Below are 1,030,810 nucleotides of genomic sequence, written 5' to 3' on the forward strand. Positions count from 1 at the left end.
TTTGGGGATTTGGGAATTTGGGGATTTGGGAATTTGGGGATTTGGGAATTTGGGGATTTGGGAATTTGGGGATTTGGGAATTTGGGGATTTGGGAATTTGGGGATTTGGGAATTTGGGGATTGGGAATTTGGGGGATTTGGTAATTTGGGGATTTGGGAATTTGGGGATTTGGGGATTTGGGAATTTGGGAATTTGGGGATTTGGGAATTTGGGGACTTGGGGATTTGTGAATTTAGGGATTTGGGAATTTGGGAATTTGGGAATTTGGGAATTTGGGAATTTGGGAATTTGGGAATTTGGGAATTTGGGAATTTGGGAATTTGGGGATTTGGGAATTTGGGGATTCGAGGATTTGGGGATTTGGGGATTTGGGGATTTGGGGATTTGGGGATTTTGGGATTTGGGAATCTAGGGATTTGGGAATTTGGGGATTCGGGGATTTGGGGATTTGGGGATTTGGGGATTTGGGAATTTCGGGATTTGGAATTTAGAGATCTGGGAATTTAGAAATGTAGGAATTTAGAAATTTAGGTACTTGGGAATTTAGGAATTTAAAAATTTAATAATTTAGTAATTTAATAGTTTAGGAATTTTTGAAAGTCAGGTCCCCATATATCTAAATTTCTACATTTCCTACATTTCCATTAAACATCTAGAAATATGAAAATTTATAGAATTGAAAAATTCAGATTTTATAATATTCACGAATATAGAAATTTCAGTTCAAAAATCAGAAATGCAAAAGCCTTGATTAAAGTACTTTCGCAATCCACTACTTTTCCCCAAAAAATGTCGGCAACTTTTAGAACCATTTGACCCTAAACATCTACTTAAATCGACTTTTGCACAAGAACGTATACAGCTGACCAAACCGCTTGCGTAGTATTAACTATCAATTAATAATATTCATGGCAATAAATTGTGTTATATCGGTTACGATACCGTTCGTGTACCTCTGTGTACTCTACGTAGATAACAGGAACGAATATAACGGTAGGTAGGAAACAGTAGAAACTAAATTATCAGCAAACACGTTAGATTGCACCTTTTACATTTATTGCCGAACAGTTTCATCGTTCTTCGTGTACTATCGGATTAATCTTGTGTTCGATAAAACGACCGTGGAATAACGAAGACAGGGGAAGGTTAGATAGAAATGTCGGTTAAAATGTCGAAGGGTGTGTCTCTGGTGGAAAGAGGAAATCGAATTTTGAGTGGCTACCTGGCTGGAAGGGCAAAACGATAACCGGAAATAACGAAGTAACGCTGGCATTAGGACGAAGTACCGTTTCGCTCGTTGAACCTTTACCCGACGACCTTAATGCAATTTTTATAAACGAAACGAAAAAGTTCCGCTCGAAGCTGTTGGCCTTTTACACGTCACGTGTTATAGTGTTTTACCGTTACTATGTTTGTTACAGTAAGTTGTTTGCACGAGTAATTTGTTCGTTAATTGGTTATTATAATTGATAATCACTGTTTGCATTGCAACATTAAAATTTCGCAACTAGCAACATACATATTGTTAAGGTTTATTTAACATATGTGTGATAACATGTGTGATGTGTCCTCAGAACGGTTGCTTCAGCAATTTTTTTATTTTATCTGACTTTATTATTATTAGAAATTATTAGGAAGTAATTATGTGTCAGTTTATTTGTTAATTATAATTTATAAGTTAATTTTCTGAATTATTTCATGTGGGTATTATGTGCTTTGTTCGCATGAGTTAACCTAGAAATTATTTATCAAGTAACCATATTATAGTATAACGCAAGTTTGTTGATACATTTATGGTTAGGTTAGGTTATATTAATTTTTGAAATTATTTGTCATAGTTATTGAAGGAAATGTACTTTATTCACATAAGTTGACCTATAAATTATCAAAGCAATAATTCTACAGTAACTCACACAAATTTGTAAATTAATGTTGTCCAATAATTTTGATTTAAACGATCAAATTTCATTACATTAACAATAATATTTATGGTTTCAATAATCAAGTTACAATATACTTCCCAAAATTATTCGGAATCGTAATTCGATGCTAAACAATAATCGATGTTCATGGAAACAATAATGTTGTGTTATTGAATCGTTGTAAAGCAGACCTTAAAATCGAATCGGATCGAGCACTCGATCGTATAATTATCCTTTAACGGCTGTGAATATTAATTCGATAGAAGTCTCCGTTTTGACATTCGCTATTTGTACGATTATTTCGTATAAATTTGCTACGGTCGATTAATGAATATATTGTGGAAGCTCGATAATCGCGTGAAAATAACGTTTCGCTGTATGGAACGAATTAATGGAGGCGTTGTAATAGGCTCCGTGTACACGTGATGCGTTGTTATAATATCAGACGTTGCGCTATTAGTTTGACAGAATGACACTTCAACAGTTTGAACCGCACTATGATAGATGACTTTTACTGCGAGTACGTTGATTAACGTATCGACGCGTTAACGTATTAATCAGTGGGGAAAACTATCGTTTACTATGAAACTGACTGAACATTACATCCAGACGTACATTTACAAATTTCTAGATCTTTAGATTTTGGGGTTTCTAGATTTTTAGATTACTAGATTTCTAGTTTTCTATATTTTTAAATTTTTAGATTTTTAGATTTTTAGATTTCTAGATTTCTAGATTTCTAGATTTCTAGATTTCTAGATTTCTAGATTTCCAGATTTCTAAATCCCCAGCTTGATAAATTCCTGGATACCTAAATCCCCGTCTTCCTAAATATCTAAACTTCTAAGTCCCTAAATCCCTAAAATTCCAAATTCCTAGAATTTAAATTAAATCCCTAAATTTGCAAATTCCTAGATTCCTAAGTTCCTAAATCCCTAAATCCCTAAATCCCTAAATCCCTAAATCCCTCAATCCTTAAATCCCTAAATCTCTAAATCCCTAAATTCCAAAATGTCCACATACCTTCACTCCTTTCCCACATCTCAACATAATTAAATAAAAACTAAATGAGATGTTCATAACTTTCTAATTAAACGAGACGCGAAAATTATTTGCCACGATATCATCTCATGAGACGCCGTTTTTATTTCTCGCCGAAGGCACACAAGAAAATATCGATATTTATTCACAGCACGCCTCATCGTCGTGAACTTATCAATAAACGCTCTTCCAGTCGCGTAGCACGATAGTTTGGTTGAAATGTTTATCAATAACAGTTGTAACAGCGTGCATAAAGGATAACGAGCGGACAGAAACGCAGGAGAAAGATATAGCAGAGAATCGGAAATGAATAGCGTAAAAATCAAAGTGTGCGAGAATTCATCCGCGGATGCTCGTACTACAGGAGTATTTCCGCTTCATTAAACGCGATATCAGCTGCGATCTTTTCATTTCACTGAAAAATCTATTAGCAAAATAGTCTGGATTATCCTTGCTCGACTTTTCCCATTACCGTTCGATTTCGACCCGTTTTCGTGCCGTTCCCCTTCAATGGACTCGGTTTTTTCATTATTCGCATGAATTATTTGATCATAAGCCCGGGCATAGTTGTTTCCATGCATTCTTTTAAAAGCAAACGTGCGATCGTCGAACTGTATAGCGCTTTTGAGGGATAGTTAGGGCTTTTTAAAAGGGGTTTTGTATTTTGTGGTTTATGCTCCTGTGAGAGATGCTTGTGTAGAACGAATTTCTACTATTTTCGAAACTGGAATTTTACTTAAATTCTAGTCGCGATGTTATTTCAATAAAATATTCGCCAAACGATTACCTCAAATAGTTTAACTTTTTGTTTGTCAAAAAATTAAATCCAAGGTAATTGTACCATAAAATAATTTTTAATTAAAATATTTCATCATGGTGCACTAGTTATATGATGCTTATGATGTATAATTTATATGATGTACATGATGTGTAATTTATTTTTTATTTTTTTATAACAGTTAAGTTTATTTTAAATATATCGAGATATCTTCAAGATTTACTTGAAGAAAATTTTTTTTATTGACCATCATTTAATGCATCTCTCACATATTATCAGACAACAAGTAAACATAACCTAACAATTGTAGGATAGTATTATACTACCCCAAGTGAAATTGACGGAATTATTGATTACCTTCGACTAATTTTGAAATATCGAGAAGTGCTTTGATAGTCAATAATGTCTGAAGTAATGAAAATGCAACGGTTGAGAAGGTAAGGTAATCAATGTATGCCTCTTATGGTTGCGTGCATTCTTTATGCATTCAGCTCGTGTTATTTCTTCTGCCGGTTCTTCGGCTTTTTGCCATATGCAGATCGGAATTTACGAGTCGATATGCAAAGAGATCGCATAAGTGGAAAAAAGAGGATTAGGAAGCTGAAGATCGAGTGGAATTCTGAGTTTGTGGATGGAAGTGGAACAACTCAATATTTCTTCGGTACAAACCGTATTTCGACGTTGCATCATATGGTCAAATATTTATTAATTTATAAGTGTTAACAATATTTGTTAACTTGAACATATGAATACTAATAAAATAGTATTCATTAGTTTGAAAATATGAATCACATTTTTTAATCCATATTAAGCAAGTTTCTACAATTTAATACAAATTCTAAATCTTGTGTACAGCATTCTTTCGTCCTCGATGAAATATATTATATTATGAAAATATTATGTACTCGTTATATTTACAGATACATCTTAAAAATTTAAGAAAGCACTCGTGAAAAACCTCTAGAGAAAGCCTCCCGAATTATCAAACAAGGTCTTTTGTGCAAAATCGTGTGGACCTAACCTCAATTTACAGAAAGAGTAGCACTGTTTCCCTATGGAAAATCAAATATAAAAATATCTCATACCGCAATGCTCGCAAACCGTGGAATACCACAGCTCTCGCCATTTTCCCAAAGGAAGTCCGATTTGTTCCCGAGTGTGCTTACAAGCGGAAATCTCTCGACCATAATTTAATAGACGTCATTCGATAATTTCAAGGAGTTATCACGTACACCCATTGACCTTTCCCAATGTTTCCGCCCACTATATCGTTAGGCAACTTTAAGACGAAGTCAGAGAACGAAATGATTAGAAGAGGGCGAAGAATTCAGCGGAGAACGCGGAAACCACTTAAGAGGGAAAATTTTCGTTGAAAGTCAGCAAATAAATAATTCTTGAACGAGGCATTTCCACGGAACGAAGACCCACCTTTCTCTAGTACAAACTCAGTTCAGGTTTTCTATCCTCGTTGGTAGTTGAGTGGGTTCCAGGCGCGACTTTCCTCCTCCCGTGGGACAGTCACCCTTATCAGCCATTGATTTACATCTCGAATTGTTCCTGCGGGAACCCGCCTACCTGTCACACCTCTTCCGTTCCTGTTTTTCTTTGCCGACACTCGGACGGCTCCATCATCCGACTTTTCCTTTTATCCTCCCTTTCTTCCCCTTCTATAACCTCGCGGCTATTCTACGTTCTTTCTCTTATTGCATTCATGCTGCATAACATTTTTAATATTTATCGCATCATTTTCGGATACTTTTTCGCTTAAATTCATTTTTAAATTCTGCCATTTTTCTTGCAATTTTATAGGTTCGGAAAGTTCTGACCGTAAATTCAAACTTTACGGTCGTAAATTTTCAAACTTATTTTTAGATTGCCAAATTTCTAAATCTTATTAATTTTTATGTCTTTGAATTATCAGATTAACACTTTACAGAAACACGAGAAAATTTATGAAGTAGAATTATTTTATATTAAACACAGAACAAAAGTAGTAAACAAAATTTCTCTCAAAATATTTAGGAAGCACCTGCAAAATTCACAGGTGAAGTTGCAGTACATTCGTGTTCTTATCTACAGAAGTAGTTCACGAAGCAGAATTATTCTACGTAAAAGAAGACATAGCAGGAATAAAATTATTGGCAAATATTTGTCTTCAAATATTTAAGAACTCCAAAATTCACAGATCCTTTTATCTACGGAACTACGTGGAATTCTACGCGAACAAAGAAATAAAGTTTGCAAACATCCTTAAATATTAAAGAAACTTATCGTAGATAAATTGCGTTAGTTGCAAATAGTCCCATCGGCCCAACGATGCATGTTTATTTTGAGGTCCATAGTCGAAACGGGAAAACGGTTTTTTTATTCCGTCGAAAAATCAATAATTAACTTACCGTCGCATCTGCGAAGCGTAGTCACTGCAGCGCGAAAAAAAATCGTCTACTTTTTTCCCGCGTTTTTTTTTCGGTTTGCATGTAACAATTTCGTATCACGGTGACTCCAATCCCGGTTGTACATCCTTCACTCAAAACGTTCCGCCCGGTGGCCGTAAAATCCAGCAGCGAATTTGCTTGTAACTTATTTCGTAACGATCATAAGTCAGCCAGAAGTGAATTCATTTTTTTGAGTGATAAATTTCACGCGAAAGGTAGCTACATAATCGATATCCGATACTAACGATGCTTCTGCCTAGCCAATCGCCCTGGAGTCGCATGATACGTCATGCTACAATATCCTGGATTGAACGATTTATTGAGCAGGGCCTATAGCACGCAACAGTTTCGCATACGTGGCCCGTAGGCTTCGAATGTCGTGCTCAGGAAAAGGCCGGGCAAAAAAATAATGGTGAAACCATCAATCTCGTGTGTTTCTGATATTTTCGTATCCCTGCACTTCAATGTTATAGTTTACAACCCATTCTGACGCGCCGCGCTATTGTTGCTCGAATGTTTTAATTTTTACTTTATGTCACTTATCTATTCATGACAGACTTTTGTCATTTGCTGGATGTTACATGAATTTTTAATTAATTATCGTATACCTTCAACAGTACTTCGGTGAAAGGGGTATTCTTCATTTTACGTTTTTGGCTCGCAAATCTGAAGTTTGAAATATATGATATGTTCTTTACGTAATGTTAATGTAATTGAAGAAGTAATATCAGAAATACTGTAATAAATAACTTTATGTGACATAAATGTGAAGAGAACACACATTAAAATTTAATAATGTGAATTCAGTCTTTGGGACATCCTGTGTCTGATACATATGATGTATGGTTCTTCAAGAACCACTAAGCACCATGAACAATGAAAGGTATATTAATAAAAATCGCCTACATTGAACAGAGAATAGTTTATTCCGCGATCAGACCAATATTCCGTGTTTCGAATCGACTCTCAAAGAAGAGGGACGTTAATATCTTCATCCTTAAACGAACGAAATCGTTGCTGATGACTCTATGGAATATCCAGGTTTCGAGCAGAGAGACATACGCTTCAGGACCGTGGAATTTCACGCGGCAGTTAACGGCTGGTAGATAGCAGGGGCGACGTGCCGGTCAGATAAAACGCAAAACATTGGGGCTGACATGCAATTAGTGGCAGCGCCGACTGCAAATCGTCGTGACGCGGTACCGCGAGATTTACTGTTCGCTCAACCCCAGCGATTTCATCCTCTCGTTTCCTACTCGTCTCTCTTTTTTCTCTCTGTCACAGCTTCTTCTTTCCTTCCTCTTACTTTTACCCTCCTTTTCATTCCACTCTAATTTTCTTTGCGCGCTGCCTCAAACGCGGACGCGGACCTCTTTTAACCGCGGCGGATGCATTTAATCTCTTTAGTACGAACCTGCGTCCACACCCTTTTCTTGCTGAGGATCGATACAAAGGACGGATATTTCGTCTTTGAGTTTCGAACTTCTTTTATGGAACTTTGAAAAATATGACACTTAAAACTGACTTATAACTTGGCTACGATGACTCCATTAGGTGACTGTATCCACTAAAACAACTGGTAAAATGGTCATCGATATCAAATTTCGGTCTGATACATTTTTTCCTATCAGCAATAGCAGTCAAGTTATATCAGTGACTTTAACTTTACTGCGATGACAAAGACATACACATCTCCTTGACACCTGCACGTATTAAAAAACTGGTAACATGATCAGCCGATTGGTATCAAATTTCGGTTTGATGTATTTTTTCCTGTCAGCAAAAGCAGTCAAGTTATATCAGTGACTTTAACTTTACTGCGATGACAAAGACGTTCATATCTCCTTGACACCTGCACGTATTAAAAAACTGGTAACATGATCAGCTCATTGATATCAAATTTCGGTCTGATGCATTTTTTCCTGTCAGCAATAGCAGTCTAGTTATTCAGGTGGCTTCAAGTGTCTCACACTGTATACTCACCATAGAATGAGCCCTGATACTTCTGCTAAGACGGACTGGTCAGATAATGATTTGATCAGTGAAACTTGTGATGATAGTTGCAAGGTTCACTCATTTTAAACTTCAGAATTTAAGATGCTTTCGTTGAAATCTCCGTCGATCGAGGTAATCAAATCCCAAAATTGAAACTTTGAAAATTTCAAAAGTTCCAAATCCCTAAGTGCTACTCGACTCGAACTTTCAGATCCTCAAAACTTTCGAACGCTACAATTACTCAGCAAATGACGCCAATATAACGATAGTCAACTGTATCACATTCCAGCGTATGCATACCGACTTGCAAGTTGATTTATGGTACTATGGGCAGACTAATGGTGATGGGACAATCCACTAGTGGAACTATAGATGCAGAAGTTCCTGATCGTACCAACTGTGCAATATAATGCACACAATCAATTACATAATTCTTCATAGACTCGTACACAAAGTTCCTGTAGGATTTAATAACGTTAATTTTGAGTAAATTTAGCAGTCAGAATATATATATACTGCGCGAAATAATCTGTGAAGCCACAACGTTTCAATCTTTGTTTCCGCTTTCTACATTCAATTAAGGCAAAGATTATCGGTCTTTCGAAAGTTGGTGTCTCCTGCAGCGAGCATCCGCAAGATACACGTATATATGTATATGTATATACGGTTTAAATGCGAATATCGACCCCGAGTGGCTGACGGATCGTTTCTAAGTTGAATGTTTCGAGAATTAATCGGCCGTTTGGATATGCTACGGTATTTGATTAATTAGCAGGCTTATATCGTTCATTGTTTGTCGCCGCATGTATTACACGCGTGAACGTATTACAGTTTGCCATTAATAACCCGGGAAATACTTATTTCATTGTTCAGTCAAGATAAGGGGTCATTAACGAGATTTTCATCTGACAAATTAGGTTGGAAACGTGTGGTAGAGAGATTAGGACCGTAATATTTGGTAGGGGTGAAATGATGAGTGTGAAAATTTCAGTGACAAATTTTTAAATTTGAATATTTCCAAATTGTTGACTATTAACATAATAAAATTTCCAAATCTCGAACTCCGAAATTTTCCAAATTTCCAACTCGTTAAACGTAAAAATTAAGCGAAAATTTTCAACTCCCACCTCGTCGATCGACAAATTTTCACGTGGCAAATTTCCTGGACAAAAATTTTTAAATTCGCGGAGTCGTAAACTTCGAGCCGTCGAAATTTGTAAATTTCGAAAACCCACTTGACCGCAGCCGGTATCCTTGACACAATTAATGAAGCCGGAGCGAAGCCAGCCCGCACAAAAGTTGTAGTTACGCCACTGATAAAATCTGCAAGTAAATTGAAGTGCGCAATCAGCCGGTCCAATAAAAGTCGATGAAAACGGTAACGAGCACTTTCGTCAATTATTCTACATCGATATATTCATTTGGTTTACAATCGTGGTCCGATGTTCTTTTCATTTCACTGTTATTTTGTCGCGCGACACGCTCTAATAACGCGGGAATAAATCCGCAGTCGTAAAGGTACAGATTGATAATTTATCGAGGAATCGATCGATTCCGCGAATCGAGAGGGAGCGGTTAAAGGGGGAGAAACGGTGGCTGGCGAAAACCGTGGAGAGAAATAAACGGGAATCGCAGATGGCATCCGTGGCAGCAATAACAATGCAAATTCCGTGCATTAAGAAACTTCTGGTTTCTTAAATAACATCGGAGGCAATTCGCGTCCGTGCTTCGATTATCGAAACGCTCGGAAATTATAACTTCGAATATAAATTCGAACGGTCCGCGAGATTCCGGAAGCGATTTAATTACGCCGGTAAGAAGTTCCGTGGCTTGACAGACGCGTAATTTGCAAGATAATAGAAAAGTCGCGGATAAAAGGAGCTGCCCTCGTCGAGTGGAATCCTTGCTCGTGCCAAGAGAACGAAATAAAAAAGGGACTATACACTTTTTACGGGATATAATTAAATTGATCCGGCTCGACGTCTTTAAAGCCACCATTTTCTCGAGATACGAATTATACTTCTTCCCAGACGAATTATGGCCTCGAAAAATTCGAACCTGTTACGAGTTTGATGGCTATAGTTATTTATGATTTGGACTAACTTTTATATTCTGGTTTATTTCGTTTGGTCTGTTGAGAACTGATTTTAAAATTAATCATTTTTCAGTGGATACTGAAGGACTTAAGTATAATTCTGTCGTTCTAAATATTACTATATTACTATAATAATTATAGAATAATAATATATATGTTTTGGTAAAGCAGGATCCAAGAAAATGAGAAAACTTGAGATTGTGAAATAAAAATCTGAAAAAATTTAAATTAGCAATATTCGTTACATCTCTGGTTACATGGGGGTACCCTGGCTAGTTACGCCAATGAATCCGCTCAGATTCGATCATCGTCCGACCGCCATTAACAAGATTGCTCGATCAAGCAACGTAACATCACTTTTAACAGGTTTGTGGTAGAGATCGTTTTATACGAAGAAATTCACGATCACTTCACTCGGAACGAATCACTCCGAGCGAATAACTCATTGAACTGTTTAAAAAAAGCACTCGTCGAAGCAAAGCTGATAATTGATTTTCAAGCGCTTTACAGAGAGATTTTAAGTTCGACATGATTATTCAAGCAGGGGGAAAATGGTGTTTTTAAAGAGGAAGTTTAAAAGAATGGTTCTACGGACTCGAATGGAACAACAGCGTATTATCCTAGTTTAATTTTCTGTCCTTTCCAGACAGTAGTTCCCCTGTCTCATTTTTCATAAGAAGAGAACCGAACGGAATGAAGTTTCAGTAAGAATCCTTGTTCTACGAGGAAAGATTTCCATCTAGGTTGCTTTATGGATTCCCTCGCTAACGATATCAAGGATGCGCTTGAAAATTATCCTCCTCGCTTGGAGAATCAGATCTCGGATTTCTTTCGTTCGTGTTTCATTCCGATAGGATCGATAACGATTCGCGTATTACGCGCTAACAAAACGCGCGATCTTAATCGCGAATCGCTGTGGGTTATGAAATGGAATTCGAGAAATCGACGTGTATCAGGAAAACGGTATGACGGAACCCAACGGCGAAAAGGAATATTGAGTTCCATAAAACCGATTCTCCGTATTGGATTCTATTTTTACCGTATGTCATGGTAGCTTGTTCCTACACTTTATGGCTTAAATCTCGTTTGCGGTATACATTGTCAAATTTTCGATCGTCAGAAATTGCAGGAGTCAGCTGTTCAATGTTCAATTATATTTATTCTTAATTTTCATCGATTAGGGGGCAATTGGGGGATCTTCGATAGTTAAGATTATTGTTTTTAGACGGATTCAATTTTCACTTAATTATTTTTTATTAATTATTGTAGAGGCAAGGAGTCGGCTGTTCAAGGTTCAATTATATTTATTATAAATTTTAGTCGATTGATGTAATTGGATTTTCAATATTTAAGATTATTATTTGCAAGGAGGTTCAAAGTTTATTTATTAACACTTTAGTGGCCGCTCACACATGTGTGATGACCGGGCCAACTGTTAGCATCTACTCACACATGTGTGTGATGCTACCAAAGGTCAGATGCTGCCAGTTGGTTGGTACTCTTTGTGTGATTATTGAATGCAGGCGATTGCTTCAATAATTATTGTACAAACGTAAAATATTAATTTCGTTGTACTAAATGTGCTATCATTTTTGTCTTATGTGTATATCCACACATGTTGAATTATTTCATGAATCTACATAAAGCTTCTTCAAATTATTTCTTCAAAAATATTACCATCTCACGACATTTATACAATGTACTATAAAATATACTAATAGTACATAAAAATTTAGCTTATATTTGACCGTAGCTTCTTTTACTTTGAATCAACACGCGCCAACTCGTGGGTTGACCTCGGTACATTCGTAAACGTTATCACCGCAACGAACGTTCATAAAAACGAACAAATTTAACGAAGGCAAGTTTCAGTTTTCAATTCGCCACCGTTGCACATAGAAGGTTACAACAAATTTTAATAAAGGAAGAATAATACAAGCGATTGAATACATAAGGTTTACCGGTAATTATTCTCTTTTTCTGTACGCCTTTGCACGTAAATTAAACGACTCGAATTGTCTGTCGGTAACAGAATACATTTCCAATAGTTTGAATCGAAATTGTAGAACAACAGTCGAATTCTTTGCAAGCAATCCGTCAGAAGGTTTGTGTCGATGCACTTTCTCGTATCTATACGTATCGTTCCATTTCGTGGAAGTTAAATTGAAACAAGCTACAAAAACGAAAAAGACATTAAACAACCTCCGACCTTGTTTTTTTATCTATCCGTTTCGTCTATCGATAAAAAGTCTTGTTCTTTGTGATAAATGTGATGGTTTTATCGGCGAGGCTCTGTGATTGAACGAGGAATGTGTTAATGCTGGGATATCCACAGTCGGATACGAGATACTGCGCCTCGAAATTTAGTTTATTGCAAAGTGCAAGAGGATTTATGGACTTAGGGATTCGGTGATTTGGAAATTTCTGGGTTTAGAGATTTGGGGGTTTGGGGTTTTAGGGATTTGAAGAATCAGAGATTTAGAAGTTGAGAAATTAGGTGACTCAACGATTTAGAAATTGGGGAATCAGGTATTTAGGGATGTAGGAATTCAGAGATTTAAAAATTGAGAAATTTGAGGGTTTATGGATTTACAAATTTAAGGTTTGGGGATTCTAATATTTAAGAACAATTTGAGTAAATAAAAATTTAAGAATTCAAAAACTTGGAAATCAAAAAATTTTAAAACAATAATTTAAAAAATTATGAAATTCCCAAATCCATAAACATGTAAACTTGCGAATTTCTTTCAGTGATTTAATAATTTCAAAAAATGAATATTGATTTCATTCAAATGATTTTGAATACCTTCAAAAGTCTGCAAATCTATAAATTCAGCAATTTAAAGATCACAAAACGTATTGATTAGGGAATTTAATTAAAAACCGTACTCCACCGACATTCACCATTATAAAAATATGCTCGTCAATTTTCAACAGCATTGTCGAACTTTCAATAGCATGCTCGAGTCCTTTGAAGAATTTTCCCTAGTAATATAAAATATCGGAAAATTCAAAGGATGTTAAATTTCGTCTAGACCGTGAACGGCGCTGCCATTGTTTCTCGATAATGAGTCTAATAGGAAAATATCATTTGCTCGTTCTCACCGCGTGTTTCGACGACTTTTCATCGAGGCAGAACGCGTACAATCGAGGAGATCTGATTTTCATTCGTTGTCGTGGTTTCGTCGGGCATTTCGAAACGCTTCGTCGACCGTGCACAACCGACCGTTTCCTACACTTCGAGTAATTAAGGAAAATATGTTCCCCTAATTTCCTGGCGAACTTGGAATTCGAAACTTCGAATTGCCGTTTTAAGGTTAACATTCCCGTTAAAGTGTACCGTGTAAACGAACAGTGGAAAAGGAATTTTAGAAATTTACAGATTTGGAGATAAGAGAAATTTAGGGATTTGAAAATTTGTAGATTAGAAAATTTAGAAAAATGGGAATTTCGGGATTTAGGAAGTCAGGAATTTGGAGATTTAGGGAATTAGGGATTTTGGAGTTCGAGAATTTCTAGATTCGGGGATGTAGGGATTTGGGGATATAGGAATTTGGGAATCTTGGGGTTTGGGGATATAGGGATTTGGGAACGTGGGGATTTGGGGACGTGGGGATTTGGGGACGTGGGGATTTGGGGACGTGGGGATTTGGGGACGTGGGAATTTGGGGACGTGGGGATTTGGGGACGTGGGGATTTGGGGACGTGGGGATTTGGGGCGTGGGGATTTGGGGACGTGGGGATTTGGGGACGTGGGGATTTGGGGACGTGGGGATTTGGGGACGTGGGGATTTGGGGACGTGGGGATTTGGGGACGTGGGGATTTGGGGACGTGGGGATTTGGGGACGTGGGGATTTGAGGACGTGGGGATTTGGGGACGTGGGGATTTGGGGACGTGGAGATTTAGGGACGTGGGGATTTAGGGACGTGGAGATTTAGGGACGTGGGGATTTAGGGACGTGGGGATTTGGGGACGTGGGGATTTGGGGATATAGGGATTTGGAGACGTGGGGATTTGGGGACGTGGGGATTTGGGTACGTGGGGATTTGGGGACGTAGGGATTTAGGGACGTGGGTATTTGGGAACGTGGATATTTGGGGACGTGGATATTTGGGGACGTGGATATTTGGGGACGTGGGAATTTGGGTATCTTGGAATTTGGGGATCTAGAGATTTGGAGATTCAGGGATTTGCTGACGTAGGAATTTTTAAATTCAGAGATTTGCAGACACAGGTATTCCAAGATTTGTGGATTTGGAGAATTGGAACTTCAAGGATTTAAGGATCTGGTAATATAGATATTTAGAGATTTAGAGAATGAGGCATTTAGGGATTTGGTGAATAAGTAATTTGAAAATCAGTAAATTATAGAAAGACCAGTTTATAAATTTAGAAATTAGGGAATGAATGATTTGAAAAATTAGCAATCAACCACTGGGGAAATAGAGTATTATAGAAATTTCAAATTCTGTCCTAAGAAATTGTAGTTCAGAAAATTTGAAGTTCCAAAAACATAAAAACTTGAAAATACCAAAGTTACAATTCAGCAAAACAATCGTCACGTCTCCATTAGCATTATCATACACCTTTGGCGTTCACAATCTGCCGGTCATAAAGCAAACAACGGATACATAAAGAAAACGTACTCGCATAAAAGCCCTCGAACGGCACGCAAATAGAATATAAAACCGACACGCGTTAATATACATAGATTTTATCAAAAGGTTGTGCGCCGTGAAATTCGTTTTATTGTCCGTCGTAAAGAAGCGTACATTTTTTTTCGATCGAAACTTGAAGCATCTCCGCGATTCTTCGGCCGCTATTTTAATTCCGCTCGTTTGAAAGTACCTTTTCGTTCGCGACCGCATGTTTTCGGTAGAACGCTTCAGCATCGCGGAATGGAATTTCGTTTACGAAATATCGACAGGCCCGATTTTCGTCGCCAGATAGAGCGTCCCGAAGCGTTGAAATACGGTTCGGGGTGAATTGTAATCGGGTTTTGTTCTCCCTCATTTTACGCGCGACGAGATTACACCGCGAGCAACGAAATCGCTGGCACACAGTTTCTGTACTGTTGTAATTTAAGGAGAGCCACGATCGTCAGGTGTGCTGGAATTCGTTGCATTCCGAACAGCTGGAATGGAAAGAAGTGTACACAAATCTTCGAATCCATTATTTGGTTAGGTTAGAATTCTACGTTTAGAATTCCCCTCATTTCTTCTGAAAATCATGATGGCATATTTTCCTTAATTTGAGAAGTTTAAAAATTATTGGTAGAGTGATAAGATTTGTCAAAATACTCGAAATACATGAATATAAGAATGAATTGACTGACAATAGTCACTCGTTAATTATTATTAATTATATTATTTTATTAAAGCAATGACACGTTTATAATGACATGATACAAAATTATCATAAAGTATGTCATGTTGCAAATTGCCCAAAAATTTAAGATAAAAACCACAGAAATAAAATTGAAAGAAATTTTAATAATCGATAACGTAAACAAAGAGTTCGCAAATTGAAATTTAATGTACATCGCCGATGGACACGTTATTGTTGTACACAGGGAATTTATTAACTATTTGAACGAATAGCGGTTACAGCGGTGTACTGAATGCAATATAAAACTTTCGTTATTTGTCTTCTCGGCTTCTTTCAAGTTTCGGAGTAACTGGCCGTTTTGGAGAAAGTTACGCGAAAGTGGCGAGGTGATTTAGAACGAAGAGGATATTCAAGCGTTTCACTCAACTTTACGCTATTCGGAAAATCAAGAAAAATGGGGGATTATGTTTTAGGAAACAGGGCTTTCGCGTTCGAGCGATTAAAAAGTTTATACGATTATCTGTTAATAAGTGTCTTAGCGGATTACTTGCTCTGAAACATGGACAGGTTCTTAGTACGGAAATTATGAAATACTCGTGTAAGATTAATTACTTTTAGCGTGAAATGTTCCTGTTATGTACTATTTTAACGTTTCATTTAGTAAAACTTTGTAAATCGTAAACTGAGTATGTTTCATTAAATATCATTGAATGTTTACAATTTAAATATAATTACTTTCGAGATCAATTTTTAAATAATATATAATGTTCAATTACTGTTATATTAAATATTTATATATTTTCGCTAGATAAAATAGTTGCAGATTAATTGAAATTCATATAATTAATCTTCCATATACAGGGTGTCTCACAACTGTACATTAGTGTTCTATATTTATGCAGACTTTCGTCACCATTTTGTTTACCTTTTCCGCCATCTTGCACACATATACCACTCAGAACATCTGAGATATTTCGAAGCCTCAACGTTTTACGCATATTTTCCCCGCTTGTTGCAGAGTGATTGTTATTAATATCATTAGGACAACAAAGTGTTTAATAACAAAGACACAGAATATCGCAAACAATGGAAGAAACACTGAGACGACGTAAGTTTCTCTTTCTCTTTGCACGAATATTTCGAGTTGTGGTTTTACCGCAACAGGTTTCATTAACAGGAAACCAAGCCTCGCAAGCTACGGACTCGGAAAATTTAACAGCTAATCAGCAAGATGAGAAGAAACTGCAGGAAATTCCGAGGAAGACCTTCAAGTACTATTTTAATAGATTTAGGTACTATCATTACTGGTTTGCAGAAAAGGTGGATACCATACTTGGGATCGTATGTTTTACTATAATTAAAATTTATCTTTTCCTCATGGGACGCGAACAGATCAACTTGCAAGACGGTGAAGTAATGGACGTGATGGGAATGGACGATGATCCGTTCGATTAAAAATATTTACTTTCATTCTTCACAGAATTTGTATTCTAAAATACATGTCTATATCTTGAAATATATTTTATTATACTACTAACCCGGTTTTCCTATATAAATAGATCTCCAGAATTGTAATTCTTTTTAAATTTTTACCTTGGTCAATATTTATTTATTTATAATCACAATGTGATTAAATGAAATTCCTCTACTGTTAAATGTCGTCTAAAATTTTCTTATCCTCGTTAAATATTGCGTAAGATATTGTAACAAAGTGCTGAATGTGCAACGGAAATACTTGAACTGAGACGTTCAAGTATTTACGGATCGAACGACCCCGTGTTCAGTCCGTTTTAAAAGGAGAAAATACTGTCGCTAACAAGATAAAAACATCGTCCGCGAGGAACATTGATTTCCACAGAAAAGAATCGTATTCTAAATGTGGAATTGTTTCGCTTCGTTTGCAGGTGATTTAGAACATGTCTACCAGTGGTATATTGCAGCTGTAGAGTTTAAGATATTCAAGAGTTGATCGTAAAATATACAATCCAATCTTCGCGAGGTGTAGCACGTAATAGCAACTATTTTTGAGAGATTTCTTGTTACGTAGTATGTAGACTTATTTGGCAGCAGTCGTATCGTTCGAACAGCAGTACAGGCAATCTGGAATGTTTACTAGCGAAATTTATAGCACTTCTCGTCCTTTATTTCATTTTTTCGTTCGACGCAAAAAAAAGGATGTATTTCTTTCTTCTGTTACTGGGTATATTTCAAAACGTGAAGATGGATAATTTGCTTTTCCTTTGCATCAATGGTGGTTTTCAGAAAATGAAAGTATGTATTGAGATTTTTTTTGTAATTTAAAAATTGTGAGATTTAAACAGAGGAGAGAGACACATCTATTTCATCGTATATTGCTTCATCAGACGCTTAGAAAATATAAATGAGACAGTCTGCAGTTGATACCAATCCTTCGTATACCAGTTATTCATCATTCAAAGATCAGATAAAATATTTGTAAACGTCGAAAGATCAAATCACAGGTCGCTTAAATAAACAGAGAAGCCAGTGCTCCCATTTCATCGCAAATTACTTAAAATGTCACTCGAATATCAAAATCACTAAAGAATTTAGGAAACGAAATTTAAGGACAGTCAAATTGATTCTAGCCCCTTTAAATATTACGGTATTGCATATCGTCTGAAGATTAAATACAGTATTTTCCGATAATTAAATCATACGTCTCCTAACCAAATAGAGAATCAAAGTACTTCATTTCATCGCACTTAAACCAACACTCGAATATCCAAGTATCTAAAAAATGCAAAAGATAAAATTGAAAAGCAGTCTAAAATTGATCCAAACCCCAGACGGTATTGAACATCGTCAGAAACTAAAATAGTGTCCATAAATTTCGTGCGATTAAATCATAAATCACTTAATAAACAATAGAAGAGACGACATATTTCGTCGGTTCCAAAATCGGCGTACCTTTAATCATCGATCGAATTAACTTTTCATGGAGTCGTTGGCGGATTAAATTTAGAGGATGGCAATAAAGCCGAAAGAACCGACGAACAAAGAACGATTGAAATTCTAGATAAACGATCGCGTAGATCCCCGTTAAATAGGCGAGGCGTCGTTGCGTGAAATATTTCAGCTCGTATTATCGGCGATATAGGGGCGTAGCCGGTGAACGGCGAAGATAACAAAAATCACACAACAGGTTGACGAACGTCGGCCGACGGAATTGGAACGATGGCCGAACGATAGTCGGCCGATAGATCAATCAGAAAACGTTTTTAGAATCGGATTTACGTGCTCGATCTCTGCGACTGCTATGAAAATTTAAGCGCAGCCGACGGCGGTGCAACCCTATGCTCGATAATTTATCAGGATCATTCGGAGGGTGGTGTGCGTTAGCTAGCCGGCCAGCCAACCAACGGGCAAGAATAGGTCGCCACCGAATTTATGATAACGATAACATTGAATAATTCGCGGCAACGATTGATCGTGCACGGCCACGTCGAGATCAACCAACGCGACACGCTTACGCTGCAGCCTGGTTGGCTATCAAAATTAACGCGTGACGAATAAAAGTTATTGCTCTCGATTCGCGAGATTAATCGACCTACGTAACGAGCCCTTCAGGGCATACGTGTAACTAGGATTTTTCCAGGATTGCCTACCTTAGATTTATCGATAGTGTCAATACGTCGACGATGACCGAACGCTTTTTTAACATCTCGCTGTTTAATGAAATTCATCTGCGACTTTTGGTATTTGGGTTTCAGCATTTTTAAGCTGGGAGTTCGGTGACTTATGTATTAGGAAATTTGCAGACTTTTGTGCATTCAGAAGTTTAGTACTTTTGTGATCTGAGAAGCTGTGGATTTGCAAAGTTGAATGTTTCATTTAGAAACTTGGTGGTGTAGAAATATCAGAATATGAAAATTTGAGAATGTGGTATGTTAGAATATTCACACCTTCATGCACACAGAATTTTTTAAACTTGAAACTTTGTACATACAATAACTTCGAAATCTAGAAATTTAGAAATTGTCCAATTTCTGAATATGTCAGAAATATGTAAATCTTCGATAAATTCCAAGCGAAATCGCCTTCTCGACTTTTATTGACAATATATTAAATATTTGTCCATAACTGTGCAAGCTTCACTGTTATTCCAATAAAAATTCATTTAAAAGTGTACTAAATTTTTAAATACAAAAATAATAAATAAAATATGATATGCATTTCGTGGCTATTACATTGAAATGTCGATTTATATTTTATTTAGAAAATAAAATCGATAGCATGTATTTTATTCATAGACCGAGCTCGATTTATTTGCACCATATCTGTTATACTATCTAGCACAAACGTCAGTACAGTTGGAATATTCAATTATTTAATCGAAACAAACGTACACGACCGATCGAACGATATTTATTTATAATTCTACACTCTTCCCGCGTTCGGACGTTTAATTAATTTAACACAGTCTTTCAGCGTGGAACATTTTTGTTCGGGCATATTAATATTTTGATGAACGAAAACACACGGGATTTTAAATATTTATATATTCAAACTGACCCCATGTATGGAATCAAATTAATGTTGTTGCCGAGTGATAACTTTTCTCGGTTTTGTACGCGGTCAACGTCCATTTCCATGGTATTGCCAAATGTAATTGCGTATCATTGAATTTCAAGTTCCAATAAAATTGCAGAAATTAGTTTCACGAAAAATCATTTGCCGAAATGTTTCGATTGCTTTACTAATTATTAAATTTTCTAAATTGATAGCGTGTAATTTAAACTTACAAATTGCGTGGAAGCGAAATATTAAAAAATTAAAAAATGGTATTGAAAATATTAATTTCGATGTTGCTGTAGAAATTAAATTAGCTGTAGAATGCATTGGATTTTCACGTGTTAATATCACTACGCGTTATATCGCCATGAATTCGATTCCCACGCATTAATGTTACTACGCGTTATATCGCCACACGTTACTTTGCCACGCGTTGTATCGCAACGCGTTATATCATAACGAGTTGTATACCTATGCGTTGCATCGCCACGCATTGAATTACCTCGCGTTAATATTACTACGCTTTATATCACCATGAATTGGATTCCCACGCATTAATGTTACTACGCGTTATATCGCCACACGTTATTTTGCCACGCGTTGTATAACAACGCGTTATATAACAACGAGTTGTATACCTATGCGTTGCATCGCCACGCATTGAATTACCTCGCGTTAATGTCACAACGCGTTATATCACCATGGATTCGATTCCCACGCATTAATGTCACTACGCATTATATCGCCACACGTTATTTTGCCACGCGTTGTATCGCAACGCGTTATATCACAACGAGTTGTATACCTATGCGTTGCATTGCCACGCATTGAATTACCACGCGTTAATATCACTACGCGTTATATCACCACACCTTATACTGTCATGCGTTATATCGCTACGCGTTACATCACCACGCGTTATATCACCACGCCTCGTTAATACATACACGAGCAAAACCTTACTCATCATACATTTGACACCTCGTAAAATGTAGGAATCTGAACAATTTTTAAGTTCGAAAATGCGAACAATTTAATTCCAAATAAGCAGATACAGTATTAAACTACCAATGAGCTTGAAAATTTATTTAAAATTCTTTTAAGGAACATTTTTCCTTAACGAGCATAGAAGTATAAAAAATGTAAAGTGTGGAGTTTTCATTTAATAATGTTGTTTCATTTGCTAATGGTTCATACAAAAAGCTAGACGTATCTTTTTCTGAAGAAATATTACATTTCAAAACGTGATGACGTACCTAGCATACTCGTATATTTTTCTTTACATTTATTTTTACCGTACTCTTAGTGGATTACATAAAAATACCATAAACCTAAGAGTGTGTTTATTTTGTTTATAACTACATCCTCTCGAAGCTTACAACCACTGCCAGGATTTTTCATATTTAACTCTTTCTTCACACGGGTGACGTTAATTAAAAGTGCTTACATTTTTTGTGACGATATATTAGACTTTCTGTTTAAACTTTTTTCTTAGCTGATGAACTATGATTTTTTCATTTATTGTTTCTGCTTAATAATTATATAATATTTTACCATATACTGTATTTGTTTGGTGCATCGTCACATAATTCGTGAAAAATACAATAAATTTCGTAATAATAAATTGTGATTTTCGACAAAAATATCACGCAACAACACATTTCTTTGAGAAGTATTTTGCCAGCGTTATACATTACAGGTCGTTGATTGAAACTACTACAGTCGCAGTTGCACCGGTTTAGATGCAATTTAACAGTTCATTGTAACCATGTCAATCATTTTGTTTCTACGCTTAAGTCTTGAGGCTATACTGCAGCGAACTTGCAAAAGGGAACATACGTGGTTGCTGTTCAGGCGATATTGCTTGCCTCAAGGGTTTAATAACAAGTTCTACTAATAGATTCTCAACGTTGTATAAAGCATACGTATGTTTACCACGCTTGTTTTACGTACGCGTCTTTACAGCACAAAGAAACTGGTTAACTTCTCAGATGTCTTGTTTTCGTTTTGAATATACACGAATATATTAAGTGCACTTAAGATTTAACCATTGTTCCACCCTTGTAATTATACATAGACATTTATTAACTGTTGTAAATGTATGTAAATGAATTTTTATGACTTTATGGAAATATTTTGTAAGACATTTAATACCCGCACATTCTAAATTTAAAAATTTTCAAAACAGAAAAATTCCAAATTACCGAATTAAACGAATTCCGGAATCCATAAAAAGTCTGTTACGTACACGACTAAAAGTCAAAGTTTGAAGATTTATTCGCGAACGACTTCAATATAAGTTGCATTCGGGATAGTGGTATTCACTTCGAATTTATTTTCCGGCAAAACTAAAAAACGTATCCAATTTATTTGCATCTAATTGAAAGGTAGCAGTGCTTAATACAGGAATTAAATTTCTCTAGTAATTAAACTCTGGGCTTGAAGCTTTCGAGCGTGGCTTTAGCAGTGGATCGACGAGTTCTAAACGATCCCAGAGCGGTTGCCGTATAAACTTCGAAACGCCGTGGACCGAAAAACGAAAGCTCCTTGAAGAATCTTCCTGCTGAAACGCTTCGAGATGGCACGTGAAGAAAATTGAATGCATTCCTCGACTACGTTCCGTTCAAATAACGACTTGAAACATGTCTGACAACCGCGACCGATCTGGTTTTTATATTATACATGTAATATGCTCAACTTTTTCGAATTGTCGAACCGTTAAAACGAGGAGCAGAAAATATGCGGAAGAGATAGTAATTTATTTTGACGACCACTTCATATTTTCTGTAATTATACATCGTGTAATTTTCGTCTCATATTTCCTAAATAAATTACTGCTTTTTGAGAAAACGAGTTGGTAATATATTGTGCGATTATATGCGTGGCAATGTAACGCGAGAATGTGCAAGAGGTAATACAACGCATGGTAATAACGAGAGTCGCTATATTGACATGTGGTGATATGATGCGATGTGATGGAATATGTGGCGATACAACGCATGGTGATGTAACGCGTAGTGATATTAACGGGTGCTAATTCAGTGCGTGGTGATATAACGCGTACGTATACGACGCGTGGTGATATAATAAGTAGTGGGGCATTAACGCGTGGTAATTCAGTGCGTGATGATACAACGCCTAGGTATACAATGCGTGGTAATACCACATGTGGCAATATAACGCGTGGCAATGTCACATGTGGTGATATAATAAGTAATGACATTAACGCGTGGTAATGCAGTGCGTGGTAATACAATGCCTAGGTATACGACGCGTGGAAATACCACGTGTGACAATATAACGCGTGGCAGTGTCACATGTGGTGATATAATAAGTAGTGGCATTAACGCGTGGTAATTTAGTGCGTGGTAATACAACGCCTAGGTAGACGACGCGTGGTGATATAACGCGTGGAAATACCACGTGTGGCAATATGACGCGTGGAAATACCACGTGTGGCAATATAACGCGTGGCAATGTCATGTGTGGTGATATAATAAGTAGTGACATTAACGCGTGGTAATTCAGTGCGTGGTGATATAACGCATAGGTATACGACGCGTGGTGATATAACGCGTGACAATACCATGTGTGGCAATATAACACGTGGCAATATCACGTGTGATGATATAATAAGTAGTGACATTAACGCGTAGTAATTCAGTGCATGTCGATACAACGCCGTAAGCAAAACCTTACTCATCAAAAATCCCCAACCAATGGTTCCTTCGACTTCTCGTCCCAATTTTCCCCAGGAAGACCGACGATATTCAGCGCAGAAGTTGCGTTAAGTTGACATAATCCGTAACGCATTTGTTGTTGGAAATTCCACGGTACAATCAAACGCAGCGAAAGTTTACTGGATGTCTTGTTTCAAATAAAGCCATTATTCCCGCTATAGTAATTTCGTGTGGATTCGTTCAGCGCTAGCACAGTGAGTTACTGTGGCTTTTCCTTGGTTGCCAGAAATCTCAAAGTTGCGTATATAACACAGAATAGTTGCTTCTCTCGTTTCTGCCTCAAATACTTTCCACATAGTTCCAGCGAATTACGCGGGCTTGCAGTACAGCCAACAGTACGATTTAAATAGTTCGAAGGGATTCCCCTTGGAAAAAAAATTCCATAAGAGCTTACCGTAATCCATTTCAGGCTTCGTAATCCACCTCGCAATCTCATTTTTCACTTTACTTTATCAACCTTACATTATTCCGTTACAGTCATGCGAAATATGGTGGATCTCTTATTTTATGACACGCTGGCTGACTTTAATTTTAGAAAAGTCCAGGATTAAATTTATTTTTCTCGCGTTTTATGCTTCTCATTTTTTATGTGTTCATGAATTTTAATATAGTATTAGCACTTTTGGGACTTGGATTGTAATTTACTGTTTGTGAACTTGAAACTGATTTTTCATTTTGTGGAGGGGTCGAGGAGAGTTTGAGAAGCTGGAGTGTGGGGAGTTTGGGAATTTGGAAGTTTAGAATTTGGTGAGAAGGGTAGAAAGGATTTGGGTATTTTGGATGTGAAGGATTGATAATTTGCAAGTTGGAGTTTGGAAATTTGCAAATTGGGGGTTTGAGTATTTGGAAATGTAGCAATTTGGGAATTGGAAATTTAGCTGCTTGGCACTTTGGTGATTTGTCAATTTAGTAACTTGTCAACTTGGTAACTTGATAGCTTCATAATATGGAAACTTGCTAACTTGTCAAAGTGGACAACTTGTCCATTTGTCACTTTGGTAGCTTGGTAACTTGGTAATGTGGAAACATAGCAATTTGCCAGTTTGTCACTTTGGTAACTTGCTAATAATTTGATAAATTAGGAATTGCATAGTTAAGACATTATAAAACATGAGAATATAAAAATTATGAAATGAAAGAATTTGAAGATATGGAAATTTGAAAACCTGAAATTAGGAACATGTTAATTTAGCAATGCAATAACTCGAAAACTAGTAAATTTAAATTTCTAATCATGCAGTATCACATATGCTAAGCTGCATCCTACATTACCCTAGCATATTCTGATGTAATCATCCCAACTGTAATTACACTGCCTCAAGAAACGCAGAATCTCCGTTCACATATTACCTACACAGCAACAACAAATAAATACAGAAATCATACGCTGTTCGAATATTTTCTCGTCAGCTAATTTTTCCTGTGAAAACACGAACTTTTATAAAGCTAGCAGGTTGATAAATCCAAAGTTAGACCAGTTGGTTAAAAGTGATCAGGATCGAAAAGCGTGGATCGTTCATGTAACGTTACCAGCGAGTGATCTTTACAGGCAGGGATCGGTTTAATGGATAAATTTTTCCCCCGAGTGATTTTAGCAGCGCAACCAATGCGGACAGCCTCGACTTTCTGCGAACGTATCCTGGATAGGTAATTTTTTCCGGCACGTCGAGCGTTTGCAGGCTGGTTCGAATTGAACTGGGAATTACGCGGCCCCCAATTAAATTTCTCCATTGGTCCGCCAGTGTGATTCGAAATCGATACTATGTAGCTCGAGTGACATCGTGTAATAATGTCGATGAGCTGACTCGTCGAGTGGTGGCTCGTGGAAAAACACTGAAAAAGAGAGGAGAGAGTGGTGTCTCTCGCGATCTGGAAAATCTTCGAGCGTAGTCGAATGAAAAACGATGTAATGATCTTGTTGTGCGCAATTTCGCGGTTCGTTGAGAGTCCTCGATATTTCTTTCGTTCGGACCCTGATTTTAATATGAGCGAAACTTTTTAAGGATAATTACTGTCGCGCTTCGAAACGCGCGGTTTCAAAGGCTACAATCTAATAGAAAGTTTGCTTATCGCGTTTCCTGGTTCGCCCTCTCGTTGCTCGATGAAAGGCCTTTCAATCTTTTTCCTTCGATTCGTTAATCTATTTGGCGAATTTCGAGATGCAAATTGTTATTCTGTAATTTGCGAAATTTTTATGGGTGCGATTTTGTGTTGGAAATTTTCGATCTTGGAATTTTGGAATTTTTTAGGTGTTGGAAGTTTGAAGTATTGGAGATTTGAGGTCTGGAACTTTGAGGTATTGAAGATTTGAGGTGTTGGAATTTTGAGGTATTGGAAATTTGAGGTGTTGGAAATTTGAGATATTGAAGATTTGAGGTGTTGGAGATTTGAGGTGTTGGAAGTTTGAGGTATTGGAGATTTGAGGTGTTGGAGATTTGAGGTGTTGGAGATTTGAGGTGTTTTAAGTTTGACGTATTGGAGATTTGAGGTGTTGGAACTTTGAGATATCGAAGATTTGAGGTGTTGGAATTTTGAGATATCGAAGATTTGAGGTGTTGGAATTTTGAGGTATTGGAGATTTAAGGTGTTGGAATTTTGAGGTATTGAAGATTTGAGGTGTTGGAATTTCGAGGTATTGGAGATTTGAGGTGTTGGAATTTTGAGGTATTGGAGATTTGAGGTGTTGAAAATTTGAGGTATTGGTGTTTTGAGATATTTGAAGTTGAAATGTTGAAATTTGGAGGTGTTAGAGTTTTGAGGTATTACAGTTATGAGGTATTGAAATTATGGAAATTATTATCTTCACCTTTCGAATTTATAACATCTCCATCTCCTAACTTCCAGTATATAACAAATTAATAATTTCTATAAAAATTGTATAAAAAGTAAAGAAAAACTTGCTTTGTCAGAATTCATTAAGATACAACTATACATATTCCACATAAAGAGGTATTCAACGATAAAAATGCACGTGAGAAAAAGTACATACAAACGTGTATTAATTATTAAAAGTTAACGAGTATATTCGGCTAAACACAGAACACGTTTAACTTGAATTCATAGGGTTTGCGAAATTGGAACGTCGCTGTTTTCTAAGATAATACATTTACGCAAGTGTCCTTCCGTTTGCAAAATGAATGTTTCTCGTTAGAACATGATGCAACTCTGTCGGATGGACCTACTACTAATTTAACTTCCGGTGGTACGCCAACGGCAAAGTTAAATCGATCCCGAATGAAGGTCTTCAGCGTGTTTCTCCTGGAACGACGAGAATTCAGTCAGATCGTTAAAACGAAAGCCGCAGGATTCATTAAGGGTGCGACAAAAAATTCGTTCTGACAAACATTCTTCTCGTTTGTTTTTCTTTCTGGTTATGTAGGAAGTATATAGAACTATCGGTAATTAGTGTATAACGTCTGAGACTATATTAAAGAATTGCAAAATAAGTTGCAAAATAAATTTCATGATCACTTTTCACTATTTTCTAGTCTTACTTCTATTTTCAAGATTTATTTAACATTAATGTTTATTAATATGAGTCTCATGTTTATTAATATAAGTCCATACTAATTATATTTAGTAAAACTAGAACACAATTAGCTAATATTAAATAGACATGAAATGAGATCATCAGGTATTCATTTAATTAATATTAATTAACATGGATCTAATATTAATTAAAATGGTATCGAACGTAATAATATTTCCTATGACTTAACATTCAACTCTGTCAAGAAACATCTAACCTCTTGTACTATTTTAACCAAAAACTTCTTCAAAACTTCTTCAGCACTCTTCAAAATTTGTATAGTCGACTGTATTATACCAAATTGCCATTTCAACCCTCTCCATTTTAATATAGTAGCAGTAATCAGTTTCTGATGCACCCAACAAATAAATCATAGATCAAATCATCAAAAATCCATCGTTTTTTAATCTTAATAAATCCGTCACACAGCAGTCCTCCCACCATAACACTTACCCCCTTGCAAACACGTTATATTCATGGGATTTCGCGTAATAGAATTCGATGTTCGGATAACTGGTGTAACTTTGTGATTTATAATCTGGCCAGGCTGCTATATTTCAGCAGAAAGGAGAAGGGGAGAAAATTGTTAGTCGTTACACGCGAACGCTCGCATGGCCATCGAAAAAAAAGCGCTTTTGTACAACAGGCTGGTAACTGAACAACTCGGAAAGCGATAATCTGCGCGACAAAGGGTCGTTTACCATATCTCTTTTAAATGAAAATTGAATTTTCGTCAAGGGATGCGTCGTTCCTGCACCGTGTATACTCGTAAATAACGATTTTCTTTGACACCGCTTTGAACGTCTATGCTTCTCTTTTTTCTTCCATTCTTTTGTTTCTCCTGCTACTTTCGTTACAAAAATAGCAGGAAAAATGTGCTAACGAAAAATGTTGACTCATTGCGTTTAAGTGCTTAATGGCCCTAATTCAGTTCTACGTTTATTAGACTCGTGATATGTTCGTAATTGCCACTCTTTGTTGGTCCAATTATTAGGCAGAAAATTTTTACTTCCTCACAATTTCTATTTTCCCAAATTTTTCAGTTCAAAATTCTGTTAATTAGATTTTGAAATTTTTTTTAATTCAAACCATTTTTGATCTTACGAATTTATTAGGTTATGTAAACTCTATTTATTTAAACGAGATCCGTTATATAACGAATAGTTAAAAAATAGAACATACAGTAAAAATAGAATGTAAAAGAGTATAGAGGTATTAGAAAGAAGGACACGGATTCAAGGTGAAAATGAACAGGCGAGGTAGTTGTTTGCGCATACATGCAAATCGAAAACTGTACGTACAAGGTAAGTTCTCGGTAAGCGCCTCTATTGCATAGATTGCAACAACCGTTGCATTAACACCCAACAAGTCGGGGCCGCGGTAATCCAGGCATTAGTGTCATTGATTTACGAGGGAACGCTGCCAAAACTTTTTCACCCGACTAACGATCCGTCCGGGCTGTGCCAAAATCGAAATTTCTAAAAATTTCAACACGATTTCCCTTTGTTTCTTGTTTCTAGTTATTTTCAATGGCACAACAAATATAATTAAAATTAAAAATACAAAAATCGATTGCACCTTTGGGATATGTCTTTGTCTCTATAAAAAACAGAGATGAATTAGAAATAGAAATTTGGAGTTCAAGAAAGTTATTCTAAAAAATTTTTTAATTTTAAATAGAATATTGATCTGATTTAATAAGGTTAGTAAAGATGACAAAGATGATACTTGTTAAAGGCCAAGTTGAAGCTACATAAAATTTAGGTTAGGTTAACATATTTTAGGTTAGGTTAAACAGTCGTGTATGCAGTATTTTGAATAATTTTCTGTACAATACCTTTGGATACACTTTTCTCAAAGATTGTACAGTTGCCTATCAACTTTCTAACAACTAAGAATTTTTCTGTATAAACACTGACTTAATATTAGGTTTATCGTAAACAATCAATTAATAAAATAAAAATCGATGAATTAAAAATTAAATGACAGAATATGTGTTCTACGGTATAATAAACATCGATTGTAGACAGAAATAATAGCAACATGGCGCCCATATTCGCGGTCATATATCTAGCTGCGAGGATAAAAGCTTTAACTCGTGAACCCCGATTTTCATTGCGCTCAAGTCATTCCCAGGGAAATAAAAAGGGCCAAAAAGCGTCTCGATCGAAGCTTTAAAACCGCTCATAAATTCTTTGTAGATAATATCGTTAAGAAGGATTTAACAAGACCCCGTGTATCGCGGAAAGCAAGGAGCAGAAAAATGGAGGATGTTATGGGGCAGAATAACGAGAAAGATCTAGGAGAATGCTTATCGTCATCTCGGCCGTGCTCGTTTTTCTCATCTTCTCCGTAGAGCCTGTTCGAAATATTTAAATTCAGACAATTCCGGGTCGACGTTTTCGCGGCTTTCTTTTCGCGGAAAGTCGTTCCTCGGGCCAGGATTAACCGACGATATTATTCTTCAATTTGGATTAAGTTCTTCCGTCGCGGGGAACGAACGAGTTTTGCGGCTCTTGACGAATCGAAGAACGGCGTACCATGTCAGCCAGATTGATCCGAGACGAGAACGTCGACTTGATTTTCAGAATCTTACCCTCTGAATAAAATTTCCCCAAGAAATTCCAAAGGCTACCGATAAATTTTGATTGAATGGTCCGAGATCATTGTTTTTTTCGCTGCGACGTTTTATGAACCGGATAGATAAGATGGAGCAGACATATCGCTGCCGTAAGACGGACATAAATTTTTTATCGGATCATGCATTCGTAAATAACTGAAAAACTTTATACGTTCGTCATATTTCATCCTGCATCCGGTCTGTTATTCTGTTGATTAATCGAACTGTTTATTCGATTATTTACTGCTTCGTGCAGGATTAAATATGGAGCTTGTGTAAAGCCTTTTATGACAGGTTTCTTTAGATTACCTTTTTAAATTAGCTCTTTGAATAATGTTCGTGTAATGTACATGTATGCATATTTATTTTATAATTGATTGTTATTATTTTTTATATATAAAGATTTCTGGTAACATTGTATGATGTTGTGTTTGTCCAAATTTGCAAAATTGAGACAAAATTTCAAAATTAAAATTTTGCTAAGTTAAATAAAAATTGTCTTTACAAGTATTACAAAGAATGTGATTTCTTTTAAAGTTAAGTTGTATCAAAAGTCGAGAAATAATAGAAATTTAAATTTCCACGTAACGACAGTGTACGCCACGTGCATATATTACGAATTTTTGCAGCGTTCGCGCTTACACAGATGTTGAATCAGTTATGAGAACATTAAAGAATCACCAGACATCCTCAGATGTGTCGTGCGCACCCTTTATCGCCCTTTAGCGAGTTATACGAGAGCGATGGCCTATAAAAAAGTGCCACGTTACTGGCTGCTATCATCAACCCTTGATCTTTGTCGGAGATTGAAACGTGCTCGATACCGGCATCAAAAGCGTTTCACCGAGACATATGAACAAGATATTAGACTATAAACCGATTTACATTATTACAAGATTGTCACCTTTCTTCTTTACAACGTATAACACATATTCGTTCTATGTATTTTTTATTTTTATCTCAGGTCTGCAGGATTTTAACATGCTGAGATATTTTCGTGTTCAGAAAAAGAGATAGATGTTGGAAATTTAGAAATATAGGAACTTCAAATTTTTAAACTTGTTTCAACTTTTCCAGTTCTAAATTATGAAATTTAAAAATTTAGAAGTTTTGGAACATAATGTTCGAGTCATCAGATAAATAAATTTCAAGAATAGTCATCTATCAATTAACTGATTTACAATGCAGTTTTTTATAACCCCATTTAGTGAAATTGAATAATGTTTCATACAGTTCGAGTTCATAATTGGACTCCGAAATAAATTAAAACCGAGAACGATTTTTAATTAGTCAAGAAAAAAGTAGCAAAAAGTTGCAACTCGCGAAATTACCATACACGCTGTTTATAATTTCGCTATGATATAATGAACTCGCATGCAAGATTCACTACAAACGTGCAGCGGAATTATACGCTGTAAAAAAGAAACGCGTAGTAGAAAGTCATGCAGTACCTATTTCAATTTTTTACTTGATCTAGAATTGTAACAACTAGATTTAAAAAATGTCATTTTAAGTAGATTGAAGTGGACCACTAACTTGCAAAATTTTAAAGCTCCAAACTTCAAAAGCCCAAACATTTGAAGATCCTATATCTCCAACTTCAAAATTTTTTAAAATTCCAAAACTATTTCAAAACTATTCCAAAACTATATTTTAATTAAAGTTGTAGTTCTAACCTGGGTCACCAGCTGGCCTTACGCCCCAGCTCATGTGTTGACATCGGTATCATATGTAACAATTCGAAACATCTCAAAAGCTGTCCACAAAAATTACTCTAACTCCACCGATATTGAGAATCATCGAGATCATTAAGATCCTATTTGCAAGGTATACGAATGTTTACGAATTCACCACACGATTTTGCAACGAGACATTTCCTGTGTTAATTTTAACATTTACGGTCGTGGTAATTTTATGTCGGTTCGAAGACAGTAGGGTAACAAAAGGATAGGTTTGTTCGTACACGATACAGCTACGGAGTATCGAGAATTGCTTCACGGCTAAGTTACAACATGTGATACGATTATACCGGCATTATTATTCTGCGCCAAACTGTTCATGGAGCTCCGGGTCCAACTATAAGTGTGGCTGGTTGTTAAACAAGTTAGGGGACACAGTTCAGGAGTCCACCGCGAATTACCAACTCGATCACAAATGTCAAACCCGTGGAGTTCACTTCTACCTGTTGTTTTCGCGATAACGACGTTTTCCTTGGATGGTAATTTAAATTTCGATGAAATACCCCGAGCTATCTGGACGCTCGATATCGTCGATCGGAATTTCCACGGCATTTTTCTTCCTTTATTAAAACAGTTTCTGTAGCTGCGCAACGGAACGCAGCCAAGTATTTATTAATTTGCCGAAGTTAGATAGATTTTGGTACGAAGTGAGATTGTGCTGCACTGATTTCGGTTTATAACTCGGTTGGGAATTTGCGTTCCGGAACATTCGCCAAGTTTCTGTTAATGGAATTATAATTAATTGCTTAGATAGTGACGGAAGGCTCTTCCTGATCGTACTTAGATTTTCGATTTTTATCACATATGCAGTTCATGTATTCAGTCATTTAGGTGTTTATTTTTCTTAGGTCTTTATTTTTTATTAGGTGTTTTCAATTATTTGTTTTGATCCTTTCTTTAATATTTTTTACAATTGCGTACATGTGTGATTAATTATAAGAGCACGAATCGTAGTAAGGCTAGTGTAGATCAAGAAAATAAAATATTTAATTATCGACATGTTTTAAGTACGAAAGAACATTTGGTGTCAGAGACACATTTTATTATTTGGTTCAAATTATCAGTAAATTATCTCTTATTTCACATGTACTTTTTATCTCATTACTTACCTATAATAACTCTGTATAATTTTTATTAACACGAACAAAATATACACACATGAACAAAGTGATAATATTAAAGAGACAAAGAGACTGAAGAGAAATTAAAACAAAGAGGTCACTGTTAATTATTAATGACAAAAAAGAGATTTAATAGTCCATGTTCTAATAAATAATTGCAAGAAAGGAACTTGTTCCATAAAATAAATATATAACAACATATTTGTTAACGCAGTCATAATTGCACTTTACCGAAAAGTTTTTCTTTATAATCACAAAAATTAGTCACAACTTTTACAAAATTCCAGTAGACAGCACACACATTATTTCCTAAGCAGATTACCATGATAAATCGGAGTTCTGCAGGTACTTTTGCCGGAGGATCGACAAAGTTGAAAGCGCTAAAACCGAAACATGTAACACAGCATTAAACGAGCTTTTCACGAGTGTGCCCACTGTTTGGATTTGTCGGGCAGCAAAAGCGCGTCTCTCCGAGACGTGCGCCGTTAATAATCGGAATTATATGGGCAAATACCAGAGACTATGGTGTGCATCTACGTTCTTCAAACTCTGGACTAGGAACAATGAGGCAGCCGGGTCAAGCGTGCGATAGTCGGCGAGAGTTATCGATTTCTGAAAAGCTCCCTCGGCTTCGAGGCAATGAAAACGCTCGCTATCGAACCGCCGCTGAAAAAAAAGAGCGTGACGGCTTCTAAATCATACCTGGTTACTTTTCTCTTTCAATTGTGCCGATATTCGAATAAATTTGAACGGAACGGTGTTTGTTCACTTTATGACCGGTTAACCGAGATCCTCCGCAATGGAGGCTGAATGGTAGGCTGGAAAGTAGCGAAAGATTGAAGAAAAGTTTCGATGATTTTCGCAAAATATTTGTGAAAGATTCTTTGAAAATATAGGAGGAGTCTGGAGATATGGAGGGTGAAATTGTCTTAGGCTGTTACGTTTTATAGTGTCAGATTAAGGTTTCTGCAACGTTAAACAATTTGCAGAAACGTCATAAGCTGGCGATGCAAGCGTTTAAAGAAAGCGGCATTCTGAAAACAGGGATTCTTAACGCCTTGGTACAGTCACGAACAAATTTAGATTTCTAGGAAAAACTGAGGACGAAGATGTCCTTTAACTTTTAAGATTTGAAAATATGGAAATTAAAAAATTTAAAGATTGCAAATTTCTCAAGTTCGACAAAGTAAAAATTTCTAATCTTGAAAATTACGAATGTAAAAAATTGAGAACATGGAAATTGCAAAATTTAGAGAATATAATAATTCTATAAATGTACATATTTGAAAATATACGAATTTGAAAATTCGACAAATTTGAAAATTCGAAAACTCGTCTTAGAAATTAGAAAGTATATAAAAATTATGTTTACATGCCACGCAAATAAAATCTATATTATATCCGAGTGTACAACACCGGTTCATTAACATTTGTTTCTCGTTCCTCCTGTATTGTCCCGTTTTTTTCCCTCCCTTGTTCGCGCGTCGCGTGGACGGAAAGGGCTTAAGTTGCCACTTGGTGCTTTTATTATCTTAAGCAATGGCAGCTACCAAGAAATACGTCGCGGGGCATTTAAAATTGCAAAAACAGAAGAATGGTCCTTGCTGTCTGGGATCTCCGTGACAAATTATCGCCGGCTTTTCCCACTTTCAGCTGTTTCGTGGCCAGAACGTTGGGAAAGATATTTTCTTCTGTTCGTATAAGAGAACCGATGCTACAGTTACTTCAGCTGTGGTGGAAATAAATAGAATAAAGGTAACAATGGAATAAAGGTAAAACGATGAAAGGGGCTGTTAGAAGTGTTCATAAATGAAACGGAACGAGAAACTTATTCTTTCGAAAAATATAGTCTTTTTATATTTAAAAAAACAATTACGTTACAAATTTTCAATTTAACTTTCTACACTTTCAGAGGTACTTTTATTTATTTTCTATTATCTTGCAAATTTTTTTATTATCGCTAGAATGAAATTATTACGAAAATCTCTGTGATGTTCCTTAACCTTCAATTTTTTAGGCAATCATTTAGAGCTAGCTAATTATTGCTGCAATGTTAAGGCAACTAAGGAAAGTTAATATGCTAGGGGCTAAGTATACACTGTGCGCTCACCACAAGATGACAAGATGACTCCATCAAAATAAATGCAGTTGACTAAATCAACATACTAAATTACTTACAAAATCAACCCACTAAATTCTTACCAGAAGTATATTCCAAACATAATTTCCAGCCTAGTAAATAATTATTAAAGCAGCGAGTTCGAGAAATGAGATTCCCCCACGGTGAATAATTTTTTGTGCAGGTAAACATAACAGCGTTTACAGAGCATAATAAAGGTAGTTATCCGTTCCGGAAGGGTTAATTCGGGTGATTAAACGTTCTCAACAAGTCCGCGCGTATCTTGAACCCAATATGTCGTCGGCAAACACGGCCATATATCACGTTTTTCGTTTTTCCCGCAAGGGTAACGGGTCTGGTCGTAAACAGAGCTCGACCACGTTCGTTCTCCCGCAGGAGCGGGAACTCGTGCGCGCGAATCCACGGGAATTATCGTAGCAACGATAAATGGCGGCGCGTCTTGCTTTTCCTCGGGCGGCGAGGCGCGAGTGTATCTCGTAAGTGATTTACATCGTTCCCCAATTTCGGGTCTTTGCAGTAAGTACACTTAGGGGCGTTATTCTATCTCTTGCTCTCCGGCTACGCGGCAGGGGGGGTGTGTATGTCGGGTGCATTCTGGCAGGCTGCTGTTTCGCAGGGGCGCCCAGCGTCGGGGCGTCGTCGGTTAGGTGGCGGAAACCGGAGGGCGGAGGGCGGAGAGCGCGGGCATGATAACGCCGCGGCGTTAGGGTGGAATGGGGGCGAACCAGGAGGATCGCAGGGTGGTAGATTGCTCCCACCGCCGTTGGGTTTCTTGTAAGCCGGTAATCTTCGGTAAGTAACAAAACACGCGGCTGAGCTTAGGTCCCCGACACTCGAGAAATTCTCTCGCCTTCTCTTTATGCACGTGTGTGCGTGTATATATCGGTCTGTCGTAATGCGCCATTCGACATCGTTCTCGCATAAGCGAACTCGGATAACATGAGCGACAGAAAAATATTATTTATTAATATGGGCCACTTTGTTAGTAAAGTTAACCATACTGCAGTTACATTAACACTAAACCTATCCTACTTAGTTTGAAATTAAAAATTATGTTGATAAATAAATAAACGACGAAATATAAATTAGTATGTTATCTTGATGAAAATCAATACTGATTTCAAGGAGTGTACTGTAACACAATATGTGCCTTATGATAAACTTGTGGAGCGATCATTTGACTTGGTTGGTAGTTTTAGTGTTAACACGTTCATTGCTATACTGAAAGGGTTGAAAACTTGCTCAGGTAATATGTTTCTTCTTAACGAAACTTACCCAATATTTTTATGATATTCCCGTATATTTATTATTCATAATTCTGAGGACTAATTCTAGTGTATTCAGTTATGAGTTAACGGTAATAATTATAATTAGGTTACAGAACAAATTAACCCTTTGCACTATGATTTGTCGGGTGCGTCAAAAGAAGATAAATAAAAGCAATAAATAAATAGAACAAAATAACACAGTAAGTAGTAATAATTCTAAAGCAATAAAATTTGCAGTAATAAATAAAGTAACAAATAATAAAGTAATATCGAGTTAGAATATTTTAGACATATTTGAAGATATGTTAAAGTAACAAGTGGAGCTGCCATCTATTAATCAGAAAAGTGCAGTTCGAACGAAATAATTCTTAAATCTATAACAAACAGATCGTATCTCGTTACTCGATGAATACGAATTACAGTTCCACAATCAACGAGTCGGTTTCTCGTTCCATTTATTGAGCAAACAAGAAGCGCGTTACATCAAGTTAATTGAATCAGAATCGTTACACGAACGTGTTGCACTTCAGCATTCAAGCAAATTAGTTACACCTCAGTAATTGTAAAGTTCAGTTGTACTTTAGTCTTCAACGATATCATATTCACCAAGTAACTTCTCGTGTGTACTGACATGATTATGAAGTACGACGCCAATTAATATTGATTTATACAATGATTCGGTGTTCGCCGATAAATCAGAGAAAAGTGAAATTGTTCTGGGAGATTTTGTGTGCTCCAGTCGGGATTTGTTTGGTTCGATATTGGTTTTAAATTAGATTTGAGGTTATTCATTATTCAATTTTATTGACCTTGACTTAGAATGCAATTCTAATTCCTATATTGTCCAATTGTATGTCTCAAATATCTATGTCAATAATTTCTATTTCCCAAAATTTTTGTATTTTCAAATTCCTAAGTTTGTGGATCCTTAGATCTCCAAATATACAAGTTCCCAAATAGCTATAGCACCAAATCCCTACATCCCCATACTCCTACATTTTCAAATTCGTACATCCCCAAATTGATAGGCCTCCAAATTCCCATGTTCCCAAATTCTAAATTTCTGAAATCTCCACATCATCAAATCTCCACACCTCCAAATTTCTATATTCCCAAATTTCTACATCCCCAAATCTCTACATCCCTAAATACCTATATCCCCAAATCCCAATATCTCCAAATTCCCACATCCCCAAATCTCTAAACCCCCAAATTCCCATGTTCCCAAATTCCAAAATCCCGAAATCTCCACATCACCAAATCTTCACACCTCCAAATTTCTATATCCCCAAATTTCTACATCCCCAAATCTCTACATCCCTAAATACCTATATCCCCAAATCCCAATATCTCCAAATTCCCACATCCCCAAATCTCTAAACCCCCAAATTCCCATGTTCGCAAATTCCAAAATTCCGAAATCTCCACATCACTAAATCTTCACACCTCCAAATTTCTATATCCCCAAATTTCTACATCCCCAAATCTCTACATCCCTAAATACCTATATCCCCAAATCCCAATATCTCCAAATTCCCACATCCCCAAATCTCTAAACCCCCAAATTCCCATGTTCCCAAATTCCAAAATCCCGAAATCTCCACATCACCAAATCTTCACACCTCCAAATTTCTATATCCCCAAATTTCTACATCCCCAAATCTCTACATCCCTAAATACCTATATCCCCAAATCCCAATATCTCCAAATTCCCACATCCCCTAATTCCCACATCCCCAAATCTCTAAACCCCCAAATTCCCATGTTCCCAAATTCCAAAATCCCGAAATCTCCACATCCCCAAATTTCTAAATTTCCCCAACCACATCCAAATCCTAAAATCCCAAAATTCCAAAATTCCAAGCTCCATCCCCAAATCCCCTTTCACAGAAAATACAAACTTGCTTTTAACCCTCCCGACATTAATAATATTTTCGTAAGATCAAACTATAACAGACTAGTATTTTGAATTGGGTTATCTGATCCTCAAGAACGTAACATCTCGACGTTATGATCTTCCAGTGGACTGTACGCGCACCATGTTCCATCCGTCTTATCCAACGAGTAAGATGAAACAGAGGCACGGTGCAAGATAAACCCAGTCGGATTATTCTCCATTCATAATTAAAATCTTCATACACCGATTGTGAACGAAGCGATGTATAGAACGAACCACAGTCTTGGTTAGGCTTCCAAGCCAGCAACGCGTTTAGAGTAGGTTTCAATTAGAAACGGATATGGAAGGAGGATAGCAGCCAACGAAGTAATCCTCGACTGTCGGTATTAAAACCGAATGTATTTATAACTTCCAAAACCGATGTGCTTCCTAACGGAATTCTCCATTTTGCTTTCACTATGTTCTTCAAATATTCTCGTCTATTTTATATGTACTCTATAAAGAAAGGCCCTCCATCATTATTTTATAATCATTTTTTCCCTGTCTGTTATGTTCGATTGTCACATGTGATTGTATTTTGAGGTTAACGTATTTGAGTGAACATGAATTTTAAAATTGGATCGTTTGAAGTTTATATTTTGTGTACATATGAAGAATATGTTCAAAGTATATTTTGATGAACAATAGAGTTCAATAAAATATATTACAAGATATTCTATATTAGACAGATATGTTCAGTTTCAATGTACTTGACATTCAATTACATATGTAAGATATCCATACATGTTTTTATTATATCAAGGTTGGAATTGATTTTTGATGTCCTCTTCAAGTTTCTATTTTAGACAGAACTTTATTTATAATGAAGTATACAAGAGTCATTTATTATTTAACACAGTTAAATTAATATATTTACTTTTTTATATAATTTAATCAGCATATATATTTTTTAATGGATGTAATTGAATTTACTTTGATTTTTAAGTATCTCAAAAATAAATCTGTAAATATTAATTTCTTCAATACATCAAGTAAAATATAATCACAAATTAATTGAAATAAAATACGAATAAAAGTGACGCGAAATAAAATGTACAGAATTTAAAATAAGTTCAGTAAATGTGATATTATGTTATGATATATCGCATCAGTGATTGCCGGTATGAAATTTTATTCGCATTGTATCGCAGGTTCCATGATATTCCTTTATCTCGAGATTCCTTGGTGTGTACGCCTTTACCTGGGTGCATTTAGGTTCTCGTACGCGCTCGTAATTAAACTCTAATTAGTGGAACGCTCGTTGTGTCGCTGCAAGCTGACAAGTGCAAGCAGTGAAAAGTGTAGAGAGGTATCACGTTCTGAAGCACGATGCACATCGTGTGTTTGCGAATGTATACTCTTTAGCTGACAATGAGTGACCATCCTAGCGTTTCTGTTAGGAGACTCTTGAACGAACTATCATACATGAGCTTCTTTCATAATATAACGCTCAGTTCTTTGTTCAAATATTAAGCTGCTGCATGTCGAATGCTATATTTCAAACGCGTGGAAAGTTTGTTGTGATTTGATGTAACACCTCCAACTTTTCACCTATCAGTTTAAAATTGAAGATTTTATTACATAGTCAATTACATAGTCATTCGTAACACAAATTCAGTTTTCTTTCAAAAGTTGGGGTTAGGAATAAAATTATATGTAAAAATTTTGAAATAAAATTAGAGAAGTCAGATTCAGAAAATTGCAAAAGTTAACATTTAATATTCTAATTTAATAGTAGAATTGTAGAAATTATATTTAGGAATTTATACAGAATTCAAGAAGAAATTGTGAATGTAGGAATAAACCAATAATCCTTTGCAATATAATATCGTGTCACACTCGTGATGCACGCTGCATTTGGAACGTGTTAAACCAGACTCGTATTTTCACTGCATTTTTGGCTCTATAATTATAATCTGTACAATCAAGGCTCTCCAAAAGCAAAATGTACTTAACATTAACTTTTTTTAATTGCCTAAAGTTGTAGCAAGAATTAACAATGTAAATGACACAACAATAAAAGATTGTAGGTTAAAAGTTTGAATTTTTGGTAGATGCTTATATTTATTAATAATACTTTTTAGAGATAAATAAGTAAGATAAATAGCTACTATAAATATAATAATTTTTAAGATGATAGATTATGAAATTAAATATAGCATTTTCCATATAACAATTCACCCGTACGTTTGTTCCGAGCGAAATCAAATTTCCCTTGATGGAAAGTTACAGATCTTGCAACAAAATGGGCGCCACGTCCATTTCAATTTCCGAGCTGTATCAAATTGAAAAAGGATTATTTTGGAAATAACGAATTCCCGTTCAATGTGTTTCGACCTAAACCAACGTTTGTTAAATTGCAGCTGACAAAAATGCATGACGTTGTTTTATTTGCGCAAATACCGTGTCCCAATTCGTCAAGTATAGCGGTGAAAATTTATAACCGTGCTCGCAGTTATTTCAATGATTAAAGGAAACACGAGAAAACGAATTTAACCGTTCGTCCTGATTTTAATGTTTTCAAATTTTTTTAGTTTTCAATTTTTTTTCATTCTTGTGTTCTTTCACGTTCTCACGCTTACATATAACTGCAAACTTGTAAAATTTTTTTTAAATGTTTTAAGCAATTTTAAAATTTGTGAGCATGTAAATCTGCGAAATAAGCTTGAGAATTTTTGTATAATAATTATTAAAATCTTGCAATATCATTTTACATAATTTAAAATTGATATGTTGATAAATTTAAAAATATGCAAGTTAATAAATTTGGTGTTTGAATATTTAAAAATCTGTAAATATTAAAGTCTGTAATTTTTGAAGATAATTTTTATGGAAGTTTGTTTTAAAAATTAAAAAACTTGAAACTTTATAATTTTATACATTCTATCATTTGACACCTTGAAACCTGATGAACATAAAAATGTCTCAGCTTGTGAATGCAATAATTCAAAATGACAAACTCCTTCAGTTAAAAATACAAAAATTGATAATTCTAGTATGTGAACACTTGAAATAGAAAATTACAAAATTTGTAACTTCCAAAGTTAACAATCGAAATTATTAACCTGTTACAAAATTTTCAAATCCCGAGATGTACGAATTCGATAAGTTATCCTACAGAAAATTCCCAAGTTCGATCTCATAAAAATAGGACCGTTATATCAAGGAATAAAGTAGGTATTACTATAACTCGCATTATATCGTGGACTTACACTATTTCTCGACTGGTATCTCTATTAGCCCGTTACCCCACTCTTAACTACCCCTGAAAATCATTGGAAAGCTTCGATCCCCGTGTCCGAGGGGTGTTTGCTTGCCGGAATCAATTGCATTAGAGATTATCGCGTTTGATTCAATTGGAAGTTCTGGTTGAGCTTAATTTATTATCGTTCTGCCTAACTGTTTGGCCACGGACTTTGGCGTCGCCAACGTTTATACGTGTTTCCGTAGCTACATAGTCCGCGCGATTTATAAGCGGGTAAAGCGTGTTAGCAGTCGCTGAGGATACGCGTTAGGATTCCCACGCGTCGACTGTTTAAACGAGAAATCGCGCTAATCCTTGGGAATTTCCATTGCTGCTGATTGCTTTTTGAGCGGCGAAAATGTCGCTGGGAGGATGCCGACAGAGGGTCACGCGAAATGAAACTGTACTTTAATCTACGATGTGTAATTAATTTGCACTTCTTGTCGCAGCTTTGTCCCTTCGAGGTTAAAATATGAGATTCATCGGGGAACATTTCGGAATTCCTCTATTATATTGGGATTACAGTTTGGATTCAGGGACGGCCATATATACGGAAGGGTGAATATCCAGAAAAACGTTACCGTAGGATTGTGGTTTTTGTTGCTACATCAAAGCTAATACTAAGAGTAGTTAACATTAAGGGTTGTTAAAGTGTTAGACATATAGGTAAATTTGTAAGATGTCTGACTCCAATTGTTGATGGAGATCAATCTCTAGTAAATAATTACTGTATGATTATGATTTTTGTTGCTACATCGAAGCTAATACTAAGAGCAGTTAACATTAAGGGATGTTAAAGTGTTAGACATATAGGTAAATTTGTAAGATGTCTGACTCCAATTGTTGATGGAGATTAATCTCTAGAAAATAATTACTGTATGATTATGATTTTGGTTGCTACATCAAAGCTAATACTAAGAGCAGTTAACATTAAGGGCTGTTAAAGTGTTAGACATATAGGTAAATTTGTAAGATGTCTGACACCAATTGTTGATGGAGATCAATCTCTAGAAAATAATTACTGTATGATTATGATTTTGGTTGCTACGTCAAAGCTAATACTAAGGGTAGTTCAAGTGTTAGGCATATTGCGAATTTAGTGATACTTGTATTACATAAATTTGCCTATTTAATTCGTACTGAATTTAAAACTCAATGTTACTGTAAATTTAGATTTATTATATCTGAGCTATGACATACATCCCAAATCTACCTCCATGTTGTAACTGAAGGGTTGAAATACTAATGCAATATTGAAGTATCAACAATAATAAAATAGCCACAACATTATCCTCCATTTACCAAAGAAAACGAAAAAGTAAATAAAAGTACCTCAGGGTTTAATTAAATGGATATAAATTTTCTACCGCATTTGATCCCTTAATTAAGTAGTTGCGTATACTTAAAGCGAATACCTTCACGATACAAAAATTTCACGAACAATATCTACATTTTGTGCGAGTTTAAGAATAAGAAGACTCGCTGTTTGCTCGTTTTATAATAATCTGATTCATCAAAGCGTTTATTCTCCAGTTCGAAAGTAAAAAAGGAAGAGTACAATTACCCTTTGTTGGAAAATAACTCCGGATAACTTGCCGGGTATCTATTGTCTGTGTCTGAACATTTTTTCAGCGTTTTTTTCGATGGACTGCCGAATGAATCGATCGAAGTTCTTCGGTTCAGTTTTCAATAGTTACGATGAAATTCTGCTTGATCGACGTTTGTAATACATCTTTATCAAATTTCGATTGTTCTTTTGTTGGACGTTCTTCCGGGCGACCATTATTTTCAGATTGAAGTTTCAAATCGATTCCTAAATGGCTATAACTGTTGCTCCTTCCTTGCATCTGTTGGTCTTCTTTTGCTTGATACATGATTTTCGTGCAATGATTGCTGTTTTACATAAGACAAGTTACTAAATGTATTTTTGAAATCATTGAAAAAGATGTATGAGCTTGCATGATAGTCTGTTTTGCAATTTTGTAATAATTCACTAAATACATGTTTTAAAAATCATAAATATCATTGAAAAATATCTATGAGCCTATATAATACTTTATTTGCAACATTTAGTAAAGTAATTTACTAAATACATATTTTCAAAATCATTGAAAAAACGTATGAGCCTACATGATAGTCTGCTTTGCAATTTTTTAATAATTCAATAAATACATACTTCAAAAATCATACATGTCATTGGAAAAGATATATGTACCTATATAATACTTCTTTTGCAATATTTAATAAAATAAGTTACTAAATGCATATTTTCAAAATCATTAAAAAAGACACATGAGCTTGCATGATAGTCTATTTTTCAATTTTTCAATAATTTAATAAAAACATGTTTCTACAATCGCAAAAGTCATTGGAAAAGATATATGAGCCTATATGATAGTTTGTTCAAATTAATAGAAAACATGCAACGGACAGTAATGTAACAAAAAAATATTTATTTCATATCAACAAGTAATAAAGTACATACGAGAATAAATTAGTTATATACATAATATATACAATTTATATGTATAATTTATGTATGCAATATAATTAATATTATATAGAAAGGTTTGATATTTTTGTCGGCCATCATTACTATCTGTACCATCATAACCACGTGACAACATACGTGTACAGTTACAGTAGCGCGCGTAATTTGAAATACGTAATTCGAACTGATCGCTAGACCGACAAGTTCTACATCACTCACTTAATAAAAAATATTAATTAATCTATTTACTGTCTTCCGAATACAATATATAATATTAATAAAAAAGTACACATTATTTTATGAACGACAATTGTGTGAATATAAAAGAATTATCGAAAGACACCTGATACTCGAAAACAGATGAAAGCATTTAGTAGTATCGTAATTTCCGTATATCTTGTAAATCGATAAGCAAGAAAAATTGATTCGGCCGTAACTAATGGTCGAGTAATCGAGATTTCGTGGAGGCGATAATTGCAGCCTCAACAATTACCGCATTTCGATTTGCGAGCGCGCGAAACAGACGTTCGACAATAAAGCGTACGGGTTCGGAAAGAGTAATAAGTGCTGACTGAAGCGTGGCTGGAACAAAGGATGATTTTATGTCTGCCGTTCCATTTCAAGCCGATGGAAAGCGGAAGTTCTTCGTGCAGCGTTCGCTAGAATGGCGCGGGTCGAGAGGTTGACGCGAAGTCCCAGCAATTAACACGAACGTTTAATTAAGCATACCCCCGGCTAGGTGCACGTAGACGCTGTTATTCTCACATACCTAAAGCCGAGATATATCGTTACTACTAACAATTATTCTAGACCCGAGAGCCAGGGTAGAAAGGGAGCGGGTCTGTCTTAGGGGCGACGGAATTAATAGCGGGACGCACGTTCCATTCCGCTTTGTATTTAGCTAACCGTACTTCTTATAAGCGGCCATTCCATGTTGGTCCATCAAAAGATGCCACGCTTGCCGCAAATTCACGTTCTAATCAGTATAGTTCTGTTAATTCTATCGGAACTGGGTTGTTCACAAATTAACTGACAGTGGACAGTTGTCAACCAAGAAATAGTTTAGTGGATCTCGTTGGAAATTTTCTTTAATATTAGATCGAGTGATCATTCGCGAGCAATGGAAGGTCCTTTTAGATGTATATACAAATATAGTTGTCTGCAGGATTCTAAATTCCAAGGTTTCAAATTCCGAGGTTAGAAAATTCCAAAATTCCGAATTCCAATGCTTCGAATTCCAAAATTCCCAATTCCAAAAATTCCGAATTCCAAAGTTCCGAATTCCAAAATTTCCAATTCCAAAAATTCCGAATTCCAAAGTTCCGAATTCCACAATTCCGAATTCCACACTTCCAAATTCCAAAATTCCCAATTCCAAAGTTCCGAATTCCAAAATTATGAAATTCCAAAATTTCCAATTCCAAAATTCCCAATTCCAAGGTTCCGAATTCCACAATTCCGAATTCCAAAATTCCGAATTCCACAGTTCCGAATTCCAAAATTCCGAATTCCAAAACTCCGAATTCCAAAATTCCGAATTCCAATGCTTCGAATTCCAAAATTCCCAATTCCAAAAATTCCGAATTCCAAAGTTCCGAATTCCAAAATTTCCAATTCCAAAAATTCCGAATTCCAAAGTTCCGAATTCCACAATTCCGAATTCCACACTTCCAAATTCCAAAATTCCCAATTCCAAAGTTCCGAATTCCAAAATTATGAAATTCCAAAATTTCCAATTCCAAAATTCCCAATTCCAAGGTTCCGAATTCCACAATTCCGAATTCCAAAATTCCGAATTCCACAGTTCCGAATTCCAAAATTCCGAATTCCAAAACTCCGAATTCCAAAATTCCGAATTCCAATGCTTCGAATTCCAAAATTCCCAATTCCAAAAATTCCGAATTCCAAAGTTCCGAATTCCAAAATTTCCAATTCCAAAAATTCCGAATTCCAAAGTTCCGAATTCCACAATTCCGAATTCCACACTTCCAAATTCCAAAATTCCCAATTCCAAAGTTCCGAATTCCAAAATTATGAAATTCCAAAATTTCCAATTCCAAAATTCCCAATTCCAAGGTTCCGAATTCCACAATTCCGAATTCCAAAATTCCGAATTCCACAGTTCCGAATTCCAAAATTCCGAATTCCAAAACTCCGAATTCCAAAATTCCGAATCCCAAAATTCCAAAATTCAAAACTCCCAAAATCCCAAAATTCCCAAATTCCCAAATTTCACCCCCCAAACCCCTGTACTTCCTCTCCCACCTCACTATAAAATTAATCGAGTAAAGTAATTAAGATTTAAGCTCGAGCGACACGAGTCGAGAGGTTAATAACGAATAATTAGCGTATCCCGTGAAGTGAACGAAGAAATAAATATAATAGCGTTGGAGAGATTTATTGGACCTACAGCTGTCATTAAGGTTTTCAGAATTTAATGGCCTACATGTGAGCAGTTCCGTGCTTTGCCACCCTCTGTTCCGTCGGTTAATAGGCTTTTAAACAGCACTTAATTTTTTACACCTCATAGTCGAGGATATTTCTCGAGGGAGGCGAAGTATCATTTCAGCGTGGTATCTGAGAGCAGAGTTGAAAAGCAGTTGTCACACTAATTGCACGACATGTTTCTGCTTCACGTGCTTTTCGTATAAGGCACCATTACAGTTATCACGGTTACTCTATTTTTCTTATTAATATTCGATTGCATGAACTTTAATCTGTAAAATATATTAAACTATTCTGAGTTTTTACATTTACGTATATTCTTTTGTTTAGTTTGTTCTTTTTGATAGAATGACGATGTAAGTGAACTTTACAAGTGTAAATGACAATGCAAGAAAAGTAATTTTTAATGAAAAAGTTAAATATTTTTAGAATGAGAATAAAGCAGGATTTATATTATCCTTGGATAATAATGTAATAATAATGTAAGATATTATTGATTTACCATGATTTTCATTTAGATATTAACATAGTAAATCTACATATTGTATTTAATTGTACAATTAATATTTATACTACAACAGATAAATAGTTTAAGAAAATATCTCATTTGTTTTAATGCCGTAATCATTTATAGCGAATAAAATATCGACCAACATTTTCACTCTAACATATTTATCAAGTAATCCCAAAACATTATATCCTCCGTTTATTTCCATATTATTACATAATAAACCGACATAAAGGCTCGCTTTACGACCACGCATTAAATCGCCAGCACATGGCGGTGTTATTGTATAATCTATCTCATTTAATCCCCCCATAAATACTGGCAGATCCCGCAGAAAAGTTTGTCATAAAATTAAATCGATATAATGCATCAATCGTTTACGTACAGTCTTCCATCAAATATTTCACTCTCTTTCAAAAGAGAACTTCATAACAATCCAATACTTCTAGAAATTTACAAAAAGAATTAACAGAAATTTATGAAAGAAAAAGAAATTTTTAGAACTTTGTGAAAAGTTTCAATTTAGAAACGAGAAGATTATAATTGAAACCCAGAAATTGGAAGATAAAGAGATTTAGGGATATGGGGGTCTATGGATATGGGTGATTTAGAATGTATAGGAGATCTAGAGATATGAGGGTGTAGGGATATAGGGATTTAGAGATATGGGGATCTTAAGATAGCGGAAAATAGAGACGGTGGACTTTGTGATATCGGGATCTAGAGATCACATCATGGGGATGTGGCGATTTGGGTATTTTGGTAGCTAGGAATGTAGGAATATAGGAATATAGGAATGCAGGTGGAGTTAGAATTTGGATATGTAGGTATTCAGGTGTCTAGGTATCTAGGTATGTAAATATATAGGTAGCTAAATATTTGGGTATCTGAATACATAGGTAGCTATTTAGGTAGGTAGCTATTTAGGTTATGTGTGTATGTATGTAGGTGTTTATGTATTTAGATATCCACGTGTCTAGGTGTCCATGTATTTGGGTATTTAGATATTTAGGTATCTTGGTGTCTAGGTGTCCATATATTTAGGTGTCTAGGTATCTAGGTATCTAAATATCTAGATATCTAGGTGTCTAGGTGCCCAGGTAACTAGGTATCCACATATATAGGTATCAAGGTGTCTAGGTGCTCAGGTGACTAGGTGTCCACATATCTAGATATCTAGGTGTCTAAATATGTAGGTATCTAGGTATTTTATCTAGCCATGTATGTACACATTTAGGAACCCTTATACTGCCAAAACTCTGCATCCGTAAACTTTCATATCCTCAAAGTTCCATATATTTATACCTCCCATATTTCTAATGTAGTCATCTAAGTAACCAAGTAATTATACACCTAATGTATATCTAACATCATGGCAATCTATGTCGCCAAATATGAAAAGACAAGAGTCAGCCTTCTAGACGCTATCCTATACCTAAAATCCAATTTCCCCCAAATTAACATTACTTCATTTGTTCCATTCACCAAACCTTGCGAATTCATCAGAATCTTCACATAATTTGAATGAACCTTATTCTCTAAAAGAATAACATCGAGTTTCATAAAAGCTTATTTATTCGCAATAAATAAATTCGCAGTGTAAAATCGTTTCTTCCCAATAGCAGGTAAAGGGTAATATTGGGTAAAGGGAGCGCAACTCTGATTCGGCATTTCGATCCCCTTGATCCTGGCCGATCCTTCATTCGGATACACAGCTCTGATAAGGCCGGATATCCTGTGCGCGTTATGGACAGGCTGATCCTGACACACGATGCGCATTACGCGGGGGGCTGTTAGCGTGGCTCGGTACAAGAGGCGATGGCCATTCACTCTGCTCTCTTGAACGTTCTCTCAATGAAACTGATCATTGTGAAGTTTCACACGAATTCGTGGATAGGTTCGATAAACGTTATTGAATAAATGGCCAACGATTTTCTGACGTTACCGGAAAATTGGGTGAACAGAAACAACGCTGCGATGTGAAATATGATTTTCGATATTTTGTTATTTCGCTACTTTACTATTTCGATTTTCTGTGAGTTTAGTGTTCTATTGTGCTATTTTTCCACTTTTTTGTTTTATTATTTGGTATTTTATTGTTTTATTGTTTTGTCGTTTGGTATTTTACTATTATACTGTTTTACTATTTCATTATTTTACTATTTTACTATTTTACTCTTTCATTATTTCACTATTTCACTATTTTGCTATTTCACTATTTTACTATTTTACTACTTTATTACTGTATTTTTTTTAATTTTACTATTTTACCACTTTACTTCCTTATCAACTGTTTTACCATTTTACTGTTTTGCTACTTTACTGTCTGACCATCTTCCTATTTCACTGTTTTGCTATAATACTGCTTCATATCTTCACTACTTCACTATTTCATTATTTCACTGTTTCGTTATTTCATTGTTTCACTATCTTCCTATTTTATTGTTCTCCATCATTGCATTATTATTTGACAGTCCTACTATTTTACTTTCACATAATTCACTACACTGCCATTCCACTGTTCCGCCATATTTAAAAAATTTTGTAAGTGGAGCTCAAAAAAATATGTAGAAAATTAATAGAATGACAGGCATCCGCAGTGGTAGCAATGGCAGACATAAACAACCAACATTATGTCAAACATTAGCAATCATTGCAACGACAGACATAAACAATCGACAAAATGACAGACAGAAAATTCGACTAACATGGCAAACATAAATACTCAACAAAATGGTCGTCACAGAATATCAATGAAATGGCAGACATAAACAATCAATATAATGGCAGACATGGACAACCGGTGGAACGGCAGCCATAAACAATCAATAAAGTGTCAGACATGAACAATCATTTTAATGTCCAATATAATCAATGAAATCCGCTTCGTTTTGTCATGCAGTTACAACTTTCCCTGTAACTTTGTTAATTTATAAAATTGTCCATATTTTACTGTGTTGAATCAAATAAATAAACGAACAAAAAATTTCTTTACATTTGTATCTTAATATTTTTTTTTAATTTTTTGTTGAGTAGTTATTATGAACGCATTGTTCGAAACACATCTGTTGTTCGAAATCTATTGTTCCGATTAATAAAATGTTCCGTGTTAATTTTTAAAATATTTACACGTTCCTTATTGTCTCGTAACCAAGTATTTGAGAACAGATGCTCGAATTTCAGTTTTAAAACGTAACAAACAGCGAAACGAATGAGGAATGTAAGAGGAGTTCAGAACACAAGCAAACATCCAAGTGTTTTTGCTGTCGTAAATGCAAATGAGGCGCGCGGTGTTTTATTATGCAGAGGAGTGCTAACGAAGAATTATTGTCAGAATTTCAGGCTACAGCGTTCCTTGAAAATAGCATTTCATGGGTTTAGGATCCTTAATTAATCGCGTTGTTACGCTGTATCATCGTTTATAAAACGCGTCTTATAAACGGTTAATGTTAACACCGATATAACAGCTAACGTTGATGAATTCGTACTGAATAAATTTGCTAAATAATTATTCCTCTCTAAAAAGTTTACTTTTATGCATTTGTAAAATTTTATTACTGAAGCATATACATATAATACAAAAACAAAATCAGGCTATAATTAAATTAGAGAACTGAACTTGATAATGTACTACTGAAACTGTATACATAATACAAAGACAAAAACTAGTATTAATTAAGTGTTTGAAGAATCAAAATACATATGAGAAATAATTACAAAATTTCCTGAAATATTCACAAAATTTGGAAGAGTGTTAATCTGATAGAAATTCATTTAATTTAAGAATACTGTACAAATGTCATGGTGCGTCATAACCTATCAAGGCGACGCACCTCAATTTCATTTAATTTAAGTACATTATACACATGTTATGGTGCGTCATAATTTATCAAGTTGACGCACCTAAAAAAATAATATAAAATTAATAACCAAAAATGAATTAAAAATAAATTTAAATTGCAATTAAATTTGCCTGACGAAAAATTAAACAACCAATATGAATGCTTTACAGTGTCCCTTCGTTCATTCGTAAATTACATTAAAATATGACGGTAATATATAAACATGTACCCGATCGAACGCGATTTCTATTAAAAGTCGATTTATTTAAATCCGCGATTAAATTGCAAGAATAATCCCGAATTTCATTAAAACGAACGTACGGTAATTTGTAAAGGGATTTCAACAGGGGGTGATAATAATTTCACTGTCAAATTTGCGATACAGTTAGACACGTGTATCGCTTTCTAATATTAATGCGGTGACGTTATATACACGTAATGTCGTCGTGTGCGATGATACTTGCGCGTAACGATATTAATACGATAATCTTATTATTGCAGCGATGTGATTAATACCGCGTTAGTGAAATCCGATTAAGATTTATTAGCTACTGGCTCGAATGTGATTGCTATTAAATATATCGGATGTTGTTGTTTAGTCAAGAGATCATCTTACGAATCGAAGGTAATCGATTTGTTCCGCGTTTGCTATTAAGTTTAATTTCATTACTTTTGGAGTTTAGGAATTTCTTTGTTATCAAATTTGGGATTTTGAGATTTGAGGATGTGGGAATTTGGAGATATTGAGATTTGGGGATGTGGGAATTTGGGGATGTGAGAATTTGGGGATGTGAGAATTTGGGGATGTGGAAATTTGGGAATGTGGGAATTTGGGGATATTGGGATTTGGGGATGTGGGAATTTGAGGACGTGAGAATTTGGGGATGTGAGAATTTGGGGATGTGGGAATTTGGGGATGTGGGAATTTGGGGATGTGAGAATTTGGGGATGTGGGAATTTGGGGATGTGAGAATTTGGGGATGTGGGAATTTGGGGATGTGGGAATTTGGGGATGTGAGAATTTGGGGATGTGGGAATTTGGGGATATTGGGATTTGGGGATGTGAGAATTTGAGGATGTGGGAATTTGGGGATGTGGAAATTTGGGGATGTGAGAATTTGGGGATGTGGGAATTTGGGGATATTGGGATTTGGGGATGTGAGAATTTGGGGATGTGGGAATTTGAGGATATAGGGATTGGGTAATATGGGAATTGGGAGATAAAGGGATTAGATAATATAGTGATTGGGTGATATAGGGATTGGAGGATATAGGGATTTGGGGATGTAGAGATTTGGACATGTAGGAATTTGTAGATGTAGGTGTATAGAAATGTAGTAATTCAGTAATATTGGAATTTAGAGATATAGGTATTTTAGGATGTAGGGATTTGAAGATACAGGAATATGTAAACGTAGTGATTTGGGAATTTGTGATCTAGAGAGTTTGAATCTCCAAAATTCTCAACTTCTCCACTTAAAAATATCCTCACCCCCAAACCCCCCAATTCCCACCTACTCAAATTAAAAAATTCCCAAATTCTCCAGTGACTCAATGCACAAATTTCTCTGAATCTATCTTTCTACTTGGCCGCAATGTTCAATATCCCAAATTAGCAAGTTATCAAATTCCTACCAATAATTAACTTCATCTCTCAACATCGCATATCAATTTCTCCGTACATCCACATATAACATTACACCCGGAATCCGGCTAGAAATTGTTTTCACAGAAATTCACGTATGAATCTCCCGGACGTAAAAACGTATCGAACAGAATAGAATTTCACGGATAGATCAGTTTCGCTGCTTCCCGTTCCGACAGCGATCATTTGTTCCGACCTTTTCGACATTAAATCCGTGACGGGTCAAAGAAGAATCACTCCCATGTTCGTCGTAAAACATCCTTTATTGCTCATTTATCGCTGTTTAGGCCAGAAAACCGGTGCTACGTAGTCATAACACGGCTAAAGATCTTTTTCGCGATCCTTTTCACCGCCTCCTTTTCCCCACATTCACGAAACAATATGTAACTTCGTATAATGCTATCCCTAAGACCTTCGACGTCTTATTTATGAGCCACGGATTTATCCCTCGAGTAAAGGGGGAAAAAAAGGAGAAAATTTATGCAATAGAAGTTCCATTTCGCGTGAAATTTCTTGTTCCTTCGCGAAATTTCTTGTTCCTCCGCGAAATTTACCGTCCGTTTATGGCGACGACATTCGAACGTCCTTAAAACACCTCGGGGCAAGAAACGAAGTTCGAGTAGACTCCGGACTTACATTTTGTAAGATTGTTGCAATTGAATGTGACTGCAGTTTGAAGTATAATACATAGGAAAGTAGGTTACTGTGCCTTGGATATATTCAACGAAAGGTTCAAGATATTGCCGGAAATATTGCATGAAGTTAACTGAAGGAAACTCCACGAAATATTTAATGTTCAAGTAAGCATACATTGTGTGATTATTCTTTGCAAGAGGGTGGCTTGTTGATTTTGGAAGATTAAGATTTTATTCCAGCGTGGAATAGTGGTATCGAAAATATTAATAAAATTATAGTGTCATTTAGTATCGATATCAACCGAGTTGGCGCGTAAAGAGGCTGTTTCAGGTTAGAAGAATTATGGCTCCAATTGGTCAGAGTAGAAAAACAGACATACTTAGTGTGATTATTTTTTGGTAGAGTTGTTTGAAGTTGGTTGTTGATTTTGGAAGATTGAGATTTTATTCCAGCATGGAATAGGGATGTTGAAAATATTAATAAAATTATAGTGTCATTTAGTATCGATATCAACCGAGTTGGCGCGTAAAGAGGCTGTTTCAGGTTAGAAGAATTATGGCTCCAATTGGTCAGAGTAGAAAAACAGACATACTTAGTGTGATTATTTTTTGGTAGAGTTGTTTGAAGTTGGTTGTTGATTTTGGAAGATTGAGATTTTATTCCAGCATGGAATAGGGATGTTGAAAATATTAATAAAATTATAGTGTCATAAGTTCTGATGTCAACCGAGTTGGCACGTGAAGAGGCTGACTCAGGTTAGGAGAATTATGGCTCCTTTTGGTCACAATAGAAAAATGGACAAAAATGTACAAAATCTTCGACTTTTTCAATTTTCCAAATATATAAAATATTTTACATAAAATATTATACATAAAATATTAAACATAAAATATTAAACATAAAATATTAAACATAAAATATTAAACATAAAATATTACATATAAAATATTACACATGATTTATTTTATATTCCACATAAAATAAAATATGTGAGCCCATAATCCTCGTTTAAATAAAATAATAGCCAATTTGCTGTCAAGATAAACTTAACGGAGTTTCAATTTATTTCTACCGTCCCTTAATGATTTAGGAAGAGCGAAGAAGATATCGACAGAAAGAAATTCATTATAAGATGATATGATAGCGGTATGTAATAAAAGGAAAGAAGGTGGTTCTATTTCGTTAGGCAGACACAAAGGATCGTAAGGTGAGTGTTGGGTTACTAAGATTGAACGGTAAGGAAGTGGCGATATGGGAAAAAGAAAGCAAAGGGCCATCGATGGATTGCGAAGAGAGCTTATATAAAGGAAGGAAATAGATAAGGAACAGGAGGAAACGAATTTTATACGAGAAAGAGCCGGACATTAGTTCTGTGACATTGAGTTAGAGATCGTCCTTTACAGAGTACATACTGGAGCAAATTTACCGACGGGAATTTTTTACTGGATGGGAATTTAGAATTCTTTTGGTTATTACATTTTTGAGATTGAGGGGTGGAGATTATTTGAGATTGGGGGTGGAAATTTTGGAAATTATTTGGGGAGATTGAAGGTGGAAATTTTAGAAATTAATATCACAGGAGATTGGGGGTGGAAATTTAGGAAATTAATATTTAGGGGAATAGGTGGTGTAAAATTTTAGAAATTAATATTTGGGGAGATTTTGGGGGTAGAAAATTGGGAAATTAATATTTGGGGGGACAGGTGGTAGAAATTTTAGAAATTCATATTTGGCAAGGTTGGGAGTAGAAATTTAGAAAATTAATATTTGGGGGGACAGGTGGTGGAAATTTTAGAAATTAATACTTGACGAGATTGGGGGTAGAAATTTGAGAACTTAGGTGACTGGAAATTTGGGAATTGGGAATTTAGGAAATTGGAAATTTGGGAGTTGGGAAACTGGAGATTTGGGAATTTAGGAAGGTGGAAATTTAGGAATTTAGGAAATTGGGAGTTTGGGAATTTAAGAAGGTGAAAATTTAGGAATTTGAGAATTTGACCTCTGAAGATACTGAAGGGTGGAAATTTGTGAATCTAATACACCGGAGATTTGGGAATTTAAGTAGCTGATAATTTAGGAATTTAAGAAACTGAATAGATAGAAATGTAGAAATGGAAATTTTTAAATTTGAAACTACATGAAATTACGTCACAAAATAAACTTCCCCAATAACCAGAAAATACTAAAACATCAGAATTTATAAACGCCCCAGATAAGAACGTATCCTATATCTTCCAGGTTCTCATAAGGTGGCCTAAATAAGGTCATCTTGCAAAGGTCGCGAAAATTTCGCGGGTTACCGAGCATACGTTTCACGAATTTAGAGAACATTTCCTCGTCGGATGTTGGGCAGAAACATTCTCATCGAAAGAGGTTTCGATCCGCAAGTGTGCTTCTTTGCCACGATACTAACAGCGGCGGAAGTGTACTCGAGCAAGGTAGTATAAAGTCGAAACAATTGCTTTTTACGAGGAGAACGTTTCTGGAATATCGGAGAGAAACGAGCTTGTTGTCGTCCATAAGGTTCCTACTTGTTCCACCTTCGTTATTCATTCCCTTTTTAAAAGTTGTCCCTGCCTTTCTGAATTCGTGCCTATCGAATTCACCCATATACGATGTCACGTGCCTAATCATTAATTCAGACACGTTCTGTCGACCATGCTTTCGAGAATTCTCGAAACTTTTCGCCGTTAAGATCGCTCTTTTACGGCTTGTTTTGCCGACCGGTAGCGCCGTTAGGTTGCAGTAGACGAGCACCGGCAGAACGTTTAACGGTTATCATCAGCCTGGACATTGGTATTTGTAGCTCTTGAAGAGGTAATCAAATAAAGAATAATTTTATGGGGGCCATAAGCGGGGAAAATGAATATTCTACTTGAATGCTGCTGCGAAGATATTTTCTCGTTTTGTTTCAGAGCAATTTAAAGTTATGGCTTTGCAAAAGGATCACTTGCTTAAAGGATTATGGCCACTAATTTCTTATTACTTTCAGCTTCGCTGTTTTACTGGTACCCTCTATCGGTATACTTAAGTAACGTTTATTCTTTAGGGAATTATTCAGTTTTAGAGGAAACTTATGGTTCTGTGTAAAGGGAATTGCTTATGTGATATATAATGGAGGTTCTCAATCTCTTCGTGTATCAATAGAAAGATGGTTAAAGAGTCTTAGTATTGTGGTGGTAAGCTTCTTTTGTACGTTTGAGAACACGTTGGATTATCTGGAGAATGTTTGACAAGTCGAGAAATGGGAAAAAATGTTTGAGAAATTAGAAATTAAGAAATTATGAATTTGGAAACTTAGTGAGTAAAGAATTGAAAAGTGAAAGAATTGAAAAATACAAGAATTGAAGAATTGAAGAATGGAAGAATGGAAAAATGGAAGAGTTGAAGAATTGAAAAATTGAAAATATGAGAGCTTGAAATTTTTCTATTGACTAAGAACACTATATACCAAATTATATGAATACGCAAAGTATTAAAAAACGCAAAGGTAAAAATAAAATTAATATCAAATACACGACATTCTAAAACCTAGAAAAACCTTCGTAAAGCGTAAAATTAGCCTTAAATTTTTCCCAAGCTGCTTATTTTCGCCATAGTTACCGAATCCGTGAACCTTATTCCGTTAACGACGCCATCTCGGCTTCTCCGACGAAATCTGATCGTTCGAAAGGGAAATAGAAAAAACATTCGATCGGCTTTAAACGCGGCTTCAGAGGCGAGAACGGGTCTGGCAACGATGATGTTGGGGGCAAACGAAACCCGAAGGGAAGATAAGCAGTTAATCCATTACCGGTTAATTGAAGTGAATGTGAAGTATCTACAGTTCGCCTGCGCCTTGTCGCGAAGGTGCGGGCTCACGGAGCCAGAGTTAATTTATAAAACAAAGAGTAACTATAATTATTATCGCAGCGGCGGACGAGCAAAAGGGCTGAGGTGAAACTGTGGCCAGAGGTACGGTGAAGGTAAAATGGTAGGAGGTCGTGGTGCTCTCTGCCAATTAAAACTTACGAACTCGAGCCAGTTTCTAGCTATCTTCCTTCCTTCCTATCTGCCTCGTCCCTTCTCTTTCCCGTTTTCTAATCGTTTTCGAGTCCGATCTAGCGCCTGGCCTATCGATGTCTCGTTATAGTAGTTTAACTTTAATTGCGCCCTTCCTCTGTTCACCGTTGGCTTATAGCCGGATGCCGTTCCCAATGTACACTTCCGCTATCGGCGGAACTACGGGAACGGTTTATCGAGGAAAGCCGATCGGATTTGCCCCGCAAAAATGAGAACGCTCGATGAACCTCATTTGCAATTAAGAAACTATCCAACTGACGTATAACACTCGATTTCCATACTTTTATTGATAAAATTATTCTTCAATTTTTATTGGGTGTTTGCAAGGTAAGATTTCGATACTTAGAGGTTTTCCTTCATTATTTTGCGTGTGACAGGTGTAATTTGTTTGTGAGATGTTGAGAACGTGTGAAAAGAGGAACGTTCTTGGCTTTGGTGATTATAGGTGAATTTTTTGGTTTCGTGGAGCTCACATTGTGGGGAGCGAATTGTATCTTAGAGTTGTATGAATGTTTTGGCGAGGTTGATCAAATCTTATATGGGACGTTAATAATATTTTATTAATGATATTGCGTAGCATTAGAAACTTAGAAATTTGCATATGCAGAAATTCGGAAATTTAGAAATTCGGAAATGTAAAAATTTGGGAGTGTAAAAATTCGGAAATTCATAAATTCGAAAATGTGGAAATTCAGAAATTTAGAAATTCGATAATCCAAAAATTCGCAAGTTCAGAAGCTTATAATTAAAAAATTTAAACCTCATAACTTCCCTTAAAACATCTACACTTTCAAAGCACCTACTCATAAACTATATACACCTCACATTACCAACAGTATGTTTAACGCCCTTTTCTGCACACAATCCAAACACAAAATACAACCGCAATGTTCCTTATTTACATGGTAATCATAGCCGACACGTAGGTCTGATCTTGCAAGATAAAAACACTATACCCGACAAAAGTTATTGGTCAGTCGCGCAAATGCCATAGAACCAGTCGCAATCAACTCGTAGATGTAGAGATACAAACAATACTCGCGAAGTCGAAAGTTGTTCGCAATCAACATTAATTTGCATCCGCAAACGTCCGTTGGGAAAGACGTAATGAAAGAAAATGCGGTCTGCGTATGGAAAATTGCCGCGCTATCAGATAATGACAGTTCGTTTCTAATCGCGAAAGTACAGCGGCACAGAGGATATCGTGCAGTTTAAATCACAGGTTGTTTCGTCGGTATCGTGTGGCTCGAGAGTCTTCTAGCTCGTATCGAGAATCGAATGGCACAGAGTAGTTCAAGTTATGACCTATCTGAGCGTAGGGCCGTTTTTTCCTCGAGCTTTTCTTCTGCTCAGTTGGAACTTTTATACTTGACCTTATTGCCCGTTTCTTTTCTTTCTTTCGCTCTTTCTTTCTGTTTCCGACGGAGACGAAAGCGCGAGAGAAAAAAGGCTCTAGAGAACGGAACGGGAGAGAAAGAGCTTCCGATGGGAGCTAGAAATGAAGGAAATTGTACAAGAATTTATGTAGGAAAATCTTTTGTGCTACCTCATTATACAACGCTTAGGTTCAATCGTTTTGTAACTATCGTATATCACTGGTTTATTTTACATTTTTATTATTTATCAAATATTCTATTTTATTTTGGTTTATTTCCACACTCAGTACAAATGTTTATTATACTGTTGTTAAGTTTGTGGGGTAAATTGTAGATCAATTACAGTCGTAATTATCTCGTAATTATAGTTTTCGTTACATTAACCTTTCAATGGGTTTATGTGCCATTACATACTCATCGTTTCTCTTCACATTTTTAGCAGGGACCACATATTCTGCAGGACATTGTATAATATATGTGCTGTTATAATATATGGTATACATACAGTATACATATGCAGTTACATATAAATAATGCTATAATTGGACTGCGGATATCATACTTTCACATATGTACATACACATTTTTTTATACTATATTATACTATATCTATACTGTTTAATATACACCGTCAAACATGAACTTCTTACATTACTATACTATATTTTCATATATTATACCTTTGGTATAATTCATACATTAAAAACATATGAATAAAATTAAATGTGTACATAGTACATTTAATTGTCATTATTAATCTTCACATACATTAGCATCATATATTCACATTAAAAGTACATCAAATTCAATTTCATACGTGGAGCACATTAAACACGTATAAAATTTAATTTCAAACATCAAGCACCTAAAACATGTATATAAAAAATTTAATATCGTACGAGAACTACATTAAACGTGTATATAAAAATTTAATATCATACATGAAGAACATTAAACATGTATGTAAAAATTTAATATCACACGCGAAGTTAAGAATTACATAAAATTTAATTTCATACGTCGAGTTAAAAATGTACAAAATTTAATTTGTAGTTTAATAACGAAAAAAGAAGATAATATATTTTGCATGATAATAGCAGAGTTGGTAAGATAATTTGTTGTCTGCAATAAATATATACAGGTTTGATTTGATACGAAGTAACAAGGATTTATCGCGCTTTAACGATAACAAGGTTGAAGCATATGCAAGCTTCCAGATACGAGTAGGGTTGGTTTTATAAGCTACTTTAATCCGGCGTATGAGCTTGTGTCATCGCGCGTGCTTGCGTCGGGTATTTCTGACTCCCTCTTCCTCATCAGCCCAGCGTCATAATCCTCTTCAGCAGCTCATGAAGCAGCTGCTACAAGCGCCGTTCCGCTGCCATTCACCGTCCTTCGTCTTTTGCATGAGTTTCTCAAGACCGATGTAACACCAAATATTTCATAGTTAACCATTCTCTTCGAAATCCTCACCACATTTCTTCTCCACAAATTTACTTTCGTGCGGACTCATTTTAATCTTCGGTGCAAGTTTCTAAATTTTGCAATTCACGGTTTGGAGATTTTGATGTTTCGTGAGTTGCAAATAGGAGAGGTTTCTATTTTGGAAATTAGGGGTACGGAATTTGCAGATTTTAATATTTTAGGTGGTATGAAAATTTGGAGATTTTCAGAAGTTGTGAATATGAGAGTCTGGAGATGTTGCTATTTCAGAAGGTATGAGTATGACAGTTTAGAGATTTTGCTATTTCACAAGGTATGAGTAGGATAGTTTGGAGACTTTGCTATTTTAGTTTTAACTACTGCACCTGTCAAATAAATCATAGTGCAAGGGGTTAAAAATGTGGCATTCAAAATGAATAATTATTAACATTCATTATGTTAAAATTAATTGTAAGCGAAGTTTAAAACATGGTCCTCCAAATCACAAAATTATGTCTTTCAAACACATCTAGAATTTTTCTCTCCTATCACCCCAACTGTAAGACAACTAACTTCCAATATCTCTAACCTCCAACAGCAATATTTTCACAAAATTAAAACACCCAATCATCCCAATATTTTTTCAAGATCGCGTGTCTCGAATCCTCCTACATTTTCTATCCGCGAACCACTCGTACAGAGTTCTCAAAATAAAGTATCAGCCACTTTGTTCCCGCTTTTCATTCGATAGATTTCAATCGCGTGGCTGTTAGTAATTTCAATGAGGGAGAATATCGAGCGTAAATCAAAGACAAATCTGTTTTCGATTATATTCAACGAAGGTTTGGTTGATTTCTTACTTCTGTCCTCGTTTCAATTTTGTCCCGGAGATCCATCTTCGGTAGGAAGCAATTCGTAGTTTTCCAATCAGGGAACGAGACAGCCGTGCTCATTTTCCAAGGAGTACGCGACTTGCATTATATCTAGCAACCGGAAGTAGTCGATCAGAGAAGACCGCTACGAAGGAAGTCTGAAAACGGAGTAGAAGCCCCGCACGTTCTTCCTTCCCCGTTTCATTTTGCCCTGGGAACACAATTCGCGATATTGTCTCTATTGTTCCTTTGATGGACAGAATCGAGACTTTTTAACAGCACCGCATTAGCCGCGTTTGCGGAAACTTTTCGACGAATTTCGTGACTTAACGGACTTAAAATACTGCTAACGAGGATGAAAATATTTGCTGGAATTATTTCCTTACTATTTTTAGATGTATTTGATTTTGGAGGATGAAGTGTGGTCGTTTGATTATTTGGAAATTTTATTGCTTTCTGATTTCTTTATTTGGTAATTTTTTAATTTTTCAATTTTTCAATTCTTCAATTCTTCCATTCTTCAATTCTTCCATTCTTCAATTTTTCAATTTTTCAATTTTTCAATTTTTCAATTTATCAATTTGTCAGCTTTTCAATTTTTAGATACATCAATTTGTATATTTGTACATTTAAAGTATTGAGTTGAGTGTAAAGTTGAGTTCACGCATAAATCTGTGAACCCGAAAATTTTAAATCGAAACAGTTAGAAGTACAAAATTTCTACCTTTGCAATATTTATATTTCTGCCAAAAATATAATAAAACAAAATATAATAAAATCTTGTAACACTTCCACCTGAAATATAAAGTACTGATTACCTACCAAAGAAATTGTTTTGTAAATACATAATGAACACCCCAAATTCTACCATCACCCTACACAAAATGCACATACAGAAATCACAGATCGCAGACTAATTATTTTTACTCTCACTAGATTACACAAGTTCCTAAAAATGGCGAATAAAATACATACGAAAATAGAAATGTTTGAATATCTCCTTTATAATTTGACGGTGATTCTTGTTTCGTTTTAATCCAAAGCGGTGACGTTATTTTTTTTCTGCCATATGGACGCTGCTACAGAGACGTTCCTTTACTCGGCAACGAAAAATTTTACACGGCCAACGCACGCGTCTATTCATATTCGAGAAATTAGAATTTTCATTTACAATCCCATGCTGTAAGAGTACTTCATCAAGCAGCAATTTTTTAATCATGGCTGCATTTTAAACACATGTACTTTATGAATTCGGGATGTATACATGGGAAACAGCATGTAAAACATTCGCGTCTACTACACCTGAAACGATTTCTTCTGTCCCGAACTCGTACGATTCGACAACTTATTCGCGTTGCTCTCGAACTCGTGCTCAACTTTCTTTCCCCTCTTTCGGGGTAAATGCACTTTCTCGACAATTCCGTCTCGCCGGTTTCCACGTACGATTTTTGTTTAACTCTTTTCTTGCGATTTTACGCATTTCTCTTCCAGTGTCGTATTCGATTAAATATGTACTGAATGATTTAGATATGCAAAAATAAATAAAAGTAAATTTTGTAAAAATTAATCAACTTCAAATCATTTTTTGTACAAAATTTTTGAGAAAATTTAGAAACTCCTAAATGTGTAAAATAAATTATAAACTTGAGACTAAAAAATTAAACTATATTCATATATATTTTAGGAATACATGTGAACATGTATGTCATGAATTGCTATTCACTTCCACGTCCTAAACAATCCACCTAGAATTGTAGGTTACGCCATAAATAACGAGGGAATCGTTCGTTATTACAAGCATTTCGACACGCTTTGTAGACATTCGACTTCGAGGCCCTTTCAAGAATTTATATTTCCTCGGTTGTGGCAAACATAAGTTAACCCCACAGAAACTTGCCCAATAAATAATTCTTCGCTAAGGTGTCTGCAAGTTGTGACGTAGGGCGAGGGCTGGGCAAGAGGGTGCAGAAGGCGTATAAAGAATAAAAGGAAAGGAGGAGAATAAAAAATTCGTTCGGAGAGATTCTAATAGATAGAAAGATGGATTTTATATCCGAGGTCTCTTCCTGCTATATCACTGGAAGAATATTGTAAAATTGGATTTTGCCTCTTATTTTTTTTTATGTTGCTATATTAATAATTATAATTATGAAGCAAACGGAATAGTACTACTATACATAATAATATAATAAGGTAGAATCTTGAACAATTGTCTTGTACAAAATGGTTGAAACATGACATGTGAATTGGGGGTATTTATTATCGTTGAATTTGTTTAATGAACTTGTTTCAATTTTTTAGAAAAAAAAGAATGACATTCAACCAGTTTGACACTTAACCTTGACACTTTATAAAAAAATTCACAATATTTTGTGGATTATAAAAGTAGTCTAACTTCTTGTATTTAGTTTTTGTTCTATTTAATATCTTTGTTAAAAAATGTAACAAAACTGGTGGATCTTGAAGAATACATTCTTCCGTCACGACGCGTTTATAATTAACGTTGTTTTGCGAAAGATTTTCAAGGTATTTTCAAGTCGCTTTGAACACAGAACAGAGCTTCTAGAAGATTTTCCACGTCGACGAGGATATCCGTAGGTAGTGTTAACACGTTACCGAGTCTCGCTTGAGTAAGTCGAAGCTATGCTTATTAATTACCACGCAGCCGTCGAAACACGTTTGAATAGCAGCTGAGGAATGCACTTCAACATCGGACGCATTACAGCCTAATGCTCGTATGCGCCATTAATTAGAAATTCAATATCTGAATCTTATCCGTCGCCGGAAGGAAACTCGCTTGAAATCAAATTATGTAACCCTAAATCACTCGGTATCCGCCATTTTAGTTCGAAATTTAAACTCGCTCTCGATTAAGCTTTTATACTCTAATGAACATATGAATGATTATAAATAAATTGTAGCAAAAGAAGTAACAGTTAATAATTCAAAATTTGTTAAATTTTAATATTTTAAAATATTTTAAAATTATACTAAAATATAAATTAGCTTTTAAACTTTGAATGTTGCGAAAGAGTTTGTTAAGAATCTGTCCATGAGAGAAAAGCAATAAAATTTACGAATAAATATACGTGTTAAATCAGTACAGAATTTTTGTATGAAGACGAAACAGTTCACTGACGTTATGAGAGGTAGATGGGTTTGTTAATGATGTTTATTGGCAGGTAAGAAACAAAGTGGCCGATTTTCTGAGGCAAGCGATCCATTTTTTGCCGAGTCGTGCCCGGTAAAGCTCGACGGTATGATCGCATTAATTTGCATGATAACGAGCGAAACACCAGCGAAAGCCACGGGACAAGGCAAGAACCCTTAAACCCTATTGTGAAACTATTAACCCTTCGTGGTAAATTACTTCGCTAATCTTCTAGCAACTGTCAAGGATTTTTTATGTGCGGAAAACAGGTGACCCTGGGGATCGTTTCCTTAAAAGTCACAAAACAACTTCAAAGTTATTTTATATTGAAAATATAGAAATTAGCAAGTTGATTTAAATTCCGAAGTAGAGTTGATCTGAATCTAACACTTTGAAGATTTAGATATTTAGGGACCTTAAAAGTGTAGAACTTTGAAGGTTTAAAAATTATTAAATTCAGAAACATTCAAAATAGTCAGAAAATCCAAAAGTAGTTAGAATGTTAAAAATTTAGTTTATTTAAAAATTTGAAAGGCAAATAAAGTCTTCATCCATGAAACTATTAATACCTGAAAGAATTCCATCTCCCAAGGGCTAGAATTTTTCGGAGATTTCCCCCACGTAAAAAAAAAGATACGACACTTGGCCGGCATTGAAAATGGCGGCCATTCGAAGAGCGCAGCTTACCAAAGCGCCATCGTATTCAACATCTTCCCGAAAGAAGAGTCAAAGCCGAGTTTATCGCGAACCGTTCCGAATCCAGGTCGGCAGGATAAATCTTATCAAGAATTTATCGATTTCAGCTTTGTCGCGGATAAAACTTTTAGGGGTAAAGTTTGCGCTCGTAAGGAGGGGGTAGTCCATAACCGAGGAAGGAATAGTCGGAAGAGTGAAATAAGCGAAACGAATTTCTCCGTATGTATTAGGTGTATAGTCGACGGTATAGACGGAAGGTTGGTGATAAACGCGTTAGATAGAAGGCAATTGGAATCCAAAGTGTTCGATGCTGTCTGAGTTCGCGGCAACGAACGAGCGTAACCTCGTTTCCGTAGATAATGTGTGGCTTGCCTTTCGACTATCCTCCAAATTGTCGTGTATCGTGTTCTGATCCTAGTTCCTCGAATAACCATTGTGACCGATTCGCTGTGTACGCGGAATTTCCTAGCGCATCCTATGGCTTTTCATCGGTTGCTTCGAGAAATGATCGGGTTCGCTGCGTTCTGGTAACAACGCAACCGAATCACTTTAGCGAATCTATTGTACGAAGCCTTGAAAAATAAGGACACTGCTGGCAATAGAATCGCTGTTCTATGCTCGAGATCTTGTCCACTGCTGTCATCCCTATTCATCTTATTATTGGGTCTACAAGTGCTGACGCTGCACTATTATGAGATTTACTGTTGTCAAGACCTCTGCAACTGCCTTATCGAATACCTTCACTTTGTATACTTCTCCCTCTACGTTCTTGTCTAACAAGGAAAGCTTGCTCCATTCTTATAATTCAGAATTGTGACGAATTTTAATTTAGTATCTTTATAACACATGTGGAGGGTGTTTGCCTCAAATGAGCAACCGAGAAATGTATTTTGCAATGTAAAGGACCTGTACAACTATCTTATCGAATATCTACTTCACTTTGTATATTTCTCTCTTTACCTTCTCGTCTAACAAGGAAACCTATTTGCTCCACTCTCATAATTTAGAATTTTGTCGAATTTTAATTTAGTGTCTTTATGACACGTGTGGAGGGTGTTTACTTCAAATGAGCAACCGAGAAATGTATTTTGCAATGTAAAGGACCTGTACAACTATCTTATCGAATATCTACTTCACTTTGTATATTTCTCCTTCTACCTTTTCGTCTAACAAGGAAACCTATTTGCTCCACTCTCATAATTCAGAATTTTGACGAATTTTAATTTAGCGTCTTTATAACACATGTGGAGGGTTTTTGCCTCGAATGAGCAACCAACGAGATTTAGTTTGAAAAAAGTCGAGTATTACAAGGCATTGTAATACAAGTGTTACAGAAGATTATTGATTATCGATTATATAGAGGCAGAGTTATCGGACTTCCTTTGTCTCCAGCTCAGCTCCCGTTGAGAGGAATGTCTTTTTTTAGCAAGAACCTGAGATGTTACAATTCTAGAACGTTGATATACACGTTTAGTTATAAATATGAATTATTGATAAATCTCTGATTATTCATAATAAATCTTACCACTTTTTTTTATAAGTTACAGCTATAGATTAAAAAATATATTTCTGAAAAGTATCTAATAAAAGTAGTTATGTACAAGCGTTCGAGCACTCGGAAGAATAATTTGAAAGTTCCACGATTTTTCTCATAATCGTTTCCCTTAAACTGAAACTTCTACCGTGAAATGTTCTTCATAAAATAACAGAACTTCTAACGAAGATATATTATACTTTGCATAATATGTACTTCGTGAGTTGGAATACTTTGGAAGATAAGTGAGCAGACGATCGAAACTTCCCCTCGACTAAAGCTACCAATATGTCTTGTAACCTTCAGAAAAAAAGATACCATCAAACCGTAGATACCACAGTTATATATGGAATTGCGATTATTCCTTCGGAAATTTCTTTATCGACAGAAATGAGCTGGAAATCGATTCTGCTGACAGAATCGATGTGACGAGGGGATGACAGAAAAAAGACAGTGAAGATTCCTGTTCCGATGCTGAATAATGGGGAAGAAATTTTTGTACTATCTGCTTTTGCTTGAATGCGAAAACATTCTTCTGTACAGCGTTATAGTATCATAATATTATAATATATGTCTCATATGTGTAATAATGTATTATTATAAAAAATGTACTATATGATGTTTAAGATGTATAATATAATATTATAGTATTACAAGGAATGTACAATATACATGTATGTCTAAGACATGTAATACAGTATCACAATACTGCAACATACATATAGGTGTAATGTAATATGCAATATACATATATGAGAGTAACATATGTATGATACACAATATTATAGTATTAGAATGTATGCGCAATACATATAATACATATTATTACAGTATTGCAATGTGTGTACAGTTTGCTTACAACTTATGCATACCATGTATAAGGTAATACAGTATTATAATATTACAATATGTGTACTATATGTGTTAGAGGAGTATTGAAGCAATAATTTACTAAATGAGTAACATTTCACTCATATCTAAAATTACCGAATTCCTTAATTACTCTTCAAGGATTCCAGACGTTGTATCAAGGATGATACTTAGCCTCTGGGGTAGTGTTAAAATGGATTTCATGGTGAAATCGATGGGAAGCGGACGCCATAAGGGAGAATGTCTAATGGCTATAAGGGAGGACCGAATTCTGCCAAGGCTCATTAGTTGACATTAATTCATTAATTCACCACCAAATTTTCGTATAATTATTGAATTTCAATGCTCACATTACCTTGTTAAGAATATATTAATGCTTACAATTAGTAGTATTTCAGAATTTCGGAATTTGGAAATGTTTGGTAATTTTGAAACTATGGATTTGAAAGTTTGTGCAATTCACATTTGTGAATTTGACAATTGAATATTTGAAACTTAAAAAAATTGAAACATTGAGACATTGAGACTCTGAGAGATTGCGAAATTGTAAAATTAAAACAATTTAAGATTATAAATTGGAAAATTAGAGCAATATAAGATTGTGACACTGTAAATAGGAAAGTTGGAAATTTGGGAAATTGAAAATTGAGAAATTAGAACAGGGTAATATTGTAAAATTGAAAAATTCACAAGTTAACAATGAACCCGATTCTCTAAACATGCGAACCAAAATACAATTTGGCTACACACCTACAGTATATTTGTTCACCGACCTCGAAACCCACACTAATTACCCCACGATCAATTTACCTGAAAGGTACGAAAATAAAAGCGACAGAAAAAGCCATATCGCGCAGAGGTAGCCAGCAGCACAATATCGTGATTTTCAGCAAACCGTAAGTTTCGATTTACCGTTTGATATCGACTTTATTAATAATAAAGCGGTGAGCAACGAGCGATCGATGCGAGCGTATCGCATGCGTTCTGCGCGAAACAAGATTACCGGTATCGCAAATGAAACGTTCGTAGCCGGTAGAAGTCCTCTCGCTGTGAAACTTCTCTCGTTCTGGAATGAGAGTGGGCAAACAATGGAGCGTTGCGAAGCTCGACAATGCGTCGTGTATCTCCGGGCTGACAACTGTGCATTGAAGAGAACGACTAGTTTTTACGGCGGTGATTCTAGCACTCGAAACACTATGCACCACCCGCTCATCTCGCCACGTGCAAACGGAAGAACGTAGGCTGCTGTAACTCTACTACTGTCTCGACAATATTTCAAGATTTATGTCCGAGTTTATGCAGGATACTAAATTAATAGATCTCGTATTGTGAGGGTTGCGGAGACAAACAACTATGGTTCCAATGTGCCTTGTCACTAGGTACTTCTACTAAATCGCTTGTGGAAGAATGCATCAATTCTTCACATTTTCGTTCGAACCTTATTTTCCTCAATTTTCTAAAAATTTTAAATACAGACAAATTCATAAATTTAGGCATTTAAGAATTTTCTATTCTTCAATCTTTTAAATTCAGAAATTACAAAGATTGTCAAACATAAGTTTGATAACTTGAAAATTTAGAAACATAGAAATACTGAAATATAAAAATACAGAAACACTAAAAAATTTCAAGACAAAATTTAAAAATTAAGAAATGTAAAATTAATATAAATTAAGTAAAGAAATATAAGATCACCAAGGGTGTATATTCAAAGATGAAATTTTAGAATTATGTAAGGGATAAGAAGATCAGTGTGAATGGACGAGGTATACAACGATGCACCGGAAACAATTCTTTCCCTGTTCCTTCCCATTCTTCCCGCTGCAGTCTCGTTTGCGACGGGAAATTCTCTTAGGGGTTCGAGAGCTTGCAACGGAAAAGTCTCGCGAAGTTGCCGATGAATAATGGATCTTCTATTTCGGCGACAAGATTCAGGAACAAAGTCCTCAAAGAAAGCATGCATCGTTGATGTCCCCCCACGAATCTATCCCTCATCGTCAAAGAAGCGCGGACTGAATCGTGATTATCAAGTATCTTCAACTGTGCGCCCTCGCTATACAGCATACTCGAATAACTTCGCTATTATTTATTTTACATCTCTTGAAATTTGAAATACATTTACATTTGAAGACATAGTTTGGGTATTTATACAAGCGGAATATATTCGGGGAGTAAATTGAGGGACACCTAGAAACATTTGTAGGAAACAAAAATCCCTCTGTGAGAAAACACGGATCCTTAGTTTCGAAATCGATTATACATCGAATCAATAAGAGAAAGAAATAATCTAATTCTGCAGCGATTTCCACGGTTACAAGCGATTCATTATAAAATCGAAGTTGAAGCGGTGTTTACAATAGCCTGATGAACGTCGGTGCGCTTTGGAGATCCTCCGTCGACGCTGATACAGGCGGGAATAAAAGGGAGGAAACGACAGCCGGTCGGATTAAGCCTTTGAATTAAAGGGAACGACGTGGCAAGTTCGCGAGGAATTATCTAAACCTCTTTCTGTACTTGGACGAACTTGCTGGCGAAATCGTTTCCAACGTTCATCAGCTCGGCTAGAACAAACATTCCAAAGGGAGGATATAAGCGGGGCGAGGGAAACTTCGTAACAGAGGATTTCCATTTAGAGAGAGATTTTCGCGAAACCTTTGGAGCTTGCATCAAACTGTAAGGGATAACACGAAATAACCTGCTCACAGGACGTTTCCTCTGCAATCGAAAATCGTCACTTTGACAAATTGTGCAAACGTTGCGAATCGTCTTCGCCTTCCAACATTTTACCGTACCGTTTTACCATGCTTCTTTTTCTGCCTTGCGTTTCCTTATTCAAATTTCTTTAAAACGGAAGAAAGGGAAAACTGTTTTAATTGGATGATATTCAAGGAGATGTCTGTAGTGGTTCAACAAATTTTTTTTAGTCAATTATTGGCTATTTTATTTAATCTTACCTTTTCGTGTCTTAAAGGGAAAATGTTAGAAAACTAGATTCGTTTAATGTTTTTATGTTCTATGAATATTAGGTACACGACATTTCTTTTGTATTATATTCAGAAAGGGGTGATTAAACTTATTGTGTTATATAATAGTCCATGTTATTAATTTGTTATTAGTCTGTGAATTATTTATGTGTTTACTACATGAGTGATTATTGCATGAATGTTATGTGGCCAATTAGTTATATGAATATGTAATGTGATCAGTTACATGAATATGTCATGTAGTCAGTTATCTACATGAACAATTTAATGCAGTAGTTCTTATGCAGAAATCAATACATGTTAAGAAATGTATGTCAGTAGAAAATTACTGAACAATCACAATCCCATATGTTCAATAATGAGATTCACTTTATGCCAAAGAAGTTGCAGTAAACGATTGAACAAGTCAAATAACGAGATCTGATGAACTTATACTTACCTGATAGGATTATACCAAAAGAGAAGTTGCAGATTGATCGAAATATTGATCACCGTCTGACGAAAATTACCAGAGGCTGCATAGTGACATTAAATTAATCATCCAAGCCCAAGGGAACAAGTACCTCAGGTTTCGATAATATGGCACGTTTATGACGTCCCGTAAACCTCACGCTCGATCTCCTCTTTCTTCACCACTTTCCCTGCACTTGTGTTTATGGGACGCGATATTCACCCCTTACGTCTACTTTTACGAGGATTCTCCTCATCGTGTTCTGGCATGAAATCCTATTCAGGAACTAACGAATTCCGACGAGAAATGAGGACACCATAATATCCTGACAATTGCAGAAACTTGCGTCGCTGCCGGAAACAGGTGAAATCGTTCCAGTTGCAGGTGACGGGATTTTCAAATGCATTTCACGATTTAATCGTTTTGTGAATAATTGGGATTCGTGGAGAATTGTTGAGTTAATGAATCGGGGAAGGGGATAGAAAATTTTGGGGAGTGATTCTGGGTTGTTGAGGTTATGTATTCGGTTTGGAATATTTGGGAAGGTTTATATAATTTTCTTTGTAAATTTTTTAATTGAATGTCTTCAAAGTTTGACAGTAGGAAGTATTCTAAATTTTCAAAATTTCAAGGCTACTATTCAAGTAGCAAGTCTCTTGAATTCTGAAAACTTCAATTTAGCAAATTTCTAAATGAGTCACCAAAATCTGCAAAATGTTAAATTACCAAATTTATAAATACCAAGTCTTAAATTTAAAAAAACGTTAAATTACCAAATTTGCAAACAGCAAATCTCCCAAATCTCTAAAAGTCAAATTACCAAATTTTTAAACATCAAGTGTTAAATCTAAAAAATCTTAAACTACCAAATTTCCAAGTTACAAGTCTCCCAAATTTAAAAAATTCCAAATCCTCCAGTTTTCAAATAAAAAACATTCAACATTCTATTTTACAATTTAACCCATTAACAGTTCACTTGAACCAAATTTTACGTAAAGGGTTAAATTTCCCCTAACAAAATTAAATTGCAAGAAGCCAGAAAATTATTTGACAGAGTCCGTACTGAACGCAATTAGAATTTTCGCAGTGATCGATAAGAAACGTGTTTCTGGATTCCATTTAAATATCTATTTAAACGTTTCCGCTTCTTCACCGCAGCGAACCCCCTTAAATTTTCGCGGTAAGCTCAATAATTACTCACAGCAAACTACCCATTACGATTAATTCGAACGATTGAGCCCAACGTGGCAATATAGGTTGTGCTAAATGAGACGAGTTCCTAGCGGTGCTTACATCATTAAAAGGAGCCAATAATTACAAAGCTCCTTGCACCCCACATATATTGTCTTAATACCTCCTCATTTTTTATCCCGTATTTTTTTTTCTTTTATCTGCAGCTCTTGAATAATCGTATTTAATGCACGAGCAACGAGGAACGGGTTGTTACGATATTAATGTTTCTTCGTCAAAAGTTCCGACGACGTTGTTGAGTTTCATCTTACAGTAATTTATTACAAAGTGTTGTTCAAAAGAAACATGCCATACCACGGTGTACACGACGTTCAAGTTGTTTAGCCTTGTAGCCGCAAGAAATACGTAACATGGGAGAAAAACTCGTTTACTCTAGGCTCTATAGGGTGTTCCTATATCGAAAGATAACTTGTTAGCGCAAAATGAAACGTGCAATTTCGCTGCGGTGTGCTAAGGGTTGCTTGTTGTTTAAGCGGAAGTTCCTGATTTTTAAATCGGGATTTGGAAATGTTTGAAGGGGGAAATTTACAAGGGTGGTTTGGAAGGGTTGGAATTTAGAAATATGGTGATTTGGGGAGGTGGGAGTTTAGAAATATAGGAATTTTAAATTAGGGAACTGGAGAAGATTAAATTTTCAAATTATTAAATTAGTACATTACTGATGAACAAATTAACAGTTTACCAATTCGTCAATTTACCAATTCTCTAAATCCACAAATTAGCAAATTACCAATTCATCAATTTACCAATTCACCAATTCACCAATTCACCAAATCCCCAATTCACCAAATTACCAATTCACCAAATTACCAATTCACCAAATTACCAATTCACCAAATTACTAATTCACCAAATTATCAATTCACCAAATTTTCAATTCACCAAATTACCAATTCACCAAATTACCAATTCACCAAATTACCAATTCACCAAATTACCAATTCACCAAATCCCTAATTCCCCAAATTACCAATTCCCCAAATCCCCAAATCCCCAAATCCCCAAATCCCCAAATCCCCAAATCCCCAAATCCCAAAATCTCCAAATCCCCAAATCCCAAAATCCCCAAATCCCCAATTCATCAAACTTAAAAACCCAAAAATATAAAATCTGAACATTAAAAAATTCCCAAACATAAAAACCTGTAAATTCAGATATGTAAGAGTAGCTCTCGATTTCATGAGAACTGTTCGACAATTTCATTGCAGATTTTGATTAAATTTTCCGAGTAAAATCACCATCACCCTGTGTTCAATGTATTCTTCAAATGCCAACAAAATAATTTCAATGAAAATGTTTTTTCCCTTTGTCGAAATTAAAAACCAGAACTTCAGAACAACGTATACGATATTGATTAAAATTCACCGTCCACCGAATTGTATAAATAATCAAATCAAGTGCAATAAAATCAGTTGCTGTTATTCCTGAAAATGTTTTATTCATAACAACATACGTATGTCTGTATATAAAATGCTGCGAACATAACTGCTGAATTAACTGTGTATTCTTCTTATTTTCCTGAACATGTACGTATTATTTTAATTTTCGATATATTGCAATTTTATGTGGAAGTAGAGGAAAATTATAGGAAGTCTATTATAGGAAGAAATAGGTTTCTCTTTTTAGATACTTTTTAGATTCTTTTAGTTACAGTTAGTTTTATAGTTTCTTCGTTCTGATAACTTAAGTATGCACATGTTAAGCGGAGTATAATAAGGGTTAATGTGCGGCAATTTAATATAAGGGTTATTGTGTAATAATTTAATATAACAAGAGTTAGTATGCAATAATCTGGCAAGGGTTAGTATGTAATAGTTTAATATAACAAGGGTTAGTGTGCTATAACGTTTTATGACAAGGGTTGGTATGTAACAACCTAATGTAAGGTTAATGTACCACCTTATACATATAATGAAGGTTAGTATGTAACAACCTAATATAACAAGGGTTAATGTGTAACAACCTAATGGGACAGAGGTTAATGTCCAACAGCCTAATGTAACAGAGGCTAATGCATAACGACGTAATACATTTATGTTTAATAGTGTATAGTAATTTCAATATAACAAGAAGTTGATGTATAACAACTTAATATAGCAAGAGTTAATATTTAACAACCTAACATAACAAGAATTAGTATTCAACAACCTATTAGTATTGATGTTGGGTCATCTAAACATGTCAAAAGTGAATATTTAAGGACCTAACACAACAAGAATTAGTAATCTTCAATAACCTGATACAACCAGACTTAATGTTCAATCTATTATGATTAGCTTTGACCAACTACAACTATCCTACTTATATCCCCAAAATATCAAGAGTCGACATTGAAGTACCCTACTGACATGCTAAAAATATCAAGAGTCCACATCAGAGTAACCTACTGATACCCTCAGAAATATCAAGGGTCCACATCAGAGCTCTCTACTTCTACCCCCAAAAATATCAACAGTCCACATCAAAGTACCCTACTTACATCCCAAAAATATGAAGAATCCACATCAAAGTACCCTCCTTATATCCCAAAAATAACGAGTCCACATCAAAGTACCCACCTTAGGCCCTAAAAATATCAAGACTCCCCATTAAACAACATACTGTAATAATCAATTTTACAATTTTTCCAAGCGATACATATGCATGTGTCCACATAATTACCACGATGCAATTTTCCTCATAATCCCCGTCACGTTGAGACAGTATTGCAAAAGCGTTAAAACGTGTGCACATGTATATCGATGTACACCATGGTAGTCGTTAGTTTTTCCATAGCACGTTGCCATTGTTCTTCGTCATTGTCTCTTTTTCTTGGCTCGTTCCCTTGATCCACCTTTTTTCTCTCGCCTTCTTCCCCTTGCTCGTTGTATACACGGTGGCAGAATTTAATCTCCTGTAAAATGGCTAGCCGCGAACATCGGCCTGCAACGGGCACCGTGTGCAATTATGTAAAAACTATGCTAATAGAAATTGCATAGAAAAATCCATTTATGGCGGGAACAAGGATGGCTACCGCGATGGAGAGACGGCCTCGAGACAACCCCCCGTACAACGAAAGGGGTATTTCGATCTAATGAAAAAAACTGGCGAAATTATGAAAATGCAATAATGCATGCAAAACGGAGTGATACAGGTTAAACTCCCTACAATCGATATCTTCTTTTTATTTTATCGCTCTTGTCTCTTCTTTTTTCGATCTTTAACAGCCGGTTTATAATCGACTCTTTATTTGAAGTTTGTACACTTTTTGTTCGATGGAATATGTGATCAAATGTCGTAAAGATTCATGTTAATTATTTTAGCACGTTTTGTTGGTTGCATCAGAGATGCACATCATTGATGGCATATGTGATCGAAGGTCGATGTAAAGATTGTTATGTTAATTATTTTGGCACGTTTTGTTGATTACATCATAGATGTACATCATAGATGAAAAATGTGAGATCAAAGATCGATGTAAAGATTGTTATATGTTAATTATTTTGACACGTTTTGTTGGTTAGATAAGAGATGTACATCATAGATGAAATATGTGATCACAGATCGATATAAAGATTGTTATGTTAATTATTTTGGCACGTTTTGTTGGTGACATCACAGGTTAAGTGCACGTAAAAGAGACAACGGTGATGTTAAATTTTCTTGCAGCAGTTTGAAAATTTGGAACTTTGGAAGTTTGATATTTTGAAGACTTGGAAATGAAGTTGTGAAACACGGAATATCAAATTTTTATGTGCGCAAGTTTCTCAATTTTCAAACTTTAGTTTCCATAGGAACTTTTGAGGTTATGTCAGTTCCTTAGTACGGAAACTTACAAATGTAGTTATTTGAAAGATAGATGATTTAGAAATATAAAAATTCTTTAATCTGGTAGACATTTCGCTACAATTATAAATTAAGTAATTTTAGAATACAAACTTCCAGATTTCTAGGAACCGTAGAAATAGAAGCTAATTCCCCAAGATCAGAATCCACCTAATTTCGAACGAGCAAAATTATTGGTCGTTGAGGATCTAACCCTCACGATTTCTTCCGCAGTCGAAAGCGAAACATGAAAAGGAAAACAATGTTCGAGAGGAACTGGTAATTTCACATGATTACGTCCAGCTTGTGCTCACTCGACTTGCTTAATTAACTCCTTTATCCTTCGTAAATGTCAAGAGGACAATACTTGGAGGATCGTGTCCCCATTGTCTCGGTCGTTCTACAAGACCGCGTGTCCTTTATGACTTTGGATTTCGAAGCGTATTACACGCTGAATCTTACTCGAATTCTCGTCGTCAGATTTCTTCATCTCTGTCCACAAAAAGAGGGGGTGGAATTGTGAGTCTAATTTAGATTTTGGTTATTGTCATTTTTCATTGAATTTACGGTGTGTAATTGTTCAGAAGGGTAGTCTAAGGTATAGGGTACTCTATTTGTAAGTTTGACATATTAAATTTTTTTTGTAATAGTTGTTATAAGTGATAGGTGTGAATGTTAAATTTTTACTGAAATATGGGAGTAAGTCTTGTTTTGAAATTTTTGTGATATTGATTTTTATTATGTTAGAATATTTACAAGACATACTGTGTATATTATTAAGTACGATATCGACACAGTTGTCAATAATAGCATTTTATAAATAATTGTAAATATAAGAATTTTAGTGCTGCCTGTAAATGCTGAATTTTGACTGAAGTATACTGGGAGCAAGACCTTACAATTATTGTAATATTAATAATATCAAAATATTAAAAAGACACTATATATTATTAAGTATGACATCGACGAAGATTATAATAATATGTCACACTCAACCTTAATATTTTAGAATACAATAGATTTTTATTAATTAAGAAGAATATTGTTGATGAAACACAGGTTAATTTTTAACAGCAAACGAATAGTAGTTCAGGCATTAAAGCATAGAGAGGATATCTAGATCCAACAGAACAAGTAAATGCGTTAGGAAATATTGTATTGACAGGTGTAGTTGCCGAATCTGAATTCTGTCAAGTTACTGAAGCGTGAATTAGATAGAAAATGCACAGAATCCAACATCATATTCAACGAATACGATCTGAAATATTTTACGAATACTAGGGTAATAAATATCTACGTGTCGAAAATAAAGGTTTGCATATATTGAAACTTTATTGGGTAACTTTCTATTTATATAATATTATTTTGTACTTATGTATAACAAGTACATTATAACATTTTACATTTTACTAAACATCTTAAAATTTAGTATTTTTATTCAGATGGTTTTAGGTTATTTCTTAAACCTCTTAATTTTCACTATTTTAATTCTAACAGTAGATTGCAATATATTTCATATAAGATTAGTCTTAAATTTTGGAGGTCACTCTTTGAACTCTTCAACATTCACTGTTTAACTTCAAAGTGTATGCACAATAAAAATATAAAATTTATTAAATTACAGTCGAAAATGGTCGAAAATAATTTATAAAACTTTTCCCGAAATGTCCCTGTTTTTCGATTTACTTCTCCAGTCAATTTCTGCTTTAATTTGCATTTAAAACATGCATCTATGAGCGAGATAAAATATTTATTACAGGCTTTTGCATGCGTAAATCACTCCATATAATCTACCGATTGCATCGAGCTATACGTACTTTCAATAACCCACTTTTCAATTCACATTTTCTCTTTGTCCTCCATGATTTTCATATTCTTTTAACGTGAACTACCAATCAAAACTAGATACGTATCGCGTTATTTAAACCCTCGCAAATAAAATATAGTAATCTCTTTTATAGGGGATATTGACAATTAAGAGTAATCGAAACATTTTCTGATATTTGTGTTATTTAAAATTGATCTGAAATCAAGAGGAGGCAGATAGAAACTCAAAATCCAATTCTTTAATAAATTTTAAAAATTGTGTTTAAAAAATGCACTTCATTCTGATATATAATAGTAGTATAATTTTGGGAATTCATTAGTCACTGTTTAAAAAGTACAATTTTTCAAAAGTTTCAATTTCTGTAATTAGTGATAATCTAATACAATTTGTTGTCCCAGAAATTATTTTACCTCTTAAATTCTATAAATTGTTATACATGTGTGGACATTTAATTCACACATGTCAAGGATCACAGAGCTTAAATTCTATAAATTGTTACACATGTGTGGACATTTAATTCACACATGTCAAGGATCACAAAGCTTAAATTCTATAAATTGTTACACATGCGTGGACATTTAATTCACACATGTCAAGGATCACAAAGAAATGTACAAACTAGAAAATTCAAAGATATAAAAACCTTGCAATTCAGAAAATCAGAACAATCTGAAAAATGTATGATTTTGTAAATTTGCCAATTAGCAACTAATCCCAAGAGAAGCACATTTACCCCGATTAGGTTAAGCTCCAAATGGGAATAACCGTTTAACTCATCCCAGGGATGAGTTCTGACTCGCAGTGAATCTAGGGAGATAGTTCGATTTGATCCGCGAAGAAGTTGCAGTTTGTCCGATGGTTAACGTTGCTTGATTCTGGATGGAAAGCTGAGGCACAATGGGCAATTTTCCATCCAGACGAGAAGTTTCGTGGCCAGCCTCGAGGACGATTAGATAGGCGCCAGGGTAATGGCGGGAGGTCCAATCTGCATTCGTAATGACGAACGTGGAAGGTGACACAGTGTCTGACCCTGGTGCAGGGACATCGGCCATCTATTAACCCCCGGGGCCATACGAACCCTCCCCGAATAGTCTGCTTCTCTGTCACGCGGAACTATCCAGGGCAACCCCGAGCTGCTACCACCACATACCCTTAACGACCCCCAACTGCTAATATCCTTCACTGCTCTGCGTTAGCTCATCTTCTTACGGTTAAAGGTACACGATTGTTCAAAAATATTGATACTGTATATTTAACGGGAACTTTGCATTTTATATAGAACCTTATGGGTTTTAGATGTAATGGGTTCTAGTTTTAGGTGGTATATGGGCTTTACATATGATAGGTACAATAGGTGCCATGTTTGATAGGGATATGTGGACACATAGGGGGTACAGCAGTGATAGGTCTTTGTTGGTCAATTTTCTAATTTGAAATTTTGGGGTTTGGAGAGTTGGGAATCTTGGGAGTTGGAAATTTGGAATTTGGAGAGTTGCAAGATTGGGAATTTAGGGGCATGGAAATTTGAGAGGTGTTGGAATTTGGTGCTGTAGAAATAGGAGAAACCTGGGAATCTGGGGATTTGGAGATTTGGAAATATAGGAACTTGGGGATTTGGAAATTTGGGAATTTAGGGATTTGGAAATTTGGGGATCCAGAAATTCGAGAAACCTGGGAATTTGGAGATTTAAGAATTTGCGGATTTGGTGATTTAAGGATTCGGAAATATAGGAGTTTGGGAAATTTGGAGGCTTGGAATTTGGGTGCTTGGAAATTTGGATATGTAGAAATTGGGGAGACCTGGAAATTTAGGGATTTAAGGACTTGGAAATTTGAGGATCTGTAAATATAGGAATTCGGTAAATTCGAAAACTTGGAATTTGAAAACTTGACAATCCTGAAAACTTGAAAATCTACAAATTTAACTCCTAAACCTAAGAAATCCGTAAACGTGAAAAATCCTCAAAAAGGTACAACATTAAAAACTTAAAAATCTCCAAATTAAAAAATGAAAAATCTGAAAAGATCTAAAAAGAAAAAATTTGAAAACAGCTTTTCTCAGCAGGTAATTAATAGGCGGTTGAATACTTTTGAGTAGTACTATACACATATAGGGTAGGTTCGAGGAAGGAAATTTGAAACCCTTTCCTTTGAATCCATCGATCTTCGTTGGAATCTTGTTCGCCTAATTGGCACGCATTTTCAACGGAAACGATACGCTACGGAATTTAACCCTCTGTGGTCTGACCTTTTTTGACTAATAACCAGCTGTCTGTTTGAACCTGTGTTCCAGCAAACCGCAGCTAGTTCAAACGACAGTTCCGATATATCTACTAAATCCTGCTTCAAAGTATATCATGTAATAAAAACTTAATCTAAAGATACCTCGAATAAAAAGTTTGATTTATTCCCTGGGATAATTACAAAACTAATGAAAGAAGAAACTAAAAAAATAATGAAAAGTAATGAAAGAAGTCATTTTTAATACCATTCTTAATAAGTTTATTAACTTATTTGAAAAATCGAATACTTCGTAGATGAAGTGAGAATTTTATTTATAATTCGTTATGAATATTTTAATACATTATTTACGAAATTTGTGTCGTTAATATTTGCATTGACGTTTCATGTTGATTGGTTGAATATATAACCGCATATAGGAATATTGACGTGACTCTGCCTATGCCATCAGCTCCAGGTACAGTAATGAGATTTTACCGATACGGTGAACCGATATGCATCGCTCAAAAGACGATATCAATTAGTTATAAGCGTATCCTTGCAATCGGATCTGATTTCCACAAGTTTACTACTACCACGCACGGTCTTCGGTTCTCGCACTTTAGTATTCACCACGGATTCGCAAGTTAATTGCAGCATTTACATCTGTTTCTCCAGCAAAGCTCATAATCGTGCGGCGATACTGTTGGATATAAGCTGAATATTCGGAAAGAGATCACTACGAGCAAAATGCCGTCCCATTACGCTGTCGGCGGAATTAGCTACATCTTTTTTTCTCATTCGTGATATTTCAACTTTTTAAATTTTGTAACTTTTGTCTTATGGAAGTTTGGAATAGTGGAATTGTGGAGTTTCTGAATTGAAGAATTGAAGAGTTGAAGAATTGAAGAATTGAAGAATTGAAGAATTGAAGAATTGAGGAATTGAAGAATTGAGGAATTGAGGAATTAGACAATTGAATAATTGAGGAATGGAAGAATTGAAGAATTGAAAAATTGAAAAATTGAAGAATTAAAAAATTGATAAACCAGAAATTAAACACTGAAAACTGGAAAACTGGAAAATTTCTAAATTTGGAAATTAGAAAACTAGAAGATTAGAGAACTGGAAATTTAAAACTTAAAAATATTAAATATTTGAAAATTGAAAAATTGAAGAATTGAAACATTGAAACATTGAAAAATTGAAAAATTGAAAAATTGAAAAATTGAGAAATTGAAAATTGAAAATAGAGAAATTGAATAATTGAAACACTCTATCATAAAAATTTAATTCATCTTCACATATCATTACTCATAATAAGACGCTTATACGTATGTACATCAACCCGAACATATACCTTGTCTGACCACATACGTACATTTTCACTATGACAGTCGAAACATTGACAAGATCATATGTATACTTAACGTTGCTAGTCTCCTATCGAAGCTTTCTATTCTCATACAAAGATAAACCTTCCATTCTTATATTAATCCCCTCAATATCAGTATTAATATCACATAGACAGTCAACACGAAACAATATGTTAACTCCTGCTGCCTGATCGTGTATTTACGATTACACAGATGTAGTCTGCAATATATCTATATACTACTGTTCTACAATGGCACGTATAACATGAGTCGGATAGTACTGGAGTGTAAACAATCGGATTGGGATACAATCAATTATAGCCCACTAATTATCGCTTGTAACTCTATTAACGTAACTTATTGTACTCTCGAATAATTGAAATAAGGCCGCACATTAATTGACTTATATAAAATGTATATCAGTTTAACAATTTATTTTCCAGATTTTCATGAAATTAGCGCACAATGCTCATTGCAATTCGATATTCTCTTAATTAGCCTTCTGTTTCCAATGTACGTATTTCAATTATAATCACCTATTTGATGATTAAGCAACTGATCACCGATTTCGGTAAATACGGCCATGTTATTTATGTTATGGTGAAAGCATCGGGTTTAATTAAATGTATACTTATTAGTTAATGTACGGTAAGAGCAAATTTGGTTGATGTGGGAATATGGGGAGAGAGATAAATAAGAGTATTTGGTGATTTTTGGGATTTTAATTTGAAAATTTGGGGGAGAGTTGAGAGGCTGGAGGTATGGGAATTTTTGAGTTTTAGGGAGTTGGAGATCTATGGATTGAGGATTTTGGACTTTGGCAATTTAGGGGTTTGGGAATTTAGGGATTTGGGAATTTAGGGATTTGCGAATTTAGGGATTTGGGAATTTAGGGATTTGGGAATCTAAGAATTTGGCAATTTAGAGATTTGGGAATTTAAGGATTTGGCAATTTAGAGATTTGGGAATTTAGGGATTTGGCAATTTAGGAATTTGGGGACTTAGAGTTTTGGGAACTTAGGGATTTGGCAATTTAGGGACTTAGAAACATAGGGATTTGGCAAATTATCAATTTTGGAACTTAGGGATTTGGCAACTTTGAAATTTGTGACTTTCAAAATTTAGGACTTGATACGTTGAAAAATTTGAAAAATTGAAAATATTAAAATTAGAACCTTGAGGCTTCGGAAAATTTGAAAAATCGAAGATATAAAAATTTAGAAACTTGAAAATTTACAAACACGAAAAGAACATCAAAAGTTAAAGTATAATTTCTCGTCAGTGGCCAATAATGTCTCCGAACACTGTATCATAAAATTGAAATTGAAGGTTCGTTTTCGTCGTCGGACGCTTTGCATCCACGAGCCAACTCGTCCTTTTTCCGCGACGTCGCTCGCAGGAGAAGTACTTTGATTCTGTAAAGTGACACAACAACGTTTCACGGGATGAAGGCGAAACATCGAAGGCGGGGTTGAGCAGCCCTCATCAGGGCCAGTATTGCCACGATAGCGGAGTTACTTGTCAAATATTTACTCTAGGCGATGCTGGCACACAGCAACCTTCTGATCCTCCTCGATGCATCAGGTACAGGATGGGGACAGGGTTTCGTGAAAAATATTTCGTCGTTTCTCTACGTCTTCTTGTTCGTTTATGTTCCTTTGCGCTTTTTCGTTAAATGGGTTTAATATTTTATTCGATGGGTGTTTTGATACTTTTAACCATTATGATGGGTAATATGATATTTGCGTGTGCATTTACTCACATGTGGCTTTAAGCATATATAGATCTTTTCTCATTTTAAGACAAGTTTCAATTGGATTTTGTTTTGATGGCTTTTTTGATACTTGTGTGTGGATTCTCATATGTGGATCTAAGTATACTTTCTTCATATTAAGGCAAGTTTCAATTGGGTTTTGTTTTGATGGCTGTTCTGGTACTTGCATGTGTACTTACACACATGTGGATTTAAGCATATATAGTTCTTTTCTCATTTTAAGACAAGTTGCAATTGGATTTTGTTCTGATGGCTTTTTTGATGCTTGTGTGTGGATTCTCATATGTGGATTTAAGTATACTTTCTTCATATTAAGGCAAATTTCAATTGGATTTTGTTTTGATGGCTGTTCTGGTACTTGCATGTATACTTACACACATGTGGATCTAATTATACTTCCTTCATTTTGAGACAAGTTTCAATTGGATTTTATGTTGATATGTCATTAGTAAGGATCTATTAATACTTCACATACAAGATATTTTTCTATTATATCATATATTTTAACTTGACTTTATGGAAATGTTTGATGAGAATCTCTGTTAATCCTTCACATAGTAGCTTCTTTACATTCGTATGTGGTTCAAATGGATTTTATAAAGAAATCATATCTTAAACATATGAATATGTACTCACTAATTTATTTGTTTCAATACTTCATTTAATTTGTATTTTTTTACAAATGATAACTAAGTTTCTTAAAAACATTATATCGTCTATGCATCATACATTACACACGTGTGAACACATACTACTGTTATTGTATACTAATAATAAACATTTACTGTTATACACATCTAATAGACGTTCCAAAACTCCATTTCTCCATCTAATCAACTACAAATTTCTTTTTCCTGTAGTCAAATAACTCTTCCATATTTTACGAGTCTTCTGCGTACAGTTGAGTCACGAATTGTGATTCCAGTCGTGATGGAACTTCATTTCGAGTCAAAACTAGATTTTCCTGGGTTTATTTTACTATTTTTCAGTCTCATCACGAAGGGGCTTCTATTTATTCCAATATTTCCCTCTTCTTTGCATTCTGATAAATATACACTACGTTTGATTTAAAAACTTATTTATTGATGGAATCGATATTTTCTCATCAACATGAGTTAAAGAAATATTTTTCATATAACAACTCATGTAACAGTATGTTAAAAATAACTCATTTGACATGTGTCCAACTTTATAATTATTAATACAAACAATTAATTAATTTAAACAATTTTGATACAGCTTCAACTGAATTCTACAACTTGCAATATCATTGGAAATTTTATTTAAAAAATTTCTGAATAGTTTCAAATTTTCAATTCTAAATAAATATTTCATACTTTTATATTGATGATTACGTTTGTTCAGCAAAGTTTTGTAAACAAGAATCATACAAATTTTATTATATTATATATGTTTAAATAATAAAAGCGAAAAGAACGAAATTCGACTTTTTTCCAATATTTTTTAATTTATTTGAAAAAACTACAGATTCAGTACACAATAGAGCAGATATTTGCCCTTTTCAGACATGCAAAGGGCAACATCAAGGGAAGCTACAAAATCATGTTCTGTTTTTAGTAGAGAAACGAAATATTTGGTAAAATACACAACAGCGCAGCGGTAGTTGAATATGTCTTCTGCATTATTTTTCCGGCTGCTTTTTCGAGCATTAAATCCTCTATCATGCTTGTGTAATTTATTTTTACGAATACCACGGATATTTTTCCACAAAAGAGTCGAGCACTTTTCAAATGAAATGTTGGAAATTCCTTCGCAATTTATTGGCACTCGTTATTAAAATTATTTAACACTTTTATACCGCTCAAAATTTATCATATCGTTTTTATTATTGTACATGAGTTTAATTATACGACGATAATTAATCACTGTAATTACTATAAATATGATGCAGTTAAATGTTATTAATTACTGTAAATGAAATTTCATTTAATTCAACTCTCTTGTTCATTGCAACGCATTCTTTATATTCAACAGAATACAAACGTAACAAAAATAATATGTATTTTAGATTGATGACATCTTCTTTAGAAGTTTGAAATTTTGAGATTTGAAAGTTGCAATTTGAAAATTTTGAAAATCTTCGAATTTTGAAATTTGGAAAAATTAGAAATTTTTATAAATGGAAGATTTGGAAATCTTGAAATTTCAAGATTTGTAAATTTGTGAATTTAGAAATTCAGACACTTGGATTTAACAACATAGAAATTTAAGTCCAAGTATTCAAAAATGTCCACATAGAAAATTAGAATTTCCCAGCGTTATTAACATAAAAACTTGAAAACTTCCACAGTCTTGAAATTTGAGAACATTCATCAACTGCACATTAAATTCTTGCCAGCTGTCAAAAAGCCCAAGCTCTCAATTACCCAGATGAACATCGTATCCCTAATAACCCGTACTTCCACAACAAAACAAAAAATGATCACATAAAATTTTCTCTCCTAATTTCCTCCACTTTGATCATCCATCCGTATCACTGTCTTAACATCTCGTCATCTTGTCCGTGGCAGATCAGCGCGAAAGGACTGCAAGTAGCGGAAGGTGCGTTTAATTAGTGGTCAGGTTGTCTGCTAATTAAATAAATGGCGGACTTCAAAGCAGGGATCGAACGAAGGAAAAAAGCGTGTCGCAGAGGTTGAACGCACAGGTGTCTGAACATTAAACATTCAGAGTCCGTTCGCTCGATGTCGTCTATGAACGTCCACAGCCGAAGGACTTTGAAGTGTACAAAGGTCGCGTAGCTTACTCGAACGTGGTACAGTGCGCTGATTGGAGGGATCAAAGCCTGCACAGCTAGCTGGTATTTAATCATCCGACCGCTGAAGAACGCATCTGCTGTCGATTGGAGCCTCTGTCAAAACCTCTGTCCAACTCGTTTTTCACGCGTTCCATTCCCCACTCATTTCTCTGCCCTCGTTCCTTCTCGTTACTACGCGTACGTTTGTTGGCTCGATTGATTGTCTTCATCTATCGGCCAGATTATTCGAAAAGAACAGAGGTTCGCGATATAGAGGTTCATGGGGGATTGGGGACCTGGAGAGCTCGCGGGCAATGTTGGTTATGTTCATTGAACGACTACATGTCTCTGATTCTCAGATTTTATTATTTTAGAACTTGGAAGGATATTTGGAAATAGAGTACTAAGGAACTATTCTCTTTTCAAGCTTATACCCTTGGTAATTTGGTACTTTGAGAAATTGGAAGTTTGGAAATTTTAGACAGATTATTTGAAAAGGGTCTCGTGCGTCACATCTTCATCATACTATTCAATATAAAGCTCGATGAGCGGATGGGAGACCTGGAGAGCTCACTGTTGGCCACATTCACTGAACGACTGCATATCTTTGATTCTCAGCACTCAACGTTTTGGAACCTGGGAAGATATTTGGAATTACAGTACTTAGGAATTATCCACTTTTCAAGTTTACACCCTTGATCATTTGGTAATTTGAGAAATTGGAAGTTTGGAAATTTGGAAATTTAGACAGATTGTTTGAAAAGGGTCTCGTGCGTCACATCTTCATCATACTATTCAATATAAAGCTTGATGAGTAGATCAAAGACCAGGTGAGCTTGCTGGCAATGTTAGCCACACTCATCTTCCTTCTTCTGCTTGAGTGTTTAGGATCCGCCTTGTAAGTTATTAGTGACCACGATTGGGTTACCTAGTAGAACCGATTGTTTCTAGAGCAAACTATTTCTTGTAAGACAGTCACTGAATTTGGTAAGTTACGTTGTATCCTCTTCATACTTTATTTGAGACATGCTATCAACATTTAATAGCATCTTTTGTGTCACAGATATTTGATTCAGTTTTTGTGGTAAGGTACAAGTGTCCTCAACTTGAGTGTTCTATTCTTAGACGTGTACCTGAACATATCTTCATTTGTTCTGATTTTCCAATTCATGTGATTATAACTTTCACATGTTTTTTGCCATTTGAACATTTTTTAATATCAACAGCTAGTTAAACCTGTCATTGTTACTTGATCTTCCACATTTAATAGTAATGTTGAGCTGATTTTATTTATATTATTGAAAACTTTACATGTATATCTTCAATTCTTAAATTTCAACGTTTTGGAACTTGGTAATTTTGCAAGTTTAAAAACTTGGAGATATATTTGGAAACATAGTACTTTAAAATTGTCTGACATTCAAGTTAAGAAAGAAATAAGAAGTGATTCTACGTTATTATGTCAATAGTGTGATTTCTGTTCTTCGTGATACCGCAGTGACGTTAATAAAAGTTTTTCCTTTTCCACCAACAGCTTCGTTCGATTTTCCACCTTTCTTCGAATGAGCACGTCATACTGTACTTAAACGTCGTTCTTACGGCGTTCGAGGAAACGATTTGAAAGATTACGATAAAACATCGATTGTCTGAAACAGTAGAGATGAGTTGTTCTTAGTCGTCGTTTTCTACTGCAATCGATTTGGAGGAATGGAATTTATACTCTCGAGGTTCTGTTCAGTAACGAGTATCATAGAATTATTTTACTTTCTACATTGATTTATATATAGTTTACAAATGTTATATATATATATATATTAATAATACTTTAGAAATGTTTTAACATGTTTTAATTTTTTAAAGTTAATTTCATGTATGAATTTCATGTATTAATTTCATGTAATAATTTCATGTAATAATTTTATAAACGTATTAAATATATCGTGTATATATTAACAATGTTTTATTAATGTATTGTTAATACATACATTGTTATGTTACGTGAATATCAACTTTCCAAAAATCATAACATAAAAATGTTTCACCTAAAATATTTTTCATTGAAGAGTGAAGAAAAATTCGTATCAAACATAATTTGTCTTGATTAGCGCTAAAAATTAATTAAATTCGAATGCATTTAAAGAGATTGTTAATGCATTCATGATACCTGAAGTAAATATTGGAAATAAAATATGGCTTCCTCCATTCGAACCCTGTTTTCACGTAGAACCGTGAATTTGGCAAGCGATTTTACCGTTACATAAAATTCTGGCATCGAGATTAAGTATCATCGATCAGCAAAAGATTCCAGTCGAAATTCACTGAAATTTTTCGATCAATTTTAATATTTGTCTGCTTACATCGTCAAATGAAAGGCTTGCAAAGTGTGAAAAAAGCAAAACACAATTTACTGGGATATGAAAATGTTACCCAACCTACGTGACTCTTTTTGAACTTTTTTAAAATAGCTTTTGCAACGCAAGAGAATGACAGAGGGCTGTCTGGACGCGACAGAAGCCTTTCATAATATGAAAGCGAAAATGTACATGTTAAAGGATTATCGATAACGATTAACGCGCAAATTACAGGGAAATGCTTTTAAACGCTGAAAGTTATGAAGCACACGGTGAAAAATTGTGATATAATGAGATGGATGGTCCTTTGACGAGACAGGTTTTGAATTATTGTATAAAAATACCGTCTACTATTATTTATCGTCGAATAAATTTCTTCGTGTCGTTCACTCCATTGTCTGCAAGTGATTACCTTTCATGCATTTACTGAAATAAAATAGTAATTTAAGTTAAACAGCAGATTCCATTTCAACTGTTATAACGTCCATGAAATGTGTCTGTTGAATCACTTTACTGTTATTTCAGTCCCTTTAAATGTATTCGAATTTAACTTATTTTTAGCGGTAATCAAGACAAATTACGTACTGAATTTTAGGTTAAAATTTGATCATTCTAATTGCTATTTGATGACATGGAAGCAAGTTATAAAATAACTGCCGTTGTAAAGTCGTAAACACGATTCCCCAAATTTCTTACTTCTGTGTTTATCAGCTTTCTGCGCGTGCACAGAATGTCTTACATTAGTGTACTTAGTATTTACGATGATTAAATTTCTGCGGGTTCAGAATGTAACTCGAAGGGAAACAATAATCAGAAGTCTACAAAAAATAAACTTATAAATCTGTTTTCTCGGTCTGGCGATAAAATAGGAAACGGTGCATGCAGAGAACAGTTGTTAAAGAAAAACGCAAACCTGGGTAAATTCTATTTTAAAACGATACTTAAAACTCCATTTGTCTTTTGCTATTTAAAATTTTATTTAATCTTAAAGTGCTTTTACAATTTTTACTTTGAAATTAAAGCATATTTTTGAAAAAGACAGAACTTTTAATAAAGGCAAAATGTTAAAAGATTAAAAGTGTAGAGATTGTTCTGCAAGTTTCGATTCAAATTTCAAGTTCTGTTAACAGAAAAGAAACCTGTAATGATATCGTGGTCGCCTGATTCTTAGATCTTGTAAAGCCTTCTTATTCCCCAAGATTAAAGATCATCTTAAGGGCCATCATTTTCATACAATTGAAAGCATTCGAAAGGTCGTGACCGACTAAGTGAATGCTCTAAAGAATGAAGACTTCTAGCATTGCCACAAGGAATGGGAAAAACGTCTGTGTCGTATCGTCCATCCTTACAATTTTTCCTCACCACGTTCACAGAGTTACTAGTAGAATAGAGCTGAGCTACCAAACAAGTCAGACATCGGAGCTCCTCAATGGACGTTTCAGTCCCTGTACAGTAAAGGTTCGTTTATATTTCCTTAGGTGTGGTGCGGGTAACCAATTTCTTAATTTGAGAAATTGAAAATTTGTGAATTTTTTAAATCATCTGAATTTTTATGATTTTTATGAAATTTAAGAAATATGGAAGTTTGGTACATTTGAAATTTCTAAACTTTCTACTATTCAAATTTATAAATGCATTTCTAGGTTCATTATATTCTTAATTTATTATGTTTCTAAAATTCTAAATTTACAAAATACTGAAATTCATAAACTTCAAAGCTTGAAATTCAGCAAATTCAGCCTTCTTGAAATTCAATATACAGGTTGCTCTAAATAATTGCAAACGTCAGTTCAGGTTACTGAATTTTCCGTCGAAAATATTTCTATGAATAATGATCCGCGCTCTAGAAGAGGGAACAGTTAGTGTTCAGTGGTTAAACCGTACAATGCACTCTTACTGCGAAATTAAACATGAAGTTCATAAATGAACTGTAGTTGATTTACTATCAAATCGATCGACCTCCTCATCAGTAGGGTTCCAGCGTGGCAAATTCAAGCAGAAAAGACAGAAAAACAAAGATCGCAGTTCGAATTTTTAAATAACTACCTCGACTATCGAATTTGACTCTCCCACAATTTGTAACGTATCAGTTTACAAAACGACAAAAGTTTAGAAGTCCATAGCAATGTTAAAGCCACGATCGAGCATTATATTTGGAGCGATTAATTATCTTGTAGCGACACCACGAGCCCCGTCCATCGATCTTCGTGCGTGGTCGGTGTCGTTCGGTGGCGATCGGCCGGCTCCGCGCGTAACTTCGCAAGCGCCGAAAGGGCGGTGGGGCTCGCGAACTTTCGGCTGTGGCGCTTTCGTTCATTCGTAGTTGAGCGGCCGGTGCGCGCGTTTGGCGCGAATTTTCCCGTGTGTGCGCGCCTATTCGGTTTCCGACGTGTGTCGCGTGTTATCGCTAATTAATCGCCCATGGTGAAATCGATCCGTCAGCGATACTGTTACCGTGCAAGTGTGATACAAGTGCATATTGCGTGATTGCAAGGAGACGCGTGCCACGTAACTGGAATTGAACGTCGTACGGGGAGATACTCCGATTAAATCGCCGTGTGGTGTTGAGTTTAACGCGTCGACGCGATAAGAAAAGATACGAGTGCATTCAAACGAGCAAAGGTATTTCTGAAAATAGAATAGCGCGATTTGGCCCGCGGTGCAGGGCGTAAGTTGGGTTAATCGCGGCCGGTCGTATGCTTTGAGGATCACGTGCCGAGTGTGAAACACAGGTACACGAATAGTTCCATCTAGATTTGAACGCGAGCCTTTGTGCTCATAAGCGTACTCGTGGAAGAAAAAAATCACGTTAATTAAAGGTGATACGTTACGTGTGACAAGTCGAGCGAGCGTTTTTTTCAGTGATGCAGCTCGACGCATAGCGCGACGCACAAAGCAACCGTGCAGTTCAAACGGCGCGCGTGACAGTTCATTTTAATTAATCTTTGCTCGTTATTTTCGAACTCCATACTGTCTCTATTATTAACGTTCCGGCCCGCCCTTTGGTTCGGGCGCGCTTGTTTTGTAATTTATGATTCGGTCTGAATGCCTTGTTAAAATTCAAAATATAATCCGGAGATCCTTCTGTTTTCTTTTTGTTCGTTTCTTGTTGTGGTGCTTTTTAATTCGACTCGAGTGCACGTCGAGCTTGAAATACTTGGGAAAATTTTTGTTCCGAGATGTTCCGTGTAAATAATGCTAATGTTATTCGTTTGAATATTCATCTTCACGGACGAAATATTTCGAAATTTCAACGGATATTTTCTTTCTCGATTCTTTGCGGAAAGCAATATCGTTCGCTGACGCTTTGGGAAACTTTAAGAATTACGTTTGATTTACATTCTTTCATTTATAACTAACGAACGGTAAAATGTGGCAATTTTACTAATTATTCGAATATTAACTTATAATTATATTGATATTATATATTTTTGAAGAGAAACATTTGTGAGGTTCCACATGTGACAATTTCAAGAATTAAAAATTAAAAATTAAAATTGTTTGAACAATTTGAAAAATTTATTCAGAGAAAACATTGGTAATTTGTAAGGTGGTTTAAAAATCAAATATTAAATTGTAATTACGGACTGTATATTTTGTATTATTTTATCTGATCAAATATGCAGTGTACTTCAACAAAAATGATATGGAATTTTCAATAAAATTTTTGTTTGTGATATTACAAATTTGAAATATTGTACAAGTTTCTGTTGAATGAATTTATTATATAGAAAACGTTTGTTTAATTTTGTTGTTACGTTCGAGAGTAAGAGTTACGACGTTGCCACAGTGAAAAGTGACCGTATGTGGTCAGACCAGTACTAAGCGTTATTGAAATAACCTATCCAACTGTTTATCGACTAGAATTTCAATTTTTTTTCTATATTTAAATACTCACAACCGGACTCTATTATTCGACAAATAACAAGGGTTTTATTTTGTGTATTAACAAATGAAGATATTTTTCTATCACATGTGGAACATACATAAAATGTGGAACATACATGTATACACAAAAATTATAAATTTGCATGGTATTTTATCGGTATTTTTTATTGCAATTTTGATGACGTGTCAGCTACATTTTGATCCAAAAAGCATAACTTGATTAATGTAATCAATTTAATTGAATTAATTTCACCAACGTAACACGTTAACACATAAAAATTTCATAGCATATCATTAACCTATAAAAACCATTTTACTTACTTTAATAACCTTCTATACGAAGTCAGATTATTCCATAAAATAACGGGAATTTGCAATTAAAATTCGAACAGAAGCGGAATTTCGTATCACGAATTTTCGATTATAAATCCTGGAAATATTCGTCTGCAATATACGCCGCAAGACAAATTGAAAATTATTTCTCTCCTTCATTTATTTCGTTGAAATTTCGAATGTTCGTAATTCATTCCTCCTCGATCATTGCAATTAATAAAGCCACGTTAATAGACGCGTTCCTGAGCGTTAACGCTTTTGAATCGTCGCGAAAAATAACCTCTAGAATGTACGTAAATTAACGGGACCGTGAACGTGTTGCGACGCGTGGATGCAGAACGTGAAAAGCGAAAAAAAAATTTTGAGTTGGACGCGAAGCTTGTTTGTTCTTCCTTTGCTTTGTTTCAGTGCAACGGTACTACTGATTCTATTTGGACATAAAACAAAATTTTCATCGTTGTTAATGAGAAATTTTTACTGTTTATTCGATTTTATTTATTTTATTCGCGGAATATGGACAACAGTAGTGCTTGAAGTTTTGTAATATATTTTTAAAAAATTCTTTGTTGATGGTACTAGTAGTATTATGTTACATCTCTCCCACATATTGTCACATGTTATCACATATGTAATGTAACTGCTTAGAAATAATCGTATTAGATGCTTGAAGTTACAGTATGAATTTATGTATGACAGACATATTAAAGTTGTTAAAAATTTGTTAAAAGTTAAAACTTGCATAAAATTAAAAATAATTAAGTTCATCAGCTTCAGTGAACAGTAATATTTTAAATAGAGCATTTTATACAATAAATGAGATGTAAAATTAAATTCTTTTTAACAGTACCTGAGAATGAAAGTTAAATAATGTCTCAGTAAAATGGTCAATTTCTCTACAAAGTTCTTTTAACACAGAAGAGATAGGAGTATTTCATGCGATAAAATATGAAGACATTTTCAAATCTAAAGTCTACAAAGAATTTCTACCTGAACGTTATAATTAACTCTGTGAGACTGTTCTATAAAAATTCTCTTATCATTCGCTATTTGAAATATTTGAAGAAGCTAATTACAGTGTACTACAGTCGAACAAGACTATCATAAAAACATTATACTATAAATTTGGGTGTTTTTATCATGACAATGTATCACAGAGTTAATTGACCGTATCATCAATAATGAAACAGCATCGAAACAATGCAGGAGACAAACAGACGATTTAAATTGCATTTAAATAATGTCCACGCGTTAAAATACGTTCCGTGTCCAAGTATTTAACGTTCTTTTTAACATTTCAACGTTTGAATGTGCTTTCGCAGTAGAAACGGACGATGCAACGTAAATAAACGTAATTTGTTAATCAGTCAGTGTATCAGTGTTATAATGTGCGATAAAGTGCGAACAAACGGATTCGCGAATTAACTGCAGTCTTTGTGGAATTTGTTTGCGACGAAACAAATGTGTTATTGTGCTATGGAAAAAATCGATCGAGAAGGACATACTATGCTGTGGAAGGAGCCTTCGACCCTGTTCGTAGTTTCAACGGATCGTCTTTCCATCGAGTAGAGATTGGTGAGTAACGATCTACTTATTTAATTAGTAATTTATTTAACGAGCTTCCTGCTTAATTGGCGATTCTAACAACGATGCTGTAACGTGTACATAAGCTTTATGTAAGCTAAGTGTTTGGAGTCTTAAGTTATTGGGAAATGTGTACAAGGTTCTTTAAAGTTTAACTCGTATTTAGAATTAAGTACATTTTCTAATTTTTGAGGATTTGTGGTTTGAAATTATTTTATTCGCTTCTTTGATTTCTTTAAATTTTGTGTTGTTTAATTGACTGGATTTAAAGAAGTATCTACAAATTTCACAATCTACGAATCTACAAATGAACAAACTTATAAATCTCCAAATTTAAACATCTCCAATTCTACAAATCTCGAAATCTCCAGTTCACCACAACTCAAAATCTACAAATCTCCAAAGTTTAACTCGTATCTATAATAGAATACATTTTCTAATTTTTGAGAATTTATAGTTTGAAATTTTTTTATTTCGCATTTTCGAATTCTTTAAATTTTGTGTTCTTTAATTGTTTGAATTTAAAAAAATATCTACAAATTTCGGAATCTACAAATCTTCATTTCTACGAATCTCTAAATCTGCAAATCTCCAAATCTACAAATCTCCTAATTTAAAAATGTCCAATTCTATAAATCTCCAAGTCTACAAATCTCTAAATCTACAAATCCTTAAAACTACAAATCTCCGAATCTAAAAATCTCCAATTCTACAAATCTCCAAGTCCACAATTCCCCAAGTCCACAAATCTCCAAATCTACAAATCTCCTATCCTACAAATCGCTAATTCTACAAATCTCCAAATCTCCAATTCACTATATGTCAACATCTACAAATCTTCAAATTTTCAATTTTCCAAATCCCAAAGTCCCAAAATGCCTAAATTCATGAAGTTTAAAAATCATTAAATCTCATAATCTTCAAATTCCGAAATACCCTAACTCCTAAATGCCTAAATCTTAAAATTTCCAAAATCTCAATTTCCCGAATCTCCAAATTTCTAAATACCCAAATCTTCGTATCACCGAATCCTCAAATCACCAAATCCTCTAATCCTGCTATCTCCAAATCTCCAAATTTGCAAATCTGCAAATGTGCAAATGTGCAAATCTGCAAATCTGCAAATCTTCAAATCTCCAAATCTCCAAATCTCCAAATCCCCAAATTTACAAATCTACAAATGTCCAAACCTTCATATTTCCAAATCCCCAAAATTCTAAACCAAAAATTTGTCAAATATAAAAATTACACTCTTCCGATCATGACGTTCCCAATCCCCGTAAAATACCCGTTTCCTTCGCCCATCGATTATATTCCGCCCCTTAATGCACGAACGAAGAAAATGTTGAAAATTAATGCGACGGAAACGGTCGGATAGCGTGAAATCAAGCTTTGACGGACATTTCAATCAAGCCGGTATCGCGGTAAAGAGAAATTCAAAAAACGCATCACCTTGATCGACGTAAAATTTATAAAAATGCAAAATTTCAAAGCGCGCTGCCGTCGCGTTATCCACGGACAAATTGATCCCCAAGTGTTCCGGAAAACAACAAACAACCGATAAAAAGGAAAAGTAAATATAACATCAAGTTTTTTCTTTTTATTTTTTATCAAATACGTTTCCGATTTACGTCTAACGTCGATCGCGTTTTTGACACGGCTTCGAGACGGTTTTCATTGCGATCGAATGCGTGAAATATTCATGACTCTGGGGACGTATAAAATCCATTTTTCCATTGGCTCTGTGGAATAGGGATTTTTTCCGCTATTTTTTTCATGTCTCATTTCCACGACAATCGAACTGGAGACTGTGTTTATTCTCCGTGACGTTTCTACGTTTGTCTGTACCCCTTTTTTAGAGGTCCTTTTAAACTGGCCTACTGTCATGTTAATTACGGCAAGGTTGTATGATTGTGATGTTAATTAGGGTTTTACAGTGTCGATTCAAATTTGTTCCCTCTTTCGACGTTGGTTACGTAGAAGGATACCTTTGGGGGAATTTTCATTTTTTATCAAGTAGCAAATTCAGATTTGAAGTTTTGATATAGTCGACAGTTTTTAAATTTAAATATTTAATAATTTGATATCTGATATTGAAATTTGATGAATTTAGAATTTAGAAACGTAGGAAGCCAGGTATATAAGAATCTAGGAATTGGGTGAATTTTGGGGAATTTTGGGAATTTTGGGAAGCTTGGGAATTTTGGGAAGTTTGGAAATTTTGAGAATTTGGGGAATTTTGGAAGTTTGGGAATTTTTGTAAATTTGCGAATTTTGGGAATTTTACGAATTTTGGAAATCTTGGAAATTTTGAGAATTTGGAAATTTGTGAATTTTTGGAAGTTTGGGAATTTGGAAAGTTTGGGAATGTTGGAAATTTAGGGAATTTTAGAAATTTGGGGAATTGTGGGAAAATCGGGAAATTTGGGAATTTAGGAATTTCAAAATCTAGGTATCTAGGAATCTAAGGATGTGGGAATCTAAGAATCTAGGAATCTAGGAATCTAGGAATCTAGGAATCTAGGAATCTAGGAATCTAGGAATCTAGGAATCTAGGAATCTAGGAATCTAGGAATTTAGGAATCTAGAATTCTAGGTATCTGGGAATCTAGGAATCTAGGAACCTAGGAACCTAGGAATCTAAGGATGTGGGAATCTGGGAATTTCGAAATTCATGAACATAAGAATTTAGAAGTTGGAAAATTTCGAAATTACTAGAGTTTAATATTCAGAAATATCCATATATAAATATTCCCAACTTTCCCAATTTCCAAAGGTACTAACATGAAAATATAAAAATTTCCCAATTTACTATCCCTCAACCACCCCTCCTACTGCATCCAACTTATACACCTCCGTACATTGCCCTTACCATCACTCTCTCTTCATCAATAATACCTAACAACGCAATTCGAAAATTTCCCAAAAAATCCACTAACCAACATACCTTCGAAACGAACAATACCAGCAGAGTTCTGTTTCGAAAGTAAATTAGTTCCCCTAATACGATTAGGAACACGAAAGCAGGATAAATAATAGAAAGCGTTAAAAGTCTCGCGTATACGCGGAACTTGGAAGCGTGATTCGAGAAAGGTGTAGGAAGCGAACCGTGTACTGATCGAAGTTCAGAACGTGCCAAGACTATTTCGAAAGAGTTACTGGCAACGCTAATATCAGTAATACCAAGCATGCGACCGTCGTGGTATTTCGACCTGAAAGCTGCTGTATCCGCGTACTGGAATCTGTCCAACGGATATACCTTGCGCCATCCCTGTTCTCCAGAAACCAGGCGATTGCTAAAGAGAGCTGGATTCGCGCGATATACGATTTCGAGATAAGCAGTTACGAAATTTTATTTTCTTTCGTTGCTTCTGCTAGATAACGCTGTTAAAACTACCAATTGTCGAGGATACTCGATTTTTAAGTCAGAAATATATCAATGCGATTCAATGGCAAAAAGTTTGGTGAAAATTAAATGTTCCTTTGCCGGACAAGAATTGCAAACTTTATACTATGGCAATAAATATAATATATTTAAATATTTAATGTGGTCATTCGCTTTGGTTTCTGCGAAATCGTCGACATTGTTTTTAGTTCTCCAACGCAAGGTTATTAACCTCGACTGTTACCTTGAAAGTTCGACGCATGCGCAGTAAGGAACATGCGTAGTAGACTGCGCACAGTACATTAAAGCGAGATATAACTTTACGCAGAATTGTTATGCTCACTTGCTTTACATTCAAAGCTATTTATAAATCAAGATAGAAACAAATATTTAATTACTTCTTTAAGTACGACATACACCTAATAGAATGAACAATGTATACAAATCACTAAAAGAACAAATAATATCCCAAAAATTCAAATCATAACTTGATAACAATCTGTTCATTAATCCCATCAATCATAAATTTTAAAATGTAGAAGTTGAATTGCAAATGTTATACGTTTTCGAATTCAATAAACCGTAAGCATTTTATTTGGTCGCATAACAAGAAAAGTTGCGACGAGGTGCGAATATTTTAGTTTCGTCCGGGCTCGAGTTCTGGGACCATTTCTTCTCGAGGTGAAACATTCGCGTGAGATATGGCAAAGAAGCGACACTATAGAGACGCATCCAGTATTCATTTTCACGTTCCATTTCCTCATACTCGCCGCTCAAGATGCTTTCGAGGGCCATTCAAACTTTCTGAACATTGCTCTTCTCGTCACACTTTCCTGCTGGGAGTATAATCGAATCGAATAGTTTCGTGTCACTGATGTAACCCCGTTAGAACAGAAACAGTTACGCAGAAATTTCTTCTCTCTTCAATTTATGCGGACATTTCAATTTTTACTTATCCAACGTAAAGATACTATGCTTCCAAAGTTTGTATCGTGCTTATGAATTTTGTATTGTGTTCAAGAGAGTATGTATGCTTGAGGAGAGATGTTATTTTGGGAGATGATATTTTGTGTGAACATTTGACGATTATGTATTATTTGCGGGTCAGTTTTCTTGAAATTTAAGTTCAGAATGAGGGATGTGGGAATAGGGAACTTGAGAAGGGGGATTTGAGAATGAGGGAGGAATTCGGGGATTTGAAAATTTGGGGTTTGTAAATTTGGGAGATTGTAAATTTGAGAGTTTGGGAATAGGGGATTTGGGAATTCAGTAATTTGAGTATTTGGGGATGTGGGTATTCGATAATTTGAATATTGGGGGATGTGGGAATTGGGAGATGTGGGAATTTGGGGATGTGGGAATTGGGGGATGTGGGATTTGGTAGATGTGGGAATTGAGGGATGTGGGAATTTGGGGATGTGGGAATTTGGGGATGTGGGAATTTGGGGATGTGGGAATTTGGGGATGTGGGAATTCGGGGATGTGGGAATTTGAGATTGTGGAATTTGGGGGACGTGGGATTTGGAAATGTGGAAATTGGGGGATGTGGAATTTGGAAATGTGGGAATTTGGGGATGTGGGAATTTGGGGATGTGGGAATTTGGGGATGTGGGAATTTGAGGATGTGGGAATTTGGGAATGTGGGAATTGAGGGATGTTGGAATTAGGGTATGTGGGATTTGGGGATGTGGGAATTTGAGGATGTGGGAATTTGGGAATGTGGGAATTTGGGGGTGTGGGAATTTGAGATTGTAGAAATTGGGGGATGTGGGATTTGGAAATGTGGGAATACGAGGATATAAGAACCTGGTAATATGTAAATTTGGGGATGTAGGAATTCGATAATGATAGAACTTCGTAATAATAAACAAAAGAAAAGTGAACGATGAGATATAAAAGAACAGTAATTATCACTAACCTTCGTTATAGCATTTAACAAAGTTAAATTGATTCACACCACGCTATGTAAAACAATGTGGCGTCAGAAGTGGCGAGAGGCTTTTAAACGGGGGGTCGAGACAGATAAACAACTCGGAGCTCGTCGTCAATGAGCCGCGCTGGATTCGAAAAGCTCCGAGCTGAACAGCGAAGCGTGCTCGAGGAGCTTACTAGCATCGTTTCTCGCTCGAATGGAAACGGCAGGGAAATTCAAAAGCTCATGTTTGTCGTCCACTCGGCGACCCTTCTGGAAATTGGCCCGGTGTCACTCGAAAATTTCACGACCCTTTCGTGCGGTACGTTGACCAGCACGAGAGACACATACGGGCGAAATGAAATCAACCCGTGTTCCTCCACTTTTGTCCAACCGAAAGCCACGAAACAGCTATTACCGTCTACTTGTTACATGATGCTTGCACAGCACGACAAACACGCTCTGCTAATACAAATTCGAGACGTATGAACGGCCCTATGAAACTGTCGTTACGTCGTCTTGTAAGTGAATCCAGGCTTCTACGGTGTGGGGCAAATCTGGCACAACTACAGAAAATGTGCTAACTAGTTGCAAGAGGTACTTTGTGATTTCTAGTTACTGGGCGCATTGCTGGAATTTTAGATATTTGGGGATTTGGACTTTTTTCCAAATTTTTTATGAAATTTAGAAACTTTAGAAATTTTGGAAGCTTAAATATTAGGGAATTTTGGGACTAAGTATTTGAGTGAAATTTAAGGTTCCTAGGGATTTGAGGATTTAGAGATTTGGGGGTATAGGGATTTGGGGATCTAGGGATTTGGGGATCTAGGGATTTGTGAATCTAAAGATTGTTGGATTTAGGAATTTGCGGATCTAGAGATTGTTGGATCTGGGAATTGAGGGATCTAGGGATTGGGCTATCTAGGGATTTGGGGGTCTAGGGATTTGGGGATCTAGGGATTGGGCTATCTAGGGATTTAGGGGTCTAAGGTTTTGGGAATCTAAGGATTTCGGGATATAGGGATTTGGCGTTCAGGAACTTTGGTATCTAGGAATTCTTGGATTTAGGGATATTTTTGATACATGGATTTTTGGTCTAGGCATTTTTGGATCTGGGAATTTGGGAATTTAGGGATTTGACGATCTAGGAATTTGGAGATCTGGAAACTTGGAGTAGAAATTTTGGGTTGCAAGAACTTGTAAATTTAGATACTTGAAGACCTTGAAATTTGTGAATTTGGTGATTTACGTACCTAGAAATTTGTGGACATAGGAATTTGAGGATAAAGTACTTTGGCAATTTGAAAGTCGGAGAATTAGAAATGTGAAAAGTTGGGAAGTTCAAAGTAAGATTTGAAAATTTAGAATTTTAAAACTTCCAAAACGCATGATACAATGAACCTCATACAATCATTTATAAACTCTAACTTACTGAATTTCAAACGAGCTTCTCAAATCGCTAAACATAACCGTGTTATTAGAACATATTATTTACATCCAATTAAATTATTGTTCATCGCCGGAAATACAGGAAATTAGTTTGAATACTGCACTATAATTAGCGTAATTATTGCCTGGCAATTTAATGAACACGAATTCGGACGTATACTGTTATACGTATACTGCCTCACGTAGTTATGGTACACAGTATAAATACGAGAATGATAATTGCTTTTGCTATGAATACGAATAACAGAATGTATTTTCATTTCATTTTCACCTGCACTCGCTAATCGATACTGGTATTTGCCTATTCGCTCTCGCGATCTTTTATTGGTTATTCAGTGTACGTGTCTGGATTTCCTTTTGTGTATGCAATCGCGTACACCTGAAGAATCAGAAATCGTTTCTCAAACTATACTTTCGTTCAATATGTTGTTGCGTACCGTTTTATTTATGTTCAACGTTTTATTGCCTGTCGTGATTTATCAAGGTTTGGTACCTTTTGATAAATTGACGTTTGAACAAAAATATATATATTTGAGTGATAAAAATATGAGGTAGATTAAATAGGCTAGATTAGAGTATATTTAGTTAGGTTCATGTTCAAGCTGAAACAAAAATTCATACATTTAAATGATATAATTATTGGTCATGGTAATTGTAACTGTTGTTTGTGATCAAAGTATGTGTCAGATTAAATAGGTTAGGTTAGATCATATTTAGATAGGTTCATGTTCAAACTGAAACAAAAATTCATAATTTTAAATGATATAATTATTGGTCATGGTAATTGTAACTGTTGTTTGTAATCAAAGTATGTGTCAGATTAAATAGGTTACGCTAAAGCATATTTAGTTCAGTTGCTATTCAAACTGAAACAAAAATGCATACATTTGAATAATACAATTATTGGTCATAATAATTGTAACTGTTATTTGTAATCAAAATATGTGTCACATTAAATAGGTTAGGTTAGAGCAGATTTAACCAAATCTGGTTCACATTGAAACTCAAACAAAAATTCCTAGATTTGAACTATACAATTCCGTGTCATCTTAGGTTATGTTAGGTTAGGTTCAGTTAAGTTCAATTTGTAATAAAAAATAAATAGACATGTATGATAAAATTCGGTACATGTTAGGTTATGTTAAGTTCAATGAAACTTTATTGAGGTTAAATTTTGTTTAGTTTCAACTCTTTCATCTTGATGAAATTTTAATATGTACAGATTTTGACATCTTAACGTCTTGACATCATATTATCAATGTGTACATCATTTTATTGTACTAATACAATGTCATACATATAATTAGTAATATAATAATTTATTGGTAATATAATATCATACATTTGTTGTTAAAATCAGCGTTAACAAAATTTTTTATTTACATTCACTATAAAAATGTACATTTTCCATCATGACCAACCTGCTATCATAAAGTTCCCCAAATACAATCATCACAGGAATGAATACAGTTCCATGACCAATACCCCAGAATATTAGACCATAACAGATAAAGTATTAATACGATAATTCAGAAAAATGGCGGAAGCAGTAGAGTACGTTGAATCGCGTAACGGGTCTCCGTGCAGTCGGAACAGAATGTGAAGAAGCGAAATGTGGCGAATTTCTGGGAAACTTTTCGGTTACACGAACATGTACCAACACATAGGAGCAGGGTGGTAATGCCGGTGGATGTGTTCGAGAATAACGGAGAAAGAAGACGGGGTCTGGGGTGATATCGGGCTGACATGGGAGGAAGGATTTTAATATAAAATGCCAAGCGTTCCAAGTCCTCGGTTCCAAAGCTTCGACCGGCTCTTGACAGACGAAAGCGCTTTTCACGTTCGTCGGATCAAGTTTCGTTTGCCGGTATCGTGTGTCTTCGATTCTATGCACTCTACCTTTCGTCATCCCCTGTAGAGACACATTTCTTCCTTCTAATTAATCATTCACTCTCTTGTAAATATATTTGGATCCCGGAGACAGATTCTGTTTAGTCTTTTAATAAAATATTTTTCATTCGGCTTGCATGGTGAAAATGGTCCGAAATGTTCGGTTGATATAATGGTATCAAAGAGTTATTTTTTTAGAAATTATGTCAAGTTTATATTTTGTACGAGCTGTCAGGGAAGGGACATTTTAAATATTTCAAGGGTGAAATATGAGAACGTATTTTGTAGCAATATTTCGTGGGGAGTGTAGTCAAACACGGAATATCGTTTTTCAAATGTCAGTAAGGATCAGTCACCGAAAATAATGCTGATGGTTAGGTTGATGGTAGACAGATGTTAAGGGATTTACTTCAAAATTATGATATTCAAATGTGAGGAACTAAATCCAGCACAAAGCAATTGGTTTTCTCAGTATTCTCAACATATATCTTTCAGCCTTACAAACCCAAATTTTTAAAAAAATTGCAAAACAATGATGAGATAGTGTATAGTTCAATGTTATGTGGCAACATAAAAATAATAAAAATACAGGAAAAAATTTGGTTTTACATGTTATCAAAATTATACTGGATATTCAAAACAGCAAATTAAACTGAGAGATTTAAATTAATACGTAATAATCCATATATTACCGGGAGCCGTATTAAGCATTGGGATCGGAGTATTAATTTCAGCAAATGTACGTTGAACGCAGGAGAGTTATTTCCATATTACGAAATTATGTAATTTGCAGAAATTCTGGGAAAAGTGATAGCTTTTACAGAAATCCAGATCCTAAGAAAAATATCTATTTACTGCACATAGAAGTTTCAGTGAAAATTGCTCTCTTTATAAATTTTACGTGCTAGTTCAATTTTAAAGTGAAAAACATATCGATTCACTATAAGTATTTTAAATATTCCAAATATGTATGTATGTAACGTATGTATGTAACGTATGTATGTAACATATGTATGTAACATATGTATGTAACGTATGTATGTAACGTATGTATGTAACGTATGTATATAACATATGTATGTAACGTATGTATATAACATATGTATGTAACGTATGTATGTAACGTATGTATGTAACATATGTATGTAACATGTGTATGTAACGTATGTATCTAACATATGTATGTAACGCATGTATATAATATATTTATATAAAATTTTACTTACAATAAAAACATGAATGTCTCTCCATAAGCGTTCGGTCGAAATTTTGTAAGAAAGCTATAAAGTTAAATATTCAAGAATATTAATCATGGTTATACCTTGGAATAAAGGAGTAGTGACTAGTAAATCAGGTTTATGGCATGAACGTAGTGAACCATCCTCCTTAATCTCTCTAGAGTTCATCAGGTTGTGCTGTATGACAATGAGAGTTATAAATACTTGAGCTTTCTATATGGCTGACCTGTATCTGTTCATACTACTGCGGCGCAGTGGCAATCGTAAAATTGTACCATAAAGTGTATTAAAATTTCTATACGTTCTAAAGTAAAAATATAGTTACATTTGAATTGAAAAAAGCCATGTGTGGAATAAGGTGATATTCATTGTCAGTTTTGGTTTTTGGTTTGTATTGTAAATATCTCTGTGAGTATATGTATGTCTCATGTAATACATGTTTCGTAGAACATACATGGTCACTGATGATTAAATGAAAATCTTGATCAATTCTTCTTACAAATTGAAAAAGTAATTAACAAGATTTTAGCTATAATCTTATACATATGTATAAGAAGATTTTGAGTATCATATGTTAGATTTGTAATGGAGTACTAAAGCATGGAGTATAAAAATCTACACAGGTGTTAATTTTTAATCCCCTTCACATTTTGTACAAATTTTAAGCAGACTTTGTACTTTTTTTTACAGCACTCCACGACTAATATTACAGCATACGTAAATTTGTCATGTTTTTACCATTTTTCGTGAAATGAAGGTAGTATTTAATTTTTTAACCGGAACACCGTATTTTCCTTGCACGGATCGATTCTTCAGAGTACTCCGCGTACAATGTTAAAAAATCAACAATTCATGGGATATTTGAAATTTTTATACGAGACATCTCGCGAAATATTGAATTTTTTATAATCATACGTTTTATGCAGGATGTCTCAAAGAATCGAGTCACAGAAGTACAAATATGGTTCGTTAGGAAAAAGGAATAAAATTTAGCCTTGTTTTTACATGAAATTGCGTATTTCGTTTTATCATACGTGTATCGATTCTTGCGAACATTTAACGTTGAAAAAATACCAGCACAGTTCGCGGGATGTTTTATATTTTTATATATAATGTTTTACTTCTAAATTTAAAATATCTCTCGAATTAATTTTGTCGAACGTTTGTTTCAATATCTTTGTGTATGTTATTGGACTCGGAGGGAAATACTGCAAATATAATAAATTCACGTATTTCCTGTTGCATGGTTACATTATTTAGAAAAGGACTGTTTTTCTTTCAGATTTTTCATATACTTATTTACATGGAAAGAGGTATATGTTTATTTATTCAGTATTCGATGTTCCTGAATAAATTCGTTTCGCTGTTGTTTTTACTGTTGCTGATTCATTTAAAATATGAATGTAAAGAAATATTTATTATGAATATTATTGTGGTTCAATTACTGCAAATTGAACTTGTGACACAGTTATATAATGAAATAGTAGAAGTGAATTGATAAATCTGCAAATTAAAACAATATAGTAACATTGTAAAATACAAAAACATATAAATATAAGAATGTTAAAATATAATATCAAGATATGAAAATATAAAAATATTAAAAATTGAAATGTTCAAATATTAAAATGGTAAAAAGGTAAAATAGTAAAGTAGCAAAATAGTGAAGCAGTAAAACAATAAAATTAAAAAATAAGGAGATATTAAAATTCCGTTATAGTAAAACAGTAAAACACCAAAATTAGAACCTAAAAGAATATTAAAATTTTAATACAGCAAAATATTTAGACAGTAAATTTAAAAATTAAGAAATTCTATAATAATATAGTAAATCAGTAAATCAGTAAAATTAAAAATTAGAGAAAGACTAAAATTCTCATACAGTAAAATAATAAAACAGAGAAATAGCAAAACAGTAAAATAATTAAATAGTAAAACAGAAATAGTAAAACAGTAAAATAATAAAATACTAAAATACAAAAATATCAAATTAGTAAATCAGTAACTCATCAAATCATCAACCCACTAAACAAGAGTAGTTACAAAAACAGTACCCCAAATAGTAACATAATAAAATAATAAATGTAATGAATTACGCATTTCACATATCAGACATTAATTTCTACAATCCCTATACCGAAATCACCGCGCATTAAGCCGAACCCATAGAACCCTAGTCATAACCCTTAATCGAAATCATTCCTCCGCTCGCGTAAACTTTCTTTATTAATACTCGAGCGAGAGGGTTAAATTAATTTTGGCGATTCCCTCATTCCCTCATCGTTATTCTTAATTTCAGCTGAAACGACACGTCGACCCCCTTTCATTTTCCATGTTCCCTTTCCGCTTCATTTTCTTTATTCCCGTCCGGTTGTCGTTGCCTTCCACTCGCAATCGCCGCTACGTAATCCCCGATACTTTTTCACGATCCCTCTCTCTCTTGTCGTCGATCGATCTTCTCATTTTCTATTCTACTTCCGGTGGTGCTCTTCACCTTGCTTCGTTTCACCCTGCGATCCTCGAGCGATTCCGCTCGACTTTTGCTATCTTCATCTCGCTTCGACGCCCCTCACCGACCGTTTCGACGCTAGCCACTCTGAATTACCAATGAACATTCCGATCACGTCGTTGCGAGCGTCGTGCTTTTCGTGGCGAGTGACGGAAAAACAAAGCTTTCCGGGGGAAAAAAGCGGGTCGGTTAATTCGATTCGACGCTCGTACGTATCTGTTTTTTAATCGAACTTTTACGCTCGCGTCGAGCCGATTGCGCGACGCAATTGCACCCTCCGCTCGACTTTGTGTCCGCCATCCTGCAGAATCAGGTTTTTCTTTGTCCCATATAAAAGGATAAAATACGCGTATGGACAGATACTGCAGTTTAATGGATAAAGGCTGCGGTGATCTGAATCGTTGCTGTTGTTTAGCAATTTTCTCTCCACTTTGGGTAAAGTTATGCTATTTTATCGACGATACTGGTACGATTATTTCTCTTGAGGACAATTTTTGTGTGTTATTATTTTTAACACGTTGACGCGGTTGAAAGTTCTATGGGGGTTTTATTTCTAATAAATGAGTATTCATGTTTTGTTACATTTATTTTTCATAGTTGCAGGTAATTAATGTAAGTATTTTCAGTTGGGAAGGTGAATAAATTTTTAATAATATTAATGGTAGATCTGTGCCGAAATTTAAAAGTCATCCATGTACGGGGTGTCTCACAACTAGAATAAGATTTCCCTTTGCATAAATGGGGTTTCAAGCTTCGTTTTTGAATTATTAAGGAAAAACACGGACCAATCAGAGCGCGAGGATTACGCGGGAACCTTCGAACCTTCCTCCAGGTTCGAAGTTGCGCACGCGTAATCCGCGCGCTCTGATTGGTCCGTGTTCAGCTCCCCCCCATTGGTTCACGTCAGTTGTCTCCCATTACAGGGACCTACACTGATTATTTGAGACACCCTGTATATGTATAGCTACATATTAATGCTAATATAATTACATATTAATTTGTACAAAATTTATTTAAAGATAAAATATTTTTAAGTATACTTAAAATATCCTTAAAAAATTTATTTAAATGAAAGAATTAATTATCATTACTTTAACCTTCCATCGCATGATTATTTTTAATTTTGAGAGAAGCTAAGTTATAGACAGTATTACAAATTAGAAATTATTCATGGTTTCTGAATTGCTCCAGCTTGAAATTTTGTTAGGGAAATTATCGGAACAACAGCGAACTCTGATTAGGGCAATAGAAAGTCATGTCTGATTCAGTAGGATAATATGGATTATCAAGGATATCCTGAACGAATTGTTTAACGGCTTCATTTGCTATTCGGAATTATCGGCGTAATTTTAGCGGTAATGAGGATCTGTAATACAACACAAAGCTACACATTTCTGATATACGCGTTCGTAATGGTATTGTAAACGAAAGTTAAAGAGGAAATGTGTGGGTTCTTGTTGGTTCAAAAGCTCCAGCGAAATGAACAATTTTAACAACGATGAATCAACCTACCTTTGAATGCTTCTACCATGATACATGTTTCATATTAATTTATACATATGGTTTTAGTTTGATACGTATATTGTGTAATTTTATATACTTTTACACGTTTATACAATTTTATATAATTTTATCTTGTTACTTATATATTTTTATTTTACTACATGTATAATTTTGTGTCCTGCAATTCACTCTGTTTGAAGCATTAGTTCAAATTCAATTATTTAATCTTGAACTGTTTTAATTAAACACAATTAAATACAGTTTAGTTGTTTAGACAGTTATAGTTTAGATGTTTAAATTAAACACAATTGAACACGCTTTAGATACGTTTAATACAATTAAATTCCTCGATTGCAGTTAAATGTGGTTACATCAGTGAAATGTAGTTAAACACATTGAAGTTATTTAAGTTAATTACTACAAACAACAATGGTAAAGTATTTAACATTTGTAACCATGAATGCTTGTTTCAATAACATGAATAGTGTGAAGAATATCAATTAATTGTTTTCAAGATTAATTGTTTCATGTTTTGATTTGATTATCAATTTTGACTGTTACATAATTTTAATAGTACAGTGTAATCTTAATTAATTTTTGAAATAGTACATCAAAAATATTATTCACAAGAATATGATACAGCCGAGAGTTTATAAAAGTCAAATAAATTCTTCCAATTTAAAAATCACTCAGAAACGTACTTGAATATACGTCAGCCAACATAGACACGAAATATTCCTCTAAATAACGTAGCGTTGTTCTACCTACAAACAGAAACTAGTAGCAGGTGTGTTTCTCTTGAAAACACAGGGATTCTATTAAAAATTCATTTTTTATCGGAAATCGAAGCTGCTAAAAATTCCTACGACCGCTTGTCTGTTACTGGAGCTTCGGAACGGTACACTCGAGAGCAACGTAGACTTTCTTTCAACGTAATAAATATATGAACTTCGACATTTTTGAACTTTGTTTCACTTTTGTTATTCGACATTTTTTAATTTTTTAAGTTTTCAGAATTTGGAGTTTTCAAATATTCATATTTTCAGATTTTCTCATTTTTTAAACATTTACATTGTTAAGTTTTGAAGTTTCCAAATTTTTATATTTCTATATTTTAGTAATATCAAATGGTCATAAATTTTCAAATCTTTAAATTTTCAAGCTTTCGAGTTTCATGGTCCCAGTATTTTTAAATTACTAAATCTCCATATCTTTAAGTACCCAAAAGTCCCTAGATCCTCAAGTCCACAAATAAGCAGATTTTCAATTCCCTAAATTTTCCAAGTCTCTAAATTCCCAAATCCCTAAGTTTCCACATCCCTAAGCTCTAAATCTCTAAATTTCCCAAGTCCATAAATTCCTTTACATCTAAACCCCCAAATCCTTAAATTCCCAAATTTTTAAGCTTTCAAATCCCTAAAATTCCAAATCCTTAAAATACCAAGTCTCTAAGCTTTCAAATCCCTAAAATCCCAAATCTTTAATGTACCAAATCTCTAAGCTTCTAAATCTCTAAATTCCCCAAGTCTCTAAATTCCCTTATCTCTAAGAACCCCAAATCCCTCAAGTCTTTAAATCTCCACATCTCTACATTTCCAAATACTTGAATTCCCAAATTTTCCATCTTCGAATTTCCTAAATTTACCATCTTCAAAATTCCCAAAATCCCTAAGAATCATCATACCTCTTTCTCCTCTGTTCCTTATATTTTCCCAAGGAAAATCAGATTTGTCGACTGCACATACTCGAACCTTATTCTCTCTATTTTTTCGAGTTGTACTATGTGTCCCTTCAATTTTCTCGCCTCGAAAGTTATGCAGCTGCTTACGTGTTACCATATTCTCATTCCTACTTGATAACCGATCGTGAGAGGCTATTTTTCACCGGTAAAAATCAATGGCACATTTTCGCGCAACTGGCACGCCACCCACGTCGGCATAAAAGGCACTTTTCCCACGAAGCCCCTTGAATTCGCCTGGGTCCCATAAGACGCTTAACCTCTCGACTCTCATCGCTATTCTATGGGAGCGCATCCTCTGCCTTCTCTTCTTCGGCTCGTTTTCTTTTCACACCGTTCCGTTTCCCTTTTACAAAAGCCGCCTTTCGCGATGTCAGATCAGACGTTTCACGGTTGCCGCTTTTCGCCATTCGAAAAACTTTCAGCTGCAATAATTCTTGATGGCTTCAGGGCCGCACCTTTAAACGGCGCGCTGAATGAAAAATTTTTAGAAAATCTACATTCGTGAAAACCATCACTTCTTCCTTCTTATGTTCTTCGATTATACTTTTTTCTGATTTCTTTTTTGATTAAAATTTTCAAGGGAGTAAAGGGAGGTTCATTTACGTAGATGTGTAATTTAGACTGAAATTGTAAATTTGGGAAATTGGGAGAAATGTTGACTCGCAAACTTTCAAATTTGATGATCTGGTATTTTTGAATTTGTTTGGGAAATTTGGGAATTGAGGTTACGTTTGGTCGTTCAGTTTCAATTAAGCGCCATTATAATAACTGTTATAACGAACACGAAGAATGAGCAACGAAAATGAAATAAATTAATAATAAACGATTAAAAAATAAACATGAACCCGTTTGCATTCTTCCGCTTCAGCGAATTTCAAAGAAAATATTCCGAAAGTTCTCGAACACGTTTGCCACATTTGCCTAACTGCAGCGTGAACGAATGCACGTACCACGAGATTTATTTCCCTTATCCACGTGCATTAACGTGTTTCGTTTAGCAACTTTTCAACATTTCGAAAGCTACGTTGACGTGTTCAGTTTCCGCATTAAATTAATATCAGCTTTTTCATGCAGCACGTAACATCGTCGAGTCTGAATCTGGTTCAATTACACAAGCAGTTTTTACCCTGCTACGTGGGTGACCTACGCTTTGAACGACAGCTTTCAGCGGTTCGTTCATCTCTTAAATTACACGTCAGAACGTCCGAGCCACTTCTCATTAAATATTTTTCTTTCCCAGTCCCGGCTGCCTGGACAAGCCGGACTATTTTCGTGAAAACGTATCGCCCGTGCCAGGCCTCGTTCCGCCGCGAATTTTCCGCAAATTTGCCGGGGAATACTCTTTCTCGTCGACAAAAGGGGTGGTCAGGATGCCCGGGCTTCAATTAAATTCCTAAAAGTTCTCAAGTCCACCGCGTGGCCGCGACGTGGCCGCGGGGAAATTTAATTAAAAAAGTGCAAACGCACAATTTTTTCAAAGTTTCCGCGAATAATTGCTCCTCGACGGATCGCAAGTTAGGTACGTTGCTACATTCGAACTTTCTTATCTGTCTTCCTTTTTCTTCTCTTTCTGTTACTATTCCATTGTTACTCAATCTTACTCATTATTTAGTATTTTTCAGTAGTTACTGAATGAGATATCTATTTTCACAATTTCAACCCCTATGTGACATTTGTACATTCGATACGAAACTTATTCTTGTGATATAATTCCATATCACAGCATTGCACAGTCAGGAAATTACAGTGGTGTACGATAACTTTGGTTTGCAAATTTACCATGGAAAATATGTTTCTCTAATTGCAAACTAAAATCAGGTCTGAAGAGGGTGTCTGGTTTCAGACATATTATAATACTATTTCACATATTTATTTTGTGTTAAGATTCTATGAAAATATCTCGTGTATTTTATATTATAGTTTTAACATAAAATATGTCATTGGTTTCATTACTATTTGATTATGAATTTCTGGTCAACTAGCACTCAAGGTTTGACTAAGGAGTCATCTGTTTTTCTGTTTATTATTCATCAGATAAAATTATAGTGAACAGTAAAGAATCTGTCATTGTCACTTTTTGTGTAATACTTTATAAATATTTCTTATACAAATACATAAAAAATTATCGAAGTCAATGTCCAATTGTTAAGTAACAGAATGCATATTACAGCAAGAGGAATAGACCTTAGGACAAGTTTTTAGAGATACAATAGTGTAATAGTTTTTTGTACCTGAAGATACATTTGTAGTTCCATATTCAATCAACTACAAGCCATCAAATATTAAAATGAACTCTAGTTGTTGGAAGTCAACTTCATTTTTTGGACACAGTCCACTTATGTTCACTTATTGGGATCCTAATGATTGCACACGTTTAATGACTCTGCATACAATTGCATATCATGAATCGATTTTTAATAATCCCGAATGGTTAAACTGGAGCAAGGATGGCAATAATCGGAAGGATCGAAAAAAGGAAGTAGAGGCGGTAACCGATAACTGTGTCAGAGGGAGCAGATGGGTCGGACAATTTAAAGTGGAGAAACGATAGCGTTCTTTGGAACAGGGACGAAGTATTGAATCCGTCCGTAGCGGGAATATTTTTCTTAACCTCCTCGCGACGTCTATGAGACGGAAAGTTTGGAAGCGGAGCATGGTGGCGCTCGATCGACGAGTGCTCGTTTAAGCTTGACGAGTGCCTCGCGATATTTCCGTGAAATTGCGAGCTGGCTGGCTGCTTTCAGCCGGTCTCGCGAACTCTGACAAGTTTTATTTATTTATCCGCGCCGCAGAGCGACGACGGGCTCTCTCGTCCTCCAGGAATATTATTAAAGCCGTTGGCCGTGTTTGACTTCGAAAGGATGGCGCTGGCATCCACATCTCTGGAAGCTTTATTTGTATGCTGGCTGTGTTTCGGGGCGACACGATACGCCGAACGAGCGCGAAACAAGCCGTGTACGAATCGACAACTGGGTTAGATACACTGGCTGCTAACGAGCCATCGTAATGCACGTGCAATCGCACACGGATCCACGCGTGTACAGTTTACGCTAAATCTATCTTCTCTAGGGACAATGTGCTGGCTGGTTCTTAGGGACTTCGGGGTTTCGTCGTTTAGGGGCGCTGGAGTCTGGAGAGGTACTTGGTTCGGTGATCTTTTGATTTTTATTTGTTCATTCTTTTATGGAAGAATATTGAAATATACAAGTTTAAGTTAGAAAATACAACAAAAGTATGTATGTGTACATTCATATATGTATACATATGATTCATGTAAATTTACATATATTAGGTCAGTTAGAACTGATACTAAATAGGTGTTCAAGAGTATAGAAGTCAGTTTGGTAATCGATGACCATAGAAATCTAGAAACTTGGAGATCTGTTTGGTATTTTAATGATTTATAGAATCTGAAAATTTTAACATTTACATTTGGTATTTTGATGATGTATGCATATGAAAATGTTTGACTTTAGAGACCTTGTCATACACGAGCCAATTTCAGAATGTAACAATTCATGGAGTTAAATAATTAAGTATCCAAAAATTAGAAAATAGGGAAAATTTGAAAATTACAAAATCCTCGTGCAAAGCATATATTGCAGTGGACTGTACGCGGCAGTGAGTTTGTTCCGCGTCATATCGCGAGTGTCGTCGCGCCACGGCGCGCCGATCGCGACACAGAACGACCGATCGTTATTGACGCTCCTATTGTTCCTGATGGAAGAAGGCAAATTGCTCTCGCACGGGAATTACCAACGATTCGTTAAAATCAATTGTTCGTGCAAGCTTTCCACTCGGGAAGTAGCTAATTGTTCGTAAGAATTCTTTTATTCACGATTATGCGCTTAGGAAATGAAGCGTGCGGAAGTGTGAAGCATACTTGGCTGAAATTCTGGCTTACTTTAGCTAAGGTTTACAGGGAGAAACTTATCATATTCTGCATATTTTTGGGGGATTATTTAGAACTTAAGGGGTGGTAGATTCTAGGGACATAGAAGTACAAAATTTGGAGAAATCTAAGGAGTAGGACTTAGGGAGATCCTGGGGAGGGCTAAAATGAGAAATCTAGGAGATCCTAGGAAGAGCTAATGGAGGAGTTAGGGTGGTCCTAGGAAGAGTTAAAAGACACCATAGGGAGATCCTAGGAAGAGCTGAAACACGCCATAGGGAAATATGGAAGAATCCTACAGACATGATAACATGATTCCTAAATGTCCAATTTCCAAATTCCCGAATCTTCAAAATTACAAACCCCCAAATTCCCAAATCTCCAAATTCCTCAAGTTTCCTAAATCTTCAACTTCTCAAAACCACAACAAATCAACTTACAATGATCCCACGATAAAACTGGATCCTACAATCCACAAAATCCTACAAATCCTACAATCCTACAAAACATAATTGCGTCCAAATTAGTTCCAGCTATAATGCAAAGAAACTACAGAAAACATTTCCTATAATTCAAATTCGTAAATTGCTGTGGAGTCGATATTAAAGACCTCCAACCAATTTGATGTGAAATTTGCAAACATTTTCTGTTCGCTGGACTCCAAAGAAATATCTTGGACTTAATTCCGTTCATTCTTCCCAAGAGAGATTATTCTCGTTTCGCTTATATATGATTCCGATTCAGCTGCATATTTATGCGTGTATGTTATCTTCAGCTGAAGGAGAATTTATTGTACTTGCCTGAGTGTTTGTAACTCGTATAGCCGGCGATAAATCTCGTAACATCTTATCGGCTTCTGTTTCTCATGCCAGCTGGTCTTCTTCAACCTTAACTTCTCGGTCATTGCTTCCTACGATTTTATGGGGTTTGTGCCATCTTCAATGTGTTTATAACCGTTCGAACATAGGGAATTTTTAATATGTTTTTGAGCTATAAACGTTCAAGGAAGTTTATTCTGAGGACTTAGTCTGAGGATTCATTTTGAGGATTTAGTTTGGGGATTTGGTTTATGGAGTCACTCTGAGGATTTAGTTTGATTTATTCTCCATGGAAAATTTTAACCAAATTCAAAGAAGAGGAAGATTAAGCAACACGCGAATATTATTACTTTATCGACTACTTTTTTGTACCTACTTTCACGTTTTATATTTTACATGAAGATAACATTTTTTGCTCCTTGAGGGACACTCTCGAATATCCTACAAAAATGTATCATTTAATTTTTTGCAAGAATTTAAAAATAAAATTCATCACTTCTTTAATGTATAATTTTTAACATAAAAATGATATTTTGTTTAATATATAAGTTTTATTATAAAGATGTCCATTAGTTTTCTCTTTAGTAATATAAATTATAAATTATTTAAAAAGAAATGTAATTTGTTATCACAAGTTATGAACTAAATTTGATTTCTTCCTCACTGTTTTCAACGAGAAATCTGAATAATTGTCAAAAGCAAATTACTACAAATCATAGAGTGATAAATTAGGTATCGGATACGCAATTGTATGGAACTCCATAAGAGATTCATGGCGTATATCAGAAAACTAATTAGCTCGTCGGAGTGTGGTATCTAAAATTATTGCCACCAGTCTGTCCGATCGCCATCGAGTTTCATCACTTAATCAATTTACTGTGGCATTTATTGTTTGATAATCGCAGTTCGATATCTAAAACTTATACAAAGGTAATTAGGTACGCAGGTTAATCAAATATCAACCGGAATTGTTTTGCATCTAGCAAACATGCAAATAGTGCGTTGCTGCAATGGTTCGGAGAAATTAATGATCGTGTTTAGAATCGCTTTGCACAATTCATTTACCCGTGTAATTGCCCTGTTAATAGCTAACACTATGCGACGAGTGAGTAAGCATCACCGACGTAAAGTGCAACGTATTGTTATTAAGTTTTTAACGGGCTAGAAAATTGAACGAGCCGATATATTCTGCAAACTATGGATGCAAGTTGGAAATTAAATGTTATTGCATACGTGATGGCGTGACACAAGGTGTGACATAAATAACTAGGGTTTATAGGAGGGTATAGGAGAGTTTTAATTCCAAATGAAATATTAGATTTTTTCTGAAATTCAAATTTAAAAATTTTGGTATTTATCAATTTTTAATTTTTCAAATATGAAAATCTCCAAATGTCAAAGTTTCCAAGTGACTTCCTAAATTTCTAAGTTCTCAAATTTCCCACATTTCCCAAATTCCCAAATTTCTTTAATTTTTCAAGTTTCCAAAATTTCCCAAGTTGACCAAATTCCCAAATTTCCCAATTTTCTCCAATTTCAACAATTTTCCAAATTCCCCAATATTTCAAATTTCCCCAATTTCCGAAATTCTAAATTTCCCAATTTTCCAAATTCCCAATTTCCCAAATTTCCAATCTTCCAAATGTCCAATTTCCCAAATTCTCAATTTTCCAATTTTCCAAATTTCCAGTTTCCCAAATTCTCAATTTGCCAAATTTCTAATTTCCCAAATTCCCCATTTGCCAAATTCCCAATTTCCCAATTTCCCAACTTTCCAATCTTCCAAATGTCCAATTTCCCAAATTCTCAATTTTCCAATTTTCCAAATTCCCAGTTTCCCAAATTCTCAATTTGCCAAATTTCTAATTTCTCAAATTCCCCATTTGCCAAATTCCCAAATTCCCAATTTCCCAAATTTCCAATCTTCCAAATGTCCAATTTCCTAAATTCTCAATTTTCCAATTTTCCAAATTCACAGTTTCCCAAATTCTCAATTTGTCAAATTTCTAATTTCCCAAATTCTCCATTTGCCAAATTCCCAAATTCCCAATTTACCAAATTCTCTATTTTCCAATTTTCTAAATTCCCAGTTTCTCAAATTCTCAATTTGCCAAATTTCTAATTTCCCAAATTCCCCATTTGCCAAATTCGCAATTTCCCAAATTTCCCAAATTTCCCAAATTCCTCAAATTTCCAAATTTTTCCAAATTACTCAAATTTCCTATATTGCCCAGAATGCACACATTTCCCAAAATTTTCAAATTTTCGATTCCTCAAACGAACCTCAGATAAACGCACCAAAAATAAATCTAAATAATTAAATACACGTATAACTTACATTAATCACAACTCCTTTCCCCAACATCCCATTTATTTTCATTATCAACATTTTTTTAAACACGATAAATGTCACTATTCGCAGCAAACCAGTCAAGGTCCTATAAACGTTTTTAAACCGTTTAGTTTCACACGCGTTGCAAACAAATAAAAGTACATTTATCGTAGTTAACCGTTTACGATATTGCCCGCGGTTGAACAGTCCACTGCACTTATATTTATTTATATTGCACACCGCCAAGCTCTATGGATTAAAAAAAAAACGTGTTTATAGATTTATTGTCGCAGATTTTTATCAATATCGAAAATTTCATTTCTGTTCGTACGAGTGGTTTAGAATATAAAGCGGCAAAGTATCTCCCCCTATATCGATTTCAATTTTAGTCTAAACCGCGTGAACTCATACAGATTAGTTTAGAATTAGAATTTTTATAGTGCTTTAACGTAATATTCTGTTATAGGATTAACGATCATTCGGTTCGAAAAATGTATATAAATTTTTTTGATTGAATACCGTTTAGATTTGTGGGGAAATTTAATACAAGTTTACTGTGTTATTTTTCTAGTTTTTTAACGAATGGACGAGATTTAAAAATTTTTGGTAGAAAAAGTAATAATAAATGGAAGTGAGAAAATTTATTACTTTATAGAATTTGTAGAATTAATTTAACTACCATCACATGTACAATGTTCAAAAAGATTACATGTATTGTTTTTTAGTACATAGAAAACCATTTAAATTTGTAGAAAAATCTTATACGAATTTATTGCAGTACATTTGTGTCACTAGTTTAATTAGCGTTACATATGAAATATTTAAAAGAAATACGTGTGTTTATTTTTTTAATAGGGAACCATTTAAATTCATAGAAAAATTTATTACAAGTTAACTGCAGTACATTTGTGACACTAATTTAACTAGCGTTACATGTGGAATATTCAAAAGGAATGCATGTATTTTTTTTCTGTGGAGAACCATTTAAATCCGTAGAAAAATCTGATGTAAGTTTATTGCAGCCCATTTGTAGCACTAATTTAACTAACGTTACAGATAGAATATTCAGAAGGAATATGTATATTTTTTTTCAGTAGAAAACCATTTAAATTCGCAGAAAAATTTCATGCAACTTTATTGCGTTGCATTTGTACCATTTATTTAACGAGCATTACATGAACAAATAAATTTAATCGGCGCTCACGGTTTTGAGTTGGTTTTATTCGAAAACCAACGGGGTTAACATCGTTTCCATGGATCCCTGCAACTTTATTACTTTCTGTCCGTAATTTTAGTGAATCCTTTAAAGCACGATACTGCACTGCAGTCGTACACACAGAAACATCGTGTGTCTCTCTACGATTCGCTACGTTTTTGGCTACTACGTAGAAATGCACTCTTCAAATAAGGTTAGAGATTCATAGCTTCACTGTCAACCGTAGCGAACTACCAAAGCGAATATCCTAGTATCGTTTCTATTTCTGACCAACGTGATTCCCTGTTTTATCATTATTTTCGTCGATTTGCTGCTGTTGCGTGACCTGTGTTTAATCTTTTATTAACACACGTGTAACATGTGCGATATATTTCCTATTTTAAAATCACTACAAATTACACTGTTATGTATTGCTTTATTTTGTACTTTTATTTCACCTTTTTATCTCAATATTTTCGACATGTTCAATATATTCAATATTTTTAACGTTTTCAATATATTCGATGTTTCCAATATTTTCACCCATATTTTACATTCGTTTGCTACATTTTCACATTTGTCACTTTGTTGTTAAGTTAGTCTGCGTTAAACAATAGCTTGTTGACACAGTCACTTTAGTCATTAACACAGTAAGAGTTTCAAACAAATGAAATATAAACTCTGATAGAACATGTGTTATCATTCTTGTATTTCTCTATCTGTTCCTTTATATTTGCACATTCTCTTCAATAAAGAATTGCCATATTTCAAGAAATGGAAGCCATCCAACTGTCCTCTTCGAGTTCGAAAATTTACCAAACATTTTACAATTTTTTGCAACCTCAGACTTTTTGGTTCGAAACCTTTCCTACAATCGAACAAATATTTCCAGCGAGTTTCGCATGCGGTAGCTTTCTAGTCTCGTATAATCAGTGAGGTAAGTTAAGGCCGGAATCGAGTCGATTTCCGTTATCCTAAGCCAAATTCCGAGCTGTGCCCTTTTCATTCTCTTTTTTCTCTATATTTCCTGCGCACTCGGCACAATTTTTCCGATTCCACGTATCCTCCTCCTTTCGAACCTTTTTCGGGTTCAACCAACCGCACAAAATTTCTCGATGTTTTTGCACTGTTTCTGAAGCAACGTATTGTTAACCTTTCGAGACGCATACGGGTCAGCCACTTTACCGTCGTTCTCGTGCTCGTTTCCTTCGATGTTAAAGAGAATAATACGAGCGCTAGAATTAACCCGGGTCTCCCGTTATCGAATTACTCTCCCGCCTCTGTTGTTCTCGAAAGAGAATTAACCGGCGAATCGGATGAGTCGGTGCTTAGAATTATTATTGTTGCTAATTAGCGGAAATGCTTGCTCATTGCAATTAACTGACAATTGGGTTCTTTGAGAAAAGTTTCAGTATGCTGTTCTTTGATGAGAGTCTTAGTGTTTCTATATTGCGAAATTTCTGAAATTTAAGATATTTGAATTCAGCAGAGTTTTGGATGTTCTTATGTTGGAATAGTTAACAGGTTCTTGATGGGAGATGCATTTTTCTTCTTATTGTTAGAATGTATTGGTGGTTCAATCCGAGAAGGTATTAAATTTTCAAGGGGTTTCACATCCTCAAGTTGTCACTTGTCAAGTTGTCACATTTCCAGATTCCCTCATCTTCAAATTTCCACATCTCCGAATTTCGACATTCACAAATTTTCAGGTCCCCAAATTTCCACATCTCCAAATTCCAGCTTCTCCAAATTTCCACATCCTCAAATTATCACATCTTCAAATATCCAAATTACCGAATTCCCACTTTCCCAAATTTACACGCCCCCAAATACCCAAATTACCGAATTCCCACTTTCCCAAATTTACACGTCCTCAAATTCCCACATCTCCCAATTCCACATCTCCAAATACCCAAATTACCGAATTCCCATTTTCCCAAATTTACACGTCCCCAAATTCCCACATCTCCCAATTCCACATCTCCAAATACCCAAATTACGGAATTCCCAAATCCCCCATTTTCAAATCCTCCAATTCCCAAATGCCACATTTCCATATCCCCCATTTCCAAACCCCTAAATTCCCAAATCCCCAAATCCCATATTCTCTAATCCCTAAATCCCCAAATTCCCAATATCCCAATTTCTCAAATCCCAAAACTCCCACCCACCACAGTCCTCATCCACCCAACAATCCCACCACTATCCTTCACTTACCACCCAAGAATAACTAATATAAGCGTTACTTTTCATAATGCAAAACGCAAATCACGGACCATAGGTTTCGATTATCGTCAGTCATCGACATTGACAATCTACCACGTGTAACCGTGTGTACGAGCATGGGGGTTGTGCGGTGTGTTGTATCAATCGTCCCATAAACCTGCGCTTACCTCGGTACGCTTGTCTCCGAACCGCTACCAGCAAATTCCAGATTACCCTACGCCTCGGATAACATTTACATACGGCATACATTTACCGTTCCAAACCAGCGACCACCGGATCTCCGTCGTTGCGGGCCCGCAGCGATACACATTATGGTCGAAACGAAATAGGACTGCTGGCTTCTGCCTGCCAACGAACGGAGTTGCCGCTCGTTTTCGACTGCACGTGGACGACATGTGAGCAAAATTGCTCCACCAGACATCAAATCATATTAGATGAAGACGTTTATGTGTAGTTTCATTATTGCACTTCTACGCGTGGGAATTTTGAATCGAATTATGCTTTGGGAAATTTTGGAGATATGTTAGCTTAGGTTCGTTAATTTGGACTTGTAAGTTCAAGATTAAAGATTTTGGTGATTTGCATTTTTTTATGTTAGATTATGGGTGGGTTTAATTCTAGGTTTAGATAATTTTAGAAATATATTTTTCAATTATCAGATCCTCTAATTTGTATAAAATCCAAATATTGAAATGACTACATGAATTGGTGTGTGAAGCTAACCCAGGTGTTTAGTAGAGCTATGGTTTCATTTGGTCAGAGTAGAGAAATGAACTCACATGTATTTTCGGTACATGTAAGTACTATTAGCTTGCTTGCCAATTAGGTGAAAAACAGTGACAGACAAACGTCTCTCAAACGAGTGAGACAGTGCAAATATTTTTCAGCAGTTATTGTCATCATTAATGTTATTTTCCAAAATGTGACTATAAGTGTACATAGTGGAGAGTTTCTTTAACTTAGGGTCGACGTGCTAGCTCCTTGACATCCAAAACATCGAAAGTTTCTAAAGCACAGAAAGACCAACTCACAGGTCAGAGTGCAAGCAGAGTTCAAGAAACGCTAATACGCGTTATTTACTCGTCGGAATGTCATGCGATGGTCAGAAGTTTCGAAGCTAGCTAAAGATATTCGGTGCGAACCGGCGATATACCCGTGTCTTTACTCGCGTGCTACAAACCAGTAGCAGTTTCACGATTTGCCGTCACGCGACTCCCTATTGTTCCGCCGATAAGACGCGGTGTTAAGGTGGCTGCAGCTATTGTTGCCAGAAGTCGAAGTTGCAAGCAAGCTGGCCGTTATTAGTGCGCGAACGTACGAGCCAGAGCTAACGATTTCGGAATGTTATCGTCGGGATTACCACGGGAAGAGGGAACTTTGTCGAGGCAGTTAAAAGTTAGACGGTGAAGAGGGTTCGTTCCAGCCTCCCGAACGAGAGTCTGGGGGAAACTATAAAATCTCACGCGATGCTTACGCCCAGAAATGATTTATCCCTAACGAATTCGAAGCCTGCTCTGACGCTTCCTTTGCCCGTTGAGATAACGGGCTTAATTGCCTGGTTGGCAAACCTTGAATCGAACAAGACGAACCCTCTAACTTGCAACCCTCTTCAAATGCAATTGAGTGTTTGCTGTGCAGGTATTTTTGCCTGGAAATTTGCTTTCCTTGCTGTTTGCTTGTTTCCTGATGGAACAATATCTGTTGGCGCTTTCTTGGTAATGATATAAACTTGCTGCGGTGGCGTTTATGGCGGGAGCGACGAAGAGTATATGGATATTTAAATTATTTGGTGCTTTGGAAGTTTGGGGAAGATGGAGTTTGCGAATTTGGAGATTTTTATGGTAACTTCTATTAACGGAGTTTTAAGATAGGAATTTAGGAATATGGGAATTTTGGGATATGGGGAGTTGGAAATATTGATATTTGAAAGTACATGGATTTGGGGATGTAGAGATTTGTGGATATAGGGATTTGGGGACGTGGGAATTTGGGGATGTGGGAATTTGGGGACGTGGGAATTTGGGGATGTGGGAATTTCGGGATGTGGGAAATTAGGGAAGTGAGAATTTGGGAATTTAGAAATTTCAGAATTTGAGAGTTGGAGTATGTGAAAATTTAGGGATGTGGGAATTTGGGTATGTGGGAATTTGGGGATGTGGGAATTTGGGGATGTGAGAATTTGGGGATGTGGGAATTAGGGGATGTGAGAATTTGGGGAAGTTGGAATTTGGGGATGTGAGAATTTAGGGAAGTTGGAATTTGGAGATGTGGGAATTTAGGGATGTGAGAATTTTGGAATGTGGGAATTTGGGGATGTGAGAATTTGAGGAAGTTGGAATTTGGTTATGTGGGAATTTAGGGATGTGAAAATTTGGGGATGTGAGAATTTGGGGAAGTTGGAATTTGGGGATGTGGAAAATTGGAGGATTGAGAATTTGGGAATTTAGAAATTTCAGAATTTGAGAGTGGGAGCATCTGAAAATTTAGGTATGTGGGAGTTTGGGGATGTGGGAATCTAGGGATTTGGGGATATGGGCATTTGAAATTTTGGACAATGGGAATCCAGGGATTTGGAGTATAGGGTTTTGAGAATGTAGAAATTTGGAAATGTAATCAAATTTTTAAATTTACACATTTGAGAAATATGAAATTTGATACCCTTTCAGTGTGAAACATATGAAACATAAAATTGAAAATATTATAACACCGAAATATTTTACTATGCAAATATTAAAATTTGTTAGTATTTAAATACTTAAAAAATTCCAAAGTTTAATATTTAAATTACTCAGAAATCATGAAGTCAAAATACTTCAATCAATTTAATAAAAGATTTTGTAATTTGACAATCCAAAATATAGAAATTTCTAAAGAAATAGCAAAAGCGTAAGATCGTCATCAGAAACCCGGTTGACACCTCTTTTCCAACAGAGAGAATAGAAAGTGAAGTAGAAAGATGAGCGCAGAAAAGACTTTCTTCAAGTAGGAGCGAAAGGGTGAACTTTCGGATGTTTGCTCTGATACGAGTCTCTTCGCCGAAACTCTTCAGGGTTCTCGCGAACTATAAAGGAATGGGTTGGTCTTCATTGTTTAGTGCAATGATAGTTACGAGCTTGATGGAATACAAAATAGAGGCGTGACCTATGTAGCTGAATCGAACGATGGCTGGAGATAAAGAGACAGTGATGGATGGAAGGAAGAGAGAAATAAATCGATGGAACCGTAGAGAACGAGGCGAAACTTGTAAATTTCGAATTGATTAGTTCTGGATTTTAGATATTTAGTTTTGGGAATCGGGAGATTGATGAAGTTTTAGGTTTTTGGATTTTTGGGAAGGCAAGGATGTAGATTTGAAAATTTGAAAATTAGTGGAGGTGCAAGTTTCTGAGTTTTTAATGTAGATTTCTGGGCTCTTAGATTCTTAAGTTCTTGGAGTTTCAAGTTTTCTGAGTTAGGAGTTCCTAGATTTTCAAGTTTTTGAATTTTAAAATTTCTAGAGTTCCAAATTTCTACAGTTCCAAATTTCTAGAGTTGCAAATTTCTAGAATTCCATAACTCTTGAGTTCCATATCTCTAGAGTTCCAAATTTCTAGAGTTCCAAATTTCTAGAGTTCCAAATTTCTAGAGTTTCAAATCTCTAGAGTCCCAAATTTCTAGAGTTGCGAATTTCGAGAGTTCCAAATTTCGAGACTTCCAAATTTCTAGAGTTCTAAATTTCTACAGCTCCAAATTTCTAGAGTTCCAAATCTCTAGAATTCCATATCTCTAGAGTTCCATATCTCTAGAGTTCTATATCTCTAGAGTTCCAAATTTCTAGGGTCCCACATTTCTAGAGTCCCAAATTTCTATATCCCCAAATTTCTAAATTTCCAATTCCCTAACTCATCAAATCTCTATATCCCCGAATAGTTAAATCCTCCACTCCCTCCATTTCCAAATTCCATAACCCTTAAACACCTATGCCCTCAAATTTCTATATCCCCACTTTGCTATACACAAACTTGTACACCTTATACACACTCCCTATAATACTCTAAATCCTACATAAAATTCCCAATTCCCATAAATCCTCCTAAATACCGAACAATATTGTAAATTCCACTTTTCTATCATTCACCCATATTGTACAAGAATAAAGTAAAAATATACCCTACAATACACCATCATTTTGTATTTGTCCGACTACCTATTACCTTTATTGCAATTCTCTGGGTACACGGTGTATTAATGTATCGTACCTTGTCCGGCCATATACCGACCCTATTCCGTTTGACTGCCTATCCATTGTGCCCATTATACTTGTTAACCACTTGTACGTATTACGTAAATTATTTTATCATATTCTATTCCTTGTCTGACTCTGTAATTTGCGGATTCCACTTGTCTGACTATCTGCTGACCCTGTTCCACTTTTGTTTGACTACCGCTTCCATTAGCTCTGTTTAACAATTACTTTTATTCTACTTGTGCTACTATTCTTTTCGAATTATAATATTCGTCTTTTTAAGTTCTATATAGTATAATCTTCTTTTTGATACTTTGGTTATGTAACACTATTTTATTTTTAACCTTTTGTCGTACTTTGACGAGTGTCACTCATGACGCACTTACAGCTCAAATGTGGCAAACCTTACTTAAATTTTCAATACTTCAACTTGAAATTTAGGTTCAGTCGCAAGTTACATTATCAATGATCTCTGAATATAAAATAGTTACATTTTGATTTTCTTTGTTCGTTTTAATTTTATAGCCCTGAATAATTAGTCTTGACTGACGCATCTGTTGAATAAATGGCACGGGAAGGGGTTAATGTTTTGTGTAATTAAATATGTACTGTAGTGAGACATGATTTAATGCAATTATTTACTCAGATATTAACAAATTAAAAATAGAAGAATTTACAAATTTTTAAATTTATAAACAAGAAAGTTTAACAATTAAAAAAGGTCTAACCTCTCTAAAGGAAGACGTCGCACCGGAATATACGTCGAAAAATTGTCGAAGCAGCGAGGAAATCGCAACGAGAACATTCACAAAGGATAAATAAAAAGGTGCGACGGCCTAAAGCAGGAAAAGTAGAATGGAAACAAGGGATTCGTAGGCAAAGCAGGCAACGCAAGGACAAAAAATCAAAAATTGCCACAAAAGTCGCAGCTCCAACGATAAAAGTTCGCTGTGAAGAGAATGCAACCGGAAGTTCGCGCCATTAGATCCGCCATCGCGCTCGTTCGAACAGACACTGAGCTCTTGCACATACACATAATACACCCTTCATCTTCTTTCACGACACGTAGTAGACGCTGTTTCCTTTCTCCCGTTTTTCTTTTTATTTATCCACACTCTTCGCTGCCAAATCTTTTTATCTTTTACTTCGTCCCCTTATCGCTTCTTTTCTTTAGATTAGTCTGTCTCCATTTTCGGATTAAATGAACCGTGGATTGAATTCTCTTTCGTGATTTTTAATATTCTATTACTTGTTGAGTTTTCTGGTCGCAACTTTGGAAACTTTTTGTTTCTTTTCGATGGGAATTGTTTTCGAGGTTGAACTTGTAGAGGTGGATTTATTTTGGGATTGAACGTTTATTGCTGTTATTTTATTTTGGAGAGTGTTTGTATTCTTTTTTAGATTTGCACGTATGCATATAGATATTCTTTTATAGAACGTTTTTATTTTTCAGGTATGTTTGGGATTGAATATTATCTTTGTATACAAAGAAATTCCTATATTTCTAAATTTCCATTTTGAAATTCCGATAATAGAAGACCTCCTTTATTTTCTATATCGCCAGCTACTAACCCTATATCACCGTTCAGGTAGAACAATGTAAAATTCCGCTGGGGATACTTGGAAACTCGAGCAAGTCCATTTTAAGAACAGTTACAGTTCTACAACTTACGAGGAGTAACTCAATAGTGTTTTCACATTGAGATATGTTGTGAAAGTTGAAATTAATTTTATCCTATAACTCGTACGGAGGAAAGAACGACATTTATCATTACTGCCACATACCGATAATATTAATTTATTAACACCTGATCATCAATAAAATTAACGATGAAAATTCTGAACATTATTAACTTCAATGTAATTAATTGCATTTTATTATTTAATATTATTAATTGCATTTTATTATTTAATATTACTAAGTGTATGTATTACTTAATAATATTAACTGTATGTATTTATACTTGATAAATGTATTATAATATGCACGTGATAAATAAATCATAGTGCGAGGGGTTAAAAACAAAACTAATTAAAATTCACTTCATCACATCTGTAAATTCTTATATTCTCGAATTCTCACGTCCTCTAACCTCAATTCACACAAACTTCTATGTATAATAATACTATTAATATTTCCTTCAAAATCATCTCAACAATCCCTAATTTTTATTCACCCAACACGATTATTAATAATCCCATGTTTACGACACGATTGCAAAACTTTTTCCAGAAATTATTTATGGAATATTCTGCAGAGAAAATCATTCATGCGCGTAGTAGCACAGTAGGTCATGATAAATGAACTCCGCAACAATGTTAAATATTTGCAGCGCAAAGTGAACCGGAAGCTTGGTAGTAACGTAAACATGTATTACAAAGGTATTACTCGACACCTCTCTCATTTTCGCAACAGACATGACCTCGCCTCGCAGGTTAATTTTCTCAAGCTCCACCTCATACTTCACCCTTAACTGACCTTATTCTCAAGTACATACCGTCAGCCATTCCTCGCGAGCACGCCCCAACTTCCCCATAACATTACCGTGTCTCTCGTATCCCCTCGAAAATCGATCGAAATTAACAACCTGACTCGAGTGCAGTTTCATCGAATTTAGGGATATAGAAAATTCAGAATTTGGGGATGTTGCAATTTTAGGAACTTGAGAATTTGGAGACGTAGGAATTTTGGAAACTTGAGAATTTAGGGACGTAGGAATTTTGGGAACTTGAGAATTCGGGGGTGTGGGAATTTCGGAATCTTGAGAATTTGGGGATGCTGCAATTTTGGAAACTTGAAAATTTGAGGATGTAGGAATTTTGGAAACTTGAGAATTTAGGGACGTAGGAATTTTGGGAACTTGAAAATTCGGGGGTGTAGGAATTTCGGAATCTTGAGAATTTAGGGACGTAGGAATTTTGGGAACTTGAGAATTTGGGGATGTTGCAATTTTGGAAACTTCAGAATTTAGGGACGTAGGAATTTTGGGAACTTGAGAATTTGGGGGTGAAGGAATTTCGGAATCTTGAGAATTTGGGGATGTAGGAATTTCGGTAACTTGAGAATTTGGGGATGTTGCAATTTTGGAAACTTGAGAATTTGGAGACGTAGGAATTTTGGAAACTTGAGAATTTAGGGACGTAGGAATTTTGGGAACTTGAGAATTCGGGGGTGTGGGAATTTCGGAATCTTGAGAATTTGGGGATGCTGCAATTTTGGAAACTTGAAAATTTGAGGATGTAGGAATTTTAGAAACTTGAGAATTTAGGGACGTAGGAATTTTGGGAACTTGAGAATTCGGGGGTGTAGGAATTTCGGAATCTTGAGAATTTAAGAACGTAGGAATTTTGGAAACTTGAAAATTTAGGGACGTAGGAATTTTGGAAACTTGAGAATTTGGGGATGTTGCAATTTTCGAAACTTGAAAATTTGAGAATGTAGGAATTTTAGAAACTTGAGAATTTAGGGACGTAAGAATTTTGGGAACTTGAGAATTTGGGGGTGTAGGAATTTCGGAATCTTGAGAATTTGGGAATGTTGCAATTTTGGAAACCTGAAAATTTGAGGACGTAGAAATTTTGTTAACTTGAGAATTTCAAGACGTAAGACTACAATAAGTTCAAAAGTTGTCCATTGTCCTTAAATAACATTTTCCTTAATAATGTGATTTTAAGCAATATAAGCTAATAAACATTTCGCAATCTTATTATCGATAAGAGTGCATTATATTTACTCTAAATTGAGGAAATTGTTCTTTATTTCCAAGACCTACAGTAATTTAGATACATTAACGAATAATTGTATGTCGCGTCACTGGAAAGCAATGTTAACATGAATAAGTAGCGGAAATTTAGGAAAATGAACATGTTCATGCAAAAGCCAAGCTTTCTTGATACATACATGATTTTAAAGTATGTCGTGTTGCATAGAAGTTAATCATTTAAGAAGGTTATTATTATACGCACTCTATCTCGAAACACGACACTGGGCTTTTAATTTAAGTGCCGACATGGTGTTTTTATCTGCGAGGAATCGGAGGTAAATTGTGCCGCAATATTTCACGAATGTGAAATGTTATTCTAGAATTTAAGGATTTGGATATTTTAAGTTTTTAATTTAGATATTTGGAAATTTTTAGAAATTTACAAGTTCTAGGCGGTTTTAGACTTTGGAAGCTTTACAAGGTTTTTATATTTCAGTAATTTTAAAATTTTCAAGGTTTAGAAAATTCTAATTTAAACATTTTTGGGTTTGAGAATTTTGGATGAGTAATTTATAATTTTTCAAGGTTCAGAAAATTCTAATTGAAATATTTTTAAGTTTGAAAATTTCGAGTGAGTAATTTATAATTTTTCAAGGTTCAGAAAATTCTAATTTAAACATTTTTAGGTTTAAAAATTTCGAGTGAGTAATTTATAATTTCTCAGGGTTTAGAAAATTTTAATTTGAAAATTTTTAAGTTTGAAAACTTTGTATGAGTGACATAAATTTTCAGTATGTCGAAAATTTTAAATAGTAAGAATTTGAAAATTTTAAATGTCAAAATATTTCAAATGTTGAAATGTCAAAAATACAGGTGTGCAAAATTCACAAATTTCCAAGCTTCCACATAAATAAATAAAAAATTGCAAAATTACAAACTTACAATGTGACATTATAATAATATTCTCCAAATAACAGTGACTTCTACAAAGCGTAATATTCCTTTCGTAATAAATGAATTTTAAGAATATTCTTTGGCAACAAATGCATAACGACGTAATTTACCAAAATACACGTACACCTTTCTACTTAGCGTGAAAGAAAGAAATTGTTCGTAGTTGCATGTCGATACGCGTTTCGATAGGAAGCAATTAGCAGCACGACAGTACGAAATAAAGGATTTTAACGACTTTCTTTTAGGCCATCATAGATCCTTTGATACGTGTCGAACACGAACGATCTCGTGCATAGGACCTTTTTTCAATTTGCGACCCGGCAGTAATTGCATTCGAATTTCAAACTGTAATTTCAGCCGTAATTGCGGCATATTAAAACCATCCCGTTGAAAAAGGAACAATATCGTTAAGGGTGCAACCATTAGCGGTAAAAGATATTCAAACAACGAATATTACGTTTGTCGAATGAAATATGGTACTAAGAAACTTTTACAAAATTTTATTTCAAAGAGCCACTGTATTCAATGTTACGAATACAAAGTCCTTTATTTGAAGATTTGAATGTTTGCAACTTTTCTAACTTCAAATTTATTTATTTATTAGTTTGAGAGGTTACATGTTTGAAAGTTGATATATTTAGAGATTTGGACATTTTTAAATTTGGAAAGTTGTGATTAGATGGTTTGAAAATGAGGTCATTTGCAAGTTTGAGAACTTGAGAAGTTGGGAATTTAGAATGTGGATTTTTAGGGGTTGAGATATTTAGAAATTGGAACATTTAAGGATGTGGATATTTTAGAGATTTGAGATTTTAGGAATTTGGATGTTTTGGGATTTGGGTATTTAGGGATTTGGATATTTGGGGATTTGGACATTTGGGGATTTGGGTATGTAGACTTTTGGACATTTAGATATTTGGATATGTAGGCATGTGTGACATGTAGGGAATTGGAGCTGTAGGTATTTGGACATATGAAGATTTGGACATTTAGGGATTTGGATATTGAGGGATTTAGACACTTAAGTCTTTAGGTATTTAGGTATATGGACAATCGGAGATTTGGACAATTAGGGATGTGGACATCTACACATTTGGACACGTAGATATTTAGATATGTAGACATGTGTGACATGTAGACATTGAGGTACTTTCACATTTTGGAATTTTATTATTTACAAATTTAAAAGTTTGCAAAATTCAAGATTCAAAAATGTGCAAAGAACACTTTGTGAAGTAGGTATATATAGATTTAAAAAATTCAAGATTCATACATTTTCAAATATGTACATTTAGTGAATTAGAGATATAATAATTGACAAATATAAAAACATTCTAATTTGAAAATACAATAAAAGTGGTAATTTGGTACCTTCAAAAGTTTAGTATATAAAATTTTCTTCCTTCTCTACTTTTAACATATCATAATTAAATAATCAAAAATTCAGCAAGTTCTTCTTTAACCTAAAACAACCACTCATTCTTCGAAATCTTCGTCACACAACTAATGTAAAAATTTAATTAAGTCACAGTAATAATAGTTACACTAACAATAAGACTCAGGTGACGAATCTTTGACAAAATAGTGAAAATTTCCTCCGAATTTTTCTCGGTAACACATGTTCGAACTTACTCGTTCCATCCTTTCTGACCTACTAAATTATTCAATTCATTTCCTTGCTACACCCAACTAACTCAAACTCGTAGAATTGTGTGTCTCTTTCCCCCTTTTCTTCCACTTTTGCTCGTGACTTCATCTCACGCTCGGTCACGTCCATCTTGAATTCAAGTTTCGCTTTTTATCACGGATTTGACGTTGTTACCTACGCTGAACGTCTCAGGGGAGGTTCACCCTCTTCGTCGCGGAAAATAGACCGCGTTATAAGTAATGCATGTCGAGTTTCGTGTTGTCCTCGCATTTTTCTTCTTCGCTTTAAGCGAATCGCTTAACCCAGCGAGGTCGTGACCCCTTTTGTTAGAAAACTTGCACGATCCGTTTCCGTACAAGACAAGCTTTCGAGACATTTCTGCATTCAAGGAATGTTTTTAATAATTTTACAGGTGCTTGTTTATTTATATTCGTTTATTTTGAAAATGGGAGAAGTCTATTTTTTCTTATTGCGAAATATTGAGATATTAGTTAATTGAATTATTGTAGTTAATTATTATAGTTAATTAAATGAATAATATTGCAGTTGTTCAGTTATTTTAGTTTAGGATAACATAATATCAATTTTGTTATTTTAAAGATGCAAATGTTCAAAATTATCACCACTAATATTTGTGTTAATTTAATGTCAACATAACCTATAAATTTTTTATGACAGTAAAATGTATGTTTAATTGAGACACTCTATATATTACTGGTTTAATAATGTACCATATGAACTATGGCACAGTTTATAAATTATAAAATTATTTTCAAGGATGTAAATATTATATGTTATGAATGAATGATGATATGAATGTTTAAAAATAAGAATATGTATATTTTATTAATATTAGTGTAAAATGAATTCTGAGATATTATTTAACTAATAATAATTTTTATGGTTATTGTAGGAACAGGAGGACGAACAGGAGGAGCTCATACATCTCGACAATGGTGAGTCAAAAATTAAATTTATAAAATATTACACTTGAAGTATTTATTTTCAATTACTCCTATAACAATTATATGATTAATTAAATTATAATTGGTAATTGAATATTTTATAATTGTACCAGACTTGTCAAGCGAATTTTAATTAAATCAAGTATTTAATTATTAAGATTTTAAGAGTCTATAATTCTAATTCAAAGTTTAATTAATAATGAATTTTTAATAACGAATTAAAACTTTCCCAATTTAATTACGAATTAAACTTGAATTAATTTGATTAAATTCGAAGCTTAATTACACGATAAATTTTGAACCGATCAATTTTCTATAATAATAATAAATAAACGTAGAATCTAAAAAATTTTGAGAAGTAAATGTAATGAATGAATTAAATTACGAGAAGTAAAATGTACCTCTTAAAACAAAATATTTACACCCACAATTGGAAGAACTAATATTTTCCAATGCATCACCTCCGACAAAACGCGAATATTATTACGACACAAAGAGAACTGATTGATCGTACAGAGAATATTGCGAGTCTCCGAAACAAGAGATAGCTCTGCTCCTCGCGATGAATCCACGAGGTAATGAAATTTCTGCTGAATTTCTGTCAATATGGCTGTTCAAAGGGAAGCGTGCAGTTACCACACACGTAAGCATTGTTTTCTAGAGAAGGCTTAAAACGGTGCTGAATTAGCACGGACACAAAAGAACAACATTTCCGCGTTGGAAACGTACCAGTTACGTTATTACATTGTTCGTCTTTATGCGCTTAGAAGATGATTAATTATGTTGTGCATCCGAGCTGCAAGAGAGCTTCCGTCGAACTGAATTCGAGCAGCGTCGTCAGGGAAGAACAATGCTGCTCGTTTCTTGGATTCAATTAATAATTCTCTTGACTCTGGCCTTATTGCATCGTCACAATAGATTCATACAGTCATGCGATGTTCCTGCTTCGCTTCAACTTATTGCATTTTGTTTTACGATGCTGTTTTACCTCGGTGCTTTTCAATTTTGGACGTCGTCGAAAGCTGCTTCTGAGGGATAGTTCTATGGGAAATTTTCCTGGTATAATTATTGCGGGATTATATACACGTTTTGGGAATTTTGGAATTATTGTGTAGGTAGGGTCTTTAATTCTGAAGTTCTCAAATACTCAAACTCCCAAATTAGGTAATTATTAGATTTTTAAATTATCAAATTGTCAGATTGATAGATTATAAAATTATTAAATTATCAAACTATCAAACTATCAAACTATCAAATTATCAAACTATCAAACCATCAAAGTATCTGGCTATCAAACTATCAAACCATCAAAGTATCTGGCTATCAAACTATCAAATTGTCAAATTATCAAATTATCAAATTATCAAATTATCAAATTATCAAATTATCAAATTATCAAATTATCAAATTATCAAATTACGAAATTTTCAATTTCCAAAGTCCTCAAATTCTAAAACTTAATTCTAAGTCTCTAAATCTTCTAATTCTCAAGTCCCCTAGTTCCCACATTGCTGATGTACCCATATTATTAAGTTTCTACATTTCCAAGTTCACATATCTTTAAATTCCTAAATCTACAAATTTACTATATCCCCAAATTCCCATATCCTCCAATTCCCAAATCCTCATATCTCTAAAACTGCAAATTCCCAAGTCCTCCAGTTCCCACATTTCCAAGTTTTCATATCCCCAATATTCTACATTCCCAAATACTCACAGCTCCAAATTCTCACATCCCACAATTTCCACATCCCCAACTACACACATGTCTAAATTCCCACATCCCAAATTTTTTAGATTCCCAAATTTCCACGTTCCCCAATATTAATATTCCCAAATTCGCAAATTCTTAAATTTCCAATCCCCCAATTTCCCACATATCCAAACTCCTATATCCCCAATTTCTCACGTCCCCAAATTCTCACGTCTCCAAATTCCCACATACCCAAATTCCTATATCCTCAAATTCTCAGGTCCCCAAATTCCCACATCCCCCAATTCTCAAATTCTGAAATTTCTACATTCCCAAATTCCTACTCCTCCAATTTCCAAATTCTGAAATTCCTAAATTCCCAAATTCCTAATCCCCCAATTTTCCACATCCCCAAATTCTCAAATTCTGAAATTTCTAAATCCCCAACCCTCCCATTTCCCACATCTCGAAATTCCCAAATTCCTAATACCACAGCCCCAATCTCCCCCAAATCCCCCTCTCAAAATCTCTCTCCCAACTACCCAAATTTAAAAAGTTTCCCCCTAAACAACCCCTACAACAAGTTCGCCTCCCCCAACGATGGGTTTCCAGCTCCATAAACGGGGTTTTTCGCTGACAAACTTCGGCACTCGCGATAGCGCTACTCTCGGCAGGCCGGTAATACAATTTCCATCGAAACGATGGTTCGAGTAAACCGTGAAAGCAAGGCGGAGGCGAGAGAGCGTTTGGTACTCGTAGTTGGTTCGTCGATTAAAGAAAACGAGCAATCGAAGGGACCGCGACTCGGCTCGGGCGTGCAACGAGCTCGAGCTGAAAAGCGGAACGGTCTCAAGAGCGTAGCGAAGGGTGCACAGAAACTAGGAGAGCGCTCGTTAGGCGCATTTTAACGCTATCAGAAATTCCTCGTGCAACGGTGGCCCCTTTTCGTCGGACCAGACACCTGCCAGCAATGAATTTACACAGTATTTCGTTCCGAGTTTTAATCTCGTTTCACTCGATTCCGCCCCGGCTTCGCTTCTTAGGTCGCGGTAATAAGTGAACATGCTTCGAGAAGCAGCTACGTCTCACGGTATATATATATACTTGTGTACGTGTATATATATATATTCTAGGGCCAAAGAGGAACGCTCGTCTTCCTCGTCTTTGCTAAATTACACCTTGATGCGCTCGATAAATCAGACACGGTTATTTCCAGCAGAGACAGAACGGCTTTTAGATTCTTCCGACTGAATTTCTTTCATCAGCTTTAGCTATTTTGGTAAACAAATCGGTGTTAGAGGTTTCGGTATTGTTGGTGTTATCTTTGAGTGGTTTTATTCTTTGGGAAGTGAGAAGAGGGGGATGATTTGAAGGGTGATGACTATTAAATTCGTGTTGATTTTGTTGGTAGTGATGGCTACGAAATTTGTATTGATTTTGGAGTGATGGCTATGTAATGCCTGTTGATTTTAGGGTAGGATTTGAATGATGGTCTTAATGATAGGCTAAAGTTTCGGATCTTGGTGTTTGAAGATTTTAGATGTACTCTTCGAAACTTTTGTTGAAATTTACTTCGAAGTATTGGAGAGCTGGAGATTTTGGGAGAAGTTGGGAATTTTAGAAATTTCTAATTGGAGAATTTGATGTAGTTGAGGTTTGAACGTTGAAGTTCAGGAATTGAAACTTCAAACTTTCAAATTTAAAAATCTTGAAATTTTGATATTTAGTTTGTTTGACAATTTACAAGTTTGGAATATCATAAAAAGTGATGGTTTCAACTTTGCTAGTATAAGAAATAGAATCCAAGACCCCATCACCTATAAATATAAAATATTCTTTGTAACCCGGTATAAAAAAAATTTCAGAAAGAAAAAAGAAACGTTTCGTACGAAAAATTTGATCAAAAATGGCAAAACAATGTTATTTTAAAAGACATCATACCGAACGTTTTATTATCGAGAATAGGTGTATAAAGAAACGGAAGATGCGTTATTTCAGAATGGCGGCAATTCCGAATGTCCAAGTGTAATGGAATGTGACAGAAAAGAGAAAGAAATGTCAGCTTTAAGAAAACGCAAATATACGAGTTTGGTGACGAGGCAAACTGAATGTCTTCTCGAAGGATATTATTTGAAATCTTCTAGTGTAAGAAATAAAGGCCTTTCAGCGATGGAAAGATACTGATATTTCTTTCGCCGTGATCTATCGCATTCTTCTTATCTTCTCTTTGCTGTTTGATCAAATAAGAAAATATCTTAGTAATATTTTTTATTTAATTGTGGTTACTGGATGTTTGGTATGTCATGGCAATTATTATATTTCATATTTGTTATTATTTATTAATTGTTATGTTTTGGAAATTATTGTATTTCATCAAGCATAACAAAATTGTAAAATTATTGAGGTGATTCAAAATATGAAACCACAATTTTCTGTGTCAATCAGAGCAAACCCCAAAATATTGCAAACTTGTAGCATTACATAATTTTTCAGTAAATTTTGTAAATAGAGAATATTTGTTGCTTGCTAAATTTGATAATATGTTTGATAATATTTAAAAAATTATACAAGTATTAATATTTAAAGTATTTTAAAGGATTTGACAAATATAATAAAGTTTAATGATATATAAGTGTATTTGAAACTAACGTGAATTATTAAAAATGTTAAAATAACTGAAATGCTTCCGCCAGGAACTCGATATATAAATCTAGGAGAATATGTTCGATAGATGTGAAATGAATTTAATGAAGATAGCTAATGAACGTCGTGTACATTCCAGAAGCTCTATAACCTCAAAATCAATTAGTGGTGGACTTATAGTACTGGTTACCGGGACTCTTCGCATAAAGGGTTGTTCAAGGGTCATCGCCGGTGGATCATAAATTAATAATATTATCTCACGTGAAATATTCGAAGAGATGGTCAGTGGTACTAACTCTACATTATTGATTGCTAAACCTTTGAAATATAGTACGTAGATATGTTCACGCTGTTACAAATACTATTAGAGAAATGTTCGGTTAACTGTGCAGTAAAATTATATTTATTGTATAATAAAATTGTGCGACAAAAATATTTTTATTATACAATAATAAATATTTAGAAAAACTATATTGATTATATAATAAAATTGTATAGTAAAACTGTATTTATTATACGATAAAATTATACAATGAAATTTTATTTATTACACAATAAAATTATACAGTGAAACAGTATTTGCTACATAATAAAATTCTTCAATAAAACAATATTTATTGAATAATAAAATATTCATATGAAGTTATATATACCATAATGGCAAAAAAATACAAATGCCTATAAATATGCAAAGTGCAACTAAACACTTTGTAGAATAAAATCAACTTTAAAAAATAATTGCATTAATGAATTAAAAGAAGACACCCTGTACAAGAATCAGAATGAACAACGATCATTTTGCTAAATGAAATAATATTTATAATAAAAGATTGAGATGATCGAATATCTGAAAACTGAAACTGTATTCCTCCTCATCAATCTTGTCCATTTCTCGTTGTCGTACATTCTCGCCCGCAAACGAGAACGAAATGCAAGAACATCGGCCATTAAACTTCAACATTTTCCCAAGCCGAGTCACCCTCGTTACATCAGAAATTATCCGTGAAATGACCGTCGACGCCCGACGATTAATTTTCATTCGTCTCCGTTCACGCGTGCGTGAAATTTTCATGCACGGTCGCGGTGGAAAGTTGAGAAACATCAATGTGCACGCGCGTGTGTACAGGGTGTTTCATTTGGAGCGGATGAAAATTTAGAGATGCAGAAAATTAGTACACATACGGTAAACTAGGAACTTTGGAAATTTTAAAAATTTAAGTACATTTTCGAATTTGAGAAATGTGAAAATTGCAAGGTTTGAAAATGTACATTCTTGGAAAGTTGAAAATGTAGATAACTTGTGATTTTGGGCATTTATAGACGTACTTAGGAATATGAAAATTTGAATAAAACATGTGAGAGTGCGGCAGTAAGAGAATTTAGAAATGTATGTATTATATTTAAGTATATGGAAATTTCATTAAAAAGTGTTTGCACACAAGAGTTTATCACAAGTGTGTGTGTGATAATTGGAAATTTTGAAAATGCACATTTGGAAAACTTAACAATTTAATAATTTATTATGGACTGCGATGAACTACATCAGATCGATCACTAAAGAACATATTTTCTTTTACAAATATTACAAAATAAATTTATCCGTCACATATCCTATATACCTCCACCTATAAAGAGCAATTACTATTAAAAATACTTTTTCGAAATTATTTCTCTCTTCTCCCAAAAATCTGATTATCTGATCAAAGATAATATCTGATACGTTGCATGAACTCAAAATTATAATGCTCGAAATGTAACACCCTCATACGTCGAACTGGGCCGTGCTTGCGCTAAAAGCTCGCTGACCCGACGCTGGTAATACGTTACGACACCTTAGATTGATTAAGCGACAGACAGGCTGCTTGAAAATGTCTCGCATCTGTCACCGAGCTTTTCCACCTCGGAGCGGTTGCACACGTTGAAAAACATACCGCGAACGACAGAGTACGCGATACGTTCGCGGACATTCTTCAGGGTGCAAACCCTATATGTTCGGTTCGAGAAAATGAACTCGCTAGGACGTGGGCGCTTTTGGTAAAAAGGTAACAAGCATCTGTTCTTTGTAGAAATTTGTGCTGCTGAGGTGACTAGGATAGTAGATTGTAGATGGGAAGGGTGAAATTGTATATAGATTTCTGGGTGGAACTGTAGATTTCTTTAAGGGTGGAAAAAAGGGAGTGGAATTATTTTGAAGGTGAATGAATGTGTAGAGAAATTTGGGGTCTTTAAGAATTTTTATTCGGGGGTTGTTCTGGGAGAATTTTTAAATTTGGATGTCTAGATATATGGAAATTTACAAATATAATATGTTAGAAATTTGGAGAGTTAGAGATTAGGAAACTTTGAGATTCGAAAATTTATAGATTTGGTACTTGAGACACTTTGTAATTTAGTGACCTGAGAATTTACAAATTTTGAAACTTATAAGCTTGGAAAGAAATTTGGAAACTTAAAAATTTTAGAATTTATAGATTCATGAATTTAGGGGCTCGAAAATTCGTAGACTTGAAAATAAAGAGCTTCGAAAATTGAAAGATTTGTTCATTTAGAAATTTAGATATTTTTAGAACCATAAACACACACATACTTAAATATATGGAAATTTAAAAATTCAGAAATATTCAACTTACATTTGAACGTCAGTACTTAACATACTTTACAATCGTCATAAAAGAAAATCGGTATTTACGTATCGATTTAGAAGACACTCCATCGAAATCTCCCTCGGAGATTCTCCGAAGGTTTTGAAAATCCTTCTCACTCGGTGACAATGTGGTTTTAAATTTTCATTGCAAAGAAACTTTCGGAAGCAATGTTCTCGGGTGCGGGTTGGCTAGGGGATTACCGGTGGCCCGTTTCTCTCATTGTTTTCACGACGTTAGGATGATGGAAGGGCCAGGAGTTGGGCTTCGTCGAAGAATCGTCGCCGGTCCGAAGTTTCGACCCCTCGAAAGCGATTGTTCTCGAGCATCGCCGCGAAAACCCAGCCCGGGTTTCTCCTTCCTTCTCCACTTAAGTAATGGTTCTCGCCGCTGTTGCAATTTCTGGCTAATGGAACGATATCCAGCTTCTTTTTTCATCGTTCCGTTAGCCGGCTACGCGAGCTGCCACGTCAGCATCGGTTCTCTCTCCAGGACCGCGGACCATCCGGTTTCGAGTAATTGTTTCGTCCGACTCTATGCAAATTCGAACCGCTACAGCAAACCCACGCATTTAACAAATTACGGGTCGCTTCGGAGCATTATTCTTTTCGTTTTATCGCCGTTTTGTAAGAACTGAAAGAATTCTGTTTACTATTGACTTATTGTTCTGGTATTTTACAAGTTTACAAGTTTTCTGCTGTATTCTTTTACTACTTTTCTTATATTTGGATTATTTGCATTTTTACTATTTTGTTGTTTCGGTATTTCACTATTTTACTATTTCAGTGTTTTATTATTTCAATTATTCAGTTATTCGGTTTTTCAATTCTTCGATTTTTCTATTTCTCAACTTTTCAATTTTTCAATTCTTCGATTTTTCAGTTATTCAATTTTTAATTCTTTGATTTTTCAATTTTTCAATTTTTCCATTTTTCAATTCTTCGATTTTTCAATTTCTCCATTTTCAATATTTTAATTTCTTCATACCTCAATTTCTCGATTTCTCAATTTCTCAATTTCTCAATTTCTGCAATTCTTCAATTCTTCAATTTTTCAATTTTTCAATTTCTCAATCTCTCAATTTTTTCAATTATTCAGCTATTTTGCTATTTCACATTTTCAACATTCGACGAAATTATTGTTGTACTATTTCAGTATTTCACTACTTCACTATTCCGCTATCCCACTGCATTACTATATCACGATCTCATTAGTTTACTATTTCACAATTCAATTATCCCACTGTACACCTATTAAACTATGCAACTATTCAATTATTTCATGTGTATGTATAACGTATGTATACAATGACAAATATACATCACAAAGAAATCTATATAAGCTTTAAAAATGTATATACAACAATCCATCTCAAAACACAAATGAAATTTTTAAACTTAGTATACTTCATACGAGAAAACGTAATAACATTACCCAAACCACAGGCCAATCCAAAAACTGAATCCTCTCGTGATACAAAATTCTGACTAGCAATTACAGTCGCGCTTAATAATTCAAGAGCTAACCAGTACCATTTGAGCACGTACTCTTTCCACGATACTTGACGTCAATATCACGGCCACCATTAAAAATTCAACAAGTTAAAATTGGCGAGCTCGTGTATGCATCCTATCTTCCAGGAAGTTGACTAAAACCGTGACGCAGAATTAGCCGTTTCGCGGCGCAATTTAACCACTCGATTCGAGCGTGAATGTAAAGCGGCCGATCGAGCGACTACAGCGTCCACGTGAATAATAAATTAACGAAAGCTCGGATTATCGGCGGTGCTGGATTACTTCGGGTCCGTAGGATTATTGAAGTTTTATCGAGAAGACGTAGGAGGAACGGTCGAGGAGGGCGGCAAGGAAAAGCGAAACGAAACGAAGCGAACCGGTCGAAATGAACGAGCGGAGAAACGGGCAAGAATTGGAAATGAAAGAGGGTCCTTCCACCCTGAAGAGAAGAGAAGAGACGCTTGGCAATTCGCCGATCCGATAAACTCAATCAGCTTACTCATCTACCTACATACATACGTGTAGCTGCGCGTCTACTAATGATGCTTAAATCCGGCCAATCTCAATCGAGCTTCTCTTGTGTCCTGATTGCTCCCTGTACAGACGATGCGACGGATTATTCTCGAAATGCTTCTTCGTTCCGATCCTTAAGGACCGTCATTCATCCCGTGTTCGGAACGAGCTTCGACGTAATTTTCACCAAATTACCGTCAAAGCTGTGTTTTCTGACGCGAGATGACATTCTCTTCCTTTCCACTGCAGCATTAAGGAATTTTCGTTTAATGCCGGCATTCCGAGATACAAAACAAATTTCTGGGAAAATACGAATTGCTCTTTGCTGACGTCGGGTGTTGATTATACAAAGGAGGTTAATTTTGTGGGATTTCAGAAAGAAAGGAGTTGTAGGTTAAGGGGAAGTTGATGAGTGATTTAGGTTCAGAGGTTGCGTCGAGGGAGTTGATGAGTGATTTGGGGTCAGGGCTTGCGTGGAAGGAATTGATGAGTGATTTGGGGAATCATGGGGATGTGATGTGGGTAGAAATGTTTTTGTTTAGTGTAGACAGTGATTTTTGGGATTTCAGATTTGGGTTCTTGGAGATTTGATCATTTTAGAATTTGGAGATTGAATAATTTAACAATTTGGAGGTTTAGGAATATTTTGATTCTTTGTAAAATTAGGATTTTGGAGATTAGACTATTATGGGAGTTCTCTATCTATATTTAATATATTTAATTTTCTCTACAACAAAATCTTTGTCTCTCTTTCAGTTTTAGAGTTAGAAATTCACTAACTACCTATGAACCTAGGAATAAATATGAAAATTTCAAGTGACAGTAACATAAATGCTGAAATTTTATTAGCAACACTATGGAGTCCGTAAACAGTGGCTAATCAAATATGTGCATCAGAACGAATTGATCCGCGAGTAATTAGAATTCCATGCAATATTCCACGAATCAGACAGCAACGATCTGTAAGTTGAAAATCGTGCTAACCGATGTTGTATTCCAATTAATTACACGAGCGTTTTCCATAGAACCCGATAAGCTGCATGAAAACATAGCTACATGCGACTGATCCAATCGTTACTGAATCGTTCGAATAAGCAATTATTTAATCACGCGTGGTCAATGGACGCTCAACGATAATTGTGCCAGGTTTAATTAACTCGAAAACATTCAACTTACAATGTATCTACATACAATCAGCTTGTCGAGTTATCGAGAGAAGAATGGTTTGTAGAAACCTTCTTATTAAAGAATTTATAGCAATTTAATTTTGTGAATGAGGTATATTATGAGAAAATGAGGAGTCTTTATTAATTATTGTGATTTGAAAATTTGGGAATTTGAGAAGGTGGGGATTTGTGAATTTTGGAATTTAGGAAATTTAAGAATTTTGGAATTTGGGGCATTTGGGGAATTTTGAGAATTTTTGGATGTGAGAATTTGGGGAAGTTGGAATTTGGGGATGTGGGAATTTGGGGATGTGAGAATTTGGGGAAGTTGGAATTTGGGGAAGATGGAATTTGGGGATGTGGGAATTTGGAGATGTGAGAATTTGGTGATGTGGGAATTTGTGAAATTTTGGGAATTTTGAAATTTTGGAATTTTGAGAATTTTGGAATTTTGGAATTTTGGAATTTTGGGAATTTTGGAATTTTGCAAATTTGGAAATTTGGAAATTTGGAAATTTGAGAATTTTGAGAATTTTGGGAATTTTGGGAATTTTGGAAATTTGGAATTTGGAAATTGGAATTTTGAAAATTTGGAAATTTTTAAATTTAAGAATTTGAGAAATTTAGAATTTTGCAAATTTGGAAATTTGAGAATATTTAAATTTTAGAGTTTGGAATTGAATGCATCTAAAATCGCTCACGATCATTTCGAAATTAGGAAAATGGCAAGATGCAAATAAGTAATGGTATCCAGAAAATTAGAAGATCTCATGGTGTGCGACATTTATGGGATTTATAGGGTCCTGCAGGAGGCGTATTACAAGCGGTGACCGTAGTGTCTCTATAAAGCCGACTGGTCATCCCTCCTAAGCCTGTAACCCCGTGATCTTATACTAGCAACGTGACAGTAGTCACCCTAGTGTGTGTCGGTGACAAACCATGCACTGATATCCGGACAATAAATTGTCCATATCAGTAGCCGACAGTAACGGGATGTCTTGTTGAACTGCTCTTAGAAACCGGCTCTTACAATTAGTCCTGTTACGCTCGTGTTCCACTTACCTGTTCCTAACATTTCTAAGAAGTAAAAGTTCTACCCTTGAAACTTAATATTTCTAATTACAATTTAAATACTGTTTTATCTGTCTAAATTTTCTTTCTAAAATTTCTATATTCACTAGTTTCTGAAACTCCAACACCACATAATTTTCAAATGTCGTATCATTGTATAATTTGTTGTATAATTGTAAAATGTAAACAACTTTATATTTCCGTGTTTTGCTACATTTCCAACTTTCCACGAGTTTCCAAAACCCCATCGTATTTCCGAATGACGTTTATTTCGTAAATATTTGTGATCCTTGCAAATACAAGCTTCCATCGATAAATTGAGTTTCACCTTAATATTTATTTTCTTTCGCAGCATCTAACAGGAAATTAGTTTTTCATGATTTCAATATTTTTATTATAACTTCGTAATCAAACATTGACGTTTCTATTTCTTTTTGTTTTTAACGAATTTCATAAAATGTACTTTCATTTTTCCGCATAACTTCCTCAAATAAAATAGTTAAAAAGCAAATAAAGTGAATAAAAATTGCAGGTTCGAATTGCATAAAAACTGCATTTTATTGCATACGCTGCAATAAAGCGACGGTTATAACTGTTTCCTAGAAACTTTTATTGAATCAAGCAAAATTTGTGCCACGAATAATATTTGACAGCCGGACCGTACAATATTAATTCGTTTTCCTATTTTTTATTGTTCGCCGAACGGGAAACAGGTCGTTATACAATATTTTTTTATTCATTTAACATGCATCGATTTTAATTCAATTATCAGCTTGTACGTTCGAAGCGTCATTGTTAACAAACTTCGAACGGAAGCAATTAATTAATATCAAATTTCTATTCACATTTTGTCAAAAAAGGTTCTCATTACCGATATCAAATTAGCGTTACATTACGCTGCCATTTCTGTTCGTTTTGATGCATTTGTTCAGCAATTCCGCGATATGTCTGGCTTTCATTCGACGTTATAATTAGGACTGTCTGCTTGTAGATGAATGCAAGCGTTAATGAATTCCAAGCACGAAGGGCTAAGTGTCCAGGTTCTGAGGCGCATACGCGAAAATGGTACCAGTAAATCACGTAGGTGTTTTTGATTATAGTGTCTGGTCATGATATTACTGTCCGATTTGAATTTATGCGATTCTCTTTTGTTCTACATCTATCAAATGTTCTGTAGTATTTGACCTCTTTGGTGATGATCTTTTTGAGGTTAGGAAAGAGATGATTTAACTTAATCTCTTTGGTTATGATTCTTTAAGGTTAGGAAAAGAAATGATTTAATACTTCAACGTTATTTTACATTCAATTATTATATGTATCATCATTTTCATTTAAAACCAATTCATTTTAAATTTGTAACAATTATTCAAGTCTTTAGAAGAAATTATGGTACATGTTAAGAAAAGGGAATTTGTGAAAATGTTTTGAAAGAATGCAATTTATTTCAAGTATAATAGAACATGATATTCATAAGACAGCTAAAACTTGATGTTTGATAACTTCTCAAGAATCATACAAAATTATACATTCTATCAAGACTCGATTTTAAAGTTGTCCTCGTTGAACAAACCACACAATATTTCTGTATAAGAATATTATCCATCGCATCAAATAAAAATAAAATCCACAGAAGCGGAAATCGACCAGCTGAAATTCGATTTGAATAGTGTTTCATTGTCGATAAAACGTTTGTACACAATATTCCCGGCAATGTTCCACGTCGAAAGCGCGAAACAGGAAAACGATAAGAAAAGAACATCGCATAAGCCATCATTTGGCGAAGCTGTCCCCCGGGACAGGCGATAAACAACGAAGCTTCTTGGTGGTGGGCACAATTTCTACGCGTTGCAATACAGTCGAGCAGACACGAAACGAAAGAGCCAACCACGAGATAACTGTGCTTGTTTACGAGACCGTAAAAGCTTGGTAAGTACTTTTAAAAATTATGCGTATAACAAGGCTGCACGCGCGTGCGTCCACCCGCAACCTGCAGGTTTCGTGCTGCAGTAAATAAGTGTCAGAGCAAACGAGATATCTTGCGATTTAGCGCGCTGAGAATTATGTTCATGCTGCCCTTATAACGGAACGTACTAACGTAAGATTTGTTTTAGTCCCACAAGATATATCATGCAGGCTACGGAAAATAGTATACACCCTTAACTCATAACGGGTTTGTTAGGCGGATGGATTAAACGCGTTTCAAGAATAATGTGGAGCGTAATTTGTTTTGTTGGGGAAATTAGATATGGTAATAGGATTAACTTCTTTGCGAACACTTACAAGGATATTTAGGACACTTGCAATTCCATGTTCCTCGATTCCAAATTTACAATTTTCGAAATTTATCAATTTCAAAATTCTAAATTCCTATATTTCAAAATTGGAATTTCCCAAACTACTACATATCCTAATTCTCAAGTCTATAAAACCTTAATTTACATTTGTAGTCCAATTTGAAAACACCCAGACCTCCACATTTTGAAGACCTGAAATATCCCTAAAATTGCTAGATCACCGAGTATGCGTCATCCAGCATATTTTTCTTAGAGAAGTCAGATTTACTAGCAACCGCATCCAATAAATGATCGATGTCCCCGAGAAAAATGAATCTATTATCAGTGTACGGAAGCGTTTACGGTTGAAATGATTTTCCGGACGGCTTGTTACATTAGCGACAATTAAATTCTCGAAATTCGAGAGTTATTATTATGGATACGCGCCACTTGGCCGTCGTGTGACAATGGTAAAGTGCCGGCGGGCGGACGCGAATTTGTGATTCAAATTGTCTCTTTCCTAGAGATCCGTGCTACAGCAGTTGGTGTGACGTGGAAAAGGTAAACAGCGCTGCGCCGTCGGTTAAAACGTAGCCAAAGTGACTTCTAATATAGTGAAACCCTTGATACTTTGTTTGCGACATAATGGAACAGCCGTGTAACCCGGTGTACTCGAAGCTTTTTGGAAATTTCAAACGGGCCAAGCACGGAAGTCGTTTCGTGTACGAGCGTGGAAAATTTCGAATCCTTGAATGGAGCCAAGAGCCGTTTCACGTTTTTACGCTTTGAAACTGCAAAGCTGCAACCGGCCGTTGCCGAACCGTTTCAAACCAAGTCAGAAAGTATATTTTGACAAATTTCGTAACTTCGGAGCTACATTCCCTCTTTGATACCCAAAGGAGCCTTTTCCTCTGACTGAGTGCACGGAAATGCAGTATTTTCTACGGATACTCTTCCCTTTGCGCCAGAAATCTTTGCGGAAAAATAAATCGGTTTATTGACGCTCGACGAGCAATAACAATTTTTAATCCATGGGTTTCGCTGTATTTTTCCTTTACTTCATTTTTACTTTTTAGTGAAATTATTTTTTTAGGGGTTGTACACTTTAGGGGTGGTAGTTCAATTTTTGTAAATTTTCAAGTTTCGGGATTTTCAAATTTATAGATTTATACATTTTTAAGTTTTTTTAGCTCTCAGTTTTACAAGTTGGCAAATTCCATACCCCAAATTTCCAAATGCCAAGTTTTCAAATTTTAAATTTCTTAAGTACTGAAATTTCAAGTTTTCAAATTCTCATCTTCACCTACATTTCTAAATTTCTAAATTTCTCACTTTTGAAATTTTTAAATGTCCCAAATTTCATCTCCCAAATTTTGCAAGTTCCAAACCCTAAATGTACAGAAATACTTAATTCAGATAATCTCAAGATAAAAAGTTACCTTTAACCCCCTCCTCTGAACATAGAAAATCTTATCTCGAACGAAGTACCCCAAATCCCCAAATAATAATAAATAATAAAGTACCCAATCAGAACAATAATCATCTACCACAATCAGAGCCACACTATAATCAAAATAGTTCTGTATTCCACGAATGTCAATGTTCGTTCCAACAATGACGACGAACAATCTAAAAAACCTGGGCGTCCCTTTGTCCGAGAGGGAGACTCAAATCGAAATCCAGGTTGGTGGCCACGAAATCGATAAGTTAGAAACATTCGACGTGCAAGGAAATTTAATTAACAGGATACAAGTCGTAATTCAGCTATTGTTCTGGCCGACAGCAACGGACGTTCCATTAAATTGTCCAATTAAGTCGGCAGCGCGGATTCGCGTAAAACAGCAACGCAAATCGCTGGCTGTACGCAACCAATTCGACGTTTGCCGACAGTTTGACGAGGTCGTTTCATTTGTGGCGAAAGTATAATTGGCTGCTCGAATGAAAACCCGTAAAGAGTTTTTGCTACGTGATTCCGAAAATCCCGCGTGGACAAACGCTTGGTTGGAGTCGTAAAACAAAAGGAACGTGATTTGAAAACGATATCATCGTTTTGCGGTATCTCTATTTCGCTCGATTTTATCTGCAGTTTGATAGTAACCTTTTGACTTTTAATATTGTGTCATATTCGTGACGCAAATACTGCAAATGTAAATCGTATTCATTTCATAGTAGTTGAGTAAGGCGTAAGAACACTAATTATAATTGGCAGAATTAAGGATCTGAATATAAAACATATTTAACTATGCTAAATAATTATTTAGCTCTGACTGACGCAACTGAGAAAATTATAGGTTAAGAGCTTAAAAAAGGACTTTTGAATAGCATTCTCTGTAAAGCTGGTAAAAATAAATGAAATTGGAACGACATTGACATCATCACTTCCAAAAATACCCTTTTCAGAAATCGAATGCATGTTCATAGAATTAATCTTTAGAATGCATGTTCATAGAATTAATCTTTAGATAAAAACGAATTAGGATTCCACAAGGAAAATGTGAAAGGGGAGATTCATACCCGTAGAGTTTTAGAGACTTTTAAGAACTATGGGACCAGTGAGATTTGAGAACAATGGGGATCTACTGATATGGAGGATTTGATGCAATTTGAGGATTTGTACAGAAATTTAGAGATCTAAGGATTTGAAAGTTCAGGAATGTAGGTTATGTGTACTTGGAAACCCAGAGATTTTCGAGCCATTTTTCTCTATAAGTGAATTAACCTTTTGCACTCGAGGGAATTAACCCTTTGCCCTTTTTACTCGGATAAACTAGCTCGAGACAATTCTGTATACTCATCACGTAGACCCTTTATCAGAATTAAAAATTTACCTTCGAAATGCCTTACCAAAACTTTTCCATCACAAAATATTTTAAGAGATATTTACGTAAGTGGTATTTAGGTTAGACCTAACTTGTGTTCACATTGAAGAAAACTATCTTCACAATTTAACATTCAGATAAATTAACCTTCGTCAGAATAATTAACCCTCATCAGAATTAAACTTTCATCTCTAAAATAATGTACTTTTCTTTCAAAATATCTTTTGCTTCACCAAATATTTTCAAAGATGACTGGATCGATGTAGGTTGGATGTGACATAACCTAACTTGTATATCTTTATGCGTTTACATAGACAGAACCTTCACCAGACACATTAATCTTCATCAGATAAATTGAGCTACCTTCCTCAGATGAATTAAACTTTTACCTCCATAATCATGTTCTTGTCCAAAACGTTTTCGAAGATATTTGAGTGGGTCGATGTAGGTTAGATGACAAATTGGCCTTCACCGAAATCCCTTCCTCCCAAATACCTTTTGTATCTCGAATCGTTTTCTAAGATATATGAGTGGGTCGAATTAGGTTAAATGTAACATAACCTAACCTACATATGTCTATTCGTTCACATAGAAGAAGACTACCTTCATAAGACAAATTGACCTTAAAATGAACTAACCTTCAGTAAATAAATTAAACCATCACCGAAGTGAACCTCATCCTTCCTCCAAAATACCTTTTGTATCACAAATTATTTTTGAAGATATTTGAGTGTGTGGATTTAGATTAAATGTGACATAACCTAACCTACATATCTCTATTCGTTCACATAGAAGACTACCTTCACAAGACAAATTGACCTTAAAATAAACTAACTTCACCAAATAAATTAAATCCTCCCCGAAACCTTACCCTTCCTCCCAATTTTTGTATCAGAAATCATTTTCCAAGTAATTTAAAGTCGACCATAAACCCTCCAGAATCCGTATTGCACCCAGGTAAAAACTGAAAAGAATTCTGCTGATAGTAGAAATTTGAGCGATCTCCCTCTCGGAAGAAACCGAATTTTCCCGAACTTAGTCTTCTAGCTCACAAAGCTGACAATGTGTCCAACAAGAGCAGCCTCTTTAACCCGCCCCACCATAACCGTCGTGGGGGTTGATTCTCGTTTAGCCCGATGGAGAAGTCTTTCCCGTGTCCATTTCCGGTGTCCTCGAGCGTGCTCGAGAAATGCTTTTCGGGGTCAACCATCCGCTCGATCTTCCATGATCATCCAGCTCGGCGAACAGAATGTTGCTGGATCTTTTTCTCTCCGACCAACTGTCTACTGGACGCCTCTTTCGCTAATGATGCCTCGAAACGGTTCGTCATACTTTACGACCACGTCGTTCACCTTATCGAACTTCCTCCGAGGAAATGCTACGAGGATCTTCGATCATGGCAAGGATGAGAGACCATGTACCGGAGCTACCCTACCTAACTTCTACAGTTACTTCACGTTTACGAGAACCTGTCAGATTAACCTGTTTCTCAACTAATTTCCAGTTAAACGGTCACCCTCGCTTGATGAGAAGTTTGCTTTTTTTCGGCTGGAGAGTTCTTAACGATTATTTAGCTTGGGAAGGGTTTGGTATTTTGTTAGGGATGCTTGGGAATTGTTCTCGAAAATTTGTAATTTGGAAGATTAGAAGATTTTAAGGTTTTACATTTTCTGTCTTCAGAATTCCTAAATTCTGCAGTTGTTCAGTTTGCTGAGTTACTAGATCCGGATTTTAAACGATGAACTTCGAGGTCTTCAAATGACTAAATCTCTAAATTATTGAATTCTGGAACCCAACTCCATAAATTGTTAAATTCATTTTCGAAATCTTTAAATCTCCAAATTTCTAAATTACCATTCCCTAAAGTCCTCAAATCCCTAAATTAAAAAATTCTTAAATCTTGAAATTCCTAAATTTCCGAGTTTTCAAAAGTGCCCATATTGCTAAATTTGCAAGTTCTAAAGTGGCCAATTTTCTAAATCGCCAAATCCCTAAATTTCCAAGTCTACAAATCCCCAAATCCCTAAATTGCTAAGTTTCCAAACCCTCAAATCTCTCAATCTCTCAATCCTCAAATCACCAAACCCTCAAATTTTCAAATCCTTAAACCCAGAAATCCTTCAATCATCAAATCCTTAGATCTTCAGATCCTCAGATTCCCAAATATAAAAATCTCAAAATTCAACTAACAAATAGTCGACACGTATCAAGATTTGTACGTGGAACTCATCAGAAGATTGCGAACAAGATATGCATCTATCTCAGTCTTCCTCCTGTCTTTTTCTCAGGACACCATAGTTCGTTCGTGGAAGACGACTGTCAACCGTCTCCATAGAATCGAAACGAGTCCCTGGGGATCCATCGAGTCGGCTCGCCAACCGCCGGAAAATATCCTTCTCGTCCATCTATGTTGGGGAAAACTTATCGTTCGTTACTGGGAAATGGGGTGCTGCCAAGATACCTGTCGTTTGCCAACACGATTGCTTTGGACATCTGACGAAATACTGGCCGAATGTCTGACGTGTCTGCCTTCTACTTTCGGTTGACAAGCGATTGAAAGCAGGATTGATCGAATAAGTTTATATCAACTTCAGTTTCGTTGGGTCGTTTTTTACTTCTTGGTGATAAGTTTACTTCTTAGTGGTCTTTATAATTTTATGAGGTGATTTTTTTATGGGGTCTTTTTTTAATGTTTGTAATACGCTATATTATGTAGGTTTATTAGAATATTTTGTGGGTAATACATTGGCGTGAGATGTGGATATAAAATGTCTGACATGTGTGAGGTAACGTGACATATGTGTTTGTCATATATGACAATTATCTTGCGCAGTATTTGCTATGTATGATGGATATAATGTGTGAAAGTTACCATATATGATGAATGTAATACGTGATAATCATCACACGTGACGAATATAATACGCGGTAGTCATCACATGTGATGAAATTGTAATGTGTGAGAGTCATTTTACGTAATAGTTACTACGTGTGATTATCACACGTTATCATGCGTGATGAATACTGCGCGGAACGATCTCACTGCAGTTAAATGATATGGTGATTACACGCCTGACGATTACAACGCGTAACAATTACCACCTATAGTCACTATCATGTGTGAGAATTACCGTATGGAGCAATTACAAGGTGTGACGATTATCACATGTAATTGTCGTGTGTGACGATTACCGCACATGATGATTACCGTATATAACAACTATCATGTGTGACAATTACCATGTATGAGAATTATCATACATGACGATTGCTACGTCTGACGATTACCACACATGGTAATACACCTCTGGACGGGTATAAAGTGCTCCAATTATGACAAGTATTAATCATGGGACATGATAATTTCTCGTATGACAATCACGACACATGACAATTAGCACATATGACAATCACGACACATGACAATTACCACATATGACAATCACGACACATAACAATTATCACATATGAGAATCACAACGCGTGGCAATACATCACATGATAGTGTAATGCATGGCTATACTCATCTCCTTAAAGAGTCAATTCAGTAGTTATTAACGTGCAATATAAGGCATAGTTATACTGTAAATAAAAGTATATCACTATGTAATATATCACTGTGCAGCAAGTGTATAATACATGACATATAAAGTGTAATGATGCATCACGTGACGACACGAAAAAATATAAGGTGTAACAGTACAATACGTGTCAGTGTAACATATGATAACACAATGCGTTGATATAACACACATCTTTATATAGTGATACAAGAAAGCTCTTATATCACGTGGTGATATAAAGAGAGCAATATGTGAGTTATCAAACACTGTTCATTGAAATAAACCACTAAAATGGCAAGATATAAATTGATTTCACAAATGACTGCTGACAGTAAATGGTTATTATTTTAGTTGTTGTAATAATTGGTTATTGCGATACGTCATGCTGCACGTTTCAGTAACGACAGTAATATTATGGTTAGCTTTATTCGACAATCCTATATGATTGTTATCGTAATTGTTATTATATTGTACCTGTGGTTATATCAATGTAATTTGATAATCTCTTCCGGCTTTGTTAGTAATTAATTATTCGCAACGAAGTGGATTTTGTTACAGGATATTATTCTGAAATAATAATACGTGCATTTCATTGATATTTTTTTAGTAATAATGTCATTTTCTCTCTCTTTATTATAACTGTTTGATTACTTATTTTATTTCATTCTTTATGTAAATTACAGTCGCATTTTGGAGTAAATTTATTTCAGATACGAATTCGAATTATTTCATTAAAAACATTTAAGACCAGAATATTTTAATAAAGGAACCTAAATTAACATGAAACCTGGAGACGTGCTATTGTAATAATACAATAATTAATTAAACACATAATATTGTTAGTACCTTCAAACGAAAGGGGCGGTATTTGTAAATATCCTCTATTTTAACGCTGTCCCATGTATAATTTAGCAAAATAAATTCTGTTCAAAAACAATTTCGCGATATAGGAATGCACACAATACATACTACACTATAGAATCAATTTCGTAGAATTTATATTAGAACCGATATCAATATTTTGCGCGTCAAAATTAATCGAAATAAATAAAACCATAAAATATAGATTTCATTACTTGCAAATAAAACATACACGTATTAATATTTATATATTAAAGTTTGACAAACAACTGATACATAAATATACAAATTCAATACAATTTCTTAATGAAATATTATCGGCGATAAAATCATTCAATAACGGTGCCATAGTAAAGTTTGATTATTTGTACTGATTTTGTGCAGTACATTTACATTTTTGCATTCATTACAAAATTTTAAATTAATTTAAAATTTTAATTTAAAATTGCATTCAAATAAAATTTTAGCAATTAAAAATATTCGATTATCACTTTGAGTGAGTGAAAAATTTTCATAAATTACTTTTACTTTCCTTGGGTCGTATAGTTATTTATTTCAAAAAAATAGTGGAGCAACAAACTTGAATTGAACAGAATTTTAACTGCACCAAAAATTCGGAATATGGAGGAAGATCAATATAAATAGCTAACATGTCACACTCGTCAATATTTATCGAGAACGCTGTAATATTGACAGTGCCGTATCGACAATGTATATTGATCGTGCAAATTCTGAAATACTGACGATTGTTTGAAACATCCATCAGTTTTAACTTTTTTTATAATCTGTACACTAAATTCACCACGAGAATGTACGACAACTATAATACATAAAGTACAATATTAGAGATTCGTTAATATGATACTAACACAAACTGCAATTCAAATAATAATAAAATAATAGAAGCACAAATACAATACTAAAATAATACCACAATACTGACTAAATTATGTCATACGAGATAAAAGAATAAAAACAGAATCCATATGTAGCAAAGTGATTTATCTTACCCCACAAAACATCTGTCTAAGATTCGATCAATAAATCATTGGAGTTAACGAATCAGCATGAATGCACGAGAAATGATGAATTGCCTCACTCGCTAAGTATCGCACGCAACCCATTAATACAAATCATTGCAGTATCTGTAATTATCTCTGGTAATCAACCGTCCGTCGAGGTGGATCTATTGTTTCAGCAGCTCCAATCTTGTGCCTATCTAACCGTTCCTCTGCTGTACCTTCCTCTTGTGCCGATCCCGTTGTACCCGCTATACAGGAGCCATTGATTTTCAGGATGTTGGACAATGCTCTCTCGGTGGTCAGCCGCAAATAAACCTAATCACGAGTAGGGGTGTCCGGAATTGTCAAGCCACTTTCGGCACCTGTCTCTACCCACTTTGAAATTAGATTAGCATTCCGATCGGTGATATCATACCCGTTTGCTGAGAACGATCGCTATCTTCTGCTTTCGATCAACTCCATTTCATCGATTTTCTCGTTTGCTTTGTATTTCCATGCAATGATCAGATACACCTCTGGTTACATTTCAGTGTATTTGGTTCTTCCATTGTTAGATTGTTAGGAATTGTGTGAGATGTGAATTTTAATAGTTATACTATTTTATAGTAGTTCATCGACTTCATACTTTATACTACTTCACTTTAAGGCTACTTTATCAAATTTCTGATGTTCCAAAATCCAACCATTCTCCACCATCTCAAGATTCATAGACGTGAACATGAACTGAATTTTGGCAAAGTTTAATCATTTCAAAATTGCAGCCATTTAGAATAGTTATATATGTATATACATGGAATATGGTTGGAAGTATGGTCACACATGACAGATGTGATTAGGGAGGATCATGTGATATAGGATAAATCTCAGACGTTGACAGGGATCAGATGTGGTAAAAGATTAATCTCTTAAGCCCTACCTATCTACTCCAAAATCTAATTCAATATTCTGTACTTCTTCCCAGTATAATCCGCTTAGATGCTTGTAACCGTATTATACTAACATACGTATTTAATGCTTGAAGCAGTGTATCCATTCCGTAAATACGGACCATAGATAACAGATTCGTTTGGAACGGCGACGCACGGTACACCTATAAAATACTTGCTTTATCTATACATGTATACACACATCTCGTATAAGATGAACGATTAAAAGAGGAGCTATAATTTCTTTTTAAAAATGATTTACTGAAAGCTAATATTTAATAGACTTATTCAAAAGTATGCTAAAATAAAAATGAAGCTGAAACCAGTAAAATTATGAGTGAACTAAATTGTACATATATGTACACATGAAATACATATGTCACTGAAATATCATGTGTGATATCAAATTACGAATTCTATCAGTTTAATGAAACAGTAAATGTGTTCTCCTAGACAAAATTTACAGTCGTCATTTAGTATAAATTCACAGCAAGAGCATACAGCCATATGTGTACACATACATATTTCGTAAATGTTACAAACATAAATCCTAATCTTTCTCTGCAGCCACCGTTCTGTCACGTCTTGTACGTAACTCAAACACAGTTGTCTCTCACGTATACAATAACTTTCAAAGATTGTCAGATGGTTGTGTTCGGTAGAGTTTACACGATTTCGATTAGCAATTACCGGAAGCGTAGCACCGAGTCCCCGAAGAGTTTGTTCTTATTGTTAGAACGATTCCCGTCGCAGGCGACGATGTTCGTCGACGCGTGTAACACGAAACGCGAGCAGGTGAACAGACCAAAGGGAACAACTTCTCAAACGGGAAACGTGGATTTCCTCGTTGCTCGTTCCGTATAACAATGTCTCCTCATCTCACCGGGATCTTTACGCTTTTCCACGGTAATGAGGCTGGATGGGGACACTGGAACCCGGCTAGATTTAATTTCCCTTGGTCCTTACACTCGTCTTCCTCTTCTCTGATAGCCGTTCCAACCCCGCTGTTTCACGCTCTTCTTCCACTAATTGTTCCATGGATCAGGGTGAGACATTCGGAGAGGAATGAGTTTCGTTGCGCAGCCTTTTTCATTTCTTCTCTGACTTTACGGCTTCGTCATGGTCCGTGGAATCGATAGTTAATATCCCTCATTGCTATCCTTTCAAATTGCTGCACTTTTGTTCCCTGCAAACCTTTTGTATATGTGTATGTAGAACTTGATTAAATAGCAGGTACAAAACGTACTGTAGGTACAAAACGTAGACGTAAATGAACGTAAATCCAATATATGCAAACTGTATATGCAAACGAACGATTAAGTTAGGTTATGTTACGTTAAGTATTTGGTTATTAAAGAAAATGAAGAATAAGTTTGAAGCATCAATGTAGTATATTTATACGTATACCTTAATTTAATTTTACATCTGCACATAACTAGTAAAATTAATTAATTGATTCATATGGTTCATTACTTTATAAATAGGTTCGCACAAATGGCCATTCACACACCAGTAATTTAGTAATAATTACCAGACACATCATTGATTTGCACTCGTTTGATTCGCACGTTTTCGCATGTTCTCATTCACTAATTCATACTCGCATACTCCACATTCCCCGGAAATGAAAGTTGCGCGGATCGAAGTAACTCTTCATCCCAGCCATAAAAGGCAATCGAGAAGACTCGATACTTTTGACCGATGGTGTACGTGACTGCGCTTAACAGGATCTATAAACGTGCTTTATTTACTCCGGCGATGTTTCCATCGAGTTGAAGAAGAACGATGAAACTCGCGAACGTAACTCCCTGATCAAATTGAAGGTTCGCAACGATTCGCACGGGATTTCTGAGCGTGTCCCGCTATTCTACCGGGTGAGGAATCTTCGGCCATTCGTCTGCCGAATCGTGGAAAAAAGTTTCGGCTTGCTGGACACGTGTTACCGGGGACTTTTTGAAAGTTTCGGTTCCCGGAATCGGACACGAGGAACGGACACTGGTCGACAAATGAAGAAACTTTTTGTTAGCAGCCTGACGGATAGGTCTTCCCTGCCAGAAGCTTATCGGACCTCTCTGCATCTGCTTCCCCTAGTTGGCTGCCTTTTTCCATCCAGTTTTTTCCACCATTTGCCGCTGCATCCAGCGACAAAATGATATTCCCTCTGTATACGTGTACATTCGCCGCGGCTTTTTCTCTTTTGCACGGAATTTCCCTGGCCCCAGCGACACTCTTTTTTACCCCGTTACGTAAGTGAATAAAACCCGGGGAAACGATGGAAAGTTTATGAACAAAAGTAGCGCGTTGTTTGCGGGAGATATACTCTCCCCACGCGAACAGCTTTTAATGGAAAGATAGTATTATGTTTCGGTTTCGTGGCTGTTTTTCTTTCGGCGATAATTGCGGCTCGTGGGTGTTGGGTTATAATATTTGTGTTTGCGCGAGTGTGTTGATAGAACAGGTAAACCGCGGAAAATGCTGCGGGATGTTCGCCTCCACCGATATGTGGATTTATGTGTGCTATGTAAATTCTTTATCGGAAAATATCTGCTAGTCTTATTGGTTTAATTGCCACTCGTGAATTATGTGAAATTATATGAATTATCAAAATTTTAATATTTCTATGCAATTTTTGTAAATATACAAGTTTCTATATTTTCAGTTTGTCAATTTAAAATTTAAATTTAATTTTAGAAAATTTGGAAACTTGTAAGTAGAAGAGTTCGGCTGTTTAAAAATGTGAAAATTTGGGAAATTTATATTTTTGTATTGCTATGTTTCTATATTTTTAAATTTCTGTTTCTAAATTTCTATATTTTTATATTTTTAAATGTCTACATTTTTATACTTCTATATTTCTATGTTTTTATATTTGTCTATTTCTAAATTTTTATACTTCTAAATTTTTTACACTCTCATACGTTTATACTTCATTCCTACATTTCTACATTTCTAAATTAAAGCTCAAATGAAATGATTTTTAAAAAAGTATCCCTCCAGACTGCATAATAAAAGAATAACAATTTTCCATGCAGATACGTAGAACTTTTTATCATTTCAACGAAATTTTCCTCATTATCTTTTCATAAATGATGCAATACCTTTAATTAAAATATCTTCCATTATCATCTATCATTTTCCCCAGCTTGCAGGAGATGAATATCATAACAAAGTAACTCTGTTCTTGGAAAATGAACAAAACCTTCCTAAACTTCAATAAAAATATGTTAAATATAAAATGAAGTCACGTTTATCAGTCGAATTAACTTCGTACCTTTATACATTACCATTTTAACCACATTTTCTTAATTTTAATTAAACTTCACTTTCTAATTTATTTGGACTTGCATATTACACAAGTCATATTTTTAAATAAGAAAATCTTTCATAAAACATTTTTACAAATGTTTTCAACCTTCTTCTTAAGCTTCTTAAGCTTTTTTTAAGCTTCTTCTAAGCTACAGTTTTAATTATACTTCACTTTTTAATTAAATCAAACATCACATTTTACTCAGATTTTATTAAAAAATATTGTACAAAATTTTAAAATAGTGTGTTTTATTATTGATCAAACGGTTTTATTTATCACGGTAATTGATAAAATAATATAATTTTATAAATAATTAAATAAGGAGTTTTAAATGAGTGAATAAGCATAATTACGAAGAGCATAAAGTAAAGGATGTTTCACATAAATTCGTAGGCCATAAAAGACTGATGAGGTGCAACGGAAAGGAAGACTCAATTTTAGAATCCCATTCAAAGCCGTAAAAATAAGCACATAAAAGGTTCAGCGTCTCTTTCACTGTATTCCCGCGTAAGGTGGGCTGAATGCCAAACCGAAGGTATGAAATTTTTCTTCGTTCCGCTATAATTTCGCGTCCCTTAGCGTCCCTAACCCTTAACCAACCGCATCGTTCAGCCACAAATGTTCCTTCCGTTTGAACTCATGCCAGAAAAGTATGAAGAAACGTAACACGATCGGATTAGAATCTCGCTTAGGTTACGTTTAATAACTGGCGCTAGTCTGCCAAACCGCTAACAAAATTCCTTCTTCGGCAGTAATTTTACTATTCGAAAGCATACAAAGTAGAATAAAAATATTTAGCTTTCATTCTTTTAGTGGGTGTGCATCCACTAAAAGACACAAACTATTTTTATTCTGCAACCTTGTGGATGCTTAAAAGAGAAATTGTGAATTAGACATCTTGCAAATCTGAAGATTTGAAAGCTGAAGTTTATAAAAATTTAAAAACCTGAAAGTGGTCACCTTTGCAAAAGGCTAAGCCACATCCAGTTCGTCCTGGACTCTTTGCGGTAATATTTAAAAATACAGGAACATCCCAGAAATACCATTTGAAAACATCTGAAATATAAAATTCACTAATAGTTCCTTTGACTCAGTTTTCTAAATTACACAATTTATTAAGTTTTCTCCAAATTGTATCGAGACAAAGAATGAACGTATTCACCGTGTATTTCGAACGGTAAATTATGTACGCACTGCACGGAAGGTTCGGTGTTAATAGAAATTGCATGGAGCCATGTTGCACCGTGGCGAACTTAGATCTCCATATTAGGAAACGTGTACTACAAACAGTATATCTGAAGCTATTCTACGGGTGACGCTTTCCTGGTAGCCGTCGGCGATACTGGTGACAGTTCGACGAACAATTTCAACGCACCAACCGGCACTAACGTTGCGAATACATTTGCAAGTGTAAGCCCAGTTCGAATGCCAGACGAATGGTTGCACGGTGATGTTCTGCTCTAGCGTCGACTAACTGGAACGACTGGAAGTACCAGTTGGAATTCCCGACGATCGAGTCGCGAATATGTACCATTCGCGATTCGAATTCCTGCTCCACTAGGCTGCCTGTCCATTGGGACGATTACCCATCGTGGTCCGTTTAGAGGAAATCCGGTGAGTCTGCGGATACATTGTTGTCCGTGCTATCGATCAGCCTGACGATCAGATGATAACTGCCTACAATCACTGATGAACGACACTTTAGACTTTCTGTGCGCGGAAAAATCATCTATTCAGTTCCTTTTTACCAGAAATTACTTCCTAATTGTAATTGTATCTGAATGCGAGAAGAGTTACATGTGTGTACATGTAGGGAGCAATTTTTATACATACATATATGCAATGAACTGTCATGCCTTTTGTGCAAAATTCTCTTTGCAGGTTTGACAAGTTTACTTATTTCGAAATTATTTACTTGTGAAATTATTGACTTATTCTATTGTGATAGAAATTGGTTTTTCTCAAGTGCTGGTCCTTTTAATTGTTAAGTAGTCATTTTACTTATTGAAAGATCAAGGTAAATTTTATTATTATAATGGCTATTTTTTATTAATATCTGCAGTTTTTTCTGTAGAATAATCATTCAATGTTGGCTTCTACAAATTTTTAAAAAAATCAGTCTTTGAGGGTAACATTGAATACTTCATAAAAAACACATGTGGTCTAATGCCTCTTTTATTCATGTATTCCTGTTATTATATCATCATCACGATTATATCACCATTGTTTATATCATCAGTACTATTATTGTACCAAAAATAAAATTTTTTCTTAACCTCAACAAATTATCATATAGGCACATACATTTTCTTTAAGAAATTAATAACTTCAAAGGAACATACACTTAGACAAAAGGACACTCGTATACCTTAACAAAACAGCAATCATCAAAATAGTAAATAAAATTAGGGTATAACACAGCATGATTAAATTGATCCGTCTCGTTTTAAAGATTATCAGAAATTTCCATTATTCAGCAGCGAAATAAAATCCGCTCCGACTCAACCCCAGAAATATTCGATATCGAGATGTTAATGCGTCGCAGCTGATTCGCGATATTCAGAGAATACACGCTCGGAAAGCTCGCTTCTCAATCTTATACCCTGATGAAACAATCGAAGGATTTTTAAATTCGAAACGTTTCGCGAAGATGATTCAGCACGATCGGATCGGATGATCTAGCACTTTCACGTTGGCGGTATTTGACTGTGGGGGAATCCATTCGCTTAATGCTTTTCCATCCTCTCCTTCCTTTTGCTCGCATATATATGTACATCTCTCTCTCCCGTTCGTTCGTTTTCCCGAAGCTCGAGTTATCAGCAAGTTTCCACTTTAACTAACAACAATTCGGTAAGCAAACAATTAAGCTCGGAAAGTTGGCGCACGAGTTCCGTTTGTCAGGGCCCGGTGGCTCTGTCACAAAGGAGCCGAGTAGCACGAAATTAAAGTATTAACGAGCCACGACGTTTCCTCATGGGTCTTCTTGCCAGATAAGATACTGACAGGCAGAAACTAGTTTCGTGGCCCCGCGGAGCTTCTACAACCCTAACCTCCTTGGCTGGCTGGCTGGACGTGAATTCTTCATGAGCTTGCAATGACATCATGAATTCTCGTGATCTCTAGCTTGTCTACCCGGCAGTTAGGCTTATCTCTATCCGGAATTGCTAATGGCCAATCGAACTTGCCCCACAAAATCATCTGAATTATCGCTGGACATCAGATTTTTAACTCCTTTCATTCAACCATAATGTCTTCATACAAATATTCCTGAATATTCATTTTTGTACACGTTTGCAGCTACTCTCTTTGCTAGCTCCTCTACAGACTCTAATTAGAAAGGTACATCAGTTTGTTCCGATTAACGCAATTTAACCTCGGCAGAAATAACGAAGCCAAGTCACAATTGTTTGGCGAGAATCTTGGTCGGAATCGTAGACGCCGTTGATGCACGATTGTTATGGTATTATCGTGAGTACGACCATTAGCCGTGGATCAATTGCATTCGAGTAAGTCCTATCGGTGATTACGAGGTCGCGTGGAAACTGCGCAATCCTGGTACGATCCAACGGAATGCCGGTAATTCCCAGGATGTGCTTCCGCCGTTCCACCGTGCATACTGGCTGAGTGTTCGGTTCGCGAGTCTGCTGTTCCCGCTTTCGTTCCCTACAGTTCTCCAGGATCGATCACTTTCGACTCGGTGCATTCGGGCCAGAGCTCGCGAACGATCCCCGTTCCGACAAATACTGCCGCTATTAAAGATCGACCGACGTACAACCGCTCCGAAATACAAGGTGTGTCATTTCTCACGAATACGTCCTCGTTTCCAAGATTGGTTGGCATAAACTGGAGATTCGTGTGCTCCGGATTTACAATTAGGGTGACAGGCAATTAGAATGAGGAGAACGTTGTGAGCATCGAGGAACAGACGGAGTGTAGTTAAGAGCAAATGAGTCTCGTAGGTAAAGAAAAGAATTCTTCTGGATTTGATAATTTAGGAATTTTGGAGGTTGGGTATTTTGGAATTCTGGTGTTTGGAAATTTGGGAAATAGAAATTTGGAAATTTTGGAAGTGGAAGATTGGAAAGTTTCAGGAGGGTTGGAGAGTTTGGATAATTGGAGAATAAAGGATTTGGAAGTTTTTGAACTTGAGAACTTAAAGATTTGAATTTCAATATTTTGGAGTTTATAAAAGTTAGAAATTTGGAAATTTAGGCATAGGTATTTGGAAATTTGATAATTTTAAAAATTACTATATTTATAAAAAGATCTATTTACCACGATTTTTATTTCTCTGAATTATTTAGATTATCAGATATACCTAGAATATTACTTAAATGATCAGACATACCTAAGATACGTAAATCATTAGATGTGCCTGTAACGCTATTCAAATTATCAGATATTTTTGCAATATTATTCAAATTGTCAGATATTTCTATAATATTATTCAAATTGTCATGTATGTTTAAAATATTATTGTCATTATAAAATGTAATTTAGATTATTCCAAAGTTCCGCCATTTTAAAATGGACACCCGTTGCAGTATCGTTCACCTCAGCACGATATTGGACGCTGGAAAGTTCGAACTGTTCCTATTTACTGAGATCCATTCCCTGCATATGAATAAACAGACGTTTCGAGGCGGGGAAATGCGCTTACTCCGATCCGAGGCTATGAATTATTGAAGGGTATAATTGTGTTCGATCGACGCTCGTTCGATGCAATCGCGAACGAGTTGTTTTACCATTTAATTGTATGTGCGTTGAAATTAAATTTTTATTCTTGTTTGTATCGCTCTGTGAACATTATCATTTTACCGATATTCTCTTCAAGATATGTTCATAAAACTCAAGGTCCTGGTGAAGCAAACTTTTAAATTATTTTCTTATGTGTATACATTTTCTGTTGCGTACTATACTCTCATTTTAAGATACTTTTTATTAAGGTGGGTGAAAAATCATGTTTTAGAGGTAACTCTCTATATACCATTTTATAGCACTTTTATGTCAGTGAATTAAAGTACCGTTTTATTGAATACGATTCACATAGGTCTCCCATTCACCGTTGGTACATAGGTATCTAACTAGTAGAAAAGGAATTTGCACCTGGTACGTATCGTACATACGTATCTGACTAGTGAAAGAAATCTGCACCTCGTACTTGTATGTGTGTTGCAGCAGTAAGTGACGATTAAACGACACATATAATCATTCACCAATGAGTGAATATAAGTGTACTGTACCTAAGAAATGAATTTAAATTCGGACGATTAAAGATAATTTTGCTATGTACTTAATGAGAGTGTCTCTTCGTTTTACGTTTTACAAAAGCTCGGAGTGGGCGTACTTTTATGACACTGCTGAGGGAAAACAGTTTCTATTGGTTTAGTTAAAATTCGGGTGGAGATGGAAATACAAATAACGTATGAAGTGGGTCTTTACCCAAAGTGACGTAAGCAAGTAATAAAATACAATATCTTGAGAATGAATAGAAAATTGCAAACAACTCTACTGCTAAGGTTAAGGGTTCATAACCAGACATGACTAACAATAAAAAATACTCGCTAGAATATAATGACTCCTTGGATCTTGCTGTCAGAAGTAAATAATTAATTTAAAATTACAAATCTGAAGATATGAAAAATCGTTAAACTATTAGTATCGTTAGAAACTTGTACTCAGGTCTAATCATATGACTGTAAGAAACTCTCCCTCTGATAAACGAGATAACAATACTTATCGTACATAAGTATCTAACAAGCAGAAAAGAAATGTGCACCGATATCATAAGTATCTAACTAGCAAAAGAAATCTGGTCTATGCAGAGTGGCTGAATTAAGCATATGCATAGGTGTGATCAGTTGACGTCCCACACTCTGATCACATAATTGTAATGGTCTACGACCTACCAGTACTTATCGTACATAAGTACCTAACAAGCAGAAAAGAAAAGTGCACCGAATATCATAAGTATCTAGCAAAAGAAATCTGGTCTATGCAGAGTGGCTGAATTAAGCATATGCATAGGTGTGATCAGTTGACGTCCCACACTCTGATCACATAATTGTAATAGTCTACGACCTACCAGTACTTGTCGTACATAAGTAGCTAACAAGCAGAAAAGAAAAGTGCACCGAATATCATAAGCATCTAGCAAAAGAAATCTGGTCTATGCAGAGTGGCTGAATTAAGTATACAGGGGTGTAGTTCGTTGATGTCCCATACAATACCCCGTTCGCGATGTTGACCTACAGAAGCTCCCGTTTCTTTGAACTTATTTACCGGGCGTATACGATTGCGCTTGTATCCGGTACAAGTGGCCTTCTCCACGGACCACGTTTGAACAAACAGCGTGCCGTAATTGAATACGAATATAATTGAAAGTCCTCCTGTTCCCTGCGATCATACTTCGGATAAAACAGGCTCGAGAGCCACTCGTCGAACACTGTGCTTTGTGAAACGGCGCAGATCTCGAGATTGTTTCCTCTTTCACTTTTCCACGAATGTCGATTCTTTTCGAGTTCACGTGAAATTCTTCGATCCTCCATCGATCCGAGGAAAGATTAATTGACCTTTCTCTATCTAGACGGTCTTCCACTACGCTCCAATGACGTTACGCTATATCGTGATCGAGGGAGACAAAGAGGAGCAGACGATCCATTTCTCAAGTTCGATTTGTTTGGTGATTTATAGGAGTCGGGTTTTAGGTGTTTACATTCATTCGAATTTTAGATTGAATAGAATCGGTAATGTATGCATTGTTGCTTAGCAAATTTTTATTTTAATCGTTAAGTATATTGTAAAAGTGGATGCTGAGTTTGGAAAGTTTGGAAATATTTAGAATTTGTAAACTCAGAGGTCTGGAAATTTTTGAAATTTGGGGATTTGAAGATTTGGAAATTTGGGACTTTAGAGATTTAGAAATTTGGGAACGTGGAAATTTGCAAATTTTAGGATCTGGAAATCTGGAAATGGGAGATTTGGAAATTAGGATATTTGAGAAATTGGAAGGTGAGGATTTGGAAATTTTAGAACTTGGAAGTTAGGGCTTGGAAAATTGGGATTTAGGGGATTCGGAAATTTGGGATTTAGGGGATGTAGAGATTCGGAAAGTGGAATTCGGTGATTTAATTTGGAAATTTGTGACTTTGGAGATTTAGAAATTTAGGAACGTGGAAATTTGCGGATTTCGAGATCTGGAAATCTGGAAACTGAGGATTTAGAAATTAGGGTATTTGAGAAATTGAAATGTGAGGATTTGGAAATTTTAGAACTTGGAACTTAGGGCTTGGTAAATTGGGATTTAGGGGATGTAAAAATTCGGAAATTTGTGAAATTGAAAGCTTTGGAATTGGATGATTTAATTTCAAAATATTAGAAACTGAAAATGTGAGGATTTGGGAATTTAGGAATTAGGGGATTCAAAACCTAAGAAAGCAGAGTCGAAAGTTTATGGATTTGAAGCTCTATTCAGAAATCTAAAAATTTGAACTTAAAAGAACTTAAGAACTTAAAAGTCTGTTTTAAGAAAACTTTCTCAAAGTTTTACCTACTTGAAGATAAACTTATGATGCTAAGAACATAAAAAAGTAAAAACTGAGAAATTGTAAAAATTCCAATATTTTAATAACGAAGTCGTTTTCCTATTATTCTTCATCTTAGAAATTACATCGACAGCATATCTGATACCCCGTTATTTCTTTACTCGGATCGTTTAAGCTCGACTAAAACAATTTCCATTTGCGAGACGCTCTCTCGGTACACTTTGTCGTATCAACGGTTCTGCTGTAAAGCTCTTGAAATGCTTGGTATTCGTGCAAATATATTCAAAGGCCGCGTGGAAAGGAATTAACAGCGCGATGAACAGTTAATTGTTCGTCGGCGAACAAAATGCAGTTAAAATTTTGTTCCCGGCCTGGGCAACACTTTCTGCAATGCACGCGATAAAGGAGGACGCAAATAATTCAGCCGGCTGCATAATTAGCCCGGTCCGTTAGATTTAACGAGGGCAATAACGCCACTTCGTACTACGACCACTTAGAATATTAAACGATAAAGCACCAACCAGCCAGCTTTACCGCCGATAACTGTTGGTCGTGTCCACTGCCACGAGCTCTTGTCGCTTTGATCTCTGATAAATTTTCTGGAAAATATCGTACGCAACGCGGAGAAACGGACACAGCCACGTTTTAACGACTTAATTACGCTTCGCTGTGGATAATTATCGCCAGCGTTTGCCAACCAGAAGCTCGAAAACGGGTGACCATAATCTTATTACCATACGTCGTAATCTTACCGCCATTTTTTATTGTCACTTTTTGCGAAGTAATTCCTTTCTGTCGATCGGACATTGTAACATATACTGTTTTAAGTTCTTTCATATTTAGGTTAAATTAGGTTAGCTAACTTTTAGCTTTCACCTTCTTTTGGCAAAACGAATAATTTCTTTTAGTATACCTTGTACAAGAGTTTGTGAACTTTTCAGTTATATGGAAACAAGCTGGCGACAGTGGAACCGTTTGGTGCTTTTCTGAGGTGACTTCTTTCACTTTAGGTTTTAGCAACACGATTTTTAGTTGTATGGGATATTTGAAGCGAGGAAAAGTTTGCTTGTAGTTGAAGAAGTTAACACAGTCGAAGAAATTAAATATTTTTATGGGCCATGAATTTTTATATTCGAAAACCTTGATGGACACCTAAGTTCAGACTGTGTGATGTATACATGTGGTATACATATATGTATTGATTTTGGAATGAAATTTGATATTTTGTAGTTATCTACCACTAAAAAAAGTAACAAAACAATACTTCATTTATATGTACATAATTTATATATTCATGTATATGTAAATGTATGTTCATAGTTGTTCTGTATTATGTCTACAGTTCCACCATTTTGTAGCATGTCGTGACACAGCAGGTACGAAATACAATAATAAAAAGCAAGTTTTTATTACAACACATTTAGAACAGCATCGTGAACGCGTTTGTGAAAAACAGATTGATTTATATTTAAGGATAAGGTTGTTCTTTCATCAATCATGTACTATAATGACCTTTTTAACACAGCATGCAATGTTTCTTATCTGAGCGTTTACGAGGTTCCATTTTAATAATCCTTTATCGTTTCTTTCACGCCACTAGGGTTACTTATAATCCCGTGCTTTTTTCTTGTTACTACCCGTTGTAATAGTTAACGTTTGAAAGAATTTCTAGAAGTCTTGCTGCTACGTGCCTTATCTTCAAGCCGAGTTCTCTCTTTTCATTTTATCCCCCGTTTTATGGCACGAGATTTGCTTAAGTAAACCGAAGGAAAAATTCTACGAAGGGAACTCTGATAATTCTGAATTTTGCATGATAGATCATCAAGGATTCTGCTGTTTTATTTTGCGTTTATGCTCCTGTATAACCTTTTCTTTAAATAGTTTTTATATTGAAACTGTGCAAACTCTAGATTTTTACATTCTTCTTTTACGACGAGATAAGAGTAATTGTGGTTGTAAGTTAACTCATTTATTCTGATAATTATTTTTTCTAGGGATAGAAATTTTTCTGGTTATTTATTGTGGGTATTTATTGTAATAATTCATTCTAATGATCTATTATAATTATTTGTAATGAATGTTCATTCATTAAGTATTCATTACAGTAACATCTTATAACTGGTAATTTATTTATTGTTATGAAAAATAAATTATTTCAACTAGTATATCATAATGATTTAATGTAACAATTTATAACAGGCATTCACTATAACAATTCATTGTAACTTGCAGTTTATTTGTTATAATAAATAATAAAATATTTAAAATCATTTCAACTAACAAATTATTTTAAGGAAGTTCAAATAATAAATTCTTCAAATAATTTCAACTAACAAATTATTTCAATTAATTTCAATTAAGTGAACTATTTTAAGGAAGTTCAACTAATAAGTTATTTAGACTAATTTCAACTAACAAATTATTTCAATTAATTTCAATTAAGTGAACCATTTTAAGGAAGTTCAACTAATAAATTATTTAGACTAATTTCAACTAACAAATTATTTGCATTAATTTCAATTAAGTGAACTATTTTAAGGAAGTTCAACTAATAAGTTATTTAGATTAATTTCAACTAACAAATTATTTCAATTAATTTCAATTAAGTGAACTATTTTAAGGAAGTTCAACTAATAAATTATTCAGACTAATTTCAAATGATAAACTACTCAAACTAACCTGAACCAATAAATTGTTCAAACTAATTTCAACTAATAAATTATTTTATCTAATTTTATTTAATAAGTTGTTTTAACTAAATCATTTAAAAAATAAGATTGAGAAGTTACTTTATTCATTTGCTCACTGAGCAGTTAAAGAACGCAGGTTATAACAAGATGGCGCATGAAGGATGTTGAAAATGGAGGTCTGAGCAATCGAGAGTGATTTTTTCCGGGAATATAAGGTTGTCTTTTTGAGTAATTCTCGATCGATTTCTCCTTATTCCGAAACGAGTCCATCGAGGAAACCCGACGCGTGCTCACGTATCAATTTCGAGTCGGACAAATTGAAATGACACACGCGAGACTCGGATAAACTTGCTCCATTCTTTATTAGCGGTTTGATAGCGGGTTCTGCACTCGATCATCGTAACGACGTTCTCGCGTATCAACGGCCACGCCACGTATCTCTGACGGAAACTAATTTGCACGTAACCCTGTGCTGGTCTTATCGAAGCAACCTGGCTACCAGTAAAAGGGTGATTACGCTTCCTTGAAACTGATACCGGTGCAGAGTGCATCTGCATGCTGCAATGTTTTATTCAAGACCCCTCACTTTTTCACCGGCGAAAAAGTAATATGCCTATCGTAAAGATGACCGATCGTGCTGCAATGGGCGGAAAGGAATTCACTGAGAAAAGGATGTCGGAACTCCTTGATAATATTAACGCTCTGTGTTCAACGTTTGCACATTTATTTTATCAACGTGGAAAATGCAGAACATTTACTTTCGTTTATCTTATTTTTATCCAAGTATTTTATTCTGCTGTTTTCTTTTGATTTGATGTACTGTTTTTAACGAATGTTTAATGTATTCATAATTTAACATTTATTATTCAGAGACCATTTGTCCCAACATTTGACCACATGTCAGAAATTGTTAAATTAATAATTCTTGAATTCCTGAATCACTCTAATTTTCTAAATTACTGAATTTGTGAGCTGACCAAACTTTGAACGAATCTCTAAATTAATTTATAGAGACATAAATGTATCTTTCATTTATTCATATTTCACTTTGAACAACTAGATAATATGTGAATACTACAGAAAAGGCTAATAAATGTACTCATATCATTTCGCATAATTTAAATGGAAACATAGTTACAAAATAAATATATTCACATTTCATGATTTCGATGAGAACCGTATTAAAATGGTTTCATGGGGAAGATAATTAAAACAGAGAACGTTGCACGCAATTTATATAAAACAAATAACAATTACTCAACAAATACAAAATCACTTACCAATTATTGTCAGCCATTTTGCCAAATATACCAATTAATCTTTATACACTTGTTACAATATATTTCATAATTAATAGTCTCCAATTAAAATGATTGATTTACCTTGTTCGTTTATCTGTACAAAATATGAACCGACAAAATATGTACAATCAAACCCTTTGAGATCGAATTTCAATTTATAGGGCCAATTAATTTGCCCGTTTCGATAAAATTAACACATTGCAACAATTTACCAGACACCGTATTTTTCCTTCGTTCGTAATTCGATCGTCGTTCGAGGATGTTTCGTATCGAATCTCGCTGGAAAAGTACAAATTTGCCGTGACGTTTATTGATCCAGCTCAACAATCCGTTGCCAATGAAAGGCATGGTTTAATCGTAATTATCCGCCATTGACAATGGATAATAATTAGCGACAACAGAAGTTGCACGCGATCGGAACGAATTGCAGTCAACTGACGACACGCGGACAGTTCGTTTCCACAATTAATTCAAAACAGTCTTTTGAGCTGTCGGCATTTCACGTTTTACTTTCCTGTTGATTGACGTCATTTCCGATACTGCGTGCTGATAAAATAACTGCGAAATTATGTATACAGGCATTAATAAAATACATGAATATTAATACGGAACGTGGAGCTGTAACTACATTACATGGGTTATGTTGATGAGGCATTTTGAATATTTGCAATTTTGTATACGGTCATTTTATGTACCTTAACCTCCTTTTGTGTGCAACGCGTTAGATCTCCACACGTTGAATTTCCACGCATTGAATTCCTACGCGTTAAATTCTCATGCGTTGAATTTCCACGCATTGAGTTCTCATGCGTTGAATTCCCCAGTTTTGAATTCTCATGCGTTGAATTCCCATGCGTTGAATTCCCACGCGTTGAATTTCCATGCGATGAATTTCCACGCATTAGATCTCCACGCGGTGAATTCTCATGCGATGAATTTCCACGCATTAGATCTCCACGCGTTGAGTTTCCACGCGTTGAATTCTCATGCGTTGAATTTCCACGCGTTAGATCTCCACGCGTTGAATTTCCACGCATTGAATTCCCACGCGTTGAATTCTCACGCGTTGAATTCTCATGCGTTGAATTTCCACGCGTTGAGTTCTCATGCATTGAATTCCTTCGCGTTGAATTCTCATGCGTTGAATTCCCACGCGTTGAATTCCCATGCGATGAATTTCCACCCATTAGATCTCCACGCGTTGAATATCCACGCGTTGAATATCCACGCGTTGAATTCTGATGCGTTGAATTCTCATGCGTTGAATTCCCACGCGTTGAATTCCCATGCGTTGGATTCCCACGCGTTAAATTCCTTATTAATCCAATATCGAAACGATAAATTAATACGACCAATCAAAATTCAACGACTATATTGAAAATAACTCTAAATAAAAGAAATGTACTGACTAATTCACAAGAAATTGAGATAACTTCAGTGTCTCAATCGAAACAAAAGACTCGAATTTGGTATCCATTAACGGGCCAAATTTGTCGTGTTTACAATGTTGGAAGACAGTCGCTGACAAATCGAGGAAATTTCAAGTTTGTCATATCGCGAAAAGTGGAAGAAATGGCACGAAAAAGGGAAAGGTCAAGGAAGAAATTATCGACAAGAAAAGTTCGACGCGTGAGACCGATGAAAATTGCAGCTCTGATCGTATCCGCTATTCAGGACCTTCGCGAGACCAAAGGATCCAGCCCTAACAAGATCATAGGTTACATAAACTACGCTTCAAATATGGCCGAGAGTCGGGTTAAACGACAAGTGAGTGGTTTCAGGATGATAATTGTAACGTAGTGAAACCCTTTCAAAGCAAGCAATTTCGACGAGTAATTTTGGCTGAGTTTAAAGTTATTCGAAGCTCCGTTGCTTTCGCTACATTTGGCATTAGTTTGAGCAATGAGAAATTGAGGTAAATGTACGGTATGCCATGCGAAAATTTGGATGTGCTTTTCTCAAAGGAGAAAATCTATTTTGTTCTTATTTTATCTTATTTTATTTGTTTTGAATAGATGATCGTTTGTAATTGAATAAAAGGTGTACGTGGCTTTTTGGTTGATTTGTGTTGAGTGAAATTGAAACTTTTGACAGGTTCCTTTCCACGGTTCTTGTAAAATATTTCGTAAATTTTGTTTATAATTCTTGGTAGTCTATTTAAGATCAGAGGTGCATTAGGTTTACTAGTTTCTTTATTTGTAAATTAACAACTTGTACATTTGTAAATTTTCTATTGAGTAGTTTGTAAAATTTGCAGTCTTCAAATATTCGATTCTGAAGTTTCTAAATTTTCAACTTCTTTAATTTGCAAATTTCTAAGTTTACAAGTTATATACAGTTTACAAATTTTTGTTAGTTTAGAAGTCATATACAATTTGCACATTTTTTAATGTATAAGTAATGAACAATTTTTAAATTTGTAACTTTATATATTATACAATTTGCACATTTTTAAGTTTACAACTACTACAAGTTCACAAGTTACATTTTGTAAATTTCAAAATCTTCAAGTTCTATAATATTCAAATGTCTAATTGTAAATTTTTGAAGCAAATGAAGCTTCATTTAATTACACTGCTATACGAATAAAGTTTATAACGCTTAATCTAGTAGAACGATAAATGTCGGTGATCGATAATTACAGGTAAAAGCAGCGCTAAGAAGAGGAGTAGAGTACGGCATACTAAGAAGGTACCGAGGTCAGTATTTCCTTCCAACCGGCGATGAATTAGATCGTGCGAACCGTATTGCCTTGAGATTCGCCAAATTACCTTTACCCTCTTCCAACCCCATCAAGTCAAACACGACCCCATCCCGCAAAATCACGTCGCTGAAAACTCAAAGGAAGTCGGCTAAGTCCAACGTAGGGTCACGGAAGACGAAACGACTCGTGAAACCTCGTTCACCTTTAATTTCACCCACCGTTAGTTTGGCGAACGCGGTTTGCGTGGGTGATCATTTGTAATTTGATCGATCCTAATTTTATTTACCGAGGTCTTCATGCGGCCCTAAAACCGTATCATTCTGTATCGTTAATTGTCTTCTAAATTCTTGTTTTACTGCTCGCAGATAACTTTCACTCTTTTAGCAAAAAATTATCTGCTGTGTCTGTTCTCTCTTTTTAAATTTGTTAAAAGTATAAATAAATTGTCACGAGTAATAAATATGCAAGATACTACAATAATATGTTATGGAACTATATAAATGTCTACGTATTTTTAAGTGAATTTGTATATATTTTACATTGTTTTGAAAATACAGGTCTCAGAAAAATCACTCAAAAGTATCATTAAGAGTTATTCAATTATTAATATCATTATTAATATCATTAAATTATATCGTTAAAATTATCTTTGAAACCATTCGATCATACTATTAAAATTATCATCATAATCATTCTACATTGTCAAAATTATTATTAAAATTATTATTAAAACCACTCGGTCATGTCGTTAAAATTATCATCACAATCATTCTACATCGTCAAAATTATTATGAAAATTATTGGATCACATTGTTAAAATTATTATTAAGACCATTCGATCATATCGTTAAAAATATCACTAAAATCATTCTATTGTATCGTTACATATTTATAAACTAAACACTTGAATTTTTCAAAAAGTCTAAAATTGATACAAGCTATTTCTGATTAAAAAACGAACCTCGCATGAATCGAGCTAATAGAATGCGTATGGTAATGGTTAATAGAAAATTCGCTGAAGTATCGAATAAAATTCAACTGTAGCTCGATTGAGAGCAGAGCATTTAAACGACCCCATTGTCTGAATGATTTCAATAGCTTTCGAGGCTAAACAGGGTAGGTTGGTTATCTTAAATGGAAGTGGACGTTAAGACGAACGGATCGTTTTCTATTACGATATATCAATCGTTCTGGTACTTGGTAAAAATCCTTTTGTTCTTCCGTTCGGCACACGGCCACCGGAATTAAGTGAAATGAAGGACGAGCTTCTTTCGCAGATTGCATCGAGGTGGCTGCGGCCATTTATAAAACTTAGCAGCTTCTTACGGTGCGCCGATAAACTTAATAGCTTTCGAAATTTACGGGATTTGGCACGACACGAAATTTCGCGATATTTCGCTTACTTTCATATACACTGCCTCTACGAAATCCCGGTATAACCTTAAAATATAAATTCTGAATTTAAGGGTCACCTCACAACATTCGACACTTCGATTTCTTTCAAAGTTAGTTTAATTATGAAGTATGTTAGTTGTAACAATTCTGCAAAATTACAGAGTGCAACTTTCCAGAATGAGGGAGTAATTTATGTTTGATGATGTTCAATTTTTCAACAATTTCCAAAAATTTTCTGTAATTATAGTTTATATTCTAGATTTTAGTTCTTACTCTAAATTACAAATGTGATGCAACGGAAAACAGTGAAACTATTGTATCATTAATTTATACTGAGCTCTAATACTGTAATACACATTCTAAGGCCTAAAGTTTGAGAACAGTTTATACAATCTACTTGAAATCTATAAATTGTTACTTATGCATCTTACTTATCGAAAAGCCGGCGAATGTATTCAGGAAAGCAATTACTCGGTACATATTCGATTTGAAACTAAAATAGATTATTTAGTCGGAGGTAACCGGCGTCGCTTTCCATTAAATTCGAGGGAAACAACGCAGTCGGTGTCGGCCTATAATCCGTGAAAACATAGTCGAACTATGAACAACGGATAGCCAGGAACAATTCGAATCCGTTTAAATGGTAATTCGGAAAGCTAGTTGGCACCTAAAGGCCTCACGATATCGATACTGTTTCCGGTTACATCGTATTTAAACGAAGCAGCACTGAATCACCATGTATCTCTATATGAATAGCAATTTTTCCTCGTGCGCCGTTTTTTGTATCCATGATACTACGGAACAAATGTTTTCGATAAAGCAGCGAAGAAAAAAAAGTATCGTGTTATTCCATATTTACATTCCATTTACATTATTTTCTTAGTTATTCACAAAATCCTGTATTTTACAAAATTAGAGTTTTACAAAATTCTTTCTTATAAAATTTGAATTAAATCATTTTTACTTGTTTGTAAAATTCTGTTCCTAGTAATTTTCATTAGTATATCTTCATTATCTGTAAAAATTCAGAGGAGCATTTTTAAAAATTATAAAATCCTTTCAACAGTTTGACTTCGTAACTTTTCATTTTATAAAATTATAGTTTTACGAAATTCTTCCTTATAAAATTTGAATTAAATCATCTTTACTTGCTCGTAAAATTCTGTTCTTTCTATATAATTTTCATTAGTAGGATAATTTTTATTATTTTCGTTATCTGTAAAACTTCACAGAAGTATTTTTAAAAATCATAAAATCTTTCAACAATTTAACTCGTCAAAAAATTTTATTCATAATTCGAATAGAATAGTATCGCAGTATAAATTGAAAATTGTAGAATTTTGCAGGAAACCGAACAATTTCGTTGAGCACAGCAGAAATATAAGGTTACATGAAAAAAGAGGTAACCTCAAACGCAGTCTTCGAATATCAAAGGTCGGTCGCCGGTTATTCTTTTATTGGAGAACGAATCGCGATAAAATTTCAAAGCAACGTAAATAAATAGCTGTCGCGAGCGCGGAAAACGTGAACAAACGAATTGTTCGTGAATTGATAAAGCGATAGGCAACATCAGAGGCACGACAAAATTAAAGCCCGTGATTCCGCGTTGTTCGAAATAAAAACAAGACACCCAAAAAGTTCAATTATAATTTGACTGTTGTCAATATTCATTTTGTATTTCCTTTTATTTCGAAATATCAAACGCACGGAACAATGCATCGAAAACGGTTAATTTTATATTGCTCTCGATGGAAGAATAATTTTAATACAAATATGTATTTTATCTTAAATTGCGTAAATGGTTATTCACACAAAATTTCGAAACTCGATACACAAATAATAAAATCAAGAAATGCACCATATTTTCACGGACGAAAACAGGATAAATTTTTAAATTCGAAGGGAAGTCTGTTTAACAAAAAGTAGAATGGAGGATCTCAATTTGTGACGAAGATGGAACGATGAAACACTTCTACAAATGTTACTGTTTTTCTTTCCCCGCTAAAAGTACCTGTGAGGATATCTTGCATCAGGTGTTTCGAGAGAGTAATGGTAGTATTTATCATTAGTCCTGCAGGGACGTGAAATTCTCTGGGGTAAGGTTTTCATGTCTTTTTTCTTGGAATGAATAAATATGTCTATTCTCTCGAGAACGAGGGTTATATACGATAAAGAAATCGGCAAAATATAACGCTTTCATTTTTCCGTGCAACGTGCCGCAAGATATAGACATCCACTGTTTTGTAATTTCAATGTGGACCTTCTTGATGATGCAGTTTATACATCTAATTTTTCTTCTGCTACAATCTTTCCTTATTTTTTATTTTATTACGAAAACAGAAGTAGATCAAAGATGTCAACGCGTCTTTACTAACCTAACCTTTTTATGAAAGCAAGCTGCGCGCGCAACTCGTCTACCTAAAACGGAGATACCCACATTGACGGAATTAGAAAAAATATTTTAAAATAGCCCAATCCTTCGTGAATAAAACAAAAGAGAATTCAGCTAAATCGATTAAGTAGTTTCTGAGAAAAAAATTCGTAAGTGAAGACCATTTTCGCAAAAATGGGCAAAAATTGTAAACTTTGTAGGCTTGTTATTCTTTAACAAATTCGAAACCGGCAAAATGATGACTTAAACTCCCCTAATTTCATATGGACTATAACATATTTTGATTAGAGCAAAATCGCAGATGGTGACGCCTAACAGTGATCAATTTGGAATAACCGAAATCTTATCCTAAACAACGATACAATTTTACAACAATATTATTTTACGTGGTTGTAATATTATATCGATAAAAGCTCGAAGTTTCCCTCTATTGTATTTTATTCTGAAATATTAGAATCGCGTGGATATTTGTGTACGGCATCGATACATCGAGCACCTCCGTAAAATCGGCGCATACCCGAGGATTTTCGGGTTCGGCTCTTGAAAGCATATTGCAGGCAGAAAATGACCAATGGCGAGCCACTATGACTACTAGTTTCAAGGGACTGCAGGCTATCAGACTAGCGAAGTGAATGGCATTAGTGCGAATTCCACGATGGTGGTCGGCGGTTTCGCAACTGCTATTGCGTGGCCATACTAGTTTCAGGATTCAGCCAGCTTTTGTCGCGAACCTGAAGACGATTGTCCCGTTCCGCTTTCGCTGCTTCAGCCTCGAAACGCGTCGAAAACAGTCGCGTTTCACCCCATTGTGCGAAAAGTTGAGAGAACCGCGTTTGAACCGGTTACTTTACTCGTACACAGCCTGCGTTTTCAACTACTTTCGTTTTGTTTCTGTTTGCTTTCGTTCACAATCAGTTGTTAGCGCAGTCAACGGATCTGGCTTTCCTAGGGAGAATGCTACTGTGGGAGAGAAACCTCACTCGTTGATTTTCAGGGATTTTTAGAGTGGAAAGGGTGGATTTAGAATTTTTGCGATGTGGGAATTTAGAGAGGTTGGAATTTTGGAATTTATGGTTGTGGGTGTGTAGTTAGATGTTGTTGGGTTATGAGATAAATTATGAGATTATATAAATATAGTTTTGGGAGTATACAGATATAGTTAGGTTATGTGGATGGATGTGTAGATGTACATCTATGTGATAGATGTGTGCAGATATAGTTAGGTTATAGGATGTAATTGCAATGGGTTATAGGTTAAACAGACGTAGTTAAAATATGTCTATTAACATATGAACGTAAATTTGAGACTTCAAAACTTTGACAATTTAAAAATCTGAAAACCAGGAGATTTCTACTCGACCTTAAAATAAAAATGTGTTCAACAGCTACATAACACTTTAACCACTCTCACAATCTCCCAAAATAAAAATTAATATTAAAAATATTCCCGTATTCGTTCTACTCATAACTCACACCTATAATCTCTCTAAAACTGCAAGGAAATCAGCGAAGAAAAATATCAGCGATAACTTCTTGCGAGTCCGCATTAATCACTAAAACCTTACGTCACTCTTTCGTCAATTACTCAAGTTGTATAGAAAATCCTCATATTCCGGGCACACGTGCATGAAAACCCTTTCATTTATCTCAAGATAAACGCGTGTTCCGTGAATAATTGTTAGCACGCCGAACCTGATGGGATTAATTAATTACACAATATTAATTCAGGGATGCATTGCAAAATCGATGGGTTGTTCAAACTAGTATCGAAGAAACGGTTAATCATAGAAATTGAAGATAGCATTTGAAGGTAGAATTAACTATTAGAATGTGTATTATAGCGAGAGGTACAAGTTTCTAGCGATGGTTTCATACATTTGTAAGGGGTCTCAAACGCATTTGTAGGTCCAAATAGTTCTTTACCCTAATCCTAATAGTTCTTCAGTGCCAATAGTATCTAAATTTATTTCTTAGATATCACACATTCATGTATATCGGAAATCCTAATAATTTCAGACGTCGTAATCGTTGACACGTCGCGGTAAAATTGCCGAGCTCAGTAATTTGACCGTGTAAATTAATAAATTTTCGAACGGAGTTCATGAAGCTTCCGGCGAGGTTGTGGAACTCTCGCAAATGCAACGATATGGCTCGCGCAAAGTAATGGAATCATAACCAGCTACGAGCCGGTTGCACACAGAAGACGATTGTCTCGCATTTCATAAAAGCTTACCGTTGCAGAATGCAAATTGGCACTTTGGACGTTGATGAGGTTCAAACCTTACAACGTATTAGGTGCACCGGTAAGTAATCCACTGTATCTTTAATAACTTTTAAACGACCCTACTTTAAACTTGATTATCGAAGCTGTGCTTTTCGTACCGTGTCGAGGTTTTTTGATGATTGCGGTATGGAGATTTCAGAATTTTTTTATGATAAGAATTTTCAGAACTTTTCAATTTTAGGAGCTTGATCGATTATTGAGGATCGTGGACATTATTGACATAATTTGTCTAACTTTTTGTTTAACTTGCTCTAGAATAACATGTCACTTGTGATGCACACGTAGAGTTAGGTCATGTAGAGTTAAGTTACGAGAGTTTAGCTACGTAACATTTATTTTTTAATTCAACTCTAAATAATATCAGTATAATCAAGGTTTTCCGACGGTAAAATATACTGAACATTTTAGCTTGTCTTAAGCTAAAATGCTTTAGCTTTCTTGTCTTAAAGTTGCAATAATAATTAGCTAGCTCTGCATGACGCAAGTATCCACAAAATTGTAGGTTAAGGATTTAATCTTCCAACTTGTCATTTAACAAGTGCGTCTGACAGAGCAATTATTCTTGCAATGTTAACATAAAGAATGTTAAAACGCCAGAAATATTTTATACACGAACATTGTTGGACTGAAATTAAAATTAAACTCAAACGAAAATATGAAAATTGTCACATTTTAACAGTTACGTGTGGTATAAAGTTAATTTATTGATCAACGAGAAATTTCTCCGATTTACGTTTAAATTTATAGCGACTTCTTTCCTCTCTTTTTTCTTAATTAGCAACTATTCGCGAGGAACAACTTTGAGCAAGAAAAGGGACATCATAGAATTTCCCTTTTAGGTTCTGCTGTGATTTAAGTTTCGCAATTTCGCGTAAACAAGATTGAAAGCTCGCGAGCCAGAATAATTTGATTCGACCTTCATATACGTTGCTTATTAAAGCTACTTTGTTCATACGGAATGTATTTTGCGTAACGTGAAGCGCGTACCATGCGTAAAATTGTTGATTAAAATCGGCGGACCAACCTTGTTACGAGCATAGTCCTTATATCATAAATCTTTGAAGAATGTTTTTGTTACAAAAGAAATAATTGCATAATTTCTGGATTACTTTGACTGAAATATGCAAGATATAATATAGTAGTTTGGTAAATAATAAATTTCGAGTAATTCAATGTTTAACATTAAAATTTATAATCACATAAAATATCATCTTATTTCAATCACATGAAATATCACATTTTGTATTACAATTTCAACCTGAAATTTCATATTTTAATATACCGTATTTTCTATTAAAATATCACATTTTCGTTACATCGAAGTAGTACACAAAGCAGGGATATTAGCCGAGACAAATGATACTCCAGTTACCTGCACAGACGCAATTAAATCGCAGCAAATACGATCGTGTTTATTCGACAAGTTCGATCGCAAGGAATGTAATCAAGGTAACGGAATGATATGACATTAAATCAGATTCCATGGTGCATTAGTTGGTGAGCTACAAGCAACGCGATTAAGCTCTAAGTCCCCTTTTGTTGTGCACGAGAAACGCTACCGCACTGCTTTGAACGTAGAGAAGCACTGTGACAGAACAGAATGGAACACCGGTACCATTTATAATCGATAATTGTGCTACTTTGATCAGAAGCTATTGCTCCGATCTCTGAGTAACTCCACCGGATAATTTTATCCGACGTAATTAATCAAACGGATGTTGCATTAATTACAATATTACAACGTTACTTAATCTATTTAGCGATGGTACAATCAATGCATTTTTGAAAGCTTAGTTTTAATTGATAACATATAGATTAAGTTTATTATTTTAGGAATTTTCGGATTTTTAAATTGTCAAGAAATTAGGTTTCTAAATTTTTAATTTACAAATTTTCGCATTGTCAAATTTTCACATTGTCTAATTTTGAATTCCTGAAGTTCTTAAATTAGGATTTTTAAATCACTAAATTTCTGGAGGGTTCAGTCTTTAAATTGTCAAGTTATCGAATTGTGAAATTTTCAAGTGGTCCAATTTTCACATTGTTGAATTGTCAAATTGTCAAATTGCCAAATTGTCAAATTGTCAAATTGTCAAATTGTCACATTGTCAAATTATAAAATTATAAAATTGTCAAAATGTAAAATTGTCAAATTGTCAAATTGTCAAATTGTCAAATTATCAAATTGTTAAATTGTCAAATTATAAAATTCTCAAATGTTCAAATTTTCATACATCAGAATTTCATTCCCAAATTACCTAAATTCCAAATTCCCAAAAAACCACTAAAATCTCCCATTCAAACCCTCCAAAAATTCTCAAATTCCCTAAGTTTAGAAATCCCGAAGCTCAAACGTTCCGACAACAGTAAAGTACGTGTAATTGAATGATCGTAAAGGCAAGAGAAAAGCGAACGTTCTTTGTATCCGCACATATTGCCGTTGCAGATGTTGTACGCTTTAAAAAAGAATTTACATGCGTTCTATCGTATCCCGTTCGAAACTTGTTTTTTAATTAAAAATTTCATTAACTTCGTAACCGTAGCTGAAGCGCGTAGAATTATTCGAAACGTAATTGCGGAAAGTAAAGCCATTTTATCTCGCGAGCGTTTCCTTAGCTCACGATTGGTTGTTTATCGTGATTCATTAAAGGTGAAAAAATGCGTTACTATTCGCGAAGCAAAAATTGCGTGGCAAGAAAATTGCATAGAGAAAATCGAGTCACGTTTTCTTGCAAGATTCCCAGACGTTGTAAACTGAACAACTTTATTGGCAGCTTAAGAACAGCGATTGTTAACGGCCTCTAAACTTGTTGAAAACCGAGTGAACTTTTAAAGGAAACACGCGGTAGAAAAATCTAAAGACGTATTAAATAAGTGCTTTTTCCTTTCGTAATAAAATTAAACGTTTCTACAAGATTAGACGTTGTTATGAATATGCGATGCTCTGCTTGGTATACATATTAAATGAAAATAAGTTTCGTAACAACCTTTGTTTTCTCGTTTAATTTTCCGTTGCTTCTTTAAAAATTCGCTCGTTATTCTTTGCACATTGTTTCCTTTTAAATTTTAGATTCGACGAAGTTTCCAATTAACAACTTCTACTTCTTGAACAAACTGTGTTACTTGAATTATGTTCCGATTCATAAATTATTCGTATTTGCTTTCCCGGTTTATCAATTAGTTTTCTTCATTTTCCTGATTCATTTATTATTTTCATTTATTCCCTTTATACATTATTTTTCATTTATTTTCGTTCGTGATTTATACGTTATTTTCGTTTCGGATTTATACATTACTTTCATTTATTTCCGTTTCTGTTTTATGCATCGGTATCTGATTTATAAATCGTTATTTTTTATTTCTCGTTTATAAACCATTCGTCGTTTATTTTCGTTTCTATTTCATAAATCGTTATCGTTTCTGAATTGTAAATTTATTTTCGCTTTCGATGCACAAATTATTTCTCCGCTTACGAATTATTTTCATTTCTGTATCATAAATTACGTCACTTCTTCTTCAAATAGGACGATCGTTTAATAAACGTCGATAATTACCTCGGACGCGTTGAATTTGTTGAAAGTTTTATACCGTTTATCCTAGCATTCTCGGACGGATAAAAGATTCTTCTGATTAATGAGCCCGCGGTAATTAAAGGCCGGTCTTATTTATTCAATTTCTCGTCTGTGCACAGCCATGATTTATCTTCGAAATTAGAATGCACTGTACGGTCTGACACGCGGAGTCTTTTGAAAGACAAAAAGGCCCGCCCTACGACCGAGCATATTTCTCGGTTGCACACGTACCTCGTCTCTCCGTGATGCTAACCTGAACCTATATGTATACGTGCGTCATGGATTATGCAATACGTGAGATATTTCTGTAGAGGGATCTCTTGTTATATCTGAGGAAGAATGCTACCAGATCTCCCATTGCATTCGCATGACTCTCCTCATGTATCCAGGAAAAAAATACTCCGTTTACTTCATTGATTCCCGTCCTGTTAAAACACGACATTTTTCTTCATTTTATATCATTGATTTATTCTCAGCATTTTTTTAAATCAATTTTCATTAGCATAAGAAGTTTAATGTAGCTTTGTGATATTTGCATTTGATGATGAACTTAATGACGCACTTGATGACGCACTTAATGACGCACTTCATGATGCATTTGATGTTGCATTTAATGATGCTCTTAATAATGCATTTGATGTTGCACGTAATGACGCATTTGTTGACGCACTTCATGATGCACTTCATGATGCACTTCATGATGCACTTGATGTTGTATTTAATGATGCACTTAATGTTGCATTTAATGATGCACTTAATGATGCATTTGATGTTGCACTTAATGAAGCACTTGATGACGCACATAACAATACACTTCATGATGTACTTCATGATGCATTTGATGTTGCATTTAATGATGCACTTAATGATGCATTTGATGTTGCACTCAATGACGCACTCGATGATGCACTTCATGATGTACTTGATGACCCATTTAATGATGCACTTCATGATGCACTTAATGTTGCATTTATTGACGCACTTAATGACGCACTTAAGCTTGCACTTGATGTTGCACTTAATGTTGTACTTAATGTTGCACTTGACGTTGCACTTGATGATACACTTGACGTTGCACTTGATGATGCACTTGACGTTGCACTTGATGCAGTTGACGTTAAACTTGATAATGAACTTGATGATACAGTTTATGATGCACTTGACACATTTACTAATAAACTTGCTAATCATCATAGAACAATTTTAAACAATACTTAAAACAGTATAATAGTAACACTAATTTTAGTGATACTAATAATAATAGTACAATAATAATTTCTTGAACAATAATAATTGATCAGAACAATAAAAAAACAATAACAAATATAAAAAACAATATTATAGTAATTTAAAACAGTATTAAAGAACAAGATAATAATCACTCGATCAAGGAAGATGAATGAGACGTCAATTCCGACGCTCATAAATGAAAATAAAATGTTTAAACAATTCTCTAGTTGGTTCTATAGAAACAGCGTCGTCGGTCGGTAAAAATCTCCCATCAGGAGATGAAGTTTGATCATTTTAATTGCAAATCGGAGGAACTTAAACAAGCACCTCATGGCATAGAATTTTTTTGCTCGCTCGAACGGTTTGAAAGATTTTATTTTTTGGAAATTTAACTTTAAATTGGACTTGTGTAAATTTGCTCGAGTCTTTTATCTTTTGCCTGACTGAACATGAAAGATTACTTGTTTTGTGATGGATAAAATACGAATAGGATTTGCATTAAACATGCGTCAACAGTTTATAAACAGAAATATAATACAGCCTTTTACAAAATTTATAAAATATTTTTCTAAATGTGCAACATTCTACAATTTCTCTGGTGACTTTGATACTTAACATCGTCAGATTTGCAATGAAATGAAGATATTCGTGTCCATAATTTATTTAAGAATATCATATTCCCTTAAGCGTAATTTCAACATTTTAGTTCATCAAGGAGAGAGCTCGTTTAAGGACGGCCATTTCCCGTTGAAAAATGCACGTTTGAAAAACGGTAGCCAGGTAATTCGAATTTCACTTCCATTTCTGGTCAGCAAGCTGGTTTTGTACGCAACAATACTCGTTACCGCGGTATACTCGTGTTTCGTCCTTATTTCTCGACTTTCATCCTGTTGGTTCCTCGTCCAACGCTGGCTGCTAAAATTAAAACAGCCCCTGGTATAATGAAGTTAAGGTTTCGGCACATTTCCGTGTTCCTCTCTCGCTGTATAGCCGCAAAATGAACGGCAGAAAGGAGGAAAGAAAGAAAAAGAAAGTTGTAGGTAAAGAAGCGAGCGCAGAGGAGAGAAAAAGGTTCAGATTCCTCTGACCCGGGTATATCTAGTATATCTAACCGTGTTCTGGATGTTCAACGGTTGCTATACTTCGACTTGAGCACCGGTTACCATCGTTAGCTTGTTTCTTTTCTCCTTCACGAAGATGTGTACGTTCTGAATTCTTGCAAAAGTTCCTTCTCATATCTGAACTTCTATTATGCTTCGAAATTCATTGGACATTTATTTATCCTTTCAGAAAATTTCTCATTTAAAAATTTTAATGTTTCATATTCATTTTTAAATTTATAATTACACATGATAGAACATACAAAAAAACAACACAGTTTTGTATAAATATTTAATTACATCGTACAAGTAACCTAGCATAAATACTTCAGATTGTTTAATTTTATTGCTGTGCAATTTTAACACCTTTTCTGAGTGTTTTTAAGTATTTTATGTTGGTTGAATACAAGAACATATTTAGCTCGTCAGAAGTTTTTATAGAATATATAACATTTACCTCTTCAGAAGTTTTAAATGTTAACAGAATATATCATACCTAAAAGTACCAGCGTTTTACAATTCTGTATCGTATGAATAATATCTTGCATAAATTGTTTTTGCATAAACCGCTTTTTGTTGACTATAAGATGCTTTTGACTGTGAAGGATGCTCATTGTGTGGGTGATGGATGTATTCTGCTTGTCTGGCAATGTAATACGGGTATTCCACTTGTCTGATTCTCAATTGCTCTGATTCTACATGTCTGACTACCTACAACTACCACATTGTTTGTCTATCCATCAACTGGTCTTTTATTCTACTTTCAGGATCAAACACATCTGGTCATTTAATCCTATATTAATGTATAATGAACTCAAACTTAATTAATCTACTCTGTACAAGGGATGTGATTCATAATGAAGTGATTAGTAAAGTAGTAATGTGTCTTGTTACATATTTGTGCTACACATATCACATGTTCATTATGTGGTACTTAATGTATTAAATAAATGTGTTACATATTAAGGATTATATTTATTATTAAACAAGATCTATTAGTAGTGATCAATTTTTAGTGAACAATTATCTAAGGTCAAGTCTTAATGAATAATTACAAATGGCCAATAACCAATGACCAATAACCAATGACCAATGACCAATGACCAATGACCAATGACCAATGGCTAATGACCAGTGAACAATGACCAATGGCCAATGACCAGTGACCAATGACCAATGACCAATGACCAGTGACCAGTGACCAATAACCAATAATCAATAACTAATAACCAATGACATATTACCAATGACTCATCACTGAAGACCTATAACCAATGACCAATGACCAATGAGCAATGACCAGTGACCAATAACCAATAACCAATAGCAATAACCAATAACCAATAACCAATAACCTATTACAAATGACTTATCACTGAGGACCTACAACCAATGACCTATCATCAATAACCAATTACCAATAATCAGTTATCAATTACCAATTATAAATTATCAACTACCAATAGAAAATAATGAGTAGTCAATACCCAATCACCAAAAATCACATCTACATCCTCTATAACCTAACTCTCTATACTAACTCAATTCATGTTTCTCGAAAACAGATAACCGAAGGTGGATGTCGAACAGAAATCACGCGGAAGAAAAGAGTATAAAAATGTTGGGAAAGAATCGTTGAACGAGCACGAGGAGCAAGACCTACCAAAAAGAGAAAACAATCGCAGCGTGAAAGGTTAGTAACATATAGTTAAGCGTCCCTAGGAACACGGAATGACGTCGAGCAGTTCCTAAATTCTCTTAAGCCCGTTGAGTGAAAAAGGGAAGACCGAGAAAGTACTTCCCTGATTTGTTAATACCCACTGGATTTTATGGTGGATTTAGTCGGCGGATGTTTCTCAGTGATTTATTTTCGATCGCGCGGTACCGGGTTAATGGATTTTTCGTACCGTCCTACCAGCTGTAATGAGATAAAATGCTTTTAATGTTCGTTCGGATACCGCTCCGGATAGTTTTCGTTTCACCGAATTCACGTTTCTTGTACATTCTCGCGTGTAGACGATTTTCGTTACATCTGTTCTGCGTTTATTGCAATTTTTCTTCCAAATTACATATTTTGATATCGAATATGGAATTGCGGGTTCGTTCATTTTAATTGGATGCATTTTACAGGGGTCAATTTTATTTTCCTTTTACATCGATCTCTAAATAAATGGCACATTTTACTAGTTCAGTTTTATTCTAAAGTAGTCAGAGTGTGTGTTTTCATTTGTAAAGAAGATGGAGAAGAGGAAGTTTCATCTAACAAATTTTAATTAGTAAAATACAAGCTATATTGTTCTAATATCTTCTTCTGTTAAAAACAGGGTTTGCTACATATATGAAAATGTATATTTTAGATTCATTTTAAAAACTAGCTATTTAATATCAGTTCACAAATTATTTTAAGTCAAGAAATTTCTTATGACACTGTTCTTAAAGTCTCATAAATCTTCCCTAAACAAAGAAACATCATGTATATTCAACTATACTTGATCCTCTATTTATCCAGCTTTCTACGCCATTTTTTATTCAAAATTATGTATGCATTGTACACTGACGCAGTTAATATTAACAGACCTCATTTAATCATTAATATTGAATCATAAAATTGATCATACAATTTACATCGATCATATAAGATTTTAATGTGCAAGAACTATAATTTTGAATCTAACCAAAAAATTTCCTGCAAATCAGAACGCATAAAACTGCCGAGTTTAACAATCCCATTGTGATTTCGGTATAAACGATCAGCGTTGGAGATCATGAAAGGATCTTAATAGGAAAAAAGTCGCATCCGTCTCCGTTGAAACGGTCGATTCGTTGCCCGAAGCCGTAACCTGACAGGGAAACGGAAACGTCCCGACAAAAACACGAATAATCGGCGTGCAACGTCGGTCGGAAACGGAAGAGCCGTGGAAACGCGGTCGACGATGCGACGCGATGCGAGCTACCGAGAGAACGCAGAAATCGAAAATATAAACCGGCTTCATAAGTCAAGCATCCGCCACGTCGATGCATTACGTGGGCCATTCCCGAGGGAGGATCGATGCTGCGGCTCACTCTCAAGGGGTTGGTAGTTAGTGGCGTAATTTTGCCGGAAACGGCTGCGTCGTTTACCGTGGTGAAACACATTCGTCACTCTCCCCGCTTTCGTTGCTCCATTTTTCCTCCACTTTAACCCGCTCGACTCTTCGCGTCCGAAAACCTGGTCAATTTTCTTTCCCTGTCATCGTTTAACCCTTAACTTGTTTTTATCGATGCTGTCGGGTTTTTCTCGTTCGTTCGGATATAGCTTAACTTAACTCGTGTTAATTGTTTATTCACATACGTACTCGTAACGATTCCATGACGTACTCGTGACGCACTCATAAGGGATCCATGACACACTCGCGACGCACTCATAAGGGATCCATGACACACTCGCGACGCACTCATAAGGGATCCATGACACACTTGTGACGCGTTCGTGATGGATCCATGACGCACTCGTGACGCACTCGTGATAGATCCATGACGCACTCGTAACGCACTCGTGATGGATCCATAACGCACACGTGACGCACTCATAAGGGATCCATGACACACTCGTGACGCACTCATAGGGGATCCATGATACACTTGTGACGCACTCGTGATAGATCCATGACACACTTGTGACGCACTCGTGATGAATCCATGACACACTTGTGACGCACTCGTGATGGATCCATGACGCACTCGTGACGCACTCATAAGGGATCCATGACACACTTTTGACGCACTCGTGATAGATCCAAATAGAAATATGAAAATAATATTAAATAAAAATCGAAGAGTAATATCAAATCTTAAGAAATACGAAAATTTACATGGAACTGGGAATTTGATTCCGTTTTGCAATAAGTCGTACACTTTCATTCGACAAGAATGATTCGTTACTTCGACCTAAAAGTCTTGATTTAAGAGGAGAAGCTAGAAGATGTTACAGGACTTTGTTAATTCAATATGTACGCTCCCGATATAAATCACGCGATCGTGGAAATATTTTTTTCGACGGCAGAGGAACGAAATACATCCCGTAAATGAGATACCGGGCGAACTGCAGCAGAAATCCACGGATCGTTGACAGAGATTCATGACCGCGTTGAAAAGAACGAACAATTAGTCAGCGACATTTCACGATAAATATCTACCGGCGGACTGATACATTTTCTACCAATTAATTCGCCGATATCTGATTATTTATTGCGTCGGGCTCCAGCTTTCAAGTAGCAACAATAAATTTCGTTGCGGCCACACTGTATTCCCACGGACGTGATTAACATTTTTGGCCAGCGTTGTATCGGTGGCGAGTGAAATATTTTTATGCTTTTTCCTATGACTTGCGTGGATAAAAATATTAATCTTTTTAATTCGTCGGAGTTAGAAATAGAAATTTTCGGAATTTATGAGACACTGGTGATTTGTGGGGAAGTTCAAATTTTTAGTGACAGGAAATAAATATCTTTTTATTCGCTATGTATAATGGCAACATATATTGTAGATATATTGAGGTATATATTTATATTTTAAATGCTTTTCATATTTTTGTTAATATCTTACTTTATTATGCAGGTGTATGAAGGTATCTATTTACACTGTAAATGTTTATTTTATTGTTAGTACTTGACTTCATTATAAATACATAAAGATATCCAAAATTATTCATAGTGTAAATGTTTCACATAATAAAAATTCAGTACACAATACATCTAGCAAAATAAATTAAAATTGTTTGTCAAATATATGATTTACTAACGAGACATATAATTTTGACAAATTTTCATTTTGCAAATAATTTGATTTGAATAAGATTGTCAAAAGAAACGTGATGTGCATAAATATGAGCAGATGCTGATTGGGGATCGGATAGTTTGCAGTTACTTTCTGCTTTCTGTTCGTCGTGACGTATCATAATTGACGGATCACGAATGATGTATTGTGATCGACGTGCCATAAGTCCATGAGAACGTCGAACGCTGAACTGAAACCCGTAATTGCGGATTCCGGAATTAAAAGTGGACGCCCGAAGGGAGATTTCTAATAAACTTCTGACAGATTGATAGGAGCTGAAATCGATTCATTCATAATATTATCATAGTTGCTCTAGAAATGTTGATGAAAGTATTAATAAAATCATATCGTTAATTTAGAGAGAAATAATTTTTGTGTGAACGATTTTTGTAAGAAAATAAAGTAAGAGAAATTAAATGATATCTGTGAGAGTACAAAAATTTGCCCTGTAAGAAGTATTGATTAGGAAACTGTTCAAACAACAATCTTCCATGTCACCTCGATATGAAGTGGCCTTACGAATCATCAGAAACTCGAATGCTTTTCCAACGGACTGAACAAAAATAATTGGACTTTAATAAACGAAGCTCAGTCTGTTTGTGATTGTCCTATTTGAGCTTCACAAACATAGACATTTCGAACGTTGAAAACGACCATTGTAATACTTGTCCTCAAATAAAATCCTGAAACATTATTTCAATGAAACATAATTTTAAAAAAAAACGATCTCCGTTATTTTCTTAATATTACTACTCGTAAAAGTTCAAAAACGTCTCTCTTAAAATTGAAAAATTCATGTAACAGTGTATTAATATTGATACAGGTATATCCCCGTAATATTCTGTTCACAAGTGACGATCGAGTAACTGACTAATTAAATTACAAAATATTGATGCAAGGCAGAATAACGTGATATTCTCTATCGATGCGAGTACACGCTCATAATTTTCTGTTCACAAGTGACAATCGAATAACTGGCAACGACTAATTAAATTACAAAATATTGATGCAAAGCGGAAAAACGTAATATTCTCTGTTTATTCTGTCAGCATCGAAGAATGCATCGACGGTTCACACAAATACAAAGTGCAATATCGGTCCGCCGACCCTTTTTGTTTATCTTCTTCGCGCAAATGAACGTAAATAAACTAGGCTGGCCTATATTTGCCCAACTGAATTATTCGAAATACGGCAGAGGCACGTATTTAAACCGCTTGACGGTATAAACATTCAAATGAAATAATTAAGGGCGATGTAAATCCAACGGCGTTTTTCCCTCGGGATACACGTGCAATTGAAATTGTGTTCCGTCAGCTTTGCAGATTGAAATACTGCAACTGGGCTCTTTCATTGCTTTTTACGTAGACGTTTTCATACGTGCATTGACGGTTAATTAGTAATTAACGTGTAATTTTATCTGCGGTTTCGGTGCATTCAATCGTAAATCTGTACATTAAAAACAAACGAACTCGAATAACATATTGAATAAACAAGTGCATTATAAAAAGTATAACACATTCTTTGAAACTTCATTATATTTACAAAAATTAAAAAATATAAATTTTACTAATCAAAATTTTTACTCATCTTTTGTTTATTATGACTTTCTGTTAATGAACAGTATTCATTAACTAAATGAAAGTCTGTTATTTTGTTACCTTTTTATTTCAGTTTTCTTTAAAAGAATATTTGTATATACTGTCAAATAATCTGTCTACTTTAAAAATTTAATTTTTCATAGTGCAAGTTTGCTGTAGCTGTACGTGTAACATTTTTATGTTTCTGTAGATTTGTTCATTTGTAAATATTTATTAGTATATTCTTTTACATGGACATATACATGTATGTACATATGTGTACGTGTATACATACATATATGCATATACATGTATGTACATACATGTCTGTTCATATATATAAATGTCTACATATATGTATGAACACGTATGTACATATATATCCATGTATGTACATTTCTACATACACGTATGAACATGTGTGTACATGTATGAACACTATGTACTTATGTGTCCATATATGTACATGTCTACATACATGTAAGAACATGTATGTATGTCTGTCCATATATGAACATGTTTACATACATGTAAGAACATGTATGTATGTCTGTCCATATATGTTCATGTCTATATACATGTCTGTCCATATATAAACACGTCTCCATATCCGAAAAATTGTTGCGGAAGTAGCAATTTAGCAAGAATATCAGTCGCGCGCTTTATAATGGCGTCGAGGAACCACAGCAAGCATCGACATCTTGAATCCGTAGATAAAAGCCGTTGCGATCGCAGCAACGTGCTACCGCGAGGCGATGAACGCGATTTACGAGGCTATTGCCGCAAGGTGCTGCACCCTTTTCGATGGAAGGCATTGATATGGCCGGTGAAAAAATACGAGCTACTTTGGAACTATGCTGTCGCAGACTACTAACTCGTTCGACATAAAGCAACTGTTCGATCGTTCGTTTCCAACCTTTATACTCGAATTTAAATGCAGCTGCTGAATACCAATTAGAACAGAATGATAAAGCGCACCTGTAACACCCTTTTGCATCTTTACGACAGGGTATACTAATTTGAACATTTCACGAGCTGGTATACTTTGACTAATTATCTGTGTTCGAATGTTTCCATTTACTGCAAGTTTTTTGGTGAAATTGTGATTTGAGGGGCGGTCTGATTCGTTTATGATGTGACGATTGTAAGGGGAACGCAAAAATAGTTTTGTAGCAGAGAGAAATATTTACTCTTGCAATATACAAGGTATAGCGATTAATAATTCTTAACTTTCTTTTTTAAGAAAACAATTTAAATTTTGGAACAGGGAAAGATGGTTCACTCGAAGTATGCTAGCTATACATTTTTCCCATCTGCCCTTCAAATTGTGGACGCCCTTGCATCTTGTGTAACCGGCGCAGAAATTAAAAATTATTAACCTGTGCACCTGGTACATCTACATATTTATAACATAACCATAAAATATTCTTACATCGTTATACATCAAATTTTGCATGCAACCATTAATTTCTAAATTTCAAAATTTCGAAACGTTCCACCATTTAAAATTTACAATTTAACATCTCTAAAACTTCCAAATTAAAAGAACTGAAATATCGAATAGAGATTTCGAAAATTATTTCCAAAAATAATGAACGCTTTACAGCGTGAACAGCCCGTTGAACAAATGAATTGCTCATCAAAAGTTCGTTAATCAATTTTGGGTCGATAAGTGGAGGCGTCCGAAAGTTTGTTAATAAGCTTCCGGTTGGTAAACCGTTAAGCGAGATGTTGTAGTACACGAATCGCGAGAAGTTAAGAGTTCTGGATGGATTGATGCATAAACCATCGCGAATCTCTGGCGAAAGTTGAGCCGATAGTTTTCGATTAAATCATCGACGGCGAGATGTACGTGGATTTCAGCAGGTGTTTCTCTCCTGGCGGCGATGTAACGATGTTACAGCGGCGGAAAGTCGGTTCAGATGACGAATCGTGGCATGGAAACGGACAGGAATACGTTTCGGTGGTGTTCGTTTATGCAAATTGCCACTTACCAGGGAAATCGTTTGCGAGTTCCACCACCGTGGAATAAAATACATAACGAGGCAGCGGGGAAAAGGGAACAGGCTGGGGAACAGCGCGAATACGCCTCGCTAAAATACACGGAATTTTCTCTTCTATACTTTTGCTCGAAATCAGCTGTCGGCTTTCTTCCTTCTTCTATATACGTTTTTTCATCGACAAATCAGGTATGGATGTATTTAAATTTCTGATTGGATAGCTTTTTATCGATGAGAAGCGTGTGGATTTTTATTCTTGTTTTTTGGTAGCATAGGAAGCTTTGTCGATGGATTTTACATTATTAAATGATAGTATTTGTGGATTCGTGGATACTGTTGATACTGACGTGATACTAATACCAACATTACTGATATTGATATTTTAGTATCATGGATGTTTAATTCCCAATTTCTAAATTCATGAATTATTCAAATCTAATAATACTCTACTGAATTAGTGTCTTTGAAATTTTCCTAAATTTCTGCCTAAAGTTTTACAAATTTTTATTCAAGTAAGCAGATAGTTTCGTGCACGTACAGCCTTTGAAATCAGATAACAATCGCACTAACGACATATAGTTCCGCTCCATGGGACAATTAGTCGCATAATTGTTCCATTAACACAGGTACATTAGAACACGGTGCACATATGCGAACTATAGTTTTTCATACACTAGATAGAAACATATTTTGATGAATTTTTATGAATGTTTTAAATGAATTTTTATTCTAACAAGCGAATTCAATACGCGAATTTTGCCTACATATAATAATTTGACAATTTTCAATGTCGCATTACAACAGTAGGTACGCAGACAAAGGTCGAGTAAAAAAAGGCATTGTAATGAAAGGGTTAAGCTATTTTCTGGTGGCAGCAGAGAAAGGATGGGACGCCTGTGACCCGGAACGGTAGAACGGAAGTGCCATGCGCAGCATCCGTCAGTGACTGAAATAGTAAGAGGAATCTCGAATGTCCCTGTACCAAACCGTTCGCGGCTTATTAGCCTTCCTCCCAAGCTCATCCGTTTCTGTCCACAATGGCGGAGTGTCTGGTGTCGATTAATTATCCCTAAGTTTAGATACTGCTGCCTGCAGTTCATACGTTCGATATTTGAAAATTTTTCAATTTTCAATTTGGAAGTTACAAAATTTTGATGTTAAAAATTTTTAATTGTTATGTATTACAAATTCATATGAAGATTTATCAAAATTCATATCAAATTTCGTATCGAAACTGATATAAAAATTAATGTAAAAATTGATCAAGAAATTGATGTAAAAATTGACCAAGAAATTGATATACAATGTACAAGAATATTCTGAAGTACCTGTTCACTTAATATTAACACCATATTTGCAGAAAAAGTGACACATCATAGATTCTTCATTTTAAACTACAGAAATTATTGAAATACCTTTGTCGAAATTTATGTTATTTATGTTATAACCTTTGCACTCAAAAAGTGACTCACATTCACCATTCGATTTAATATCACTGAATAAAGTCGAATTTTCGAAGGTACATGACTGAGACAGACGCTGGTGGAAACAAGCAAGATGGCCGTCGTGAGACACTTTCCCTAAGTCAGTGTATTGTAACTATATATGTGTCATACATAAACATAGTATAAACATAGTGTAATAGATAATAGTCATAATCATTGATAGAGAAATAATAACTTCAAGTATATTCATCAAACTTTTTAACTAAAAGTTGAAGCTGCCATCTGATAATAATAAAAAGTCCTCCAAATACAAGGACAGTAGTAACTCTAGTCTCAACAGTAATTGAGACAAATAATTGTATAAATTAATTTAAATTTCACCCCTGGTAGAATTCTCCTCGTATTTCTTGTTCATTCCTTATCTAAAATTGTCCATAAACGTAAACCTAACATTGGTTAGAGTAGTAAGAATAGTTGAACGGTTAAACCGCGAAATAGAAAAGAGACAGTAGTCGTTTATTCAGTGAGGGCGACAGTGAGAAAATAGTCGGGACGAAATAATGTTAGAAAATAAATTCTACTCCCGTTTATTGTCCAAAGCGGAAAAAGTATGTGGCACGTGGCACATTCCAGTCGTGGCTATCTCCCTGGGAAGAGATCTCGAGCGTTATCCCTCTCATAATTTCGTAGGCAGCTTACACGAGCTTAACTCTCCTCCGGTCTCCGCGTCTACGCGTTTTTCCCTCAAGCTCGCTAGCTATTTTCCAAGCTTGCAGTCTGCCCCCTCATAAACTTAACATAAGGGTTAAGTCTTAGCAGTCTTTTACCCCTCTCTCGTTCGCTTTGGTCTTTTCATTCCTTTTGTGGCCTGGATACCTCTTGGCTCGCGCTATTCCGCTCACATCAAAGCCTCTTTACTACTTTCTGCTCGTTACACGAAATTATGCGGGAACTCGTGTGTAATTTCGCTTTTCTGAACGAGCGTCTCGTAGATACCGGTCGAATCCGCGTTTCCTCCCAATTTTACGACGTATGGAAAGCATGATATCAAATATTGTAGGTTCCTAACGTCAGGAATGATTAAACGACGTTAATCGAGATTCCGCATATGTGAATATAAAACACATTGAGTATCAATATGACCGTAGCAAGTAGTATAACCAAACAATACTCAGACATGAATAGAAAACTTCAAACAAAAGACTCTACTGTTAAGGTTAAGGGTTCACAATCATATGTGACTCATCTGATCTATCACATTTAAAAATTTAAAATTTAAATAAAAATTTTATAATTGAAATTGAAATTTTAAAACTAAAGTTGAAATTAAAATTGCAATTTTAAAACTGAAGTTAAAATTAAAATTGAAATTTTGAAACTGAAGTTAAAATTAAAATTGAAATTTTGAAACTGAAATTAAAATTAAAATTGAAATAAAAATTTTGAAATTAAAATTAAAATTGAAATTTTAAAACTGAAATTAAAATTAAAATTTCTTAAAAATTTGTATAACTGGAAATAAGAAATCTATGATTGTAAAAAGTCTCCTAGGTCTATAACTAATTTTAATTTATAATAAAATTGACAAGTTTTGCTACCTTTTGATTTTAATTTTTCTGATCGAGTATTTTAGTGATAAATGTATTTTGAACTTCCATCTATATGTATCGCAAATGTGAGAATGGTGAAAATGGAGAAAAGGAAAATAAATCAGGAAACTTCACTGTGAAAATATTTAGTGTTTTATGATACGTGTAAATATTTACAACGGCTGTCAGTAAAATGTGTGTAAGCGTAAATATTGGTATCACATGTGAAAACGGTTGTAAAGATTTTAGGAGACTTTGATACTGATGATGGTCATTTGGACATTTTTAATTTTAAAATATGAGAATGATGCAAGTTAACCAAATAAACTTTGCTCTTTTATTCAATGAATCATGTGCTAATTTTATTGACATATGTTTGAAATAAAATTTGCTCTATTTAATGAATTTTTATATACTTCATATACATACGTTTAATTATTACGAATGATTAATTAATATTAATGTATGTAACGTTTTCACATTCCTAAAATACGGAAATATTGTCTCGAATAGATTAATATTAAGAATGAGATGTATAATTATTATGAAGTAAAAATAGTAAAGAGAATCAACAAAATTGTCATAAATGACGTACATAATTTTTCCACGATATAAGAAACTTGTCCGTAATATTCGCTGCAAACTTGTTAATTATACTTGCAAATCATACGCTACATAAAAGATGTTGCTGTAAAATGCATAAAATACATTTCGAATACAGAATGGAATTGTAAATTGTAAATTATACTTCCAAATTGTGCTTCATATAAAATGTGCGTAATAAAACATCAGTTTATAATTAGATTTATACTTCAGCAGAAAAAAATAAATAACTTCAATTATCACTTCATTTAAAAAATTGAATTCTAATTTTTAGGTACAAAATCATTAAATTTTCAATTAAAATTTAGTTCTCAGTCAAGAGAATTTAATTACGAACGAAACATTAATTATTAATTTGCGATTTCTAATATTAAAAACTTAATTGAATATTGGAATCCCTGTTCTACGTTCATATAATATTTGAAAACCACAGGGTTTAGGTAACTTTTACGTTCAAGATTATATTAAATGTAACCATTTTCGATTATGTAATAGAGACAATTTAAAATCTTCTGAATTTGCAATTTTTTGAATTTACATTCTTCCAAATCTGAAATCTCTCAAGTTTGAATTTGCAACCTTCCGAATTTGCAATCTTTCAAATTTGCAATCTTCCGAATTTGGAATTTTTCGAATTTGAAATCTCCCGAATTTGCAATCTTCCGAATTTGCAACCTTTCGAATTTGAAATCTCCCGAATTTGCAATCTTCCGAATTTGAAATCTCCCGAATTTGAAATCTCCCGAATATGAAATCTCCCGAATTTGCAATCTTCCGAATTTGAAATCTTCCGAAATTGCAACCTTCCGAATTTGCAACCTTCCGAATTTGCAACCTTCCGAAATTGCAACCTTCCGAATTTGCAACCTTCCGAATTTGCAACCTTCCGAATTTGAAATTTCCCGAATTTGAAATCTCCCAAATTTGCAAACTTCCCAATGTAAAATTTTTCGAATTTCCAAAGATACGTTTGAGCTTAGGCGTCCATTTTCCTCTCCTGACCAAGCTCTTCTAAACTAGAGCTCTTCTAAACACCTAGGTCAGCCTTTTCACATCAACTCGCCAACTCGTGCATTGATCAGTAATTTACTACCTTACAAATACAGTAAATTACATTACAAACATGTAGTACCATCAAACCTATACTTAAACCCGCAAACCTTCAATTCACCCTTTCGTTCAACAAAATCTAACACCTAAACATTTAATCCACGTCGTGAACTGTATCCGAAATACCCGCAATTACAAGAGTATCAAGATTAGACCTGAAGTTCGAAAATTACAAGTTTGTAATCTGTAAACTAGTTTTCCTGTCGTGCATAAAATCGAAATAACCTGTCTCGATTTGTTGTGCAACCTTTTTCCTACACGTACCACTTTTTCTTTATCGAACACCGAAAAGATATAAATTTCCATTTTACGGAGTTGGAGCGCGATTTAAATGGAAATGGTATCGCGTTTGAAAGCGACAGTAGAACCGCGTAATCCTACGATTCGTTCACGATTTTCTGCCACTCGTGTGTTCCTTTTCATTCGGCGAACAGTGAACAGTCAAAGTGTTTTCAAAGAAACCGCGGGGAGAAACGTGTTTCATGACGTTACAACCGCTGTTCGTTGAATTTTATTGCGCCTCCATTACCATACACCCTCGTCGTGGAACTTTTCGTCGCGAAACGACGTTTCAGCGGAGCGTCGTTTTTCAATAAAATTATCTCACCCCAAAATACACTGCGAAAATCACGTCCTTCGAGAGCACTTTACCATTATAAAAGATTTTACTTTCAAACAGTATCTTGGAACACATATTTCCTTCTAAAAGGGAAAAGGCATTTCGACGAATTACGTGGCGCAGATGGAAACTATTGAGTCCTTCTAATATTTTATTTTTTTAGAATACATAGTTACAAATTTAACAACGTAACTAAAATCTTATTATACAATTAATGATGCATATACAGTATGATTAATATACGATTAAAATAGATGGAAATGAATTAATAAATAAAATTGTGTTTGACAATCATATAGTACAGTTAAATATAATCATACAATACATTTTATATAAATATACTTACACTGAATATTTGATACAAACATATTTTGCAGATTTAATAAAAATGTAATTATACTGTACAGTTAGTATAAATACACTTATATAATATGTTCAGTATAAATCTAACCATACATGTTGAATATAAATAGTCATATTGTATATGTGATATGAATATCATTAGACATGTGTATAATGTAATATTTACATATGTATAATGATATTCATATTACATATACATGTTCAATATAAACAGTCATATTGTACATGTAATATGAATATCATTATACATATGTACAATGTGATATGTACATGTGTATAATGATATTCATATTACATATACATGTTCAATATAAACAGTCATATTGTACATGTAATATGAATATCATTAGACATGTGTATAATGTGATATTTACATATGTATAATGATATTCATATTACATATACATGTTGAATATAAATAGTTATATTGTACATGTAATATGAATATCATTAGACATGTGTACAATGTGATATGTACATGTGTATAATGATATTCATATTACATATACATGTTGAATATAAATAGTCATATTGTACATGTAATATGAATATCATTAGACATATGTATAATGTGATATGTACATGTGTATAATGATATTCATATTACATACACATGTTGAATATAAAAAGTTATATTGTACATGTAATATGAATATCATTAGACATGTGTACAATGTGATATGCACATGTGTATAATGATATTCATATTACATATGCAATATGACTATTTATATTCAACACGTATGGTTACATATGATACAAAACATACGTGATTCTCAAATCACCCAAATAAATATCAAAAAGTTTATACAGAACCCCGTGGAATACAGCAAAAATCTAGAGACCTAACCTCAAATCCTAGAGTACATTTTGTTATGGTAAGCATCGAAATTTGAAATTCTAGTATCCTCACATTCAAATATGTCGTTACCCAAAAAGCGCAATCTCGTCACCCGAAAGCTGTCGAAAACGATTAAAAAATGAAAAAGCACACGCGGCAATATTCGTAGCGGCGTTCACATACGACGCTGCAATCCCATCGAGATTGTCGCAGTCCGCGGGAATAACTCTGTTTTCGAAGAATGATTTCCTCGTAAACTCCGGATCGAATCGGTCCAACGTAGTTTTCTCGCTGCGGAATTCATCAAACCGTGTATTGTTTACCGAATAACTTGTCGCGCGTGTGCGCATGCATCTGGTTGACGGTGGAAAGAAATGTGAAGGCGGGACGAGTCTCGCGAAATTGCAATTCCGTCGACGAAATGGAGTTCCGGTATTTTATCTGACGTCCGGCCGCGTCCACGTGTTCCAGGTGGAAACGGATGAGGCGAACTCCTATATATACACCCGCGTCCGTCATTTCAGGAAACAGCTGGATGTAGTTTTGGAAAAATTGCAAACGACGATGGCATTCGTCATGAGAAACATTCCATTCCGGTGTATTGCGAGACTTGTCTCTACAGATTTCACTGGGAGAAAATATGTGACGCAGATAAGACCTTTTCGTTAACATTTTAGGGTTAGGTTCAAACGTCTCACCTTTCATGATGGAATATACATATATCATACTATATACATGCTGTATATCATGTATTGTACCATATAGATTATGTACAGTACCATGTGCTCTACAAACCACATAAAAATTCAATCATTTTTTTGTCAATGTATCTTGTTGATTAATTATATTTACATTTGGTGCCCAACAAATGACATATTCAACAAAAATATAAAAATAACAAATCCAATCTATAAAGCAGTAATAAAAATACAAAAAAGTATCAAATAAAAAACATGAAGTTTCTTTAGGAAACATAACCTAAAATTTTTCATATACGTACATTTGGTGGCCAACAAATAACATACTCAACAAAATAACACTCAAGAAAAATATTAAAATAAGAAATCCAATCTATAAAGCAGTAATAAAAATACAAGAAAGTATCAAATAAGAAATATGAAGTTTTTTTAAGAAACATAACCTAAAATTTTTCATATACGTACATTTGGTGCCCAACAAATAACATACTCAACAAAATAACACTCAAGAAAAATATTAAAATAAGAAATCCAATCTATAAAGCACTAATAAAAATACAAAAAAGATCAAATAAATGAAGTTTCTTCACGAAACATAACCTAAAATTTTTCATATACTAATCACTGGTATTCGTCTCTGTAAAAAGTTTAATGGATCATGGTAATTTGAGTCATTGTCCAATCGCCATTAGTGTTTGCTCTTATTATGAAAAGAGAATCGTGCTGTCTAATTTCCTCGCGATCGATGGCTCGGTTACTTTCGAATCATCACCAGGGAAGCTTTTTCGTTTCGAACGACGAGCATAACGCGGTTGAATCACCGGCAATTAGTGCCGGTGAATAGAACTATGGAAACAGAGACAACGGATTTTCGGTATAATGATAATTAGATCGTTTTGCACGTTTCGCCCGGTATATTCGTCCCATTGATCGCGAAACTTAATTACTCGAAAAAAATTTCCCTCGAGCACCGTGCAATTACGATTCAGACTAATCACGGGACAATTACGTTACTGGGCGATCTGAAAATTCGAGAAGATCGCGATTCATTTGTGGACGAACGTGTGTGGGAGATAACTTGAAACGTGTTATGTGGATTATGGTAGATAAAATGGAAGATATTATTTTGTAGTTTTAAATGTGCGAATTCCTAGATTTTTAGATTTTTGTATTCGCAGATTTTTAGACTTTTACATTTATTGTTCCTTAGATATTTAGATTTTTATATATGTAGAGAGTTTGTGGATATCTAAACACTTACATTCTTAGATCCCTAGATTTGTGGATTCACACATCACCCCAAAGAATGGGAATAAATTCTTAAATTCTTAGATCCCCAAATACCTAGGTCCCCAAATCCCTAAATCCATAGATCCGTATATCCATAAATTCCTAGATCCATAGATGCCTAGATATCTAAATCCCTAGATCCCTAAATCTATAATTCCTTAAATCCCTAATTCCCTAAATCCCTAATTCTCTAAATCCGTAAATCCAAAAATCCATAAATCCCAAAATCCCTAAATCTCTAAGTCGCTAAATTCCTAAGTCCCAAAATCCCTAAGTCCCTAAATTCCTAAATCTTCAAATTAACAGATCCTCAAATCCCCAAAATCCTAATTTTCCTAATCTCCCAATGTCCAAACACGAAATTTGAATTTCCCAAAATGAAATATTAAAAGTTGAAAAATGAAGAATAAAAAATATTAAATACCTATAACTCTCTGCGGTGAAATCGGATTAATACTCGAGTGCACGTACGTTGATTGGTTCGCATAAGATCTCTGTCCGCAACGACGAGTATTTCATCCTGTGCATCCAAGGAGCGTCGATATTTTCGATATCATCGAGGTTTCAGCGGTCTCGTCAATTTTATAGGAGCCAGGGAGGATTAAGTGACAGAAGCAATTGGCAATCAATTACAAGCGGTGATCATCGCGCGATTAGCCGTGCCGTCAGCCGCGAAATCGTTCTCATATAAATCACGCGACAACCTCAGTCGAAATCGGCCCCTAGGAAATCGTTGACCGTGTATATGTGTGAACCACCCCTTCTCGTGCTGCGATTCGATTTACGGATTGCTCCTCTCGATGTTCCGTTACCCTTCTCCCGTTCCCTCTAGCCCGTTGTCACCTGGATCCTTCTCACTTTCTCCACCGGAAACGAACGGAACCCGCTAGCTTCCGGTGCTTCATTGACGAGGCGTCAGCGCCAGATGTTGCTCTCCCTTGTACCAATCCTACCTCTAATTTCTGCCAAGCCTAATTCCTTCGCCTCGTTATCCTTGCCTTCGGCATTATACTAACTATTCCTAGACTTGCACTTTGTGTGTTTAATGGTTAATTATGTTAGGTATGATCTAACATAATGATATATACTTTATTTACCTTTGTTATACTGTGTTGCAGAATACATATATTCTGAATGTATTCTGTATGTAATTTATATTCATGTATGTATTTCATATATGTGTTTCGTATGCATATATTCATTCGTACATATGGTTTACTCACATATGTGTGTCACATACATGCGTTTGACCACATATGTATTTCGTATGTGGAATACACTGGTTTATTCATGTTTTGCACATATGTGTTCATTTCTATATGTGTTTCATACACATGTGATCTGTCATATGTGTTCATACACATGTGTTCTGTCATGTCTGACATAGTATGTCTTATATGCATGTAGTCATTCATATGTTTCATGTAAGCGTACATTACCTACGTATATGTATTACCTACATATGGCCATACATGTGTATTTCAAGTGGATGTTTTATTTCACATATGTTTATACACATATGTTCATTCATACACATGTTCTCTTCAGGTTTCCATTACATTAATTACCAAATTAAATTTTACAAAATATGTTACATATTAGTAGCACATAAAATTGATTAATTTAAAAAACAAGTTGTTGATTACAATGTAAAATCAAGAATTATCCACATAATACAGAGTAGAAGTCACGAACAAAGGATGCTTCCAATGAGGTCCAAATGTTGAATAATTAATGCAGACCCCAAAGTAATTCCGAAATCATAGAACGTTTCAAAATTGAAGGGAATATTCGCAGCGAAAGTTTTTTAGTATCCAGTGAACTGTTTGAAGCGTATTAAACCAGAAATCCACCATAAGCTGGTAGTAAAATGATAGCTGTACTAAACCAGGCATTTATGGGTTTATGTGGCACAGCTAATACCCTGATACCAGGATGCTGGTGGCCTTGCATTCAGTACAATTTAAACAGTTAAGAAAGTATTAAAAAACTTTAGAAATTCTCTGTTATTTTGAAGGGATATGTACCATGATTTTCATGATTTTATAACTCGCTGAAAATGAGATTGTGTGGTACACTGTTATAGTCTTCTAAAATAATTAAATTATTATTTTACAAAAATAGTGTAGTAAAATGTAAAAGATTTCATGTATAATTGATACCGTAAACAAAACAAAAATAAATCAGAACCACATTTCGCATCGCGATTGAAAACCAAAATTATATATTAAAACAGTTCAACGTTTCCGAATAATTTCCCCATTACCGCATTGCTAAAATTTATTTTAAATATGAATGAAAGATTAAATGACTATTTGATATCAGCCGATGTTTCGCAACAATCCTCTCATTTTGGTATTATTATTTGCAAATTGAAATTATGCAGAGTAATTTTAACGTTGCATCTTTCATTATTGAAACAGTTAAATCGATGCAACATGACGTAACGTTATAAATTTAATATAACGTTTCATATAAAGCATCAAAGCTTTATGCTTTCCAACAAGAAGTTAATAAAGGTTCTACACGTTTATAAACGTAGGAATAAACCGAAACTCGTGACGTATGGTGTGGTAGAGGGTTCATAAATTTATACGGCATAAGTCATCTGAAAGAATACATTCCTCTCTATTCCTTCAAGATACATGAAAATATCGTCAAGGGTAGAGATATACGAAGGGGAAGATATCAACAGAATCAAAATTTACTCACGATTATTATTTCCGAGATTTCATAAATATTTCTTCAGATGGAACAACATATTTTTCCTGACTCTCAGAAGGCATTAGAGTATGCTGTGCTACAATACGTTTAAAGTACTTTTGAATTATCGTACGAGAAAATATCTTATTCATAAGCTGAATGGAAATATTTCTTTTAATATTTTGAATTTAAGGATTTATTTATTTTTTGATCTAGGAATATGGGGGTCTAGAGATATGGGGATCTAGAGATATGGGGACCTAGGGATATGCGGATCTAAGGATATGGGGATCTAGGGATGTGGGGATCTAGGGATATGGGGGTCTAGAGATATGGGGATCTAGGGATATGGGGACCTAGGGATATGGGGATCTAAGGATATGGGGATCTAAGGATGTGGGGATCTAGGGATATGGGGGTCTAGAGATATGGGGATCTAGGGGTATGGGGATCTAAGGATATGGGGATCTAGGGATGTGGGGACTTAGGGATATGGGGACTTAGGGATATGGGGACCTAGGGATATGGGGATCGAGGGATATGGGGATCTAGGGATATGGGGACCTAGGGATATGGGGATCTGGGGATATGGGGATCGAGGGATATGGGGATCTAGGGATATGGGGACCTAGGGATATGGGGATCGAGGGATATGGGGATCGAGGGATATGGGGATCGAGGGATATGGGGATCTAGGGATATGAGGATTTAGGGCTATGGGGATCTAGGAATATGGGAGTCTAGGGATATGGGAGTCTAGAGATAAGGGAGTCTAGGGATTTGGGGATCAAGGGATATGGGTATCTAAGTATTTTTGGATCTAAGAATATAAGGATCCAGAGATTTTTTGATCTGGCGATATGGTGATCTAGGGATTTGTAGATCTAGGAATCAAGAGATCTAATGATCTATGTAAACGTATAATAAACACTAATATAATAAATTTGAAAAATTTGCTCTCCAAAATTTCTAAATTCCCAAGTTTTCAATCTCTCATATGTGTTTCCCTAAAATAAAAATATAAATAATTAACTCCCTATGCAAGTTCCTATCCTACGTTACACCACCCTATACACACTTACTTCAAGACAGTTTGTTCAAGAAAATTGATTGTTTTCTTGAAAGGAGGTGGTCGAAACGCGGGCATACCAAAGCCGAAACCGTGGCAGTTATAGTTGCTCATTAAAATAGTTAAGCTCTATTACGAGGCGATTAGGTTCGCGAGACTCTGAAGCAACACGCCCTATTGTACATCAACGCTGTCGCTGAGGTAGCTGATAATAATGGCTGGATGTCGTCCTGGAAGTTTAGCGATGCTGCAGCTGCGAGCTATATTACGTCGGATCTGTTGATGGATCTTTACTGCAGATTACTCGCCTCGTTCATTACGTTCAAGAAAAACTCCTGCCATCTAAATTTCGAGGGTGTCAAGTTTATGTCGATATTTTAAACACTTGACACAGCGTTAGACACCATCATTCTTTTTATAAATTATTTTGTTGGGTGAAGCTTTGTATGGTGTTAAATAACTTTTGATTATTCATTTGCTGATAATTTTATTGAGATAGAATTAGTTTATGATAGGAGAGGTAGGAATTTAGAGAAAAATTTAGAAATGTTCGAATTTAAAGATTTGAACATTTTTTAGTTTTCTAGGCTTTTATGATTTGGATATTTTTTAGTTTTCAAGCTTTTATGGTTTGGATATTTTTTAGGTTTCAAGCTTTTATGGTTTGGATATTTTTTAGTTTGCAAGCTTTTATGGTTTGGATATTTTTTAGTTTTCAAGCTTTTATGGTTTGGATATTTTTTAGATTTCAAGCTTTCATGGTTTGGATATTTTTTAGCTTTCAAGCTTTTATGGTTTGGATATTTTTTAGTTTTCAAGCATTCATGGTTTGGATATTTTTTAGTTTTCAAGCTTTTATGGTTTGGATATTTTTTAGGTTTCAAGCTTTTATGGTTTGGATATTTTTTAGTTTTCAAGCTCTTATGGTTTGGACATTTTTTAATATTTATTTTTCAAATTTTTAATCAGTTGATATTTGCAAGTTTATATACTGCAAATGTTGATTTCAAATCTTCCAAATATTCACATCCCCAAATTTCTACGTTCCTAAATATCTTCATCCTCAAACACCTACATCAACGAAGTCCGTTCTAAAATTTCCAAGTTTCCAAACTCCTCAATTTGATACCTTTTAATCTCCAGATCCACAAATTTCTATTGTGGACTGTTAATTTATGACCTCCTCAATTGGCCTCTTTGGTACGTTGGAAACAGTCCAACTTCGACAGTCCGGTCTGAGAGAAATAAACAAAGGATCTTCGACTTGGCCCACCTCGTCGATTACGTACTCTTAAGTGAGCTTTGACTTTTCTTCGACTGGCTAAAAAATCGATCAAAATTCAACCATTTTAGAGAATAATTCTCCTAGCACTATTACCTTATCCACTTCTTAAATATTTTACTAGATTTTATTTAAATTTGATGTTCAATGACGAAGTTACTTATGTTGATCAATGTGTTATGTGGTTCTGAAAGTATCATTTGGACTGCGTTATATTTTCAAATTTCTGTACCGACCTCCTCAAAATTCCAAACTTTCTAAATTTCCTCCTTTCTCATTCCCAAAATTTAAGGACAAAAAAGTCGTTCCTCAGCTGCCATATTTTCTCCACGGAAACGAAATTTGCTGTTGACTGTACGTACACGGTGCGTCAAATTAAACCGACAAACAGTGGTTAACATTCGGCATAGTTGCTCTGCGGCATAGCTCGACCGCAGTCTTTTAAGATTCAACACGCAACTGGCAACGTTTGACTCGGTGAATTTGCAACTGGTCTGTTTATACCATTCCTTCATACCGGCGTTGTAGCTGTTTGTTAATTATACGCCGGGCTACCGAGAGAACAACCGGTGGAATAACTTAAAGATAATAAAGACGGGCCGCAGTTGAAGTTTCAGTTACGTGTCGAGCGGAGGATTCCATCGTGTGAATTAAACGCTGGGTCTACGATTGAAATTAAACGTCTGCGAGCGTTTGCCGGGGAATATAATAATAATTGTAGAGGAATTATATGCAATTATTCATTAGACGAAATGTGGGAACTTGGAAATTGAGGGAATTTTGAGGGAGGGTATAAATATTAAATTCGATTGCTGAGTGTGTGATGTGAAGGAAGCATGATTGACGAGAGTATGTAATGAGTTAAGTAGATAGTTGTAGTAAATGTAGATTCAGTTAACGTTGAGGGAAATTGTGATATAAATTCAAGTTGTGTTTAGTTAATATAAATGTATATGGAGTATAAATTATATTAGTAGAAATTTAACGTGACAGAATGTATTGTTGTTAACCCTTTAACCTATAACTACATGTCACACATGTAACACTACAAGAATGTGATAAACCAGACTCATATTTTCACTGTATCATTGTATCATGATAATATGTATCCTCACGGATTTCTGAAAATAAAAGGAGCCTAATATTGTAACATTCAGTTGTCTTAACGTTGTAACAATAATTAGATAATTATGTGAATGCCTAGAAAATTATAGGTTAAGTAGTTAAGTTATAAAATGCATATCTCAGCAAGAGGATCTCAATACAAGAGTCTACGAGTCATTCAAAGTGAATATAAGAGTCTAGCAATCCAAAGTGAATATAACGAATCTAGAAAGTATCCAAACCGAATATAAAAGTCTAGGAATATTTTAAAGTTAGCTTCGCCGTTATTTGAAGTAGATCAACATGGTGACTGTAAACGTATAAAATACCTCGATTAATATTTTATAAACTGGTATTCTGAAAAGAGCTTTAACGTTTAGATCGATCAGGTTCCTCGATATCTCGATTGTACTCCGTAACAATATCAATATTTGCAATTAGAGCCAATGGTAGAAACATCGATACCGATTGCACTCAAGCGATGCACAAACACCATTCAAACTATTTGAATAATTGATTTCGATCGTTGTCAAGCTAACTTCCTTCTGCTTTAAACTAATCAACGATGAGATCCCCAGTTACCAAGAATATCTCCGAGAAAATTCGACCGAATTCGTTTTACATGCTACGGGTTTCAAGTGCTTCGAAATTTCATTCGAGAATTACGAGACAAATTCAAACTGTGTCACGATAAACAGTTACGAAGTTTAATATCGCGTGCAAGATGCAAATTTCTTGTCATTTTCGTGGGGATTTGCTAAGTTCTAACTTTCTAAGAATAGCGCACTCTATACGAACAGTATTACACGGTTTATTTAAATTTTGAGTGTTTAATTCAATTCTGTATCGAACACGATGTCAGAGATTGGGGTGAAATTGTTCTACCTTTGAAACGTTAAATATTCGATTTCACTTAAGAGTGGTTCGATTCAGAAAAAATATTGTTAACGAATCTTATAGTAAAAGAATATGTCTTTCTCAAAGATAGGAATTATACAGGGTGCCTCACAACTAGTGTAGGTCCCCGAAATTTAGGAATAAGGAATTTAACGCGTGGGAGTTCAACGCATGAGAATTCAACGCGTGAGAATTCAACGCTTTGAATTTCCACGCGTTAGATCTCCACGCGTGAGAATTCAACGCGTTGAATTTCCACACGTTAGATCTCCACGCGTCGAATTCCTACGCGTTGAATTCCCACGCGTTGAATTCTCACGCATTAGATCTCCACGTATTGAATTCCCACGCGTTGAATTCCCATACGTTGAATTTTCACGCGTTGAATTCCCATGCGATGAATTTCCACGCATTAGATCTCCACGCATTGAATTCCCACGCGTTGAATTCTCACGCGTTAAATTCCCATGCGTTGAACTCCCACGCGTTAAATTCCTTATTCCTAAATTTTGGGGACCTACACTAGTTGCGAGACCCCCTGTATGGCCCCGCACGAAGCAATAAAAAAGAACAAAAATATTATCCGAGACAAAAGATTTTCTGTTCCTTCCAAAAAATTTGTCTCGTTTCTTTGCAGAATATCGAGCAGATTCATATCGAATGCCGAGCGCAACACGAAATTGTCGGACAAAAGGCGGGATTCTCTGTTGAATGCAGTCGAGAAGGTGCATTCGAGAGCGATAAACGAATCGTAGAAAATGCGATGTAATTTGATTTTTCTCCTGCTCGATGAAGCGGTTTTCTCGTCTTTCTATTGGACCGTGTTTCCTGTACAACGATCTGTGTACACACCGATATCGACGCTCTCGTAACTCATCGTTACGACCTACGAGAGAGGAGATAATAACTCTAAAACTCTCGTTTATGCTTACGCGACCGATTTGCCTGGTGAATCATGGGTAATTTTGATAAACACTCGGTGAGTGTATTTTCGCGATAACAGCTTTGATTGGTGTACTTTTATTGTCCTGATTGATCACGTTCGTTTGCGTTCGCCATTTGTTAAACGTACGATACAGCTGGAAAAGAGGGGAATTTTAAAAATTACATTCATCAAAAAGAGACTGTGTATCAATAAATATAAAACGAATTTTGCCTCTGTATTTTTAGATATTTCTTTTTGTGATTTTTTTGTATGGACTACTTAATGGTTTACTTGTACTACTTAGATTGTGCTATTTACAGTAGTAATATTTAGGGGTACGGTAAATTCTTTGCAATCGACTGTTTTGCTCAAACTACTTATCAATTAAATTTCATAAAATTTGTTAAGTATCTCAGCAAGAATGCTGGAACAACAATTTTCCGATCATTAAAGAATACAAAGAGTTCACGGATGCGGATACAAGAACCATAACAGAAGAACAGACAGCCTTTGATATTTTCCGTTTCATTGTATCTGTGCACACGAATTGAAAGAAGGCTTACGACTTGTTAGTGTCTTCTGCTGCTCTGAATAGCACAGAAGAACTCGGAATGAAGAGTCGTGACATGTCGCTGATATGTTCATAATGTGACAACAATACGGAACAGCGGTATCGATGAAACTTTTCATTTCTTTCTTCGACAGTTCCCTCGTCGATTTATTTCACTTGCTCCACTTCCTTCGAAGATGCGGGAAACCAGTGATATTTCGAATGATTTAGCACATTCCAGCATACGTGACACACATGCTCTAATAAAAATTACTGCGGTTAAACTAAACTCGTTATTTCTATAATTATTCGATGAAACTATCGTTGATAACAATTAGGTTAATCGAAGTGTATCATGAAATATTTTCCAGTATGTTAATTTATTGTGACCTTTCAGCGTATGTTGCAACACATATGTAAATATGTGTACTTGCAAAAAAAACTGCACTTGCAAGAAAAGTACTCTTGTTCTATATAAAATAATATGTATTCTAATATATCTGACAAGTCAGTTTTCAAAATGTCCACCACGTTAATTTTTACCAAAAATTTCACTCATACCATTTTAAAAAAGATCCGCGAAGAAATCCAACACCGTAAAATTCCCTCTGTCGAACTGCACAATTGCGAACGATTTCCGTTGCAGCTCTTCATCCAATTAATAAGCCGGTATCGTGAGAACAGTGATAAACGGTAAGCAAGAGAACGAAATCGTTGCGTACCGTGAAAATGAGTTTTCGTTTGGCGAAATAAAGCGTTCTCCGTTCGCGAACCGACGGAAAAACATAAATTTCATGGCAATTTATACAAATTACGTAGAACCATTAACAACGGCAGAGAACAGCGTCCGTTCTACTGGGCTATTTTATAAATCAGCGTATCTCTGAGCTTTCAATCCTCGGTGTACAACCCCCGCCACTTTCATCCCCCTTGCGCACCTCTACACGTTTCCGCGTTCAATTTACTTTTTGTTTTCCCTTTCGCCCTCCTCTGCATCCCCTCTGTTACCGAACTTTTACCAGTTGTAGCTGAATTTTACCGTGAATCCTGTTTATAACAATAACCAACGCGTGTAACGAATTACACGACGGCTGCAGGGAAAAGTTCAACGAGTTTGACGTTGGGCGATTTTTTTTTCAGTCGCGAAAGCTGCGATGATTCCGATTTGCAGTTATGGAGGGAAACCAATTTTTACGGTGACCGAAATACAGCGGACCATGACGAGAGCATTATGATTCTAGCGGTATGACGCGATTCAACTCATGTATGAGTTATTTTATACTATGAGTTGGGGAAATAACGAATGCGTAATAAATAGGTACTGTTGTCGATTGTATAGGAATGTGATTGTTTGAAGGTAGTTATTTTTTATGGACACATACGGGGTGTTAATTGTCAAATGCTATTTTAAAGTTAGAAAATTTTATTTCTACAACTCACTGTTTTTTTTCGGATCACTTACAATTGATGATATAAATTTTCGTTAAAATAATTATTAAGCAAATTTTTCGTCTGTTATATTGTCTCTACAACTTCAATTCTCAAATCCAAAGATGTACAAATTTTTAGTGTTCGCAACTTGAACATCTACAAACTCGGATTCATCAATATGTAGTAGGTCATAGAATGCATATTATAGGAAGAGTTATTCACACAATCCTCCACGCGTGAAATGAAGGAGGAGAAACGAGGTTAGGTATACACTTAACTTGATCAAACGCGGCGAAGGTTTATATCGAAACAGCATAATTGTCCGAGAAAATTCTATTCTTTTCGGGCAAAGTTGTTTCTAGCCTCGCTAATGGCAGCCGTTATCTTATACAATTCGCGCCTTCCATCAGCCGCTCTTTTATACGATGCAAATCGCTTTTTTGTTCAGCTTCGCTGAAGGACGAGCCGGGAAATTGCTCGTGACCTCTTGAAAGGATTCCTCGGCGAAACGGAGGACAAAGGTACCCACGGCGAGATCTAACCCTTTGTCGTGGCCCGATAATAATTGTCCCTCCGTAACTCGTGAGATGCATTCAGGAGTGCGTTAAAGTGTATCACGGTGTCCCAGTGTTTTACGTAAACCTTCGGCTGTGTAACGTCGAGATACCGACCCAGAGGGAATTTATTATACGGCACTGCCTGTCCCTTTGAACGGAAATTAAGATCACGATGGCACAGAACAGCGCGCCGAGCGAAACTCAGATTCGATTTCGCGAGATACCAACCCGACGGATGTAAATCTTTCGAATAACTTTATGAGCATCGCCAACAAACCCAGATGCAAAACTTATCGAGTCTTTTCCTTGTATCTCGCAGTTTTCGACGGTTCGGAAGCGAGAAATTATATCAGCCTTGTTACGCTGCGTGAACTTCTGTCTGATGAGATATGCCGATCAAAATTGAATCTTGAAATTTTCAAATATTTTTACGGTAATATTGTAGACAGTACTAACACAGGGTGTCTCATAATTAGTGCAGGTTCCTGATGTATGAATGTAGCTGTATGAATATAACTGATGTGATACCGAATAAGATTTCCCTTTCCAAAAATGAGGTTTCAATCTTCGTTTCTGAATTATTAAAGTATCAAAATTTCTAAACTACTAATTTTCCAATTCTTCCACACAAAATCCAACAATAAAAATTTTTAACATTCCAAAGGTCCCAAATTCCAAATTATTAAATTCTGAAATTTGATGAAACATGGAGCAAGTTAAAAGTGCCGAACATTCTGCATCGCGTTATGAACATATTGTGTTATGAAGAGTTTACTGGAAACTCACGGTGCGTCTTATTGGAATTGTTTATACAGGCGGTCGATCGAAAATTCTTGCTTTCGACGGAATGCCTGGATATCAAATTTTATCGAGTGGTCAGCTGGCCGGCTGGAAAAATACTTGGCTTCGTAAAGATTCCTGGTATGTTAGCAAACTGCCATAGTTTTGCACGGCGAGGTGCGCCGGCCCGCGGCTCACACTATACACTTCTTTACTGCTTCAAAGTCCGACCAACACACTTCCCGACTCCTTAACTATGAAAAACGGTTCAAACTTGCATACCGTGTTTAAAGTTTCGCCAAAGCAATTGAGAATTCTCCGTAAAACTCCGTAGACGTGTACTGTTAGACGGGGACGCATTTTTCGATTTCAGGATGAGATTCTTTCCTTGGTTCGAGGATTAACGATACTATAGAAACTGACACTTTTGAAAACACAGTGCTTTTTGCTATTATACTTTATTTTATTGTACCTAGTATTGTTGCAGAATTAATAGGAAAGCATAAGTTTGAAAATTTTGAAATTAGTCAATTTTAGACTCAAAAAATTTAGAAACCTAAGAACCTCAAAATTTATATTGAACTTGAAAATTGAACATGTCAAAAATTTTTTAATTTACAAAATCATAAACTCGTCAATCTAAAAGCACTCTAACTTTAAAAAAAAATATGAATCTCTGCATCAATTGACTACAAAAAATTTTTAAATTTACAAAATCATAAACTGGTAAATCTAAAAAACACTAACTTAAAAAAAATATGAATCTCGATTGTCTTCGTTAAAAAAATTAATCCAAAAAGTCTCCCTGAAAGTATTTCCATCTTGAGGAACAGTTTTCCTCCGTTAAAACAGGGAAGATATTAAAAACGTTCTACTTGAACTTTATCTTCCGGTCGATCAAGCAATCGAGCATCCTCGGCTTTTCGTCCTGCTGAATAAGCCGAAGGCGAAGTTAAATAATGATTCCAGGACACGCTCACATCTAAGCCACACCTTCGAATAATATAACGGCTCTGCCATTGAGCGATCACCCAATAATTTCGGATCGCTGTTCCCTGCAAGATGAGCATCTTTTACTGAGAACGATCCTTCGTTGAACCGTGACGGTAGTTCCCTTTAAAAACCTGTCCTCAGGAATTTTATCCTGCTCCTTTTTCTACGAGTTTCGTATCTCCTGTTCGTTCGCTTGTTTCGATTGAACAAGATTCCTGCCTTGTTACGGAACACGGCGAAAAAGAGAGCTGACCAACGTGAAGAATGGCTTCGCCAAGGACAGTTTAACCATTTCTCTTCTGCCAATGAAATTGAATGCTTTCATACCGTCGAATAATAAATTTCCTGCTAAATGGTGCTTTAAGAGACGCATAAATACATTATCGCGTTAAGGTTTGTTCGATGCTTTGGCACATTTGAATTTTAGATTATGGGTTTTGTTTTTTTTATTTATTAAAGTCGCCCGTTTATTTTTGTGCCATTTTTAGTAGTATAAGTTGCTAGATATTATAGTTCCTAGTTTGGAAAATTTCACAAGGTTCAAATATTCAATTTTCCAATTTCTCAAATTTCCAATTTCTCAAATTTCCAATTTCCACATTTTCCAATTTCTCAAATTTCCAATTTCCACATTTTTCAATTTCTCAATTTTCCAATTTCCCAATTTTCCAATTTCTCAATTTTCTAATTTCTCAATTTTCTAATTTCTCAATTTTCCAATTTCTCAATTTTCCCATTTTTCCACTTTTCAATTTCTCAAATTTCCAATTTCCTAATTTCCCCATTTCCCAATGTCCCCATTTTCCAATTTCCCAATATTCTAATTTTCCATTTTCCCAATTTTCCAATTTTCCAATTGTCTTATTTCTCCATTTCTCAATTTTCCCATTGTTCCATTTCCCACTTTACCAATTTTCCAATTTTCGAAATTCGATTGTACAATTTCTAATTTTCCAAACTTCTCAATTTTTTAATTTCACATTTCCAATATTCTAAATTTATAAATTTTCTAATTTCTACATTTCCACACCTACTAATTTCCAATCTCTTAAATTTTTTAATTTTCCAATTCGCAATTTCTCAATTTTCTCAATTTCCAATATTCCTGAAATTTTCCTCTAGTTTCCAATATTTTAAATTCCTTCAAACAAGCTATGTCATGTGCTTCATAACTCTTTATCACGATAAAACTACCACTCGTTCAACTGCGCTAATAAAAAATTATTTCATTTCACATTGTAACCACATATTTATTGTAAAATAAAGTTATCGGTTCCCTAAAAAAGAACCACACGAGCACGTGAAAGGCGAATAGAAAAGTGCAATACACGAAAGAAGGTAATTGCAAATTGCGGAACGAACTATTCGAGAGGTAATTAACTTTTGATACAAAATCAGTGAGCTTTGTACACAAAGCAAAAGTATTTTAATCTCGCGAGTCAATTAAAAATCTATAATCGTTTGTTCCGCTCGTAACCCCGTCGTTCACCCTTCAATCGGGGAATAAATTCATCGTCGACAAACACGAGAGTCGACAGAGCGCGGTCGACAAAGTGCGAAAATCGATTTTCCATAGCCCTCTCTTCCTGCGGACGAAAACTTCCGCCCTTTAAAGAGTCTCATTATTTTCCTGCCAGGAACGATCGTTCCTAGTCGAATTCGACCACCCCCCGGCTCGTTTCTCTCGCCCTTCTTCCATCCCCGTTTTCGTCCAAGGGGATGGTGATCGAGGGACGAGAGTCGAGGGTGGACGAGATTGATAAATTATCGGCTTGAAAAATGCAAAACCGATACTCCAACAACCCACCACTTGCCTTGCCTGTATATAGGGTGTTCGTGAAGCTTGTGGTTACATTGATACTCCGTTGTTATGTTGTTTACCATGTGCATACTTTCTCTGAATCTGTGTTTGATAATTTTTTATTGAATATTCAAATATTTTATAACTCTTGAGTTTAGATATTTTTGTATTAAATGATCTACAGTTTTTATTTTTCTGAACTTCTGTCTTGTTGGTTTCATTTTTACTTAAAAACTATACTCATGTGACTATGAATACTGATGTTATAACATATAGTGCACAGGAGGTTAAAATTGAAGCTAGAAAATAAATAAACAAATGATATTACATAAATTAATGTATCTACACCCATTTTCTACCTTGATGACAATCAACACAGGTTTCAAAATAACCATCTCAACAAATTTTATAAAATGCAAAAGAATATTTGTAAAGATTTGATCATTTTAGTGTTAAAAAAGTTTGCATTTAACTAGTATTAAATTCATACTGATTTTCAATATGAACTTCCTTACACACATTCCTATCACTCATGTGATCACACATGTGATCACACATGGTCGCAACATGTGAAGCGCCCTGTAGTCAAAGTACTCTTAAGGTGTCATATACGAGTCAATATAACATAAATTAATATATCGACACCTATCCTCTACCTTGATGACAATCAACAGATTTCAAAATAACCTCCCCAAAAAATTTTACAAAATAAAAAAGAAAATTTGTAAAGAATTGATCATTTTAGCATCAAAGAAGTTTGTATTTAACTAGTATTAAATTCATACTAATTTTCAATATGAACCTCCTTAATCTTGTCTCCTTAACTTCCTTAACCATATGTGATCACATGTGATCGCAACATATGAAGCGCCCTGTAGTGAAAGTCCTAAGGTGTCGTATAGGAGTCAATGCCATACATCGCGAATATAAGCTGACTATACGCGATGAATTCAGGCCGATTCGTGTTCTCCACATAAATTTCGACGCGATGCCACGTCGGCTGTCATACGGAGGAAAAACTGCAGGCTGCATCACGAGTGCATATCCTTCATTTTCGCGCAGCCAGTCGCCATGTTGGCGTGGTTAAAATGTCGACGAACGGGAGCGTAACGACAGCCCCGTGTCCGTGCACCGTGAATTAAAATGTTATTGCCGAATTTTCACTAGACGAGGCGTACTCGAAAACTTTCCACGTTTCACTGACGCTGCTCACTTTGATGTTTCAACGTTGCTTTTCAAATTCACTGTTCCTTCGCTGTTGTTTTATGTCTTTCGGTGCTTCGAAACGTTCGAACAATCGATACTGTCGATACGAGGCTGGCATTTTTACGGCTTTGTGATCTGTTAATTTGAGGGTTCTTTATTTCAGAGACATTTCTCTGAACATCTTGTTAATCTTGTAAGGTCAAGAAGTTTTAGTACCTATATCCCTTTGCGCCCCTCACTGGAAAAAAACGGTGAAAAAGAATTTGTTTAAATTTTTCGACATTTCATAACAAAGTGACGGAACTAAAAAAAATATTTTAAAATAGCCCAATCCCTTGTGAATAAAACAAAAAAGAATTTAGCTAAATCGGTCGAGTAGTTTCTGAGAAAAAAATTCATAAGTGAAGGCTATTTTCGCAAAAATGGGTAAAAATTGCAAACTTTGAAGGCTTATTATTTTTTAACAAATTCGAAATTGGCAAAATGATGACTTAAACCCCCTCTAATTTCACATGGACTACAATATATTTTGATTAAAGCAAAATCACAGATTGTCAGGTCCAAAAGTGAACAATTGTGAAATGAGCCGTCGGGAAAGTAACTGAGGTGACGTTACGCGGCGCGAAGTAATCCGGCGGGTATTAAACGATTAGTCGCGATAGTTCTCGAACGTTCTATGGAATCGCCACAATTGACAGAGTTTTTGCGGGCCGTTGGTCGACGAGTAGACAACACCTCCGGTTCGCAACAAAAACGAGGAAAATGAGGGAAACGTAACTGTTGGTGTTCGCGCACGGTGTCAGGCCGCAACAAAACCGATGCCTCGAAAACAGTCTCGCCTAAAGTGAGCGATGAAACGAACACAGAGAGCAGTTTCCGTTGATAACGACCGTCCCGAAACAAAATACTCCGTAGCGCGGGAATACCGCAGACCACTTTCAGCTGTCTCCGCCATCCGACGACTCTATTCACTCCTCTCTTTTCTCTCTTCTTCGTTCACCTGTAATTTCTGAACGTTCACGACGCTTCAACGTGCTGAATTTACGCTCTGCGCTCGTCGACCGGAGAAAGTTCACCGATTTGCCCGACGCTTTTACCGCTCTAGCTAGTTTCTTGCGGTTTTCTTTCTTTGATAGTATGAAAACGATCGCGGAACTTTGATGTACTTTATTTTGTCGTGTTATTCGACGGGAACAAATCTGACTTTCTTGGGGAAAAATGTGGTAAACTGGGAGGGAGATTGGTTGTTGGTTTTTGGGGAGTTCTGAGGATTTGAACAATTTAGGGATGTGGAGATTGGGGATCTTTGGGATTTGGGCATGTATGGGTGCGGGGATTTATGGAATTGGGGGTCTTGGAATTCGTGGTTTTGGAATTTGGGGTTCTTGGAATTTGAGGGTCTTGAAATTTGAGGATCTTGGAATTTGGGGGTCTTGGAATTTGGGGGTTTTGGAATTTGGGGGTCTTGGAATTTGGGGATCTTAGAATTTGGGGGTCTTGGAATTTGGGGGTCTTGGAATTTGGGGATCTTGGAATTTGGGGATCTTGGGATTCGGGAGTCTTGGAATTTGGGGATCTTGGAATTTGGGGGTCTTGGAATTTGGGGGTCTTGGAATTTGGGGGTCTTGGAATTTGGGGATCTTGGGATTTGGGGATCTTGGGATTTGGGAGTCTTGGAATTTGGGGGTCTTGGAATTTGGGGATCTTGGAATTTGGGGGTCTTGGAATTTGGAGATCCTAGAACTTGGAGATCTTGGAATTTGGGGATCTTGGAATTTGGGGCCTTGGAATTTGGAGATTTTGGAATTTGGAGGTTTTGGAATTTGGAGATCTTAGAATTTGGGGGTCTTGGAATTTAAGGATCTTGGAGTTTGGAAATCTTGATATTTGAGAGTCTTGCAATTTGAAAAAACAAGAATTTGTAAATGTGGGGATTTGGAGACCTAGCCAAAAGTTTAAGCATCATGATTTAAGTTGTTTTGATACAAATCAGTGAAGCTTGAAGGATGAAGTGGAAAGTGGGAAAATGCAAATGGTAGGACAATTTCAGAGTTCTAGTATTATTGGGTTAGGAGTACAGGAGTAGTAAAGTTTCTAATTAAATTGTGGGTTTTTGGAAAATGACTGTAGACAGGGTGTTACAAGAGGTTGTAATAGTTTATTATGAACTTGGATCTCTTAAAACATCTTTGTTAAGTGGCATTTTAATCGTTACAGTTGCTTTTGTTAGTTTGATGGTACAAAATTATGGGTTATAGAAAATCAGTAGGTAATATTAGGTACTTTTTTATTATTTATTATATTAATAGTTTGTTTGAATCGTTTATTCAATATGAAATAACTTGATGTCTTTAATATTGAAATATCTAGGATTTAATGACGTCGAATTACAATCTAATAATTAAAAAAAATCAATTTTGTCCTTAGAGTATGATTACTGCCAGAAATGAAAACTATACCCTGACAACAGAACGCATATGAAATAAACAGAAACTAAAGCTACTACCAAATATTTTCCAGTGTGCAGTATGTTTCTACAATTTTAATTAAAATTGAAATTCCCAGTTGCGTTGTACGGAACTTAATTGAAAATGTTTTTGAAACACTAACATTAGCTGTATTAGCGGTCAACCAGCTTTAATGTTTTCGAGTTGTAGAAATATTTTCCTAAGCAAAGTTCGCTATTTAACGCAGAACGAAGTGCTGCACATTTCAACAACCGACGCTTATCATAACCGTTTCAACTATACTTGAAAATCATTAACGTCCTATTGACTTTAATTATTATTGCGTGTTTCTCGCTTTGTTGGAATTTGTATATTTCTCTAAAAGTACATTTACATTCATTCTTACTTTCTGAAATAGTTGATAACAAATTATAAAATTATTCTAATGGTCCAAATAATTAATTGTTAGATTATTATTGAGGTAGTTAATTTTAGTGTAAATTGTTCTACTTGTTTTAGAATGTTTTAGAATTTTTATTAAATATTACGCGCGCTCCGCCTCTAGGCTCGAAGCCATCGCTCTCGCGTCTACGCATGCGTAATTCTCGCGCTCTGAATTTCCACGCGTTGAATTCCTACGCGTTGGATTTTCACGCGATGGATTTTCACGCGATCGATTTCCGCGCGTTGAATTTCCACGCGTTAGATTTCCACACGTTGAATTCCTACACGTTGGATTTTCACGCGATGGATTTCCACACGTTGAATTCCTACACGTTGGATTTTCACGCGATGGATTTCCACGCGTTGAATTTCCACGCGTTAAATCTCCACGCGTTGAATTCCCACGCGTTGAATTCCCATGCGTTGAATTTCCACGCGTTGAATTCCCACGCGTTGAATTCTCACGCGTTGAATTCCCACGCGTTGAATTCTCACGCGTTGAATTCCCACGCATTAGATCTCCACGCGTTGAATTCTCATGCGTGGAATTCCCACGCGTTGAATTCCCATGCGTTGAATTCCTACGCGATGGATTTCCACGCGTTGAATTTCCATGCGATAGATCTCCACGCGTTGAATTCCCACGCGTTGAGTTCGCATGCGTTGAATTCCCACGCGTTGAATTCGCACGCGTTGAATTCTCATGCGTTGAATTCCCACGCGTTGAATTTCCTCGCGTTAAATTATATTTTATATTTCCAAAAAATATTTCTGTAAATGTAAAAACACGTCAGAGTTCATTCTATAAATATAGAATATAAACTCACAGTTTTACCAAAAATAACAAATATAAAATTACATCGTTCATGCGGTCCACCGAAATATTTTATGTAAAACCAATTCTCAAAATAAAAAACTTTCCCCAATTTTCGAAAAGGACGCAAATCTTTTTAGGACGAAACAGTTTCGAAATATGTTCAAGATTTGTTGCACGGGTTTCTTTAGAATTGTTTGAACGAAAGCTACCGCTGTTCATCAGTTGGCATGTTCTTTCAGAGAACTGCTTTTCAGATATTTCTGGCTCGGCAGGATTTAAGGTAGCCCAAGCTTGTCGAGTGTGTCCTTACGATTGTTATTTCACGACCGTCCAAAGCAATCGTATTCTTGTTATTTCAGGACCTTGGCTTTTCCTAGCTTTGTCTTCGCAGAAAATCTCACGATATTCCAACCATGGAAATCTTTGCTCCCGACACGGATATTTTCCTTTTAAAATTAGACCAAAACGTAACAAGATTCCTTCGTCCCATGAATAATTTTTGCTATACCCAGATTTTCGTTTGATTCGTTCAAATAATATTGATCGATGTATTATGATAATATTATCATTTTGTAACAAAGTGTACTTTGACTTGCTAGAATTATTCTCATCTTTGCGTTTTATATTCTGTACCTTGCTTTGACTTCTCTGTCTTGCTTTGGCAGAGAAACTGTTTATATGAAACCACTCAATGAATACATTTAATTTGTATGAACATGTAATATGTGTTTCATTTGCATGATAATGTATATTCAATTTTTATGAGAAAATAATATACTCAATTTTTAGAATAATGTAATATATTCAATTTATATAATAATCCCACATAATCAATTTGCATAATAATATAATATATTCAACTTATACGAAACATTAATTATTCACAATTAAAAATTCGTCAACGAAAGACAAATTTATTTATGCAATCTATTAGAAAAATAATACGTTCATGAAATGCAGTGAAAATACTGAAAATCCTAAAGAAAGAAACGTTTGAAAAGACCTGTAACATTTTTCTTTGACTCGTCAAATCCCAGTTTGAATGCACGATGATCTGTATTCTGTAATCAAATTCCGCTTATTCTGTTAATTACTAAAGTCCGCTTAACACGTGCGTAGTGCATACAGGATCGAACGTGGTACACGCTTTAATCCTTCGTAGCATGGCTTCAAACACATCAGATCATTTAGCAGGGTGTATTTCGCACGTGATCACATTGATCTTACAGGATCACTTACATGGGCGTGAATTTCATCAGCCCTTTGAAAATTGCCTTTTGTATCCAAACATGCTTCCCTTCGAACGAACGTTTAAGGACCTTTTGTATTCTCCAGTGTCGATGCATCTTGAAATTTATACATGATTTAATTATTTTTAATACTTTTGGGTTTATGATCGTACCAAAGAACTCTAACAAAATTAGTAAGAATAATAATACTTTGTTGATACAATTCGTACTATTTTGTTAAATCATATATTCATATGATCATATGTTCATATATTAATTTTTTCATAATTTATTATTTTTATAATTTAATTCGTGTTAGTTTAAAATTGAAGATTTAGGGAAAATTATTGAAACAGGTGCAGTAACATGGTTGATCATATATGTTCACATATGTGAATGTGAGAATAAAGAACTTTTAAGGTTAAGTCATTTTCATGTTTATCTTCAAAATAATATTTCATTAATATCTTGTCTTTATTGTGTTAGTTCTGACTGACTCTATAATAATTTATATTAACACTATGTTAATCATTCTTCAATGTTATATTTTTACACATATCGTCAAATCGTAATTAACATATGTAACAGTTACGTTTGATGTACATATATATGTATATAGTAAATTTGTTTAACTAGTATAAAGATTGTCATACATTCGCTTTGTGTTAATAAATACATGTATGAACTTCTATCATGTATAAAATTAAATTTTGTAGAATTTGTTTCATTTATCTTCTGCCTGCACACAATTTATTTTTAAAAATATACAAGTTACGTAAACATTACGTAAACGCATCTTTTTCCTTGAATACCAAATAACAAACCAAGGATAATGAAGTAAACAAGGAACGAAGATAAACAATAACATCAGCTAAACTCGAAACCAAAAGTAAGGAAGTAAACAAGGAACAAAGATAAACAATAATAGACGTTAGAGGTTAGATCATAATCCACTTGCCCGAGATGGTTTCTCTTCATAACACTTACTTAATATTGCTTTTGTTTTACTTTTACATTCATTTTATCTTGTATAAAATTATCTCATATAAAAATAAAATTATGACTAAGTTTACGACTTGTTTTCACGATATTCTTCGTAAATAAATTAACCTAAAAATTGGAAATTCCATAAAATAATTTTGAGGCAGAACTTAATAATCCATTGTCCACGAATGCATACACTATTAATAATATTGGTTACGGAGTATTGTTAATCAGGATAATAAACTGCACCGCAGGTTTGCGGTTGAATTATCAATTATTAATGGTAATTGCGATAATTAACGACACGTGATACAATCAATAATTAGAATTTATTCCGTCGAATGATTAAGTTCTCTCCTATATTCAATAATTTTAACGCAATCAATTTCCCAAAGAAATTACAAATTTCTTGTATACGAAAACTTCCACCTTAATTTTCTAATTATACCGTAGATTTTAAGCAGCTGGGAATTCGTGACAGTGTTCGAAATAATCTCGTGTTTTTATATTCAAAACTTTCCTCGATCGATATTACGTAGAAGTTAATCAAAAAGTAATCGTGGAACGGGAACAGAAAGTTTTGAAATTCTTTCACAAAGGTAAGCAAAAATTGCCCGCTGAAATCTCTGATGTTCGCGAACTTTAGATTACTGCTTCGGAAACATAAGCTCGATATATTGGATAAAGTTGAGTCCAGTGTTAAGCTTTAAACATTCAAATTTTTTAAGCTGTTTATCGCTGTGATAACTGTAAAATTATATTGCTACTTTCTACAAAATTATAATAATAATTTAAAGTATTCTGGTATTTTTGAATTTTTATCGAAATACTTTAACTTTCGAAACTATTTTCGCACCTTGAATATTTGATAATTTGTATGAGGTAATGGTATCTGTATTATTTTTTTCTGAGATAAAATTTGGGATATTATGTTATTTTTCACATATAATAATTTTGTGTTATTCGTTCTTTTAGACATGTAATAATTTTTTGTCATTAATTCTTTTAGACATGTAATAATTTTCTGTCATTAATTCTTTTAGACATGTAATAATTTTCTGTTATTAATTCTTTTAGACATACAACAATTTTCTTTCATTAATATTTTTAGGCCTACAATAATTTCTATCATTACTTAATTGTTTTATAAATGTAATAATTACTATATTTTATAAATATAATAATTACTAGGTACTTGAATAGCCTTGTACAAATTTCATTGTATTGTACAGCCTTGTAAAATTAAAATAGGAAAATAGTAAAGTAAATAATGATAGTAAAATAATTTCTGCTCCTGCAAATAAATATGATTGACATCTAGAAAGTTTTTATTAAAATAACAAAAATGGAATACTTTTTCATAAAATTTGAATTTGTTTCTACTTACGTAAATAATGTCATAGATTATGATAATAATGACAAGTAAACCACACAGCATAATATAGTGGAAATGCAAGTTCTCTGTTCTCTGACTGTGAGCCATCTTTCACTCTTGTGCCTTCCACTCTTGCAACACCTTACTCTGTACTTTACCATCATTTTGGTTCTGAATTACTTTACCTGACTCTACAACTTTCTCAACTAATATATTCTTACACCTGTACTTGTTCTTTCTTTCCTACACTCTGAATTATGTTCCTGTTCTCCACTCTAATCTTTCGCTTTTACGCGGTTAACTAATTTAATAACTAATTTCTTTACAACTTTTATAATGACGCCATTAAAAATACTTTTATTGTTTTCAAAGTTGAAATGAAAAATTCTATTTATCTTATTTTTATGTAAAATTTTTTGTATCGAAAAATGATTTTTCATTTGCAAGATCTTGTTCTACTAAAATCTTTTGAATAATTTTCTTGATATAATAATCAAGAGATTAATTGAAAAGATTTTTCAATTTTAAAATTGTAAAAGTTAAAAGTAAGAATAAATCATTTTTCTAAAATAAATTTTCCACTCTATCATCCCTTTTGATAAAGAATTTTATCCTCAAATTGCAATTTCTGTTCTCAGTATTTCAAAGACTTTCAACTTGATTAAAAGGGTTTATTACAAAAATCGTAACAGACGAATGATTAAAATTTTACCCAGAACATCAGTTACCATTTTGAATGTTTCAATACACTTCTAATTTGATTAAAAGTCTCTGTCATAGATAACTACGTTACGCAGGATTTGATTTTTATCTCTTTTGAAGATAAAATAAAAATTATCGATATGAGAAATCAGAAATATCACATGCGTGTATCGAAATGATATCTGTTTCTTTCGACCACAAAGAAAATATGTCAAATTGAAAATATACTTATGTATCAATTTTGTCACCTTCACATCCTCCACCTTAACATCCTCCAAAATTATCTAAAACATCCAACAAACATAGAAACCGAAATTCATTCCACAAAACATAGAATGTTCATGTAGATTTAACAAGGAACATCGTCGATCGTTCTAATTTCATCGAAAGAGTGAACCCAAAGAGAACAATCGCGATCGCAGAACAAGCATAATGGAAAAGAGTGTCGTTGCACTTGTCACAGGAGTACAAATAAGGAGTAATGTATGGATGGCAGCGGTTGAACCCGGGGATTAGCGTGTACCATTTCACGCTTTCTCCAACGTCCGCGCGGGCTGGAATGCAAAGTACATTGACGCATAAATCATGCGATAGAAATGGACGGTGGTAATTCATCGGTCTCGGTGTCGTGCGACGTAAATCGAGGAAGATTGTGACAATGATTCAGCGCAGCTTTATGGCTACCAGTGTAATTAAGTCACATCCGACGGCTATTACGCATGCAAACGCCGAACGAATCCATGTTTAACGTTGGATACTCGTAATTGGATCCTTCTATAAATTCACTTCCACCCTTTATCAATTGCCCCATCGTTTTTTTCTCTTCCGACATTTTCCTCATATGGTCAGTGGCGGACATATTGGAGGACTATTGTTTCGATCCAAATCGGTTTTGGTAATAACAGTTTACCTTCTGTACTGCAGTTTTTATAACTCATTCTTTTGGAAGAACTTGTTGGCGAATATGGCAGCGTGTACTGATATACATTGCCTGAATGGAAATTTTACCATCATGTGTACACTTGCAAATACATGAGCATTGATAATTAATAGTTCTGTCGATGTGAACTAACCCTATATGAACTTACAATGTCGTGTATTTAAGTGACGCATAAGTGACGTATATTACACTTCAGAAGAAATCAAAATTTCATATTATTCATAGGATGATTGAGTCTGAACATCATCAGAATAATCAAGGATCTCTAAATTCAAAATATACTTATCAGTTCAATTCTCCTTACTTGTTCTAACATTGCAACAATAATTATTTAGCTTTGGCGACTGCCAAAGAAATCATAGATTAAGGAGTTAAAGTTAACGTAGATCTCTCCTCATATTTATCTCAATATTTAAAAAGAACTTCCCACAAAAAAAATTAGCAATATCTCCTACCGATACTCCACTTTTTAGGATCTTCCGTATGATTTCTGAGGAAATCATATCCGCGGATCAGTATTAATAGACTCGCAGAATAGCAAGTTTCCAAGGTTTTTAATTTCACGAAGTAACGAGGCTTTAATTCATAAAGGGTCGGCCCCAACTGGCTGGGACTTTAACGAGGACATTAAAGTGGTTTCGAGCCACGCCGGAACTGTTAGTACGCGTTACCTCCTTCGGAAACCCTGTCGCCCGTTAAACTTTGCGTGAAGGAATTTTTTTTCAGCCTTTTAACCATCACCCGCGGACTTCTTTAATTTTGCATAATGAAACGCGTGGACTGTCGCCTCAAATTAAAACCGTTTCTGCGTTATTTCACGAATCGTTAACGAATTTGCTCGCTTTTGAATTCCTGCTGAAAAAACTGCCTCCGGCGAAAAATTCTGAAATTTTGTCAAACTTTCGAACTGTGCACGGTTAGGGACATGCAAGGATTAACATGTCGGAGTGTGTTCATGTTCCGGATCGTTGCATGGTCAAGGGTGCTCGGTAATCAACTGGTTTTAAATGATTAATCGAATAAAAAATCGGGTAATCGTATAGAAAGGTTTTAACCCCGATGAACTTAACCTTGGGATATTGAGTTAAGAAGTAAATGGGGTATAAACTCTGTTCAACTTTTTTTTTATTGTACTGGACATTGCAAAATAGGGAAACAAGTATAAGCTTTTATTAAGAGCATAAGTATATTATTATACAGGGTGTCACAAGTAGTGTAGGTCGCGCTCTGAATTTCCATGCATTGAATTCCTACGTGTTAGATTTTCACGCGTTGGATTTTCGTACGTTGAATTCCCATGCGTTGAATTTCCACGCGTTAGATCTGCACGCGTTGAATTCCCACGCGTTGAATTCACACGCCTTGAATTCCCACGCGTTGAATTCCCACGCGTTGAATTTTCACGCGTCGAATTCCCATGCGTTGAATTCTCACGCGTCGAATTCCCATGCGTTGAATTCTCACGCGTCGAATTCCCATGCGTTGAATTCTCATGCGTCGAATTCCCATGCGTTGAATTCTCACGCGTTGAATTTTCACGCGTTAGATTTCCACGCGTTGAATTCCCATGCGATGAATTTCCATGCATTAGATCTCCACGCGCTGAATTCCCAAGCGTTGAATTCCCAAGCGTTGAATTCCCACGTGTTGAATTTTCACGCGTCGAATTCCCATGCGTTGAATTCTCACGCGTGGAATTCCCATGCGTTGAATTCTCACGCGTTGAACTTTCACGCGTTAGATCTCCACGCGTTGAATTCCCATGCGATGAATTTCCATGCATTAGATCTCCACGCGCTGAATTCCCAAGCGTTGAATTCCCAAGCGTTGAATTCTCACGCGTTGAATTCCCATGCGTTGAATTCGCATGCGTTGAATTTTCACGCATTAAATTCCATCCCGTTAGATCTCCACGCGTTAAATTCCTTATTGGTCCTTGTTTTTCCTTAATAATTCAAAAACGAAGCTTGAAACCCCATTTTTGCAAAGGGAAATCTTATCCAGAATCAGGTGTGTAAGTGGCATTTAAAAAATGAAGTCGTGATATTTGTAAAACTTGAATATCGTACATACACGTGAATTTCAGTGTATGTATGTATATGAACGTTAACTGAAACCTCATGTTGCAATATCGTGTGCCATTAATCACAACTTGGAAATAATAGCTTCATATTTTCTTCCGAAGATATTAAAGGAAAGCTAAATTCTTGCTGCATCACGACAAAATAATGGAGTAATAGCTACAGTAATTGTTTTATACGCAGTTTTTCATTTTTTTTAACTAAAATGAAAGAACCTTATGTCGACAAAGAACAGTTCATGTTTACAGTTTGCTACAGAAATATTAAACAAAAATGATTTTTGTGAGAATGCAGTTTTTCTTTACATAAAAATGTGAAGGTTTGATTGGATGAAAAATATGAACATTATATGAACGTGACACCGATAATATGCATAAACATGATGCTTTTAGCAGAAGCAACGAGGTTCGTTACGTCTACAAGACTCTGTCAAAGAAATATTGTTTGCGATTAAACTCGAGTTAAAAGCTTTGCTAGGTTCAAAGCGGAAAATTTACAATCGCTAAGCGTTGAAAGCCGGGTCTTTGTTTCGGGTACAACGGAAACGCCGGCAGAACATCTTAATTTCGAAGAAAACTTATCTGCAATTTTTCTTTGAGATGCTGTAGAATGCTTTAAAGGTGAAAAATCGACGAGGTAAACAAGTTAGGATATATTAAACTATAAATATAGACAAGTCCATATTTCTTACGTCTTTTTTACTGAATATATTTATACATAAATTTGTTGGTAATATTATTCATTATTGTTTAAATTTCAATTCTTAAAATTAATATTATAAATTTCAAACTGAATATATTTGTATTTAGAATTGGTAATATTAATCATCATTTATATTTCAATTGTTAAAATTAATATTATAAATTTCAGTGATCAATTGAAGGTATAAAAGTTAAATAATTCTCAAATTTCTAAGCTTAACATTTCAAAGCTCTGAAATCCCAATATCTCAAATTTGCAAATTTGCAAAATTGAAAAATTTTAAGAATGAGTGATTCTAAAATTCGTAAATGAAGAAAACAATTCGTGCGACAATCCTGAACAATTTTTGCCGTCCAGTTAAAATATTTAAACAATTTTCGCAGTGTCGCGAAGGTACTCAGTTTGAAAAATTGCACACAGGGCCATTCTTTCAACGTTACGCTCGCGTTAATCAATGTATGCGGAAGCATGACGCGCATTAATGAAGAAATTTATATTCACTAGGAACGGCGTTACTTTGAGAAAGCAAGAATTACGATCCGTCGTTAGTAGTTTTAAGTAGGTTAATTTCTGGACGGTTTTGGCCCCGGAGTTACCCTCAACTTGCAACGACCCTCGGACAGCTTTCATCGAACTTCCTGTCGCGAGACTATATTCATTTTACGAATATAATGCATTAATATCGTATATATTCATAAACTCTATATATAAACTTCATATACATATTTATTTATTTATATATTTTTATAATTAACAATTCTGTATTTTACAAAAAAATTTATACTACGTATGTATAATTTTATTATATGCAAGCTAACAATTTGTATAAAAGACTTCTTGTGGGACAATAACAAAAAATTTAAAATTATTGTTTTAAATTAAAATACTACTCTATATTTTCTATTAATGAATTCATAAAATTTCCAAACTGTGCAGTTAACTTTTTCAAATTCTTGAAAACAGAAGTCAAAAGAATTTTTTGATAAATTAAGTAATACTGTATATTCTACCCTTATAAATTCATACAATTTTCAAGTTGTGTAGTCAACTTTTATAGTTCTTCAAAACAAATATGTCGAAAGAATCTTCTTTAAATAAAATTATACTCCATATACTTTATTTGTAAATTCATATAATTTCCAAGTAGTGAAGTTAATATTTTTTCACAGCTCTTAGGGGTAAGTCCTTCAAAACATAACCTCAAAAGAATTTGTCTTAAATAAAATTGTACTCCGTACAGTTTATTTGTAAATTCATAACATCTGTAAGTACGGAAGGTAATCTTTTTACACAGCTCTTAGAGATAATCCTTCAAAACATAACCTCAAAAGAATTTGTCTTAAATAAAATTGTACTCCATATACTTTATTTATAATTTCATAAAATCTGCAAGAAGTAGAGTTAACCTTTTTATACAGTTCTTAGAGATAATCCTTCAGAGCATAACCTCAAAAGAATTTGTCTTAAATAAAATTGTACTCCATATACTTTATTTATAGAATCATAAAATCTGCAAGAAGTAGAGTTAACCTTTTTATACAGTTCTTAAAGGTAAATCTTTCAAAACATCAACAAAATTTGCTTTAAATAAGATTGTACTCCGTAGAGTTTATCTATTATGAACAATATGTTGAGTACAGTCAGTTTTGAAAAAAATTTGAAAAAATCAGGGTAGAATCGAAAATCGTGATATTCCAAATCGAGAAGGGGTTTAATGATTATCGTCATTAGCTATGTCGTAACTTGATATTCCCAAATGGTGGTGTTCCCCTAAATTACCAATTGTTACACATTAGCGACGTTAACTTCTCCCGAGGGTAGATGAGAACGCTCCCGTTTCCACGATTGGTAACCAGATCAATGGATGTTATAGTATCTTCCTGTCGATGCATTTCTGCTCCCATTATTTACCCCTTGTTTGCGTACGCGATCATAGGAACAGAGAATCACGCTATATTTTCATCTTTAAAACGTACAGATTGAGAAACATTCGTGTTCGTTCTTTTAACGTTGCAAATTTTTGTTATTACCCGAAGCGTATAGGATCTTGTTTGTTTTAAAGCGAGACAAATGTTAGAAAAATTGGGGAAACGGATATAAATGGGTATTGGGAGTTATGGTCACGGGCAAAGTACGGAAATTGTTTACGGTTTATTGCTCGATTTTTTCATTAATTTAACGAGGGTGTGGATGCGAATATTAAAGGGTAGGAATGGGAGGATCAGAAATTTCAAAATTTGGGGTCTTGGGAAATTTGGGACTTTGAGAAATTTGGGAAACTTGGGAAATTTGGGACTTTGGAAAATTTGGGATTTTGGGAAATATGGGATTTTGAATAATTTGGGATGTTGGGAAATTTGGGATCTTAGGAAATTTGGGATCTTGGGAAATTTGGGATCTTGGGAAATTTGGAATCTTGGGAAATTTGGGATTTTGAGAAATTTAGAATTTTGGGAAATTTAGAATTTTGGGAAATTTAGAATTTTGGGAAACTTGGGAAATTTGGGACTTTGGAAAATTTGGGATTTTGAGAAATTTGGAATTTTGGGAGACTTGGGAAATTTGGGATTTTGAGTAATTTGGGATCTTGGGAAATTTGGAATCTTGGGAAATTTGGGATTTTGAAAAATTTTGAACTTTGGGAAATTTGGGAAACTTGGGAAATTTGAGAAACTTGGGAATGTTGGAAATTTAAAAATTGAGAAATTTAGAATTTTGCAAATTTAGAAATTTGAAAGTTTAAAAATTAAGAAAATTAGAACTTTAATTTGCTAATGCAAATACAACTCTAGCTTGTCACATTCAACCTATAGTGCTCATCACGAGCATAACACAATATTAAAGATCAACATTTAAATTAAATTAAATTACTGCTCTTCTTGAATACCTCCTACAATCTTAAGTCATACAGCCTTAAACCTCATTCACAATTACAAATTCCCACAGCTCTATCTCTCAACGAAGAGATTTCATTGAGCAAGATAATACTAAGGTTTTATCCGGCAGAAAGAGGCGCACTAGCAGCGATAAAGGCGAACGAACATTGACAGACGAAAGGGGTTGAAAATTTAAGAAACGCCGCAGGAGGAACAGCTAAAGGACGCAGTTCCTCCTCGGTTCCTGACTCACGTCCCGAATCCTGGTGATCATTTCACGGGGACGTGCTTCCGGTTCCTGGAATTCCGCCTGGCGGCAGGAACAATTCTGCACACGGAATGTCGTTGCCTCTTCGACTGCAGTGCCAGCAGCATATCGAACTCGCAACAACCTCTACTCCCTCTTTTCAGCTTTTTCCACTTTTTACGACTAGATTTCGAGCTGACTCTACGAACAGTCTCGGCTCGTTTACGGTTAAAAGCTTAATTAGATTGACACCGAACTGTTCACTGCCTGACGTATTTTTTTCCCATTTTGAACGAGCTCTTTCGAAACTCTTCGTGTATTTTTTTGTTATTGACATAGGGGATGTAGATTGACGAGAATTTTATGTTCGTTTATTGTCGATTTTGATCTTTAATTTGTTGTTGCGAAAATGAGGTTTTCTATTTTAATTCTTATTTGAGGAAGTATAGTTCAGTGGACATTTAGTATATAATTTTTAACTCTAATTTCCAAATTTTCTTATTTTATAATTTCCAAATTTTTCAATTTTTCAATTTTTCAATTTTTCAATTTTTCAATTTTTCAATTTTTCAATTTTTCAATTTTTCAATTTTTCAATTTTTCAATTTTTCAATTTTTCAATTTTTCAATTTTTCAATTTTTCAATTTTTCAATTTTTCAATTTTTCAATTTTTCAATTTTTCAATTTTTCAATTTTTCAATTTTTCAATTTTTCAATTTTTCAATTTTACAATTTTACAATTTCCCAATTTCCCAATTTTACAATTCTTTAAGTTTCCCAATTTCCAAATTTTCCAATTTTCCAATTCCTACTTATGATGTACTTTGATGGACACTTTCTATTCAACTTTTCATTTGTCATAGTATAGTTTAATGACAATTTTGTTCTTCATTTTTAATTTGTTGTAACTGAGGTAAAATTTAGATTTCAATGTCCAATTTGTTATAGGATAACTCAATAAGAAGGTACACCTTAATTTTTGGCCTGTTATAGTGAAATTTAATTAGAATTCAGTCTTGTATTCAATTTATTATTATACATATAATTTAATAAGAACTTTGATGTTTGAATTCTAATTAATAATATTTTATAACAGTGTATGTAATGATTATAATATTACATGTTTGTAATAATGTATAATATTTGTTGATTGATACGTAATTTATTGTATTGCTGTTCAATAATAACTCTCTCTTCAATTTTTAATGTGTAACAATACAATTTAATGATTAATAACAATATTTTATCTTTCAAAAAGACATCGCATTAATTTTTATAAACTGCGATTATTTGTAATAAATTAAACCATTAAATTTTTCTCCTTTCAAAAAGCAATGGCAATACAGTTATTTAAGCTCCTTTCCTATGTAATAAAGAGCTCTTTAAAGCTTCTTTTCTGAAAGGAATATTAAAATAATTTCATATGCATGTTCCTCCTGTTTCATGTATGTGAACTAGTTTGAAGTACAAAGCTTTTTGCATTCAAAGTTCCTACAAGTTAAATACGAAACTGTATTAATATGGTCCGAATTTCACGTAATGAACGCACAATTTCCGTTTTTTAGGTGCGACTGAAAAAGAATATTATCATTTGAATGGGAAGTTACAATGTCTGTCTGCAGTAAATGTTCAACTTTGTAATGAGTAGATATTGTTATAATGAACGGAGCGAAATTAAATCGTTTTATAATACTACTTTATTCATTTTTTTATGTACTATTTTAACTATTTTAAAGTGGTAATCATTTTTATCATTTTTACGATTTTTTATATTGTTACTATATTTTATTTTTTGCAATTTTTAGTACTTTTACCATTTTTACTATTTTTAATATTTTCACTGTTTTTATTATTTTGACTGTATTTATTAATTTTACTAATTTTGCTATTTTTACTATTTTCACTGTTTTTACTATGAACAACAATAAATATGACATAAGCACTGCATATATCAATACGGCAACGAACATGATCCAGTTTCAAAACTTAAAAAAGAATTATTTACCCTTCTTTTAATTACTCGTTACGTTCAATATTCGGAAACAATCCCGATAGATCCCCATCGTAACGTTGTTAACGATAACGCGAAAAATCCTCTCGAAATATCGTAATTATAAATCGAGGGATCCGAGATAAATCTGAAGGCAGTTACATCGATAACGAGCGGGGTCGCGGATATAGTCAGCCGACAAATTCACTGGGAATAATTTAGAAGTGGACGCGTCAGCCACGGGCGGCACGATGGTGTGACGTTATCGCGGCGAAATTAAATGTCAAATTAATGGAATGATAAATTTACGTCGTCGAACGAACGCGTAGAACGGAGGCCCAATTTACGGCGGAGTAGCTGAAATTTAATTCGACGACATTCGAAGAAGAGCACCGATCAGAGCTGCATGCAACTCACTACGAAATCCATCGTGTATGCTTTATGAGAAAACGAAATTCGAGATCGATATACAGGGGGTTTCACAACTAGTGTAGGCCTCTGAAATGGGAGCTGACGTGATTCTGAATAAGATTACCCTTTGCAAAAATGGGGTTTGAAGCTTCGTTTTTCAATTATTAAGGAAAAACACGGACCAATCAGAGCGTGAGGATTACACGCGCTCCGCCTCTAGGCTCGAAACTGTCGCTCTCGCTTCTGAGCATGCGTAATCCTCGCGCTCTGAATTTCCACACGTTGAATTCCGATGTGTTGAATTCCTACGCGTTGGATTTCTACGCGTTGAATTCCCATGCGTTGAATTTCCACGCGTTAGTTCTCCACGCGTTGAATTCCCACGCGTTGAATTCTCACGCGTTGAATTCCCATGCGATGAATTTCAACGCGTTGAATTCCCACGCGTTGAATTCCCATGCGTTGAATTCTCACGCGTTGAATTCCTACGCGTTGGATTTTCACGCGTTGGATTTCCACGCGTTGAGTTCCCATGCGTTGAATTCCCACGCGTTGAATTCCCACGCGTTGAATTCCTACGCTTTGAATTCTCACGCGTTGAATTCCCATGCGATGAATTTCCACGCATTAGATCTCCATGCGTTGAATTCCCACGCGTTGAATTCCCAAGCGTCGAATTCTCACGCGTTGAATTCTCACGCGTTGAATTCCCATGCGAGGAATTTCCACGCATTAGATCTTCACGCGTTGAATTCCCACGCGTTGAATTCCCATGCGTTGAATTCTCACGCGTTGAATTCCCATGCGTTGAATTCTCACGCGTTGGATTCCCATGCGTTGAATTCTCACGCGTTGAATTCTCACTCGTGGAATTCTCACTCATTGAATTTCCACGCGTTAAATTCCTTCCCGTCAGATCTCCACGCATTAAATTCCTTATTGGTCTGTGTTGTTCCTTAATAATTAAAAAACGGAGCTTCAAACCCCATTCCTGCAAAGGGAAATCTTATTCAGAATCCTGTCAGCTACCATTTCAGGGACCACTAGTTGCAAGACACCCTGTATACTTTTGATAAAATGTGAAACACTTGGGTCTCTCCAACTCGTGGACATTGTTACAAATATCAGTATCACAGATTTAATACATCATTCGTAAATTATATATATAAATATTATATATCGCCAAACATTAAAATATTCCACATTCACAAATCATTCGATACTGATTGGGTATATCTTTCTCGACTGAAACACTTGGTTGATTGCGTTTCGCGAACACCTCGAATTGTTTCGAAAATTATGAACTCGTCCGGTCGGAGCGTAATAAATGTTAATTGAAATATCATATTTTCAATGGCACATAATACGTATGTACATACGAAGCATGACTTCGACGGCCGGTAAACGTTTAATCAAAATTTAAATTTCACGGATGAAACTTCTGTTGGATTTGCAATGCGCAGCTACGCACCGATGCACCCTAAAATCGGTAAATTTCCGAATTTTCTCGGTGCCGTGGAAGAGCGAAATATTTACGTCCGTGGGAAAATTCTCCGGGAGCAAAACTGTTTGCTGTTGCGTCCGATAGATGCTCTACGAAAAATTCTTCGCTAATTAAACCGATGCATTTTCATTACTTTCTATCGAACTGATAATTATGCGTCGATTTCTCTTTATACAAAACTTGTTTCACGCACTTTATGCTTTGTTTATTTTTACTTTCCAATTATCTTGTTCACTGGATTTATGAAGGGAGGAAGAAAATTTTTGCTCTTCACACGGTTTATTGTTAATTTCGATATAACCCAGGTGTTTAATTTCGGTTTATTAATTCTACTGCAAATGAGGTTTAACTATACTGATAATTATGAAAATATTGCGTACGAATTGCGTGATGCCCCTCATTATGGAAGTAATAGTTTAAAATAAGTTGAATCGTTACTAAAATTAATAATTACTTCAAAGTATAGTTACTTAACCACAATCATTTGATGAAAGATAACAGTTACCATAGCTTATTTTTCCCATAATGTCCAAAACTTGCAGAATATACCGTCACAGTGTCAAACGAATGTCCTCTGCATTTTACACGTTGAATTAACTGTTCCTAATTAATTCCAATCAACGCTCACAATACAAGGTCGTTTATCAGCAGACGTTATCTTCAGCCTCTCATCATGGAAGTAGCAGTTCAAATTACACGCAGCTCGGCAATTACAAGGGTTAAGACGTTTCCCCTAACGGAATTCCTCCGGTTCGAGTTGTTCGGTAGGAAGCAACCCCTTAAAGCCGATGAGCGACGACTTTCAGTCCTTCCGGTGTTGACTCGACGTTATCTGTTCCCTCTTTCTTCTATTCTCACCCTTATCTACGTTTCTTTCCTTTTTTCCCTCCCGTTCGTCCTTTCCATCCCACGTTTTATTCGACTACTCTTTCTCCTTCCAGCTACACCGGAAGTACGGTCTCGGTTGACCCACATTCGGCAACAATGGGCGCACTCGACTGGCCGCGTGGTTGCGGCAGAAGTTGTTTCGTTTCGGCCTCGATTTTTCAAACTACCTTCCTTTTATTCTCCGGCCCTTTTTTCTCCCCAGTCGTTCACCGTTATTTTCAATAATTGTATTTAATTTCGATTAACTCGATTGGAAGGGCTATAGAATTCGTTGCGCCTCCGCTTTAAACTCGTTCGTACTGCGGGGAAATTTAACCCCATGCCACGGGGGAAATGATACACTTGGAATTAGAGGAATTTGACCCTCGTTAAACTTCTCGGATAGCGTCCTATATTTATGTTAATACGTTTGTAGCGAAAATTGCTGGCGGTAACGAAATTAATTTTGTTGGGGCATAGAATAAATAAAGGAGGAGAATTTATGTGTCGTTTATATTAAATAACCTTTCATCGTATAATATTAACATTGATATTAAATCACAGTTTCTTTTGTATTATTGTAGAGCGTTGCTGTAAGCAATGTAGCCAAGCAATTATAAGCAAGCAGTTAAGTAAATCTATTTGCAAAAATATATCAGACATGTGTCATTAGTATTAAATTACCTTTTGTCGCAATGCATTTAAGTAATTATAAGCAGTCAAGCAATTCTATGTGCAAAAATATATGGAACAAAAATGACAATTTTTTTATGCAAATTTCTTCGTTCATTGAATAACAAATCAATGAAAAATCTTTCAGAATTAAATGAACAGAAATTTTTAAAAATAAAATAAGCAAAAATCTTTTAGAATGAAATAAGGATCTCTTGAACTAAAATAACCAGATATTATTTAAAACAAATTGAATAAAAAATTATCAGAATAAATTACAGATCTCATAGAATGAAATAAAGATCTCTTAAACAAAACTAACCAGAGATCGTTCAAAATAAATTAAATAAAAATTGTTAAGAATAAATTACAAATGTCATAGAATGAATTAAAGATCTCTTAAACAAAACTAACCAGAGATCGTTCAAAATAAATTAAATAAAAATTGTTAAGAATAAATTACAGACCTCATAGAATGAAATAAAGATTTCTTAAACTAAAATAACCAGAGATCCTTCAAAATAAATTAAATAAAAATTGCTCAGAATTACAAATATCACAAAATGAAACAGAAATTCTTTAGAACGAAACAAAACTTAAAATAAAATACCTCTTAGAGTAAAGTGAATATCGTTCAGCAAAGAAATTTCTTCAGCGAAAAGCAACTGTTGAAATGTTCAGTAAGATAAAACTAATAAAGAGAAGTTCAATGTTTAGAAGTTCGTAAATGTTTAGCATAATCCGAACAGCGAAAACTGGTTTATCTTTCAGCATAGAATTCATAAGCTTCGAGTTTATAAGACGTTTCGTGCAGCTACTTGTTACATTCTGTAATAAGCATTGTCTGGTGCGCAGTTTTTCTCGCTTATCTCGGTGCTAAGAACGTTTATGTCTAATGCAAGCTAACACGGTGGAGGGAACGATGGTAGCCGTTTAATAAAACAAGGAAATCGACGATACAACTTCATACCTTACTATTAAACTTCTAGAGAATCTAGAAGGAAATCACGAGGATTTCATGGTTATACATCAGCACGTCAGGCACTTAACATCTCTGCGCTCTGAATTACCCTACTCTTCTCTTCGTCTCGCGTTTTTCCTCACGCTATTCAATTTCTCCGCGTTTCTCTTTGCTCGTTTCTTGTTTTCCTTTTCTTTTCACTCTATATATCTTCTTTTTTACTTCGTGCTATCCTACCTCGACCGTGTCGGTTTTTCGTTTATGTACTTTATTTGTTTCTTGATCTTGCTGCTTGATTTTTGCTGCGGGGAATATAGGTTAGTTTTTACGATCGATGGCGGGCAGAAATGCCCGGCGGGGACTCGTGGGCATTGAAGCGTGAAGGTTTCTTTTTTCTGGTATTTTGAATTTTTAAACTTGAAATTTTTGGATTTGAAATTTTTGGACTTGAAATTTTTGGACTTGAAATTTTGCAAGGTGGGTGTTTGAAATTTGGAAATATATAAATGTCAAATTTTCAAATTTAGAAATTCACAAATTTCAGATTTTCCAACCTCCAAATTTAGAAATTTCTAAATTTCAAATTTTCTAATTTAAACTTCTCTGATGTCAAATTTCCCAAAATTTCAACTGTTCAACTTTCAAACCACCATAAGCAATTGACCTCCTTCCATTTTAGAGTTGAGAATAAAAAGAAGCACATCCTTAATGTTTTCGTAGAAAAAGTACTGTATCAGACAGCACAATTAAATTCTAGTCCAGTTGATTAAATTACAACTAAAGAATTTAATCAACGTTTACTTCTACAAAATTCAATTACAAAATTAATTGCAATCCTTGACCAGTAATTACATTTTCATTTATAATTACGTGAAGTTTCAATTAACGAATAAAAATAAATCATTAATTAAAAGATAATTAAATTTAATCACTATCTTGATAAGTTTGAATGCAATTAATTTCCGATAATAAAATTATTCAATTACCGACGAATTAATTGTTGATTAAAGAGAATTTAACTACGAATCAATCGTTAATTGTTAATTAGGAATCAAAGGTTTAATTGTTAATAGCGGCTCATTTAAATGAAGTACGTCATTAATTATTTGAAACCTTACTCGTTAAATAAACCCTTTGAAACAGGGTTTTGGCTTAATGTGTTAATCATTAACATCTCGCACCTGTGCAAAATAATTAAATCGAAAATAAAATTTTGTCCTTTGTGTAACCTGAATATCTTTAAATTTCTGATTAAATTAAATTCGAATGAAATTGGCCAATTACTCAAAAAAATAAAAATTAAAATATAGAGTTGCAGTAAAAAAAATGTGAACATTTAGTATAACTTGAATATCTTTAAATTTCTGAATAAATTAACTTCGAATGAAATTTGTCAATTATTCAAAAAAAAAATATATATAAAAATTAAATTATCGAGCTGCAGTAAAAGAAAATTTAAAAATTTACATATCTCGGTCCAATTTCGATTACCTATATCTATAATTGAGCCTTATAATGGTACATCATTTAATAAGCGATCGATAATGCATTAATTATGTCCGACACTGTGATACGTCAGAAATAAAAATTTAGTTCTCGAACGCATCGCGATTGAGCGAATTCAACCAATTATTTTCATGGATCATCGAGAAAACGAAGTGCATGAATTGTTGAATAACGACCTTTGCTTCTTCGAGAATTAATTTATTTCACACGCTACGAATCCAATTAATTCGTTAACGTTTCTCATACTAATTGGGTCACAGGTATATATTTTATAAAAGAGTGTTCGATTATAAAAAGCTAACGATCTTTCTTCTGAAGTCTTGTACGTACGAGAAAATCATCGGTATAAGATAGCTTCGCTACCGTCTACTTCTTCCTTAATTTAAATTCACGTCAGGAAAGATTATTAAGCTTGCAGTAAACCGAGTTAATTACCTATCATCCGCGAAAATATATCTTGCTGTATTTTGTAAAGAGAAGTCGTTTTAATTTTTGGTTGCTGGTATAAGTTCATAGTTTTAGTCGATTTGGGGAGTTTTGGGTTTTGAAGATTTGGGGATTTGGGGATTTGGGGATTAGGGGAATTTTGGGTTTTGGAGATTTGGGGATTTGCGGATTTGCGGATTTGGGAATTTGGGAATTTGGGAATTTGGGGATTTGGGGATTTGGGGAATTTTGGGTTTTGGAGATTTGGGGATTTGGAGATTTAGGGATTTGAGATGTTGGAAATTGGGAGATTTGGGGATTTGGGGATTTGGGGATTTGGGAATTTGGGGATTTGGGGATTTGGAGATTTGGGGATTTGGGATTTTGGGATTTTGCGAATTTGAGGATTTAGAGAATTAGAAATTTGGAGATTTGGATATTTGAACATTTCGAGATTTAAGGATTTGGAGATTTGGAGAATTGGAGATTCAGATATTTAGAGAGTTGGAGATTTGGACATTTGGACATTTGGACCTTCGGACATTTGAACATTTGCACATTTTGACATATGGATATGTAGACACGTGGGCACGTAGACACGTGGACATGTAGACATGTGGACATGTAGACATGTGGACATGTGGACATGTAGACATGTGGACATGTAGACATGTGGACACGTAGACATGTGAACACGTGGACATGTAGACATGTGGAAATTTGAACATTTAAACATGTTGGAATTTTTGAATTTTTAAAACTTGCAGTTTTTAATTTTATACTAATTAGATATTGAAATTTTAGTAACATAGATTTTTGAGGATCTACAGATTTTGGTATTTTGAAATTTTTTAACTTTGAAACACTAAATTCCAACAATTTTGTGATTGTCGTCCACTGAAACTTTGGTATTACTCATTAAACTTCGACAATTAGTAATTTTGAAATTTTAGCACATTCTAATGCTAAAATCTTAAAACTTCAGTAAAACCTTGAAATTTTAAAAATTCCCGTGACCATACATTTCAAGAAATGCTTTCTTAATTAAGCAAGTTTCCCAAATTTCCCGGCGAATAAACTCTCTTAATATTCCGAGTGCGTTGTTCGCCTTATGTGAGCTCCTACCATGCAAGTCCCTTTTGTAAAGATCATAAGCGTCGTACAGTTGTCCTGGCTCGGGCATAAAGGGTAGCTGAGCGCGTTTTCAACGGTATGGTAAAATAAGCGTTTTCTTTTGTATCGAATAGTGAACGTTTCAAACGAAAAGGAATAGTATAATAGATTCAAAAGAACAACTGCGGCCAAGGAATACGAAAGAAGCTGGGTATAGTACCTACAAAGCCGTCTTCAAAGCATTTTCCAAAACTGGGTCGTGCTTGTTACACGTTCGATTGATTTACAGCCATTCGCTTATTCGCTGCTGTTTTTCTCTTTCTAAGCTCGTCGCTTTGTTGCTTTCACCTTGTGCGGGGAACATGATATATTCAAACGTATTTGCGTAATATCTTGGAAACTATTCGTTATCGAAAGGAGCTATAAATTAGGGAATTGTCTGCCTTTATATCCAGCATTTCGGTTATTTACATATGGTTTGCATTTTTCTTGGCTTTCTCTAAATCTCGATTTTTCTGGGTACAGATTCTTTTGTTCTATGTTTATTTATATGTGGTTTATATTTTTATAGATTTATATATTTTAAACTTTTCTAAATTTCCTAGGTTTAGTTCTTTTTAGATATAGGGATTTCTAGATTTAATTTTTTGTGGGTACAGTTCTTCTGGGGTTATTAGTTTCTAGGTGTAAATTTTTTCAAGATCTAAATTTCATTAGATCCACATATTTCTGGATCCATTTACCTAGACTATATTTCTAGGTATAGTTTGACTCCGCATCTAAGTTACACTGGATGTAGTTTTCTCTGAGAGCTAGGTTTCTCTAGGTCTACACTTCCATATTGTGCCAGTATGTGTCCCAATATAGTAACTATACATATAATAATCACATTAATGATTCTCAACTCCAAACCTAAATTACTAACCCTTTGCACTCAGAGATTTATTCAGTCATTTAAAATATCTCTTCAAAGAGGACAACTCACATGAGTGCATATACAAAATCAATATACAAAATCAAATTTAATTTTTATAACCACAATATTATTCTAAATCATACTAAATGTTCCTCTCTCATCAGATCAGCAAAAATACATAAACTTCCATATCCACCACCAACATCATTTTCTACCTTTATATCATATTTATCCACCCACGACTCTTCTCTGAAATATCCTGTAAAACTTACAAAAATGTCAAATAGCCTCGAGTGACATGGTGAGTAAAATGTCCATCGTCATTCTTTCAGAGTCATTATTTCTCCGCACCTGTCCTTTTGTTCCTCAATTCACGGATACGTCCGTTTCTCCTCTTTCAGGAGAAAGTCCCTGTTCATTTTTCTTGTTACACACGCTATCACCACGTCCCTGTTTTCTTATCTGTCGATGAAAAAAATTCGCCAGGAGTTGAACGTGCGTTCTGTCCGCTATCCGCTTTCCCGGACACCGATGTGGAAAAAGCTTGACGCTGTCGCGACTTCGCGTTTTTCCCCTAGAACGACGCTTTGGCACCGGCTACGTACATTTTCATCCATCGCCGATTATCTGAATTTGTTCCACATCGTCGATCGGATCACCCGGCTGAATTTTTCTGTAATCGATGAAATTTGATTTTAAGCTGAGAATAATCACATCTTTCTGCTATCACCATTTTTCTACTTTGAAATGATTCATGATATTTCTGATAGATTTTTGTATTTTGAGAAGATTCATTATATTTCTATTTAAACATTTTTCGATTGTTAAATTTTGAAATTTTTTAAGTTTTCAATTTTTCAAATTTTCAAGTTTGCAATTTTTTAATATTTCAAGTTTTCAAATTTTCAAGTTTTCAAATTTTCAAGTTTTCAAGTTTTCAAGTTTTCAAGTTGTCAATTTTTTTATTTTTCAAGTTTTCAATTTTTCAAGTTTGCAATTTTTTAAGTTTTCAATTTTTTAAGTTTGCAGTTTTTCAAGTTAGCAATTTTTTCAATATTTCAAATTTTCAAATTTTTAATTTTTCAATTTTCCAGTTCTTCAAATTTTCAAGTTTTCAAGTTTTCAAGTTTTCTTATAAAACTTCCCATAAAACATTGCCCCAAAGCATACAGACTTGCATGAATAAAAATTCCGTGTATGATCGTTAATTTTCGACAATTGCATAAGGTATAGACCGTGAAGGTTAAAAAAGAAGCGATCGCGGAAAATGTCGTTAAAATAGGGTGAAGAAAAACGGGTAGAGAAAATCTTGAAAAATACCTGAGCCTCCTTGGTAGCTGGCTTCCAGGGACAATGGAATAGTTGAGTCACGGGATTCCCGGCGTACCGCAATGCCTCCAGTTATTTTTCAAAAGCTCCGCTTCCCATTTCCTGCTAGCCCGTCTGGAAAGATACGAAAGAAAATTTGTTGTCTTCAAGCTTGGCTTTCATACACGCAATAACTCGTGCAATAAAAACGCGGCCAATAACTCGGTCGTGGTGTTCGTACAAAGGAGGTTCAAGCCGAAGGAGCACCCGAAGGATGCGGGACCAGGCATTAAGCCTGATTCGTATTAGAGCGACAACAGACGGGACGGGTCGCTAGAAAATGAAATACTCTGACGGACATGGTAATCGTTGTGATTGAATTACCGAGTGATGATAGAGACGGTTATCAAGTTTTGATTTTTAGTTAATTTTTAATTTTCAAGGGACCAAATTATTGATTTTTCAGAATTCTTAATTTGTTAGAACAGTACCTATATGTGTTCTCCAAATTCGCGTAAAGAGGGCGCATTTATATTTTTCCTTCCTTTGTTTTTCGCATCATGTGCGTAGTTAGTTCGCTATGTACTCTGGTCGAGCCCAGGCGGGCTCGTGCGTTTGGATTTTTACAATTATATTATTAATATATATATTTAGTTAACTGAGTACCAATTGTGTCGTTTTCTTTCGCTTCACTGCACGCCAAACTCTGTCATAATTTTTACCTGTTTAAGTCTCTTTTTACCCCAAATGTTCAAATTTAAAAATTTTCTAAATTTCATAACTCTCAGATTCATTAATTCTCAAATTATTGTTGATAGTCATAATTATTACCAAATCTCTGAATTCCAGAATACTTGAAGTTTCATGTAATATTAATTTGGTTAATGAAATATTAATATTATTAAATTTGATTACCTTAATGTTTAATTTGATTAATATAATATTAAACATGATTACCTTAATATTGAATTAGATTAATGTAATAGTAAATTTGATTACTTTAATATTGAATTAAATTAATATATTATTAAATTTGATTAACATAATATTAATCTTAATTAACATAATATTAAGTTTGATAAACATGTCATTTACTTTGATTATAATATCAGAACATTTCCTCCACAAAAAAAATTGTATGTTTATATTTGAAAATAAAAAGTTGACACAGTAGGTATTTTCCAATAAATACATTTGAATACCAAATCGAAAACCATTAATCGGAATTTAAATTGACGTTCGAGTCTGTTCGTATAAACGGTAACGCTGATTCCAGCGCGCACATACTTCTTTTACGATTACAATCAACGTTACAACGCGGCAACGAAAAATTCAAGGAAATATTCAATAAACGGGCTGCGCGAAAAAAAATGTACGTCACGGGCACAGAATTCACTTCGTTCCAACTGACGAACAATACTCACGAATTTGTAAACAATTTTTAACGTTCGCCTGCACCCATTCCGTCGTGAAAATAAAACGAATTGCGGTGAACACGATTTGCATCTCAGTTGCGGGTTAAAACAGAAAGCAGAAGTAGACTGACATGTCCGAGCAATGAAAAAAACACCGGTTCAAATTCATTGTTTGCTCTTCAAATGAAACTTAAAACTGTTTCACCGAAAGTGATTTTTAAAAATCTTCTCAATTTTCTGCTAATTCGTTCAAAAAAATTCTTCCAGTTAAAAATATTTATTTTTGTAAAGAGACATTTATTTTATTCTTGAGTTGTTGGAAATGTTTAAGATAATAAAATTACATATCTGCAGATTTTTAATTTTCATAAGTACACATTTTAAATTTACCGCCAAATCGACTTAACCTCTTTGTTTCACACGAAATTCTTGATATTAAAATTTATGGAGTTGTGGTGAATTAATTATTGATACAAAACTGGTTATCGGTAAGCTAATTATGAAGTCCTGAATGCGAACAAATATCTAATTCCCCGATAAAATGTTTTCGTACATTGTTTGTCGAAAACGGTGAATGTAAATCGTATATGGCAATTAAACAAGGTCGGAACGAACAGCAAGAGCGTACAATACGGAATAAATATGAAATATTAAAGTGAATTTTACGAAGCTTCGTGGCAACATATATCGTTGAGCGTTGATTTAATTCCGTGAATTAAGTCAACATGCACGCGAGCAAGGAAGATTTGTGAATCGTACGTTTAGTAACCTACAGCGATATTTTTGCGAACGGTTGTATTAAAGCTAGCAAATGGAATTGCAGTATTATTCAACTTATGTAACAGATCACCAGAAGCTGTCGTGTCCTCAATCCTTTCGGATTTATGTTAAAATGATTACTTTTCGTTCGTTCCGCTTAAAATCCCTTTTTGATAACGTTAAATGGCTGCTGCGATTATTGCAAGTGTGTAAATTTTCGTTACGAACGGGTAATTAGTTTTGTGATGGAACTTTGCAATTTGGATGTTTATCAAACGTTTATTAGATATTATAATTATCTCCGGTTTAATATCACTGGGTATTTAATATCACAAGTTTGTTTAGTACAGGGTTATTGAGTTCCGAGGAGGGAAAACGTTTTCAATTTATTATATAAATTTTGTGTTTGAGTGTAAAATAGAACTAAAATTTTAGTTTAGTTTTAGTGGAATTACCCTATCTCCCAAAAATATTCATTATTAAAATTCTTGTAAATAAATGTGCATCCAACAGAAATGTTACATACACCTACCTCCACATGATGTTCCTAAATCTTCAAAAACACCCCATCATTAAAATTCTTATAAATAAACCTGCAACCAGGAGAAATGTCACATTCACTTACCTCCACATAATGTTCCTAAATCTTCAAAAACACCCCATCATTAAAATTCTTATAAATAAACCTGCAACCAGGAGAAAAGTCACATTCACCTACCTCTACATGATGTTCCTAAATCTTCAAAAACACCCCATCATTAAAATTCTTACAAATAAACTTGCACCCAGGAGAAATGTCATATTCACCTACCTCCACATGATATTCCTAAATCTTCAAAAATATCACATCATTAAAATTCTTATAAATAAACCTGCACCCAGGAAAGAAGTCACATCCACCTACCTCCACATAATGTATCTGAATCTTGAAAAACTCCCCCAGCATTAAAATTCCTATCAAAAAATCTACACCCAGGAAAAAAGTCACATCCACCTACCTCCACATAATGTATCTCAATTCTACCTCCAGATAATGTATCTGAATCTTCAAAACCACCTCTATCATTGAAATTCCTATAAATAAACTTGCACCCAGTAAAAATGTTACATCCACCTACCTCCACATATCTGAATCTTGAAAAATACCCCGCCATTAAAATTCCAATAAATAAATCTACACCCAGCAAAAATCTTCATAAACGTTTTCTCATAATCGTTCATCCAGAAGATCATACAACTTGCGCTTCGCAGCAATTACTCGTTAAAGCAAAGTTGCCAACAATATCGGAACACTTTTCCGAAAAATAAACGGTTGAAAGCGATGCACGTGTAAGCAACGCCGAGGAGGCAAAAGAGGATGTAGTAAGCGAACTTCCTGAAAAGGAGTCTGAAGCGGCTCTCAAAGGGCGTAGGTTTGGACGGCGCTAATAAAGAAACACCGTAGAGAAGAAGGTATCGTCAAAAAAGCTGAGAGAAGACTCCTAAAAAAAACGGTGGAGAATGAAAACAGTTCGGGCCACAAACGTTTCCGCGTTCATCATGTCGAATAATAGGGAGCTAGGAGCCGACTAAGACTTTCTTGAATGTGTGTTTCAAGAACTTCTTCCGAAAGAACCGGAAGAAAGCTTATTCCTCGGCAGGCCACATATTCCTCGAAGAAACGGGACTTCCGTTCGGGAGTAGGTTAAGGTAGACACTTGAAACGGGCTGCATCGTTATTACGGATTTAGCGAACGACTAAAGAAAGGGAAGCTGAAAAGAGGCTGGAGAAGGGGTTGGCTGAAGGATCCAAAAATAAACGTTCGAGAAAACTGGTCTGGCTGTGCCAGCAGAACTTTCTGCTGCAACGCCCCTGCAGAATTAAGGAGACGCAGCAACTTGGAAAGATATCGGGTTGCGGAGGGGTGCGGAACGCTTCAGAGTGATCAGAAATCGGATTTCTTGTATATGTAGATATTTAATGAAGATACGGGAATTTGCTGGCGGAACAGCTTCAGACTCCTCTGCTTACAGTTAACGCTGATTTCTTGGAAACATTTGATTAGGAAAATGATGGGATATTTTAGACTGGGAATTTTAATCGACTTCATCGTTAGAATCGTTTGAGGTTAATCGGAAAGTTCGAGAGGACTCTCATTTGAGGTTAATCGGAAAGTTCAAAAGAACTTTGCTGCTATAGTGTGTTAGGAAATGAAAGAATATGAAATTAAGTTTATGTTAATTTTATGAGATGGTGATCTAAGGCAAATTCTTGAAGAATTTAACTTTACTATATTCATTAATATTACGTGGATAAATATGAAAGATGTACTATAAATAAAATGAAACTGGATATAATTTTATAATAAAATGAATATAAAATGAATATAGATAACAACTAAAGTTTTATTGTATAAGCTATATGTTCAGTATTTTTAATTTACAAAATGCAGTTGTTTAAGTATTTGTTCACAGAAAACTGCATTGTATGTATAGATATTGGGATAGTATATCCAACAGCTTGCATTGTCACTGCTCTTCAAATATTTAGGTACTTCACCTTTTATAGCTGTATCTAGGTCAGTTCGTCATTTCTCTACCGGTACAGAAAATATGAAGGTTATTTGAGAGACAGTTCGAATTAAAATTATTTGAGAAACATTATTTCAAATTGAAATTATTTGAGACATGTTAATTTAAAGTGATGTTCTTTACATGTTTACAATATCCATTATTGTGAAGAAACAATTTTTACTTTTAATTCAAACATCATGTAAATGTTCATTAATTTATACAACATACTTTAGTTATTTTAAGTAGATAACTGTAGCAAAATGTAGCACATGAGTGAACGAATTAGTCTCTAAATTTGAGTGAATTTATCGAGTATGTACATAACGAATGCATTCACTACATGTTCAAGTCACAAGTTCACAAGTTTGTTCAGATCATAATTCAAACAAACAAACAAATTATAATACATAGAAGTATATGCAAATAAGTTTATGCTACAATATCCATTACATATTAATTTGAAAAAATAATTCTTGAAAATCCTAATTCATTAATTGACTCCACCTGTAAGGTGATGCTAAGTGATGAACCTCTGAAAGTACACAGTATAAGTGAACGAATCACAATTGTCTAAATAGTAAATAAATCGTACACAACGAATGCGTTCAGTATACGTAATTTCTCAAGTTCGGTCACTATAGCCCCAACAACGTGCGAACCATCAACGAACACAAATCTCCGCAACAGCCCACGAGATCCATTAAAGTAACCATCATCGCTCTCCACGGATGTAGCAGTCGCTCGAAATGGATTCGCGTTGTGCCTCTCCGATCTCGACGGCGTCCCGCAAAACTAGCCTTACAATTAGTCGCGACAAAAGCACGAGCTTTATGTATCGCGAGTCGAACCCGTAGCAGCATCCAGGATCCCGGGATTTCCGTGTAATTGCGTTTGCGTTATCCCAACGGAATCGTGTATCTGGAACGCCATTATCCGACCTGAACTTCCACGAACCCGCGTCCACTGAATGAATCTCGAGGTACACCCGGACTTTCTGCAACAATGCGTTGATCTCGTCCGAAATGCATCCTCGAGACAGCCATTTGATAATTCTGATTTGAATCGTATCTGTTGCGATGTGCAACGTTGTTCATAGGAGTCCAAAATTCTCTCAGGTGCAATTTTATTGGAGGATTTAATCATAGAAATATTTTGTAGTAATGTGAATGTGACTGATAATTTATTACTCAAGTGATGTTGAATGTTTACTGCTTGTTCAATTGTTAGATTCTCAAATCTTTAGACTTTTGAATATTAAATCTTTGAGTCCCCGAACTTCATAATTCCAGATCCTTTTTTCCTAAATTTAGAACTTTGATGAGTCAAAAACTCGCAAGATTAAATTTATCAAATCATAAAGTTTGCAACTTAAAAATTTCAAAACAAAGTTGGCAATTTTCAGACTAACAAAATCACTAAAAAATCAGTCAACAAAAAATGTAGATTCTTAAAAATAAATAAAAAATCCTACACCTTCAAATCTAATGAAAAGTTTCTAAATCTTTAAGACAGCAAAGTAAATTGTAAAATGTCACTCTCAAAAATTTATGAGCGAAAGTTCCAATCTAGAGGTGTAATAAGCGTGTGACGCATGATTGTTCGTTGAAGCCATATGGACGGTCTTTACACGATTACACGTGGTTTACATACTTGGTGTCATTAGCGTGTCCGTAACTAAGCATCGACACGGATTAGGTGTCGCTAGGAAACCAGGACGATTCATCAAAACGAGTATTGTCATTATTGGCCTTCTCGTCATGATAGCTCATCGAATACCGAACTTGTCGACATACGATTCGATTCAATTTTTGCGTATTGACGATCTTCACGTGACCGATGACACGGAAACTCGCCGTGACAAATTATCGGTTGATTGACTTTCGACGGAAAGACCGATTAAATTGTCGTCCACGATATCGTTGTTACTATTTCACGATCAATTTAACGACCTTCGGAGTCCATTTCACCGTCACGAACATGCTTTTCGCTTCAGAGATGATTTGGCCCCGTAAAAATTAGGTCGTTGATATTCTGCTCGAAATGAAATATAATATTTTGAAATATTGAATGTTAGTAATTTGGTGAAAGTACTTATGACGTAACAGTTTGAAGCTAAAAGTTAAAAGTCACTCAAATTTTGTATTAATATTTGGTTTTTAGAAAATTCTTTAATCAATTTTATTTTACAAGGTGTACCAGTTAATTCTTTTTAATATTTTTTAAGAAAATAATTCAAATTTGGGTGAAAGAAAAAAATGATTTCAATGTATTTTATTAATTTTCAAACATTCTTTTGAATTTGTCAAACGTTCCCCACAAACTCTATCAACGTGATAAATTTTCTATTTTTATTAAAATTATAATTTTTTTGTGAACAAAGTTAAATGTCTTCACCTCGAATTGCAAAGAACGTAGTATCGAATAGATATTTTCAAAAAGATACGTATTTATATAAGTAATATTCGCAGCATAATTGAATGTGCTACTTTTATACGCGACAAATCTGAAAGGGGTTCGTTAAAGCTGCATCTGCAAAAGCTATATGAAAGGAAAAAGATTACAGGCAGTGGAACGATACCACAAAGAAATTACATTTCTCGAAGAAATGTCGCAGAGATCTGTAACACGATTTCAATCACGACTATGAATCAGATTCTGAATAAAAAGCTGCCTACTGCGATCGAGATTGGACTGATACTCTTTTTTTCTCTGCGGGGTACTTCTTTGGTTTATTAAGGATCTTATGACAGCGATATTCAATTTCACCTTGTAGTCCAATCTCCTGTACAATTTATCAAAAGCCTTTCAGATCTTGTTTCATTAATTTTCCATGATGTACGTGAAGATAATATCATTTATTTTTTATTGAACGTATGTTTAAATATTACTGTTATTCATGTACTCAAATTTGTACAGTTAGAAATTTAGAAATTTATGGAATTGGGGTTTGCTTTATTGGGGTTACTATTTGGGGTTTGCTATGTGACGTTTGATATTTGGAATTTGCAATTTGGAATTTGCCGTGTGCAATTTGCTATTTGAAGTTTGCTATATGGAATTTGCTATTTGGAATTTGCCATGGGGGATTTGCTACTTGGATTAGGCTATTTGAAATATACTACTTGAAATTTACTATTGGAGTTTGCTATTTGGGACTTGCTATTTGGAGTTTGCTATTTAGAATATACTATTTGGAACTTGCTATGTGAAATGTACAACTTGAAATTTGCTATTTGGAGTTGCTGTTTGAAGTTTGCAATTTGAATCTTGCTATTTGAACCTTGCTATTTGAGTCTTACTATTTGGAACTTGCTGCATGGAGTTTGCTATTTGAAATATATTATTGAAATGTACAACTTGAAATTTGCTATTTGAAGTTGCTGTTTGAAGTTTGCAATTTAAATCTTGCTATTTGGAATTTGCTACATGAAGTTTGCTATGTGGAACTTGCTATATGGAACTTGTTATTTGGAGCTTGCTATTTGGTATTTGCTCTCTGCAACCATATCTTTATAACTTTCTACATCTGCAACTCTAACCACCTTCTTAAACCACCCATCTGATCAAAATCAATCTTCCTCTCTTCATGAAAATCGGCAAGTCCCCAACCGATGATCAAAATTTCGAGACACATTTAGAGAAGTTGATGGCGAAGCGTGAACGCCGTCAAAACGGAAAGCGGTTAAGAATGGCCGTGGGCAGAAGTTGCTCCGGTTGTTTCCGAGTCCTGTCTGATCCTCAGGGATAGCAATTTGCATGAAGATTGGCTGGCTGAATCCTCGGGCTCTAACCTGAACCGGTATACGTCCTAACGTTCTAGCAAGCCACTTCGGTAATTGCGACGTTATTAAATCATACAGCCTCTTAATTAATATATCCTTTAAAACGGCGCCGCTGATAAAGAGAGGAAAGAGAGCCCGGTGCTTCTTTATGACGCTCTTCTTTGGCTAGCTTTAATTCTGCTTCCAGGTTCTTCCCTTTTACCTTTCTCTTCGTCCCTCCACGACCTCTCTTTCTCATCCAACTTAAATAACTCGTTTGGCAGACCACGCTGAAGGTTCTCTAATAAGATCGTCGACGCGATATCCGTTCATCTTCTGCTTCGTTCTTGCGTTTTCTTTCGACCGCGGCATTCCTTGCCTCCAGCTCTCGTCCTCTTCGTCTTGCATAGTAATTCCTCCTCTTCCTTCCCGGAGTTTTCGATCTATCCTTCCATCTACTTCACCATCCCATTACCGCGGGACTCGGCTAGTCAAAGCTCGATTAAATTCTTCGCTTCATGATTCTTCCAAAGACTGCGTTCGTTGCGTGGCGTTACATCTCGTTAACCCTATTTCACCTGATAAATGAATTACACTTCTAGTTCAAAATTAAGAGTGGAACTTCGAGCAGAATCATTTTTGAGAAACACTCGTTTGGAAGTTTACTGGGACTTATTCGGGAACAATTGGGTTGTGGAACTTAGTGGGAGCAGAATCAAGCTACTGAAATATAATTTCTAGGGGTACTAATGTATACATTCTAAGATATCTAAGAAAGTTACTGTTCAATTATATTTCACAGAAGCAAAATTGTTGTTCGAATATTTCTGTAGAAGCCACATTATTATGCAGGTATTTTGTCAGAAGCAAAATTGTAATTCAGTTATTTTTCTGATGAAGAAAATTGTTGTCAAGCTATTTGTTTAGAAGGTGCGTTATTGTACAGGTATTTTGTCAGAAGCAAAATTGTAATTTAGTTATTTTTGTGATAAAGAAAATTGTGGTTCAGTTCTTTTCTTACAAGGTACGTTATTGTACAGGTATTTTGTTAGAAGCAATCTTGAAATTCAGTTATTTGTTTAATAAAGAAAATTACTGTTAAGCTGTTTGCTTAGGAGGTACCTTATTGAACAGGTATTTTATCGGAAGCAAAATTATAATTCAGTTATTTTTCTGATAAAGAAAGTTGTTGTCTAGCTATTTGCTTAGGAGGTACGTTATTGTACATACATTTTGTCAAAAGCAAAAATATTGCATTGAAAATGTATTCTCACTTTAAAATCAGATAGCAGACCTATATTCAATAATAATATTAACCTTGCAAAAAGGAATATTCTGTAATAAAACTATACACGTAGTTCCTGAACAATGATACTCTGAGAGACGGAAGCAAAGACAAGGTTTGCAAGTGAAGCAGCACAGATCAAACAGAAGCCGGTGCACTAAACTGTAACCGTCTCGAGCAAACCCTCTCGCAGTAGCGAAGTAAATCACCCAGGTCTTAAACGAATTGCGGTCGAGGAGGCACTGGATGAGGTTAGCCAAGAAAAGACAAACCGTCGTCATTTCGGCCAGCAAACTGTAGAGATCCATGGATTAACCTGACCCAGAGTTTCCCCACCTTTCGAAGCAGTGCTTTCTTATCCGCCGTACTAATATTGCCGCAGCAGACTGTTTGGTCCACGAGAGGTAGTGCCTGGTCTCTCCCGCAAGACCTTCGCAGGATTCCCGCTTTTCTCCTCTACGCTCACGGTGTTCTTCCAGTAACTTGCGACTACAACCGACCTCTTCGACAACGTTCTTCCATCCCAGCCCTTAAGTTCCGCAAAGTGAAATTTACAGCGCGCACCGATGGCTTGTTCCGCGCGTTCAGGTACTTGGGGACCGTTAGAATCTTGCTTAATATTCAGCTGGTTCTCAAGAGACACAGGATACGTGACTCAATAGAGAGCTGAATCCTTTCGAAGCTTTATGGCGTTTGGGGATTTTTTGGAGTACAGATTTTCGGCTTCGTTTCGCGGTTACGTTTGAGTTTACCGACTGGTGGGATGGAGGGATCTCGAGATTGTAAAAGAACCTACTTTTGAATCTACAATTTTAAACATTTTTGAGTTTCTACATTTCTGAAGTGATACATTGCTGAATTTTTGTAACAAATCATTAGATCATCAAACCCATAAGTACTCAAGATTTCAATTGCAATTCTCAGTTTTCTAAACACCCACATCTCAATGTCTTGAAATTGTATATTGTTTCCATTTAAATCTCTCTTATTCACAAATCCTTTTATCGTCATTACCGAATATTTAAAAATTCTTTGCTCATCATTATCACAATACAAATTGCGCAATTTCTCTCGAGTCGATCGAAAAACCTGGCATTCTTCGACAAAAAGCAAACAGCGAAGCTGAAACACGCCGATGAATGTGAAAGCAAAAATATCGAAAAAAATACGGAACAATAGATATATTGTACGACAGAAATATTTTTACTTCTTTGTTTGAACGGAAGATTATAAAAGGTTCCTGTAGCTCTTTGCACGAAGTTCGAGAATTCATGGTGGAGGGTTATAAATAAAACTGTTGTAACGGCGCGATTTCCTCGGGGATTCGGAAGAAGTATTTGCTGGTGTCGGGATAATAGACGACGATATAACGAAAGTAGTTTTATTAAGACGTCGAAGCGGTTCGATTCGATTTATGGAGCAATTCAAACTCCTTTCGCTGCGGTTTGTTCGATGACAATTGATTTAAGGAGATTTTTAATGGCTTCGGCAACGAACAACCCTCCTGAATTTATGTGCGGTTTTAGACTGAAATTACAATTGGACTCTATAAGCTTGTACGGTTAATTCGCAGTGAAACGGATATTTTCTCTATGCAAATCGTAAACGGGGAATATGGTCTTCTACCTTTTACCTGCTCAATATTTTATGGTTTGGAAGTAATCAGTATTTTATGAATGTATTTTCATCTTGTCCATTTTATTTTTCCTTAGTAATGTCATGACACGTACGTACATTTTATAATTTATTCTCTAATTTCAAATGTAGTGCATCATGTAATTTATTCTCTAATTTCAAGTGTACTCCATCATGTAATTTATTTTCTACTTTCAAATGTAGCGCATCATGTAATTTATTTTCTACTTTCAAATGTAGTGCATCGTATAATTTATTTCCTAACCTCAAAAGTCCACTATGTAACTTCAAACTTAATGTATTATATCTCAAATTTTAATAGCGAAATTTTTTAAAACTCTACATTATACGGCTACGGTTAATGAAATACGAAGTACAAAATTACACAAAAATGCCCCCAAAAAAAATTCGAGACGTTACGAAGCTGTCTTCACATATTCCACATATCACATATCACATACGCGTAATGAAAATCGTTATTAATCCGGGAAATACTGAGTGATACAGCATTCCTCTACCTCGAAAGAATTTACCTAAATACCTCGGTTAACTCATCGAAGACATTTTCGAAAGTCTTAGTTTGCTCTCGCGACGTCTCCGAGGTCTGAATTCCGTGGCTCGTGTGGCCGGGATCCGAGCACGAATAATCCCGAAATAATTAACGGCGTGGAATTCGATGAGAGGGCTTTGATCGAACGAGCTTACGTGCGTGGAGTATGCGCCGGGTACAAGGTCGATAAAAAAAAGGAGGCCGATAAAGGCGCATAAAGGGAAGAGAAGCTTCAGCCCCGTTCAATCTCCTCGTATGGAAACTGATATTCTATAAAGCGTCCTGCTGCAGTAGGCTTCCTTTTTTCTCCGGCCTTTTCGACTATGCATCTGTAACGCATGATGACAAAGAAAGAGGATTACCGCCGACGAGAAAGAGGATAAAACGAAACGAATAACGATAGCTGCCGAAGAGATACGCGGCATTTTTCTTATTTTCACCGGGTTAACTTCGCAACCTATTTTTGTCTCTGTATTTGCATGTATCCTCGACAGTTTTACCCCCTTCTTAACCCTTCTGCAAATTTTGCCTCTCTTTACACTTCGCTGCTGCGCCGTTGCTTTTTGCGATCCTCTCGTTCCTCTTTGTTTTCCTCCCTTTTTTTCGGTACCGTGTTTATCTTGCGCTCATATTCACGCAGCGACGTGTTTTCCTGATTGTATGTACTCCTTCAGAAAACTGAGAGGGAAAATCGGATAATCAGGAGTTTTTGCGGACCCTGAAAGTGGATGAGTAATTGAAAACTGCAGGGTTCGAAAATATTTCTCCCACGCTTTTGTTGTTTGTAATTAGATGTACTTCAAACATCATACGTTTTATTCTTAACCATGCACACTTTGAACGCAAAAATTTATAATATTTACTTCTGGGATAAATATCTATGCACACCTTTGTGGTATTTATTGTATCTTCAATCGTATATGTGTTTTGACATGTGACATGTGTTCTGAACATATTATGTAATGAACGTATTTGAACGACTCATATGTTTCGAACGTATAATACAATTTTTGTCACAAAACTTTATATATTGAAAGACTAAATTAATCTAACTATTGATGTTTTGTATTATTGATCTGGTATTTGAGATAGGAATTGCAAGGGTTAAGAAACTAAATACGTATCCATCTCTAATCATGCATTTTAAACGAAGTTCGCTGTCGCTTTCAGTTGCAGCTGTATGTATATTTGTGCATCGTCGGTGACATTATATTCAGTATCGAGTAAATACATGCTGCTGTGGCACGCCTTGTTCGATGTACAACTCGTCGATGCACCGTTGGGAGTTATTACATGGCTCGTACAAACGGGTACCGGTGCAATATGCGTACAGTAATGCGTGCACGTGTGTGTTACATATTCGAAATTTGGGAATACTCGCAGTTGCATCTGACGGTGCAACCCTTGAGACGAGCTCCGCTATTGTGTCGGTACCGTGGCGAATTTGAATACATGCGAACCGAATTTCGTCCTGAATATCTTGTTACGTAGATTAATGCTGCTAATGAATGTCCGTTATTAACAATATTTGATAGTTTCAAAATTACCATTTTTAAGTCTCTTATGGGACACTAGACAATATAAATTATGGAAAAATAATATGTTATTTAAAGTATAAATTAATTTATGTGAAATGTGTGCAATATTATATAAAACATATGTAGTTCACATATGTGAAAAATATAATATATACCAAAATATATGTAATTAATTTATTTGAAAAATGTATACCACTTAAGGTATATGTAATTAACTTATGTATGAAATATTTTTCATTTAAAAATTTTAATATAACATTGCTGTATCAAAGAATTTAATAGACAAGAATGTTGCATACATCTCTCAGGATGAAATGAATAAAAATGTTTTATTGCAAACTGTAGTTATTAATGAATGGATGATATTATCTATGAATGTTTTGTTTTAAATGTTTGAACATGCTGTTTAGGTTGTGTGAAATATTTTGATGTATTGTATATCGATAGTGTATAGGATGATTTATAAACTGTTCGCAAGTGTATCAAGTCATATCTCTTTTTTGATTGAAATGAAAAAAGTTGTACGATAAAGATGAATGGTTCGCGGAGATGTATTCACCTGACAAGGCAGTTTATATGGTGGAACAAAACAATGACAGAAAACAGTAGAATAGCAAAATTCTAAAATGGAGGAATATTGAAATGGTGAAATGAAAATAATGAAAGAGTAAAATAGTAAAATTATAAAATAACAAAACAGTGAAATAGCAAAATAGTTAGGTTGTAAAATGGCAAAACACCAAAATATTAAATTAGCAAAATATCAAATCAGCAAAATAGACAACAACAAAATAGCAAAATGTGAATAATAGCAAAATAAAGCAAATTAGTAAAATAGCAAAATAAACAACAGCAAAGTATTAAAATAGCAAAATGTGAAACCAGCAAAAAATAGACAAAAAACAAAGTAGTAAACTACCAAAATAAATAAAAACAAAGTAGCAAACTAGCAAAATATAAAAATAGCAAAATATCAAATAAAACACTAAAACAATGGAACACTAAAATGCTAACACAACGTTCACCCCATCCCATAATACTAATTAACCAACAAAGCACTACAAAAAACATCGCAGTAGAAAAACCCCTCGAAAAGCTTGCAGATTAAAGATTTCCCCCGGAGCGATCGTTAAAGAGTTAACGACGTATGTAATTGGAAAGAGATTACAAGAAATTTGAAGGAAGAGTAAAAGTAGCAACAAATTAAAGATTTTTCTGACTTGTTAGCTAGGAAATACCTCGAATCAACGTGAAAACCGTTGCAAGTGGTATCCAGGTCTTTACGAAGTTGCCAACCCTCGTCAGTTTTCCCCTATTTCACTCGATCTTTCTCCCGCAACGATCATCCCTTACCTTCTATTCGCAGGATTTCCTTCCCGCACGTCCTAGCAAATGCGGATTTACTCGATTCGCAACCTCGATCTCGCCATCCAGATGGATGGAAGCGGCTAAGAGGTCCTATGATAAACGATCCTGCCACGGATGTTAAAAACGAAACGTTCCTTCGCAGTTTGTCCGCGCATTTTTACCCTTCGATTCCTTTCAGCGCGAACCGCGCTTTCATGTTACTTTTTTCACGCCCCGTTTGCGCCGAATGGGTGCATTTTACAAAAGCAGATACGCATAGATGTACTTATTTTTGAAACGGGGATATTTAACAATAGGATCACGTTTTTTGTTAGTGGGTTTATTGGTTCGATTTGGTGCTTTGTTATGTGGTGACGAGTCTTCGATTTTTGGATCACGTGTTCTCGAATTCATAAATTCTTGGATTGTCAAATCTTTAGATATGCAAATTGGTTCAATTTTTGGAGGTCGATACTTCTAAATATTTCAGTTTCTTAAACTCTCATATTCTTAGATTCTCAAATCCTCAAGTCCTCGAATTTATTATTCAATTTTTGGGGATCAAGTGTATGAACTTCTAAATCTGTTAGCTTCCCCAATTCACAAATTCCTATATGAAGTTATAAATCTCTTAGCTTCAATAATTTAAAAATTCCTTCATTACCAAATGTTCGAGTCGTTGAATTCCTAATTCAGTTTTTAGGGATCAAGCTTACAAACTTCTAAATCTGTTAGCTTCCCTAATTCACAAATTCCTATTTGAAGTTATAAATCTCTTAGCTTCAATAATTTAAAAATTCCTTCATTACCAAATGTTCGAGTCGTTGAATTCCTAATTCAATTTTTAGGGATCAAGCTTACAAACTTCTAAATTTGTTAGCTTCCCTAATTCACAAATTCCTATATGAAGTTATAAATCTCTTAGCTTCCTCAATTTAAAAATTTTTACATTATGGAATTATAGAAAGACTGTCAAGTACTTTCATCCATCAAAAAACTGCCATATATAGATGTCAACCCATGAGTTGGCGCATAAAGAGGCTGACTCACGAGTCACATGTCAACATGTCACTAACCCACACGTCAACCCACGAGTCCTCTTCAAGCCAACTCATCGTCGAATCTCCACATATTCTCAACTTTCTCCACACATCTTCGAATTACTCTACATATATCAACTTCTTCCACGTATCTTCGACTTACTCCATATATTTTCGACTTACTCCACACATCTTCGACTTACTCCACACGTCAACTTCTTAATGAACATCTCAATAAAGTAACCTGCATGAAATCCTTAAATTGTGAATAGAGTAGTCGAAGTACATTCGAAGAAGGGTAGCAAGACATCAGTATTCATCGTTGAGCACGTACTGGGGGTAGGATTGACCTCCTGAGAAAAATCACAGTCCTTCTTCGTGACTATATTCGAGCAGGTTTCCGTTCTATCATGTTCGAGGCAGCACTCGTCGAAGGTCACGATCCGTCGTGACTCCCTTAGCGATTCAGTTTTCCTAGGGTGGTGATACGTGACGTCTAGAATGGCTCGAATAAAAGTATACTCGTCGAGAAAGCAGCGAGACGAAAGCTTCGGATAGGCCCTTGGCGAGTATCGTTCGTGATTCTTGCGCGGGAATCGGTCACGAAACCATCCTGGAATTTACCGCTTACTCGACCGTTTTAAATCCTCGACCGGTCAACCGTTACGACACCCTACCTTCGTCAGCCGTTTTTCACACTCCTCGATTCCTCTTCGGTTCGGACCGATTCTTTAACTCGACGACGAGGTGTATGGTCTAACGAGGAAATCTTTGTTTATGGTGGAGAGGAATTCTAGTTTGGTTCTGATTTATAGAGGAGTTTGGTTCTCGTTTATAGGGGTGATATAGTGAGGGGTTTAACTGATACTTTTGTAGATCTTAATGTTTAGAAATTGCGACTTTGGGATTTGGAAGATAGGGAGTTGAGTTGTGTAGAAATTCGAGAATTTAGAAATTTGGGAATGTAAAATATTTGGAAGTTTGAGACATTTAACAATTTGTGAAATTTAGAAAATGGAAGTATAAGCAATTTTGGAAAAGTAGAAAATTCAGGATTTTAACGATTTAGAAATTTAGCAGTTGAAAACTTAGAAATGTCGAAATCTTGTCAAAATTTAAGAATTTGGTGATTCGATACTTTAAAAGCTTGAACATTTGAATTACGAAAATTTAGAAACCTACAAATTTCACAATAAATTGTAGGAATTCTGTGATTCGCAAGATGCAGTCCTAACAAACTATTACAAGATATAAATCTAACCTTTTAATCAACCTAAATAATAAAAAGTTTCCTTCAACCTCCCATAAATAACCATCACATTTATTATAACGAATCTAAAGTAATCAAATGTTAAATAAAAAAGAAGTAAAATAACTGTGGAACAATGCGATAGAAATATCTCGCGTTGATTCGCGCTCAATTAATATTCCTTCGGGGCGTCTGGAACGCCAGCTCTTTTTGCTTCGCGACAATTCTGGACGCGGGATGAAATCCTGGATGAAATTCTGGCCTCGTTACTAATCGGTGTCGTGAAAGTCGGTAATGGATTCAAGGGTCGTGGCAAGACGCGGCACTGGTATGAATATTAAGTCTCAGATTTTCACGAGACATACCCTCCCTCTGTAGGGGTAGCTCGATCATGGGAGTTGAATAATTTTGTGGTCGGGATCATTTCTTTCCAATTTTCGTCCTTCGAATATTTCTCTACTGTTGGTTAAATTTAAATGAACAGTTTTAACATTTATAAAAATTGTTTTTTAAAAATGTAGTATTATAAAGAAATTATTTAAAAGTACACATAAATATTAAACTTCACAGTCCATTTTTATTTAAAATATATTATATACACAATAATAAGTCTTACATTGTTTGATTTTTTAAAAAGTAGTATTATAAGGAAATTATTTAAAAGTACATAAATATTGAACTTCACAGTTCATTTTTATTTAAAATACATTATATACATATAATAATATGTACTAATATATGATAATAAGCCTTACATTATTATCTGATTTGCAGTCAATTTGGATAAAATTGAAATATTATGATAATACTAAAATATGTGCTTTATGACAAAGTATATTTCACTGACTACTTTGTAACATGAAGTGTTTAACGTGGTTAAAGAACAATGTGCATATTATAACAAAATAACTTGTTTAAATTTTTATATATTTAATAATGTTGTGCAACTTGATAATACAGTTTGTGAGGTACTTAATCTTTTTTTTAAATAATATATCCGAATAATTGTCTGTCTTTTAACATTATATCATAACATAGCAATGTTGTACAAAATAGCAGTAATATAGTTCATGAAATATTTACACTGTTTCCTATGAAATATTTCAATAGTCCTTATTTTTTAACATCAATTTTGAACAATAACATAATAACGTTGTACAACATGTTAATAATACAACAAATTAATAAGTTCATAAAATATTTGCATTTTTTTTAAATATAAAAATGCTAGAATACCTATTAGTTTCTTAACAGCATACCTCAACGTTAACATAACCTCAAAAAAATGAACATAACCTTGTTTCGCAAAATGAAGTCGATATATGCAAATACGTGGAAGAACATTTTTAGAGGAAGAAAAGGAGTGTTTATTATTAAGTAGAAAGTAACAAATCATTCAATAGTATTACAGTCCAATTAACGATTATCTGAATAATAACGTTTTGATAAACGGCGACAGGGGAGAGCCAAATACGCGCTGCAGAGTGCATTATACCAGCACCAATTCATGCTTAACTATGGTCGATTGATAAAGCGCTCGAAGCAATCGTAAATCAGCATTAAAATTCTGCTGTATCGGTATTTCGAAATCAAGCAATTTTCGGATTAAGTGAGTCGGTTGTTCCTCTCTAAATTGAAATTTCATATTCTTTGCTGCGTTTCGTCGACGTTATGGATTTGTTAATAAGAAAATGAAGCTGTAAAGGTATTGTGTATTTGATTTTGTGAATTATCGATTGGAAATAGATATTGGGGTAATTTGAATGTAGTAAAGGGAATTTGGGATTTGGAAATTTAGGAATTTGGAAATTTGGGGATTTGGGGATTTGGGGATTTGGGGATTTGGAGATTTGGAGATTTGGAAATTTTAAATTTTTGAAACTTAAGAGTTTAGGAGTTTGGGGATTTGGAACTTTAGGAATTTAGGAATTTGGGAATTTGGGAATTTGAGAATTTGGGAATTTGGGAATTTGGGAATTTGGGAATTTAGAATTTTGGAAACTTGATATCTCAGAAGATTGAAAATTTTGAAAATTTGGAATCTTAAACATTTGGAGCCTTAGAAATTTGAAAAATTGAGGAATTTAGAATCTTGAAAATTTGGAACCTTGAGTATTAAAAAAAGAAAAACTAGAATCTTAGAAATTTGGAAAATTGAAAGATCTGAAAATAGCCTTTAAAAATTGGAAAATTTCGAAATTTTCACTTGAGAATTTTCGACCCTATTCGCACAAGAAACGAAATTATTCATTACCACCGAATATCTTCGTTCCATTTAAAATTTATGTTTGGAGATTATTTGAATAATACCCAATTCTATCGGCAGTTAAGCTCCATTCAGGTATAAACGTATTAATACGAAATTTATGAAATGTTATGAGAAATTTAACGTAAATCCTTGCTAAATTATTGCGAACATTATACATGCAAGAATCCATCAATATGAAAATTGTGAAATATCGTATTGCACTATAGAAAGGTTATCAAATAATTATATTGAAGTGTCCTTTATACGGTGTTCTGTACGAACGCGTTCATTAGTAATACTTTAACAACAAATTTAAAATTTTTGGTACATTACGGTTAGACCGACAATTATGTACGAAATATTATCGATACAAATTTATTAATTCACCCTGTTAAATTTTATATAATTCCAGTTAAGCTTTCAATCCTATCAGAAATTGTAGGAAATTCGAACCTCCATTCAAAGACTTGTAAAATTTATCTCATACAGGGTGTTTCATAATTATTGTATGCCCAATAAATGTAGCTGACGTGATTCTGAATAAGATTTCCCTTTGCACAAATGGGGTTTGAATTCCCACGCGTTGATTTCCTACGCGTTGGATTTTCACGCGTTGGATTTCCACGCGTTGAATTCCCATGCGTTGAATTTCCACACGTTAGATCTCCACGCGTTGGATTTTCACGCGTTGAATTTCCACGCGTTGAATTCCCATGCGTTGAATTCCCATGCGTTGAATTCCCATGCGTTGAATTTCCATGCATTAGATCTCCACGCGTTGATTTCCTACGCGTTGGATTTTCACGCGTTGGATTTCCACGCGTTGAATTCCCATGCGTTGAATTTCCACGCGTTAGATCTCCACGCGTTGAATTCCCACGCGTTGAATTCCCACGCGTTGAATTCCCATGCGTTGAATTTCCACGCGTTAGATCTCCACGCGTTGAATTCCCACGCGTTGAATTCCCACGCGTTGAATTCTCACGCGTTGAATTCCCATGCGTTGAATTTCCATGCATTAGATCTCCACGCGTTGAATTCCTACGCGTTGGATTTCCGCGCGTTGAATTCCCATGCGTTGAATTTCCACGCGTTGAATTCCCACTCGTTGAATTCCCACGCGTTGAATTCTCACGCGTTGAATTCCCACGCGTTAAACTTCCACGCGTTAAATTCCTTCGCGTTAAGTCTCCACTCGTTAAATTCCTTATTGGCCCTTATTTCAGGGACCTACACTCTTCATGAGACAGCCTGCATCTTGTAACTTTACATAATTTGCACATTTTATTTAATGCATAAGTAATATGCTTATCTGTATAATAACTCGAATTTCAAATAATGGCTGTATACAGTTTGTTCACATAATAATAATATGTAACTTAATTTATGAATTTCTTTACTCTTCAAAACTAGTACCAATATCAATCAACAATAATTATCACAAGAAGTTTCAAAAAACTATCAAAAATCTTTCAGTATCAAAAACTCGTATTAAGGTTTAAACTTTCATTCTACTTTACATAAAAGAAAATGACTAAAAACAAAAGAATCGTCACCGACATATTTCATCGTTAAAATATTTGAAACGTCCCTTACAATTCTTCCCAGCAAACGTTTAATAAAACGGATTAAGATTTACAGTGTACATCGATCGAGCAATTAACAAGCTTTTTGTTAATTACGACGGTCCACGAGGTTGGTGACCGTTGTGTGAGGGTGAGATTTAAAAAATTAACGAGTTGGCTGGCAACGTGGCCTCGTAAAGCGGAGGTCCGCGTGCCAAATTAATCTTCCGTGACTAATTCCACGAGGAAGAAGACAACCGAGGACTTCGACTTCCGCATTTGTGTCACGTTACTTTTCGTACATGAGCTGGCATTTAAATGAGAACACCTAATTATAAATATCTCTGTACCGTCGAAGCGCAACGAGGCTACTAATCTCTTACAACGAGGAAAATCTTTTTTCCATGTGAAATTTCATGATTTCGTGTAAACATGTCGCGAACGCAACATTGAACTTATGATATTAGTTATTTTAGAGAATAAAAATAATGCTAACGAACTGGAAGAAATAACGAAATATAAAATGTTAGGTATTGTAAATCGTATAAATATAATACAAAAGTTAAATTCTGAGGGATGTACATTTCTTTTATGGTGCACAGTCGATGGTCACAGCGCTAGTAGCGCCTCCATTAGTTTTCTTCATACTAGACTTTCACCTTCAAACTAGACCTACATTAGAAAATACCCTTAAGCTTATATTAAGGTATATATTCTCTGAGATATATTTCTAAGGTATTATTTATGAATTATTCATATAATCCAAGAGAAATGTGATATCGAGTCACACTCGACATATGAGTGCAAAAGGTTTGAAATTTTCGAACGAGGTGGACGATGTATTAAGACTCGAGATTTCAGGACGTTTGCCAAAAGGAACTTCTCCATTCAGCTCCGGTCGTTTTGCTCGTTCACCAGAAACGGCCAAAGACACTGTTGGCATTCTGGATTTCGTTCCAACCCTCTTCCGTCCGAGTATCGTTAGCATCGTCGCAGCGACGGCACGTTCGTCTCACACCCTGTTTAGGCTTACTTCCCGAGAGCGCCGGCTGTCGCCTCGAAAACACAAACCTCGCAGACCACCACCAAGATACGAGTATCCGCTTCCTGTCAACTTCCATCGTCAACCTGCGTCGTCACTTTTCGTCTAGAACTTGCTGGCATCCGTTCGTTACGTTCGGAAACTCCCTTAAACTATCAAATGTGTATCGTCGAGTGCAACCGGAGTTGAACGTTTGATTTCGTGGGAGATCGATGCTTAACTGTTAAACACATGATTAATGGAATGGTCACTGTGACTATTTACTATGAATTCTAGAAATTTGGGGATTTAGGGACTGAGTGATTAAAGGGTTGAAAGATAGTTTTGCATATGTTGGGATTTTGGAATATTGCAAGTTTGGGGTGTAAGAATTTTGGGAGGTTGAGATGTAGGGACGTAGGGATTTCGGATTATAGGAATTTGGGGACATGGAAATCTTGGGATACAAGGATTCAAAGATATAAGAATATCGGGACGTGGAGATTTGGGGATATAGGGGTTTGGGAGCGTAGAGATCTCGCGATATAGGAATTTGGGGACGTGGAGATCTCGCGATATAGGAATTTGGGGCTATAGAAATTTCGGAACGTGGAAATCTCGGGACATAGGAATTTGGGGACGTGGAGATCTTGAAATACAAGGATTCCAAGATATAGGAATATCGGGACGTGGAGATTTGGGGATATAGGGATTTGGGAGCGTAGAGATCTCGGGATATAGGAATTCGGGGACGTGGAGATCTCGCGATATGGGAATTTGGGGCTATAGAAATTTCGGAACGTGGAAATCTCGGGACATAGGGATTTGGGGACGTGGAAATCTTGGAATACAAGGATTCCAAATATAAGAATATCGGGACGTGAAAATTTAGGGATATAGGGATTTAAGAGCGTAGAGATCTCGGGATATAGGAATTCGGGGACGTGGAAATCTCGCGATATGGGAATTTGGGGCTATAGAAATTTCGGAACGTGGAAATCTCGGGACATAGGGATTTGGGGACGTGGAGATCTCAGGACATAGAAATTTTGAACTATAGGAATTTTTGGAAATACAAATCTGGGGATGTAGAGATCTCAGAATATAGGAATTTGGGGACGTAAAAATCTCAAGCTACAGAAATCTCGAGATACAGAAATTTGAGGACATAGAAATTTCAAAACGATAAAAAAACCTAAAAACTCAACAACAATAAAAACATCCCTTACAAACCAATTTTTCGCCACCCCCTATTTTTATCTCAACCCTCCTCACTTTCCATAATTGTCGCACTTTACCCAATTAATCCACCCTTAAAAACTAAATTCCAGTTCAAAATTTCCCTGAGAGTAACAATTGTTAAAAAAGTTCACGAAGCGACAAAATGGAAGTTTGCGAGACGTAAGAACAGCTCCGATGCTTTCACAGGTCCCCCCGTCAGCTTGTTTGTCGCGACGTCGGCCAGATTTGTAAACCAGCCTGTTCGAATCGGTCGAATTATTCGTGGAACTGCGGGATAATTAAGGAAGTTTCGCCGGGGACAATCAGTCTTGACTCCCGCGGACATCCTTCGGGAACGAGGGACCAGGGAATAGATTGATCCGTGGCGATCTACGATCAACGGCTACGGAGTAGGAGCAATCGTTCGATGCGTCTTCCGATCTGGCTTCGATCGAAGGGTGGAAACGCCGGGACGTGTCCGCGTTAGAAACTTGTTGAGATCTGTCTCGAACAATAGCGACTTACCGCTTGCCCGCGTACCTTGCAATTTCGTCTTCTAACTCGATCGTGTGAATGGAGTGGCGAGAAATCGACGAGTTCAACGATGGCGGAACGTTCGAACTTCGGGAGATTGAAACGGCGCGAAAGGAAATGAAATGTCGACGGAAAATTGGAATTGAGTACGAAAATATGGTAATAGGGGAAATATACGTTTGTTTATTTGTTGGGACTTTTGAGGATTAATAGGGTGGGATTTATAATTGTAGGTGGGTTTATTTAGGGTCAGGTAATTTGAAGACATAGATACAGGACAATCTGGAGTTTTGGGTATCTAGGAACTTGAGAACCTAGTAATTTGGAGTTGTTGAAATTTAGGGATAGAAATGTCAATTCAGGGACTTTGAGATGTTAGCAATTTAGGAATATGCAAACGTGAGAAATTTGATTCCCTAGAAATTTGGTGATCTACGAGTTTGATGCGCAAACCTGGGATTGAGGAAGTCAGGAAGTTTGGAAGTTGGAAAATTTAGGGAATTGAAAATGTTCGAATTTCGCTTCTGTTCCTAATATGACTGTGAAGTTTGAAAACTAAAATTAGATCAAGTAACTTCTGACTTCACATCCCCGAAATTAAGATTTACGAATCTCCAGCATCGAAACCGCTACCTTTTCAATCACGTCAACTACTACCCTTTCAAGTCACCCCAAAATCTACTCCTCAAGGTCATCCAGTTTGTCAAAAATACGAACATCCTCCAAACTGACAACATTAAAATTAGCAAGTCCAATAATGCACCAGTCCATAAATCCAAGAATCCTATTTATGCCTTTCGAATAAGCCTGCAAATCCTCCGCACTTCAGCATACCGTCGGAATTAAACTGCAGAATCCTTCATCTCCGTAAAATCCAGCAAATTAATACGAACTTTATCAGCGCCCTTTTCTATACACGATTTCTCGAAAGCTCGTACAAAATCCAATTCCAATGATGCCTTCAGCTAATACCATTCCCTGGACCGACAGAATGTTAACGCCTCAACGAGTACCTGTCTCTCTCTCTCTCCCACGGTTTCTACGTTAAGAGACTTAGCAACGTTGAACGGTAGCGCTGGACAGAGGTGAATTCCGTGGCTGATTAAGGGAATTAGGTGTTCCGTTCCAGCACGGTACTGTGGACCACGTTTAACTGGAACTCCTGCCGTGTCACTATTCATCGTCTGCCAGCGTGGCTCTCCAACTATTCCCGAAGCGACAGGTGCCAGTCGGTGGATAAGCCTCGCCGTTTCACCCACCGTCCACGAATGAACCATAATTCTCGCGAGGTTCATCCACGTTGCAGAGAAACGGAGATCCTTATGGGTTTCAGGGTTTTGCCATCGGCTCGCGGAGTTTATCAGACGCGGAACTTTAACGACGACTACGTGTCGATGCCAAGTTACCTTCGTCAACGACGATCTTTATGAACCGAGGCTTGAAAAGTGGAATCGTCGTTTCACGGCATCGTTCCAGACTGCGATGATCGGCTTCGTCGTTACTGGGTTTATCGGGATTGGACGATAGGGGTTTTATTTGAGGAGGTAGTAAAGTGGAGGGGTCTTTTTAGGGGTTCAGGATTTAGAGAATTTTGGACCTATGGTTGGGGAAGTATAGGAATTGGGGACGCAGGGATTGGAGAGATCAAAATTTGGGGACATAGGAATTTGGGATCCTAGAATTTTGGGGTATTGTAATATTAAAGGTATGTGGAATTTGCAAACGTGGATATTTGGAAATTTTCGGATTTCGGGGTCTACGGATGCGAGAGCCTGAGAATTGGGGATGTTGGAATACGTGGATGTAGAAATTTGAGAGATCAGAATTTGGAGACATAGGGATTCGAGATCCTGGAATTTTGGGGTATTGAAATTTCAAAATATTGGGATTTGGCGATCTCCGAATATAGGAATTTAGGAATTTGACAATGTAGAAATTAGTGGACATATGAGTTGAGGAAACCAGGAATTTGCAGACATAGATATTTGGAAATTTTTGGATTTCGAGGTCTAGGTTGTGAAAGTTTGAGAATTCGGGATATAGGAATATGTGGATGTAAAGATTGGAGAGATCAGAATTTGTGGACATAGAAATTTGCTGATCCAGGTATTCGGAAATCTTGGAATATCGATTGGGTTACGAATACAAGTCTAGAAATTTGAGAACAGGATATCTAGGAATTCTTGAAGATATAAGATATTTGAGTACATAGAAATTTTATGAAATAAAAGTTCAAAAAGGCACCCTAACAATATTTAATCATGTCGCTAAAATTTCCTGTAAAATTTCTAAGATAATAAAGATAAGTAAGATAATAAAAATGATTATCCATAATAATCCATAACAATTTATGTCCCATAGGTTTCAATATTAAACCACATTAGTCACAATAACTAAAAACTATTAAACAAAAACAAAATAAATTCAACGCCATAAAAATACAAAAGTACACCCAATAAACAAGAAAACAAAAAGAAGATAAAAACACAGAAAAAGAATTTTCAACGCAATAAAGGAAGAGAAAAATGGCCGAGAATTTTTAAGAGATTCATATATTCTGTAGTTCATAAACTTAATCTAGTCGTCCTTTTTTAAATGTCACGGTCGATAAAGTAAAACTGTTTAGATTGTCCTCAGAAGAAAAACACGTTAAAAGGGTAGCGAAAAGGAGACGACGTTGTTCAATTATTGTGCATCGTGAAACCAAAATGACCGTGTACGAGATAAAGGAAACAATAGCACGGTAATAGAATAATACTGTTTCTCGGTACGAAGTAATCTCAGATTAATCTCAAGCTCAGGTACGAGTTAAGTGGTTTTGTAATTTAATTACGTTGAGTGTGTATTTGTTAGTTACCTGAGGGAGAATTTTTTTCGAGTTTACACGTGTCTTCGAGCCACGTACGAAGCTAGGTTAGGTTTGGTTATACATAATGTTCAGCGAAACCTTTTTTGAATCAACAAGGTTGTTCAAATGAATGTTTGTTTTTATTATAATTAAGCTTGTTATGTATTGACTTGCAAATTTACATGTTATGAGATAATGTTTTGTAAAGTTTTGATATTTTGCCAGACATAAATTATTTGTTACCTCACTGTTACCTTTAAATATGTAATTTTCTGCTTGCCATGCAATTAAAATAGTAAATGTATAATACATTAAGAGAACGTTAAACTCGTGTTATATAACTGAATACAGAAACCTACCCCTTCTAAAAACATATACTTAGATTTTTCTTTATTCCAAAAACCTATACCTACCATGGTATAACTTATATTTCATAATTCACCATGTGATACAAAATAATTGAACACACGAAGTTACCAATAAAACCTAGATAATACTAAAAATTTCAGTTGAAATCTTTTTAGACCGAAACGAATACAGGGTTGTATCGAGCGCGTTAAAAGAAAAATGTTACACAGATAATAAACTCGTGTGTCCCGGTGCGAAAGGAATCGCAAGGGTCCATTCGGCAATTCGCCGATATATTTATCATCCTGCAGTCCCTGTTTCGCACATCGTCCTGACCGTATACACGACAATGACGAATAGCGAGCTTTTACAGACGATAAATGAACTCTGCCTACCGACTGTCTCGTTCATATTAATTCCAATGACACTTCTGCTATCCCACCACCGTTCCGCGACTGTGCCAATGAATTTTTTAGGGATATTATAACGGTCAATAGATTGCGTTCAGAAAACACCAACTGTCAAACGAATTTCATCGGCATTGTAGAAACCCGAAAAATATCACCATCCCCTCTAACCTCCTCCTCCGCCCCCTAGATTGATCATGAACTTTATTGAAACGGACATCCGGTGTTAATTGACAAGTTTTTTCGTACAAGTAGAGATATTGTGTTTTAATTGCGATTCGAATTTGAGGTTGATTGACACTAGATTTATGGACATTTCTTCAAAGCTTTGAAGAAAATAGACTTCAATATATATTTACCTCGTTCAATGGATAAAAGTCAGTACAAGAAATAATAATGCGAATGGTTTTTGTTAATTTCCTAAAAGAAACTTCGAAACTGGGTCTCGTAAACCCAGTGTTAAATTAGGCTAGTTGTAAATTAACGTTTCATGGTGTCTGGATTAAGCTTCAAACTGAACTCAACACTTCTTAGGGTACTTAACTAATTGTAAGCACTTGGTCATCGATTTCCACACGATGAGTTTAACGGCGATTAAACGCTGGGCTACTTATTGAATTCACGCAGAACTTGCTGCCTTAAGCTTCGGATAACCGTTGTTTGCTCTCGGTGATGATAGGTGTATCGAACATGTTGCAGACGATGCATCATACATGACATAAATGCAAGCATTACTTGAGAATCATGAAACATGACGGATTTACAAATTACTTTGATAAATTGTGGACCTCAAAGTCAGGTAAATTGTAAAATTTTATTGTTAAAAATGTTGTAAAATGTTGTTAGATGTTGTGATAAAGTCACATGTTTAGTTTTATATGGGAGGACGTTTCTGTTAGATAGTTGCTTGTTAGATAATTGTCTGCTAAATACTGGACGTTGCTTGTTTGATAGTTGTCGTTTCGATAATTGTCTGCTAAGACGTTATGTATATGTTCTATCATTTCAAGATGATTATTTTATCACTGCCTGTTAAATAATTATTTATTGTAGATAAAATATCTTCTTTTGCCTGTTATATAATTATCTGCTTTATTATTGCCTGCTAAATAATCATGTGCTCTATCATTGCCTGAATATTTATCTATGAATCTACAGTATCATTTTACCAACCATAATAATTTTCAGTTGGATAATTAAGTGCTCGATAACTGTCTGCTAGATACTTGCTGCCATATAATTGCCTCCTCGATAAAATTTTGCTATATAATTGCCTCGCTAATTACCCCAATTTTAACTTCGACTGAAATACTTGACGTTCGTAGTTAAAGAACATCAAAGAGATACGTTTAACGAAAATAATTAATTAAATATCCCTCATATTCGGTACGCTTTACTGTCTATTGTCTCTGCGACGAGAAAAGAGAAGCGGAGTTGAAAAGAAAGCGAGGTAACAGCGTAATTAATGCCGCAAACGGAGAACGAGGCGTTTACGAGAATGAGAAACGAGGAAAGAACAATCTTCGTCTGAGCTGATTAGTCCCTCAGACAACATCGTCCGTCTATCTTTTCCCCTCTGTTCGAGTCACTTGGTTTCTTTCGTTTCGCCTTTCCTTTGAACATACCTTACGACCCTCTTAAACTTGGTTTTTCGGTGGAATTAAGAATCGTCTGCGAGGATAAACTTCCAACTAGTTCAGCGAAATTCTTACCGTATATTCTACACTCAAGCGATTGCAATCTTCTTTGGCCACTTTATTTTGAGGCACTGTACGGCCAGGAAGAAACGATAGGTTCTGCTACACGGAAGATAGGTATACGCTTTTTATACCGTTTTCTTTCCATTTTGGAGACATGAAATGCAGTGTATACAATTTTTAAACCACGTTGTCTCGAATTCTCAATTTTTTACATTTTTTAATTTAAAAATTTTTAGAGTTTAGAAGTTATACTTTCAATTTTTTGATCTTTCTACTTTTTCAAATTTATACTTTTACTAATTCGCATACTAATAAATTTTTAAATTTGAAAGTTACATACACTAATTTTCATGGTGTATGAAAGATAAAAAAATTAATAAAAAAAAAATTGAAAGTCTGAGAATCGAAAAAATTCTGCATTTCCAAATTTGTTATTATTTAAGTTTCAGTAACCAATGATTATTTAATTAGTAATGAGACAATGTTTAGTCAAACCAGATGTAGTAATTCAATTTATTTAAACCGAACACAATAATGCAATTTAATCAAACTAGACATAATTCAATTTAGTCAAACTAAATGTAATAATTTAATTTAATCAAATGGAACATGATAATTCAATTTAATTAAACTGAACAAATAATGCAATTTAATTAAACTGAACATAATATTGCAATTTAATCAAACTAAACATGACAATTCAATTTAATCAAATGGATCATAATAATTCAATTTAATCAAATGTATCATAATAATTCAATTTAATTAAATGGATCATAATAATTCAATTTAATTAAACTGTACGTAATAATTCAATGTAATCAAACTAAATGTAATAATTCAATGTAATTAGACAGAACGTAATAATTCAATGTAACGAAACAGAGCGTAATAATTCAATGTAATTAAACCGAATGTAATAACTCAATGTAATGAAACCGATCGTAATAATTCAATTTAATGAAACGTAAGTCGTTAATTACCGTTTAATGAGATTACGAAGTTAATCGCGTGAAATTGTATCGAGAAGCGTGTTTGTCGAAGTAGAAAGTTCCGAGTGTTAAGATCGAAGCGGACTGTTGTCGATTCTGCAGGAAGTGGCGTAACAAGATCGAACAAGAATATAAAGAAGCGAGAGAAACGACGCGGAGAATTCGATTATTCCACGGTTTTAGCACTTTTTCGTGTGCAGCCGGGTTGGTAAGAAAACAGGAAGAAGCTAGACAAGCACTGTCGACCGTGAGAAATAAGGAAGTTCCGTCTCGCGAGCTGTAAGACGTGGAAAAACGTGTACATAGGCGGATTTCTGGACCGCCTCCAGTGACTGGCGGATCCAGACTATAGCTAATGAATCCCCTAGAGTTTCTACGGAAGATTAACGACGAAGATAACACCAACGCTAAGACGCGGAAGAAATTGCTATAGTGAATCTTCTAATGGTCCCAAGCTCATGTGATTCCTTTTTAAAATAGAAAAGATTCTGTCACCAAGATTTATCGCCAGTTTTCGGTCATCGCGTTTCAAATTTTTCTGATTGAGTTAAAGGAGAAATATTTGCCTGATTTTTTGGATATTTATTACTTTAAAAGGTAGTTAAAATGGTTCTTAGATTCAGTAACAATATTAGTAAAAAATTTTCGAAGGAGTTTGATAGCTTAGGTGGTTGAGTGATGGGTTTAACACATTTGTCGTGAGTTCAAATCCTGTCATGATGAATAATTTTTTTTTTTAATTTTTGTGACTTTTTTTATTTCTATTTACGCTCTTTATACATGTCTTTACATATTATTATTTCTTTTATTTGTGCGTATTATTTCTTACTCCATCTTTTTAATTTTGTCTCATCTTTTGTTTCCCTTACACGTACTGTTATTATATTTTATTTAAATTATATACAGTGACAAATATCAAAAATATTGTACCACATTATAAATTATTACTACAGATTGTTAACAATTATTAATATTATCAATTGTCAAAACGTTTGCATTATTTAACTATTTTAAATAATTATTTATACATTTATTTGAACATCAAACACATATTTCTCCTTCATTTCATTATTTGGTTACAAAAATGAATGTATTTATTCTATTTTGAAATAAATTTTTATTGAAATCATTTTTAGGTTAGGTTCAAACAAAATGTCTGAATTCTCGAATTCTTCATGCACTTCATTTTTAAATAATTGTGCAGTACTTTTAAGTACCTCAAATAATAAATAAAATACGATATATACAACTATACAATTCCAACAAGATAAATGATAAAGATATTGTACAAATTTCCCATCGAATTCTTTCCACGGTATATTTTATTGACATACTCCGCATTATTTACAAAGAGAAGGTACCTTCGTTCTGCAGAACGTACTTAAGGGTTAAGTACAGGAAAATAATAGATTTAGCTAACAACTTCTACCTAGATTTAACCGATATCTTATATGGAACAGTTCTTTATATTTCTCCGGTTTCCTTCTCCAGTACGAGCGATTGATAAATCTATCAGCACAAAAGAAAACGTTCACAATCCTGTTTCAGCCCTCGATTCGATGGAAACCGTTTGCAGCCAGCCGGAATGCGTGATAAGAACGGAAAATGCGGTCTTTCGGTAAGCGGAGTTCGCTTATCATCTAGATAGAATTGTAAAAAGGTGGTCGTTTGGAATTTAGCATCTAATAAACAATAACAGATTCAATTTTGATATCGAATATATACTCGAAACATATATCGTTGAGAACATCGTATCACTTGAAATATTATCTTCAGACAATACGTTACATACAGTGTGTTACCTGTAACGCTACTCACAATGTTTTCAAAATTTGCTTTATTAACATCTATTGTGCACTTCATACCCTGCAAATATTGTTCCAATTTTTTTTTCGTAAGGTGGCAAGTGGGAGAAAAATCGTGAGTTACACCCTGTATAATACACTTCTAACTCTTTTTCAGTTTCTCAAGAGACAGTATTAAAATACTTCCCAAGTTTAAATGTCAGTCGAAAGTAACGAGGCTTCAGCATTACGCAGGTATAATTTTACGTAGCACTGTGTGATTATAATTAACGGACTGCTAATGTTTATGTATTTATGGTAAAGCAAAGTCTGCAAAGTTTTACACGAGTCATGTAATCTGTACACCGAGGATCTACATAAATTACATTATTTATGTATACATTGTGGAGTTTGAACGCGGACCACCTAACCTAAAAAGTGCAACTACGAATTTATAAATCTATGAATCTAGAGATTTATTTATCTAAACATTCTAAAAATCTTGAAATTTACTGATCTACGAGTTTGAACATACAAAAATTTACAGATTTGAATATTTGCGGTTTCACAAATTAAAAAGTGCAAGAGTTAAAAAACTTTTAAATATGTAGAAGTGTGAAAGGAATAAATGTCAAACAATTTTATGTGCGCATTTGTCGCAACGTGGTATTAATCTGCACGATACGCATCGGTAATTATTAAGTTTGTAGGTGGTGTTCACTCGACGAACCGGAAATACGCCGTTGTGACCACAAAATTTATCTGTCGACGGTGCAGTCAATCAGAAATAATCCATGACCGATCTACAGTTCTTTGACCCAGAGAAACTAAAAGCTTTTACTGGTGATTCGTTCGATAGTGAATAATAAACTTGTAATAGAGTTTCTTTTACTTTGAGTCATGTGGGTTGACATTTTATGTTTACCTGTTTATAAAAATGTTAATATAATTAATTGTTAGAATTATGGGTTGAATAAAAGTAGTGTCATCAGTTTTTGAGTCTCCGTCTGAAGGGCTCATTTTAAAGAGGAAACTTCAGAAACTATAACCATATATTTTTTTAAATTTAAACCCTTTACGTTCCTCATTGAAAAAACGCAAAAAAAATATTTGTTTAAATTTTTCGACATATCATAACAAATTGACGGAATTATAAAAATATTTTAAAATAGCCCAATCCTTTATGAATATAACAAAATAGAATTTAGCTAAATCGGTTGAGTAGTTTCTGAGAAAAAAATTCGTAAGTGAAGCCTATTTTCGCAAAAATGGGCAAAAATTGTAAACTCTGAAGGGTTGTTATTTCTTAACAAATTCGAAACGGACAAAATGATGACTTAAACCCTCCCTAATTTCACATGGACTACAACATATTTTGATTAGAGTAAAATCGCAGATGGTGAGGTCCAAAAATGACCTAGCTGTCATGCGTTGACAAATTTCAATATAAATATTCCGAGTATATAAATGTAAACGTTATCGATTGTATACGGAAATGTAAATGAAAGTGTATTGAAGAGAACATGGCAGTCTTCGTAGAATTAAACAGGGAACATAAAACGGAAAGGCAGACAACTTTATAATCCAGAACAATCGTATTCTTTCGCGCTTGTACAGAACCGTCTGCGACGAAGAACCGGGGATAAGAAACTTGTTCGAACGCAAACGAGAAGTTAGTAAGTTTACTTCCCAAGACACGAATAATTTTCGTTCAAGTTCCAGCACCATGGAAATTCAAATTCGGATGCGTCCCCCTTGAAAATTTATTTGCACCAATTCTGCGTCTCTGCCTCTTGTTCTTATCAAGACGTATTGATTCGTTAATTTGGAACGTAGTTAGTCTTAATCGTTGCAAACTTTTAATAAGGTTTGTTACGAAGTAACTTTTGTTACGGAAATTTTACTCTAAGTGACAGAAAAACTTATTCTAAGTAAAAGTTTATTATTATGGAGCTTGATAGGTTGTAATTGTTTGAAGTCTGTTAAAAATGAATAAAATAGAGAAATAGGGAAAGTAAGGGAAATAGTTAAATAACGAAGTGGTAAATGTTAAAATAATTGAATGGTAAAATAGCAGAATAGTCGTGTGGTTGTATGGTTGTGTAACAGAATTAATGGAACAGAAGTAATATAGTAGAAGAGTGAAATAACAAAATAATATAATAGTAAAACAGTAATATAATTAAATAATAAAATAGTAAAATAGTAAAATAGTAAAATAGTAAAATAGTAAAATAGTAAAATACTAAAATACTAAAATACTAAAATACTAAAATACTAAAATACTAAAATAGTAAAATAGTAAAATACCAAAATACCAAAATACCAAAATACTAAAATACTGAAATACTAAAATTATTTGTCACCGAATATTTATCTCTAAATCATAAAACAAAAAAGCAGAAAGATTCTTAGAAGTTTTAACCACGGTATAATTTCGTAAAAGTTGAAATTAATTATTCCCTTTGTCCCTCGCTGTTACGTAGAACATGTCTCAGTGTTATCAGAAAAATTTATAGTCCAGCTTTGCCGAGTACAGTGAAATTTAACAAGGAGAGATAACCACGAAAGAAGTTCCTGAGAAAAAGAGTAATTCGGGCACAGTTTCCTACATTAACGATTTCACCGCAACTCGTAAAAAGAAAGTTCACCGTGGAACAGGGTTGCATCCCCAAACGATGATAAATCGATCCAGGAGAAGCAGAAAGACTCGTGTAATTATCGCCTGGCAGCTGGATGGAACGAAATTCACCGGTTTCCGAAACGTGATATACGTGCTAATTAATTAATCCTCTAAACTTTACTGACATCTCAATGCTCATTATGCTAACGAAGAAACTGAACGTATCATGCTCATTTATTTTTCATTTTCACAGATTTTCTAATGTTATAATTTTGCAATTTTTTAAATTTTCAATTTTCATGCTCTTCGGTTTTACAATTTTTCAATTTTACTTGAAACTTTCTATGATTTTATAATTTTTAAAATTCCAAATTTCAAGGTTAATACGTAGTAAAAGTATAATCATACTTTTACATCATCGAATATCGTTCCCATATCACTACTGAATTAAGTATTGACTTAATAAGTTATTAGGACAACTGAAAAGTACCGGTCGATCTTGTTAAAAACTTCAAACAGCTGAAACGTTGAAAGGTTGTGAATAATATAGAAATAGCCGTTCGAAGCATTCGTTTTCCCACGGAGTTCTCTCGTTTCAGCTCGTTTAATATAAAGCGGGAAGAAGTTAACATTCGAGGAAATTAAATTAAACACAGGTTTCGAAGGATGTTCGTTGCAGGGAGAACTACGTTATTTGTGCGAAAAGGAAGTAAGAAACTTCGTCTTATTAATTAAGAAACTTGAAAGGCATTGTCGAGATTATTAAACAGTAGTTTTCGTAGCCTTTGCTTATTAAATTCAGACAAGAGGAAGAGATAATTACTTGTTTTCATCCGATACAGCTTATGAAGGGTTTCTCCGATCCTTCGCAGCTGCAAAGACATTTCAAACGATTACCAAATCGTCAGTTAATTAAATAACTTGCTTTTTAATATTTTTCACATTTGCATGTTAAGTTTGTGTTAACACAATGGAGTCAGAAAAATTAATCTTTCCGAGAGGTGTGTATGTTAAATATAATACAAAATGATATAATTCAATATCAGATGTACTGCAGAATGTTAAATTATGAATAAAATATATTAATTGTAATGTAGCTTAATATACGTTCATTATGATATAGAAACATATGTTACTTACAATATGGATGACCATATGTGAATCATAACATAACCTAACATGTGTGTATTAATTATAATACAGAACATCACATATGAATCGTAATACATAACATATATTAATACAGTCATATAATACAACATATGTTACTTACAATGTGGATGACCATATGTGAATCATAACATAACCTAACATGTGTGTATTAATTATAATACAGGAGAACACATATGAGTCATAATACATAACATATATTAGTACAGTAATAAGTACATCATATATGACTTACAACATGAATGAATATATATGAATCTTAATATAACCTAACATATGCGTATTAATTATACATACAAAATTCATATTAATCATAATACATAACATCAATCCAAGAAATATTACAAAATGTTACCAAAAGAACTTTACCGAATGAATCAACCTCACCTAACCAATTATCCTCACTCGGTGTCCAAAGTCACTCGAATGAAGAGATTAGTTCATGCGTGAGGTTAGGTGAACCAAAATGGTTGGCAAGTGAAATTTTCGAGCCGATTTACGAAACGGCCGTAGTTCCCGAACGAAACGATCGCGAAAAGCATGGATAACATTCTATCACGGTCTTGTAGCCGCGATAGTTCGAAAAGTGAACGAGACTTTGCTGCTACTTCACCGGATAAGTGGCATTCCGCACGTTTCTTCGGCAAACCTCTTCCAGTAATGCCGGAACCCTGCGAGATGCCTTTAAAGTTTTGACGTTAGCCACGATTTATTTATTCGGACCGGCGAAATCTGTTGGGATTGAAAACGGACGATTCTCCTATTTCTTCCTCTTCACTTTTTTCCTTCAGCAGACAACTCGTTAGCCACGTTTTGTTTTTATATTTCTGTTATTTGCACGAATGTTGAAGTTTGTCATTGCTTTTAGTTTGTTGAAAGGTTGTAGGATGTTCTTCTACTCTTCTGTAACTAGGAATTTGTGTTTGGGGATTTATGGGAATTTTGGTTTGTGGGGAGTTGGAGATTTCAGGACTTCGGAGGTTGGATGTTGAAACGTTTGAAAATTTGCAAGTTTTGCAATTTTGGATTTGGTGATTTCAGAATTTGGAGGTTTGGGGATTTGGGGGTTGAAAATTTTGGGAATTTGAGGATTTCAGGATTTGCATATTTTGAATTTGGTGATTCGGTTGATTGGGGTGTTGAGAATTGGGGTATTTGAGAATTTAGGGGTCGAAAAATTTGAGAAGAAGTTTTTGACTTTTTAAGATGTGGAGACTTCGAAGTTTGAATATTTAAACCATTAAAAATTTGCAAATTTTAAATTTGAAGGTTTGGATATTTCAATATTTAAAAATTTAGAAAATTACAAATTTTTTAATTTGTCGATTTCGTACATTTAAAACCTCGAGAATCTAAAATCTTCTTTCATTGCATACACAAAAATTTAATAAAATAAATTCCGACTTTTTCTTCATTTATACCAATTTCATTAAAAAGTAGCAAAAGCAATGAAGTTTCAATAATTAATTATCGAAACAATTTCACGATACATGATTACCACGCAACAATTTCCCTCTATATTTAATTGATTTTACGTATATTTGGTAGTCGAGTCGAGCAAATAGTGAAGATTTTTATTTATTACTAACCGAGGGCCATTGTTAGAATTTGTTTGAATCGGTTCGCCAGCGGCCTGACTTCCGGCGGAGTTTCGACAAAGCTTTCACGAGCGCAAACCGAATTCCCTTGTAACAAATCCATCGACATCGACGGTTCCAACGGCACGTATACTGTTGGTCGGTTTCGAACTTAGTTTCGAGCACGTTTCGCGTATAACTTTAAAGTAGCCGCTATTAATATAGGGTTCGCTCGTTTTTCAAATGGTTTCTACGCTCATGAAAACCGCGTGGAACGTTTCGATGCGTGGAAATGAGAGTTTTCGGATGTTCACGAATTATTTGTCACGTTGCTGGACGTGCGGTTTCCGGTATAAATATCTGGCGTTATTTTACACCCACTCGCCATCCCAGATATTTCCATTTGTTATTTCAACGTTGAATGTTAAACCGGGCATAAAGTTCCTACGAATATTTTGCTCTGACATTTTATCTTTAACGTAATACCCAATAATGTATGCGTTATATGCTTCTGTACAATTTAAAAATTGTCATTGTAAACTAGAAATGTGTTCCATGAAAAAGTATCGATTTTGTTGAAATACATGTGGCTGTCATATGTCGCCACATATGTGCATGTACGTATGTAAATTTATTTATCAAAATTCATTGAAAGAAATACACATTTATTTATGAAAATAGAAACATACATAAATACTCTTTTATTTGTTAAAATAATTGTAGCGTGTACTTTAAGTTGACTTGTATGATATGTACATGCATGTATGTGTACGCACATATATGTATGTGCATATGTAAATTTATTTATCAAAATTTATTGAAGTAAATACACACTTATTTACGAAAATAAAAACATACATAAATATTCTTTTATTCGTTGAAATAATTATAGTGTGTACTTTAAGTTGACTCGTATCATATGTGTATACATGTATGTATATGTGTACACACATGTGTATATGAAACTTGTAGCACCTACATAATAAATAAATATATATATTATGAAATATAATGAGAGTAGCATAACACGAAATGTAATACATAAAACATGTGTCACATATGAATACATATGTAAAAATATAACATATGTAACATATAACAGATACATCTATAAACAATGATTTGATAAAAGATTACAATAAAAGATTTACAATAAGATCGCTTGCTTGAACAACGCAATAGGAAAGTTGCAATTAATTGGACCAAGCAGAAATTTGAACGGTGACTGATCGAAAGCGTCAAATTTTTCACGGAGTTGGCGCGACAAAAAGAAAAGTACGAAAAGCCATCAGTCCGTTTTGGAATCGGCCGCCTTAACGATCGAATGGCCGAATAAAAGAAGCGCCAACGATCAAAAGGTTCGAATTTATTCCACTCTGTGGAGCGTGTCATCCACGCTTCGCTCTACTTTCGTCGCGGCCGAATCTCACTTTGTTTCGACGAACAATAAACGGTCACATGACCTGTGATCAATCTACCGAAGGAACGGTCTAATAAAATTTCATTCATCGCCTCTCTCTACCGATACTTTCTCCGCTCCAGATACGAATCGTCAAGTAAATTGCTGTCCGAATTTTTCAATTTCTGAGTAAAATCTTTTTGCATTCATATTTCCATGCATTGACTATTGTGGGTGATACGTGACTTTATCTGTGTAGTTGTTCTATGAAATCATGTTTAAGAAGCTTTATTTTAATTCTTAAACTTGATTCAATAAAATGAATTCATACATTAAAAACACCCTGTGAACCCATATTTAAAATACACCCTATTAGTACATATTTAAGAAATTCCTTATAAATTCATATTTAAGAATTTCTATATTACTTTTCAAACTTGCTTTCATAAATTGAATTCATGTATCAGAAGCAACCTATATGTCCATACGTAAGACACCCTATACGTTCATACTGAAGATACACCCTACAAGTCCCTATATAAAGATTTCTATATTACTCTTCGGTCTTATTTCAATAAAAAGAATTCATATCCAAGAAATACATTACGAATTCATATTTAAGAAATTCCATATTGATTCTCAAGCTTGCTCCAATAAAAGGCGTTCATATCGAACTCCCTCTACTAAAGAATGTTAAACTTATCCCAATAAAATGTAACAATTATATTTAATGAAATTCTTCTACTCCTAAAAACCTGTTTCTAAATATTGGTAAATTGTTATGAGATTACAATAAATTTTCATGGAGCTAATTGATTGAAAGAACGCGTAAAAGGGGAGGAAAGTTACGAGATCGTTTGCAAGTTTCGACTTGAGGGTAAAAATTTTGGTGCCGTAATGCGATAGAAATTCCATTGGGCAGCGTGGTCGGAGATGGTAGCGGAACGTGCACAACGTATCGACGCATATCTTGGACAGGTTCTATTTGTATTCATGGCCGATATGTTTCTTTTCCTTCTATTCGCGTTCAATAGACTCCGAGCGGGAAAATAGGACCGCGTGAAACTCAACCGACATTTCGAGGCATTGTAGCCGAACGAGCACGACGCAAACTGAATACCGTTCTAATGCCTACTCGAAAGCTTGATACTGGTATTTACATGGATCCTGCGAGGGCCCCGGAGTCGATTCGATAGACATTCATGGCCGTGGCAATCGAACGTGTAACTATTCACGGAAACTGGCTACGTTTCGGTATTATCTTGACTGGCTCGACCCCAACCGAACGATCCGAATATTTGATGCCGAAGGGGACGAAATTTCTCTAAAACTCTTTTCCACCGTTTCTTGCTCGTGTTATAGGATTTTGTGCGACAACTTTAAACGTGGCTGTGTTTTTGTAACTGTGACGGACGACTACGGGCGACGCATGCGTGTAATGTACACTTGTGGATGCTGAGTTATCAGTTTGAAAAGTTGGATTGCTGACGGCGATATTTTTATGTTTTTCAACTTTTACGTTGTAGTATTTATACATTGAAGAAATGAAAAGTTGAAGAATTGAAAATTTCAAGAATTGAATCTGTTGATGAGATAAAGAATTGGAAAATTGAAGAATAACTGTCGAATTGAAGGATTAAAGCGTTGAAGAATTGAAGAATCGATGAATTGAAGAACGGAAAAAAATTGCCAAAAATTGAAGAATTGAAGAACTGACAAAAATTGCCAAAAATAGAAAAATTGAAGAATTGAAGAACTGACAAAAATTGAAGAATTGAGGAAATGACAAAATTTGACAAGAATTGAAGAATAGAAAAACTGACAAAAATTGAGAACAATTGAAGAATTGAGGAACTGACAAAAATTGAGAAAAAATGAAGAATTGAAGAATTGAAAAATTCGAGTACCGAAAATTAAGGAAAAAGGAAAATAAGAAAATTGGAGGCAATTGAAGTAAAAAAATTATAAAATTAAAAAATCAGAAAATTCCAAAACCAATAATCTCAAAATTCAGGCTTCCAAGAATTCACTACCTTGACTTTATTCTTCCTGACCTAAAAATTGAAGAACTAAGAAAAGCAGCAAATTAAACATTCTAGAAAAAGTAAAAAAATTGAATGAAGAGTCAGTCGGTATTACACCTTCTTCATGACACCCCGATATTAAACGCTGTACAAATTCGCAGAATTACTGGTCCTCTTTTTATCATAATTTTCTTCACGATCTCGTCAACCCGTTGACTGGTATCGTAACTCGAAGAACGGTCCGTAATAAACGAAAAAAAGTAGAAGGAAATGTTTTATGCCCTGCACACGAGAGCGGAAACTGGATTCTCCCCGGTGTTCTTTTTGTTCGCGCATCCGCGCTGACTTTTTACGAGGCCCGCGAAGAATGGTTTCCGCCGCGATAAAATTCACGCGTCTAGTTGTCCGTCTTTGTTTGCCAGAATAGGCATGGGTATTATCATTTTTAAATCTTCGCCTTTGTTTTCCACCGAGATTCTTGCTAATTTTACTGGCTCCAACAGCTTCGCGAACGACTTCCTTGGAGAATCGTAATCGACGATACTGTACCTTTTCCTTCCGGTAATAATACTTGTGCGTTGATGTTTCCTGAAACTGTTATCTTTTCTGTACTCTCAAGCACCGCCATCTTGAATGATTCATGCTTTAACGAGTTTTAGTAGTTTCCAACTACCGAGTTCTGTAAATAGCACAACTGACCACTAAACTTCTGAATTTCCGATTCTATACATCGTTCAAATCAATTGCAAAATTGAGAAATGTTTAAACTTGGGGTTTACGTTGCTGTAATCAATTTCTAAGTTCTCAGTTTTCTTAATTTGAGGATATAAAAATGTATTAATAACAATCCATCAGTATTATTTAAACACAAAACACTATTAAAATGAAGAATATATACTTTGCTTTAAATATAAGAATTTCTCAAAAACTAAAAATTGTAAGTTCAAGATTAACCGAATAAAAATGTATAACTTACTAAAATTGACAAAAATTTATACAAGTAGACAAATAGAATATAAACTATTCAGATACAAATAATCTAAAAGTGTAGAAATTTTATTTAAACAAATCTCTAAGTTTATATGAGAAGAGTTTAAATAAATGAGGTTGTATAATATTTAGTTTGTGTACGTACGGTGTAGTGTATTTCTTAGATTAAATTATGTCTGGTGTTGTCCATCAAAACGTAGAACCGTAGGAATCGGAACGATCGAACGAATTTTGAGAGATCTCACGAAGCATAAACCACAACTAGTGATCGAAACCACGGCAGTCGGTAGTTTTCGTTCGTCCCGTGACTCGTTAGCCGTACGCGGTTATCCGGAGGGCGAACTTGCTAATTAGTTGCTCAACGTTTTTGCTTGCGAACATCGGAGCCGAACTAGATGCTGCTATCGCATTTATTCACGGCTGAAACTCTATAAACTGCTTTGGCACGCATGTCGTTAATATTTCCGGAGGTGGCAACGATGTCAGAACTCGGCCAATTTAACAAAATTAAACCTCTAATGTTTCGAATAAACAAACACTTATGTTATTCCTGTTAAATGTGTAATCTACCTTGTCTGATTCGATACTATTTTGCAAATTCAAGTTTATAAATTGAGAAAGAATTGTGAAATTTAAGAAGTTAGGAAGACAAGGTGCTTCATAATTTGTGTAGGAAATTCCTACGCGTTGGATTTCCACGCGTTGAATTCCCATGCGTTGAATTTCCACGCGTTAGATCTCCACGCGTTGAATTTCCACGCGTTAGATCTCCACGCGTTGAATTCCCACGCGTTGAATTCCCATGCGTTGAATTTCCACGCGTTAGATCTCCACGCGTTGAATTTCCACGCGTTAGATCTCCACGCGTTGAATTCCCACGCGTTGAATTCCCACACGTTGAATTCTCACGCGTTGAATTCCTATGCGTTGAATTTCTACGCGTTAGATCTCCACGCGTTGAATTCCCATGCGTTGAATTTCTATGGGTTGAATTCCCATGCGTTGAATTTCCACGCGTTGAATTCCTATGCGATGAATTTTCAAGCATTAGATCTCCACGCGTTGAATTCTCACACGTTGAATTCTTATGCGTTGAATTCCCATGCGTTGAATTTCTACACGTTAGATCTCCACGCGTTGAATTTCTACACGTTAGATCTCCACGCGTTGAATTCCCATGCGTTTAATTTCCACGCGTTGAATTCTCACACGTTGAATTCCTATGCGTTGAATTCCTACACGTTAAATTCCTTAATAATTCACAAACGAAGCTTCCGAAGCTATCCGAACTAATCTTAAATAATATTCAAATTTCCATATTATCAAATAACCAAATGGAGTCACCAAATTTTCAAAATTCCATATTCACTAGATGTATTAAATATCAACTCCATCTACCCCGTCTATACTATCTACCCCATACGTGCCCACTAAATCTGCCCGTCACTCTCACACACCACACTGTACAAATATTTCAAATCACCGTACCGAAGTAAATACGCGAAACAAGGAGCAGCAAATAAAATAAATACACGAAATAGTATTCGTAAACAGAAAATTTCGAAGACGCATCTGCCACGTCATACGAAAAGCCGGAGGTACATTTTTGAATACGCGCAGCTGGGTATCTAGGTTTCGTCCAAAGTGTACGCATTTCTTTCACGGGAAACAGAACAGAGAAAAACTGACACGATGTATGCACACGAAAGGGAAAACCACGGGAACGAAGAGAGGTAAGGGAAGTTTTACTGTCTGGATGGTACTTCCTTTTGCAAACGTAATCCACGTTCGTGGAGTATATAAATTTCATCGCCGGTAAAAATTCTTCGTCCCTTCTGGAAGCTTTTTCCTTAGTACGAACGTGACGGAAAAAGAATTAAATTTTACGACACTTTTGGACCTTTCTAAACGATTCTTAAACGCCATTGAAGCTTCACTCGTGTCAAGTTCGTCTGACCATCGAATCGTACTTTGTATTTGTATTATTCTTTCTAAATCTCAACATCGAACAAAATAACAAATATTCTCTGAAGGAAAATATTATAAATATTTGAAGCAATGATCCTATGTCGGCGTGAATAACGAAGTAGATGAAGCTATGCTTAATTTTTGTATAATTTAATTTAGAAAAACACGATGGAGATTGACACAAGCGCTCTCTCGAGAGATGCAAATAAATTGAACGAAAAGGGGCACGAAAATACGTAGCTAGCTCAAAAGATTATTTCATACCACTAATGCCAGGATTTGTTGGCTACCGCCACACCGAGAGGGCAAGCTGTGTAACAACCATAATAAAATGACCAAGTGACCACCGTGAGAGGGTCGTACAGCAGGATTTCCGGATGTGCTTACGGTTAATCTAGAAAATGGCTTTGCGCCACTTGTGCTACCTTGTGAACAATTCGATTTTCGTCTGAGCTTGTTTTACACCTCTTTCAGAAACACTCGACGTTTATTCTCGACAGGTGAATTTTCATGTTCTTTTATTTTTTCGCCGATTTTAAGATCCTGATGTCTTTGTGAGAAGATGAAATTTTTATTTTCGAACAGAGAAATTAAATTAATTTAAATAATCGTATGTGTATGTTAAAAATAATATGTAATTTACAGGAAAAGTATGTTTTAAGGAATCTTAAATATTTTTCTATATAAGATGTAATCCATATATATAATCAGTGATATGCTTTTACATATTAATTCACGTAATTTTATAATAAATGTACCCAGTTAAATATTCAAGTTGTAAATTTTTATCAAACTCCTCCTATTATAAATTCACGCTCCTGTAGTAATTATGAGCGAAAAATAATATTTTTCACCCTATCCCATTAAACAACATATCATAATAAATTGAGAACGCGATATAACGAACAAAAACATAATTGAAACGTTCGCACTGATTTTTCACATCTCGGACGCAATTAACGTCAAGCATTACCTACCCTCAACAACGTGTTTCTTCGACATACACAAGGCAACACGAACAAAACTTTACGAATGAATTATGTTAATTGCACGACTGCTTGTCTAAACTAAATTACGTATTCCAAGTTTCCGTAAATTCGTTAATTAAAGGGCAACCGTAAGCGCAAACACGTAGCCTACAACGTGTACCCTTGGGTGGAACTGTAACAGTAAATCTTAAGTTAAGATAAGTGAAACTTGTATGCATTAATAAAACAAGTCTTTAGCTGAATGATTACTTGACTGAGTAAAATGTTACTGCACGATACGTGCGTTCGTTTTCTGTTACTATTTTAGCATATCTATAAGATTACGTTAATAAACAAGTTTATTCTACGTCAAAGAATTAGATTATTTAGGGAAACAAAATCAGTATTTCATTTTTAGTATGTAAGATATTTGTGTCAGAACTTATATGTGATCTTTCAGGTATTTGTTTTAATATAACAGTAAATAATTATTAATCACAGAGGAGCCACAGAGGCATTGCAGTAAAATCAACATAGCGGATGCAAAGGTACTTTTAGTATTAAAAGATAATTGGTCGATAAAACTTGAAAAGAACGTTAAAATGTTGTACCATCTTCTTGAAAACATTTTATTTTCTTTATTATAGTAAATAGTGTATACATACAATATTATAATAAGTAGTTATTATACTATTTGATACATCATCATAGGTAAACATACGTCGGCCATCTTGATTAGTTCAGAGACTAATCGTGTCACACGTCAAATTCATGTTTCTAATAATTTCATAAACTAACTATTAGTATCACATATTAAATTCATACTTCTACTAATTTTCTAATAGAAGTTCTAATTATAGAAATTGTACATCGAAAGTAAACACGAGTCCGCCATTTTGATTAGTTCACAAATTGACCACCAGAGTCGCGTTAGTTTCGTGTTTATAAATTTTTCAACTTCCAAATAAAGACAGGATAATATAGAAGAATTATGATCACCCAAGAGAATGTAGAGTTTGTTGTTAGTTTGCTACGGTGAGAGAATATTTGAATACCTTCGGCTTATCGTCAAATTTAGCTCCGTTATATTGCCAAGGGGTAGGAAGAGGAAAAATCGTGGGTGAAGATGGACAACCGAGCAGATTTATGGGGACCGATTTGTCCCCGGAAAAGTTGCTCGTCTCTTGGCACCAACCCTTGCGTACGTTCACCCTGGACGCCTCTAATGGACGCTTTTTGAAATAACGAGCAAACAAAAGCGGCGCGATGCATTCACTTTTATGACCACCATCTGTCGTCTACGCAGACAATTTTTATTGAAAATCCCTACCCTTACTCAAGAATTTCACACCGTTATAGGGTTAATAAATACCGATCTGAACCTTATCCTTCCACTATTAACCGTATATTTAGGCGATAATTGAAATGACTTTGTAAATTTAATTAATTTATGAATGTGGTATAAGTGGTCTGTTTACAAATTCTTTTGAATCACCATATCTGTGATATGTAGTTTGAAAGTTTGGAATTTTTATATTAGAGAGATGATATTTCTGAACGTTTAAATTTGTAAAATTGTTAATTTGAAATTTCTGTATTGCAGATGTTAAATTTGCGAGTTTCACATTTTTTCTTTTTTTTGATTTTTTAGCTTGATGACTTGTGTGTATGATATTACTACATTCAACTATTTTAAAGTTTAGAAATTCGTAAATGAAAAGTTTGTATATCACAACATACATTCTCAACTTTCCATATGTCTAAACCTATAAATGTAAGAATTTAAACAATATTTTTCGAATTTCAACAATGAAAAGTATGTAAACTTTGCAGTTACTAACAGTAAGAGAATAGAATTTCTTAAGCTAATCGTCATGCAAGGATTAATCCGTTAAATGCAAATATGTCTTCAGGAAACATAATTAGATTCTTCATTCTTCTTCGCACTTGCAATTTAAATTTCATTAGCACAGCGGAAGGCAAGTGTGGATGAATATTAATTACTCGGGAACGTTGTTTTAGTGATAAAATTCGAAATTCCTTATCTGAACGTGACGTCTGACGGACTGGCTAAGGTAATACGCTGGTAAACTGGGGTTAGGTTAACCAGGAAATTGCCTCTCGACCTGCAGACAGGTGTTTCCTGCCAGTCAGTAATGTCTCTGATGATTTCTAATCGTGTCGCCGACATTTCCGATTAAGTTTACGTACTATCGACTAACCAATATCGATTTTATAGTCGATATTATGTTGCATAATCTGCTTATAATTTAACGTCCCTTAATTATCTGATATACATATCATTTCAAATTAATTTCACTGACAACATATTTCTTCAAACTTTAGTAGATTATTTTCTTAAATACTTTTGTTGTTTTTTTTTACGGTAAAGTTACTAGTTTTTGTTATGACAATTTGCAAATTATAACAAAGTGTAGATTCATGCAGGGATAATGTGGGGACCAAGGGGTTAGGTGTATAATTAGTCGATTTTTGGGGATTTTTGGGATTTGATCATTTGGAGTTGGGTTAAAAATTTGAAGAAATAAGAAATTAGGAGATGTAAGAATTTGAGGACATAGGAATTTAGGGATTTACAAATATGAGAATCTACGGATTTGGTTTTCTGAAATTCGAAGATTTGGTTACTTGAAGGATTAAAAATTTACAAATTCAAAAACTTAAACCTTCAAAAATTTGCAAATTTATAAATTCTATAATTTTAAAATTCTCAAATTTGAAAGTTTAAAGTTCTCAAACTATCAAACTTCCAAATTCTCAAATTCCCAAAATCATTTTCCTAAAATATTCAGCTTGGTAACAAATAACCAAGTTACCAAATGCACCATTCAAAGTAAGTCTTTCGTAGCATCTCAATATAAGACCAGCGTTACGTAGGCGGTATAAAGTGATATCGAAATGAAGTATGCTCCATTTATGTGACAAATGTCTATTACTGGCCTATTCGTACGCGTTGAGACGTCGCTAATCGACCGATCGAGCGTACTCGAGCGTACATCGTTCACACCGATACTCCTCGAATTAAACCATCCCCGAGATCAAATTCTTTCGAGAACAAGATCAACGAGAAGCAAATGCTAATTGAAACGCTGCAGACAGGTGGAAACGTTCCAATTTAAGCTCGTACCTTAATTACCTGCATCTACAAATAGAAACCCGTGAAATTTTAATCGAGAAGAAAATATCCTCGCGTGAAATTATTCTCGCGCCTCCATTCACACTTCTCGCGTTTACATTTTTTCGAAAATTTTAATCGTACTTTTAATTAAATTTCTTCTATCTAAATATTTTTATCTACATCTTAAATATCTACTGCTGTGAATTTCTTCTATCTGTATATTTTTATGTATATCTTAAATATCTGCTGCTATTTGATATTGTAACTTCATCAAATTTTTGAGGATAAAACTTTGGGGACAATAAAGAAACTACTTAAGCTACTTCATCAAAGTGAATATAATATCAAAATTAAATAAAGTATTCCATTTCTGTTGACTAGCGGAGTCAACTTTAAATGTGGTTGTAAAAAAAAGATATGAAAAATTGAGAACTGAAATCTTCACCCTCTATAATTATAAAATGAAATTTTCACTTTCGACAAATCTCAAAATACCTACATAAAATATACCAGTCTTTAAACATTCAACAAAGTGTAATATGAATGCTAAAAAACTGTAATATTAGAGCTTAAAAATATTCGTATGAATATTCATACTTAAAATCGTGTCAACACACAAAAGTTAAAAACACATAACCTAAAATATGGTAAAGTGAAATGACGAGATTAAAATCGGTGATGTTTGAAGGAAAAATTGAAACCCTATATAAATTATGAGAATCCCGATGGAGTTATGTCAAAGGGCAGCAGCATTAATAACTACTATTATCGAGTTTGCATGTCAAGATAAGCTAAGGATAAGAGAGTAGCTTCGATGGCGACTCTTCGGCTTATGGCAGATCACCATAGCTCAAGTAGTTTGAGTAAGTCACTCACAGCCAGTGGCCTTTGTGAACCTAAGTAGCCATAACTCAGGCTGCGGACTATATCACTCGGTAATATCCTGGTAATAAATTAAATCAACGAAGATAATTCAGATGGAGCCGCTTCAGGGCCCATAGGTTTGGCTACCGGCCGATATCACAATAGACCATGGGTTCAGTGTTTAGATGTGGTCTACCATGACTTTCTGTTCAGGGCTTACGGTGCGTTCTACAAAGGATCAACCTCTCGGCCATTATCAGCTTTAGTGTTGCTATTTTTCTTTGCTATTTTGTTGTAGAATATCCTGCATAAAATAGTATATTTATAATAAAGATAGCATGAAATAATGTACGAAAAATGATAATGAAGTTTGACCTCATAAAATAATTTATGTAGAATGAAAATCAAAATTGACTGCATAAAATAATGTACATAGAATGAAAATCAAAATTGACTGCATAAAATAATGTACATAGAATGAAAATCAAAATTGACTGTACAAAATAGTGTACGAAAAGTGAAGGTGAAATTTGACTACATAAAGTAATTTACGTAGAATGAAAATCAAAATTGACTGCATAAAATAATGTACATAGAATGAAAATCAAAATTGACTGTACAAAATAATGTACGAAAAGTGAGGATGAAATTTGACTACATAAAATAATTTACGTAGAATGAAAATCAAAATTGACTGCATAAAATAATGTACATAGAATGAAAATCAAAATTGACTGTACAAAATAGTGTACGAAAAGTGAAGGTGAAATTTGACTACATAAAGTAATTTACGTAGAGTGAAAATTAAAATTGACTATATAAAATAATGTACTTAGAATGAAGATCAAATTTGACTGTATAAAGTGTACGTACAAAGACGAAATTTATTCCAGATAAAATAATGTACGTACAGTGAAGATGATATTCGATAAAAAGTGTAGAGTGAAAATCGAATTTGGCTTTCCATAAAATAATGTATGAGTCAAGATCAAATTCCATTGTAAGAAAAATATACGTAGAATCGAATTTGACTATATCTAAAATAACGTAGGTAGTCGATATTAAATTTGAATCTAGCTAAAACAATGTACGTAGAGTGAAGATCAAATTCCATGAAATAACCCATGCATTAAATTCTAAAGTACTGCACCTAAAGATAAGATTTTGATCCTGTATAAAATAACATAGGGATATTAAAGACCCCAGATAAAATGGTGAAATAATTTTAAATAATATAATTAATAAAGTAATTCTTATAAAATTTACTTAATGTCGTATCTTGCTATACTAAATTATTTCTTAGCAATAAAATTTGTATCCAATGGAAATTTAGATAATGTAATATATGTTTAGGAATATTTATCTGAAGCACTTGTCTAGTTAATAACAAAAAGGATGTAAATACTTATACTTACTATGACCATAGAACAATAGAACCGTCTAGTATGATGCCATATAAGCTGATATATGCATACACGAACGTGAGGATATGCATAGTGTACGTACACTTCCCTAACAATGCGTACACAATAGATACGTGCATATCTACAGATCCGTAAATCTTATGCGTACATTTACGGAGGCAATAGCATGCGAATAGACAGGGCTGCAGGTTGCGAACGTTTTACATTATTCTATCATAGCATATCTCATTCATTCTCCTATTACTATGCCATTTCCAGATTACCTATTGATCGTATCGTATCGCATTGCTATAACCAACATGCCAAATAACATTCGTGTATAGTTTTGAATTATTACAGGTTTAGTTATGGGTCAATTTCCTTAACCTAACATTGTCGACCATTTTAAATAACATTTTCATTATAAATTTCATTGATACGAAGTGGGTTATGAGGACAGTATAGACATTTTTATACAGTTTTAAACTACTAAAAGTTTCGTTGAAGGTTAACTTTCTTAACCTCTAAAATTATCGGCCATTTTAAATAACATATTTTCATCATTTTGCTATATAAATTTTATTGATACGACATGGTTCAAGACGGTAGTATTTTTTTACAGTTTTGAACTACTAAAGTTTAGTTATGGGTTGACTTTCTTAACCTCTGAAATTGTCGGCCATTTTGAATAACATATTTTAAATATAAATTTACTATATACATTTCATTGATACGAAGTGGGTTATGAGGATAGTATAAGCATTTTTGTACAACTTTGAACTACTAACAGTTTAGTTAAAACTTTGAACTACTAAAAGTCCAGTTATAGATTAACTTTCTTAACCTATAAAATTGTCGGCCATTTTGAATACGATATAAACTTCGTCAGAAATTTACTATATAAATTTCATTGATACTAACTAAGTAGATTAGTACGTTAAAAGATATGCAAATCAGATGACTTTCTACTTTATTCAATAATTCAAACTTCACAGCACCTGAACTTCCGCCATATTGATAATTAATTAGCCAATTTATGACCTCTACATACAAAGTTTTTAAACAGAGATTTTCATCAAACATTTTATTATCAACTTCATAATATAAATATTTAAAATTCTATAAATTCACCAATACTCGAGTATAAATACATAACTCCATTCACAGTACGTATCTTATTAAATAAATTCGAAAAGATTGAATACGTTAGAGACAGGTATTGAAATACCTTTTGAATGACACAGCAGACTTGATCAAATAGAAAGTAGAAAAGAGATCGATACGTGCATTGGGTTACAAAGAGATTATTTAAATGGACGCAAGAAGAAGCAAAGAAGGTGAGAGAAACGGAAATGAGGAGAAGAAGCATCGACATAAAAAGAGCAAAATACACATCAGAGATAAAAAGCTCACGAGTTATTGTTCCGATTCTTTCATTGGAGGATTTAGCATTTCGATGCTTTCAGAGTCGTGGCAGGCATTAAGGTTCGCGGTGAACCGCGAGATTTTAACGATGATATTGTAGTGTTGCCCTTTTTGTTGGTGTAGCGAGGGCTAAGTGTTCATAGCTGGCCAAGATCCTCTTATTCGTTCTACTTAGAATATCCATTGAAAGCGACAATTCGGTGGCTGCTTACTTTCTTCTTAACGAACGAACTGTACGCTGGCATTATCAGAATTGAAAGGAGTACCGAAACGTGTTTCCATTTTAACCTACTTATTTTATGATACTGCGTTTCGTGTGTCGTGTCAGACGGTTTTGTATCAATATTTTATGCGATTTAGGGGGAAGAGGAAGATTTTTAAATTGGCAAGATTTGAGATTTTTAATTTTGGAATTTTGGGATTTGGGGAATTTGGGATTTGGGGGATTTGGGATTTGGGAGATTTGGGATTTGGGGGATTTGGGATTTGGGGGATTTGTGATTGGGGGGATTTGGGATTTGGGGGATTTGGAATTAGAGGGATTTGGGATTTGGGGAATTTGAGATTTGGAGGATTTGGGATTTGGGAGATTTGGGATTTGGGGGGTTTGGGATTTAGGGGATTTGGGATTTGGGGAATTTGAGATTTGGGGGATCTGGGATTTGGGGAATGTGGGATTTGGGAAATTTGGGATTTGGGAAATGTGGGATTTGGGGTATGTGGGATTTGGAGAATGTGGGATTTGGGGAATGTGGGATTTGGGGAATGTGGGATTTGGGGAATGTGGGATTTGGGGTATGTGGGATTTGGAGAATGTGGGATTTGGGAAATGTGGGATTTGGGGAATGTGGGATTTAGGAAATTTGGGATTTGAGAAATGTGGGATTTGGGAAATGTGGGATTTGGGAAATGTAGAATTTTGGGGGATTTGGAATTTGGGGAATTTTGGATTTGGGAAATATGGGATTTGAGGAATTTGGTATTTGTGGATTTGACAAAGGTACTTCCCTCGTAAATGAATACACAATATCACCAATTTTAGTAAAACTACAACAACCACCCAGCAAATAATCCTCAAACAAGGAATTAAAACCAAACTATACAAAATTCATAGCACATATATAATTATTTAACTACAAACAATTAATTATAACAATTAACTCTTATTAATTGAGATGGAACTACTGAGCAATTAAACTGCTATCACAAATTACATTTCGTTCTTATCTCCCTCAATTTCTCCATTCTATTAGCATCAAAAATCGGATATTAAAAAACAGGAAAGGGAAGATTAAAACGCAATTATTTCATCTTAACGTTCCCTACCAATTACGTAGATAAATCTAACAAAGAAATTATACCGAACCGACGTTAGCATTGTCATACTTAATTGGTCATTAAAACTTCCTAATTGAAAGCCTTAATGTATCCCCAGAAATAGATGTTGGTCGCTGATGAACGCTAATCTCAGTTTTAATAAAACGCCGAGAGAAACTGGAAGACGAAGAAACTCGCCTTAATATTCAGAAAATTAAATCTTATTTAAATAATTTCACCGAAGAACGTTGAGGTACAAGAGCCAATTAATTTGCGCGGAAGACTGCCGGAATGGGGTTATTACAATTAACAAATTATGTCAATAATAGCAACTTTTCTCGAGCAATTACTTTTCTTATTTTCGTTAGACCGATAAGTGAAATATTTAAATTCGTAACGCGAACTTTATTAAGAGTAATTATTTCCTTGCTGGTTTCAAAGTTACTTCTTTTTCCCATTTTGGTAATAATTAATGTAATAGGTAGTTAATATCTTAACGCTGACTTTCAAGCTTAAACACTTTCAATGTAAACACTATTTACACATTTAGATACTTTCACAGTTTCTAGCTTTTGAGCTTTAAAATTTCTTAATTTTTAAACTCTTACATTTTCAAGATTTTTGATTTTTAAATTTTCAACGATCTTACTTTTCAAATATTATCCGTAAAAAATAATAATATTACACATATTCAGAATTTCAATTTCAGAATTCGTTTTATAATCGCAAGAAAAGGTGGCAGTCTTCGTGTCACTTTAACCTTGCATATCTTTGCTGGCATCCGAAAGACACGAACGACAGAAATACAATAACCTCTGTATTTGTATGTGAGTGTAGGTGTGCCGGTAAAAAGGCGACATCATGACATTCTTGGTCTGAAAATGAGTGGAAAAAGAAAGAGGTCGACACCGGTGGTTTCAATAAATAAATGCGATTTCAATGACGCGTCCTACACACCTTTCTCATTTTTCTCGACAACCACTGTAATATTTCCATGTCAAAAAGTTCTTTGCTCGTAGCAGTTCGTGTAACGAAAGTGTTCCTTTTTCCAGCGATGTGTTTCGTTCGTCTTTAGTGATAGACGATCATCAATTTTCAAGTATCGATTTATACGGATAGGTTCAAGTGTCTTTACTGAAATCAAGTTTTCAGTCAACACCGGATGTTATTATTATTTCAAATGACTGACAAAATATTATTAAATTATGCAATGTAAAATTGTTATTATTTTGTATTTTAGCTTGAACAGTTAGGATAACGAAAATAATAAAGGAATAATTATGCTTGAGTATTAAAGAAACATTGGAAATTAGAGGTTAGGTTTGCTCGTCTCTTAAATTCTGAAACATTAATATGCTTCTCAGAATGAATAATAAAAAATAAATAATTATAATTAGGTATTAAATAAATAGTAAAGAAGAAATTATATTTAAGATTTAAATAAATAATTGTAATTAAGCATTAAGGAAATGAAAAAAATTAGAGGTTATGTTTGCTCATCATATAAATTCTGAAACATTAATAAGCTTATCAAAATAAATAATTATAATTAAGTATTAAATAAATAGTAAAAAAGAAATTATATTTAAGACTTAAATAAATAATTAAAATAAAAATAATTGTAATTAAGTATTAAAGAAATAATACAAACTAGAGGTTATGTTTGGTCACTACGTAAATTCTGAAACATTAATAAGCTTCTCAAAATAAATAATTACAATTAAGTATTAAATAAATAGTAAAGAAAAAATGATATTTAAGACTCAAATAAATAATTGAAACAAAAAATAATTGTAATTGAGTATTAAAGAAATAATACAAATTAGAGGTTATGTTTGGTCCCAAATATTAAAAACCTAGTGAAAATGAAGCTAATAAAGAACGTGCAGGTAAAGTGATGAATTTGACGTTGCGTATTCAGAAATGAAATATAGCGAAGGGGAAGCAGTAATTACTCGGTAAGGTAGATAACAGTTTCAGCGAAGAAATGTCAAAGGGTCGTGGATCGCGATATAGTGTAGCGTTTGTCCTCCGGTAACCGGAAACGACGTCAAAGAGGAAATACGAAGGACCGTGCGGAGTAAGGGACGAGGTGATTTCTTGCGCTAGGTCAAATTAAAAAGTTCGTGCAGGACGTAAATGGAAGAGGAAAGCGGAATATCCTTTTTACGGGAAACGAAACGAGATCTATATAGAGATGAAGAGAGGCTTTGAGAGAAAGTTTTTATTGGACGTACTAGCGAGATACTACGATAGTTATCTCCGGTGGCCGTGCAGGTAATCCTGACTTCGTATAACGCGGAATGTCGACTTCCGGTTTACTTGGAGACCCCTTCCGTAGTCACGCCGTACAGGAAACTACGAAACGATGTGGAAAAATCGGTGGAAACGAAGCCGTGAAAAAACATCGACGGAAATTGCGAACGTTTGATGGCCTCTTATACAGCGTTCAATTTCATTTCAATCGGCCGACCATTTACCGAAAAGGATCTTTCAAAAGTCGAAGAATATTCGTGCCGTTGCGTTGGTTAGGTTAGCGCAGGGCTTCGCCAACTTTTATGGGTCAAGACTCACTTTTCAACGCGGCTCTTTTTCACGACCCACTAATTTCTAGCTTCCGAGCTTCGCCAAAGTTGCCTAATACGCCAAGGTTATTTCGACAATTTTTATTTATTTCTTTTTATTCTCTTCAAAACTAGTTCATTTGCTTTATTTGTTTTATTTTATTTAAATTTATTTATTTGTTTTATTTCATTTAAGGTTTTTCTTCATTTTATTTTATTTTGGTTCGTAGATTATGAATTGCAAATTTATAAATTAAAAAATCCCAATATTTCTAAAATTTCAGCCTTAAAAATATCTCAGTACTCATTACGTCAAATTCTTGAAAAATAATTTGAAATCGATATCTTTATTAAGTTATCACTCTTCTCAGTGTCTTTCGCAACAACAAAAAGAAAAATAGATAACGATCGAAGAGGCAGAATAAAGGGTGAATGGATCGGACATGCAGATAATCGGAGAAGTAGATAAAAAGGGAGTCGAGAATAATGCTTCGTAATTAAAGTACGAGTTTTAAATGGTGCTCCATAATTAAAAGGATATCTCGAGCAGAAGAACGTAAGATCTATTTCTTAGGAAGACAACTACAGGCAATCGTTTGTGCGCCAGATGTTGCTGTCTCAATATTGATTAAGCTTAATCGCTATTCTGATCATATTCTTAATTGTTCCTGAAATATTCTTTCTACTTTTTCTCGTTTTTATTCATTTTTATTGCAAAATGTGTTACTCGTTATTTCGATATTATATTCATCTTTATTAATATTCTGAATGATATATATTGAATAATAATTATAACATGGTTAAATTTGAAGTCATTCCTTTAATTTGATACTTTACTTATTAATGTAATCTATATTTTAATAACTGAAAATCGATTTGATATCATTGAAGACCAATGCTAATTTATCAAATCAATTTACCCAGTCAATAGAGCAGACTACTCCGTTCAGAGGGTTCACTGTTTATTAATCTATACAGCTGTTTATCTGGATAATTGGAAATTCTGATTGTGTTGATTCAAAAGCACTTAAGCCATTAATACAGTTTACACATAATATTTCTCTTTGATTACAAAAACGATATGACAGTGTCATGAAATTTGTATAGCGGAAATTCGAAAATTTAAGGTTTTGAGAATTTAAAACTTTTAGAAATTTAGGGATTTGAGGACTTGGTTCTTTGGAAATTTAGCAATATGGGAATTTGGAGATTTGGAAATTTGGTGATTTGGGAATTTGGAGATTCGGAGATTTGAAGATTTGGGAATTTGAAAATTTGGAATTTTGGGAATTTGGAACTTTGCGAATTTGGAATTTTGGGAATTTGGAATTTTGGGAATTTGGAATTTTGGGAGTTTGGAATTTTGGGAGTTTGGAACTTTGGGAATTTGGAATTTTGGGAGTTTGGAATTTTGGGAATTTGGAATTTTGGGAATTTGGAATTTTGGGAATTTGGAATTTTGGGAACTTGGAATTTTGCGAATTTGGAATTTTGGGAATTTGGAACTTTGGGAATTTGGAATTTTGGGAATTTGGAATTTTGGGAATTTGGAATTTTGGGAATTTGGAATTTTGCAAATTTGGAATTATGGGAATTCTGGAAATTTTGGGAATTTTGGGAATTTTGGGAATTTTGGGAATTTTGCTAATTTTGGGTGTTTGGAATCAATCCTTAAAAAATGTACAAAATTGAAAATTATTAATTTTACATATTTCTCTTCATGGAAAGTCCCATCCTACTACACATGCACACATAACATATACTAGGAAAATTGCGTAAGCACATTTGAGATGATGGTGATTGAAGCCTATGTAAAAGCTCGGCAGAAAATTGTCTACAAGCTGCGACATCGTTTTAGGAGACCGTACGAGATATTCTACATGTAAATCGCAATGGGATTCTCTTTATCGCGAACGATGTATCGAGAATTTTATCCGGCTTCGTTCGCGAGAAAATACTGTCGTGATGTCAGCACGGCTTCAAGCAGAATATTCATCTCATTTTCCATTTGCTGGTTAAATGTTTGTAGATGAATCTTCTTTTTTTGTGCATACTAGGTACTATGTTTAACATGATTAACACGATCTTTATATGTAGTATTATTATATTCTGAAGTTTACAAATTACTAGATTAACAAATTACTAGGTTGACAAATTAAAAAGTTCTCAAATATACAGATTTTCAAATTCTTAAATTTCTATGTTTACAGATTCTTGACATTCAAAATTCCCAGTTCTCCATGTTTCTAAATTTTTGAATTTCCCAAATCTCCAAATTCCCAAATCTCCAAATTCCCAAATCTCCAAATTCCCCAATCTCCAAATTCCCAAATCTCCAAATTCCCAAATCTCCAAATTCCCAAATCTCCAAATTTCCAAATCTCTAATTTCCCAAATCTCCAAATTCCCAAATCTCCAAATTCCCAAATCTCCAAATTTCCAAATCTCTAATTTCCCAAATCTCCAAATTCCCAAATCTCTAATTTCCCAAAATTCCAAAATCCCAAATTCCCAAATTCCCAAATCTCCAAATTTCCAAATCTCTAATTTCCCAAATCTCCAAATTCCCAAATCTCTAATTTCCCAAATCTCCAAATTCCCAAATCTCCAAATTCCAAAATTCCAAATTTCCAACTTCTCAAATCCTGAAATCCCCAAATCTCCAAATCCCCAACCCCTCAAATCCCAAAATCCCCAAATTTCCAACTTCTCAAACCCTGAAATCCCCAAATCCCCAACCCCTCAAATCTCAAAATCCCCAAATTTCCAACTTCTCAAACCTCCAAATCCCTAAATCCTTAACCCCTCAAACCTCCAAATCCCCAAATTCTAAACTTCTCAATCTCCCAAAATTATCACAACCCCCTCCCACCTTTCCAAATATTAAATTTACTCTATCAATACATCCAACCCTTATAAAAATCCAATATCTCTTCTATAATAAATACTTGCTAACATTTAAAAAATTCCCTAACGTCATGCATTATACAACAAAGTAACATTAGAATAAATATCTTTCGTTGCAGGACTCCGACCGCTCTCGTTTCGCGAAGTGGACCCAAAGGACCCGAACTAACGTCGTTTGACCAATTACACCGAAACGGAAACAGAACTTCCCGCCGGTAATGTAATTCCCCTTCCATTGTCGTTTGACGTTTGAGTTTCCTCGTAAGCCGACGAGTAATTATCACGCTGGCAAGCCAGTTAGGTTTTCGTCGTCGAAACTCTGTCGCATGGCTATCGACATCGGTTTGATTAATAATCAAGTAATGGGAAATCGATTTCTTCCCACTCTGACTATCCGATGGAACAGACAGATTAAATATCGACTTTATTAGCATGTTACCTCGCCTTTTTAATACCCTTGAGTGAGAGATCTTAATTGGCATTTGTATTTGTGAATGGCCACCATTTTGTGGAACGTTGAATTTTATTTTTTTATAGGGAGATTTATTTGTTTTTAACGGAAGAATATTGAGTTTATTAACAAGTTGACTTGGCTTTTTAATACTCTTCAGTGAGAAATTTTAAGAGGCATTTGTATTTCTGAATGGACTACTGCCACCATTTTGTGGACTATTGCATTTTATGTTCTACAGAGAGGTTTACTTGTTCTTAACAAACAAATTAAATAGCGACTTCATTAGCATATGACTTCATGTTTTTAATACTCTTGAGTGAGAAATCTTAAGAGGCATTTTTATCTCTGGAACAGTGCAGCCACCATTTTGTGAACCATTGCTCTTTACGTTCCTCAAGGAGATTTATGTTTGCTCGAGGTGGAGATTTATTTTGTAGAAGATTTTATAGTATATTAAATGAAATGCTAAGATCTTATAGACCCAAACTTTTAACACCCCAAGTTTTCAGTCTTGATACTTCATAACCTCAAACTCCTAAAGTTCCATATTTTCAAAATCCAAAGCTTCTAAAATCCCAAGATTCTGTAGTCCCAAACCTCTAAAATCCCAAAATTTCAAAGTTCCAAAATTCTCAAATTCCCAAAATTCCAAATTTGCAAAATTCCAAATTTGCAAAATTCCAAATTCCCAAAATTCCAAATTCCCAAAGTTCCAAATTCCCAAAGTTCCAAATTCCCAAAATTCCAAATTCCCAAAATTCCAAATTCCCAAAATTCCAATTTTTCAAATTTCCAAATTCCCATATCTTCAAATTCTCAAATTTTCAAATCTCCAAATCTCCAAATTCCCAAATCACCAAATTTCGAAATCTCCAAATTCCCATATTGCTAAATTCCCAAAGAACCAAGTCCTCAAATCCCTAAATTTCTAAAATGTCTTATAGATCCACACTTCTAATACCCCAAATCTACAAAATCTCAATCACTCCCCAGCCCCAAACTCCTAAACTTCCACATTTTCAAAGTCCCCTAATTCTAAAACCCCAAGATTCTCCCAAAATCCAATCTCCCCAAGATTAATACCTGACACCCCCAAAAATACCATCGACTACGAAGTAAATCACACCTCCCCAATTAACCCTAAGTCCAAAACATTACCAGAGCCCGTAGCATCGTTCCATTAAAATCCGCGTGCGGAAATAGTCCACATTGTCCATTGAATCTGGCAATCCAACCATATGAAACGATCGAACGGTTGGCCCATAGAGGATGGTATCCCGTAACGGCACCTAAGAATCAGTTTCCCTGCTGCAACCTCGATATAATGGGATTAATTTCAGCCATGTGGTGGATTCAATTACACCCAAAGGAAGATTACAAGCGTTTTCGGATAGCTCCTTGAATTTCAACCGGTTCTCCATACTTTCCTCCCATCTCCTGTATCATTCCGGCTCGAATCCTTCCGTTGAATATCGAGGCTCTTTTTCTCTCTCACGAATCGCTCCGAACGATAACGTTGATGCTATCGCGCAACGTTTTCCAAAACGTTGAACATTCGCTGCAATTTGTACGGTACAAGGCGAGATCCGCTTAAGGCTATATGACTGTAACCATAGTTGCTTTGTACGTTTCTTTTCCCCTTTGTTGTGCACGAATTCGTGTTGCTCGCTACTCGGGGCTACCGGTTTCGCAGCCCGGCGACGTTTACGTACATGCAAGTTGACAGAGCAAAGAGGAAGGTCGAGAGTGCACGGCCAGCAATTCGAAAGCGGATTAAATAACGAAATCCTGGGGACGGATTTACGAGGAACTCTGTAAGTACGTGGACCGTGGCCGTTCGAGAGTCACGCGACGTTTCGTGCTCTTCTGAGAATGGCGGACACAGTTGCGAGACCTTGTTGCCGAATCGCGACGCTGCCGGGGATCAGACGCTGCCAACATGGTTTAAGATGAGAGATTGAACAACGGAACCGGTTTAATTCGAAGATTATTCGGGCTCGATATTTCGGATTTTTTGGAGGGAGCATTTTTAGGGTTTGGTGACTTTGGCACCTTGGGGAGGTTGGCAACTGGGGTTTGCAATTTTAGGATGTTGAGAGAATACAAGGTTTGGAATTTTGGGACTTGGCGGGTTTGGAAGTTTTGAGGTTTGGAATTTGGGAATTTTGGGAAGGTAGGAAATTTAGAAGTTTGGAAATTGGATTTTAGGTGGTTGCAATTTTAAGATCTTGGAAATTTGCAAAGTTTGGAATTTTGGGACTTTGGAACTTGGGAGTTTTGGAAGTTTTGATGTTTAGAATTTAGGGGTTTCAGGAAGGTGGGAAATTTAGAAGTTTGCAATTTTAAGACTTTGAGAAATTGCAAAGTTTGAAATTTTGGACTTTGGGAATTTCAAGTGGTTGCAGTTTTAAGATCTTGGAAATTTGCGAAGTTAGGAATTTTGGGACTTTGACATCTAGGAGTTTTGGAAGTTCTGAAATTTAGAATTTAGGGATTTTACGAGAGTGAGAAATTTAGAAGCTTGGAATTTTAAGACCTTGAGAGATTGCCAACTTTGAAATTTTGAACTTTGGGAATTTTAGGTAATTGCAATTTTAAGATCATATGACTTTGCAAAGTTTATAATTTTTGAAACCTTGAAATATTAGAAATTGGAAATATTGCAATTTTTAAACTTTGAAGTTTTAGAATTTTAGAATTTTGTGAAAGAAAAATTCAAAAGTATAACAAGACAAATATATCAAAATTTAGATTAATTATTGATGAATTAAGAAACCAAAAAATTTGTTTATAAGTATCTGATTTTTTATTGCATTATTTAATTTTAGAGATAAAATTAGATCCTTTCCTATTTCTAGAAACGTACGTTTATGGTATATGAAAGTTACAGTGGCAGGAAAAGAAATTTCTCAGATCTGGAACTGGCACGTGTCCAGAAAAGCCATTTCAATTATGCCATTATTTTTGTGTTACAGAGAATGGTCCGCGTTTAAGAAAAATTAAAATGAGGAGATTTGAATGAGCACTACCTACAATGTGCCTATATTTACATGATTTACATTAGACGCATCTACATTATAAAAATGTGCAATCACTATTAAAAAACGTAGTCATTTTTTCTTTATATTCAAGTTTATTATGTAGTTGAAACCTTTTTAAGAAATTAGAAGAGCTAGTGTAATAGGTGATGTACTGTAATTGTTTTGAAAAAATGCATAGTTGTCAAGTTTTCAATCCATAAAATTAAAATGTTACAAAATTACAAAGTTATAATATTCTCGAATTCATAAAAGTACAAAATTCCGAAGGGACACATTTTTCAAATTTCTAAAATCCCAACTTCTGAATGACCTAAATTCTTAAATTTCCAAATCCCTAAAGTCCCCAATTCTCAAATTTCCAAATCCCTAAAATCTCAACTTTTGAATGTCCCAAATTCTTAAATTTCCAAATTCCTAAAGTCCCCAATTTTCAAATTTCCAAATCCCTAAAATCTCAACTTCTCAATATCCTAAATTCCTAATTTTCCAAATCTCTAATACCCAAAATTGTAATATCCCCAAATCCCTAAAATCCCCAGTTCTCAAATTTCCAAATTTTTCCACTTCCAAGCCCCTAAAATCCCCAATTCTCAAATTTCCAAATTCTTCCACTTCCAAATCCCTAAAATCCCACTATCTAAATATCCCACTCTCCAAATTCCCAAATCCCTAAAATCCCCAATTCTCAAATTTCCCAATTTTGCCACTTCCAAATCCCTAAAATTCCCAATTCTCAAATTTCCAAATTTTTCCACTTCTAAATCCCTAAAATCCCACCATCCAAATATCTCACCCTCCAAACCCCCAAATCCCAAAAACCCAAAATTCCCAACTTCCTACCCCCACCATCTACCAACCTAAATTACCAAATCATCCTCAAAAGACCTAATAACCGATTTCGAAAACGAATCAAACTTACGACGCATAATTAACAAAAGGGCGTAGTACTTGACCCTGTATAAACTCGAAACTACCTGTTCATATTTGAAACACAAACACTCGTCGAGAATGGTTAGGCAAGCTCGCAGCGTCTGAATGACGCGATTCGATTTGACGTTCTCTTTAGGCGTGAAGTAATTAACCGGAAGCGTCAGAATCTGACTGCAAATTATGCCAATCACTCTGTTTCGTAACTACGTTGATGTTTCTCGTTTCCTTTGCACACCACGCAGTCTCTCTCGCGCAGATAATTTGATTTCAGACTGAACGCGAATTCGTTAGGTTCCTTCTTCTTGGTCGACGATGAATTCCATGAAATCATGGGACAAAGGGAAACGCTTCTGTCTACCTTGCTGGAATTTTATGTTTTTCTTTCCGCGCTTGGAAAATGTGCACGAATTCTCCAATCAGTTCGCGAAAGTAAATTCGTGGCTGGTAAAGGAAACCCAAGTTTCAATGAATGGAAATTCTCTTTCGACAAATTTTTTACCCCACTTTTTTTAACGACAGAATTTTTATTCTGATCTGCTAATTTGTATATTTTTAATGGAGCTTTTACGCATTGTTTCTGTTCATGCGGAAATTCGTACGAGAGCTAATCTTTTTTAAAATATTCATTCAGGATTTACATTTAATAAAGAACAGAAGTATTTACAATATTCGTACAAATTTTACGTTAAACGTTTGACAAAATTTCTACACATTTTCGACAGGAAATTAATGTTTTTTAAAATGGTCATATACTTTTTACAATGCTACAACATTTTTTCGTGAGCTAGTTTTTTGCCCATTCGGTTTATATTTATTTTCGACAAAGACAAACCTTTTCCAAAATATCCAATTTGTTTCTACAAAATCTGGACGAGAACTAATCTTCTATAAAATGTTCGTTCACTTTCTACACGTGCTCGATGAAAACAAACTTTCATAATATTCATCCAGCTTTTACACGTTTTCGACAAAAGCCCCCTTGCAAAATGTTCAAATTCTACGTTGTCGACAGAGACTAATCTTTTTCAAAATGTGCATCTAGTTTCTGCACATTCTCAATGGAAACAAACCTTTTTCAGCATGTTCATCTTGTTTTTACACAATGTTGCCGAAAACAAATCTCTTTTGTAATGTTTATTTAGTTTTTACACGTTCTCGACGAAAACAACCCCTTTTCAGATTGTTTTTACACGTAAAAATATACATTTCTCAACATTTGGTAAAAGGTTTAAAAATGGTACTGCAAATTATTTAAGAAAATTGTTAAGGTGGTTAAGAAAATTATTTGAGAGGATATTTTTAGGGTGTAACTGTAAATTCGACTAATTTAATTGAATTTAGTTAATTAATTTTGTAATAATATTGTAATAATATTAGTGGAAATAATAACAGTACCAATAATAAAGATAGTAATGATAATGGAGTTTGGTTAGATAATTGTTTAGTTAGGTTCAATTAATTTAGTTGAATTTATCAATCAATAAGAACAAAACACTTATCGATCAACATTTATCAAAAATAAATTATGATTGTGAAGTCAGTAATATTAAATTTATGAATTAAAGCATATTACTATTGTACAAAAAATTATTTTTATCAAATAACACGTGTGAATAATCTATAAAAAAATTACTTTTATCATTTAACAAATATTAATATTCTACAAAAGCATTATCTTGACAAATTAACAAAAATCAGTATTTTACAACAAAATTATAAAGTTTTACTAATTTTTATTAATTAAGAATTAGTATCTCATAAATAAAAATTACAATTTTTCTCTCCATAATTCAATAACCAGCCTCCCTCTCAGAAATTGCGTGAGAGGTTATGTTGCGAAACCGTCATCTAAAAATAAATTCAAACAAATTCGATTCAGTTCACGAATCTCGTTATAACGTGTGAAATTTGCTGTTTCAACACCACAAAGCAGAAGACTATGTCTGAAGATAGATTTGAGAAGTGTATGGGGTGGAACGGCAAACTACTTTCTCTCGTTAGAAGAACAAAAACCATAACGGCGGAATAACGAAGGCATCATTCTTGCTACACAACGCTACTTCGACGGATCTTGTTACCGAGACTGCCTTTACAACCTCGTTATCCCGAAAATCAGCCAGTTGCTCGATAACACACATACATAAAAGATAAATAAATAAATGACACGTGATAGATTTGTTGGATTCTAGCTGAACGTCTCTTGGGATCGATTCTGTTTTTATTGCGAATGATTGATTGCCTTTGATGAGCTTCACTTATTGATCTTGGTCTTCTGATTCGTCACTTGTTATTTGTTATGTAATTTAATTGTTTAGAACATGGTAATACTTTTAATTGAAGTTTACTTTTTTATTTTAATAGAGAGATGATTATGATTATTCTTTTAATAAGAAGAATGTCCATGTTACTTATTAACGAATTAATATTAAGTTTGAAGCGATTGGAAAGATTGAAAGATTTAGGGAGTGAATTAAAAGATACGTTTTTATAGAGGTAGTTTAATATTAATTTCCAAATTTACTAATTTCTTAATATAGTATCTTAGAATTGTGATGTGAAAAATATTCAGATTCTCAAATTTGTAGATTTCTAAATTTCCAGATGGCTAAATTTTTGCATTACAAAATTTGTACATTTCAAAATTTGAAAATGTGAAGAGTTACAAAATTCCAAATTCTCAAATCCTCACATTCTCAAATGACCAGATCTTTAAATTTCCAAATTCTCAGCTAACCAAATCCCAAAATTTTCAAATAACCAAATTCCTCATTTCTCAAATGACCAAATTCCTAAATTTCCAAATTCTCAACTGACCAAATCCCTAAATTTCCAAATTCTCAACTGACCAAATCTCTAAATTTCTAAATTCTGAAATGACCAAATCCCTAAATTTCCAAATTCTCAAATGACCAAATCTCTAAATTTCTAAATTCTGAAATGACCAAATCCCTAAATTTCCAAATTCTCAAATGACCAAACTAAATTCTCAAATACCAGAATTTCCAAATTACAAAATTTCTGCACTAGAAAATTAAAAAATTTAAACAGTTGAAGTCCCTTAAGACCCTATTTATTTCAACACCGCAGTGAACACGCCTAAATACTTCAACCTAATTAAAATCTGCTAACACGACACTTCACAATTACGTCCTTAATAACACGTGTCAATTTTAATAAGTCACGCCTGGTACTAAATTATGTCAGATCAGGTACCACGCAGTCACACGTTCATCCACGTGATGTAATCTTACGAGGTAGAAATCCCATAAGCTTCACACAATGGGAGTAAGAACATAGAACTTGAATCTCATAGACTGAAACCTGTTTAGCGAAGAAGATAACTCTACCATAACTTTGAATAAGTACTAAATATTTGCATTTGCTCTCATCAAAGTTATTTAAAAAATTTAATTTAAAGTGGAATTTAAGTAGAATGTAATTTATTACCAAACCATAGCACCAAAATTTAAATAACTTCAGCCCCAAAAATGGCTAAAATTCGACTTACCATAAATATCGACGTTATTAACGATAAATAGCTCCCATAAGCTTCGGATCCAACCGAGGTAGACTTTCTATGGAGTATTACAAATTTGAAAAGTTCGATGGGGATCAGGAAAGTTTTGAGAGGATGAAGTTTGTACAAGCATCACGGCTTGTAATCTTATGGTTAATCTTCTGATGTGATGTTTATTCATGAAAAGCCATGGTGTGAAATATTCTTGTAATTTGAACTTAATAAAACGATCTGGATTAGCATGTTAGGGTGCGGATTAATGTCTTTAACGATATCTTTAGAGCCTCTTATAATAATTATTGCTATGTCAACAGGACAAAAATTTGCGAACAATATTGATGTTTGAGAAATGGAGAAATAATTCAAAAATTAAAGTTCATGATTTCTTTGATAAATTAATTGATATGAATAATTAAAATTAATATGAAAAATTACGTATATATATTAATGTATAGACAAGTAAATTATACATGTGTTACATATGTATAACATATACATATGTGTGTGTGTGCATAACATATATGTATAACATATGTAACATATGCATGTGTGTAATATATGTATAACATATATGTTACAATATATGTATAATTTACAATGTATGTAATAATATATGTAACATATGTTATACATATGTTATACACATTATTACATACATTGTAAATTTTACATGTATTGTATTACATATAATATTATATTTTACACTATTTCACATTGTACACATAAATTACATATACATCTATTTGTATTTATTGGATGAGAATAATAATAGTATATCACATATGCAGACATACATATGTATACAAAGAATAATTGATTATTAAAAAATCATGCAATTTGTAGATAACATAAAATATGCGATCACATGTAATTTTGAAGTAGTTTGACGTCGTCACTTTTGTATTTTTCATGAGGATGTTTGGTTAGGTAAGAAACTACTACAAAGACAGAGAACATTTAATGGCGTATTAGAGACCCTTTTAGGACTTTCTTCCTTTTAGAATGAATTCGTAACGCGGTATCGTTCGTTTTCCACCCCGCTCGACGTAAACCCTGGGGAAATCGAATTTGTCGTTCATGGTCGCGCGTATTTCGAACCCGAAGAAGGATTAAGAGTCGTAGCTTGCAGTCTCGAAAAGTAAACGACCCCGTGTCCTCGAGGAAGGATGGAAAAAGTTTACCTTCGCCGGTACACCGAGTGAAAATTCGGTTTCGTGTAACGTATTTAAGGAATCCCTCGACCGAGTCCTTGCTTTCCTTTACAACATCGGCAAGTTTTCCTCCCCAGAGCGGAACGTGTTCTATTACCTCTTTAATTGCTTCATGAATACGTAATTGATTGCGACAGTCAATAAATTAAACGTTCTGTAAAAGACAATACATCCGTCGTATCCATTTTACAAATTTCGTCTAAGTACATAATTTGCTGATAAATAAATGGAACGTGACCGGAGTTTCAATTCGACGGCTTCATTAACCAATACGTGCTGACACTGTTGGAACTAATTAGTCCTGCTAATTGATTTCGCAACAATTATTCTACATATAATTGTGTCGTTAATGAGCGATATTGGCAACTCGGAAAAACAATGAAAATTGGGAAATTTCTTCGGAATAATTTTTCAGAATAATTAGGTCGTACAATATTATAGAGAGGATTTCAGTACAAGTTTCCAAGAATAGTTTAAGGGTATTTTTTTATTTGTCAAATATTATTGACAATGTAACCGATAGTCGAAGAACATTTTTTGAAGTTTTTCGTTTTAATTTTTGCGAATTCAGCATTCCTTTGATATGCAGAATCCCAAATCGAATTAACCAGCGGCATGGTTTTCGTCGAGAGAATAAAATTCAGTTGATTCTCTTTGAAAAATTCAAACGATAACGATCCTAGCGTCATTGACATTTTAACTGTATTTCAATTTTAAATTTCACCCACCACCCTTCGAATGTTCCTTTTCGCTGCTTCGAATCAATTTACGTAACGCGTCCATTTCAATTCCTTCTGTATGTAGATTTCTCGTGTACCTACACAATTTCGTTAAAGTCATTTATATTTTTCACTCAAATTTCCCTTACTTATTCCGGAAAATGGGATTCCCTTCGCAATCTTTCCAATTTTAACGTCTACGGTTTGTTAGATTACTGTGAACGTCGCTGATAATTTTTCAATTTGGATATTTAAAACTTATATGTTGAATTCCCACGCGTTTGATTCTCACGCGTTGAATTCCTATGCGTTGAACTTCCACGCATTAGACCTCCACGCGTTGAATTCCCACGCGTTGAATTCTTATGCGTTGAATTCCTACGCGTTGAATTCCCATGCGTTGAATTCCCATGCGATGAATTTCCACGCGTTGAATACCTGCGCGTTAAATTCTCATGCTTTGAATTCCCACGCGTTGAATTCCTATGCGTTGAATTCTCACGCGTTGAATTCCTATGCGTTGAATTCCCATGCGTTAAATTTCCATGCGTTGAATTCCCACGCGTTGAATTCTCACGCGTTGAATTCCTATGCGTTGTATTTCTATGCGTTGAATTCCCATGCGTTGAATTTCCACGCGTTGAATACCTGCGCGTTAAATTCTCATGCTTTGAATTCCCACGCGTTGAATTCCTATGCGTTGAATTCTCACACGTTGAATTCCCACGCGTTGAATTCCCACGCGTTGAATTCCCACGCGTTGAATTCCTATGCGTTGAATTCCCATGCGTTGAATTTCCATGCGTTGAATTCCCACACGTTGAATTCCCACGCGTTAAATTCCTTCGCGTTAGATCTCAACGCGTTCAATTCCTACGCGCTGAATCCCCACCAGTTAAATTCTCGCGTGCCAGTTTCCCACGCACTTAATACATAAAAGTTTAAATAATTAAGTATATAAATTTTAAATATTTAAATATTAAATACATAAAAGTTTAGCTAAAATTCTCATATATGTACCCCGCCACCATATATGTAATTTATCAAATTCAAGCCATAGAAATATCCCTTAAACCCATTGTATCAAACCAATAAAGCCACGTAAAACTTTTTCTGAATTGTTTCTGTATAACGCGAAAAATTAATTGCTCTTCTGTTCAGTAGAATGAAATTTGTGAGAAATTAACCGAACAAGTTTCCACTTCATTATGTTTCTCGTTTGCAGAACGTTGAATTATTTCGCAACGTTGGGGGTGTAAAAGTTCAGGGACCTTTTCCGGCTTCAACAGACAACCGTTCTCGTTTATGGAAAAAACTTTAAAGTGACTTTTTGTGTAGGCGGTCAAATGGCAGAGAGTTACACGTTCACACCCTTGTTTTACTTCCTTCCTTCCTATATTTTCCACCCCCTCCGACGCTTGTACCGTGCCCTTCTCGACTTTATGTAAATAATCTGTACATCCCTTTTCATATAAGTACATTCTCCTCCTCGAGCACTGCATTTTTGCATCTTTATGTTGGCGTTTACTACCTTTGCTTTCGTGTTGAAATTCCGCATACCAATGGCACCCTGTTTTTTCCGGTTTTACGGGGAATTAATTGTTAACTACGATTCTGGGTAATGAAATATTAAAAATTTTAGTGTACAGACTTTTAACGATGACGTGACATTCACGTATTTACGTAAGGTTTTTACAAATTGAAATTTGTGCAGCTAATGTTTGCAAATTTTATTTAAAATTTTAATGAAAATCTAACATTTACATATTCATCGAATAATGTATGTTTGTATTATTCGATGCAACTGATATTTTTAAAATACAAAATTTTACTGCACGTTTCGATGAAAATCTGAGTTAAGCATTGACATACATCGAATAACGTCAATCTTGATATACAAACATACGTTATTCAATGCTAGAATTTAAGTCAGATTTTGATTAATGTATATTTGTACATCAATATTGATTATTTTATGTATGTCGATATTTAAGTCAGAAGATTTTTTATCCTCAAAATTTCGTCAAATATTTTCAATTAAAGAATTAAAGAGTTCCAAATTAATTATTGCATACCAAGATAATATTGAAAGTGAAATGTGACGTTAATGAAATGTAATGTTTGCGAGTTTTGATTGATCCAGCACGTCAGCGGAAATATTAAATCAGGCTGTTCGCGCAGATTGATCAAAGTCAACAAGAACTTTCTGTCAATAGCCGAAGCAAACAGAATACAGCTGCCACATTTTTGCCACGTCGTACATTTCGAACGTTGCAGAAAGTTTCTCCCTTTTTCAGCGAAGGAAAAGGGACGAAAAGTTGCGCAGACATCTATTTACACGCCGTACGTATTCTCCGGTAAGAAGTATCGGGTGTCTGGCCGATAGTCGTACGTCGTGAAACCGTGTTCTTTATTTTTCGGCAAAACTTGCCCTGGAAAGTGGAAGAGCTCAGCCGCAGCAACAGATAAATCAAAACTGGCCGGCAAACTTTTCAAGTACCTCAAATCCGTGTCCAGAGAAGCATTTCTTAAGGAAGAACCTCGTGAACCGATTTCGACGGAACTTTATGGGGTCGGCGAGTTACTTGAAACACGAACGACCATGTATTCTACTCGTATATTCTTTTTTGACTATTCTGCTTGGGGTTGTTGGTACGAGTGTTATTGGAATTATTATCTGCATGGAGATGGTCTTGAAGTTAAATGCTGTGTGTTACATTCCTGTGGGTTGGTTTCCTACGCGATAAATTCCTGCGCGGTAAATTCTAACGGGTTAAATTCCCATGCGGTAAATTCCAACGCGTTAAATTCCTAAGCGTTAGATTTCCACGCGTTAGACTTCCATGCGTTAGATTTCCACGCGTTGAATACCTACGCGTTAAATTCCCATGCGTTAGTTCCCCACGCGTTAAATCTCCAAGCGTTCTAATTCCATGCGTTGAATTCCTACGCGTTGGATTTCCACACGTTAGATCTCCATGCATTGATTTCCCACGCGTTGAATTCCTATGCGTGAGATCTCCACGCGTTGAATTTCCACGCGTTGAATTTCCACGCATTGGAATTCCACGCGTTGAATCTCCATGCGTTGATTTCCCACGCGTTGAATTCCTATGCGTGAGATCTCTACGCGTTGAATTTCCATGCGTTGGATCTCCACGCGTTGAATTTCCACGCGTTGAATTTCCACGCGTTGGATTTCCACGCGTTGGATTTCCACGCGTTAGATCTCCATGCGTTGATTTCCCATGCGTTGAATTCCTATGCGTGAGATCTCCACGCGTTGAATTTCCACGCGTTGGATTTCCACGCATTAGATTTCCACGCGTTGGATTTCCACGCGTTGGATCCCCACGCGATAATATCTCGCGCGCTAGTTTCCCATGTGTTAAATTTCTACGCACTAGATCTCCACGCGTTAAATTCCTACGTGCTTAATCACCACGTGTGAAATCACTATGCGCAGAGTTTCTACAAGTTAAATTACGACACGTTGAAATACTACGCGTTAGATCTCCACGCGTTAAATTCCCATGTGTTAGATCCCAACGCGCTAAATTGCCACGCATTAAATTACTACGCGTTATACCTCGAAACGGCAATTTACCACGAATTGGATTACTATGCGTTAAATCTCCACGCATCAAATTACCACACGTTAGATTATCACGCATTGCGTTTCTACGAATTAGATACCTAAACGTTGAATTACTACACGTTGGATCGCCATGCATTATACATATGACTGTGAGTTAAGTTTGGGTATACTGAGTTTGTGCGCATTAGATATCTACAGGTTAAATTAATTCGCGTTAGATAACCACGTATTGTGTAACTGTATGTAAGGTGGATTTGTATGGAGTGAGTTTCTACGCGTCAGATATCTACACGTTATATTAATCCGCGTTAGATAACCACGTATTGTGTAACTGTACATTGTAAGTAGATTTGTATGCATTGAATTTCTACTCATCAGATATCTACACGTTAAATTAATCCGCGTTAGATAAACACGTATTGTATAACTGTACGTAAGGTAGATTTGTATGCATTGAACTTCTACGCATTAGATATCTACACGTTCAACTAACCCACATTAGAATACCACGCATTGTATAACTGTAAGCTAAGTTTGTATGCATTGAACTTCCACGTTCCAGATATCTACACGTTAAATTAATCCACGTTAGATCACTACATGTATGACTGTAAGTCAAATTTGTATGCATTGAATTTCTACACGTCAGATATCTACACGTTAAATTAATACGTGTTGTATCACTACGTCCTAGATTACTATGCATTAGATCACCGCGTCGAATGACTACAAATTAAATTACCACTCGTTAGATCGCCACTCGTTGAACACGCATTAAAATTCTACGCGCTACATCGCAATGAATTGATCAATTACAATCACTACTGACAATTACTCACGCATTAAATTACCATGAGTTAGACCGTCACACATTGAAATTCTACGCGTCGCCACGAATTGACGATTGATTACAACTAGTATTAATGACAATTACGCATTAAATCACCGTGGGTTAAATCGTCAAGGGTTGTATTTTCACGCGTTAGATCTCCGTGTATTGAAATTCCACGCGTTCAGTCGTTACGCATTGAAACCCAGCGCTTTACTATGGGTTACATCGTTGGTGATCAATTACAACTACTATTAGCGACAATTACTTACGCATTACATCACCGTGGGTTAGATTGTCAAGCGGTTAATTTTCTACCGTGTAGATACCTACGCGTGTAATTATTGCGTGTTAAATTACCGTGAGTTGAATACGCACTGAATTACGTGTTAGATAACAACGTTTATCTGGGCGTTAGATTTTTATGTAAATTGTCACGTGTTAAATGACATCTCGTTGAACGTCCACTAAACCACCACGTGTTTTATAGCCAGCTATTTTAATATTCAAGACGAATTTCGTTATTCTTGTTGTATATTAAACCTTCTAAAATTTAATTGGAAACTTTCTCAATTTTTGAAAAAAAAATGTGCAATGTCATGACGCACTCGTGACGCACCTTACAGTTTATACGTGACAGATTAGAGTTATATTTTCATTGCAAGTGAAGTTTGAGTTCCATTCTAATTATAATATTTAATTTGCAATTAAGGATTTTTTAACACAAAACGCGGCTAAATTTTCAATTTTCTTAGTTGTCTTCACATTGTGGCAATAATGATTTTGCTGTCAATGATGTAACTACCAAAAGAATTTTCGGTTAAGAGGTTAAAATCATTCAGTACCCTAATCTGTCGAACTGTTCGCATTAAGCTTCAAACAATTAACTCGTATAATTATAATAACAATGCCATAATTATAATGACTAATTAAAAAGTCTTATATTACCTTCGACTAAACAATATGCATGGAAACTCATTTAAGAATTTCTTCACACAGTCGTTCATAATCTCGTGAACCATTCTGCTAAATGTTCCATGGGTCTGGTGTTTCACGGAACACAGCAACTTACTTTTCACACCTCGTAATAAAAGTTTCACGAATCTTTTGTTACAGTTAACCGCAAAATTATTTCCCGGTTGGTAGAAGAAGCCTTCTCTCGCTTTCAAATGCACCGCCCAGCTTCTATCTGCTTCGCGAAACGAAACAAAGGGTCGAGATCTTGTCAGTTTCTTTATTTTTCCGAGAACCTGAAGGTTCTTTGAAAGCGAGAGAACTTTCTCGAGAATACGGGAGAAGATTCGCAGAAATGATTGCGAAGGAAAGATGGTTCAATTACGAGAATGCACACGGTGGTATATAACCTTTTATTTAACACTCTGACTTACGTAACTGCGGAAATGTGTGGTTTAATGATAAAACATTTTATTATAAACGATGATAAAAATTGCACATATTATAAATAATATTAAGAATTGAACCAGTTATATGTACATAAAATATCGAATTTTGAAAATTAATTATATTCCATGTTCATTTTAAATAATTTCTATATTTATTTTAAATAATTTCTACATTTATTTTAAATAAAATATATGTACATTTTTAATAATTTTTATTTTAAATACATTTTACAGTACTTTCTATGTTTACCATTTTAGAATATTTTCAATGTGATGAAATTGCATAAAATGTTTAACAATTTAATATATCATATAAAGCAGTTTAATACGTTAATGGAGTACGTTCATTAGAAGATTACCGTAACTGATGAGAAATATGGAGTTAGCATTGCCGAGAAGTTACGTCGAAATGGTAATTTTTCAAGTTTGGAAAGGAACGTTCGAACTCGGATTGGCAATTAGTTTACAGACTAATCAAATATCGGGGTGTGAGGTATACCATGGCTGGCCAACTTCCCTAATAATCCCCATGGACGTAATTGTGTTTGCGAAACTCAGCATTCCGACACTCGACTGTTCTCTCTCGACGAATCAGCTGGATGCCGATGAATTAAGCAAACAGCCTAAGCCTGAATTGCGATTCTCGTCGAAAAATCTTATTTCAAGTTGATCGTGGAAATATATACCGTCTGTAATGTGTATTAAACTCTAGATATAGATTTTTATATTTCTCAAGATATCAATTGAGTGTGATAGATCAAAGTAATATTTAAAGATAGAAGGATAGTGATAAAACATTTGAAGAGACATTTGTAAGAAGCACAAAGACTTTTTTAACTTTTTAGTCCTTCAGAAGTAAAATTAATAATGTGAGATATATTAAAGAAATACTTGAGTAAGGAATACATTTTAGGAATACACTTTAAATTGGAGGGTGTTAAAATTTTTAGTAAGATTCGTTGTGTTTGAGTGTGTCTGGGTGAGGCATTAGTCAGACTCGTCAAAATACAGTCACATGTCAAAGTAACTATCAAGTATCAAGTGTCAAGAATAAGGTATCAAGTGCCAAGAATAAGATATCAAGTATCAAGTATCAGGTATCAGATATCAGATGTAAGGTATCAGGTATCAGGCATTAGGTAGCAGGCATCAAGTGTCAGATATCAGGTATCAGGTATCAAGTATCAGGTGTCAAGTTTCAAGTATCAAGTGTCAAATGTCGAATATCAAGTGTCGAGTGTCGAGTGTTGGGTGTCGAGTATCGAGTGTCTAATGTCGAGTGTCGAGTGTCGAGTGTCAAATGTCAAGTGTCAAGTGTCAAGTATCAAGTATCAAGTATCAAGTATAAAATAAAGTGTAAAATATAGCATGAAATAGAGTATAAAATAAAGTATAAAATAAAGTATGAAATAAAGTATTAAATAAAGTATAAAATAAAATATAAAATATAAAATATAAAGTTTGAAGTTAATTAAAGTATACCATAAAAACAATATAATTTACCATCGAACGTTCAAAGATGCAAATCTTTCTGTACCTAACGTTCGAATATCGACGCATGACAAAAATGGCGTCCGATAACGTTGGGATTATTCACAGACGAGAGGCTCGGAAAATAATAAAACTTCCCGAAAGCAAGCCGGTACACAATCCCTTCGGTACAAACGCGAGCACGTATCCGGTCGAAGATTCTTAGATATCCGGTGTCCACTCGATCACCGGTGAACTTTTCACGGTTTCTATTTTCCGTGAAACTTTCCATCTCTTCTTTGGACTTGGCTGAAACTTTCCCCGGAAGAAAAGACCAGAGGTTGGTATCCGCAAGCAGGGCAAACGTAAGCAGAAAACGCGAAGGGGAAGTCGAACCTTGCTGCATCGAATCAAGGCAAGTTTGTTCCACGAGAATGCGAAAAAATATTGCGAAATTCGACTGTAGAGATTGCTTATGCCGATACGATTGCATAATCGATGAGGTGTTGTGGGGAAGAGGGTGAGGTTAGTGCGATGGAAGATGTGGGGAATTTGGGGGTTTGGAGATTTGGGGATTTTGGGGTTTGGGGTTTGAAGGATTCTAGGTTTCTAAATTTAGATATTTAAGAGGTGGGGAGGTTTGGGGTCTGGATTTTGGAAATTTGGGAGTTTGGGAATTTGGGGACTTGGGGATTTAGGGGTTTGGGAATCTAGGGCTTAGAGGATACTAGGTTTCTAAATTTAGGTATTTAGGGAATGGGGACGTTTCGATCTGAAATTTGGAAATTTGGGAATTTGGGAATTTGGAAATTTGGGAGTTTGAGAATTTGGGAATTTGCAAGCTTGGAAACTTGGAAATTTGAAAATTTGGGAATTTGGGAATTTGGGAATTTGCAAGCTTGGAAACTTGGAAACTTGGAAATTTAGAAATTTAAAAATTTGGAAATTTGGAAACTTGGAAACTTGGAAACATGGAAAGTTGGAAATTTGGGAATTTGGGAATTTAGGAATTTGAAAATTTGGGAATTTGGGAATTTGGGAATTTGGGAATTTGGGAATTTGGGAATTTGGGAATTTGGGAATTTAGGAATTTGAAAATTTGGGATCTTTAGAAATTAGAAATTCACCAAGTATAAAAATTAAAAAAATTGAAAATGTACCTATTACAAACTTTAAAAATTCTAAAATATTATAATATTGAAACTTGAATATACGAATAATACCTTACCAAAACCATCAAAAATAACGTTGTCCCATAAAATGTACTTCTACATCAATATCACATTTCTATCACCACGTATTTCACCATGAAATACAAGAATGATATTACACATTTTATACCTGTTGTAACTTTCCACTGAAATATTTATGGACTTCTTATTGTACAATATTTTAGCTTTACGTTATACATGTATGGAACACAATGATAAAGTTTATGTGGAAATCTGTACGGTATTGTGTACATGATTTTCAGCGTACATGGTTAATTGCTGATTATCCAGACACACGATCAGTTTCGTTCACAATAAAGACATAACTACTGAAAATGGTCCATGTAGCATATTAGTTTAAAGCTTATAGTCTGATGAAAATGGTGGTATAAACTAATCCGTTGTTGGTATCTTTAATCTTTATTTGGATAGTTTGTGTAATGTGCGCGGGGAAAATTTGTTGAAGTTTACATATGTTTATTAAGAGGTGATGATGGACATTTTTATTTATGGTAGGTTTTTATGTTTATTGGAAAATTTGTCAAATTCATCACATTCATAAAAATTATCAGGTTTATGAAATTTATCACATTTGTCAAATTGATGAAATTGATGAAATTGATAAAATTGATGAAATTGATGAAATTGATGAAACTGATGAAATTGATGTAATTGATGTAATTGATGAAATTGATGAAATTGATGAAATTGATGAAATTGATAAAATTGATGAAATTCATCAGATTTATCAAATTTATTAAATTTATCAAATTTACCAAATTTATCGAATGCATAAAATTCATCGAATTCATCAAATTGATCAAATCATGAAATTATGATATTACAAAATTTTCTAAATTCCCGCCCAACCTCCCAAATTTCCCAATTTCCCATCGTTCATATTCCCAAATTTCCCAGCTCCCCAAATACTAAACTCCCTAATTTCCAAGTTAACTTCCTTCAAACCACCCCAATACACTGCATTAATCTTAATATCTCTCATAACCTCTCAACTAAAAAACCCAAAGATACCTTCCTCATCGATCTAAAAGCAACCAAGTACCCACGAAAAAGAGATTTCCTATAAAAGTTCCGCTGTAAGCGTTTTGGAACGTTTAATTATCAGGAGGCGAAGATTCTTTCGTCCGAAGATCTTCCATAAGTCAACCCGGCCCGTTATCATAGTTCTTCGTGTCTCAATGAGACGATAAATTAATCCAGGAGCCGATGACGCTCTGGAAGTTGGAGATTAGCAAGTTTCTGGGGAGTACACGGAAAGCACCTTAAAGCGTCGAGCAAGTAACCCATAAGAGGCGAGCAATTCCCCGGAAATTTTGACGGAGTGACCTCTTCCCCTTCCTTTTTTCTCCCCCGTCTCTCTCCCTCTCTACCTCTATAATCGTGAGCTGGTTCTTTTCCACTTCTATGGAAAAGTTCGTATGCCGAGGTTTCAGCCACGCCGGGCGTTCGGCTATAATGAGATTTCAGCCGAACAATAGTGTCGCCATTTCCCTAATGCGATTCGCTACTTAAATATTTTAATAAAATTCCGTCTTCTTTCAGCAAGCTCCTTACTTAACTTTACCCTCTGCTCTCCGCTTCCCACCATTTTGCATTCCCCTTGCTTTTAATCTTTCTCTTTTTTTCCGCTCCTCCTTTGACGACCTTCTTTCCCCATTTAGCTAAGCGAACCGGAGTTATCGAAACGTCGCGGCTTTATTTTCCCGTTTTCTTTTCAACACGCCCGTTTTCGCGGAAACTTATTCTTTTATCGAAGTTTCGGCTGGATTTTTGTATCGATACAGTTTCTTTGCAAACACGTGGATCGGTTTTGTCGAATCGTGAGAATTTCGACGAATGCTTCGTTAAGAGGGTTTGTTGAGGATATTTGGAGAGAATATGTATTTTTGGGGTGACTGGGGTTTTGAAGGGTTCATTGAAGGATTGGTGGATTGTTATCGATTTTATTGGGATTAAGAGGGTGTATCGTTTTGTTGAATTTTATTTACAGTTGAAGTTTATAGCTGCATTGTAATGTAGTACTCTCGCTATATTGAACGGTTTACACAGGGTGTCTCACAATTAGTGTCACTGAAATGAGGAGCAGCTGACGTGATTCCGAATAAGATTTCGGAATCTATGCGTTGGATTTTCACGCGATGGACTTCCATGCGTTGAATTTCCACGCGTTATATCTCCACGCGTTGAATTCCTACGCGTTGAATTCTCGCGCGTTGAACTCCCATGCGATGAATTTCTACGCATTGGATCTCCACGCGTTGAATTCCCACGCGTTGAATTCCCACGCGTTGAATTCCCACGCGTTGAATTCTCACGCGTGGAATTCCCACGCGTTGAATTCTCACGCGTTGAATTCCCATGCAATGGATTTCCACGCGTTAGATCTCCATGCGTTGAATTCCTACGCGTTGAATTCCCATGCGTTAAATTTCCACGCGTTAAGTCACGATGCGTTGAATTCTCATGCGTTGAATATCCACGCGTTAAATTCTCATGCGTTGAATTCCTATGCATTGAATTCTCATGTGTTGAATTCCCACGTGTTGAATTACTACGCGTTGAATTCTCACGCGTTAAATTCCCATGCGATGAATTTCCACGCATTAGAACTCCACGCGTTGAATTCTCATGCGTTGAATTCCCACGCGTTAAATTCTTTCGCGTTAGATCTCCAAAAACCTTGCAATTGAAAAGTCTAATAAATACATAAACCTAACGCCACAGACATTTAATGACCCAACCACCTAGAAATCTAGAGACCGAATTCAGAAAATGAATTGCAGAAAATAAAAAGTGTAATAAAACCAGAGTAGGAAATTATTTATAGATTTCACCATGAAATATTAGATGAATATGCAGATGGCAAAAAAGGAAAATGAAAGATCAATCAAAGGTAAAGAATCTTTTATGGAATCGATGGAGTTTGAAGTTAATGAATCACTAAACCGGATGGAATTAGTTAGAATAAAAGTAATTCTAGGTGAATTTTTCGTGCGGAAAGAGATCTTACTTTTCTCGGTATTTGAAAATTTTATCAAGCTCCCAGCAGCTCACGGAAAATTGAGATTTCTAAGCTGGAGCGTTACAATTTATTTTCTCCGATAGTAAGATTTTACCCGCTGCTTTCAACCGATTCTCCTACAAATTGAAATTTCTAATTCAATGCAATTTATTCTGCAGTAAATTTCGGCGGGATTATAATATATTCTTATTAGCATAGTAACTTTTATTCTCTATCTGTTAAATACATTTGTTAAAATTACATGTTTGAAATGTATAAAATTGAAATACATGAAAACGAGAAAAACGAAAATGTGTTAAAAAATAAATTAATTTGTAATTTGAAATTTTAACTTAAAATATCAATTTCATATATTTATAATGATTAAAATGAATTTTTCCAACAAATTTCAAGGTTTCATGAAAACAATACAGATTTTTCAATAAATAGAAGATTTCATTCCATTTCTCCCTCAATAATACTGTTGCATAATAATTCGGTACTGTAATTAAATAAATCGATACATTTCCAATATTATAATCACAGTCTGCCATAACAAGTTTCAACACACGCATCCAGGCAAAATTTCTGTTCAAAACTCCATTTAGCGACATTTAACAACCTGTAAGTGGGATTAACACGTTCGTTAACAACATTCATTTCAAACTTCGTTCGAAAACTAAGTGGAGTCTTCTCTTTTATATTGAATGCATGATAACATAATATAGATACATTTATGTTATTGGTTGCAGTTTTCAAATTCTCAAATTCACATATTTTGCAACTACTAAATTCTTTCATTTTCAATATTAGAGTTGCACTGTTAAATTTTCATATCTTCCAAATTTCCAAATTCCCAAATTCTCAAATTCCCAAATTCCCAAATTTCAAATCTCTACATCCCTAAATCTCCAAATTTTCCAAATTCCAAATTTACCAAATTTCAAATTTACCAAATTCCAAATTTACCAAATTCCAAATTTACCAAATTCCAAGTTCCCCAAATTCCAAGTTCCCCAAATCCCAAGTTCCCCAAATTCCAAGTTCCCCAAATCCCAAATTCCCCAGTTCCCAAATTGTCCAAATCCCCAGTTCCCCAAATCCCATATTCCCCAAATTCCAAGTTCCCCAAATCCCAAGTTCCCCAAATTCCAAGTTCCCCAAATCCCAAATTCCCCAGTTCCCAAATTCTCCAAATCCCCAGTTCCCCAAATCCCCAGTTCCCCAAATCCCATATTCCCCAAATTCCAAGTTCCCCAAATCCCAAGTTCCCCAAATCCCAAGTTCCCCAAATCCCAAGTTCCCCAAATCCCAAATTCCCCAAATCCCAAATTCCCAAATCCCAAATTTACCAAATCCCCAATTCCTGAACCCCCAATCCCCCAAATCCCCAAATCCACAAATCCCCATATTCCTACTCTGATTCAACCCACATAGCAATATCATAACTCGATCACACCCACAACTAGAACCCACACCTTCTTCCAATCAAAAAACTAGATCGCAACCACTAAATCCCCAAATCCATGAATCTTCATACCACCAACTTCATACCCCTTTTAATTTAACACATAATCCAGCGGCAGAACTAGATCGCACCCATAACAAAGGTTATCGAATCACATATCGGAAATTTTGGCCATTCCGTAAAACCACAAAGCAATTCCGTAAAATCGCCAGCATAAAGGGTTGATTAACGCTGAAATCAAGCGTCCGAGTAATCAGACGAAATAGTATTCAGGTTGAGCAGCCATCGCGGTCGTGGGCTGGCTTGTATGTTCATAATCAAGGAGGCCAGGTACGTAATCCTGCGGCACCGGTGCCCGGCACCGTTTGGTGCGGCCAGCTTTCCCATCGAACAAAGCATAAATCACAAAGCGCCGAACATTCGTTATGCGGTATGCGGACCATGAAATACGTGGACTCGCAGTTTCCCATTGCGTTTGCGTCTACACGACTATACTACAGCCATCCGTGTACACACAGCGTGCGTCACGCTCGACAAAGCAAATTCATCCGATTGGATTCAGAGTTATTCGCACGGGCTGAAGGAACGACGGGAGAGGAACCAACAGAAGAATGCTATGTCGATTTTTCAGTATTTCCAGACTACGTGAAAAATGGCCAAGGTCTTTCGAATAAACAAAAATAAATTGAAAACGGGAGGAAGCGTTGCTCTTCGGATTTCTTCTGATTTGAACCCTTCGGTGACGCGTTTCAATTTTATTTCGTGTTTGTATGTTTATCTATAATGTACTTACTAATACTATAGGTTTCTTGTAGTATATTATAGTTTAATTATCCTTGAAGATTTTTAAATGGTTATGTAAAATGTAGCTGAGATATGTATGTGGACTTCAGGAATAGATGTCACATATGTAGAAATATATCTATAAATGTTATATGTGTGTTAATACCACATATATGCAAATATACATGTACATATGTTACATGTGCTGAAATATTATACATTTGCATATACGAGGTGTGACACAAAAGTAACGAGACTAGGTCTGTAACTTGAAAAAACAATGGAATTGACAGCAATTGTTTTTGTGGCATCATCCCACATACCTCCTCTATCCATGTTGCAAATTTCGATTGAATCGGTCATACCATTTGGAAGTATTGCGTTATTTAGTGAACACGTGCAACTGCATTTTGCCGGAAACATGTCTAACGTAAAAACCGAACAGCGAATAAACATCAAGTTTCTTGTAAAATTTGTTGAAATTTGTTGTAACATGTGATGAGACATGGAGTTTTACCTATGACCCACAAAGTAAGTGCCAGTCGATGCAGTGGAAATCTTCAGGATCCCCAAAACCCAAAAAAACAGGCATGTCAAAATCAAAATTCGACATTAATGGAATTGTAATGATTGAGTGGTTTCCCAGTGATCAGACTGTTAACCAACACTATTACATTGAAGTACTAAAAAGATTTAGTGAAAAAATTAGGAAAAAAAGGCCACAGTTGTGGAGCGATGGATGGCTGTTGCAGCAGGACGATGCACCCGCTCACACGGCACTGTCTGTCAAGCAGTTTCTGACCAGCAAAAATATTACTGTGATGGGGCATCCTCCTTATTCACCTGATTTGGATCCATGCGACTTTTTTTTATTTCCTAAAGTTAAATTTTGCTTGAAGGGAACCCATTTCACCTCAGTTGAAGAGGTTCAGGCAAAAACGGAGAATCTCCCGAAAGGACTTTCAAAAACCTCGTTCCAGAATTGTTACCAGCAATGGCAGCGTCGAATGCATAAGTGTGTGAATGCTGAAGGGGACTACTTTGAAGGTGATAATGTCACGGAGAACTGATTCTACAGGTACAATGATTTATTGGACCAGTCTCGTTACTTTTGTGTCACACCTCGTATATCTACAAATATGTATATGTCCATATGTGTCTATACATGTATGTTTAAATGTCACACATGTTCACATGTTATACATGTGCAAATATAAATGTATGTACAGATGGTACATGTGTTCAAACGTTATACAGGTACAAATATACCTACACATATGTACATGTCCATGTATGTATGTACAAATATCATATATGTTCACATGTTATACATGCTCAAATAATTATACAGGTATAACTAGACGTACAAACTTTATGAATGTGCACATATACATATATGTACAAATTTTATATATGTTCAAATATTATATATGTATAAATATACATACAAATATGTATATGTCCACATATGTATATGTGTGCCAATATCATACATGTGCACAAATAATATACATGTCCAACTACAAATATGAATGTGCAAAAATATTAATTTCCAAAATTACTAAATTTCCAAATTTGAACATATCTAAATTGCAAAATTTGAAAATTTCCAACTCAATAATTTACAAAATCAGCAAATGCCAAAAGTTTCATCCCGATCAAACGATACAAACGCTGCATTGAATATTAATCAACGTTTAACCCAATAACGAAGAAGTTTTGTCTAGACTGCGGTCAGAAACAAGGAAATCCAAATAACGTTGTAATTCGATTATTTGCTCATCCAACAGAGAATTGGATAACTGCGGCTAGTTGTTATTGTTTCGAGCACAAAGGATCGGCTTGTTGAAGGTGTTGCGGTACAACGATTTCTCTGCTTGGAAATGTATAATTGGTTCAAGACGGCCAACAGCAAAGACAGCCTCGGATTTACACTTGAACGCATTAATTTCGGTTTATTGCCAGTCACCCTGGCTTTGATCTACGTGAACGGTATCCAATTTAATAACAATTATCAAACGATTCAACCTCTTACCTCCACCTTGTTTTCTATTCGAATTCATATCTTTAACGATTACTTTCTGTGTAAAACAATTCATTTTATTAATTTACAATCCGTTTTGTAAATTAATTACACATTACATTTCATTTGATATCTTAAAATCAGAAACATGTAAAATTTTCTCCAAAAACTAATTTTCGTCCCCAAATTATCATTGGAATATTTAAAATGTTTTCAACTCTTACACACACAGATCATTTCATTATTACATTATGCATTTAATTAATTGAATTAATTTCCATGCACACACATATACATATAAAATGTATCCCATGAGAATAAATATATATTTCAGCTGATTTAATTGAACAAATCAATTTGTATCGCTCGTAGCTGTTTTCCGATACAAATTAAAATACATCGTTAACGTAGTAATCATTCTACCTGTACTTCTAAAAAAAAATGATGTACCGTTTCGTATAAGCAATTTGTTGGTGGTAAACATGCGAAACAAGAAAAAATCGCTTAAAATATCACGGTTGATATCAAAATTCGAGCTCCGTGAAACGAGTTGCATTTTTTATAAATCCAGCTTAATCCAAGCATAAAATTGCCTGTCACAGCACGTTCTTGTCAATGTACCTTTTCAATATTTTCGTTCTACTGATTTTGATAAAATACTGACATTCGCCATCATGTAATAAATCTTGTCGAATTAAATATTATTTATGTAAATGTTAAACGCACAATACTTTATCGATTTATTTTCTTTGTCGTTTTGTGGAGGGTTCGTGGAGATTTCAAATTTTGTTTGCAAGTTTAAAAAGTTTTGGGTTGAGAAATTTTTTATTTTGGAATTTAGACGTCTTCCAAAGAATAAAATGAAGATACTGGTTTTTAAATATAAACATTTTTAGATTTAGAAATTTTCAAGTATACGAATTTTCAAATTTCATAATTTTACAATTTTCACACTTTTAATTTTGCAAACATTAAATGATTCTAAACCTAAGCTAAACTGAACAGAACCTTCTACAAATTTGAACATCTCATTCTCATCGTTGTCACTAAAACTTTCCAAAAAGAACTTCTCATTTTACTTGCAGCAACTTAATGCAAGCAAGACGCTACGTTGTAACAATCATACTCTTGTATGTTATTCTTTACAATATTTTACTCGTCGACTTCGTTAAAAGTTGCATTTCAGAAGAATGCTGGATGAAGTTTCCCGTGCAGTTGAGAGCTCTCAAGCGTTAGCTTGAACGGAGTGTTCATTGTCTGCCGATGCCTGGAGGCTTTTTTGAAAAATAAAACGATCGCGTGTGCAGTCTTCCACTTACTTGTTAATTATTCCTTTGTATCGCAGATCTAACGGACACTAAATTTCATTTTTTGAAACATCAATTTCAATTTCTGAAACTTTAAACGAATTTAGGGTTTTGGGAATTTACAGATTTATCAATTTGTCAATTAGTCAGTTTGTCTGTTTGTCAATTTGTTAATTTGTCAATATATAAGTTTAGACATTTGAAAATTAAAAAAATTAAGAACTTCAGTATCTAAGAATTTTAATATTAGAATTTTAAAAATACAGTAACTAAGCAGCTAAAAAATGCATAAATAAGAAACTTGAAACTTTGAAATAGTAAAAGACATTATTACTCACAAGTTCCCTCTACCTTTACCATCCATGTACCACCGTGTTGTCCATCGTTGGTTAAACCGCCCCGCGAGAATAATTACATTACTGTAAGTTATTTACCACGTATTCTTCGTTAAAGCTACAAGGGGACACTCTTTTCGAAATTACGGTATCTCGTTTCAAGCATTTTTCATGCTTTGTCCACGAATCGAGATAATGGACTTCCCGGCTGCGTGAAACGAGGAGAAACCAGCTTCCCTTCTTTTCCTGCGCCTTCTTTGTCTCATTAGCATTCTTAACGTAATATTTCTGGCTAGTCTCACTCATTTCTCTTGCTTTTCACCCTCCGCTCTTTCTCTTTTAACTTGCACGCTTGGCCGACCTTCTCGCCGAAGGATTCGCGTCAATTAAGAGAAAATTCGATGCCGCTACTTTTTTCTCTTACCGACGAAACGGCGAATTATTTAAAAACTTCTCGTCTCCGATCGCGGGGATGTATTTCCATCGTAGGGTGGATGGAATACTCGTTCGCGTGGAAACGCTGAATGAAATGTGCAATTATACCCGGCGGATCGTGTGAATATTAAATTGTTTAATTAAGTTCCTCATGAATATTAAGCTGGGTCGAATCGTATTGAAACAGGACCGAATTCTAACGCATTTGTGATCAGATATGTTCGTCTTCTATGGTCATTCTATTCTGATAGAATTCACATTTTAATTGATATGAATGAGGAAGAATGTACAAGTATTTTATATCAAACTTATTTAAAAAGAAATTATATTGCAAATTGCAATCAGAGCGCGAGGATTATTACGCGTTGAATTACTACGCGTTGGTTAACTACGCGTTAGATTACCACGCATTAGATTCTTACGCTTAGAATTACCACGCATTGCATTACTACGCTTTGAATATGCACGCGCTGGATTACTACGCGTTGGATATCTACACGCTGGATTACTACGCGTTGTATTACTGCGCGTTCGACTACTACGCGTTGCACTACTACGCGTTGGACTACTACGCGTTGCATTACTACGCGTTGGACTACTACGCGTTGAATACCTACGCGCTGAATTATTACGCGTTGAATATCCACACGCTGGATTACTACGCGTTGCATTACTATGCATTGGACTACTACGCGTTGCATTACTACGCGTTGGACTACTACGCGTTGCATTACTACGCATTGGACTACTACGCGTTGCATTACTACGCGTTGGACTACTACGCGTTGAATATCCACCCGCTGAATTATTACGCGTTGGATATCCACACGCTGAATCACTACGCGTTGCATTACTATGCGTTGGATTACTACGCGTTGGATATCCACACGCTGGATTACTACGCGTTGTATTACTGCGCGTTCGACTACTACGCGTTGCACTACTACGCGTTGGACTACTACGCGTTGCATTACTACGCGTTGGACTACTACGCGTTGAATACCTACGCGCTGAATTATTACGCGTTGAATATCCACACGCTGGATTACTACGCGTTGCATTACTATGCATTGGACTACTACGCGTTGCATTACTACGCATTGGACTACTACGCGTTGCATTACTACGCGTTGGACTACTACGCGTTGCATTACTACGCGTTGGACTACTACGCGTTGAATATCCACCCGCTGAATTATTACGCGTTGGATATCCACACGCTGAATCACTACGCGTTGCATTACTATGCGTTGGATTACTACGCGTTGGATATCCACACGCTGGATTACTACGCGTTAGATTACCACGCATTAGATTCCTACGCTTAGAATTATCACGCGTTGCATTATTACGCGTTATCCGAAGCTGCCGCTCTCGCGTCTGCGCTTGCGTAATCCCCACGCTCTAATTGGTCCGTGTTTTTCCTTAATAATTCAAAAACGAAGCTTCAAACCCCATTTCTGCAAAGAGAAATCTTATTCAGAATCATGTCAGTTACCCCCCATTTCAGGGGCGCTAACCCCTTGCCGTACTTTGACGAGTCTCACTCGTGACACACTCACAGCTTAAATATGACATTACGTTGTCCAAAATTTTGAATACTCTTCAACTTGAAATTTAGGTCCACCTACAATTTCTATAGTCAAGGATTGCTGAATAGAAAATGCTCCAAACATTTTAATATTCTTTGTTTGTTTTAATATTATAACTATGAATAGTTAGTTTTGACTGACGCATCTGGCGAATAAACTGTAAGGCAACGGGTTAATGTTATTTGTTCACTAATTGTGAGACACCCTGTAGAAGTAAGAAAACATATTTTTCCTCCGTCAAAGAAAATTTTGTATCGGAGTACCCCTATCCCCGAACACCCAAACACCTTGCATTAGTTGGCCAGCGCGTTCTGATTGTACACGGGTCCGAGTTCGACGACGCTGACAGTCGCATGCAAATTATCGCGGCGCGAAATGACAAATTAACGGCGCCGGCCTATTCATACGGACACTGATTAATTGCCATTTACTTGCAAATTTCCAGGGTGCGCGGGTTTACACGTTGCGCGGCTAACCCTCAACCTACTCGCCCTCTTCTCCCTCGCCAGTATCCAGACCCCCACCTACACCTGTGAGCCGACCACCCCCGTGGCGGCAAATTTCGACCCTGTGGCTGCTACGCCGTGTTGACGCAGCTTGTTGTTTGTCATTTGTTGCGGACTGCATTAACACCGACCGCATGGGAGCGTAACCGGGACTCGGGGGACCAAAACGCGACGCACATTGAAAATTCTACCTTCAAATCCACCCCCCGACACCACCCACCTCGCACATGGACGGGGGATGAATCTATGGCGCCAATTTTGTGAAATCACCACGCTTCCCTTGGTTGTCGTTTACTTTAAATTGCACCGGTGTTTGGCGTAAAAAATAGTTCCTTTGTTGCGGTGGAAATTTGCGGAATTCTAATTTTTTTTGGATGGAAAGTTCACTTTTTTTTGTTGGGAGCTTTGTATATTTTTTTGGTTGGGAACTTTGTACTGTTTTTTAGTTAGAAACTTCATGTTTTTTATTTAGTTTGTTATTGGAGGTTGCAGATATTTTTATTTGAAAACTTTATTTCTTTTTATTTGGGTAGTTTGTATTTTTTAAACTGGGGACTACAAATATTTTAATTTGGAATTTTCACATTTTTTATTTGATGACGTCTTCTAATTTGGAAACGTTTTTTATTGAGAAACTTCAAATTTTTTTAGGTTCATGACTTAGGGAGTGCATATTTTTAAGGTTAGAGTTGTCCCCATTCAAACTTTGCAAATTTATAAATTGAAACGTTGAAAAATATCGAAATTACCCATATCACGTTCCGGATAAAAACAACGAGGTTACAACGTAACAAAAACCATCGTTTATATTTTAAATTTGATATGTAGATATTCCGAGCAAAAATATACGATATTTCGGTGTCCACTTTAAACCATCATAAAACAGAAAGCAAAAACTAACGAAGTTAATGCATTCTAAACATAAATCCGAAAATAAATAAAACACCATTAAAACTGCAAAGAAATAAAATCAGCAATAACGAACACAAGAAACGCGCAAACTCCGACAGTTTTTCTACAATTATTAAATAAAAGTACTATATTCCATGTCGTCTCCGTGAACGCCTTTTATAACTTTCTTTTGAAAGCAACAACGATTCACACTGTTCTCTTCTAATTTCTCTACTTCTCACTTCCCTTGAAACTTGTCCCCCTATTTTTCTCTCGATTCTCGCCGTTCTTTCTTCTCTTTTTTCCTCTCTCTCTGTATTTTTGCGCCACTCTCGGCCGGTAGTACGACAAAATGAAAGTTTCGCAGCGTGAAATCGTTCAAGTGTCTCATACAACGGTTTTCCCGCTTCGAGCGAACGGAAAAGCCTCGATAATGTTTCGAGATATTTCGAAATCGTTCCCACCTATCGTGCAGACGCTGAAAGTGAAGTAGCAGGGAAAATGGAGAACATTACTCTTCCCGTTCGAGGAAGTAAAAGTGTATCGTTATCGACGGTTACGGATATAGTAACTTTTACAAGTTCGTTTCAAGATAACAACTTTATATCGAATCTACTGTTCGTTAATGTTATTTGTGTGCCGAGCGTTTTAGTCCGTTTTATTGCTGTTTTATTTCGTTATTTAACGGTTCGACGTTTTATTTGTTACTGGACACGTTTATCGTGATCCTGGTACTACGTTTATTATAGTTATGGTAGTAGATGCATTTAACATGATTATGATACTATACACATTTGTTGTAATTATGGAAATATATATGTTTGTTATGATAATTACATATGTATATGCATATAACATACTATGCATGCATAAGAATACATATGATACGTATCACTTACGTATGATATGTTACATATGATATGTTACATATGATACGTAACGATAGATATCAATGTATGTATACATATACAGAATAACAATATTATACATATATTATAATGTATGTGAACCATGCATGTATGAATCATAAGGGGTATATGTATACACATACATATACATATACATATGCATGCACATATGTATACATATAGGTATACAGTCACATATACATATACATATATATACATATACATTCATACATACTTATACGTATGTGTATACATATGTACATGTATGTGTATGTACGTATACGTGTATACATATGCATATGTATGTGTATATACATATATAGTAATATATTTACACAACATTACTTTGCTAGCAATTTATTTAACAAGACTAACAGTCACACTACTGTATATTTTCATTTTTTAAATTATGTAAAAATGGCCGATGTACTTACAAACCTCTTCTCCAGTTCACAACTCTAATAACACAACTCTGAGAATAAATTAAAATGGCGCTGAAGTAGAATGAATTAAAATGGTGCTTCAGTAGAACTTCAGTAGAAGTTCATTAAAAAATAAATACATTTCACAGTTGATGAACAAAATAAATTGTACGGTAATTTAAATATAATTTGAGGATATATTTTGAACAGAAACATGAAGTAACTGTTCAATATTACCAACGTGGTAGCAATTCACGAACAGTCTACCAGACGGTTGATTAGAATACTCGATATGCTTAATACCGTTATTCAGACTAGCTTGAATACATGTTAACAACGCCACCAACCATAAACTGAATCCGATTTAGTCTCCGTCTATCGTTAGCACGTTCCCGTGCTCCTCAATCACCGCCACCGATTTTCCGTGATACAGGAAAATCTGATTAACTCCCGTTTTGTAACGGCGAATTAACGAATTTCTCCTGATAACTCGGCTTACTTCGCTAATGAAAGGGACGCGTGTCAGCGTGTACACAAATTATTAATGAACCCTTTATCACTGTTTCCTATAAACAGCACTTGTACGTATAATGGCTGTGAGCAACGTAAATTCAGTTCTGTGTGTGAAATAAGAGGATCGGGTCAGTATTTGAGAGTTTTGTGAATTTTGGCATTTGGAGAGTTGGAGAATTCGAAATTTTTGAATTTTGGGATTTGAGGTTTTCAAGAGTTGGAAAGGTGGGGATTTGAGGATTTAGGAATTTGGGAGTTTGAGGATTTGGGGGTTTGTGGATTTGGGGGTTTGTGGATTTGGGGGTTTGTGGATTTGGGGGTTTGTGGATCTGGGGGTTTGAGGATTTGGGGGTTTGAGGATTTGGAAATTTGAGAATTTGGAGATTTGAGGATTTGAGTGTTTGTGGATTTTGGGGTTTGTGGATTTGGGGGTTTGTGGATTTGGGGACTTGAGGATTTGGGGGTTTGAGGATTTGGGGGGTTGAGAATTTGGAGATTTGAGGATTTGGGGGTTTGTGGATTTGGGGGGTTGAGGATTTGGGGGTTTGAGAATTTGAAAATATGAGAATTTAGTGATTTGAGGATTTGTAAATTTGAGGATTTAGAGATTTGGACATTTGGAGATTTGGAGATTTGGAGATTTGAGAATTTGGAGGTTTGGAGATTTGGAGATATGAAAGTTTAGAGTTTTGGAGATATTGTGAAACTTATACATTTAAAGGTTAGAAACACTGAAACTTGTCGTATTTAGTACCTTGTAAATTTATAAATTTAAGAATATTGGACTTGAAAAACTTTAGAACTTGAACATGAAAACTTAACAAAGTAAAAACTTGAAGAACTAAAAAATTTGAAAATTTGATTTTCCAAAATCTTATATGCCTACAAACATAAAAACTCGCAAAACTGCAGCCAACACCACCAAACTCCAAATCCAAAAATCTTAAAGTTCAACTCCCTAAACCCAACGAAGCACAGTAATAATTACACCGACACAAAGCTGTAGTGACTAAAACTGGAGCAGCAGATACAGACACACCTATTGAAAGTGAGAGAAGGGCTCGAAATCGATTGACGTACCGTGCAATTCGAATTCCTTCGGTTAATTCCACTGGCTGATTCGGGAGGTTCACGCGGCTAGCAGCGGCTCCTGCAAACGAGAGCAAATTATTATCATACCGGCGATAATTGAGCATGGCCGGCTAATAAACTGAACCGAATTGCCGACTCTTCGTGAACGGCGAGGATTCGGACCAATAGCGAACGCTATACCTTGGCTATTCGTCCAATAACGCTGTCGGCCCTGTTATACTAACGCGGTGTATTACCTTTAAGTCAGAAATTACCGCGAAAATTGTCCGCGCTATAAACGGAAAATACCACTTAAGTGGAAAAACCGGGTATCGAGCGACACCCCCTTGTTATTTCTGATAGCGTTCGTTACTCGACTGCAAAACGGATTAATTGATTGGATTCGGCTGTTAATTGGCGCTTCTGGTCGTTCTGTTTACTGTAATCAACGCTATAGTTCTTCAAATTTCGTGTTGATTACGTTCGGAAAATTTCATGCTTCTACAAATATTTCCTTTTGGGATTAAAGAAGTTAGTTGCAAATGGATGTTTATTTGGGTATCGAGGCTCCGGATTTGGGTGGATAATTATCTTGATCAAATGCAGCTAAATTAAAGTTTCAGTTACATCGTGTTTTGAATGATAACGTAATTTGTGTACTGTTGTAACAAATCAATAAGTTAGGTAAGCTCTGACATCTTATGATGACAGAATTTAATGTGCTGCTTTAACATCAATCAATCAACTGAACAATTAACAGCTACATCTGATTCTGATCAGAAGACAATATGCAGCAGTAACATAATTTTATATGCTCTTTCGACGTGAACCAATAAATTCAATAATGAACATCTACATCTGATTCTGATCAGAAGACAACATGCAGCAGTAACATAATTTTATATGCTCTTTCGTCATGAACCAATAAATTCAATAATGAACATCTACATCTGATTCTGATCAGAAGACAACATGCAGCAGTAACATAATTTTATATACTCCTTCGACATGAACCAATAAATTCAATAATGAACATCTACATCTGATTCTGATTAGAAGACAACATGCAGTAGTAACATAATTTTATATACTCCTTCGACATGAACCTATAAATTCAATAATGAACATCTACATCTGATTCTGATCAGAAGACAACATGCAGCAGTAACATAATTTTATACGCTCTTTCGACATGAACCAATAAATTCAATAATAAACATCTACATCTGATTCTCATCAGAAGACAACATGCAGTAGTGACATAATTTTATATACTCCTTCGACATGAACCAATAAATTCAATAATGAACATCTACATCTGATTCTGCTCAGAAGACAACAAGCACCAATAACATAATTTTATGGATAACTTTAACATCCATAAATCAATAAATCAATAAACTGGTCAAAAAAGTCTACACCTATCCTAATCAAAAACCAGCGTACAGAAAAGCAGTATAGTAGTAAAATAATTTCCAGTACTTGAACAGAAATCATTGAAACGAAAAATGAACAGCTATCTCGTTGGAATCAGAGCACGACATGTTGAATTATAAGCACCTTTAGAACGGCTTGATCACGAGGCTGCTAAGTGGTTTTGACTGCATGCTGTCCGATACTCAAATAATCCGTTGAAACGTTTATCAACAGAATTCAGTTACCGGCTATATCGATGGAAATAGAGGTAACGTGGACGATAAACCGGCGTGGTTTGGCAACTCTTTGTAATAGAACTAATAGCGATGGCCGGCGTCGCTTGACAAGATCCCGCGTGCATTAATGTCACATCGGCGAGTGGTCGGCCAATAATATCGCGTTTACACGGCGCAGCCCTAACACCCGTGTGTAATGCACCGCGTCGATGGTAAATAGTATAACATTTATACCGGCAATTAACTTCTAATTAGTCCGATGCTGTACATGTACCAGCCCGGTACTGCCACTTGCGTCGATGTTGCACGGAAATCGACATCTTGCTTGTTAACGTTCGACCATTCGGAGGCTTGTATCTGTCGAGGTCACCGATAATTCTTATCAAATTAACGTTCTACTTGAACTTTCGTATTTGGGTATTTGGAGAATTCGGAATTTTTCAATTTGGGGTTTTGGGGTTTTCAAGAGTTAGAAAGATGGGGATTTGAGGATTTGGAGATTTGGAGATTTGGAGATTTGGAGATTTGGAGATTTGGAGATTTGGAGATTTGAAGATTTGGTGATTTGAGGATTTGGTGATTTGAGGATTTGGTGATTTGAGGATTTGGCGATTTGAGGATTTGGTGATTTGCGGATTTGGTGATTTAAGGTTTTGGTAATTTGAGGATTTGGAGATTTGAGGATTTAAGGATTTGGGGATTTGAGGATTTGGAGATTTGGTCATTTGGTCATTTGGACATTTGTTCATTTGGACATTTGTTCATTTGGACATTTGTTCATTTGGACCTTTGGTCATTTGGACATTTGGACATTAGGAGACTTGGAGATTTAGAGTTTTTAAGAATTAACTACTTCAGTATTTGAAGATTTAAATATTTAACATTTAAAAATTTGATAATATAGGGTTTGAAGACTTCATGATTTAGCTATTTACAAATTTAGAAATTAAAAAATTTAGACATTACAATTATCGCTTAAAAATACCTAACAAAACATCTAAATAATTTTAACCCACGCCTTTGATTCCAAAAGAAAAGCGAAAGTCAGAACCTAATTACGAAGCAAATTTCCACAGTGTTTCTATCTTCAGCGTTTCTTGACGGCGAATAACCAAGTTGCTCTCGAATTGATGTGAAGGTGAATGGCGAGCAGAGGAAAAACCGTGTAACGAATTTTCACGAGGAAGTTAGATTCCTTGCGTCGTTAATTCTGGAAAATACGGACGCTCGAGCACTGTAGCCACCGCGTAACCACATTCTCTAACAAGCTGAATTGCGAAAGGACTCTCTCCCTCGAACGGATACGTATGTACGTTCTGGCGAATATCGTGTGCCATGTACAGAGAGAATTTCATCTCGGGGCACAAATTTTAGCCTCGTTCCATTTCGCAACGCTACACATCGGCCCGTTGTATACCGGGATGTGCGCCAGGCGACTCTCAGACACGACATCCTCCAAGAATATCATATGTCGTTCGCTATTTTTTATTCCTTGCTCGGCAACCGCCTTCTCCTATCTCCCGTCGTTATCTCTTGTTCTCCTATTTTACCACTTTTTATCAACTTTTCTCTACACCGTTTCCCTCCACTTACCACTCATCCCCTTTTTCCTGTCTGAAAAAGATCTTTTCCTCTCGAAACCCTTCTAAAGAGTTCCACTATTTTATTCTACCTCCCTCTGTACATTTGCACCTATTCTTAATATTTCTCTGATCATCCCATCTGGAAACCTTTTCATTTATTATTAAATGCATTAGTAAATTATTTAATTTTCACTGTTATTTTTAGGTTACTTTATTGTTACTTTATTAGGTTACGTTATTGTGTATTAAATTTGTTATTATATGTATATATTTGGTGTGTTCACATGTGTGTCATATGTGGTATATATGTTCATATATGTGATGCGTTATCAGATGCATTAACATACTGTTAAGTATGTATATTCAACAGTTAGGTTAGGGTACATTACTGTGAATTAAATTTGTTACTATATGTATATATATTTGATGTGTTCTCATATGTGTCATATACATATGTTCATATATGTATGTGATGCGTTATCTGATGCATTAACATACTGTTAAGTATGTATATTCAACAGTTAGGTCAGGTTATATTATTGTGTATTAAAGTTAATATATGTTTATATATTTGATGTGATCACATGTGTGTCATATGTGATACGTTATCAGATACGTTAACAAACTATTAAATATGTATATTCAACGCTTAGGTGTTACTTCACGATTAAATATTCTTCAAACTCGTGTCAACCTAAAGCTTCAAGTTTCATGAAAATTACTTACGTAAACTTCTCTCTACTTCCACCTTGATGAACGGGAAATTAAGATGACTGCTTCATTAACGTCTCGAGACAGTTTCGATAGTGTTTCCATAAATGTCCAGCACAGTTTCGATAGCATTTCAATAATGTCCGGCACAGTTTCGATAGTGCTTCAATAATGTTTCAAGGCAATTTCAATACTGTTTCAATAATGTTTTGAGACAGTTTCGATGTTGTTTCAATAATGCTTCAAGACAGTTTTGGTAGTATTTCAATATGGCCTAGAGATTGTTTAGAGACAGTTTGGAGGTAATTTCGAGAGAATATCGAGACATGGTCTCAAAAAATTGTTTCCAAACATATCATAGACTTTAAAAGTTGTAGATAAATACCAAAAATTGATAATTCTTTAAAGAATTGTTTGAAGAAGACTTTAATAATTGTTTGAGGACCTCAATAATTCCTTAAAGAATCCTCTGAAGAAGATATTAATAATTGTTTGAGGACCTCAATAATTTTGTAAAGAATCGTTTTAAGAAGACATCAAAAATGGTTTGAGGACCTCAATAATTTTTTAAAGAATCATTTTACGAAGACGTTAATAATTGTTTCAGGACCTCAATAATTTTTTAAAGAATCGCTTTAAGAAGACCTTGATAAGTTCAAAAAAGACATCAGACCACAAACAATCAATACACGTACACTGTCACTACATTATCAATAAGAATGAAGAAGCCTGAAATATCGGCGATGCATTATATTGTCAATAATATCGAACGCGTGAGGTAAGATATTGACATGTCGTCAATACTCGATCACTACCGACGTGATGAAAAGCAAAACATTCTTTTTTCCTCCGAACGCACTCTCCAACGTATTGTCAATAAATATTGAACGAGATACGTGTAATTTGTCGATAAATGCGTGGAACAAATGTAATTTGTCGATAAACATGGTATTGGCAATATATCGACCGTTTGCGGTCATCTCAACACATATGACGTTGCAATATAAAAAAGGGAATAAACGCGTAGAGAAACGTGAAGGTGGTCGCGTGAGGAGAAATGATGGTGATAAAGTTTGGTGAACAGCTGCGAGGAACGTATCGTAGTTATTTGTCCGAGCGTGCTTCCTTTTTGCTTCCAACTACGTTTAACGAAATGCTCGCAGGATTAACCGAAGTTTTAGAAAAAGTTACGGATGCGCCTCGAAATAACGAGGTGATTTCGTTTTGTCAGCTCGAAGGAAGCTTAATTGACATCGAATTCGCTTCCGATTTTTGCGCAATTTTCTTTGTCTTGTCTTCAATATCTTCCGCGTTTAATGGCGCACTTGTTCGAAAAGAAATGTGAGGTTAGGTACAATCTTTTTCAGCTTACTATGTACTAAATTTTCATTCATTAACAAATAATTTTCATAACTCAAATTAAATTGTAATTTAAATTATGTTAAATTTAAATGTAATACAGTATGTTTATTTTTAATATTACAGTGTATGTGTCATATGTGTAATTACACAGTATGTGTAGTAAAATGGCTGTCTGTTTACGCGCAAGACGAATAAAAATTAAAATATCACAGCATCGGGATAACGGGAGATTTATTGGAATAATAAAATGGCAGACAACGTTTTTTTAAACACGTAAATAAAAGCGGGAACAACAGTGTACATAAATCTAAGGTTTGATGAGAATTTCAAAAATATTGCATCTGTTAACCGCTAAAAAAGCGTCAGCCCATAAAACATGGTAACTGATTCAAATTCAGGACTAAAAATGGGCTGCAATCGCGATACTATGTTTCATCGATTCAGAACGATTTTGAATATCATATCGCTCCAGCTTAATGAAAGCTTCGATGCCGTTGACACTGCCATAAATTTCGTGTCATGGACCGTGATCTCGTTTACTGATATACAAAATCGTACCTCGGGAGGAAATCGAGAAGTTCGTTCCTTCATTTTCTGTTCCATGTTTGTGCTTTTTAGAAATTCGTCAGCTTTCAAATTGAATTATCGGAGAATGGACGATCAAATTAATCTCAAACAAACTACTCTACAAACATAAATTACAATCGCAAATCTGTTACATTTCTTACATTTTTACATTTATTTATAATTTTGTCAAATGTACAAAATGTACTTTGTACTAAAATGATATCGACATGTAAATTCAGAGGTCGATTCTTTTCACCAAAATTTATATCCCGTATAAATAATGTATCTTCAGAATTTAACCGCAAATTTTTCATCTGAATCTTTCGCATAAAATCTCGCTTGTACTAAGATAAATGATATTTCCCATGATATATGTTCATTCCGAAGCGTGATCTCTATGAATTTATACGATACACGATAATGTCGATTATTAGCGCATGCATTATTCAATGTATGGATTATTGACTATCACGGGATCATCGGTGATGTTATAATTTTAATTTACAATTTAGGAAATAATTGACAGATAAATTACGAGACATTTGAACATGTAAATTGCACTCGTGATTGGTAATATTGGGTTTGGAACGGAATTACACTTGCGATTCAAAATGTCTATAACATGTGTTGTAATTGCCTGTTAGTTTATGACACATTTAATGATGATCTGTCTAAATGGCAGACACAGATGAGATGCAAGAAAATATGATAGGACTAAGGGTTGATTCATAATTGATTGAACTTTGTTAACTCTTTGAGCTGATAAGATAATTTAGTTGATTTAACAACAATGTGAAATTAATATTTTCTAAGTTAGTCTCTATATGTGGTATGTACATAGTGAAATCGATAATAATGATAATTAACTTCTTGTTCTACAATAACACAATATGTCACCCTCGTGACATACACTATAGTTCGAATGTAATAAACTAGACTCATATTTTCATTACAATCAATTTTTGTCTTCAATTCTGATTATAATCTGCGTCCTCAAGGATCACTGACTGTATAATGCACTTGACATTAATAACTTTCTTCAGTCATCTTCGTGTTGTATAATCAGGAAGCTATGTCCAGAAAATTGTAGGTTAAGAAGTTAAGTTATGTTCAAGAAGAACAACTTCAAAAGGATTTATAAAACTCAACGAGTTGAGAATTGCTGGCTACCAACAATAAAAATATTTGAGTGCACAATCAATCACAAAAGTCCTCGTAAAGTAATCAACTGTCCAGCCATGCCGAGTAGTTGAATTTACGTAGGCGAGTACGTGGCTGTATAACCAAGGGAAAATTGCTAGACCCAATATGAAATCAGCATCGTCAGCAAACAGGGGTTTAAAAAGTCGTATCGTGCCCTCATAAAGCAAAACCATTTTAACACTTACCTGCCGGTGCTCTATTTACCGGAAAATTTGTTCCACTTTGCATAGCGAGAATCTCTCTCTCTCTCACTCCACCCCCGAGCAACCAGCTCGCATCTCGGCCCCATCCAATTCCCATTGGTTGTAGTGGTGCGACGGGGCTATTCGAGCAAAAGCGACCGGGTGAATATCTTGCAGTGATGGTAAACGGAATTGAATAAACATTTTTCAGCAAATAGAGCCGACAATGGTACGAATTTAAAAGTCGCTGAGACGAGCACAGGTGGTTCTCCCGCCAGCGACGAAAGCGCCGAACGGAAAAATTGCATTTCGCCTGCCCTGGCCCTTCACCACCCTACGTCTTTGCTCTCCCCATCTACCATCAACGTCACATTTCTTTCGTTCTTGCGCCCTCGCGCGAGCGTTTCACTCCGCGAATAACCGCCATAAACTTGCAAAGAGATGGGTATGTGGTTCGGTACACTCCCGCACAATTATCTAACGATTCTTCCCCGGAAAATCGTTATAAATGCTAATTTGTGAAGTTGGAGAGATGCAATCTGAGAGAAGATGCAGTTTGCGGGGAAATTATGGCTGCTGGTGAGATAGGTTCACCCATGAAATGCTGGGAGTGTGAACTACTTCGAGTATGAGATGTTTTTGAGATAGTATTGAAATCTCAATTTTGGAACCCTTGAATTTTTAACGAATGTGGTTTTCAATGCTTCTGAAGACGCAATTTGTGGATTTGCAAATTAGGTTTAAGGAATTAGCAAATTTACAAATTAGGGGTTACTCTATTACCCAATTAGAAAATTAGCCTATTAGTAAATTGATACGACAATTGAAAACTATTTTCGCCCTCAAATCTATCGTTCATCGGATTTTAAATTGCCCCAAAAAATACTTTGTCGAACAAATCTACAATCCAGCGATAACTGACAATCAAAAGCAACCGACAGCTTCATTCAGCAATCGAAGAGTCGAATATTTCCCAAAATACAGCCATGAATTTGAAAGTGGCGCGTTTGTTCGGTTGTTTTCTATAAAAGAAAAAAAAGCACGTAGGTCGAAACTGTCGGCCGTTTACGAGGAAATACTCTCGAGCTCGTAAACGAGCTGTAAAGGGATAGGGTGGAAAACAAGGGTTGAAAATTGGAACGGAAGTGGAAGAGGTCAGATCCAAGACGGCGCCACCCGTCACTGAAACCGATTTACGATCTCGAACCCAGTTGGCCAGTTTGTTCGTAAAGAAGATCGTTTTCTCTGCTGTGAAAAGGAGGATCGAGAACGGCGATCGATCAGGACAGACAATAAATTAGCATCAAGTTAGTATTCGACGTGCTGAAATCCATTGTTCTCCTTTATGTTTGTGGATCCGCATTGGTGTAGGTATGTGAAAAGGAGTCTTGCGAAACCATAAATCCTTGGAAACGTTATTCTTCGATCACGAAGGAAAACGATGAAAAGAATTTTATTGCTGAAAATCGGTTTTTAGCTGACCTCGATCGGACGGTTTAATTGTGGCTCTGGTTTAGAAGGGATCGAAGTGAAGATGCTGACATTTATAATCATATGTATTTTAATAATTATACATCGTAAAGTATGTGGTTTGAATTTTTAGTTATGAATATTAATTATGAATTCTATTTGGAACATATTTGGTACCACGTATGGTAATGATCTTTATTGTTTGATGATGTAATATGATATGTGATATATGATACATGATGATGTAATATGATATATGTTATATGACAACGTAATATGATATACATATATTATATGACGACGTAATATGATATATGTTATATGACGATGTAATACGATATCCTCATATAACATATATCATCACATGTGGCATCAAACATGCCGAAACACAGGTGACCCAAATGAAATTTCGAATTCCGTCGATCATTAAAAAAAGAACCAAAGGAAATCTAGCACATAATTCTTGCCTCTATTTGAAACGTCTGCCGTTCTGGCTTGCAGGGGAATTTCAATAGCCTCGTGTTACGGCGATATTAAAAATACCATAGGAGCGTTTTCAGTTTTCAACTGTGACGTGGTCGAGTGTCGTGGTGCACGTTCGTATCCCGTGTGTATGGTACAAAATCTCCCGGTTGGAATCTTTCGAATTTAAATATCAGCGAACATCCGGGCCGGGCACACGCGATTCTGAATCGCAGCCAGGATATAAGGGTACTCTCTCACGGCTCTAGACCGGTTGATCTTGCTATGCATTTATGGATGTCGAAAAGGACCAGCTATATCTTGCGCTTTCCTTTCGCGACGAATTCGACATTTTCGATCCCCTTTCCTTTTATCCAATGGACGCGTTGCATTTCCTTTTGTACGATTTCGTGGCTTCTGTATTAGCGGATTCGAGGATGATCGTCGATTATGGGCCTCCCTGCTGGAAGCTTCTGAAGCTGGGGAACGGAACTCCGTGGAACTTCTCCAGACGATTTCCCAAAGGACCTTGCTCGATAATTCAACGTCCTTCGTCCACATACAATTCAGCTGTCTTTCTTCGGGACATCGGGGCCATTGTGATTTCTTTACTCTTGGATCTTTGATTCTTTTCGAAATTTCAGGGGACACTCGTACAACGTGAAATATCAAATCATCTCGTAATTTACTTCTATTTATCCTTTATTTATTTGTTAATGTACCTTATATAAGGATGTTAAGATTTGATCTCTTCATAATGATGCACTCTAATAACTAATGTTGAGTTAGGTACATTTTGTCTTTATCTACGACATTAGGTCTTTTGATTTACATACTTGAAGTTAGTAATTTAGAATCTTTTTAAAACGAAGCATTTCGAAAATGGACATTGACCACGTTTTATTTTCATCTAAAAATTTTGTGTTGTATAATATGTATAAAGTATACAATTTATAATGTACAAATTCCCAAACGTCCAAATTAACATAAAGGCAAATAACAAAGAACGTAAAGCGTGAGCATAAAAATTGCAGCGTTTGAAATATAACTAGCCATCGAATAAAATAAGAGCGAGCACCAATCCCCTGTTGTTTCTGTTTACAGATTACCTATAGCAGGCGTAAGAGAAACGGCGCATTTCGAAGCTGTTGATTCATTCGCGAGTCTCCGTAACGAAAACACGAGGCAGCCGTGTGTGGAGGATCCGAGTAAATTACTGTGTATCCAGGCTGACCGCGTTAATCGGCTTTCCCGGTGCGAACGTGAGCCAGTTCGATCGACGAGAAATGAGAAGAAGACGAAGCAGCAACAGCGAACGGAACAGAACAGGGTTCGAGTGGATCGTCGAAGCACGCAGCCGCGGTTTGCATCGGGAACATTTATTCCGGAAATCCTGTTTGTTGGAATGAAGCCTTGAAGTTGCCATCCACTTGCACACCGCCCGCGTTTCCGTCTGCATCCCGCGGCTCCACTCGCGGCTACATTTCTTCTTTTCTTTCTTTCGTCGCGAGGTCGCTGGCTTAGCATTCAACCGGCACGGAAGAAAGTTTAAGTGACTCATGGAGACACTCTTGAAATTCACTCCGCGCCGTTACTTAAGTTTCTATTTTCCCGCTAACGTGGAGGAAGGCGTCGTCGCGTAGCGGATGTGGCGTCCCAGTGCCGTACTCTTCTGGACACCTCGATCGATGGATCGAGCATGAAAGTTTAACCGGAGTTCAACATCCGCGGCGAAATTACCCCCGGACCACAAATCACCACGGAATATTTTCGAATTGGTTCCTGCAACGGCGAAGTTACGGTTAACGTAACGTCCCGGAATCGTTTAATAAGAGCGAGTTACTCTCGCCTATAAATAACTTATGCGAGGCTAATATCCTCGAGAATCGAGGATTTCGATCGTTCGGGGAGAGGCCGGCTACGGGGGACGATCTAATATCCGAGGAAATATCTCGAGCATCGATTTTTCCGATAAAATTCCAAGCCACGTTCCGGTCAACACGAGTGGCCTTTAGAAAAATGAGCCAAATGTCGATCGAACGTTCGAGCGATCCCGGAGCGTCCTTCGGCAATCTGCTTCCGTCTGGCGAGCATTTTCCGAAAGGATAATCAGAATCGGTGATCCTGTAGCCCCGTGTGCCGATTACGTGACGGAGGTCCTTTATCCGCGGATAAGAAAGCTTGCAGCGTGTCACTACGGAGGGTAACCAGTGACACGGGACTTTCGACCTGTAAATCGTTTGACCGTCCAATGGAGTGTTCAAGACGTTGGAAATTGGACGTCTCAAGGATTCGCGTGTTCGCGATGCGGTTGACCGATGCGCAGAGATCCCGAAGACGATCGCGAAGAAGATTATTCGCGATCGTTGCTGAACAGATGATCAGATCGAAGTGATTTTGGTTGTTCGCCTTGAAATCTAGCAGGCATTACTTTCGGGCATGAAAATCGACGTTGGTAGCTCGAGGTCAGAGGGAGGTCGAAGAATATCGAAGATACGCTCGTTGATCTTCCAATTTCTCTTGCTGGAAGGCTGCTAACAGATACGACGGTCTCGTGTCGGAAGACGAAATCGAGTGATCCGGCAACAAGGATAAAAAAAGTGGAAGGATGGAGAAAGAGAACGCGAGACATTATAGAGCTTACGAGGGCTTCAAGCCCGCCAACAATGGGAATACTTCGTCCTTGAAGAGGTCCACCTCGGATCGCTCTAAAACGCATCCCTCGAGACAAGTGAGGTGCCTCTGCTTCGGCGGTGTGCCGGACAAGGCTAGCCAACACTCCTTCTTGAAGGGTTTTGTTATAAACCTCGGGATATGTGCTCTCCTCGTGGCTTATACTTTGCTCGGTAGCTTCATCTTCCTTGCGATCGAGAGCGGCGCCGATGTCGGGATGCAACAAAGGACGCTTGCCACCACAATAGCTGGAAATCAGCCTACCAGACGGAACACCACCGCTTGGATGAAACAGGTGAGCGAGTTTGCATTGATTTCTCCCCGTAGAGGCTCTTCTTCCCTCTTTTATCTCCCATTGTTGCATCTTTCTGCTCCACATATGATCTGAATAACGAACACTTGTGAGCATCTTACCGCTTTCAACAACATTTCGGAGTTTCGTGGACAACGGCACGAAAAGTAGAGTAATAAGCGTGAGATAAAATGCCAAGTATACTTCCTTACTTTGCTTGTTTTCTTACAGAAAAACTGGGGATGTTGACACGATTTTTTGTTATATAAAAGTGTCCAAGTTTAAGTATCAACATGACGTTTATATTTTACAAACATTAATATGTCATAATTGCATAAATATTCATAGTTTAATTATAATATTAAAACACCTCATTTTGCAAAACCACAACATGCAACTCTTCAAAAAAACGGAAAAATTTGCGTTTAAAATTCTTATAACTGCTTGAGAATAATGAAAAATGTATTGTAGTCTAACAGCACCATATTCTACAATATATACATTCGAAATAGTAGAAATATTTTTAACATAATATATGTCTCTTCGAATTTAACTTTCCATATTTTGTAAAGTATCTCAAATATTTCGAGATAGCTGACAATTTAAGGGGTTGTTTTTACACCATCGTTTCACTGACCAAACAAAAAATTTCATCGCTTGAACTACATTTCCGCCAAGTTTACCTTCCGAGTTTCCAAATCGACGAACTTCTCTTGCAAGTAAAACGCGTGTTTGCTCGATATATGACCGGGTAGTTTTGTCACTCCGGCGAAATTGCCATCCGCGCTAAACGCGTCCAGGTGTTTGACTTTTTTTTCCCGTCGACTAAGAGGAACGAATGGTATCGTTCGAAGCAAATCTCGATTTATCGTCGCATCTCTGGCTTGATCCCGGTTTCCTTTAGCTGAGATGACCTCAGTGAACCCGAAGTCAATCGAATTATCGGTGCGTTCTGGCGTTGGCGCTCGTTTCAACGAAGTTTTATCGATCGAACGTCCCATCTAGTTTCCTCTTTTCTTTAAAGTGAAACCCGTTCTACAGACTCCTCTGCGCGGAAAAGATATTTCTGGATCCTCGATTTTATTCGCGGTTACTCTTCGCGTGCCGCGTCCTATGATGCTGACGGTAATTTATAATGAAAGCTTCTCTTTTTTTCTTCGACTCAGCACACGGAATAGAAAGAAATCGATAAACGTAAAGTAAAGCTAAGTGAATTGTCCGTGGTCCTCGTTTCATAGATAATGCGATAGATAATTTAACTGATAACTTAAAACCTAGATTCCTTAAGCCTCAACTCTTCAAACTTTTCTTAAATTATTTTCGCTGCTATACGATTTTACATTTAGTGTCGATAAAATCCTACTGTTGCGTTTATAAATAATTAAATGTTTAGACGAGACATTTCATGTAATTATTCCGCGATAAACCCTGTAGATACCGAAAGGCCTTTCGCTAAAATTCACTCTATCCGCAAAGATGTGTATTTAACCTTCTAACAAAGTGTTCACGTGACATTAAGGTTAATCACGAGGCTCGAGCGAAGACCGTAGAGAATATATGGATAATCACGGAGAGTTTGAACATCCTCTACCGTGAGAACTGGACGAGGCTGGCCGCCCAGGAGATCGCACGTTTTCAGGATCAACTGGTGAAGAGGATCACCGAGGATATGATGGCGACCCAGAACGCCGGAACATACGTCGGAAGTTCCTCGAGCGATCCTGTAACTGAACGACGAGTGCCGGAATACGAGTGGAACTTCGCCAAAGCGTTCCTCTATTCTCTTACCGTGCTCACTACCATCGGTGAGTGATTAATCAACATTTTATAATCATTATACTATGCCTTCTATGACTAAGGCGAATTATTACTATTGCTAGTCGAATATTCTACGAATAATTTCTGTTTATTATATCTTCGTTTTGAATTCTTTACAAAACTGTAAAATTCGGTACGTGAAGAAAAATGCATATCTTGGTCTTTGACATTGATGAAATTAGTGGAGTTGTATTGTAGGCAATTTTTATACAGAGGGACGCGCCATTGTGCGCAGGAGAGCTGCGCAGTGTACGGTGCGCAGTACTGTATGCGCATACGCTCGAGTTGTGAACGATGAAAGTTTAAAGTCTAAACTTTATAGATAATTTTTGCTTAAAAATTCACTACATTATAATCATGAAGTCAGTTTATTTTTAGTTAATCTAGAATTGTGGATATTATTGCATTTTATGTTTGCAATATTAGATAAGCACGCACGAAAATCAATAGAATGAAAAAAGACTTAACCTTCTCTTACATAAGTGTGTGAATTATTAGTCTTTTTATGAGAAATTTGTAGGTTGGACAAAAGTCCTCTTAAAACTATTTATTTAGTGAAAAATTATAACAGAAACTGTTTTCAATAATCAATTTTAAAATAGGTTATGTTTTGTACATAACTAAATAATATAATGCTAGGAACTTACTGTATGCATATTTTACAAAACTTCTAAAGTAGAAGCTTATAGCATGTTTTCATCAAAATTTTAAAGTAAAATGTTACAAACGTTACGAAAGCTGGAAATTTGTAATCGTTAAAGATTTAATTTATTGCTCGAAGTAATTAGTTTCTATGAACGCAAATATAAATCCTCTGCTTATTAATTTTATATTGATTCGATATTATACGGTCAATAATTAAATAAATCTACAAACTGCGAATATACGAATGAGCGATTTAAAATTACTTGAAAGCGGTATGTCGAACGCAATCAATTTCAGCTTTGAAACAGCATAGAAGGATTCCTTTATTGAGACAAAGTGGAAAGAGCAAAATGAAATTTGATCCGTGGAAATCAATTAAAAAGAGCGAATCACGTTGGAAAAGTTGAAGTTTTTAATTAGAGAGAAATGCAGAGGTGAAAGACTGTAGAAACTTAAAGCAAATTAATTCTTATTGGGTTTCATTTTAATTTTTTGTTTTTTTTGAACAGTTATTATAATGATCTCTTATTGCCAATTTCATTACTGTTATAATTACGATTGTTACGGCTAATTTAATTCTTATCGCAATTATTTTTGCTGATATCATTCTGGGTATAGTTTTTTAATATTTCAGTTATTTGTTAATTTATCAGTTACTTGTTAATATTCAGTTATTTAGGTTTGGTCAGTTATTATGTTTAATTTACAGTTTTTGAAGTATCATTTTAATTATTGTTACCAACAGTAAAATGTCAAATAAGCATTTTAAAATTTGAGAATATGGAACCTCAAAGTTTTGAGGACTTAGGAATTTACGAATTTAAGAATTTATAAAATTTGTTTGATCAGACATTATGTTTGATTGGCAGTCATTTTTGGAAGATCATTCTAATTGTTGGTACTAACAGTAAAATATTAAATAAACATTGTGGAATTTGAAGATATAGAACCATAAAATTTTGGGGACTTAGAAATGTAAGAATTTAAAAATTTGTAAAATTTGTAACATTTTAAATTCAAGAATTAAATTTGTGTCTTTTAAATTTGGTGATCAGAAAATTTTCAAATTTGAAGCTCACAAAATTTAAAAATTAAAAAATTGAAAACTTGAAAGCTACAAAGCTTCGAGAATTGTTTAGAACAGTGAAATCTAAAGTATCGAAAATCCACCGAATCAAAAAGTTCAGAACCACAAGAATTCCGTGGAAAATTTCTAATATCCAGCAGCATCCGTAGCGGTAATCGTAAATCCAACCACAGTAGCTTTCTCCAAAGCCCGCAAGGTTGCACACTGCGCAAGATTACACGGGACCGTGCAGATAAACGAACGAGTGTTTCCCGTTAAATGCTAAACAGAATTCCCTTTCGTGAATTCCGGGAAGAGTAACATGGGGGTCCGTACCATCTCGGCGATCAGGCCTGCGGACCTTCAGAACCCGCGTCCGTTAATCGAAACGGCAAACATTGAAATTCCGAGCGGTGCCAAGGCATCACTGCACGATCTCGCCGGTAAATGCAAAACGAAACGAGGGAGAATTTTACGTTCGAACGATACCTGATAAAACGTACAACACGCGACAGATACGCGTCCGAAAGGGTAGAAAAAAAAATAGTAGCGTGGAGGCAACAAGAGTCGGTGGTTGCGAGGTCGAAAGGGGTGAAACCAGGGGCGTAAAGGGAGGGCACTAGTATAGCGGGCATCAATTTTCAAGGCAAACAAAGTCCAACATTAACGTGTAATGGCTGCGGCGTCGACCGGCTTCCTATTGTCCGTTTTACATGCCGATACGATACGCTCTGCGTGCACGGAACCCTGACAATATCAACGCTCCCGGCTTACCGGCGTTCGAACCGAGTGACGTCACGTTCGATCGTTTACTCTGGTTATTACTGAAACAGATTGGAAGTCTATGAGTTTTGTGGATATTACAGAAAAAAGGATAAATAACAGCGACGAGAAACGAACAGGAGTTCGAACGTACGGGAACAACGAGGGAATACGAAGCAGCTTATCGAATTATCGTTGCAATATACCTTTTATCTTCGTATTTTTTTTTTTATAGCCTTTTTGTCTTTCTTTCTTTCTAATGCATCGACAAATTCTCTGCCGTGGAAATAGCAACTTTGGAGCTCTTAATGCTACTTCGCGTGTGTCGAACACGACGAAAATGTGATGTACAACTTAAGCTGAACGTCGATTGAATTAAATTGTTGGCGACCATTTTGGAAACGTAAATCGACGTAATTCTTTGGTAAAGCTTGGTGGCGAAATGGCGGATTAGAACGGCGGATGATTTGAGTGCTGTTTTGAGAGGCTCAATTGGAGAATTAAAGGGGGAGTGGCAGAATTATTTTTATGAGGAGATTTTATTTTAGAATAGGTTTTAGGTACTCAACATTTATTGCACTGTCGCATTTTTTACGGTACTTAGTTTTTATCTGGCGATGAATTTTCTGTAGAAATGTAATTAGATGAGATATTTAGTTTAAAAATTTGGTTTGAAAATTTGAGAGGTGGAAGATTTGGAGATATGGAAATTTGAAGTTGGAGATGTTTGTTTCACAAGTTTATACATTTGAAAATTTGATGTTTCTGAATTTTGCAAATTTCTAAGTTTCTAACTTTTCAAATTTCTAAATTCCCCAATTTCTGACTTCTCAAGTTTTTAAATTAACAAATTTCTCAGTCTCCCAGTTTCCACAACCCCAAATTTCTACGTTTCCCAATTTCTAAATCCCCCAACTTCCAGATTTCCTGAATTTCAAATGTCCCAACTTCCAAATTCCCCAACTCCCAAATCCCCAACTTCCAAATCCCCAACTTCCAAATTCCCCAACTCCCAAATCCCCAACTTCCAAATCCCCCAAATTCCAAATTCCCCAACTTCCAAATCCCCCAACTTCCAAATCCCCCAAATTCTAAATCCTCCAACTTCCAAATTCCCCAACTCCCAAATCCCCAACTTCCAAATCCCCCAAATTCCAAATCCCCCAAATTCCAAATCCTCCAACTTCCAAATTCCCCAACTCTCAAATCCCCAACTTCCAAATCCCCCAAATTCCAAATTCCCCAACTTCCAAATCCCCCAAATTCCAAATCTCCCAACTTCCAAATTCCCCAACTTCCAAATCCCCCAACTTTCAAATCCCCCAACTTCCAAATCCCCCAACTTCCAAATCCCCCAAATTCCAAATCCTCCAACTTCCAAATTCCCCAACTCCCAAATCCCCAACTTCCAAATCCCCCAAATTCCAAATTCCCCAACTTCCAAATCCCCCAAATTCCAAATCTCCCAACTTCCAAATTCCCCAACTTCCAAATCCCCCAACTTCCAAATCCCCCAAATTCCAAATCTCCCAACTTCCAAATTCCCCAACTCTCAAATCCCCCAACTTCCAAATCCCCCAACACCTAAACTTCACCCCCAAAGTCCCAAATTTCCAAACCAAATTGAAAATTCCCAAACCAAACATTTTCAGTGAAACAATTTCCTGTAACAAGCAACTTCATGCCTGCTAGATTAATTCGCGTGACGTACAACTATCAGTCAATTAATCCCCAGCTCGCTTTTAATTATGGCCGGAACGATAGAACGCAACGATACTGCAAGAATACAAGAGAAAGAAGTTGGAAAAGAATATCACAGAAAAAGGAAGAAAGTGGCGTAGGAAATTAATCCGTTCCCAGAATTCTCAAACTCACTGTTTTCTTCCTTGTTTCTCATCCCTTTGCCTTTCTTTGGGAAATGCCACTCAAGTTCTTGTCAGCAAACGACGAACATGTCCGACCATTTCTTCCTCTTCTTTTCCCACTTTTTACAGCGGCTTCCACTTAATTACGAAAAGCGTCGTCACGCCTTTCATGCGCTTGTTTAATCCGTGGTATATCGCTTGCAATACTGTTTTCTTCAATTGAAACATTGTGTGATAAAATAGTTTGAATTAAAACTTTAACTAATCGGTTATTATCTGGTTAATATATTCAAAATATGTATTTGAAAATTGATTTGAACAAATATATTTATATTGACAAATACATTCATATAGTATATCAATAAACATTGATTAAAAAAACATAATTAAGACATTGATTTTAAAACATTCATAAAATGTAAAAATATTTAAAAACGTTGATAAATATGTGTATATTCATATGCATTTGAATGTGTATTCAAATATTGATGAATACATTCATTACATACAGAGTAACTCATATGTGTAATACACACATGATTTAATGTGAGAAATAAAGTAGACAATTAAATAAACAACATATAATTCAATGTATACATAAATTCCTTATTCCAATGAACATCAACAAAGATTTTAAAAAATCTTAACAAATATTGTAATTTAAAATAAACTTGAGTTGGTCAAGTTACCAGTTTGGTTTGATGTTAACAATATAAATTAAAATATCGATAGACATGTTTAAAAAATATGTCCAAATATTTACAAGTATATGCAAATGTGATGTTTAAAAATTTATTGAAATATTGACAAATATATTCAAACAATATATGCATCCAAGCATATATGTATATTCAAGTATTGGCAGATATATTCAAGCAATATATGTAATCAGAAATATATTCAAGCATCGACAGATATATTCAAGCAACATATGTAGAAATATATTCAAACATCAACAAATATATTCAAGCAATAAATGTATTCAGGAATATATTCAAACATCAACAGATATATTCAAGCAATAAATGTATTCAAGAATATATTCAAACACCAACAAATGTATTCAAGCAACATTTCCAAAAATATATTCAAACATCAACAAATATATTCAAGCAATATATTCAAAAAAATATAAGAAAAAAGACATACTTCTACAAAAATAATAATTTGAACAGTTTTTATTTTTTTTTTAAAGTAGCCGAAGAATTATATTTCATACCGTTGTCCTACTTTTACCATGTATTACACAATGTACCCTACAAATTTTGTATACGTACGTACAATTATTCCCCAAGTTTAAGTTTGAGGCTGAAGTTTGTCCCATTTCACGTCTGGCTACTTTCAATCTCGAAAAGCAAGCAACGGAAACTGAAGCGAGCGCTAGAGAAAGGATTAAAGTAAAGGTAGGTTTGACAGAAAGTTGAAAAAGGAGTTAGGGAGAGGATTGGACGAAATAAACGAAAAGAAAATTGAGAGAACTGAAAAGGAGGATTCGAAGAGACGGTTAGAGCAAAAATTCAGAAAGAAACTGCGACACAAATGAAAATAACAAGGACTACTTGTGATACGAACTAACGAAATTATCGACTTATTGAACCGTTTATAATGAAGGAGTTACCACTTTTCTTTTTCGTTTTCTGTTCTATTCTAGCTTTTATACTGCTGCAAAGTCTTATATAATTGTGCTAGAAATGAAACTTATAAGCACACTTGCAACTATAAATGAATTTTATAATTTCGAAATTCGTCGGTTCCTAAATTTTTAAATTGTAGGTTCCAAATTTTCGAATCATTAAATTAAGTCTTGTAGCTTCCACACCCCTAAATTTCTACATCCCCCAAATTCTAACTTTCCCAATTTCTGAATCCCCCAATTTCTAAATCCACCAACTTTCAAATTCCCTAATTTCTAAATCCACCAATTTCGAAATTCCCCAATTTCTCAATCCACCAACTTTCAAATTCCCAAATTTCTAAATCCACCAACTTCCAAATCCCCCAATTTCCATATTTCCCAATTTCTAAATCCATCAACTTTCAAATTCCCCAATTTCTAAATCCACCAACTTTCAAATTCCCAAATTTCCAAATTCCCCAATTTCTAAATCCACCAATTTCCAAATTCCCCAATTTCTAAATCCACCAACTTTCAAATTCCCCAATTTCTAAATCCACCAATTTCCAAATCCCTCAATTTCTAAATCCACCGACTTCCAAATTCCCCAACTTCTAAATTCCTAATTTCTAAATTCCTCAATTTCCAAATTCCCCAATTTCTAAATTCCCTAACTTCCAAACTCTCCAATTGCTAAATCCCCTTAATCAATAAATTACTCGATAAAAATTAATTTCTACAAAAAAAGTAACTCAATATAAAAGTTCATGTATTAATGAAAGTTTCCCTTGAAAGTTTCCTCAAATGCCTTAAAAAAAAGTATTTAAACACAACCAATATTCAACGTTCAATTTTTAATGTTCGAATTATCGGATTGCTTTTAGTCCAGCGTTGAAAGCAACGCGACCGCACGTGAAAAGAACCATGTGAAAAAATTCGGAAAACAAAAAACTCGGCACGCTTTCAATGACTGAATATTCGCCATTACTACAAAAACGATAGTTCTCGTCCGAGCATTGCAGAGCAAAGAACCAATTCAGCTTCGACCATTTCTCTGTACAACAAAAATCTACTCTGCGCTTTTTTTTTCCAACCGTGGATCATTCAGCGTGAACATTGTGCGTGCGTGTTTCATAGTCGATCGAGTACCACACACTTTCATGTACAATACACGATACCAATTTGTGTGCCTGGAAAACACCATCCCCTACCTTTGTCTGAAAACGTTTTGGTATAAATGCTATTCGGGATGATTGTTATTTTATTGGATGGTGAGTTGGATAAACTTATTTACTTTACGGATTTTAGAAAAATAATTGGAGGTGTGTGATGTTCGTTCAGTTTTATGAATAATTTAGTGAGAAGGTTATTTATAGTTTTGTTTATGGGAATATTAGTAGTTTTAGGATTGACGTAAGCTACCATTAATAGGTTATGTATAACCTGCTTATAATTTGCCATTAGGTTGTATAGGGTGCTTCACAACTAGTGTAGGCCCCTGAAATGGGGAGTAGCTGAGGTGATTCTAAATAAGATTTCCCTTTGCAAAAATGAGGTCTGAAGCTTCGTTTTTGAATTACTAAGGAAAAACACGGATCAGTCAGAGCGCAAGGATTACGCATGCGCAGACGCGAGAGCGAGAGCTCCGGATAACGCGTAGTTATCCAACGCGTGGTAATCCAACGCGTAGTAATGTAACGTGTGGTAATGTAACGCGTGGTAATCCAACGCGTAGTAATACAACGCGTAGTAATACAGCGCGTGGATATCCAACGCATAGTAATCTAGCGCGTGCATATTCAACGCGTAGTAATTCAACGCGTAATAATGCAACGCGTAGTAATTCTAAGCGTAGGTATATAATGCGTGGTAATCTAGCGCGTAGTAATCCAGCGTGTGGATATCCAACGCGTAGTAATCCAGAGCGTGGATATTCAACGCGTAGTAGTCCAACGCGTATAATGCAACGCGTGGTAATTCTAAGCGTAGGTATCTAATGCGTGGTAATCTAACGCGTAGTAATCCAGCGTGTGGATATCCAACGCATAGTAATCTAGCGCGTGCATATTCAACGCGTAGTAATTCAACGCGTATAATGCAACGCGTGGTAATTCTAAGCGTAGGTATCCAGCGCTTGGTAATCTAACGCGTAGTTAACCAACGCGTAGTAATCTAACGCGTAATAATCTAACACATACTCTAACACATAGCGATTCAAAAAACACAAGCAAGCCGAATATCATATCAATTCTAAAATAAGCAACTGTCCGGTCCTAAGCGTGTTGCTTATTTCGAGACAATACTGTATTTAATAACCAATAATCAATTTTTTCTGCAGTCAATAGTGAATAGTTAATAGCTCAGTATAATAATAGTTAACACTTCATCCACAAAGTTCATCATTAAAATAATTAAAAACCTAAAAACCTCGAAATTCCAAAAACACAAAAATTTCCAAACTAAAATCTTGTGAAACCACCACTAGCAAACCACTCACACTATCTTACTCTTTCACCAAAATTCCCCGCAAAATTTTATCTTGAAGTATCAATTTCACAAACTATAAACCCTCGAAAAGATATAAGTCGGTCAAAAAAAGTCGAATAATTACAAAAGTTATCATGTTACAACGAACGGCATAACTTCGTTTATTAAAAATAATTACGCCGCACGACTTTTTGTCCACTCGTCGTCGCTCCACGAAAAACGATAAAATTTTTCAAGTACAGTGGCGACCAATTAAAAAGTTTGTCTTCTTCGGCAACGAATAAGACGATACCGTTCTTGTCGACGGGAAGTTTCTGTTCCAAAACTAGAGAAGTTAATTTTAACAGTGCGGTTACAAGGAGTAGGTACGCGACAATCAACAGCGACGATACTCGTATTCTTTGAGGACATAATTAACTGCTATACACGCGAATGCTAATTGCTTTGTACCGTTAATTGCGCGCTGCTTGTTTGCCCGATCGTTTGACTCGATGTAATTTTCCCTTGAATGAAGCAAAAAATAATTAAAACACTGATTGCGAGTTTCGTTTATTGTTAATGATCGGGAAAGAGAGATACGAATAATATGACGTTAATTCGTAGTGACAAATTGAAGCGTTATATGGAAAATTAATCCCTAATAACTTCTATTATTATATATTATAATCCTATGATCCTATTATGCTGAGTGATTTAATAAAATTGTTTGGCCAGATTATTCAGAGTGCTTATTTCAAATATTAAGATTTTTAGAGATATTTGGAAATGATTGCTGAGGGTAATTTATATTCTTAATCTTCATGATACTTTATATTATTCATAATAATTCGTTTTGTTTGACTTACTGTTTTATTTGATTGCAATTAAATTAACGTTGCACTATTTTGACGAGGACACACTCTTCAGCTGTGATCTACCACATACCTACTTTAGCTCCTCAATTTTACTCTAATTTTTAATACACTTCTATTTGGAGTTCAAGTCCCATTATTTGCATCGTCAACGATTGCATATTGACACAATATTTTAATAACATTGACACGATACCTTCTTGACATAACATTTGAACCTTCTTTGTCTGTTTTAATAGTGCAACTGTTAGTTTTGGCTGACGCACCTGACGCACATAGCGCAAGGGGTTGAATACTGGTCATTGAATCTTACAGCTATCGATATAATTGCAGCAATTTTTTGTAAAATCACATTCAACATTGTGATAATATACAGACTAAAGTCAAACATCTAGCATTGCTACTAAAAATAAAAAAGCTGATGTTCTGTAATTACTGAACATTTTGCAACAATACAACATTTTTGACTTACATAACCCCGTAATATAATTGTTCCTATTTTTATTTTAACAGTAAAGATAAATTGTACCATTTAAAAACCTTGTATACAGTACATTAATTTGAACCTATCACAATTTTTTTATAATAATTCTACCAACAATAGGTACTTACCGAAGATCGAAGACTAGAAGTGTTTAACAAGAAAATTGTGTAACGTCAGCGATTACCAATCAATCATCAAGTATAAAGTGTACGCGAGAACAACGTAAACAACGTAAACAAGGTTCCGTCGCGCTATTTCCTGTGACGGGTTTCATTCAGACAGCTTATCGATCCGCAAAATGCAAGACGAGCCGCGCCCACAATGCGTCCACGAAACGAAACGTTTCGTTTCTTGTCGCATTTCTTGAATTTTCCGTAATTATTCGAGACACGAGCACAAGAACGGAGGAGTCCTGTCTACCTGACAAAAAAGAATTCGACGACAGGACGTTGACATTCCATTAAAGGCGCACCGACATGCAAACAACCCTCTGACGTGTAGACGACTTTCTTCATTAGACACGTCTCACGGTCTACATGTTGGAATTTCTTGTCTTAGTCTCTCAGCTAATTTCATTTTCGAATCTTTCAAATAAATACTTGAATTTTTTTTTATATACACAGTTTAATGTACACAGTTTTCTATAAACAGTTTATGGTATATGAACATTGGATGGGTTGATGGGATATGTTAAGGGTTGATAAATGAATCATTGTCTTTATGGGAAAATATTTTTTATTTAATTTGATTGCTTTTATTTGAGGATAGTTATTGGAATTTATTCTTAGTTAGCATCTGAATATTTTTTGTGCAAGATAAATAAGCCTTGATTTTAATTAGTGTGTTGAATGTTTGAAATTTCTGTATTTGTACATTTTTAAAATTTGTGCAATTTTAGGCTCTTAGATATTTTAATGTGTAATGTGTAATACTTTAACATAAGGGAATATACTAATTGTAAGCTTAAAAGTGTAAAACTTTGACAGCTTCATAATTATCAAGTTCAAAAATTAAAAAATTCAATAAATTGTTATTTTGCAAATGTACAGATTCAGACATTTAATAACACAGAAAGTCTAAACTTAAAAAATTAAAAAGTTTACAAGTATCAACTTAAAAGCAAAGAAATTTAAGATTCTCAAATTATCTAAGAAATTAAATAAACTTTAATTGAGTTTCACCCTTGAGTTTCACCCTTCTATCTCACCCACACCCTAAAAATTCCCCAGAATAAAAGAACATGAACTTGTCATACATTTCCCAAAGTATCCCAAACATTTTCATAAACAACTCGCCACAATCATCGATGTTCCCGAATTTCACACATTTCCCTACGATACTATTTCTCGTTCACCTAATCCACTTCGCTGTATCGCAAGACACGAATCGTCCTTTTGTATTCGCTGAAACGAGGTCGCATGAATATTTCGCCCTATTGCTTCTCCACAGACCGAAGTTACGTATTCAGAAAATGGACCATGAACGTGATCGCTGGACGAGTACCAAAACCGGCCAAATATAGAAAAGGATCCGAAAGATCGAGCCCGATTTCAATCCCCTCGCATAATATTGTTCGCGTATCACGTGGACCGTTCTTAGTTCGCTTTATGGGGCGAGCTTTTTCAGATGCGAAATTACGCAGGATCAAATATTTTATCCCTTTCGACGACCAAGTAAACTGTGTTTATCTGCGAGATTGATACTGATGGCAACCCGTGAGGTGGCGCGTGAAGAGGATGGCGCGTTTGGAGGAGGTAGCTCTCGTTGGTTAGAGCAGAAAAATGGACAAATGGACTCATATGTATTTTTGGATATTCGGGAGATTTCAAATTGGGGAGATTGTAAATTCGGACGATAATAAATTAGGGAGATTTCAAATTCGGGAGATTTAGTATTGGGGAGATTTCAAATTCGGGAAATTTAGTATTGGGGAGATTTCAAATTCGGGAGACATCAAATTCGGATGATTGGAAATTCGGGAGATTTCAAAGTCGGAAGATTTCAAATTCGGGAGATTTCAAATTCGGAAGATTTCAAATTCGGGAGATTTCAAATTCGGGAGATTGCAAATTCGGAAGATATCAAATTCAGATGATTGTAAATTCGGGAAATTTCAAATTCGGAAGATTGCAAACTCGGAAAATTTCAAATTCTACAGATTGCAAATTCGGATTAATGACAAACCTATTTTTGCCAAACTAACAAACCCCCAAACTCACATCTCTCAAAATTCTCAATGTCCCAAATAGTCAAACCCCCAAATTCACATCTCCCAAAATTCCCAATTTCCCAAATAGTCAAACCCCCAAACTGTTATCTCCCAAAATTCTCAATTTCCCAAGTAGTCAAACCCCCAAATTCACGTCTCTCAAAAATTCTCTATTTCTCAAATAGTCAAACCCCCTCGCCTTGAGTCGACGCACCAACTTATGGGTTGACATCGATACATTCATAAGAATTGATGTCAATGGATTTGGCGAAGTCGTACTCGCATCCACTACCGGTGAAATTCTTTTTATTATCTGTATCGTTTGAAGATGACTCTATTTCTATAAAGAGGGCGGACTTCAAAGAGAAGCAGGTATTTCGGTGACGGGAAACAAAGAACGAATAATTAAGAGGGATTCAAGGAGGAATCATTAGGAGGGTTACTTTGTGTACTCTTACGGTCGTGGGTAATTCTTTTGCCCTTCAAAGATCTTACGGGCATCGAAGTGCTCTGTGATTGCAACGATGAATTGCAAAATTTTTAAATGTTTAATTTTTTTACTTGGATGTTTAAAAATAGAAATTTGTCATTTCTTTTTGACTTGGAAGTTCGAAAGATAAATTTCAAGTTTTCATATATAGAAATTTAGTAGTTTGCAGAGTTGTATATAGGAGAGTTACAAATTTGCAGAGTTTTAAATTTTGGTTTGCAAATTTACTATTTTCCTTGTTTTGAATTTAGAAGTTTAGAAATGTAAGTGTTAATTTACTCGACTAATCAATTTGGAAATTTAGATATTTAGTTATTTGAACATTTTAAAATACCAAAATTTAAAGATTCAAAAATTGTTACTTCTGACAATTCCAAAATTTGAAAAACAAAATATAGAAACACCAGAATATTGAAACTAAAAATTTCTATGCATGTAAATCTAAAAATATAGAAGAATGAATAAACCCGACACGATGAAAGATCGAGGTAAACATTACACGAGACACTTTTTACAACCCATACGATATCGGAAATTTCAAAATGGAAAAGCTTGAAATTTTATGTAGGAGAATGTGCAAGTTAAGAGGATACAGTAGAATAACTACATGAATAGGTGATTCGGGAGCTTAGAGAAGATAAAATCCAGCTTGATCCTCAAAAGCCATGGTATTTCATGCTTTGGTTCCCTTGAGCGGCCTGATATTCGATCTATTTTTAACCAGCTACTAGTAATTTACTACCGACTTGGGAAACTACTAATATTTCAGATATATTGAAAATTTTTCTTATTTTCGGACTATATGTATAAACTCGGGTGAGAATGTATATCTTTCTCAGAATCTGTTATGATGTCTTTCAATTTTTATTCTAACTTGTGAATTCTCTTAATTCTGAAATTTTTTAATATTGAAATTTTTGAGATTGACAAATTACCAAAGTGACAGGTCCCAAAATTCTCAATTTTTCATATTGATAAATTACCAAACTGACATGTCCTAAAATTCTCAATTTTTTATATTGATAAGGTACCAGATTGACTTGCTCAAAAATTCTCAATTTGCCAAACTAACAAATCCCCAAATTGACACCTGTCAAACTTCTCAGTTTTCCAAATAGTCAAATCCATAAATTGACATGTGCCAAAATTCTCAATTTTTCGTATTGGTAAGTTACTATATTGACTTACTCCAAACTCCTCAATTTCCCAAATAGTCAAATCCCCAAATTGACATGTCCCAAAATTCTCAATATCCCAAATCGACAAATCCCCAAATTGGCATCTCCCAAAATTCTCAGTTTTCCAAACAGTCAAATACCCAAATTGGCGTGTCCCGAAATTCTCAATATCCCAAATCGACAAATCCCCAAATTGGCATCTCCCAAAATTCTCAGTATTCCAAACAGTCAAATCCCCAAATTGGCGTGTCCCGAAATTCTCAATATCCCAAATCCACAAATCTCCAAATTGGCATCTCCCGAAATTCTCAGTTTTCCAAACAGTCAAATCCCCAAATTGACATATCCCGAAATTCTCAATATCCCAAATCCACAAATCCCCAAATTGCCATCTCCCAAAATTCTCAATTTTCCAAATTGACAAATCCCCAAATTCTCAATTTCTAAATAGTCAAATCGCCAAATTGACATGTCCCAAAATTCTCAATTTCCCAAATTAACAAATCCCCAAATTGACACTTCCCAAAATTCTCAATTTCCCACAGTTTAAAATCCCCAAATGACCATATCCCAAAATTCCTAATTTCTCAATCACTCAAATCCCAAAATTTTCAAACTTCCCGAAGCCCCTTTCCTCAAATAACCAAACACCACCTCTTATCTCTTTATTCAATGAATCGAATATCCCTCCCATCCCGACTACAATGAACACTCGCATGTCCAAATGGTTTTACCGTGGTCAAAGGCGAGCTTTGAACAACGATAGCCTTCCAAAGAATCCATTAATCATCTCGCGTGGTTACTTACATGTCGTCGTAATCTTCGTTCTTTCCACAGTTCTGTAACCATTAAGGTAGTCTCACGTTTTCGCGTCTTCTTCTCGTGTCAGCTTCTTCTCCTTCTTCTCCTTCTTCTTTTGCGTTCCTGTTCTTTTTTGCCGTGGAACATTGTGCCCTTTCGTACCGGCACTATAATTTCTTCCGCCGCGCCATTTTCAGTCGACTCGTGCCTCGCACTTCGAGGAACGCGAAGGGAATGAAGAAACTGGAGGTTCGTGTTCCTGAATCCAAAGCCGGTCTTTCATTCTCGCCGGTTTCGCGAATTTTAATCAGAGGATTCAGGATGTTCTAAGACGACCAGCAGAGACATTCGACCTTTTCACTGGTCGCTAATGGATTGCTAGGCGAGAACGACTCGCGAACTGATCGCAATTTTGTTCCCTGTTTCGCGCCTTCTCCGATTCTTTCCCTTTGCTTCGGTTGCTTTTACACGATCGATTGCGTTTTACTATTAATCACGTTGTGTGGAGTGATTCGGGGAAACGTAGATTACTTTATTGCTATATGTTTTTATTGTTAGGTATTTGGATATAATTTGGATAGCATGGGTGACCGGCGTTGAGGTTATGTGCGCAGCACGGCTGGTTAACAAAATGGTACCCAAGATTATGGTCTTTGAATTTTTCAGATTTATATATTTAGAGAGGTAGTCATTTGAATTCTTTTGGAAGGTGTCTAATTGTCAAGATAATTATTTGAATACTTGATTGTTTGGTTATTTGACTATTTGACTATGTGACTGTGTGACGATGTGACTGTGTTTAACCTTGTGACTGTGTGACTATGTGACTATGTGACTATGTGACTACGTGACTATGTGACTATTTGATTATTTGACTATTTTATGATTTGCTAACTTGCGAACTTGCTAACTTGCTAACTTACTAACTTGCTAACTTGCTAACTTGCTAATTTGCGAACTTGCTAATTTACTAACTTGCTAACTTGCTAATTTGCTAGCTTGCTAACATACTAACTTGCTAACTTGCTAACTTGCTAATTTACTAACTTGTTAACTGACTAACTTGTTAACTTGCTAATTTGCCTATTTGCTAATTTGCTAACTTTCTAACTTTCTAACTTGCTAACTTGCTAACTTGCTAACTTGATATCCTCCTAACTTGCTAACTTATTAAATTACAAACTTGACAACTGAATAACAAAATAATTCTAACTGTGAACCTACAAAAACTATAATACAAAAGTCATAAAATTGTCATAAAGGACAATTGCATCTCCACAGTTTTATTCGTACACGAATCGATTTTATCACTGCATTAAATTTGTTGAATAAGCTTATCGACAAGTTAATACTTTATGACATATTCCATCTTTAATTTTGAGCGATGTTATTACAGATAAAGTCATAAATTTCAGATTTCACCGTTACGTTGTAAACATCCCTGCTTTGTTTATCTATTTAATAATTCTATCGGGAGAATTAATTGCCGCTCTTTCATTTGATTCTTCGTTGAAACAAAAAGAAAGCAAATACAGCTGAGTCATTCGACGTTAAATCGATCATCTTCTGACATCGATGTCAGGGATTTTATTCTAAATGAAATATGATGCGCTACAAAGCATCATTCAACTTTCAATTTTATTTAACTTATGTACGCAGTTTAATTTTGTAATTTCTGCCGAGTGGTTCTGTTAGAAAATTATAGTCATTTTTATACTATTTTAACTTTTTATGCTGTTTGAAGGTAAATATGATATTCATAAATATTGCAATAAACATTTTTTATTCTTCCACAAATACCATAACCTAAATTATAAATATTAATAAATAATACGTAGAAGAAGAAATATTGTATCATATTAATTGTTTAAATGCATTTTAAATTTAAAAAATTTAGCCAGCAGGTAATAAAAAATTTCCTCCTTCACTCTCTTTATTATACATATTTAAAGTGGTGTATTTAAGTTAAAAATTAACCGACTATTAAAATTAACAGGAAGAGCGTATCAAAATTCAAAATTCATTAATCCTGCTAAAAGAGCATAATTATTACCACTAAACCGCTCATATAAATACACATTTTTATAAATTATTTTCAGCCTCTGGTGATTAAAAGTATTACCTTAATTATCACATTTCCCCATTTTATACGTTCCAAAATTTGTTTTCATTTCCATAACACATAATTTATGACTCGCAAAAATTTCATTCTACATTTGAGTGATAACAATTCCAGAGCTGTTATGTGATACAAAGAGCCATTGTACCTCGTCAAACAATTTCTGATCGCAGTCGCTACATTTCCGTAGATCGCGAGCGTTAATCAAATTCAATAAAAACGTACTAAAGGGAAAAAAGTTTGAAGGGGGGTCGTTGAGAAGTTTCGAAATGTTAAAGAGGTTAGCTCTTTCTTTTCGTATTTCGTTGGATTCGAATCACGCCTGTCTTCTTTTCTTCTCGTCCCTTTTTCTTTCGCTCTTCTTTCGCATTACTCGCTCTCCCCGTCTTTCAGACATTGCGTCACGTCAACCTCCTCAGACATTCTCCGCCATTTTCTCTTCCGCGTCTCGTTTCGCTACCGTAGAATTACTACTTTCCTTTTCTACTTTCTACGACCCTCGAAACAAACCGACGCAACCGCAAATTTTAACCGAATGAAATTTCAAGCAGTGTCTGTGAAACAAAATGGATTCCTTGATTCTTACTCTTCATTGCTTACAGGACTTTCTTTCAAATAAAATAATAGATAAGACGTTGTTAATGTAGTTTCATTGATACATTATTGATATGTTCATTATTATTGTATTAATTAATTACTAATGTATTTTATTTACAAGGAGATGTAGGTTTTTGGTAAAACTTTTTCTGCTCCAGTAAAAATAAGACACTTCGGCCATTTTGGTTCGTACTCATTTCGAAGGATATTGCTTGCAAAAATAGTGATGTTGAAAATAAGAAATTTCTTCAGAAATAAATAATTAGTATACTCAATTGAATAATTATATAACTGAATGAGTAATTGTTAAGTTAAATAGCTACTAAATAAGCTATTATTAATTTTAATGGTTATGTTACTAAATAAGGAGTTGACAACTTAAATAAACATATGATTACTGAATAAGTAGTTGCTTAACACAGTAATATAATAATTATTAAATTCAATCATTTCTAAAGCTAAAACTTCAACAAATTCGAAAGCATGAAATTTCCAAATTGTAGAATATCTAAAACGTGAGAATAGAAAATAGAAAAAATTTGACTAGTTGAAACAGTGCGAAACACGAACCCATATACGTTACGCAAGACAGGGAAGATTAGAAGAAATATATTTTCCAGACGTTCGTTTCAGCTATTCAATGTACAATTTATGAGGCACGATTCTCACAGGAGGAAACGCAATCGAAAAGTTATCTACAGCCCGAAATGTCGTAAAGAACGAAGAGAAACGTTAAGACGCGTGCAGAGGAAGGATGGGACAAGGAAACGAGATTAAAAAATATATCCTGCGAGGTGCACAATTCCGCTCGAGCGACGATCGATCATTCGTATGTATCAGCATTCCCATGGCCGAAGTACGAAAGAATAGAGAAGAGAGGAAGAAAGAAAAAGAGGAGAAATCCATCTTATGGTGGCGTTTGACGTCGACATAGACGTCGAAAGAGAAGAGGGATCTTGAAATTCTTCGCGACCGTTCGAATAAAAAATAAAAATGTCGGGTCCTTTCGATTCAACTGCGTATCCGCTTTCCTATCGTTCCACGATTATCTCCGTTTTCAGTTCCAATAAGTTTATATAGCAGATAAAAGTGAAGGAGCTAGTATTTTCGGATCAGGCTACTTTCGTATTATAAATACATTTGAATTTCCCGCCGTTTGGGAGCTACGCTATTCTGTTTTATTTATCGATTTTCGGTTGAAGGATTAAGAAGATATTTTTTTTATGAAAAATAAATAATATTATTAGTCTTTTGTTTGCTGCTTAAACTTTATTTTGTTGAGAATTAATAAATGATGTTTCTTGTTACATGTAATAGATCGATGCGATATTTAGATGATATATTTTAAGATTATTATTTAAATATGATATTTTCTTGATTGTTCTTAAATTAAATTCAAGCAACGTTTAATAAATAAATATTGAAATACATAAAATACACTGATGCACTAAAAAGAATGTAAAATGCAATAATAAAAGCTGAGATTTCGTAATTTTTTCATACACAACCAACTACTATACATTTTAAGAAAAATTCTATTTATAAAAAAAATATCCTTAATTTTCTACTAAATATTTACAACCTTTACAAACAAAAAATTTTAATTTAATAAAATTTTAATTTTGAGAATTCGAGTGCTAAAATATAGCAGAAATAAAATATTATTTTACAATTTCCAAGAGAGATAAATATAAACATTTAATCGAAAGAAGATTATTTTAAATGTCCCTTCCGAGTACATTTCAGTACAGTTCACAATTAAAACGCTCGATGGTCTTTTGTCGGAGGTCCACTTTAAGAAATCGGCTTAGCGAGACACTAAGAACAATAATTTTGTCGAGGGAGAAATTTTCCGAAAATAAAACGAATCACGAATTCGTGAACTTGGGAAGAAGTTGATTTTACCGTTGTATAATAAAACGATGAATGAACGATGTTATCTGAACGTTTTAGCTGGCGGATATGGTCTTTGAGAAATAGGCTGACCATTCGTCGGTTTATTCTACTTGACTGACTACCCACCGTTAAATCCACTTCCCCGAATTTCCTCTGGACGATTTAATCTCTTTTAACGTTTTGACAGCTGCGCATTTCGCGAAATTTGTGATTCTAGTCGTTTCGTGTTCCTTTTTATACACGGAAGGAGATTATGAAGAGGATTATACTTGAAAGCTTCTCCCGAGGCTCGAAATTATAATTAAACACGCGGCTTCCCTGTTGCACGATTAGTCACAATCAACGCTTTTCGAAACTTAGTTATTACAGATTTATTATGTTGACATAATTTATGAGATTTACAAATTTAAATATTGTATAATTCAACAATTTTTCGATTCTAAAATTCTGAGGTCCGGAAGACAATTTTTTAAAAATGCAAATTCTCAAAGGTTAAAAATTCTGCTTTTGCAAAATTCTAAAATGACTACAACTTCTCGAGATTTTAAGGATTAAAAATTCATAGATTCTTTTTCCCTAGATTTCTAATTCTCTAGGATTTCTATTTCCATAGATTTCCAATTCCTTAAATTTCTATTTCCCTAGGATTTATAATTCCCTAGATTTCTCATTTCCCAAATTTCCAATTCCCCAAATTTCTATTTCCTTAGATTTCCAATTCTCCAGATTTCTAATTTTCCAAATTCGAATTCCTTAGATTTCCAATTCCCCAGATTCCTAATTTCCCAAATTCGAATTCCCTAGATTTCTAATTCCCCCGATCTCTATTTCCCTAGATTATTATTTCCACATCCTCAAATCCCAAATTCACCAAATCCCAAATTCGCAAAATTCCAAACTCCCCAAATCCCCACACCTTAAATTCCAAAAATTCCATAAATTGCCAAATCACCAGATCTCTAAATCCCCAAATCTCCAAATCCCCAAATCCCCAAATCCCCAAATCCCCAAATCCCCCAATCCCCAAATCCCCAAATCCCCAAATCCCAAAATCCCCAAATCCCCAAATCCTCAAATTCCCAAATCCTCAAATCCCCAAATCCTCAAATCCCCAAATCCTCAAATCCGCAAATCCTCAAATCCCCAAATCCTCAAAATCCCAAATTCCCCAAATCCCCAAATCCTCAAAATCCCAAATTCCCTAAATCTCCAAATTCCTAAATCCTTAAATCCCTGAACCTCTAAACCTCTGATCCCTTAAATCCCTAAATTCCTAAATTCCAAAAATTCCATAACCAAAGTTTTCCCAAATTAATTTCCAAACTCCAGTTCCAAATAAACTCCAAATAAATTGCGAACCAAATCATATTTATCCGAGCACGTAAACGAGGCCACTAGCCCAAATTCCGTGAAATATTCTAACTTAAAACACGTTTCACATTTTCCCAATAAAACGAATATCTCTAAACAAACACGAGCACGATGAACACGAATATATTGTACGCGTTTCTTTTCGTCTCCATGTGCATTCCATATTGAACGGAACGCGAAGTATCGCGAAATAAAAATTGCAGAAACAAAGGACCTCGTACGTCCGTTCCGCCAGCTAAAACTATTCGAAGACAGACGACATTTTGTGGCCAGATGCTTCACGTCGCTAGTTTTTCCTCCGACGGCGTATCGGCTCATTGTTTATGAATTTATACGGCCATCCTTCGGCAAAATGTTCGAGAAAAAGCCACGGAGGAGGTTCACGCCGTCTGTGCGAAACGTTAAGCTGAACACGCCAGATTACACGCGAAAGTTTTTATGGGGGAAAAGATTATATGAAGAAATAAAGCATTCAGATGGATGGTTAATGTGTTTGGTAGGAAGCCGCTGCACGAGCGAGTCTGACTATTTTTCGGGATATATTGAGGTATTAAGCGAAACCTGCCGGATTTAGTCGTAATAATTTTTTAGGAATAATGGCGGCTTCCGTAATGAGCCGCTGTATTTATGTTGATATTAGGAAACTTGCTGTGATAGTAAATCTATCGGTATTTAATACCAAACGACGTTTCAGTTTTTAATTTGCTCAAACTCTTGTTTTTCTGATTTACCAGATTTCTAAATTCGGTGATTTCAAATTTTATTCATATTTGCAAATTCGATAATTTCACATTTTTATTTGGACATATTTCTACAGTGATAGTTTTTAAAATTTAGGATTAATGAATTTCTGAGAGTCTAAATTTCCTAATTACAAAATTTAAGAATTTCTGAATTGCCAAATTTTCAAGTTAGTAAATCACCAAATTACCAAATTCTTATGTTACCAAATGTTCACCTTGTCAAATTGCTAAATTCAAAATTAACTAAATTTCCCAATGTCTAAGTCATCAAATTTTCATATAATAAAAAGAAAAAATTAGGAAGTCCATCATCTAAATCTCTAAATTTTGAAACTGCCCAAATTTCCACCCAACTAATCAAAAAATGATAATTTTCGAAATTAAGTTATGTCCCATATTTCATCAGTGCACACGCTGTACACGCCCTAGATCGTAAGTTGCTATTTGCACACAGTGCTTTGACGCACTTATGCACCCTAGGAGAATATTAGACAGTGTACGTGTAATTAAAATCAGTTTAGAGCAATTTCGGATACGTAAACTATCATATAATTAAACTTAACAACTTATCGACTGGCGGCCTGTGAATACGCTCTTTGATGGTAACGTTTATTGATTGAAAACCAATTACCAAACCTTTGTTCGTTAATAACTTATCTATAACTTGATCGAAATGATAAATTTCAGCCGTACTAGAATCGAGTGGACCTTAATCACGTGAATTGCTCGTTGAACGTTTTTAATTACTGTCGTATTAAATTACTGAGATATTTACAGACTTCTTTGTGTCGTCGAATAAACATCGAATGCAATTTTATGGTCGCGGATCAAAGTTACTTTGGTTGGTTAATTTTCGTTGAATCTTTGTTGTGGTGTGTTGTGTACTAAATTATAGAATTAATGACATGGCTAATTTTGTAGCTTGACAATATGGCACAGTATGGTATATTAATTTATAATTGCATAAAAATTACTGTGTAAAGATAATATAACATATTAATGATACATAAACATAACCTAATATTGACGTCACATAACCTATAATACACACTGCACATATGTATACACATATGTTACATATTTATAATACATTATAATTAGAATTATTCTTCCAAATCTGACCTAACCTAACCTAACCTATAACGTCGTATAAACATAACCTAATACCATCCTCATCACATAAACTATAATACACACTTCACATGTGTATACACATATGTTACATATTTATGGCACATTATAATTATAATTATTCTTCAAAATCTTCGTCAAAAAATTTCTAAACATACTTCAAAAAAGAAAATCTTTCTACTATTCTAAAAAACTTGTTTCATAATCAAATTTTTCGTGAATATGAACAATTTTATTTTGTACACAAAAATCATTTGAAAAATGCTTCTCCTTATTTTACTTGAGCATATATATTTTATTATTGCAATTTATGTAGAATGTATTGGATGTCGAGTATTAAATAATTCAACTAAATCTGATATCACACAGTAACAAATATATTACACATATAAGAAACACGAGAAGAAAAGTGGAATAGAATTTGGAATTTATTATTGTCAGGACGCATAGTGTTTTCACCTGAAACGTGGTCCTATGTTTCCCCACGAAAAGTATACCGCATTAATCAAAGACACCTATCCCGGTTTTCCTTTCTCACGTAGATATCATTCAACCCCCTGCAATTTTTCTGCTAAGCAATGCTCGCTCCTTCTACCATCTGTTTTAAAGCACTTGTTTGCCCAGAATCGTTATTTCCCTGCCATATATTGTTCTACTGCACCTCTCACTATTGGGTACTGATATTAACTCTATTATTCACTGGATCTTCAACTTACTTTACATTTTATTTTCACATTTTTATTTTGTCAATTCGATTGGCACATTTTATTTTACTATTAATTACTATAAATATTATTTTCCTAAAAAATCATTGTCTAAACAATTGTACCATTGTAAACCATTGTATCACTTGCTATTGGGTACTGATATTAACTCTATTATTCTCTGGATCTTGAACTTACTTGAAATTTATTTTCATATTTTTATTTTATTAATTCTATTGACACATTTTATTTTACTATTAATTACTATAAAAATTATTTTCCTAAAAAACCATTGTCTAAACAAACGTTAATTATTTATTTGAGGCAATAAATGTAAAGGTTCGTTGGAGCGACGTATTCAAATTCGGACGACTTTAATTACCCTTAACGCGTCGTTAGCAAGACGAAACAAAGCTCGCATTCGGTTACGAGGAACGTTTCGAGCGTGGAAATTTCCTAGAATTTACATTTCCCGGTGTCCCGGTAGATGGGTAATATTACCAGTCGCAAAGAGAACGGTTCACTCTCGTTTCAGTTTGATTCTTTCTTTGCGTTTCGCGGCTCTCCACGGGATTCCTCGAAGCGATGACACGTCAGGAACTTGCGAGATATTTGCACGTGGCAAACACGTCTTGACGAGACGCAACCGGGACGATTTTCACGGTTCGTCGAGAGAAGTTTTACACCGACGATAGTCATTATCGCGCCTCGAAGGACTGTTACGATGACCGATGGAAACCCTTTGCGCGGCTCAATTTTATGTGTGATGTGAAATTCTGGCCGAATCACGTTACGCTACGGTTCCGTTTCTATGGTAGTTCGCGACGATAGCCTTTGCCGATGGGACGAAATTCAAATTGGACCTTCGGGATGAAAACAGACTGAGGAATTGGTTTACCTCGATAACCGGGCCTAGGAAGTTACTTGGTCGCTTACATTCATACAAAATCCACTTTGTCAATTTAACAATTTTTTATTTAATAAATTTCAAACTTTTATTTCTGGTATTCAGATTTCCTTTAGGTCTTTAAAATAAATCTTGAAAAATGTGTTAATCATGTATACTGTATTCATACCACATGCAAACATTAACCAATTAACTCAGTATTTGCTCCACACCTAAATCCGCTCAAATACATCACTTGAATAAACATTTAATACATCATTTAACAGCTACAATATACTAATTTCGATCGAGATTAGATATAAGAGATAGCTTTATCGCGACTGTAATGGATGCACAATCTGTATGGGCAGACAAGTAGAATAGGTCGATGCATTGTCAGACAAGTGGAATAGAAGCAGTAGATGATCGGACAGGCGAGTTAGGCACAGCACATGATCAAATAGGTGCAGCAACACGATATAGGGTTAGACAAGCAAAATGGAGGTAATACGATCAATTCAATATTTATGCATTGCTATGGAAAGAAGTTCGTTTAATGGAAGGACTGCTGGTATGGTGCATTCGTCTGATTTTATCCCGTCCAATTTACTGACGGATGGGAAAGTATTCACGTTTTGGAAATTTTATATTTATTTTGTTTATATTGATGTTTAAAAGTGTTTTAATAATTGAGAGGGGTGTATAATAACATTTATTATTTGATATTATGTTGGTATTTAAAATTTATTTAGTAATTGAGGGAAGTGTATGTACAATAAAATTTATTTATTGCGTTGATATTGGTATTTAAAATTTATTTAGTAATTGAGTGAAGCGTAAATATAATAAAATTTGTTTATTGTGTTGATATTGGTTTTTAAAATTTATTTGGTAATTGAGAGAAATATAAATAAAATAAAATGTATTATTTCTTGTATTTATATTGATGTTTGAACCTCATTTAATAATTGAGATATGCAATAATATATTTTATTTATTAAATGTTTAATATTGGCCTTAAATGTAACCTTATATCATGTTAAATATAGTATTGCATTTAGAGTGGAATATTATCATTTAATATATAATTAAAGTTCACTTATCATATTGAACTATTTATTTTTAGTATCTCATTGTTTAATATTTAATTAAATTCAACCTATCGCATTAAATTATTTATTTTCAATGCGCCATTATTTAATACTTAAAATAAGCATTAATTAAATACAGGAATTTGTGTTATTACTTAAATGATAAATAATAGTAATCGCTTACTTAGCAATCGATAAACCAATCAAGGTGATAAATAACGATTTAAACATGTGTAAACTCAATTTTTAAAATTTACAGCACAAAATTTATTAATAAAGTCACAAAAGAATTCAGCTGTTCACTTTCTGATAATATCGACGTGATTAAAATTTTAAACGCGTTCACAGATAACCAGATACTCAATAAATACAAAGTACATGTATACAAGTCATTAAGCCAGTCAGATCTATGTTCAACCAGCGGACACAATCGCAAGAGTAAATATGCAGCTCTCTATATAATTTTAGTCCTAAGACACTCATATTTGTAGCTGGAACTCGGTAAATATGCAGGTTTCAGAGCAAAGACGCTAATTAAGGGAATAATTGTTACAAGCATGACTTTATTTACTCTAGCTCCGTAGCTGACAGTTAATATACAACAAATATTTGAACGTTGACATTACCGAGAACTCGCTTTGTGTGATCAAAGGAATACTTCCAGCGTCACAAGAATATTTTTAATCCTCCGAATTTGCAGTCTCCCAAATTTGACATCTTCCGAATTTGAAATTTTCCCAATTCGAAATCTCCCAAATTTGAAATTTTCCGAATTTACAATCTCCCGAAGTTGCAATTTTTCCAACTTGCAATCTTCCGAATTTGCAATTTCTCAAATTCGAAATCTCCCAAATTTGAAATTTTCCGAATTTGAAATCTTCCGAATTTACAATCTCCCAAAGTTGCAATTTTTCCAACTTACAATCGTCCGAATTTGCTACCTCCCAAATTTGAAATTTTCCGAATTTGAAATCTTCCGAATTCGCCATCTCCCAAATTTGCAATTTTCCCAATGTGCAATCTTCCGAATTTGAAATTTTCCGAATTCAAAATCTCTTAAATTTGAAATTTTCCGAATTCAAAATCTCCCAAATTTGAAATTTTCCGAATTTGAAATCTTCCAAATTCGCCATCTCCCAAATTTGCAATTTTCCCAATTTGTAATCTTTCGAATTTGAAATTTTCCGAATTCAAAATCTCCCAAATTTGCAATCTTCCGAATTTGCAATTTTCCAAATTCAAAATCTCCCAAATTTGAAATTTCCCGAATTTACAATCTCCCAATGTTACAATTTTTCCAAATTGCAATCGTTCGAATTTGCAATCTCCCAAATTTGAAATTTTCCGAATTTGAAATCTCCCAAATTTGCAATATTTCCAACTTGCAATCTTCCGATTTTGCAATCTCCGAAATTTATAATTTTCCAAATTCGTAATTGTTTAAACTTGAAATCTTCCGAATATCCAAAAACACATGTGACTTTAGGCGACCATTTCTCTCTTCTAACCAAATGTGCCGTAGCTCTCCTAAATACATCAGCCTCTTCACGCGCCAACTAACGAGTTGACATCGGTATATATCACCACGTTATTTTCTATAGTCACCTAATAAATATAATATTACATACATAAACAATATTACGTTAACAAAATCCAAAAGTGCCTACACTCAAAAAATATTGCAACAAAACTCGATACTAAAAGACTATACGTTTCTATATAATTTGCATTCTCCTAATAATACTAGTATCCTAATAATACTATTAACTAAGAAACTCTAGCGTATCACTTCTGATCCAAACACCTCGATCTCGAATCAGAGCAGGATTAATAGAATATCGTATAGAATCGATAATCCGATTTATAATATGGCCGATACAGGTGTGATCAATAGTAGGTTTCAGCAGCCATGAGATTTGAATAGTTCGATAATTCCGAATGGACGGGATTGGTGTAAATCAATCAGTGTTTAGCGACCAGTCCGACGAGCAAATCTCATTATGAATTTCTACAGAACAATTAATGCAATTATAACGTAATTACCAGAGTTCAAAGCACGGCTCGTTCATTAATTATTATCACGCACGGGCCACACTGCTATCCGCGACACGGAATAAAACAATCCGTGACCGTAATCCCGCGAGATCGTGTTCGAAATTCATCGACAAATTGTAACTGTCAACTGGGCGTCGTCGATATTCGACAGCACGGAATCGTTCGAATTAACGAGATCTGTTTGAATACTGTATTACGTTGTTCGTGGATCTTTATCATCTGTTTTTCTTTGTTGAGCAAAACATATCTTGCTACTTGATTAGCATTCTGATAGTAGAGATTGAACTAAGAGCTCAAGAATGTAGGAGTCTAATGATGATTGTGATTTTGATGTAGGATTTAACAAGGTCTTTTTGTATTTAAAAATATTTTAATGAAACTGCTCTTTTTACTGTCAATGGTTCATCAACAAAAGATATCCACCTGAGCAGATCATATAAGCCTGGATTTTCATCTGTTTTCTTATACATAGGGATTTATGGTTGCAGAGGTCTGGAAATGTAGAAAACTAGAAGTATAGAGATCTGTGATGAGATCTAAGCAAGGACCACAGGATTTAGGCTAATAGGAATCTGCAAATGTGGAGATCTAGAAGTGTAGAAATCTGAAAATGTAGACATCTAGAGCTACAAGTATTTAGGTTAAAGACCTAGTATAATAGAGATTTGGGCTAACAGAAATCTAGAAGTACAAAAACCTAGTCTATGTGGATTTAGACTAACAACAATCTAAAAATATCAAAATCTACAATTGTAAAAATCCAGAAATATGAAGGTCCAGTTATGCAAGGACCTGGTTATAATAGACAAGTTTAAACTTGACAACCTAATTCTACAAGAATCTGAACTTTCATACAAAAATCTTGCCATCAACAAATCTCTAAGATCAAGAATCCATGAGTATACAGATCTACTTCATAATATCATCATAAAAAACTAAATCGTCATGCAAAGCGTCAGGCAAAGCATCATTTGCCAAAACGAAATGCAAAAAACACAGCAACACAAAGAGAATCAGAGGTGATAGACATAATCGAATGAATCCCATAAACAAAAAGGCGACGAAAGGTAAAGGAAGAAGTGTCCAGTCCAAGACAGAAAGGTTTAATCTCGTTGTCGGTACAGTAATCGATAGCACCAATTGAAGTTTCTTTGCTGCGTGGCGAAATGAAAAAGAAAAGGGAAACCGGAAGATCCGTGGGAAAGATAGTCGAATCCAGCAGCTATAGAAAAGGATGCCAAAGGGAGTCTTCATCCTTTAACGTCCGAAACGGATTACGTTGATAGATATAACGAAATTGAACGCTTCTTCCGTGCTATTTCATCTTTGATCTTAACTCGGAGATCAACGACACGATTATTTTGAGGTATTTTGTATTTCCACTTGAGGTAATAATGTTATATGTGATATATTTTTAAATTGGTGGTAAGTTTTGGGGAAAATGAGGAGTTAGGTTAGGTTGACGATAGTGATGTGAATAGTTGAATATTTCAAGTTTCTGCAATTTTGGAATGGGGGATGGAGATGTTTTTGGGAAGTTGAAGGTGTGGGTATTTGGGGGATGTGGAGTTTAGCTGCTTGGAAGTTTGGGGATTTGGAAATTTGGGGACTTGGAAGATTGGGGATTTGGAAGATTGGGGGCTTGGAAGTTTGGGGACTTGGAAGATTGGAGGCGTGGAAGTTTGGGAACTTGAAAGTTTGGGGACTTGGAAAATTGGGGGCTTGGAAGTTTGGGGATTTGGAAGTTTGGGGACTTGGAAGATTGGGGATTTGGGAGTTTGGGGACTTGGAAGTTTGGGGGCTTGGAAGATTGGGGATTTGGGAGTTTGGGGACTTAGAAGATTGGGAACTTGGAAGTTTAGGGACTTGGAAGATTGGGGGCTTGGAAGTTTGGGGATTTGGGAGTTTGGGGACTTAGAAGATTGGGAACTTGGAAGTTTAGGGACTTGGAAGATTGGGGGCTTGGAAGTTTGGGGACTTGGAAGATTGGAGGCGTGGAAGTTTGGGAACTTGAAAGTTTGAGGACTTGGAAAATTGGGGGCTTGGAAGTTTGGGGATTTGGAAGTTTGGGGACTTGGAAGATTGGGGATTTGGGAGTTTGGGGACTTGGAAGTTTGGGGGCTTGGAAGATTGGGGATTTGGGAGTTTGGGGACTTAGAAGATTGGGAACTTGGAAGTTTAGGGACTTGGAAGATTGGGGGCTTGGAAGTTTGGGGATTTGGGAGTTTGGGGACTTAGAAGATTGGGAACTTGGAAGTTTAGGGACTTGGAAGATTGGGGGCTTGGAAGTTTGGGGATTTGGGAGTTTGGGGACTTAGAAGATTGGGAACTTGGAAGTTTAGGGACTTGGAAGATTGGGGGCTTGGAAATTTGGGAATTTGAAAGTTTGGGGACTTGGAAGTTTGGGGGCTTGGAAGATTGGGGATTTGGGAGTTTGGGGGCTTGGAAGTTTGGAGACTTGGAAGATTGGGGATTTGGGAGTTTGGGGACTTGGAAGTTTGGGGGCTTGGAAGATTGGGGATTTGGGAGTTTGGGGACTTAGAAGATTGGGAACTTGGAAGTTTAGGGACTTGGAAGATTGGGGGCTTGGAAGTTTGGGGATTTGGAAGTTTGGGGACTTGGAAGATTGGGGATTTGAGAGTTTGGGGAATTGGAGATTCGGATGTCCCGAGATCCCTATGTCCCGAATCCCCACGTCTCGAGATCCCTATGTCCCGAAATGTCTACTTCCCCAAATCTCTATGTCCCGAAATTTCTACGCCTTGAAATCTCTACGTCCCCAAAATTGATATCTCCCAAAAATTCTAGTATCCCGAAATCTCAACATCCCAAAAATCTTCATATCCCGAGGTCCCTATGTCCCAAAATTCTAATATCCTACAATCTCAACGTCCCAGAAACCTTCATATCCCGAAGTCCCTATGTCCCGAAATTCTTATGTCCCAAAATTCTAATATCCCTCAATCTACATGCCCCGAAAACCCTCATATCCCTACATCCCTATATCCCCAAATCCCCAAATCACGAAATTCCTATATCTCAAAATACCTACATCCCTCAATCTCCACATCTCTCTATCCCTATACCCCCAATATTCCCCAAAATTGTAAATATAATAATTCCAAAGAAATCCTACAAATAGTACCGTCCTATACAATGACCGATAGATTGTTCTGAATTTTTACGATTGTCCAAATTGCACTATGGCTGATTGTCCATCATATATGTTCTCTCGAAATGCGATTGCTCGAACCCTTTCGCAGCGGATTGACCAGTACAGCGAACGTCCTTGCAGCGGTAGACCCAATTGGACAATTTAGCTTTTAAGAGAGAAAAGTGAAGGAAAGTATTGTGGTGATACAGAAGAAGAAATTGTCGTAAAAATGTTTATAGGGGAGAAGCTGCGATCGACATGGATAAGAGAGTGAGGTACTTAAACCGGACTGATTTATGACGGACTGTAGTCGTCTGTCGAAATTTATTGATAGACCGTTTAATCGGGAGTGATGTTTCGTGTTTTACGACTGAGAATTAATGACAAAACAAGGAGTTCATCTGGGGACGGTAAAAGTAGTTTTTTTAGATTTATCACAGAGGCTAATCCAGTTTTTGTAGGAAAAATATGAGGACTAAGGAAAAACGGTTGATGTATCACTGATTGATGTTTTTGGGATTTTTAGGGATTTGAAGAGTTATACTCATATCACTAAACAAATAAAATATTATACTATAATTGTATTTATGTATCATTCTGTATTAAAAGTGTGATGACCAAGGAAAGATTAATTAGTTGTATCACTGATTGATGTCTGGGGATTTCTATGGATTTGAAGACTTGTACTCATATGACTAAACAAATGAAACATTACGTAATTATGTTTTTGTGTCGTTCTGTAATAAAAGAATGATGGCCAAGAACAGATGGTTAATTGTATCACTGATTAATATCTACAAATTCTTAAGGATTTTAAAAGTTATACTCACACGACTTAACAAATAAAATACTCTACAATCATATTTATTTGCCACTACAATTTTATTGTCACTCACCGTGTACTACCATTAAGTGAATTATTTGTTCACTGATTGATTCATTCAGTTCGTTTGTGCAACAAATATTATTTAATAAACAGAGGGATACAAATCAAACAGAGTATGCTTATTGTTTACTATTATTATTACATACATTGAGTACAACATGATTTGATGACTGTCCATTCAACGAATGTCAATTAATAAACGAAATGTGATTGTTCTTTATTGTTACAGAATAAGATATTTACTGTTAGTGATTACCATGTTGATTTCTGTTATTTAACAAACATACGATTCAAGCTTTGCATTTCTCACTGTGAGATTTTCATGTTGCTTTATTATTTACTGTTAAATTAGCGTCCTAACAATTCTTAGAGAGATTCTGAAGAAATAGTTTCGTCAATCGTTTCTCTGAAGTAGTAAACGTAACGTGATCAATTCTAGCACGCAAAGGTGCATCACCCATTCAAAAGTGGTTCAATAATCCCTCGACGAAAAAATCTGTATGGTCGTGAAAGCACGCCGATGCTCGACTGTCGGAATAGCAAATCACGTATCCTCTCGTCCGGCGTTTGTTTTCGATCACGTTCGCTTCGCGTTGCCAGTCTTTTCGCTTTGACATCGATTTTGTATCGGACAGGTAATTACAGATTTCGAGTTATCTATGCGAATCCATCGGCAAAACGTGCCCGGAATTATTAGCACGCGTTTCGTCCATCCTCCGGCGCCCCTCCTCTGCCTCCTCTTCGTATTTGGCCAATCTCCTGTCCGTGTGTACGTTCGTGTCCACTTTATTCCTTGACGCGGACCACGTTTACTTCGTGCACCGTTTCTCCGCTCATTTATCGAAAGACATATAACTCGGCCTCGTTCGATGGAGACATTCGGCCACCAAAACGGTTTCCTTCTTCTATTTCTGTCGAACCACTTTCCGGAATTATTGGCTTGCGTAACACGCGAGCACGAACCATCCGGCGAAATATATTGAAACCCATTTGGAAAGTAACTCTCTAATCAATAGTACACACGGTGTATTTTACTCTGGACGTCGTTTTTGTTCACCGAGAATATTTCATCTTTTATCGTTTTACCCCTTTTGAGATTTTACAAATGCCGCTCGGATACCGATCATTTACCTCTCTAATAATTTCTCCACCATCTTAAATAATTTTTAAAACAATCAATAGAAATCAAGCTTCTAAAACTACCTGAAACTAATTTAAATTGTTTCAATAATTCAAAATTAAACTACTTCGTATTTGATACATACTGTATCATTTTATAATGAATTTATCGAACAACAAGTTTGCTTATTTGCTAAATATTTAATAAACACCTGGAAGAATGTAAGGATTTTCTATAATTATAAATAATGAAATTTCTTCAATTATGCTACTAAAATATTGTAAGACTTTATTGTAGAACTTTAGCATCAGTGTATTATCCATGCTGTTAAATTCGTTTGTTCGTTGATTGATCAATTTTCCGTTCAGCAAATATTTAACAGAAGTAATCAAGTAACAGAACCAATGAAAAAGAAACAATTTAAACAAACAAGCCCGATAGATCACCGTGAACGAGACAATGTTGGTAGCTTGGTCCACAAAAGGGGTGAGTGACCGATCCAGTGAGAGTCGGGTGGGCAGAGAGGGTTGGGCGCCATGGGTGCGGCTGCGAGTCACGGGAAAGGGGTGAGTTTATTTTCTCAAATCCGTGATATACGTAACTTCCAGACCCACGTTGTATCTCAAGCATTAAGGGAGCATTCGACGTGGAAGTTTATCGGATTCTGGCATCGATTCCTTCGATCCCTTTAGCCTGTTTCTAGATCGTGACCCCTTCGTGAACGGAATAGAAAACAGACAACATATTCCTGCTGGCTCTTCCTGCCTTTTACATGAACATTTATTCTTAGCTCTGTGAGTTTGTTGCGAAACGTTTATCGGTGGGACGTTTATCTAGTTGGGGTATATTAAGATATTTGGGAAATGGAGATTTGGATATTTGGTGATTTTGATGTAGGGTTTGAGATTTGAGGATTTGGATATTTGAGAATTTGAACATTTGAGGATTTGAGAATTTAAGTGGGTGAAATATTGGAAATTTGAGAATTTAGGAATTGGGAAATTGGGAGATTGGGGAATTGAGAAATTGGGAAATTAGGGAATGGGCAATTAGGAAATGGGGGAATTAGGGAATGGAGGAATTAGGGAATAGGGGAATTAGGGAATGGGGGAATTAGGGAATGGGGGAATTAGGGAATGGGGGAAGTTAGGGAATGGGGAATTAGGGAATGGGGGAATTGGGAAATGGGGGAATTAGGGAATGGGGAATTAGGGAATGGGGGAATTAGGAAATGGGGGAATTAGGGAATGGGGGAAGTTAGGGAATGGGGAATTAGGGAATGGGGGAATTGGGAAATGGGGGAATTAGGGAATGGGGAATTAGGGAATGCGGGAATTGGGAAATGGGGGAATTGGGAAATGGGGAAATTAGGGAATGGGGGACTTGGGAAATGGGGGAATTAGGGAATGGAGGAATTAACTAATTGGGGAATTAGAGAATTGGGGAAATAGAAAATTGGGGAATTAGGGAATTGGGAAATTAGTAAATTTGAAAATTACGTAATTAAGTATTTGAAAATGTAAATCTATAAACTGAACAATTTCCTAATCAAAAGTACCTTTCCTCTTCACTACAATAATTTCTAAATTCATCTTAAAACCTGAAAATCCTAAAAATTTGAGGTTTGAAACTGCAACATAAAAATCCTTACGATCCCCATAAATCCAGGACCATAAAAAGAGCATAAAGCAAAAGAAATTAAAAATCTTCATCACATTTCAAAACTTTCCAGCGCCAACGCCGAAACTTCGTTCATACCTAACGAAGCGTGATACGCAAGCATGTTAACCGAATTATTCTTCTAGACAGTCGTTGACACCATCATTAACAAACTCCCCGCTTAACATTTCATCTGGAGTAGCAACGTCCGTAAAGTTTGACAAACAGACCGCTCGTCTAGAATTACACCGTTACTTCGAGTCAAACAAGTTAACGTTTCATCAAACAACGTCCCGTTTACTTCCTGTCGAATCAAAGCTTCCGGTAGCTTAGCAACGACGGACAGGAATAATTTACGGGTGATCTAGGCTGTTTGACACTGGATTTACGGACATTTCTTATATACCTATCTTTACGAACACGCGTCAAGACGAATACATATATTTAAAGAAAAATAACCACTTAGCAATGTAATTAAACACTACAAGAAATGAAAATATGAGATATTTATAGGGAGTTTTTAGTATTCAATAATATTTTAGTACGTTACTTCTATATTCTACATTCGTATTTTTACTTCCCTCTACCTTGCTTTCCCTCTTCCCTTGAAGTCCGTCTATAAGGTATTATCGGTGCATTCATATTTATTATTGTTGTAATTTTTGCGTAGGTAAAACTAATTTACTAAAAATTTTACTTACATTACGATCGCGTCAAATTCGCACATCCGTAGAGATAGGACCACATAGCGAATTTCAATATTTCAAAGCTTTTAAAAAAAATAAACCTCAATATATATTTACCTTGTTTCATGGATAAAAGTCAGTACAAGAAATAAAAATGCGAAAGGTTTAATATTCCTAAAAAAATTCGAAATGCGTCAAAATACGTCTCGTAAACCCAATGTTAACCAGCCTGAGCGGACAAATTCGTGACAACTGTACCTTCTCGAGGCATCGTCGAGATATCTCGTCGATACGTATCGCGAGGAAAACGAGCGAAGACGAACGAAGGTGGATCTCGTTTTAATTCCAGGCTTTGGGCACAGTCTGTTGCATATTCAAAAGTTTTGCACCGAATGCCAGGCCGTTGTTATGCTAAGACCGCGAGGACGGCCTGGTCGGCTCTTAGCATATTTCGACGATATTTCCGGCAGTGCCGTATCTAGGGACTTCCGGTCCCGCTATTGCCTACACTGTCTCACGAGCCTTCTTTCACCAGTTTCACGCATTTGCATTATCAGCTTTAATTACCGCTTGACTTTGCTGCTTCTAATTGCGAGGCTTCAACCGTCTTATCTTTCGGAGTGAAAGATATTTGAGATATCTGAGAAAGGATATTTGAGATATTGCCGAGTTATTGGTGATTTGGTCGTTACGAAGTTTTGAACGGAGTTTAGGAGGCCGAGGAACCGGGGGGAGGTAATTTGAGATGTGGGACGTGTGATGAGTTGTGTGGAGGTAATTGTGAGATGTATGAATGTGTGAAGGATACTACATATGAAGATTTATTATTTGAACCTCAGAACCTGGCTCAATCATTAGGTCCACAAATTATTATGTTCCCTAATACTTATAAAGTTCTAGGATTATCGTTTCTATGAATGCTTAAATTCTAAGGTCCAAAATTACTAGGCCTCCAAATACGTGGACTACATACCTAGACTAAATTCTAACATCCCCATATTCCTAGATCTCAGAGGTCTAACGTCCCAAACTTCATAAGTCATCAAATTTCTAGGTCCCTAAATTCCTACATTCCGAAATTACTACATCCCCGAATTCGTACGTTCCGAAATTCCTAGATCCCGAAATACCTACGTTCCGAAATTCCTATGTCCCCTAATCCCCACGTCCCCAAAATTGAAACGTTCCCAAATTCCTACATTTCGAAATTACTACATCCCCAAATTCGTACGTTCCGAAATTCCTAGATCCCGAAATACCTACGTTCCGAAACTCCTATGTCCCCGAATCGCCACGTCCCCAAAATTGAAACGTCCCCAAATTCCTACATTCCGAAATTACTACATCCCCAAATTCATACGTTCCGAAATTCCTAGATCCCGAAATACCTACGTTCCGAAACTCCTATGTCCCCTAATCCCCACGTCCCCAAAATTGAAACGTCCCCAAATTCCTACGTTCTGAAATTGCTACATCCCCAAATTTATACGTTCCGAAATTCCTAGATCCCGAAATACCTACGTTCCGAAACTCCTATGTCCCCGAATCGCCACGTCGCCAATATTGAAACGTTCCCAAATTCCTACGTTCTGAAATTGCTACGTTCCCAAATTCCAACGTTCCGAAATTGCTACATCCCCAAATTTCTACATCCCAAAATTCCTACATCCCCAAATTCCTAAGTCCCCAAATTCCTATAACACTAAATCTCTGCGTTCCAAATTTGCTAGATCCCCAAATTCCTAAATACTAAAATCCCTAACTAACATCCCTTCATAACAAGATCTAATGATTACCTAATTGTTCATGACAAGACCTAATGATCACCTAATTGTTCATACCAAACTAAAAGAACTGTTCAAATAAACAAAAATTTTGTCGTCCTAACAAAGAAACCCCAGTTTCGCGCATAATTGAGCCCGACGTCGCCACGACTAGAGTAAAGGCGGCATTTTCTAGGACGAGGGTAGAGATTATCGTTAATGTATTCCCCGGGGTGTACAAGTTCTTCGTGTTCGCAACCACAGCCGTCGACGAGAACAAAGTTGTCGTTCGACCATGCCGACGAACCGGCGCGCCGTAACAATCGCCATTGCCATGTTAATGGCCACAAACTTACGGTGTGGCTTCCACCTAGCCTCATTCGACTTCTTCGTACGCTATGTGAAACTTCTTCGTCTTATACTGCTTTCTTCTGTACGCTAAGCTATTGGGGTTCCATTAGTTCTGGTGGAAATTTCGTTGAAAATTGTAGAGGAGAGGTTAAGAAATTTTTTTGTATTACTATTTTTTTATATTGTGTATATTACTGTTTAGGTATTCTTAGGTATTCTTAACTATTTTGTTCTATTTTAATTTTTTATATTGCTACTTTTCTATATTCTATTTATTCTGCGTACATACATATGTTTAACACTGTTAGTACACTGTATATTACTATTTAGGTATTTTATACATATTCACCTACTGTGGGTATATTCTCTATATTCTTAACTATATCTTATGTTAATATATGTCTTTTTATATTCTATTGCATTCTTCTTTATTCTACGTACATGTATCCTACTTTTCTGTATTCTATATTTTTCATATTTATATCAGTAAATATTTTGACGTCATACAAGTTCTGTCACTTATCATGTGAGATCATTTAATTTTATATATTTTATTAGAATAAGTAGGACATCCATTTTGCTTAAATAAATCCACATTGTTATTTTGAGTTTGAATAATTTTTTTTAACCACTGTTGAAGTCCCTTAAAAACAGAGAATGATTAATATATTTTCTCCAATAAATATTTACTCTTGAATACATACAGTGAATGTGTTAATGGTACACTTTAAAAATGTTGTTAAAAACTTAATAGTTAATGGTACCTATTAAAAATGTTGTTAAAAACTTAATAGTTAATGGTACACATTAAAAATATTGTTAAAAACTTAATAGTTAATGATACCCATTAAAAATATTGTTAAAAACTTAATAGTTAATAGTACACATTAATAATGTTGTTAAAAACTTAACAGTTAATGGTACACATTAAAAATATTGTTAAAAACTTAATAGTTAATGATACCCATTAAAAATATTGTTAAAAACTTAATAGTTAATAGTACACATTAATAATGTTGTTAAAAACTTAACAGTAGTTGGAACATGTAAACGCCATTTTGTCCAGCCAGCGTATCAAGATGGCCGCCAGAAGGAGAACATGCATTAGCAATGTCCATCTTTTGAAGAGTTAAAAGCTTGATCGAATTTTTTCCGAACACCTCGTACATAAAGCAGAAATCGGAACGGTATATGGAAATGACATATCGAATAGAAATCGGTTCAGTAGAATCGCGATCGAAATGAGGCAATCTGGCAATGACACAATTCTATGGCGACGTTGACGTACAACCACAGACTGAAAACGCATTCTTTCCGTGAGTTCGTTTCGACGATTAAAAAATTTTTTATCGTCGTCCATAGAATACACCTGACGGGAAGTGCATTACGTGGAACATCGATTGTCAGGATTCGAAATAACCCCCTTGATATATCTAGCGTTTATTTTTTTGTTCGCGATTTCGCGTTTCAGAAATTATTAAACAGGACGAAATGTTTTCTTATATACGGCTCTCGGGTGTTTCTGCTTCATGAAAAATTCCAACGAATAATATTGTCGTTCCATTTCCGTTCCTTCTTTAATGTTTCTTTAATGCTTCTATGGTACAGTTTTGAATGTATTTTTGATGCGCGGTATGGTAAACACGAATGGCGAACGGTGAAATTTCGCGAGCCGTATTCGTGAAATATTTCTCATTCGAAATAATGCCTTTCCGATTTTAAAATGCAACCGGCCGTACGGGAAATTTTAACTTTTGGTTTAATAACGTTGTTGTTTTATTAACGGTGCGGCTTTGAACGGAATAACTTGTTTCTCGTGAGCTAAATTAATCACGACGCATATTGTCGAATGAAAACGCTTTTCAATGTTAGTGCCGAAGTATACTCGACGGTTTCATAATAATACTGTCATGGAAAAACATTGATCAAAGAGCAGGAATTTTGAGAGTGATATTTTTCAACCTGTTTTCACTTATTTGTCAACACGAATACGCTGAGATTGACGTGTTTTTATAAACGTTTTATGTGATTTCGTTTACTAAAGCGAATGTGATATTGGAACGTTCTGTTTGGGCTAACAAATTCCTGCGTTATCGCGTTTTCGAATTTTTTCATTTTCAAATCTATGGGTTTATGAAATTATAAATCTGTGAATTTGTCGATTTATTAAATTTTTCGCGAAAATAGAGTTTCTAGATTTTTGGATTTTTAGAATTTAATTTCTAAATTCGTAAATTCCCAAGTTTTCAAATTTCCAAATTTCCAAATTTCCAAATTCTCAAATTCTCAAATTCTCAAATTCTCAAATTCTCAAATTCTCAAATTCTCAAATTCCCAAATTCCCAAATTCCCAAATTTCCAAATTCCCAAATCCCCAATTTCCCCAATTTCCAATTCTCTAATTTCCCAATTTCCTAATTTCCCAATTCCCTAATTCCCCAATTCCCTAATTCCCTAATTCCTCATTCCCTAAATCCCTATTCCCTAATTCCCCATTCCCTAATGCCCCATTCCCTAATGCCCCAATCTCTACTGCTCCATTCCCTAATGCCCCATTCCCTAATTCCCCATTCCCTAATTTCCCAATTCCCTAATTTGCCAATTCCCTAATTCCCCATTCCCTAATTTCCCAATTCCCTAATTTGCCAATTCCCTAATTCCCCAATTCCCTAATTCCTCATTCCCTAAATCCCTAATTCCCTAATTCCCCATTCCCTAATACCCCATTCCCTAATGCCCCATTCCCTAATTTCCCAATTCCCTAATTCCCCAATTCCCTAATTCCCCAATTCCCTAATTTCCCAATTTCCTAATTCCCCAATTCCTAATTCCTCAATTCTCTATTTCCCCAATTCCCCAATTCCCTAATTTCCAAATTTCTCAATTTCCTAATCCCCTAATTTCCCAATTCCTTAATTCCCCAATTCCTAAATCCCCAATTCGTTAATTCCTCAATTTCGAAAATTCCAAAATTGAAAAATCAGAAATTCTGCAAAATACAAAATTAAAAATGATTACGTTACACGCTTTCCATTCAAGAATTCATGCTTCTCGCATCAATGTAGTACACGTAAAAATGACGATCCACGTGTCAGAAGTTCGTTTGCAATTCGCGTCGTTTTAAAACTGCCACGAACAAAAGAAAATTCCGTAAGGGAGAGCTTAATTATCCGAAGCTCATTATCTTGGCAAAGATTCACGCACGCGCATATATGACTGAACCATTCTTATTTTCTTCTCATTTACGAAGACCGTGTCACGTAATCAGGCCTCGAAAGATACTTCTGCGTATCGACGTTAACCTAGTTTTCGTTTTACTATGAGATTATCTCCTTAGCCACAAATGTTCCTATATACATTTTCATGAAGTAGCCATTTATTTCTCATCAGCGTTTTACGTAGGAATATTTATATTATTTTATGTGTCATGAATATTATGAATGTTATAAACTTAATATTAAAATGGGTTATTAACTTAAATGCAGTATGTCTATAAACTTCGTGTGTGATGCAAAATAATTTTGATGAAGATTAATATTTTTTGAGGAGGAAAGAATTTTTGTTATGAGAGTTGAAGCTTGTAAACTTTATTTTAAGTTGATACTTTCTTTTAATTTTTATATTTGATACTTGAAAATATATCAAGTGAATTTTTTTTTAAAATGTAGGTACTTTATATATAAATACAGTCCTATATAATTTTACAGGAATTTTATTGTAATTGTATGTGAAAATATTTTTTAACTGAACTATGTAAAATGATTTCGTACCCAAGCACAGAAACCTCAAGCTTGTAAATTTTACTTGTATGTTGCAAATTTTATCTTCCTTGAAAATACTTGTATTTTGTAAATTTTAGTTTACTTATACGTACTTATATCTTGCAAATTTTCAATTTGAACAAGTATTTTGAAAATTTCTAGTTCGAACACGCTGCAGTTAAAAGGTTGAACATCGAATGTTTAAACATAAGCATGTTTGCACGTGAAACGAGCTATTGGTCCGGAAATTAAACGTTCACGGTAAAAACCGGCGAACTCTTCACGTGTTGACACGCTATTTCATGATTATTTATGGAGCGGATAAATACGCGCGACCGGAAAAATTGAATAACTGGGGAAAGCCTTTTGACACGTGTCGTGAAAGAATAAATGGCATCGCGTTAATTATTCAACGCGTGGACGATCAACCTTGTTTGCAACTATTAACTTATTTATATCGATTCATAATTACATTCAATGTAGTTAATTATTACGTTTATTAATTTTGTTATTTGTATAATCGAATCAAGTACTAGATGTGAATTTTTATTTAACTGTTATTTGTGTTAATTGTTGTATACATTGTTTTATGGTAGTCTTATTTTAAGTATTTAATTTTGATAAATTTGTGGATATTTAAATTTCATAGGTTTTATAAATATTTTATGAATTTTAGAAATATTTGGTTTCACAAGTTTTAGAAGTATTTGAGTTTCAAGTTAATTTCACAAGGTTTAAAAATATTCAATTTGACAAATTTTAGACATATTTAAATTTACAAGATTTATAAATGCATTACTTTCAAGTTAATTTCACAAGCTTTAAAAATATTTAATTTGACAAATTTTAAACATGATTTTATAAATTTTAAAAATATTTAATTTGACAAGTTTTATAAATGCATAATTTTCAAGTTAATTTCACAAGCTTTAAAAATATTTAATTTGACAAACTTTAAACATGATTTTATAAATTTTAGAAATATTTAATTTGACAAGTTTTATAAACACATAATTTTCAAGTTAATTTCACAACGTTTAAAAATATTTAATTTGAAATCTTGTAGAAATATTTAACATTAAATGTCACCACTTTCAAACTTAATTTTCCCCAAACAAAAATTTGTACATGAAAATATTTTCATCCCCATTTCCATTTAATTTTTTCATAACAAAATTCGTCCAAACCTTATACTTAACATAATCAATTTTTATTAAACAAGAATAAAGAGTCTTTTTATAATATAAATACATTCGCTTTACATATTTTCTTTAATCCCATCGCATACATAACCTCTTCGATAAACAGTACATTTACCCTTGCAAATATAAAACCTGAACGGCTTTTATACTAAACAAAATTATTAACATCAATTTCACGAGAGTGCACTTTCTATAGGTTTAAAACCTACGTACACTTTGTACCGCATAATATTAAACATGAGCGTCACGTTGCACGACACTGCTTTAATGGCGGCTAAAAATATTCCAACAGTTAAGAAATTTCCAAAGGAAGGCTTTCATTCTTTTTCGAATACGTGGTCCGAACGAATATTTCGATCTTTTCACTGGTGAAATGGGTTAAAGAGGAGGAAGATGATAAGGTTAGTACAGGTTGTTCCAGATTCGCTCGTTTTACGCGATTACAACGCGGGCTGTTGCCACGAATGAAAAGAGACCAGCCACCAAGCCCGCTGGGGGTTTTTCTGGAACGACCACCGTGGATTGACATTAATTTTTATGGAAATCCACGTACGACCCTCGGTTAGCTAGAAACCGGAGCGTGACGCGGATGGAAAAGCGAGAAACATGTAGCCCTTGTTAGCGTGTCTCTCTTCCGATCGTGTGTTAGTAACCATCCTTTTAACTTTTAGAATGGATACACAGTTTGCAACTGACGGAATAAATCGAAGTTGCAAAATCAAATTTTTCGAAAAACTTGTTTGAAAAATTGACGAGATTCAAGGCAATCGGATTATGGCGGCCATTGTGATGACGGTCGCTGTTGTTGCAAAAGCTCGGACAATTGCTGTTCATTTGAACCCTCGTTATATTGCCGTGGAACATAATATAAACTCATCGTTTGTGAAAGATTGCAAAGTTAAAAATTTTATTTTTTCGCTGAAAAAATTTGTAGCATGGAGAGATTTCAATTTTAATTTGTCATTCTTCAAATTCTAAATTGAGCTTTTGACCATTTCTGAATGTATCAATTTATTTTGAAGATTTAACTTCTTTAAATTCTTGAAAATCTAAATTTCGACATTTTTTAATTTCTTCATACAAAAATTCGTAAAATGAAATCATACAAAATTGCAGAATAAAATCATACAATCGCTAAAATAGAAGAATCACTTTTCAAATTTGGCGCACATCAAATATTTCTAAATTAAATTTCGTGCGATGAATTATGGTAATACCATGATCGAATATCGTATTACGAATGACGTTGTGAAGCAATGGTTTTCCAGAAGGCATGTATGCATTTTGCTCGTAGCAAATATGAATTTACACAGCCATGACGTGTTCCCTCTGTCAGTGGAACATTTTGCAATCTACTACACCCACGGCTACGAATGCAACGTTCACGGTCGAAAACCATCGGCAGATGAAACGAGAGACGGCGTATTCAGTTCGAAAATAAATAATATCACCCAGCCGATTCGTGATCTATTTTCTTTGAACCCGGCTACATTCAATACTTCTGTAAAAGATGGTCGCTTTGGTTTCGGTTTATATTCCGCATACGGTGTTACCCATTAATTTCGATGGTTGTGTCGACACGTCCGTAACGATTTCAAACTTTTCGTTTAATTGTTTGGTTATCGAGTGGCGATTCTCGGATATTTCAGTCAATTTTTGGTAAACGTGGAGATTGTGTAGAAAATTTAGCATGAATTGTATAAACTATCGTGTATTTTGTTATTTATGACTGTCATATAAACGGTCTTTTTAAGTCACCCTGCTTTATATCGTTTCATAATAATGAATATATTATTTCATGTGTTAATAAAATATTTAATTGAAGATTTATAATAGTGGTAATTTGTAACTTGATATGAACATGAAATACAAAAATGTATCTGTAAAAGACATCAAATACTTTTGATAATTTTATGCATAGTCAAATGTGTGGTTCTTCGACCATAAAATCCAATGTATCACAAAATATTATTTTATAAAGATATTTATAAAACATGTCTTTATTTTATAAAGACACCTATACGTGTGTATAGTAAAGTATCAATTAGTAAAGTTTACGTTTAAAATTCAAATGCAAATATTTAGTACGAATTGCATTAGTATTACGTACCACCAATGACAAATCTATCAGTAAAATTTAAAATTGAATCAACGCCATCTACCGGATAGCGGTTTTGAGCTGCTCCTGGTATCAGGATCGCAGAAAAGCGAGGAGGTATTCGAAGTATCAGGGGGCGTGTTGCTAAGCGCATGCGCGGCAGCCATGTTGGTGCAGCTACGCCCATGCGCGAGCAGCCATGTTGGAACAATGACGCGCATGCGCGGCAGCCATGTTGGTGCAGCTACGCCCATGCGCGAGCAGCCATGTTGGTGCAGTGATGCGCATGCGCGGCAGCCATATTGGTGTAGCTACGCCTATGCGCGAGCAGCCATGTTGGAACAATGACGCGCATGCGCGGCAGCCATGTTGGTGCAGTGATGCGCATGCGCGGCAGCCATATTGGTGTAGCTACGCCTATGCGCGAGCAGCCATGTTGGAACAGTGACGTGCATGCGCGGCAGCCATGTTGGTGCAATGACGCGCATGCGCGGCAGCCATGTTGGTGCAGTAACGCGCATGCACGGCAGCCATGTTGGTGTAGTGATGCGCATGCGCGGCAGCCATATTGGTGTAGTTACGCCTATGCGCGAGCGGCCATGTTGGTGCAGTGACGCGCATGCGCATAGCGGCACACCTCCTGATACTCCGAATACCTCCTCGCTTTTCTGCGATCCTGCTACCAGGAGCAGTATAAAAACACCATCCGTTAGATGGCGCTGATCGAACTTTAATTTTTACCGACAGAGTTTTCTTGAATAAATATTATACAAAATACAATTACAGTAAAATCGTATTGTGTTACACGACATATTTACTTACGAATGTCTTATGTTTCACTATATTTAAAAAATATCTTCCTTCATTTCATATGAATCACTTAAAACAAGAATAAGCGTTATAAAAATGAATACAATTTTAGAACCTTCTCTATCTGGTATCAGAGCCCTGGTTCCATATCCGCCCCATATTTGATTTTACGAATCGAGCGGCACTCAATTGATTGCAATTTACGAACAGCACTTGGCTCAATTTCATTTGTAGACTGTGCACTTGGTACGACAGGCAGTTCATAATACTATAAGCGAAAATCTCCGATGGAGGTGTACACCAATCGTACTTTATATTTTTTCATATTTTTTTCGGGGAATTTCAAACTGATACTCTTTTATACTTGAAGTAAGTGTATCGATGCATTCGAATCACTGTTCTTTTATTTCATACCCAAACTTTTTGCAAATTTTACTTGTTACAGTTTGTGCTGTTACTAATTGAAGCTACAACCTATTTTTATATACATATATAACTTATTTTAGTTACTTTATAAAATAATTCTAGTTAGATAGAAATGTTCACAAGTATGTTCAAAATTCACAGAAGAAATATAAATAATTGAAGATATTTTTGACAGAAAATATTTATTGTGAAGTTATACATATATGTGGGAAGTTTGGATAAATGGAGTATAAAGTTGAAAATACTTTTACTTCTTTTATTACGATAAATAATAAAACACTTGTTCAAATTGTGGAAAGTTCACTGATGTCGACTATTTTTACTAGCGTACTATTAACTCATACTCACAATATAGATGAACCTCCACACGAAATCACTGTATGTCACATTTCATTAGTCATTTCAAAACGACATTACACAAGTACACTTTATTCTCTCGCATTCTTTTATATTTTTTGTCGGTATCTCGTTAGTCTATCCTTCCTTTACGGATCGCGTAATTGTTTCAACTCGATGAAAATAGACCCGTAACAGTTACGTTGCCGAAAACAGTGACTCAATAGAGAACCGTGTGACCAAACGAAAAGAAAGCTGCTTTCCGAAACAGAAGATACCTGAAACACACTTTGTGCAAATAAATCCAAAGGTCCGAAGGTTTAAATGTACATATACACAATAAAGTATTTCAACACGAGTTATATCGCTCTGTACCTTTCATTCGGATCTCTTTGAAAATTGGCATCAAAGTTAATGATTTCCGTTACTTTCTGCCCTTCTATTGAATCCGGCGTGGTTCGCGGATTCTAAGGATGCACAGGCCACACGTTCGCGTTCCCCAAAGCTTTAGAATCGGAAAGGAGGCGTCTGGCTTTGATAGCTGTTAAGGTGAAAAATATTTCTCTTGGCAACAGCATTTGGAAGAGGGATGCGTTCCCTTCGTCCGTGTACCTCGTATATCTCTCGCCATTTTCATTTCTTTCATTCGCACCGCGCCGGAGAAAATTTCGTGAAATCACGGAATACTTTTCCGATAATTCATCTTTACTTCGTTTACATTTTCGATCAATTACAATTTACGTTTCCTACAAAAATCCTTAACTTTCAGAATATTTCATTAACAAAGTTTATTTTGCTTTTGTAACTTGCAATAATAGTACATGTTACTTTCATCATTTAACTATGTAGTAACCTTACAGTAATAATATTTAGTCAGCTGTGATTGCAAATGACTGTCTATTTAATATTATAATAAATGTTCCTCAGCTATCAATGTTTGAAAACAAATATTTTTGTTAATTTTTACAGGAACATCTGTTTTGACTGAAGTCATACAACATTATTTTAAAACCACCTATATAAGCAAAATTTATATTGCTTTTAACAAACAATTACATTATGTACAGTTAAGTTAGGTTATGTTATCATTATAGGTTATTATGTTACATTATTTTCTATCTAAAGATGTTTATTCTATCTATCAAATGTTTGAAAAAAGACATTATATTTATTTATATAACATTAAGTACTTCAAAATTAATTTTAGTTAAAGATATAAAGAGTATTCAAATGGAGTAACTGTATGCATAATTTGATTTGTATAATTTGAAGATCTAGTTTGAAGGTATATCACAAACGTTGGCCACAAGTGATAATTCGCAGGTAGGAAGATTAAACTCACGTATCATTCGTTGATTATATCCGTTAGTGTATCACAGAAACTGCAAGTTAGCCGAACAGTCGAATTCGGAGGACTATGCGGTCATTATTGCAGAGCAGAATTTATGTAGGCAATCGAATCGAAACGACGAGGAAGGGGAATACGAAGCAATAATTAATATATGCTGAGGGTCGCTTGTTGAACCTACCGACCAGTTGATTATGCTTGCCACTGTCGCAACATAGAACAATGTTAGGTGTATAGAACTGGCTCCAGTGTACATGCTTTGCACGTTGAAGTTCATTATAGGCTATATTGCTGAAACGAGAAACACTGACCAATAGCTGCCATTGTGCTCTCACGAAGAAGTGGAAAAATAAAATTAAATGGGATTGAAAATATCGTACCGGAGCTAATGGTTCTTATTTAAAATTATTAATTTTAGTGGAGCAGAATTTTAAATCAGATCTGAGTGACGCCATTTTGGAATCCTGCCAGCGCATATAAATTCACAGGAACTCGGGTGGAATTTGTGAACTTAAAAATTTGAGGATGACTGACAATTATTTCCTAAATTCCCAAATCTGACAATTGAAAAATTTACAAATGTAGAAATCTGTTTCGCAAAAAAATTGTAATTCGTAGTTTTATGCCCTTTCCAGCATTAAAAACAATAAAACCCAGCACAATAACTTAAGAAAGATGGTGCATATAGAGTGAAGCACTCTTTGGGGAAATCAAATACTATTCGTAAGGGACTCATTTCGCAGCAAAGCGCGAATGCAATATTTAGAAAGCTTGTTTTCAGGGTGAACATGTGTATCTTTCACGTATACAACAAATACCCTATTTGCACCTCTTTCTATAATCGAAACGACAGTACTTAAGGGTGAATGCTGTAACGTGTGGTAGAGTTTAGCAAGAGAAGTCATTAAGGGGAAAGTTTGGGAAGAGACTGAAGGGAGTTGAGTAAGAGGATGTGGCGAAGAGGGTAAAGGGTGAAGAAGTTGATAGTGTGAGTTTAGTATCGTGTAGTAAAGAGCTCTTTACACCGCTCAATTGCAATTATCTTCAGTTTATATGTACAGGAATGGGAGCTAGTAATGGTAACCCTAGTTTTATTTGTGTCTTCAACCCTTTAACCCTTGAATGGAGCTTTGAGCATTTTGTGGATTCTCTTTTGTCCCCTACTCTGTACACAGGATTTAATTAACATTCTTATCTTATTTAGACAGAAATTTTTGGTACAAATTTTTTGTAGACTGGTCGTAATTTAATTATTTAACCCTTAATGAGTTATTGTATTTTTCTTTTCATTTTTTGTTATGACCAATAAAACAAATAAAATAAGGACTTTCAAATTAATAAAAATTTATTAAATATGTCACAAGTATTTAAATATACATACATGTAACATACATACATGTACATATACCACAATCATAGTACATATATTTATTCATGTTTAAAGAAATTTTACAATTCAAATTAAAAATAAAAAATGACCTTTATACAGAAAAATAATTAAAGTGTAAAAATAAAAAAAATTGTAAAAAATTTGTACAGTGGAACATAAATGAAAGAAAAGTGAAAATACAGTAGTAACATCAAGAAAAATCTTGCACGATTTAGTTGGTAAAGCAGAATATAAAATTACAGATAATCAGTGTTTGAGTTACGCTAAATTTTCGGTGGTTCGCGATGTTCCAACATTCCTCTGCCTCACTTTTAAATTTTGTCTCCGGTTCATTAGCCTAATTAGGGAGTAGGAGTGCATGAGACCTCAACAAGAGAGGGGTGGACAGATGCAAAGTACTTGGTTGACTTATGAAATTTTCCCAGGTCTCTTAAGATGTTGAAGATTCTTGATGAAGGTCGAGACGCTGGGTTCTTTAAACAAAACTTACGTTGTTCATACTGATTTCTCAAGAAAATATTCAAGATCTTGTTAAACGTCTTCTAATAACTGATTATTTATTATTTAACTTGTTAAGTGGTTGTTAAAATAAGAGCAAGAAATTGATGTAATTCTTACAGGTTCAAACTTTATTTTTCATGTGCAGAATTTACATTTGTATACTTTTGAGAGAAGTTATATTTGTATACTTTTGTTTATATAAAATAGGGTAAGTAGTTTATCAAGTTTTAAAAAATGTTTATTATGTAAATACTTTTATTATTGCAAAGAAATACAAATCATGTGTTAAACAGATTGAAGAACGCAGCTTGAGATACTCCATTTTGTAACAATCGCTGACTCCATTTTGTGACAGTGACCGCCATTATGCGTTGACCACTGTTACCCACTCTTCTATGATTATCTAACTTCTTTCTTATTTTATATAAAACAACGTAATAATTTTTTATAATGCAATTCATACGAAAAAACTATTTAACTATTTCTTTCTAATATCATATAAAAGAATAATTTATCGCATACAAATAAAGAGATGAACATTTTAAAGAGTGTGTAAAAGTTAAAGAGTTAATTTTATTCAAAAAATTGAAGACCACTCTAATTTCTTAAGAAACAATGCAAACATAAAAAGTTGATACAGTGTTGCTACTAAAATTTATTTTATTACTTCTATTATTTTTTAATTTCTTACTCTATGATGCTCCACATTATTGAATAACTAGTACGCACAGCATCGTTTTACAAAAGGTACGGAAATGGGTATATCAGACCCAGACGTAGAATGTAAAGGCGCTAACAGAAACGAGGAGAAATTAATTTATCACGGTCTGACAAACTCTGGAATCAAATATCACGAAATAAGGATTATAGGTATATACCGTGGGAATGGAGGCCAGAGAGGAAATTAATCCGGTAAATCAAAGTGAGAGTCAAAGAGACACCGGTGTGACAAGAGTGGGTGAAGTTGAGAAGGGGCGGAAAGAGGGTTAAAACAGGAAAGACAAAGGGTTTGAGTAGGTTCGGTAGAAGAGGTTATTGATATTATAGGTCCCTTTGGTTCTCCATTACTCCGGCAAAAGGTTATAAAACTTATTGGATGATAAAACGGGGGCATGCCTATTGCTCGTTGAAAATGCATTTTCAGTGAATCGCGTTTGTGTTCGGGGATACCACCACCTGCATAATATATACCGTATACGTGTTGGTAATATCGATTTTACGACGTGTTAAATTCAGCGCGATCCGTGAGTTAAAGTGCTGGTAGTTTGAAACAATAGAAAGGTAAAAGAATGATGGAATTATTGTATCTTCGTGAAATTAAAACCCTGACGTGTACAATTTTATGTACGGTTAATTGACGTGCTACATTTCTTTTTATGGTACGTGTCGTTTTTTTGGGATGCTATTACTGTCTTTGCTTGGGAAGGGTGTTAATAAATGGTACATAACGTGTATAATGTATGGTTGAGTATGGCAGTAAGCAAAATGGCAGCGTCGGACAAAATGGATTCAATAGGTGCTGATTCTTTGTAGTTGGGAAAGTAACAAATTTGGAATCTTTGAGAATTTGAAACATTTTTAATTTGGGCATTTGGGGATTTGGTATTTAGGGATTTGGAGATTTGAGAATTTGGGGATTTTGGGATTTGGGTCTTTGGGTCTTTGGGAATTTGGGAATTTAGGGATTTAGGGATTTGGAGATTCAGACATTTGGGGATGTAGAGATTTGGGAATTTGGGGATTTGGTAATTTGGGAGTGTGGGGTCTTAGAAATTTGGGAATTTGGGAATTTGGAAATTTGGGGACTTGGGATTTTGAGAATATGGAGTCTTAGAAATTTGGGAATTTGAGGATTTGGTAATTTGGGAGTGTGGGGTCTTAGAAATTTGGGAATTTGGGAATTTGGAAATTCGGGGACTTGGGAATTTGAGAATGTGGTGTCTTAGAAATTTGGGAATTTGAGGATTTGGGAATTTGGGGATTTGGGGATTTGGAAATTTGGAAATTTGGGGACTTGGGATTTTGAGAATATGGAGTCTTAGAAATTTGGGAATTTGAGAATTTGGTAATTTGGGAGTGTGGGGTCTTAGAAATTTGGGAATTTGGGAATTTGGAAATTCGGGGACTTGGGAATTTGAGAATGTGGAGTCTTAGAAATTTGGGAATTTGAGGATTTGGGAATTTGGGGATTTGGGGATTTCGAAATTTGGAGATTTGGAGATTTGGAAATTTGGAGGTTTGAGAATTTGGAGACTTGGGAATTTGGAGATTTGGAAATTTGGCAATTTAAAAATTTAGGAACTTCTGCACATAGAAACTTAGAAACTTAGAAATTTAGAAACTCAGAAATTCCAAGATTTGAAATTCAAAATTTTGTAATTAATAAACTTGATTAACCACTAACCTACAACAAGCAGAAATAAATTTAATAAATGAAAGATCAACAAAATACCTGAATTTAAAAAACGAACCTAAACAAACCTCTCAGCTAACGAAATACAGCAACCACCCGTAATAGCAATAAATTTGCCCGATTTAATCCCTTCGTTGAAACGTAATATTCATATATAATGTAACAGGTGGTGTGCGCCTCGAACGATGCAGCAGTTTCAATAGCATCAAACAAGAATTTGGTTGACAAAATTTATCGAGTTAATATCATAAGCTTGAACCCTGTTTCTTCGTTAGATTCACGCTAGTAGCAAGATGCTGGAACATCGTCGAACAGCTGGCTCTCAAAACGTTTTCCTGTCGCATATTTTAAAAAGAAGCAAAGTGACAGGAACATGGAACGCGAACAACCGGACGCAGATTTAAGGTGTTACAGGGGTTGGGGATGTTGCGTTGTAACCGTGTGTTGTGTGTTATTTGGACAGTGGAACACGTACTAGCTGCGCAAACTTTTTGTGCGAAGGGAAAAAGAAACCCTTTCCACGGAGTCTATGCAGAACAGGTGGCGTTTAGTTTCTTTACTATTTTTAGTTTGTTCCTTTTAGTTAATATTTACTATTTTTCCTTAATTTAAAAATTTAGGTATGGAAATATGCAAGTATTGTAACTTTCAAATTTTTTAATTTGAGTGTTTGGAAATTTTTGAAGTTTGGATGTTTGGATATTTGGAAACTTTAGAAGCGAAAAATTTTTAAGTTTAATTTGTAAATTTTTAAATTTGGAAAGTTTGGACTCTGCAACGTTTGAAATCATGTGAATGAAAAATTTTCAAGTTTAATTTGTAAATTCTCTAATTTAGAAACTTTAGACTTTTCAACGTTTGACTTGTCAAAAAAATCCTACTAAATTTTTACTTAGAATTCAACACCCTTTCAGTTGCAATTTTTCCTAAAACTGAAGATACTAATAAAAGAATAAAATAACAACAAACGAATACGACTTCAGGTGAATCGCATATTTTCCCATAAACAGAAGTTTCAGCATGAATAGATGATAGTTCAGAATTTGTCGGATACCAGAAGACAGGCTTTGACATTCCAATCGATTCGTCCAGGTTCGCTGAGGAAAACGGCGTCGATGTCCGATACGATTGTCTTTCGTCCAATGCAAACGTTCAGCGAATCCATCGCGTGATCCTTGATCCTTACCATCGTTTCTCTACCGGGATCTCAAAAATACCTTGCTCTCACGAAGCCAATTCGGAGACCGAGCGGAACATCGATAAATCAAGCGCGAAGGCAAACGGAAACGATACGATCGAAGCGTCGACGACGGACGCCTTTCTCCATTATTCGGACACGCTGACATGCGAAGCGACGGAGAAAGAGAGAAATAGAGAAAGATTTGCCAGCTTTCACATCTAGCATGCGATGTTAAAACCTTTTTCCACCCAGAAATACACGGAGTTTATTGACTGTCGCAAATCGCGTATCCGAACAACACCCCTACGTCGTTGCTGCTTGTCTACGGTAACTTATTGAACCATTCGAATCGTTCGCGCGAATGCACGTATTTCATACAGTAATGTTGATGTACGTATGCTGGCGAGATGTGTGTAGACTGGAGAGATGTATGTGTAGTGGAGAAATGTAGTAGGTGGGGTGAAAGTGATTATTTAGTACTGGAAGTTAAGAGAGTGATTTAGGGATGATATGTGTTAGGGGTGGTTTGAGAGATTTAGGGATTTTGGGATTTGGAAATTTAGGGGTTGGAGGTTGAGAGTTTAACAATTTTAGGGGTCGGGGATTTGGGGATTTGGGATTTGGAATTTGGGGAATTTGGGATTTGGGGAATTTGGGATTTGGGGAATTTGGGATTTGGGGAATTTGGGATTTGGGGAATTTGGGATTTGGGGAATTTGGGATTTGGGGAATTTGGGATTTGGGGAATTTGGGATTTGAGGAATTTGGGATTTGGGGCATTTGGGATTTGGGGAATTTGGGATTTGGGGAATTTGGGATTTGGGAAATTTGGAATTTGGAAGATTTGGGGAATTCGGAATTTGGGGAATTCGGGATTTGGGGAATTCGAGATTTGGGGAATTTGGGATTTGGAAAATTTGCGATTTCGGGAATTTGAAAATTGGAAAATTTGGAATTTGGGAAATTTGGGATTTGGAAGATTTGGAATTTGGGAAATTTGGAATTTAGGGAATTTGGAATTTAGGAAATTTGGAATTTGGGAAATTTGGAGTTTGGGAAATTTGGAATTTGGGAAATTTGGGATTTGGAAGATTTGGAATTTGGGAAATTTGGAATTTGGGAAATTTGGAGTTTGGGAAATTTGGAATTTGGGGAATTTGGGAAATTTGGGATTTGGAAGATTTGGAATTTAGGGAAATTGGTATTTGGGGAATTTGGGATTTAAGAAATTTGGAAATTGGAAAACTTGGAATTTGGGAAATTTGGGATTTAGGAAATTTGGGATTTGGGAAATTTGGAAATTGGAAAATTTGGAATTTGGGATTTGGAAGATTTGGAAAATTTGGGACCTGGAGAATTTGGGATTTGGGGATTTAATAATTTAGAAATTTGGAGATTTGGAAGTTTCAAAATTTAGAAATCACTTATATAAAATCTCTACATTTCTGAACTAGTAATGCACTACTACCCATAGCAGTACATCTATATATGTACATTTACTATACAATATTCAATATGTTTCTCTAATATAAAATTTTCAAGTATCTAAACTAGTATGTGCTACTACCCATTGCAATACATCTCTAGATACTAAGTACACAATATTCAATATATTTCACTTATAATTCTTAAAACTACCAACATCCACTATTACTCACATCCCTATCTTTACACTTATACAATACTCAATACGTTTCACCTATACCAAATTTCAAAATTTCCAAACTAGCAGTACACACCACTACTACTCACATCTCTCCATCTACAAACACCATAAAATATTTAATACCCTTCACTAACACCAAAATCCCAAATTCTAATACACAAACTCTAACAAACCCACCGCACAAAAATGACCAAATTAAAAATGTCCCTGAATCTTCGCACTCTATCGAACATTCACCCGCATGTTCTCCGACGGGCACACTATCTGCCCACCGCTCTAGAACAATGCACACCAAATTACTCTCACTCAACCGCGTAATGTCTTCTCTGATAACGCGGCACCGAAATCATTTTCATAGCGCAACAATGCGGCCCGCCCACGCACGACGCTTTGCCATATTATAAATCACCGTCCACGAGTAATTTCCTTTCAAATTCCTCGGCTGCCGCTTGTACACGTGGAAGATCGCAATATTTCTCCGTTTTCCGTCGGAAACTTCACCGGACCGAACGCAAAAGCTCGGCCGATTATTCTTCATCCTGGCGACCAGGGGCATTGGCAAAGAAGGTAGGAAGGGGTGGAGTAGGAACTTATTATGCCACGTTGCTTTCTGTCGTGGTTTATTTGAATATTGCTACGTGACCGTAATGCATGTCAGCCGGTGCGCGCCGCCGCGTTCCTATAATGTTTGCACCACCATAAACTCGACATGCACGGGGTGATAGGAAAGTACGGTGTTGCGTATATAGGGTGGTATCATGGTTAACTTGTGAAAAAAAATTTCATAAAGTAATTTATACAGAAATTTAATACAAGACAGGTTTTATGTAGACATTAATATGTAGACAAGTTTTTGGTACAAGCTTCATAATGGGAGATATAGGGAATTTCGGGAATTTTGGAGAATTTTGGATTTGGGGATTTTGGGATTTGAGGAATTTGGGACTTGGGGGATTTGGGGGATTTGGGGGATTTGGGGGATTTGGGATTTGGAGGATTTGGGAGTTTTGGGAATTTTGGAGAATTTTGGATTTGGGGATTTTGGGATTTGGAGAATTTGGGATTTGGGGGATTTGGGACTTGAGATTTGGGGATTTTGGGAATTTGGGATTTGGGGGATTTGGGATTTGGGGGATTTGGGATTTGGGGGATTTGGGATTTGGGGGATTTGGGATTTGGGGGATTTGGGATTTGGAGGATTTAGAGGATTTGGGATTTGAGGGATTTGAGGGATTTGAGGGATTTGAGGGATTTGAGGGATTTGGGGAAATTTGGGATTTGGGAAATTTGTGATTTGGGATTTGGGAAATTTGAAATTTGGGAAACTTGAAATTTGGGAAACTTGAAATTTGGGAAATTTGGAATTTGGGGAATTTGGGATTTGAAGAATTTTGGATCTGGGGATTTCGGAATTTGGGGAATATGGAATTTTGCGGAATTGGGGATCTGGGGAATTTGGGATCTAGGGAATTTGGGATTTGGGAGGTTTATGGATTTAGAAATTTGAGAATTGGGAAATTTGCAAATTTGGGGATTTGAGAAATCGAAGATTTGAGAATTTAGAAATTTGGAAATTTGAGAATTTGAAAATATGCAAATTTAAGAATTTAGAAATTTGGAAATTTGGAAATTTGCCAATTCTTCTACCGAAATCCCTCCACCGAAATTAAACGTCGGTTCCCTCAATATTTCAACATGATCGTACTTCAATGAATAAATTACCTGATCACGAAATGAATGTGGCGAAGAAACAATCGTCAAAAAAACCGTGCAAGGGAAAACTGGTAGGATCGTGGATTGTTCCGGAAGTACACAACAGAGTTACGAGACAAACGCGACATCGTTCGTTCAAATCATTTTGGCCAGACCGGAAATTCGATTTGATCCGAAGCGTTGTTTGTTTGTTTTTAGTTTTATTGCTTGCCTTCGCGTATACGCCGACAGTGTATTTGACACTGGCTGAGAAATGTGCACATCGCGCTACGAATTTTCCAATCTGCGTCGAGGGACCTGGTTGCCGTTTAATTCGTTGAATTGAACGAGCCAGTTTTTCTTTTTCGATGTTGCATGCAATTGACCGCGCGATTTCCTACAACAATCGGCCATCCATCCTCGGACACCGGCAAAGTAAAATCCTGACAGGATTTCAGAAATAATTTCGCTGTCGAAATGATCGACCTATGGCTACGACCTATGGCCAGCATTTTAATAAAACTTGTTCGAAGATTGCTTTGATTTTAGATGTGAATTTAGATGTCTTGGGAATGTGGAGAAAATGTGAGGGTGTTTTTGAGACGTTGTAGGGTCTTGTAGGAATTTGGAAATTTGGGAAATTGCAGATTTGGGAATTTGGGAATTTAGGGAGAGACGTGTGAAAGGTTAGGAAGGTAGAAATTTGGGGAGTGTAGATTTTTGGGTATTTGAGAATGGTGGAAATGAGGAGTTTTGGGATTTGAACATTTGGGGAATGTGAGAATTTGGAGAATGTGGATTTCTGGATGCAGAATTTTCGGGTTTGAAGGTTTGGGATATGTGGAAATTTGGGATGTGTGGATATTTGGGATATGTGGATATTTGGGATGTGTGGATATTTGGGATATGTGGATATTTGGGATGTATGGGTATTTGGGATGTGTGGATATTTGGGATGTGTGGATATTTGGGATGTGTGGAAACTTGGGACATGTGGATATTTGGGATGTGTAGATATTTGGGATGTGTGGATATTTGGGATATGTGGAAACTTGGAATATGTGGAAATTTGGGATGTGTGGAAATTTGGATGTGTGGATATTTGGGACTTGACAATTTAGGGTATGGGAAACTTGGATATGTGGAAATTTAAGAATTTGAAAATTTGACAAGTATAGAAATTTATAAATTTCTATTATTCTAAATTTAAATTAAACATATTATTTTGAAGAATACAGAATTTTAAATATTTCAAAAATTTCCCAGCATCACTCTGAAAATTCAAAATGAATATAACATAAAACTGCAAACAGTTTTATATCACTCACAGCGTACATTCATAGGAAATGAAGAACAAATTAGATACATTAGATACATGCATATGTATAAGCATTATAATGCAACATGGTGCTTGCTGTTTGATCAATAGTACAAATAATGCAAATGAAGTAAATGTTGTTATATGAGTTCGTGAATATGTTGCAGCATGTTCTCAAATTCGCCATTTCTATGTATGATCGTCTATCCAACAATAACATGAGGCATTATTGTCCCACGGGAATGTTACGTACGCTACATTCTGATTACCTTCAGGTAATTTAGTTGGCAAAGTAAGTTGTTACTCGTGACATTAGTTCATAATGATACATATCACATATGTGCTTTCATGATAAATCTACGATGTCTACATATATAAATATTCTCAATTATAATTATCTTCAGATAATAAATTTCCAGATTCTCATATCGCTTTTTTCTGTTCTAAATTTTGCTTAAAATGTAAATTAATTTTGATCACTTTTAAATAATTTTTGTCAATTTTCATTCAGTAAATCGTGTATTATTGAATATTATTTGTTATTTTCAATTTTTGAATAATGTATTGCATATTTTTAGAGTTTTTTCATTTTTTAATTTTTAATTTTTTGATACTAGCTTTTTTGATATATTTATTTTTAAATTTTATTTTAATTTATGCTTGTGCAAATTTAAGAAATGGAAGAATACTTATACGAATATTTCCTTTCACTTAATTATTATTTGTTATAATTAACTTACACAATGCTTTTGTAAGAAAAGCAATTGTATAAAAATTTTTCGTTAGTAAAATTTATAAAAAAAAAGTGAATTTAGCTGTATCGACCACGTGCATTGCAAATTGCAAAGTTGGACACTTATTCTTGAGTGAAGAATGAATCGCTAATGAATGCCCCTGCATTTTCCGAGCAACGATTAAATATTACACAGCTTAAGGAGCGGCAGTTTCTGTGTCATTAAATATTTATGTGACAGAATCACTTTGGCTACCTCTGCCATGTTCATTTTTAAAAACGTCACTGTATTATTAAACGCGGTACAAACTCCGTTTCCGGACCTCTTATTCATCGCTGCGTGTCAAAAAATTAATTAAGAGTTCCTCGGTACGAAAGAAATTATATTTAATAATTCAAGTTCTCAATATTTCTGCTTTCGTGGAAAGTCATTTTTTTTATAGTTAACTCTTCTGATGAAAGAACTCGACTTTCTCGATTTCATCAAAAAAGTACGTTATTTTTAATAATATTAAAATGATAATACAGTGAAATTATTATTTTTGATTCTAAAAAATAATTGTAATAATAAATTATAACGTGATAACTATGACGAAATAAGAACAAATTATAATATTATAATGGTAACAAAATAATAATTGTTTTATTAGGAATAATATAAATTTATTAAAATACATTAAGTTTGCAATTTAGTTGAATTTAAAAATTTTTATAATGATGACAATCTGCAACAGCGTATTAAGCTAAAGTATCATAATAGACATTTTTAAAATAATTTTAATAATAGTAAACATATGCAATTTTTCTTATAATTTTAGTTTTCAAAAAAAATGTTTGACTTATTTTGCAAAATTAAAAAATTGCAATGCAAAAAGTTGCATTGATTATTTTGATGTATTGCATTTGCAACGCAATGCTTTTTGTATCTCTTCCTTTCGAATCGTATTTCGATCTATCCCTCAGGAAAGAGGATAAGTAAACTTTTGGCGAAAGAAGGTTGCTGCCACGTGGTTAGAAGACGGGCTTGAATAGAGAAAACTTGGTTCCGCAGACGGCAAGGAGATTTCCTTCTGTATATTCGTATTATCTCAAGCTTGGCGACACTTCAACCAAGTTCTATGTATCGATCAGCGTCACGTGGTTTCCTTAGAAAATCATATTGCATCGGATTTTGTGGTTTTCCATTAAAGTTTTACGCCAACTTTCGGATCAAAGACAACGGACTTAGGTTAATGTTGTTAACGCTCGAAGCAGTAAGAAGCAAAACTCTTCAAAAAATCTTGATGCTTTCAAATAAAATCACCTTTAAAATTAATATTATAAAACTTTTCTACAATTCTCCAATATATTTAATTACATTTAGTCGTTTGTAAATACATTTTTTTGCTGAACATATTTGGTATCATTTTTAAAAAAGCAAGAATCTTAGAATATAAAAAATTATAAATATAATCGTACATAGACAAGCGTCTAGACAAAATAATTAGTCTAATAGATAGATAAAACAAATATACAGAAAATTTCATTATTTAGAAATATTAGATATCAGATTTTTGGTGTTACACGTTTTCACATATCGCAGATATTTCACTTTACTAAATTGAAATCGTACAAACAGTTTTCACGTGCGGATTACTCATCATTGATTTAAAAGCTGTCAGGGATAAAAGAAGGCTTTTCTCTGTTCAATAACAGAAATGGATTGTTCCAAAATAAATTAAAACTTGTTCAGGCTGCGCGGTCTAACCTAACCTAACGCAAACTGAATGAACTGTTTGTTCAATACCTTTTCATACGAAAAATTAATTTAAATAAATTTGATAAATTTAATAATAAATTTGGTTATGACTGAAATAATACTTGAAATAATACTGTACGTATAGATTATACTTAACGAAAATATAACCTAATCTAATATATGTAAGTCAAGTTAGGTTATATTGAAGGAAAATATGATCAAACCTTATTTAACCAAACTGCACAATTTACAGTTCGTCACATCCTTTCTATAAAGAAAGTTAATCATATTTTTAATAAAATGTACCATATATTACATCCCTCTTTTAATAATGAATACTGTGCACTCTATTTTCACCCTCACACATTGTCCACAATACATAGTGTACATAGTAAAAAATTGTTCGAATAATAAACTGTTAAAAATTGCAAATTAATTAGAATATGCAAAGAACAGTGAATATTTGAAAATTAGAGGAACAAATATCCGAAATAAAAAGACTTGAATATCCAAAGATTAAAAAAAAATGAATATTCAAAGATTAAAATACGCTAACTTACAAAATTACTGTTGTTGACGAAAGAGGAAAATAGATTTGAAAGAGGGTAAAAGACAAGTGAAAATCATGGACGTGGTCATTAGAAGGAGCACAGGGAAAATATTACGGCTTGCAATTTCGAGGTAGCCATTAGGATCTCGAAGGGGATGGTTCAATCACGAAATAATTAGGCAGTAAAGCGGCTTGCTTATTACACGTGGAGTGATATAATTAATGCCGATATTATACCTCGCACCCGTTCGCTGGTGCCTCGACGTCACCCTACCCCATATTCCCGGGAGATTCTGAAAATAAAATCCCCGGGATCATCCGGCCAGCCTCGTATGTACAGAGAGAGAGGACGGCCAGGACAGCGGGGCAAGCTTTTCCTGGATTTACGAGTGGATATTATGCAGATGGTACTTGCATTAAACGTACTGACAGTACAGTGCTGCACGGATGAAAAAACAGGGCTTGGGGTGAGAACTAATTGGTAAATGGCTCACCTTATACAGCCGTCCGCAAATTAGCGCTTTTTCCCCTGGAAAATCTATGAAATAGATGCTGCCCGGTATTTTATACGGTTGGGAAAAGGATGGGAAATTATGTGCACTTGCCACGTGACAGAATCGATAAACGCTTCCACTGAAAATATGTGCTCGAATAGGGGAATCGTTATTTACTGTTATCATTAGGATGTGGATGTTGACTCGCAAGTTTAGTATTCCAACGTTTAATAGCGCGAATATTGATCATTTGGTCATTTCCGAATTTCTAGTTTCACTGTGGAAAATTTAATACTTGGTGATTGTTATACATATGTGCGAAGGGGGGTTTTTAATTTGGAGATTTGGGGATTTAGGGATTTGGGAATATGGCGATTTGGCTAATTTGGAAGATTTGGGGTTTGGGAGATTTGGGGTTTGGGAGATTTGGGGTTTGGGAGTGTTGGGATTTGGGAGAGTTGGGATTTGGGAGATTTGGGATTTGGTAGTGTTGGTATTTGGGAGTGTTGGGATTTGGGAGTGTTGGGATTTGGGAGTGTTGGGATTTGGGAGTGTTGGGATTTGAGAGATTTGGGATTTGGGAGTGTTGGGATTTGAGAGAGTTGGGATTTGGGAGATTTGGGATTTGGGAGATTTGGGATTTGGGAGATTTGGGATTTGGGAGATTTGGGATTTGGGAGATTTGGGATTTGGGAGATTTGGGATTTGGGAGATTTGGGATTTGGGAGATTTGGGATTTGGGAGATTTGGGATTTGGGAGATTTGGGATTTGGGAGATTTGGGATTTGGGAGATTTGGGATTTGGGAGATTTGGGATTTGGGAGTGTTGGGACTTGGGAGTGTTGGGATTTGAGAGTGTTGGGATTTGGGAGTGTTGGGACTTGGGAGTGTTGGGATTTGGGAGTATTGGTATTTGGGAGTGTTGGTATTTGGGAGTGTTGGGATTTGGGAGATTTGGGACTTGGGAGTATTGGGATTTGGGAGTGTTGGTATTTGGGAGTGTTGGTATTTGGGAGTGTTCGGATTTGGGAGTGTTGGAATTTGGGAGTGTTGGAAATTTGGGAATTTGGAGATTTTGAAATTTAATAATTTCATAATTGACAAAATTCCTTCATTTCTAGCTACTCCTATTTCAGAACCTATTACCCAATTCACCCATAATTCATCAGCATTACAAGCAGCGAATATTAAGAACCTAATAATAATCATTTACGAATTCCATAAACATCGCATCATTTTAATAACCGTTTCAATCCGATCGATATTTATTTTCACGTGAACCAAAAACGTGGTAATGCGAATGCATATGTCTTGTCCCGTGTCACTTTTTATGCAGATTGGCCGACATTTACATAAAAAAACAGAACACGTGTGTCCCAAGTGTATCGCAAATACAAATACAAAACAGTTCAATAGCCCTTCGGGAAAAACGATTTGTCAGCAAATGAAAATCAACCAGCATTGGACATTGCCCAACGTTTCCCCTCGAAATTGCAGCTTTTGAGTTTCTCGGCTATTTCATTTTCACATGTGTTCCAGTAACTTGTTCAAAAAGCTTCGCAGTCAGTCAAATGCAACACCAACTATTTATTTATTCATTAGTTTCTATTTAGTTACCTTCAAAGCAGTTCCCGGTGCTTATAATACGTGTTTACCTATACTTTTTCCATTTTTCTCAACTCGGTTGAAACCTGATTTCCGAATTTCATTTTACTCTTTGAAGCGATTCAAAGGGATGTTGCAAACGAAATTACGTCACTTGATTAAAGGAGTGATATTTATATAATAGGTTTTATAATTTGTTGTCATGTTGAGATTTTTTTGATATAGAGGTATTATGTTGTAAGACTATATTGTGAGGATTAAAAGTTTAGGAAGTTTCTAACATTGTGTGACGTCGCAGTCGCTTCTGAAACTCTCTGTGACGTCCTAAATACTTTTCGTTAATTTTTCAAGCTTAATCAGTCGATAGAATTTTTTACCACATTGCATTAATAATAAAAAATATTAAAAGAACCAGTAAATTTTGACTAACTAAGCAAATTCTAAATTATTCTTTTCCTAAATAATTTCAATAAGTAGTCCTCCCTTCGTAAGTACAATTTTACACCTTTTAAAAAATAATATAATTAAAAAATTAGTATAGTAAGCAGTAGCTAATTTTGGACCACACATCAAGCTATGATTTCCAAATCCTGATTATAAGAATTCGAAAATGATTGAGAACATTAGTTAGTCGAAAGTTTCTAGGGAATGGTATCGATTACCATGTCACGCTACGAAGAGGTAACTGAGAAAATGACCTACCATAATCACCAAATCCCAACCATCAGATGTCAAACTATTACCAACTTCTGAAACGAGTTTTGACTCTACTTAACCTGTGGGTTTGCGCAACGAGACTTACGGTTACTATTCATCATATATGTAGAGTGAAGTTATACCGCTCACATATTCCAATTTGTATGGTTTCAAGTTATCAAATATTTGCGCTTTCAGATTTTCATATCTTGCATTTTTATATTTTCATACTAGAAGTTTCATGTTTTTAAATATTCAGAATTTTAAGTAGAATTATCTGAATAAAATAAAATAAAAATTATCTGTATAAATACCAATAAGAATAAAATTACCTACAGAAGTACCCAATAACTGCCCAATAAAATTAAATTCATCAGAACAAATACCAAATAAAATTCTCCGAATAAATGCCAACAAAAATAAAATCATCTGAATCCAAAAAATGAAATTATCCAAGCATATACTAAATAAAACAAAAATTCCATAACTAAGAGCACATGTACAATTATTTATCTGAGAAAAGTGTTGTGGAGCGCACAATGAACGCAACAGCCCTTCAATAAGCACCTCCTGAGCAAAGTGGCGGTAACGCTTTTGGGTCAAAGGATAGTCGCATCGCGATTTAGTAAGGACACGAGGCAGAGTCAAACCAAGAATATCGACAGGTACGAGCAGTGCATCTCAGTGTCCTTGCGATAGGATCCATTAACTGGCCTGTCCTTGTTGAAAGGGATCTAACCGTATACTAGAATCCACAGTACAGGTCTCTACCGAATTCGCGTAGCCGTGGCTACCAATTGACCCATGCCGCAGTTACTATAGTACCAACCATTTCGATCCACAACCATTTCGTGTCCACTTCACTCTCAAGTGCCTTCGGCCACGAAGATATATTTAACACTGCAATAGAATTTTTTTTACTTTTATATTTTCTGTATTTATCAATAGAGGCATAGGTTAGTTTAATAGACGGGGTTGGTTTAATTTGATCATTAATTTAGGAAAAATCTTTACTATATTTACTTTTTAATAATATAGTAACTTTTTTTTTTTAAAAGCAATTTTCATTATTATTTCATTATATTATATTTTTAGTTATCAAGTTCAAAGATTATGAATACAATCTTATTGTTAATTTTAGGCTGTGTGATGTTTGAGGTTAGAAATTTAAATAAAGTCACATTGTAGTATTGTTTTAGTATTATATTATATTATCAAATAATTTATATAAAATAATCTAAACGCAGTGCTCATTACCAACAGCAACTGCCAATATCTATCAAAGAAATATTAATTTAACGTTGATACACGAGTGAACGATGGTTATTTTACAGCCGTCACACGCATTCGAGCAAAATAATTTTCATCGATTCGAACAGGGGATTAACAGTTGACAGCGTGAATTCAAACTTGTTATTCGAAGTGTCAATCATCCGTTTCCTTTTTCCGAACGAATATTATCAAGATTTAATGAGCTTAAAGGAAGCACGAAATTAAATGTCCCGTTGAAATTCACATCATCGCTTGTCTTTCGCGAATGATTGAAACGCGATACAAAATACGTCCTTTGTTAATAATACGTCATTTATAATTCCGAATTTATGAAATTCGTGACCGAAAAATAATCGGAACGGCAGCTGATAATTTCGTTCGTCTGTATTTCGCATAGCAAATGACGATTGAAGGCAGCATTTATGCTACAGGAGTTTCATTATTGTTATCATACCGTGGACGTTTGGAACGTTAAAAACTAGCAAATTGGACGGGAGATCGAGTTTGTTGTCGAATTAATCCGATATTGCGTGCAATTAACCGACGGTATATTGGTGGGTAACGCCGATTTGTATACCGAAATTAAATTATTCTTAAATACGATTATTGTCTTTGCCTTTAAACGCGTTAGTTCGCCCGACTAATTCTACGCCGAAATTAAACGAAATTACACGAGGCGAAATTTGAAACCGTCAATAATTTTTAAACACGGGATTAAAGATTCCAATGGTCCATGCGTTTCAATAAAATCATTTAACTGAATCGCGTATGAAACACCCAGTCGATACGATCAATAAAATTATTCACCATCGTTTTCAAATAAAACCTCTTCGATTAAATAGTAAATACAAAGGATCTATACAGTATGTCGAAAAAGTAACTTCTTAAATTTAAGAAAAACTACTAACATCATTTATTAAAACAATATGTTATCTGAAATGTTAATGAATATATACATACTGTGAACCAACTGAAATAGAGAATTATTGTAGTATGCAATTTAACTCATTCTGTTACTGTCTTACTTAAAGTTACTACTACAAAAAAGTTAACCCTTTGCATCCCTTAATTTCTTTCACCTACCAAGTCTAATTTACAAGATAGATCAAGAAAGTGTTTCATCAAGTGTATTATAACAAATAGTATTATATTGCAGTATTACATCAACTAGTAACAAGAATATATTGAACCAATCTATTCATCTGATTATAAGATCCAAGAGAAATATCAAGCCACGACAAAGTATAAAGAGTTAATATTAATAGTTAGCGAAAATTGTGAATCAATGAAAAATATACGTAGCCGCATAAAAGGAGGTAGATAATAGGTTGTAAATCAGTAATATATATAATTTGTGATTTTGTAGATATGACGTGAAATGTTTTTACGAAAGCCAATTCGCGATCGTTCTCAGGCAATAGAAGACCGGTATCGCGCACACGACAGTTTCCGACGCGAGGCGATTTCCGCATTTTCTGCACGGATGCTTTCTGCTATTGCAATTTTGCAACGTCACGTTCTACGGTACGGATTATAAATGTGTTTTCACGAACAGCACGGTGACGCCATCTTTGTGCTCGCGGCATTGTTTTTATCGCGCATTTTTAGCCCTCATACAACGTACCCTCCGTCCACTGCCCCTGCTCGGTTTTACCGACAATTTTTATTGAAAAGCACGGTTATATTTTGTGCCAGGAACGCGAATTCGTACGGACGGACCGCCATTTTAGATATTAAACGGGATGTACTCGAAGGAGGGATGTTAAAGAGTGGCCATCTTTGATTCCCTTTGCGAACGGAAAATTCTTGCATTTTAATGTATTTTTCGGTTAAGGCGTCTGAGAGCACTTTTGTGTTTCAAGGGATATTTAAGAGCATACTTTAGCGTTTAAGCGGACGTTTAAGAACATTTTTGCATTTCAGAGGACTTTTAAGAGTATTTTTGTATGTGAGAGGACTTTTCAGAGTATTTTTGTACTTGAGAGGACATTGTAGAGTATTTTCGTACTTGAGAGGACATTTCAGAGTATTTTTGCATATATATATTTTTTTTAAGAAAATTTTTGTACTTAAGACATTTAAATATACTTCTTATATAAATTTTATTAATATTTATTTGAAATTGACTTCAATGTTAATATTTGAATGCGATGAAAATTATAAAAGAAGGATGTAACAGAAAGCGAATGCATTCGCGTAATGAAAGGAAATAGTAATTAATTCGGTGTAAAGGTGGAATTCTTGCATTGTGATTCTGTAATTCCCATGTATCTCGCAAGCAGTAAATATACTACAAGGGGTAGTAACGATCGTTTGTCGGTTGCCACGATTTCGAAACCAATAAATACCGTCCTGAACGTTTCTACGTTCGTAATCGTTGATCTGGATCGTTCCAACCCACTTCAATTCATTCTTTAACGATCGAGAAGCAATCGTAGAAACTAACTCGCCATTAGTGGTCTATTCGATTACATGAATGAATCTAACGTAAAATAAATTCGTGAGACTATCTTGGTACTCTTCGCAAATTAATATCGTAATTCGAAATTCTCAAAAATCAAGCTTATACTACATACATAATAAAGAAATAAATTTTTCTATTAATTTATATTTATTTTAATCCCTTTGCTGTTAATTTCAAATACAATTATTAATATTTAATGATGACCTGATAAGCATATTCGTACACTGAATTTTATCTTCAACGTCATTAAATCTGCAACATCTTATGCATGAATATCACAAAAATGAAAAGAACCTACATTAACCTAATTTCATCTCGCAGTAATTCAAGCATTGAAAATTTATATTGTTACTTCTTTTCAGTTTTTTCTCTTTAGTTCAAATTTCATCCCGCTTCGACCTAACACTTTTTCTCACGTTTTCATTTACACGCCACCTTGTCCGCCTCCCGCTCCTTTTATCTTTATGTATCGTTTTCTCGCCTGATTCGATTTCCTCGTTTTTCTGCTCTCGAAACGAGCGACGGGCTTCTAACCGGCTGTGCACACACTCCCGATAACGAAAAGCTCCGACACACACGTACACACACGTGTGAAGACCCGCGTACCTCGAACACAAAGCAAATATTAAGCCTCTCTAAAACCATCGGCTGACGTTAACCGATACCACGAAGAAAATCGCTTGTCAAAGTTGATGGAAAGAATGGAGCGAAATTATGGAACACGTTGCGAGTGAAATCAAATTTGATATTACGGTACGACGTATAAATCATCGACAACCTAGCACGCCGCGTAAATTTCAGATTATGCGTCTATAAATTTTTGTCTTTATTGGACGTTACAGTCTTTTGATAGGACTATGTGTTACGGTATGCTTGTTACGATATTTTTTCGCTGCTGCAGTTCAATTTTTCAGAGGTTTTTGTAGCTTGGAAGCTGGGAATTTTTAGACTTAAGAGACAGATGTTGAAATTAAAAATTGAAGTTGAAAATTTTAATAGTTTGTCTGCAGTTTATAAAAATTCTCAAATTCAGTTATTTAAATGTTAATAAATTTACAAAATCAATTATCAAATTTAATAATGTTAAGTTTTTTGTATTTAAAAATATAGATATCATCAAACTGGGTATTCAACTTCTAATTTTATGAATTTAAAAATCTTCTAACTTAATATTTTCAAATTTGTATATGTTCCTCATTGTCAATATATTAGACGTAAAAATGAATTCAATGAAATTTAACAAAAATAAGTATTGATATTCTAAAACTTCGTCTACATTCAATAATTCAAATAATTATTAATGCTGTGGTACCGATCGTACAAAAAAGGCGGGAAATTCAAATTCAAAACGAGTAATTAAGATGACGTATTAAATGAATTGTACTTATGCTTCAAATACAAAGTACTTGGTCCTATAAACATTGTGATCTGAAGTGAAAAGCTTTAAAAGTGCCAGACAAGGTCTTCCGTGTAACTATCGCAGTGATGGCGGTGCAGGTGTTAAACGACAGCGATGAATTCCAACTTTATTTTGCTGAGCGTCGACATTTCGTGAATTGGTACAAGCGACCGGTCCGTGTAATAAGAGCCGTCACTGAATGTCGACAAGGATCTCGAAGAGCGCACGAAAATTCCGTGAGATCCAGCAAAAATTTATGGTCTGCGATGTTTACCGACGTGGAATGCTCTCAAGCCTCTTTCGCACGGGGACAGAATAGGGTGGTTCTTCGTCTGGTTCCTTCAACTCCCATGGGATGGCTATTAGTAGTAATTACTGGAACAATAAGTCTCTGCTTAATACTTCCTTCGTGCACCCTTTCATCTTTCACCCTAGCCGAGATGATATTCTCTTACCACCCTGTAAACTATCCTACACTTGTGAGCCTGCTTCATCGTTTCATTCGAACGGCCTCGCACGAATGGCTTGCATTCTTGTTTGCTTCAAATTAAACTGTTACATGGAATTATCGCGGGAAGTTCAATATCACGTCGGCAGATCGTGTTTATGGAAGTGCTTGAAGGGTGGGTACGTGTGAGTTTACCCTTCGCGAAATAGAAATTCTGTGGGTACACAAGGGATACTTGTTACTTTATTTTAATGCTACAAAATCGGTTATTTGACTGCTTGATAAATTTCTTATTTTAAATTACTAAATTTTTAAAGGTACTGCTTTTGAAATTTTTGTTCATTTTTATCGTGTTAAGAAATTAATGTATATTGAAGTCATGTATATGTATATTCAATTACATTTAATCGTTTGATCGCTTATTTTTCTACTTCATTTTTGTTATGAATATATTAAAATTACATAAATAAATTCTTTGCTTTTTTAACATAATACGTATTGATTTTTAATTTGCATTTAATATTTTGAAGATTTATAATGAAAAATTATTCTGTTTACTGAATATTATTCTCAACTTCATTTTTATTAAACGAGACCTAATTTTTGTTTGTTATTCTTCAGGTTATTTTCAGATTTATTACAATTTTTAGAAAATTTAAAAAATTCTTTAGTTTGAAATATTTATGTTCCAGTAGAAATTTCTTTGGCGTTTACTAATCTTTGTATCCGCTTTGATCGACATCTGAATATACCAATCGATACTGCGCCATGGCGGAACAAGTTTTGGTGGCAATAAGATTAAATCGAACATTTTGAAACTTTCAGTTCATCTTCTTCCCTTGATGTTCATTAGTCTCCGTCAGAAGCTGCTGTAGATGCAGCTGAGGTAGTCATGCATCGATATTATTAATAATAATGTCGATACGGTATCATACTTCATTAAAAAATCATAAAATTAATTCTAAAATAATTATGTGTATAGGTACAATTATTTAACACATGATTTTACAAACCATTTTACTAGTTATTTGAAAAATCACGTTTCAACAAATTTTTCGTCATAAAAGAATTTAAATGCTCGATTTGTGTTTCATCTATAAATCTCCAAAAAAGTAATTCGTTTCATAAAATTGCTTCCGCGAATTTCTCTCATGAAATATTAAATAATTTTCATGAAAATTTGTACATATAAATTGGAGTTGTAATAAAGTTACAAAAAGTGACACTGCTCCAATGCAATTTTTTCGCTGGGACACAGGTCATCTCGTAAATTAATCCATAGCTTTTTAAAAGCTCAAAACGTTTGCTTTTATTTTAAGAAAATTACTAAAGCATGCTACAAGAATATTATAAAAAAATTGCAAGTACAATGAATCAATAATATGGCTGGATTTTTCGTTTCAGGGGTCAGCCATTTTGTATTCAGATAAGTGATGAAATTCGTATATGTCAGACTTGAGAATTATTTCAAATAATCTTTCAATTATTTATTCTAATAGATGGTAAACTCAAATAGTTAAAATAAAAAATAATTAAAAGTATGAGTACGTGTTCCAAAATAAAATACATATGAATCCATCTATCCTCCATCTTGCAAACATATGTCTAACTGTTCCAAAAAACGATAAGTCTTTGGTTACATCATGGTTGTTTACAGATACTTGAACCAGAATAAATATTTTTATTACTTTTCAGTCTGTAACACTTCCATCGTTCCCAACTTTTATTAGAAATTTTATCGTTGCCTTTGTGCCGCCATTTCGAGCACGTGTGACACACGTAATGGAAACAGTTCGGAATAATGCGTCACTTTAGCCGATGTGTTCTCGTTAAGCATCAAAGCGTAACTGTTTCAGAGGTTAACAAAGTTTCTCACTTTCACCCATCGTTTCGAACTTTGCTGTAAGATCGCGCTCGATACACATCCCCTTATTAAACTGCATGTTAACTAATCCTGGACAGGGTCCAACTTTGAATCTGATAAACGATTCGGCCCCGCGCAAGTTTCAATATAGGATAGAGAGTATAACACGATATCTTTCGACCAACTTTCTTGGTCGGCATCCAAATTTTCACGACACACTCGCGATGTCTCCAGAATTATTACCTAACCGATTCGTATTTCCAGGATGATCGTACATCCCCTTTCGAACCGTGAATTACGTAATATCCGGAGCTTAGGTTCTTACGCGACTTACTGTGGACCCTGAAATCTGGGGGGATTTCAGTTTGGGATTTTGGCTTTACGGTATTAGGGAGGTGGAAATTTGAGATTGGGACTTTGGGAATTTCGGGGTTTCAGAATTGGGGCACTTAGGGGTTGGAACTTTGAAGATTTGAAAATTTGGGAATTTGAATTTTTCAGAGTTTGGAGATTTGGGAATGTAGGAATTTGTAAGTTTGGGGATTTGAAGAGGGTGGAAACGTGAAGACTTGATGCTCTGAGGACTTGGAGATTTCAAGACCTGAAAATTTAGGGTTCTAACAATTTTTAAATGTAAAAATTTCTAACTTGAAAATTTAGAAACTTGAAACCTTGAAACCTTGATATTTTAATAACTTATAAACTTGATAACTTGAAAACTGAAAACTTGAATACTCAAAATCCACCCAACCGCATTATCTCAAACTATCACCCGAACCAATAAAGAGATGCCCATCAAATGCAATAATTAACCTCCCTGCTCTTTATCTAGCATCTTATCTCAACTATAATTCCGTGTAACATAAATAATCGCTCACAAAGGGTGTAGTTACGTGTTGACGTCGAGATTTCGTCAATAATTTCCGGCAACGATAATCCCAAGCACAGAAGCTGCGAAACGTAGCCAAGCATCGAACAACCCCCGAGTGGTTTATACTCCAACCCTATCGTCGACCTTATCCCTCGTCGTGTCACCTTCAACACGTTCAGCCAGAAGATGTGCGTTTCCATGAAGTAGAAACATCTTGCTTGCCTGCCTGGCTGCCTTGCTTCCGTGCAACATAAGCCAACATGCGAGATATATTTTATAGGGAAACATCTCCCTGACGGTGTGGCGTATACAGACAACCCTCGGAGAAGTATCTCATACATCAGAGACATACATCGTCTCTGCGAAGCCTCAAAACATTCTCCCCCTTCCACGTCTTTTCTATTTCATTTTACCTCGTGGTCTCTTTACATCTTTTCATGCGTTTCCCTTATTTTCGAGAGTTCTACTTTCTACTTATCATTTTTCTTCGTTTTATGATCCTTAGTTTTACTGCTCGCCAAATATTGTCAATCTTTCTTCGTTTTGTGGTGTGCTTTCTGGTTGGGTTCTTAATTTGGCTTCGTTTGCGGAGTTTTTGGTGGTGGAGTCGAGTTTTGTTCTGTGATTGACGAGGGAGTTTTGAAATTTGGGATTTTGGGTATTTGGAAAGTTTGAGGGTAGGAATTTGGAGATTTAGGGGGTTGGAATTTAGGAATTTAGGATTTTGGTTATTTGGTGAGCTTGAGGGTGCAAATTTGGAGGTCTGGTGGGTTGGAATTTAGGAATTTAGGTTTTTGGATATTTAGTAAATTTGAGGGTACAGAGATTTAGGGGGTTGGAATTTAAGACTTCAGGATTTTGGATATTTGGTGAGTTTGAGGTTAGGGATTTGAAGGTTTAAAAATTTAGAAATTTACAAATTTGTGCGTCTACAAATTTCCAGATTTACCAATTCACAAATTTTGAAGTTCAGAAATTTTTCAATATATAAATTCTCAAATTGTAATCTTTCAAATATGCAACTTAAAAAATTCCTCAACATTTATATTAAGGATTAATATTCATATAATAATAAGTTTCAATATATTGACTATAAGTTTTGCAACTGCCCAAATCAAAAAATATAAAATTTCCAAATACGTAACCCACCCAAGAAATAAAATTTCTAATAATATTTTACACGATAATACATCATCCGTACAAAACGTGCGATAATCTTAATATTTCTCTCGAAGAGCAGTGAATGTTTGAAATTAGTGGTGGCCATTATGGAAGATGATGATACTGTAGATTCCTGAGGTTGTGGTTTCGCTTCCTAAAGGTAATACCACTTTATTGCGGTAAGAATGTGACCTTTAGTATCCGGTTCACCTTTCCTTTAATGCCCTTTAATGTCCACGAAACCCTCTGGTTTTCTCCCTGATTGGCCTGAATGGTAATGCAGTGGAGTCGCTACCCGAGAATCAGTTCAACCCTCAAAGGAGGAACTTTTAATCCGTTTGATATTCCGCTTATGAATAGCTAGTGCTTATTAACGTCCTAAAAAGAATTAATCAGACGTTTTCACTACTGTCATTCATTTACAAATGTAAACGTGCACATCTTAAATATCTTGTAAATAAGATATTAAATTTTTAGCGTGAAATATGAAGTATAAACTGACTTCAGACCTTCATTTCTGTTTATAAGTAACCTTAACCTCTTTAGGAACGATTTTTTTAGGTTAGGAGAACGAACGATCTAATTATTGTAATTTATGTAACTTTTATGATAGGTAGAATATATTAGGTAGAATGAATTCTGAAAGTATTAATAACATGTGAGAAAGAAAATGGTACACATATGTAATCAGTGGTTATTAAATTTAAAAAAGGCAGTACATGTACATATGTTAATATTCTTAAAAATTTTACGTCTAAATATTACAAACATTTTAAATGAAATTAATTTGAACGTTTATTTGAATCGTATAATTAAACAAATAATAAAAATACAACAACTGCAAAACCTTGTACATTTTTCCATGAATGGTATCGAATTATGAACATCATAAAGTATGAGCTATACAAGCAACGCATGAACTATGTATAGATTATAAACACAAGCTTCATATGAAGTATACATAACCATAAACTACGGATTATAAGCCATATTCATAAACTATGTATAAAGTATACATTCGTTGTTTTCAAACCAGAATAATCTATGCAAATCGTTTACTTTGTGAATAGCTTCGACCGAAGTGGTGTTCGCAGTGTCTATAAAACTTTCCCCAACGATTCATCAATATTGTAATAAATTTTATTAGAGGTCTGAGCTCACTCTGATACACGTCAGAATGCTTTATCTATTTATGATGCTGTAAAAATCCGTGAAAAATGGAGACTGGGTTATCAAAAGTCGAAGCTGTATCTACTGTGAACCCACTGATATCGTTACCTCACATCTTATTGGTATTTCAGTACCCTATCATTTCTGTGTTCTCTCTGTTATTAAACTATCAAAGCGCAGATATGTCAAAATATATTTGGGTGTCGAAATAATTCAGTGATGTTGAAAGGTCGAGTTTTAATAATTCGAAGGTTCGAAAATTTGATATGGACTCGAATATTTTTAAGTTTAATTTGTAAGTTCATATCAAATTTATACACAATACTATCCAAAGCCACACAATACTATTCAAAGTTTTTGAGTAGGTCCATAAAGAAAAATATATACTAGAAGATGTAACATGGTCGCAGTAAGTAGAGAAGGTATTAAAAATGATGATCGAATCGAATCTCCACTCGTCTCCGCTTCAATCGCGCGGCAAACAAGGCTCGCAGCTAAATAACATCGAGAACCGGCGCCAGCCGGCTGGTAGACGATACAGCCTGCTGTCCCAGATCGTAATATCGCTTTAATTATGTGCGCCGTATTTGCGCCAGGCCGCGTTATTAATTTCAGGTCCTCTCGCAGAGAGACTTACCATTACGACCTCGGGGGTTACGTCGGGGATCCGGACAAGCCTGCACCGTAGAACGACGTCGACAGGCCTGGGGTGAAAACAGCCCGGATGGGGTGCGTGGGTGATGATGGCGAGAGTAGGGGTTTGTTCGCTTCTCTCCCAGGATACCAGTCATGGTAGCGCACGATAGAATACATTCGCCCTAACGTGGAGCGCGGCTCATCTTCGAGATGTTATTGCACGTCTAAAGCAGCCCCTTTACTCGTACCGGACGCATATGTAAATTATTTCGAGCGGTAAATTAAATGGCTGACGCTACGAGGCTGTAAATGCTGGCCGCGAGATAAAGTGCCAGTCAAAAGTCTGAATCCACTTGATTCGTTGCTGCGCTGCATCTAGCCCATATTGTTCCATTAAAGTTAATTGGCAAACGGATTTCGTGTACAGGTTTTACCCTCGCTGCTGCATCACTTTTGATTGCTGCGGATATTTTCATGCTGGGGTCTTTAGAAGCTTTGGACATGGAGCCGGTTTTGGTGGAGTTACGTTGTGTAATATAATGGAACCTAACCTAACCATGAATTAGCAACCCTAATGTAACCTAACTATAAACTAGCAATCATAATGTAATCTAACCATGAAATAACAAGCATAATGTGACCTAACCTTAAACTAGAAATCATAAACTAACCTAACCCTGAGCTAACAAGCCTAATGTAACCTAATTATAAACTAGCAATCATAATGTAATCTAACCATGAACTAACAAGCATAATATAACTTAACCTTAAACTAGAAATCATAAACTAACCTAACCCTGAGCTAACAAGCCTAATGTAACCTAACTATAAACTAGCAATCATAATGTAATCTAACCATGAACTAACAAGCATAATATAACTTAACCTTAAACTAGAAATCATAAACTAACCTAACCCTGAGCTAACAAGCCTAATGTAACCTAATTATAAACTAGCAATCATAATGTAATCTAACCATGAACTAACAAGCATAATATAACCTAACCTTAAACTAGAAATCATAAACTAACCTAACCCTGAGCTAACAAGCCTAATGTAACCTAATTATAAACTAGCAAGTATAATCTAATCTAACCCTAACCTAACATACACCTAACTTGATATATCATTGTCTGTATAACGTTATACTAACCCTACCCATAGTAGGTTAGGTTAGTTTATGTTAACCTTATCCATAATAGGTTAGGTTAGATTAAGACTATTTTTATGAAGTTAGATCAGATTAGACTAACACATATAAGGTTAGAGTAGATTAGACCTACTTGTATAAGGTTAGAACAGATTAGACCTACTCATATAAGGTTAGAGCAGATTAGACCCACTGATAACAGGTTAGGTTGAATTAGGTTGCCCATATTCCTATCAAGTTCAGATAAACATTACCTTAGGTTAGGTCAGATTAGTGTCAAATATCTTATGCTACATTATGTACCATATTTCTATGAGCACATAAATAAAATAGTAAATGTGTCCAAAAAAATTATACAAATTATTGGACATATGAAATAATATACCATGAAATTTAAAGTACTATGACTTTCAACCATTATTTTTCAGAAACTAATTTAACGTCTCCATAACTTCCCTGAATGTGCAAAAGTCAAAAGAGGTATCTGTTGATTGGCACGATTTGTTTGCCACCTGAAATGTCCATCGTCCCACCGTGTGACGTCTACATATTTCTGTGATTGCTGTTTCCATTCTACAACGTCGTCCATATTCGTAAATCATCGTGCGCGAGTGGATTTTGATTGCGAACAACCGAGTATATCTACCGATTTCGAGTGTATCGTAGCAAATGAGTTTTCCGGTCCTCCATTGTTTCGTCGCCCAATGAACGTCAACGAGGACCACGATCACGAAAAGATTCTCGAGTGCCTTGTTGTCCAACAAGATTTATAGCCCCGCGATACAGACATCGTCGAAGCGAAACCTTTTCTTGGACGTTCACCTATTTACGAATGAAAGTATAATGTAATCGCGTGTATTCACGCGATAAAACAACACACTTACAGTTTTTCTACTCATAAATTTCAAGGATGTTTTATTCAGAACCGACTGGGGTAAATGTTCCGGTAGTCGACATTATACCACTTGTTTGTCATTGTAACTGTTATCACACTCTTGGTCACAGTTTTTCTTGATGGATTTTCATTAGCTGTTTTTAAGCGAATTCAATTTGTTATAACTTGTCAGAATCATAAAGCTTTGTTAAATAAACACTCAAGAAATAACACGTCTAAAATATATTATACTGAAATGATAAAATGATCAAATAGACATGGTATTATTTAGTCATAAAAGCTATGCGAAATAAAATGGAAGGTAAATAAACTCTCACAGCATTCAAATTCATTTTTCTTACTGTTTGAGGAGTTTCCTTCTGATAGCTTGCGCCGTATGGCATCAGGATTCATCAGTTAAAGCATTATTCCCCACGCCAAACTTTTCCTCCCTAGTGTAATCTCGACTGCGCGAAGCACGAAATGACTTCTCTCAACGACACTTTCCTTTTCCATACAACACGATGGGACTGTAATCCTAATTTATTCGACTTGTTCATTACGATGCTCCGCGAAAGATGAAAGATAATAAAAAACACAGAAATAACAACTCATTTTCTCATTTAGCTAACAACATAACATTGGTACTGTCACCATAATTATTGTCAGAATAATATTATTATTATTTTTCAAGATTTACTGTCGAGTGTTTGAAATAAGGTAGCCATTTTGATGCATGGGTAGACATTTTGTTGACTGACCATTGTTCTTCTACAAGTTTGAATTGTTCACAATATTTATGAAGGATTATTTAAAGGATAATGTGCAATTTTTAGAAATGTATCAATTTGTAACTTTTTGGAAAGGTTATGGTACATCTGACACAGTGATTTTATAAACAAATGCAATTTTCTAAAATGAACGACTAACATAACCTCTTCATGGATACACATGGATGTCATGGACCACACATGGACCAAACTCATTATAATATCACCACTGTTTTCATATATCATAAATTCCTTCATGATCTATTTACAATTGTAACAAATTGACAATTGCACAAAACCAAAAAATTCAATCATTTCTTCACCTAACCTCAAAAGAGTCTTCCTTGAAAAGCTGCGAACATCGAAATTTCATAATTGCATCTCTGATTATACCAACAAAAAAATGAGTGTTCCTAAATTCCAAAAGAGCCGAAAATCGAAAATATGAAAGATCTTGCGGTCCTCTATAACATAAAACAAGAACATCCTTATCGCATCGCTGCTCATCGCGTTGGCGTTAAATCGGTTACAGCTCCGACCAATGGTGGCCACGGTCTATTATTTTTACCGATGTAATTTCTCCTCGTTTTCCAGACAGTTTGGTCGGTCGTCCCGTGGAAAATGCAGCCGCGGATTGCGGTCACTGTGCAAAATAAATAATCCCCGGAAGTCTCTTCCGTTTCTCGTTTCGTTCCGCTTCGCGTGTCTCCTGTCTGTTACTCTGTTACCTTTTTTATCACGGCACTGTCATCTCGTTACATCGTCCTGGCTTATCCTCCACCCCAACATCGTGTTCCCTTTTCCCATTCATACGTGCTGTCTTTGAAAAGCGACGGATGAAAAGTTGTTTGTCCATTTATCGAGAGCGAAGCAAGGAGAGCTATTTTGATAACCAACAGACTCTGTGTGCTTTCTGGTCAGAATGAGGAGGCAATTATCTGCCGCTATTGTTGCAAGATTAGCTAGTTGTGTTTGCACGGATTTTTAGAAGCTGTTTACTGAGTTTTTTAAGTAATGGGCGTCAGAGTGGAGATACTTGGAACTGTGTGCTGAAGATGTGTTAGATTTGGAGGTTTTTCATTTGATGATGTAGTGGTTTAAGGGAGAGACGGAGATGTGATTTAAATTTTCAAGTTTTTTGTTTTCAGACTTGTAAATTTTGAAATTTCCTATATACCAAATTTTCACATTTTCAAATCCCTAAATTTCTAAATCTTAAAATTTCCAAATCACCAAATTTCCAAATTCCTCTGAACTCAGATTCTCAAATATCCAAATTCCCAAATTTCCAAATTCTCTAATTTCCAAGTCCCCAAATTTCCAAATTTCTAAAAATCCAAATATCCAAATTTCCAAATTTCTAAAAATCCAAATCTCCAAACCCCAAATCTCAAAATTCCCAAAACTCGAACTAAAACCACGTGGCTTATGAGCGTATTTAATAACCCCTAATTAGAGTTCGATATCGCTGACATATGATGAGGATATAGTAATTAGCACATTAAAACGTAACATTTATCAACATTTTATTGGCCCTTAGACTGGGGTCGAACGTAGTAACGACACACGTAATTCATAATTATGGCGTTAGTCATCAATTAGCTTAATAGCTTCTATTACGAGCAATTATGAATCTATCTTACCTATACCGTGAAATCGAGTTGTAATGTTCATAGACAGTCGATAATAATTACCTTCATTGCACATTCATTTTACTACTATTTTTTGTTCCACTTCTCACTAAATTTTCGTTTTGACAAATTTTCATTTTAAAGATTTTTGTGGATGTGACAAAGAATTAGTCTTCTAACTACTCAGATTTCAAGTTTAATACCTTAAGTGTTAGGTTAGGTTTGGTTAGGTTAAGACACCATATGTGGTCAGACATGTACAATGCAAATGACTAAGAATACAGATATGTATTTATTTGTTTCATTTTATATTTTAATTTATTATTGAAAGTATCAAAACGTTCCTCTCTTTGTTTATTCTTTGAATAATTAATTTAATTATATTTATAAATATTTATTATATTTCAGTAATCTTTGAGGTAATTAGTTTTATTGAGTTTGTATATTTGTTTATCAAATAATTTGCAATGAAATATGAATAATTTTACAGAATTGAAAACATATCTACCAAATAAATGCCACGACGTAAACGTGCTAAAGGTATATCAAATTCTCAAGAGGATTAATCAAAGCATTATGAATTTCTAATAACTATAACTATTTGCTTTCGAAAGGTGGTTAAACTTTCAAAACTATTCACTGCATGTTATAGAGATGCGATAACATCATGAACAGTTGTTTGAAACTTTAACTCGCAACATCACGTCGTCCTATGCTTTCCACCATGTTGTTGGAGTTCGAGTATCAAAACGCGTTCTCCAGTCTAACATAAAGACGTTTAATTGATTTCTCATCGTAAGTTGTTACCATCGAACAGATTTCGATAACACGGCCAAAACTATGTTGCTTGAATGTTAAACTGGTTTAAAACTTGTTTATTAATACATCAATCGAGTGCGTTATGAATGCCTACACTTTAGCTGGCTGAAACTTATCAAAGTGACTTTTAATTGGACGTGAATGCAATCGAGGAAAGCTGATATTTAAAGCTGTTAAAATATTTAAAAATAAATGATGTACAAAATATGGCACTTTACTTTTTAATCTGAAGGTTTGAAAATTATAAAGTTTCAAGACTATTGAAGATTTCAAGAATTATTTATTTCATAAAAGAAAATTAGAATCCTACGACTCTGTAATAAAATTTTCAATATAATTCTATAATGCAATAATGAATAAATCAGTGTATAAAATCAGTCATATTTTGTTTTAATTTACTTAGGTAATATTATAGTATCATCCTACTTTAAATAAGTCATGACCTAAAATTAATTAATTGAATGTCCCAATATAAAATTCAATGAAACCGATACGTAAATAAGTTCTGAAGTAAACGGTATTTTATTTTTAATTTATCGTGAAGAAGTATTCGGCTATATTTCGTTTCTTCCTTAAACTTAACACTAAGCGATTCATTTCGAATGTTGAAAAGTTGAAGAGGGGTCGTTGAAAGTTTCATGGACCAGCACTTTTCCAATAATCACAGGTAGTTATACTTAAAACCGAAAGTAGACGGCCAGCTTAGCTAAGTAGCACGTCTTAAACTTTCCCCGTACTTTTGGAAATCCTGCAGGATGCCCCGAAATCCAATCAGCGTACTTCCTTCGAACACTTTTCCATTTATGGGCTAAAACGTTCTCGTCAAAGACGCTCTCTTTTTTTCCTTTAATGCCCAACATTTCAGGCATGAAAAATTTCTGAAATCGTACAACTTTCAAAGTAATTAAAATCGTAATTTCAGAAGTTGAAATTCGTTTTTTTGCCAGGAATAAAAAAGATGGAGAGTTCTCAATGGTTATTAAACAGTGCATTAGTACAGAAATGAAAATGGAAGTGTACGTGTCTGTGCGGAATACTTTGCAGTTATATTATGTTGGCGAGTGTTGAACAGCACGCGATTTAATGAAAAGAGAATAAAACTAGAGTATGGAAAGAATTAAGAGTCAAGAGCGAACGTTGAATAGAAGGGAACGTAATGAACAACATGATATTTGTAAACCCAACGGTCCGCTATTTTTACTACCTTGAGAAAAAACGTCTGTTTTGTACAATTTTACTACCCGGAATAATTTTATACTGCTATACAGCTTCAATGTAAAATGTAATGTGTTTTGTCTCAGATGAATTGATAATTTAAATACGAGAGGAAATTTTAATTCTTAAGGAAGGAGTGAAGAATAGAGGAAAGTTGTATTGTTATGGAAATTGAAATGTTTTATAAAATATTTTATAGAACTGTAATTGAAATTTTTAGTATTTTTGTTTAAAACTAACTCTTTTTTAAAAAATTAGTTTCGTAGAATTTAACTACTCGTTTAATACTTTTTTATTGAGAATTAGAAAGTAAAATCGCAGGTGGTAAAGCACCGACAGTAGTAATAGTCAACGCCAAGTCGGCCGCCATTTTGTTTAGCATCGAGTTTCTTCATAGCCTTGATTACCACTGCCGGTATCTCACCAGACATCGATCTGCTCTATTTTTTAACCTCAAAATAGATTTATGCTGCAATTTTCTATAAACTATTCCTTTAAAAATTGTCTCCTCTATTCTATGATATAGTGCAATTTCAATTACGAAGTGAACATGCTTAAATTTGTATAATATATTAAAAATGTGTCTAGAGCAATTTCTACCTTACAGTTTTACCTAAGCAAAAATATCTTAGTTACAAGTACCATCTCAAAAATAATTAAGAATATGAAATGTAAATTACCTAATTTTTCATTTTTCATTTCACTTCGTATATTAAAATAAAGTCAATATAAAGAAATAATGAGACCCTGTAAAATTACTGTAGGTATTCTATACGTAAGTAGTTACCTTGATAATGTTTAAACGAAAGTTTCAATGAATTTTGGTGATCAAACAGTAGTATAACAAACATATCTTACAATTTTGTACTTGGCGTACGGGAAGTCTTCATTATCTTGAAACGGGTGAGAGTTCAACTCGGGCATAACGAGGTCATTGTGGACAAGTTTCTTGGTCTAAGACAGCTTGTCAAACTTGGACATGTTCCCAATGAGTTTGCCAAGTCTCACTTCAAGCGAATTCGAATCCGCAAGTCTCGCGTTAACGCCCGATTCTGTTAAGTGTAAACGATCGTGCAGCAAACTTCATGTTTGGCGATAGGTTGCTATACGTTTCAATACAAAGTATATTTGTTACAAGATTAAGTATCATATCAGAGCTAATTATTATAAAATCGAAACTTTTACAATTACCTCTCTTTTATTTTACATTATTTCATTTTAAAAGTATTCAAATTAAAAAATTTAGAAATAGTCAGATATTCTTAACAGTATTTAAAAAATATGAGTCTTTTTATATTGCACAGTTCCATAGTTCTTAAAGTAAATTTGATTCGTTTAACAGAAGGCACCCTTTTCTTAACCTGTGATTTATTACGAAAGTTCAGTGAAGGAAATTTATGAACAAACACGTATGTCAGTAGAGAATCGATCGTATTACAAGAGTTTTCATAACTTTTACAAGCTTCTTGCAGCGGCATACTTGTGAAGTCTGTTGCTCGAATATAATTCAAGAATCTGCATAAATATGCATGGTATCTCGTATGCATCGAGTTTGCATTAAGAAATTCAGATATGAATATGCGCCACTCAACAAACTTCAAGTTTCTTCGGTATTTCTGATTAGCCTGCGATTACTTTAGATCTCTGGTAATGGATACGCTGGGGGCAAAAGCGAAAATACAATTATTATGACAACGTTGCTTTTACTTGACTACGTTCATCTTCCCGACTAAATTTTAAACTGTCTAAATTTGTTAAAATTATCAATTGCTGTTAAAATTCTAAATGGAGTGAAATTACCATAAACAAGTAAATAAATTATTAAAAATTAGATAAAAAAGAATTATCGAGATTGTCAAAAAATTACTAAAAGTATGTCAATATATAATTATTCAGAGAGAGTTTAAAATTATTTCTTTAAAGGAAAAAGTGTGAGGATTATAAGTTCAGTCAATAATCTCAACGAGAGTTTTATCGCTCTTAAATGTCACAGATTGTTTTTAATATCTTTTCGATTCCGTCGAGTTCCTATAAAGGAGCAATATCGAGCAGGTTAATAAAAGATGGCCGTCTCTGTCAGAACCTTCAGGATTTGAATGACACATAATGCAATCTACAAGAAAGATATGGAATATTCACAATAAGATTCAATATAGACAAGTTTTATATCTTACATATAAAGCTTCATTCTTCTAGCTTGTTTATAACAATCGGCATGGTATGCCATTATTAGAAACTGATTTATAATAAATGCAACCTCTTTTTCACAGAAAATTTCCTGAACTGAAGGTACTACGGTTTAAGAACACTTTTAAAACTCCTCGATTTAAAATTGAAACTTTCAGCAATTTAACTTGGAGAGTTTACTGAAAGAAGTCTTCTTATAGTAGCTAGAACTGCTGGTAAATATATTCTAATTGCTTAAACTTCCAGGAGCAGTATTTTGTAGACAAAATTAGATTCAATAGACGTTAAAATGTGATCGTACAAAACACAGATTACAGTTTCTGTATATTTGATCATTTTTTCAGTATATTTTGATCATTTTCTTAAAGTTACAGATACGATCTAACTTCGTTATTTATTTATACATTTTTTTAAATGAACGGCCGTTAAATAAAATTCAGGAATTTAAGAAAATATGTACTTATGTCTCATAAGTGTGTTTGAAGATACTTTTCGAGTTATGTAATAAGAAAATATATTCTTTAGAATTTTATACTGTTTAGATAGTTCATTTCGACTTTTTGGATATCATTTTTAAAGAAGAAGCAGTATTAAAAGAAAGTATAATACATAACAGTTAAGAATACATAAATTTCAAATAACTCGTTTTAAATCTCCCGCGCATCAATCACGTACTCCATATTGTTTCTCGTCTGCATCTAAATATGTGGCACACAACTACCATTTTTCTTTCGTTAATGGCCTGCCACATGCTACAATACAGTATTACATTTCCCTAAAGACCTTAATTAAAGTATCTATTTATTCGAACTCGTTAAAGAGTAATAAAAATTTAATCAATAAAAGACGAGATGACAATCTGCCACAGCTTTTAACGTACCGCAATAAATAACGGATAGAAAATCGGTCTTACACGGTCGTAAACGATAAGACGACAGTGACGAATAGGCTTCCGCGAAGAAAACGCGAGATTTCCGTTCGTGCAATTCCATCGGCAATGCACTCGAAACCGCTATCATGCACAGTCCAAAGCAATTCCAATAGACGATCCATTATCTTAAGCGATGTCGACCCGATCGATTCGCACCTTCACTTTTTTCTACCGCCGTTTCTCGACTATCGGAAAATACCACCCACTTCACCCTCGACTCTTCATTTATGCAAAATGCTTAGTCTTCTTTTTTGCGAGACGCTTATAGAATGCTAACCAACTTCCGTTTAGAGCTAGGCTCCTCAAATATGCAGTCACGATCCGTTTATAAATTGTTCGCTGTTTTTTATTTATTGCAGTGCAAATTCCAGCTTATAATGCATTATTTTATGGAATTCCAAAATTAAGGAATTATTACTCCCTCATTTTTTATTGCGAGGTTTTAAATGTAAAAATGTTAGGATTTAGAAAAATCTAAAATTCTGAAGTCTTATAATTCTGAAATTACAAAACCTACCAAAAGGTAAACTTATGAAAACTTATGAAAATTCAAAAACCTAAATACCTTAAACTCCAAAGCTTCAAAACCTTAAATACTCTAAACTCCAAAGTTCCAAACTCTTAAATACTCTGAACACCAAAGCTCAAAAATCTCCAAGTACCAACATTTCAAATTCCCAAATCCCAAAACCATAAATTTCAATTTCGAATTTCCTAAACTCCAAAATTCCAAAACCCTAAACACTCTAAACACCAAAATTCCAAAATCTCCAAGTACCAACTTTACAAATCCCCAAAACCCAAAGTCAAAAAATTAAAAAAATGTCCAAAACTCTACAAAACAGTTGAGAATCACTGATTTATGAGAATATTGCATCCCGTGCGTAAATTGTTAGTCGATTCGTCGATATTACGATTAATTGTCATTGGAAGCTGCTACGAGTTTATAGCCGGCGGATTTCCACCAACTGCTCGATACTTTGTTCTCCCCATTTATTGGAAAGGGGAGATGCCGTTCTGAAGAGGAACTGATAATAATGCAGGTCCGAAGGCAAGGGAATCGGAAATAATGAAAGTTGCGATGGTCAATAAGGAATTTTTCATTTTCTCCGGATGCTATGTATATCACTCATAATTCTATTTATTATAATTCAATCATTCATGGTTCGTTGGCAACTACATTTTTTCCTGCAGAATTGTTCAAATCGTGAATTGGAAAAATCATAATTTTTAATGTATAATGCAACCCTCTATAGGTAGTTGAAAAGACATTTTTGCAACATAAGTATTACTTAAATTACAATAAATTATATAGTTACACATATGTGATATATTGTATGTTATGTAAGATAAAAATATTTTAAAATAATACTAGTGGGTCAATTTGAAGTTTAGGGTTGAACAGAAATGACTACTTAAATGTTTCATCAATATTCTTAATACAAAATGGCAGACTTGCATTTGGAAGAAATTACAATATTCATAAATGCTATCATATGTTATTTCAACTTTAATGAAAGTTTAAAATAAAAGACTGTAAATGATACTTTGCGACGAATAAAGGGTGAAGTTTTGAGTGGTTGATGATACTTTGCAGGTTGTGGTAGTGTAACACCAAAGTCTACATGGGGGAAGATCGCAACCATGGGTTACGCCAGTCTAGGAATCCCCTTGACCCTAGTTTACCTGTCAAGTGCTGGAGGCCTCTTGTCCAGGTGTGCTAGGGGTGTTTTCACGCGTGCCCTTTGCTGTTGCCTTTGTTCGAACTGCGGTTACTGTTGCTACGACGAGAGACGAATGGAGGTGAGTAAACTCGATTAACCAATAAATATCATTGTTATATCATAACACAGCAAACGATATTTTGACAATTGTTCAACCCGATATTTATTTAACGATATTTGAACCGTCTATTTTAAAAGTGGTGTAAATCCATTTGCACGAGTATACATCATCCCAGTTGAATCACCTAAAACAAATTTATATAACCGAATTACATATTGATAAATCAGTAAAAAAGCTCAATTGCCAGTCTTGATATAACCTATATTTCGTCATTGATATATGCTAAACTTTAATGTTCTCAAAATAAATGAAAATGGACTTACTATGAATGAAAATGGACCACTTCCAAAATAAACAATCCATTTATTCGATTTACGAGTAAAAATTTTCAAAAATACATATATTTGTACGTGAATTTCCGTGGACTGTTAATATCGATGAAATAAATGTTCAATGTGTTATATATTTATGATAATTACCTCCTAATTTAATTTTCGCTGTAGACTAATAATTATATTTATATTTACGTTATTGCGAAACGGATAATACACGTTGAAACACGATATTTACACACAATGGATTTTATTACCATCGAAACTGTTGAAAATTCTGTCGAATACACGATTTTGCTCTTCATTTCAATTTCTGGGAATTTCTGTCCGACACTGATATGAATATAGACAGGCTATCGGTCAGGTGAAAGGCAAAATTTAATTCGAAATAGATTTCATTACCTACATTATACGAACTCTAGATTCATTTAAATTTATTTTTGTATTGAAATATTAATTAATACAATTGTGGTTTTATTTCGTTTGAAGAAGAGATGATAGGTGTTTAACAAAGATTTCTAAATTCCTTTCAAAATCCAATACGCGAGATAAACCTCATGTCATTCTCTCCCAATGATCGATCTCAAAAATTGCTTTAAAATTGCTACAATCGCAGGAGAAGGAAAGACGAATGAGGAAGAAGAGACAGCAGGAGGAATTGGCGCAGCAGCAACAGCAATTGCAGTTGCAGGAGCCATTTTACGTCCGCGCGAACGCGTCAACGTTTACCAGCACTGTGGAAATTAAGGCCAGCCCGAAGGACGAAGTGTCGAGTCTTGGTTCCGGTGACAGACCCAATGTCACCATACTCGCACCAATCAGCATTTGTTTGGGCACAATGCTCTGTTACATCGTGGCAGGAGCTTTTACTTTGTACAAGTTTGACGGCTGGTCCTTTGTGGGTAAGTGCGAAAGAGATTTGCTCTGAAAGACCCGCATCCACACTTCACATCATGGTTCAAATGCTTAACACGTTCTATCTCCTAATTTTATGTACACACTTCATTTTACATGTATAATACGTGAATAATTATTGCAATGTTTAATCAGTAAATTTATATGCACATTTTATTTTACATGTGTGATACATTTTTGTTATTCGTGTTATAATACGTGAATAATTATTGCAATGCATAATGACCTTTTTTGTATGTATAATTTATTTTATGATCGGTGATATTATGTTGGTAATACATGTTATAATACATGAATAGGTGTTACAGTGCATAGTGACTTATTTTATATAGTAAACCTAACCAACGCATGCTATTACCTGGCTAAGGTACCTATGACACAATTAAGGAAATATGATAGACTTGGTACTGTGTGAGTTACATCTAACCTAACCTACATAGAGCTAACTAACGCTATCCTAACCAATGTATGTTATTACCCAGCTAAGCTACCTATGTCACAATTAAGAAAATACGATAGATTTGGTACTGTGTAACTTACTAATCTAATCTAACTTACATAGACCTGACTAAAGCTAACCTAACCAATGTATATTATTGCCTAGCTAAGCTACCTATGCCACAATTAAGGAAATATGATAGATTTGGTACTGTGTGACTTACATCTAACCTAATCTACATAGACCTGAATAAAGCTAACCTAACCAATGTATATTATTGCCCAGCTAAGCTACCTATGACACAATTAAGGAAATATGAAAGACTTGAATATGCGATGTACATCAGTATCGCTATCGACTAATATCAATATAACCGAATTAATTTCATGTGCCTACAGACGCGAGCTACTTCTGCTTCATGAGCCTGAGTACAATCGGATTCGGCGATATGGTACCCGGTTCCTATCCACGGCAAAGCCTGTACGAATCTCGGAACGAGACCATTTGGTTCTGCTCGTGCTACATAATGTCCGGAATGGCGCTCACGGCTATGTGTTTCAACATCCTCCACGACGAGATCGTCCACAGGCTGAGCCATCAAACAGAGAAGCAGGAACCGGTTAAATCCAGCCCGAGCGTGGACGAGCTGTCTACAGATCCCTTCGCGTTGACCTCGTGACAATTTCCGTCTGGCAACCTGTGCCACAGGAACGGCACCGACGAGAACGATATTTGTGGAACGGAACCGCCGACCAGCCTGTTCGCCCACGAGAACGAAATCAATATCCTGAAGGACTCTTTCAATCAAGTGGACGTCACCAGAGACTGCAAGCCGATCTTGAAACTCGAGGATCACGTACCGCCGATTCCTGGTGTCTACATGTTGCCGAAGGTCGACGAAGAGGCCGAGGAGAACACTGAAATGTAAAACTCTAGCCTTTTTATTTCTGACGGGCAAATTGCATGCCCGATAAAGGTAACCAAGTGAAGAGACCTGTTGAATGGGTTCGTTCGAGGACGTTCTTTGAGGAATATGATACGGTGTTCCTGATCGATTAGGTACACTCGATGAATATGTATGTGTCGCGAACGGGAATGTAATTATTCTAACGCAGTGACATAGTGTACACCTTCGGCTAACGAGAATAATCGGAGGACATTTTTATTCGGTTCGATGTTAGTTCAGGGGAATGTGGACTGACCTTTTTTTATATCTTTTCGTAAAGTGTCTTTTTTTCTAAGCGGAACTGAGGTTTCGTTGTATCGTGTCCTTCGTGAATACGTGCACCGTTAATGGACGGCTTTCGCGTAGTTCTCGGATGCGAATTAGGATGTTTAAACGATATTCTCGTCGAGAGGCAGGAAATTTTGAAGAAAGTAAATTTGAGAATTGTTGGAATGTCATTTCCGAACGTGGAAGAATTTTGCAAATCTGAAACGTTTTTTCATGTATCGAATCAGCGTTTAATTGAAACGAAAATATTTTTGCGGAACAGAATTGTTGATCGTGTAAAACGTGTTACGAGACAATTAACGGTACTCGTTTGCCTCGAGTAAATCATTTAAAATGAAATAATGGTGATGCAACACAAACTTAACCCGTTTCAGCGAATATCGCGTTTGATTAAGACATAATGGCATTACGCAACTTCTGAGTAAGATGTTCCCAGGATATACGAAGTGTCTCTAAAATGTCCTGAACTTCCTGCAGACATTTCCACGCTAATCCTGCGTAACTCTTAATGAACACCATATCACGAGGACGTAAAATCTATGCCTTTAGCGGAGTAGTCAAATGCTGGGGAGAAAATGCAAAATATAAGACGGATTTCGTGCTTCGGATTTGAAACATTAGGGGTGTATTTTTGTGAAGTGATGCGAGATTGATTTGAAAGATAGAAACTTTCAAATTTATGACTTTGTACTTTGTGAGTTTAGAGATTTGGATGTTTTTAAATTTGCGATTTGTAAATTGGGTTGTTGATTTCTGAATTCTCAATTTTTTGGATTTTCGAAGAAGTGAGTTGGGAATTTGAGAATTTGGGGATTTAGAAATGGGGAAATGTGAGGATTTGGAGCTTGGAAATTTTGGAGATTTAGGAATCTGGGGATGTAAGGATCTGGGGATTTTGTGAATTAGGAGATTTAAGGATTTGGGAATTTGAAAATTAGGGGATTTAGAAATTTGGAGATGTAGGAATTGGGGGTTTTAGAATTTAGGGATTTAGAATTTGGAGATATGAGAATTTTGGTATTTAAGAATTTGAGCGTTTAAGAATTTGGGGGTTTAGGAATTTGGGGATTTAGGAATTTGGGGGTTTAAGAATTTAAGGACTTAGAAATTTGGGTTTTTAGAAATTTGAAAACATCAAAATTTAATAATTCCCTAATTCAAGTATTTAAAACTTTGAGAATTTTTGTATTCTGAATTTTCAAAACTAGTTAAATCTGCAAATCTGCAATTTAGTAATTTGAAAAATATAAGAATTTAGAAATCTAACATTTCATTCTGCAATCTTGATAATTCAAAAATTTAAACCATGTAAACTTGAGACCTAAGTAATTTTCTCAAAAATTTAAATATGTCTAAATCTTTAAACCTGCACAAAAACCACCCCTATCAAATATGAGTAATTGTGTAAAGAATTAAAATAATCGCAATCACAAATTAACAAATAAAAATTAATTTAATCTGCAAACATCGGAAATGACATTCTAACCCACGACGAGACCGACTCAATGTTTCTACACGCCTATTTAGATAGAAACTTGTAATAGTTTTTATATTTCTGCATTTAAGCACTCACGTGGTAAAACACATTCTTGTCTGTAATCTAATTAAGTCGATTATTGCGTCTAGTTGATAAGATGGAAGGTACATTAATTAAACATTCTTTTATACATTCATGAATAAATTATTGAATTACATTATATTAATAATCGTTTGAAATATATAAACACTGCCGTGATCGATGCATCCAAAACGATCAATTTTAATATACAAACGTTTGTACGGATATTTTTTAACTGGTGAATTTTTGTAGAATCAAATATTTACAGCGTTTTAATATAACTTTAACTTTTGTATCTATCTTTACCGTCGATATTAAAATTCTTGTATTTCATACTATTTGTGAGAATGATTTTGTATAACAATGTCATCGCTGTATGACTTCGATTATTTGCAATAAACATCCGTTGACTAGACGCAAAAATCAGTGAAACAAAAATCACATTCGAATTCTATGCTCAAGAACAATAACTAAACTACTGTTGCGACTAGGCACTAATCTTTAAGAGTGTTGCATATAAAATTATCCACATTGTTTAATATCGGTATTTCGTGATAACACGAGATCACGAGGTGCATAATATATAGTCGTGAATTAGCTGTAAAATAATATCGTCAGTATAGAGCAGACAAAACGGCATTGATAATTTAAGGATTATTTGTACTTGCGTACTACAAGGTATTGCGAATATAATTAAAAAAAGCGATAAATTCTATGTATTTAAATAAAACGAAAATAGGAATTTAGAAATATTGACAGACATTTCACATTTCCAAATTGTTAAACTTTCAAATTTCCACATTGTTAAACTTTCAAATTAAAACTTTGGTACTTTGGTAATTTGTTAATTTACAAGTTTAAGTATTAAAAAATTTCAAACTTCAAGAATTTGGAAATTTGATAGTTTGGGACACAGAAATTCAAAAATGTAAAATTTCAAATTCTTACAAATGCTCAATAGTGATATAAAGTACATGTTTTTCATAATTATCTTATTTTTTATAAAAACTCAGTTTCGTTTTATTTTTACACATAGAATCGTACTGTACTCAATCGTACCGCCTGTGCTGTCTTATCTTGTAAGTTTTATTACTCATTTTCACTTATTATACAACGTATTATCTTAATAAAATGGAAAATGAAAAGGTAACTCGTTAGTCAAATTCCTAAATTCGTTCATACAAAATGGCGTGTAACTGATGGTATAAATAGAAACAAAATGATTCTTTCTCATCATAAAATGAATATAAAATTTGTAGAGAACATAAGTTTGAAAACTACTATCTTAAGAGTCTAAAATATCCAAAGAGTCTGACACAAAAATTTGTCCAAAAAGCGACCAACCATTAAACAATCCATATCGAACATGTCTAACAATAAGATTCTGCATTTTGAAGCTAACCTAACGTATAAAACTGTTGTATTTTCTTTTGTACCACCTATTACACAACATCATGTATGCCAATTGTAAAAAGTGATTGTCCATCAACTTCGTTCTGAAACTAAAATACAAAACACACGTGCTCGGTCTGCTCTGTTCTGAACGACGAAAAAACGATCAATAGCGACATAACAAGAAAAGTGTCCCTTTTTTCTGTTTCTTGTAACATATCATAAGATATAAGGGAACGTCAAAGGCTGAAGTCCTTCTGCGCTGAGAAAGAAACAAAACGATCGACGAACAACACGTTGCTCTAACCTAACCCGTGCATTGGTTTGGTCCTGATGGTGGCGCGAATAGACAAACGAATTTCCTACGGTGTCTAATGACAATCGATATTAGCTCGAGCATTTACTAGAGTTATCGTTATCACTCGGTTGGCGATCCGATGGAGGCTCGTGGCTACTGGCCAAAACAAACTTTACTTTTCCTGCTTGCAATCCGACCATCGATCCAACCTGGCTGACCGAGCAAACTTCCTCACACTCGTTCGATTCATTTTATGAGGCGTTTCTTCAAGCTGACGCTTGGACAATTTGTTGTGGAAAACTGACTGTAACTTTCCTTCGATTCGCGGTAAACCTTTCATATCGTCAACATTATTCTTCGAAAAATACCACTTCGGAAATTGTTTGCAAGGGTTCATAATATTACGCTGATATTTCAACATTTTCTTGGTTTGAAAAATCAATGATCAAATTATTAGAATATTAGGTAAATTGATAGACTACATTCCTGAGTTTTTTATTTTCTAAATGTACGTTTCAAAATTGCTCAGTTTGTAAATTTGGTTCTTCTATATTTTGAAGCTTGATATTTCTGCATTTGAAAATTTATAAATTTGCAAAATCTCTGTTGAAATGAAAGTACAAGGTACTAAATTTCTTGAAAAACTTGATTACCTGATTTGATGAAAGAGTGAATGTAATATAATAGCCCGAAGGAAGCCTTTCCATATAACGTTAGCTTTAGCTTCAATATGAATTCCCATTGCAGAAACTTCGAGACTTGGACTTTTCTTATTTCCTAAGATTTTCCCTTCCTGCTTGTCTCCTGGTTTCTCCTCTCGTTCCTCAGGGAAATATCACAGAGTTAAAAACACTCGTCGGCTACAAGGAAACTTTAGCGCGACAGTTTTGCAAGAAAAGCGTCCTCTGAATTTCTGATCAATAAATCAGTATGTTAGAAAGAAAGAAAATGATCCTCCATCGATTAATTTTACCAAACCTTCTTTTGCTATTTCCTTGAAATAGAATGTCATTTCATTAAAAATTCGATGCATCTTCTTTCGAACGCTTAATGAACGTGGAACGAAATTTAATAAAATGTCGATAAATAAAATGTCAATTATATCGCGGAATACTTTCGAGTGATAACAGAGGACTTTATACAAAATCGTTTCTCGATTAGAATTAAGCTTACAGCTAATCTTTGTATCAACGAGTGATAAACTTGTCGATACAAGAGTAACTATTATAAATTATTGCAAGTGAACTGATCTAAACTTCTCGATTACTCTTGTTTAGAATAATTTGAAAGACTTAATAAAAAGAATTCTACAAATTGCGAATTCTTCAAAGTACTATTTTCAAATTGTTAATTGTCCTATTAGCAATGTAACGATTAAATTACAATCATTAATTAAATGATATTTAATTGTGATTTAAAATATAATCATTAATTGTATGATCTTAACTAAAAATTTAAAAATTTGTCAAATTTAAGATTAATCAAATGCCTTTTTCATTAATAATTAACTTGTAAATATTAATTGAAACGATTCAGACCAAAATTCAGTCTAATTTATTTCGATCAGATTAAAATGTATTCTTTAATCGAATCTCGTACGAATAAAAAATAATCCTCAAGTCCTTTAATTAAAAATTAATGATCACTTTCAAGAATTTATGAAGGATTAAGATTGATCTTTCTTACACGAGATTCAATTACGAAATAAATTTTAATCTCCAATTTTAAATAAGATTTTATTGTGAATGAAACGTTAATCAGTGCTCAATGAAATAAAAATTGAATTAATAAAACCCTGAATATGTCCTGTGCTTGTTTTAACGGACAACCAAGTGTCTTATATTGAAACAATTGAATGATTTATACAGCACTTTTCATTAAATATTGAACTTCAAACGGACTGTACATACTTCCTAAAGAAATTGTACTGTTACTTCGATGTACAGCAAGCACTTCATAAATTTCGTCGGAATTGAATTTGAAAAGAAATCAGATCCGAAGGAGAACGTTCGTCGATTGCCCGAGCAACCAGTTTGACTAAATCATTAGACAGAGAAGAAAAATAGCTTAGCGCTGATTCAATATTCACAGTTGTCGAATCGGCGGGATTTGCTTCTGCCGTCCTTCCGTTTCAGCGAATCCTATACGAAATTGCAACGTAATGTAATTCGAGCGTAATTTTTGCGGATGTAACTCAATCTCCGAGCATACAGTGTAATATTAAGTTAGAACAGGTCATCGAACGAGTAATGAATGGTTAACGCGTTGCGAATAGACACTGATGACCGCGAGAACGAGGACGTTAGCTGAACTTGAATTTTCTATATTATATTGTACATAGAATTGAACGTTGTATGATATTAACGACGATTCACGTTTAATGTTAGAGGAATATTATTCGAATTATTAGTCCTGAATTTTGTATTTTACATTTCATTTTGTTCCGGAGAATTACGAAGGCAATAAAATACGGACGCAAGAAAATGTGACGTGAAATGATTTCTTGTGGATCTGTTGCTGTTTCGTATGTATTGTATGTGGAAAATAGTCTCGTATACTTTGTAGGATTCCCTATCAGTGATGGGTAACTGGGGTCCCTAGAGCTCTACTGGGCACTGATGGGTAGTCACCTCAAAAATTTCTAAATTTCCGAATTACCAAATTTCTAAATTTTCAAATTACTAATCTCTTAAATTTCTATATTTCTGAAATTCTAAATTTTAAAATTTCCAAGCTCCTTAATTTCTAATTTTCTGAATTTCCAAACTCCTTAATTTCTAAATTTCTAATTTTCTAATGTTCTAAATTTCTATATTTTCAAGTATCAAAATTTCCAAATTTGAAAATGTAAACGACAAACAGTATCTCTCTGTCCCTCATCTCCTTGTTACATATGTGCCCATGTGCCCATCACTGTTCTACACCATCTACGAAATGTAAATCTTTGTACAGGAAGATCGATATGTTGCATTAACATTCCTTTTCAATCTACACTATAATCATATAGGAAGTTTGTTAAATTTATTTTATAAAATTTCTGTATCACCTGCGTTTATATTTCATAATTCCTTTTGTACATGCTTGATTTTTTTAATTACAAAGGTACACTTAAATTTACATTTTGACGTAGTTATACATTGGTACATATTGTTATAATCCATTAAAAACGATAATTTCTCCATTTTTTAATATTGTGACGTTACTGGTAAAAGTCTTTTGAGAAAGATGTCTGAAAAATGGTAGAAAATCGAAAAAACCTTTGACTTAAAATAAACATCTGAGCGATTGAAATCAAGTTTTTATATATTTGCAATTTCCCTTTACTGGAAAATTACAATGCATGACTATTCATAAAAATCATTTTACTTCCGTTATCACTAAAGATACTTTAATCACTGAAAAATCATCTCATATCATAACTTCAATTATTTATATTGAAACTTGATTTTTGTTAAAGTAATAATGTAAAAACGAAATGGGAATAAGAATGTGTGTAAATTAGGAGAAGAAGTTGGAATAAAATTACGAGCGAAAAGAAGCAAAAAGGAAAAAGAGAACAGAGTACCATAAAACCATTGTTTGAATTGGTGTCATGTAACAAATATAAGAATCAATTAATACTTTGTAAATAGCTGAAAAACGATGTGGGAGTGGATTCTGCGTCACTGTAAAATACGAGGAGAAACGAATTACTGGGTATTGTACGTCTGTATAATCGTTTGTCAAACAATGTATCTTATATTACAGAATAATAAAACGAAAACGACTTATCAAACATTAACATTGTCTTTTGCATCCATACTTTACAATTATTACTCATTAAGTTATTATTTATATTTTCATTGACATACATTTATTTTTTTATTAATACATTATTTCCTTTTAATAATTATTTGCTATAAATACTAGTTAACACATTTGTTGACATCAAAATTATTTTTAATTTCATAATTATTCTTAAATTGTTTATATCTATTAAAACTTATATTTTCCTATAACTTTCATTTTTTTTACATGAGAAAGACTTCGATATATTGCCTTCTTCGTCATTTCAAATAACAAACGTATCTTAATACTTTTAATTTCAATGTCAACCGCCTAAGGCGCTGTGATATAAAACTAGCCTCCGTTGATATTGTAGAATGTGACGCAAAGATGGTAACTGGATTTAAAAATCTCGTGGGATGTGTGATGAAAAAATAAGAATTGCATCATTGAGTTACCCTATATCAAAAAAGAATTAAATCAGTAATTCATCTCATACATATACCTTACCTGGATTAAAAATACTTATCGATAAGAAAAAAATATTTACGACCTGGAATGCTTGCAAAATATCCAGCAGAGAGCGTAGGTGCTCGATCAGACCGGCGCACAGGAGAGACGGAAGAACATATGTTTAAGCAGTGACGCATGCGCAATCATTGCTTCCGCGACGTACCTAGCCATCTTTCCAGTCAAGCAAAAGTGATTGTTTTCAGCTTTAGTCTTATTTAACGGAACTTTTATTAATGTCAGAGCCACAGTCCGCGCTTCTACTACGAAAACAATTAGCAGGTACCCAGCAAAAAACAGTCTAAGTGCTAAGTGTGATTCGTGCCGCAATTTCGAGCTCGACGAAAAGCCGGAACCGTTCTTGTACTCCAAACTCGTGCGATCTCGTCATCGTCGTGCTTCGACCCTCGGGATTGGCTTTGTGAACATTTTTTCTCCCGAGATATCAGTTTCTCGAGACCTCTATAACCTTATGTGAGCACCGATTAAACCTACCGTTATCTCACGTTGGCCCTGCGCCTGATTAGGGCGTGAAAATCAATACGGCTACGGAACCGTTGTGTGCCTCCCATGAATAACTTTAACCTAGCATCCAGTATCGCGTTTATCCGTTCGTATACTCGAGTTAAATCGTAATAGTCCCGCGAGTGGTTTTCATGTATAGCGAAGGCCGTTTTCGCTGTTACCGAAAATAATTGCAGGCAATGTTATTTATAGCATTTCGCGCGTCACCGTATACGACGCGGTTTGGACTAAAAAAAAGAGACAGAGAAAACCATGCCGTGCAACGACCACCGAAGGTCAACCGTCCTCGGGCCACCAACTTTTGTATTACTTTTGTCGAGAGAACCGAAGCGATGAAATGCTTCGAAATTTCCCTCCGCAGGCTACCAGATTTCATCCTTTTGTTTCGTAATCGAGCTTCGTGTTCGATTTTACGCGAAATAATATGCTAGCGCCTACCCATTAACCTGTCGGTGCTTGACGGTTAACGAATGATTTGATTTAACCTAACCTGTAAACATCGAATGATAAAAGTTTCGGTATAACGTATAACCTTGTGTTAACGATTTTCTTCGACTGTTTTCATTGTCACTGGGTCAAAGTATGACTGATTATATACGTTCAAACGGTTCTGTGTTTTTTAATGCGAGCAATATATTTAGTGTTCTTATACTGTATTTTATTTGTTGTATATACTCATAAAGTAATTTAATTTAATATGGAAATATATGTGAAATAATTATTGATAGAAAGAAATGAATTTTATTTAAATTCATTTGTAAGAAAGTTGGTTTGAAATATAAGTGATAGATTGAAATTTTTTTTTATTCTATAGAATTAAATAAAAACCCAGTAGAAGGGTTTTCAGCAGGCCTTATAGATGACAATGACATATATCAGTGGGAAGTACTCATTATTGGACCTCCAGACACATTATAGTAAGAAATTAATCAATTTCATTACTTACATAATTAGTTATCAATTCTTAATGTAAGAATTTATTTTATTCATTTGCAAGTGTTTTTACAAACATTCTTTTGCATTTTAGTGAAGGTGGGTTTTTCAAAGCACACTTACAGTTTCCAAAAGAATATCCACTTAGGCCACCAAGAATGAAATTTATAACAGAAATATGGCATCCAAACAGTAAGTATTTTCTTCCTAGAAATTTTTGTGTGAATCAAACCAAATAAAATTAAGCATAATATTTTGTTACATTTGTAGTTGAGAAGAATGGTAATGTATGCATATCGATTTTGCATGAACCTGGAGATGATAAGTGGGGTTATGAAAAAGCATCGGAACGATGGTTACCAGTTCACACAGTTGAGACCATTCTCATAAGTGTTATTAGTATGCTTGCAGATCCTAATGATGAAAGTCCTGCTAATGTGGATGCTGCCGTAAGTAAAATTTTACTTGCACGAACTTAAAAACATCAAAATTAACTTAACTTTTTAAGTGTAATTTACATATTAAATATTATTACTGTAGAAAGAGTGGAGGGAAAGTTATACAGAATTTAAAAGAAAGGTGGCAAGGTGTGTCAGAAAAAGCCAAGAGGAGTGTTTGTAGGAGATGAACAATTATTCAAATGGAAAGACTTATTTAATTCTGGTAAATTTTATATTCACATGAAGTCAAATGAGATGTTTATTTTCTGAAGTTTAAAAAATATCCTAATTCTTATAGGGATGCCGTAAGCACTGTAAGAAAGAAACCAATGCTCAGCATTAAGCTAATGGATAACAGTGCCACTAAAAACGGATAAAGCCTGACCCATTCTTAAACAGAACAAGGGAGGCAAAGTGTGTGCGAAAAGAAAAGATAAAACCACACGCTTTTATCAAGTTTATACCACCGCCACTGACGTACCATCCATTGATACGAAAAACATAAAGGAAATACATGCAGCTCACCTTTTACATAATAAACTAAAAAACTAATTTACACGTATACATAATGCAAAAAAATTATCTGTACGATTATTACCTTAATATTGATAGTTATGAACTTAACTTCCCAGTTCCTCCTGCTCAAAAGCTAGCCCCACCCTTTATACCTAAAACCTTGTAATTTAAAATGTTTATGTTTATCATTGAACAATAATTCCTTAGTGGCGTTTCGTATTTTCTTACTTTCGTAAATATATATAAATAAATTTTTGTAAAGTCAAGTTAAATGTAATGCCAGTAAAAATAGAAACGAAATATATGTGAATCAACTGTGACACTACGACAAACATAATGTCGAATAAGCTGTACAATCGCGGCTATGTAAAGATATGTGAAATTTCCGTTGAACCGTAAGTTGCCAAAATAACGAATTCTAATTAAAGTGATAATAATATTAATAACGATACTATTATTAGAATTATACTATTAATTACATTAGTAAACGTAACGTGAAATTGCGTACACTGCTACAAAGACTTTATGAACATTTTAAACCAGTGCCAGTTTGTGAAGTGATTGTTCAAGTGATTTTTTTTTTTTGTTTTGTTAATATGTAAACTTGCGGTTCTGAACTATAAAATACGTTCAAATTTGAAAAATTTTTTTGTCCAACTAGGTATAATTTCATATTGTCAATTAAATTCTACAATATGACAAATGACTATCTTGACATTGAACCTACTTTCACACACTTGTAAAATACTACTTACTAAACCTTACATAATGATCTTCAAAATTATTGGAACAGATTAATTCTTTTTTATACTGTGATTTAATTATTTACTCATATATAAATAAGTAATGATATTTTATTTTTAATAGATAAAACATAATTAGTATTTGAATAAAATTTTTCTTCCACATTTTTTTTTTTTATTTTTTTAATTACTGTTCACAAATATTGGTATTAAAAACTTTTTTCTAGTGTAATTCATAGTGTATTTGTAATATGAATATTATGGTTATCAAAGAATTTAAATACTTTTATATCACATGCAAGTAAAAATTCTGTATGATAAATTGATAGTAAACAAAAATAATCATATATTTACATTTAAATCATTCATTTGCACGGTTTTCTGAAATAATACGTTAATTTTATATAATTCTATTGTTATTTAGTCATTATATTCGAGATTAATAAACATTCATTTGCTGGTAATATCTTATAAAAAACAAATTGAAGTATTAAAATTATTTTTCATAATTTTTTTAATTGAATTTTTGATTTTCATCGTATAGAAGAAATTTATATTTCGAAATTTTCTGTGGAAAATTTCATCTTTTTGTGTTATTCGTATATTTTGTCCACCGTGTATATAACTGATGAAATACGAAATAATCTTATGGGATGAGGTGGGGGGCTTTCAAACTCAGTTGAGCTGCGTGAACAACCAAATTATGTCGGCCTATCGGCAATATGTATTTGAAATTTCTTTCGACTAACTTGGATACGCATTCTGAAGATTTGTTTACGTTAGCAAATACATATATACGTTATAAAGTCGTGCAACAATAATTAAATTTTTTTTATATATTTGACGCAAATCTTGTAAGAAGTTCAAGAAGTATTACAAAAATTGGACTTCTTCAAATTAGATTTCTGCATACATTCTTAATAAAAATTTAATATGTGTTAACACAGTATCTTAAGTTAGAAACAATAGTAAAATAGTATTGCTATGGTTAATATTGTTTATGACTCGTTTTGCAATTATTATTATTACGTGTTATTGGAAATTATAACGTGTTTTCAAGACGTTTGGTTTGTTTTGAACCAATTAATTTGTAATCATGAATGATGATCAAATTATTTCGACTTTGCCGGATACACAAAATGCGGATTCAGTATGTTTGACTCAGTCACAAGAATTATCGCAGAAAAAAGTTTTGTCTGTATGGGGAAGATTGTGCCCACTTAAATTTCCCTTTAAAACAATGGGTAAGGATATACATTCATTTAATGTTTCTCTTATATTAACTTATAAAAACAAAAAAAATTATTTTTAACAAATTTATAAAATAGATGCAAATATGATTTTTTATTTATTATAAAGAAATAGTTAAGAAATATTTGTTGCATGTAAAAATTTAAATTTTATTTGAGTAATTACTTTTACAGAAATGACTAAGGATGTTTATACACTTGGTCGACTAGACACGTGTGATATTTGTGTAACGGAAAAGGAGTTGAAACCAAAGTGGCTTCTTGTAATGAGTAAAATACATTTTAAAATAACTAGAGAATATATTGATGGTAATACTGAGGATGCTGTTGTGTATTTAGAAGATTTAAGTCATAATGGAACTTTTATTAATAAGAAAAGAGTAGGACGAGGAAATAAAGTAGTACTTGAAAGTAATGACATTATATCTTTAGCTCAACCAGTAGTCACTGGTAAATATATTTTTATGAATATTTAAATAATTTATTCACAGAACATATTCTAATTATATTTGTTTTTGTTTACAACAGTGTATGTATTTATGAGTACTATTGCATTTGAAAATAATGACTTACCTTCTGAACTTAAAAATAAGTATGCAGTTTCACGCACATTAGGATCTGGTGCTTGTGGAGAAGTGAAACTAGTTTTCTCTAAAGTTGGCTGTAAAAAATTTGCTATGAAAACCATTACAAAAATAAGTACTGTGTCAAATGGACAAAGATATGCAATAAATGATCCTGATAAGATTATGAATGAAGTCAAAATATTGAAAGCCTTAAAACATGTAAGTTCATACATATATCATTGTAATTACTTATGTTAATAAATGTTTTATATTTTTAGCCCTGTATAATTAGAATGGAAGAAATTGTAGATACTCCTAGGGCAGTATATATAGTTCTGGAATTAATGGAAGGTGGTGAACTCTTCGAGAGAATAAAAAGCAGGGGAAAATTAATAGAGAAATATGCAAAACTAATTTTTTACCAAGTTGTATTAGCTGTAAATTATCTTCATGACTGTGGTATAACTCATAGGGATTTAAAGGTATTTATCAAAATATGTTTTATATAAAGTTTTTTTACAAAATAAAAATAATAAATGATTATAATTTACATATAGCCAGAAAATATATTATTAGCCAGTAATTCTGATATAACATTAGCAAAAGTATCTGACTTTGGTTTGTCAAAATTAGTTGATGCACAAACTATGATGAAAACTTTCTGTGGAACACCTATGTATGTTGCACCTGAAATATTAAGTAGTATTGGACATGGTTCTTACACGAATCAAGTATGTTTGTACAATAATAATCTAGTTGACCATAAAGAAAAATGAGATTTATTTTTCAAAACAATGTTTTTGATTTCATTAGGTAGATGTATGGAGTTTAGGAGTAATATTATATGCTTGTCTAAGTGGTGCAGTTCCCTTTAACTGCCAGAATAAAAACATTAGTTTGCAAGAGCAAATAAAGAGAGGATATTATAGTTTTCCTCCTTCTAGATTTGGACATGTTTCAAATAAAGCTACAGATTTGGTATGAACTGACATTATTAAACTTTACAATATGAAGTACTTTTAATTTCTAACAAGATTGTCTTTTAGATTAGGAAAATGATGACTGTTAATCCCAAGAAACGTATTACCATAAAGCAAGTGTTGTTACATCCTTGGTTACAAGATCGTGAACTAAGGGATACTGTGGATATGTTATTTTCAACTGAAAATAATGAAAATATAGCGCCGCAAAGTAATTCAAATAACATCCAATATAAGAGTGAACAGCGTCCGAATTTAATAAAACGAGCGCGCTTCGAACTATAGCGGAAACAAAAAACATAGTATTAATTAATATATAACTGACTCACTGCCTTCTGAAATTAGCTATTAATGATTTTCTCTTTGTTAAATAAAATCATTAAGTTTTTATTTCTTTGAAGGAGTATATTTATCTTTTCTGAATAATGTTTATAAACAAACAGAAAATTCTTCTGTATTTTTATGTACAAAACTTTTTATTACAAAACTATTTATTTGATAAAAGCATAATTTACCATCATTCTTTACATTAATTGATAGTGATATGTAAAGTAATTACACTTTAAACTAATTTACCTTACAGATTCAGTTACAGTATTAGTATTCCAAACATATTTATTAAAAAAATATACAATAACTAAGATATATACCAAAATGTTATTCAAGTAACTATTTAAAAAAATTATTTTTCTATGTCATATTCTGAATCGTCGGCAGCAGTAAAAATTTGTTAAGTATATACTATATATATGTATGCGTGTTACGTTTTTGCTACACAAATTTATATATGTATATTAGTATGATAAAATTAATAGTTTGCATATCAGGAAATTGTTATTCTGATAATTTTTCAGTTTAAAACAAGCAACACTTTGTACATAAGAAGAAAAACCGGTTTATATACAATTACAAATCATTTCAAGAATAATGTTTTATTAATCAAGTATTTTCTCTTCCTTTAAGTTCACTCTTTTCTACACGGAAATATTTCATCGCCTCTGCATGGATTTGGAAGCGAAGTTTCCATTTCCGGTCGTTTTTTCTTAGTTAATCCTGCTAGCAATCTCTTTATCTGAGCGATTGCTTTCCCCGGATTTAAGCCCTTAAAAAATAATTAATTCAATATTCAAATATGACCTATTGAAAACGGGTATTTTGGTATTTAAATTATGCTTTAAATCTTTCACCTTTGGACATGTCTTAGTACAATTAAAGATAGTGTGACAACGATATACCGAAAAATAATCTCGCAATTTACTAAGTCTTTCCCTATGCCCCATATCTCGTGAGTCCATAATCCACCTGTATGCCTATATGAAATTTTCAAGAATTAATCCCTAATTATTAGTTCCAGATTTTTATGTTATACCTGCAGAAGAGTTGCGGGACCTAAAAATTTATCGCCAAGCCACCAATACGGTGGACAAGCATATGTGCAACATCCGCAAAGTATACAGTCATACAATCCATTGAGTTTATTCCTATCCTTTGGACTCTGTAAAATTTGTCGTAAACCAAGGAAATTTTCTTCTCCGGGACGCTTTAAAAATGGATCGACTTCTTCGTATTGTTTCAAAAAGTGCGTCATGTCTGGTATTAAGTCTCTAATTATATACGTATGTGGCAGAGGATACACGATTATAGGCTTCGATGATTCCTTCACCTTTCTAACATCAGAGAAACAATGTATTTGATCTTATAATAATACTATATAGTTTTTGTTTTGTTTTAATATAATTGCTTTTAACAGCAACTCAATGGCGCGACTAGAATTGTGCGATAAAGTATTACATTGTTTATTATAAAGAAATTGTTTCAAATGATACTGTACACCACTTCTAGTTACGCTACTGAGGCAGCTAAAAGTTAGCTACTACGCTACTGAAAAAGTATTTTCCCGCTTTACGTGATGCAAGCCAAGGTATTGACACCATTTATATTCATCCCGCAAGTTCCACAAATTCCCTCTCGACAAGATCTTCGAAAGGATAATGTAGGATCATGTTCTGCTTTTATCAACGTTAATACGTCTAACACCATAGTGCCACATTTATTTAAATCCACACTGAATTGTTGCATGTGCGGTTTCACATTTGGTTTTTCTGGGCTCCAACGGTATACACGAATAGTTTGAAGCCTTGGCTTCTCCTTCTTTATTCGTTGCTAAAAAGTAACCAATCATGACAATATTAAGTTTCCTAAATTAAAGTCTGAAATTTTAAAATTGGAACAAGGATTCAATATTTTCTTTATCACGATATTGACACTAACTTCTGGAGGTAGCTTGCATTCTTTCATGCTCATCTTTTCGGCTTCAATGAAGCTTTCCTTTTCGGATGGCTGTTTGTCAGATTTCTTTGCACTGGCCAAGAATCGACAATTTTGATAACCATTGCTTCGACACGTGCCTCCACGAAGAGACGCGATCGTACAGGACCAAAATTGGCTTGCATGACTGACGATATTGCGGGTAAACATATTTGTAAAAAAGTATTTTATAAGGTGCCTTTCATAAATGTTACTCAGGCTACAACGGTATATTTCGTTTTTTCAATAGTTCAATCATTTCATTTTACGATGACTCTTCGTTAAGATGGAAACAAAATATCATCGTTTCGAAAGAACTTCATAGTTATTCACAACGATTTTGTTGCCAAAAAATGAAAGTATAGGGTGTACTAGACAATAAGTATGTAGCATGGAATTTGATAACCAAAAAGATTAATTATAAAAATGAAAAGTATTTATTTTTCATCAACACTTTCTACCTAAACTTATTTTACTGAAATACGTGAATGAACCGTGAGCTGTTTAGAACAAACGCAAGTAATAAATTTCTCAATTTTTAATAACATTCAAATACGCAAATTGCAAAATTATACAGGAATTTTCCATTTGTTTTGACGCGAAGAATTGCACTTTTCAGATTGCGTACCGTTCTTGGATACTCTATAAAATTCATAACATAATTGCTGGACTGACGTAAATAACTTGATATGCGAACACAACATTGAAGTTTTGCAATAATAACAAATATTAGCTACTATCTTTTCTTTTAAACAGTTCATTATATTTATTTTTGAGTTTTACCATTTATTTTTTCATATTATTATTCTGTAAATTGTACTTCCGTTTCTTATGAATTTCTTTAATTAGTTCTATTAATTTGTACAACATTATGAGAGACTACTGAAAAATAATTCCTTCAATACCACTCCAGAAATAATTATATCATGATTGGTCCCAATATCAATGTGCAAAAATAAATTTTATTATAAAAGTCATGGAACAGTATTAACCAATTTTTCTGTATCTTATTTACAGTGTTAACTTTTTATAAATATTTGTCCTATTGTCAAACTGTTTTGTGATAAAGAACATTTTGCATATCGTACTATATTTAAAGGTCAAATGTTATCACTCTGTGTACTGGATATAATGAATTAACCCCCGCGAAGAAGTAGTCTTTCGTTTACGCGCATCGAGATATTCTAATCGTGCATTAAAAATCATACGCTTTTACTCATAAATATATAAAGTATTAGTGAATAGCATAAAGTATTTAACATCTCCATTTAACTTGAGTAGCACCTGTTGCTTCAGGTAATATATATATATATATCGTTCAAGTACCGCTTATTTAACTGTACGAAATTTTGAATTATGTACAATTTGTTAAAGTAAAAAGAAATAAATTAAAAATATGTATATTAGTCAACCACAATTGATTCATCTTAGTATCAAGAAAATATATGCGAAAAATTCATGAGACACCATAAACACAGAGGTTATAGATTTATGTAATTGATATATTTATATGTACTATTAATGGAAATATATTTATTTTTATATGTTTTACGTGTATAAGAATATTGAAATGATTTATAAATGTTTTGTATCTTTTTATGTATTACATATGATTTGTTAAATTTTTATATAAATTATACAACAGATTCAATATTTTTTATTTTGTTCTGATTTTTAATACTCTGTCATAATGAATATAAAGTATTGTATTCTTTAGACACTATGCAGGATACTGTTTTGATTATTGGTGGTGGAGGTAGAGAACATGTTATCGCTTGGAAACTTTCACAGTCTTCACATGTAAGTAAATTAAACAGAATAATAAGTATTATTTAAGGAAAAAGTAATTTTAATAATAATTAAATTATCCATCATAATATTATTCCTATGCAATATTTCATTGTAAAATATATCTTTTTCAGGTAAATAAGATTTATGTTTCTCCTGGAAATAGTGGGATCGCGTTACTCAATAAGGTCTCCTTGATAAAATTAAATGTGAAAGATAATAAGGTATATTATATGAACATTTAAATTAAAATATGAATTACATTGCAGCTTTACTAAAATCATAAAGTTTATTTTATAGGAGATAGCACAATGGAGCAAAGAAAATGGTGTAAATTTGGTAGTTGTTGGCCCAGAAGAATATTTAGCAAATGGACTAGCAGATGAATTAAAAAATGTGGGAATTAGTTGTTTTGGTCCACAAAAGGCAGCCTCTAGAATTGAAGCAGACAAATATTGGGCAAAAGAGTTTATGGACAGGCACAAAATCCCTACTGCAAGATGGAAAGGATTTGTGGATGCTGAAGAAGCAAAGAAATTTGTTATAAAGTAAATGCAAAATTTTATATAAAGATGTATTATAAGAACAAATTGTTATGTATAATAATTTATTATAGTGCACCATTTCCAGCACTGGTAATAAAGGCTTCAGGTTTAGCAGCTGGAAAAGGTGTTATAGTAGCGAAAGATCAACAAGAAGCATGTAAGGCAATAGATGAAATCTTAACAGACAAAAAATTTGGATCTGCTGGAGAATCAGTAGTTGTAGAGGAACTACTAGAAGGAGAAGAAGTTTCTGTGCTTGCATTTACAGATGGTATAATATTAAGAACTTTTAATAAATCAAATTCGACTTAGATACAATAAAATATATTTTACTTCTAGGAAAAACTGTTGTACCAATGGCACCTGCACAAGATCATAAAAGAATATTTAATGGAGATAAGGGACCAAATACTGGTGGCATGGGTGCTTATTGTCCATGTTCATTATTAAATAAAACAGATTATGATGCAGTGAAATCAAATGTTCTTCAAAAAACAATTGATGGTCTTAGAGATGAACAAATTCCATTTATTGGTTTGTAACATATAGTATAAGTATATTTATGTTCATAAAAAGTAATAAAATTGTAACAAATTTGTCTCATAAAATATAGGTGTATTATATGCTGGATTAATGTTAACAAGAGATGGACCAAAAGTTCTAGAATTTAACTGTAGGTTTGGTGATCCAGAAACACAAGTAGTACTACCACTACTAAAGTCAGATTTATTTACAATTATGAAGGTAATGTAACTACAACATAGAACACTTTAGCTAAAATTAATTTGATGTACATTCGTATAGGCTTGTTGTGAGGGTTCTTTAGTTGAATCTCAAGTTATATGGCAAGAAGGTGTATTTGCTGTTGGTGTTATTTTGGCTTCTCGAGGATATCCAGCATCATCGTCAAAAGGCCAAGTTATAACAGGTGTCGATAACATTTTGAATAAACCAAATCATTTTGTTTTTCACAGTGGAACAAGTATTTCACCTGAAGGAGAATTACTAACTAATGGTATATTTTTATTTCGCTAATTTTATATGTGAATATGTTCAATATTCCTTTAATTCAAGAATATTATTTTCATTAGGAGGGAGAGTTTTAATTACTGTAAGTTTAGCACCTTCTTTAGCTTTAGCTGCTGCTAAAGCAACGTATGCCGCGCAAAGCATATCATTTGAAGGAAAACAATTTAGAACAGATATAGCACACAAAGGAATTGCAAGGTATTTTGTAGATGTGACATATGAAACAAAAAGCAATACTAAATAAACAATATTTTCAGATCTATTTTACATCACGGAAAATTAACATATAAAAGTAGCGGCGTTGATATAGCAGCTGGGGATTCATTAGTTTCAGCTATAAAACCAGTGACTTCTTCAACTCAACGTTTGGGTACATTGGGGTCAATTGGTAGTTTTGGTGGTTTATTTGATGTAAAAGCTGCTGGCTATAAAGATCCTATTTTAGTATCTGGTACTGATGGTGTTGGTACCAAATTGAAGGTAATTTTATATTTATAGTAAATATCGCTATAGTGACGATAAATAAAAAGTATATCAATTTGTAGCTAGCATTTGAATGCAATAAACATGACACAATAGGAATAGATTTAGTAGCGATGTGTGTAAACGATGTTCTTGCACACAATGCCGAACCATTATTCTTTCTCGATTACTTTGCTTGTGGCAAACTAAATGTTGATGTTGCGCGAAATGTTATAAGTGGAGTTAGTGAAGGATGTAAAAGAGCTGGATGTTCATTAGTAAGTAAACATAATTTCTTTATTTTTATTGGTTCTTTACTCAAATATGCAAATAAAATTTTAGATCGGCGGCGAAACAGCCGAAATGCCTGACATGTATTCCAGCGGAGAATACGATTTAGCAGGGTTTGCTGTAGGCGCAGTTGAAAGAAATAATCTACTTCCGCGCACTAATGATATAGAAGAAGGTGATATTGTAATTGGTCTTCCATCAAGTGGAGTGCACAGCAATGGATTTAGTCTTGTGCGGAAAATACTAAAGTTGGCGAATAAAAAATACTCAGACATAGCACCTTTTTCAAAAAATAATCGCACGATTGGTACTTGCTTTCCTTGTTTATAGTGTATGTTAAAATTCGTATTTATAAAATTAATTTATTTCTATTTATTATGCAATAAAGGCGACGAATTGTTAGAACCAACAAAAGTTTATGTAAAAGGAGTAATACCAGTTTTACGAACAAATTTAGTAAAAGCATTTGCGCATATTACTGGAGGAGGTCTCACAGAAAATATACCAAGAGTTTTACCAGAAAATATGGGTGTTGTGTTAGACGCAACAACATGGGAAATTCAACCAATTTTTGGTTGGCTAGCAGCTGTTGGTGAGAAGTCAATTCAAATGTCCATTAAATTATCTAATTTCCATTTAATTTATACGTATTTTTTCCAAAAATATTTTTTTAGGCGGAATTAGTAAAGAAGAAATGTTGAAAACATTCAATTGTGGTATTGGCGCCATTTTAATTTGTTCAAGTAAACATAAAAATGAAGTTTTACTTAAACTACAAGCAGAAAATCCCAAAGTTATTGGATATACAAGTAGTTATAAAGGTAAGATTCATTTAACATGATTGGAATATAATTTTCTTTATGTGATATATGTATTGAAATATTTCAGACAGTAAAATTAGGGTAAATGTTAAGAACTTTGAAGAAGCAATAGAATTAGAAATGAAACAGTATGTACCAGATATTGTTTCAAGCTTAAGTAAACCTTTGAAGAGAGTAGGTGTTCTCATATCTGGTAGCGGAACCAATTTGCAAGCGTTAATTGATGCGACTCAAGATTCATCGCAACATATTGGCGCTGAAATTGTTATAGTAATATCCAATAAACCGAATGTGGAAGGACTTAAACGAGCTGAAAGAGCTGGCATTAAGACAGTGGTAATTAGCGTTCTTTTAATTATTTAATCCTTGCTGTGCTATAACAGTATCCATCATATATTTAATGTATAATAACAGGTCATCAAACATACTGATTATCCTACCAGAGAAGCTTTCGATGCAGCAATGAATGTAGAACTTGACGCTGCCGGAGTTGAGATAGTTTGTCTTGCTGGTTTTATGCGTATTCTGTCAGATAGTTTTGTTAATCGATGGCGTGGCAGTTTAATAAACGTACACCCTTCGTTGTTACCATCATTTAAAGGGGCTCAAGCACATAAAGATGCTTTAGCAGCTGGAGTACGTGTTTCAGGCTGTACAGTACACTTTGTTGAGGTGTGGAAAAATTTTAATAGAATTAATATGAACATATGATATCAGGTAAAAGAATTTCTTTATATTTTTAAAAATGTTTCTTACAGATTGACATAGATTCTGGGGCAATTATTGAACAAGCAGCAGTACCTGTATTACCAAACGATACCGTAGAATCTCTTCAGGAACGAGTGAAAACGGCGGAGCATCGTGTTTTTCCTCTTGCTTTGAAACATTTGGCTACCGGAAGAATACAACTGAAAGAAGATAATTCAATCGTGTGGAATTTTTAAACTCAAAGCGTGGTTTCATTATTTCGGAAGAAATAATTCTTACTCATTTATTATTTATCTCCTAATTGTTGAAGATAAATTGCTAACACAATTCTGAAAAGTACATATCACTGTTCACGGATGTTTTCTATTGAAAATCGAAAATATCATGTCAAGTATACTATTGTCACTTTTGTTAACAATAAAATTAGAATCTTTATTTTTTGAATGAGAATATTTTTTCTTTATTTTCGGGGGCATAGCGAGTGCTTCATTTGCAAAATCATCTAATTTAACATGAAACATTTGTTTCTGTAGTACAGGTACCAATAGATTGTATTTATCAATCTTTTTATTTATTTGTTTTGTCGTGGATTTAAAATCATCCAAAATATTTTGCCAAATTACTTCTTCTCCAGGACTTAATGGGATAGGTCCTACATTATTTCGTGCTTCTGCAAGTTTGTTTTGTAAATCTTGTTTCTGTTCTCTAATTTCTTTAGATAACTGTATCCACTCAGGGGTAAATCCATTTTCTATTAATATCTGTAATTTAAATTTGTAGATTATTTCCTAAAAATTTTTTAAGCTAAACAATTTTTCATACCTCATTTAATTTATAAGTAACAAAATCAACATATGGATTTCGAGTATTTGTATTCTCTTTTAATGGTTTACCCATTCCTGGCAAATCACTGAATTCACCTTTATTCATGGCTTCTTGAATTAAATCTTCCACTAGACGATCCATACCAAACCGTGTTTTAATATCTTTTGCACGTTGTTTATCCATTCCAACCAATGTGTTACGCTCTTCAGCTTGCAATCTTTTTAACCTATGCTCCATTACATTATCAACAGCTTTTTGAGCCTTTTCTATACTATACAGCTTTTGTCTTTTACTAGGTGTCCCAATTCCTACATTGTATGCTAAGTAATGACGATGTTGTGGTGCTGTATGCTAAAAATATGTATATGTTTAGATCAATAAAAAATCACTAAATAAAATGATGTATAAGCTTTAATATAAGATATCATACTTTGATATCAAATTCTTGAACTTCAGGTAACTCTGTAGTATTGTCTTTCTGTTCCATTCTTGCTTTACGAATTTGTCTATAGGCATTTTCAATCTGTGGGTCACAATGTGCTATATAATATGTATGCTACATAATTCTCAAATATAGAATATTATACCTCAGAAAATTTGACTGCACTAGCTTCTGCTGTACCACTGTCTGGATGAAACCTTTTTGCCAAATAGACAAATGCTAGTCTTAGTGTTTCATCTTCACAGTCTTCTGGAACCTCCAATGCCTGATACCATTTCTTAACATACAAAATTTAATCACTATTCATGCATGTGTATTAATGTACCACAATGATATTTGAAGTAGCAAACGAGCAATATAATAATACAAGTTGTACCTTCATATTAAGTTTATGTGAGTGCCTTTTTATGTACATAAAATCCACATATGGATTACAGAGGGAATGTCTAAACGACTTCCCACTCAAACAATGAAATTTTAACATGATTTTTAAAAAATGTAATGCCTTTTTTTATATAATTACGTAATTAATTGGACTATAAGTGTTATATATGTATATGTTAACTATCGTTATTAAAAAATTGATTAAATACACAACGTAGTAACCTATGCAATTTTACATTAACAACTTGCAAATTATACATTATATGTGATAATGTCTTAAAATGTAGATTCTTAAAGAACCTACGGGTTACAATAATGTTACAAATTATTAAATTATAATAAATTTGTATACTGTTTCACAAGATTTACAACGCAAAATGTCAACATGACATTGACGTTTCAAAATATATACATGTGGCCGTAGACAGAGCCGCCGATGAAGTTTGTGGAACCCGGGTAAAGTCGATATTATTTTCAACAAATGCAATTGACTTTCGTTATATTATTATAGACAACAATTAAATGATAAAAGAGCTTTTTATACAGCGTTTGAAAACTTCAAATAAAAGATTTGAATCTTTTGGAAAATTTAAGTTTAGGGTGCTCTGTTTCCAGAGACTCACTCAAGTATTTTGCCTAAACTTAACGATGACACAGTATACAGAATTCAATACGTTTATCATAAAATTAGCTGTTTATTATATAATCCTTAATTCATAAACAATATAAAGTTATAAATAGTATCTTTTATCATTGCTGACCTATTTCAAATATGTTATTTTTAAATTGAGAAATATTCGCGCAATCTAGTAATAACAGGTGTGCGTTTCTAGGGAAGAGTGTTAAGCTTTTGTTATTCGTATTATTTCTGAAAGTGTCAAGATGTCGTTTGTATTACATTCGTGTTTAGCTGTAAAATAGAGAGAACAAATGCAAATTTGAAATTAAATTATAAATTATAATGACAAGTAATTACTGTGAATGAGTATAATTCTGAGAACAGTGGATTTATTAGTTGTAAAGTTCAGTCTTACAGAATTTCGTGTGAAGTTACTCAAACATTTATCGTGATTGGTATAAGATTTCTTTTCTTTGCCTATGTTTAATTTTAAAAGATTACTCCAAATTAAGCTACTACCTCAGTAATTTTATTATGTTACATGATTTGTAAGATAAAGAATCTGTGATAATTTCGATATTCACACATTGATACAAACAATACATGCTACACATGTGAATAAAACCGGATGTGTACATTTTGTAGGCATGCGTATTACCATATTGTGTCTTTTTTCGCTTTCCGTTGACGTCAGTTTTCCATGTACTTGCATAAAAAAGCGTTACGAGAGATTCTAGAATTTATAATTCGATTGTTTTAAAGGCACAATTATATTTATTTTATGTTGTATCAGTTGATGTTGTAAATGTTCGGTGAAATATAACATTTGTATGGTGTGTTTGATGCGCTGAACTTCATCGTGATTCTTGCGAGTTTGCGATATAAACATGCAAATGCAAGAAGCGGAAGGAGCTGATGGTACGTAAATGTACATTATTTCTATCACGTGTATTTTACTTCTTATTCTCAAAGTATTTAATGAAAGAACGAAATATTACAATATTCAGTTATGACCATTGTGATATACTTAACCTCTATTACCCTATTGGACATTAGGGTTTATATGTATATCAGTATTGCATAGTGGTTACAAATAAATGAAACTACCAATTTTTGTTTAGGCTCACCATGGAACAACTCCAGTGGCTGCGATGAAGAACGTCGACCAACCCAAAAGGAGGGTAAAAAGTCGAATATATTACCTCTTTGGGGAAATGAAAGGACTATGAACTTAAATCCATTAATTTTAACAAATATACAGTCGTCTCACTATTTTAAAGTTAATTTGTACGAATTAAAGACATACCACGAGGTTATTGATGAAATTTATTACAAAGTGTCTCATTTGGAACCATGGGAGAAGGGAAGCAGGAAAACAGCGGGCCAGACTGGCATGTGTGGAGGCGTGAGTATGTTTTCTAATACACTATTAATTCTTAATTTTTATTTATTGACTTAAAACTAAGGAGACCACAGAATTGTTACCATACGCAAGAAAGAACTCCAAATTTATAGCACTTTAAAGGACCTGGACACTCAGTGAAATGAGAACTACCAATAAAAATAAGAAAGGTGAAAACATTTAAAAATAAATTGTACAAAGTGGAAGTTTTAAGTATTTTAGACTTCCACTAATAATGTACAATCAGGGATCAGTATCAAAATATTGGCCACGAACCAGTCTGAATTCAGACACTGAGCAGACAGTCTCACTTAACAGCACACTTACTTATTGCAGAGTAGCATGTTCTCGGTCAATATATTATAATATAATATGAATGAGATTAATTGACATAGGGGGGTGTAAATTTAGCGGTTCATGCAGGTTAGAGGCGTTGGCGCTGGAGGAATTGTCTCGACGGCTTATTGTCTGCTGTACAAACTCTTCACCTTGAGGTTAACACGGAAACAGTTAAATGGTCTTATCAATCATCCTGACTCACCATATATTCGAGCATTAGGGTTTATGTATATTAGGTAAGAATAATAACAGTGTAATATTACAGTTATTATTAACTCATTTGGAACAGTATCAGTCACATAAGCATAGATACATAGATTATGGATGGTTTTATAGTTAAGATGTACCAGAACTTTATCTGTTGTGAATGAGTTAATAATTGTCTAATCTAATATATTATACTTAAAATTATTGTTAATGTTGATAGATATACACAACCACCAGCTGACTTATTTAGTTGGTATAGCGATTATCTAGAAGACGAAGAAGAGTTAGATGTTAAAGCTGGAGGAGGACAAGTAATGAAAATGGGTGATATTCTCAAACAATTTCTTACTAAATTAGAATGGTTCTCAACACTATTCCCAAGAATACCAGTGCCTATACAAAAAGAACTTGAGCATCGATTAGCAGAACGGTTTCCCCAACAATCCATGAATGCTCGGAACGCGAAACCACCTATAACATTGAATAGTCATGGAAAATATAGTAACAGTGGCAACAGAAAAGATAATGGCAATCTTACATCTCGCAATCAACCACGACATATCCCTGATAGCGAAGCTCAATGGGGTGAGGCCGAAAGAACAAGCCAGTGGCGAGCCAGGTGCGTCCACGTGGTATGAATACAATCACGTTACTAATTTATATAAGTTAATAATATTCTATGAACTTGTCAGGGAAGTGGGGTGAAGATTAAAGACGTACCATCTCCAGGAAAATACCCTTGATCTCAATGTATCATCGTTCAGTTTTCTTTAGTACATGTGTATGTTTTCATTTGAGTCTTGTACAGTTATTCGCTCGCTTTTGTAAACTTAATTTAATTAATTTGTTTCTGGGTACATTATCTACTTTTTACTATTATCTACTTTGAATTTTATCGAATTTTTTCGCATTACTGAAGTCATCTCGATATTCATAATAACTGTACACTGATCTTTTTTACACATTCGATATCAAGGATTATACAAATTGTTGTGTAATATCGAGGTGTTTGAAATGAATCATTTTGTTGTATTTTGCATTACAAATAATTGCATCGTACATATGTATTTTACATTAATTGATATTTTAAAAATGAAACTCATCATTCGGCGTTACTTCCCTTCGAATAATGTTTTTTTCTAGATCTGATGAGGAACGTAAGGATAAGTACAGAGATCGGGAACGTGAACGAGACCGTATCAGAGATAGAGAACGAGAACGAGCACGGGAAAGAGATCGAGAAAGGGATCGTCATTTTAGACGATCAAGTAGTCGCGATCGAAGTCGAAGGCAAAGAGATTATAGAAGTCGTAGTAGAGACAGATCGCATAGAGATAGGAGTAGAGACCGTTACCGTGACAAAGATCGTCATCGAGATAGGTAATTTGTTCTTTAGATATTTTATTAATAAAAAGAATTCTGAATTTTTATCAATTATAGGAGAGGGTCGCCTTACGATTATGCCACAGAACTTGCTCGGGAAAGGGAGAGACAACGAAGAGAATAAAAACATGTACTGATATGTATATATCGACATAAATGTTTGTACGAGTGTAACTATAGAGATAAAAATGATTTAGAACCGAGCCATTCGAACACCACCGCGTTTTAAAGAAATTCCTACTCCATTTGGAGTAATAGCCTAAATTTAATTCGATTATATTCACCATGTAGTTTACATGTTTTTATAAAATAAATTCATGATTATAATTATTGTGTCTCCTTGCTTTATTCCATAAAACAAAATTCCTTGTATGTATAAACTATATTGCGAAAAGTAGTTTTTTTAAATTAAACAATCTCAATTAAATTCTGTCGAAAATTTAGTTAATTCGTAGTACGAATGCATTGTACCATGGCGCGTGAGTACTTTGGATCGAAGTTAAAAATGGCGACGGATTGTTGCCTCTCTACCGCAGTTGAACGCAACTGAGCAGAAGTTTTACCGAAACATGAGAAAAATATTTATTATCAGGTGACAGCAACCGCGTGGCCAATTTTCAAAGGTGATAGACGTTTTCTTTTTACAAAGGAATTTATCAATATTAAGTCCGATTTGACGTACATATCTATACAACAGTATTGCTATGTTATTTCTCCGTATTACACGTGTACAATGTTAATACTTATTTCATGGAGCGACTAATTTGGTCAAAATTATTGTGACTGACTCGACAATGATTTTTTATTATTAATAATGTAAATTAATCTAATTTTTATAAAACCTTCCAGTGTATGTATGTGTTGAATACTTGACTGTATTTTTTCAAATTATATTAAACAAGGAGTTTAAACAGAACAAAAAAGTGGCATGACGCTGAATCTTTAAGACCACAGTCAGCTACTTATAGTTTCGTTAGTATTCTAATATCTGAAGTGAAATAATTGCGCGCCATCTACAATCTTATGCTAACATATGTTCTAACTTGCGTTTTTTCTCACTTATGTTGCTGTTGGCAACGCGATTGGCAACAAGCCATATTATATCATATTATTATATACATATTATGTAATTATTTATGTTTAATAGCCGTATACATATACTTTTATATTAAATCAAGTATTTTAATTATATAAGAGCCACTAATTTATTAAAATAATTAGCTATACAATGACGTTAACGGTTCTTACTGTTTTATTTGTATTAAGTGCTTTGGCGCTAAAATTTAAACATAATTCAAAACATGGAGGCCACGTTAGCTAACGAATGGTTCATATGAATAAATATATGTGTATTATGCATATAGGAGAAGAAGGTACCACTTCCCACTACTCATTAGATTTTTGGATGCTAAATTTTTTAATTTTTGTATTCATAAATTTTCAAGTTTAGAACTTCAGAAATTTGAAGATTTGAAATCTGGAAATTTTTGGAATCTTGAAAAAGGAAATATTGAAATTTGAAAATTTATAAATATGAAAATAACTGGTTCTATTTTAGAATTATTATATAAGTGCGAGACACACCAGTTCATCTTCTTCATATGAGAATCTTAAATTTTTCAGATGATTGGCCGACGCTGTGCTCTCGTTGCTTTGGGCGGACTTTTGATTCTTGTCCTCAGTGTCAATGTATATTTCATACGAATGATCGTAGAGAGCTCGTCGCACAAAGCCTCCTCAAAAGGTATGCCAGCCTCACAATTGAAGCCTGAACAGGAAGAATTAATATCTCAGGCAGAACAAAATTTACAAGTTCTGCAAAAATCGGTCGCAAAAAATATGGCGAAGAAGATTATGGATGAGATTCAAATATTACCATCAAGATACTTCAAGCAGAATACCAGTTACATGATAGTATTGGACCGATTGTTAACTGAACTGAGAATAACGCCTAATGTTCGTGAAAATATATGGAATATTCCTAATAATAACGTTAGTAGTATACTGAATATTTAGACAATATAAAATAAGTAATATTGTATTTATATTAATATTGTATTTTTAGTGGCCTGATGCTCATCAATTAATTCCACCGGTTGCACCTGAACTGGGAACAATACTGGACACTTTACGCAAATCAAGAGTGATACGAGCGGATAACGCGCCACTTGGTACGCAACTGAAATTAATGTTAACATTGGAACACGGGACGAAAGCGATGTTCAAGCCTCAGTGGTATTCTAGGGACGCTATTATTCGAGGGCCTGTTTACCACGGTAAAGACAGGCACAATGCTGAAGTTGTAGCATTCCACTTATCTTCCTTACTGGCCTTAAGAAGAGTACCTCTTACCGTTATCAGAAAACGTATGTACGTTTCATTTACATTTCAGTTAAATTCTATCAGGATACCATGCAGGATATAAGGATTCTCCATGAAAGAAGTAAACACAATTCCTTCATCAGTTTACAACTTCTCCAACTATCAAACTTTCTGGAATGTTACATTTTTAAATTTTTAAGTTAATTTAAGTTGTAGATTTCAAAATCAGTTTACTTATTTTTTCATGAAGAATCTAAAGTTTCTAGTTTTGAAGTATCTTGTGTAGTCTGACCCACAATGTTACTTGGAAAGATATTTAAAAAAGATTGTTACCCAGAAAGATAATTCAAATTATATTTGCAGTCGATTTAAGGAACGAGATTCGACCACGAGCGACCCCCGAGCTTTACGCTACCATGTACCAAGACGGTAACGATACTTGTCTCTACGGAATCTGCCATTACTGTTCGCCCGCAGATCCAGTTTGCGGATCGGGAGACGTTTTGGAGGGTGCTTTAATTTCTTGGCTACCGCGGTACTTAAAACTTGTGAAGCACCGTCATCCATGGCAGAGAACATACAAAAGAAACAAATTTGCCATGTGGGAGACGGACGACAATTACTGTGAAAAAGTATAAATCTATTGTACTTCTTTGTGAGTTAAAAATAGTATCAATACATGCATGTTGTTTTTAGGTGAAAGATTCCAAAGCATATTCACCACAGTCATCGAGTAGGCTTTTAGATTTAATCGACACAGCTATTTTCGATTTTTTAATGGATAATGGGGATCGCCATCATTATGAACTGGCGCAGAATAATTTTCATAACCCCGCTGTTTTATTAATTGATAATGGGAAGAGCCTGGGAAATCCTGACGTTGATCATTTTGATATTTTAGCTCCATTGTATCAGTGTTGCATGTGTGTATTTATTAAATATTTTTGTGATGTTATTTCATGGCTTATTTAAGATTAATATTTTTCTTATTTTGATTAATATTTTTACCTTAGGATTCATAAAACTACTTGGGATCGTTTGAAACTGTTCAGTGGTGGAACTTTGAGCATAGCTCTTGGAAGACTCGTTGAACATGAGTCTATGATGGCGGATGTTCAACCGCTTGTCACAGATGCCCACTTAAGTGCCATGGATAGGAGATTGCTTACTATTTATGCGGTTGTAGAATATTGTTTAAAAAGTAAGAAATATGCTTCGAACGTTATTCTGGATCACCGGTAGTTCATCTTTCACAAGCTCTAGTGCATTTATCAAATTTGAATGTTAGGAAAATGTTCCTGCTGTGAGCTATGAACTGTATCTTTAAGTACCAATTCAAAGTGTTGGTTTAATTTAAGATTTCTAAAAATCTTATTGGATTGTTATTAGCACGAAAATAATGTACATAGTAGAAACAAATAAAATAGCTTTATACGGTCTATGTAATGACCTTGTTTTCTTTAAATACCTGACCCTGAAATTATAGATAATTTAGGATTTCATACTGCATCGCATACTTATGCGCAGTTGCACTGCGCACATTACGCTTCAGAAAGGTGATTCTACGAATTACATCAGAACGTAACTTAACGTTTGTTATAAATGAACCAAGGAGAGCATAAGTAGTAGCAGGTGGCATGAATGCTTTGAGAAATTTCTGAATCTGAAATTCGGTACCAGGAGAATACGAGTGAGTGAAGTGCAGAACGAAAGATTTAAAAAAATTCTTGAATTTGAAACTTGGTATCAGGGAAGCATAAACAGCTAGGAGGTAGCAAGAGTATCACTTCTTGACATTTCAATAACTTCCAGAAATTTTCAAGAACTACTTGTCAAATCTAAGGTACTGATTTTGGAAAGTGGTATTGAATAAACACGAGGAGGTGGCACGGCGGTTTTGGAAATTCTCGATTTTGAAATTTGGTGACAGGAGAACATAAGTGGCAATTTCTAAATTTTTGGAATAATTGTATAACATATTTATGGCTTTCGACTTAGCACACAGAAGACGTTTTAGAGTTACTTAATATTGCTATTTTAAGTGTTGCATTGTCTAAGAAGTGGAAAATGTCAATATTTTAGAATGTACGGTATGTCAAATATAGTTTGTTAGTTCCAACTTTCACCATTAGATGGCGAAGCATTTTAAGAAAAATGTAATTCTCTATATCATCGACAAGATACAGTATAGTGAGCGAACTGTTATAATGACTCAATATATTGCAATAATATTGGCATAAAATAAATATATAATAAACATATATTAATATATTAATATATTAATCAATAAAATCGATATTAATTGAATTAAAAAAAAAATGCACAAGTGGCGCCATCTCTCCGGCGAACAGGCTGAACTACACACTTTTGAAACTGGGCCTTGATTAGTTCTCGCACTCTACCGCTAGACGGCGACACTCAAGACAGAAGCAAAAACTATGAATTTTATATCATTTTCACATATTTCATTCATTTCAAATTTTAATGCAATACTTGTTTTAAATAGTGGCTCTTTTGTTTTTATTCTTGATATGACAAGAAATACAGTTCTTCCTTTTTCAAGGAAATTTGATGAGAATGACTAAATAAATATTCTAAACAATTTAAAGTTTTAGTGTGATTTATTTGATGACACAATAATTATTGTTATTTGAATAAAGTTCGAGTGCAGCGTCGTACAGCGTATAAATACGTTACAAACGTAAAAAACCTGTAAATGCGACTGTATAATTATTATTACGTTACATGCACATCTCGTATTCACCACGTACCACCGATCGAAGTTCGAGGATCGGTTTGAAAACCTGTTGAACATGTACAATATGTATAGTCTGCATAGCCTGTTTTCTGTCTCTCCGACATGTTGCACATAAGGGATCAATTCCTTTGCCTTCTATCGTTTTTTTTTACACTTTACATCGTTATAAAAAAAAAAAAGAACTCGCTGGCTAGCAACTGAGACCTCAAACCGATTTGCATCTAGTGCTATCGTAATGTCTCGCTCGTATTTACAATGTTACATGACCAGAATTACTCACGTATCTTAATTATAAATTTAATCCGTAACATACATTTAGCGCCGTCATTGTTAAGTTGTGTACGTGTGTGTATGTGTGTATGTACGCCGTGTGTACGTGTATATATTATTATTATATTAACATTTTTTTTTAATTAAATATAGTTCTCGTAGCAAAGTATGTATAAATAGACTATTTTTGCACGCACACCATCCAGTATTCGCTTCGAACTGCGCTGCATTCCTAAAGGCGAGACAAATACACTTCGTTTGAGCGTGTTCCGTCCATGAGATCTGTCTATCGATTAAGATTAGCTCTATTACCTGAAGATAATGGACGAGAGGAATGACGGTTTCTCGATCCCTAAAATCATGGCTCAGTTCGAAGACCTCTTTTTTTTGTTGTATTACACGACTTACACGATAATACTGTATATTCCATCCAAATTTCTCGAGTAGAAGATTCGCGTCAAGTTACATCTTAATCGTACTTGATTTGATCGTAGAAATGTATCTGTTTAAAATAGATTCGTACTTCCGTAACGGCAGCGTGAATTATTGCATCGCGTACACTAGTTGCTGTACACGTTTACGTCCAAACGTTCCAAGACATGCGTCTCTTACTTAAGTTTTAATTACATATCACACCGAGGTGCTTTACGCACATAAAAAATCTAGAATAAATATAGGCCAGTTGTAGGCATTCGAAAAATTCTTGACATTTATCATTCTTTTCTTTTTTTTTTCATTTGTAATGCACATCGCTCCGCACCTTACGTAAGAGCAAATAGAAGGACGTATTTTATAAAGAGCATCAATAATATCACGTACTGTCGAAAACTCCTCTTGGTTTTCGCTTTTATAGTTCCATAATTCGCCGTTCGTTTGATATATGTAACTTCATTGTAAAAAGTTAAAAAAAGGAAAGATCTGTATCCTAAAGATATCCAAAATTTATTTTTGATTCTTTTTATTTCTTTTGGCTTTTTTTTCGTTTTTTTTTGTGTCACTCTTTTTTGCGCATTTTACGTCTCGAATAGTATAAATCGTTTTTGAGAAACTGCTTGTTACAAACTGGCCCGATGCACATGATCGTCTTTAAAAGTACTGCCTTGCTCTCGTCGCTGGCAGTAAGAACTATCAAATTAAAGCGCTGATTCTACGCCCCTCGACGAAGACGTTGATGAACTCAAATCTTCAGAGTGTCGAGTGTGCGACGAGTCAAGGGAGGTAATCGAGTCACTGTCGTTGCTGTGAGGACTCGAATAATTGGCTGCTTCCTGTAACCTCATCAACATGTTCAGCTGCAACAACGGGAAATGCGAATTAATTATCATATTGTGAGATTCATGCAAATGTGCTTTATGAATATTATACTTTGATAGTGGACGGTAAACAGGAAGTCTTGCAGTTCCATTAACACTTTGTGGTCCGCCAATATATACAGATTACTTTAATATATTAATCAGTATTAAATTCAATACAGAATTTAAATTTAAACTAAACATCTTTCAGTTGTTAGTATAATTAGCACTTTGCATACAACTTCACATTATTAGCTGAGGATTTGATCTACTCATATTAAAATGCTACCTACATCAATCTTTTTAGTATGTACATACAACCACAATATTAATAAACGAGTCTGGTGTGTATCATTTGCAATGAGAACTAAATTCAGAAGATAATAAAATATTAAAGTATGTGCCAGCTTCAGACTCAGGTAGAATTAAAGTTCAATGCGGTATATCTCAAAGCGTCAATTGCAGTAAAAATAAATTGAAACAAGAATTAACTGCAACATCAGTAAGAAGTATCATTCTGATAGAAATTAATAGCAGTAAAAAGAGATATTAACCAGCGGATCTCCTTCAGTGTCGCTGTGCGTGCTGCCGAGACTTTTTACGCTGGATGCGCCGACCCCGGAAGTGTGTCCCGAAGTAACGACATCATAACCAACGTCTTCAGGCCGTAAACGAAGCAGAGCATCACTGCCGCCGTGCACCGCGTGCGTAGAAATCCACGGATAGCTCGAAGTGATAAATTGAGCTGGATCTTCCCAGGAAGAGTCGCCGTTTCCATTTCCACTCACACGTCTGCCGTAAAGTGTTAATCCTTCCCTAACCGCTTCGACCAGATATGGTATTACGGAGTAGTTCCACAGGTCCGTGAACCATACTTGAGAACCCGTTACTTCCATCGGACAGGACAGAAATAGCCGTGGACCTGAAAATCGAGCATTCAGTGATCGATGTTTCGCCGGCAACGTACAGAAACGAGATAAAGGAAACTTTCAGCGATTTACCTATAGTCACGTCGGAGCTGCTATGCGTTTCTAGGAACTTGTTGAGATGTAGCCAAACCCGTGGTAACCATTCAACCACCGCTGCCATTTCTGCGTTCCTGGTACCGCCGCATTCGCGTAACTCATGCTCCAATAGTTTTCGTCTGAGGTAACGGCCCAAGAAACCTTTTACTGGCTCCATGTGATTGGCGCACAGCACCCACCTAAAACGGTACAAAGTTAGACTGTTATATCAGAAGGATATAAACATAGTAACTTTGAAAGCTTTAACTCTCAAGCTTATGTTAACATTGCATAGTTTAATGTTATATAACAACGTGTTTTGTAATTGGACATTATATCTTTTGTACTTGATTACATTGTAGCATTGTACTGTTGTCATTATCAGCAATTTATGATAGAGTCAGGGGTCTAATTTACATTCTAAAAGTTTCGTCTAACTCATACATGAAGCTGAACCAGCCTAGCTCTTGTACCAGTAATAAAATATAGATAAGCAGCAGAGAATTGAAGTTCTAAAACGAAGCAAAACGTGCCTAAAGTTGTGATGTAACTGAAGATTCGTGGTGCTACAGGTAGCCTGACTCATGGTTCCGATGATGGCTGGACAGGACGAGTGTCTGGTGCCGAGAAGGCCGCTGAACAACTCTCCTAATGACGCAGCGTGTTGGAGATTTTCAAGAATGATCACTCTGGGTAGTTCATCGGCTGCGTTGGAGTCGCATCTTTCAGCGATGTGCGCGAGATACTGTCTGAGTTCTTTGCTGGATTTGTGATCGACGTTGAATGTAGCCACCGCGGTCGCATCCTTCGTATCGTTATCTGCATCTACCAAGGCATGAGCCAATTTTCCGGCTAAATAGCTCTTGCCGGTGCCACTCGGTCCGCATAGAATAACCCGACGATGCTCGGTCAGCAGAGATATCAATCGCTGCACAATGGATCGCGGTATTAGAGTGTCCACGGCGAGCCACGAGTAACCGGAAAGCACCAAATAAATAGTCTTCACGTGGCCAATCAGGTAGCCGCAGGGAAGCAATTCTGGATGCTGAGAGTCTGTCGTACATCTGAAACATCGGTGTAACCGTGAATTCTGAGAAAGATCCATAACAACAAAAAAATTGCGAGGTAATCACCTAGAAGCTTCGCCAAGGTGATAAGCGGAGACGCATTCAACGCCCAGACCCAAATTCGTCACAGGATCTACTCTGGAAACGTATTCCTTGAAACAACGTCTCACGGTTGAATCCAGCGAGTCCCACGTTGTTTTATTGCTGATGCACACGTTCGCGATCACACAGTGAGGAGGTTCACCCATGCTGCCATCCGAAGTACTCCCAGTCACAAGGTTGTAATTGAAATTCTTCTCGCTGCCCAGATAGATGGCCACATTGATCCTTTTCCCGTCTGTGTCCTGTTCCAACGTTGGCTCCCCGACTGTGGAGGTGTTTGATGGCACCACTGTATGTTCTGGTACGTTCAAGTCTTCCAACTGATCTGTGGTTCCACTGCTGTCGCCGTTTGCGAGTGCAGCGACGGTGGAAGCCACTTCTGTCATGCTGAAACGTCTGTCTGGATCACTGGGCAACGACGACTGCGAGGATGTTAGAGACTTTGATGTTACTAGTCTTTGCAGACGTTCGTTGTTCTGCTTCAGATTGAGCATCTCGTTCTGTAAATAGATATATTCATTGTTAGATGTGGAATGCTTGTTAAGAGGAAGATGAACGCTGATACATTTGAATCTTTGTTTTAGATGTACATGGAGTGTACTTTCTTTAAGGGTTGGAAATATGAAAATGGTTCAACGTTAGCTTATATATACTACAAAGCAACCATATATTTTTAGGAGGTCCTCAAAAGCTAATAATACTGATTAACATTTACATTTAGATTACTATTAATATCATTGAAAGATGTAACAAAACACACCCTCATTTTGATGACGGTGTCCTTCAAGGACTCCAACTGATGAGCCGAAGAAAGAGCTTCGAGCCTAATGTCGGTCAACACAAGATCCTTCTCCCTCAGTTGTTTCTTCAGCTCCACAACATCCTCGTCCTCTTTCTTGTACAACGCAGAGCTGCTCTTGCTTCCAGTCAGAGGATTCTCGACTTCCGGAGACTTTTGCCCGTTGCTTCTAGCACCCTGTCCCTTGGCGGAGTCGTGTTTGGCAGCGGTGGGTAACCTGGGACTGTTGGGTGCACTGAGATCTCCGCTGGTGGTTTCTTTGCAGTCCTCAGCATCGGAAACGGAGCCGTGTCTGTTCTTTCGCGACCTCGAGAAAGCCTTCGAAAAAGAGCTACGAAGCCAGCCCTTCTTCTTTTGGTGGCTGCTCGCCGAACATGCGCTGCTCAACGAATTCAGCGACGTGACACTATCCGCGGACAACTGCCTCGCCATCGAAGCACCCTGGTGATTGCTGTTCCCGGTGCACCCGGTGGTCCCGGAATCAGAATCGCCGAGAGTGTGACGGCGACCGTTGTTCGCGGACGGTCCGTTGTTCAGGCCGGCTTCGGCGCTCTGTTTTCGAAGCCTTTCGATCGTCTCTCGAAGCTCCTGCAGCTCGGAATCCTGGAAATTAGATGGACACTCAATTTCGGAGTAACACAAGTTTCACACAAAGGACTTTTGTCGTAATGTACTAAATTTATTCTTAGGAAGATTTGGATTGGGGAGAATGTAGGTGCAAGGTAGATTTGGATAAGGCAGATTTGGGGATGGAATGTTAGTTATTGAAGTTTGTAATTCTGCAAATGGTACAGAGATTTGTATGAAGTATAACTATCAGTTTTATCAGCTGGTTAGAGATGGTTATTAATTATAGTGATATAAGATACTTCATAGGAAATATTTCTTTCTTTCGTTTAACTGTAAATAAATGTAGACCAAGTTTCCTTAGTTTTGAGATTAATACGCTTTGCAAAAGTGGAGCTTAGAGTCTTTGAAATCATTTAAAGGTTTTGTAATTCTTCCTTTTAAGGAAGTAAGAGGTTCAAGTTTTTATTGGATTATTCGAGATTAATGGGCGCCCTTATGCGAGTTAAGGAAGCTGTGAATAATTGCTTGCATCATTAACGACTATATACTCGGTGATTTATCTTGTAGGACAGTAAAAACTAGCTTGGAGAAACTTTTCTTTTCCTGTACACGGTTCGCGAGCGAAGACGAAATTGTAATGATAGCGAGCAAACAGCAGTTTTGCTGCGCAAAAATGAGTGGAATAAATTGATTTTGTATGGGGTCTTGTTTTTGAGCAATATAACACCTCGTGTATTATATAAGTGGTTCGTACTATGTGTTGTATACATTTTCAATTTTTTAATGTAGAAGTATCAAATTATTGTAGTTTCAAATACTTTCAGTATTCAATTTTTCCAATTTCCAAACTTAGAAATTTTCATTTTTTCAATTTGTCAATTTCTCAATTTCTCAATTTGTCAATTTGTTAATTTCTTAATTTCTCAATTTCTCAATTTGTCAATTTCTCAATTTCTCAATTTCTCAGTTTCTCAATTTCTCTATTTCTCAATTTCTCAATTTCTCAATTTTTCAATTTTTCAAATTTCTCAATTTCTCAATTTCTCAATTTTTCAAATTTCTCAATTTCTCAATTTCTCAATTTCTCAATTTCTCAATTTCTCAATTTCTCAATTTCTCAATTTTTCAAATTTCTCAATTTCTCAATTTCTCAATTTCTCAATTTTTCAAATTTCTCAATTTCTCAATTTCTCAATTTCTCAATTTCTCAATTTCTCAATTCCTCAATTCCTCAATTCCTCAATTCTTCCATTCTTCCATTCGTCAATTTGTCAATTCGTCAATTCTTCCACTCTTCAATTCTTCCAATCTTCAATTCTTCAATTCTTCAATTCTTCAATTTAAATACCTTTTGATCTAGTAAGTTGCTAATTCAGAAATTTGAAAATCCATCGTTGCCCTCGAATGTTATTTTTAATTACAGAAATGTCTTCACTATAATAATGGCAAAGTTATGATAATCACCCTGCCCTTCAAATTTGCTTGAAAGTATGCAAATTTGTACTCCATTCGCAATGCACTTTCGTTCAAGATACAAATGGCTACAGTGCAATCTCGTAAGTGAAAATGAAGGAAAGTAAGATACTGAAGGCCGATTTATCATTTCACCATAACTAATCCAGCACTTAGGTTATGTGCTGAGTAAGTCTCTCATTTCTCCTGTTTACGAATATAAGCACGAACAAAAATAGCAATAACTTTAGAAACGATGAATCATATTCGAGTTCAGTAATGTTGGTATATCAACCTACTACATAGTTGAACTCAATTTTCCTCCTCAAAATAGAATTCAATTTATTTCCCTCCCATCAAGGAACTCATCGTTGCTTCAGTATTTTTGAAAATTTGCAAAACGACAATAAATATAAATTTGCATTTTGAGCAAGTTATAATTAAGGACTATAATTAAGTCTCAATTAAAAGTTCAAATGCAATATTCAACTGAAATCACATTTGACTAACGATTACAATTTAATCCTCACGTAAAGAAATCTTTAATTAACCTAATAATTAATTACCTTAATCAAATAAGTTAACACGAAACTCTACCTACTCCATCTCCACAAAATGTGAAATTTCAAGCTCCAAAAATTTTCTCAAAATCATCTCCCATCGAAGAAGTAGTTTCTATGAAGAGGACAAGGCTCCTTTTTATGACAACAGGCGCAATTATCCGATTCGCTGACCACAGAGTCGCTGCTCCAGGACTCCGTCGTGCTGAACAATTGTTTCATAGTCATCGAATCTTTCTTTAATTCATCAGACTTCTCTTCCCGCCCGTTCACCTTAAATCGTCGAGCGCCATTTTCCGGGCGAATTTTCTGACGAGGTCTCGCCCTGTCGGAGATACTCTTTAATCCCCGTCCCAATTTCGCATGAAAGTTGCTGAGCCTCTCCATCGTGGCTGTTCTCTGAGCCTTTCGATCCTTCCCCGATCCACTCGTATCCACGTTTCTCTGACGTTTAACATCCTTGCTGTCCTCGTTGGTCGACCTCTTCAGGGATTTGCCGGACAGAGCAGAACCCTTCGACGAAGTCGACTTCGATTCGATCGAGTAGCTGTCGGAATCAGATACCCGATGAGATCGCGAGGCAGGTATTTTACCGTTCACTGATTGAATTTGTTTGTCGGAAAGGAGTTTCCTTTGATCACTTGGTCGTCGACCTCGACGAGTTGAAGACAAATCCCCGGGCTTGTCCGAATTTTTAGTCCCTTGCATCACGTGGCTGGGGTTACAAGTTCTCGAGTGTGGGCTCTGAGAGGTTATGGATGATCCGGAGAGTAACCGAGTTCATGTTCGATTGTGCGGAGCTTCAGGTTCGCGTGGCACCTGACATCTTGCAGCGAGGATGGGGTTGGAGTTTCTTGGGAAAATTTGAAAACTTTGACACTTGGAATTTTGGAGTGAAGATGGCTGCGGGTGAGGGAAGAGCTTCGAGATATGATGAGATATTGTTTTTCGAGGTTGTGGAGGAAATAACTTGGTGGCGGTGAGGTAGACGTGATGAGCATATGTGCACGTTGAAAGACTTATAGGCAACATGCATATTGTTTGGAGTTGCGAAGAGATCTCAAGGATGAAGATTTCAAATTTTTTCATTTAGAAGTTGAGCAGTGTAGAACTATAAAAATTCTGAATTTATAAATGCATCAATTTACTCATTTTCGAACTTACTTTCTTTTCGGCAGTTGCAGTGAGTTGTTGCAAACGTTGTGTCATGTTAGACAGCGACTGCTCGAAAGCCGACACCACGTGCGCCTATAACATAAAAGAGAACGAAGAAAGTTAGAAACGATGAAGATGTTTCGAATGAATTGCACGATATATTAACTTGTTAACTTGTCATACATGTGCAAGTACATTTGAAATTTAATGAACCATTAATAATAGGTTTTTCTTTTTAATTTCTCCGTAACGTTTCAATAGAGAGAAAGGTCCATTACATCGATACGTGTGTGATACATGTGACATCGATTCACTTTTTTTTTTCTTCGTGAGAACGGAGCTTTTTTGCGGTTCAAAAATTAGTTGGTTAATATGGTATTGTGGTGAAAATTTTTGGTATGAGTTTTGAATCTTGGAATTTTGGAATTTTGGAATTTTGAGAGTTTGGAAATTTGAGAATTAGGAATTTTGAGAGTTTGGAATTTTGAGAGTTTGCAAATTTGAGAGTTTGGAATTTTGAGAGTTTGCAAATTCGAGAGTTTGGAATTTTGAGAGTTTGGAAATTTGAGAAGTTGGAAATTTGAGAAGATGGAAATTTGAGAAGTTGGAAACTTGAGAATTTGGAAATTTGAGAAGTTGGAAATTTGAGAAGTTGGAAATTTGGGAAGGTGGAAATTTGAGAAGTTGGAATTTTGAGAATTTGGAAATTTGAGAAGTTGGAATTTTCAGAATTTGGAAATTTGAGAAGGTGGAAATTTGAGAAGTTGGAAACTTGAGAAGGTGGAAATTTGAGAATTTAGAAATTTGAGAAGGTGGAAATTTGAGAAGTTGGAATTTTCAGAATTTGGAAATTTGAGAAGGTGGAAATTTGAGAAGTTGGAAACTTGAGAAGGTGGAAATTTGAGAATTTAGAAATTTGAGAAGGTGGAAATTTGAGAAGTTGGAATTTTCAGAATTTGGAAATTTGAGAAGGTGGAAATTTGAGAAGTTGGAAACTTGAGAAGGTGGAAATTTGAGAAGTTGGAAATTTGAGAATTTAGAAATTTGAGAAGGTGGAAATTTGAGAATTTAGAAATTTGAGAAGTTGGAAATTTAAGAAGGTGGAAATTTGAAAATTTACAAATTTGAGAAAGTGGAAATTGGGAAATTTGGAATTTTTGATCCAAGAAAAGAACGAAAACTTCACCTTTCAAGATTTGCGACATTTTCAACCTTGAGGTTCCCAAATATTTAAACCTTCATTATATTTCATACCACCTTCTTCATTTACCCAAGCAATAAATGATTCACTCTCGACAATCAAGTACGTAATGAATTACGTCAAAGGAATTATCGTTACCAGTTCACAGATACGCTCATAAATTCTCTCTAATTCCGTCTAATTATCAATGCCCTCTTCGGATGGTTGATATCAAGTAGGAAACTATACCCAGAAATATTCGATGATACCACTACATCCTTTTTTTATCAAAAAGCTCTCGAGAACAGAACACGGATGGCAGATAAGGTCGAGTGGTGATGTCAGGCTGCTATCGCGCACGTATCGATCCTGGCCATCTAATTTTCGTAGCTGTGTTCTGTAGCGAAACGATAATTCAGATCTTTCCACTTCCTGTCGAGTGGTCATCAACCAGTTACAACACCAGTTACAATTTAACTAAAATAAAAATGAACGGAGATTTAACTATCACTTGTTGCATCTCGATCACAAGTACCTTAGACAGAATAAGTTGCTGGTCTTCTTAAGTGTATTCTGTTAAATTATACTAGGTGTTATGATACGTAGTTCTTCTTGACAATACAAATTTAAAATCAAAGGAAAAATTGAAGGATGAGATACTATACTTGATGAGGACATTTGTTAATTTTTTTCAAATTTCTTTTCAGTGACTTGATTTTTAAATATATCATTTTTCGTATGTTTCATGTATGCACACATACATGTATACATTTTTCATGTATGTTATTTTTAATATATATATGTCATATGAAAGCATTTCTTTCAGAGTAGAAAATACTGTATTTATTACAATATTGTAATATTTTGTGTGTTAGCATGTTTTCATATGTGAATGTTCACATGTGTGTGGATGTGACACATAGCACATATCCACACTAGTGGATAAAGTTATGAGTTAAACTACTTAATACTCTGCTTAATGTCATAATTTTGTTTAATAATAACATACATAATTATGCATGTACAAAAAATGTGACAATAACACGTAACAGAAGTTAAAAATATTTAAAAAGAAAATCAGTAATCTTCCCTATAGTACCACCATAATATATGAAAATGTTGCAAGCAAACTTTATATCCTATTTCTCACAGTTGTCTATTCAGATCTATCATGTATCTGGCAAAATAACATCGTCGAATGAGAGACCAATTTCATCTGGAGGATACGTAGGCGAGTTGACCTACAATGCGATCCACACGTTCGTCGTTGAATTTTTCTTTTCACTTTTCGTAAGAACCATGAGAATAATAATAAGGGAAGGAGACCGCTCGTAGAAGGAGAAAATTCCGTGTGTCTCAGCACGTAAATATCACCGTATATTCTTCTGTCATTCGGGCTTCATGGGTTGAATTTTTAACGGAGAACTATTATCTTTCTTCACATCGTAAAACGGCACTTAGAAAGTCGAACGATGATTATCGGAAGAATTTTCGAATGAAAATTAATATTTTAGGTTGTTTGTATTGAGAGATCATAAAAGAGCAGTTAAACTGAATGGTGAAGACAATCAGAGAGGTCTTCATGTAAAAATTAATATTTTAAGTTGTTTGTATTGAGAGATCATAAAAGAACACTTAAAAAAGTTGAATGATGGAGAGAGTTAGAATGATCTTCAAGTAAAAATGAATATTTTAAATTGTTTGTGTAAAAAGATCATAAAAGAGCAGTTAAAAAGTTGAATGATTAATAGAATCAGGAAGATGATTAAATAGAAACGAATATTTTAAATTGTTTGTGTAAGATTATAAAATAGCACTAACAAAGTTGAATCGTGACGATAATTAGAAAAATAGAAATAAAAATAAATATTTTGAATTAGAATATCAAAATACTTGCTTAAAAAATGCTTTAGTTCAAACATTTTGAGGTACTTAAGCGAAAAATGAATGTACAGATCAAAAACTGAAGACTAGTCAGATCAAGAAGCAAATATTAGCCAGACAAAAACTGAACTAGCTACACCAAAAACCAAGAACTAATCAGACCAACAATTAGTCAGATCAAAATTTAGGAACCAGCCAAACTAAAAACTATAAACAAATCAGATTAAACATCAGAATCTGGCCAAGTCAAAAACCAAATACTAGCCAGACCAAGAACCAAATCGTAGCCAAACCAAAACCTCAACACTATGTAGAGTTATCAAGTTTAGTCAAGAATTAGTTAGACTAAAAATCAAATATTAGCTAGACTAGAATCCAAAACCTAAAACCCAGCTGACCAAGAATCAAATGGTAGCCAAATCAAAATATAGAATTTAGGTGGCTAAAAACCGAATGCTAGCCCAACCAAAACCCCAAAACCTAACTGACCAAGCACGAAATGCTAGCCAAACTAAAGTCCCAAAATTAGGTAGGGCCATAGTCAAGAACCAGTTAGAAAACCAAAAACTAGCTAGACTAGAATGCAAAATCCAAAACCTAGCTGATCAAAAGTCAAATCGTTACCAAACCAAAACACAGAACCTAGCTGACCAAAAACCAAATGTTAGCCAAACCAAAACCCCAAAACCTAATCGACCAACCACCAAATACTACCCAAACCAAAACCCTAAAACCTAGCTGACCAACTACCAAATATTACCCAACCAAAGCCCCAAAACTAGGTAGGTCAAGAACCAGCTACATCAAAAGACCAAAAACTAAGTTGACCGAACCCCAAAATCTAACCTAATCACAACAAATACTATTCAAGCCAAAACCCAGAATCTAGCTAGAACAAAAGTCAGCAACTAGCCAAATTAAAACCCAAAATGTATCCAAACCAAAACCCCAAACCTATCTTAGCCAAAACCCAAAACTTAGCCAGCCTAAGTACCCCAAGTTAGCCAAAGCTTCAAAAGCTACTTAGACCAAAGACTCAAGTCTACTCAGACCAACTAAAATTCAACCCGTAAAAGAATAACGAAACAAAGAAAATGACTTCATCAAAATAATTGAGATTCAGGTGGAGCGATTATACTGAATAGAAGTTTGCCGACGAACGAATAGGGAAGAAAGGTTAAAGGATACGTGGGTGAGCAACGTTTCCACGCGTAATACCAGAGAAATTATTCCGCTTGTAAAGCGGCAAACGATAATTTTCTTCAGTACTATCTCAGGACTTCGTCATTGTCGTAGCTTTTCTCTTCGCATCCATAAGGACGTGGAATGAACCTTGGCGCTTGTAACGATGATTGCAGGTTGTGGAACATGCTAGCTTCCCCCCTTTTGTCGGAATGTCAACCTGAAATCGCATTGTTCGAGTCGGTGCTCTCGAGGTTCACTGACTTTCAATGCAACGCTAAAACACTTCTTCAAACATCCTCTTCAACTGAGCTATCAAGGTTCGTGGTTTATTTCGATTCGGGACATATTTTCTGGGGCTTAATAACTCCTGGGGCAAACTTTGTGGAGAAACGATTTATAGATCATTTTTGTGTAGTTTGGTTTTTATATATTTGTGTAGTCATAGGATTCATTGGGATCATAGATGATATTACGATTACTGAACAATTTTTAAGAAATATAACTATTGTTGCAAATATGATTTATAAGTGAAGTATGCGAAATTTAGGGTTGGTGTAGTTCAAGCTAGGGCCATCCGGCTTCATGTGGAAGATATGTACTTTCAATTAGGTTCAATATTTAGTTTTTCTATTCTAGCATGATGTGGAAGGCTCAATGTTCAATTTTTCTATTCTAGCATGATGTGGAAGGCTCAATGTTCAATTTTTCTATTTTATCATAATGTGGAAGAATCAATGTTTAATTTTTCTATTTTATCATCATGTGCAAGGTTCAATGTTTAGTTTTTCTATTTTATCATGATGTGGAAGGCTCAATGTTCAATTTTTCTATTTTATCATGATGTGGAAGAATCAATGTTTAATTTTTGTATTTTAGCATGAAGTGCAAGGTTCAATGTTTAGTTTTTTTATTTTAACATGATGTGAAAGGCACAATGTTCAATTTTTCTATTTTATCATGATGTGCAGGGTTCAATGTTTAGTTTTTCTACTCTAGCAAGAAGTGCAAGGTTCAATGTTTAGTTTTTCTATTTTAGCATGATGTGAAAGGCTCAATGTTCAATTTTTCTATTTTATCATGATCTGGAAGGCTCAATGTTTAATTGTTTTATTGTAGCATGACGTGGAAGGCTCAATGTTCAATGTTTTCATTTTATCATCATGTGGAAGTATGAATATTTAATCTTTTTATTTTATAAAGCCTCCAATATTTCATACATATAAGCACAATAATAAAACATATATAAAAGTACAACAATACGTCATCATTAAATAAAACAATTACATTAAAGCAATATTAGATGACTCTCTTCTTTCAACACAGAAACCAAACGCAACAACAAAATCTCGTCCATCCATCCATTTCGTCCATCTTATCTCACAGTAAATATCACCTGATAAATACAGATAAGTGTAACCTTGTTAATCTCTCTTTAAATGCACCTCTATAATTATTCAGATCCGATGCACGACATAGATACAGATGCATGACAAATTTTATAAATAGAAATAAAACGATAATGTCAAAAGTGTCTGAGCGGCGTGAAGAATTAACATCGAAGTGGATAAGTTTCTGGTTCGACCGGTTAAAGTGACAAGTGTACTACGATGACATCGTTAAGCACTTTAATGTGCTTCCTTCGCGATCTCTAAAACACCTACGTTTAATAAAAACAACCCACGATCGATCGTCGATTCCACCGGCAGCGATTTACGAGCTTGCGTTCAAAAGCAACGACACCTACGCGGTTGAATGCATCCATGGGATACATGTGGGTGACGTGGATTTGGTAAGCTTGTTATGGCTTTTTTGGTGATATAACACTATTACTGTTGTTAGATCAATTTTATTTAAATTTGGTATATCTATTTTAGTATTTATCTTGATGGAACTCTTGGTAAGTACTTTTCTTGTGTTTGATTTCACATTTTAGGAGTCGTAGAATTTTTAGGCTTAGGAAGTTTGAAATTTTTACAATTCAGAAATCTTTCTTTCAAACTTTCAAACTTGAGGAATTTGGAGATTTTCATATTAGGGAAATCTGGAAATTTTAATATTCTTACAATTTAGAAATTTAGAAGCTTGATAATGTGGAAATTTAGAAATAGAGAAATATTAAATTCTGAAATTTTAAAAATTGAAAATTTGAGAAGTGGGAAATGTTCAAAATTTACAAATACAGAAATTAAAAATTTGTCAACCTTCAAATCTTTAAATCAAAAAATTCCTCATTTTTACACATGGAATATATTGAAATACAAAAATAAATTTTCTAGAAATATTAACGTATAACAGACACAATATTCAATAACAAATTGAGAATAATTTGCGATCACCCATGTTTCAACTCACATTTCTGAATGTTTCTTAAATTGGACAGTTTCCATGTGCTACAATAAATGCGTTTCTAGTTCTATTGTGTGTAGTGAAGCAACAGCTAACAAGATAGTAATATTTAATATACTTCATTGTATCCTATTGTGTATGGTGAAGCAACTTCTAACAAGGTAGCTGGTTTGTTACCAGGCTGAAAATATATGACCGAAAACGAACGATTTTAGAATTGCGAAGATGGAATGAATAATCTACAATGGAATAATTTATAAATGCGATTAATTAAATTTAGAATAACCAAATCAAGCATATATTTATCACTAACCTCAATTATTAAATTTTGCAAACAAGTCATGTACACATTTCGCGCGTGAATAACTAAAATTACAGTATATTAAATAAACAATTACAAAGACTTGTATAATTTCCTTCCATTAAAATGCAAATTCTACATTTTGTACAATTTGTCCACAAATGTAATACAATTCAAATTAACCTAAAAAGTATAATACTAAAATAAAGGATTCAAAGAGGTTATGTTCCACAAGATAGATATTTGTCGATATCTAATCTATTTCCTTGCATAAAATTTGAATTAAAGTTTTACATTTGTTGCTATTTACATTCACAAGTAGACTGATTACATTAAAAAATAGTAATTTATCGGTCTGGCAACGTTGATCATTTTATTCAGCTTCCCACCGTCTCGTCTTCCCAGATATAATACACCCTGTGAACGGGTCTACTCGTAGATCATCTTTCGCCACTCTCTTCTGCGGTTTTATTTCGATTTCGATCGACAGAGCGAGTGTCGCGTGCTTTGCTCTTAATTGTACCGAATAAATCAACACCAGTTTCTAATCAGAACTCATTGCGTAGGATTCTCTACCACCATAGTTCTGTTATGGAAAAACAACATGAAAAAACTATAGCTATATGGAGAAACCAGACGCACGATATCGTTATCGTTTCTTTCCAAACAAAAATTCCGTGTCTGGATCTTGATGATCTATTTTTATTATCCTCACGAGTGTTCCGAGTTAAATGATATGTAACCTAACCGAACTCTTTAGCTTATAATATTGTGTCACACACGTGACGCACATTCTGATACAAGAAACAAAAATTTACTGCACGACTAAGTTTGGAATTTAGTACCAATTATAATTTGCACAACTAAGAATTCCTCGGTGCAAAATATACCTGACATTTCAGCTTTTTATATTTATTTTAATATTGCAATAGTAATTAGTTAGCTCTGACGCAGTTGCAGAAATCGTAGGTCGAGAGGTCAATTGTGGAATTCAGAAAATTAAATAGGAATATATTTGAAATTTAGGAATTTGAAAATTGTTCATTTGGAAGTTTTTTCAAACTTGGAAACTTGAAGTATTTCGGGTTTTACAGGGATCCAAGGATTTTTGAATCTAGGGATTATGGGATCTAGGAATTTTTGGATCATTCTAGGGATTAAGGAATCTAGGGATCTAGGGATTTTTGGATCGAGGGATTTAGAGATTTTGTGGATTTAGGGATTTGGGGAGTTAGGGACTGGGGGATCTAGGGATTTGGGTATCTAGGGATTTGGGGATTTAGGGATTTGGGGATCTAGGAATTTTACGATTTAGGAATCTAGAGATTTTGTGGATTTAGGGATTTGGAGATTTAGGGATTTAGAGATTTTGGGAATCTAGGGATTTGGAGATTTAGGGGTTTGAGAATTTAGGGATTTGGGGATTTAGGGATTTTGTGATATGGGGATTTTGGGATCTAGGGATTTGGGGATTTAGGGATTTTGTGATATGGGGATTTTGGGATCTAGGGATTTGGGGATTTTGGGATCTGGGAATTTAAGAATTTTAGAATCTAGGAATTTCGGAATCTACAGATTACAGAATCTAAAAATTTCATGACAAATTCAAAAGTTTCGCAACATGGAAGCTTGAAAATTTCAAATCTTCAAACTTAATATTTTTGATATAAATTATCTCCCTAATTTTTGAAATATAAAAATACCAAAATTTGCAGAAATATAGAAATTTGAAAATTAATCGTCTATCATCGCGTAGGGTTAATAATCACATCATAAGTATGAATCACGGTAAAGCAACATTTTCTCTTCTAATAATAGCCGGACCACAGCGAGTGAATATTAATTGAATAAAAAATCCACACGCAACGCGTTGCACCTGAATGCTGAAACGTTTCGTACGAATCTATAGGTAATCGTGGAGTACACACATGAGTCATATGCAAGTGTGCGTCGCAATTCGTAATTAAAAGCTTGCTATCATCGATATTCGAAACACGTGTTCTCTCGGAACGAGGCATCGTGATTTAACCACGATAATATTCCTATCAACGGTTCTCGCTGAAAATGAAAGCCACGAACACAGCAGATATTAACTGGAATTTCTCGATCTGTCATTAACATAGTTGGTCATTTTTCGTCAACATTTTTCATGTACATGGCTGCTCTCCATTTAATACCGTAATAATATGCAACGACGTAATAAGAAATTTCAGATCTAATTACATCGTCGATAAATCTGCCATCTTCGGGTTAATTATACTCTTTGCCTGTTCGAGATTTCCACGGTGCTTCCTTATGAATTATTTTGTTACACGAAACGCATATTTCTTGTTGTAATTACGCGGGAAATTTCTTTCTTCCTGCTTCAAGTTTTCTGAATTGAAAAACTCTTTTAATTCCTTTTCTAAATTTCTTCACTTTTGTTGTAACATGATGGTGTTTTGAAAATGCAAAAAGTTAGTCTGTCAAGCATGTAGATAATATGTTAATAATGTGATCAATAAAATGATATGTTAATAATTTGATCATGTTTAAATTGTTGAATGTTTGATCATGATTAATAATTTGATCATGTTTAAAAAATTGTGTATTTAAAATTGTAACCAAATTTACAATTTTCACAATTATACTATAAACTTGAAAATTAATTTACAATTTAAATTTGGTTAAATGAAATTTATGTTAAGTTTAGGGTTTATTATATTGCTTCGATTGAAAATTTGTATGAGATGGATTTTTCAGAAAGAAAAGAGATTTTCAATAAGTTTTCAAGTGTTTCATCAAACTGCTTATCAGAAAAGATTAACTACTTAATTCTGACTAGTCAAAATGATAGAAACACATATCTTGCGATACAGTTCGTTTCATTCTGATAAAACCTATCATATGGCATATGTGAACGCTGTGTAATCACTTTGGAACTTTGATAGTCGTACATTTTATGGGAACTATCGTACAACATTTCAAAGCAGATAATAAAAATTATAGACATATAAAGAAGTATTATAAAATCTCATGTGTCGTTCTAGTCCGCGATAATTAAATATTTTTTGGCAATTAAAACTGGTTTATTAATTAAATCCTGTTTAGAAACTCGTTTAATGTATATCTCAAACCGCAATTTGTAATATTTTTATTACAAAACAATTACATAAAGAACTAGTCCAATAAATACCAATGTTATGAAGAATTTTATTATACAAAATTGATTACATATTAAATTATATATTACTGTAAACATGTGCAGATATTTATATAAATTTAAATACATATCTCTGAATATTAATACAAATTATACTCAACAATCAAATTAAAAAAAATTAATGTACCAAATATTAAAATATTTATTAATATACGAATAATATTTCAAAACACAAATATTACACAATTCATTGCACAATATATTACATAATCCCATCATTGTTCCTAGCAAAAAAATTTGTTTACTTACATAATACATAAACGAGCAACAAGACAGTGAAAGTGTTACAGAAGTAAAAAAAATTACCTCGAACTAATTCTGTTTACAAAACCTTTGTAAGCTCACGACAAGAGGGTTCGCTGGCAAAAACTCGCGAACGTTGTACCATGAATGTAATTTATTAAAGAAAAAAGGTTTGGATTTACCTCGTTGTGTGTCGGCCTTAACGAAGGGTCAAACGAGTCTGGATAAAGCTACAGGGCTAAAAACTGGACCGGAAGTGTTGCAAAAACGTACGTACCGACGATGCGCGTAAAACGCATCGTTCTGTACAGTGACGTGCCTTGTTTTCCTTAATAAGAACCGCGATGCTGCTGTTGCATCGGGTTTCTGCATTTCACGAGCTGAATTTATTGGTACAAATACTGAATTCCACGTTTTAATGTACATATCTTCTTAGAAAATTTTAATTGCTTGAAATTTCAGGTTTCGATAATTTCGTTATTTGGAAAGTTGTGTAGCTGTCAATTTTGGCATTTGATTTGTGAAGCTGGGATTTGGAATTTCTGGATTTAGGTATTTTGGAAATCCAGGGATTTGGGGGACCTAAGGGTATTGAAATCTAGAGATTTTGGGATTTTGGGAATCTAGGGATTTCGGGAATCTAGGAATTTCGGGGAGCTAGGGAGATTGGGGTCTAGGGAGATTGGGGTGTAGGGAGATTGGGATCTAGGGAGATTCGGATCTAGAGAGATTGGGGTCTAGGGAAAATGGGGTCTAGGGAGATTGGTGTCTAGGGAGATTGGGGTCTAGGGAGATTGGGATCTAGGGAGATTGGGATCTAGGAAGATTGAGATCTAGGGATTCTTGGGATCTAGGGGTTCTTGGAGTCTACGAATTCATGGGATCTAGGGATACGTGGGATCTAGGGATTCTTGGGATCTAGGGATTCTTGGGATCTAGGGATTCTTGGAATCTAGGGATTCTTGGGATCTAGGGATTCTTAGGATCTAGGGATTCTTGGAATCGAGGGATTCTTGGGATCTAGGGATTCTTGGGATCTAGGGATTCTTGGGATATAGGGATCCTTGGGATCTAGGGATCTTTGGGATCTAGGGATTCTTGGGATCCAGGAATTCTTGGGATCCAGGGATTCTTGGGATCCAGGGATTCTTGGGATCTAGGAATTTTGTGCTCAAGAGATTTCAGGATTCAGAGATATAGGAATACAAAAAAAAATTCTAAACTTGAATTTTTCAAAGTTCAAAACAGTGAAGTTCTAAACTTTCCATCTACCAATCGAAATCCATAATATGCAGTTGATCAACCATGATTTTGTTAATATAATTTTAGTACGAATTTGTAGAAATCCAGGAAATACGAAAGACGCGAGTAACCGTTGCACAGGTGGCCTCTCGGAAGAGTTTCGCGTGTCATAAATCTGTGTCGGGATCGCTGGCGCAGGTTCACCTGTATCTGAAATTCCGCCGTTACTCCAGTAGGAAGCGTGTCTAAATTATTACTTCGGTATAGAATCACGGAAGAAAAATGAAAGCACTCTCGATTCTCGGGTATAAGGAAAAAGAGTCGCGAGCAATGACCCGTGGAAAAGATATCTTTGCGGTTCTGCAAAATTATTATGGCCAATTTTCTTCAATTAATTTTACACAAATTACGTACAACGGCTGTACGAGCAAATATAATAACGTACGGTTACGCTCTCTAACTTTTATCTTTATATTTGCTTAGAGGTCGATTATGTGGTTTTTTTTTCAATTTCTCTTCTCTTTTTACTTGGTTTAATTAATGTAACCTGTATCTTTGTTAGAAACCCACAATCTTCTTTTCACCGTTAAAGTGATCTTAATCTTTTCTCTCTTCGGAAACAATTTTCTTGCGCGGTGCTTAACGTGTAAATTGTAAGGTGAGATAAAAACCGCAATTTTAATTTTGTTATTTTTTAATGTTGGTTTTGTTGAAAAGAAGGTGTATTTTTATTTTGAAGTTTGTATATTGGGAGTTGCGTGATTGAGTCTAGATAAGTACCCGCTTTTGGGGCTCTAGGGCGTGGCCTGAAGATCTAGAGGAGGAGCCGCGATAGATATGTACTTAGATCATTGCTCAAGATTATTTTAAATACTCATAGCCATCATTACACGATATTCAGAACATATCTCACGAGCAAAACAATTTTTTAAAACAATCTTCATCAGCAATATACTAATTCCAGCAAAATTTAAAAAATTCTTAAACTCTCAGTTCAACAAAATAAAAAAAAATTAAGTTAATAAATCAAATTCTTGTTAAAGAAATAAAATAAATAAACAAGTGCAATTTTTGAAGACGTTGAAATAAATAAAATTACAAGTTCCACAAGATAACATGACAACAATAAACCTAACATAAATTTCCTCCTGAACCATAATTTTATTTTCATCACGAAGAAACCCTGACACGATTCCACACGTCAAGTACCCCAAATTTAGACTCCATCTTCAAATAGCTTCCTCAAAGTACAAACAGGATTCAAAGGTAAAGTTGGAAGCTGCTTGAAAGATACTTGATCCCATCACTAGAGATAAGACTCGATGTGAACACAGCATAATCTTCGAAGCGTTACGAAGCCAGCTAACTGGGCTAACAGTTCCCAGGCTGTAGTAGAAGAGCGATCGTACATCGAGAAACAGTATACCCTGAAGCGTAAGTGTGCGAAAGGAGTAGGTGGATATCGGAGCACATGTGGAAGACTCAGCTAAAGATACGCAGATTTTTTCAGACCGTTCCATGAATCTTTAAGCGATCACTTTTTGTAAAAAAAGAATCGCCCTTGCTTTTTTGCGGTGCATAGCTGTTGCGCGATCATTTTCAAAGATTCTTTGGGTGATGAGTTGAACGATGTTTCAAAATGTTCGTTCGTGAGGAAAGTGACATGTGATCTTATTAGATTTTAGGAAGCTTCACAAGTTTTATCGGACTTCTATTTTAGATATGGATGTAGAATCTTAAGTTTATTATGGAGTCTTTGGAGTCTTTGTAGGACTTTCCAGATTTCTGAATTACCAAATTTCCTTAAATCTCTAAATTCTACATTTCAAAATTTATAGATTCCCAAATTCTCAAAGCTTCAAACTCATAGATGTCCAGTCCATCAAGTTACCAAATTCAGCTAGTTACCAACTCCTGAAATTTCTAATTCAACAAGTTACCAACCTCTCAAATGTCTAATTCTCCAGGTGACCAACTCCTCAAATTTCTAATTCATCAAGTGTCCAACTCCCCAAATTTCAAATTCATCAAATTACCATCTCCTCAAGTGTCTAATTCAAGTTACCAACTCCCAATACTTCAAATTCACCAAGTTACCAACTTCTCAAATTTCTAATTCACCAAGTGACCAACTCTCAAAATTTCAAATTCATCAACTTACTACCTCTCCAAATTTCAAATTCCCCAATTTACCAACTCCCCAAATTTCTTCATCACCAAATCTCAAATTTCCAAATTTCTCCACCACCAAATCCCCAGTTCTCCACTCCCTAAGTCCCCAAATCCCCAAAACTTTCAAATCGTTCAATTCCTAAATTTTAAAATAATCAACTCAAAAAATTTCCATAAACAATATCGACAAGCTTTCCTCATATCGCCATTGCGATGTGAATCACGCTACTTCCTAGATGATTTCCTAGTAATTTCTTCACCATATAGACTTACAGTGTTCCGAATCTTTAAGCCGGATTTTCACTTCCTTTAGCGATCCAATGGCCAAGATAATTTTAGAATTTATCCAATAGCACGTATTAAACGCCCGTCTCAACGTTCCATTAACCTCGACGTACCATTACAATCCTCTTACAAGCTTTTCGCGATTCTATTGCAACTTTCTCTAGGCGTGCTAATGTGCCTGCTTCAGCTTCTAATGTATCTATGAGATCATCTCGTCGATGGTTCAGAGTGCAATTAAAATTAAACCATCAAATTCTTGCACCACTTCGAAGCATAATTCGCTTATCGAAGGTATTTATCCGTTTCGGAGCGAACGGTGAAAGTTAATTGTAACATATAAATTGTATTGTGAGGGCAACCTTGAGGTTATACATTCTGGCGGGAAATTCGAATCGTTATTTTACTTGTGAGAATTATTTAGAATAAATTATTTAGTAATGGAGTATAGAAAATGGAAAATTGTATGGTTTGCAATTTGTGAATTTTTGAATTTGAAAATTGTTGAATTGTTAAATTTTGTAAACTGTTAGTTTGTGACTTTAATTATTTATAAATTTAATGAGTTGTTAATTTGACGATTTGTATGTTCTAAATTAGCGAATTAGTGAATTATTAAATTTTAATAATTTAGATTATCAATTTACCAAGTTCTTGTATTTTATATTACAACATTATCAAATTTTCATATTATAAATTATTGAATTATCAAATTATAAATTTCACATGTTTTAAATTACCAAATTCCCAAATTACAAAAATTAAAATTAGCAAAGTATAAAAATCAAAATCACCAAATTACAAAAATTTAAGTTACCAAATTCCCAAATCCTAAATTACCAAATTTGCAAATCTTAAAATTCTAAATTACCAAATTACCAAATCTGAAAAACAGAAAATTTCTAAATTAAAAAATTTGATTCCCCCAATGTCCTCCCATAACTAAACTACCCCAACATTTCACACAATCCAAACTTCCACCTAAACCTAAACCTTACTTTCTCCATAAATTATAGCAAATGTGTGAAAATTTTACTTCAACAAAAATTGAACAGCAATTTCATCTCGTTGAAAGAACAAGCAACAGTAATAACAAATGTAATCTTTTATTCTTCATTGCAACCCGTGCCACTTTGTTTTTTCGAAGTAGGCGTAAAAACCCGAGAAATGACTTGAAATTATTGGTAATATCAAGAAATTGTCCTGAAAGTGTTACCACTTACATTAAAGTGTGCAAGAATGAATGGGAGAGGTGTAACCACAGCGCTGTTCGATATGATGCAGTGTAATAATACTGGCAGAAACGGAGGCAACACGTACTTATTAGAGACAAGCACGACACGAGTACAAAAACTAAATGAGTGTTTATTAATCGTTTGCTACTGTGGAAAATGTGTACTTTATAGTCGTAAAGTGTACATTTATAAACGTTATATGAAAGTACTATTTCCCGGATGATGAGTCACATATTATTTGTGGAGAAACTTTGACAATGCAATAAAATTTACGATATTTAAAAAAATATGGGTAAAATCTAAAATTAGGATGAATATATAAAATGTGTTATATTGAGCAATTTTGTGTTTCATATTTTTCTATGGAAATATAGATATAAGTAGGAAATGCATAATAATATGACAAGGTAATAATAAATACTTTTTAGAAAGATACTGTAAAATATATAAAATTTTACAAGTAATAATTAGTATTAAAAATATGCATTATCTACTATATTTTCCATAATTAATGAAATTGATGAATTTTTAAAGCAATTTGCAAAATTAATTATAAGAGAACTCAAAATAATATAGTTTACAGAGTAACAGCTTTCATATAAAATAATTTGTAAAATAATTTACAAAATAATAGTTTGAGGAATACAATAATTTTCAGAGTCATATTTTAAAACAAAAATAATTTACAAAATAATAATTTTAGAATAAAATAGTTTTCAATATACTAATATGAAATAATTTGTAGAATAATAGTTTTAGAATAAACCAATTCACATAACAACTCCTCCAAAATAAAATAGTTCACGTAAAACAGTTTCAGAATAAAATAATAAATAATAAAAAATTTTTAGAACGATAATTTTCCAAATAAATATATACATTATCTTTTACAAATAAAATAAAATATTTGACAAGGACTGCCTGGATATAAACGATCATTTTTATTCAACCACGATAAACAAAAGCAATTGAATGCAGATTCAGAGTTTCTATCAAACCGCTCAGTGATTTAACGTTTATTACCTACTCGACACTTTATCACTGTCAGCCTATAAAAAGGGACATAATAACAATGTAAATTTGCTTTATTGTCTTTCAGCAAGACGATGTATGCTATTCGAAAGACATTTTGCACGACGATCAGCAAGTAGGTCAAATGTGAAATGGACCTCGATAACGAGAGTTATTCGTACTTTTTTCGTATTGTGGTATGTACACTTAGAATTTATACACTTAGGATGTGCATGAACTTGTTTAGCATTCCAATTGCGAGTTGATGTTGGACTTTTAGAAATTTTGAGAGATTAGGAAATTGGGTATATGGAAGGTAAAAGGTTTTTCGATTTGGGGATTTGGTAATTTGGAGAATTTGGAAATTTGAGAAGTTGGAATTTTGAGAATTTAGAAATTTGAGAATTTAGAAATTTGAGAAGTTGGAAATTTGAGAAGGTGGAAATTTGAGAAGATGAAAATTTGAGAAGGTGGAAACTTGGGAAGGTGGAAATTTGAGAAGTTGGAAACTTGAGAAGGTGGAAACTTGAGAAGGTGGAAATTTGAGAAGTTGGAATTTTGAAAAGGTGGAAATTTGAGAATTTGGAAATTTGAGAAGTTGGAAATTTGAGAAGTTGGAAATTTGAGAAGGTGGAAATTTGAGAAGTTGGAAATTTGAGAAGTTGGAAATTTGGGAAGGTGGAAATTTGAGAATTTGGAAATTTGGGAAGGTGGAAATTTGAGAATTTGAGAATTTGGAAACTTGAGAAGGTGGAAATTTGTGAATTTGGAAATTTGAGAATTTGGAATTTTGAGAATTTGGAATTTTGAGAATTTGAAATTCTAAGAATTTGGAAGTGAATCCAGAAACACCAAATACAAAAACTCCAAAATATCATACCAAAAAAATCTCCAAACACCTAAATTTGAAAACGAACAAAATCCAAAGCAATGCAAAGGAAATGGCACGAATAAAAATTCTTCCGCTTCCTGCGTCTAAATAAGCAGTTGACTCAAGCCCACGAAAAAGGAGCGTATCTTTTTCCATTTACTTTCAATGGTAGGCGAACGTAATTCGCATGCATTCGACAGAGTAATAACACGTTTTCCTGAATGCATTTTATCGCCTAGGAAAAAAGTCGCTATCTTACATGTATGTTGCAACGAGCAACGAATTCAGCATCTTTTTACCGAATTACGTGGAAACTTGTTGTTTGTTTCAGTTGCATTGTGGTCTAACGTGATCGCAATGCGTGCGATGCATTCGTTAGAGCGATAAATGTTGCATTGCACGTATGACCTTCTCTGCTGATCTGACCGTGCATATTTTAATCGTACGTATGTACCTACTGTTTCAGATAATGACTTCACTTTTCGCATTTCACGTGCTTTTGTACCTTTTTGTGGTTTAATTTTTCTCATTTGTTTTGTACTTTATGTACTTTTAGCAATTATTGTGTATTTTTAGTGTTCACTAATATTTGTGTACTGTTATAGTGAATATTTGAGTAGTATCTTAGATTATTTATTTTTAATACCTTCTTTCATATTAGATCATTATTTTTGTGGTTTAATGTTTCTCATTTCTTATATTTTAACAATTTTAACAATTATTGTGTACTTTTAATATTTACTGACATTTGTGTACAGTTACACTGAATACTGGAAAATGAAAATTTGTACGGTTTGTAAGTTCTTAATTTTTGAAAATTAATAATTTGTTAATTTGAAAATTGTTAAATTTTTTAAACTGATAGTTTGTGATCTTAAAAATTGATGAACTCATGCTTTTTTTTAATTTGACGATTTCGAAATTCTAAATTAGGGAGTTAGTTAATTATCAAATTTATATTGTTTAAATTATCAAACTAGAAAGTTAATATATTTTGAATTATCATATTACTAATTGTTCATACTACAACACAGTTATAAACCTTCTAAAACAACATCCACACGAGGGTACCGTAAAATCCCGTAAATCTAACGAGAGAGGCAAACACATGGCGGCCATCTTGGTTTTCAACTAACAGCCAACGCAACGCACAAAAAGAACGAGTCGAAAAACGAGAAGAATTTCGAGTTAAATACGCAGGATAAAGTTTTTCGGTTTCGAGTGGAGTACCGGTACGATGCAGTTCAAGCAATTTATGCGAGCACCGCGTTTTTTTGCGCTAGCGTGCGAATCGTGAGTGAAAACGCCGCTTTACATGCAGATGCAGTCGAGCTGTTGCGAGCGTGAAGGTGCTGGAGACATGGGAACAACGGAAAACAGGCCAACCAGAGAATAATTAAAATTATTCAAAGGATAATTAACCTGTTTCGGAAACGCTTTGCTATATAGGGTATACTTTAATTGAATTACGTGTACACGACGTCAAACGTGAATCAGATATTTTTCTTTCAGTTAATGATCGAATGAGACAAGATTAACCTTCTCTTTGTACACAAATATATCTTAACAATACTTTAGAATAACAATCTAAATATTCCTTACTTTAGAATAATATTCTAAGTAATATTAAATAATATTAAATTCATTACAGTAATTTTGCAATTGAACTTCATTTTGAAAATCTCAGAAGAAATTTTTTTATAATTTTTGTAGCTATATAGGTTTTTTTAAAATAATATTTATAGTTTCAACAATTTTCCTTAATTTTAGTCATTTATTATTAATATTAATTTCATGATTACTGTTTCATGATTATTTCCTGTGAATTCAATAATTTGAGTTCATTAAATTTTGCCTCGATTTCGTTGAATGATGAACTGTGATATTTACGTCGAAAGAAACTTTTATTATATATTAGAATTTATTTTAATTTAATGTACATAATATAACACATTTCTTCTAACCACATTTTAGAAACATTTGATAATAATTAACGACATAGTTTCATTAATATGATGAAAGTTTTCTAAGGAAGTAATAAAAAAAACAACTTCATAAGAGAGTTAATTGAAATTTATGTTATGACGTTCGTAGAATTTAATTGCTACAAATGTACATAAATCACTATTAAAAATCAACTGCAATTGAAATAAGTTCAATCTAGTATATTTATTTAATTAAAGTATTTTTAATCGTCTTTCATTAAAATATGTTTTATTACATTCGATTTAATATTTTAATCCAACAAAAATATTATTTATAATATTCAATATACATTGCAATCCACTTAAAACCTCACTAATCAAATTTAAACGAAAATTCAAATCACTAAAAATATTTCCAATTCCTCCGGATTAAAATAAACGCATTTATCTAAAGTACTTTCAACTGCAATTTAAATTACACGCACACGAAGATCGTTTAAAAGATAAACGAAGCATTAATTTTCATACAAGTCCCGTTACCCAAAATAACACACGAAATATAAAATGATCATCGAGTCGTGAATCCGTATAACAGGTTAATTAACAAATTATTTCGCGATGCTCGTTGATTACAGCTTCTCGTGCAAGTTACCAATTAAAAGATAGCTTAACGCTAGCAATCGTCAGACCGTACACTCTGATCACACACGCCGTTTATTATTCGCTTTAACCTTTAATTGCTTCGAGATCTTGTATCTTCATCTCATTTCCATTTCGTCCGTACACGGTTAGCAATCGTTCCTTGCATATTTTTCGTTGGGAGGAAACGTATCATTTGTTTAAATAAAACTTTGAAATGAAGATGATGAATGTTCTTCACTTCCGTTAGATTGGTTAACAATTTTAATGGGTGTATAGGAATTTGAGGGTATGGGAGATTTGGAGATGTAGGAATTTGGGGATGTGGAAATTTGGGGATGTAGGGATTTGGGGATGTAAGGATTTGGGGATGTAAGGATTTGGGGATGTAAGGATTTGGGGGTATAGGGATTTGGGAGTATAGGAATTCGAGGATACAAGGATTTGGAGGTATAGAGATTTAGGGGTACCGGGATTTGGGGATGCAGCAATTTGGAGGTATAAGGATTTGGGAGTATAGGAATTTGGGGGCATAGTAAATTTCGAGATGTAGGAATTTGGGGGTAAAGGGATTCCAGTATGTCGGAAATTCGGGATGTTGGTATTCGGGGATATAGGTACTCGGGGATGTTGGTATTCGGGGATATAAGTACTCGGGAATGTTGGTATTCGGGGATATAGGTACTCGGGGATGTTGGTATTCGGGGATGTTGGTATTCGGGGATATAGAGATTTGGAAATGTAGGTATTGGGAAATATAGGTATTAGGGGTTGTAGGTATTCGGGAATGTAGGTACTCGGGGATGTTGGTATTCGGGGATATAGAGATTTGGAAATGTAGGTATTGGGAAACATAGGTATTAGGGGTTGTAGGTATTCGGGAATGTAGGTACTAGGGGATGTTGGTATTCGGGGATATAGAGATTTGGAAATGTAGGTATTGGGAAATATAGGTATTGGGGGTTGTAGGTATTCGGGAATGTAGGTACTAGGGGATGTAGGAAATCGGGCACATAGGAATTCAGGAATATAATTATTTGAGATATGTAGGAAATCGATGTAGATATTCGAGTATATAGGTATATCAGTACCTAGAGATTCAGGTATATAGGTATATCAGTACCTAGAAATTCAGGTATACAGGTACCCCGATCTATAAGAACTTAGAAACGTAGTAACCCAGCAATTTCAAAATCCACAAACTTAGAACTCCAGAAATCTACAAATCCATAAATTTAGAAATACCCAAATTCACAAAATTTATGAACGTACCTCTGATTTACTACCTACGTTTCCCAACTACGTTTCACAGATTCCAAGAATGTAGTATCTTACAAATATCCCTCTCTGACGCAAGTGTATTAAAGATCCCCAATCAACACGTAAATCAGAATAATACCAAGAGCTCAGAGAACGTTTCTACGCCATTGTACAGCTCTTACGCACAATGTCCAGCCGAAACATTTTAGTGGACCATGAAACGATAAATCCTTGTCTTGTGGGGGAGTGAAGGGTATTTACAGCAGGACCCGATGTTCAGCGTGTTCTAAACGAGTGAAATGGCTCACCACAAAACCCACGGACAGTTTTATATGTTCTTGACTTTCTTTCGTTCATGACGGTGAATATTTTGACCTGCGGGCCCTTGGGGAAAATAGGTTGGACGTTTAGGAACGAACACGTGTACTGAATGACGCAGGACAATGACTTACTTGGGAACTCTTTATCTGATTCTTCATTTGTAAGTGTCTTCAGGTTGTGGATTTCTAAATTTGTACGTATTGAAATTGTTTCATTTTTAAATTAACAAATTAATTATTATGCATATTTACAAACATGTAAATTAAATAGGATCATAGAATTTTAATATTCACTTTTTCAAATTATCAAATTTTTTATATTCTTCCCATACTTTTTGAATTAGTTAACGAATTTTAAGATTATGATATGTGAAATTACATGTAAGGTGTCTCAATACAGTGATTACATTTTATTAACAAACTTCCAAATCTAGAACCACAAATATTTATTTTACCCTCGGTACAACCTATCTTCCCCTATTTTCTCCCAAAAACGCACATTTTACCGAAAACACCCATCATCCCCATTTCACAGCACAAAAAACTAGAAACTCCAACAAAAATACGAAAACTCCGAACACATGTTATGCATTAGAGCTGAAACCTGAGCATCACAGTTATGATTCACGTCACGGTGTCCTTTTTGAAACGTGACTTCCCTTTTACGGAATACGATTATTATTTATCCGCAAAAAAAGTCTGACCGTTTCCTCGACCGACCTGGAGGCAGTAAATCAACGCCTCGCATAATGTTGGCTCACCCGGTAGCTGAACCCTGCTCAAATTTTCTCCTTAAAAAGAAATCCCATCCATCTTCAACAGGTAGCAGTCCTAAGAAAACATTCGACGTTTACTCCAAATGCATTCACCGATAATCGAACACCGATAATACTCTCGCAGATGTTTCCACCTTTTTTTTTATCAGTACAAATATTTTCATCGGTCAAATTTCTTGTGGAAGATAAGAAAGGTTTTGTTTATTGAGACGTAGGTTTCGAACTTTAAATGTATTTGTTATGTGTAATAAATTTTCTGTTGTTAGAATTGTAATTTTATTTGTAATTTTGATAGTCAGTAATTATTTTCATTCGATAGTTGATTCATGAGACTCAAGAATGTTTCGCAGAGAAAGTTAGATCTAGATATATACATATATTATATTATTGTTTTTACTTTCAGATTGAGGAGATTGTCTTTCATTTAACGATACAGGGATTTGTAAATTTATGTATAGGAATTTGCAGATGTTTATGCGTTAAAAATTGATGAGCTTCCTTTGTTGTATGTAAAAGATAGCTTATCTTTGCGATTGATAATTGCTCTGTTTTTTGTTTATTATAAATTACTGCGCAATTTACATTTATATTGTAAAATAATTCAATATTCTCAACATAAATATAATATACAAAAAGTGTTAAATGAATGTAACAAAGTAAGGGTTAATTTACCCCCAGAAAATTGTAAAGAAGACGAATAATAAAAGAGGGTGTTCAAGGTGAACAAGGGTTAATCGTATTATAGGTTGTATAAATAAATCTTTTAGTGGAGACACTGGGCCAAAAATGGGCTCGAGCAAAGAACTCTCTCTAAAACAACCTATTCAATTATCCACGTACACTCGAAACCTCTTTAGTTCCACTTGTAACTCTGCCACCGAGTGCATTCTACCGAGCACTCGAGCATCTTCTCCGAGAAACGACCTTTCCTTCACTTTTTTCAACTCTAGCTACTCTATTATTTTCAGCTTGCTTCTGGAAAGATCGAGCTAGAATCCATCTTGTTTCTTCCTTGCATTTTTCAATGTTTTTGGATTGGGAAAAATGACTGGAAATTACTGGAGACGTTAGACCCAGAAGATAAAGTCATTACTACAAACAGTACATATTATATAATATCCTCTAATATACATACTAAAATGTATTATGTACCGTATATACACTACAACATTATTTACAATACATACATATGATACTACACAATTACATACTACTATCATATGTAATACAATGTACAAAACTAGATACGTTAATAATAATGTGCCTGCTAAAATAATTTTCTCGAATAATTTTTCAAAATAATTTTGTTAAAATAATCTTTTCAGATCATTTTTTAGCATATGTAAAAGTATTGTTCACATATGTCCAGAAATGTGTAAGATAAGAAAATTAGTTATACATGTATAGAGCAAAGCAGTAAAAGCAAGCAGTGAATTCGAAGAGAAGAGAGCAGGGTTAAAGAGGATACAGAAGAGGCTCAGAATACGAGCACATAATTATTCAATCGGGACCACGAGTGGCATTGTCAACCTACGCTTTATTACACATCGTCTTTCTAATGGTTCAATGGTATGCGTTCGCTTTAATTTCGTTTGACGGCTCCACCCGTGACGTCTTATTATCGAATTTATTATTCGACTGCCTTTCCACCTACCCGCACCACTTTAGACCACTGACACAAGGCGAAATAAATCAGGTAGATCGCCTTCACGACCGAGAGTGGCCGCGTTCGAATTTATTCATTTCCTTTTTACCTTGGATATACTATTTTTTTTGTCGAGTTTTTGAAGGGAGAACGGTAGTTTTTGGGGATGTAAGGACATTTCTGTTTGAGAATATTTATAAATTTGTATGATCCAAATCCCTAAATTCCAATTACCTTAAGTTCCAAATTCCTAAATTTCCAATTCCCCAAATTCCCAATTCCCCAAATTCCCAATTCCCCAAATTCCCAATTCCCCAAATTCCCAATTCCCCAAATTTCCAATTCCCCAAATTCCAAATTCCCCAAGTTCCCCATTCCCCAAATTCCCAATTCTCCAAATTCCCAATTCCCCAAATTCCCAATTCCCCAAATTCCCAATTCCCCAAATTCCCAATTCCCCAAATTCCCAATTCCCCAAATTCCCAATTCCCCAAATTCCCAATTCCCCAAATTCCCAATTCCCCAAATTCCCAATTCCCCAAATTCCCAATTCCCCAAATTCCCAATTCCAATTCCCTAAATTTCCAATTCTCCAAATTCCCAATTCCCTAAATTACTAAATTTTTAAATTCCAAAATTTCTAAATTCCCAAATTCCCAATTCCTCAAATTCCCAATTCCCCAAATTCGCAATTCCCCAAATTCCCAATTCCAATTCCCTAAATTTCCAATTCTCCAAATTCCCAATTCCCTAAATTACTAAATTTTTAAATTCCAAAATTTCTAAATTCCCAAATTCCCAATTCCAATTCCCTAAATTTCCAATTCTCCAAATTCCCAATTCCCTAAATTACTAAATTCTTAAATTCCAAAATTTCTAAATTCCCAAATTCCCAAATTCCCAAATTCTTAAATTCCAAAATTCCAAAATCCCAAAATTCCAAAAATTCTAAGTTTGTAAACTCTTAAATTCCTAATTTCCACTTCGAATCTCTATATTTTTATATTTCTATATTTCTAAATCTCCAAATCTCTAACTCCGTAACCAAAGTTCAAAAACCTAATAATCAACCAAATTAAAATTTCTCCACCAATAAATTCGAAAATTAATAATTACGATCATGAATATTTAGCAGGAATTTTTTATGTTAATTCCACGCAATTGAAACGGTAAAATGCGTATCGCGTGCATTCACTTTTCGAATTAATATCCGAAAGTACTTCAAAATACGCAAGGTGTTATGTAAATTTATATTCACCTTCTTTGTATATATTCAAATTTATTCCGTTGCTTTGTATCGATTTCGCACAACGTATCTTCGTTTGCGTAACGAATGGTAATTATTTGATGACACGTCACGCTGCAAGAGATATTTCGAAAACGAACTGAAACTTCATCGTTACGTCAATGTGAAATTAGCATTCACTATCTTTCAAAATTTTATTCTACACTTCTTGTTCCACATAAAAACAAAAACTAGTTTTTATTTAATTTTACTACTAGTTCTATTTGAATTTTAACAACAATATTATAAATATTTTATTATTGACAAGATATAATTAAATATAATTCAAGATTAATTCCTAATATAATTCAAGAATAAATGAAGAAATATAATTCAAGAATAAATCAAGATAACTCAAGATTTAAATAAAACTGAAATAAAATCCTCAATTAAGAATGCGGAAAGATATGAATCATTAATTACTTCATTAATATTCAACATTAAACAATAATAAAAAATTAAACTCTCTTCAAATTCCGATCACTTCGAGCGTAATATATTATTCCTTTTATTCCATAAATATCTAGCTTTCACCCGACTCGATATACTATTTAAAATAATCCACAATTCCATTTTTTTTCCTTAACGGTTCTATCAAGAAGGTATCGCTGTGACGAATTCGCGCCTTAAACTCGGTTCACCGCAATTCATCAAAAGCAGTCCTATAATTAGCTGTGGTGTAAATGTATGCCGTCGCGTGAAAGGCGAAGATCGATGAACTCGATCGAATAGACATAAATGACACGGTGAACCTAACTTTGCATCCCGTGTTAATCGAACGTAAAAACATTCACAATAGAGGACCTTTGCATTTTCTTCGTCCTTTTGTGATGCGTTTGTGAGTCATCAAAAATTGAGGATTCATAGCAATTTACGTACAGCTGATTAGGGTGCTTGTTAAGATTCATGCTATTAATCGATGATATAGTTATATTATTTTGGTATAAATCCATGATCACTTCATTTACCATAACTAGCTTAGGCCATAACGAAATCAAGAAACAATAAACTAGACTTTTTCCTTCATTTCCAAAAAGTGCGAGCTATGACTTTGCAAGGTTATTATTTTTGACATATGAGTACACAAACTTTGAACCTAATCCGAGTTTCTAATGTCATGTCTCCTCTATGGACAGCCTTCCCTTCCCCTCTCTATACAATTGTTGTATTTTCCTCATTATATCCCGTAAACATCGCAGCGCGATTTAAAGAAAGCTCTAAAGAATTCTTAGTCGTAACACGAACTAATATCAGATTATTGCAAGGTCAAGAAATAACGAAGGTTAATTAACGATGCTATCTGTTTCGAATTCTACGGAATAGAACAGAGAATTGAACAACGCGGTTGAATACGTGTAAGAAGCGTCGTAAACCGAGCAATAAAGTGATGGCTGCTTTAATTGCTGTTCGACGCAACGAATGAAAGAGGCTTTTCAAGTAGCTCTAAGGAAATCCTTGATCGGTTTACTGCGTGTCGAAGACTTGTGCATCATCATCGACAAGCTTGTGCTCTGACACAATTGCTTACGAGTTTTTAATGAACATTCGCGAACTGCGTTAAACCGTAAACGAGGAAAATCGTCAACTAACCAGACTTAAGAGTTCCAAACATTTGTATAATTATTACACAAAGTTATCATCCCAGTTTCTGTTCAGAAACTTCGTAAAAAAATTTTATTCATACGTCTGTTTGCACAAAAAAATTTTAATCGACGTATACATTCCTAAAATCGCAATATTTGTAAATTCCTGGATAATCAAACCCATCGCATACCGTGTAGTAACGCTTATTAACGAAATATTTACTGAAAAAGTAAAATCTCCGTAGAATTACCTGGAGAGACGGGCAGCTTCTATGTCTGTACTTCCTAGTGGCGAGTTCCCACCACGGGATTATGCTCTCTGTGCTCCTAGGTTTCACCGGATCGCTGACCGCGTGCTCATAAAGCGGCTCGAGGAGCGGCACGTTGCCGGACAAGCGTCTGTGAGGATCGTTAGATGCCTGATCCTTCGAGAGATTCCCTCTTCTGGGCAAAGTGGCGAAGCCAGCATGCCTACAATTATCATCGTGCCTTTTATCCTCCGTATCCTCCGATTCCAGGGAATTGTGCCTAGTCCTGCCATAGGACGACCTCTGGAAATGATCCTGCCTCTGAAAAGCCCGACTGGTCCTGTCAAGCTGTCCGCGCAGAATCACGTCGGTGGCGTCCATCAAATAAAACGGTAGTATTCTTTGGCTGTCGAACAACTTGTCGAAATTCTGTCCCTTGTCGAAGGACTCGTCGATCCTGTCGCTGACGTCGATGTTGCTGGCGCAGGACCTGTCCAGGGACGAGGAGCATCTGGTACGGACGGGTCGTTCACCGTCGAGGACATCTTCGCTGGACTTGTGAAGAGGTCTCGAGGAGACCCTACCTCTCCTGTAGGGCAACGTGTCGTACCTCCTTTCGGGACAGTTACCGGGGGACTTCAGACTCTGACTAAGTTGCAGATTCACGAAGTTGTTTCTGTTGATGACGTTCGATCGTCGGACGCCCTCGTACTTCGACAAGGACAGAATCCTGTCCTTCTTGGGACAGGCGGGGTCAACTCTAGAACGGTTCTTCCGAATCGTACTGGTGACTGGTAATCGATCCGCGGATCGAACGGTGGCTGGTCTGTCGTCGTCCGTCGAGGACATCTCGTCTTTGGACTCCACCTCGTCGGATCCTTCGGTGCTCGTCGGGTCCTTAGTCGAGTTGGACACACCGTTCGTAAGGATGATCCCTGATCCTCCATTTTGCTCGGTGTCGTTCGACAGGGACTCGCTGATCGCGTAAAGAGACTCGGTGGACTTCGTGGAGGACGTGGTCGTGGAGCCTGTCGAGTGTCTGCACGTGTTCTCGATGGACGACGACCTTGGAAGCAGCTTTGGAGGCATTTTGCCGAAGGAGTTCGGTCTGCTCTTAAATACCGCGCTGTTGTCCACATTCTGCGTTTCTTCGGTGTCTGGTTGTTTCTCCGTTTTCTCATCCAGGTTCTCACAAAAATCGGAAGATATAGGCGGCATGGGCGCCATGTCCCTCTTCCTGGCGTAGCCGTAAAGGTTGCAAGATCGATCCAACAGCTCGCCTTTGGCTATCTTGTTGATCACGCCATAAGCAGAGCCTTTCGAGCCGGAGGACTTCAGCTCCTCGTAACTCTTGTCGATCTCTGCTATGTTTCTATTGATGTCCTCGATGTATTTGGCCGTGGTGAGGTACAGATCGCCGCTGGGCACGTAATTGCCGTCCACGACAGCGATTCGACGATCTCTTCGCGACTTTGACAAGTTATTCGGAACCGCGTAGATCGGCTGTCTGTCTTTGGTACAATTGATCCTTTTGTCGACTTTCATGGCTTCGAAGGCTGCATCGTTTTTCGTTATGTGGTCCACATTGTTCAACAGGTTCTTCTCCTTCAGTTTCCTTAAACTCTGAGTAGCCTGACCGATTGTTTTGGAGGACTGATTAACTCGGTTGTTCCTCTCGAAAGGGTTGTTGAAGGTACGCAAAGTAGTGCGCTCGGTTTGCCAACAGTCTTCCACCGGGACGGTGTCGTAAACGCGATCCTCTGACGCACCGTTTCGCATACAAACATCCTGTTTCCTCTCCTTCGATTCACTCCTACTCGAGAACGTGTTCAGTTGTCCTTGACCGTTCACTCGGCCGTCATCCGTAACGTAACCGTTCTGCAGACCATCGCGTCCTTGCTCGACCTTGCTGAACGTGTTCAAGGTTACCGGTTTTCGATCCTCCGCTTTTCGCGAGCCTCTCAGCGTCCCATAATTCTCGATCAGAGGACTATCGTGTCCCAGATCGGACCACCTGGGCACCTGGTGCAGATCGTTCGAGACTATCGGGAAGTTGGACAGCTGAGGAAGAGTGTAAGGACCTCCGGATTCCTTCAGCAACTCCTCCGAGTCGGACCTGTAGACGGCTCGGGGTCTGCTGCGACCTCTCGACCTTATGGTCGCGTAGCCGTCGTGAACTCGACGGGAACACACGTTCAGATCCATCGTCGATCGTTCAAGGTGCATCGGACACGTTTCGCATCCTAAGCGTGGGATCTCCGAGTCTTCTTAATCGTCAGACATTCGCGCGAAATGTGTCGGGATGCAGGATATGCATCGTTTAGGCTCTGCGGATCTGACTCTGGAAATAATGTTAACTGGTTGGCATGGACGGTTGGCCTGGTTTGAAATTGACGAATAACGCTCGTGACACTTTTGTATCTATCTTTTCTATCGCTTTACCATATATTTTGAATATCAAGTTAAATATATAAATTGCAACGATATAAAGAGGGTAACAAATATTTCTCGTTAAGGATGAAGTATATACTTATTGATGAACGTTCGTGATATTTTTAACGACTCTTCAGTTATTTTAATTTTATACTGAAACTTCAAGATGCTTTTAAACTCTCTAATATTCGCACGTTAAATGTATGTAAAAATATTTAAATATACATTCCCAAGTATTGAAGAATACTTAAAACATTTTAATAAATGATCTTCTCAGTACTAGTAAAAGAACTTCTGATGTAAGAACTTCTGTTTTAATAAGCGGGACAATGTGACGAAGGATATAAACAAAAGTTAGTAATGTAACGAATTGTATAGGATTCTTCGAAGCTCTTCAATATATTTAACGATTTCAATCGAATGGAGCTCAAACACGATGATCAAGTCTCGTGCAACTCCAATTCATCGTTTAACGAACAAACGAAAATGTGCCGCACGAGCCGCTTTATATAACGATGAAGAAGCACGTTGCGAAACGAAAGAGTAATAACATCACTGTCGTAACGAGAGTATTATCAGTAGCGTACGGTATTTACAATCATATAGTTTAAAGAAGATTACAAATAGGAGGTCGTGACTGGAAGCAGCTGTTGTAACAGTATCATTGATAAGGAAATTAGGTCTCGTGCTAAGTGACATAACGCGGTGAACTGCTCTTCCCGGATAAAATTATGGCGATAGAAAAATGATAGGGATCTACTGGTTATCGAGGGGAAGATAGAGATCTAGGAATTTGGGGATTTGGATTTGGAAAGTTGGGATTTGGAGAATTTGGGGATTTGGGATCTTTGGGGTACTTTGGGGATTTTAGGGATTCGGAGAATTTGAGAATTTGGGGAATTCGGATTTTGAGATTTGGGATTTGAGATCTGGAGATTTGGGACTTTAGAGATTTGGGACTTTAGAGATTTCGGACTCTGGAGAGTTTGAAACCTTGGAGATTTGGGACTTTGGAGACTTGGGACTTTGGAGATTTCGGACTCTGGAGAGTTCGGGACTCTGGAGAGTTTGGGACTCTGGAGAGTTTGGGACTCTGGAGAGTTTGGGATTTTGGAGAGTTTGGAACCTTGGAGAGATGGGACTCTGGAGAGTTAGGGACCTTGGAGATTTAGGACTCTGGAGAGTTTGGAACCTTGGAGATTTGGGACTCTGGAGAGTTTGGAACCTTGGAGATTTGGGACTCTGGAGAGTTTGGGACTTTGGAGAGTTTGGGACCTTGGAGACTTGGGACTCTGGAGAGATAGGGACCTTGGAGATTTGGGACTCTGGTGAGTTTGGAACCTTGGAGATTTGGGACTCTGGAGAGTTTGGGAATTTGAAGGTTTGGGTATTCGGATGTTTGGAAATTTGTGAATTTGGAGATTCGAGAATTTGGGACTTTAAGGACATAGTCATAAGAAATTATAGAACTTGATGTCTCCATACTTGGACCTTTTTATTTCAAAATTGAGAAACTTGAAGAATTTATAGAATTTGAGAAACTTTAGAAACTTGCTAATTTCCTAATGTAGAAACTGGCGCATCTCCAGTTTCAAATTTCAGCAATATAAAAATATACATATTTGATCCCCAAATTTTGAAACTTGAGAACATAATTTAAAAGCTCCTGACAACTATGCAAAACAAGAACCTATGAATCTTGCTTTCTACAGAAAATCGTTCAACGTGCTTCAAACCTCGTTTAAATTCTCCTCGGTACAGTTTATGTTAAAAATCGTGGGACTGATTGATGTGGCAATAATTCTTGAAATTGCTGTGACTTACTTTCGAGATACAGTTTGGTGGCATTTAGATCGTGAAAATGGTGCCTCGCACGAAAAATACAAAGTAAATGTTTATTAATAGGAAGAGAGAAGAAGTAATCATTGAAATAATCATATCATTCAACACTGTATTTAGCGCCGCTAAAACCCATATCCTTATTAATGTCTAAAATAAGACTATTATTCATGAGAAATAATTAACTACGATTTAAACTATAAATTAGAATTTCAGATCGAAATAGCGAGACCGTATTTCTGTACGCAGCTTATTTTTCCTGTTATCTGATTCGGTAGGTAACCGTGGTGAAATTATGGTACACGTTTACTTTAAAGGAATCTCGAATTTTTTCTCAAATCTTAATATATCTGCTTTCTAATTGCTTGTTTCGTATCGTTCCATTTCTGACCGTCCTATTGGAAGAAATTGCACTCATGCAGCTAGATAAATGATTAGTTGGTGATTCAAAGCCTCTTCTCGGTTGATCTGGGTCACTGACTATCGTTGCTTGTAGCTCGAGCGTGTAGCCCATGAACTCCATACCGGTAACCCCATAAACATGCGTTTCTAATTATCGGCAATTATTTATCGAAAAGAAAACTATTATCTACTCGAATTACTGTTACCGTTAAGACAATGGTTTTATTTCTATTTTGTCGAAAGAAAATGATGTCAGACAAAAAGATTTCCCTTTGCAAAAATGAAGTTTGGAGCTTTGTTTTTGAATTATTAAGGAAAAACACGGACCAATCGGAGCACGAGGATTATTACGCGTTGCATTACTGCGCGTTGGACTTATACGCGTTGAATATCCACGCACTGGATTACTACGCGTTGGATATCCACACGCTGGATTACTACGCGTTAGATTACCAGGCATTAGATTCCTACGCTTAGAATTATCATACGTTGCATTATTACGCGTTGGATTACTACGCGTTGAATATGCACGCGCTAGATTACTACGCGTTGGATATCCGCACGCTGTATTACTACGCGTGGGATTACTACGTGTAGGATTACCACGCGTTGGATTGCTGCGCGTTGGTTAACTACGCGTTAGATTCCTACGCTTAGAATTACCACGCGTTGCATTACTACGCGTTTGACTTATACGCGTTGAATATCCACCCGCTGGATTACTACGCGTTGGATATCCACACGCTTGATTACTACGCGTTGGATTACCACGCATTAGATTCCTACGCTTAGAATTACCACGCGTTGCATTATTGCGCGTTGGATTACTACGCGTTGAATATGCACGCGCTAGATTACTACGCGTTGGATATCCACACGCTGTATTACTACGCGTTGTATTACTATGCGTTGTATTACTATGCGTAGGATTACCACGCGTTGCATTACTACGCGTTGGATTACCACGCGTTGGATAACTACGCGTTGTCCGAAGCTGCCGCTCTCACGTCTGTGCATGCGTATTCCTCGCGCTCTGATTAATCCGTGTGGTTCCTTAATAATTCAATAACGAAGCTTCAAACCCTATTTTTGCACAGGGAAATCTTATTCAGAATCACGTCAGCTACTCCCCATTTCAGGGACCTACTAGTTGTGAGACACCCTGAATTTATTAAGTATAACTGATGGTCTTTCAAGTTGCATAGTGATCATTTTGCATGTGAATTAATGTAGACAGAATTTATTAATGACTGATGTTTTGACTATTTCAAATAGTACACATTGTAGATGAATTAATACTTCTGTTTAAGTATTAATCTTTAGCATAACATGATATAATCGACATCCGATAAATCGAAAAATGTCAAATGCATAAAAAACCAAGAGAAGATTTATGCGAGTGACTTTCTACGGCCCTGAAGAACTATAAACACGTATATCCTCAGGCCTCTACGATATCTATTAGATCATTAATTAAACTTCAAATTAATCGATATCGGATCAGTAATTACGCTCAGAAATAATCAATAATTCGATCGGAAATTGAACTGCAAACAATTAATTTACTTTCCATATCTTTAAAGTATAAACTTCTAAAAGCATCATTTTTCTATTTTTTTTTGTGTAAATTAAATATTAATTAATATTTGCCTTGAGGAAGGTTATTATTAGACCGCGGATGTGTATTCATTTTGATATATCGAGGTCTACAAAGTATAAGTAAATCTTGTAATACAGGAGAACCATAGTCTACAGATTTATGCTAACTCGGCAGACTTTGATATATTATAAATGCATAAGCAATCGCGGTCTAGTTACTGCGTACAGAGGTTGGGTAAATTAAAGCCATTTGTACGAGTCAGAATTTTGTAGTAAAACGATTAATTTGCATGTGAAAATTTTTGATGAATTTTTGCTGTTTTGTTGGGAAGTTATTTGTTAGGTGATGTGGGTTCAGCTGTAGATGATATTATTTGTTGCAAATATAAGTATTTTTATGAATATTATTTCTCACAAATACAAGGACTTTTACAAATATTTTTTTATCACAAATACAAGGACTTTTACAAATATTATTTTTTATAAATACAAATACTTTCACAACATTATTTCTTATAAATACATTTTTAATCTTGTCATTCTGAATTCTAAATAATTCATAAAATTCTAACTTGACCATACACTAATTTAATATTTTCTCCATTTTATAAGTTAGATATGAAATGCATTCTTTAAATATGTTTTTTAAATATATTACATACGATTAATCATGAAAAGCATTCTTTACATTTGATACACATTTTTATCTCTAATATTAACATTGTTTTTAGAAAGATGATTTTCACTTTTCTAAACCTAACCTAAAAATATTACAAAAGCAGCTCCATTAGCTCATAATTAAAGTCTATGATTCATAGGGTTGATGTTATCTTTTCTGCAAAGTACATAGTCCAGGGGACAACATTCGCACTAACGATCCGTTTCATTAATTAGATGAAGTGTCACGTCAGAAGTAACTCGAGAGTTTTAGGACAAAGTACTGTTGTCACGTCAGAACGGTGACCTCATGGTGCAAAAGGTTAATGCATGAAAAGGTGCGGGTTAATGCACCAAATAATAATCCACACGACTTATATTCATAAAAAATTGTATTACTAAATTCTTCAAAATGATTTGACAATAAATCTTTATACAAGTGTGTTCATATTATCAAGAATTATTTATGTGATATTTTATGTGATATGACTGTGGATGCAATATCTTATCATTGAGTTTAGTACATTCTTATATTGAGATAAAATGAATGAATCACTTTTTAAAATTCTTGTTTACAAAATTGTGTATTTATCTGATAAATGAACAATAAATAATACATTATTCTTCTACAAATTTTCAGATGACTCTGCAATGAAGTCAATGAAGAAAGACTGAAAACAAATATTGAAATAAAGTATTGAAATAATCAATTAAAATATTGAATGAAATACTGAGATGAAAGACTGAAATACACTACTAAATGAAAATATAAAGTGAAAGACTGAAACACAGTACTAATAAATAAAACAACTAAAAATAACAAATAAAAACATGAAGTAAAATACTGAATAAAATACTCAAATAAATGATTTAAAATATCGAACGAAATATTGAGGAAAATATTGAAATGAAACGTTGAAATAAAATACTGAACTAATTTAAAATATTCAGTGAAATATTTAATTGAATATAAAATTGAATAAATTGAATAAAATATCAAACTGAAATGTCGAACTAAAAAATTGAATCAAGCTACAAATCGAAACGAATAAAAATTCTGAAATAAAGTGCAGAATCAGAACATTGATCGAAAGACCGAACCGAAATACCAAAATAGAAAATTAAAGAAAAAAAAGTTTTTAAATATTTAATTTCAAAACGATCGCAAAATCCATTTTCCAACGCCGAATAAATTAAAAAAGAAAAAAATGCAAAGAAATCCCAAAAACTAAATTTTCCAATCAACCAACTAAACACAAGAATACAATTTTCAAATAAATTTATAATTTTCAACGGAATATAAATTTCAAATCGAGAGTCTTAGTAGACAATGGTCATAAACCGTTGTACACGTTCGAGTGTTTGAAAAAAATGTTCGCGTGTTCCTTTGACACCGTAGCTTTGTAGCGGCAAGCATGTACACGCATACATAACAAGCAGGTGCATTTTCCTTACAGGAAGAGTGGCTCATACATATTAATATTTCGAAGACGTCGATACAACACGCTCATCGTACGCAACTTTGTATCGTTAGGGCCTTTTCGTTCCTCGTTTCGTCTCTATCCGTTCCCGGTTAACCCTTTCACACAATTTAGTCCGAGAAAAACTCTGACAAGGAAGTATCTATATAGTCCGCTGTAGATATCTGTATGAACAGATGAAATTTATTATTCCGTTCAGAGGTTGCTTTATCTACTAAGTGCCTTTCTCACTGTCTCTATTATGTACGATACGTATTGAATTTTTCTTGTTTCATAGTACTTGTTTGAGGAAACGGAAGGAAAGATTTTATATGGATCAGTTGTAGGGGATTTTTGAGGAAGTTGGATTGGAAATGTGGAGTAAATTAAGTGATTTTTTGCATTTTTGAATGATCAAATTTTCAAATTTCTATGTTTTCGAATTTTCACATTTCCGAATTCCTACATTTCCGAATTCCTACATTCTCGAATTCTCACATTCCCGAATTCTCAAATTTCCGAATTCCTACATTCTCGAATTCTCACATTCCCGAATTCTCAACGCTCCGAATTCTCAAATTTCCGAATTCCTAACGCGCCGAATTCTCACATTTCCGAATTCCTATATTCTCGAATTCCTAACGCGCCGAATTCCTACATTCCCGAATTCTCACATTCCCGAATTCCACACGCTTCAAATTCTCAAATTTCCGAATTCCTACATTCCCGAATTCCATACGCTCCGAGTTCTCACATTTCCGAATTCCTAATGCGCCGAATTCTCAAATTTCCGAATTCCACACGCTCCGAATTCTCAAATTTCCGAATTCCTAACGCTCCGAATTCTCACATTTCCGAATTCCTAACGCTCCGAATTCTCACATTTCCGAATTCCTAACGCGCCGAATTCTCAAATTTCCGAATTCCTATATTCCCTAATTCCTAACGCTCCGAATTCTCAAATTTCCGAATTCCTACATTCCCGAATTCTTAAACTTCCGAATTCCTACATTCCCGAATTCTCAAATTTCCAAATTCCTAAAGTCCCAAATTCCCAAATCACCAAATCCCAAAATTCCCAAATTCCAAAATCTAAAATTTCCCAAGTCCCCAAATTAGCAATCACACCACAAGTGTCAAACGTGTACTGACAAATAAAAGTCAGCAATATGTTGGAAGTCAATAAAGTTTCTTATTCCACAGACATTTACGTACAAAGAGACGATGTTATCTCGCAATTTTGAAGACTTCTTCAGCATCATGGTGAACGTCAAGACCTTGATGGCACGTCTTCTAAATGAAAATTAATTGATGCCAAGTCTCGCGACTATTTTATATCACAAATGGTGTTGCGTAACAGTTAACAGATGTTGAAGCTACACTATCTACAAGTGTCAGAGTAACATTTTATTCATTTAGAAAAATTAACTTGTCATAAAATGTTATCAGTTTCTGAACTTTTTGTATAAAGTGTGCTCTAACTTTGAACTATTGGATAAAGAATTAATTTCTTTGGTATAATAATACTTTTATTTTCAATCTTATATTTTTATATTCAATTTTATATTTTTATGTGCAATTTTATATTTTCATGTTTAATCTTGTATTTTTATGTTCAATCTTGTGTTTTTATATAGGAAGCTTTACTGCTTTGTTCAATTTTATAATTTTATGTTTAACCTTTTATTTTTATGTTCAATACAATATTGTTATATTCAGTTTCATATTTTTATTAAATTTAATCTTACAATTTTGCATTCAATTCTATAATTCTTGATAGACATACAGATTTGAAAAGAAAGAATATATATTTTTTTTTAATTTTAGAAATAAATAATTCATTTTATTTTAAGAAAGAATATTTTCAAAAAATTAAATTTGTCCTTAAATTTTCTTAGATTGTTCCACCTAATCAAAACTATTTAACACGACATTCTTCGCTAAATATTTTCGATCTCTCATTCAATGACGGAAATATTATTCGCATTTTTGCTGCGATCGCGCTTCGAATTCCAGAGGCTCGTTGCAGCTGCCCTGAAGAGCTTCCTCCACTTAATAACAAGTTCCAAAGAAGTAACAGAGATAAAAACCGAACACTGTACGTACTGCGTATACACACGACAAATTATCTTATCCGTCTGATAAATACAAGAAAAATGAGAGAAACACGGGGAACTACATGCGTGACTAATTATAATTAAAATCGCAAAGCCGGAAGCGGTACGCGACAGAGTTATCCGTGCGAAAACTGAAAGTAAAAAGAGACCGGTGAGAATTCGCCGGAAATCGTGCTTTCTGTCGTAAGAATTTCAACATTACACTTTTGTGTGACATAATATATAATAACATGAAATTTTATCAGTCTTCAACTTCTTTTTTTTATTTCTCAAATTTGTGGACGAGGTGGATACACATATGAGTGAAAAAATATTTGTTGGTTATTTTTAACTTGTCATTTATTAGGTGATAGAACTGTTTAGTATTGTTAACATTTTTGAGTAATATTATTAAGAAAATTTAGCATTTTTGTTGCACGGTTATATTTCATTCACATATGCAGATGTTTGGGCATATGTGATATTAGAGCATGTGTGAAATTTTACCATATACGGGCACATGACATACTGTTTAGGACTGTTAATATTTTTGAGTAATAATATTAAGAAAATTTAACATTTTTGTTGCAAGGTTATATTTCATTCACATATGCAAATTTTTGGACACATGTTATATTTGAGCATATGTGAAATTTGACCATATGTGGCCACATGACATATTCTTTATTTACTGTTGAATAAATAATTTCTTCTTTATAATCCACATATAAAAATATATTTGACCTAGTATTTAATACAACATTCAAAATGCAATATGTGAATCTTTATAATATTTAAATCTTTCATATGTGACGTCTACATATGTATACAAGAACTTATATGAAACTTATTAAAATTTAATATTTGAATCTTCATAATATCCAAATTTTTCAAGTTCCTATTCCATCCAAACGTAAAGACAATCATCAATTAAAAATTTGCAATTCTAAGTTGAATACATAAAATGTTTGTAGCAGATGTTCCAACAATATCATTACCGAGCAATCAACGTCAAGTTACACCACACACAAATCCCACCTGCCTTTTAACAAGAATGCATCTTGAGGCCATCATAAAGATATTTCATGGACATTCTTCCTACTATATTTCCAAGAATTTTCATCGTAAACAAGAGATACAAGATTTGAAAACTGTCAAGCTACGTGTTCAAACTCATAACATTGGAAATATTACGAATTCCACTGTATCTTATTAACTAATTAATACCAAGATCAGTATTAATCTCGTTACACTTGTCTTTGAAAAAAGTACAGTTTAAACGATGATGTAACGAAGCTATGATTGATGGACCAAATTGCTTTAACCTCTTCAAGGACACCATATGTGAACATCTATGTAAAGTGACCACATGTGATTTTATATTCATACTTTGTTATTCTAATGTACGTTAGTAATACTTTAGCAATTTGATCACTTAATTTCTACGGAATTAGAATGTAGAACTATGATTATAACGTACCTAACCTCAAAATGAATCGTCACGTAAGAATTCACCTTCTCAAATCTTATAAAATATGTTTCGTCTTGTTGTAAATTAATTTTTTAAAAATAAATCTCCATAAAATATTATAAAATACATCCTATCTTCTTTAAAACTTAAAAATGTACAACTTCATAAATGATCCTTGCAGCCACATCTAAAAATGAATATCATTGACAATATACCTCCACAAAATAAAAAACACATCTCATCTCATTTAAAATTAAAAAATAAATAACTTCATGAATGAATCTCACAAATACATCCAACACGAATAGCTTGACAATGCACCATAAATAAACTCTCTCGTAAAAAAGTATATTGCGAATTGTAAGAAGCTCGCTTTCAAAGAGGTTAACGACAATGGAAATTTTTCTGCGGCCTTAAAAGGACTAATTATCATTTCTCTTCGTCAAAGAGAACTGTTAGATGGTTCAATGTGGATCGTATAGTTTTTAGAAAATTTTCTTGCAAGGAAAACGATCAGTGTTTAAGTATGTAACAATATTTCGTGTATCTCCTAAGATGAATCGCTATGATAAGCATCGTAGAGCAGAGATCATCGATTCGCCATGGAGAACACGCGTGGAATCTACGTGCAACAAAATCCGAGCAAAGAACTCGACTATCTTGTTGTCCCTGTTTCTCTTCTGTTCCTTCTATCTCTTCGTCGTGCCTACCACTTTTTCTTCTGATGATAGTCGTCTTCAGGTAAAAACAACTTGCGGCTAAACCGAGTGTATTTCTCTTCGTTGGAGAAACTGTGGATGCAGGTTCGAGGGCAATGTTTAGTTTTTTGGTTTGGGTGTAGGGGGAAGAATATGTATTTTGTATCTTTGAGTTTGGGGAAATTAATTTTTTAATTTTGGGGAGTTGAAATTTTTATTGTGGAAATGTAAAATTTCAGAAATTTTCCCCAATTTTCCAAATTCCACATTTCCTAATTTGAAATTCCCCAATTCCACAATTCACTAATTCCAAAATTTCGAAATTCTACATTCCCCAATTCAACAATTCACCAATTCCATATTCCCCAATTCCACATTCTCCAATTCCAAAATTTCCCAATTCTACATCTCCTAATTCCACAATTCACCAATTCCACATTCTCCAATTCTAAAATTTCCCAATTCCAAATTTGCCAATTCCAAAATTCACCAATTCCACATTCTCCAATTCTAAAATTTGCCAATTCCAAATTTGCCAATTCCAAACTTCACCAATTCGACATTCCCCAATTCCACAATTCACCAATTTCAAAACTCACCAATTCCACATTCCCCAATTCCAAAATTCACCAATTCCGAAATTTCTCAATTCTACATTCCCCAATTCCAAAGTTCACCAATTCCAGAATTTCTCAATTCCAAAATTCATCAAGTCCAAAGTTCACCAATTTCAAATTCCCCAATTCCAAAATTTCTCAATTTCAAAATTCCCTAATTCCAAATATCCCAATTCCACATCACCCAATTCCCAATTTTATTTCTCCAAACCACCAAACTCCACACTCCAAAAAAACAAAAATGTCCCCATTTCCAAATCTTCAAATCCCCAAAACAACCAAATTGCACATATCTACGTCAAAGATTCATCGAGTCTCCACAGGCGCGGTCTCTGTTAGAATTTATGTGCCTCATGTTGTATAAATGTTTACATAATCGAATCAGCGGAATTTTACAGGACAAGTCACACCAAAGGCGCGCAATTTAGAATCGTCATCGACGGAAGAAAAGAATTGCAACAACGTAAACATTTATGCAATTCTAGGTCGATAGTTATTCCCCTTGCATTCGTCCTATGAATTGAATCTCTAGTTTGTATAATTGAAATCTATTATCATGGATTCGATATCGGTATGAGTGTCGTTTGTATATGTTTTATATCGAAACTGGTTATTGAGATTCCGTAGGCATTTTGAAGAAACGATTTTCAATAACAAAATCATTGTATCTTGAATACAGATAAGTTTGGGGACAATTTTTATTGTAAAGCAAGGTATGACGCATGATGACAAATAGTATAATAAATGCAAAAGGAAAAATCGATTGATAATACAGCATTGCTCTTTTTTATCAGCCAAAGGAATTTTGTAAAATATTCTTCTTCGTACTAATGGAATATTATGATATTATAATTATAAATTTCCGAATTCCTATATTTCCGAATTCCTACATTCCCGAATTCTCAAATTTCCGAATCCCTAAATTTCAAATTTCTATATTCCCGAATTCTCAAATTCCCAAATCCCAAATCTCCCAAACCCCAAATCTCCCAAATCCCAAATCTCCCAAATCCCAAATCTCCCAAATCCCAAATCTCCCAAATCCCAAATCTCCCAAATCCCAAATCTCCCAAATCCCAAATCTCCCAAATCCCAAATCTCCCAAATCCCAAATCTCCCAAATCCCAAATCTCCCAAATCCCAAATCCCAAATCTCCCAAATACCAAATCTCCCAAATCCCAAATCTCCCAAATCCCAAATCTCCCAAATCCCAAATCTCCCAAATCCCAAATCCCAAATCTCCCAAATCTCAAATCTCCCAAATCCCAAATCTCCCACATCCCAAATCTCCCAAATCTCAAATCCCAAATCTCCCAAATCCCAAATCTCCCAAATCCCAAATCTCCCAAATCCCGAATCTCCCAAATCCCGAATCTCCCAAATCCCAAATCTCCCAAATCCCAAATCTCCCAAATCCCAAATCTCCCAAATCCCAAATCTCCCAAATCCCAAATCCCAAATCTCCCAAATCTCAAATCTCCCAAATCCCAAATCTCCCAAATCCCAAATCCCAAATCTCCCAAATCCCAAATCTCCCAAATCCCAAATCTTCCAAATCCCCCAAATCCCGAATCTCCCAAATCCTCAAATTCTTAAATCTCTCAATTCCCAAATCACCAAATCCCTACCTTCCCAAATTCCAAAACCTAAAAATGATCAAATTCCCAAATTTGCAATCACACCACAAACAACAAACTTATACCATTATACAACTTTCTCGCATGATAGAATTTCCTGATAAACAGCCAATAACTGACATTATCTATCTATCTTATCGAACATTATAATTATCCATCGAACATGCAAGCAATTTCCACGATCTGGGTTAACACGAAAAAACAAGAAATCCGAAATACACATTAATACGATATTCGAGCGCTTAAAGACGTAATTAATTATACATTTAATTTCGACGTCCGCAGTTCGCCGCGGCTATAATTTGACGTTCATGCTCTGTTTGCCGCTATTTATCATGTTTTGTTTGATTCCGTTATAAGCATAATAATCTTGTAAACACAGAAGCAGGGATTAATGAAGATGCAGCTATAGTATCCTAGTTATTCTTGCAGCAATCTCCACCTCTTAATAAGATATTTAGTGGCTGGATCACGAAAGATGTTCCGTCGATGTTCTCCGAGTTTTTCTCCCAGATATCAGTAACATCTTAATTAAGACGTGACTACGGTACAGGGTTATTGGCTTCGTAGTGACCGATGAAAAAATCCCCTTTCTTGTTGAATCAGCACACTGTGCGCCTCTTGAACATAGGGTGTTCAAGTTTTACATATTGTATGTTTTATTTATGGGAACATATTTCAAATTCGTTGTTATATAAATTTTGGGGAGTTCGAGATCTACGAATGTGGAAATCTAGGGATTTCCTGGGCAAGGAATTTTTGGATCTAGAAATTGGGCGATTTAGGGATTTTGAGATGTAGGAATTTTGGAATCTAGAGATTTTAAGAGGTAGAGATGTCGAGAATTAAGGATTTTTCAATTTAGGAATTTTTCAAGCTGGGTATTTCTCAAGCTTGGAATTTTTCAGGCTTGGGATTTTTCAAGCTAGGAATTTTTCAAACTAGGGATTCTTCAAATTATGGAATTTTCATTCTAGCAATTTTTTATTCCAAGGATTTTTCATTCTAGGGATTTTGGGATCTACTGAATTGGGATCTAGGGATTTGTGGTATAAAGGTTATGAAATCTAGAGACTTCTTGACCTAGCGATGTAGGGATTTTGGAATTTTCCATCTAGGGATTTAAGATTCAAGACATTTGGCAATTTAGAAATTTGACTACATAAGAATTTGATGATCTAGGGATTTGTGAATTTAAGAATTCAGATATTTGAAGTCTAGAAATTTAATGATTTACAAATTTAGGAATCTAGTGATTTGAAAATATTTACTAGAAGTTACTAAATAGAAATTTAGTAACCTAGAAGTTGACAATTCTTTTAAAAATTAAAAGTATTCGAATTGGCAATTTAGAAATTTGCTAATTTCACAAAGCGTCGAATTTAAATATTTTAAATTTCCCGCCACTAACACGCATCCATAAGTATCCTATTTCACCAGCATCCCAAAGTGTACCCACAAACTAAAGTTCGAAAATACTCTCCTAAAATAAATGTAACTATAATATAAGCTATCTTATATCACAAGATATCGCATAAATATAAGAAACATATTAAAGAACAAATTTTCTCGGGACGGTAAGTAGTTCCGATTTGGCCGCGACCCTCATCGAGATTCAAATCGTGGTCCTCTCAGCGGTAACAATAAGTGTGACAATAATAATAATAATAACTCATCGTCCCCCGTGGTCATTGTCGTTCGTGGGTTTAATTCGTCGACTTGCGAGGAACGGGCAAAGGGCCCCGTGATGGGCAAAGGCGCACAGAAGAAGACCCCGGCTCTTGATTGAAGCCAACTGCCCGGCCAATCCCGTACTCCGTCTTATTAAAACTCGTGCCGTTGTTTTGTCTTTCGTCTCTCCTTTTAATACCGGCCATTAACTAGCCGCCTCGAAGCTGTACGTTCGTCTTTGTAACCATTTCTTTCGACCTCTCCTTTTACCTCGCTTCCCTCACCTTCTTTGCGTCTAACGCGAACATACTCGAGACCTGCTTCGTTGTTAGCCTATGCAAATCTTATTCGTTTCGTCGCCAATTGTCTGCGCGCGGAATCGTGAAATTCAACGGAGGTTGTGTTCATGCATGCATCATGGATGCAGAAAAAATGCGGTACACGGGTTTTGGGACAGGAAGTTAGCGGAATTAGGACAGTGCTTTATAGGTGCTATCTTTAAGGATTTCTAGGTGGGATGCAAAGTAGGAACTTTCGATATGTAAATTTGATAAGTTGTGAACTCTTGCATTTTTATGGAGCTTTTGAATATTCAAGTTTTTGGGAATTTCAAATTTCGATATTTTCCGAAATTTCTAAATTTGCAAGTATTTTGGATTTTCAAATCTCCAATTTTCCCAAGTCCCCAATTCCCAAATTCTGAAATTTGAGAAATCATAAATTTTCAAATTCCAAGTTCTCGAACGCCCATATTCCTACATTCCCAAATCCCCAAATTTTCCACTCTGAAATTTCCAAATCCCCAAAATTAAAAATTCACAGATTCCTAAACCCTCAAAGTCCCATATTCTCAAGTATGCAAATTTCTCAAATTTCCAAAATTCCCAAATATGCAAAGTGCAGATGTACAAATTCCCAAAATTAAAAATTCACAGATTCCTAAACCCTCAAATTCCCATATTCTCAAGTATGCAAATTTCTCAAATTTCCAAAATTCGCTATAAACAGCTTATCAAAATAAAGACTAAAGAATGAACGAAAATCAGTTCCGTTAGTTTTCGAATGAGATCCTACGATAAGTCTAAATAAGACATCGTATTTTTCCAAGTGTATGATGAAGTTAAGCCACGAACATTCATCGATGGCGGTGGTACATACGGCAGAAGCGGCGCCACGCATAACGAGCGTTTCCATGGGCTTTATTGATATTCCATTGACAAGCTATTGGCAGCCAGGGGCGTATCGTTCGTAGAACATCATTTGATGAACTTGCCTCGAAAGATGGCATCGTGTTTGCAGACCGCGTGGGAGTTCCGTTAATCCCGAACAACCAAAAGAGTCCTCTACTGACACAGGAAGTCATAAACTCTAATTGTTACCATTGTTCCTTGTTCAACGGACGATTGTTCATGTTTTTCACTTCTCCTTTTAATGACTGAGCCTTAATGACCCACAAATTCGATCATTTTCAAGGTTTTTAGAAATCGATACTCAAGATTTTTCTGTTTGAAATCTTTAGGTTATTGAATTATCAAATCTGAGCTTTCTAATTTATGAGTACTCAGAGTATTGGGTATGTAGTACTCAAAGTACTCAATTTTAAATATTCACAAATACAATATTTCCTGACTCTAAATTTTGCAAATTTTTAAGTTCATTAAAATATACAGATTGTCAAATTCTTAAATTCTCCAGAATTTGCAAATTTACATATTCCTAAATTCACTAGATTTGTCAAGTGTCCAATTTTCTTAATTCTATAGAATTTTTAAATTTCCTACAATTTTCAAATTTCTAAATTCTCTAGAATTGAAAAATTTCCAAATTTCTGAATGCCCTAAATTTGGTAAGTTTCAGAATTCATAAATTTTAGAATTGTAAAATTTCCAAATTCCTTAGATTCGGAAAGAACAGAAGTTCAAAAATTCCCTAGATTCGGAAAATTTCTAAATTCCAAAATTTCCTAGACTCCCAAAATTTCCAAATTCGGAAATTCCCTAGAATGTGAAAATTTCGAAATTCCTTCAACTTGGAAAATTTCCAAATTCCCTAAACTTTGCAAAAGTTAAAATTTTTGAATTTTCTAATTTCAATTTCGCAATAGTTGAAAGATTTAAATGTGCGTATTTATCTGAAGGAAGTCCATTGTGCGAGTACATTCAAGAAACCCCCCTATTACCGGTATATAAATCCGTCACTGTCTTGCAATTACTCGAAGGACCGACAAAGAATTCTTCCGTTTTTCGCGGTGCTGATTCTTCGTTAATTCGCGGGAACAGCGAATGAAAGCATGAAAGATATTCTTCGAACATGCTTCGAGATGGACGCGAATGGGACGTTAATCGGTCGTCGGACATTCTTAGAATTTTTCGACATTCTTTCGGTAAGGAAAATTGCTTTCTTGAAATTTATATTATGGGACGGCTTAAGGAATTGTATGTGTTCGGGTAATTTGATGTCGTGTAGGTAAAAGCGACGTAAATGATGGTGCTACCGTTGTTGATTATTAAAAATAGTAAAATAGTGAAGGAGTAGGATAGAAAATCAGTAAAATAGTAGAATAGTGTGTCAATAAAATAGTAAGATAGTAAAATAGTAAATTAATACTACACTAGTAACCTATCAAAATATTGAAATTAAAGAATAGGAGAATAGTAAAGCAGTACATTAATCAAACAATAAAATAGCAAAATGGTAAAATAGTAATCTAACAAAATATTAAATTAAAAAAATAAAAAAATAGTAAAATAGTAATATGTTAAATTAGGAAATTAGTAAACTAGTAACTTGTAAAATGGTGGAATAGAAAAATAGTAAACTAGTAAACCAGTAAGCTATTAAACTAGCAAAATAGTAAACTAGTAAAATATTAAATTAGTAAACTAGTAAGCTAATAAACTAGTAACCATTGAAATAGTAAAATATTAAACTAGTAAACCAGTAAAATAGTAAATTCGTCAAAAAACTAATCTACTGAACTAAATTTGACAGCAACTTCTGCCAAACCCTCATACGAATTTCAAATCTCATCATCACAGCGAAACAAAGGAAACCACGAATCGAGGCCATAAAGCAAGCAACATCCCGTGCAGAAATTAAGTTCCATAAAAGCTTGGGCTACTTAAACAATATTTCTCATATAGAAGAGACATTTAATTTATTCCAGCAACGAGGACGTAGAAAAATCCAAGACTCACCCTCCGTCAGATACAAACGACTTCCCATTAATATTTAATGGCAGCTAATAATTTTTAATAAGGTGCAATAACGGTAATAAATATTAATTGTCTCACCCGGTGGGACGCACACTTTGAAAATCATCTTTCAAACATTCACAAACGTAATCTACCGATGATCATATTTAAAATGAATTAATAAAAAAAGAGTCTAAAATAGAAAATGTTAGAAAACACGCGTGAAGAAAATGATAAAAGCGTAATCGAGAAAAATAACCCTCGCTGTTGTTTTTCGCTGCTTCGCATATCGGGCGTGGTTAATAACTGCAAATATATGCGTTACATAATTACGCAAGAAAAATAGGTGGCTAGGAAAAAAATACGGGACACGTAACTAGGATTAGCAATACCGTGCACGAACATGGGGACATGTTTATCCACGGATGGAGGATGATGGTACTGACGCAAATAACGAGAGACTTTATTATCGTTCTAATAAAAACGATTCGTTCATGTTTCAGCTGTGGAAATGGGCCGAGTAACCGAACTTCAGTATTAATGGAACGTTAATGGAACGTTGGTGAAGATTTTTAGTTAGAAACATTAGTGGAGGTGTATGTGTAGAGTGCTCTTTAATGTAAGACGATAGAATTAGTGTTTTTGGAATAAATTTAAGTTGATCGTTTTTATAATAAATTTTTAAATTAGTAGTTCTTAGAAAAATTGGATTTTTAAATTTTTGAAGCTTCAAATTTCTAGATTCCCAAATTCATCAATTTTCGAATTTTTCAATGTTCAAATATCTCAACTCTTAGATTCCTAAATACCAAATCTGTAAACTTCTAAATTCCTAAATTTTTAAGTCTCCGAATTTCCAAATTTCCAAATCTCCAAATTCCCAATCATCCAAATTTCCAAATCTTCAAATTCCCAAATTTCCAAATTCCCAAATCTTCAAATTTCCAATTCTCCCAATTTCCAATCATCCAAATTCCCAATCATCCAAATTTCCAATCATCCAAATTTCCAATCATCCAAATTCCCAATCATCCAAATTCCCAATTATTCAAATTCCCAATCATCCAAACTCCCAATCATCCAAATTCCCAATCATCCAAACTTCCAAATCTTCAAATTCCCAAATTTCCAAATTCCCAAATCTTCAAATTTCCAATTCTCCCAATTTCCAATCATCCAAATTCCCAATCATCCAAATTTCCAATCATCCAAATTCCTAATCATCCAAATTCCCAATCATCCAAACTCCCAAACATCCAAATTCCCAATTCTCCAAATCCCTAAATTTCCAAATTCCCAATTCTCTAAATCCCTAAATCTCCAGTACCTCAATTCTCCAAATTCCCAAATCTCCCAAATCCTAAATCTCCCAAATTCCCAAATCTCCCAAATCCTAAATCTCCCAAATCGCCCAAATCCCCAAGTCCCCCACTACTTAACTTCCCAAATCCCAAACTCAACTAAATCCCCAAAACACCTAAATTTCCAAATTTCCCTCCTACCAACAAAAACACAAATTCAACCAAAATTCTTCCAAACATTTTCGCAAAATTCTCAGAAAATCACTTAAGCCTCCATCCACCTTTCAATACATCAGAAACGAACTTCTCGGAAGAGGAGGCGATTCTCGCTAGCGACACCGGAAATTGGTTGCAATCCACAGCTACCGATCCATCGTCGATTAATTACAAATTACAAGTATGCGCGTTGGACGACACCGTGTGGTGTATGAACATCGCAAGAAAAATGCCGTCATATACTAGAATTGCTAATATGGAACGAGGCTGTATCTGGGTCAGCAATATATTCAGTAACGTTACTGTTTATCGCTCATCTAGAAACTCTTCTGGCAATTAACGAAGCGGTATAAACAATTTTCTGTTTGAATCGCGATAAAGGAACACTCCATAAGTTGAAACTGATTATAGACACGAACGAGATGCTTCAATTTCGAATCACACCTTCTTAATTTAATTACTGATAGTTTCTTTTTATTTTAATTTATTCGATAACGAGCTAAGAATTCAACGACTGTTTTGAATTATCTTTGTGCAGTTATCTTAACATTCCTTGGTAATTACAGTTTTGTGCAAATTTATGAAAATATCTATTTGAAGGTTGAAACATGAAACTAACATTAAGTTTTGCATTTTGTTTAATAAATTATGAAGTGTTGTCACATTTTGTGGACAGAAATGAATCTCACTTATATGGTTAATTTTAAACTAAATTAAAAAATATGATTTTGACTAAATTAAGAATATGATTTTTTAATTTTGTCACTGTCTATGAATAGTAAAAAATAGAAAAATAGTTGAAACGCAAAACAATAGGTTTCGGTTATCAAGAAAATTAACGTCCGAAGTTTCGAAGGTCACAGAATATCGCGTGAGCGACAATATTTCAGAGTTTCCAATGGCAGAAAATAGTTGTCGATTTACGAGCGACCCGATAGAGAAATCCGACTGTGAAGGAAGCAAATGTGCACACCGAGGAATAATAAAAGTTACTTTTCGTGCAGCGAACAATGTTGTTAAGGGTCGAATCGATTATTCGAGCCGAAGTTGTAAAACCGAAGTTGTAGGGTCTGTTAGGGTAATAAATCTTCAACCCCAGGTACCTGCGGAAAGAAAACAGACACCCCATGCGTCCCAGACACCCTTCTACAAAATGTTCCTTCTTAGAAAAACTACTCACGCTCGAAGAAGTCAATAGATTTCTTCTTCTAGTTTCTTTTCAGAAATTTTCTGAACCTTTTTCGAAACGAAGATTGAGATTTGTTAGTTTAGGGGAGATTGAGGGACCTGCTGAGTAAAAGGCAATTTCTACATTTTCAAAGTGTTGAGATCTCCATTTTTTTTTTTGTAGAAAACTCAATTATTTGTAATTAATTATTAAAGTCTTTAGTTTGAGAATTTTGTAATTTTTGAATATTTAAATTTGCAATTTTTGCAACTATTTTAATTCTAAAATTCTAATTACATATTTATTAAATATAATATATGTTTTCATGTATTCATTTGTTTTCATATATTTTTTTTTGCTATCAATAATTACTTCATATTCTAAAATACCAATTTAACAGATAAATGAAAAAGAAAGATTTTCATATATTGCATATATGAATAATTTTCATATATTGCAAAAATACACTACACAAAATTTTACCTAAATTTTTGTAATTGAATAACATCTCGAAAGAGGAGAAAATGGACTAAAAGCTTGTTCGTCAAAATGTGTGCCATCATTCGGCAATATATCGCGTATTTGACCGAATAAAGCCTAGGTCCGCAAATCGCGGAACGATCGACATAACTAGACCCGTAGAAGGCATCAATAACTATAAATGGACATGATGGAAGGAAAGATCGTGAGTTCCGTGTCGTCGGTAGAGTTCTTTCTCGCTGGCGAGAGTCATCGTCGAACGACCGGTCGCGAGTGTGACGAACGATCGACCTGGTCGAGCCGCGCTCTCGATCACAGAAACGGAAATGCGAGAAAAAGACAAAGAGGACGAAATAAGGCAGAAACGACGATGCTGGACGAAGGTGTACGCGCCGAGAATGTCGGATACTGGTTGCATATAGTAGTGCAAAAATGATCGTCTCGAGTAGATCCCTTCACGTTTCCTAGGAAAGATCCTCGATCCTTCTTTCTTGCCATATATAGCGAACGCGTTACTTGTAGACGACGTGTAAATTAAACTTTTATAGATCGATGCTCTCTTTTTTGGTGGTATAACACTATTAAATATTATATATCTCATATTACGTATTACATACTCAGTATTGTATATTGTACATCGCATATTGCATTTTGTATATTGTATCCTGTACATTGTATCTTGTGCACTGTACCTTGTACATTGTATCTTGTACAATGTATCTAGAACATTGTATCTTGAACGTTGTACCTCGCACATTGTATCTTGTGCATTGTACCTTGTACATTGTATCTTGTACAATGTATCTAGAACATTGTATCTTGAACGTTGTACCTCGCACATTGTATCTTGTGCATTGTACCTTGTACATTGTATCTTCAACATTGCACCTTGAACATTGTATCTTGAACATTATATCTTGTACATTGTGTTTTGAACATTGTATCTTGTACATTGTATTTTGAACGTTTTACCTTGCACATTGTATCTTGTGCATTGTATCTTGAACATTGTACCTTGAACATTGTGTCTTGAACATTATATCTTGTTCATTGTGTCTTGAACATTGTATCTTGTACATTGTATCTTGTACATTGTATTTTGAACATTGTATCTTGAACATTGTATCTTGTACAATGTATCTAGAACCTTGTATCTTGAACATTGTATCTTGTACAATGTATCTAGAACCTTGTATCTTCAACATTGTATCTTGAACGTTGTACCTTGCACATTGTATCTTGTACATTGTGTCTTGAACATTGTATCTTGTACATTGTACTTTGAACATTGTACTTTGAACATTGCATCTTGTACAATGTATCTAGAACATTGTATCTTCAACATTGTACCTTGAACGTTGTACCTTGCACATTGTATCTTGTGCATTGTACCTTGAACGTTGTACCTTGCACATTGTATCTTGTGCATTGTACCTTGTACATTGTATCTTGTACATTATACCTTGAACATTGTATCATGAACATTGTATCTTCTTCATTGTATATTATACATTGTATGTTGTACATTGTACCTCGTACACTGCACATTATACATTGAATATTGTGTACTGTATAAAGTATGTGACAGCCACTATATTATATAACGATTATAAGTGAAAAGTAGAAAATCCCCATTTAAGATCAAAGTTACTTTTAATACTTTTAAAGACGCATCGTGCACGAATGAGACATACTGTTATTTCCGTCCTGGATCACTCTATAAACCCACAAAGTTTCATTTAAACCGATGAGTAAGGGTTCGTTTCCCTGTTAGCTATCCTCGAATCGTGCTACCAATAAAAAGTCGTTTCTTACGTATTCTACACACAACTTCCAAAGGATTCGTTGCATGTCGAGCCACGAGACTAGTGTAAATCGTTTGTTTGTATCGTCTTGTAGACGCACGTGATCATTGTTCTTAACAAGCTTTATACAGGGTGACACGAAAATTGCGGTATTAATTTGATAACTCAATTTTTTTCGATATAGTCATTTGCCATAGAAGAAATAATACTTATATCGATACACGCATCGAATTAATTTGTTGTAACTTTTAGTAATACAATGGATTGATATTTTGTGGTATTAATAAATGTGGTTTAAAAAATTTACAATGTAGTCTGTGCTATTTAAACCATATCGGTGTTTACAAACAGAGAGATAGATGCAATCAGGAATGTAATGACGTGATAGACTAGTTGCACTTATCTAATCAATCTTCAAACTCGATATTCGTCTAAACAAGATGTGGGACGAACAAATTTTATCTGACAAATATTATTTTAGTTCTGCGTTAAAAAGGATGGGTATCAGCACATGGTTCTGATAAAAAATATAATTAATTTCTGTGATAAATTTTGTACTGGATGATATTCGTAATCCTTCGATATCCTTGACTGGATAAAGGTTAAAATTTTTTATTATTTTTATTATTATTACACCTTGAGTTCAATGTTGAAATAATACTCAAGAAATATGTGTATTTAACATTGATCAACTTAATAATTTTATTTCTACTGAATAAACTTGACGTTCATTAAAATGATTTCAAAGTATGGCGCGAAAATTTAAAAAACAGAGAAAAATAAGATTCACTCGAGTGTGGACGTTACGTGTGAAAATCACGCCGCAATTAATTCCCTCGTAAATCGCCGTTAACACGCTACTATAATTTTTCAAACGTATCACGCAACAATATCTAAAAAAACCCTTATCTGACCACTGTTTTGACATAAAACAGATAAGGATAAAAATTGTAAACAAATCTACTTGTATCACGAAGTGTCACGAGCGCTAAACATAATATAGTGATCGATAAAACACTTACCACCGGAGTAAAGAACGACATAGACGGCGATAAGTTATCGATAGAAAACTTATCGAGTCACCGTTCGTATTGGTAAAAATCAAACCAGACAAACCACTCCATGCCGATTGCTTCTCTTTCGAACCACTTTGCCGCGTTGGATGATTCGATTACAGGCACATCGATCGAGTCACACGACGATCGAAAACACGAATCAATATTTCGCGGTAACTGACTTGCTCACACTTTGTCACACGATATTTTCTTGTCGATCGCGTCAATGCGCGATGCGTTTACACGGACGAAACGCGTTTCGAGAAACACGTGACGTTTAAAGCATCGTGTCTCGACACAAACTGAATGTAAACTGACTACCGATCCACGCCGTAGCGATACAAGATGCCCGAACGGCGGCCTCGCGTCTGATTGGCCGACGCCACTTAGCTTCCCCGTTAAACGGCCAATCGGATTTATGGTACTTTACGGGGGACTACGCGCGTCGTTCGAATTTAAATTTAAACGCCGCACTCGTTTCAACATTGCGTTTAACATATTGTTATAACCTGTTGATTACTAATGTGTTTGAGTTTATTACTGTTATTGTTTCGTATTAATGTAACTTTACAATAAAGCTTTGAAAGACATATATTTATTTAGCATTTCTTTCTTATTTCGACACACAGAATATATCAACAGTTTCGTGATTAAAATCTGGGATATGTACAATAAAGAACTGAATTGTTTTGAGGGATTTTTAAAATTAAATTAGAAAAGTGAGAGTTCAGAAATTCTACAATTTAAAAATTTCAGAAATAATAAAATTTTAGGTCTACGTTTTTAAAAAAAACCTCCAGTTGCCAGATATCAAAAAGACCCACGCCCAATCTGGTTAGTTGACGATGTACAATAAATCTTTGACACACAGCGTTTAATTACCCTCGCATATCAATAAATAAATCAATAATAAATTTACGTTTTATCTCTCCGATAACGATTTTTCATCGCAATTCGCAACGCAAACAGTCTTACCGCACGCGAAAACGCGTTTACTAATTGAATAACAAAAAACCGATAATAGAATCGGTTTGCCAAGCACGATACAAGGATGATGTATCGACATAGTAGAGCGAAAATTGTACCAACAGGTTTGGTCGGATCCAGCTTGTTAAAGCAAATCAACGAGCACGAACTGGTAACAGTTCGCTAACCGTTGTCTCGTTCGATTAATTATGATTAATCATCTGCACCAATTCGCTGGTTGCAACGAGAACGAGTCGACCTGTCTCACTTTCCAGTAGGACAGATCCGCTTGAAGCAATTGTATATCAACGTGACGTCAGTTTAATAGACTGCCACATAAATAACGTAACGTTTGACTTAAAGCGAACAGTAGCAGGTAGTTAATATACGTCCAGGTAACTTTATCTCTATAGTAATCGACATCTAATGTGTACTCACGTTAGTAGATAGTTGGCTGGTCAAGGAGTGGACCTTTTCCTGAGCGTCCATTAACTCTCGTCGCAGTTTTCTCAGCTCGTGTGCCTGTTTCTCCTCGGCTGAACTGTACAGACTGCTCGCTGTCGATACCAAAGATACAGAAGAACCGTGGACTGAAGGCAAAAGAAGGGGAATTTTTCTTTCTTTTTTCGTTTCTGGACAAATTACATAGTGCCACACTGACAAATTTAGGTGAGAAGTATTTCTATATCTGACAGTTGAATCGAAGTTTTCTTTGAAAATGTGAAACGTATAATTTTTGTATAGAGATTGATTAAATATAAAAATGCGGGTGGATATGGGTCAGTGTGGCTCTTGACGGATTCAGTAATATAGTATCACAAAATAGTATTCATAGTCAATCTAACTTAGTAGCCCCAATTTAATTTTCAAGCTTTTAATTTCAAGATTAATACAGTTCTACATAAATAAATTGCTAAATAACCAAAATTCCCAAAAATCATTAAATCATGTTCTCAAAAATCATTAAAAATCAAGAAGTCAGTAATAAGCCATGAAAGTATCAATGAATAACGTAGTCACATTTTCTAAAGAGAAACTTACTATCATCATCCTTGTGCACGTGTTGATAAAGGTTAGGTGGTTGCCGCGAGGTATGCGTAGGCGTCGGGGACGTCGGTTGAGACCAGTGTTGTCCTGTACACCCGGTAGATCCTACAGGAACACTGTAATAAGGTTCAACGCCCACTCCCATTCCTATCCCGACCCCGACTTCCTCACCAACGGAAGATGAAGCTCCGCTTCCTCTAGCTAACATCGACGGATACATTTTTTCGCTTTTCGTGGATCTGCGAAAACACAGGTACAACAATCTGAATCGCCAACAGAACACCATAGAAAGATACATCGTAATGCCTCCGAACAAACAATCCCTTAAGCGAATCTACTTATTCTGGCAACTCTTCAGAATACACTAATTAAGGAACTGTTTGCAATGTCGGAGAATAAAAAGCGCGTAACGTGCACCGATAGAAAAATAATGTCGAGGTTCAACAAAGAGGAATGATCGAAAAACCTTGTTGAGAATTTTAGAAAGTGTTCCTGTATCCCTTACGCAAATCACCTAAGTAGATTTCTTTGAACGACAGTAAGCACAGATACTCAATGTAGATAATCATACTCCATTGTATCCAGGAACAAAGATTGTGAACATCGATAGGCGTTCGTGAATACAAAAGAGCTGCGTGTATTCGTGTCCTCAAGATGAGAACCTCGAGATGCGAAGAAATTGGAGGAGAGTTTAATCTTGTTCGATGAAAACTTGTCTGGGTCGATCGATCAAAATGGCGTCGTCGCATCTAAGGGTGCTCGGTTTACTTAGGACGACGAATGAGAACGCGTCTGTCTACCTGACGAGTGTATACGTAATTAACCGATCTGGAGGAGCCTTCTAATTAGAACATTCTCCGTTTGTACTCGAGTACTGATTCTCTGCAACTGCGTATACACTCGCGCGATTCTTTACCAGCGAAAGGAAACGTGCTGCGGAACAAAGGGTGAATATTTTTAGAACTAAAATTTATAGGTGAATAGTACAATTTAGATGATTAATAAGTATACAAATACTGCGAGTATCAAATTTAGAAAAATATGTTAAGTACATTTTAATATTTGATTTCATGTTTGTACTGCGTGGCGAAGAAGGAGGTTGAACATCACGTGACCCTTCTCGAGCGCTCAATTTAAATTTTACGTACAGTATGACTCCATCTTGGCCACCCAGTGAAGTACAAAGTGTATATTAATATATGACATAAACGTTTCGTTTCGCTGTCTAACAATAAATCCATAAAGAAGCTTTAAACATGCATTCGCAGAAGCACAGGTCACAAATGCAAAATGCGAAGGAAGTCGAAGACGAATCAGCGAACTAATATTACTGTTTAACTGGTATACAGGTATAAATGTTCGTAGAGAAGAATAAAAGTACACATGAACGTGTGTGTATGTTTCTGGTGCGGATAATTTTGTCACTCGTGTGTACGTATAACAAGGTGTTGCAACCCTATTAGGTGCTGTTCTTTTTAATACTTATGCATGGAAAACAGGCTGGACGAATGTGTATTCTAGATTGTCTCACTACCTTGGGAATGTCCTGTCCCGCAGATGGCTAGAACGGTATCAAATGATGTGCGTTATTTCACCGTAAACGGGTAATCGTTGTCATAGGGTGGTTTTAATTATAAAGAATCAGAAAAAAAGAACGAAGCTGATGAAACTGATCGTTTTGATAAATGTGGTGAGATATTTGCATCCTCTAGTCATGCATCTATACAATATGAACGTATGCAAATGATGTTCTAATGATTTCATATAAAGTCGTAGAAACTAATGCACGAAAGATGGAACGGGTTGTCGTACACTTACCTGATCGAGTTACTTCGATTGAGTCTGGGTGGAGCTGGAGATCCTGTGGAGTCTCTTTGATGCATCAGTAAACGGGCGTGGGTCAAACTTGCTCGATGCGATCCTAATGATTCGACGCTGTCTGCTTCGCACAAACCCATTCCTGAAATTTTAACGAATCACTTTAATAATTCTTACGGATTAAATTATCCTATACTATCGTTAGAATGCACTGTGCACGTCTGGTAAGTTGGCAGTTCAGCAACGTGAATCATATTGTCTGCAAACTCACTTGATGTGCGCAGTACTTTTTTGAAGGTAAATAATTCAAGTTTTGAGAGAAGCTAAACGTTCATACATTTGCTACAACAATTTTAACAATAAAGACCTGTCTTTTAACTACGCCATCTTGTTGTGGTTGTCGTAATATATAAATTATGTATATAGTTCATCGTTGACATATGTGAACGTATAGGTTATTTAATAACGGCTACATATGTGGGTAATCTTTTCGTTCATTACGACATAACAACACAAATAAATAAAATTATAATAACATTCATACACTCAACTATATAGCAGCACTGTAACATCAATCTATCACTGAAAACTTGCCTTGAGAGCGTCCACTAGGTGTATAGGTGTTACTATGTCTCATCCAGGACGTGGTGTACGGACTATTAGGCGTGTAATAACCTTGAAGATCAGGTGCCGCATAATTGCTGCACGTATCGCTGAGGCTTCCATCAGAAGGTTTGAGTACTCTCGGTGAAAAGGACGTGCCAGTTGGTCCACCACCGGATCCTCTTTCTCGATGATGCGCGGACGCAAACAGTGCCGTAAACTCTGGGCTGCCAGGTTTCGGCAAACTCTGCGATCCGAGCATAAGACGATCTCGAACCGACTGAGAAAGCTGACTGGCACTTGGTCCTGTGAGACTGTAACTCTTGTAGTGATGTCCTTGACTTGATCCTGAAGAATTAGCTTGCAGCTCCGTGGTACACGTTTGAGTTCCTCCAGACACCTTAACCTGCAATTAAATCACAGTTGAACATTTTTGTTAATTTCTTTGGGGTATTCAAATAATTATTCGGGTAATTTCTAGGTAATTTTGATTAATTTCTAGATTATTTCTATTTATTTCTAGTTGAGTTTGCAGAATTAGTTAGACGATGAAAATAAGTAAGGTTAAAGTAGAGGTAGATTTTAATGTCACGTTTAGTGAAATTACCAGAATATGTGTGTGAATTAAAATATGTATATTGCTCCTTTTTATATTTCATAATAATGATAGTTTGGAGAATGGTAAAATAGATACTGAATTTACCTTCGTTCGTGGAACGGCGCTGACTTGAGCAGTTCGAGTAGCATCCTTCCCATTCTGGACCCCATTAGGGCTGGGACTAGTGCCGGCACTGTGTCTTTTAACGTATCCGAAGCTTTGGGGTACACCCCTGACTTTGCTGCTGCCACTGGTCGATGTTCCCGACGAAATTTTTTGCGGTTTCTCGCCATTCGCATATTCAGCCATGGCCTGTTTACGGTGTTTATCCTGCGAAAATGACACATTTTAAGCATGTGATTTATTCTCCATCTATAGAAATAATTTAATACAGTAATGAAGTACTAAGATTTTTGAGAATTTTTAAATATTGAGATTTTAATATATCAGGTTGCTAGAATTTCTGAATATTGCCAAATACATGCTACAATTCCGAACAGAAACATAGCTCCCAAAGGGTCACTGAACAAAAAATTTCTGCACAAATACACATACTCCTTCCATTGTCCCCTGAATGTCCCATACAGCAATTAACGAGTTCCATCAACCCGTCCATCTCGAAGATCAATATTGTCTAGCCCACATATACTGTCACGTAGCAATGTTTTATAAAGAGAGAAAAAAGATACATGAATGTTTACCTGGGATCGCCTGGAGGGACTAGGACTCGGGGGTGCGCCCTCCTTGTCTCTTTCCCGATCCCTGGCAGCTCCAGCCTCGATGTACTTCTTCCATTGCTGGCTATTCGAGCTACTGTTTCCCGAGCTGTTCGAGCCTTGCTGTTGCTGCTGGTGCTTGAACGCCGAGCTGTCTGTTTGCTGAGAGCTGTCCGACTTCTTCACGTGAGGATGATGACCACCAGGATGCCTGGAGCTCACCACCCGGTACACCAGGTTGCTGCCCTGTTGCCCACCTTGGGGGGTGGCCGAACTACTGCCACCCCCCACAATCACGCCGCCACCACCCGGCACTCTCTGTTCACGAAAAATGGATTTTTTAATTATGGTTCAAGTTTAATAATTATTTATTGTTATAGAAATTGCTTTTGCGTTAAGATTTGCAGATTTTTAGATTTCTAGATATCTGGGTTTCGGAATATCAAGGTTTCTGGGGCCCTAGATTGCTAGATATTTGGGTTTCGGAATTTCAACGCTTCTAGAACCCTAGATTTCTAGATATCTGGATTTCGGAATTTCAAGGTTTCTAGAACCTTAGATTTCTAGATATCTAGGTTTCGGAATTTCAAGATTTCTAGAACCCTAGATTTCTAGATATCTGGTTTTGGAATTTCAAGGTTTCTAGAACCCTGGATTTCTAAATTTTCAGGTCTCTAGGTTCCTAGATTTTGAGGGTACTATATTACTAGTTTTCTAGATTTCTAGATTACTAGACTTTTGGGTAGGAATCTAGGAATGTTTTTATATATGAAGTTTGCTGGGTCCCTAAGTTTCTATATTCGTGGGTTCCTAGATTTATATATCTCTAGGTTTTTAAATTTCTATATTTTTTTATTCTCTACATCCTTAGATCTCCAAAAGAATCATGAACTACCCCTAAACAAAACACTCCAAAAATAATACAAATCACTGAACAAAAACTAATCTAACAAACGCAATAATTGATGAGGTCTTCAACCTCAACAACAACATAGTCAACTAGTTCATTAAATTTCACTGACTCATACGATACATCAGTTGATTTAAAACTGAATCCTTGAATTGTCCACAAAGGAACTGACGATCAACAGAAACTTAATGCGATGCAATGCACGTTTTATTCCTAGAAATTCTTATCAGCACTGAATGCATTACGAGGATATCAATGTCGGTGTAATCGGACGTCAGACCTGGGTCAAGGACTTCCGGCGAGGTTGATATCACTATTATCGATTGACGAGCACCAGTTCGTAGGAGTCAGAACCCCCATGGTATGATTCAGAACAGGGCGCCATGACGGCGGCTGTTCAATGGGGTACAAGCAACACCACTTCTACGATATTAAGCCTTGATCGTTGGGTATAGAAAAGAATTTAATATTGATTTGTTGGTTTTTATTTATTTTGTTGAATGGGGACTTTATTTTTTTTTATTATATGTACATAAGCTTTTGTTATGTTTTACTAGTTTATTACTTTTTATTTTTTTGTTATATATTTTGTAATATATTTCATTTGATATATTATTTTTAATTTTTCTCTTTTATACATTTCAGTATATTATATTTAATATACTGTAATATATTTCACTGATGATCTTTATCGTATTCCGTTTTAGAAATAAAATTCATTGCATTAAATTTTTTAATAGAGCAGGTAGCAGTTTTTGCAAATCATCCTTGAACCTAATAATAACTGCTTCGTGACTGCATAATCATTTGCATATTTTAATCATTTGACCTATGATTTCGAGTTATAGATTATAATTTAAATGGGTTAAAGTGAAAATTAATGATATAGAGAACTAAAAATGGGATTTTTTAATTTTGGATTTAGGAATTTGAGAAATTGGGGACTTTGGAAATTGAAAAATTTGGGGATTTTGATATCTTGAAACGTGGGATTTTGGGACTTGGACAATTTGGGAATTTGAAGACTTGAGATTTTAGGAATTTTAGGAAAATTTTTGAATTTTGAGATACAGAATTTTAGTTATTTATAAAATGACAAATATGAGAATGTGGAAATACAGAATTTTGATTATTTAGAAATTAAGAAATATAAAAATTAGAAAATTGCATACATGACGTATATGTACATATAACCAACAAAAACACAAAATAACCTAAATAACCATTCCAAAAAACCGCGAACACCCTTTCCCTCCAAAAGTCCTTTCAAAACAACCCATAACCGATCAATCATCCTAAACAGACTAACAAGCGAACAAAAAAAATTCTCCATCTTTGTTTGATTTCTAGTAAACCACCGCATAAAGTTAAGGTATACGAAGTGACTCACGAGGGTAGAAACGCTTCTTCAGGTTTTTACTGACCAGGTCGTAAAGGTACGCTGAAAAGGCCATAAGCCGGACAAAAGATCCCTATGGATCGAGCAGAGCTTCCTTTTTTCTCCTCCCTTGTACTTTAACGACATGTTCACCGATCGAATTGACGATAATCCCTGAGCTTGCATCTCCAACGAAAAGAACGATCGAGAAACAATAAACTTTGTCTTTGAACGAAAACCGCCACCGCGAAAATGCAAATAAACCGGCTTCTCTTTCGAGTTACAGTTTCGTGGATGCCTTTCGGTTCTTTCCTTTTTTAACGCGTTTATTTTCAGTTTTCAAGAATGTCTTTGAGATAGCACACCTTTTTTCCGTGGCAGAATAAATGTTAGTGTTGTGACAGGATGCGGTGGAAAAGCAGAAAAAATATGGGCGGAGAAAAATATTTGGGAAAATTTAGTTGAGAATTTGTTTGAAATTTTTAGTTGTGAATTAGTTGAAAAGAAGATTTGATAATATAATTTGGTGAGGTATGTTAAATTTGTTTAGTGTGTGCAGTTTTAATGAGTATTAATATTACACATGTGTGTACACATATGCTACATATGCTGCAACACATATTATATAGACATGTGTTTGATATTAATTAAAACTAGTTATGGTTCTTTATAATGTTTTAATTTCAGCAAGGTTATGTTTGAGAATAAATTTAAAAAATATTTGAATAAATATTCTGACAATTTTTATAATAAAAGAGTTGGAGAAATACAATATGAAATTTCAGAAGACAGAAATATAGAAATTTAAGAATTCTCATGTACTTAACATATCATTTAATTTTGAAAATTAAAATATTTTTCCTCCCCACATAATTTAACTTTTAAAACTGAATTTCAACATTGATATATTTCATACATCCACTAAACTCATATTCGTATTCAAATTTGATAAAATTTGTATAAAATTTGCGAGTGGTTTTCGTACTAATTAGTGAACGTTGCGAATAAAATGTTTACCACATTTATAACCGATTTATTTTAAAATCACCCTCCAAGTAGATAAATATAGAATAAAATAAAATAAATATAGAAAAAAAATTGTTGCTATTTTTTGTAAATAACCCATTGTGAAATAGTTGTAGAAAATTGCTATTCAATTTGCTGCTAATTTCATCGACACGGAAAACTACCCTCGTCAAAACTGCGAAAGTTCACCGATACACGTGCCCATGAGTTTGGATGGATCGATAACGGCGAAATACCTGTGTGAACATCGAATGCGTCATTGCACGGGATAATTAAGGGATAGCCCTCGAACAGAACCACCCTTGTTACCCTCGACGACTAGTGCAATTTCAATGGGGGGTGCCTATTTGTTTCAGACACTTCTCATTCAAAGCGTATTTCAAATACCTTCTCGACATTCATTTAGTTAAAGCAATTTATCTCCCTTGATTTTACACTAAATTCTCCCTTCATTTTTTATACTAAACTCTCCCTTAATTACTTACTCATTCTACAATGATTTTTGCGCTCAATTTTGCTTTAATTATTTCTATTAAATTCTGTTTTAATTTTTTGCTGTCAATTTTGATTTAATTATTTATATTAAATTCTGTTTTGACATTTTGCAGTAAATTTTCGTTTTGACTTTCTTCATTAAGCTCTGGTTTGATTATTTACACTACATTGTGTCTTTAATTTTTATACTACGTTCTGAGGTAATTGTTTAAAATAAATTTTACCTGAATTATTTGTATTAAATTCTGAGTTAATTATTTATGTTAAATTTTGCCTCGATTTTTTAAATTAAATTCTGCTTTAATTATTTATATTTTTATACTAAATTCTGAGTTAATTATTCACAATCAATTTTATCTTAATTAGTTACATTAAATTCTGAAATAATTATTTATGTTAAATTCTGTCGTGATTTTTTAAATTAAATTCTGCCTTGATTTTTTAAATTCTGCTTTAATTATTTATATTAAACTCTCTTATTATTTACTCTATTAAATTCTGAATTAATTATTCGCACTAAATTGCATCATGATTTTTGACAACAAATTCTGTTTCAATTACTAACAATAAATTCTGCCTCTTTTACATTAAACGAATTTTATAAATTTCATACGCACTTTATTTCGCCACTCAATACCAAATTTGTAATTTAAATTTGGGGTAAAACTGTTAAGCCTTTCATGAATATATTAATTAGATATTCATTTCATTAAAGCAAGCCACAGTCCCTAATTTTACATTAGGTATCACGAAATGCATAAACTATGTGCTTACATACATTCATACGTTTATAGCAAGTATATTCAACTGTGAATGTAGAATTAAAATTGAAAGAAAAATGTATATCAATCATTTTATAAATAATTAATTATTCATCATGAGACATGACAAGAAGATATCAATAACAAAATTTAATTTTTAATATTTAAGTGACAATAATCACATTGAATTACAAAAACCTACATTCGAAATCGACTCACCATATTTTATTGTAGCTTTCAGTGTAATATTATAATTCCTCCGTTTATTACATGTACTGAAAAATATCATCAGATATTTATACTGTCAACTTATACTGTATCAAACTTATATCAACAATGTCACTTTTAACACAGTCTTCCAACAGCAATTGAACTTCACAACTTTCACTACTCCACACTGCATCAACACAAATTACAAAGAGTAACCTCAAGCATCAACATCAACCACAATAATCCACCTACATTTCTCCCTTCATCTAAAACTTCTGATAAAACCCGAAAGAAATCACACAACGAACCTAACTTCCCGCTTAAACCAGAATTACTTAGCAAAGAAAACATAGTAAGGCGCGAAGCCTGTCTTAAGCACAAAACATCGATAAATATTCGTTATGGTAACGCGATAACTGCTCCAGAAAAATATAGGCTGGATTTTATAGTTTCGATCTCACTGGAGTCGTTCGATAAATATTCAAGGGTTGTCGAAGTTGTTGAGGGTTGCGGGTTCGAGGTAAAACCACACTGTTTTTTTCAGGGGAAAAAATTTAAGGAACAGTTTTGGAGGAATCACCGTTATCGATATATTCAGCACCACCATCACGTTTTCACGGGGCAGACGAACGTTAACTGCCGACTACGAGGGTCGACGATCCATCGCTCACCGGCCCTCCCCACTTTATTCCACGATACTATTATACTTACTAACGAACGCTACCGAATGCTCCGTGTACTGTACAGCCAGTCACAAAAAAGAAAAACACCCTGAACGAAACACGATGACCCCGTGTCGGCGTTAGTACCGCAGTTTTGCATGGGGTAGACCAGGAACAATCGATTTACGGAGATGGTTAAGTGCCTTTTAGAAATTCGCGAATTTAGGGATTTAGGTTAGGTTTTGGAAAGTTAGGGAATTTGGGAACTAGGGAATTTTATGAGAATTTGGGATCTAGAGAATTTGATAGGAATTTGGAAGTTTGGGATTTTGGGAAATTATTGGGATGGTGAATGGGTTTTGGAAATTGAGAAATTTGGGGACTTGGCGAATTTAGGGATTTAGGGTTTTTTCTGGAAAGTGGGGAATTTGGGAACTAGGGAGTTTGATGGGAATTTGGGATCTAGAAAATTTGATGGGAATTTGGCAACTAAGAAATTTGATGGGAATTTGGAAATTTGGGATTTTGGGAAATTATTGGGATGGTGAATGGTTTTTGAAAATTGAGGAATTTGGAGACTTGGTGAATTTAGAGATTTAGGTTAGGTTTTTTCTAGAAAGTGGGGAATTTGGGATCTAGGGAATTTGATGGGAATTTGGGAAATTATTGAGATGGTGAATGGTTTTTGGAAATTGAGGAATTTGGGAATTTGGGAATTTTGGAATTTTCAAAATTTTCGAAACTGGAATTTTGTGATTTTGAAATTTTAGAAATTTTGGAATTTTCGAAACTTTGGAATTTTGTGATTTTGAAATTTAAAGAAGTGAAAATTTGTACACTCGATTTAGAAACTCAGAAACAAGAATAATTATTTCACAATCATCCCTCAAATAACTCTAATCCAAATTAACACCCAACTAATACCTAATTGCCTTACACTCATACTCCAATAACATAAACCTCTAAAAATGATTAAAACAGCATTGAATAAAATTTCCATAAAAAACACGCAAGCTAAAAGAACTGTGCTATCTTTCATAGCGAATTCCAACTGAAAATCAGTATGCAGCCAACCTAGATAGCGTTTAGAAGAGAATGAAAGAAAGAGCATTGTTTTGCAAACGATAAGGCACCATGCGAGCCACACCCCGTTGCTTTTCACCCTTCCCCAGCATATCCGTCGAAAGGGTTGGTGAGTTCAAAAAGCGGAAGAAAATGTTCCTTCAAAACTGATTGCATTTCGAGCTACTCAGGGATTTTCGGTTCGAACCAATAGAATCGAGGATCATCCTTCGCGGATTATCGGCTGTAAAGAACTAACTTTCTTGAGAAAAGTAAATCGAAGAAAAGAAGTTCTTCTTTCATTCATTTTTAGTAGTTGGATTAGGATTACTGAAATAATATTCTTTTTAATAAATGATTCTAGCAAGGTTTATTTATTATTGTGAGTTATGCTCATATATGGTCATTTGTTATTTATGAACAGATAAAGTGATGGAAAACATGTTGGAGATGACAAATTTAAAATTTTTTAATTTTCAGAGTTTTTAATTTTTGCGAATTTATGAAATTCTGAAGGTATTTTCATTTCATTCTGAAGTTTCTAAATTGTTCAGTTTCCTAAGACCACATCAGTGAAATCGGTAATTTCCAAATTTTTAAAGACCAAAATTCCAAAATTCCAAAATTCCAAAATTCCAAAATTCCAAAATTCCAAAATTCCAAAATCCATAATTCCAAAATTCCAAAATTCCAAAATCCATAATTCCAAAATTCCAAAATTCCAAAACTCCAAAATTCCAAAATTCCCAAATTCAAAATTCCAAGATTTCTAAAATTTCTAAAACTTCGAAAATTCAAAAATTTCCAAACCTCCAAATTCCCAATTATCTAACTCCCCAAATGTCCAAACTTCAGCCCTAAAACTCTCCATCCATAAAAATATAAATCTACCACCTTGACAACTACAAAATTTTGAGAATAAAAAATTATACACCACGTTGACTGAAAAGTTCAAAAACACGTCTACCATAATAAAAATCAAAAGCAGTCGAATTTTGTTTTAGATAGACGATCTCTTCACAACCGATTTTTCTTGCCTCGTTTTGGTTCATCTTTGGTTGCGTATTCGAGACGAGCCCCGAGCAAAGGGTGTACGTTTCTCTTTTCCGCAATTACTCGGTCTTCCTATGAATACCTATTCAGCGAACATCTCGTTTACTTTTTGTTGCCGGTATTTTCACGGTAATACAAGGCTCTCGAGCAAATAAATACTGCTCATTACTCGAATTACAATCGCCACTAACGAGCGGTAATTTCCACTAAAATGCTGAAAATGTTTTCCCCTTAAATGCAAACAAATTATTCCTCTCTTTTCGGCCCGATAATTCACGAGTATTAACCGTACCACGTTAACGACCATTTTCTACAAATTACCTAACCTTGCAGTTCGAACTTATCATTGGAAATGATGCATCGGTAATGGAAATGCATTACTGCTTTGTAAATATGTTTGAGTGTATATGTGTGATCATTGTAGTCGAAAATGTTCGTGGAAAATGAATCTTTGGAAATTGTGGATGGTTGAGGAATTTGGAGGTTTGGGGATTTTTACGTTTGAGGTGGTTGAGATTTGGGAATTTTTAAATATAGGGTGCTTGAGATTTGGAATTCTTTCAAATTGGGGGGCTTGAGATTTGGAAATTTTTTAATTTGGGGTGCTTGGAATTTGGGGATTTTCAAATTTGGAGTGCTTGAGATTTGGAAATTTTTTAATTTGGGGTGCTTGAGATTTGGAAATTTTTTAATTTGGGGTGCTTGAGATTTGGGGATTTTTAAATTTGGCGTGGTTGAGATTTGGAAATTTTTTAATTTGGGGTGTGCTTGAGATTTGAGGATTTTTAAATTTGGGGTGCTTGCAATTTGGAAATTTTTAAATTTGGGATCCTTGAAATTTGGAAATTTTTTAATTTGGAGTGCTTGAGATTTGGGGATTTTTAAATTTGGGGTGCTTGAGATTTGGAAATTTTTTAATTTGAGGTGCTTGGAATTTGGGGATTTTCAAATTTGGAGTGCTTGAGATTTGGGGATTTTTAAATTTGGTGTGCTTGAGATTTGGAAATTTTTTAATTTGGGGTGCTTGGAATTTGGGGATTTTCATATTTGGAGTGCTTGAGATTTGGAAATTTTTTAATTTGGTGTGCTTGAGATTTGGAAATTTTTTAATTTGGTGTGCTTGAGATTTGGAAATTTTTCAATTTGGGACGATTGAAATTTCTGAAATATGGAGACTTGGGAATTTTTAAATTCAATGACTTGGGAATTTAGGGTTGTAGTGATAGAAATTTTCCAATTTCCGAACTTCCTAACTTCCCAATTTCCCAATTTCTCAATTTCTCAAGTTTCCTCATCACTAACACTGCATACTCTCGACTTCCCTTTCCCAAATCCCTAAAATTTCCAACCCTCAAATTCTAGATCCCAAACATTCAGTCCCTAAATTGTTCATCTTGAAGTGTCCAAACCCGCACTTCCCCAAGTTTCCAAATTTCAATAATATCCCATTTCATCACAGTCGAACTTGCAAATTTAACCGCTTGCAGTATTTTGAAGAGCCAGACTCGTGATTCATTTACGGTTCAAATGCGACAAATCTTGCTTGAATATTAAATACATTTCAATTTGAAATTCAAGTCTAATTATAATTTATACAGTCAAAGACCGTCGAATATAAAATAGTCACAACAGTTTGACTTTTTTTAATGAATTTAATACTATTGTAGTTAATAGTTATTTTTTATTCATGCACCTGATAAACTAATCATACAAGGGGTTAAACATCAAGCAGCTACCCTTTCCTTTCAAATTTTCTATATTAAATTTTGTTCTTAACACTAAAACTACCAAACCGGTCAAATGATTGCTCCACAAGTTTCTTATTATAAGATACACATCTTGTTAAAGTACATTTCTTGAAATCAGCATTGATTTTCATCAAGATAAAGAATAAATGTGTGTACAAATTCATGTTTCGTCGTTTGTCCATTCATTTGTTAACTTCATTTTCAATTTCAAATTAAGTACACATTATATGCCGGTTTAGCGTTAAGACGTATCAATCACGTACAATTACACAATAAAAGCGACCATTTCCTCCTATCCTATCTACATATACCCAGTGTCCATAAAATGTCACTGCATGAACCCCCGTATCAATCACTCGACTCTCCCCTACTATAAACGCGTTTACACGATGAGGATTAATTTTCCGCGGATTGAAACCATCAATAAAAAACCGTCCATGGGTATAGTTAGTTCGCAGGAACAGTTGCCTACGAACCAGGAACAGTGCGAGACAAGCAAAAGAGTACGGTTATTATTTTACCCGGCAGATATCGATTCTATTCGACGACCTGCCGCGACCCGCCTGCATAACTCACGGCGACGCGTACACTAATCCCTCTTTCCTCTCTTTCTTTTCAATCCGTGCACAACACGCGTACAGGGTGTTCCGGGAGAAATGCCTTGGGAATATGGATTATTTCCAGGACAAATTTTTATGCGGACATGTGTTTAAGTATCAAGTTTTGTGGAACTGTGAACATGTAAGGGATGAGAGGTATAGTATTTGGAGATTTGGGGATTTTTAGATTTGGGGTGGTTGAGATTGAATATTTTTTAATTTGGAGTGGTTGAGAAGTATAATAGTTGGAGATTTGGGGATTTTTGGAGTTGGGGTGGTTGAGATTGAACATTTTTTAATTTGGGGTGGTTGAGAGGTAGAGTGTTTGGAGATTTGGGGATTTTAGATTTGGGGTGGTTGAGATTTTGAAATTTTTAAATTAGGGGCGAGTGAGAGGTACAATATTTGGAGATTGGGGGATTTTTAGATTTGGGAGAGTTGAGATTTTGAAAATTTTTAATTTGGGATGGTTGAGAAGTATAATAGTTGGAGATTTTAGGATTTTTGGAGTTGGGGTGGTTGAGATTTGGAAATTTTTTAGTTTGGGATGATTGAGAGGTAGAATGTTTGGAGATTTGGGGATTTTAGATTTGGGGTGGTTGAGATATGGAAATTTTTAAATTAGGGGCGAGTGAGAGGTACAATATTTGGAGATTTGGGGATTTTTAGATTTGGGGTGGTTGAGATTGAACATTTTTTAATTTGGAGTGGTTGAGAAGTATAATAGTTGGAGATTTTTGGATTTTTAGATTTGGGGTGGTCGGAATTTGCAAATTTTTAAATTTGGGGTGATTGAGAAGTATAATAGTTGGATACTTTGGGATTTTTAGATTTGAGGTGGTTGAGATTTGGAAATTTTTAATTTGGAATAATTGAGAAATATAACATTTAGAGATTTGGGATAGTTCAGACTTGGAAATTCAAAAATTTGAAATGATTGAAAGGTATAACATTTCCAGATTTGTTTGGAGATTAATTGTACAAATCATGTATAGTATTAAATTTAAAGCTGAATATTTTCATAAGTGCAACTTACGTTTGTCACATACGAATATGTATGTACGTATATGACAATGTGCATCACTACTGGTTAAACCGAGGTATAAGTATTCGATAAATACAATAAATGTTATTATACTTGTAATTTACTCTTCTTTAAATAACATTCAAGTAACTGTAATATATGTTGGTTTAAAAATTTGTAACGAAGTCAGTTGAAATATTAGCTCTAACTTAGGTAAGTTTTGCTGAGACACTCAGTATATTCTTTCAAGAATGCATCAGGGACCAACTCGTCTCAGCAGCGAAGTTGTTTTTACGGCTCTGGCAAAATTTGACAAATCTCTCTCTCTGTCTTGAGAGAACGGAAGAGGATATCGCCGAGGGATGCATGAAAAAAGTGAATCAAGAAGCACCGAGGCGGATGGTAAAGGATAAAATATGAAAGAGACTTGCAATCGATAGCGATCCTTGAAGCCGTTCCTTCTTATGGTTTCCAGATAGAATGTTGACTGAATCGGTGTAAAATTACGGGTTTTTATGGGTTTTTTGGGAATGTTGGAGGAAAAGAAATTTCTGTGAATAATAACACTAGTATTTTTATAAAAGAAAATGTTTAAATGGTATAATTGTTATGACTTATAATTTAAAGTATCGATGGTTAAAATTTGAAAACTAAGGAACGATTATGAATTTTTTTCTTAGAATTATATTGTATTAAAAAAAATTTGCTACAACTGAGAAATAGTTTCCTGCATAAAATTAAATATTTGAATTAATTAATAACTCTCTATAAGCAATCATTAAATTGAAGCTAAGAGTAGTTTTAAAACTTTCATTCCGAATGAACTGAAATTTGCCTAATTCAATTTGAATCTCCTTCTTATTCTTCCAAGATGTATGTACATATAATAAAAGAAAGTTGAATGGTTTCTTTTTGATGATAATATTCCTTGGCATACTTTCCACGAAAACTTTCGGAACGACATCCACGAAATTTCCAAAAATTTATTAGAACGGAGCAAGCTGTCGCGTCCAATCCAATTTAGACTCGAAAAACTTCATTCTGGAGAGAAACGTGCTTTACTCTGCATTTCCTTGAACCGCTGACAGAGCACCGGAAGTACCGTCTTCTTCAAACCGTTGCAGAGGAAACTGACACTCCTTTCTTAAGGAATATCAAGCATATTATACTATTTCCATTTATCAACCACAGAACATACAAACTTTCAAACTTTTTAAAATTCCAATAATTCAAATTCTCTCATTTAAAAGTCTTCAAAATTACAAATAGCTACATTTGCAAACTAAATAATTTAAATATAAAATTCGACTATATAACGCGAGGAGATATAACGTGTGATGATTTAATAATAATAGAGAGACAATAAGTAGAGATTTTATATGTGGTGATTTAAAATATTGCAATTCAACATTAATTAGAGCGTGGCAATATAACGCGTGGCGATTTAGTGAGTGGTGACTTAATGCGTAGAGAATGTAACACGTGACAATTTAGCGTGTGGTAACATAACGTGTGGTAATACAGTTGAATTGTAATTCAGCGCGTGGGAAACCTAATACGTGGTGATATAGCGTGAGATAATATAGCGCGAGGGAGTATAATGCGTGGAAAATCTAATGAGTGGTAATTCGGCGCGTGGTGATATAACGCGTGGAGAATCCAATGCGTGGTAATTCAACGCGTGATGATACAGCGCGAGGCGATATAACGCGTGGTAATTCAACGCGTGGTAATACAACGCGTGGAGAATATAATGCGTGATAATTTAACGCGTGGAGAATCCAACGCGTGATAATTCAGCGCGTGGTGATATAGCGCGAGGCAATGTAACGCGTGGAGAATCTAACGCGTGGTAATTCAACGAGTGGAGAATCTAACGCGTGGAGAATCCAACGCGTGGTAATTCAACGCGTGGAAAATCCAACGCGTGGTAATTCAGCGCGTGGTGATATAGCGCGAGGCAATGTAACGCGTGGAGAATCTAACGCGTGGTAATTCAACGAGTGGAGAATCTAACGCGTGGTAATTCAACGAGTGGAGAATCTAACGCGTGGAGAATCCAACGCGTGGTAATTCAACGCGTGGAAAATCCAACGCGTGGTAATTCAACGCGTGGTGATATAGCGCGAGGTGATATAACGCGTGGAGAATCTACCGCGTGGTAACTCAGCGCGTGGTAATATAACACATGGAGAATCTAATGCGTGGTGATACAACGCATGGAGAATCTAATGCGTGGTGATACAATGCGTGGTGATATAGCGCGTGGCGATCCAACACATGACTATTCAATACGATGTACCATCAACCCCTGCAACGAAAGATATAACGCACGACAACAAACCTCCCAACTAAAAGCTCTCCTTACGCCAATAAAAAAGTTACCAAAACCCCCAATATATGAGCAAGAACAAATAGAAAGTTCCAAGGTAAAAAAAGAGCAGAGGAGAATTTCGTGAAAGGACGACAACAATTACGATACGAAATCGAACGACGTAGCCATCCAGCAAGGTTACCTGTTCCTCCGAGTTTCTTTTCTTTTTCCATTTTACTCGCGACGATAAGAGCCGGCACGGCAGCAGATATCCCAGGGGTCCTTTAAGCCCCTTAGCCGAGGGAGGATGGGCAAGATGCACGAGACATCGAAACTCTCGGCGCAACATACGGCGCTGCATCGACTCGACCGAGTAAAAAAGGGAGGACACACAGAGTGAATGGGGCTATTAGGGGAAAAGGGGGTCAAATGCAACATGCAGCGTTACAGCGATGCAACGCCGAGCTGGCTCGTATATTAAAGGGGAAATAAAAGGGGGAGAAAATAAACGCGCGAGGCACACACGAGGAGCGAAGTTAAATTGGAACGGGTGGTGGAAGAAACGGGGGACCGATTGACTAGCGAACTGGGAGAAAAAAAAGAGTTCCTAGCGAAGGAGAATGGCCGACAAGGGATAGTCTCGGTTTGAAAGGGCACAGATCACCTAGAAGATTGGCCTCGCTGATCAAAGAGACTTTGATTCGCTTCTTGTGACGGTACACCGGTTTAAGTGCACGCTTCAGGCTGGAATTTACCCACGGAAATGTCGAAGCTCAATCAGATGAGACTTTTTGATGTTCAGCGTGTGAATGTGATGTTTACTCAAACCTTATTTCAAGCTCACTTTATTATACAAACCTTGTATGTGACGCGTTTAGGGCTGCAGTTATTTTGCAAACGAAAAATAAAAGCACTGGGAGATCTTGTAAATTATTAAAATTCATTTTTTTCACTGTTCTGTTAAATTCATTTTTGTCACTGCTACTTTCATTTTCATACTACTTATAAACGAGCTATGATTAAGTACTCGTGAAGTGTTTAAGAAATTTTTGTATTAAGTCAAATGTATTTACATGAATTTGCTTGAGCAGGTAATATACTTATTTTCTATGTAGACGTTATTGGTAACATTTTGTAGAATATTGCATTTTTTTCAAAATGTATTTTTATAATATAGTAAAAATTATTTGAAAGTATACAAAACAGCTAATCATGAATCCAATACGCTCCAAACTATGCTACTTGAGTAACATGTTATGTCACAACAAAGTCTATCAAAAATAAATTCAAGTTTGACTAAAATAAAAATATATGTTCCTTCACACGTGAATGTCAAATGTTTGCTAATATTAAGAGTCCCAGAATAAAAATAAAAATGAACCACCCAGTACATAGCAGCTGCAGGATGCAACAGCTGACGCAAAAGTACGCCTGGTAATTTCATTGTTTGCACTTGAACTGTGCGTCCTCGACGAACGTTCATGCGGCATCGAATAATTAGGCAAGAAGCACGTAACGCGCCTTGAATAATAATTATTTAGCCTCGAGTGGTCCTCGTGACGTTTACAATTCGTCGACCATTATCAACCGTTCGTCAATTATCGAACGAGATTCGGGTTCAAGAAACCGCGATCGTTCCCTAATCAAACGTTTCACCCTCCCGACGTGTAATTCGCATTGTTTCACCTCGTTACCGTTTGTTTCGAGCGGACCGATTGCACCGCAGCCTCGGTTTAAGCTTAATTAATTCTCGCCCGTGTTTACCGCGTAATGCGATGTCAATTGATTAATAAAATTCGTGCCGATACGTCGACCGAACTGGATAGGTGCTTTGTCGTTGCTCAGTGAACAACTGAGGATTCATTAAAAACGGAGAATAAATGAAGGTTTTTCTGGGTACACTGATCACTTTACAGTCACATATGAGAAAATGATTAATGTTATTTGATGAGGTATTCAAGTTTCGATGGGCTTTTGTGCTTACTTTAGAAGCTAATTTAGAGGATGACAATGAAAAATGGGGTTTTATTCGGGTAAAGCTTTTATGCGGGGATGATTGATTGATTTGAAAATGTCTTATCAGAAATTATAAATTATTTGCACGTTACGTTTTAATGTTTTAAATGTATCAACCCCTTGCACTTGAAAAGTGAGAATGAAAAATGAGATCTCATCATTCGGTTTAACGCAACAAGTTAAACTAAATATTTCACTCATGTGACATGTAAACATAGCAGACAACGGCAGAAAATAGATACAGTTGACTGCAGACAAAATTATAATAGAAAATTATTAAAAATGGAAAAAATAATAAACATTACAGAAAAGAAAAATCTTCCCAAACTTTTCAATCAGAATATTTTTTAATTCACTCAGTGACAGTAGAAGTGCATCCGAGTGCAAAGGGTTAGGTCTGGAGTCCACCAGCAATAAAGTGCACGGAGCGACTCCGTTAAAACGAAGTCTGTTAACGAATATTTCGGAGTGCACGTTTAAACGATGGACACGGAGAAATATCGATTTAGCCAAGTTCGCTGACCTTGTGATGAGAGGAATGGCCCGTGTGATTGGCGGAGGTGTGATTTCCGGCGGGAATAGATGCCAGGTCCTCGATGGTTAACTCCGCCAAGGCGTCGTTGCCACCGCTGCAACCGCCTAGCAAACCACCCCCGATGATGCCGCCACTTCCTGGACTGCCCCCGATGCAACCTCCATCCGACCTTACTACGGTAGCTGAGGGTCTCTTCTGCACCCTCCTCGAGGTCACCAGTTCCTTCACCCCCGACAGCTCTCGCCTCGAGCCACCCACGTATCTAAAAAAAGCACGTGCGAGTTGTCTCGTTACTGTTTACCGATCTTACCTCCTCTCTTCTCGACGGTGTTTCATTTAAAATTCTACTTTATTTCATTTTACTGTGTTAACCTTTTAGGTTTAGTGTCATTGATGGAAATAAATACTAGGATGATTAAAGGTAAGATTTTTGTAAGATATTTGACATAAAATGGTACAAAGTCAAGCTTCATAACTTAGATGACTTTAGGCATTGCAACTATTATGGGGGAGTATATATCCTCTTATGAAGGATGACTATAGGTCTCTCACGGATTTAAAAGGTTAGGGTAATCACATATGTATATCACCTCTATACTCTAAAGGTGACTGTTTCGATACGACAAGTTAAAATAGATATTTTTGAACCAAGTGTGTAATTAATAACTTCGAAAAAATTGATCAAACTAGTTGCCTGTCAGTTTAGTATTAATTTATTTGCATGTAGACGTACTTGTTATGAAACCCATGTTACCACGAAACAAATTTACCAAGTACAAATACCGCCGTAACAATCAAAACCATACGAACAAACACCGAAATTACTGCAAATCGCTGTAATCACTGTACTCATTGTAATCAGTTACTGCAAATTATAATTTGAAAGCTCCAGAGAGTTGATTAACTACGAAAGCAAAACCACGCAAAACTGATATGTCAATAAAACATCGAATTAGCATAAGCTCGTGTCTATTATCCATTAACAAACAAATTAATTTACCATATAATTACTACACTGGACAATAATATTAAATTCGATGTTAATTTAAACAATTGTCGTTGCACAATTAAAAATCGTCCAAGGATAAGTGTCTCATGATTTTGAAGTTTTATGATTTTAATCTCTAAAAAAATGTAGTGTATTCATGGAAAGTATACTGCAGAATTATCACGACAGGCAAATTGATTTAAATGACCGTAGTCGCAAATCTTTGGAGCATCTAGTATGCAGGTTACAGTAGCAGAGCTTTTCTATTTAGAGTCACTCGGACGAGGTAACGTGCAGAATATAAAACCTGGATGTACCAGACAATGGCGACGTGGTAGCTTTTTTGTAAGGAATCTCTGACAGAACGCCGCAGGCGGTTCAAAAAAGAGACACACAGCGCGTTTGCCTTGGGCTTATGAACTATGCCAAATGAGGCCGAATACGAATTGTATAGGAATTGCTCTATTAGTCAAATTAGATCCAGCAGTCAATCCAGATTACGTACACCGACTATCCGACAGTGATCTGTCCTAAATCGAAAAATTACTGCCTGTCCGCGTCTGTCCATTCACTTTTCCGGACAGCCTTCCGTGCTTCTCGACAATTAAAGCGCCACGGAAACACACGTATCTTTCCCTTTTAACCTGCTTCAAATTCCACTCGCGTTGCGTTCTTCCACTTTTATGGAATTTTAATTCACTGGTTAAGTTACTTCGCGGTCGTAATGTTTAAAAATACAGAGGTTTCCGAGAATATCTCGGACTTTGGGAACAGTTGAAATATTGCGCAATTAAAATTTTTAGTTGGGTGCATTGTGGTGAGGCTATTGTTAATTGTAATAATGAGAACACTCGGTTTTAATTTAAACTGAATAGAAAATGGACTTGTTATGGTACATTATTGTAATACTTGTACTTTTTTCAGTTTACAATTTTTATTTGTAATTTATATGTTTGTTATGGTAATAATTTTTTCAGTTTGTAATATTGTATATATAATAAAAAACAAATTACAAGATAAAATTACAAAATGAAACTAAAAATTATTGCTTGTTTTTCCTAATAACATATGTCTGACCACATACGTCCACATCTACTTGTCTGACAACTCTTAGAAACCCCTTGTTAATATTTTCAATTTAAAATCCAAAGACACTTTTAAACTTTTGCAAACACCACATAAAATGAAGATAAACATTATAAAGAAATATGATAAATATTTTACAGGAATATCAAAGTTATTTTACTCATACAAAAGTGTATATGTATGTATCAAAAGAAAAACGAAACAATACAAAGTATCATTATAAAAATAACAAGTATGTTAATTAAGAAATTCGTTTATGTTTTACAAAATGTACAAACTGAACAGAATATTATAATGCACACTTGTAAAAAATGCAACGAAACGTTAAATACGTGATTAATCCTTTACAAGAAAGGCTAATTGACTCGTAAGTAGTGTAAATCAACGCCTGAATCGACGATTGCAGATGGATAAGTTTACTCTGCGTTTAGGTAAAGCCTGTAGCAACAAATTCGCTGACGCAAATCCCATGAAGTCTCGTGAATTCGTGCGATTAATAATTCACGAATCACGCGCATAGGATTAGGATTACTGCGCTTACGTGAGCACCTCGACAGTGCAAGACTTTGCTAGATAATGCGATTAACGAGCTACATATCTAACAATGCTTTTTCGACACTTCTACGCAACTTTGCTATCTTAATTTCTTACTTCATTGCATCCGACATTATTAACTTCGACTTTTCTATTCTCATTGTCGATCTTCGTGTTTACTTTATATTTTTCTGACCGGTGATAAATAAATAAATTGTTATAGATAATAATAGTATTAATATGATACTATTACTAATAAATAAATTTGATTTATTAATGCATTTGTATATTAATATTGTCTAGTCAATTTTATGTAGCCGAAATATTTTTTTCGGCTACATAAAATTGTAGCCGTTCATTAAACCTGGTAGCAACGTATGTAATATATAATAAATTACATGTCTTCATTTTAACAACGTTTCAACCTGTTGTCACCTTCCCAAACTTCCATATAAATCAAATTAAGCATACATTTTAGTGTTTCGTATGCAGGAGAAGCAAGATATATGTCAGTTAAATTATCACACATGAGTAACACATGCAATATTTACTTCTACCAAAATGAATCGTTTAATACATATTTGCATATCCATGTTATGGAGACAATTTTTAAATTATTTGATTATACTTTTATGACAACTTTTATTATATGTGATGTATATGCATGTCGTGTGCATATGTGCTGTATTTACAAAGTAAAACTGAGGACGTGAAAACAGGTTCAAGTGCTGCTATAATGAAAATATGTGTAATTTACTATACTGTTATAAAACATATACCTAAATATAACATTGTATTCCTTACATGATTATAATTACAACATTATATTTCTTATATAATTGTAATTACAACACATGTTGTAAACATGTAAACACACATGTATGTTTAATTTATAAACATGATTTACCAATTCTTTGTAATGATGAAATGATTCAATTATTTCTTAACGATGAAATAAGTATATTGAAATTTTTGCAATCTTGTCTGAAAATTAACGATAATCTATACAACGTAAGACTTTATTTGAATATTAACTGACCGTTTCAGGTCTGTTGAACAATTCATTTCGCAACGTCATTGAATCGAATATTTAATACATTCATTCGGTTCGTGGAACTTTAATTCGGACGTTATGAAGTTTTAAATGATAATTGAACACGAAACGAAATTGCGCGATGCATAAATCTCTGGTTAAATCCAAATGAAAGTGCGCGCGGTCGTGTATAAATTGTAATGCGATTTCATTTGTGCGCGCCGGAAGGAAATTAAGAAAACCGTAGAAGAATATAGGAGGGATATTGAAAGCGAGAGCGAATTGCAGCTGAATGTGAACGACCTCAAACTTTCGAAAATACCAAGATATTTTCTTATGTCGTTTGTGATCACTTCTGAATTTCATATTACTTCAATAATCATTAAAAAATATACTATAACATACTATCTACTTATAATCCTAAAGGTAAAACTTTTTAAAAATTGGTATAATAATTTGAAAACAATTTTTATAATCGTTCAAAGCAATTTTAAAATAATTTTGAAACCATGCTACATTTTTTAATTTGTCATCGTAACATATTGAAGATATTTGAATAGAAATGAACAAAAGTTACGTGTACAATTTTGTCCAAAATTTAATTGCTTGATGTGTTAATACTTCTGAAAGAACAATATATGTTTTCACTGTTTTTGTTGTAAAATAATTTTCAAATAGTATAAGAATTTATTTTTTTAATCTAATAACAGTATTATCAGAGTTTATTATAATTTAAGATATGTGTAAAAATGTCATGTGTGATATATGTATAAATATCATGTGTATGTGTATTTTAAATTGTTGGTACATCACGAAGTAGTACTAAACCTTCCTAATATTTTTTAATAACAACAATCATTTTCCCAAAAGAATATCCGTTTCAAAAAACAAATCTCAGAAGAACAGTCCAATTTTACAGTTCAATTACTGCAAAAAAAACGAGCAATAAAACGCGTAGAAAAACAGCAACGTAAAAATAAATCTCGAAAGCGTAGCATAAAAACATTTCCAGCAAAAGAACTAAACCTGTACATTCCATAAACAAATAAGAGTTCCAGTCGAAGATCTCTAAATCCACTTTGCTCCAAATAACGAATCCGTGACACGACACCATAATCCACTCGCGTCCACAATTTCGAACCTTGGGTCGATTAAAAGAAAGTAAAACAAACGCAAGAAAACGCTCTCGTACATTCTCGTTCGTTTTCATCGGTTTTATCTCGAATACTTTTGATCGTATAATAGAGGCTCTTATTATCGGAAAAATTTCCGTTATGTTTACTTCTTCGTCGAGCACGATTCCCTAGACGGTGAGGGTCCAAAATGTAGGTGACAGGACTGTCCGAGGAACTATCATAAAGACAATGTCCACTCGTTTCAAATTTCTACTTTCTCGAGTTCTTTACTGATCGATAAGCTACCGATACTTCTTAGCACAATTTCTGACGTGATAATTTTCTAATAGAAATGCTACCAGAGATGCCGGCAAACGCGTAGGTGCGTGTCATTCATCCCCCGAAAAGTTGGCCTAACCTTGACACCCGGCGCACTACCTTCAATGGAAAGCGGTATGTGACGAAAAATTACCGTGAACCCGCTAGCCGAAATCGGACTTCTCTCCAGCTTGTTCGCACAGGACGTCACTCGGACGAGGTTCTTAACACTGACAGAACGGTTGAAACATATCACAGTGCAGAAATTCGGATTGTTACGTTCGGAGGAGCGGCGGAGGAGGTGGAGGATCGTGAATCGAGCAGCATGGACGGGAAACACGACGAATAGTAGCCGGTTCCTCCGTTCCCGGACAACTATCGTTCTAACCCACGACTTCCCGGTCGTTCGTGCAGCTACGTTTCGTTCGTTCTCGACGATGTTCAATCCCCACCCTCGGGAGTACGCGCTACAACACCGGCTCAACTTCTCCCCCTACCCCCGGAGGAGAGCAACCCTCCGCCACCTTCGCGCAAGAACCACCCTCGGTGGCGCCTTAAGCCGCCCTCGCAAGTTGCACCACGTCGCCGGCAGATCGCACCAGCGGAACCAACGCCGACGGATCGATCGTCGTGACGTCACGCGACCACGCAAGCGTCGTCGACGCGATATTACCGCGACGTATCGTTACGACCACGACACCACGTCGCCGTCTTCCTTTCAAGATACCGCCGAGGGGGCTACTGTCTATCGATCATCGATGTCTTATCGATAATTTTATTACTGCCATACTCGAAGCGGTCGATTTTTCGTTGATCAAGGTTTGAGTTCTTAGGAGATCTTTTTATTGTCAATTTTACTTGGAAATTTCGCTTCACGGTTTATTAACCCTTTGTACGGAACGGTTTTGTTGGAAGCTTAACTTTAAGCTTGCTAAATGCACTTTGAATCTCGTGGCGCAGTCGTGGTTTACTTGTGGGTCTTGTTAAAATTTTTGGTACTTGCAAGTGTGATAATCCTGGTTTGAAGATAAAATTATATTTTGTTTGTTTTTCTTGCTTTCTTTGTTTTCATATTGTAGAACTCGTTAGTTCTCACCCCTCTGATAAATTAAGGGGTTAATGTAACAATTTTTAATTTGTTCACTAAATTTATAGTGTTATGTGATATATAGTTAAGAACAAATGTAACATGTACAGAATGTGGTAACAGAGAATTATGGCAACCACGATCTCGTAAATTTTTAGGGATTTTTGGAAACTACAAATTTGAGGGATTAAGAACTTGTACGAGGATTTACGGATGCGAAAATTTGGGTATTTAGTGATCTAGGAATTTGATGCAGGAATTTGTAGATCTAAGGATTTGGGGCGTGGGAATTTGCGTATGTAGGAATTTGGGGATGTAGGTATTCGGGGATGTAGAATTTGGGGGATCTAAGGATTTGGACCAGAAACTTAGCAAGTGGAAACTGGAGATCTAGGGATTTGAGAATGGGGAAATTTGGGAATGTTGATACTTCGAAATCTACAAATTTAACAAGGGTGCAAATATGTAGGATATATTTCAAGCTTGTAAATGTTTAATAAATGTACACAGGGGTGTGTATGTCGAATAAATATGTTCAACCTTGTGAATATGTAATAAATGTGTTGGAGATGGTAATGATCTAATGAATGTATTCAAGCTTGTAAATACAAGATAAATTTACTCGAGGGAGAAAATGTTGAATAAATATATTCAAGCTTGTAAATATATATATTAAATGTACTCAGGAGTGTAAATGTTTAATAAACATATCCAAGCTTGTAAATATCTAATAAATATATATAAGCTTGAAAAAATATATAATAAGTATACCCAAGGGTGAAAATATCTAATAAGTATGCCCAAGCTTGCAAAAATAATTTAATAAATATACCCAAGCTTGTAAATATCTAATAAATATATATAAACTTGAAAAAATATAATAAATATCCTTAAGGGTGCAAATATCCAATAAACATATTCAAGCTTGCACATACACAACAAACACCCCAAAATTTGTACACATCCAATAAAAAATAACCACAGATGTAAATATATAAAACATCCAATTGTACATACAGTATTTATCTAACAGTTTTTATTATCTCACGTGAACCAAAGTAACTCGTTTGAAAACTGCCAAGGTACAACTGGAAAAGTTACATTTAGAAAAGCAAACACTTGGATGCAAACGCGTCGAAAGGGACACGAATCCTTCAGTGATCTGGTTACTATTGCGACAAGTCGAAAGGACAATACGAAGCACTGTTGACTAAGGACAATGGCGCTTATCTTTCTGCATACGACCACGCCGAGAACCGACGTCTCCACTCTGGCTTAAATTGATTTCGCGCCCTGCTGCTTGCGCGCTTACAATTGTTTCATACTAAGGACCGATGCACCGAGACACTCTATCCCTTCGAGTTAACGTATATTGTCTTCAGAATTTTACTTTTACAGTTCATGTCTAAACTGTGTGCAATATAAGATCTTTTATTTTTATTTTTAGAATTTTATTTTTTTAGTTTTTGAAAGATTGAATTTATTGTATCTGTTGGGGGTGTTGATCTATTTGGATGTGTGAAATCAGTAAAATATCAAATTTGACAAGTATCAATTTTTAAAATATAAGTTTGTCACACCTCAAACTTCAAAATCTCAAACTCATCAAATATTAAATCTCTCCAATCTGAAGTCTCCCAGGTCTCAGGTCTCCCAGATTTCAAGTCTTCCAGATCTCAAGTCTCCCAAATTCCAAATCTTTACAAATTCAAAATCATTCAAATCCCAAATCTCCCAAATCCCAAATCTCCCAAATCCCAAATCTCCCAAATCCCAAATCTCCCAAATCCCAAATCTCCCAAATCCCAAATCTCCTAAATCCCAAATCTCCCAAATCCCAAATCTCAAAAATTCCAAATCTCCCAAATCCCAAATCTCCCAAACCCCAAATCTCCCAAACCCCAAATCTCCCAAATTCCAAATCTCCCAAATTCTCAAATCTCCAACTCCTCAACCTAAAAACGCCCCAATCCATATATCCACCCTCCCTTACAAATAACCCATATTCTTTCCACCTAAAATCCTGCCTAAACCTAACCTAATATAACCTAACCTAGCCATCAATCCCACCAAAAAATCCTCTCACACTTTCTTCCCATCCATTAAATCATTGGTCACTCCCAAAGCCTACATTATTCATCCTTCACAGGATAAAAAAAGGGAGCAACTATGCAGCAAAAGTAAAAGTGCTCGCCAGAGTAGGATTAAAAGCGCGAATAAGATAGAGCAAGCGGGAAGATAAGTTTCTCTGGTGTTGCTGGAGGATTCGTAATCGTCGGAATATGCTTTCAGGGTTCGCCTTCTTTGTTGGTGCCCTCGGGCTGTTTTATGGGGTCCTCGATGACGAAGTGGAAGGATGCAGAAGGGTCGTACTAACTGACGGGGGTGAGTATATTGAATTTCCGAAAAGCGCGTCGGGTTTCAAGCGGATGATACGCGGCTTGCTTATGCCAAACGAGTTAGTGATGCTGGAGAGGGTCCAGGATACTCCTCCAACTGTTTTCTACGGAAACACGTGCGTGTGTGTGGTCTAATGGCTGTTTTGGACGAACACCAACGCAAGATTAGGGTTACTGGATCTTTGATTCGATGAAGATGGAATTCGTTTTACAATAATTTACAGAATTTTTTTAATTTTGTGATATGTCTTCTGGAATTTTTTAATTGTTTTCAAGCTTCTTTTTTGAGGTGATAAATTATGAAATTTGTTTAGTTTATTAATGTACTAAATTATCAAATTTTGTCATGTCTAAATACATAAGTTTGCAAAATTGGTTCTTCTTATGTGTGAGTATGTAAATTCTCAAATCTTCCTCAAGTTCTTGACTTCAAGATACTACAAGTTCTTTCACAATCAAATTCCCCAAATTTAAAATATATCTGAACAAATAACTGTTCAAATCATTTGAATAGAATACAAATAACTTTGTGAACTTTGCTAGTTTCCCAAGCATCTAAACCAGACACAGGATTCATGCTGCCTAAACAATGTCCATTTTCATAAAACAAAAAATACAGCAATAACATAACCTAAAACATGTACCCCATCTACTTCAATATATACTGGCTGCACCTACACAAGTTAATAAACAAATTTCCTAAATCAAACAAATCTAAAATTTTTGCAAAACTTTCTTTTCAAGAAATTTCAAGATTATTCAAGCTAAGTAAAGAACACGTGTTCGGCATAAAGAGTTGCAGCAGGCTCCCGATATTTATTCCCATCGACCGCATTAGAATCGTTAAGTAGTTTCCTCTAAATTATTGTGATTGGTCGAACCTCCCTATCGTGTTCTATATTCCAGCGAAAATTGCAGTACACTTTCTTATCTGTTGGACTGTTCGGGCACATTCGCGAGGAATTATTGTCGTTCGTCCAATAGAATTTACATGGACGACACGTACGAAGGAAATCAAATGAGACTGAATGGCTGAACGAGGCGAACTGGACACGCTTCAACGGGATTCTATTCGACCGAGACGAATCCAAACTCAATGCGGTGAATCTAATCGAAATGATCACCACTGACCCATTTCTCGCTTTTTCTCCGCCATTTTCCACCGTCCCTCCCTCTTCTCTCATTTTGCCAACCTTTTAATCTCCCGTATCGATACTGCCTCGACGTTATTAAATTCTACGTTCTCGTTTTGTCTTCGTCTGTCAAATATACTGGTCGTCTCAAAAGATGTGTGACACTTCTACTGTATTAAGCAATTTGTAAAAAGCAATCATACAAAAATTTTACATCAAAAAATAAGTTTGAAGAGTATAAGAATGAATTTCAATAAGAGTACAAGTATAAATATAACAGTGTAAGACAAAATTTTTGAGAAATTCTCAATGTATTCGTACAAGAATAACAGAGAGAAAGTTTCTGTTCGATTAGTAGATCTGAATTAACAAATATAAATATTAAAATCGTTGAAGTACTTTGATAATTTTGTAACTGTACGTGTATAATTTTTTAAAATAGATTTTGTGAAAAAAAGATGACGGAGGAAGTATGTAATGATCCGCCATTTTGATGAGGTATTTGAGTTACTTCAAGATTGAACTAAAAATGAGAAAGGTTTCTTGAAATTATTGTAACATTAATCTTAATGTTTTTACATCTTCAGTTAATGTTATAATAAATAATAATTAAAATAACTCACTTTTACATTTATATAATAACAAAATAAATTTTTCTAAAATCCAAAATATTCTAAAAACCAAAAATATTTAAATAAAGAATGAAGTCCTTAATTATTGTGTGTCGACAATAAATTGAATAAAAATTTAAAAAATGAAAAGCCAATGAAAGGTGAGATACACCGAAAGAAAAGTAAAGAGAAATATAAAATGAAATGAGGTACGAAGAGATTAATTAAGCAGAATCTGTAAGGTTAGTTTATTCAATCGAAGTAATCCGCGTAACCAAAGATAACTACGCTAAGCTGAGTCGAGCTGAGTAATTGGAGGCCCGTACGAAATTAGCCCTGCAAATTTCGTCTAATTAAAGGCCATTAGTAAGTGCTGGCACGACTACTCTTCACTGCATGCCGTATTAAGTCTGATTCAAACGTTGCATCGCAGACTTCGCGAAGTGATTCACGCCAGACTGACTTAACATCAACCAACGATGCGTGTATCGCTACTATTTTCAAAGCTAATTTAATCACTCACATTCGCGTCTTCGTCTACTTTAGTTTTAATTAATTGCTCACATTTATTTTCGTTCGACTTTTTTTTTCATATGAAGTTTAAACACTCGATTATATTTTAGGATTGTAAACTTCTTTTTGTAAATGAAACATTAAATTATTTTTTTTTTATTAAAAATCAATAAGAATCAATGAAAATTAATTAATAGTATGATAGATTGTTTGTAATAGGGTATATTTCATTTTTAAATGCAATTTTAACAATGATTTTAATTAATATTTTTACTTAAACAGTGTCTTCAATTTATATTTTTATTTCAACAATGATATTAATTAATATTTTTACTTTAACAGAGACTGATTAATATTTTTATTTTAACAATGATTTTAATTAATATTTTTACTTTAACAACCATTTTAAATAATATTTTTATATGAACAATTGCACTGAATAATATTTTAATTTTACTATATTAAATACATTAATATCATATTTCTTTTTGAATACAAAATTTGAAATTGTACTGTTTTAAATAATAAAAAATTGCATTTTAGTAAAATTGATATAGTGATACTTTAAAATAAAGAATGTTGAACATGTTATTTTTATGTCTGATACTAATATTCATATGTGTATACATTCATATGATGTGATATTCATTTTTGAATATTATAAAACATTGATCTAATATTCATTTACAATATCATATATAATATTTCATATTTTATGTATAATATTTGTATGTGCATATTTTATATGTTATATAATATGTTCACGTACACATGTACATATACATATGCTATTAGCACTGTCTGTACATTATATGTACATATGTTATGAACAAAATTAATGAACAATTTTTCTAACAATTTTAAAAATGATTTTTAACAAAAGAGATTATGTTACATCAATGAATTGCAAATAGTCTTCATACATTTTAAGAGCATATGTTACGTACAAAATTAATGAACAATTTTTTTAACAGTCATAAAAATGATTTTTAATAAAAGTGGTTATGTTACATTAATAAACAGCAAATAGTCTTCATATATTTTAAGAGGGTAAAAATATGAACTGGTCGGAGTATTAGATATCACAATGGAGTCCACGTGCGCAGACAAATCTGGCGACTTACATTTCATGTTCACGTGGGGATTGTGACTCGTACAACGTGCCACCGAAACCCGTGTTATATACCAAGAGGTAATGAGATACACTTGTCGAAATAAACGGGAGGAAACGTGTATAATGAAGTGTGCTTTAACTTCGATCTCTGCACACAGGAGCTTGAAACCTCATCAAGATAATTGAATTAATTTGCTTCTATCAATTTGTACATTCGAGAGTGTTAGAGTAGTAAACATTTCTCGAGTTGTTTCATTCGAAGATGCACTCTAGTACATACGTTTATCTAAGACATTTAAACGTGGACAAAGATATTTCGAAAGAAGAAGATTGATAATACACGTTCTTGCGCAAAGGCGTAAATGAATTACCGAGCGAAAGACGGATGAGAGGACAAAGTATTGATTAGCGAAGCATGTTCGTACTTAAAGTTTACAAGCTTCTGGTTCAGCAGTGAAACTCGCTTTTACAGTAATTTTTTATTTTAATTAGGGTATTATGTTTTTTTGATTGCTTAAGGAAACTCAGCTTTCAGATTTTTAGATTTTTAGGTTTTCAAATTTTTACACTTTTAAATCTTTAAATTTTCAAATTCGTGAGGTCTCAATCTTACAAATTTCAAAACTTGAAAATTTTTAACTTATCAAATTCTTGGTGTTCCAGATTTCTAAATTTTCAGATTTCCAGATTTTCAAATTTCCCACTCAACAAATTCACAAATTCTCAAATACCAAACTCCCCAAATTCACAAATTCTCAGATACCACCCTTCCCAATTTCACGAATTCTCAAATACCACACTCCTCAAGTTCATAAATTCTCAAATACCACCCTTCCCAAGTTCACAAATTCTCAAATTCTCAAATAACACACTTCCCAAGTTCACAAAATCTCAAATTCTCAAATTCTCAAATACCAAATGCTCAGACCTAAATCTCTAAATCTAAAAGTTACAAATTCAAATTACCTAATCCCCCAAACTCCCAAACTCCCAAACTCCCAAACTCCCAAGCTTCCCAACTCCCAAACTCTTCATCTCCCAAACTTAAACTTAAAAATCCGCAAAATTGTCCCAAATCCCAAAATCCCCAAACCTCGAAACCAGTATCCCAATATTTCAACCCTACAAAACGTCCTACCTAACCCTACCTAAAATTCCCGTATCTGAACCCTACTTCACACAGTGTCCGAATCTCGCACTCGTTTCACGTCGACATGAAACGTTTCCCAGCGTTCATAAACGTGCACTTACCTCTCGTGATCGTGGCCATAAGACGGATTGATTCTCCGAGCGTACAAGGAAGCACCACCCTCGGACATGTAACCGTCGCATAAATCGGACAAAGTTCTGCTGCCGACGGTCATACCACCGCGAAGAACTTCTCCGTCGCTGAGATAACCGGAGGCGACGTCGATGTCCGCGTAATCGTGACCGACATGATGATGAGAGGAAGAATGAAGAATCGTATATTGTCGAGCGGTCGTTCTGCTGGGCAAAGTCTGCAGGGCTCTCGCGCCCGGCGTGTAACCGCGGAGCAGGGGTTGCATGGGTTTCACCGTCATTTCTGCCTCGTCGTCCCCCATTGAACCCCCTCCGCAACTCGAACTTTCGGACAGTACCTGCAACATAGGCTGAATTAACGCTTTATTTCAATATTTACTAGTACAGGTATTAGAATAGACTAATGCTAAATTTATGTATTTGAACTCTAGGTCGATGTTCGCAATATAGGGTGAATTAACGCTTTTTTAATATTTATACATGGAAATTATTATAGATTAATGCTATGTATTGCAACTTTGGGCGATGTCTACAACATAGGATGACTTAATCGGTTTTTTCAATATTTATAGGTAATTACAAATTGAAAGAGATCAATTACATTTATGTATGGGATGATGTCTGCAACATAGGCTGAATTAAAGTTCTGTTTCAATATTTATAAGTGAACACAAGTTGGAGCAGATTAATACTACATGCACAGAATTCATCAAATTGGTGGATCTCAGATTTTTTATTTTAAGAAATCTTGGTCAAAATGTATGTTAGTGGTGAGATGAAGAATCATTGTGTAAACTAGTTCATGTATTATCCACTATTTCTTCTTATAGCACAGTATCAATTTAAATATAAATAGTCGTTAAACGTCTAGACCTACAGTTTTAACCTAAAACCCTATTTCTGATTGGTATTTATATTTTAACTCCTTGAGGTAGATGACTTTGACAAAAATAAAAATTTGCACAGAATAAAACTGTGAATAACATAAGCTGACTATTAAAGCGTGTGACTATTCTGTACAATTCTATATAACAATTTTAACTTTTGGAGGTGGGTTAAAATTCCACCACTCAAATAAAGCAAGAGGTAGAACAGTTAACACCTAGGTAGATAAAACACCTAATCTCAAAGAGTACAATGTGTAAATACAGTATATTAAGGTTGAACTTAAGTAACCTAAGTTCAGAAATTGTCGAATGGATAATTTGTGGAGCCTGAAACGAGTATCCATAACAATGTGAATAAATATATATCTAAATTTCCATAATTATCCCTCAAAACGAAAGGGGAAAATGGTAGCTCCAAAGCATATTAATCTCCTCCGAATCAAGTGTCCTTCACACTTCGGCCGACACTTCAGCATAGAGTACTTCACGTTAGCTCCATGCATCCCCATCACTATTATCATTTGATACCATACTGATCTCTAGTCATCCTCTGACATAAATTGACGGTTACAAGACATCGTTCGAAGCGTATAAAAAGTAGCAAGTGACACGAAGCAGTCATATCCACGAAACTACTAACCTTCTCCATCTGCTCGAAGGTCGTGTCGATCTTTCTATTAGGTATTGTCTTGATCTCACTCCCGCTCTCGCTGCTAGGCCTATAAATAACGCTGCTATCGCTGGAGTTGCTCTGTCCGGTGCTGTTCGAGTTGCTGTGCGAGCTCTCGGACATGAGATCCGAAATACTCGGCATAGGTGACACCATTGCAACGGTGTTCGGGTCGAGTTTGCGATGCAAAGCGTCTGCCTTCAATTTCGTGGGCGTCGCAACGCCGGCAATGCTGTTTTCCTTCGGCGGTTTCGAGGTGCCTTTCACCAAGGCCGTGGGCTTCGGAATGCTGGAGCCGGGGCTCCCGGAAGCGTTCAGCGCGGAGCCCTGGAGCGGGCTGCCGAGAACCGGAAGCTGCTGCTTATTCTGGCCAAAATTCAGCGCATTCGAGAGCTGTTCCTGAGACGGCGCATTGTTCGGCTGAGTCGAGCCGTTTTCTTGAATGGTCGCCATTTTCGCGTCTATCGTTGTTTCCGGGTTGTGACGAGGGGAGGAGGGCGGTGTTTGCTTTCTGTTCGCGCGTTCCACTTCTTCATTCGGGGCTTTAGCTTTCGTGGGCAAGCTCGCGTGTTGTTTGGACGGGCTACCGTTGTCCAACGTCACCGAATGATTGTTCGTCCCCACATTCTCGACGATCTCCTTCTGCCTCTCGATCGCGGACTTCTCCTCCGACAAATTAGCTTGATTCATCATGGACAGCGCGTGGTCATTATTCTCGATACGCGTCTCCTCCTGATCAGGTTGCTTGATCATCCCGTTGGAGTTGCTCATCAACCCCTTTTGCATCAGGACATCCTTGTTCAGGCCGTTAGGCGGCACCTTCACGCTCTGCAGCTGTATCTTAGCGTCCGGTATCTTCGGCAACTCCATCTTCGGCCTTGGTGGCTGCTTCACAGCCTCGTTCTTCGCGATGTTCTTCGCGTCCTGCGCATTGATCTGCTTGCCAGCCAGCATCGAAGGATTCGGCTTCTGCAGCTGGCTGACCGGTTGCTGCTTCAACAGATCCTGCAGATTCGGGGACTTCTTGTCGGCAGCCAACTTCGTGCCCACCCCACCGATCTTGCTGCTGAGTTTGACATCTTCCAGAGGTGGATTATAACTCAGCAATTTGTCAGCCGCTCCTTTCGTTCGGGCGATCTTGCTTTGCCCTTTGCTCTGCTCCTTTCTGGCGGTTTTCGGGCTGGCTTGTTTGGTCGGCTTCGTGGACTGCAGCTTCGATTTCAGGGCACGGTTCTTCGGAGACTCCACCTGAACCCTGCTCTGGTCGCATAGAGATGTTGAACTGTCGGAGTGCTCTGATCTCGCTGAGGAGAAACCGGAGGAACTCGATGTACGTTTCGATACTCCGGATGAGGCTTTACCGCGGTCTTGATTCTTTTCTTTGTTGTTGAAGAGTTTGAACTTGTCCAGGACGGAGTTCTTGTTCTGTTGGGTTGGCGGACCTGATGAGGCGTACGGAGACTGCTGGCTGCCCCTCGTGCCCGTTGGTTTGCCCACCGTTGATGTGCGAGGACTGAAATGTTTTAATTTTTCGTTAAACATTTACATAATATTTACACATTGTATTTATATAATGTATGTACACATTGTACTTAGACAATGTATTTACATATTGTATTTATTCAATGTATTTACATATTGTATTTATTCAATGTATTTACATATTGTACTTATACAATGTATTTACACATTGTACTTATACAATGTATTTACACATTGTACTTATGCAATGTATTTACACACTGTACTTATACAATGTATTTACACACTGTATTTACACAATGTACTTACACATTCAATTTATACAATGCATTTAAACATTTATTTACACAATATATTTAGCAAGTGATTTTTATTTATCAAACATGTATGTGATCGATGTTTTACAAATTTCAAAAATGAAAATGGCAAGAAATATGAATGAAAATGTAAATATAAAAAGTGAAATCAAAAAGCAGACTAAATGGGAAAATTATTTATAGAGACAAATTAAATGTAAATAAAAAAAAAAGTAGACTAAATGGAGAAGTGTTTTAAGAATGTTATTTACCTCGGCGTAGTAGCTGCGGTTTGTCTGTTGGTTGAATTTTGATTTCTGGGTTGAGGAATGAATGAGAGTCCACCTTGAGGTGGTTGTTGTTGACTTGGACTTGTGCTTCTGGAGCTGCTAGCACTTCCGATGCCACCGTTTCCGTGTTTCAATCCACCTAGAACACGAAGCAATTTATATAATTTAATTTGCTATTCGTATTGAATGTTGTGATAAAATATTAAATTATTCAAAGATATCAAATTTCCATAGGTCTCCAACTAGTTTATTAATTTAATCATCAAACACCTGTTAACTTTGCTCCATCGCAATCGTAAAAATTCAAAGTGCATTTAATGACAGTTTCGATGAAAATTAAATAGAAGTTTTAACAGAAAGGTACTAAAGAAAATAAAAAACCTACAAATTAAAATAAAATAATAACTAAACCCAGTAAAATAACAGTAAACAAGTAAACCAAGATTCAGAAGTTAACAGAACAGAAGAGTAAAATCATTCTTCTAATTAATACCAGAAACTTTTTTAAACGGAGAAAAATGTGTCCATTCATTTCATATTATGGAGCATGACTAAGAACGAAGATAGAGAGCTAAGAACAATGATAGAACAAAGCATGGCTAATCCCAGCGAATACTCTAAGAAACAGTGAAAAAGGAGTTTCACAATGGACGAAGAACAATCGACGACGTTTAATAGCAATGAAAGTACCGATACTCTGTAAAATGCCTATTATAAGCCAGCTCATAATATTTCATTAAACGATTCACGATAAATGCTCGCCGATTTCGTCGTCCTTCTCTATCGTGTTCGCTCTGCCATTGGCCGCAACTCAATAAAACGATCATCGGTCGCCTCATTATGCGGCCATAGTTATAATATTGTCAACAGTGACGTCGATAGTATTATCGGTCCCACGGGCGAATGGAAGATTTGTTTTGGACAAATTTTTAGGGTAAAAATTCATTTATGATCATTCAAATTTAAGGATCATTTAAGTGTTTCATATTGGATCGTTTAAAAATTCTGAAATTTGTATATCGACAAGTTTAATAAATTGCCAAGTAAATTGATGAACAATAAATTAATAAATTTAATAAATAAATAAGTTTAATAAATTTTCAAGTGCAATTGATGAATGTTCAAATTGAAAAACTGAAAAGTTGAAAAGTTGACAAGTTTCTGAAAGTCTAATGTTTGAAGTTTTTAAACTCTCAAGTTTTCAAGTTAAAATTCTTTCAAGTCACAATTTGTTAAAATTCTAAAATTTCCAAATCTCATAATTCTACAATTTTTAACTTCTCAAACTTTCAAGTTTCAATATTTTTTAATTTTTTAACCCCAAATCCTTAAGTCTCCAAAGCTCTTGGATTATTTAGAGAGTCTCTTAAATCTCTAAATTAGCTCGAATTCTCCAAATCTCTAAATTCTCAAATCTCCAAATCTCCAAGTCTACAAATTCCCAAATCTGCAAATTTCCAAATTTGCAAATTCCCAAATCTCCTAATTCCCAAATTTCCAAATTCCTAAATCTCCAAATTCCCAAAACTACAAATTCCTAAATTTGCAAATTCCCAAATCTCCCAATTCCCAATCCTCTAAATCTCCAATCCTCCAAATCCCCAAATCTCCAAATTCCCAAATCTTTAAATCTCCAAATTAAATTCCCAAATTTCCAAATCCCCCAATCCCTAAATTTCCAAATTAATAAATTCCCAAATTATTAGATCTCTAAATTATAAAATCCCCAAATCCCCTAACCTCCAATTCTCCAAATCCCCAAATCTCCAATTCCCCAGATCCCCAAACCTCCAAATCTCCAAATCTCTAAAACTCCAAATTCCCAATTCCCCAAAAATCCCCAAATCCCCAAAATTTTCCAACCTCAAAAAATCCCAAAATCTTCAAATATAAAAATACACAAATTCCAAATCCCCAAATTAGCAAATATTCAAACATCCTCTTCAAATATCGCCAAAAGCAACATTTCCGTCCACAGGAATAAAACCACCCTGAAAACTGTATCCACCGTAGCTCATCAGTAATTTAACCGAACGTCCAATACTATCGAAACAAATGTCAACTTTGTCTCGGGGCTCTCCAAACTCTGTCGACGTGCTTTGAGCACGCTCGTAAATAAGTACGCGAACTCTTTGACTGTGTCTGGGAAGTATGAGCTGTTCGCAGATAAAATAAACCGCAGACCGAGTGCAGAACATTCACGTGACAGCATGCGTTTACCGTGCATCGTGATTAATCCGCTAACCCTCTGCTCGTTGCTCAATCTGTCACCACGGCAATCACAGACATTGTTCCCACCGAGTAATTTGCGAGTTATCGTTAGGCAAGTTTACAATGTGCTTAACTTAACCGATAATATCTCGGCGAGGCATGTTTTTAAGTATTACAATTTAACGAGAGGATAATGCATGTGTGACGTGAGGGAGATTTGTGTTCGATAAACTTTTATGTATACAAATTTTTTAATTAGTTAAGGATCAGTTAAATGTTATGTGTTGAAGTATTTTAAAATTGTGAAATTTGTTGAAATTGAAAAATTAAGAAATTTGCAAGTTTCTAATAGTGTGAACTCTCAAGCTCTCAAGCTCTCAAACTTTCAAACTCTCAAACTCTCAAACTCTCAAACCCTTAAACTCTTAAGCTCTCAAACTCACAAACTCTTAAACTCTCAAGCTCTCAAGCTCTCAAGCTCTCAAGCTCTCAAGCTCTTAAACTCTCAAACTCTCAAACCCTTAAACTCTCAAACTCTCAAACTCTCAAACTCTTAAGCTCTCAAACTCTCAAACTCTCAAACTCTCAAACTCTCAAGCTCTCAAGCTCTCAAGCTCTTAAACTCTCAAACTCTCAAACTCTCAAACTCTCAAATTCTCGAACTCTTAAACTCTCAAACTCTCAAACTTTCAAACTCTCAAACTCTTAAACTCTCAAGCTATCAAGCTCTCAAGCTATCAAGCTCTTAAACTCTCAAACTCTCAAACTCTCAAACTCTCAAACTCTCAAACTCTCAAACTCTCAAGCTCTCAAACTCTCAAGCTCTCAAACTCTCAAGCTCTCAAACTCTCAAGCTCTCAAACTCTTAAGCTCTCAAACTCTCAAACTCTCAAACCCTTAAACTCTCAAACTCTCAAACTCTTAAGCTCTCAAACTCTCAAACTCTCAAACTCTCAAACTCTCAAACTCTCAAGCTCTCAAGCTCTTAAACTCTCAAACTCTCAAACTCTCAAACTCTCAAACTTTCAAGCTCTCAAACTCTCAAACCCTTAAACTCTCAAACTCTCAATCCCTTAAACTCTCAAACTCTCAAACTACTCCAAAAAACTTGCAACCCCAAAACAAAATCCCTTAAACTAGCAAAAAAAAAAAAAATAAGAAGCAATTAGTTCACTTAGATAGAAGTCTAGTTATTACACTAAGGAGATAGAATTGCAGAATAGACTGTACAGCACATCTAAATTGCTGGAATGAAGATCCCTTGATAAATTTTAATCTAGAATCTAGATCATGAGCAGCTGCTTTATCCTGATCCACGTTACCAGCCAGCTGGCTCAAGTTATGTAATTTATTGCTCGTGTCGTTGCATTGTTTTATGTCTATAATTAACTGGAAAACAGAGAATAACTCATTCGCGACTGACAATTCTAATCCCTCGTGTGATCGTGATAATCACAGTGTGGCTGATAATTTTACTTCGTAGAACTAGCTAATACTCTTTTCCTGTTTGTATACGTGTATATTAACGTATATTCTCTTGCGTGGGCGTTGAGAATTATTTTAATTTAGTTTTTAACTGTTATCTTTGTAATTTTAGTTTATTTTTTTTACGTGTTACCATCTAATTTTCAATTTTTACTTTTGTAGTTCTTATTTATTTTTTTTTATTTGTTACGTTTATAGTTTTTATCTATTTTTTAAGTGTTACATTTATAGTTTTTATTCATTTTTCTGACTGTTACTTTCTCATAATTTTTATTCATTTTTCATTTAAAAATTAGTGTATATTTAATATTCGCTGCTTTGATATTTCTGTATAAAAATTAGATTCATATGTGAAAGAAATTATGTGGTAAATAACTCCAGAACGAAACCTTTAATTGTAATGAAAGATATGTAGGATCAATTTTAATGAACCCTGATAGCGAATGTATTAAATCAATTCGTTAATGCCGCTCTCACATTCGATCGTCGTTGTAATCTCGACGTTCGCGATCATTCTTCATTGGCACCGGTGCTGACACTGATTCGCCGTAATAACGGAGCCTAATTCGGATCAACTCAATTGTCCCTACGTGATACACAAATCGACCAGATACGAGATAAACGACCGATCGTTGGGAACGAAGAAATCTTAATATCTTGCGGTTCCCCTGCAAGGGTCCTTTATTAGTTTAACCCTTTATCCATCTACATTCCAAATTTCCGCAGATCAAGAGGCCAAGAGAATTTGTAGAATTATTAAGTTTTCAAATTTTTTAAATTTCAAACTTTCAAACTTCCAAACTTTGAATCTCCCAAATTTTTAAATTTCTAATTTTCTAAATTTCCAAATTTCCAAATTCCCAAAATTTCCAAATTCCCAAATTTCCAAATTTCCAAATCTCCAAATCTCCAAATTCCCAAATTTCCAAATTTTCAAATTCCCAAATTTCCAAATTTCCAAATTCCCAAATTCCTAAATTCCCAAATTCCCAAATTTCCAAATTCCCAAATTCCCAAATTCCCAAATCTCGAAATTCCCAAATTCCCAAATTCCCAAATTCCCAAATTTCCAAATCTCCAAATTCCCAAATTTCCAAATTTCCAAATTTCCAAATTTCCAAATTTCCAAATTTTCAAATTTTCAAATTCCCAAATTTCCAAATTTCCAAATGATCAAATTTCCAAATTCCCAAGTCTCCAAATTCCCAAATCTCCAAATTTCCAAATCTCCAAATTCCCAAATCTCCAAATTCTCAAACCTCCAAATTCCCAAGTCTCCAAATCCCTAAATCTCGAAATACCGAATCATCCAAATTTCCAATCCTCCAAATTCCCAAAATCCCAAAATCCCAAAATCCCAAAATCCCAAAATCCCAAATTTCAAAATCCTCCAATAACCCCAAAGAACCACAGAAACAAATCATACTAATCAAGACCCACAACGACCATAAACCTCAACAATCAATGCACCCATCCCTAAAAAAATAAAACCCGAACAAAACACATGAACAGAACATAATAATCAATACCCATGAAGCACATAACTAAACCATACTATACGTATATCACAAACCAATAAATCACTGAAACATATATAGTCCAATGAAGTATAGAAATAAAACATAAATCAATAATCTATCAATTGGATCTGCTCGAGGACTTATGGAATCGTAGCCGTAACTTTGCCGCCCAATCGAAAGCTCGAGTCACGTGGGTGTCGTAATAAATTCGATTCCTTTTTTATCACTGGATTCTGCGGGGATGCTGACAAAGAGATAAAGGAAGAAGAGGGAGAGACGGGATAACGTTAAAACGTGACCAAGCATTAGAGGCTGCCTGTCACGAGAATGATTCATCGAAAGTCAGATCACGAACGATCGATCTTGCAAGATTATTAACGACATCTTCGCTCACAGAATTCTCAAACGATCGTCGAAAACCGAGATGCACAGAAACCACCTGCACCAAAGCGCTTTCACGAGCGATTACTTTTTTCTTTGCGATCCGTCAAACGGATCCAGGTGTTTCCGCGAGCGTGTATGGTTATGTTAGGTGCATGAAGTATTTAGTATTCGAGCTGTTGCAAAAACCTTGCATATATTTGTAAACGAAATGCAATGAGGTGTATGGTTAGGTTAGGTGCATCAAGTGTTTAGTATTCGAGCTATTGCAAAAAGTTTGCATGTATTTATAAATGAAATGCAATGAGGTAGACAGGATAGGTTAGATTATGCTGCGTTCATTTACATTTGGAGGTTATGTTACATATTTAGTGATCAAGTTTAATTTAGAATTATTGTAAAATTATAGTATTTACGATTTTGAAGGTTTTTCATCTGTAGGATTAATTTTTTAACTATGTAGATTTTCCCAAAGTCTCAAATCCCAAGATTCTCCAATTTCCAAATCCCCAAATTCCAAAATTTTCGAATTCCTATATCTCCAAATTCCACGAATCCCCAATTTCACGAATTCCCAAATCCCACGAATCCCAAATCCCACGCATCCCAAATCCCACGAATCCCAAATCCTACGAATCCCAAATCCTACGAATCCCAAATTCCACGCATCCCAAATCCCACAGAATTCAAATTCTACCGATCCCAAATTCCACAGACCCCAAATCCCACAGACCCCAAATCCCACAGATTCCAAATTGCACGAATCCCAAATCCCACGAATCCAAAATTCTACGAATCCCAAATCCCACGAATCCCAAATTCCACGAATCCCAAATCCCACATATTCCAAATTGCACGAATCCCAAATCCCACGAATCCAAAATTCTACGAATCCCAAATCCCACGAATCCCAAATCCCACGAATCCCAAATCCCACGAATCCCAAATCCCACGAATCCCAAATCCCACGAATCCCAAATCCCACAAATTCCAAATCCCACGAATCCCAAAATTCCCAAATCCTGATATTCCAAAAGTCCCCAAATCCCTAAACCCCAAAATCTCCAAAACCCCAAAATCACCAAATCCCCAAGTCCCCAAATCCCCAAATCTTCAAATACTCAAATTCCCAAAATTCCCAAATCCCAAAATCCCAAAATCCCAAAATCCCCAAATCCCCAAATCCCCAAATTTCTAAATTTCTAAATTTTCAACCTTCAACCTCCCCACACCTCTAAAAATACCGACAAAGTGATCGTCTAATCAATCAATCTTGAAACTTCAAATTACCATCCAATAATTGTGATCAAAGTCTACACATCAAACGTTCGATCACTCAATTTTCGAGCGTGTCGGTAGAAGTTTGCTTTACGAAGCTTGTTACTTTCTATCTTTAGGAAGGTACACACTCGTTGTGCAACATGTTTCAAGGGTAACTGAAATAGCGATTCTCTCTGTGAAACATTGCCATGTCCGTTTATCGATCAAGTCCGCTATCGAGTGCTTCCCAAACATTAGCTAGGGAATCGTATTCATAGTTGGCCTAGTTGCGGTCCACGCTGTTTAATTACAACCCTGTGAATCTAGTTGCCAGACATTTCACGGTGGTACACAGGAATGTTGCTATTCAAATCTCTCCTCAATATTATGCGTTCCAATCTATATATTCTTAATTACAAAATAATTTATCTTAAAAGTATTCTAAACAAACGTACTATCGATTGTCTTACAAGTTTTGAGAGTTAATAATAAATGTGAACTATGAAAACATTCTGAATATTGTTTAAATGGAAACTATTATACGGAACAGTTAAGTGAACCATTAGATTACTAATTAATTAGCTGTACTTGACATAACTGTTCCAACGATGCATGACAACGCGTTGCGAATAATCAAATGAAGTAACTGAAACGATTAGAATGGTATCGACACAAAATTGTTCTATGAACTTCGAGATTGTATATCAAATTTTATTAGCGAAGTACTTGCAGTAAAATAAATAGAAATGTATATATGTATTGTTTATTGTTTATTCATTATGTGTGTATGAATACGTATGTGTATATGTATATGTGTATGTACGAATATGTGTACATATGAAGTTGTATATGCATATGTGTATGTATGAATATATATATGTATGAATATATATATGTATGCAGGCATATGTGTATACGCATATGTGTATGTATGCACACATATGTGTATATGCATACGTGTATGTATGAATATGTATATGTATATGTGTATGTATGAATATATATATGTATGCACATGTATGTATACATATATGCATATGTGTATGTATGAATATGTATATGTATGCACAAGTATATGTATATGTATTTCTATATGTACGTACACATATGTGAATATGCATTTATTTTTTAATATTACGTACCGGGCTTTTTAAATGCAAAACTAAAACTAAATATATATACATTTGTCTATGAAGGCATATGTACATGTATGCACATGTATATATATACATGTGTATATACACATATATACACGTATATACACATGTGTACATGTACGTACATGCATACATACGTATATACATATGTATACATTAATAAAATATAAAAGACTTGCAACGATGATTGTTGAATAAACAATTTTTAATAAAACCCTCTGCTAATTGCTAGTTAAAAAGCCAACACCGTCAAGAGGAGAGTTTTAATTAACAAGGGAAATGTTAAAGAGTTAACAAGGTGTACGTAAAACACGTATCACATAGGAAAGTCACAAACTTTAATAACACACGTATTAGGCGAAACTTGTTGCGCATTCATGTCAGTGAACGCGTGCGAAAAACGTGCTTGCACTTCCTCCGAGTACACTGTTTCAAACTTTACTTTGTTCTAATTTCACCCTCTCGTCCCGCCTAACACTCGCCCGGCTACTTACAAATGCTTCTCTAACAAGCATGCAAATATTTTCCGTGTTTTATGAAAATCCTTAGTTAACTTTTCTACTCTGATGTGAGAAAACTTCTCTTGGAACAGATTCGGTATTAGCAAGCATTACAATTTTAAATCGAAACGATTCTATAGGGATTGTTGAACAATGTGAACGGGATAAAGTTCATCTTTTTTATTTCAAATAAGAGAATTTGAGATTCCCACACTTTCGAATTCTCATATTTCATGTCTCTTGAATTTTATAATTTTTTAAGTTCTGAGAGATTTTTGTGATGTTTGGATTTGGTAAAATTCTGTGTGCGAGATTTGTAATTTTGCAGATATGAGTATTGTTAGATATCACTTCTGATTTCAAGACATCTAGAATTAGTTTCAATTTCTGAGTAATTATTTTTTGTGATATTTGGATCTTGTGAAATTTATATTTTGGATTTGTAAATTTGCAAGATGTGAGTATTGTTAGATTTCACTTTTGACTTCAGACATTCAGAATTAATTTCAATTTCTGAGTAATTAATTTTTGTGATATTTGGATTCTGTAAAATTTTACATTTCAGATTTGTAAATTTGCAAAAAGTGTGTATTGTTAGATTTCACTTTTAACTTCAGACATCCAGAATCAACTTCAACCTTATGCACTAAAACAATTCACAAGAATTACCTATTACCTATATCTCGACTAGAAATCTCAGTTCTAAATAGACCCAGAGAAATTTTAGTCCATGAATCATTAAATTCGAAAGTCATTAACTGTAATTACCATTAGTGCAACGATTGCACCATTCGATGAACAGCAAAGGTGATTCCTTAATAGCCCCACATGTTTTATCTCTTACCAAATCACACGAAAACGCTGTTACTGTACAGTTGAACTCCTTATGTGAAATTAAAGAAAATATCTTTGTGAAATTAACTCAAATGACTGCGTGATATTTAACGACAATATATCTCAGTGAAGTTAAACAAAATTCCTGCGTGACGTTAAACAAAACATCTCCGTGAGATTGAAAAAATGTCTGCGCAAAGATAAACAAAATATATGCGTGACGTTAATCTAAATATTTATGTGAAATTGGAGAAAATGTCTGCGGGAGGTTAAACAAAATATTTTTGTTTATTGAACAAGATTTCTGTGGTAAGTTTAAAGTTTTCTTAAAATCTTAGATTATTAAGTTTCCAAATTCCCAAATTCTCAAATTGTCAATTTCCCAAATTTCCAAATTCTCAAATTCTCAAATTCTCAAATTTCCAAATTTCCAAATTTCCAAATTTCCAAATTTCCAAGTTTCTAAATTTCCAAGTTTCCAAATTTCCAAATTTCCAAATTTCCAAATTTCCAAGTTCCCAAATTCTCAAATTCTCAAATTCTCAAATTCCCAAATTTTCAAATTCACAAACCCCCAATTTTCCAAATCTTCAAATTCCCAATTCTCCGAATTTCCACTCCTTCAAATTCTCAAGTCTCCAAATTCTCGATCATCCAAATTCCCAATCATCCAAATTCTCAATCATCCAAATTCCCAATCATCCAAATTCTCAAGTCTCCAATTTCCCAATCCCCCAAATCCCTAAATCTCCAAATTCCCAAATTTGCAAATTCTCAAATCTCCAAATTCCCAATTCTCCAAATCTCTCAAATCTCCCAAATCTCTCGAATTTCCCAAATCTTCCAAATCCTAAATCTCTCAAATCCCCAATACCTAAATCCCCGATCCCTAAATCACCGATCCCTAAATCCCCGATTCCTAAATCCCCAAATCTCCAAACCTCTGCATCACCAAATTATCCACACAATCACAACACCTCCACCCATTCTCCTCCCATCCTCACCGCCAAATCTATCATTCGCACAAAGAATAAAATAAATTACCGTATATGAGATATATTTTCGCAAAAGGAAGGAGTACGAGTGACACTTTTGAACCGATTCGCAAGCAATCGCAACCGCACGTCCACTCGTGCTCTCGTTCTAACGTAAACTCGTGCTTGCATTTTGTGCGAGTGCACTAGCCGCTTCGTACCACACTCCACACCACGCTTCTCCTTTCCTCCCTCCTTTTGTTTCGCTCGTGTACCGAGACTGCATCGAGGGAACAACCGGCAGCGGTTTGCATTAGTGCGTCTTTAACGGTGTACGAACTCATAAGGGTATTGCATCGCACGCGAGTATGTGCGAGTGCATATCGCGAGACATCGAACATGTGCGTGTGTGCGCCGCGCGATTGACAGGCCAAGGTGATTAACTTCACCGGTGATGCTGACTTCAGTTTTCTCGCGAATAACAGTCATCTTTCCCAGACAAAATAACCATTGCTTTGCGAATTTTTTGATAAAAGGAGAGACGGTCGAATGTTTAGAAGCTTCTTATTGCAAGTTGCGTAATTTGTTAAGGTTTCTTGAAATTTTGTCTGGGATGAAATATTGAAATCTTTTTAGCGAAATTCATCATTGTGTATGTTAATTTAGTTGAAAATTCAGTCCAATTATTATGAATTAAAAAAATTTCATTACAAAATCAATTTTGTTTAAATAAGAAATATTATCAAGTTGCAAAGAAATTTGTTCAGAGAAATCTTGTTTTATCACCGTTTATCAATTTCGTAGTTGCAATTTCTCGGAACAAGTATTTAAAAAACAATGTGGAAATTTATGTATAGTCCGATATGCAAACACAATTGAATAAACCATGTCCGATAACAATTCTTTGTTATTATTGTTACGTATTAAGATTATCGAATGTGAAGATATAATTACATATACTCATATGTGTAGTGTACACTCATATGTTATAGTATATACTCATATGTGTTGTACAACTCATATGTTTTAGTGTATATTCATATGTGTTGTACAACTCATATGTTTTAGTGTATATTCATATGTGTTGTACAACTCATACGTCATAGTGTATTTTCATATGTGTTGTACAACTCATATGTCATAGTGTATACTCATATGTGTTGTACAACTCATATGACATAGTGTATATTCATATGTGTTGTACAACTCATATGTCATAGTGCATATTCATATGTGTTGTACAACTCATATGTCATAGTATATATTCATATGTGTTGTACTACTCATATGTTGTAGTGTATACTTATATATGTAATGCAACTCACATGTTGTATTATATACTTACATGTCATGGTAGAAATCCATACGTTATAACACAATATCCAAAATAAAAAACAATACTGTAATACATGCCATATGAAATACACATCTTGCATGTAAAAAAATACATCATAAATCACATATTACATAAAATTTCAAAGAATCTCCAACCTTTTAACCCAGACTATATTTATAATAGAAGCTCTGAAGTTTTAATCAAGCATTGACTCCTGCCTAAGAAATAAAGTTTATCTGCTACGAGCAAAGACCCAGGGGTCAAAGCAGTCTTTGAAGCGAACACGATGGAAGAACACGCCGAAGAAGAAAGCTAAAATGATCAGGTTCAGGAGTCGAATTACGGGTCAAATCACCCCGTGTGTCTAAGTTAGGGATTAGGAGAGCCCTTAGAATTTTTGTTGGCCCACCTCCTGCAACAGCCACGTGATTGGACTCTTTTACGATGACTAAGCAACCTCTTTTCAAAGAAAAACTTCAGGAGAGATACAAAGAGAATAACCGCGATACCTTTTTCAAAGGCTCTGTTCTCGGTTATGTGATAAACCTGAATTCCAGGATTAGGGTGGAGTGAGTCATGCTTTTCTAGCTTTGAAGAATATTCTCTTTTAGAGAGATAGATACGGAGTATTTTTGGAGGAATATGTAGAGGATTTTTTAAAGAATTATATGGCAAGGGTGAAGAAATGGGACATATGAGTGGTTTTTATGTATTTTCTGTTTTTAGTGGTGGTGGTGGCTGAAGGATTTTGGCAAAGTGTTGTGATACTTCATTGCTAAATTAGTGAGTTAATAAGTTACTAAGTTACCAAACCATCAGATTATTTAATTATTAAGTTGCTAAATTTGACAACTTGAGAATTTCACAATCTGGGAATTGGACAATTTGGGAATTGGACAATGTGGGAATAGGACAATTGAGGAATTGGAGAATGTAGGAATTGGACAATGTGGGAATTGGACAATGTAGGAATAGGATAATTGAGGAATTGGAGAATGTAGGAATTGGACAATGTGGGAATTGGACAATGTGGGAATAGGACAATTGAGGAATTGGAGAATGTAGGAATTGGACAATGTGGGAATTAGAGAATGTGAGAATTGGACAATTTGAGAATTTGACAATTTGAGAATTTCACAATTTGAGAATTGGACAATGTGGAAATTAGACAATGCGAGAATTGGACAATTTGGGAATTGGATAATTTGATAATTGAACAATTTGAGAATTGGACAACTTGAGAAATTCAAACTCTGAGAATTTTTGAATATGAAAATTTAGGAATTAACCTTATAAAAAATTTCTAAATATGGAAACTTAGCTTTTCAATTCAGAAATTTCTACATTTGAGAATTTCTAAATCGCTCAATGTGAAAATTTCTAAATTACAAAATTTCTCAATTTGAAAACTAGCCAATCTTCAATTTGAAAACTAGCCAAATTTCCTCCTTCATTAATTTATAATTTTCCAACATCAAATCTGCAAAACATCGAGCTTTCTAAACCAACCACAATTATCCCATCTACAAATTTCCCAATTTTAAAAATTTTCCAAATGTTCCAAATTATCTAAATTTAAATTTGTAAATTTGAGAGTAGCCCACATGTTCAAAAATGTTGTAAGAGTGATCGGTATCAGATCAACGCATCAAAGCGATTCGAGGATCAGCAGTGATTGAGTTCCTGAAATTTTGCAGGGGTATTGAACGGTGATTAGTAGAGGTATTAGGGTCTTTATTCGGTGGCATTGAGCTTTTACGCGATTGGTATGGACAACGATGAGTAAGTACTGTGAGGGTCCGCATGTCGATTAGGAGATTAGATTGCAATTAGCTGGTCGTGTCAGCTGACCGTATTCAGGACAACGAGCTTCTGGGAATGGTCCAAAATGCACCGACTAATTTGCTACTCTTTGTATTTTCTGATGGCTAGCTTTTTTCTTCTGCGACAGTGATGAAGCATCACCTATGACAGCTGACATAGGCAACAATTTATTTGGTACTTTTTTTTAAGATGTTTGTTGAAATATTTAATACTGGTATTGTTTTAATATCTATAGTACTGTATTATTTATTGGTATTCTTTTAAGATATTTAGTATGATGTTCATTACTGGTACTCTTTAACACCTTTACTATTATATTAATAAATAGCATAGGACATTTGGTGATTTGGAAAATTGAAAATTTGCAAGCTGGAAAATCTAGAAAATGGAAATTTGAAAATTTGCAATCTGAAAACATGGAAAACAGAAAATTTGCAAGGTGCTAAATATGGAAAATAGAAAATAGAAAATTTGCAAGGTAGAAAATCTGGAAAATGGAAAATTGGAAATTTGCAAACTGGAAAATTTGAAAAATAGAAAATTTGCAAGCTGGAAAATCTGGAAAATGGAAATTTGAAAATTTAGAAGTCAAAGCATTAGAAAATTTGGGAAAGTGGAAATTGGCGAGGTGAGAAATTTGGAAAATTAGGAAATTAGAAAATTGAAAATTTGTAAATTGGAAAATTTATACATTTGCAAAATTGAAAATTTTCAAGTTGGAAAATCTGGAAAATTGAAAAGTCGACTATTTGCAAGTTGGAATATTTGGAAATTTGGAAAGCTAGAAATTTGCAAATTGAAGAACTCGTAAATCTGTAAACTTAAAATTCCCAAACCAAAAAAATAAAAAAAATGCAACATCAAATCTATAAAATTTCACAACTTTTCAATCAAATCTTTCTACCAATCTAAACCACCAATTTCCCCCAATTTCCCAAAACCGAATAACACACCAAATCAAACAATCTCCCAAAATATCACAGAATATAAAAACAATTTCCGTTCGAATAACCTTCCTCACTCTGGAACATCAAACACAAAGTTCCTCCAGGTGAAGGAAATTGAGGGTGAAAATAAAACGTTGAAAGTTCACGAGCGCTTTTCTGATCGCTCGAACGATCGAAATTTCCAGTCATTTCAATTTCGCAATCGGTACCGATCGACTCGTGACAGTGCACGTGTTTTTTTCTCTCTTCTTCGGGGAGTTCACGCACGTGCGGCCGTCGATACGAATTAGAGTCAGGGGTGAATTGAACAAAGCGGGTGCACAGTAGTCTCTTCTAGCTATGTCCCGTGGGATCAGCTTAAGTCCTGAAGGCTATTGGGAAGCGGTTGACTCATAAGTCCACGCGAATTTTAGCCTCCTTTCCTGTCAATCTTTCTTTGCTTCCGCGGATTAATTAGTCATCCTCTTAATGCAGTAATTGGGGATTTATCGTTGATATTGAGAATACTGGTCAAATAAAATTTAGATCGCTGGTAGATCATGTACAATTATAGCAAGGTTTCAATTTGAAAATTTATAAATTTTAGGTTTCTGTATTGCTAAATTACTGTATTTTAGGTTTCTGTATTGCTATAAGTCACAGTATTTTTAAATTATTAGTACAGAATAAGTTTAAATTTCTGTATGAACAAATTAGGAAGTTTCATGTATGTTATAACACATATATACACACACGTGTATACATATATAAAGCATATATAAAATTATATAGACATACGTTATAATATATGTATACACACATGTATAAAATTATATAGACATACGTTATAACATATGTATACACACACGTATTAAATTATGTGGACATACATTATAACATATGTATACACACACATATAAAATTATATAGACATACGTTATAATATATGTATATACACATGTATAAAATTATATAGACATACGTTATAACATATGTATACACACACGTATTAAATTATGTGGACATACATTATAACATATGTATACACACACATATAAAATTATATGGACATACGTTATAATGTATGTACATACACACGTATAGAACTTATATAGACATACGTTATAACATATGTGTACACACACGTATAAAGTTACACAAGACATACATATAAATTATATACATATATGCATACATTATATAACCTACATATGTGCAAAATATACACATGTATATACATACAAAACTATAAAAATGTACATATGTAAGTATTACATACTACATATGTGTAAATTATACACATGTATATACATACAAAACTATAAAATGTACATATGTAAGTATTACATACTACATATGTGTAAATTATACACATGCATATACATATAAAACTATAAAATGTACATATGTAAGTATTACATACTACATGTAAGTATTTCATATCCATTTCAACCAAGAACTGTATAATTTATGAAAGGAACAAAATGTATGTTCACTATCGAGCGACCATAATTAACTTGATTAGTTATCAATGAATGTATGACTAATATACAGTAACAGCATACGATTTATTAATCATAAAGTGGAATGAAATGATGAAATAATACGGAGGAATAAACACAATAGATTTTTAAAAGATTTTTCCTTTAATTTATTTAATTAGTTCCTGATTTCAGTGAACGAACGTGATACGGGAACGGTTCAATTGATCAGCGAATACGATTGAAAGCGTGGTTGATAACCGAGAAATTAAATGATGCACACCTGCATTCGTCGAATTTCGAAATTTTTGCGAGCTTCGACTCGCTTTGGGACCACTCGGGCTTGTATTAAACGCTTTGAATCGATTGCTGTACCCTCACAGAGCTAAATTAAAGAGATCGAAATTAAACCCGTTGCACACGTGAATTATACAATGCGAGCCTTTTAATTTGATGGAACGGTCTCTGTTAACGGTACCTACATACTGGAAAAATAAACGATTTATCAAAATATGAATTCAACCGAGCAATTTCCAAGGATTAAAATTTTAATTATCCAATTAAAATTGTAGGATATTGTATTATGAAGTTTCGAATAATTCTATGAAATTGTTAATTCAAGTCTCAGAATACTATTATGTAAGCTATTTATGGGAAATTTTATGGGAAAAGAAACAATTTAATTATCCAATTAAAAATGATACATTTAAATTCATTTTGATGAGTGAAATAATTTTATGGGTTTCAGAGTGCTGTTACGTAAATTACGTGCTCAAGGAGATACTGCAAAATAGTATTAATTTTAATTATTCATACAGAAATGTTGTATTTAAATTGATATTTAAGAATGAAGTATTTGTATGAAATTGTTAATGCAAGTTTTATAATATTTTTTAAATTACAAGGATTCAAGTGAATATTGTAAGAAGATACAAATTTTAATTATTCGATTAAAATGTTCAATTTAAATTGGAATTCATAAACAAAATAATTAACTGAATTTTTGAATAAGGAATGTACAATGTTATTACGTAAATTGCATTAATTTAAGCAATTAGTACAAAACAATAATTTTATTTAATATTAAATTTTATTCTATTATTTTATTCAATATAGACTTTTAATTATTCATTCAAAAATTTTTAATGTAACTTTAGGTTGTATTGTATTAATACAATACAAATTGTATAATTTTGTAATCGCATTATTAAATGATATATGACATTAAATAATAATAGTACAATTTACAAAATACTAATAGTATAATAACATTATAATAGTACTACACAATAATAATAATAATGAACAACCTAGATATACTAATGCAACCACATATTTTATAATCAACATAATCTATAACAATTTCAAACGACATCAACAAAGAAAATTATTACCAATTTTCAAGAATAATATTTAACGATCGTAACCATCCTAACAGACACATTAAATCACTTTTTTTGCATGTCGGTTAGAGTATCGGGTACGATGCGATAAGAGCACAAAGCGGTTCTGGAAGTCTTATCACACCCTGTCCACGACGTTCGTCGGTGCAATATTTTTGTAACACACTCGCAACAGTTCCCCACCGAATTAATCCTACAGATCGCGAGTTACGATAATACACTCGCGGCAAATGGATTTCGTGGCGAACAGAAAACACTCGATCCACTCTCTTCACCCGGTATGTCGTCGGAATGCAATTTCGTTGCGATAACCGCCAGGGAATTGAAAATGTAATGTCCGTCAGATATCGTTGCTTGTGATCTTGTTACATGGAGACACCCTAAAAGGGACCACGAATCACGAGAAAAGGGATTGATCTGCAAATATTCAATACCGAGGGATTCGAGGGTCATGGATAGGTTATGGCAGATTATTTCTTTGCCAGGATAATCGCTTTCGATGACTAGGTGATATAAGTATAACTGATAAGTATAGTTAGTATGAGATAAGTATTGTAGATGTAGTAAATAATATTGGTATGTTGAGAAATATGCAATATATGCAATAGTAAGTTAAGTAATATAATAGTCTAGCGTGTAGATTAACCTAACCTCCAAATTTCTTCAGTTCTCAATTTTTTAATCTTCAAATGTTACTAACGTTAATCTTCAAATCGATCGAAAACTTCAAATGTGTTGCAGTACATGAAATTGAAAATATAATATATCATCCCTTAATAAATAAAAATCTGAAACATTGATAATATATTTTAAAATTGCACATTAAAGGTATATTCCACCCCCGATGGAACAATCTGAATTTTCTGGAGTCGAAATTGATTTTCACCCCCGAATTCCACGTCTCACGGCACTGACAACAATCCAATATCGAAACGAAGAAACATCCCCTAAGTTTTTGATTTCGACCCACTGATCGCCATTCTGTGGAGCGGCGATAAAAGGGAGGCCGAGAAGAAACAAGACGGAGTTAACGTCGCTAACAGCTGTCGGTACCCGCGGTGCAAATAAAGGGGTTCAATCTACCAGAATTGTTCACCCTCTTGTCTATGAATTGACAAGTCGAAAGATGAGAAAATTGCCTTCGAGAAAAATTGCCTCGTTATCCGGACCATTGTGACGGCTTCGGGAAATGTGACAACGATCGATTAGGGGGGAAGATTTAAACTGAACTGTGAAAAGTTACATTTTTTTCGATGAGGAGATACTTTAATATCTTAAAACTTATATCTTCTTTGACTTCTTACATAATATTTAACGTTGAATGTATCTGCTAATGTTTACATGTATGTGCAAAATGTATATATGTATAATGATGTATGTTAAAAATTGAATTAAATAAAAATAAGTTCTAAATCAAGTAAAACACTAATTATAAATATTGAACATATAGAAAAAGAAGAGGTAATCTATTTATTAATATATTCAACATAAAATAGCTGAGTAATATTGTAATTACAGTGAACAAACATTCATGAAGTATGTGTGTATATATGACATGTGTTAATCAATTAGAAGCTTAATTTACAATAATACATGGTAAATAATTATTATAAAAATAAGTACAGAGACATCTCACAAATACTGTCAAGGGTAGTTTCTTTATTAAAATTTAAATTCCTTATTGAAATAATATATCAATCATTATTATGACATTTTCCCTTATTCACATATGAAACCACATATGAATTAATTATCAAAGAAAACATTTTGTCAATATAGAAACTACAAAAGTAAATAAAATTTATTTTTCCAGTAAATAAGAATTTCCATATTATTCAACATCTACACAATTTTTATAACTATTTCCACCGCCATAACTAAATTTTCAATTCGCGCATTCGATTTGATATTCGCAGCATGCATCTTCCGGAGAATGGAGGTTTCGATCGAAATTTTGATAAGGTTCTCAGTATGCAATTTTATGGAAAATTCAAAGTTCGCGTTTATGGTCCGTCGAGCGTATTCCGTATAAAAATATGCCGGAAGAATACGAAGAGAAGCCCGATAGGGGATGCTGTTGAAAAAAGAGAGCTTTTTGGAATAGCACCCTTGCATCGTTGCTTAGGCGCGGATTATACGGTTAGGGGAGAACATCCTGGCTACTAACCGTATCGGAAATATCGCTCTGTGGATTTTCGAGCTCGTGCTACACAGTCCCCTAAAATTCGGATGGGTGCAGAAATAATGGCAGAAAGCTCGAGGAAACACGCGGCCGAGGGTGGAAAACGGGAAATCCGGATCAAAGTTACGCGAGGCTCTTTACTCGCACCACAATGATAATATCTTCGAGCGGGAAATAAATATTCTTCGCACTGAAGAAACGAGATAACGAATTTAAGTGATTGACTACGACATTATGGTGAAAAAAGTATTATGCTGTCAAATTATTTTGACTCCTTTCATAATTTATTTGACGTAAAATGAACGACGACAAAATATAAATCATCAATGGCTTATTTTACGCCATCTATTAAAACAATATATTACCTGAAAACCTCAGGTAACCTGAAAGTATACCTCAGTATACAGTTTTTTATTTCGAATAAAAAAAAATTTATTTCGCCAAAATAACTAATTCTTTTCCTTTTATTTAAAAAGTGAATTTTCCGACATACTGTGTTACAATTTTAATGTAACATATTAAAACAAAAATTTGTCTGAATTTGTGGCAACCACACAATGGACAGCAGAGAGCGGTGGAAAGTGATGAATGTGCCAGCAATTTGTGTCTGTAATTTCTTTTCGCGATTTGCCCGCGCCAATGCGGAAAAAGGGTTTAAAAGCCACGTGCTCCGGGTTTCTATAAAACGCTGAATTAGTAATGCATATTCATGTAGAGCAGCGGTTCTCAGACCGGTTAATGAAAAAGTCCCGAACTGAAAAAAAGTACTCGATCCACTTTCGAGACCCGATCGATTCTTTTCGAAAGAATCGTTTCGTTCCTTTTTAATCGGCCGTACACTCTTTTGGCAGTTTAAAGAGGCTCGATTCGTTCCCGCTGGTCTTGTTCGGACCTCGTACCTTTTTCGATTGTTCCTTCTTCGAACCGGCAAACTTCTTTTCTACCGAGTCGCAGCCACGGTGAAAATAAAACTTGAGATAAAGAAGACTTCTCGAACAAGTAGAGAAAGGAGTTTTTATTTCTCTTCTTTTTTCTGCCCGCCAACGTATCCTGGACATTCATTTCTGATTTCAATGCGATCCTTCGCCACTCGTGCTTCCTTTCAGTTCACCTCGACCGGATATTCCTTTTCTTCGACTTATCGATTCGCGAGTTCCTTCGAGTGCGAAATAGACGATAATGATCCACGTTTCTGGCCGCTTTATGACGGAGAATTATGTGATCGTTTGCTGAATTGATTTGCAAGTCAATTCGTAGAGATTCGAGATCACTCGGAGAGTAACAATTCGTTGCTATTTCAAAGACATTGTAAAATTCTCTGTGTAAATCGTAAACAACTTGTTAGAGCTTGTTACTGATGTTCCGTTTGCATGGATTCGAATAAATTGTAGACTGAGTCGATATTCTGTTATCGATTACTGTGATGGGGACTTTGATATTGTGTGTTTGGAATTCTTGAAATTTTAACTTGGGGATTGGGGAGTTTTTGTATTTTTCTTGCATTTGGAATTTTGACAATTTGAAAAAAATTATTCATTCTTTTAACAATTTTTTATATAAGTATTTCATTCATTTTGCACTTGGATAAAAACTAAACAATTCAATTATTTTTCACTTTTTGAAACAATTCAAAAAACTTTAAAAGTATATGACAGGAAAATGTGTTAGATGTATCAATTACAGAGCTTTTTATATTAATTGCATTTGTGATTGAAGATACTGAACAACCTCATACGTATATTTCAATATTAAGAGGTAGTAATAATTTTGTTATATGTATCAACAATTTGCTTCAAAATTAAAGATACAGCTGTTATATTCATTTACATCTACACAGGGTACATGTACCAATTATAGAGCTTTTCTATAAATACCTCCTTTGTGAATAAAAAGAACAGAACATCCTCACCTGTATATTTCAATATCACCAAAGATGTTGAAATTAATTTGTTACTATATTATACATATAAAAGTTTGAGAATTGAATCAACAGCAATATTATTTTTATCCATGTATGGCTAAGGGGATACATCGATTACAGAGCCCTTATATTAATAATATTTATGATTACAATTGATTTACAACAATTTGATCTTTGCATATACACTTCAGTATTCCAATAAAAATAACATTGTTACTACACTATAAATCAACAATTCAGAATTAAATCAGCAACTTCCTCAAAACATTCAAGCATGCATCAAGCGATTCGCGAATAATTATTCAAATTATCGGAATTAATAAAACGGAGGTTCGAGAGGTAGAAAGAAAAGACGAAGAAAGAAAAAGAACGTACTTTCATCAACGTACTGACGTAATACAGACATGCAGCGATTTTTTCCCCAACCTCGACGAGTTTCGCCGTCACTCGGCTGTCTCGTTTCGCAGCGAGGTTCAGCAAATTGCGATCTCTCCCTTTTTTTCCCTAGATTCCCTTATTTGTCCTCCCTTTGCTCTTCCCTCCCCCACTCTCTGGGTTACCCTCTTCGTAGCTCCTGCTTTTCAACGATCAACCCCTCTCTCTCTCTATGCTCTGTCGTACACATGTCGACGGTACCCGTCCTTTTCGGGACACTTCTTGACGCACGTACACTCGCGTGTGCCCGCACGTGAGCACAGGTGAGGATAAAGGAAAATGAAATACGGAAGCGAGGGAAACGAGCGACTGCGGCTACGATGAAAACGTACGTTGATAAATTGTTCGAGTTTTGGAACTGCGTACTTGGGTGGAATATACGATTGTTCCATTTCTTATGTGTTACTTTTATGTGGGATCTTGTTAGGATATGTGTGTCTTCCTGTATGATCGCGACTTTGTGTACTTGTAGGAAATTTTTGCACTGGTATGGTTGTGAATTTTTGAAATGATATAACTGGGAATTTTGGCATTGATGTGATCGTGAATTTTGATAGTGATATGATCGTGAAATTTTGCACTGATATGAGCATGAATTTATGCAATTATATGGCTGCAAACAGTCCCTAGAAGTTTATAGACTTATTTGCATTCCAAATTCTTAAATTAAAAAATTTTCTGCTGAACTAATTTCCAAATTTCCAAATCCTTCAACTCTTGAATTTTCTAAATTTTCCAAACTCTCAAAGTTTTCTAAATTTTCCAAATTCCCCAAATTTTCCCAATTTCCTAAATTTCTAAATTTTCCAAGCTCCCAAAATTTTCTAAATTTTCCCAATTTCCTAAATTTCTAAATTTTCCAAATTTTCCAAACTCTCTAAATTCCCAAATTTTCCCAATTTCTCAAGTTTCTAAATTTCTAAATTTTCCAACTTTCAAAATTCTGAATTTCTAAGGCTTCCAATTCTAAATTTCCAAATCTCTAAATCTTGCAAGTCCCAAAATTCCAAATTTTTGAAACTTGTGCAATTCCTAAATTTTGAAATTAAAAAATTTCCAAATTTCTAAATCTTCCAATTTCAAAAATTCTAAATTTCTAAATTTCCCAATTCTCAAAATTGCAATTTCCACGTCCTCCCATCACCAAATTCCTAAATTTACAAATTTCCCACAAATCCAAACAAATCTTGCAATAAACATCTTTTAAACAAATTACTTCATTATTATCTTTTATCATGTATTTATCCCATTACTTCACAAAAAGAAAATTAATGGAAAATTCCTTAAAAAATTTTGAAACCGTCTCAAGAACGAAGTAGCATGAGTCAACGTCTCCATTCCACATGACCTTGAAAGGTGAACGACCTTCCCCAACTCATATCGGAGTACCATCGCATCCACAATTTTTCCAACAAATCACATCAAAATTCATAAACTAACCGTCTAACACTGTCATCCACACAAACCATAAGTACAAAGCACTTTATCGGACAGTCCGTATTGTGATAGTAAAATAAAAGAGCCACGCGGGCACAAAAGATCAGCACGGGCAGGGATCTCCTCGAGACGAGTCGAAAACAACGGGGGACAAAGGACACGTTCAGGAGCGTGAACGGGATGAAGTAGGATAACGCGGGAAGACAGGTTAATTGAAATAAACACAGAGTGGTATCGGCTAAAAAAAGAGGACGAGGGTCGAAATAAAAGAAGTACTCGAGAGGCAGGTCCCTACCTTCGAACTCGTTTCGATGACAAGCACAGCTATCCTCGTGGCTCCGCTCGCGGATAAATCTTACGCAGAACATGTCACCCTCTGGTGCGACCATAAACGACCGTGGGCGACGAACGACTGCCAGGAATTCGATAATGGAAATGCAGCACGACGGCGTCGTCGGTTGCTGCTGGTGTATAACCGGTGAAACCGTGGAGACGCTCGAGAACTAGCGGAGAGAGGAGGAGAAAGAGGCAACGAAAAACAAGGAAGAGGAGAGAACCGGAGAGCGAAGAAGCGAGAGAAAGACCGCCAGGGAAAATACAGCCAGAGGGTTCAAAGAGTTCTGGCCCTCGCCCTGCAGTATTTTCTCTATGTGTCTACCTTTTCATCCGCTTCGACGTGCCTCGACCATCCTTGGACGGTTCCTGTACACCTAACGTACCTTGCATACACCTAGATAGCTGTTGGTAAACGTTGCGATTGCTGAGTGAAAAGTTTTTCAAATATTTCGGGAAACTTTCATTTAGTGATAACGAGCGACCTTTTCAACCACTCGCTTTTTAACTCACTGTCGAACTTGTTAGGGATATTCTTGTGAGTCTGTTCGGAGAGATATTTGGGGGTTTTTGGAGAGAAATTAGGGGACTGGGGAGATACTAGGGAGAGATTAGGATGGGATTGGGGAGAGAGTGGGGAGAGACTAGGTGGAAATTGGGGACTGGGGAGAGACTTGGTGGAAATTGGGGAGAGACTGGGGAGAGACTTGGTGGAAATTGGGGAGAGACTGAGGGACTTTAGGTTCTAGGATTTCTAAATGCAAGAATACCTAGATTCTGGGATTATTCTAAGACTAGTTCTAGAACTACTAGGTCTTAGATCTAGGATTACTAAAGTAGTAGTAGGACTATTAAGACTGCTAGATGTAAGGTTAAATGGCGCTAAGGTCCTAGGTTGAAGGATTGAAGGGTCTTAGATCTAGAACTACTAGAGTGGTAGTAGGGCTAGTTAGTAGTAGAACTACTAGGACTACTTGGCAGTTCTATGACTGCTAGATATAAGGACAAATGGTGTCAAAAACCTAGGTTGAAGGATTGAATCCTAGGTCCTAGGATTTGTAAAAGCAAAAGCTTACCTAGACCCTACAACTACTACAGCTTGATATTAGGTCAAATGATGCTAAAATCCTACGTTAAAGGTCTAACATCTCCAAGTTAAAGAATTCCTACAGATTTAGTCCACAGATCCCAGAATGTGTAGATTATAATATAACTTCATATACTCATTTACCTCATTATGTATCAAGTTGATACGCTACTTATCACAACATTTCACAACTCTCCACATTACAAGGTCTGTTTGATTTGTGCCTACCTACATGGATCTGCAATATGCATGGACCTGAATATGCACTTGAAGTAATCGAGAAGCATGAATGACAGTGTTTCTTATATGGCATTGAAGGGAACATAGAATTCTAGAAACACTCGAAGCCTTCGAGGAACTCTCACGAACAGATGACACTGTTTCTTATCGGAGCGAGAAAGAACTGACAACCGCATTGATTTTTCTGTCTGCAATTTTTATTTTCAAGTTCAGATATTTTTGGATCCCTAAATTTTCAAGAACACTTTCTAAATTTTCAAATTTTTAAATTATAAAAATTCTAAAAACGTCCACCTATTAAAAACCATAAATTCGATTATAATCAAATAACAACCAGAATAAAGCAATAATTTTCTCAAATGCATTGGGAATCTTAACCAAATGCAAATACCTACAGCTACACACAAATAAAAAATAACACGTGTTCAAACTGAACAAGCAAAGTAGCTGTACAAACGGAAGCTAAAATAAGACACAATCGACACATGGAAAAACTTAGTTAACATTTCACTCTTGCTGCAAGCGCAACTTCCAACGTCCTGAATAATATTATTGATAAAGTTGAGACTGTATATTCAGAGCCACGTAAAAGTTTGCAGAAACATCGAGCGTGTAGTCGCGAGACGGGCAATTCTATTCACGCTCGTGAAATCGAGTTTGTTATCCGATGAAAGAGAACGCGCATCGCGGAACACGACACCTTTTCCTATCTGTCCCTTTGAATAGCAACTGATTTTTATTTCCGACGTTTCATTCGAACGTCGTGTTGTCGGACTGGACGTATTGTACGAGAAATTCCCGTGTCTCTGGTGGATGCAACAAATAAATGTTCGCAAGCGTTGCGGACATCGAACATGTATCCCTTTGCATTGCTAAACGCTCGGACAAACGCGACCTATGAGACCGGGAAAAATTGTCTCGGAAAAATTTCTGGAAATAGCTTTCAAAGGGGACATTTTTGATGCCATTCTATTTTTTAGTTATTTGTTGTGTTGCACGATTTTATTCTTTTTGATTAAAGCAACATTTTATTAGTTATAGAGAAGTTTAGAAATTTTGGAATTAACTTGCTTTGTAGTTTGCAGGTTTACAAATTTTGGAATTATAAAATTTGGAGATCTTTCAAGTTTTTTCATTTTTTTATATTTTTATGTTTTCGTATGTTTATATTGTCACGTTCTCACATTTTTATATTTTCTGGTTGTGTTTGCAAATTTTCATATTTTTATATTTTCACATTTTTACAGCGTCATATTTTCAAATTTATAAATCTTCTAATTTACGTATATTAATAGTTTCAAAATTTCATCTTGAAAGATCTAAAAATTCATAAATTTCAATATGACAAATTCTGAAATTTAGAAGACATTGAAATTCAAGAAATTCACCAATTTTGATATTATTATAAAAGTTTAAAAATGAAGGAGTTTGCATATTTTCATATTTAGATATTTTCCAATTTTCATATTTATAAGTTCTCAAATTTATAAATCTATGTAAACGTATATTGGTGTAAACGTACCTTAATACTACTCAGTGTGAAAGTACCCTTATTATGTTTAGTCCAAACGTACCCTAAATTCTTTTAGTGCAAAAGAACCCCAATAGAATTTATTATAAGCGTATTTTAAGACTACCTACCCCAAAAGTACCCCAAAACAGTGAAATGCAAACGTATCCTTAAGATCGCATGAATATACCTTCCCCAGATACAAGAACAAAGTTCGAGATGCTCAGAAATATCTCCATTTAAGTATAATTCAAATATTTCGACACAGTCACGTAAAGCGTTAATTCTCGCGTGTTGACGCGAACTGCACCAGCGTTAAACTGATTTCCGCTTCTGACGTTTCATTTGCCCTCGAACCCCTGGCGACAGTTCCGATTCGCGGCGCGTCTTTGTTCGGATGCAATAAATGCAGCCGGGATTGCACGTCGTCTCGAAGGGTGCGAGGATCAGCGCGACGCGACACCAGCCTTTACACAAATACGAATGTTTCTGTACAGGTGGAAATCTATACGGATGCGTCGAGACACTGAAGAGCAGGGTAGAATTGAAGGTGGGAAAAATACGAAAGCGCGGAGAGACGGTGAACAAATTTACACGGAACCTTAATTCCAGCGAATAACGAACGTATAACGCGGCAAATGCGTTTCTTCGTTAAGGCTGGTGGATTAGCAAGGGGTAATTTTATGAGACTGAAATATTTGTAGAGTCGTTTGGTGGTAGTTTTTATTTTTTTTGGGGGGTGTTTATATTGTGGGTAACTTGTGGGTAATTGGGGTTGGTAGATTTGGTGGTAGTCGAATTTTGGGGTTTATTGATTTGAATGTGGGAATGTTGGAAATGGAAGGCGAGAGAGGAAAGGTGGTTTCTTTTGAAGATCTATAAATTCTTATGTTACCAAATGCATACAATTTTAAATATGGAGAGACCTCTGAGTCGCTGAATTCTAAAGTTCACAGGCTTCCAAATTCTAGAATACTAAGTTTACAAATCTCTACGTCTTTAAATCCTCACACCTCCACATCCTCACACCTCCACATCCTCACATCTCCACATCCTCACATCTCCACATCCTCACATCTCCACATCCCCGTATCCCCAAATCATTACATCAACAAATATCTAAATTTCAAAATTCCCATGTTTCCAAATTCCAAAATCCTCAAATTTCTACGACTGCAAATCGCTATATTTACAAATCCTCACATCCCCAAATTTTTACGTCCCCAAATACCTACATCCCCCAATTCTCAGGTCCCCAAATTCTAAAAATCTGAAGTTCTTACATTGTCAAATTCTCAAATTCCCAAATTCGTAAATCCCCAAATTCCCAAATTTCCAAATTCCTAAATCCCCAAATTTCCAAATTTCCAAATTCCCAAATTCTCAAATTCCCAAATTTCCATATCCCCAAATTCCTATAACTCTTCAAAAATCCTTAAAACTACAACACGTAAAGTGCACAAATAAAAATCGTACTTTTTTTGTAAAGTACATGGCACAATTTTCTGAAACGATATTCGACAATACGGGCTCGTGAGACGAACACCCATCAAGACTTTGCAACGATAAAAAATGGAAGAGTCTGTTTGCATAACAAACGACCCGCAGGGGGCTAGCGTGTCGATTATTGCAAAGGGCTGTTAGCAAAGGGAGCGAAATCTGCGTCAGCAGAGAGACCCGTGCATGCATTACGAATGGGAAAACTCATTCTTATTCAAACAAATTGCTGAACGTACAAATAAAGAATAATTTCGAACTTCCAAGAAATATGTATCTTCGCTATATTATTTCTATTTCTCATCTGTATTCATATATTTAATACTTGAAATATTGAAAAATTGAAGAACCGAAGAATTGAAAAATTCAGGAAATGGAAAATTTGCAACCTTGTAAACCTTGAAAGCTTGAAACTATCAGAATATCCAAACCTCACAATTCTGGAAATTAAACCCATGTCAATTTCACAGCATCAAAAAATTCAAATTTTAAGTCTCGAAAAATTCCCTGTTCCACGGTCTTCCACACTCTTCCCTCATCCAGTTCTCCTAATTAAACCAGGATGATAACAAAACGAAAATATAAAATGCCCCCAATTACCTACCCAAATATTCTCCATTAACCCACCTACAATTCCTCTTACATAACGTCGGAACCATTTGAGTGCATGAAACCGAAATTTCGCCGAGTGTAAACGTAATTAGACCAACGATATAACGCTTTGCTATTTCAGTCAGAGCCGCGTTTCAGCTGCTTCAATTTACTTCCACTTTATTATCTGGTGGCAATTGCTCGTAAATCGCGTAATTTCACGTCCTTATTATCCTTCGCGCATACAATGTGGGTATGCAACCACGTGAACGTGGTGAATAGACAGCATGGGCACAATACATAACGAAAACGTATTATAAGAGGAGATGTATTATAACGGAGAGCCTGTTATAGAGAAGATGGACGAGAAATGAAGTGGTACAAGTTCTAAGCGAATGACGCCCGCATCGCGATCGCAAGAGTGCTCTTTGTTTTCTTGAATATTACGTGAAAGTACACCATAAAAATTTCTTGGTTTACACTCTTCGATTACCGTACTTCAGCTGCGGGTGGTACAGGGTGGTGTACTTGAAATGAATTTATTTTTGTATCAAGAATTTAATGTAGTCTTGAATTTCAATTTTTCAATTTTTCAATTTTTCAATTTTTCAATTTTTCAATTTTTCAATTTTTCAATTTTTCAATTTTTCAATTTTTCAATTTTTCAATTTTTCAATTTTTCGATTTTTCAATTTTTCAATTCCCCAAATTCTCAATTCACCAAATTTTCTATTTCTCTAATTCCCAATTCCCCCAATTTTCTATTTCTCTAATTCCCAATTCTCCAATTTCCCAACTTCCCAAATTCTCAATTTTCCAATTTCCAATTCTTCAAATTCTCTATTTCCCTAATTCCTGATTCCCCAAATTCTCAACTTTCCAAATTCCCATATTCTCCAAATTCCCTAATTTCCAATTCCTAAATTTCCAAATTCTCAAATTTCCAAATTCCCAAATTCCCAAATTCCCAAATTCCCAAATTCCCAAAATCCCAAATTCCCAAATTCCTAAATTCCCGAATCCCTAGATCTCATTATTTCCAAATCTCCAAATCCTGAAATCCTGAAATTTTCATATCTCATTAATTTCCAAATTCTCAAATCCCCAAATCCTGAAATCTCAAATCTCTAATTCTTCAAATTTTCAAATTTCCAAATCTCTCAAATCTCTGAGTCTCTAAAGTTCCCAAATTCCCAAATTTCCCAAATTCTGAAGTGCCATAAACCTCAAATTTCCAACTCCCCAAAATCCCAACATTCCTCAAATTTCTTTCTTCTCCATATTTCTCAAACTACCCCTCTTTTCTATATTTCACCGTCGACTTATCTTCATCCAAAAATTCACCCTTATCAAATCCTACAACTCACAATTATCGCAACACCCTGTACATGCAACCGACAAAAACCTTAACGGTACCAACACATTAATTCAATAGCACACGAATACCGAATAAACTCAATTAATTTACTTCCTACTTCAGATGTTCCTATAAGATTCCCATATGATAATAGCATTCTTGACGAGCGTATCTGCATCGACTCAACGTACAATTCCGCGAAAATACTGATAGAAATTCGCATTGAATGGCGGATGTACCGCAACTCTTTTCTATGCAAATCAATTGCGGTATTAGCGATATTAAATAACATATGATGCACCGTAAAACGAAAAACGAGCATGCAGGTATACGTAAAAAGGAAATAAAGTATCGCCGACGTGTAGGCAGATGTTGCGATAAGAAAATGTGTTCCTCACGCGCTAGAAGCGAACAGTATTCTTGCAATATTTTACGAAAAATCGCGATTAACTGCGACAAGGATAAACGCGAGGAAAAAATGTACAGGTGAAAGGATACTACGGGCGTTCGTTATGCGTTTGTGTGCACATGCACGTGTACGTAGGAAGTGCTGCACGAACTTATTTATGTTAAGTAACGTGGTAGATGCTTGTGTTGGTTTTCTGTGTGTTAATTAATTGCGATAGGAAGTTAGGGATTTGTGGACTTATTTAGTGAAATTCGAAAATTCAGAAATTTAGAAAATTTGTGAAACTTTGTAAGTTTGAAAAACTAAAGGGTTGAAGAATTGAAGGGTTGAAAAATTGAAAGGTTGAAGAATTGGGGAATTGGAAAATTGAGGACTTGAAAAATTAAAAAATTGAAACATTAAAAAATTGGAAAATTGAAAAATGGAAGACTTGAAAAATTACAAAATTGAAACCTTAAAAAATTGGAAAATTGAAAAATGGAAGACTTGAAAAATTGCACAAGTTGAATTCCACAATTTAATTTGAAAAATTACAACCTCATGAATTGAAAAAAGAAAGATTTCTGACTAAACAAAACCATTAAAAAAGTCTATTATTATTTGATCGAAAGAAAATAAAATTAGAAAAAAGAACTGGTCCTTGATGTTTCACAGGATGATTCAAAACGTATAAATAACGAGCTTCACACCAAGGAAAAGCTAGTGCTTATAATTAGCACAGTTTCTTTGCGAAAGTCACGTCTTCGATCCTTCTCCGAGTAACTGTCTTTGTTTTACGCTCCTTTACTCCTGAGTAAACCGTTTTATCCTTCCTGTGATACGGTACACGCATCACGATAATACCGTATGATCCCATGCAAATGATCTTTAACCTGTGCACTAGCCTGTGCAGTTTCCTTACTGACTTATTGTTAGATTAGGAGAAAAATATTACCTTCTTATCTTTTGTGATTATTACTTTTGTTCTTTCTTTTGAAATTCTACTCGATACGAAATTGGTATATCAAATTTTAGAAGTGAAGAAATCGAAAATTTTAGTTTGCAGGGGTGAAAATTTGGTAATATTGTAATTTGGGAATTTTTATATGTTCAAATTCTAATATTTTCAAATTCTCAAAATTCCAAATTATGAAATTTCCGAATTTTTAAATTTTGCAAATTCTCAAACTTTCGAATTCTAAAATTTCCAAAATTCCATATCTGCAAATTCCCAAAACCCCAAATTCCAAAATTTCCGAATCCTCAAATTTTCGAAATTCCACATCTGCAAATTCTAATATTTTCAAATTCCCAAAATCCCAAATTCCAAAATTTCCGAATTCCAAAATTATCAAAATTCTACGTCTGCAAATTCTAAAATTTTCAAATTCTCAAATTCTCGAAACTCTAACCCTCGAATTTCGAAACTTCCAAATTCTAATATTTTCAAATTCTCAAATTCCCGAAACTCAAACCCTCGAATTTCGAAATTTCCAAATTCTAATATTTTCAAATTCTCAACCTCCTGTATTACAAAATACTCAAATCCCAATAATCTCCAATTTCCAAAAATACCAAAAACTCCAATTTCACCTCCAAACTTATTAAAAAATCTCCAAATTTGCTAAAATCTCACATTTCCAAGACAACAAACTTCTCAAATTTCTAAATTGTCAACTAAGTTTTTGAAATTCTCAAAGTTCTCAAATTTCAATAATCACCAAATTCGCAATTCTTGTAATACACAAACCTACAAATATTTAAACTCACACATTTCCAAACTTGCTTAATCCGAATTTCTTTAACTTCCAAAGTCTCAATCACCAAATTACCAAACTTCAAATTTCACAAAAACCCCAAATTTCTCAAACTCTCCAAATCTTAAATATAGTAAAAAGACATTAAGTAAATGAAGAACATAACATAATGAAAAAGATATCGTCAATAGCAAAAATAATTTGGTAAAAACCTAAAAAATCTCAATCTAAAATTGTAAAATAACAAACATAAAAATAAAAATATCTAATAAAATAGTATATGCTAAAAACCATATAACATCAATAACTTATTTCGGTGAACAGAGAAAATTCAAAGGGACAAAGGGTGTATCGAGGACAAAGGATTCCTCGTAATCGTTAAAAAACTTGGTCACGAACCTGACACCGTTTCACCCCCATCTTGAATGGTTATGGCGTTATCGAGGGGCAATTCCTGAAACCTGTGCCGAACGGGTACAACACACACGCTCGTTCTCACACACGAATTAAGTATAGTATTTTTAACTGGAACGAGCAAGGGAGATGCAAAAGAGAAAGAGAAAAAGATTTAAGGGTCTTGAAGCATCCAGTCAGTAGTTCTCTGTTTGAAGGTTCGTAGCTTGAGAAGAGCAAGGTGAGCTGTACGACAAACATTTTTCTTTTACTTTTTCTTCTCCTTTTTCTTTTCCGGGCGCATAATGCACCTACAACAAGGTACATACAGTTTAGCGCGCAGACGGAAGCGGGAAAAAGAGAATGAAGAATGAAACGGAGAAAACAAGAGAAAGAAATATTAAAGACTTTTGAATAATGCAAAGAGATTCACGAATGAAAAGGCAAAATGTACTTTTGGTGTGCTTGGGTTAGAAGGCGAGTCTTGATTTTATCTTGGGAGAGCAGGAGTATTTTGTAACAGAAACTTTTGTAAGAGAACTAGTAGGCGACGTACGAGTATATTTTGGTAGAGAAATTTGGGATGTTTTATTGGAGTTTTGATTAGTTATATTGTTTCTAGAATTATGGACTACTAGTCGAATTTTACTAGACTACTAGACTACTAGTGCAATTCTACTAGACTATTAGTGCAATTCTCCTGGCCTGTTACACTACTAGTCTAATTCCATTCGACTACCAGGATACTAGTCTCATTCTATTAGACAACTAGATTACTAGTTCAATTCTACTGGACTACTAGAGTAGTAGTCTAATTTTACTGGACTACTAGACGATTAGTCTAATTCTATTACACTAATAGACTACTAGTCTAACTTTTTTAGACTACTAGACTACTAGTCTAATTCTATTAGACTACTAGACTACTAGTGTAATTCTATTAGATTAATAGACTACTAGTTTAATTCTATTAGGCTGGTAGACTGCTAGCCTAATTTTATTATACTACTAATTTAATTCTGCTGGTCTACTAGACTAATAGTCTAATTCTACTGGACTACTAGAGTAGTAGTCTAATTTTACTGGACTACTAGACTATTAGTCTAATTCTATAACACTAATAGACTACTAGTCTAATTCTATTAGACTAATAGACTACTAGTGTAATTCTATTAGATTAATAGACTACTAGTTTAATTCTATTAGGCTAATAGACTGCTACCCTAATTTTATTATACTACTAATTTAATTCTGCTGGTCTACGAGACTAGTAGTCTAATTCTACTAGACTAATAAACTACTAGTATAACTCTTTTAGACTACTAGACTACTAGTTTAACTTTATTTGACTACTAGACCACTAGTCTAATTCTACTGGACTACTAGATTACTAGTCTAATTCTACTAGACTATTAGACTAGTAGTCTAAATCATACTATGACTGATGACTGTAGTAGTATGTTTTATACAGAGTACCTTTTCTGTTAATAAATATTAAAATTTCAAGAAGGTGTTTAGTGTGAATTTTGCAAATGGTTTCATTGCTTAAATTTTAATTTAGTAATACTTTACTAAATAATTTTAGTTTTGCCTTTATTGAGGGTGGTAATTAGAAATTTAGAAATATCTGAGGTTGAAAATTGGATTTATTGGAATTTGACAAATTTTTAAGATAGAAATTGGAATTATTGGAATTTGAATAATTTGAAATTGGATAATTGGGAATTTCTAAGGATTGAAATTGGAATTTGAAAAATTTGAAATTGGATGATTGGAAATTTCCAAAGATTGAAATTGGAATTTTCGGAATTTGAAAAATTGGAAATTTGATAATTGGGAATTTCTAAGGATTGAAATTGGAATTTTTGGAATTTGAAAAATTTGAGATTGGATAATTGGGAATTTCTAAATTTTGAAATTGGAATTTTTGGAATTTGAAAAATTGGAAATTTCTAAATTTTGAAATTGGAATTTTTGGAATTTGAGAAATTTGAAATTGAATAATTGGAAATTTCCAAAGATTGAAATTGGAATTTTTGGAATTTGAAAAATTTGAAATTGGATGATTAGAAATTTCTAACGATTGAAATTGCAATTTTTGGAACTTGAAAAATTTGTAAATTCCACGATCGAAGACTGGAAATACAAATTAACAAATGTGTATCTTTTCTAAACTTGATAACTTGAATGCATAATAATAAAAAAATTTAAGAACTCGAAAACTTGAATGCATAATAATAAAAAAATTTAAGAACTCGAAAACTTGAATCCCCTAATAAAAAATTCTAAAAAATACAAGAAGAAACTGCATAATGAATATAATAATCATCCAACTAATCCTCCTTCAAACTCAATTGAGAACCACTGAATCCTCGGGTGCTTCGGGGTTAAAGACCGGGTGCAAGTCTTACGTGTACTCCGTGACTTCAATTTTCTCTCGTTGTCTTTCCTGGCGAATCTCTCCTGTTTTCTTTCTCCTTCTTCTTTCACCGACCTTTCTGCCATCATCTCCTTTCCTTCAGTACCATCCCTCGGCTTCTCGCTTTCATCTCTTTCTCGTCGCGTTACGTACGAAAAAGACACTGTCCATATCTGCGCTGACGAATGCGGCAAGGGTTCTTTTACAGTTTCTTTTTTTTCCTGTCTCTCTCTCTCTTTTCGTTCGCGAAGATGTCTCTTCGGGAGATTCCTACAGGATTACGGAGCTTACGCTAAGCTCCGAGGCAACGATTCGTTTGCTCGGTAAAAACAACTCACCCCGTAATTCCCTTTTAATTGAAACAAATATCTTAGTATGCACTTTTGGATCACGTGCAACTCATTCTGTTTGATGATTCTTTAAGCGTGGAATATTGTAGCTCGAGTGTGTTTTTAGGTGGTTTGGATTTTGGGGAAAAATGGGGAATGTGGAACCGATGTGGATGATGGTCGATGGGTTGGTGACGGGTGTGAAGAGGATGTGCTGAGGGCGTTTAGAAATGCTATGGCTCTAATTGGGCATGATAGAGAAATGGAAGAATAGATTCATTAGGTGTCTTTGGAAATTCGGAAGATTGCGAATTTGGGAGAGTGAGAATTTGGGAGAGTGAGAATTTGGGGGATTGCGAATTCGGGAGATTGGGAATTTGGGAGATTTCAAATTTGGGACATTTCGAATTCGGGAGATTGCAAATTTGGGAGATTGAAAATTTGGATGAGTGGAAATTCGGAAGATGACAAATTCGAAAGTTTGCAAATTCGGGAGAGTGGAAATTCGGAAGATTCCAAATTCGGAAGTTTGCAAATTTGGGAGAGTGGAAATTCGAAAGATTTCGAATTCGGAAGATTCCAAATTTGGAAGATGAGAAATTCGAAAGCTTGCAAATTTGGGAGAGTGGAAATTCGGAAGATTTCGAATTCGGAAGATTCCAAATTTGGAAGATGAGAAATTCGAAAGCTTGCAAATTTGGGAGAGTGGAAATTCGGAAGATTTCGAATTCGGAAGATTCCAAATTCGGAAGTTTGCAAATTTGGGAGAGTGGAAATTCGAAAGATTTCGAATTCGGAAGATTCCAAATTTGGAAGATGAGAAATTCGAAAGCTTGCAAATTTGGGAGAGTGGAAATTCGGAAGATTTCGAATTCGGAAGATTCCAAATTCGAAAGCTTGCAAATTTGGGAAAGTGGAAATTCGAAAGATTTTAAATTCGGAAGATAACAAATTCGAAAGTTTGCAAATTTGGGAGAGTGGAAATTCGGAAGATTCCAAATTCGGAAGATTGCAAATTCGAAAGATTCCAAATTCGGAAGATTTGAAATTCGAAAGATTCCAAATTCGGAAGCTTGCAAATTCCGAAATCTTCCAAATTCGAAAGGTTCCAAATTCAGAACTCTGCAAATTATGTCACATGAAAACTTCACAAAAATAGCAAATGTTTTGGTAAGTACTTAAACACTTTCTATGTATGTATTATGTATAGTTTCATTATGTACTATGTATACAGTCCGCTTAATTATAAGTGGATAAATGAGGGGAGAAGAAACACGCGTGCTCAGTTCGTTGACAACCGCAGACACGTTTTCGTTTCTTCCCTTTCCAGCCGAGTTCTTATGAGATTCCTCTGGGATTAGCTGTCATGGGATGAGATCACACCATACCGGAAGATCGTACAATGATCTTTCATCTACATATCCTGTGACTCTTAACATTTTTCAATTTTTTCGAAATGTAACGAAATCGAATTTATTATTTACAAATTTGTTATCTAATAGATTTGTAAATTTGGAATTTTATAGATTTGAAAACTTGTTATTTTATGGATTTGAAACTTTGTTATTTTATGCATTTGTAAATTTGTTATTTTATAGATTTGTAAATTTATTATTTTATAGATTTGAAAACTTGTTATTTTATAGATTTGAAAATTTGTTATTTTATAGATTTGAAAATTTATTATTTTATAGATTTGAAAACTTGTTATTTTATGCATTTGTAAATTTGTTATTTTATAGATTTGTAAATTTATTATTTTATAGATTTGAAAACTTGTTATTTTATAGATTTGAAAATTTGTTATTTTATAGATTTGAAAATTTATTATTTTATAGATTTGAAAACTTGTTATTTTATGGATTTGTAAATTTGTTATTTTATAGATTCGTAAATCTGTTATTTTTTAGATTCGTAACCTTGCTATTTTCATGGATTTGTAAATTTGTCATTTTATAATTTGTAAACAAGCAGATATACAATTTGATAGTTTGACAATTGGACAATATAAAAGTTCCGTAGCACAAAATACCACAGGGAAATCTTTTCCTAGAATTCATCGTTTTCATAAAGAGAACTTTCGGTCGGAAAATTGCGTGCAGTGACAGCTTAACTTCCACCACAGTGAAAGCTCGATAAATTTTATGGTCGTTCTGTTTCCGAATACCGGAACCCTACCAACATCCCCTGTAACCCTCTTCCGTTTTTCCTAGGGTAGCCAATGCTACAGCTGTTGCTGCTGTTTGTCAGAATATTTTTCATTTTCGTTATTTCGGTAGGAAATTTACTATATTACCCTTTAAACATGACCCTCGTCAAATTTCTTGTTTTAATTATTGTATGAAGTTTGATTAAATTAATACTTTAGCTTTCCTGATTTGTAAGTGTAGATAACTTTGCATTATTTTTATGGAATTTATATGTACAACTGTAAAATTGCAAAATTGTCAAATTATTAAATTGGCAAGTTGCCAGGTTGGCAAATTGTCAAGCTGTCAAACTACCAAATTGATTTCTTGTAAAATTGTCAAATAGTCAAATTGTTAAAAGGTCAAAGTGTCAAATGGTTAAATGATCAAATGGTCAAATTCCCAAATTTTCAAATTCTCAAATCCCCAAATTTCTAAATTCCCCAATTCCTCAATTCCCACATTTCCCAATTCCCACATTCCCCAATTCCTCAATTCCCCAATTTCTACATTTCCCAATTCCCACATTCCCCAATTCCCACATTCCCCAATTCCCACATTCCCTAATTCCCACATTCCCCAATTCCCACATTCCCCAATTCCCACATTCCCCAATTCCCACATTCCCCAATTCCCACATTCCCCAATTCCCACATTTCCCAATTCCCACATTCCCCAATTCCCACATTCGCCAATTCCCAAACACCCCAATTCCCACATTCCCCAATGCCCAAATACCCCAATTCCCACATTCTCCAATTTCCAACTATAAATCCAAATTCACCTAATTCTCAATCTCCTCAAAATCTCTCCAGAATCCCTATCATCTAAAACCACCCATAAAAAAAGAATTCCAGCAGAAATACAACGCGCCGCAACACAACGTACAACAATCCACAAAAACAGGTGAAATTAAATCACCCAATAACTCATAAAACACATGTTCTATATGCGTCCACACATATGAAAATACATCATACGTACTGCCACACAACTCTACACAACAAAAAGTAATAAAACACCAAAGCCGCCATCCGAAAGAAATACTGTAAACAGCTCCCACATTTCATGACGTTCCCTTTACATATTTACGGTGAAACGTCATCCTAGAACGACATAAATCAGAACCATGACCTAGTCTCAGAGGCTGTCGCCTAGACCGTCCACTAAACGGCGAAAAAGGATGAAAAAATAGTTCGAAGGGCTCCTAAAATAATATCGTAAACCACGAACCGAGGCACGTCTTGTCTACGCACGTATGCTGGCTTTATACGTGCTCGTACATATATTATGAACACGTTATAGGACGTGGAAGTCTATTTCCAACTGAAACACATTCTGTATCCAGCCGCTCGCAACACGCTGGCTTTGATACAGCTACGATATATATGACAGAGAACTCAGCATCCCCTTGGTACACTGCAGTGACTCTCAACCGTGTAAATAATGCGGGCTGATAAGCGTGTTAGGTTTAATTCAAAGATACGTGTGACGTGCAGGGAGAATTATTCGATGTTGAACTACGACCACGTTATGGATTTTGTTTGGAAGATGTGAATGTTTTCAGAATTTTTTTATTGTAGGGATTATGGGGATATAGTTTTATTATACTGTAAGGGGCTATAGAGATGTAGTTTTATTATATTGTAAGGGGTTATAAAGATATAGTTTTATTATACTGTAGATTTTATCTTATCACAATTTGTTATATATTAATTGTGGTTTTAATTAAGTCACAAATTTATTGTGGTTTTAACCCCTTCCCGTACGAGTCTCACTCGTGACGCACTTACATCTTAAATGTGGCAAACCTTACTCAAACTGAACATTCTTCAACTTGAAATTTAGGTCCAGCTGTAAATTGCATTATCAAGAATCCCTGAATATAAAATACTCACAACATTTTAATTTTCTTTGTTCGTTTTAATGTTATAGCCCTGAATAGTTAGTCTTGACTGACGCATTTGTTAAATAAATGGCACGGGAAGGGGTTAATTTAGTCATAAATTTATTGTGGTTTTAATTTAGTCATTTTATTGTAGTTTTAAATATTTTGTAATGATTTTATTACGATTCTATTATAGATTTATTATAAGCTTTGTTACAGATTCATGGGAAATTTTATTTTCGCATTTCGTTTATAATAAATTCAATAATTTTCTTAATATCTTAAAATAGTTTGATTATATATTTATTATAAATATTGTTATAAATTCAGTTATATATTTATGACAAATTTTATTTTAGGTTTTCGTTGATGTTTATCATAAATTCATTGCTTTTCTCCATATCTTGTAATAGTTTTATTATAGATTCATTATAGACCTTTTTATAAATCCAATCACAGACTTATGACAAATTTTATTTCAGATTTCTTGATAGAATCAATTATAGATTCATTAAAAATTTTATTTTGAGATTTTAGTTCAGATGTACTACAAATTTAACATAATTCTTCCAGAAACGAAATTGTATCTAAACAATTAAATTCACAGCAAATCATTTTAACTCCACAAGCACTTCAAGTGAGAACCACTTGAGAGGAACAGTTATCTGACATTTTAATATATATTTTTGTATTAAGTGTTCAATGGTTTGACAGGATGATCGTATATAACGTTTCTTATTCGAAGAAAAGATTAACGGAGTCTCTTGGAGGACATTTACTCCCAGTCTTTGCAGGGAAAATATTTATGCTCGTGTAGGTAGATGGCTAATAAACACTTCTTACTGTCGCTCCTATTTAGAAACTCCAAACCAGAAAGTGGCGTAATGATGCCATCATAACACTCATATTATTTGTATTATAATCATCTAGGATTAGTTTGCAAGTCCAATGACAATAACACAAATCAAATAGTCAAATGATCATATTATTCATATTCAAATTTTAGTGTTTTGTGTTTGCTTCATGTTTATATTCAAATTTTGATGTTTCATGTGTGCTTCATATTTGTATTACAATTTTAATATATCATATTTACTTCACATACACATTAAAATTTCAATGTACCATATTGTCTTGGTGTTTACATTACAATTTTAATATATCATATTTACTTCACATACACATTAAAATTTCAATGTATGATATTTCATTGATATTCATATTACAGTTTCAATGTATCAATATTCATACTGACATTAAAACATAATATGTTTAGTTCACAATCATAATAAAATCTCAATCCATAACTTGACATTACAATAAAAAGTACATAATATATTAAAACAATTATATTAAGAACGACACATATGAAAATCCTAATGTATGCCGATATTATTGATTGACTTAACAGTAAATTAAAATTAATCAGAGTTACTTAAAACGATGAAGTAATTCTTATAAAATTGCAACGAATTATATCTAACAACTGTCAAACATCATATGTGACATTTGCTGAACGCAGAAAAAGAAATTACAAAACACCATCACATATGCATCATCATATGTCAACACATCATTTGCATTACAACAATGTATCAAACCCCTGCACAACTTGTAACCACAGCAGTCAAGGTTCAATAAAATGACTAGAACAAATCTACAATGCAAAGTGAAAGTAAACTAGTCACCAAATTCAGAACAAAGCAGAATCAACTAAATTCCAAACAGCAGAGTCAACTAAATTCCAAACAACAGAGTCAACTAAATTCCAAACAAAGAAGAATCCAGCGAATACCGAATAAAGAAGAATCCATCGAATTCCGAACAAAACAAAAAGCCACTAAACGAAGAAGAAAGTAGAAGCAACAAAATTCAGGATAGTAGTTTTACGGGGTGATACGTTTCAGTAACGGGAATCGAACCGGTCCTGTTTCACTTTCGTTTGAGGGACGAGTGATCGGAGTATCGATTGGGAACCGCTGTAAATCGGTGTGCACATCTGGCCGTGGCTGCCCTGGAAACGTGGGAGTCGAGAGTAAAGTATAAACTATGGGGTGCCACCCCATCTCATAGCTACCCCCTCGACCACCATGGATGTATGTAGGTAATTATGGTCGACGTGTGCTCGTGCGCGCTCGAGAGCCGCGTTATCGGCGTTTCGCGACGAGTATGCGGAGATTCAAAACACCGGCTCCCTCGATCAAATTCGGATGAGATCTATACGTGGCTAGAATCTAGTCACTAGATAGATTTTCGTATGGTAGAGGATTATGAATATTAGAAACGAAGACGAACACTGGTCAAAAATTTAATTCGGGTAAGTTATTCTCGGGAGGATTTTGAATTATTCATGGTAAGAGTTCGGAATAGAGATATCTTGCTGGAGAGATTCATATATGGAGTTTTTGACGTTTGGGAATTTGGGGAGTTGGGGATTTGGAAATTTGGGGATTTTGGGAAGGTATGAATTTTGGGTATTTTAGGGTTAAGAGTTTTGGGGTTTGGGAAATTTGGGATCAGAGAATTTTGGGATTTAGGAATTTTGGAATTTTGGGATTTGAGAAGCTTGGGATTTAAGAAGCTTGGGATTTAAGAAGATTGGGATTTGAAAAGATTGGGATTTTTGAATTTTGGAATTTGGGGTTTTTGGAACGTGGGAATTTTGGAACTAGGAAATTTTGGAACTTGGGGATTTTGGAACTTGGGAATTTCGAAACTAGAGAATTTTGGAACTAGGAAATTTTGAAACTTAGGGATTTTGGAACTTGGAGATTTTGAAACTTGAGAATTTTGGAACTAGGAAATTTTGGAACTTGGGGATTTTGGAACTTGGGAATTTTGGAACTTGGGAATTTTGGAACTTGGGAATTTTGGAACTAGGAAATTTTGGAACTTGGGGATTTTGGAACTTGGGAATTTTGGAACTTAGGAATTTTGGAACTAGGGAATTTTGGAACTAGGAAATTTTGGAACTAGGAAATTTTGAAACTTGGGAATTCTGGAACTTAGGGATTTTATTATTTTAAAAAATGATTACAACAAAGGAAGAAACTTTAAATGACTGGAAATTATTAAAACAAAGAAACAATGTCTGAAGCATGCGCGCAAGAAGCGTAAAGCCACGAAGGAGCAAGGAGAGAAAGGTCGATGCTCGTAGAAGAGAAGTCATACTATATATTTAAAAGGGACACAGGGTCGTCGTAACCCCATGGAACATGGAGGCTAGTTTCCATGGTGGTCCAGATCTCTCGCGGCAACCAGAAATGCGCAAAGGGTTGCTAAAAGCCATTCACAGGACTAATGGCTAATGGGGTGTTCTTAACGCGGTAGAGAATCTGCCATCTTCGTCGGAGCTTTGTGTCTTAAAGAGCGAGTCTCACAACAAGAACATCCAAGTTGTACGTACTGCTTTTAAGACGCAGACGTGTTTGAGTATTAACATAATCGACAAATTCTGTAGGATATATACTTTAGTTAGATGGTCTTTTAAAATTGAAATTTTCTTCTTTGTTAATATAATGGAAATTTATAATAATTATGGGATTATTTTTTTAATGATTGAGTGCTCTTTCATATTGGTACACTATTTTTATTTTTTAGCAACTCATGTTTTATTCTATTTACTTTAATATATTTGGTAATTTATATTTTGCTCTAGTTATTTTAATATATTTAGTAGTTTGCATTTCTATTTGTTTTAATATATTCAATATTTTACTGATTATTCTGTTTATTCATTTTCTGTTTAATATTTTAGTTTGTTCTATATTTTAATATATTTAATATTTACTTTAATATATGTATTTAATATTTTATGTGTTATTTTAGTTATTTTGATGAGTTCATTTTATGTTTCACCCTATTTAAAATTACCAGACATTAACACGATTTTAAGACTTTAAAATGTCAGACATTTTTAATATTAATACGTGACTACAAAAATATTGCAAACAGATGCAAAAATAATATTGCACGAAACTCTTGAATTTCCAACGCAGACGAAATCAAATATATCTGAAAATATTTCTCGTCTCTCGCAATTATACCCTTGCGCCTCAACGTCACAAAATGGCGACTGTTCTCCAAGTAAACAGAAACATTTGCCTCTCATTATTACTCTTAAAAGAATAAAAATCTGTCAAAGTTAAAAAACCTAAACAATAAAATGTAAATATATTAAAGATTAAATGTAAATAATCAAATATTAAATGTAAAGTTTAACTTCACCAAAAGTATCGATTGAATCTTCATCAATTAGGTTAATTTAAGGTTAATGCCTCTCGAGTATCAAAATACAACAGAATCAAAATGCCATCTTTTCCAAGAGAAAAAATTAACAGACACAAAGTAGAAAAAAAGAAATAGTGGTAAAATCGATCAGGAGAGAAATCACAAAGGAAGAAGCGTGAAACATTGCAGAGGGGAAACTGACGCTTGCGTGGAGGGAATAAAAGCAAATGTCAGAAACAGATAGACTGCAGGCACTAAAAGATCATGGCTGAATATTACTTCGTGGTTGCCGTTCAGACTACCCACTCGCTAATGACTTTCCATTAAAAGCAGTTCGTGCAAAGGAAAGGGGGAGAAACTGGAAAAAAAATAATCGAATTTCTTTCCACGCCCCTTATTCCCCCTGCACGCTTTTCTTGGCTTTTCACTTTCCACCCTAGTTATTTTTCTCATTGTGTTCGATACTCTTGCCATCATTTTTATCTTGTATTCGGGGAAGTTATTACGTTATCAGTTTGGGTGTTAAATTTGTGTTACAATTTTATTCTATTATTTTAAATAATTTGAGATTTGGCATTTATTTTTGTAGACAAATTATTAATAGTGTGATTGTAACTTTATTTTGGATTTGTTTTTATGTAGAAAATTTGTTTAAAATGAGAAATTATAATAGTTAACATAATTATGATAAAATTTTCTCCTTTGTGGAAAGAAATCATTTTTCTCAGGTAGAGTAATGAAGAATTTTTAATTCTGAAAATTTGAGAATTTTGGGAAATTCGGGAAATGTAGAAAACTTGAAAAATTTGGAAAATTTGAGAAATTCAAAAATTTGCCAAAATTGGGAAATTTGAGAATTATGAGAAAAATTTGAAAACTTGAGAAATTAGAAAACGTAATAAATTTGAAAACCTGAGAAATTTGAAAACCTGAGAAATTTGAAAACTTAATAAATTTGAAAACCTGAGAAATTTGAAAATTTCTAAAATTTGAAAACTTGAAAAATTTGAAAATTTCTAAAATTTGAAAACTTGAGAAATTAAAAAATTTGTGAAATTTTAAAATAACTAATACAATTATAATTCAAGATAATTTAATTTCCGACTTTTCACATAAAATATGAGGTAATTCTACTCAATATAAAATATAATCCGTTTTCCTTTGACAAAAGAGCAAAATGCAATTTTCCTCGTAGAATGGAACAAAGCACATTTTTTTTTTCATGGGGTGAGTACCTCTTTTTCAACCCTTTCCTATCTACACTCATGGCTTCACTTTTTCTCTTTTCACATTTTCTTTCATTACATTTACCTTGCATGTGAATTTAATACTAGTTTTAATACAATTATTATCTTACATTTTATTCAACTTTTCGAGGTATGTAATTTCAACAGAATACGTTTCTTTCATGTTTTAGAAAGCGCGAAAGATATTCTGTCCACTTCCATTTTCGACTTCTTTAAAATTGTACAACTGCACATTTAAATATAAATGTACACGTTTCTGGCTGATATTTTTAGTTATTCGAAAAATCGAGGAGCTCAGACTAGACACGGTTTCTCTGTCAACCCCTCGTATTTGAATTTTTAAAAATACTTTTTGTCTATAATATATATCTATAGTAACTTGCATTCTCTGTGAACTTTGAGATCTATTATGAATTACAATTAACTCGAAGAGTTGTGAAACAAATTGAAGGAGAAATTAATTTAGACTAACATTATTATTGAATATTGATAATGAACATTATTATGATACACATACATCGCTATTATTAATATTAATCATTATTATTAGTATTTAATAATATTGTTCACTATTTTTGTCTAAAAAAACAAGTGGTTTGAAGGAACTCTAAAAATAATATTCCAAATAAAATTTAAATTAAATATTAAAATTAAGTATCACAAATTTGTGATACTTACAAAGTATGACAATTGCCCAAACACGTCAATATATAATTACACAAACTGCCCCAAAAAAATTATCAACTTGCAATCTCCTATTTAATTGTATTCAATACTCCACTCAAAAAGAATAATTATTTTTCCAAAAAAAAAATGTTTCTCATAATTGAATGATATTTTCACGGAAATATTCGAGGATTGATACCCCTTCGTTCATTTCCTCGCAACTGCAGCTGATCGATACTTTCTCAGACGTTAAATGGAGGGAAAATTATGTGGAAAACTTACCAAGTTGTGATTGATGCGTTGGTGTTGGAGCAGGTCTAACTTTATCCGGAGGGCACCTTCTGGTGGCTGCTACGGTGGCAGGTAAGGGTATACTCGTTCCACCCCCAGGACCGCCACCTGCACCCCCGACAGCCGATTGCTTATTGTATGGAGACGGCAATCTGGAACAAAGAGACCAATTTAGAGAGCAATCTCCCAATAGAGTCGTTATCCTGATTCGAAATCGTTCCTCTCGTACGTTTTCCAACAAATTGAAACTATAACATCTCTACCACTATTTTTCTCTACCTCTATTTGTTTTATCGAGGTCGACTACTTCTTTTATTTCGTGCTTCCGTGTCTCTTAGATAGGTGCTTTGGGGCACAATTTTTTAAAATAATTATTATGCGAAGTTATTACTTTTTTGCGATTCATGAAGATTTACTTTTAATTATAAAATCATTATATTATTACTATATATGATTTTAATTATTAATTTATGTACTTTAAATTATATGTTTCATTACGATTAATTGTACTCTAAATTATACTCTCAATTATATTCTTAGTTACAATTAATTATAATTTTAATCACAATGCATTACACTTTTAATTACAATTTTAATTACACACAATTTCATTGAATTATAATTAAATTATATCTGTTACGAAAAATTTTACTACAATTAAATTGAATCAAAATATAATTGCATAAAATTATAGTACAATTATACAAAATTACGACACAATCAGACAATTTAAATAAACTAAAAATGCAATTGCATAAAACCGAATAAAGATTATTTCAAGCACCGAATGAACATATGAGATTATTCTCCGGTCACGGCCATTGACCGTGTGTGTGTTATTGTTCCACGATTGCAACGAACCTCTCTTTCCAAGAACTGTTTGCTTTCAAAACGCCATACTGGTGTTTATAGTTTTTGGACGTGCAGCCTAAATCAAATCGCAAGCCACGCGTAGCGCAACCAGGCGATGAAATTTCACGCGGTTGACTCGAAACGGAAACACAGATTGAAATCTAGTAATTACACCACTTAATTACTCATTGTATTTGCTGAGTAATCTCGACAACATCGCCTCCACGAATAATACGTACGTGTTAATAGATCGGTTTACCATATATGCAGATTTGCTGTGTATCATACGGATTTTTCTTGGAAGGCGTTATTATTTTCTTCCTTCACACCTATTGTTATTTTATTGGCGAGACGAATTTGTATTTGGCTGATCAATTCTGAAATTATTTTCAATGGGAGAGTTCACATGTATATCTTCTTTTTTAAAAATGAAACAAACTGTACAACGTATGACAATTATTTTAATAGTTCGTTGTTTTGTAATATTTTTTATCAATTACTAATTGTAGCTGATAGATAACTTATTGATCAGTTTATGTACATTGCACCATTATTATGTGTCATGTACATATGCACAAAGTATGTAAACATCATATTTAATAAATGTTATTAAAATACATGTTGTTTTAATAAAAACGTTATGTACATATACACATTGTGTAAAGATACATACACATATGTATGTTAAATATTACAAACAAAAAAGCTACATATGAACATATATAAAATAAACGAACAGAAATAATGAAGTTCTCATTTTTATTTAGTGAGGAATGAGTTATAAGTCAGTTGGAAGACGAAGTAAGATCAGCAGGGATGCAACAATGCGTTCTTCAAAAGATCATTTCTGCAGCTTCGCCGAGCGTGTAGGAGCGGCTCGCGTGCCAAAAACGCGCGCTTCCGCTCGAAAACGAGAGTGAAGAGGGGTTGGTGTACGCAAGGTAGCGGGTCCAGTAGAAAGAAAACAGCGAACGCGGATAAAAAAGAAAGGAACTTCACGAAGGCGTTGACGTTGCCCAAAGAAAACACGCTGGTAAACGAGAACACGAACGAGGGAGAGAAACTCGTTGGTGGTCGTTCGCTCTCGTGCCACACACAGCTTCCCTTCCACAGGATTCTTTTCCTTTTCTTTTTCAGTCCAACTTTCCCTCGTCGTGAAGGGTGCAATTCCTCCCCTTTCAATCCGACACTCGGAGATGTACAAAATTGATACAAACTTTCGTGTACATTTACCATTACCAAGCGAATGATGTCGCATATTTGTTTTTGTATTTTGCTAGTTTTGTAGTTAAGTTAAATTATTGGTAGTTTTAGACAAAGAATTAGTATTTGATAATTATGTTATTAAATAAAGTAAATAATATATACTTTATAATAGTTATTGAATAAAATATATAATTGAATAAGTTATATAATACATATTTATGTTGTCAAATGAATTTTACAATAACTAAATAATTATGGGGTAAAATAAATAGAATGTCTTATTTTAACAAGTATGTAATATTGATTGAAGTGTATGTATATTTTAAGTTATGTAATTTAGCTAATTTGAATAGATTCGCGGTGTAGACAATGTTACTGCGCATGTCTGCGTCCGACCAATCAGGCGAAGAGCTGCGGTCACGTGATAAGGCGCTAAGTACAAGCTATGGCGTTTATTCAAAAAACAAACACTAATCAAATTAACAAATATATTTTAATATTCGTCTATGAATACGTTACATATATTAAAAAATAATTAATTTAAGGTATTAATATACAATTATATAATATATAACTTAAAAAGTATAACAGAATGAATTATAATATTAAACATATGTCTGTACAAAATATTTAAAATATAAAAATCGAGTAAAACCTTGTTCTGTATCAGAAGTAAAATTATTTAAGTAATTAACTACCTAGCTGAAATGTACAGTTACAGAAAAATAAAAAATGAACGAAAGTTCACATATGCCCTGGGCAAATAAGTAGCATCGATCGAGAAGATGAGGAAACGTTCGGGACAAGTAATTCTGTTCTACAAAGAAAGGAGTCTCCCACGAGAGTGAAAATGAAACGAAAACACGGAAGAAAAGAAAAAGAACGAGATTGTCGGGGGCAAAACCCATGAGACGCGTAACAAGAACATTTAAGAGAAACGAAGAAACGTGGAAGTTGTAGGACGAAAACGTTAAATATGCGGTTGGCTCGTATCGAGTTTACAGCCCCGTTCTTGTATCGTGGTCGAGTCACCAGCGAAGGGTAAATATTTGACCGAAACGATGACGTGTAGGTATACTCGAAAAAGAGTCTCTTTTTTCCTCGATTCTCCTATATGCACCATTATTTAACCGCATCCCCTTTGTTGACGAATCAACCGACGAAAGCGAGGTCTTCTTGGAAGTGGAACTAACAGAATTTACCTCATTCTTTTTCTACGTAAGAAGATTCTTCGTTTAAACTCAACACTAGATTGTATTGTTTGCAGAAGATTTGCGAATTTTAGATTTTTATTATTTAAAATTTTTGAACCTAGTGAGCAAATTATTGAAGTAATAAATTTTTTAAATTATAGAAGTCAAACCTCTTTTATTTTCGGATCTTCGAATTCTCTAATTACTAAATTCATATGACTTCAGGAGTGATTTATAAAGGAGTTAAACACATTTACGAATGAAAATCTGTCTCTTAATAGGCTAACGTTCTGTCAAACACGAAAATATATCACGGACGCAAATACATACATGTCATTTGATATAAGAACAGTTTTCAAATCATTCGTATTTCCATCGAGAGAAATGGCGGTCGTCGAGGATTTATGGACGCTCTCCCGTCACGGAGCTTCTCGATGTATCACCGTACACTCGGCTGCAACGTAATCTTTTCGATAAAAACAGATAAACTTGGAACATTCCAAATTTCCAACTCTTCAAATTATCTATACTGACAAATTTCCAACCTTCAAAATTTTGTACATTTTCAAATTTATATATTTCAAGATTTTTTAATACCTAAACTTACAAATTTGCAAGTCTTTAAATTCCTAAATTTATAAAACTACAAATTTGCAATTTTATAAATTTAAACTTGCAAAGTTGTAAAGTTGACTAATCAACTAAAGTTCGATGACTGATAGAGTTACGGGCCATTGATTACCATATTTTCCCAAGGAAAATCAGATTTGCCGTAGACTGTACAAGATTCGGAACGCGATACATCGTCGGTGAGCTGATTCAATAAAAAATTGCGATCTTTTCTGCACGATAGTGGAGTTCACCGTTCGCGTCGGGGAAATGCAGGAAAAAGCGTTTCAATCTCTGGCGAAACACTGCCAGGATAGTGTGTTTCACGAATATTTACGAGGGTAATATCGAAAATTAATGTCGTTGCTCCTGTTTGTCGCAAACCAAGCGTTACCTCGTGTTCGGTAATTTCTCTTCACTTCTAATAATAGACTCGGTAGATGTACTGTACATGTTAACACGCTGTTGATCGATCATGAATATCACTCGAGTTTCCATCATCTTACACTTTCGGTAACATGACTCAACGTGCAGTTACTATAATGTCAACTAACTTAAGTTTGATATAATGTATCTTAATTTAACATATATTCAAAAGAATTTGACCAAACCGACTTTAAATTGAACATGAATTAACTTAACTTAAAATTGAACATAACATAACCTAACTTAAATTGAATATAACCTGACTCAACTTAAAATGAACATAACCTAATGTAACTTTAAATTGAACATGAATTAACTTAACTTAAAATTGAACATAACATAACCTAACTTAAATTGAATATAACCTGACTCAACTTAAAATGAACATAACCTAATGTGACTTTAAACTGAACATGAACTAACTTAACTTAAAATTGAACATAATATAACCAAACTTAAATTGAATATAACCTGACTCAACTTAAATTGAACATAACCTAACACAACCTCAGTTGAATATATAGTAGCTCAGCTTAAATTAAACATAACCTAACGCAACTTCAAATGAATATAACCTGACTGAATTTAAATTGAACATAACCTAACACAACTTCAGTTGAATATATAGTAGCTCAACTTAAATTGGACATAACCTAACACAACTTCAGTTGAATATATAGTAGCTCAACTTAAATTGGACATAACCTAACGCAACTTTAACTGAATATATAGTAGCTCAACTTAAATTGGACATAACCTAATGCAACTTTAATTGAATATATGATAACTCAACTTAAATTGAACATAACTTAAAGCAACTTCTTCAAGTGAATATAAAAATAACGCCACTAAAATTGAATACAAGATAACTCAACTCAATCTGAATATAATCTAATCCAACTTACATTGAATGTAACAGAATTCAAATTAAATTGAACGAAACGAAACCAACTTCTTTAGGTTACCAGTAAAATGATAGTCTAGTACTTAATACATACCAAAGTACTTAACCATACTAAATACATAAACCATATGTAAATCTGCATATGTTATACAAACTATATGTACTACATACCCTAACTAAAGAAAAATATAAATTAACATATTAACCTAAGCTAACCTAACTTAACTAAATAAAAATAAATTGAATAATAAATATATTAACCTATGCTAACGTAACCTAACTAAATAAAAATAAATTAAATAAACTGAATAATTAATATATTAATCCAAGCTAACCTAACCTAGCTAAATAAAAATAAATTGAATAAACTGAATAATTAATATATTAATCCAAGCTAACCTAACCTAGCTAAATAAAAATAAACTGAATGACTGAATATAAATTAACAGAATAAAAATAGTTGATCAACAAAGCTCGTTATAAAATCGATACGAAGTACTTTTATCCGAGCAAATATCATTAAAGGATGATTGATCACGTTGCACGGAGATAAGAGTTTCATCTGCAGCAACGCATCGTTGATTACGTTGCATGCATTCAAGCGATGTGGCCACATCGTGAAGACAATTAATGCAGATACCTCAACGTATACATATACGTAGCTATGGCAAAGGGGAAGGAGATTCTGTTAATTACTCAAGCTTCTGGCTCCCATATCCGATGGGAGGCCCTCAAGGATCAATATCCAATTTCTCATCCGATGCTATTTCGAGCATTTTGTACGTCATACCTGACCGTATATTCAAACTTTCGAAAAAATTTTGTATTATATCCATATCAAAATGATATAGAAACAATGAATGCGATTTTGAAAATAATAGGGTTGATGAGCAAAAGTAATTGTATGATCATTTGTTAATTGCTGAATATTTGAAAATTAATTTTAGTTTATTGTTGGATGGATTTAGAGGTAGTTGGTTTTTGGTATTATGAAATATTGAAATTTTTGAGGATTGATTTTGGGGATTTTGGGAATTTTGAGAGTTTTGGGGTTTGAGGATTTTGGGAATTTTTAGAGTTTTGGGATTTGAAGGTTTTGGGATTTGAGAATTTTGGGACTTGAGAGTTTTGGGGATTGAGAGTTTTGGGATTTGAGAGTTTTGGGATTTGAGTGTTTCAGGATTTGGGAATTTTAGCTCTTGAGAGTTTTGGGGATTGAGAGTTTTGGAATTTGGGAATATTGGGATATGGAAATTTTGGAATTTGAGAATATTGGGATTTGAGAATTTTGGAATTTGTGAGTTTTGGAATTTGAGAGTTTCGGGATTTAGGAATATTGGGATTTGAAAAGATTGAAATTTGGGAATATTGGGATTTGGGAATATTGGGATTTGAGAAGATTGGAATTTGGGAATATTGGAATTTGAGAAGATTGGGATTTGGGAATATAGGGATTTGAGAAGATTGCGATTTGGAAATATTGGAATTTAGAAAATTGGAAAATTTGGAAATTAGAAAAATTTGGAAAACTTGAGATTTAGAAATTTTTAAATCTTAGAATTCAGAAATTCAGAAATCCAAAAATCTAGAAATCAGTTTTCAGCAATTTCTGCAACAGAATTCATTAAGTTATATCTTCCACATTTATTTCAGTGCGTTCATAAAAGATTCAAGCAATCTTCTTTCATTGTTTCTAATCTTGTAGCAGACACATTTGTCACAATCCACAGAATAAAATACTTAGACAATAGCTTCTCTGGTAACAAGAATGTACCAGAAGAAAGAAAGCAGAGAAAAACGGTCCTCTTTCATGGTAATTTCATTCGGAAGAAAGATCTCTATGGTTATTCCAAACGTCCACGAATATTTTTGTCGAGAAACATCTTAACCGAATTTCCATATTGAGGTATTTTGTTTCAATGCTTTCTTATGCAAATCTTTGAATGAGGACGATGCACGATCCATCTTTGCCTTTTTCGAACGCATCTTGAAAGAGAGTAAGATAAATGTTACCCACATATATGTACATTTCTGTTCAAACGCTTAAGAAAAATCAAATGTTTATTTCTTTACTCAAATGATGCAGAAAAGTGAAGACTTTCATACATCAAAACAAGTCAATTTTACTTAATTTTTAATAAAAGAAGAACAATATTATTTTACACTTAAAATGTTCATATTAAAATAATTGTAATAAATTTAAATTTGATGTCAAATTTACATATTAATATTATTAAGTATTTATTAGGGATGATAGTATGCATATATAATTTTTTAAATTGTTTAAAGAAATGAAAGAATTATTTTGAGCATTTTATAATATAACATTTATTAGCATGTTATTAATATGAACTGATAGCGTAGCATTGTCATGATTTAAATCAATTTAAAAGATTAGGAAACAAATTTTCGAATGCAATGAAGAACAGTTTAAGAAGAAATTAAGAACAAAATTTTCAAATGCAATTCAGAAAAATTTAAGAAGAAATTAAGAACAAGATGTTTAAATATAATCCAGAACAATTTAAGAAGAAATCAAGAACAAAATGTTTAAATGCAATTCAGAAAAATTTAAGAACAAAATTTTTAAATACAATTCAGAACAATTTAAGAACAAAATAAGATAAAAAATTGTAAGTAAAATTCAGAACAAACATTTCAAGAAAAAATTAACAACATAGTTCTTGATCCATATTTTCATTCTAGAACTCTAAAAAACAAATGCTAAAAATTTCTATTATAAATAATGAGTAAAAACATTATTGGGAATCACTGCCACTGTTTCTCATATAAGACTCGTGTACGCGTATGCAAATTATCGTTTCTATTCGGTTTGAAAAATCGTCTGTCTAAAGGTCTGGCTTCTCTCGGGTGGTTTTCGCTGTCGTTGAGAACTGGTCCTCCAAAGAACTGGCTCGGCGTGCAATTACTCTTAGTACAGTCAGCAGCAAATATGACTTACCTAGGGAGAACAAGCCTCCCACTAATTGATTTTTACTACCTTTTCAAAATTTCAAAATACCGAGGTGAGGATGAGATGAGGATTACAAATTTAAGGATATAGAAATTTGAGGGTATTTAGAGATTAGTGGATTGGGTAATATTAGATTTGGGAGCTTTGTGATTTCGGGATTTAGGAATTTGGGAACTCGGATTCGGGATGTAGAAATTTTGGGAAATAGGTATTTGGGGACGTAGGAATTGGGGGAAATAAATTTGGGGGTGTTGAAATTTAGGGACGTAGAAATTTGGGGAAATAGGTATTGAGGGCGTAGAAATTTGGGGACATGGAAATTTGGGAAAATAGATTTGGGGGCGTAGAGATTTGGAAAAATAGATATTTGGGGGCGTAGGTATTTGAGGAAATAGGTATTTGGGAGCGTAGAAATTTTGGGGGCGTAGAAATTTGGGTGCGTAGAAATTTTGGGAAATAGGTATTTGGGAGCGTAGAAATTTGGGGAAAGAGGTATTTGGGAGCGTAGAAATTTGGGGGCGTAGAAATTTGGGTGCGTAGAAATTTTGGGAAATAGGTATTTGGGAGCGTAGAAATTTGGGGGAGTAGAAATTTGGGGAAATAGGTATTTGGGAGCGTAGAAATTTGGGGGAGTAGAAATTTGGGGAAATAGGTATTTGGGAGCGTAGAAATTTGAGGGCGTGGAAATTTGGGTGCGTAGAAATTTGGGGGAGTAGAGATTTGGGGAAATAGGTATTTGGAAGCGTAGAAATTTGAGGGCGTAGAAATTTGGGAGCGTAGAAATTTGGGGAAATAGGTATTTGGGAGCGTAGAAATTTGGGGGCGTGGAAATTTGGATGCGTAGAAATTTGAGGAAATAGGTATTTGGGAGCGTAGAAATTTGAGGGCGTGGAAATTTGGGTGCGTAGAAATTTGGGGGAGTAGAAATTTAAGAAAATAAACATTTGAAAACGTAGAAATTTGTTAAAATAGAAATTTGGAAACGCTGTAAGATATCTAGGTATTTTAAAAATTTAATTCTCTAGAAATTCCATATTCCAAACCTTCAAGAATCTATTAATTTTGACTTTCCACAATTTAAACAATCAACAAACTTGCTATTCCAGAAACTTAAAAATCAAAGAATCGAAGAATTGTTATTGTTAATTGTTCAAAAGTGTAAAAATTTATAAATTGAAAAATGTAGTTATTGAAAATTGAGTGTATGTTACAGCCGAGTGTACCGCGAATAAATAGTCAGACTCATTCGTGCGAAATATTCAAGCGAGTCTGGTGCTCGCTAGGTATACTTGAACATGGGAACGGTTCGTTGCATGTATAGTATTTATACCTATGCTTTCCTACCATGTCTCACAAGTACTTCCTTCAGATTTTCAATTAGCTGCCACTTTACTTATACGGTATTGAATTTAGTTCAGAATGTCGGGGGATATTACTTCATACTTGATTTAACCAACTCGGTAAAATGGTTTACATCCCTTACTTTAAATTGTAAGAACTCTTTATTTTAGAACGGGGCTAAATTTTGCTCCTTTCAATTTTTGTTAAGAAATGTGTTCTTACTATTTTTGTATTTCTTTTTTTTAATGTACAGATACAAAATTGCTAAACTCCATTTGTTCAAACTGATGTTGACTTTTGTTAGATATAAAATAGTTGTATAAATTAATTTATTCAGACTTGTATAAAAATTATTATTCACTGAAAATTTCTAAGTTATTATTAGTATGTCAATGATCTAAACTGATAGCAAATTAAATAACATTCACACAAGGTCTCTATACATATATTATTTTATTCACAACTGGCTTTATTATAATATTTATATTACTTTGTTAATTGTGAATTACTTTGTGATATTAATAGTAAAAAGTATAATTAAACAGTAGTATTAAATTGGCAGTAAAAGTTGAAAGTGTAAAAAACTTTGATTACACTCAATCAGAAATTTAATATAAACTAACCTAACTTAAATTGAACATAACCTGACCCATCTTAAATAGAACATAACCTAACTCAACCTAAGAAAACTTAACTTAAACTGAATATAACCAAAACCCAAATAAAATTGAATATCACCAAATCCAACTTAATATAATGTAACATAACCCGATTGAAATTAAATGAATCTACCACAGCTCAATCTCACCTCAACGTAAACTAATTCAATTTAAACTGAATACAATTTAACCTAGCACAATGTAAACTAAATACAATCTAACATAATTCGTTCCCATAAATAATTGACTGGAATTAACAACTATGGAAAAAATGATACAGTATACACTTCTCTTGTATTAACAATCTTTTCAGAGAACTTTAATTACTCACTATCAGAAAGCAGCGTATACATTGCTCGTTTCACTTCGAGTAATTTGCACGAACACAAAGAAAGCACAGTATTCAATCGCAGTTCAAATGGAACATGTGTGTAGATACACACATGTGTGTGCTCAAATGGAACATATGTGCATATGTGTATATGGGTACATGTGCATATGTGTACATTGGACAGTAATACTGTGAATGTAAAGCGAACAGAGGACCGCAAGAGGTGAAGGGTCTAAAGTAAGCTCGAAAGTACGGCAATTAGCAGAATCGTTTGACCAGTTTGCTGCTATCCACGGTTATCTATGCGAAGTGCAGAACTATGCACGTAAACCATGTTCTATAGTCTATTAAGCACCAGAGAGAGGAGAGAGTTCATAACGAGCGTGTTCTATGTACTATAGATAAAGTCGACTCGTAGTGTACCATTCATAGAAATAATATTTGGAAAACATATATATTCTACAAATTAATTTCAGATGGTAAAATGAATTACAACTGGGTTGTAATAAAGAGGTAGTGAATTTAGAGGATTGGTGATGTAAATAAAAAATTACGTAAGTTAATCGAAGTGAATGGTACATTTAACATTTGTTTGATTAAAGAGGTGGACTGTGGGAGAAACCTTTCACTACTTTGGGATTTTTAGAGAAATTATATGTGGGCTTGTAAGTTTTCAGATGTGGGTACTTCTAATTTTCTAATTTTTCAAATTTAAATTCTTAATTTTCACATTTTTAAATTTTTAAGCTTCTGAATTTTCAAATTGTCAAATTCCCAAATTGTCAAGTGCCTAAATTGTAAAATTTCCAAACTATAAAATTCCCAAATTGCTAAATTTCTAAATTAACAAATTCCCAAATTGTCAAATTCCCAAATTGTCAAGTGCCTAAATTGTCAAATTTCCAAACTATAAAATTCCCAAATTGCTAAATTTCTAAATTAATAAATTCCCAAATTGTCAAATGCCCAAATTATCAAATTCCCAAATTGTCAAATGTCCAAATTCTCAAATTCTCAAATTCCTAAATTTCCCATCTCCCAAAATTCCACATTCTCAAATCTCCAGATCCTCAAACTCCCACGCTTCCTAAATTCTAAAATTCCCAAATTCTCCATCTCTCAAAATTCCACACTCTGATATCATCAAACCCTCAAACTCTCACACCTCCCCACATCTCCCAAATCTCCACATCTCCAAATCACCAAATCCTCAAACCCCTACACTTCCAAACCCTCCAAATTTCTCTCTGCATCCCAAAACATCATCCTCAGAAATTTTCATTCCCAAAATACTCTCCTACATATAGTTTTCACTACATGTAGACTAGATCGTTCCCATTGAACAGTCGAAAGGTATTGGATCAATCTCATCGTTAAGTTCGACCTGGCCAGGTAAAAGCAACGCCAGATGCATATCAGCGACGTTGCACCCACCAACATTCCTTCTAATTGCTTCGAAACTACTGGGCGCGGGATTTTTTGAATCCGTCGTCCAATTAGATCTAAAGATACCACGAGATCTCTCGTGAACGTGTACATTCACGCTTTTCCTTCTATCGTTGGATATCGTTCTATAACAAACATTTCTATGCTTCTTTTTTAATTAACAGGTTGATTGCCTCATTGTTGAGGCAGATGAAAATTTCATTGGGGAGTAATTTTGTTTGTAACAAGTTTTACAAAATATTTTCATATTATAATATTGCAGTTATTATATACAGTTTCAAGTATTATGTACAGTTTCATAGTTAATATGGGTATTTTTAAGGAGAGATTCTTAATGATGTGTGTGATGAATTCGTATGAGGTATGGGTCACCCTGTATGTGAGTGACGTGGCAGACAAAGTGTTAAGGTAAGTAGCTTTGAATATTGCCTCATTATGTGCATACAATTAGGGAGTGTCCATATTATGTTCGTAAGTGGAGCTAGTAGCTTTGTCAAGAGGTAGTCAAATTTTTGCATTTCTTGCTGAGAGTGTATCAAGTCTATAATTGAAGAAAGAGGGTAAAAAAGGTCCACATATGGCACATTCTTAAATTAATATATCCTCAAATCCCTGCATCCCCAAAATTCTACATATCCAAATCACTACATCCCCAAATTATCATATCCTCAAAGTCCTACATGCTCAAGTATCTAGACCCATATGTGGCTACATCCCCAAGTCCACACATCCCCAAATCTCTGACCCACATATCGCTACGTTCTCAAATACCCAGGTTCCCAAATTTCAAAATCCTGAAATTTCCACATCTTCAAACTCCTATGTCTTCAAATCTTCACACTCCCAAATCTCTACATTGGCCCAAATAATTAAATCCCCAAATTCTTGAAATCTTTACATCCACAATTCTTCACGTCCCCAAATCCCTACATTCCCAAACTACTATAATCTTGAATCCTTACATTTCCAAAACCCTACATCCCCAAATCTCTACACCTCTATATAATTAAATCTCCAAATTCCAAAATCTTGAAATCTCCATATCTCCAACTCTTCATGTCCCCAAATTCCTACTTTCCCAAACTACTATATCCTTGAATCCCTACATTTCCAAAACCCTACATCCCCAAATCTCTACACCTCCAAATAATTAAATCCCCAAATTCTAAAATCTTGAAATCTCCACATCTCCAACTCTTCACAACCCCAAATCCCAACATTCCCAAATTACTATATCCTCAAATCCCTGCATCTCCAAAACCCTACATCCCCTAATCACTACATCCCTAAATCACCATATCTCCAAATCCACATCCTCAGATCTATAAATTCGTAACATCTGAACTGTGAGCCCGTCACCTGCCAGAATCGTTAAACCCCCACAAAGGTTTAGCGCGTAAAATGTCCTTCCAGAAGATTTACACGTAAAAAGTTAATAGAAGCAAATAATTAAACATCGGAATGTAACACTATCGCTAAAGTAAAACTGTAATTTTACACGTTACTTCGAAGCCTGTCATTTATTGCCGTTAACTCGTTAATTACAGCCGAGTACAATTGTCTACCAACGAGCGGTTTTACGATCGAAAACAAAGGAATACAGCAACGTTCGCACAGGAATTGAAGGTACCGTTTATTTGGCAAGTTTTCCTTCGGGAAAATTGATAGCGCTTATACTGTTTTCTTTTTGCCGGTTGTTTAAACGATCACGCTATTTTTGGAACCGAATGTGCTTTCGCTAGTCTAGCTATGAGTTTATGACTCGGGATGCGCAATGATGGAGAGTTGGAGATTTGTACTTTTGGAGTTTGATGTTGTGACATTTGGAAAAATTGGATTCTTGAGAATTTGTGGAATTAAAGGTCTGAGCGTTTGAAGATGTGGGTGTATAAATTTTCAGAAATTTGGGAAATATGAGAAGTTGGAGATTTTTGAGAATTTGGAAAATGAGAAGTTGGAAGTTTGAGAATTTGGGAAATTGAAAATTTGGAAGCTTGAGAATTTTGGGAAATATGAGAAATTGGAAACTTGAGAATTTTGGGAAATATGAGAAATTGGAAACTTGAGAATTTTGGGAAATGTGAGAAATTGGAAGCTTGAGAATTTGGAAGATAGCAGAGATTGGAAATTTGAGAATTTGGGAAATGTGAGAGATTGGAAATTTGAGAATTTGGGAAAAGTGAGAGATTGGAAATTTGAGAATTTGGAAGATAGGAGAAATTGGAAATTTGAGAATTTGGGAAATGTGAGAGATTGGAAATTTGTGTATTTGGGAAATATGGAAAATTGAAAACTTGAGAATCTCCAATTCCCTAGATCGATAAATCCTTAAATCCCCAAATCGCCAAAATCTCAAAGTCCAACCTTTTAAAATCTTCATATTTAAAATCTTAAATCTAAAATTTTAAATCGAATTAAAATGAAATTGCTAAGTAATAAAAAAGATTTTTCATGTTGGCAAAAAACAGTTCGGTCCCGAAATGGTTAAAAAGCGTGCATAATAAAGGAGTGATGTGGCAGCGGTATCAAATATCCTTCATAACTCAAATAGCACATAATTCTCTGTAACAAGATTCATAAGATCGTTGGTGCGTTTTGAGATAGCCCTGGATTTGGCTCGTATCCACGAATGACACACAATATTTTCTAATACCGCGAATGAATTAGCCATTCATGCGAAGTATTCGAGTAACACGCTCGTTATACGATCATTTTCGTAATTACGCTGCCACTTTGTTTTAATTTATGCCTTGCCATTAAACCCTATCCACCTTGCGTTTATCCAATTTTAAATGAATCATTCTAACAGATGGTACTCAGAAACGTTTGCTGGTTATTTTTAACAGTTTGCTTGACGATTTTTGATGATTGATATTTGCAGAGATATTTATCTTTGGGATATCTGAAAATCTTTCCAATATTTCATATTTCTCATATTTCCAATATCTTATATTTCTCAAGTTTTCAATTTCTCAGATTTCTCAAATTCTCAAGTTTCCAAATTTCAATTTCCCAAATTCTCAAGTTTTCAATTTCTCATATTTCCCAAATTCTTAAACTTCCAATTTCTCACATTTCTCAAATTCTCAAATTTCCAATCTCTCACTTTTCCCAAATTCTCAAATTTCCAATTTCTCCTATCTTCCAAATTCTCAAATTTCCAATCTCTCACTTTTCCCAAATTCTCAAATTTCCAATTTCTCACATTTCCCAAATTCCCAAATTTCCAATCTCTGCTATCTTCCACATTCTCAAATTTCCAATCTCTCACATCTCCCAAATTCTCAAATTTCCAATTTCTCACATTTCCCAAATTCCCAAATTTCCAATCTCTGCTATCTTCCAAATTCTCAAATTTCCAATCTCTCACATTTCCCAAAATTCTCAAGCTTCCAATTTCTCACATTTCCCAAATTCTCAAATTTCCAATTTCTCCTATCTTCCAAATTCTCAAATTTCCAATCTCTCACTTTTCCCAAATTCCCAAATTTCCAATTTCTCACATTTACCAAAATTCTCAAATTTCCAATTTCTCCTATCTTCCAAATTCTCAAATTTCCAATCTCTCACTTTTCCCAAATTCTCAAATTTCCAATCTCTCACTTTTTCCAAATTCTCAAATTTCCAATTTCTCACATTTCCCAAAATTCTCAAATTTCCAATTCCTCATATTTAAAACTTGAAGAATCGGAAAATTTGAAAAGTGAAAGAAGATTTCGCCATGTGAGATATTCAAAGTTTGCACACGTGTCGTTAGGCAAAGGAAGCGTTGCCGGCGAGTGTACGTGTATTCATGGCACTCGATAATTCACGCGAAGAGGGTCGATAATTAATTCGAGGTAGCACACGATTGCTCTGTTCAGGATCGAGCAGGCACCGACAGATTGGCCGAGTGGCTGAAAGAGTCGAGGCACGAAGGAGAAAGCTCGAAGCCGTAGAAGCAGGAGCGGTTGCACGTTGTTCCAGAGCATGGGATAAATTTAGATAATCTCGTGAAAAAGGACGGTGTTGTACCAGGAAGGCCGACGCCACTATTCCACGCGGACGATATTATTATCGTACAGAACGTCGCTTATTATTCCAGCATGCAGAAGCGCAAGGACGCGGGACAAGCGTTTTATTACTTATTGTACAGTTCTACTCAAAAGTGGACGTCATCAATTTATAACTTTTATACTTGATACAAGTCTTCACAGTTGTCATCATTCGTTCAGAATGCGACAGAATAAGCTTTTCGTTAAAAAAGTTTTTGTTTAGAACATTGTAAAAATGTTCTAAATTTATAAATTTATAAATTTGTAATTGAAAACCTATATATTTATAATCGAAAATTTACAAATTTCTTGTAACAAATTTATAAGTTCGTAATTGGAAGCAAACTGATAGGAAATGTTAAAATACTAAGAACTTGAAATTTTAAATCCTAAAAACCATTAAATTTAAATCTTTATAAATCTCTAAATGAAGAAATGTAAACATAAAAAATTGAGAGTAGTAATTTGAAAATAAATAGACTTCGTACAAATGAATTTGAATTTTCCGCCACGCGAAGTCCTTCCTTAAACCAATATGGCGGAGCAATTTTTCCCTGTGCGTTAAACAATGGCGCCTGACGGTGGCGCCAAATTTAAAAACCGCTCGAACAAACATCGAGCTCGTAATTTAACCAAAGTGCACACGATGTGTCAAAATTAGATATTTAAAAAAGAGTGATAGAAGCGATGATTTAACCAGGCGATAAAGAGAAGAGCAACAGCAAGAAACGTGCTCTCGGATCTATTTTTGCGGCCATTCACATCGAAAACATTGACTCACCACTCGTCTCTCGGATGTCTTTGAACTCGTTCGCTAAATAAAGAGAATTTTAGGTAGCGTTTCGAAGGGAAAGGCAGCCGGCGAAGGGAGAAACGGCAGGACCGCACAAAATAATCGCACGAGTCGCGAATAATAAATCAAACCGAGTCAACTTACGAGCTGGTTGGAAGAAAACGAAGAAAGAGACGGAGGGAGAGAGGAAAGGATGTAGGAAAAGGAAAGGCAGATGGAAGGGAGAAAAAGTATCTCTTCGAAACCGTGTCCCGTGTCATGGCACGTGCTTCCATTTTTTCCACCCCTTTTTACCCTTACTCGGTTTTCTTTTGCTTTCGTTACCCTTCTCCCTTTAATGGGCTAAAGTGCAGTTCAATACTTCTTTGTTGTTATTTGCTAACTTGATTAATCAATGTTTTACGGTTTCGAACTCTTTGGCACTAATATTATTGAAAAATAACTTTAAATGTGGTTGACAAGTTTTTAGTTTTGCTTTTATACTCTTTGATTGAGTTGTTTGTAAGTTCATGAAAATTTAAGGTTATGTATATGGAAGTTATAGCAGATTATATATATGTATGATCTTCTTCAATTATATGTATAGACACATATATGTACGTGCATATACATACACACATATGTACACATACATATACATATACATGTACATATATGTATACATATTAATTGGACATCAAAATTATTTTCAGTGTAATTTAAAATAGGAAGAAGTTAAAAAATCCTGTCTTAAATAATTTCAGTATCTTTTTAGTATCTAAATGTACATTTTGAAACTACATGATTACTTGTCATAAATTACAACTGATTACTGTCAAAAATGTACATCACCTGAGAAAAATATAAACCGAATGTATCTTACATTGAACAAAATCAAATTTGAAATTTGTCAATCAGTACAATAAGTGATTTGATATAAGTGACAAGTTGAGAACCACCACCATGTATAAGTTCCACTCAATTAGAAACACCACAAGTGCGTCGCAATGACAGTAGTTAAATTTTAAATCAAAATATAATTCCTTCATTATTTTAATGACCAAACGTAGCAATCAGCTACATATAAGGTTAGGTACAACCGGCTCGCTTTCATAAAAATAGCAAAATGACTAGCCACGAGCTATAATATAAAAACAAGCAATCTGTAATTTGACTCCATCAGGTTATTCTCGTGTTAAAAATTGATTACCCGTTAATCGATACATCAAAATACCCACCATTGTGTCCGATCCTCGTTGAAAATCGGAGCAAACAAACCCCGTTGTACAAAACACCGTACACAAAGCAACACTTTTCTCGTGTCAACAAAAATATCGAGGGTCTATGTATACGAATTGATCCGTTATCACCGTTATCACAGATTCGTCGGTCGGCGACAAAGGTCGCGTGTTGCACCACGTATGTATGTATATAAAACTCCGGCGATACCGTGCGGACGCATGAAGCAGAACAAAGGCGGCCATTTAATAGAAACCTGGATGCATTTGAATTGCACGGAAATCGAGTCGATTCGCGTCGAGCGAAGTTTATTCGAAAGGCGTCGTGCCGAGAGACCGGTTCTCCCACGAAGCAGACACTCTGCTCCCTTCGTTTGCGACAGAATTTCGCAAAACGGATTTTTTTCTTGCTTTTCATCGGTCGCGATAGTTCGGGGAACGTTGGTATCGAAAATGCTTGAGATGTAGATGATAGAGGATGGTGTAGTGGATGGTAGTACCTGGGATGGTGGTATGAGGTGCATGTGGGAATCCGCCATTTTGGATTTTGATCATTTGGTTAGTTGGGGGGTTTGAAGTTTGGAAAGTGTGGAAGGTGGAGATTTGGAAATTTGGGGATTTAGGGGATTTGGGTAGGAGGGAATTTATGGATTTTGGGGATTTGGAGGTTTGAAGGTTTGGACATTTGGGGATTTGGGGATTTAGGAGTTGGAAAATTTGGGAATTTGGGGATTTGAGGATTTGGAAAACTTAGAAATTTCGGAGTTTGAGAATTTGGGAATTTGGGGATTTGGAAAATTTAGAAATTTGAGGATTTGGGGATTTGGAAATTTGGGAATTTAGGAATTTAGGAATTTGGAAGATGTGAGAAATTGAAAATTAGAGAATTTAGGGAATATGGGCATTCGGAAAATTGAGAATTTGGGGAATTGGGAATTAGGGAAATAGAGAATTTGGGCAATTGAGAATTTGGAAAAATTGAGAATTTGGGAAATATGGAAAATTAGAAAATTGAGAATTCGGGCAATTGGGAATTTGGAAAATTGAGAATTTGGGGAATATGGGAAATTGGAAAATTGAGAATTCGGGGAAATGGAAATTAGAAAAATAGAGAATTTGTCTAATATGGAAAATTGGAAAATTGAGAATTCGGTAAACTGGAAATTAAGAAAATAGAGAATTTGGAAATTTGGAATTTTTAAAACTTGAATATTTGTTAAATATGAGAATTTTCAAATGTCCAAATTTAAACATTTAAAAATTCTAAAAATGTGGTATTTTGTGAATTTCGATTTTGCGAAATTAATTTAACCTAATCTCCAGTACATCAAAAATTCGTTGCATATTTTTCGTTCCTCGAAAATAAACTTGTGTTTTCGTCGATCGAATGCCAGGTGCGTAGAATTCGAAGGGTGTAGGATGTCTAAAAATTATTAGAGGGGTCCCCTAACTCAGCCCCCTAATACCATCTAAGCTGTTCCTGCTCGTGAATTCAGCTCACATTAGACTTCCTTCTATATGGAGTCTCAACGATTTTATTATGAGATATACATTCTAATATCGAAGCCAAAAAAATCCATAATCTACAACATTAGTCATTTAACACGACTACCTTTTTCAATAAATTAATGTACTCTCCTCAAGTTACCTAAGTAATGCACATTTTATATTTATTTTAAGATTTGTCATTCTTTTAATAATTCCTAAAATTTATGTGATAAGAATAATGTCATGTGTTAAATATTACTAGACACTATGTTACTATTGTTAATTGTTATTAAATCAGAATTATCAGTTCACATTTATATGTACAGTACATTCTATAATTACATTCATTATTCACTATAACACACATTAACTCTTTGACTGCTACGTCACTCACATATGACACGTGAATTTCTATACAGATCTAGCATCTATATTATTAATTGTTCACTTACCTAATTGGAAACACTCGTATTAATTCTTTGAAACCATCCAAAATAAATATAATAAAATATTGTGAAAATACTATGTAAGATTTGTTAACAATGAAAATATACAATTTTCAATTGCTTCAGTGTGACAGTCAACGTGTTAAGGTACACCCTATATATTAATCGAAAGTCTAAAAAATATTAACAGCCCACAAAAAGAACGTACTTAACGAACGATATATTGCAAACTGTTAGAATAATGTTACTTCAATTATCCTAACGGTATAAACGCTCGAGAAAGTTAGGTTATGGCCGAAGAAATGACTCGGATGCACGGAGGTTAAACGCGTATCAGGATGAAGAAAGTTGAGAAGTTTAATAATGTTTTTTGTTAAGCTCGTTGATCGACTGTTCAAAAGACGTTCGCGACAAGATGTTCTCATCGAATCGCGTGTTCGATGAGAAGGTTCGAGTGCAGAAGGTGTCGAGGTGCGACCTGCAGTCAAGGTCTAACCGGTCTTCGGGGCCCCGTGGCGATGGCCAGTTGGAGGAGCACTCGAAGCGGGGGATCTGGTTTTCAATTTTTCTTTTCTCAATATAGATCGTGACCGAGCACGTCTTATTCGTCTGCTTCGTGTAATTATACGAGACTCCGTGATTCTCGCGTTTACGATGCTTCGTTTGCATCCTCTTCGCCAAATTGCTTCAACTTCAGCAAATTTTATTCTTCGTACTTATGCTGTTTCGTGTCATTCGTAGGCTTTTGACTTTCCACTTTAATTTCAGGGAACTACTACTCGACATTCTGTTACTGGAAATTTGCTAGTTTGATATTTTTAGGTTTATTTACTCTCAAGATTAGCAGTTTTTTTGTTTACAAATTTTTTAGTTTAGGTATTTTTTTAGTTTATAATCTTGAGTTTAGTAATTAAATTTATGGATTTTTTAGTGGAGGTATTTTTAGATTTATTTGCTCAAGTTTAGGAATTTTTAAATTACAAATTTTCCAGTTTTGGAATTTTTTTATTTGCTACCTCTCGAGTTTAGAAATTATTAAATTTATGAATTTTTTAGTGGAGGTATTTTTAGATTTATTTGCTCAAGTTTAGGAATTTTTAAATTACAAATTTTCCAGTTTTCGAATTTTTTTATTCGCAACCTCTTGAGTTTAGCAATTTTTAAATTTATGGATTTTCAAGTTTAGATACTTTTAAATTTATATGTTCTCAAGTTCAACAATTTTTAGATCCACAAATTTTCCAGTTTAGGAATATTCAATTTGTAACTTCTCAAGTTTAGAAATTTTCAAATTTTCAAGTAAAAAAATTTTTCTTATAAATTCACAAGTTTGAAAATTCTTCACTTTTCAGGTACACAAATATTTAAATTAATATATTATTCCATATAGAACTTCTACATTGTCAACTGCAGTAGTTCCATTTGCGGCAATATACCGAGAGTCTAATATCACCACTGATATAATATGTCATCCAACAGCGCCAAAAATAATATAATTAGATATACTATTATAATATATCCAAATAGTTTAAATAGTGGAATAATAAAATCAAGTAGTCAAACACTAAAATAATGCAATATAGTAAGAAAATTAAGCTAAAAATATAAAGAAACATCTAAAATACAAAATAGACTTTTTCGTTCATTATTCACACTAAATATCTGAAAAGTTGACAGCTGATGCAGTGTGAATTCTACTGATTCGCATGCCAACTTACCAGACACATACTTTCTGCCCCAAAAATAAAAACCTAGAAAAATTTCACAACTGACAACCACATTAATTTAACCCTAGCGACTTATATTTAAACAGAAACTAAATTATAAAAATAAAGAAACTAAAATAAAGTAAAAAAATGACTAAAGTGTCTCATACAATGATTCTCCATCACAGTGACAAAAGCTTAATCAAAAAAAGAAATTTCGAAACTGACGGGTTCCATAAATCACCTGTCAAATTCTGTTGAAAAACCCCGTCAAAAAATAGTTGGATCTGGAATCGACGTTTCGTGAGAAACGTTCGAAACACGCAGACAGAGCAAACAACGATACCTGTGCGCTTCCGGCGAATTTGGCAGACTCCGCGCCTTCCTGCTCGCTCCACTGCTACTTCCGCTGTTTCCCATTTTGCTGCGATTTAGTTATTTCCCTCCCTTCTCGTCCAGCACCGTTCGAAATAGTATCACTTCGCCCGTGCACTGACACTTTTGAACGGGTCGAAAGCGTCCCGATGAATCAACCGGTCGACGCGACGCACTCGTGCTTGTAAATAAACAATCAAACAACCAGACTGCGTGTTTTGACCCCGTCAAAAGACGAAACCTAGCTTGTTGCAGCTTTGTTGCTCGCCGGGATCACGATGGACACGCGGAGCTAAGATTTAGCCAAACACCACTTTTGTCACTGATTCACTACCTTTGGCATTCTAACTTATTCGCGATATGCTACGCTTTTATTAGCATCAAACTCTTTTTACTATTTTCATATTGTTCATGGTGCAGCAGAGTTTTAGAACAGTGATGCGGTTTACTCGTTTAGATCAGAGGTCTTTTCAATGTTAGGTCTTAGGTTACTTCATTCGGATAATTAGATTGCTTCTTTCGGATATGGATGATTGTTTCAGATTACTTTTACAAACATTTGGTCGGTTTAGGTTACTCTTTCAGATACGTTTGGTTATTTTAGATGATTTCTTTCAGATTTTGGTCATTTTAGATTATATTCAGATACATTTTGTCATTTTAGATTATATCATTCATTATACATTTTGTCATTTTAGATTATATCATTCAGATACATTCAATCATTTCAGATAACTTCTTTCAGACACATTCGGTAATTTCAAATTATTTTCTTCTTACATACGTTTGATCATTCTAGATTTCAGTATTTGATCGTTTCAGACTTGAAACATTTGATTACTCCAAATTATTTCATTCAACGTCTGATCATTTTAGATCATATCCTTCAAAAACATGTCGCCATTTTAGATAAAGTCCTTCAGAAACATTTGGACGTTTATACATTGTTTCCTCAGAAAAGTTTCATCAAGTCAGGTTATATCCTTCCAAACTAGTGTAACATCTCAGAGCATGTCCTTCAAAAGTGTTCTTGAAAAACATTTAAGATGTCCTCCAAAATCATTCAGTTAATAAATTATTTTATCATTGGTCATTTCAGATTATGTTCTTCAGAAACATATAATTATTTCAGACAATATCCTTCAAGAAGGTTATGTCATATGCAGATCAATCAATGAGGAACATTTGGTCTAGTCAGATAATTTCCTGGAGAAACATTTGAACATTCCAGACCATGTTCTTCGCAGACATATAATAATTTCATAATATCTGAAGGTTGTCATGTGCAGATCTTCCGATCAGAACATTTGGTCAAGTCAGATAATCTCGAGAAACGTGTTCCTTCAAAAACATCAAATAGAGACATCCTTCAAAAGGATCATTGACAGATCGACACATTCAATCGAGTCATTCAAGTTTGGTCAGTTCCAAAACCCTTGGTTGAATCTACCTTCGTAAACATTCGATCACTCGAGTTGTATAAGATCCTTAATCCAAATTCTGAACGGATCAACCGTTAAGTGTTTGTCCTCGGTATCAAGTATCCGAAGCTTTCTATCGTAAAACAATAAAACCTCTCCACGAATATCGTGGAAACAAGGAGATATTCAAGGAGTTATAGAGCGAATGTTCCAGGCGTGGTGATTTTTCGAGATGCAATCACGTTTTCCAGATCACATTCTAGCAGCGTTAGCACTCGGAGTCGATGTCGATCCAATCACGGAAACCGCGACGGAATCTTCTCTGCACGATCAACGCATCCTCGAAAGGAATCGATCGATCGATCGTTCCCGAGCCGAGCATATTTTCCATCGAGCTCTTTGTTTTCGCGTGGACCAGTCCTAGCAGCGAGAAGAGCAACAAGAGGAAATAAACGTGCAACGTTGTAGCGAAACGTTGTTCACTATCCGAGCGTGTTGTGCGTCTGAAATCTTTTTTCACTACACTGTACCGACCCGACGACGACGATGCCTTATGGCGAGCTGTTCCACGGTCATGGTGTGGCCATGGTGTGTAGGCATCGTTGATGGCCCGTTTCGAACTGAGGCCCGCCGAGAGAGAACCATTCCCCTGTTCCCATAGCACGTGGCTTCTCTCTTTCGCCTCTCTCCCTCCCACGCATCTCTAACCCCCCCACCATTCGATCCCCCGACTATCCCTCCTTGTCACTGTTTCTCCCTTTCTCCAGTGGATCCCCATGCAGATGCAATACCTTCCCTTCGGACCAGCCTCTCTTATACAGGGTGACGGGAAAGTAATGGTCACGGCCATGGTGATTCCGCGTACAGTCGGGAACAATGCGGAATTTGCGAGAGACCACATGGCTTGATTTGGGCTTTTGATACACGGTTTGCTACGTTAGTTCACTTTTGCGGAGAGGTTCTGGGAGATATGGTTGTTTGGAGAGGTGGACACTGGGATTTTTGGAGGTTTGGTGATATAAGAATTTGGAGATTTAAAAATTTGGAGGATTGAAAATTTGGAGAATTGGGAATTTGGAGGATTGGGAATTTGGAGAATTGGGGAACTGGAGAATTGGGGTACTGGAGATTTAGGAATTTGGAGGATTGGAAATTTGAAGAATTGGGATACTGGAGATTTAGGGATTTGGAGGATTGGGAATTTGGAGAATTGGGGAACTGGAGATTTAGGGATTTGGAGAATTGGGGTACTGGAGATTTAGCGATTTGGAGGATTCGGAATTTGGAGATTTGGGAATTTGGTGATATAAGACTTCGGCGGATTGGGAATTTAGAAATTTGTTAATTTGGAGAATTGGTAAGTTGGATATTTGAGGGTTTGGGAATTTGGGGACTTGATGGCTTGGATATTTGGGAACCTTGGGATTTCGAGATTTGGTACTTTAGAGATTTGGAAATCTTAGAATAATTGGAGATTTGATAGGTTAGACAGTTGAGACTTTTGGACATTTGATAAATTAAGTATTAGGGTACTTTGAATACTTTGATATTTGTGGATTTGGGATTTGGGGATTTGGAGACGTGGTGGCTTGGATAATTAGAGACCTTGGGATTTAAAAATTTGAAAACCTTGAGATATTTAGAAATTTGCTAGGTTAGATATTTGGGTACTTTGGAAATTTTTTAAATTTGATAGGTTAGATATTTAGGAGACTTGGTAGTTTGGATATTTAGGAACTTTGGGACTTCAAGATGTGATAGTTTAGAGATTTGGAAACCTTGATATATTTGGGTACTTTGGAAATTTTAGAAATTTGATAGGTTACATATTTAGGAATTTCGGGATTTATGAATTTGCAGACTTGGTAGTTTGGATATTTGGAACCTGTAAGACTTGAAGATTTGGTACTTCAAAGATTTGGAAATCTTGAGATATTTGAAGATTTGGTGGGATAGGTATTTGTAAAGTCTGAGACTTTGAAGATTTGGTAGATTATGTGTTCGAGAACTTTAGGATTTGAAGACTTGATAGTTTCGATATTTAAGAACTTAAATTTGAAAACCTAATGACTTCGTGATTAAATACTTAAACTTGAGAATATAATATTTGAAATTGTAAAAGTCAGATTAAAAATTTGAAATTGCCGAAGTTAGGATAAAAATTTGAAATTGTAGAAGCTGGAATAAAAATTTGAAATTGTAGAACTTCGAATAAAAATCTGAAATTATACAAGCTACAAAATCTACGTACTTGAACATTTAACACCCTGTACATACAAATTGTCACCGCTTGTCACTCCTCTTCATTTCTTCTCTCCCACATTTTTAGAATTCAATTTAACTTCACATTTCGCGTATAGAATTAATTAAGACTTCAAAAGCTGAGCATCAAAGTTTCTATTACATAACTTCGCGTATTTCACAGGTCGGAGGTTCTGAAGATTCTGTTGGAATAAGGAATGTATTAAACTTTTCGTAGGATTCTGACGGTTCTAAGTTACGAGGTGCCCTTATTCGAGACCTGCAGTGCTGTGAGAACCTCATCTGCAAGGAATACTGCAATCACTGACCTAGAAACTAGGGAGAAAGACATGCAGGTAAAACTGTATTTAGGAAGATGTAGCATAGGCATTACACGGCTCTTGCTTTAGAAGGTTCTCAAGGATTTTACTGCTATACCTGTTCAAAACCCTTTGTAGATAGATTGAATAGCCATCTAGGATAAATTAAGTCGTGTACCTAGTCTTTGGACGATTTGGAGAGTTGGCGTTTTGGACTGGGATTTGAAGATGAATCTTATCTTCTTTGCATCAAAATTTGAGACTGCTGAGAGTTTAAGATGGTTTAAAAATTTTGCAATTTTGGAATTCTTGGAGTCGAAAAGTTAGGGGTTTAGGTAGTTTGGTAATATGAAACTGGGGATCTGGGACTTGAAAATTTCAAGTTTTGCAAATTTGGAGATTTGGGAATTTCGGAACTTAAGAATTTAGGGATCTTAAAATTTTGGACACTTGAGAATTTGAAAACTTGAGAATTTGGGGACTTAAGAATTTAGGGATATAGAAATTGTAAAATCTTGGAATTTGAAAATCTTGAAATTTGGAGATTTGAGAACATGGGGATTTAAGAATTTAGAGATGTCAACATTTGTGGTCTTGGGACTTGAAGATATATGAATGTGGACATCTTGGAATTTGGGTATTTGGACATCCTGGAATTTGGGCAAATTTGCTAATTTAAATAACTGGGAACCTTGAAAATAAATCTAAAAATTCATAAATTCATAGATCTAAACATTCATAAACTCATAAACTTACAAACCTGAAGACTTGAAAATTTACTACATCAAAAATAACACAAACCACCAAATTTCCGAACTTTTCCATTTCTCTAATTTAACCACCTACCACAACCCTGAAGTCTCACCACCAAAATTACCCCATAAAAACACCGAATTCCTCAAATCAATTCATCACCAAAAAAACGATAAACAGCATCCGCAAATTTTGGGTAGATATTCAAGGTCACCCTATAGAGAGTATGTAGATAGGTTGTGTACCGTTTACACGATTTGTGCACACGCTCTCGGGCAGAGCGTAGCAGAAGAGACACGCGCTTCTCTCCGCGTCTGCAGCGAGCGTATTGTTGCGTCTCGGCACAATACTTGGCACGTGCACGTGCACGAGAAATGCGCGCATTACCATAAAAATCATTTAAAAATCCACAATAGCCGGCGTTTAGCTACGATTGGTCGGCTCTTAGGGAAGGCTTGTGCCGCGATTGGTCGAATCGGTTATGGGGGGAAGTGTACGGAGGCTGTGCGTACAGGTTACGTTAGAGAGAGAAGGGAGAGAGATAGGGAGAGAAGGGAGATAGATAGAGGGAGAAGTAGAGAAGTAGAGAAGAAGAGAGAGAGAAGAAGGGAGAAATAGAGAGAGATGGAGAAAGAGAAGACAACAGAGAAGGAGAGAGATGAAGGGAGAAAAAGAGAGAGATAGAGGAAGAGAAGAAAAGAGACAGAGAGACATGGAGAGAGAGAGTGTGAGAGAGAAAGATAGGTAAAGAGGGTGAGAGGGAGAAGAAGAGTGAAAGAGAAAGATAGAGAACGTGAGTGAGAGAGAGAAGAAGATCGAAAGAGGAAGATAGAGAAAGGGAGTGAGGGAGAAGAAGAATGACAGACAGAGATAGAGAAAGAAGAGAGAGTGAGAGAGAGAGGGAGAAATGCGTGTATCACAGGAGAAAGCAGAACGAGAAGCAACACGATTGGATACCGAGGGTGAGCAACGAAGAGACCTCCATGGGGGTGAATACAAGCAGACGAGGAGGGATGAAACCGGGTGTTCAATATCGAGGTAGAAAGGGAGGACAGAGAAGCTGGTGCGTAAGAAAGAAAAGAAGAGATACACACACGAATATTGCGGAGGAGAGATGAAAGGTACAGGGTGGTGAGAAAATTTAATCGTAGATTGCGTTACGAGCGATTTATTCTAGGGGAAGTTTTCAAAATCATACTACTTAAGAAGCTTCTTGGTACGGGGAGAATTGGTAGGGTTATTTCAAATATTTTTTTGTGAACGATGATGAGATGTCTTGTTTATGCATTTATAAAGATGTTGATGTCTTGTTTTGTAGTTTGAAGGTGGGGAAATTAGAGGAAGTTTAGAGTGTGGTATTTGTTGGATATTGTGAGAAGATTTTAGTTTTTTAATTTTTGGAATTTTTTGATTTTTGAGTTGACAAATTTATAAATATTCGAATATCTAGATTTGTACATTTTTTAATTTATGAATGATTAAATTACTAAATTATTAGATTTTTCAATTTTTCGATTCCTGAATTGGCAAATTACCAACTCTCCAAATCTCCAAACCTTTAAATTTCTAAATTTTTAAATTACAAAATTACAAATTTCCAAAATTACAAAATTACAAAATTACTAAATTCCACAACTACAAAATTCCAAAACTCTAAATTCCCAAATTCACAAATTCCAAATTTTCACAATTCAAAAATTTCAAATTCCCAAATTCCAATATTCCAAAACTCTAAATTCCCAAATTCACAAATTCCAAATTTCCACAATTCCAACATTCCAAAACTCTAAATTCACAAATTCACAAATTCCAAATTTTCACAATTCAAAAATTTCAAATTCCCAAGTTCCAAAATTTCAAAGTTCCAAAATTCCAAAATTCCAAAATCCCAAACTCCAATATTCCAAAATTTCCAAAATTTCAAAGTTCCAAAATTCCAAAATTCCAAAATCCCAAACTCCAATATTCTCGAAAGCAAATCAATGATCTCTAAATTGAATAAATTCAATTTATTCATCCAGTTGCGTAAACTCCCATGTTTTATCAACTCTAACCCACCTAGCATTTCACTCACAATTTACTATATAATAATAACAATAACAACACATCCATATTATATATTATAACATAATTCAAACACAACATAAAGAAACAAGTTTCCTACAAAACAGCTACGATAAAAAGGATCTATACTCCTTCAGAGCAATACGATCGTGACTTCGGGGCTACCCGTTCTCGTAATACGAGCATAGTTATGGTACACCCACGCTCCGGTATGTTTGTGTTGCAAGAAGCAAGTTTCGAATGTATGTGTACATATTGTGCGACGACGAACACAACTCTGCGACCACAAGTCCACACACGGTCGTGGGCATAATGGAGCATTGTTAATATGTTAATGTTGAAACGTTCCTAAAGGTTCCGACGGTTTACGTTTCTCGTTCCAACGAAGAATCGTTACACGCTCCATTAGACGACGAACCTTGAATTCTACTCGCAACAAATATCTCTGCGGAATTCTTCTTCTATTGACTCCATTTTTATTGATCTTCTATTGTCGCAAATGATGATTTAAAAATTAGAATGTAAACATATTTTTAGATTAAGACTGTTTAATTTTGAGGAGATTGTTCCAGTATTTGTGAATTGGATTACATGTTTGGAGAACACTGAGTAACAGTTGAAATATAAGAAAAATCATATTGGAACTATAATTAATTCTTGAATTATAATTAAGTCTTGAATTTAATACCAGTTGCAGTTTGCACAAAGATCGCTAAATTCAAAATATTTCTAACATTTCAAGTTTTTTTTATTTATTTTAATAATGCAACTGCCTCTGAGTAACGCAACTATCAGAAACATCATAGGTTAAGGAAACATTGATGGGGTATATCAGAAACATCATACATTAAGGGGTCGATTCTATTATCAAATTGTTGATATTGAATAAAAACTTATATTGAATTAAATATATATTATATACATATTGAATAAAAATATATCTGTAATGGTTTAAAAAAATGGATGTACCATTTAGTTTGAAGCTACTGAACTGCCATATACAATAGCTTGCTCAAATCTATTTTGGAATAAATATGCGATACTTTACAATATACATTTTGCTCAAATCTGTCCATAACACAAAGATCTTAGACCATAGCTCAAAGTGTTTCCATAATTTAGTCGAACCGCAGTAAACGAATGTTTTGGTCAGACCTCTCGACGGTTCTGTATAAAAATAACGACCTTGACAGTCGTGAATGGAAAAAAGCGGAAGTCAATGGCTTCTTAATGCCCTACCGACGCGCTAAAGCAATTAACCGCGGAACGTGCGGGAGTAATTAAAATATTTGAGACTCCTGCACGCGGTTGCGTTACTGTAATCATCACGGTGTAATGAAACAGGGTCCCGTGCAATTCGTGCCACGTACACCGTGATATTCATGACCGTTCGACGGTGTGAGCGTGCGTACAGCTTGATTAACGCGAACGTTAATGAGCACACCGTTCCAGCACCGACGGTATCGATTCGAGTGCTGGGAAAATAAAAGTGTCACGAGCGAAGAAAAGTGATCGAAAATTTCTGTGGCACCGTGGAAACGGTGCAGACGTTCGTCGCCGACGATATATCGATCGGGGTATTAATAAAATCGAGAGGAAATTAAGAGGACGTGATTCGTGTCGTGTTCGACCACCTTCGAGATAAATGTTTTACGTCTTTTGCGAGGATTTATAATTGACCTTGAGAGGCTTTTAAGGAAAGTGACTTTCTTCGTTTTCTTTGGTGGAGTCATTAGCATTTGCCATGGTAGGTTTTGTTTCTTGTTTTTGGCGAGGAATGTTGAGATTATTTAAATAATCAAATTTCTTATTTGAGATGTACTAATATTTGAGTGATTAGGATTAGAGTATATTCGAGTAAAAATTCATTTGTCATTTTGTTAGAATTTGATTAAAATTTGAGTTAATCAAATTTAATTAGAATTTAATAAGAGGTGTGTATAATCGAATTTTATTACAATTTGCATATAATATTTTATATTCAAGTATTCGAACTGCAGAATTCCAGACAATAATCATATTCAAATGATTCGTACATTCAAGTAAATAAATTGTTGAATTTTAAATAAAAATTCTACTTGTGCTAGTCGTCAAATAATTTCAAGTTCTATGAGTATTCAAATATTCGAAAACGAAGAATTATCTCTTTCTATAAAACACTTTGACTAGTAATTAAAAAATGTCAAGTGTATGAAAATCAACAATTACAATATTAATTGAAAACTGCAGATAAAGTAGAAAACTATTAACATCTTTATCGCAGTCGATAAAATAGCTAGCTACATTTCAACCATATCAACAGTCGACAAAGAAAAAATTTACTTAACCCACTGACCGTATCATTCTTGTTATCGTGTGTCGATAAAAAAGAAAACTACAGTTTTACTTACCTAGGCATGTCTTGAAGCTGTTTGGCTCTCTGCTTGTATCGTGAGAGGGCAAAAAGGAGGGCAAGGACTGGCCACAGGGTTGATCCTGCAGCCAATTCCCCAGGATTCACGGAACCCACGTCTGCCCCGAGAGCTCGGAGCGCCCCTACGCAAAGGCTCACGTTCTCGACCTGCGCAACATAAACGTAAAAGTTCATCATCGATTATAGTAGATATGTATATCGTCATATTAGGTCATTAAGCAAGTGAGCTGACAAACATGTTTCATCTTTTGATCATCAAAATTCCTAATTTCAGACACTTTCATATTTCAAAATTCCACATTACTCAGATTTTCAAATTTTCAATTTTAGAAACTTCCAAATTTTGTAATTTTATGTGCTTCAAATTCTTAAATTTTGCAAATTGATAATTTCATGAATTCCTAAATTCTTATGCAAGTTGGTACATTGTTAGTTTCTCAAATTACCGGTTACCAATTTTTCAATTACCAGATTTGCAAATTTCTAAATTTCCCAATTTTAAATTTTTCAATTACCAGATTTCCAAATTTCTAAATTTCCAAATATCCTAATTTCTAAATTTCCAAATATCCTAATTTCTAAATTTCCAAATATCCTAATTTCTAAATTTCCCAAATTCTTAATTTTTTTGAATGTCCCAAATTTCCCAATTTCCCACATTACAAGTTTTCAAGTTTCCCAAATATTCAAATTTTCAATTTCCTAAATTTTACAATTTTCTTAAATCTTCCCAATTTCCCAATTTTCCAAATTTGCCAAATTACCCAATTTTTAAAAATTTTTCAAGTTTTCCAAATATCTCAAATTCCCCAATTTTACACATTCCTAATTTCCCCAATACACAAATTTCCAATTGCTCCAAATCCCCAAATAAATTTCCAAACGTAAGTTCTCAAATTATCCAAATTTCCCAACATTCCCACGGCAAAGCAGAAATCCAAGCGCGTGACCGCAAACCTCCTCGAGCCAGTTATGACAAATGATATGTAACGAGACTTAGTATGACGCGAGGAGCCTATGGGGGTCAAAGGGGTTAACGAACAGTCCAGGATCCACGACCCGGTGGTATCGAGGTGACTGGTACATATGGGTGTACATAGATAGTCGCGGAGGATAGAGGAAGAGGAGGAAGGCACGGTGAAGAGGGAAATGCAGGGTGTAGGTGTACATAAAGGACGCGGCAGACCGGTGTACATATACGACACGACATTCTGCGAAACGTGACCGCCGTGACCATGGCTACCTTGTGCTAGCACGCGTGCCGGCGTGCCTCTTTTGTTTCCCATTGTTCCTAAGAGCCACGCCGGCTCCGGCTTTTACCCAGAAAACAAACCGTGCTCTACGTACTACTCTCTGCGCACGCTGCACACAGGGTGGTGAGAGGTGCACGAGCAACGGGAGAAAGAGATGACTCACCCGACAATACACCCAACGCGGGTGCCCACGCGTTCCTAACAACTAGAATCGCCTGGTCGTTCGATGGAAACGGCGACACGGGGAAAACCCTAGAAATAAGACCTTTTCACCTTCTTCTGATCTCGATGGGGTTGCACTCTAATCATTTGGATGTCTGAATGTTTGACCTGGATCCTTTGGATATTTCACAAATATACTGCTTCGTGGATTCTTCGTTAAATCTGTTCGAGTAATTAACGAGTAAATAACTCATTTAAGTTCTTAGACGAACATCAAAGAATCCAAGGAAAATCTGGGAAAATCTTTTCGAGGGGTGAACATGAAGATCAAGGAGACCGTTTGGTCTAGAGATCTTTAAGAACTTGAAGATTTGGATGGGTTGAGAATTTGGAGGGAAAGAAATTTTTGGGGAGGTTTCTTTAGGGGTGTAGAAGTATGTCTTGGAATTTGGTCTAGGAGTATGTTACTTTAGAGAGTAGAAGATGTAGAGAAGGTTGATATACTCTTCCCTTCATCGCTATGATTGTTAATATTATTACTATAGACTTCAGAATGTAAAACGAACATTTTCATCCTAGTCCATCACCTATATTATGAAGAATTTATTCACTAACCTAACTAGAAATATTCATGTATGCCTTATTAACACTTGTCTACCACAGGGCACATATGAATGGCAGTGAAATTTTCATCCTAATCCAGTATTTCTAACTGTAAATACTTGCATCAACCTGAAACCGTCTGACCTAATTGCAGATATCATATCAACCATCTGAAGCTATGACCTAACTGCAGATGTTCATATCAACCACCTGAAACTACATCTGACATCACTGCAAATATTCGTATGAACCATCTCAAACTATGTCTGACCTAACTGCAAATATTCGTATGAACCACCTCTAATAAATCTAAGAACACTGTAAATCCGACAAAATATCAAAACCATCCAAATTTGATAAAGATACTAATTCCTTAAGAAATACTTAACCTTCTGCTCCAGTATACCCTCGTTAAAAAACAATCTTTCTCACGCTCGCCATTTATTTCTATTCATTAACCGTTGACACAGTTCGTAACCCAAGAACAGATCGTCTGAAAGGAACCTTTATCGAGGTCCATTAACGGCTCGCCTTTGAAACGAAATCTTGCCGGGGAAATAAGACGAGGAGTGATAAAGGGTTACAAGCTTTTGTGTAAGCTTGCAAGGGTTACAAGCGTTTGTGGATCCCTGTGAAGGCATCGGTGTTCAGTTGGCGTCGATGCAACGCCACTCGAGCGACTCTGTTCGAGCACTCGCGGGTTATCCGCACGAGATGACAGCCGTAAATGGCGATGTCGCTTTTTAATGCATTCCTCTGTCTACCCCGTCTACGTTCCCTCCTCTCCTGCACTTAGGTGTATCCGACAGCGGCGAAAAAAGTGGATCTTGGACTTAAGGGAGACATTGTGCTTTCCTAATAAAGGGTCGAAGGTACATCCAACAGGTTGTTCTATTCTCGACACTGGTCGCCATGCTTTTTCGCTTGGATACTCTCGATTACAAGGACCTTTTATTGGCTGTGTGTATTGTCGATATGTATTAGGATTTTAAGATCTCGATAGCAAGATTTTATTATACGAGTTTGTATTATTCAAGTTTGATGAGATTTTTTTCAGATATGAAGAGTACTTTGAGGGTGTTCAAGTAGTTGATGACATTAGGACATATGCTGGAACATATGAGTTGAGGTTAAATTCGGGTGCTTTAGGACAAATGTGACTTAGATACAGGTTTTTGGTTCTGATTATATCTAATGTTATTGATCTGGAAGTTTGAGAATATGGATAATTTGGGAAGTTTGTAAAATTCGAAAAACTTGCACATATGAAAGCTTACAAATTTGAGAATCTGAGATCAAAAATTAAGGATCTGGGAAATTTTAAGAATTCAAGAAATTTGTGAATTGATGAGCTACATCTGTACATACAAGGAATCGGAAATTTTAAGAATTCAGTAGATACATTTGCAAATTTATAAACTTCAGAACATGAAGAAAATGAAAATTGCATTAAAGCAACTTATAAGGTCAAAAATTATGAAACTTGAGAATCTAAACCTAACAATCCTGTCTCTAATCTTCAACATCCAAATTAGATAATAAATGATTTCTCTAAAATGAACCCAGTACATAAAATTGACTTAACTATACCTTTCCAGAATGAATTAATTGATTTAAGCGAACTTAATTTGCAAAGATAAGATTCGCAAATATCTGATAAGAGTATGAGAAAGGAGGAAAAGTTGAAATTCCCATCAAATCACGCGGATCCAATTAACGCGGTCCATTTGTAGATCTGATCAAGTCCGAAGATACCTGTCGTTCGTATTCGTCGGTTCGGGTTTGTAATTCAGAAACTGTGGTCGTGGTAGGAGAACGACGGAAAGCCAAACATGGCAAGAGATGTCCTCTTATGGTAACGTCCTCGCTTCTCCGGCTCTAGAGCGTGGAAATGAAAAAGAAGAAGCGTACGAAGCGCCTCTGAACCTCCTATTTGTCTCTTTCCAACATTCCACTTCGATGTACACGTATATTATTTATAATTAAATTTCTCGTTTGTACGAAAGAGTTTGTACGTTTGCTATACACTTTATTACTTTTATGTCATTAGACCTTGTAGGTTTATATTGCAGGATGTATATTATAGTTTTTGAAATTTGTTATTTGGTATGCAAGATTATTTACAAAATTTAACTTTAGCATGTTAAGAGTATTTTAATGTTTTCATGTTATTTTATAATATTTTTATTGTAGTGTAAATTTGGACTTTCTTGTATTTTTATGATATTAACAAATTTAATTTTCTTAATTTTTAAAATGTTATAAAATTTAAGTTTCTTATTTTAACTTTATTTAACTTTCTTATTTTATGTTTGAAGTATTATAAAATTTGACTTTCTCATTTTTTAAAATTATTCTAAAATGTAACTTTATTATATTTTAAAAATGTTATACAATTTATTTTTTTCATATTTTAACAATATTATAAAATGTAACTTTATTATATTTTAAAAATACTATAAAATTTATCTTCCTCATATTTTAAAAATATTATACAATTGAATTTCATTGTATTTTAAAAATATTATGAAATTTGTCTTTCTCATATTTTAAAAATATTATAAAATGTGCCTTCATTATAATTTTAAAAATACCATAAAATTTATCTTCCTCATATTTGAAAAATATTATAAAATTGAACTTTATTATATTTCTCATATTACATCAAATTTTTATTACAGTACTTTATTATATTTATTACAATACATTGTACTACATCTACAAACACTGCAACTAATGTGTACACTTCCCATTTATTATTAGACAGTAGCTACTTATATTTCACTATTAATGATTGATGTTGACAGCAGTATGACACAACAAAAACTAAAAAAACAGAAGTGTTACCAAGGTATAATATCCATATATTATCCAACAAGTATAATAATACCCACGATATTAATATTATTTCTTACTGAGATAGTCTGAAAGGGTTATGTAATCAGTTTACGAGTATCTTACAATGGACACCGTAACGAAAGGGTTAAACGCCCGAAGCGAACGTGTCGAGAAACGCAGACACATGTTCAACTGTTGAACAACGAATTTTTCGCACGACCTCTCCACGATTTTAACGCTTTCGATCAGTAATAGGATTTTAGCAATGACCAACAAGCTGATATTGTACACTCAAGTGGAACGTGGAGTTTCTTTTTAGTGTGGAGGTTAAATTCCATGTTTCTTTGTTAACAAATCTTCAGAGTGACATATTGGTAAGTTTTCAAGTTTAAAAATTTGTAAGTAAGGGAATTCATGTATTAGTGAAGCTTCATATAGTCATATTTATGAAATTCTAAATCTTTATATTTTTAACTTGTTAAATTTCCAAATTTTTTAAAAGTTTTTTAAACTTTCAAATTCCTAATTCTTCAGATGATTATATGTAGTGAAAAATTCTTAAATCGATACTTCCACAGTATAAAATTTTTGAAGCGTCAAATGATCACATTTCCAAGTCCCCAAATCCTCAATTTCACAAATCCCCAATTCTCCAAATTTTCGAATGATTATGTTTCCAAATTCTAAAATTATCAAAGTTCCAAATAGTCAAGTATCCAAATCCATAAATCCCCTAAATCCCTCAAATCCTCAAATCTCTAATTTCCCAAATTCTTAACTTCTCAAAGTCCCAAATTTCCAGATCTTCAAATCCACAAATCCCCAAATCTCCCAAATCCCTCAAATCCACAAATCCCTAAATTCCCAAGTTCCCAGATCTCCAAATTCTCAACTCCTCTAAATTCCCCAAAACCTCAAATCCCTAAATTCCCAAATTCTCAACCTCTCAAATTCCCAAGTTTCCAGATCTCTAAATCCACAAATCCCCCAAATACCTCAAATCCTCAAATCCCTAAATTCCAAAGTTTGAAGATCTCCAAATCCTCAAGTTCCCTAAATCGTCATATTCCTAAATTCTCGAATTCCCAACTTTCCACATATCCAAATTCTCCAAATCCTCCAAATTCACCGAATCTCCCAAATCCTAAAATTAAAAATTTCTAAATATTTGCTTTTCAAAGAAATCAGATTTGTTCCCGGAGTGTACGTGTGATCTCTCTCCTCGCTACATTGCCCGAAGGTACACGTCACTTTCGAGGTCTCCAGTTCCGGATCAGAACCGCCATCACTGCTAGATTATTAATGACTTTCGACATTCAATTACTCTACGCTATTTGCTAAAATTGTGCGAACATTGCTATTTCTTTCTTTTCTTTTTTTTCTATTTTTTCTATTTACAATTATAACCTTGATACGTTTACGTAGTGACGGCGTTTAAACCTTGAATATCGAGGTAGAGTCAAATTGGAATAAACAATATCAACAAATTTAAATACATATCATAATATATAATATTATCATACTAAATAATATCATCATAATAAATAATATCATCATAATAAATAATATCATTATAATATATATCATAATTTGAATTGTATATAAATTTGAGTATACATAGAATATAAAATTAAATGTATACATTTTTTACTCGTAGATACATAATGGTATCTACCATAACTTTAACAAAAAAAATTGATTGATCGTTTCACACAAAGGCTACCTTAACGAACAGTATCTTTACACGAACTAAATAACACACGTGCACTTACGAAATCATTTTTCGCGTCCAAATAAGCATATTCTCGGACCGTTTGCAAAGTGGTTGACTCACAATAACGTGAAACACAACACTCGCGAAATTCGAGTTACTACTGTTTTAACCGGAAATACGACCACAGAATGTTCCGCTACGAATTAGAATATTTAAATGGCCGTTATAACTGAGTCAAGATCCAGTTTCATACGAAGAAATTAAAACATGTAATGGTAGTACAATGTCAGAAATATATAAACATATGAGGGGAAGTTTAAATACATTTACGTAATATGAGTTTGTGGAGAGTATGTTAATACTTGTTTGCAAAAAGGGGTTGGAAAAAGAGTAGAATATTTATTTATTATAAAATACGTAAAACATGTAATTATTATAAGATGACTTTATGTAATATATTGTTTTTAATGTGAAAACGGTATGTAGTGATATGTTTATTAGTAACTGTCGAGAGCGACTCTAATTGGCTGTTTTTTGTTAATAATTTAATAACGAAGCTTTGAAAGCCATTTTTGCAAAGGAAAAACTTTTTCAGAATTAGCTAACGTACAAGAGTAATACTAGTTCCCACATCACCCAATTCCCACATTCCCCAATTTCGATATTCCCCAATTTCCACATTTCCCAATTCCCAAATCTCCAAATTTCCACATTCCCCAATTCCCAAATCTCCGAATTTCCAAATCTCCAAATTCCCACATCCCCAAATTCCCACATCGCCAGATTCCCACATCATCAAATTCCCACATTCCCCAATTCCCACATTCCCCAATTTCCACATTCCCCGATTCCCACATTCCCCAATTCTCAAATTTCCCCATTTCCACATTCCCCAATTTCCACTTTCCCTAATTCCCACATTCTCCAATTCCCACATTCCCCAATTCCCAAATCTCCAAATTTCCACATTCCCCAATTCCCAAATCTCCAAATTCCCACATACCCAAATTCCCACATCACCAGATTCCCACATCACCAAATTCTCACATTCCCCAATTCCCATATTCTCCAATTCTCAAATTTCCCCATTCCCACATTCCCCAATTTCCACATTCCCTAATTCCCACATTCCCCAATTTCGATATTCCCCAATTTCCACATTCTCCAATTCTCACATTCCCCAATTCCCAAATCTCCAAATTTCCAAATCTCCAAATTCCCACATCCCCAAATTCCCACATCACCAAATTCCCACATCCCCAAATTCTCACATCCCCAAATTCCCACGTCCCCAAAATTCCCAAATTACTCCTTTTCAAGAGCAATACTAGTTGTGAGACAACTTCAATTTTAATTTCCAAATTTTGTACATTTCTAAAGTACTCGAACCTGAAATTCATTTGTAACGTTATTGTGCAACACCACTATATTATCGAATTGTGTCAGCCTTTCTATATTTCGAAATAAGTCATTTAATACGTAACAACATAATATTACCTAGTCGATTGACGAAATAAGTATATTCATAGATATTTTGAATTAAAACCGCGGTTAGCTGCGGTTAAGTGAAGTAGCGAACTCAAGTAACTTGTGACTTGTGACAGTGACACTTGCGGTTGAAACAACCTCGAAAAAATCATTCTTGAGTAATTTAATGCAATGCAGAAATTTTGCAAGTTGAGTTTCGCGTTGCATCATTGCATGAAACACTTGGGACAAGCTTCATAAAAATGAATATATTTATAAAACTACTCGAAAAATATGACATAACATGTAAATCCATTTATACGTACTTGTACTCACTTTTAATATTCACATAGAAAAATATTTTTTAAATATATTTATAGGTACTTGTACACATTGTTAATTTCAGATAAGTGAAATAAATACTTTTATTTTTATTACAAGAAGAAATAAAGAAATGTGCACTTATAAAATTGGAATTACAAAAATAACAAAATTGTTACCTTATAAAATTCAAATCATAAAAATAACAAAATTTTTAACTAAATTATCAGCAACAGAAAAATGTGTTATATCCAGCTTAATAAAAATTAATAAAAATTACAGTAACAACACTAAAAACGATTATCCACTTGACATGTTTTCGTCGTAAATTGTATTTAAGTCGATGAAATTCGATGACTTTGCTAAACCGATGAATTAAGACAATCATGTTCCCCGTACTTGATGCGTTTCGTCAGAGCTCGAGGTGACCATTAACCATAATTAACCAACAAACCGAGAGATAATTGTTTAATGTTCTTGTTTCCCGTGCTGAAAGCGTTCAAGCATAAACGTTCTCGAAGGAAATCAGGTTAAACTTGCCAGGAATCTTCTGGTCGCACGAATGCGACTCGTTTGTAATCGTCTGGCAAAGCTTTCTGGGAAACTCGCTCTGAATTCTAACGCGCCAACACCTACCAGGATAACGGATGCGTAATTATTTGCGACTTTAATTACCGCCTTGTCGAACCCTCTTAATTGATTCCTAAATTTCGTCTACGGTATTTAAGATCCTTGATAATTGTTGAAAATTTCTCTTGGGGATTCTTAATTGTGTACTTCGTATGGTTAGATTAAGTATTTTCTAATCAGTTCTAAAATTTCCAGAAATTCCCAAAATTCCAAGATTTTAAATTTCTGAATTCTTCAAATTCCTCAAATTATTCAAATATCCACAAATTCTCAAATTCCCAAATCTCCCAATTCTCAAACCTCGAAATTCCCACATCTCCAAATTCCTATATCACCAGATTCCCACATCCCCAAATTCTCACATTCCCCAATTCCCACATTTCCCAATTCCCACATTCCCCAAACTCTCACATTCCCCAATTCCCACATTCCCCAATTCCGACATTCCCCAAATTCTCACATTCCCCAATTCCCACATTCCCCAATTCCCACATTCCCCAATTCCCACATTCCCCAATTCCCTCATTTCCCAATTCCCACATTCCCCAATTCCCTCATTTCCCAATTCCCACATTTCCCAATTCCCACATTCCCCAATTCCCACATCTCCAAATTCCCACATTCCCTAATTCCCACATTCCCCAATTCCCACATTCCCCAATTCCCACATTCCCCAATTCCCACATTCCCCAATTCCCAAATCTCCAAATTCCCACATCACCAAATTCCCACATTCCCCAACTTCCACATTCCCAAATTCCCACATCCCCAAAATTTCAAATCCCCAAATTCTCCAAATTCCCCAAATACCCAAAAATTCCCAAATTATAAAATTTCAAGACTCCAAATTCCCAGGAATTGCACAGTCCCAAAATTCTCCAAAATACCAACATCTCGAATCTCTAAAAATTTCAACAAGCAAAATCCCCACAAGTTATCCCATGACCCAAAGTATGACTAACACTCGAGGTTACACGTCCAATAATTTTAACATAACAACGATGTTCCGATGTTTCCTCTTCCGCTCTTTTTCACTTCCTTGCTACTGCGATAATTATGAAACAAGGTCTATATGTAACATAGAGTTAAAGAAGCACATGGCCCGTGACAAGAAAAGCCGGTCTATATTCGACAGATAAATGCGATGACTGTTTAACACTATGGAAAGACCCGTAGGCACGAGCCATCTCTAAAAATAATCGGTCTATCGGTTTTTCTAGCCTAACCGCGAACGAACCGAGATTAGGGCTTTGTCCTTCTCTACTAATATCTTCTTCTTTACCAATATCTTCTTCTCTGTTTTATGAACTTCCAGACTTCAAGGTTAAACACACTGCTTATCTATTATTTTTTTTTATTTACTATATGGTTGATATTTCTCATGATTTGATGCGGTTACAATCGTTGGAAGTCGCTTATTATGATGTTACTACATTTTTCAGTAAAATTTTATTTCATACTGTTCTCGATTTTATTGAACAGAAATTTTTGCAGAATATTTTTATCGGGCAGAAAATTATTATTCATAAATATTCTATTATAATGAAGAAAAACTTGACTCATCTTTACAATAATCAATTTCTGTATAAACATTATACGATTTTAATCAAAAATAGGTATAATTTATTTTTATAATAAATTTGAAAGAAAAAATTCTTGATGAAAAATGATTTGTTATATTGTAACAAAAAATAATGTACTGTTTGTGTAAAATTGAGCTTGCAAAGCTTCTGGACTTTCATTCGATAAATTTTATAAAAGAATGTAATATAATATAACTTGATGTAGCATAGTATAATGTAACATAAAATGATTCCGTTGTTGAATAAAATCTATGCAAGAGTAATGTCACAACGGACAGGTTATACAAAGTAAAATTCCATTCATTCATTTCCACATTAAATCAGCAGCTCAGATTAGCAATCACGAACGTCCATAAAAACTGTGCAATCATGCAGCTGTCTCTAAATCCATAAATAAATAATATTTCCATGTTTAGACAATTGCTGAAGATGACGTTAGAGATATTAGTTTTTTGCACGCAACCTACTGTCACGAAATTAGTGTTTTCATTAAATTGGAAGGTAGTTGATTGAAACATTCTGATACATGTTTCGAGTTATGCATTTACATAGATTGTAACCTACTTACTATTTTTCACAAAAGAGTAGAACGTGTGCTATTAATTTACTGACCTTGATGCACGCGACATTCTCAAGTTTCTTCAATTTGAATATAATTTATTATGCAAATCAAATTGAATAATATATGTTGCGTATATTGTGCATCATATGAAGCGTATTATATGAACATATTGTTAAATATGTATGTTATTCAAATGTATATTTTATTATAGTATTTGTACATTAATAATAAATATAACATATTTACTGCAATATACAGAGTGTCTCACAAATAGTAGATCCCTGAAAGAGGTGGTAGAGGACGTGATACTGAATAAGATTTTCCTTTGCAAAATTGGCGTTTGAAGCTTCGTTTTTGCATTATTAAGGAAAAACACGGACCAATCAGAGCGCAAGGATTACGCATGCGCAGACGTGAGAGTGATAGCTTCGGATAACGCGTAGTTATCCAACGAGTGGTAATGCAACGCGTGGTAATGCAACGTGTGGTAATTTTATGCGTAGTAATCCAACGCATAGTAATACAACGCGTAGTAATACAGCGTGTGGATATCCAACGCGTAGTAATCTAGCGCGTGCATATTCAACGCGTAGTAATTCAACGCGTAATAATGCAACGCGTGGTAATTCTAAGCGTAGGAATCTAATGCGTGGTAATCTAACGCGTAGTAATCCAGCATGTGGATATCTGACGCGTAGTAATTCAGCGCGTGGATATTCAACGCGTAGTAATACAACGCGTGGTAATTCTAAGCGTAGGAATCTAACGCGTAGTTAACCAACGCGTAGTAATCCAACGCATCGTAATACAACGCGTGGTAATCCTACGCGTAGTAATGCAACGCGTGGTAATTTTAAGCGTAGGAATCTAACGCGTAGTAATCCAGCGTGTGGATATCTAACGCGTAGTAATCCAGCGCGTGGATATTCAACGCGTATTAGTTCAACGCATAGTAATACAATGCGTGGTAATCTAACGCGTAGTTAACCAACGCGTAGTAATCCAACGCGTCGTAATACAACGCGTGGTAATCCTACGCGTAGTAATCCTCGCGCTCTGACTGATCCGTGTTTTTCCTTAATAATTCAAAAACGAAGCTTCAAATTTTTTGCAAAAGAAAATCTTATTTAGAATAACGTCAGGTACCCCTCATTTCGGGGACGACTAGTTATGAAGCGCCTTGCCTTGTATAATCACTAGAATAATCAATAAATAATATGAAAAACGATTTAAACATCACTTTCAAGAACAAAGTTCAATAACTGAAGAATTATAGTGTCAAGGTATTTACCGACATATTGCAGATTGTTCGAAAATAAAACTAAAGATCATTGAGAATAAATGATTTCTCTTTGTGCAAACGTGAGAAATAACACGCATGCAATAGAATATTGAACAAAGACTGTCTCTTGCACTATTAACGCTCACCATTCAATGTGCGTATTCAATTCTCCGCAAAGAATATTACAAAGGATCATTGCGTCAATTTTAGCCTGCAACAATGCCAATTTATACGATTTATACGCGCTATTGTGTACTGCGATGGACTAAAAGCTTCATTAGTATCACTATCTTATTTCATGGATATGTCTACACCATGGGGCTCAAATTCGATGAATCACATTTCGGAATAAAATAGATTATTTGTTGTGCGAGAGTTGGGGAATTTGGGAAATTAAATATTTGAGAATTTCGGGGATTTGGAAATTTGAAATTTAGGAATTTGGAAGATTGAGAAGTTGGGGATTTGAAGAATTAAAAATTTGAGAATTTGGTGAATTCAATATGTGAGAATTTGAGGATTTGGAGAATTAAATGTCTGAGAATATAGGGATTTGAAAAAATAGAAATTTGCCAGTTTAGAAGAATTGAGAATTTAGAATTTGGAAAATCAAAAATTTGAGGGATTCAAAGTACTCGAAAATTCAAAACTTCAGGTATTCAAACATTTTCAGATCCATTCACTATGAAAATCTCTTATACATCAGTGAAACCTCACCACAACCTCAAGAGCCCAAATAAATCCAAGAAAATGTACGTCCAAAAAAAATTGCAGAATCTGCACACGAGTCCTCATGCAAATGGCTCGCAGAAGTGTACAAAGGCTAGCGAATCAGCGTACAAGACGAAGGTGAAGAGAAATCATCCTTAATGGTCCCAACGAGTGAAGGAATTCGCGGAACGTGCATAACGGTGATGGTGTAATCCCCGAGAAAAAAAGAATCGGTGGCATGGTCTTGATAAAAAGGAAAACAAGAAGAGAAGAATATATCGAACGGCAGCTAATAATCGCCTTGAGCCCCGGTTGGACCTTCTCGAACGGCTCGCGTTACTTTATCGGGTTCTCTTGGAGTTACCAGAACACACGCTTGAAAGTATGCGAATTCAATTCACCTTGGACGGTTCAACGATACCGAGAAAAGATTGCAATGCTAAGTCGTCGGATTATAAAGTTCTCTTTGATGTGGAACTGCGAAATTGTGCTGAGTGTTGTTATATCTGATTGGGAGCTAATTGTATGTTGCATGTGTGGACATTGGCGTGGAGGTAAAGTGAACATACTTACCTAGTGTGGAGGTAGGTAAGCTAGGTCGAACGTGCAAGAATAGGATTGAAATCGACTAGGATGCAAACTAACACATCTTAATATGTGGACGATGTGATGTTATATACGATTCGGAGCTAATTGTATGTTGCATATGTGGACATTCGTGTAAAGGTGGAAGTGTGAAGCTAGAGTGCAAGTATTATATGATGTACATTTGGTATATGATATACATATGATGTACACATCATGTACATATACATATGAAATACACATGAACACATATGAATACATATGAATACATATGAATACATATGAATACATATGAATACATATGAATACATATGCATATACACATGACATACATATGATGTACATGATACATATAAGGCATATGATATACATATTCATATGAAATGCACATGAACACATATGAATACATATGAATACATATGCATATACACATGACATACATATGGTGTACATGTTACACATAAGGCATATGATATACATATTCATATGAAATACACATGAATACATATGAGTACATATGAATACATATACATATGAAATACACATGAACACATATGAGTGCATACGAATACATATGCATATACACATGACATTCATATGACGTACATGATACACATAAGGTATACGATATACATAAAATACTATATAATACTATAAATTACTATATCACCATAATACTACATATGACTATTTTTTGGAAAATGATTTACTTCAAATTATTAAACCGAACGAGCTACCGTGCAAAGGGCTAATAGATGATAATCGAGATAATGTCATCAAAGAAATGATATATTTCGACGCAGTACCGCTTCGTTTTTCATTCATGGAAACGTGAAAGTTTAATCAGCACGAAACGTGTTCGATATGATTCAACATCTGATTACGTAATTTCATTGTGCGAACGATCGTACGAACGTTTGCATATCTCGTGCAAATCGAGCGGTTTCGAGAGCCCGTGTATGCAACCGCAGCACCTTTACAGGGTCAATATGATATGTGTACAGAAATCTCACTGACGAGTGATCAAACGCTTCGCAATAATTTTCATTTCGACAGACGCGGTGTTATTTGAGTGCTGTTCTGGCGTTTGTGAATATCTTTTGAGTTAAAGACATTGATGTGCATTTTATGGATAATGCAGATGTATGCAACGAAAATGTTTTAATATCAAAACTTAATATCTGACACAATTAAAAAAACCTTTGAGTGAAAATTACCTTTCAAGACATACATTACGTATTCAAAGAATAAATTAGAATAAAAAATAAACAAAAGTCAAAATATGAATTAACAAACATACTAAGTGTTAATCTCCATAAATTTGAAGTATCTCAATAAAAATTATGATTCAAAGAAGAAGACCTGTCAATATGTCGAACGATAGTTTCAATGTTTAATGGAAGAAAATATTTTCTGAAGTACGCAGACGATGGTTTTCAGGGCATTTGAACGCGTTACCCAGTCGCGCAACAACGTCGAGAAAAACTGCCATGTCTGGAGGTAAAACTACTTGTGTCTGTTTTCTACGTTGCATTGTTGTGTGTCGACACGCGTTGAAAGCGTTAGAGGAAAAACGCGGTGACATACAGGTTGACGAATGAGGAAGAAAGGCCGCACGCGGCTGAACGAAAAAAAAAGAAAAATGAAATGAAACAGCAGAAATACGCTTCTCTATTATTCTGCGTTGAACAGGCGGGGTTTTAAACCTCGATGCGTGAAAAATATCGCGGGAGGAACGTTAATAGGTGTCACATTGACAATCATGACCGAGGGGTGAAATAGGTGAAAAAAAGAGAAATTTATAAAATTTGTGTAACAGAAATTGAATTTGGATGTAGTCATTTACTATTGCGGGGGTGAAATAGATGGAAAGAGAGAAGTTTATAAAATGTAATAAACAGTTTAGTTTATAAAATTAAGTAATATACGCTTTGGATAACCACGCGTTGGATAATTACGCGTTGGATATCCACAGGCTGTATTACTACGCGTTGTATTACCACGCATTAGATTCCTACGCTTAGAATTACCACGCGTTGAATATGCACGCGCTAGATTACTACGCGTTGGATATCCACACGCTGTATTACTACGCGTTGTATTACTACGCATTGGATTACTATGCGTAGGATTACCACGCGTTGCATTACCACGCGTTGCATTACCACGCGTTGGATTACCACGTGTTGGATTACCACGCGTTGCATTACCACGCGTTGCATTACTACGCGTTGGATTACCACGTGTTGGATTACCACGCGTTGGATAACTACGCGTTGGATATCCACACGCTGTATTACTACGCGTTGTATTACTACGCATTGGATTACTATGCGTAGGATTACCACGCGTTGCATTACCACGCGTTGCATTACCACGCGTTGGATTACCACGTGTTGGATTACCACGCGTTGCATTACCACGCGTTGCATTACCACGTGTTGGATTACCACGCGTTGCATTACCACGCGTTGCATTACTACGCGTTGGATTACCACGTGTTGGATTACCACGCGTTGGATAACTACGCGTTGGATATCCACACGCTGTATTACTACGCGTTGTATTACTACGCATTGGATTACTATGCGTAGGATTACCACGCGTTGCATTACCACGCGTTGCATTACCACGCGTTGGATTACCACGTGTTGGATTACCACGCGTTGCATTACCACGCGTTGCATTACTACGCGTTGGATTACCACGTGTTGGATTACCACGCGTTGGATAACTACGCGTTGGATATCCACACGCTGTATTACTACGCGTTGTATTACTACGCATTGGATTACTATGCGTAGGTTTACCACGCGTTGCATTACCACGCGTTGCATTACCACGTGTTGCATTACCATGCGTTGCATTACCACGCATTGCATTACCACGCGTTGCATTACCACGCGTTGGATTACCACGCGTTGAATAACTACGCGTTGGATATTCACGCATTAGATTCCTACGCTTAGAATTACCACGCGTTGCATTATTACGCGTTGAATATGCACGCGCTATATTACTACGCGTTGGATATCCACACGTTGTATTACTACGCATTGGATTACTACGCGTAGGATTACCACGCGTTGCATTACCACACGTTGCATTACTACGCGTTGGATTACCACCCGTTGGATAATTACGCATTATCCGAAGTTGCCGCTCTCGCGTCTGCGCACGCGTAATCCTCGCGCTCTGACTGGTCCGTGTTTTTCCTTAATAATTCAAAAACGAAATTTCAATTTTATAAATTTCTATTACGTTGACATAATAGGAATTAAACTTGATGATGGATATACTGCTGCTCATACTGAGGTGCTCATACATTGTTAACACTTTAATGGCTGCTCACACATGTGTGTGATGATTGGAGGAACGTAGGTGGTTGCTTTAATAATTGTCACACAAAAGAATCAGTAAAATCAGTAGTATCAGTAGTATCCGTAGCATCAGTAGTATAACGATATGATGAAACAGGAATACGTACAATAAAATCAACAAAATATAAAACTAATAATATAACACTATAATAAAGCAGAAGAATATCAGTACAATAAACCGAATCATTCCGCATGATTTCCCATCTCCAGCATTTAGATATCAACTCGAACTAACTAACGAGTAACAACAAATAAAATAACAATTTCCCAAATGTATTGTTGAACAATGCCCATAAAACTGACAAGAATATTTCACTCCAAAGTGATTCTCTCGCAAGCATTTCCCAGAGTATCGTATTAAAACGATATTTCAACCCGATACCAACAATCCCATACGATATTTTTTCAGGCTTCGGTACAAATGTTCCAACCGCGAACAATGCATCAGGTGCAACAGAATAACTGCGCGCCGTGTTAACCAGATACTAATTCGTACGAAGTACGAGCGTACACTCCGATAAAGTGTAAGCTTCTTTCGGATAGATATACGTAAACGTCACAGGTTTCATTCCGCAAATATTTGCATTTGTAAATCATTTTTATTTTCAAGCTTTCAAATTTTACGAATTCAATTCAGCATAGATCTTCTAATCCTCTGGACACCTGTGTCACAAAATTGTGAATCTATCTGAAAATCCAAAATCCCAAATTCCTGTATTCATAGACCTTCAAACCCCTCAAGCACCTGTGTCACAAAATTCTGAATCAATTTTGAGAGTCCGTAAGCCCAAATTCTCGCATCCATAGACCTCCAAACCCCCCAAAAACCTACGTCTCGAAATTCCGGGGAACAGAATTCTTCTGGGAAATTCTTGGAGAAATTGGGAATTGGGGAAGTTGTGAATTCGGGAAAGTGGAAGTGCAGGAATTGGGAATTGAGGAAAATTGAGGTTGGGGAAATTAGAAATCGGGAAAATTACAAATTAGGAAAATTGGGAATTGAGGAAATTAGAAATTAGGAAAATTGGGAATTGGGGAAATTGTGAATTAGGGAAAGTGGAAGTTGGGGAATTGGGAATTGAGGAAATTGGGAATTAGAGAAAGTGGAAGTTGGGGAATTGGGAATTGGAGAAATTAGAAATTGGGAAAATTAGAAATTAGGAAAATTGGGAATTGGGGAAATTAGAAATTGGAAAAAATAGAAATTAGGGAAATTTGGAAAATTGAAAATTGAGAAAACTGAGAATTGGGAAATATCTGAATCCATCAGAAATTCCACATTCCCAAATTCCCCTATTCATACACCTCCAAATCCCAAATCCCTCAAACACTAAAACCACCCCAAAAATCCAACCTCCCCGTAAGTTTCTCTCCGCACAAAAAATCCCAAAAGACGAACAGATCGATCGTCATATATTTCCCATAGGGAAAGTATATTTGCCGTAGACTGTACGTACATATGTTCGTTACCGGTGAAAACACAGTCAGGTTCGAGTGAAACGGACAGAGAGAACATTCAACGATCACGGATCGTTGCACGTGGCTGCGGCAATTCCGCGTGCGTGCACACGCGCGTGAAATACCGCGAGTCGATGAGCCATAGTCTGACTAATTGCATTCGAGCGTTCGTTTCGCTTTTGGTGCTCGCGATTCCGCATCGCGCCGATCCGACGAAAAATTTGCAACCGACCCCGTCGACAAATTTCAATGAAATTGCCACGACACGCCCTCGAGTAAAACGCAAACACGTTTAATACCGACCCCCGCGAAATAACGTTCGCCTCGCGGAAATAAACGTACCGGTGAGTTACGTTTAATCGTAGCGTTGTTATACAGACTCTTTTTGTCCGCCGCGTCGCACCGATCGTAAAAGGTGCCATTACGCTGCCATTTTGAATGCGGTTTTTGGTTCGCTAATGGGACAGGCTGGCCAGGAAATTAAATTCAATTCCGTTACGGGGCTTTGCGGCCGCTAATCGCACATTTTTCTTGATATGAAACCATTTATTTCTTTTGGGAAATTGACAAAACTGAGAATTGGGGAAATTGCGAATCGGGGAACAGGTAATGGAGGAAATTTGGAGTTGGGGAATTGGAAATTGGAGAAAGTGGGAATTGGGGAATTGAAAATTGGAGAAATTGGGAATTGGGGAAATTGAGAATTGGAGAAAGTGGGAAATGGGGAATTGAAAATTGGGGAAATTAGGAATTGGGGAAATTGAGAATTAGGGAAAGTGGGAATTGGGGAAATTAGGAATTAGGGAAAGTGGAAATTGGGAAAATTGGGAATTAGGGAAATTGGGAATTGGGGAAATTGGGAATTGGGGAAATTGAGAATTGAAGAAAGTGGGAAATGGGGAATTGAAAATTGGGGAAATTAGGAATTGGGGAAAGTGGAAATTGGGAAAATTGGGAATTAGGGAAATTGGAAATTGGGGAAATTGGGAATTGGGGAAATTGAGAATTGAAGAAAGTGGGAAATGGGGAATTGAAAATTGGGGAAATTAGGAATTGGGGAAATTGAGAATTAGGGAAAGTGGAAATTGGGGAAATTAGGAATTAGGGAAAGTGGAAATTGGGAAAATTGGGAATTAGGGAAATTGGAAATTGGTGAAATTGGGAATTGGTGAAATTGGGAATTGGGGAAATTGGGAATTGGGAAAATTGGGAATTGGGGAAATTGGGAATTGGGGAAATTGGGAATTGGGAAAATTAGGAATTGGGGAAATTGATAATTGGGAAAATTAAAAATTGGAGAAATTAGGAATTGGGAAAAATTGGAAATTGCAAACCTAGTATCTCCTTAAAAATAAAATCCTGGCGCCCAGGAAAAAACTTCAACTCCAACTTCAACCTGCACTTAACGCATCACCAATAAAAATGTTCACATTCGAAACAAATGCAAAGATAGCAAATAATCACCTGATTAAAATCGCGAAAATTCGAAGCTAAAGCACATAACTGTGTTTCAAATAACGAAAAGAGATATACCGACATAAAATGTCGGCAGAATAAATCATATAGGCCATGCAACGAATGCAGCTTCCAGAATTCATAAAATCACATTCCAGCTTCCCTCACCTGAACCCGTATGAAAATTGGACGACGGCTGTGTGAATACGCAAATATTCCGGGATATATGAATAACACGTTACATATGTATAATACGAAGGCCGCGTAGAGAACCGATTCATACGAACGTGACTGTTTTTCAGACGACTCTTTTGCTTCGTGGTTTACTGCGTTTCCCGACCGAGAACACCGGAAATGCTGGAATTTCTTTCGACGCGACTCTGAAGGACGTTTTGTTTCTTGCGATCGTGTGTAAACGGTCACACTTTTATTGTCGATATTAAATCCCCTGCGAAATGTCACTTCATCCTTTCAGATAAACGGACAATGAAATATTTGAATGAATAAAATGAATTTTATAGATATGAGATTGTTTGAAAGGAGGGAGGTTTAAATAGAGAAGACAGAAGGATGATTTTAAAATTATTTTAATGATGAACTTTGTGGATGAAGTGTTAACTATTATTATACTGAGCTATTAACTATTGACTATTGACTGCAGAAAAGATTGATTATTAACTATTAATTATTGGTTATTAACTACAGTATTGTCTCGAAATAAGCAACACGCTTAGGAACGGACATTTGCTAATTTCAAAAGTGGTATGATATTCGGCTTGATTTTGTTTTTTGAATCGCTATGTGTTAGAGTACGCGTTGGATTATTACGCGTTGGATTACTACGCGTTGGTTAACTACGCGTTAGATTACCAAGCGCTAGATTCCTACGCTTAGAATTACCACGCGTTGCATTACTACGCATTGAACTACTACACGTTGAATATGCACGCGCTAGATTACTACGCGTTGGATATCCACGCGTTGTATTACTACGCGTTGGATTACTACGCGTTGGTTAACTACGCGTTAGATTACCACACGCTAGATTCCTACGCTTAGAATTACCACGCGTTGCATTACTACGCGTTGGACTACTATGCGTTGAATATCCACGCTCTGGATTACTACGCGTTGGATATCCACACGCAGGATTACTACGCGTTAGATTACCATGCATTAGATTCCTACGCTTAGAATTACCACGCGTTGCATTATTACGCGTTGAATTACTACGCGTTGAATATGCACACGCTAGATTACTACGCGTTGGATATACACACGTTGTATTACTACGCATTGTATTACTACGCGTTGGATTACCACGCGTTGCATTACCACGCGGTGCATTACTACGCGTTGCATTACCACGCGGTGCATTACTACGCGTTATCCGAAGCTGCCGCTCTCGCGTCTGCGCATGCGTAATCTTCGCGCTCTGATTGGTCCGTGTTTTTCTTTAATAATTCAAAAACGAAGCTTTGAACCCCATTTCTGCAAAGGGAAATCTTATTCAGAATCACGTCAGCTATCCCCCATTTCATGGATCTACGCTAATTGTGAGACACCCTGTATACACTAGTTGTGAGACACCCTATATACATGTTCTGTCTTCTCTTCACTAAACTATTCGATCAATCACAAAAATTACTAGTTTCGGATCTCTCACTTGGCGACCGACTTCAATCAAAGAAGCTGAGCAATTTATATTCGAAAATACTTATTCTATCAGAAAAGAAGCTTAGGTGCTTGAAAGTTCACATCACGTTAACAGCATAGTTCCGCAAGTTTTGTCATTCCGCCAGAAAAGCATTAAGGAAGTTATTTTCTGTGAAGTTTTACTTCCACTAAGTTTTGAAAGTGGAACACTGTCTGATTAATAAGTTGATGACATATTTTAATTACAAAAAGTGACTGTCAATGAATTGGGAAAATTGGAAATTGGAGAAATTGAGAATTTAGGAAAGTGAGAATTGGAGCAATTGGAAATTTGGAACATTGCAAAATTTGAAAATTTGTGATTGCAGCAATTTAGGACTTTGCATTATTGGAATTTAACACTGGGAATTTGGGAATTTGTAAATTTAGAAACTTGAAAATATAATCCTGTAGTAATCTGTCAACCCAGAAATTCATACCTCCGATAATCGTAACTTACGAACAATAAACATTTTTCCAATTTAAAAAAATTGAATATTTAAAATTCCAGAACTTCTAAAATTAAAAATAAAAAATGTAACAATCCACAAAACTAAAAATTGTGGATCCAAAATTCTTAAAATTAAACAATTGCTCCCACACTATAAATAATTTCTTCATGAACAATTCCTAGGATCCCCATTGATAATTCCCTCGACCTAATGAGATCCTTACACAGCATTAAATCCTTGGCACGACGGAAGTGGGATCACTTACATAACCTCGTACAAGTGCAACAGGTATGCGAGTCCTTCGACAAGAATTACAAACACCCGCACTAACCTGTGATACGCGTGTGTGCACACACGCTTCGGGTTAGGCTGCCGTGCAATTTATTTTATGTTCGTTTTAAGAGGCAATTCGACGGTACGTGTATACACAACCTGTGGTTACCGATGTTCATCTACGTGCTTTTATGATTTTACGATTATCCACCACGATCTTGCTAAACGATGCTAATAATTTAATAAACCGAAAATGAAACAGGCAAATTGCTGGTTATTTATTGTCATAGGATACCATTTTGTAAACTTTCGAGTCAAAGTGTTATTAAAGAGAAACGAATTGAGGAAGTGTGTCTTTGATTTATATTCTTGTTAGATAGTTTGTTTCTAATGTTTGTGTTATTTTAAACTGAACATTTTTATGGAGAAAAATGCATATGGTAATAAATATATGAAGGAATTTTTTGGGTGGTGGAAAATATTTTGAGATATTTGTTGTTCAAAAATTTAGGACATTCTTTACTTCTTTTGAGTATAATCAGCTGTTTGATGCAAATAAAATAATTTTATTAATAGTATTAATGATTGGTGTTCAAAAATTTAGGATACTTTTTGCTTCTTTTGAATGAACTCAACTTTTTAATATACATGGTGCAATTTTGTTAATAATATTAATTATTACTGTTCACAAAATTAGAACCCTCTTTGCTTTGTTTTGAATAAATTACCTTTTTAATATACATAATGTAATTTTGTTAATAATATCAATTTTTACTGTTCAAAAATTTGAGACACTCTTTGCTTTGTTTTGAATAAAATACCTTCTTGATATACATAGTGCAATTTTATTAATAATATTAATTACTGCTATTCAAAAATTTGAGGCACTCTTTACTTGTTTTGCATAAAATCACCTTTTGATATACATAGTGCAATATTGTTAATAATATTAATTAATGCTGCTCAAAAATCTGAAACACTCTTTGCTAGTTTTAAATAAAATCATTTTATTATTTCATAAGTAAATTCATTTTATTAATAACATTAATAACATTGAATTAGTGAAACATTTTTAAAAGCAGACATTTTTGTACAATAAATAAAGACATTGTTCAGACAAAGATAGTAGCATCAAGAAAATATTCATTCGGTAGAATTCAGCCGAAGCAGAGAAACCAGAATCTGACTTGAGCCATTCTCCTCAGTATACAGTATAGAGATTTAAATTGAAATTACAGTCTCGACGTCGCTAATTACTTCTATCACGAGTGGAATTAAAATTGCACGAGCTGCTCAATAGGGCAGTGCATGCACTTTCCTGACTGTCGACTGTTGCACATGTGATCGTGTCGGATCTGCTTAAGGTCGAGCCAGAAGCAGAGAGCTTCGTTTAGTCTCATACATTTACATCATTGTCGACTAACGCTTTATTCGACGCATTGCTATCGCTTCAACTAATATCGCACGAATTTCATAAACTTAACCCTGATGCACCTTCAAATAATTGCGATACGGATGCTGGTTATGTCTGACAAACTTAAATGGCGCTCGTCTTATTTCAAATGTACATAATGCATGTATGTGTGTATGCATATGTGTCAACGCATGAAGTACTTTTAATTGCATTGAAAGGCGGGAAAAATGACTTAAGGGAATTTATAAGCACAATATATATTTTTATGACAATATAATTCTATATAGTAATGCAATTTTAATTAGTAAGGTAATATAATTTTATGACAAAGAAGATTGAGTTTAACTTGTTATTTTAGACATCTTGTTATTTAACTTGGTATTTGATTAACTTGTTATTTTGGAAAACTTGTTATTCTGATCATAAAAAATATTTCTACATTAATTACATAGTATGTGAAGACTGCAAGTTTAATTATAAAATGGATTAATTTATATACTGATCACACGTGTAAAAATTTCCATATCTTCAAATCTTCAACTTTCTATATTTCCTAAATTTCCAAATCCCCAAATTTCTAAATTTCAAAGATCTAAATTTCCAGCTGTCCAAATCTCTACATCCATTTTTCAAAAACCGTTCCAAATTACGCATCCAACAATAGCGATATTTTCGAAGATCCGTCTATTTCGATCCGGCGATTCCATGAAACCGTTCTTGAATCACCGTTGTCCGATTCGTGAACGACAAAAGTTACATTGTCAAAACAGTGATACAACTTTCCTCACAAACTATCCTATTTTCATCCGATGTAGGTAGATTTGTATTTCTTAACAATATTTTGTGTAGCATGAATCAACATGTTATTGTATCAGTTTCTATAAAGGGATCGAGGTACAAAACATATTTGTAATTGATAATATTGAACACATATGTGATGAATATGTACATATATTATACAGGATGATTCACATATGAGAGACTTCTCATTTTTTTTACATATGGAAACAAAATGTTTCTCATATATATTAGTTACTTGTGGAACAGTGTTAGTTGTGGTAAGTCTACATGTTAGACATATGATTTTACAGTTGTTGTGCTACTTTACATATGATTCTACTACTGACATATTATTCCACATATGATTCTACTGCTGACATATTATTCCACATATGATTCTATAGCTAACATATTATTCTACATATGATTCTATAGCTATCACATTATTACACATATAATTCTATTTATAATATATCATTCCACACATGATTCTACATATAATGGATACATTCTACATATGATACCATGACGTAGCTGACATATCACTGTACATATAATTCTACAGTTACCACATTCCACATATAATATAACACATATGACACACATGATTCTACACTCGACATATTCTACATACTATTGTCGATATGCTTTGTAGTCTATATGTAACTACACATACGTGTATATTCACACATATTCTATTACCGATATATTATTACTTTAAGTGAGATAGAAGAACTATCTAAATAGAACCTAAATAGAACCTATCGTCGAAAAAAAATAAAAACCACAGTTCCATGTAGTTGTAAGGTAAAATCAGTTTGATCGAAAGATAGCCAAATGAATCTCGTTAAAGAAATGTCATGAAGGGCATTTGTCGTCATGTTGGTCGTGACCAATTCATTGTCGCTTCAACGAGAGAGCGAAAATATCGCTTCGACTGACCATGTCTATTTATAAACCTTCTTAAGGAGATTCTCGGATGTTTCGTTTATTCCTCTCCTTCTTTTTTACAACAATAACGCCTGCTGTTTTGTGGATACCGAAAATCGAGAGAACAAGGTGGAGAGTATAGCGTGTACCAAGGAACAGAACGATTAATCGTCGTATCGTTTTCAACGTATCCTTTACACACCATGGGATCCTGCAGAGTCGCCTGAAACTTCGATCGTATTTTCTTCTGGAGTTTTCAGAGTTTTATAGGAAGTAGTGATGGACAGCGGGGGCGTGATGCGCACACACGGTTCACGTGTGTACGCGAGTATGAAATTGAACTTTTTTAGAGAAAGTCTTCTTTTAGTTTCTTTTAGATTTTTTGGGGGAAATTTTCAGTTTCTGAGTTTGGAAGATTTGAACGTATGAAAATTTTCACGTGATAGATTATTAAACTTGATTTCGGAGTTTTTTAATACTTTTAAATATTTTTAGTTTTTTGGATTTTCTTGCGTGAAAATTAGAGAAGCTTGAAACTTATGATTGTGGAGATCTACGTGCTTATATGTTTGAGGTGTGGGAATTTATAACTTTGATATTTGCAGGTTTCTATATTTTTGGATTTCTAGCTTTCTATATGTCAAAATTTTTACAATTCTTCTACAACTTCTACAGTTCTACAATTTTATATTTTGACAATTCTACATTTCTACAATTTTACATTTTGATAATTCTACATTTCTAAAATTACACTTCGACAATTCCACACTTCTACAATTTTACATTTTGATAATTCTACACTTCTACAATTCTATATTTCTACAATTTTACATTTTGATAATTCTACATTTCTACAATACTACATTTTGGCAATTCTACACTTCTAAACTCCTGCATTTCTATATTTCAACATCCCTAAATATTCTCCATTTACAAGTTTCTAAATAACCACTTCTACTTCTTATTAAAAAATGAAGAATTTCTCTATTTTCAATCAGATGTCAAACACAATTCAGTTTGCAAACCATATCTTTACGACTTTACATAACAGTCCGAAACTCAGTACAGTTAAAGACCTAAATTTTCGCCTCAAACATCACGTAACAACATGAGGCCGATATTATAAAATTCATAGAAGTTCCAACATGATTCACACAGTTATATTTCCATTACAAAATGCAGATGTAAAAATTGTTAGTTATTAATACCATAATTAAGTTTAACGAATTTTTTCCGCAAAGTCTTAACTGCTGCAGTGATTTATGAGGACGAGTATCGAATGTTGGTCGAACCAGTGACTATTTGTCACTGGTTTCAGCTTCAAACGAAAAGCCACCATTTGTCTTGGTTGTCTCGTCAAAAATTTTAAATCGTAGCTTGCTGCGCTGCCTTTGAAACCGAGCATCATTTGTATCGCGAAGATCACGATAAAACGATTTTTTCGTTTTATTCGCGTCTTTCATCCATTTGTTTCAAATTCAAGAAAATTAGGGCGTCGCAGATTTTATCGAGACTTCCAGATTTTTATTTAGAAATTTTTAATCATTTGCGCTCCAAAGGTGACTCACAGCCACCATTATATTTAATACAATAATTTTAAATAAGCATTTTTTAACTGATTCTATAACATGACACGTGTGATGTATGAACATAGTGAAACAAACAATAGTGGAAATTGTTAGTAAAGAAATAATAACGTTAAGAAAATTTGTTTAACTTTTTAACTAAGTTTTAAACTTGTTGCTAAACAGTCAAATTACCTTCGAGTGCAAAAGGTTAAATTTGCAAGTCTGTAAACCTGTGGTTGGAGAAAGTGGAAATTGGGAAAAGTGGGGATTAAGAAAATTGAGAATTGGGGAAAATGGGAATTGAGGAAATAGAGAATTGGGAAATTGGGAATTGGGGAAAGTGGAAATTGGGGAAATTGGGAATTGGGGAAATTTCGAATTGGGGAAATTTGGAATTAGGGAAATTGTAAATTGGGAAATTGAGGAATTAGGAAAATTGAGGAAATTGAGAATTCGGGAATTTGGAAATTTGGGAATTGGAAAAATTAGAAATTGGGAAAATTGCAAATTGGGGAAATTGGGAATTGGGGAAATTGGGAATTGGGGAAATTGGGAATTGGGGAAATTGGGAATTGGGGAAATTGGGAATTGGAGAAATTGGGAATTGGGGAAATTGGGAATTGGGGAAATTGGGAATTGGGGAAATTGGGAATTGGGGAAATTGGGAATTGGGGAAATTTGGAATTGGGGAAATTGGGAATTGGGGAAATTGGGAATTGGGGAAATTGGGAATTGGGGAAATTAGAAATTGGGAAAATTGCAAATTGGGGAAATTGGGAATTGGGGAAATTAGAAATTGGGAAAATCGCAAATTGGGGAAATTGGGAATTGGGGAAATTAGAAATTGGGAAAATTGCAAATTGGGGAAATTGGAAATTGAGGAAATTAGAAATTGGGAAAATTGCAAATTGGGGAAATTGGAAATTGAGGAAATTAAGAATTCGGGAATTTGGAAATTTGGGAATTGGGGAAATCAGAAATTGGGAAAATTGCAAATTGGGGAAAGTGGAAATTGGGAAATTGAGAATCGGAAAAATTGTGAATTGTAGAAATTGGGAATTCGAAACCCATGTGCATTCCATAAAATAAATTAATAATTAATAATAATGGTTTCGATAATGATAAAATTACCGTTTAAATGATTCGATAAAGCGAAACTGGTTTTATGTATTGAGCCGATTAATTAATTTTCATCCTGTACAATATCCGGTGTTTACTGGAATCGGCGGGAAAATATAATTAGAGAGACTGTTGCTGCATTTGAAGCAACAGGCCAAACTCGTTGAGAGCTGATGATAGACAGAGTCCACAGATGTTCGTTTCCGAGTATGTCTCTTTTCGATTAAACAAACTTTCTGCTCCATACGGTTGCACGAAATAGAATTTTAATTATTATGTACTATAACATAGTTGTATAAGTTATATAGTTACGTGATATGACTAAACAACTGAAAAATGAAGTTGCGTCTTGTCGTGCATTCCTTCACGAGTTTCTTTAAACAAACTCAAGTAATCTCTCAAAAATATTGTCCTACTTTTATCTTATCATCTTGACAACAAATATATTAGTTCTTTGTTCAAATTATCTGTGTTTGATCTTCGATTAAGAGAATTTTTGTCTTGTTCAAACTGTCATAACAAGTTTTTTTATGGCTTTGTTTATGACATATTTTAGATTGCAATGAACAACAGTTTAAATATGCTTTTTACTAGCAAGAAAATTAACTTTGCTATTTTAAGAATTTTAAAAACAAAGGTGAAGTAAACAATTTAAATTTAAATTTAAATTTAATAATTTATTATGTGAAGGTTTGTATAATTACCAGTATGTCAAACTCTTGTCATCTTCGTCCATGAAGTCTCCACAAAAATCGTTGCAATAGTCAATATAGTTAGTGACATTCTAATTGTAAGGACTATGCAATGTACTATTACACTCTCTGATAATCACAAAACTTGTCGAATAATTTCACACTCATTTCAACAAACTCCAAGAAGTCTCACCTGTAATGCCACATTTCAATATTTACGATATTTTTTCGGTGATCCACACATCTTTCACTATAAATAAAATATACTACAGATTATTAAAAACCAAACGACACAACAAAAATTCAACACTTCAAATATTTAGAAACCAACCCCCAACATCTGATAGTTTCGTGTCCCTGCTTCACATACTTTACTACTCGACTCACACGTACAATTTACACAATACAAGACTAATACTCGCGATTCTTAAAAGAAGGGAATATCGGTAAAATAAAATAAACAAAAAACAAAAGGCAGATCGATAAAGTGAAGTAAACAGCTATCCTTATAAATGAACCTATTAAATAAATGTCATACGTCATATGATCATAAATATACGTCTCTAGACACAATTGTACGAGGGTGGTTTTCGTGGTCACATTACGCGTTGATGGTAAAGTTCATGTGGTCAGATATCGATCAAACCTTTTTGACAATAAAACATGAAATCAATGTAAGAGCATCGGCTGCAATGTCCACCGGATCACTCGTAAGACACTAATCAATAAATGATAAAAAACGAAAACGAAGTAATGTTAAATGAATAACATATGATCACCATAAGTACACATCTCGATAGACAATTGTTCAAAGTTGTCAGTCAGTTATCGAATTCACATTCCTTGACAAGGATAAACTTCACGTGGTCAGATGTAGATTGCACCTTTCCGGTGATAAAACGCAAAGTCAATGAAGTAGGATCAAATCTAACATCCCCGCTAGCTCACCCATAAGACAACCAAGTTGTAAGACACTAACCAAATAAAAAACACAAAATTAAATTAATGTTAAATATCCACCACAAATACACATTCCAACAGACAATCTCCCAAAACTGTCACTTATCTCATTTCAACAAGACTAAACTTCACGTGGTCAGATATCTATCGATTTCGACAAAGCGCAAAGTCGATGGAGGATCGACAGCAGCATCCGCGCTACCGGATCACCCGTGAGACACTAACCGACGAGAGACAGAGAACGCAGACACGAGGTTGAGGTAAGCTACACCGCAATTGGTCCGGTCGGTAGGTGGAGGAGAGTATGCTAGCAGAAAAGAGACGGAGTACAGAAAAGTGGATATGGTATGGGAAGCAGAAAGTAAGCAGGTAGTGGGAGTCGAGTAGTAGTCGGTTGCGTGTACCAGCTTTTAAAAGCAGGTATCCACCACGTGGCTGCTGCTACTCGCACACGCGGAATCTGTTTGTGGATTGGTTCACCCACTTTGCTGGATGAATCGGTGTCTGTGCATTAGATCGTTATGATTCTGTATGCTGGAGTGTTCTGTACTTTTAGGGGTGGAATTATTTTTTGGGGTGTGATGGGTGTTTGAGTGGAAGTGTGGGGCTGAGGTGGAGAAAGTGAAGCTAATTGTTCTGAAATGTGGAATAGAGGGTTTAGGATTTTAGGAAATTTTGGATTTGGAGGTTTGGGGATTTAGGGATGTGGGAATTTGAAAAGTGATAAAATTTGGGGGTTGGGGATTTGGAGATTTGGGGATTTGGGGATTTGGAGATTTGGGGATTTTGTAATATGAGAATTTGGAGATTTAAGGGTTCGGGGATTTGGGAGTTCAGGGATTTGGGAATTCAGGGATTTGGGAGTTCAGAGATTTGGGAATTTAGGGATTTGATGATTTGAAGATTTAGAGATTTGGGGAATTTAGGGACATGGAATGTTGGAGATTTGGGGATTTGGAGAATGGGATATTTAGGAATTTGGAGATATAGGATTTTGTGAATTTGTGAGTTTGGGAAACTAGTAGCTTAAGAATCTTGGGATTTGGGGGTTTGAGGATTTGGGCATTTAAGAATTTGGAGGTTTGAGGATTCGGAGGTTTGAGGTTTTGGGAGTTTAAGGATTTGGGGGTTTGAGGATTGGGGGGTTTGAGAATTTGGGAATTTAAGGATTCGGGTCATTTGAGAATTTGACGATTTGAGTATTTGGATATTTAAATATTTCCAAATGTAGGGAATTGGAAATTTATGAATTCTGAGGTTTCAAGATTTGTAAATTCGTGAGTGATCATCATCATCCGAGAGTTTGCACGTCCCATACCCTTCAGGTCACAAACTTACCCATCGCCTCAGAAAAACTCTACGATAGCTACAACGAAAGTTCACTCACGTTCACGTAAGCAATAAAACCTACAAGTTATACACTGTCCACAAGAAAGAATCTCTTCTTGCCGGATACTAATTAATGACAGAACGAGGGATAGAATTATAGTCGATAGAGAAGAACCGTTCAGAAATTGCACGCTGTGTAGGTGCATTGCCGCCTTCTTCTACAAATTTTTTTTCTATTACCACGTTCTTTCTTAATGATTAGCCAGCTAGCTGTCGGCAATATACCTCGTACATGGGTCTCGGTTAACTATAATAATTAACCACGAATGTTGCGGACGTAACAAAAGATATTACAAATGCATTGGTTTGAACAAACAGTTCTGTCGCTTTTTAAAAAAGATTTTCAAACATACAACATATGTAGGAAACATTTTATAAAAAAGCATAGTGTTAACAATTTATAAAATTGCATAGTGTTAATAATTTATGAAATTGCATAGTATTCACAGTTTATATAAAATTGCTTAGGATTAACAGTTTATATAAAATTGCTTGGTATTAACAATTTATATAAAATTGCTTGGTATTAACAATTTATATAAAATTGCTTAGTATTAATAATTTATAAAATTGCACAGTATTAACAATTTATATAAAATTGCTTGGTGTTGACAATTTATAAGATTGCATAGTATTAAAAATTTTTTAATTTGCATGGCATTAACAATTTATATAATATTGTTTAGTATTAACAATTTATATGAAATTGCTTAGTGTTAACAATTTATGTGAAATTGCTTAGTATTAACAATTTATATAAAATTGCTTAGTATCAACAATTTCTATAAAATTGCTTAGTATCAATAATTTATATAAAATTGCTTAGTATTAACAATTCGTAAAATAGCACAGTATTAACAACTTATAAAACAGCATAATACTAACAATTTCTAAAACTGCATCTAACCACAGAATTCACAACAAGACACAAAAATTTCACACCTCTGAAAAAAGTCAAATTTTCTGTCCAGTATCAAATTCTTTGCAATAAACGTCCCTTAATTATACGAATCAACTAAAGTTCAAAAGCTGTGAAGACAGCTGCTGCCACGTCAACGTGAACGTGTTAATAGTCGCTAAATACGTTACCGAATCATCGGAACTATTATGTGGAACTATTAAGGGTGTTTCATTTTCTCGAGAAAAATGAGTCGAGTGTTTTCCACAAAGGTTTCTTACGGGGAAACCATAGCCGTGTTTCCCGGCTATTCACACGATCCCTCTTTCAACCTGCTGCGCAAACATTCTGTCCAGGTACATATCTGGGACACCTGTAGCGAACCTTTTCGTCAACTGAAGGACTCGGTATAACAGTGTGTTTACACTCGAACCTCCTGTGATCGCTATATCTAACGAATAATCGCGAAAAATATTTATTTTCTCTTTTTTTCTGTACTATTTCGGTAAATACGGAAACGTAGAAATGATACTTTGGGGTGATGCCTTAGGGACCTTGAAATCTTCAGAGGAGGATGTTAAGAGATTGATATTTTGTGTGAAGTTTGTGAAGGACATTTAGAGATTGGTTTCAGAGATTTTTTAGGGAATTATTTTGTTATTGAGAATATTTGTCAGGGAATAATAAAGATTAGTAGATTTTAAGTGAATGATGAGTAAAGGGAAGATGGAAATGTGGAAACTTTGGGGTTTGGGTAGTGTAGGAATTTAGGAATCTAGGAATCTAGGATTATCGGAATCTACGAATCTAAAAATCTAAGAATCTGAGAAACTAAAAATCAACAAATCTAGAATTTACGAATGCAAAAATTTAGGAATCTAGTAACCTAGGAATGTAGAAATCTACAAATCTAAGAATCCAGGAACCTCGCAATCTAGAAATCTAGGAATTTACTAACTTAGAAATTTAGGGATGAAAGCATCTAAGAATCTAGGAAGCTGAGAATCTTAAACTTTAGGAATTTGAGAACATAGCATGGGAGACGTGAAATTCGAGAACATAGAAATTTGCGAATTTTGGAATCTGAGAGCGTGAAATTTGGGAATTTAAGAATTTGGAAATTTTGATATTTGGGAGCATGAGATTTGGGAATTTAGAAATTTGAAAATTTTGGAAACTGAGTGCGTGAAATTTGGGAATTTAGAAATTTGAAAGTTTGGATATTTGGAAGCGTGAGATTTGGGAATATAGAAATTTTGAAATTTTGAAAACTGAGCGCGTGGAATTTGGGAACTTAGAAATTTGGAAATTTTGGAATTTGAGAGCGTGGAATTTGAGAATTTAGAAATTTGGAAATTTTGGAAACTGAGAGCGTGGAATTTGGGAATTCAGAAATTTATAAATTTTGGAAATTGGAGCGTGAAATTTGGGAATTTAGAAATTAGCAAATTTTGGAAACTGAGAGCGTGGAATTTGGGAATTCAGAAATGTATAAATTATGGAAATTGAGAGCGTGAAATTTGGGAATTTAGAAATTAGCAAATTTTGGAAACTAAAAACGTGGAATTTGGAAATTTAGAAATTTGAAAATTTTGATATTTGAGAGCATAAAATTTAGTAATTTACAACTGTCCAAACTTTCATATCTATAATCATAAAATTTGTAAATACAGAAATTCGTACAGTGAAGTATATTTATGAACATCTACAGTCCTAAACGTAACGAGCCCCTACCATATCGAATATGGCGCATCGCATTTAATTCTAGATATTCCCTTTTATTTATAATTTATTAGAATAGGATCGTTAAAAGACGGTCGGTTGACTAATAATGTATACACCCAATGAGTCACACTCACGGCAGTGGACTCTTGGTGAAATAGAAATAGATCGCGATGGACCGGCTCGGACGGTCAGAGATGCGACGCCGGCCACCGGTTCCGGTTTAGTCGATGACTCTTTTAAAAACACCCAAATGTTAGTTTCCCGGAAAAAAACGCTTGAAATAATAAATCAAGTTACCAACTATTTTATAAACAACGCTTCTTTTAAACTTGGCTAACTATCCCTTTCTGTGTATTTATTCTTACTGATAAGATTCTGACTCACTTCGTTCGCTTCTTGGATCTGATACTTTAAATCGATGCAATTATATTTTACAATATGTTACTTGACAAATTTTATATAATATTCGATTGCAAATGTAAAATTTTACACAAAAACTTAACTGTTTAACTAAAAGATCAAATAGCCTTGTGCTTATATCATATGTGACATATGTAATGAACAGTATAAATTGAAATACATTAATTATTTATAGAAGAAACAAAGAACAGGAATATTTAAGAGCTATCAATGTCAAGAAAATGATATATACTAATAAATTAAAAAATTGAGCACTTTTGTTCATATATCATATGTGACATATGTGACCAGCACTACAAAGTCAGTTATATTAATTATTTATAAGAAAAGTAACCAAAAGGTACATTTAAAGGCTCTCAATATTAAGAAAATGATACACAGTAATAAATTGAAAGATGAAAGTGAAGGTTCAAGTACCCTTGTCCTTATGTCATATGTGACATATGTGACCAGCACTACAAAGTCAGTTATATTAATTATTTATAAGAAAAGCAACCAAAAAGTACATTTGAGGGTACTTAATATTATGAAAGTAGTGCACCCTAATAAATTAGAAAATGAAATTGAAAGCACAAGTACCTTTGTTCTTATATCATATGTGACATACGTGACCAGCTCTGTATGTACAATAAATTACAAGAAATTCTGTGGATATTTTAAAAAAAGCAAATGGTAAAATTGATTGCAATAACAAAAGGATTCAGCGACAACGAAAGAAGTTTAGAGAAGGAGTTTCGCTACCCTAAGCAACGAGAAACAAGCATCGAGACGTTGCTTTCCAATTTCGCGGTGTCGAGGGTGGACGAAGAAAAGAAGAAGGGCTCTGGTCTATAATTAAAGCAACGCGGCTGCCACGGGCGAGAACGTGCCCAAATGTACGCGGTTGTATACGGTAAAACGCGAAACTTGGATCACGTGTTTTCCTTCAACGCTCGAACACGCGACTTGCACGTCAGTTTACGGTTCCTGTCTACTCCTGCGACACGTCCAACTCGTAAACCCGAGAAAACTTGCTGTACGCCCTCAATTTCTGCTGGATTTATCATGCGGTTGCCGTTTCCCGAGTTTTTTAGCGCCGTCACTTACCATGCTAAACGCGAGATTATAAATTGGAAATAAAGCGGAAATTCAATTTCATCTTTTAAGTCAATGTATAAATATTGAAGGATAGTTAGTTCGATAAGCAAATATTGGAGAGTCAAGGAATATTGGAGGATGATTAATGAGGACGAATAATAATAATAATAGAAAGTAATGTGTCAATTTTTTTAAATCTCAAATCTTCCAAATTTCTAAATTTCCCAATTTCACAAATTTTTAAATTCCCAAATTTTCAAATTCCTAAATTCCCAAATTCTGAAGTTTCCAAATTTCTAAAATCCCCAATTTCCCACATTTACAAATTCCTAAGTTCCCCAATTTCACAAATTTCCAAATTCTCAAGTTTCCAAATTTCTAAATTCCCCATTTTCACAAATTTCCAAATTTTGAAATTCCCCAATTTCCCACATTTCCAAATTCTCAAATTTCCGGATTTATAAATTTTCAAATTTTCCAGTTTCCAAATTTCTAAATTCCCCAATTCCCAAAGTTCCTAAAATCCCCAAAATCCCTAAATTCCCGAAATTCCCAAAAATTCCCAAGAATCCTAAAATTTCCAAATTCCTCTATAATATCATATTCCTATAATAACTATCTACTTGTTCCAAAAAGACAGAATACATATTACACAAGAAATGTCTGCATACAAACACACATAATTTCCTAGCATTCTATCAGTTGACGAATCGTCGTCTGGTCAAGGGAAATCCGCTTTAGAAATAACCTTTCAAGATACACGATTACTGCTTTGCATTATAAATGTTATCTAAGCTCATCTTCGATCCTCACCGTGCTCACTCAAGATTATGCAAATAGAGAACACGAGAAGGCGTTATCCTGCGAAATGTAACTCAACTTCGTCGATCTATCCGGATGTGACGCAGCTCGTTTTCACCATGCAGTTGTCATCCATAAAACACCATTTTATACTGGGTGTTTTCAAAATAATCGTACAACCGCAAAATTGTTTGAATTTACATAAAAAAAATAGAGAAAAAAATATACAATACAATTTTGTCATATGGCTCTTCATTTTTTGAAAAGAATTGAGTTTGAACAGGTTCAAAAATTTATAAAAAATAATCTTCTTACATGAATATTAAAAACTTGTAACTTCGTAATTACAACTATAATTATAAAAAGAAACTCAATAAAAATAAACATCTGAGGCCAAGAAACATAATTCTCAGACATTCTCTCAATCATAAAAAAAATAAAAATATAATGTACATAAAATATTGAATATGTCATTGAACAAATACTATCATATAAAATGTTCCTCAAAAAAAAAAATAAAATACAAACAAAATTTAATTTCATTAAACGACTTGTGTCATTTAAAATTAATCCAACTAACAATAAGTCCAACTAAGATAAAAATGAAATGAAAACAAAATATATGTTCATATTTTATTACTTCCGATTGCGAACGAAGATAGTCAACAATAATTTATGACACTTCAGTATAATGCAGTTGAACAGACGAGTGCCACACTCGTCCAGACTTAATCTACCTACCCTAAATCGTGAGCCTTCTATTTTTAAAAAGACAACTTGTAAAGCTCTGCAACCTACGGTGATCGACTTTCATCACCTCAGGCCGAACTTCAAGAAACTTTCTAGACTTTCACCAATTTTATTTACCATTTGACATTTTGCTTTTTTATTATTGATACTTTTTAACGATTTAAAACTTTCTGATTTTGCGGGAGGTTTTGTGAAAAGTAGCGAGTTAGGTAATAAATAACTTGTTATTCATTTCACTGAGTAATTGATAGAGAATTTGTTCATTGCACTAAATAGTTAGATAACTGATTGAATAACTTGTTATACATTACACTAAATAATTGGAGATTGGGGAAAATTTGGGGATATGCCAAGTGAGAAGATGAGGTATTTGGAAATTTACGATATTGAGAATTTAAAAATTTGACAATTTAGAATTTTGACAATTTAGGAATATAACAATTTGGAAATTTGACAATTTAGGAATATAACAATTCGGAAATTTGACAATTCAGTAATTTAACAATTTAGAAATTTGACAATTCAGTAATTTGACAATTTAGAAATTTGACCATTCAGAAATTTAACAATTTAGAAATTTGACAATTCATTAATTTGACAATTTAGAAATTTGATAATTCAGTAATTTCACAATTTAGAAATCTGACCATTCAGAAATTTAACAATTTAAAAATTTGACAATTCAGTAATTTGACAATTTAGAAATTTGACAATTCAGAAATTTAACAATTTAGAAATTTGACAATTCATTAATTTGACAATTTAGAAATTTGATAATTCAGTAATTTCACAATTTAGAAATCTGACCATTCAGAAATTTAACAATTTAAAAATTTGACAATTCAGTAATTTGACAATTTAGAAATTTGACCATTCAGAAATTTAACAATTTAGAAATTTGACAATTTAGAAATTTGACAATTTAAAAGCTTGACAATTCAGAAATTTGTCATTTTGGAAATTTTTAAATATTAGAACTTGGGAATTTGAAAACTCAACACCTGCAGATTTGCAAGTGTAAGAATTTGAGAATATCAAAATTTACCAACATAAAAATTCATAAATTTAAAAACTAAAAACATAGGAAGCCTACGAAAAATTTGAAAATTTGTCCCCCAAAAAAATTCGACACTCAAAAATTTCAAAATGGCTCACTACGAACCTTAAAATACTTCTAAACACACCATCACGGTATTCGTGTCATGAAATCATGTCAATATAATCGATCAAAGTCACCCATTCACGATATTATTACTCATTCTATTAAATTATTACTCATTTTCCACTCGTTTCTCATTAAAATTTTATGCACCGTCATTGAACATCATATTTGCAAATTACACGGAAATGTGTCTTCAAACGTTTTCTTATTAATCGTCACAAAGAAACATTTGCAAAACTAAAAACTCACCATTTGTTGAGCGTTTCTCGGCTTCCTGTTAACGTCGATCACCTTTTGGTTGGCTGTAACGAGAAACATGCAATAATTAATCGAGAGGTGACATGTCACGCTGGCTAACGGGCTAACCGTGAATTTAGCGAGGCGCATCGAATATGGCGTACGCGTGTAACACGTGACCGCGTTGCCCTAACGACTTTATCGTCAATTTATGTGTTATGGCTAACTGTCCAACACCATAAACGTTTCGGCCATTCAGTACTGTTACCTGCCAGTTGATCATTGACGTCTCTTTCATTCACTTCGAAACGTATGGTTACCGATATAATTGTCACTCGCGAATCTATTCGTAATTTCTAGCTGAATAGGCATTCTAACTGTTACAAGCTTTAGAAATTTCCGTTTGTTGGACTAAATTCGTATACAACTTCAGAGTAATAATTTACGGAAATAAAATGGGAGAGTTTTGTCAGGATGCATTTTGTAGCTTTTCATTTTTACAATTTTTCAAATTAATTGTTTCAAAAATATAATAAAATATATATGTATGCAGGGTATTTCACAATTAGTATGCCACACATGGATAATTAGAGCGCGAGGATCATTACGCGTTGAATTACTACGCATTGGTTAATTACGCGTTAGATTACTACGCGTTGGTTAATTATGCGTTAGATTACCACGCGTTAGATTCCTACGCTTAGAATTACCACGCGTTGCATTACTACGCGTTGGACTAATACGCGTTGAATATCCACGCGCTGGATTACTACGCGTCAGATATCCACACGCTGGATTACTACGCGTTAGATTACCACGCATTAGATTCCTACGCTTAGAATTACCACGCGTTGAATTATTACGCGTTGGATTACTACGCGTTGAATATACACGCGTTAGATTACTACGCATTGGATGTCCACACGCTGTATTACTACGCGCTGTATTACTACGCGTTAGATTACTACGCATAGGATTACCACGCGTTGCATTACTACGCGTTGGACTAATACGCGCTGAATATCCACGCGCTGGATTACTACGCGTTAGATATCCACACGCTGGATTACTTCGCGTTAGATTACCACGCATTAGATTCTTACGCTTAGAATTACCACGCGTTGCATTATTACGCGTTGAATTACTACGCGTTGACTATGCACGCGCTGGATAACTACGCGTTGGATATCCACACGCTGTATTACTACGCGTTGGATTACTACGCGTAGGATTACCACGCGTTGCATTACCACGCGTTGGATAACTACGTGTTATCCGAAGCTGCCGCTCTCGCGTCTGCGCATGCGTAATCCTCGCGCTCTGACTGATCCGTGTTTTTCCTTAATAATTGAAAAACGAAGCTTCAAACCCCATTTTTGCAAAGAGAAATGTTATTCAGAATCATGTCAGCTACCCTCCATTTCAGGGACCTACACTAGTTGTGAGGCACCCTGTATATTTCTTTTATATTTTTATCACATTTGTTATCATATTTAACGGATTTAATTTGATCTGAATTTTTAGAAATAAACTATACAGAGAAGTCTGAAATTTTATCATATTTAGTGTTTCATGTTTCACTGCAACGTAACTATAATATAAACGAAAATTCAAGAACAATACACAAAAAATTACTATTCTCTATCCGAAGAATGTCTACTTGATAAAATTAAAATGTATCAAAAGATCTCACCCAAATTCGTTATTTGTATTTATAGAATGGTGCAGTAAAAATTAATGGTTCGTTAGGAATTTTCAAGTGGTTATGCAAGTTGTAACGTGTATAGTAGTTAAGGGTTAACACAGGAAGAAAGTAGCATGATAATATTGAGTTACTCACTGACTGCCTCAACTAGGTCAGCTAGAAGAACACCGTCGCAGAGATCAGTCTGAAGATCCGTCACTCTTCTTTTACAGCCACCTCTTTCTAGATAATAATTCGCCCAATCCGTGTAGATCTGTTAACAAAAGAAACATTTCAACGTTATTAAATATTAAATTAGATTGTTATGGTGTTAAATTAGATGGTTTTAAACTTTAACGATTTGTATGTTCATTAATTTCAACCTCCTAAAACTACCTAAATCTTCCAAAATCTTCCTAAAACTACCTTTCAGTCTTCCAAACCCACCTCAGTTTATTAAAATTAAAAATCTGAAAAGTTGCACATTACAAAATCTCGCAACATCAATCTCCACTTCAAATTCAGTGAATTCACGCGCCTGTATCCTTCAGACACGTGTTCGCGTGTCAGCGAGTGGTTCTTTCGTCCCCAAGAATTCACCGTTATCCCCATTCCCAGATTTCAACGCGTACAGTTTATCGCTGATTAAAACCACCAAGTTTCCCTCCGTGGCTTAGTTAATAATGAAAATTAGAATCTGCGTGCTGACCCGAAATTATGAAGGAAGTTCATCCTGTTTCTCTCTTTGCCGCGCTCAAAAATAGTACAGTGTCTCGACTGGTCCGCGTGGCCGATATACACATGTGTGTGTATTTCCACATACAGAAAACACTAACACGTCGTTCGTGTACGTACACACAGACATGAAGGTGGAAACGGAGACGCGTACGTGGTCAAACGGGTAGATGAATCGCGTATGTAAATATACGCGTGTCTCCATGGAATACGAATGCACGCACACGCACACGTGCATCATCTTCTTCCCATAGGTGCAAATAGAAAAACAGAACCCCCTGGCTGTGTGTACAGGCTGTTCCTAAATTGAACGATCAAACTGTGTATTTTATAAACACGGTCAATTTTTGTAACCTTTGGATGAGGACACATATGTAAATTTTAAATTGTGGACATATGATTGTGCATATATGTAAACTTTATATTATGTACATATAATTATGTATATGTGTAATCTTAAAATTAAGGACATGTGATTAAGTGCATATATAAACTTGAAATTATATACACGTAATTATGTATGCATATGTGGAAACTTGAGATTAAGAACATGTAATTGTGTACATGTGTAAACTTGAAATTATATACATGTAACTGTGTACACATATGTGGAAACTTGAGATTAAGAACATGTCATTGTGTACATATGTAAACGTGAAATTATATACATATAACTGGGTATACATATGTGGAAACTTGAAATTAAGGACATGTACATGTGTACATATGTAAACTTGAAATTATATACACGTAACTACGTATGCATATGTGGAAACTTGAGATTAAGAACATGTAATTGTGTACATGTGTAAACTTGAAATTATATACATGTAACTGTGTATACATATGTGGAAACTTGAGATTAAGAACATGTCATTGTGTACATATGTAAACTTGAAATTACATACATGTAACTGTGTATACATATGTGGAAACTTGAAATTAAAGACATGTGAATTGTGTACATATGTAAACTTGAAATTACATACATGTAACTGTGTATGCATATGTGTAAACTTGAAATTAAAGACATGTGAATTGTGTACATATGTAAACTTGAAATTACATGCATGTAACTTTGTATACATGTGTGTAAACTTGAAATTAAAGACATGTGAATTGTGTACATATGTAAACTTGAAATTACATGCATGTAACTTTGTATACATGTGTGTAAACTTGAAATTAAAGACATGTGAACTGTGTACATATGTGGATCTGTACCAAATGAATTTTCCAACCAAATAGACAATCAACGTGTACGCATTAAAACATATATGTAAACGTATATATGAAATATAACACATGCGACATTAAGAGTTGCATAAAACAATCGTGTCAAAATATTAATTTCGAAACAGCCTGTATGCAGATGTATGTAACCACTGGCCAAGAGAAAGATCGCGCGTGTATAAACGTGCACGTATGATTCGGTGACTAATTCTCTTTTCCTCCATCGAGGTTCTATCCTCGTTGTCCGCTGATCGTTCTATTCTTCAGCTTCTTTCTCTGGCGCGTTCGAAATCGACTCTATGCCTTTTCGAGCCGAAGTCTTCGTGGACCCGACACGAGCGAAAAATATTGGCCGCCATCCAAAACAATAAACTTTGCCGGATCCGTTCTTGCGACGATCTGAACAGCCCTTTCGAGACTTCTTTAGGTTTCCTGCGGCGAGTATAGAGAACCTCGAACGCTATACCGAGTTTCTCTTTATACGCCATAGAGCTTTCGTCGACGAAGGCGTCTTCCGGTCGCTCTGCGGTTGATTAGGAGGACACTTCTTGGGAGCGAACGTGTCGCTTGAAGGAAGTCTTAATTGACTGTTTCTTGTGTGCTTTTTCAGACGTCGTTCGTTAAGGTAACAGTGAAATAATGGACGGTATAATTGGAAAAGCGAAAATGTTAAGAATGGAACGTTGTGAAGCGTTTGTTATGATGCAAATACAGCTGAAGTACTGTTATTTTGAAAACGTTAGTTGAAGTACAGTTACAATTCGTGACACAATTCTTTTACTTAAAAAGTTTCGTTATTTTTCCGACATACCGTGTACCACAAGCACTTATTATAATATTAGAGGCATTAGAAGACTGTGTTCGCAGTATATTTAGCGAATAATATGTATGTTATTATTCCACTCGAAGATTAAATAACTCCAAGACACAAAAGGATCATAAAGCAAGGTTATCTATCGCGTTTCGATGATCGTAAATATGCAATTCACGCATAGGGATACGTCGATCGCGAAAACAGAGCCATACCTGTATGACATTCCGAGTCGAATCAGCTTTGATGTCGTCACTCGATCCGCAAACGGATCTCGGTGCTCTGATACAAGCCATGACGTCGATGCCCGTTGCCGTTAACGTCATCCGAATCCCATCAATTCACGCACACAACCGACAATCGCTAATTATCGTTTCCACTCGAGCCACACAAACCCGACGCAGAAACACCGCTGTAATTACACTCAGCATTCGTGTTGATCTGTTTATCACGACATATAATTTCCCGCGGATTAACGGAACACTCGAGTTCGTAAGCAAATGATTGATTTGCGTTAATTCGATCGTAAAACGTTTCGGCAAGTAATAGATGCTAATTGCACGGGGATTAAGCTTCTTCTTTCGTTAATTGAATACTGCTGCATATGCAACGGGTCGGATTGATATTCCTCTCGCGATACACCTTTTGTTTCGTTGCCTGATGTAACCGGCACAAGTAACGTTTCGCTCGATGCAACTGCTCGATAACCGTGTTACATAGATTTAGAGTGAATTAGTGGTATCATTTGTGATAGCGGATTGAAGTTTGAGTACAAAAATTGGAGACAGATCAAAGATAATTTCCTGACTTCGAGTTCTATTGGAAACTAGGTCGTAAGGTTGCTAATAGCTCGGATATGAAATTCAACAATTTTAGGTTGAAGCTTAGACTTATAGATTAATATTTTTAGACAGTCTTTTGATCTTTAGATAGTTAGATCCATAGATACTCAGATTCGTAGGTACTCTTGGACTGAGGTCTTTAGGTAATCTTGAGCTTGGGTTAGGTTCCAAATCTTTGGGTTCTCAGATCTGTAGGAATTTAGCTTTTTAGGTAGTCAATTCTTCAGATATTTAGCTTCTTAGGTGGTCAAATCTTTAGATATTCAGATCTTCAAATATTCAGCTTCTTAGGTGGTCAAATCTTTAAATATTCAGCTTCTCAGGTAATCAAATCTTTAGGTACCCAGCCTCTTAAATGGTGAAACCTTTAGGTAATCAGATCTGTAAATATTTAGCTTTTTAGGTGGTCAAACCTTTAGATATTTAGCTTCTGACGTGGTCAAATGTTTAGGTATTTAGCTTCTTAAGTGGTTAAATCTTTAGGTATTTACCTTCTGAGGTGGTGAAACCTTCAGGTATTCAGATCTTTAAGTATTTAGCTTGTTAGATAGTCAAATCTTCTGATATTCAGATCTCTAAATATTTAGCTTGTTAGATGGTCAAATCTTCTGATATTCAGATCTCTAAGTATTCAACTTGTTAGATGGTCAAACCTTCAGGTATTTAGCTTCTTAGGTAGACGAATCTTGAGGTATTCAGATCTTTACACATTTAATTTCTTAGATGCTTAAATCTCCAGCTAATTGGTTTCTTGGATGGTCAGATCTTTAAGTATTTAACTTCGTAGGCAGTCAAATCTTCAAATACTGAAGTTCTTCAATACTCAGGTTCTTAGATACTTAGCTCTTTAGGTGCGTCTGACATTAAGATACTTAGATCCTTAGATACTCAGGTCCTTAAATACTCAAGGTTCTTAGACACTCAAGTCTCTAGGTGCTTCTCATACTTAAATACTCAGACCTCAAGTACCAAAATCTTTTCAACATTCCTCACATATGAAGATCACACATATACATAGCTCCTGCTTGTCTTTTAACATAACTTTAACATAACTGTCCTTTAACGTAACTATACAATATCTGATCGAACATAACTGTCCTTTAACGTAACTCTACAGTGTCTGATCACGAAGTAAATTAATTTAACCGAATCGAAGAAAGACAACGTAGATAAAACAGTCGACGATAGTTTTATAAGAATAGCCGTTGAGGTATGTCCGACCGTACACGATCAATCGAGCGTGTTCCTAGATAGTTACAAGAACGATCTTGTTATCCCTTGATGCACGTGGTCTCGCGAGGCGTGTCGTCACGTTCGTTTTCTACCTCGTGTACTCAGAAGCGCATCAGCGGTGCATCAGACGTGCATCGAGCAACATGCAACAACGCGAACAAATATGAGCCCCGAGAAGCTGTTGACATTCGAGGAAATGAACGTGTTCTCACATTCTTCTTTCTTCGCGAAAGCGAACGGAGTACGATTAATGATTTCGATTCAACTATCGTTTCCTTTCATTCAAGTATACCGTGCGATACCGTGGGACGTGCTTCAATTTATGCGAGAAAATATCTTGATGTTGCTGATTTTCTATGCAATTTGTAGATTTATTGGAGGTTTGTAGATTTGTTGGAGATTTTTTGTTGAATATTCGCTCGAGGTTTTCTTAATTTTTTTATTTTTTGTGGAAGATTTTTTAGTAATTGTGGTTTGACCTTTGCTGTTCAAGTTTCTTATTGAGTTTGGATATTTATTGGTGAAGATTTTTTATTAATTGTGGTTCTATCTTTGAGGTTCAAGTTTCTGTATTAATTGTATTTTTATATGACTGAAGTTTCTGTAATAAATGTAGCTAATAGCTGTGTTTAATAATTTGAGATTTTTTGGTGGTTTTAAAGTGCTCTTTTTGTTTACAGAGTCAGATAAAAAACTTGCAGATATTCTTCACTTCTGAAGATTGCAATCAAAGTACTTAGATACTTTCTTCCTTCTTTTCTGAATAATAAAATGACTATAAGTGCCACTTATTCTGTTTTCTAATTCTTGAGACTTCAGAAGTGTTCCAAGATTTCTAATTGTTCAAGTAAAATATAGAATAACTGCAATGTCACTTGTACTATTCTTCAATAACAAGATTCGAAAGTATTTCAAGATCTCTGAACGAGAAAATGAAAAAGAACTGCAGTGTCATTTATTCAATGAATGAAAGGGTTTTCTCGTTAATTCCATTCTCCAGTGTCGAATAAAACCATTCCCCGATCGAAATTGAAAGACAATCGACGACACTCGAGAAGAAGAGACAACCGAGTTGCGCGCCTGTTTCAAGAGCACCGAAGAAAGCCTTCAATCTCTTCAACTTATCCTATTCGATATATTATCCAATTATTCAATTTCGCAGCCGATGCTCTCGCTACCCCTTATGTGTAAACATAAACTGCGATCCACTTGTGTCTTTTTCACTGCTATATTATTATCCAATCACTTTTCGGACCAACAAAAGAAGAAAGCAATGTAGCACTCATTAAACACTTGTCTACTCTGACACTTGTTCTTGCACTTCTTGGGTTACAGTGTTCTTCTTGCAATTCTTTCGACTGTACACTGTTTACTTCACTATTTTTCTGATTCTACACTGTTCATTTTACGGTTCTCATTATACACTGTTTATTTTAGGATTCTGAATCTACGTTGTTTATTTTATAATTCTTCTTATTGGACACTGTTCATTTTTTAATTTTTCTGACTCTACACTGTTCATTCTATAATTTTTGTTATTCTACACTTTTCATTTTTTACATTTCTTCCTACTCTACACTGTTCATTTTATAATTCTTCTAAATCTACGCTGTGTATTTTATAATTTTTATAATTGGACACGGTTCGTCTTATAATTTTTCTAATTCAGCACTGTCCATCTTACAATTCTTCTAATTCTACATTGTTCATCTTACAATTCTTCTGACTCTACACTGCTCATTTTAAAATTCTTCTGAAGCTACACTGTTTATCTTACAATTTTTCTAATTCTACACTGTTCATCTTACAATTCTTCTGACTCTACACTGCTCATTTTAAAATTCTTCTGAAGCTACACTGTTTATCTTACAATTTTTCTAATTCTACACTGCTCATCTTACAATTCTTCTGACTCTACACTGCTCATTTTAAAATTCTTCTGAAGCTACACTGTTTATCTTACAATTTTTCTAATTCTACACTGTTCACCTTACAATTCTCCTGATTCTACACTGATCATCTTACAATTTTTTTCACTCCACTGTCAAGTCTTCTTCTTTCAGCAATCTCCAAAATTTCACTGATGCAACATGTCATTTCAGTAATATTTAATTAACAATCCAATGGTCAAATCTATAATCGAAGAAGCTTGCTACAAACGAAAGACAGAACTCTCATCATATGTTCTTTAATTAATCAACGATTATCCAATTCGATTCTGGTAGACAATGATCCAAAGATCAAATTTATTAGAACTCTTTTTCGTACTAAACGGACTAAGTATCTTCCGACTGAACAGATAAAATTCATTAACAATAAGACAATGTCATAACTCTCTCATTTATCAACTATTAAATTTGTATATTTGTATGCAGAGTATCATATAAATTATTTATGACGAAAGTGGGACGAGTTTTAGAAAAGAAAGTTAAGTACACTTTCTACTTGTGAAGAGTGCAAAAATGGAAAGAAACGTAGAAAATTAAATTTTTGATAAAAATACAGTTGTTATAGTTCTATCATAGCTGACTCTTACATGGAAAATTTTAATATTCCACAAAATAATAAATTTTTGTAAAATGTGAAAATTTTGTGAAATCTTAAAAGAAAAATCAAGACGTGTTTTTCTTTTTAAACAAAAGGTTTACTTGTAACTTTAATATTCTAACAAGCATAATTTTTTTAAAAACTAAAAATTTTCAGAAGAATCTTACTGTATTTTTTTTAAGTTCATAGGTAAACTTTAATATTCCATATTAACATTTGATGTTTCTCTAAAAAGTACATTTTTTTAAGAGGACCTTAATATTTTTTTAAATCAAAAACTTCACTTATAACTAATACTTCAAGAAAAATTATTTCCATAAAGAAACTACAAATTTTTAAGAGAATCTCAGTGTTTTTTTTTTTGAAGCTGAAAAGTTCACATCAAACTTTAATATTCCATAAAATATTTCCTTAACAAGCAAAATATCTAAAAAGAACCTTAATATCTGTCTTTCAACCAAAAACTGCACTTAATACCCCAAAAAATAATACTTTACTAAAAAATAGTTTCCCAAAAGAATTTCAATAATTTTTTTTTAAACCGAATTCACTTATTGTTTTCCTAAACATTGAATAATGTTTAGTATCGTATTCGATAATGATCAAGATATATATCGAGTGTAAATAAAGGTGGATTCACAGTGTATTATCGATCGTATTTCCTTTCTTCTGAAAGAGGTTTGGAGACAACGTGTAGACGCGTGTAAAATCATCGCGAACGAAACTTGTTACCGAAACAGCGCGTCTCGACGGCGCGACGCACCGGACGTAACTGAATACGCGCGATGCGCACACTTCTCTATGCGTACATACTCTCGCTCCTTCTCCTCCCATCTTCCTCTCACACCCTTTTTCCCTGTCGCTTCTTCCTTTTCCCTTTATTTTTTTATGTTTTCCGATTCTATACCGTTGCTTTGCCTTCAATTTTACTCTCGCCGATGCTCCGCTGCGACACGAGCTGCCTTTTTGTGCAGCTCCTCGATGCGACACGGGAATCCCTGATTAATTCTCTGACGATTAACGCTGGATCAGTTAATTGACCAATTTACAAGTTTCTTATTTCGCATTGCTTAAATTATTAATTTATTTCTTCGAGATAAGAATTTGGGTTTTATTGATTGTTTATTTGTTTGCTTTATTTGAGACTGCAAAATAAGTATACGATACGCGTCGATAAGTTTCGTATTAAACTTTGAGTAATTGATAATCAATGTTACAGTCGATTGAGTATTAAGAAATTCAGAAATATGACGAACTTAATAGGTTTAGTGAATTTAAGAAATTTAAGAAGTTTAAAAGGTTTGAGCAAATTGAGAAGCTTTAGAAGTGTGAGACATTTATGAAACCTAAGAACTTCAAGAAATTTGAAAAATTTTTTTTAATTGAGCAGCTTCAGAAATTTGACATTTAAGAAATTTGAAAATTTTGAGAAGTTTGAGCAAATTGAGCAATATGAAAAATTTGAGAAATTTGAGCAATTTGAGAAACAAGAAATTTGAGCAATTTGAGAAACAAGAAATTTGAGCAACATGAAAAATTTGAGAAATTTAAGCACTATGAAAAATTTGAGAAATTTGTGTACTATGAAAAACTTGAGAAATTTGAGAAACTTGAGAAATTTAAGAAATTTGAGAAATTTGAGAAACTTGAAAAACTTGAAAAACTTGAGAAATTTGAGAAATTTGAGCAATTTGAGAAACTTGGAAAATTTTAGAAATTTATGAAATTCGAGAAACTTGAAAATTAAAAAAACTTGAGACGCTTAAGAATTTGCGAAATTTAGAAAATTTCAGAGACTTGAAAAACTTTTGAACTTTGAGAAATTTGAGAAATTTAAAAAATTAAAAGTTTCAAAGTAAAAAATGACTTATCTAACTTATCTAACTACTGTAATTAGAATATTGAAATCTAAAATATGCACCTATTGTGAAGTTCCTATTAGCATTTCCCCTATTCAAAAAATGCACGCATTTCATCCAAATAGTAAAACTCGCACAAAAGATTATCCCTTGCCATAACAAGCACCCCAAAAAGAACCCATGCTTCAATTTTTGGCACGCTCTCAAAATCACGTGTTCCATACAGTACATTACCCTGTAGTAACGCTACTTTACGGAAATTAGTCAACGTGACAGGGCAAAGGGCAGAAAGTATAAAGTTGAAGTGAAAGTTAATAAGATAAGGAGAAATTGATCGAGTAAGAGCAGAAGGACGACGTAATAAAAATTGCTGCGGGCCCCATAGTCTTCTAAGAAGATAATATCTTTTATCTTCGGGCGAAAATAACGCGACGTGGCCGAGGGATGAAAATAGGAACGAAAGTGGCTAGAGAGAAAAAAAAAGGGAGAAGAAGAAGAAGAGCATCTTGAGACGAGAGCTCGATTATAAGTCGTTTTAATTCAGCTTAACTGGAAACAGAGTGCACAATGAGTAAACTGAGCCTGGCTGTGGTTATTGTTCCGTAAATTAACAGAATCGAGGAAAGGCTATAAATTCGTCGATAAACGATTTTAGATTGTCGATTAGTTTACTCTGCTGTCGGACTATCAAATACGACTTAATCAAATCTTTTCGTTTGTAATTTTGAACCTTGAGGTAGGAATACGTTACAGTTGTATATTGATATATGGAACATATGTGTAATGTATGTATACATTTGTACATACACATATGTGAACACGTGTGAACATATGTGGACATATATGTAATATGGCAAATATGTACACTGTGGTATTTAAACACGTTTATAAATGTCATGTTATAACAATGCAGAGTCATGTGATTTCATATGCAAAAATATTAATGTGTTTCCATGTTTAATTATTATCAACCATGTGTCATATGTGGTATATGGATATAGTCAATAATATATATATTTATTTAATGTATATATTTTAATAAGTGATATAGATATCTTCAGTACATATATGGTCTACTATATCCTTTGGTTTGATACATATGTGATCATACATATCTAATAGCTGGTATATGTATTTCAGGTACATATGTGATTTAGGATGTCCTTCTTTTATGCACATGATGTGTATGTGTATGTATCACATATGTATGTAAATGTGATGTATATATACATGTGATCATATACATCCACATATGATCACATATATATAAGTGCATACATGTGTATTTTGGGTGCATACACATGTATGCACATGTATGTATTTTAGGTGCATACATGATATAAAATTTTCTTTTTCTTATGTACATATGTGGTATAAAAAAACATTGAATAAATATTAAACTGAAGACATCGACACAAATAGAATCAGCTGTTCATTCAACAAATTTGTGGAAAGCGAGAAGAGCTTGGGAACCGTGTACGCAGAGCTGATCGATATTCGACTTGGCATCGATTATCGTGCAGGTTGCCACTGGCTAGGCGGTGGTATAGGTGCGTTAAAAGGCAACACGATGACCGGCATTACAATTAACGATTGTGCTCGTACGTGAATCGGCCGGAATAGTAATCGATAGTACAGCACCTGCGAAGAATGCTCATGATTGTTACCCTCGTCTCATAGTCAGTGTCCACGAACGAAATTCCCTTCGAGCCTCTGACGGTCCTTCGCTTTTTCAATCGCTCCGCCGACACAACGACCGACTCCTCATTTGCATGTAATGGATTTCCTAGATTGGAAATTAAAATTAGCCATTCCACGGACATCGTTTAAGTAACCTCGAAATAACGTTTGTTATTTTTTTAACCTGTGGGTCTGCGATATGGTGAAACGCTATGATAGACTGTTCAATTTTAATATGTGTGAAAGTCACATTAATAACATACATATATAAAAATGATGTTAATAACATGTATGTGTGAAAATGACATTGATAATGTACATGTATTATAGTAACATTAATAACATATGCACATGAAGATATTAATGAGATGAACATATGCATATGATATTAATAATATACATATATGAAAATGATCTTAATACCATACACATATGAAAATGATCTTAATAACATACACATATGAAATTGATCTTAATAACATACACATATGAAAATGATATTAATAACATACACATATGAAATTGATCTTAATAACATACATATATGAAAATGACATTAATAACATACACATATGAAAATGACATTAATAACATACACATATGAAATTGATCTTAATAACATACACATATGAAAATGATCTTAATTACATACACATATGAAATTGATCTTAATAACATACACATATGAAATTAATCTTAATAACATACACATATGAAATTAATCTTAATAACATACACATATGAAAATGATCTTAATAACACATACATATGAAAATGTACTAATAACATGTACATATATCAAGGTCAGTAAGAACATGTGCATCTATAAGTGACCTCACTAGCATATACGTATGCAAATGACGTTACCAATATACATATATGTATGTCATTACTAATATGTACGTATGTAAATGAGGTTCATGACATCAACATACATAAGTGACGTTATTAACACATACATATATAAGCGATATTAATAATATGTACATGTTTAAATATCATTAAGGACATGTACATATGCAAGTGACATTAAGGACATATATGTACATACGTGACATTAAACATACATGTATGAGTGACATTAAAATATATATACAATGTATAAAACATAAAAACCACTTTAGACATGACGAAGTAAAATTGCATATGTAATATAAGATTTACCTAATTGTCGAAAATAATTGTTAAAAGAGCGTACGAAGTACCGAGAGATTTATTGAAATACGGGTTAAAGTGGCTACGTTTCGGCAGACGAATCAGGTTTCTGTCCGTGAGATTTCGTTCTCCCCTCGTCGTACCAATTCAACCGGAATTTCCGCAGAGTTTCCACTTTGAAACGTCATCCTCGGCGATACAAATAAATTTCTGGCCCGTTTCGAAACGTATGAAATCGAGACTTCGAATATCATCGTCTGCCTCCACCCTTCGTAGAATCATAGCAGAATTCGTAAATGAAGTCGTTAAAGGGTAGCAATTCATTTACCCGCCACATTTCGTTACGTTACACGTCAAATTTTACTTTTCACCGGTTACCACTAAATTTAGAGGGTGGTACGAGATGGAAAGAGAGAGGGGAAAAGAGATAGCGAAAGTCGGAAAAGGGGTGGCTGCGCCTTTGTCGTCCGATTATGAAGGGGCTACTCGATGGACGCCAAGAGAATGGGGCGATGAAATTAGGTTTGCCTTGGCCACGATATCGAGACGGGACAGTCAGTCGAAATGAAAAAGACGTCCAAAAGAGACTACCAGAGGGAGTGTAACGATCGTGAGCAAATAATCCGACCAACGGGAGAAAATTATCCTCTTTGTTCGATAGCTGATCGATCGGACCAGAAAATGTTTCGAACATGGTAGCAATTTTGTGTTGATACATGAGAAATAAGGTATGGCAAAGAAAGTGAAGTATAGAAAGGGTGGAAATTGTAGAAATTGGTGAGTGTTATAGTGTTAGAGTTATGTTAGTAAAACACATAAGGGTACAAGTGATGGGCAGAAATTTATAAATTAGGATCTTAGGCAATTTGGTTAGATTTTACAAATTTATGACATTTACAACTTTCAGATATCTTACTCTTTAAATTTATAATTTTTTAATTTTTAAATTTATAGTTCACTCAATGTTCAATTCTTCATGTATGAAAATTGTGAATTTTAAGAATTTTTAAATGTAACTATAGAAATAGCAAGTTTCAAAATTTTTAAGTTTGCAAATTTATGAGAAAACTCAAAAGTTTGGAAACATAGAATCATCGAATGTACTTTACAAGTTTTCAAGCCGAATAATTGATCACCCATCAATGCCTAGTGGTGCACGTCACATGCACGTCGATGCAACTCCCCCTCATGAATGCAGTTGTCCATCACTGACGTGCAATAGATACTCAATTGTCCACGATACAAACTACATCCAAATAAAAATAACACATAGTGAAAACCATGAAAAATATTTGTCACAGTATAAATCCCATGTGTTACGTTAAACGAATACATAAATAAAACGCCCTACCCTACAATTCCTGGATATTCAAATGTTATAATAAATTAATACTCTCGAAATTTTAAATAATGATAAATTAACACTCTCCGAATAAAAAAGCTAGAAAAGACTGAAGGTAGGTGCATTAATAATACTAAAACCTCTATTTGCGTGATAAATGTGCAGGGTGCAGACCTTAAAATTTATGCACATACGAAAGATGTGCACTTGTGCCATGTCCTCTTTATTTCTCGACGGTCATTGCCCCGAATTTCTCTTTCTCTGTCCCTTTCGTTCGGCCACTCGTTGCAAATGAACCCATGTGCTGACCCACCCCCTTTCTCACTACCCATTTTTCCCTTTCGACGTATCTTTTATTCCGGCGTTTACCGTTTATAACTTGCACGTTACATACATACCGGATGAACAAAATGGTAATTATAAGCAATTTTAATAATGGTAGGGAAACAACCCCTTAATGTAAACGTCAATAATTTTGATATCATTTTGGTCAGTTTTAACTGACTACTCTGAAAGGTTTGTTATAATTTCATGAAGAGATTAATATCGATGGGGATCATTTTTTGAGGTTAGGAAGAGGGGTGATTTTTTGAGATTAGAAAAAGGGATGATTACTTTAAGGTTAAAAGAGGATGGTTTTTTTAAGACTTGAGAAGAGATGATTTTTTTAAGATTTGGGAAGAGATGATTTTTTTAAAGTTAGGAAAAGGGGTGATTTATTTAAAATTAAAAAAAGAATGGTTTCTTCAAGATTAAAGAGAGAATGATTTTTTAAGGTTAGGAAGGGGAATGATCTTCATAAAGTTAAAGAATCAATTTAATTTAATAGACAATTTCTAAGTAGTTGTAATATTTTGACTTCAAAGTAATTCAAAATATCCATTGATAAATTCGCACCCCTTTAAACATTACAGTACATATTAAATCCACACTCTGTAGAACTAATCACAAATACCTGAATGAAATCTGTATAAAATTTCAAAAGCACCTGCAAAGTGTATACTAAAAAGTAAACCTGAACAAGAATGACAATAAATAATCTTAGCCGTTAAGGGCTTCTTAGGGGAGTATTAAGGAGGACCATGGGGTCTCGAGCGTGGACCAAGCTGATTCGGATACGGGTTTCATGGGACTTGTCGCGTAAAAATAACTTGTTCCTTCCGGATTTTCGTAGTCATGACAACGAGTTTCCTCGAATCTCGAGAGGGTACGATACGTTTTGTGCCGCATGCTGCAGGACACGTACGCTTCTCATCCAGAGGGAAGAGGGTGCATCCTCCGTTCGTTCGTTCTTGGGGGACGATAACTCGGTTACGAAGGTTCTCAACTTCGACTCACTTTTGGCAAGTCAAAGCGAAATATTCTGATCAATTTTCCCTGTCTGAAAATATCTTGGCATTTTGCCAAAATTGTCAAGCAAAAAGGAAAGCAATAATATTCAACTTTCAGGACTTTTAAATACAGGGGGTCTACTTTAAAAGAATTTCATTATCTATTAAATACTGCAAATACAATTTTATTGTTGAAAGATGAGACATATTATACATTCTATAGATAAATATTTTTGTTTGATACTTTGAAAACTTCCTTTTCTTGTTCCCATTTATATTTTCCTCCATGTTTCCCTATTACTACCCTTCAATTATTTTAATCATTTGAAATGGAAGTACACTGAGTTGCTCTTCAAATTATCCGAAATGGGAAGTTTGTGTAGCGATTCTACTCTTTAATCACATAAATAATTTGAAAGGGTGATCTATTTGAAACTCTGTATCTCCAACAAATAAATTCGAAATGCAAATCCCGTGTATATCTGTCGAAACTTAAAGCACATAAATTTGAAATGTGAACCCCATTTCCAAAGTTCCGTTTTTGCATGTTTAATGCACCGTAAAGTTAGAGAAGTGTGACATTAAGGGTGCATAAACGTAAAATGAAAATTTCCTGCTCAGTGGGTTAATCATTTGGCATTCTTCGAACAGAAGCAGATGTCAGTCGCTTCTCCACTTTCTCGTGGCTCGAACGGCGCCACGTGGGTTATGTTTTATGAATGAGTTACACCTACGCATCATTAAGATGCGCTCCAGCTAAATATACCTGGATCGCAGTCGGTAACACAACGATGCAACCGGGCCCTACCCTTCCATTGTACATTGTGAGACGTCGTGTGGGCATCCTGTGCAAGAAAACTGGCCCACACGAGACGATCTTAACGATCCTTAAGCTGTTTCACCGGTGCACGTGTACATGCGAGTTTCACGCGAAAACGAGCGACGATACTTTCGCTCGTGGGACGCGGTTAGTCGAATGCGTGTAACCTTTTCACCGCTTCTGTTAGATCCTGTTCCTATTATTCATTTCTCGAACCTTCTTTCGAGGGAGCCGCCTCTTTCAAAGAGTATGCTAATCAGGGGAGGAAGTAATAAGATGTAGGGAATCAAGGGGGAGTGATTTAGGTTTAGAAATTTTTTTCATTTTACTTATTTTAGTTTAGAATGGTTGAGTGCGAGGAAGAATAAATCTTGGTTATGTAAATTGTATAAATAATCTTGGGAATTCAAAGTGGTGAGGAAGTGAAATTTCTTTTGGGAAGAGTAAGAAAGGTATAAATAGTATTGAAATTTGCAATGGCTTTATGTATAATTATATTGATTATTGAATATTAGAAATATTCAAGGTTATTGTATATTCTAGCATGACTGGAATTATAATAGCTTTTTAGCTCTTGAGGAACAATATTCAATTATAGTTACTTCATCCATGGTAATAAATATATGAAACTTTTCTTCGTAGTACAACACATAAAGGAATAAATAATATTTACATATGTGGTATGTTTATTTATGTATATTTGTGTTTGTTACTATGTATTAATGATATTTTAACATGATAAGTGACATTGTTTTCCAAATCTAGAAGAAATAAATTATCATTGCTCAACGGAGCTGAAAGGTCTGCCATTATTCAAAATGGCGTCGTGACACGTAAAGAAATTAATAATTACGATTTGTGAAAAGTTTAATTATGTAATGCGTTTATTATTAAGTATCAATGATACTTTGACATAATTAATACTCCACTTGTTCAAATTTCGAAGAATACTCGATAAATTATGTTTATAATCAACGAAGTGTCGAAATGTGCGCCCGCCATCATGCAAGATGGCGGCCATATTGGCACGCAACTCGCTCAAGTTTTAATTTCGATCTTCCAAATAATTTAGATCTTACAAATTAGTGTAAAATAGTACAAAGTTAGTGTAAAAATATTTCTAACTGATTGAACTAATGTAAATAAATAATTTAAGCAAAATCGTTTTTTTAACTTTTGTCACTGAATGGTATAAAATTTCTGAATACAAATATTCTCCCATAAATATAATACTAATTTAAAAATTACGAAAATTGGAAAATTAGAATTGTGGAAACTCAGAAAACCTGTAACCTAAAGTCCAAAAATATTAAAAAATACAGAAGTACCAAACTTTGAAAAGTATTCAACAAAATTTAAACTTATAAATCTGACCAATCTTCAACTTCTCGATTTAAAAATTTAGAAACTTGATAAAGAGTAAAATTACAAAATTGAAGAATCTGTAAAAACCTACGATCTGTCTAAACCTACAATCTAAAAATATAAGTACATTAAAATAAATTTTCCAATTATATTAAAAATTTTTAAACGAATTGATAATAACAGTGATAAACGATTAGTCCATCTCAAACACACAAGTTCGTTTCCCAAAAAAAACCTGTCCTTTTGCAAGCAAACGTGCCATTCGAGTCGTCCGATTTCACACGTCCGAAAAGTTGCCATAAATTCCGTCGAAGCAGCTGAAAATCCCGCAACAGAAGAGAGGATCTACTATTTTATACGAATCTGTAGGACAGACGCGTGCCGTTCGCGGAAACAAACCGACCGTTCGCATTACGGATTCGACAGGCGTCACTTCGAAATTGCAATAATTCTTTCGACTCACGTATCCGTGAGTCGTATGGAAGACGGAACAGACACGCTCGCTAACTTACTTCAAAAAGCTTTAACGAGCTTCGACGTTTGTTGAGGGTCGCCACGCTCCGGGGACGTGGTCTGATATGATCGTGTCTGATTCAGGAGTAGCTTTTTCCTCGCTCGTTTTTGCCCTCGGGATACTTGCGCGGAAAGGGAAAGGTTCTTCCATTTTGCATGGTCGAATAAACAAATCCATCGTTTTAGTGACTTCTACGGGTTATTGTTATTCCAACTGGTTACGGTTTTATGATTCGTTAACGATTGGTTAACTGATGTCATGTGGAATCAGATAAACTGGACTGTCTTTGGGAGTACATGTAATGTCGTATAATAAATATTTTGAAGTAAGAGAATGAACTGACTCGTGCTTTGATTTGTTCTCTTTGACTCGTTTTGGATGATTAAATGTTAGACTACTATTTGAACTGGTTTTAAGAGTACATAATATATGTGATACAATGAACCATTTTAATCAAGAACAAAATAAATTTGGGTCAATGTTTCATATCTAAATAAAGTTAGATAAATTTGTCAATTTAAAAGGTAATGAAGAAAGAAAGAAAATTAAAAACAAGGTTTAAAAAGGCAAAAATAAAATTAAAAGCAAGGTTAATAAAATTAAATACAAAATCAATAAAATTAAAAATATCGTTAATGAAATTAAATACACAGTTAAAAAAATGAAAAACAATACTGATGAAGTTGAGGAGCAAATATAAATGAAACGAAAGACAAAATTCATAAAAATAATTTAACAAAAAATTTCATTAAAATTAAAATGCGAAAAAGAATTGTTGTACAAATAAATAATGTCAGCTTGCATTATTTTGCCTTAAAATAATAATGACACATAACTACCCTAAATTACCAATTCCTGTTATTTCATACACTTCATCAATTTTACATAAAAGAATTTTTTTAAATTTCAAAGGCATCTTACCTTAATTGTAGTATTATGTTGCAAATGTAAATCCAACGTGTATATTTCGTTTGCCAAAAGATTTTCAAGTAAAATTTCTAACGCTTCCATAAATAATCTTAACGATTCACGAATTTCAATAAGACAAGAAAAATAATTCAGTAAACTAGTAAAGTAACTAAAAGTAAAACTGAAAGGAAAATTCCAAGTTTTCTATGAAAGAAAAGAAGGTGTTCTAAGCGCAGAGTAGCACTATTCAACGCGATGACGTTCTTCTAACCCTAATCAGGAAGAGAAGAAGCTCCCCTTTTCTACGTAAACGTAAACGAAAAGAGTACCGTGACACGAAACGAGCGTCGTATTCTCATCACACGACTCTCTTAAACTACGTGCCTTCGCTTTTCCAGTAACATACAATAGCCTCAAAGGACAACCGCGAAAGTACAAAGTGAAAGCATTGCTAGAAAGAAAAAAGGGGCGCTAAAGTAATCGGCGGTGACAACGCGTATACAGCATAATCATCTTCACAATGTTTCTTACTGTCGCGGAGGGAGAACAAATATTCGAAAAGTCAGATGTATTTTAACACCACTCACTTTTTTTTCGAATTATTTGATGGGAAATTAAATGGGATAATTTCGTAGAGTGTGAGAATGGTGGTTGAAAAGAGGGGTTAGATATGTTTGGGAAATAATTTCGAAATTTGGGATTTAGGGATTTAGGAATTTAGGAGTTTGGGAATTTAGGGATTTGGGAATTTAGGAGTTTGGGAATTTAAGGATTTGGGAATTTAGGAGTTTGGGAATTTAAGGATTTGGGAATTTAGGAATTTAGGGATTTGAGAATTTAGGGACTTGGGAATTTAGGGATTTTGGGATTTTAAGGACTTGGGAATTTAGGAGTTTGGGAATTTAGGGATTTGGGAATTTAGAAGTTTGGGAATTTAGGGATTTGGGAATTTAGGGATTTGGGAACTTAGGGATTTGGGAATTTAGGGATTTGGAAATTTAGGAGTTTGGGAATTTAGGGATTTGGGAATTTAGGGATTTGGGAACTTAGGGATTTGGGAATTTACGGATTTGGGAATTTAGGGATTTGGGAATTTAGGGATTTGGGAATTTAGGGATTTGGGAATTTAGGGATTTGGGAATTTAGGGATTTGGGAATTTAGGGATTTGGGAATTTAGGGATTTGGGAATTTAGGGATTTGGGAATTTAGGGATTTGGGAATTTAGGGATTTGGGAATTTGGGGATTTGGGAATTTAGGAGTTTGGGAATTTAGGAATTTGGGAATTTGGGAATTTGGGAATTTAGGAGTTTGGGAATTTAGGGATTTGGGAACTTAGGGATTTGGGAATTTAGGAGCTTAGAAATTTAGATATTTGGAATTTGCGAATTTGGAAATTTAGGAATTTGGAAATGTGAAAATTTGAAAATTTTGGAACACTGGAAATGTAGGAGTTCAAAAATATAAAAATTTGGAAGTTTAGAAATTTAGGCTTTTACCAATTTCGAAATTTCGAAATTAGAAAACGCAGAAATTGCAAATTTAGAAGATTTAAAAATTATCAAATTTGGAAACGTAGAAATTCATGAATTTTACAATTTGGAAATTTGATATTGCAGTGGTTTGTACATGTGAAGTGTAAAAATGATGCACTCATAAATCCTTGACATCTCAATCTAAAAATTAAAAAATCCTATATTCGACGATTTTTAAATTTAATATCAACTTGGCATCGTTCCGAGTAAAAATATCCGAACCCGTTAAAATGGAACGTAAAATTCCACGGAAGGGAAAGAAAAGTAAAAGGAAGGTAGAGGGGTGGATACCCTAACGACGGAGCAATTTTCTCGGGGCTGCAAATTGCCAATTGGACGATAAATGATTTAGGTCGTGTAAGCACATAGCTACATGTTAGTTCGCAGAATTCGATGGGGACGAACCTACCCCAAGGCAAACCACGTATCTATCTCCGCCTGTTCGACTATCTTACCGACAAAATAGATCTTTAATTCAATCGTAGTCTCTCACGGTGACTCACGGTTCTTTACACTTCTCTTAATTTAATATCACGATATGGAGAAATCACTTGGAAATACGTGATTTATTTGTTTTAGGGGAAATGATTAATTTTTGGCAATATGAGATTGGGGGAATGTTTAGGTTTATATTGGGAAATTTTATTAGTTAGGTTCATGCAAATTTATGAGGAAGATTAATAGTATTATGTAGGAGATTAAGGAGATATTTATTATTTTATTATTTAGGTTCATGCAATTTTAGTTTTTAGGCCCATGCAATTTTATTTTGAAGATTAATAGTATTACTATATACAGGGTTAATAAGAGGGTAGTTAATATGTTAAGCACTGAATTAATTTGTTAGATATTGATTTTGTGAGGAAATACTTTAGATGAATTATGTTTGAAGAAATTTCAGAGAACTGTTTTATTTTTCTGTTGTGTTTATTGAGATATGGGGGTGAATTTTAGTTAGTACATGAATGACATTATTTGAGGGTTAAAAAATTTAAGAACTATATTTTCAAATACCTACATTTAAAATATGAAAATATGGAAACTTAACAATCTAAAAAATCAGTGAACTTGTAAACCCTCAAATTCAAACTTCATCCCTCCAATTTAAAAATTGAAATGAAATGACTATCGTGACTCTTCTTCCACTTTCCTTCATCAGAAAAATCCTCCACTTATCTAACCTCCATTTTACCCTACCTCCATTTTTATTCAAAATACCTTCAAAAAAATTCAGTTCAAATTCCATAAAAATCGAAATGACTATAGTCTCCTCCATTTTCCTTCTTCAGAAAGCACTTCCGCATTTTATCCAAGAACCCACCCCCCATTTTCATCCAAGAAACCTCGCAATATTTTCCAAAACTCGTTCTTTTTGGGGTAAATGCGTTCGAAAGGTTTCTCTCGAAGGGTAGATCTTCCAGGTTATCAAATATGCTGCCCGAGGGTGTGAAGGTACTTTGATCAAACCCAAGAAGGCTTCGTTTCTCCCGCGGCTCCTCTCGGTTCTCCCAGGATGTTTACTTTAAGGGATGCCACTGGCTACCAGCATCTTCCAGGAAGGACTGCACTTCTCTTCCTTATATATATTGCACAGGAATTGCTCTTTGTTCGTCTCTTTGGTTCCAGAATGAAGCCGCTTTCATTACCGAACTGTTTCACAGCCGGATCGTTCGCACGATCAAAGGAGAGATTGACTTTGTTTATTAAGCGTCACAACTCTGCTCTTTGCTTTAAACTAATTAACCGGGATATGTGCGAACCGGGATTAGAGGGTGATTTCGGGGAAAACGAGATTGAGACGTATATTCTATAACCTACCCTTACTCTTGTTAAAAAACAAGATATAATAAAGTTAATAGATATACAACTTTATACATATTTATAAAATATGTAACTTCGTAAAAATTTATAAAAATGTAACTTCGTAAGAATTCATAAAATATGTAACTTCATAAGAATTTATAAAATATATAACTTCATAAGAATTTATAAAATATATAACTTCATAAAAATTTATAAAATATGCAACTTCATAAAAATTAAAAGAATATAAAATTTCATAAAAATTAAGTAAACATGCAACTTCATAAGAATTTATAAAATACACAACTTCATAAAAATTAAATGAATATGCAATTTCATAAAAAATTAAGTAAACATGCAACTTCATAAGAATTTATAAAATACACAATTTCTTAAAAATTAAATGAATATACAATTTCATAAAAAATTAAATAAATATGCAACTTCATAAGATTTTATAAAAAACACAACTTCATAAAAATTAAAAGAATGTACATTTTCATAAAAATTAAGTAAATATACAACTTCATAAGATTTTATAAAAAACACAACTTCATAAAAATTAAAAGAATATACATTTTCATAAAAATTAAGTAAATATGCAACTTCATAAAAATTTATAAAACATGCAACTTCATAAAGAGTTACAAAATATATTACTTCAAAGAAATAAAATAAACAAACAACTTCATAAAAATTAAATAAATAATTTAGGAAAAAATTTGAAAAAAAATGAAGAAGAGCAATTTAAGCAAAATAGCTGACGAAGCAATGAATCCGGCGAAATATCCCGAGCGTGCAAGTGGCTAATATCACAGCCGGCCGTTGTCTCGTTATTCTCTCGTTCTGTTTCCACGTTCGTCTTTCTGTTGATTTTTGCTTGTTGATTGTACGTGTCCGTCTCTGTTTCTCTCGGTTTTCATTCGCTGTCTCTACCGCGTTTCATCCCTCGAGGCGGATTCGAGGCAAGAGCCGATTTTCGCGTCCCTCATCGAGCTAATTTCGGAAACCGAGCTGCAAATTTGCGGTACGACGCTATCGAGTTTTACTTCATTTCACCGGTTACCGCGGGCGATTTGTACGACCACAGTTACTTTGTTCTCGTCGTTTTCCACCCTGGAACTGATAAAAACCATCGCTCCACTCGATTCCCGTGATTTACCGCGGAGATTGCACTTCGATTACCGATATTTAAGCGCGGATCAAACGAGATTCAAACTCTTTCTCTGTAATACTCTACATTGATTATTCAGATTAATCATCGCGTTTCATAGACATGCACACACGTACGCAAATTTTTTTATGTTGTAAGGATTACGTTATGTTGGTGTTTTCAACCTTCAGAATAATTCAGAGAAAATTTGAAACAATTGGGAAATTTGATATTTTTAGACATTTAGAAAATTTGAAATTTTCAAACATTTGGGAAATGTGAAATTTTTAGACATTTAGAAAATTAGAAAATTTGAGACAAATGGGAAATTTGAAAATTTTGAACATTTAGAAAATTTGAGACAATTGGGAAATTTGAAAATTTTAGACATTTGGAAAATTTGAAAATTTCAGATATTTGGGAAATTTGAAAATTTTGAACATTTGGGAAATTTTAAAATTTTGAACATTTAGAAAATTTGAAAATTTGAGACAATTGGGAAATTTGAAAATTTCAAGCATTTGGGAAATTTGAAAATTTGAGAAGGAAGTTTTATAGAAAAGGGTGAAATGTACTCGAATAGGGAATTGAACAGGAAGCTTCGATGAAATTGCTTCTGTTTTTCAATTAATTCGAAACGCGTTTTCAACGAGGAGACAAACGACGATGCGTGTTCGTGACAGCTCATTTTCAATTCGAGAATCCTCGTAACCACATCAATTCCGTGTTTCAACTTTACCGACGTTTTCGCTGAGTTTTGTGAATGAAATAGCGCGCACCATTTCACCCTCGAACGTGTATTTTGACAGTGTACTGACAAACGACGTAGAACTACAAATTGCATGACCTATTGATCTACTTTCAGTGTTACGTATTATAACAAAATCTACAAACTTCAACATTTTTAAATTCTAATATTTTTATTGGAACACCTGCAAATTTCTAGCTAAAGAATTTTTTAATTTGATCTCTTGCAAATTTATAAATTTTAGAAGTTTGGAAACTTGGAAATTTAGAAATGTAGCAGAAAGAAGTTAGAAATTCACAAACGTAGCGAAATGAAGTTAGAAAATCACAAACGTAGCAAAATTAAAAAATAAAATTCAAAAATGTAGAAATTCGCAAATAGAGATATAAGGTGATCAATAATTATCAAATCGAGAACCACATTGTACCACTTCTTCAGGAAGATTGTAAGAGTGAATTACGAGTAATGGTGACCCATCCATGACTTCTAACATGTATCCTTTGCTATCTCTCTTAATAGCACAAGTTAAAATTCCCTAATTTCCAAAAACTCTACCTGCTGCGTAGTCTTCCCCCGATGTTGCCACTGATAAAAATGCTCCACGTTCAACGACCATCCAGGTGCAAAGCTAAATCCCTCGGTAGGTACTTGTGACGAGTTGGCAGCCGCGGCGATCGCCTGTTGGTACACAGGATCCGGCAATTCCGTGTAAAGTCCTCTTCTCCCGAACCATCCACCGAACACGCACTTATCCTCCACTTGTCCAGCGTCTATCCGCGATTGCATCAACTCCTTCTCCATCGTGTACAACGACTCGAACTCCAGAAACGACATTTCCGCTTCGTTTCCGCCGCTACTAGAGGAGACCCTTAATCCGAGACCCATCTCGCTCTGCAGAAACTCTTCTTCGAACACTGACACGTATCTTCTCGGCGAACGTTTCGGGGAACCTTTCGAACAATGCGTCTGCAACATCTGTTGTCTCTGATCCTCCTTCTTCGCTGATTTCTTACACGCTTCCGCGGTCTGAGACAAGCGGCGAGAAGATGTGGATGAAACGGACGAGTGAGACTTGGCTGGACTCGACGACGGGGAATCCGAGTTCGAATCCTGCGACTTTTTCATCGGACTTCCGGGTATCAACGATTTTGTGGAAGTTAGCTTGCAGATCTTGCTCTTGGGTTTTGTACCGTTGCCTCGGGGGAATATCGGCGACGATTTGAGTCCTGATGCAGACATTGTAGCTGCATCTTCTTTCTATCGACACGATGTTATTCCTCATGGATCATGTGAATGTTGAGTTTCAGGTTAAGAGATTTAGTCTTATGGATGAAAATGATAAAATGCTGTTTCAAAATAGGTTATTTTATCCTTCTCAGTAGAAGATTGAAGAGGATCTCGGAAGACGAGCCTTCGATCACTATCACTTCCACACCACTCACATGTCACACATGTGTAGATACAACGAAGTCACCAAAATCATATCTGATCGTATAACTGAATTAACAACCTCGAAACACCTTTCAAATTTAATATCAGACAACTAACAATTTCAACATGACCTTAACCTCACATGACCCTAATACTCTTCTCTCACTAACCTCACATGACTCTTCTCTCAATAACCTATTAAACGCACCTGTCAATCCTAATATGAAACTAATGGCAAAATTATACAACGTATTAAAAGCTATTCAACCTGAATGATAAGATTCAAATGACCGTAGAATGTAGGTGAATTAACACTGCACTGGTAGCAGAAGAGATATGGGAATAAGAGAAATCGCGAACCGATAGCATGATCCTCCGGATGAATGGAGACGAGCACCCTTAGAAGGATCCTCGGCAGGACTGACGGTGTTTCGAAGCATCCGATGCGCCGCAGGACGACGTAGTTGAGCTGCAATTGTGCGCGGGCGCACGCCAACTCGTCGAACGCGTACAACAACAACGTTCGCGTGTCTCCATGCGAAAGATGAAAAGAGAAACAAACAGAGAAGCCACAATTATTTCACTCGCGGCAACGCCTGCAAATTTCGAGCGTTCTCCTGTTGCGGAAAAAGCGTCGAGAGGTGCTTCAAATTTTCGAACTGACACTTTCGACGTTTTTATGCTTCCTTATAGGTGACTTTTAGATTTTTGTATTTTGGAATTGACTGTTTTTTAATTTTTGTGTTTTTGAGGGTTTGTAGATTTTTGGGTAAGGATGGTTTGCACATTTTTGTATTTTCGAAGGGATGGTTTATACATTTTTATATTTTCTGGGGGGTGGTTTGCAGATTTTGGTATTTTCAAAGGGAAAGTTTGTACATTTTTATATTTTCTAAGGGATGGTTTGCAGATTTTTATATTTTCTGAGGGGTGATTTGCAGATTTTGGTATTTTCAAAGGGAAAGTTTGTACATTTTTATATTTTCTAAGGGATGGTTTACAGATTTTGGTATTTTCAAAGGGATGGTTTGTACATTTTTATATTTGCAAAATGATGATTTAAGAATTTGGAAATTTGGAAATTTGGAAATTTGAGAAATTTGAGAACTTTGGAATTTGGGAACTTAGAACTTTGAGAATATTGAGTTTGAAGGATTTAGTGCTCCAGAAATGTAAGTTTCAGGAATTTAGAAATTTGAGAATTTGGAAATTTGAAGGATTGAAGATTTCGGGATTTGTAGATTTGATGATATAGATCTTTAGGAATTTAGAAATTTGGAAATTCAGGGTTTAAGGAACTTGGGAATATAAGAATTTGAAGATTACAGGATTTTCACCCTTAGCAAAAGAAGCTTTTTGTGAACTTGGATGTTTGGCAATTCAAAGATAATTTCTCCCAACCTCTACAGTCTCACCAAACTCACATTAAAACATTCCTCCAAACAACCTTCATATCCAAACAACCTAACCATATCCGTGGCTCATTACACGCCGTTCAATTTTACCCCCAACTTCGAAAATCTCGTTAGAGTCCGTCAGTCTCCGGTTGTTTAGCATGCATCCAAAATCTTCTGGTGTGCTGAACATTCGCTATAAATATGTAGATGATTATGGGGGTTATGGTCGCGCTCGCAGTGTGTCGGCACTCGTCACGTTGTCCTATCAGGAAGCAAGGGGGGTGTTCTTTTTTTCTCGAGGGTGGAACGTTTTTCGTGTACCTTTTGCGCTACAACCACCATCGTCGGCAACGATTCTACAATCGTGAACAAGAACCGGGCAGCTTTCACTCGTTTCTCGAGTGCTTTTATAATATTCACCCCCCGTGTACACATACTGGCTCGTGATTTTTCCTGTTCGAACCCCTCTTGAAAATGGTCCGGATGATCGGAGATCGCTGGAGAGCTCCTTTCGATACCGACGCTTCTCACTTTTGTTGCCGTCCTTATCGCGGCTTTTCGTTCGCCGACAAAAATGAGAACACCTCAAATAACACCTACGCTGTGAACTTTAACGTAGGGTTCACAGTATGATGGAAAATAATGGAACGGCGCTGGATATTTGGACCTCACACGAACGATCCTCTTCCACAAATGTTTCATAACACCCAGATAATATTCGCCATTAACATTTTGTCCCTGTGGAACGAATTTCCGAAGTATAATTCCTTTAGAATCGTAAAAGCAAATTAACATTGTCTTCTCGAGGGACTTTCCAAAGCTTGCAAATTCCAAAATTTCCAAATTCCAAAGCTTGCAAATTCCAAAATTCCCAAATTCTAAAATTTCCAAATTCCAAAGCTACCAAATTCCAAAGCTTCCAAATTCCAAAGCTTCCAAATTCCAAAGCTTGCAAATTCCAAAGCTTGCAAATTCCAAAATTCCCAAATTCTAAAATTTCCAAATTCCAAAATTCCCAAATTTCAAAGCTTCCAAATTCCAAAGCTTGCAAATTCCAAAATTTCCAAATTCCAAAGCTTGCAAATTCCAAAGCTTCCAAATTCCAAAGCTTGCAAATTCCAAAATTTCCAAATTCCAAAGCTACCAAATTCCAAAGCTTCCAAATTCCAAAGCTTCCAAATTCCAAAGCTTGCAAATTCCAAAGCTTGCAAATTCCAAAATTTCCAAATTCCAAAGCTTGCAAATTCCAAAATTTCCAAATTCCAAAATTTCCAAATTCTAAAATTTCCAAGTTCCAAAGCTTGCAAATTCCAAAATTCCCAAATTCGAAAAATTCCAAATTCCAAAGCTTGCAAATTCCAAAATTTCCAAATTCCAAAGCTACCAAATTCCAAAGCTTCCAAATTCCAAAGCTTCCAAATTCCAAAGCTTGCAAATTCCAAAATTCCCAAATTCTAAAATTTCCAAATTCCAAAGCTTGCAAATTCCAAAATTTCCAAATTCCAAAATTTCCAAATTCCAAAATTCCCAAATTCTAAAATTTCCAAGTTCCAAAGCTTGCAAATTCCAAAATTCCCAAATTCCAAAGCTTGCAAATTCCAAAATTCCCAAATTCTAAAATTTCCAAGTTCCAAAACTTGCAAATTCCAAAATTCCCAAATTCCAAAATTCCAAAATTCCCAAATTCCAAAGCTTCCAAATTCCAAAGCTTGCAAATTCAAAAATTTCCAAATTCCAAAGCTTGCATAATTTAGAAATGATTAATATGTAAATATTTAAATTTCCCAAATATCTACCAGCGTATATTAAAATCCCCCAAAAATATCAAATATAAATTACACAGTGACAAACTCACCTAATCAGAAAAACAATAAAATGGTGACGAAACGGATAACGAACAAAAATCACGTAGCTTACGCTGAAGTTAGCAAAACATTAGAAAGGAAATACGAATCCATCATTGGGGGGACACGCACATGTCAGTCAAATCATAAGCTTGACAGGTCAGTTGCTCGTGCTATTCCTATGGGCTTTTAATTTGATCCCACTCAGCAGATACGACTGTGTTCCGATCTACTCGTTTCTACGTGACGATTTTTTAGGGGATAATTTCAACCTGACACGTGCCGACTATGATTTTCCCTTCCTCTAGTATGGACAAGGAAATACTAACACTTTCCTTCCCTACAAACATTTATTTTTCAAGATAAAATCTTCTTACAATTTATTTCCAAAAATAATTTTCTTGGTCACTTTTGAAAATATATTTTTTAAAATCGATTTAATTAAATCAATATTCTTAAATGAATTTTCTTTGTACATTAGTTTTATAAATTTTCATGAATATTTTTAATGCAATGTTCATTATTTTCGGAACAATTTAATGCAGCAGAACTGTAAGAATATTCCTCTTACAATTTGTTTCCAAAAATAATTTTCTTGGTCACTTTCAAAAATATATTTTTTAAGATCGATTCAATTAAATTTTCTTAAATCAAATCAGAATTTTCTTTGCATATTAATTTTATAAATTTTCATGAATATTTTTAATGCAATTTTCATTATTTTCATAACAAATGCAGCAAAACGGTTAGGTAAAATTTACCATTTTGATTGTAGTTGTATATAATAATCCAGCAAAATAAAAATAGTTCACTATATGGAGAATAGTCTAACATAAACAGAGAAAAAATAATTATTTGAAGAATAATTCGGTAAAGTAAAACAGTACATAAAAATGAATTATTCCAACAATAAATAACAAGTGACACAAATGGCAAAAGTACAAAATATTTAAAGATTTCATTAGAACGAAACTCACAGAGGGTGGATCTCTTTTTTTCATTAACGAACAAATAGAATCGATGCAGGCTTTCAAGCGCGAATCCACACACGAGCGACGAAAGGGTGACTGGAGGGTCGTCAAAATAATTAATAAAGCCACACCGAGCTTATGCTCGTCTGCTTCCCGATTTCTCGTTTCCCATTCGACGGCCTTCCTGACGACTTACTTTTCCGTTTCCACGAATTCAATATAATAATGCAGAGACCGACGAGCCAGCGGCTTAGCCCTTTGCATCAGTGACTCTCAATTACGCCCGGAGAGCAAACAACCCCCGTACAGACGAAGAAACATCGAAATCACGAAGAAAACGATGACAACCCCTTGGAACTTCGTATTACGCAAAGGGTGGCTTACGGAAACCGTTATTGCCGTGTCACTGGCTTCGGGATTATTGCGAATCATTTTTTCCGCATGAAACTGAACCCCACTGTGCACGAAAAACCCTCGTACACGTTAGTATTTCGATTTACTACGATCGACAGCTTCGTTGATCAATTGATTGATCGGTACATCGAGTTTGTTAAGAAAGGTGTTTTTTGACAACCCTTTTTGAGGATTGAAGTGATGGTTTGTGAGAAGTTTTTGAAAATGTAGGATTTAAGCAAATTTTGTGGAAATTTTTAATAAATGCATTGTTAATCTACAATTTACAATTGTTTGGTTATACATTGTTTTATGAATTATTTTATTACTTTTGATGGAATTTTAAAGTACAGTAGTGATTCGATATAAGTGAAGGTGTACCAAGTTTCTATACTGTGAGGGGTTCTAAATTCCCAAATTTTCATGTTTTGAAATATGCAAACTTCTTTCTGCATAAATTGAGAAAAATTCCTAAATGTCGAAATTCCAAAATTTAAAAATCTCGAAATTCTTGAAATCCCAAAATTCCAAAATATCAAAGTCCCAAAATTCCAAATATCCTAAAATTCAAAAGTTCTAAAAATCCTAACATTCCAAAATCCCAAAATTCCGAAATCCCAAAAATCCCAAAAATCCCAAAAACCCCAAAAATCCCAAAAACCCCAAAATCCTAAGAAAATTTCCCAACTACAAATCAGAATCTCGATATAATTGTACCTACTACATCCACCTCAATTTAAGTTCGCATACTTCGTGCACACTTTCTCCTGTACAAAGAACTGAAATCTCGTATGGTTTCTCACGAAATTAATATCTCGAAAATGGAACGTAGGTCTTCGTAGGCGATTGAACGGAGATTGCTTCTTGTCGGGGAAAAAGAAAAAACCCTTGAAAAAATCTTGCCGAGTTCGTAAGGAATTCGAATATCCTTTTTAAGTGTCCCGAGCTCATCGACCACTTATTCCGCGTGGTTCACCACCCTTCCACACACGGAAACCACATATATGGGATTTTTATGGTTGGCCAAAAGACTTTATCGGTTTTTAAGAAGATATTAAATTGGTGGTCTAACATATATAACTAAAAACATAAAATTTTGTTATATTAAGAGGATATTCATTTTTTATTCCAAGCTATGTGGAGGATCATTGTTGATCGACATTTTTGTTTAATCGCCACTGATATAGTATTTATATAATTATAAATTTATATATTTATTAATTATACTGGTATAGTACAAGTATAGTATATAATTACTTGTCTAAAATTTGGATCATGAGTCACAGAAATATTTTTTTTAGTACAGAATTTTGGAAACTAAAATAGTTATAATTATTGAATACAATTTTACTTTGTATACATGATTTTTTTTTTCAAGTTGAAATAATATTCTTGTTATTATGAAAGTAATAAAATATATTGCCAAAAGTAGTTTTTGTGTTCTCCATTTTTTCTGATTTATGTATAATATCTGAAAGCTTGACAAAATAATAACAGTGTCATTATACTTGACTCCCAAAAGTACTTGTTTCCTAAAATGATACCTTAAAATATAAATTTCAATATGCATTTAAAAGAAGAACAAAGTGATACGTAAATGCAATAAATTTTGTCATCCATTGAGAAAAACGTAAAAGAAGAACTGTAATAATAAAACGTAATAATAGAACATAATAAATAAACATTATAATAAAACATAATAAGTAAAGCTAATAATAAAACGTAATAACAATTTCAACAACCCAATAACACAGTTCTATAATTTACACTGTTTCGTTTCTCGATTGTTTTTCTCCTTTCGAATGATATCGACCACTTAGGTCAGGTGAATCTGCTTCCTTGTCTCATCCCCTGCTTCGTACTCGAGAAGCTCGATAATAACGAAAGCTTCGTGCAGTAAAGCAAAATCAAGTAAGATTGACGAGTCACGAGAGCTTCCTGTCTGCGGAAAGTAGATACCACTTTTTATCCGTCAACTTTCGAGCTGCACACGAACATTTAAGAGCACTTTTAAACGATGTTTATTGCCGGAGATATTAGTGGAGACAAGTGTTATTTACGAATTTTGTATTTTCAGCTTTAAAGATTTTAGACTGAGTTTTCTGTATTTGAAAATAAGTTTGGAAATTTTTAGATATTTAAGGTTCAATATTTACAAATTTTCAAAATGACAAAATCTTCAATTCTGAAATTTTGATGGTCTACTTCAATTAATTTGACTTTGCACAAGTTATATTGCTTTATAGGATGATCTTATATTTTCTTTTATGCATATCTAGTTTCATGTAAAGAAATTTTATTAAGTATATTAAACAAAAATTACGTAAGTATATCAATTGCAATGGCGTAGTACAAAGTGTCGCCATCTTACAGCAGAATACGAAAACATAAATGATCGTTCAGCCCACTAACAGTGTGTTTGAATGGTACATAAGATTTGTAATTAACAACAACTGAATATAGTGACCGCCATATAAATAGCCGTTAAATAAATAGCTACTTGTTATATAGTATATGTTACTACAACATAAACGTGTATGTTATTTTACGTATAATATGTGTATAATAAAACCAATATATAAAAAAAATATATGTAAAATAACTAACTTAAATTGTTATATAGTATATTATTAAAGTGTTAATAGCAATGTGAGCAATATGATGATTAATGTATTGTAATTTTCCACGTATGCATCATGGTACGTAACAAAATATACAAAATAATCCACAGAATATTTTACACATGTGTAACTCATACAAGAGTCTTATAACAATCTGATAACCATAACAGCCAGAACAGTCAATGACCATAAAAGTCATAACCACATTAAACAAACAAATGAACTACATAAATAAATTACATAAGAAATTGCATAAGAACACACATATAAAAAAGTATGTATAAAGTATGGTCTATTAAAGACCACTACATAAATGACTGCCAGATAAGTAACCATTTCAGCAAAAGTCCAACACCAAAGGAGAAGACGCGGGCATTTATCGAAAGGTAACTGTAACACCCTCATGAATGAGAAGCACGCGCGTCTCTACGCATACCACACACCACACTGTGTGTAGAAACGAGGGTTGAACGTAATTCCTTTGCACCACGTGGTTGCTCACCCATGGGGCTTGCTTTACCCTCAGAACGTGACTCACAAGATTTATAGCCTTCTCCTTATAGCTAGTCCTTCCAATCTTTCGTCAATGCGAGTGCATGCTTCACTGGAACTTTCATTTTGAAATGCAACGTTTGCAAGTTTGGGATGTGCAAACTTTTGGAACAGTTAATTTAGTTAATTGAATTTTCGAATGTTTATATTGTTGAAGTTTTGTGAGGGGAATTTTGTGAGATTCTATTGAATTTTCAAGTTTCTAGATTCCTAGATTCCTAAATTACCAAAGCTTGCAAATTCCAAAATTCCCAAATTCCAAAGCTTTCAAATTCCAAAGCTTGCAAATTCCAAAATTTCCAAATTCCAAAGCTTGCAAATTCCAAAATTTCCAAGTTCCAAAGCTTCCAAATTCCAAAGCTTGCAAATTCCAAAATTTCCAAGTTCCAAAGCTTGCAAATTCCAAAATTCCCAAATTCTAAAATTTCCAAATTCCAAAGCTTCCAAATTCCAAGCTTGCAAATTCCAAAATTTCCCAGTTCCAAAGCTTCCAAATTCCAAAGCTTGCAAATTCCAAAGCTTCCAAATTCCAAAGCTTCCAAATTCCAAAGCTTGCAAATTCCAAAGCTTGCAAATTCCAAAATTCCCAAATTCTAAAATTTCCAAATTCCAAAATTCCCAAATTTCAAAGCTTCCAAATTCCAAAGCTTGCAAATTCCAAAATTTCCAAATTCCAAAGCTTGCAAATTCCAAAGCTTCCAAATTCCAAAGCTTGCAAATTCCAAAATTTCCAAATTCCAAAGCTACCAAATTCCAAAGCTTGCAAATTCAAAAATTTCCAAGTTCCAAAGCTTCCAAGTTCCAAAGCTTCCAAGTTCCAAAGCTTCCAAATTCCAAAACCTCCAAATTCCAAAGCTTGCAAATTCCAATATTCCTAAATTCTAAAATTTCCAAATTCCCAAATTTCCACCTCCCACCCTTGAAAAGTCTCCTTCCCAACTTCTCACTCTTCCACATCCCAAAATCCTCAAAACCTACTCTCTAATTAATACAAATAATCAATTTCCGAATAACATCAAAATTTCCTGTAAACACCACATGTTAAATATTTTAATACCACATCAATTTACCTGAGCCTGTCGTTTCTCACAAGTGCAGTTCCTCAACTTCTCCAGCTGTTGCTCAATCAGATAAAAAGCCGTGTATCTCTGACTTTCCGGCGACAATGGCGAATCGGGTGAAGCGAAACCAGAACTTTTGCTGCCACTAGTTTTAATCGATCCCTCTGTTCTCTCTCTTACGTTATTCGCGTCCTTCTGAGGCGATAATGGCGACAGAGGTGAACCAATACCCGAACTCTCAGAACTAGAATTCACTAAACGACCTTTCGAACCTTTCTTTACTTTCGCTTTCGGTATCATACTCTTTCTTGTTGTATCCAATTTCCGCACTCCCTCGGGGATCTTCGTGATTCTCGATGTTTTTGATCTCCATTCGAAAGGATCTCGAGATAACTTCAAGCCGAACTCCTTCTTTAAACTCTTCTTTGATATTTTCTCGTTCGAGGTGGAAACTCGAGACGAAGCGATTGATTCAGCATTGGTTATAACGGTACTTGTGTCTTTTAATTTAGTCTTTATTTGGTTGCTTGTTGGGGCAGTAAATTCGTTTTGTTTACTTTTTATTGTGGCGGAAGGTGGATCAGTTGATTCTTGGATTGGGTTTGTTATTTCAGTACTGGGATCTTTGGTTATATTTTTAGGGAAAGTAAAGCCTTGTGTAGTTGCAGTAGACTGATAGTTCTGGTCAGTTTCTGTCATTCGAGAAGATAAATCAATGGACTCTTCGACATCGTTTACTGTTTCAGCATTAGAATTTGTTGCAATATGTGGTACTTTTTCTGTAATATTCGTAAATTTATAGTTCTGTTTATTTCTCATCAGTCGAGAAGACAAATCAATAGATTCTGCAGAATCGTTTATTATTTCACTTTCACTATTTTTAATAATATTTGTGACTTGATTTTCTGTAATATTAGTAAATTCGTACTTGTATTTATACTTCATCATTTGAGAAGACAAATCAATCTCTTCGACATCGTTTACTGTTTCACTACTAATATTTTTAATAATATTACTTGCTTGATTGTCTGTCATATTAGTAGCTTCATAGTTCTGTTTCTTCCTCATCATTCGAGAAGAGGAATCAAAAGATTCTTCAGCATCGTCTATTATTTCACTGCCACTATTTTTAATAATACCTATTACATTATTTTCTGTAATATTCTTAAATTCGTACTTCTGTTTATGCTTCATCATTTGTGCAGACAAATCACTTGACTCTGCAACATCATTTACTATTTCACTACTCACATCTTCATTTCTATGTACATAATTTTCTGTAACATCACTAACTTCACAATTCCGTTCATTCCTCATCGTTGCACAAGAAAAATCACTCCCTTCATCATTTACTATTTCACTACTCTGTACACAATTTTCCCTAACGTCAAATTCATAGTCTTGTGTATTTTCCTTCGTACCATCCACAACGATAAACTCCGAATTACGAGAAATAGCGTCGATCAAATTTCTACAAACAGTACTATGAGACAAATCCTTGAATTTTTCAGGATCTTCGTTGTTGCTGTACGCGTCCTTTTTACGAGGGGTCGAGCGAGATCGAGGGTGCTTTAAACCGTTTCCATTATCTTTAATGGCGCCACCTTCCATTCCGTTCGCTGTGTATTTGCTCGCGAGGAATTCAGGAACGATATCCCGGGATCGCTCGAATCGGCCATCGTACGATTTCAAAAGCCTTAACCCATAACCGCCGATACAGTCCTTCACTTCGTAATACTCCACGTTCTCGAAGCAATTATTCGAAATCGAGAGGGACGCGTTCAAAGAGGCGGGTCTCCTTTTTACGGTGCCCGTTTCGTGGCTCGGGGAGTCCCAGTCCACGTGGAATGTCCTTCTTTTTGACATGTTTGTCATTCTTTGCTTAATTCGATTTATTAGGAGTAACATTTATCTGTAGATTTATCGGTAGACTTTCTAGGTTAGGTGTACACGAGGACATGTTCTAACTGGTATTTACTATCGGTCTTTTATTTTCATCTCGATGTCTTTGATGTTAGTTATTATTTGCATGTTTAATTGATTTATTAGAAATTGTGAGATTTAGTGAAAATATTAATAGCAGATTTTCTAGGTTAAATATACATGAGTACCTGAGTTTTCTGGACATTCTCAAAATGTTCTGTAATATTAAATCAGTTGTGTTTCAGTAAGCTTTTAATAGCAAATAATTGTTTTTAGTGCTATCTGCTAAGTTACATTTGTCAATTTTATTTTAGTGAGATTTTAAGAATATTTTTCAAAATTGAAATTATCGTACAACGAAGGATTGAATCTACTGTGTTTTTAATTTTGATATTGGTTAATATGTAAAACATGCTTGTATGCTAAAATCTCTAACAACAACTCTGCAAAAAGATTCAATCTAAACTTCACACATATCCTTTTACACATTTACACATATGAACTTCACCGCATAAATGCACTGTAAATAGCTGCTTACTGCAATAACAACGTATGTCACTACACATCACTGAAGTAATATATCACTTCTATTACCAACTAGAATAATATAAACATTAAACATCCAAAATAATATCTGATCACTTCAACAATTTTTAACTAACTTCAGATCTGAAATTATTTCAAATCTTTTCCCCAACAAATAATTCTTGTTTTAACAAAATAAATGAATTTTGATATAACAAACGAAATAAAACAAAAATTGTACAATAGAATTTAGTTTGAGGTGTCGAAATAAATTAGAAAAGATCGGTTAGCTCGTGAATGAGACCGATAAGCGTATTTTCAGGTTCTTGCACTGAGACAATAGATGCACTTGCCGAGGGTGCCCCGGGCAAACTGAAACCACCCTTAGGCGTTGGATCGCGCTACGAGCAAGTGTGTGTATACAGAAAAGTACAGGGGACCCTAGATGCCTAGGTCAGCCCCCTATCATAGCTCTGGGGCTAAAAACTAATTACATTCGGCTACGGGGTTGGTGTATGATCGAACCATATTGCATCGAGCAACACTCGTTCTTGCCAATGTGGTATTAGGAATTCCGCAAGACACGTTCGATCGATATGCAATCTCGAATCTGTTTTTCTTTATTATTATAATATATTATGATTTATTCAAACTAACACAATTTTAGCTTTGGTGTTAGCTTTTATCACTGGTGTGGTGCTTTGGTTAATGATTGCAAAAGTCAGTACGATTTAATATTTCAGTATTTCGCTATTTTATTATTGTACTATTCTGAAATTTATTTGTCAAGTTTAGTTCACAATTTGTAACTATAACTTCACCCATAATATTTTATGGTTTCATTGTTTTATTTTTAGAATTTTACTGTTTTATTTTTTACCATTCTGCTATTTTACTACTTCTATTTTTTTATTATTTTGACATTTCACTATTTTATTTCATCAGTTTACTAAGTCGACGTTCTATTATTTTACTGTGTTATACATATACTACTGGGATATGGTGCAACCAGTCCAAATAACTTGTTTGAACTGTCATTTCATGTAATAAAATTTTATCTCCATGCTTTTGTCAAGCTCTCTAATACTTTGTTCACATTGCAGTCAACTATAATAGGTCCTTATAAGTGTATATACACCCCATACATTATTTACAAGTACCATACAGCATTGTAGAGTGTTATTATATTTGTAAATCTATGTGTGACTGCATTGAAATAGTTTTATAACTACCATAACAAAAATATAAATTGTCAAATATAAATCTTACAACGTAAAGAATGGCAAAAGTTACTTAACTAGTAAAAGTTAGTATTCGCTTATTTAAGTTTTCCCTTTATCTCCAACTGCAAAACCGTGCACCATTAGTTCCAGTGTCAAGAAACGAGGAAGTGCAAGAGTCCTTAGAAACAATTTGAAGACTCTATTTTATCAGTTGTTCTCCGTGATAATAGAAATCTCTGGTTATCTGACAGGCTCGATCTCGGTGTTCTCCTAGTGACTAGGAGAAGGCGAGCTTCTCATGAATAGCATTTGGATAAAATCTCATAGGTTCAGCCAACAGTCTGAAACGGGGTCTTGGATCCCCATACCATGAACCAGTTACCACAGGGCACATCAACCCCTGCTTTTCTCGACCATGAAAATAGAAGGGTGGTACAAGTACGTTTTTGTAGATATTGGCGAAATTTCGATGCCGTATAAACTCATTCTTATTGTTTAACTTTAAAATCAGCTGGGTACTAAAATAATATTTCCACCACAATTTTACTCATTATTTGATCACTTAATTTATGTACATTTATATTTGTTAATAATTATGAAGTTCACTTTTTCAGGTTTCAATTTTTTTTTAATGATTACATTATGAGTGTCATCTATAATACTATGATTTGTCCATCGTTCAACCACCATCACTATAATTTTACCAAGCCACCATCACTATAATTTTACCGAGCAATCACTATAATTTTACATCAATATATTTATTATTACATGTCACAGTATCAATATGACTTGTCACTGAAACATGAAAAACACATCAAAATGTAAATATAATTTTACAAATATCTCCCTAATTAAAGTGTATTAACAGTGTTTGGGTACATTATCATCGACAAGTTCATCCATTTGACACAAAGCGTCACGAGAAATATTTATAAAGCGTGTATGCATTGTTAAGCTTGGAAAATAAAGGGTTCATGGTGCGGTCCGCGTTGGATTTATTTTGACGTCGATTTTGCGGGGGATCGCATAATGGACCCTCAACGTGCCGTCATCATGGTGTGTTCCATCAAGCTGCACCGATTGTCATTCTCCGATCAAACGAACAAAAAAACGACCATACAACGTCGTCAGACGTGAATGTTGAAAACCACGAGAATTTCGAAGGTGCAGAAAGATATAATTATTTTTTAGTATTTAAATATTGCGAATATATTTGGTTGTTGTCAATGAAAATTATTTTTGTTTTCGTGGATGATTATGATACAAGTTTGTAATAAGTATATTGCAAGTGTAATATACATATGTAGAAGATAGATATGAATATAGAAAAAATAATAGTATGAGTGATATAAGTATGCACATGACATATAATGTACATATAATGCATATGTGAGAAATATAGTATATACATATGATAGGTACATGATATGTTATAGTATGAAAGATATAAATACACGTATGTATAACGAATATATGACAAGTATAACATATGTATATGATAGGTATTAGACAGATGTAAACATATGATGAATACATCACAAGTATAACATATGAATAAGATAGGTATTAATATGACAGATACACATATATGTGTAATGAACATATGACAAGTATTATACGTATATGTACATGACAGATATTAATTATGACTAATACAAAGATATAATGAATACATGACAAATATAATATGTGTATGATAGTTACTAATGTGTACAACATATGTACATGTAATTACATATGTGTGAGTACACATATGTGTCTAACAGATGTTAATACCTCCATAACCAAATATTTCTTACTTCATATTTTATTTTTGATATTGAACAAAGTCAAATGCTAAAACATTCCATACCTCCTTGCAATCTTATTATGTTTAATCACAAAAAAATTATATAATTACCTGAATATACAGTATGTTACAATCTAACGTACCTAGTTTCACCCCCTTGCAACCATCTTGCAAAAACAATTTAACACAAGAATTTCAGAGAGTATAATCAGTAAAAAATATTATTGTGATACATTTCATAACATTCCCCGTGAAAACAACGAATTATTGCCAGTAAATCCCGAAAATTCACGCTCAGAACGTTGGCGCCGCAGGAAAAATTCAAATCCACTTACGGGCTGACCGCAAGCTCACGTATTAACGAATGGGATTTCGCGGGTCGAAGCTTACAACTTATAATCCCGACACATCCCGTTATAGGTTACCCGCTCGGCTCGTTCCGAAGATTAAGCTTGCAACCCCTGTGTTGCAGGGCTAAGCATCACCCTCGAATCGGTTTAAGCTGTGCACGCGTGCACGCGTCATTTAGTCCAGCGTGAACGTACGGAATATTATGCAATTCCGAGTAGAATATTGCCGTGATCGGACAAGTAAATTGAATCTGTGAGTCGAACGAGTCTTGACAGAAATTCGAATACCCTCTCGAACCCTCGGTGCGTTTGCGCTGCCCGTCTACGTGATGCGAATAAATATGTCATGATGGTAAATGGAATAATTAGGGTGACAGGGTTTAAAGCGCAACGAAATTGAAATCGTTCGGCGAGGTACATGGAAAGTGATCTTTTAAATGCTTCGGGTATAGCGGTTATTAAATTCAGAAGAATTTTAAGGGTTGTAAGAGCGGTTCTGTATGTAGCAATTTTTATGTGGATAAAAGTGAAGTGAAATATTTGATTTGAAAATTTGAATAATTCAAACAATGAACATTATGAGAATTTTAATAAGGAAAATTCAAAGTAATTTTACTGAAAGACCACAACATTTTGTTTTGTACAAAATATTGTATATTATGTACTTCATATTACACAAGATTTGAATGTAAAATTTAAAACTACCCTAAAATAATGTCTCACTTCTATCATGTGTATGTATACTACAAGATTACGAAATTTCATCTTGTATAAAATATAATAAATTACGTACTTGTATCATGTTACACGAGGTCCCAAAACTACCCTAAAATATCACACATCTATCATATTACTTATGCATATATGTGTACTCATTTCACAGAATCTTAATATGAAAAATAAAACTACCCTAAAATAATCAATTCCAGTTACCCTTCTATAAAATTGGATTATTTCACATACCTGATATAACAAACCTATGTATAGATATACTCACCCTTAGTATTCACATATGAATATAATACACATGTATGTATTCACTTGAAGGTATTTTTGCTGTGGCCAGATATCAAACTTAAAACTGTTTAATTAACAAGTTTGCTAAATTCGTTTAATATTACAATTTCTCTATTATTAATTGCCATTATTGTTACTTTACTATGTGTATATGTATATTAAATTATAACACTATAGATCCAATTAAAAGAATCTATATTATTAAATAAGTATAAGTTAATATATAGTACAGTATTAAATTGCAATAAAGATTATAACACTACAGATTCAGTAAAAAAATATTTATCTAAAATTGTTGTACTAAACTGAATGGTGAGTGAGTCATCTTTCAAGTGCAAGGGTTAAACCTTTGTACTATCCCCTCTAACCTTCTACCAAAATAAAATCTCCAACTTCAAAGTGTTAATAAGAAAGATTGAACAAAGTGTCTCACAATTTTGTATACTACAAGTTTTTCCCATAACCATATATGTTTCCTAACAAAGTTGTATTTGTTTCAAGTGACGCTACCAACCATCGTCAAATGCTCACCCGGTAAAGCAATCTCAAGATGGCTCCCGAGTGTCGTTTACCAATTTACGTCAAGAGATGGAGCTCCGAAGCATAGAACGCGAGCAGAGGGTTGCGTGAGGGTAGCAGAGTTTACGCGCGCTCTGCTCCCACTATGGATTTGCCATTAATTCAAAGCCCAGGGAAACTTTTGTCCCACACGCGTGCACCCTCCACATTGGAACTACCTGCGGCTTTCCGAAAACGAAAAAAAGGAGGACATCGGTGGATGCCATCTGGCAAACAGTAATTTCTGACACCGCTTTAAGAACTTGTATCTTATCGATAAAATATGGGTCGAAATATACCCATATGTGGGTTTGTATATTTTAATGTAATTTGAGCAATGAGCGCGAATTTTGAAGATTGAATACTTGGGAGAGTTATAAGTTACAGATGTTTGTATTTACACATGTGGATATTTTCATAACACATATTTGGATGGTATTTTCATAACATACATGTGTAAGATATTTCATATGAGTACATGTGTAGGATATTTTAGTATGATTCATGTGTAGGATATTTTCATATCGTACATGTGTGGATTCATATCAGCACATGTGTAGAATATTTAATGTATCATACATGTGTAAGTTCATAACAGCATATGTGTAGAATATTTCATATCAGTACATGTGTAGAATATTTTAGTATCATTCATGTGTATATCATTCATATGTTCATATCATACATGTGCAGGATATTTCATATGAGCACATGTGTAGAATATTTTCGTATCATACATATGTAAGATATTTCATATCAGCATATGTGTAGAATATCTTCATATGCACAGAATTCAAAATGAAGGAGAACTTGCATAAAGGTAGATTTATATTAAAATTTGTTTAAACATTTTGTGTATTGATTCAACTTAAATGAGTAAGGTTTGAGCTGCAGAAAGGGTAGATATACGTCCTACAAATTTGTCTTCAAATTTCTATAAAAAATGTACTGTTTTACTAAAGTGATCTGACATTTCAATCTAACATTTCTACATACTATCCACTATATTCTATCAACTGCAAAAATATCGACAAGTGTATTTTGCAATTCCAATCATTTCAGTATTATATCAAAGTTCGCAAAAGTGCACCAGTCAAATTTGAAGCCTTGTAAATTTAAAGTCTATCAACATATAAACTTGAGAAAGTTTCGATACAAAATAAGATTTTTCCCTTCAAATCAAATCCGTCCCTCTTCGCGTATCATTAAAAGTAACATAAATATCTTGTAACGCAATTAGAGCGCCCCCCACAGTGATTTATCCCCTGTCGATCCTATTTGCTTTATTTCGTGAGCATAATCAAATGTCCATTTGCCAGCATCGACAATCAGAGAACAGAAGAGATGTTATTGGAGGAAAGGACACAGAAGATGCACTGTATACCCCCAGAAATATCGCATTTTCACGTCGACAAAACAGCACGAAGCAAGGGGGTGGATTTTCCCACGTGGCCGTTAGATCATGCGCGTCCTGAACCAGGGAAAGTTTTGTCGGTGAGCCGCGTTTATTGCGACCGAGTATTACCTTGACTCGTGGAGATAGGGGAATGGAGAACGGCAGGATCGACGTTGGAAAAGCGAAAGTTGACTTTAAACTTTCAAGGGGAGATCGCTCTTCAACATGCTTCCTTCGACCTTTTTCCCTATTTTCATTCTTGAGTCTTTAGTTTCTAAGTCGTGTTTGCAAACTTGATTAAATTTAGTTAAACTTCACATTCCTAGTTTTTTAATTCCCAAAATCCACAAAATCATTAAACTCGATTTAAAAATCGCCAAATCCTAACATTCTTGAATTCCACATATTAGTTGTTACAGAATTAAAAAATCTAGAAACTAACAATTTTAAAGTTTCAAACTTTTAAATATCTCGAAAACTTCAAATCTTAAAATGTCAAAATATCAGAATGTCAAAATGACAAAATCACAAAATCCTGAAATCATAAAATCTCAACAAAGTCACCAAATCTTCAAATCTCAAAGTCTTGAAATCTTAACATCCCCAAATTCCCAAATCTTCAAATCTTAAAATTTCCAAATGACAAAATTGAAAAATCCTCTAATTATCAAATTCTCAAATCACCAAATCCTCATATCACCAAATCCACACATAACCAAATCCACACATCACCGAATCCACTCATCACCAAATCCACATATTACCAAATCCATACATCACCAAATCCACGCATTACTGAATCCACGCATCACCGAATCCACACATCACCAAATTCACACATCACCGAATCCACACATAACCAAATCCACACATCACTGAATCCACACATCACCGAATCCACACATTATCAAATCCTCATATCACCGAATCCACACATTACCAAATCCACACATCACTGAGTCCACACATCACCGAATCCACATATCACCAAATCCACACATCACTGAATCCACACATCACCGAATCCACACATAACCAAATCCACACATCACTGAATCCACACATCACCGAATCCACACATTATCAAATCCTCATATCACCGAATCCACACATAACCAAATCCACACATCACTGAATCCACACATCACCAAATCCACACATCACCAAATCCTCAAATCCTCAAATCACCAAACTCTCAAATCCCCAAATTCCTAAATTTCCAAGCCCCCAGATTCCAAAATCTCAAAATCTCAAATTTACTAAATCCCTAAATCCCTAAATCTCCAAGCCCCCAAAATCTCCAAATCTCCAAATCTCCAAACTTCAAACTCCCAACACCTCAAACCCCAAATCCCCATAATTTTTCCCAACTCACACCCCTAAAAATCGCCACATACATCCAAGCAAATTGCACAATTAGCACGACACCGCAGAAAGATTACAACGCAACAAATCGTTAAAAAGAATCTAAAGAAGATTAAGAAGCATAAATACGCAACGCAGCGAACAACCCCTTTTATTACACTTTTATCTAAATTCCAAATAAAATAAACTTAATTCCACGAAAACGCGTTATCGACCTGAACATGCGTACACCGTTTCATTTTTTTTACGAGCATTACCAAGGTATCGCGAACTTTAATGTCCGGCAAAAAGACTAATTGTTTGAACAAGATTGCGCTCACGCGCATGCACGTCAGAAGTCGAGTCAATTAATCACGATCCTTAATTCCCTACGGTGTTTATCTGCCGTTATAATATTCAATTTTTCATTCCGTGTATTTCGATGGTCATTAACACGCGAACGTCCGGGTGGAAAGAAAAGAGGAATATCGAAGACTATGGTTAGGTTTGTAGGTTAGAATAAGAGAAACAGTTCGGTTTTGCGGACTTTGTTAATGCTACGGTATCTTTCCCTTTTACAACCCTTAATGCTACATAGCATCACGCATGCCACTTTTAATACTCGCTTCGTTATCCTTTCGAGAGCTCGCATGCAGACCACTTTTTGCCTCTTTATCACTTTGATACAGTGGTTCTCAAAATTTGGCGATTTTTGCTTTGATCTATCAAAATTTTCCTGGTGATTATTTTGACAATGCTTTCTACAGGCAGAATAATTTATATAGACTAATAATTTTCTAATTTATGTAGACTGAAATTTTGCAGAAATTTTTGAAAGTTTTTTAGGATCGAGAAGGTACTTTGATCTAACAAGGTATTCTCAAAATTCTTGGACACATTTGAGGAACACTTGATATGCAATATTTTTCATTTGATCGTAATATATAATAAATAAATGAATTTTTAAGAAATTTTCTACTGAAATTTTTAAGGTCAGAGTATATTTTAATATCAATCAAAAAAAGTTGTATGTCTGTACAAGAAAAAAACATACACTTATAAATAACACAAATAACATAAATTTTTCTGAAGTCTTGAAATCACAATATTAAAAAATTTATAAATTTATGTATTATTTTTTAGGTGCAATTAGAGCACTTTTTTACTGAGCTTCTCAAATACTAGAAAGATTAATTGAAATCATAGTTGATGATGGAAATATTGTTTATTATTTAATAATATTTTATGGAGACTGACATAATTAAATAGAGAAAGTTTGTTGTCTGACTATACATTGATTTGTACTACTTGCGTTCTACATCCCTCGATACACGTACCTATTAATACAAAACCATCACTATAATTTTTTAAAAATAATATAAAAACTACCCCCTTATTTTTAAATGAATATTATTGCATATAAAGTTTGTTAAACTGCCTTCTATTTTCAGACGATCAAAATTTACATTAATGAATAAATCAAGCTGAATCTCTTACAGCACAGCTTTCCAAGTAAAACCTTGTAATACCTTCGTCACAATATAATGTAGGAATACATGGAATCGCCATTACCTTGCTAATTATTTTTAATTGAAAATTATGGGCAGTCGTGTGTTCATAAAATCTTTATGCTATTCTCTAATATACGATGCATGTGCTTGTATGTATTCGTAGAATTTTATAATATGAAATTGATAACATTTTTACAATTCTAATAAAATATAATATTTATATAAATTATAATAAGAACTGTTATATAAACTTTTATGTAAGCTACCACTCTTATTGTTATTTATGAAATATACATAACAAGGTATCTTTATATCTTGATATATTTTTATATCATACATAAAGTTGAGCTATAAAAATATAAATAATAACCTATAAAGACAATATACACAAAAATAAGCTATACGAATATAAATAACAAGATATAAAAATGACATAAAAAATAAGCTATAAACTATAAATAATAAGTTAGTAGAGTAAAAAATATGCTATAAATAAAAATAAGCTAGCCAAAGAAGAAGAAAAGTAATTTTGAGCCCCAAACGTTAGAAAACCACAAGAAAGCTAATGCGCTAAGGCAGTGATTTAGTAACACCGTTCCGCAACGAGAAAAAGTGAGATTCCCCGATAGATTCCTGACAAAATGATGTCGTGCTGGGGGTCGAACAGCACGTGGAATCTTGGTTCTTTTCTTCGGTGGTTCGCGATACTTGCCGGCATTCTCGAAAGAAGTAACCGGTATCGGGGCTTAGAATTTGAAACGACCTGAGCCAGTCGGCCAACTTACCCTCGGCATGGAACGCTACAGCTGCTGTCACATAAATATCCCGAAACCCCCTGAATTCTGGAAGCACGGCTGGTCCCACCACCTCCGTAGTCCTCGCAGAAAGTTGCAGAAACTCCGCCGGTATTGATTCTCAATTCTTACAGTGAAAGTGAGAACAGAGCGAAAGGCGGTTAAAAGACCTTTCGACGTTACTTGAATTCTGTACAATTAGGTTTTACAAACTTGTATTTTGTTAGTATTGTAGGAATAGTAGTGTTGTAAGGGTAGTACCATATAGCGAGATCGATTGGGTCGCTCACATTTAGATAAAGCCACATTTGGATACAGATCAATTCTCAAGGATCTACGTAAGATGTATTTCTGGATGGAGTTTTGTAGTTACTGAATTTTTAAATTTAATGTAGAATTTTAAAATTGTTGTTTTTTGAAAATTTTTGAATCGCTGAATTTTCAAATTTCTGATGTTTTCAAACTTTCGAATTTTTAATTATCATAAGTACCAAATTCCTAAATTTCTCAATCCCTGAGTAATCAAAATACCAAATAGTAAATTCTCTGGTTCCACAAATTTCCAAATTTCTAAATTTCCCAATTCCACGCTCCCAAATATCAAAATTTCCAAATTTCTAAATTCTCAAATTCCACGCTCTCAAATATCAAAATTTCCAAGTTTCTATGTTCCCAAATTTCACGCTCCCAAATATTAAAATTTCCAAATTTCTAAATACTCAAATTCCACGCTCTCAAATATCAAAATTTCCAAGTTTCTATGTTCCCAAATTTCACGCTCCCAAATATTAAAATTTCCAAATTTCTAAATACTCAAATTCCACGCTCTCAAATATCAAAATTTCCAAGTTTCTATGTTCCCAAATTTCACGCTCCCAAATATTAAAATTTCCAAATTTCTAAATTCTCAAATTCCACGCTCTCAAATATCAAAATTTCCAAATTTCTGTGTTCCCAAATTTCACGCTCCCAAATATTAAAATTTGCAAATTTCTAAATTCTCAAATTCCACGCTCCCAATTCCCAAAATTTTCAAATTACTAAATCCCAAAATTCGCCAAATTTCCAAGTTGCAAAATCTCTAATTTCAATATCCCCAAATCTCCGGTTTTCCAAGTTCCAACATTTTCAAAATTTCCCAGAAATATAAAAATTCCCAAAATCCCCAAAATCCCCAACATTCCCAAAATTCCTAAATAATTATTTTTCCTCAATTTTCAAACATACATATATTCATATTCACAACGATACTAAACTACATTAAATCGCCAAACATGTACCTAGTTAATAATCAAGAACGTGACTTTCGTTCTTGTTAAGTAAATTTCAAAGTTGTAAGGGTATCCTACTTTCATGTATTATGCATAATAGTGTCATTTTAGAATATTACGGTAGTTGTAATAACATTAAAGTTGTCGCGTGGCAATGCATAATAATGTTTCGCATACAAGCGAAACTGGTTTAGAAGACTTGTTAGGGAGTTCAAAACTTTCCAACCCCGTACCGGGACCTGGTATTTCCGGAAGATTCAACAGAAGATTATCACATTCGAAACATCCATGTTTCAAAAAAAAAAAAAACAAAAAAATAACAGTACAAAATTTGTGAATATTAAATGTTTCAATTCTTACATTTTCAAAATTATACATTTCTTTTTTTTAAATTTAGAAATTTCTAAATTACTAGATTCAAGAATTCCTAGATTCCCAAATCTATAAATTTTTAATTTTCTAAATTACTAAATTTCTGGATCACCAAATTTCCACTTTCCCAAATTCCTAGATCACAAATTCTAAAATATCCAAATTCCAAGATTCCCAAATCTCCTGATCCCAAATTCAAGATTCCCAAATTCCAAAATATCCAAATTCCAAAATATCCAAATTCCAACATTCCAAATTCCAAGATCTCAAATTCCAAGATTCTCAAATTCCAAGATTCCCAAATTTCAAAATATCCAAATTCCAAGATCCCAAATTCCAAGATTCCCAAATTCCAAAATATCCAAATTCCAACATTCCAAATTCCAAGATCTCAAATTCCAACATTCCCAAATTCCAAGATTCCCAAATTCCAAAATATCCAAATTCCAAGATCCCCAAATCCCTAAATCCCAAATTCCAAGATCCCCAAATCCCTAAATCCCAAATTCCAAGATCCCAAATTCCCAGATTCCCAAATTCCCAGATTCCAAAATTCCCAGATTCCCAAATTCCTACATTCCCAAACACCTACATTCCAAAAATCCTAAATCTCAAATTCCTAGATCCCCAAATCCCTAGATCCCAAATTCCTAAATCCCTATATCCCTAACTCCCCAAATCCCAAAACTCTAAAATCCTCAAATTCCTCAAAATGCTCAAACCCCAAAGTCCCAAAATCCCAAAATCCCAAAATCTCCAAATTCTCATCGCAATCACTCTCCATCTCACATAATTTCAATCGCACCTCCAATAACGTCACACATTAAATCCACTCTCATAATTTTCACTTTAAATCATCCTATCCACACAACACCCTTCACGATTACTTTAAAAAAATACTAAAAGAACATTTTCGTAAAAAAGGGGGGGTGTGTATAATTCCCTTTGTGCACACTTCCCTCACAATTTTATCAGTTACTTAGCAATATCAGGTTTCATAAGAGCCACACACAAGATTCTCGTGCATGATACTTGGCCGTAACTTAACCGCCAGGTCGATCAGTTCAATTTCCTTGTGTGCCCTTCGGCCCTCGACTAGGTAATACGATAACGAATGACAGATCATTAGAGACACGGAAAGCCTTGTGATCGAAATACGATGGATCTTCGTGCTAATGACAATAATGTCGTTATACACCTACCATGGTGTCCTGTTTCGCGTGAGTATGACTTACAATTACGCGTTCACCACTAATTGCGATGATTTATGTGACGTTTAAAGAGGGAATAATTAATAAGTTTCCTGGGGTGCATGTGTAAACTGTTCCTCCCTAGTGTTGATACAGCAATTAATAACGACTTTTGATTTATGACCACCTTTGTTCGACTATCGCGACACCCGAACTTTCTTATTTTATCTCGAGTTTCTGCGGAATTGATAAACGTCTGGAAAAAAGTGCAGGATTTATTATTCTGCTTTGATGAACAAGCAACTATGTATGCCTTTTAATGTGCATTAATAAGCAACATGTTTGACGAACATAGACTATGTATGTTGTTCAATGTGGATTAACAATGTACATGTTTCGATGAACAAGCTACTATGTATGTCTTTTAACGTGGATTAACAATGAACATGTTTGGATGAATAAGCTACTATGTACGTCTTTTAATGTGGATTGATAAGCAACATGTTTTATGAACAAGCTACTATGTATGTCTTTCAATGTGGATTAACAAGCAACATGTTTGATGAACAAGCTACTATGTATGTCTTTCAATGTGGATCAACAAGCAACATGTTTGGTGATCAAGCAACTATGTATATTCTTCAAGTTTGATTAACAAGCAACATGTTTAGTGATCAAGTAACTATGTATTTTATTTAAGTTGGCTTAACAAGCAACATGTTTGAACGAACAAGCAACTATGTATATTCTTCAAGTTTGATTAACAAGCAACATGTTTGGTGATCAAGCAACTATGTATATTCTTCAAGTTTGATTAACAAGCAACATGTTTAGTGATCAAGTAACTATGTATTTTATTTAAATTGGCTTAACAAGCAACATGTTTGAACGAACAAGCAACTATGTATATTCTTCAAGTTTGATTAACAAGCAACATATTTGGTGATCAAGCAACTATGTATATTCTTGAAGTTTGATTAACAAGCAACATGTTTAGTGATCAAGTAACTATGTATTTTATTTAAATTGGCTTAACAAGCAACATGTTTGAACGAACAAGCAACTATGTATATTCTTCAAGTTTGATTAACAAGCAACATGTTTAGTGATCAAGTAACTATGTATTTTATTTAAGTTGGCTTAACAAGCAACATGTTTGAACGAACAAGCAACTATGTATATTCTTCAAGTTTGATTAACAAGCAACATGTTTGGTGATCAAGCAACTATGTATATTCTTGAAGTTTGATTAACAAGCAACATGTTTGGTCGTACAAGCAACTATGTATTTTATTTAAGTTGGCTTAACAAGCAACATGTTTGGTGATCAAGTAGCTGTGTATATTCTTGAAGTTGGCTTAATAAGCAACTTGTTTAGATGAACAAGTATATAATGGACAACATATATGTTACTTAAATTAGATTAACAAGTAACTTGCTTGTAAAATGAGCAACTATATATATTCTTCAATTGGACTGAACAAGCAGCTTGTTTGTATGAACAAGCAACTGTGTATACCGCCAAAATAATTCACCATAAATATAGCTACACACTGAACAGAATATCGAATATAAAATAGGATTCGATATTTATGGTGCAGCTAAGGAATACATAATGGAGAAAGGTAAATATGTTATGGAGAAAAGTGAAGAAGGAAGAAGAAGAAGAAGGGTAAGAGTTGCTTGAGGCACGTAAGGTTTGTCCTTAATCGCGATGCGTGACAGAAGGGCCTTACCAAACAACCCCCGTAATATTAATCTTCGATTAAAGGCTTATCGTGCCACGTGGCCATGGATGTGGAAAATTCGGCTACGCGAAAAACTTGGGGAGCTACCTTATCTTGACGTTCTTTCGCTTCCTTGCTACTGTGTACACAGTTCGAAAAAAGCAAGCTTAGGGTATCTGTCGAAGATTCTTCTGAATGCATTTTATACTTTTATGTATTTGATTTGATGCGGGTTCGAGAGTGACACGAAATGTATTACTTTGGAATAATGATTATATTTTAATGGCACTTTATTATTTTTTGAAGGGTTGTTAAGAAACTGCATTTTTAAATTTTCATATTTTGTAAAATTCTTAACTACCCTAACTTAAAGTCCATAAATCCCTGAACTTCTAAATCCACAAATCCCTGAATCCACAAATTCCTAAATCCACAAATCCCTGAATCCACAAACTTCTAAATCCACAAACCCCTAAATTCACAAACCCTTACATCCACAAACCCCAAAATTCAAAAACCCTAAATTTTCAATTCCCTTAAGTTCCCAACTTTCTACATTCTTAGACCTCAAAATCCCTAACTCCCTAAATCCTAAATATTATCCTAAATATTAAATTAAAAAATTGCTAAATTACAAAATTCCGAAAAGTCATAATTGCATTTTAAAATTCATTTCTGTATTACACAAATAATCCCCTACATGGATCAATTCTCAGGATTAAATTCGTCTGCATAGATCTTACGCAGTATCTTCTGTTTAATCTAAATCCTTCTAGTTAATAATTTCAGTAAGAGGGCTATAAACCCAGGCTCGATAGTTACAAAGTTTCGTATATCGGGGAAACTATATGTAAGTCTACGCAGCAGTTAGATATCCTTCTGAGCTTAATGAAAGTTTGTATTAAGCAAATTGTAGCATTTAAAACTTCTAATTTTCAATCTTGCAAATCTCCAACTTTACAAATTTCCTATTTTCTAATCTCCAAATTTAAAATTTCAAGTTTGCAATTTTCAAATCTTCAAATTCCAAAATTTTTTATTCTCAAGCTTCCACATCTTCAAATTCTAAAATTTCCAAATTTTCAATTTCAAAATTCCAACTCTCCAAATATCCAAATCCCCAAATCTCCAAAACTTTAAATCTCCAAATTTCTATATCTCAAAACCCCTAAATCCTCAAAGCCCCAAATCCTAAAATCCCCCAATTCCTGAATCTCCAAATCCCAAAATTTCCAAATCCAAAAATTCCCAAATCCTCAAATCTCCAAACACCAAAATGCCCAAATCCTCAAATCTTCAAATCCCAAAATTTCCAAATCCAAAAATTCCCAAATCCTCAAATCTCCAAATCCCAAAATTTCCAAATCCTCAAATCTCCAAATCCCAAAATTCCCAAATTCCGAAATCTCCAAATCCACAAATCCCAAAATTTCCAAATCCCCAAAATCTCAAAATTCCCAAATTCCGATATCTCCAAATCCACAAATCCCAAAATTTCCAAATCCCCAAAATCCGCAAATCCCTAAATCCTTAAATCCCCATATCACAAAATTTCCAAATCCCCAAATCCCCAAATCCCCAAACTCCTAATCCCAAAATTTCCAAATCGCCAAAATCCCCAAATCCTGAAACCCCAAATTTCAAAAATCCCCAATTCCCAAAATTCCAATTTAAAAATCCAAAAATCCACCAGCAAAATGACATCAAAATTGGAACAAGACCCACGAGAGCAATATTCGAAATCAGATTGTTCGATATCGATGATAGCAGCGATAAGCAGGCTCCCTTTGGTGCGTACTCAATATGTTGGCCGGAACGCGAGTCGAGGGCAGAGTGGCGTTCGCAGAGATACCGAGGCAATTCCGGAACGATGGTTAGGTCGATCCTCGAATGGCTAATCGATGCCTGACCGCGCAAATACGCTTCAAGGGCGTTCACACGAGACAACCTACGCACCCTCAAGTAGGCTTTCTACCCTAACTTCTTCTCCCTCGTGCAATAACTTTTACGTCGACGCCCGCGAGATCTTACCGCGTGTTGCTTCGCTACCTATCCCTAAACTCTTCCTTCCGGGCTGCGAAACGTACAATCGAGTCGAGGTACTTAACTCGTTCTTTCAAATTAACTGTTTGTGAAATTCAATTTGATAATCTTTTTATGACGTGTGTTATACTGGAGTTTGAGAGGTAAATTGAAAAAGGATAAAGGTAGGTAAGGATAAGGATAGGAAATTAAATTAAAGATAGGAAAGAATATTATTTTAGAATGAGGGGATGAAGTGATATGCGGTATGTTTCAGGAAGGGTTATATAGTTTATATTTGCAATTATATGTATTTGAAATTTGGGACATTTATAAGTTTCTAGTTTGGACAATTTTTATGTTCTTCAAAATCACAAATTTGCAAATTCCCACATCTCCAAATTCCTACATCACCAAATTCCTACATACTCAAATTCCTATATCTTCAAATTCTCACATCCCCGAATTCCCACATCCCCAAATTCCCACATCCCCAAATTCCCACATCCCCAAATTCCAATTTTCCCAAATTCCCACATCCCCAAATTCCCACATCCCCAAATTCCAATTTTCCCAAATTCCCACATCCCCAAATTCCCACATCCCCAAATTCCCACATCCCCAAATTCCCACATTCCCAAATTCTCATATTCCTAAATTCCCACATCCCCAAATTCTTACATTCCTAAATTCCCACATCTCCCATTTCCCACATCCCCAAATTCCCACATCCCTAAATTACCACATCCCCAAATTCCCACATCCCCAAATTCCCACATCCCTAAATTACCACATCTCCCATTTCCCACATCCCCAAATTCCCACTTTCCCAAATTCTCACATCCCCAAATTCCAATTTTCCCAAGTTCCCACATGTCCCATTTCCCACATCCCCAAATTCCCAAGTTCCCAACTTCCCAAATCTCCAAATCCCCAAGTTCCTATTTCTCAAACTTCCTAAACCCCCAACCGTCCAAATCCCATATCCCAAATACCCCAAATCCCCCAAATCCCAAGCCCCCAAAATCCTCATCATTCTCACCTCTCAACCTCCCCTCCCTCCAACCTCTCTTCCCCCAATTTCACTTCCTAAATACCTAAATACCCCCGTCCTCTGCCAATATTCCCAACAGTCCTATCCACCTAGTTCAAAATTGTCCACACCTATCTTCCACCAATATAATCTCCATTTCAATAATCCGACTAGTACTACACATAACTATACTCACAGTAAATTTGATCTCATTTCTCGAAGATTACGGAAGCTTGTTGCATAGCGTGTAAGTTCGAGCAGATAGACTAGAAACGCGTTGTACGGGGCGCGAGGTAAGATTCTGCACGCGTAAGCCAATTTAACGGGCCCTCACCCCTCCTGCGTTACGGGATCCCGTAAGAGAACAGAGAAGAGAATGCCTTCCTCGCTTGTGCCGTGAGAGGTAGGCGTTGTATCTTTAATTATCTACGCAACAGAGGGACGGAGGTGGGCCCGAGGGATTTTGCCAGCTACCAGGAGGGTTGCAAAATGGTATCATCTCGTCCTCATGGCCGGGGCGTGGCTCTCTCGACACCCAAAATCTCTTCATCTTCGTCTATCTGACTTAACGTCCGAAAGAGGGGTAGCCGGAGAAACCGCTGGCGAAAAAGCTTGGCCGTTTAGCGGCAACTAAATCTCGCTAACAGCTTTCGTCTTACGGAGAGAACGAAAAACTGGTCGTTTCGTTTCTTTTCTTAATTTCTCTGCTTTGTTACGATCTTAGGTATTACTCGAATTACGTATTATTTGGTTGTATATTACGCGGTGTATAATATGGGGTTTCAGTTTTATATCATACATGGTGTATGAAACGGTGCTTGAGTTTTATATTATACATGGTGTATGAAACGGTGATTCTATTTTATGGTGTATTCTCTGGACGGAATATTCGATGAGGAAAGATGAGGAGGAAGTATCATGAATCAAGTATTATCTGAGTTAGCTTTGTTTGGAAGTTAAAAACAAGATATTGAAATTATAGGGAACTGCTTTTTTAAATGTAATATTTAGTGAAGTGAAAAAAATTGGAGATGAAGTTTGGATTGTAATAAACTTAATTTATTAGCGAACATGTACCACGTCGATATTGTACAAAAATAATAAAATCTGAAATGTTCAAATAACATTTAAAAGACGTACTTCACATGATTAACCCCGTGACGCACTCGTGACGCACTCGTGACGCACATGCTACAACAGTTCACATCTGACAAACCCAATTAGTGTTTTCACAACAATTAAATATTTGGTCCAATTCTAATTACAATTACTATAATCAAGAATTACTGAAGAAGAAACGTGCTTGACATTTTAGTTTTTATTGCCTTAATGTTGTAGCAATAATTAGCTGTGAATGAACTCTGTAAAAAATTGTAAATTAAGAGTTTAATATTAATAAAATTTATCATTCTACTCCACGTTATTAATTCCCATATGTGTTACAAATATATTATACCCCAACCAGCACAGTAAAAGACAATGATCCAATTAATAAATTCTCTGAGAACACTGATTAAGTGTACCGTGTTCCCGGAGCCCGTTCATTTAATTTCAGAGCACAATATTTAGTTTGTGCCTGTCACGTACACGGAGAAAGTAGAATTTGCTGGAATTACGTTCCTTCTTTTGTACAGCTGTAACGCAATTAACAGAGGGATATTCTTTAGCGATAATGTCAACCCGTTAACTGTAGTTCCACCCTTTCCGTTAATCCGAAGACCAGCTGGTTTTAATCCCGCATGGAACTGCACCGAAAAACGCTCGTCTGTGTTTCGCTGATAAAGAATGTCCAATGCTTTTACGGTTATCAAAATCCCTATTTATCTATTTGTGTTCCTGATAGCACATTTTTTAAATTACGTTTGCAATTTGAAGTTCTAGCAGTGTTGTCATACTTCGATGAGGTTAAGTGTCATACTTGACGTTAAGTATTATACTTGACGTTAAATATCATGCTTGATGTTAAATATCATACTTGACGTTAAATATCATGCTTGATGTTAAATATCAAACTTGACGTTAAATATCACACTTGTCGTTAAATATCAAACTTGACGTTAAATATCACACTTGACGTTAAATATCAAACTTGACATTAAATATCATACTTCACGTTAAATATCATAAATGACGTTAAATATCATGCTTGACGTTAAATATCATGCTTGACATTAAATATCATACGTGACGTTAAATATCACACTTGACGTTAAATATCATACTTGACGTTGAATATCAAACTTGACGTTGAATATCAAACTTGACGTTAAATATCATACTTGACGTTAAATATCATGCTTGACGTTAAATATCATACTTGACGTTAAATATCACACTTGACGTTAAATATCATACGTGACGTTAAATATCAAACTTGACGTTAAATATCATACTTGACGTTAAATATCATGCTTGACGTTAAATATCATACTTGACGTTAAATATCACACTTGACGTTAAATATCATGCTTGACGTTAAATATCATGCTTGACGTTAAATATCATACTTGACGTTAAATATCATGCTTGACGTTAAATATCAAACTTGACGTTAAATATCACACTTGTCGTTAAATATCATAACTGACATTAAATATCATACTTGACGTTGAATATCAAACTTGACATTAAATATCATACTTGACGTTAAATATCACACTTGACGTTAAACATCACACTTGACGTTAAACATCATACTTGACGTTAAATATTAAACTTGACGTTAAATATCACACTTGTCGTTAAATATCAAACTTGACGTTAAATATCATACTTCACGTTAAATATCATACTTAACGTTAAATATCATATGAAGCTAGAATATGAAGAAACATATGAAGCTATAATTTCATACACAAATAACAAGTCATGACCCATAACCAGCCACGAGAAATCTTAATCATTAAAACTCCATAAGAAAATAGCAAACGATGCGTACTAAAGAATCGCAAGGTAAACGTTTATAATCATCGCGTCACACAAGAGCATAAGGCTTTTATTGCTTCCTAACTGCATATGGAGAATCAAGTGGGGAATTCCCCGCAACAGCTACCAAGCATAATTTTCCACGTGAATGCACCGTTGGCTCGTCGCTTTTTCTTAATGACTGTCTTAATTAATATCTCGCGGTTCGAGAGCTGTTTCTCTGCCCGAACATGAGCCTGTCGTTCCCTCTTTGCCGTCGTTCTAAGGATAATTTTCCGCGCGAATGCCCTAACCTCGTCCTTTAACCTAACCCAACCCGCCGTTCAACGTCCGTCGCCTTTTTTTCCAGCCCCTGTTTCCGACATCGTCAGGGTGTCGAGGAGCTTCGCGGCTCGAGTGTGCTTCGTGCCGATGACAAAGATGAAATCACTCTTTTATATTCGATGCTTCGATTATCGATGTTTAGGTAAAGGCATTAGTTAATTTAAAAGCATCAGTAGTTTATAACGTGATTGTTTATTAGAATGTTTATTAGAATGTTTACTAGATGTTCTGATGGTATATTGAGGGAATGTGACTTTGATTAGAGCAGATGTGTCAAGCGTATACTGATGTCAACCCATGAGTTGGCGCGTGGACCAAGTGTTTAGGAAAGCTACGGGTCCAATTGGTCGAAATAGAAATATGGACGCTTAGACTAACACGTGTCTTTGGAAATTTGGGAGATTTCAAATTCGGAGGATTGCAAATTCAAAAAATTGCAAATTCAGGAGATTTCAAATTTGGAAGATGGCAAATTCGAAAAATTGCAAATTCAGGAGATTTCAAATTTGGAAGATGGCAAATTCGAAAAATTGCAAATTCAGGAGATTTCAAATTCGGAGGATTGCAAATTCGAAAAATTGCAAATTCAGGAGATTTCAAATTCGGAGGATTGCAAATTCGAAAAATTGCAAATTCAGGAGATTTCAAATTTGGAAGATGGCGAATTCGAAAAATTGCAAATTCAGGAGATTTCAAATTTGGAAGATGGCAAATTCGAAAAATTGCAAATTCAGGAGATTTCAAATTTGGAAGATGATAAATTCGAAAAATTGCAAATTCAGGAGATTTCAAATTTGGAAGATGGCAAATTCGGGAGATTGAAAATTCGGAAGATGTCAAATTCGAAAAATTCCAAATTAGGAAGATTTCCAACTCGGAAAATTCAAATTTAAAATATGGAAGTTTGAAAACTTTCAGTTTGCGTGTCTGAAAATTGAAATGTATGAAGACTTAAGAAAGAATGTTGAGAATTTCCAGAAATATTAAAATATGACTATTTTTTAACAAATATGCGATATATCCATTAAAATTTACCTAACGCATTTGCAAGACTAATAAGCATGAGACACTAAACATTAAGAGGTCATTCACTCCTGTATGTGATAGTGCCACAAACATTTGCGCAAATAATCTTTCACTGTTCGATAATGTTTGCTATGTCCGTAAAAGTATCTAGGTGTGTTGTTAGCGTGATTATAGGTATCTGTGACCTCGTAATCACTTATTCGCTCGTTTCAAGTTCCACAAACGTAATTTCTGTAATAATATTCTGAAGTTCTTAACTGAATTTATAAATTGACAATTTGTATGAAAATATAGAAATATTTAATATTTCTGTTTTATTATATTTTTTATTGTTACAGAACAATAATTTGTCTCGTAACAAGATATGATAGAATTATTGTATGTTCAGGTGTAGTGATAATAATATAGTAACAATGGAATTTCATTGTTGTATGTGTAATTACAAGCGCGAAGTTGTGTACTCTTTTCCCCCAAGTCACCCTAAAACTGGAATTCGGAGTACGCAGGAAGTAATACAAGGTCGTGTACATCGGAACACGTATGGGATTAACCCCAATGATGAATGAGAAGAGGAGTGAATTATAGCCAACGTAGTGAAGGTGTCGTTCAAGGGTACTCCCGTTAATTATGTTAAACTTGTCACGTTTTGACTTTGGGGAGTTTCAAATTTTCTAGGTTTAGAATTGTCAAGATTCAAATTTCTCAAATACTCAAATTGTAAGTACTCAAATTCTCCAATTCCTAAATTCTCAAATCTTCTAATACCTAAGTGCCTAAATCTAAATTTTTTACAGTTCCAAATTCCAAAATTGGAAGTTCTCATCTTCCTAAACCATCCAGTACGAAACCCCTAAATTCCCTAAACCCCGAATTCCCAAATCTCTAAGTCCCTAAATCCTTACATGCCTAAATTTCTAAATTCCTAAATTTTTTACAGTTCCAAATTCCAAAATCTCCAAATTCCTAAATTCTTAAACTTTCGAATACTTAAATCTCTAAATCCCTAAATTTCCAAATTCTAAAATCCCCAAATTCCCAAATTGGAAGTTCTCATCTTCCTAAACCCTCCAGTACCAAACCCCTAAATTCCCTAAACTCCGAATTCCAAAATATACAACCCCCAAACTTCATATAAATTCAAATAATCCACACATACTCTAAATTGCATATATATGAATTATACATCTTTCTTATCATTATACATTTATCTTACAACCTTAATAGCCATCGTCATTATTAAAACTCCAAATAAAATGTAAAAATAGGGTGAAGCTGTGACATAATCAGCTCAAGGTAGATTACAATAGTTGAATAAGTAAAATTTATGACAGACATACGTCAACATTAACATGTTCTCTTACCTTGACGGTCTCCTGAGGGGAGTACCTCGATGGGCGTTGGGCTTGAGCCTGTGCCTGCAGGCTCATCGCTGTACCATAACTGCTATACCAAAAACTCTGGAACCAAGCAAAATTCATATAAACTTTTCATGTATTCGTGTATAAAATATGCATTGGTACATGATGACTTTATCTTCTTCAGGAAGGATATTTTTAAATAGATTAGGAAAAGAAACTATTTAATTTTTTTATGTAATCACATGTGACTACACATGTGTGTATATATTGGCACATGTATGTGTGTCCTTAAAGACGTTATACATCAATGTTAAAAGTACAATATATGCTAAAAGTATATATACTAACAGACAAAATACTAAAAATACAATATGTATACTATTTTTCCTAAATAGGTTTCCTACCTCAAATTCAAGACTTAATAAATTCATAAATTTACAAACTTCAAAACCTAATATCAAAATCATCGATATCCCATATCAAGAACACCGAAAATATATAAAGTGTGGTGACCCCACATGACTCTGAAGATACAGAAGATATAAAAGTTAATCTGTTAACGCATCGATCAGCGTTAATATTGCCGAAAAGAACTAAATAAAAAAGAAAATACGATCGTTACAAAGATTCGGAGAAAGTTCGAGGTGGAAGAAGAGCAGCAGCACAGAGAAGCACAGAGGGTGCGTGGCTGGCTGGTTGGCCTGTCAATACGAACAGCTACGTGACCCAGGTACCAAATGACATATCCGCTAGAAGGGACGAACTTTCTCGTCCTTCCAGAGAACCATCTTGTTTTTCCGACATTCTCTACCACAGCGTATCCACAGAATCGCTCGATATTTCGCCTGTTCGATAAATCACGAATATCTATGTGCAGACATTGGTACCGTTGGTAGCAATGGTACGGTAAGTTGGTAGTGATGGCTACGTTCTTTCGTTCAAGATTTTTTTTGTTCGAGGACTCTATTTTATTCGTCAAAGGTGTAGTCATTATTTTGTATTTATTATTATTTTGTATTGTCTGTATTTAGTAATATATTTTCTGATAAACTTTCTTTATGAACATTAATATATAATTTTGTTATTATGTATATAACTAAATCTATATTTGTACAAGTTACTTAGTGACCAGTTAACGTACTGATAATCACAATAAGAGGTTGAGTTTGTGAGACATTAGAAAACTTGGAAGTTTAGAAAAATACAAACTTAAAATTTAGAAATTTAGAAAAATAAAAATCTGGATATTTTAAAACTTAAACACCTGATTTTTAAAAATAAAAATGAAGAAATTTGTAAACCTGTAAATTTAGCAAATCCCTAAATTTATGAATTAATAAATATACAAGCCTGATAATTCATAAAAACATGACCCAAAAAATACTCCAAAATCTCTCAAATTTGAAATACTAAAAGATTAAAAAATCTCTCATTCTAAAGTGACAAATTACCATGAAACTTGAATAATACCCTAACTGTTCAATATCAGTTTAATAAAGCAATTGTCTCTGAAAGAATCATTTGTGAAGTTTCAAAGAAAGCCGCGATGCTCGAAGACTCCTTTCAACTTTGCTAAAATATACCGAAGGTGAAACGCGAGTGTGGAGGGTTTGATCGACGACAAAACATGCGGTTCGTCGATTATTCGTTGACAAAAGAGGGAAAACAGGGGTTGACGAGGAAGACAGGGTGCAGAGTGGAGGAGAGGAAAAAGGTAAAGCATCCACGGTAAACGAGTGAATTCGACGACAGAAGGAGACAGAGGGTGCACTCTCGCGATACGGGAAAGCTAATCGAGCGAAAAGCATAATTAATCACGGTGAATTTGTCGTGATTAACGACGATCGTGTTGTCCCTGGTGGCTGTGAGTCTAAACATTGTTAATGCGCGACAAATCAACTTGCCTATCGCTGTTTCATCTGTTCGACAATTTCCGTGCATTGACGTAACTAGAATTTTTTTTAGGGTGATAAATGAACACCTAAAGTGAAGTTAGGTTTGCTCTCCCTAACGGTGTATGTAACTTCCATTTTTTGCGTTGACTTTCCATTTTCTTTTATGCTAAAGAATTAGAAAACTAGAGACTCAGAAAATTGAAATATCTGAAAACAAGAAAACTACTAGATTCGGTAACTAACTGGCTAGGTGACTAGGGAGTTATGAAACTAGAAAACTAGAAAATTAGAAAGCTAGAAAACAACAAAGCTAGAAAACTAGAATACTAAATTAGGAAATTCATAAATATAAAAATTTAGAAATCAACAAATTCTGAAATTTGAAAATTGAGTAATTTGATCCTAGTCCCTAACTAGTTACGCCAATGGTTTCACATTACACTATGAACCTGTTACATGTTATTCGTAAGCGTTATAATGCCTTGTCTCATCAATACTCATTATCGCATGCAATATTGCCAAATCCAAACACGAAATCACGAGCTGGAAATTCTATCCGAGCACGCGCTATAACGCTCAATTGCGATAAATAACTAAACAAAATTGATGGTCCAATACTGTGGGTACATATGGTTCTTACTAATCATCCTTTCATTCGCGCACAACTAACCATTCGTACATTCTAACTAAAAAATTATACATATAAAGTTTGTAGAAATTACATATTTGAAAAGATGAAGAATTTGAAAATTAATTAATTTGATGAATTCATTGATTTCGGGAAATTTAGATATTTAACAGTTCGAAAATTTAAGGTATTCAAAAGTTAGGAATTTAGATATTTAGAAATTTGAGGATTTTCAAGTTTATACTATTCTTAGCCACATATGAGACAACACTCACATAAATCTGATAGATGATCAAAAGATATGTTGTACGTACTCCTAACCTAACATGTCAAGTAAAATATGTCAAAAAAGTTATAAATAATATTTAATAAAATGTTGAACAGACAATGTCACTACATCAACTATTCAAGTATACTGTAATGTTCAAATATATATCAACTTTATGATACAATAAAAACGAAAGTCATCAACAAACATGATAAACCTTGCAAACACCTATGAAATCTCCCATATGATCTCCCATCGCTTCATTTTTACTGTCCATAATACAATACGACAATTACTCGTGTCTCATAATTCGTCCTTTAACCCATAACCCACGGGAGCGTAAAACCGATGCCGTAACTAATCTTTCGACATGCCATTAATCCATTTATGGCGTTATAATATGTATCCGGACCCATGCTGCGCTTTTAGGGGATGAGACACGGTAGGACCGTTCGCTAAACGAACACAAGAGCCGCAAACCTGCAGACAACGTGTTCTCACGCGTCTACAGGAAACCGTATAAGGATGCATTAAATTGGGAGTGAAGATGGACGTCCTGTTCGCAATTTAGGGATTTTGATCATTTGTGCAATTGTGCGGAGAGAAATTGGGGAATTTTGAGATTTAGAAATATGGCAATATTAATTTTTTAAAAATAGGAATTTGACAATTTATAAATCTCAGAATACAAGCACTTGGAAATTGTAAAATATAAGAATCTAGAAACTTGTGAATCCTAAAATTTAAAAATATTTTATTTCATGAAAGAACAGTTTCCAAGAAACTACAATAAGCAACAACCTTCTTTTCCATTCCACATTCTTTCCCCTTCTCCTACAGTTCCTAAAATAAATTTATTATACATATTATAGTTGTCGTCCATGTCTACGTCACGATTATTTATCTACGATATTAATATATTTATAAATTAAATTTTGTATCTATATTTTATGTTATATTTTTAAAAATTAAGGTCCACTAATTCATCCTAGTTCAATTTTACCACTTTAACAAAATCGATACAGTACTTCCCTAACAAAATCAATACAATAAATCCCTAACAAAGAGCAACTCTGATTTTTTGACATAGGCCTAAGCACCCCTAATATCCAGCACTATAACTAATACAAGATATTAAAACAGAAGTGCACTCGGACACCGTGTATAGAGACGGTGGTTCGACAGTTCGAACATCGGAGTTTATGGTGTGGAGTATCATGGGAGGCAGGGTAGTCGGGTGTCGAGCCTCATTAGACAGCATGGGAGCCCGTGCATCGTGAGGGGTTGCCGCTTGGGACTCGATGGAAGTGCGTACGGCCAACCGGAAACTAACGACCTTACCCCTACACCTCTCATCGACCTCTGTCGACCTTTCTTTTGCGCCCACAATTCCGATTCTTCTGTTCGATCGACAGATGTACAGGATACGAGAGGAAAACGTTTGTTTTAAGGCATTATCGCTCGATTGATGACCACTTTAAAATAACCTAACCTATACGGATAATGGACTCGGCTTCTTGTTCCTTTCGGGCTAGTGAATTTTAATGGTGTCGTTGGAATGACAATTACCGATACTTATGCGTCTCGATTTCTCCACGTGTTTCGGATACTTTAACGGGGGGATACTTTGGGGTCAACAAACTTAAACTCATTGAAATTTTTTTGTGCTGAACGTATCAGAGTATGCTTTACACATTTCTGCGAGTATGTTTGTAAAATTAAAATATGTTTTAATTTAATCTTAAGCTAATTTTTAAATGTTTCAAATTCTCAAATTTCAAAATTTCAAAATCTTCAAATCCCCTATTTCTAACTTCTGAAATTTAAAAATTTCCCAAATGTCCAGATCACTCCAAGTGTTTCAAACTCTTAAGTTTCCAACCTTCCAACTTCCCAAATTTAAAAATCTCCAAATTCCCAATTTCTAACCTCTCAAATTGTCAAATTTCCCAAATCCACAAATCACTCTAAATGTTTCAAACTATTAAGTTTCCAACCTCCCAACTTCCCAAATTTAAAAATCTCCGAATCCCTAATTTGCAACCTCCCAAATTGTCAAATTCCCCAAATCCACAAATCACTCCAAATGTTTCAAACTCTTGAGTTTCCAACCTTCCAACTTCCCAAATTTCAAAATCTCCAAACCCCCAATTTTTAATCTCTCAAATTGCCAAATTCCCCAAATCCCCAGATCACTCCAAATGTTCCAAACTCTTAAGTTTCCAACCTCCCAACTTCCCAAATTTCAAAATCTCCAAATCCCCAATTTGTAACCTCTCAAATTGCCAAATTCGCCAAATCCACAAATCACTCCAAATGTTCCAAACTCTTAAGTTTCCAACCTTCCAACTTCCCAAATTTCAAAATCTCCAAATCCCATATTCCCAAATTACCAAAATCCTCCATCCCCAAATTTTTCAATTCCTCCAATCCTAAACGTCTACTTCTCACTTTTATAAAACACTAACAAAACAATCGTTCATATCAAACGACTCATAATTTAATGCAATTAATGAAAGTATCGTTGCACACAAGTTGCGATACCGACAAAGCGGTTGTAAGTTAAATATTCCGTCTCGAGTGTCATTCTCATTAAACCGCGTTGATCAAGGCAGTACGTTAATTACTCATCTATACATACATATCGCGCGAAACAGTGCAAGTTCAACTGCAGCATACAGGTTCACCTCTCTGCTCGAAAGCACGGTGCACCCTGTGCATTTACATTATTTCGTCGGAAGTCAACGAAGCAATTAGCAGAAATTTCAGTAATGCTACATTTTCCAACGCTTTCAATACTCAAACAATTAAAATTACCATTTCACAGTCAATGGCAATGGAACAGAATATTCGAGCCGCCAGTTTGTTCCGATCGATTTGCACACAACTTTGCATACAATCGAAATATCGGTATTATGGAGTGAAATTGTGTAATTACATTATCGTGCTACGATAACGTACGTACGAAGTAAAAGAATCTCTATTTCAATCACCATTACAAATAAATGTTATGTACATTTTAAATTTCTCTTTGAAATAAAAAATCCACTATGAAGTAACAATGAAGTGGTTTATATTGTAAGGTGCAACTAGATGTCCAGAAAAATAATTTTTAATAAATGAATATTGTATATGATACGAATTTTCAATAGAATAAATGAATTGAGCTGAAAAGAATTTTGACGTTGAAAAAGAATTTTGAAAGAAATTTTTTACATTAAATATTTTGTGTCTATGTAAATGTCTCATTTTATAATTTATTAAAATCTTGATTAGATATTGATACATAAATGCATGATTAAATATTAATACACTATACAAGATTAAATATTGAACAACCACGTACCAAATAAAAATATGAATACGCAAATGTAAATATAAAAAATATTTTCGTCTAGTTTTCGTATTATCTGTTACACTTAAAGTGAAATAGGCAAAGAAGTCAATAAAATAAGACAAAAAGTCTCATAAGAAAAAGATGTTACTTTCAAGGAAGAAAGAACTAAAGTTACAAAGGAGATAGGGTAAAATAATGTCAGAGAAAGTAAGGTGTTTCAACATTTAATTGGAAAGAGGAGCAACGCGGAAGCAGTAAAGTGAAGAAGACAAGGTTGGAAATCGCGAAACTCGGTATCGCAGTAGTATGTATACATACATTAAGCACATAGTGTGCGTGGCTGGAAAGAAGTTGAACGGGACGGCACATACAACATCGGTATGGGGTTTTCTGGTATGGTGTCGAGGGTTCGCGACTTGACAGTGATCGAGAACCGCGATGCTATCTTCGCGGCTCGATAACGACCAGCGGAAGTATCGCTTTAATCACTATATCCGAACTCCGTTCCCCTAGCACGCCATTGGATACCAGATCGTTTCTCATGTAACCTTGCAGTGACTCCCATGGAATCGGTCGCACTGTGATTCTCCAAATACCATGTGTACATACACTGTGTACGCATTATCGCTGTTTGCGCTGGACAAATCGGGTACTTGCCTTGGGCAACACGTTCAGGGAGCCCGTAAACAAACTTATGTATTTCCAGAGCAAACAGTTGTCAAATTTTCAATAGCAAGATGTTCAAATTTTCATATCTTTTCCAATTTTCTTTCAGTTATCTTCAATTTTTATATGTTCAAATAGTAATATGATAGTAGTATAACGTGGACATAGAGTAATAGAATAAGCAGAGAAACAGTGAAGTAATAAATAAAATAATGATATATTATAACAGTGCAGTAGTATAATAGTATAATTAAAAGCGGCAATAGTACAATAGTAAGACAGTAAACTAGTAATAAAATAAAAATAATAACAAAAGCAATAATAGAATAATAAAACAGTATAACAATGATGTGATAAAATAATAAAATACTTGTATATTAAAATAATTAAGTAGATATGTTCAAATAATAACGTAAACATAATAATATAACGTAGAAATAGAGTAACAGGATAAAGTAGAGAAACAATGAAATAATAAAATAAAATAATAATATATTATAATAGTACAATTAATAGCTGCAATAGTACAATAATAAAACAGTAAACCAGTAATAAAATAAAAATAATAAAAAAACAATAATAGAATAAAACAGAATAACAGTGATGTGATATAATAAAATACTTGTATATTAAAATAATGAAGTAGATAATATAATAACGTAATAACTGCTTTTATACAAAAATAATAAGAACACTAAAGCTTGAACAGGATGACGAAGTGTACACAATTTGCATGAACAAATAAGGGAGGTAATAACGGGAAAAAGCATGTTCCAGGAGAATCGAACACAATTCACAACCCTTACAAAACCATTAGAACATCCCCGAAGAGAAGGGTCTATCTACGATGCAAAAACTGAGATACAAACGCGTGTTAATTTCATAGAACGGAACAAGGTAGAGTGAACAGGAAGAGAAGGAGAAACAGGAGGTGGAGGAGGCACCATAAGGTCTGGAAGGCCTCTTATGCTATCGATCTGTCCCTACCTCGACGATGCCACGCTCTGTGCCACACCATGCACCCCCATGGAACACTATATTGTTCCCACTCGCTACCTCCTCACGGTATTGGTGAACGTGTTTCGTTCCTCTATGTTTACGCGTTTCCACGCACGTGTGCGAGTATATACGCGTTTCACCCACTACGAGGGCTACGCGATACTGTCTACGTATATATACGTATATTAACGTAGCGCGTTTATTTCCACGCGTAAAGAGACCATGGACCTTCTCGCACCTGCCCTCAACGACACCGTTGCGTCACCGGTTACGCAACACACGTGCTACCGTAATAACCATACACCGGACACATATGTATACCGCTAACTCAAGAATATACCTTTTCGATTTTCTCTTTTTATTTATTTGCTTCCCTCTTAATATCAAACGTACGAATTTCGTAAGTCGTCTTCGAACTTTCAAATTTATTAACAAAAAATTAAAATGCAGTGTAATATGAAAAATTAAATGTATACTATAGTAAGTTATATTAAATTCGTAAATTTTCATTTACGTCGTATTTTTGAATTTTTTAATCGAATTTTTGAATTGAATTAAATTGGCACAGTTCATAATTTTCAACTTATTTTACAACTTAGAAAAAATGTAATTTTCTAAGTTGTAGAATTTACAAATTCTTCAAGCTTCCTAAAATTACGAAATTTTTAAATTACCAAATTTTTTGCTTGTTAAATTTCAATGTTGCCAAATCAGTTACTGAAATTCACAAAATATTAGGTTCTCAAATTTTCTTATTTAAGATGTTTGAACCACCAAATTTTCACATTAAAACTTTCTGAGATGTTAAATTTTCTACTTCAATATTAACATCACATAATCATTCGTCAATCAAAGATTTTGAATATCCGCTCAAAAAATACATTGTGACCCATTTAATTCACAGTAAAGTTATGTAATAAAACACATCAAACAAGCTTTCGAAAAGATCAACGCCACAAAAGGAGATCGTTACATCACTGTAAAGTATAATCATGTTGTGCATGCAACGTGCAAAATACGTTGCGTAACTACATTTTTGGTTTCCTTGAAAATATATATGAAAAGATTCAAGCTTGATCTTTCGTTCCAGTCGAAACCCAAGTTCCGTATTATACGACCTTGCGATCCCAATTTTTTTGCTATATTAATTAATATGGTATAGAGACATACTTTCACAACTTTAGAAGTGATCATTTGTTAAGATTCAGTTATTTGAAAATAAATTTGATATCTTTGATCTTTAAAAAATAATGAATTTTAATATTTGAAATTTTGAAAGTTTCAATAATTCAAAAATTGTGAAGTGTCAAAGTTAAAGGATCTTTTTTAATTCCAAAATGCAAAGGTACCAGAATTGAAGAATATCGATATTTTTAAGTTTCGAAGTTGAAAACTTTCAAAATTCTTAAGTCCTAAAATGGTGAGAAGTCCCAATATCTCTATATCCCAATATCGCTACGTCCAAATATCCCTACGTTCCAATATCCCTACGTCCCAATGTCCCTACGTCCCAATATCCCTACGTCCCAATATCCCTACGTCCCAATATCCCTACGTCCCAATATTCCTGCGTCCCAATATCTCTACATCCCAATATCTCTATATCCCAATATCACTACGTCCAAATATCCGTACGTCCCAATATTCCTGCGTCCCAATATCTCTACATCCCAATATCACTACGTCCAAATATCCCTACGTCCCAATATCCCTACGTCCAAATATCCCTACGTCCCAATATTCCTGCGTCCCAATATCTCTACATCCCAATATCTCTATATCCCAATATCACTACGTCCCAATATCCCTACGTCCCAATATCCCTACGTCCCAATATTCCTACGTGCCAATATCCCTACGTCCCAATATCCCTACGTCCCAATATCCCTACGTCCCAATATCCCTACGTCCCAATATCCCTACGTCCCAATATTCCTACGTGCCAATATCCCTACGTGCCAATATCCCTACGTCCCAATATCCCTACGTCCCAATATCCCTACGTCCCAATATCCCTACGTCCCAATATCCCTACGTCCCAATATTCAAAATTCGCTTTTCCGTCTAAAGCAAAAATTTGCTACGAACCTACCAAGGTTAACTTTTTACTGCCCACTTCAAATCAATAAACAACCCAATAAAAATAAAAAATAAAAAGGTTCAGTAAACAGAAGTAATTCGCACGGGAAAGTAGTGGGTTGACTTTCAGGAACAAGGTTGCTCGATCCCGTCTGTCGTGTCCCGGGTTCCTTCCCTCTTTGACGTGGACATATGGTATTCCACTTTTCATAGCGTTGAACCCTGTGAGAACCGGAAAGAGACAGGCAACGAGAGATCAGAATATTCGAAGGAAAGAAAAAGGGGAGTGCGGATAATCATAGAGGAAGACAGAGAACGATAAGGTAAGAGAAAAGGACGAGAATATCGGTCAACGAAGAGCAACGATATAACGGAGGAGCGAATCCCTGAGAAAGATTAATATCTCTATCAGAGAAGTTCAGCAGAACGGGCCATTTATCTACCTACGAAGCCTACAAACACCGCCCTATTCCAAACTCGCTCTTCGACCGCCATTTTCTCGACAAATCTTGCCAACAGTTCGCCCTTTGAAGAAGTTTATTTAACTCGCCACCCCAGCGAACCGTGGCGAAGAAATCTGTGAGGCTGGTTTGCAGAAAAAAGGGAGGGTGCAAGGAAAACTACAGTGTCCAGATAGCGGTGATTCGCAAGCCGGATGTGACCGGGGAAATTTGATTTGACGCTCCGCGTTTGGAAACAGCGGGCTCCTAATAAATTCTGATTGATCTCATCTGTACCATGTGTCATCGAAATACAGTACGACAGGCTCGTATTGTCGATCACGTTCGATTTGTCCACGAGATTTATTGTCCCGGGAATGAGATCAAAAAACTTCATATGGGTACCAAAGAGTGGACTTTCAAAAATCTTTTATTTGTACTCTGATGACGAATGATGATTAACTCCTTCCTGTGCCATTTATTTATCAGATGCGTCAATCAAGACTAACTGTTTAGGACTATAACATTAAAACGAACAAAGAAAATTAAAATGTGCGTATTTTGTATTCAAGGATCCTTGATAATGCAACTTATAGTTGGACCTAAATTTTAAGTTGAAGAGTATTCAAAATTTTAGTAAGGTTTCTCACATTTGAGCTGTAAGTCGCGAGTGAGACTCGTCAAAGTACAGGAAGAGGTTAAAACTTTGTGTTAATGCTTCTATAATGACAAGTTCATGTAAGGAGACACATTCTGTGAGGAGACAATTTCTCAATTTCCCAGTGTCAAAATCCTCATCTTCATAAATGTTAAAACTTTGCAAGTACACAAAATTTCTAGACCTAAACTTGAAATCCTCCCAATATTTAAAAATAAAAAGAAGACTTAAATTTTTGAGAATGACCAGTAGTCCAAAGGTGTACGCTAAGACGATAGCAGGAAAAGGATCGCAAAAATGATACAGTAACCCATAATTTGCGATAAGGTTAAATCTAAAATATGCCGCAATAAGCAATGACAAAGTCGATTAAGCGCGAACGTAGCGAGTAAATTAAACTCTATCTCTATCTCGACTAGTCTTTGCGGTCGTAGCAGTCTACGATTATGTCGCGACACACGCGATGCAGTCCCACAAACTTAGCTGGCACCCCCACGGAGATACTCGGAAATGCAAAACATCGATAATACGTAGCATCGTGCGAAATTACTTTGATCTTAACTAATAACGATGCCCGGGTTATTGTTCAACTTATGGCCATTTCTGTGTCGTACGATCTCAGATACGCAAATTGCGACTTGATATTTCAGCAGATCCTACGTTTTGTTCCGGTAAATTATTCTGTCTTCTGTAGATAAAACTACATCATTATCTTAAGTGTACGATTTTGACGTTGCGTTCGGTAAATGCATACAAATGGACATGATAAGTGGACAAAATGGTTCGCGGTGAGCCGATCATTAATAACTGAGAACGACACCGGGACCACCAAGGAAGGAATCTTTTATTGTACGATTTAATGGCAAGGTCAAGCGAGGCTCGTTGACTTCGTACATAACAAGTCGCTTTACAGTTTCAAACTTTTATTTATTTCTTTGGTTACATGTTTACAATTCTTCTTTAGTGCAGTCCATTTCCTGGTTCAATGTCTCTACATTCCCAATATCCTCGCTTAAAAATCGACATAATAAAAAACGAAAATATTCCAAAAAAAAAGTCACTGAAAGATTAAAGTGCATGTAAATTTTGGACAATGAAAGAATTCGCTCGAATTTCCCTATCGAGAGATTGGCGGGCAATCTGAAAACACCAAAAGCACCTTTCCTCCTACGAAAACGTTTCTCCTCAGGTGAGATAGCACGGAAGTGCACACCGTGAAACCGAGTACATTTGTACGGATGTCTTTATCGCTTTATGAGCCCCATAAAGTGCTGTTGTCGGTCGTGCTGCCTTTGTATCTGAACTGGTGCCAGTGAAAAGGGAGCGAGAACGAGAGAAAGGAGCATTTAGCCATTGTTTATGCGCCTCATTATGTATACCGTTTGTCGTCGATGTTGACTCTTAATGCGTGTACACGCGTAGAACGCGGGGAGGAGCGCAACGAGAAGAAGAAAGAGAAAGGAGAAGAAAAAAAAATGAAGAAAGGTGATTTATGAAGGTGCGTGAGGGAAAACGGTTCGATAACGAGAGCGATTTAAGTCGATTCAAGCGCGTCCACTTCCCTAACGGAGTCCCAACGGAGATTATTAACGATAGTTCCATTCTAGCTGCGATCATAATGGACTGCTAGATCGAGATCGACGTGCTTCGACAATTATCTCGCGACACTGACATCGGTAATCAATCTAACTGGAAATATTCTACCCTTTATCGCTACGGTGGAAACGGGCTGCTTTTACCGGGTAGACCTCTTTGGAACGCACGGTCTTATCTATGAAATATTACGAATTCATGCCTTTATATTTTTTAATTTTTTTTTTTTGTATATACTAATTTCTGAATTATTAATGTACCTATCGCAAAATTTTTGAATATTTTTAAATATATTTTGATAAAAAAATTTTTGATAATAAATTTACAACTTTAAATTGGAAACTTTGTTTTGAAATTTTTAAAAGAATTCACAGTGAATTTTAAAAATAAAATAAAAGGAAAAAGTGAATTTTTTCATTTTCAGATTCGAATATCGCAAAAATTGTAAAATTGGAAAGTTTTTATTAATAGAGGAATGTAATTTATGTGATGCCTAAATTTGTAAATTTCAAGTTCATAACATTTTAAAAATTCTGAATAACAAAATCTTTATATTGACTTTTTCCAATCCCAAAATTCTTAAATACCCAAATTCTACAATTACCAATTCCTAATTCCCTGAATCTCTAAATTTCCAAATCCATAAATTCTCAAATATCCATAATCGCTAAATTTTTAGTGTTAAAAATTCCTATGTCCTTAAATTTCTAAGTTACCATGTTCTAAAATTAGCAATTTCTATTTTCCTTAATCTACAAATTTCTTAATATTCCCAAATTCCAAAATGCAAATTTTCAACATCCTTAAGTCCCTAAATCTCGCAATTCCCAAATTCTAAAATTATCAATTCTATTTTCTTAAATCCCTAGATCACATAGTTCCTTGTCCCTAAATCCCTAGATCCCATAGTTCCGTGCCTCTAAATCCCTAGATCCCATGGTTCCTTGTCCCTAAATCCTTAGATCCCATAGTTTCATGTCCCTAAATCCCTAGAACCTCATATTCCTACACCCCTAAATTCCCAAATCCTAAAATTACCACTATCTTTTCCCCAAATCCCTAAATTCCCAAATTTAAGTATGACCAATTTCTACTTTTCTAAATCCCTAAATTTTCAAATTTAAAAGTGACCAATTTCTACTTTCCTAAATCCCTAAATTTCCAAATTTAAAAGTGACCAATTCCTATTTTCCTGAATCCCTAAATTTCCAAATTTAAAAGTGACCAATTCCTATTTTCCTAAACCCCTAAATTCCGTAATCCCTAGTCCACATCCAGAACCCACGTAATCCCCAAACTGAGTATCTCAAATCCCTAAATCCTCAAGTTCCAAAATTACCAATATCCTCTTGAATTCCAAATCTCCAAATCCCCAAATCCTCCAATTCCCATAATAACAACCTCTCAAACTTCCCAATATCATCAAAAGTCCCTAACTAAACCCTCGTTTCCCTAAATGTCGAAAACCCCAGCGGACAGTATACATAACGGTATTCGTATTTTATAGGATTCACGATATGGATGGTTAAAGGTTATGATGATTTATCCGGTTAAGGATCTTTGTGAAGCTCGTTCCCGTGGTCGTATTCATTGTTCCGGACCGTAGTGTACCTTATCTTTTCAATATCCGAAAAAATTGCGACGCTTGGACTTGCCTAAACGACATATAACGGCGAGTGCACGGAAACTGTCGTGCCAACGATCCGTACTGCCGATAGCCAGAGAACACGGCCAATAACATCGTTAGTTCGGTCAACCTGGTAAAATGTCCCTGAGTTATCATGACCAACGTGCTGATTCGAACTTTCGATCTCCGATTGTTAACAGCTTTCGCTAAAGAAGCCTGGGATTCCTCCGCAAGGAACGTCGTATTTTAACCCCTTGCCGTATAATTTATTTGTAAGATGGGGCAGTCAAAACTATTCATAGGTATAATGTTTAAGTAATTAATAAAAATAAAAATTTTGTAAATATTTTATATTCGGCGATCTTTGATAATGTAAATTATAGTTGGAGTTGTAGAAACTTTTTACTGAATAGACATTAATTAACAGAACAATATTTTAAACATTTAATATTAAATTTCAAAGGAAATTACATATATTTTTATCGTTTCAAGGATGACATAAGAATGACTGAAAATTAAACAAACATTCGCAACAGTTTTTTACAGATGCGTTTTTCACTTGCAACCCCCATTCATTCTGTTCACAATTCAAGTATATCTATGATCATTAACGGGTTAACTTTATGTTGTTTTGGTTAGGAGAGACAAGGCATGTTTAGTTAAGAAAAATGATACGATATATTCTGGTATTTTAAAGTTTAGGAGCAATGTTTTGTCATATTTTTTTCCAGGGATATTCTTTAGATTATAGTTAAGAGTAGAAGGTTGGATTTTACAATTTTGCTTTAATAAGTTTTTAAAACTTCATAATGAACGGAAGTATGGAAACTTTTTTTAAAATGTCTTTAAAGATACTATCTCATATTTTTAACTACTTCAGAGTCGTAGTTAAGTAGTCGTAACGTGTTAAGGAGGAACAGAAATGAGGTACTTATTTTTACAGAAAGTTCTGAACATATGTATTTTTATATTCATAACTGTGAATGATTTCTGTGGATGTCTGTGAACTGTGAACTGTTTTCTTTCAAAAAGATATTATTTCATCTAATAATAAATTTACAAACCTACAATTTCAAAAAATTACATATTTTGTAAATTTAAATTTGTAAAGTTTCTAAGTTTGAAAATTGGTAATGAAACTAAATTAACTGAATAATTTTTCTTATAATAATTAGAGCACGATTAATACATCGCATGTCGCTAAAGAATTATTGACTACGCAAGTAGGAGAATATTAGGAAAAATAAACTTGAGAGTCATAGTTTATTAGAGTACATGAAAAGTTGCATGTTGCGTTAGAGAATACGTTGATTACGTGCGGAGTATTATAAATGAACCTAGCATGCATCGATTAGATTCAAACGCGCTTGTTAAAGCCTGGATTTTGCCGCTAATTAACCAACAGCCAGTATCACGCACGAAGATTCTTGACAAGCCTAACGTATCTGGTACAAGTTCAACGATGCAAATTAATTCTGCTTAGTATACATTATCTGAATACGGAAATAAGTAAACCTACAAACTTATGAAGCTGAGAATTTCATAACTTGGAATTTTTTATATTTAAAAGAAATTGGAAAACAATTTGGAAAATTGAGCAATTTGAGAAAATTGACAAAATTGAGAAATTTCAGAAATTTTAGAGAATTGAAATATTTCAGGAAACTGAAAAAATTGAAAAAATTGAAAGAATTAAAAGAATTGAAACTATACAAAAATTGAAAAACTGAAGAAAATTGAAAAAATAAAGAAAATTAAAAAAATTAAGAAAATTGAGATAATCAAGAAACTTGACAAATTTAAGAAAATTGAAAAAATTTAAATATTTAAGAAATTTGAAGAAAATAAAATATTTAAGAAATTTAAGAAATTTAAGAAAATTGTGAAAATGAAGGAAATTGAGAATTTGAGAAAATTAGGAATTTTACAAATTTGAGAATGTGGACACTTGATAATTTGGAAATAAGAGAATTTTAAAATATGAGGATTTGAAAAATATGAAAATTTAGAGAATACGAGAATTTCGATATTTGAGAACTGGAATGTTTGTGAATTTGGAAGTTTGAGAATTCGAGAACTTGAAAATTCTCAAAATACAATAATTTGGATTTTTGAGAATTTGCAGAATTTTCAAATTTCAGATTACAAGACTAAAAATTCTCAAACTTACAAATTTCTCAATTTGGTACTTTGAAAATTTAAAAAAATAGAAGCTCACACCTGCTACAATAATTTATTCTAACATCTCCCTAAAAAATCCCCAAAACCTACAAATCCCCGGAACCTACTCTAAACACCCCTATACCAAAAATCAATCCGCACACCACGAACACGAAAAAAAAAAAAAGAAATTCACCCGACGAAAGGATGACTGACAGGGTGCTAACATCCCTGTCCCGTCAGATAAGATGAAAAACAAAATGGTTCGAGTCGGTACGAGGCAAAGTGGTCGCTGCAAAGGAGAAAGCATGTGCAGGGAGAAGTTACTCTTGTAATTATACTGCAGACGAATGCCAGGACATTCATCACTTCCAACGTATTTAATGTGTGTGAGTTAAATACGTACGACAGGCACGCTAGCCGAGCTCGACTAACAGTCACGCTAACAAATTAACGCTGATGCGTTAAATGTTCGCGCCGAGTGCCAAGCCGGAAGATCGTGCTTGTTTCCTCTTCAAGTGGACGAGATCGGGCTCGGTGCTTTGATCTCTTTGAGCATCCGTGTAAAATCTCTTCCCTCTCGTTATAACGTTATTAACACGCACGGTACTAACGACGCACCGCATGCGTCTTATCTTATCGCAGCTACGCAGCTGACCGCTCGCTCCACATGGACTACGTGGACTTGCGTGAAATGGAGTTGGATAGAAACAAGCATTGAATTTACCATGAGTTTCGTTTCTTATGTAAGCGAATAGGGAAATTCACGGTTAATCGCGATAGGAGAAATGACCTTGACCTCGTCCTTGAATTATGTTCTCAAGGTCAACGGTCTTTCACACTTTCGAACACGAGATGGATGATGATAGACAGGTTATTAGAAATACTTAAATTAAAATATTTGGAGATATAGACATAGTGGATTTAGGGATCTAGGGACTTGCGAATTTGGAAAGTTGCGAATTTTTGGATGTAGGGAATTTAGAATCGGGGACAATTGAGAAATTGGGAATTTTAGAACCCAGGAAATTTTAGAATCTAGGGAATTTTAGAATCTACGAAAATGTAGAATCTAGGCAATTTTAGAATCTACAGAAATGTAGAATCTAGTGAATTTTAGAGTCCAGGAAATTTTAGAATCTAGGGAATTTTAGAGTCTACGAAATTTTAGAATCTAGGGAATTTTAGAATCGGAGAAATATAGAATTCGGGGAATTTAGCATCTAGGGAATTTGAGAATTCCGGATATTTGGTATTTGGAAAATTTAGAATCTGGGAAATTAAGTTTGGAAATTTAGAGTAACCTAAAAATTTAAATTTTGAAAATTGAGAGTTTCCTAATTCAGAAGTTTGAAAAATTGGAAATTTAGGAATTGAGGATATTTTCAGAATTGGTAATTCAAGGATTAAAAGTTTGAGAATTCAGAAACTTAACACAAGTAAAAATTTTCAAATTTTCTTTCGTAATAAAAAAAACATAATGAAACTAATTTGCTATAATAATCATAAAGCTAGAATGCATAAGAAAGCTCGAATCCTACGTAATCGTTAAAGCTGACGAAACATTATGAAACAGAGTTGAACGGGGCCATCCACTGTAGGAGAAAACATAAAAAATATGTAATCCCAGTCTCTGTACGTAAATACGTGCGTATATTTACGTACATATAAACTTTTACGACAGCACGAAAAAAAAAAATGAAAATACTCGTACAAGGAAGAATCGCCAAATTTGGTCAGATTAATCGGGTATGGTGTTCAATAAAGTTGAAGATGTACACATCAAGCAAGAAGGAAATATCACGATCAATGAATGTCACGCGTCTTCGCTTTTAAACCATAAAGTAAAATGAAGGGTTGATGGATAACGTGTAAGGTTAGGGATAAAACTTTATAACTGTTAATCCGGCACGAAAGAAGTATCGCATTACAGTTTCTGGGTAAATAGCTTCTTCAGTTTCGCTAAATTATCGCCTAAAATACCTTTTAACCACTTTACTTCAGCTTGTACAGTAAAGGTTAAAAACTGGGGATCTTAAAATTTCACTTTCTAAATTTAAATACTTGAAATTTTATAAATTTTTATTTTTTTATAAGTATAAAGTTTGAAGTATCTACGTATTTAAAAATCCTGAAATAAATTAATGTGTAAAAGAATAAGTTTAAGTGTATATTCATTACATGTATTTTTATTCGATGTAAAAGACTGTACGAATTTGTACGGTAATATTTCATATCGCGACCATCAACGTTGATCGATATTGCACGGTAATCGAAGCGTGACCGTAGTTTACGTATAATAAACCGATATCGGGTACTTAGTTCGACTTGAATATCCAAACGTAAAATAAATTGCGTCATATTAACTGCAGTTACCCAAATGTATCTTATAAAACAAATAAAACATCTTTCGTATCAAATATAACCTCTTATTTTTACTGTTAACGCGCCTTACTACCGAACTGCGCATTAAAGTTGGAGCGCAATTTAAATTTAAAATGTAACGGATCGATTGGCAATCTTAAGCATTACTTGTCCCAGATTTTCGGTTATTTTTCACTGACTCATTAATTTTGACTTCAATTATAACTTAAGGTTGCACAATCGTGTCACAAAGTACCTTTATTTCGCTAAAATATATGTACAAAATTAAAACTCACCTGATTATAGGAGCATGTTATGCTAATCACCACGCAGTGGACCTCGTGTCGTCGGTTGATATGTTTAATTTCCTTGGACACACATACACGCACCCACCCACGCACTTGTCACGATATGTATCATTTGCAGTTTAGGCGAAATTTGAAATCGCGAGAGAACACGATACAGGACGGTTCGCGGTCAAGAATAAATGAAAATGAGAGTGACGAAAGCAGAGGGAAGCACAAAAGAGGTGAGCGGCGAGCTGCGTGGTAAGCAGCCACCCTCACGGCAGGCGCGCGAGTCTACGACTGAACCTATTCTACTCTGTACTCGTTACCGGCGACGTGCGCCGACATCACTCGAAACGACTCGTCCTTTGAGAACTCTGTATACTCCCTCGATCGTTCGATCGGGATCCTTTCATCACTCTCTCATTAATCCTCCAACTTCTATTCTGAAAAACACAGTTCAAACAAATGATATCAAAATATAATCCTTATTCTTCGAAAATAAAACTATCGAATTTAATATCGATTTAAACAAAATCCGCGCGATAACCTTCTATATTTCAAATACTAATGTTCGGACAAAAATTATCATCTCTGTCATTACAGCTTATATTCTAAAAAATTTTAAATAAATAATGTAGAATTTTTTGAATAAATGGAAAGAAATTATAGATAAAATGAGAAGAAAAATATTTGATAAATATTCATATTTTAATTTCTATAAATTTTAGTATGTCAAGGACAAAGTCCTTGAGTAAAGTTGTAAAAGTTTTAGTTGTGCGAATACCGTTTATTAAAAAGTTTACATAAAAGTACATAATTTTCCGATCACCATTTGCATTTAAAATGTGCTTAATCCACATCTAATATTAATTTAATAATCACTAGTGAGTTAACTTGGAACGAGTTAACTCGGATTTATTGGATGGTGATGTCGTCACATTCAATTTAATAAACATACCACCTTCCCGTTAAAATTTTCACAAAACTAAGTGACCTTGAATTATCAAAATCGTAAATGCGTCTCACTTTGTGAACATTTACCAAATATTTAAATGTTATAATACTGAATATTTAAAAATTCATTAATTAAATAATTCTCAATAGTTTATTTCGAAATTGTTTAATATAACTTGCACGTTTAATACTTTTCCAATTGTGTTGAATTTAATGTACCGTAGGAATTTGTGTTTACATTGTTCAATGGAAGATTTATAGCATATATTTTATGGATACCTCAAACAGTCAATGTACAAATATTCTCAATATTTCAGATTTTTAAACAATTGTATATTATATTTCTCTAATTTCGACAGTATTGAGGACAAACATTGACATGTTATAAAAACTGATATTTTATGCACAAAGAAAATTATTTTTTTTCATTAATATTGACAATATGTATGTACATATCGATTGTCTGAAGTGTCCATTAGGGCAAATCAAGATTTCTTAAGAGCTTCGTATTTCTGTTTTACTGAATTTTTTGACAGAAATAAAGCGAGTACAATTTTTAGTCGGGTCGAATATATCGACACGCTTACATCGAAGACAGTTGAAAGATAAGTGAAATAGAAGGAAATAGCAACGAATATGAATGTAGGATGTACGGTATATGTAAATACATGTACAGGTATATAATAATATAAATAGTAAATAGTTTTCAATATTTGGCGTAAATCACTTTTAAAATTTCTATAACTTATAGTAATATCATGTATACATTTACAAATTAATTGTGCTTACGATAGAAAAAGTATAATCATGATTTATTTTTATATACGACCTCAATCTAGTGTAAAAGTTTCATGATAAATTAACGTTTCACGTGTAAATTACGAGTTACGAAAATGTTCAGCGATGATAAATAATATTTTACGAATCTCTTATATATATCTATGTATATATATGTATATATATATGTACACAGTTATAGTAAATAGTAATAATCGCATTAAAAAATATGGAAATTATAGCGGGGTAACCATGAAAGTACGTTCAAGCGACAAAGGGAGAAAGACGCGCAAGAAGTGTACAATATCTACGCAATTTCTACAAAAATATGAAAAGCGTTTATGTATTAAATTCTTCGCTCGCCAATTCATTACGTTCCCTAAAAGTTCTCTCGTCTAATAATTACCATCACCATCGTTATCATTTTATTGCTCTTACATTACCGCCGTCAATATTTTACAAAAATATTTAATCTTGCATTAGTCGAATTTTTCTTGAGCAAGCATATATGCAACAAGTTAAGCAAATACATATAATCGTTCGCACTGTCGCCCTCTGTCACTTGCCACAAGGACCTCTGGCATCATTAATACAGTTTCTTATCTCGTACCTACAATTGCGACTTGCTATTCACTTGCGTCTCGGTGAAAACGAAGCAATCTCTACCATCTAATTTAATTCGAGACTTGTACTACGTACAATGATAGAATATCAAGTATAAAATAAACTACTTAAATGCATTTGGCATGTTTCGTTTATGTGTGAGTCCCACTTGTCCTAATTTGAATTATTGATTAGCATCAAAGCCTTCAAAAATCTGGGAACAAATGACATCACTTCCTTGGTTAAACAACTTTGCACTTAGATTAAAATAATTAATACAACTTTGGATTTTTGTTGCAGGTTAATCCCACGTCGGTCATTTTCAATGTATAAATATATCTACTTATATTTATTTTGTTCTACCAGGCGTTAGAGTCGAATTTACAATTTCAGATCTGATATGAACACTCTGCTTACTTGTTCTGCTTCTACTGGCAGCTGTTGTATTATCTACAATTGACCGGCGATTTTTTACATTTTTCTTTTCATCTGATTCCGAAACATCATCTTTCCTTCTACTTGTGTCCGCTGATTTTCCATTACTCTGTTGATCAGTTTTACACGTATTCTTCCCGATCTTTGTTTCACCTTCGTAATTCTTTCTTAAAGGTTGCGGAGTGTAATATAAACTGAATCTTTTTGATTTTGTGCTTTGTTTCTGCTTTTCGTCCCGCAATTCATCGGTGGAACTGAATTTTCTGCCTACTCTTGGAGTGACAGAAACTGACTTATCACCTACTAAAACAGATTCAGAATCCTTTTTTGCAGAGCACGTTGAAAAACAACTAAATCTTTTATTTCTTACTACTGTCTTAACATCTGCATCAATTTTTGGTGTGCATTTTTCTCGCCTGAATTTTACGGTTTCGTTCTTCGTACATTTGGATTCGTCTCCTGTTCTGACGCAACTTTTTCTGTTGCTTAAAACATGTATTTTGGAAGGTTTTGATGCATTTACTTTCAACATGGTTGGAGTTTGCAATATTTTTGTCGCCGATTTTTCTTGGTTTGTTAAAGGAGAACTTTTTACGCAGTTTAATTTCAATATTTCGGTTGTACAACCATTTTCATTTGGATCGCACACGTTTGAAGTTTTGAGTTCTTGATTATAAGAAAAGCAAACGTTCTCAAAACTATCCGTTGACTCCATGCTTTGCGTGGAACTCGATCTTTGATCTTGTGTTAACTGTGCAAATTGAATATTTACAAAACTGTCTGACGTTTCAATGTCATTACTTGAACTGCCAGTTAAACTATCAGTTGAGGAGAACATGGTATTACAATTTTTCATATCGTCATTTTCAAATTTCGAAGTAATTTTCTCCGAAACCATTGCACTTTGATAAAGATGTTTTCTTCTATACTTCGATTTATTTATCCCAGAACGAACAGATGTGGGTGTTTTAAACACATTTATATTGCTATTATTTGATACATGTGAACTAATAGGTGTAGTACAATTAACGTCACTAGAGAAATTTTCATCTCTCCTTTCGAAGGATGCATTCTCTTCGGCTGGATTGTTTTCGCATTTATTAAGGTTAATTGAAGGAACATTCTCAAAACTACTTATTAACACTGAATTATCCATCTGTACTGATAAATTAACATTTTCATGAATACTGTTTGAAGACGAGGCTTTACTATGCGACGATTTTAAACCATGCTGATGAACTTGGCCATCATTCAAATTATTTATAAGATTGTTCATAGAGTGACTAAGATCTTGAATATCTTGTAAACAATCTGCACTAAGAGACACAGGTTCATCGTCTCCAGGATTTCCATTATTAAAGTCATTTTCATCGTAACTTAATTTTTCTTCGTCCTGGTCTGCATTATGGAACAAATCAATGTTATTTGATTCTATTGTTGATAAAACTTCGATCCATTTGTTTCTAATACTTGATTTGCTATCAGGGACACTATCAACTTCATCCTGTGAACTGCTACTCTCAACTGAATTCTTGAAGTCAAACTCGAATGTTGCTAATCTTATCGGCTTACGCTGCTGATTCCAGTATTGCTCCGGCGGGTTGGTAGGTGTTGTTGCTGTGGTCTGCTCGCCTCCTAGAAAGCTCTGTTGATATACAGAGGCGGGACAAAAGAAAAAAAGAAGCATCGCTACAGATACAGCAAATCACTACAGAAGCTTTCCTAGCATTGTATTTAAAAAGCGAGGGTGAAGCTGTATACGCCAGCGGTGGTAATAAATTTGAACTACTTTCATAATAAATAATGATAACTGATAAGCGTATAGATAAAAAAATACGTGTAATCAAAATATTATACCTAAATATAATTAAACTAAAGAAATTCATTGCAGCTTACTATGCAAATTTTATGGTTATTTTCAGTAAGAAAAAAAAAATAGATCCAAGTAAACCATGCAGGATAATAAAAAGAGGTTTTCTATCAAGAAATTAGCATATAATGACAGTTACCGCGAGCCACGGATGATCAAGTACATCTTCTGCACTGAATCTCAGTTCTGGTTGTGCTTGAAGCATGTTTGAGATCAATTGTTTAGCCGAATCCGACACACTATCCCAGTATGGAGGTGTGAATTCATACTGGCCACTTAAAATACGTTCAAATAATTCTTCTTGCTCATTTTCGGGCGAAACAAATGGTGGGAAACCACAAAGTAAAATATACAGTATCACACCAGCTGCCCACACATCGATCTGAAACAATTAAACTTTGTTTAAATTTGTATGTTTTTAAACTTCATTAAATTAAACAATGCTATCTTAAGAAATGAATATACTTTTAAACCATATCCAGTTTCTGCCAGAATCTCTGGTGCTACATATGTAGGCGTGCCACAAACTGTGTACAAAGGTTCCCTTACAATTTGAGCAAGTCCGAAATCACCTAATTTTAAACACCTAACATGATTTCCATCCATTTCCACCAAAAGATTTTCAGGTTTAACATCACGATGTACAATATGGTGTGAGTGCAGATAAGCTAATGCAGATGTTAAATGCCCAATCATTACACTAGCTTCTGCTTCTGAGAATTTTGTTGCTGCAGCAATTGCATCAAACAAATCTCCACCCTTTGATAACATAAACATATTTTGAATATTTACTTCAATTTTATGATATCATAAAAAAATGTTAAGAAAACATACTTTTACAAGTTCCATAACTAAGAACAGTTGATCAGTGGTCTCTTGTTCAGCAACCAAACTAATAATGTTTGGATGACAAACTTGTCGCAAAATTGCCACTTCACTTGCTAACATTGTTTCTTTACCTTGACATTTGTACTTATCTACAATTTTCATTGCATATTCCTCACCTGTAGATCTACAAAATATTGTTAATAAATTTTTTGTAGTTTGTTTAATTTATAAACATTTAGTTGTTTAAAATACTTACTTATGAATGCAATGTCTGACAACAGCAAAGTTGCCATCTCCAATTACACGACCAACTGTATAATGTAAACGTAATGGTTGAGGCAACATTAAAGATGAAGGGCTAGGTGTTCGCACTAGATGCGGTGTAGTAAGCACTTTCTTTCCAGATTTACGTGGCATTTTTGGCATTGGACCACTTTGCCTTTTCGATATCCATGGACATCTTTTAAAACTCTGAATACTTTTAACTTCTTCAAAATCTAATTCAAAGTCTTCTTGACTTGATTTCTCAGATCCATAAGCAATAAAGATGTCATCATCTTCAAAAAACTGTTCCAAACAGGTAACCTGTTGCCCTGAGCGGGTATAAACTTTTCTTACTGCTCCAGAATCTAATTTAACTGCCTCTGTAATTGCTTCCATTGCATGTTCTAAATTTGGCGCATTTCTTTTATTCAATAAAAGCCGTACAACTTTACGAGGTTTTGTACCATGACGAATTAAAGTAATTATTTTAGCTTTTACACATAAAGGTATTGCACTTATTTGTCTACCAGTACTAGCTGGAAATTGAGGCAATCCAGATAATGAACTGCCTCTTCTTACTTTTGTAGATGAATATTCGACTTTCTTAAACATTTCTCCTTGTCCAGAAACAACATAGCATTTACCATCTTCCAAATCACTAATACTTTGAACCTTCTTTCCATCCATAGTATAAATTGCTCTAACTCCATTAGGTAAAGTAACACTGGATATTAAAGCTCTTGTTAAATCTGAAGTTAAACTATCAAAACTGCGATATCTTTCTGCAGTCACAGCCATCACAATACCGGTATAAAACTTGTCTCCATTTCTGTAAAACCTCACTCTTTTTGCTTTTTTAGTTGACGGTGGTCGAAGAACATTTAAAGAATGTCGTGAACTAATGTCCAATATTCTTTCGTCTAAACTCACAATAGTAGCTGAGTTTATATCCTCACTGCCAGAAAAGTTACTGTCACCAGATGGTGAAGCACCTTGACTCAATGGTTCTTCCATCATCCTAGATATAAACCATGTTCTTCGTGTAAAAATTGCAGTATATATGGAATGGTACAGATAACAAAAATGTTCAAATAGCTTGATATATTACAAATCCAGGGAAACTGATATAAATAAAGTCATCTGCTACCAATTGTTAGCTACTGAGTAAACCATTAGAAGTTTTGTGTAACAAATTACAAATAAGGATTAATTTTCAACACCATCAAATTTTTCTTAGTTTCAATTATACGTTTGAGAACTTGTAAACGTAAGGGTAAGACAACAAAATATTTGTTCACCTTCCTAACCTATTTAACCTTCTCTAACCGCATTCATATGTATACAAATACAATACATAAATAAACAATAATAAACAGCCATTTGTTAGCAACCAAAGTTTATTAACGATTAACAAGTTTATATAAACATACCTACTCAATTAGCAGAATGTGCTACTAAAAAACAGATGAAAAGCCAAGTAATGAACGAATGAATCACCACAGAGCTGACATTTTCATAGCTACCATGACGCAAATAAGATAATAAAAGCGAGGACTCTCGCTTTCGAATTGCACTAAAATAATTTTCCTTTCTATTACTTCTGACTCGTATACAATTGTTAGAGTTTATGTTTCTATCGCGACACACTGATTTTTGTTTTCTATGCGCAGAATAGTTTGACCTGCCAAACTCTATAAATAAAGTGGCTTGTCACAGAGAAACTGAAAGACCAGAACCGGAAGTAGAAACAAATTAAAGGGTGGGACAAAAACCAAATGCTTAGCGGGCTATTTCCTTCAAATTTATTCATAATTAAAAATATATCCTTTTATGATAATTACTTTGTCACTTAAATAGATACCTCAACTTAAATATACCATCACATATTAACGTATAATGAATTATCATAAAAAACATTTTCATAAATTTCTTTTATGAAATATTCACGAACAAAACTTGTCGGCTTAACAAAAAATATTCTAAAACTTATTATGTATGACTATATTAAAAACTAAATAAGCAAGTAAAGAAATTAGAGCTCAAAGAGAAATGAATGTATAATAGAATTAAATTACTTTTTCAACAGTTCGTAAATGTACAATTTTTAAATCGATTCAAAATCACAAAAAATTCAAAAATCGATCGGTAAGATATAATGAATGTAGCTGACGGTAGAGGGCAATATGATCTGTAATAGTAATTTAGCTGTCACTACTTATAGCTTATATTCATCAGTTTATCGTATTTAATTCAAAAAAATAAATTGTGTTTTATAATGTATAATGCAGACATGAAAAAGAGAAATCAGTTAAAATTATAGTAGAGTAATAGCTATAAAACACTGTAGAAATACAACGTTGTATAACTCCTCTGATAGCCGTGATCGTCTAGTGGTTAGGACCCTACGTTGTGGCCGTAGTAACCCAGGTTCGAATCCTGGTCACGGCAATGTCTGACATGACATTGTCACGGCAGAGGTATTATTTTTTTTCTCCCTTGTTTTCTTTAAATATATTCGTTACAATCTTTTAAATATTCAAATACTAATATCACAGCATATATTTCATCATGAGCTTCTATAATCTGGAACTTGGAAATTTGGAGATTTGAGGACTTAGAAATTTAAAGATGTATGATTTAAAAATTTGGATTTCGCAAATTCGGATACTTACAGATTTGAAAAGTTAGGACTACTTTAAAAGGAATCAGAAATTTAGAAAACTGGTAATTTGAAAATTTGAAAACTTGAAGTTTATATGTTTAATTCTCCAAAACTAAAGAATAGTAACATAGTGTTTCTGCTTGTTTTATTCTTGTATTTAACAAAATGGTGTCTATTTCGTATCCGAACATGTGCGATTGTAAATGTTTGAAAGTTGTATCAAAGAAAAATGATACTTTAGAATGAAAATTTAATTCGAAGGATATAGTTTCGTTGGAAGTACGTTTGCGGAGTGCAATTGGTAGGTCCGTACCTGGCGCAGCGATCGAGAGAGAGAGAGATAAAAGCGATCCAGCCAGTGTCGGTAACCAGACAGGGCCGACACAGCAGTGTCGAAGCAAAGGTGCTTTGAGTGGGTGGGGGCGAGACTTCACAATAGCGGAGCGACGTTCTCCAGAGGAGCCGCAGTCTCGCTCGGTGTGTGTTTATCGGCGGTCATAGTAGCGCGGGCGGATGTGTCGCGTTGAAGGAAACGAACAGAGTCGTTCTACAGTGTGTGAAAAGCAAAAGCGAGCGTTTTTCTTGGTTGAAACATAAATTAAGAGAAAAAGTGACGTGCAGTGATTTAGGATGTCTGGTCGCGAGTGAATGGGCAACAAGAGACGCCGTAAGTGCGCGGGTGTCCTGCAGTTCAACTTTGAAAATCTCGAGACCGGTCGACAAAAATGCGGGCGCGATACGTCGTGGCAGGTGAGTAAGACCCCGGGCATGTTCGCCATTCGTGCGGCGTTCTTGGTTCGTGTTTCTCTCCGCCAGCGCCACAGGCCCCGAGATCCTTTCGCGATCCATGATCCAAGACGCAAGCGCGAATCCTTTCGACTCTCTTAACTGTTGCCATTGATCGATATCCGCGTTCGATCGAAATTATTCGCTAAATGTTTCCGTGGCACGTAATTCGCAGTGCATCGACGTTCGAATTTTTGCGTAAAACGATGGAAGCGTCGTGACAAGTGGGGCTGCCGCCCTGCCAAACCGTTCCGCACACCTGATCGTGTCTACCTGAAGTACTGTTATATCTTCGTGTTATACTAGGATAGACTAAAATATACGACGTTCTGCTCCATGGAGCCGGGTATAACCTTGGTAGTCTTTCCGTTGACGTTAATATTTCCTTACCCGGTTTCTCGTGTTTTCTAACTGTTTGTCCGAGTTTTATTATAAAATAACATTCGTACCAGTTGTACGATCAGATCCGCCACGAGAGTTTGTGGAGCCCTGGGCATGAGAACTTATGTGTAACAAATTTTTCATTGAATTACACGCTGTGTTAGATTAACCAAAACTTGTCAAAGTTTAAGTCAACACGAACTCGACAATTGCAACTGAATGTTCTGTTAAATGATACAATTTGTGGCAATATAGTGCGAAGTAATTTAACGCGTGTTCATTCTTTTTAGCTTTCTGTATGTTATAATTATGTTTACCATATTTTTAATTCATAAACTCTAATAAATCTTACTTTTGCGATATAATGCATTTGTAGAAACAAAAGATGATATTTCATTAATAATCTGCAGGCTGAAATTTATTATTATTAATCTGCTTGTGATACGTGTAATTTAAGATCTCCCTACAATTGTGAATGAAATTTATTCTGAAAGTATTGACATAACGTATGGCGATATAGAAATATGACGTAGCAATATGTGTTATATGCAATATGACACGTGGCAGTATAACGCGAGGCAATATAATGTGTAGTTATAAAATATGTCACAATATACCACGTTGTAATGAACGCATAATTGTACAACGTGTGGCAATATAACTCGTGGCAATATAACACGTGGCAATATAACGCGAGGCAATATACTGTGTAGCTATAAAATACGTCATAATATATCGCATTGTAGTCAATGCATAACTGTACAACTCGTGGCAATATAAGTCATGGCAATATAACACATGGCAATATAATGCGAGGCAATATAACGCGTAGTTATAAAACGCGTCTTAATAAACCAAGTAGTAATATAACGCATGATAATGTAATTCGTGATAATACAACTCATGGCAATATAATTCGTGACAATATAACACGTGGCAATATAACGCGAGGCAATGTAATGCGTGGTTATACAACACGTCTCAATAAACCAAGTAGTAATATAAAATATGGTAATGTAATACGTGATAATACAACTCGTGGCAATATAACACATGGCAATATAACATATGGCAATATAATGCGAGGCAATGTAACGCGTGGTTATACAACACGTTTAAACAAACGGAGTAGTAATATAACGCATGATAATGTAATGCGTGATAATACAACTCGTGGCAATATAACATATCTATCTAGCAAGTGGCAATATAACACGTAGTTATAACATCGTGTCGCAATATAAAGTCCATAATAATCCAATGCATATTAGTATAACTTACGGCAATATAACGCATGGAAATTTAATGTCTGACCATATAATGAGTGGCAATATAACAACAATATAACGACACCTGAACCAAAAGAAAAATTTTGAAAGATTTTCAAAACGAAATTCCTTAAACGCAGGGCCCAAAATAAGTGCTCCGTTTGCCCGACACTAACGGCAATACTGCAGTGCACTATATCGCTGTTTCTACCGAGTTTCTCTGTTCGTACAATACAGGTTCGTAGACCGTGAACGGGGAACGCACTGCGTAAAATAATGATCGCGCCCGATGTTGGTTCACATTCGTGTTGAAGTCTCCGCGTTTGAGTTACTCCGCCAATTCTTGGCCCCGGGGCATTATTTTTGATTCACGCGATCGTTTGGCGTTATACTACGCGGATAAAGGAATTGAACTGAGAATTGTAAGTGGCTGATCGATAACGCTGGTGCAATGACCGGCGTAGCTTCTTAACAACTGAAATAATCGTAAAAGAACGTAACCATCGTTGTGCATCCTTTGAGAAATAAAGTATCGAGCGGACTGTTAACGTTTAGCCAATCACGAACTTTTACTATTGGTACGTTTGTTGCTCGAAAAGTGCATAAATTGAAATGCGATGGAGGGAAAGTTAATGATATACTGAGTGTCCCACAGTACCTTAGTAACATGATTTTATTCGTAAAAAATAACGGAAAGTGTAACATAAATTATTTTCTATACACAGCTTCATTTTGTATAATATTTCAGTTTGAAACGATGTAGGTTTCTATTATCATTTGTATGTTACTTCCTTGTATCATAATTATTAGTGTGATATGCAGCACCAGATAGGTAACTGTATTAACACACTTTAATTATAAAATATCTCATTAAGATGTTTATTCCTGTTTTATTACAAACGCAAGAAAGGTTTCTGGTTGAGAAAATAGTTTCGTTAAAAGGCAATGCAATTAAAATGGAACATCATTGTCTATATAAAATTGAACAATATTGTTGAATATAATAAGTGTTTGAAGACTATCAAGCGGTACCTGTACGTAATACTTGGACTCGCAAAGTAGACCAGTAGAAATATCGATCGTCTTAAATCGCATTGTGATATCTTGCATTGTTTCCCCTTTCGTTGTTCCCCTTAACGCGTAAAAACGAACGCGTGCTCGCCTCACATAAAACTCTATTAAAATAACTCATAATCGTGCTTCGTACTTTTGTTTGATGCCTTCTCGTAATTTCGTTTGTGAAAGTTCATAAACCGCCGTCCAGTCGCGAGAAAGCAGTCAATTTTTATATATGGTGTCATGTAATTTGCGGTTCAAGTTGAAAGGTATTTACCCATGTGAAAACGGATACGCTTCCTGATATTTGTCGAATTTGAATGTTCATCGAAAGATATGGGTACTTTCACGGATTTAACTTTTGGGCGTTATAAATTATTTTGACGTTTTAAATCATTATGTATGATACTATTAATTATGCAGTTTCGATCGATTATAATATAGGATCATATGAATTATGAATAACAGATTGTCTATACATATATTATCTATACATATAGACAATCTGTTTATTGTGCATTGAATTAAATTTATTACATAATACAAGATATGATGCATATAGAATAACATATGCACATGTGTGCAGTAACGTATGTGTAATATATGTGTATATGTGTATAGTAACATATGTGTAGACAATCTGTTTATTGTGCATTGAATTAAATTTAATATATAATGCAAGAGATATAATGCACATAAAATAACGTATGTACATATGTGCAATAACGTATGTGTGATACATGTGTATATGTGTATAATAACGTATGTATAGTCAATCTGTTATTGTGCATTGAATTAAATTTATTACATAATGCAAGATATAATGCACATAAAGTAACGTACGCACATGTGTGCAACAACGTATGTGTAATACATGTGTATGTGTATATAATGACATATGTATAGACAATCTGTTTATTGTGCATTTAATTAAATTTATTATATAATGCAAGATATAATGCACATAAAATAACATATACACATGTGTGCAATAATGTATGTGTAATATATGTGTGTATGTGTATAATAACGTATGATAGCACATCTTTGCTAGTTTTGTATAAATTTATTTAAACACACGTTTTTATTAGAGAAAATCGATTCTTGAGTAATGCTTAATTAATGCAACATATACATTTATTAATTAGCATGAAACAATATTTATTTCGAGCAAACTAGCTAATGATTTGGTTTTCCCCAATTTCTTGTTTTCTTTATATTCGACGATTTTTCGAATCAGAGAGCTTCTTGGGACTTGATATTCTCTTTCAGAAATTTCCGAGAATTCGTAGATTCTCTAAAAAAAATTAGTTAAGGAGAGACCTGTTTTAATAAGCAAAAAACAAAAGGTCAAGTGCACTACTAAAGGTCAATGAGCTACTTGCTTTTGGTTTTAGAGGGCATTTGACGTATGTGTAATGGAAAATAAAATAAGGTCGTGACCTTGAGAATGAAATAGCTTGTTCTATATTTTTTTATTTGGTCTTTTAATCTTACTGCAGAAATAGTTCATGTTTCTGCGATTTTACAAAAAGATTGATTGCTGACAATTTTTGTTAATATATTTTCAAGTTGTCATATTTCTGTGTGTGAGATAATTATGGGTATGGAATAATTTTTAAATTTTCAGATTTCAAACTTTCAAATTCTATTGAGACATCGAATTTTCAATTTTCCAAGTTGTCTCCAAATTTTCAAATTTAAAAATTATCACAGTTTTCAAATTATTCTTCAAGGCTTGAACATCTATAATTTAAAACTTTACAAACCACAAAATTTCAAAATTCCTCGCTGCTAAATTTACAATTTTCCATAAACAGTCAGCCAAACTGATTATCTATTATTGACCACGAGTAAAAAGGTCCCCACAACGGTACGCCCCTGTATCCCAACCGCCCACCCGATTAACCAAAATTAATAATTAACAACTCGATATACGAGGCTGTAAACTGTCCGACCTTTTATTTCCACATTCCGGAATATTAATCAAAAGTTTCTACTATACCGAATCTGTGCAGCCAGAAAACGGAGTGTTCGGACGCGATAAAATTTCGTATACGTCGGATAAAACGAGGCACCTGTTACGGAATCTAGTCGAGTCTTTTTTCGCTGACGATAAGGAGAAAGGAAAAAATGATTAAGGCTGGCAACGTCCAGCAGGTATAAAACGACGGACGTAGGGATCCCCTCTGTTCCCGCACGTTCGCGTGTGTTGAACGATGCATGTGTCGTTCAAGCCGCGCACCTGAGCGTGAAGCGAGGGACCAACCTTAATGCACCAACCTGGCTTCCACCTGCGCTAGACGACCAGCCGAAATGTGTATACTTTTTCCTTTACACAGAAATTCTTACCAACCGTTGACCGTTTTACCTCATCGGCGAGACGCTCTCCACGTGGACTTTCCTTGTGGATCACGTAATACGAGATATGGCTAGCCATAAAGATATCTGGGATGGTATCGAAATGCTTAGAGGCGTCTCGATGTATCGATAATATCGTTTTGATATTGGTGAGGAGATACGTGGTGATTTGAGCTGTGTTTTCAAGCACGATTTGGATTTCTTACATTTACATAGGTAATTTCTGGGTTGTTTAATTTTTGGATTATCGAATTTTTGGGGTGGGAAATTTGTTAATACTCAGGTTGTGAATTTTCAGAATTTCTGAATTTTCGAATACTGAAGAATTATAATTTTCGAAGTTCTAAGCTTTCAAGTCTTTAAATTTCCAAATTCGAGAATTTCCAATTTTCCAATTTACCAGTTTTCTAATTTTCCAATTTTCCAATTTTCCAATTTTCCAATCTTCCAATTTCCCAATTTACAATTTTTCAATTTCCAATTATCTTATTTCTAATTTTCCAATTTTCCAATTTTCCAATTTCTAATTTCCAATTTTCTAGGTTTCCAAATTTCCCATTTTCCAATTTTCTAGGTTTCCAAATTTTCAATTTTCTAGGTTTCCAAATTTCCCATTTTCCAATTTTCTAGGCTTCCAAATTTCCAATTTTCTAGGTTTCCAAATTTCCAATTTTCCAATTTTCCAATTTTCTAGGTTTCTAAATTTTCAAATGTCCAAATTGCTAGACTTCTAAATTTTCAAATTTCCAATTTTCTAGACTTCTAAATTTCCAAATTTCCAATTATCGACGGTTTCAAATTTTCAAATTTCCAATTTTCAACTTTTCCAAATTTTCAAATTTCCAATTTTCTACGTTTCCAAATTTTCCAATTTCAAAATTCTGATATCTCAAAATTTCTAAAATCTTAAAAAATTCTTAAATTCACTAATCTCAACATTTATAAATTTCTTAATTTTCAAACTGCAAAATACTTATATGTCAAGATTTCTCAAATCTTAAAGAGTTCTTAAATTCATAAATCTCAGCATTTATAAATTTTTTAATTTTCAAATTTCTAAATTCTTATATTTCTCAAAGTTTCTAAAATCTTAAAAAATTCTTAAATTCATAAACCTCAGCATTTATAAATTTCTTAATTTTCATATTTCTAAATTCTCGGCCCAAGTCTAATTCTTAAATTTTCAAATCTACAAAATCCAATCTTAAAAATCATCTATCCGAATTTCTATCTATCCCAATGTAACCCGAAAATGTATAACTGTTAAAACTTTCAAAATTTGAGAACTAAGAAATTTAGCAATCCACGTGTAAAATTAAATTTCCTGCCAGTGATTATACCGACTCTAATAATTGTCGAATACACAACACACGTTAATATAAATGGCAAACTGACTGCACCATTTTTACTTTAAGCAGCTGTGACGACATATGTACACATACATACAATTCATGTACATACATGTTTCACTTGGACTGTTCATACAATCTCTATTTATACAGCTGTTTGTTTCCTTACAATATAAAATATCACTTAATGCAATTTATCAAATGATTATAATTGGTAAACACATTTTCGTCTTTGGTTTCGTATTCTCGTATCCTATATATTTTCTCTCTGTTTTTAATGCTTCTTTGGAATACTTCCTGTGGGATTCTTCGTTCTCGAATATTGCATTTTTCGCATGCCAGTCAATACGTTCGAGACCGACTACGTACTTTGTGCGTCATGCATTATTTATTCAATGCACCGACGACGCACTGCGTGCGTCCTGCAATTATGAAGTTAACCACGTACAGAGTGCGGTGAACTTCCCTAGGGAAGAGGGCGATATAGGGATACAGAATCACTGTTTGTTCAGAACGTTGTACAATGTTACAGAAATTATTAACTTGGAATACAGCATTTAATAATAATTTTTCAATTTTTTATATTTCCAAGTATTCCAATTTCCAATTTTTTATATTTCCAAATTTTCGCATTTCCAAATTTTCAAGTTTCCAATTTTCCAATTTCCAAATTCCAAATTTTCCAATTTCCAATTTTTTATATTTCTCAATTTTCCCATTTCCAAATTTTTCAATTTCCAAATTTACAATTTTTTACATGTCCAAATTTACCAATTTCCAATTTTCTACATTTCCAAATTTTCCAATTTCCAATTTCTCATATTTCCAAATTTTCCAATTTCCAATCTCCTACATGTCCAAATTTTCCAATTTCCAATTTTCCACATTTCTAAATTTTACAATTTCCAATTTTCTACATTTCCAAATTTTATAATTTCCAAATTTTCAATTTTCTACGTGTCCAAATTTACCAATTTCCTATTCCTTATATTTCCAAATTTTCCACTTTCCAATTTCTTACATTTCCAAATTTTCCAATTTCCAATCTCCTACATTTCCAAATTTTCCAATTTCCAATTTTCCACATTTCCAAATTTTACAATTTCCAATTTTCCACATTTCCATATTTCCAAATTTCAAAACTCATATCTCAAAATTTCTAAAATTTTAAAAAGTTTTTAAATTCATATATCTTCAAACTGAAAACATTGTACAATATTTTCAGGAAATTATTTAGCCAGGAAAATAATATTTAATAATATAATTCATGTTAGAAAAATTTTACATTATTAATTAACACTTTTATTCTTGATAGGTATTAGTACATTGTGCAGTTTTGCATATTAAATTTAAAGATATATACAGTATTAAAAATTATACTAATTTTTTCTAAATTAACCTATTAAGGTTAGGTAAGGTTAGGTTAGCTCTGAAAATTGTTACATATTTTACATATTTAATAAATATTACTTACTGTACATATGTTACAAGCAAACTATATTCAAATCAGTAGAGTTTGACTATTTGAATATTTTAATATTAATTAAATTGATTTTCTATAATTTAAATACTATGAATTGAAATCATCCCTAATTATACAACATACTCAAATTAATAAGATTAGTTTTATTAATTTTACTAGCTCTAATAAAATTAGTAACATGTACAATTTTTGCATAATAAATAAGATATGTGATAATTGTAAATGACGATCCAAAACGGTACTACAAATTTGCAAGACTCGTATATTTAGTAATATCGCTATTTGTATAATATTGATTATACTAATATACCACGATTAGCATTAGCGCAAGATGTAAAATGTCGTTGAACAGTGTAATTACATTCCATTAACGGTAAATACGATTAACTTTGGCTTAACTGTATTAGCCATTACTTCTTCGATTCTCTGTTTTCCTTTACGCGCTTAGTACGAGGTAAACCATTTTCTTGTTATTACTGTATCCCAAACTGCTTCTATTATATCTCATTTCATGCTCCATTAACGTTGAAGACGTTGGAAATAATGAATCATCAGTCCATCGTACTATGGTAATAAATTGTTACAACTTAAAAATGAATTTATAACGGGAAACTTAAAAATTGCAAATTCTTAAATTTACTCAGTTTTTAAATTACCAATTTTACGTATTTTTTAGTTTAATAATTTTCGTATAGTCTGATTTACAATTAACAAAAATTTAATTTACAAAATTTTCAAATTTATAAATTCATAATGGAAAATTTTTAAATTGCAAATTTTTAAATTTACTCATTTTTCAAGTTACCAATTTTACGTAGTTATTAACTTAATAATTTTTGCATAATCTAATTTACAATTTACAAAAATCTAATTTACAAAATTTTCAAATATATAAATTCATAATGGAAAATTAAAAAATTGCAAATTTTTAAGTGTACTCATTTCTTAAATTATCAATTTGACGTACTTTCTAGCTTAATAATTTTCACATAATCTAATTTACAACAATTTAAGAACTATTCAAATTAAAAAATGTGAATAAATGTTAAAATGAAAAAATGACCAAATGACAATTTTAAAATGACTAAATTTTAGCTCTAGAATAGCTAAATAAGAACAATAAATCTCGCAAATTCAATCGATATAATCAATTGAAGGTACGATGGTTATTTCAATCATATTTTCAATCATCCAAGGTGAAGTATAAAAAATTGCACATGTAATCCGGGATCCGATGACACATACACGTTGTAGCCTATACATTTATACATTTTTATTGGCAACAGTTATGATTAGAAACTCGTTTATCAACGTTTTTTACACTACCATACCAGCTTCGTGATTAATAGCGCAGATGACGCAAGTATTGATATCAAAATACATTCTTTTTCGTCAAGAACGTGTCGTTGTTGCTCGTCGACACTTTTAATAAATTATTCTTCGTTTACTCTACTGAACAATAAAATCCCATAAAAGAAAATATTTTGTACAATTAATTTAACACGATACTGTTTAATTTTTAACGGTGTAAATGTACAAAAATAAAAAGAATTAAAAATCATTTTGTGTTAGCAATTTGTTAATTCTTTTTTGAAGAAGCTAATTTTAATTTTTATTTTGTGAATTTCTCCGTTTTGTAAATATATAAGGTTTATATGAATATTGCAAATAAATTATTACAATTATTGTATTATTATAATTTTCATTATTATTAATTTTTACAATTATTTATAGTCATCATGAGAATAATTAAGGACTTAATTTATCCACAAAACCAATAAATTAAATTCAAAATTAAAATAAGTAATTCTGACAAATAAAAACTTATTTTTCTTACAAGTTGTTTTGCTTCGCCTCTGCATATCTCTTCACTCATTCAATTATTAGTAAAAAAGTAATTATTTCAACGCATGATTGGTTTATTCAAGAAAGACCAAGCAGATGAATAATGCAGAATCATAAAGGAATTCAGTAATTTGTATGCAGCCGTTTAAACGTTCCCTGAATTGAAAAACACACCATAAATGGAGGGTCTGGTTATTATCACAATCAAGTGGTGGAAAATGCTTGAAGAGTGCTCGAGATGGTTGAAAAGTTTTTCCCTTCCTTTTCTCAAAAAATCCACAGGGTTCAGGACGCAAGTATAATTCTCAAAGGGCCATGTGCCGCGTTTAGAGTCATTGTCTTCTCTTCTTTCTCATGTCTGTTTAGGATTATTCCTAATCCTGTTTTTCTACGACCCCAGACAGGAACCAGCCTTCCCTTCTGAAATCTTACCAATCACGTACGGTTTTCTTGTACAATTACTTATTCTATACTTTACTGTCGGAATACCAATTAATTTCAGGTACAGGGTTTATAGAAATGTAGAGAAAATATTTTGTTAATTCTACGGAAAATATCTTCTTTTATATTTAATAATTGAGTTAGGGAACTTGTGTATGTATGAATTGACATGCTTTGAATTAATAATTATAGCAATCAAGACTCTATGAAAATCAATGAAAATACTGTGTGTTTCAGAATATATAAACAATATATATTGTATGATAATATACTTGTAATAATAGAGAAGTATAACTTGTAGTGACTATACAATACTTTACAAGTTACCTTAGTGTAATATGTGTACGTATGTGTAATATGTGTAATATGTGTATATATGTGTCATATATATCATATGTGTCATATATGTCATATGTGTAATATGTGTAATATGTGTAATATGTGTAATATGTGTAATATGTGTATATATGTGTCATATGTGTAATATGTGTCATATATGTCATATGTGTAATATGTGTAATATGTGTATATATGTGTCATATGTGTCATATATGCCATATGTGTCATATATGTCATATGTGTAATATGTGTAATATGTGTATATATGTGTCATATGTGTCATATATGCCATATGTGTCATATATGTCATATGTGTAATATGTGTAATATGTGTATACATATAACAAAAGCATAATTATCCCCAATAAATCAAACAATATTACACATACAGAAAACAGTAAAAATAATATAATCAACTAATTACTAAATTAAGTATTACATTCATTTCGACCAAAGTCATAAAAAAATTACCTCTCCATAAATCGCGTGCAGCATTCATTTGATGCACTGCTTTTTTACTCGGTTTTTTATAACATTTTTCAGAAGATTGACATCGCAGAATTTCTAACACGGAACGAACGCATCGAAACGTTATTCCGGATTCGCTTGGTAGCTCCTTCTGTAATTTAACACGAATCACACATACACGAGTACACGTATATATTCGCGCAGTGATCCAATGACTAACTATCGCGTTTGACATAAATTTTTGCTCGATTCATTTCGTTCTGAGAACAACTTTCTTCGTGTCATCAATTAAGAAAAAATTTGTTGGAGAATTTTTAATGTATGAACGTGGTATAATACGTGATGGAGAATAACGGGTGTTTGGTACATCATGAATCACTGGATATGTAAAGTACAACTCTATTTGAATCTCAACTGAGACTATTTTGAGCTTAGCGCTAGAAGTATACCGTAAACTGTGCATTAGTTATGTAGCAGATTAAGCGGAATAACATTGTGTGGTAATGAAGTCATAAAATTGTGAAATATTGCAAACTTGGAATATTAAAGTAAAAATATGGGAAAATGGTGGAAATAGAATACTGAAAAGGTAATATGATAGAATGATCGAATAATTAAAGAACTGCATAGTGTAATAGTAAAGTAGGAAGACAGTAAGAGAATCAAATAATTAAATAGTAAAACAATGAAATAATAAAATAGTAAAATAGGAGGATAGTAAAATATTTAAATATTCAAATAGCAAATCAATAAAATATTAAAATAGTGAAATAATAAAATAATAAAATAGTAAAACATTAAAATAGTAAAATAATAAAATAGTAAAACAGTACAACAGTAAAATATTAAAATAGTAAAACAGTAAAATAGTAAATTAGTAATCTAATAAATTAGTGAACTAGTAAATTAATAAATTAGTAAAATAGTAAAATAGAAAAATAGAAAAATAGTAAAATAAAAAAATAGTGTAACAGCGAAACAGTAAAATATTAATCCACTAAAGAATTAAAATAAAAAACCATCAAACCATAAATCAGTAAAACCCAAAAATAAAATATTAAAATATTCAAGCAACACCACATGTCCTATTAAAACCATACAATATATGTATACATGCCTACATCTACATACACATACCCCGGATACAATAGTAAAATCACAAGAATCTATTTTAATATGCGAGAATTAATTACACATAACGATCATCCACCTCCAGTAATTAAAGAAGGAATTTTTTTCAAATTATTCCTGTCGCAATTATTTGCGTAACCAGACGTTCGCACGTTGCAGTTCCTCCGACTCGATTAATTAAATAATTAACTCGTAACGGTAATTATTTGCACCGAGCACGAATTGCAGGACTGAAACAGTGTCGTGTAACTTGTGCACGTACAGCAATTGCACCGTGCACGTGCACTACACGCAGAACAATGTTCATCGATCCGGATCATCTGATTGTTATCGTTATAGATTCGTTCTGCATGAAATTCGATTGAAAGTCACGCCGTTAAAATGATGTTTGCTTTATTTTTGTACGCCTTTTCTCCTTTCTCTTCAATGGGAACTTCGTTATCGATTTTTATAATTAGGAGATTTTAATATTTGAATATGCAGAAAGTTATACTTTTAGGAATTTGGGAAGTTTGGGAAATTTGGGATTTGGGATTTGAGATTTGGGAAATTTGGAATTTGGGATTTGGGAAATTTGGGATTTGGGGAATGTGGGATTTGGGATTTGGGATTTGGGAAATTTGGGATTTAGGGAATGTGGAATTTGGGGAATGTGGGATTTGGGGAATGTGGGATTTGGAGAATGTGGGATTTGGAGAATGTGGGATTTGGGATTTGGGAAATTTGGAATTTGGGATTTGGGAAATTTGGGATTTGGAGAATGTGGGATTTGGGGAATGTGGGATTTGGGAAATTTGAGGATTTGGGAAATTTGGAAATTGGGGAATTTGGGATTTGGAAAATTTGGGAATTGGGGAATTTAGGATTTGGGAAGTTTGGGATCTGGAAAATTTGGGATTTGGGAAATTTGGAATTTGGGATTTGGGAAATTTGGGATTTGGAGAATGTGGGATTTGGGGAATGTGGGATTTGGGAAATTTGAGGATTTGGGAAATTTGGAAATTGGGGAATTTGGGATTTGGAAAATTTGGGAATTGGGGAATTTAGGATTTGGGAAGTTTGGGATCTGGAAAATTTGGGATTTGGGAAATTTGGGATTTGGGAAATTTGGGATTTGGGAAATTTGAGATTTGGGATTTGGGAAATATGGGATTTGGGAAATTTGGGAAATTTGGGATTTGGGAAATTTGGGATTTGGGAAATTTGGGATTTGGGAAATTTGGGATTTGGGAAATTTGGGATTTGGGAAATTGGGAATTGGGGAATTTGGGATTTGGGAAATTTGGGATTTGGGAAATTTGCGATTTGGGAAATGTGGGATTTGGGAAATGTGGGATTTGGGGAATGTGGGATTTGGGGAATGTGGGGATTTGGAAATTTAAGGATTTGGAAATTTAAGAATTTGGGAATTTGAGAAATGGGGAAATAGGAGTTTAGGGAATTGAGAATTTTGGAATATGAGAGTTTGATAATTTGGGAATTTGGAGATTTGAGAATTTGGGGATATGGGAGACTGACAACTTAGAAATTTAAAGACTTAGAAATTTGAGATATGAAAATTGAAATATGAAAATATGAATTAAACCTCGCACCATTTATAGTACCGACAGCAACTTTTCCCATTCGCAGTTCGTCGCTTTCAGATGAAAGTTCGTCGAGAAAGGCTAATAAAAAGTTAACGTGACAAAGCATTCCTACATGAAAAGTGCAAAGTTCTCTCTCGTCGACAATCTGTTCTCTGATTAAACTGATTCATCAAGGAGATACGGTAGTTTCAAATATAGCTCGATTTTGCACGCCGCATTAATGAGGGACAAAGATACCCGGTTAGGCGAGGCACACTATTGGCCCAGTTAACTATGCTTCAACCTCGAAACCAGTTTTTCCATTGTTGGAAAAAATTGAAGCCGCAATGAGTCACGACACGAAATACCTGGGTAAGTAGGGTGTTGTTTATTTAAATGCACATGAAACCATTTACATCTGAAAAGGGTGTTCCAGGGTAATCTAAAACCTACGCTCCTTGGAACTGATAACACTGAGTGTGCTCCACTAGGTCTTGTAGAATATGTTTCAACGTGGAAACTATGTAAGGACATTCACCCTGGGAATATTTCATGTGTTTCTTTAAATTCTTAAATTTTCAAAGTTTAGAAATATCAAATTCTTGAATTTTTCTCTTTTTAATTGTACGATTTTATAAATTCAAAAATTTACAACTTACTAAATTGTCAAATCCTCAAGTTTGCAAATCTCCAGATTCCTAAATTCTCAAATTCCTTACAATCCAAATTTTAATATCCCTAGGTCCTAAATTAAAAAGTTCTATATACCAAGATTTTGAAATATCCAAATTCCGAAAAAACAATTCTCACATTCCGGAATCACAAATTTCCCAAATCCTGAATTCCCCAATTCCCAAATTTCCCAAATCTCAAATTTCCCAAATCCCACATTTCCCAAATCCCACATTTCCCAAATCCTACATTTCCCAAATCCCACATTTCCCAAATCTCAAATTTCCCAAATCCCACATTTCCCAAATCCCACATTTCCCAAATCTCAAATTTCCCAAATCTCAAATTTCCCAAATCCCACATTTCCCAAATCCCAAATTTCCCAAATCCCACATTTCCCTAATCCCAAATTTCCAAAATCCCACATTTCCCAAATCTCAAATTTCCCAAATCCCACATTTCCCAAATTCCAAATTCCCCAATTCCCAAATTTCCCAAATCCCAAATTTCCCAAATCCCAAATTTCCCAAATCCCAAATTTCCCAAATCCCACATTTCCCAAATCTCAAATTTCCAAAATCCCACATTTCCCAAATCCCAAGTTCCCCTATTCCCAAATTTCCCAAATCCCAAATTTCCCAAATCCCAAATTTCCCAAATCCCAAATTTCCCAAATCCCAAATTTCCCAAATCCCACATTTCCCAAATCCCAAATTTCCCAAATCCCAAATTTCCCAAATCCCAAATTTCCCAAATCCCAAATTTCCCAAATCCCAAATTTCCAAATTCTTAAATTTTCAAAAATCACCCATCGCAACCCCCAATCACTGATCCCATAAATTCTAGAATACCTAAAAATTTCCTACTCTTACTCCTCGAATAAAAATCGCATCAACGATATACGTATACATATACATACATACACATCACAAGCAAACAGAAAGAAATAAAATCCGCAGCTAATATCTCCGTATTTTAACGAGGAATTAAAATATGATATTTGGTCGGAAAATTTAATAGTTTGCTCACGTCTCACATTTTTCCAGTCCTAGCTGCAACTTGGTACGATAAAATCTGGCACAGGGTTGGCAACAGGAAAAGTGGTACAAGGATACGCGGAACGCTTCTTCTTTTTCTTCTTTTTTTTCGTATTCGTGTGTCTGCTTTTACGTTAAATAGCCACAGTTGCAAATGTAACTTGATTTTCCACGCGACGTTACTGCAGGAGAAGATACTTGCTACGTTAGATCACACTATTGGCCCACTTTTATATGGTTTAATGTTAAAACCTGTTTTTCTATCGATGGAAAAATGGTGGACACTCCTTCTTTGCTCTTCTTCGTATTTATACGTTTTGTGTTATCAAGGTTTAGTTTTATTTTAGATGGTTTTATGGTATCAAGTTTTAGTTTTGTTTTATGGAGTTTTAAGGTTGTATTGTAAAATAAGGTTGGAATTTTGGAATTTTACAAGTTTACAAGTTTATAAGTTTAAAATTGTACAATTTTACAATTTTGCAGTTTTATAATTTCTAAAATTCGAAATCACGAACATATTAAATTTCTAAATTTCTAAACCGCCAACTTATCAAATTTCTAAGTTTCTAAACCACCAAATTTTCAAATTCCTAAGTTACGAACTTTTCAAATTACTAGATTTCTAAATTCCTAAATTATCAAATTCCCATATCCTCATATCCACATATCCCCATATCCCCATATCCCTATATCTTCATATCTCCATATCCCCATATGTCCACATGTCCATATCCCCATATTCCCATATCCCCATATTCCCATATTCCCATATTCCCATATTCCCATATTCCCATATTCCCATATCCCCATATCCCCATATCCCCATATTCCCATATTTCCATATTCCCATATCCCCATATCTCCATATCCCCATACCCCCGTATGTCCACATGTCCACATATCCACATGTCCATATCCCCAAATTCCCATATTCCCATATCCCCATATCCCCATATCCCCATATGTCCATATCCCCATATTCCCATATCCCCATATTCCCATATCCCCATATTCCCATATCCCCATATGTTCACATGTCCATATCCCCATACGTCTACATATCCCCATATCCCCATATCCCCATATCCCTATATCCCCATATCCCCATATTCCCATATCCCCATATCCCCATATCCCCATATCCCCATATTCCCAAATCCCCAAATCCCCAAATTCCCAATAGCACAAATTCCCACATTCCTCCTTCCCAAATATCTAACCACCCCAACCTCCACGTCACAAAATCTCTCAACCCCTAAATCTCCATATCTCAAATTCACAAACTCCAAAAGTACACCAACTTTACAACTCCAAAACCGAAGCATATCTACATATGCATTGTACAATAAAAATGGTGAAACCTATCAATTAATTTACATTATTTAATTTTTCAAAAATGAATAAATTTGAAAATCCACTAATACAAAATTTTGAAAGTTTAAAATTTAAAAGTTTGCAAGTTTAACTTTCTAGGTAGATACATCCTAATTTCTGAAATTATTTTCAATATGAAATTCCTTCGACTCAATCTCTTCCATATAAAAACTCAATTGATATTTTTGGGGGTCAGTTTCAATCTAGCCCCCATCTAGTTACGCCAATGGTTATGTTATGTTAGCATCCAATGGAAGAGTTCCATTCAAACCGAAGCCTTACGCGAACTTTCCGCAACGATCGTTGAGAAGCATTGTTATTCGCTATAAACCTACACATATAGACCCTCATTTGCATACACCCACGTCCATGTATATCGAAATGTTTCACTTACAAAACCGATAGTTTCATAAATAGAGATTCTTGATAAATTCCATCGAATGCTACGGTATTTCAACGGATTTGTAATATAACCGTGTAAACGTTTCATCTATAAATCTGTTTGTATGACAGGAAAGCTTGTATTTCTATTTTAATACTTAAATGAATTCTTTTGCAAATTAAATTTACACATTAATACTTATTGCAATATTACAATAATAATATTGCAAATATTGTAGAAATATTAAAAAACCAATATTGTCTTAAAAAATTCAAATTTCGTCATTTAAAGTTATTTTTTTAACACGACTGCCATATCGAGCAGTTGAAAATTTTCAACTACGTCTGTTTACAAAATATTTTACTTTTAACAAATGTTATAAAATATTTTCGCAATGTTTACTACAGTTATTATTCATAGTTTCAAGTAGTTGATGCAAGTATTTGCAGTTAGTTATATAAACAACTTCGTGAATAACATAGGTGATACATATGGTTTAAACCACATATGAGTAGCATCCACATATGGATGTGGCAGCTAAAGTATTAATCTCGTCATAAATTGAAATATGGATTGGTTACAGACTTCTTTCACAAGAATTATTATTTTATATAATTGTATTCAATTACTTATGAGAAATATTACACAAGTTCAAATCACGGAGCACAAGTATAAATATTTAACAAAATCTTTGGGAACTTGCTCATGATATTTTCAGTGAAAACTAGAACTACATGTACTCATACTCTTATGTGCTTCGTCGTAACTCCAGGAACGATGTTTCTTCAGTCTAATTCATTATTAGCTTTTCATCCTACTAAAGTTCGTACTTCGCGTTGAATAATGTTAGACTTTACTTTCACATTGAAACTTTGTTTCTTGTTTCTCTGTGCATAAATGCATAGTTACTCTAAAATATTACTACAAAATGTTTAATTAAGATGGACAAGGATTTAATTTATTAGAATACGAAATTAGTTATTGAAAATTTGTAAGAAATTAATTCATCAAAATTAGCAAGAAGTTAATCAGAATTAGAAAGAAATTAATTAGTCAATCAAAATCAGTAAAAAATTAATTGAATAGTATTAGAAAGGTATGAATCAAAACTAGCAATAAATTAATTAATCAGAATTAATAAGAAATTAATCAAAATTATTAAAAAATTAATTAACCACAGTAAAATGATTAACTACAATCAATCAATAATTCTTCAACTACCAAACTAATCAAAAATACAGCAAACATAAAAATGTTCCAAATTCAGATCATATCGATAACCTAACTTATACTGTTAACCAAAGAAAATCAACTTGTCAACTCGTACCAAAATTCCATCTTTGATTATTATCTCACAAACAAATTCCCCGAAACAGGAAAATTATCGTTCGTACAATTCCGAATGGTTGTCATCAGCCCCAAAGTATTCGCCATGCAAGCAATTTTATTCGGCCGAGAAAGTAGAAAAACGCTAACGATCGTAAAACAGTGTCCGTTCAGATGTACGAAGTTTGAACGAAGTTTCATTTTTATTCGACTCGTAGACCGTGGATATTAGTTTGGTAACGTGCCAGATAATTTTAACGAAGGAGCATGGAAGAGAACCCGGTGGACCGATGCCGAGAAGATTGGAGAGATGGCCGGTTAAGTCGCGAGCGTATTGAAATAATACATTCGATATACATATGCATACGTGTACGTACGCCACGCTCCATTGTCTCCGGCCTCACCTTTGAAAACGACACGCTCCACGAAATGGAACTGAAGGAGAGAAAAAAATATAATACCAGCGACGAGAGGCGTGATGGTGATTTCTTTTGTGTTTCGGACGACGAGAGTACCAAACGCCTCCGTAGAACAAGCGTCGCCCTGCAGGAAGGATACTCTCTGGAGGAAAGAGGATGCACTCGACCAAGTTCCCCTTCGATAATGGCGATATGTAGTCCCTTTTTCTTCTGAATTTTACGAGTCAAATATAAATTGGAGATATGAGAATTTGGTCATTTATTTTCAGATTCTTAAATTTCCAAACAGATCACCGAATTTTTGTGTAGATATCTCACATTCTTAGATGGGTATATTACTAGATTCATCTCTCTACTTGATTTATTCATACCTCTGCATCACCTATATCTTTAGATTCACATATCCTTAGCACCTATTCCTAGGTCAACCATATGTCAACCTATATGTCTCCTCCATATTCACATATCCCTAGATCACCCATATCACCGTATCACCCATGTACTGCTATCCTTCACATCCTTGGATACCCCATATTCTTGTATTCTCCACATCCTTGGATACCCCATATTCTTGTATCCTCCACATCCCTGGATACCCCATATTCTTGTATTCTCCACATCCTTGGATACCCCATATTCTTGTATCCTCCACATCCCTGGATACCCCATATTCTTGTATTCTCCACATCCCTGGATCCTCCATATTGTGGGTCCCCAATTTCCATAGATCCACATATCCCTGGACCTCACATATGCTTGTATCCCCCACATTTCTGGATCACCCATATTCTTGTATTTCCTATATTCTTGTATCCCTCATATTCTTGAATCTCCCATATTCTTTTATTCCCCACATCCTTGGATTCTCCATATTCAGGGTCCCCAATTTCCTTAGATCCACATATCCCTGGATCTCACATATGCTTGCTCCCCACATACCTGCATTCTCCGCATCCCTAAATTCACATATCCCTAAATCCCTATATCCCTATATCTCCAAATCCTCCTCCTAAAACCTTGAAAATCTCTATATCTCCAAATCGTCCCACCTTGAAATCTCGAAACTGCTGAAATATTTGAACCAACCCAAAGTGTTGAAATCCCTAGGGAAATCAGATTTGTTGTCGACTGTACCGGATCGACTGTACCACGGTGAGTGCGGCACTTCAACCGAAGGATGACACGAGAACTAAAGCTGAAAGAGAGTCGCCTCTCGCATACGAGCGACACGCTTTTCGGACGATAACAGCTGCTTTGCATCGTTTCCACGCGAAATTGCTTAACGACGAACCGCGTTAGAGCATATCATCGATCCTGAACATTCGTCTCCGTTTAACTATTTCTAACATTATAGATAACAACTGATAAGACACTTTACTGAGATAGACTCCAGTCATATTTAAAGTGTGTTTGTATATTTTTTTTTTGAGTTAGATAGTGACATTTCCAAATGTGATTCAGTTTAAAATTTTTTAGCGAATCGAGATGAATTACTTGGTACATTTCTTTCCGTATCTAATCTCAACTAGTTTGCTTTTCACGAATAGCACCTAAGCACACGTTAGCTAGACAATTCACACTTCTCTCGGAAATTATCTTCTGTAATCTCATTTATATGTATGCACTTACATACTAGAGTAGAATCTGTTTACCTAGCCGTCAGAGATCGTGTACACACCTTTGCCAATCTTCCTTGCCCAGTTTCAGACTACAGTCTAACCCCATTATCGTCAATTCTGATGTACTTGCACGTTTTATTTGATAACCTGAGAAGCGTTGTTAAAATGGTACGATGGTTCGCTTATAATTTACGAAATTCTGTAGATCATAATTTAGAGAATTTTTAAGCTACGTCTTTATTGATTTATTTTGTCTTAATTAAAAAAATTGAATTTGTTAATAAACTCTATACGGGTACAGTAAATATGCGGTTTGCTGGGCAACAATTTTCGTGATATTTATGACATATGGTCATCGGAACGAAAGCGATTGGACTAGGTAATAACATATGCTGGAAAATTAGCAGAAAACGTGCCAAAATGGTTCCAAGCCATAATCGATAACAGGCAGATTGAAATAAATGTTAAGTGAGAGCGTAATAATATTTTGCATGTACTCCATTTATAATATTGTTTTACATTTTTAAAATAGTGCATTCATTGATTAATAAATATAATTAATATAATACATAAATATAATGTAGGTATATATTACATATTTATATATGTAAATAATTTGTAGATAGCTGTTATTTATCTTCCATTTAATTATTTTATTTCGAACAAGTACCTCATTGTTCCAATTACAAAGTATATAATTAATATTAAGTCAAAGGTCTTTTGTTTTAATTTTAAGGTCTATTGTTTATAAGAAGTACATTTACAAAATTATAATCAACGTAAGAATGTTCAAAGTCAGAATCTTTCGAGTGATCCTTAAATATTCCAAGAGAAAAATATTAAATTCTTCCGCGTTGACGTGGAAACGGTACTCCGCTACCGAGTTATTGACACAAGAATTAATCAGTTTAATAATTCTCGGATAAAAATAACATTATCTTGAGTGACTGCGTCAGGAAAATGAAACATCTGTTCGTACTACATTATCATAAATGAGTTTCGAAACCCATAGGATTCTTCTTTGTTGAAATTAAAAATTATTATTACATACTTTCAAATTTTTAATTTGGAAATGTAAAAACCTACAGACATCAAATTTTCAAAACTTAAAGAAGTGTAAAAATTAACATACACATTAATTCCTTATCTCAATAAAAGACCCTTTAGAAACAGTCTTCTAAAAAATTTTGTAAATCAATAAAGAAAACTTGCGAATACGTCACGTGACCAATTTGGTACCAGCATTTCCCATGAAACTGCAACACATTCTTAATAAACTTTACAATTTTATATTTTGAACAATTACTACAATTTTAAATAATTACTTACGATTACAAACTTTTATTTAAATTACAATTACATCATTTATATCGGAACGAGTTCGATGTTCCGAAGGTTATAAGCTTGCCTTTAACCAATTCACCATCTGAACACATTACCCACCGAAATCTTACCATCTAAATCGAAGGTCCGCAATCGAGAATGCAGAAAAGATGAATCTTCACGGTCACGAAATCTTATAATTTTGTCAAACCTAAAGGATGCAATCAGGATGCAGAAATCGTAACTTGATGGGTACAACGTCGTCGCGTAAATACTTAAACGATGGCGTTGTCGGTGTGGCTTCGACCAGGCAACGATTTCACGGGTCGTTGTCGTGGCTTCGGGTCGGTCACTGATCCACACCGATGTTCCTGAGAAGCCGTGGTAAAAGTTTATACCGTTACGAAAGGGAGATGTCATGCAGCGAATATACGCAGCGTTGGCCAAAACGTGCTCTCGGAACATCAGAGAGAACCGGAAGCTCTAGCAACGCGGCTCTCGTTCAGGCTTACAACGATGGACAGTAAATTATTCCAAGGCCTTTGTTCCTGTTTCCTTTTTTCAATGAGATGCTACTCGTTTCTGCTTCTGATCACGTTCGCACAAAGGACTTCCTTTTTCTGAATTTTCGGATGGAAAATTCTGACATGTGGATCCTCTTAAGGCTTCTGGGAGCGTGGGGTAATTGTGTGAGAAGAGCAAAGGCTAAGGATGTCGAATGTTTGCAAGGTTTTATATTGTTAATGTTTGGGTAATTTTGAGTGTATTAAATTTTAGTTCAAAATTAAATTTTATGTACAGGTGAGACACCAGATATTTCTTTTTAATATTTTATCACTTCACTTTATTATTTCGTACATTTTTAATTTACTGCTCTACTGCCCTGACATTTTTAGAATTTTATCGCTTCAGCGTTCTATTAAATTACCGGTTTCCTATTTTTCTGATTTATTGCTTTATGTCAGCTATATCACTTCTCCATTTTATTATTTTACCGTTTCTTACTTTCCTAATTTACTGCTCTAGTGGTCTGTCACTTTTAGGATTTTAGCATTTTATCACTTCGGTATAATTATATTGTCATTTTACCGTTTTAGTACTTTACTATTTTATTATTTTCTGAGTTTTTTTGCTTCACTGTTATTCTTCTATTTTGTCATCATTTTATTATTTTTTATTATAGAACGAATGTGATGTTCATTATTATGTACGTTGTTATTTATGTTATGTTACATTTTTATTTCAGTATACTTCTCTAGTACTATACATATACATACATACATACACACATATAGTATATACCAGTAAAATAGCAAAATAGTGTATAATTTAATATACAATGATAATCAATAATCAACATTGATTAAACAATATTTGTATTCACATTACAAGAAAATAAGACAAATAATTTAACATATGATGTTAAAAATGATTAACCAAAATCTACATTCATACAATAAAAAAATGTTACAAATGACAACTGTAAATATACACACTAATTTAAACAAAGAAACATAGAAAATGCAAGAGTATTATTTATGTACTATATTAATTTCTAAAATGATAATTTTATCGATCATCCTATTACATAAACCAGCACAGTATTAAAGTAGGTATATTAAAAAAGCTTTTCGACGCCATTAGCTGCCACGACCCTAACGTTGTTAACAAGTCCCTATTCACTTCGCATAATGCATCGTACCTGACATACAAAAAAGAAGGAAACAATTGCATAAAAATTGCAGATACTCCATAGCAATTAGAGGCTGCATTTAATGTTAAGTATCGTGGTATTATGCGTCCGATTTTCATATGAATTATGGAAAATATGTCCTGCGTACCTTAATGGAAGAGGAAATCGTGTGGAAAATACGTTACATAGATATTCTATCGGTGCTTCGAAAACAGATGGGACTAGTTAACCCATTTGGTATTATATCCTTAATGTAAGTGATAATATCATTAGCATCGTTACCTTCGCTGGAGTTATCCTTCGAAAAACATCATGGCGCGGTCGTTAGTTGGTACATCCACCGATGGACAAAAATTGCGTATTTCCTGCAATTATCGCTTCTCCTAATTAACCACTAAGTTAACCTGCAATTTAGAGAAGTATATTCCTCTGTAGATTCTGCTTTAGCGAACTGGTTTCTACGGATAACTTCGCTTTAAACGATATCATGTTGGATGTATTTAAGCGAATACAGAGTACGTTTATGTCGAATATATTTGGTTATCATTTATATAGTTTCTACATATTTGAACATTAATATAATTGTGTATTTATGTAGTTACCATATATTTATAGAATATTGACAAAGTTATAATGTATTAAAAGTGTATTTATTTTTTTATGAGAGGTGAATTCGAAGTATTCAATTTTTTCTTTTTTAATGGAGAACTTAGGTAACCAATATATGCTTCAATTAATATATGATTAATATGAAATATACATACACACGATGCATATGTGTACAAATGCAAATACAGATATGCATATGTATACATACATGTATACATACATGTATTATTATTTTATATGTGTATATACATATGTGTATATACACATATGTATATGTCTAAACTGTTTATGTCTATAATGTAATGTCTAATATATTTCCACAGTATTATACAAATTCACAAAAGCAACTAAAATTATTATCATAAATTTAATTTGCAAAAATTAAAAACGTAACATTTTCAAATTAACAAATACCAGATTTTCAAGCTAACAAATTTCTCAATTTGTAAAACAAAATATCTTATAACATTTCATAAGATTTTCACCTGCTCTATCTTTGTACAATATCAAGGAATTTATGAAGGACGTAACAAATTGTTAAATGAAAAAATTTCTATTCCTTATTTCTTGCGTAACGCGATGTTCATAATTAGCAAAAGCTTCTAAAAATTTCTAATCGAGGTAATAGCATGTGCAAACAGTTTTTATGCCCTTTGATAGCATCGATGATACAAATCTTATCTTAATTTGCGTTCTTTCATCATTTCCTGTTATTATTCCAGTAATAATCACGCGATGTAACAATAGGTGGATAATTTGTTTTAAATGTTTATAGAAAGTCTGGATATTAAAATAGGAAACCGGAGTTATGTTCTGAAAAAAAATTTAGTAATTCATTTAAATAATTGCGTATTTTTTTTCGACGAGTTAGAAATTTTTTTTTAGAAAAATTGCGAATTTCTGGTTGCAATATATCAGTATTCGATCGTGTTCCTTTCAAAATAGTAGAAATTGCGAAAAGGTAATAATTCAAGTACGAACTTTGGAAATTTACTGTAATGAAATATAAATTTGTTACGAATATAAATCAATCTTTTAATGACGCACTTTTTTCAAAATCTGTTGAAGGTACCTCTGCCTCGTAATTGTAAGGATTTCCTAATTATATGTAATTTCCATTTTATCTGTAGATATAATCGTCAGACAAAGTTAATTGAATGCTAACTAACATGCTTTCGGTGAAAGTTTCATTACGATTTCGAAATGTTCATTGAACGGAAATATTAGTCATACAATAATTCGGAAAAGGAAAATCGGAACTGATTTTTATAGTTTTAGGTACTTTTTCAACGATTCTAAATATTCATATAATTTGATGCTTTTGTTTTCAGTAAATTTGAATACTCAAATAGTTAAATTTGGACATTTTCAAATGCACATAGGTTTTAGATAGACAAAATCTTGCAATTTCCAAGTTGCTAGTTTAGGTTTCTAAATTTCTGAGTTTGTAAATTGCTATTTTGAGGGGTTCCTAAATTTCCAAATTTCTATTTTCCCAAATTTCAAAATTTCCATTGTCTCAAATTCCTAAATTCCCAAATCTCTATTTTCCCAAATTTCTATATTCTGATATTCCTGCATCCCCAAATCCCTATTATTCCAGATTCCATTTCTCCCAAATTCCTAAATTTCCAAATCCCTATTATTCCAGATTCCACTCATCCCAAATTCCTACATCCCCGAATCCCTATTATTCCAGATTCCATTTCTCCCAAATTCCTATGTCCCCAAATCCCTAGTATTGCAGATTCCATTTCTCCCAAATTCCTACGTCCCCAAATTCCTATTATACCAGATTCCACTCATCCCAAATTCCTACATCCCCGAATCCCTATTATTCCAGATTCCACTTCTCCCAAATTCCTACGTCCCCAAATCCCTATTATTCCAGATTCCACTTCTCCCAAATTCCTACATCTCCAAATCCATATTTCCCAACTTCCAAACATCCAAACCCCTATTCTCCAAAATTTCCAACTTCTAAATCCCCATCTCACTATTTTCCAAAATTCCTAAATCCCGAAATCCCCACTTCCTCAAATTGCACTTCTCCCAAATTCCTCCATCCCCACAATCTTGAAATCCTCATCATCAAATTCCTAACCTCCCTCTTCCTAACCCTCCATCCCAGTTCCCTAAGTCTCCCAATCCTGAAATTCCTAACAACCCTCAACATTTCATCTCTTACCATTTCCTATTTCACCTCCTCAAATCCTACCTCCACAATTACCCTCACGAACTAAATGAAAAACCTCTACATCCACAACCCGAGTGCACAGCAAACTTCAAAAACTCGAAAAGTGTGTCTAAATCTACCTCTGTGCAGGTACGATTTGATATATCGCATCATCGAGTTACTCAGGCATAGATATCTTTTCCGTTTTTCATTTTTTCTTTTAACTAGGCTCTCTGGCACGTCGATGCATGTCCATCCGCTGTGTTATGCAATCGATGCATGTCAATCAAGGTTCGTTCGCAGCGAAATCGTGTACGCAGAGTAAAGTTCATCGCACGCGATCGCAAGCACTTTTCTGCGAGAGAATGCGATTGGAAATGCAGTTAGCCGTCATTATGTTCGTAGAATCGAGTTGCGGTGTTCTCTCGATTCGATCTATCGGACAACGTTTCTTTTGTCTCTTTCTATATCACCGGTTCTCTGTTTTTTGTTAACGATCTTATGGTTTGTCCTTCAACGCTCCGGACAATTCTCTTTCGGTTTCTTAATTCTTTTCTTTAAGTCTTGATTATTGTTTCTTGGGGAAGGATCTGATCTTAAACGTAGATGTGTTTTAGCATCTTTATTGTTTGTTTGTTATATTTTGTTAAATGACATACAAGTAATATGATTTTTATATATTGACAAATATACATGAGTAGCAAATTTTGTGAATGATAAAATCATTGAGAATAGGTTTAATAATATTATGTTGGTATAATACAATAAATACAGTATGCAATATATGCAATGTATAAAACATGTACAATATATGTAATGTATGCAATGTATGCATTATACATATGCAATATATACGATGTATGCATTATACATATGAAATATATACAATGTACATAACATATGTAATGTATGCAATATATGCAATGTATACAACATATGCAATATATACAGCATATGCAATATATGCAACGCATACAACATATGTAATATATGCAATGTATACAACATATGCAATATATGCAATGTATACAACATACGTAATATATGCAATGTATACAACATATGCAATATAATATAATAATGTTATACATTCTGATAATATTGTATAGCTATAATAGTCACTATTTTGCTGAACATCTTCAAAGCATTACATATTTTAAATATTATTTTAAATTTTATTGAAAAATTCTCTTGTACCAAGTATTCCAAAAATGTATCTTCCTAAAAGCTAAAACATTTTGGATTGCAACTCAAGATTCATGTGTGCAACAGAGTCATAATGTATGCAACTACAAATTGCCGCAGTGTAGATGTATATTATAATTATATTATATAAATCTCATTATTTTATTTCTTTTATCCCTCCATTATACTTCATCCTGAAAATGTTACATAAAATATGCCACGTAATTCTTGTATCTTCTCAAACATCATTAAATGCAAAATTAATTATTGCAAACTTAAAAAACAAAATGAATAAAATTATAGAAAACTTAAAGAACGAAATAAATAAAATTCTTTGCAACTTAAAGAACAAAATGAATAAAATTATTGATATTATTTTTACCAATGAAATTTTCATTTTAACAGTAAATTATTACAGTTAACTAAAATAGACAGCATTGAATCAGCATTGAATCACCCCGACGCTAAAATATGAAGCAGGTAGTAATATTTTTCTGTAGAAGCCTTGGCCGAAAATTCTTTCTTTTGTTAGAAACGGTTCCGCTTTATTATGGCGGCCAGTCGCTTCAGGGATCTTTGAAGCTGTGAGAACCACTGTCGAAGTGAATGAGACTCATTCAACGATCCGCACAGCCGATCCTGGCAACCGGTATTATACGTTGGCGTAATTCGATAGGAATGCATTTTCTTACGGCGAAATAGGCGTAACCCGGAAGGTGAAATCGAACGTTCTACCTGGCAGCTGGTTTCCTTGAAAATTCGTGACTTCGGTCAATGCCGATGACCAAGGTTATTTTCCACCACTGATATTCTGCGAAATTACGTAATTCGCGGGTTGCGTCGACAGTCGGATGCAATTTCAGATTTTTTCGATTGCTACACGAAGTCTAGCTTCATATTAAGAGGTTAAATTTTCGAATACCTCACATTTATATTATTTATTATAATATACTACAAACGAGATAACAAAATCAATTACATTTTACAATAAAAATAAACAAACTCTTAATTTAAATACCTATTTATAAAGATTAACCGAATTTGATAATAAATATCCAATTTCACATACATTAAATGAAACCAAATTAAAAATGTTCATCTACCGTTTTCAATCAATTATACATCGTACGCATTCGAACCGTGCCAGGTGGGAATTGATCATTAATTCCGCGATTAAACAGTGGAAATGGAAAAGATAGAGGAAAGTGAGTACGAGAACGAAAATTCGTGGCATGGAAAAGAGTACATTCTTGGTGCATTGTACATAGATGAACGATTTTCCCGCGGAACAGCCTGAAGGCGAGGAGCAGCCAGGCGTGAGAACTGTTTACGCTGAGTCGGCAAAACCGGCTTCATTTCCATCGCAACTACTTGTCCTACTATCGCTCATCTTTTTAACGTTGTTTACATAGAAACAATCGATTAACTACGTCACGATCACGGTATCGTTTACACCCGACATCAAAAGTTTCTAGTACCTGAGGCGATGCTTGAAAATTCGTTTACATGGCTTGCACATTTTTGCGTTTTTCTGGTTGAGAAATTGTCAATTTGGAATTTTGGGATTTGGAGATTAAGGGATTTTGGAATTTTGAGATTTGGGGATTTGAGAAATTTGGAATTTGGGAATATTTAAATTTTTTTAATTTAGCGGAGTTTTAGGGATTTTGGCATCTAGGGATTTTTGGATTTAGGAATCTTCGGATCTAGGGATTTCAGGAACTAGGGAGATTGGGATCGAGGAATCGTAGGATCTAGAGAGATTGGGAACTAGGGAGATTCGGATCTAGGGATTGTGAGATCTAGAGAGATTGGAAACTAGGGAGATTGGGAACTAGGGAGATTGGGAACTAGGGAGATTGGGAACTAGGGAGATTGGGAACTAGGGAGATTGGGAACTAGGGAGATTGGGAACTAAGGAGATTGGGAACTAGGGAGATTGGGAACTAGGGAGATTGGGAACTAGGGAGATTGGGAACTAGGGAGATTGGGAACTAGGAAGATTGGGAACTAGGGAGAATGGATACTAGGGAGATTGGGAATTAGGGAGATTGGGAACTAGGGAGACTGAGAACTAGGAAGATTGGAATACAGTGAGATTGGAATCTAGGAAGATTGGAATATAGGCAGATTGGGATCTAGGGAGAATGGGAACTAGGGAGATTGGGATCTAGGGATTCTTGGGATCTAGAGATTCCTGGGACCTAGGGATCCCTATGATCTAGTGGTTCTTGGGATCTAGGAATCTAGCGATTTTAAAAAATCCCTAACTACTAAAAACCCAGTAAAAAAAGTTTGAGAACCACTGCCCAAAACTATATTCTTGCCAATAACAGTTTACAACCATAACTGAAAAAATTGCTCTTTCGATCACTAATAATTATTTCAGCAACAACCGACAAAATACAAGTACCTACGATGAAACAGAGTTTTGATCTTTAATACATAGCGTAATTTTTGATATTTTCAAAGATTCAAACAAGCGTTTCATCTTGGTTCAAACGTGTTCACTTTACGAGCGTGTTTCGATGTAGTCCCGTCCATTTACGCCCACTATTCGATATATGCACTTTCTGTTTGATGCAATCTCTTGCTTTACCCGTCTACCATAGAATTTAACCCTTTCGCTTCGAAAGATGGTCCATGTACATGGTAAAATGTAGCCTTTCATGTCGGAACGATGTACATATATGGATGCCCTGAAGTGTCCATTTGCCGAATATCTTAACTTAATATACTAATAATAAATTTTGTAGTATTAAAGAGAATCTCTGTGCTTTGACAAAATTTCTTAATAAAAATTAATCCTTAAATTCTTATGTAAGGAAAATGATTTTGTTGAAATTTATAATGTCACTGCTTAGAATATGAATGAGGCAATGAATCTTTTAAGTATGGACGACAGATATATTGTGAAGATACGTAATATTACGTCTGCGGTCGTAAAGGTGTTAATAATACTTATGTTTCTTTATGGTTATACTGGTGTGAAACTTGAACGCTGGGAATGAGTGTTTAAATTTAGAAATTTATGTGATTTCATGTTCTTGTGCTTATAATTTTCAAATTTTTAGAATTGCTAATATCACAAAATTACAAAACTTTCTAATTTTCAAAGATAAAAATTTCAAGAATTCAAAATTGAGAAAGTTAAAAGTTTCAAAAATTCAAGATTCAGAAATAAAAATTTCAAAAATTCTATAATAACAGTTACAAAATATCTTGCTCCTCAACTCACGCAACCAAAAACGATAAAATAAAAAGACGAGGTGTTGTAATAATTTTCTATTAAACACGCTCCAGAGATCTCTCCTAATTACCTCTTTAAATTCTTCCTCACATAACGTTACGAATCTTCATAAATAAATAACATTACACATCTCACACATTTGAAGTGGTAATTGAAACGATTCGAAAGCTTCGAACTCGAATGAAACATACTTGTATAGGGATATGTAAACACCTACATATGTACTTACATGAACACTAAAGTTGTCAAAAAGCTGGAACGTTTTTGTTCGCTGACTCGATCGAGTGTTTCGTGCACGTGACAGCCGTTTTACATTCCAATAAGCACGAATTCAAAAACAGAAATCGTTTTGAAAGATGTCGTCGCATGTGAACTCGATGGTCAATCGACGACGAACAAGCAACTTTCAAATATTTCGATATTTTATTTTCTTTTTAATTTCTCGTTTATTCGTTTAGTTATACGGATGAAAATATGTCGTTTGTTATACAGAAATAATATAAATTATATAGATATAATTTAGTAAGTGTGAATAATGCAAATTGACTTAATTTAATACAATTTTATAAGAGACAAATAAATACAATTAACCTTACAAAATTAATATCTAACTTAACATTAATTTACATGTTTTTGTTAAGACAATTTCTGTAAAATCTTAGTTAATTCACATGAAGATGAAGAATTAATATATCAACTTATGTTTTATCATTTGTTTATTTATTTTTCAACTTCACGTTTAATTTCAGAGTAAGTGTGCATTAAAAATTACAAATTTTTTAAAATTAAAATTAAAAATTCGAATGAAGATAAAGAATTAATATATTAATTTATGTTTTATCATTTGTTCATTTATTTTTCAACTTCATGTTTAATTTCAGAGTAAGTGTGCATTAAAAATTACAAATCTTTAAAAATTAAAATTAAAAATTCGAATGAAGATAGAACATAAATGAATTTTAACTAATTTTAATAGAAATGAAGAACTATAAAAGGAAAAGTACTTTTACTTCCCGTAGGTAATCATTTTAGCAAATGAATGGGTCATATAACATTCAGAAGCTCGAGCATATTGCGTGATGACATGATTTTCATAGACAGGGATATAATTCCTTTATTTGGTGTACCAGCTTTCACGTAACACAATGCCAATTGTACAAAGACAATTTGTCAATAGCGTTTCCATTTCATTCTCACCGATGCAAATGTGTTTCTGTGGTTTTATGTCCTCGTAAACGTAAAAACTGTGCCGCTTTCGAACAATAACGAGCGAACATTCGCGGACACACTTGGTCTTCTGAGGAAAATGCTGATGCAGCAAAACGTGCATTAACGAATTAGCAAATTGAAGAGGCTTTTCGAATTTTTACGATCTGGGGAGTTTGGAATTTTTGGAATTGTGGATTATGAGTTTGGGAATTTCAAAATTTGGAGGTTTAGGTATGTGGAAAGTTCGGAGTTGGGAGATTTAGGAATTTAGGGATTTTCAAATTGGGAGATTTAGAAATTTTTGAATTTTGGAATTGAGGAATCTTCAGATTTGTAAATTTAGGAATTTGGGAATTTTCAGATTTACAAATTTAGGAATTGGAGAATTTTCAAACTTGGAAAAATAGAAATTGGGTAATTTTAAATTTGGGTATTTAGGAATTGGATAATTTTAAATTTGGAACTATAGAAATTGGATAACTTTAAAATTTTGAAATTTATACATCTAGTCATTTCCAATTCAAAAAATTTAGAAATCTGATCTTTTCAAAATTTTTAACTTTGCAAACTGTGTAATTTCCAAACTAAAATTCTTCAAATTTTGGTATAAAAAAAAATATGAAACTATTAACTTGAAAAATGAACCACTCCTCGCAGCAACCCGTCACTACTTCCAATAGCAAATCAATAAAACCCGACAATAAATCTACATAATTTCTCATTAAAGTACTCTCTAAATAATAAATATCGCGCGTAAAAACGTAAAGGGGTTTCAGGTTGTTGCCACAGAAGGAGATCCGGTCTGGAATAAGTTGTGCAAGTAAACTAGAGGGAACCTTGATTCGATTGCTCTTCCAGTAATTTCCAAAGGAAAGCGGTCGAATTGTTTTGCGCATCTGAATGCATGGTACACCGTAATCAAAGAATGCTTTTCGGTTCAGTGACACGTGGGAATTCGTCGACTACATTCAGACTATAAATGGCTGGAAACCAGCTACGAGAATTCTTTGCATCTATTGCAAAACTTAGAACGTGAGTCATCGTAGCTATAACTCGTTTCTCGATGATAACCCGTCGCGACGTTTTCTGTGATCGTTTGATTCGCGTAAACGTCGCTTTACTTTCAATTCCAACTTCTTTTATTACCCTTCTTCAATCAAATCTTCGTAATTATAATTTTAAAATGCTTTAATTATGATGTGATCTTCTTTCTCTTTTCAAAAAGGCTAATTGCTATGAAATTTTCTTGTGGTGCTCATACTGGGTGGCATAATCAAAATTTATTGACAAAATGTATTAAAACTTGTCAACTCATAAAAATTTTGAAATATTTGTAATAATATTTTTCACTATGTTGATAATAATTGTAGTAGTTTGAATGATTGATATTTTGTTTGAATACATCTTTTATAAACATGAAGTGGATTCTTAGAAAATGTACAGCCATTTTATTCTTACACTCTTCAAATGTTTTAGAATATTTGACTTACAGAAATGTATTTTATAAAATCTATGAGCGAAGGAAAGTATACTGTTATAATATCAATGATACTTTTTTAATTCCTTTAAGTATTAACCTTAGTGAATTATAAAAAAAAGAACCTCCTTTTTAATTACTTTAATGAGTTACATATTACATAGTCATACTTTCATTTATTGTTAAAAAATGTTCTATAGTGATTTTTAAATTTGTCAGCTTGTAATGATTATAATGTATGATAATAATTATAATTTATAAAAATTGAAGAAAAATGTTCATTGTTTGAATATAAAGTATGTAGGAATACATACATATGTGTGAGTCACTATATGTCCCACAATATATTCATGCTCTGACAAGTTATTTTTACTTCCATAACGAAGCTGTTATAATAAAATTAATACCGTAGGTGCTTAACTGTTGTGAGTAAGTACGATGACTAAACCTTTCGGACAGGAGAGACAAATTGTGAGGGAGAGACACGAGCAAAAAGTCAGACTAGATAAGGTAGTGGTTTGTTAGTCAAACAACGCACGCGACTACCGTATGCATTGTACGATCGAGTGTGTGCTGGCGATAAACTGTGTTTGTTAGAATTCTCAGCAGGATGTTCGTGCTTCTTAATAAAATTAACAGCCGTGTTACGCAACGATAACGAGAAGTGGCCGTACTTGTTCCGTAAATTCGTTAATTACGTGCTGAAATCGAAAATTTTACTCTTTGGAATTTTATGAAGGCGTTTTGGGATTTTATTGAGGCACAGGTTTGTGATTTTGTGTTTTGTGAATTATGGTATCACAATTTTGCAATTTTTCAATTTTTCAATCTTTCAATTTTTCAATTTTTCAATTTTTCAATTTTTCCATTTTTCCATTTTTCCATTATTCAATTTTTCCATTTTTCAATTTTTCAATTTTTCAATTTTGTAATTTTGTAATTTTGTAATTTTACAATTTTAGTTTCACGATTTAGCCATTTCAGAATTTTACAATTTTGTAATTTAATTTTTTGCACGATTTAGCCATTTCAGAATTTCACAATTTTGTAATTTTACAATTTTATAATTTGGCAATTTCATAATTTTGCAATTTCACAATTTCACAATTTCACAATTTTACCATTTCATCATTTCGCAATTTTATAATTTTGCAATTTCATCATTTCGCAATTTCATAATTTTGCTATATCGTCATTTCACAATTTCACAATTTTTCATAGACATAGAAAGTTCAGATAACATTATATTACAACAAATAAATTATAAAATACTATTTAATCTTCGTATACTAGAACATCAGTGTTACTCTCTTTTAAACACACAGAAAGTTCAAATTATATATATTATATAGCAACAAGTGGATTACAAAATGTTATACAATTATCACGTATTAGAGTATTCTCTTTTGCAGACATAGAAAGTTCAGATTATACAATGTTACCACATACTTTTCTTATCTGTATGTTTACATATTCCGATGATTTTGGTTGCATCAGATAATATCGTAACATCTAAATTACTTTGCATCTATTACTTTACAAGTGTCGGTATCTCGAGCAAACAGCTTCTCAACGAAGCAACAAAGAATCTTATACCGAGCTAGCAAAGGCGTGGCAAGAATCACGAAGCTGTTGAGTCATATTATCGAAGTCATAGGTGAATGTATACATGTAATCTCCATGTGAAAGAAGTCTATAAACCCATTTTCATATTCGGAATACCTTAACGTATTTCAATTAACCTTTAAACGTTAACCTGTGTCACATGCTCCGCCATTTTGAATGACACACTGTTCTTTCTTTGTGTATGCATGTATTAATTAATATGCACGTATATTTGGTTAGTTGAGCTGACAACTTTATTCTAGTTAAGAATACTGGTATTTTGTTAGTTGTTAAATGCTTTAACGAACTTTATTTATTTTATTTTAACAAACTTTTTTATTTTCTTTATTTTGGTTAGGGGATCATTCCAAATCGATATTTTGGACGTCACCATCTACGATTTTACTCTAATCGAAATATATTATAGTCCACGTGAAATTAGGGGGGGTTTAAGTCATCATTTTGCCGATTTCGAATTTGTTAAAAAATAACAAGCCTTCAAAGTTTGCAATTTTTGCGAAAATAGTCTTCACTTACGAATTTTTTTCTCAAAAACTACTGGACCGATTTAGCTAAATTCTGTTTCGTTTTATTCATGAAGGATTGGTCTATTTTAAAATATTTTTTTGAATTCCCTCAATTTGTTATGAAATGTCGAAAAATTTAAACAAATTCTTGTTTTGTGTTTTTTTCAATGAGGGACGTAAAGAGTTTAAATTAAAAAAAATTATGGTTACATTTTTTTAAACTTCCCATTTAAAATGAACCCTCTAAAATGTACAATATTATACTATGTTTCTTATATTTTTCCAAATTTGCGATGTTATATTTTATAAAATAGATCTACTTCATTGAAAATGTTTATATTATCATTATTTACTAGTATTACTTAAAAAAATTTGAAAATGCATAATTAAATATTACTGTACATATTAAAATAGTTATAGAATCTTGAATCATCTACAATGATGAATGTCGTGTTTTGTCGTCAGTATACTTTCATAAATAATTCCAAGCATCTGCGGTCTTTCCTAACAACAAGGAATTCCTCTAAAGATCGACGTAGCAAACGAATCGTGAAATTTTACACAGTCTGTCTGACCGTTATGCTTTCTAACAGTAAACTCCTTTCTAATGTACCATGTGCATACATCATTTTCTTTTTTATCGTTTGAATATGATGTATGAATCGCGGATAAATTAATGTAAAGAACATACTGCTTAATAAGTTCACTCTGAGACACGGTCGTTACTCTACAATTGTTATTCAAGAATTCAGCTAAATATTGTCCAATTAACAGGTAAATTATCACGTAATTTTTCAAAAATATTATCTGATTGAGATAGCTGTGAGGAAGTGTCAAATTACAATGCCAAGAATTGCTGTAGTGTGGTTTTTATACGTTTTGTTTGTGGTGGTTCAATATACGTTTAATAGATTTAAGAAGACTATGTGTTAGTAGTTTAAAAATATTTTTAATTTTCGTATTCTGAGATTTTTATGGTCTTATGTTTTTGCATTTTCTTGCTACTAAATTTTTGAGGGTCTAATTTGGCAAATTTCTGGATTTTCAAATTTTTTATTAGTAAATTTTTATTTTAGTAAATTTTTGCAATACCAAATTTCCATATTTTTGGAAGTTTCCAAATTGTCAAATTTTCACATTACAAAATTTCTAGATTTTCAAACTTCTACATTTCCAAATTTCTACATTTCCAAATTTCCACATATTCAAATTTCCACATATCCAAATTTCCACATATCCAAATTTCCACATATCCAAATTTCTACATATCTAAATTTCTACATTTTCAAATTTCCACATATCCAAATTTCCACATATCCAAATTTCCACATATCCAAATTCCTACATTTCCAAATTTCTACATTTCCAAATTTCTACATATCCAAATTTCTACATTTCCAAATTTTTAAATTTTCAAATTACTAAATTATTGAATTTCTAAATCTGCCAATGACCAAACATCTAAATTATCAAATGACCATATTACTACATTACCAAGTTTCTGAACTTCTAAACTTTCAAACTTCTTCGGCACTAAATTATCAAGTTTCTACATTTGTAAATTCTAACATTATCAAATTTCTATATTTTTAAATCCCCACATTACCAAATTTCTATATTTGCAAACTTCTGCATTGTCAAATTTATACATTTCCAAATTATTTAATTTCCAAGTTACAAAATTACCAAATGAACAAATGATCAATTACGAAATTAAAAAATTACTAAATTATCCAATTATCAAATTACCAAATTATCAAATTAAATTATTTAAAACTCCTCTACCTTCATAATTCACCAATTTGAAAAAGAGCGCAAAGAATATTTAAAAAGCTCCGCAAAGAACCGAACAAATTCGACGCTATTCTTTCGCGATCAAAGGAGACTTCAATGCCCGCACAGCGATGAGACGTCTTTCTATCGACTCATCGCTGGTCTCGAACCTGAGAAACCAGACACGTCACCATATTGGTCGTTCGAAGAAGAAGGAGCTAGAACTTCCGGTTGTTCCGTTTGTTGTCTGAAAGCAATCTTTTATAAGCCGTTTCCACTTATACACGCACTATACATACAATCGGATCAACGTGTGCCTCAAGATAACACATAATTATGTTAACGATAATTGTAACTGCCATTCAATTACATAGAAATATTTAGCACACAATGAGAAAGAGCAAAACAACGTATGAGAAGTAATAATGTATGTGCTTTAAAATTGAAATTGATTCTTATTGAGTTTTTGTCGACAATCAATTTTGTTTCATCATAAATTCCTATTTTTTTTAATAGTTTATGATTGTAAGAATAAAGGACAGATTTTTTATGCATGCAGGAAGATTTTAATAATTTTTTTTAACAGTAAAATGACTGATTTTAGGTTTTACATTTAATATTGCAAAATTCATTTCTTTTAATATTTTTTTAATATTACAAATTCAATTTTATTGTGATACTTTTGTTGAAATGTTTGTCACATATTGTTGAAATAAAAAATTGTATATGTCACTTAATACTTCAGTAATTAATTTCTTTTAATATTTTCTTAATACTACAAATTCACTTTTACTGCCATATTTTCATTGGAATGTTTGTCACATTTTGTTGAAATAAAACATACATGTCACCTAATACTTCAGTAATTCATTTCTTTTAATATTATCTTAATATTACAAATTCACTTTTACTGTCATACTTTCATTGAAGTGTTAGTCATATTTTATTGCAATGCAAAATAAATATTAGTTAATGCCTTAGTATTTGTTTTCTTTTTCACCATATTTTCACACTTTTAAAAGTGTACAAATAACACAGCTGGTTCTGAAGTTAAACAGCCGCCATTCTGATAATTGTATAACGTAAAAGCTTGTCAACGTTTACACGTGTTTAATTTATTTCCCGAAATCGTCATATTTCAGCTTGTACTAACAGGTATGGTGCATGAATCAGCTGAATACTTCACTTTATCTTGCTTGTTGATATCGAACAGAAAATATGGGTTAGTTTAGCTGACCCATTTATTTATTACAACACACTGTGTACAATTTACTTATCGCTAGTTATTGTGTAAGTTACTATCTTATTTTGGTTGATATGTATTTTGTGCAACTTTCTGAGAACATTTTTACTGGATTGTTAAAAATGGTAAACAACTGCACTTGACAAATGTATGAATACATGTAGTCAGAAAAATCACAGTTATGGTATTAATTAGTACGAAATGTAATATTCTTCAAATCAATTCTTAAGTACTGAAATTTTATTTTTAATGAACTTGTAATTTTATAGAATACTAGTATATTTTATAGTATCAATTTTATAGTTTCGATATGTGATACAAAGTTGCTAATATTTTTAACTTTGGTTCTTTTAATAAACATATGTATGTTGTTACCAGTATTATGATCATTGCTCACATTCTCATCAAGAATATATGTAGTAACACGAAGATTAAAATTATTAAAATTAACATGAAGACAAAATATTAAAATTATCTCATCCTTCAAATTTCCATACTTACCATTAAAAATTTACTCAAACACAAATTTAGTAATTTTAAAATTTGATCATTTCAAACTAAAAAATTTAAAAAACCCAGAAAACTGAAGATGCAGAACACAGGTACAGAAATGCAGAAATCTGAAATTTCCAAATCTAGAAACGAATTATTTTAACGATTCACCGCAAATTATTGCAGAGTTGCATTAAAGATTCATGCAAAGGGTATTTATAATATGACCTGTAGGATTACGTGAATTATTTCAAATATTCCAGAATAGCTTCTGCCGGTATAAACCAGTTAAATTATACAATTTCGTCAGATTTTCACCAATATATAACCGTAATGTCTACTTTAAACGACAGTCTATTTTGACCGTACAGCCTTACGAGAGTATGCAGATGCATCTCATGCATTATTTATTGGCCACCATCGATCCTGGTGTAGGTGCACTGCACTTCATCAACCGGTCTAAAAGTCAATGATTATTATTATCTTAAATTGGAGTATTTATACTCTGAAGAAAGACAATTTCTTTAAATATAAAATCAACATTTGGTGTCATTTTTTGGTAAATTTTTTAAATGAAATAAAATGAAATAATAAAATATTTGAATCACATTTTATGTTATTATGTCGATACACTCATTACATAATTTATTTTATTATTTGCTATTATTGCATTTATCATTTGGTTATTATTATTAAGTATTAATTATTATTGCATAAATTATTACATGATTTACTATTTATTAATGTATTGTTACAATGATATAATCAATATACATATAATTATATCGTTGCAATCATATAATTATATCGTTAAAAATATAATAAAATTATACTATCACACATATTTATATTTTTGTTCACATTTTTGCTTTGATTTCTTAAAATTATTTAAAATACACATTGTATTTATGTATCATTATATCCAGATCCTAAATTAAAAAAGAATTAATGCATTTTAAAAACGTTACACGATGCACATCAAATTTTTGCCTCATAGAAAAATTAAATTATTTCGTTAAAAAAAAATTACAAAATAAGAAGTTTAGTTTTTAATAAAGAATGAAAGATGTGACTTTGGTTCTGAAATAAAAATATTAAGATAAATAATGCTTGAACGAATTTATACCTAATAAACAGTCGATCGAATGATTATTTCACTGGTAGGCCGTACAGTATTGATATAATTCGAAGGTTTTTGACGAGTACATCAACTAAATCTCTGACACGTGTCAGTTGCAATACGAACATTATCTCCCCGAAGTTGCAAGCTACTAATGATAACAGAAATTAGGACGGACATGTATGTGTGTACATATCGATTATGTCTTCTATTTCCTGCTCTGAATCAATATCCGTGTCCGTTTGAACACTTGAAAAATTACTCGCCACACGTACATATAATTACAATTTACATATTTATATTATTTTGAAGTATCAGATTTACAAATTACCAAAGTGTAAGATTTGTGCATCTATAATTTCAAAATTGTATGTTAGCTTAAATAATCTATTTATAAAAATATCTGGTTCCCCAAAATTTTAACACAAGACAGAATAGCTTCCTAACAAAACAATTTCGCAGCAAAAAAGAATACCTTCCTAACAAGTTAAAAGTTTAAGATATTTATAGTACGTTTGAATAATAATTAAGTAGTGATTTAAATTTCTGTTTCAGTACTCACTAGCTTGTTAGTAGTCACTGACGAAGCGCCGCAAGACATCAGACACAAAGAGTACGATGAACATCCTCGAGAAGCATACTTCGATGGCTCTGCTTTTCTCAAATTGAGCTCCTTCGTGTCGGTGCACAGGCACAGTGGTTTAAGTTTTCGAACTTGCGAAGGTGGTCGTCTTTTCATGCAGAAATACAACGACGATTCGATCAGTCTTGAAGTGACTCCGGAAGGACTACTTTTTGTGGCGATCGTTGACCAACAACGTTACAAAGCGAGACTTAATGCTAGGTTACTCAACAACGCTTGGAACAATGTTAATCTCTTTTTTAGACTCGGGAATCTTACTTTGAACGCTGCTGGTCATACACAGGTAAAATAAACACTGAAATATTTTCAAGATGAGTAACTATTTGTATTTAGTCTGCTGTTATATTTTTTAGTTGCATTGAGTTATTGTGTTTTTATGTTGAATGTATACTTATGTACATATGTAGAGCTTGTACATATGTAGAATTTGCTCATGTAGGTTTAAAAACGTATAAAACTAAGAATTTCTGATTTTACAAGTTAGAAAAAGCACAAATTTAAAAATCAAAGATTTATTTTAAAAATATCTGCAAATTTAAAAATTGAAATTTTAAAGATTAAGTCTTCAATGTCTAAATTTTTAATTGTAAATTATCCAACAAAAATTGATTCATTTTATTTAAACAGAACAAGAATAATTTAAAATAACAATAATACATAGAATAATACAAAAATAACAATAATTTAAATAAATAAATAAGTAAATTAATATTTGAAATTCAGTCCCATAAAAGATTGAAATATTTAAAATCATCTCAAACAAATTTTGTCAATATCCTAAAAATACTACGTGTTATAAATGAAACATCTTGTAAATAATAAAAAGAAGTTATCTTTTAATCTACGACACGAAACGACGTTGATCTAACGCCTAACGCTATTATGTTTAGGTAATTGCTAATGCCACGTACAACGCTGCGATTCTTACGCTTCCTGACTACGATATGAATGGCTCTCTCATTGTGGGAGAAGGATTCAGAGGATGCATTCTCCAAGGTCCTGGAATTCTTTTTAACGACACTATCAATAACGGAGCCATCTTTGGTCCGTGCCCTGCGGACAACAAAGGATGTAAGAATTTTCATTTTCCTATCGTAAATACCATACAAGTTTATTAAAAAACAGAAATTATGGAGAAATAAAATTTACTTCTCGAATATTGTACTACACAAAACCGTTATTCAACCTTAAATTCTTATTTTGATTTCTTCTTGAAATATAATAATATTAAATATTACAAAAATATGAGATCTTGATGAACGATTTTTGAAAAGAATTAATTAATGAATGTTGCAAAGACTGTTTTTAGTATGTATATTTTTAAGTACATATGAAGGTTGTGCATACATACATTTAATGATTGCATACTAATTAATAAGCTCATTAATAAGTTAGGCTGTTTTAACTGGTAGTGTAATTATAAAAAATAGAATGAAATATAATACTTCATTGAATTCATCTTCGTCTAAATTATACTTATATCAAGTAAACATAGTAGCGTTTATAGAAAACAACATGTTCCTTCATTAAAAAAATCAATTTAATAAAATGTTATACCCAAACAAAGCTGATTAACTTTCTTAAAATTATTCAAAGATATTTTTGTTTAATTTCAAACATGCTTTTGCTAGATTATTCAAACATGTTTTTACAAAACTAATTAAACATGTTCTAACAAAACTAATGTTTCTGTAAAATTCTTCAAATAAGTTTTGAGGTTATAAACGCCACAAAATGGCGGATAGTTCCCCCAGTATAATTAATGGTATATCAGAGTAAAGTGTAGCTTCTACAACGTAGAACCACAGCACAATATGCGAGTGAAGATCCACGTATAATTGGTTTGTTGCTGCATAGACACGTGTGATCGTTTTGTGATCACGTATATAAGCAGTAGATTGCATGCTAGATTCTCGTACGAAACTTTCAGGTAGTACAGGCGGACTCGGCAGCGTAGGACCGAGCTCGATCACCACCATGGATTTCTGCAATCATGAGCCATGCATGATGCATGGTAAATGCGTGTCACGGCAGGATCGTTACGAGTGCCACTGTTACGCCCGATATTCCGGCAACAACTGTCAAATTGACAATGGTAGACCTCGACGTTGAATATGGAGTTTTGGGCAAAGGGATTACGGCTGCAAATAGATCCGTGGCTTTCTGACATTCTGAAACACCGATATAAGACTGCGAATCAGCTTTTTCTTTTAAACTAAATTTTCTTTTAAAAATTCCAAAATGTACACTTCATTCTTCTTCACTATTTTAAATAATTTAAATCTAAATTTATACCTGAATTGAAGAATTAAGGAATTGAAGTAAGGAATTTAAATTAGGAATTTAAATCAAGTGTATTTATATTCAACAAGTTTAACTGTACATTCATGCTTAGAAAATTTCATTATAAATGTTAATACTTGTATTTCAAAAATTCACATCTGAATTTATACTCACAAAATTTTATGCAAATACATATATTTATTTTTAAGTTCAAGTCTAAAATGTTTCAAAAATTTTAATCAAAATGTACGTGGCATTGAATGTTACAATCTTACATGTACTTTATTTGTTGATATTATTTATTATCATTTTTAAAATGTCATCACAGTATTTGAATATCAGTGAAATTCATTCTGACAGCCTAAAAAAAGATGCAATAAAAAAGAGTTTGTAAAAGAAAATTACAAAGAAGTTTGTAAAACTGTAAAGAATTAGCCACGGATTCTATTTGAGCTGTCACTGGTTCTCGCATGGCATTCATTTTCTTTTACAATCATTTCCTTCCATCAACGTTTCCATGAAAATACTTGTATTTTGCATATTGCAAACGAATCTTACGATGCGTGGATAATTATGCAATTGACCTTTCGAATGTCTATAAGAAACATTTGCAAGAGTGCTCGATTGAATCGATCAGCTGCAAGTAAATACTCCGAGGAAAACACGCTAACAAAGATGAATGCGTAGTAGTAGAATTTCGAGATTATTTAGTAAGATTTATATGAAGAGGAAACTGTTCGGATAAAGTTTCTAACAACAGAAGTTTGGCTGTTAGTTTGCTGAATAAATTAGCACGGTAGCCTGACTTGTTACCTGCTTTTGCAAGCTTTATAACAGTATCTTTATAATAATCCTTTGTGAAAAACGTAAATAAACTCGAAAGCGAACTTAATAAACTTGATGTTTCTTAGATAAATTCTTTTAATTGTTGGTAGATTAAAATACAAAAAGAAAGTTGTGTATACTTCATATCTTGAGAGTATCTTTATTATAATATGAAAGTATATTTCTGTAATAATAAGTGAAATTTTGTATTTTTACAAATAATTAAATTCTTTTGAAGTACTATTTCTTGCGACTAACCAAGTACATATTTTTTTAAAGAATGTATATATTTATGAGTAATATAATAGTACAATAAAATTGTTTTATAAAGGCTTTTAACTGATAGAATATTTGGATGCTAAACATTTTTTTTAAATTATAAGTAAATCTGTATCTTTTTATTTTATTTTGCTGTTTAATTTTATGCTTCTTAGCTATAGGTTTCATTATCATAATATCATGTTTTCACATTTTTTCTTTGGAAGCTTATTAGAATTAGTAAATAGGTGTTGGACTTTGGGCACATTGGTATCATATTTTTTTATAATTAATTGGTTCTTTTTCTTTTTGGTTTAACAAGTCATCAAATTCCCAAACTCAACCCTTCAAATTTTTAAAGTTTCCTAAGTTTCAAATTTTCCAAATTCCAAGCTCTTCAAATTTCTAAATTTCCAAATTCCTTACCCCCCAAATTTCTAAACTTCCAAATTTCTCACTCCCCAAATTTCTAAATTTCCAAATTCCTCACTCCCCAAATTCCAAACTCCCCAAATTTTTAAATTTCCAAATTCCTCACGCCTCAAATTCCCAAATTTCCAAATTCCTCACTCTCCTAATTTCTAAATTGCCAATCTCCAAACTCTCCAAATTTCTAAATCTCCAAATTCCTCACTCCCCAAATTCCAAGCTCCCCAAATTTCTAAATTTCCAAATTCCTCACTCCCCAAATTTCTAAATTTCCGAATTCCTCACCCCCCAAATTTCTAAATTTCCGAATTCCTCACCCCCCAAATTTCTAAATTTCCAAATTCCTCACTCCCCAAATTCCAAGCTCCCCAAATTTCTAAATTTCCAAATTCCTCACCCCCCAAATTTCTAAATTTCCAAATTCCTCACCCCCCAAATTTCTAAATTTCCAAATTCCTCACTCCCCAAATTTCTAAATTTCCGAATTCCTCACCCCCCAAATTTCTAAATTTCCAAATTCCTCACTCCCCAAATTCCAAGCTCCCCAAATTTCTAAATTTCCAAATTCCTCACCCCCCAAATTTCTAAATTTCCAAATTCCTCACTCCCCAAATTTCTAAATTTCCGAATTCCTCACTCCCCAAATTCCAAGCTCCCCAAATTTCTAAATTTCCAAATCCCTCACTCCCCAAATTTCTAAATTTCTAAATTCCTCACGCCTCAAATTCCCAAATTTCCAAATTCCTCAGCCCCCAAATTTCTAAATTTCCGAATTCCTCACTCCCCAAATTTCTAAATTTCCAAATTCCTCACGCCTCAAATTCCCAAATTTCCAAATTCCTCACTCTCCAAATTCCCAAATTTCCAAATCCCTCACTCCCCAAATTTCTCCAAAATCTTCCAAATCCCAAATTTTCAATTCCTCACACCTCCAACCCCTCACCTCCCACATCTCAAATCCTCCCACTAACATTTTCCTTATCATCAGCACAAGATTCTCGAATGTTGCTTCCTATCGCTTCTCCCTCATCAATCTCTCTCCCACTTAATCATCTTACAAAATTCGGTTTGTTAGGTTCGCCCTGTTTAACCGGTCCCTGTCGAAATGGCGGCACCTGTAACGAGGATGCGAAGGGAGATTACAGTTGCGCGTGCAAACCAGGATTCACCGGGACATTCTGCGAATCTCAACTTGGAGTACGACTCTGCGAACAGAGTCCCTGCAGAAACGACGGTATCTGTTTAGCCGTCACCGAAACCGATTACAAATGCGAATGTTCAGCAGGATGGACTGGTAAAAACTGCGAAACGAACATCAACGAGTGTGCCTCGAATCCTTGCAAACACGGTGGACTTTGCATCGACGGTATCAATAACTATACTTGCATGTGCGATAGAACAGGGTATGTTTGTTCATTAAACTTCATTTTGTTATCGACCCTTTGCACTCTCGCGTTGATGAAACGCAAATAGAAATTTGTTTTTTAAATTATAATGAAGACAGGAGAAATATTTGATGAAAATTTAAGAACGATTAATAATTTATGAGCAGTTAAAAGTGAATTATAAAATAAGCTTAAAATGAATTTAAAAATAATTTTATGGAGTAGTAAGTCTTTGCACTTGAAGATAATTTTATTGCCTGCAAAAAGCAATTTTAAAACGCATTAATTAAAATGTTAGATGACTTCTTTTGAGGTTATTATTTTAACACTAATATTTTCGTTATGTTCATACACAGTATTGTCGGAAAAGTAACTGAAGCATTGATAACCACTCTAAGAATTAACCCTTTGCACTCGAAGATAATTTTATTGTTTACAAACAGCAAGTTTAAAATATTAATAAAAATGTTAAATGAGTTCTTTTGAGGTTATTATTTCTCTACTAATAATTTTCAGTATGTTTACATCACACGAGCACTTTTATAGAATTAATTAAATAACGCTTATTAAAAAATATTGTATAAAATCGAACGGTGCCTGAGAGGAGTCTCTAGAGCGCAAAGGGTTAATAACCAACAAAAATTCGTATAAATTGTAAGAAATTAAAGATGAATCTCTTGCAGGTACGAAGGTGCAAATTGCGAGATTGATATCGACGAATGCCTAGCAGACCCGTGTCTGAACAACGGTGTATGCTACGACAATTATGGTGGTTATATCTGCCATTGTCCGAACGGTTTCGAAGGACAGAATTGTGAATTGAACTTGAACGAGTGCATATCAGACCCGTGCAAACACGGTGGCGACTGCGTGGACGATGTAGGTTCATATCATTGTAATTGTCTGCCTGGATACGCGGGTCGTCACTGCGAGCTCAGAAGTTTATGCGAAAACGCAGCATGCCCGGCGAATAGCATTTGCGTGGAAGACGCCCATGGCCCGCAATGTGTTTGTAATCCTGGATTCATGGGCAATCCTCCGAATTGCACTATCAATTATTGCGCCAACAACCCGTGTGCTAATGGAGGAACGTGCACCAGCAACAAAGACGGATTCAATTGTACCTGCCCGCCCGAGTGGAAAGGTAAAGGATGGATTATAATATATGTTCGGAGAAAGTTCGGACACGTTTAATCGGACCACGAAAATTCAGAGTCATCGGAGTGCTATTATAACTACAGTGCTTCAACATTTGAGAAATGTGGATATTTGAAACAAATTCATTTGCAAATTTTTTAGGTTTATTTCGGACCTTGCTATGCTTTTATCAAATTAGAAAGTTATTACATTTATTGTGCTGGAATTTTTGAATTTTTATGATTGATAATTTGTTTTTTGTTCTATTGCATAATCGGATGCACAAATACTTCAATTTAAAAATTTTTTAATAGGGAAGTTACTAACTCACCAATTACTGAAATTTCCAAGTCCTAAAATTTGTGAATTTCCAATTTTGCAGTTTTTCTATGATCTAAAGTCCTAAATTGGCAAATTAGCACTATCAAGGTTCCAAATTCTTAATTTTCTAATTCTCTAGTCCAAATTTTCAAATTTTCAAATTTTCAAATTACCAAGTTACTAACTCATCAATTACTCAAATCTCCAAATCCCAAAATTTGTGAATTTCCAATTTTGCAATTTTTCTGTGATCTAACGTCCTAAATTGGCAAATTAGCACTATCAAGGTTCCAAATTCTAAATTTTCTAATTCTCTAGTCCAAATTTTCAAATTTTCAAATTTTCAAATTACCGAGTTACTAACTCACCAATTACTCAAATCTCCAAATCCCAAAATTTGTGAATTTCCAATTTTGCAATTTTTCTACCCTCTAAAGTCCCAAATTGGCAAATTAGCACTATCAAGGTTCCAAATTCTAAATTTTCAAATCCTCTAGTCCAAATTTTCAAATTTTCAAATTACCAAGTTACTAACTCACCAATGACTGAAATTTCTAAATTCCAAAATTTGTAAATTTCCAATTTTGCAATTTTTCTACCCTCTAAAGTCCCAAATTGGCAAATTAGCACTATCAAGGTTCCAAATTCTAAATTTTCAAATCCTCTAGTCCAAATTTTCAAATTTTCAAATTAACAAATTACTAACTCACTAATTATTCAAATTTCCAAATCCCAAAATTTACAAATTTCCAATTTCTCAATTTCCTATCTTCTGAAGTCCCCAATTACCACTCCCCAATTAGCACTACCCAGATCCCAAATCCCCAAGTCCAAATTTCTAAATTTTCAAATTAACCTACAAAATCCCTAAATTCTCAAATTCCCAAATTCGCAAACTGTACTTCCCAGTCCGTAATCAGTGTACCCTATCGATCCACACGTGTGTTGAAACATTAACAATGCATCTTAATCACCTAAGTTCAGCAGCCGATATTGAACCAAACAAAATTCATCCATTATAACATTCAAACATTCCTAATCTTAAATGTTTCTCGTTTGTCTTCACATGTGACGTATTTCATACGATCAGGAACAACATGCTTATCACCCGCTTCGGATTGGTGTTCCGCCTGTTACAACGGTGGTGTTTGCCAGGAAACACCTTATGGTGTTTCTTGTAAGTGCCCGAAGTTTTGGAGAGGACCGCAATGCAAGGAACCGATCACCTGTCGTGATCTGCCTTGCAAGCAGGCATCAGCCTGTCACGACTATGTGAGTGAATGACAGCTAGCTTTCGCATGCACATCCGAATCTAGCCTAATTAATCGACCGTGTCGAACATATTCTCTGTGTTGTATCTCCTATTGCTTTGTTTGTTGCGTTTGTCGCTGCGAGCAGGCCGGAGGCTTTTATTGCACCTGCGAGCCAGGATGGACGGGCCCTGATTGTTCCATCGATGATGACGAGTGTGTCAGCAATCCTTGTCGCAACGGTGGCATCTGCATCGATCAACAAATTAGCTACTACTGTCAATGTCTTCCGGGATATTCCGGTAATCACACAATTCACGGAATCCACTGTTCTCTGTGACGTCTTTTTCATTTGTCTAACTAACATCTGTCTTTTGTCAAATCTAACATGTTTATTAAACACTCAAAAATCTGGTAAGGAATTGAGATACAAAAGTATCGACATGGAATGCAAACACAACGGCAATTTCTCGGTGAAAATTTTTTTAAAATGACCATTTATTCAATTATAAAATGAAATGATATTTCATGTAAAACATAATAAGCTTGATTAGTTAATTCATTCAAAATTGTCTAGTCAAAATTATTTATTCAATTACCTATTTGAAAGAAATTACGTATGAATAAACCAAAAGTACATGCTAAAACGATGATAAATAACACAAGTACAATACCATTAGGTAAGAACTGTCAAATAAACGTGGACGAGTGTCTGTCACAACCCTGTCAAAACGGTGGTACGTGTATCGATCGAATCAACGGGTACACGTGTAACTGCACCAAGGATTTCATGGGCGAAAACTGCGAACTGGAATACAATGCATGCGCGGTAAATCCGTGTCAGAACAATGGAAACTGCACCCTGATAGCGAGATCGCGGCGAGAGTTCGTTTGCGAATGCCCGCAGGGTTTCGAGGGGAAGATATGCAACATCAATGTCGACGATTGCGTCGATGTCGTGTGTCCTGATGGCAAGATTTGCGTGGATGGTATCGCTGGTTACGAATGCAAATGCCGAGAGGGTTACAGGGATCCTAATTGTACCCTAATCGTCGACCATTGCGCGACGAAACCCTGCAACAGCGGCACTTGCATCGACCTTGGGGAACATGGTTTCGAGTGCAAATGCAAGGACGGCTATCAAGGTAAATTTCATGGGAAACGGGCTAAACATTTTACCGTAGTTGTTACTGCTATTTTTAAGCATTCAAGATGCAAAGTACGGTGGCTTTTAAGAGATGATACTTCCGTGGCAGGGTTTATGCGCTTATTTGTTTATTCATGTACACTATTTGCAATGTTACGAGTTTTTTCTGAACTGTTGCATAACTTCCAAATTTTCAAGCTTACTTCTCCCAAATTTCTAGACTTCTCAGATCCTATATTTTCAAAATTTTCTTCTTGGATTCTGAAAGTCTTTATCTTCTCTAATGTGCAATTGCAAATAATCCAAATGTTCCAAATCCTCAAAATTTGTCAACTTTGACAAACTTGCACTTTTCCTAATTCCTTGCAATCCCAAATGTCCACGTTACTAAATTTGAAAATTTGAAAATGGGGCCAGCTGGCAATGCAAAGTCAAGTAACACTGTAGAGTAGCTATCATGAGTAACTTCGTGTCTAATCTTGATCAAGTAATCTTGATGTTGATCATGTCTAATTACAACTAACTAAATATATTTTAAGACTACATCCAAACTCATAAATACATTAATAATAATAATGAATAATACCATAAGCTATTAGAAGTACTGGAACATATCCGCATAGTTTGCCAACTTACCAGACGTGCACAGAAGTCCTTTAGCTGTCTAATTAATTCACAGGGCAATTCTGTGAAGAAGACGTGGACGAATGCAAAGTGGAAGGCATTTCCCTGTGCAATAACGGGATCTGCTTGAACACGGAGGGCAGCTACAATTGTTTCTGCAGACCGGGATTCTCCGGGGACCACTGCGACATCGACATCGACGAATGTCTGTGGGCACCGTGCAAGAACAACGCCACGTGTATCGACCGTATCAACACGTTCGAGTGCCAGTGTCCACCGGGTTACTCCGGGAAAACCTGCGACATGGACGTGAACGAGTGCGAGAGCGATCCTTGCCAGAACGGTGCCACGTGCGTCAATGAAATCGCCAGCTACATGTGCATTTGCTCACTGGGCTTCCGTGGGATTAATTGCGAGATCAATATCGATGATTGCGAGCCGTCACCTTGCTTGAATCAGGGCCGATGCATCGACGGTATTAACAATTATACCTGTGACTGCAGCGACACGGGTTTCGAAGGTGCACACTGTGAACAGAATATCGACGACTGCCGCTCGCAACCGTGTGTGAACGGCGCTAAATGCAAAGATGATATCAAGAATTATAAGTGCCAATGTTATGCTGGGTACACTGGGAAGAATTGCGAAATCGACGTGAACGAATGCGATAGCTCACCTTGCAAGTACAATGGAACTTGTTTAGAGAGATCAAAGAGCGAGTTGTACAAGAGCGACGCGTTGACCTTACCTGCTATATTCAATCAGGAATTTAGCTATGCCAACGCGAGTGGGCAAGTATCGGGTTGGAAGTGGATTAACACTTTGCGGTCTTTGTTAGTGCTTTGATCGTTGAGTTCAGGAAATTTCCTAAAGCCACTTAGCCATGTCTGGTTAATTTCTTGAAGTTACAAGACCCTGTACATCATGTTACATTGATCGATATCCTACAAATTACTTAAGCTACTACATAAATTATTAAGTCAAAAATATTACTCGAAAATGTAATACATGTGATATATTTTATATTAATTTTCAAAGTAAAATTGTTTCATTATCTTTATTTTTACGTACACATTTGCTAAGACAATCTTTATATGAAAGAACACTAAATACTTGTCTGAGTAACAGAGACAGATCTACTTGTGGGTTAATGCAAAAATACCGCAAAGTGTTAACACAAATATGTCAGTAAGCTAAAAAATTATTTTAATCTCGCACGTTTCAGGTACGAATGTCTATGCGTGCAAGGTCTGACAGGCAAAAATTGCGAAATAAATATCAACGAGTGCGACAGCAACCCATGCTTAGCCGGAAATTGCCTGGACCGCATCGGAGGCTACACTTGCGAGTGTGAGAACGGCTACGAAGGTGATCTCTGCCAACACGACATCGACGAATGTAAACGCTACACACCATGCGAGCACGGTGTCTGCACCGATGGAAGAGCAGATTACACATGTACTTGTGAACCAGAGTACGGAGGCAAAAATTGTTCGGTGGAGTTGACCGGATGTCAAGGAAATGCTTGTCAAAATGGCGGAACCTGCTGGCCGTACCTCGTCGACGAAACGATACATAAATTCAATTGCACCTGTCCAAATGGTTTCCATGGAGAAATCTGTGATTATGTAAGTGGTGGTTAACAGTTCAAATAATTGTATAATAGTATAGCACTGTACACATAATAGCTTATGTAATTTGCACTTGTTGTTTCTTGCACAAAATACAGAAGATGGTACGTAGAACTAATGTTACAACGTTCTTAGGGTTTCAGGAATGTATAATTGTTCTCTGTTCGCAGGTAACGACAATGTCCTTGACTGGCAGATCATACGTCCTGGTGAATACTACTCGCGATGAAGGATATGACATACAGTTCCGCTTCCGCACGACTCTGCCGAATGGGCTACTAGCCATTGGAAAGGGATCAACGTTTTATATTCTTGAACTTGTGAATGGCAAACTGAACTTGCACTCGAGTCTCCTGAATAAGTGGGAGGGTGTATTTATTGGCAGCGGTTTGAACGACTCTCACTGGCAAAAAGTGTTCGTTGCTATCAATGCCACGCACTTGGTGCTCTCAGCTAACGAAGAACAAACGATTTATCCTATTAGTCTGAACGAAGGTTCCAATTCTAACCACACATCTTTCCCAATGACTTATGTGGGTGGTACCACCAACTACCTGCAAAGGTTGACTCATGGACCGTCGTTCTTTGTGGGTTGCACCGAGGATCTTGTTATTAATGGAGAATGGGTAAGTTGTAAAATTTTAACAATTGTTTTGTGGACAAATACTAAGTCAGTGTGTTTAGGTATACTCCGGTACCTCATCGATGACAGTGTACATGGAAGATGTCGAATCAGGCTGTCCACGAGAAGCTCAGTGTTCACCAAATCCTTGCAAAAATGGTGGACATTGCACTGACAGATGGCGAGATTTTTCCTGCAAATGTGAGCGACCGTATCTTGGACATACCTGTCAATACAACATGACAGCAGCCACGTTTGGATACGAGAATATCACAAACGGATACGTAACCGTGAAAGTGTCAGATATGGCTAGAAGAGCGGTCAGATCTATTGTAGATATATCCATGTTCATTCGCACAAGACAAGACAGAGGCGATATATTCTATCTAGGATCAGAGCCGAATCCGCAAACTGAGTTACGACCTCAGGAGAAAACTTACATAGCGGCTCAGATGGAAGGAGGTGAACTGCTCGTCAGAATTCAGTTTACCGACACAGAAGCTTACACGGTGGGAGGTGTGAAACTGAACGACGGAAACAATCACCTGATACAAATAGTTAGAAATGTAACGCTGGTTCAAGTGAAGATCAACGGTACCGAATACTTCAGAAAAACCATCAGCGCTTCTGGTCAGTTAAATGTGACTGTCCTATATTTGGGTGGTTTGCCACAAGCTTCTAGGTACATACGACAAGTTGATAACCGTCAGATAGAAGTGTCGCAAGCTCTTCAAGTTAATTTCAAAGGAGTTATTCAAGATGTTCAAATATCCAATGGCAGTGAAATTATGGTCGTTGAATTCTTTCCTCTGAAGGTAAAATTCTGTTCAGGACTATATGCACATATACCATTTAAATTTGTTGTACTGGATATACATTTATCTTCAAATGTAATGGAGACCTCAGACAATCAATAGGACAATCAGATCAGACAATCAGATCGGGATGATCTGAGGTCGCCATTAAAATTTGAACATCAATACTCTTAACTATAAATGCTACACGTATCTATTTCTTTCACAGGCAAATGACATTCCAACCCCAATCCAATTTGGCAACGTAACCTTCGATTACGAAAAAGTTCTTAAGGGTGTAATATCCGACAACGTCTGCATCAGCAATCCATGCCACCACAATGGTACATGCCACGTCACGTGGAATGACTTCTGGTGTCAGTGTCCACGTGGTTACACCGGAAAGACCTGTCAAGAAATGGAGTTCTGTCAGCTGCAAGATTGTCCACCTGGATCAAAATGCCAGAACTTGGACGATGGTTACGAGTGCATCGCTAATACCACCTTTAATGGAGTGAACACCTCCTTCAGTTACATCTACAATCAAGGAGAAGAAAGGAACGTGACAGAGTCCACGATTGATAGCATCGAAATTACTTATCGATCGAATACAGGTGGTATTCTGATGCATATTGCTCCCCGTGTGGGCGATTTGCATTTCACTGTCTCCGTTTACAAGGACAAAGTCACGGTATCTTGGCGTTTGGATGCGCAAAACCAAGGGATATTGACTTTCGGTAAAACTGAACCTGATGGAAATTGGACATCGATTATTCTGAGATTGAACAACAATTCTATGGAGTGTGATTATGCGAACTCTAATGATGAAAACGAACCACCAGTTAGTCCCAATTTTAGTTTCTCCTTGTGGTATGATTTGTTAGTTACTGGAACGGTTACGCTAGGCGGACTTGGTCCCAGTTTATCTACCAACAGTTATACAACTGGCTCTAGTAGACACAATTTAGAAACTAGAAATGGTATCAATGAAAACTCAATAGATTTTACTGAACGTACATTGACCACCACATCTTCGCCTCATGATGCGATGTCGGGTAATCAAATTAACATAATTTTTATTTTGTTTGTGAATATTAATATTGGTGAACTGAAAAATATATTTGATTGTGTAGGTGAAGCTTTTAAAGGATGCTTAGGAGAAGTAAGAATTGGCGGTATGCTGCTGCATTATTTCACGTATGAAGAGGTTTATCAGAACGCTAACTTTACACCATTGGAGTATCTAGCGTTGCAAGAAGATAACGATACACATCACAATAATATTGGTTGTCAACTCTGCTTCGATTCAGATTGTAAGAACGATGGTTACTGTCAGGATAAAGCGAATAGTTATATTTGTGAATGTCCTGCCGGTTACACGGAGAACGATTGCTCTTTCAACATTGACGAGTGCATCGATAATAAATGTGAAAATGAGGCTACCTGCGTTGATGGAATTGCTAATTATACTTGTGTGTGCAATAGTGGTTGGCAAGGATGGCTGTAAGTACATAAAACAGTTATTTAGACTATACTTCATATGAAAGAAATAATTGTATCTGCATTATTAAAATCATTAATCATCACACAATTTATGTTATTTCTATTACAGGTGTGATGATGATATAAATGAATGTGTATCACTGAATCCTTGTCAACATGATGGAGAATGCATAAATTTTCCTGGTTACTTCCGCTGTGAATGTCCAGATCAGTTCACTGGCAACCTCTGCCAGCACTTCCGTTTAATCACTTGCGAAAATCAACCTTGTAAAAATGGCGGTGTTTGTACGGACATACCAAATTCGCAAACCGGTAATAATTTCACATGTACATGTATGACTGGTTACGAGGGCGCAGTTTGTGACGTTCCTTATTGCATCGGTGGAAAGTGTCAAAATGGTGGAAAATGCGACTCATACCAAGTACGTCATTTTCACATTTATTCAATATTTATATAATTATTATAATAACTTATTGTCTACTATTATTGACAATTTACTACCTTAATTAGCAGACACCTCGATGTACATGTCTACCCGGTTATTCTGGAATGTACTGTGAAATTAACATTGATGACTGCGCACCGGATGCAGAAGGAAACGTACCCTGTAAAAACGATGGTAAATGTTACGACGGAGTGAACAACTTCACCTGTGACTGTAGCGAAACAGGTTACACAGGGTCCGATTGTTCCATGGACATAAATGAATGTCAGGATCCATCGACAGACTGTGGTCATGGACAGTGTGAAAATTTACCAGGAACCTATCAATGCATTTGTGAATCAGGTTACTGTGGATACAATTGTGGAATGGTGAATCCTTGCAAAGAGGTATTACTTCTTTATTTCAGCTTTATTATTTTTTATATTATATATTACCTTGTTTTCTTCTTTTAAATAGGACTATTGTCAAAATGGAGGTACTTGTAAGTGTGGAGATGATGGTGGTTACAGATGTCAGTGTACACCAGAGTATACCGGTCAAAATTGCACAGAGGTAGATTTTAACGTTCTGAAATGAAAATATATTGTTAAGTTTTTATTATAAATTTTGTTTCTTTTTCAGACGGAACACTTTTTGGGTAGCCAAGCACTGGACATAGCAGTAATAGTTGGACCTATTGTTGGATGTCTTTTCTTGATCGCGGCGGGCTCTTTAGTCGCATTATTCATGATGGCCAGGAAGAAGCGAGCAACTAGGGGTACATACAGTCCAAGTGCTCAAGAATTCAGTAATCCACGAGTAGAAATGGACAATGTAATGAAACCACCGCCGGAAGAGAGATTGATCTAAATTCTTACGACGAAGGAACATGAATAATAAATGTTCCGCGTCGATAAATCCTAGTCTGCCAAGAATATGCGTTATTGCGGTATCTATCGATTAAAAGGGACTAGACCGTTCTCTCGATAGAACTGCTCATAACGAAGAACGAGAAGAAAAATGTCAAGTTTCATCGCGCGTTTTCTAGTCCACCTTACGTTGAATTAAGCGAACACAATTAAAAAATAATGATGTATAAAACATCTGAAAACGTCGCTGAAGATGAGACAAGTGGTGATGAGAATTTCGTCGTGAAACGAAAGCCAGGAACGTGGAAAAAATTGATTATCTGGGAGCTTTATTGAAAGAATATAGCACTGAAGGATGTGTTACCAAATTTGCATGTTAATCATGCTGTTGATTTTCACGAATCACGCAACTACACAAAGTGTACTTAAAACTTCGTTAAGTGTCCTTAACTTGCAAGCAATACTCAAGAAAAGCTCCTATGCAACGAGACCCGTCCATTTTAGTGCCTAATCAACCCTATGTGAAGATGTTATTTATAAGCAATGAATATAAAGAGTTTCAAGTGTGCATTTTAAAAAACGCGCTAAACATAGATGTGTATGTCGAGATCTCTAAAGCATAATGGTATTCGTTACTCTTATTTTACTTGTTAGCTATCAGGTAACTATGATCACAGATATCATTATGAAATCGTAGTAACGTTACGGCCTGTTACAAAGATATCGGGACTTTGTAAAAATGTCGTAGAGGGTAGTTTATCGCGACTTACGCATTAAGGTCAGTTTATACTTCGTGTCTGTTTTTCTCACATACATATTTGTATGCATATGTAATCTATGGTGACGAAATATTCACCTTTCTCGGGTACGGTGATTAGCATAGAGTTTCTCAAACTTTCATGGACCTACTTTGGAAATCTATCTAGTATAAATTGACCTATAATTGTCGTTTGTGCGTTTGTACATTTCTCACAAAGAAATCACCCCAAGTGTTCCTCTCAGATTTATATGTTTTCACCTCCATATGTGTATGTGTTTAATCAATAGTTAAAAATTTAAGAAGTGTTCAAAAAAGAGATGTTCTTTTGATCTCTGGATTATCATAGAATAATTCCATTTCTTTGTTTTTATAATTATATAGTTATGTACATAAGTTGTGTGTGATACACTCGGGTACACTTGGGATGGTGTCCTTGTCAGTACCAACGTGCTTGTTAATTTTGTACATAAATTAGAGTATAAGTTGAAATTATTAATGATTTTACCATTAGCATTTTATATGGATATAGTATTTAATAACGAATATTATTTGGTACGTAATCACTTACTACCACGACCAAAGTAATAACGAGAGTTTTTCTCGTCCACTAATCGTAAACAATAAACATTATATTTACGGATAAAAAAATATTGTTCTTCTCTAGTAGGAAAAATAACTGTTCTTTACAAAAATGAAACTGATGTATGGTCTGTCTTAAATATATTTATTTTGATGTACCGATGTTCTCTCTTACAGAATTTCAATGAATCTGAATCTGTACTCGCGATGTTGAATTTTAATATCATATGACAAAGTTTTTTAATTAAGAAACACATCTTGGTACGAATACACGGTACCAAACGATTAATTTTGAAAGAATCAGCGTACATGACATGCAAATATTTTACCCAAGTTAGCAAATGATATAACGAAAAATCAAAGAAATAAGTTCGAACTTTATAATGTGAATAATTTATACTTGAAAAAATAAAAATGACTGTATTGCATTATCATAAGTTATTAAAAAAATAATTCTTGTTAAACACCTAATATAAATTAAATATCATAAATGTTTTATTCAAGACTGAAATTTTGGATATTAAGAAAAATACGTAAATAAGAGTGCATGCGCTTTTCATGTGAATACTTATTTTATGACAAGATGTGACAACATGCAATATTGTATGTAAATAATTACTGAATGTACAAAAATAATAAAAATTTAAATATTTCACTTCAGCATTACTTGTTTATAACATGACAAAAAATGGAGGCTGAATTAACTGAAATACTTGCAGTGATAAAAATATTTCATTGTTGAAATGTTCAAAATGATTGTCACTCTGTGTATCAAATACAAAATATGGAATTTTGCGCCCAAGAATAAGCTTTATCTATAAAACTTGCTTAGTCTTATTTATGTAAAGCTCCTCCCTATATGTTCCTGGAAGAAAATCTTACATAATCAAATTTAAACGAAATTTTTATATGTTCTTATATTTTACACAGTTTATTTAAAAAAATACAATTAATTTTTAACAAAGAATCAATTTTTTCAATAAAACAGATTTTGTACACCAGTATACGTGTATATACCGCTTAAAAATTATTCTCTTTTTAAAATTGACTAGATAAATCTAATTTATACATTTATAATTAAAATCTAAATTTATTGCAATATTTTAACTTTGCATTACATTTACCTAACATTTTTTCCCATTTATTTTGTGTAATTTATCCCGTGAAATTTTATCAAAAAATAAAAGTCCAGCAGCACGTTCTACACTCTCTGGAGGTACCTATCATAGGATTTTAACATTATTTCTTACAATGTATATAATAATTATTTTTACAATTAACCTATTCACAATGGTATTCTGAGGTTCTGTCTACATTTGTGAAACAGGTACCATTACAAATGGGTTAATGAATAAAATATACCTGAAAATTTGTTAAAGGAGTATTATCATCTATAGGTGTATTTGGCATTACAAATGCTTCCATTTCCAATTTTGAATCATATGTTTCTCCAACAATAATTTTATAAAAATGAGTTGGAACTGCTACATGATTAGCACCTATAACTTCATACCTCACATATTTTTTTCCATCAGATTCTACTCTATATTAACAATATATTTCCATTACATAATACTGTGGTGAAAGAGGTATACAGCATATCAAAAAGTCTTACTTACTTTGGTAAATACAAAGGACCAGTACAAACATATACATCCTTGTAAACTTTAGTTAAATGCCTAACATATTTTTCTAGTCTGTTCCAAGAATCTCTATTAAAACCTGCACCTACTTGAGGTGCCATATTTGTTAAAAAGAATGTCTGTTCTAAGTGACGCTGATGACATTTATGATTTCCTGCAGCTGCCAAATGCCCACGATCATATCCACTACGTTTGTAATCACTGTTATCAGATCTAATTCCCAAAGAATTCATTACAATATTAGTTAGTTTACAATTACTTCATATACTATAATATATTAGAAATGCACCAATCTAATTGTAAGTAATTACCTAAAAAATGGATGTATGCTTGGATCAGGTTTAAATTCACATTTACTACGTGATACCTCGGTGTTAGATTGTAATCTGTCTCTAGTTAAATGTTCAAATACCCAATGTGCTACCCTATTCCTTCTATCATACGAAAGAACAAAATCTTCATATGATCTGACATGATCTAATCCAGGAAAACCATATTTCATAATCTATTGCACATCAAATAATACGGAAAATATACATCTTACTAATACCACATTTCCATGTGTTATAAAATCAAATCAATTGATTATTCCATAAAAATTTCACAATACAAAATGTGAATATAAAAGATTTTATAATTAATAATATTTATATAATATTGAGGTTAAGAATAATTTAAATATTATAAACTTACTTCAGACACCCTTTTACTTGTTGCTGATAAATTTGAGCCCATATTTGTTTCAGTTTCCGTGGGAACAAATGCTGTTGCCGCAGAAACTGTTCCAAATAAAGGCAAACCGGGCATCTTTTTAATATTTGTTGCAGAAAAAGTATATAATTCATTATCATCTTTATTTGCATTTAAATGCCGTTTGCGTTCTGAATATTTACCCAGGTACCAACTACCCACTCCTATGGTGGATATGGCACTCATATTAAAAATCATTCTTGTTAACTTCGTCATTTTTACGTTATTAATTCGTCAAAATTTGTTTAATTTCTAACCTCTTACAGTACACACAATATTATGAACAAACACATCGGTCCATGGTGCGCAACTACGCTATATGTATAGTATTGTATCTACAAGGCTGGCTTCTCTGAGAACACAGTAGCCAAAGGAAACAGCTCCTTACCACCTACAATAATATTTTCAATGATTGAAATAAATAATACAACTTTTGCAAATGTATATGTACTTTTAAAAGCAAGCTGTTTTATTGTACATTTTAGTTTTCAGGAAAATAATTCTAGAAACGTTTCCATTTCCGCAAAAGCCATCGGAACGTAACTCAACGATGTTACATCGAAATTTACGATCATAAAGAATGTACCGTAGTGGTTTAACACGTACAAAAAATATAAAAGATTACAATTTGTTGTACAGTGATTAATTTAAAAAGTTGAGAGCATTTTATATTTTCACGCATGCTATCTGAAAATGATACAGCTAATGCCCCCTCGTAGAGAATGGTAGAATTAGGAAAATAAAAAGTTGAACATTTTTGAACTTTTTCATCTTTCTAAAACATAAAATTGTACAATAAATCAGCTTGCTTTTATAATTAAGAATGAAAAAGCTATATTATTTATCAGTTTCAAAAATTCCTCTTGTGAAGCATAGTGCGTATCTATGCATGAGTATTATTCCAAGTTCTTATTTTCCTTGATCGCCATTTTTCCTAGGGAAACCAAATTTGAGTATTCTCTAGTTGTAAAATCACACGCAAATTGAAATGCATTATGACTAACTTCAGTAGATTTCTTAGTACCATTTGTTTGACAATTTCACGTCATATTGCCGACAAAATGCATACATGAACAAAGATAATGAGCATAAATTAAACATGACCAACTGCAAATTTAGATTTTTAGCATTTTGTGTAGAAATTTATATTATTCACATACATGATCTGCATTAGAAACATCATAAAGACAGATGTGCGTTGCTTTTGGTTATAGGGGAATATAAAATGTCATTTTATGTAACACATCTAGTGTACATTTTGTCCATGGAATTACGTTGGACGCAGTTACTCCCGCGTGTTTGATGTCGCTTAGGTTCTGAAGTGCACGTGTTATTCCTACTTATATAAAAATGGCAGAAAGCGGTAATTGTTAATCATTTTTTTATATATTTTACTATTCAATATGATGTATAATATTTTGCATTTATTAATATCAGTAAAAAGATTCTTGTTTTTATACTAAAGTCGATGAAAACGTTTATGTTCTGTTATAATTATTAGCTACCTTTGTTTCGGTAAACACGTGTTTATTAGTTTCAATCAAGATAACGATTAAAGATATTACTTTAAATATGTATTGTATACGTATTATATGCGCCCATTTTGTAAAAAATTATGCTCTTAAATATGTATACGAATGTTATATACTGCTACCATAATGTTGATAACATGAATGGATGGGAATGTATAGGTTAACTTTTATTCTTTATGTTTAGATCAAAGTAAGAAGAAAAATAAGAAGTCGCTTGGAGAAATTCAAGCGACAATGAAGTGTCAGCTAGAACCTTCTGAGGAAATTGTAAAGCTTGAATATAAAGATTGGCCACTTTTATTTAAGGTGAATAATATATAGATAATTACTTTAGAATCAAGAGGATAGTTTTAACACACTTGTAACTAAAATTGAATTATTTCAGAATTTTGATAGAATGCTTACCCGTACAAAACATTTTACTCCTTTAACGAGTGGTTCAACCCCCTTGCATCGTAGTTTATCTGAGTATATAAAATCTGGATGTATTAATTTAGATAAACCTTGCAACCCTTCTTCACACGAGGTTGTAGCATGGATAAAGAGAATTTTAAAAGTAGAGAAAACTGGTCATTCAGGTACTTTAGATCCTAAAGTATCTGGTTGTTTAATAGTATGTATTGATAGAGCAACCCGATTAGCTAAGTCACAACAATCTGCTGGAAAAGAATATGTTGCAGTATTTAAATTACATTCTGCTCCTGAAAGCCTTCAAAAGGTAATTATAACATGGTTTGAACTGGAATTATTTTATAATTTATATAATAAATTGTTTATAATTAAATAATGTAGGTAAGTCAAGCTTTGGAAAAACTGCGTGGAGCACTCTTTCAACGACCCCCACTCATATCTGCAGTCAAGCGTCAGCTTCGTGTCAGAACAGTCTATGACAGTTGGTTTCTTGATTATGACAATGAACGCAATATGGGAGTCTTCAGAGTTAGTTGTGAAGCTGGTTCTTATATTCGAACTATTTGTGTTCATCTTGGCCTTTTCTTAGGCACGGGTTGCCAAATGCAAGAATTGCGTAGAAATCGATCTGGTGTTCAGTCTGAAAAAGATGGAATGGTTACTATGCATGATATACTTGATGCCCAATGGTTATATGAAAATCATGGAGACGAATCTTATTTAAGAAGAGTAATCAAACCATTGGAAGCCCTCCTTGTAAATCACAAAAGAATTATTGTGAAAGATAGTGCAGTATGTAGTCATTATTTATATGTAAAATTAATGTTTGGAATGAAAGGATATTTGTTTAATGCTGGATATTTTATTAACAGGTAAATGCTATTTGTTATGGAGCTAAAATTATGTTACCAGGTATTTTAATGTATGATGATGGTATTGAATTAAACCAAGAAATTGTAATAGTTACTACTAAAGGTGAAGCTATAGCTCTTGGTAAGTAAATTTTGTAAGAAATATAAAAATATTTGTATTATATTTAAACTTACTTGATTACTTATTCACTGCTCTTTATACCGTCACAGGTGTTGCATTAATGACATCTCCCACAATGACTGCCTGTGATCATGGTGTAGCTGCAAAAATTAAAAGGGTTATTATGGAAAGGGATGCATATCCAAGAAAATGGGGTTTGGGTCCAAAAGCTTCCATTAAAAAGCGTATGATAATTGAAGGAAAATTAGATAAATATGGAAAACCAAATGAAAACACACCTTCTGATTGGCTAGCTAATTATACAGATTACTCTGCAACTGCAGTTAAGGTAAACTTACAACTTTTATTTTTCTTTCATAAATCCATACATTTTAATACTTTATTTTGTTAAATAGACTGAGGAAAATGGTGTAACTGAAACTGCTAAAAAACGCAAGTGGGAAGAAACAGTTCCACAACCGGCAGGAGATGTTTCAATAAAAGAAGAAAAAATTGAAGATCCTGAAACGGCATCGCCAAAAGAGAAGAAGAAAGAAAAGAAAGACAAAAAGAAGAAGAAAAAGAAGGAAAAGGGAGAAAAAGAACCAGAAACGGAAGATTCAGTAGTTATGGAAAGTGAAACTTTGGTAAGATATCTACATACAAATTTGCTTTTTTTTATTTCTTTTTGGATAAAATGATATATTAATATTATCATTTTAGGAATCGCCAGTAAAAGAAGAGAAAGAAAAGAAAAAGAAGAAAAAAAATAAAGATCAAGAAGCACCAACTTCAAGTTAAGAAAGTTTTTTTCTTTTAAATATATGCATACTGAAAGGAATGTTTTCTTATGAATTCGAAGGAAAATCACTGAGTTCATAAAGGAGAAAACATCCTTTCTATATAAAGACGATTTTTAATAGATATATGCATTTTATAGTTTCTAATTTTTTATTTGTAAAAAGGATATTCACCTACAATTTATATTATATAATATTTTAAATTAAACAAAAATTTATTATATGTTCTGTAAACTTGTGCAGATCAAAATTCAAACAAGATATACTTAATAGGTACTTCGATTATGTTCTCAAATTTTTGAGAGTACTATATCAGCAATCTTTACAAATACTAAAATGGGTATAAAACAGTGTCACTGTTGATTGAGACTCATAAATGTTACAGGAAATTAGCATATATATGTGTGTGTGTATTGATACGTTGATATCAACAAAATGTACATAGTAAATGAATTCCATTTGCAGATACAACAAAATATTCCATTATGATTCACTTACTATACAAATATTTTTAATTATATATGTATATCTAATCATTTTCAGCAAAGCGCAGTATTTTATTTCCTGTATTACAAGCAGTGTCATTTTATATTATTTCATTTTTTTGTAAGACATGTACATATTCAATACAGATTGTATCAAAAAATATTTTATATGATTTTACTTGCCTACTATGTTGCGTTGTTTTCAAATGTGTGAAAGTTTCGTGAGGATCAAAGATGCCGAGAGTGTCGCCTCTGGTTTACTCTGTGGTTCCCGTCTTATCTGCTGCATCTAATTTTGTAAAGTTTTGCATTTTATTATAAGATTTGTAAATCTTCTAAGTGTGGAACTTGTAATATATGCTTACTTGATCTAAACGTTTTCGTAAAAGAAAATGTGGGACAAATGAAATTATAATTTAATTCGTAGCTTTTAGCTCAACATCGTTTTCTAAAGTTCATTTATAGAAAAATGTTTAGAAAACGATGTCGATTACCAGGTCACACCACGTGGAGGTTGCTACGATAGTGACCCACCCTAACTCCAAATCCCTACCACCCTCCAAATGCAACCTCATTTATCAGAAGGATAAATGAGTTCTGACTCTACTTAGCTCATACACTCGCATATACAAGTTCTTTACCACAATCCAGTAAAGAACTTGTATCTCACACACACACACACACGTACATTAACTTAATACTAATCGCATGGGATGCCACACACGCACGCTTAACTTATTCTAAACGCCGCACGGTACCTCTCATTCTAAGATTGCACTCAAATAATCTATGACGAATTCAAAAAGCAAAGGGGAAGAAAAGAAAGTTAGAAGAACTTTCGCAAAGAAGCTAAGAAAGTTAGAAGAACTTTCGCAAAGAAGCTAAGAAAGTTAGAAGAACTTTCTGTGAAAAAAGGGGACCATTATTTTTCGCCAAGTGAACCTTGCTTTCCATGGGTCAAAGGGTAGTCCATAGTGGCTTACGTGAACCACGACGGCAAAGATGAACCGAAGATACCTTTGGCAAGAACGAGTGATACACCCCAGTTGGCGGAGGGTTCCCATTTCCCCCAGCGCTCTCGCGTCTTACCACAGAGAGGATACCCAGACCGTGATGCCCCTTGGCAGAATGGCGGCGGGTCGGGGAGGCACATCAGAGTATGAGAGGTGCCAACCCCGATCCGCCCCGCCGGGCAAAGAATATCACTCGCGCTACACCGGCACTTGCAGCTCACCTCTACCGCGTGTTCACAGCGCTATGAACCCCCAATGATCCACTTGGGCGCAGAACGATTGACAAAAAATAAGCGGGTATACTACAAGCTAACGCGTACAAAGTTTGAGAATTGTGAAGATGAGTGCAAGTTGGAATGAGAGGTACTTACAGGGACCCACCCTCCCTACCCACACGATTACAATTAACTCAAAAACTAACGCACGCATAAAATTACTTAAAACTAGCGCACGTATGAAATTAACTTAAAACTAGCGCACGCATCCCTCGATGATCCCTCGATGATCCCTTGATGATCGATGTCTTCAATGATGATCTATTCATTACCTGTAAAATAAGTAGATGTGAAAATAAAGAAATGAAACAGAAAAGGAAATGCAACATTATCTAGTTAAAATAAAAATCTGTAACATCTGAATGAAATCAAGACAAACAAGAATTATTAACACAAACACCTGAGACATCTCAATGAAATTAAAACAAATAAGAAGCATTGAAATAGAACCCTGAAACATACAAATACAATTGAGACACATATGAATAAGTAAATTACGTACACGAAATAAAAACCTGAAACATACAAAAATGATTAAGCCCTATATGTGCCATTTGTTCTAAAATTGCACTTGTAAAATTTAAAACTTTGTAGAGAAAAGGGGTAAAGAAGAAAGTTGGAAGAACTTTCTTTTAAGTTTCGAGCAATTGACAATAAAAATGGCTATTACTATAATCTAATATGTAAAAAGTTAAAGAATATTTGTAAAGATAAGTGCAATTTAGAACAAAAGGCACAATTCGCGCAAGTTTTTCGCCACATGTTGTGACGAAAAACCTGCGCCCGAGCCCACCCTTCCTCCCACAGCTCGGAAATAATGTAATTTAGATATGAAATTGAGAAGTTATAATCGTAGCTCTTAGCTCGATATCGTTCTCTAAAGTTAATTTCGTGAGAAATATTTAGAAAACGACATCGATTACCGGGTCACACCACGAGGAGGTGGCTACGTTAGAGTGACCCACCCTAACTCCAAATCCCTACCACCCTCCAATTGCAATACCTCATTTATCAGAAGGATAAATGAGTTCTGACTCTACTTAGCTCATAGGCTCGCATATACAAATTCTTTACCACAAAATTGCAAAGAACTTGTATCACACGCGCACACATACATTAACTTAATACTAATTGCATGAGATCTCACACACATACGCTTAACTTATTCTAAACGCCGCACGTGTACCTCTTATTCTAAGATTGCACTCGAATAATCTATGACGAAGTAAAAAAGCAAAGGGGTAGAAAAGAAAGTTAGAAGAACTTTCTACTAAAAGAAAAGAAAGTTAAAACAACTTTCTGATAAAAAGAAAAGAAAGTTAGAAGAACTTTCTATGACAAAAGGGGATCAGTATTTTTCGCCAAGCGAACCTCGCCTTCCATGGGTCAAAGGGTAGTCCATAGTGACTTACGTGAACCACGAGACAGAGATGAACCGAAAGTACTGGTAAGAACGAGTGACACATCTGCGGAGGGTTTCCCATTTCCCCGCCGCTTGCGTTTGAAGCAAGTCTGACCGCAGAGAGGAAACCCCTGCCGTGAGGCGGCAGATCGAGATGGTTCATCAATCGATCGGCCCCGCAGAGATGTGTCCCTGGTGCTACACCAGCACTTGCAGCTCACCTCTGCCGCGTGTTCACAGCGCTATAAACCCCCAATGATCCACTTGGGTTCGGAACGATTGACAAAAAATAACTGAGAATACTACAATCTAACGCGTACAAACTTTGAGAATTGTCAAAGAGAGTGCAAGTTAGAATAAGAGGCACTTACAGGGACCCACCCACCCTTCCCACAAGCATACACTTAAAATTAACGCACGCATAAAATTAACTTAAGACTAACGCACGCATCCCTCGATGTCCATTGAAGATGCCACAATGTCCATCGATGTCTTCAATCTTCGCGTATACGCAATTCATACACGCACTCACTCATACTACAATATTTTACAATAGACGCAACTTACAATTAACTTAAAATTAACTTAAAATTAGCGCATTAGTTGATAAAATCCCTCGAAGGAAGTCTTCAATGATGACTTCTTCATTACCTATACAATAATTAGTTGTAACAATAAAAAGAGGAAACACAGAAGCAAATGCAAGACTAGCAACATTATAATGTTTAGGCATGCACAATTCATGCTAACATGCAAATACATATTAACATTTTTGGAATAAAAGAGAAATAAAATCGCTTCGATAAAAATACGCAATTAAAATATACAATAAACTTGAGAAATATTCAATTACTTGATTAAAATAAAATCCTGAAACGACTCAATGAAATTAGGACAAACATGAAGTATTAAAATAAGAACCTGAAACGTCTGAACGAAATTAAGACAATTATAAATTATTAAAATCAAAACCTGAAACATAGAAATACAAATAATATACATATGAATAAACAAATTACTTACATAAAATAAAAATCTGAAACAGAAAAATGTAATTAGACACATGAAACATAAAATAACTTACTTGAAATTAAAACCTGAAACATATGAAAAGTAATTAAGACAAATATAAAACATTAAAAATTACTTACATGAAATTAAAACCTGAAACATACAAAAATAATTAGGACATATATGATTCATTAAAAATTACTTACATAAAATTAAAACCTGAAACATACAAAAATGATTAAGACAAATATAAAATATTAAAAATTACTTACTTGAAATTAAAACCTGTAACATACAAAAATGATTAAGACACATATGATTAATTAAAAATTACTTACTTGAAATTAAAACCTGTAACATACAAAAATGATTAAGACACATATGATTAATTAAAAATTACTTACATAAAATTAAAACCTGAAACATACAAAAATGATTAAGACAAATATAAAACATTAAAAATTACTTACATAAAATTAAAACCTGTAACATACAAAAAAAATGATTAAGACATATATGATTCATTAAAAATTACTTACATAAAATTGAAGCCTGAAATAGACAAAAATAATTAAGACAAATATAAAACATTAAAAATTACTTACTTGAAATTAAAACCTGTAACATACAAAAATGATTAAGACAAATATAAAACATTAAAAATTACTTACTTGAAATTAAAACCTGTAACATACAAAAATGATTAAGACAAATATAAAATATTAAAAATTACTTACTTGAAATTAAAACCTGTAACATACAAAAATGATTAAGACACATATGATTAATTAAAAATTACTTACATAAAATTAAAACCTGAAACATACAAAAATGATTAAGACAAATATAAAAAATTAAAAATTACTTACATAAAATGAGAACCTGAAATATACAAAAGTAATTAAGACGAACATTTGAAAGACAAGGAACGAAATGAGTTTGAAAACCTCAAAATCCCTAATAAAATTACGAAGAAATTCGAGAACCTCAAAACTGCGAATAAAATCAAGAGGAGGTTTAAAAACCTTAAACCCAAAATAAAATCCTGGAGATGTAAGGAACCTCAAAACCAGATTAAAGTTACGAGATCCAAAAGCTCTCAAACTTGAAAGAGAAGTCATAAGGTACAACGCACATTAAAAACCAATAAAATAATAAAATGGAAAGAAATAAAATAGCGAAGAAGTTTGGAAACTTTGAACCTAGAAATAAAATCATTTAGAGTTTTTAAAATTAACCCTACAAAGTGAATATGAGTACAGGATACAGGACGCTAAAAAATAATACTTATTCTAAAAACCCTACATGTGCCTTTTATTCTAAACTTGCACTCGAATAATTTAAAACTTTGTTAAGAAAAAGCAAGAGGATAGGGAAGAAAGTTTGAAGAACTTTCTTTTAAGATTAGAGCAATTGATTAAAAAATGGTAGGCTATTACTACAGTCTACTATGAGAGAAGTTAAAAAATTTTCTCAAATATGAGTGCAAGTCAGAATAAAAGGCACAATTTGCGTAAGTTTTTCGTCACGATTTGTGACAAATTGTGATTTGTCACAAATCGTGACGAAAAACTTACGCCCGAGCCCACCCTTCCTCCCACAGCTCGGAATTAACTTAAAACTAATGCACTGAACATAACTTACCAAGAATTAAATTCTGAAACAGACAAAAATTTATTAACATAGAAATTTGAGAAGAGAGAACAATATAAGAACTTACCAAAAATTAAATTCTGAAACAAACAAAAATTTATTAACACAGAAAATTGTGGGAGGAGGAGAAAAATTTTTCTTTATTTCATACAAGAATTTCAAAAAATACAAAACGCAATGAAAATTGCGGATTTGAGAAGACAACAGAATTTACCAAAGAAGAAACACTAAAACAGACAAAAATTTATTAAGACAGAAATTTGAGAAGAGAGAACATGTTAACTTATCAAAAAATAAAAACTGAAACATACAAAATTTTATTAACAAATAAAATTGTAGAAGAAGAAGTGAAACAACCCTATCGAGAAACAAAAAACACAATGAAAAATACGAATTTAAAATTAATCAACAATAAAACAATTTATTCAAAATCAATTCCTGAAACACAGAAAAATAATTAACACATAAAATTCGGGGAAATTAATATCGCGAAGGGGTATACAAATCTCGAAGCTCGAGATAAAATCGCGAAGGGGTATAAAAATCTCGAAGCTCGAAATTTAATCGCGAAGGGATACAAAAATTTTTAATTTCGTACTGTAATCGCGGAGGGATGCAAAAATCTCTAATTTCGTACTGTAATCGCGAAGGGATGCAAAAATTTCTAATCTCGAAATTTAATTGGCCGGGCATAAAAATCTCGAATCGCGAAGGGATACAAAAATCTTTAATCTCAAAATTTAATCGCGAAGTTATGCAAAAATCTTTAATCTCGAAATTTAATTGGGAGGGCATAAAAATCGCGGGTGGCTTTGCTCGTAAAAATTCGAGCAAAACGATACATTTTGTATCGTTCAAAAAAATATCTGTAAAACACAAGAAAATAATAGCGAGCATAGTGACAAAATGACTGTCCATCCTAAGATGGACAGCCATTAATAGTTCCCCTCTTCTTTGGCAAATTTTGCCGGGGCTCTTCGGCATATAGCCTCTTCTCTCTTCGGCAAAGCCTCACAAAAATCACTCGCGAAGTTTTACGGTAACTCGGACATTCTTATTTTTCACAATTACATAAATTCTCAATTTCGCTAGCAATCTCCATAAACAGATAGCCTACAATTTTATAGAAATAAAATTGTAATACTATCCATTTATTTCGATCGATAACAAAATCAAAATTTTATATAATATGTTTAATAAGTTAGAAAGAAAAATTACTCAAAATAAAAATACGACCAGCGATTCTCAGAATGCGCTGTCCGTAAAAGAATGTCCGAGCAGAATATTTTATTTCACTCACTTCACTTCACTTCACTTTATACTTCATTTTTGCAGTCGGATCTAGAACCCGACTGCGACTTACAAACTAAAAGGCCTGGCCTGAACGAACAATCGAGTTCAAGAGATATTAAATATATTCATATTTAATTTTTCTCTTCTCGATTTTTCGTAAACCCCCCAGATACAAGCATCTCACGTGTGAGAGAGAAGGAAAGAGAAACGTGAAAGCTTGCTCTGGCCCTACCTACTTAAAACTAACTCATTCACACCAGAAGTAAGCTACCTGCCTGCCTATCGCTATATTTAAAAAATTGCAAAGTCCATTCTCACAAAAACACACTCCACGGTTCTCACACATACCACCCGGGTGCAAAAAAGCCTAATCCTAGGGAGTACGTCCCGGGACGTCTCCGACACCCGAGTTCAATACAACATTCACACTCTAAGTTCATACCTTTTTGCTGAAATCGATCGACAATCGACAGTGAACATACATATTTCATTTTCGTACTCTTTCGAATATTCAATGTAATATGCACATGTAATAATTTAAACTACTCATACAATTTTCTAACTTATTCAATTTATACAATTTTCAAATGACTCTACTTGCATTTTGTATGCATTTTCAAATGACTCTACTTGCATTTTGTATGCATTCTCAAATGACTCGACTTGCATTTTGTATGCATTTTCAAATAGAATTTTGCAAAATTTAAAAAGTAAATCTATAGTTTAATCGACACAAGGTCCACGACCTAACCACACACACACGTGTAACTTGTGTCGATAATTCACTGTCAATTTGTCGATCGCCAAAATATCTTAAAACTAAACCGTGTCCACCTGCCCTAACTCATGCGAGTAGCAACTAAGCACGCGCATGAATTTAGAGCATAAAAATGAACACGGCCACATGTATTTTGACCTACCAGTTTTCTTCATGTGTGCTGAAAATCCTGAGCTAAAAAACATGATTAGAAACATGCTAATAAAGTGTCTTCCAGCAAAAATTGACTTTAACTTTAAAAAATTTTCAAAATGGAAAATGGAAGATCACTTTGCAAAAATCTAAGTATCGGTTGTTTCATTTTTAACAGATTTGTGATATCAAAGTAAATTTCTAAATGACTCAAACATTCGTAAATAACTTTGATATCGAAATCTGTTTTCCGCGAAACTTTCTTGTACATATGTATATATTTGAGAATTGATAGAATTTATAAAAATGTAAAAAGAATTTAAAAATGACTCTATAATACTACTATGACTCGACAACTACTATGAAATCGGAGGGTCATCCGACTTCTATGTAGTTTTAAAAATTGATAAGAAAAAAAAAATGTACAAGAAAACCCTGACCTGAGCTAATAAATGAAATAAACAGTTTGTACGAATTTTGCACGATCGTACAGTCGTGGTCACTATGCTCGCTCAAAAATATAAAATACAACCAGTTCCCGTGTCGCTTCGGACCATTCGTCCTACGACATGATGGGAACCGGAGGAATCGTAAAGCATGCGACTCACCGATCGCTGACTTGCACCACTGTGATCGTTTTATTGGTAGGGCATCTGAGACTGCACATCTGGTAGGCATTGCATCTTAGAGATTGATTGGCTGCTTGACTGATTGGCTGCTTGGCTGCTTTTATCAGATTCGGACGTGGCGGTTTGGCAGCTGCCCTTCTGTAATCATAACAGAGCCACAACGATTAATCAACTGTATTTATCAATTTGCATTTTGATAACATAAATGTTTTCTAACTTCTACTCGTGTAAACATGTAATAAGCTTTTGATTTTTAAATGTACAAACACATAGAGGCATGCAGGAGTCGGTATAAATTTGCAAACGTTCATGTCACAACGTGAAATATTGTAAAATATTTGAAAATGTATGTCAAAACTCTTGGGTAATTACTTTAGAAAGCATAATAGAACGTTTGCAAAAATATACCGGAACACGTAGGTAATTACACATTAAACATCAGTAACAGTTTGTCAAAACACTTAAATAACATAACCATAAAGTACACTAAAACACCAGTAACAGTTTGTCGAAATATTTAAATAATAATTGCATTAACTACACTAAAGCACTAGTAACATTATGCAAATGCACTTAAATAATCATTGCACAAAGTACACTCAAACACCAGTAACAATTTGTCAAAATATTTAAATAATAATTACATAAAATACACTAAAACACTAGTAACAATATGTCAATGCACTTAAATAACCGTTGCATAAAGTACACTCAAACACCAGTAACAGTTTATCAAAATATTTAAATAATCATTGCATAAAATACACTAAAACACCAGTAACAGTATGTCAAAACACTTAAATAACAGTTGCATAAAGTGCACTTATACCCAGTAACGATTTGTAAAAACAATTAAATAATCACTCCACAAAATACATTAAAACAGTAAAAAATTAATAAAACATTTAAATAACCGCACCATAAAACACACTAATATATCCGTATACACGTGCACAATCAGTTAAGAAAACACACTAGTAAAGTCACTGACACTTGTAAAACAACACCATAAAATTTGTTAATACACCCCCATAATTAATAAAAAATATTTATTAAAGCACACTAAACACTTGTATTAGTACACTAGGTACATTTATATATCCATATATGCATGCAGGAAACACACCGGTAAAGTCACTGACACTTGTTGAATCACACCATAAAATTTATTAATACACCCGCATATTTATTAAAAAATATTTATTAAAACACACTCAGCACTTATTAAAGCACAGTAGGTAATACAGGGACAAGCACAATATCGGTAAAGTAAATCCTTGACTCGTACCGGTAAGTGTTGACAGGGCCGATCCGACCTCCTTGACTTCCAAAACAAAACTGAGCACCGGCGACCTCTTCAAGTGTAAGTGCGATTGGTAGTTTACAGTAGCCAATTAGACATCACGTAATCGACCAATAGACCCAATTGAAGTGCAAGAGTAATTGGTAATGTACAGTAGCCAATCAGACATCATGTAATCCACCAATAGCGTGCAGCCACTCTCATTGGTTGCTGTATAATTATTCTAACATCAAATTTTTTATAATTTTATATTTTTTGGTAGTTTATTAACAAATTTATTGTTGTAATTATTTAAATTAATTATTTTTTTTAACTTACTCTTGCAGATATGTTGCAAAATGATTGTTAAATGATTTTTCGAACTGTTTTGAACACATAATAGTTTCATGTTTTTTTAAAAGTTTCATTTTTATATGGTGTTAAAAATTCACATTTACGCGCGGTTTTTTTATAAAGTGACGTCATCAACGAAAATGAAGCAAACCGCCATCTCTCCGGCGAACAGGGTGAACTACACGTTTTTGAAACAGCAGTTTCATTAGTTTTCCACATCGCCATTGGAGGGCGCCACGTGCATCATTGAAAAAAAAATCGTTTTTTTTATAGTTTTTCATTTTATTATAAGTTATTTGTAATAATCATTTCCCTAATACATATTCTTCAAATATATTTTGTAGAGTAATCATTTGGTATATTCTTTTCTTTTTCAACTTTTTCACCCCATAAAATTGATAAGAACACCTCAAAAGATAATATTAGTAATGTACAAAAATTGTATTACAAATATATTCTAAATTATTAGAGATTAACATGAGGTTTTGCTCAATTTAAATTTTTCGCTCGTTTTCGAGAGATCAAAGGTGCCGACAGAGAGTGGCGCCTCTGGTATACTCTGTATCTGTAGTAGGCTCATCTTGCTTAGCAACACAAATGCAAATTATCAGTCGTTCAATTTTAGTCAGTTTCGGTTAGGTTGAGTTTGACTTCAATGCCGCCATTGATTCCGACCGTACAATTTGTAGTCACTAGCATTATTTCATACGTATTATGCTGTCGGGCGTGTAATTAATGTTTTCTGTGTTTTATAGATGTTTTTGTTTGCAACACAATATTTATGAATTTTTTAACGAAAACTACACTTTTTGTTTGGTGTAGTTTTTCTCAATAATAGCAGGGTATGTTTGGAACTATGCTCTCGTGATGTTTTATTGTATCTATAACCTCGAAGATAGTTTATTGTATTTATATTGTTTTCTATTGTGCATTGCAGATATGAAGCGAAGCACATCAAGTCATTCACATCGCGATGAAAAATTGAAACCACGCAATGAAGATGAAACCACATCACGTTCAAGAACAGAAGAAGAAAAGTTACGTCGTAGACGTGAATGGCTCTGGCAGCAAGAACGAGAGCGGGAACATGAACGATTGAAGAAGAAAATGATTTTAGAGTATGAAATGCGAAGAGCTCGCGAGAAAGACTTACGGGAATCTAAAGGAAGATCTCATCATAGCCATAGTAGCAGTAAGAGTAAATCTCCACAGAGTCGACATGGAAGAACTTCTATGTCAGATACGCTTAAAACTTCTACATTATGTGAAAAGTAAGTATCAGATGTAGTACTGTGTAAGAAATCTATGTTATTATTATATTTTATTTTTAGTAGTTAAATAATAATATAATTATCAATCAAATTGATTAATGAAATATTCTATGCTACAGATTAGAATCATCAAATGGCACAACACCAATATTTAAAGGACCTGAAGGTACACAAATTAGTGTCACAGAATTACGCAGAATCAAAGTAGATATTCATAGAAATATTCCTGGGAAATCAACTGCAGATGATCTTCATCGAGATATTGTTAATCCTGAAGATGTGGTGATCCAAAGAAGAGAGGGTAACGTGCTGTTTTATATTATGGTTATTTAACAGTTTTTAGTCATTCAGTGAAGAAAGCCATGAATGGATGTAAATTCATCACGGAAGATAATTATTTATGGAGATTTCTACCAATCACAACTTCTCAATTGAAGATGTATGCTTTTTAATGTATAATTGTCAGCTCTGAATTATAAATCATTATCTACTTTTTGAAAGTACTCAGTATCAAATTTTTGCTGACTTAATATATTAGTAGAGTTTAATCAAAGATATACAAACTTTCACTTTATTAAATGCAACATATAAAGAATGATGACTTTGTCTACCAACTTCTACAGACATGAAGATTATGGGTTTTGTCACCATGTCACATTCAAGAATTAATTCAACTATAGACATAATTTACATATTGTTGATTCATCCGGGATAAAACTCCTTTTGGAATACAACGCTGGATCAGTATATTGATTGTACAGTGTGCACTGTGTAAGCACAAACTTCATTATCTTGAGTGTTTTAAGATTAATATATTGTTTAGTGCATATTTTGCTTTCTGCTTAATGCTTCTTTGTTTGCTGAGTTTGCACAAAGAGTATTGCATTTGATAAATCACTTATACAGATGTAAAATTTCTTTTATAAATTTTTTATAGAAGAAATAGAATCCATATTTCTTTTTATTATATTTTGTGCACTCTCTTAACATTTTATTTGTGGCTGCTTGCATGTTTGAGAACTTTGCTTCCTCAATGCTTTATTTTCTAAAAAGGATCAACTGGAAGATTTTTAATTTTAATACTCATCAACTGAAGAGGCAAAATATAATATTAATTCTGCAATGGAAGATTCAAAAGCACGTCCTGAAGCTTAGAATTCTGCAACAGAATAACTTTTAAAAACTACTTTGGAAGAAACAAAATAATTTTGATATTTTACAGTTTTCATATTATTTCGATTTATTATATTTAAAGTTAAAGATTCGTAATAGTTTTGCTGCAAAATATTATCGACATATCTAAAAGATGAAATTTTTGTTTAGTGTTTATTATTGAGATATATGTTGATAGAGTTAATATAGACTAGTTTTTGGGGCAAAAATGTAATAAAATTATAAGGTTTTAAATCAATGAAGAACAAGATTTTATCAACCTGGAAGATAAAAACAACTTGGAAGATTTTAATGTTTGACTATGAAACTACTATACACATATTCTATTGATTAAATTTATCTATTATTAATTTGAACTGTAATATCTTTTAAGTTCATATATACATGAATATTCATGTGTATAAAATAATAGGCAGTCAAGAAAATTGTAAGCCTATTTATTTTTCATTATCGATAAATTATGAGGAAAAATGAATAGAAATTAAAAATATTTTTGAAACATACATCAAGTTAAATACTATAACCAAATTAATATATCTAACTATAATTTTCTACAATAATTATATTTTGATAAATAACTAATACAAAATTAGCATTGCATTGTGTCATTAAGAACAATTTTTGGCTTCTGTTTCATTCTGTATTATAATTCTACTTAAATGATGAAGTTGCAACAAAGTGATGTGGCTTACAATTGTTCATAGCTAGCCAATTAGTTTCAATACAAACTTTACTATCTCCAAGGTCTGTCACACTTTTTAGTATTGCTTAATTGCTTCTTTCTACATATGTTCTAATATATTTTATACGTTTTTCTTATTTATTACTTTTAAAACTATAGGAGAAGGATCCAAGCCAATATTTGAAAGGGATGAAATAAAAAATGCAGTAAGCAAAACAGAAGAAGTGGGGGAACGTCGTACAGTTGTAGCTATAAATAATGAAAATTTAGGTATGTCTGATAGTTAAAATCGATAAATTTCAACATATTTCCACCGATTTGTTCGGTGAATTATAGGAACAATTGTTTGCTAAATTAGACCGTATTACTCTGTGAATTCTATAACTGATCTTATAAAATCTGAAAATACCAAAATATTACTTCTACTTTTGCTAGTTTCAAGTTTTTAATTTTTAGACAACAAATCGAAAACATATAAAAAATATACGACGTCTCCGACTTGTGTAACATCTCGAAGTCACAGTCCTCCACGTACATCACCTCGTCATTTCAGGTTTGTGCCTGTACTGGTAACTGTACTCTTCACAGAGAAAACAAAGCTATCTTTAAAAATTTTTTTATAAGATTATACTATATGTATATGGATATGGTATCAGTGTACAGCTAATTTGTGAGCGAATGTAAGAAATGTATTGCTAAATAAACACTGAATTCGTTCATGAGTTAGAATCTGTATGCTAGAGTATTGTATTTATGCAGAGTATTTGCTGATCTTAAACAGAATATTGTGCTGCAATTTATGGATGGTTTCAACAAGTTATTGATTAAGATACATATAAATTCTTATCTTCAGGACTATTTGTGATAGAGTCATGCTTCTTCCATTATTCAGTTTTAATCAGAATGATTTAAACTTCATCAAACTTTTTTTATCACACTTTATTTTTACACAAATACAGCAAATTTCAGTTGATTTTACGTTTAATAACATTAGCATTTTGTATGATTAACTGCTTTTTAGAAGTGTTATATATTCTGTATTGTATGGTGTTATGGTTTTATATGGCTTATTAATGTACATATTAATACACAAAATATGGAAAAGGTGAAAAATTCACATGTATTTTAGGTTTTTAATGAGTGTGTCAATACGTTGTACACATTTCACAATATAATTGCAATTATGGATGTAATTGTGCTTTTAAATTGTTGTTTTAGGCATGTGTTGTTTTATGTTACTACAGTCTGTTTTGTTCTAGCTTTACTAATGCTTCTCAAGGATGATGATATACGGCACAAAATGGGACAAGGATGCACCTAACTGTATGCATATGCTTGCTTATGTTAATACCAATGCTTATGCTTTATTTTTTAGTGTATTAGTTTATACATACTTCTTAAGGAAAATGCAAAGATTTTAAAAATAGTCTAAATAATATTGCAATTGCTATTTATTTATTTTTTTTATTTCAATTTAAATTTATTAGTTATATTATTAAGAAAGCATTGGTATATTGTTATTATTATGCAGTTTTTGATTCAGGTAACATAATATCAACATAATAATTGATAGTCGTCGTGGAAGGTGAGTAAATTAGATTGTTAATAGTAATTAGATATTATTATTTATAATAAATTATAATCTTTTTTACTTTGCATAATCCTTCTTAGTAATTTAATCTGCAATTAATATATATAGCTGTTAGCTGTATTTCAATATTTCTTTTACAATGCATCTTACGACATACATTGCTTTGAGCAATTTAATCTTTTGCTATGTTTACCCCTATTGCAAATTTTTTTGTTGTATATACATATCCTTTTTAATGAATATGCTTACTGTATATTGCTTAACTACCTTATAGTTTAGTGAAGAAAAAATAGAAATATTACTTTTTATTCATGAAAATCCACGAATTGCGTTGTATAATTTATATTGCTATTAATTTTTGCTTTTGTTTATTTATTTATATAAATGAATTATAATATTGCTCAAATAAGAGAGAGATAAGATGCTACTTAATTATGGTATGACATGTATAAGTGATATGATACAGAGTATTGCTTTAGAAATTAAGATTAAACGTAATGCTTACATTTTATGCAGATTTCAGGAGAAACAAAATGATTAAAAATGAAGGTTTTTATTAAGTACTTCTCTTTCAGGCATGAAGATTCAAAATATGATAATAAAGAGAGTTACAAAAGTGATAGGTAAATTTTCTTATATTATGTATATCTCTTTAGTTTTAGTTTATTAACTCATACAATTTGTTTAGGGAAAGACATCGCAGCAGAGATAAAAGTAGAGAGTATAGAGAATGTTATACTGAAAAAGACAGAGTACATACTCACCCACATGGTGTAGAGAAAGATCGGTCACGAGAAAGGAGAAGTCGTCGCGAACATTCACGTTCAAGGGACAGGGAGGAAAGAAAATGGGATAGAGATTCTCATCACAGGTATATATCATGTAATGTTTCGAATATTGTATCGAGAACAAAATTTCAAAAATATCTGCACAGTAGGTCAGTAAGAGATGAGAGACTATATCAAGGGTATCGAAAAAGATCAAGGGAACGTTCTAGAGAGAGAAGAGAAAGAGATAGATCTAGAGAATTAAGGGTTCCTCCACCACATTATATTGAGCAAATTCCTGTTCCTATTTATTGTGGGGTAAGGATTCAATTTTTATATGAGACCTTCTGATTTTGTAATGCTAAACTTCATTTATTATTTGCACAGAATTTTCCACCAAGACCTATAATGGTTGGACCTTTACTCCCCATTCGTACACCAGTTCCTTTTGGAAGCGTTAGACATCCTTCTATGATGGGTCCCCTAAGGCCATTCCCGCCACGATTTATTCCACCAGATATGTATAGAATGCGTCCACCTCCAAATCCTAGTAAGTACGATATTTATAAATTTGCTAAAATGATATGCACGAAAAAGTATTATATCAATTATATATTTTTTGCACAGGATTTGGATCGATGTATTAACGCAATTGTCTGTGATAAAATTATATATTAAATTAAAAATTGAAAATGGTATTGAATGCACGATACAAAAGTGCATAATACTTAGAACACCAAATACTGATTGGAATTTTATATAGTTTGCAATGGAATTGCATTTGGATATCATGCTCAATTCGGAATACGTTTTAGTAATATTTAAACTATATAATTATTATATAATTTTTTAATTGTCTTGTTAAATTATTATAATCATTTTATGTAATTTTAAAGCTGTATAATATGTATACAAACTATTTGCGTGCTTGTAGGATGATGTGAATTCATTTCACTGATATTTGTAAATTTTTATTGACATTTTACATACATATTTTTAGTTATATATAATCAATATCGATTTAGCTTTTAAAACTTGTCTGAAATAAACTTGTGATTTTTACAATATATTAGGATTGTTTCAAACTGAAACTTGATCATGTAATGTAAGAGAATAAAAATAAATGTTGTATGTTTTATTACATAATAAACATGAATCATTAAATATAACAAAGATTTCCAACAAATATACTGTATTTATTTTAAGCACTTTGAGTTTAATAATAAAATTTAATGAAATTTATATTTATTTATTTTTTAACGAATATATGACTTAAATTTTTTATAAAGAATTATTTTTCTATTTAAAAATAAAATATGTTATCTTGAATTAAAAACAATAAGAATTAAACACTAATCATTAATAATGTGCTACGCTAATCTAGGTTAGAGATATTAATTTTTTTTCGAATAGATGCGCCAAATTACATATATTCGCAAGACAAATTTCCCGCGCGATTGTGTACGGTGTGTCAGTCGACCTTCGGCCACCGGTACAAGCGGGTCGTGGAGGTACATGTCTGTTTCATTTTATCGCGGAAATATTCGAAAATTCAGTGTAACTTGTGAATTCTTGTGTAAACACCAGCTGATTGCGAGAACTATACAACAGGTACGAATTTTAATTACTTCGGCGTATATTATATGTTCATTCAAATACGTTTCAGTTATCCTTAGCTTTTTCGAACAATTTAAATTGTGTACAATTAGTTCATTAATTTCCTCGCGATCTGACGTTTCGTCGTAGATGTATTAAATTAGCAGAATAACACATTTTCTTCTTCTTTTTTATAATATTTATGTACGGAACTGACACAGATAAATTTAATATGATATACGAAAAATATGATTATGTATGGTTATTTAATACCATGATAACCACCGTTTTAACTGCATCTATTTAGAAAATCGTCTTATTTGCATCGAATGTTCGATAACATTCTTTACTTTTCAAAAATTCAGGTTTTAACAATATATTACGTGTAATTGTGTTTTATTTTTAATGTTTTAATTATTATAATAATTATTAATATTTGTTTGGAACCTTTTACAAATATACATTACATTCTGTATACTTTCATTATTTTTTTGAATGACGCTTAAGTTTAACGGAATGTCTCAATGACGTAATATAAAATATTAAAGGTTTTGGACCTAACGCTGTGTTCTCGTAGATCTGATTTTTGTTAGCGTTTCTCTGATGCGTAGTATACCTGTCAATGTACCTGTGTGCGTGTCTGAACCTGTTATTCGTCGTAGATCAAACCGAATTCATAACAATTAATTGTATATTGTCAATAATCGATTTAACTTAATCAGATGCATACGCACGTAATACATCTTAAACCTGCATTCTGTATCAGTTCTGTTTTTTAATTAACGTTAACAAAAGTGTTGAAGTACAAGTAAAAATAAATTATTAATTCGAAAAGATTATTTATATTTAACAAAGATTACATGTCAAATTATCGATGTCATTTCTTATAAGAAAAGATGCGTAGTATACATAACAAATTAATGTGACATTCCATTTGTCATTTCTGCTTTTTTTATCTCTAAATCTATCGATAGTATCGCCCGCAGAAAAATGGCTTCTTGCACTGCGCGTCGAGAATCATAGATAAATAACCGTCAAAATGCAAACACAAAATTCGCATTTTTTCTTTCTATTTCCTCATTCCATTCTTTATCGATTTTTTTTTTATAGTCGCACGTACCCTGTCAATGTCATTTCAAGTTCGTAAACGATGAATTTACTTACCGCTTTTTAAGCTTATAATCGGTACTTCGTATTGCAAGTGTGTTGACACTTCTACCTTACTGTAATCAGTGAACATTAAATAAATCAATTGGTATTGTTATTAATGATGGGATCAAGTGAAATAATTATAAACTCCGGCATAAATGTAAATATATATTCAGAATTTATTTCAGTTATAAATTGTTTATTATTTATTTGTTGACTAGACCTTTAGAATTATAATACTTTTTGAGGAAAATATTCCTGATCTCTCGTTCGCTTCCATCATATTTTATTATTCGTATCACGTGTTTACAATTGACGTAATAGCTATTTTAATTGCAAGAAAGTTATTAGAATGTTTTGAAATATTAATTAGATCGCTGTATTACGAAACTTACACGTGAGCATTGACGAATACTATGGTGATATTTATTTTGTAAAAAAGAAGAAAAGTACTTAATAATGTAAACTATCGACCTGCTCCGTCAACTGACCTCGTATTACTATTCATGATATACTTGCATACGTTATAGCGTACGATATTTAGAATAGTGTTTTTAAACTAATTCTGAAAGGTGCTTCGTCACGTACGTGGTATACGCGAATGTTTTGTAATTTTTTAAACGCAGCAAGTATAATCCTGAGTAGTAAGGTCAATGTCACGGACAAGAAAACATTTATACAGTGAATCTAAACAGTATTGGCGCATCTCGTTTTATTCCAACAATAGTAATTTAAGCTGGAAATATTTTATCAGGTTCTGTTAATAGGTGGTAAAACGCAACATGTTTTGTTTAAATAAAAATAATGAAGGACAGAAATGTGGGCTACTACCTATTTGACCCTCTCTGTATATTCTATTTTCAGGTTATTTTTGAACGTCGAGTCAAGGCAAAATTCACAATGAACAATATAAATTTAGTTGTTTTATTCGCTCAGAACACGGTTCAACATCGACCTACTATTCAAGCATTAATAACAGTTATTTTAACGATATAGTGCGTATCTGATTCGTGCTGGCGATTCTATGTTAATGGCACGCGTGGTCACATACAAATTTCAAAATTTGAGAGTTGGGTTTTTTGAAATTTAGGATTTCGAGAGCTGGGTGTTTGAGAATTGAGATTTATAGATTTGGGATTTTGGGAGCTGGATTTTCGAGATTTGGGTTTTCGAGATTTGGGATTTTGTGACTAGGAATTTTGAGATTTGGGATTTCAAGATTTTTGGATTTTGGGATTTTGAGGTTTGGAATTTCTAAATTTAGGATTTTGAGATTTGGGATTTTGAAATTTAGGATTTTGAGGTTTGGTATTTTGAGATTTGGGATTTTGAGGTTTGGAATTTTGAAATTTAGGATTTTGAGATTTGGGATTTTGAATTTTGAGATTTTGTTATTTTGAGTCTTTGTGATTTTGAGATTTCGGATTCTGAGTTTCAAAGTTTGGAAATTTTAAGATTTTAAAACTTGGTGTTCAGATATTTTAGGATATCAAAATTTTGAGATCTGGCAATTCTCCCATTTAAATATTTGATAATATAGAAATTTGAGCACGTAAACACAAATGTTAGAATTCCTGTAAATGTCAGAAATTTCATAATTAAACTTCAGAAATTGTAATTCACACAAGCTTAAAAATCGGTAAGTCTCAAAACTTGTTAATTTCAAAAATTAATGGTTTACAAGTACAAACATTTTCAAATCTTTATTATTATGAAGTAACCGGTAAGATAACCAACCGTTCATAATATCGATGAACCGTTTATCTAGTCATTATCATGCAACCAAGTTTCAAATTGCCGTTCCATAAATGCTATTTCCGAACCTTGTTAGACTTTTGACATTACGAAATGCATTTGTGATACAACCTAATGCGCGTTCTTTTATACTAATTTTCATCGATCTCATTTCCATATTATCTCTATCCGTTAAAATTCTTTGTTAACATTCTTCGTTGATCGGTTTAACATTCTTCGATAACCATCCTTTGTTCAACCATTCTTTCGTCATTGTATTAGTTCGACACGTGTAAGTAAAACGATAATACAATTGTAGTTTCTTTCGTTTTCAGGTGCTTGTAATAATTCGGTGCTGCAAGGTCGACTCACATCGTATTTTCGTGACTATGGAGAGTGGTTTGACGGAATTCGAGGAAAACGTGGCCTTCGACATCGACGACCCGGACTTCGCCCCTTCGAATCCTCATACTGTTACCAACAATGTCCTTCGGAACGTGCAATTCGCCGATTTCGCATTCGGTGTCAACAAACGTGAGTACATTCACTTCTGATACAATTAACGTATTCACAGCCGCCACGCTTTGTTTTTTTCCTTTCCGAGGCTCGAGCGCAGGTAGCTTATACTTGGACGTGGAAAGTTTTATTACCAAAAAAAATCTCGGTATCACCTCACATTTTTTACCAAGCTACAGATTTATTTACAACACTTTTAATAATACATGAGGACGCTATTCGTATACATTATTTTTATATTAATTTTTAATTTGTTAACAGACTTAATTTTCTTTCTTTTCTAACATTAGAAAAAAATGTGTACAAAATTATGTAGAAAATGGTAGTGTAAAATAGATAGGTAATATATAAATATAAATTGTACGTACACATTTAGCGATCCAAAATAAATGTTTAAATTTGACAACACAATTGTCGCATGTTAGGCACATCCAGTGTCGATAAACATATCCAGTAAAGATAATGTAAAATTTTTTCCACTGTCACGTTGACAACCGCGTAGCTTCGGAGAGGAAAATTAAAATTAATGTAAATCGCGCATAAAAATAAAATGGTGTCCAGTATTTCGAAGGAACCTCAAGATGTTGCATTACTGCGAAAAATGCAGTAAGCAAAACATAAGTTGGAGAACGTCGTACAGTTGTAGCTATAAATAATGAAAATTTAGGTATGTCTGATAGTTAAAATCAATTTCAATATATTTCCACCGATTTGTTTGGTGAATTATAGAAACAATTGTTTGCTAAATTAGACCGTATTACTCTGTGAATTCTATAACTGATCTTATAAAATCTGCAAATACCAAAATAGTACTTCTACTTTTGCTAGTTTCAAGTTTTTAATTTTTAGACAACAAATCAAAAACATATAAAAAATATACGACGTCTCCGACTTGTGTAACATCTCGAAGTCACAGTCCTCCACGTACATCACCTCGTCATTTCAGGTTTGTGCCTGTACTGGTAACTGTACTCTTCACAGAGAAAACAAAGCTATCTTTAAAAATTTATTTATAAGATTATACTATATGTATATGGATATGGTATCAGTGTACAGCTAATTTGTGAGCGAATGAAAGAAATGTATTGCTAAATAAACACTGAATTCGTTCATGAGTTAGAATCTGTATGCTAGAGTATTGTATTTATGCAGAGTATTTGCTGATCTTAAACAGAATATTGTGCTGCAATTTATGGATGGTTTCAACAAGTTATTGATTAGGATACATATAAATTCTTATCCCCAGGACTTTTTGTGATAGAGTCATGCTTTTTCCATTATTTTAGTTAGAATGATTTAAACTTCATCAAACTTGAACTAAAGGAACCTCAAAATGTTGTCGTAAGAATCGTTACGTTGATTCTAGAACGATCTATTTTCGCGATTGAACGTAACATTCGCGATTCAATTCAATTGGGTGCTGAATAAGGAAAACCTTGAATTGCCTATAAATAATTGATCGCAGAAATATCGGATCTGTTACGTCGATGATGAACATACGTATTTAGATATGTCGGGAAGTTTTCTGTTACGACTTTATTCCCGAACGCGGAAGGGACGAAAGTATGCTGATCCGCAGAATTTCGTGAGTTTTGTACGTGGACGATGTACGTATAAACTCGAACGCTTATCGTATTGCTGGTTGCCAGCTGACATTTTATCACGTATGAAACGATCTTATTACATTAGATGACCACACGTCTTGTGTGTACGGACACTGACGTCAGAGTGTATCTTTCTCGTCGCTTTTTCTTTATTTCGTTTTTTCGGACGAACACCTTATGAACGTTGCGTAATAATTTAATGATCGATGATTATGTACGAGAGTTCACGATAGGGTAATTTAAAAGTTTCCGATTCGAGCGTTGATTGGTATTGAATTTTGGATTTCGACGCGTACAAAACTTGACACAATTTTATGACTGCAAACGGACACATTCTTACGACGACTTGAAACTTAAAAGTTGATAACGAGTGCATAATTGTTTCTTGCATAATGTATTCCAAGCAATCAGTAATAATTAAGTGTGACAGTTTTCAAAATGGGAAAATAGAAATGCTCAATCGAGCCATGGTTTAAATATTCAGTATTCTATTAATTAAACAAGTTTATAATAGAATCTGTTCTACGACGACTCCACCAGACAGAAATCTTATTTTTAGCGTTTTGAAGAGAGATGTCACGATATTCCTCGGCATTGTAGTTTCGCTGTTCCAGATCTAATTATATACAATGCTAAACTCCAAGATAGACTTCATTCCGTGTATTTTTACTTCACAATCAGTTCATGAACATGGACTCGAATTTCTACCTTAGATAAAGTAATATACAAGGTCTCTATTAATACTTGACGCAAACAGATGGTAGCGATGGTTTTACATAAGGAAGTTTATACAATATATACAAGTGAAAATTATTCAACGCATATATTTGACATTAAGGTGTAAAAAACGACTGAGCTTAAGGGTTAAAGATAATTTTAATTACGTAGTATTAGTATTACTGGAGATCTAGTGATGAAGAAATCTAAGGATACAGGAATATGGAAACATAAGGATGTAGGAACATAGTGATGCAGGGATTAAGGAATAAAAGAGTATAGGGATTTAAGGATATAGCAGTCTTGAGATCTAGGGATGCTGGGGCGGATGCATGTCGGTATCTAGGGATATTGGGATCTATTGATATTTGCTTTTAATAGTATTTGGTTGTAGAAATACTGGATTATAGGGATTTTTGATTTAGGGAATATGAGAATTGGAGCACACTCGGATCGAGGTACATTCTAGTTTGGAACTAGGGATATTTGGATCTATGGATACTTGGATCTAGGAGTATTTGGATCTAGGGATATTGGGATCTAGAGAGATGGGATCTAGGGAGATTGGGATCTAGGGAGATTGGGATCTAGAGAGATTGGGATCTAGGGAAATTGGGATCTAGGGAGATTGGGATCTAAAGAGATTAGGATCTAGAGAAATTGGGATCTAGGGATATTGGGATCTAGAGAGATTGGGATCTAGAGAGATTGGGATCTAGAGAGATTGGGATCTAGGGAGATTGGGATCTAGGGAGATTGGGATCCAGAGAGATTGGGATCTAGGGAGATTGGGATCTAGAGAGATTGGGATCTTGAGAAATGGGATCTAGGGAGATTGGGATCTAGAGAGATTGGGATCTAGAGAGATTGGGATCTAGAGAGATTGGGATCTAGAAAGATTGGGATCTAGGGAGATTGGGATCTAGAGAGATTGGGATCTAGGGAAATTGGGATCTAGGGAGATTGGGATCTAAAGAGATTAGGATCTAGAGAAATTGGGATCTAGGGAGATTGGGATCTAGAGAGATTGGGATCTAGAGAGATTGGGATCTAGGGAGATTGGGATCAAGGGAGATTGGGATCCAGAGAGATTGGGATTCAGAGAGATTGGGATCCAGAGAGATTGGGATCCAGAGAGATTGGGATCTAGGGGTACATGGATCTAGGGGTACTGATATCTAGGAATATTCTGACCTAGTGATATTGAGATATTAGGGCATTAGAATCTAGGAATACTGGAATATACATAGAATGTTGGGATACAAGGTTTCCGCACAATCATCTACTGATATCTGATGGTTTCTTCAAATAACTGTCTGTAGACATTTTATAATATCTAGAAATAGTTCAGAGTATTTTTAGCGACATTTGGAAGTATAGCAATATCAGAATTTTGGTAAATGGAAATGTAAGGATATAGCAATCTAGGAACTCATAGCTTTAGAGGTACGAAGATCTAGGGATAGTGTACTTCTCGATATACCAGAAACACACACGTTGCGCTTTTAAACTAGAGATTTTAAAGATATCAGTTTCGCAAGATACCGACAGGAAAGATTAAATTGTAAAACGATACGATCATATTCCAAATAATTACGGTTGCAGCGTTCTATATTACACGTGGCAATCCTAACTACGTCGTTTAAAGTGAATATACCGTTGTTTCAGTACTTTTACCGTATACGCGTTGTTCCGCGTGTACAACGCTTTGCAACGCTTATCTCGCGGCGTACAGCTCTATTATTATATTAGACGCGAAACATGCAGTTCGCGAAGCGGGAACTCGATCCGCGGACAAAATTGGATCCACTCGGATATCAGCTTTCTTCCTGAGAAATCAGTCTCGTTCGAGTAGGTGTCCTGCGCACAGCCTCGATCGAATGCGTACGGTATATCGACTTTGACACGTGCACTCGATTCACTTTTTATCGTTCGATAAAATGATTCGCCTTTTGTTCACTTCGATATCTCGTTGCATCGTTCGTTGCGCACCGCTGCGATATTGATTTTCTTACCTTTTTTTCTTTGTTGCACACTCCAGTGCACCGTAGTCTTCTTTTAATTACAGGTAACAGTTGATAAAGACGCTATTTCAGCGGCATTAGGCGAACAATTATCCCTTTCACGCTCGACGGCACGTGTACGCTGTAATTAATTCGTGGAAGACTTATGATAAATGCATCTTTTTATGGCGCTAATTTTGTTATATCGTACGAGGTACAGAAACTTCAAGTAGACCGCTGTTTATGGCTGGTGAAATTGTACATATTGTTCTTAAAAATGCGATTCTGAAATATTTGAGACATGTTATATTAAGAAAGTTTTGATTCTACGTTAAAACTTTTTTAAACCAGTTTCAAGAACAAGAAACATTTTTATAAAACAGTAATGTCTTTCGTGAGATTCGAATATTTGCGGTGAATTTTTCTTTTTATCCGTCATCCATACTGCAGTATTCTTCATTATCAACCATTCGGTTTCTGCGAGAAATTACTAGATGGAGATTCAATAAACTTCAAAGAAAATTCTTTTATAACATACAAACACAGGAGAAACATGTATTACATACATAACAATTTTATAAAAAAATAATACATATTTAAAACAGTTACAGTTACATGTCCCTCCCTCTTGCGCTCAAAGGGTATGCTTTACTATTCAACTTAATTTTTGAAAATAATAATTCAGCTCTAAAGTAAAGATGTCTAAAAATGACCATAAACAAAAAATATTAATTCTGACGGTAAAGATATACGTTTAAAACAGTTAGAGTTATATATCCCTCCCTCTTGCGCCCACAGAGTATGCTTTACTATTCAACTTAATTTTTGAAAATAATAATTCAGCTCTAAAGTTAAAATATCTAAAAATAACAATAAACAAAAAATATTAATTCTAATGTTGTTCGATAAAAAATTATGTGAAAATTTTACCAGCAAATGAAAAAATCAAAGTTAAATAATGGAATCGATCTACAATTCTATCTCCTCGGCTAATAATATTTTCATGTCCGATATCTCCCGATTTTTTCATCCGCTATCGCATTGAAAACGTAGTTTCGAAATTTTCCTCAATAGATGCTTGCGGGGTTATCAGGACCCCCTGCGTACAGCAACACATTTTTAAGTATCGCGTGTATGTTTAGGCCAACACATACACACTGGCGATAAGGAGAATAACTTTTAACCGGTGCAGACGATTTTACTTATCAGTGTCGATACAGAGTTTAACCCTTTGCCACGTAATATCGAGTCACGTTGGTGGTGCAGGATACCATGTTATGGTTCAGATGAGAGCAACACGAGTCACCCTCGTGCTGTGATTAATAATCTGCTATTTAATTATCTAGCGCTATTTAGTTATCGTCACTTTTTTAATTTAAATAACGAGTGAATGTATTTTGTTAGAAATTATGTTGGAGGCAAATTTATTTTATTAATTATGTGGCTTTTTGTGGAAGTAGTATTGTCGGAGGAGGTTTATAATTTTAGGAATTTGGGGTTTAGGGAATTTTATGATATGGCAACTTGACAATTGGGGAATTGAGATATTTAGGAATTTTGGAGATTTGGGGTTTAGGAACTTGGAAATTTGAAAATTTGAGTATTAGGATATTTTGAAATTTGGGGATTTTGATATTTAGGAATATGGGAATTTGGAGATCTGGTAATTTTGAGAATTTGAGAAGATAGAAATCTGACGGTTGACCATTTAGAAATTTAAGAGTTTGAAAATTTGAGAACCTGAAAAAATTAGAAACTTGGAACTTGACCTGGTAACTTTGAGATTAGGAAATTTAAAAATTTGGAAATTTGATAATCTGAGAATCTGAAAATTCTAAAATATAATTTAAAAATTTGAAAATTCAAAAATAAAAAGCTTGAAAATTTTACAATATAAAAATCTGAAAATTTCATTGTATCTAAGCGTAAGTTCGAATCCACATGCCGGAAGGTTTGCATCTGAAGCTTGTTAGTAAATAGAGTGCACACGTGCGTTTCACGCAAGAAAAACAATGCCGTATCTCAAATAAAGTGTTAGTTTTAAGAATATGCGTCGTTGTATCGTGTAATTGAACAGAAATATAGTGTAGTTTGATTAAGGAAGTCGCGTCGCAAAATGTGGCGACGACCTTTAAACGGCTAGTCTCGTTTGCACAATTCCTTTCCCGGCTTCAAAGTCTGTCGAGATACCAGGAATTTTGTAAGAAGTTGGTTTTTATTATTATCATTCTTTGTGACGAGTGACGCGAAATTCTTTTGCGCTTCTAAGGAGACTAAAATATCCTTCGTTTTATTAAAAATTATTTCATTTTTAATGCAACAAATTGCATCAAATATTGTATCTTGTAGGTTATAAAATATAAAGATCTGTTAGTATATTTATTAGCTTTATTTTTATTTTATTTTCATTACTTTTCAATTCATCATCAATTGTGTGATTATTATATTCGAAAGTTTTCTGTTCATGGCAGCGATAGTTTCGGTAGGCGTAGCTTTTATTATGGGTCGACTTTATGCGCTGACTCGTGAGTTGACATCTGTATTTACAGGTTGTCTCACAACTAGTCGGTCTCTAAAATGGGGGGTAGCTGACGTGATTCTGAATAAGATTTCCCCTTGCAAAAATGGGGTTTGGAGCTTCGTTTTTGAGTTATTATGGAAAAACACGGATCAATCAGGGTGCAAGGATTACGCATGCGCAGACGCGAGAGTGGCAGCTTCAGATAACGCATAGTTATCCAACGCGTGGTAATACAACGCGTGGTAATACAACGCGTAGTAATGCAACGCGTGGGTAATGCAACGCGTGGAAATGCAACGCGTGGTAATTCTACGCGTAGTAATACAACGCATAGTAATACAGTGTGTAGATATCCAACGCGTAGTAATCTAGTGCGTGCATATTCAACGCGTAGTAATCCAACGCGTAATAATGCAACGCGTGGTAATTCTAAGCGTAGGAATCTAATGCATGGTAATCTTACGCGTAGTAATCCAGCGTGTGGATATCTAATGCGTAGTAATCCAGCGCGTGGATATTCAACGCGTATTAGTCCAACGCGTAGTAATGCAACGCGTGGTAATTCTAAGCGTAGGAATCTAATGCATGGTAATCTTACGCGTAGTAATCCAGCGTGTGGATATCTAATGCGTAGTAATCCATCGCGTGGATATTCAACGCGTATTAGTCCAACGCGTAGTAATGCAACGCGTGGTAATTCTAAGCGTAGGAATCTAACTCGTGGTAATCTAACGCATAGTTAACCAACTATATCGAATTTAAAAACGAAGCTTCAAACCCCATTTTTGGTGGCTGATGGCAGACAGCATCTTGAAACTTTTCAATTAAAAAGTTTGATAAATTGAAGTTATCTTTTTAATATTAATTATTACCATTGTCTGTTTCACTATCATTGACTATCAACACTATTACACTGTTACCCAAACTGTTACATTAAACAGAATGGTGAGTTCTTTCAAATGCAAAGGGTTACAAATGAATTTACATTTCCAGAATAAAAAAAGGTTAAGATACAAATTGAATAATCAAACAAGATTATCATTGTAAATATTACTCTTTCTTTCGAGCAACTATAATATATTCTTTCATTTGCATGCTGATTCCATTGTATCAAATCCTGTTTGTAATCTTTCCCAGTCTCCGGAAAAAATTTTGTTTTCCGTTCTATTAACGCATTATTTTGCCATGAGCTCTCATCGTTAGTACGTAAACAAAATCATGCATTATTAATTAGCAAGTAGGTTATGCTTCAATACCTTGCATAATTTTGTGTTCACTCGAGGTATCACACGTGATACACGTGATATTCTAAAATTGCAGTATCACCACTGCAATTGTCTCCTCTCTGACGATATCCAGAAACATAATCGCCAAAGTGTCAATAATCTTATAAATAGTCTTTTTTTTCGTTGCTGATATCTGGTCGCACTTTTTTTTAATATTTGGACACTCAGGTTATCGCTCGTCGTGTTGATTATTAAAAATGATGTAATTTCTTGCTGCGTTCGAGATATTATAAATCTTTCGACTGTCGTATTGGACAATTTCGATGAATACTTTATTTCGCGAATGTCGTATGATGCTTTCATCAAGTTTTGTGTAGCACCGATTATTTAACAAAAAATTGGGAAGATGAACTTAAATTTTTAATTTCTAGATTGTCAAATATTTTCATTTAGTTTTTAAAAGTAGTTTTACTTTCAAAGTTTAAAATGTGCAAATTTGCAAATTTTCCAGAACCAAAATTTCCAAATCCAAATTTCCAAAATTCCAAACTTTCGAAAATCCAAATTTCCAAAATTTCAAAATTCTAAATTTCCAAATTTCCAAAATTCCAAATTTCCAAAATCCCAAATTTCCAAAATTCCAAATTTCGAAAACCCACATTTCGAATATTCCAAATTTCCAAAATCCCAAGTTTCTAAAATTCCAAATTTCCAAAATTCCAAATTTCGAAAATCCAAATTTCAAATACTCCAAATTTCCAAAATCCCAAGTTTCCAAAATTCCAAATTTCGAAAATCCAAATTTCAAATACTCCAAATTTCCAAAATTCCAAGTTTCCAAAATTCCAAATTTCCAAAATTCCAAATTTCTAAAATCCCAAGTTTCCAAAATTCCAAATTTCGAAAACCCAAATTTCAAATATTCCAAATTTCCAAAATCCCAAGTCTCAAATCCTCAAAGTAGAATTTGAAAATTTCACTACAGAAGAGAATTGAAATTACGTTGAACCGTGAACAAGTCTGTTCGTACCTTTTCCTCTTGACACTATCTGCAAGAAATAGTTCGCAGAATATGCAATGAAATCATCATTTTTTTCGTTTTCTTTCTTGTCGAACATGGTTTCTAAATTGGTTGATACGCTTTTACTTCTTGCACTATTAAATCTGCTTCGTGTTCGTTTCTTGCTATAATTTCACAAACAGAAATTCACGCTTTTGATTCCGTCCTTTCAATATTCGATGCATTCTTTGAACGTGCCAGGTGGAAAGATTCGAACTGTTATTCGCGTTTTTCTTCTGCATTCTTTTATTCATGAATATGCGTCATTCCTAACTGACGTAATAGATTACAATTTACACTTGACCAGACATCTGTTTACATCTGTTTTACAAATCGACAGCATACGTCCATTCGTGAAATTATACGTTTTTAAACGAGATATTTACTATCAACAATTCGATTCCTGCACGCGCCGATTTTTGCAATTTTATGTCTCTCTTTTTATTATCGACAGGATGTTATTAATGAAATTTTGCGTTTGCGTGTTTACAGGATGTTCAAAGAGATTGTAAAACTTATTTAAAAAGTAGGTGAACTTTTTGGAAAAGTATCTGAGTTGTTTAAGTTTCAAATTTCTCTTCATGAATTTAAAAAATGTTTAAGTTTGCGAGTACTTATTTTTCAAATCTCAAAAATTCTCAAATCTCCAAATCCCAATATCCTTCAAATCAAAAAATTTCCCAAATACTGAAATTCACCAAATCCAAAAATTCCCCAACTTCCTAAATATCCAAATTTCCCAAACCCAAAAATTCCCAAATCTGAAAATACTAAAAATCCTCCAAATCTTAAAAATTCCCAAATCCTCAAATCCCAATATTCTCCAAATTCAAAAATTCCCCAAATCCTAAAATCCACCCCAAAATTCCCCAACTTCCTAAACACCCAAATTCCCCAATTTCCTAAATATCCAAATTTCCCAAACCCAAAAATTCCCAAATCTGAAAATACTAAAAATCCTCCAAATCTTAAAAATTCCCAAATCCTCAAATCCCAATATTCTCCAAATTCAAAAATTCCCCAAATCCTAAAATCCACTCCAAAATTCCCCAACTTCCTAAACACCCAAATTCCCCAATTTCCTAAATATCCAAATTTCCCAAACCCAAAAATCCCCAAAATTCGCCAAATACGAAAATACCCGAAATCCTCCAAAACTAAAAATTCCCCAAATCCACTTTGGAGATCCACGAAAGAATGAATGCGCTTTCAAGAATTCAGAAGAAAAATATTGATATAAAAAAAGTGTGCAAATGCAGATTTCAAAAATTGATTGCGATAAAATACCACGAAAAGAGGTTACCTCAATATCAATGCTTATTCAAGATAAATACGTACCACGTCTTAATCACTGTGCTAATAAATGATCATCGAAACCATTATTGCTTTTCGTTTCGATTCGAACAATATAATTCAATTGCTGCATCAATATAGTTAAACGATATTCTGTACCTATCGCTTCGATATGAATATATTTAATCAATATGGTAACAAACGATTATTGGGATCTTTTTTTGTGTACACGTTCCGAACGAGTTATAATCTTTTATACGATTATTAAATCACCGTTATACAATTATTGAAATAATCTCGTGTTATTTTCATTTTGAAACGTCGATAAAATGATTGGGTAGATTGAGTCAATTAATAACACTTAATCGAATTTCCTACCTTTTCATGTTTTATTAAAATTTTTACCTCTTCGTATATTCTGTTTCAAACTACCTAAATATTATTACACAGGGATTATATACATTTAACAGAATATTACAAATGATAAAATTGTTAGGTTAAGTTAGACGAACGAAATCGCACATTAGATTAATCAAATCAGTATCATCCTTCGGCTAACGCGAAACCAATAGATTCAATAATTTTACTAGAAATAAGTTTCTGGTCAAAATGATCTACTTTTATATCAATCTTCGCACAAAACATTGCACAAGGTGAAGAGTGATTTTTCCAGGAGGAATAAAACAGCAATTACAATGGAACGACCGTTTCAATGTAACAGTTCTAGGCGTAGAGGCGGTGTTAAAGGGTTAAACTGGTAGCAAGTTCGAGGACTGATCCGTCACAGTTAGATTCACATAGTTTGATCGGTTCACTTAAGAAACAGCACGTGTCAATCACGTGAATTCGTGTCATGTTCGCGTTCCATAGCATAGCATTCAGGTTGTGACCCTCGATGCAGGGAAGGTTAGGCTCACTTCCTTCGTTCAAGGAAATTACCTATTCCCGTACGCGTATGCGTGCTAATTTCGATTTAACAGAGGGGACCACATGTTCACCGAATTTAATATCCTCAAGGTATCGTTTATGTTCATTGACGAGTAAATAATACCACGACTGAACTGGACGTACGTATCTCGATGAGTTAACGTACACACGAGCACTATAGAGCTTCATAGAGAAAATAGTACAACACCCGGTGTTGTATGTGAATTTTTTGCATTTATAAAATTAAACGTTTAAAATTAATTTATACTAATTGTGAGACACCCTGTATAATACATTGTATTAATAAATACTACAAAATACATGCCACAATACCAAATTACAACACAGTATATTACTGTATATTGTACATTACTGACGTAAAAATTATCAAAATAGAAATACATATAACAGGACTACAATAAATCAAAATTATTATTTAATACAGAACCTACACACGATAAAAATATTGTAAAATTCTTAACATTTCTATAAATAAATAATTATTTGATAGCAGGTAAAACGCCGAGATCTAAAAGTGGAGCATGATACACTGTTTAAAAGCAGATTTCCATTGTGCTTCCATATGCAGACATTAATAACACGCTAATAAATTAAACTTATATTTAGCCACTGTGCCGACTGTCGCAGTTATAAATAGCTAAGACACCCGGATTGTTTTCAGTTTGCCAAACAAATTACCATCGTGCCACAACATCGTCAAACGAGTTCTTGAACTCCTTTTCGAAAATCCTGTCTGTTCTCTCGTTATGTTAAACCAAACACTCTGTTTGAAATATGACTTGGATGCTTCGATCGCGGCGGATTTTCTTTTTTCTCGATCTTCAACTGTTCGTCTGTCTTTTTAACAACAGACTTAACTTTCCCTGTCGGTCGTCGCGACAGATAAAAAACATCGTATACAAATAATTGTATTTTATGTCGAACGCGAAGCTTTTCTTTGTCTTCTATAAATTGTAATTTGCGAATATAATCCGTTGATGGACCGCCATTATACTGGGATCAGTGAGGAACGCATTTAATTCATTTTTGTTGGTATGGTCGTTATTTAAATTTATTACTATCAGTTTTTTCTTCTTTCGAGACTAATTCTGCTTTTTTATGTAATTGGATAATTAAGTGTTTTTTGAATAAATTTTTGTTTAGTTATTTTAGTATTTTAATTATTGCGTTTTGTTCGATATTTTTATTGTTTGGTGTAGTTTAATATTTTAATCGTTGTGTTCTGTCTGATAATCATTGAATTCTGTTGGAAATTTTCATCGTTGTATTTTGTTTAATATTTTAATAATTGTATTTTAATTATTGCAAAATAATTATACACACCCCTGAATCGATTTAAAACGACCAAGTTTAAATAACGACCTGCAAAATTAAAAAGCAGTGGCTCATACCTTGATTAATTAAAAATTCTCAACTTCTTTTTTTATCAGCACACAGAAATGACTATAGCAAGTTTATCGGTAATTAATCTTGGCAACTATAGTTTACAATATTTTTTACAGTCGATAAGAATCCGATAAGAACCGATAAGGATCTAAAACAAATCCGCCATATTTTAATAGTGAATTGTTTCCTCGAGGAGATCATAGCACAATTTCTTGCATAAAATCTGTTTGGGTGCACCTCTGTCGTTTTCATCGGAAGAAACGTTTGCCGTCGATTGAACTTTCTCGCACGAATAGATTAGCATAAACAATTGTTGACGTCAAGGAACGCGTGTGGTTCACTGAACTGAATTTTCGTGGCGCGTCAAGACTCTGTGATTGCGATCGGCCCGCGAATCCTCGACTTATTAAGGCGTCCATCTTATCTGGAGACACTTGTTAGATAAACTGAATATCATTTTTGACAGCGGAGAGTAAACAATATTTATCTGTTACATTAATATTCGGATGGGGTACTATTATTTATAGTACTGTTATCGATTATTCATTTACTAATCGCACTTATCCTTAGCTACTTATGGACTAGATCACTGTTGTCGATTATTCCTTCAACAGCTTACACTTATTCTTAGCTACTTATGGATTGGATCACTTTTCATTTGCGTACAAATTCCTGAATATTGTTGGTCAATATTAATATTAATGGTCAATTGTTGGGAAATCTCAAATTGCAATAAATTAGGAACAGAAGGTTGGGACGACCACCGCGACTGCTATGATGAGGAATGATGCTGGGACGCCATAAACAACCCTGAGGTTCTCGAGTTTCGCGAAGAATCAGGAAAACCTTCATACACATTCTCAGAAAAATCTGCACACACGACTTTGATTACAACTTTTTAATTCCGACATATTTCAATTTTACAGATTGAAGTATTCAATCTTTCACATCCTTCATTATTACTTTTATCCTACACAGTATTTATGTATCCGTATTATGTCTTTAAGCAATTTAGTACAATCAATTCCATCTGATCCTATGTCCCAGATACTTATGATGAGTTATTTTAATCATAATCCTAAAATTTCCAGGAGTAGCCCTAAATAAAATGTGGGCGGTTCTTAACCTAACCTTTAACTACTCCTTACTAAACCTATACTTAACTTAACCTAACCTCTACCCCTTAAACCTACGCTTAACCTAACCTAACCTCTAACCCCTTACTAAATCTATTTTTAACCTAACCTCAAAAACGTAATTCACAAAATTTATTAATGTGGTGTTCTTGAAACCTGTATCAATTTTCATCAAGATAAATAATCAACGAGTACATCAATTTACGTCTTATCACCTACTTACTTAATATTTAACTTTATTTTTAATTTGACTCTCATCAGGATAAAGAATCAATATGTACATCAATTTATGTCTTATCGTTTGTTTACTTATCATTTAATTTTATTTTTAATTTCGTAGTAAGTGTGCATTCACTAGTAGTTTTAATGTTAATTTAGATATCACATTATTTTTACAGAAAGACGATTTTGTACATTACTGTAATATTTAGTTGAACAAATTAGTTTAAACAAAATTTTCACGACTTACTGATACTGTAGATAGCAGTTATTTAAAAGATACAATGAATTGCAGGATATGTTTGTTTGGTGTGTAATACATAAAAGATTCGAGTTGTTATTTCGAGATTTGGAAGTTGCTAATTTTAGAAAAGTTTGGATTTCGAGGTTCCGAAAATTTGATACGAATTCTCGACTTATTAAGGCGTCGATCTTATCTCGAGACACTTGTCGGATAACGACGCCAAAAGAAATATCATTTTTGGCAGAGGTGTTTGTACGTCTGTGATGACAGTAATCTGCTTCTCCTTGTGCTCTGTATTGTCTCACGAAATTCCCGAAAATAGTATTACCTTGGACAGAATTGTTACTAAAGTTTGCGGTACTCGAGGCAGAAATATTATAAAACTGTATTAGTGCGATTATTTCTGTATCAGAAATACTGAAAAATGTTTTAAATAAAAATTGTATGATAAAAAGAATATATCATATTTTTGACTTTACAACCTTGAAAAGATTTGAAAAATTAAACCTTGAAAAATTAAAAATGTTTAAATTTGAAAATTTCTAAATTTCGGAATTTGTAAATGTGAAAACTATTGAATTTGAGAATTGAGAAATTAAAAAATGTCTACACCTAAGAATAGGTAAATGTAGAAATTTAAACCTGTAAAATATTTAAACTTGAGAATTTGTAAATTTGTAACATTTCTGTACTTGAGAAATTAAAAACCTGTAAAATATTTAAACTTGAGAATTTTTTAATTTGCAAAATTTCCAAACTTAAGAATTTGTAAAGTAAAATTTCCAAACTTGAGAAATCATAAATTTATAAAATATCAAATTTGTAAATTTGTAAAATATCAAAACTTGAAAATTTGTAAACTTGCAAACCTCTAACTAGAGTTAACAAATTCCTAAAATTGTTAACCTCAACAATCTGCAAATTCATAAAACCTCAAACCTCAACTCCTAACCTTCCATCTAAACTAAAAGAGTGGAAACTCACTGAGTCTCTTTAAAAAGCATTAAAAATCAATTTCACCTTGAAACACGATCTCCTGTCTCTGAACTACAATAATTTTTCACTGTCAGTGCGGATGTGACGTTGTTTAGACAGGACGTTATTTCAGCGATGAATTTCGGTAGACAATAGGCCTTTCTGTTCGTTACGTAAGTTAGATATCGGTACTAAAGACGAGCTGTCGCGTTTAACATTCAAAACTTTCCGTGGGAAATGTTGATTCGAGCTGTCCTCTAGATTACGTAAATTAAACAACGATCTAAGAAATGCACTTGATCATTGCAACATTTCGCCGCCGGGTACTTTGTATGCACAACTTTATAAGTGCTAGTTTGTTTGTTACATAAGCAAAAAGTTAATGAGAAATAGGTTGTAACCTTTCATTTATAAAGTTATATTTCTATCGTTTATCTATGATGTTTATAATTATCGTTATTAATAATTTGGACTTACATTTTATCTATAATTGCTTTGTAATTATAACGAAACCAGAGTCATCAATTATATCGAATTATTTCGAGTGCAACAGGAGTTGTTGTATTATTCAAAAATTGTTTAATGAAATTACAATAATTGCAAGTAGAATAATTCATAATTATAATAATAATAGAATTACCTATAATATTAATAAGTACAGTAACAATACAGTAACTATCATTAATAATTTTTTAACGTCAATAGTAACGCATATAATAACAAATTTCTAATTTGTAAAATTATAGAAATAAAATTGTAGCTAAACAAAATAAGTAAAATTCTAAGTAAGCAAAAAATACAAATAACGTTTTTTAAAAAAAATTTATTGATCGTTTCATAATGTTATTAATAGAAATTAAGTAATGGTAAACAGTGTCAAAATTGGGTCAGATACTTGATTTTCGATCATTCGTTAATTAGAAGCCTGCCCGATGTTTGTTTATTTGCAGCTCGCTTTAAAAAGTAAATACAGCAAACTTATGATAAACCGATCGAGCAGCAGACTCATCACGATATAAACAGTGTCAGCAATGATTATTGTTGATCATTCACTGAAGTAGAATAATGCGATGTTAGTTGCAGTATCTGCAAAAACGGAATCTGCACGGTTAGTTGCATCATTTTGCGCAACGAGACTATTAATATTAATCTTCAGAATGTGCAGTTTAAAATAATTTAGTGGTTTTTAATCGGTCACGTGGCGGAGAAAATGTTCGACCGGTTTCTGGAACAAGTTGTGGTGAATTGGGAGAAGTTGAGAATTGAAAGTTTAGCGATTTTGGGATTTGAGGATTTTGGAAATTGGGGATTTGAGAATTTCGGGGTTTAGGAATTAGGGGATTTAGGAAGGTGGGGAGTTAGGAAGTTGGGGATTTAGGAAGTTAGGAATTTAGGGAGTTGGGAATTTAGGAAATTGGGAAATTAGGAATTTGGGGATTTAGAAAGTTTGGAATTTAGGTAGTTGGGAATTTAGGAATTTGGGGATTCAAGGAAGTTGGGAATTTAGGGAGTTGGGAATTTAGGAAATTGGGAAATTAGGAATTTGGGGATTTAGGAAGTTTGGAATTTAGGTAGTTGGGAATTTAGGAGTTTGGGGATTTTGGAAGATGGGAAATTAGGAATTTGGGGATTTAGGAAGTTGGGAATTTAGGGAGTTAGGAATTTAGGAAGTTGGGGATTTAGGGAGTTGGGAATTTAAGAAGTTGGGAATTGAGGAAGTTTTGGATTTGAGAATTGGGGGGTTTAGGAATTTGAGGATTTAAGAATTTAGGAATTTAGGAGTTTAACCATTTGGGGATTTGAGAATTTGGAGTTTCGGGAATTTGAAGCTTTAGAAATTTATAAATTAATGTACGAATTTATAATTTTGAAAATTTACGAATTTTGAATAATTGGAAAATTGAAATGCTACAAAATGAGAAAATAGCCTATTGTAAATTTAAGAACTTGGAAAAATAGTACCACCTTCAAATTTGAAATATAAACCACATAATCCTTCTTGCAATGAATCCCCATAAAATTAATAACAAATCACTAGAAAAATCAAACCACTAATCAAGTAAATATACTCTTAATATACAAAAGGTAACAAAATACTAATAATAAATTCTTAATCAATCAAACCACAACATTGAACTCTCAATATATTTTATCTATCTCCCCCGACACGTCCATATTTTTATCTTCCTGTTCTTCTATTTTCTTTTTTAACGAAACACTTTTGTGCCGGGTGATTAATGTAATTACAGTTACGCGTGCCTCACACCAGTTCGATGCAGTTTCATTCCGATAGTGTCATAAGAAATATTCCGACGAACGCGAATGACTCGAGTGACGAACGATAAAATGTCGCCTCACATGATTCCATAGTCCAAACAGCCTTTTGTTCTTCGTAACATTTCGAGCGATGCGCTTTGTGCGATGGCTTCGTGACCGCATGCAAATGAAAGATTATGATTCTCTATATTATTCCGAGCATCGGAAAAATTGGGGTTGTTTGACATTGATATCTAGGTTCAGATTTGGATTGAGATTAGGTCAGGTTTAAAGTTCGATTTAATTTTGGTTTGCTTTAAGTTTAAATTTTGGTCAGGTTGACATTTAGATTAAGTTAGGTTTAGTTTTGATTTAGGGTATATTTTAGGATTAGATTAAGTTTAGGTTGAGGTTGGGATAAATTTAGTTAGCTTAAGGTTTATATTTAGATGCAGAATAGAATTGGGATCAAACTAGGTTCAGATTTGGTTAAGTTTAGGTTCAGGGTTTGACTAGGTTTACGTTCTGATTTGGTTAAGTTCAGATTTAGATTTGGGTTAAAGTTAGGTTATGTTAGCTTAAAGTTTATATTTAGGTTCAAAGTTTGACTAGCTTTAGTTTCAGATTTGGTTAAATTTAGGTTTAGGATTAGACTAGGTTTACATTTAAATTTGGTTAATTTCAGGTTTAGGTTTGGAGTAAATTTGGTCAGATTAAATATTATTAATCAATATATTAATCTTCATTTCAGATATCAGTTAATTTATTAGCAGGCTTTCTAAGAATTTATTATCTTTGTAGATATTGATGAATATTTATTCTTTAAATGCATCGCAACTTGAAGGAGATAAAGATTAAGTACTACATGCATATAAATATTAACACGTTTGAATGGTTTCGAATTCATTTCTTTATCGTTTTATTGCATTTAATGATATGCTTAGTATACATACATGTATCAGTTATTTAGATACATGTCAATGCTTTTATAGCATTAACATTCATACATGCTTAATTTACATGCTTAATATACATACATGCTTGGTAGGTATATGTGTATGCTTAGTATACATGCACGTTTAAAATACATATATGTTTAATATACACATATGCTTAATGTACTTATATGCTTGTTACATTCACACGAGTAATATACACACAAGCTTAATGTACACGTATGTTTAATATACTCACACGTTTAATACACATATAAGTTTAATGTACACACAACTTTAAGATATACACAGCTATAATGTATATACAAGCTTAATGTACACATATGTTCAATATACTCACGCGTTTAATATACATACAACCTTAATGTATACACAAGCTTAATGTACACATATGCTTAATATACTCACACGTTTAATACATATACAAGCTTAATGTACACGTATGTTTAATATACTCACACGTTTAATATACACACAAGTTTAATCTACACGAATGCTTAATATACATGCAAGTTTGCTATTTTCGCACCCTTAATATACATTCACATTTAATGTAAAAAGACGCTTAATATACACTCCTAATGTACACTCTTAATATACATACACGTATAATATACATAAGCATTTAATATACCTACCGATTTTGAACACCTCAACTGCATTTCTTGCAATTCGCATACTGTGCAGTGTTGTAAGATTCGATCCGCGATTTCCATTCGTGATGATACAGCGGGAATGTTTCGAGTTTGCCTGAGCTATCACTGCAAAAGGAAAGAGTTGAAGAATCACGTGAGGGAGATGATTATTTCACAAACACGTTACGATCACGCGGTCTCATCGACGAGAAGATCATCGTGACATATAGTCTGCTCAGAGAACATAGTGAGGACGTAAATCTCGAAGTTCCACAATTGAAATATATTTCAAGATTCAATCAAAAATCCCAGAATCTTCAGATTCCAAAAATCCTGAAGTTCAAGGTTCCAAAGTATGTACTAAACAATCTCAAAGTTCAATGTTCCAAAGTAATAAAAAATCCCAAAGTTCAACAATTCTAGAACCTCAGTTTCCAAATGTTAGATCTCAAAGTCAAAAATTTCCATTTTGGCGCAAAATTTAAAACTCTTACTTCGCCACATGCTTTTCAGTTTCGTATAAATTTACGACCACGCTATATCCCCCGAACCGACTATACAAACGAGTTTCACGAACCGACTCCGCAGGAACTCGAAGAGAACGAGAGAGCCCGCGTTTCGCCCTCCTTTCACCATCGGCCATCTCGTGAACATACGCGATTTCAGATCGAATTAAATCGACCCACCACGGAGCCAATTAGATCGATACATTGCTGTAACGTTGCCGGCAATTAAGCTTTTCGCTGTGCTAATTAATCGCTACGGGAGAATCACACGTGACGTACTTTATGCTGAATATACAAGGTGTCCCGTTTGTGTCTTACTTTAATTTCCTTTTTCTTTAATTAACTGATCGATGGCTTGTCGATGCTGAGCCTTCAATATCATTGAAATTATGTATTAAACAATTTTTGCGTTTTTATTTATTTAATATTGGGAATATCAAATTTTAATTTAAAAATTGTATTAGGGAATTTTTTTTATTTTGGAAGATTTGAAATATACAAATTAGAAGATTTATTGGTGTGGAGATTTGGGAGAAATTAGAGAATTTGATGATACAAAAATTGGGAGACATGAAAAATTAAGAAATTTGAGAATTTTTGACGTTGGAAAATATTAACATTGGGGAAATTGAAAGCGTAAAGATTTTAAATTCTAAAAATTATGTAAATTCGAAAATTCAAACACCTAAAAATCCAGAAAGGGAACGTAGAGACTTAGAAATTTAAAACTTCCAAAATTTGAATATTCGGAAATTTGAAAACTTGAAAATCTAGAAATTTGGGAATCTAAAAAATTAAAAAATTAAAAAATATCGACGTCGAAAATTTGCAAATGCGGAGACGTAGAAGTCTAAAAATTGGGGAATCTAAAAAATTAAAAAATATCACCATCAAAAAATTTGCAAATGTAGAGACGTAGAAATCTAAAAAAGTAAAAAACTTGAAGATTAGAAAATGAGTAAACTTGAAAATTAAAAAATTTGCGAATCGTCTAATTTACGTTCTATGATATGCAGATATGGCTCGAATGACTTTTCTGAACTGTTTAAATTAAAGCGAACTGTGAAATATGTATTGACGCGATTCATTGAAAGTCCGTAGTCATCAATTGTAGAGAATTATGGAACCATCGACTCTCGTGATTTATTTACGTATACGGTAGCATTTAGCGTCAGTCGGAGAAAGCCAATTCGCGTTTCCAACGCGTTTTCACAACCAAACGACGTCGAGAGTGTACTGAATGTCTCGATGAGTTTGAATCGAATGCGGTGACCTCTTTTCGCGTTCTATCATTTTCTTTCGAACTGCTACCATTCAAGTAACCATTGAATACCCTTTCTGGTTTATTAAATCGTTCACAGTCGAATAAATTCTCTACCATTCTTTTCATTACGACTAACGTAACGGGTATCTGCTCGGTATATCGCCAGATACGAAGTCCTGATTGAATTTATTCTTATTTATTCTTATGACTTTTATAACAATAATCGAACATAATATTCCTCATATTTGAATTCATAATTTCTTGTATGAGTTGTAAAAATTATAAATGAAAATGTATAATTCACAAGAGTCATGCATGAAATACAATCTTTATTAAATTTTAATAAAAAAACTAGCTAATTAATTATCTAACAATTAATATCTGTGATCAGATATGTGATTAACAATTCATATTCTAATTTCATTTAATCGCAAACATTAATCAAACATTGATCGCATTGGAAATGTTGATTTATGCTCAACTCGGGTAGCAGATAATAAGCACGCAGAAACAAGATATAAATTTTCAACTACTTTTCATAATTATAGTCACAACTATCATAGCAGTCTACTACACTCTAACGAGACTATCGTCTAACTTATAGCAAAATATTTAAAATAGATAACAAACAGTTAAGTTTTACTTAAGTCCAGTGACATTGTTGCTTGCCGAGTGACTCGGTAGTTTCTTCCGCAGCCTCGCCAACAATCTGCGCATCCTCGTCGAATATCGAAACCTATTATTACGGAGTTGAATGTTGGTAAAAAATTGAAAGTAAAAAAAGGAGCGTTAAACTGGAACCCGAGCTGAAACCCGGAAGTCTCGCGCGAATTTAACCGCAACAGCCCAGACCGTGAAAGTCTGAAGGATTTTGCGGAAGCGAAGTCCACAGCAATCGTACAGTCAATAACAAATCTGAATTTCCTAGGAAACAGATAGCACTCGAATAAAAAAGTTCCCACTCGATTTTTGGAATTTTTTAGAACCTAACAATTTTACAACTTGGGGGGTGGAATAGTATTTTGAAGGCATAGAGGGTCGTGGTAGTTGGGGACATTGACATTTTGCAATTTAGGGATTTTGGAATTTAGGGGTTTGGGGATCTAGGGATAGGGCATGTAGGGATTCGAGATCCAGGGATTTGGGATTCAGGGATTTGAGATTTAGGGATCATGGGATTTTGGGATCATGGGATTTTGGGATCATGGGATTTTGGGATCATGGGATTTTGGGATCATGGGATTTTGGGATCATGGGATTTTGGGATCATGGGATTTTGGGATCATGGGATTTTGGGATCATGGGATTTTGGGATCATGGGATTTTGGGATCATGGGATTTTGGGATCATGGGATTTTGGGATCATGGGATTTTGGGATCATGGGATTTTGGGATCATGGGATTTTGGGATCATGGGATTTTGGGATCATGGGATTTTGGGATCATGGGATTTTGGGATCATGGGATTTTGGGATCATGGGATTTTGGGATCATGGAATTTTGAGAGCATGGGATTTTGGGATCATGGGATTTTGGGAGCATGGGATTTTGGGAGCATGGGATTTTGGGAGCATGGGATTTTGGGATTATGGGATTTTGGGAGCATGGGATTTTGAGAGCATGGGATTTTGGGATCATGGGATTTTGGGAGCATGGGATTTTGGGAGCATGGGATTTTGGGATTATGGGATTTTGGGAGCATGGGATTTTGGGAGCATGGGATTTTGGGATCATGGGATTTTGGGAGCATGGGATTTTGGGATCATGGGATTTTGGGATCATGGAATTTTGAGAGCATGGGATTTTGGGAGCATGGGATTTTGGGATCATGAGATTTTAGGATCATGGGATTTTGGGAGCATGGAATTTTGGGAGTATGGGATTTTGAGAGCATGGGATTTTGGGATCATGAGATTTTGGGAGCATGGGATTCTGGGATCATGGGATTTTTTTGATCATGAGATTTGAGGATTTGGGGACCTAACACTTCAACACCTATACCACAGATCACTTATGATTTTATGCATTCTCTGATCAAGAGGTCCACCTACCAAAGCCATGCGATGTTCGCGAGCTTTTATCAGCTCGCGAAAAGCTTCGTACGTAGAATGTCAACACGCGAAACGGAAGTAAACAGAGGACAACGTAAGCGTGGCGGAAGCCTGTAAAGTTGGCTCGTGACTAAAATCGCTTTAATAGTGAGGTCGTGAGCGCGAAGGTCGGAAGGTCTAAGCCCCGACTGAATCGATCCTGAACAAATGGAAATTTCCACTTTCGAGTTGCCGCCATCGTTTGACCTATCTCCGCTGAAAAATCTCCCTATCACATAACGTTCGTTTACTTCGCGAGTTTTTAAAATTTCGTCATGTAAGCAGCAACGTCGTGCTTATCTTCTCCGAAACGCTTCTTCGTTCAGAACCTCGATATTATGAATTTTTCTTTTCCGACAAGTGAATCGATAAATTTATAAAATGTTCTTCATTTCGAAATATTAAAACAAATCAGTGGTTATGTAGCTCTATCGTTGGTTAGATAGATTAACAAATCCCTAGATTTTAGACCTTTATACTACAGTCCTTTACATGACTGTAATATCTCTACGCTCTCGAATCTGTAGATCTCCAAATTCTAACATCTCAAAATTTCATGGTCTTAAAATCCCTACATTTCCAAATTCCAGATCACCAAGTACCTAGAGCAACAAAACCCTACATTTCCAAATATCTAGATCCTCAAATCACTAGATCCCTAAGTTGCGAGACTTCCAAATTTCTAGATCCTCAAATACCTGGAGTCTCCAAATCCCTAAATCCCCAAATTCCTGGATCCCCAATGTAGGAATTGGGGGATGTAGGAATTGGGTAATGTAGGAATTAGGGAATGTAGGAATTTGATAATGTAGGAATTGGGGAATATAGGAATTGGATAATGTAGGAATTGGGGAATGCAGGAATTTGGTAATTTGATAATTTGGTAGCGTGGTGATTTAATAATTTTACAACTTGCTGCTTTTTCACTTTGAAAATTTCACAGTTCGATATTCTGTTCCTTTAATATTTCACTAAAAATTCCCAAACTTCCAACTTCACTAATTTTAAAATTTGCCATTTCACTAATTTAACAACACAATAATTCAAAAATTCTTTCCACCAACCTACCAAAAGCTTAACAATAAAATATCGAAACAATAAAACAATAAAATAGTAAACCAGCAAAATAGCGAAATCAGTGCATACACCAAAGCAGCAAAATTATAAGACAGTAAAGTAAATACCGGTATCCTCTTACTTATGCCGCTTGTTTCGCACCAGTTTCACGAACGTCTCCTTGAAATCTTTTCACGCGAAATTACGCGTTCGTTGTACAAATTTCATGGCTGTTTCTCGAAACGAAGCATTATAGCGAGTTAAACCGTGACTGCGAATCGCGAGTTTCTTCTGCGTGTAATAAACTTACCGTGAAGTCGTAACAGCACCGAACGAAATCATCCATAAAAATGTTTCGCGTGTCATTTGCGGGAAATGCTTTTTCCGATCTGTATTAATAGTTCTTTTTCGCGGCGTTCTTTCTTCTTGTCACGATGAAAAACGTGAACGATGAACTTGACCTGACTAGACGGAGGCTGAAAGGATTGCCAGAAAATAGTGTCTAGACTTTATTCTTTTTTCAAGATTTATATGTAATGTTGCATTTTTCATAGAAGATGGGTCAACTTTTTTTTTAGCAGTGCTATTTAGTAATTTTGTTTAAAAAAAGTTGTTTATTGTGAAAGTGAGATAGGTTCATTTTCTTCATACTGGTGGAAGACTTTCATATTCGATAAATGCAAAAATCATATTTTTACACATCTTACTGATAGCTTCACTTTCGTTACAAATAATGCATGTGTCTATTAAATACGTCCAAAATTAATTTTCAAATCCTGAATTTATTTCTATCTCATTTCCTTTTTTCCTTTCAAATAAATTTATACACCCAAAATTTTGAACAAAAGAATTTCGTATAATATCATAAAACTTGAAAGACAATAATGAAGAAAATTTGTAAAGTTAGAATTAAGATTAGTTGTGTCAGTGACTCTTTAAAAGATTAATAGATGACTTAATAGATAAAAAAGAATTAGTTCAAGTTATTTTGATGAAAAAAGTACGTATGTTGTAATTGAAAAGGAAATTACAAGTCGAGATAAAGTCGAACGTCGAATAAATTCCCGGGCATCGCTTGCTACGCAAAAAGAAAGATACGCGTGTTATAAAAACGACTAATCACTAAAAGTTTATTATACCGAATCATGCCATCGTCGAATGTTTACATATACTAATAAGAGCGAGAAGAGTGAATCGTAATCGCGTTTGTTAATCATAAAAACGTGTTCAGTATTGTAAATTAGCACAAACAGATGCGTGCAAATTACATCTTTTTGCGAAACCACTTTACTGTAACTCGAGTATCTTCTTTTCAGTGAAATTTAGGAATTTGTGAAACTAATGATTTAAGCATATGAGAAATTAGGAATTTAGGAGTCTAGGAATTTATAATAGAAATTTGTGGTTTTAAGGATTTAGGAAATTAGGAGTTTTGAAAATTAGGAATTGAAAAGATATAGTTTTGGGTGATTTGGAAATTGGGGAATTTAGGGATTTGGGGATGTAGCAATTGGGGGATGTAGGAATTGGGGGATGTGGGTATTGGGGGATGTGGGAATTGGGGGATGTGGGAATTGGGGGATGTGGGAATTGGGGGATGTGGGAATTGGGGAATGTGGGAATTGGAAAATGTGGGAATGGAGGAATGTGGGAATTGGGGAATGTGGAAATTGGGGGATGTGGGAATTGGGGAATGTGGGAATTGGAAAATGTGGGAATGGAGGAATGTGGGAATTGGGGAATGTGGAAATTGGAGAATGTGGGAATTGGGGGATGTGGGAATTGGGGAATTGGGGAATGTGGGAATTGGAAAATGTGGGAATGGAGGAATGTGGGAATTGGGGAATGTAGAAATTGGAGAATGTGGGAATTGGGGAATGTGAGAATTGGGGGATGTAGGAATTGGGGAATGTAGGAATTGGGGAATGTAGGAATTGGGGAATGTGAGATTTGGGGGATGTGGGAATTGGGGAATGTAGGAATTGGGGAGTGTGGGAATTGGGGAATGTGGGAATTGGGGAATGTGGGAATTGGGGAATGTAAGAATTGGGGAATGTGAGAATTGGGGAATATGGGAATTGGGTGATCTAGGAATTTGGAAATGTAATTATTAGGAAATTTAGTAGTTGGTCATTAAAAAGTTTTAAATAAATAAAATTTTAGCACACTATATTTTTCAAGAATTATCAATTCATAACTTCAGAAATGTTAAAGTTTCCAGAAAACTCTACCTACCTAATACAGAAATGTATACAATTATCCCTCTTACACGACATGCAAATAATATACTACTTCTTCATCAGTATAATAAAAAATATTAATCATTAATTATTTCTTGTTGACTGCTGCAGTTATGTTAATCGATTAATCGTCTGAATTAATTTGTAATTTATATTAATTTCCTATGTACATCAATATTTATCACGATTAATCACGATAAACACTCACGGTTGCGGTTAATGTGATGTAATATCTAATTTATGAATATTATTCGGACATGCATTAACATTGCTTCATAAAGTTCGATTTATTCAATTTATGTGTATTGTGTAACTGGTAAAACACAATGAATTATTCTTAGAAATGGTAAATCATGCATGCTTGTACAAGGTGTTTGCAAATTACTCAATCACGTCGTGTTTGTATGACAGATGACGAAAAGTAATTTGTAATCGGTATTGTGTTAAAAACATCTCAAGTAGAATATCATTTATGATTATTTAATTTTTTTTTTTGTAAAATATGAACAATTAATTAAAATAAAGTCTCTTGCATTTATTACTCAATTTTATTTTATATGACGTGCATAAATGAAGAGTCATTAATGATATTTTTATTTCTATAAATTTATTTATAACTTTTTTAAATGGTTAATGTAATATAATTTATTTATTATTTATTTTACATTGTGATTTAAATTTTATACTTTTTATATTGTGTAAACAGAAAAGGAATTTAATTAATGAAACTTAGAATTAGTGGACCATCATTGAAGACGAAAAAACAAATCTATTATCATCTTATATATTATACATGTAGTTACAGAAAAACAAAGATCCTTATGTAATTTGCAATGATACGGTCATCTATTCCGGCGTATTTTCGACGTATTAATTACCCAATTAAACTCGGATAATTTGGAAGTGATAGTAATTAAACCAGATAAGTCGAGCAAAATATAATCGTATAAAAGATATGTCTCCACTTCTGTGTAATACATAGAGCAAAAATTGTAGCGATTAATAAAGAAACGCTCGGGTTTATTGGGACGACGATGATATAATATAACATAATTAGATAAAGGAACTTCGTAGTAAGTTGACTATAAAATACGTATTATATCGTGTACATTATGTCATAGGAATCGTGAATTCTGTTACACGCGAGGTCAGAGGAGAACTCATTGGATTAAAAACTCAAAGTCAAGGCGATCTTTTCTGAAACTAAACTTGTTTCCTTGTAATTCCTTGTGTTTCAACATGCAAATGATATTTAGACGCTGGAGAAACACGGGTTTTTACTGGAATTACGCACTGGGGAATTTGTCATTCTTTTTTCAGTTATGAGAATTTATGTATTTTAGGAAATTTTTTTTTAGGTAAAAGAAAGTTGAAGTTTCTATTTCTTAAATATTCTAATTTTTCAATTTTTCAATTCTTCAATTTTTCAGTTTTTCAATTCTTCAATTCTTCAATTTTTCAGTTTTTCAATTTTTAAGTTTTCCAGTTTTTCAATTTTTAAGTTTTCCAGTTTTTCAATTTTTCAATTTTCAAGTTTTCAATTTTCCAGTTTTTCAATTTTTCAGTCTTTCAGTTTTTCAATTTTTTAGTCTTTCAGTTTTTCAATTTTCCAATTTTTCAAGTTTTCAATTTTCTAATTTTTCAATTATCCAATTTTGCAATTCTTCAATTTTTTAATTTTTTAATTTCCAACATTTTCCAGATTTTCAGTTCTTCAATTTCTCAATTTTTTCATTTTCTCATTTTGCAACTTTTTGGTTTTTCAATTTATCACATTACTAAATTTTTGCATTTTAATATATATGTATAATAGAATACCTTTTATCATTTTTTTATATAAAAGCATGATATAACTTTCATATTTTAAAGTAACAATTGCTAATTCAACAGTTCAAGAAATGTCATATGTACACGTTGTTTGTTCATCTAAAACCTGGTCATACGTACAATATTGTATACAATAGCTACAGAGAGTTTTCGTTATACTTTTGTTCCGTGTTGTGCCCATAACGTGCAATTATTGCCAATTGTATCTCTTTGTGAATTGCATGCAATTCCGAAGGAACGAAATAATTGCAGGCGTCGGTCGAAATTGGTTAATAACATTTCGACCAACCTACTTTGAGCAGATCAAAAGTGTTGTCATTCTACTTACATTGTACAAGCATCAAAATAAGTATATTCGTGTACGAAATAATTCAAGGTTACAAATTGATGTTCATTGCTCTTTATTTGAATAACAGAGACAAAGATTGATTTAATAACATAACGAGAGGTAATCGTAATTCAAGGTTAAATGTATCTTCAATAATAACAATACTTACATGGAAAGTAGAATTAACAGAAAAGACGGTTACAATTTATTATTAAAAGAAAACAGGGATAAAATATTTACTAAAAATATGTACTACATATATACTAAATGTGTACTAAAAAGTAATGTTTCATTTACTAGTAAAAATAAGACATTTTTTAAGATTTTTATAGAAGTACATAAGTTCTAGCATAAAGTATATTTCTTCTGCGTTATCCTTGAAACTATTTCTTCTCAACATTCCACACTTTTCAAATTATCTAATCAATCAATATATTTTAAAAGAAATTAACGGGAACACATTAATGCGTTCGTCGAATTAGTTACCCAAGATTTTGTAATAAAAAAGGTGACGATAAAAATGTAAAGAGTAAGGTTCGTCGCGTCGAATTCATCGACGCTAAAGTTATCCAGGAAATGTTTGCCGCTACTCGAAAATTCATCGAATAAACGATTCGCAAATATTTAAAACCAGCGGGAAGTCTTTTGATCGTTAAGTGAAACAAGGAATTGTACTATCATATAGTGTTTACCGTTCGCGAAGCAGTGAGGTGAACGAGAGAGAGACATTGCTTGCAGACATATTTTCTAGGAACTTGCATCAAACTTTTTTACAACAAAAAGCATCGTAAATTGTTTCTTGATTAATGGAATGATGCTCAAGGTGTTATATGCATGTAGCAGTGTTTTGATCTTTGTTAATAAAATTCACAAATTTTAGATTAGAGATTTTTAAGGGAGTAGATTTTTTGATTCTTGGGTTATCAAATGCAGAGACTTTCAAATTCTTAAATCTTCACATATGTAGATCCTCAAATATGTGGATCCTCAAATCTTTATATCCCCAAATTTCTATATTCCCAAATCCCTATATTCCCAAATTCTTATGTCCCCAAATTGCTACGTCCCCAAAATCCTACATCCCCAAATTCCAACATCCTCAAATTCCCACATCCTCAAATTTCCACATACCCGAATTCCACCATCTCCAAATTCCCACATACCCAAATTCCCATATTCCCAAATTTCCGCATCCCCAAATTCCCGTATTCCCAAATTCCCACATCCCCAAATTCCCACATCTCGAAATTCCCACATCCCGAAATTCCCACATCCCCAAATTCCCACGTCCCCAAATTCCCACATCCTCAAATTCCCACATCCTCAAATTCCCACATCCCCGAATTCCCACATCCCCGAATTCCCACATCCCCGAATTCCCCTATCCCCAAATTCCCACATCCCCGAATTCCCACATCCCCGAATTTCCCTATCCCCAAATTCCCACATACCCAAATTCCTACATCCCCAAATTCCCACATCCCCCAATTCCCACATCCCCAAATTCCCACATCCCTAAATTCCCACATCCCCAAATTCCCACATTCCCCAATTCCCACATCCCCAAATTCCCACATCCCCAAATTCCCACATCCCCAAATTCCCACATCCCCAAATTCCCACATCCCCAAATTCCCACATCCCCAAATTCCCACATCCCCAAATTCCTAAATCCCCAAATCCCTATACCCCAAATATTTAAATCCTCAAACTTCTATATCCCCAAATCCCCATGTCCCCAAAAATCTATATCCTCAAATTCCTATCCCCCCAAATTTCTATATTCCCAAATTCTGTACCCCCAAATCTCTAAATCCCCAAATACCGAATTTTCCAAAACCTGAAATTTCCAAATTTTCAAATTTCTCTCTCCATTTGTACAAAAACTATTTGATCGTGTAATCTATGCTATAATAGAGTTAGCTTAGTAAAAGTTGTGTGTGCGAAATTCGAAAGGTTCTAACATAAGGCAATCGTTCATTCGTTAATAAATAATAGATCGCAAAAAGTGCATCGACACTGCGCGTGTCGGTTTCAAACAACGTCTTCGCGCTCTTATCGTGGCTGCTTGTTAATCCAATAACCTTTAATCAAGTTAACCGAGTTCTGACTCGACAGGAAAATCATTTCAAGGTTCTACGACTTATTTGTTAGATCGCAGACAGACGGGTTGCACATATATCATTCAGGAAAACGATCTAATGCAATGCAAATGCATACTGCATGCTCTGTGAACCGGCAGTAATTATATTATTTATGGCGCGTTTATCATTCATCTTTGCGAATCTAGCGGAGCTTGAAATTGAGAACTACTGATTTTTCGAATAATGTTACTGCTATTGGTAATTTGGGTAGTTGAGAAGTTGGAGGTTTACAAATTATCTGATTTTGAAATTGGGAGATTTCCAAAGTTGGAGATTTCTGTTGGAGATTTCTGGAGATTTCATTTACATATTTCTAGCTTTCCGAATTCCTAAATCTCCAAATTTCCAGCTCCCCAAATTTCCACTCCCCCAAATTTCTAGATCACCGAATTCCCACATCCCCAAATTTCCAGCTCCCCAAATTTCCACTCCCCCAAATATCTAGATCACCGAATTCCCAGACCCCCAAATTTCTACTCCCCCAAATTTCCAGCTCTCCAAATTTCCACTCCCCCAAATATCTAGATCACCGAATTCCCACACCCCCAAATTTCCAGCTCCCCAAATTTCCACTCCCCCAAATTTCTAGATCACCGAATTCCCACATCCCCAAATTTCCAGCTCCCCAAATTTCCACTCCCCCAAATATCTAGATCACCGAATTCCCACACCCCCAAATTTCCAGCTCCCCAAATTTCGACTCTTCCAAATTTCCAGATCACCGAATTCCCACACCCCCAAATTTTCAGCCCTCCTAACTTCTACTCCCCCAAATTTCCAGCTCTCCAAATTTCCATTCCCCCAAAATTTCTAGATCACCGAATTCCCATACTCCCAAATTTCTAGTGTCCCGAATTCTCACTCCCCTCAATTTCTACTCCCCCGAATTCCTACTCCCCTAAATTTCTAGTATCCCAAGTTTCTACACCCCTTTTCTAGATCTCCAAATTCCTATATCCTTAAAATTACTAGTTCTCTAACACCCCAAATTTTCAAATTGTTAATTTATCATAACCCCAACTTCCAAATCGAATTTCCGCAAATATTTAATCCACTTAACAGATATTACCCGCTGCTAATATTTAGTCCTTTTTTAGCACCTATCCCCGTCACGCGTCTATGATATAACTTGTATTAATACTCGGCCTTATATAAACGATATAGTAAATCCGTCAATAACAGTTTAAATCTGACACGAATGGGTTCTGGAAACGTTGTCATTTGCATATCACACCACTGCTATTTTTATAGTCATAGAACAGTTATGTATTAAATGATCATTGACGAATACATTTTAAAGTCAATTCAAGTTAAAATTAACAGTAACGTGCAGCAGGTATCGGCATATGTTTATAATTTGAATAAATTACTTTGCACGAAGTTAATTTACTGAATATCAAGTCAATTTTCATTATAATCCTGTCCCCGTTTTTTAACGCGTTCATTTTCGCGTTAAAAAAGAGTTGACAAGAAATCAAGATAATATGTCAAACATTATTAAGGTAAAGAAACAATGTGATTCTACTACCGCATTAATTATACATAATCGTAAAAAAAGAATAAACTTAATGCAATTCGATTTAACGGATGATATCACTGTCGTGGGAAATCAGTGTCCGCGAATGAAAATAATTTCCACACGCTTTTTACTGGTACAATTAAACGGAAATCATGCGCAGTATTTCAGGGCTCTCAATATTTATTGAAATCTTGAGAAACATCGACAATACATATTGTTCGTCTCGTTTGGCATACGTTTCCAATTTCCATGAAAATTTTAACGAGCCTGTCCCCGTTCCCGATCTTATTCAAATAAATCCAGCATCGATCCTCGGTTGTCGACGGAAGTCGCGAAAAGCCTTCGCGAGATTTCCATAATCCTTGCGTGTTTCTTGCGAGCTTAATGATCGTACCCTTGAGCCGAGATCCTCTATATTGTTTTCTGCGGAAGAAGGCTGCGAAGGGAGTAATGGAGACCTGGTGAACGTCCTTCGAGGGTCGGGGTCTCGGTCGTCGGACTCGTCTCAGAGAAACGAGTTCGTAGTTCCTCTATATAGCCTCCTTCAACTTCTATTTCCTTATGGGATGTGTAGCTTTCGACGTGCTGTGCTTCTATTGAACAAATATTTCACTGCAAACTAATTGTAGAATTTATTTGTTCATTCGTACTTAATTAATTCTCCAATTTTCTTTATGAGTAAACGGTAATATTTACTTGTTCGTTGGTACTGAATTAATTCGTTCGTAATAAATTTATAATTTTCTTTGTGATCAAACGATAATATTTATTTGTCGATTGCCACTGAATTAATTCATTCGTGTTAAATTTATAATTTTCTTTGTGATCAAACGATAATATTTATTTGTCGATTGCCACTGAATTAATTCATTCGTGTTAAATTTATAATTTTCTTTGTGATCAAACGATAATATTTATTTGTCGATCGCCACTGAATTAATTCATTCGTGTTAAATTTATAATTTTCTTCATGATCAAACAATAATATTTACTCGTTCGTTGGGGCTGAATTAAATCACCAATATTAAATTTATAAATTTCTTTATAATCAAGCAAAACTACCGTTGATTTAATATAGTTCGATTGGAGACATGCAGCAGAATTTCATTTCTATTTATTTGGAGATGTTAGTACTATAATATAGTGTAAGTTATAGAACAGTGTAATAGTAGCAACATAGTTGAATGCTAGTAGAATGATACAGTGAAATAGTAGTATAGTTGTGCAATAAAATTAATGAAGAAATCCAAGGGTAGTATAGTGGTATAGTAGTGTAGTAGTATGGTAGTACAGTGGTATAGTAACATAGTAGTATAGTAGTATAGCAGTAAAATAGTATAGTAGTATAGTAGTATAGTAGTATAGTAGTATAGTAGTATAGTAGTATAGTAGTATAGTAGTATAGTAGTATAGTAGTATAGCAGTAAAGTAGTATAGTAGTATAGTAGTATAGCAGTATAGCAGTAAAGTAGTATAGTAGTATAGCAGTATAATAATACAGTGGTATAGTAGTGAACAGGTATAGTAGAATCACAGTATAGTTGTATAGTAGTGATCTAGTATTGTAGTATAACAGTATAGTTCTATACTAGACGTGTTTGGATAGTAAAACAGTGAAACAGAATAGTAACACAATAATGTAATAGTAGAGTGATAGAATGGTATAGTAAAATAGTGCAGTGGTATAGTAAAATAATAAAATAGTATAGTAAAGTAGTACAGTAAACTAGTCTAATACTAAATTCTTTACAATTGAAAAGAAGATAAGGATCGAGACCCCAACTTCCAGTTAAGTTCAGACAAAAATCAATAATTTTGCTCGTTCTACGCAGCGCTGTATCGTGTACCTTTATGTAAAACAGTTTCAGCAAAACATTCAGTGTTCCGCTTCTGCGTCAAGCGCCTGGTTTTTCGCTCCAAAAATACGATTCGAAGCGATGAAACGGTTTCCCTCATATAATGGTGCATTAAAGCGCGAATAAGATACTACGAAGTTTTCAGAGAAGCATCAATTGTCTGCTTTTCCGCGGAAACGCAAAGTGCACGAGGTAAATAACTTCCATTGTGTTTACTCGCGCAAACTCTGGGAATCATACTTTGGTACAACCTTGTTGCCGAGCAAATACACCAGAAGATCAAAAAAACACCGCGAAAAGGGGAAATGGGGAGGAAAATTGTCCAGAAACAGGACCATTAAACGTGCTATGCAAAGTTGTAGTAATTTTTGAAAGTTGGCTTTGAAGTATGTAGAAATTTTATTTTAATCTGTACCTTGACAAGAGACATTTATGAAAGGTTACCTAAGATCTGTACCGTTGAAATTAATTTCATACTTCATGAAATACGAGCGATCACGTTATTTCTTTACTGTAAGAACAGGTTCTAATACATATTTGGAACCCTTCCAAGAACTTCCTTCGTCTTCTTCCTTCGCTCTTCTTCTCTAACTTCTGCAGACCAGGGTTATATACCTAGCCTCTTTGTTCGAGCCAAGGTACCCCTATTTATTCATTTGCTTCTTATTTCCTTCGACGAAGATCTACCTCTTCTTCTTCTTCTTCTTCTTCACGCGCCAAAGAAAAGGTTCTTCCACCTTGATCACGAAGTTGCATTGCTTCGATTCTCTTCGATCACAAAAATTATATTGAATCAAGATTCGCAAGTGGTAGTAAAAAATATATTTTTGTGGTCTCAAGTAGATTGTTAACGGAAATGAGTTTATCGATGACTATTAATTAGCAATATTTTATTCAAGTAATTGCTGTTATAGGAAATATATAGAATTCTCACATTCTTAAATTTTAAGTTCTTAAAATTCTGAGTTTCAAAAATTGCGAATTCCAAATTTCCGAATTCGAAAATTCCAAATTCCAAAATTTCGAATTCCAAAATTCCGAATTCCAAAATTCCGAATTCCAAGCTTCCGAATTCCAAAATTCCGAATTCCAAATTTCCGATTTCCAAAATTCCGAATTCCAAAATTCCGAATTCCAAAATTCCGAATTCCAAAATTTCGAATTCCAAGATTCCGAATTCCAAGCTTCCAAATTCCAAAATTCCGAATTCCAAATTTCCGAATTCTAAAATTCCGAATTCCAAAATTCCGAATTCCAAGCTTCCAAATTCCAAAATTCCGAATTCCAAATTTCCGAATTCTAAAATTCCGAATTCTAAAATTCCGAATTCCAAAATTCCGAATTCCAAAATTTCGAATTCCAAGATTCCCAATACCAAAATTGCGAATTCCAAATCCCAAATCCTAAAATTGCAAAATCCCAAATTCCAAATTTGCAAAATCCTAAAATTCCAAATTCGCAAAATCCTAAAATTCCCAAATTCAAAAATTCTCATATTCCAAACTTCAAACCCTTCCAAAATCCCAAATTCCCAAAATTCTAAAACTCGAAAATCCCACAAAAGTTTGAAAATCAATTTGCCTTCAAAACTTCAATAATGCAAAGAAACGAAAAGAAGTGTATGTACTATGTGGTTGTTGCTATCGACGAATGTTATCTTTGTTTCAGGCTCTTCTTGTTAGTTCGGTCTGGTCTTTTCTGCTTTGCTTTGCTCCCCATGCAACTACACTTCTGAGGTTGTTGGCTGCGCCATGGAATGCAGACGGGGAGACTCACAAAACCACCATCCTCTTATATCCCGTCCTTCCTTTCTTCCCTCCTTGGTATCTTCTTTTATGTTCTTTTACTCGTCCACGTCCCGTGGCCTGATCTATGACCATTTACGCTCCTGTTCTCGCCGCTTTTCGGCGACTAACACGCATGCCGACAACAGTTCATTTCTTTCCTTTTCTTTTGCCCGAATAATTACGGGCGATTTGTAGAATATTACAGCGAATTGTCGTATTGGAATGTGTGATCAAACCACTAAAGCTCTTTTTTGTAATCTTAAGGATTCTCGAACGGTCATAAAAGTTGACAAGTTTTTACTATGAATGTGGGATGAAATACGCTGAAGTTTTAATTACGTAATCGTGTATGGGGACATATAGCGTGATCGTAAATTAACTCGTTATATGCAAAGAACACTTAAGCCCGATCGAATTTCGAAATTGATCAATACGAATGGCAGCAATAAAAACGCAGTTAAAAGAAAAATCCAAGGCGGGAAATCCCCGATGGTCGAATCGATAGCTGACTCGTGATAAAAGATTGATAGTGTTTCACATAGCTGCGACCTAAGTCCTTTTCATTCCGTTGTAATTTATTGAACGGCTCCTTCGATAACAGCTTCTTATCGATCACAATCCAGCTGGTATGCGATATCTCGATATTGTGATAAGTTGTAACGATAACGGGTGTGGAAATTTTTCAGTCGTATACCAGTGGCGTAGCTAGGTAAGGTGGAACTACTTACTCTTTCGTAATGTAGCGATATAATGCGTGGCCATATAGGAATTTAACGCATGTTTTTAGTGATTGGTGATATAACGCGTGGCAATATAACACAAGATTTACTAATAACGTATGACGATACAACGCATGATTATTTATAACATATAGTGAGGCAGCGCGTAACGATTTCCGATGTGTGCTGATATAACGTGTGGCGATGTAATGTGTGGTAATCCAACACGTAACAATTTCTAATGTACGGTGATATAACACGTGGGGATTTAATATGTAGCGATCTGTAAGGTGTGGTGATGTAATATGCGGCGATACAACGCGCGGCAATATAACGCGTGACGATCTAATACGTAGCAATTTGTAATATATGGTGATGTAATGCGTGGAGATCTAATATATCATAATCTCTATGATATGGAAGTATAACATGTGACGATATAACGCGCGGCAATATAACGCGTGACAATCTAATACGTAGCAATTTGTAATATATAGTGATATAACGCGTGACATTCTAATACGTAGCAATTTGTAATATATGGTGATATAACGCGTGGAAATCTAATATATTGTGATCTCTATGATATGGCAATATAACGCGTGGCGGTATAATGCGTGGCGATATAACGCGTGGCAATATTATGCGTGGCGAGGTAACACGTAGTGAACTACCGGCGTAGCAATCTGTAAACTATGGTGATATAACAAACGGCGATGTAACGCGTAGCCAATACAGCGAATGGCAATATAAAGCGTAATAATTCACAGTGTCATAAATTAATATGTAGCAATGTAATGTTGGTCCTCGCACAAAAATTCTGATTACGCCAATGCCATGTACGGAGTTTCTAGAACCTATGAGACTTCGATACTATCATGTAAAATTTATTTCCCTTTTTATCATTGGTTCGAGCGACAACAGTTGACGTTTTGATGCTTTCAAGGAAAACGCTGACACATTTTCCTAACTTATCTTTACTTTACTTTCTAACGGGACGTTATTCGGCAATAATAATTAAGTCTTCGTCATTCGAAGGTTACAGAATGCGGAATAAACGTCATTGTATCAGTAAGTTTACAAATTCCGTTATTTAAATATTAGGGTTTATGTAATAAAATATCAGGAAACAGTAGAGTATTAAAACTGTACGATTGTAATTGATGCAAGATTAGTTTTAACCGGTTTGTATGAACATGTTAGTAAGGTTAAGGACATTATTGTGTGTTCAGCGAAGCAGGTATCGTAAAGTCGCCGGAGTTTCAATGTCCGCGTAACGGCGAATGAAAAAGAAAAAAATACACTGAAATTGAATTCCGGGTCCGTTTCGCGCGTTAACCTCTAACGAGGAATCGTTAACCTTGTTCCAGCGACAAGTGCAAACTCTCAGGGACAGCTCTACTCCACCGTGAACCTTGGTGAATCATAATATCGGTCCGCGAGTTTACCTGCGACCACCTCGGAAAATAGATTGTGTAAAGTTGCTAATATTTTCAGAGATACCAGCTTTTGTGTCATGGTTTGACCAACTTTGCGCGTTTTACGTTCTTAGCCATTGTTTATCTTGCCGTCGACAAGTTGACGCTTCCCCTTTCGATGAAATCACTCGAGGTTGTTTGTTACTTTATTACTTAGTTTGTAACGGGAAAAAAACAAAAGAACAGAATGCTATAACATGATTATGGTATAATAGCCTCAAGGATTGTTAGGTTGCGGTGAATCATTTGTTTATACACGTTAATGGTGTTTACGGTTTAGGACACGTCATTTTGTTTTTAAATTTAGATTATTTGGGGTTTGGAGATTTTTGAATTGGGGGACTTTTGGATTTGAAGATTTTTAGATTTGGGGCTTTTGAATTTTGGGAATTTTGGAATTTGAGGAATTTGGAATTTGAGGAATTTGGGATTTGGGGAATTTGGGATTTGGGCAATTTGGGATTTGGGGAATTTGGGATTTGGGGAATTTGGGATTTGGAATTTGGGGAATTTGGGATTTGGGAAATTTGGAATTTGGGTTTTGGGAAATTTGGGATTTGGGGAATTTGGGATTTGGGGAATTTGGGATTTGGGAAATTTGGAATTTGGGAAATTTGGAATTTGGGAAATTTGGAATTTGGGAAATTTGGAATTTGGGGAATATGGGATTTAGGAAATTTGGAATTTGAGGAATTTGGGATTTGGGGAATTTGGGACTTTGAAAATTGAGAATTTTGAGTTTTTGAAGTCTTGGCCTTGCAATTTTGGAATTTTAAATTTTAGAATCCAAAATTTCAAAAAATATTACTAACAAGTGATGGATCTTGAAAAATGACTATCTTCGAAAATGAGTCTTAACCTAACAAAAATTCCCTACCTTAAATAGTGCATTTGAGATGAGCAAAATCATATGAATAGAATAAATTAAATCCAACGATAAAGCAATAAAACAATACATACCTAACAAATAAAAATGATTGAAATATAAAATTAAACGTCGCAATACCCTCAAAAATATTTCACTAAAACATTTAATTGCATAAATCTATTCTACTATTATTCAATATTAAAGTGTTATCAGAATGATGTAGCAATCTAGAAAGGTACCCCTTACCCTCTCTATCTGCTTAGTTACATCGACGTAAAGATAGTCCGTTCAAAAGTGCATTCTATCGATTATCATTGCGCGGTCATCCGTAGTGTCGGAAATTTAATCGACCTTCAAATCTTACGGTGTTTCGCACAAAAGCAACATTCCTTGCGTGATTAATTTTTCTTACGTCATAATGTAACAAAGTGCTGTCGTCATCAACACCCTCTCTTCATTCAGCGATTCTGCTCTTAATGAAAGATTGATTACGTAGAAAAACGAAGGACAACGAGAATCAATATGATGGTACACTGCACGATGCTTAAGTAATTTATATTCTGTTTTATTATTAACATTTTTAACCCCTTGCATTATAATATCGTGCCACACTTGTGACGCACCTACAGTTCACACGTGTCAAACGTGATTCATATTATTAGTATTACTGAATTTTAAGTTTGATTCTGATTAACTTCGAAATGGTACGCAGTTACGATCTTCTACTTCCACGTTTATCAGTTTATTTCATTTTTTTATAAGTATTTTTTATACATGACAAAGTTAGAATATTAGAACTTCTATGTTTAGAGAATTACGACTGAAGAATTAAAGATTTTTATTTTGAAAATTTCAAATTCGGAAGATTCCAAATTCGAAAGATTTCAAATTTGGAAAATTCAAAATTCGGGAAATTTCAAATTCGGAAATTTCCAAATTCGGAAAATTTCAAATTCGGAAAATTCCAAATTCGGAAAATTCCAAATTCGGAAAACTCCAAATTCCGAAAATCTTATCAGACGTACAATTATTTTAGAATTTTAGAACTTTTATGTTTAGAGAATTACGACTGAAGAATTAAAGATTTTTATTTTGTAGCAGAGAAGAATAATTATTGGTATTATTATAAGTTTCATTGTTCAAGTTCGAAAACGCTACGCATAAAGTATGTTGTATTTTGCATTGTTCAAGAGATCATCATCAAATTTATACATCATAAAATTTTTGAATGAATTGCAGCAGATAGCTTCCTTGCTATAAATTAACAAAATTGGCTACCTAACATAAGACAATAAATTAATTTCTTCACATAAAGTGCCTCGCAGATTTTGGAACATAATCAAAGAAATTTGTATTTACACATTCTTCAAAAAATTTGCACAATCGTCCAATATAATGTGATAGGTCAGACATATTACGGACCATATATTTTCAAAATGGCCTCCCAAGACCTCGTGCCAAGATTCATGTAAATAATCACCGAAAAATTCGTACGAAATGCCAGATATCTCAGCAGGAAAAATCTCGTGGTCGAAATGGTAACACATTCGTAACTTTTTTACCGAAAGTAAATATCTTTTCTGCATTTTTTTGCGACAAGACCTTGAATGCTTCCTCGTTGCTTGAGTTTACCATTATCACAAACAGTCTGTCTCGACCAAGAGATTTCGTCTCGGTCACGCGTTATTCTTCCGACCTCAGGAAGTTCCACTCGTTAATATTCAACGCTCGATTTACGCGAATATCTTTCTTCGTATATTTCTTTCTTTTTATTTTATTCATTCTCCTTATGGAAGTTTGATTCATGTGCACATTCAGAAGCCATATCCGCGAATTATTTACCACGAATCTGCAAGGGGAAAATTTCGTCCGCAGAGAATTACGGATGAGAAATAATTCATCTTGTTTTTTATAATACAAGTTTGTGATAATGGAAACAAAATGTATTTGTGAATGATTGTTTTAAAGAGGTTAATTCTATGTACATACCCTTAAATGGTATTTAAGACTATACCTTTTGATGGCACTCGAAATGTGTGACGCATCAGTTGCGTCCTATGCTATTTTATCTATCAGTGTCTTTAATAAAACTATACATTTTTTACATCAATTTTTCTTATATAAGTTCTTGTTTATTTTTGTATAAAATTTTAGGAGAATTGTATGTAAAAATGTATTATTGTTTAAAGTAGTAAAATAGATTATTTAAAATTGAAAGTTGAGAAAATTTGTAAAAATTGTAATGAATTTGAAATATCTTACGAATTGTTTTTTTTTTAATATTACACCTAATGCTTTTGTCGATTAAACTACTTTAAAATCATTCTGTTAAGAAAATAATATACAGTGCGATAGGAAAAATGAAGATGTGACTGCATTTTGTTTAAGAAATTAAAATACATTTTGTTTATGTAGAAAAAAATTTTGTAATTTATATATATAAACAATTCCCAAATCGGTTGTATAACTGAAAACAGATCCCCGATGACATAACAAAAAATTCATAGCTATTTTGGAAGATAAACGACTGGGAATTGAATATTCCTCGACGAACAATGCCATGCTATGAACAGATCGACCTATTGTTTACCCCAACAAAGGATCAGCTGATTTGTACGAAGAATAAAGCGTTTATCTAATCAGTTTAAGCGGAGCTTGAGCTTCAAATTAATATGTCACAGTCATAAATGTCGTTTTGTAGGAGGTACTTTTGTCATTGAATTATTTCCAACTTTCTCGATTTATTAACTATTTTATGTAATATTTCTTGATAGGAGAGAACTGACTTGATAGAGTATCTTCTGTATTGCACATCTTCTGTATCTAATTGTTACGGTAATCTTGGACTTCTGTGAAGCGCAATGGGATCCATAGATTTTGTATTTAGGGAGTTGAGGATCTAAGGGTTTTAAGAATTGAGAATTTGGAGTATGGGGGTTTGAGGAGTTTACTAATTTTGGAAATTAGGCAAGGTGATATTAAGTGGAGTCTCTATTGCGAATGCAGGTACCGTTGTCAACCCATGCGTTGGCGCGTGAGAGGCGGACCCTGGGGTTTAGAAGAGCTACGACACAAATTGCATATTCGGGGAATTGCTAATTCGGGGGATTTCTAATTCGGGAGATTTCTAATTCGGGAGATTTCAAATTCGGGAGATTCCAAATTCGGAAGATTGCAAATTCGGGAGAATTCAAATTCGGGAGATTTCAAATTCGGAAGATGTCAAATTCGGGAGATTTCTAATTCGGGAGATTCCAAATTCGGAAGATTGCAAATTCGGGAGAATTCAAATTCGGGAGATTTCAAATTCGGAAGATTTCAAATTCGGGAGATTTCTAATTCGGGAGATTCCAAATTCGGAAAATTCCAAATTCGAAAGATTGCAAATTCGGGAGATTTCTAATTCGGGAGATTCCAAATTCGGAAGATTGCAAATTTGGACGATTTCAAATTCGGAAGTTTGCAAATTCGGAAGCTTGCAAATTCGGAAGCTTGCAAATTCGGAAGCTTTGCAAATTCGGAAGATTGCAAATTCGGAAGATTGCAAATTCAGACGATTTCAAATTCGGAAGCTTGCAAATTCGGAAAATTCCAAATTCGAAAGATTGCAAATTCGGAAGATTCCAAATTCGAAAAATTTCAAATTCGGAAGCTTGCAAAATCGGAAAATTCCAAATTCGGAAAATTCCAAATTCGGAAAAATTCCATATTCGAATTCTTGCAAATTCGAACGCGCCAACTCGTGTCTTGACATCCGTACATACACTATGCAATATATCAAAACTATTCCCACAACGACTATTCTCAATTCCCTCCTCCATTGCACTTCAAAAAGAATTACATACCTCATCCACACCACATAAAATAAAGCTTGCATGATTTCATGAAACCCATACATCCAACATTAACAACATATCTCTTAGCACACGAATTAGCATTAATTTTCTTATTCACATACGAAACGTTCGTCTTCAACTACGAAATGCTTGCACAAATGAGTTAGCGAAATCTAACAGAAAATCGTACCGCATGTGCTTTCGCATCTCGAGTCACGAGATCATCAACGTTCACGTGATGTTATCATATACTAATACGAAGTAAATAATTATGTCACGTTATCTCGGTCAGGAATATAGCAAACACAAAATTTTGTTGCATCCAACGTTTGAACATCGAGCATGTGATGTTTGCGTATGCATTACACGCTTCAAGGTGTGCAAACGTTTTTAGTAAGACGGTTCATCGAAAACTTACGGAATTGTTGCACTTTTTGTGGTAATAACCATAGTCGAATAGACTGTGTAAATTGTTGTTTATTATCACCTCGTGATTCATTTTTAGTGAGAGATGGTTAATTAGTTAGATTTGAGATGGTGAATTATTTACATTTTTAATGATTCTTAAATTTTCAACTTTCAAAATTCCTGTCTTAAAATTTTGGGGGTTGTATCTTCAAACTGTTAAATCGTCAGACTCTTGTATTGATAAATTTTCAGATCAATAATAAATTTTAGAATTTTAGAATTATCAAACCTGTGAAGTCTTAAATACCAAAATTGTCAAACTTCAAATTCTTGAATCTCCAAATTTTTGAATCTTTAAATTGTCAAATTTACAACTTTTCAAATCCTCACATTCTCAAATCTCCAATTCCTCAAATCCCCAAATTATTATATTTCCAAACTCTCAAATCCCCAAATTCTCAAACCTCTAATTCCTCAAATCCCCAAATTCTCACATTTCCAAACTCTCAAATCCCCAAATTATTACGTTTCCAAACTTTAAAATCCCCAAACTCTCAAGCACCCAAATTCTCACATTTTCCAAACTCTCAAGTCTCCAAATTCTCATATTTCCAAACTCTCAAATCCCCAAACTCTCAAGTCACCAAATTCTCACATTTCCATACTCTCAAATCCTCAAATTCTTACATTTCCAAACTCTAAAATCCCCAAACTCTCACATTTCCAAACTCTTAAATCCCCAAACTCTCAGGTCTCCAAATTCTCACATTTCCAAACTCTCAAGTCACCAAATTCTTACATTTCCAAACTCTCAAGTCACCAAATTCTCAAGTTTCCAAATTCTCACATTTCCAAACTCCCAAATCCCCAAATTCTTACATTTCCAAACTCTCAAGTCCCAAAATTCTCAAATTCCCAAAATCCCAAATATAAAAATTCCTATATTTCCAAATCCCCAAATCCCTAAATCCTCAATCTTCTAAATCCCTAAACCCCCAAATTTCCGCCTTCCTAAACTCTCCATTCCTCCATCCCAAAATCCCCAAATTGCCCAAACAATTACCGTAAAAAATCCCTAAACTAACAAATCCAAACATCCAACTGAAACTTCTCGAACACCACAGCACGTGTCTACCTAAATCAAAAACACAGTTAATCAATTCGAGTTCATAGCACTTGAAATAAACGTCACAGGTCAGGGATCACCGACTTGCGTCACCTGAAAAGTTCAGCCTTTTAAAATATCACGTGATCGGTTAACATTATAAGCAGATATATCAGGTTCTCATGTTGCTGCAAATCGTATCGCGCGTTCATAGACGGTGCATTCTGCATCGAGCTGTTGGTTGACGGAGTTGAAAAATAGAAAGAAAATCGTTGGGGATCGTTTCTATGAACGAGCCAAGTATCTCGAACGGGTTAAACGATCATACGATGGTTGTTTCCTTGGCCGGGTCTTCTGAACTGATCGGTTCGGGACCTGGCCTGATTGATTAACGTCACCAAGCTACGATTCGACTCCTTACGACTGGCTCGAACTGGTTCCACTTAACAATCTCGTCGACAAAGACTACTCCATATTATACCCCGAAGACACGTGCACGTTTTACAGCCGGACAATTGTTTGTAATGCTGTTTAGAAAAGTAACGATCCTTGATAGCACCTTTTATCTGACCCCGCTCTCCTACGAGACCATTCCCTGCGGAGAATTGACCGTAAAGACTTTGTATTTATGGCATGATTGCACCACGCTATTGAAACGCGAGTTTTATTTATGGTCTAATCTCGTACTGCAGGCCTGGAGCCACGAGAGGCTAAAATTGTCGGAATTACGCATGATACTGTTTCTGTGTCTTTGTTGTTTAATTGTATGGATATTTCGGGGGAAATTTCAGCAATGAATTGGTTTTGTTTCCCTTCTATTATTACGTGCGTATTGTGCTTTATAGACGTACCGAAATATATTTCGAGAATTTCTGAAATTTCACTTTCTCAAACATTTGTAAGTTTTTTTAATTTATATTTTGCAAATTTCAAAATTTCCACAAGTTCAAATATTTAATTTACAGATTGACAAATTTTCAACTTGCAAATTTTTTTATTTTTAAATTCTTACGTGCTCAAACTCTCAAATCACGGAGTCCCTACATTCAAAAGTGACTATATCCTTAAATTTCTGCATTTCCAAATTATTTTGTCCAGAGATCGTAACGTCCCTAAATTAGGTTATCTCCAAAATTCCCATATATACCAAATTTCGAAGATGATCTCGGGAAGTCTCTAGATTTCCAAATTCCTTAGGTTTCTAAATTCCCAAGTTCCCTAGATTCTCAAATTCCTTAGATTCCCAAATTCCCTATATTTCCAAGTTCCCTAGACTCAAAAATTCCTAAATCCCAAAGTCGCTAGATCCCCATATCGATAGTTCCCAAAATCCCTAGATCCCCATATCGCTAGTTCCCAAAATCCCTAGATCCCCATATAACTAGTTCCCAAAATCCTTAGACCCCCATGTCCCTAGTTCCCAAAATACCTAGTTCCCCATATCCCTAGAGTCCCATATCCCTAGTTTCCAAGATCCCTAGATCCACATATCCCTAATTCCCGAAATCCCTAAATCCCCATATAACTAGTTCCCAAAATCCCTAGACTCCCATATCCCTAGTTCCCCATATCCCTAGATCCCCATATCGCTAGTTCCCAAAATCCCTAGATCCACATATAACTAGTTCCCAAAATCTCTAGACTCCCATATCCCTAGTTCCCCATATCCCTAGATCCCCATATCGCTAGTTCCCAAAATCCCTAGATCCACATATCCCTAGTTCCCAAAATCTCTAGTTGCCCAAATCCCCTAGGTCCATAAATGTCTAGATGCTCAAATGGCTAGATCCCAAATCCCTCAAGCCCCATATCCTTAGATTCCAAATTCCAATATCCCCAAATCCTTATATCTCCAACTTCTTATAACCCCAAATCCCTATATCTGCAAATCTCCATCAACTCAAGTGCATAAATTCCCTATTTCATTAATTATGCAGAAAAAAAATGAGATGTTTAATTATTAATGTAAATGATTTTTGTCAATAATATATAAATGACACATCTGTTTCAAAAGTAGGGAAGCGCGTTAGAATACCTATCCGCGATGCAATCAAGTTGTTCAACAAACTCCATTGTAGTTACACAAAGGATTATTAAACACTATGCAAACTTCACCGGTGTGCACGATATTTAACGAACGCAATTCTTGCGTCGTCACGATTAATCAGTTTTGCGACACAATGTGTGATTTCCGTGTGATACGCGCGATTCGTGGGTCCCACGTCGCAGTATCAAAAATAAAGCGAGTCTGACGTCAATAGCGCGCGTACACTGAAATTATTTGAACTTGTACGTGACTCTCGTTTCGAAAGAGACGGAAATCGATTTTCCCGGTGATTTTATTGCTCCGTGGAATTAAACTGTGAAATGACTGAGTCGGTGTTTGAATTAGAATAGGAACTTTTAATGTTGCTGTATTTGAGCTTGTTAAATTCAGGAAAACGATTTTTTTGGAATTTTTTGATTGATGTAATTATTCAGTCGTAGCTCTTAACTAGCTCTGTGTAGCATTTAAGAGTTACCTTTATACTTACTGCTAAATTATTCTGGATGCGTGTATAATTTGTTCAGTTCTGCCACGTATTGCTAATTAAATTCTTGAACTTACATGCTTGATGTAATTAATACAAGATGATGTAAAATGCTTGAAATAAATACGCAAAATAACTAGCAAATCAGTACATAAATTCGTGCATATTTTCGTAAAGTTTCAAAATAGCTCTTACACTTGAATAATATTTTTTTCGTCAACAACCGATCGCCATCTTACAAACAGTTCGATTTTATTCCTGCAGAAGTTCTTACGTTCAGAAACAAAAATAAAGTGGATTGAATTGGTTCATTTAATACAACACAAACTATCATAAAATCTTGAAACCTACTTTTCTCGCAAACACTGAAAGTACAATGAGCCATCTTCCATATCGAACCAGTTACAATCGGTTCTCCTCCGTGATTCCAATTTTCCGGCCAGCGAAACGTAATCGTTTAACAGGAAAACAAGCTAGAGCCGTAATAAATAACCGGAACGAACACGTTCTCGTCGAACAATTAGTCGATAATTGTCCGAGAAATACTATCGCGTCATGCAACCACCAGGTTACTGACTTATGCAAATTTCGCGAATAACACAAACGCAGTCTGCTCGCGTAAAAGCGCATACGCGGAGTCTAACGGCCACTGTTTATGCTTGTTCGAGAAGCTGCGAAGCAATTACAACGAGTGCTTGACACTTATTGACTTCTTACGTCAATTTACGCGAGACTTCTTATTGTAACGCGACTTAATTCCGAGAAACTAACAACGCAGTCGCATTATTAATGACCGACAGGTAGCGATTAATAGATGAACCTAATCAGCTTCTCGAATGATCAGTCTTTTGTATGAACGTATACTGCATAACATGTCGAAGTAATGTTCAATGGAATTTAAACTGATGTGGACGTAAGAAGGCACCTTTTTTATTTTAACTATGTTTTGGATGTATTTTGGTCTTCGAGTGTTTCGTTCGATCGCGAGGTTTCGTCAAATTCGGGAGATTTCAAATTCGGAAGATTTCAAGTTTCGAAAATTCCAAATTCGGGAGAATTCGAATTCGGAAGATATCAAATTTGGAAGATTGCAAATTCGGAAGAGTGCAAATTCGGAAGAGTGCAAATTCGGAAGATTGCGAATTCGGAAAATACCGAATCCGGGAGATTTCAAATTTGGAAAATTCCGAATTCGGGAAATTTCAAATTCGGAAGATTTCAAATTCGGGAGAATTCAAATTCGGACGATTGCAAATTCGGAAGAGTGCAAATTCGGAAGATTGCAAATTTGGAAGATTGCGAATTCGGAAAATTCCAAATTCGGGAGATTTCAAATTTGGAAGATTGCAAATTCGGAAGAGTGCAAATTCGGGAAATTTCAAATTCGGCAAATTCCAAATTCGGAAAATTTCAAATTCGGAAAATTCTAAATTCGAAAAACTCCAAATTCCTAAAATCTTATCGAACATACAATTATTTTGTTTGGTATCAATCAAACAACATGTCTGATATTAAAGAAGCCATTCGTGTATATTTATATGTAATTTTTACATTAAAAATAAGTACAATTTTAGAGATAAATAAATTTATTTCCAAGAACAAAAAAATAAACACACTACTATAATTGATGATCAACTCACCTCTCAGGTAACGATTAATCAATAATCCTGGTTTCTCGAATGCTAAGAATCTTTTGTATGAACGTATTTTGCATAACAAAGAAACATATCGAGACGATCTTTCTCAATCGAACTTCATTCAAGTAAAAATAAACTGATGTGAATATAAGAACGCTTACTTTTTTTATTTTAACTGCATTTTCAACATACTTTGATCCTCTTCTTTTTTAGCTGAAATGACTAGTTCTTATAATGGTCTTTGGTCAAAAAGATATTTCAATTTTCTTCAACTGCATACACAACCTTGGAGCTTTCAGTTTATGGTATTTTATCGAAAAAACAATGTCAAGTATAATGGAGTTTTTTATCTGTTATGGTACAAATGGAACGAAGACTTATTCTGGCAATGATGTATCACATAAAAGGTAAGAATGTTTTTCAAACTCAAGAAAGACGTGTACAGCGAGGTTGCAGTAAATGATACTTCTAATGTGTCAGTTTTGGTTTATGAAAATTGTGTTGCAAATATTCCTATGAATAGTGATTCATGTCCTAGAAGGGAATATGGTTAGATGGTCAGTGATGATTAAACGGAGATCTGAATAATTCTCCTTATTCGTTGAGGAAACGTTTAAGTAATATCTTGTGTAATAAGATTTTAGTTCAATCTAACCGACATATGTTAAATCTAACATGTATTAAATCCAACATATGTTAAATCTAACATATGGACCGTTTATTTTGAAAGTGGTGTAAGTCCATTTTTGAAAAAAAATGAGATATCACGTAATTCATGCTTAATTTAATGTACACTTTTTATATATAATTAGTCCGTATTTAATTTCTTAAAAAATTTCCATGTTTTGTATAATTTAAAATTGGTCGGTAAATGAAATTGCATAATCATCGATTATGAAAGTGGTGTAAGTCCAATTGACAGAGGTAGATGGCTTAGCAGATGGTTGCCGATCAGTAGCCTGTTGTTTTACAATTGTTTTATATTATGATTTACATTTGTTTTATATTACGTGTCATATTACGTATCAAGAGTTATTAATTTAGGTTATTTATTATATTTTTTTCCTAAAATGGATAACTTCATATTAACTTCAGATAGTGATATAGGTAAGAACAAATGGTAAATCAATATTATTTTAAGACAATTGAAAATCTTTATTTTATTTAATTTTAAATAAATTCACACAGAAATAAAGCCCATGAATATAAACAGAAGAATAATCTTAGATTCAGAGGATGAAGATAATTCCTCTATGAACAACAAATTACCGAATCGTAAAAAGAGAAGAAGAATAATAGAGGTAGAATCTTCATCAGATGAGGATATTGTTACTGACAACTTACATTCTGCAGAACAAAGGAAAGAAAAATATATGCAACAAATAAACAAAATTAAGCGAAATACTGGACAAAAATACTATACAAAAAGAGGAAAATTCATTCCAGCAAAAAAATTTGAATCAAAAAATTGTAATTGCTCGAAGAAATGTGTAGAACGTATTAGTGAAACACAACGAAAAGAAATTTTTGATAAGTTCTGGAATATAGGTGATTTTAATAAGCAAAATATATTTCTCCATTGTAATGTTCAACGTGAAACTGTCAATAGAAGAAGACCTAGAAATAATTCGGGCACTATGAGGGCATATGCTTATAAATTTTACGTGGTTACTTCTGGTGGAAACATTTTAGTATGTAAGAAGTTTTTCATTGATACTTTCCAAATATCTACTGGACGAATTGATCGTATCCTAAAAGCGCATGAGAATATTCCGAAAGACATGCGTGGAAAAATGGATGGGTCTTGCAGAAGAACTAGTGAGCTAATGACGAATACAGTGATAGAACACATAAAAAGCTTTCCGGCATTTGAAAGTCACTATACTCGATCCCAAAATCCAGAACGGATGTTTTTAAATCCTGAATTAAACATAAGAAAAATGTATAATTTATATTTAGAAAAATGCAAGGAAAATAACTTGAGTTCAGTTAATGAATGGACATACAGGAAAATCTTTAAACGAGATTTCAAGTTACATTTCCATTTGCCACGTAAAGATACCTGTGCGAAATGCGATTTCTTAAACATGAAAATTAAGACAACAACTGATGACGAAGAAAAAACGATTCTTGTACAAAAACATGATGTACACTTGCAAGATGCTGAATTAGCAAGAAAAGCATTACAAGAAGATAAAATTCTTGCATCAAAAAATCCTGATAAATACTTTGCCTTCTCTTTTGACTTACAAAAAGCCTTACCTTACCCTAAATTATCTGTTTCAATCGCATATTATAAGCGAAATATGTATGTTTTAAACGAGGGTTTTCACAATTTCCACGACAATAAAGTTAATATGTATGTGTGGGACGAAACTATTGCTTCCAGGGGATCGCAAGAAGTAGCTTCTTGCTGTTTGAGGCATTTAGAAAATGTAACAACTCAAAGCCATGTTATTGCCTACAGTGACATGTGTACTGGGCAAAATCGAAATTTACAAATGGCATTGATGTGGTTGAAGGTTGTCCAGTCGTTGGAAAATAACATTAACATAGTTGATCACAAATTTTTACTCTCAGGGCATTCATACCTTCCGAACGATGCAGATTTTGGCATCATAGAAATGGCATTGCGAAAAAAGAATTTTCTATACACACCACAGGATTATTATGATGTAATAACACAATGTAGAAAACACGATAAATTCATTCTACATGAAATGAAACGAGAGAATTTCGTTTCAATAAAGAATCTTCAAAATGCGATTAAAAAACAGACAAGAAAAAACAGTAATGGAGAACAGGTAAATTGGTTGCAAATATGTTGGATGAGGTTTCTCAAAAGTGCACCATACACTATTTTATATAAAACATCGATGAAGGACAAAGAATTTAAAACTATAAATTTATTACCTACACGCCCTGGAAGACCGCTAAAATTTGAAAAAATCACCCTGGAGCCTTTGTACCAAAATGCTAGGCCTATTACTTACGAAAAATATAAAGACATCAAGCAATTATTACCTTATATACCTCCGGTGCATCATGCATATTTCGAAACACTGCCACATGCAGAGCATAAGTAAATACTATCAATATCTTGTAATTTTAACAATGTAATTAGCGTTTAAAATTAAAAATACTACTTCTATTTTATGTCGTGTCATTATTTGTAAACAAAATTGGATTAATATGAAGTATATTTTAAGTGATATTTGATTTTTCAAAATTGAAATTAAACGATTTTTACAATTGTCTAATTTTGAAAGTGGTGTAAGTCCATTTGCAGCTCGTAAGTATACATCAGTTTAGTAAAATACGCCTAAAACAAATTTATATAACCAAATTACATATTGATAAAACAGTAGAAACATTGCCAGACTTCATATAATTTGCCTAAATTTTGTAATTGACAGATATGTTAACCTTTAATTTTCTCGAAACAAAAGAAAATGGACTTGCACCACTTTCAAAATAAACGGTCCATATATTGAATTTAACATATGGTAAATTTGACACTTACCAAATTTAACATGTGTTAAATATAGTGCATATTAAGTGTAACATATGTCATATCTAACATAGATTATGATTAACATATGCTAAATCTAACATATATTGAATCTAACATATGTTAAATCTGACACATATCAAATGTGACATATGTTAAATCTAACACATATTAACTGTAACATATGTTGTATGTAACATAGACTGTGATTAACATATGTCATATCTAACATAGATTATGATTAACATATGCTAAATCTAACATATATTGAATCTAACATATGTTAAATCTGACACATATCAAATGTGACATATGTTAAATCTAACACATATTAACTGTAACATATGTTGTATGTAACATAGACTGTGATTAACATATGTCATATCTAACATAGATTATGATTAACATATGCTAAATCTAACATATATTGAATCTAACATATGTTAAATCTGACACATATCAAATGTGACATATGTTACATCTAACACATATTAACTGTAACATATGTTATATTTAATATAGCTTATGATTAACATATGTTAAATCTAGTATATATTGAATCTAACACATGCTAAATCTGACATGTGTTAAACCTAACACATATTAAGTTTAACATAGTTTCTTTTTAACATATGCGAAATCTAACATATGCTAAATCTACCACAAGTTAAACCTATCAAATATATCAAATTTAACATACATAAAATCTAACACATACCAAATCTGACATACATATATTAACTCCAAAACACTAAATCAAACATAAATCAAATCACTGACCAAATATTTCCTAAAACAAAAACCAAACTTCACATTCAATTCAATAGTGTGACCAGTGTCATAAACTGGCTTCAATCGAAATTGCGACAGCTCGTGTACGGCACGTGTTAAACTGAAATGCATATATAGAAACATAAAGTGATTCGAATCCACGTGCGCTCGATTTTCTCCGCGACCTTTCATTTTCCATCCCCGAAATGCGAGCACGTTGCAAATTGCCCGTACACGTGCGCTTGTTTCTCTCGCTCTATATAGTCGTCCACCCACGTGTCGGTGAATCACAACCGTGAATATAACGTTCGAGAAAGCATGTAAAACGGTAAAATCAGTTGAAACCGACTGTAAGAATCCCTGCGACGTTCCTTTGTCGTCAGATGTTGGGTGGGCTTCGCATGATGCGTTATTAGTCTTAACTTTGCAACGATATGAAATTTTGCTGAAATCCACACGCGTAGGAGAACTTGATTTAGAGATAATACGAGTGGGAGACTCGCAAGTGTCGGAATTTGGGGAATGTAGAAAGTAAATATGGAATTTTAGAAATACTTTGCGAGGGTAGAAAATTTGTAATAATTTGAGAAATATGGGAAATTTGAGAGAATGTTGGAAAGTAGTGAGAGGTTTTAAGAATAGGAATTCGAGTATGTTGTAGGTGAGGTGTTCAATAATTTAGGTGTGTAGTAATTTAAGTTTAATGTGGACAGATATAGTGAGATTTCAAATTCGGGAGATTTTTAATTTGGGAGATTTCAAATTCGGAAAATTCAAAATTCGGGATTTTAAATTCGGGAGATTTCAAATTCGGAAGATTGCAAATTTGGAAAATTCCAAATTCGGAAGATTTCAAATTCGGGTGATTGCAAATTGGGAAAAATTCCAATTTCGGATGAATGCAAATTCGAAAGTTTGCAAATTCGGAAGATTGCAAATTCGGAAGCTTGCAAATTCGGAAGATTGCAAATTCGGACGATTTCAAATTCGGAAGCTTGCAAACTCGGAAGCTTGCAAATTTGGAAGCTTGCAAATTCGGAAGCTTGCAAATTCGGACGATTTCAAATTCGGAAGCATGCAAATTCGGAAGCTTGCAAATTCCGAAGATTGCAAATTCGGAAGCTTGCAAATTCGGAAGCTTGCAAATTCGGACGATTTCAAATTCGGAAGCTTGCAAATTCGGAAGCTTGCAAATTCCGAAGATTGCAAATTCGGACGATTTCAAATTCGGAAGCTTGCAAATTCGGAAGATTGCAAATTCGGAAGCTTGCAAATTCGGAAGATTGCAAATTCGGACGATTTCAAATTCGGAAGCTTGCAAATTCGGAAGCTTGCAAATTTGGAAGCTTGCAAATTCGGAAGCTTGCAAATTCGGACAATTTCAAATTCGGAAGCTTGCAAATTCCGAAGATTGCAAATTCGGAAGCTTGCAAATTCGGACGATTTCAAATTCGGAAGCTTGCAAATTCGGAAGCTTGCAAATTCCGAAGATTGCAAATTCGGACGATTTCAAATTCGGAAGCTTGCAAATTCGGAAGATTGCAAATTCGGAAGCTTGCAAATTCGGAAGATTGCAAATTCGGACGATTTCAAATTCGGAAGCTTGCAAATTCGGAAGCTTGCAAATTTGGAAGCTTGCAAATTCGGAAGCTTGCAAATTCGGACAATTTCAAATTCGGAAGCTTGCAAATTCCGAAGATTGCAAATTCGGAAGCTTGCAAATTCGGACGATTTCTAATTCGGAAGCTTGCAAATTCGGAAGCTTGCAAATTCCGAAGATTGCACATTCGGAAGATTTCAAATTCGGAAAAATTCCAAATTCAGAAAATTCCAAATTCGGAAAATTGCAAATTCCTAAAATTTCAAATTTTCGACCATAGAACAATTGACTTCCACAGTCACGCACCCCAATTATTTCACACATAGTAACATATGCACACCGTAATTTGAGTGTAGAATGATTTAGGTATATAACTTGTATGTATAGTAATTTGGTACGTGCACAACAATCCCTGTTTATTTCTGTCCCATGTTATGATCAACGACTGCCTTCAGTGTATACCTGTTATAGTTCATTACACTTTGTCTACAGTCAGTCTAAAGTTACTAACCTAAAAATACTCCGAGTCGGACGTTGGTGACTAATACTTGGTACAGTAATGTCCAGATATATGACCTCAAATGTGGCCATATATTCAAAGAGGTGTATTTCCGAAGATTGACCAATATCTAGCTCTAATTATGTTTACAACTTCGTGTCTATTAAAAGAGTCGTCCAAAGTATTTTAAATACACCTGACAGTAAAGACACTTATTCAATTTGAAACTACATAATTAATTGAAACCACTTTATTCTGTGATTTTTTAGAACGCAAATTATATTGCCATCCATAAATAACTCAAGACTGTCGATGGATATCTCGATATTTACGCAGAAACATGCTTTTGCGGATACGATTTCTTGTTACAGGGATATCTGATTTCTGAAAAGTACAGGAAAGAAGAGAAAATGGCAAAAGGGATATCACCGTTGAATAGATTAACCTTTTTTCCTCGATGAACAAGTCGACACCTGAGATTCGTGTCACGTAGGTGAAAAAGTCACGAATCATGGGAACATCAATGGGAAAAAACTCATTCACTCGCTGACTATTCTTAGATTCGTCATGTGGCCCAGAAGAATATGCTTTATGCGTGTGGGAGGAAGGTCAGCTAGGTGTGCGATGTACAGTCGTCTGCAATTTTAGGTTCTTTAAGAGAGATATCGATTACTTCTTGAGATTTGGATTTGCAGATTTGAAGGTTTGGGAAATTGGAAATTTGGGGATTTGGGGATTTGGGGATTTGGGGATTTGGGGATTTGGGGATTTGGGGATTTGGGGATTTGGGGATTTGGGAATTTGGAGATTTAGAGATGTGGTGATTTGGTGTTTTGAGGATTTGGAAATTTAAGAAACTGGGAATTTGGAGATTTTGTGATTTGGGAATTGGGGGATTTGGAGAGTCAGACATGTGGTGATTTGGGGTTTTGAGGATTTGGAAATTTGAAGAGTTGGAGATTTGAGGATTTGGGGATTTAGAGATCTGGAAATTTGGAAATTTAGAGATTTGAAGGTATAGTGATTTGGGGATTTGAAGATTTGGAAATTTAGGAATTTGGAGATTTGGAGATTTGGAAATTTGAAGATTTGGAGATGTAGTTATTTGGGGATTTGAGGATTTGGAAGTTTAGGAACTTTAAAATTTAGAGATTTGGAAATTTGCAGATTTGTAAATTTGTAGATTTGGAGATTTGGAGATTTAGAGATTTAGAGATGTAGTAATTTGGGGATTGAAGATTTAGAAATTTAGTAACTTTAAAATTTAGAGATTGGTAGATTTGAGAATTTAGGAAGGTGTACATTTGAGCCTTGTAAATAAGGATATTTATAACTTTGAGGCTTTGAGGATTTAAAAATTTGAGAATATTATAACTTATTCACTGGATTTGAAGATTTAGGAATTTGGACATTTATTGATTTGAGTATTTCAGTCTTCTATCACTCATACATTTTAAATGTGTCAATTTCGCCATTTGAAATTAAAAATATTTGTATATCTACTTTGAATAAAAATTCAGAAAGTTAGAATTTTCATAATTCAACAATTCAAAAATCTACGAATAACTATTAAATTTGTAGAACTATATCTATAGAACAAATTAGCACATTTGAATCATCGAAAACTCGGAAGCATGAAAAATACTCTTCCTGAAAAGGCCTACGTTACATCCTACATTATACCGTTCTAAATTTAAACCGAAACTATCTAAGAACAATTCTCCACGTCAGTTTCCTGACGTCTAACATATAACTTGAAGTATGATTTGATAGATAAACTTGGAGTTGCAATTACATTCTCGAGCGAAGACACTCTTTCGCTCACTTTGTGAAAACAAGCGTAGGCGAAGCATGTAGATGAGTTCCAAGAGCACTAACGGAGAAAGTTTATCGGTTTTCCGTCCGCTTCTGAGTTTATCTTATAAATCAAGGAAGCATATCTTCCTCGAATAGGAAGAAGATTGTTAATCTGTGAATTGGATTCTAAATTCGATTTCGGGATCTCTTTGCAATTTACTATACGGTAAAAACCATGAAATTATAAATCAAGTGCTAGAAATGAATTTTTATATGAATAAATGAATAATATAAATAAATGTTATAACTTGTGGATAAATAAATTACTGCGTATCACGAGACAGCTTGAGTTTTTACGAGTAAAGTTTAATAGTAATGAGTTCCTTTAGGAAATGATTTACATTTAACAGTAATGAAATAGTATCAGTAATACGAATACTGGTATATATTAATTTTATCGAGATTTAGTTAAATTTTATATTTGTTATTTTGCATTTCTTTTTGCTGTTACTATTGTTTGTTATAGACATTTGGTTCATGTGTAATAACTTGGTTAAACGAAACGTTTATTAGTTGAAGTAATATAGAGTTGAAGTAATGTAACATATGTACTGATGCCAACCCATGTGTTGGCGCGTGAACAGCTGATGTGTTTAGAAGAACTACAGCTGCAAATTCGGAGATTGCAAATTCGGAAGTTTGCAAATTCGGAAAATTCCAAATTCGAAAGCATGCAAATTTGGAAGATTGGAAATTCGGACGATTTCTAATTCGGAAGCTTGCAAATTCGGAAAATTCCAAATTCGAAAGATTGCAAATTCGAAAGTTTGCAAATTCGAAAGATTGGAAATTCGGAAGTTCGCAAATTCGGACGATTTCTAATTCGGGAGCTTGCAAATTCGGACGATTTCAAATTCGGAAGCTTGCAAATTCGGAAGATTGCAAATTCGGAAAATTCCAAATTCGAAAGATTGCAAATTCGGAAGCTTGTAAATTCGGAACATTGGAAATTCGGACGATTTCAAATTCGGAAGATTGCAAATTCGGGAGATTGCAAATTCGGAAGCTTGCGAATTCGGAAGCTTGCAAATTCGGAAGATTGCAAATTCGGGAGATTGCAAATTTGGAAGCTTGCGAATTCGGAAGCTTGCAAATTAGGAAAATTCCAAATTCGAAAGATTCCAAATTCAAAAGATTGCAAATTCGAAAGCTTGCAAATTCGGGCGATTCAAATTCAGAAGCTTGCAAATTCGGGCGATTTCAAATTCGAAAGATTGCAAATTCAGTAGATAAAAGTCTGCAAACATCTCTCAAGTGATAAAAAAAATTGCTACTTACGTTCAGCAATCATTATCGTAATTATTACTCCTATTTGCCCAAATATAACGCCCTAAGTGTTCACAGTATTCATATACCATCCTTTCCTTTGTACCTCCTGCGCCAACTCATGGTTTACCATCAGTACATCATTAAAAACAACTACTCACCTGAACCAAACGATACTCTAATACTCTAACCAAATATAAACCACATAACTTTAAAAATCATACTCTTAGAGTACAAATCATTAACTAAAAATAGTCTCATGACTAACAATGTAACTATGTTTCATTGTCACAAAAGTGGATAATCCGTTTCATCGTTCATTTGACCATACGTCGACACGTTATCAGACGTTATTATCCTGTCATCATTTAATTTATCGAATATCTGTTCCCCGGTGTTCCATTCGTTCATTGCATTGATTAAAGACATTCGTCTGGAATTGTTTCAAGTTTGATCCGATACCTATCACGATAGATCATCGGTCGTGAATCAGAGTAAAGCAATTCATTTCTATTAAATCAGCTCATCTTTCTTCCGATGCTCTTATATGTACACCAATGATTCCAAGGCTTCTATCGGATTATTCGAAATCGTCACGGAGAATATTTGCATCGATTATTCAGAAGAAATATATCTCGATATTATAAATAAACCGCGCGTATGTTCCGGTTCAAATTTAGCGACTTCTATCATGCGACTTTGCGCGAAATCGTTTTCTGGATTTGAACGGAGGAGGATGTTATACTTTAATCTTTGTACTAATATTCTGGGCTCATTTTGAATAGGGTACGGATATAACATATGGCAAGTACACGAAGTTTATTTGTGGAGTTCAGACATATTGGGAATATTATGTTTATACAGGAAAGCGTGGCTTAATTTTGTTATATAATTTAACTGTGTGTAAATATTATATATTACGTACTTTTATATAATTCGACTGTGTATAAAGTTATATTATAATTTTTATGTAATTTAACTTTAAATAACATTATATTTTTTATGTAATTCAAACTTGCAACGATATCGTTTGAACTGTACAAAAATCATAAGCGTACGTTTTTAGTGTCTCATTACGAAATTGATCAATCTTTTATAATAAAAAAAAATGATCAAATATGAATAAATATTTAAACTTATTCATTTTAAAGGCTAGGTTGAAATATGCATTCTGTACTTTATTAATTCGTACAAACATACATATATGAAGACAGCTTAAATTTTTTAATTAATAATTTAAGTCAATAATTACTTGCACAAAATATTTATGTATATTAATTATTTACTTATATACAAAATATTTATTTTTTTTTCCAGAAGATTAATATAGACGTTCAATTATCTACATGTAGAAATATTTGAAATTCATTATGTATTTAATAATATGAAATTTATTTTGTATTTAAAAATTCAACTAACGAAAATGAAGTCTTCAATCAAAGTAATATTCGACGTTACTCGAACATTTTTTAACCAAATTGTACATTATGTAAGAGAGGAATCTTCGAAAGACGATGATCTAACAGTGTTACTTAAGAAAACCACATCAAAATTAATATTATTCGAACGATCGTTTTGATGTTACGAGCAGGTTTACATGTAACAGTAAAAGGTATTAACGATGCATTGTCCGTACTTTCACGTTCATCGTGGTTGGTAGCATTGTTCCAAACTTTTTCAGCCTGAAACGAATGATCGATTCTCGGAATCTTGACCCACCCGAAAGTCCCTCTGAATACCGCTTTTCAGGAAAAAATGCAGCCAGCAGAATGGTTGTCCAAAGTAAATAAGGCTTTCGCTTCGGAACCGAGCGAAAGCGCCTTTCTGTAGAATTATTTTCACCCGAGGACTTTGTAGCTTTGACATCTTTTGTCTTTGCGACTTTTGTAATTTTGGGAAATTGGAACTTTGAGGATTTTAGGGCTCTGGGGTTTTAGAATTGTGTGGTTTTGGAATTTTTAGGATTTGGGACATTTGTGGTGTGAAATTTTTGGGAGACAGAATTTTGCAATTTTGAAGTTTTGGGATTTTGAGATTATGAGAATTTGAGACTTTGTAATTTTGGAATTTTGAAATTTTGGAGATTTAGAATTTTGCAGGTTTGGAATTTTGGAATTTTTAAATTATGGAGATTCAGAACTTTGCAGTTTTGGAATTTTCAAAATTTTAAATTATGGAGATTCAGGACTTTGCAGGTTTGGAAATTTTTAATTTTGAAAATTTAAGTATTTGGGAATTAAAGGCTTAGGAGAATTTTTATTTTAAAAATTTGTAAATGTTAAGAATTTGGAATTTTTAAATTTGGAAGTTTACAAATTTTATGATATTAGAATACGAACAGTTGCAATTTTTAAATTTGTATTCTCAAAAATCACCCTTGAACCTTCAAGTCCGCGAATCTTACAAATTTTTCAATTTCTAGTTTTGTAACATTAGAACTTCAAAAAATAACAAAATTGTACCCATTGCAAAAGATTATATTTTTCAAAAGTATTATTCTATAAAAAGTTTAAAAAGTCCTCATAAGCTATTCTACTACAAAATTAATTACAGGAAATATCTTTAATTTAACCAGTGACTCAGATGCCCTTCCACAACCAGTAATACGTTTTCAATCAAATCCAACCGTATTACGACGTTGCAAATTAACCGATATTGATCTTCTGTTCATTGGTTTCGACATAGAGTGCATAAAGGCAGCAAGAAATCGATAGATAAAGCGTAATATGTAGATCGTAATGTTGAACTGAGAATCACTGTTGTTCTCTAATCTCGAGAGGTGTCTCTCGACATTATACCCGGTTATGAATGTAACACCGAGGGCGGTGACTGACATTTTTACGTTAAAGATAAGCCTACGTGTTTCTTTCTTTTTTCCGCATAATTTGGCGGGGTGTGTACACACGTGACAACCGCCTTTCATTTCCTGGGCTTCTTGTACCCTGCTGCGTGGGAGATGAATCGGTATTCAGTTGCACATAGTTTCTTCGCATGCGACTGCGAAAGACTTCATAAAAGACTTTTCATTCAGTTGCACACGCAAATACCTTTCGAATAAACTCGTCATACTGCTGCGATGACAAAAATGTTCTACTGACAGATATGTTAAACGTTTTTGATTATACTCTACCCTTCTTTCATTTTTCAATATGGCTTTACCATAAAGACGGTTGAAATTTTCTTATTCACTTTCTTTTCCAACCTTTTGCGTTTCTAAATTTTTCTGACTTCGTAAAAATTCCAAGCATTACAGCATAAAATTTTCTAATCGCGAAATCCATATACTTTTTTAATTTCTATGCTTGTACAACTCAATTATTCTGTAATTTAATTTAAACATGTTTTAAGTTTCTACATTTTTAAGTCTCTACACAAATTTCAATTTCAATTTTTATTTCAAACTTCAATTTTCACATTTCTAAATTTTCACACTTTCAAAGTACCAAATTGTTAAACCAGAAATTGTCTTAGCAGTACATTCCACAGCACCGCTATTTTCTCCAAAACAATCCGCCATGTTCCACACTATACATCAAGTAACTTCCTCAATTTACAGAAAAGTTGAATTTCAATCTCCGGGTGACAGTAAAAAATACACTTTCATTCTGCTTATCGGAAAGAATTATATAACCCCGCGAATTTGTGGCATTACACGAATCCGTAATTACAGATAGCAATCAGAAAAGCTACTTCCAGTAATAGTAAAATATACAGTTTACGGGGTGTTACAAAATACAGCGATTGCATAGTGCATATTTGCAAGAAGATGCAGTAAACGTTTAACGAGTATAATTAATAGTACATATGAAATTTTACGATTTTACTGAAACATGTATATAGGAGGATCCATTGGAGATACGATTCGTTATCGTAGCGAGGCGGTCATTATTTATTTATCAACATGCGTTCGTACACGCCGGCGCCACGCGCGGAGAATCCCTGCTCCTGTGTCACTCGCGCTCGTGCACGCGTATATACTCGCACACGCGTATGCACACATGCATATACACAGACAACAAAATGGCTCTCACACAGTCGCGCTCGGTTGCGCAGAAGGGGATTTCTGTCTCCTCCCCTCTCCGCGGCCCTCCCTGCCCCGCCCCCTCCTCGTCGACCGCCACGCTGCCCAACCCACACCGCGGTTATAAAAAGACCGCGCGCAGCCGCGGGTACTTTCAGTAAGGCTCGAGACCTCGTAGCGGTTTGTTTTGAATTTCTATTCGAATCGAACAACGAAACCTGTAAACCGTATTTCTCGTTGAAATTCGACACTTCGAAAGTTCGAAAACCAGTGAAAGACAGTGCGTCCGCTCTATTTGTGCTTTCGTCTGTCGTCCAGTTTTCGAAGATCCCAGCGAAATGTAAGTTGAAAAACTTGTACATAACTTGTCGCAAACGTTGGTTACGGTAATGCATGTGTCCGCGAATGATGTATGAGTTTTGTCGAGGAATGTGAACGGTACAAAAGTGATTTCCAATAGAACGTGTATTTCTTTGGTTCTCGGTGTTCGTTCTCTTCGTTCTCGTGTTCATGCTTTCACCGTGTTTTTCTTTCAAGAAAGTATATCGAAGCGGGAAGATCGACTTTTTCGTTAGACCATAATTGTTTGGTAAACACACGGAGTAAGAAGGTGACGTTCGCGAGAGCGGTCGAGGAATTTTTGCTTTTTTGAAGGGGATAAATGAAGGTAGCGTGGGAATCAATACTCTCTACGGCGCGTCGTTGAGTCGTGCAACTAACTTCAGATTGGTTCTTCCTTCTGACGCCCCAACGGCCCTAAGGGTGCGTTTAGAACGAATGACCAACATTAAAAACATTCATTCCGTCTCGTTAAATATAAACGATCGAACTACATGCTCGGTCACAAGTCACATCAAATTAACTCGTTAATACTGCGTATGTGCAACAGTTTCGTATGCCTCTTGCAGTTGTAAAGATTTTTTTCATTATTTATTTATTAAATGTACAACTAAATATCTTACCTTAGAATATTATAAAAAATAATTCATATGAGTTAATTTTAATTAGAACATGCCGAAGTCGAATTCAAACGCGTGAAAGTAAATTGTTTGGAATCGAATCACGTCGAATCGAGAACGCGCCAAATCGCATCGAAATAAATCACGTTAAATTGAATCGCGTTCAGTAGAATCTCATGAAATTGAAATACATTAAATCGATTCGACGAACGAGCATATTTGCAGTGTATTCGCCCAGTGTAAACACACCTTAAAAACCGTGCATCGACCGAAGTTTTGACCGTTGGGTGCCGACGATCAAAACACTGCAGACACGAAAACCTGTTTACAGCGAGTCTCTTCTGAAAATTGAAAATTCCAAGCTGAAATTTTTATGATCGAGAAACGGAGGATAGTTGACTTTTTTTAAAGATATCTTCGATACGCGATAAACGAGGTCACATTTCGATGTTGCAGTGTTTGTTTGTGTAAAGTATGTACTCGTTGGAAACCCGTTACACCAGTCGTGTGACGGTGACTTCCAGAGACGGAATTTTAATTTCTCAATCCTGCTAACGCTTCGTTGCATTCCTGACCGTTTCACTCATGCGTGTCGCCTGCAAACATTTTGTCGGTCTAGTGTGAACACCATAAGCAAAACACTGTGAAACGGAGTCAATTTTCCGTGTATTTCTTTTCGAAGTACTTTTAAATGTATCTTGATCGTTCTCGCTCGAATGTCACCTTGATTAGAAAATAAATGATTCGGCTCATTGAAATATTCAAGCGAAAGCAGATTTTTTCGTGTAGCGTGATTTAGCATTACAATTAGCTATTTAAAGACAGCGGTAATTTATTCGATATCTTATAAATGATCATCGAGGTTTCCGCTAATTTTCCACTGCTTTCCTTTTATCGATATTCACATACTATTTTCATAATTTTGCATAGTATCAATAAATTACATTTTTTCGTTGTTCTAAACATTTCAATATATAAGTGGAAGTTTATAAATAATTTTTCTTTTGTACTACGCAACCGCAATTCAAATTTCCCGCGCGATTGCTTTCTTACGACAGATTCACGAAAAATCGTATATGATAATGTTAATTAAGTTTGAAACGATTAAATATTTTTTCTATAATTATAAATACGTTTTATTATGATAATTGTTTTTAATAACAATTAAAAGTTTGTCAATCTTTACTACAACTTTTACCCTTGGCGCATTTAGCGATGATGCCTCAAAAAGGAAACCGCGATCCACTGTCATTCCATACATAACTCGGGACATTATGCAATCGAAGGTCCTCACAATGTCGTCGCTCCGCGGCAATTTAAATATTGCAATTACATAAAGTCACCAGAACCATAACTCGTGCGATTTTCTTGTTCCGTGACGACCAAGGATATTCCTCGTTTCGTTGTAATTTTCTTTCGTTTCTCCGATCGCAACTGCCAATTTGATAATTTCCTTATCTCTGTTCTTTTGAAGTATTCATTTACTATGCATTTTAATAAAGCGAATATACTTACTTTAATCTCCATAGATTATTTTTCTGTCAAAGTATTAACAGATATAATTATACATTTTAATAAAGTGAGATACATACTGATAAATTTCTTGAGCAAAAATATTTTAGTCATTTTAACGTTTCGTGAGTTTGAACCACGATACAATATCACGGTCACGTAAACCGGAAAAAGAGCAAATCCCACGAAGGTGAATCGAATTTCGCATATTTCTGTTCGCATCCTGCAGCAGAAGCGACCTGATTCCACTTTCGTTCTGTAGCTACGCATCCGCGTGGGAGTTTAGCCAGAATAGCTAGCGAGGTCGATCGATATCTCGAATTCAGCCCCCTCCCTGTATCTCGAGAGATCGTCACGACCTCGAGGGTTGTTGGCCTCGTTTCAACCCCCTCGAGGGATCGGTTACGTACAGGGTGTTCCAAGTGGCCGTTTGAGACGGCGCATAAATTAATCATTTTCTGAGACTGCTAATGAGAGACAAGATAAAGATTGTGCTTTTCAAATTAAAGTGGCGTGGTCCAACAGGTGAAACGTTGTTGCTGATATTACGCTATTGTGTACGTGGTATAATAGACGATATAATAGACTGATCGATTTTAATTAATTATTTGTAAGAAAAGGAGGAATGCGGTTTATGTACTGATTACTTGATGTTATTTAATCAACAGTTATATTATCTAATTCTTCATTTGCATATGTATCTAAATTCTGTGCGTCAATGTTACGTGTTATGTCTATCTCGTTAATTGACTTTTTGTAACTGATATTTCTCCAAAGTATAATTAAGAGCGCATACTTAACTGGAAAGGATCTAACGTTCAAAAGTCGAGTTTCTGTGTGTTTAAAATTGATACTTTCTGGAATGCTTGTTAGCTGGGCTATTTCGGGGTGGCTTCGAGTCACCCCATATGCGGGAGCAACGACTAGGGTGGAGAACTCCTTTACGGGTCATGCAATTGGGTTATCCCGGTTCGCACCCGAGGAAAGTGGCAGCAGCTACGCAAAACACACATCCGTTTCCGCTTGTCGGTCTGAACTTTCCTGTAGGAAAATTTTTCTGTCAACTACGTGTCACTGTCTGTGAATATTAATGTCTTACAGGGAAAAACACCAGGAAGAATACGTCTAATTCATATTAATTTAACTTATTGAAATAAAAATTCATTTTTATTCATTTATGGACGATTAATATATGATTAGCGAATATTGAAAAATTGAATAGATTATAGTTTCGATATAATGACAGTCTTGTGCGAACTTATGCCAGCTTTTGCATAGTAATCATATCAGTGACCGTGCAACTGGTAAAATTATTTGAATAATTTCATATATTTCCAATTTGAACAATTTTTTGTTGATACAGTTACATTGCGATATAACGTTAGTATACGGTAATGTGGTGCTACCTCATTTCCATAGTTCAATTTCGTTTGATTTAATTTAATTATTTGAAGGTGAATATCTCTTTAGTGCATAGGGAAGACTGTAACGTTTAATACTGTACTAAATATGCAGTAGGGATATTCAGTCGAAAATGACAACAGACACGCTCTACTTTAAAGCTCATTGTGTGAACCTTAAAATACATCGGAATTGTAGATGTACACGAATTGGGATCGCATAATATAAATATACACGTACCGTGCACGTGCATAAAGGTTACGTATAAATATCGTGGACGTTTTCAAATGTCACGTTAAATCGCTATAAATGGGTAACAGAAAAGTCAAGAGAAATGTTTTATATTTTTTAATTTGGAAATTTGGGGGTTTGAGAATTGGGAAGTAGGTAAATTTGGAAATTTAGGGATTTTGGGATTTGGAGATTTAGGGATTTAGGGATTTAGGGTTTTGGGAATTTAGGAATTCAGGGATTTAGGGGTTTGGGAGTTTAGGGATTTAGGGGTTTGGGAATTTAGGGATTTAGAGATTTGTGGATTTAGGGGTTTAAGGATTTAGGGATTTGGGAGTTTGGAGATTTAAGGATTTGAAAATTTAGGAATTTGGGGATTTTGGGATTAGGTGGATTAGGAATTTGAGGATTTTGGGATTAGGTGATTTAAGAATTTGGAATTTGGGGATTTAAGGATTTGGAAATTTAGGAATTTGGAGATTTTGGTATTTGGAAATTTAGGAATTCGGGGATCTAGGGATTTGGAAATGTAAGAATTTGGATATTGAGATTTGGAAATTTGGAAATTTGAAGGTCTATGGGAATTGGGAATTGAGAAATTTGAAGGTCTGGGGATTTAGAAACTTAGAAATCTGAAAATTTAGAAACTTAACAACTTGAAAATTTGGAAATTAAAAAATTCAGAAATATAGAAATTTTACAACTGAAAAATTAACAGTTCCCTCACAGTTTTACAAGAAAAAGGAGGCATATGATCCACTACAAGAAATTTTGTAAAAGTTAGATTTTTCTTCTTGACCCAGATTTTATTTTTTAGTTCGTTTAAACACTGGCATTAAGTTATAAAAGCAATTCAAAAAAGTAGGTCCAATTAATTAACTCGTGAAAGTACAGTATTAAATTGTAGAAGGACTTGCAAACTATTCGGAATTTCTACCTCGCTTATTTCTTTTGTCCTTTCTAATTTTTAAATTGAATTGAAAAATAAAAAATAATACGAACCATAAAATCGCCTACTTCTTTAATAGTAAATAAATATCTTTCTATTTCTGGTTCTCCGATTACGTAAAAAATTACCAAAACCTTGAAAAGTTTAAATATTCTCACGTGTGTCGAACGTCATATTTTAATTAACATTGAATTCAATTCCTCGTTCAAAAATACATGAGAAACTACGTATCCATTATTCATCGAAATGTTTGAGAAACTAGACGAAACCAGAAAGGAAGCATTAATTGCACGGAAAAAGAATTAGCAGTTTGACCCGTTTTTAAATCGAGGCTTTAAAACTCCCAGAGTCGTGGAGTTCAGAAGTTCTTTTCTGATTGAACATTGAAGGTATCGATTATTCACGCGCGCAACAGAACAAAGAATATCAAACGCGTGCTCAGCCGGATAAGAAAGGTTAAATAGAATCATGTTGTACATAGTTCGTTCTTTGTATTCCGCGAATACAAAATCGAAATTCGAAGTTAAACAGCGACGAACGCGAGGAAAGTCTATTTTAATGCATATAGCGTGGTATTGCACGTGTGCATGTTACGTTTATTTGGGGATGACGACTTTGGGGGAAAACGTAGAGACATTTAGACGTTGTCAAATTTTTTGGTTTACGAATTTGGGGAGTTTAGAGGATTTTGGGATTGAGATTTGAGGAATTTGAAGATTTAAGGTTTTACATTTTTTTAGTTTAGGGACTTGGGAGTTTGGAAATTTTGAAATTTGGGGATGTTGGAAATTTAGGGGTGAATTTGGGGATTTAAGGTAGATGGGGATCTTGAAAATTTAGAAGTTTGGGGATTTGAGACATTCAGGATTTTGGGGGGTTGAAGTTAGGGAATTTGGGGATTTGAGGAATTTAGGAATTTGGGGAATGAAAAATTGAGAAAGTTGAGGATTTGGGAAATTTAGGAATTTAGGGGGTTAAAATTAAGGAAGTTGAGGATTTGGAAAATTTAGGAATTTGGGGGATGAAAAATTAAGGAAGTTGAGGATTTGGAAAATTTAGGAATTTAGAGGGTTAAAATTAAGGAAGTTGAGGATTTGGAAAATTTAGGAATTTGAACTATTGAAAATTAGTAATTTGAGAATTTTGTGTTCTGAAAATTTAAAAACTTATAAATTCGTAACCTTAAAGAAAATATGAAGTATTTAAAAATTTGAGTATCTAAGCTTTATGAGTTCCTTAAAATTGAAAATTCAAAAATATAACTAACAAGTTTACCAATTTGAAGTATTAAAAAAATTCAGAAATTTAATTTTTAACTTCAAACTTTACTACTTTGAAAATTCAGTAACTTGAAATTTTCTAACTACCCAATTACCTAAACCCACATCTCCCTAGACAATCTTCCCTCAGCTCCACAATCCACAAACCCATTCACCATTAGAAAAACGCGACGGTTTCTATTTTCGCAACAGAAGGTTGCAACAAAGCACCGATGAAACTGTTACTTTTGCAATCGGGAAACGCCTTGATTACTATACCAGTATCAATTAACTCCATCTCTAAGACTGCGCAAGCTCGTCTGAGCGCAGCAGGTAGATAGATTTCCGATGGCTACACGTGAAAGGGTTCAATCGTGGGTGAAATTTTCAATGAAACACGAATTGCTCGATAAAATTACTCGGTGACGTAGTTGCAGGTTGCATAGAATGAACGACAAAATGGTGACGTAGCAACTAAGGTGTAGGAGACTTGTGACGTGGTGAACGATATTTTTAGAGGAGAATGATGTGCAATATGACCGCGTTTGGTTCGAAACCTTTTTTTGTATGAACGATTGCAGTTGGTAACGACTTTGGTATATTTATACCACAGGTAGATCTTCGCAATCAGGACAGACTATGTCTTTGAAACTTGTAGGTAGAGCAAAGTAGAGCAAAACAAGGAGTTTACAACGATGGAAGACTATTAACCCCTTGAGTCTCAACCACTAAGTCTTGTACATGATAAACTTTACTCGAATTAATACGCTTTAATTTGGAGTTGAATTATTCAAGTTCATCAGGATAATCAACGATTGCACAACACCAAATTGGCATAACATTTAAACTTTCTTTATCTGTTTCAATATTGCAGCTGTGTCAGTTCTGACGCACCTGACAAATCATAGTGTAAGGGTTACACAAAAAATTCCTTTATGGAGTGAAAGATTTTCGTGTTTCTTTTCTTATTCTTTCTGGCCTTTGTCGAAGAGAAAAATTTCGTGTGCTACATCTGCTTTCGAACTTGATTTAAACCCTTGCACTATTTTGACGAGTCGTGACTCGTACTTGGTGAACAATTTTAGTGGAATATGCTCTAATTTGGAGTCCAAGTTCAAAATTTGTATAGTCAATGATTGATACCAAATTGATATAACATTTCAACTTTGTTTTAATATTGTAACTATTAATTCTGACGCACCTGATAATAGTGGGTTAAGTCCAGATTGAGGACAGAATACTTCCAACGTGATTTTTGAGATATCTACAGGAAAATTGATATTTTCCTTGTTTATCGTTTGTTGTTTTGGTCAGTACGGCTTCTAAAAATATGCAGATATGCGACTTCGTAAGTCCAGTATTTTGAAACAATATTTTGCCAAAAAACAATATTTTGTCATGCTTTTTTTGTTCAGAAATATTCTTTAGACTTGTACGGACTCTGATTTTGTAATTTCGTTTTAAAAACATTTTACAAAATATTTCTTTTGTTTGTTATAATACCTGATTGTGCGATGAGTATAATAAATAATGTACACGGTTAACACTTTAGCTGTCGCGTCATCCACATATGGCTTAAATTTCCATACGAATGTACCACCTATTTTCTTTTAGAATTACGTAACTGAAAATACTCGTACGTACTTAGAGTTATGAATAATAAATATAGTAAATATTGTGCAAATACTTGCTAATAATTGTTACAAATAAGGGAACTGACTCAGAAAATAGTCTCAATATTTTTAGCGTTAAAATTGTTTCTTAGTTTACGTTAATTTTAATTTTATATTCTTCCATTTATTAAAATTCGTAGAGTGCATTCGAAAATAAACGAAATATCAGATCTACAGGTTCTAACTCCAGAAACATTCACTTTTAAGGTTAGCTACCGTTGGATTAACCCCTTGAGCACCTTTTAACTCCTTTCACGTGACGAGCTTCTAAGATTAGCTCCAAGAACGCTTTCGCCTCTTTTGACCCGTTAGTTTACGAGGAAAACGGGTTCGCGAACTGTTGGCAAGAATCCCGAGACGATAGTTGGAGGAGTTCACGTGATTCAGTATTTTTATTTTCTTAGGCTATCCCCAGAATAGAAGAGCTTTGAGAAAAGAGTGGATACGTGAGTACAGTGACGAGTAGGCTTCCATAGGGAAAATGGCGGTGTAATGCAAACTTAACGCGAGTTTACCTAAACTTTAAATTGAAACTTTGTAAATTCATTCATTTTAAATTCGTAAACTTTGAGTCATTCAAATACTAAATTTTATAGATCTCAAAATTCCATAGTTCTTAATGTATCAAATTCTCAAATTTAAAAATTCCTAAATTTCAAACTTTTTGATTTATCAAAGACTGAAATTTATAAATCTTTGAATTTCCAAATTTTCAATCTTCTATGTTCCTAGAGTCCCAAATTCTCAAATCCCCAAATTCCTAAATTTCCAAATTTTCAATCTTCCAAATTTCTAAATTTCCAAATCTCTAAATTCCCAAATTTTCAATCTCTCAAGTCCCTAGAGTCCCAAATTCTCAAATCCCCAAATTCCTAAATTTCTAAATCACTAAATTCCCAAATTTGCAATTTCCCAAATTCCGAAATTTCCAAATTTCTAAATTTCCAAATTCCTAAATTCCCAAATTCCTAAATTCCTAAATTTCCAAATTTCTAAATTTCCAAATTCCTAAATTTCTAAATTTCCAAATTCCCAAATTTCCAAATTTCCAAATTCCTAAATTTCCAAATTTCTAAATTCCCAAATTTCCAATCTCCCAAGTCCCCAGAATTCCAAATTCTTAAATCCCCAAATTCCCAAATTTCCAAATCACTAAATTCCCAAATTTTCACCTCCCAAAATTTCTAAACCCCCAAATTTTGAATTCTTCAATTCCTCAAATTCCCCATATCCCAAATTTCCAAAATCCTAAAATTTTCAAAATCCCAAAATTTCCAATCTCCCTTTTCTCAATCTTCCACCTCTCCAAAACTAAAATTTCCAACTACCTAAATTTAAAATTTCCCAAATCGTTAAATTTCCAAATATTTCTATTAGTCTTGTTATTAAAGTCTCGTTCAAACAAAAGCTTGAACGTGCTTGTATTTGCATAACGCACAAGGGATATTCTATAAAAAGCATACCCCTTGTGTTTGTATCGATTTCCAGTTCTCTTATGTACATATAATCGAAAATGTAGCACGCGCAGCTATAGAACTTCGTTTTGTATTCTTCGCGTTAAAAATAATCCCGTTATTTTTAGAAGCAACTATTTTTACAATTGTATTACTGTTGCGTTCAGGAACGTCGCAGTGACACGTGACAATACTTCTCCTTACCGATTTTCATCCTTTTTTGTTCGTTTTCGTACTTTCATTTCGAACCACATGTTTTGCAACTTTACACGAATGATTAACATATTTTTTATATTGTATTTTATCTTTTAGACACCAATTATTTCCGTGATTCTTTAATGAAAAGATTTCACTCGAGGTTTCGTTAATTATACGTGTGATCAAATTTAATTATACATGATGATATTTAATTATACGTATGATCAAATTATACTTGATAATTTAACTTAACTTCGGGGCTTTTAATGTAATTTAATAAAAAATCGCCTGACGAAATTTATCATTCAATCATTTCGTAATTTATTAATTAAACTTTGAACCTTTTTTGAACCGCGCTATTAAAACTTCGTTTGTGTAAAATTGAGTTTAAAGTTTCTTTAGTCTGATCATTGCGATAATCGTTTCGATAATTATTTAAATATCGTTTCGATTAAATGATGTGTTTCGATTATTTGATAATGAAATTTGCAATTTTAGAAAGTGGAGTTTGAATAGAAACAAATTTTAAAATGTAGATAAATTTGATTTAATTACATTTTAACAAAAAAGAAAATTTAACAAGTTTTAATAAATTTTTTTTTGTTAAAACATAAACGTATAACAAAATCAATTGAATTGATTGATGAAATAAATTTATTATATTTAATAGATGTGTTTCATTTATCAATGCAATTATTTAGAAAATTTTCCAATCGATTTATTACAAATGAATGTTCATATAATATTAACATGAAAGTTCCGATTCATTTATATTTTACAACAACCTCGAAGTTATCAGTTTTAATTTAAAAACCGTATTGGCATTTGCAAATAAACTAATAGAATAGTGATGGAAAGCTGATCAAACAGTGGACCCCGATAGACCTTGTTCATCTCGTTTTATGTAAAATACGGAAACGTTGTTGGCGTTTCGTAAACAAGTGTCACTGTTAGATAATGAATCGATTTTGAGTTCATCGATCGACGTACACAAAACAGTGTTTGAGGAAATTACGTCTATGTAATTATTTCACAGGCCGAATTGCGTACATTTGCGTTCAGTTGTGCAAATTCGATCTGCGTTCTATCTTTTTCAATCCCTGTTATTTATTCGTCAAGTGCGTCATTTGAAAGTTATCTTCTACTATAATATTGAAACTAGTATAGAAAGTTGAAATGTTTTTACTATTTTATGATTGGTGATTATTTTTTATTGTGTAAAATATATTTGGACTTTAAAATTGAATTGATTTCAAATTGAAGAGTATTCAAAATTTGAAAAAAGAGTTTAAGATATTTGAACTTTGAGTGCGTCACAAGTTGAAGTACGATAAATTAATTTTCGAACAATAATTGCAAATAATTGCAATTCCTCTCCTTACATAAATTTGATTTAATGTAATTTAAACGAAAAATCTGACTTAATATTAATGAATATTTTACATTGTTACATTACATAATATTGTACTATACTTACATAGAATTAATCAAACGACCTCGTGAATAAATAAACAGTCCAATCATCGGTAATTTCCTTTCGAACACTGTTAATGGAATCCCCGTTTATCTTAATGAATGCAGGCAAATTAACACAGGATTTCCCAAAACTTTGATTGCTATCTTCATTTTAACGAATTAATAATGAGTTTGGATATTTGGCGTGAATATATTGCTTTTGATTACAGTTGGACATTGGTCGAATAATTTTGAAACGAAGGTTGTTGGAAATATTATATTCGAAGGTTGAAGGAAATTCGTACGTTTGCATATTAACAGAAAGATTTCTAATTCTGGGATTTGAATATTTTTGAATTTGAGAATTTGAAAATTTTACGATTTAGTAATTTAAAGAAAGAGAAATTGAAAGATTTAATCATTTGAAAAATATAAAGATTTATTAGTTTGAGAAATTTGAAGATTCAGTCATTTGAGAAATTTGAAGATATAATAATTTAAAAACGTGAAGATACAGAAATTTCAAACCTAAAAATTAAAAAACCATCAAACTATCAATAATCCCAAAAATCAAATATCCAATAATCCCAAAATCGAAAACAAATCTTTCCTCCTACAAATAATAATTTGAAGCGGCCCGGGAATTCAAATGCAAGTTGCGCGCGCAACCTGCGTCCGAACTGCGCGCGCACCTCAGACTTGCGCGCAAAATTCGAACCGCCATCCATCCACGAAACTATTTCGCATACATAATTAAATTCTCCGCCATTTGATTGATCTCCCATTTCGTAATGTCGATTTCATAAACCAGTAAAACGGCAAGTTAAATAAAAATTTCATAAGCCACACGTTTGTTTCGTCTGTTTTCCATTTGACGCGTCAACGGAACGCGTCTTGTTTCATAATAACCGTGTAATCGGCTTAATAATTACGAACATCGTGCTGAACAAAGCCGATAAATACTTTATCCTTGACGTCATCCAGTGTTTGCAACAGTAAGCATTTCTTATTGAATTCTCTGGAATAAATACGCGTAATGAGTCAAGGAAAATATTTGTGCATTCTTAACTTCCGATCGAGAAGGCAATGACACAAAAACATGTACATATGTGCACCACTACATTCTCTTTGCTGAATGTTTGATCTTCTGACACCAAGATACTTCATATATTACACTATGGAACGAGTCAAGGCATAAAATAACGCTTCGCACGATTTATTTGCAACTCATAAATAATTCATACACTCTTCCCATAACATTACCCGACGATAAATTTATTTGTACTTTATAACCGACGCTCAAAATTAACGAAAATTACCGGGGAACAAATTTCTAAATTTCATAACCCATTTCATAATCGACTAAAAAGCAGTGAAAGGTCTTTCCTCGATAATTTCCCTAGAAATACCTCACAGATGACTGTACAAGCTATCAAATAACTGTTTGAAGTTTTCATCGCGATATTGTCCTGAAACGGTTCATTTCACAGAGTGCTTTCTACCTTCATAGTTCCCTTTCGTTCTCGATTATATAATCTGTTACGCGAAGGGAGCTCTTCAGTTGATCAAAATAAAGGATTCAGAGCATGTCTCGCAATCGCATTGAGCTTTCTTTCTACGGAGAAAGTAAAAGTTGTGTGTTCCGTGCCAAGGCGAGATCCGCTGGTGAAACTTATCGCGGTTGTCCTTCGCGGTTCGCGTTCGTGTGCCACATTTCTGAAGTCAAGTACAAGTCTGGCTTCCCTAGGGAAATATCGCAATCGGGCAAGAGGACACTTGTTCATTTTAATGAAGCTTTAGATATTGCAAAATGTTGGGATATGGAAGTTCAGGTTCTTAGGATATGGAGATTTAGGGATGTGGAAATGTAGGATTTTCTAGATTTAGAAAGAGAATTTGAGGATATGGCCATTTTGGGAATTTTTGTACGGTTGGAAATTTTAGAGACTAGGGTTAGGGAGAATTTTGGAGTTTTGGAATTTGGGAATTTAGGAATTGGAGTGCTTCAAAATTTTGGGATATAGGGATTTGGGGATGTAGGAATTGGGAATCTTGGGATTTGGGGATCTAGGGATTGGGATGTGTAGAAATTGGGTGATATAGGGATTTGGGGATTCAGGAATTGGGAATCTTGGGATTTGGGGATCTAGGGATTGGGACGTGTAGAAATTAGGTGATATTGGGATTTGGGGATTCAGGAATTGGGAATCTTGGGATTTGGGGATCTAGGAATATAGGAAGCTTGGAATTTGGGCATCTAGGGATATGGGAAGCTTGGAATTTGGGGATCTAGGAATTGGGACGTTCAGAATTTTGGTAATCTAGGAATTTGGGGATCTAGGAATATAGAAAGCTTGGAATTGGGGCGTTCAGAATTTTGGTAATCTAGGAATTTGGGGATCTAGGAATATAGAAAGCTTGGAATTGGGGCGTTCAGAATTTTGGTAATTTGTGGATTTGAGAATCTAGGAATTTCAGAGCCTAGAAATTCGGTAATCTAGGGATTTGAACATCTACGAATTTTTCATTCCAAAAATTTAGAAATGGAGTTTTGAAATTCAAAAATTTTGTATAATTTAAGAAATTATTGGTTTCGAAGTTTTAAGGATTTACAAATCTAGAATTATGAAAATTTATGAACTTGAAAATTGTCAAGTTCACGCATAAAGAGTTATTTACGAGTTTAAGATTCGTCTAACGACGTGTCCTTCTAGTTTTGTATAGACTTTTCTTGCAGTGATTTGCATTGTCTTTATGATTATTTATTTTTTGTTTCAGTTCTAACTCATCAAAACAGTAACAACAACAACATGTCTGTAACTACGTCTGTACAGCCCGCTACTGAGAGTCTCTCTCGCCATGGGTAAGTTGCTTTTTCAAATTTATTTCCCCTTTTCAAATATTATTTACTTAACCCTTCATTGCATTGCATTACAATTATTCTATAATAAAAAGTATCATATAAAATTTTTATATTTTGTTACTAATAGTTAGTAAATCAATTGCAAACTTTTTCATTGTACTTCTCAAATAACTTAAATAACTTTAAATAATTTAAATAATTTCTTAAAATGCATTGTAAAATTTTTTATTTCAATAAATTATTTAACTAGAATATATCTATTTATTATTGATAAATTTTCTTAAATTTCCTATTATTAATCAATTTTTCCATAATAAGAAGTTACATGTTAGAATGTAAAGACCCTCTTTCCATAAATGAACGTAAAGCAATGCTCGGTAATCTTTAAAGTCCCCCAACTATTTCTGACCCCGTTTATTCGATTGATCTACTTTTTCCCCTCGCCAATTTGTCGCTGCGAAATGCGTTAGAGGCGCCCAATGGTAATACCTAACTCACAAAACGGTACATATATGACAGTAGAAGCGGAGACATAGCGAGGTCGATTTGCGGAATTATATTATTAGAGCTGTATTATTCGTGGAAGTCGCTTTTGCATAATGCAGCCACTTTGACGATGTGGCGCCTGTACTTGTTACGTCACTGTGCCTGAGAAACCACGAAGGACATTGTTCACATTCTCCATTCTCATATATCCTGGATTTGCTAAATTTTATGTATTCACTCTTTCCTCTAAAATTTTTCCTTAATCGTTCGACTATAAATGTGGTTTGTAAACCACATGCTAAAATTATTAGTCAGAGTGTGGGATATAAATAAACTAATTTTTGCTTATATTGAATAGTAACAATTTTTGCTTATATCAAGTAGTAACAATTTTTGCTTATATCAAATAGTAACATTTTTGCTAATATCAAATAGTGATTTATATACCACTAAAAATAAAATAACTACGAAAGAAATTGTTCAGATAGAATATTCAGTAATAAGATTAAATTAAACTAACCAGAAGTTAAAGAATCATCTTCCACCCTTTTGCTTATATCGTGACGCACCCGTGACGCACATTATAATTCAGACACAACAAACTAAAATATTTACGACATGATTGACTCTGGAATACCAATTATAATTTGCACAATCATGGATCCTTGAATCCAAAATGCGCCTAACATTTCGACTTTCCTTGTTTGTCTTAACATTACGTCAATAATTCAGTAGCTCTGACGCGCCTGCCGAAAAATCATAGGTCAAGGGGTTAATTGACACATATTTTACCTTTTACTGAAATGTGGCTGCTAATGTTTACAGAATTATTTTTAACATTATATGATAGTTTACTTTATTATACTTAACATGGTATGATATTATATTTAACATTAAATGATATTATATGTACCTCTATATGGTACCTATATCATTAGATTACATCACTAGTTACAATTAAACCAAGCTACATTTCAATAATAAAAAATTCTTTAAATTTTCAAAATTTACAAGAAATTTATTTTACAAAGTAATAGAGGTCAAAGTGACACTTGCTTTAGAGGATTCTATATTTTAATATTTTTTATTTTATTGGTCCATAAATTTATTACAAGTAGCTGCAAATTTTTCCTCCAACAGGAATCGTGATATTGCATTATGCTAACGTAGGGAGAGAAACCTCGACCGAGATTCGAACCCGGATCTGTTTTGCTCGTTGACCAACAATTAAATTATTCGGGTCATCGTTGATTTCTTTTTCTCGAGCCTCGTATTCGTGGTGGTGGTTGTCGTTTTGTAGGTGCCAAGTAAAGCTTACAATCGGTTACGTTATAGTGCAGAGTGAACTAAAAATTGTAGTATATAGAACTTATCTTGTAGTTATTAACATTTTGGGGTCAATTTTTTTAGTTTTTATTTAGGTTATTTGTCGAGTAAAGCTTTAGATGCATTTTGAAGGTGCTGTACTCTCAAATTTCTATATTTTTAAGTTTGTATATTTTCAAATTTTCATACTTTAAACTTTCTATATTTTCAAGTTACTATATTTTCAAGTTTATGTATTTTCGAATTTCTGCATTTTCAAATCTCTGTAAATTCAGCTTTCTATACCTATAAATTTTCTATAATTTTCATATTTTTACAATTTCTATATTTCTGCAGTTTACTATTATTTCCTTATTTCTACAATTTTTTTAAATTTCTATATATGTACAATTTTCTATAATTTCTATATATATACAATTTTTTATAATTTCTATATATGTACAGTATTCTATAATTTCTATATTTCTACAATTTTTTACAATTTCTATACATGTACAATTTTCTATAATTTCTATATATGTACAATTTTTAACAATTTCCATATTTCTACAATTTTTTATAATTTCTACATATGTGCAATTTTTGACAATTTCTAAATTGCTACAATCTTCACCAACTTCTATATTTCTGCATTTTTTAGAATGTCCATATATGTACAATTTTCCATACTAGTTTCGCTTCTATTTCAAAACACTCTCTCACCAACTCCTTACGTAAATACCATAAAACAACACGTACGTCACACAAAATTTTCCTCGCTACTCCAATACTAAATTCATTACATCGATCATCATTAATATACACAGCGACAAACGTAATTAAACTACATCCGTATCGAACACCGTGTCGATCAAACTTCACGGAATGAAATTTTTCCGTCGATTGAAAATTCGCTCGCGAAGTCCGCGTTTTTCTCACGGTTCGAAGCGCGAAGAACCTTTGTTCGCTCCATCGCGGTTAATTAACGCTTAACGTAAGCCGGAAATTCTGGAAATTGCTGCGTGCCAGGGATAGAACAGGAGAGAGAAGAAATAGAGAAAGAAAGGAGGGAACGATTTAATCCTTTAGTCTATCTATCTACTACCTACACGGTCACTTTGTTTCCCGGTTAATGATGTGCGCGCTGCGTAAGTTAATTCCACGTGCGGAGCGTACAAAGGGCACTCGTACACGATCATATGTCGACGTAACCTGGCCTTCTTCGATAAAACTCGAATCGTACTTAAATGTAACATTTAAACGGTAAATTACCGTTCTCCTTTAATTACTGCCTTAAGGTATATGTAGCGTCATTCATTGATCCTTTATCGATTACTCAATATAGATCTGAATCTTGTTATCTTATTTCGTTAAATTATCTAATTTTTAGCTTATTTATATATTTTTAGTATATTCTTTATTTTATTCTATCAAGAAGGATACGTGTTATTGGTCGGTTTGGTGAAATAGCGAAGTTCAAAGTATTTTATTAATTAATTCAGAAGATTATTTTTTACTGACGTATTAGCTAAGATAATATTAAAATTGAATCAATTACTAGTCTTATATGGTGAGGTATTAAACATATAACTTTGTATAATTATTTGTACAAATTGTTAAGAAACGTACATTTGGAATTTTTTGGAAATTTTGGATTTTTGAAAATTTGGTATTTTAAAATGTTTTAGAATCTTTGAAAATTTGCAATTTTTAAATTTCATGAAATTTTTTAACATTAGCAGTTTTAATATTTTTGGAGAACACTGTAAATGTGTCATTTCAAAAAATTTTACATGTTACAATTATTTAAAATTATTAAATTAAAAGTTTTTTAAATGTTGATATTTAAAAATGTTTTGAACCCTTTAAAAATTAGAAATTCTACAATTTTTTGCTTTTTAAAAATGTGCAATTTTAAAATTCTAAAGTTCCTAGCAATTGAGGTTTTACAATTTTGTAATTTTTTAAAAATTTGAGATTTATAAGTTTTGAAATTTTAAAACTGATTCATACAAATGTTTGAAATGTTTCAATGTTAAAAAACTGAATGTTTGAAACTTTCAAAATTTCCATTTTATCTCTTTGTAACGCAAAATTGGTCGTTGGAAGATGGACAGCAAAAACGCGCGTGTAGTCCGCTAATTCTCGTCGATTCCAATATTTGCGCGTCATTCCGCTTTACACGCGCGCGTAAAACTACGCAAACCATTTATTACGTTCCTGTTCACGTTACTATCACGTGAACCGAACGTTTTTCATCCTGATTTCCATATCTGCATATGTTGACACTGCGTATTTTACGTGTACGTGGTGATGCGTTGGTTTAATTGATTACTTGCATCGTTTACAAAAATTACAATTCGAAATTCGACATTTTTCTTGAGAAGAGTACAAAGACATTTGAAAGCCTTGGAAATCTTGATCTTTCACAACTCTTTGGTATCATTGTTTGATAAGTAAGTGATAGATAACGTTATTTGATGGGATTTAACTATCATGAAATCAAAATTTTAGACGTCATTTGATTTATTTGTATGTACTGACTTATCTACAGACACTTATGTTTTATGCATAAAAATTTGCCTGTGAAGACTTCTAATTTAGAGGGGAAAATTTGTGTATAAAAATTTGCAATTTATATGTAAAATTTTATTTAACAAAATGTATAATTTATGTACAAAAATTTATATATAGAAACTTTTAATTTGTATGTAAAAATTGATCTATGAAGATAAATTCAGAAATTAAGAAGTTTGCAAATTTAAAAATTTGGAACAATAGAAGATTAGAAGAAATATTAAAATTACAATACATAGAAATTGAAAAATTAAAAATATAAAAATTTGGAAATTTGGAAATACAAAAATTTAGAATTTGAAAATTTAAAGATTAAGAAATATAAAAATTTATAAACTTGTAAATGTAACAGTTTTGAAATTAAAAATTTGGAAATTGGAAAATTTATAAATGTAACAATTTAGAAATTTATAAATATAAAAATTCGATTATAAAAAAAGGGTTGTACCGATATATCTTAAAATGCTAACTACCTCATAGTCCATTACGACTCCCCCCACCCCTCTGTGCAAAGTTCCCATCGACGGACACTAAACGTTCGAAACACCGTAAATATACTCATAGTGTTAGAAACGCGCTAACAAGACGTCAAAAGTGAAATCTTGAAGACGTACCTCATAGTCCAAACATAAGTTTGAAAGCAAGATATGTGTATTTACCGTAAGCCTCAACCGATTGAGAGTCATAACGGTAAGAATTCATCACACGGACGAAACTTGTGCATAAACAGATGTGTGTAACGGTCAGCTAAAAAAAAGGAGTATAAAAAAAGAACCTTGGTACCTCTTATTTCTTCCGGGTTTAACGTTCGAAACTGTTCAAGGTTATTATCTCGTGACTCGATCTTCTGTAACAGCTCGATCAGATTTTGTATTTTCGATTACTTTTGCAAATTATTAATCGAACCTCGTAGATAAGATCTTTTAATTATCGAACATTGTATACTTACGCACGTACCTATCTATCGCGAGAATATTTTTTCTTGGAATTTTACTGAATCTCTGTTATACGTGCTTTGTTGACTTTGAACCTTTCTGTAGGAAGATTACTGGATGCGAGTGTGAAATTTTTAGATAAGAATTTGGGAATTTTGGATTCTGGGGTTTAGGGATTTTTAGGTTTGTGGATATAGGAATTTTGGAATTTGGAAATTTAGGGATTTTAGAATTTGGAAGTTTGGAGCTTTTTGGATTCAACGATTTAGAGATTTTTGGATATAGGAATTTACTGGTTTTTGTATACAAGGATTTAGGGATTTTAGAATTTAGAAATTTGGGAATTTTTGGATTCAGGGACTTAAGAGGTTTGTGGCTATAAAGATTTGTGGATTTAAGAATTTTTAAATTTGGAAATTTGATAATTTAGTAATTTGGGAATCTGAAAATTTAGTAAACTGCTGGTTTCAGTTTTAAGATAATAGTAATTTTCTGGTTTGGAAATTTGGTAATTTAGTGATCTGATGCTTTGAGGATTTAGGAATTTATTAATCTGGTGGGTTGGTACTTCAAGAATTTAATAACTTGGCTACTAGAATTTAATAACTAAAATAACTAAGGACGAGCTTTATAATATAGTAACATGAGTTAGAAAATTAACTTTTAAATTTAGGAATTATTTAGTATCTTACAAGTTCATAAATCCTTACTTGAAAAATTCATTAATATTTCCAAGTACACAAACCATTATAATTCTTACAACCATCAAAAACACCACAGTATAAAGAAAAACAGCAGTATATTAATTAGCACGGTATTCGTCTTGTAATTTTCAGGAGCAACATCTCTCTGTCCTGCTATAGTTCATGCGGGAGCGTTGACGATGGCCTCCAAGGATCTCACCCTCAGTACCAGGACACGATCCTTACAATCGAGGAACTTCGCGCTCAACTGAACTCTTGTTTCACGTGAGTTTCGCGCCACAATTTCTAACTTCCTCTATTTTTTCAATCTCGATTGAGTAAACGGAAATGCGATAACGTTAGCCTAACTAGTTAACGATAGTCGTAACACTCCATGAAATTTCATACGTTCTTATCGTGTCACGTGATACGCACTTGTTCGACGTGTTTGGCGAGATGGCCCGATAAAAGTGACGCGACTGTTTCAACGTCGGCTATCAGAAACAATTAACCCGGCTGGGCCTTCCCTTTATGTAATTTTTAATATAGGCCATTAAGTACGCGATTTGCCTTGGGCTATTGACTCCTAATTGCTTCGCAGTCCTATGCGAATTTTCTGTCCCAGTTGTCGTCTCGATGTACTCCATCTTGACCCAGACCTATGAAATGTATAGAGAGGTAATTCGATCAAGGTTATGGGTACTTGAAATTATTAACGGGACACTTTTGTGTGTTGGATAATAATTTCAATTTATTACTTTGAATTATTTTGAATTTCAATAATTCTTATGAAGTATCTAAAATAATTTATTATTTAAATTGAAAAGTCTCTAGCCCCCTTCTAAAATTGCTAGTTCTCAAATTTACTGAATTTCTGAACTACGAATTTTTACAATTCCAAAATCAAGCAATTTTAAATTCTCAAAATTCTAAATTCCCTAAGTCCCAAAATTAAGAACGTCAAAATCCATAGAGTTCAAAGTTCCACGGTTTCAATATTTCAGAATTTCAAATTCCTTAGATTCCAAATTTTTAAAAGCCCTAAAATCCATATTATTAAAATTCCAAAGCTCCTAAGTTACTACAATTTAAAAATTGCAATGTCCCTAGTTCCAAAAATTCAAAAATTCCTTTTCCCAAAATTCCAAAGTCCCTAATTCTTAAAATTAAAAATCCCTCCTTCCCAAAATTCCAAAATCCCCAGACTTAAAATTCCCGAATCCCAAAATCTTAAAAGCCCAAATTCACAAACAATAAAAATCAAAACAACACATAGACATAAAATTAAATTTAAAAAATTAATAAATATCGACGATATCGATTAAAACCCCAGCGAGTTTGCCGATTGAACCATAAAATTTATTAATGATATTCATTAATCCTTTATAAAATAATAATGCAACGCAAAAGCTCGCATGAGATACACTGAACCTGCGGTCGATGTTGAACTTAAAGACATTTTAAGACGTAACCTATCGGCTTTACAATTACTTCTACATCATAGCTTTATGATTATACATAAAAATAGTATATTAAAGGGCTACATTCTTCATTGATCCCGCGCCTTGTTACTTAACTTTATTTTATAAAGTACATAATATATAGCACTTCATGTATGAGGGACACGATATCGAACGTTGTTAATTTCCGTTGCTCCCATATTCTTCTAATCGATACGCGTTCTTTGACCAGAGACCTTTAACATTATGTTCAGTAGGAAAGTTTTATTGCAATGTGAGTTACATATCAATTTTATGTAAATTATACGAAATTCAAATATGGCGCCATTAGAAAGGGTTTCTTTAATGCTAACATGACAGTTTTTAACACGTTGAATATTACATCAATGATTGACACTTTTCGTGCAGACAACAACAGTTATATCAGTAAAATGAAACTAAAAAATTTACCTTTACATTATCACATTATGAATGTACTTAAATATTTCTTTTCAAAAAATTTTAAGTCAGCGATTTTAAATCTGACGAGTTCTTTATTCGCGTGTCACTCAACGTGTTGGGATTTCTGCCAAGCACTAGTATTCCGTGTCTCAATTCTGCGTATTCTATGGTCGACGCAGGTGCGTTCGGTACAATAGTCTTGACCAAAGACCCTTCTTTTTATTACAGATGCGGTGTCTCGTGGAGCGAAGAACACGTCTCTCTTGATTGCAGCGAGTGTGGTGGTTATTCCCTTCAGCGGCCGTGCCCACTTTGCGACGGACGTTGCCGCACCTCGTGGAAACGCGACCTTACCATGGTAAACATCTACTTATTTTCTTGTTAACGAGGGTGCACACCTTCGTAAACATACGAGCTCAAAAATCGCAAAATCGTTGGTGTTCACATATTTGCTATGGAAGATATTTACCGTGGAAGAAGCATATTCGCTTTCGATTAATATCGACAAACATAAAGTATTGTAATGTTAATACATTGATATATCTATCGACGGGTAATTGCGATCGTTTGTTCAGAAACAAAAAAATCATTAATCGTTGGATGAAAGGTTCTGCGTAAGTCGCAACATGGAACAGTTGTGCTTATCGATTTCGCAAATGACTTCACAACAGCTTCGTGTTACCACGAAGGTCATATTAAACAACTGCTTTGTTCGTGATAAGTTCGATCGTGTGTAAGTTGTCGATAAGAGTAAGCTTTTAATGTCAACTCGCGATAGGGTTTTTATCGTTCCCTCCTCTTAATCGATAAATTCTGCAGATTGGAGAGGTTGCAGTCGTGTTGTAAAAATGTTAAGACCATAAACAATTTGAAAAGAACACGCGATATTGTGTGAATGAGCCTTTAAACCGCAATTTATTTGAACAAATAAATTAATGTTAATTTCTTAAATTTCAGTCCCACGCCAGTGGTAAAGCAAGATGGATCGGCGAATGTGGACTGAGTTGTGGTCCCTCCCTCGAGGAACCCCTGGTGCCTGCATTGGAAAAATTACGAGCCACCTCGTGAACGGTGTACAGCGACGAATGTATTATAGAAAGACGTCGTTGTGATGCACCGTCAACCATGCACAAGACTTAATCCATCACCATCCATATAGCGTCACCCCAACACCACCACCACTACCATCACCACCACCATGAGCGAGTCGGAAAACGTGTGAATGTGGATTCTGGATGCATAAATGATACATTATGTTCCTGCGGAGCAAGGACGGACACGACATCTGACAATGAAACAAAACCGTTCTTCTCTCCGATAGCTTCCATTCGACGATGCATTATGTATCACGAACGGTCGATTGGCAAGAGGATCTTCAATAGAGCTGAAACGAACGTCGCCGATTTCATCGTCATCATTTGAATTAAAGCGCCATCTTGAATTGACAGCGGAACGTCGGGTAATTGGAAAATACTGATTTCGTTTTGACTCGTCGCTGGAGTTATGGAGCAGCTTTAATCGAGCGACATTTTCCTTTTTTTTATTAATGGAGATTGGGACGCGTTGATTTATGATCAACTATAAAGGAATATTGATCTCTAGAAGCCAGCAGTTTCGAAGAAATCAGGATATTCGAGATGTCCAAGTTCCCGTGTAAGAGCGTATGATAAAAATACCATATTTGCGCTGTAAATCATAGTTTGTTTGTAAATTGTAATCGAGAAACATCGATGCAATATCGCATTTCGGTCTCGTTGTATTATTGTAAATTTTGGATTCTATTTTGATTGAAGTACACCCGGGCACAATGGCTTCCTTTGGGTAACGACGACTGTAGAGGAACGAATCTCTGTTTAATTAAATTTTATAAATTTAATTCTGAGAATTAAGTTTATATAAAAACCATGAATCTAGAAATTCCAAAATTTATAAATATTTAAACTTGTAAGTTAATAAATTGAAAATTGTGTCAGTAAAAGAATATTAAAGCCTCATTCCTCTACATCGCCATTTTTTCGGAAGAAGTCTATCATGTTTGCTATTGTACAAAGCTCTGTGGCAAAGTTAAGACATGCAATCTGGTTCCTAGAACATGATTCTTTACGAAACGTTGATCTGGTTAGTAAAATGATGTCTCATTTTAAACAACTGACCAGTAAATTGGTAGAACTGTATACTGTTAAGAAAGTTAGTAATCAGGGTTGTAATCGTGTTTCGTTATTGGTGCAAGGTACCTAAACCGACTTGGTATTATGCGTTTTGCTGAAGTGTTGCGGATACTTCTATAAAAGAGTCGTAGAATTTCAACAAAAATAGTTTGAAAAATATACACATACACGTCACTGCATTTTGTGAAATCATAACACGTATCTTGTTTTTTCACATTTAGCTTGTAATGAATTAAGTTATGAACTTCTTATTTTATAACGAATGTAACTTTGGTCTCGACGAAATGCACAAGAACATTCAAATCTTAAGTAATATTTTATGCGATTGAAAGGGGAAGCGAGTTTCTCTTATCCGGTTCAATGAACACTTTAATATAAATTACTTCTCCCAGTATTTCAAAGATAGATAGATTTTTAAAGGATATTAACATCTATACAGAAATGTGTATGTAATTATCCATGCAATGTAAATGATTATTAAATCAAAATCGAAAGCTAAACTTTAATATTAGACTGACTAGAAAAAATATGTAATTGAAAATATACAAAACTTGCGCAAAAAAATTAATTTGTTAAATTTTCAACTTAAACGAAATTGTAAATGAGAACCTTTTTGTTTAAAGTATAGTGAATTGTCGCTATATAGACCTGGATTGAATCAGCAGGAGTGGACAAAAATATATAGAATATTCCATGTAAATGGAATTCTTTCCATGCAGTGATTTTAAATTTGGAAATTTGGAAATTACTTATGTCTATATGTATATAACATTCCCTGCCTCAACGGGCCATATAGCGAGACACTGTATCGAAGTACACGTGTAAAGTAATTAGCAATCTATTTCGTTGTTATATAAAATTTGTATGCTAAGTTGTATACGTATAATAAGAACGACGTATGTCTTCGACTGGGATTGCATTTCTGAAAGTTGGTGCTAAGTGCCAAGAGACACAAAATTAGCCTAAGAAACAGAACTAGGTGAAAATATCGGTCAAAGTGAAAGCTAGTAAATTGAACTCCTTTTTACAAGTTCTGCAAATAATAATTCCGGATAATCGTATAAGAAGTAATTTTATTGTAAACTAGATTTTAAACTTATCGAGTAAAGAATAGCAAAAACATGTCACTCTATATTTAATGTTCATCACGAATGTATTTTTACTCAGTTTTTTTAGCTAAGCAACGCGCGTACACGTAGAGCTCACGCGAGAGGAACGATCAAAGAGAAGCATTTATGTTGGTGCGAATAATAATCGTCGAATTTAATTCACTTCATTTTTCTAAACGTTTTACTCGGACGTTTGCGTTCATTTTTATAAACGAGTGTACATCTGTACGCGATTCATTCGAACATTATGTGTATTCTTTGATGATGTAACGTTTCGTATGTGAACACATCTTCATCAAGTCCATACTCATTTTAAATTAAAATGTAATTTGTAACATTTTCCGAAGTATTAGCCCAGCGATAAGCTTATGTTCGATGCTTTAGGAAATACGTTTGGTAGCAATTTTTATTTAATCCATAAAAGTCTTATTTATGATCGATACGTTAAAATTAATATGGGTTTAATAAACAATGTTCGTCAAGACTTCAACGTGTTGTTTATATTAAAAAATATACTGATAAATAAATACATGAACTCTCAAAACAAGTTTTTCGAAATCTATAAACAAATATCTTTTCGCGCGCACGAGTCTACTTTTGAAAGCAGACTATTTTACATGATTCAAGAACTACATCAGAAAGTAAGATATTTATTTTTACTAAAAATTATATTGAAGCCTTTGAGATCTTAAGTGCTGCTATATGATCAAATTAGAAGTGAAATAATTCCATAAAAGATTGCTGAAAGTTCTGGAAACGAAAATAAAAAAAAGGTCATTTTCTGGAGAAAAAAATGAAGCACCGTCTAGCGGCGAAACAAATGAACCAATCGAAAAAACTGCATGCCCGAATACGCGTATTGGAGAAATAAAAACAGTTAGATTTCATGACTTCTTGGACGTATTATGTTTCCTGAGACATTCTAAAGTAAATTTTTGTTAACATTTGATGCATTTTATTGCTGATTAAGCCCAAAAATCAATATTTATTTAATACAGATCAAAGCAATTATAGGTGGCGCCATCTTGCAGCGAACCGATCTTGTTAGGTTAGGTTTAGCTGAGGTTAGGATGGGGTCTGTGTGGGCAGTCGTGAGATTTTATCTCACGCGAGAGCTTCATGCGCATGCGTCAGCTGACGTCACAGCTTGCTGCCAATGCCGTATCTAGCCAGCACGCGCAGTGGTGACTGATGAGGGCACCTTAATGATCCAAAATTGAATATACACACAATCTGCCTCGATCTTCGACAAAGAATTAAACCAATAAAGAGTTACATAAATTACAAATTGTACAAAATATATTTGCAAATTGTATGTATTTATGAAGTTACAATAAATAAACAAAAGAAATCATGTACTTATTTACAATCCTTTCCATTACATTCTTAAACATAACAAGCAATCAACAGGTTAGGTCAGGCTTACGGTTCGGTTACATTCGGTTAGGTCAGGGTCCAAGGTTAGGTCGGATTATGTTAGGTCAGGCATACGGTTATGTTATTTTATGTTAGGTTAGAGCCTAAGGTTAGGTCGGAATAGGTTAGGTCGGGCTTACAGTTAGGTTATATTATGTTAGGTCAAGGCCAAAGGTTAGGTCGGATTATATTAGGTCAGGCCTACGATTAGGATATGTTATGTTAGGTCAGGATCTAAGGTTAGTTCGGACCATGTTAGGTCAGGGACCAAGGTTGGGTTGTATCAGGTTAGGTCTGGAGACCTAACATAATTCATTCCCCATGTTACTATTACTATTATCGTGGAACTATAATTATTATCCTTACTACTCCTATTATCATCAATTGAACCGATATCACTACCCATATTACTACTTTTATTATCGTTACAACTATTATTATTATGCTTATTATTCTTATTATTATCAATATTATTACCCATATTACTACTTTTATTATCATTATCGTTATTATTCATATTACTATCAATATTATTACCCATATTACGACTACTATCATCGCTGGAACTGCAATTATCCTTACTACTCTTATTATTATGAATATTATTACACATATTACTACTTTTATTAACATTATCCTTATTATTTATATTATTATCAATATTATTACGCATATTACTACTTTTATCTTCATTATCCTTATTATTCTTATTATTATCAATATTATTACCCATAATACGACTACTATCATCGCTGGAACTGCAATTATCCTTACTACTCTTATTATTATCAATATTATTACACATATTACTACTTTTATTAACATTATCCTTATTATTTATATTATTATCAATATTATTACGCATATTACTGCTTTTATTATCATTATCCTTATTATTCTTATCATTATCAATATTATTAGGCATATTAAAACTACTATCATCGCTGGAACTGCAATTATCGTTACTACTTCTCTTCTTATCAACATTATTACGCATATTACTACTTTTATTAACATTATCCTTATTATTTATGCTATTATCAATATTATTACGCATACTTCTACTTTTATTATCATTATCCTTATTATTCTTATTATTATCAATATTATTACGCATATTACGACTACTATCATCGCTGGAACTGCAATTATCCTTACTACTCTTATTATTATCAATATTATTACACATATTACTACTTTTATTAACATTATCCTTATTATTTATATTATTATCAATATTATTACGCATATTACTGCTTTTATTATCATTATCCTTATTATTCTTATCATTATCAATATTATTAGGCATATTAAAACTACTATCATCGCTGGAACTGCAATTATCGTTACTACTTCTCTTCTTATCAATATTATTACACATATTACTACTTTTATTAACATTATCCTTATTATTTATATTATTATCAATATTATTACGAATATTAGTACTTTTACCATCATTGTTCGGCCGCGAACCGAAACCTTTGTCGCGATCAAGGAATTTACAACAGGGTTCAAGTGGTTCGGCGCGCGGACCACCGTGAATCGTTCATACCTCGAAATACGGGTCACCGAGGACCCTTTTGTCTCTCAAATCCTGTCCGAACTAGTCTTACTGTAAACACGTGCGTGTCATAAATCAGCTAACAGCTGTACCTCTCTCTTTAAACAATTTTAACGAACGAAAGCATAGAGTTCTTCCTAACCGTTACCTTCGGAAACGCGAGGGTATTTAGGCGATCTTTCGTACAACGAAAAACACAGTCGAACGTTGAAGCTTGCACGGTTCGGATCGAGAGTCGAAGAAGTCAATCGTGACTTAGAAGTTTCCGCGTAACGCGACGTAGCATAGCCAATGCAGGGTGGTTCGGAAATCATTCACAACACCATTCGAGCGAGACCCTGCACTCCTCGAATGGGCCACGGTAGGGTGGTTAAATCATACATCGCACACTGTTCGGGGAGTCCTACACTTCTCGAATGGGCCACGGTAGGGTGGTTAAATCGTACATTACACACTGTTCGGGTGAGTCCTACACTCCTCGAACAGGCCACGGTAGGGTGGTTAAATCATACATGATTCGAGTGAGTCCTACACTCCTCGAATCGATCATCGTGAATAATCTCACGCAACGTGAATTATCACGCGAATCGAACAACGCTGAGCGAGACTCTGTTCTCCTCAAATCGAACCACATTGAGCGAGACCCTGTTCTCCTCCAATCGAACAACATTGAGTGAGACCTTGTTCTCCTCATTCAATACGCAATCAACACAACGTAAACATACTCGTACACATTTTCACCGTAGAATCATTAACGAACACATATTTTTGTAAGGGGTTTTTTATGCCGAAAAGGCTTTTTCCCCTAATTCGAATCGCTAGAGCCAATAAACGATCGCGATTTGTCAGGCTCAATTGTGTCTAAACAATTTTTATTTACCCTCTTCCTCAATCGAATTCATCTATTCCTTGAAACACGAAATTTCTCCATGTTGGACAGATTTCGACGATACAATCATTATTCTTATTATTATCCATATTATTACGCATATTACCTACTTTTATTATCATTATCCCTATTATTCTTATTATTATCAATATTATTACGCATATTACTACTTTTATTAACATTATCCTTATTATTTATATTATTATCAATATTATTTCGAATATTAGTACTTTTACCATCATTATCCTTATTATTCTTATTAATATCCATATTATTACGCATATTACTACTTTTATTATCATTATTCTTATTATTATCAATATTATTACGCATATTACGACTACTATCATTGCTGGAACTGCAATTATCCTTACTACTCATATTATTATCAACATTACTACGCATATTACTACTTTTATTAACATTATCCGTATTATTTAAACTATTATCAATATTATTACGCATATCACTATTATTATCATCGCTGGAACTGTAATTATCCTTACTACTCCTATTATTATCAATATTATTACGCATATTATCACTTTTATCATCATTAACCTTATTATTCTTATTATTATCAATATTATTACGCATATCACTACACTTATCATCATTATCCTTATTATTCTTATTATTATTAATATTATTACGCATATTACGACTATTATCATCGCTTCAACTGTAATTATCCTTCCTACTCTTATTTTTATCTATATTATTACGCATATTACTACTTTTATCATCATTAACCTTATTATTCTTATTATTATCAATATTATTACGCATATTATTACTTTTATCATCGTTATCCTTATAAATAATATCCTTATCCTTATTTATAATAGTTGCAACTATTATTATTATTATTATTACCTTTTCCGATATAACCTACCCTCCCCTTCCCTATTCCGACCTAACCGGTTAGGTTGTATCAGGTTATGTCGGTCCCTAGGGTTAGGTTGGAAAAGGTTAGGTCAGACCCTAGAGTTAGGTTATATCAGGTTAGGTCTGGGACATAACCTACATAACCTACCCTGACCTAGCATAATCTGACCTAACCTTGGGCCCAGGCCTAACCTGATCCAACCTAACCGGTTAGGTTGGAAAAGGTTAGGTTGGACCCTAGGGTTAGGTTATATCAGGTTAGGTCAGGGTACCTAACCTACCTAACCTACCCTGACCTAACCTAATCTTTTTTTTTTTTTTTTTTGTTTAAGGAAGACAGAAATCCAGTAACGGACACCTGGGAAGATAGCCCAGATAGTGTGAGACTCCCGCTTCCGGCGCCCCTAGAAGAGGGACGGTTTCCACGGCCTACTCACTAAAACTGTCTCCCGCCCCCGCAAAGCAGGGGTTGGCGGCAACCCGCCAGGCTTCCTTACCGGATGAGGCATAGTGTACCTGGACTAGGCCATCGCTCGCTGTTGTGAAAGAGAACTCTCCCCCCACCCCCCTCGCGTATGTGTTCCATGTGTGAGGAATGGATGCCCTCAACCAAAGAGATTTGGCCCGAGAGGCACGTCAAGAACTAGGGGAGACTCCCGTGCGTGCAGCACCGATCTCCAGCTGAACTTGTAACGTCCACCCGGCGCCTCCTCTCGGTGGGCGAGAACATACGGCAAGAAACCGCGACCTCTCCCCACCATTTCGCACCTATGTTTGTCGCTGTCGACTTGGTATTAAAGGTAAGTATGTAGGGTAAGTCTAACTCTGTTCGCTAAGCTATATTCGTTATTTCCGCCCCCGCCCCCGCCCCCCGCAAGCGGTATTCTGCCTGCTATTGTTGTTTCTGTACTATGCTTTCTAGTTGTCCTATATTTGTTTCTTCTAGGGTAGGTCTAGCTCTGTTCGTTTCAGCTATATTCTCGTTTCCCGCCCCCACCCCCGCGCCCCCCGCCCCCGCAACACTGTTCCTGACTGTTATCTTATCTCCGTATTATGACTCCTGAGTATCTTGTATTTACTCCTTTCTATAGTTATTCCTTGTTTCCTTATTTGCTTCCCTCCGCCCCCCCGCTTTCCGGTTTGTTCTTTCCCTGCTTCATCCCCTAGGTTTCTGTCTGTGCGACGCTTAATATTCCCATGTTTATACTACTTTATAGCAACCGCAAGCAACGCAAAGTGAGCAGATTTCGAAGCCTAACCGCACCCTTATATGTATATATATGTTGTATCAGTGAGTGATAATGAAAAATAATTATATAGATAAATAAATAAATATATGAATAAATAGTGATATGCTGTTAAGTGGGGAGATTTATTTTCCTTCTCTTCTGCACATCCCGCATACCCTTACTCTTATCTCATTTCGCCGAACCCTAATTTCATTTTCCCTCTGATTTTGCATTCGGTTTTCGCTTGTGCCCCTCGCCCCGGCTGTTACCCCGTTCCCTCTTACCGCGTTTCCTACTTCGTCCCAGTCCTCTTTCACAACGCTACTTGAGCCCATTGCTCTCGGTATTTATTTCTTTTCTCTCTTCCAGCACTTTCCCTCGGTTCTCAATCCGTCCCCTAATGGTGCTGTGACCAGGCTGACGTTCAAGTTCCTTGTTCCAGTACTTTCCGATTAAAAAGTCTACCAAGCCTTCGGGTCGCTCATAGCGTTGCCCGCCATTGTTGCTGCTTTCATTTGTTGCCGCCGTTTAGGCGCCAGCCAAATTTCCTTATGTTTCCTCCTTCTTCTCTCCCGCCGATCCCCTCGGTCCCAATTGTCGCCCCCTAATGGTGCTATGACCAGGCTGACACCGGTTTCCTCCCTTGCGGGTTTCAGTCGTTTGATCGGTCGTTTCTATTTTGTTTCGCCGTTCCTTCTGCTCCTGCTCTTCCTCTTCCTCTTCACCCTCTCGCTGTCCTCTTGCTTCTTTCCCTCCTCTTGCCGTTACCTCTTCACCCTCACGCTGTCCTCTTACTTCTTCCCCTCCTCTTGCCATTTGAAAAGCGCGCCGTGCCACCGCCGTCTTGCTTGTCGCTGCATCCTTTTTCTTCACCCTTTAGGGCCGCTCTCCAAATGTTCGCAGCGTTCCTTCCCTCGCCATGCTGGATATTCTGGTTATTCTCAGTGCGGCCCCTTTTCTCCACCGTCGTTGTGTCTTCGGAGTTTCCAGAGTGCTGGAGCGTTTTCCACAGTTCTTCCAGCTATACTATACTATACTACACTATACTATACACTATATACTGTACTATACTATACTATATACTATACTATACTATACACTATACACTATACACTATACACTATATACTATACTATACTATATACTATATACTATACTATACTATGCTATACTATACTATACTATACTACACTATACTATACACTATATACTATACTATACTATGCTATACTATACACTATATACTATACTATACTATACACTATATACTATACTATACTATACACTATATACTATACTATACTATACTATATACTATACTATACTATACTATATACTATACTATACTATACTATACACTATATACTATACTATACTATACACTATACACTATACACTATACACTATACACTATACACTATACACTATATACTATATACTATACTATACTATACTATACTATACACTATATACTACACTATACTATACTATATACTATACTATACTATACACTATATACTATACTATACTATACACTATATACTATACTATACTATACACTATATACTATACTATACTATACACTATATACTATACTATACTATACTATACTATACTATACTATACTATACTATATACTATACACTATATACTATACTATACTATACTATACTATACTATACTATATACTATACTACACTATACACTATACACTATACACTATACACTATACACTATACTATACACTATACACTATACTATACACTATATACTATACTATACTATACTATACTATACACTATATACTATACTATACTATACACTATATACTATACTATACTATACTATATACTATACTATACTATACTATACACTATATACTATACTATACACTATACACTATACACTATATACTATACTATACTATACTATACTATACACTATATACTATACTATACTATACTATACTATATACTATACACTATACACTATACTATACTATACTATACTATACTATATACTATACTACACTATACACTATACACTATACACTATACACTATACACTATACACTATACACTATACACTATACACTATACACTATACACCATACACCATACACCATACACTATACACTATACACTATACACTATACACTATACACTATACACTATACACCATACACCATACACTATACACTATATACTATACTATACTATACTATACTATACTATACTATACACTATATACTATACTATACTATACTATACTATACTATACTATACTATACACTATATACTATACTATACTATACTATACTATACTATACACTATACACTATATACTATACTATACTATACTATATACTATACTACACTATACACTATACACTATACACTATACACTATACACTATACACTACACACTACACACTATACACTATACACTATACACTATACACTATACACTATACACTATACACTATACACTATACACTATACACTATACACTATACACTATACACTATACACTATACACTATACACTATACACTATACACTATACACTACACACTATACACTATACTATACTATACTATACTATACTATACTATACTATACTATACTATACTATACTATATACTATATACTATATACTATATACTATACTATACACTATACACTATATACTATACTATACTATACTATACTATACTATACTATACTATACACTATATACTATACTATACTATACTATACTATACTATACACTATATACTATACTATACTATACTATACTATACTATACACTATACACTATATACTATACTATACTATACTATATACTATACTACACTATACACTATACACTATACACTATACACTATACACTACACACTACACACTATACACTATACACTATACACTATACACTATACACTATACACTATACACTATACACTATACACTATACACTATACACTATACACTATACACTATACACTCTACACTATACACTATACACTATACACTATACACTATACACTATACACTATACACTATACACTATACACTATACACTATACACTACACACTACACACTATACACTATACACTATACTATACTATACTATACTATACTATACTATACTATACTATATACTATATACTATATACTATATACTATATACTATACTATACACTATACACTATATACTATACTATACTATACTATACTATACTATACTATACACTATATACTATACTATACTATACTATACTATACTATACTATACTATACTATACACTATACACTATATACTATACTATACTATACTATATACTATACTACACTATACACTATACACTATACACTATACACTATACACTACACACTACACACTATACACTATACACTATACACTATACACTATACACTATACACTATACACTATACACTATACACTATACACTATACACTATACACTATACACTATACACTATACACTATACACCTGATCTGACCTAACCTTGGCCCCAGACCTAACCTAACCTGACCTAACCTTGGGCCCAGACCTAACCTAATCTGACCTAACCTTGGCCCCAGACCTAACCTAACCTGACCTAACCTTGGGCCCAGACCTAACCTAATCTGACCTAACCTTGGGCCCAGACCTAACCTAATCTGACCTAACCTTGGGCCCAGACCTAACCTAATCTGACCTAACCTTGGGCCCAGACCTAACCTAACCTGACCTAACCTTGGGCCCAGACCTAACCTAACCTGGGAGTGTGAGGGGCTGTCGTGGCGAGCGCACGTGTTCGGGGGTCGCTCCGCGATAAATTACAATTTTTGGTGGGAAAAGTGGTTTAAGTGAGATAAATAATGTTGTGAAGTGAGGGGAGGCCGTGGGGGAAGTGGGCGGTGAAATTTTGTGAAAATCGGAAGTGGAATAGTGAAATTATAAATAAAAAACGAAATTTCGGTAATGGCGACCTCCACGCGACGCGAGGAAAAGCATGGGGTGCAAACCCATGAGTAATCGAAAGCGAGGAAACGAGTGTTCGGACCGACCGCGGAATAAAATAAATATGTGCGCGACTTAAATACGATTATTTATATATCGCGAGTGAAATAGTGCAATTTAAGGGTGAAAGCTACCCTCGAAGAAGGACTTGCGTGAACGCGTGGTCGTGCGACATGTAGAAGTTGCGACAGAAAGTCGTAGAAATTAGATTAAATAATTATAATGCAAATGTCATTAGGGATTTAGAGTGCGGGAAAGGGCGAATGAGGCATACTGAATGCACGCGGTGATTAGTTTTGGCTATTTTTGTATTTTCTTGATAGTAAATAAATAATGGCGTCGGTCAAGCATGCTTCGATATATCGTACGAACACGTGGGCATCTCCGCGCGAGGGAAAGCGCAGAGCGGAAAGGCCGGTTCGCAAACATCCAGCATGGCCGGGGAAGGGTCGCTGCAGGCGCATGGAGAGCGGCCCTTAAGGACGAAGCCTAAAGGCGAAGCGAAGGCACGCGGCAACAAGTAAGATGGCGGAGGAAGGATTGCCGCAAGCGCTTGGAGAGCTGCCTTCAGGGACGAAGCCTATGGGCGAAGCGGAGGCACGCGGCAACAAGCAAGATGGCGGAGACATGGCGCGTTTTTCAAATGGTAAGCGGATTGGCTGAAGCAAGAAGACAGGGAGGAGGAAAAGAGGAAGAGGCGAGACGACACGGAACGAAGTGAAGGAAGGAAGAAATAAATTAATTAATTAATTGAATAATAAATGAAGTGAAGTGAATGAGATTAATAATAATAATAATAATAATAATAATAATATTAATTAGTTCATAATTAACAAATAAATTATTATAAATAGTGAAGTGATTAGTAGGTTAATAAATTAATAAATAATAAATAAATAATAAATAATTAACAGATAGGCAACTAACTCGGTGTAGTGTTAGGAAAGTGTTGTGAGAGTGCAGTGAAGTGCTAGGAGTGTTGCGGGTACAGGGGAATATACGTGACCACGTGCGCGAGTGCAGAAGAACAGTGCAAAGCGGGAAAATGACGGAAAAGTGCTGGAAGAACTGTGGAAAACGCTCCAGCACTCTGGAAACTCCGAAGACACAACGATGGTGGAGAAGAAAAGGGGCCGCACTGAGAATAACCAGAATATCCAGCATGGCGAGGGAAGGAACGCTGCGAACACTTGGAGAGCGGCCCTGAAGGGTGAAGCAAAAGGATGCAGCAACAAGCAAGACGGCGGAGGCACGGCGCGCTTTTCAAACGGCAAGAGGAGGGGAAGAAGTAAGAAGACAGCGAGAGGGAGAAGAGGTAACGGCAAGAGGAGGGAAAGAAGCAAGAGGACAACGAGAGGGAGAAGAGGAAGAGCAGGAGCAGAAGAATGCGGCGAAACAAAATAGAAATGACCGATCAAACGACTCAAACCCGCAAGGGAGGAAACCGGTGTCAGCCTGGTCATAGCACCATTAGGGGGCACAAAACGGGGACCGACTGAGCGGGGGAGAGGAGGGAGAGAGGTCAATTGAGCAAAGCACCCTTCTGATCAACTGTTGATTCAACTAGGGACCCAGTCGTCAGCCTGGTCATGGCACCATTAGGGGGCGACAATGGGGACCAAGTGGGATCGGCGGAAGAGAAGAAGGAGAAAACAAGACACGATCGATCGAACGACTCAAACCTGCAAAGGAGGAAACCGGTGTCAGCCTGGTCATAGCACCATTAGGGGGCACAAAACGGTGACCAACGGAGCGGGGGAGAGGAGGGAGAGAGATTAAACTGAGCAGAGGATCCTTCTGATCAACTGCTGATTCAATTAGGGACCCAGTCGTCAGCCTGGTCATAGCACCATTAGGGGGCGACAATGGGGACCGAGTGGGATCGGCGGGAGAGAAGAAGGAGAAAACAAGACATGGTCGATCGAACGACTCAAACTTGCAAAGGAGGAAACCGGTGTCAGCCTGGTCATAGCACCATTAGGGGGCACAAAACGGGGACCGACTGAGCGGGGGAGAGGAGGGAGAGAGATCAATTGAACCAAACACCCTTCCGATCAACTGCTGATCCAGCAAGGAACCCAGTCGTCAGCCTGGTCATGGCACCATTAGGGGGCGACAATGGGGACCGAGTGGGAGCGGCGGAAGAGAAGAAGGAGAAAACAAGACACGATCGATCGAACGACTCAAACCTGCAAAGGAGGAAACCGGTGTCAGCCTGGTCATAGCACCATTAGGGGGCACAAAACGGGGACCGACTGAGCGGGGGAGAGGAGGGAGAGAGATTAAACTGAGCAGAGGATCCTTCTGATCAACTGCTGATTCAATTAGGGACCCAGTCGTCAGCCTGGTCATAGCACCATTAGGGGGCGACAATGGGGACCGAGGGGATCGGCGGGAGAGAAGAAGGAGGAAACATAAGGAAATTTGGTTGGCGCCTAAACGGCGGCAACAAATGAAAGCAGCAATAATGGCGGGCAACGCTACGAGCGACCCGAAAGCTTGGCAGACTTTTTAATCGGAAAGTACTGGAACGAGGAACTTGAACGTCAGCCTGGTCACAGCACCATTAGGGGACGGATTGAGAACCGAGGGAAAGTGCTGGAAGAGAGAAAAGAAATAAATACCGAGAGCAATGGGCTCAAGTAGCGTTGTGAAAGAGGACTGGGACGAAGCAGGAAACGCGGTAAGAGGGAACGGGGTAACAGCCGGGGCGAGGGGCACAAGCGAAAACCGAATGCAAAATCAGAGGGAAAATGAAATTAGGGTTCGGCGCAATGAGATAAGAGTAAGGGTATGCGGGATGTGCAGAAGAGAAGGAAAATAAATCTCCCCACTTAACAGCATATCACTATTTATTCATATATTTATTTATTTATCTATACAATTATTTTTCATTATCACTCACTGATACAACATATATATACATATAAGGGTGCGGTTAGGCTTCGAAATCTGCTCACTTTGCGTTGCTTGCGGTTGCTATAAAGTAGTATAAACATGGGAATATTAAGCGTCGCACAGACAGAAACCTAGGGGATGAAGCAGGGAAAGAGCAAACCGGAAAGCGGGAGTGGGAGGGGCGGGGGGGGGGGGGGCGGAGGGAAGCAAATAAGGAAACAAGGAATAACTATAGAAAGGAGTAAATACAAGATACTCAGGAGTCATAATACGGAGATAAGATAACAGTCAGGAACAGTGTTGCGGGGGCGGGGGCGGGGGCGGAAATAACGAATATAGCTTAGCGAACAGAGTTAAACTTACCCTACATACTTACCTTTAATACCAAGTCGACAGCGACACATAGGTGCGAAATGGTGGGGAGAGGTCGCGGTTTCTAGCCGTATGTTCTCGCCCACCGAGAGGAGGCGCAGAGTGGACGTTACAAGTTCAGCTGGAGATCGGTGCTACACGCACGGGAGTCTCCCCTAGTTCTTGACGTGCCTCCCGGGTCAAATCTCTTTGGTTGAGGGCATCCATTCCTCACACATGGAACACATTCGCGAGGGGGGGGGGGAGGGGGGGGGGGGGGGGGGGAGTCCTTCTTTCACAACAGCGAGCGATGGCCTAGACCAAGGGGACTATGTCGTTCGACGATACGGGAGCCTTGGCGGGTTGCCGCCACCCTCCACCCTTGTGGTGGGGGCGGGAGACAGTTTTAGTGAGTAGGCCGTGGAAACCGTCCCTCTTCTAGGGGCGCCGGAAGCGGGAGTCTCACACTATCTGGGCTATCTTCCCAGGTGTCCGTTACTGGATTTCTGTCTTCCTTAAAAAAATAAAAAAAAAAAAAAAAAAAGACCTAACCTAACCTGACCTAACCTTGGGCCCAGACCTAACCTAATCTGACCTAACCTTGGGCCCAGACCTAACCTAATCTGACCTAACCTTGGGCCCAGACCTAACCTAATCTGACCTAACCTTGGGCCCAGACCTAACCTAATCTGACCTAACCTTGGGCCCAGACCTAACCTAACCTGACCTAACCTTGGGCCCAGACCTAACCTAATCTGACCTAACCTTGGGCCCAGACCTAACCTAATCTGACCTAACCTTGGGCCCAGACCTAACCTAATCTGACCTAACCTTGGGCCCATACCTAACCTAATCTGACCTAACCTTGGGCCCAGACCTAACCTAATCTGACCTAACCTTAGGCCTTGGCTTAACCTAACGTGACCTAACCTTGGGGACTGACCTAACCTAATATAACCGAATATTGATAATAATAAGAGTAGTGAGGATAATTACAGTTCCTGCGATGATAGTAGTCGTGATATGCGAATAATATTGATAATAATAAGAATAATAAGGATAATGATAATAAAAGTGGTAATATGCGTAATAATATTGATAATAATAAGAATAATAAGGTTAATGATGATAAAAGTGATAATATGCGTAATAATATTGGTAATAATAAGAATAATACGGATAATGATGATAAAAGTAGTAATATGCGTAATAATATTGATAAAAATAAGAGTAGTAAGGATAATTACAGTTCCAGCGACGATAGTAGACGTAATATGCGTAATAATATTGATAATAATAGGAATAATAAGGATAATGATGATAAAAGTAGTAATATGCGTAATAATATTGGTAAAAATAAGAGTAGTAAGGATAATTACAATTCCAGCGGCGATAGTAGTCGTAATATGCGTAATAATATTGATAATAATAACAATAATAAGGATAATGATGATAAAAGTAGTAATATGCGTAATAATATAGATAAAAATAAGAGTAGTAAGGATAATTACAGTTCCAGCGACGATAGTAGTCGTAAATGCGTAATAATATAGATAATAATAAGAATAATAAGGTTAATGATGATAAAAGTGATAATATGCGTAATAATATTGGTAGTAATAAGAATAATACGGATAATGATGATAAAAGTAGTAATATGCGTAATAATATTGATAAAAATAAGAGTAGTAAGGATAATTACAATTCCAGCGGCGATAGTAGTCGTAATATGCGTAATAATATTGATAATAATAAGAATAATAAGGTTAATGATGATAAAAGTAATAATATGCGTAATAATATTGGTAATAATAAGAATAATAAGGATAATGATAATAAAAGTAGAAGTATGCGTAATAATATTGATAATAGCATAAATAATAAGGATAATGTTAATAAAAGTAGTAATATGCGTAATAATGTTGATAAGAAGAGAAGTAGTAACGATAATTGCAGTTCCAGCGATGATAGTAGTCGTAATATGCGTAATAATATTAATAATAATAAGAATAATAAGGATAATGATAATAAAAGTAGAAATATGCGTAATAATATTGATAATAGTATAAATAATAAGGATAATGTTAATAAAAGTAGTAATATGCGTAGTAATCTTGATAATAATATGAGTAGTAAGGATAATTGCAGTTCCAGCGATGATAGTAGTCGTAATATGCGTAATAATATTGATAATAATAAGAATAATAAGAATAATGATAATAAAAGTAGAAATATGCGTAGTAATATTGATAATAGTATAAATAATAAGGATAATGTTAATAAAAGTAGTAATATGCGTAGTAATCTTGATAATATTATGAGTAGTAAGGATAATTGCAGTTCCAGCGATGATAGTAGTCGTAATATGCGTAATAATATTGATAATAATAAGAATAATAAGGATAATGATAATAAAAGTAGAAGTATGCGTAATAATATTGATAATAGCATAAATAATAAGGATAATGTTAATAAAAGTAGTAATATGCGTAATAATGTTGATAAGAAGAGAAGTAGTAACGATAATTGCAGTTCCAGCGATGATAGTAGTCGTAATATGCGTAATAATATTAATAATAATAAGAATAATAAGGATAATGATAATAAAAGTAGAAATATGCGTAATAATATTGATAATAGTATAAATAATAAGGATAATGTTAATAAAAGTAGTAATATGCGTAGTAATCTTGATAATAATATGAGTAGTAAGGATAATTGCAGTTCCAGCGATGATAGTAGTCGTAATATGCGTAATAATATTGATAATAATAAGAATAATAAGAATAATGATAATAAAAGTAGAAATATGCGTAGTAATATTGATAATAGTATAAATAATAAGGATAATGTTAATAAAAGTAGTAATATGCGTAGTAATCTTGATAATATTATGAGTAGTAAGGATAATTGCAGTTCCAGCGATGATAGTAGTCGTAATATGCGTAATAATATTGATAATAATAAGAATAATAAGGATAATGATAATAAAAGTAGAAGTATGCGTAATAATATTGATAATAGCATAAATAATAAGGATAATGTTAATAAAAGTAGTAATATGCGTAATAATGTTGATAAGAAGAGAAGTAGTAACGATAATTGCAGTTCCAGCGATGATAGTAGTCGTAATATGCGTAATAATATTAATAATAATAAGAATAATAAGGATAATGATAATAAAAGTAGAAATATGCGTAATAATATTGATAATAGTATAAATAATAAGGATAATGTTAATAAAAGTAGTAATATGCGTAGTAATGTTGATAATAATATGAGTAGTAAGGATAATTGCAGTTCCAGCGATGATAGTAGTCGTAATATGCGTAATAATATTGATAATAATAAGAATAATAAGAATAATGATAATAAAAGTAGAAATATGCGTAATAATATTGATAATAGTATAAATAATAAGGATAATGTTAATAAAAGTAGTAATATGCGTAGTAATGTTGATAATAATATGAGTAGTAAGGATAATTGCAGTTCCAGCGATGATAGTAGTCGTAATATGCGTAATAATATTGATAATAATAAGAATAATAAGGATAATGATAATAAAAGTAGAAGTATGCGTAATAATATTGATAATAGCATAAATAATAAGGATAATGTTAATAAAAGTAGTAATATGCGTAATAATGTTGATAAGAAGAGAAGTAGTAACGATAATTGCAGTTCCAGCGATGATAGTAGTCGTAATATGCGTAATAATATTGATAATAATAAGAATAATAAAGATAATGATAATAAAAGTAGAAATATGCGTAATAATATTGATAATAGTATAAATAATAAGGATAATGTTAATAAAAGTAGTAATATGCGTAGTAATGTTGATAATAATATGAGTAGTAAGGATAATTGCAGTTCCAGCGATGATAGTAGTCGTAATATGCGTAATAATATTGATAATAATAAGAATAATAAGGATAATGATAATAAAAGTAGAAATATGCGTAATAATATTGATAATAGTATAAATAATAAGGATAATGTTAATAAAAGTAGTAATATGCGTAATATTGTTGATAAGGAGAGAATTAGTAAGGATAATTGCAGTTCCAGCGATGATAGTAGTCGTAATATGCGTAATAATATTGTTAATAATAAGAATAATAAGGATAATGTTAATAAAAGTAGTAATATGCGTAATAATATTGATAAAAATAAGAGTAGTAAGGATAATTACAGTTCCAGCGATGATAGTAGTCGTAATATGCGTAGTAATATAAGTAGTTATATATATGACTGTATAAAACTATACAACTATATATATATATGTATATACACATATATACATATATATACATATACATATACATATACACATACACATACATATACATATACATATATATATATATATCGTGAGTTATATAATATAATATAATGGGAATAATATGATGGAATATGGGAGATTATTATATTTCAAATAACACAAAAGCACAATAACTTTTAAAACACTAAATGAATGTATTATTTAAGAAAAACGACTTGGAAGGACCTCTTTGAATAACTATATTTTATACGTGTGAAAATTATAATATCAGAGAAACAATAACGAAGGAATACAAGCATTTTATTTTGTTAACATGCATAGATCTGATAAAAATCGAGCGGTGTATTTTCCTTTGCTCTTGCAACAAATATTGGTATTCATATAACAAATCGGCTGCAAACGTAAAAAATAATAATAATCATAAATAAATTTAATATTACTTTTATTATATATAATCTGTTGTATTATTTAACCCTTTTATTCTCTTTCCTGCAATTTTCTTCAGATTTATTTTTGTTTTCCTCACAAGGGCCTAATGATACCTTATATTTCATCAACGTGTATACGCTACTGAGGACTTCTACGGATAGCTTACTGCGCATGCACTGGGACTAGCCAACACTGGATGGGGTATTTTGTGTTAGATTAAGTTTAGGTTAAGTTAGGATGGGGTATGTTGCATTAGATTGGTTTAGGTTATGTTAGGATGGAGTATCTCGTTCTATTAGGTTCAAAATAAGTTAGAATGAGGTATTGCTTTAGATTTTAGATCTTCTAAAGACTTTTATGTGAGACAAGGAATATTTCACGCGAATAAAAGGATGTATGAATGCTTTTTTTTATTGACAATCGTATTTACATTTTTTTAATCATCCTGCATAGCATGTCCACTTGAATTGGTTGACTCGAACGTACACGATTTTATCGGTGTACATTAGCTTCACGATTATTTATTGTATGAAACATAGCATTGTGGTAAATTATTATATAGTACTGACAATACAGAAACAGATTTATCATAAAATGAAATATTGAACGTTGAGATAAGTACTAAAACTTTAAAATAAAAAGAAAATATTATTGCATTATAACACTTTCAGCAATAGAAAATTAATTTTTTTTTAATCGAATAAAATCTAAAAACTTTTACCAGAAAAACATTTGTTAGTATCACGCTGTTTCTATATTGTCCTGTTAACTTTAAGTATTAAGCCGCGTGAAGTGGCATGCTCTTGCTGCACAACCTTTTAGGGAGTACTAGCTCTTGAATTATCGTATAAAATATTTCTTTCATAAATAACTCTTAACATTATTGCATACGTTGTTTCACAAACTGCTTATGTGAGAATTACAAACAGAAATACTGAGAACATTGTATAAGAGGTAGGGAGAACGTTCCTCCTTAAAAGATGTGTGCGTGAGAAATTACTTGCTGCTTGGATCACACTAATATTTTACTATTAGTTTACAATAAACATAGCATTGATTTGCTAAGAGATCGGTCAAATTCTTCTTTGAAGTAATGAAGATAATCTCAGCACCATTATCCTACAAGGACAACTAATCTTGCTCGCAACGCGTACGAGTATTGACAAGAATTAAACTTTGGTGCACGGCGTAATTCATGTGCAATAATAAATAAAGTTGCTGCAATGTAGTGACAGATATCGGTAACTTTTCCTCATCGATCGTGTTCGTTCCTGTTCAAAAAAAAAAAAACAAACAAAAAATTTCGCACAAATAGGCCAATTTTTATATACATTAAAACGAAAACTAATGAAACTAAATGATATTTACTTTAAAAAAAGATCTAATAGGAACGAATTGCGGGTGGAACCGTTGCACATTCTTGTTTATCTAACGTGTTATCTATTACTGGTCTGAAATCAATAGAAACCTGTAAAATAGTTTTAATTAGTCGAGTTATACGAAACAGAAAAATTTACGTGTCATATTATACAGAAGCTAATGTTACCTCTCCTGTTCTCGGTTCGATCTTTGTAAGCGTGTGTTTTCGCCAGTGTTGATCCAGTGGTTTTGGTTGTTGGCCTTTTAATGGTTTACTGTAATCGTACTCGTCAATTCTATCTTTGAAATCTTCGCGTGCATGAGCTCCGCGACTTTCTTTCCTATTTTCGGCAGCTACTATTGTTTGCATAGCATTGAGCATTAAATTCTGTAATTCTAGTGTTTCTACAAGGTCAGAGTTCCATATCATGGATCTGTCCGCCACTTTCAAATCGTCTAACTTTTTGTAAAGAGCAGACATCTTTTGACAGCCTGAAAAAAATTTTATTATTTTATTAATTCACTCGTACGTATTTCTAGAGATATTTTATATTGTTATTGTAATTGTACCTTCTTGTAAAGTTTCAGCTGTCCTGAATACAGCTGCGTGCGTTTGCATGGTTTTCTGCATCGTTAATCTTAACTCCGCGGTAGAAATACTACCGTTCGCATTTCTAACCTTGTCTAAATTGGCTACACTTTCCTCTCCGGCATTCTGAAACATATTTATGTCATGATACCTAGTTTTCATACTGCACTGAACTATAGTTATCGCAAAAAAGAATACTAACGGAGCTTAGAGGTCCAATTTTTTCGCTTGGCTTGTTCTCTTGTGCAATTGTTTTAGCGCATGCACGTCCAAACACAACTAAATCTAACAAAGAATTGGCACCGAGACGATTAGCACCATGAACAGATGCACAAGCTGCCTCTCCACAAGCGTAAAGCCCACGGACAACGGTGTCCTCGTTATTTTTCCTAGTTAGAACCTGTCCCTTGTAATTTGTTGGTACTCCTCCTATACATTTAAAATGATTATATTAAATTACTACCTAGTAATATTTTCATAAAGTAAAAAACCTACCCATATTGTAATGCACTGTTGGTATAACAGGAATAGGTTCTCTTGTTACATCAACACCTGCAAATATCATTGCTGTTTCCGAAATTCCAGGTAATCTAGTAGCAAGTTGTTCAGGTGGTAAGTGGTGAAGTTGCAAATAAATGTGATCTTTCTCGGGACCAACGCCTCTAAACAATTTTAAATTATAAATATAGATACATTTTTATTAGCTTATATAATTCTTATATAGGATCTTTTATTCAGTATTAAATTGCATAATACTCAAACACCTCATGTACACCGGTTAATAAAACTTACCTGCCTTCCCGGATTTCAATGGTCATAGATCTAGATACAACATCCCTAGAGGCTAGATCCTTCGCGACTGGGGCATAACGTTCCATAAACCTTTCACCTTCGCTATTTACAAGATAGCCTCCTTCACCACGGCTACCTTCTGTGATAAGACAACCAGCGCCATATATTCCTAAAATTCAATGGATATAAAGTTATATACACAATGAATGATTCAGACAAAAGTTGTATCAATGATTCAGTATTATTTCATACCAGTAGGATGGAACTGTACAAATTCCAGATCTTGATTAGGTAAATTAGCTCTAGATACCATTGCAGTACCATCACCGGTACACGTATGAGCAGATGTACAGGAGAAATATGCACGTCCATATCCTCCAGTTGCTAATACAGTATTTTTAGCGTGGAATCGATGGAGCGATCCATCTTCTAAGCAAAGAGCAATGACTCCACGACATTCTCCATCTTCCATGAGCAAATCCAGAGCAAAATATTCAACAAAATAGTTGCAGTCATAGCTCAATGATTGACCATACAATGTATGCAATAAGGAATGACCTGTTCTGTCAGCCACACAGCAACACCTATGAGCTTGACCACCTTTTCCAAATTTCAGTGATTGTCCACCAAAGGCACGCTGGTATATTTTACCTAGAATGATAACAATTATTTCAATGTAAATTTTAAGTTTAACCAGACAAAAATGTATATACTGATACTTCTGTAACAAGAAAACTATATGATATATAAGAAACAGTCACATCAGCAAAACTGCAACAATATTTTAGACACATGGCAACCACAAGCAGTAACTTGTTATTTTTTAAATGTCATTTATAAATTTGTAATAAATTTTTGATACTGTAATAAATTCTAACAATATAAATATTTGTTATTCAAAGTAATATATTTTGTGTAACAAATATGCAGAAACAGTATTTTTGTAATTAATAAACTAAAAGATATGAATTTCAGTTATGGAGAAGAATACAAAACAAACCTATGAAGATTCTAATGAAGAAAATCAGATAAACAAGTCAAGTAATGAATATGAAGCAGATTTTATTAATCAACCACAACGAATCGACGAATCTAGCTCAAATTATAAATCCAAACAAAATAAGTAATTTATTCATTTCAATTATTCGTTTCCATAATTGTTTGATCTAAATGAATAATTATCTATATATTTTAAGGGCAGTTTCGCATTATACGTCTCAGCACAATCAACGGGAACGTACGCATTCCCGTTCTCGTTCACCGAACAACATAAACAGTCCTAAAAAATGGATAAGCTCAAATGCTTTTATCAATTTCGTACGAGACTTGAGACATGTAAATAGAGAGATTAAATCATTAAAATGAGATTAAATTAGCAATTAATAAATGAAAATTATTTATCATGTATCATTTACAGAAGTCTTCGGGTGAAAAGAATACAAAGCTATTTCAAATAGCTGGAGAAAAATGGCGAAAAATGTCTTTTGAAGAAAAACAACCATATGTAAATGCAGCTCTCAGCATTAGAAATCGGAAAAATGAGCAGAAGAATCAAGAATTAAGTAGATCTGAAACAAATGCAGAATCTGCGAAGAATGAAAATACACCAAAACAAGAAACTGCCAATAAGAAATCAGCAAAGAATAAACAGGTCAATTTTTTCATTTTGTGAAAACATTTCAAGTGTTCTAACATTTATAAAGAACATGCATCATTATAAAAATATGTTTACATTGCAGAAATCCAAAAAAGGCACCAAAAATGAAAGTAACACTGAATCAGATGATGGTTCAATTACCTCAGGCACAACAGCATCAGTAACAAGCGAGGATACATCGGATTCAAATTAAAAAACAAACAGCAACCAATTATATAAATCCTAATGTAACTTCTATCAATTTGTATTCCCATTTGTAATTTGTTATTTGGTAAATGAAATTGTTGAATGAATATACACTTATACATCATATAATACTGACAGAAATGCGTCTTTTATATAAAATATAAAGTAACAATTGTACTTTATAATAACATTACCATCAGAAGTTCTACTGAAAGGCATGCCACAGTTTTCCAATTCTATGACTGCTTTTGGAGCTTCACGTGTCATGTAATGAATGGCATCTTGATCACCCAGCCAGTCAGAGCCCTTAACAGTATCATACATATGCCACTGCCAGTTATCTTCTTCCATGTTACCCAAAGCAGCATTGATACCTCCTTGGGCCGCGACAGTATGTGACCTTGTAGGAAACAATTTAGTGACCACCGCTGTTTTAAATCCCTCTGCAACCAAGCCATAAGCTGCACGTAATCCTGCTCCACCAGCACCCACCACAACAGCATCATAAGTATGATCTACCAATGGATACTGTTTAGAAACGGCATCAGAAATTTTTGCAGCTTTGCCATCTGGTGTGTAATGAAATTTACGATTTGTAATCACAGATAATCCCAGCTTATTCTGAAATGATAGAAGAAAATTGTGAAATTATAGATGGCTTTTATTTATAGCATACATCTATGCTTAGTACATATATAGTAATGTTACTGCATTGCATTAATGATCTATTTATAAAACGCTGAACAGGTTTAGAAACCAACTTGAAAAAAGTAACATGACACTGTTTCATTCATTGTAAAATTGATCTTGTTTCATTCGTGATATATCAAATAATTTCTTTTTAGAACACGTGTTTCACGATATAATCATAAACACGTACTAACTTATTTAAATTGTTTAGAATACTAAAAATGACTGCTGGGAACAATTAATACCGTTATTATTGAAATATAACAATGATATCTTAGTGAAATATATTAATTGATTAGTTACGACACATAAGCGAGGTTAGTAAAGTTTCAATTTTATCGAAATACAGTACAGATGCATTAAGTATCCACTAATTATTAAATACATTAATCAATGTTTGAGAACCGATTACTTGTGTTAGAGCAATTATTCATATTAAATAAAAAATGAAGATTACACAGTGCAAGCGCAGTGATGCAGCTTATGTACACCCACGTGCAAGGATAGCTTTCATATTTTTATTTTCTGCGCGTCTTATACATTTTCATAATACTTCCTTATCACTTGCAACTGCAAGCGATTAATACGTATTTTTGATTAAATATGTAAAAGAATTTTGCAGACTTAAATAAATTTGAATACAAACTTAAGTGCCATTCATACATGAGCGATATAGATAGCGAATGTACTGAAAAAGCATAACAGAACCTTCCACCACTATTAAAATTCATCCTGGATCTGTACACACAAGAACAGGAGGGATATCCTACAAAACATTTGAAATCGATCAACACGAGTAGCATGTGCATGGTGGGAGGTCATCTTCCCCTACACTTTCCCTTAACCGAGAAAAACCATCTATGCACGCGGTCATACATGATTCGCCATATGGAGACTAACAGAAATATGCAATCAATGAAAAGTTATTCTTTCGTAATATATTTAAATTTGAATCGTTTACATTTAACTAACATGCCAAGAAAACGTGTAACTATATTACAATGTATTTATATTTAGAATGTTTCATTAGATACCGCTACATACAGGATAAATTAACGGGATCCAGATTTAGTACTTATCTAAAACGATCGTATTGCGCATATATTCACAACGAATTTAAGAATTCAAAATTGAAGTCAGTAAGTTCATAATAAACGTAATCATAAGTTAAAGAGTGCAATTTCCCGCTAATGTCAGCTTCCCGTGCCGGGTGGCTCATCCGCAATTATAATTAAACTTCTAAAGCACAATATCGTGGCCGGTTTCAATATCGTGTTTGTACCCGATATCGAAACGGGGAGAAAATAAACTACCGTTCGTTTAGGGTAGATAACGGAAATTAGAATTATTGCTACCTACTTTGCAATGAAAAAATAATGTTATTGTGCAGACCGGTTACACCTGCGGGGTGGCGCGTACGAAACGGGGGAAGGTCCAGTAATAAATGATACCCGATGGGGGAATCGTCTGCTATACAGTCCTTTCTCGTTCCTTATCCCGGTCATATCATTGTCAGTTTAATCTTTAAATTTCTGTGATCTACTCGTCAACGTTTTTTGGATGATTCGAAAACATTACGAAACCTTCGTAACCAGCAGAATTTTCCACGATAATCAATACGATTGTTCGTTGATACGCGTTTGACAAACTTACGTAATTAATCGGCGGCGAGTATTATAAAGCAAAGGTGCATCATTGTCGAAATAAAAATTATGTAACTTAAAGAAAATCGTCTTACCAACGTAGTCGTGGGAGGATTTCTTGCTAGCAAAGACGGTAGCTTCAATAAACCACTCATTTTGTGGCGATGTCACCCTTTTTAATCAAGATTTTAATTTAAACAATAACACATACACGTCGTCGTTAAATTTGTGATTTGATTGTACCGTCTAACTAATTCTAATTTTTGTTAACTTCACTCCCGCACTTCTTGCACGGCGACGTGAAGCGTTCGAGTCGCAGTGTTGTGAGACACCGGGTTTTTTCGCGCATGCGCCGCGAAAGTAGCATCAGTGAAGTAAGTGTACGAATAAAAAGGTGTACTTTGATCGCCCATGAGAAATTTTATCAAAATTTCTGTGATATAAAGAAGAATGTGCAATATGTGTGTGTATAAATATTAATATTAACTTATCGAAACTTTGTAATTCACTGGATTTCACTTGAATTTATTTGTTAAAGCATTCACACATGTAACACTACTCGACTATCTTTGCCATACGATAGATACACCGCTGCAATTGGCCATTGCGGCCGCGCGTGCGCGAAATAATCCGACCCGTCTCACAACACTGTCGAGTCGGTTGAGTACCGACTACTGGTGGAAGCTCCCTGATGAATGCTCACCTTTAAGGTACTCGCGAACTTTTTAGTTCGATCTCGTCAATCAGTCCTTCGTATTCGTCGTTCGTTTTAGATACCGACAACATATACTCGCTCCAATATTGCTCTTTACTCTGCTCAAATTTCAAAGCCAACATCTTGAACAGTAGCTAACTGTAAGCGGGAAAATTAAACGATACCGCGAAAAAATCAAGCGGTTCTCATTCCACGTTGTATACGATGGGGTGTTAACGGTATTTCGAATTATATGTTCGTGTGTGTTGATTTAGAGTTTTAGAGGCACTTGTTATAGATCGTATGATATGTTCTATATTTTAACCTGTGCTCTAAGTGATGAATATTGAACTAAAGGACATAGGTAGCCCTAATGCTATTGACGTCTCTGTGTTAATGCTATGAACAGTGAAAGGTAACCGTGTAACCAAAACTTGATTTACATTTGATAACCATGATTCTCTGCGGGTCAAATTGTTTCTAATTTTATAGATTTCTAAACTTATAGATTTGAAAGTCTGCAAAATTCCAAATTTGAAAATGTATTATATTGGAATTTTTTACATTGAATATCGTGTAAGCATGAGTTATGGAAAACTGTAAATATGCCGTTGTTGTGATGGGAAACATGAAACCACCGACTAAAAAATCTAATGCTTTATGAGGTTGTTAACACGATTTATACCGGCGCTCGCGCTTAACCAAACTATTTCCTGCAGCATGGGGAAAAAGAGAATAAGAATAAAAATGATTTGTCGCATCACGGGGTTGACGGCACAGCGTGTCTTGTTTCTCTATTGGTCGACTCGTTGTAGGCTCGTCTTCTACACACATAGGTAAAGCTCGTACCATATGGTGGGATATTGTACGCACAGATTTTACTAAGCCTAGCATGATTCAAGTGTTGGCGAGCGTAGGAGTATTTCATGAACAGGTTTGCTTGTGTTCGCACGCTGTGCTTACGTATTTAACAAGTTTGTTCAAGGTATGCCATACGTTCAGCCTTAAAATTATGTAATGATAACAGAAATTCGCAAGATGATAATAACTAGTACTTACAGCAGATGTTTTCTTTTAGGAGACGTCATATACAAAAGTTTTGTTGAATAATTTATTGAAAGTGCCGGTTCTTATTAATTACAAATCATATACAATATATGTATGTTAAATAAATTTGTCACATCTGCTTTTGAAAATACTTTGCAACATTTTAAACGTCAGCCAAATGACAAATAGTGTAATATTTTTTTATTTCAGGAAACAGTAACGTCCTTGTTTTGTTTATTTTGAAGATGAGTTGAAGCTTACGTTCGAACCGACGAATCACTGAAGTTTCAATTTCACAATCATTCATTTTGACTTGCTTCCTGCGAACAATAATTTGTGTGCCTACCTCAAATCAAACAACAGAAAACTCGCGTTCGATCTTAAAACCCGTTCAACAACCATTTCGCACACCGTTTATCGCATTTAATTCCACACGAGGTACGAACACACCATACGCATTACGTAACATCATTTTTATTTCTGCATTGGCCTAAATGATTAGGCTCGTTCAACAGCCACATATTTCGCTACCGGTAGAACCATGGTTGTAAATGTATCGAATTGCTACGAACACGCATAAAATTTTCGTTCGAACGTGAGGTGGATCGAAATTGGTCATAAAAACCGAGGAAATAGTTGCATGTGGGCCCCACTGATTAAAAGCGATGCGTTTCGTTGCATGAATTATGCAGATGAAGTAGCAGACAGGTCTGCGTCTCCGGTCTGAATTAATTGTCAACGACGTGCCGTGTCGAGCGTAGTAAATAAAATACGCACGAAGGTCACAAATTCGACGAGATACTTGTACTTGTCGCGCGTTCACGGTTTCGAGATAACGTGGCAGACAATGACGATATATCGTTGAATATATAACAAGGAAATAAAAAAAAAAGGAAAAAATACAGTTTTTTATTTGGTTGTCAGTACACTCGGACCGATGGTGGAACGTGTTGGGCCTCTGATTCGTCCAATGTCGTGTCGATGACGGGGCGATAGGAAATACTGATCTGAAAGAGAAGGACGTATCTTTGACGTATTCCAGGATCAAAAGAAGTGTAGTTAAGACTACTCGGATCGTTTAGTTAGTCATTTGCGTCAAATGCATTGGCGTAATTAACATTTTACTTTGTGAAATTTTAGTGAGAGTGGAAATTGAAGTTGCAGTCTCGCTATATGGCCCGTTGAGTGACTTATTCAGAGTGGACTTTCATACTTATTAGTGACGCTCTTTATTACTATTGAAGTATTTCTTTAATTTTTATATTTTAAAATTTAAAAATTTGTTTAAGTTTAACTCACATTAATTTTAACTTTGAAATTTAAAAAAATTTTTAATTTTAACTTATATTTTAATTTTAAAATTAAAAAAATTTTCAAGTGTTATATTGAGTGACTAAAAATTTTTCAGATACAGAAATTTAAAATTGGCAGACTAGACCACTGAAGGGGAGGCCTTGTTAGAGCGCTATAGGAGGAAATCCATACATGACCTATAATTTTATACACTCAATCTCAGGGCCATATAGTGCAACTTGCACATTAAGGAAAATTTTCTCTTAGAGTAACCTGTTCCACTTATCGTGAAATTGAAACTCGATTCGATGTGCGGTAATTAACGATAAGGAAAAATGTCAAGCTCGATAACTCACCGTTCCATCATGTTGAACCCACGTGAGCGTGTGTTTGCGCCAGTGTTCACTGTATTTACGTTTCTTTTGGCCTTCGATCGGTTTCGAGTAATCGTATTCATCGATTCTTTCCTGAAAAATAACGTTCTCATTTATCCATATCATTTAGACCTTTTGAAACCATTACACGAAATATGATGCGAAAACCTTATAATCGTCTCGAGCATGCGATCCTCTGGATTCTTTCCTGTTTTCCGCGGCGTAAACTATGTGCATGCAATCTAGCAACATGTTTTGTAATTCTAGAGCTTCTACCAGTTCCGTGTTCCAAATTAGGGATTGATCCTGAACCTGAAATGATATCGTTTTCTTTATTAGATTTTATTCGTTTGTGGAGAAATAAAAGCGTTTGAATTGCAGTTCAGGTAACAGGTTTCGCTGATCGTTTGTGCTGGAGAGATAAAGTTTAATGAACTATATACAATGCTGTGAGGTAGTGGATCTCGAGCGTTATGGACAGACATTAGTTAATAATTACATAACCGCGTTGTATCAGAGATAAGGAAGATAAATGATATTGAAACAGGGAAGCATTATTCTATTTGCATTATTCATTAGTTCAGAACTAGAGGATAGGAATCAAGTGATATGAATATGTAGGAGTATAGGAGAGATAGGAGTATAGGAATTTTAGGATATATGGATTTAGGAACATAAAAATTTGCAGGTTTAGAGATTTGAAGGAGTAGATATTTTTAGGTTTAGGAATCTAGAGATATAAAGATCTACAGGTACAGGGATTTAGGAGTATAGGGTTTTAGAGATATAGAGATTTAGGTGTATAGGGATTTAGTGATATACAGATTTCTGGGAATAAAAAAATGTATATACAAGAATTTAGAAATATAAAGATCTAACTATCTAGGGATTTAAGAGTATAGAAACCTGCAAGTATACTCACTTAGGATATAGAGATCTAAGAGTAGGTATTCGAGGATATTATCCTAAATTCCTACATGGATAAATACCTAGATATTAAACTCATAAAAATGAACTTTGTTTAAATCCTCCATTGTGATGGAATGGAATTTTTAAATTGGTCCATATTTTGTTTAATAAGTTACTGATATTATGAAAATATCATTTGGTATAAAGTACTACAAATGAAATTAAATACCATGGAAAATTTCAACCGCGTTATGTCAATTTTTATATAACGTTTCGTTCGTGTCACGTGCTCCATTGATGGCCGTCGTGTGTTCTCACAATTGCACATGTCAAAATAATTGAAACATATTATTACTATCTATAGAAAGCAAAAAGTACCTATTGAAGCTCAGCTGATTTCATTACAACTTCCGGACGTGTTACAATTTTTATCTGAATATACAACGACAGTCTAAAGTGCGATATACAATCGCAACCGTTTCATTGTGAAATCATGTATAAAACATTACATTGGCAAACTTGTGATTATAGAGTGATGAATAAAATTAATTAGAAATGGTAAGCAATGAAGACTTGCAAATGAAGACATTTTTAAATGAGGAAATTTCTTAATTTGAAATTTGGAAATTTGGGAATTGGAGATTTGGGGAATTGGGAGATTGGGGAATTTGAGAGTAGGGGAATTTGGGAATTGGGGAATTGGGAGATTGGGTAATTTGGGAGTAGGAGAATTTGGGTATAGGGGAATTTGGGGATTTAGGAATTGGGGAATTGGGGAATTGGGAATTTGAGAATTAGGGAAATTTAGAAATTTGGAAATGTGGGAATTTGGAAATTTGGAAATTGGGGAATTGGGGAATTTGGGAATTGGGGAATTGGGGAATTGGGGAATTCCTAAACTTGCAAATCCCTAAATCCTCTAAATTCCCAAATTGCCAAGTCTCTTAAATTCCCAAATAACCTACCAAACGCAAACAGGTATTTTATTATTACATAAATGGTACATTTTGATCAATTCACCTACACATATGTCCGGCAGGTCGCAGGTGAAGAACCGAGTTATCTCGCGACATCCTCGCTGCAATATATCACATGTCCTGAAGACCGAGCAATATCTCTGCATAGTATGCTGCATGTCGTCTCGCAACTCGGCGACAGGAATGCAACCTTTTGCGAAACGAGTCGCATCAAACCGACAAATGATTTCTTCGCCAACCTCCTGCATGCAAACAAAAATCTTTAATATTTTGTTGTAAAATATTATAAAAAAAATTGGTTTAAAGAGAACCGAAACATTATCATACTTCTGATAAAAAAAAAACAAATACATGCAACGATTGTACGAAAATATTATGGCTGTCGGTAGAGTCCGATAATAGCAATGGAATGTTCTTGTATCTGTTTAATTTCCAATGTTGACTAACGGTGTTCGAATGCTTAGACAGTCTGCTTATAGTCTACAGTTTGTTTGAGGGTATCGGAATCGAACACGTATCTGAACAGCGATTAAGAAATATTATTGTGTTTAGAATCGATAATTTTTTCATAGAGACAATTCTAGACCGTTGTGTCTGGAATATTAAATATTGGGTTTAAAACTGTATCTACACTTTGGTAGGGAGTATTTCCAATTGGACAGTGTTTCATCATTCGGCTCTGATATAGGTCATCTGATATAATACGTCGAAAAAGAACAAGATAATTGAAACTGATGTTACTCATGCCTGTGTTGTCGTTCATAATTTTATTTTAAATTGAATTTTTGGCAGATAGGTTAAAAATAAGGATGATCGTATTAACTTATTTTATTCTTTTGTTATTTCAAATGCTTTATACTTTTTGACACTTGAAATTGTTAGTATATTTTGTCATTTAAAATTATGAGTATATATTTAAAATTAGTATATTTTGTTATTTGAAATTAATATCTTTTGTCCCTTTATGTTTGAGGATATATAATAATCTTATGTTATAAAACATATTACTAAAAGAGATTATAAGTATCTTTAAACCTTGTATAGATTACTAATGTTTCGAGTCGACAAGAATTTTAAATTTCCCGCCAATTATACGCAAATCCAGTCCTCTACACACATTTGTCCCCCTCTAGCGATTGCTGGAGGTACATATGTAGAAATCGATATTCCAGTTGAACCCAATTACATATTCATATACATTTTAACCGTTATTTTCGCAAACTAAGAAAACAATTTTATCTCAGAAAGCATTCTTGAGAATAACATTTGATATACTAATCACAAACCATGCAACAGTTTGATGTATCAATTTCAATGAAAATGTGGAGTCAGAATTGTAGAGTATAATTCTAACACTCAAACTGTTATAACAAATACCTTTTCATACTCACAATTACTAAAACATGAGTAACAATTGAAACTGACGAGTACAACACGCCTTATATTGCCACTAATTATAGTGGAAAATAGTGGAAAACAATTATTACCAAACTTAAAGATATAATTTACATCTGCATTTAACATATCACCACCTGATATGTTAGACCTAATATGCAAGACATAAATAAATATCTAACAACGCTAACAAAATATAATTTGCATGCTCTTACGGTTGCCAGATCATCATGACGTTCACCAGGTCTGGTCATACAGTCGATCTGATCGGCTATCGCTTTTCCAAAAACAACCAGTTCCAACAGGCTGTTGGCTCCTAATCGATTAGCGCCGTGTACAGATGCACATGCAGTTTCGCCTGCTGCCCATAGTCCCTCGATTATGCTGTCCTCTTCTTTTTCTCGTGATAGAACCTATCCATAAAATTTATGGTTTAACCACAAATTGTCAGTGAACAGTCATTAAATTAATTTTATTGTCATATGTACGTTCATAGGTTTATTTCTGACAACGTGTATCATCAACTTTGTGCTTATGATAGCACAGAGCTATCATGAGTGTAGTCACACTGAAATCTAGTTATGTAATTGAACTCTAATATGATTTACATATTACTTGTATTACAGTATTTGTATAAATTACAATACAAGTGCTGTATAGTTACTGGTAGAGTGATGGTAGAGTAATGTTTAAACAATACAATCAGAATATAGTATACATAGCAACATCCACTCGTCATCCTTCTCATTACATTCATCTTTTTTAATTTATGGTAACTAAAAGTACAAATAATTGTAACCAAATTTTTCTCCATCTTATGTGACATTGCCTTTCATATATAGAACTTGTCATAAACAAACAAAGATATTTTAAAAAATACTGTCATTTTCACTCTTCAGTTATAATCAATTATATAACAAAGTATCAAGAACCACTAATCGCAACCATCAATATTTCTCCAACATCGCTAACTATAACCATATAAGTGTATAGAAATGCTAACGAGACACGTATTTATTTCCAGAGCATTTCAAAGTTGCCTCATTCGCGATAAAATAGTGCCGCCACTTAATCCCTTAATTTATTGCCGTGTTATGCAGTTTCCGCCGATATTATCTGATCTTATACAATACCTGTGCTCGCCAGTTTGTGGGTATACCACCCATGTTGTAGTGTACTGTAGGTATAACAGGAATTGGATCTGTTTTCACATCCACACCAGAGAACACCCAAGCTAAATGAGAAATCCCTGGCAGTTTCGTGGTGAGTACCTCCACCGGTAAATGATGCAGCTGAAGGTTTATGTGATCCTTCTTGGCACCTACGCCTCTGGATCATTAAGGATAAATGAGTTTGTCGTTAGTTCTGTTTTTCTACTCACCACATGACAAGCATTTACACATACTAATGTGTTGAGATATTTATAGGTTTATATTAATAATGTTTGGAGACTGATTTATCCTGCTGTCCAGCATTTGAGACTTCACAAGTTTTTAACTTTTCTAAGTTACAAATTCCATAATTCTTAGTTTCGTAAGTTTCTAGATTAGGGATTTCTCTACAGAGAAATCTACAAGAAATCTACAAAGATTTCTATACACCTTGTTACCTACATGATCCCTACATTTCTAAACTACAAAATTTGTATATTTCTAAATCTCTAAATTTTAAGGTCCTAAATTTTCTAGATTCCCAAATTTCCACATCTCCAAGTCTTTATGTCTATAAACCACTATACTAAATTCCTATACCAGATCTAATTTTTAATCACAAGAATTCTTAAATTCCTAAATTTCAACCCGCTAGGTCCTCAAATCCCCAAAGTCTCTCTATTCAAACACCTACGTTCCTGAATACAGAGATACAATTTTTAACGAGTGAAAGTTTCTTCCTTTGGTTTCTTCCTTTAAGTTTCTAAGGTTCTAAGAATAGCTATTTAATAGCTGTAGAATAGCTATTAAACTTGACAGGTTTATGTGAGTAGCGCTCAATGAATTCTATCGTAGATTCCTATAAGGTGACCACAGATATGTGATATCACGTATCTAATAAAATTCACCTTCCTTCCAATATTTCAATAGTCATCGCTCTAGAGACGACGTCACGAGAAGCAAGATCCTTGGCATTTGGCGCGTAACGTTCCATAAAAAATTCCCCTTGAGAGTTCACTAATTTCCCCCCTTCACCGCGGCTGCCTTCCGTTATTAAAATTCCGCTTCCGTATATTCCTGAAAAATCAACCGGTTAGATCGACAAGGTATACACCAGAGATGCTGCTTATCCTTTTTGTAATAGGAATACCGGTTGGATGGAACTGGATGAACTCCATGTCTTGGAGTGGCAATCCTGCTCTAGAAGCCATCGCCATACCATCACCGGTACAAGCATGTGCTGCGGTACAGGACTGGTAACATCTTCCTGCTCCACCTGTGGCTATCACCTGAAAAAAGTGACAAAATGCTTGTCATGTAGACGTTTACGGTCCGTGTTGTGTGTCAATCTTCTCTTTTCTTGAATTATGTTGTTAACGTTGTTTCTTAGGTGGGGATTGGTGGGGATTAGCTAGGTAGGATTCAATTTGGGAGTAATTAGGTAGGGTACAAGTGATTAGATATAGGATTGATTCATTTAAATTTGGACTGGTTATTGGTGGATAGTGAATAGTGGTGGGGTGTATCATTTTATTTGAAATTTGCAAACTTTTTAATTTGGGGATTTAAAAATTTTTAAATTGTTAAATTAGCAAGGAGCCAAATTCTGAAATTCTCGAATTAATAAATTTTCAAATTTTTAAGTTTTCAAGCTTCTAGATTTCTTAATTTTTAATTTTGGGCCCTAGGTTCCTAGATTTCTGGATCCTTAGATTCCTAGATTCCTAGATTCCAAGGTTCCTAGATTCCTAGATTCCTAGATTTCTAGATCCATAGATCCCTAGATCCCTATATTTCTAGATCCCTAGATCCCTAGATCCCTAGATTTCTAGATCCTTGAATTTCTAGATCCTTAGATCCCTAGATCCTTGAATTTCTAGATCTCGAAATCCCTAGATCCTTGGATTTCCAGATTCTAAGATCCCTAGATTCTTGGATTTCTAGATCCCTAGATTTCTAGATTTTTAGATTTCCAAATTCCTAAATTCCAAAATTCCAAAATTCCAAAATTCCAAAATTCCAAAATTCCTAAATATTTGAATTCCTATAATCCTAAGTTTTAAAATTGTAAATCTAAAAATTTCTAATTCTGCAAATTACCAAATTTCCCAATCCCTAAATTTAAAAAATTAGTAAAACTACCTTAGAGCCCATAACACCAATGACTCTAAAGCAACGACCACTATAAACCCACAACAATATTTTAAAAAATATTTGACAATTTACCGTATGATGAGCCCTGAATCGATGCAAAAGCCCAGTCTCCAGTTCCCACGCTAGCACTCCCTTGCAGCAACGTCCAACCATCAGAAGATCAAGGGCAAAATACTCCACATAATAATGGACATCGTAACGCAGACTTTGTCCATACAACGTGTGCAATATCGCATGACCGGTTCTATCAGCAGCTGCACAAGTTCTTTTAGCTTGACCACCCTTGCCAAATTTCAACGACTGTCCACCGAACGCGCGCTGATAAATCTTTCCTTCGTCCGTGCGACTGAAAGGACAACCTAAAATGGAAAATGGAGAAAATGGGAAAATGGAGTAAATAGGAAAATAGAGAAAATAGGAAAATGGAGAAAATGGAGAGAATGGGAAAATGGAATTGTAAAGTACGTTTATTAATTCGAGTAAATTGATCGCACCGTAATTCTCAAGTTCGAAAATAGCTCGAGGTGCTTCTCTGGTTAAAAAGTGTATTGCGTCTTGATCACCCAACCAGTCGGATCCTTTGACGGTGTCGTACATGTGGTACAGCCAATTATCGTCTTTGGTCGCGTCGATTACGCCGTTTATTCCACCTTGAGCCGCCACTGTGTGAGATCTCGTCGGAAATAATTTTGTCACCACTGCCACGCGATACCCTTTGCTTCCTGTTTGATCAGAGATATTAATGGTATGTTTTGTGGGAATAGGTGGTTTGATGTATTTGTAAAGTTTGAAATTTTTGGGTCATGAAACTTTGGGAGTTATTTTTGCAAGTTTAGAATTTAGGGATTTCTGGTTGGGAAGATTGAAGACTTTGAAATTAAGAATTTTGTATTTTGGAGTTTATACATTTTGTAATTTCTACATCCCCAAATTTGTGCATTTTGTAATTTTTACACCTGCAAATCTGTACATTTTGTAATTTCTACGTCTCCAAGTCTGTACATCTTGTAATTCTTATATTTGCAGATTTCTACATTCTTTAATTTATAAATGCCCAAATTACCTAAAACTTTACCGAATCTAAATCCTAAATTCAAAGACCTTACATTTCAAACTTGCAAGTTTCAAATTTACAAATGTAATAAATCTTAAATATAGAAAATTAGAAATTTGGTAATTTAGGGATTTCGAATTCCAGGAATGTAGTTACATTACTTACAAATCTACAAATTTGCTACAAAAATGAAAAATCTAGAAATTTGTTAATTGTAAAATTTATTAAATTCAAAGAAGAGTAATTACCTAAACCAAACGCTGCTCTTAACCCTGCACCCCCAGCACCAATAATCACGACATCATAACAGTGATCTATCATTGGATAGGTCTGTAAATAGTGTTCAAAATTGTCAAGTCACAATCATGCATAGCCACATACTCCATAAAAATTCTCTAGCATAAAATATTTATTAAAAATCGCTTACAGTTTTACTATTATCAGTAGCACATTTTGACTTCTCGCCTGGACTGATATTTACGTGAAAACTTCTATGATCTTTCTTGCTCAAAAGTTGAGGTTGTATAACAGATCGCTGTAAAAGTTGAAATAAACACGGTTGAACTACGGTGGAAATGATTTTGGGTAATCGTTGCTTATTACCAAAATTCGTGGCAGTCGATGTATGGATCGTAACATTTCTTGAAATTTGTGCCGAATTTAAAATACATTGCACGATATACGTGCGAACTGCCATTCAATCGTTTGTCATCTGATAAAAGAAGCAAGAAAATGCACTAGCATTGGCGTAACTAAGATTTTTCGTTCAGGTGAAATTCTAAATCTCTAAATTTAAAATTTGAGAATTTGGAGAATTGGGAATTTTAAAATTAGAAAGATTTAATGATTATTGAAATTTATAAATTCAAATATCTACTAAACTAGAAATCTAGAAATGTGAAAAATTAGGCTTTGAATTCAAGGCTCCTATAAATTAAAAAAATATGGAAATCCTGAAATCTGAAAATTGGGAGACATTTCTGTAAAATCCGTGGATATCAGAAAGCACCACAAGAGTGTAAAATGTTGATAGTATTTTTTACAAGCATGACTTTATTGTACTTGCAAAAATACAGTTCAAAACATAGACAATTTATCGTTATATATCATGACAATGTACAATAATTAGTCCTATTATATCCTCTTTGGTATTCTTTGGACACCAGAGAGCGAATGGCAACAACGAATCGTTTTTACTAAAATATTAAAATTAATTCGGCAGATGGGCAGCAATTAGTACTATTTCTTTTTGTAGAATAAGAAAAAAGGATTGTAAACTTGTTAGAAACGTTGATCGTGCGTTTCGCTATACGTCCATGATTTCTAAACGTTAATTTTATTAATTAACAATAGTTTGTTATTCGAGCAACAAACAGTGATTCGTTATTTCTATTTCTAACAGATGTTCTTACACTTACGCTAAGCTTACGTTACACACTGTATACACACGAAACATGCTTGAATTTTATTTTTCTTTCGTTTCACATTGTGCTGATTCGTATAAAAGCTTGTAGAAAAATGGAGGTGAAAAAGAAGACGGATTTCAACGTCCTTGTTGAACACAAAGTTGAATCGGCAAGTTAAAGTCTTAACGATGAACAAAGTAACCGTGAACACTGGCTGTGAAATTATTTTCATACAAGCGTGTTAACAAAAAGCATATGTAACGCTCTTATGATAACTTAGATAGAATTTATATTAAGTAGATCCGTCCATTTTTTTTTCAATCGAATACGTATCGTATCGTTCATAATTAAACGACAGAAAATTGTTTTTAATTTTTGTAATATATATCAGATTGTCTGAATTAAATTATGTATACAAAATTTGAATTTTATTATTTAGTAGATGATGGGAAGTTTCATAGAGATCAAAGTTAACCTCTACTCATTTTTTTTATATCTTAAAAGCTTCATTACACAGAAAAAATGAATAGCGATTAATTTCTTACAAAACCATAAATTTGACGCAGTCGAATAATTATGAACGATATTACATTAAATATAATAGTTTTTATACTACTCTTTTTGTACAATGATTGAACTCGATCGCAGGGTTGAACCTAAACTAACGGAATTTTCAAGACCGGATTCTCGTGCTAACTACAGTACAATGAAAATTCTACATGTCTAACATTTTACTCGATTCCGTTTCTGTCTTTTACGATTATTGACTTTCATTGTTCTCCTGTTCCCTGATACTGAGAATTTCTCTCTTTCTTTCAATTTCTCAAGTGGTTAATGACTAGAGTACATAAGTTTAACTCTGAACTGCAAGAATAAAATCTTCTTTACGAATATTTAAAATATCTTTCAATTCCTTCGTATTACTATTCATATCTCTAAACCACCTGCTCCACACAGATGTACAGAATGAATCAGCAGCTATTGGCACCACTTTCAAAACTACAGAAAATGTAGTTAACAATTGCAGAAGAACACTTCAGTTACTCAGAAAATTTACGTGAAATCTCTGTTACTTAAAGTATCTACATAAATGATTGAAAGAGAACATACATAACCGACTACATGAAAATCATTGTTACCATATTATCATGGTGGTTACTAACAGAATCTATTAAAGTTACAATTTGATTAAAGTTACTCTAACTACAATTTCAATCTAAAGTTATTCTAACCATAACTTCAATCAATTGTATCTCTGAAAGAGGCGACTAATCCACTCTGTACATCATATTTTCTAGAAAAGGTGCATCCATAGAATTTTGCAACTTCTGAGAATCATCGAGATGTGCTTTCTTCAGTTTCCACGCTGTGCTCTCTCAGAATGTTCAAAGAACCAGTCTCCTGACACCACACTCGCAGCAGAACTTTGCGGTTTCCGGGAACCTGGAACCGCACTCGTGACAGTACTTGGACATCTTATATTTCGTGTTGTTCATCCCGTCGCCGTCTCGACGATTGCATCTCGGCAGATCCTCCTCGAGTCGTCCTGCCACGTCATTGGTGCTGCGTCCATGGTGCGAATATTTGCGATTTAAACTAGGATCAACATAAATCGAACGGGACTTTAAGCATGCATATTACGGTGCAAGAAATTACTTTAACATTCACAGATTTCTATGTCTACCGTAAAATTTCAAGCTTTCTGCACGATAATTGGAGAAATCTGCGCAGGAATATTTTAACTTGATATGGTAATGAATGTATATTCACTAAATTACAGTTTGACTGCATAAATAAATTAGTCATAAATTAATTTTTACTTGAACACAATTTTTATGTACGAAGTTAGAAATAATGCACAAGGATAAAATTTTATGCAGAAGGATAAAGATTTACAAGAATACAGTAATTTTACAAGAGCACAAGAATAAAAGTAATTTTACAAGAGTACAAGAAAAAGCTCACAAGAAAATATTACAGTCGAATCATCTTTGATAAAACATTTACGAACGAATCTAGAGCAGAATGGCAGCCATGTTTGATCGTTTAATATTCATCATTTGAGTAGATGTTTAATACCAATTATTTGAATTCAAGAAATAATAAATTATCTAACATTTGCTCTAAATTCGCTCGAAGAATTTTAATCAAAATAGTAGATCCAACAATCGTAAAGCTCTGTTATCAGCAAAAATAGAAATGAACGTATATTAACCTGCTATAAGCAGAGTCGGCGCTCATCTTGCTGTGGTCCTGTCTTTTGTAGCTCTCCGGCGAAGACAATTCATCGTCGCTGATTTGACCGTTCCGTTGTCTACCATGGACAGGGCTGGACATGGACAAGGAATCGTTTTTCAGAAGGGATTTCAAGGAGGAGAAAGAGCCATTTTCGTCCTCGAACGAGGTCATCAACTCGTCGAACAAGGAGTTCGATCGTTTGATGTCCATGTCGGAGGACACTATGGAGCTCAGACTAAGGTTGCTGCTCGACAAATTCGCGTAATTGTTGTTTCGGTTGTTCAGACTGTTATTGCATCTTTGAGCATCGTTTTTACGAGACTTTTTCGAGTCGTCCGTTTTTCTGTCGGGGGTGGTTTTGGGCGCGGACGAAGCTCGGACGGAGAGGGAGCGATTGACGGAAGGTCGTATGACTTTCGGAGAAACTTTGTCGAGGATTTTGCGAGCTTTCTCCGAATTGCCAACGAAACTTCTGCTACCGCGACTCCCGTCGACCACCTCGCCGCCCAAAGCCTTCGACTTGTCGATGATGACTCGTCTACCTAACTCTCTAACGGGCGACTTCTTGTCTACATCCGACTTCGATTCCTTAAGTTCTTTCAGATCTTTCATATCTTTCAGGAAGATTTCGCGAGACAATGAGTTGGTCTCGGTAGAGTCGCTCGAGAAATCTGAAACGAGGTCGTCGAATTCTGTGGGTGGAGCTATCAAGGATGATCGTTTCTCCGGGCTCGAGAGAGACGATTGACAAGGATATTTAACAAACGCGGAGGAATGAGATAGGGGAAATGAGGTTTCGCGGTTTTGCTCGATAGAAGGACTATCCGTCACGGATTGCTCGCTGGTGTCCGACAACAGGTCGTTCATCTGCTGCTCCGCCAGCAAAAACGGATTGTAATCCTTGCCGCTGAAAACACCAACGAGATTTTAACTTGATTGCGTGTAACCGAGATGTTCTTTCTGCACTTTTATCGTAAGAACTCCTTTGGAATGACTTGTTGGGGCTGGTGAAAGAAATGAGTGTATTTTGTTCGTTTTAAATCAACAATTTGCTAAAGCATTTATCTTCTTCAAGGATGATTTGACACAAATAGAAATTATATTATTTTTATCATTATGTTTTGTTCATTTTAAATTTGTAATAATAACCTAACACATTTTAAGAAGATTAGTAATGTACTACATGTGTCACTGTCCTTGAAGACGTTAAGGATAATTTGTTTATTGATGAAGTGTTCTTAATATTATAATGTAATACGAAATATGGGTACAATTTTAGTAAGTAAATTTGAAGATGAATTTTACTTCTAGGTTTGAAATTTAGGTTTGTTTTCAATTACCTAATTTTCTCATGTGATCTGAAAATTGAAGTTTGAGATATACATGTATGTTCATATATGTCTATACATACAATATGTCATATATGTCTATATATGTCTATACATACATGACATATATGTCTACATATGTCTATACATACAATATGTCATATATGTCATATAAGCACGTATACATAAAGAGCATTTATTGTATGAATAAACACAGACAATCTATTTACATTCCCTGTGATTTTATCAAATTTATTAACAGTAAAATTGTGCCCTTATCTTATAACTAAATAATATAAAACGTTCCTAATTAAAAAGAAATAAGTGCAGTGGTGTGTGGCTCGTTCCTTTGCCGTTTGCTTCAAGTACCGTAAAAGTGCTCTGACGATAAATCGAGAATAAATGAAAATTTGTAAAAGTTCCTTGTTTGAAATTATAACGTTGAACTTTTTTGGATGTTCTATTCTAAAAGCGATATCGATCCTTCTGCGATGAATGGAATGTACACAAGAAAATCGAAGAAGCCTTTCAGCTTCGAGCAAACATATAAAGCATGTTCTTTGACCAGTTTCCAAAGCAAATCTTTGTACGACGTGGCAGGTAAACTCACATGGCGATGCACATGCGATGCAGAATACACCGAGGAATGTGCCAAGATTAAATTTGAGGTTTGAATAGAGGATAATGTTTTAACGAGGTTCCACTTTTAACACTTTATCGTCGGGTAAGTCGATTCTTGAGGAGAGTGGTTTTTATTTTTATACATTATTAATTTAAATGAATTTAATAAAAATTTAAATTTAAATAATTAAATATCAGTATGAACTTTGAAGACATATCAATATTTAATTTAATTGTCACTGACAATTAAATGTCGACATGAAATTTTAAGATCTGAATTAAATATCAATATGAAATTTGAAAGTCTGAGAATTAAACATTAATATTAACATTGAAAATTAAAAATAAAAAAAATTGTTAAGTATGATATTACAGAGGAATAAAAGATGACATAAAATATTGTCATACATTTATTAAATTAATGTCGAAGTTATACAACAAAGCAAATTTTGCTTGCAAAAAAAAATGATAAAAGTCAGAAGATTAAAAATTATATCTTTTTATATAAAAAAAATAATTTTAATGAATGAAACTAACAAGTAAGAAACATTGTCCCGTGGATAAGGTGTTAACTTCTCGTCAAAATAGAGTATTCCGTGGAATGAATTGCGTCCATAATTGAAACTAATTCTATAAAAAACCAGAAATCTGTCTTGGCAATTAAATTATCCACCTGAAACTTACGTTCTACCGCTAAGTACGAGATTAAAATCCGGTCGTCTGCGCACGTAATTGCTCCAAACGGGACGTAATGGCAGTTTAAAATTCCTATAATTATCGTACGTATGTGTTAAAAGTCGAGGGACATAATAATCGTACCCTTGACGTATGCACTGTATAATTAAATTTAAAAATAGAAACATTGAAAATAATGAATGCAACGATGCACCATAAAATGAGTATTCACTGAATACTCTTTGGCCTTAAAAGAGCAAACGACTCTTGCTTTCGCTTTAACAAACTTTACTGCTGATTAAATTAGTATAAATTATGCGAAGGTTTAGATTGTGATAGAAATTGTAATTTATATTGGAAATATGGTTGTCTGAATGTTGTAATAGAATTAGTATGTTGAGTTATGTAGCATCATTGGAATGGTGGTTTTAGATATTATAAACTTAGTTGAACTTTTCAAACTTTTAATATATGAAGTCCTAAATTTTCAATACAGCAAAGTCTCAAATTTCCAATATAGCAAAGTCTCAAATTTCCAATATAGCAAAGTCCCAAATGTCCAACATATCAAAGTCCCAAATTTCCAACATATCAAAGTCCCAAATTTCCAATATAGCAAAGTCTCAAATTTCCAATATAGCAAAGTCTCAAATTTCCAATATAGCAAAGTCCCAAATTTCCAATACATCAAAGTCCAAAATTTCCAATATTCCAAAGTCCCACATTCTCAAATTCTCCCCATTCCAAATTCCCAAATTTCCACTCTTCCAAATCCCAAATTTCCCCCATTCAAAAGTCCAAAACTTCCAATGTCTCTTTCCCCCATTCAAAAGTCCCAAACTTCCAAAATACCAAAGTCCAGTTTCCTACCATTGCTCCAAAATATTATTAGTACATTTCTGTCCAAAAACAGCAGTAAGTCCCATTCGTACCTGTGATCTATCAAGGACGAGCCACTGGGAACAGGTGGAAGGATACCAACTTTAGGATTTCGTTTAAAGAACCTGCTCGCCCCCTGATAAGGTGGGTCAAGATTAATCAATCGATTCTTCATAGTCCTTGTCGCTTTATCCCAATAAGACTGAGGATCAATTTTCTCCCGTTCACAATTTTTCTTCACCACCATTCCTTTGATTTCCGGCAAAATTCGAAACTTGATGCTCCTGTTCCTCGTACCGATCTCTTCGATCGTCTCAACCTCAACGGACTCCACTCGTCTCATATCCGTGAAATTTACTTCGTTAATCGAAGACAAACTATCGCTGCTTTCGTTCAGAATGTCCATATTCTCATGAATTTTACTTGTCTCCAGGATCTTCGATCGATACATTTTCGACGTGGTAGATCTAGTCTTTTTCTTCACGCGAGACTCGGAAAGAATTATCGATCGCATACCTGGCGGATATTGCCGATGCTTGTTAGAAGCTTTCAAATTATTTATCGCCTCTCTCATGTGTTGCTCGACGCTGTTGTCGCTGTCCTCGTCGAAATCCTTCGCTGCACAACTTTTGTAGATCTCCTGAATTTCTTCGTTCGATTCTTTACTCAGATTATCCTTCGCATCAATTTCTGTTTTACTTTCTTCCAAGTTTTCGTTCGACTCTTTCATTTCGACTTTCGACTCTTCCAAAGAACTAACCCCATTTAAATTTGAGGTGCTCTGTACGTTGCCAAATTCAGCTTCCGACTCAAAGATATTTCCAGACAAATCACTGCAGTCGATGCCTTTGTCATACTTGGGGATCGAAAAGACGCTCGATGAACAGTTGCACATGTTTATCTGACTAGCAATATCCTTTCTGAAGGTTTTCTGAGAATCGAATTCTCTGTTTTTCGGAGTAGCGGGTGAATAGCTTTCTCCCTCACGTATTCTTATAGAGGGAAGACTCGAGAAACTTTTATTGCCTGTACTAATTTCGCGAGGAGTCGAACAGTTCGACTGCAACGTGTTCTCAGAATTGCGTCTCCTCGATTTTCTAATCGTATGACTCGAGCTGTTTGAATCTCTGCTTTCGACGCGATACAACAACTCTGATCCTGTTTTTACGTTCACAGCCATTTTCCATTCAGAATTTTCTACTTGTGGAGGAGATTTTGGCTCTGAATATTCGAATGGTGTGCTTGATCTAGTCGGTAGTATGTCTTTTGAGATTTGATCATTGTCCATTTCTATGCAGTTTGTGTTACAAGATTTTGTGTCTTCGTCCATGTAGTTTTGCGTTGATTCTGTTTCGTTTTGCAGAGATTGATCTATGCTTTGAACATCGGAATGGAGCTCATTTTCTTCTATGTCTTCAGTATTCTTCATCTGATCTTCAGTGTTCTTCATCTTCATCTGATCAGAAGAATGTTTCTTTTCTTGTAATTTCATTTCTGATGGCTCATTGATTTCATCTGTACACGGTTCATAAGCATTGAATTCATTACATTCCAACTTCTGTTCCATACGTTTTATGGTTTCTGACCAATCCTGTACATCAGCAACTTGTATATCTTCAGCTTGTGTTTGATCACAATTGGAACTTAATTCAACATTCTCCTTCATACTCGTTGGATAATCGTTTACACTGTTCGCATCATTTTGAACAGACAAATCGGAAGTCAGTCGTTTTTTCTCCAAAATTTTGCTCCTCGATTCGAGAGATTTCAAATCCTCCATGTTATTTTCGACGGTATCTTTCGAACTCTTTCTCAAACTCGTAGAAGAGACGCTTGGTTCGGGACAAGTAAAGTACGTCGCACGAAGGCGACTCGCCTTTTCCAGATCCCCCAAACAAAACTCCACCCGTGGACTGTGTTTCACCGGTTTCCATTTACCTTTGGAGATCTTCAGACTCTCTACCTCATTCAAATCCTTGAAGGAGTACGTTTGATTTAAACTAACTGTCGACCAATTCAGATTTTTGGATTTATCATCATATTTCGAGGTCTCGAACGAGTCTTTACTCGACTCCCTAAAATCTGCATCGATATCACTCTTAATTTTCCGAGTCACACTTTTCTGACTGTAAGCAGGTTCAAGTTTCTTCTCTTGACTGATCTGTTTCCACGTGACGAACGCGTCTTCTTTGTATATATTGCAGGGTTTCACAGTTATGCCCACGATATCGTCGTTGATCGACACGTCGTTCACCTTCGGGTTACCCTGACTCCTCGCTGAAACGATATTTGTCTTCGGAGACCTTGCCGAGTGCTTCTCCTCTTGCTTGCTTCTATGACTGATCTCCTCTCGCTTCGGTCTTTCGTGCACCTTTGGCCGTCTTTTTGCCGAAGGGATGCTTTCGCACTCCTCGAGAGTTTCTTTGGTGTGCCTCAAGGGAGGTACAGGGAGGTAGGAGGTTCTTTTAACAGGGGGCGCAGGTCGGAAGGACAGTGGTCCAGGCTTGTCTTCCGGTGGCCTGAGGATGAGGAAACAGGATCAAGGATGTATGCCTGACATCAGGAGAAGGTCAGGCTTTTTGTAATCGCGATTTACGGTTTTCTGTTTCGTTCAAATGTCTCGCGAGCGGAAACAACCTTGTCCCTTTTCCTTCTCCTCATGCACGCTACTCGGGTGTACTTAAACTAAACTATTCTCCGGCCGAGAATTGGCATTTGCCACGCGAACACGTGATCCAAAGAAGATTACCTGTTTGGGCGATCGATTGGTCGAGACTTCATCGGGACAGGGGCTGCGGGTGACTCTTTTGGCTGTCCAGAACGTCTGCTGCAATAACAAACTTGTTTAAAACGGTTGCTTATAGTAACAGAGCTTTTAACCTTTTATAGAGGCAAACTCTTAATTACATCGTTCACTACTTGGTGACATAGTTATAAATCATTCTTAATATAGCGTACACATAAATACATGAAAATAAAATCAATTTAAAATCTGTCGCTACAGGCTGTTTCATTTAAGTGTACTCATTGAATATCTTCTTTAATTATGAAAGCGAAAAAATTATTTCATATGTCACTTCTCTTGTATTAAGTAATCAATAGTCTATGTTGACCATGAAAGTTATATATCAGATTATACAGATAGTACTGAATAACAAATATTGAAGTTTGAACCATTGAAGTTTGTTACGGATAAGATGTTTGAAACAAAAATTATACCCTAAGGCACACGATAATTAGTTTCTAGCAACATGTTTTCTGTTACAAAACGAATGTATGAAATAAAATACAGTGATAACGGTATACTTCAAGATTACATAGGACTAGTTTAGATATTATCATGGAATGGAGGACAATCTGAGTAGAATTTCTAAAGATCTAGAATATTTAAATAAGTTAAAGAACTTTTGCAAAAAATATTGATTATGATTTTTTATGCTAGCAGTATATTTATTTTTGGAAGAGACACTGCTTATGTTACACCCTGTACAATTATGAAACCACTACAAAATTAAGGTAAAAGAGCAGTAAAACGTCAGGTTACAAGATAGGGAGTCACAGCTGAAACCTTTTTTCTGGCACGACGCCAGCGAGACAGGGTTTAACATAAGGAAGCAATCGCTTCCATAATTATTTGTCTAAATTTAAGAAGCTTTGCACGTCTGCGTTTAACGTGTTACGTGTACTTTTATCCGCTTCGATATTCGCTATTTAGTCCTCAAAGTCATTTAGGAAATTAATTACAAAATTTTACATTGAGCAATCTAGTGTGCATTCATTGCAATATCAAATGTTACAATACTTTTAATTTGCATCATAAAGTTTGTAATGAAATTTAGAATTTAATGTATTCTGATGGTCAAACTAGTTTCATTTGGTTATGCAAGTATTTAAGATTTAAAGTTCACTTCACAACCAACCATTCTCCACATTCTGCAATCTATTTACATTAACAAGCAGGATTTTTAGGTGAAAATCATTTCACGGTCAGATTGTACATGCAGCTAAATGTGTATCGATATCGCCTCTCTAAAAAGTGAACCATTTCATCAAATATTCTATCAGTAAAATATTCTACTATCATAACATTATATCAGTAAAATCTTCAAAAAGATTCTAAAATAACTTCTCAACTCAATTCCTCTCTGAAAATTCTTTCTAAAAATTTATTCCTATACTTTTCAAACTGACATTAATTAAAAAAAATACTGAACGGGACTAATAGAAAATAATGAACGTATAGAATTGCTGAAAGCGTGAACGATCCACATTTTGCTGTTTCTTCTTGTCGTCTCGGTTGAAATCGCAGTAACTTACACGAACGACTTCTGTTTAACAGGAATGTCGACGTTTTTGTTGCAGTTGGGTGCCGATGCACTCTCCTTGGCCTTAACGGTGGCGATAGTTGGCGAGGTTTTGCTCGCGGAATTGAGGGTGATCGCCGAACCCGGTGAATATTTCTCACGGGTGGCTTGTCGACGACTTTTTACGGCCGGAGCACGATACTTCATCCGTGCTTCGAGACGTTCCTTGGCGATGTTCGTTGCTGGACTAACCGGCACATGAGTAACCCTGTCCTTGCACCAGGCCACGTGTCTCTCGTAAGCCTTGACGCCGAAATGTCTGTTGCAGGTGGGACACATACCCTGCTCGTTAGAGCGCGTCGGCGCGCTCGGTGTGACTGTCGTTCCACATTGTTTTTGCATCGTGAAATCCGTCTGAAATCGCGTCACATAGTTATTATACAGGATACACGTAGTTATACATAGTTATACAACCCTTTATTCTAAAATAATTTAACCATATTTTATCTCGATGGAACTTGCAGTAGAGAAATACTGTTAGCAAAGGGAACTGAATTTATAGACCTGATTTGGAGATTCGAGGATCTGCAAATTTAGGAATTTGGAAATTTGATCTTCTGAGAGATTCAAGGTTTCAGAAAGCAAAATGTAAGCTATGAAGTATGATTACTTAAGTTAGGTCAGTGTTGATGTCAATGTTGAACAGAAATATGTGGAGATATTGCTACAAAGTGAATTCATCTCACGCTTGAATGCACTTGCATCATTCGAGATGCAACTGGGTTAATCTACGCTCTGTCTGCAATTGTGGCTATTAATCTTTCCTTTTTAATTCATCTGGACAGTTTTAAGTTTCCTATTCGTTTCACTTAAAATATAAGTTACTATATGACTCAATTTTTTGTGTTATCTTTCCAAAGTCCTAAATTTTACAATACTATATTTTAATTCCACAAGTTCATTTTGCAAACTGTCTATATTTTCTATTTTATTGTTTCTCATATTTCTAAACCTTCCAATCTCTAAATTGCCATATATCTGCATCCTTCCTTAGCTATTTTGTATTTTTCCTACAAAAGAGTTGTTCTGAATTTCTGAACTAGGTTGTGTTTTCCTACCCGTCTAAAGCAGAGAATGAAAGTAAAAACTTACGACTTCGTCGCGAGCAGCGCGAATTGTCCGCAGGAAGTTGTCGTGGTTCTGTTTCCAAGTGGTGCTGGGTTTCGATCTATCATCCTGCGCGCTTCGTTTCTTCTCCTGTTTAGGAAGAAATTCAGCCAACTCGGTGCCCTGGATCCTCTGTTTAGCGGAGTCGAAAGGCGTCCTCTTCTCCGTAATTCGTTTACATATTTTCGAGTGTTTCTCCAGCGACTGTGGCTTAAAGGTCCGTAGGCAGAAAGCGCACGGCAGAAGGATGTCCTGTACATCTGTGTCCATTTACCGTGAATTAGTTCGTTGCTTCGATTTTAGCGTTTACAGAATGAGTCAGAAGCTAGAGTATAACTCCGGTTGCTAGATATAGATATTCGTTTTAGTTATCGGTCTCAAGGCAGCGATCTTTGGATCCATTTCTGAGGACCGATCCGAGGAGCCATAATCGACGAGATCCAGAGTTCTGACTCAGACTGCGTTGATCGGAATTCACTTGCAACTGCGTCTGAACGCGTCGAGAGATGACGAGTTTAGTAGAACAAGATTTGTTCAGAACGAAAGCACACCATTTTTGGTTGTGGAAGTTTTTGAGGAAACGTTCATAAACCACGATTCACTAAAGGTTTTAGGTTCTGATATTAACACTTTGAGTTTATGAGTGAAGGGTGTAGGAAAATGTAGAAATTTGCATCATAGGTTGGTTAAAGTTTATATTGTTAATTCAAGAGTCTGGGATGATTTTAGTTTTCTTCAATGATTTAAGGTTGTGAAGAGGTAATATGTAATAGGTAGCTAATATTTCAAGTGTATAGTACACTATAACAATAATTAATTCATGGAACTAACACAATTATATATATAAGCTTCTTCATATCTAAGCTTGAAGAGATATAATAAAGTACAATTAACGTATAGTGAATTGACTTTATCTAATACTACAAACTGATCAATATCACACTATTGCAACGGATAACAAATATTAAGAGTCTCCTTGAATCTAAAGGAGAAGTAGTTGACAGTAAATTGACATCTACTACAAACTGATCAATATGACACTACAAATGACACACATAATTATGTGAGTTAACACCATTATACAGATCTCTTCAATGACCGCATAAAACCATGAAAGTGCTCCAATAAATGGACACCATCTGAAGCTACAAATCAATCATAGTCACTATCAAGAGTCTCTTGCATAACATCTCTTCCGCAATAACCTCTCCACAATTAATCTCCAAATCTCGCACTCAGAATCTAACACACACGAATCTAACAACATAAACGAGAGAAACGGTATTTCACTTCAAAGATCTAATTAATCCATCGGATCCGATACGTTTGTTTAGCCGTCGCGAATTGCGGCCACCTGCGAGACTCTCCTAATAAAAACAACGTCTACGAAGAGGAGGACGAAGACGAGGTGTCGCCCCCGCGACTCAATCGCCTACGGATAAGCAAGTTTCCTTTTTTGGAACTACGAGTTAACCAGCTCTAACATTGTATCTGGTGCTCTCCTGTCGACGATTCCTTCCGTCCTCGCTTTTCCGACGATGGTATGGATACCTTATGGTGTAACGCCTTTCCAAAGTGTCACCTTCATGGACAGATTCGTAATCCTATCGACGTAACCATCGGGACACGTTAATCGTTCTTGATTAGTCGCGACGGACATTTTTTTTATGCGCGATTGAAAATATTGCCTTAATGCTGAGGATGTTTTATGCATGTAGCGGTACCGTTTTATGGGAGCCTTGATGGGTTAGGTTCTGGAGATTTGTGGGCGGAAAGCTATTTTTGGATGCGGTGGAAATTATAGAGAGAAGGTAATTGTAATTAGGTAATTTTTAGGTTGTCGGGTAGGATGGCTAGGTAGTTGGAAATAAATAATTGCATTGGGTAATTGCAAGATGATAATTGTGATTAGAGAAGTGGAATCAGATAAAATTGTCTAGGTAACTGTAAATATATAACTGCAGCTAAGTAATTGTAATGTTTCAATGATTCTACAATTTAAAAATTTTAGAGTTAATTTCAAAAGCCCAACATCTAAAAATCCTACAAGATTGTACAGATTTAAGGATATAAATTCTCAAATTTCAGAGCACGAAAATCTAAAATTCTTGAATATCAAAACACTCAAATTTTAAAGTTTATAAATCTTCAAGTTCTGAAATCCTAAAATTTAAAAATTCTCATGTTTCAAAGATCCAAACATACTAAATTCCTCAAAACACCAAAAATTCATAAATCATAAGTTCCAAAACCTCAAAACTCTGAAATACCAAAATTGCAAACTTTCCAACATGCAAAAATCGTAAATTTGCAAGTCCCAATCTTACAAAACTATTAAACCAATAAAAGATAAAAATTCATACATTCGACAGGAATTACGAAAATAGCAACGTGTGAATTGATGTGAAAACAATTTTGTAGGAACAGTCAAACAAGCATGCTCTCATCGATATATTTAAAAATGTCACCTTATATCTGATTTATCTTTTTTTACTATATTCAGAGTCTTTCTCAAGTTTATTATTCAACAAATCATCACTATTATATAACTAGTACAATATTATTATTTGTACTTCAACACTTTGACTTAAAAAACTAGCAAAAATCTAGTATGACTCATAATTTTAGAAATAACACTTCGTTAATTTTAATTAATCTTGACGATGAAGAAATAATAAAATTATTCATTGTATAAAGTAAACTTTTACTACACTCGATTTAGCACGTGCTGTTTTTCTCACTGATAAAGTCGAGAAGATTGAATTGTGCATACGGATAATACTAACACAGCTAACTAATGAGGCAAGGAGGTGTGAAGCGAGTAACGAAGGTTGCGAAAGACGAAGTAACGAGTTTAGAAATCTGTTTCATTGCTAATTGGCAGCATCCAGTAAATATTGCATTACTCCTATCGCCATTTCCACGAAGGATTAACACATGCATTAAGTTAATGGATTTAATTAAATTCAACACGATGGGAATTAAAACGGTATCACTAAGCGATGAGAAAGTCTTATAAATGAGTTCTACAATCTTTTTTAATTGGGAGTTTGGAAATTAAAAAATTTGGAAGATTTCATGATTTAAGCGTTTTAGGAGTTTGAGATTTAGGGATTTGGAAATTTTAGGATTTGAAGATTTAGGGATCTGGAAATTTTAGGATTTGAAAATCTAGGGATTTGAAAGTTAAGAAATTTTGGAATTTGAAGAGTTGAAAATTTGGAAGTTGGAAAATTTTAGAATTTAGTAACTTGAGAATTTGAGAATTTGGAAATTTTGGGATTTAGGGAGCTAGAAATTGGGGAATCTGGAGATTTGGAAAAATTTTCATTTGGAAATTTTGAAATTTTGGAATTTTGAAATTTTGGAATTTTGGAATTTTGGGGTGTTAGAAATTTGGGGACTTAGGAAGTTAAAAATTGGGAGATCTGAAGATTTGGAAACGTTCAAACTTGGAAATTTAGAAATTTTTGAACTTAGGAATTTAGTGATCTGGGAATTTGGAAATTTTTAGATTTGAAAATTGAGGGTTTTTACAAAGTTCAATCTCGTGATAATTTGCAAACTTCAAACTCTAGAAATATTAATATCCATAAATGTAAAAAATTGAGAAGAAAATCGATGAAAAATTGACTTCAGATTTCGAGACCCTAATATCTCACCTGGCTCGGTATATTGCTCGACTTGCACTACTTTTTCCGATTCGACAGGTTGCACTTTAAACTTGTGATCATAGGGGGGCCCTAGGTCCGCCCCTGCGACAGCTCTTCTAGAAACACAGCACAACATCGAACAACAGAGTGGAAACACACCGACTGAACTGTTCCATAGAGATCAGGCTGTTCTTCTACGCAACGTGCACGCAGTCTTGTTCTCCTCTTATAAAGAGAGTTTATTTTAGGTGTTACTGCGAGAGCATCAGAAGCAAACTGCTTTTCCAGCGATGGAAACGAAACCGTTGCTCAAAGAACCAGAAACTACGTTGGTTTAACACTTCGAGCGTTAAATTCGATACGAATAATGAATAATTGTTATTTTTTCGACAAATTCAACCTGTTTCTTTTTTAATTCTAATTCTACCTTGTGAAATAAGAAATAATTGTTAGTTACTATGATTAGTAACTAGGAGTCAATAAATTGTCAAAAAGATTAATTCTGCTGTGGTATCGATTTATTTCGATACATTTATAAAAATTTTAATCATAATAAATTTTTATACACTATGTAAAACTAATAAACTTTTGATACATTATCAAAAAAAACAGAATAATTAATATTAATTATAAAAAAATATTAAATATTATTGTTTATTATTTAATTAAAAATATTATTGCTAATTATAAAATTTGCTACTCGTGTGTTTAAAAAAATATAATTTTATAGTACGCCATTTTATGTATTAAAAAATAGTTCTATTTATTACTGTATATAAAATATGAATATCGCAAAATTGTTACCTAGAGTACCATTTACTTGGAACTATCGATTACGTTTAAGCTCACGTGCTCATGTCACTTTTCGCGAGTTCCGCTTCCGGTAAATATCGTGGTCACCCACGCAACGTATATCATGATTAACTATAATGATTTAACATGTCCATAGTACATATACAATTTATAAATTTGATCAATACTCCAGGGATTTAATAATGTAGGTACCATAAAAAAGTATATAGGAATAAATATGAATTTTAGCAACTGTTCAATATTCAAGACATTGCATGAAATATGACAGTAGCTATAATGTAGTTCAGGTAAATGTACCATCAGTTGATATAAGAACTATTTCTCATTGTAACTGTCATAGCTACCTTTTTCTCAATAAAGAATTATGCAAATAAATTTGATTTATTAGATACCTAAAGTTTTCTAATATCCATTTCAACTTTCCAAATTCCTGAATATCCAAATTTGTAATTTATAAATTTACATGCGATCCTGAAGCTGGATCGCGCGATCAATCGATTTACCGATCATCGATTCTTTTCGCACAATAGAAAGTATAACCTTACCTTCTGTCACATTATTGGTTTCTCTTTCGAAAGACATCGATCTAGTCGATTGAAGATCGGAAATATTATCTTGCACCCATCACTAGCTTCTCTCTTTTCCACTCGAGTATTCGAACACCTTCGCGTCCGCGTGGTTCCCGTATATATTATTAGAAAACAGTCCCGGCCGCGAAACTGGAACCGGACGGAAGTGCAACGCGTGAAAAACACACGCGACAATCGTTAAGATCTCTCGACGCGTTATTTGTGGCAGACAGAACCACCGTGGTTTCGTAAATAACAGCTGAGACAATTTGACGTATGCAAACTTACCCTCAACGTCCGCCATGTTAGTTGTTAGGAGAAACAATGGTTACCATGGTAACCGATGATAGATTCTATGATATAGAAGCCGGTGTCCTTTGCATTATATTTATTTATATTTTATGCAATACGATAGTATATATTTCATTGATATTATGCATTCAGGGATAGAACGAATTTCATTGCAAAAATGAGTCTGAGAAACTTAAGATATAGGAGTTTTTAATTTCTGATTAAATAAAATAGATGTTTGATAGAATTTTGATGATGACTTTTTCTTCAAAATATTCGCGAGACAGATATAAATACATTGTAACAATATTTAATAACATTAGAGGTAATAGTAATTTGAATTATGGAAGAACTGATCTTGTAAATTAAAATAAGCGCGCCGCCGGTAGATGTAGAGAGTAGTATCATTCTTAAAGCGCGCATACCCACGGTTTTTAATTATAATTCCACCCGTCTTATTAGCGCCGTTGCCTAATTCTAATATAAATCGATAATATCGCATGTGATACAAAATGATAAGGGAAATAACCCGCAAATCGTATGACAGAAATTTTCATTACATATGTATCAATTGCGTTCACACTAGTTTGTTAAAAATTTTGGTTCAACGGGAGCTTGGTAAAATTTTGCAAATAATTGATATCAAAAATAATATACAATGTCAGGATTTATGAAGAAAAATATTGTTAGTAATCTACAGGTAGTTTATCTATAAATAATTTATATTAATAAGTACCATACGGAATGGAGGTTATATAAACTGAGCTGTAATAAATATATTACTTTATTTGATTATTGCAGGTGGGAAAATATGTCACAAGAACGTTCTCTACAAATAGGATGTTATTATCGGAAGAAAAATATGTAGATGTCAAGGAAACTAATGGAGTAAGAAAATTTAAAATGCTAAAGTTACTTATAGTTTTATTAATATATCTTCCTTTTTGTAACTAGGTAAGAGTAATATCATTAAACCATCCCTCCACACGGAATTCTTTATCTCTGGGAATGCTCAAATCTCTGTTATTCAATATTAAGAAGGACGAAAATAATAAGGATTTAAGATCAATAGTTCTTAGATCCCAGCTTCCAAATATGTTTTCTGCTGGGCATAACCTGAAAGAATTGGTTTGTAAATGGAATAAAATATAAAAGTAGCTGAAGTTTCTTTAATATAAGGATTTACATTCATCGCAGAGAAATGATTGGTTGCGTGGTTTAGACTCCTAACAATGGAAAGCTTCATAAGGACATATTTGAAACATGTTCTGAGTTAATGCGAGTAATTACTCAAAGTCCAGTGCCTGTAATTGCTGCTGTGGATGGTGTAGCAGTTGCAGCAGGTTGTCAATTGGTTACTACATGTGATATTGCCATTTGTACTGAAAGGAGTTCATTTGCTACACCAGGGTAAGTCAATGAAATAGGTGTAAATAAATTTATACTTCATACAAAAAAGTTGTATTCTTTTTATAGAGCCAATTTTGGAATATTTTGTTCTACACCAGGTATTCCTTTGGTTCGGAGTGTACCTAAGAAAACAGCCATGTATATGTTGTTTACTGGTTTAAGCATTACTGGAAAAGAAGCATATGAAGTAGGTCTTGTGAGTAAAGTAGTGCCAGTTAACAACTTTGGTAAGTTAGGGTATATAAAAATACAAATTTCTTTAACTAAGAATGTAGTTTAGAGAAGGAAACTAATTCAATGTTCTGGATTAAGTTATATTAGGCCCTCAAAAAATACACACTAATAATTGAATTATTGCATATTATATTCATAGTAGGATTTATTTTGTTTCCAGAACAAGAAATCGAAAAAATTACTGCTGCTATAAATACAAAAAGTCGTTCAATTGTACATGTGGGAAAGACATTTTTATATGAACAAATAGACCTTGATTTGGCAACCGCATATTTCCTGGGATGTGAAAAAATGGTCAATAATTTAAAAATGAAAGATGCGCAAGAAGGAATTAAAAGTTTCATCGAGAAAAGAAAACCCGTTTGGAGTCACGATTACGTAAAAAATTAATGCATACTGTTACGTATACAATGCTACCAATGAACAACTAAATGATACAACTGTTGCAAAAAATATAAGTTTTCTACTGTTATTTTCTAAATAAAATATTGTTACATAACTGTGTACGTAGTGTTTATTTAAGTCTTTATTTTTATTACTACTAGGAAAAATGATCAAAATCATATTACTATAATCGGGTTAGCCTATCATCGCATAACAGAATTTTATTAATTGAGGCCTATACGATAACCTCTAGAAATGAAAATGTACGCGTAACAGATATCATGCATAATACGAAGTTCAAACCACTATAAAAATTCAGAGTTTAAAATAATCAATTAATTAGAAAGTTGTATACACAATATTTTGTAGTCCGTACTTTAAAACGTGAGTATAAAACTGTACATAATTTCTTTGATCGCTTATCACAAAGATGAATGAATCATTTATCTTACATCAGTTTACAAACGTGTAGATTCAATATAGATAGAAGAAAAGGATATAAAAAATATATTTTCCTTCACAATTTACAAAAATTTTGTAAATTTGAGACTGCAATTTTGCTTTAGGAATTTAAAAAATTTTTGACCTTGAGATCTTAGAAAATTCTAATCTTTGAAACTTTAACATAGTAGAAATTTGGGTCCCTGAAGATTTCAAACTCTTGGACTTTAAGTTTTTCTAAAATCACATTACAGGTAAGCTGGTTGTAAAAGGTTGTTGTGGTAGATAGTGCTTATCCTTTTCACAAAAGTTTGGGAGTCCCCGATATCAGTAATTAATTATAAACATCTTAAATAATACTTTATCCACATGAAAGAGATACAACGACTTTAAACGCTTTGTTTTGAATTACGCGTGAATCAGTAATTCAACAGTAATCCCATTTAGTTTCGAACAATGCACATTATCAATAAATAGTAGGAAAGCTGTAAGCTCGTCATTCTAGTCCGACGATAGTCATAATAGGTCACATACTGCAGGGCAAAAGGCATGATCCGTCGTTTCCAGAACCGAGGAGGTTTAACGAGATAAAGAAGTCGTGGTGGTCGACGTTGATCTCGAAGGACGCTGATATCTCGACTCGTCATACAGACTCTTTCTTTTCTTTTTATAATTTTGTCATGTTGCTCCCCACTTATTCAGGACCAGACGAGTTCATAAATCGACTCCAATGTTCATACGTGATGCTAGTACAACGATCACTTCTGACAAAGTTGGTCGAGCGTCCATTGGATTTTTCTTCAGCGACACGTACGACGGAAATAAAGTGCGAGCGTTTAAACTAATCGTTTCGTTCGGTAAGAACAATCGAATCGGTCGATGAGAATTTTTAAGTGTTTTGATAGTGGCTGCATGAGGTTGCGAACGATCTTGCGTGAAAATCGAAAGTTGCGGAAGGCCAAGGGTATTCACCCTGAAACTAAGGTAGCGGAAGAAAACCTGGCAACGATTGTTCAGAGAAAGGTCGCCGAGCTGTTGTTTGAAAATTGCTCTGGTACGTTTTTAATGTTATAAACAAGTTGAGAATCTAAGATGTAATTGTTACTACAAGTTGATATTGTTACCGCGTTATAACTATGATTGAATAGTTACTGCAATTAGTTTATTTTAAATAATGGAAACGGTATGATCATTCTAGATTGTGGAAGAATGGCCATTATTCCGCAGGGTGCATTTGCTGCGTGCAAAGTCCGTCGCAATCTTGAACGCAATTCTATGATAACACCGATAGAAGAGAACGAAAAGGTTGGCAAAGAAAATGTCTTCAGCGAGAGACCTCCATTGGAAGGTACTTATCAGATGCTTTATCAGACGTGTACCGTTGTATCTTTATTTTATGACTGCGTCTTAGAATTCGTTGCTGTCAAACAAGCTGACACTTTTTACTTTTTTATTGATATTCGGGTATTATCGGTATTTAATTAAGTTGATTGGGAAATGCTAAAAATACTTATTATAAAGAGCGTTAATTTTGGGTTAAGTCAAGTGATATCAATTGAAGATTTGAAAATAAATTTAATAGAAGAAGAGAATCTGGTTCATGTTCTTGATGCAGTTGGAAATGCCTTTTATCTTTGTTTGAAATTCAAGAGCACTAATTTAATATTCTCAATGAATTACAATTTTCATTTCACTTTTCACTTATCATGAAAATTTATAGAAATAGGGGTAACTAAATTACAAGTTGAGTGACAAAGAGAAAAGAAGTATTTGATGTAGTATAATAGACTTGTAAAATTTGTATGGGTTTAAGTTCACTTTTGAAAATAATTTTAATAATGCTCTTCAAAGTACAGCCTTACAAAGTTTTAAAATTCTAAAATTTACAAATTACAAATTCTAAAGTCCTAGAGTCGTAAATTTTACCTAAATTATACCAACGACGAATTGACTTAAAAAACTGAGTAAAAATAAAACCTGAAATGATTTCATTTTCATTTTGCAGGTTGGGAGCTCACCCCCTTGAAATACAATAGTAAATTAATGAACAGCATCTGGGGACTGTACAATCGTTATTCTGTGCACAATTTCAAGAAAAACAATGATTCGATTGAAGGGGTGTTTGGGTCGTTCGTGGCGGTTTGGGGGGCGATTTGCCAAAGCTACGCACCCGCCGCGAACTCGGTGGCTGCAACCGCAGCCGCCAAAAACAATTCATAAAATAGGTCCAATATCCAAAGAAAGTTCCATTTATTCTCTTCTCCAACGAACAACTCGCTATTAGTTCGAGAATAATCGTGACAATTGGAACCAAGCTCTGACAACAATTATTGACAGGAAATTGACGTTCGATGATTTTCTTAGAGAATCGTGTAAATTGCAGTTATAGAGAATTTTATGGCAGTATTTTTAATTGTATTTTCTAAAAGACTGTTGCCAATAGTACATATGTAATCATTTTAATTCGATATCAAAAACGATGGAGACGAAATAAATGTATTTTATTTAACTTGTAAAAGACTGTAACGATATTGGTGTATTAGAATGATTAACCAACAGTTATATATAATATGTAATAAATATAACGATATGAATAAAATGAAATAAAACAGTCCGCTAAATGTTATGTTATTTTGTTATTTAAAACTGAAATGTATTATAGAATGTAAACTGTTTAAGCTTTGAACAAGATGAGGGTTTATTTTCACGGTGTTATATTCAAAACTAAACGATTTGAAAATATTTTCACCGTGAAGTATTTGTTCGAGTAAAATCATTTTAATCCAAAAAACTGTCTGAAGAGAGAGTCAAATCAGAGGTAGGTCCAACGTAGATGACACTCTTCTCGAAATGATTCCAATCATCCTCTTCTCGTTTCTTTTTATGCACCACGTAGGTTCTTGGTTTCCTACGTTCTGTGAATTCATCGATTTTATTGGAGCTATCAGAAATATTGAGTTCTAAATCCACAGACACTGACGAAAAAGACCCTTGCGTACTATTGTCGTACGAAACATCTTTCAATCTCTTCATAATTTTATCCACAGAAAGTTTATCGTCGATACCATCGACTGTTTCGGTATAATTATTTTTTCTCTTTTTATCGCGCGAACGTTGTTCGTTGAACTTTTTCGGATAATCGCTACTGCAAACTGTAAACGTACTTTCGTTCGAGCTTTTTATGATTTTCTTGGTGATAACAGCATTTTTGATCTTGGACAAGTAGAGGTTCGGATGTTTGGATTGTAATTTCATTGTTTTGCGGTTTCTCTTCAATTTAGGTAAAGTGGTTTGAGTGGACGCGGTTTGTTTATCGATATTTGATGTTTCCATATTTTGTGAAGATTTAGATCCATTCGTCGGTAAATTAGAGGGGAGATTGATATTCGAAGAAAATGGAGTTTCTCGAGAATCTAATTCGCAGCTGATATCTGAACATTCCTTCTGAAATATTTTATTTTTTGTTGCTCCATATTTCGTGAATTGTTCTCCACTTTTTAGATTTTCTAGATCCTCGAATTTCACTTCTGTTTGATTACCTTCGTTTCTTAAATATTTCACTCTAGTTGGTATTTGGCACATGTCTTCTCGTTTTCCAATTCGAAAAATGTAATTTAACAAGGAAGGCACTGGAGGATCCGTATTAGAGCAAGTATAGTATGCCTAGTAGAAACATATTTAATAATGATTCATAATCATGATACTATTGAACAGGTGTCTAAAAATAATACTTAAGAAATGCTAATTTTGTTTAATATTAGCTTACATTTTTAAAACAGTAAATTTCAACTAAAGTATACTTTAATGAAGCATAACTTGCTCCACGGTAAATAATTTTAAAGAGTTTTATTTTTAATACAAGTTCATTAATTTGCCACGATAATGTTAATTTAAAAATTCGTCCATATCATCTTACATATTATTAATTACTGATACCTTAATTATTTTAGCGAAAATTTGTTTACCTCTTGACCGTCCGCTCGTCCGTTCTTCATCGAGTTTATGCTCGTGATTTTCCTCACGTACCTCTTAAATTTTTTGAACATATTTTTCGTGTTATCAATTTGTCCCACAGAATCCTTTTTCAGATAATTAATTTTTAACGCGTCGATTTCGGAACGTAATTCATCCAGATTATTCGCGAGCATCTTAACCTGATCAATCACTTGTCCCATTTTGCGTTGATCCCGGCAACAGATCTGCACCGACATGTTGACCCCATCAAACTAATTAAACTTTTATCAGATACAGTTCCCGACGAAACAAATTGCACAATTGCATTCATCTACAATGCACGTGGAACGATATCCATTATAAAAATTATATCTTATTCGTCAAGAATCAAAATTGTTTCTTTTATGAAAGAAAAATTGAAAACGACAGGATGAATCGTATGGTATAACCAAGACAGTATAAACAAAGAATTTGAAGTATTATACATATGTAATAGGGAACAAGAACAATTCACGATCAGACATACTAGTTTGTAGTACAACGTCACTAAAGAAAATTTCTAAAATTTATACACTGTTTAAAATTTTTTAATTCTTGAATTTAGAGATTGAAGAGTTTTCAAGTATACAATTTTGAGAATGTTTAAACTTGTAAAAGTACTTCCAAGATTGTTGATATTAATATAAATTTCCCTAATGTTAACAACAGATATTGAGCCATTTGAGCTACATTTTGATTGTGTATGATGATTCAAACATTCTGAGAGGTAATCAGGATTTTCGGGATTCGTATTAAATATTATTTATTTGATTCGTCGTATGTCCTAGGTACATTGGTCTTCAGTCGGTGTCGTTTGTCCGTAGTGGACTGGCTATCGACGTGTGAAAAGTTTGGTAATACAAAAGAACGAATTTTATCTTCCTCCCTAGTACGTACATCGACACGTAATACTATGCTTGGACTTCGATTCCTATGTACAACTTTAGCGTTTGTTAAAACATAATGTTCGTATCTCGAGGGACCTCGCGAGGACCTATCGTCGTGTCCCTTCGAAAGCGTCTATCACAACAGCTCTAACCGTTAAGATGCAAAAATAACCATAAAAACGAATAAAAATGATCAACGCGACGATTACGCGCGCACGCGAGTGCCACGCGTTCATAAGAAATTTATTTGTAATTTCATCTATACAATTCGTTGTTCGCGAATTATCGCTGACTCATAAACTCGAGCTGTGAAATGGCATCGTAGTAAACGTATTTCAATAAATTAATCGTACAAAAAGAATTGTTCAGTGCGACAATCGCGTAGTGATGTCGTGGTTCCCTTTTCTTCCCTTGCGCACAGGCGTTTTCTCTGGAATGCTGTTGTTCGAATATCGTCTCGTTCCTTGCGACACAAATCGCAGGGTGTACTTTTGTTCTAGCGAGTTCTACACATCGAGGTAATCGGGTTGCACGTTATCATCGTCCACGAATTTCGTTCTAACAATACCTTGGGCACGAGTTCTCGGCCAAGAAGCGAATCTGCTTGATCATCGAGCGCATTTGGTGTACATGATCTTTTGTGACATTCAACAATAGCGATAGTCAAATGCTCCTTCACAATTTTATGACACTGGAGTGTATGGTTAGGTTGGGTAGGTACAAGAGTACAAGACATCAGTAATCTCCTAAGATTGTAAACATTGGAAATTTTCAAATTTAGAAATACAGAAATGAATCTTTAAATACTAGAATTTCTAAATCTCTAAACCTTCAAATTTCCAAACATTCCTTAACTCTAAATTTTGAACTCTGGAGACAAATTTCTAAATGCCCAATAGCCACCATACTCGCCAGTGCATCGCGATGCCACGTTTAAAAGCGACCCTTCCGCTCTTACCTATTAATACTGATAACCGTTAATGAAAACGAGACCGTTAACATGACTCGACAAATCTGCTCGCTTCTTGCCGGAGAACTCTCTATTATCGCGGACACGGGTTAATCAACGTTCCTCCAGAGCGAATCGGACGCATCGAGCGTACCGACTTCTAATACTTAGCATCTAACACGTAACCTAACGCGTCTAACGGTACATAAATAACATAGAAGACGAAATATCAGAGAAAGAAGTAAAAGTGACCGATCGAGTCTTCGATTGTCGAGCAACGGATCTTCGTTACGTTGGTCGATTCTTGGTCCCTCTTTCTCTTCCGTTTTTGTGGCACAGCCTTGTTCCTCCTGCTCCACGTGTGCCTCCTTACGAGTTTCTCTCTTCGAGCACCACGAAGCGACGGTGATTTGAAGACCATTTTGTAGCGTCGAAGGAGACAGCACGGAAATGGACGTCCCGGTCCTGGAGAGGATTCTCACCCGGATTCACCCACATGGCTTTGGGTCACGTCTCCCAGCTTGGTTCTGAGCTGTCGTTCTCGTGTCCCGGCCATCGGCTCGTTTCACAATGAAATTCTTCGAGTACTCTCGGGCGTGGATACGCACAGGTGTCGTGTGCACTCCATGGACTAGCTCAGTTTAATCGGCCATAGTACGGTCTGTCGGGAATTCGGGGAGGAATATTGGGGACGGGACGCCTATAACACAGACAGTGATTAAGTATTCGGTGACGTTACCCGACGCGTACGAGACGCGGACATGATTAGGTTGCTTTAGAACGAGTAAAGCCATGATGAAAATCAACCCTTTGAATGTCAAATTAGCTCGAGTTACAATGGAACTTGAAATAACTTTTTTTCAGATAACGTTATTTTTTTCTTATTATGGATCCTCATCGTCGATCTAGGATTTATATACTAGCAAATATTACGTTCTGTTTTGAACATCTTCCTTATTCTGGTCAAATGATTCGCACAAACTTTGATGAATTTACTTAAAGTTTAAACCAATACATTTCTCGCAGACTTTTTATACTTACAAATTAGAAATTTTCTAAAGTGCTATACTACAAGATAAAAGATATAGCTATGTTTTCAGTTTGATACAGTAATAAAAATAGAAACTGCTCGAAACCTTCATATAATGTAAAAAAAGTTATATACTTAAAATTAAATTTTATCTTGAATTAATTAATTTTGCCACATTCAAAGGGTTGAACATAACTCGATGACCAACTAAATTTCCCTTCGAAACTTTGAAGAATGTGAGAAACGTTCGACAAGTTCGAACCGAACAAATTTAATTGGAGATCGTACACACTTATCGATAAGCAATGATGTGCGAATGATCATATACTCAAAGTTGAATATTTTTAAATGCTAATGAAAACCAGCGATGAAGAAAGTAACAGTATAATCGTCGAATGTATGTGCGTATCATCGTCTCCAATACAAGTAGAACATATAAATAACGATGTAAACACGCAGTAGATGATTATGCAATATGAAAATATATAAATAGATTACGTGTGAATAAATAAACAATACAATTAAAGCGATGCTGATGAGTATGATCTGCCAAAACGAAAAATGATACAGAAAAAAAACATGATTTGCACAACATGCTTAAGCAATAGCAAAACCCATGCAGACATGAAGAGACGAAAAAAAGGACGTTCGTGATGCATTTTTTGGGAATATAATCCTTTTTAATGTAGATCCAAACGTCCTTTGGTACGAACAAATATAATTGAATATATTGATATTACTTCACGAGATAAAATCCTGGACTGCTTAAGAGTAAAATATGGTTAAAAAGGTAGCAGACGTGTGTGCGAGGGAAGTTGAGGGAAAAGGTCCGATCAAAGAAAAAGAACGCAGAACGCGAATACGCATTCCAGCGTGCGGGGATATTTAGGATTCCTTCTGTTAAAAATAATCTTTGTTATTGCACGCAGTACGAAGCGAAACCAGAGGAATTAGTGGTATATGTACACTTACAGTGTCGAGCATGGTGCAATTTCTTTGGGACAATGGCGACGCGAGGGAAAAAGATATACCACTGATTTTAAAGAAATTGGGAGATTGAAAATTTTTGAATTTCTAAGTTGAGACATTTGGAAACCACCAGATTTAAATTTGGAAAATTTCAGATTAAAATTTGGAAATAAAAGAATTTACAAATTTATAAATGCATTTTCCAGGATGTCAAACTTTGAAATTTCTATTTTATCAAAGTATAAACTTTCAAATTTTCAATATTTCAAATCTTAAATTTTACAATTTTTATTATTTAAGCTTCATACCTTCAAATTTACAATTTTGCAAATTCCAAGATCTCAAATTTACAACTTTGCAAATTCTAAGCTCTCAAATTTACAATTTTCCAAATTCCAAGCTTTCAAATTTACAATTTTGGAAATTCCAAGCTCTCAAGTTTACAATTTTGCAAATTCCAAGCTCTCAAATTTACAATTTTTCAAATTCCAAGCTTTCAAATTTACAATTTTGCAAATTCCAAGCTCTCAAATTCAAAATTCTCCAGATTTCCAAATCTCCAACTACTAAATCTTCCAAATTCTCAAATTTTCGAATCTGTCAAATATACAACTTCTAAATTTTCAATTCTCTAATTTCCCAAGTTTCTAAATCTCCAAGGTCTTAAATTCTCTACGCCGCCATTTTCCTTAGATCCATGCTCGGTACCGTAATTGAAGAAGAAAAAAACAACATATCAGTGATTAATAATTAATAATTGATTAGTGATCAATTAACATTACACGGCCAACAACAATAGTTATTTATAATAAAAATATTCAGCCGCAAAGATTGTTGCACGAATTGAAACGGGTATATTTCCCCGGCGGAAATGCGTTTCCGGTCGACGGATATCTATAAATTTCTCTCGAATTCTCGTTCTTTTATACATATATATAGATATATACAGACGTGTATATATAGATATATATATATAAATATTTATATATTTATAATCTATAACATGTTATAACCTATATACACATTTATATTGCAATAAAACAGTGTATGTATATCGCGCACGCGTACCGCGATATTACAACATGAATCGTGGGTGAGGTGCACAATTCGAAAGGAAATATTCGCCATATAACCCTTTCGTCAATGTTTCCCTTGCTCGTTACACGAATTTCCCGACAACAACGATCGAGAATGAGTCAATACACGGTCGGGCGAGCAATCGAACTCTTGGATGTAGAAAAGAATGTCTATAAAAATCAGTATAACAGGTATCAAAATGATGATCAAGGTTTACTAGCCACAAAATGGCGAACAGCTCCAACGTTCTCGTGAAACACGATACTCGATTTACTTCTCTCGAAGGTTCACCAATGATGGCGTGTTCATACATTTTTTACGATGTTCTTAATATATAAATATTTCAGAGTTCTCGGTATTTATGGATAATACTGAATTATTGAGAACGTTGATTATGAGAATCCTGAAATATTGACAATTATTAAACTAAATATGTTTCACTCGGATAAAATTTTTTATTGTTATACAATTTAAAATATATTAAATGTAAGTAACTTGTTTAACAATTTTATAAAGTACCCAGCAGCTGGAAGTGTTATAATCGTAGATAAGTTTTATATTAGAACAGTATCTTGCAAAATATTTGTTTCATAACGGAAAAATATGTGACGTGATCTCATAAACAAATACAGCAAGAAAAGTTCTAACTTTCCATAAGTTTCACTAAACATACGTCTACTCTAAGGGTTAAAAGTTAACACTGATGATTAATTCTTTTTTAATCTAATTCAGCTATTTCTATTTTGTTGTTTAAATCAGCGCCGATCATTGGTGACTCTCACAGCAGTCAATATGTTAATGCTTTCGTGGCCGATAATTCTGACGCGAAGATCACAAAATTATGCAATGAAAATAAGAAGAAAAAAAAAATGAAGACCTCTATTATAAATATTAAGGAATAACTGGATAATTTATTTGGTTATAACGAGTCACGGAATACTCTGGTTATTACAGTGGATGTTCATTGAAAATATATATATGTTTTAAAACCAAGTTTTATGAAAGACATTGTGATCGTTGTAGTAACTAGGATTTTTGTTTACAGTGGACCCAGTTCCGTGATCTTAATTATAGTGTCATTGTTTCATACGGATTAGGACATTTTGGATTTTTTAAAGTAAGTTTGTATTTGGATGTTTGGAAGTTTGGGGGTTTGGAGATTTGGAAATTTAGGGATTTGGAGATTTGGGGACTTGGAAATTTAGGGATTTAGAGACTTGCAAATTTAGGGATTTGGAGATTTGGAAATTTAGGGATTTGGAGATTTGGAAATTTAGGGATTTGGAGATTTGGAAATTTAGGGGTTTGGAGATTTGGAAATTTAGGGATTTGGAGACTTGGCAATTTAGGGATTTGGAGACTTGGCAATTCAGGGATTTGGAGACTTGGCAATTTAGGGATTTGGAGATTTGGAAATTTAGGGATTTGGAGATTTGGAAATTTAGGGATTTGGAGATTTGGAAATTTAGGGATTTGGAGACTTGGAAATTTAGGGATTTGCAAGTTTCCTAAAGATCAATTAATAATTTAGGAAAACTAGACCCCCTAGTCACCTAGTTACCCCAACGACAGTACTACGTCAGCAGCCGCGAACGCGTTAACAACCCCAAGAACATCAGCAAGCCTGGCACGAGAATCTCCATAGTCCGCTTCTTCCTCGTCCGAAATGCATCAAATTTATCGTGAGTACATATCATCACATGCTCGGCCCACGGTGTACAACAGTTTAGTCGATGTTTCGTGTCGCGCAAGGAAATCTTGTAACTAGAATTTCGCTACGTATCTTAAGGCTCTTAGATGGAAGCATATGTAACAATTTGTCGCGTGAAAGGATGCTCGCGTTTTTCTCGGCATTTTTTTTATCTCTTCTCTTCCTCTCTCTGTCCCGAGAGAAGCGGCCTGAACGCAACCGATCGACGAACATGCGAACTAAATGTAAATAGAAAAATAGAAAACATACTCTAAGTAAAGAAACTCTTGGCGAGTCGGGAAGTGTAAATTGTTGGTACGTTCAAATGAGTCAGTTGGGAAAACGCGTTCAGATTCGCTTCTCAAAGTGAACGATTAAATGCTAGGTACGATAACGTTATCGTTTGTGTTCGCAAAAGAGGGTCAACGATTCCCTGGTTCCTTCGCATCCATCTGTTAATGCGGCCTCTATATGACGATATCGCTAAACATTATCGACGCTAGTTTCGCTGGATCTAGTCACGAAAGCCGAGGGTTTTGTTTCAATGTTCGAGGGCCTTCTTTAGGCTCGATACGCAACGGTCTTCAGGGTTCGCAGATCGCACGATACAAGGTGAAACCGAACAGCATGAAAGATTTGTTTGTCGCGTTCGAACGAAAGAATCGGTTGAATCGGTTTAATTGACGGTGCGAGCGTGAAGAAACTTCAGAAACGATCGTGAAGATCGGAACCTTCACGAATCGATGATACAGTTTCTTCACCTGTCGCCTTTCGTTGTAACGTTTGTATCGAACATTCCACCCAATCGAGAATCGCTAACGAAGTTCTCTAATCTCTTCAAAGATATCTAATTTTACCATAACACTTGATTCACAACTTTTGATTCACATCTTTTTTCTACATATTAGTTCAGACTTCTGTTCTATTTGCTATCTATTTAAAATACGATTAAATCATTTCTTTTTCCGATTCGAAAAATCATCCTTGAAGAGATTAAAACGAACAAACTGGAGTTTACAGGAGTTGAACGAGTCTTCTAAACTTATTTCATAAATAAACTATGGATATATTTCGATAATGCAATATACAGGATATCGAAATGTTTAAGAAATTAATTAAAATGTAACGAATTAAATGTTGAATCCATAAATGAAGCTTAATTGAACTGAAGATTAAAGTTTGGAACTTTGGTAATGTAAAAAAGAGCGAAGAATGTAAGGTATTTTGGAGGGTGGAACCGTCCAAATAGCGTCGACGAACATCGAAGAACCTGGACACGTTGAAGAACGATCTTTCTGCACGTTTGCTACTTGATATGCCCAGTTATTGTAAACGCTACGCCTCGTGTCGAGGCACGTGCATCTACTTTACATCTCTATCGTCTTCTTAGACCTCGTAACAAGAATCCGTCTTGAAAATAATGATACTAAAGCATTGACGTAACTAGGATTTTTGTCTGGGGTGGGTTAGATCCCCTAGCTTCACTAATTAGTACTTATGCCCACTAGATTGGGTTCTGGTTTCTACATTGGGTTTTCAAAATTTGAGAACTGAGAAATTGAGAATTTGTAAAATTGGGGGTTGAAAATTTGGAGATACAGGAATTTGGAAATTTAGGTATTTGGGCACTTGATAATTTGGAAATTTAGGTATTTGGAGATGTAGCGATTTGTGAATGTAAGAATTTGGAAATTCAGGTATATGGACACTTGGTAATTTGGGACTTTAAGAATTTGGAAAATGTACTTGTGGACTCAGTAATTTAAGACTTCGGAAATTTACATATCTAGTAATTTGGAAGTTTGTAATTTTAAAAATTTATAAATTTTCTTATCCGAAACACGCTATATTCTACATCCATATGAAGGATCCATCCCGGCCCCCAGCTAGTTACGGCAATGCGCTAAAATGTACCTTACGAAAATAAAAGGCTTCACAATCTACCGTACACGGAACGTGACGCTCTACCGAAACGAATAACGTCTTTCTCTAAACCTTATACAGTGTACAATACAGTGCGACTTCGGTCACAATGATCGTAATATTGTGTAATCGCAAATTACTCTGTAATTTCAACGCACGATCTATGTATTTAATTCGTGTTTTACGATGCACAAAATGATCGGTAGTAGACATATGTATACGTACATACGTATCTGTACAATAACATTACAGTAATACCACTTGTGGTTGCTCATGAAGTGTTCTCTCTGCTTTTCATTAACTCTTTCTGTTTCTTAACGTACACAACTATCTTTAACCTTTCGTGGTCCTTGTATTCTCTGTTTTAAACACAACGAATTTATTCTGAATCAATACCTTTTCTTAATATACTGTAACCTTTTTTGGATGTAAAATCAAGAATAAAAGATCTTCCAATATTTCGTTTAGCTATGAATTTTAAGAGAACATTTTTAACTCGTAGCAAACACATTTGGATCGCAAAAGGTTAACAACCAATACAGTAGTAATCTTAAAATCACGGACCAGAGCTGTTCACTGTCGATATACGATCAATCTTATTTTAGTTTACGAGTGCGACGTGCTTTCGATGAGAGAGTGACTTCGAACAATTAGTTTTTTATATATTCAAGAGAATGTTTATCTGTAAAACTCTATCTATCCGTATTGACAAATATTTTTAACAAGATTTTCTCTATCAATTTCGTATTTAAATAAGTAAAAATAATAGACTAGATTTGTTATAAATACTTGATGTGTTATATATTACTATGACAATTTATATATTATTTCTTTAATTTATCAATGCAACAATTTTCAATAGTTGCAACGTAGTCAATTAATAATTACTTATATTAATTCTGAATAGACTTTTACTCAAACACATTTCTGTTCTTGGCAACAGTTCAAATACCAAGAGTAATTCATTGAACTCGTCACACACATTACTTAATACATTCAATTTCTAAAGAGTATTCTCCCAATTAATAAATATAAACAATAATAACAAAAATTCCATAATTTAATTATGATAAAATTCAGATAAACAGACTTTTACAGAAACATTCTTCGATCAGCACCAACTACAATCTTCAAAATATAAGCCACAATAAATTTAGATCAAAATAAATGCATCTATGCAGTAAAGGCTCGTAAATGAGTATCATTAGGCCCATTTAATATCGAAACGAATGTAGCAGAGCAGGTCTCGCTGAGTTTCCTCGAACAGAAGAGTGGAAACAATGTGTTTGAATGTGCTATTGGAACAAGCACGAAAGGGTGCAGTGACGCGAGGAACTTTTCTCTAAATTTATCATCTAACCGGGCAGAGCTTTGCTGTAACGAAAAATAATATTCTCTCTCTCTGGTTTTGTAATTGCACTTTGATCATCGTCCTCGATCTCATATTTTCCGCACGTCACTGCACAAAAAGATCAGCTATATAATTCGAAGGTTCGAAATCGCTCTGATTGCGTAGAACCGCTATATACGATGACGATAACACGTTTAAATAGTGCGTCGAACCGTTCGTCGCTAATATTTATGCTTAAATATATGTATCTTTAATGAGAAACTGTCGGCGAAATGGAACAACCCAAAAAAATAAAAGTAATGTTGCTGACACAAGCTTTGACAAAAATTGTGAAGATCTGATAAAAATATAAAATTATATATAGAAAGTACAATTTATAATTGTTTTTAACACAATGAATAAATGCTTGTTTTGCAAAATTACGTATCACAGACGATAGCTTATATTTCTGATCAACAGAAACTCTTACAGATAAGATACGACTTTGAAAATATCAGTAATTGTCTACAGATTTGAAACGACTTTGCAAATTACACTCAAAGTATCAGATCGAACAAATATCTTTTTAAATTTATTGCATACAATGATAACAATTTTCTAAACAAGTCTAACTCACTTTTAACAATGTATTATGCATATAAATTCTTGAAGTACTCTGTACTATAATAAAAATAATTAAATATAAATATAATAAGATTTTAAAAATTAGTTTAAATTGTGAACGTTCCGTTTCCCCGTACGCTTCCCTTCCACACAATCTTATGTAAAAATATACATAGAATATATGCATATAAATATTACGAATATCGTATAATCAAATATGCGCTATTTATCGAACGCAGTGATGGTTACGCAAACTCGAAAGCACGCCACACCGTTAGTCATAAATGTGTCTAACTACAAGAAACGTGTTAATACATTGTGTGTTTAATTTTTATGTATGTACATGAACAGTCAATTGGGTTTTGTCAAAGCACGATCGAGGAGCGTTAGGAAACAACAAATACCATTCGAAACAAAACGCAGCTCCCGAACATGCTTGCTTAACGTGATATACATTCAATTATACATTAGAACGATATACGACCGCTATTATACGCATATATGTATATTATATGTATTAATCTGATCCGGTATCGTTAGTGTCAGTTTTAGGTTTCATTTAGAGAGAGAGGGATTCGCAACTCAGGATTTTCATGCAAAATCCTCGAAGCACGCTACGCTATATCACATCCTATGTCTGAGCACGTTTCTTTTTTTGTCAATAATATTTCGTAAGGATTAGCTAATGTGTATGTATATATACATACATATATTTATAATCTTCATACGGTTTATGTTTTATATTGATATAGATAAGAATGAAACTAATCATGGTGAACATGTTAAGAGGTAGAGAAACAGTGTGGTGACATGTTTTTTTTGTTTTAGTCGCGCAATTAATATAATTACTGATTGCTTAAACTTATAGTCGGTGTTAATACAATCGTCGCCGATAGAAATCGATCGAATACGATAAAACGAACCGTCAACGTTCGATCTTCACACCAACAGCATGACATTTTTCATCCGCAAATTTGTTCGCGAGTGATCGACGACGACGACTTCCTTCTCCGTGGAATTCCGCCTAATCGAAACTACCTTTTGATCACATTATAGGGTTCTGGTAGACTTTCCAGGATAGACTCACTGGAGATACTAGTAATATCGATATCTAACGAGCTTAATGTCCGCCCTTCTTTTAACATACGTCTCTATCGGCAAAAAGATCACCGGTCTTTCGTGCGACCCGTGTTCCAGCGAAATTTCGAAAGCAAAAAACGACAGCTACTAAAAGCTACTGTTACATCTCGGATTCATCGACGAATCTCTCGATGTTCTACTACTTTATTCGAGTGTTTTCTCTTTTTGTCGCTCATGGGCGATTATATCATAACGTACACACGCGGTTACTCTACGGTTCAAAGCACATTTATTTCCTTTCAACGGCTAACCACATTACGAGGCGTGAACGATACACATGGAATGTTTCGAAGAAAGTTTACGCGACTTACAAATATACGGAGGTACTCTCTTAATCGTATTCCCTACACTCTGCGTGCTATACAGCACATATTATATTACGAGCATAACGTTCTCTTTCTGTGTATCATCGCGTGTCTACTTAACGACATACAGCTTCGACGGCATCATCATCGTCATCGTCGCGGTGAATCCAATTTCTCGGATCATGCAAGAGAGAAAGAGAGAGCGGGCGGTGGGACAAATATGTGTATGTATATATATATAAAGAGAGAGACAGACAGAGAGCAAAAAAGATTAAAAAAAGTATAGCTGGTTACGCGCAAAACTGTTATTGGTATCACTCTATCGAGAGAAAAACAGCGAGACATCGAATTAGTAGTGTTCATTCTCAACCCTGAACAGTCTACCATCTACTTGCGCAACTTAAATAAGGTGTACCCATGTAATCGTGGTTAAAGGGGCAAGATCATCGATAATAGAAAATTATGGACTGCGAGTCTATTTACTTGATCTTGAATGCGTCCATCAGCTCGTTCACAGCGGCGTTAGCAGCGGCCTGCGTCGCAGCTTGCGTCACCCTCTGTTGTAGACCACCCCCACGACTAAACATACACCACGGACACTCAGCTTTTACTACTGATCTCATATAGATCTTGTTGCAATTACTTAATATTTATTAGTACTATACAAATTTCGATTATACTAGAGTACTAGTATATCGCGCACACTACGTCTCAAGTCAGGCGTGACCAAACTTCTTCTACGACCACAGTCTCTAATCTGCTTCTTAACAATAATGTATATGGAAATTCAAATGTTCTGGGAATCTATGGATCTGGGAATTTGGAGATATAATAATCTGAGCGAAGAATGTGAGATGAAGCTTCCCTTCAAAAAGTGGGGGATTCAAACGTGATTCAAGAACCACAGCTTGGTCATACCTGTCTTAAGATTTCAAACGTTTCCATCATTAAAAAAAGAAAGTTCGTGTAAGAACTTGGCCATGCCTGTGATCTCAACGTTTGCATTATCAGATAAAACTCGTGTAAGAACGAGAGTTCACGTTCGAATCGAGCACGCGATACTTTGTCTAATGATAAATGCTTTTCAATGCAGGCACCGACACGTACGTTCCTAATTGATAATTGACTACATTCCATTTGATTTTCTATGCGGATGTTCGATCGAACGAACGAATGAACGAACACTAGCAAGAAAGCGATGATAATAATAGGGAGACTTGAAAGCTGTTGGGCATGTAACACGTTGTTTGCGAAACACATTATCGTGTGTTGCATTTTCAAACAGTTCCTTCTTTTACGGCGAGTGAAACGATTACTTCTATAGACGCATGGAAAATGCGACCTCGACGAGATGCGGCGCTTCCGTAGTAAAAATGTCATGCTGTTAGTAAGCGAATGAATACTTGTCCGTCTGGTGATCAACCCAAGACCATTTATTTTACAACGTTTTTGTAGTTGTATATACAGGCATCATGTACAATTCCATCGAACTAATTTACAATGAAACAAACGTCGCTCTACCTACGATTTCATTCGTCACGAACGAACTTCATTTAATTCTAAGTTGTTTTTCTTCATTTTTACTAATACCGATTAAATGTATCGTAAACACTTCGGAATTTTAATTAGAGTTGTGCGAAACAATGTGTATTTTCTTTCAGAATGATCGTGAAAACGAGCATAATATTTTATCTATCGTTCGAAAGTAAAAGAACAAACGATTGAAAATACGAGTAATGATTTCTTGGTCGTTCTTACGAAATTGGACCGCTCGAAAACAAATGCAGATTACTGGTTAGTAGAAGGAGATAAACGATTCATCGAAATTGGAAGCTCTTCTCTTAACTAATACAAATGTGGTTCGCTCGTCCTCGTATCGCACACCTCTAATTAAATAATAAATCCGTAATCTGTAATGTTTGCAGACAAAACATGTAGCATTAGGAAATTGTATCTCGTGTAAAATGTACACTGACTAGATGCAATCGATATATATATAATGATTAGTAGCGATTAGGCGAGTTAGTGCGAAGACTTATTGTCGGCGCCTGCAATAGAAAGTGAAGTTAGCACCAAAGCCCCAATCACACAAAGCTAACAGAGACAAGCAATTGCAAGTTTCTGTTTTTAATTTTTAACGATATTTTAGTGAACATCATTGAATGAAGATTAAATTGAAAAAGGACCTTCACCGTGTTGATAAGTCACAGGTCTACCTTAACACAAAACCGACAAAACGTTGTGCAAAATTCGTCACGTGAGGAAGTCAATGATTGAAAAGTACTTGATAGTACAAAGCATCTTAACTGAACCGTAAGTCCTTTCAAAATTCTCTGTACTACTTCACGAGTTATCTATATTTTTGATAAATTAAACAACATAAATTAACGGGTACTTACGATGGTACCATAGGAGGAGGTAGGCCAGGTGTAGAACGGGCCGGTGGTGGTCCACCAGGTCCAGGTCTGTTAGGAATAGCCGGTGCTGGACGGCCCCCTGTTGGCACCGGCGGTGGAGCACGAGAACTAGAAAGAGGTGGTGGCTGTGTCACTCCACGTCTTGGCCCACCAGGTGATGGTGGTGATAACCTGAAAGTATTTGTTCCAAGGTGAGTCATAATTATCTAACTTGATAAGTACATAATTTAGATGAAAGACGAAATGAATATTAAATTTACATCGAACTCTACAGAGATACTAAGAGCTTTAGCGCTTGATCTCGCTACTGCTTTCTGAATTCAATATTAACATAACCGGGTACACTACTTGTGCTTCATATTCTGGCCTTCGAACGTTCTATACCAAAAATATAATATTTTGAAGAATTGGGCTTGAGTATAACATATTAAAATTACCGGAAAGAAACATATTACCGTACAAAACATAACAAATATATAAGGTTCAACATAAGTTTGGAAATAAAACAATACAAAGTATACAGATAAAAATATATACACTCGTGAGCAACGAGCTTCTAGTTAAGAATAAATGTAGAGGGAGGAGCCTAGAGGAATTGCGAAGAGGACATAAGATACACTTGCCTATAATGCTTGTTTTCCAAAATTCTAAAACTTTAAAATCCTACAATTAGGGAGAGACTGAAGAGAACCTAGGGATATTCTAAAGGAACCCAGGGCGAAATCTAGATAAAATCTAATCTAAACATTCCTCACACATTTCTCCTTAACTAAAGGAAGCATATATTGCACTCGAGCATATAAATAATAGGGATACAATTGTTCGCGACTAAAATTTCCGAATATACACAGAACTAAAGAAAAAAGGAAGGATAATTAATAGAAACGTAATAGCTCTTACCCAAGACTGTTTCAACGGTGTTCAAGTGTATGGGGCAAAAGCAGGCAGTACAAGATTGAAAGATACCAAATTAGTTGAATGCATAAGCGACAATGAAAATAATATCATAATTGTTACCTTGGATTCTCGCCAGACGCCAACCAATCGTTTTTCACTGGCGGTGGTACTGGAGTGGACACCGTCGCCATTGAGACATCTCCGATGATACGAAGTGCCTCCTTGCATGCGTGATACATGCGTAACATTTCTTCCCGTTTTTGTGCTTCTTCAGGCGATTCTTCCATCATCGAAGCCTGCGGCGTACATGAACACATTAATCCAAATTAATCGAGGAAGTTGAATCATAAAATAAGTTAGGAAGAAGCATGGTGATAAATAAAAGAAGGGAACGAAACTTACAGTTATGGAATTAAGGAAATTCTTCAAATAATGTTTATCAACCTTGATACATTGAGTGGGAAAAGGACATCTTAGGACACCATTATAATTTTATTAGATGAGGTACGTTACTGGATTAACAAATTATCTGCAGGTACGTAAAACTGTGGTACTTTAAATTCAGATTAATGTTCACCTGATCACCACTCGCGTACAAATGTGCCAACAGCTCTCCATTGATGAAATCCTTCGCGTTATTGATGATCAAGTGCATAATTGTCTTTGGAACGAGATCGCGAGTAGTTTTCGTGACAATCTTCATGTACGAATCCACAAGATTTCTGATGGTCTCCACTTGTCGCTCCAACTGAGGATCCATCGATGACTGAGCTTCTGATCCACCCTATAAGATATCAACAATAAATCTAATGCACCAATAATCAATAATGCAAGTTAAAAGCAGTATTCAAGATAGTTATATAAAATTGAAATAAAGAGTTAATAATGGGAGTGTTATTGATTAATAATAAAAGTGTAATTGATTCTATTTCCAAACGGAAACGCTGCCAGTAGGTAATATATACATATTTTAATAGCAGACTATATTAATCATTAGAAAAAGCAGAGCTGAGTGGAGGTGTTTTATATTCGTGTACGTGTTGTGTGTTCATATGTTTGTCTATGAAACTTCTATATTTGTACCAACCTCATATCCTTCCTTTAGTTGATTAGAAGCAAGAAAATTTAATCACAATTGTGAATGCAAAATCTAATTAATTGTTGAAAAATATTGCAAATTCATACTTCGATTAAAAAGATTATTTAAATGGATTATTTTCTAAAACATGGACGTTATTTAAAATTTTGTACTTTCTTTAACAATGCAAAACGAATTTTAGAATTCTAGTGCATATTATGAACGATTTTATGATAATCGAAAGGTTAAACAATATATTATAATGAAGTATTGATAAAATGCTCCTATCACACCACCACACAGTTAAAAATTTAATGATGAAGAAAACAATCTAGTTATCCCGTACTAACTCACCCGCTGCTTATCCTAAAATAAATGAAAATAATCTGTCGCTAGTAAACATAATAAAATGTGTCTATTACTAACAATAAAGAAAGGAAAAATCTAGTTATCTCGCACTTTAGTTAATAGAACAAATAACATAGGAACATTTAAATTCTTTTAAACATTTATAATGTCTCGATACTTACTTAAACATACACGTGCGTAAGATATTTAATTTTAAAATTGAATAAATAAAAAATTACCTCTCCTTCGCCATTCGCTTGTTCCGTTGACTTTTCAGGATATACGCCAGCTCTGAGGAAAGAAGCTTTCCAAGAGTCAACATCGTCCTGTGTTTCACAACTTAATTCAAGCTGCTTGGAATCCTTGTAAACGTTTCTGCCCTCAGGATTAAACAAAGCGAACAAGTGACGTCGGGACATGAAACCTTGTTCCAAATCGCGTAATTTTAATCCATCTAAAGGTAACATGTACTTCTTCTCGCGTTCCTAAACAAAACACACAATACATGGCTTATAGCTTATACGATTCACTTTACTAATCACAAGTCACTGCTTAATGTTCGCTTATTTGATTTACATAAAATAGTCGTAGCGAAGATGTACAATTGTCGATTATTTGAATATAGTCGATTTATAATTTCAGCAATTTAATTGAAATAACTGTATAATTATAAGATAGATACATGAGAAATCTGTTTTCCTTATTTTGATGATTCATTGTTAAGCTAAGATCATGATTGTGCGGATGTTCACTTCACGTAATCTGTTAGAGCTATTTCGGTGAGAATAACTTCGAGAACAATAACTGGGATAAAAGGCGAACATTAAACGTGTAATACCGGATATTATAATTGAGAAGATATTTACTTCTTCGTCCTTGTACCAAGAAATACTCTCCGATGTTAGGACAAACCAATAATCTTTTGAGCCACCTTTCATTATACCGAGATTATGGATACACATGTACCCCTTGCGTATTACTTGATTGCCCAACGTATGACGCCCGGATTTGACTGCATTTTCGGAGGACTGTTGTGCACTGTAACATAAGTGCGATGTAAAATGAAATGTTAAATAGAAAAAAGTGTTTGAATACCCATGTACAAAGTGTATTGTAACAACTTGCCACAAAAGAACTTGTTGTTTATCTTGTTTATTTTGTAAAAAATCTAGCAGGGCAAAATCCTAGCAACAACTTTTTTCTTAACTTACACAAACGTTCACACAAGTTCAAATTTAATTTTATAAATAAATTATTGAATCATACTGAACAATGAAGTTCTCTAAAGTATGTGCTTTTATGGTACCAAAATATTGAAAAACAAGACGTGATAAAGAACAACATAGAAAGGATCATTACTTTGGCTGTATATCATTGATTTGAAATGGTAATTTTACAATTCTGTTAGAATAAAAGATTCACTGGATTAAGAAAAATAAAAAATTAATTTTACCTCATAAATTGTTTTAGCTTACATAGAAAAACTATATAACATACAGCCACAACAATTCCATGCATATACTCCCATACAGTTTTAAATATTACAATTTATATATTTTTGAATGTACATTCAAACACTGTAACATGTAAGTACATAAAATGTTATTGCTACTTAATCAACACTTGAATAATTTTGTAGATGACAATGCATAAAGAATTGGCAGAAGCACATATATATTACATTCATTATGAAACAATGTGAAAAGTGATGAAACCAAGATTTGATGCTGCTGTATGAAATATACGATTTGGAGCATCTATGCATGACTTTAGTGAATGATTCATTCGAATGGTACATTTGAATTGTGCGAACATGTACAAAAGACTAAAATTAAACCCATTTAATTTTTAATTAATTATAAGTGTATTTTCTAGTATGTAAAATGATATAAAAAGTAAGAGAATAAATAAAAATAAATGGTAAATGCATAAGAGTATCTAATACTTCATAAAATTTAACTTCATTTCCTCATTTTCATAACATGTATCTTTATTACATTAATTAGAATACTGAATAGTTATTGATAAAATTAAAGAAGAAATACATTAACTATTACTCATAATTTTAAATAACAAAAACTGATACATTCTGTCTTAATTAAAAGAAGAAGAAGGAAAACCTAATACGCTAGAAAAATATGTAATTTTCCATTTTATATTGTAGAGGACACAAGTAGGGGTATTGCTTTTATGGATTTTATCTTCTGTTAAGAAAATGATAAAAATTGGAAGCTAGGGGGAATCAACTAAAAATAAGCATAAAAGATTAAGAGCGTGAAAATGGAAAAGGAAGAAAAATGTAGTGTAAATCTTTGTTCCAATGTACTTTATAATTCTTACCTTGCATTATGGCTACTGGCTGCCGCGCTGCCGATATAATTAAATAATTTCTTTAATTGTGAAGTATAAAGTTTTGATGAATGGAAACAAATGTCAGGAAATGTGTAAAATGCTATGTAATTTAAGGAAAGACATACGTTTTTAAAACTCTTAATTACATAAAGCTTATTACAATAAAATTAAAATTTACAATTATAAGACCTAAGCAACTGCTGATTTCAAGTGATTATAATACATTTCTGCGATATTTTCTGTGCAGAGGTATGCCTTGCCTTTAATGACATAAAAGATTTTGTTAGAGAAGCTACAGTATTATAATTCAATTATCCGTAATCACCGTATAAAAGAAAATGCTATTATATATTTTTCTACTATTCATACATGTTTGAAGAAACCAAATAATATTTTTTAAATAGTAACTAATCTTAGAATAAAACTTAAACTGAGTAGCAGTATATGTATTCATTTTCAAATTGTTCATCATGTTCATCATTTATTTCATAACAATTTGAATTTTTTTATGATATTTTAAGTGTTGAATAAGTAAAATAGAAAAACCAACAAAAATTATGTTAATCACATAAAAGTAAAGTATTAAAATGTTAAAAGTATGCATATCTCGAATAGGAAAAATGTAAGTGGGATACAATTTAATATGACAATACATATGACACAGAGTGTCATACACACGTACATCAAATAGAAAGAATAGCATAAGTTCTACTATTTTTAACGATACTGACAATGTGTGCCTCTGCTTTGAAAAACAAAATGAGCTAATAGTACTTGCTAGTTTGAAGCTTGCAATATGAATTGATTTTAGCGAGACATGCACTGATTATGAAATATACCGTATAAACCTGATGACAACAATTATATGAATGTAATTAAATATACATTGCTCAATTTATTTTATATTACCAATGATTACGTTTTCACTTTAAATATTTTAAATTCAGGGAAATACGGTATAAGCGTATATTATATACTTTAATACGTATTTAATACATAATCAAATATGTATCAACGCATATAATCCGTAATTTGCGTACAAAAATGTTGCAAGCAAACTAATATAACTAACTATTGATCTAGCCCGTGAATTTATTTATCACGTTCATTTTGTTTTATACGTAACTTAAAGTATAGCTTTTAATAATGATAATCAAAATAATAAAACTAATTAAAAAAAATACCCTGTTTGCTATATAGTAAAGCACATTATCATTATGTGGACTATACTATGTGTTGAATTTACATTAGTCATGCAATATAGAAATTCATTACTGCAAGTATGAAAATGTTCTTCAAAGATATTGATAACGTGTAAAGTAATTTACTGAAAACAGTATATAATATAATATCTTGGTGTATAAAAAAATATTTAATAAATAAATGCTGAATTTTCAGTTATTGAAATAGAAGTAGTTCATAAAATTTGCATCTTATTCGTTCAATAATTAATGGTAACGAATGGTTTCAATGAAATAAGGGTTTTTTTTGTTGAACATTTTGAAGGTTTACAACATACTTTTTAGAATCGGGATAGTAAAACTTATACATATAATTACATTAAAAACTGTAACTGCAGTTATGAATATAAGAACAACATAAAGCGCTAGATGTGCGGTGGTTAAAAATCAAGATTTTCTATTATATTATTTACGTTTTTGATTTTATTGATTCGCTACGATAACACATAATAAAATGCAGGCAACTTACTTGGCGAAACCAATAAAGTCTTCATGATTCGTATTCATGTACGCAAGTTCACAATCAACCAGAAGTATCAACTGCTCCTTGCACAACTGTTCACGTTGTCTAACATGAGTAGTAATAATACGTTCCGTTTCTTCCCTCAATCTAGGATAACGTGACATCTACGATACAAAATATAAATTATATCAATGATCATATGATGCTTGAAATTTGAGAAACAGGGCATAAAAGAATTTACTTACTCTATCAGTACAAATGCGTACAACGTTACTGAGTTCTTGCACTACTAAATCCACGCATTTTAGACTAGGTTCCTTGAGTCTATTGATCTGTTTTTTAACTATTGCCTCAAAAGCCATATCAGGAGTAAACAAACCTACCCTGATACCTATAACATTATGCTATTGTTAGTACTTTATTTTTAAAATCAATACCATACAGCATTGTCTTTCATTGTTCACGTTGAGACGAAATGAAAGATTGGAATATTTTCACTTCTGACCTGGTTTTGTCGTATTAAAATAAACAAAACCCGTCATTGCAGTGAACGATGAAAGACAATATTCGTTCGTTATTATATAGAGCATTCTCTCCAAAAGAAATAGAAAAAAATAAGAAACATCCAAGTTTTTTTCTTCCACTGACTCACTGGTCTGATCATCGATAATCGATTGCGAACGATAGATAAACTCGAAGCGAATTCCAATGGAATAACGTTAGGCAATAATAGAGATGACAACAACATTTTCTGAAAGATTTCTTACTATACTTTTTGAGAGAATACTGTATTTACGTAATAGTAGTGTAATGGTAGAAATATTAAAATTAAGATAATTATTCACCGTGAATATTCCTAATGGCAAAAGCAATTTCTCTCCTCAATTCTTTTTCATCAAATTCCATTTTAACTATTTCAAATGGAAAACGTTCATGGAATAATCTATTTATCTTAGCACCTCCGCTAAGCTCGTTTGTATTGATTTGTGCAGATCCTGAACCTTCTATAGTCCTTTCAAAATCTGACTGAAGCTGTTGTATCATCCTTAAAAATGTTTTTCTTTCAATCAATGCATAGACAAGCACTAAACTTTAATATTGGTTATATGGGTAGAGAGTCGTGATATTTAAGGTTAAAAAACTATATATAAATTTAATGTTTAATTAGTATACTAGAATGCTCAGTGTTAATCGGTTATTTTTCACACTCGGTTGAGTCAAAAGAAAAATGTATGATGCATTAAAATTTTCATGCAAATGATATACATACACATGAAGACAATATGATACCTACATAAACATTTGAATTGATCTGAAAAATAAGAATAAAATGCTCTAAAATATCGAGACCCTCCACCCATAATGTATTTTAAGAGAAGACTGCAAAGGATAAGTTTAGTTTATAAACAAATCTATTATAAGAGGCAAAACATTTTACACAACTTAATATATATTGGACTTCTTTTCTAATAAAATTGTTATACCATATGGTGTAATATCAATTGCCAATATAAAGTATATAAAAAGAAATACTTACTGTAACATAGCTTTTGTTTTTATGGCAGGATCATCAGGTCTGAAATGTTTGTACTGTTCTACATCTTTCTCCAATGTAAGTAACTGTTTTTGTAATCTATCTCTTAATGCTGGTAAAGTATCCCTGATATGATTTGTCAACTGTTGATTTAAAACACGTTGCAAATATGGTGTTCCTAACCTATCTGCTATGTGCCGATAAGATGGGTGGCTAATAAAAAAAAAATATAACGCATATTTTATCAATTAGTAATTTATACAATTATTTGTTATTATTCATATATACCTTAAGAAAAACTTCCTTTCAGCTGCTAAAGCATTTTTAATATCTTTTCGACCTTCTATATCTTTTTGACTTCTATTAACAACACCTATATAACCTCGTCTCAGAGGTAACAGCTTATTTTCCAGAATATCTCTTGCATCTGTACCATCATCCATAAGATCCAGTTTTGTAATAACACCAATTGTACGTACACCTACCCAAACAATTTAAAGTGTAAAAATGTGTTTGGAGTTCTTATTTTGAAATCTTAAAAAAATATATATACCTTGAGGATCTACTTCTTTGGCAAGTTTAAGAGCATCACTGTTAGCCAAATCAGTATTTGCAGGAGTTACTGCCAATATAAGACAATTTTCCCTTTTGATGAATTGAAAAATCATAGCTTTGATTTGAGCTTCTATATCTGCGGGTTGATCTCCAATTGGTACTTTTGTAAGGCCAGGCAAGTCAATCAATGTTAAATTTAAAACTATTAAAAATAAACATATGTTAATCAAAACAATAATGCACACTCATACATGATGCAATATGAAAATATATTTACCATTGGGTGAATACACTCTTAAATTTATAGGTATATTAGAAATACCCTTATTACTGCCAGTAATTCTGTCTGTTTCTGCTTCGATTTCCTTCCGTACTTCATCAAAATCCACAAACTTTTTACCTTTACAATGTAGAAACTCAGCATATTCTATAATAAAAATATATTTTATAGTACCCTTTTATGCACATATTTCTATACAATATTAGTCAATTAATCTTAATTGTTTAGCTTTAGAATGAAAGTGATAATGCACTCAATTTCCTGCTTATCAAAAGTTCATTGTCACAGGAAATATGATAAGTTGATAGAGAACAATTAAGGAGATTCTATGCTAAGTTCATATGTTCAGTTATAACTATACTAAAATTAATTATAATGAAATATTATTTTAATGTTATCAAGGAAACACAAAAATTCTGGCTGTTTTAATCTATAAAAATAAATGATTTTGATTCACAAAGTAGATTAAATATTTTAGAACTTTCTCAACTACACTTTAATATTTTACATTTTGTTGGTTCTTACTTTCTTTTAAAATATATGCATGTACAATACAATAACTAGTAAACCTAAACACAGCACAAACTTTCTAAGTTACCTAACATCAAGACTACAAAATAAAGTTGCAATTAATTTTATGCTTAATACAATGGCATTGTGAAAGACTTCTAATTAAAAATTTTACTTTTATATTCACAACATGAAACATGTTATAATCTATTTATCTATGATGACTCACCAGTTGTACTATTAATCAGTTGTAAGATAAGTGGTCTTCTGGTTACTATGCCTGATCCTCTAGGTAAGAAGTCTCTGAAAATGAAAAACATTATTATATTTTTGATTATTCCAATAATATTAAAGCATGTAACATTAAAACGCAATAAATAGTATGAATAAAGTGTTCTGTATTTACTTAGTAGCACGAATAACAGAACCTGTTGATGTATATAACAAACATATGTTCTTTGTTTAAACATAATTATCATAAAATAATATGTTCTACATTTCAATTATGTCCTAGTGATCAATAGCAATTGATATTTCTCACTCATAAAAACTATTATATCAGTACAAATAAATGAAATTGGTATATCTTTCCTAGCATTTTAGCAATATGTATGCATAAAGAGTTTTCAAAGTCTTTGTCTGTTTGACTGTCTGTTGGACCAGATTCAAATAAAAAATTATTGAACCAATTTCATTGAAATTTGCACAAATGATAGATGACATTCTTAGTCATAATCCGCTTTTCATTTCATCTCGACATCTGAAGCAGTTTTAAAGTTGTAAAATTATATTGTAATATTGTTGAGTAAGATATATGTTCTTGAATTGATGATTCTTAATAATTATAATCAGATCCAATATAATAATTTCCACAATACTATCTTTATGAGTAATCCAATGATTGGTGACTCTGCTAATCTAAAATAAAGTTATAAACAATTGTATATGATGATAATTAATTTCTGATAAAATTCATACAAGATTTAAAGATTTCCAATAATCTATAGTAAATCAAGGAGGGCTATATGAACTGAATGCAATACTAAACGGTCCACATCAGGAACAATTAAATTAATAATTCTCGTCGTTGTACATGTACACTTGAGGCAATTTAGTAGAAGGTTAACTGTTATATCAGCGAGAAAGAATAACCGTTTGACAGGTCGCCGTGTAGGCGGCCTCAAATCGCAAGATATAGTAGATTTTGATGTCATGATCGATAGATTAAAATAGTTAACCTGTCAAGGTATAGAAAAGGGGAATAGTTCAATTAAAATAACCAAGGATGAACATCAAAATTATAACGTGGCGTAGTTCGCCACGCCTTTAATCAAACGTTTGGAATATTCTCCCAATCGTTGTAAGTTTTTCAAGATATGTCAGCAACGAAAGACAACGAAACAACAGGAAACGACATACTTACTTTCCGACAAAGTTCTCGAGAACAGAACTTTTTCCTGCACTCTGTCCACCCACCACCGCGATCTGTGGCAGATCCAGTTGCATGTGCACCCCAAGTTGCGTGAATGCATCTTGCAGCTTGTTCACGATTGGGATCAACTGTTCCATACCCGTGTTTCCTGCCATTTTGTCAAAGGCTGTTCGCTCACTGGCACAGGAACACGATCGTTTTCAACTTTACGGCTGTGTCCTGTGGGCGACACCGAGCTGCCACCACTTCCACGCACAACCGTCGAGGGTAGCTGCCAGAAGTGATTCTATCGCACTAAACACGCACTACCAAAATGGCCGATTTTACGAAGGCACGTCGTTTCACGCGAAATTTCACCGCATTTTTTCCGAAAACCGTGCTCGCGGCACGGTACCACAAACGGAAGATGTCAGCCACTGGCCTACTGCGAGAAAGCTACGCCACGAACCTCCACAACCACTGCGTTCACGTAAATGAGATCCAGTGGTACGAACTCGAGGCACGTAACGTGTTTCAATCGATAATCGAAGCGTGCGCACAGGCGCCTTAGTTGTGACCCACTTTTTATCGTGAGATAAAATCCATATCGTCCTCCTGCTGCTGACCTTTTTCCACGTCCCACGATGATCTGATAACGAAGGAAGCTGTAACTACACCTTTTGTCCTCTGTTGATCCTGTTCACGGCGTATAATCATTTTCTTGGTTCACCGATTTTGAACGATTACGCGGCAAATATTTTTATTGGCGCGGAACTTTTGTAATCATTGAGAAAACTGATGACGACCAATGAGAACATTTATTTCCTGGTTATCATATTGCGTCAGAACGATGATTCCATTCATTTCGGACCTTTATTCAGTAAACTGATGAATCTTTCATTAACCGAGTGCTAATGTATGATTTTACTTAACAAAATTATATGTAAGACATTATCATTTTCAATTAAAATAATTTTTGTGTAAATAATCCACCTCCAATTACTGGTTGTTACAATCGCTGTTATCTCATTATAAATATTTAAATGAAACTAAATACGAAAGTTTTACTTGAAAATATAATAATATTTAATTAAAAACTCAAAACGTTTTTGGTTACAAACATTTTAAATATTAATAATTATTTTGTATTAAGTTGAACCTGGTACTAAACTAAACTTAACTGATAAAATTTTCACTGATTCATTCAATGAAAGCAAGCTATATAATTTTCAAAAATATTACGAGTTCAAAAAATTTCGAATCTGTTTTTATAAAATATCAGAATGAAATAAAAGTTACTAGGAATTAAATGATATTACTGGCTAATTCACTTTATGCTTTTGAAACTAGTATCATATGTCAAATAACACGTATTATCAATAATAGATGAAGAAATGATAAGATACTGTTATTTGTACATGATAAAATTTTTAGTTTTACGAATGTGTTGTCACTTTCGTAAAGGAGTATGCTTATTCTGCTTTTAGGGAGATTTATAAGTACTAGTATGAGATCACTCTATAGTCTACTTTTGTTTTCATGGTCATATACCTGGTGGAAAAAATAAAAGTTTTAGAGATTTGGAAATTGGAAAATTTAAATATTTCGGTTTTCTGAAACCGAGAACAAATGTAGAAT

General features: G+C 34.5%; 27 protein-coding genes, 2 long non-coding RNA genes and 1 other non-coding gene across 86 annotated transcripts; 19 read left to right on the forward strand and 11 right to left on the reverse strand.

Moving 5' to 3' along the window:
- Positions 1-12,137: 12,137 nt before the first annotated feature.
- Positions 12,138-17,142, forward strand: LOC143264389 (uncharacterized). Its single transcript, XM_076531338.1, has 3 exons — positions 12,138-12,230; positions 16,616-16,705; positions 16,775-17,142. The coding sequence occupies exons 2-3, from the start codon at positions 16,684-16,686 to the stop codon at positions 17,050-17,052; spliced, it is 300 nt and encodes a 99-aa protein (XP_076387453.1). The 5' UTR covers positions 12,138-12,230; positions 16,616-16,683; the 3' UTR covers positions 17,053-17,142.
- Positions 17,143-92,902: 75,760 nt separating this feature from the next.
- Positions 92,903-344,600, forward strand: LOC105662019 (uncharacterized). The gene is made up of 5 exons (XM_076531289.1): positions 92,903-92,910; positions 93,432-93,607; positions 131,151-131,193; positions 300,452-300,547; positions 344,288-344,600. Exons 1-5 carry the CDS (start codon positions 92,903-92,905, stop codon positions 344,598-344,600), a joined length of 636 nt encoding a protein of 211 aa, XP_076387404.1.
- Positions 170,207-171,898, forward strand: LOC143264318 (uncharacterized). Its single transcript, XM_076531051.1, has 2 exons — positions 170,207-170,517; positions 171,395-171,898. Exons 1-2 carry the CDS (start codon positions 170,323-170,325, stop codon positions 171,713-171,715), a joined length of 516 nt encoding a protein of 171 aa, XP_076387166.1. The 5' UTR covers positions 170,207-170,322; the 3' UTR covers positions 171,716-171,898.
- A 16-nt stretch (positions 344,601-344,616) lies between the features above and the next one.
- On the forward strand, positions 344,617-435,603 carry LOC100875963 (TWiK family of potassium channels protein 7). The gene is made up of 5 exons (XM_012281440.2): positions 344,617-346,151; positions 347,668-347,953; positions 433,048-433,253; positions 434,184-434,469; positions 435,320-435,603. Exons 1-5 carry the CDS (start codon positions 345,792-345,794, stop codon positions 435,598-435,600), a joined length of 1,419 nt encoding a protein of 472 aa, XP_012136830.1. The 5' UTR covers positions 344,617-345,791; the 3' UTR covers positions 435,601-435,603.
- LOC143264320 (uncharacterized) lies at positions 427,650-433,732 on the reverse strand. Its single transcript, XR_013037989.1, has 5 exons — positions 433,715-433,732; positions 433,137-433,231; positions 429,524-429,991; positions 429,191-429,435; positions 427,650-427,995 (listed from the first exon to the last, which is right to left on the reverse strand). It is a non-coding gene; the product is annotated as an uncharacterized LOC143264320 (long non-coding RNA).
- On the forward strand, positions 435,601-443,184 carry LOC143264383 (uncharacterized; the record flags this gene model as incomplete). Its single annotated transcript, XM_076531290.1, has 1 exon — positions 435,601-443,184. A coding segment is annotated over one exon (249 nt), but the record flags the coding sequence as incomplete, so codon positions are not given.
- Positions 443,185-443,800: 616 nt separating this feature from the next.
- Positions 443,801-446,412, forward strand: Ube2g1 (ubiquitin-conjugating enzyme E2G 1). 2 transcript variants are annotated; one of them, XM_003701647.3, is made up of 6 exons: positions 443,801-443,960; positions 445,018-445,120; positions 445,231-445,328; positions 445,407-445,585; positions 445,677-445,799; positions 445,875-446,412. In XM_003701647.3, exons 1-5 carry the CDS (start codon positions 443,915-443,917, stop codon positions 445,755-445,757), a joined length of 507 nt encoding a protein of 168 aa, XP_003701695.1. In that variant the 5' UTR covers positions 443,801-443,914; the 3' UTR covers positions 445,758-445,799; positions 445,875-446,412. The 2 variants fall into 2 exon arrangements, with proteins under 2 accessions (XP_003701695.1, XP_076387180.1); XM_076531065.1 differs by lacking the exon at positions 443,801-443,960 and adding an exon at positions 444,026-444,152.
- A 958-nt stretch (positions 446,413-447,370) lies between these two features.
- Positions 447,371-450,031, forward strand: LOC100878884 (ovarian-specific serine/threonine-protein kinase loki). Its single transcript, XM_003701637.3, has 7 exons — positions 447,371-448,079; positions 448,260-448,535; positions 448,614-448,870; positions 448,930-449,133; positions 449,209-449,382; positions 449,465-449,629; positions 449,698-450,031. Exons 1-7 carry the CDS (start codon positions 447,932-447,934, stop codon positions 449,914-449,916), a joined length of 1,443 nt encoding a protein of 480 aa, XP_003701685.1. The 5' UTR covers positions 447,371-447,931; the 3' UTR covers positions 449,917-450,031.
- Positions 450,032-450,510: 479 nt separating this feature from the next.
- On the reverse strand, positions 450,511-452,847 carry LOC100875852 (succinate dehydrogenase [ubiquinone] iron-sulfur subunit). Its single transcript, XM_003701611.3, has 5 exons — positions 451,903-452,847; positions 451,538-451,794; positions 451,001-451,298; positions 450,819-450,941; positions 450,511-450,733 (listed from the first exon to the last, which is right to left on the reverse strand). The coding sequence occupies exons 1-5, from the start codon at positions 452,107-452,109 to the stop codon at positions 450,596-450,598; spliced, it is 1,023 nt and encodes a 340-aa protein (XP_003701659.2). The 5' UTR covers positions 452,110-452,847; the 3' UTR covers positions 450,511-450,595.
- On the forward strand, positions 451,967-458,032 carry Gart (trifunctional purine biosynthetic protein adenosine-3 Gart). Of its 4 annotated transcripts, none has more exons than XM_012281432.2 (17): positions 451,967-452,101; positions 453,656-453,738; positions 453,861-453,950; positions 454,027-454,274; positions 454,343-454,542; positions 454,611-454,805; positions 454,885-455,015; positions 455,076-455,286; positions 455,363-455,498; positions 455,558-455,780; positions 455,846-456,040; positions 456,105-456,360; positions 456,442-456,645; positions 456,728-456,874; positions 456,942-457,210; positions 457,289-457,546; positions 457,633-458,032. In XM_012281432.2, the coding sequence occupies exons 1-17, from the start codon at positions 452,083-452,085 to the stop codon at positions 457,816-457,818; spliced, it is 3,051 nt and encodes a 1,016-aa protein (XP_012136822.2). In that variant the 5' UTR covers positions 451,967-452,082; the 3' UTR covers positions 457,819-458,032. The 4 variants fall into 4 exon arrangements, with proteins under 4 accessions (XP_012136822.2, XP_012136823.2, XP_012136824.2 ...); XM_012281433.2 differs by lacking the exon at positions 451,967-452,101 and adding an exon at positions 453,085-453,234; XM_012281434.2 differs by lacking the exon at positions 451,967-452,101 and adding an exon at positions 453,086-453,234 and having other exon boundaries at positions 453,641-453,738.
- On the reverse strand, positions 457,588-459,531 carry LOC100875737 (dnaJ homolog subfamily C member 28). 2 transcript variants are annotated; one of them, XR_013037987.1, is made up of 6 exons: positions 459,226-459,531; positions 458,995-459,126; positions 458,838-458,930; positions 458,405-458,758; positions 457,862-458,343; positions 457,588-457,782 (listed from the first exon to the last, which is right to left on the reverse strand). XR_013037987.1 is itself a non-coding variant. In XM_003701610.3 (5 exons), the coding sequence occupies exons 1-5, from the start codon at positions 459,331-459,333 to the stop codon at positions 457,933-457,935; spliced, it is 1,098 nt and encodes a 365-aa protein (XP_003701658.2). In that variant the 5' UTR covers positions 459,334-459,531; the 3' UTR covers positions 457,588-457,932. The 2 variants fall into 2 exon arrangements, 1 of the variants encoding a protein (XP_003701658.2); XM_003701610.3 differs by having other exon boundaries at positions 457,588-458,343.
- Positions 459,532-460,091: 560 nt separating this feature from the next.
- Positions 460,092-463,510, forward strand: LOC100875404 (pre-mRNA-splicing factor 38B). 2 transcript variants are annotated; one of them, XM_012281438.2, is made up of 6 exons: positions 460,092-460,770; positions 460,974-461,257; positions 461,666-461,829; positions 462,021-462,419; positions 462,944-463,180; positions 463,241-463,510. In XM_012281438.2, exons 1-6 carry the CDS (start codon positions 460,740-460,742, stop codon positions 463,305-463,307), a joined length of 1,182 nt encoding a protein of 393 aa, XP_012136828.1. In that variant the 5' UTR covers positions 460,092-460,739; the 3' UTR covers positions 463,308-463,510. The 2 variants fall into 2 exon arrangements, with proteins under 2 accessions (XP_012136828.1, XP_003701656.1); XM_003701608.3 differs by having other exon boundaries at positions 461,678-461,829.
- A 131-nt stretch (positions 463,511-463,641) lies between these two features.
- On the forward strand, positions 463,642-468,445 carry LOC143263899 (glycosaminoglycan xylosylkinase). 3 transcript variants are annotated; one of them, XR_013037985.1, is made up of 7 exons: positions 463,642-463,806; positions 464,807-465,175; positions 465,249-465,549; positions 465,869-466,137; positions 466,202-466,428; positions 466,519-467,195; positions 467,318-468,445. XR_013037985.1 is itself a non-coding variant. In XM_012281437.2 (7 exons), the coding sequence occupies exons 3-7, from the start codon at positions 464,807-464,809 to the stop codon at positions 466,745-466,747; spliced, it is 1,395 nt and encodes a 464-aa protein (XP_012136827.1). In that variant the 5' UTR covers positions 463,642-463,806; positions 464,450-464,556; the 3' UTR covers positions 466,748-468,445. The 3 variants fall into 3 exon arrangements, 2 of the variants coding, with proteins under 2 accessions (XP_012136827.1, XP_003701650.1); XM_012281437.2 differs by adding an exon at positions 464,450-464,556 and having other exon boundaries at positions 466,519-468,445; XM_003701602.3 differs by having other exon boundaries at positions 466,519-468,445.
- sick (sickie) lies at positions 468,108-763,413 on the reverse strand. 13 transcript variants are annotated; one of them, XM_076531057.1, is made up of 24 exons: positions 763,044-763,413; positions 744,037-744,132; positions 684,625-684,742; positions 682,797-682,849; positions 644,416-644,585; positions 613,218-613,378; positions 567,530-567,686; positions 565,450-566,992; positions 563,893-564,272; positions 550,699-550,972; positions 534,903-535,235; positions 534,307-534,531; positions 533,595-534,009; positions 533,001-533,142; positions 532,717-532,743; positions 531,177-531,421; positions 530,574-530,725; positions 476,544-476,627; positions 472,759-473,400; positions 471,963-472,498; positions 471,363-471,893; positions 470,827-471,029; positions 470,380-470,747; positions 468,108-469,825 (listed from the first exon to the last, which is right to left on the reverse strand). In XM_076531057.1, the coding sequence occupies exons 2-24, from the start codon at positions 744,100-744,102 to the stop codon at positions 469,667-469,669; spliced, it is 6,984 nt and encodes a 2,327-aa protein (XP_076387172.1). In that variant the 5' UTR covers positions 744,103-744,132; positions 763,044-763,413; the 3' UTR covers positions 468,108-469,666. The 13 variants fall into 13 exon arrangements, with proteins under 13 accessions (XP_076387172.1, XP_076387177.1, XP_076387168.1 ...); XM_076531062.1 differs by lacking the exon at positions 744,037-744,132 and having other exon boundaries at positions 763,044-763,145; XM_076531053.1 differs by lacking the exons at positions 744,037-744,132; positions 763,044-763,413 and adding an exon at positions 708,638-709,336 and having other exon boundaries at positions 563,893-564,260.
- Positions 763,414-763,803: 390 nt separating this feature from the next.
- Positions 763,804-770,520, reverse strand: LOC100875181 (uncharacterized). The gene is made up of 6 exons (XM_003701607.3): positions 770,199-770,520; positions 768,761-769,786; positions 768,511-768,688; positions 768,142-768,435; positions 767,816-768,058; positions 763,804-767,451 (listed from the first exon to the last, which is right to left on the reverse strand). The coding sequence occupies exons 2-6, from the start codon at positions 769,783-769,785 to the stop codon at positions 765,721-765,723; spliced, it is 3,471 nt and encodes a 1,156-aa protein (XP_003701655.1). The 5' UTR covers position 769,786; positions 770,199-770,520; the 3' UTR covers positions 763,804-765,720.
- Positions 770,521-771,144: 624 nt separating this feature from the next.
- Positions 771,145-771,216, forward strand: TRNAH-GUG (transfer RNA histidin (anticodon GUG)). The gene has a single exon. It is a non-coding gene; the product is annotated as a tRNA-His (tRNA).
- Positions 771,217-771,803: 587 nt separating this feature from the next.
- crb (cell polarity complex component crumbs) lies at positions 771,804-830,554 on the forward strand. 5 transcript variants are annotated; one of them, XM_012281418.2, is made up of 19 exons: positions 771,804-772,180; positions 812,970-813,340; positions 813,948-814,128; positions 814,988-815,152; positions 817,928-818,255; positions 818,921-819,381; positions 820,786-820,967; positions 821,094-821,247; positions 821,626-822,090; positions 822,772-823,507; positions 823,942-824,344; positions 824,518-824,973; positions 825,032-825,784; positions 825,993-826,818; positions 826,897-827,266; positions 827,376-827,688; positions 827,781-828,098; positions 828,169-828,264; positions 828,334-830,554. In XM_012281418.2, exons 1-19 carry the CDS (start codon positions 772,156-772,158, stop codon positions 828,559-828,561), a joined length of 6,831 nt encoding a protein of 2,276 aa, XP_012136808.1. In that variant the 5' UTR covers positions 771,804-772,155; the 3' UTR covers positions 828,562-830,554. The 5 variants fall into 5 exon arrangements, with proteins under 5 accessions (XP_012136808.1, XP_012136809.1, XP_012136807.1 ...); XM_012281417.2 differs by having other exon boundaries at positions 771,805-772,180; positions 827,778-828,098; XM_012281419.2 differs by lacking the exon at positions 814,988-815,152 and having other exon boundaries at positions 827,778-828,098.
- Positions 830,555-830,969: 415 nt separating this feature from the next.
- Positions 830,970-832,930, reverse strand: EndoG (endonuclease G, mitochondrial). Of its 2 annotated transcripts, XM_076531375.1 has the most exons (6): positions 832,771-832,930; positions 832,236-832,683; positions 831,854-832,047; positions 831,519-831,755; positions 831,262-831,442; positions 830,970-831,119 (listed from the first exon to the last, which is right to left on the reverse strand). In XM_076531375.1, exons 2-6 carry the CDS (start codon positions 832,506-832,508, stop codon positions 831,024-831,026), a joined length of 981 nt encoding a protein of 326 aa, XP_076387490.1. In that variant the 5' UTR covers positions 832,509-832,683; positions 832,771-832,930; the 3' UTR covers positions 830,970-831,023. The 2 variants fall into 2 exon arrangements, with proteins under 2 accessions (XP_076387490.1, XP_076387491.1); XM_076531376.1 differs by lacking the exon at positions 832,771-832,930 and having other exon boundaries at positions 832,236-832,717.
- A 565-nt stretch (positions 832,931-833,495) lies between these two features.
- On the forward strand, positions 833,496-836,655 carry Nop60B (dyskerin pseudouridine synthase 1 Nop60B). Its single transcript, XM_003701667.3, has 8 exons — positions 833,496-833,655; positions 834,009-834,130; positions 834,210-834,542; positions 834,617-835,027; positions 835,108-835,228; positions 835,318-835,556; positions 835,624-835,854; positions 835,931-836,655. The coding sequence occupies exons 1-8, from the start codon at positions 833,643-833,645 to the stop codon at positions 836,006-836,008; spliced, it is 1,548 nt and encodes a 515-aa protein (XP_003701715.1). The 5' UTR covers positions 833,496-833,642; the 3' UTR covers positions 836,009-836,655.
- Positions 836,656-846,893: 10,238 nt separating this feature from the next.
- On the forward strand, positions 846,894-901,955 carry LOC100879792 (feminizer). Of its 4 annotated transcripts, none has more exons than XM_012290975.2 (11): positions 846,894-847,156; positions 847,252-847,585; positions 847,705-847,886; positions 849,600-849,710; positions 849,897-849,993; positions 851,607-851,654; positions 851,720-851,902; positions 851,969-852,116; positions 852,186-852,348; positions 856,613-856,811; positions 892,471-901,955. In XM_012290975.2, the coding sequence occupies exons 2-11, from the start codon at positions 847,254-847,256 to the stop codon at positions 892,535-892,537; spliced, it is 1,530 nt and encodes a 509-aa protein (XP_012146365.1). In that variant the 5' UTR covers positions 846,894-847,156; positions 847,252-847,253; the 3' UTR covers positions 892,538-901,955. The 4 variants fall into 4 exon arrangements, with proteins under 4 accessions (XP_012146365.1, XP_012146364.1, XP_012146366.1 ...); XM_012290974.2 differs by having other exon boundaries at positions 846,895-847,156; positions 851,966-852,116; XM_012290976.2 differs by lacking the exon at positions 892,471-901,955 and adding an exon at positions 870,293-870,344 and having other exon boundaries at positions 846,896-847,156; positions 851,966-852,116.
- A 16,883-nt stretch (positions 901,956-918,838) lies between these two features.
- Pino (protein pinocchio) lies at positions 918,839-944,298 on the forward strand. The gene is made up of 5 exons (XM_003706703.3): positions 918,839-919,036; positions 932,566-932,650; positions 938,790-938,921; positions 940,766-940,895; positions 941,495-944,298. The coding sequence occupies exons 2-5, from the start codon at positions 932,598-932,600 to the stop codon at positions 941,603-941,605; spliced, it is 426 nt and encodes a 141-aa protein (XP_003706751.1). The 5' UTR covers positions 918,839-919,036; positions 932,566-932,597; the 3' UTR covers positions 941,606-944,298.
- A 17,690-nt stretch (positions 944,299-961,988) lies between these two features.
- LOC105663006 (uncharacterized) lies at positions 961,989-966,506 on the forward strand. Of its 5 annotated transcripts, none has more exons than XM_012289622.2 (5): positions 961,989-962,113; positions 965,508-965,655; positions 965,729-965,867; positions 965,950-966,183; positions 966,272-966,506. In XM_012289622.2, exons 2-5 carry the CDS (start codon positions 965,510-965,512, stop codon positions 966,380-966,382), a joined length of 630 nt encoding a protein of 209 aa, XP_012145012.1. In that variant the 5' UTR covers positions 961,989-962,113; positions 965,508-965,509; the 3' UTR covers positions 966,383-966,506. The 5 variants fall into 5 exon arrangements, with proteins under 5 accessions (XP_012145012.1, XP_012145011.1, XP_012145009.1 ...); XM_012289621.2 differs by having other exon boundaries at positions 961,995-962,186; XM_012289619.2 differs by lacking the exon at positions 961,989-962,113 and adding an exon at positions 965,211-965,340.
- Positions 962,188-969,027, reverse strand: SdhA (succinate dehydrogenase, subunit A (flavoprotein)). Of its 2 annotated transcripts, none has more exons than XM_012289624.2 (10): positions 968,804-969,027; positions 966,570-966,996; positions 964,785-965,183; positions 964,533-964,701; positions 964,236-964,402; positions 963,943-964,169; positions 963,722-963,866; positions 963,339-963,643; positions 963,161-963,260; positions 962,188-963,063 (listed from the first exon to the last, which is right to left on the reverse strand). In XM_012289624.2, exons 1-9 carry the CDS (start codon positions 968,861-968,863, stop codon positions 963,174-963,176), a joined length of 1,986 nt encoding a protein of 661 aa, XP_012145014.1. In that variant the 5' UTR covers positions 968,864-969,027; the 3' UTR covers positions 962,188-963,063; positions 963,161-963,173. The 2 variants fall into 2 exon arrangements, with proteins under 2 accessions (XP_012145014.1, XP_076387261.1); XM_076531146.1 differs by lacking the exon at positions 968,804-969,027 and adding an exon at positions 967,523-967,542.
- Positions 968,227-984,160, forward strand: LOC143264337 (uncharacterized). 11 transcript variants are annotated; one of them, XR_013038042.1, is made up of 5 exons: positions 969,219-969,817; positions 969,911-970,387; positions 970,481-970,887; positions 982,461-982,736; positions 983,429-983,568. It is a non-coding gene; the product is annotated as an uncharacterized LOC143264337 (long non-coding RNA). The 11 variants fall into 11 exon arrangements; XR_013038047.1 differs by lacking the exons at positions 982,461-982,736; positions 983,429-983,568 and adding exons at positions 973,390-973,583; positions 974,065-974,412; XR_013038038.1 differs by lacking the exons at positions 982,461-982,736; positions 983,429-983,568 and adding an exon at positions 974,065-974,412 and having other exon boundaries at positions 970,481-970,561; positions 970,660-970,887.
- LOC100879970 (succinate dehydrogenase [ubiquinone] flavoprotein subunit, mitochondrial) lies at positions 971,331-980,662 on the reverse strand. 3 transcript variants are annotated; one of them, XR_013038037.1, is made up of 13 exons: positions 980,360-980,662; positions 980,184-980,291; positions 980,005-980,086; positions 979,197-979,424; positions 978,775-979,061; positions 977,699-977,837; positions 977,457-977,625; positions 976,531-976,726; positions 975,613-975,810; positions 974,046-974,244; positions 972,285-972,428; positions 972,099-972,209; positions 971,331-971,456 (listed from the first exon to the last, which is right to left on the reverse strand). XR_013038037.1 is itself a non-coding variant. In XM_076531148.1 (13 exons), exons 1-13 carry the CDS (start codon positions 980,393-980,395, stop codon positions 971,370-971,372), a joined length of 1,980 nt encoding a protein of 659 aa, XP_076387263.1. In that variant the 5' UTR covers positions 980,396-980,662; the 3' UTR covers positions 971,331-971,369. The 3 variants fall into 3 exon arrangements, 2 of the variants coding, with proteins under 2 accessions (XP_076387263.1, XP_076387264.1); XM_076531148.1 differs by having other exon boundaries at positions 974,050-974,244; XM_076531149.1 differs by lacking the exons at positions 971,331-971,456; positions 972,099-972,209 and having other exon boundaries at positions 972,284-972,428.
- Positions 980,790-996,539, reverse strand: LOC143264336 (uncharacterized). 3 transcript variants are annotated; one of them, XM_076531137.1, is made up of 8 exons: positions 996,037-996,531; positions 992,360-992,634; positions 991,221-991,621; positions 989,653-989,730; positions 986,957-989,422; positions 986,034-986,117; positions 983,378-984,307; positions 980,790-982,758 (listed from the first exon to the last, which is right to left on the reverse strand). In XM_076531137.1, the coding sequence occupies exons 1-8, from the start codon at positions 996,161-996,163 to the stop codon at positions 982,548-982,550; spliced, it is 4,572 nt and encodes a 1,523-aa protein (XP_076387252.1). In that variant the 5' UTR covers positions 996,164-996,531; the 3' UTR covers positions 980,790-982,547. The 3 variants fall into 3 exon arrangements, with proteins under 3 accessions (XP_076387252.1, XP_076387251.1, XP_076387250.1); XM_076531136.1 differs by lacking the exon at positions 986,034-986,117 and having other exon boundaries at positions 983,378-983,491; positions 989,653-989,727; positions 996,037-996,539; XM_076531135.1 differs by lacking the exon at positions 986,034-986,117 and having other exon boundaries at positions 983,378-983,491; positions 996,037-996,538.
- A 1,663-nt stretch (positions 996,540-998,202) lies between these two features.
- On the forward strand, positions 998,203-999,843 carry LOC105663009 (enoyl-CoA hydratase domain-containing protein 3, mitochondrial). 2 transcript variants are annotated; one of them, XM_012289632.2, is made up of 6 exons: positions 998,203-998,400; positions 998,502-998,588; positions 998,655-998,828; positions 998,923-999,110; positions 999,177-999,337; positions 999,505-999,843. In XM_012289632.2, exons 1-6 carry the CDS (start codon positions 998,359-998,361, stop codon positions 999,732-999,734), a joined length of 882 nt encoding a protein of 293 aa, XP_012145022.2. In that variant the 5' UTR covers positions 998,203-998,358; the 3' UTR covers positions 999,735-999,843. The 2 variants fall into 2 exon arrangements, with proteins under 2 accessions (XP_012145022.2, XP_012145023.1); XM_012289633.2 differs by having other exon boundaries at positions 998,203-998,385.
- Positions 998,251-1,004,762, reverse strand: LOC105663008 (uncharacterized). The gene is made up of 2 exons (XM_012289631.2): positions 1,004,135-1,004,762; positions 998,251-1,003,832 (listed from the first exon to the last, which is right to left on the reverse strand). The coding sequence occupies exons 1-2, from the start codon at positions 1,004,378-1,004,380 to the stop codon at positions 1,002,948-1,002,950; spliced, it is 1,131 nt and encodes a 376-aa protein (XP_012145021.1). The 5' UTR covers positions 1,004,381-1,004,762; the 3' UTR covers positions 998,251-1,002,947.
- LOC100879419 (uncharacterized) lies at positions 1,000,753-1,002,790 on the forward strand. The gene is made up of 3 exons (XM_003705122.3): positions 1,000,753-1,001,223; positions 1,001,368-1,001,517; positions 1,002,175-1,002,790. Exons 1-3 carry the CDS (start codon positions 1,001,049-1,001,051, stop codon positions 1,002,387-1,002,389), a joined length of 540 nt encoding a protein of 179 aa, XP_003705170.1. The 5' UTR covers positions 1,000,753-1,001,048; the 3' UTR covers positions 1,002,390-1,002,790.
- A 146-nt stretch (positions 1,004,763-1,004,908) lies between the features above and the next one.
- shi (dynamin-1 shibire) lies at positions 1,004,909-1,029,984 on the reverse strand. Of its 9 annotated transcripts, none has more exons than XM_076531142.1 (18): positions 1,029,185-1,029,984; positions 1,027,991-1,028,064; positions 1,027,249-1,027,398; positions 1,026,970-1,027,173; positions 1,026,705-1,026,897; positions 1,026,420-1,026,629; positions 1,025,728-1,025,927; positions 1,025,128-1,025,273; positions 1,024,889-1,025,046; positions 1,023,167-1,023,193; positions 1,021,693-1,021,864; positions 1,021,066-1,021,311; positions 1,020,488-1,020,499; positions 1,019,978-1,020,184; positions 1,019,521-1,019,696; positions 1,018,486-1,018,611; positions 1,016,570-1,016,665; positions 1,004,909-1,006,698 (listed from the first exon to the last, which is right to left on the reverse strand). In XM_076531142.1, exons 1-18 carry the CDS (start codon positions 1,029,346-1,029,348, stop codon positions 1,006,635-1,006,637), a joined length of 2,625 nt encoding a protein of 874 aa, XP_076387257.1. In that variant the 5' UTR covers positions 1,029,349-1,029,984; the 3' UTR covers positions 1,004,909-1,006,634. The 9 variants fall into 9 exon arrangements, 8 of the variants coding, with proteins under 8 accessions (XP_076387257.1, XP_076387253.1, XP_076387258.1 ...); XM_076531138.1 differs by having other exon boundaries at positions 1,018,486-1,018,674; positions 1,029,185-1,029,971; XM_076531143.1 differs by lacking the exon at positions 1,016,570-1,016,665 and having other exon boundaries at positions 1,018,486-1,018,674; positions 1,029,185-1,029,958.
- Between the last annotated feature and the right edge of the window lie 826 nt (positions 1,029,985-1,030,810).

This window comes from Megachile rotundata, chromosome 4 (genome assembly GCF_050947335.1).
Source record: "Megachile rotundata isolate GNS110a chromosome 4, iyMegRotu1, whole genome shotgun sequence".
Lineage (NCBI taxonomy): Eukaryota > Metazoa > Arthropoda > Insecta > Hymenoptera > Megachilidae > Megachile > Megachile rotundata.

Bases quoted from the DNA above. Each gene is read 5' to 3' on its own strand.
- LOC143264389 (XM_076531338.1), top strand. From the start codon at position 16,684: ATGGAAGAAACACTGAGACGAC. The intron at 16,706-16,774 runs GTAAGTTTCTCT...TTTCATTAACAG, and splicing joins GGAAGAAACACTGAGACGAC to GAAACCAAGCCTCGCAAGCT.
- LOC105662019 (XM_076531289.1), top strand. The intron at 131,194-300,451 runs GTGAGTCAAAAA...CTTTCGTTGCAG, and splicing joins GCTCATACATCTCGACAATG to GACTCCGACCGCTCTCGTTT. The intron at 300,548-344,287 runs GTAATGTAATTC...TTCTGTTTACAG, and splicing joins GGAAACAGAACTTCCCGCCG to ATTACCTATAGCAGGCGTAA.
- LOC143264318 (XM_076531051.1), top strand. From the start codon at position 170,323: ATGGCACGAAAAAGGGAAAGGTCAAGGAAGAAATTATCGACAAGAAAA. The intron at 170,518-171,394 runs GTGAGTGGTTTC...CGATAATTACAG, and splicing joins AGAGTCGGGTTAAACGACAA to GTAAAAGCAGCGCTAAGAAG.
- LOC100875963 (XM_012281440.2), top strand. From the start codon at position 345,792: ATGGAGAAAGAGAACGCGAGACATTATAGAGCTTACGAGGGCTTCAAG. The intron at 347,954-433,047 runs GTGAGTGATTAA...GATACTTTGCAG, and splicing joins TACCGTGCTCACTACCATCG to GTTGTGGTAGTGTAACACCA. The intron at 433,254-434,183 runs GTGAGTAAACTC...CTACAATCGCAG, and splicing joins ACGACGAGAGACGAATGGAG to GAGAAGGAAAGACGAATGAG.
- Ube2g1 (XM_003701647.3), top strand. From the start codon at position 443,915: ATGTCAGAGCCACAGTCCGCGCTTCTACTACGAAAACAATTAGCAG. The intron at 443,961-445,017 runs GTACCCAGCAAA...TTTATTCTATAG, and splicing joins ACTACGAAAACAATTAGCAG to AATTAAATAAAAACCCAGTA. The intron at 445,586-445,676 runs GTAAGTAAAATT...TTATTACTGTAG, and splicing joins CTGCTAATGTGGATGCTGCC to AAAGAGTGGAGGGAAAGTTA.
- LOC100878884 (XM_003701637.3), top strand. From the start codon at position 447,932: ATGAATGATGATCAAATTATTTCGACTTTGCCGGATACACAAAATGCG. The intron at 449,134-449,208 runs GTATTTATCAAA...ATTTACATATAG, and splicing joins TAACTCATAGGGATTTAAAG to CCAGAAAATATATTATTAGC. The intron at 449,630-449,697 runs GTATGAACTGAC...ATTGTCTTTTAG, and splicing joins CAAATAAAGCTACAGATTTG to ATTAGGAAAATGATGACTGT.
- LOC100875852 (XM_003701611.3), bottom strand. From the start codon at position 452,109: ATGTTTACCCGCAATATCGTCAGTCATGCAAGCCAATTTTGGTCCTGT. The intron at 451,299-451,537 runs GTAAAGCGGGAA...CTCTGATGTTAG, and splicing joins AATACCTTGGCTTGCATCAC to AAAGGTGAAGGAATCATCGA. The intron at 450,942-451,000 runs GTATAACATAAA...AATTTCATATAG, and splicing joins GTCCCGCAACTCTTCTGCAG to GCATACAGGTGGATTATGGA.
- Gart (XM_012281431.2), top strand. From the start codon at position 453,397: ATGAGACACCATAAACACAGAG. The intron at 455,781-455,845 runs GTAATTTTATAT...ATCAATTTGTAG, and splicing joins GTGTTGGTACCAAATTGAAG to CTAGCATTTGAATGCAATAA. The intron at 456,875-456,941 runs GTAAGATTCATT...GAAATATTTCAG, and splicing joins ATATACAAGTAGTTATAAAG to ACAGTAAAATTAGGGTAAAT.
- LOC100875737 (XM_003701610.3), bottom strand. From the start codon at position 459,333: ATGTTAAAATTTCATTGTTTGAGTGGGAAGTCGTTTAGACATTCCCTC. The intron at 459,127-459,225 runs GTACAACTTGTA...TTGTATGTTAAG, and splicing joins CACATAAACTTAATATGAAG to AAATGGTATCAGGCATTGGA. The intron at 458,931-458,994 runs GTATAATATTCT...TGTGACCCACAG, and splicing joins GTGCAGTCAAATTTTCTGAG to ATTGAAAATGCCTATAGACA.
- LOC100875404 (XM_012281438.2), top strand. From the start codon at position 460,740: ATGCAAATGCAAGAAGCGGAAGGAGCTGATG. The intron at 461,830-462,020 runs GTAAGAATAATA...TAATGTTGATAG, and splicing joins TTAGGGTTTATGTATATTAG to ATATACACAACCACCAGCTG. The intron at 463,181-463,240 runs GTAATTTGTTCT...TATCAATTATAG, and splicing joins AAAGATCGTCATCGAGATAG to GAGAGGGTCGCCTTACGATT.
- LOC143263899 (XM_012281437.2), top strand. From the start codon at position 464,807: ATGATTGGCCGACGCTGTGCTCTCGTTGCTTTGGGCGGACTTTTGATT. The intron at 465,176-465,248 runs GTTAGTAGTATA...TTGTATTTTTAG, and splicing joins GGAATATTCCTAATAATAAC to TGGCCTGATGCTCATCAATT. The intron at 465,550-465,868 runs GTATGTACGTTT...TTATATTTGCAG, and splicing joins TCTTACCGTTATCAGAAAAC to TCGATTTAAGGAACGAGATT.
- sick (XM_076531052.1), bottom strand. From the start codon at position 709,321: ATGTCTGCATCAGGACTCAAATCGTCGCCGATATTCCCCCGAGGCAAC. The intron at 550,973-563,892 runs GTAAGTGCACGT...TGCTTTTTTTAG, and splicing joins TATGGCCACGATCACGAGAG to ATACGTGGGTGGCTCGAGGC. The intron at 471,894-471,962 runs GTGATTACCTCG...CCGATGTTTCAG, and splicing joins CACCTTGGCGAAGCTTCTAG to ATGTACGACAGACTCTCAGC.
- LOC100875181 (XM_003701607.3), bottom strand. From the start codon at position 769,785: ATGATGGAAGAACCATTGAGTCAAGGTGCTTCACCATCTGGTGACAGT. The intron at 768,059-768,141 runs GTATATTCATTT...TAATTGTTTCAG, and splicing joins AAACTGGATATGGTTTAAAA to ATCGATGTGTGGGCAGCTGG. The intron at 767,452-767,815 runs GTAACTGTCATT...GTATATCAACAG, and splicing joins TTGATCATCCGTGGCTCGCG to AGCTTTCTAGGAGGCGAGCA.
- crb (XM_012281417.2), top strand. From the start codon at position 772,156: ATGCGGGCGCGATACGTCGTGGCAG. The intron at 824,974-825,031 runs GTAAGTTGTAAA...CAGTGTGTTTAG, and splicing joins TTGTTATTAATGGAGAATGG to GTATACTCCGGTACCTCATC. The intron at 827,267-827,375 runs GTAAGTACATAA...TTTCTATTACAG, and splicing joins AGTGGTTGGCAAGGATGGCT to GTGTGATGATGATATAAATG.
- EndoG (XM_076531375.1), bottom strand. From the start codon at position 832,508: ATGACGAAGTTAACAAGAATGATTTTTAATATGAGTGCCATATCCACC. The intron at 832,048-832,235 runs GTAAGTTTATAA...GATGTGCAATAG, and splicing joins CAAGTAAAAGGGTGTCTGAA to ATTATGAAATATGGTTTTCC. The intron at 831,443-831,518 runs GTAAGTAAGACT...TTGTTAATATAG, and splicing joins GGTCCTTTGTATTTACCAAA to AGTAGAATCTGATGGAAAAA.
- Nop60B (XM_003701667.3), top strand. The intron at 834,131-834,209 runs GTGAATAATATA...GAATTATTTCAG, and splicing joins ATTGGCCACTTTTATTTAAG to AATTTTGATAGAATGCTTAC. The intron at 834,543-834,616 runs GTAATTATAACA...TAAATAATGTAG, and splicing joins CTCCTGAAAGCCTTCAAAAG to GTAAGTCAAGCTTTGGAAAA.
- LOC100879792 (XM_012290974.2), top strand. From the start codon at position 847,254: ATGAAGCGAAGCACATCAAGTCATTCACATCGCGATGAAAAATTGAAA. The intron at 849,994-851,606 runs GTTTGTGCCTGT...CTTCTCTTTCAG, and splicing joins ACATCACCTCGTCATTTCAG to GCATGAAGATTCAAAATATG. The intron at 852,117-852,185 runs GTAAGGATTCAA...TTATTTGCACAG, and splicing joins CTGTTCCTATTTATTGTGGG to AATTTTCCACCAAGACCTAT.
- Pino (XM_003706703.3), top strand. From the start codon at position 932,598: ATGTCTGTAACTACGTCTGTACAGCCCGCTACTGAGAGTCTCTCTCGC. The intron at 932,651-938,789 runs GTAAGTTGCTTT...TGTAATTTTCAG, and splicing joins GAGAGTCTCTCTCGCCATGG to GAGCAACATCTCTCTGTCCT. The intron at 938,922-940,765 runs GTGAGTTTCGCG...TTTTTATTACAG, and splicing joins CAACTGAACTCTTGTTTCAC to ATGCGGTGTCTCGTGGAGCG.
- LOC105663006 (XM_012289619.2), top strand. The intron at 965,656-965,728 runs GTAATTTATTCA...ATATATTTTAAG, and splicing joins TATAAATCCAAACAAAATAA to GGCAGTTTCGCATTATACGT. The intron at 966,184-966,271 runs GTCAATTTTTTC...TTTACATTGCAG, and splicing joins AATCAGCAAAGAATAAACAG to AAATCCAAAAAAGGCACCAA.
- SdhA (XM_012289624.2), bottom strand. From the start codon at position 968,863: ATGAGTGGTTTATTGAAGCTACCGTCTTTGCTAGCAAGAAATCCTCCC. The intron at 965,184-966,569 runs GTAATGTTATTA...TTATCATTCTAG, and splicing joins TTTCAGTAGAACTTCTGATG to GTAAAATATACCAGCGTGCC. The intron at 964,702-964,784 runs GTATGAAATAAT...ATTGAATTTTAG, and splicing joins TGTACAGTTCCATCCTACTG to GAATATATGGCGCTGGTTGT.
- LOC100879970 (XM_076531148.1), bottom strand. From the start codon at position 980,395: ATGTTACGATCCATACATCGACTGCCACGAATTTTG. The intron at 976,727-977,456 runs GTGAATTTTATT...TTAATGATCCAG, and splicing joins ATTGAAATATTGGAAGGAAG to AGGCGTAGGTGCCAAGAAGG. The intron at 972,210-972,284 runs GTTTTCGCATCA...GTTATTTTTCAG, and splicing joins ATGCTCGAGACGATTATAAG to GAAAGAATCGATGAATACGA.
- LOC143264336 (XM_076531137.1), bottom strand. From the start codon at position 996,163: ATGTTGTGCTGTGTTTCTAGAAGAGCTGTCGCAGGGGCGGACCTAGGG. The intron at 992,635-996,036 runs GTGAGATATTAG...AAATGGACACAG, and splicing joins CGAGCAATATACCGAGCCAG to ATGTACAGGACATCCTTCTG. The intron at 991,622-992,359 runs GTAAGTTTTTAC...ACGCGATTTCAG, and splicing joins GCGCTGCTCGCGACGAAGTC to ACGGATTTCACGATGCAAAA.
- LOC105663009 (XM_012289632.2), top strand. From the start codon at position 998,359: ATGTCAGGATTTATGAAGAAAAATATTGTTAGTAATCTACAG. The intron at 998,829-998,922 runs GTTTGTAAATGG...TGCGTGGTTTAG, and splicing joins GGCATAACCTGAAAGAATTG to ACTCCTAACAATGGAAAGCT. The intron at 999,338-999,504 runs GTAAGTTAGGGT...TTTTGTTTCCAG, and splicing joins AGTGCCAGTTAACAACTTTG to AACAAGAAATCGAAAAAATT.
- LOC100879419 (XM_003705122.3), top strand. From the start codon at position 1,001,049: ATGAGAATTTTTAAGTGTTTTGATAGTGGCTGCATGAGGTTGCGAACG. The intron at 1,001,224-1,001,367 runs GTACGTTTTTAA...TGATCATTCTAG, and splicing joins GTTGTTTGAAAATTGCTCTG to ATTGTGGAAGAATGGCCATT. The intron at 1,001,518-1,002,174 runs GTACTTATCAGA...TTCATTTTGCAG, and splicing joins CGAGAGACCTCCATTGGAAG to GTTGGGAGCTCACCCCCTTG.
- LOC105663008 (XM_012289631.2), bottom strand. From the start codon at position 1,004,380: ATGTCGGTGCAGATCTGTTGCCGGGATCAACGCAAAATGGGACAAGTG. The intron at 1,003,833-1,004,134 runs GTAAACAAATTT...TGTTTCTACTAG, and splicing joins GACGAGCGGACGGTCAAGAG to GCATACTATACTTGCTCTAA.
- shi (XM_076531138.1), bottom strand. From the start codon at position 1,029,348: ATGGCAGGAAACACGGGTATGGAACAGTTGATCCCAATCGTGAACAAG. The intron at 1,021,865-1,023,166 runs GTAAGAATTATA...CTTATGTTACAG, and splicing joins GCCAGTAGCCATAATGCAAG to TGCACAACAGTCCTCCGAAA. The intron at 1,006,699-1,016,569 runs GTAAATAGACTC...TCTGTGTTATAG, and splicing joins ATGGACGCATTCAAGATCAA to GCGTCCCGTCCCCAATATTC.